Source organism: Lycorma delicatula, chromosome 7 (genome assembly GCF_047948215.1).
Source record: "Lycorma delicatula isolate Av1 chromosome 7, ASM4794821v1, whole genome shotgun sequence".
NCBI classification, from domain to species: domain Eukaryota; kingdom Metazoa; phylum Arthropoda; class Insecta; order Hemiptera; family Fulgoridae; genus Lycorma; species Lycorma delicatula.
In genome coordinates, this window is record NC_134461.1 from 140749854 (window position 1) to 141903286 (window position 1153433).

Genomic DNA, 1153433 nt, shown 5'->3' on the forward strand with positions numbered 1-1153433 from the left:
CCAACGAATTAAAAAAATTGGAAGGTATTGTGACAAAGTTAAGGAAACAGAAACTGAATATACGTGACAAGAACACAATATTGACAATACTAAGGAATCATTTATTATTTATTTACAAGAAGACATTGAAAGTGACAGTTGATGATTCTGATGACAGTAAACCTTGTAAATTTTAATATTTCCTGTGAAATGGTTAGCATTCATCCTCTTTAATTAAAATAGTTTTATTTTATTCTAACATTTAAAAATAATTAGTTTCTGCTGGAATTTCCAATTCCATTATTTAGTGCATTTACATTATTTTGCATTAACTTTTCAATATCTGTTTGAAATAAAAAGGACCAGCACTCAATGAAGGTAATACATTTTGATTTACTTGTTATAACCATTTTGTGTAGGTCTACTGTTGTACAATTCCCAGCTTCACATAAGTTCTTCTGTAATTCTTTTCACATTAACCATTTTGATACATGTTTAATAACATACTTTTTTTGGAGAAAATGATCGTATATTAATAAAACATTTTTCAGAGAGGCAGTTAAATATTTGACACAGCTTGTGTGTGTGTGTGTGTGTGTGTGTGTGTGTGTGTGTATGTATATATATATATATATATATATATATAATATCAAATTAAATTTAAAAATGTAATAATGTTCAAAATTTTAGTTATACATTGAGGTGATTAAAATTTCAAAAAATTGGGTTGTGCAATCCAATACTAAAACCACAATACATCTTACAAAGGCCCATTCACTGTTAGGTAATGAAGCAAATGTTATGCTAAAAGGATAGTAGAATAATTCGAATTGCGGTTGTTGCTGCCGTGGCACCAAGCATCAAGATTGGTTGTGTCACCTGTACTTTGTAAAACCTACATACAAATTTGAATACATAACATATATTAACAAATTAGTTTATTAACTAACTTAGAACTGCAATTCAATACAAATCTAAAGTTACATCATATACCATATTTAACTAGTACATGAGGCCATTCTATTAAATTACATGAATCATATAAAATTGATCTTTTTATCTGTTTAAAAATACCCAAGTAATATTGTAAAGTTGATTGTAAGAGTACAATACTAATTCTTATAAAAACTGAAACAGCTCAGTTCCAGCTGAAACTGAGATATGATGAGACCCTAACAGTATCATATGACTCCATTTAATCATAAAAATACCTTTGAATCATCACTCATGGTTTGCTTTAATTTTATTGTAGACTAATAATAATATTTGCTTAGATAAGTTAATCAAACTCATTTCAAACTGTTTTGTAACTTTCAATTTATTATGTGATGTTCATAAGAAAAAGTGACAACTTTAAATTTTGAAATTAAATAAAATAACTTACACATATCAGATAAATATGTTTAATAATTATTATTATTATTGTAGTGTAATATTTAACTGACTTTTAATATTTATGCTGAGTTCAAAACAATTATTAGCACTCCAAGTCATCGATTCTGGTAATGGCGCCAAATATAATGATTTAATAACAAAATGAAGGAAATCTGTGTGTATCATATATTTAGTCTAATTGTAGTGTTTTTTATTGTTATTAATAAATTGTTCTAATCTTATATAAATAAAGGGAAAGAAAAATGAAACTTTCATACTATTTATAATCTTTTTTCTAAAATATTTTTGTTTTTGGACAGTAAAACTTAATAAATAAATAATAATAAAATAATTTGCTTAGTATCTTATCTGTCAAATAATGAGAAGATACAATTTTAATTATCCTACAATTAATTTTTAACATGATATCTCCATGTGCTTAATAATGTTTTTCATAAAACTTAATTCCATTTTATAAAATAATCTGTTTTTTCTCATAACATTTTCAGATGAAATTAAGAAATAAAAGAGAGAGAGAGAGAGGGAGAGAGAAAGTTTGTCTGATGAAAAGTTTGTAATTGAAACAGTGTGTAAGTTGTATTTTCCATTTGTTAAATTTCTATTGACACGATTTGAAATCTGATAATATACTTCAGGTGTAAATCAGGTTAATCTTCTCCTTACCTTTGCATATAGTTGCTGGTCATTTATAATTATCTTTGTTAATTCATGAATAGGAATAAAGTTATTCATGATATATTACAGTTTTACTGCAAAAGGATTCAGCAATTACCTCAAAACCTCCATACATTATTCATGAACATAGTTAATGTTTATTACTAATAGAAACAGGTTCATAATTTAATTGATCCTAATAAAGATTCTGCCAAAATATATAAGATTATAAGAGATTTGTAATACATAACTATTACATATTTGCATTATTATTCGAAATACAAATTTGGTGAGAAAAATTAAACAGATGGATGCTTTTTAAAAAATTTAATTGGTCATCAAAATTATCTCGTAGTATAGGAAAAGAGAGTTAATTGTTCATTATATTCTGTGACAAGAGGAAGGGCGAGGCAAAACAGATTTTAAAAAATTAGGGGAAATTAGAAGAAAGCAAATTAAAAAATTAGGTGAAAAAGAAATTTCTAAATAAATTTATTATTCTTTATTTATTTCTTTAATAAATATTATGGTTTTACTTCAAAATTTTACTTATTTTTTCCTTTGTAATATTTATAATAATCAAAAGAATGTAAATATAAATTTTCTTATAGAATTAGCAATTTTTAATCTTGACGTAAATATAATATTACGCTAATGAGTAAATTTCAGTATTAAACCATTCTTTATTTCTATAAATTTCATGTATTTATAACGTAGCAGACCAAGAATTTATTTTTATTATTAATAATTTTTATTTTTTATAGAGAAACATATTTTACTCATGTGGAGCAGCACTAACAAACTTATAATGAGAAATATAAATTTCACTTTGTATTAAAGTAAAACTAGTTTTAATATTAATTAGTCACCCTCAGACCATGTAAAATATAGCCATATAAAAGAGATGATGTTCTTTATAAAAAAAAAGACTCACAATGCAATTTATACATAGAGAGAACATTACAGAAGTACTAGCTGTTCTACAATGCTCTATTTTGCTCAATACAGCATGTTCTGGATTCCATTAACTGACCAGACCTGTTGTCTCATAGATCTGATAAACATTATTCCATCTACAAAAAAATTTTAAATCTAAAATATAATTTCAGTTAAATTTTTAGCTGTTGTGTAAATCAAATAATTTTATTATATACATCAGCCTCAACAAAGAATTAAACAAGTAAAATAACAAAAATTATTTTTATTGATCAGCATATAAGCATTTAACACATTTTAAAAATATTTATAATATATCTCTTACGAGCAAATGGCTGCAGATATTGATAATAAGATTCTTAAAAATATTCCAGATAAGAGCAGCAGAAAATTTTACAAACTTTATTAAAATGCTTTTTTTGGATTTAAATACATACAGGAAAGGTTTGGTTAGGTTAATGTTTTCACAAGCATGGTATGAAGATGAATCTTATTTCTTATTCCTAAATATCTTCATCCTGCTTATTTGTATTATACATGTAAAAATCCAGTCATTTACAGCAAGAAAACTAAAGCGTAATTAATTTTTAGAATTGTTGAGTGGAGTAAGTAAAATTTAAAAACATAAAAAACCTACAATAAGAATAATATTTAGTAAAGTAATTCTTTTAAACACATTTATAAATAAGACTTTAAATTTTAATTTGGCATCAACATTTTGAAGTTGACATCAAATTAAATATTAATTTAATTTACTAATTGTTAAATTTGACACAAACTTTAAAAAGTTAAAATTTAAAGAACTAAGAAATTATTATTTTTATTTATTTTTAGCATTATTTTATTTAATATTACTCTTAATGTAATTTTTTAAATCTGTTATATTTCATTTTTAACTTTTTATGTATTTGTTTATTTTCTTTTTTATTTTGTTTTATACTTTTTATTGTATTTTTTTTTTTAATGGAGATTTAAACTTTTATAATACTGAACTAAACATAATACAACTTTAAAAAAAAATTCATTCAAAACATTTTTAACCATCTTTGTAACCATCCTAAATGACTGGTACTCTTTTTGCCAGAGCTAGCTAATGGTACTGTGCTGGTGGTAGTTTTTTTAACCAGGTAGGCAGATATAAAGAACATGGTCAAAAAGTGTGACTGATTTGAATTGTGTCTGTCTGTTTAATCTGTCATTATGTGCTTTTGTAAATTTATGAGTTTGATAATGTTCAAATTCAGTAAGATGTGGTCTTTTTTCATATATATATATATAGAATTTCAAGATTACTGTCAATGTTCATGAATTTGTTTATGAGGTGGTTACAAATGTTGATTCAAATGTTAGCAAAAGTTTCTTGTTTTCAGTTTTATTACTTTTTTTTAAATATGGGTAGGCCTTCAAAAACACTGCTCAATGAAAAAAAATGTTTAAGAAATCCTAAATTCAAAAATCTACTCTTTAACAAAAATAAGAAGATTAATGCATGTAGAAACTGCCACCAAGACTTTGAAGTCTCTGCATATTTTATTTTACTGTAAGTTTTCCCATTACACTTCTTACATTTTTACTGAAAAATTCTTTTAACATTAGAAAGACATCTGGAAAAGTATCAGAACAATTATAAAAATAAAACATTATAGTACTAAACATGCTTATGGAAAACTAACATTACAGACTAACTAACATTATGGAAAACTACAGCTGCTTTTTTTCCAAGAAAATGTGGCTCTCTGCATTTTCATATAGCAATGATGGAGGTGCCTTCCTTGGTAAAATATTCCGGAGGTAAACTAGTCCCCCGTTCGGATCTCTGGGTGGGGGCTACTAAGGAAGGGGTCACCAGAAAATTAAAAAATAATGATGTTAAAGAACAATTTAGATTCGAAGTAACAGTACAAGGTGAAAAGATAAAGATGCTACGATTTGCTGATGATATAGTAATTCTAGCCGAGAGTAAAAAGGATTTAGAAGATACAATGAATGGCATAGATGAAGTCCTACGCAAGAACTATCGCATTAAAAAAAAACAAGAACAAAATTAAAGTAATGAAATGTAGTAGAAATAACAAAGATGGACCACTGAATGTGAAAATAGGAGGAGAAAAGAATATGGAGGTAGAAGAATTTTGTTATTAGAGAGGTAGAATTACTAAAGATGGACGAAGCAGAGCGATATAAAATGCCGAATAGCACAGGCGAAACGAGCCTTCAGTCAGAAATATAATTTGTTTAATCAAAAATTAATTTAAATGTCAGGAAAGGAGTTTTGAATGTATATGTTTGGAGTGTCGCTTTATATGGAAGTGAAACTTGGACGATCGGAGTATCTGAGAAGAAACGATTAGAAGCTTTTGAAATGTGTTGCTATAGGAGAATGGTAAAAATCAGATGGGTGGATAAAGTGACAAATGAAGAGGTGTTGCGGACTATAGATGAAGAAAGAAGCATTTGGAAAAATATAGTTAAAAGAAGAGACAGACTTATAGGCCACATACTAAGGCATCCTGGAATAGTCGCTTTAATATTGGAAGGATAGGTAGAAGGAAAAAATTGTGTAGGCAGGCCACGTTTGGAATATGTAAAACAAATTGTTAGGGATGTGGGATGTAGGGGGTATACCGAAATGAAATGCCTAGCACTAGATAGGGAATCTTGGAGAGCTGCATCAAACCAGTCAAATGACTGAAGACAAAAGAAAGTACTAAACAGTACAATGAAAAAAAAATTAAAGATGTCTTCAAAATTGTTGACAAATTTAATTTAATTTGTAGGTTATAAAATTTTCCATTTAAATATGCGGAGCAATTTTACACTACTACCACCACCAGAGTAACTTCCTCAAAAAATGCATAAAGAATTGCTGAAATCAATCAGCTTTATAAAGAGAAAGACTAGAACTTAAAAAAAAAAACTGGTTGTTTTGGAAATCAGTCCCTTGAATTTTAAACTGGAAGAAGTCAGTTAAACAATAGAAACTAGTGATTCCAGTAAATTTTATTTTTTTATTATTCTATCACTTTCATTTTTCTTGAATGAAATATACGGGAGATAAGCTTGTAACAAAAAAAAAAAAAAATTAGTACAAGCTTACTAAGGAATAAAAATGGTTTTAGAAATACACAGAATAGATTCAATTTTTATTATTTTATCATTAACCAAATTAATACTTTAATTTTAAAAAATAAACATTTTATTAATACCATATATGTGAACAAATCCGTCCAGCTTACAATAATAAAATAATAGGTACATAACAACTGTTTACATTCTGTCAACTACTTCTAACTTTTCTTTTTTTTTAAAAAAAAAGAACAAAAATTATGAATAATAAAACACTGCAATAATGGTGTTCATTTCTTTTTCATCCAACATACTCAACTAGGGAAATAATAATATTTTAATTTCTACTAAAACTAATAAACTTACGTTCATTCATACATTTTTATAACCTACATGAATTTTATTTACACACTCCTACATAACAGCAAAATATTTCTTAATTTTAAAATTTCAATTAAATTTAAATCAACTAGAAATTATAAACAATTGTATCAGCAACTTAACCATAAAAAATGATGGTATCATCACTATAATTGTCAATATTAATAATGGAAATAGTTTAATTTAATTACCTTCATTATCTTTCCTAACAGGTAACAGAATGTGAGGAACAAATTATTTTTAATTTACAACAACAAAAAAAAAAAAAAAAATAAATAAACCTAAAAGCAATTCAAATAAAATTAACTTTTATACAATTCTACGTCAGGAGGATCATGTATTAAATTGTAATTAATCATTAAAAAAATAATAATTTTACAATAATGATGTAAAAGGCAACATTTTAAAGTAAAATATATATTAAAGACAAACGATAAGAAATTACTTATTTTATTCATTAAAAATAAAATGTTTTACAAAACTCATGAACTTTTTTTCTATTATGCTGATGAGAATATTTTTATTTAATGTTGCTCATAGCTTCAGATTATTTTTTCATTAAAGATTTAATTTTACCTTGTAGAATAATAATTTGGCACAGTTTCTGAAGCACTTTTAATAAGACAAAACATAAAGTATTCCAAAGATATTTTCATTTAATTAAATAAACACTCAATCAGCAAATTAATAAGATGAGGGAAAATTACCAGAAATAAAATATAAACTTAGACCAGCATAATCAGTAATGAATTAATTAGTATAATTGTTAATCATAAGATCTTCATAAAAATAAAATTAATACTTCAATCCAAGAATCTTCTTTCAGTTCAAAATAAATTAATTGTAACAAATGTTTGATTTAATTTTTCATTTTTACTACTTTTGTTACGGAATGTATTAATTATTTTACGATATGTTAAGCAATTTATTTCTTCATAAATTATATAAGATATGAGTTTTTATATTTTCTTCAGTAAATATAAAAATTGAGTTTTCTGCCAATTCATATTTAAATGCAACTCTTAGTCAGAGTCCTAATAATATGTTGCAAGAAAGAAGTATTCATCAGATCTGATATTGATAACAAAACTATAGTTTTAAATTTTTTTAAAAAGGTTTTATAACAGTAACTTTTTTTTAATGTTTTCCAATGGTATTTTAATGTCCATAGATAAAATATAACAAGATTTATTTAAGTGATAATTTATTATCAAGGTAATTTATAACAGCATTCTCAAACTGAACCATCAGTTACCTAAAAGGGGTTCTCATAATAGTCCATGTCTGTTGTCCAAAGAGCTGTGAAAGGAGGATTTCAATGGAGTAATAAACGATGGTATAATTTTTGTTACTGGAATCTGATATTACAAACAAAATAAATAAATATTAAATAATAATATTCTTTTATAACAGATAGAATTTCTTTGAAATAACAATAGGAGACAGTAACTTTTAAAGTTTTCTACACAATTTTTAACATAATAAAAATAATGTGACTAATGATGTAACATCCACCTTATAAGGTTACAACCACACCATAAGGTGTAGTGTGTTCTTACTTCATATAACGGAAGAATGTAATAATTATAAATGATTTTTTTTAAATTTGTTCTTTTTTCAAACTCAAGACTTATTCCTAGAAGTGGATCAAACTGCAGCATCTCTTTTGAATTCATTCATATTTTACAGTTAGTAAAATAACAAATTAATATTCTTGATTAATAAATTATAAAAATATTTGTTAAAATAAATCATGCTTATGCATTGTCAGTAACCTTATTCTTAATTTTTAACAAGTTACATTAACAAACTACAAAAATGAATTTTCTCACAAGTAGGAGCCAATCGCTAGTAATTCTAAAAAGAGAGGCATAAGAGAAATGTCTAAAAACCAGTAATAAAACAATTACATACTATAAATTTATTAAAATTTTTAGTTTAAATAGTTACAATAATTTTTTTATCAAATTGCCAACTTAAACACTTGTCTACCTGGTAAGCAGTTACTCAGGCAGGTGCCAAAGAAATGAATGGTTTCAAGAAAACAATGAAATTTCATGGTTGCAAGATAAATACCCATTTGAGGAATTTTACGTAATACAACATATGAATACACAATCTTAAAACATAAAAACTGATATGTCATTAAAAACCTGACCTAATGAACATACACAGTAATTCAATATCAAGCAAATTACATGCTGTTTAAGTACATTAACTTTTGAACCAACAAAGTTCCATCTATTTTCCTTATTTTATTGGTAAGGTTAGATTTAAATACAAGAATACACACACACACACACACACACACACACACACACACACACACACACACACACACACACACACACACACACACACACACACACACACACACACACACACACACACACACACACACACACACACACACACACACACACACACATATATATATATATATATATATATATATATATATATATATATATATATATATAATTTTTGAACACTTTCTAACAGGCTTATTCTTATAAAGTGTTTTGTAATAGAAAAACATACAGTTATTTATTTATTTACATAGTAACGACAGGATTACACCCTCCTAAGTTAGTAAATCAATGATAAAAGAATTTTAAATATTTTATTAATTTCAGTCCCAAAACTATCTAAAATACTGCCAACAGTATGCTCTAGTTTAAATCACCAATGCAATGCCACACAACGTACGTAGTCAAGATAACTGTGAAACGAAGCCATCACACAGCAGTTACCTAAGAACAAAATGGAGCATTACGCAATACAATATAAGGAATCCACATATCAATCTGGTGTACCTCAAACACAGATGTCAAAAAACAACTTTGTGGTAACTATTTTGCATGATGATTAGCATCAAAATGTTTAATTTGGCAAAGGTTATTTTTGACAATAGCTGCCCACTCATTTACCACACTGCCTTCAAGTGACATTTCATAGCATACATACCATATATAACCAGAATGAAAAACACACTTTATGAATACTGACTAAATAAAGACTTTTTTGGTGACTCCTGTAATTCTTACTTGGGATTCATACATGGTAACAGATCCATCAGAAACTAATACATGTCTTTCAATTATAAATAATAAATAAATGAATATATATATATATATATATATATATATATATATATATATATATGTATTTATTTATTTATTTATTCCGCCAACCTTTTCCAATAAATGTGCTTAATTTTGAGGAAACGGTTGGCTTGCTGAATCATGAGATAACTCATAAACTACAAACAAAATCATCAACATACAATGAAGGCACTGCCTGAAAGAAAAGAAACTTTCATCATATTTTTAATTTAAATCTGAAGCAAAACAGTACTACAAATTGTTCAAATAATTTACTGTGTAGTTCATTAAGTTATTTATACAAGTTGTTCATTGAATTATTTTTTTCTGTCACCTCTTCAGTAAAAGTACATTATTTGATAACAAATAAATGTATTAGAAAGATTTATTTATTCAAAAATTAAAGTTTGCATTCTTTTTCTCATATTTTAACATAACCATTAAAAGATAGGCACTCTTATTTATAATTTAGTCATTTAAAAAATAAACACACATCTACATTCTACTTCTTTTCATTATTGATAAACACTGTTTTTAAAATATAAAGTAAAAATTATTTTGTATTTATTTTACATAATGATACAAAAAACAAATAGCATAATTAGATTTAAAATTTTGATAAAATAAACAACATTTGATTTTTTTTATCTAGATCTTCTCTATTAGGGTAAAACTACATAAAAAGTGTAAACAAGCCTGTTCAATTACACAGTTACAACAGTTGAGGCGACTTTCACACTTCACTGAATTCGCTTTTCTTCCACTTTACTTCAGTAAGTTTTAATTCTATTTAAAAATAAAATGATATAGTACATAGCAATGAGACATGTGGCAAGAAATTATTCATTTTTACCTGACTGAAAATTTATTCCTCCTCTGTGAATACATATAGATATGCAGATATACTACTGTAAATGTAATATTTTTACCATAAGTAAATTTACCCAAATAAATAAATAATAATAAAACCAATTTCAAATATCATTCAAATTCTTTTAATTTCAATTGTTTGAAGTTTATCCCAATTAAAAAATAACTACCAATAGACTAACCCTTAGTTTGGTACTAACTTCAAAGTCAAAATTCAAAAGCGAAAAAGTATTTTATAAGTAAAAAGCGCTGGAAGTTAGTTTTATTTTTATTTACATATGCAGCTAGACCAACAAAAAATTATCATCAAATAAGAAATAAGGCAGTTTGCAAATGTAAATTATTAAAAAAAAACCTAGTATTGGTAAAACTAATAAAAGAAATTCAGATAAACTACCAAGAAATACAATATAATATTGACAACCTTGAGTTAAGGCATCCAGAAGATGGGTTATGTATACTTTTTTTTTATTTAAAGTTTTTTGATTGATCTTAATTTTCACATGAAAGTATTTTGAATATCAAAATACTATCAGATTACATATAATTACGCTATACAATCCAATATTATGTAATGATGAAAAAAGACCCCGAAAATATCTTTGATACCTATATAATCTAATTTTTCATTAAATAAATACTTCTGTTACTGGGATCAAATTTACAATTAACAACCAAAACTTATGGTGATCAAGAGTTCAGAATCTATTGTCCAGATGTATTCTGTCGATTGTTGAGTGAACAGATATTTAAGTGTTTAAAAAAAATAATAAATTAGTAACTCAAGCTGACCATGAGCACTTTAAAACTTTGAATGATGATGATGATCTTACTAATTAATTCTCAGAGCTCCTTCTGAAAGGCACATTTACACTTTCACTAATAAAAAATGTTACTAATTAATAGAAAAGATCCATTTATTGTTTTAAAATTCCAACTATTCAGGCAAAATAAAAAAGTATCAACCAGAAAGTTTAGGAAAGTAAATTATTTATAAAAACAAATTACATTCACAGCATAATAGTTTTATTACAAAACAAATTCATTTCCTATCATTTAATAATAAATATTTAAAAAGGTCAATATAAATACACAATACATAGCTTTTACATTAAAATATTCTTAATGTTTTCATTCATTTTTTTATTTTACATTAATTAATCAATTAACAAAAAAAAAAATTATACTTCTGAAATTTATTTGTTTTTAATTTATACTTATAATATTTTAACAATATTCATACAATAAGAATTACCCACAACAATTAACTTAAATAAAATTATAAACATACCAGTCCATTTTTACATTCATAAATAAAAAAACTTTTAAGTAATTACTATTTTCTGATTTAAAAATAATGAATGATATTTTACAGAATTAATTATATTTATATACAACAATACAGCTATATAATTAGTAATATTAACTTTCAAAATATAAATTCTATGTTTAACATAGTTTGTATTATGTTTTTAATTAATGATATAATTACATTGGGATAAATATTTACTTAATTTTACAGTCCTGATGCAAGAAGGTGTAACTTTTATTTAAATATTTAGCGATATAATTTATTATCGCTACAGTAAGTCAGCAGTATTTAAGAAAGCATAAAATTTGTTAAAATTATTTGTTTAAGTAGATATGAATCGTTTAAATAAACTTCTTAATCTCTTATACAATGTTTATAATTAACACAGCCCCAAAAATTCAATTTAAATATTTTATAAAGTAAAAATAAACCAATCATATTAATTATTTAATTTCTATGCAAAGATTAATAAAAGTATGTTTTCTTCAGAATGACTATATCAATTTTTGGCAGAGAATTATAATAGAAGCAAAATTTGTAATTTCAACTGGATTATTTTTCTATAAGCAGTGCTTATTTAGCCATGAAACTTTTAAGAAACTGGCTGTTTAAAAGTACAAGAGGAGATGTCGTTACAATCAGCAGGCATTACCCAATTTGTGATTATTGTTGCAGTCATTCATGAGGAAAACATACAATAAAAACTTTAATATTAAAAAAATATGAATGAAAAATTAAATACTTTTATCTTCATTATTCAAATATACATACATTATTACTGCTAAAAAATTATGTCAATATAATTACTTTTTACCAACACAATTTTATTGTCATACTTCTAAAAATAAAATCTACATAATACTTTTCCATAATGTATAATTTTATATTGAGCTAGAAGAAAGTTGTAAAATAATGTCATCTTTTTTAACAAAAAAATTATGATTTTAAATTAATTACAAGATATTTTATTTAACACAAAAATGGTATATTACGCATTTTATAATAATTAATTACACAGCAACATTTAAAGCAATTTAACTTAAATATTAAATAATTGCCATCAATAAATATATATTTACATATATATTTTTTTAATACATGATGCTCAGAAGTATATTTTTAATAGCACCACATTACATTCTAGATTTACCAGACGATTGTCTTCGATAAGTAATTGAAAGTAGCATTCAAGATATGCATTAAGAATGGTCATCTGATGAAAGCATGTTTAATTTCTCTAATGGAAGTATCAAAAGTTATATAAATTCTAGATTATAGTGTTAGAGATTAGCACTGTCCAAACTGTTAGGGTGATCAAACAGTTTTCCTCTCTTAAGTCTACATTAGAAACTAAAGAGCAGAAAATTTGCAAGACAAATATATAAACAACATACATCCATCATTTTTTATAAACAACACTTAATAAGCCAAGTTCATGGACAGAGAGTAGCATTTAAAAGGAAAACTTATATATCTTAATTAATATAAAAAATTCAAATGTAAAGAGGACACTGCTAAGTGAATAGCACACAGGACAATATGATAATTCATCTAACAGCTATTTTAGGCTTATTATAAACGTTAACAACAAAGACATCTCTCATCGATAAAACAAGCCTGAACCTCCTTGAAAAAGCTCAGAAAAGTACCCACAGATTAATTTTTATAATAGTAAAGACAAGATCAAATCATAATGCTGCAATTACATATACAATTATAAATACTAGCAGCATTTTCCTTATTAAATTATAAGCTTCTTTCTGGGTCAACTAAACAAAACTGCAAAATATTTTATAAATTCTGAAAATTCAACCTATGCCAAGCTAGAGAAATGCTAAACTTTCATAAATTTAGTGATAACCTGAACTCAGAATGCAATCCCAGCCTTCAGTCTATTATATTTCATAACAAGCAACAAATTTAACTATAACAGAAAATTCCTTAAATTACTTAAACACACATATTTTGAAGTAATAGACATTTGTTATCTTGAAAATGAATTGCTACATTGTTGGAAATCAACCAATATCATTAATATAACCAATATATCAATGAGCTGCTAATTGATATCTGGATCAGGTTGTTGGAAGATTTTATTACAGTATATATATATATATATATATATATATACTGTAATCAATACAATATAAAATTTTTGTATATATATATGTATTTCTAAAATTGATCCTGTTGGCAATCACATTCGTCTGCACTATACAAATTACATTAATCCAATCAATCCAAGTACAGAATTAATAAAATAAAATAGGATGACACCTACCTTATTCTATAATCCAAGCAAGAGTACTTTTGCAAGTATCTCGCATCATCAGTTTCTCTACATAATTTTTCAAATCATTTGTTGTAAATTGCACATTAAAATAAAAAACCCTATACTACACATGAAATTTAAAATTGTTAAAAGATATTTTTCAATTAAATCAAACCAGAAATAAAACAATATTTTTAAATTCAAAAATTTTAATTTAATTTTATTAATGACTTCATATGCAGTTTTTAATTTTAATTTACAATTTAACATTTTTGAATTTAAGAAACTTTTAGTTTTATTTCTGATTTGATTTAATTGAAAAAGATCTTTTAACAATTTTAAATCTCATGTATAGTATAGGGTTTTTAATTTAATTTTAATGTGTAATTTGCAATGAACAATTTGAAAAATTATATAATTAAATTATTTTAAAAATTATTATAATTATTAAATTAATTATTATATTTGATGATGTGAGGTACTCACGAAAGCACTCTTGCTTGGATAATGGAACAAGGTACAAGGTAAGTGCCATCCTATTTTATTTTATTTTATTAATTCTGTACTTGGATTAATCGGATTAATATTATATATATATATATGCTGTGTATACAGAGTTTCAAAAAAATGTATACATGTTTGAACTTTCATAGAAAATTTATTTTCCTATCTACAAGGTCAAATTTCTGGGAAAAATAAGGCTAAAGTCCAGTTTGAAAAATAAGGGTACTTTCTGGTCAAACTGAATGTTCCAAATGTTGGTTAAAGTAAATGTTCAAATTGGTGGCCTTCACACATCTACGACACAAATTCGAACTGTATGTGATGTGCAAAAAGGCTGATCAGAGCGACCTTGCATAGCTACAAGTGATGAACCCTCAGATGCAGTACTGCAACTGTTTTAGCGTTCACCACAAAAATCTATGAGGCAAGGGTCATGTGAGAATGGTTTAAGTGTTAGTAGTGTGCGACGCATTCTGAAGAAAGGCAAATTGCGTGTGTACATTCCAAGGCTGGTGCAACAGCTAAATGACAAGAACCCAGATCACAAGGTACAATTTTGTGAATGGGTTCAAGGGATAGTTACATGTGAACTGGGATTTATGGGTAGCATTGTTTGGTCAGATGAAGCACAATTCAAACTTAATGGAACTGTCAATATGCATAACTGTGAAAATAATTCCCACATTAGTCTTGAAAAGGCTGTGAATTTGCTTGGTGTGAATGTGGGGTGCGGTTTGTCTCCTACGGAATTCATTAGGCCTTTCCATTTTGAAGGTATTTTAAATGGAGAAAAGTGTCTAACATTGCTTGCTGATTTCATTTTCTCTTCCATTCCTGTAATGTATGGTAATCATAGGTATTATTATCAACAAGATGATGCCCCGCTGCACTATCATAGGGATGTGTGAGTATATCTGGATCAGAATGTACTAGGTCAGTGGATTGGATGCAGGGAACCAAACGAGTTTCCTGTTCGCTCTTCATACCTTACACTGCTCGATTATTTTTTTATGGGGCACAGTAACAGATGAAGTGTACTGTTGTAAACCACATTTGACCTGGACACACTTTTGGATGAGATTCAAGCAGTGTGCACTGAAATCCCATTGGACATTTTATTGTGAGCTACAGAATCAGTCATGACTCATACTCAGAAATGTAGCAATACTAAAGGCCACCATTTTGAACATTCAGTTTGACCAGAAAGTACACTTACTTTTTAAATTGGACTGTAGCCTTACTTTTCCCAGAAATTTAACCTTTTAGATAGGAAAATAAATTTTCTATTAAAATAAATAGAAAATAAATTTTCAATAATATCAAAAGCAACACTGTCATATAAAATTCTAATGTAGGAAAAAACTTATATATTTAAGTAACAATTATATAATTTTTGAATGCCATTTTCATAATGGATGAGGCTCCAGTTTGATTGTAGGGCACCTCTCAATATATAATTAAGAAGGATCAACTAAAAAATAAAATTTTTCCTCTAAATTCAAAATTTCAGTAATTAACTGGAATAAACATCAAATACAACAAGTAATACAGAATTAACAAACATTGTTTCAACAACATACATTTACAATTCATAAAATATTCTTTAGCTCCTTCCACAGTAATCATAACGTTTATGGAAGGAACATTACTAAAATGGCTTTTAAAACAACAAACAAAATGACAAGATCATTTAACATATTGATAAAGCTCGCACCAATTAACACAGCAACCCAGTGTTAAACTAAACTGCACAAAATACTTGATGGGCAAATAGATGCACATTTAGCCAAAAACTACACACACAAACCTAATTCACAACAACAGAATCTACCTCTGTACCCCATAGAAACTAGATAAAATACAAAAATGTTAACCACAACATGAACCCAACATACCTGAACAATTTGAAGTTCTCAAACTCTAAATATGGTAAAAAAATATATTAAATAAGAAACATAAAACACAGATCAACTATACTATAAAAGTTATGTTCACAATAGATTTCCTGCTCACTTTAAGGTGAATGCCATAAAAAAATAGGGTCATTGGCAATACCACTGATGGAGAAACTGCTTCAGAATTCTGAAAAGATTATCTAGAAGTATATTTCTATAAAATGAGTTACATTTTATTTTTTATGAAATTTTAAATCAATTTTATCATAGTTTACCAACAAGTTTAATAAAAACACTTATTGTTATAATACATAGAAGTTCTAATAGACACATTACACTCTATTACTGCGCATTCACAATGTTGGTTTCTGCAGATAAAATATTAACTTCCATTACTTCCACTGAACTTGAATTTCTCTTCTACTACAATAGAACACCATTAAGAATACAATACCAGAATGATATACATCTGTTTAATCACAGATCATCTTATGCTAAAATAATAAGAAGTTCTAGTGGTTTAAATTTATGATTCAAACATGGATGTGAACATTAAAAATTAAATGACAAATTAAATTAGATTGTTTGAAATGAAATGCTCAAATTGTAATACATTCTACATTAAACAGAATGAATACAATCTTTACAATTTAAGATTTGTATGTTCTTTTGTAATATGAAGAAATTCTGTCTCACATTAAACTGATAAAGTATAAATAGCATTCACAGAACTTCTTGATAATATGTTTACTCAATTGTTTATAAATAATATTGAAGTAATGGAATGTAAAAATAATATGGATTTTATCACACTACTTTTACTATCAAATAATAAGAAAAAGCTAGAAACAGTAGTTTTTTAATAAACATTCTGTAATAAAAAAAATAACAAAACAGTAATCAGGTAGTTTACTGGCAAGGTAATCCTAATATTTAAACCATCTAATGACAAAATAAGACCTAATGAGAGAGTAACACTATTATTGCATTAGAGATGGACAGTGAAAATAAATAAACTGTAGTTTATAATGTTACAAAATAAGTAGTGATAAGAAATATACATCATCTAAAGATTAAAATAAATAAAATTAAAAAAATAAACAAAAAAAAACAATAATTGATTAACTTATTAGTAATTAATAGAATAAAAACAAAAGATTAATTTACTTTTGAAAATATCTAAAAGGGTAGAATATTAAGTTCTATGAAAAGGTAAGAACTGTGTAGAATAGATCAGAAACTTTCAAATAAAAGAAAAAAGATAACAAGTTAACATAAAGAAAATATAAAAGTATATAAAAAGATAGTTTACATGGTGAATCTTATATAAATTATCAATATCATGAGTAATCATATTAATTATTAAAAAAAAGAAAGAAAAGAATGTAGCAGTACCTGCTATCTTGAATGCTATTTTTCATTACACAATTATACTTATGAGTTTGATTGAGGCTCCTGACTTATGTCAATAGTTTGAACACGAGTGCTATCTGTAGGTAATAATTGCAATTTTTCAGGTTCAGCATCAGGCATTATAATACACATAAAGCTTTTACCTGTAGCAGAATCACGAGGATATATGGTAACCGGAGTAAAACGTTCAGTTGAACCCTCAACATAAGCACACAGACGTTGATATACTTCAGGAAAATGCCGACGTAAACTCACTCCACGCTGACGAAGATGACGTTGTATATTAGTAAAACTAATTTGTCTTGCACGTTGTATATTCTGATCAAGGCAACCAGGCAGTGAAGTCAGTATAAGAGTTTCCGGGTCATCACTGTCACGTGTTATATTAGGTGTTGTCTGCCGCGATGGTGCTAGAAGAGGCCGGCTTAGTTTTAATTTTGTACATCGAGATACAAGCTGTCGTTCCCACTTTACAGCACCTGTAGTTGGAACTTCACTTACTACACAAACAGCAACATAAAGTACAAACCTTGTATCTGGGTTGTAAGCTTTACATAGTTTCAATAGTTCTGAATATAGTTCTGGTCCCATTTCTCCTGGCAGTAGGTCGGCCCATCGAACAAATGTTGGCTCCCCTAATTCTTTAAGTCCGTTCGCTACAAATCTTTCAGCTAGCTCTGGACTTGAAAAGAAACATTTCACAGCCCCTCTACCTCGTGCTAAAAACCCCCGCCTTGCAAGTACTGAAACATGATGAAGCGTATCAGGATCTTCCTTGATAGTAGATAAAACTCTACGACACAATGCACCAACCCTCGAGTGAAGACAAGTTTTTCTGTGCTTCTCCCAATGAGCACGACGACAGTCTCTAGAGCAATATACATGTGCGCAGTTGTGACAAGTTTTGAACGTTTTCTTCGCTTCCACCACTGTAGCAGTCTTACCACATTTAGCAAATCGACACTTCACTAAACCTTCTTCAGTACCATCAACATCAAATGAGACTCTTCGTCCAGATCGCATAGGAACTTTCGGTTCATTTCCTTCACTCCCACGTCGGGCCGTTTCCACGGTGTAATAAGGGGGCCCATTGCTAGCTGACCCTGAACAGACATTTAAAAATAATATTAGGATAGATATTAAGATTAAAATTTAAAGCATATTAAAAAAATTTCTATTCACACATAGTATTTCAAACATTTTACGTTTTTAAAAAATTATGTTTTTTACACTCTATTATTATGATTTTACTCATAAATTAATGGATATAAAATAATATTAAAAGTTCTTTTAATACAAAAAAGGAGAAATACTGTTTTATCTATAGTTAAACTGAAACTCACAAAGATGGAATAACTAAAAGTAATAAATAGTTTTAAATACTGTTGTAAATATGTAAATTTTAATACAAACAAAAGAAAAATGACAGATTAAACCACACACCAATGCAAACTAAACTTACAATGATGAGTTTATTCATTCGATGCTAAATGAATTGAAATGAGTGAAAACTACAACAAATAATTCAAAGTACGAGTATTTACTTTACTCAACGTAAATAAAACACAGATTTTAGTAAATAAGAAATTTTTTTTTTTACAAACAAATGACAAAAAGCATGCAAAAAAGTTCAGACTAACATAAAATCCAGTCCTATTAGCACAATTAAAACATTTATACTTATTTATTAAGGATAAATATGTATATATGAAGAAAATAATTTCTGATTTAATAGCAATTAATTTTGGTTTTATTAAGTTTTTTTTTTTTTGAAAATGACTTCCTATTGATAAGGATGTAGATGACACACAGAAAGGATAATGAAGAACAAAAGAGCGAATTAATCTTTTTAAAAAGCATAAAGCAATTGAATTGTGTGAATAGGCATAAGTGCAAGAGGACTGTTAAAGTTCTTTTTTTCAACTTACAGAGTGCTCCTACCTTGCAGGTCGGAGCGAGAACGAAGATCACCACATGACCGTCGTGTTGTCGGACCAGGTGATGGGCTAGGTGATCTTGATGTTGAAGGCAGTCCAAGTAAAGAATCAAGTACATCATCCATTGTTGTCGATGTAGGACTAGGTCGTGATCGTGTAGGCGCTTGCTGCGAAGCAATGAATTGTGGGCTTTCATCTCCAGCTCCTATAAACCATATATACTTACTTCTATCCACACTTCTGCAACAATTGTCTTACTTGTCATTCTAACTGAATCATACTTATTTATATTTTACTGTTACAAATTTATAAAAAGCAAAAGCAATGAACTGTGTTTTAAAGCTATTTTAAATTAAAACTACACTATTGTTATTTTAATGGAACTCAGTTTTGAAAGTTAACAAAAAAAGTTTTTTAGACTAGTAAATAACTACTCTTTTATATCAATGAATAAATAATAGACATTTTAAAAACTTTCTAGACGAAGATTAACCCTTTAAAGATGGTGGTATAATATTTATCACCTTTCATAAACAGAGTAGAAATTATAAGGGTACATGGCTGCTATTTATAATGTGAAGAAAATAGAAACAAGAAATTAGAAACACTAGTTATCTTGTAGAATTGTATAATGAAGCTTTTGCATGGAACTAACAGCTCACTATCCTTGAATTTTAGTGACATTTATACTTTGGTTGTTAAGCTCAGCATATTAAACTAATCACAATTATGCAATGAAATTTATGTATTATGTATGTATATTACATTACATAAAACGGAATGTAATTATAATGTATGTAAATTAAATTTCAATTTTTTTTCTTTATTTTAAAAACATAAAAATTATCACTTTTCTGGTTTAATATTAAACAATTGTAAAACTAAATTTTTAAGTCACTACAAAATTAATAATTTTTTAATTTTATCTTGTAATTTATGTTCTGAATAAGATACTCAAAATTATATTTTAATGAATGACTGAAACTGCTTTATCAAAAAATCCAATTTAGATAAGTGAACACTGTCACTCAATTGTTATGTACAATTTTCTCTGTTTATGATACCGAAGAACAAGCATGATAAATTATAATACCAGTATGTAAGTCGTAAGTAGGGAACAGTTTGAGGACTGAGAAGCAAAGTGGAAGTTTTTAGGAAAGATAACATTCAGTTAATTGTTCATAAATTTGGTATTATATGTTTGATGCTGATACTATTATGAGTAGTTATATCAGTTGAAAAAACAAGGAAAAAATATTTATCACATTTAAATTATCATTGTTAGCTAGCAATTCAGTTGATAGACTTCTTCAGTTCAAACAAAAAATAATCCCATCAGACTGAGCTGAAAGGCACAGAAGCTAACTTTGTTCATGTAGAACATGCACCTGTTTTTGGTACCTAAAAGAGATGTACACACTGTAACGATAAAATGAGACAAATACTTAAGCTGTAATTTACAAAAATTGCATAAACCATTTTCCAGTGGTGACTGTAAAATTTACACCAACCTCAAGATTTAAGGTTATAATTTTTTCATAATTATTTGTTTATACATTAAAATTAATGTTAAAATTTTAATCAAAAATAATACGAGTAACTTCAACTTTTTGCACAATAAAAAAGTATTGGTTAAATTATGTTATTTCATTCGATTTTATTGAGATTTCGTTGAAGGAAACTGTTTAATAGTAATAAGAAAAATATTTTTTTTTGTAACTGTTTTTATAATTTTTTATTAGTTTGTGTAGATGATATTTACTATAATAATCATTAAATTTACATATTTAAGATTTGATTCAAGGTAAAATACAAATTTCTGATATACATTTTTTTTTTCGCTATTATAGAGATTTATGTTTGGTAATTGAAAATAAAAAAAAGACTATTTTAAATCATTCTTATTAAAACCAAATTATTGTAATTTTTATAAAGAAAGCAAATGCCTTTTCATAAACGTAATTAAATATTTTTTTTATTTTTATTATTGTAATTAATATATATTTTTATATGATACAGTATATTTTTAAAATAAATTATTACCTGTCATTCAATAACAGCGACTTATTTTCTAACAGTATTTATTAAAGAAAATACGAAATCTGGAGGAAAACAAGGTGGTAAATAATCTACTAAATTCATCTTGTGAGAGACTGAAATGTCGTTGTTTCTGGGCCATAGTGTACTATTTACCACAGCTTATCGCCTTCTATCAAGACCATAATAATAAAATTTTTCTTTTTGTGTTTTTGAAGGGTTAATATCAATCAATTTCTATGTTTTTCTTAAACATCATATACAAGAGAAAGTATTGTAAACATGCAAAACTGGATTTTTAACTGTCATTATACATGTACTTCAATAAATAAATTACGAACAATTAGTCATTGACATACTATGTCAGACATGTATAAGAAATATAATTATTTCATAGGGTGCCTCATCGGGGTGCCTAATTCATAATAAATCTTTAAATTCAAAAATTTCTAATTAAATCTTAGTTAAATATGAAACAAATGTAGTCAAATAAGCAGAAAACATTATCAATAAGTTGAAACATTTTCATGCGTGTATTAGCCAGTTATGCACTTGAAATGATGATGAAGTGTCTTTGATCATATTACAAATAATAATCACAATATTCACATCAAACAACTTAGTTATTTAAAAAGAACCTGACATGTATGAGAGAAATTAATACAAAACATCCAAGTATGGAAAATGATTGTATGGAAAGTAATGCATTGTGGTCAGATTATAAACAATTTCCCTCACAGATTTTTTAAAATAATCAATTAGCTAGTGTGGTAGTAACTACATACTGTAGAAACCTTATTAAACTGACTTATCTTAGTTATAAAAAAACTAAACTGTATTTATTTGAAAATAAGACCCCATTGATTGTAAGACCCTTAAGTTTTGCAGGCAAATTTTAGAAAAAAAATTTGCAAATGTTACACCCGTCAGTTTAACAGGCTATAATTCCTAGAAAAACAGTTCATTGGGAATTTCTTTATTACTGTATATACAGTTAGTTGTTGTTGGCTAAGGACAAATGTTACCCTTTCAGGTGTTTATAAAACAATGCTATGGTATTTGATGGAGGGGTGAGAGTTGACCACACAGTAGCAGCTTCAATCCTGCAACCTGCTTTCTTTTTACTAGTAAAACAAGACCTTTGGTTAGAACAGCAGGAACTTTATTGAAAATTATTTTTTCTTGTATTTTGTCTGTGTTACCGGTAAAATAAATTCATTGGAAAAGTTTCACTGTAGGGTTTAAGTTAGATTTTTTGAAGTTCGCTGAAAAAAATGGTGTACAAGCAGGGAGTTGAGAGTATTCAGTACAATCAAATATGATTGGTTACTGGAGAAATTAGAGAGATAAACTTAAAGCTGTGAAAAAAGGAACTCGATCTTTTCGTGGTCCTAATATAGGATGCCATCCTGCAGTGAATGATACAGTGATTGAGTGGGTGGAAGAGAAGAGAAGAGAGTGCTGTGTAGTAACCTGTGAAATGATACAAGTGAAAGGGCGTGAAGTAGCAAAACACCATGTAAACACAAGTGACTATAAAGCCAGTCATGGATGGGTGGTACGATTAATGAGAAGAAAGGGACTCACTTTGAGGCGGACACCTTCTTTGTGCTAATGACTACCAGCAGAATACACTGATTCCAAGTTTTGGAATTTCAACTATATGTACTACGTGAAAGAGGAAAAAATCAGTACCTCATATCTCAGATTGAAAATGCTAGTAAAACACCTGTCTTTTTGAAATGCTGCGAAACACAAGTGTAAACAAAGACAGCAAATCTAGTGTACTGGTAAAACCAGCTGGCGCAGAAAAAATGAGATGTACAGTTATGTTAGCCATTTGTGTAGATGGAAAAAAATTGCCTCCATATGTCATTTTTAAAAGAAAACTCTGTCGAAGGGAAAACTACCATGAGGTTTCCATGCTTGTGTACAAGATAAGGGATGAATGGACGTGAAACTAATGTATGATTGGCTAATAGTTGTTTGGAATCGCTGCCCAGGAGCAATGTTAAAGAAACGAGGACTTCTCATTTTAGATCGCTTCCGTGGCCATCTTGAAGATTCTGTGAAGAATCGAATCAATGAAATCCACATGGATGCTGAAGTTATTTTGGGAGACCTCACTTCTGTGCTGCAACCCTTGGATGTGAGCATTAATAAGCCGTTCAAGAACCACGATAAGAAGTTTTACACTAAATGGATGGCAGATAGAAATCACAGAGTGAACAAATGAAGAAACCTTTAATAGAGCTTCTTTCCAAGTGGAGTGTCAAAGCCTGGCAGGTAATTACTCTAAAAATGATAATCAAGAGTTTCAAGAAGACTCCTGTGCGTTGGATTGAACGGAAGATCACCTCATATATGAGGATTCTGACAACACAACTGAAGGAGAGACTGACGTCGATGACGGTGAAGACGAAGATGATGATGAAAGCAGCAGTGACTCCAAATAAACAACTGTATTCCAGGTAATTAAAATACAATACTGCATTTTTTGCATTGCTGTTAAAACAACAGCAACTGGTTCGAGCAATAAATTTGAAAGTCGTTCATTTCTGTTTTCAGATATACTGGTAGCTGTGAACCTGAACAAAGCCATGCTCCTGATGTCAAATAGCATGAATCCTTAAATAAAAATACTTTTTTATCTGTATAACTTACAATAGTCAGTGTTTAATAAAACATACTAAATTCACCATTCGAATGCAGTTATTTTTATTTTCATTTTCCAAAATACCTGTTTGTAAGACCAGCCTCGAATATAAGACCCTCCAAAATTTGGGTATAATTATGTTAAAAAATGGGGGGGGGGGGTCTTATTTCTGAGTTAATGCAGTAAATACTAGAAAATTTGTTCAAAATATTGTATAAATCATTATTACATTCACATAATCAATTTTGGATACAAAATTTTACATAATTACAGTAGTTCTGAATAAATAAATGATTCAGTATAAAAGAAATATCTACTTTTAAAAAATCAACTAAATGAGAAGGAAAATTATTTTGAATACTCTGACTTAAATTATTACGCAAGCATTAGAGATCTATGAAACTGATTGAGGGGGTAATCCTTTTCAGTTTGCTTAAAGCAGGACCTGGGATTATGCTTATCTATCAATGCTTGATTTCATTATCTTTTTAAAAATACGTAAGTACTTTTTTTAAGTAAAAGAATGTCTATATTACTGAAAACACCTATTTAAAGTTACAATAAAATTTATTCAAAATGCCTTAAAGTGTAACAAATGATAATTCTCTTGTTACATTATGTAATTGTATGTATGAGAGTATTCAAAAATAGACTTTCAACTAGTTGTAAATAAACTATTTGCTGTAACACAGAGCATAGAAGTCAGAATTTCATTAAACCCCCATCTGTTTAGTGCTAGTAAAGCAGTAATAGATAAAATATAGAATCTGTAATTTTTGCACCTCCCATCTGCAAAAAGTGATTCATATTATGAACCAAACAGCTGCAGCATTGTTGAACTCAATAGGTTATAATATTCTTTTATGGTAATATGTCTATGAGTGATAGTACTGTAAGAGATTTGTGCCATAATTTTTTAAGAGGAAAGATTTTTCAAGATATGTTTAGAAAGGGAAAGGTGACATTCAATCAATGATTAATAAACTTACTACAAGAAATTGGAGATATAAAATATAACATTTTTTCATTTTTTTTTTTTTTTTAACTTTCCGTATGAATTTTTCACCAAGTCTAAGAATGTCTCTTTTTAGAATTATGACAGAAAACCTGGATTTCCATTATTTCTATACAATGAAGGTACCAAAACAATTGTACAACATCCACAAAACTCAAATAATAGACATGGGTTTGACATTCTTCATGCAGTACAATCAAAAGGGGGTTTCAACAGAATTGTGACCATGAATGAGGCAAGAATCAAGTTTGTGATTTCAGAGAAAAAACGGAACAGTCCAAACAGTAAATGCACATTAATTCACAAAAAGCTAAAAAATTCAAGCAGACTCTACCAAATAGAAAAGTACCACAGTGTTTTGAAACTAAAGATAGAAGTAGTTTTATAGGTAAAAATTCTTGGAACCTAGGATCACAGAAATTACAAGAAAAGCTGAAGCTTAAGAGTTCAATTCAGAACGTGTAGCTCAGGATTATCACAAACATAATAGGCTTAAAAAGTCTTTATCCCCAGGTTGCAAAGAGGATTTACTTATACATTTCAAGTAAGAGATTTCAGACCATTTTCATCAATATGGATTTGGTGCCCAGTGACTATCACCATGATGAAGGTTAGCAGACTTTTATAACCAATGAGAAGCTCATGAAAGGAGATAAATGGCTGGGTACTTCGGTAGTTCATTTTTTTATCAAGGCTTCACAAAAACCAATGTTACGATACAAGTGCCTAAATGTGAGTGAAAACTATGTGGAAAAGAAAATAACTTATTTACATGTAAATAACTTGTGTATGTAATAAAGTATTTTTAGTTTTCCTACAGTCAGTAGCTTTTTGAATGCCTTCATACTTTTAAAAAATATACAAACTCTAGTATATATATAGATTAAATGAACACAACTGAAAGTTTGATAAAACATTAACAAAATGAACATTACAAAACTTCACAAAATTTACCTTTCCCTTTTAACCTTTCTCCCTTTTCCCCATTTTCATTTTTACCATATTCCCTTTCCCTCTCCCACATTCCCCCTTTTCCTCCTACTTTCCCTTTTCTTCCCCTTATTTACCCTTTCTTCTTACCCCTTTCCTTTTTTCCTTTCCATTTCCTTTTCGGATTTTTCCCTTTTTTGTTTTTCTCCTTTCTCCCTTTTTCTCTATGCATAAATTGGTCCAATAGTTTTTTATTTAGTGTATAGCAGACACATATATCAGAAACATTAAAATGGATTTGTAAAATATTTAGTATAGCGTGTGTTGCTTTTACATCCAACAGATAGTGGTGTTACTAAAAAAAAATAATGTTTTTACCTGTCACTGGTGTGACATCTTAGGTAAATAAATAGTAGGTATATAAAAACACGAGCATATTTGAATGCAATGTTGTCAAAATTTCAAAGCAATTGGTGAAGAACTTTCAGAGATTTAAGATTTTGAACAAATGAACATTTACATTTTAATTTATATAGATAATACAATATTTCACACTTAAGTTAATCCAGAACTTGGGACAACATTTTATAAAAGTGTACCTGTGCATAGGCTATCAGAACAGTCCTAATAAGAATGTATGTAGATCCTAAAACCCAAATTTACAAATTCTCAAAGCTCAATTTTATCAACTTTAAAAAATTCATCTATCATCATAAAACAAAAAGATAGGCTTACTGTAACTGTGGACATTAGCTTGTTGCCAATATAAATAAGTAAATAATAGTATAAATAAATTAATATTTTCTGAAAAATCAGTGTGCATCATTCAAATTTAAAATAATTTTGATTTTGTAATAATCAATAACATTACATAAAAGTTTAATTTTTTTAATTTTAATTGCCCTCAGCTAAAATCTTCATTAGCAAATACTATTACTTTCAGAACAATTTTTCAGAGTGCAGTTACTTTTATTGACATTATTGGATCTATTGATATTGATTTCATGAACAGTAGATAAGCAGTGGTAACTGAGACAGTAAAGGTTTGTGATGATTGTTCACAGGAAAACTTTCATCAAAAAACATTGTTCTTGTATAAGTCAGTTGGGCTCACTCAGTTACTGTAATGCAAATCCAAAGAAACTAGAAATCTAGTCATAATAAATACTTTTTTAAAAATAAATAAGATCACTTTGATTTCAAAATGAAATATTCTGACATAGAATGTTACATTCTACATTGACAAATACCACTGCAATTAATTTTTTTAATTCTGGCGAATTAAAAAATATTAAAATATAGTAATTAAAAGCAGGAAATGGAAAAGAAAATTCATTAAATTTTATAATTGAGAATCAAATAATTAAACCTTAATAATACAGCAATTTAACTTAGGGGTTAAAATTCACATGTATGTAATTATCTTTAACAGGATGAACTTGAGACTCTTTTTGGGGAACTCAAATCAGGGAAAAACATTATGGATCTCCCAACTCTGTCAATGTGACTTCAATTAACAAGTCATTTTACAATACAGTGATTACAATTTTAATAAAAATAGTAAAATCCTCATTGAGTAATATATTTAAAGGCCTTGGACAAGGTAGCAGAATAAACCAATCTCTCAAGAGCTTAGAGTTCTTTCTTTATCTAATGGGTCTCTCCCTTTGTCTAATCCTTGATCCTTTCCTTCTTGAATAAACATAAATTTCTTTAAAGATCCCTTGAAAAGTTTGATTTGAAACTAAAGCTAACTCATATTCAGAAAACATTTTTATAACTGTCACTTTAGTGTACCTTGTCATTAAAATGTTATCTGTAGTCAATTTAAAACTATTTTCTACGTTTTAAAAATGTTATGCCATGAATACCAAAATTCAGACTTTAAAAATGTAATTTTTTCCATCTAAACTTAATATTAAATTATTATTTTTTAGTCTTCATAAGTGAGGTTTGTTTTATCCAAATGCTTCATTTTCTAAATCTAATCTAATCTAACACACAGCAGAGCCATTCTACAAGGCGTGTTTTCCTCTATTTACAGCCACACATCCACACATCTACTCCCCTCCGCAACCGCCTTGCTATAACTGCTCGACTATAAGTAGTAAAAAATAATCAGAGAAAAATTAGTTTTAAACAAATAAGAAATACTAAACATGCTGCTTTAACTGAAAAAAAAAAAACAATGTTAACTCAGTCAATAAATTAAATTGTTAGCTATCACATCCATAACTTAAGCTAATAATATCACTGTATCAATCAGTTGGATGAATTGTCAGAATTGCTAAACATTCTACAGCAGTGATTCAGGATTCCAGTTCAAATATAAATAAATGTACAGTTATTTTTAGATGAACTTAATACTGTTCATGTTACCAGTTTATTTTGATTATTGGGGTTTGATTAATTGCAAAAATGGCCAATCCAATTATGGAGAGATAACCTTTTCTGTTTAGCCTCTGAAACCATAGTAAGGTATTACTTCAGAGGATGATATGTATGAGTAAATGAAGTATATTCTTGTATAGTCTTAGGTCGACCATTCCTGAGATGTGTGGTTAATTGAAACCCAACTACAAAAGGACACCGGTATCCATGATCCAGTATTCAAATTCATATAAAGGATTTGAAAATTAGAACTCTTGATTTCAAAATCAGCTGATTTGTGATGATGAGTTCATGACTAGATCAGCCCAGTGGGTTGTGGGCAAATTAACTGACAAACTGTTAACTGTGCTTAGAGAGGTGATGTGAAGCAATATAATTTAAAACTAAAAAAAATATCATTTCTAATTGCTGAAAATTAACCCATTTCTTAATCAATAACAACAAACTATTTTTTTTGTAATATTTCTGTTGATAATTACCTAACTATGCATATTTAATAGTACTTTACATTTTTTACAAAATTAAAAAAAAAAAGATTTAAAAAATGTTTTCACAATGAGTCAGTTAAGATTGCAAAAACATTTATGTACAAGAAGCAATACATTTCCACATTCAATGTATGTACTCAAGATCTCTGGCTAGAATCAGGTGACCCTGCATGTCATTAGTTTTAATTTTATCCTATTTTGGACAAAAGTCCATTGCTCTCGATATTGATTCATTATTTTCCCTACTGAATTCAGGGAGATTGATTTATATAAACACACAATCATCCTGTCATAACTACTAATTTTCAACTGGAATGGTGATGGATTTATAAGCTCTTAATCTTGCTTCAATGTATGGCAATACTGAATAGCATTGACATAGGTTATAGCTGGATGGAAGACTACTGGATATTGGTATGAACTCAGGATTTGGCACAAAATTTTGTAAAAATCTGGTTTAGTGAAAGTATGGTTCAATGTTCCACGAACTCTACTTATGTTGAGTAAAATCATAAAGGTTCATTCAGGTATAACTAGTTTTTAATCTTAGTTTAATTTTTATATTATTTGTAAATAAATATTTAAAGCCATTTTGTTTATTACAAATGTTTTATAAATTTTTAATTAAACTGAAATAAAACAATAATGAAGGGAAATAATTTATAAATGATATCACAGTAGGTAAACTTTAAAAAATTTAACAAGTTTATTGTTATTCAGTATTAACGATTCCTATACTTACACAAAAATTAATTGAAGAATTGTTTAAAAACTATATAAAAAATCTGATCAAAGACATAATCAACGAAACAGTAAATACACAACATAAATATTAGTTGCTTAAGTATATTTACAAATGAAGGATACAGTATGACAGGGGTAGTGAATCGTAAGAATCTCACCACGTTATAAAAATGTATTTCAATTGTCTTATCATTTGAGACAGAGAATTAACGAAACAAAAGTGTTCCTCTTACCTGATAAGAAATCTGCAATGAACAGTTAAAAAAAATAAAAAGTAAAGAAAGAAAACATAAAACACCCACAAAGCCCAAATTACACAAATTTTAAGGTGAAGCTTTAACTGTATTTATCAACAAAAGGATTTAGATAAGAACTGATTTTTTCTTAATAGTCACACATTTAAACTAAGAAAATGAGATGAAAGAAACAACAAATGAGAAAATATAAGAGCCCCAAATTAAAAACAAAGACCAGCTTATCCTTGTAAGATGAATCATACCTAAAACAACTAATTTAATAAATACAATATCATTACACTAATAAAAACTAACAGAAAATTATCATACTTTAAAATTAAAAAAAAATTAGGCTTTAAAAGTCATAATGTCAATGAACATATAGACTATGTATATGAGAATCAATGTTAAGTTTACATCTTGTTAATATTAAGATGAACATTGTTGTATATAAAAAAGAAAACTTCAATCAGGGAACGTTCATAAACTGATCAAAAATTTAGTTTTAAAATTAAGGAAATAAACAAAGTTTATGATAAAGGAAATTTTTTTCTACCACATCTCTTGTTTATTTAATACTTAATATTTAACAATATCAATTTGTTAATTTTAAAATTTAATTATTATCCACATAAAACAGAACTTATCATTTTCACTATTCTTTTTTAAACAAGTACTTATTAGCAAATTATTTTTAAAGCAAGTGTAATTTTCAACAACAAAATCCTGCAATGTAAAAAAATGTTTTATTTACTATATCTTCTTCACAACTTGAGACATACAAACAAAGAAAAACCATCAATAAAAACGTTCATCATATAAGTAAGCTTTAATTTTATGTAAAATCGTTAAAATATACTTGTTAGTCATCTGCCAGACGAGTTACATTTATTTAGTTTTACATTACAATTAATAAGGGTTAGCTCACAGCCAGTCAGTTAGCAGTAATAACATAAAAAAATAATTGAAAAAATAAATAAAACTGCCTGCTATCTAACTCACCACCAACCCTCTTGATAATGCAATTAGTATCATCCAAATGTCAATGATGAACTGAAATAAGAAAATAATTTTCAAAGTAAGAATAACATGATAAATTATATTAAAAACCAATTTGATTAATTTTATATAAAGATATTAATTTTGTACGTATAATTCATAAACTAGAATTTAAATCCCTAAGAAATGTTTGCTAAATGTTTTCTAAGAAAGAATTCAGTAAAAAATGTTGTTAAAGTATGGATGTGAGTCATGGATCCTCAAGAAAACAGAAAGGAAGAGGCTTGAGATAATGAAAATGTGAATCTGGAGGAAATTTAGAAGCTGGATGGGCAGAAAAAGTAACAAACAAGTTCTAGAAGAATTGAATGAAAACAGTTCTTTTAAACTTGACTGGACAAAGAAGAATTGGTTAAACATGCATTACGAGAAAACCAAACCAATTCTTAATAAATATATTTGAAGGAAAAGTAGTTCAAGAGGACATCAGAGCTGTAATTTTTAAGAATACAGAGGAAGAGAGAGAGAGAGAGAGAGAAAGAGAGAGAGAGTGAGAGAGAGAGAGAGAGTGAGAGAGAGAGAGAGAGAGTGAGAGAGAGAGAGAGAGTGAGAGAGAGAGAGAGAGAGATGGACTTAGCATCGTACAGCGACTTGAAAATGACAGCTGCAGAGTGAGAGAAAGAGACAGATGCTGCTATTTTGACTGACATCCACTTTTAGATGTTAATTGACAGAAGAAATGTAAACAAATAAAATGATTATATCAAAGCTATTAGTTAAAAAGAAAAAAATGTATAATAATTAACTTTTAAAAAATGCAGTTAAAAAGGAAACAAATTTATCCTTTAAATTTTAACTTATGAAGTCAGTGAAAAATAAAAAACCATTAATTTGCCATTGATTTGTATCTGAAATTTAGAGTGATTAAAAAAGTATAATATAATGTCAGTATTTGCTTTTGTTTTTTTTTTTTGTTAGTTTTATATTTTTAAAAAGTTTATTTTACTATGATTTAATATTTTTATTTTTATTTTTATTTAAAATATGGGTAGGTCTGAATAAACAATATGAGAATACAAAAATATACTATTATATTAAAATACTATTATACTGAAAATACTGAGACTTGATAAAAATACAAAAAGGAATGTAACAATGTAAAGCGACTACAGTTGACATTGAGAAAGGCTCTCTGGAATTCAGGAACATAATCAGAGTGATTCCAAACTGGACATCAATCTCTCAGGAAATGATTCTATAGTCAAAAATATGAAAAAAAGTTCATATAAACATATATAAAAAAACAGTTCATTAGCGAATTTTGGCTCGCAGAGCATTTACTCCTTCTTTTTGCTCCCTCTGTGAAATTAAACTCTACTAAAATTCTTGGGGTACAAAAAACTATTCTTGGTGCTTCCTCGTGCTTTTTGATCTAAGAAATTGAATACAATTGGTTCCAGATCTCTCTCACTAGGTTTAAAGAAAACGGGGTAAATCACAAAAATGTTTTGTCAGAAAATACAGTTTTTAAGTTTTGAATAAAATAACTTTGTTAATTTACCAATAAACAAATAAAAATTTCTAGTTAACTTTAAAGAGGATTTAATTCTGAAAACAAATTATGGAAATAACGTCTGTTAAAATTATAAACAGAAATTTGAGAAGTTCAACTTTAATTAGAAACAAAACACACAAATTGGATTGGAAAAGTGAAACGATTTTAAACAGAACAATTTTCATCAATGTTTAAACAACATTATGTAAATGAAAACAAATAGAAATCTTTTCAATAACAGAAAAAAATACATCTAAAAAAATAAAAATTATATATTTTTTATTTTTTTCTAAAAATTACTAAATATCATAATCGTTACTGATAAAGCTGTAAACATTTTTCAAATCAGTTGTTTAATGTGTGCCAGCCTCCGTGGTGCAGAGGGTAGCATCTTGGCCTTTCATCTAGAGGTTCTGGGTTTGAATCCCGGGTAGGCATTTTCATACATGCTACAAATCATTCATCTCATCCTCTGCAGCAATACCTAACTGTGAACTCGGAGGTTAAACAAAAAAAAAGTTGTCTAATGTGGCTGCCAATCTATTCCAATATATAGTTCAGCTCAGCGAATCCATGCTAGCTGGGCATTCTAATAACAACATTATTATTCCTAATAGTAGCTCCAGCTTCTATTCTAAGATGTCTCAATTCTTCTTGTGTGTTAATACAAACAGAATACACTAACAACTTCATCCAACCACAAAGGAAAAAGTCCGCTTGCATGAGACTGAGGTAGCCATTTTACTTGTCCGTTTAAACCAATCCATTGCCTACTAAATGTATTATTTAAATGATTCATCACATCACGATAGTAGTGAGCAGGTGCACCATCACTGAAAAACCACATTTGCACTCTATTTGCAAGTAGAATATCTTCCAAGAGTTTCATCAGATTTTTTTGTAAAAAAACGCAAATACCTCTCTCCATTGAGCCTTGAGTTTAAAAAGAAGGGCCTATAAGATTATCACTACAAAGACCCCAAATTAAACGAAAAAGTGCATTGGAAATGACTTAAACAGTCTTACGGGGATTTTCTTCTGCGCATGAGTGAGTGTTTTGATAATTTACAATGCCATTTCTTGGAAATCAGGATTCATCAGTAATTTGTTAATTACTTGGGAAATTGGGATGATGTTCACATTTTCTATTTAACCATCAACAGAATTTCATCCATTTATCAAAATCAGGTGGCAACTTGTATATATAATAACTTGTATATGTGTTGTATGTAATGGTTATAATTGATTGCAGAACATGAAAGCGACGTGACAACCATCTGGTGCTTGGGGCGGGAGATACTTGTAACGCATTCAGTATTGCTTCTTCAGTGTTGGCATTTCTCACAAAACATTAATGACCAGCATCGAATCATTGTGATTTAAGCAACTGTTTCTTGAACTCTCGTCTCCAAAGCCTCAAAAAATTTTTTACAATCCGGTACTCTTCGATTTGGATAATTTTCCCGGCATTCTTGCACAGCAGCCAATCCATTTTTGTTTACTTTACCATTAATTAACATGTCCGTCAACTCTCCAAATGAAAATAAAATTTGTGCTATCACCTATTGTGAATGACTGACAAAAAATAATAGCACAAATACTGCTTAAATGAATATTCAAATTCTAGACACTAAACTTAATTATAGATCAACTGTTATTGCCAACCTATGAATTTAATTTCACAGAGGGAGCAGAAAGGAGGGGTAAATGTTTCGCGAGGCGAAATTCGCAAACGAACTGTTTTCTGACCTATGTTTATATGAACCTTTTTATTATTTTTGGCTATAGAATAATCTCCTGAGAGACTGACGTGCAGTTTGGAATCATTCTGTATAATTTTTTATCTCATGTTTATACAAATACATTCATACGATATAAAATATATTATGGCATGTTAACCACAAATTTTTCAATTTTGTTACATTTTGTGTAAAAATACTTTAAATAAAATAAGGCTAAATATTGTTATATTATAACAATGGTAAACATTTTTTTTTTAAATCTTCAAATTCCATTTGTATTTTTTCTTAAAAAAATGTTTCACTTAAGCAATCTGGGGAGAACTTACTAGAGTACCAAAAGACAAACATCCTTTACTACATTAAACATTAGCATCAGTCATTTGGTGAAAAGTAACATTTGAACATACTAAAAACTACATGCATGCCAAATTGAGAATCTTCTACTTCTTTTAAAGCTAGTTAAAAATAAAAAAAAAACTGTAATTGAGTTTAATAAAAATAAATTGATATTATTTATCTAGAAATAAACTAAAAAATTTTATAAGCAAAGTTATCTTTGATATTCATATTTTATTAATTCACAACATAAATGGTTAGTGTTTGGTATGTTGTATTAAAATACCTAATATTCCATAGTTTCTGTTTCTCACAACACTACTAGTGCATGGATGTCACCAAAAATTACAATTATTGCAAACGACTTTACAAAATAAGAATGGACTTTTTCAAATTCTTGTCCACAAGCTAATAGAGGAATTGGAACACACTGAATCCACACTGAATCGGTTAGTTTTGAGTACTCAGTGTATGACTCTAACATACTCAGAAAAAATTTGTTATAGACCAAGTCTATATTTTGCATAGATACCTTATCATTTTCAATACTTTGAATTATTGAATCCAATTGGGTCCTGATGCAGAAACCAAAAGCACTACTGCTACATAAATAGTCCATCTAACATGGCTATTAAAACTATTAACATGTACAGCAAATCTCAGATTTTTATCTCCCAACATGTAAAACTTAAATATCAAAAACTTCCCTACAGAATATTACAAGAATAATAATACAGTTCTTTTTAAAAGTAAAGTATTAAAGAATTCAATAAACACATTGTTCATTGACATATCAATATATATATATATGTTATTCTTACTGCATTACATATACTCACAAAAAGGAAACTTGGTAATTTGAACAACTGCAATTTAAAGAATTCATTCCCATTTTCCTACAATGATAAATTAAAATTTACCAATAAAAACTTCATTTTTTTATATATTTAATTTTATAAAACCTGGAAATAATAAATAATACTGATTCATAACTTATGTTTTAGTAAGCTTTTATATAAGGTGAATTGTAACCACATATTTGTATTCAAATTAAAGTATGAATCTAGTAGACTCAAAATGCAATTATCCAGTAATGCTTATAGATCAGTCAGTAAAGTGATTTCATAAAGTAACTGCTAAATCATAACTACATTATTTTAAAAGTGTGAAAAGATAGATATTAAATATGAAGCTCACTATTTTCAGTCAATGTGGTAAAATTAGTGAAATATTGGAAATTAATAGAATAGATATAAACAATCTCAAAATATTATAGAAAACTCTAACACACAATTTTCTTTTTTATGTATTATTAAGAAAGATGAAACAATTATTTTTACTGAAGCAAATAAGATATTGCCAAAGATGTGTAATACAAGAAAGAAAATTAAAATAGAAACAGATGAAAGAGAAAAAGATGGCAATAAACAATAAAACAAACTCCTTTACCAGATAGTAAATGCACTGAAAATTTTAAGTGACCAAAAATCATATTTTTAAGATCAAAGAGAATATTGGATAGCACCATTTTCAACTGAATTAGAATCTTTGAAGAAAGTACTGGTGGTGTCATTGCAGAAAAATGACACACGTAACATTGTTCTTTTATATTGTTAATAAACAGCAGTGAAAGCTACCAATACCTTCACCATCACATTTAATTAAAATTAATTTTAAGGTAGAAAAATACTTTGTACTGATTATTTAATAACAGCACCAAACATACATAAAAAAACTGAAAAAACCAATTTCTTTGGATATTTAGCCACTTTTCCAAAAAGGCACTTTCAGTTTTTAATTTGTCTTGGGGAGAAATTGGCCGAGGATTTAATGTGAGGAGAATCGGCCGGGGATTATTTCAAAATATAAAATATTCAAACTACATAAAATAAAATAAAGAAATAACAATAAATTACAAATACAGTGGAAGAAAAATGATCACTTAAAATTATAAATTATTTAACAATACATAATAGTTTTAATAATGGTAATTTTGTTGTTAAAGTTTCTAAATGCAATTCTTCATAAAAGAGACAAGTATGGCTCTTTATGTGAAATTTTCATTATAATCAGTCTCTGAAACAACTTTAAGCTGTTATTCATTTTTCAAACACTCACCAATATCACAAATCAGTCTCATTTGATATTTTTCATTGTGGAAGTTGATAATTAATTTATCAAATTTCTCTTATCCTTACTTTAATTTATGTCTCATTTTACAAAAGCTTTTGCCTTCATGGGTATTATAAATTGTGACTTGAAATGGAAAGAAATAAATTCTCATCCCTAGAAAGTTTTCTGCTCAAGAGTACAAATAACAATAGCAACAGTTAGTTCTTCTTCCATGGAGGGTTGAATTAAATAGAAACATGAACTACTGGAGCCCTAACTCACAATTTTATTTATTTTACTTTCCCTTCTAAATAATGTTATAGCTCTAGAACGGAAAGTATTATAGTTGGTCCAGTTTGGGCGTATGTGGTTTTCACCAGATCTTGATATTTTGACACCGAAGACACTCAAAAAAACCAGATGAAAAAATTTTCCAGATGTTAATGTTTGTATGTACACATGTGTTTGGTGTTGGCCTCTAAATCACCTTATATCTCCAGAACTATTTGACTGATTTTGACCAAACTTGGACAGATTACTTCTACATATGGGGCCATTAAATTTTCAACTTAAAAAGTCAAGGAGGTGAGGCCATAGAGCAAGATCACCCTCAGTATCTTGAGATTTCGCCTAATTAAGGTCATATTTTTCTTAGACATATTTGTTAACGATTAAAAACCAACAATATTTACAAAAAATGTTTTTACAAAATCACATCCCCACCCCAAAAAACGCTGTTTTAGTCGTCTGCTATGTTGTGATGTCACAGGTGAGTGGTAGAATTAAATAAATGAATAATATTTGAAGTGTAAAAAAGTAATTTGATCACCCGGTCAACTTGGTACATGGTGCGTTAAGCCTAACAGCTACACCAATCTACCAATCGTACCAAGTCAAATTTGTTTTATGTAGGTTGTGAAATTACATTAGTTTAGTTAATGCTGACATCAATGCTGGTATTGCCACACCCACGCAAATTAAATGTGGTATATACGCTCACTTTAGTTAAAATCATTGAATTAAATAAACGAAAATATATTATATTTAATTAAAATAAAAAATATATTAAACTGAGTTGTGTGTGTGTGTGTGTGTGTGTGTGTATGCGTGTGCGTAAGTCGTGTATCAGAACCCAGAGTTGAGAGAAAGCCCTATAACTGTGTTGTCAGCTTTTTTGTTTAATAATATTATTCTTTTTGGTTTTGAATTATGAAATTTAATTGCATACATTTTAAGCCTTCTTTTCAAGCTATTTACAAATAAGCTAGTTAAAAATAAGTTTGATGAATTTTAAATAAAGTTTGTTTATTAGTAAGGAAATAAATGGTATCTACCATCTTCCATTTTGCTTTTTCAAACTATTATACTACAACAGTGTCAGCATCATCAATTAGTTGTCAATTGGATGAGTTCATGGCTAAGACAAATGATGTGATACTAACTTCATGAAGATTTGTGGAGCTGTTCTGAAGAAATAAACATAAAAAAACAATGATATTATTAACCTCCTTGTAGTAAAGTTGATAAAAAAGTAAAATAAAAATTAGTTGTTTGTTGAACAAGGGTCAATATTATTGTAGTATTTAACACAGATTGTACCTGAGCTTTGTAGTGGTTTTAGTAGCATAACATTTTTTAGTAAGATTCTGAAGGGGGTCTCATCGTCAGCCATGTATTGGACTTACAGAAATTCTCAATCTTAGAATAGATTTCTACATTAGATTTTAACAAAAAGATGTTCAAGGATATTTATTGCCATAAAATTTACACAACCCACAGTTAAAAAAATTCAATAAATAAAAATTACGGAAATATGAAATTATATAAATAATATAATAGACCAGATAACTGACAACACAGATCAGTAGTTCTTACCTTCCAATGATTACATACCACTAATTAAATAAATTATGCCTTAATTTTACTTAAAATAATCAATTATTGTTGATGTATTTTATTTGCAAGCTATTCAGCATCATCAGAAATTTTTTTAAGTATAGTCTTAACAAAGTATAGTAAGGTCTTAATTTCCAATTTACTGGCATATTACTTTATTAGGTTTATACTGTGCAGCTGAGTCATGGCAGATTACTTTATGTTTTTGCTATAATTATTACTTATTTGATAAAACTAATTTCAAATTACCATAATATTTATTCAAAAGAAGGCTTACAAGGAGAGAAATCATATTTACTATTGAATTCCTAAAATTAAGACGCAAACACATTCTAATTAAAAAACTTTTTAAATAATCCACAAACTTCTTTAACAAATTCATTAATAAAATCAATAGTAATTTCATAATTTCAGCTGAAGGAAAATTAATTTTATCTCCAGTGTAAACAAATATATATAGTTAATATTTTACATAAATATTATTTATTTTCATTAGATTAAAGAACGCTATTTTAAATATTATTAAATAATTATACTATAAAATTAAATTATTTTGCCTGTTTTTGCAACATCTTTAATATTATTAATATTCAATTAACACACATTTTAAAATATTTCAAAATATAAATAATAATATATTTTGAATAATGTTTTTGATGCATCAACATCAGTCTTTATTATTTTTTAATAATTGTTATTTAAAATAATTATAATTAAAAAATAATGTACAAACTGATTATTCCAATGTTTTATTTTTTACTTTTTTTAAATGTGCATTAATTAAAACTTCAATAAGCATATGATTTGATTTAAGAAATTAAAAAAAAAAGTAAAAAATGTAATCCTACAATGCGCGCACGCATACACACACACACACACACACACACACACACACACACACACACACACACACACACACACACACACACACACACACACACACACACACACACACACACACACACACACACACACACACACACACACACACACACACACACACACACACACACACACACACACACACACACACACACACACACACACACATACATACATACACAATTTAATGAATAACAAAGTAATGTAATAAAACAGAACTCATTAATTGAGAGATGTCCTTTGATTCTTGGTGACTTAACTACTGGTTTTTAATTATTGCAATAAAGAATAGAAAGAAATAAAAAAAAATTAGTCTTTATTTTTAATAACAATTATTACTTTCCCGTCTAGATAGTGTTATAGCAGAGCTATAATTCTGTTAGGGAAGTATTGTAATTGATCCAATTCATGCATATGCAGTTTTCACAAGATCCTGAAGTTTTGACAACTAAGGAATCCAAAAAACTGGATGGAAATTTTCTGGATATTAATGTTTGCATGTACATGAGTGTGTTCGGTGTGTTGGCCACTAAAAATCACTTTATATTTCCAAAACTACAGGACTGATTTTGACCAAACTTGGTCAGATTACGTCTGTATTTGGGGAATTGGTGCCATTAAATTTTCAACTTAAAAGGTCAAGGGGGTGAGGCTGTAGAGCTAGATCACCCTCAGTATCTCAAGATTTTGCTTAATTTAGGTAATTTTTTCTTAGGCATTATTTTTTTGTTTAAATTAAACAAATGAATAATATTTAAAGTGTAAAAAAGTAACTTAATTTGGCTGGGTCTAATTTGATCACCAGGTTGACTTGGTACCTGGTGCCTTGCTGTTACACCAGTCTGCCAACCGTACAAGCGAAATTTGTTTTATGTAAGTCGTGAAATTACACATTAGTTTAGTTAGTGCCGACTGTCGCTGCTAGTACCACCACAACTGCATGAATACAGTAGGCACGCGATTACTTAGAATTATTAAATTAAATAAAATAAAAAAATATTATATTTAAATAAAATGATAAATATTTTAAATTTAGTTGTGAGTGTAAGCCATGGATAAAAAAAAACCCACAGTTGACAGCTTTTATTAATGCAGTAATACTATTTTATGCAAAATATTTAAAAAAAATTAATAACTAATACAATTTTTATTATTCGCAAATCTCTGTGGCAGAATGGTAACAATATGGGGCTTTCATCAGGTCCCAGGTTCGAATTCTGGTTAGGCATGTCATTTTTCATACACTACAAATTTATATTTTCATATTTCTACATACAAGCTTCTTTGTAAGTTTCTGTGATGAATCAATTCATCAGCCAAAAAATGTTTTTTTTTTGTACCTGATCACTTTTTTTTACAACTAAACATAGGCTTACTTAACAAATAGTTAATTTAATAATGCTGATATTTATAATAAATAATAGTGGACACTATGTATGATTAAAAAAAATAAATGTAACAATCTATGTTCAGATGCAGTAATGATCAAATATAAGTAAAAATAAATAAATATTTTATTCTAATCGGTACATAGTAATATGTTATATAGATCACAAACAAATGAGTACATACATGAGGGTCATTCAATAATAATTAGAGACAAAATGTGGGGATACGGTGGAAAAACGTATTAATAGAATAAACTAAAACTGTCTGACATTAAGTTGGCCCCCCTGTCATAGATAAGGTCTATTACCTACTTGTAAAGAATTTTCATTATAATAACCTCTTTTGTTTATTTAAAAATGTTGGCTCACCTTGAAATGTGCATCATGGAAGAACAACATGCTGTGATAAAATTTTTATTTTCTGAAGATGTAAAACTGACTGAAATTCATTCATGTACAATTAAACAGTTAGGTGAAAAGAATATTAACCCACCAGGTTGGTCTAGTGGTGAAGCGTCTTCCCAAATCAGCTGGTTTGGAAGTCTAGAATTTCAGTGTTCAAGTCCTAGTAAAGTCAGTAATTTTTACATGGATTTGAATACTAGTTTGTGAAACCAGTGTTCTTTGGTGGTTGGGTTTCAATTAACCACAAATCTCAGGAATGGTCGAACTGAGATTGTACAAGACTACATTTCTGTTACACTCATACATATCATCCTCATTCATTCTCTGAAGTATTATCTGAAAGGTAATTACCAGAGGCTAAACAGGAAAAAGAAAGGTAAAAGGTATATTAATCTCGCAAATTTTTATAAGTAGATAAAACAGTTTAAATCAAGCACAATAAGTACCATCAATTTTCATCCTAAAAGTTTTGATTGACACTTAGTAAAATCCATTTGCAGGGACAAACGCACAAAAATTTGGGGAATTGCTGAAATTTATAGTGTTAGTCAGCACTGTCCATGATAAGCTGAACTGCTACAAAATGCGTTCAAGGTGGGGGTCCCAAAACAGTTAACTGAAAATCAATGACACCTGAATTCAAATCTAAACGGAAATTAAATGGTAGCTTTAATGGAGAGTAATTCTTTTTTTAGATTGCATAACATGTGATGAAACTTGGATTCATCATTTTAAGCCAGAATACAAATTTTAGGTTAGGAATAGAAACATCAGAGTTCAACGACCAGATAAAATTTCATAACCTACACATTACCAGTAAAGAGATGAAAACAGTGTTTTGGGATTTTGAAGGCCCAGTTTATTGAAATTATTTTGAAGAAGAACAAAAATTCAACTGTGAGGTGTATTGTGACATACTAAAAAATAATGTAAAACGCCCAATAAAGAGAAAATGCTTTGGTTTTCCCTTAAAAGTAGTAATTCTTTTTCGTAACACCCGCGCTATGCCATTTCACTCAAAAGAAATTGGTAGCTATTTAAAAGTTGGGTTGTGAAATGATATATCTACATGTAGTTCTGAACTTGCACAATCAGATTTTTCTTGTACTCTCAAAAAGTATTGTATAGCACCAAGTTTGAAAACAATGAGGAGATCAAGAATGTAGTAAAAGAATGGCTCAGACAGCAATATGAACAATTCTTTACAACTGGAATAACAAAATCCACAGATAAGTGCTTAATTGTAGCCAGGGATTATGTTGAAAGACAGTGTTAGTTTCATTGTGATTCAAAAATAATTTTTCTTTTCATTTGTCTCTTAAAATTATTGCAAAAAAGTTAGCATTTGTCTGATTTGATCAAGAGAAGCCATAAGTAAAACCTTGATTCAAGCACAGTCTCACAAAATAAGCAATTAAAAATAAAAATATAGAATTTTGGAAGTCCATATTAAAAATTAAAAATATTAAATAAATGAAATAATAAGAAAATAAAATAAGATAAGTAAATATACTAAATAAATAATAAAAAGTACAAAATAAATAAACATTTAGATAGTATTCATTTGACCATATATTATTTGAACACATTAAAAAAGTTTGCAGAAAATTAAGGGTTTTTTAATTTCTTTTTAAACTAGAGTACTTAAAAATGCATTGAGAAATATTCAAATATTGGGATATTGTCATTACATGACATTATTTCAGTAATGTTATATAGTTATTAACATTATTATGTCGAGTAATATTCAATAATGTTGTTTTTGTAAAAGAAACATCTTTTTATTATTCTATTTTAAATAAATAGGTAGTAAGATTTTTCAAACAAATCAATCCATAACTTATTAAAAATGTTAACTGAAGCATAATGAGGCTTTTTCTTGTATGTTAATATATTGTGCCAAATTACAATGTAAACAACTTTGTCGTTTGTTACATAGAAAGTTTTAGTATTGAAAGCATAATATCAAAAAATAAAAAAGTATGTATTTTTTTCTTTGGTTGAGTTTTGGATGAAATTTGGTTTTCTTTGTGGATATTATTATTTTTTAAGAATAAAATATAGATTAATATATATATATATTTTAACAAAGATATTATATTAATAAATATTAACAGAAGGATGAGTTAAAATTTATTATTTTCTAAAAATTGATCAATTTATGGATGCCAAACAAAGATCTGATACCCAATTTTTGAATCTTAAAAACCTTGTTTTGACTCTTTGAAAGAATTTCAAATGATTATATATTTACTTGCATAATTCACACACACTTGAATTCTTAAACAATATCTTTAAAAGATATTCAGTCAAATACATATCATTTTTTCATTGATTATCAGTGAGTTTAAAATGTAAGATTACAGTTTACTTTCATTGTAAACCTATATAAAATTGTTTCCTCGCATAAATCACACACCTACTTATACATAAATAATAGTGTGAATTACGTAAGTAAAGAAGTATTTCAGATGGGTATATATTTAAGCAAAATATATTAATGCTAGTACAGTGTTTTATTAAGCTGAAATATTAAATTTTCTTTAACAATAAACACTATTAACGTTTTTACTACATCAACAATTAAATCAAATTTATTAAAAATTTTTCTTTTATTGTAAATTACAATTAAAACTCAAGACTGAGATAGCCTAAAAATCAAAAACAGTCTTTAAATAGGTGACTTCAGTTTCATTACTCTTACGTGGTTCAATTAATAATCAGTTTTATTAAATCATACTACATTAGTAAACTAATAATCAATAAAGTGTGGATAAATAAATGATAAATATTTTATAGAAATAAATTCTAGTAGCCAAATAAATTAATAAATATTTTTAAATATGCTCTACACCACTGTTTTACTTTCTTTTTCTTTTGCCAGACTCAAACCATATATTAAAATTGGTTCATAGAAATTTTAAGTTAATTTAATATTTATTTTATTCAATTAAACTTTCATCAAGACTCCATATATGAGGGTAAGTCAATTATTATCTGCAATTTAGTTTATTTTTGTTTATCTTGGTAGTACTGTCATGTTGCATAGATGACGCATGCGTGGTTTAATTGCTGTTATGTCTGTGCAGGTTTGATGCTGCTAGGTTAGTTCCATTATCGCTGCCCTGCCATTAACCATGGCTGCTCCGCTTTCTGTTTGCACCAAAGAAGAGTAACATTCAGTGATCCGTTTTTTGTAGTCGGAAGGTGTATCAGGGGCCAAAATTCATCAAAGACTTTCAGTACAGTGTGTTGCCGCAACGGAGTGTCTACGAATGGATTGAAAAATTCAAAAATGGTCACATAAGTGTTATGCACGAACAAGGAGCCGATCGACAGTTTACCGCCACAAATGAGGAAAACATTTAGCGTGCACATGACATAGTTTTCTTAGACAGACGAGTAAGTATCAATGAAGTGGCACATTGTCTGCAAATTAGTCATGGTTCTGCCTATGAAATCATCCACAACAGACTTGGGTTTCAAAAAGGCTGTGCAAGACGGGTCCCAAAACAACTCACACAATTGCATAAACAATTATATAAACGCGCTTGGACATCTGCCAAAAACATTTGGATTGCTATGGGAACGAACGGGAATCTTCATAGACAGAATAATCACTGGTGACAAAACATGGATCCATCGTTACGAGCCGGAGAGTAAACGGCAGAGTATGGAATGGAAACAACCAAATTCGCCCAGCAAAAAAAATTTCAAGCCCCAACCGTCCACACAAAAACTGATGCTTACGGTTTTCTGGAACTCACAAGGCCAGGTACTGGAACATTATGAGGAAAGGGGCATGACAATAAACAGTGCACGTTACAGTGAGATGCTTACTGCCACGCTGAAGCCTGAAATTTGAAGCAAACGCCGAGGACTGCTGTCAAAAGGTGTTGTGTTGTTGCATGACAATGCTCGTCCACATACTGCTGCCCACATTGCTGAAACGCTCCAGAAACTCAATTTTGAAGTACTGGCTCATCTTCTGTATAGTCCTGATCTTGCCTCTTCTGACTACCACTTGTTTGGTCCACTCAAAGAGACATTAAGGGGCCGACGATTTATCTTGGACGAAACACTGAAAGAAGCGGTGCATTCCTGGCTCACAGCTCAACTGAAAACTTTCTTTTATGAGGGCCAGGAAGCTTGGGCAACGATGGACCAAGTGCGTTGAAATGCAAGGGGACTATGTTGAAAAATGATGTACATGTAAGTTTCCTATTTGTATTGCAATAAAATGTATAACTACATTGCGGATAATAATTGACTTACCTTCGTATTAATAAATTATTTATTAATTAATAATATATTATATCAATAACAGAATAATTAGGTAACAAAACTAATCTTTTAATGAAATATGGCTGAATAAGCAAGTTTGTTCTCTCTGCTACTTTAAATTAAACTTTAAAAGAATATTTAATTTTGACTAGTAAAAAATAGTACACTGTGAAATCATTCAAAAAAAGTAATAAGACAGACTGATGCAGTAAGTATATAGAAAATATTTAATGAGATGTATGAATTTATGTCTATATATGTACATATATATTACTTGCATAGAGTTATAACAAATGATCTTACAAACCTAAATAACTCATGTCTAATAAATAACACTCAGATACATAAAAGTAGCATCAATGCAACGAAAATTCAACATTTTTCAGTGGTTGGTCCAGCTGCTGGTGTAGTCATTGATTTCGTTACTATGGCACAGGAAATAAAATGGCTGCCAATAAAAACAAGAAGGCTATTTGTATGCTGGATTTTCAAGTCTACAGTCTGTTATCACTGTGCAATGTAATTTTAGAAGGAAGTTTGGTGAAGATGCACACAGTGCATCAGTAATGGGCCCATCAGAGTGGACCCAGTTTTTGTAAGTCATATTCTAACTTTAAAGCAAGTGGATGCTTCTGTAAGTGAAAGTCAACCAACCATCCATCAACTTTAAGTGACGCAACTTTGGAGCATGTGAGAGAGATTTTTATACAAAGTCCACAAAAATCCACTGCTGGGATATCCAAGGTTTAATTTTTCAACACAATGAGGGACCACCTCATTTCCACTTTGATGTCAGATATGAACTGAATAGGCGACAACCAACCAAAGAGATGGATTAGGTGTGCTGGCTGTAACAATAGTGAATATTCGTGTTGACCTCCACGTCCCTTATTTTGCAACCTGTGACTTTTTTCTCTGGGGTTTTGTCAAAAAAAACACATGTATTGGGTACTTTACCATCTATCTTACAGGATCTTTGTGTTCACTTCTCAGAGGCCAGTGAATTAGTGGATTGTCAAATGTTACAACAAGTCTGGCAGGAATTGGACTACAGTTCAACATGTGTCAGGGGGCTCCCACAGAGCATATGTGATGTTGTGAACCAAATGTAATACAAAACATTTTTGAGTTTTTCTTTCAACTGATGCTACTTTCATATATCTAGTGTTATTAAACACGAGCTATTCAAGTTTGTAATTGAAAAGATCATTTATAATGAACCCAGTGTATATATATATATATATATATATATATATGTGTGTGTGTGTGTGTGTGTATGTGTGTGTGTGTGTGCACAAACATACAACACCCACAAGGTGTTTCAGGAAGGTTATACCGTACTTCATTGGAGTATTCCTCACATCAGAATTATGATAAAAGTGTTCATATAAACATAGATTTAGAACAGTTTGTTTTCTGGTTATGGCTAATGAAAGATTTCAGATAAATTTCTGCTGTAAGGGTTAAATAATACTACACTAAAACTCTATAAAAAAAAATTGTTGAATAAAATTAGTGGTTTTATTGGCAATCTTACATGAAAAAAAAAGAAAATAATGGATCCCCAAATATAAAATTTAATTTCAGAATAATTCCTATTATAACCAACATATATTAAATAAAAAATCCATTTTTAAATAAATGTTATATTTATTATAAAAGAAAAGGAAGAAAGATGTTATTTAATTTTTGCTGGCAAGATTTTAAAAAAAATATATCTTTTTATTTCTACAAATGGCATTGTAGAAAGTAGTCTTTTGTTAAATACATGTATACAGTACCACTTGCAGAACTAAGTTAATTTAATACCTGACACATTAAAATCAATGTAGCTTTCTTGTAATTAGTATCACAAATATATATATATATAAACACAACATATGTATAAGAAAAAATCACTACCAATCATATACCTTCCACTTACAGTCAGGTAAAATAAACAGATTTTTTTAAGAACAAACTGATCGGTTATAATACAAACAAAACTATGGTAATTCAAGTAATATATATTTACTCACCAACTATCTGAAGAACAATAATAAACTATTTTCAAACAAAAATTCTAAATCAAAAATACAATCGAACATAGAAAGCATAACTAAAAATAAATAATAAAAAACAATCATAACAAAAAAAACTGCATACAAAATGACATATAACAATTAAAAATGCAAACTAAGATGAAAAAAAAAATACAGGCATATAAATAAAATAAAAAAGGTAATTAAATAAAAAACCATGATGCAAACAGAAAATATTTATTTATAAAGACATCTAAATACATTAACACTGAGATTCTATCTCACATACATACACACATCGCACACAATATACATCTAAGCATGTGCATAAAATCACACAAACAAATACTTATACATACAAAAATATACTTACACAATCATACAATTATTTTATTACTATACCTTAAGAAATATCACTTAGTTCTTATTAATAAGAACTGTCGTTCATCATTTTTTTAGTTCCTTTTGCTTAATTCCACGCTTAACATAAACAAGTTTACTTCTAAATCAGCATGTCGGTCAGAGTTAGCGTGCTTTTACAAAAATTTCAAATTTGGATTATAAATGAAATATTAACTTCTAACTTTTGGTAATATCTTTCCCAAAAAATGATTAATACTACACTGATGGGAAATTATATAAATATAAATATTAATATTGCATTAAAAAATATTAATAATAATAAAATTAAACAAAAATGTATAATATAATAATAACAATTTCATTTAACTATGTAGTAATTAAAAAGTAAATTATCAACTTAAAAATAAAAATAAAAAAAAAAGATGTATATGTGTAAAACTTTTAATTAAATATATGTATTGGTTGGTTATATGTATTTTTATATTAATATAACATAAACCAATGATATTATATCTGTAATAATGAACTGATATTCTTGGTTGTTTTATTTTTATTATAATTTTTTTGTTTGTTTTCTATATATATTATTATTATATATACATAATATCAATTAATTATAATAAACACAATTAATTAAATATATTTACATACAGTTAATTTAATATACAAACGGTATAATTTTATTAATAATAAGGACCTACTAAAAGAAAATGTGCCAGAAAATAAAAAAATTAAAAATTGGAATAAATTTTGTAAAAACAATTTTTTTTAATATCCACCAATAAAAAATTAAAAAAATAATAAATAAAAATAAACATTTTTCTAAGTGGCAAAATAATTCTGAATGAGAATACAAAATAAGATATATAATCTTAACTTGTTCTTGAGTGAATGTAATGATAATGCCTGTGCATCGTATTCAGAATATTATGCTAAGTTGTATTTTAAATGGCATAATCAAAACGGTTGAAGGTAACCTGACATGATTTATAAGTCACTCCCAAAATTCAGAGTCATCTTTAAGAATAATAAACATCCCATACTAGACTTACTAGAGAATGTGAGGAGTGAAGTGTTTTTTTTTTTAATATTTTCTTCACCAAGCCAAATATATACTTGGTTATCAACATGCCAAGGTGATATTCAGCTCTATAAATGACACCTTCATTCTGTTCACCATAGGAACTAGCTTTATAGTGAACATGTCACTAGTGTCAGAGAAAACAAATCTGATTGGAGCCTCTAGTAAATCAAATGCTTTACATGTATGACAACCATACAATTGGACAGATAGTGTAAAACAGCAGATTAATATATTCTTTTTTACAGTGAAACAATGCACTGTAAATGCAATAAACTGTATAAATACTCGTACTATTTAACTCATAGCAAGGAAATTTGTGTGGATAGTAAAAATAATTGATGGAAGTTTCAAAGATCCATTCATTTGGATTAAATATAGATTAATCCTACTTGTATAAATGTTTCCTTCTTGTTACAGTTACAAATATTTTTCTCAAATTTAAAAAAAAAATGTAATAAGTTGTGGACTATGATGTAAAATTTTAAATCATAATCACTCACTGGTAAGTCAGAAGTGTAACTATTATTCTTTCAACAGTTTTATACAAATATGAAATGAGTATTATCAAATACAGAGAAAAAGAACAAGTAATTAAAAAGAGTTCAGTATAGAAAACATACTGACCAGAATGAGTTAAGAATATAACCAACATAATAATAAGAGAAAACTCTGAATTGGGCAAATTACAAGAATTATTTATGTTAATAATCAGGGAAGTTACCAAATAGAAGAAATGTTTTTTTATCAAAATATCTAGAATGAATGAGGAATGAAATATTACTAAAAATATAGTTAGATGAAGAACAAATTAAAGAACAACTACATAAAAAGTATAATAAGTGGATGAAGTGGGAAAACAAAGTTTTAGATTATGAAAAATAAATAAATGAATTGTTTCTAGTAGTATGTCATAGATCCTTGAAAACTATGAATTACTTGCTTAAATTTAAATTATATGATACTACAATAAATGATTTGTAAGATTTTTTTGGAGGTTAACACTATGGCTTTCTTGATTTGGGGCCTGTAGTCAGCTGCATCCCTTGTTTATGTTATGTATATACTTATATTTGTTATTTTACTTGGATCACTACAGCAGGATGTATTATTCTGGGACATTATCAAAGATCCATTTTTGTTAAAACATAACTGGTTCAGCCAGGACTTTAACAATCAACCTTCCGATTGAGGGGCTAATGCTTAAACCACTTCAGCAAAGTCCATGATGCGATATTATTATATTAAAATATAAAAAAAGTGCACTACTAATTATTATATTTATTATATTATATTGAATTTTAAGAGTACTGACTGGTACCAAAGTTGGAATAAAATTAAAAAAAAATTATATACACTGAATGTCACTACATTGCTTCAAGTTTTAGATGTATTCTTTAATGTTTTCAGGTTTCAGATTCCAAAAGAGAATTAAATATAAAAATATATGACTTAGAAAATGAACTACATTTAAAAATGTGGAATAAGGTATCTTTAAAAACAAAAAAAAACTCACTTCATTAGGGGAAAAACATAATCTTATAATAATAATTTCTATTAAAATTACAAGTTGGTTCTTTTTAATGTTTTCCCAAAATTTAGAAATTCAAATCCATCCATCCCTCAGGTAAAGATATTCAAATTTTAATATTACAAGAAAGAATTTATCCTGTTTTTATTTAGAAATCTGTTTTGCTTTTTCAAACAAAAATAAAATGTTCAAAGATTTAGTGCACATGATACGAAATAAGTAATAAAAATATTGTCAAATATTTACCTTAAAACTTTAAGTGTTATTGCGGGCTAAAATTCTCCATAAACAGTAACCAAGGGGAAATTAGCTTACAGAAATCTTATATGAACCAATCTAATTTTGAAGAGAAATAGACAATAAAAAAATTTAATAAATAAAGCAATTCCTGATGGTATTAACAATCAAAAGGTTTTTTAAATTACATCGTGCACAAGATATAAACGTATCACTTTTCTCAATTAAAGGATGAATCAAAATTTTAATCTTTGTTTTGCTAGAAATAAAATCAAAGTATTTTCCAAATAAATATTAAAAAAGTATTTTTCAATTAAAAAAAGTTCTGTAAAAAGTTATTTTCTGGGAATAAATTGTAGTTGTAAACTGGAGAATTAACAAACTCATCCACAGTAAAATTACATAAAAACAGTTGACTTTAAAAATAAATTATTGTAGTTAATCCCTTGAATTAAAATGAATGAAAATTTAGAAAAAATACAACATATGATTTACATTTATTCTTATATTATTGTTTATCATGCACAGAAGGTGATAATTATATTTCATAAATGATATCTGCGAAAATGATTTCCTTTAAAAAATAACAGCACTGATGAAGATGAATTGTTTTTTAATACTTATTTCTATTTTTCACTAATTTTTCTGCTTTGTTTTGTAAATTTAATATAAAATCAGTGCATCTTAAATTTGAAGCAAAACAACATTTAATTAACAAACACTCGGCTATATTATCACTGCCATGTTAAAATGTATCATGGAACTATACATATGAACAGACAGTGCTAGTAATAAAATGAAATCACATCACATTTTAATCAACATAATTTATTTTAAAATGTGATATGTATTTATGTGTATGGTACCAATCAAACATGTAACAAGCTGAATGAAAAAGTCTGTGATATATCTCTAAAAATAATTTTGAAAAATGTTTCAAAGAAAAAAAATTATATATTGATTTTATATAGCTGTTAAATCATATAATAAAACTATACAATTCTGTAATAAAAATAACTTTTAAAAAAGGATGTAAATAAAAAATAAATTTAAATTACAATTTATTAAAACAAAAGAAAATTTATAATTTATTTTTTATAAAATTTGATTAATTAAATCATCAAAAATGAAAATAAATGTTAATAAACTAACATAACCTTAAAAAATCAAACAACTATAACGACGATGTTGCTTTTCATTGATTGCATGTAATAAATATAAAGTGTAATTAAATTAATTAATTCATAATTTTGTAACAAACACATTTCAATCAACTAATCATAATACATATATATCTTTTATGTTAAAATAAACACATATGCATACCACAACTCATATTTACTTTTATATACCATAACATATTGCAAACACTATCAGTCTTACAACAGTAAATTTTTTTAATAAACAAACATAACAAATTAATAGTAAGAAAGTGCCAGATTTTTAATAATTATTAATAAAAACAAAAAAAAAAAAGAAAATTGGAACAAAACAAAATTAAGACTAATTCTCTATTTCTTGCTAAAATCAATGAATAATATAAAAGCAGTGGCACAACTAGCAGTGGTAACACCCCCTTGAAAATAATTATAATGTTTTTTAGCAATCCTAACTATATTTTTAATAAAGTATAATTCATACTGGTTAATAATGCTATAATACCTTTAGCATAGTAATGAAAGAAAACTAAAATTTTACCATTAAATATAAAAACATATAGCTGTTACAAATATATTTCTATAATAATATAATAAGCAGTTCTTAGTGGATATTCTTTAAAAAAATAAAAATTTAATTGTTAAAAAAAATTGAAATAAAACAAAACATGACTAATTTTTACAATGAAATTTTGCTAAAATTCTACTTATTATTATAACATGGTGACTGTTAAAATACTTTTAAATTCAAAAATAATAATGTTTTAATAATAATAACAATGATAATTTATTTTTTTTATTTTCTAACCAAAAGCAGATGTATGTCTAATCATAATTAGTTTATGATGATATATAGTCTTTGTAGCTTATGAAAAATCTCAATCCTAACTAGGATTTGAAACCAAAACCTTCCCTTTCATTCCATCTGGACAAAATGCAGAGATGCTACCACTTCACCACAAAGGCCAGCATGGCAATCATAATTATAAAAAAGTTGTATTTGTATTTTTTGCTTTTGTTTTTATTGAGAATTTTCTTTTAGTACATACAAAACCTAGATAATAGGAAGTACAATCAAACATTCATATTGAAATTAAATAAGAAAAAAGCTGTTTCACCAATTCTTACTGCAATAAAAATTCACAGAAGTTCAGAAGGTTATTTATGAAAAAGCAATACACACTTTCTGGTGGGCTCATATGTTATTCATAGCTTCTGTTCTTTGAATTTCTTTCCTAACTTGGAAAGAGATTTTTACTTTAAATTCAGTTTAACTTTAGATTTCTTATAGAATATGGCACCTACACAGACACCTTTAAATATGAAAAAGACATTCAGCATAATAAAAGAGTATATAAAATAAAGACGTGGTAAAAAGTATGAAATTTTGTCAAGTACAGTATCAACAATTTTGAAAAAATCATGATTCGGCTATTTAAACCTTTGTTGAAGGAGATCGGAGACTATTTAAATCCTTGAAATTTGACAAGATTAATGAATCAGTATTGAAATAGGTAAAAATCATACAAATCAGGAACATGTCTGTGACTGGGCTGCTCATTAAGGATAAGTTGACTGAATGTGCTTCAAATTTGGGAATTTTCAACTTCCAAGCCAGTTCTGGATGACTCGATAAATTCAAAAAAACAACATGGCATTCAAGGAAAGGTAATACTGGGTGAAAGTGCTACTGTTTTGGGCACGCAATCTTCTCAATGGCAAAACATATTTCTGAAAACCATTTTAAAAGAATATGAGCTCAACAATATGTTAAACGTGGATAAAAGTGGTGCTTTTTTTGAAATGTTTGTCCAATAAAACTTTTACTTTCAAAGACGATAAATGTTTTGGAGGAAAGCATACTAAGGATCAAGTCATGGTTGTCATTTGTGCGAACATGACTGGTAAGGAGAAATTAACCTTGGACAGGAAAAAGTAAACAGCCGAATTGTTTCATATGCGTGAAATTACTTGAAGTTGACTACAATTTTAACAAAAAATCATGGATGACTGGAGAAATTTTTGAGATGAGCGTAACTAACTTTGATAAACAGATGATCAAAGAAGAAAGAAGAATGCTTCTTTTTGTGTACAACTGTCCAGCTGTCCTAGTTTAGTTGAACGAAAATTAACTAAGTTAAGCTTTTTTCTTCCCACCTAATACAACTACTAGATTACAAACCTTGGACCAAGAATTAATTAAAAATTTGAAAGTTCATTATCAAAAACAAACTATCAAGTGTTGCATTTGAAAATCATGAATCTACAGAAAAATGTTTAAATGTTTGATTATGTTTAAGCACATTAGCAAAAGTATGGGAGGATGATGTCTTAACCACTGTAATAAAAAACTGCTTTGCTAAAGCTGGATTTGTAGAAGAAACCTCTTTAGAAAATCAAGAAAAAACAGAAGATAACAAACATATATTAAAATTGCAAAAGAAGCATGGGAACAACTCGTTTCATTAAGACAAATATTTGAAGGTATTGAATTTGAGCAATTTTTTCAAGCCATGTCGACTTGAGATTATTCCTAATGTTCCTGAAGAAATTTTTACCACTGAATAAAATTTAACATTATTTTTAACCAGCTTCACCAAAAGATTTTGTTTAAGAAGACATTAGGGACAACTTTGTCTGAAAGTAAGTAAACATTTCGTTTAGTTTTTTGCATATGAACTTTTTAGAACACTGTAAGCAAATGTGTAAATTACATATATATTTTTACATTTTTTTAAATAAATTTCTTTCATAGTTTAATTCTTCCGTTTTCTTTAACCCTAAAAAATTAACTATACGTAATTGTTTTTAGTAAGAAAATGATGAAAATTTTGCAATATGTATTACTGTAAATCAAAATTTATATATCAAATTTTTTTCTAGGAGCCTTCAAGTTCAGTATATAGAGGTTCGATTGTATAAATATTTTCATCATTAAATTATTTATTAGGTTTGGCATAATAATTTTAAAATTCTCCATTATTTGATTTTTCATACAATGAATGTCACTGGGATTACACACAATTACAAGTATATTGATATTTTATTTATAATGATGATGATAACATTTATTTATATATGTTATTTGATTAATTTCATTATTGCAAAAGAAAAATTAGTAATAATAAACCTGTGAGTATTTAGCATATAATTATTCATATATTGGTTTAATATTGAAAATTTTATGATTCTGATAAATTGCCATACATTTGAATAAAAAAAAAAAGAAATTGTTTATTACATTTGTTCTACTGAAAAGCTTTTAATTTATAATATTTTATTAATGATAAGATTTTTCTTTTTTTATCTGAAGTATTCTTCATTTGAGATTATAATAATTATATGTATTGTAATTGTTAAGTTGTATAATTTAGGTTATACAACTTAAGGAATACTTTATTAAGGAATACTTTATATTTATTCACGTTTACAAAGAAGCAAAAAAAAAAGAATTATAGAAAATAGAAGGTATGAGGTACAGGGGGCAATTAAGTCTGCATAAATGATAACATAATCTTTTAGTACTGCTAAATATAAAAATATGTAGTTATTTAAGAAATATTTATAATATATTGTTCCATACTAGTTACGCCACTACATACAGGTAAAGATACAAGAAAAAAATAAAATGTAAAAATACATAAGTAATAAAATACCACACCTTCCATTAATGTAATACAAAAATTAAATTTTGAATATTTTTTTTATTAACATTATTGTTTAAAACATAAAAAATCAATCAAATCATTTCATACACAAATATACAAAATAAAATATATACCGGAGTACATTAAATTATTACAAAAAAAAGAAACGGAATTAAATTAAAAAAAACTATTTACAATAAAAATAATACAAAAAAATGCTATCTAGCATTAGCAATAAAAATAAGCGATTTAATAAAGATATCGCAAAAACAAGTCACAAATAAAATAATTATATAAACAAAGTAAAATAATAATAAAACTTACAAAAATAAAATTTACATAATTTATTTAAATTCTCATCACAATAATCTAAAATTTTAATTAACTACACTAATTAATAAATTATATATTTTGAAATTAAAGAACCCTGTCATACGTCACAAAATTATTTTATTAATGCAGTAGTATAAATTCTTTAGCATCGAAGTCAGTATTTTGAATTCATTTTTTGATAAGAATATATATCTAGAAGAAAAAAGTCAAACAATTTCAGTCAATACAATCTTAGTTTATAACTATCTTAGAAGTCTGACAGTTTAAAAAAAAAAAGAAGTTTTTTTTTTACATACATAAATTATAGTGATGAGAAAACTATACATCAAATTTCAGTTCATATTCCATCTAGCAGATTAGCAGCACTACTATTACTTACATGTTGTTTCCCAGGATAATTTAATCATCATTTAAATACATTCACGATAATAACAACTCACCATTGAGCTGTGGCCGCTGTAATTGTGTGCTGTTGGTAAGATCCAAATAAAGGTCATGACCTCTATTATGTGATCCTTGTGGTGGACCCACAGGTGTTTCCGGAACTTCCAAGGGACGGCTGCCAACAAAAGAACTTTCTAACCAGCATAATCGACCTGTGCTACCACGTGGAGATGCTGATCTGTAAAATAAAATAAAAAATATTTACTACAGTGAACAAAAAAAGTATATTTATTTAATCCCCTCCCCCAATAAGTTTAATAAAAAGTTACCAAACACATCTTACAATTTTTATAATCTATGTATTATAAAATTTAAAAGTACCTTTCATTGGTTAAATTAATATCACATCCACCTGAGCTTCTGAAACCAGAAACTTCAAAATTGAACAAACCTACTGAAAAAAGGGTTTTTAAAAATTTCTCAATAGTTTTCCAAAATAGAGCATTTTCCTTAAAATATCCAATGGCAAATATAAAATGAAAATTGATAAATAGCACTTACCTGCAAAATTTTTGAAATTAAATAATAAATAATTTATTTATCTAAGTAGTAAGAAAGTTACATAAAATGACAAACTAACAGATAAGTTAATTATTAAACTTTATTAACTTAAAAATAAATAATTTCAAATTGACAGGTTGAGACTAAGAGACAAATTGTATAGAATTCCAATTTTTAGGATTGGGAGATGCTATTCCCAGAATTAGTAAGCAGTGATAACTGTGTCCAATATCATATTCGCATTCACAGAAAAAATTTATAAGAATTACGTTTTTAGGGATTTTCATTTCTGTAAAAGTTTTCTAATGGAATTTCAAAATTGTAGGTTGAACAATATAAAGGCAAATGGAGGCCAACACAAAACACATATATATAAATAAAGATAGTTGAGTAAAATATTTTTTAACCAAGATTGTAATTATATGGGCATATACACCCGCCCACTTGTAATTATATATATATATATATATATAATTGGTGTGTGAGAAAAGTAATGAGACTGACTTTTTTCTTACCAAGGTTTTTATTTTTTTCAAACAACAATATTATCTCCTTCAAAGTAGTTCCCTTGGGCAGCTATACACTGGCGGAGTTGTTGTTCCCACTCCTGGTGGGAGCGTTGGAAAGCTTTAACTGGTCGGTCACAGTTTGAATGTACTCCAGAGTTCTAAACATGTTTCAATTTTAAGACATGTTTCAATTTTGGGAAATGGAAAAATTCACAAGGACTCAAATCAGGTAAATAGGGGGGTTGAGGAACCGTAGGAATGCGTTTTGAGGTCAAAAATTCCCTGATGGGAATGGCCGTGTGACACGAGGCATTGTCATGATGAAGCATCTACTTGTCTGCAATGTCTAGTCTCAGCGAATCATTCTTTTCCTGAGCCTTTCAAGGATACCTTTGTAAAACACTTGGTTGACGGTTTGTCCTGGAGGAACAAATTCTTTATGCACGATACCCCTACTGTCAAAAAAGAAAATCACCAGGGTTTTGATCGTTGATTTGCTCATTCGACATTTTTTCAGTTGAGAAGATGATGGAGTATGCCACTCTTTGCTTTGCCGCTTTGTTTCAGGATCGTACTCAAATATCCAGGATTCATCACCTATGATCACATAATTGAAGAATTCTTGGTCATTGTCAATCCTCTCAAGAAGATCAACGCACACCTCTCTTTGATTATCCTTCTATTCCATTGTGAGGTTTTTCAGCACCAATTTTGCATGTCCAAATCGTCTGTCAAAATTTGATGTACGGTGAAAGTGTTTAAATTTAACTGTTCACTCATCATCCTTATTGTTAAACGACGGTCTGATCTCACACGCTCAACTTTTATCAGATTTTGAAGTTGAAGGTCTCCTTGAGTGAGGTTGATCTTCAACGTGTTCTCGGCCTTCCAAAAAAGATTTGTACGAGCGGAAAACTTGTGCTCTTGATAAGCAATGTTCCCCATAGGCCCGTTTCAACTTTTCAAAGGTCGCACTCATGGATTTCCCAAGTTTAACACAAAACTTGATTGCGCAATGTTGCTCTAAATTCCGATGCTCCATTTTCATAACACACAACAAAAACAACTTCACTGATGGCGCTGTGAAAAATAATGTATTGGCTGAACAGTGTTGAAACTTATACTGAACATGTGAAAGGGATGAACAAACCGGTCTAACACAGACTGGTAGGCACTGCGTTGCCAGATCGCTTGCAGTGTTATCAATCTCATTACTTTTCTCACACACCTTGTATATATATGAGCTTAATATAGTATACCATGTATATATATATATACAAGGTTTAATAAATTCAAGCTTTATATTAATCAATTTTTTATGCTAAATTAAATTAAAATAAATAGCTTTAAAGGAAAAATATTTAGTTTATGGCAACAATTGGAATAAAAATGCACACTATCCTCTTGTCAGATTTTTAGCAAAAAGAAAATGAAAGATCTCGAAGAACAACATTTGTGGTATTTCCACTTCAAACTTGGGTGATACATTCTCAGAGGCATTTAAAATACTTCAGCAACCATTTGGGAAAGACTGTGTAAGCAAATTGTAGTGATATGAATGGTTCAGTCATTTAAAGGCAGTAGAACATCAACAGATGGAGATCCCAACTCACCGGGTTGGTCTAGTGGTGAATGCATCTTCCCAAATCAGCGGATTTGGAAGTCGAGAGTTCCAGTATTCAAGTCCTAGTAAAGTCACTTATTTTTACATGGATTTGAATACTAGATTGTGGATACCGTGTTTTTTGGTGGCTGGGTTTCAATTAACCACACATTTCAGGAATGGTCGAACTGAGACTGTACAAGACTACCCTTCATTTATACCCATACATGTCATCCTTATTCATCCTCTGAAGTATTATCTGAAAGGTAATTATCAGAGGCTAAACAGGAAAAAGAAAAGAAAAGATGGAGATCCCAGACCTGGATGACTTTCTATGTCAACAAACACTGCTTAACTGTCTGAGAGTTTGCTGAGAAGTGGGCATCAGAATAGGATCATGCCACATACCAACAGAAAAACTTTACATGCCTCACAAATCACATGCAAACTTAAATTGGACAGAGATATTGCTGACTGATGATCAGAAAGAGAACCATGTTAACAACAGTCAATACCTTTTTGATCATGCCAGTGCTGATGTAAACTTTTTGAAAAAAGACATAATAAGAGATAAAACTGGGATTTATGGCTATGATGTGAAAACCAAAATGCAATCATCATAGTGAATGTGGAAGGATCACCCCAACCAAAAAAAGCCACATGAAGGTGATGGTGGTTTTTTTTTATTTTAGAAAGATCAATTTATTGAATTTCTTCCACGTGGTCAGTCAGTAAAAAAAGAGTGTTTATGTGCAAGTTTTACAGTGTTTGAGGAATGTTATATGCAGAAATAGCCTTAGTTGTGAGAATATCAGCATTGGATGTTGCCCCATGAAAATGTACTAGTTTACATGTGACTTCTTATCTATTGTTATCTGGTAAAACATGAAACAATTGTGCCTCACCTGACTTGATCCCAGATTAAATCACTGTACTTACAAGTCTCCAGAATTGGCCCCAGCAAACATTTCCTTTTTACCTAAGTTGAAATATACTACTTTGAAAGGATGTAGTTTTCAAATCATAAAAAAAATTAAGGAAAATACAATAAAACAGGAAATGTTTTAGAAATGAAAGAAATCTTGGAAACAGTGTATTGCTAGAAACAAGGATTACTTTCAAGAGCACAAGCTTATATAAAATTGTAAATACTTAAAGTTTTTGTTATACAAATTCAGTCTTTTTTGAATATACCTTGTATACCACTGAATCTTTATGGTCACCTGTAATGATAGAAGTTGAAGAAAACTTGTGTTATGACAAGATCAACAGCCAATTTGAATCTAAATCAATCGATTTAGTGTAAAAGAAACAGTTAGGATTAATTAATTAGAAAAAAAAATTGAGGGAAACAAAACTAATTTTTAAAACTTAGACTTCAATCAATAAGACCTTTACTTTAAAAATGTATTTAATAATGGTACATTTCTCATTGTATAAAAATTAATTATTTTTCAGTGTATAAAATATTATTCAATGAAATTATAAGGTATAATATTACACAGAGTGAAATACTATTTATTAATTTAATTTTGAATAAAACTAAAATTAAATTTAAAGTTTACTTTTGACACAAATGAGATGTGAAACATTAAGATAACTATCTGTGTTATAATATTACAAGTGCCTTACTATACACAGTAAATAAAATAAATAAATAATTTTAATTATGTAAAAAGTTTTACCTTGAAGAACTATTATCTCTGTCCCTATCCAAGCGATTCAATGCTGGTGATAATCTATCCAGTGAGTCACCAGCTGTGCGTGTAGTACCAGATACATAATGAACAATAGCTGATGTTACTTCTTTAATTGATGTTCTAACTTCATTCAAATTTGGTGTATTCTGAGCCTAAAAAAAAAATAAAACAATAAATAACTTATAATCATTCAATACTCAGAGACATTAAAATTAGGTAAAATTAATATGTACAAAATGGTCTAAAAATCTGTTTCCCCTGCATATAGATTTAAATTCTGTAACATTCTAACAGGTGAGAAATTTTAGTTTTGCAGTTGATAATAATCATATGATACCGTTACTATAATTACTATTTTAAGTAATAAACTGAAATTATTTAGTTTACTTTTCTAACTGTATCAAAGAATAATAAACAGATATTGATGCTTTAGCAGAAATAAAAAAATAAGAATACTGCTGCACTCCATAAACAATTTCAAGTAATATTTCATAATTCACCACTATCAATCTATCAAAAACTTACATAAACTGAACATAAAATTTGAAAAGGTGGAATTGTTAGAGATGTTCCATGATTAGATAAGCCAGAACTAACTTCACTATAAAAATCAAACAATTTGTGAAGACATTACTAGTAAAGAGCATTCAAATATGTGACGCAGAAAGACTTCTCTTAGAATTGTAAACATAAGTTTACGAAAGACTGTAAAAGAATTGAATTTTAAGTGTTATTAGCTAAGATTTCTCATGAAGATGATCTTTACTGAAGATGGAATGGAGGAGTTTATTTACATTGTGCAGTTCTCATTTCTGTGGTTTGATGATACGGTTAAAAGGAATGGCCAACTAAACGATCAAAATTGTATATATTCATCTGTTTATACCTGGTGTTCATGTACTGAAGTAGGATCACAAAAAAAGAAAGTATTGAGACTTATTCCTTCAACAGAAGCATAATATCTCATACCTTGAGATGTTATAAGATATTATTTCAGAGTTGTAAATCCAATCTGTGTTTGATATTGGTCATTACAATGTCTGACAGAAAGATGACCCACTTTCTCACTACTTGCTAGACTAAGCCATTCAAATTTTACTTGAATCCATAGAATACCAAGGGAAAACTGAATAGCTACCACCATATTCTTTTAATTTGATTCCTTATGATTCTTATTCTGAAAATTGACAGATATGAAAATTTCTACAAATTCAGATGGCATGAACCACCTCCAGCTATTAATTAAAACTCAGTTGATTTTACAAATTGAGACAAAATTTTACTCCACCCACAATTGCATAAGGGCAAAAAAACAATGAATATTTTTTCTGATTTGTATTAAACATACGAGGTGCGACAATAAAGTAATGAGACTGATGTGAAAAAAAATGTTGCTTACCGTTTTAGTCATGTTTAGTGTTGTCTCCTTCAAAGTAGTTCCCTTCTGATTGGACACACTTATTCCAGCGCTTCTGCCATTGATGGTAACATTTCTGGAACTCATCTTTTGTAATATCCTCCCAAGACCCTCGTTACAGCTTTTTGGACATCTTGTGTTGTTTGAAAATGGTGTCCCTTGACCACCATTTTGACTCTTAGAAATAGAAAAAAGTTACACGGAGTGATATCTGGTGAATAAGGTGGCTGTGGTAGTACTAAAATTTGTTTTGAGGTTAAAAATTGCTGTACTGACAGAGCAGTATGGGATGCCGCATTATCGTGATGCAGAATCCAATTATCAGCAATGTTGGCACGGACACGAAGAACTCGTTTACGAAGTCTTTCTAAAATTTCTTTGTAGAAATATTGGTTAACTGTTTGTCCAGGAGGCACCCACTCTTTATGAACAATTCCCTTGGAATCTAAGAAGCACTCAAGCGTGCATTTCACTTTTGACTTTGACATGCGAGCTTTTTTTAGTCTGTGTGATTCCCTTGAGCACCATTGCAAACTTTGGCGTTTTGTCTCTGGATCGTATTGAAAAAACCAACTTCATCACCAGTGATAACACGGCTCAACAAATCTGGATTGACTTCCGTTTGCTCTAACAGATCGGCTGCCACATTTTTCCGTGCTTCTCGCAGTTGTTGTGTGAGATTTTTGGGGACCATTTTTGCACAAATCTTTCTCATACCAAGATCTTCAGTTAATATTAGACGAACCGTTTCTCGATTGATGTTGAGTTTTCTGCAATCATTTTCACGGATAATCTTCGATCAGATCGTATGATTTCACACACCCTGGTCAAGTTGACATCTGTCCGTGAGGTTGATGGTCGTCCACTGCGGTCTTCATCTTCAACATTCGTTCTGCCTTCACTAAAAATGTTATGCCACCGAAAAACTTGAGCTCTTGACATAACCTCCTCTCCAAAAGCCTTCTGAAGCTTACCGTAAGTTGTCGTCGCGTTTTCACCCAATTTAACACAAAAAGAAATGGCATACCGTTGCACAATATTTTGCGGTTTAATTTCTGTGACAAGAGACACAAACACGTGTTCACCTATTACAGCACAACTCACGACTGAGCAGTTGCATCAATGTGCCGCTTGGACTAGAAGTAGCTTATAGACCAAGGTCAAAGATGGTGTGCCTACGCAAGCTGCAGGGTTGCCACATCTTGCAAAGAAAAATCAGTCTCATTACTTTACTGTCGCACCTTATATAATTACACTCTTTTATCTGAGATTCCTTTTAGTCATTGAAAATTCACCTGATTGTAAAACAGTATTAACAAATAAACAAAATTTTAATAACAAAAGAATACATCAGTAAACACCTACCTGTTTTTGTGGAAGTATACCAGCAGCAAGTCTTTCAGCTGGTGTCCGAGGTCGAGCCAGACGTTCTTGTGATCTCCATCCAAGATAAGGTTGACGATAATTAAATGAAGAGCGAGCAGAACCACAAGGAGATGTTGATGTTGATGTAGCTGCTGAATTAAGTTTACTCGTACTCCAACGGGAGAATATATGGGGAGTAGGACTTGGACTAAGGACATTCCCACCTGTTTGAGAAAAATCTTATATACTTAATTTATAGAAGTATAATATTTTTAAGTATCTAAATTATTTAAAATTAATACAACATAAATAGATCACCAGAAATATAGTTACTTACTAATTTAAAATAAGCATTTTAAAGAAAAGCAGTTCTCTTAAGAAAAGAAAACTAAATCAGGATGTACAAAAAAAGAACAATTCAAGTAAAAATGGATTATCACATGATGTAAAAAAAGCAGGAGGTCCCTAGGTTAGGGACAAAACCTCGATGATTAACAACTGTAAATATGATGAAATATTTTGTAAATCAATGTTCGTACTTTCCTACACCATCATATTGAACCTTTTGCACACATTTATATTTTACACAATAAGATAAATATTGCACTAAATAAATAAATAAATAAAAAATTAAAAAATGAATAACTCCATTCATGTATTTTATATAATGATGATGATTTATTCAAAGAAAGAATATAATATAAAGAAGGAATACTTATGCACTGATCTAAATAAAATATTTACTATTTGTTTATCTTTTGTTTATGATAGTCAATAATAAAAATTATACAAAACTAAAATTTTAATGACAAATTTATTTAAATTTGTTTAATTTTTCATTAAAACTTAATAGTTTTCTACAATCCTATTTAAACTTTAATGCACCTTTTATGTAATACAGGATTATTTATCTAACATTAAATACACCAATCTAATGATTAAAAATATTTTATTTCTATTCTAAATTTATTAAAATTTTATAGTAAAAATCAATTGATTTCATTACTAAATATTCAGGCTTCAATCGTAATGTTCTTAATCTGTTATTAATGAAACTGATAAGTTTATCTGGTCTTGGAGTTGATTTATAATTATGGCTGGGAACACTACCCCTCACCATCAAAATTCTACAAAATGTAATTTTAGTAAAAAATTACTGAACCAGTTTATTTTTAAAAAAAATTTAAACCTCTTTCTCTAAAAAATTCTTTAACATATTTGATATATTTAAATTCTATAATATTTATTACCATAAATGGCAGTTGCTGTCATCATAACTTTGTCAAAATCTCATATGAAGAATAAATAAAATATTTATTATGAATATTAAAATATGTGTGTGTGCGTGTGTGTGCGCGCGCGCACACGCATATAGACAAATATTCTTTGATAGTAGGATTCTCAAGATTTCAAGAATACTAAACAATGTTATATTTAAATACTTGAAAAATACTTGAAAAAATACTACAAATACTTGAAAAATGTTATATTTAGTAGGCCAATAAGCTTTTGATATGTTGTGATGTAATGAATGATATCTTACTTATGAAAATTCTAAAACTTGTAAAGTGGGCTATTTTTTCAAACTATATTTAATAATAAGTAAAATAATTATTTTACTTTTCACTGCATAATAACATAAGTATAATTAATCTCTTTTTCTACTTTTTATTGATAGGAAATTCTTTCTATTCTTTTTAATGAATTTATAGGAATTTAAATTATATTAAATTTCGACATTAATCTTTGGATTATAACAGACATTGCCAATGAAAAGACTTTGAAAGAATTCAACAAAAAAATAACATAAGAGATTAAAATTCAAATCAATGATAATTCCTCAATTATCCATTTTACATAAGATATACACTCTGAGATGCCAAGCAGAAAAAATAAAATTTGATCTCATGGACAGATTTAGTTCAGACATTTATTTGTTTGCTGCATTTCCATCAAGTGTATCACTGAGAATCTACGTTCATGATACTCAAGAATAAACACTATTTTGATAAAAAGAATATCACTGTTCAGTTTTAAGCCTTTGTTTAAAGAAGAACTATTTGTCCAATACTGAATTTATATCTACAATAATTTAGTCTGAATACTTATTTTTACTTTTTATGTACTTTATTTTTCTACTTTTTATGTATTTATTTTTTGAATATTATCTTTATATAAATTCTCATTTTTTAAGGTAGTGGTTCTGAAAGATTCCATAACAAAACTTTTAATTTTGGAAGCTATATTTTAAAAAAATATTTATTAACATTTGCAAGTTTTGTACTTTTTTCAAATAAGAATAAAAATCTCCATAATAATGTCTTGCAAATTTTTATTACTCTTGTGTCTGATAATGGAAACTATTTGGATCAAGTTTTTAACTGTGATATTTCTTGCTCATGTTACATTACTGTAATATTTCTACTTTCATTGGAGTAATATAGTTAGTTTCCCCTTTATTTATAAATGATTGAACATATGATTTATAAAGTACTTTAAAACGCATAAGGCACAAAAAGATCAAGACATAAAAATGAACATACCTTTTTATAACTTTGTGTCAATAATAAATAATTAAATAAACTTTAAACGTACCAGAAGTTAGGAATGTGGAACATAGAAAAAGGTATAATGAAAATAAAATGCCAGCAACAGAAACCAAACTCAATAAACCAAGTTTCCCCTTAGACTGTTATAGTTAATGGTGAGTGCAATTTTCATTTTGATGGATGACTGTTTGTTGTTGGCATATAGTCCCTTCTAATGACCACATAGTTAATGTCATTAGTAAAAATAAATAAGGTAACTGAAAAAAAACACACTCTTCACTTAAAGTGTATTTGTTTATGCTCTGTTGTTATTATTTATAATTTTAAAACACTTACATAAATATTATATCATAACTGCAGAATAAAAACAAATAAGCAACCAGCTGACTGATGGCAAAGCATATTAATTATAAAGATTTGATAGAAATGGGAGATTCATACATATTTTTCAGTAGAATAATTAATTGACTAAAAAATTTCAAATTAAATTTAAAAGATAATAATGACTGAAAACAAAAACTGAAATATGGATGATGTTTCTAAATCCACAATTTTTAGGTAAATGACCCCATGCTTTTAAATAATAAAAATGATATTTTGCAACATGGTTTAAAATAAGTAAATATATAAAGATATAACAGTTTTGTAAAATATTACCAGTCCCATGAATCTACTTTTTAAAGTTGGCATGTGCTACATTTTTTAACAATAAAATACGAAACCAAGAAGCTGAAATTCATGTTTATAATATCAAGGGAGATTAACTGTACTAGAATAACCAGTGAATAAAATTTTTTACATCTTCTACCAAGTACAACAGTAATTTTTTTTATAAATAACTTTTCCAACACATTGGGAGGTGCTAGAACAGAAAATGTTTTTTTTTTTTTTAAATGCTCAAGAAGTGGCTATTAACTGATATTTTGTAGCATTTATTTAATTTGCTAATGTTATACAGTTGAAAACTTATAAAACTGTTTTTCCTTCAATGAAAACAGTTAAGTAACTAATTAATGCATAATTTTAATACGCAAATAAATCTATTATGTTTATTTTTTACTAATGAATGAGTAATACACTGATTCAGATGAATATCACAGCATCTATACTATATGAAAATAAAGCATTTCTAAATGAAATAAAACAGAAATTTTATATTATTTTATCTCTCTCTTTACACACGTGCGCGCGCGCACACGCACGCACGCACGAACACACACATTTTATTTCATCACAAAACAGTTACAATTAATTAAAATTGTATGTCATTTTCATTTAAAATTACAGCTTAAATATACCAAAGAGTATTACTGTCATTTTTTATGTAATTTACTTGTATTATAACATAATAAATAATATCTATGACATGTTTAACATCTAAACAAATTTATTATTCATTTAACAGCATACATTTTAATTAACCTGGTCCAGCTGAATTAATTAATCAAACTTTTCAAAATATACAATTCTGGAAAAAGTTTAGAATGAAAACACAGTCATACCATTTATCAAAATACTCTTATAAATAAAGTCAATAAAAATATTCATATTTATTACAGATTAATAAATATAAATATATATAATATAATCGTAAAATTAATCAAATTTGGAATTTTGGATTTGGCAAGCTGGAGATACCCAAAGCAAAAAACAAAAAATTGTAAAAAACTGTATGAAAACAAAACAGAACAATAGAAACTGGGGGTACTGAATGAAGAAGGAAGTATTCTAATTCCTTCATTCCCATGCACTGAACTAAATAAATATAAATGTTGTGTTAATAAATTAGCAATTGATAATTTTAAACAGGTTTTAATGGTTCTAACAAAGCACACAGAATAAAATTATAAGAGAAAACTTCACCCAAACCAAGGGAAATGCATCTGAATACATTATTTATTTTATAAACAACATATTAAGTTTAAACAAATAAGAAAAAATTAGTAAACAATATGTCATGAAATGAATTATTTATTTATGAAGTTCTCTCTCGTTTATGACAATACATAAAAATTCAAATAGAACATAAAATTGTTGCTTTTTACTCATTCAAAACAAAAATTAATTAGCTTTAAGACTGATATTTAAACAAACCTCTGAAACAATAATACCAGTTAGAACTATTTACTCAATAATATCGTAAAAAGGTCGAATTACTGTAACAAATTGGCAATTCTTTATAAAAAACACAAATAACACTTTATGAGTAGCAAATAAATAATTAACATAACAACACAAGCATTTATTAATAAAATTGCAATGAATTAAGATAAACATAAACTGCTTCACAATTGGGATTAAAGAAAGTACTTTTTTTCTACAGTTATTAATTCGTTAAATAAACTTAAGATTTGTGTTTAGGAATATATGTAATAATATTAATATATGAAAAAATTCCAAGTTTGACCACATTTAAAAACCCAGAACCTACAAGATAAAAGACAAATGTTATGGCACTCTGCCATGATCCAACATGAGTTGTCCTCTTAGAATGAAAAATACCATGATAGGATAACATTCTGTTATTAAGAAATTAAATCAAAAATAGGCAATGAAAATATAAGGTGCATTCCAGAAATATTTTGAAAACTGGAAAAAAATTGATATAGTGTGTTTTATGCTGGAAATTAGCTTGAAGATGATAACAAAAAAATATATGATTAATATATCTTTTTAAGAAACAAAAAATGCACATTTATTTTATCAAAAGTCATATTTTTTTATTACTGTCATCAACAGACACTCTTGTAATTCATTTATATTCTGTAATAGTTATTATATTATCAAACTGAACAGCTAGTTTTAGTTCTGTGACATTTATGGAAGAATCTAATGTTTTATGCTAGACTGACTCAATCCTTTCATTATGAGACCCAAAAACAATATCAGCCGCATAATGTAAATTTACAGAATCATAAATAGCAGAAATATAATAATTTGAAATTTAAAGTTTTTTGTAATGACACACTAAACCAAATTTTGTTAATTTAAAAAAAAACACTAATTAAAAACTTTACTGACCATCTTTGTGGCCATCCTCAGTCACACGCAAGATCCATTCATCAATCACAAGTTTGTGTGTAAACTTGAATTGAACTTATGATCCAACTTAGAATATCCACAAAGATGGTAAAACTTTTTTAAGTAAGTTTATTATTTTAACTATTTATCTTAAAAATTTTGTTTGGTGTTTTACTAGTAAGTTTAAATTTCAAATTAATATTTTCTCTGGCTATCATGGTAAAAAATTTAGTATTATGATTTTTTTAAGTATTGGTTTGGAAAACCAACAAAAAAATTGGCTACTCAGAAACAAAAGAATGAATTTTTAAACTTATAACACCTTTAAAACACACCAAAATTTAATTAGGAAAGCAGTTCAAAAAATGAAAAAAAAAGTTAATTATTTAATTAAAAATAAGGAAAAACTTATCAACTTGTCCATCACCTAAATATACAATTGTAAAGCAAAAATAAATAGAAGACATTAAAAAGTATGGTAAACTGTAAATGAGTAATATATACAGTAACTAATACATATGTACAATGGTATACAGAAAAGATTTTTAATTTAAGATAACTGAATTCATTACAGTATTATAAGTGGAACATATTAATTGAATATTTAAAATATAAATCAACCCAAAAATATTTAATTTTTTAGGGAATATAAAATATTGAATCATGAATTTTCCTTCCACTTCAGTCAAAGGTCAGGCTGAACAGATATATTTTAGATGGATCCCTATGCACCAATAATTCCTCAAGAAAGGATAGGTTAGGAGAATTCCTTTAGAGATATGATCGTATTCTCAGAGCCTTTAATTTCTTGAGGAGAAATAATTTTGTTTTACTATACACTCGCTTATTTAATAAGTATTAGTCAATGCAAAATCAGTGATTGCTAAGTGCTGCTAGCATACGGATAAAACTACTTCTAAAGGATTGTGGACAGAATTGACTCTTATTGCATGGAAGGGGTTTTAAAGCCATCTTCCAAATGAGAATCTCATTTTCATGGTGCAATTCCTCCGTGGTTGGGTTTTTCCTCACCATCCAATCATTTGCCTTATTCTCAAATCTTTTCTTTTCTTCTCAAATTTGGGTACTGTTGGCATAGGTCAACCTCACTACTTCCATCCTAAGGATAAAGGAACCTGCAGAACTATTATATTCTTGGTCTGGTCTTACCGGAAGTAGTTCAACCTAAGGACCAATTTGATGTTTAAAGATGCACAGTAAACCTTAAGTGATTTAAAACTGATTTTGTTACAAAAAAAAAATTATACAATGATTGTAGTAAAAATTTAATCTTTCTCGATTTAAACCATTTGTAACAACTGTTTTTGTAAATTACACTCATTTTGTGAAATAAAAATATATTTTGTATCATTATGAATAAATTTGGCTGTAATTTTACTATGAAATTTATAAGGACAAAAACTATTTTTGTTTATAAACTAAAGTGAACATGCAAAGCAAATTTATGGTCTTTATCTTTAAAAAAGGTGTGCAAGTTTGGCGACCTTTGTCACAGCAAAAAAGCAAACAAAATGTAATTACAATGATTCAAGAATGAGTCCAATCATCTTATTTGTGGTTTTCATTCTTTTGTTAGATAAGCTAAGCAAAGCAGTTAGTTTACCAGTGGGACTGCGAGGCACAGCAGATTGTGAGGAACCGAGGGAGGACAAGGAAGTAGTCTTGGAGCTGAGACCTGGCCAGCCGGATAATGAATTAGATCCAGCATCGCTGTTTCTCTTCAGAAGGAAGCCCTGCGCCGGCAGTGTAGAATTTTTATACCATTCTGGCACATTCAGTCGCTGTAATGAACGTTGAACCCTTAACTGGTGTTCTGACATTACACGTTCTCCTCCTCCAGCACCAACCTTCTGCAGTTCATTCTCTGGAGGCTGAAACAAAACGATAGTTTAATTTTTATATTTTAAAAGTGAAATTATTATTTTTTAAATTAATATTTAACAAATAATTTTTTTATAATAAACAATTTAAAATCAAAATATTTTTCCTACACAAAAAAAACTGTTGTACTATCATATCAGATATTTATATCTGGCTAATAATTCTGTTAAAATTGAAGCTAGACTCATGAACTAACAAATGTTGACTAGGATTTTATAAACTATTTTGAATGGTTATCTCAAGTTTTAAAACAATGGGTAATGGATAATGTATATAGTATACCATTTTCCATAAGCTAATTACAAATAAATATATAATTATGTACTTGAAGAGAATTATTTTATATTATAATATTTTTATTATTTTAACATCAAAAGTACACAGAAAACTAAATGTGTTAACACATTTAGTTTATATATAAATACACACACACACACACATACACACACACACACACACACACACACACACACACACACACACACACACACACACACACACACACACACACACACACACACACACACACACACACACACACACACACAAACAACCACTTTGACCTTCACAGAATAATTTAAGTGTTAGATAATAGATTGCTTCTTGAAATCTGCAACGCAGCTCACTTATGACACACTTCTTAAACCTTAAGGAGTATACTTTTATCTCTAACCCCTTCTCTACAGTATATACTAAACATTAAACTATATTCTAAAACTTTATCAATATTCAAATATCTAATATCACAGACAAGAAAAAATTAACTACATTTATAAAGAAAAAACAAGTTATTTTACCAGATATTGATACAATTTCAAAAAATCTCAGAATAATACTAATATATATATATATATATATATATATACACACACATATAAATAAATAATTACATTGCATAAAACTGTAATCATATTTACTAAAACCAGATTTCTTTGTTCTTTTTCAGTACTAAAAAGTAGACACTTAACAGGTAATATTTCCTAAAGATAAAAATATGTATGTACAGTAACTTTTTTCCAAAAGGTGGACTAAAGAAAAAATATACACATTTTCCTACCAAACTAAAAATAAAAAAAACAGATTTTTTTAAACCAAAATTCTATAAAATTAGATTTATTTTGAGTTCATAATTATCAGATATTTGACTGGCATTACATTTTCTCATTTCAAAACAAACGCTTTATTTTATCAACAATCATTTAATTAATTTGAGGTTATTATATGATCTACTCTCTTTTTTGTGTTAGCCAATTCATCATAAAACAAAAGAAAATTTACTATGTATCAATTATTAACAGTGTGTTTTAATATTTGATTTTTATTAGTCATTATTCCACAATCCCTTCATACAATAAACTAATCTAGAATGCTATAAGATGGGATTATCAACATAATTCTTTTTTAAAGGATTCAAAATAAATTTTCCCTTTCCATAAATTTTCTCAAATATTCTTTGAAACTTAAAATAACCTACCTAATTTTCAATATTAATTAATCAGTAATAAGACACCAGAAAAGACTTTCTATTCTTTGTCTTTCAGGTTTTTGTACTATTCTATTTTGCTATAAAAAAATCTGCAATCACTATTTTATAATTTATTAAAAATTTTTTTAGTTTATTTTAGTATCACCAAATTTTGTTTTGAAACAAAAGCTCTTGTTGGTTATATTTGAACACTTTATTTTATCCATCCTTAATAATTAGGAATCATATAAAAAAAATTTCAGAAACTGAAAAATTGGATCATTTTTTTGTTTTGTTTAAATGGTAAACATTTTATACAATGAATGTTTTTTCTTCTCTTATTTGAAAACAGAAATACAACAAACAATACATTACATAATAATGCAATTTCTGTAGCAGAGTGGCAGCATCTCAGTCTTTCATCTGGAGGTCCTGGGTGCCAATCCTGGTCAAACATGGCATTTTTCATACTCTACAAAATTTCCATCTCATATTGAAGCTTATATGGAGAATTAATCATAAAAAAAGAACAAATCTAACTGTCCTGTTTGTTATTTATAAAAATAAATTATTTACTTTCTACTACAATAGTATATAATATAACGGTACTAGTCAAATAGTCAACTTTCACTGTTTATGAAAGCATCATCAGCCCTTTTTAAATACATATTCTACATCTGAACATATATAGCTTTAAGGAATTGGCAAGCTTTTTAATTAATCTTGTGTTTCTTTTCTTGCAAGTGAAGACTGAAGATTCTGTTGTAAATAGTTGTAACTATCATTCAATGATTGTCATCCCGGGAATCACACCGAGAGTATGAGGCTCAAAAGCTCATCAGGCTCCCATAGTCAGACCCAGTAATTAATTTTCACGCTGGTCCATATGGACAGGAATGTAATTCACCAAATCCATCCATAAATAAAACTTAAAACTTATAACCACCACTAAATAACACCCAATAACCCGCCTGATAATAGAGATATACAGCAGCAAGGGACATTGTCCAGGCTCTGCGATCTGTAGGGAGAAATAATGAAACTTCCGCCATTCTTGCATTCCCGTTCCCCTTTGCTTTTCAATATATCTTTCTCCAATCACTCGTATTATGTTCAAATTAGTGAGGTAAAATTAATAGTTCTGCCTCAGGAGTGGTCAGCCTAAATGACATATGTTGTAAGGCAATAAAAATATTATTTTAAACAATAAAAAAAAATTAAAATTACTCTTGGGTTCACTAAACTTCATTCCTTATATCCCTGATGGTTCTGCAACAAATCTGAAATGTCCTTCAATATTAAGACTGAATATTTAATTCAATAGATTGAATACTTTTTTTATATTCAATATTTAGATGCGAGCTGAGGGTAAAAGCAAACAGTTGAAGCTGTATTTCATAAAATAGTTCTCATAGATCACTTAAGTTAACACTATATACAGTTTTCAGCGTAATGTTGATTACTATTATATAAAAAAAATAAAATTAAATATTTTGAAAATTCATTCTTTCCTTGTTCGGAAAAAGTAAAAATATCTGGCAATGCAATATGCATAATTGTGTGAAAATGAGACCCTACTGATATTAAAGCTCTTTCATACGAGGGTTTTTCAGGTCAATCGGGAATATTAATTTTTAATAAATGTAGAACACACTTATGATAATAAAAAATACTTCTTTTATTTCTCAATTTAATCCCCTGCTACATTTATCCCAGCATTTCACTAGTGCCTGGATATCCACAGTGTAGAAAGATTTGTTGTTACGTTAAAACTAAGGTAGGAGTGACTGCTTCACCTCATCATTGCTGTTGAAATACTGGCCTCCCAGGAACAATTTCAAGGGCCCGAAAAGGTGAAAATCGCTAGAAGTGAGGTCTGGAATGTATGAGGGGGGGTTGTGGCAACAACTTCTAACCAAGACCTTGTAGTGTGCAGTGGGCTGTATGCAGTCATGCATTGTCCTGCAGAAACTGAAGGCCTTTAATGATTGCACCAGGCCATTTTTTGCACTGAGCATTGTGCACATCTTGAAGAACTTAGTAGTAGTATTCATTGTTAAGATTAACTGCACGGTGTAGAAAATTGACGTGAATGATAACATTTTTATTCCAAAAAACTGAGGCCGTAACTTTGGTGGCTGCAAACCATCTCGACTGGGATCGTCACTCTTTACAACTAACTATAGTTGTTTAATGTTGCATCATGCCAGCGCACCATGCAGTAATATTTGATACTTGTACCTTATGTGTACAACCAACAGAATGTGCAGGAATTTCCATTTACACTCTAGTCTAACAAAAGTACCGGGCTGATATGAACATATCTCATATAAACATATTAAGAAACAAAACAATTGTTGTGTCCTGATATGATATGTCATAATATGCTTGTCATGATATGCTTAATATAATAGTTGCTACAAACATAGATCACAGAATGAAATAATAGCATGTAAGGTGGAAACTGCTCTTGTTTCTAACATTATTCATCACCTAATCCATTCATTTTGTCAAATCTTATCTAAAAGATGAATAGCCATGGAACATTTCTTGATACACGAGTTACTAGTAATATGAAAAGTTTGGTCATTAGTTAAGAAAGACTGAAAGTTGTTAATGATAATATTTCATATAGATTATGCAGGGATTACATTGATGATGCCTTCCAAGTTACTTTTGTTAGTCTACAGGTGGAGAAATCACAAAGAAGCTTGTAATTGAGTATTTTCAGAAAATATTTGTGATTAGTATAAATATTCGGTAGTAGGAAAACTTTCAAAATTTGAAATGATTTTGAAAGTTTCCCTATGATCGAATATTGTCACTAAACAACAGGATAATTTTGTTACTAATTAATGAATCAGAGGGGGTATTATAAGACTTAAACTGATTTTTATCACTCAATTCTTTAAGTCTATAAATGTAAAACTTACAAACAAAGAATGTAGGAATTTTAAAGCTATTTAATATTTCTTAACTTTGACTTGTAGCAATGAATCACAAATGAAATGAAAGAGTAACCCTTATAGTTTATCCCTACAATTGGTCGATGTAAGCACCTTTTATCAAGCAGCACACATCCAACTGAAGGAGAATTCATCCCATATTTTTAACCAGCTTGTCTGGAACAATAGAAGGTAAAGCTGCTTCAATCCTATACCTCAATCAGGTGCCTCAATGAGTAGTTAAGTCACATAAACAAGATTCTTTATAAGACCCCAGAGGGGAAAAAATCACACAGGGTTAGATCAGGACACCACAAACAAGCTCTGACACCGGGTGTATGCTGAACAATTCAGGGCTTGGGGAAAGCATCATTGAACCAATTCTGTAAGAGTATATCAGTGAAGAGATGTGCCATCTTGTCAAATAAAATTCTCTGGTCCATCTTGCAATTGAGAACTATGCAGGAAAGACTTCTTGACAAGTTCAACATTTTTTCAGACACGCTTGGTTATCCCTTACTCTTCCTTTTACACAGACATTCAGTTGTTTTAAACTGATTAAGCCATCAATAAATGTTATAGTCAGTTAGAGGATCACAACTAAACTTTCTGCATAATGCATGTTGAGCTATAACTACAGATTCCTAGTTAGCAAACTACCAATCACAGAAGGCTTTCTGTTCAAAATTCACTATCTTTATAAATGGCAATATCAAGTGGAAAGGTATGGAATCAATCTGTGGCCATGTGCACAACTAAAACTTTCCTTTTTGCTCTTTTATTCCAGCCTTAAATCAACACTGTATACCTCGTCAAAAAGATATAACAAATTAATTATTATTATAACAGTTTAATTATTTTATTAGAAAGAAAAGTTGAATATAATTGTAATTTTCAGAAAGTAATTATTATTAATTTTTTGTTTTGATTCTATTATCAGAAGTAGCAATAACAAATTTTGCTGAAATTTCTGCTAGATCCATTCTGTTCTTCCTGAATTGTAGCAAAAAATATCAGGTGGATATATGGTTACAGGCTCTCTTTTTCTTTTTAACCTCCACAACTACCATAAGGTATTACTTCAGAGGATGAATGAAGATGATATGTATGAATGTAAATGAAATGTAGCCTTGTACAGTCTCAGGCCGACCATTCCTGAGTGTGGTTAATTGAAACCCAACCACCAAAGAACACCGGTATCCATGATTTAGTATTTAAATCCATATAAAAGTAACTGCCTTTACTAGGATTTGAACCTCAGAACTTTCAACTTTGAAATCAGCGATTTGCGATGACGAGTTCACTAGACCAACCCGGCTGGTTAAATTGGTTACAGGCTAAAGGGGGTCTACTTATAATAAGCATATATACTTTAAATTGAAAGGAAATCAGATATTTCAGGGATGAAAGATGCCTTTATAGCCAATAAATTAGATATAGTAGGAATGAATGGAATATATTGAAGTTATCTCACTACCCACAACGAACCCTTACCATGTTACAAATAGAATCCATTCACTGATACTGAACAAAGAAAAAGACACAAGAAAAGTCCTCAAGAAAATTCAAAGATTAATAATGTGAGAGAAGTTAAGATAAAAATCTTAATTAAAAAAAAAAAATAACAAAAATGTTAAAAAGAGTTAACATCAGTGTTTTAAAAAAGTGGATTATAATTATCTATAAGCGATTAAAAACTATAATTAAAATAAAACATAAAAGCACCGACAAAATTACTGAGAACAAAAAAGAAGTCTATAAACAGATTTATTTATTTATTTATAAATAAATGGTTAATTTGATAAAGTCAGTTAAATATACAAACCACTAGGTCACAGAAAAAAGTGTGAAATAATTGGAATTTTATATATTACAAAAATAATTATTATATGATTATAAAATTTATTTTTATAATTTATTATATTATTATTATTCGTGATGTTGCTTATCAGATTCTGATGACCTTATTTAATGAATAAATAAAAAAAGAGAATGGATGTAAGTAAATGAAAATTATTAAAATATAATAATTAATCAATAATAAATAAAATAAAATAATCACTTCTGCTTATTTTTTTAAAAAATTCTTCCACATTAGTGTTTTGCAGAGTGCACTGCAAAAGCTCTAATGTACAAGAATTTAAAAAAAAAAGCAGTAATTGATATTTTTATTTTATTTATTATTGATAATCTTTATATACTGCAAGGATGCTGAACTATAAATTAATTATAATAATTTATTATATTATAAATCAAATAAGCAACAAATTTAATAAATATTAGATCGGTTACTTATTTGATTTATTCTTCTACCTCCACCTAATATTTAAAGAAGAAATCATTGATGAAATGTTACTCAGTCGTTCATTTTTTTTTAGTACTTCTTATGTCAGAACCTTTCTGAAGTTTTCCTGAGATGCTTGTTTTATTTCATCTTTCCCACTTATTTTTCAATGTACATACTTTTTTCATTTAATTTCATTTTTTGTTTCCATATAACAAGTAGTATACATATTATGTAACATAAATTAACAATAACCCAATATGAGTTACAAGTCAATCCAAAAAATGACATACCCAACCTTAAGTATAATAAATATTCCATGTAAGGATCAGTAAGAAAACGTTATGAATGAAATGATTTCCCATTGCCTTTTTAATGAGTTAAATTTATGGTTGCATATAAGCATGCTAAACCCACTGTCTATTACAGGAAGGTATTTGCCTTACAAGCGACACCTTTAATCTGTTCACCACATGGACTGGCTGCATAGTGAGCATTATTATTCTCAGAAAAAGCACCTGCCCTTTGGTTTGTTAAACCTCATTTGCTTTATATTTGCCATAACCATAAGAAAGACTGGGAGAGATAGCGTAAAACAACTTCAACAGTGAAACAATGCGTTATATACATTGCTTTAATTCAACAGTAGAGTAAATATTAGTAAGACAAAGTAAATGTTAATTGTTGTCGATTAGTTATTAGATATAACATAAAATGAAGAGGGGGTTAAGATAATAGACAAGTACCTTTCAGCTCTCAGGAGGCCACTCCTTACATGTAGTCTGATATGTCATATGAATAATTTCAAGTATTTTAACAAAAAAAAAATTAAAATATAAAACTAAACGCACAGAACAGTATACATTGCACACAATATGACTGTATCAGAAATGAATAAAATTTTGTCAAATCTAACCCGACCAATATTCTTTTATATCGGTCATACATTCATATAAAATTAAAAACATGGCTGCCAAAAATAAAAAAAAACATTACTGACAACCATTGCTCTTTAATACAGGATAATTAAAGAACATGCGGATGACAATCAGTTCAGCCATTGAGCTGCTACAGTGGTACAAACATGCATACACCCTAAATACATTATACTACTTTTTGGGTAGCTGTGTTAAAAGACTAGTAAGGCGATGACTTCACACATATGAGATACAAGGTATCTCAGTAAATCGCCTAGGCTTTGCGGACGATTTAGTCCTACTATCCCAAAATATAGAAGAGGCAAAGAGATTGCAGGAAAATCGGTCTAAAAATTTTTATACGAAAAAACCAAAATTATGGTGAGAGACCCACTATGCATAAGCAAAGTAAAAATAAACAATAATGACATAGAACTAGTAGAAAACTTTAAATAACTGGGGGAAAACATCACACTCAACCTCCAAATAAAAACCAAACTGGAATGAAAGAATAAATAAACTCATCAAAGCCACGATAAAAACACAAAACATCTATAACAAAAAATGCATGTCCATAAACACAAAAATAAGACATAACTGCTATCCAACCAGAAATACTTTACGGATGCGAAACTATATTTGGACCGTACCAGACAAGGTTTACCGACAAACTGAAAAAGACTGAAAGACAGATTCTACGACGATGCATCGGGAAAAACATTAAAAAAGACGGGATTTGGAGAATTATTCCAAACGAAGAGATTTACAAAACGATCATCCCGATAACTAATAAATTTAGAAAGAAGAGAATTTTCTTTCTAGGATATATTTGCAGAACGGAAGAGACCAGACTTATCAGATGGATAATCGAACTTTTCTGGAACAAGAAAAGCAGACCGAACTGGTTATACGAAGTACACAAAGACATGTAGGAATTAGACATAATCCGTGAAAACCTAAAAACAAAAACCGGAAACTATGAGAAATTAAAAAATAAAGAAACAAGATTCCTATCAAAACCCAAGGAAACAATAAGCCGGGTGTACTCTGAACAAGAAAGGGTAAGAAGATCTGAAACCCTTAGAAATTACTGGCAAAAAAGAAAAGCTGAAAAACAGCAAATCAGCAAGAAAAGAAAGAACTTGCCAAAAAAAAAATGAACTAAAGTGATCCATTATGGTCTTAAAAGTAAAAAAAAAGCACTAATGAATATAATATGACTAAAGTCTCTATTAAAATTAAAAAAAAAAAATATATATATATAAATTATGTTAGATAAAATTTACCATAAAAACGTTTAGATTAAAAAACAGCCTAGAACAGTGTAGCCTTGACAAAGAACTAAATCCGACTAACTGTTTTCAATTCAATCAATCAATAATAAAAAAGAAAACTCGCTTATAGCAACTAACAACCACACTACCACCCCTTCCACAAATATCCACCACTGTACACTTTATTATACAAACATTCACACGACTAAACTGCCAAGAAATTCCAGAGTATGTTAACTCATAACAAAATGAATTAATACATAATAAAATTCTAAATTTTCAAGGCAAAATTATTATAACTATTCTAGAAAACAGTATTTCATAATCTAAGACACTCAAAAGTCAATTTATTTTTGTAATTAAATAATAATCACTTGTTTTGTTAAAAAAGAAAGAAAATAATTAATTACCATTTACAGAAATAAATAAAATCGAAAAATTACGAAAAATTCGAATTCAGAAAGTAATATTACAACTTGTAATTAATCTTCGCAAAAATATATCAAGTAAAATTACACAAATAAAATATTCTAATGCAAGACTTGAATAGTATCATAAACACAATAAAAAATAATCACAAATTATATGGGAACTTAAACCGATCAAGTGTATCGCCCCAGTCATACCAGTCCTTAGCAAAATGTATCAATCATTCTCCATAAAAAAGGATGGTGCGTGGGTTTGTTTGTTGTACGTGCTCATATTTTTACGATATTAATTACAGAAATTTTTCGTAATCACGATCCATTTTGACTAGTTTCGGCGTGATGTCTGTACGTACGTACGTATGTACATACGTAACTCAAAACCGATTAGCCGTAGAAAATTTAAATTTTGGATTTAGGACTGCAGTAACATCTAGTTGAACACCTCCCCTTTTGATTGCAATTAACTGGACCAAAAGTGTCCAAAAAAGCCCGAAATCCAAAACATTTGGATTTTGCACGTTTTCTTAACTGCAGTAATAAGCTCTCATTGGGAGCTTTTCAATGATATATCATACTTATTTTCATTGGTTCCAAAGTTCCAAATAAAAGTTTAACTACTGAAATATTTGGTCTTACAGGGGGAAGGCACATCGGTTCGAATCAATTTTCTTCTTTTTTTTAATTTTTTTTTTTAAATTTAACTATATATTAATTTATTAATAATTATTAAACACAGATTGTAAAAAAAATTACAATAAAAATAAATCAATACAAAAAAAAATTATGAAATAAAAAATATAAATATAACAAAAACATATATAATTTAATAGGCATACAAGGAAGTCATGTGGTTTCAACATCAGATTTTATTTTGACCAATGGTGGTGCGCCGGGGAGGTACGCGCAGCACACGAACGATTTATACTTCTTGATACGAACGATTTATCTAAAATTATGTTTGTGTTTTGGGGATAAGAAAGAAAAACATTACGGTTACAGCCGTGTTAAAAAAATCACAAGTCAAGAAACAGCTAAAAATGTTCAGGATTTTAAAGCTTTTCGTTGTGAAAGTTTTTGTTGTTATTAGTTCGCTAAATTAATGAATGTTATTTAATTACAATTGGCAAAATCATTTAACAAAATCATGTGTAATGAAACATAAACCATGTAACATTTTCGCGGCGGGCCTTAGGCTCCCCCTTTTTTTAAATATAAACGACACAATTCTACTTTACACATTTTCATTTTTAAAATGGCGGCAGAATATTAATTTAAGGAAAGTAAGTAAATTTAGTTTTAAAAAATTGAATTGTTTTATTTCATAAAAAAAGCAAAAATTCCACGTAATCTTGTTCCTTAAAATGTATGACGCAACGTTTAGATAGGCAAAGTTCTTCAAAATATTAATTGCTATATGGATGCCTTTGAGCAGTACGGATCGTTCGGCTGTGTATTATTGTGTAATATTAAACTGTGACCGTTCGACCTTCACTTTTCAATTTGCTCATACATTTTCAAACGGTTATTAATATTTAAATATATTTATTAATTTTAAAATACATATGCAAGCAATAAAAATCTACATTTCAATATCTCTTTAATGATGATATTGTAAAAAAAAGTCTACACAGACCTCTAAACAACTTTATAAAAATATATATATATATATATAAAGTTGAGTAAAAGAATTTCTAGATTACGTAAAGCAAAACTGAATAATTACTTAATCATCATACGTCGAACGAACAATTTTTACGGAATAACGTGAACATAAAAGATAACAGTTGAATATTAAAGAATACGCTAAAATGGGTGAAAAATAAACAAATTTTTAATTAAAAATAAAAAAAACTGAAACTGTAATTGGGTGCTACCCTTTAGTAGTTTTTAAGAATAATTACTCTTTTTATTTCCTTGTACGAAGTAATGTGATTGCGAAAAATTTAAATTTTCAGATTTCAAAGGAAATATCCATTCTGACCATCCCTGAATCCATTTTGACTAGTTTCAGGGTGACATCCTTACATCCGTACGTACGTATGTATCTCGCATAACTAAAAAACGAATAGCCGTAGGATGTTGAAATTTTGGATTTAGGACTGCTGTAACATCTAGTTCATACCTCCCCTTTTGATTGCAATCGACTGGATCAAAAGTGTCAAAAAAAGACAAAAATCCAAAAGAATATGGATATTGGACTTTTTCTTAACTGCAGTAATAAGCCCTCATTGAGAACTTTTCAACGATATGTCATAAGTGGTATTGGTTTCACCAAAAAAAAATTTAGCAAAAATTTTTTTAATAATAAAATTTTAATTAATGAAATATTTGGATCTAACAAGGGGAAGGCACATCGGTTCAAATCAGATTTCAATATTTATTTATTTATTTTTTGTTAATTTAAACATATTAATTTATTAATAAATATTAACCTCCGATTGTAAAAACGTTTTACGGTAAATAATAATTCAATAATAACAATAAAAAAAAAAAAAAAAAAAAAAAAAAAAAATATATATATATGAAAAGATATCAAAACTTATTAATGAAATAACATTTTAATTATTTTTCATTTTAAAAAAATGTGCAAATCTAATTTAATAGGCGTAAAAGGAAGTCATATGATGTCCAAATCAGATTTTTTACATTAAAACTTCCGCATGCGCGCGCGTGTGTACTGTATATTCATTTATAATTTACTTATATATAATATTTATTTATTTATTCATGTGTGTGTATAATCATTTAAATTAATTTTGGGTTGAATTTAATGGTATGTTTTAATTAAAACTTACAAATAGACATAGCCAAACCCGAATGATTGATTTGGCAGTAGCTTTAAAAAAATGTTTTATATGAATAGAAACACAACTGTTTATTACATTTGATGCAACAATTATTTGTTTTAATGATAAGATAACAAATTTGTACGTGATGCAAAGACTATGGCACCTGGGTTGTTCAGTTTAGCAGGATTATTAAAACATAGATAATTATAGGATTTTAAAGGCAGAAAATACTGTGAAAACTTCACTCTACGTAATTTAAAAATAAATTTTAAAAGAAACATGAAGTCCCTGCTGAATAATTAAAGTAAAATGCTGATCTTTTGTAAGAGAAAAATGAAATAAACAGTGTCTTTAAATTTAGTTTCTCAAAAAGTAGCGTTTATTTTGCACTTTGGAAACCTGTATCCCAAAACATATTTGAGCTACATTTCTGAAATTCTTACAAAAGCTTTCCCACTTCTAATACTGACATGTAATTTATTATAACTGTATTAAATACAATTACTCACGTCGTATAAATAATACAGTAAAAATAGGTGGATGATCCATCAAAAACAAATGAACAAAAAACGGTTTCAAAATTAGACATGTTTCCACAATCTAGTCATAGGAAAGTCAAAACATACCACCTATTTTCTTCTTAAGGAATAATTCCTTCTTAAAAAAAGTTAAATATTTATGATAAAATTCAGCATAATAATCGAAACTATTTGAAATTAAAAAAAATAACCAAAAAAAAACTGAAAATAATTATAATAATTTTAATCTCGAAGAAAACAGGAACCGTATTAGAGATTTCCAGTAATGTTTCAAAGTTGTTGAACCCTATTGTTAAACTTTGCATAATTCTTGTACCTACATTTTCTAGGTTAAAAATATATAACCGAGAAAATTGTTGATAATTTTCAACTAAGACTGGGAACACTGACACCAAGTACATTTTTAAAATGCTATATCTACCACTCGTTTTACTAATCAAGTTACTTTTATTGTTTTGAAAAAAATACATAACTACAAAAATAATTAAAGATTATTAAAAATAATTAAATGCGTAAACGCATTTTTAATTAGTTTTGTAAAAATTATTAAAAAATTAACGATGTAAGAACGAAACATGATAGTAAAAAATATTGATTAAGTATCGACGAATATATCAATTTTCTTGCAAATGTTAGTCAAGCAAAATAATTTACTTAAATGTTTTTATGTAAAAATTTCATTATTTGTTCTACTTAATGGTACATTTTTCTGTTTAGCCTCCGGAACCAACCTAAGTTATTACTTCAGAGAATGAATGAAGATGATATGTATGAATGTAAATCAAGTTTAATGCGGTACAGTCTCAGGTCGACCACTCCTTAGATGTGTGGTTAATTGAAACCAAACTCCAAAAGTAACTGCCTTTATTAGTATTTGAATCTTACAACTTTCGACTTCGAAATCAGCTGATTTTCGATGACGAGTTCACAACTAGACAAACCCGGTGGGAATTTGCTTAAAGGGAACTAAATTTGTGAAAAAAAAAGAAAATTTGTTAGTTTATACTGCAACTAATTAAAAAAATTATCACTTATTACACACGAATCAGCTGAAAATTATTTTTTCTTGTTTATTTAGTACGGTTAACAATTCTGTGAAACAGGATGATTCATTTTTTTTAAAAATAAATGTTCTTAATATTTAAGAAAATCGGAGTAATTTTTTAAAAATAATCGAAAAAAGGAAAAACCTTCTCAAATATTACTTTTTTTTAAAAATAAATAAAAGTTAAAGATATTACTAAAAAAAATTAATAGTTATAAATTAATTTTTTTTTTAAAACTAAGAAGAAAAAATAAAAATGCTTAAATACCTGTATTTCTCTTTCCATACTACACCACAATGTCAATTAAATTACACAAAAATGTTAAAAAAAAAACACATCAACAAATATAATTTCAAAATTCAAACAATAACTTAAATAAAATTATAAAAACAAAAAAATTCCATAATAATATTAATGAAATAAAACTAACACAGCACATTTAAACTGAAAAATCATCGACAACTGATAAATCACTTATAGATACTAGCGAGTAATTCTACAGTCATTATTATTTCATATCTGTCCGCACATTCAATGTCAAACCTACTTCCATTTTTTTTTAACACTTTATTCGTCAAGTGTAACAGTAAAATTACGTTCGACAATAATAAAAGCTATTATTTAATTTTTATATAAAAACTTATATATCTTTTATAAAATTTAAGTTTAATAATTAATAAACTAAAAGTAACACTTCATTTATTAATTGATAAACTACGTACTATCTGAAAAGACTGTTTTAAGGTTATTCAATGTTGAACCGAGTCAGGTTATAAATATATATGTAAAACGAACATTAGATTTAGATATTACTTCAACCGACACAACTTATCATTTTAATTTTAATTTTATTTTATTAAAACTAATTTTATCTTATATTTCTCGCCTGCGTTAAGTAAACAAAAATTAATCTTTCATCTTATTATATCACATTACAAAGACAAAGATTAAAATCTCTGTTTTTTTAAAAATATATATTTTTTTCAATAAATTATATACTTAATAAAATTTATACCGACTCTATTAAAACATAATTTGAATCAGAGCACGGATATAACTTAAAATACTTAAAGAAATATAGCAAAAACCAAGAAAAAACCTACAAAATGATTATATAGTATCATTATTCATCAGTTATATCATGATGCGATAAAACTTAGATTTAAATTAAAGTTAAAATAAATTTTATACATTCGGATCATCAAAAGAGAACGCAAAATTTTTTTGATTAAATCGAGACAACAGGAACCTTTTTCCTTTGACTTTTTAACAATCGGACCAAACGTTCATGCGAGGAGAAATAGAGAGGAACAGACCGTCTGCTATTCATTAAAGACTATGCGTTAAAAATCATGCAACATACATAATAATAATATATTGTGTGTTGTAGCTTTGTGATAATGTAACTTCACAGCATTTCCCTAGATTTTTATCAAAGTTCAATCAAACAATTGTTCAAAATGTGCAAGTGATAATGAAACAGCTAGTTCAAATTTATTTCCAAACTAATACCAAAACTGTTTAAATTTTATCAAGTTCGAGGGCGTATCAAATAAAAGTACTTGAAAGTAGGATTTAAATATGTGAGAAGATTTAATTTGTGCCGACCTCCTAGACGCGAATGGTAGCGTCTCGGTTCTGCATCCGCAGGTCCCGGGTTCGAATCCTGTACAGTAATGGCATTTTTACACACTACAAAAATCGCTATTTCGTCTTATCCTCTGAAACAATATATAACGGTGGTCTCGGAGGCTAAAAATAAGATTTATATAACAATACTTTTTGGGTATGAAAAGTTAATATTAATTAACACATATGCCTACATAAATAGTGGAACTAATCACGAAAAAATTTTAATAAAATAATTTTTTATTGAAAATTAGTTCGAAAGTGAATTTGATCACATTGGCACAAAAAAAAGAAGATTTTTGCACAGTTCTGCACAAGAAGACCAATTTTTCGTTATTCTATTTTGTTTCCTTTTGAAAATCAACTCAATCTTACAAAAAAAAAAACACCTTTCATTTATTAAAAAAAAAATCAGATGTGGACACCACATGACTTCCTTGTACGCCTATTAAATTACATAAACAGAATTAATTAAAATGAAAAGTACATAAAATTTTATTTCATTAATAACTTCTGATATCTTTTCATATATATTTTTTTTTATTGTTATTACTGAATTATTATTCATCGTAAAAATGTTTTACAATGAGAGGTTAATATTTATTAATAAATCAATATATTTAAATTAACAAAAAATAAATAAATATTAAGTCGGATTTGAACCGATGTTCCTTCCCCTTGTTAGATCCAAATATTTCATTAATTAAAATTTTATTTTGCTATACTCTGGAACCAATACCACTTATGACATATCGTTGAAAAGCTCTCAATGAGGGCTTATTACAGCAGTTAAGAAAAAGTCCAATATCCAAATACTTTTGGATTTTTGTCTTTTTTTGACACTTTTGATCCAGTCGATTGCAATCAAAAGGGGAGGTATGAACTAGATGTTACAGCAGTCCTAAATCCAAAATTTCAACATCCTACGGCTATTCGTTTTTTAGTTATGCGAGATACATACGTACGTACGGATGTAAGGATGTCACCCTGAAACTAGTCAAAATGGATTCAGGGATGGTCAGAATGGATATTTCCTTTGAAATCTGAAAATTAAAATTTTTCGCAATCACATTACTTCGTACAAGGAAATAAAAAGAGTAATTATTCTTAAAAACTACTAAAGGGTAGCACCCAATTACAGTTTCAGTTTTTTTTATTTTTAATTAAAAATTTGTTTATTTTTCACCCATTTTAGCGTATTCTTTAATATTCAACTGTTATCTTTTATGTTCACGTTATTCCGTAAAAACTGTTCGTTCGACGTATGATGATTAAGTAATTATTCAGTTTTGCTTTACGTAATCTAGAAATTCTTTTACATGAACATAATTTTTAATGTTTTGAGTATTTCTTTGTGCACTTAATTTATATATATATATATATATATATATATATATATAAAATTGTTTAGAGGTCTATGTAGATTTTTTATACAATATAATCATTAAAGAGATATTGGAATGTAGATTTTTATTGCTTGCATATGTATTTTAAAATTAATAAATATATTTAAATATTAATAACCGTTTATCGTTAAAAAGCTCTCAATGAGGGCTTATTACTGCAGTTAAGAAAAAGTTCAACATCCATATTTTTTTGTATTTTGGGCTTTTTTGGACACTTTTGGTCCAGTCAATTGCAATTAAAAGGGGAACTAAACAACTAGATATTACAACAGTCCTAAATCTAAAATTTCAACATCCTACGGCTAATAGTTTTTGAGTTATACGAGATACATACGTCACGTCGAAATTATTCAAAATGGACGATTCCGTTGAAAACTGAAACCCGAAATTTTTCAAGATCACAATACTTCCTTTACTTCGTACAAGGAAGTAAAAATATTTACACATCATAAAAGCGCTACAATAAAAAATAAAAATTTCAGTACTTGAAAAAGTATGTGTTGTTTAACCCAACAATACTGAAGGTAAAGAAACGTCAACGTTCCAACTTGCGCATCTAACGAACCATGTTTCTAACTTGCGTCGCTCAATTTTTTCGACCTTAAATTGATCCTAACTCAAGAACGGCTCAACCCATCTTCATCAAATTTTCACGTGCACAAATAGGTATATATATATAAAGGAAACAATTTAACTGGATGGTACTTTCCTTATACCTCAAAACGCTTCCACCTAGCAACTGAAAATAATATCGTACTTTCTCCAAAAAAAATCGGAAAAAAACAAAAATTTGAATAACGAACGTTTTTACAATCTTATGACAATGAGGAAATGTAGATTTGAATACGTAGGTCGTCCAGAACGTAAGAACCGTTTGTGCATAGCATGTGCTTAGCTTCACTTAACACTAATGTATGAAAGCCAGCTGGTCTGTTCTCCAAGCGCTGTACAAAATTTGGTAGTTGTACTACGACAAGTAGTGATTTTGGATGTGTTTATAATAAATAAAAAATTGAAAATTCCGCTGACTGTGAGATACGAACGGTCATACATTTTTTGAATACGTAAGGTGTTCGTGTCAAATTAATTATTATTTATAATAATTATTATCGTTTATTATTATTATTAATTATTAGTTTTCGTCAAATTATTGCCGTATATGGTGAAAATGTAATGAATGAAGGAAACGTAAGGAAATTGTGTCGTTTATTTACGGCAGGAAGGACATCTGTTGATGATGAGTAACGCTTAGGACGCCCTACTATCATAACTGAACAGCTGAAAGAGCAGATTGACAAACATGTTAAAGAGAACCGGAGTTTCACGTTAGACAAACTTAGTGATAAATTTCCTATACGTTCACGGTTCCTGTTGCATAAAAGTGACAACGAGGTCAAGACAGCTGTTTACTCTATTTTCTGTTTAGACTCCCGAACCGCTGTAAGGTATTACATCACAGGATGAATGAGGATGATATATATGAATGTAAATGAAGTGTAGTCTTGCACAGCTTCAGGTCAACCGTTTCTAAGATGTGTCGATAATTGAAACCCAACCACCAAAGAACATCGGTATCTACGATCTAGTATTCAAATCCGTACAAAAGTAACTGCCTTTACTAGGATTTGAACCTTAGAAATCTTAGAACTCGACATCGAAATCAGCTGATTTGCGATGACGAGTTAATTACTAGACCGACCCGGTGGGTTAAGATAACTGTTTGTGACCGGCTAAAGGACCGGAAACCTTCTTTGATGACGGTATACAAAAACTAGTACCACGATCTGAAAAAAAATGCTTTAACTTAGGAGGTAATTACAAGGAAAAATAGATTAAAAAATGTAGATTATGATAACTTTAATATAAAGTTAAAATAAATTTAACTCTGTTATAAAACAAAAACAGGTTTTACTTTCTTGACAAATGTAAAATAATGTTTTGCATGTTTTATGAAGAAAACCTGCAAAACAATTTAATATTCGTCACGTCTCTGTACTCTAACGTCTAGAGAATCCCGCCATCAGTTTTCTATATCCTTAAATTTATTTTCACCAAGAAATATTTTTTTACAATTTCTTTATATAAGTTGACCGTTATTAAGAAAGTAAGCAATATTATAACATATAATATATATATCTTCTGCAGTAAGAAAATTATCAACGGAAAAAATATTTTAAGCAAATGTTATTCAAAATTTTATGAAAAATTAATAAATTATCATTAGATTAACGTCTACTAAAATAATATGCAAACAGGAAAAAAAAAATAAATAAATAAATTTTTTGATCCATTTTGAGAAACCAATGCCCACAAATGTATTTTTGAAATTCTATATAGTTTTTAAAGTAAGGTCCGTTTTGAATTTGCCGCCAACATACACGATATAAACAGATAGCGCTTGTGTAGCTCGGTTATTTCAATCAATAGTTAGCTTTCAGCAACATTCGTTTAGTAATTTTGTTGTTAATTCATTATATTGATCTATTTATAATGAGTGCTACAATTTGTGATATTACAAAATCTGAAGTACGAGGAGAGTCCGATATTTGGAGCAAAAAACAATTCTGCGGCAGAAATTCATAGGCAATTCTGTGACATTTACGGGCCGACTATTACGAGTATCACTAAAACAAGACGGTGGTGCCGTTTATTTCGAGGAGGATGAAAGAACATTCATCGTGAAAAGTGTAGCAGCCGGTTGTCGGTGATAACGAATAATTTGATTGAAAAAGTTGAAAAAATTCAAGAAAACCAGCGTCTCACCGTATCACAATTGTCTTTCATATTTCTGAAGTTTTGATTGAAAAATTGGGTTACAGAAAAATCGTATCCGATGGTTGCTGAAGATGTTATCCGTCATACACGAGAAAAACCGTCTTGCTGCAGCGTATGTATTTTTTCGGCGTTACTAAAAAGGAAGATGATAAATTGTTTGATCGCATTGTTACTAGAGATGAAACGTGGATTTCTTATTCAAACGTCAAGACAAACCAGCAATCGATAACGATATCAGCATTCATCAACTCCTAGACCGAGAACGTTCAGTAAAGAAACTTATGGCTACTGTTTTTTGGAGTTTTTCAAAAAGGATATCTTTCTTGTCGAATTTAGTGATCGTGGAAGTATTGTGTATACCGATATGTATTAAAAAAAAAAACATTAAAAAATATTAGGAGAACTATAAAAAAAACAACTTGGGAGGTTATCCCGGGAGATTCTGTTTTTACATGAAAATGCGTGCCGTACACGTCAAATCAGAAAGTGAGGCGATTGGAAAAATTTCTTTGAAAATCCTTCAATCGTCCGTCATAGTCCTTACTTAGCTCCCAGTAATTATTTTCTTTTTCTTCACCTTAAACAGCGGCTTTCATCACAAAGGTTCGACGATAACGACGAATTGAAAAATGACATTACTGCGTGGTTTAAGCCGCTGGAATTTCTTGAACATGAAATGAAAGAATTTAATGAAACCCTACAAAAAATTTGTTGAAGTTGGAAGCAGCTATGTAGAGAAGTAGTAAATAAATAACAGTTTTTATACGTAATTAATGAAGTCTGTTCGTATTTTTATTTCAAAATAGATCTCCCTTTAAAAAAATAAAAAGAGTTATCCGGTCTATGTAATACCTTTTACATTGAAAGTCCAAGAAACATATCAAATAAATGATAAGAAAGACGATAAATACGGTTATCCTTAGCTTGCTTACTTTTGAGATAAAAGTCGGAAAAAACACAAAAAAACTTCACGCAAGAGATCAAAAACTTACGCTGCATCAAGCAACTTGCAGCAGAATACAGCTGTTTTGCGCGAACAAGTTTGTAATGGTTTCAAGCAGTACCGAAGGCTTCCGGTAGATGGCTGCACACTAAAAAGCGGGTTATATTTGTTCCCTTGGTCGTGAAGCACTTAAAAGTAAAGCGGGACACATATGTTCCACAGGTCATGAAAGGGTTAAATATTCGCCTCGTAATATCATCAGGCAAACAAGTTAATAAATTACTTATGGTGTGGTCCACGTAAATGAAGATAATTAAAATAACATTAATTATCTTCGATGATGTTAATAACTGTTTAAAAAATTTTATTCATATAAAATGGATTTGAATGATAACCACCATGAACATAAAATATTGCATCATGATAATATATAAAATTATACATTGTAGGAGAGTCAATGATTTTTCTCAGTTTAGATACATTTTTAAAACTGTAGAAAATTGTAATAAAAGATCGCCTATTAAAAAAAAAGAGAAAAGTGAAATGAATGGACAAAAAAAGGAATGAATAATGAGAAGGGTGAGAAGAAATAGAAATCCGATGAGTATAGTAAAGAAAAAAATATATATCTTAGGTTGGGTTACTAAAGGGAATTGAGAAAAGAAAGAAAAGGTTTGAAATTCTAACCAACATCACAAAAGTTATAAATAAATGAAGAAAGATAATCACGACCGAGAAAAAATGGTCCGCTTACGGGTTTTTCTGTACGTAGAATCAACGTAAAAACGTAGAATCAATATTTTTGTCTGGTTACTATAGCATTCACCTAACTACAACAGGCAGACAAACTGCGCTCGATTTTTTTTATTTTCGCTATTTAACTGCGTTTCAGTGAATGTGCTGGTGTATGAGAAAGTTTTACGTCCTCCTTCTACACTTCGACTTACACATTCAGTTTGACGACGCTGTAAAGATAACGTACAGTAGAGGGCGTGTCCTACGTCTTACTCTTACGATTGAGGGAGGTAATTTTCCACCAGCCTTAAACTCTTCTCCTGCGGAGAAACATTCTGATCACCGGAAGAGGTGACTAGTATGTTTTCGAGGAGGCACGGGAGACCCCGATGGGATGTCAGAGATTGGACGGAACTAGGGCGGGCAGACTGCGCTGCCATGACACCCTGAGGCGACTGTGTTAAAGCTTTTTAGCGTAGGCTGGTCGTCTTGGGGAGTTAAAAAAAAAACGTTGCTGCTATCTGACGGAGAATGAGTAAAGTAAATTTTAATTGTTGCTTCAATATTATGTATAAAGCCTTAAACGCTACCGTTTACGGAACAATTTTCCGGGGGGCATATTTGAACGTGAAAGAAAAAACATCATTTTTTGCGTTATTTTTACTTTAATAATTGAATAAACGAGTAAACACAAAACTAATAATCAACTTAAGTAAAATTAATAACTAAATCAAATATAACTGAATTTACTAACTACAACAAACCGTTAACTTAAAATCGTTTTTAAAAATTCATCCATAGAGCAGGACTTGACCGTATTCGGTCAAGTGTCCTGTACGATTAAAACTCTTTTCTATTATGATTGAAAGAAACCTAGCTCCTAGAAGAAATTAGCTGTAATCATGACAACAAGCTATCATACTAGTAAACCAGATGCAAAAATCCCAAATTGCCGGGCATGCGCAATTTTTACTAGCTACAATATAGTAACCTAAGTGAGACGTAAGTGTTATTCTCGCTAAATTAGTGAAGAAAAAATCCACCGGGTTAGTCTAGTGGTGAACTCGTCATCGTAAATCAGCTGATTTTGACGTCGAGAGTTCTAAGGTTCAAATCCTAGATTAAAGGCAGATACTTTTACTCGGATTTGAATACGAGATCGTGGACATCGTGTTCTCTGATGGTTTTTTTTTAACTTCCGGGACAATCGTTAGATATTACTTCAGAGGATGAGATAAATGAACATTTTTTTAGTGTGTAAAAATGCCATGACTGATGGGATTTGAACCCGGGACTTCCGGATGGTTTTTTGGTGGTTGGGTTTCAATAAACTACACATCTCAGGATTGGTCGACCTGAGAGTGTACAAAATTACACTTCATTTACATTCATTTCACTTCATTTAGATATGATTCTCTTTCAACCTCTGAAGTAATAATACCTTACGGTAGTTCCGGAGGTTAAATAGAAAAAAAATAAATTAGTGAAAAAAGGAAATAATGTATCGCACTTTCAGTAAAATGGTGAAACAAATCAGATTTTTGAATTCAAAATAATAATTTCTTATTAGATGTACTTTTACGTCTATTCAATTACATAAACACATTTTTTTTAAAATGAAAAGTACATAAAATTTTATTTCAATAATAACTTCAGATATTTTTTCATATATTTTTTTTAATGAATTATTATTCATCGTAATTTTTTTTACAATGAGGGGTTAAGAATTATTAATAAATCAATATATTTATATTAAAAAAAAAGTTAAAAAAAAGGAGATGAAGTCGGGTTTGAACCGATGTGCTTTTCCCTTGTAAGGTCCAACTATTTCATTAATAAAAATTTTATTTTGCTTTAACTCTGGAACCAATATTACTTCTGATATATCGTTGAAAAGCTCTCAATGAGGGCTTCTAACTGCAGTTAAGAAAAAGTAAAAAATTCAAATGTTTTGGATTTTGGGCTTTTTTAGACAATTTTGGTTCAGTCGATTGGGGTAGTGCACAACTAATTAAATTACAACAGTTACAAATCCAACATTTCAACATCCTTCGTCTAATCGTTTTTGAGTTATGCGACATACATATGTACATATATAGTAGTACGCAGAAACTAGTCAAAATGGATTCAGAGATGGCCAAAATAAATATTTCCGTTGAAATCTGAAAACCGAAATTTTTCGTGATACAATACTTCCTTGTACAAAAAAATCCTTGTTAAAAAAAAATTTTTAATTATATTTTCCGTTGACTTTTATTTAAAAAAAAAAATATTTAGTCAAGATTTTTTTAATATTTAGGTTAACGTAAACTAGGTTAATTATAAAAAAAGAAGAAAAATATTATATTTTGTAAATAAAATATAATAAATATTATAATAATACACTGTTGTAACACACAAATCAATATTTATTACTTTCCATTAAAGTATTGTTATATGTCAAGTTTTATTCAATTTATTCAAAAATTTACAAATGAACACATATGGTTGGCAAAAAAATAAATTTCAGTTTTCACAAATAGATAGATTTATGTTTGCTTTGAAGAACTTTTGTCAATATTATGATTTTTTTTGCCGTTTGATAACAGTTATGATATTCACCGCATTCAGCATGAACTGATGGTAAAAGATGAATAAAAATATCTGTGTAAAAAAATTTAACGAAAGGCAAACTAATCTGACCGTTTATTTGTATCGTTATCGTTCATCCATGCGGTTAACATATTCTGTACATCCTGATTGGCCCTTTCAATTAATAGAATGCTGAAAATTTGATTAATTTTTTTATAAATGCGGCGAATTTGATGAATCACCTCCAGTTTTGGAGAATAACATTACAATCTGTATATTTAACGCTAATTAGACGAGGTTAGCAAGCGTAGTTTTTATTTGACTTAAATTTAAACTTTATTTTTTTACGAGCGTTTGTCGTATCGGGTAACTTTTTTTTGAATTTCTAGTTAACTTTCGACCCCCACCAGTTTGCTTATCTGTGTTTGTCGACAAATAACAACGAAGGTTTGAATAAGCAAATATTTCGGTCTTTCACCAAGTATTTTTTTTTTGTTTTTTACATAGAAGGAAGCCAAAAATATGCTCGGAGATACCACAACGCGCCCGTATGTGGTTATGTCGGGTTCTAGCCAACCGACCCAGGTAGAACCAAGCCAAGCTAGAACCGACTAACTACCTCCACCATACCCGGCAACGATATGCTCGATACTAACCTTTCGGCATCACTCAGAACATGCCGCCCCGCTGCGTTCACAGACGTTGGGAGAAGGGAAGTCTAGCCGCACATTCATACATATCATCCTCATTCATTCTCCGAAGTAATACTTTACGGCGGTTCCGGAGGCTAAACAGATAAAGGAGTTGTTAAAAGAAACGTTTGCTTAAAAACATATCTAATCGATAAACGTAATTTTTTATCTCTTCCAGTCTGTATATGTATATATATATATATATATATTCCGTCGACCTCGTGGGGAAGTAGTATCATTTTGTCTTTAACGTGTAAAGTTCTGGATTCAATTTTTTCCCACCCTTTCGGCATTTTTTACATTCTATATAATTCATCTTCACCATAAAAAGAAACTGTAAACGAGCATTATCCTATATTCTAAATAAATTTAGAATACGATTTGATTTTTTGTTACTTATTCAATAAAGATAATCAGTAATTCGAACTTTATTCCGGGTAAAATTAATTTAAAATAATAATTCATAAATTACACAATAAATTATTTTTTTTTATAATTATAAAATTAACTATCTTAATACAAAAAAAGAACAAACATTAAGGAAACGTATACTGACAGTTAAATATAAATACATGTAAACAAATATAAATTGACAGAAGGGAAATTAAACGGAAGTTAGGGAAATTATGTTCTACAATATTAAAATGAAAACGTAAAAGAAGACAACTGTTCTATAAATACACATGTTATACTATAAAAACAGGAATAGTTGAATATATCTTCTTCTCCCTGCGTCACAGAAAGCAACAACACCAGACGATTATTGTTTTTTCTTCAAATCTATAAAAGATTCAGATGAAATTTAAAAAAAAAAACTGACAAACAAGTTATTATACTTCCCTGGCAACAGTTATTTATTCCTACACAGTGGAGAACTAATAATACATGAAAAAAGTTTAAAAAATTCAAAAAATTGAAATATATTTCACCTTTTACTGCTCACCCACCCCCAAAATCACCTACTAAGAAAATCTTTTGATTTTTTTACGTTTACTCTGTTAAAAAGAAGAAATTAAAATAAATTCCACGAAAAAATGTACAACCAATAAAAAATTACCTAAGATTTCTTTTTTGGGGAAGGGGTGAATATGAAAAAAATTAATTGTAATATTATTATTAAAAGTTTAAGTAAACCAATAAAGTTTTAAAAATGAAAAACCTGGATATTTAAAAATTTTTGTGCGTTTCTTTTACCACGATATTTTATTTTCCCAACTCCAAAAACATATTGTCCCAAAAGTATTTTTTTTGGACTACTTGTATTATTACTACTATGCTTACGGCAAAAAAAAAACGGTTAAAAATATGCGATAAATAAAAAGATAAATTTTTCGATTTTTGGGAAAGGGGGGAATTTGGGGCAATATTTTTTTTTTAATGGTAAGATAAGCATGTACGCGTATAATGAGTTTACTGTAAAGTGGAATTATGTTTGCAAAATTTTGAGAAAATTGATCCCAAAGTAACCATACGCTTGGAGATATTGATCCCAAAACTTTATCAATAAATTGCCTCATATGAGTATACTCTAATTTCTGCAGCAAATTTCATCAAAATCGGTTCATCTACTAAAACGTTATTAAGCTTCAAACACGTCAACACACGTTCATACATACGAACATTATCCCCACCACTTTTTTTTGTATTTTGGAGTACCTGAATCACGAAACGTCGATAAACGGAAAAAAACATACCCCATTCTTTGACTGATTATCATACTTTCAAAAAAAAAAGCATATTGGTACAGAATTTCGATTTTCAGTTAGTGCACAGTCATTTTCTCAAGATAACATTTAAGCGACTTCAAAGGAATTTTTCACCAACGTTCAAAGAACATTGGTGAAAACTTAATTTAATAGTGGGAAACAATAGCAAAGATACAAATCATCATACTCTCTTTTTTATCTATATATTGTTTAACCTAAGAACCACCATAAAGTATGGATGAATGTAAATGACCTGAGAGTCTTGTACAGTCTAATGTCAACCGTTCCTGAGGTGTGTGGTTAATTGAAACCCAACCACCAAAGAACACCGGTATCCGCGATCTAGTATTCAAATCCGTATAGAAGTACTAACTACCTTTACTAAGATTTGAACCTTAGAATTCTTGACTTCTAAATCAGCTGACTTGCGATGACGAGTTCACCACTAGACCAGCCCGGTGGGCAGAATCATCATCATACCAGAAAACAAAATCATAATTTTTTAAAAGTTTGTTATCAATGATTTATCAAACTTATGACTTTCTTGTTAGGAAGACCAAAAGGTAATTATTGTTTCTTACCAAAAAACTCAGCCTTTTCCAATAACATTAACCACATTCCTCATCTTAAAAGTAAAAAATACGCTATTTCTGACATCAGTCTTTGTCAAGATAAATAATTTTTTTTTTTTTATTAAACTAGTCTTAAAAGGTTTTCGTCGTACTATGTAGAGCCGGTTCAACACTGTCAGATTATACGAAATAATTTTTTATGTAATTTACAACTGTCACACTGTTCTACGATTTTGCAGACAAAAAATCCAGTAGTTAAAATTTAAACTTTATTTCTAATTTACTTTTGTTCTATTCAACGATGCCTAATTAATGATACTAAATATAAAGTGCACATCAACTGAGGTAAGACGAAATTCACATTATTTTGAGATAATATAACTTCAAAATATAAAGCGGTAAAAATCTCTAATAGATTGGTTTAATTACTTAAATTTAAGAAATATCAATGACGTTACTAAAATTAATTAATTACTATATATTAAAAAAAAAAACCATTTACTCATAAATAGAAAAGATAAGGTAAATTAAACCGCATAATAGAAACGTGAAATAGAACAAGAAACTAAACGTGGTGGTATGCGTTATATATCTAATTAAATCCAACTTCAAATTACAGTTAACATGGCATTACACACCTCTATAACCGTAATAGACCATTCAAAGCTATAATTATTATTTAGTTACGGTCTTTTACTTACTGCTTACAATTTTAAATCTTACATTTCAAACGAGACTACTTTCATATTACATTAAGTTTAAATAATTTAAAACTACGTTAAATTAAAATGAAATATAATTCTCATTTAGTCTTTTCTTTATTATTCTACATGAGTAACATATATCCAGTTTTAACTAAGTTAAATATTCTATATATAGAATTAAATTCTGTAACCACAATTTTTTACAATTTTTAGTATCAAGGTTTTACAATTGATAATATCAGCTATATAGCGTTTCTCAAAGACAATTGCGAAATTAGCCTACATCTTTGCACGTAAACAATAATGAATTCATTTTATGAGAAAAAAATCATTTACTACAAACATTTTACTTAAATTTATAAGTACACATCTAAAGAAAATAAATTAATGAGATGGTTGCCTTTGTTTTTCATTTAAAAGTTTTCCATACGTGGATCTATGTTAGAAACACATAAAAGTAAATAATTTTCAAGCGATAAAAAACAATTCCTAATAAAAATAAAAAGATAAAATAAAGATAAATAAATAAAAATAATAATATAAAGATAATAAAAAATCCTATAAAGATAAAATAAATCAAAATTTTTGCTTTAAAGACAAATAATCCACATATCAAGCTTGTTAATTAAAGCATGAATTTTGTCTGTTATTAATAAAATGTTTTTATCAAGTCCTTGTAAATTCATATTGAAGTTGTTTAAATGCGAAAATACATCAGCTAAGTAGGACAACAGCAACAAATATATAGTCATTATTCTGTAAACCCATTGAGAATGGTTTTGTTTATTCTGGAAAAAATATTATTAATTCATCTCACAATTCCAATAACCAGGTTTACACTTTCCCCCGCGATGACCACCTGACTTATGTATAGAAAAGAAAAGATTTTTTATTTTCGCCCATTTCAACGCATAGTTTCGCAAATAGTCTATAATGGTAGACTTTTAATAAAGTTAACCATTTTTACAGTTTTACAACGAATTTTCTGGAATATTTTTTTGTGGCAAGAACATGTCTGTGAGGGAAGCAGTACGTCCATTCCGGCCTTGGTGTGAGACGATCTTTTATTTTTTTTAGAAATCCACTATTCTTCCTATTATTGCTTTTGCACCATCACTATGTACTGCAATACGTTTTGTCCAATCTATATTATAGATTTCATAAAAAAAAATATCAAAAGACATTGTTCTGTTGCATGACCACGTATTTATTTGCAAAACTACATATCTTCTTTTTTGATTGATTTGTCCCTGTCGCATTCATATCTCAAAAAAAACAAAAAACATAAGAACTGGAGAAATGTTTGCCACATCCGTTGATTCATTAAATTGAATACTAAAAAATTCACTTTGAACTCGCTTGCTGAATTATCTGATCGCAAACATCGGCAGCCATGTCATCCATTCATCTTGATATGGTGTTAGAAAGCGCAATTTATTTGCTTCATCCACGGCTATTAAAACACTGACTATATCAATTGCAGCAAGCAATATGAGGTTATCTAAGATTTTATGGGGTTTGGACAACTTAGCTACTCTTAATGCTACAACATAAGATGCTTCAAGTGTACTTTTATCAGTGCGGCTTGATTTATAAATGGAAGCTTGTTGATGTCTCAAAGTATGTAATTTTCTTTCCAAAAATTCCAAGCGTTTGCTTTTACGATCCGGATGTTTAGTTTCCAAGAATCGAATTAAGTTTGATGGCGGAGAAGACTTGAAACCAAACAACGCACTGTGGCTTTTCATCCGATGAAGTAAAACCATAATTCAAATAACTGTCATTGAACAATTTTGACTTATAATCAATCGATTTAATGGATGTAGATGGCTCACTTCGTTTTTTCACAAATTTATCCAAAAATGAAAAAAAATGAAAAAAAAATGAAAAAAAAATTACATCGTTTGACCGCACACTAAAAAACCGAAACCTCAATTATTATTATTTTTAATGCAAATACGCTTTTAAAAACTTAAATAAAGACATCAGACGCACGTTTTGCACTCGAAACTGAACTGACATTCTGTAATCCCAACGCCTCTTTTATACTAATGAAAACACAACGTGTTCAACAAACGTATAATATGCATGTTCGAACATGATGCTCTCACAGCAAATATTATGCAAGCAGCCCAAATTACAAGGTGCAAGTACACATCAAGTTGGAATCTGTAAATTTCCGATGATTGTAGACTTTATACAAGCGTGTTCATGCTCGTCGCTATCAACACAGCTAAATAATTTTAACTTTGTTTCATTGAGTTAGGGTTGGGGAAGTCGCGGAATATTTATTATATAATTTTTTTAAAACTTTATTTGGGGTCGTGGAGCTAAAAAGGTTAAGAATCACTAAGCTAATATAATTATTATTCGGTTAATGTTTGTGTTCGAATTAATTAAAAAAATAGCGTTAAAAGTAGTTAACAAAACTAAACAAGTGTTTATGTTTGTGCTGATGGAGGAATATTAAAGATACTGCTGCCGACCATGAAGAATTACAGGTAAAATTTTCTAATACCGATCCTCCAGCATTTGCATAAGCTGAACATAAAATGTAAAAAAAAATGATGTGTTTTTTTTTAATGAAAAGTACATAAAATCTTATTTCATTAATAACTTCTGATATTTTTTCATTTTTTTATTGCTATTATTGAATTATTATTTATTGTAAAGATTTTTTACAATCAAAAGTTAATAATTATTAATAAATTAATATATTTAAATTAAAAAACAAAGTTAAAAAAAAGGAGATGAAGGTTGATTCGAACTGATGTGCCTGGTAAGACCCAAATATTTTATTAATTAAACATTTATTTGGTTATAACTCTGAAGCCAATGAAAATAAGTACCACTTATGACATATCGTTTAAAAGCTCTCAATGAGACCTTATGCCTACAGTTAAGAAAAAGTCCAACACCCAAATTTTGTTTTGGATTTTTGGCTTATTGGACACTTTTGGTTCAGTCGATTGCAGTCAAAAGGGGAGGTGCACAACTAGATGTTATAATAGTCCTAAATCCATAATTTCAACATCCTACAGCTAATCGTTTTACATACGTACTAACGTACGTACAAACGTCACGACGAAACTAGTCAAAATGAATATTTCCATTGAAATCCGAAAACCGAGATTTTGCGCGATCACAATACTTCCTTTACTTCGTACAAGGAAGTAAAAAATGGAGGCGATGGAAATACTCGATGATCAGTTAAATTTATAAATTACACTTTTAGTAAACAAATAACTTGTTCGGAAATATCAGTATAAAGTCATGAAACGTCGACTAAAAAAAAAGGTTTCCGTCAGCCTAGAAATAATTCTATTATTTCGTTATTTTCGTTTTTCCACGGAAAAACCTTTTCTACCAGAATGAGACAAGCGGTCTTGGTTTTAAATTTCAATAATTACTCTGCATGAATACATTTTAAAATAATTCCCGATATTTTAATTTTTATAACTTATAAAACTTTATAAGTTTACAGTTAACGTTTAAGTTTAGCTTAAAGTTAAAGTTTAAACTTTAGTTTTATAACGTATTTAATAACAAATTTTTAATAAAAATGCATCTTCAATTAAATAAAACTTTTAGCACGAGTGGGAGACGATATTAGTTCAAGTAAGTTCTTTTTTTTAAATAAAGAGACCTCAGCACGATAAACGATAAAAGATTTGGTTTTTCCCTTGTAAAGATGCGAGGAAGCCTTCGGTATACAAGTTACCTTGAAAGACCGAAGTCAGAGAATGTCAGTATTCTCCGGTGATTGACGACACATACCAAATACGTCGGTGAAAGATCAAAATATTTACTTATACATTCAGATCTAAGCCGGTACAGGTCGACAAACACAAGTAAGCTCTGGTGAGGGTCGAAACGATAACTAGAAATTAAAACAAAAATAACCTATTTCCAGTCTCTAAGCTAAGTAAATTACGAGAAATTCTCGTAAAAAAAAGGAAGTTTAAATTTAAGCCAAATAAAACTTACGCTCGGTAAGTCGTCTAATTAACGTTAAATATACAAATAATTTATGTTATTCCCCAAAATTGGAGGCGATTCATCAAATTCGCCGCATTTAAAAAAAATTTAATCAAATTTTCAATATTTTATTAATTGAAAGGGCCAATCAAGATGTACAGAATATATTAATTGCACGGATGAAAGATAGCGGTACAAATAAATCGGTCAGATGGTTTGCCCTTTGTTCAATTTTTTTATAAAAATATTTTTGTTCAACTTTCACCATCAGTGCATGCTGAACGCTGTGAATTTGATTAATTACCACCGAAGTTGAAGAATAACATATATAACGTGCATATTTAACGTTAATTAGACGAGATTAGCGAGCGAAGCGTGTGTAGGTTATGTTTGGGTTAAATTTAAACTTCCTTTGTTTTAGAGGGTTTCTGGTAATCTATTTACCTTAGAGATTGGTATAGGGTGATTTTTTTTTAAATTTCTAGTTATTGTTTCGACCCCCGCTAGAGCTTACCTGTGTTTTTCGACAAATACCGGCAAAGATTCGAATAAGCAAATGTTTCGGTCTTTCACCGACGTAATTGATAATCGGTAGACGTAATTGGAACTTAAACACGCGACCGCACACACGGTGAAAAAAAAACCGCCCGCAATTTTTGTTAAATTATGACTGGAGTTTGGAAATTCGGAATTTACTTTGGTGTACTGAGTGATATTACTGACCGGTTCAGTGTATGAATGCATGAGAGATTTTAATATGCGAGACTAGAGACGTACGATTTGAGCTTTTTGTGATGTTTGAAGTGTATACGAGTATATACAGTAACATTTTACGATATATGAATTTTTGTATGCCTGTACTCTTGTCTGCGTGAAAACTTCGAATGATCGCTGTGTGTGCTAGCGCAGGTTTTAAGTATAAGCTTATGAAGAACGAAAAAGTAGAAAATAAAAAAATATATAAAAAATTCTTTTTATAAACTATTCTTACATTAAATGCACTAAAAAGGAGAAAAAAAAAATATGTCAAAATGATTTTTAAACACCACTCTTACATCAAACGCACTAAAAGGTAAAAAATAATTTTGGGACGGTATCTCAGAATGGATTTGACAACAAACTTTGATGGCGATATGTACGATTACATGAAAGTCATAGCTTCTAATTAAAAATTTGATGTTTTTGCCAATTTTTTTTATGGGGAACTCATGTCAAAGGGGTGACAGGGAGGACAGCTCCTTTCAGGAGCTCCGGCGTCCCATCTTCAATGATTGAACGGGGACTCCTGGGGTCCTTAGGTGGAGGAAAAGAAAGACCAAGACCCGGTCTAGGATCCCGGTAGGCGACCCCGGATTAGAAGCAGGCGCTTATTAAAAGACCGAGACCCAGTCACTGGGGGTGATGTCAGGAACGGCAGAGCCGGGTCTGGCATGGCGTCCCAGGGGAGTAGAGGCAACTGGTATACCCTCATATACCCTCAAGGCCGTGTTATACGGGATCGTGGATCGGGCCTTAAGGGGAAGGGAGTTATAAAAAAAAAGGTCACGTCAAAGTACAAATGTTTACTTCCCATCTTTAAGAAATTCATCACGCGTACGAAAAAATTGGCAAAAACATCAAATTTTTAATTTGAAGCTATGACTTTGACATAATATTCCACATCACCATCATCAAAGCTTGTTGTCAAATCTATTCTGAGATACCTAAAATTATTTTTTAGCTTTTAGTACGTTTGATTTAAGAGTAGTGTTCTAATTATTTATTTTTTATGTGTAATGTATCAGGTTAAAATAATTAATTATGAAAATGATTCATAACGAAACGGAAATATAGTAAGGTAAAAAGGATATTTAATAATAAAACGGTCTTCAAAAGCAAAATGATAATAAACAGATGAGAAAGATGGAATATAATAAAACACTAAAACAAAGTTTTATAACCGACCGTCTTTCAAAGTTCATTTACCAGTTCATATGTATTTATGGAATTAAGATTATTATGATAAGACAAATAAATGCATTTTATTGAGAGCATACGTAAAAATTGTAATACTGATAAAAAAAACAGTATTTAATTATTAAATATTAAAATTTCATTACAATCTACAAATAAAGTTATCAATCATTTTCGGAAGTAGTTCGTAGGACGTATTGGTTTAATGATAAAATGGAATTATCAATCGACATATTAATTCATTATTATAGTCGAGCCAAATTATTATTTCTTGACGATATCAAACATATTTTACAACAAACAAGGATAAATAAACATTCTACAAATTAAGTCTTCTATTAATACAAATCGACTAATACTTCTTACTGTTCCTCTGTTGTGAATATAACTACAAAAAATAAAAAATAAATAAAATTAAAAAAAAAAATATTTTTTTGCGAACAGAGAAACTATGCCTTCATTTAAAATTTCAAAATACAGTTATTCAAGACAAACGCTTTGAATTTTATTGCACTTCATTTGAGAGCTCTAAAATCTATTGTTATTACGCTCTACAGTAATGTTCAAGCATTCTATAAAAGAAAGTGTAAAAACAATTTTTTTCTTCAGAAAGGAAACTGAAGTACAAGTCGAAACTATAAAAAATGTTATAAATAAAACAATAGCAAATTCTATTTTATTTTAGATTTAAAATTTACCTTTAAAAGATTTTTATAAAAATCTTTTCGAGCTTAAAAATGTTAAAAATCACCAAATTTAGAATTTATACATACATATAGACTTTGAATAATATATATTAAAATTAATCGATAAAATATTTTAATAAAAAAAAATATTTTTTTAATAATAATATAAGAATCAAGAAAATATAATGAGAAAACGTAGAAAATATATAAATTTTTTCATTAATAAATTTAAAAAAAACTAGAAAAAGAACATTAGTACAATTATATCTTTATGAACAAAACAGTAATTATATTTAACGGTTACATAGGGCTAGTGACCCAAATTTGTACGCCACCGTTATTTTTTCCTGGCACAAAGCCGAACTTCAAACACAAGGCCATAAATTAATTTACTTGTATATAAACAACGGACAAAATTTCCACCTGAACTGAAACATTTTTAATAAAAGACTATATTAATTAACATTCTTGACTATTCAAAATTTATTTAGTACCCTTATTTTATCGACTTAAATATATAAAAGTAGATTAATTTTAAAACGCTAATTAATCTATAATATAAATAATAAGATATCAACGTAGCTAAATAAAAAATAAAATTTTATCATTGATATACCGCGCATAAATATTTCATCATCGTTTCAAAAAAATTTACTAAAATTATTTGGTTTTTAAGTATATATTTATTACATAGATCCATCTCTTATGTGAATCATGAGCTGTGCCATAAGAAAAACTACTATTCAATAATAAGGCTAAAATAAAAAAAGTAAATTCTCAATAAACTTTTCTGCATTTAGGTCCGAAGTTTAAAAAAATCGCAGATATTTCTTGAAAACTCTATATATGAAGTATAAATTTCTAAACATTTTTGAAAAATATTTAAACCGAAGGGAGATAGAGCAATGAAAAACACATATATATCGATTTTACGAGACGAAGTTGAATTTTTGAAAAAAATGTTTTTGGATTATTTATGTATTCATTGTAAGTAAAAATTTGCTTTAAGATTTTCTCTAAAATGCCTCTGAAGAAAACTGAATCTGGAGTTTTTCGCGATATCCCCTCTTTAACGAATTTTGAAAAAAATTAAATGACCAGTTCCACATATTTAGAAATATTTGAGCCAAATTTGAGAAAATCGGTTTGGTCAATCTTGAGGTAGGCCAGAAAATAATGCGATACACATACAAAACACTGTGTATAAACTACGTAATAAATACGATAACTAATACGTACATATGTTTTGTTTTTCTTTGGTCTTGATGATCTAGTTCAGAGGTTCCCAAACTTATTTTTCTCATAGACCGCTTTCAAAATTTTGCTGGTTCCGGTGGACCCCCTGCAGCTACATTTCTACCATATTTCCTCCAATTTCGCTTACGAATTGTGAACCCCCATTTTTTTGTCACGCCAACGTAGACCCCCGTCGAGTCTCCCGTGGAACCCTGGGGGTCCACCTGGACCGCTTTGGGAATCGATGATCTAGTTGGATCCTAAAATATATAGATTTGCACAAAAACAAACCATACTTTTCCCTTTAATGTAACTATTCTGCTACATTCTCTGGGAAATTAATAATAATTAATGCGTAGTTATGAGAGTGACATTTGTTGTAAGTCATGGGAGTAAAATTTGTTATAAGCGTGCTTTTACCCCGTGCTGAAAATTTGTATCTGTATTTTATAAAAAAAAGAAAAGGTTTTAAAGAATTGTTTTTATTTAGTTAAGACATTCATTATTTTACCATAAAATTGTAATTTTTTTATGAAAACCTGATGATGGATCATTAGTTTTCCTCGCGAGTTAACAATAAAAATCGAAAAGTTTCATTTATTAAAAAGCTTAACTTAATTATCATTAAAACTATAGCGTTGATTTTAGGGTAGTACTTAAGCGGTGCTAGCCAACGCAATTTTAAAAATATAGAAATTTAATGAGAATCAATTGAAATTAAACAAAAAAAAATTATCGCAACTAAATAATCAAATAATATGGAACTTTCAAACAATTAAACACAAATTGTGCCGTTTCTTACGTGATAAAAGTTTTTTTTTAATTTTTGGAAGCAAAAACAAGGTACAGAAAAAAATAGTGAAAAAATTTCTTCATACATCAATTTCCAGTGTTATAGCCAAATAAAAAGTTAATTAATGAAATATTTTGATCTTACAAGGGGAAGAGGGCACATCGGTTCGAATCCGACTTCCATTAAAAATATATACATATATTAACTTTTTTTTTTTTCATTTAAGTATATTCATTTATTAATAACTATTAACCTCTGACTGTAAAAAAATGTTTTAACAATAAATAATATTTCAATAATAATAAAAAAAAGGAAAAATATCAGTATCTATTAGTGAAATAAAAATTTTATGTACTTTTCATTTTAATTCAACAAATTTTATATTCAGAGGTTAATAATTATTAATAAATCAAAGTATTAAAGTAAAAAAAAGAAAAGTTAAAAAATATAACTATATGAAGTCAGATTCGAACCGATGTGTACATGGTTACGGAGCCGACACGTTCGCACTTACACCACATATCCACTTGAGCGCACCACATATCTACTTGAGCGACGTAAAATAAAATTAATATATCAACTAATATAAAATACTGATACGGACACCACAAAAAAATGTGATGCAATGTGATGTCCACCACAATGCAATTGTGTAACTGTTTACTTTATTAAAGAATTGGAGGACCGTATCTCACTTCCGAATGAAAATAAGTTTAAATTAAGTGCAGCAAAAAATGTGTAATGTAATTTAATAGGCGTACAAGGAAATCAAGTAGTGTCCACATAAATTTTTTTTAAATTTTATATGATAAAATTGCACTCAAAATTTAAATGGGTCGATACGTTATTGATAAAAGAATTTTTTTCTCGGTGTAATTTTTATTACAATATATAAAATACTTTTTAACTAACAAAACGCATTAACATCCTAGCCTGTAGAACCTTGACTGGCTCAGCCTCGACAGTGCCCAGTGGGGGAATTCCATCTGGTCCTGGGCTCTTTCCACCTGTCTTGGCTGCCATAGTTAAACATGTAGCATGAATGGAATAACTTCGTCTGCTACTATCTCTTCTCTCGGGAAATTTACGGCCTTGCGGGAACAGTGCTGCCACGCTTGCCTCTAACTCTCCTTTTGACAGGACCGGTAGCCTTCTCCCGAATTTCATCATCCCAAGGGTCCGTTTCTACTAGTTCATAGAGTTGCATCCACGTTTTTATGCTTTGTAATTATATTTAATAAATAAAATGTCGATTATCTATAGATAGAAATTCTTGTTTTCTCTTATTTCCTGTCTCCTTGGTGGATTGGTAACATTTCTGTCTTTCATTTGAGCGTTCCGTTCTGTTAAGGATGGTATTTTTCACAAGTTACAAATATTCATTCATCCCAGTAAATGATATTTATTGGGCGTGACTGTTACACTTTATTTACAACAAATAAATCTTGTGTTGTTTATTTACTTAATTTTTCTAAGTTCCATATTCGCTGCGGACATTCCGGTCCTGGATGATTGCACTGTCACCACGTTCGCTGATGACACCGCTATCCTCGCCGTTAACGAAAACCCTGGCCTAGCCTCGCAGACCCTACAAATGGCGCTGGTTCGTGTGTGCGTGTGGCAGAAAAAGTGGAGGATTAAGATTAATTAGGGTAAGTCGAGGCACGTCACATTTGCCATGCGGAGAGGTGACTGTCCCGGTGTGTACTTCGATGGTGTTTTCATCTCGCAAACGGAGACTGTGCGGTATCTGGGACTTCACCTGGATCGGCGTTTGACCTGGAAGTGTCACGTTAGGATGAAGAGGAAACAGCTAAACGCATGGTAGAGGGAACTCAGCCTCATGTTATCAAACAAGATTTTAATTTACAAGTCTATCCTACGCCCAATCTGGACGTACGATGTGGAATTGTGGGGAACGGCTAGTACTAGTAATGTGGAAATTATACGACGATTTCAGAACAAAGTAACGAGGGTAATTGCCGAGGCTCCGTGGTTTACCCGGAATGATGAGATTCAGGATTATGTGGAGCTCCCATCGGTTCGTGACATTGCACAACAGCGCAATGTCAAATACCTGCAGAGGCTTGAGAATCATGTAAACCACTTTGCAATTAATCTACTCGATAACAGCAGAGACTTCCGACGGTTGAAACGAACCCATGTACTCGACTTAGGGACCAATTAAAATAAGTATGATATATCGTTGAAAAGCTCTCAATGAGGGCTTATTACTACAGTTAAGAAAAAGTCCAAAATAAAATTTTTTTGGATTTTGTGCTTTTTGGACACTTTTGGTCCAGCCGATTATATTCAAAATGGAAGGTTCCCAACTAGATGTTACAACAATCCTATATCAAAAATTTTAACATCCTACGGCAAATCGTTTTTGAGTTATGCGATATAAATACGTACGTACATACAAACGTCACTCCGAACTAGTCAAAATGGATTCAGGGATGGTCAAAATGGATATTTCCGTTGAAATCTGAAAACCGACATTTTTCCCGATCACTATACTTCCTTTACCTCGTACAAAGAAGTAAAAAAAACAGATAAAAGAAGAAATTTAACAGAACAGAAGACGATTAAACTTTGCAGAAGAATAATTTCTGAAGTAATCAAAGCAAATGTTATATAGTTACAACGTAATATCTTAATAGTAGTTAAGAAAGATAGTTACTCGATTAATAACTAAGTTATAATGTTGCGTACAAAGTGTTAAATTCTGGAATTAAAATTCACGACTCTCTTGACTGTAGTTTATACTTCCCTGAAGTGATGTGGTACTCATTTTAGAAATTACAGTTACATAGAATAAGATATTGTTATAAAGGATGAAATATAAAATGAGAATATAAAATCATTTATCTTTAAAAAGACTTCAGAAATAAATTTAATTTATGCGATCATAAAGTATGTTATTTTTTTAAATTTTAATAAAACGAATTGATAATTAATATATAATGTAACAAAAAGCCAACAAATAACACAAGTCTTATTTATTTATTACGTTTTTATAATTTTTGTAACGGTGTAATAAATCTACAATCTGTTCGTAGAAAAATAAATAGATGTGTTGAACGTTTCATGTTTTGATTGAAAGATACTCATTGGTATCCCTCTTAATGTGTAGGTATTAAAGAACTGCAATCGCAGTCGTGTGGTCGTTAAAAATAAATCGGTAGGATCTTCTAGATATTTCACTGTTGTCAAGGAGGTTTATATCTTTTGAGTATTTTTTTTTAGATTTTACTCTTCTTTAATATATAGTGTTCGATTCGACGTCATTACGTTTTACGCTTTTCGTGTTAAATTAAAAAAAAAAATTATCATAGTTATGTACAAATTACATCGTAATTTTAAAACATATTAATTTGAATCATTATTTAATGCAGTATTATAAATGAATCTCATAAAGCGTTAATTTCACAAAACATTACACAACTGGGTTTCATGCATTACAAATGTTTACTAGTATAATAAAAAAAATCACGGTTACAAGAGAGGCCGTTCTGTCCCTAAGATAAATATCAGAAGGTAGGCTTAAAAAAATAAAGTTTCCAAAATGGTATCTGTAGATATGGAGAAAGCATTTTTGTTTATATACAATGAAAAAAATTCGGGTTTAATATAGGGGCAGAAAGGTTTTTTTAAAAAAGCCGGCGATAAATTGGATAATTTTCCCGGCTAGCCGGTCAAGCCATCCGATTCATAATACTTGATTAAATTTAAATCTTTTAATTTTAATCTTAAAAGTAAAGATGCTCAACAAAATAAAGCAATAACCAACATTTTTAATATTAGTATACTATAACACAATTTCTAAAAAACAACTTTTTGAAAATGTGGGAGTTCATGCATCAGGGTGATTTTTTAATAATTAAAATATTCACTAGAATTGATTTTAAATTATTTAAAATCGAAATTAAAAAGAAAAAACCGATTTTTTAAAAATCTGTTAACTTCACCATCAAGGGAGAGGTATTAAGTTATTTTAGTTAGCTTATTGCTTAACAAAATATGTTTTCAGCGATAAATATTTGATATTTCGAAAACTTTCATTTTAGGGGCTTCCATAATGACGGGGATCGGATAAAATTAATTTCTAAGAAAATAAATCCCTAAGGGTGATAATAAATTTAATATAAAAGAACTTTTTAAAAAATACAAAGATATAATCATAATTCTAAATAAACAAAGTTGTATTTTCTAGAAACGGGTTAACATTTCTGTTTATTTTTTTCAAAAAGTACTAAAGATTACTAAATTTTAAATGCAGTGGGTAACTTGCGAGATGGATTTAAATTTATTATAATTTTTTTTCAATTTTTTAAAAAAATTAAAAAAATTAATTGTTACCACAACCTACTGGAGTGGGATACGCCAAAACCTTTTATAGCTTTTTAAAGGCCTACTGATTCAGAAAGTATAGATACAAAAAAAACATCCATTAATTCCATTTCTGAAGCAAGATATAGCTAAAAAAAGAAAAATATATAAGGTCATTTTTTAGGGAAAGGCATGAATATTAAATAAAAATTGTTCTGTCAAAATACCCCTACCCCTTTTTCCAGTTTTGAAGAAAATCGCTTAACGTGTTCCAAAGATCAAATATAGGCCAACATCCATACAAACAAACGACCGTCTGAAAAAAGTAATCGTTTTGACTTGAGAGGATTGAAAAACTACAAAAATCAAATACCATTTAAAAGATCAGTAAGGAAGGAGACATATATATATATATATATATATATATATATATAGAAGAAGCAATTAAGGATGAAGAAGTATATGTTATATGATATTCTATGATATTGGTTTTTTTGGCAGAAACTAAAAATTAGTTAAAAATATTTTTTAATGATATGTGATAACTACAAGGATTGTACGAAGAAAACTCCAATTTGAAAATAAATAAGAATCCAATACCACCTAAAAGAAGAGAAGATGAAGAAAAAAGGCAAGCTTTGGTTCAGTAAGGTGCGAGACAATAATTATATATATATATATATAGGAGAAGAAATCAAGAAACTGGAGGTCTATCCAGGGATGAGAAAGTATATATTATGATTCTCCAATGGCATTGGTTTTTTTTTGGCAGAAACTGCAAATAATTTAATGATATATTCGAAGGACTGCAAGAAGAAAACTCCAATTCGAAAATAAATAACAATAAGGTAATTAGATATGACAAAAAGGAAGATTACGAGGAATAAACATAATATACATGAACCAAAATGGATAATAATATGTATCTACCAAAAGACTTACAGTTGACCTAAAAGCACGGTTAAACAGAAAATATGGTGAGGTGGGCTTTTATTTAGTTCAAGTGTTAACTGGATATGGCACCTTTAGCGAGTTTCTTCACCGGATAGGAAATCGTGACGCCCCAGTATGTATGTACTTTGATAGTTCCGACTCGGTGAAGTACACCATATTTAGATGTCAGGAATGGGAGGAGGACAGAGAAGTCCCTGGCCTTAGCGGAGTGTGACCAGATCATCTGTTCAGTTTTATGCTGATTAATGAAAGCAACTGGGGTACTGTGGAGGGCTTTGTCGGGCGAGTCCTGCGCGAAAAAGAAGCTGAAGAGCGGCGACGTGGGTACTGAGATTTATTGTAGGAGTTGGGCGGAAAGCCCCATCCATGAGAGTCGGTATGCTTAGGGGTGTCGGTTCCTAATCCACCGGGTTGGTCTAGTGGTGAACGCGTCTTCTCTAATCAGCTGATTTGGAAGTCGAGAGTTCCAGCGTTCATGTCGTAGTAAAGCCAGCTATTTTTACAGGATTTGAATACTAGATCGTGGATACCGGTGTTCTTTGGTGGTCGGGTTTCAATTAACCACACATCTCAGGAACGGTCGAACTGAGAATGTACAAGACTACACTTCATTTACACTCATACATATCATCCTCTGAAGAGTTATCTAAACGGTAGTTACCGGAGGCTAAACAAGCAAAAGAAAGAAAGAAGAAAAGAAGGGGTGCCGGTTCCGATGAGCGGGTGGGGACTCCGGGGGAGTATTAGGTAGTTAAGAGGTACAAGGGGCTAACAAAAAGACCGAGTGCCGGCCATTGGGGTAGGGGTCCGAGAGAGACGTAGTCAAGCCTGGCTCCCTCTTCTTCAGTGGTTAGAACTAATGACACGAAATTGTGCAACCGAGACCCGGTCGCCGGGGGGCGGAGGACGGGAACGACATTGTCGGGCCTGGATTACTCTCTCTCGGGGATTAGAAGCAGACAGAAGATAAAAGAGCCGACCGGTGGGGGGCTGAACTGCCATGCCGGACTTTCAGCCGGTAGGTGGGGAGGCCCCCTTACAGTAAAAGGACACTCTCCTGGGCCGAGCTTTACTTAATTGTAAGTCCGGCCCAGGGGAGTAGGGGGAAAAACATAAAATAGAAGAAACTGCAGAATTTTGATATCTACGAAATTAAATCACAAAACATAGAGGAATTAAAGAAAGCATTAAAAGTAACATTTCAAAAGTAGGGAGAGCTAAAATTAAAAAATAAGTCCCTAGTCCCAATTATAGATATAAGAATTGGAAAGACAATCTTAAAAATATTTCTGTAGAATATAACTTTTTGCGATTAAAATTTTGTGCAACAGGATGGAGAGAAAAAAAAAATAAGAGCCTGAAATGTAGTATTACAAGGAGAAAGTTGAGAATTAGGTGGGTTGGTAAAGTAAAAGGACGAAAAGAAGTAAGTAAAAGGTGGAAAGAAATTTGTGACAGAATCTTATAAAATGAAGTTGCTAAGCTATATAATAAATCAAACAAATTTATTAAATTTGACATTAGCGGGATGTGTGGAATATATAAACTACCGGGGAACACAAAACTTAGAATATATATATATATATATATAGCAGAAAACTGTGGTTGCATGACGTAGTAAATATTTTGAGGTTAAAAGATAAGTTTGGAGAGAATAACATCAAACCAATCAACTAAGTGACTGATTAATACAGAAAAAATCGTAAATAAAATATTGAAAACGTACCGAACAAATAAATTTTGAAAAATAACGTAAAAACTGGATATTATCTATCATTTCTCTAGAAATAAAATTTCACAAGTACATTAAAAATAGGTTGCAAGTACATTAAAATAAAAATTGGTCAGTAATAAAAATTCAGTGGTCACAAGTGTACAGTATATATATATATATTTATATTATATTACATTAATCCGATCAACCTAAGTACAGAATTAATAAAATAAAATAAGATGACCTTATTCCATAATTCAAGCAAGAGCGCTTTCGCGAGTCCCTCGCATCATCTAGTCCACATAGATTTCTATTTTATTTTTATTATTGATTTTAATTTAATTTTATTAAATGACTTCATAATTTTTATATATATATTCAATTTTTAATTTTAATTTAGATTTAAAATTTTTAAATTTAAAAAATTTTAAGTTAATTTTTTGGTTTTAATTTGTAAAAGGATCTTTTAACAATTTTATTATGTATAGTATAGGGAGGGTATTTAATTTCAATTTTAATGTGTAATTTGGTACGAAAGATTTGAAAAATTATAGAGTAACTGATGATGCGAGGGACTCGCGAAAGCGCTCTTACTTGAATTATGGAATAAGGTAGCTGTCATCCTATTTTATTTTATTTCTGTACTTAGGTTGATCGGATTAATATAATTTGTATAGTGCAGAGGAATATGATTCTCGAGAGGATCAATTTTAGAAAAAAGTATATATAGGCAGAATGGGAAAAAATATTTATATAAAAAAGATTCATCATTAAACCAAAATCTCTTTTCAAGTATCTTTTTTTGTTATAAAAGAGCGGCCACCAACAGTTATGGTCATTAGCCTGATGGAAATAATAGGTGGAAAAAGATGCTATGCCTGACCGAGATTCGAATCCGGTACCTCCACACGAAATGTAAAAAAATTATTTTTTATAATTTTAATACTTTATTTTTTTGTTGGATTAAAATCTTTTGTCATTTTAAGTTCGTTACAGATTTAAAATATATAAAGTGAAGTCATCAAAGCAGTAACAGAAAACAATTTATAGACATAGTAACATTACTGATGATGTCCAAATTTAAAAACGCGTGTAAATATATATTCAATTTCAGATTCTACATATAATACCGATAATGGAAATAACAGATTATTTCTTTTTAATTAATATTGTACTATAGACTTATTAATGAAGCAATGAAATGCTAACTGTATTATTAGTATTTATACTCAATATTATCAGTTTGAACTGAAAACGTTTTTCGTACGAATTTAGGGTAAAACTATATTTTATTTTTTTTAATTTTCCTTCGGTGGATTCACTTGAGACTATCTAAATTTATAAATATAATAATGAAACATTATGTTTAAATTGGAATAATATTTAAACTCCAGATTCTTTGTTTTTAGATTAATTTTAAATTTATATTATAGAAATATATTTAAAAACCGATCAAGAAATATTTTATTGGATTACATTAAAACCATAGAATACACTTATTTTATTAAAATTTATAATCCCTTTTTTCTTCGCGAACGCTTTGGTAATGAACATTGCTTCATCAGACTTGCAATTATTTGAATTATTGTATTAGATACTGAATCTTACGAAGTAAGATATATTTACATGCGTTTTATATCTTTAGACATCGCAATACATATTACTTAATAAGTTTTCTTCGAAAAAATGAAAAACGATCCATTTATTTATGATTAATTCTCAGAAGTGATAATCAAATCTTAGTTTTAAAAATAAAAATAATAGATAAAATGTTTAGCCATACCTCTGTTGATGTAATTAAATAAACAGCATTATTAATTTTAAAATTATTTTTCGATTCCAAATGACGTTTTTTAAATTTTGTACTAAGTCTAGGATCACGATGTATACTTCTTTTAACGTAAGCGTACATTCTTTCTATGAACGAATTAGAATAAGTTGACTGTCCGCTTCGTCCGGACATCTCTTTACTAAGACAATCACCTATTTTGATTTAAAAATACCCTCTTAAAGGAGGGTTAACGTTAAATATAATAAAACAAACAAAACACCACACACAAAAGATAATAATGTTTAAAGAATAATTCGCTTAAACAAATTTTATAATTCAACATATAATGCAAATATTATTTTATCAATGAGACTAGAATTCATGACTGAACAAACAAATAGAAGAAAGTCGCAAGAAATTATAATGAAATATTAATAATATTATCTTATCTTTTGTGGTCAAACAAATCATAGTCTAATTATTTATACAGCAATTCTCATAATAGTAACAGTTGTTCTTAAGCTGTTTTAAAATCAATAAATATATACATATTATTTATCAATATTTTTGTTTTCTTACCGATTACAAAACACATTTTACAATTAATAATTATAATCAAAATTGTAGTTCTGTATCATAGATAAGAATTAAAAACCGAAGAGATGTAAAAAACCCTTCTCTCGATTTTTCTAGTTACATTACCAGAATGGGGAACGTTTAAATTTTATACCCAAATATTCGTGGATCTCACTGTTTATTGTAAATCTGGCGCCTCAGCTTTACACCTCGCTTGTTTGTTCTGAAACCGCTGCATGGTTTCAATATTTGTCTTGCTTGTCGTGTTTCATAATTGGACGCCATATTTCCATATTGGTTTCAAAATTTCTGGGTATAAAAGTAGCTTAGTAGACAAGGATAATTCAGACCTCCTGCACAGCAATCAGTAAATTTCCAATTTAATATAATTACAATTATTTAATATAATTTCAAATTATATTTGGGATAAATCATTAAAATGGTTAATACAGGATCGTAATAAAAATACTCAAAATGTCTATCCCCATAAAATACTTAAGAAAAAAAAAAGTTAATTTATGTTATGTAGCCCACCGGGATAATCTAGTGGTTACCATGTTGTCGTAGATCAGTTGTCTAACAACTGATTTACAAAGTCAAAAGTTCTGAGGTTGAAATCCTGGTAAAAGTTAGTTGTTTTTATACGAATTTGAATAATAAACAGTGGATACCGGTGTACTTTGGTGTTTGGAGTTCAATTAACCACACGTCTCAGGAATGGTCGGCCTGAATCTATACTAAGCTACTCCTCATTTATATGTCATACATACGTATGACATACGTATGTTGTATGAAGTACGTTTTTTTCTTCTCATTGGGTCGTAATGGGAAAGGGGTTGCCATTTGAACATATTGCAATGTACAAATTAGAAAAGTAAAATAAATAAGTTGTTTTCTAACATTAAAAATTATATTGAAATTAAAAATAAAATTACTGAAATATGCTATGGATTATTAAAAATCAAAATATGAATTATACTATAGCCAAAATAATTATACTGTATTCCAAATAAATTTTCTTATTATACTAACTAGAATACGAATTAAATCTAAACAGCAGTAGGTGGATACATCGAAAATAAGGGTTAATCAAGCTAAATCGAAGCATGTGACATTCTAGGAGACTACTTTAATAGCATTTTAAATATGGAAAGTATAAGGTACCTGGGTCTTCACCTGGATCGTCGTTTGACGTGGAGGTTCACGTGAGAGAAAAGATAAAATAATTTCACGTGAAGTTCAAGGAAATGTACTGTTTGCTGGGCAGGAGGTCTGAGTTATCCTTGTCTACTAAGCTACTTTTATACCCGGAAATTTTGAAACCAATATGGACATATGAAGCACGGCAAGCAAGACAAATATTGAAACCATGCAGCGGTTTCAGAACAAACACGCGAGGTGTACAGCTGAGGCGCCAGATTTGCAATAAACAGTGAAATCCACGAATATTTGGGTCTGCGGTACGTCAAGGAAGAATACAACGCTTTCAGTTTGAAATATGAACTTCGGATAAATGAACACGTAAACCGCTTAGCTGGAAACACCTTTTACACAACGGTGAGGTTGTTATAAGACTTAAACGGTTAACACGTTTTGGACCTTAGTAACTCTATAGTGCAATTACATCCGTTGAGTGTTGTGAATTAATCAATCCTTTATTCCGTTCCTCTCTGTTTCTGTTTTCATTTTCTTTTTTAATTTCTCTTTTTTGGTTTATTTTCTCTTTTTCTAAGTGTTTCATCAAATTACTACTTTTATGATTCTTGTTATTTTCTACTAAAACCAATTTATCCAAAAAACATTAAAGATAAAATATTTTTATAAGATGTTAATTTTTTTCTTTTTTTTTTGTTATGAAAGAGCGGGCATCAACAACAATGCTCGTTAGCCCGGTGGAAATCGGTAGCGTATGAAAATATGCCATGTCTGAGCTGGATTCAAACCTTGAACCTTCGCACGAATTGCCCAGACACTACTTAGCTACTTAGCCACGGAAGTAAAATACGATGACATAACTTCGTAATAAAAAAGAAAAAAAAATCAATTATTAATCATCGGTAAATTTCACGAGCATTAATAAAAGTAAAATGTATTTATCGGTTTCATATCAGAAACTATAAATCTACTGTACCGATTACAACAGAAATAAAATTCGTTTTAGCGTTTTAACGAACTTAAAAAATCGATTCAAGGATAGTATATTTTAAACAAAACCTTTCCGCCATTTAGATACTATTTTCTTTAAGATTTATTTAAAAGGCCACGGCCGGCATAACTTCCCTGTAGAACTATTAATAATGCGTTCATGCAATTAACTTTGAATTTAACCCTACCCGTTTTTTACGAGCCATTAAATAAATTATAATAAGTAGGCGTAGATATTATTAGTCCCTTAAGAGGTCTTTTTGAGAGTACTGGGACCAGCGATATTACAACCTAAGCCGGTTTGTTTTAGACTTTCATTAAACCGTACGCAAAAGTAAAACTAGTATAAAATTTAAATAAATATTTTAAAAACTTATTACAAAAATAAAATAGGGAGAATCCTAAAGGAGAAACTTTCAATAAACCAACCCCTTTTCCACCACCATGTAAAAAACTTAAATTGGAATTTAAGAAGTAATTGTTTTAGTAATATCTGCCATGTGTGCGTGCGCTCTCTCTCTCTATCTCTCTCTTGAACACGAAGCTCTCGTGACGCAGATTAAACGAACACTTAATATAATTAAAAAAATAATTATTTGGAGGAAGTTCACCAGTAATTAAAATTAAATGTTAATCTATTTATTAATAATAAATAGATTTTATATGAAATGGTAGCTGACGTAGTTGCATCTTTGTATCGTATTTCAACCGTTTAACATCGGGTCAATGTTTAACATTTTGACGTAAATTATGCATTCCAGTCAACCGGCGGTCGGCATCAATAGAGGTATAGGGATATTTTTCTACATGTCGAACCGTTATTTTTTATTTCGGTACAAAAAAATGTCTGACAACCTTATTCAGGATAAATGAAACAAGAAAACCTCAATAACCATTGAGGTATTTGTATCGTAATCAAATTGTAACAATAACACCGATGAAAAAAAGCCTATGGAAAATAATAAAATTTTATTTAACATTATGATACACTTCTAATATTAGAAGACGTATTCCAGTTAAAGGTAGCAATTTGTTTTTAATTTGAAATAAAAAAATGCAAGATTATATACATTATTTTTGTACGGGAAGTAATACGAGTAAAATGTAAAGGAATAAGGAAATTTTTATCAATTTTTATCGAGTACTAGTCCGATTAAATAAGTAGACATTCGTGTTATATTTAATGGTAAAAACTTAAAATTTATTACATAAAACAAAAAAAAACAAAAATGTAAAGGTAAAAGATAAAATTTCATAAACCAGAAAGACGATACTATTAATCCGTTATGATGTACCTATTATATTCCGAATTCCAGCCGACCAAACGGAGGTCTCAATAGAGTGGATAAGTGGTTTTAAATTCCCACCATTATTGTTTACTATCATTAATATTACTTTGAATTTCTATCTTAATTCAAAGGTAACAGATATCCGACTACAAATATAGACCGATATACATCAATCAATATATATCACCATTTACAGAAAATCTTTAATGAAATTCCACAAACGAATAAGGTTTTAAGACAATATCATCAAAACACTGACCGTAATATTAAATTACGGATATCACCCGACCGGTGATTGGGATCGATATTTATGCATCGAAACATTGGAACTTGGGAGTGCGGCTTGAACTCACTTGGAGAGTTTCACGTCGTTGCCTAAAATGTTTAAAATATTCATAAAAACTACATAAATTGTATTATTAATCTTTTACCTATAATTTTGAATTCTTTAATTTATTTATATTCTACTTTTCTTTCATTTTGAATACGTTTAATTATTAAAAAGTTGTACTGTTATTTCGTAGATTCAATGTACTCGTATGTTTATGAGGGTATATGTATGTATGTTTCATATCTCCTCCTAAACCAATTAACTGAGCAAAAATACTGCGGGTGTTAAACATCCCTACCACAACCGCCTTTGGAAATCTGTGGAACTTCCTAACAGTTCAAGAAAAACACATTCTAGAACATTCTTAGAAAATTCTGAAGCGGGAATATTTTAGAATTTTCGAACACTTCCTAAACGTTTCTACAATATTTTGGATCAATATTACACAAAATTCTTAAAAGATTCTGTAATGGGAATATTCTAGAATATTTTCTAAAACATTTTGGTTTATTCTTCAACATTATAAAATATTTTTTAACTGAAATTTTTAAGCCGATCTGGAGTTTTCGAAATGTTTGTAGAACATTCTGAAGAGATCATTCTCGAATATTTCTTTTTAAAATTATTGCATTTTGGAACAATTTTTATACATTATATAAGAGTAATTTAGATCGTTCTACACATTACATAACATTCTAGGATATGCTAGCAGTTTATAGAAAATTCTGGACCGTTTGGTTTTGAAAATTACACGTTTCAAAACATCATCGATTATTCTGGAATATCTGGTCTTTTTTTTGCTGAAAGAACATTCTATATAATTCTGGAATATTTTCGACACACTGCCTTTTGACTCCCAAAGGTTTCTAGAACATTTTGGAGCATGTCAGCATCGGTTTAAAATTAGCTTTTGCAAGCAAACAAAATATACACTCAACGACAGCAACGGCTTCAAGTTGTGCGGGAAAGTGCCAGAACATCGCGGGAGGCTAAATCTCAGGACCGACGAGAACGTCGTCTTCAAGAAATTCGGGCACACGCTAGCACATCGAGAGCCATTGATCACTGAATCTGAGGGCAAAGGAGATTTATTTCTGTTGTGGAAAGTTGAGCAACGCCGAATATATAAGCAGTATTTTACAAATAAATTTACTTACATTTTTACAACATTTCTGTCGTTTAACCAGGAGAATCCAATCGTTAACGAAACAGAGGTCTGATTATGGTATCTAAAAATTTGCAAAAAATATTCTCAAGATACTTATATATTGAGATTTCGTAAGAAACGTTTTCTTGTAATTCTAATGTTGGTGTCACATCGATAAAGAAGACAGGAACATAGAATATTACTGCTTTTTATACGCGTTAATGAATAAAAACCGATAATTTTTTAATGCTTAAATCTAATAATTGTCTTTTCCATGAAAGTAAACTTTTTAATCCCTTTTCAATAATATTTACTACAAACTGTTTTTCACAAACACAATCGTATAATCGATGAAACGTTTTCGAGTTACAGAGATCACTAAAAACGTTCATAGTACTAACAACAGTCTGATATTTCATTACTCGATTAAAAATTAACATTCGTCTTAGTTTTTAAGTTTACATTAGCGGTCAAATAAGCTGACGAGGAAGAATCAAAATTAAACATTTTTGATAACTAATTCTACGATTTTTTTCGTTAAATTACTGCAATTATTAACATAAATTTTGTAAAAACTATAATGAGTTGGTCCAAAGCACCTTCTACTGTAAATATAAATTAAAGTATTAACCCGCTTCCTAAACGAATATAATACAACCGTAAATCGACGTATTAGATATTCATAGCATTACAGGGTTAGGAAAGGCCTAACAACATCCTGATCCTCATTTTTGTACCAAATACAATAATCCAATTACTACCTTATACTACAGGCATTTCATACCTTCTAATTTAATAAATCGTCTAATCCAAGAAAAATAACCGATAATCTTATTATGTAATTTGTATTTCCTAAACTTTAATATTCGTTGTCCGGTTAAAATTACAAAATATATTACAATAAAATAAATGCAGTAGTAATTGTTGTGATGAAATTTCATAAAATTAAAGTAATGCTGAACTAAATATAAAATAAAGAATTATATCGGGGAAAAAATTGCTTTATAAACAAGAATAATTACGTTAAAATTTAAAATTCCACATTACTTTATTAAATATATTATCTCAGATAAATATATTAAAATAATTATTGAAATAAAACAATTCGAAGGCAAAATTAAAAACAGAGGTTCATTCGAAAAACTACTTAGTTTTTATAAAAGTAATTATATTACACGTAGAAATAAAGCATATACATTTTGCTTAAATCGTTAATGTGATACTTAAAGAACTAATTTTATCTTAATTTTCTTAAAAATATAACTTTTCATCATCATCATCACCCGGTGTACCGACTGATATGAGGTCCCTTACGCTAAACCCGCTGGGTTGGACAAGTGATGAACACATCTTCGCAAATCAGCTGATTTCGAAGTGGAGAGTTCTAAGGTTTAAATCCTAATAATTACTTTTATACGGATTTGAGTACTAGATCGTGGATACCGGTGTATCCACACAATTAACCAGACATTTCAGAAATGGTCGACCTGAGATTGTACAAGACTATACTTCATTTACACTCGTGCACATCATCCTATGAAGTAATACCTCACAGTGATTCCCTGATGCTTAACAGGAAGAAAAAAGGTCCTTTACACTACCACCGTCTCCAAGCCTCCTCCTTTGTTTTCTTATAGGTTCCAGTCTTCACCGCACCTATTAACTTCATCCTTCTTCTTGCTTCCTTTATCCTTCAATTGACCCTTCCGATGCAGTCGTCGCGATTCTACTTCCTCTAAATACATGTCATAGCTTTGCAAAAGTTTCCTTTCCTTTCATGTACGTTCCGCATAAGTGCTCTCTCTTCTTCAATCCTTTTCATTACTTATCCTTTTATCTTACTTTCTCCATATCCACATCATAAAAGCCTCAGTCCCTTTCCCTTAATGTCCATCGTTCACTTCCACACAAGACAAACCGTATATGTATATAACATTTGGCTAATCTCTTCCTTTACTCTAAGTCCAAACTTTTACCGCACAGTAATTCCCTTTCTCACTGAAGGCTTCCTTTGCCATGACTATTCTCCTTTTATTTCCTTTTTGCCTTTCCACTTCTTTGACACCACCCGAATAAATGTAATTTTTTTTATTCTTTCTTCACTTCTCCTTACCGTTAAATCTTCTTTGTTGTTTACTAATATTACTGATTCTTTTCCTATATTTATCTTCATTCCATACTATTTCACTCCTTCCCCCACGACTGCTGACAACCTCTGAAGTGTGCGTGTTGCATCAGGTAGACTTACCGTATTGTAAGATTTTGTAAAAAAAACTTTTTTTATACTAAATAAGATACGGCTTACACACAAAACACCGTCGCTATATTAAAAGCTGTTATAATAAATTTAAAAGGCGAATAACCTGCGCTAAGATTAAAATAAAAAGGAATGGAGCAAACTGTTTAAAGAGCGAAAGGTTGTTTGAAAAACGGAAATATACTTTTTTCCTACATTTTTACAACTAATTTCCTGAAATGTAAACACTATGTAAAATAACGTCAGTCTACATATCACAATATAACTGAATTTACCAACATGCCAAACCTAGATTCCAACAATTATATCTTTTTTTGGGCTGAAAATAAATACTTCCCGACAATTATAAATTTACCACAAATAAATCGCTTATTTGACCCGCATTGACGTACGGTAGAGATCAATATTTGATAGTTATAGATTTTATAATTTGGAATTCCAATCCAAGTGCTTCGAAGTCTCTAACCGAACACTACAAAAAGATCTAAAATTGTCAAACGCGACAGAAAACTACATTAAATAAAATACTTGAAAATGTATAACAAAACCATTAGAAAAAACAACAATCTTCTCGAACTAACTCTGTGAGAAGCCGGCCCAAACGTATTTGGGACAGATATGTTATCTGTTTCCCGACAACTGGTAATGGTCGAACTTGAATACTCTAGTTTAGATTACAATGAACAATTCTATAAATTCTAAACTTCAAGCATAAATGTTTAAATAGTTCTCAACTCAAATTCTATATTTATTAAACAATAAGTTTTGGTAATTGCAAAAATAATTCGTAAAAATTTTTACGAACATAATTTAAAAAACACGTTGAAATTGGCTCGTTCAGTTAATTTTCCAGCCGCACAAGTAATTTTTTTGTATTGTTACATTATCCGATTCATTTGTAGTAAATATGTTAATTTTACAATTTTTAATAAAAAAATTTTAAATTAAAAAATATTTAAGTAATGACAACAAACAAAGAAAAAACATCTTAAATTCGTCTACTTATGTGTTAGGTTTTCGTTTAAAACTCCTACATTTTCAGATAAATATTACCTCACACCAAACAGGCATTTCTTCTTTCTTCTACACACTAAAAACCGAACCATCGATATCGGTGCCTTGGTCAGAAGTAAAACTGGATTATAAATATGTAAAAATATATTCCAATAAAGGACTTTTTCTTTTTAAGGTTCTGAGATATTAAATCGTAACACAAAATTATATCATTCACACAATTTTTTTAATCGTTCTGCATTCAACATTTTTTTATGGAACTCTACAATATACAAAACGAGAAAAACATTTTTTTTTTAGCCTCCGGGACCACCGTTAGGTATTGCTTCACAGAATGAGATGAAATGATAACTTTATAGCGTGTGCAAATGCCATGCCTAACCGGCGAATCCGCATATTAATTGGAAAAAGCAAAGTATATAATAGTTTACATTAAACAATGTCCTTAGGAATTTTTTTTTCTATTACAACGTTCTCAAATTGTTTTGAATATTATGTATTATAATACAATTTATAATACAATTATTAACTCTAAATTTCAATAATGTTGTCGGGGAAATACGATGTTTCTAATATTACGTCTATTAATAATTTATAAAAGCAAAAGCTATGCTTGTCACGGTGGAATCTACAAATTCATCATTTCCACTTTGTAAAGTCTAGAAATATTTTACTAAGACATATTTACATTTACAGGGCGCTGAAATAATTTTTTCAAGTTAGGGATAGTAACATCTCGGGCAAGTCGAAACTTTTAACTTCCGTGTACAAAGTAAAGGAAGTATTGTGATCTCGAAAAATTTCGGTTTTCAGATTTCAACGGAAATATCCATTTTGATTATCTCCAAATCCATTTTGACTAGTTTCGGCGAGACGTCTGTACGTACGTATGAATCTCGTATAAATAAAAAAAATGATTAGCCGTAGAATGTTGAAATTTTGTGTTTAGAACTGTTGTAATATGTAGTTGTACATCTTCCATTTTGATTGCAATCGACTGGACTAAAAGTGTCCAAAAAGCCCAAAATCCAAAAAAATTGGAGTTTGGACTTTTTCTTAACTGCAGAAATAAGAGAACTGCCTTGAGAGCTTTTTAACGATATATCATAAGCGGTACTTATTTTCATAGGTTCCAGAGTTATAGCCAAATAAAATTTTAATTAATAAAATATTTAGATCGTAGAAAAAGGAAGACACATCGATTCCAATCCGACTTAAATATTTATTTATTTTTTGTTAATTTAAATATATTGATTTTTTGTAATTATTAACGTTTGATTGCAAAAAAAATTTACGATTAATAATAATTCAATAATAACAATAAAAAAAGAAAATAGAAAAAATATAAGAATTTATTAATGAAATAAAATTTTATTAACTTTTCATTTTAAAAAATGCGCATATGTAATTTAATACGTGTATAAGGAAGTTATGTTGTGTTTACATCAGATTTTTTCAAGATAATAAACTCGAAGCTTTTTCTGCACATTTTATAATTATCTAACATTTAAGGATGAATAACCTCTACTACCTCAATTTCTAAAAAAAAAAAATGTAATAGCAGTTGTGGTTTTTTTTTCAGTGATACTAATTTTACTTGGTCATCATGTTTGCTTAATGTTTAATTTGTGTTGCTGCATTTTTTAATTATTTATTGTTATTAAAATGAATCTTTCTTATAATTATTAGGCAAAAAATATAGTAACGTTAATATAATAAACAGTAAAATATGCAAAATAAAATATTTATTTTTCGTAAATATTTTCTCGCCCAGCAATACATTCAAAATTTAATTTATCTGAAGGTAAACTTCAACATATCCTTGTACTAAGTTGGTATCTATCATTCATTCAATTTTATTTCAAAATTTTGATAGCTTTTTTTTATATTTGTATTATTTAATACTGGAAAACCTTTAAAATAATTTTAATATTGTGTTAATTGTGAAAGGTAATACGTAAGTAGTATTATTTTATTATCAATTCTGTATTAGGACTGTAAAATTATTTTTCATTGTGTCAACATAAATTATTGGCTGTTTGAAATAACCATATCTTCTTTTTTCTCCTACGCCCAAAAATATTTTAATAATTTCAGGAAGTTCATATCTTAAATTAAGGAAGTAGAGTCGGTTAAGTTATAATACTAATAAAGCTCAGTACGAAATAATATAATTATACAGAATAAACTTGCCTTAATTTACACCTAACTCCTATTTTCAGGATGGATAAATTCTCATCTACGAATTAATTCTGAAGTTAATAAACTTTTAAACGAATGTTCTCTGATCAATAAAAACTTGTAATACATTCACTGCGCGCGCAGATGTGAGAATTTACATATAACAAAACATTATAAATCACAAAATCGTCACGAAAAAAATAAAACGTGATGTCAAAATGATCTTTTAATCAATTAAAATGAATTTTTAACTATAAAACGTAATTTCTTCATCTGAACTTTCAAACAATATACAATGAGGAAAAAATCTTAAAAAAATTCATTTCAAAAACTTTATAAATACTTACTAGTTATTTTTGTGGATTTCAAAAATACAGTTCAATATATAGAATTTTAATATATTAATACAAATTCAATATATATATATATATATATTATATAATATAATTATATTTCTTGCTAAAATATTGAAAGAATTAAAGATCGAAAACAGCAAAAAATTACGAGTATATTCAAAAAGTAAATTTTTAAACGAAATTTCTAAATCGTTTGAAATATAAAAAAATCCCTTTCGGTACGCCGGAAGTAGATTTCACCGGTGCTAAGTAGGATATAAAAATATTTCCACCTTAAAGTCAAGAAAAACTTTAAATTTATTCAATACGACAATAGTTGCATGTGACATACATACATGTTTAACATACAATATGCCCCATATTCTTACAAATCCAACAAAATTTTGAATATCCTTTGACGTAAGGGTTGGTCATTTCAAAAATTATTTCAGACAAAATTTTAGGTAATGTTTAGAAGACTAGCGAGAACTTTAAATCGATTTGATAATGTGCCTATTAGGGAAGGTATGAGTTTTTTTGTTTTCGAAACCCCATTTTTCCACCCCCTGGGCCAAAGATTGGTGATATCAAAAAACTTTTCTCAGATAAGTTTTAAGCCCTTATCCAAAGAACGGTAGGAACTTTAAACGAATTCGATATTTTACTTGATAAGAAAGTTATAGCGATATTTTATTTTTTCGAAAAAGCCTCTTGCCATTTTCACCACCATGATCTGATTTTGCCCACTAACGAACTCGACCGAGATTTTGGGTCGTTATATTTTATGTATCAATTTGAAGGTAGTTGGTGCAAAACTACGGCAGTTATCGTGTCCACAAGAAAATGAAATATAGATATATATAAACTTTTGAACCGACAGTGGTTTTAGGGTTTACGGAATGTGAAATGCACAGATATGTCGAAATTTTCCAGAAGTCGAACACCCATTACAATAGGTAGCATTCTTATGAAATCTACCTAAAAGCGGAGAACATAGTTATAGGAGTTTACCGTCACGAGTAACTACACACAGTTGTAGGACTAAAGCCGCATTCCAGGAAAGTCCTACAAATCTAGGTTGGGGTTGTTACTTATACACGGCTTACACAACTTAATTAAAAATATTTATCATTTTATCTAACTATAATATTTTTTCGTTTATTTAATTCAACGATTCTAACTAAAGCGTGAGCCAATACCGTACTGTTAATTCACGCAGGTGTGGCGGTACTAGCGGCGACGGTCGAAACTACCTAAATTAATGAAATTTCACAACTTACATGGAACAAATTAATCTTCTCAGGTCGGCAGACTGGTGTAGGCGCGAGGCTTACCACACCAGATACCGAGTCGCCCGGGCGATCGAGTTAGAGACCCAGCCAGACCGAGTTACATTTTTTATACTTCAAATATTATTCATTTATCTAATTAATACCGCTCATCTGTGATGTCACAACATAGCAGATGACTACAACAGCATTTTTTTAGGTACGATTTTGCAAATATTTTTTTTTGCAAAGATTGTTATTTTTTAATCGTTAACAAATGTGCATAATTAAAATATTATCTTAAGTGAAATCTCGATATACTGGGGGTGAATTTACTCTACAGCCTTACCCCATTGACCTTTTAAGTTGAAAATTTAACGGCATCAATGCCCCATATATAAAATTAATCTAACAAAGTTTGGAAAAAAATCGGCCCAGTAGTTCTGGCGATTTAGTGGCCAATACCGAACACATACACCTACATACGAATATTAACATCCAGAAATTTTCTGTCCTGTTTTTTTGGGTTCCTCAGGTGTGAAAACGTCAAGATCCGTTGTAAACTGCATATGCCCAAATTGGACCGATTACAATAATTAACCTTCTAGAGTTATAGCTCTGCTTTAGCGCTATCTAGCCGGGAAAGTAAAATGAGTGAGATAAGACGGTGGAATCTAATCGGTACTGTTTAATCAGTAGTACACTTCATTTACACTCATACATATCATCCTCACTCATCCTCTGAAGAATTATCTAAGCGGTAGTTACCGGAGGCTAAACAGGAAAAAAAGAAAGTACTGTTTAATTGTGCTCTGAAAAAAAGTAATTCGAAATGGAATAGGAAAATCCAAATATTTCAAATAAATGAAGATATAAAAAACGGGGACACAATCTGTAGGAAATCTACGGAAAAAATACTTTTTCCGATACGAATTTATTGTTTTACAATAATTTTCTCAAAAATTACCTATTCTATTAAATTTTTTTCAAAATTACATTAAACCATTAAATTTACTACTTTAATTTAACTTCTAAAAGTTTCCATACGGTTTCATCTTATCTTGGAGCAGAAATAAACGAAATTTATTGCAAACTATAGTTCGAAATGATGTCTATGGTTGTATGAAATGTTTCTTTATAATACGACTTCCCAAAAAGGAGTGTAATGTATTTAGGGTACAGGTATGTATGTTTGTTCCACCGTAGCAAATCGACTGCTGAACCGATTTAGATGTATGACTTCGGTTGGAATCGCTTATGTTATCCGAAGTATCATAGGCTATATAAATATTTATCATCGTGAAAGACCGAAATTAAAGAATGTCAATATTCTCTGGTGAATCTCGATAGATACCCAAGTACGTCGGTGAAAGACCGAAATATTTGTTTATTCGAATTTTCGCCGGTATATGTCGACAACATAGATAAGCTGTGGTGTGGGCCGAAACGTAACTAGAAATTAAAAAAAAAATCACCCAGTACAAATCTCTAAGGTAAATAGATTACGTAAAACCCTCGTAAAAAAAGGAAGTTTAAATTTAAACCAAACATAACCTACACTCGCTTCGCTCGTTAACCTCGTCTAATTAATGTTAAATATATAAATGATATATGTTATTCATCACATTCAGAATGCATTGATGGTGAAAGATGAATAAAAATATTTGTGTAAAAAAAAATTGAAAAAAGGGCCAACCATCTTACCATTTTTTTGTTTAAAAAAAACCGTAATTTGATTAAATTTTTTTATAAAGGCGGAAAATTATACTACATACAAAACTGCCACCCGCACGCTGTTTAATTATCCTGTATTAAAAAATTATTTTGTGTTGGTCATGTTTATTATTATTATTTATCCCTTGTTCTCACTTGTAGAATATATTTTGAAATTCATTCCGTTTCTTCTCAGAAACTATGCGTAAATTAATGAATTGCGATGCATCATCAATATACACATATTAAAAAAAATTGTGTAATTTATAATTTATATGTGAATTTTTAATTTTTCCGCAGTTAATTTTTAATCGCACAAAGTTTTGGTAATTTTTTTAATGTACGTGTTTGTTATAAAGGAATACTACAGACATAAAATATATTGTGTATACAAAGATTAAGACGCATTCTTTACAAACATTACGTAACTGTCAGTTTTGTAGCGCTTTTCTGAGCGAAAGATCAAGTGGAAAATTTGTGCAAAGGTGGTTTTTTAAAAAAAAGACAAAACATTTATTTATTTAATTTAATATAAACATAAGAAAACATCAATAAATAAAAATATTGAAGAAAGTACAATAAGAAAAATTTTTATATTAAAATTAAAAATTGAAGGACATGGAGAGCAAACCGCTGCTTGTTTTAATTTAAAAAAAAAACAAAAAAAACAGCACTTAATAAATCGAAAACGAAGGAAATTACACAATTTTAAAACAATAAATTTATAGCCTAAAGAGTCTAATATTTATAATCTCTGGGGGATTAAACTCCTATAAAGTAATAATTATCTAATTTAGTAGTGCGGTACTGTGTTAACCCTTTGATTAATTACGGGACGCATATGTCCCACCACTTAACCAATCAATAATCAATAATAAGCGCTTCTAATAATTACCTAAGTTCCAAGTAACATATGAAAGCTCAAGGTAATAGTACTTCCAATATTGCTAACATCTGAACTCTTTGTTCCCCTGAATATACCGAGTAGAATAATTAATTTATTATAATTATATCATTATAAATGAAAGAATAAATATATATCATCGTAAATTATTACAAATCAGGTTCCTTTTTTATTTATCTTTTTATCCTTAAATCGTTTTCTCCTCAATTATTTTTTGTGTGTTTTTACTAGACATCCATTAAATCCAAGATAAATAAATGAAGAGTTTTAGAGATATATATCCTTTTTATTCGTTTAATCTGTAGAAGTTCTCTATAGACCAATTCTAGGAAAAGTAGAGGCTGTACAAAGATTTTATCATGAAACTGAAATGCTTAATAAAAAAAAAATGTACACAAACAACAGACACAACGTTTTTGCAAACTGTCAAATATTTACTCTTTTTTATCTAGAAAATGTAATGGCAAGATATCCGAAATGATGACGTAAACAAGATGGAATAACCAAAGAAAATTACGCTTCCAAAAGTAGTATCATATAACGAAATTTCATTATTGTTTATTTTTTTTAAATTCGATAATAAATCTGTGAATTATATAGGAAACTATAATTTAAAAAAAAGGTAAAATTTTGCAAATATTTGTCTATTACAGTAATACACAAGCAGCCATAAGAGTATTTTAAATTGAACATCATTTTTTTTGGTTGTTCAGAAAGTGGAAGATGTAAATAATATTACACTGGTCACAGCAGGTAAAATAAATATACATGTTTGGAAAAAACAAGAATGGAGACCAAATTATAGAGATTTTTAAAAATATATAACGACGTATGCTAGTAGCAAAACTCTTGATCAAAGCTTACAGTAGGCTGTTCTTAGAAAGAAAAAGAAAATTTCGACCGTTTCCATTTACGCCGGGTCATACCCACTTAACTTTACCTGGTACGAAAACGGCATTTTCTTATATTACATACATCTGAAATGATAATTAATAATCTATTTAAATCATTATTACTATTATAGGATAACCTTTGTTTAATTTGGTTTAAGCGAGGCCAAATGACAGAAAAACAAAACTATGCTTTGTTTGACTCAAAACATAAATATTTAAATCGTTATTAATACTAATTATTATCATTTCTATGCGCAACAACTAAACAAAACTATTAATTCATCAATTAAACAATCAGCGCATCAATAGAAAATGTTCATAATTGTCAACAGATATTTACGTCAACTAATCAAATACATCTGAGTTTTATTCAACTCGATTAACGTAAAAGCTACTTATTATAAAATAATCACATTTGTAAACATCTCAGTTAAAATCGATTTAATATATAAAGTGCGAACCTTCCGTGTTTATTTCTAATAGATCATAATACTTAGTATTGTTCAAACGTACAAGAAATAATTAACTTAATAACAATTATTTTATGACGTAAATTAATGCTATCAAAACGAAAGACAATTCGAAATAGTAGAAACATTTAATAATGATAAATTACTACTTTCTAACGGATAATAACATTTAAAGAGCCCTAAGAAATTACAAAATTAAGCCAAACAGCACGACAACGCGGCTATGTGTTTTTACTCCTACGATAAAACGTGAAACTTATTTTCCCCAGTTTTCCTTAGTTTAAAATGTTTATTTATTAAGGTTAAGGATAAAATAATATACGGTACAATAATCTGTTTTGAAATAGCTGCTGACGTAAGAATGCCAAAACATATGGAATAATCATTGTTTCTTCTAGGTAAACATGTCAGTCGGTCTTTAATTAAATGTTTTATCTAATAAAGTAATTACAGTAATATGAAAAAGACGTCATATCTATTGATAAAGGTATTCTGAAATCATACGGCTATGTAACAAGTAATATGTAAATAAAATAACATGTAAGTAATTCATAATCAGCACCCAGTAAAAACTACCGAGATAAATAGATGAAAATTTGCATACATGTTCTTCTTATAAGAAAGAATTCTTTGAAATTTAAAGGATTAAAATTGAATAATAATGAAATTACTCGTATTAATTCAACTTCTCGGTAAAAAATGCATATATCAACATGATTTTTAGTGCGTGTAATCTTCATAGAGTTCGAAATTCCGAACTTAAAGGACCAAAATTGATTTTTGATTTTTTTTGAAACCCGGCTAATTTTTGAATTTTTCGATAAAAAATGAAGATATAAACTTGATTTTTGTATAATCTTCATGTAAAATATCTAAAAACCAGTTTCTAGATTTTTTGAAATTCTCACAGAAAAAAAAAAAATTTGAACAATGATTGCAAATGTTTCCTCCCGTTTCCTATTATACTAAACGAGGTATTCATTAAATTTGGGTTTGGAAATACTCTTCAGATAAATATTTTAAAATCATTTTCGGATTTTTTGAATTTTAATATTTTAAGGGATAAAAAAATAGATTTTTTTTATTTTACATTTTGCCATTTTATTCTATCGCTACTGAATCAATATTTATGAGATTTAGTAACGTTGTGATGGTAATTTATGTTTGTAATTCTGATAATGTATTTCGAGAGCAAAGCCGCAACGGAAAATCTAAAAACCAATTACGGGTACTGAGCCATTAATGGGGGTGGGGGGGACGAGAGGGTTCGTTTCGCTCTTCCTGATCGGTTAAACATCCTCTGACCGCGACTGGAAACGCATAACCAAATAGTGCGGGCGCAGCCGTGACGGTATGTTAGTATCTTATATTTGATAGTTGAGGATTGTTATGGGGAGTGTTGATCGTATTTATTTAAAATACAGTTTAAAAAAGATAGCTAAGCTTTTGATAGCGTTTAAAGATAGCTAATTTTCATGTAAAAATTACAGTTATGAATCATTTTACAATATTTTATATACATATATAACTTTTGATATCAAAATGTATCTTCCGGTTACCGAATAACCCGAAGTGTTTCCAGTTGTAGGCTTAAAGGACACTTTTTAATGTAAGGAATCCACTTTTAAATGTTTACTGAAAAGTTAAGTGTAGCGCAAAGTGCGTTATGTCGTCATATTTGGAAGGCGTATTCTTATCCCACCTAAATAATTCATTAGTTCATTACTTCGGATAGAAAACATTAGATAGAGAAACGCTTCGTTTTTAAATTACGTCTAACTAAAAATGTCACCCGCGTTTCTCCTCTAAAGGTAAATAACTAAACTACAGTAATTTATATGTAGACATACATTTGTACAACATACGTATGTCAAGTGTACAGATATTCGTGTCTATTCTACAGTAATATCTACAATTTAATTAATCGGCATTTTCACCCGCAAATATACGCAAGTAAATCTTTCCTTTCATTAAAACAATGGGAAATGTTCATATAAATGAATACATATCTGATACGCTTTGGCTAGAAAAATTTTCACCTGGATCTTCTGCTTGAAAAAGTCAAATAACGCTAACTAAATTTCTATGAATACAAATTGCTACGAAAAATTAGTGATTTTATATGCAATCTTATTTCAATAATTAAAGAAAAATGTCTAGGAAATGTACCTCCAGTAGATTCTGAGAAAATTGTTGTAAAATTCAAAAGATTTAGTCAAAAGCTTGCATTTTTTAAGTTCGGGTTAATTTATTTTTTGTTAATTTCCAAAAAAATTTTACCTCTTCCTTTTAGTGTCCTAAGAAGGTAATAAAAATAGGTTTTGGGAATAATTCCATAAGAGAATAATCGATAATATTTCTCAACAACTTATCTAGCTTTACTGTTGCCTTTAGATAAAACATGTACATGCGTATTCCTCGTTTGTCAATTTGATTTTGTACGGTATTTTTTCGTCATTCGTTGCAAATCATTAACAATAATTTTAATATTATAAAAAATAATATTGTACAAAAGATAACTAATATGTAAAATTAACTAATAAAAGTTAGCAATTTTCTCACTTTTATTTTACATTGAACTTTTTTAAACCTAATTTTTTTTTCTTAGGACCTCCGAATGAAAGGCCGAAACAGTACCACTCACGCCACCGAGGCCGCCTCAACCTAATTTATATGATTTCATTACATCGCTATTATAAAAATATTAGGCTATGACATGTTTTGAAATGGAATATAGACAACTAACATTATGTTGACTAACTCTCCTAACAACTAAATGTAATGTTACTAACAAACAAAATACTTACAGTTTAGTAGAAATAATTTTTTATTCATTTGTAGTGCAAGTTTTTCGGAATTAAAAAAAAAAAACATTCAATGAAAATGGATTTTTAAGAATTTTATTCAATTTTAATTATATCAAGTTTATCACAAAAAAATTTTGTATCAACTTTGTTTTTCATTTGGTTATTGATAATTTAATTAATTTTTTTCAGTGATTATAAGATAATCAAAATAATTTTCAACATTTGTAAAAAGAAAACCGTTGGTGTCACTCATAAAATATTACTTAGTGTAATCATTTTAAGTTTTACCTTTATTAATTGTCACAGAAGAACACCTCTCCGAATTCTTCACTAATATTTTATGAGAGCATAACGGTTTTTACATATGCTGAAAATTATTTTGATTATCTTATAATCACTGAAAAATTATCTTTTACTTTTTAAGGCAATTTCATTTTAAAAGAAAACCGTTTAATTTTCTAAGCATTTGGCACCGTTGGTATTACTATAATTTATATAAAATAATATTTACACTTACCAACAAATTTTAATGTAAGTATCCGAGCGCTTTCGGAATCACTTCTCCATCATCAGGAATTATTACGTTCATAATAGTCGATTGTCAATTATTAAAATAAGTTATAAGTTAATAAAAAATGTAAATAACAATCGACTATTATGGACGTACTATTTTAATTTCAATTTAATTAAAATTCTACATAAAAGATTTTATATATGAATATTAAATTAATAACTTCAAATAGTCCCTAATGACGGATAAGTGACTCTGAAAGCGCTCGTATTTAATACAAAAGAAAATAATTGTTTTAAACATTTTTTTAAATTTATTTATTTTTTACTTTTTAATCTCCCGTCCGCACTTGTTCATTCAAATGCCATCAATTCATTCACATTGTTTATAATTTTTTCTCATTCTAACACTACAAGCGCTGCGTAAAAAATAAAGTAAAAAAATGAACTCTCTCCCGCTTCGCCTTTTCACTTTCATTCGATCGCTTTTCATGGTATTTTTGACGCGCTTTCTCCATCTTTTACGTTGTATTGCAATTGCTTTTTGCCTTGTATTCTTCGGTTTCATTTTTTGATCCCGCAAGAATCTTTACTATTCTAACACGAAGAAAAATAATTTTGTTAAAATAACAAAAGACGGGATGACAAATGATTTCGTTATAGTAGCAAAATTCATTTACTTTCGATAACAAATAGGTTTGTCGTCGTAACAAAATCAGATAAATTACGGTAACGATAGATTATAATAACAAATCCATTTTGTTATCGTAACAAAAACATTTCGCCGCCACAACAAACCCTTGGTTACTGAAACGTATGATTTATCCGTATATAAACAAAGAAATATGTTTTCACAATGTGCGCCATATTGGATTTAGAACGATATTAAATATATTAAATTATCATCAGCACCAAAGCTGTGTGAAAAATTTCAGGACTGGATAACGAGAAGCGTGTTAAATTTCAATTACTAAATTTGACCTATACAGGATTTCGAACGTAAGAAAACCGTAGAAAAAAGCAACCTTTTATCCGCACCAATTTTTTCGGGGTTTTACAATTTTCTTGTAAACCATTACAGGTATCCGTTCCAGAACCCAATTTTTAAAAATTTGTCATGTAAAATTCCATATAAAATTACAAGCTTTACGAAATAGTTTGTGTCTGCAGAGTAGTTATTTACCTTTAGGATAGAAATGCGGGTGAAATCTTGTATTTGCGTAACATGAGCACTCGTATATTAAATTAGGTATATAAATATTTAAGAATATACTAATTAAGCGTAATAAATATTTTTACCGATAGCTTAATGAATATGTTTTACCTTAATATCCAGTAACTTGCATTTATAGATGTAACACGGTTGTGGTATTCGCCAATAGTCCATATTTTAATAACAATAACGCATATAATAATATTACAATAACGCTTGAAACACAACCGAAATCAATTTTCAGATTCACTTTATTCTTATCGCAAAATTTACTCATGATAAATCTACAAATAAAATATTACAATTATTAAATTACGTACAACAAAAAATAAATAACCTACTCGCACATACATAGATTGAGAATGTACGCGTTAAAATGACGTAAGTCAGATGCCGTGGATTTTAACATTAAACTTCCATAATAACTGAGCGTTTTCCAACACCAATTTTATACGTACATTCTAATGCAAGAATATTGGAAATTTTGACGCGGCCTATATAACCGATTAACATGTATCGTATCGTACCCTACTTTAATTAATATCAATTAAATACCCATCTGCGAACACGATTAATACAATTACATTTTCCTACACTTACGTCATAAAAATAAATACAGTTATATGTTAAAAAAACAAATCTGGATAATATAATATTAAAACAGATATAAATGTCAAGGAAATAACAATATTAAAATAATTGATAAAGAAAAAAACAAACTATCAACATAAAAATGAAGTGAATATAATAAATTTTCCTAGATCGCAAATTATTATATTTTTTCCCAGTCAAGCACTCTAGAACGCCTTGTCCCAAAATACATAGAGGATTTAATGTAAAGTTTTTCTTAACATGTTCATTAATGTTTTAGTTTACAATACTTGTACCTTTTCCTTTCTTTCTTTATTTTTCCTGTTTAGCCTCCGGTAACTACCGTTTAGATAATACTTCAGAGGATTAATGAGGATGATATGTATGAGTGTGAATGAAATGTAGTCGTGTACATTCTCAGTTCGACCGTACCTGAGATGTGTGGTTAATTGAAACCCAACCACCAAAGAACACCGGTATCCACGATCTAGTATTCAAGTCCGTGTAAAAATAGCTGGCTTTACTAGGACTTGAACGCTGGAACTCTCGACTTCCAAATCAGCTGATTTGGGAAGACGCGCTCACCTCTAGACCGACCCGGTGGGTTACAATACTTGTACCGGTTTTTTTAACGTCACGTACGTAAAGGATAGAAATTATAAGAGAACTAATCGGAATTGTTTTTTCCATAATAATGGTATCCATAATGCACAGCCGGTCTCCTTAGTGAAAAAATTAATGTATTACTAGCAGAGCCGAATATTTTCTGCATTTTGGTGAGCCTGGTGTACAGATGTACAATAGTATTTTAGGCTATGTGAAAGGGTTAAATGTAATACTTCCCTCTTCTTTCTCTTTAATAATTCTACGATAGATAATATGTCAATTTCTGAAGAGATTTTATTAGGCGTCTGAAATCAAAGAGGTTTTATTATGGTACCTTCAGATAATATATAAATACTAGAAGCTGAAAGAAGAAATATTAAGACATTACTGAACAACAAAACTTCTTCGATATAATGACAAGAGTTGAGATAACTGTAAAGTAGACAAGTAGTTAAAACGGATTGAACGATTCAAAATCGCTATCTTTCCGATACAAAAAAACTTAAGTACAGATTAATGTTGTACCGAAGTACAGAATAACAGAAATAATTTTCAATTATTGAAAAAGTTTGCATAATTTTAAAGAACAAATTACCAAATACATAAAAGAATTTGAAAGCAGCAACACCTAAGAGCAAAAATACAATATTAAACGTAAGGGACAATACGATATTAAGGGACCGTCAAGGAACCCTTCGACGAATGAAACATCATCATTATTAGGAAAATCGATTCAAGCAAACAAACAGTTTGAGTCGAAGAAAAAAATCAAAAAGTATAATAAATCGATAATCATGCGTAAATATAAAATTTAATATAGGCAGAAATTTAAAGAGGTCCCACCAGAATTAAATAACAATTATATCATGGAGTCCGTTAGAACTTCGTCAGTATAAGGTGACGAAGTCAACGAACTACGTTTACAGTTCTAAATATGACCTAACCTACAGTGAAAAGAAAATTGCGGGAAAACATTATATTTCAGTTCAATTAGATTTTTAATAAAGAATACTTTCAAAAACTTTTAAAAACCTGAAGAAAAGTTGTCAGATGAATCGGTGGAATTTAGAGAAGCTTGAGGAAGAGGAGGTAAAGAAGATTTTTGAGGAGGACATCGCAAGAGGTCTGAGTAAAAAAGATAAGGTAGAAAATGTAGAAGAAGAATGGGAGAATGTTAAAAAGGAAATTCTTAAATCGGCAGAAGCAAACTTAGGCGGAATAAAGAGAACCGGTAGAAAACCTTGGGTTTCAGACGATATATTGCAGCTGATGGATGAACGTAGAAAATATAAGAATGCTAGTGATGAAGAAAGTAAAAGGAACTATCGGCAATTAAGAAATGCTAAAAATAGGAAGTGCAAACTGGCGAAAGAAGAGTGGATTAAAGAAAAGTGTTCAGAAGTGGAAAGAGAAATGAACATTGGTAAAATAGACGGAGCATACAGGAAAGTTGAGGAAAATTTTGGGGTACATAAATTAAAATCTAATAATGTGTTAAACAAAGATGGTACGCCGATATATAATACGAAAGGTAAAGTCGATAGATGGGTGGAATATATTGAAGAGTTATACGGAGGAAATGAATTAGAAAATGGTGTTATAGAGGAAGAAGAGGAAGTTGAGGAGGATGAAATGGGAGAAACAATACTGAGATCTGAATTTAAGAGAGCATTAAAAGATTTAAATGGCAGGAAGGCTCCTGGAATAGACGGAATACCTGTAGAATTACTGCGCAGTGCAGGTGAGGAAGCGATTGATAGATTATACAAACTGGTCTGTAATATTTATGAAAAAGGGGAATTTCCGTCAGACTTCAAAAAAAGTGTTATAGTCATGATACCAAAGAAAGCAGGGGCAGATAAATGTGAAGAATATAGAACAATTAGTTTAACTAGTCACGCATCAAAAATCTTAACTAGAATTTTATACAGAAGAATTGAGAGGAGAGTGGAAGAAGTGTTAGGAGAAGACCGATTTGGTTTCAGGAAAAGTATACGGACAAGGGAAGCAATTTTAGGCCTCAGATTAATAGTAGAAGGAAGATTAAAGAAAAACAAACCGACATACTTGGCGTTTATAGACCTAGAAAAGGCTTTCGATAACGTAGATTGGAATAAAATGTTCAGCATTTTAAAAAAATTAGGGTTCAAATACAGAGATAGAAGAACAATTGCTAACATGTACAGGAACCAAACAGCAACAATAACGATTGAAAAACATAAGAAAGAAGCCCTAATAAGAAAGGGAGTCCGACAAGGATGTTCCCTATCTCCGTTACTTTTTAATCTTTACATGGAACTTTCAGTTAATGATGTTAAAGAACAATTTAGATTCGGAGTAACAGTACAAGGTGAAAAGATAAAGATGCTACGATTTGCTGATGATATAGTAATTCTAGCCGAGAGTAAAAAGGATTTAGAAGAAACAATGAACGGCATAGATGAAGTCCTACGCAAGAACTATCGCGTGAAAATAAACAAGAAGAAAACAAAAGTAATGAAATGTAGTAGAAATAACAAAGATGGACCGCTGAATGTGAAAATAGGAGGAGAAAAGATTACGGAGGTAGAAGAATTTTGTTATTTGGGAAGTAAAATTACTAAAGATGGACGAAGCAGGAGCGATATAAAATGCCGAATAGCACAAGCTAAACGAGCCTTCAGTAAGAAATATAATTTGTTTACATCAAAAATTAATTTAAATCTCAGAAAAAGATTTTTGAAAGTGTATGTTTGGAGTGTCGCTTTATATGGAAGTGAAACTTGGACGATCGGAGTATCTGAGAAGAAAAGATTAGAAGCTTTTGAAATGCGGTGCTATAGGAGAATGTTAAAAATCAGATGGGTGGATAAAGTGACAAATGAAGAGGTATTGCGGCAAATAGATGAAGAAAGAAGCATTTGGAATAATATAGTTAAAAGAAGAGACAGACTTATAGGCCACATACTAAGGCATCCTGGAATAGTCGCTTTAATGTTGGAAAGACAGGTAGAAGGGAAAAATTGTGTAGGCAGGCCACGTTTGGAGTATGTAAAACAAATTGTTGGGGATGTAGGATGTAGAGGGTATACTGAAATGAAACGACTAGCACTAGATAGGGAATCTTGGAGAGCTGCGTCAAACCAGTCAAATGACTGAAGACAAAAAAAAAAAAAAAACTTTCAAAAAATACCTCGAATTTTGTTAGACAAGGTTTTTTTTTCCATCTGATAAACCGCGGGACTCGTATATGTCATTTTATTCATTTTCTAATGTACGAATCTCGCCGCTAGATAGCAGTACCTAATAGTAATAGGTGGCGTACAAAAACTTGATAATGTACTTGAAATAATATAAAATTTAAAAGAAAATATACTACAGCTTCTTTTAATAGTAAATGCTGTTACGTAAATGAAAGTACTGAAGATGAAACACTTTTTTAAATTCCCATCACTTCTTTAAAAAATAAAAGTATTAGTTTACAAGAGATTATACTAGTTTTATTAAAAAAGGAATAAATAAAACAGAAATAAATTCGACTGGTAAAATCGAATTTAACGATAAAAATCGAGGGTTACACTTACAAAGTAATAAGTGCAATATTACATCACGGATTTTCGATTCGTAAAGGTCATTATACTAGTTTTATTAAAAAGGGAAAAATATGGTATGACGTGAATGATATGATTGTTAACAAAAACAAATCGGCCGTGAAATTCAATTTGTTTGTTCTAGAAAGGCAATAAATTTTAATAATAAATCCATTAGATAATAATCAGTTATTCATAAAAAAAGTAAAAGAGTAACAAAACGCAGTAACATCCAAACAAATTACAATGAAATTGTAAATCGTACGGTAAGAGTCTCGCAGATATAATTTCTTCCACTCAAAAAAGAAAAATTACTGTAATATAAATAAAACTGTTTTTAACAAAACGATATCGATACCAAAAAGGGTAAGACTATATTTCTCAAAATCTGTTATTAATTTAGAATTTTCTTTAAAAAAATATATCTAATAGACAATAGATATACAATAATAGGAAATAAACAATGTTTAAGCATTCCATATGATAAGAAAAAAAATTGTTACAAAACACTTGCAGGCTCGATTTCATTTATATTTAATATATTTCACATTTAAAGAAATAATACAATTCTTATGATTATTCGTTTTATTTCGGGCCGGAAAGAGTTTTTTAACAATTTTTTTTTTCTTATTATATGGAACGCTTAAACATTGTTTATTATTTATTATTGTATATCTATTGTCTATTACATATATTTAACATATATTATTTTTTAAAGAAAATTCTAAATTAATAACAGATTTTGATAATAGAAATGTAGTGTCTTACCTTTTTTGAAACCAGTATCGTTTTGTTAAAAACAGTTTTATTTATATTACAGAAATTTTTGTTTTTTGAACGGAAGAAATAATATCTGCGAGATTCTTACCGTACGGTTTATAATTTTGTTGTAAACCGTACGTTTTTTGGATAAAATATACTATAATTATACACAACAATCTAAAATCTTTCAAAATTTGTAATAATTCGTGAATTTCAGACAATTCATTACCCAAAAAACCGTGAATTTCTCCGTATTATAATGGATTTTCACCTCCATGAAAATCCATTTTTTTTTTCATAAAGTAATTTTATTTTTAGGCCGAGACGCTACCACTCGAGCCACGGAGGCCGGCTTCATAATGTGATTAATCAAACAGAATGTAACCCATCTGTTAGAAGACAGTTTTCTAAGAGTCTTGAAAGAGTGGAGCATCATTGTATATCTGTGTATTATCCGACAATCGAAAACGTCTAAACGGTGACAGGACCGTGCTTACGATTTAAACAGTAATACAATATTTTTAATAAGTCGACGCTTATTGTTCATATCGATCTACTATACAACCGATTACCTTTAAATGAAATTTTGATAAAAAGAAATTATTTTTATCGAAAGATTTTTATTTTATTTTGATAAGAACCAAAAATAACGTTACAGAATTTAAGGAATCAAAGAAGAAAAAACTGGAGTAAGAATTAGCCCGTCTTACAAAAATCGTCTGTTTTTCTTTTTATAAACTTTTACATTTATTATAAAAAACGACGTTGCAGGGTGTATAATTCACTTCAACGGATTGTTAATAGGAAGCGAATCGACTGAGGGTGGAAAGTAGGAATTGGATTCAGAGTAATGGAGGAGAAATTATTAGAGGTGATGAATAAATCGAGGGTTTAAGTGCAGAAGAACGCAACTAATATCAAAAGTTGATAAAAACCGATAAGGAATAAGGAAGTAATTTAACAAAAAAATATTTTAAGTTTTATTTTAACTTATCTTACCTAAGAGCTAAAACATAGATAAAAATTAAGGCAAATAGCACAAAATTATAAAACGCAGGTATAATTTGATAATTTTAAGATATACACACCGGAAAAACGATAGTGATTAAGTATTAATAAAATAAATGAAAAAGCGATAATTAATTCGCAAAAATAATGCAACATAATACCGAAAACAATTTCAAAAACGGGACAAAAAGGGATAGATGTAAATGTATCACGAGACCTTTGGTTAAGATTAAAGAAAATAAAGAACTCTGGCGATAAGATCTTTTGAAATTTTCATCAGGAATTTTACTTTTTAGAAAGAAAAGATGGATTTCAAGGTTATCCACACTCTGACCAAAAGTAGACTTCGAAGAAAGGGTAAATAAAAGAAGAAGGAAAAATTTTGTAAAACTAAAAAGCTGTTAATAAATACAAATTAACATTATTTTTTTCATTTCTTTTCCCGATAATATTAATGTTATTATTATTATTATCTTAGCAATAAGCCTGACAGTAATATCTATTGCTCATTTAATAATCAATCAAACGAAAGTACACTTTTATCAACAGCCACATGTAACATCAATGGCATATACGGTAATCATCATCATTCATGTAGAATCTTTATTAAATTCTGGTAGCCAAGCAAATTTTTGCACATATAAATTTGCCCGAAAATTACAACTTAAACTCATTAAAAATTATCTCCACATTTCAGGCATAAGTAACTCATTATCTCAATCCAAATACAGTGTTACACTTACATTACATTCTCGATAGGTGCAATGTGTTGTTTTATTTGATATCAATCACATTTGACATTTCTCATTTTAATTTTCCTCGTAATATGTTTCTACAAGATCCCAATTTCAACATAGCAAATAACATTGACATACTGCTTCGAGCACAATTCTATTTGAGTCTTATCTTGCATGGGAAATTCATTCGAAATTCCAGATATCCTATTATTCAGGAAACTAAATTAGGATATATATTTAGCGGTCGCCTTCCTAATAACTTTAAGGGCAACAATACTGTCACATCTTTTCTTGTTCGTAACACTAATAAAAATCTCTCAACAATACTCGACAATTTCTGGAAAACTGAAGAAATTAATACTGATGCTTCAGTTAATGAAACCTCTACATGTGAAAAACATTTTCAATCCAACCCTACTCGAAATAATAAAGAAAAATTTGTCGTGTTGTTACTATGCAAATACAATAACATTTAACCAGGTCATTCTTTTGTTAACGCTAACAAATCTAGTATCAGCCATCACAGATTCGATATGTATTTAACAGTCATGTACAATTAATTTATAACAACGTTACATATATGAAGCGTAAGTTTGAATATTTTATAATAAAAATAATTTTAGATGTAATCAAAACAAAGACTTTTATTTATTTCAATGAACCAACGAATAAAACAATACTTACAATATTTTAAACCAAATTGAGATATTAAACCAAGGCGGCAAACTATTCGAAATTTTTGGTCCCCGGGCCGAATATGAACTAGCAACCTATGGATCTACAGTATATATCATAATTTATTTTTCTAAATAATAGGATAACTGGAATTTGGAATGAATTTCCCAGGAAAGGTAAAATTCAAATAGAATTGTGCTCCTCCAGTCAGTATGTCAATGTTATTTGCTATGTTGAACTTGGGATCTGCTAGAAATATATTACAAGGAAGATTAAGATTAGAAATGTCAAATCTGGTTGACGGAAGGTTGTCAGATAAAACAGCACATTGCACCTAAATATAGATACAAATCAATAAATAATCATATAATGTACAATATAAATGTAAAATCATAATTAAATTAATACAAATATGTAAATTAGGTTATAAATATTAAAGCGATATTTATGAGCATGTTAACAGTCACATTATAAGAATATGAAAAATGAAATTAGAAGAACAATAGTATGAAAATAATTAAATCAATAAATACATTCTGTATTGTTAATTTTGAGATAAAATCATTTTTGGTGTTTTTAATATATTTTATCAGCAGGAAAATTTACGTAAAATAGATCAAAAGCGATGGAATTTTAAAATAGTATTAAAACTACTTATAAGTGATCTGAAATAATGTTTAAGTTAGTTATGAATTTCTTCCGTAAAATGAATAACAAAGCAAACACCATTTTCTTTTTTACATTAAACCCGCGATTCAAAGTTATCAATTTTTTTAATTAAAATTATAAAATAAATGAATAACAAAATGTAAAAAAAGAGTAAAAATATATATTGTTTTTAGATTTGATCGTACATTAGAAATGGTTTTTATGTACTTTTGTTTATACTTCACAATGGATTGTTTAAAACAAACACCAAAATATTCGAATAAAACTTTATAATAAATATATGAATTCAAACCGTCGATCCGAGGATATCTCAAGAGAAACATATAAAATTGAACAACAATAAACGGTGCATAAATTATGAAAAATAACTTTTTAACAAGCTACATATCAAAACAATAGCGAAAATTTACTAAATATAATTAAAAAGATAAAGCACACAATTTTTAAAATCAGCAGGAAAACTTTTACAATATAAATTTATTTATCGATTAGAACCTCAAACGATAAAACAATAATATACAGTAATAATAAATCTCATAAAGAAAAAAATTGTAGATATCCTATTTTGAATTTTTATTTAATGTCACACGTATTTGAATATATACGTTGAAGTAACAGTGCAAGGAACGTCCCAGATTATAAATTAAAGAATAACAATTTATCATTATATATAATACTGTAGATTTTTTAATAAAAATAGAAAGCTGTAACCGATTAATACACGAATATATGAAATTTTTAGAGAATATCTTATAAAAAAAACCCGAAAAACCTTTATTTTAGCACGAATTTAGACCAATCATAATCTTCCTCGCTAAACTTGCCTACCTTTTTCCAAATAGGAAGAAAACTTTTATCATAGTATCAAGTGTGTTTTGTTTGTTTTTTTTTAACGCTATACAGGTATAACATAATTCAGTATTTTTCCAGTGTATCTGAATACTATATTTAATTTATTTTTCATTCAATTCTTTTCGAATTTATAAAACTAAAACTTGCTCAAGATCCACGTACCTTTATCTCTATAAGAGAAAATATCAAACTTTTAATAAACCAAATCTAATAATAATTCATACAGATACGAAATTTTGGACAAATATATGAAATGTAAATTAAAATAAAAAAAGGGAAATAAAGATTACGACAAAATAATAATTACAAATAATATAAGCAGTTTTTTTTTGTACTTCAAAATATAAATAATATTTCCAGATATATAGGTTCTGGAAGACTGTTCAATAAGCAGTAAGTGAATAATAACACAAAAAATAAACCAAATAACAAAATAAAATATTCTTCCAGAAATATTTTTTAATAATCTTTATACCTTTCTCACGTATTAACTTTAAATATTCGATTTTTATAATTTGCATGAGGTCTGGAACATTTTTTTTTTTTTTGTAGACTCTTACTCGTATTTATTAAATATTGAATTAAAATGAGTCACGCATTAACGGGTATAAATGGAAAAGAATCGATTCCCTGTTTTATCAACATTAATCTTTTACCGTTAAAACATAATTTTTATTTATTTATTAATTTTTTTACGCCTACATAGAGCTGCAAAAATCAAAATTTCTTGAGACTTGCGGTAACAAATAATTTTTTCACACTAACGTTAGTCTTGCTAACGGAATATTAATTATAGAAAGTAAATTAAATTTTTATAAAATGATATCGAGAAAAAAATTTTAAATCAACAAAAAATAATAGATATCACTTTGGAATACAATTTTGTTACATAATGGCCACATCTTTGATCACGTTTATAATAAGGAATCATTCAATTACTTTATTTATTACGTAAAAAAATTGTACGAATACAATTTATAATCACGAACAACACTTTAATAAAAACAAAAACACTAACACGTTTCATAAAAATAAATCAGAAACAAACAAAAGGAACTTTTGAAAATTCAAAATTCATTTAATTCAATTTCCTCCTATAAAATACACAAAATTCTTGTAAAATTTCCTCCTATAAAATTCACCTTATAAAAATAAAAATCTACTTCAAATTTTATTTTCAAAACCATTAATAGTATAAATAAATAACAAAAAATTCCTTAAATTAAATACTTTTAAATTTTAAAACAGGGTGTTGTTTATAATTCACCACAAGAATTAGGAAATTCAGGATACAATTTTTTACTATCATAAAATGAAATATTTTAAAGAAAATTAGAAAGATAACAATTTTAAATGTATATATATATATATATATATATATATATATATATATAGAGTTGTACATAACAAAATAATTTTTTCAGCCATACTTCAAAAGTTGAAATAATATGAAAAAAATCTGTTGTGCTTTTTAATAAATAAATATATAAATAAAATGATTGCAGTAATCTAAAGATGACTCACTATTATTGCACAGAATTATCAATTAAAAAAAAAATCACAAATTTAAACGATTAAATGAAATCACAACTTTTAAAAAATTATAATAAATATTCAACAAAAAAGGGTTGTTTCTAAGACAATGTAAAAACTAAAACTGAGAGCATCGATACACCGGTGCCTTGTTATTGATCAAAACAATTCCTATACCAGACAAAGATGTCCCCACAACGCTACTACGGCAAACCGTTGTAATCGGCCAGACTGTATAAGAGGAAGGCACTAAATGACTATCAGGTGTAACCAGGAGAAGAAAAGGGCGGAAACGTTAAGGGAAGAGTTATCACGACTAAACAGTCTACACGAACCTGTGTTCCCTATCGACTCATCGTGACATTATTATAAAGGTAGGTTATATATAACCTTACTGTATAGTTTAGTGTTTAGGTAAACTTCCTTTACTAAAATATTGTATCTATATACACAAAACCATATCCTATAATAATTTCATCTTTACACTATTAACAAAATCGAAAAGTTTATGACAGTAACAAACATATATATACCCTCGCATATAATGGATCCAAGAATATAACCTGAATAAATAAAAATCAAGGTTTTAAAACGTTGAAAAATAAAATTACTTAAACCAAATAACTGACCAATTTATACTGCAGTAGAAACATTTTGATTTTTTTAAAAGTTAACTTCAAGTTAATAAAACCTCACCTGAAACAAACAAACAAAAATTTATTAATAATATTTATTTTATAATTTAATTTAGAATAAAACATTAAATTAAAGATTCCAACCGTACTACTTTTCTAATGTACATGTTCAGATATTAAAAAAGCACAATACATAAGTAAAACTATCAATAAAATAAAAAAAATTGGGCATTCAGTCGTGTTAGACCCTTGATGATTCCATAGGAGTGTTTTCCTGGACCCTTGATGATTTTCCTGGAAATTTTACAGATTATATGCCATTACCTCCACAATGTAGTTAATCGGAAACACAACCACCAAACACAGTCTAGTAGACTGTGGTACACACTATTTCTTTTTAATTAATTAATTTATATATATACACTAGGCGTTTCCTCATCGTGGCTACGCCCGCGATATCGATGAGGATTCAGCCGCAATATTCCTTTAATAGCAAACTTATTTATTTCGTATGTGAACGACTCATTTGTTATTTCATATGTTCATCACCCGTCGCGACTTCGGTCGAATTATACGATCGGTATATTGCGTTTCCCGTCACGGTAAGGGAATATTTAGCCGGTCTTGGCTCGCTTCGCTCGTCTTTCCTGCCTAACCAGGGGGCTCTGCCCCTTGAACCCCGCTGTATTCATTAAATTCATGCGGGTGAGAAAATTTATAAATATAGTGTATTGTATTTCTTCACAGCAACAGTTTGATCCGTACAGGATCGGAAACTTTTAAGTAATCTAAGAACGCGGGTTTCAAAACAGTCGTCCTCCATCTTAAAAATATTAGTTACCCGTATGAAAAAGACGGGTAAAAATGTTATTTTGCCCTGGTCTTATCGTTACCCGACAAAAATCACTACGAGGTGACCGTACTTCGTTTCTCATTTTTTTAATTATATCTAATTTATGTCTTTTAATCGATTAACCGGAGGCAGGTATAACCAGTCGCGTCGCACATACAGTAACAGTGGCAATGGCAGTAGCTGTGTTAGTTGAGCCGCTGCGCCGTACACCGCGCACCCCTTAAATAAAATCGAAATTCAAAAAACCCGATAGCAAGTCTCAAGCTAGTGAATATCTCGTTAATTGTTGGAATTGGCGAAAATTCGAAATCACTGTTGAAAACCTTTTACCTTTCTTCACCCCTTTCAATGTCGAATTTAGAAATATCTAGAAACTAGTTTTAGATATTTAAATGAAAATTACACACACCAAAAATCAGGCTGATATCTTCATTTGTTACCGAGAAAATAAAATAGTAAGGTTTCAAAAAAATTCAAAATCCATTTTAACCCTTTCAACTCGGAATTTCAAAAAATCCAACGATTAGTTTTTATCTTCTCCCGTGAAGATTATACACACAAAAAGATCAAGTTGATAGTTAACGATAAATTCAAAAATTAGTAAATTTCATTGTTATTCCATTTTAATTCTTTAAACTCGTAATTTCAAAAATTTAAAAATTGCTTTTTAGATATTCATCAGAAGTGTACATACACCAAAAATCAAATTGTTACCGAAAAATTGGGAAAAAATTTAGAAATTTATATATATATGAAAAATATTCAGTTTTAAATGACAAAACTTTATTACTGGTAACAATAAACTCTGAAATAAAAAAAAATCCTTTAGCTTATCGATTACAATAAGAGAAATCTTTTTTTATAAATAATTTTAGCGCTTTATCAGTGTAATGTAACTTTATCGATAAATGTGTAGTCTTGAAACAGACAGGTCAACTATTCCTGAGACATGTGGTCATGGTCAAGTGAAACCCAACCACCAAAGAATACCGGTATCCATGAATTAATAAACAAATCCGAATAAAAACAACTACCTTTATTAGAATTTGAACCTGAGCTCTTGACTTCGAAATCAGCACATTTATGACGACGAATTTAGAGACTTAGACCAACTCGGTCGGTTAGGAAAATATTTAAGTCAAGAAATATATTTCTATTAGTAAATTCCCTTTAGTGTTATTAAAAGTCTAACTAGTATTAATACTGAAATCTTTAATCTTTTCATAAAAATTATATTAAAGGTAAGCGATAATAACGATGGTGTGGTGCCGCTAGATAAAGTCATTTCAGTTATAATTAATTTCACTTATATTTGAAACTCATGCAAATATACTATATACAGAGTGAACGTAAATTATTCAGCGAATTTTAGGGGTTAATAAAAAATTAACAAAGCAATATAGCGCGCGAAGATTTTATTAAAAAATCGGTGTAGGTACTAGAGTAACTTATGACCTTGAATAAACTCGCTGACGTAATATATTGACAGGGAGGATCTTCAGTTGAGTAATGGCTAGCACGCAGGAGAAAGCAACGTGCGTACAATGATTTCATGAAAGCGGACCTGTTATTTCTCAAATAATAAAAAATAAAGAAATTAAATTTTTAAAACATTTATAAAATAAATAAAACGCTTTCAATCGAACGTTAAAAGCTACACTAAATTTTACTTCCAAACCGCTGATAAAAATAATATTAAATATGTTTTAAATTAAATATTTCTGAATTTATTTTAGGAAATAATCTGTGGAATTATTTTCTTTCATTATAAAATTTTAATACTATAAAGGAAGGGTCAAATTATAAAGAAATTGCATTTAGGAATCGTTATGGAGAACTGGGCTAAATGTAGTACGTTGTCAATGTTAATAAATCATAATTTATGGGAAATAAATCATATTATTTACTATACAATATGTATGTATACACTCTTGGAAGTATTTGAATAAGGTTTACAAGTATTAAACAATGGGTTTTAAAATACAGCGTGAGATTAGCGGTAAGGACAACAGTCCATGAATTAAAAATTATATTACAACAAAGCGATAATAGAGAAGGAAAATTCACACTAATAAATTAACTAATTCTTGGATGATACGAGTGTAGGTTCATTTAAAAAACAGTATAAGTAAACCAATGTATTTTAAAGTAAAGTAAAAATAAGAAAAAAAATTATTTATTTGTTTTTCATATACCAAATTGTTAAAACATAGGAACAAATTGAAAAATCTAAGCTTATAAATATTATTTTTAACAAAAAAATGACGTAAAAATATGTTACTAGACAATAATATGAGTTAACTGTCACTATCATTTTTAAAAAGAATTACAAAAAAAGAAGTTTTTAGTATTTATTTATGTAAATTACTTTATGAATTTATTAATTTTTATTTCCAATAGTTTAAAAAATGAAATAGGTACAGTAGTAGTAGTATATTAGGAATTCACAATAATTTAAAAAAAAATATTGACTGATCTAAAGTTCTAAAACTAAAACACTTTCTACAGTAACATTAATTTTTTTTATATTTTTAGAAAATCTAATAGTTTTTTAAAAATCACGATAATACAAAATTAAAAAAAAAATCATGTACTTTTTTTAAGAAATAAATAAGAATAAAATTTTACGAGTCTTTTTTGGTCATAATTTCAAACAATAATTTATTAATCACATACTCATTAGTACAAAGAGACGAGAAAAAACATTTAACCACTTGTTGAATAAATTACAAGTGCACAAAGTCATTAAAAACAAAAGAAAGAGAATGCTAACATAGACTTTCGAACTTATACCCAAAATGTTTTAAATGTTTAGAGAATCAACAAGCAGATATTCTCTCATGAAAGAAACGTTGTCCAAATCCTCTAGTCTGACCCTCAACTAACATTTAGATTGAAAATTTTATTAATAATTATAATCAATCGATACATTAAATTAAATTAAGTCGTGTAATACAACTAAACCTCTTGGTAATGTTTAAAAAATCGTAAAATCGCAACTTCATAAAAAAATCCACGTGTCTTTTCTTTTAAAACCCGGGTATTAAAATATATTTATATTAATTATATGTTACATAATTACGTTATTTATTAATAATATTGTTCACCGCTGGAATTTATCGATTTTTTCATATCTCAACGTTATTTTCATGCTAAATTTACAAGGAAACTGTTCTTTTAATTATTACTTTATCCCTGTTCGACAAAACAGGTTGATTCGATAGAGAATTGCACATATAGAATTATTTTTGAAAATATAACTATAAAATTTCGAACGATTACATTAAATACGATCCAGGCGGAGTTGAAGAAGGGGTCTCAGAGCGGATCACGCCGGATACTACAGTCGGATATGTCGCTGGACTTGGGCGAAGAATAATGAGGGGCTCGTGGCTGACATCTTGAAGCAGAAGGAAATCGACTACAGGGATTGGGCGGCAGACTAAGATACCTGGTGGTGGGGCATGACGGTGAGGGACAGCCCCCTGCGAAGCTACTGTTCGTCTGTCTTGCACGGATGGGCAATAGCGATGAGATACGGGGCCTCCCGAACCCCCGTGTGGAAAAAGACTGATTCCCGAAGAAGATGTTCCTTCGAGGATGTCTCCGTTTGAAGCACGGGCGTCAAGACCGAGTCCCGGTTTCTGGGGTGGGGCCCAGGAACAACAAAGTCGGACCTGATTACTCCACTCCGGCGGCTTGAGGCAAGATCCAACCGGCGGGCCGATTGTCACGCCGGACATACTGCCGATAGACGAGAAGGCCCGTTAGAGTTTTACGGACACTACCCTGGGCTCGGTTATACTTGATTGTAGGTCCGGCCTACAAGAGTAGGAATAAAAAAAAGGAGTAGGGGAGTAGGGATAAAAAAAGAATAGGATCCGACTAACTTATAAAATATCAAAATTAAAAATCTACCGGTTTGATAGTATTAAATTTTGACGAACGGTTATTTGGTGTAATGCAAGATACATAAAGAACAGGTTGCAATTTAAAATCAATACATCCGTCTTAGACCGATGTTCAAATTAGTGAATTACCTAATGTTTTAAAGCGAATATCTCTGTAAATACCGGCGAAAGATAAAAAAAATGATTGAAGTGTATTATTACGGATGGAATACGTGTATTGTAACCGTCAAAAAATTCCGATCTGGATATCGCATTTCATTATAATTACTAAATACATTAAACTAAGAAAAAGCAATTAAGAAAAATTAGGTTTACTAATGCTTTTTAACAGAGTTTCTCAGAGTAACATTAAACCGAGACTGTAACGTAGTGTAGTGGAAAACCCAATAACAAGGGTAAGGTTACGGGATGTCACATCTTTATCTTCCTGATAACAATTTCAAAATTAGTAGCATCCTAACAATCAAGCAACATAAAGTCAGGGTCAGCCATTAAAATTTATGGAAATAAACGACGTGCAGCTTACGTTGTCGTTTACGTATATCTATGAATTTGTTCCCATGTATAACAAGTCGATTGTTAATATCAGGAACCGCTGAACCGTTAATTATAATATGCAGTATTGGAAACGACAAGAAACCAGAAATTGAAAAATGTTTTTGGCTAACTCTTTGTATAATGTAGTTCATATGTTCCAGCTCTTAGCGTACTATGTTTGATAATTTCGATTTGACAAAGTGCATTCAAATGAATTATATATCTACGAATAGAGAATAAGGAAAAACATATTCTTAAAAACTAAAAATATAAATAAATTTAGAAACAAAACGTAATGTTAACGTTCTCCAAAAAATAATTAAAATTATAAAATAATATTAAAAAAAAAAAATTATAAATTTACTTGCACACTAGTATCTTACTACAGCAATATTTTCGATGTATATTAATACTACTCGACGACTGACTTTTAAGCACAAATAACTTACTGATAAATCGATTTAAAAAATTTTAAAGGTACAGATATTAAATAATTTAAAACAGGAATAATTTATATCGGTTGATAAATGATGTAACATCGGTAAATTTAAACTCAGTAGTTTTTTACAGAGCGATGTAAATCTCTTATTGGAAAAAAGCAGACTGCAAAAATGAAATATGACATTATTTCACTAGATCTGATGTTTTGATTGTTTTTCTAACAGATCATAACCGACCGTTACATATTATTGTTCTAATCCAATTTTTCATTTACATTTGAAAAAAATCTGATGTGGACAATACATGACTTCCTTGTACGCCTATTAAATTGCATTTACATATTTTTTTTTAAAATGAAAAGTACATAAAATGTTATTTTATTACAACTTCTAATGTTTTTTCATATTTTTTGTTTGTTTTTGTTATTGAATTATTATTCATCGCAAAAATGTTTTTACAATGAGAGGTTAATAAACTATAGAAATAAAAATATAAGTGTTCGTTTGTTCAAAATCTTTAACTCTGAAAGTTCTTCACCGATTGCTTTGAAATTCTGACACAACAATGCATTCGAAACGCGCGTGTTTTTATATACCTAAGATGTCAAACCTGTGACAGGTAAAAACATTCTTTTTTTTAAAAACAGCGCTATCTGTTGGACGTAAAAGCAACACACGCTCTACTAAATATTTTACGATTCTATTTCAATGTTTCCGATATGTATGTCCGCTATAGACTAAAAAAGTACTCTATCGATTTATCCGTGGGGAAAAAGAGAGAAAAAGAAAAATTGGGAAAGGTAAAATCTAAAAAAGGGGAGAAGGTAAAAACAGAAGAAGGGAAAAATGGAAAAAGGGGAAAACGGTGAAAAGGAAAAATGGGAAATGGAAAGAGGAAAGGAGGAAGAGGAAGGGGAAGGGGAAAGAAGGGAAGATAAATCGGGAAAGGAGGAAATAGGGGAAATATAAATGAATATAGTAAAAATGAACATAGGAAAAAGGAAAATGGGAAAATGGAAAACAGAAAACTGGGGAAAAGGAAAAAGGAAAGGTTAAATTTTGTGAAGTTCCGTAATGTTCAGTTTTAACGTTTTTCATTCATTCAATTGTATTCATTTAATCTATATATATACTCAAATCTAGCAATAGCGAAGCATTGCCGGATCTGCTAGTTATTAATAAATAAATAATTTAAATTAAAAACAAAAGTTAAAAAAAGGAGATGAAGTCTGATTTGAACCGATGTGCCTTCCCCTAAGATCCAGATATTTCATTAATTAAACTTTTATTTGGCTATAATTCTGGAACCAATAAAAATAAGTACCGCTTATGATATACCGAAAAGCTCTTAATGAAGGCTTATTACTGCAGTTAAGAAAAAGTCCAAAATCCAAATATTTTGGATTTTGGACTTTTTTGGACAATTTTGGTTCAGTCGATTGCAATTGCAAATTAAGGGGAGGTGCATAATTAGATGTTACAACAGTCCTAAATCAAAAATTTCAACATTCTACGGCTAATCGTTTTTGGATTATGCGAGATATGTACGTACAGACGTCACGCCGAAAGTAGTCAAAATGGATTCAGGATGGTCAAAATGGATATTTCCGCTGAAATATTAAAATTTTTCGAGATCACAATACTTATTTTAATTCGTATAAGGAAGTAAAAGCATAAGATACACACTACAAGCATATTTTCTGGTAATATCATTTTAAAAATTATAAATCAAGACATATAACATGGGAGTATATAATTAATTATACTGCGCTATTAAAATTTTTAGTAATTTTTATAACCGGTCAAATATACAGAAGAATTTAAGTCAAATCTATAAAAAGTTCCTGCCCATTTTCTCTTTAATTTTTTAAATTACAATAAAAAAACTTTTTCTCTACAATTTATTGAAGTGTAATGAACTAACAAAAGTACATTTGTCAATATTATTATTAATTGATATTTGCATGCAACTCATTCAATGCTACAAGTCATACTAAAAGAAACATTTATATAGAAAAATATTTTTTACAATCTCTAGTAACGGAAATCATTCTGAATCATGCAATCCCTGATTGAATAATTTTTTTTTCCTGTTTTCCATTTAAAATGTAATTAAAAAGAATAGTTTCAGTAATAATTTGTAAAATTATTATTTAAAATGTCAATATTTTTATTATAGCTTAACAATAATAATTAAATGTAAATAAAAATAAGTATTTCTTAAACAATATTTTTTTGTTCATTTTTGTTATTAAGGTGAAAAATGAAAATACCAGCTAGTGAAAGCATTATGCACCGGAAGTTATTCTCAGCTGAAGGTTATAAGTGTATAAACGGAGAGAGAGAGAGAGAAAACCAAACAAACGAAGTCCGTAATTATATATTCATGGCTTTTATATCATCCACAGATAAGTAGGACCACCACTATAATTAGAAATAAATCGCGTAGTAGTAAAAGTTGAAATCTCAACGGATAGTTACAAACGTTTGAGACCATAACTCTGAATCGGTAAATCTTACTGCGAGAGAAAGTTAATGAATTTTAACAAAAAAAATGCTACTGCGAAGTATTGTATTAACAATTTTCACGACAAAGCGACACTCAGATATAGTGGGATTTTTATAGACACCCCAGAAACTTCAAAATTAGGTTATTACATAACCTTAAGAACTCTAAAAAGGCAAAAACAAATCCCAAAAAACTTCTCAGAGGGCTCATCTGAGGGGTTTGAAGAAGAGATTCAGAAGCTAATAGAAAAAAAACTACTACCGAACATATTTAGTCTACAATATCTCACGGTTAAATAATTTTACTGATGAAATAAAACCCAAAATAAAATTTAAAATTTTCTCATAATTTAATTTTTTTAACATTATGTACCTAACCAAACCGAATCGCTAATTCTTCTAAGCTGAAAATTTCTCCTCCAGGTAAATGTCCATTGATGAGTAGTTTGAAATACAATGTAAATAAAAGAACCGGCTAAATTCTGAATTAATTAATATTGATTATACAAAATATTTGTATATATTTAAAAATAAAACAAGATTTGTTTAGTTTCAGTTAAAGGTACGGCTGACATATTACGAGTTCAGTTCTATAACGAATTTAAAATGAACTTGTCATTTATAATTCGTGGGATAAATGAACGTTAACGGGAGCTATTTTTCCTCTGATTACACAGCTATTCTCGACGTCTTAATATATAGGTGAAAATAAATTATTCAGCGAATTTTAGGGGGTTAATAAAAAATGAACAAAGCAATGTAGCGGGCGTTGATATTTTCAAACATTAATGTAGATACTGGAGTTAGTGATGTACCTGAATGAACACGTCGGCGTAATGTAACGACACGGGGGATCGTCAATTGAACAACGGCTACTGTGCAGGAGAAAGCAACGTGCGTACTATGGTTTTATGAAAGCGGATCCGTTATTACTGTTCCTAGACGTTTTCATTAAGTGTACAGCCGTGATATTCCGAATAAAGAATCTATTAAACGTTGGCATCAGCAAATTAAGGATACAGAGAGTAGTACACAAAAAAAGAGTTGCCAGACCTCGCGTCTCCGAAGAAGTTATGGATAAAGTAAGAGAAACTTTTCAAAGAAACCCGGGTAAATCGACTCGTCGTGTGAGTTTAGAACTGAGAATACATCGACAATCGTCTACACAACCGCCTAAAACTTCATACGTACAGATTTCAGTCGGTGCATGCAACTGAAAATGACGATAAAGAACGTTGTTTGCCGTGGACAGTTTTGATAAAGTGAACGAAGATAATGCGTTTTTAAAAAGTAATCTTCTCTGACGAAGCTATCTTCCACGTTAACAGTCATAATTGTCGGATTTGGGGTAGCAAGCACCCACATACCCTTCAAAAAACATAACATGATAGCCTTAAAATTAACGTTAGTTGTATGTTGACTGCCGGCCTCCGTGACGCAAGCGGTAGCATCTCGGCCTTTCATCTGCCCGGGTTCGAATCTCGGCCAGGCATGGCATTTTTACCTACGCTACATCTCATCCGCTGAAGCAATACCTAAAGGTGGTCCCGGAGGTTAAAAAAAAAAGTGTGTGTTGACTGACTGCTTATGAAGTTATCGGACCATTTTTATTCGCTAAGCCAACGGTTACTAGCGCTAGTTAACTAGACATTTTAGGAGTATACAGTATCAAAAATTGAACATCGGTAACACATTTACTTCCAAAAAGACGGCGCACCACCACGTCTAGGGATTACCTACATGAAATATTTCCTCAACGTTGTATCGGTCATAATGGATGGATTCCCTGGCCACCTCGATCTCATGACGTTACGCCATTCGATTACTTTCTTTGGGGGTTCGTCAAAGACAGGGCGTATGGATGTGGAATCGAAGGCGGAAGTAATGGAATAACCCCAGATATTCTTCGTAATTTAGCGTGAAATTGAATATCGTCTAGGCATTTTACGCCACAAAAGGGACTCATGTGAAACTTGCTTGAAGTTTGTAAAAGTTTTGTAGGAGATTTCTACGAGGTCCCTTCATTAGAGGCATGGCGACTAATTAAAGACCGAGTCCCGGCTGTCTGGGGGAACGTCAGTTCTCGACTACAGTTTGAGGCGATGGCATCCCCTAGAGCTATGTTCATGCTTGGTTTGGGGTCTGGCTCCAGGGGAGGGACAAAAACTGATGAACTCAAAAAAAAAAGAAGGTTTTGTAAACAAAACTATTTGAAACGCCATGTTCAACAATGAAACATACATTTCTTTGTCGCTTTTTTTTAACACTTAAAATGCGCTGAATAATTTATGATCGCTGTATTTTAGTAATAGGAAAATTTATTATTAAACACCTGTTTTTTTTTGTTTTTAATATTATTTTCGCCGCAACTGCAAATCAGCTGTAACATTTTAGACTTGTAAATAACCTTGTGTAGAGTAATCTTGGCCATTAAATTATTAGTATGTACGAATATATAGAGATTGTGTGTAAATTAACTAAATATTAAAACAAGTTTAACATAAAAATATTACGTTCAACATAACTCTGAGGAAAAGAAATTTTATGTTTCTTTTTGTGTATGTAATTTTTTTTACTGGATAAGTATTTTATTGTAAATAACAATGTTTTTTTTTTTAGATCGATAGAAATATATATACGTTTACGAAAAAATAATAATTTCATAAAAGTCAAATCGTACACTTCTACAAAACAAAATAATCAATAAATAACAATACTTAACTACAAAACAACATAAAAAATTAAAATATGCATTGATAAAAAATGACAAAATAATCAATTGAAAAACACAAACAAACTGACCTCTCTAAGTGGATCACCACACATGGCTACAATAACTTGAGGTACTTTATGGAAAATAAAGTTATTCCTCATGATGTGGTCCCTTAGCTGTTGACACAGGTGCACCAACTGATGCTCTCATAATAGATTTAATTACAATCATTTCACAAGTTTATTTTTTATTCTTTTAAATAGTAAATAATTTAAGAATTAACACTCGTTAAAATTGAATTCAGTTTAAAACATTTATAATTAAAGTTGAATAACACACTTATTCATTATATTTTAATACGCTATTAAAACGAAGCAAATAGCCTTAACCTTAAAAATAATAAAAGTAATATTAAAGTACATCCAATTGTTTTAATTATTTGTTAAATTATATATATATATAATTTAACAATTAAATTCTTTTGGGATTTTTTCTTATTTTTTTGATAACAGATTTCGGATTTGGGGATATCCAGATATTAAAGCTTATTTTTTATTGTAAGCATTTCTTGAGTATTTCTGTACTTCTTTTGTATACACTTTATGAGAATATATATATATTTCTCACTTTATGAGAAAATATATCATAAAGTGAGAAATACTCAAGAAATGCTTACAATAAAACATAAGCTTTAATATCTGGATATCCCCAAATCCGAAATCTGTTATCAAAAAAAATAAGAAAAAATCCCAAAAGAATCGGCCAGAAAAAATACGATATTAAAATTATTAAACACAATAAATGTATTACGTACTTAGACTAGATAAATATCACAGAACAGATGTTAAACCATATATATTTTAATTAATACAAAGTACAAACAATATTAATTGTAATAAAATGTACAACGTTGTACTTTAAAAATTTATCAAACGTACGAACCACTTATCAGCCCAAACAGTTAGTATAAAACTTCACTGAAACTACTACAAGTAATAATCCAAAGTTTAGTCAGCCAAGAAGTATTAAGTAAACGGATCAGTATTCTTTTACTGTAAAGAAGCAATATATCTATCGAATAATAACTAATTTATCGATCGGGAAAACCTTAAGCCTATGAAAAAATTTTGTTGTGTAAATTTCTATCACAATCTTTTAAAAGGAGTTGTAAGAGCAGCGATTCTCAAAGTGGGCAATACCGCAACCTTTTGGAAGTGCTAAACACTGGACAAAAGGATTAAAGAGGACTTATTTTATCCCTTAAAATAAGTTATTTTCACCCTTATTTTACCCTTAAATTAAGTTTTTACTCTTAATTTAACCTTAAAGTACGTTTTTAGCCTTAAAGTAAGTATTTTACTCTTAAAGTTAGATTTGGTTGTTTTTTAAACTATTTGCAATTATAAATATTTTGGAAAAAAACTTTATCTAGTTGTTGAGAAAAAAGTAAAAAATATTAATATTTATAAGGTTTAGATAATTTAATTATCTAAACTAATAAACAATTTAAATACTTATTCTAACTACTTAATACGTTTTTTTATTTTTTATTTAGAAATTTGCATTTAATTTTTTTTCTTATCTGAATATATTTGAAATAGAATAATCGATGAAAGGATTTAAGAGTAATTTAAACAAAAAAATATTTAGAAACAAATTTGGATAAATGGATTTAAAAATATTTATATTAAAAAAAATATATGTATATATGTTTGTTAAGATTGATTTGAATATCAATTTTTAGCTCCAATGAAAGTACGATCAAAAAACAAACTTAAAAAAGCGTATAGAAATATGAAACAATTTTTTTTTTTTTTTTTTTAATTATATTTGGATAATCTTCAAGAAAGCTTCAATATTGCGACCAATGGAATTATATTTTGTACAGAGGTATACGAGTAAATAGTAAAAAACAAAGATAACGGAAGAGCAAAAACAAAATTAAAATCGCGTAAAGTACATAAAAAAAAGATATATATATATATATATATATATATATATTAAGTAGTGAATTTTTAATAAAGAATTCTATTTAAAAAAATGTTATTAAACGTAGATAAACAACGGTTAAAAATAGTGAAAAGTAGTTAAATAGAGGAAAGAAACAAGAAAATACTGAGAAAGGTCGGAGAGAAAAATAGTTCGATCTATACCATCACGGTAAGGAAAACTTACTGGTCTAGGGAAATAATGAGGAAGGACCATTTGTCTGAGGTTGTAATAAGGAAAAGCGGAGGGAAGTACAATGTAAAACAGGATTAAAACGAACAAATTAAAAGAAAACAAGAAAGTATTAACTTCGTAACAAGAGCATTACGGTAATATGAATTTTATCATTTAATTAATTTTAGTATAAATTATAGTTAAATAACATTTCATAACAGCTATTAATCTCATTTAAATATTTAAAAATTAAATAAAAATAACTACATAAGAGGATTATTAAAATCATGTTCCCAAAGCTTGTCAATAATGTACAATGTACGTTACAGCAAAACAGAAAGGTTTATCCGGTGAAATGTATTAATTTATAGGAAAAAACTAAATCGTTTAAAAAGGAAATAAATAAAATTAAAAAAAAAAATTACATTGTAATTTCATTTAAAACAAAATAATTAATTAAAAGTGTATTCTGATAGATATCAATACAGACGACAATAACGACTAATAATAACATGAAAGACAGTTTATCAGTTACAAATGGTGCTCAGTTCATCAGCTTTAATGAGCCAAGAGGGATAAAACAGATCTGCCGCATTGCATCACTCCTTCCAAAACCCCCCTCCAAAATACTCATACCCATTCTAATACTGCTAACCCCACTACCCGTTTACCCGTTTACCCGTTTACCCGTTAACCCATTTTTCATTGTATTTCTTTTTTATTTTTAGTATCCCTTCTTCTTTATATCATCGATCAGTTAAAATAGATTATATAATCCGATCCGACATTTACCGAATGATTTTCATTTATACGTACAAAACTTAATTTTCATCTCGATAAACATTTTAACTACTTACTTCCTGTGTTTAAGTGTAATTATAGATTTAGAAAATTAACTTTATAAATTTATAAAAATGTGTATACGTGCGGATGTGTATGTAAGCCGGTGTTTTATTGAAGTACTGTACCGAATAATTACATAATTCGTATGATTATAACATCATTGCGTTTATGTTATCGGTATTCACCCAAAAATAACATTTTTGACAACAAGCCTTGATGGTGATATAAGATTTTGTGAAAATCATAGCTTAAAATTAAAAATTTGATGTTTTTGCCAATTTTTTCTTATGCGAGTCTGCACCCCACTCTTTCATCACGCGTAAGAAAAAATTGGCAAAAAAAATCAAATTTTTAATTTTAAGCTACGACTTTCACACGATCTTTCACCATCAAAGCTTGTTGTCGAAATCCATTCTGAGATACCATCCTAAAATTATTTTTTACATTTTAGTGCGTTTAATTTAAGTGGAGTTTTAATAATTTTTTTTACGTATTTTTTATTTTCTATTTTTTAGTGAATTTAATATTAGTGGTTTTTAAAAAAGTTTTTTTAATATATTTTTTATTCTACTTTTTATTCTTCATAAGTTTATACTTTACAGCTGTACTAGCGCACAGGTTTGAGCGAATTTAGCAAAAGATCGGATCGGTATGTTTTACGGTGGGCGAGTGCAATCAAAACATAGGAAGAAGCAATTTTATTTTCCGATAACCAAGAACCGGTCGATCAGGGTGTATCCGATGCGTTAAACGGTTAACGCTCAACCTGCTGATACATACGCAGTTTGAACTGTGAAAATCGGACGAGCGGTTGCCGAGATATTACGGTTCGCCAATTTCCGAACGGCAGCCTGGGGCTCTTGAAAATATTATCCGAAGAGTACCGTCGAGCGATAGGGCCGACCGTTTACGAGATATTTGCAATTTTCGTACAAAAATTCGGATTCGGTTAAAAAGTAGTAAATTTTCGCAAAACTTTGATATATATATATAAATATATACGTCGATCGATGTATATACGGTATACCGATATATAAAAATATAACAAGTCTACACCTTGTACTAACGAATCGGGATTTTCCGCTAGGGATCGGTACATTCCGGTGCTAAGCTAAGAGGGACGCACAGACACTCATACAAATGCCGTTTAGTAAAGTAGGATAATATTTTTTTCTTTTATTTAATTCAATGATTCTAATTAAAACGCGCGCGCATACCGTATTTAATTCGCGCGGGTAATAACGGTGACTGCTGGTACTAACTAAACTAATGTAATTTCACAACTTACATGGAACAAATTTCGCTTGTGCGGTCGGCAGAGTGGTTTAGCCACGAAGCTTAACGCACCAGGTTCCTATTCAACCGGGCGATCGAGTTCGAGACCCGGCCAGATCGAATTACTTTATTACAATTTAAATATTATTCATTTATTTAATTCTAACGCTCACCTGTGACGTCCCAACATAGTCGACTGCAACAGCATTTTTTTTTGGGGGGGGGGGGGGTATTGTAAATTTTTTTTGTAAATATGGTTATTTTTTAATCGTTAACAAATTTATCTAAGAAAAACACGACCTTAATTAAGCGAAATCTCGAGATACTGAGGGTGACGTTGCTCTTCAGCCTCAACCCCTCATTTAAGTTGAAAATCTAATAGATCAATGCCCCATACTTAGAAGTAATCTGACCAAGTTTTGTCAAAATCGGGCCAGGAGTTCTGAAGATATAAGGTGATTATAGGCAAACACGGAACATATGTACATACGAACACGTACATCCTTTTTTTGGTTTCCTTAGGTGTCAAAACGTCAAGATCCGGTGAAAACCGCATATGCCCAAATTGGACCGATTAAAGCTAAAAGCTTTCCCTTCTAGAGCTTCTAGAATCTAAACGGGAAAATAACAAAAGGTAATAATAATTATTAAATTTTACTACGGTAAAAAAAACATTTATACACACTAACATATGTCGTTGGAGAAAGGATATTAGTCTATTCAGTAATAAATTTAAACAAAACGTGTTCTAAAACGGTTTAGGATTTTAATTATTTCTCTCTGAGATAGGACCAACCTTCAGCGATGTGTAAGTAAATTATATATGGGTGTTTTCATGTGAAAATCTATGTATCGCATGGTAATTATTCTTTAAAGAGAACAGTTTTTATGTAGTGATTAGCATGCTAATTTCTACATCAGTCAGCCTTAATTTCGATTCTAGACAAGCACCAGGTAATTTTTAATCTAACATTTTATTTATACCATGTTCTTGGTTTAAGACGTGTCAAAAGAATAAGCAAAGTCGTATTATTATAATTACTATTATTAACAATTCAAAATTATAATTATGAAGGAAGTTGTGGGTTTGAATCCCGCAATAAAATATTCTCATATGGCAATTTTTCACCGGCTTAAAATTCATCAATCAACAAAATATAACTGGTCGTCAGCATATTGTTCTTTTTTCAGCAAATAAATAATTATTATTATTATTTTATATTTTAATACAGTAATTCCAGTTATATTCGTAAAAATAGTAATATAGTAAACTCATATACAAAATTATTCAAATAATATGAAACTGCATGATAATTTGAAAAGGAACACTGACAACTACTTCAATTTTCTAGTTAAGATTACATCTCTAGTGCTCACCTGGTGAAGGATACTAATAATAATATTTCAAAGCAGAATGGTGGCACGAATGAATTGAAGACAGATGTGTGTAGTTTAGTAAGACATGAAATACAAAGTTTATAATTAATTATTCTGTTCGTGAATGTTTCTGAAAGAAAGGAATTTTATCATTACCTCCAAAAACTCTAAAAATAATAAATGATTCCAGGGCTGACCAAGCTTTATATGGATTCTAACGGTACGATTGAAATTTTTAAACAACTATTCGAGCCGATAAAACTAATTAATAATACTGTAAATAAATAAATAAATTAAACTTTTACAAAGAATAAAAAAATATATAAATTATTATCTAACATGAAAGTCAGATCGCTTTAAAATTTTTAACCGGCATTAATAAAATAAGTTTGATATTATCGGACGCTTGACTTTATAATTAGTTACTATAGCGATTAGGATTTGTTGTATGTTGGGAGAATTCAGTAACCACCGGATAAACCCACTAAAGTCTCCTATAGTTACAACTTCAAGGTCAAGCGTCAAGCAATATCATGTGAAAAATACTATTTATTATCCACTTGCGTTATAAGTACATAATACATTTTAAAAATTTTACATCAAAACAAAAGCACAGTATCACTTAACAAAACTAGTTAAATAGATAGATGATTAAACTACTTTTCGAAAAATATTACTATTATTAAAACTAAATATATTTTCCATGCTGTTTAATTCCTCATTTATAAAAATACTCCTAATACAATTTCAAAAAAGAATTATAAAGAATTTTTTTTAAAAATTGTTAAATACAATTCTTACCTTAAAAAAATTATCATAAATTTATAAAGAAATCTAGAAAAAAACAAATTATAGTAAATTATATTTTTACAGAATAAATAAATCAATCCGGAAGAACGACTAGTAAATAAACAATGGCCGATTAAATGAATAATTTATTAAATATGGAAAAAAAATAACTAATCGTCAGCTTATTATTATTATTATTTTAAAGAAATAGTAAAGAATATAATAAATAAATAAAAAATGTAACTAAACATATTTTTACCCATAAAGGGACCCAAACGGATCTAAAAAAAAAGCTGATAACAAAATTGTAATATACTTTCCTGGGGTTGGTTATATATTCATATACAGAGAAAAAATAATGAAAATGAGAATAAACAAAAAAAATTTTTTTAAGATTAAAAAAATCGACATTTTTCCGTTTTGATCTGTTCACCCCCAATATTGCCCGAAAGTATTTTTTTAGAAATACTATTTCTAAATAGTATTTTTATAGAAAAACTCGGCCAAAAAAATATGCAATAAATAAAAATTAATTTTTTACGATTTTTGAAGAAAGGGATATTTTGTGGCAATTTTTTTTTTTTAGTTGGTAAGATAAGTATGCACGCTTAATATACGTATGTACCGAGCTTAATATAAAACAATGATAAAGTGGGATTTACGGTTGCAAAATTTTGAATATTGAAAAAAATTGATCTCAAAAAACTATCTACCCTTCCCCTTGGAGATATTGACTCCCGAAGTTTTACCAATAAATCATCCCCATATACACGAGTCTCTGTACAAAAAATCGATTAATCTACGTCAAAATTGGTTAATCTAGTCAAAATTTATTAACCTTCAAATACACCGACACACGTTCATACATACGAGCATTATCCCGTACTTTTTGTTTCTTGAGGTCCTTGATTCATGAAACGTCAAGAAACGCAAAAAAAGCCCGTACCTCATTTCTTGACCGATTTCCTTTTTGCAGCATAGCTTTAGATGTCAGTAAAGTAAAAAATCTCTAAGTTAATGTAGATACCGATGTTAAATTATATAATATAAATTTAGATTTTATGGGACTGTCTAAAATAATAATAGACTTTAAATAATAAAAATAATGATAACTGATTTATCTCTTATCCGGTAAACAAAGAAGATATGGGCTTGAACCGATTACAGTAAAAATAATAAAACTCCAATCTATTTAAAATATTTTTAAATTGCAGCATATTTAAACAATGAAACGGTCTTAAACACCCTTGATGAAATAACCATAAATAAGTGTTTTTACAAAAAAATTATTAAATACAATTAACGGAAAAAAATACGTATAAATATAAAATTATAAATACCATAAATAAAGTAGGCTTAAAAAAATGATTTTGTAACATGAATTTCTATAACAAAATATAATTCTGCAATACATTTCTAGGTAATATTTTCAGTAAAATATTATCAGTAAATATCACATTAGAAACAAAATTAGAATAATTATTAATCGATAATAGAATATCAGTCGTCACAGACCATATTATTATTAAGTTAATTTTTGTTTCTATTATTTAATAGACTGAATTATTAACAGGCTGACCATTTTAACTATTAGACCCTGTTTATAGTTCATTCTTCAACCGTTTAATTATTAGTAAAAAAAAAAATAAAAAAATATTTTACTAAACAATAAATTAATATGAACATTTATAATTCGGGTAAATGAAGGATATTTGAACCGAATAAGAAAAACATTTATAAATAAATATGTAAGTCAATTATAATATTAAGCTTCTTTGGTACTGTAAAAAAGTATCACAAAAAGGTTAACAACCTTGGATATATATATTATCATGAAAATATCATTAAATAAATATATGTAAAGAAGTATTAATAAAAAAAAAAAAAAACTTACAAAATATCAGGTTACAGAGAATTATACTAAAAAAATTTAAATAGTAAATTAAAATTAGAAAACGTTATTAAAGTGTTAATTCTAGATTTAAAGGTTAGGCGTAAAAAAATTAAATATTATAAATATTTATAAAATTTAGTATCGATTTAGGTAAGCAGTACCACTATGAACTAAAACCAATCGTTCTCCAACAACATGGGTGACAAAATACGGATGATAAAATGTCAAATTACATATTTAATAAATATTACCATTTATGTCATAAATATTTTAACAATTTTACTAGAGGATATTATCAATATATATATGCGATATACATAAATATATATGCGGTATGTGCGTACGTGCATGCATGCATGCACGTACGCACATACCACATATAAACACACGAACACACACACAGCTAATTTTAATATGAGACTAAAACTTTAAATTAAAAATGTAAAAATTGTGTGTTAATTTGTTTTATTTAAAAATTAATAATATTTATTGAAGTTACAAATAATAAAAAATCTAATTTATATGAAACTCAGTAAATACTAAATTTAAATAAGTATTTTATGAAATTTGCAGTTAAAAAAATAAAAAAGTACGGTATATATATGTATGGAATATATAGAACATATTTCATTAGCTACAACTGTCTGTTGGATATAATTAATAATTTCATTGGAGGGGAAAAAATTTTAAATTTTGTTTATTTATTAAATTAATTTTTATATAAAACTATCATTTCGTTTTACTGAAACTAAAATTAAAAAAAAAGAAGTTATATATATATATATATATATGAAATATATGTATCGTAACTATTGATAATTTTACTATTTCAAACCAGGTAGAGTAAATAGATAGATAAACAATGATACTACACTGATATATATCAGATAATACGGAAAACTAATTTAGATAAACAATAGTAATATAATGACAGTCCTAAACTGATTTTCTGTATGATAAAGAAGTACTAACGATGTCGATACGGATGACGTGGAAGCGGTGTACACTACTGACCCCAGCAGCCCCTTGCATGGGCGCCGGCGCCCTGCAAGTTTGCCTCTTTCTATAGTAAAGGGAAAAATCGGCTTCAAATATCCCTATTTTACTAAGTTTTCTTACTTTTAAAAAGAAAATAAAACGGAATAATTTATCCGGTTAAACAGATATAAACAATAAAAAGTGTAACATGATAAATAATGTAAAGGTTACTTTTATTATTTGTATATATAAAAAAAGTTTTTTTTTCCATTATATAAGATTATATTATTTAAAATCAAAATACCAGAATAAAACTTTTAAAAAACACTGATTTATTTAATAAATATAAAACTTAATTATGACGTGCAATTAAATACAAATAACGATACTAAGGTTCAACGTCATAAAAGTACAATTCAATCTTAACCAAACGTTATAATTTAAATCCTAATAAACAAGACTAAAGATATAATGTTAATTATTATACAAAATCCAAATTTAATCGATGTCCATTTTGTAAATCAGATCATTACGTATTTCAAAGTAAGGCGCATATAAATTTGCACGAAAATTAGGTCTTAATAAAAATGATCGATCCATTTTAGACATAAATAATTCATTAGCAAAATCCAAATACAATGTAATGCTTACATTACATTCTCGATACAAGAAATTTTCATTCAAGGTGAAATGTGCTGTTTTACCTGATATTTCTGACCTTCCATCAACTACATTTAACAATTCTAATCTGAAACTAACCCGCAATATTTTAGCAAATCCCAAATTCAATATAGCAAATAATAATAATTGAGCTCCAATGTTTGGAGCTCAATTTTACTTGAGTCTTGTCTTTCCTAGGAGATTAATTCGTAGTTTCAGATATCCTATTTTACAGGAAACTAAATTATGATATATAATTATCGGTTGCCTTCCTAATAACATTCAGGGCAACAATAATGTCGCATCTTTTCTTGTCATAAAAATTTTACTACTAAACTCGGTATTTTTGGAAAATAGAAGAAAGTGATGCTGATGTTTCACGAAATGAAACCTCAACATATGTAAAACATTTTCAGAACAATACTACTCCTAACAATCAGGGTAAATTTGTAGTGTCGTTACCACTCAACATACTAATTAACATACAATGATAACATACAATTAGGTGATTCGTTCGTCAATGTCACAAATAGATTTTTATCTTTGGAAAGTAAGCTAAGTAACAATTCCTAACTTAAAAAAGACTATTCCGCTATCATAGAGGAATATTTTGATTTAGGTCGTATGACTACTGCTCGATTCCGATGATTTCTTAATTAACAAATCAAATGTGTGTTATTTACTGAACACCAAGTATTTAAGTCATCAAGTTTAACTATTCGTACTAAAATTGGAATTGTCTTTGTATCTGACGATACACGTTTCTTTCTAGTAAATACAAATAAATTAAAAAATCGAGTCTATTTTAATTTTAAAGAAAATTAAAGCTTTGTAAATAGCAGTTTAATAATCGTAAATTTAACTTAAAACCTTGCTCCAAAAACATAATTCTATTCCACGATGGTTAATGGTTGAGCCGTAAAGAAAAAAAAGCTTTTTATTTGGAGGTAGATAGCTGGTTCTTTTACTTTGTCTCAGGTCGACTATTAATGAAAAAAAAACCCATTAACTGAACTTAAAAGACGAAATTTAAACCTGTAAAACGGTAGATAATATACCTAACATATATAGAAGTATAGCAGAGCCGTTCTAGCAAGACTCTTTCCTCTCTACTTACAGCCGTACATCTGCACCCCTCCCCAAACGCCTTGCTATATAACTGTTCGGTTATACTTAATTACACAATGACTACTTAACAATTACACAATGAGTACTTAATTTTAATCGGATCTAAACTTAGATCCGATTGTATGTTAAAGAATAGATATCACATAAAAACTAATTCTTTGATGAAAATTTTATTTATTTTCCATGAATAATATAAGTTTTTCAACAATTAATCTCCCCATTCAATAAAATAAAATGTGATTTGGGATGTAGTTCGTTGATTAAAAAAAAATGTTAACTTGTTTGATCGCGTTGAAGGTAACAAGAAAATACCAGGAATAATTTTGGCTGTCAAAACTGTGAGGATGGTGCCTATCACCTATACTGTACAAAGTTTACATTGAAGGTCCGATAAGGAATACATTAAAGAAAGAGAAAAAGGAATAAGAGAGGAGGATGAAAAATAAGTATCATGATAATTCTATCACAACGTGGTACACACATGTTTCAAAGACTGTTACAAGACCTGGAGGAACGAATAAGAGCGTACGGAATGAAAATAAGCATAAGAAAAACTAAGGCAACTGTATTAAACAACAGATAATTTATTAGTAAATAGAAGTCAAGGAAGAATAGAAAAATTAAAAAATTACAGATATTTGGGAACTACTATGAAAGAGAACTGGAAGAACTTAATAGAAATAAAAAGTAGGATTGCAATGGCAAAGGAAGGCTTCAGTAAGAAGATGAAATGACCATGCACCAAAAGTCTGGACTTGGAAATAGTTAACCAAACATTGTGAATGGACCAACTTGTAGTATGAATGAAGAGAGAGGAACTGGATTGAGGCTTTTACGACATGGGGAAAGTAAGATGGAAGGATAAAGTGAGGAATGAGAATGTAATGAACAGAATTTAAAAAAATCCCTTTCGTCACGCCGGAAGGAGGAAGTAGTTTTCACCGGTGCTAAGTAGGGGATGATAAACAAGATTTCCACCTTAAAGTTAAAAAAAACTTCAAATTTATTCAATACGACAATAGCTGCATGTGAAAAATGTTTCACACGTTTAGCATACGACAAACCCCATTTTCTTACAATTCCAGCAACATTTTGGTCATCCCTTGCCGTAAGGGTTGGTCATATCAAAAATTGTTTCAAAGGTTTTAGGTAATGTTCAGAGAACTAACGATCACTTTAAAACAATTCGATACTGTACCTAATAAGGAAGGTATGATTTCTTTTGTCTTCGAAACCCCATTTTTTCCACAACCTGGACCAGTGGTTGGTGATGTAACAAAACTTTACGTAAGTTTTAGTTCTTTATCCAAAGAATAATAGGAACTTTAAATGAATTCTATATTTTACTTAATAAGAACGTTAAAGTGATATTTTGTTTTTTCGAAAAAGCCCCCCATTTCTACCCCCATGATCCGATTTAGCCCATTAACGTACTCGACCAAGATTTTGGGTCGTTATATTTTATGCATCAATTTGAAAGTGTATGGTGTAAAATTAACGGCAGTTATTGTGTCCACAACAAAGTGAAGTATATATATATATATATATATATATATATATATATAAACTTTTGAACTGACTGTGGTTTTGGGGTCTGGGGGATGTGAAACGCGAAGATATGTCGAAATTTTCCGGAAGTCGACTCATGGTACCAATTACAATAGGTAGCTTTGTTATGAACTCTACCTAAAAGGAAGAGAACTTATGCAAGAAGTACACAAAAGAAAACCGGTTAGTACAATAGGTTAGGAGAAGTGAAATCTTGCCGACGCATTGAAAGGGTCAGTAGAAGGAGCAAGGAAGCGAACACGAAGGATGAAGTTAATGGGTGAAGTGAAGATTGGAAACTACAAGGGGATGATGGAGAAAGCTCGGGAGAGAAATGGGAGGAGACAATGGAGGGACGTAAGGGACCTGCCTCCAGGCAGAACACATCAGATGATGATAATGATAATTCAATCTGTGTCTATCAAACCGTTTTATATAACAGTAAAGCTTGAGCTCAGAAATTTTACACCAAAATGAATTTAAAAGAAAATCTGTACGAAAATCTGATAATGAAAGGTTTTACCTCATCTCAACTTAGTGCAATATTACTACTAGAGTAAATAAATGAAATTTTACCGACACTCATCTCTTTATAATGTAACATTTGTTGTAATAATAATAATAATGATAATAATATTGCTTAAAAAAATATTATTAGTAAACGGAAACACTTTAATTGTATATAGATAAAAGAACATTATCCATATTTCTGAACAAAAAAAAAACACCTGTGTTGAAAAACTTTAAAAAGTAATAGCATGATGATTAATATTATTAAGGAATAAACAATTTTATATACTTTTGCTTAAATAAAATTATATAATTTCAACAAAAGTATGACAACAAATATTTCTCTATTTCTAAACAAAAAAAAGCTGACGACACAGTTGTTGGACTTTCCGGTCACGTGGTTTTTTCTGATACACAGCTTGCACAAACATAAACACGCATTAAATTAAAAATAATTATCATTTTTTAAAAATAAAATACTTGTTATTTATGTAATTCAATGGTTCTAAATAAAGCGCACGCGCGTACCGTATTGCATTCGCGCGGGTATGGCGGTGTTAGCAGCCACTTTAAATACTTTTTACACTTTAACTATTATTTTTTTATTTAATTCTACTGTTCACTTGTGACGTTACAACACAGTAGAAAAATCTACAGCAGCTGTACGTCAGTGCTAAACTAGCGCTCCTTGTGGTAACGGAAGGCACTAATGACGCAGTAAACTCACTTTGCCACTAGTTTATTTAGAGCATTTTAGGGGTGGGAGTTCGATTTGGCAAAAATTTGTTTTTTGCAAATATTGTTATTTTTTAATCTTTAACCAGAGTATCTAAGAAAAATATGACCTTAATTAGACGAAATCTCGAGATACTGAGAGTGACCTTGCTCTAAAGTCTCACCTCCTTGACCTTTTAAGTTGCAAATGTAAGGCATCAATGCCCCATATATAGAAGTAATCTGACCAAATTTATCAAAATTGGTCAAAGTTGATACCGAACACACACACGTGCATAGGAATATCCGGAAAATTTCTATCCGGTTTTTGGGTTCCTTAGGTGTCAAAACGTGAAGATCCGGTGAAAAGCGTATATGCCCAAATTGGAACGATTAAAATAATTTCCCTTCTAAAGCTATACAGTTCTGTTATAGCACTAGACAGGAAAGTAAAAGACCCGATTAAATTTTATTTTATTCACAATAATAATAAATACATACGAATAAAATTAGCCAATTGGAACACTGAAATTTTAATAAAATCTTATACATCATCATATAAGGACTTAATCGTACAGAAAACAAATCTGTAATTATATTCCAAAGACGAGTCCTAACAAAAAAAAAGTAGTAAAAGGTAAAAAGATATCTTAAAAATAGTTCAGTGTGTTCTATTAAACCTGCCTAACCTATTTTCTTTTTATATAATATTATATTTTGTTACACATCTTTACAATAGGGGGGGGGGGGGGCAAAGAAAAATGGAATCTGAACGCTTACGTCGGTTTACGTCCATTTTACTTTAGAACGATTTCTTAATGTTATTAGCATGTACAATAATACCTTGTTTTTTTATATATAATATGTAGTCTAAAATGTAGTGAGTTTTTTGCACACAATATAGCGTTAGCGTCCAAATATCAGGGTTTATAAGTTGCAGTGGGTCATACCGAACGTTCCTTTGACAGCTGGCAGTTGAAACTAGTAGATGTGCAGAAAGTTTTGGCATTCGTTTACTCAGACGAAAGGTTTGCGCCGTGAAGATGAATGAACTTCCCGCAAAACTGTGCTACATTTTGCAATTTTATTTCTATAAAGGGGTAAATGAAGCGCAGGCCCTTGAAAAAATTTGTGCTGTTTACGGGAAAGATCCGTTATCAAAAGCAACAGCCAAAAGATGGTTCGCTCTCTTTCGTTTTGGAAATTTGGATGTCCTATTTGCTCCTCGCATTGGGCGATTAAAAATGAATGATTTTCTAACAAAAATCGAGGGTATGTAAACAATCATCACCTCACCGATGACCTAAATATCCATCAACAAACAGTGTTAAAACATTTGGAGAAAGCTGGCTACAAAAAGAAGCTCGACGTTTGTGTGCCAAATGATCCGACTTAGAAACATTTACAGGATCGAATTTCTCTCTGTGAATTTTTACTGAAACAACGAAATCCAGCCGTTTCTGAAGCGGTTGATCAAGAGTGATGAAAAGCGGATAACCTACGACAATGTGCGATAAAGATCGTAGTCGAAGGGATGAGAAGCTCCACTGTCTGTGGCAAAGCCCACACTGACGTCCAGGAAGATTATGCTACGCGTTTGGTAACGCATCCTGCATCATGAGCTTCTGCCGCAGGCAGATCGGAACTCAGATCTGTACTGTCGACGATTAGGACGATTGCACCTAGCAATTCAAAATAAACGGCCTGAACTGGTGAACAGAAAGTGTGTCGTAAACCACGCTGACGCCGGATCACATACATTCTTAACGACCCATCAGAAAGTGAGAGACTGACCTGACTTGGAGGTTTTAATGCATCCACCGTATATCTCGTACCTGGCACCGGTTAGAATATCATTTGTTTCGGTCTCTGCAGAATTTTTTGACCAGAAACCGTAAAAATGGCAAGGTCCTCGAAAAATGTTGCATATGTGTTCTTAAAATATTATTTTGCAATAACAATAAATGCATTCTCAGTTTGGGCCTCTAAAGCCTCAATTCTTTTCAGACAACCTGACACACACAACACACACACACACACACACACACACACACAAAACGACTTGGTACATATATAGTTGCAATAAATGTTAATATTACAGTATAATTCGAGATGTATAACGTAAAATAATGTAAAAGGAGTTTTAAGGCTAGACTCGTGAACCGATTTTTGTTTCCGATTTTGTAACCGATTTATCTTTCAAAGGGAGATGCAATGATTAGACTGAAAGAGAGGAAAAATGTAACACTAGGATGTTGTCTAAAAATCAATTGCAGTGTTTAAATACGCTCATTTACGGATAACTATTTGCTATTTGATTATATATTATTTGTTCTATATCCTTTGTCACCAAGATACTGTACCCAATGACGTGTCAGCAGATTTAAAATAATTGGTTGACGAAATACAAAAAAAATGTTTTTGATAAATAACCATGATTAATCTAAAAAAAAAAATTACTAAAATGAATATAGAAAACATGTTCAGTAATCTACAGTACACTGGTAGACTTAGAACCTACTCTTGGAGTACGTAGTTAATAGTTCCTACAACTGAAAATAAGACTTCACCGGATATAATGAATTTTAATGTTAAAAAACGTGCAGTAGAAAAATACCTAACTGAAATGAGAGAAAAAAAATTATTAAGATATATTAAGAAAAGAAAAAAATTTACCCCGGTTTATGGGAATTGAAAAAATAAGTCTTCAACAATACTTCAAAAACCAAATAAATGAAAATTACCCAAGTTAATAGATTAACTATTTTAATATAAGTTTTAAAATACTGGACGAAGATTTTTTATTTTTAACGTATATTTTCATTCAAGTTCTTGTAAAAGCAATTGCTTTTATATAAATTTGAATGCTAGACTGTGGATACCGGTGTTCTTTAGTGGTCGTGTTTCAATTAACTATACGTCGTGGTCAACCTGAGTCTGTTCCAGACTACATGTTTACTGGTACATTTACATTTACACTGCAATACAATAACAGGTACGTCAGGCCTGGCAAGCCAGTAGCGGTAATTGCATTTACCTACACACACACCCAGACCCGGCAATAGTTGGTATGCTGGTTGTAGAAAACAAAAACAACTTTTAAGGTATATTTCACATAAATTAAAATCATAAAAACTCAACAAAAAAAATTTAATTTTTAATAAAACTGGAATTTTTTAACATCGTAAAGGAGATAATACCATATAAAACAGAACTGTATTTTATATAATTAAATAACAATTTTTTGGGGGGTTTATTAGATATCATGATGTCTATTTTAAACATAATGAAATTTTTTTTTTTTTTAAATGAGAAAAAACAAATAAAAAAATTATAAAAAATGAAACTGAACACAACAATAAAATATAACAACAGGTTGTTTTTATTTAAGTAAGTAGGTTGGCAATACTGTTAGATTTGCTGTTGCGTGCCACCCAACTTTTAAAAGTTATTTATTAACTGTTTAACAGGAAAAACCAAACAATCTACTTTGAAACAATTTATTACGTACATATGTACAATTTTCACAACATTAAATACAGATTATCAGTTATGTAATAAAACAAAATAATTATTTCAGTTAATTATAAAACATGTTTACACAAATTAATTTCCCTTTCATTTTAGGTAAAACTAAGTGTTATAAATCATATAATATTCTATATAAAGAACATGTGATCAGTTAAATTGCATGGAAAATTTTAATTGCAAAATTTACTTATTTATTTCAGTTAAAATAGCCTTGAAACTCCCTGTTCCATAATTATGAGAAAACTAATATATATATATATATATATATATATATATATATATATATATATATATATATATATATATGTATATATATATAAATGAATGTTTGTTTGTTCGTGTCATGTGCGTTTCTACACCGTTCATCCAATTGCGATGCAACCTTGATGAGTTGTGTGCACGCCCTCGAAGATTTCTGAATTAGTTTGGACCCGCTATGTGACATTGGGGTCGAGATAACTCAAAAATTGTATTTATGGTCTGATTTGGCTAATATTCAGAATATACATCAGGTACGTGAAAATAAATATTTTTACAAAAAATAGACCGGCTAGATGACGCTGGCGTTGAAATATTTCAATATATTTGGCTCATATTCAGAATATGAATATTAGTTACGTGAAAAGAAACATTTTTTCAAAAATTATACCCGCTAGGTGGCGCCGATGTCGAGATATTTACGAAACAAACAAATAAAGAAAAACAATTTCTTCTTCTATATATATATATATATATATATATAAAAGGCGATGTTCGTATGTGTGACCGCTATAGACTAAAAAAATACTGAACCGATTTACGCGCGGAGTTTTGCAAAATGGCCCACGTTGTCCGGAGAAGGTTTAAAGCTATTGAAATCGTCAATCTGATCAGGAGAAAGAAAGTTAGGGGTATTTTGAACCGACTACTGTGTATAGAGTGTAATTTGAATTAAATCCGATAGATAGTGTTGTTTTGACAATTGGGTTTATTTACATTCTGAACTTTATAAAGTAAAAGGTTAAATTTTGTAATATTCCCAAATGTTTTGTAAGTTTCTTAATGTTCAATATTAATTATGATGATTTTGCAACCATATCTCTTTTTGTTAAAAAGTTATTTTCCACCGACTGTGCTTAGAGAGTGGTTTGAATTAAATCCGATAGGTAGTGCTGTTGTTTTGCCTGTTTGATTTATTTACATTCTGATTTTATAAAGAAAAAGGTTAAAGTTTGTGAAGTTCCGTAATTTCCAGTTTTGTAATGTTTTATATCAAACTAAATTGTGTTCATTTAATCTATATATGTACTCAAATCTAGCAATAGGGAAGCATTGCCAGGTCTGCCAGTATATAATAAAACTACATTTTTATATACCGATAAAAAAAAATTAAAGAAGTGGAAGTTTTGATTTTGTTTAAATTTATATTTTTTGAAAAAAGGAAGAAACCTTTTTTTTACTAAATATTGTGATTCAGTAAAAAATTCTTAATTTTACAGATTAAAATATAAAAATATTTTAAATCTGATAACTTTCATCTGTTTTTTTATCCATACAGAAATTATTAAATTTAGGAAACTTTTAAAAGAACTATTTTAGTACTTTGCACGGACTTAAATTCATTACGGACTACTAAATCCATTTGAGTTAATATAAACTCCATAGAATTAATTACAATAAACTGTGAAAAACCAATTAAACCCTCCGGGTTAGTCTAGTGGTGAACTCGTCATCGGAAATTAGCTGACTTCTAAGCTAATTAAGCGAGAGTTCTAACGTTCATATACTAATAAAGGCAGTTTACTTTTACATGGATTTGAATACTAGATCGTGGACTTCTTTTTTATACCGCTATTAAATTACATATACACATTTTTTTTTTTTTTTTTTAACGAAAATTACATAAAATTTTATTTCACTAATGACTTCTGATTCTGTTTCATTTTTTATTTATTGTTATTAAAATCATTTATTGTAAATTTTTTTAGAATCAGAGATTAATAAATACTAATAAATCAATATATTTAAATTTAAAAAAAAGAGTTAAAAAAAGAAAGAAAATGAAACCGGATTCGAAATGATGTGCCTTCCCCTTGTAAGATTCAAATATTTCATTTCTTAAAATTTTATTTGACTATAACTTCGGAACCAATGAGAATAGGTATAACTTGTGATATATCACTGAAAAGCTCTCGATCAGGGCATTACTGCAGTTAACACTTTTTTGGATAGTTTTGGTCAACATGACTGCAATCAAAAGGAAAGGTGCATAACTAGATGTTACAACAGTTCTAAATCCAAAATTTCAACATTCTACAGCCAATCATTTTTGAGTTATACATATGTACGTACAGACGTCACTTCGGAACTGGTCAAAATGGATTCAGAGATGGTCAAAATAGATATTTCCGTTGAAACCTGAAAACCGAGACTTATTGCGATTGCAAAAACTTCCTTGTAATAAAAAATTTATTTCGTGAACTAAACGTAGATAGGGTGAACAATGTTAATTTGCAAATAAGGGAGCCGTACCCGATTAAATATTGTTGCAGCATTAAATTCTTGATTTATGCGTAAACTATTAATAAAAAAGTGAAAGTTTTTAGATATAGTTAAAAAGGAAATGTTTATTTTTCACAATATTTCAGTTAAAAAATCAATCTGTAAACAAAAACACTTCTTAATAAATCAATTTTCAGACGATTGTATTGACAAATAATAATATTTTCTCTATCATTATTAAATGCATAACGTTAATGCAGATTAAATTATCTGGAGGTGAAGTTACAAAGATTTTTATGAGAAAAGAACAACTTTTTTCAGAACTAAGAAATTAACGCAACAAACCATTAAAAACGTTGATATTTTATTTAAATACGCATGCGATGACCCCCAAGAAATACAATTAAAAATCTGTTAGCTTATTTCGTTGATAAGAGTGAAACGTTAGCGAAAGTTAGTAACTTATACCCATGTTTCTTCGGTTCTTAAAGAAAAAATCTAAGAAATTGAATTAAATAATTACACGACTAAATCTACTAAAAAAAACCCTATAGATTAGTAATATGTTGAAAATTTCTTTCTATAAGCAATAATCTGTTTACACTTAATCCATTATAGTTTGACAAATATGATGCGATAATTATTTTTAATAAATTCAATTGAAATAAGTAACGATTAATTTTCTAGACTAATTACAATCCGATAGATAAACATAATTTAACATAACATTGAAAAATACAAATTAAAAAAAATCTTTATTTTTTCGAATTTATTACTATTTACTTTAATTATAAAAGGGAATAAACGTTAAAAACATTTAAACCGAATACCTCTACTTGATAAATTAAGTTTTTACTTCCTTGTACGAAGTAAAGGAAGTATTGTTATCGAAAAGAATTTCGGTTTTAAGATTGCAACGGAACTATCCATTTTTACCATTTCCGAATCCATTTTGACTAGTTTCGATGTGACGTCTGTATGTAAGTACGTATGGATCTTGCATAACTCAAAAACGATTAGCCATGTTAAATTTTGGATTTAGGACTGTTATAACATTTAGTTGTGCACCACTTCTTTGACTGCAATCGTATGGACCAAATGTGTCCAAAAATGCCCAACATTCAAAAACGTTGAATTTTGAATTTATTCTGAAGTGCAGTAATAAGCCCTCATTGACAGCTTTTCAACGATATATCATAAGCGGTACTTATTTTCATCGGTTCCAGGTTTATATCCAAATAAAATTTTAATTAATAAAATATTTGGTTCTTCTGTGGAAGGCACATCGGTTCGTATCAGAATTTTTTTATTAATTTAAATATATTATTGGTAATTATTAGCCTCTGATTGTAAAAACAAATTTACGATAAATTATTCAATAACAATAAAAATAAAAATATTACAAGTTATTAATGAAATAAAATTTTACGTAATTTTCATTTAAAAAAAAAATTGTATATGTAATTTAATAGGCGTATAAGGAAGTCAAGTGGTATCCACATCAGATTTTTTAATTTTTTTGTAAGAATGCAATATTTATTAAATCTAATGAAAAATAATTAACTTGAAATTAAATATGTAAAAATCAAAAAGGGAAATTCCACGTCAACTAAGAGGTAGACCTGCATATATATGTTTCCCAAGTCCTGCCGCTAGTAGCGCTATATACCGAAAGAAAACTGCTCAGAATTGATTGCAGCCAAAGGTATAGTAGTATACACTTTACAACTGTAGTAAAATAACTGTTGAATATCATCTTTGTTTATAATCTCAAATTTTTCGTCTAATAATAGTAATAAAATCATCATTAATGAAAAAATATGTGATAATAATTATATTTATTATTAATATACTATTAAATTATCATAAAGAATTACAATTACGATTCAAATTATAAATGTATATCCGACATTTGTTAAAGAGTGGATGCCTTTCTTTCGTTACTTTTTTCAAATCGTACTGTACAATTAATATTTTAGGTTAAAGCTTCAGAAATACGTATAACGTCTACGCCAACAATATTAATAAATAATAAAATAAATCCAGGAAATTTTTTAGGTTTTCAATTAGTTACAGAGGATTTGGATCCGATTTTACAGTATGAAAATGAAGTTAACCCGAAGAGAATTTACCTTCTTTCAATGTTTAAACAACAATATTAGAAATTTTCGTAGAAATGCAATCATTTGTTAAAGGAAAATTAATTTTTAGGTACACGTACATACACAAAAAATTTATCTCTTGATGACGACTGAAACCTCAAAGGATTTAATAATTAAAATTTTAACGTGTTTTTATCAAAAATACCATAGTTTAAGAAATAAGCATATATTAGAGCCATATAGATGGCTCACTTCAAAATCTGTTGTACGAATAATCTGTACAAAGATCACACCTACGCAGCCAATCCCTTTTTTTAATAATTTTGGGTTGATTTGATGGTAACCTTATTAAACCTTATTAAAACCTTATTAACCAATAATTATTATTATTGGTACCTTGAAGGGTATATATGATTTGCCGATAAAGCTATCCTACTGGTAAAAAATAGTTTTCATCTGCCATTTTCGCGGCTCAAATGATATTTTAGAAATAAACATAGATAACTTAACGTTAAAAAACTGACAACAAAATTATGCTTTCCTGGCATTGGTTATTTATTCTTATATAGTCGAAAAATAATGAAAAAAAAATCGATATTTTTAAACTTTCATCGGCCCCCCCCCCACAATACTTTTCCCAAAGTATTTTTATTTTTTTTTTGTTACTTGCACTATTACTAAGCCTTTTTTTTTCTTTTCTTTTTTTTCTTCAGAGGTTGAGGAATCCCATTTACGGACGAAGTGTCGGACTCGCTAACAAGTTCCGCAAGATGTTATTAAGTGCATATGTGTGCCTGCGCCCTCCGATTAAATCTTCACCCCTGGTTGTCGATCCCTTCATGGTACCGCTCTTATAACATTTTGGTAGGAAGGAGGGTAATGCGCTTTTAGGCGCGGGGAACGGTAACCCCAACCTCATTGTTCCTAGGCGACCCCCATGCACTCCAGGGACCCCTAATAGGCATTATTACTAAGCCTAGGAAGATGTACAAAAAAAAAATGTATTAAATAAAAAGAACTAATTTTTTGATTTCCATAAAAAACTTTTTAATTTTTTCGCATTTTTTGGGGAAGGGTCAACTTTTTTTAAACGGTAAGATAAGCATGCACGCATTTAATATAAAGTGGGGTTATGTTTGAAAATTTTTTTAAGAAGAAAATTGCTCCCAAAAAACTATCTACTCCACCTTCCGAAGATATTAACCCCAAATAAAAACAACAAACAAATTGCTCCACATACACGAGTTTCCGTGCCAAATTTCATCAAAATCGGTTTATCCAGTCAAAAGTTATTAAGCTTCTAACAAGCCAACACTCGTACATACATACGTTTGTACGTACGAAAATTACCCCTCACTTTTTTTATTTTCTGAGGTCTCTGGGTAATGAAATGTCGAGAAATGAAAAAAAACCCAAACCCCTTTTTTTATTGATTACCGTACTTTCCTTCTTGCATTATAACTCAAGAACTAAGATGCCAGGAAAGGAAAATTCTTAACTTTTTCCAAAAATATTTTTCTGGCTACGAATTTTCCGTTCGTGCTTAGTATAAATATAAATTAACAATAACATCGCATACGTCTACACATCTATCGAAAGATAAAATAATTTATTATGAAATAAGAAGTAAAAAGTAAAAAACCTAAGATTTGTGATTTCATGATTTTCTAGACCGGTAATGATTTCAGAGGACATGAATGTTATACGTAGATCTTTTTCAATTCCTGATGTATTCCAGTGGTTTTTACGTTTTATAAAAATCAGTATTCTCTCAAACAATAATTTGCTTTAGTGTATTGACAATAATTATTTTTTCTTTTGCTTTATTTTTTTAAGTATTAATTTCCAAATATGTTTTTTATAGGGTCCTGTAATTCAGTTAAAATTTTATCTTTATAAAATTTTCAAATGCTCTGGCATAATCCCTTTTTACAGTAATTAGCAAATTAATTATTTCTATTCATTGTACTTATGTGAATATTTTTTTAATTCATTTAAAATGCTTCGAAACATTTCATAATACTTGTTACGGTACCTTACATTCTGTGAATATTACGCAAATTTTCTTTTTAAGTGTAATTTTCTTTTTATATTGGTTTTTTTATTTGAAAAAAAAAAATGTCATAAACCTAATTTCGACTGTATCTCTCGGGAATTTCAGATGAAGCTTATGGTAGTTATTTCATGAAAATTGGAGTCATTCATTTTAAAGTTACACTATAATTCTGCCAAAGTAAAGTTACACCACTGCTATGTATGTTCTTAAAAACGTAGTTGTTGTTGTTTCAATAACAGAGGGGTTAAAAATATCCTTACTACATGACCGGGAAACAGCAGTTTGAAGTCACTGACACAGCACACAATGAATATCATTATGCTAAATGTAACAATGAAATTTTGTTTGTCTTGCCTTTTCTTTTTCCTGTTTAGCCCTCCGGTAATTACCTTTCAGATAATAATTCAGAGGATGAATGAGGATGATATATATGAGTGTAAATGAAGTGTAAGTCTTGTACCGTCTCAGTTCGACCACTCCTAGATGTGTGGTTAATTGAATCCCAACCACCAAAGAACACCGGTATCCACGATCTAGTATTCAAATCCGTGTAAAAATAACTGACTTTACTAGGACTTGAACGCTGGAACACTCGACTACCCAAATCAACTGATTTGGGAAGACGCGTTCACCACTAGACCAACCCGGTGGGTTTGTTTGTCGTGTCGTGTTATCTAACAGTTATTTGATATTTTTATTTTCCCCCGTATTACTTCGAATTCGATTATGAACAAACTTATTGGGAGAATTTTAGTTTAATCTTTCGGTAACGTTTATAAAAAAAGAAATTAAGGAATATACATCACTTTTTTTGAAAAACCAGTGTGAAACCGGATGTACGGTTAGAGACCGCAAATAAATATCTGTGATTTCGGTATACGAACTTCAGAAAAAAATCATATAAATATAAATATACAATAAATCAATAATATATAAACAAACAAGACGTTTTGGGTTCATATCAAATTAAAAAAAAAATAATCGCGTGCATAATTTCAGAACGAAATATTTAGTATCATTAAAATAAGACATCATTTTAATTAAAGACATAATGCAGTTACACAATACTTCACTAAAATTACATAAGATCTTAAAATGTTATGTGATGCACGCACCCTCACATTTTAATCAAACGGAATTATATATCTTTTATGCGATAATGGAACACAACATGCAGCATGATGTACGAATATTTTAAATAGACAAAATTATCTTAATTAAAAATAACAAAGGGATTAAATGATACTTAACAACCAGAATAATAACGAAAGTGAAGTAACATACAATTTATACGGAAATGTGATGTCACTGACCTCCCAAATAGTATTTCACAATAAAATAAGATCAGGATTATTGAATTTAATTATAAAATAAATTACTTTCTGGTGATAAGCGAAAAAAATTACTGTAATATTTAAAATGTACAATGTAAAATGTTACTAAATTTCAGAGTAAATTTCTACTTTTTTAACATTCCTTATACTCGAAAAACTTCACAAATACACAACACCCTTTCATCTACATAAATGAATGCTCAAAGTAACTTCTCCCAGTAATGAATTCCATTTGACTTAATAGTTCATGTAAACAATAAACCCTTTGTTTTGAAAACATTTTACTTTTATTTTTTCAGCATCATTCTCGAAAATCGTTTGTAACTCCAATGAATTGAATTTAAATATATTTATGTCCCGTCTTTAAATTTATATCGATCAGAAAATATATTTTAGAAATTACAAAATAGGTAACTATTTTGGAGCGATATACAAATAATAATAAATCAAAAGAAAGTAAGCACTAGTAATAAAAATTACAATCGCCATATAAATCTAACTAAATAGTAGCGTTTACCATCCCATTTATTTGGTATCAAGAAGAATAGAATTTCACGTAAGAAATCACGGTGAGATTCAACATGATGCAATGTAAAAAAAATTATATATTTTTATTTAAAAATTACACGCTTCATATAAAACTTTATTAATATTTTTTTTTTTCATCTTCTCCTCTGGACCGGATCCTGCAGTATAACACAGCCCAGGGGAGTGTCCTATAATCCATCGGGTTGGTTTAGTAGTGAACGCGTCTTCGCAAATCAGCTTATTTGAAAGTTGAGAATTTCAGCGTTCAAGTCCTAGTAGAGTCAGTTATTTTTATACGGATTTTAATACTACAGCGTGGATACCGGCGTTCTTTGGTGGTTGGGTTTCAATTAACCACACATCTCAAAAACGGTCGACTTGAGACTGTACAAGACTACACTTCACTTACACTCATACATATCATCAACATTCATCCTCTGAAGTAATACCTGACGGTAATTCCCGGATGCTAAACAGGAAAAAGGAACAGGGGAATATCCTATACTCTAACGGGCCTTCCCGTCTCGGCCCGCCGGTCGGATCATACTTTGCGCACGCCTCAAACCCCCAGAATAGGATCAATCAGGCCCGGCTATGCCGCCCCAAGGTCCCCACTTCAGAAGCTGGGACGATCTATAAGCCAACGCCTCTAACGGGGGACACCCCAAGTGGGGCATCCCCGCCGAGACTCGGTCTTTTTAGCTCGGGGGTTCGAGAGCCTCCTGCCTCATTGCTACCGCCCAATCGTGCAAGAACGAGCGAACGGCAACTCGTTCGATGAGCTGTCTCTCATCCCCGAGCCCCTGGTCCTTCTCCTGAAGAATTCCCTCGTCACGAATTCTGTGATGGTATCAAAATTCTTGGAGCTACGCAACACGGTGGCGATGGTGATCTCCACGCTGAGCGGTCCGGTAATCGTCGAGCAAGATCGGTGGTATTCACCCACTGCGAGCACCAGAACACCTCGTGTTCTGGAGTATCCGGGCGATACAAAAAAAAGAAAACAAAAAAAAAATACAGGTCATTCGCCCTCCTCCTTTTACACTGATAGGCGCGGATTAGTCCCATCGGCGAACAAGGATTGTTTTTCAGAGGTTGAATATTTATGGAATGAGTATATTTCCTTTGCATTATTATTGTATCTTTAGTGTGTTATTGTACTCTCTCCATTTGCTACTAAAAAATGTTTGGCATTTAATATTAAATTTCAGAGCCATAATACTTTTCCTTCCACAAAGTATAATAATTTTAGAGATTTCCTTAAGTACTTATAACGCTGACTATAAGAGCTATCTTTTTGTTTTACCAGTTAAATCTTTGGAATTTTCTATATTGAACGAATGTAAAAGATAAAACTTATAAAGATATTATAAAATGATTCTTATGCTTCGGAAGTATATATCCGCATCCCTCGTCCTCATAAACGTGACGGAATCACGAAGTCAATCTCCCCTTAATTATTTTGCGGCCCCTCCTAAGATAAAATATATAATGTGAACAACACATGACTTCCTTGTACACCTACTAAATTACATATACACATTTTTTTTTTTTTTTTTTTTTTTTTTTTAACTAAAAGTACGAGTATATAAAATTTTATTTCATTAATAACTTGTGATATTTTTTTATATATTTTGTTTATTGTTATTCCTGAATTATTATTTATCGTAATTTTTTTTACAATCAGAGGGTTATAATTAGTAACATATCAATATATTAAAAAAAAAAAAAAAATTAAAAACATGAGATGAAGTACGATTGGATTCGATGTACCTTCTTTCTCTTGTAACATCCAAATATTTCGTTAATTAAAATTTGATTTGGCTATAACTCTGAAACTAATGAAAATAAGTACCACTTACGATATACCGTTGAAAAGCTCTCAATGAGAGCTTTTGAGTTAAAAAAAAAGTCCAAAATCCAAATATTTTTTTATTTTTTTTTTGTCTTCAGTCATTTGACTGGTTTGATGCAGCTCTCCAAGATTCCCTATCTAGTGCTAGTCGTTTCATTTCAGTATACCCTCTACATCCTACATCCCTAACATTTTGTTTTACATATTCCAAACGTGGCCTGCCTACACAATTTTTTCCTTCTACCTGTCCTTCCAATATTAAAGCGACTGTTCCAGGATGCCTTAGTATGTGGCCTATAAGTCTGTCTCTTCTTTTAACTATATTATTCCAAATGCTTCTTTCTTCATCTATTTGCCGCAATACCTCTTCATTTGTCACTTTATCCACCCATCTGATTTTTAACATTCTCCTATAGCACCGCATTTCAAAAGCTTCTAATCTTTTCTTCTCAGATACTCCGATCGTCCAAGTTTCACTTCCATATAAAGCGACACTCCAAACATACACTTTCAAAAATCTTTTTCTGAGATTTAAATTAATTTTTGATGTAAACAAATTATATTTCTTACTGAAGGCTCGTTTAGCTTGTGCTATTCGGCATTTTATATCGCTCCTGCTTCGTCCATCTTTAGTAATTTTACTTCCCAAATAACAAAATTCTTCTACCTCCGTAATCTTTTCTCCTCCTATTTTCACATTCAGCGGTCCATCTTTGTTATTTCTACTACATTTCATTACTTTTGTTTTCTTCTTGTTTATTTTCACGCGATAGTTCTTGCGTAGGACTTCATCTATGCCGTTCATTGTTTCTTCTAAATCCTTTTTACTCTCGGCTAGAATTACTATATCATCAGCAAATCGTAGCATCTTTATCTTTTCACCTTGTACTGTTACTCCGAATCTAAATTGTTCTTTAACATCATTAACTGAAAGTTCCATGTAAAGATTAAAAAGTAACGGAGATAGGGAACATCCTTGTCGGACTCCCTTTCTTATTAGGGCTTCTTTCTTATGTTTTTCAATCGTTATTGTTGCTGTTTGGTTCCTGTACATGTTAGCAATTGTTCTTCTATCTCTGTATTTGAACCCTAATTTTTTTAAAATGCTGAACATTTTATTCCAATCTACGTTATCGAAAGCCTTTTCTAGGTCTATAAACGCCAAGTATGTCGGTTTGTTTTTCTTTAATCTTCCTTCTACTATTAATCTGAGGCCTAAAATTGCTTCCCTTGTCCGTATACTTTTCCTGAAACCAAATCGGTCTTCTCCTAACACTTCTTCCACTCTCCTCTCAATTCTTCTGTATAAAATTCTAGTTAAGATTTTTGATGCGTGACTAGTTAAACTAATTGTTCTATATTCTTCACATTTATCTGCCCCTGCTTTCTTTGGTATCATGACTATAACACTTTTTTTGAAGTCTGACGTAAATTCCCCTTTTTCGTAAATATTACACACCAGTTTGTATAATCTATCAATCGCTTCCTCACCTGCACTGCGCAGAAATTCTACAGGTATTCCGTCTATTCTAGGAGCCTTTCTGCCATTTAAATCTTTTAATGCTCTCTTAAATTCAGATCTCAGTATTGTTTTTCCCATTTCATCCTCCTCAACTTCCTCTTCTCTATAACACCATTTTCTAATTCATTTCCTCTTGTAACTCTTCAATATATTCCACCCATCTATCGACTTTACCTTTCGTATTATATATTGGTGTACCATCTTTGTTTAACACATTATTAGATTTTAATTTATGTACCCCAAAATTTTCCTTAACTTTATTGTATGCTCCGTCTATTTTACCAATGTTCATTTCTCTTTCCACTTCTGAACACTTTTCTTTAATCCACTCTTCTTTCGCCAGTTTGCACTTCCTGTTTATAGCATTTCTTAATTGCCGATAGTTCCTTTTACTTTCTTCGTCACTAGCATTCTTATATTTTCTACGTTCATCCATCAGCTGCAATATATCGTCTGAAACCCAAGGTTTTCTACCGGTTCTCTTTATTCCGCCTAAGTTTGCTTCTGCCGATTTAAGAATTTCCTTTTTAACATTCTCCCATTCTTCTTCTACATTTTCTACCTTATCTTTTTTACTCAGACCTCTTGCGATGTCCTCCTCAAAAATCTTCTTTACCTCCTCTTCCTCAAGCTTCTCTAAATTCCACCGATTCATCTGACACCTTTTCTTCAGGTTTTTAAACCCCAATCTACATTTCATTATCACCAAATTATGGTCGCTATCAATGTCTGCTCCAGGGTAAGTTTTGCAGTCGACGAGTTGATTTTTAAATCTTTGCTTAACCATGATATAATCTATCTGATACCTTGCAGTATCGCCTGGCTTTTTCCAACTGTATATTCTTCTATTATGATTTTTAAATCGGGTGTTGGCAATTACTAAATTATACTTTGTGCAAAACACTATAAGTCGGTCCCCTCTTTCATTCCTTTTGCCCAGCCCGTATTCACCCGCTATATTTCCTTCCTTGCCTTTTTCAATGCTTGCATTCCAATCTCCAACTATTATTAAATTTTCATCTCCTTTTACGTGTTTAATTGCTTCATCAATCTCTTCGTATACACACTCTACCTCATCATCATCATGGGCGCTTGTAGGCATATAGAATAACAATCGTTGTCGGTTTAGGTTATGATTTTATCCTTATTACAAATATATTGGATCACCACAATCCAAATATATTGGATCATAATTATTTTTGATTTATGCGAGATACATACGCACATATATACAGAGGTCACACCGAAACTAGTCCAAATGGATTCAGGAATGGTCAAAATGGATTTTTCCGTTGAAATCTGAAAATCGAAATTTTTCGCGATTAAAATATTTCCTTTACTTCGTACAAAGAAGTAAAAAGAAGAAATTTGATAAATATTCACTGTGTGTGTGTGTGTGTGTATATGTATATATATATATTTGAACCAGTAAAAAAAGCCTCCATTGAAAAAAAAAGGATATTAAATTATTTAAAACAATGATAAATCTTCAGAACTACGTGAAAAAAATGACTAGTACGCACAAAGAAGAGCGTTTTGAATAATAAAAAAAATATAAAAAATTTATAAAACATTAAAATTGGATGCATCATGATGTCTACAAATTCAAACACATGAAAAATAATTAAGGAGACACCGATTCGTGATTCCGTTACGTTCATACATAAAGAATTGAAAAGAAGAAAAAAAAATGATTGAAGGTTTTTTGAGTCGTCAAGACTATTTTCTTAAAATGTTTCAAAGCAGCAAGAATTCTTTTTGAAGTAAATACAGCCATAGAACTTAAAAGAAGCTGTTATGGACAGGAAATAACATATTCTACTTTACTACCGGACTTGAGTGGAGTATCTTATTTGAAACATGTAACCCGTTTATCAGTTAACTTCAGAACTCTAGAGAAAATAAAAAGCAAAAGAAAAAACCTATAAACAACATATGCGCATAGGTTTTAAGTAAATTAATTATTAAACGTTGTAGAAATAAAATACGAACAGGTTTAACTTTGTTTGGTATTTTTCTGGCAAATTATTCATTGATTACGTTTCATTAAAATATAATGTTTTTAAACAAAAATTATTAATGAACCTTTCAAATGAATCCATATACGAATCCTGTTTGTGTTATCTATAGTACATTATTATTTACAAATTAAAGTCAATTTTATTGTATATAATAAATAATTAGTTGTAACAAAAAATTAATCATCCGTATTGGAAACTGGAATTTAAACTTTTTTTCAAAGGTATAGTTTCCTTTTGCTCTTAAAATACTTTTTTATTATAATTCAGGGTTATCCTGACTTCTGTCAGATAAATACTTGAACGGTTTATTTAGCTTTGTATGTAATCATATATAAAGGAAAGAAATTACATAATAAATTTATATAATTACAACTCGATTTATAATTTTTATAATATTTTTTTTTTCAATTTTTGCTTTATCTTTCAAAACTGCAGGTACATTAATACAGAGGCTTCCTTTTTATTAATATGCAAATGTGTCCTAGAAAAAAAGTGCATTAGTTTTGCATTCCCTTCATCATCGAGCCTAATACAGTCTTGTAGATTAGAAAGACAAGCCGACCCAAATAGTAATGCTTAGTCCTACAATTGAAACCTTCTTTTTTGTGATCACCACAGGAATCGCATTATAATGAACATAATTACTCTCAGAGAAATCGATACTTAATAGTACCGCTTATACGTATTAAAATAAGAAACAACGGTAGATAATAAACAAAACAAATTAATCGACTCTTTACGTGGGAAACCAAATAAAGGGGAATTTTTCAAAATAAGTTAAATAATTTTTGTATTGCAACCGCAAAATCTTAAATTTATTATAAAGATCGGACTAAGATAAAACGTAAGTCGAATTTATAGTTTAATTTTTTTTAAGCGCAAAAAATAATATATTATAAAACTTATCACGACAACCAAAGTATTAAACGATATAAAAATAAAAATCTTTACACATTGTCGTAATTTCACGAAGCTTTACGTAATTTAAATCTAAAGAAGAGTACAAGCAATAAGAAAAAATGGGTCAATAATTTGTTGATTTACAGTACAGACCTCAATGTTTTTTATAATTATGACGAATGTAAGGCAGTTGAGGTACACAAAAGGGGGATCAGAGTAACTCAGATTAATGATGTACAACTATAAAGCTAAATTCTGAGGTTAACTTAGTGACGTTGTCATCACTTGGAAAACTGAATATTCCCTACACAACGATGAGCTAGGATATTTTGGTATGCAGCAATATATATATATATATATATATATATATATATAAAACATGTCATGACTGATTCATAATAAACGTCCAGCAAAAACTACTGAAGATAAATTGATGAAAATTTGTGTACCTGTTGTTACGGTGGAAGTGCATACTAATAAAGAATTTTTTTTAAATTCGGGTTTTAAGATTTAAAATGGAGCAAAAATTAAATTTGCTAGTTTTTTTAAATTTCTCGTTAAAAAATGAAAATATCAGCTTGATTTTTGGTGTGTGAAATCTTCGTGTGAATATCCAAAAACAATTTATAGATTTTTTGAAATTCCGAGTTAAAAAGGTTAAATTAATTTTTTTAATTTCGTTTGAAACACAGCTATTTTTACTTCCTTGTACGAAGTAAAGAAATTATTGTGATCGCGAAAAATTTTCGTTATAAGATTTCAAGGGAAATATCCATTTTGATCATCCCTGAATCCAATTAGACTACTTTCGGTGTGACGTATGTATGTCTGTATGTACGTATGTATTTCGCATTACTTCAAAAGAATTAGTCGAATTTTGGATTTAGAACTGCTGTAATTATCTAGTTGTGCACCTCCCCTTTTTATTGCAATCGAATGAACCAAAATTGTCCAAAAAAGCCCAAAATAAAAAAAAATTGAATTGTAGACTGTTTCTTAACTGTAGTAAGAAGCCCTCATCGAGAGCTTTTCAACGATGTATCATAAGTGTTACTTATTTTCATTAATTCAAGAGTTATAGCCAAATAAAATTTTAATTAACGAAATATTTGCATCTGAGCGAAATATTGGTTCGAATTAAGACTTCAAATCCTTTTTTTAACTTTTTTTAATTTAAATATACAGATTTATTATTAATTATGAACCTTTGATTGTAACAAAAAAATTACTATAAATAATTCAATAATAAAATTTAAAAAAATATATAGAAATATAATAAATAGGTTATTAATGAAATTAAATTTTTATGTAGTTTTCATTTAAAAAAAAAATGCATATATCTAATTTAACAGCGTACAAGAAAGTCATGTGGTATCCATATCAATTTTTTTAAATTTCTCGGTAACAAATGAAGATATCAACTTGATTTTTGGTGCTTGTAATCTTTATGTGAATATCTACACACTACTTTCTAGATTTTTCGAAATTTGACCTTAAAAGGTGAAGAAAGGTAAAAAAAATTTTATTTTAAACGATTGCAAATTTTCCCCCTTTTCCGACTATACTAAAAGTTTTAATGGATTTGGGTTTGCAAACAGTCCTCAGATGACTATCTAAAAATCACTTCGGGTTTTTCGAATTTTAAGAGATAAAAAACATGAATTTATTTTTTATTTTTGCCGTTTTGTGCTACCGCTATTGAATCAATCTTTATTAGAATTGGTAACATTGTAGTGGTAATTTAAGTTTGTAATTCTGATTACTTATTTCGCGAGCGAAGCCATGATGTAATATCTAAAAACAAATTAATGGGTCCTGAGCCACTAACTGGGCGGCTACTCCCTGGCTAGACAAGAAGAGCTCACCCCCTGATCACGACAGGGAACGCAAGTAATAATATAGAGGGGGCGAAGCCGCGATGGGGATGCTAGTATATCCCTCTATTGTATAAAGAGAAAACGTTTGTTTTTATGTTAGAAAAAATCAAGAACCGCTGAACTAATCGCTACCAAATTTTAACAGTAGCTTCGTCATGTAATACGGAGTGTCATAGGCTAAATTAGGAAAATAAATTATTGATTATGATTAAATAAATAATCCGTTTTAGTGCTGCACTTATCATTCGGGCCCGTAGGTGGTGAGCCGCCACCCATCGGGTTGGTCTAGTGGTGAACGCGTCTTCCGAAATCAGCTGATTTGGAAGTCGAGGGTTCCAGCGTTCAAGTCCTAGTAAAGGCAGTTACTTTTATACTGATTTGAATACTAGATCGTGGATCCCGGTGATCTTTGGTGGTTGAGATTCAATTAATCACACATCTCAGGAACGATCGAACTGAGACTGTATACGACTACACTTCATTTACACCCATACACATCATCCTCTGAAGTAATACCAGAACGGTAATTCCCGGAAGCTAAACAGGAAAAAAAAGGCGGTGAGCCGCTTAATTCTCACGTTCCTTTATTATGGCGAGCCGCTCCCAAGATATTTTTCAACAGAAGTCTTTTTGAAATTTAAGACAAGGAATAAGTCTTGGTGAAAAATATTTATGTGATTTCGGTTTACAAACACCAATTCGTAATGGAGATGATAATAAAAACCCCTATCGTACAACGTTGCGAAATTCTTTATGAACTTCAAGAGTACATAAATATTAACTTTTCAAAATTAGTAGATCAGCGCTAAGCGTATGATTCTATCACTCACAATATCCATAGTGAAAGAAAGGTATTTGTTTTAGATTCCTGGAGGCTTTGGAAAAATAATTTAGATTAATCTACTACTCGTAATCATTTTTATCAAATCTCACATTTTGACGGAGATCCGTTGGTTAACAAAGTTAATACTTTTGAAAATTTCTACTACATGCAAACTATAATTTTAATATATATAATGTCGGATTATTGACTGTTAGTAGAAACAATAACGGAAGTAAATATAATTTCAAGTAACCGATGAATACCTGTCTATAAACATTAACATAATGAAAGAAAAACTTTGTATGAAGTGGATGGAACCTATCTCCGAACAGCGCAAACTTTAATACCGCATCACAGGCGTTTAATTAAACGTTTAGATCGGTAAATAGGGTTGAGAACGGCAAACAGCTGACGCCAAGGAAAGACCTTGACCTTAATGGCAAAATTGAATTGGATAAAAAAGAGAAGTTCTCCTACAAGGAAAAAGAGAGGTTAGTAGGGAGGAGAGAACATACCGGTGTTTTGAAAGGGGAGGTGGTGAAGAGAAGATATACAGTGGAGGGGAAAACGGTCAATATATCCTATACCTATACGTGTCCCAATCTTGCGGCAAAAACGGCAACTAATTATCGGCTCTGACGTAGAGTTCCTACTTGTACAATACGCAGGACTAGGTCACCCTCTTTTTATTTTTAAAAGAATTTTAAAGCATTCCTTCTTTTTAAACAATTTTAAAATACTGACTGTCTTAATAATTACGGAAAATAATAATAAAGGGTGTAAAAATTTTAGAAATTAAAAAAATTATTAGGTATCCAATCATAATTATCTAAAATTTATATTAATATATTTTTTTTCTTAAATTAGTAAATAGTTTTTACTAAACTATTATACTATTACGGGATTCAAAACCTAAGATCTTCCAAATAAAAAGGTAAGTCGCAACCTCTCTACCAAGTATGTCAGCAACTTTCTTTTTTAATTTCTATAATTAATAAAAAAAATCCTATAAATTAATTTTTTCTATTTTTGCAATTAAGAAGTACAAAATAAAAAATTAATCAAAAATGAAAATTTTAGGATAGAAATTTTTTTAATTTATGGGGAATGTCTTATGTATTTTTAACAAAAGTACGCCTAGACGTACAATTTTTTTTTTTCAGCGGCATTATGCGCAATATTGTATTCATTCCTCGTAGAAAATAAATGCGTGATCCAGTTTCAGTAGATAATAATAAAATCGAAAATAGTTTTTAAACGTATGTGTAGCCTCTTTGGTGCTTTAGCAATAACTCAGTTTTTTTTACCTAAAAATAAAAAAGTTCCATTCAATTTGTTTCTATTTTAACCTAAATTATTAAAAATCAATTTCTAAATCAATTTTACTCTTTTCCTTTATCACCAGTTATTAGTTTTATACAGAGTGATTCGTAAGGAATACAACAAACTTACAGGAAATGTTTTACTGGTGAAAATAAAGAAAAAAATTCATATAAACATAGGTTCTGAAACGTTTCGTTAGCGAGTGTTGGCTGGCGAAAGATTTCGCCCAGTTTTTTACGCATTCGGGCGTAAAAATGGTAGTGGTAGTTTTACACGAAATCTGACCAGAAAAATTGAAAAAAAAAAAGGTCGCCGAAATGTTTATTTGTAGTAGTTTTCACAAAATCTGAGGTATAAGACAAAAGATTGGGATTAAAAAATAGTAGAAAATTGATTCTAAGTAAAATGGTATGCATGAAGTTCACAGAAATTAAATACAAACGTAAGAATTTTGAAGTTTATTAAAAATAAAACACATCAAAATATGGCAGATTACCCGATTTTCTTCTTTCCACTACAAAATTAATCAATTCTGGATGACTTCATGTAATTAAGTCTACTCTCAACCTTGTTATTCCGTTTATAAAAAATATACAATTTTACAAGGTTATATAATTTTAAATTATACAAGGTTCTCCAAATTTTAATTATCATTATTTTAATTATTTGTCAAAAAACTTCAATATATCTTCTTTTTTCTTATTATCCTACAATTGGCCGTATTTAATTGCAATAAAGAGCACACCCATAACAAAGAATTAAGAATATATCTTTTTTGTTACTGCTCCATAAGCTAACATACAGCATTCCTCATTCCTCAACCTTTCTATTTAGTAGTCTTGCGAAACTACCACGATAGGCGTTTTTCCCAGGTCAAGTGCAACAACTGTTATCTGGATTCTTTGACAATATCCAGGCTATGTAACCGTCGCCTGTTGATCCTGGCTGTTGATGAAGACCCTCGTTTGGCTTCAGGGAAACTTCAATCGACGTTAGACCGATCGGCAAGCGACTAGCAAAGTGAAAAATAAATAATAAATCACAATAAATGGAATCACGTCACGTTTGCGTTAAGGAGTAGTGACTGTTCCCGGGTGAAACCTTGACAGGGTTTTCATTCTGCATTCTGACTGAGTACGGTACCTCGGGCTCCATCTTTATCGTCACATGATGTAGAAGAACCGTGTGAAAGAGAAAACAGTTAAACATCAAGTTTAAGGAGATTTATTGGTTAATAGACAAGAATTCATATATGCGTTGTCCAAGAAAAGGTCATTCTGAAACCCATTTGGGCGTATGGTATACATTGAGTAATACAACGTTTCCAGAATAAGTTGGCGAGAATCATTAAAGAAGCGCCGTGGTGTCCACGGAACGAAGAAATTCATAACTATCTGGAATTGGCTTACATCGCGAGGAAATCAAGCGATTCTGTTCACATTACAGGTAATCACGTGAACTATCTAGCACTGAATCTTCTAGACAATAGTGAGGATGTCCGGCGACAAACGCTTTCACGTGCTGGACCTGGGGGAGTCTGAGTAACTCTTGACGATATCCCTTAAACGATGAACATTTTCTCTACGCCTGGTGAAGAGCCTAAATTCCTTTCATAAGAAAATTATATTACTTTTTTTTCTTGTAATATTATTTGATTTTATGTTTTTTTTTTTGGTATTTTACGGACTTCTGTACTTGACTTTTTATGAAGTGAATGTGTACAGGTGCATTTATACGAAAGAACTATTGTCTTATGTATTAATATACTGCTTTATGTTTATATAGTATTTGAACTATCGTCTTATGTATGTATGTATGTTTTAATGAAGGGAATCATTGGAAGCCCCTAATCGAGTGCTTATTGTAACTCTTATTTACTTACGGTTCATTCTTGACACTGAATGTAAATAAACGAATTGTGATACAAAAAAATAAAATCCTAAATTTAATTCGGATAGTCAAAAATTGTTTTACCGCGTTAAATATTTCCTCTTTTATCTAATTATTTTCGTGATGCTTCAACATTCCAAAAATGTTATTTCTATAAACAAAATTTCAATAAATTTTAGTTTATAATGTGTACTTTCTTATGTAAGTTCATTTCGAAAGTTATTTTTTGACCGGCTATCTTACTGCCCATATTTTACTGCCATAAAGAGTTACCCGCCGTACAAATATTTTAAACTAATTTATCAGTTCTTTTATTGATACCAGCCAGCATCCTTTTCTGGATGAACCGTCTTTTGATCTAGACAGTATTTTTCTTTCTTTTTTTTCTTTAATGTTACAAATGACATAACCAAATTTTGAACGTTTGAATTTTTAACTAGAAAATTTATCAAATATTTCTTTAAACAACGGTAGTAGGCGATGATGGTACATTATCATTTCTAACTGTGTACATCAGTAATGGTGGTCACGTGTATACTTGTTATATTATTATATATCGATAAATATGTAAAATATATATACATCGAAGTTTTGAAAAAATTTAGTACTTTTTAACCGGATACGAATTTTCGGACAAAAATCGTAAATATCTCGAAAATGGTCGGTCCTAGTGCATTGCAGCCTTACCTCGTTGACCTTTAAATTGAAAATTTTATGGCATAGATTCCTCCATATATAGAAGCAATTTGATTAAGTTTGGTCAAAATCGGTCGAGTATTTCTGGAGATACAAGATGATTTAGAGACATCGAACACACATACACTTATATACGAACATTAACATCTGGAAAATTTCCATCCAGTTTTTTGGGTTCCTTAGGTGTCAAAACGTCAAGATCCGGTGAAAACTGCATATGCCCAAATCGGGCCGATTACAATACCTTCCCTTCTAGAGCTATACCCTCCTAAAGCGTTATCTAGACGGGAAAGTAAAATATATTTCGATTAAAGAAAAAACACTTTTGGTATGGTCAAAATTTTTATCAAAGAAAACTTTTTTAATTAACTAAGTTAAAAAATAATAACAAAAAAACCATTCGCTTACTTAACACGTAAAGCTTAAAAATGCACGATTATATATTAAAAAATTAATCGTTTTTATATTTTTTGATAAATGTTTAAATCACATACAGTAATACTGACTGTCACAAAGAAATAATATTAATATTTTGACAATAATATCATAATGGAAAATAAATAATACAAAAGAGCTTTTTGTTTCCGGTTGTTTCTTTTACTTAATTTGATTTTAAAATTCTGATAACTCAAAACTAATTACGTTTGATAGTTTTTTTTTGTACTTGTTACCGATAACAACTGTTCAATTATGATATTTTGTATAAAATTTACGCAAAATCATTACTTAATAAATGAAAATGAAGTTTGTTTTTTTTAATAATTACTAACATAATGGTGGATCAACAAGAAAACTGGTCAAAATAAATAAATAATGGAATTTTAAGTTTTAAATAAATATAAATAATTACAGAGAACGTTATACTTTAAATTTTTTATTTTTTATAATGTAAAAGGTTGATAAGGAACTTTTTTACTGTGTTCTCAATATTTTAAAAGCACGGTTTTTGAAACCGACAAACTGTCACAAGTTAAGTCAAGTAAACGTTAAGCGGCTTAACAAGAGAAAAAGCCTGAGTTAGGAAAAAAATCGTTCTTCCATGTCTTCGTTTTACACCTCAAAATATTTTAAATAACATTTTTTTTTCAAAAAGCACGCATTACAAAAAAATTAACAGTCGTAAAAATTAACAAAAAAATTTAATCGATAAGTAAACGTTTGATAATAGATTATAAATAATTTAAAATAATAATTAAAAAATTAAAGTTTAATTTTCTTTAACATGTATAACTATTTTTATTATAGAAATATAAAAAAATCCGAAATGTCATTTTATCCAAATAATAAACAAAATAAACTAAGCGTACGTAGAGAAGCCATACGTAAATATACTTCGACAAATATTCACATACGAAACAACCAGCACCTGAATATGAGCACGTACACTTCTTGCAACATATTCTAACAGTCACAACCCACAGAAAGTAAATGATAAAAAGTACATCAAAAAAGTTTTAAATTTAAAAAATGCAACTATCATTAAATATTTAAAAATCATTGTGCCATTTGTTGACGTTTCAATATTTAAATAAATATAAAATAAACATTGACATTTTAATCTCAAATTTAAATATAAACGGAAAGTTTAAATAAACAAACAGAATATTCAGCATCACTATAAAAAAATATGAATTAAATCATTAAAAAACATATTACCTTTTAAATAAAATTTAATCATAATTTTCTAATAAAAATAATTGTACGTAAAAAATGTTTTATATTTATTGAGATATGAAATTAACAAAAGATTGCAAAGGTAAAAAAAGAGTAGCATTAGCAAAAAAGTATTTAATAAAAAAAAAAAAACAATAAATAAAAAGTTGTAATACTTTCCTAGCATTGATTATTTATTCTAATATAGTGAAATAATAATGATACAGTTATATAAGATTTCTTTTTTGGGGTGAGGGTAATTTATGAATAAAAATTATCCATCATATGTTTAAATAAACCAAAATAAGTTTTAAAGATTATAAAAAATCGGTATTTTTTTTTCTGCTCCCATATCTTCAAAATCACCTTCCAAGAATTTTATTTCTACATTTACTACGTCAAATAGAAGAAACTAAAAATAATATCACTGAACAATATACAACCAATAAAAAGTTAAATTTCTTTTAGGTAGATTTCATCAGAAAGTTACCTACTGTAATGGGTACCGTAAGTCGACTTCCGGAAAATTTCGACATATCTTCGCGTTTCACATCCCCCAGACCCTAAAACCAGTTTTTCTTTAAAACGAAAAACCTGTTTTTTGCCAACTTTGGAAGCCATTTTGAAAATAATGCAGAAAAATGAGAGAATGGAAAAGTAGTTCATTCAATTCTACGGAATTTTTCCTATTTTTTACATTTCTACGAATTTAAAAATAGCAAGAGAAAAGATTATGGAGGTAGAGGGATTTTGTTATTTGGGAAGTAGAATTACTAAAGATGGACGAAACAGGAGCGATATAAAATGCCGAATAGCACACGCGAAACGAGGGTTCAGTCAGAAATATAATTTGTTTACATCAGAAATAATTTAAACGTCAGGAAAACATTTTTTAAAGTATATGTTTGGAGTGTCGCTTTATATGGAATTGAAACTTGGACGATCGGAGTACCTGAAAAAAAAAGATTAGAAGCTTTTGAAATGCGGTGCTACAGGAGAATGTTAAAAATCAGATGGGTGGATAAAGTAACAAATGAAGAGGTGTTGCGGCAAATAGATGAAGAAAGAAGTATTTGTAAAAAAATACATAAAATAAGAGACAAATAAGAGACCTATAGGTCACATATTAACGCATCCTGGAATAGTCGCTTTAATATTGGAGGGACAGGTAGAAGGAAAAAATTGTGCAGGCAGGCAACGTTTGTAATATGTAAAACAAATTGTTAGGGATGTGGATGTAGGGGGTATATTGAAATGAAACAACTAGCACTAGATAGGGAATCTTGGAGAGCTGCATAAAACCAGTCAAATGACGAAGGAAAAAACCCCTAACGGAAGTTAATTTTGGCAAAAAAAAAAACGAGGTATTATCGACAATTTGATTGGCCTACAGATCTTTTCCTGTGGGTTATGTTAAGGAAAAAGTTTATGCAACACCCGTACCTGATCCAGATACATTGAAACGGAGAGTAGACATAACTAAAGCTATGTCTAGCGTTACCAAAATAATGTTGACCAACACATAGCGTGAAATTGATTATCGATTCGACATTCTACGAACGACAAAAGGCGCACATGTTGAAGTTTATAGACATGGTAAAAAAACCTTGATAAGTTTTTCTTTCTTTTGCGAAAAACCGTACCGCTGTAAATAATAGCTGTTTTTTTTGTAATCATGGAAAGATTTTATGGACACCCTGTACACTTTAACGAAAGAGACAAGATAAATTTAACGATATCCAAATAAAAATACAAGATGTTTATTGAGAATTAATCCCAAGACCAGCTTTCTTATTAACAAGCTACACCAGGTCAGTTTAATGAATCTGATAACAACAACGCGAAAAAAAAACTTTAATATCATCTACATTAGCAAATTCATTTTCAATTACGTTGATTAAATTTTACAACGTTTTCTTTTAGTAAATTAGTTTACTAAATAGTAATTAGTAATTACTAATTTAATTAAATTAGATTTAAATTAATTTAAACTACTATAGTAATTACTAATTAGTAATTACTAAATTAGTAATTCTTTTAGTAAATTAGTTTTCTCGTTTTCAATTAGTAAATTTTTAAGAAATTCCCATAACCGTACCTAAAAATATGTTTAAGATTAACATTAATTTCTAATTATTTAGTTGATAGAAAGCTAATTTAAAGATCGGTTTTTTTTTTACTGTCTCTTAAGATGACAGCAAATTCTATTTCCAGCGGCGCGTCGATACAACGATCTCTAACGATTAATAATGAATAACAGTAAATATTACAGTCGGAAGGGAGAAATAAAATGAGATGTTTCACATCACTAATACTGTGTTCCAATGAAATCTACTCTGATTAGTCAATATGATGATTCGTTATCCCTTACGTCCAATAACGTTTCGATACCAATAAATGAAAATGTGTAAACATCTAATTAGGAGAAAAATATCTTTTTTATATAACGTTGAAATCACCTTTAAATATAATTTAATCCGTGAATAAATAATTATATCCGACTCACTTTATTCATTTGGTAAAAGGAATTAGAACATTTATTTAAAAAAACACCAACAGATTGTATAATCAATATTTTTAAATAATAAAATCTTGCGGTTTTTGTGAAGCATTAACTTAATAAAAGATTAAAAGTTTTTGCTATTCATAAAGGAAATCCCGCAAATACATTGAAGGTAAATGATTAAAACAAACTTTAATCAGGGCGGACTATTTTTACCACTAGTAAAGGATACATATATATTTAATTCTTTGAAAGTGCAATACGGTACTAATAATATATAAACACGCAAGTCCGCATGCACTATAAAGTAAGTAAATAATGAAGGGACAAATAATATTCTCCCGCATAATAACATAATATATTGTAACATATTTAATGCAACGTATTAAAAATTCATTAAAGCTAATAAAAAGAGCTAAAAGCTCCTTTCCGATCTTACGGCGGTAGTAGTAACAGCTTTTAACATTGCAGAACATGCGAGGTCAACTTCGTGAATGCCTAGAGTGTTAAATGCTGATTGGGTGATGGTGCTGTTAGAAATTGTGTCCTGTTTACTTGAACTCAAGTAGGAAGTTTACGTCACCCTTCCTTCATACAAGTACTATGACATCATACAACATACAACACACAAGGAATAAAAAAAGAATTAATGTAATTTCTTAACTGTTTAAATCCTATCTGATCGTCAATAAATATAAAAGAAAGATTACTTATTTTGTATTTAAAAGGATCATTTAAAATTTAAATAAGTGGTTTTTTATTTAATTTAAATGACTACGTACAAGGCAAGGAATTCTTAATTTAATGTTTTTTAAATTTAAAAAGGTAAAAATTTAAACGACTGTTTTTGTTTCTTAATTTAAACGACTACATAAAACGCATTAAATTTTTACTTTTTCATATATTTACGTATTTATTTAAACTTTATTTAACCTTCTTAAAATACCATTTTATCTTCCATATTAACCTTTATATATGGTCAGACAGATAAATTTTTTAAAACAAATTTTACATCATTATATAACATTTTGATAATTTAAATTAATACCGATTAAGTAATTGCGGTGTTTATTTCGTAAATCGTAATTTTGTCAATGTTTTGCTTTAAAAGATAAAGGTACTTAATTTTGCATCGGATATTTAATATAATAGAATTAAAGTTGCTCACACAATTTTATTAATTATCAATTCAAATAACAATTTTTAATTTTCTGAGGAGTAACTGTTTATAATTTAAAAATTGTTTTAACTGAAAAAGTAAGCTAAATAAAAATAATACTTTAACAACAACGAAAAACCTTCAAACAAATATTTAAACAAGATTAATTTCTCATTGTGCTTTTTTTAAACTTATTTTAAAAAACAATTTTACTTACCGAGAAACATTTTTCATATTCAAAAATGTACTGATATGTAAAATGAGGATGATATGTATGAGTGTAAGTGAATGTATGAGTGTCTTGTAGTCTTAGGTCGAACATTTCTGAGATAAGTGGTTAATTGAACCCAACCACCAAAAAACACCGGTATCCACAATGTAGTATTCAAATCCGTAGAAAAATAACTGCCTTTACTAGGATTTAAACGTTGGAACTCTCGACTTAATTTGAATTAAATAAACCAAAAATATTATTTTAATAAAATGACAAATATTTTAAATTAAGTTGTACGTGTAAGCCGTGCATCAGAAAAAAAACTGCATGACCTGAATGTTCTACAACAGTTATGTCAGCTTTTTTATTTTGATTTTAATCCGATTTAGTAATTAACAAGCATATGTTAATTTGAAAGTACACCCAATACGTACCTAAGTTTTTGTATTATTATTTATACTTTTATTAATTATGTCAGATTCTGAGGAAGAAATGTCTTTAATATCGATAGATATTAAAGGAAAAACAGAACTTATAAAAGTAACTGTAAGTAAAAAAGTAACTGGCTTTACCAGGATTTAAACTTTGGAACTCTCGACTTCGAAATCAGCTGATTTGCAAAAACGTGTTCACCACTAGACCAACCCGGTGGGTTGTTTACCATACTTTATCACGTCTTAAACAAACTTATTACAAAACGACTTTCCATTGTAAGATTTATAGATTTATTCATGCATTCAGTCGACAAAATGTTTCAAAATTTTTAAGAGACGAACCAGGGAACATTTAGATCTTTCTTTTTGCGAGTTTTATTTAAATAAAAATAAATATATTTGTATGAATGTTTTAGTTAGCCTTATTAATAAAAAGTTATTTTATTTTAATGCTCAAATAATTTTTTAGGTAGATTTCATGAGAAAACTACCTAATGTAATGGGTACCATGATTCGAAATCAAAAAAATGTCGACATTTCTTCGCGTTTCACATTCCCCAGACCCCATAACCAACGTCAGTTCAAAAGTTTATACATATATATATATATATATATATATATATATATATATATATATATATATATATTAACTTTCTTGTGGACACGATAACTGCCGTTATTTTGTGCCAATCACTATCAAATTGTTCCTTAAAAATAATTCGACCCAAAATCTCGGTCGAGTTTCTTAACGGCCAAAATTGGAACACAAAGGGTGAAATGCGGGGACATTTTCGAAAAAAAAAACAAAATATCACTATAACTTTCTTATAAGTAAAATATTGAATTCGTTTAAAGTTCCTACTATTCTTTGGATAAGGGCCTAAAACTAATAAAAGTAAAGTTTTTTGATATCACCAATCATTGGCCCAAGGAATGGAAAAAATGGGTTTCAAAGACAAAAAAAAAAAATCATACCTCCTTAATAGGCAAAGTATCGAAGCGGTTTAAAGTGGTCGTTAGTCCTCTAAACATTACCTTTTTTTTCTCTTCTCTTTTTCCTGTTTAGCCTCCGGTAACTACCGTTCAGATAATATTTCAGAGGATGAATGAGGATGATATGTATGAGTGTGAATGAAGTGTAGTCTTGTACAGTCTCAGTTCGACCGTTCCTGAGATGTGTGGTTAATTGAAACCCGACCGCCAAAGAACACCGGTATCCACGATCTATTATTCAAATCCGTGTAAAGATAACTGGCTTTACTAAGACTTGAACGCTGGAATTTTCGACTTCCAAATCAGCTGACTTGGGAAGATGCGCTCACCATTAGACCAACCCGGTGGGTTTTCTAAACATTACCTAAAACTTTTATCTGAAACAACTTTTGATATGACTAACCCTTACGGCAACGGATGACCAAAATTTTACTGGAATTGTAAAAAGATGGGGCTTGTTACAAGTGAAACTTTTTTTCACATGTAACCGTTGTCGTATTGAGTAAATTTGAAGTTTCTTAACTTTAAGGTGGAAATATTTTTTATCCCTTATTTAGCACCGGTGAAATTGACCTCCGCCTTCCGGCGTGCAGAAAGGGATTTTTTTTGTCATTTTAATGTTTTGAATACAAACAATATTTTTAATTTTTTTTTTAATATTACTCATATAACGTGCCGTGTATTACATAAGCTTATGTTCAATTATTATACGGTTAATAACTGGTGATAAATAAAAAAAAGTCAACCTACGAAAAAACTAAATCGACGCAAAATAGTTTAAAAGCGCAAATTTTGTAGAAAGCAGCAATTTAGCGATGAAATTTACACAAATATGAATATTTCTTTCACTGCCTAAGCATAAAAAAACTGAAAGATACAGTTGAAAATCCACAAATACTATTGCATAATATTGAATTAAAGACGATAACAATGAATTTTTTTATAAAAAAATTACAAATGATTTTCAATAAATAATATTCTGAAAGGAATTTATTTCGGATTTATTGAAAAATCGGAATTACTGAAAAGTTGAATTACAATTAATTGTCACCAAAATCCAAATGATTATGAAAAGGCTGTTTCATTGATAAACATTAATTCACCACGAAAATATTTCCTTTCATTACAAAAAATCAAAATAATGTACCCGAATTAGGTTTTATCAATCAGTAAATCAATGATACATTATAACTCCCACATCTAGTATGATAATACTACAATCAGTGCGATGATGCAGCATTTAACCGATGATTAAAGAATAATTCTTATCAGAGGACGTATTCAGCAGCAGCAGTTATCAGAACTTGAAAGTAACCTTTATTTGTTGCTTTGGTTTATATAGTACCCACCCTTCGGACATATCATACCGATTCTTTTTTGAATCGACCAACATATTCGGTATTATATAATTATTTCAGAATAACAGAACTAGTTTTCTAGTTTTAGAAAGTGAAATTTAAATGATCTAAGAATAGATTTACATTCTTTTCCATACATTGCGTGTTGTTCCAGTGAGTAAAGATATCACACTGCATTCTGGAACGGTTTTGCTAGCTAGATTGTACTTTCTATTTTAGAGCTATTTCTATACAGCATATAATTAGGAAAGTTCTAACAATTGCCTACCCCTCTTATCACACACCAACAACTGACGGAATTCACAACGTTGCTTCTGTGAACGGATCAAAAATCAGTAATCCGTTTTATGAAAATAAAATAACAATTACGGTTAACCGAGTGATATAATATTGGGTAAACATACTGACCTTAAACCATATATATAACCACAAACATATAGATCCATAACCACGTATTAGTAAAAAATTGAAAAAAAATTGCTCTTTTATGGCTTTTTATTGCCGATTGTAGATTACGTCAAATCTTATACGAAAATGAAAAGAAAAATAAGGTAAATATTCGCGCGGAAATTGAACCTAACACTTCTTATTTTTACGTCCTTGTACAAAGTAACGTATTGTGATCGAAAAAAAAGTTGGTTTTCAGATTTAAACTGAGATACCCACTTTAACGATCCCTGAACCCATTTTGACTAGTTTCGGTGTGACGTCTGTACGTACGTATGTACGTATGCATCTCGCATAACTCAAAAACGATTAGCCCTACGATATTGAAATTTTGCATTTAGGACTGTTATAAAACCTAGTGCTGCTCCTTCCCTTTTGATTACAATTGACTGGACCAAAAGCGTTCAAAATAACTCCAAAATCCAAAAACACTGGATTTTGGAGTTTTTCTTAATTGTAGTAATAGTCCCTCATGAGAGCTTTTTAACGATATATCATAAGCAGTACTTATTTTCATTTGGTTCAGAGTTATAGCCAAATACCATTCTAATTAATGAAATATTTTCATCTTACAAGGCTAAGAGCAAGGTAAGGTAAGTAAGATCTTACAAGGGTAAGCACATCGGTTCGAATCCGACTTCATATCCAACTTTAATTTATATATTTTATTATATTGATTTATTAATTATTATTAATCTCTGATTGTAAAAAAAAATTACAATACATAATAATTCAACAATAGCAATGAAAAAATCAGAAGTTATTAGTGAAATAAAATTTTACGTACTTTTAAAAATGTGTATATGTAATTTAACAGGCGTACAAGGAAGTCATGTGATGACTTATATATTGGTTTTAGTCTACTGATAATAAATATCGCTATAAAATTTAGTAACCTTCTCCTGTTTCGTATTTGTTTTCTTTTTGTTGATGATTACATCATAATAATTTAAAAAAACATAGTATTAGATACATATAAAACTTACATTTATTTAAAGAACAATAAAGGGACTTTAACCTAATATTTTAAGTAAGATTGTTGAATTAATAATTATATAAATATGTGATGTTAATAAAAACTAATATTTTAGTAATTGTGTAGCTATCCACTCTTATTAAAGAATTGATCTCACTTTCAAATGAAATAAGTTTAGATGAAATGCAACAAAAATGCGTTTATATTATTTAATAGGCGTACAAGGTAGTCATGTAGTGTCCACATCAGATTTTTTAATCGAGCAATTAAAAACACTATAACTAAATACAATCAACATTTTTCCACCAGACACAAAACCACTAACATCCTTATTATTAACCTTAAAATTCTAGACATATTCAAAAAAAGACCACATCCAAAAGAAAAATTGAATGTTGTAAAATAAAAGGATTAGAACGATTAGAAATGAATAAATCTACAAAATTTTCCGCCAAATTCCATTTTATCTAATTAAAAAAATGTAAAATTTTGCCAGCTCTAACTTCAGCTGATGGTAAGGTGAAAACACCACCGGTTTCTGAAGGTCTCACAAGAGCGACTGAAAGAAAGCATTACGAAATTAGTTTTTAAAATCGACATATTTATAAAATTTATCTCGGTTTGTCGTTTAAAAGATTTACACATTTTTTTCATCCCAGATTCTCATGGACAAAATATATCTTTAAAATACATATTTAATTAAATTATATTAATGCTCATTAAAATTTTCTTTGATATTAAATAAAAAAACCAAAGAAACCCCAAAACTATTTTAGAAGTGAATGTGACAATATAATTAAATGTAAACGATAGTACACGATCGAAAAAAAAACAACAATTATACAAGAAAATGGGTTAATAGTGAATAATACAAAAAGTAAACCGGAAGGAAGAAAACGGAACTAAAACGAGAGGATGCCATCAAAAATGATCTCAGCGCCATAAATGCGAATTAGGATATAGGACAGGAAGGAGAAGAAGACTGAAGGCGTGTGAAGAATATAAAACAGTGAACAAAAACTGCAATTCAGGTGAAAAACCAGGTGAGATAAAATAAAAGTAATTTATGACTTAAATGGAATTATCATAACAATAAGGACTCTAATATATAATTATTAACAACTGTGTTCTTTTATATTACACTGTTAATGGAAGCCCTCTTAATTAGAAATACTTTCTGCTTTTTATTTAACAATTAAGAAACATTTTACTGAATAAAAATTAACATCCGACATTGTTTTTGTAAGAACTGTTACAAAAGTACTATTTTTTTTTTAAAGCTAAAGAACCAGACAAGGTTAAGCGATAGGCTATTGAACTGCTTTAAACTACAACAATTTTTCATAAAATTTTGAGGAAAATTATACTGAATAAAATGGAAAAACAATTTTTTTAATATAACAATAAATAAAAATAAAACTGTATTTAAATAATATATAGATAATAATGAAGTAAATACATTCATGCTTCACTGAAAGTAAATAATTTAAGTTTGAAAGGTCGTCCACTTATGAAAAAAATCTGACAACAGTTATAAGACTTTCCCGTCACGCGGCCTGATTCTGATGCACGGCTTACTCGCACAAGTTAAATTTAAAATATTTATAATTTTATTTAAATATAATATTTTTTGTAAAGCTGTACGTCAATGCTACACTAGCGCTCCTTGTAGTGACAGGGGATACTATTGACGCAGTATATCCACTTAGCCGCATTTTTAGCGTTTAGAGCATTTTTTGAAGGAGTGCGATTTTGAAAAAATGTTTTGCAGATATTATTTTTTAATAGTAAACAAATGTGTCCCAGAAAAATAAGACCTTAATTCGGCGAAATCTCGAGATACCGTGAGTGACCTTGCTCTATAGCCTCGCCCGTTGACCTTTATAAGTTGAAAATTAAATGTCATCGATGAACCACATACAGAAGTAATCTGAGCAAGTTTGCTCAAAATGGGTACAGTATTTCTGAAGGTACAGTATTTCACATACGAATATTACATCCTGAATTACTTTTTTTTGGCTTCCTTGTGTCAAAACGTACAAAATCTGATGAAAACCGCATATGTCCAAATCGGACCGATTACAATACTTCCCCTTTTACAGCTATAGCGCTAGACGGGAAAGTAAAAATGTTAAAATTTAAACATGAAAATCCATCTCGTAAAAAAATCCCCACGATAATGGTTACATGTGAAAAAAGTTTCACATGTTTAGCATACGACAAGCCCCATCTTACAATTTCAGGAACATTTTGGTCAACCCTTGTCATAAGAGTTGGTCATCATATCAAATATTGTTACAGACAAAAAAAGTTTTAGTAACTAAAACTTTAGAGTTTTTGGGGACTAACGACCACTTTAAACGGATTCAATATTGCGCCTATTAAGGGGAGGTATGATTTTTTGTCGTCGAAACCCAATTTTTTCCACTCCTATGCCAATGGTTGGTGATATCAAAAACTTTATTTACATAAGCTTTAGACCCTTATCCAAAGAATAGTAGGAACTTTAAACAAATTCGGTATTTTACCTAATAAGAACGTTATAGCGATATTTTGTTTTTTTTTCGAAAAAGCCCCAACATTTCCACCCCCATGATCCTATTTTGCCCATTAACGAACTCGACCGAGATTTGATTTTGGGATTTGGAGATATGAAACGCGAAGATAAGTCGAAATTTTCCAGAAGTCGAATCATAGTACCCATTACAATAGGTAGCTTTCTTATGAAATCAACCTAATAAATATAGTTATAAACAAACCTAAACGGAGTGTTAACAAAGTACGTCTGCCTTTAAATAGTAAAAAAGTTAAACATAGAAAAATGAAATTTAGCGAGTGCTCTTACATTGAAAATTTATTTTTCGGTAGGAGAACCTACAGCAACCAGGAGGAAGAAATTCAAACATTTCAAATCAAAATGTTAGAGAGGGTTGTGACACATTTTACAGGGAAAAAAATTGAGGTACAGACTTCGAGCTACGAAAACCCTAACCAAAATTTCGGCCAACTAGTATTCTTTACAGCAAGTTTCGAAAGTGGTTTACAATAAACTCCCCTGTTTTAGAGGTTTTAGTTTTTAAACACATCAATTTGAGGTAGGAACATTTCGTATGTGTTCTATGGTGATTGGGTTTCAATTAACCACACATCTCTGGAACGGTCGAACTGAGATTGTACAAGACTACACTTCATTTACATTGATACATATCATCCTCTGAAATAACACCTTACAGTGGTTCCGGAGGCTAAACAGAAAAATAGGAACGTTTAATAAATTTAATTTTTTTAAATATTTAATCTTTAAGCAGTGTTTTTTGAGAACTAATGTAGACAACTTTTTTAAACTAAATGTAAAAATATTAAGTGGCCATCATTTTGGTTAGAATGGATATAGACAGAAGTTTGTTACGTCATATGTTTTGTATTTCAATGCCCTCTAAAGTAATGTCACAAACACAACCTTTCCATTTAAAACTTTTGAATCGCCCCTCTCTGGATGGTTACGGTGGGATGGTCTGATTGGTAAATAGATCGTTTCGAGGCAGGAGAATTTACTAAATTTCAACCTCTCTATATTTAACTGTTGAAACTTTAAGGATTACCACACTTTGTTAAAACTACATACTAACAGATAACACGCATGCACGCACACACACAAAGGAAATTTGTTTAGCCGGTAAATGGCTTCTCTAATAAAATGAATGGAGTATAAATTAATAGTATATGTACATAAAGTATATATTAACAGTGAGTATAAATTAATCGAATAGTAAACAGCGGATATAGGTGTACTCGAGTGGTTGGGATTGAATTAACCACACAAAAATGTCGGCCTGAGTCTGTGCAAGACTACACGTCACACATATCATTGCGTCATAGGGATGCATATTGTTAATAAATTGAATAGATTGCAACGTACACGTTAGAAATATAAAATGAAAAAATTAAACCTGCAATTCATAAACAATAACAAGAGAAAAATATTAAAAAACACGACTGCCAAAAAAAAAATTGCTCTTTAATATAGGATAATTAAAGAGCCCAGGTGACACTTATCTGTATAGTATTTGAATATAATTTTTTATCAAATTTTTACTTTCCCGTCTAGCGCACAGCTATAGCTTTAAAATGCATTTGCATTTTTCATCTTATCTTGAGATTTTGACACCTAAGGAACCCAAAATGTTAATATTCCTGTTAATATATAAAATATAATGTACGTGTGTTCAGTGTTAGTCTGTAATCGCCTTATATCTCCAGAACTACTTGGTCAGATTACTTCTATACATGAGGCATTGATGCCGTTAAATTTTCAACTTAAAAGGTCAAGGGAGTGAGGCTGTAGAGCAAGATCACCCTCAGTATCTCGAGGTTTCACCTAATGTCTTATTTATCTTAGACGCATTTGTTAACAATCAAAAAATAACAATTTTTGCAAAATCGCACCTCCACCCCAAAAACTGCTCCAAACTACTCTATGTTGTGATGTCACAGGTGAGCGGTAATAATATTTTAAGCGTAAAAATGTAACACGGTCTGGCCGGATCTCGAACTCGATCGCCCCGTTGACTCGGTATTTGGTGCGTTAAGCCTCGCGGCTACACCAGTCTGCCGAACGTACAAGCGAAATTTGTTCTATGCAAGTTGTGAAATTATATTAGTTTGGCTTGGTTAGTGTCGTCTTTCGCCGATAGTAGCGCCACATCCGCGCGAATTAAATACTATATGCATGCGCGCTTTTAAACAAAAAAATATTTAAAAAATAAGATAAATATCTTAAATTAAGTTGCGTGTGTAAACTGTTTGAGAATAAAGCAAGGTGAAATTGATATTCACGCAATAATTTATAACTTGTATTTATTGAAATTATATAACATCGATACAGTATAACAAACATTTAGCGTATTACATATCGTTTAATTTTACGTTTAGTAACAGCACTGGACTGTCCGAGTCGGCAACTGGAACGCGACTGGCAATAGACTGCCCCCACTCCCTCTTGAACAGTTAGCAGAGAGGTCGATCCGATAGAAACGCTTAACATAAACCGTGCATCAAAAACAACTGTGGAGTCAGCTTTTTTTAAATTTATTTAAACATATATATATATATATATATATATATAAAGCTTATGACATTCCCGGTAACGTAAGAATTCCAACGTGGGGTCAAACATCTAAATCAGTTCAGCCGTTGAATTGCTACGGTGGAACAAACATACATACATGCACCCTAATGTAGTGGATTGTGTGTGATATATCACAACGGGTTGGTCTAATAGTGAACGCGTCTTCCCAAATCAGCTGATTTGGAAGTCGAAAGTTCCAACGTCCAAGTCCAAGTAAAGTCAGTTGTTTTTATACGGATTTGAATACTAGATCGTGAATACCGGTGTTCTTTGGTGGTTGGGTTTCAATTAAACACACATCTCAGGAACGGTCGAACTGTGAATATAGAAGACCGCACTTCGTTTACATTCATACATGTCATCCTCATTCATCCTCTGAAGTATTACTTCAGAGTAGTAGCCTCCGGGAATACCTGACGGTATTCCCGGAGGCTAAACAGGAAAAAAGAAGAAGATATATCACATAAAAACGATATGACTAGTCTATAAAAATATTCAAAATACAGTATAACTACATATATATATAAAAAACCAGAATCCATAACACGAAGCAGAATAAATTGAAAAAATATTAATTTCATAAATAATTTACGATAACAGTAAAAATTATTACCTGGCCCAACGAAAATAAAACAAAATAATAAATTGATAAAGGTTTTTATTTAAAATTAAATTAAATTCATAAAAATAACTGAATTACAAATAAATTAAAAATACATTATAGTAATATATAATGTTAATAATAAAATAAGGTCAATCGTATTATTTAAAACGATAACAGCCATTACTAATTCAATACTAATTCAAAAAAGAGAAGAGATGATATGTCAAAACGGCATCGTATCAAAATTTTAAACAGGACACCGCAAATCAAATGCAGACCTAATGAGACAAACTAAGGATATGGCGGAAATTGTAATTAATACAGTTCCCAGCACGGGGCTTTAAATCAATTCCAAATGAATAATAAGCTTGAATATAGTATACCATGATGAGTACTATTAGCAGTCAATAAGTTAAATGATAAATGTGAATATTTGTTTTACTGTACAAAATATCTGCAAAAAATTTTAATTTGTTAGAAGATGTAAAAAAATAATAAAATAAGGATATATCCTTAAAATTTTTAAATCACTCCTTTAATGACATTCTATTTATTTGATACTCATTAACTTCTTTCTTTAATATAATATTCTTTATCTCAAGAAGTTCATCACATCCTACGTAAACATTCCGTCGATTGTTAACCTACTTTAAAAATGGAAGAAGTACTCAATTCGACCCGGATAATTTTTTTTTATATTCAACTAATTATATAATTTTTCAGATAAGTCGTTTTAATTGAATTTTTTTTGTAGCCATTCTAACAATGGTCCTGTCCTAAAATTCTAAAGGTAAATTCAAAAAATCTTAAAAATTTCGAGTACATTATTCTCAAAGATGATTGAAGATTTTTTTGCGGTTTTCATAGATAATTATCGTTTTTTTTTTTAAATATTAAATAATAAATAACTTATTGTCATTTTGATATTCAAAATATTTTCACGCGAAAATTAATTAGAAAACTTTGAATAAAAAATGTTACACGTTCTAATTGTCCAAAGAACAAAAGTTTTTTTTATTAGAGGCCAAAAATAAATTACGTCTTTTTTTTAATTTAAATATATTGATTTATTAGTATTTATTAATCTCTAATTCTAAAAAAAATTTACAATAAATATTTTAATAACAATAAACAAAAAATGAAAAAGAATCAGAAGTCATTAGTGAAATAAAATGTTATGTAATTTTCATTAAAAAAAAAAAAAAAAAAAAAAAAAAAAAATGTAACTTAATAGCCGTATAAAGAAGTCATATGGGGTCCACATCAGAGTTTTTTTTATTAGAGGGCAAAAATAAATTACGTCTGTATGATTACTTTCCAAATGATCTTTTTCTGTGCAGCCTCTTGTTCCACCGAAAGTTATTACTTTAGAGGTTGAATGAGAATGATATGTATCGATGTAAATGATATGTAGTATTGTATAGTCTCTCAGGTCGACCGTTTCTGAAATGAATGGTTAATTAAAATCCAACTACCAAAGTATACCGGTATTCACGATCTAGTATTCAAAATTCATATAAAAGTAAGTACCTTTACTACGATTTCAGCTAATTTTCGATGACGAGTTCATCATTAGACCGATCCAACGGGTTAGTCTAGCGATTAAATAATTATAATTAAATAATAATTAACAAAATAATAAAACGTTAATAAATGTGTAAAAAATTAATTAAATATAAAATATTCTGAATACGCCAAAAATATATTTACGAACATAATAGACGTAAAATTACGAAAAAAATAGAAATTTTATTTTAGCGCGTTAAAAAAAAGACAAATATTTACTTTAAATCTACAAATTAACACAGTGTTAAAAAGAAATTCAAAGATAAAAAGGAATATAAAAATTTTTTATGAAGTATAAAAATGTAAAAAAAATTTCATTTGAGAGAAACTGATGCGTGAAACATTATGGGTTATCTATCATGATTTTTTTTTTTTTTAATACTTTACACGACTTCAAAAAAGTCCTGATGACAACCCGTCATTATTCGATAATTTATTACAAAACTTTGAAATTTGACTATTTTTCTTTTAACCTTGAAACGACTGGAAAATCAATTTTTAAAAATTAATAGTTTTAAAAAAAGTAATAAAAAATTTTAAATGAATTTTACTCTAAATTAAATTAGGATAAAATTATATTTAATTTAAAATTAATTTTATAAATAAAACATTAATAAAAATTATAATAAAAGATACATTAAAACAAAACAGTGAGCAAAAAAAGAAAAAAATCCAAATAAAGCAGTTTCACTAATACTAAAAATTCATTAAAAAAAGAAATAATCATCAAAAATTTATCTACGCGATACTTAAAACTAGCAAATATAATACAACTATAAAATTTCAAGATTATACGTACATAAAAGTTAAGCAATTAAATTTTATACTCCAACTTTTTAAATGTCAGCATCAGTAAAATAACAAGCAGATAAGATGATATTGCCTGTTGTTAAGTACTTTAAAGATAAAACGCAATAAAAATGAATTTACAATACCACCTTGTAATGTTACGTTCATACATATGTAAATGCGGTATATAGAATATGTGACACAAAATCGAACATGAACTTGAAATAATCAAGGTTAATTAATTATATTATACGTACTTGTTTATATTCATAATTATAACGTCATAACAATTCCACGGCACGAACTGGTATCAGCTGATTATCAAGATGAAACTAAACCGTGCAAAGCCTTTAATAATAATAATTTGCAACTTATATTGATAAACGTTCAGAGAACTACATGTATATCTTTAGTAATGAACTTTAAACGTAAAAAATAATTCATTTAATTTTATTACTGAAAATCGTCCTAAAAAAACACACAAAAGGAAAACCAAAGAAAATTCTTCCTTTTTGATTACATTTTATATTTAACATTTTTGAACAGAAATAAATGCACAAAAAATATGGACTAACATTTATTTTATCTATATTAAAAACATAAAACCAATTTTATCTTAATTAGGATTTTTTAAGCGTAATTTTTTGTAATTTTTCTTCAGTCAGTTACAGTTATCTTCAGTCACGAATAATTTATCTTGTAAAATTTAAATACTTTTTTAAATTTGTAAATTAAAAATAATATTAAAAAAAAAATTAAAAGTAAACCCTCTGCAAAAGTAAAAAAGAGTATAAAAATTATAAATTTTTAACTTTAAAAATCATATTTAAATCTGCTAAGAAAAAAATAAAATTTAAATGTGATAATGTTACCTTAGCAGACAACGTTGCAGTTATTTAAAAAAAAATTCTTTTACAACCACCACAGTATTCTCAACGTAATAATATGATTCTTCCTACTATATACATTCATTCATCAAGATTAATAAGAATATATTGAATTCCAATTTTTTTAAATAAGTATTCTTAGTTGAAAAATAATTATTAAAAAAAAACGGTTAATAACAGGAAAAGCATTTAGGCAGTTTAATATTTTTTTTTTATTTTTTAACTTTTTACTTGTTTTACGTACGTTCATTAAAATAAAGACTATAATAAATTTAATTGAGTTAAAAGAAAAGTAATTGAAAAATAATATAAGTTGTTATAAAACTTAAATCGTACATTATTGCTATATCTGCACTTATAATCTTACAACACGATTACTAAGATTATATATTAACTTAACAAACGAGATAACATTACTTAAATAATAACTAATAAGGTTTCCAAAAATTTATTAACTACTATAATTTTGATTTTTAAACTTAATTTTCGATCTCATAATATAGTGATAGGTCATCTCTGCCTTTTATAATGAAAGCCGTGGGTTCAAATATCGGGTAGGCTTAGATGAACTTTTTCCATCATCTTTTATACAAATTATAATTTACTATAATTGAGCAATAATATGTGTTGTTACTAAAAAAAATGAGTTCACTGATTATCTTTTTAAAATAATCTTTAAAATATATAAAAGCGCACGATATTTCAAAAACATTTCATACTACCAAAAAAGGGATCTAATTAAAATTAAAAAGAGATTTTTAAAAACCCTTTTGAAAATTAAACTTTATTTAATAATAAAACGGTCACTTAAAGTAGTTTAATCCGTTGTAAATATGTTATTAAATAAGTGATAGTAATATTTTAATAAAAACTATCATAAAAAAATTAATTTATATATAAAATTAATTAGTAAATGTGAACTCCGATGTGTCTTATCTCCATCCACGCCTCCATTACTGCCCCCAACCGTCGAACTTTTCGGGCTCCTGCGTTATTTTTTTTTAACTTCGACCTTTTGGGGCCGGGAACCTGTCCGAAGGGAGACTCAGATATAGTTATTCACCCCTGGATACCAACCTGGTTCATCTATTCATTTATTTATCTTCTACCAACTTGGTTCGGATGGTTTTAACCAGCATCATGAACACCGCGTGTTACGATCGTTCGGTCTGAAGCACAGTCCCGATGATATTCTCTAGGGTAAGCAAGCCGAATTTTGTCCTGCATTCTTTACTACGCTGCAGAAACCGATCGAACACGAACACCGTGTGTTATTATTCTCAAAGAGAGGTTAAAAAACGAAAAGAAATAAGAATTAATTAGAGAAAAAGAGAAGAATAGAAATATTTATAGAAAGAAAACTAAAAAGAAAAAAATTGGATAGATAGAAGGAGAGAAAAAGAGAAAATAGGGTACTTACGTATTAACGCCACCGCAGCTACAACTTTATTTAAAAACAAAGTAGTCAATCGGATTTCTCTTTATTAATTCTGATAAATGGTTATTTATATTTATTTATTTTATAAATATAATTTAACCAAACTTAACCTACGCTCGCTAACCTTGACTAATTAACACCGTATTTTTTTGAATATTTATTTAATAAATTCAGTAATTATTGCAATTATTTATTATTTAAATAATCAAAACACTCCTGTTAATTAGTCAAGGTTAGCGAGCGTAGGTTAAGTTTGGTTAAATTATATTTATAAAATAAATAAATATAAATAACCATTTATTCGAATTAATAAAGAGGCTGTTCATTTTCCACCGAAATCCGATTGACTACTTTGTTTTTAAATAAAGCTGTAGCTGCGCTGGCGTTAATACGTAAAATAGTAGAAATATATGAAGGGGAGCGATGACACGGCTAAACAGCGGTCTAACGAAGAATACGGATAGTGATGGGGAGCCTAACCTCTAACTACCATGTGGTGGGTTAATAGATTAGACCACCTGAAAAGAAAGAAACCGCTGAAAAGTATTAAACGGGAGCGAAAAAAAGGAAAAATAGTGAACCAAAACTAAAAAATATAAGTAGGAATAAATAATAAAAAAACAGGTATCGGTTAAAAGAGGTTATATAGGTAAATAAGAAACTCATGCTAATAGGCTAACGTAACACGCTCGAAAAACACTAAAAAGCTCAAAAAACACACACACAAAACGCGCTGAAAGTATACAAGAAGAATAAGCACACACGGTTATACGTACCAACACAGAAACTGCAACGAAAACCCGAAAAAAAACAATAAAAACTGTGAAAATTCCGGGAGCTGCAAAAAAGTACTTTCCCTACGTCGATATCAACATAACCTCCCGATATTAACAGTTACACATGGTTATTGTTACAGGAAAATAAAATTTGATATCTAACCGATTAAATGTTGACTTTAATATACCTTAAAGGCAACATAAACAGATTTATATATACTGTAATATACAGTAAAATAAAAACATACCTAAGAAGAACGTAATAAAACAATTACAATAATTTCATTCGTGCATTAATAATAATCAATATTACCTGTGCTGTATTATAACTATATTAGTGCTGTATTATGTAACTATAAGTCTCAAATGCAGTTTTGTAACTAGCCTATAATGATAGCCATTAATGCAAGAATGCGAAGTTAACGAAACAAGCCTTGCCGAGTGTCATAAACTTCGCAAGAGTGCACTAGTGGGCATTATAGAGAATTGTATATCGTATTTCTTCTACGGCTGAGACAAATATTGGGATCATTGATTTATAATAGCACACATTGTTTACGGAATATTTTTTTTTTTAATTTTTCAAAAAATGCATTAGATTTCTGTAACAATAGGTTTTATTAATCATAAGTTCTGCCTTTTCTTTAATATCGATCGGTATTAAAGACATTTCTTCCTCAGAATCTGACATAATTAATAAAAGGATAAATAATAATACAAAAACTTAGGTACGTATTGGGTGTACTTTCAAATTAACATATGCTTGTTAATTACTAAATCGGATTAAAATCAAAATAAAAAAGCTGACATAACTGTTGTAGAACATTCAGGTCATGCAGTTTTTTTTCTGATGCACGGCTTACACGTACAACTTAATTTAAAATATTTGTCATTTTATTTAAATAATATTTTTGGTTTATTTAATTTAAATTAAGTCGAGAGTTCCAACGTTTAAATCCTAGTAAAGGCAGTTATTTTTCTACGGATTTCAATACCGGTGTTTTTTGGTGGTTGGGTTTCAATTAACCACACATCTCAGAAATAGTCGACCTGAGACTGTACAAGACTACACTTCACTTACACTCATCAATCCTCTGAAGTAATACCTGACTGATTCCCGCAGGCTAAACAGGAAAAAGAAAAAAAAACTGAAGGGCGCGCATACCGTATTTTCATTCACGCGACAGTGGCGGTACTAGCGGCTACTTTAAATACTTTTATACACTACAAATATTAATTTATTTAATTCTACTGCTCATCTGTGACGTCACAACACAGGAGATGACTACAGCAACTGTACGTCAGTACTACACTAGCGCTCATTGTGGTGATCGGGGTTACTATTGACGCAGTATACCCGATTAGCCATTAGTTTATTTAGGGCATTTTTTGGATAGGGGAGCGACTTTGCAAAAATGTTTTTTTGAAAATACTATTATTTTTTAACGGTAAACAAATGTGCCTCAGAAAAATAGGACCTTAATTAGACGAAATCTCAAGATGCTGAAGGTGACCTTGCTCTACAGTCTTACGCTCTTGACTTTTTAAGTAGAAAATTTAATGACTTTAATGCCCTATGTATAGAAGTAATCTCTCCAAGTTTGGTCAAAATCGATCCAATAGTTCTTGAAATATAAAGTGATTTAGAGGTCGACACCGAACATACACACGTACATGTGAACATCCGGAGAATTTCGATCCGGTTTTTTGATTCCTTAGGTGTCAAAACGTGAAGATCCGGTGAAAACCGCATATGCCCAAATTGGACCGATTATAATCGGTGTAGAGGAGCTTCTAAAACTCCTCTACAGCGCTAGACGGGAAAGTAAAAAGCAGCTGAAATATTTAACAATATCCGCTTGTGATTGGTCAGCGATTGAAAAGAGTAGGCTTTTGACTGGTTAACACCTCATCATAATGAAAATCTGTTTTTTAATGACCTTCATTATGTTACAGGTTCCAGCCACGTAATTCAATCGTTATAATACGCCCGTAGAAAAAATAAACTCTAAAATAACTTTAAAAAATTAACTTAAGTGATTTTTAAATTATAAAATTCTTTACATATTAAAAATTATAACGTTAAAAATAAAATTACTTTTTTCTAAAAAGTGAATTTTGAAGTTATTTTAGATAAAAATACTCATCAACTTTTTTTCTACTAAGCTAGGCATAATTAATTAATTCCCGAAAATGTAATTTTGCGAAAGAATTGATCACTTTGATCTTCTACTCCTAACTGATCGATTATGAAGGTAAAGTAAAGAAATAAAAAACAAATTTTAGGAAAATACTTCCTTTACATCTTTTCTTTGAAGTATTTTGTTATTATTATTGTTGTTGTTGTTATTGTTACTGTGTAAAGTTAAAAATCTCTTTCACATGTTAAAAAATTCTAAAACAAAGTTATACGTCCTTTATATAATACCATAAAAAGTAAAACAAAATAATCAAATTACAGGGAATTTCGTAAGCTTGGAAAAGGGTATCGTAATATTTTCTTTTCAAAAATTAATAACTTGAAAAATATGAGAAAAAAATACTTCTCCCACTCCAAACCATCTGTATACTTCTCTATTCGCTAGGAAGTTCCTGAATCCTATAATATAATATATTCCTATACTATAATAAGTACGTTGACGGAGCAGTAGCGTTTCGGCCTTTCATCTGGAGGTCCTGGGTTCGAATCCCGGTTACGCATGGCATTTTTCATACGCTAAAAACTTTCCATTCCATATTCCCATCTACAATATTCAAGCTTATACGGTAAATTAGACATCCAAAAAAAACTTAACACATTAAACAAAGTTTAAAAACCCTTACTTAATTTCCGTATTAAAAATCAATTTTTACTAAATTATACCGATTGCAGGTGAACTGACGAGAGTCACATGTCAATTCTGAGACAATATTAACAACAAACATTTGATGCCTGGCTTACTAAGGATACTAAGGAATGAAATCGTTTCCATTTTACTTTTCATCGAGCGAAAAAAATAACTTATATATCAGCATGCCCAACTGGCAAATGAAATGCAGGATATATTCAGCCCTGTAAAAGATTCGTTCATTATTCACCAGAGAGATTGACTCTGTGGTAAAACAAAAATTATTATTCTAAGATTTGATTCCAACTTGAAGAACTTCGTGGATGCTGCAGGAAAATAAAATAAATAAAAAATCTGATAAGAAATTTGTAATACTTTCCTGGCGTTGGTGATTTATTATTACATAGTGGAAAAATAATTATACATGAGAAAAGTTACATAAGATTTCTTTTTTGGGGTGAAGTCATTTATGAAATTTCATTGTAAAATTATCATTAGATATTTAAATGAAACAAACAAAGATTAAAATATCTATATTTTTAATTTTACTGCTCCCCACTCCAAAATCATTTTCCAAGAAATTTTTTTTTATTTTTCTACATTTACAATGTTAAACGGAAAAAAATCACTAAAAAAAGTACAACCAATGAAAAGTTATCTAGAATTTCCTTTTTGAAATAGGGGGAGTGAATCTGACGAATTTTATAGTAATATTATTACTATAAGTAGATTATTTAAGCTATTTAAAGTTTAAATAACCCAAAACATTTTTAATCATTATGTTTACTTTAATCGAATCCCCTAGCCCCAATATTGCCCCCAAAGTACTCTTTTAAAGTCGTTTGCAATACTGCTATGCTAGGACGACATTTAAAAAATTCAATAAATAAAACGACAGCGTTTATACGATTTTTGGGGAACGGGGAATTTTGGGGTAATTTTTTATTTTAATTGTAAAATAATTATGACAATATGTACTTTAAAGTGGAATTATATTTGCAAAATTTTGATAAAATCACCTCCCAAGAAAAGATGAAGTAATATTTTTACTTTGTTCGGCTCCCCCACCTAGGAAGTTATAAATAAACTTAGGTTAATAAATATACAATAAATAAAAAGATAGCTTTTTTCCGATTTTTGTGGAACGGGTAGAATTTGGAACAGACTTTTTTACAACGTTAAACAAATACGCATGTACTGAGGTTAATATAAAGTGGGTTTAAGCTAGCAAAATTTTGAGAAAATTCACCCCAAAGAAACTATCCACCCCACCCCTTTCAGATATTCACCCAAAATTTTACCGATAAATTGCTCCGTACATACCGGTCTTTGTACAAAATTTCATCAGATTCGGTTTATCTAGTTAAAACGTTATTAAGCTTCAAACACGCAAACACACGTATTAACGTATGTATGAATATTACTCCGCACTATTTTTGTTTTTTTGTTTGTTTTTTATCTCTGGGTCATGAAACGTCGAGAAATTAAAAAAAGACTTGCTTCTCATTTTCTGACCGATTACCATACTTTCCTTCTTGCAGCATAGCTCCAAAGATATGATGTCAGAAAAGTAAAATCGAACGAAATTAAAAAATAAGAAAGAAAAAGTAGAATCAAAATAAGAAAATTATAAATTACAATCCGAACAGAAATTTACGAATTGAATTTCGCGCTTCCTCTAGCAGACGATTCTTGGTCATTCTGCTGCCGGTACCGACATAATTATTGAAACATAGACGGTCAAACGATGCCCCTCTTAAACGCAGCGGAATATGAGGTACAATCTCATATAGTTTGCATCTAACAGCAAACTATAAAAATCGCATTTTTAAATCTTAATCTTCCGGAGATCTATCTGCATTTACTAATTTACTGAACTTAAAATAAGAACACTACCCGAAAACAAAATGCAACTACAGTTGTCTCGTTAAACGTTTATATGTTTTTTTATATTATCTCTTAATTTAGGCCTACTGTTGCACCAAAATTGTATTCAAGCTGCACTACTGTAATTAGTAAAATTAAATAGGAATTCACTTTATAATGAATAATAAAAATTTCAAACAACAAGTAATGAGCGGACATGTTTTTAAATTAAATCGGATGAAATGATTAATTGGAGGAACTGAGTTTATCGTATGTTTCTTGTTTCTCTTCCCGATAATGTAAAATCTGTTGTAACGCAAACGGTTTGATTTATTAAACTTTAGAAGAACATTTATTTACGGCTAAGTTTTGACAAATAATGTATTAACAAATCAATATCATGTATTGTTGTGTTTGAGAATAAATTTAGATATTATGATGCACAGTTAAACCCAGGAATAACGAGCTCGCTTGTAACGAGAAATCGGTTTTAACGAGCAACAATCCGGAAATTGTTTGGTTTTCTATCTCATCAATGATAAATTAACTTGCTTTTAGCGAGGTATCTACGCATCATAAACTTGGTTATTACGAGCATTTAGTTTTTTAAATACTGTAACTAAAAAAACGCTAAATAACAACCAAATAATCTCAACGCAAGGGAAATTCTATTTCTTCATTTATCAAATATAAATTTACGATTTATACGTAAAGATTGTGTCATTTTATCTTAGGTTTGTTCGGGTCAGCTCTGAAGGGTGAACAAAAGATTTGTCACAGTTATTTTAATTACTCGGGTTTTTCTGTTTTCAAAATTCCAGGAAAGACTGAGACCAAACAATGATCCGTCAAACAGGCCCAAACAGATTCATCGAACCCTTAGCGCATTTTAAACGATTAAAGTGAACGTCTGAAGAGGGGCGTGGTTAAAGACAAATTTTGCCTGTTCTACCCCTACTGGTAAATTCAGTGCAAAGCAAAACGTACTAGCGTCTAAAAATTATATTACATCTAAATTTTATTTCTAAGTGTATAATACAAAAACATATCGATATTTTATTTTAAAACAGCTTCTTCTTAGGTATGCGATATATAATATTAATGTTAAAAAGTACTTATACAACGATATTCAAATTACCTTTAATAACTTTACAATAGATGTTCAAAATAATTTCCTGTGATCCCGATGCAGATTCGTACACTTTCCTTAACATTTGCAGCCGCTTTTTGTAACGTTTGAAATCTCGCTTTCAATGTTAGCCTTTAATTCATCAAGTGTATGAGGATTGTTTAAAAACTACACTTTTTGAACATCTCCAAAGGAAAACGTCTGCTTATGTAAAGATCCGGGAAACTTGGAAGCCAAAACCCTTTTGATATCAAGCGATATCAAAAAAATTCCGTAACAAATCCGGCGTTTCGTTAGCGGTATGACACGATGCGTTATGCGGTTGGAACCGATATTCTTGTCCGTGTATATTTAACATAGCGATAAACTGTTCGAATAAATTGCGATAAACCACACCGTCTACAGATTTGACAAAAAATAAAAAAACACGACGCCAGGAAATCGCACGTAAAACATCAATTTTACGCGAGTGTAACGGTCCGTTCACGAAATACGTGAGGATTTTCAGCGATCCATATTCGGCAGTTTTGGCTGTTAATGTAGCCATTCGAATGAAACCGTACCGCGTCGCTGAAATAAACACGATCAAAAATTTCAATACTGTTGTTATCAACAAGAGAACGAAACCGATGCGACACTACAATAAACGTGCCCGGCCTGTGAAGATAATTTTCTGAGGGATTTTCTGGGTGTGAACGTGTCAAACTTCTTTCGCATTTTTCAGAACTTCTACTGTTATCGGTGACGGTCGACCTGGATTTTCCGATCATGTAAACTCCCGGTTTCACAAAATTTAATAATCAAATGCGATACTGTCGACTTAGGAACTGAAGAATTGGGAAATTTTACCGAAACTCGTTTTTCACTCGTTCGTAAGATTTAAACGTCTCGATAATAAACACACGTTCGTCCTTGGTAAACGACATAGTTAACACAATAGAGACAAATTTATACTAGTATAGCGCTAACGCATAGAAAGTCATTTACACTGTTACAAGCTACCATCCTTGAGTGCAGAGTAGCCAACTGACGTGTAGAAAGATATAAAATTAACCTATAGGTGGTAACTTCTATCTTCTTAATCTGAGAGTTGTGTCCTTTTTGAAACCTATCGTGAGATAGGTTATTAAAATTATCTCCCGATGAAGAAACGTTATAAAAACTTAGATAAGTAGAGAGAAATGTCAATTATTAATTTATTAATTCGTACAAATAGGTTAACAAAAACTTATCCTTTCGAAATTCATCCATTCACCCACAACAAAACCTCCTTCCATTTTTGAGTACAAAGTCGGCCGCCTTGCTAGAGTATTAATAATAATACTCAACAATTGAAACTTATCTGAGAACGAAAATATCTTAAACTAATTAAATTTAAAGAAAAATTAGATTTTCGACTTACATCTTTATGTACCTACATAAAAAGTTATATTTAATTTTTTTTTAAAGCAATCTACTATTATCTTAAAATATATATATATATATATATATATATATATATATATAGAGAGAGAGAGAGAGAGAGTAAAAATGAAGTAAAAAAGTCAGGATAATATTATGTCCTTATTCTGCAACAGTATGAATACAAAAGTAAATCGTATACAATATTTAATAACGATGTAAATGAAGGAATAGTGTTCAATAGTTGTGATGCCATGATAAGATTTTTTTTTTGACAAGCATCACAATATAATAAAACCAGAAATATTAACAGAATTAGAATTTCAAAATATAAAAAATAAATAGATGTAAAGTAAAACCAGACTACAAACATTTAAATAAGGAGCTTACTAAATTCTTAAGGTCTACACTACAGAATTATTATAGGTATATAAAAAAGTTGATAAAACCCAGACACACTATTTCCCCAATGACTAAATAAATCTGTTTTTTAAATTTACCAATTTATTTACTATTAGACAATTTGGTTTTGTAACTTGTAGATACGTATATTTATTAAATTATTTTGATTACCGACTGGTATGAAAAGAATTTAATGTACATTTCCACATTTTTAATTTTATTTCAAATAGAAGTCATACATTACTTGTAATATAACAGATTGTTTTATTTATGATACACACTAACCTTTACAATTAAACACAAATATCTGGTACTTTAAAAAAAAGAAAAACATAAAATGTATTAAATAAACACAAAAAGTAAAAATAAAATAAATAAAGGCCCACATATAGAAGTAACCAATTTTGATCTGTTTTTGGCCAATTTTGATCAAAATTGATCCAGTAATACTGGAGATACAAACTGATTTAGAGGCCAACACCGAAACACATACACACACACCCACACACATAAATACATACGAACATCTAGAAAATCTCCAGCCGGTTTTTTCGTTTTTGGGTTTCTTAAATGTCAAAATGTCAAGATCCGGTGAAAACCGCATGTGCCGAAATTGGACCGATTACAATACTTTCCTTTCTACAGCTATAGCGATATCTAGACGGGAAAAAAAATAAAAATAGAGTTCGCCACCTAGCGAAATCGGAAACTTCTGGGAACGGTTTTTGATATTCGCATTGGATTACCAAATGAGCGCATTCTAAACGCGTTAGGCGTGCGGGTGATAATCATATCTCTTTAAAATAGGATAATTATTGATATAAGATAAATAAAGAGCGTGGGAGAGACAATTTTGTATGCAATATTTGTACGTAGTATAATCTTTTTTGAAATTTATTTAAACATATATATACATATAAAACAAGAACACAAAATTTTAAATCCCAAATAAGTCATTACGCAAATAGAAATAAATATAAATACCCAGATAATAAAAATATTCCATATTATAATTATAATATAAATATTTACATGGAATATTTATATTATCTATATATATAAAATTGTTAAGTTCGTTTGTGTACGGCTTCAAAAACTCAAAATGTTCTGCACCGATTGAGCTCAAATTTTAGCACGATATATAACCCGCATCAAAGATTGTTTTCATCTATTTTTAATAAATCTATCTATCTATTTTTAATTTGTACAGTTTTTTAATAAATAAGAGGCTAATAAATCAGATGGAAATGTAAACAAAGGAAAACCAATCAGATCAATGCAAGATGGCCGCTGTCAAACACAACGACCAATCACAAAGAGCCCGTATGGCCGTTGCCAATGTAAACAAAATCACAACTGATTAAGTAACAAATTTCTTTGAATTATATTTAACAGCTAAAACATCTGTATTTTATTATAAAAAAAAAAAACAAAAAAACATCAAAACAAAAAGAAAAGCCACCAAGAAGGATGACTTACAGTAAATAAATTAAAACACCCAACTTTCTTATAGCCCAGATAGACTTAAGACTATACAAACAAAAAAAGTCGAAATAACTAATACACAGAAAATAATATCCCTACATAATGACCAAAAAATCCTTCGTTAGGTTAAATATTCACTTTTGTCTGAATTTACAGAAGGCATTTACAACGAAGCATTGATAAATATTGAAGACAAGTGCTTAGCTAATGCAAATAAAGTTCTTAGCCAATTGGAATACCAGCACCCACCCGAGCTGCGATTGCTTCATTTGATGTGGATTTACGCCGTAAACAGAGTTACATCATTGGTGATCTTCAGTCTTATGTCCAATTAACGCGTGAACAGAAAGGCATTTATGATCGCATAATGCAAATGATAAATGACGGAGTTGGGGGGGACCTTCTTCTTGGATGCGCCAAGAGGAACTGGGAAAATATTCCAAATTAGATTGATTCTAGCAACGGTTCGATCAAAAAATGACAATTATCCAAAACTCTGCAACGGCACGCGACTTGCAGTTAAGAAATTGATGAATAACGTAGTGGAAGCAACGATTTTAACGGGGCCTTTCTAAGGTGAAGATGTCCTCATTCCTCGAATACCCATAATCCCGACCGATAAACCATTTTAATTTAAAAGATTGCGATTCCCAATTCGATTGGCATTTGCAATCACAATCGATAAAGCTCAAGGTCAATCTTTAGAATTGTGTGGTTTAGATTTAGATGCGGATTGATTCTCACATGGGCAACTGTATATTGCGTGTTCCCGAGTCGGCAAACCAGATAGCCTTTATATCTATGCAGACAGTGGAAAAACAAAAAATATTTTATATCCACAAGTATTGCAAAATTAAACTTCTATGAAACATATGCTTTGTTTTGTTTCTCATTTCTCATCCATGCAACCACAATGGGCCACAGCGAAGCGTGGCGGGTAGTGCTGGTATATTATAATTCTTCAGGGTAAAAACAAATATGTTACAATGTTATGATAATAATTAAAATAATACAAAATACATAATAATACCTCAATGTTTCGCCTTCAATGCCAAGTTTTATTCAAAATAATGCGAGACTTTATAATTATTATTATTATTATTATTATTATTATATATATATATATATATATATATATATAGCCTATGACTCCCTGCACGTAAGGATTCCAACGCGAGGTCATAATCTAAATCGGTTCAGCCGTTGAGCTGCTACGGTGGAATATACATACATGCATACAAACACTGTAAATATATTACACTCTTTTTGGGCAATTACATTCCTTTTTATTGAAAAAAATACCAAGGATTAATATATTTAATCCTTTAATCAGGGAAGGATTATTAAGTAATTTTAGTAACACAATACGTTTTGAGCATTAAAAATCTGAAATTCCAAAAAAAAAATCTTTTTCATTTTGGGGGAGCTCCCATACTTAAGGGGAAGCATTCTGTTAAAATTAATTTTTAAGAAAATATTCCGGAAGAGGTGATAAATTTAAAAAAAATTTTAAGATTGTTTAAAGAATATATAAGATTCAGCATAATTCTAAATAAAATTGTAATTTGTAGAAAGGGGGTGAAAACTTTTGATAATTTTTTTTTCAAGAAATACTATAAAAAGAATTAAAAAGCTATCAAAAAATTAAATTAGAAAAGATTAATTATAAGAGATTAACAAAAAAAAACTTAGAAACACTGCTTTTAAAATATTTTTTTTTTAACTGATCACATTATTAAAAAAAGTAAAAAGAAAAAAACTTTATTTATTTCCCGAAGCTTGTAAGAAAAGAAGAGAACATATTTATTGCATTTTTTGGATTCTTGTTGGGAGTGTATAAGGTTTATTTTCGGAACAGGGAAGGGGAAACATAAAGGTTTACGAACAGACTTCTTCAATGTTTATAGAACAAACAAGATGCAGTTTTCTGGAGTCAAAGAAAATATTATAGAGCTGAGTTAAATTGGTATTTTTGTTTTATAAATAATTATTTTTATAAAAAATTTTAAGTTTTTATAAATATATATGTATTACAAAATAAATTCTGTTAAATATTTGTACATTTGCATCCGATCAATTTGGGATAAATGAAATAAATAAAATACAGTTACAAGTAAAACGATTTTATGAAAAAAAAATTATACAAAAAAATAAATATAACTTATTTATGAAGAATCCAAATATATAACGAAAAATAAAAATTAAGAATTACATGCACATTTAGATTTAAAAAAAATCATCAACAGTAGTAATAATGGAACTGATAAACAACAACCATACACGTACGTAGTGAGCGGGGGGGGGGGGCTAAGACGGCTATAGCCCCCGCCGAAATTGTCATTCGATCCAAGTACACTGCAATAAAGAATATTTTCTGAATATCATATTATCTCTTGCAACTTTTAGCGACTCTTCCGGTAACAATATGCACTAATGAAGTTCGTTCTCCACAATGAAAAGGCAAAAGGATTGTCTGTAACAAGTCGGCGATGGAAGATTAAGTTCGTTTGTTTCTTTGTCAGTGCATAGAAATGTTACTTTTAATCCTGATGAAGTTATGAACATTATCGCGAGAAAGAAAAATCGACGACTAGCTTTTTAATAATTCATAACTTTTATTGGAGTGTAAATGCGAGTGTGAAGTATAAATGTGGATTATTAAAAAACTTCTATACTAACATTACGATTCTTATTTGCGTAGTTAATGATGTATTAAATCTCAGCATATTTTTTGTACTTTTCAAATGCAATAAAGTATATTAAAACATTTCATTATAAATAAAATTATTTTCATTATTATTATTATTATTATTTTATCATCATGATCAGCCCCTTGTTCTCCCCACCGAAAAAATCCAAACTACGTGCTCACCATAAATACAAAAAAAAGCCATAAGTAATTAAAAAATGTCTACCCGAATTTAAAATACAAATAGTTTATAAACATCAACAAATAGTGATGTTTAATGTTAAATAAATTATAATACACTACAGAACCCGGCAACGCTTCACTATTGCCAGAATGTTTACTACAGTTTAAATCTCCTCGTTAATCTCACAATTATATAAAACACAAAAAAAAAAAACGTATAAATAAATAACCTAAAACTTCTGTTACTAAATTTAATATTGTTGTACATATCTACCGTTCTCTATGTCAATATCGATTTCCTCAGACAATTATGTAATTAAATACTCCCGGGACAACTAATAATAAATTGTGAAATTTTCAGCGAAATCGGATGAGAGTGTACTAACATGAAAAAACCTGAAAAATGTAATTTTTCTGTTTTTTAGCATATCTTGTATTGTGAAATTACGTCATTAAAATGGTGTTTTGAATTTCGTTTCTATAAAACTGGAAATATTTTTTAAAATATTTATTTGATATTTTACATCATCTTAAATGACAACTTCAGTTTTCTAAGAAGTAACATATTAGGAGATGATGATGCCAAGGCATTCAGGCTGTTCGTCAGTCACAGCCTTATGGTCCTGATGTTGAATTAAAAATCTGGATATGTAGGACATGTGGAAAAACGAATGAGAACAAAATTACGAGATCTAAAGACGCAGCGCACGAAGCTTGCAGATAGAAAAACAATCGGGGAAAAAACAGGCTGATAGATTTTGCCGTTCAAAAATCGCAAACCTACTATTAATTGCCCCGCAATTAGAAGAAATATTACAAGTGTAGCACCTATGAGACAAGAAGTGTGGACATTTTATTTCATGTGTCGTCAAGTAATGATGAGTCTAAACATCAACTTTGTTCGCAGACAGATGACATTGTGCAAATACAATACACCTCAAAAATCAGGCAGTAACTCTGATCATAACTCGTCATTTTCATTTACCAACAATAATTATGACGGAAATCAAGTACATATTCAAAGATCTGTCAGACAGAATTCCGTTGGAGAAATGAATTCCGGGAAAGACTAAAATCCCGAATGAAAACTTGAACAATATGATTTGGATTGTTTTGCCAAAAACAGTTTTTATAAGGGTTTCGAACTACATTATGGATTTTTAGTATACGGATTTGAATACTAGATAGTGAGCACCGGTGTTCTTTAGCGGTTGGATTTCAATTAACCACCATCTCACGGAATGGTCGACCTGAAACTGTTCAAGACTATACTTCATATACATTCATACATATCATCCTCTGAAGTAATACCTTAAGTAGTTCCGAAGGCTAAACACAAAAAAGAATGAGAAATACATTATGGAGTTTATGAAGATTTAATGACGGAAACATAGGTAAAATAAAATTATTAGAAAAATTGGAATTTGAACCACGAGATAATGCAATAACTGTTATGAAAAGATGGGAAGAAGAACAAATTCAGAGAAGTGAAAAGACGATTTTAGATTTCAAAAAGAAGGTTAGGCAAAAGGGAAATTTGATGAGAAGAAAGCTAGAAGATCAAAATGAAGAATATGTCTTGAAAATCCATCATCTGCTCAACGTTATTACTTACAATGAAATCTAAACTGATATTACTGTTCTTTAAATCGCTCAAAAATACCTGGGTGTTATCCTTGATTAGAATTTTCGGTTCAAGGAGCATCTATAGTTTGTGGTAAAAAAGGTCTGAACCTTATTCTCAGCTTCTGCTCAAAATAGAAGGATAATTTTTTTTTAAATGTTCAACTCGCTTAGCTTTACAAACTGAATGTACAGAATTAAAATATATTCACAACAAAATATTTTCGGTGAAAATTTTCATTCGATAAAGATAGTTAAAAAAAATATCAATAGAAAAATTATTTTACAAGTAAATTAAAATGTAGACGTTAAAATAAAATATTAAAATTAGATAGAATGAAAAGAAAATCATGTAAATATGTTGAATAATTGCTGAGAAGGTAAAAACGTTAACATTACGTAGTACAGAATGTTAGAATGCCCTTAAGTAGTTTTTGATTAAGTTTTTTATTATAACTTTTATTTGGAATCGCCCTCTGTAGCGATTCAGCCTCTCATCTGTAGGTCCTGGGTTCAAAAATCACAGTCAGACTTGACATTTTTCACACGCTATAATAATTTAAATCTTTATCGATGACTAACTGAGCGGTAAGTGAAGTTATAAAAAAAAGGAAAAAACAATATAAATTATAACAGGTTAACGGTAACTGAATAAGTTTTACAGTCGAGTTGCATTTGTCCTTTATTTTTACTTAATGTAAGCAGTTATTGATTGTTATAAGTTTAGTTATTTTATTCCAATAACTCGTTCATTACAGCGCATTCTGTGAATTTAATAATAAAACAATACAACGTACATTTATTGCAGACATCTCATTTTAAATCTGTATAAGTTTGAAATATTACACGATATAAAAGTTTCATTCTAAAAAAAATAAAAAATAAAAACCCTTTTAACTTTTTTAATTAAAACATTCCTGCGCCGTTTTTATTATAGTTAGTAATTATTATTACACACAAATTTTAAATGAAACCGTTAATAATCTCAATGAAAAAAAAATAATAAGCAAGTTCTACTCTAGAAAATTTAACTTCAGATAAAGAGACAAAAAATTAAATTATCAAAAACTGAAGAATGTTTCTTTATCGATACAAAAAAAAAATTTACAGAAAAGTGTCAAAATTATAGCAACGTAACATCAATCAGCGAATGAAAAAACGTTCACTAAAATTACAAATCTGCATCGAATGTAACAACTAAATAGAACAATGAAATGTAATAAGCATTGTTACCGATAATTAATTCTAATACGAAATATAAACCACAGAATAATAACAATGAACACGATAAACATAACCGTGCAACAATTTAAAGTAAAAAACTTCCATATGAATAAATATTAAAATCAATTTTACATAATATTTATAATTTACTAGCGTAACATTAAAAATTTAATTATTATATCGTTTTGGCTATATTATCACCATATTTACAATTATTTGTAACATTTTGAATTTGTTCTACAATACTGCACAATTATGATGTGATGAAATGTTAAATGTTACCAATGTAAAACATTTTTTTCGTAGGCTAATAAACAAACCCACCGGGTTCGTCTAGTGGTGAACGCGTCTTCCCAAATCAGCTGATTTGGAAGCCGAAAGTTCCACCGTTCAAGTCCTAGTAAAGCCAGTTATTTTTACATGGATTTGAATGCTAGATCGTGGATACCGGTGTTCTTTGGCGGTTGGGTTTTCAATTAACCACACATCTCAGGATTGGTCGAACTGAGAATGTACAAGACTTACACTTCATTTACACTCATACATATCATCCTCATTCATCCTCTGAAGTATTATCTAAATGGTAGTTACCGGAGGCTAAACAGGAAAAAGAAAAAAGGCTAATAAACAAAAAAGTTTATTATGATCTGAATATAAACAAAACAATGTTAGATTAAAGTTTAACTAAGAAAATTATTGTATTAACAATGAATACGAAAAAACAAAACAATAAAAGCAATTTAAAAAATCCTACCAACCAGACGTTCAAATCGTAAAGAAAAATATTAAAAGTTTCAAAGAGACCCCATTAAAAAAAAAAAAAAAAACTAACAACAAAGATTGTTATACTTTTCTGGCACTGGTTATTCTTTCTTATATAGTAGAAAAAAAGATACATTAAAACAATTTTTAAATTATAAAATCTTTTAGTTTTTACTTCATTCCAATTCCCAAAATCACTTCCCAGGAAAATTTTTTGATTAGTTTATGTTTACTATATTCACTGAAAAAACTAAAAATAAAATCCATTGAAGAAATAAACTAGTAAATAGTTACCTAAGATTTATTTTTTTGGAGTACGAGTGAATGATAAAATTGTATCGTAATCTTATACAATCGCATATAAAAATGAATATTTGTCCCGTATGCGTTCCTATACCATTCATCCGATAGCGATGAAACTTTGGTGAGTTGTGCGCATGCCCGTGAAGGTTTCAGAATTAGTTTGGATCCGCTAGGTGACGCTGGGGTGGGAGTATTTCGAAAAATTGTATTTATGGTCCGATTTGGTTCATATTCAAAATATATATATCAGTTACACGTGAAAAGAAGTACCTCTGCAAAAAATGGACCCGCTAGATGGTACTGGGGTTGAGATATTTGGAAAAATTGCATTTATGGTTCGATCTGGCTCATATTCAGAATAAATGTTGTTACGTGAAAAGAAATATCTTTGCTATAATTATACCCGCTAGTTGGCGCCGGTGTCGAGATATTTACGAAACAAATATACAAACAGACTTTCTTCTTCTATAAAAAGGCAGTGGTCGTATGTGTGTCCACTATAGATTAAAAACTACTGGACCGATTTACGCGCAGGAAAAAAGGAAATTTCAAAAAAGCGGAAAAGGAAAATAAGGTAAAAGGGGAAACGGAAAAGGGAAAAGCGAAAGGTTAAATTTTGTCAAGTTCCGTAATATTCATTTTGTTAATGTTTTATCAAATTTTCAATTGTGTTCATTTAATCTCTCTCCCCCTCTCTCTCTCACTCTCTCTCCCTCTCTCTCTCTCTCTCTCTCTCTCTCTCTCTCTATATATATATATATATATATATATATATATATACTCAAATCTAGTAATAGCAAAGCATTGCCGGGTTTGCTAATATTATTAAGAAAAATTTACATAAACTAAAAAAAATGTTTAAAAATTCATAACATCTTTAACGTTTGATCGACTCTCCTACCCCCAATACTACTCTCTTTTGGTATTTTTTTTTGATTCGTTTGCACTACTACTATCCCTATGCCTAGAAAGATATAAAAAAACTTCGGTAAAAAAATATGCAATAAATAAAAAGATAGGTTTTCTCGATATTTAGGTATTGGAGAGAATATGGAGGAAAACTTTTTTTTTAGATGTTATGAAAGCATATACACATGTACTGAGCGTAAAATAAAGTGGGGTTATGTTTGAAAGTCTTTGAGAAAATTGACCACGAACAAACTACCAACCCCATTCCCTGGAGATATTGACCCCCAAAACGTTTACCAAACTGCCCCATATACATAAGTTTCTTTACCAAATTTCATTAAAATCAGTTTATCCAGTTATTAAGCTTCAAACACATCAACGTACATAGGTATTTACGTATGTACGATCATTATCCCCACTTTTTGTTTAATTTTTTTTTGGAATCTAGGTCTTGAAACGTCCATGTTCTTTGGTGGTTGGGTTTCAATTAACTACACATCTCAGGAATGGTTGACCTGAAACTGTATAAGACTACATACACTTTATTTATTATATTCATACATATCATTCTTATTGATCCTCTGAAGTAATACCTTACAGTGGTTCCGGAGGCTAAACATGATAATGAAAGATAAGGTCATGAAACGTCGAAAAAAAGCAAAAACCCGTTACCCCATTTTTTGACTCGTTACTATACTTTCGTTCATGCAGTCAAGAAAGTAAAAATCACCAGTACAACAGAAATAAAACTAGAAAATATGCACAAATTTAAAAAAAAAATCAACTAAGAACATAGTTACAGAAATCAGAATTTTAGATGGAAGCGTAAATGGATTTTACCCAAATTGAAGAAAAAATACAAAATACAATTCAGTCCTTTAAAACAGCATTTATTAATCTCCCCACAAAATAAAAGCTAATATTTATTTCTGGGGATTTTTCCACTTTTAAAAGCCCGTAAATTGTAAACGCTGTTATAATCTGATATTGAGTTATACATTTTAAAAGTAAAATATAGTTTTATTAGGAAATTATGTCATAACAGCATACATTTAAAAAAAAAAACATAAAAATTTTGAAATTACGATATTTTTCCTGTACGCGAACTACATAACTTTAAATTCAATATAAGATTCCAGATTTTCTGATAAAAGAGGCTCTTCACACGGTCAACATTTCTGTCCAGTTTACAAGTAGGGAAACAAATAAGGGTATTCAAAAGAGTTTTAAATAAACTCCTACAATAAATGATATTTTTACCACGTAGGAATACAGTGAAACCCCACGTTTTAAATAAGTTTATAAAGTACAAAATTACAAAGTATATGCAATTAGATATTTTTAATAAAAATTTAAAAAAACTGCCGACATGGATCTACACACCCCTACAAAGACATTACGATGTAAATAAACCATGAAAAATAATTACAAACGCACGAATGAAGTTTTATGTTCATGCGCGTGTTTATTTATAAAGCACGCATATATAATGCTACAATAAGGTTAAATCCTGTACGATATAATATGACGAGACGAGTGGTTATAGTAGCCCCCTGCCATCATCACAATTCCCTTACGCTTCCACGGACAATGAACCCACTTGTGTAACAAGACATCATTTAAAGTCCCACACTTCAGTAGTTCGTGCGTAGAGTATCAATATAACAAACAATGGAAAAGAATTAGTGGTTTAAACTGATACTTATATAAGAAGCATACAACTAAAGTTTTTATTAACATACCGCATCGAAGGACCAACGTATATATATATATTTTTTTAATTTATTACAGTCTAGATTCTACAGCAAAAAATAACTGGTTCGTTAAATTACCTGAAACAAACAGAAAAAATAGATTAAGATTAAATATGAATAATATAATTTATTATTACAATTAAAATTATATCTATGTTAAGAAACTAAAATAATAAAATATATTAAAAGAAAAAAAAATGAAATTATCCTATTACGTAGAAAATTTTACATAGAGTTCTTTTGCATATAATATAAAGAAATATAAGTTGTAAATGGTTTTAGAAATTAAAAAAACGCCAAAAATTGAGTCATTCTTTTCAGAATTACTCGGATTCTTTCAATACAGATATTTAATTGAAAGTTTAATCACAGGACTGCATCAATATGCCGGCTTCAGTGGCGCGAGTGGTATTGTCTGTACATCAATAATGTGGCCAATTTCAATCTACTGTTTTAGAATACAACAATTTGGTATCTATGAAGACGAAATACCGTTAAGCAAGTAATCATTACAGAAATCTGAGATTTTCGGAAAATGACCAATAAATTGTGAATTTTAAAATACTTTTTTAACAAATGAAAATAAAAAATTTCCAAAATATATGTTACATCAACATATTTTTTAAAATTTATTATTTTGAAAAGTATATACAACTATTTAACTGCTACAAACATAATAATACAGTAAAAATTGAAAAAAAAAAGAAAAAAGTGTAATACAAAATAAATTACTTCCACAGTTTTTTTTTTTTGGTTTATTCCCATGCTATAAAATAAATACGGGAAGAGGAGTTTTTTTTTTAAATTTGTCTTTTCGAATTCTATTAAATAAATAGGGATCACGGATTTTTTTTTCTTTGAATATTGATGATTTTCCTATGCTCTAGAATAACATAATTACAAAAACCTGTTCAAGGTTATTTTTATCGAATTAAGTTGAGGACCCCAATTAACATAACAAAAAGTAAACACTCAGAAATAGTTTTAAAAAATCTGACGTGAAATCCACATCACTTCCTTGTACGCCTATTAAATTACATATACACATTTTTGTTAAAATGAAAAGTACATAACATTTTATTTCATTAATAACTTATTATATTTTTCTTTTTTTATTGTTATTATTAAATTATTATTTATTGTAATTTTCTTTTACAATTAGAGGTTAATATTTATTAATAAAACAATATATTTAAATTTAAAAAAGGAGATAAAGTCGGATTCGAACCGATGTGCCTTAAACTTCTAAGATCCAAATATTTCACAATTAAAACTTTATTTGGTTATAACTTTAGAACCAATGAAAATAAGAACCGGTTATGTTGTTGAAAAGGTTATGTTGTTGAAAGTTGTATATGTTGTTGAAAAGATCTCAATGAGGGCTTATTAATGCAGTTAAGAAAAAATCCAACTGTTTTTTTTTTATTTTGGGCTTTTTTGGCAACTTTTGATCCAGTTGATCGCAATCAAAAGGGAAGCTTGCCCAACTAGAGGTTAAAACAGTCCTCAATCCAAAATTTCAATATTCTACGGCTAATCGTTTTTGAGTTATGCGAGATACATAAGTACGAACAGACGTCACGCCGAAACTTGTCAAAATGGTTTCAGGGACAGTCAAAATGGATATTTCCGTTGAAATCTGAAAACCAAAATTTTTCGCGATTAAAATACTTCCTTACTTCGTACAAGGAAGTAAAAATGAACGTTTATAATGATTTCTAATTCGAAAGTTACTCAACCGTTATCAGTGGGTATAACAGATTAACAAAAATTAAGTAAATTATGAGCCAAAACTTAAATAAGATTCATAAATATATAGAAAAGCAACTTTTTAATAAACACTACAAAAAATCTCTACCAGTAATTAAAAGATAATAATAAATATTTTTTCATGTTTGTAATTACATTATCTGTTTTTACGTAATATTATAATTTCAGATATTTAGTTTAGGTTAAAATCAACTACTAACTATTAAAATGATAAGCGACAGTATACAACAATAATAACCAAATATCTACAGCCCCCTGTTTAAAATCCGCATTTATTAAATCAACATAAAATCTAAGCGTAAATTACACGGAAAAAAAATCAAGTGAAATAAACGTGATTATATAAAGCATTCGTAAAGTTTATTTTCCTAATGTGTAGGTTGCAATCTATTCAAGTACCGAACAAAAAGCAACGGCCCAATAAGATAAGGATGATACGCTTATCATCTAACAACTAACGTTTACTAGGATCTGAACCTCAGAGGTTCCGACTTCGAAAATCAACTGTTAGCAACTGTTTTGCGACGACGAGTTAAATATTCTTAAAATTAAAAATTAAATTTATCGATCAGTATCTTCTTTAATTAAAATAACCAATAGATATTACATAATGAAAATTATTGACTCTCTCTCATAAACCAAAAAACATTAGGCTAAATCACGGGCCGTTGCAGCATCCTCGGGAACGAACGGGCTGAGGAGGCTGCCAGGAGAGCGTTAAGAAATAGCCTCCGATTAGAATTAACATGTGGGCGACTTTATGAAGACTATCCGTGTCAAACCATGTACTCAGCGGAATAACTTCTGGCTGCTAAGTATTCCCACGGCTTTATACGGCATCCGAGTCTTCGAAAAACCTTTTATCCCAAACAATAGAAGAGACCACGTCATTCTAATTCAGTTGAGAAATGGGCATTCATAGCTTACCCCCGCCCGTCTATTCGGCTCTCCTCAGTAGAACTGTGAGACGTGAAATGTAAACTGGTCCGTACCAATATATGTAACTTACACATAGACTGTCCAATGTTTAGATTTATTCGGTAACAATTAGACTCGGGTTCAGATGTGAAGCGTTTACTCAACCAGAAAAAATACATCAAAAGACTGTTGCGGTTTCTCTCCGATAACGGGATGAAGAACTTAATTTAGCGATTTTGCTTACACGAGATCTCTTTCGGAATATTGTGTGGGCAGTGAAATAGGCTAGTGGTGATGTTCAAATATTTATTACCCGTTTATTATTCTTGTTCTAGTTTGTTTTTATCGTTTAATTATTTACGATCATGTAGATATATTAAAAGTCCCTAATGACTATTATCGTTGATGCGACAATAAAAAAACTGACTTTATAAATGCAGTATTACAGGTAGAATTTTTTTTGTATTTTTATACTGAAAAGAGGAAAAAAACATTCAAATACTTTTAAAGAGGAAATAATATTAAAATAACATCTTTGAAAAATTATACTTGAAATCGGTTTAGATATACCTTAAACTGATAATCAAACATTAAATATAATTCTTTTCGTCATCATTAAATTATTTTTTTCATTTATTACAGAAATTGATTTTATTTTTTTATAACAAAAAAAAAAAAAAAAAAATAGAGCAAATTAAAAAAAGCTAACTGTAATGACAGGAAAAATATTAAATATAATGAATTCAATAAAGCACTTTTAATTTACTTTTAATTACTACAAACAAAAAAATCATGGTACAAACATTTTGAGTCAGTGGACGTATTTAAAGAAAGAAAAAAATTGTTATACACACGCACACACACACACACACACACACACACACACACACACACACGAATTATTCCAAACTGCACGGCAATCTTTCGAGAGATGATTTTATAACCAAAAAAAGAAAAAAAGGTTCATATAAACATAGGTCAGAAAACGGTTCGTTAGTGAGTTTCGACTCGCAAAACATGTAACTGTGAAATTAATGTACATGTGAGTTTTCTGCTCCCTCTGTTAAATTAAACCTTATTAAAAGTCTTGCGGTATAAATCCAGGGGTAAATTTCGTGCTTCCATATGGTTTTTGGCCTAAGAAATTGAATAAAAGCGGTCCCGGACCTCTATCTCAATTAGATTTTAAGAAATACGGGACAAAACACAAAAAGGCTTCGTCGGAAAATACACTTTTTTATGCTTGGAATAAAATATGAATAATTGGAAAAATAAAAATTTGTAGTTAACTTTGTACAGAATTTAATTTTGGAAAATTGATGTAAATAACGTCTATTAAAATTATTGAAATTACTCTGTATATATATTCTTTAAAATATTATTCCTAATACTGAAAATATATTAGAAGAACAACTATACTCGTACGATCAATAAATAACAAATACTAGTTAGTATGACACAATAAAATTTAATTTAATTCCAAGCACGCAATTTAAATTACGATACAGCGCAAAACTTTACTGCCATGAAAACACTACCAGCTTTAAAATGAATACTAATAAAAAATATGAAAATTTAAAACAGCTTTAAATTAGAAATACGTCTGAACATAAAGTTATTTATTTATTATCACCATATTATATAAAATCCAATTATATTTTTAAAAATATAATAATTATTAGAGAAGAAAAGATTAGAAGCTTTTGAAATGTGGTGCTACAGGAGAATGTTAAAAATCAGATGGGTGGATAAAGTGACAAATGAAGAGGTATTGCGGCAAATAGATGAAGAAAGAAGCATTTGGAAAAATATAGTTAAAAGAAGAGACAGACTTATAGGCTATATATTAAGGCATCCTGGAATAGTCGCTTTAATATTGGAAGGACAGGTAGAAGGGAAAAATTGTGTAGGCAGGCCACGTTTGGAGTATGTAAAACAAATTGTTGGGGATGTAGGATGTAGAGGGTATACTGAAATGAAACGACTAGCACTAGATAGGGAATCTTGGAGAGCTGCATCAAACCAGTCAAATGACTGAAGACAAAAAAAAAAAAATAATTATTATAAATGATTATTATTTAGAATGAGATATAAAAATAATTATAAAACATTTTGACTAGTTAACAAAAATTAACTGCATAATTTATGTTAAAAACAAAATAAGACAAAACTTCTTGAAAAACCTCTTCCTATTTTATTATCCGCTTACGTGTACTTTATTACGTTTTTCAGTACTTAATAAAAAGTATATTTTAAACCAAAAAGAAATTGAAACAACTCATGTCTAAAATTATTAGAATCTCTTCGTTCTAGGAATTCACGAATCAGATATTGATATTGGCCAGGTACTTATCAAATCGTCAAAAGTCTTTCAATTCAAGAATCAAGGAATTTTGAAAATTATCTTCGTTGTCTGGAAGGGGTATAAATGCAGTATCAGAAATAGTCACTGTTTATGGATGTATTTTTTTCTTTTAGCCTCCGGAACTGTTACTGTTTAATTGTTGAAGTTTCTGTTTAGCCTCCGGTTTAATACCAGACAAACACAAAAAAAAACTTTTTTTTTCTTTGCCAAATAATTCAGTTATTTTTCATTATCATCGTCCAAATTTCGACATTTCTGGATATATATGTATATTTATCTATAATGATAAATGACATGAAATGGATTATTTATCATTTTATCACGAGAAAAGAAGTATCGATCACTAGGTAATTAAAAAAGGAAAGGAAAAAAAAAATATATATATATGAACTGCTACGGTGAGAAAAGTACTGTAATGATACATAGTCTATGTAATATCTGAAGGTGGGTTCTTAGTAGGCTGTAGCATCCCCCCTCCCTACACTTTACATCACTGAGCGACTTCTCCTCACACCAGCACCCATAATAGTACATTGCAAAAATTACATCAATTAATTTGCAATAACTTGCACCGTATCCATAATTATGACGTCACTATTATTGTAACGAAATATGTTCTGGTAATTTGTTATTATAAATAACTTTTCCCCTGCGTAGCCTCCGAGAATTACCGTCAGGTATTACTTCAGAGAATGAATGAGGATGATATATATGAATGAAGTTTAGTCTTGTACAGTCTCAGGTCGACCATTCCTGAGATGTGTGGTTAATTGAAATTCAACCACCAAAGATCACGGTATCCACGATCTAGTATTCAAATCCGTAAAACAGTAACTGCCTTTACTAAGATTTGTACCTTAGAACTCTCGACTTCCAAATCAGCTGATTTGGGAAGACGCGTTCACCACTAGACCAACCCGGTGGGTTTCGTCATCGAAATCAGTTGATTCCCGATGACGAGTTAACCACTAGACCCGCCTGGTGGGCTATGGGTGTAATTTTATAATAAGTTTTCTTACAGGTTTAGAAATTTGGAAAGTAGTGTAATTTACAGTCCATATTCCATGATACTAAAATATAGTTACTAGCATCCCCGTGGCGGCTTCCCACGCGGTATATGGTTACTTGCGTTTCCTGTTGCGGTCAATCTTTTTTTTTATTTTATTTTTGTCAAGTAACCGGAGGCAGGTGCAACCAGTCGCGTCGCACGTACAGTAACAGTGGCAGCGGCTGGGTTTTTTGAGCTACCCAGCGGGTTGGTCTAGTGGTGAACGTCTACCCAAATCAGCTGATTTGGAAGTCGAGAGTTCCAGCGTTCAAGTCCTAGTTAAGTCAGTTATTTTTACACGGATTTGAATACTAGATCGTGGATACCGGTGTTCTTTCGAGGTTGGGTTTCAATTAACCACACATCTCAGGAACGGTCGAACTGAGACTGTACAAGACTACACTTCATTTACACTCATACATATCATCCTCTGAAGTATTATCTGAAAGGTAGCTACCGGAGGTTAAGTAGGAAAAAGAAGGGTTTGTTGAGCCGCCACGCCGTACACTGTCGCATCCTTGAAAATATCGAAATTAAAAAAAAAACAGAAAAGGTTTTTAAATATTTCTCTGAAGAGTATTTGCCAGCTCTAATGAATATTTCGTTTAGCAAAGTCGGAAAATGGGGAAAATTTTCAATCATTGTTCAACATTTTTTACCTTTCATCACCCCTTTCAAGGTCGAATTTAAAAATTGGTTTTTAAATATTCATATAAAGATTATATACACCAAAAATCAAGTTCATATGTTCATTTGCCATCTAGAAATTAAAAATAAATACATTTCATTGTTACCCCATTTTAACCCTTTAAACTCGGAATTTAAAAAAAAAATTAGAAATCGGTTTATAGATTCTCACATGAAGATAACATACCAAAAATCAAGTTGATATCTTCATTTGTGACCATAAATTAAAAAATTCCATTTCATCTCTTTACACTTGGAATCAAAAAAGATTTTCTTACTGTGCACTTCACTGTAAGAATTATGTTTATAAAAATTTTCATCACTTTATCTTCATTAGTTTTTGCTGGACGTTGATTACGAATCAGTAACATCTATATATATATATATATATATATATAGATAGATAGAAATTGTGTACGAGTCCTGTATAATTTAGTTTTACTAGATCAATTCAGGCATAAACTTCTGGCTTTTCGGTTTTTGTAAGTTCCCTCTCAGTAAAACATTTTGAAAGATTATCGTATTCAACAATCGCGAAGATTTGTTAAGAAGATATTTTCTGAGGAACTGAACGCATTTTACCCGCACTCAATTATAATTAAAAATTCTTACCGATGAATAATTAAATAAACGTTTATAAAAAAGAAACTTAGCATTATTACATCATCGAGTTCAACACCTACTGTTCACCTTACAGGAACTGAACATTTTTTAGACGTGTCTAAAACCAAACTGGAATATCGCTATCATTTTATATCGATTCATTAGATAGATACTGCGACGAATCCCTGGCCGGGATTCGAACCCAGGACCTCCGGATGAAAGACCGAGACGCTACCACTCGTGCCAAGGAGGTCGGTTTAGATAACTTAGACTTTTTTTTTGCAGTTCTAGAAACTGAAATTATGATTAGTATTTTTCACTGAGAAAACAATAAGTATGTTTCGTGCGTAATCACAAAGCGGCATTCCTGTAGAAAAAATAATACGTGTACAACTGTCTAGAAGCTGGAATCAATTTTAAATATTTAAAATTTATTTTTCTAACATTAGTTTTAATCATACAACTCACAAACCACATGTAACGTATTAATTATAGCTTATCTAAATCATGAAATGAATTCTTTATGTGGTAATCTTTAGACTATTCCGGAACTCTCCAGATATCTCATGCACCTTTCTGGATTCGGAGCCCGTAGACAGCCGCATCCGTTGTATGTGACGTGTGAGTGAGTTGTAGTCTTGTAGAAACTTACGCCGACCATACCCAAGTCGTATGGTTAACTGAACCCGAGCCACCAAAAGAACAGCGATATCCACGATGTAATATTCAAATCGGAATTAAAATAACTGCCTTTATTGGAATTCGAACCTTACAACTCTTTCGAATCTTTAGAATTCGAATCTTAGAACAAGTTTATCCACTAAACCAACCTGGGAGGGTCGGTTATATAAATTAATAATTTTAATTTCTATACATAAATCATTAAAAGAAGTATTATTCATTTTTATTAATTAATATTATTTTATTTTTAATTTATAACAAACAAATTCAACGTTTAAAAGTCGTCGCCAAGTTAAGTCATATTAATTTAATTTGATCCCAACTTTTTTAGTCGAATAATTAAAGAAGAATCTTTTTTTTATAATTTTAATATTTGTTTTCAAATTATTTTTAATAATTTAATTTCTATTTCATTTTATTTAATTATTGTTGGTTATACAAAAAAAAAAAATGCGAATAAAAAAGCCGTTTTAAAAAAACACAAAAGGTGAAAAACGTAGATAAACAAATAAGAAAAGTAGTACAGAGGAAACGATGTTAAGGACTTTTACCGAGCGTGAGCTCTGTAGTATGGAGTAAGGGAATTTATATTGTAATAAGACCGGTATAACGGACCTGAGTAACGGATTCCTACCATTAAGAAGAAAGTAGTAGAAAATAAAATAATGGGAGGAATCCAGAAAGAGGCTAAAAATAACCCTTTTAGTAAAGGTAACCAGTCCGTTTAACAATCGTCCTTTGTAATACTATCCGCTTAATCATCTATACAGATGTTGTTCCGTGAGAAGAGTTACCGGACCCAGGTTAGGAATGCATGGGAATGAAAGGGCTCGGTCGATCGTTCTTACACTTCAAGTTGGGCCCGGTCCGGCATATAAAGAGGATAAGGGTATAAATACTCCGGGGAAGACCAGTTTAAATCAGTTCTGCGAGTTGTCAGACTGCGAAAGAGTTCTACAATAGAGTTCTAAGCGAGGAGTTATTATGCGAAGTTATTTATGCGTTTGAAGCGAGAGTATTCTACAAGGAGGTCAGTGAAGGAGCGAATTTCTAATGCAGGTTCGACGCAATTAAGGGTGTCACGAGTAATTCCAGTACACGAAAACAAGAAATGGTTCATCAGTGAGTTACTGTTAGACTATAAATGAAAGAAATAATGTTCTAAATTTCATTCATAAATTGTTAGGGTATTTTTATTCGTGAAAAGCAACGGTATTAGCAGAGAAAGAACTTACTTTATACTTGTCTAATATATTATACTACCGTTGTAGTGCAAGACTAGTTGTTTTAAGTGTTATGATTAGCGGTCATGCTAAGGTCTTTTGTCAATGGGACTGAATTCTGGTTTTCAATATTTCACTACCTGTGAATAAATCCTGACGATTACTTTAAATTCTGTTTTGCATGTAATCACTATCTGTTATTATTATTATTATTATTATTATTGTTGTTGTGGCTATGATTATTATTGACATTTATTATCATTATTACTGTCTACTGTTGTCATTATTCTGATTATTATTGTGAGTTATTTATTATTGTCGTTTATTATTATTATTGCTGTTGTTATTATTGATTTGTCTTATTTTATTTATGTTCTTAAATTAAAAAGTTGTAATTATAGAAACATTTTTAACTGTCAATCTCTCAATATCCTGATCAAGCCGCGAACACGCAACAATATTGTCTAACTACATTTCTTGAATTTTGGCGTTAAAGTAGCTAAATATATATATATATAATTAAACCAGATTATATATCAAAATAAATAATATCATAATAAATAATGAACCTCTTGTTAGGTACATTACACCGGCCGCGCGATCGGAAACTTATATTCCAAAACGTTGTACATTTTACTCCTTAACAACATAAATTCCAGTTAAAAAAACTATGTTGTTATAAGTCGAACACTTTTTCCCCTTTTTTCATAAAATATCAACAAAAATAAAGAAGTATTTTCTATAAATAAACTGTTTTAAAATATAACACATTCAGTATAAAAATAAAAGGAAGGAACTTGTTAAGAATTTTTAAACTAAAGAAGATACAAATAAAAAATGGGAAGGAAGCGAAACACTAACCAAATATACGAGCTAACATCACATCTTATCTATCTTAACTGATAATAATAATAATAAAGGCTCTGTCCTTTTTCATGAGTGTGAATGAATAAATCATGTCACTGAATGTATAAATCACTATAACAAGCATTCACTAACCCAGTTATATCCTGGACGGCTAATTTACAATATCCCAACACATTTTAAGCTATTAATTTCCTTCTAACTGTAGAAAAATTAAAACTTATAATTATTACTATAAAAAATATCATACTCGTATGTGAAAGAAAATTATTATTTATTTTTAAATAACTTTTATGATAAAAGAAATAAACTTAAAATTCCTTCAATCAGTTATAAAATATAAAAAAGATAAAAATGTCAAACGATGATGCTCAAATTATTACATTCGCACAGGTGGAGAAAAAACTGACTGAAAAATAAAGAGCAAAACAATGCTAAAATCAATTTTCTTCCCATCTAAAAAATATAAAAGTAAAAATTTGATGTGGGCACTACATGACTACCTTGTTCACCTATTAAATTACATATACACATTTTCTCAATGAAAAAAAAAATTCATTAATAACTTCTGATATTTTTTCATAGTTATTTTAATTTTTTTTATTGTTATTAATGAGTTATTACTTATCGTAAAAGTTTTTTTTTTTTTACAATCAGGTTAATAATTATTAATAAATCAATATATTTAAATTTAAAAAAAAAGTTAAAAAAAGGAAATGAAGTCGGATTTGAACCGATGTGCCTTCCCCTGGTAATATTCAATTAATTTATTAATTAAAATTTTATTTGGCTATAACTCTGGAGCCAATGAAAATAAGTAGATTTATGATATATCGTTGAAAAGCCCAATGAGGGCTTATTACTGCAGTTAAGAAAAAGTGCAAAATGTAATTTTTTTGAGATTTTGGGCTTTTTTGACACTTTTGGTAATCAAACGGGGAAATGCGCAAATAGATGTTACAGCAGTCCTAAATCCAAAACCTCAACATCCTGCGGATAATCGTTTTTGAGTTATGCGAGATACATACGTACGTACAGACGTCACGCCGAAACTAATCAGAATGGATAACGTGGTTTAATGAATTGTGTGGTTTTAATTAACCAGACGTCTCAGGAACTGTCGCCTGTGACTGTACAAGACTATATTTCATTTTCATTATATATTATCCTCATTGATCCTCTGAAGAAGTACCTTACGGTGGTTGTTGAGGCTAAACAGAAAAAGAAGGATCTAAAAAATACAAAAATAAAATTAAATAACTTTATAAATTAGGAAATTGATAAATATTTCTACGATATAACAAAAGTCACAAGATTTCGAAGTCAATGTCTCTCTACATTTGCACTTATTCAACTTAGACATAAGTGCAAATGTAGAGAAACTGGAATTTTTTGTAATCCAACGGATTATATTTTTTTATTGATTATAATAATTTTTTCAATTAACCAACCGGTTGGTCTAGTGATAAACTCGTCATTGTAAATCAGCTGATTTCGAAGTCAAAGTTCTCAGGTTCAAATCCTAATAAACGTAAGTTACATTTTTTCGGATTTGAATACTAGATGGTGGATACCGGTATTCTTTGGTGGTTGGGTTTCAATTAACCACACGTCTCAGGAATAGTCGGCCTGAGTTTGTTCAAAACGACACATTTACTGGTACAGTTACATTACACCGATAGGTCGCTAAAGACTATAATTATTGATGCGGTTATAAAAAATAATTCCAATTAGACATTTATCCTTTGAGTTTCGTTACACCATTGAAATATTCATCAATTTTCCAATTTCTCACTAATTGAAATTCCTGGTATGTCAATATTGCTAAAGTTATTAATTTTTATATTTTTTACATAAGAAAAAAATTGTTATTGAGTAACGTTTTTTCTACCGAGCAAATTTACTTAGTTTATTTTCAGCAAATTTTTTTACATTTTATTTTTATCGTTTTAGATGAAAACGTAATTTTTTTTAACCGAACATTTTTGTTACTAAAAATTAATTTTCATAATTCTTTTGTCAACTGATATTTTTTTTTTTTTAACTTAAGGTAAAGAATTCTAAATATTAAAGTAAAGAAAATAAATATGAAATATTCTTATTTAGATTTAATTTACTTGAGAAACCGAATGGAAGTGAGCATGCAAAAATCAGTTAATAAGAGAAAAAAATCAAATTCTGTATACTCCGCGAGTCTAATCCTCTGTGCATATACGTTTAACAAAACAATTATTACATCCTTGCGCTTGTTAAGTATCCGGCATATCGCGATACTGTAACTTTACATTCGATCGGATATTGATTAATCGGTGTGGACAAATTTATCTCTATAAAATGCCAATATAATATTGTTTTCATACGTCGAAAATAATTAGAGCGTCGAATAATTTACGGCAAATAATCACACTTATATTCCAGCATTTGAATTCATTTAAATTTTATTGAGATTTTCAATGAAAAAGTTAGTAGAGCTTACAGCTAGAATTTTAGTCCATGATGGTATAATTTCAGTATTTTTGTAAAAATACTGAAATACTGACTGAGTAACTAAAATATCAAATAATACTTGAATATTTGAATAAACCTAAATATGAAGCTACAGTTAAAATTTCAGCTTTATTGGTCGGCCGTTTCTGTAATTTTATTGTGGCGTACATATAAACATCCAGTCAAAATTATACAACATTTTTAAAAAGCCATGATTAAAGTTAAGGTAAGTATATATCATGAGTGATCAATAATCAACGACCAGCATAAACTACTAAAGATAAAATCTGTACGTATGTTCCTCTTACGATGTAAGTGCATACTAAAAAAGGAATTTTTTTTGACATTCCGATTTAAAAAGTTAAAATGGAGCGACAAGGAAATCTAATATTTATTGAATTTATCGGCAACAAATGAAGATATCAACTTGATTTTGGTGTAAATAATCAAGTCATATGAATATCTAAAAACCACTAACTAAATATTTCGAAATTCGGCTTTGAAAATGTAAAAACATGGAATGCAAATTTTCCCCATTTACGATAACACTAAACGAGATATTCACTCAATTTGGGGTTGCAAATACTCTTAAGATAAGTATCTTTTTTTATGTTTATCCTACGGAACCACTTTAAGCTATTAATTCAGAAGATGATTAATATGATATGTATGAATGTAAATGAAGTATAGTCTTGTATAGTCTCAGATCTCAGATGTGTGGTTAATTGAAACCCAACCATCAAAGAACACCGGTATTCACGATCTAGTATTCAAATCCGTATAAAACGGACTTTCCTAGAATTCTAAATCAGCTGATTTGCAATGACGAGTTCACCACTAGACCAATCTGGTGGTTTACTGATAAAATCTAAAAATTATTTTCGATTTTTTTTTTTTTTTATTTCTACATCAATGTAGAAATTTTAATCCATCTCGCAAGTTACCATTGCATTTCAAATGAAAAAATTTTAATTTTTTTTATAGTCCTTACTCTTTAGTATTTCTTGAATAAAAAAAAAATAGCTAAACATTTTTACCCCTCCTACAAAATTACAACTATGTTTATTTCGAATTATGACTATACCTTTGTATTTTCTAAACAATTTTACATTTATCATTCTTAAGAATTATATTCTTAAAAATTAATTTAACCCAATACTTCCCCTTGAATATTTATGTCCCTAAAATAATTTTTTTTTCATTTTTCAAGAGAACTAAACAATAGCCTCACCGTTCAACTTTCATTAAGTCCTCCAAAAGTATAGAAACAATCAGTATTTTGTATTTATTTATTTAACGTAAAATTACAAATAAATATTTTTACTCAAAAATGTAAGAAAAAGAATTTCGTAATTTTGATTACGTACTATTTTTCAATACAAATGAATTATTTTATCATAAAAAAACTAATAGAGCTTAAAATGATTGAATTGAAAAAATTAATTGCATAACTTCAACGGCGTACCGGGAAAGTATAGATTTACAAAAACATTCTACTTCATTTTTTCTTTGGTTAATCATCTAAACCGGTTTGATCCCAAACTTCATTCCTTCTATTCGTTGCTAATTTTTTAATTTCAATAAATTATTACATTCTACTACCCCGATTATCAGTTTAGGTAAATTTCATAAAAAAGCTACCTATTGTAACGGGTACCATGATTCGACTTCCGAAAAATTTCGACATATCTTCGCGTTTCACATCCCCCAGACCCCAAAACCAGCGTCAGTTCCACGTTTGTACGTATATAATAAACATATATTTCACTTTCTTGTGGACACGATAACTGCCGTAATTTTGCGCCAATCACTTTCAAATTGTTTCTTAAAAATAATCTCGGTCGAGTTCGTTAACGGCCAAAATCGAAGCATAGGAGTGGAAATAGGCAGGCTTTTTCGAGAAAAACAAAATATCGCTATTAATTTCTTATTAAGTTAAATGTCGAATTCCTTTAAAGTTCCTACTATTCTTTGGATAAGGGCCTAAAACTTTCATAAGTAAGGTTTTTTGATATCACCAACCGTCGGTCCAGGAAATGGAAAAAATGAGCTTTCGAAGACAAAAAAATCATACCTCCCTTAATAAGCACAGTATCGAATCGGTTTTAAGTGGTCGTTAGTCCTCTAAACATTACTTAAAACTTTTGTCTGAAACAATTTTTAGGCAAGGGATAACCAAAATGTTGCTGGAACTGTAAGATGAAGCTTGTCGTAGGCTGAACATGTGAAACTTTTCTCGCATGCAACCATTGTCGAATCGAATAAATTTGAAATTTTTCTTAACATTAAGGTGGAAATCTTTTTTATCCCCTACTTAGCACAGCTGAAATCTACCTGCGCCTTCCGGCGTGCCCAAAGGAAATTTTTATATTCTAATCTTAGTCATTTTTACAAATCTTTCTTACTATCTCTTTAAGTCTAATTAACAAAACTTATTCTGACATCTCTTTAAAATGTAATTAACTAAACTTATTCTAATTCAAAGATTCTAATCGCTGATTTTAATCGAAGATTTGTCTCGCCCTTCTATTCTGTTTAATTTCGTACTTAATTAAACCGCTTATTGACTTTCAACCGTATTTGAAATTTATCAACATATTTCAAAGGTTTTCTATTCTCTTTCTTTCTGATTATCCCTATTATCGATGTTTCACAACCGTAAAGAGCTACACTTCACTTATTTATTTATTTATTTTCTGCACGAAAGCTCTCCTTGCTTGTGCTAGTCTGCTTTTGATCTCTATATTACTTAGTTGCCGATCCTTTATAATTTATATATACATACAATTTAACCTATGTTAATTACGGTTATTATATTTTGGCTTAAATTAGGCTTGTCAAAGTAATGATTGATTTCAGTTATGTATACGTAGATGTAAATTTTATAATCATCTGGATTTAAACTTGGTAATTAACATCGCATTCAAATATTTTTTTAATTATTAATCAACGAAAATTTCCACTCTTTTATTGTAAAATAAATTTATATATATATATATATATATATATATTTCTTCGTTTTTTTTTCAATAATTTATAGCAAAAAAAGGCAACCTTTTTTTAGAGAAAAAACCATTACTATTTCTCTCTGTACTAATTAATTTATTTTTTCTAAATAAAAAATTAATTACGTATACTTTTTTCTATTTTTTGATCCGAGTAAAAGACGCCTAAATCTTTCTATTTTCTCTCCGTAACCAAAGGTATTACTTCATAGGATGATATGTATGAATGTAAATGAAGTGTAGTCTTGTACAATCTCAGGTCGACCATTCCTGAAAAACGCCTGGAGTGAATTTTTTATATGATATTCCACGTTTTTCCAGGATTCTCACCTTGAATCGAAGTTAATCGATTAATTAATTAATTAATTAATTTCGTAGCTGTATCCATTTGTTTTTTCTCTTCAGGCGCTTTAAAGATGTCAATTGTTTTAAATTTCATCATTATCGTAGACTTGAAGGAATCCTTTCATTGGATTATAGTACGATGTAATTTTCCTCTTAATCATTATGATTAAGTAGTCAACAAATCATTTTACGTTTTGTTCTTCATATTTTTATGTTTGTTTGTTCCACCAAAGCAACTCAGCGGCGGAACCCATTTATATGTGTGATTTCGCATTGGGATCCTCACGTTACCGGGAGTGTCATAGGCTATATAAATATGTATGTATATAATATATAATTAGATATATATATATATATATGTTTTAATAAATTTGAAAAATTGTACTTATACAAAATTTTCACCCGCACGCTCTGTAATTATACTACACTAAAGAGCAATGGTTTTTTAATTTTTTTTAAATTGCTGAACTATTAAAAAAAATCTTCCAACAAAATTATTTAAAATACAATTATTACAAGATTTTCTTTTACAGAGGCAATATTTATTCTGTAGATGAATTATGGTTTTTATTTCTAAATAAAAATTTCGATGCTGAACGAGTATCGGAATGTAATGCAATACTTATTCTGTCAGGAATTATTTTGGAGTGACAGTAAAAAATTATACTTGAAATTACAATATATAAAATAATATTAAGCCTATAAATTAACTACAATAAATATCGAATATAACTTGACAAACTTTACATATCTGCCGATTTCAACAAGAAATATACCCTGAGAACCAAATAGGATAATAAGAAAAACTCCGAAACTCCCAAAGTACGAGATTTTTGTTCAATTTTGTTCGTTTTGTTGTGATATACTATCATAGTAAGATGATGCAATTTGATTTAAATCTACAATACGATTAGTATATTGACTGTTACGAAATTTAATTTTTCTTTAATTTATATTTAATTCACGTTTTCCAACCGTAAAAATAAATTCCGGACCTAATTATTAACAATTATAGAAGAATGTATTACGAAGTTCTCCCGGGTTTCTTAATCTATTCTACTCATGAAAACAATGGAAAACGTTCGTACAAAAAAAATATGTGCTAAAATGCTTTGCGAGTTACAGCTCGTGAAAGATTTAACTCGGATTTCAGCTACCCCGGTGAAATGAGGTAGCACTAAAATTTTTAGGACGTAAATTAAGGGGAAAAATTAATGATTTTTTTACGATTTTTGACCACAAAAATCGAATAAAATAGGTCACAAAATTGTATCTGCAGTAGTTTTTGATAAATCTGGGATGAAAACCAATAAATTGTGGTAAAAAAATCTGTTTTTTACGTTTGACATACACTAACTTTTTAAGTTGGTAATAAACACATAAAACCTTTGAATACAACTTTTAGAGAATTTAATTTTGAACAAAATAGTGTAAAATAACTTGAACAAAACAAAGAAAGCTTACAACAAAGTACTATAAAAAGCCCCGCAGGGAGGTCCCAACTTTTGAGGTCTTGGAGAGTGGCGTCCCTTCGGTCTCGAAACCCCGCAGCCCTCTTTCACCTTACATCGGGATGCGGATCACTTTCTACATCACACACGAACATCCCTCACCGTACAGACCTGGTCATGAACTCTACATCTACACTTACTTCACGAAGGACAGACACCGACACTACGAATGTTAACATTTTTCTTCAACTCCACGAAACATTACACAACTAGTGCGGCCGTTTACGCCTTACGGTATCAAAATAAAAACCCAAAAGAAAGTCCCGGGCCCTGATGATGGTTCCTGCGAACAGCATAGCTGGGCTCGGTTCCATCACCGAGGGTTTAAGGCAAAGGGTAAAGGAGAAAAAATCCGGAACCGGCGTGCCGACCTGTCATGCCGGACTTACAGCCTCCTAAGGATGAGTATTAGTTGCTTGGATGCGGATCCTTCCCAGGAGGCAGAAAGATGAAAAAAAAATACTATTAAGAGAATGATCTTGAGCAAGTGGTGTATTAAAGATGGAGTAGTAGATCCCATGGAAACAAATAACACCTACACAAGTAACAATAATTAACAAATTAACCTTAACAATAATTAACTCCATCATAAAAAAATATACTCTAAGATCCTCCCTTAAGAAAAGTTTTTAATAAATTCATCCCGATTACATATGAATTACACAATACCGAACGTTAAAGTATAAAAACCGTAAAATAATACTTTCAACGATTAAACACGTAAAAAAAATAACAATATTTCTACTTCAAAATGATATATTATTTGATAGGAAACCGCACCATCAGAGCCCTCTAGGGGGATAAAATTCAAAAAATTTAAACGGAAAGGTTGTGAATCGTATTCTTTAAAGGACACTAAAAACAAAAATTCTTGCGGGAAACATTTCAGGCTATAACAAACCTAACTAAAATAATGACTATTTAACATTTTCAGAATTAGTTTCACAATTAGCTAAGTACATGCTAAACAGAGGTATCATACCGAGAAATAAATAGTTTTGAAGTAGGAACATTTAGTAAATTTTATTTTTTTAGTATTTCATAGCTGAAAAATTATTTTAAGAGTAATATAATGTAATCCATTTTTAAAACTAGATGTAAAGAAAATTAAATATAGCTGGTATTTTGGTTAGAACAGTCATAGATTGAGGTTCTTTCCGTCAAAATTTATAGTTTTCAATTCTTTTAAAATATATGCCACACCCGTACAGTTTCCATTTAAAAATGTTGACTTGTAACCTTTCCTCTCCTGGTTCTTTGGGTATAATGATGAAAAATAGACCGTTTCGAGGTAGGAGTAAGCGGTAAATTTCATACTTTTGTTCGACTGTTAAAAAGTAATTTACGGGCTCCTATATTTTATTAACAACCAGTATATAATGCGATATTGAAAAAAAAGCTGATAACACAGTTGCAGGACTTTCCCACCGCTGTAAGAAAGTCCTACAGCTGTAGGTTGTTTCTGATACACGGCTTATTCACATAGTTAAACACACACACACGCATAAATAATTTTAAAATATTTATTTTAATTAAATATATTTTTTCGTTTATTTAATTCAATGATTCTAACAAAAGCGCGCGCACATACCGTATTTAATTCGCGCGAGTTTGGCGGTACTAACGGCGATGGTTGTCACTAACTAAATTAATGTAATTTCACAACTTATATAGAACAAATTTCGTTTGTTATGTCGTAAAAATGGTGTAGCTACGAAGCTTAACACACCAGGTACCGAGTCATCTGGGCGATCCAGTTACAGACCGAGTTACGTTTTTACACTTTAAATATTATTCACCGATGACATCAGAACATAGCAAACGTCTAAAACAGCATTTCTTTGGGTGGGGTGAGCAAATAAGTTACTGTTCAATTCTTTGTTATAGCACTTACAAAAGTTTTATTCTACTGCTGGGTACACTTTGGTACAGCAAGAGTTCTGAAGATATAAGGTAATTTAGGGACAACACCGAACACACACGTATATACGAACATTAACAACCGGAAAATTTCCGTCCGTTTTTTTGGGTTTCTAGATGTCAAAACGTAAAGATCCGGTGAAAACTGCGTATGCCCAACTTGGACCGATTACAATACCTTCCCTTCTAGAGCTATATTTCTGCTATACCGCTATCTAGGGAAATTAAACATTAATTTAAAAAACTGTGAATTTTTATATACAAAAAGATACTTTTGCTGTTTTAGGGATTTGAAAATAATTTTAATCGTAAATAAAATTTTAAACCTTCCTGATTTTTTAATAGGAAGCGAAACTGTGTGAAGGCTACTACGTTGCAATTTGCTTCTCAATGATGCAATTTCTATTAAAAGCGCTTCCGGTATAATCAAAAAATGTTTAGTACGGGTTTTTTTTTCATTTAACAAAGCTTCCCATCGTGTGAATTTCTCCCATTATGTAATCAATATTATCATTAATTCTACATCCCGTATTCATTTTTATTATTTATTAAAATTTTCCAGCTTATTTTTTATTATTATTTCAGATTTGACGTTAGTTTTATTACGTGTTTGAATTCAATGTATTTTGCACTAAGTTTTACATACTGCAATCAAAATGATTGCGAGTTTCACTTTGAAGTCTTACATATTAAAGAGCTAGTGTTGACTTATTTCACTTGATGAGCCCGCTTTATTTGAGAGTCAAATTTATGTTTATAAATAGTCTAAATATCTGAGGTAAAGAGTGTCATTCATTATTCTTGTGAAATGGAAATAGTATATATAGTTTGACAAAGGAATTAACATAACGAATTTCCTATTATCCTTAATCAGTAATTTTTTTCTTTTCCGATGATGACAGTCAAAAGAATTAAGCCTGGAAAAGAATAATAAAAAAAGAAAGGAAAATTTTAAGACCAGATTTTAGAACTTAAAAGTAATAATAATCAAAATATCAAATAAAACGAAGAAATTTGAAATAAATAACGAATTCTATGAGAAAAATAAGATTAGTTTTTCACAGACACGTAAAATTTATGAACGATAATAGATTAACAAAAGGAATTTATAATTTATCTTTCTAAACTAAAAACTGAAAATAACTGGTTTCATGAAATCAAAAATATCTACAAGAAATAAATATTAAAGTTTAATTTTTATGTAGATACAACAAACGCGATTTTTCTACATAAAGGACGTAATTACTTTTACAATATGACGACCGGTTGTTATGATTTTAATATTTTATAACTTTTTTTATCTAATAATGTTAATTTTAATCTTAATACTTTTAAATTGAAAGAAAACTTCCTGATGATGGATCGAGAAAAAGGAAGAAAAAAACACAGACGAATTGTTGGTAAGGTTGAATTTTATTTATATGTGATGAATGAAATGTTGAGAATAATAAATCAAACCTGCGAGGAGTACGGGATGAAGATAAATACAAAGAAGACAAAAAGATGATAATTAGCAAATCAACGTATAACACAACGATTAGGATCGGGGGAAATAAATTGAGCAGTCGGTATCCTTCCAGTACCTGTGGTGTATCGTTAAGAAAGATATGAAGTGCGATCAGGAAGTTAAAGTACGAATCGCTAGATCAAACTAAGCATTCAGCAAAACGAGGAGAGTGCTATGTAGCAAACTAGATCTGCGACTAAGGAAAAACTTGCGAAATCCTTTGCGTGGAGTGTGACCTTTACGGGGCAGAGACATGGACATTATGAAGGGAGGAGAGAAGATTTGAAATGCGGGTTGTGAGGAGGATGGAAAAGAACAGCTGGACGGAGAGAGTTCGGAATGAGAAGGTGCTTCGTAGAATAGAAGAAGAGAGGACAATTATTGAAATAATAAAAAGAAGAAAAAGCAGTCGGTCGGGACACTGGCTGAGACGTGACTGCCGGTTGGTGACGGCATCGGAAGGATTTGTAAACGGGGAGGAAAGCAAGAGGTCGGAGACGAATGAAAATGATAGACAACATAAAGAGGGAAGTAAGTTACTATAAAATGAAACGGATGGCACAGAATCGAGAAGAATGGAGGGCGGCCATGTGAAAACCTGCTTTTGGGCAGAACACTTATTATTATATAAAATTAAATAGGACCGAAATACTTTCAGAAATAAAAATAAATTTCAAGATTTTTGAGAAAAAATGGGGAAGAATGGTTTCCCAAAAAAGAGAAAAGAAGTCAGTTAAAGAACGAAAGAGAACTACAAGAAAAGGAAACGAAGTACAAAACAATAATATTCTTTTAAATGTAATCCATACAAGGTCCAAACAGAAAAAAACAAAATTAAGAAAAAATTAGCTATTTCTTAACATTTTTAGAAGAGAATAGAATTTTCTTTTTTTAGTAGAAACGTATGTACTTATGAGTATATTGTTAAATATACTTAAAAATCTTTTATTAATGAAGAGTTTTTTAACCCTTCATTTTTACTTACAAACAATGCGGACTTCCACGACCTGACGACGTCTGGATTCTATTTTTAATAGTAGACCTTTCCCAGTAAATGTAATATGCTCCCTCACTATAACAAGCGACTAGTGTAGAAACATTTTAATGTAAAAATTTCGTGCCGCATTAGAAATCAAAGGCTGAACATAATAGCAAAGAACGATAATTAGCGTAATGATTTTGTGGTTTAGTTAATTTCAAAATCAAATCCATAAATTTATAGGAAAATTTTTAAAATAATTACGTTCAAAGCGTAATTATTTTTCTTACAGAAAAAATGGTTATGATAAATTGCCGTAAAAGTATGATTAAAAAGGAAAATTACGTATTGCTTTATTAGACAGGATAATTCCAGAACCGTAGCATTTTTTTTTTTTTTTTTTTTTTTATAAATGATTCCATTTTCTTCATTAAATTTCGTTCATAACTCAAATTATTCAACTGATATTAAATGAACAGTTGACCACCGCATTTTACCGAAATTGTTATATGTTTATTAATACTTTTATGTACTTTCTGCAATAGCTTGATAAAATACTGTATGTTACGAAGCTTAATGTTTATATAAATGTTGTTACAAAAAATGAAATATTAAGTATTCAACTCGAAAAGATAACACATAGAATAACTCGCTAAAACTTCGTGAAGAACCTTTCGATGACATAGTTTAGTATATTATAGGAAATTTAACCCGTTATTTCATGTATATATTTAAAAATATGGATATGAGGTGAGAAATTCTTTTATAAAACTTCATTTGAAAAAGCAAAGACGATCCAACCAAAATAGTAATCGATGTAAAACAAATAGGAATTATTAATTATTAAATTATTATAATTAATTATTTAAATCTACAAATATTTCATCAAATTATCGGTAAAACTTCATAAAAAAAAAATATTATAATCAACGAAAATATATTACGAATTTTATATTAGATAAGTAACTAAATCACAACAATGTTAAGAAATTATTCTAGCAAATGCATCTCAGAGTTTATTAATTTGTGTTTAATAATGCAGTAATCTGAATAATAATAATTAATATAATGTTGAGTCTTATGCAAGTTATTAAGTATGAGGGTAATATAATAATTAAAAACACAAATCTCTGTGGAAGCAAAACAGTTGGTAAGAGAGTAATTTTAGAACAGAACAGTAAGTTGGTAACCCTGTGATGATTTCTGGGAAATTGTTTAAATAAAATTGTTTTGTTTATAACCTCTAAATCTCATTTTACGATAGGGAATCCTCTTGAAGTTCGCGAATTAGTTGAACAGCGTATAGTGATCCGTTTTTTACATGACTGCCCAAAAAGGCGTGAAATGTATTTAGGATGTTCGTTTGTTTGTTCCACCGCAGCGGCTCGACGGCAGACGCGGCAATGCTTCGCTATTGCTAGATTTGAGTTAATATATAGTAGATTAAATGAACTCCATTGAAAGTTTGATAAAAAATAAAAAAACTAAACGTTGCGGAACTTCACAAAATTTAACCTTTCGCTTTATAAAAGTCAGAATGTAAATAAATTCGATTATCAAAACACCACACTACCTAAAGGATTTAATTCAAACTACTCTTTAAACACAGCAGTCGGTAAATACCCCTAAATTTCTTTCTACTGGTCACATTGAGGACTTCAATAGCTTTAAACCTTTTACGAACAACACGGACTATTTTGAAAAAAACCGCGCGTAAATCGGTCCAGTAGTTTTTTCAGTCTATAGCGAACACACATACGAACATTGTCTTTTATATATAGAGAAGAAGAAATACTGTTTGTACTTTTTGTTTGTTTGTTTCGTAAATATGTGGACAGCGGCGCCACCTAGCGGGTCCACTTTTCGGAAAAATATTTATTTTCTCGTAACTAATACGTATTCTGAATACGGGTCAAATCGGACCGTAAATACAATTTTTCCAAATATCTCAACCCCAGCGCCATCTAACGGATTGATTTTTTGCAGAGGTATTTTCTCCAATGTAAGTAACACATATTCTGAATATTTAGCCAAATCGGACCATAAATACACATTTTTTGAAATATTTCGATCCCCGCGCCACCTAGCGGATCCATTTTTTCAACAAAAAAATATTTCTTTTCACTTAACTAATATATATTGTAAATGTGAGCCAAATCGGACCACAAATATGATTTTTCGAAATATCTCAACCTCAGCGCCCATCTAGCGGATCCAAACTAATTCAGAAATCTTCGCGAGCATGCGCACAACAACTCATCCAAGTTTCATCACAATCGGATAAATGGTATAGGAACACGTACGGGGCAAAAAAAAAAAAAATATTAATTTTTATATATACACATTACAATAATAATAAAACGAAATTCTAGGTAAATCAATCATAATGAAGAGGGATAAACAATATTTCTCACAACCTTGGTTTTTTTTCTTGTAAACTTATCTAAAAGCAACAAAATGAAAATGAAAGAGATAAGCTCTACGTAAAAATAACTTAATGAGCTTTAAAAAGAAGAAAAGGCTAAAATTATGGTTACGAAACGAGAAAAAAAGTAGAGGATAAAGAGTGGAATTGCGTTCAAAGAATAAAAGCTACTTAAAAAAGCAATTGTTTTACATTTAAACTAGAATTTAAGTAAAAAAAATATAATTACTAAAAACACAGTTTTGCTAGCGCCAAGGTTAATTACGCAGTAAACAAGGCCTGAATTAGTCGCGTTATATTATGCTAATAAATTTGAAACTTAATAATTCGAGTTGTGATAATGGAAAACTAATTTTTTTCCGTTCGTCGTCTTATACAGATTAATGATAACTTTTCTGTTAACCTATGTAATTTAATTTTACTTATAAAGTTCGACTTCAAAACACTGAAGAAAAATTTTATTATTGTTCATCTTAACCTGATAACTTTAACACGCAAAAAAATATTTAAAAATACATCTTATAAAATGTCTAATAAACATTTTTTTTTATCGCCCTAACTTATAACGGGCGTATTAGAAAACACTATTTTCCAGTTATAAATAGGTTATTAAAGAATGCTTATTTTAGCTACGAATGTATATATGACGATTAAAAAAAAAATAATAATTATAATTAACTGGTAATACAAACTGATATGTTGAATAAGAAAATAATGTATAGTTTTAAAAACACAAGTATTAGATTATGGATGAACTGATTGATATTTATAAATATAAAAATAATAAAAAATTTGATCTAGTTCGTGCGATGGACTTCAGCGAAAAAATACTAATCAATGCCTTTTCTTATTATTTTATTGCGAATACCACTTCGTTAGCCTTGTATATTACACGAGTCCTTAGAATCATGTGTGTGTGTATGTATGTATGTATGTATGTATGTATGTATGTGTGTGTGTGTGTGTGTGTGTGTGTGTGTGTGTGTGTGTGTGTGTCTGTGTATGTATGTATGTATGTATGTATGTATGTATGTATGTGTGTATGTGTGTGTGTGTGGGTGTGTGTGTGTGTGTGTGTGTGTGTGTGTGTGTGTGTGTGTGTGTGTGTGTGTGTGTGTGTGTGTATTAAATGAAAGAGAAACCCTCTTAAGTAGATTTTGATGTGTGCGCCCTTAGTTTCCCTGCAGAAGTTAAGACCACATTTAGCCTTGCCATACATGGCAAAGAACATCCAACGTGATACAAGAAACAACTTCGGTGATCCTTTTTTTAAATGATCCAGATTTCGAACTTGAACGAAATGCACTTCTTTTTACATAACTGCAAAAATATAAATCCATGATGGTAAGGTCTGGAGACCGTGACGGTCAGGCAATCCACCTGCACCCTTCTCGTCCGACCAATCGCTGAGGAAATGTTTCGATAAGAATATCTTGCATGATTGCACCAAAATGTGGAGGCGCTCCGTCTAACTGGGAAATGGAACTCTCCGGTATTTCGGGAGCTTCATACCCTTCTTACATATCCAGGAAGATGTTCCCCGTTATTATTTTTTTTCAGCAAAACGTAAGGCCGATAACTCTGTCTCTTCCAGTAGCGCACTACACATCCAATTTTACGATGCTGAAATTCAATAACGGTATGTGGAGGTCCAGTACCTTATATACGAACATTATGCTGACGTACGCGTACGATGCCGTGAAAAGTTGCTTATTACTAAAAATGAACTCGTTTAAAAAATCATCATTCTGGTCTACAACAAAAAAAACAAAACACCAGAAAGTCACTAACAAAGCAAAAAGAAAACACCAGAAAAGTTTCACTTTGTCCTGTGGATAAAGTTGTTGTAACACCTGAATTTGTACGCAGTAAAACGTAACTGTCTTCTTAAAGCATTCTGAAGAGTTGATTTAGGAATGTCCAACTGTCTAAAACTGGCGCCCATCGCAATCAACATCGAGGGAGAGGTAATCCAGTCGCGGGATACTACTTAATACCTGGGAAAGTGGCTGGACCTCAAGCGATCGTTCACTCACCATTTGAAAGAGGTTAGTGAGAAGGCGGGACGGATGGTGCAGCGTCTGGTTAGGTTGCTCTCAAACAACGGTGGACCAAGAGCATCGAAAAGAAAGCTGTATTCACACGTGGTCAATGCAATACTTCTCTACGGCGTTCCGACGTGGAAGAGGGCCATGGCAGTGAGACGCAATAGGAGAATCCTAGAGGGGGGTACAGCGTCGCATGGTCCTCGCATACCGATATGGCATCAGCATATGCCTCGGTGTCGACAGAGGCGACACGGCTTATCACGGATATAAAGACGTGGGCCAGTCGGAGGTTTGGTGAGCTGAACTACTGACTCACGCAATTCCTAAGCGGTCATGGGGTCTTCCGCCCCTACCTTTGTGTTAGGAAGAGGGCGGATGACCCCTACTTTTTTCTTTTTTCTTTCTGAAAGTATAACCATTTAAAAATCCACATTACTTTACGAATACGCTGTATATGTATAAATACAAGTATGATTCACGAAGAATGTAAAAAAACTTTTACAACATGTTTCACAACTAAAATAACGAAAAAAAGTTCATATAAACATAGGTTCGGAAACGCTTCGCTATAGCGATTATTGGCAGGCGAAATATTTCGCCGTGATTTCTGCGCCTTCAGTAAAATTAAACCAGAAAGTTAAAGTTAAAGTTTGAATACTATTCGCGGATACCGGTGTTCTTTAGTGATTGAGTTTCAATTAACCATACAAGTCAGGAATGGTCGATCTGAGACTATACAAGACTACATTTCATTTACATTCATACATATCTTCCTCATTCATCTGATGAATACCTTACGGTGGTTCCGGAGGCTAAACAGAAAAGAAAGACTGTAATTTTTGCGATCCAAATTAGGGGGTTAATATTAGTGGTATATGAAAAAAATCTGGTTAAAATAATGAAAAAACATTGGTTCCAGAACTGTATTTTTAATAGTTTTTGATTGTTTATTTCCATTATGTTTTGTTTTTAAGAAAGTTCGAAATTTTAACGTTTATATTTAGTTTTACTGGACTTAATTCATTATTATTTTACTCATAATCAAATTTTCTACAAGTTTTGGTTAAAACTTTATGTGTAAATTACCCATTTAACAACGTGACCTTACGCCAAATAAAAAGTAGTGTGTTTTCGATCTCAACCTTTTTTATTACCTCAGATTTCTAGAAAACTACTAAAAATACAGTTCAGGGATCAATTTTTTCGATTTTTCAGGTTAGATATGAAATAAAACCACTAAATTTACACCTTAATTTGGGTCTCAAGAATTACAGTCTGGCTTTACTTTAGAGAAGGCTCAACACTCAGGACGAAATATTTCGACAGCTCACATTCGCTATAGTGAAGCGTTTTCAAACTTATATTTAAATGAACTTTCTTCTTTTTCACCTATAGAACAGATCTTAAAAGTTTCTTACATTCTTCGTGAATCACTCTCTCTCTCTCTCTCTCTCTCTCTATATATATATATATATAAAATATTATAATTGTAATTCTTACTTACATATTAAGTATATTATTTTAGTATACCACATATTTATTTTATATTATTATTTACATATGTATGTAATCTTTTCATATAACAAAAGTGTGAAACTGTCGTCACGAAGCTATAAAAATTCCAACTGAAAATTTTTTTTTTAATAATATGAGTCATATTAAAAAAAATTGTTACATATTAGTAAAAAATGTATAAAATAATAACTTAAATCTAACTTAAAATTTATATTTCCAGTCGAGAAAAGTTTATCAATCCTGTCAGCCAGCCCCTCATCTCACCCAAGTTATAAGGATTACTGGAGGAAAAGGAATCTCTATTTCATTTTTATTTATCAGTTGACAGATCGGCTTCTCCTTATGTCTTATCTCTTGAGGTCTTGTAATTCGCTTTCAAATGAGTAATAAATATGAAACATATCCCTTCTTCCAGAATACGTAGATGCTATCCTAGTTCTTTTACAAGACTTTTAAAAATCTGAATTTTCTTTTAATTTATATACGTTTATGACTAAATTTTAATAAACTAACCCAATTTGGCACTTATTTAATTTATTTTACAGAAGTTGATCTGATAGTTCCATAACTAAGGAAAACAATTTTTCTAATGTGAAAATACAACATATTTATATAGACGATTTAACGATGTTTCTTTAATATATATATATATATATTTATTTATAATGTACCCCGACGATTCAAAAACGACTTCACAACTTTAAAGGTATATAAAAATTTATTTAGGTAAATTACAGATACGGTTGAAGTCACATTTCATAGCAAAACACATAAGTTTTGACTCACGTAGTTAATCAGTACCGAATTCGTCCACCAGCTCTGTCAACAGTATTGTTAAAAATGGATACAATAATTACTGGTATAGAAATGCTCGCTATGTATTTTGGTTTCACGATTTGTAGTCGACAATTGCAGTTCAACGTAATTTTCGTAGAGAATACGATAGGGATTCTACTAGCAAGCATAAAATTTATCCTTGGCACCAAATCTTCGTTGAAACAAATTGTTCTGTTAAACATACAAAATCACCAGGACACCCATGCGTCCCACTTTGCACGTAGTCCGAAGAAATCAACTCAACAAGTCACGTGAGACTGGTATTCCGCAAACGAAATTTTGGCGCATATTTCGTTAACAATAGGACTTGAAGCCATACAAATTATCCACGGTTCAACATATTACAGATGACGACAAAGTTCCTCGGCTCGTACGCTACAAGAATTCCATACTATATTCCACGAACAAGCCTCTGTATAATTTCATTAAAAAAAAATATATATATATAAATACACAAGCTAAGAAAGAAATGAACTATAAAGACTGATTTTTTTTTCTGTAAAAAAGAATACTTCAAATCTGGTTCCAAATATGCAACAAAAGTGGAAATTAGTGTCATAATATCGAATACGTCATCCTACAACAAATATATACTTTTTCTAGTTTTGGTTACAATATAACTTTTGATTTTCGTCCTTTTTCATGTAATGTAAAATCAAAAAGTTTTTTGGATTCCCTTTGATCGAGATGCACGTTCTGTTACGGGCTAAATTTTTTATAATTTTCATCACAGTTCTCTATTTCCACGTAATTTTATCTTTGACATTAAACAGAATTGTCAAAAAGTTATATAGTAAAATAATTATTACTTTTTCTCGTAAATCCGGGAGAACGTAAATCCCCGAAAAAAAACCCAAAAATATTTAAAAATTGTATCGTATAGTAAAATTATTATCAGTATCTCATTTCAGTTTTTTTAAGCGGTTTTGTTTAGAGAGTAATTGAGGTGATGTGAAAATTTGAACCAAAATATGTATTTATACGTAATTTCACACACACACACACACACACACACACACACACACACACACACACACACACACACACACACACACACACATATAATATATATATATATATATACACATAATAAAGAAATAAAGGACGATTACCCCATTATATTAAGGATTTTACGGATATTTTTTAATAAGACTAAATTTGTTAAATTTTGATAAACGTTTTAACATTTACGTTAAAATATATTACTGAACATAAACGGTGATGTGCAATACTACTTTTATCATATACGTGCATTTTAGAACAGCTTTAAGATAACCAAAAGAAAAAGACTGGAATAAAAAATCTGAACAAAAATTGTAATAGACATTTTTTTTTTGCTCCTTCGTAAAGTTCCTTCTTTCCTCAGACAAAATTAATAAATGAATAGCAGCATAAATTATTAATAAAAAAAAAAACTTATCCATAATTAATACAACGAAATAAATTCTACTTTTAATGATTCGTATTAACTGAATTTTCCGCGCTTCGTTTTATAATGTAAATAAAAACAAAGGAGACACATTCATAGACGATAAAACGAGATATTTTCGCTTCATAGTGAGTTACTGCAAACGATCGTGGAATAAGATGTAAAAGGATGAAAAACGGATGAAAGTCGAAGGAAGAAAAGAAAAAAAGCAGTAAGAGAAGGGGTTTGAATAGAGAAAAGAAATAAGAAGAGAAATAGGAACAGAAAGAATGGGAAAGTGCAGTGGAGATTATTATAAAGTCGCTGACAATGAGGAGGTGATAAGAACGAACCGTCCCTTTCTAGTAAAGATGAGTTCTAGAAAGATGTGGCAGTTTGGTGGAGGTAGAAGGGGGTAGATTTGATGGTGTTGTGCTATTCCAGCTGCAGGAGGTAGGTTTGGTCGGAGGAAGGGGAAAAAGAGATGGAGCGATAGAAGCGAAAGAGAGAGTAATAGGGAGTATTTCCCTTTCCATTGACTACTACCACCCACAACTACCCGAAGCCTAGAATTCCTAAATTGGAGTTCCGCAGTACAGTCCGGTTAGAATCACTGAGAATGCTCCTTACCGAAGTATACTATACTCAGGCATTCCGTTATTCCCTCCTGGCTTATTTCAATACATAGGCCTATATTAGTTTCTAAACAGGGCCAAGGAGAAAATATAACGATCGAGTGTAACGATAACAATAGTTAAAACTATTATCATAAATCAAAAACAACATATTATAAATTTGATATTACATATATTTCTATAAAATTATATATACTTTTACGTATGGACGTCCGAGCACGGTAAAAAAAAAAATTAATTAAAAACTATTCTCGCACTAAACCAGAATGAAAGATCATATTAAAAATACATCTAACCCGGTTAATACAAACAAAACATCTATGTATAATTGTTATAAATATTATAAACAAGTACAGTTGTGTTTCACTCTTCAACTTCTTTAATTTTTCCAATCGCATATTAATTATGTACAGATTTCTCACGGGAAAAAACATATTATTTATTTACGCTATTTAGAACAATCATATATAGATAAACTTGTAATATGAAACCGTAAAAACTCATCCGACATAATTAAATAGAACTATACAACGTACTCTTAAATAAAAATAAGATACCACACTATTAAAATAAGTACTTGTGTTATGTGTACTTCAATATCAAACTGCTTTGCGGGTTATGTAGTTATCATGCAAGCTATAATATATATGCGGGAAAGTATTCTAATCGGGTCAAATTTTATATATTGGAGATTTTACAGAGCTTGATGTTTTATAACAAAGAAATAACATTTTTGTATTGAAAAATTCCGGTAGGATGGAAAAGTGAAGAATATAAATAAATAGACATTACTTTTTCATTTCCTTGTAGGAAGTAACGAATTGTGATCGCGAAAAATTTCGGTTTCCAGATTTTAACGGAAATTTCCATTATAAACATCCTTGAATTCATTTTGACAAGTTTCGGCCTGACGTCTGTACGTACGTATGCATGTATATATGTATATATGTACTTATTTATCTCTCATAACTCAAAAACGATTAGCCATACGATTTTGAAATTTTGGATTTAGAACTGTTGTAACATCTAGTTCTGCACCTCCCCTTTTGACTGCAATAGTCTAAACCAAAAGTGTCCGAAAAAGTCCCAAAACTAAAATAAATTGGATTTTGGACTTTTTCTTAACTGCAGTAATAAGTCCTCATTGAGAGCTTTGCAACAATATATCATAAATGATACTTATTTTCATCGGTTCCAGAGTTATAGCTAAGTAAAATTTTAATTAATAAAATATTTGGATCTTAGAGGAGGCACATCGGTTCGAATCAGACTTCATCTCCTTTTATTTTAATATAATTATATTGATTTATTAATAATTATTAATTATTAACCTGTCATGGTAACATTTTTTTTACGATGAATAATCTATATAAATAAAAATGTTCGTTTGTTTAAAATCTTAAATTTCCAAAAATTCGTCTTCGATTGCTTTAAAATTTTAATACAACGTTGCATTCGAATACGCGCGTGTTTTTATATACATAAGATGTCACACCTATGACAGGTAAAGACATGCTTTTTTTGATAAACAGCGCTATCTGTTGGACGTAAAAGCAACATTCATTATACTAATATTTTACGATTCCATTTCAATGTTTCCGATATGAATGTCTGCTATAGACTAAAAAACTACTGGACCGATTTACGCGGGAGAAAAAGAAAGAAGAGGAAAATGTGAAAAAGGAGAAAGCGGGGAAAAGGAAATGTAAAAGGGAAAGGAGAAAAAGAAAAAGGGGAAGGAGGAATAAAGGGAAGAAAAATGGAGGAAGGAAATGGGGGAAAGAGAAGATAGTAAAAATTAAAATGGGAAAAAGGAAAGGAGGGAAGGGAAAAGGTAGAAAGGAAAAAAGGGAAAAGTTAAATTCTGCGAAGTTGGTAATATTCATTTTGTTAATATTTTATCAAACTTTCAATTGTGTTTATTTAATCTATACACATACTCAAATATAGGAATAGCGAAGCATTGCTAGGTTTGTTAGTGATTCAGTAAAATTAAAAAAAATCTGAAGTTTTTAATGAAATAAAATTTCATGTACTTTTCATTTAAAAAAAAAAAAGTGTAAATTTAATTTAATGTGCGTACAAAAAAGTCATGTGTTGTCCGTATTAGATTTTCTATGTGTGTGCACATATATATATATATATATATATATATATATATATATATATATATATGTATGTGTGTGTGTATGTGTTTAAATAAATGTAAAAAATCCATCAGATGAATGAGTCGTTTTTGAATAACTCGCATCTCAACGCTTCATTCGGAAACCTTGTATCTCGCACGTATGTATTCGTTGTATTTCTAGTACCTAAATGAAAGTCCAAAAAGGAGTTTAGTGTATTTAGAGCGTATTATGTATGTATGTTTGTTCCACCGTAGCGGCTGAACCGACTTAGATATTTGACTCAACGTTGAAATTCTTACGTTACCGAGTGTCACAGGCTATACAGATATATAAGTGTTATATACTAGTAAGTATGTATGTCCTAGACCACCCGTCCACCCATTCTAAAATTGAAGGAAGTGATTTTTCTGGAAAATGTAAAAAAATTTGTTCACCAAGTCGGGAGCGCTCTACCTTTTGATCATTGTCAACTTCCAGTTTCGACCGGAAGTGGGCTAACTATACCGGAAGTTCATTTTCTAAATTGGACACACTTATTTTCACCGTGAATTTGAATTCTAGGGACAAATATACGATTTCGTCTTATCCGAAACACTTTTCCATAAAGTGCCATCTTTAACCTCTAAATGACCTTCAAAATTTACCTCTTTCTTTTTCTGTTAAGCCTTCGGAACCAACGTAAGATATTACTTAATGGATAAATGAGGGTTATATGTATGCATGTAAATGAAATGTAGTCTTGTACAGTCTCAGTCCGACTATTCCTGGAATGTGTGGTTAATTGAAACCCAATCACCAAAAAACACCGGTATTCATGATCTTTCTTTTTCTGTTTAGCCTCCGGTAATTACCTTTCAGATAATATTTCAGGGGATGAATGAAGATGATATTTATGAGTTTAAATGAAGTGTATTCTTGTACAGTCTCAGTTCGACCGTTCCTGAGATGTATAGTTAATTGAAACCCAACCTCGAAAGAACACCGGTATCCACGATCTAGTATTCAAATCCGTGTAAAAATAACTGACGTTACTAGGACTTGAACGCTGGAACTCTCGACTCCTAAATCAGCTGATTTGGGAAGACGCGTCCACCACTAGACCATCCCGGTGGGTTAGTATCCATGATCTAGTATTCGAACTTCACACCAGTATCCATGATTTAGTACTCGAACATTACCTAGTCCTGAATTTCTTTTGAAACCTCTTTTAAGCACTAAAAACTTGATTACTACAAAAAACAAAAATTTACAATAGTTAACCACACATTTTTTTTGCGTTTGATGTTATTATCAGCTTCCGGTTCTAACCGGAAGCGGGTTAGCGAGACCGGATCTTCATTTTTCTAAACGGGATATACTTTTTTATTTCGGATTTGCATTATAGGCACAAAAGTACGTTAAGTCTTTAGAAACAACATTTTTCCCAAAGTGCATTCTTTGTTCTTAAAATGACCTTTAAACTCTTTTTGATACTAAATTCTTTCAAAATCTTTTCAACTCCTTGGTAATGACAAAAAGAAAAGAAAATAATTTTATTGGAAATTACGTGCATCCTATCAAACGGTGAGGTCATTAATTACCAGTCTCGACCGGAACTAGATTATTTTGACAGGATCTCTATTTTTTTCGATGAAACTTAGTACTTATTATTAAAGAATCTGAAGCTATACTATTTTAAATTTTGGTTTGTTTTGTAAAAATCACATTTTTGCTTCTTAAAACAGTTTCTGAAAGGAAATTAGGACTAGGTAAAGTTCGAAGGTCATTTAGAGGTTAAAGATGATACTTTATGGAAAAGTGTTTCGGGCGAGACTTATGTATCTTTGTCCCTAGAATTCCTAGAAATTCGCGGTGAAGATATGTGTCCCATTTAAAAAAATGAACTTCCGGTCTATTTAGCCCACTTCTGATCGAAACCGGAAGTTGGGAATATAACCAAAATATAGAGCGCTCCCGACATGTTGATCAATTTTTTTGCATTTTCCAAAAAAACACTTCCTTCAATTTTAGAAGGGGTGGATGAGTAGTCTATGACAGCTGGTGTATATATATATATATATATATATATATATATATATATATATATGTTTAAATAAATTAAAAAAATTATACGATATACAAATACTACATACAAAACTGTCCCCTCCACGCTCTTTAATTATTATCCCAATTATTCCTGTATTAAAGAACAATGTTTGTTAGCAGTACTTTTTTTTGGCAGTCGTGTTTTTTTAATTTTTGATATTTATCTCCTGATAACAATAATAATAATATTCCTACAGTTATAATTAAAATTCATGCAATTTCACAATCACATTAATTACAATACACTTCTTTATTGATAATAATTTTAGTTGTGTTTTGCTGTGATTTTGGGAAAAACTTTTAATATTTATTTTAAAATATGAAACATTACAGTATTTAAATATAGTCTGTCTTCATTATTGATGTGCAAGTAGTGCAACATGATTTCTGGTGGGAAATTTTTGAAACTTAGCGTGTTTAGCAGAACTAGTACAAATCATGTATTTTTGAACAGGAGGATATATATTTATTATTTTAACTAACACTCCTATTACGTATGCAACATAAGCGGTTGAGATAAAAGAGGGATTAGCAAATTCTGAAAACGTGAGAGTAAAGAAACGTTCTCTGAAAGTAATAACGTTCAATGCGTAGCCAAAATTTCTGGTGAACAAAGTAAAGTTACCGATCGTACGGCTGAATATGATTTGTTTTTCGCCGAGTATGATTTCAGTATATCGATTATAACACAGAAGTTATGGGAAACCACTTTACTCCTCATTTTATCTAGTAAACCTTCCATCTGATGCTCGACATTTACGTCTTACGTCAGGTTACAAGAAACACATTCAGATACGATACCGAACATATATATAATGCCCTAAAATTACTACAAATTAAATTAAATTATTTAATAATTACATAGGTAGTATAATAAGCTTAATAAACAAGAGGAAGTTGAATTGTAATTTTATTTATTCATATTAAAGTTCAAAGAACGCAAAGCGATGAATTATTAATTTTCTTCTGGTCTTGAACGTATTTTAGTTATGTTTAATTTTGCGGCTTTGCGCATGTCGTTATTCTGAATAAAGTATTAATTGAGATCATCCAACTCAGAATGCCCTTACATTTAGAAAGCAAATTCAGTCAGCTTAATAATTAAGAGACTCGATGAATCTTCTTACTTGATGACCGGTTCATGTATTCAATATTATAATTGCGCTCTACCTTCAAAATCTTTGATTAAAAAAAAAATAACATAAATGAATATCTAGTAAATGCATAAATCAGGATGAGACTTCCAAGAAAACTGGTGAAGTGATTTTGAAAAAGGAAATATAAATCAGAAAAATACGTATAGGAAGGGGTATTGAGTAATACCCCTCCCTATATAGATCGGTACTGCGGGGTAAGTAAGTGAAATCCATTTATGAGGCAGGTCCATATATCGCCATTTATTTTTAAACCGATATTTGCAAGTGATTTTTAAGAGAAAAATTGTTTCACCCGATGAAAACAATTGTTGTAAATATAATACAAAATTCATTTAAAAAATAACAACAATATTATTTTAAAGATAAATTATAAATAATCAACAGTAAAAACAATAATTAATTGATAAAAAACCGTTAATGTAAAAAATAGTGAGATGTTTAACGAGAAACTACACAAAATTATTACGTTATAACTTTCCAAACAAAAGCAAAACGTAACTTAAAAAGATCAAATGTAAAATTTATTTTTATATTTAAAATTATAACGTATTATTAAGAACATAAGAACCCACCGAGTCGGTCTGGTGCTAAATTCGTCGTAGTAAATCAGCTGATTTCGAAATCAAAGTTCTCAGGTCCAAATCCTAGTAAGTACTTTTGGTTCAATTTTTTTAACATCTGGCACCGTTGGTATTATACAATTTATATGAAAATCGAATATTCATTTAACAAGAATTGTCAGTATCGACTATCCAAGCGCTTTCGGATAATTCCTCCATCATCAGGAATTACTGATTAATAAGTCAACGTTAAAAGAAAGACGTCTTGTCAGTAAGATGTTTATTTTATTAACTGTTTATTTTAACTATTGACAATCGACTGTTATGAACATAATAATATAAAATGTTATTTTCATTTTAATTCCCATTTATAAAAATTTATATGCACAACTATATGAGTAATAATTAATCAGTAATCCCTGATGATGGAGGAATAATTCGAAAGCGCTTGGATAGTCAAAATTTACAACTGTTCGTAAGTGGATACTCTTATTTTTATACAAAAAAATTTTATTACTTTGTCCGGATTTGAATACTAGTTCGTGGATACTAGTATTCTTTGATGGTTGGGTTTCAATTAACTACACGTCTAGAGTGTAGACAACCTGAGTTTGTGCAAGATTACAAATTTGCCGGTACAGTTACATTACACTGCGAATGACTTTAATGATTTACACTGCTAAGTTGCTAATGACTTTAATGGTTGATGCGACTATAAATAAAAGTATTAAAAAAAAAACAACAGAAAATTTGGTTACCAAAAATATTTTCTAATTTATTAACATATTTTTGTTATGGTTTTATAAAAAGATTAAATTATTTTATTATAAAAATAAAAAACTCAGACCCGTAACGTTTGAATTTGAAAAAAAACAAAAAATTTGCAATGATAAAGCTGTTGTATCACCTGATCAGCGTAGCCGGGAGTCACGTAATACTTTGCCAGCTTTTAGGTAGATTTCATAAGAAAACTACCTATTGTAATGGGTACCATGATTCTATATCTTCGCGTTTCACATCTTCCAGACCCCAAAACCAGCGTCAATTCAAAAGTTTATATATACTTTTATAAATATATATACCTCAGCTTCTTGTGGACACAATAACTGCCTTAATTTTGCGCCAGTCACTTTCAAATTGATAAATAAAATATAACGACCGAAAATCTCGGTCGAGTTCATTAACGACCAAAATCGGACCATCGGGGTGGAAATGGACGGGCTTTATCAAATAAACAAAATATCGCTATAACTTTCTTATTAAGTAAAATATCGAATTCGTTTAAAGTTTCTACTTTAAACGAATAAGGGATAAAATTATCCCTTATTCGTTTAAGGGATAAGTTTAAAAAACTTATCCCTTAAACTAAGTTTAAAAAACTTATCCCTTAAACTAAGTATAAGGGCCTAAAACTTATCCAAATAAATTTTTTTGATATCACAACCGCTGGTCCACGGGGTAGAAAACATGCATTTCGAAGACAAAAAAGAATCATACCTCCCTTAATAGGCACGGTATCGAATCGGTTTAAAGTGATCGTTAGTCCTATAAACGTTACCTAACACTTTTGTCGGAAACAATTTTTGATATGACCAACCCTTTCGGCAAGGGATAACAAAATATTGCTGGAATTGTAAGAAGATGAGACTTGTCGTATGCTAAACACGTAAAAATTTTTTCACATGCAACCGTTGTCGTATTGAGTAAATTTGAAGTTTTTATTAACTTAAAGGTGGAAATCTTTTTTATCCCTTACTTAGCACCGGTGAAATCTATCGCCTTCCAGCGTGCCAAAAGGTATTTTTTTTTTTTTTGGTGACAATATTATAGGGCAATTTTTTGTAACCAAACATTGGTTCCATACCCCTAACAAATAACACAGCTATTATTAAAAATTATAACCATGTAATGAGAATCTTACAAGGAAAAATAAAAATAAAATAACTTTCTATTGCTGAGCCGAATATCTGCCCATCAGTATACCAACCCCAACGAATCGTAACATTCATCTGTACAATGTAAAAATGAACAACATTATTACTTTCAAATTTCATAACTTCGTATATTTCAGATGTTTTATATTCATTCGTTCAATAATAAGAAAAATTTGTATAGTAACAAATTGGCGTAACCCTTTTAGTCAAAAACAAATGCATTATTATAATGAATGTATTCAGAAGGGAAAAACTTTCATAAATAAATATATATATGTACGGAAAATTATAATAAAAACCAGGTGACAAAGAATCTACACACCAATCGTTTAAACGATTTGAAATAGAAGAAAAAAGAATGAACGATAAGTATAAAGGGCAACTACAAATACTGTACTTCTGAAAGAGCTTTTAACAAAGAACAAAAGAAATAAAGAAGAATGTTCTATTGACAATGATTTCTCTTCCGAGCAAGAATTTTTTAAAGCTGCTTTATAAATCTTTTATCGACTGCTGTCGATAGAAAATTCAAAAAAATACAATAAAAAAAATGTTAACCTCAGAAGGTAGTAAATAATCAAGAAAAGATGTATCAAATCAATTTTCCTTTTTTCAAATCTTATTTAATGTACAACAAAATTAAACGATAGAAATACTTTTCAAAATATCAGTACAACACACAACATAGATATTCAGAGAAAAATATATACCAGTTATAAAATTACATTTTCTTGATTGAATAAACGAAAATAGCTGTCAAATAATATTTATTTTTCACAACAGTAAAAATAGAGCTTTTAAACATTTTAAAATATGATAGACACTGAATAAACAGTTTAAGAATAAATGTAAGAAAAATCTGATGTGGACACCACATGCTTCCTTGTACGCCTATTAAATTACATACACATTTTAAAAAAAATGAAAAGTACATAACATTTTATTTCATTAATAACATCTGATACTTTTTCATATCTTTTTTTTTATTGTTATTATTGAATTATTATTTATCGTAAAAGTTTTGTTACCATCAGAGGTTAATAATTATTAATAAATCAATATATTTAAATAAAAAATAAAAAAAGGAGGTGGTATTCGAATCGATATGCCTTCCCCTTGTAAGATCCAAATCTTTCATTAATTAAAATTCCATTTGGCTATCTCTGGAATTAATGAAAGTAAGTACCACTTATGACATATTGTTGATTTGGATTTTGGACTTTTTTTGGGCACTTTTGGTTCAGTAGATTGAATCAAAAGGGGAGGTGTACAACTATCCACACCAAAAGGGGAGGTGTATAACTATATCAAAAGGGGGGGGTGTTTTTATTCACATCTATTTTTTTATCTTAATAATTTTTTTCTTCTTTTTACTGATGAATTAATTCACCCCAGAAGCTTACAATTAAGAAGTGTATATGAAAATGTGAAATGGAAATTTGTAGCGTATGAAAAATTCCATGTTTAACCGAATACCTCCGGATGAAAGGCCGAGATGCTACACTTCGCTACGGAGGTCAGCTAGTTGTTTCTATATTTTTCTACTTACGTAATCTATGTAATGTATTATTATGTTCAGATCAGAAGAAAGATTTATTAATTTACTTTTATAAAATAAGCAGGTCCTTAGTTTTAAACAATACCCAAGAATAATCACATCGTTTTGGACCGAGTTTTATTTTACGATTAGCTGGCCCGTCTAACCAGAACCTGGACCCTCGAGGCTCAGGTCAGCCCAAGCGAATACCGGAGCCAACTCAGGAGCTCCTCAGGTCCTCCCGGGGAAAATGAGCCTACCCCACAGCTACAGAGCTCGCTTCGCTAGCCATTCCCGATTTGCAAAAGGGACCAGTGCTCTAGATACCCACAGAGTTTACTTCAGACAGCACTGTACATTTAGTGAACAGACGAAAAATTCATAATTTATTTCTTGATGGCATTCTTGGACACTCTTGCCATGGTGGCATTAATATAATAATTAAATTAAAGGATTAATCTATTTTTTCCTTAATGAATATCTTTAATTCACCACTTCACCCACCTTGGGGACGAAAAAATAATAAATATTTTTAATACCTAACTTTCAAGGGAGCTAGGGCCTCGGTCGATGGCTTAAAACCTTCTCTGGAATAACAACAATATATCATGGTAATTTTAAAGTAATCGAACAGTAGATTCTCGCCCGTTGCGATAACAAACAAACAGTCAAAAATGTCATACCCACCGTGTTGGTCTAGTGGTGAACGCGTCTTCCCAAATCAGCTGATTTGGAAGTCGAGAGTTCCAGCGTTCAAGTCCTAGTAAAGCCAGTTATTTTTACACGGATTTGAATACTAGATCGTGGATACCGGTGTTCTTTGGTGGTTGGGTTTCAATTAACCACACATCACAGGAATGGTCAAACTGAGAATATACAAGACTACACTTCATTTACACTCATACATATCATCCTCATTCATCCTCTGAAGAATTATCTAAACGGTTACCGGTAACTCCGTTACCGAAGGCTAAACAGTAAAGAAAGAAAGAAAGAAGAAAGAAAGAAGACAAAAATGTCATATATATATATATATATACACATTTCCGAATAATCGTATTCTCTTAGATCGAGAGTAAACCTGATGCATACAAAAGTTAGCCTTTAACTTAGTAACAAATACCCAGTTTGAAATTTGTAAGTCGGATGATTGTTTACAAAGATATTATAAGAGCACCCCATTGCGCCTCCTAAAATAGCGCCTTAGGGCCACTCCCTTTGTTTCCAGTTGATGGTGATGATTCGTCTAGCCTCCTAAAAGGCGCTAGCACACTTCGTCACTCTAGTCTCACACGGAGTCCCCACGGAAAGTCTACTGTTATTAAACAGAAAAACTTTTAAATTTATTTTATTTTATTTAACGTAAATTTAATTCCATTATTTTTGTAATATAATTCATTCGATTGATTCGAATCATTCAGTTCGAACCCGGCTCACAAAGTGATACAAACTCACAGTTCATTAATTCAATTCATTAAAATATTCAATTCAATCTTAAAGCTAACTTAAAAATGTATCAAATCTTATTTCAAATATTTTTTTTATGAATCGGACTTTATTCGATGATTCACAAAAATAGTGCGATAAAACTTCTTGTTTAAAATCTGTCCTAAAAAACAAGAAAAAATTTATATTTCAACAAACAAATAACCGAAGTAATGAAATTTGTACGTGAATATTAACACGAAATTGTCCTCTTTCAATAAAACTACCCACCTCATCGATAGTTATAGACAGATTGATTTCTGAAAGAATAAATAAAAAATGAACACCTGTGCCAATTTGCAACGCTCCAATACTCTTTTCTCTTATTTCTTTACTCGGTCCTAAACGGAGAGACAATTTGTGCAACAACGCTAGTAAAGATAAGTCGCTCGTGCGTAATTAAAACTTTTCCGACATAAGGTAAAAAAATGAAGTTAATTCAATTTAAAAATGTGAAACACTGTTCGTTAACTTATAACTTTTTCACGGTTTTTTTTTTATAAAGAAACATCTTTTCATAAATACAAAATCTTCGATGATAAAATAAGGAAAAAAGCTGAAACAGTTGTTTCTGATGAACGGCTTACACACACAAGTTAATTTTAAATATTTATCATTTTATTTGCATATAATACTTTTCTGTTTATTTAATTAAATGATTCTAACTGAAGCGCGCGTGAATATCGTATTTAATTTGCGCGGGAGTGGCGATACCAGTGGCGACGTCGGCACTAACTAAACTAATGTAATTTCACAATTTACCTAGAACAAATTTCGCTTGTATGATCGGCAGACTGGTGTAGCCGCGAGGCTTAATGCACCAGATGCCAGATCAACCGGGCGACCGAGTTTGAGACCCAGCCAGACCGAGTTACTTTTTTACATTTTAAATATTATTAATTTACTTAACTCTTCCACTTACCTGTGACGTCACAACATACCAGTAGTTTAGAGCAGTTTTTGGGTTCGGGGTGTGAATGAAAACATGATTATTTGCAAATATTGTTATTTTTTAATTTTTAACACATGTGCCGAATAAAATATGACTATAATTAGGTGAAATATCGATATAGTGAGGGTAACCTTGCTCTAAAGCCTCATCCTCTTGACCTTTTAAGTTGAAAATTTAATGTTATCTATAACGCATGTATAGAAGTAATCTTACCCGGTTTGGTCAAAATCGGTCCGGTAGTTCTGGAAACATAAAGTGAATTAGAGGCCAACACCGAACACACGTACATATATTAACATTCCTAAAATTTTCCATCAAATTTTTTTGGTTTTTTGGATTCCTTAGGTGTCAAAACGTCAAGATCGGGTGATAACCGCATATGCCCAAATTGGACCGATTACAATACTTTTCCTTCTAGAGCTATAGCACTATCGAGACGAGAAAGTAAACACATTTCTTAGATTGAAACGGGGAAGAGGAAGATTGGCAGAATATTATATTTTACTTATGTTTAAATTATTCCTTAAAAGCATTTTTTATTAAAGTGCTAAAAATGTTTTTTCCGATCAGCGGTAATGTGGGGGAGGGGTTGTGTTAGCTGAGTAATACAAGAATGAGAACTAGGAATATATCATCGATCTGACTTCCTGAACCGATCAGAACTCTGTTCAAAAGAACATTCTTATTTCTAGGGACTAAATTTTCAAACATAGTGTAACCTCTGCTTGGTCCTTGTAATTCAATTAATGTTAAGTTGAAAATTTAATAGCATCAATGCCCCCAAATATCCAAGTAATCTGAACAAGTTTGGTCAAAATCGGTCCAGTAGTTCTAGAGATATAAGGTGATTTAGAGGCCGACACCGTACATACATGTACAGACGAACATTAACATCCAGGTTTTGGTTTTTAGGTGTCAAAATATGAAGATCCGGTGAAAACCGTATATTTTAAAATAGGATCGATTATAATACTCTCCCTTCTAAAGCTACAACGCTATCTAGAATGGAAAATAAAAAATAGCCTAAACTGTATCTTCTATATATAAAAAAATGAATGTTTGTTTGTTTGTCCCGTATGCGTTCTTATACCATTCATCCGATTCCGATGAAACTTAGGTGAGTTGTTGTGAGCACACCCGCGAAGGTTTCTGAGTAAATTTGGACCCGCTAGGTGGCGCTGGGGTCGAGATATTTCGAAAAATTGTATTTATGATGCGATTTGGTTCATATTCAGAATATACATTAGGTGAGAGGAAATATTTCTGAAAAAAATGGACCCGCTAGGAGGCGCTGGAGTCGAGATATTTGGAAAAATTGCATTTGTGGCAAAATTTGGCTGATATTCAGAATATATATTAGTTACGTGAAATAAATATTTCTGCGAAAAATGGACTCGCTAGTTGGCGCTGGGGTTGAGATATTTAGAAAAACTGTTTTTATGGACCGATTTGTCTCATATTCAGAATATATATACGAGAAAAGAAAATTTTTTGCAAAAAAACTATACCCGCTAAGTGGCGCCGATGTCGAGATTACAAATAAATATACAAACAGTAACATATATATATATATATATATATATATATATGAAACGAAGAAAACCTTCCAGAACACTGAACCACAGCCTTCATTCATCCATTACATAAAAAAGGGGATAAAACTAATCCGGAAAACTACAGAGGCATATCACTCCTGGATTGCACATACAAATCCTATCAAGAATCACATACAACAGATGCAAAGATCGACTTGAACTGGAACTAGGGGAATACCAAGGGGGAATTAGACCATGGAGAGGTTGCCCGGAGCAAATAATATCCCTAAAACTAATGATGGACTTATACAAAAGACGGAAAAAACAACTAATAATCACCTTCGTTGACTTTAAAAGGGCCTATGATTGTATACACCGACCATCCATGCTGAATATTCTGAGAAACCTGGGCCATCACCCTAAACTCGTAAACATGATAAAATTAACTTTAACCGATACCCAGTCCAGAGTGAAATTCAGAGGTGAACTCTCTCGACCCTTCTCCATAAAAACTGGATTGAGGCAAGGAGACGGCCTCTCACCACTCCTTTTTAACTGCGCCCTCGAATTTGTCATGAGAAAATGGTATGAAAAAAATCCCAAAAATATAAAAATGGGTACTAAGAAAAACTCCATCACACTAAATCGCCTGGGATTTGAAGATGACCTCGCTCTTTTAGCAAATAATATTCAAGAAGCCTAAACACAAATCATGAGCTTTCAAAACCTAGCACAAAAGATAGGGCTTCATATCTCTTTCGAAAAAACTGAACTAATGGCCATAGATCCTCTGGTAATAGAGCGCATTACGGTAAACAATCAGAAAATTAAAATAGTAAAAATATTTAAATATCTAGGGAAAATAATAACTTATGATTTATATGAAAAAGTGACATGGCAAAACAGGGCAAATAAAATGATTAAATCCCAAACATTAACTAGGTCAACATATAACAAAAAATGCCTTTCGGCCAAAACAAACTTAAACATTATAAAACTGTAGTTCAGCCAGAAGTCACCTACGGAAGCGAGACCCTTTTCAAAATCACTCAGAAAAAACCGAATTGATAAAATTCTGAAAATAGAGAGCAGAATTGTCAGAACGTGTATCGATAAAAACACCAAAAAGAAGGCCGATGGTGGACTGTGCCAAATGAGGTGGTGTATGGAGAAATAGAGCCTGTTACTGATACTATGCGGAAAAAAAGAATCTCTTTCTTCGGTCATCTCATAAGGACACCGGAAACAAGACCGTCAAGAAATATCATTGAAAAGCTCTGGTTCCAAAAGCTAGAAGTAGGATGGATCAAAGAAATTAGAGAAGATATGAAAGAATTGGGAATTTCCCTGACCGATCTACAGAATAAAACTGGAAAAATTACAAAGCTAAAAGACAAAAACATTAGATTTAAACAAAAGACAGACAAACGACAAAATTCAACGAAGAGGATGTTTACAGATGAAGAAAGGAAAGCAAGATCTGAACGGATGAAGAAATACCGGGCAGCTCAGAGTAAAATAACACGCTTTTCTCAAAAAAGATCCAACTAAAATTGACTTAAGTGGTCCCATGTTGACCGTAAAATCATAATAATAATAATACTAATATATAGATTACCTGCACGAACAAGATACATATTACAAAATTTTACATTTTTAAAATTCGTCCAGAAGATCTCGCAAGCAAAAAGTACCTAAGCAAAAAGAAAAAACCTTAAGATCTCGCAAGCCCAAGTATCTAAGCTCCGACACTATTTCTTAAGTGCTCAGAAAAAAAGATTGCGAAAAGTGAATTAAAGAATAAAGTGTAAAAAATAAAAATAAACAAAAAATGTGATTAACAAACTTGCATACGGTTGCATAATTAAGATAAGATTTTATTAGAAGTTTGTGAATTGTGCGCACGCCGGCGATGGTTTCTGAATTAGTATGGACCCGCTAGATGACACTGAGGTTGAGATATTTTGAAAAATTGTATTTATGGTCCCGATTTGGCTCAAACTTGTCCAAAACGACAAAATATTGGTCGAATTAATTATATGTAACCGTATAGCGCGGGCGAAGCCGCGACGGGGATGCTAGTTTTCTATAAAAATATAAATTTTCGCTAGTAATAAATATCGTAAAAAAAGATATTTCATTAAAATTAAAATAAAAAAGTAATAATTTACAATGGCTCTAAATATTCTTACCGGCGGCAGAGGGGCGATTTCTGAAACGATAATATAAATGACATAAACTTATATTTTTTTTAAATTTATATTCTGACATCTTTCAATAATAAAATAGTACGTTTAAGACTCAAGACCGTAACTAACGCATGAATGACTATTTTTTCATTGCTTTTTAGTTTAAAAGATGCGTATTCGCCTCATCAATCAGTATCCTTTTTTTTTGTCTTCAATGAAATGAATCGCATGATCATCCAGACTTACGTTTTGGTCATTTTTCCTATAATAACATAAATTTCAATAGTCAAATCTTTATTATAATGCTAAACAAAAAAATTCATAGAAAAAAATCGATTCTTCTGAACGGTCAGGGTACAATACAGTTTTATGTGAAATATTATGTTCGACAACTGTCTTTTAAATTTTAAATCTCATCTCCAGCAGCGTAACTAAAGGCGGCGGTCTTTAAACCTAACAGTAATTCTGTCTTATTTCAATGACCTTCCTATCACCAATAAAGATCAATAAAATGACTATTCTAAAAGGTTTCAAACGGGTAGAAATACATATATGTACTGTTTGGGTTTCTATCCTTCTTTTTAATATGTAATAAAAAACATATTTAAATTTTTAACCAAACTAGTAGACAGTTTTACGATTAAATTTTTTTATTAGATCAATCGAATTATTTTCGTTAAGTAATTTTTTTTTTAGTTAAATAAATTCCCAAAAAAAAATTAAGAATTTAAATTTACATACTCAAAATTCTTGATAGTAAAATATAAATTTATAACTAATATTTAACAGGAATTTTGTTTAGTACACATTTGAATCGATTGAATAATCATAAAATCTCATTGTAACATTTATTCCCAAATAGTAAAACTAATTTATAACTATTCTCTCTTCCTTTAATTAATTTAAGTTGATAAAATATAATAACGTTAGTTATTTCGTCAGCTTTTACATACAATTTCCAAGTATTATTCCAATTAAGCTATTCAGTTCTTGAACCAAAATTTGTCCCTCAAAGTTTAGTAACTGTAATGAAATTAACAAATGTTAACTCTTCTACGTATCAAGCCATCACTCGCTCTAGTACATATAAAATAAAAGAATCTCACACGGGATGAAATGTAAAAGTATATTCTATAATAGTTAATTTTAAATTAGGATATCCATACATTATTATAATTAAAAAATCTGATGTAGACACCACATGACTTCCTTGTACGCCTATTAAATTACATATACACATTTTTTGCTGCACTTCAATTAAACTTATTTCATTTGAAATTGAGATACGATCCTCCAATTCTTTAATAAAATGGACAGTTACACAATTGCATTGTGGTGGACACCAAATTTATCATATTTTTTTCTGGTGCTCATATCAGAATTTTTTGTTTATTCATATATTAATTTTGTTTCATGTCGCTCAAGTAGTTATGTGATGTAAGCGAGAACGTGTTGGAACCGTAACCACGCATATATCGGTTCGAATCCGACTTCATATACATACATTTTTTTTTTTTTAATTTAAATATATTGATTTATTAATAGTTGTTAACCTCTGTCAAAATTTTTGAATTAAAATGAAAAGTACATAAAATTTTACTTCCCTAATAACTTCTATTTTTTTCTTTTTTGTTATTGTTATTATTAAGTTATTATTTATTTTTTTTACAATCTGACGTTAATAATTATTAATAAATCAATATATTTACATTAAAAAAAAGTTTAAAAAATTAAGTACATGAAGTCTGTTCGCAACGATATGCCTTCCTTTGTAAGATCCAACATTTCATTAATTAATATTTTATTTGGCTAAAACTCTGGAACTAATGAAAATAAGTACCGCTTATGATATATCGTTGAAAAACTCTCAATGAGGGCTTATTACTGCAGTTAAAAAAATCCAATTTTATTAGATTTTAGACTTTTTTGGATACTTCTGGTCCAGTCGATTGCAATCAAAAGTGGAGGTGAACATCTAAATGTTACAACAGTCCTAAAATCAAAATTTCAACATCCTACGGCTAATCGTTTGTGAGTTATGCAATATACATACGTACGTACAGTTTTCACGCAGAAACTAGTCAAAATGGATTCAGGGATAGTCGGAATGGATATCTCCGTTGAAATCTAAAACCGGCATTTTTCGCGATCACAATACTTTCTTTACTTCGTACAAGGAAGTTAAAGTCTATGACAGTCGAAAGATTATTTTGTCTTCATCGAACTGCCAAAAATATAACTAATTTAATACTTTTATATTAATAATAATTTTATATATTTTTGTATTAGTAATTAAATTAATAATAACAGTTAAGTTAATTTATTACAGTAATGGAAGGCTGTTTTTAAATCATTTTCCCATTCGATCTAGATAAGCAGCTGTTAGCGACTTCCGGAAACAGCTAGAGGAGATTCATTGAAATCCTGGAAAACATTTACTCAATGTGTTGACACACATACACACACACACCCCGTCGCGGCTTAGCCCGCGCAATATGGTTACATGCATTTCCCGTCGGGGTCAATTTTTTTATTTTATATTTTTTAGCCAAGTAACCGGAGGCAGGTGCAGCCAGTTGCTTCACACAAACACACACACAGTAACAGCGGCGGCAGAGGTTGCATTGGTTGAGCCGCCGCGTATACCGTCTCATCCCTTAAAAAAAAGAAATTAAAAAACCCGAAATGGTTTTTAGATATTTATCTGAAGAGTATTTGCAAAACAAATCTAGTGAATATCTTTTTTAATACAGTCGGAAATGGGGAACATTTTCAGAGTTAAAAATTGTATATTTCTTCACCCTTTCAAGGTCGAATTTTGAATAAATCTAGAAATTGGTTTATAGATATTTATATGAAGATTATAAACACCAAAAATCAAATTGATATCTGCAGTTTGAGCCGATTTAATTAGGTTTTCAGTTGTTCACTCGATATATATATATATATATATACAAAATGTTCAAAATTATTTGTCACAGTACACCTTATAACTACAAATATTTGAAAAGGAAACAGAAGAAAAAACACGCACAACCCATACATCCAATATTTACCGTAACGTCTCAGAAAAATCATTTATAAAATCTTATAACAAACAATGTACAAGATACGATCAGGAATAAGCAACCATCAGACATAAAATTTTTATCTATTTATTTGTTTAATCAAAATGATAAGAAAAAAGTGTGTGATAAAACTTACGACAGAAAAAAAGAAGAAAGAAAAACGTCATTCTATCATAAGTTATTTATAAACTTCTCCGTATAATAACATTTCTAAGAAGTTTTAAAATTAACCTGCCTTCTACCTAGAAAAGTTCACAGAAATTTAATAATTTTAAAAATAACCATACTTAAAATTAATTCTACTCAATTTCATAAACGTTCTGTGTCACTGATATTACCTTACTTCGTAATGATATTAAAACTATAGTAATCTAGAAATTTTAATATAATGGAAGTTACAATTATACGTAGAATAATTTCGGTCAATGATAACTAGAAACAGTTTAATTCAGTTCAAATTTATGCAAAGATAAACGCATAAATTATCGTTAACATGAATTTCATATTATACTAAATTCAAATAACATAATACTAATAATATTCATTACTCATTCATTAGGGAGAACATACAGTAAACTATTTGCGATATAGGTCGTCTCTTTTTGAAATACAGTTCTTGTTCGTGTAGGTAAAAAAACATCGATTTTAACTTCACTATACCAAGATAAAACGTTAATTCCAAAAGCGTTTCTTTCCTAGGGTAAATATATGTTTAACTGAGACACTGTTTGAAATGTAATGAAGTTATAAAACCAAAAAATATAAATTAATAATTTTAACAAAGTTAAATTGACTTGACTTCCAGCATATTTTAAATATTACTATGGAATTCTGACAGAAAATATCATGGTTATCCGCCTTGAAATAAAGATCCTAATTAATGTACAGAACAAAAAATTTAAAAAAATAATACAAAATTTAACGGATGGATATTAACTATGTCGCGTATGTACGGTTATCTCCAAGGGAAGAACGCCTGGCTTAATTAATAATGAATACGAATGTGAAGTTAAGTTGGATACATTCACACACCACACAATTTCAAAAATAAGGAAAGTTGTTTCGGTAATAGGAATGCAGTGGTGCTTCGAAGTCTCTTAAATGTTAAGAAAAAAATAAATATTTGTTGCAAAATAACTTATCCCAAAAAGAATCATCCGACACCGATTGTTTATATTTTGAAAAATGTTGAATATAAAAACTTCTAATTATGTATTGAAAAGGTTTATTCATGAAGTTTTTTCAGACCGAGTCAAACGTGATCCTTCTTTGGAAATACGGCATACGTCCACACTGTAGTAGAATTTGTCCCCCACCTTAGAAAGCGTTCCTCTATTCACTGCTGTCACAGTTGCTGTTATGCGGTTCTGCAGTTCGACCGCTGTAACCGAAAGGGGAGGCACATTAGACGGAATCTTTTACAAACGCCCACAAGTAAAAATCGTACACAGTGAGGTCTGGTGATCTTGGAGGCCAGCGATGTAAAGCTGAATCGTTAGGTTCCACACGGGCGATCCATCGTTGTGGAATCCTATCGTTCAAAAATTCTCGAACGTACAGACTCCAGTGAGGTAGTGATCTATCCTGCTGGAGAATGAAATCTTCCGAATCGGCCTCTAACTTAGGGGAAAGCCAGCTTTCAAGCATATCGAAACACGTTGTTCTCGTAATAGTATTCTTTTTAAAAAAATAAGGGACCATACACCTTTCCCCGAGAAAGTGCACAAAAAACATTAACTTTGGGAGAATCTCTCTCATATTGTACAAATTTATGTGGCTCCGTAACTCTCATTCTAATGTTGTGGCGATGGCGATTTTACCTTCCCCACTTAAATGAAAAGTAGTCTCGTCACTAAACAGTAAGCGAGTTACAAAATTGTCATCTGCCACGTTGTTACGGACGAATTCACAAAATTTAACGCATTATTTGTAATCTTCATAAAGAGCTTGCAGTAACTGAAACCTATACAATTTCACAAAACATGCCAGATAGACATTCTGGGAATATTTAGTTCTCTATCCGTAAGGCGAATTGATTTTCGGGGGCTGCGTGAGAAACTCTGGCGAATGCGCTCCACATCTTCGGTTGACACACATCATCTATACCACTCTCCATCTCCCGCCTGCGGAAGAGGCTGCAGAACCTCGCGATGGAAGCTTGGCAGCCGGAATGGGACACCACGACTAAGGGAAGATCCTTGCATAAGTTTATACAGGATTTTGGAGGGATGGTATGCCTCGAGCACGTTTTTAAGGGCAAGGAGTGCCCGGGTGCTCACCAACCACGCTAATTTGAACCAATATCTGTTTCGGTTCCGCCTGGTAGCTGATGAGCTGTGCGTCTGTGCGGAGGTCCAGTCAAATGAACACCTGATGTTTGACTGCCCTGCTTTTGGGGGGTGGGGCAGAGACCGGGCCACCCTAGAACTTAGAGGTCAAGGGGAAAATTAGCCGCTCATAAGCGGTGAGTCAATGTGGCGGGAGCCGCATTGTCGGACCGAGTGGAGTTCCTAGGTGCGGTTGCTTTGTTCAACCGGCATCCGTAGTTTGCTTAAGGGAAAGACTCTTACCGCATTGCCGTGGGAAGTTAACCCTGAGCACGGCTGATCACCAGCAATTATTATGGCTCCAACCGCTATAAAATGGTGGACAGGTACTTGCTGGCATTCAGCGACCTAGGCGTGGCAGTAAATTTCTACCTTGAAATGAAATTTTATTGTGGATGTCACATATATTTTTAGGAGTTGATGGGGTGAGCCTACCCGTTTTAGTGAATATATGACAATGAACGGTTGGGACACGTAAGCCGATGGTGTATAGCACCACGCTTAGTCCGCTCATGCTGTTAGGTAAGCTCTAGGAACTACGTTAGGATACCGGTCGCTAAACTGTTGGAGGCTCAGATGCCGTTTGTGGCACAGACATTCGGTTTTATGCTTTAGGACGACTGAATGGGATGGTGGCGGGAGAAATGCCAAGCAAACCAAAAATACCATCGCCTAATACTCTTAGAGGTAGGAGGTTCAGCACCATATTCTGAACGGAAATCACACTGAGCAATAATTATGGATTCAGTCCATAATTACTCTCTGTTTTTCTGTTTAGCCTCCGGAACCACCAGAAGGTGTTACTTGAAATGATGAATGAGTAATTATGGACTCACACTGTGCGTAGAACACAAAATGATTTTTGTTGTGGAGTCGCCATTTTCTCTAAAAGTGAAATGAATGAAGATCTGGTGCTGCCTAATAACGGCAACGGCGTAAACCTCTAGAGTTCCTCTTCTTTCTAACAGTACTTTTCTCGATCAAAACGGATTAAAATCTGAATATTTAAGAAATTTTATAATCGGATGATTCTTTTAGGGACACGCTATTTAAACTGATCAAATGTAAAATCATTTTTTAATAATATATTTTTCCGATCTCAGTAAAAACACCTGGATCTTCTGAGGAATTGAATGGGATGTTAAAGGTATCCATTCCCTGGAAAAGGCATTTAGATTTCGTTTTTTTGTTTTATACCGTAGTTTCTCCGTAAGTAAAACGTCCTTATTTAATCGTTCAAACCAACCCGTTTTTTATGATCCCTTCATTCCTCTTATCTGTTTTTTGGGTGTTCGTCAAACTCTATTAGGTCCTTGAAGAATTTTATGACTTTCATGTCAGTTATGTGGTAGAACCAGTGAGTTATACCAGTGGGAAATACTTGATAGAGAGTTGCGTGTGAGTAAATTCCGTTCCCTATCCGATCGTTGCAAAAACAGTAAAACAAATGACTAAGCTAGGTCTTCCATAAAATACTAATAATTAATTATTTTTTATATTTTTAACTTTGTACTGATAATATAAAAACCATAAAAAAAGTTTTTTTGGCTACTACAAAAGAAGTTACGGTTTAAAAACTATTCTTACAAAGTGATCTAGCATTCTATTATTCGTTGCAACATAAAATTTACACCTTCACTATCTTTGAAATTCTGAAAATATAAAGTATATCTCATGAAGACTGCCCGATCCGAACGCTATACTAAATTCTTAATATTTAATAATACAAACGAAATTTAATTTATTCCTCTTAATATGTGAAGAAAGTATGAAACCCAGATAATTTTTCCAAAATGAGGGTTCGTCAGAAAAATTTAGAGTGACATTTTCGTAATCCATACTTGACCGTGCTGCATAATTTACGCTAAAACAAGTTACAACCAAACTTTCAAAAATGCAATCATCTGGAAAGACATAACATCATTTTCAGCGACTATTCTTTAAATCGATAAGTATTTTTCCATCGTACTAGTAAACGAGCTGACTGTTTGCTACAGTTGACAACTGAAATGTCGGCTAGCTTTGTCGTGACGGGCGAGCGGGGTTTGTTGTACTATCTAATTAAATAACATCATCCGATTACTAATAACATGGAGATTTGTGTATAAAACGGAAACACTTGTGGAATACAATGGCTAGTACAACTGCTGCTATTACACTCACCAACTGCTAGTTGGCGAGGAACAAACTTCCAGCTCACGTATTGTAATAATCAATAAAATATGGATTTCTCTTGAAGTTTGAATGGCCTAAAATCGAATATGTTACTCATCTGTCATTTTTATTCATTTATAAATTCTTGAAAAATCTGAACTTGAAAAATTAACAAATAAATTTCCTTCCTTTTTTTTGAGGTAACTAAAGGATTCAGTTTACACATCACATGAATCCTAAGCTATGATAAATTCAATCCTAGTTGTACGTTTCATCACTAATCTTGCTAACTGTCACTAAGGTTTTTCTGGATAAAGACATTTTGATTATATCTTTGGAAAAAACGGTAACGTACTGTGAACAAAGAAAATCTATCTGTGGGTTGTTAACCCTCTCCTCTTCTTCCCATTATTTCTATCTTCCTTGGTCGATTCCAGTTAGCCATCCTGATTCGATAGACAGCGCCAGCTGCTTTTTTATTTGAGCTAAATGAGATTACAACTGTTAGGACTCTTATTTCTTAGTTACACGAAACGTCAGTACCGAGTTGCTTACAGGGTAAATCTAGGCCTCTTAGTTCTGTTCTTAATCAATTAAATCGTTAAAGTTAAAAATAGATAGATTTCCTTGAATAAATCTTTTGAAACTAATAGGCTCCTTCCATGTTGAAAATGGTAAAAATAGTAACAGCGGTAAAAGTCCTTGTAAAGTCAGTTATTTTTACACGGAATGAACACGGATCGTGGATACCGGTGTTCTTTAGTAGTTGGGTTTCAATTAACCGCATATCTCAGGAACGGTCGAACCGAGACTGTACAAGACTACACTTCATTTGCATTCATACATATCATCTTCATTCATCCTCTGGAGTATTATCCGAACGGTAATTACCGGAGGCTAAACAGGAAAAGAAGGAAAGTAACGGCGGTAAAATAAATAAAATCGATAGCCCTTCTAAAATCCTCTGTAATACATTCTGGAAAAAATGAAAATTTTTACGCAATAAATTATTTTACGGGTTGTCAAACTAGTAATCGAAATTCCAAGACAACCCCGCCTTTTATTTCCGGTTACAAAATAAATAATTACGGTAAAAAAACTGACAATCGTTTAGATGTGTATCAGAATTACATAAACGTCTATGACATAATATCAGAGTATGCAAAACGATAAAAAAAGAAGTCGATTAGAATATTTTCACCACACCCAGTTTTTATTGAGGTGTTATTGCAACATTAATAGTCCAAAATATATTGAGAAATAATATAATTGCTGAACGATCGTGACTTATATCTACACTAGTTAAACCGTTCTATAGAGAACTAATACTTAAAGTATTGACATTTAATGAAGGAAAACATTTAAATAGTATTCCTAAAAAAAATTAATATTTTTAATAACGTTTACGGAGAGATGCAAGAATGTAACATCATAAATTTTAATTTTATAGAATTTGGTTTCACACTTGAGAGAAATTCGTACGCAATCTAATATTAGTTACACACACTGCAGAATGCGTTATGTTATGATCTGTATAAAGTATTTATTTACATAAGGATACACCGAAAAGAAAAACGTTTTTAAATTATTCAGAAAATATAGTTTACGTAAGTTCTATAGGTCCTTCTAAAAAGTAGTTAACAAATTTATTAGATCTGCATGGAAAAATACGGGAATAATCTTCCCCGTATTTGAAAAAAACATGCTGATATTCATTAAATAAAAATAATTTACCGGTAAACTTAATATTTTACTTTAAAAAATAAGATAAATAATCATTAAATATAGAAAAAAATTTAAATGTCGTTCTAGATTTATAAGTTCATTTTAACGACTAGAAAATACTGAATAATAAAATTGACTACTAAAATTATGAGATACAGTAATATAAAAACAAAAACCAGCATTAACGAGGTAAGATTTTTTTTTTAAATATTATCTTTAATAAAAAATCTAACTGATCAGGTTTTTCGAGGTCAACAAAGCTAGTTCTTTCAACAGTGTGGGCGAAAAATAAATGGTCTATATATATATATATATATAAATGTCGAAGATGAAATAGGAGAACTGAGAAAAAAAAATATTTAATAATAATAATAAAAAATAAGTCAATAATAGTAAAATACGATTGATTTATAAACGTATCACTCAGTTGTGAAATTATATCCAGTTATACCTTACCGATAATATATTTAATTTTATCTAACACGTCATTTTTTTTATTTATATACTTAAAAAGTATGTTAAGGTGAGCATCGTACAACGAATAATAAAAAAAATAACTAAACAACTTTGAAATTAATCATAACTAAAATCAACTAAAAAAAAAAAAAAAATGCTACAACGAGCAAATAAAAAGAACTACACATCGTTTTTAAATGATAAAATAAAATTTAAATAAATGAAGACTAAACATAATAGTAAATATACGAAAAATACCAGGACACAAAGTGAAACTAATCTACAATCTTCGTGCTAATACAGGTTTCTTTATATTTCATAATTTTGTTTTCATGAAACTTGTTATATAACAGTAGGGTATCAGAACGCAATGGATTTTAAATAAAGCGAGTTCATTTTGAATCTAAAGAATACGGGAAAAAAATAAAGTCAAATTAATAAATTTCGAACTAATAATGCTGCGGTGGGTCACCCGTCATCACTTGCGGTACGGTAAAATACCTCGTTTGGCCGCAACACAGTTTGGCCTCTGACAGGATGCCACCGATGCAAATGACTCGGCAGAAACTTCCATCGATGTATTTACCTACAACCTACTATCGCCTTTGCATGGCTTCTTCCAAACACGACTACCTACCGTAACTTACAATCCTCGACTATCAAATTAACCGATTTGCGAAAGAGTGATCCCCGCGCCTTCCTCTAACACCGAAGATTTCACAAAAATAACTATTTCTATATCTAACTTCAATTAGACTATGCGCTCAGATCATTACTTGATCCGAGTCTTTAAATACCAAAAATACTATCCTTTTACCAACAAACGTGTTAGGAGAAGACCAATTTGGTTTCAGGAAAAGTATAGGGACAAGGGAAGCAATTTTAGGCCTCAGATTAATAGTAGAAGGAAGATTAAAGAAAAACAAACCAACATACGTGGCGTTTATAGACCTAGAAAAGGCATTCGATAACGTAGACTGGAATAAAATGTTCAGCATTTAAAAAAAATTAGGGTTCAAATACAGAGATAGAAGAACAATTGCTAACATGTACAGGAACCAAACAGCAACAGTAGCAATTGAAGAACATAAGAAAGAAGCCGTAATAAGAAAGGGAGTCCGACAAGGATGTTCTCTATCTCCGTTACTTTTTAATCTTTACATGGAACTAGCAGTTAATGATGTTAAAGAACAATTTAGATTCGGAGTAACAGTACAAGGTGAAAAGATAAAGATGCTACGATTTGCTGATGATATAGTAATTCTAGCCGAGAATAAAAAGGATTTAGAAGAAACAATGAACGGCATAGATGAAGTCCTACGCAAGAACTATCGCATGAAAATAAACAAGAACAAAACAAAAGTAATCAAATGTAGTAGAAATAACAAAGATGGACCACTGAATGTGAAAATAGGAGGAGAAAAGATTATGGAGGTAGAAGAATTTTGTTATTTGGGAAGTAGAATTACTAAAGATGGACGAAGCAGGAGCGATATAAAATGCCGAATAGCACAAGCTAAACGAGCCTTCAGTAAGAAATATAAGTTGTTTACATCAAAAATTAATTTAAATGTCAGGAAAAGATTTTTGAAAGTGTATGTTTGGAGCGTCGCTTTATATGGAAGTGAAACTTGGACGATCGGAGTATCTGAGAAGAAAAGATTAGAAGCTTTTGAAATGCGGTGCTATAGGAGAATGTTAAAAATCAGATGGGTGGATAAAGTGACAAATGAGGAGGTATTGCGGCAAATAGATGAAGAAAGAAGCGTTTGGAAAAATATAGTTAAAAGAAGAGACAGACTTATAGGCCACAAACTAAGGCATCCTGGAATAGTCGCTTTAATTTTGGAAGGACAGGTAGAAGGGAAAAATTGTGTAGGCAGGCCACGTTTGGAATATGTAAAACAAATTGTTAGGGATGTAGGATGTAGAGGGTATACTGAAATGAAACGACTAGCACTAGATAGGGAATCTTGGAGAGCTCCATCAAACCAGTCAAATGACTGAAGACAAAAAAAAAAAATTACCAACAAAACAAGAGTTGATCGCAACAATGATTATTTTAACCTACAATTCAATTTACTTGAAGTCCTCTTGATTTACTTAAAAATCAAGAAACAGATTCACAAATTAAATAAGCCTCTACTGAAAATATAAATACTTCTCCCTGCTCTGGTTCACTTTCGGGAGTGAGGTCAACGTTTACACCCTCCCACACCCCAACTACACAGAGTTCTCCACACATCCATTCTCATCTTAACAACGAATATCTCAGCCGACCGGGGATCGAAGTCAAAACGCCTATCCTGCCGAAGTAAGCACCCAGACAGACTCCTAGCCATCCGATTTGCTATTCTATCTATACATCTATAAAAGCATCAAACCCCCTCAACCATCCTCTGCAAGGCTAAGAATCTAAGGAAGTCGGCAACTATTTTCCATTCCCTTTTCAGTTTTCCAATCAACTAGCAGATCAAAACGAGAGTTGATCCTCGTAAGCTCTCTAGCTAATTTCGTACGTTCAGCTTCGTACCTGGGGCAGACATGTAATACGTGGTGCACATCAATGACCCTGCGCTCCGAACACTAGCCTAAATTAATCAAACCAAATCTGGGTAACCTATCTCGAAAAGCACCGTGTCCAGAAAGAAACCGGGTAATATGGCGATCGGGGGAAATCCATTTAACTACCTGCATACCTCTCACATCAGGAAAAATACAGGCGTGAAACGGCCATCGGATGATTCACCATACCTGCCGTAAATGGAAACCTTGGTCGTCTATTTCTTTTATAGGCCAAGAGGTAAGTTGACCTTCTTAGTATCATAACGTAATTGGCGTTCAGTCGCAAAGAGTGTTTCTAAGCAGTTGTTACTCTTTCAATAAATGATGTGATTTTACGTCGTGATATAAAGCCACTATGATTCCTACAGCCACTTACAAGTTCCCTCTCAAATTGATCCTTGAAACGAAGCGGCCTTATTATCCTATTTTTATTTAGTTTGTCACTTTTTAATTCGTTATAAAAGTGCGGTTGGGGAAAACGTTTATTCGTATTGTTTCGGTAGATGACTTTTGGATCGCATAACATTGATATTAATCTACTCTGGCATAACTTGTGTGATTTTGAAAGGCATATCGTTGAATATTTTTTAGAAATTTTATGATTATTTTAGTTTACTTATTCAAACATTTATGAAAACGAGTGAAAATGAAAGAAAGAAATTTTAGTTTTTGAAATTCTATTACAAAAAAAAGAAAAGATTACAACTCATGCTGCTAAAAAAATATATGATTTTGATTGACAATGTAGAACGTGTAACACAAAGTTAGTTCAAGCATTTTCAATCTCGAAACGATGTCAATGATGTACTTCTCTCTGGTCAACATGTAACTAAAAAAGGCGATGAAATCCTGGAAAAAAAACTGAACAAAACACCGGCACACGTGTAATCTCAACTACTGAATTAGATATTACTGATGAACCCGAAAAACAATTTTAAACTATTTGAAGAAGTAGGATACAAAAACCTCAATCCGTGGATGCCACATGATTTAAAAATGAAAAAATTAATGGATAAAATTTCCATCTTCGAGTCGTTACAAAAACGGGTCAAAATTGAACCGTTTTGAAACAGCTCATAATGAAGATTAAAAATGAATCGCGTACGTCAATGATGTACAGAAAATACTGTGATCGAAACGAGAAGAAGCTCCGCAAACGATCCAAAAAAAAATTGACGCCAAGAAAAGCGACACTGTAGGTAGTGAGACTGGAAAGGAATTTTTTACTATTAACTGCTTCCCGTCCGGTCAAACGATTTATTTTAATCTCTCTACTGCCAACAACTGAAAAGATTACACCAAGAAATCGAGATAAAGTGACCAAAATTGGTCCACAGTAATGCTGTGGACTTCTATTTCGACAACACCAGGCCCGACATATTTTTGACCCGCTCGAAACTTGTGAGTTTTATTGAGAAGTTTCGATGCATTCACTGTATAGTAATATGAACTTGCACCATCAGATTATCATTTGTTTCGATAACGATATAAAACTGGCTTCAAAAGAGACCCGTGAAAATCATTTATCACAGCTTTTTTGCCCAGAAAACACACAAGTTCTACAGTAACAGGATTATAGTTTTACTTCAAAAATGATAAAAGGTGGTCGATCAAGACGGCATATATTGAATTTGATAAAATTCATTTGAAAAATAAAAATCATTTTTTTTTCGCGTTAAAAAACTAAGAAAGTTTTGCTCTAACCATTAGAAACATTATTTTCATTTCTGTTCCCAACTATTTACAATCCCTCATAAACTGCCAGAAAAATTAGGAACACGATTCTGAATGCGTATTTTTAAATTTTAAAGCCTTCCCTTTCTCTATCATGTATCTCAAATTTGATTCCGGATATTAATAATTAATTTTATCCCTAGAAGTATGCTATATTTTCGTCTGAAGTATTTAAATAATCTTGCAAATAAATCCTGGGTAATTTTTATTATATTTGTTCTATCAAAAGTTCAACAATGTTAAATAATAAGCAACAAAGTTATTTAAAAAAAAGTAAAAATATAAATTTAATAACTGATAACACACGATAGGTAATGAGTATTGACGTCTGGGATGAGTGTGACGTCATAATGGATAAAATTTCATTGTCTCTCTTTAAACTAATTTTAACTAAAGCCAACAGTCATACAGCACACATTTCACTAACACTGACGATGACATTTAAAATTAACACAACTATGGTTTATATTGATGATGATCAATCTATATTATCGGTAGCTGATACTGTTTAATTATTAGTTAAACGTAAAATTTTTAAAACAATAAAAAATTGATAGCTTCAAGAAATAAAAAAAAACTGTTCAGTAAAAAAAAAAATACATGGGCAAAATTATTAAATTTGGGCAACTTAATAAAAATATTCTTTTAAAAATTACTTAACCTAAAATTAAAAATGAAACAAAGAAATTAAACTATTTGACAGCATACGAGCTCTATTACGGTTAGTCGTATTATGGTTAGTAAATCCTTTAAAAAAAAACAAATAAGAATGAATAAATAAAGAAATCAAAAAATCATTGCTGATATTATACTTTTAATAAGATTAAAAGACTAACTTTTTGTGTAATATCTTTTATAAAGAAAGAAATATATAAGACAAAAAAGGAGAAGATTACAGAAACAGTATAAAATGTTAACTCAAACTTCCTTTTTTTACAGGTAAAATTGTATTCAACAGGTGATACGACATTTTATATGAAAAGAAATAAGAAACAGTAAAGAATTTTATATTAATATATTTCATAACTTGTTTCTTCTTTAAACATAAATTTCTAAAGTAAGTAAATACAATATGAGTATATAATGTTACTCCTGTTTAGCTTTTCTTTACAAAAATAATAGGAAACAAAATGTAATATACTTTTTTAAATTTTAAAACATTTTTCTTTCCTAATATTACGACGATTAAATTTTATGAAATTATATTTAAAAAAAATTAAAATGTATACGACTCCAAAATGCTTTTTTACTTCCTTGAACGAAGTAAAGGAAGTATTATGACGCGAAAAATTTAGGTTTTCAGATTTCAACGAAAACATCGATTCTGATCACCCCAGAATATATATTGACGTGTCGTTCTTAACCCGACACGTATATATTATATATATAAAATTATTTTATGTTATATATAAAATATATATAACATTTTGACGTACGTATGTGTCTCGCATAGCCCAGAAAGGATTCGCCGCAGGATGTTGAAATTTTGGATTTAGGACATTTGTAACATTTAGTTGTGCATCTCCCCTTTTGATTGCACTTCACGGGACCAAAAATGTCCAAAAAATCCCAAAATCCAAAAATCTGGATTTTGGACTTTTTGCAACTGCAGTAACAAGCCCTCATTGAGAGCTTTCAACGATATATCATAAGCGATATTGGTTCCAGAGTTATAGCCCAATAGAATTGTAATTAAGGAAATATTTGGATCTTACAAGGGGGAGGCATATCGGTTCAAATCCGACTTCATCTCAATTTTTTTAACTTTTTTTAAATTTAATATATTGATTTATTAATAATTAATTATTAACCTCTGACTGTAAAAAAATTACCGTAAATAATAATTCAATAACAATAAAAAAAAAAATATGAAGAAATATCACACGTTATTAATGAAATGAAATTTTAATTACTTTTCATTTTAAAAAAAAAGTGTATATGTAATTAAATAGACGTACAAGGAAGTCATGTGGTGTCCACATCAAATTATTAATTAATCATTCTTTCAGTAAAAAAAAAAGTCTTATTAAAAACTTACAAAAAGTTTAAATATCAATATATGTTTGATTCAAAATATAGGTTTTAAGATGAATAGAACGATAAATGTTAGAAAGAATCTTGCAAAGAGACGAATCTACATGGTAGACCGTATATACTTGCATCAATTACTTTTTACGCTTTTCTTATTCGCAGATCTCTTATTCAACAGATACTACGAACAATTTCGTTCGAGGAAGGCCTAAAGTTTAAACTTTGGACGTAGATAGTTAAAAAAGATGTCATCTCCAGTACTCAACAGATGTTTAACAATAACAAATAGGTTTAAAATGTAATTAACGGCACTACTTCAGGAATAATTAATTAAACAGAGAGTAAGATTTAATTGCTATTCTAAAAAATAAAAATATAAATTAACTGTTTAAAAACAAAATTATACAGAGTGATTTAAGAAGTCAGTACGCAAACTTTCAGGACGTGTTCTGGTGAAAATAAAGATAGTTCATATTAACACAGGTTCGGAAACAATTCTAAATGAATGTCGACTGTGGAAAGATTCTGCCCTGACTTCTAGGCCTTTAATAAAATTAAATCAGACTATTAATCTTGAGAGCTAAACTAACGGGTAATTTCAAGGATTTTTTATATCTAACCTGAAAAATTGAAAAAAAAAGGTTCCAAAATTCTTTTTTAGTAGTTTTCGAGAAAAATTGAAAAGGGTTCTAAAACTCTTTTTTAGTAATTTTCGAGAAATCTAGGTAAATAGAAAATATTGGGGTCGAAAAACATATTATTGGAGTAGGTTTATATTAAAATAATACGAATGAAGTTCAATTTCGAAATTATACTGAAACTTTTGTTTCCTTTAATAGCTAGCTGAAACCTGTCACATTTTGATGTTTTGTTTCTAATAAACTACGAAATTTTTACGTTTGTATTCAGGTTTCTTTGGACGTTATTAATACTATTTTACTAGAATAAAATTCACTACAAGTTTTATTTAAAATTTTTAAGTGTTTATTACCCATTTATAAAAAGTTATCTTACGCCAAACATAAATTAGTAGGTTTTCGACCTTAACCTTTTGCCTTTTACCTCAGATTTCTCGAACACTTAATTTTAATAGTTATTCTACTTTAGTAATTATTTTATTCGATTTTTCAGGTTAAAAACCATACGAAATCACTAATTCTACTCCTTAAAATTAAAGTCCTAAAAATTTAAGTACGACCTCATTTCACCAGGGCTGCTGTCGAGCGAAATCTTTGACTAGCCTTAACTTACAAACGAAATATTTTAGGACATATATTTATGTGAACTTTTCCCATTATTTTCACGAGTAGAATAGGTTTGAAAGTCCTTTTAGAATATGTTCCACTGGTAAAAATAATAAAGAAATTTTATAAAAGATAAGTTCGGAAACGCTTCGCTATAGCGATTGTCAGCTGGTGAAATATTTCAACCTGATTCTGCGCCTTCGGTAAAATTAACCCTGACTGTAATTCTTTACTCACTGGGTTGGTCTAGTGGTGAACACGTCTTCGTAAATCAGCGGATTTCCAAGTCGAAAGTTCCAACGTTCAAATCCTAGTAAAGGAAGTTACATTTATACGGATTTGAATACTTAATGGATATCGATATCTTTGGTGGTTGAGTTTCAATTAACTATACATCTCAGGAACGATCGACCTGAGACTGTAAAAGACTACAAAACTTCACTTACACTCATACATATCATCCTCATTAATCCTCTGAAGTAATACCTGACGGTGATTCCCGAAGGCTAAATAGGAAAAACAAAAGACTAATTCTTTGTACTCATAATTAAGTAGTAAATTTAGTGGTTTATGAAATCTGCTCTGAAAATCAAAAAAAAAAAAAAAAAAAAAAAAAAAAACACTGGTCCCAGAACTGTATTTTTAGGAATTTTTTATTTTCATTATGTTTTGTTTTTAACAAAGCTCGAAATTCTCTGGATTTAACTCATTATTTTACTCAGGATCAAGTTCCCCACTAGTTTTGTTTTAAATTTTAATGTTTTTATTAACTATTTTACAAAATTATCTTACGCCAAACATAAAGTAGTGTGTTTTCAACCTTAATAATCTTCGAGCTTTTATTTCAGATTTCTCGAAAACTACTAAAAATACAGTTTTATTTTTTCATGACCTACTTTTTTAATTTTTAAGGTCAGATTTCAGAAAAAAAACCATTGAATATACACCTTAATTTGAGCCCAAAGAATTACAGGCTTAATTTTACCGAAGCCGCAGGAACGAGAACGAAATATATCCCGCCAGCCGATACTCGCAAACGAAGAATTTCCGAAGCTATGTTTATATGTTTATATGGAGGTAGAAGAATTTTGTTATTTGGGAAGTAAAATTACTAAAGATGGACGAAGCAGGAGCGATATAAAATGTCGAATAGCACAAGCTAAACGAGCCTTCAGTAAGAAATATAATTTGTTTTCATCAAAAATTAATTTAAATGTCAGGAAAAGATTTTTGAAAGTGTATGTTTGGAGTGTCGCTTTATATGGAAGTGAAAATTGGACGATCGGAGTATCTGAGAAGAAAAGATTAGAAGCTTTTGAAATGCGGTGCTATAGGAGAATGTTAAAAATCAGACGGGTGGATAAAGTGACAAACGAAGAGGTATTGCGGCAAACAGATGAAGAAAGAAGCATTTGGAAAAATATAGTTAAAAGAAGAGACAGACTTATAGGCCACATACTAAGGCATCCTGGAATAGTCGCTTTAATATTGGAAGGACAGGTAGAAGGGAAAATATGTGTAGGCAGGCCACGTTTGGAATATGTAAAACAAATTGTTGGGGATGTAGGATGTAGAGGGTATACTGAAATGAAACGACTAGCACTAGATAGGGAATTTTGGAGAGCTGCATCAAACCAGTCAAATGACTGAAGACAAAAAAAAAATGTTTATATGAACTTTCTTCTTTATTTTCACCAGCAGCATATGTCCTGAAATTTTGTTACATTCCTCATGAATAACTCTGTATATTATCAATCACTTAATTTTCAGACGGTTTCAATAAAAAAAATCAGTCATTGTGAAGACGATTACCAACAAAATTTATTTAGAACCTCCACAAAAAGACTGTTGTAAATTATAGCCTTAAATTACCAAAAATCACGTTTTTTTTCATTTTTAGCGAATATTTAAACAAGAAAAAACTAGGCGAGTATAAAAAAAAACATATAAAAACTCAATCTTATAACCATCAAGAAACTTATCCAAATTCATATTTTCTAGTCTCACACAGAATGTACGAAAATATAACTCTTAAATTAAATTAGAGCTACATATCTGATCGAAACTTAATTAGTTACGCTTAAACTTCTATTGTTCTACATTTCATAATTTAAATAATAATTAAATCGATTTCATACGTTTACCTAAACAAGAAAGTTTAATAAGCCCATATACGATATAACGGTTTCTATAAATTAGTTTCTGTTCGTTGAAAAGGCAACTTTAACTACAGAGAGCGTCAATTAAGGTTTCAGTCTACAGATGCCATATGACTTTAATTACGTTCTTGTTCTTTTGTTACAATGTTTTATATATATATATATATATATATATATATATATATATATATATATATACTAAACATTAACTTTAAGCCTAACCAACTTCTTTTGTTTCAGTTTCCTTATATCACAAAATAATATATTTCTAAATTTCTTGTATGAACTTTAAATGTTTCTTTTTAAACTACGCAAATATCCTGACCGATATGAAAACCTTTAAAATAGAAATAAAATGATTAAGGAGAATTTATTTCGTACTTCACGACTGATTAAAGATAAAACATCAAGTTCTACTACATCCAAAACTGCGTTCTCTTGTATATATCGTAGGCGAATGGAAAAATCAGTCTTATTATAAAAAGCGCCGTCATTTTATAATGCGCCCGGCAAATTGGAAAACGATCTAGCAATTTCTAATCAGCCTGATATATTTTCAGGCTTATTGTAATGAGCCCATACAACTTTAGGCGAATTAGAAAATGTCAACTGTCTGCTCATTAAAGAGAAACAGAGATCCAATATAAACATTACTGCTTATAATTATAAGTATAATAAAACCAAAAATAACCTACGTTCATTTCACACGCCAACCAAAACTAGCGAGCGAAGTATAAATTTAGTTAGATTATATTTATAATTTCTCTGCAAATACTTCCAGATACCCACGGATTTGGAAGAAAAAAATAATTGCACGTTTTCTAATTAGCCTAATCTTGTATGGACGGTTCAATTATAATAAGCCTGAAAAATATCAGGCCGATTAGAAATTTTCCAATTTCCGAGCGCATTGCAAAATGTCGTACGCTCTTTACAATAAGCCCAATTTTTCAGTTCGCTTAAGACATATGCTTTTCTATCACTTTTATAAATCTAAAAAAACTGTCGAGTGTGAACAAAATTTAGTAAAAACTATTACGTTATTCAACAATTATCTTGTGATCGCTGTTGTCAAAGTTAACTAACTCCTTTTTCACTATTAGAATATATTTTTTCTTTTCTCTACTCCAGCCGGAAGAGTTAAAGAAGTAATTCATTATTATAAAACATGTCGGCTGCTACCGATGGATATAATAATATATACTAACAGAATGAATAACTCACAAAATACACACTAACATATAATTCCCTCCATCAAATCATTCGCTAAATTCAAGCATGCGTGACAGACCTTTACGGCAATATATCCGGAAAACTAAGATTAATGCTTCTTTTTAAGTTTTGCAAACAATATAGACATGATTTAAGAATATTGTTCCATTTGCGCAAAAAACATACGATAACCTGGCATATGAAAACATGACGTCTGCACGTACGTATGTATGTATCTCGCATAACTTAAAAAGGATTAGCCATACGATATTGAAATTTTGGATTTAGGACTGCCGTAAAATCTAGTTGTGGACCTCCCCTTTTGATTGCAATCGACTGGACCAAAAGTGTCCGACAAAATCCCCAAATCAAAAAAAAATTAAATTTTGAACTTTTTATTAACTGCAGTAATGAGCCCTCATCGAGAGCTTTTCAACGATATATCATAATAAGTAGCCTTGTACTGTGGAACCTATCAAGATTACAGAATTATAGCCAAATGAAATTTTAATTAATAAAATATTTGGATGTCACAAGGGGAAGGCACATCGGTTCGAATCCGAGTTCATTTCCGATTTTTTTTTTTTTTTAATTTAAATATATTGATCTATTAACAATTATTAACCTCTTATTGTAAAAAAAGTTTTACAATAAATAATAACTGAATAACAACAAAAAAAAAAAATATGAAAACGTATCAAAAATTATTAATGAAATAAAATTTTATGTACTTTTAAAAATGCGCATATGAAATTTAATAGGCGTACAAGTAAGCCAAGTGGTGTTCACATCAACTTTTTTGATGATGAATTAATAAATCAAAAGTATTCATTAAAAAAAAGTTGTTCTAGACATTTTACGGTAATTTGTTAATATCCACAAAGATTTATGAACAATTTTTCTGGATACTTGTATATAGCACTTTCAATCAGTTAAACTGTACATTCAAACTTACACCGGTACATTAAAAGGTTTTTTTTTTTGTAAAAGTCAATCTAGTACAGGAGAACAAAGCATGACTTTTTTATGAAGAATATTTAATCGAATATGTTAATTTCAGAATTGAAAACATTAATTAAACGTGTAAATTATCGTCAGTGATAACAAGCTCTAGGCAGAAACACTAAAACAAACACATCCGTTATTTTATTGGTACCGAATAAAGTATAAACATACATCTATTACAAGTGCGGTACCTCATAATAAACACGTACGTAAAAACACATTCTATATTAGTAAGTCGATAACCTTTGTCGTACGTATGGTTCAGGTCTTTAACACTGCTCTATTGATTAAATTGGTATTTCAATTACTATTGCGATACAATATATTTTATCAATTAACAAATTAATAACAATGATCACTGATACTTTTTCCCATTAGGAAAGAGAACTAGGAACAATAAAAATCCTTCACAGATAACGAGTAATATTAAACCAGAATAGGAAATACCTAACTGAAAAAAAAACAAAAAAACATGAAAATACTTTTAAAACAGTACTTCACAAAATAATGTTTTGAATTCAAAACCACGAATAAATTATAAGAAAAACAAACAGAACTATTGCTATGATAAAACAGTTAAGTAGTCATAACCAGATGTGCATAATTTCTAACAAAAACCCGGATATACTCTTATATACAAGTACGTAAATGCATATGTGTATATTGCTACACGAATGGGTCTGGGAAGAAGAAAGCAATAAAACAGTACTAAAAAAAAGGAAGGGAAAAAAGAATAAAAAAAGAACCTAAACACTGTTAAAGCTCATCTGCAGGGATCTAGCCCACACAATTTAAAAGAAAATGGTGCCACGCCTATTAAATGAAACCTGTCTCCTTTTACGTAAGTTACAAAAAAGATAAACTCATTATGTAATAATGAAGAGATATCACCGAATATTAATGAATCTTCCTCGTAAAATTATTTTTTATTATTATCCGCGAGAAACATCTTCACGGTCTGTTTACCAAAATACATACATATTAAATGTAATATATTCCAAACAACGCTAAAAAAAAAAAATACGTATTAATACAAAGAATAAGGCGACTTTACATTTTAAGATATACGAGAAAAAACCTTAACCTAGAATTACAAATTAATATGAAAATTTTCAACAATAATTTTATTCTGAAAATACAATAAAGCGTTTACAAGCATCGTCAACGTTATGAAAAAAGAATGTTTTTTTTTATACATTTAAATATATTCTACTTCATATGAATTTTCAACAAACTTTTTATTTTATTTTATTTGAGAAGATACGCGATTGCAAAATTTCTTAATGATTAAATAAACAAAAGATTTTTAATGGATTACGAAATGATCTGTAGTTGAATATGATATTTTAGCAGCTTTGCCAATAATTCAATCAAAAATTTAAATTATACAACAAAAAACTCATCTATTTTTAGTTTAAACACGTGAAAACAGTTTAAATAATAAAAATGATGATATAAAAACTTCATCAAGAACTTAATAAACAGCAAATATTGAAAAAGAAAAAAAAATTCTAATCTATTAAATTCAACATACCAACTAAATTCCAGTTAAGCTAACTATAATCATTCCAGCAGTCTCATTAGAATCGACCAACCGCATCTTGGATATACATAAACAAATAAAGAAATCCTGTTAATTTCACGTTTGTATGGAACGCCCAAATATAGCGAAAATAGAATATTTTCAAACAATTTGCAAATAAAGTTTTACTTAAATAAACCTCTATTTTTTTCTGTTTAATCACCGGAACCACCGTAAGGTATTAATTCAGAGGATGATATATATGAATGTAAATGAAGTGTAGTCTTGAACAGTCAATAAACCTTGTGAAAGAGTAACAAGAAGATGATCAGCTTATCGGAAATAACAATCATCTGTTTTATCGATATTCTAACTGGCTTCTACCTACCGGTTTACACTAGCTCTGCTTATAAAGCTGTAAATTGTCAGTTTCTTTTCGCTTCTGTTTCTTTCTGCGATGAAACAAAGTAATTTAATCATATCTATTCCACACACTTCCGTAATATTCATTTGAAACACACAAATGTTAATCATTCTTTACATAATTACATTATGCAGATGTAAAATTCAGCTGAAACTGCTTTGTTTGATTCAAAATTCAGCTGAAACTACTGCTGCAATGTTTATTTGATATATTAGTCTAATTTCCACGTAAACTCGTGCACACTTGAACGCATACATTTTTTTAATCGACAAAAATACGAATAATATTTCAAGATGATATACGCGTCTTTACAGAAGAATACGCACGGAAGAAAATTAAATGAAAAGAAAACGTTATATAAAAAAGAAAATATCTAGCCGATTGCTGATAAAACTGTAACGCCCACCACATATCATAGGCCAATCAGACAACACTATTTAATCGATTACTTAATTGCTATATAATTATCAAGAAATTACGAGGATAACTATATGTTTGGAGCGTAGCTTTATATGAAAGTGAAACTTGGACGATCCGAGTACCTGAAAAGAAGAGATTAGGGTTTTTGAAGTGTTAAAAATCAGATGGATGGATAAAGTGATAAATGAAGAGGTGTTGTAGCAAATTGATAAAGAAAGAAGCATTTGGAAAAACATAGTTAAAAGAAGAGACAGACTTATAGGCCACATATTAAGACATCCTGGAATAGTCGCTTTGATGTTGAAGGGACAGGTAGATGGGAAAAATTGTGCAGACAGAGAATTTTTGGAATATGTAAAACAAATTGTTATGGATGTAGGCGGTAGGGAGTATACCGAAATGAAACGACTGGCACTAGATAGGGAATCTTGGAGAGCTGCATCAAACCAGTCAGATGACTGAAGACAAAAAAAATAATTATATGTAATTAACTTATTTTTAATGTGTACGTATCTTCAAGAAAAATTAAGCATACGTTTTTTAAAAACTTATTTATTTAATAATAACGAAATTTATTAATATTTTTTCTTTATTATTATTTAAGTAGGATCTATAAAACAGGGCATCGAAAAAGGTTGCAGCAATTTAAAAAAATCGTATCTCAGAAACTCTAGAGATAATCAAACGAATATTTTTTTAAAAATTCACCGACTCAAAAAGTTTTTTCACAACCTTAGAATGTTTCAATATGAGTTCCACTGGTCGCTCTGCAAACATCCAGCCGGTAATCGACTTCTGCCCAGGTCAGCTGGATCATCGCAGGGGTAACGGTGGCAATAGCAGCGGTGATCTGTTGTCTTAAACGTACACCCCTGACATTTTTTTACTGCAGACAATGGTTTTAACGTATACCCAAGTCCAGGATGTCAAATCTGGGCTTTTCGGAGGCCAACGCAGAGGACCGCGCCTACCTTCCAGAACGTGTCGAAGGCGTAAAAGTTTATGCAACACATTTTGAATAGTTGTCTTTGAATTCCTAACATCGCCTAGAAATTAATTTTTTAGGGTTTTTTAATTAACTTTGGCGTACACACTAAATTACTTCGTCACTGGTTTTAGGTCGTTCGGGGCACTTTTTCACCTCCACGTTGTCAGATTCCTTAAACTGCTTTGCGCCTTAAATCTCACGATTGTACCAAACCGATTTTATTAAAATTTGGATAAAATATTTCTACAGATGGGGCACCGATCATATTGATTTCTTTTTCAAAATTTTATAAGGGGTGGGAATATCATGAAAAAACCAATTTCGATTTTTTTTCACAGAAAATATTTTTTGTCATCGTTGTATATTACTGATTATAGCTTACTAATATGTAAAGCAAAGTCATATTTTTACTTGAAAATTTAAAATAATTAATCAGAAAACTAAAGGGAAAAATACGTACAATACTTAAATTTCAATAAAGAATCTTACCTCAAACTCGGCAGCAATCTATTTTCAATGTTTACATTCCTTTTACTAATTTTTTTGATATGCTAGTTTTTCGGGTTTGCGTTTCTTGCGAACGGATCTTTTTCTCATTTGGATAATTTTTTTTTTGGAGATGTATTGCCTTAAAATTTTAAATTCATCATAAAATAAAATTAAAAACAAGACCAAAACAATTTCTGTCAAAATGTAAAACATAACATTTTTCCATTTAAATTTAGTCTTTTCAAAGTCAACAAAAACACAAAGAGGGTTCCTTTTTAGTACAATATTATAGTGGAAAAAATATACGCAATCTATAAAATAATGCATCGTAAATAAAATAAATGTATACTTTGTTTAACATAATACTTTCAATAAATTACATATTCTTTTTTTATTTCTTGAATTTCAAGACGTATTGACGGAATTGTCTGACGGTTAAAGAAAGCATGTTTATTTGAATCGATTACGACCATTCATAAACATTCAATCAATAATGAAAAGTTAAGATGAAAAATCTAGCAAGCAATAAATTTAGATTAAAAAGTGTATCAAAACAGATATTTTAAACTGAATTCAACAATAATGGATTTTATAGCAAGACGTAAAAATAAAATTTGACAAACGCCTTTACAAGAATACTACATAAATTTTGATACGACTTTTCACATAAATTTTACATTTCATTTTTATTACTGTTCCATTTAAAATAACTTAGGAAAAATAGATGCTTTTCTTACCGTTTTACTTAAATAATGAGGAAAATAGATTTATATAAGTTTATAGAATTAAAAGCAATAAATTTTGAAGTATTATATTCATTTAATATATTCGTTTATCATAAATGAAATTCTTTTAATGAGACAGACCTTTATTAATTTCTTAATCTATAAAATTTTATAGCCTGTGACAAATAATAACAGTGAAAGAAATATCAGTAATATTACACAATTAAAACAATTTTTTTTTGTTACAAAAGTAAATGAACGTTTTATTATTCCGTCCCTTTTTCTAAAAATTAAAAATATATTACTTCATAAATTAATGTAAGAAAATAAATAATCTGGCATATTATTCCTATAAAATTAAATATTCAATATCTTCATAAATTCTTAAACGAAAGATATTCAATAATAAATATAAGCGGCATAATACTCAGAAAATATTGTGAAAGAAATAACATTTCATCTTAACAGAATTAAATTAAAATAACAAAAGAAAGGAAATTAAATTTGCTCTCGTATTTAATATCTTCTTAATCGTTTTCAACTTTTAACACTTTGTAAGAAAAGTACAAAACAAAGTATTGTTATAATGTTATAATAAAATTCTAACAAGAAAGGATTGTAATTTCAAAAGAAAGTTTGAAATAAGTTCTATTTTCAGAACGATAAAAGATTTGTGTTAACGAACTAATTAACTTAAGTACCAACGGAAGACAAATATATTCAAAGGACAGTACACTTTCGACCATTTTAAGAACACTTATTTTCAATTACTTACTTCAAGAGGTGTATTCTTACTTTTCAAGGATTATATTTATAGTATAGAAATCTGGCTTTAAATATCACAGTAAAAGGTTGTAATAAACAAATCATTAATAACATCTAAATAATTCGTAAATAAATATCACAAAAATACTATTTCATACTATCAACTTTAAGCTCGCATTTCAATGAATACGCGTTTAACTACTCGTATGAAACAAGTCATTCCGACACTGGGGAAGCAGCTAAACAAGTACAAAATGTCCCGAAAGTCTTGCATCACAGCGATTTTACTAATTTTACTCTGTTTTCTAGCGGCAGGGATGAAAGAGAAGAGATGTTGACTACTGAAGAGCGGATAGAGTTTATCCTCCTTTGTGGAAGAGGATTCTCTTATAGACAACTTGCCGATGAATATAATGTGAGGCATCCTCAACAAGAGCCAGTATCGCAGACAATTGGCAGACTGCTAGCAAAGTTCACGGCCGGGTAGTGTTGCCGATGCCAAAAGGAAGAGGTTGTGGAAAGGATTTCGGCGAAGGTATCTGCAGTCTTAAAAAATTCAATTCGACGAACAAGCTTTGAAGCGGGCGTTTCTCGGTCGACAGTAATGGAGGATCTTGCAAAAAAACAAGTATCATTTGAACAAGTTGCAAGTGTTACACCGCATCAGAAGACGATCCTGATCGCCGTATGGAAATGTGTTTGATCCAGTTGGAGGAGGATCCAGAGTTTTTGTCTAAAGTCATGTTCTCTGACGACGCCAACTTTTATGTAAACCGACAATAACCCTACAGGGGTGAGGGTTACAGGCAGTAACCCTCACTGGTTTATCGACAGTAAGGAGCAAGGACCAGATCGCATCATGGTTTGGTGTGATTTGTGAAAAGATCGGATCATCGGCTCCTACTTCTTTGACGGAACAGTTAACAGCGAAACTTACTTGGCAATATTAAAAAATGAATTACTACCCGATTTGGATTTGCTGGGATCGTAGGGGACGAATCGAATGGGCTTCAAAATCCCCGGATTTAAACGCCATGGATAGTGTCGTGTGGGGTTATGTAAATCCCCGACTTACACAGTCAAGATCAGGGACAAAAACCACTTGCGAAAGCGCATCACAAGTGTCCCAATCTGTAACGCCTGACTTGGTGATCAAAATTTTTTCGACTTATACGAAAACCACATTTAAGACATATTGTACAAATCCCTATTGTATTGAAACCTTTGGGACAGCTTGTAGATCAGTTTGGGGCTACCAAATCCTACATAATTCTGAAAATAGCGAAGATTTTCCTTCAGAAATCTTAAGCCTCGCTTCAGGTGGCTCTAATATTTATGTAGGAAAAGCAATCTGTCACACCTATAATTTAGTTGATCTATGCAAAATCACTGATGCAATGTGCTGCTGCATTTTTTCTCTTTAAATTCATCGTGATAAACCAAGAAATTGTGATCAGAATAAACGGACAGATGGAAATGACCGTTGATGACTGCTTTACGACAGGTTTTTTGTCTCGTTTTATCATCTCCCTTCTTAGGAAATTATCTTTATCACCAACCACCATTTTCTTTTATCCGTAATAGTTTCTTTACCGGTGAGTTCTTATGGGTTTTTGCTCGACGCCCACTAAATCCGTTTTTTCGGATTTAAGTGTCACTTTACGTTAGTATATTCTTCGTATTTCTGTAGTTTGATGGGATAGAGGTTTTCCCTAAACGATCAACCTGGAAATTCTTTTATCGATATGGTGAACTTATAACACTGAAGGTTCTTTCTTGGGTTAGGCCGAGTTTTCTAATATAATACAATAAAAGATTTAACAACATGAATTATTAAAAAAAACTCCAAAATCAATTTCTTTATAGAAAATCTTCAACACAAAAATAACGTTTCTTATTTTTAAATCACGGTTTTTTAGAATATTTTTTAAACTTTTTTTTCTGTAGTAAAATCTATAAATAATGACAGTTTGAAGGGAACAAGAAATTTCAGAGTTTCTGAAAGGAAAGTGTCGACGATGTATTCAATAAACATTGTCGGAGCAGTTAATTGTGGTTATATAATATTTATTGATCGAGAGAAAATCCACCCTCTTTAACAAACTTATGATTACCCTCAGCGCTCATATACAAAGCGAACCGTGCTAACAATGTAACCAATAAGTAGGAGTTAACGTTATTCATTTATACCGTAAATTACCTAAGGAGGAGTTCACCGCTAATCAATAAGGTGTGTATGTATATATATATATATATATATATACACAACACCGTTAAAGTCCATATAACACAGCAAACAACTTCTATTATAAAAGGTAGAGTTTAGAAAAAATATACTAAATAAAATATGAAAAAATTTACTGCAGCCAAACAGCAAAATAAAATATCATCGTGCATTGTTTCAGCATTATTAATCGCTTTTATCCTTTTTTAACGGCTATCTTTAACGTACTTATCTTTTATAAAATTACCAAACAATTTTTATAAAAAAAAAAATGTATGAAATAAACTATTTTGGCTGTAGTAAAATAAATATGGAAGTTCTGTATTACACAAATCTAGCCTTCCGTCTCGCTTCGCCCGGATAATGCCTCAGTCTTCTTCAGAAAATAGAATATCCCGAAAAAATTTTACTTTCCCGACTAACGCTATAGCAGATCTATAGCTTTAGAAGGGAAAGTATTATAACCGGTGCAATTTGGGCATATGCGGTTTTCACCGGATCTTTACCTTTTGACTCCTTAGGAACCCCCCAAAAAAAAAATGGGATAGGAATTTTCAGATATTGTACTTGTATATGTCCGGTGTCACCCTCTATATCACCTTACACACCAGAACTACTGGACCGATTTTGACCAAACTTGATGATATTATTTTTATATATGGGGTATTGATGTCATTGAATTTTCAACTTAAAAGGTCAAGGGGGTAAAGCTATACAGCAAGGTCATCCTCAGCATCTCGAGATTTCGCCCAATTAAGATTTTATTTTTCTTAGACACATTTATCAACAATTAAAAATAATAATATCGGCAAAAAAACATTTGCAAAATCGCTTCTCCACTCCAAAAAATGCTCTAAATAAACTAGTGGCTAAATGGGTACACTGCGTCAATAGTACACCCTCTCATCATAAGGAGCGCTAGTGTAACACTGGCGTACAACTGCTGTAGTCGCCACTTATGTTGTGACGTCACAGATGAGCGGTAGAAGTAAATAAATTGATAGTTTGTAAATTAAAAAAAAGAATTTAAAGTAACCGCTAGTACCGCCCCACCAGCGCGAATGAAATACGGTATGCGCACACGCTTTACTTAGAATCACCGAATTAAAGAAACGAAAAGATATTATATTTATCAAACTGTGTGTGTGTAAGCCGTACATCAAAATAAAGCCGCGTGAAGGAAAAGTACTAAGACTGTTGTCATTTTTTGTTTCTAGTTAAAACAACAACATTTAAACAGTTTCGTAAAAAAATCAGTTAATCCATTCGTATATAATATATAAAACGTAAGGAAGGAAAGAAGACTTACCGAAAATAAAAGGAAGTCGATAAACAAGAACTTGGTGCTTTTCGAGATAGGCTGGACATATTTGGTTTCATTAATTCAGGCTGGTGTCCAGAGTGTAGGATCATTGATGATGTGTGCCATGTCTTATATGTTTGCTCCAGGTATGCAGCTAAACGTAACAAAGTACGAAGAGCCGAAGTAACGAAGTAGAGCGAAAAAAGTAACGAAAGTAGAGCCAAAGTACGAAGTACCAACGTAAGAGAGCTTGCGAGGATCAATTGTGGTTTTTATTTGTAAGTTAATTGAAAAACCGAAAGGGATGGAATAGAAAGGGATGGGTTTCTTAGATTCTTAGCCCTGCGGATAATGGCTGAGGGGGTTTGATGCTGTTGTAGACGTAACTCGTAGACAAATTAACAACACGGGTTGTAAGGGGCCTGCCTGGATGCTTACTTCTCCAATTTTTGTAATTTTTTATTATTTTTATCAAAAGATAAAAAAGAGTAAATTTAACTTGAATTTAATAATTTAAAAAATTCAAATTAAATTAAATAAAGAAATCGAAAGAAAAATTAGAAGTAATTTTTTGAACAAACAAAACAGAGTAAAAAGTTTGGAAAGAGAAAATAATTTTAACTAAATTTTTATTGTTTATTCTGACTAATCTTTTTTATTATCTTAAATAATAAAATAATAAACATATGTGAACGCCGCGCACAAGTATGTATGTATTTTTGCGCGAGAGAGAGGGAGTGAGAGAGAGAGATTTATACGTTTTGTTTCCAACTAAAGAAAAAAAATCATTAAAATTACAGAATATAATAACATACGAATGCTTAATAGATAATATGATTTTTAACCTTATAAGTACGTATAAGATTCATAATAAAGCCTACGAAAAGTAATGAACTAAAAGCTCACAGATATAAAAAGGTAGAAAAAAGAACTACAGGAAATCCTACCGATAATCTGAGTAAATATTACAGATGAAATAGCAAAAGGAAAATCTTAAGAACATATAGAAAGAAGGAAACTGGCTGAAAGATAAGTAGGTCACATAACTAGATATAAAGCTTACAAGATACAACTCGTTCCACAAATCAGCGTTCCTGAAACATCCGCACAAAAGCTCTTTTCCATTACCCGGAGAGTAAGCTTCATTCCAAAAAAAATAAACCGAGAGAAAAAATAATTTTACAATACGTTATTTAATTGTCCCCTGAAATATTTTACCAAAATTCATATCCATCAAGTAAACCAAATTAAAACAACCCTGGTAAAATATAAGAAGGTTTTCCCGTTTGAAATTTCAAGTTATGCGAGTTATTTTCATTAATTCTACTTACTTTTTAATTTTCATCAATTGAGATTTACGATTAAAATTGCATCCATCCTTAGCGAACAAACTATAAGTAAATGGTAATGTTCTTTATAACAAAATGTTAAGTTTGTTTTTTTAGATAAGACAGTTGAATCTCTCGTTGTCAGTTAAAAAAAAAAATAAAAACTTTCTGTGAACTTTTGGTATTAAAAAAAAATATATCGATTTTAAGGTTTTTATTGCGCAAAATAGTTTGAAATTCCCTTTAATAAGGTCCCTTTAAATAGGCCTGCTTGTACTCAACAATTTGGGGGGAAGAAGTCCTTACTCCAGCCTTTTGACCTCAGACTGCTTCGCTATTTCCTGGAACTAAGCCAGTCTATTCCGAGAATTCTCGGAAAGAAATTAGGATGCGGCGCTCCTTGGCTGCGCGCTTGTCTAAAGATTAAATATTTACCTTCTGGAAGACTTAAATGGGACCCACATTATAGAGCTGCTAGAGACCAATTTAGCGAGACGACTAAGAAATACACTGGTTACACTCACCTATACAGACGGCTCTGTCTTGGCCGACGGGTGTGGTGTTCAATAATACTTCCAGATAAAGAGATAATACATAAGCTTATTACCTATTCCTCTGTGTTCTTTTGCGAGGCCTACGCAATTTATTTTGCCTTAAAAGTTATTGAGATCCGTGGTGACGACAGCTTGCTGATAATAGCTGAGTGTACTTGAGAGCAATGGCGGCTCGCATATAAGCACTGTGGAACTGCAGCACCCCTTATCGCCACTTGATATTATCCATAACATTAAATCAGTCCTTTTTTCTTTAATTCCTTCTTTATACTTGTTCGATATATAATCTTTAAGCTTATTGTAAGCAGCCATCCCCCAGTTTACAAAAAGATACAAAAATATTTGTATGGAACTGTGCGCTCCACAGCTCCAGCGGCGTGGTGTTTGGCTGTTGTGCGCATACGCACATAGGAAGCTGCACGCAATGCCGTAAAGGAGAGTGAGAACTATCACTCCCGCAGTGCCGACCCTGGTGTGCTAGTGGAAAATAGTTTTTTTTTTACTCCGCGTGTGTATAGAACATTCCTTGTTCGTTCCCTTTTCTAGTTTAATCGGTGGAAGAAATATGAAAGTGGTTTAGTTGTTTGTTCAGTAATAATCAGTAGAAGGCGGAAAGCAAGGGCTCTTTGACTGCTAAATCTCTTCAAAAACACGCTGGAAGGGCGAAAGAGAATGTAGTTAGCAAAAACTAATTAAGTATTTGTTTCTGTGTACATAGAAATTTAAATTAAGCACCACTGGACTACAGTGTTTTTAAGCGGATATTTTATTAAACTATTATCTAATAATACTAAAAATTATTTTCTGTATTGATATTTTATTATTTATTCGGTTAAACCGAATACGGTTTTTAAGCACAATGTGTTTAAAAACCGTATTCTTGAATGTTATGCAAGTGTAGAATTAGATTATTATCCGCTGCTTCCAGCTATTCTATTTGATGCATTTTTTCCGGTTCTTTTATTTTACAGAAAACTCTTTAACCGTGGCCTTGAAAATGACCAGAAAAAAATTTCCTGGTGCAGCACCCCCACTAATTTTAGCTACGACCCGCCACTGCTTAAGATCTTGAGCTTCAGACGATCTAACCCGTAGTGGTATTCGTACGTGTCCCAGACCAATGCGGCATCCTCGGGAACGAACAGGCTGATAAAGTTGCCAAGACAGCGGCAACAAACGGTTTCCGATTAGAATTTACAAGTGGGGGCGACTTCACAAAGACAGTTCGTGTCAAACTACGAACTCAGTGGAATAAGTTCAGGCTATTAAGTCCTCCCATGTCCTTACATGGTATCCGGGAAAATATCTTCGAGAAACCTTTTGTCCCAAACAACAGACCAAGTCATCCTAACTCGGTTGAGGATAGGGTACACAAAGCTAACCCACGCCCATCTATTTGGATCTCCTCAGTGGAACTGTGAAGCGTGCAGTGTAAAACGGTCTGTAAACCTATTACTCATAAATTGCCCAATTTTCGGATCTATTCGACGACAATTAAACACGGGTCCAGATGTGAAGGGTTTACTCAACCGGAAAAAAAATACATCAAGAGACTAGACTGTTGCGGTTTCTCTGTGATAGTTGGATGAAGAACTTAATTTTGCGGTTTTGCTTACGTGAGATCCCTTACGAAATACTGTGTGCGCAGTGGAAATCGTCTAATGGTGATGTTCCAATATTTTTTACCCATCTGTTTGTTATTTAATGTTGTTTACTGTCAAATTGTTTATGATTATTTAGTTTTATTTAAATCGTTGATGCGACTATAAACAAACGATGAAAAAAAATGGCGTATTAATTATATTTCTTTAAAAACTAGAAATATTTTTATTTTATTTTTTCGTTGAATTTACTCAAATGGTAAAAAGCCAAAAATAATTTAATATTACTCGTATTTTATAGCTACTCTACTATTAAAATATATCTGAGATTTATAATTTTAAAAAATTAGTCTCACTATTGCACCCAGTCAGTACTTTTTATCTCTTTCTTTTACATCAAATGCAATTTCCTGGAAATCTACTTTTTTGAACTTCATGTATCTTCTACTTAGCTCCCACAAAAGCTTCGACCGTGAAATTTTTGTAAATCGTTTAATCTAAGTACACACGGTTCCAGTTTAGCGTGCGCAGTTTTCTAAAGTTTTGGTGGAAAAATTGACGGAAATAAAATATTTTATGTAAAAGTTGTACGTCAAAATGGTAGTTTTTCTATTAAAAAAATAAATCTAAAAAATGTAATTTAAGGTCATAAATAAAACCTATACGTAAAATGAGAACCGGTGAATTTTCATTATGAAAAAATTATGTTTTCATCTCTTCTGATTCTGGTTACTAAGAGAAAGATTAACGCTTTAACATTATGTACGACCCGCAATCCCATTAAAATGATAAAAGTCACAAAATGATGGAATTATTTTTGGTTTTATTTAGACGTATTGCAATCGATTAAAAATTATTTTTTTGTTATGAAATGACACCCAGCTGTCATTTTATATATACATATACATAATACGCTAGGAAGAAGTAACACACATTTCAAAGATTTAAATGTTGGAAAATTGCTACGTTTTGTTAAAATTAGTTCATTCAGAAAACCTCGTTAAAAAAAATTATACAATTCATGATTATTCGAAAATAATTATAAATAAAAGAAACAATCCATTAAAAAAGATTTTTCTATTTTTTTGAAAAAATTTTTGTTTCAAAAATGAAACGTAATCCATTGTTTCAGTTTTTTATGAAAGCATAAATAACAGAAATATATAATCCACGTTAGCGATTTACATGATTACATAATCCAGTACAAAGCGGCACTTTTTAAAAAAACAGTTGCATCAGTCGCTTTCATACAAAATTTGTTTTATTACTTAATTCAATTAATTGTTTTATATTTTTAATCGTTTATTAAATCACTAACATCGAAAGATAAGTATTACCCGATTTTCATAAACCCAATACCAGAATAAAAATTCGGTTTAGTTACTAAATTTTATTTGCGGGAAACATTTATTACTTTAACTTATTATTACCTTTTGCAGAAAACGATTCATTTTCTGGCGCAAAATACTACTAAAAATTTTCGCTCGCCATTTAAACCTTATTACTTACACGGTATTTCACTCGAATAAATTTACGTACTATCTCAAGGGTTCAATAGAAATAATAATAAATGAATCAATCGCATCGGTCCAGCGGTTCTCGAAATTTATACAAAAATTATAACATTGGAACACACAAATATTGTGATTAATAAATAAAGACATTTTTAAGATTTATTCTTTTAATTATTTCCATTTAAATTATTTTAACTTCTCGTTTATAATATTTTAATTAAATATAAAATATTTAAATACATTTATAAAAGTAAATGCGTGACATTTTTATCTCAATTTTTACCATTACCTTTATAGAAGCGAGGCTGAAGTAATATTTACTTTAACAGCGCGCAATGATAAGAAAAAGTTTCCGAATCATTGATCTAGAAGTTTGACATATGGAATAGCACTCGGCCGTAAAAATCTTGTCAAGTGCATATGCCCCCCTCAAAGAAGTACAACCGAAAAGGAAAACGGGCAAATTCATCGTGTGTAAAAAAATATATAATATTTATATTTTTCCCCTTACAAAAGTTGTAATAAGAAAAGTGTAATATAGTACTAAAATGATTATTCACCTAAAAGATAAAAAAATATTTTTTGTTTAATACTGTCGCGTGTTCCGCGGCTCGATCAGGATATTGAGAGGTTGTTGACAATTTAGAATGTTTATGTAATTACAGTTTATCGATTTAAAATGTTCATAATTACAACCAGACAAATTAATAATAATAATAACGGTGATAAATACAATATTAATAACAATAAGTGACAATAAAACAAGTAACGAATAGAAAAATTAATTAGTAATTACAATTACAATAATATTCAGGCTAATAGTAGTAGGATAATAATACATAACAAAGTACATCACATAACGTAATCAAAAAAGTAAATATGACATAAAAACAGAGCAAATTAACAAAGAATAACAATCAAGACATTACACATCAAATAGTGATAAATTTTGATTAGCGAATAATAAATACAGATTATACACACGACAGTTTAAAATAAATAATCGTTCGAAACTTATTCCAGGTACATAAATAGAAAATTAGTTTTCAGACCTATTAACAAAAGAAAGCGCTAGTTTTAACCCTTTTTAACCACTAGTCTTAAATTAACAAACAATCTTATAAAATTCACTTGCAAATCCCTATTGTTGTCAACCCTAACAGTTTATTAATGAAATCTATCGCATTATTTCTTTCGTTTATACACTTATACTTTTACTATAACTCACAGATAGTATTTCTTGGTTACTGGAATTACTCGTGACGTCACCTTAATCGTATCAACCGGATACTCTCCTCGCTGGACTGACGTCTCGCACTCTTCTCTTGCAGACTCACACCTGTGACTTCTCGCTGAACCGTCGTCGGAAAGTCTCGCAGAACTCCGCCGAACCCACATAACCGCAGCTTATCCTCGCTGGGCTAACGTAGTAACGTTTCGCAGAAAAAAACTTATTTTTAGCCGGTGTAACAGAGCTATTTATACTGCTAGCCTCTTTACCTGCTGGACCGGACTCAAGTCGAACAGTCGACCGAGGTTTTTGTTCCCATGAATTCCAAACCTGGTATCTTCTCACCGTACAATAGGTGTTCATTGTGTGTTAGCGGGCAGTATAAGAAAATACGATTGTAAAACGGACCTATTCTTTAAGGTTCTCCTTTTTGACCCTTTCTGGATTCTTCCGATTATTATATTATTTATTACTTTCATAATAACGAGTAGGAATCCGTTACTCAGGCCCGTTATACTGGTCTTGTACAATACTTTTATTTATAATCGCATCAACAATTAAATTCATTAGCGACTTAACAGTGCAATGTAACTGTACCGGTAAATGTGTAGTCTTGAACAAACTCAGGCCGACCGTTCCTGAGAAGTGTGGTTAATTGAAACTCAACCGCCAAAGAACACCGATATCCACGATCTAGTATTCAAATCCGAATAAAAGCAACTACCATTATTAGGATTTGAATCTGAGAACTCAGCTGATTTATGACGATGAGTTTAACACTACTAGACCGACCCGGTGGGTTGATAATAATTTGTTCAACTGACACGATGAGTAAAAGGATAAAATTTTTAAAGAAATATATTTACTGAACTTATTAATTTCTAATGGTAATTAGAATAATAATATGGATAATTACCGGTACAAGAAAATAATGTAGATCGTACTTCTTGAGATGACGATGTAGATATTGAAAAGGGGTAGGTTATCAAACATAACTATCTAATTTAATCGCTATACTTATTCAACATACCGATTCCATGCTTAATTTAAAAGATTTTTTTTCTAATCATCAACATTATATGCTTTATTTTGAAGATTTTAAATTTCAATATTGTCAAAAAAAGGAATACATTTTTTAGACTTAGACGGTTATAGAATCCGAGATTTTCAATGTAGTAGAACAACGCCATCATCGAGGTGGTCCAAATTTTAAATCTCTATACAAAAAAAATTCGGACACAATTTCTTTTAGACTAAAAAAAAGAACTACATACAAATAAATAAGAAAAAAAATCAAAAAATAACCTTAAAAGTTACATTAAAATTAAGGAATTCTCAGCTCCTCACTTTGGATCACCTCTCGCTTTACACGTAAAGAATTTAAAAATAATATTTAAAATGTTGTTATAGTTTTACTTTTAAAATTATAACAACTGAATTTTTAAGGAGATTATTTTTAAACGTTAATAAAATTTCTTAAATGTCATTTTAAATAAAATTTTAATTTTAATTTCCATCGTTTATGACCACCGGTAACCGAATTCATGAGGACTTTACAATATCGATGAAAACAACTCTAGAAAGTCTTACAAGGTATTAAGGATGTAGCAAAACGTTATTTATTCGCTGTTTATAAACTATCTTCGATCATGGAGAACATTATGAAAAATTTCTTCAGAAAAAAATTATTAAGTTTGTAATTCTGAAGAGCGTAGTAACAGAGGCGATACGGTTCGTAAAACACAGTGTAATCCACAAATATCTGGGTTTACAGTTATTCAATACAAACAATAAACTGCAATAAAACAGGCACGTGAATAATTTGGCTATTAACCAAGTAGACGGTGGTGAAGACGTTAGTTAAATGGCTAAAACGATTCCACATGTCGGACCTTGAAGACTTAATGTGATTTGACAAGGAAATGCATCGAGTGAGTGTTACCCATCAATAAATTATTTCACTTTGTTCAATTTTAGTTATTATTCTTTCGTTATTAATTTTAATTTAATTTTCTCTTGCAGTGTTTCATACTTTCTCTTTGTTTATAAATCATTTCATTGTTTTTGTTTTTATCTGAGCACTGTTCTCTGATTTAAGTTAATGTGTGTACTTACATTGAACGTTCTTTATAGGAATATTAATGTGTAATTTTTGAAGAGCTTCGATTGAAGTCTCTCTGCACGTGATTTTATGTGATCATATTTACTTATGCTTTTTACTTCCTTGGTACAAGGAAGAATTGTAATCGCGAAAAATTTCGGTTTTCAGTTTTCAACGGAAATATCCATTTTGAGCACACCTGAATCCATTTTGACTAGTTTCGGTCTGACGTCTGTACGTACGTACGAATGTATCTCGCATAACTCAAAAACGATTAGCCGCAGAATAATGAAATTTTGGATTTAGAAGTGTTGTAACATCTGGCTGAACTTACCAAGAAATCCAAAAAGTCACAAAAATCCAAATTCCAAATTTTTTAAATTTTGGACTTTTCTTTAACTGCAGTAATAAGCCCTCACTGAGAGCTTTTCAACTATATATCATAAGTGGTTTTTAATTTTATTGGTTCCAGAGTTATAGCCAAATAACATTTCAATTAATGAAATATTTGGATCCTACAAGGGGAAGGCACATCGGTTCGAATCCGACTTCATTTCCTTTTATTTTTAATTTAAATATATTGATTTATTAATAATTATTAACCTCTGATTGCAAAAAAAAAATTAATAAATAATAATTCAATAACAAAAAAAAAAATTGAAAAAATTTAATAAAAAATATATGTAATTTAATAGGTATACAGGGAAGTTATGCAGTCTCTACATCAGATTTCTTAATATTTTAACCGATTTTAAATTTTATTTTGAGACAAAAAAGAACTTAATTATTTTGTTTAAAATATATATTGGCATCACCCACAAGAATTTAACATAAAATAATTTTTCACTCACCTATCCGGGAAATCATTTCTTAAATTACAATACTGCAGAAGATTAAATAAGGTAATTACCTGAAACAGAAATAAGAAAAAAATGCAATTAATAAAATAATTATACACATAAAATAACAATACTGAATTATGATACTATAAATAGAAACTTAGAACAAAGCTTTTATGTTAAAAGAACAAGAAAATATTATTTAACAAACATATATTACAACTTACAAATGGCTATGAAGATAAGAATTACCTAATTACATATTAACTGGAATTTACCTCGAAGAAAAAAGAAATAACAGTATGAATAGAAGTAATCCAACGGGAAATAAAGTGTAGCAACTAGTTGGTGCAGCTATATCAGAAAGAGGACCGTCTTAAACTGTAGACAACAATAAAGAAAAACACAAAAGGATCATCCAATTTTGCACTAATGTAACAAAGCGTACTTTCTATGCACACACCGTTCAGATACAACACATGACAACTCCATGTACGCACAAATCATTCAGACAACTTAATCTCAACACTATATTTAGAACAATGTTGTCCGGACAAATTGTGATAAATGGAATTATGTTTATTATGCAGGTAGACCTGTTCCTCTGTAGTGACATCAGTCCCTTCCGTACTACGCTTTTATTATACTTGAAATGTCTTTACCGCTGAGTGAAACATAATCGATTGTTTCATAAAGTAATCAGTGGACTTATTTTACTCCGCATTTTTTTTTCTATTATGTAATTTCACTTCATTACTACAGCTTGTTTTCCAATAACTCTTTTATTGACTATTTTTTTACCTAATACTTTTGTGTAAAACGCGTAAAAAATAAAAATAAATAAATATATATATTCACAATTACTTCCGAACAGATTATCTTATCTTCTTCTTTCATTTTGAGTTTCCAGTTATTGGCCACTTTTCGAAGTATCGTATACCTATTTCACACGGGAAATTTAAAAAAATTAAAACAAGATCTTATACGTTTCACTCAATAAGCTGAATAAGATAATAGCGTATAGTAATTAAAAGTAAATATTATTACGATCAGGATTAAACCCACCGTGTTGGTATAACGGTGAACGCGTCTTCCCAAATCATCTGATTTGGAAGTCGACAGTTCCAGCGTTCAAATCCTAGTAAAGTCCAGTTATTTTTACACGGATTTGAATACTATATCGTGTTTACCGGTGTTCTTTGGTGGTTGGGTTTCAATTAACCACACATCTCCGGAACGGTCGAACTGAGACTGTACAAGACTACACTTCACACACTCATACATATCATCCTCTGAAGTATTATCTGAACGGTAATTACCAGAAACAGGAAAAAAAAGAAAGGATAATTTAGTGAAATTTGAAAACCGAAATCTTTTAAAATAATTATTGCAGAGAGGAATGTTAACTATTGTTAACATACGAATTACAATATTGATCGCCAAATTAATGCTTTTCTCGAGGGAATTACAGTATAGCACTCTTTCTACAATGTATTAATTAATGACATTTTAATTTATTACGTAATAATGGTTGTTTTCTTATTTTTTATTACTATCCACACGTTCTTACCCGGCTTATCAAAAATAAACATCAGCTTTTTTTAATAACTTTTAAAAATAATAAATCTCAGCGAAAAATCGTTAGGCCAAAATCACAAAAACGGTTTCCCGTTTCACAGTTGTAAAAGAATGAGTTAGTCAAATAATATCCTTTTAAAAGCCTTAATATTTTCCCGGTTAGCAACTATTACTATAACGGAAAAGTATACATTACGGTTATAAAATCTAAAAAAAATTGTTTTTTTTTTTTCAAGTGACCTATGGTCTTTTTTTAATATTTTGTGTCTCAGGAAGACAATAAAAAAAATTACAGAAAAAAACAGATTTAAATCAATTGTAAATAATCTGCGAAATACGTTTTTTATTCCAATCCTCCCGGCTAAAATATTTTATCAATTGGATGTTTGTGCGTACGTACCTAAGTTGAGTTATATTTGATTTGGACCCCGTCGATCGATTTATTTCAAACAGGTAGACAAATACTACCTTCGGAGGGAAAAACATATTAATATTTTTCGAAAAATGTAAAAAGGAATACGGGTGATTTGATCGAAATACAATTTCAAATTTTATTGGGGCTTTTTAGCAAAAATATATTACATAAGTTAAAGTTTTATTTATCGAGATCACAAATTACCGAAAAATCATTATTCACTTCCTCCTTCAAAAAATGCCTATATATTTTTTTTAACTACGTCTTGCTTCGGAAAAGGAGTTAACGAGAGTTTTTTTACAAAACGTTTTTACCCTCTCACTCCGATGGTCTGAGGTAACAAAAAAAATATAATTTTAATTCTTTTAAACTTTTTATACTTAATTCCATCTCGAAAATTACCCGCTGCAATCAAAATATAAAAATCTTTATTTTTTGATAGCCCTTAATAATTTAGTTAACATTTCTTGAAAAAAAAATTTGCCAAAAATTTTCACCTACTTCATAGAAAAATTACAACTCTTTTTTCTATAGAATTATGGCAGTAAATTTTAAAAATTTATTATCACCACTAAGGAATATTTTTCCCCTTGTGTATGGGAGCCCACAAAATAAAAAAAAATTGCAATTTCAAATATTTAATATTCAAAAACGCGACTTTATTGTTTATTTTTAAACAATGTCATTAAAATAATTATAATATTAAAATTTGAGCAGTTTCCTTGTTGGGGACTGTCCAAATTTTATTTTTTTTATTTTCGATTTTAATTAATTTAAAATAACTTTTAGTGAATGAATAATTCAATCATTAAAAACAACCCCTGATGCATCAGCTCACAAATTTTCAAAAACTCGAAAACATATTTTTCAAAAATTGTGATTCTAATATTAAATATCTTGGTTACTGCTTTATTTTGTTGAGCAACTCGGCTTCAAAAATTAAATTAAAAGATTTAAATATAATGAAACAAGTAATTTTTATATTAAAAAAAACAATTTTTAAATCAATAACATCAAAATTTATTATGATATGTGTTTTATTTTAATACATGGATGAAAAAATAACAGAAGATGGCTAAGTGAATATTTTTGATTGATTTTTTTTAACATTCCTACATTTTAAAAAAAATTTATAACTTTGTTTTTTTTCCATCGTTTATTTTTAGTTCCATCAACGATAATAATCATTAGCGACTATTATAACTACATGATCGTAAATAATAATTAAACAATAAACACCAAACACAATAAATACAACTAGAGCAAGAATAACAAATGGATAATATTATAACATCACCACTTAGTTATTATTTTAGTCTAGATATATATTATACTAATATATTTATTTATTTAATTAATTTATTTATTTTACTAATAGATATATTATCTATTAGTTATTATTTTTCAAGAAAAAAAAATTATTTATCATAAAGATACAAATAGAGCTTAAAATAATTGAATTAGAAAAACCTTTTGTTTGCCCAGAAAGTTTCTTTTATTCAGTCATTGGCTTGCCGACTTCCTGGCTTTAGTCATACAAGCCTAGCCAAAAACCATTATTGGTTTTCTGCCTTTAGCCAGAAAGTATTTTAAAAAATGTTTTGAAATTATGTTTTCCTCAATTTGAAAGTTTTCAAAAAGTGTTTTCCCGGCTACGCTGGTCAATTTATGCAATTCATTGCCCGCTTTTTACTCCAGAATTTTCTTTAAATAAAAATTTTACAAATGAAATAGATTGATAAAAAAATGTTTGTTGAAGAAAAATAAGTACACCCTTGATTTTTTCTAATTATTACGAAACGAATGATTAAGATTCAAACTCAGTGGCATAAATATAGAACGCCAAGTATAGATATTTTTAATACGGTACGTTACGCAAGACGGCCGTTGCAACCTTTCTCTATCAAATAACGGACCGCATAATGTAGTCATAATACGTAGTTTTTTTACATGTATACAACGGAATGCACTTAACCAGGAAAGGTAAAACGGATAACATTTTTCAAAATAGCGACAAGAATTTTAATTTTATAAATTTAAACTTTTTTCTACTTTTCTATCAAGATAAATAGTATTTATTTTATTGTTATAAAAATTCACTTACATTATTTTGTATCTTACCAACAAAGTTTTATAATTTTTTCCAAACGAGTTCCTTCTAACCGAATTTAAAAAATGTTAAAATATAGCTAGACGATAAAGGAATTAATACATTTCTATAATAAATATTCCAAATTATTATTGAACTAATCTAATACAATTTTCTTTGATAAAAGAAGACCTTAAATTAAATAACGCAGATAAAGGTTTTAAAATTTATTAAGACGTAAAAATAGAAATGGTTAATATGATAGAAAACTGTACAGAGTGAAAGTGTAGGCAGGACATTAACTGACAACTGGTTGAATGATATCACGTTCTGTTGACGGATGACCACTCTACCATTCTATCTGCTTTATATAGTAGTACCTCTACTACCACAGATGGCGTGGACAGGAAGAAATAATTATATCATAACGGACAATCAATATAAACGCTAAGAATAAAATAACTGTTTTAGTAGTATATAATGTTACCAAATTAAGCTACAAATGCGTCATAAATATTATGACATGAAGGGGTTTATTACGTGAAACGGTGAAATGAAATGATGAATGAAATACGTATATAGCATTATAATACATATTTATATACTATATATAATATTAAGGAATCACACACTATAAAGATGTTTCTGTATACCAATATACAATTTTATGAGAGACTAGAAGTACGTTATCTTTTCTTTTTTTTTTGAAATATTTTACATTTAAATATTTTTTTTTAACATATGTTTTCAAGAGGTATCGATTTTACGGACAATAACTATTTGAAAAAAAAAAGAAGAGGTTAACGGCATACATGAAAAACTGCTTACAGTGTTGTTTTAGTTAATAAACGTCTTTGGCCAGTGGTATTTTATACTTAATACACACCCATCAATTTTTTATGACGCTTCTCCCAAGTCCTGCTACGAAACTGTTTTATCGAAAATAATTTTGAACAATTTATAATTTTATATTATTAATAATTTATATTTATATTGCATTATTGTATAATTTATATTATTCTACAGAATATAAATATTAAAAAAATGACTCCCCCAAAAAACATTGCTCTGTTAAATAAATTTAAACATTGCTCATTAAAGAGGATGTGGGTAACAGTTTTGGATATAGTATTCGTAGTATAATTTTGTTTTTAAATTATTTCAATTTATTTAAACACACACACATATATATAAATACATATATATATATATATATATATATATATATATATATATATAGAGAGAGAGAGAGAGAGAGAGTGAGAGGGAGAGAGAGAGACAGAGAGCCTAACTCACTTCAGGTAACGTAAGGATTGCAACGCGGGGATATGTATCTAAATCGGTTCAACCGTTGAGATTCTACAGTGGAACAAACATACACATATATATTACACTCCTTTTTGGGCAGTCGTGTAATAAATTATTACGAGTATTAACCACAGTAAAAAATTTGTAAAAGTTAATGAAAAAACTTTAATTTTTCAAAGGTCAAAATTTATTGTACTAAATAGCTGTTTTTAATTTTTATAAATTCATAAAATTTTTTTCTTAACTTCGTTATTAATATATGTTGTTCTTTCTTTTTTCATTTAATTTATTGAATCAATTTTCTCAGAATAAAATTTTCTACACGATATTAAAACAAAATTACCGCAAATATTAGTAATTTAACAAAGCTATTGTACATCAGACCAAAACAAATGTTTTCGTCACCAACATTTTTTTTACGTTGGACATCATGAAAACTACGAAAAACACAGTTCTGGGACCTAATTTATTCGATTTTTCAGATTAAAAGGAAATATTTCGCTAGTCGTAACTCAATAACAAACCGTTTTCGGTCATACGTGTCTATGAATTTTTTTTCTTATTTCAATCTCTAGAATCTGTTTCCGGATTATTTTTGTTTCCTTTTCAATCACTTAAAAATATATTTATATAGCCTAAAACACTCCTGTTAACTTACGGATTCCATCGCGGGGTCATACATCTAAATCGGTTCAGTCGTTGAGCTGCTACGATGGAACAAACATAAACACATACACCCTAAATACATTTCACTCCTTTTTGGGCAGTCTTGTAAAAATACGGTATAAAAATATATTAAGATAAACAGGAATAGAGAACAAGTTGTGGCAAAAAAATAAAATCTTGCACAGAGAAACTTAGTTATCTCCGATTTGGTATTACAGCAATGAACAAATGTAAAAACTGTTGAGGAAAACTAAAATTTCAATTTAAAACAGAAAACTAAGAACGAAAAATATAGTAACTGTAATGAAATTAAACGGGTGTAATAGAATTGTAAGGAATAGGTAATATCAAGGTTATCAAATAACTGATGACTCAAAAAATGAATAAAAAAAGAATACACTAAATTATTTCTCGTTTTCCCTAAAATCTACCTACTATGGTAACCATGGAAACGGTAAATATTCATTAATAATTTGAGGGATTATGAATTTTTTGCGTTAAAAATTTCAGAAACTATACAAAACCATTTTTAAAAAATGCGCAAATATCTAAAAAAATTTCTGATAACTGGCAGTACCATATTTCAAAGTACAAAACTCAGGAAATATTTTAATTTAACTTAGGTACGGTTGGCCTGTGACCGAGCAAGACCAATTTACTAAAGTTTAATTAATTTTTCAAACTCCTGTAAAGAATTTTTATAAATCTAATAAAAAACTAATATTTACATTTAGGGATGAGCTTATTTTATAAGTATGCCATTATTTTTTCAAGATATAGTTTATGTATAACATCTGAAAATTAAGCGAATATTCGTGAGTAAATAATCTACCTATGAAGATTTTTCGAAACTCTCACGTGCGCCCAAACCGTTTAAATGATCAGCGGGGAACATTTAACCCTTAACCCGTGGTAGAAGCAGATTATTAATTAGTGTACTTATCGATCAGCTTAAATTTATGTAGCAACAAAATTCGTTTTTTTTAATTTTAATTAAAGATCTTTAGAATAATGTGATTTAATATCATAAAGTGAACGATAAATCATTCAGTCATTCCTCCATTCAATTCATCTGATTTGGAAGTCGAGAGTTCCAGCGTTCAAATCCTAGTAAAGTCAGTTATTTTTACACGGACTTGAATACTAGATTGTGGATACCGGTGTTCTTTAGCGGTTGGATTTCAATTAACCACATATCTCAGGAATGGTCGAACTGAGAATGTACAAGACTACACTCATACATACCATTCTTATTCGTCCTCAGAAGTAATACCTGAACGTATTAAACGGGTAATTCCCGGAGGCATAACAGAAAAAAAAGTAAAGTCATTCCTCCATTTAAAAGTTTTCAAAATCTTTTAATTTTTTACGCGAATAACAACGTGTAATCCTGAATTATTCCATAAGTAACAAGGAAGAACTTATAAAACCATTAACTGTAGATTAAGCTAAAAGTATTAAAAAAAATCAGTATTTAGATACTAACTATGAATGACCAAAAATGTAGTATTCTACGTTTCATAAGGAAGGTTCTACGTTCCGATCGATTAGTACTGATGCCATGATAATATTTCAAGCCATGATAATATCATTTTTTATGATTAAAAACAAAATAGTATAGGTGTAATTAGGAGCAGGATTATTAATTATTATAAATATTTAAAATTTAAATAGAAAAATTAGGAAGAAATGATACCAGGTTGTTTTAATCAATAATTTTTATTCATTATACAGAGTTTCTCAACCTGGGGGTCGCGAATTAACTTTACACATAAACAATAATGAAATGACTTTATGAAAAAAAAATCATTTATTATAAACATTTCACTTATATTTACAAGTACACATGTAAAGAAAATAAATTAATGAGACGTCTTCGTTTATTTTTCATTTAAAAGTTTCTCCGTATGCGAATCTATGTTAGAAATAAACAAAAGCATATTGTTTTCCAGTGATAAAAGACTATTCTTATATTTAGTTTTTAGCGTAACCATAGACGAAATAATTATTTTCACCGAGGTAAGACACCAAATGTTACCTAACACGAAAGGGACTAACACTTTCAACGCTTCTGTGACTAAATATCCATATTCACTTTGACGAGCAAGCCAAAACGTATTTAAATCTTCAGATGTGAATTGTAGTTTTAACGTTTTATCGGTAGACATTTCGATGAGCTGATCGTGAATTTCAACCGGTAACTTAGCAACTGCAACAACCTTTTCACTAAATTGATTCTCTTCGAGAAATCATTTTTAATTTCCGGGAAATACTACGCCAACTGAATGTTTAGCTCATGCAAATGCATCGTCATGCTATTCAAACTGTGGTAAATAATAGTGTCTTCTTCATCTTAATTTTTCTCAATATAATATATAATCGGAAGTAACTGGAAACGTATCAAAATGTTTGCTTTGAAAGCTAATAATCCAGACATCAAGTTTCTTAAACAAAGCGTGAAAATAATGTTTGTTTATCACAATCTTGTAAATTCAATTCATTGTCATTTAAATGCAAAAATGCATCAGCTAAGTAAACCGACATATAATAATTATTCTGTAAAAATATTGAGAATCGCGTGTTTATCCTGGAAAGTATTAATAATAATTCATCTCGCAATTCCAATGATCGGATTAACACTTTCCCCCGCGATAACAGTCTCACTTCGGTATGAAAAAGAAGAGATTTTTATTTTTTGCGCATTGCAGGGCATAGTTTAGCAAACAGCCGTAGCTAAATAGTTTTAACTAGCATTCATTGGGCGTTGGATGGGTCGCAAAATAATATTTTTTTTTTTACTTTTTGTGGGTGGTGGAGCTAAAAAGGTTGAGAATCGCTGCATTTATGTAATAACATACTCGCAAAAAATTTACATTACGGAAACGATGTACCTTTTTTACATAATTACGAAAATCATTAATAAATGCTATTAAACAAATGTTTATTATAAATTATAATATGTATAAATAAAAAACGTAAAAATAATTCTTTAGAGACCACCAAAGAGGATAATAAAGCATTAAAATATTCAGAAAATAATGTAATTTACATATTAAACGGTATCATCTGTTACAGCAACGTAAAAAAAAGATATAGTAAATAATGTTATAAGGTAATAATGTTTAATTTTATTTCTAATTTTAATACTACATCGTCAAATGATATGGAAATTTGAAAGTAAGCAGTCGTAGCATAATGTTTCATTTGCATTCTACTTTTGGTAGAAGAGGTTACGTCATTTGATAAAATATAAAACAATTTTCTCGATATTTAGCTGTACTACACACGTTATTTTTTTACATTAAAAATGGATTATTAATAAACAAAAAAATAAACAGAAGATCCAATTAATTTTTTTTATAAAAGTAAATAAACAAAAATAATCAATCGATGATAATACAAACGTGATAAAATATAACTAAGGTAACATTTTAATAAATTGGAAAAATAAAATGTAAAAAAAAAATAGTTAAAATCTGATAATTAACGTGTAAAGTAGGAAAAAAAAAACATACGTTATAACTAATTAACGTCATTTAAATTAAATTATTTTTTTATATGCGTTACGAAAGATAATCCTGACTTTACAGATAACCCACCGGGTTGGTCTAGTGGTGAACGGGTGGGTTTTCCCAAATCAGCTGATTTGGAAGTCAAGAGTTCCAGCGTTCAAGTCCTAGTAAAGGTATTTTTACACGGATTTGAATACTAGATCGTGGATACCGGTGTTCTTTGGTGGTCGGGTTTTTAATTAACCACATATCTCATGAACGGTCGAACTGAGAATGTACAAGACTACACTTCATTTACACTCATACATATCATCCTCATTCATCCTCTAAGTATTATCTGAACGGTAGTTACCGGAGGCTAAACAGGAAAAGAAAGACTTTACAGATAACTATGGTATATGTAAAATGTAAAAACCGGTCCTCCTTACAAGCTGCCTCTATCCCTCCTATAACCCGGCATACGGAACACGTCCTACTGGTTGCCACAAAAGTAATGCTACATGCTATTTAAAAATAATTTTCTTAAATAACTACGCCACGTAAAAGAAAATTATATCAGATTATAGCCTATAATAGATAAATAACTCAATTAATATACTTTTGTATTACATCATTGTTAATGTTTATTTATAGCAAAACCTTAGTTTAACACACTTGAAAAAAAAAAACAACTGCAAGAAATAAATATATAAATTACTTCATATGCATCTTGAACATAATATTAGGCATAAATAATTTTATTTGTAATAATAAATTACCAGAACATATATCATTACTATTATAGTGACGTCATAATTAGATCGGTGCAATGACTTGCACCGATCATTTTTAGACTTATAACATTCTACTCTCCTATTTGTAGGATATTATATTTTTAATTTCCTGGTGACCCCTTTCTTAGTAGTACCCACCCGGATATCCGTCCAGGGGACTAGTTTACTTCCGGAATATTTTACCGAGGAAGGCGCCTCCATTTTTGCTATTAAAATTAAAAAAATTTATAAAATTTTAAAAATTTATAAAATTTTGGAATATACTACTTTGACTGCTGGTGTGAGAAGTCGCGGATTGATGTTCAGAGCAGTGAAGGGATTTCCATAGCGAACTACGGACCCTCCTTCAGATATTACGTACATTATAACTGCTTGAATGAAAAAAAGGTTCAATACCATATTCAAATTTGTCTTTACTGTCGACAATTACAATTTATTTTTAGAAAAGCTGTAGTAATTGTGTAAAATTACCAACGAAATATTGTCACCCTTTAATCTCAGTTTAACCGGTAATGTAATTTCTACGTTTTACAAACATTTCTATATTAAAGTAACCTTGAAATATACTATATAAAACTCCTAAATATCGTTATAGCTTTTTCGCTGTGTAGCACTGGGAAGCGACTGTAAAATCTTCTAACAAATCATCTTTATTTTCAGTAATTTTAATAGAAGTTGTTCATTTAATTTTTTCCATCCTTTTTAAACAATACAACCCACGGTTGAGATGTCCCCGAAAAACTACTCCTTTACCTATATCTAACATGACCAACAACCATTTTCGAGGATACTTTTTGTAATGAGTTCACATCAACTCGTACGTTTATAATGATTTCAACAGTGATGACATCTTTAAAGACTGTAATCAGTTCTTAGTGACTGAAATATACAGATGGTTTTAAAATAGAAACGTTTCCACATCTATTAAATCAAATTTTCTGGAAGATTAGTATTTCCGATTTTCTTAAATGTAGTTAAATTCATCAAAGAAAAAGACTTAAATCATCTGAACTAATTTATAAATTACACAGTAAGCCTTAAGGCTTTAATAATAATAACGATATTCTAAGACTTGCATAAGCATTTAAAGAAACTTGATTTTTTTTTGGAATGACCCCGCATCGAATAAAATGAAAATAAAATAAAAAGTAAATAATTGATAAATCAATGTTGTATTATTTATAGAAAGAAAAACGAAGTAAATAACGAAGCACATATATATATATCCTTTCTTATTTGCAAGGTTAAAAAGCCACAAGTCCCACAAGACTTCATCAGCAAACTCTTCACATCTAATAGACGTTTTTGCTTCTTTGTTACAGAATATAATGAAAAACAACCTACAAAGTATATCAGAGTTCCTTTTGTGTTTTCTTTGTCTTATTTAAATAACAGTGCAACTGGAAAGGTTCGTCCGACCATAAAATTTATAAGATTACCATACGTAGTATCACTCTCAACATTTTAGGGATTTTAGCACGACACTTATATGAAAAAATAATGATTATTTACTTAAGTAATACGGTTGACAAAATTTTTGAGAAAACTGTATAATCAAAGAAAAAATATTTACTAAAAATAAAATTTATTTTTTATTTTTTGATTGAATAATTAAAAAAAAATGGACCAGAAAAGACATTTCTAGAAGAAATAGTAATAAAACTATATAAAGCCGATGCACTAAATAAAACTTTTATAACGAAAATTCCATATCCATAAATGCAAAATTAAGATATTATAGACCGTGTATGACCAGAAAATTTTTCCACCTACAATAACCGAAGGTTGGAAAATACAATTCGAAAAAATACTACTTGTAGAAACTGAAAAACTCTTTAATGCAATTAAAAGGAAAAGACCCGAATTATACGGCTACATTTATAGATTAACAAAGAAAATATTGTGCCACTTCACAAATAAAAAAAGTGGAACTAAAATGATTTGCAGAAAATTCTAAAGATTTAAAAGAAAAATAAATAATCGGAGATATCCAAATAATCGAAGATATTCAAAATGGAGAAAACTGATAAAAACAGAATGGATTCCAGAAAAGAATCCCGCGCAAAAATGTAAATGCAAAATGGGGATAAGAAAGAAGAAAAAACCATTCAGAAAGCATGAGAAGTTGACATCAAAGTCTACATAGTTTCCAGGCATTAGTTATTTATTCTTATATAGTGGAAATATAATGATATATGAACAAATTTTAAAAAAATTCAAAAAAATCTATATTTTGTTATGTTTTTTGCTTCCTCATTACCAAATTACCTTCCAAGAATATTTTTTTATTTGTCTACGTTTACCATGTTAAATGGAAGAAACAAAAAATATTTCACTGAAAAAAGTACAAAGGTTACCTAAGATTTATTTTTAAGGCTGGGTAGAATTATGATGAAATTTTATTGCAAGTTTAAATTTTTTTTTTCTTTTGTGTCTTCAGTCATTTGACTGGTTTGATGCAGCTCTCCAAGATTCCCTATCTAGTGCTAGTCGTTTCATTTCAGTATACCCTCTACATCCTACATCCCCAACAATTTGTTTTACATACTCCAAACGTGGCCTGCCTACACAATTTTTCCCTTCTACCTGTCCTTCCAATATTAAAGCGACTATTCCAGGATGCCTTAGTATGTGGCCTATAAGTCTGTCTCTTCTTTTAACTATATTCTTCCAAATGCTTCTTTCTTCATCTATTTGCCGCAATACCTCTTCATTTGTCACTTTATCCACCCGTCTGATTTTTAACATTCTCCTATAGCACCGCATTTCAAAAGCTTCTAATCTTTTCTTCTCAGATACTCCGATCGTCCAAGTTTCACTTCCATATAAAGCGACACTCCAAACATACACTTTCAAAAATCTTTTCCTGACATTTAAATTAATTTTTGATGTAAACAAATTATATTTCTTACTGAAGGCTCGTTTAGCTTGTGCTATTCGGCATTTTATATCGCTCCTGCTTCGTCCATCTTTAGTAATTTTACTTCCCAAATAACAAAATTCTTCTACCTCCATAATCTTTTCTCCTCCTATTTTCACATTCAGTGGTCCATCTTTGTTATTTCTACTACATTTCATTACTTTTGTTTTGTTCTTGTTTATTTTCATGCGATAGTTCTTGCGTAGGACTTCATCTATGCCGTTCATTGTTTCTTCTAAATCCTTTTTACTCTCGGCTAGAATTACTATATCATCAGCAAATCGTAGCATCTTTATCTTTTTACCTTGTACTGTTACTCCGAATCTAAATTGTTCTTTAACATCATTAACTGCTAGTTCCATGTAAAGATTAAAAAGTAACGGCGATAGGGAACATCCTTGTCGGACTCCCTTTCTTATTAGGGCTTCTTTCTTATGTTCTTCAATTGTTATTGTTGCTGTTTGGTTCCTGTACATGTTAGCAATTGTTCTTCTATCTCTGTATTTGAACCCTAATTTTTTTAAAATGCTGAACATTTTATTCCAGTCTACGTTATCGAAAGCCTTTTCTAGGTCTATAAACGCCAAGTATGTCGGTTTGTTTTTCTTTAATCTTCCTTCTACTATTAATCTGAGGCCTAAAATTGCTTCCCTTGTCCCTATACTTTTCCTGAAACCAAATTGGTCTTCTCCTAACACTTCTTCCACTCTCCTCTCAATTCTTCTGTATAAAATTCTAGTTAAGATTTTTGATGCATGACTAGTTAAACTAATTAATCTGTATTCTTCACATTTATCTGCCCCTGCTTTCTTTGGTATCATAACTATAACACTTTTTTTGAAGTCTGACGGAAATTCCCCTTTTTCATAAATATTACACCCCAGTTTGTATAATCTATGAATCGCTTCCTCACCTGCACTGCGCAGTAATTCTACAGGTATTCCGTCTATTCCAGGAGCCTTTCTGCCATTTAAATCTTTTAATGCTCTCTTAAATTCAGATCTCAGTATTGTTTCTCCCATTTCATCCTCCTCAACTTCCTCTTCTTCCTCTATAACACCATTTTCTAATTCATTTCCTCCGTATAACTCTTCAATATATTCCACCCATCTATCGACTTTACCTTTCGTATTATATATTGGTGTACCATCTTTGTTTAACACATTATTAGATTTTAATTTATGTACCCCAAAATTTTCCTTAACTTTCCTGTATGCTCCGTCAATTTTACCAATGTTCATTTCTCTTTCCACTTCTGAACACTTTTCTTTAATCCACTCTTCTTTCGCCAGTTTGCATTTCCTATTTATAGCATTTCTTAATTGCCGATAGTTCCTTTTACTTTCTTCATCATTAGCATTCTTATATTTTCTACGTTCATCCATCAGCTGCAATATATCGTCTGAAACCCAAGGTTTTCTACCAGTTCTCTTTATTCCGCCTAAGTTTGCTTCTGCTGATTTAAGAATTTCCTTTTTAACATTCTCCCATTCTTCTTCTACATTTTCTACCATATCTTTTTTACTCAGACCTCTTGCGATGTCCTCCTCAAGTTTAAATAAATAAAAAAAAAAAAAAAAGGTTTAAAGAATTCCAAAAATTGATATTTTTGGTCGGCTCCCCTAACCTCAATATTGCCCTCAAATTATTATTATTATTTTTTTTTTTTGGTCTTTGCATTACTACTATGCCTAGGAAGATATAAAATAGATTCGGTTAAAAAAAAATTCAATAAATAAAAAGATAACTTTTCGATTTTTGGGGAAGGAGAGAATATGGGGGAAAGCCTTTTTTAAAATGGTTAATATAAGCATTTACAGATGTATTGAGCTTAATAAAAAGTGGAGTGCCGGCTTCAGTGACGCGAGCAGTAGTGTCTCGGTCTTTCATCCGGAGGTCCCGGGATCGAATCCCGGTCAGGAATTTTAGCAAGACACTAATATGACAAAATATTAATTATTTGCTTAAGTAATACGGTTGACAAAATTTTTGAGAAGACTGTAAAATCGAAGACAAACATTTTCGCTAAAAAATTGCAGTTCATCTCATCCTCTGAAGCGATTCCTAACGGTGGTCCCGGAGACTAAAACAAAATAAAAAATCGGGATTATTGCAAAATTTTGATAAAATTGGCTCCAAAGAAACTACATCTACCCCATCCCTTGAAGATATTGAACCCAAACTTTTACCAACAAATTGATACATATACGCAAGTCTCTGCCCCAAATTTCATCAAAATCTTTTCATAGGTCAAAAATTATTAAGCTTCAAACACGCTAACACACGTACATACATGTACGAACATTAACCCCACTTTGGTTTTTTCAGGTCCCTGGGTAATGAAACGTCGAGAAATATAAACGAAAATTGTACATATTTTGATTAACATGCTTTCCTTCTTGCAGAATAGCTCTAGAGCTATAATGCTAGGAAATTAAAAACCCGAGTAAAAAATGAAAGTTGGAATACTGTCCTTTAACAGGTCAAAAACTTAATACTCTTAATATTTCAAACAAACTATTTAGCACATGTAACCGAACTGTCCAGGGAAGACTGGATTAATAAAAACCATTCCTACTGTGAAAATCAGTAAAAATAACAAAAATTAAGGTAAATAAACCAAATTATAAAATATAATTAATATAATAATATAGAAAAATGTAATAAAATTAGAATGTGCGTGGTACGAAATTTCATGAGTTCAAAGATACTACCGGTCAATAATCGAAAGATAATTTGTTTTTCATCGGTTCAAACGTAAGTGAAATGGACTTCATTATATTATCGTTTAAATTGAATTTTACAAAGAAAAAATGACACGTAAGCAATAAATTTCTGTTATCAGTAAACAATTCAAATCTTTTAACTAAAGGTTGAATTTTTTTTCAAATTAATAAAAAATATTTATTAGTAGGGCTTTTTAACTACAAATTTAACTTCTTATTTCTTTAACAATGAATCAACAAACTGTAACAGTAGATAATTCCGACTGAAAAAAAACAGTAAAACGAACCGGGTTCATCCAATTGTTAAGAGAAATGTGTGATAACGATTTACGACTTTTCCTATCACCGTTCATTTATACTCTAACGTTTTTGTAAGAGTCGTGATTTGTTCAGCGGAACTAATTTCAACCAACAGGAAGCTGAAAGTTGTTTCGTGCTTTAGCAACGCAACGCCGACTGCTACTTGCCTCATTTTAACTGAGGAACCTTTCCCCGGATACAATTACAAACTATAAAATAAATTATACACCCGGCACATATTCCATTTCACAAAATAAATATCAACTTAGGTAAATAAGTTAACATAAAAAACGTTTAAGTAATATGAGATCGAAAAATAATTAAACGAAAAGTTAAAAAAACTATAATTCTAAAATTTGGACTGCAACAAACAGTAATTGATAAAAAAAGCAATTTGTTTAATACAGCAAGCTGATGTTGTAAATTATCTATATTATTCTGCTTATAAACTGCACAAATATTGTATTTTATACTATTTTTAGGTACCGATCACTTGAAGCTAATAAATAGTTCATACAAAAAAAGTATATATATATATATAATGAGGAAAAACCTATGCTTTACGCGTTGTATTTTTTCCAAATAATTTAAAGTTAAATAACTTTTTTATTTTTTACCCATTCTAGATTGAATATTTATTAACAAATTTCTTGGGTAAAGCCAGACTTAAATAAAACACCGTACATAATATTAAAATTCTAAAATCCCTATTTTAAGAAATAATTAATAAAATTATACCAGATAAACTAACACTTACGTGTTGGTATTGATGCAAAGATTTAACGGCGCTTACTTGCCGTACAGCAGACAAACCTTATCGTAAAAAATGTGTACTCATTCTAAAATGCCGAGCCTGTTTCCTTCACAGCCTCTGGGAAAAATCGTAACACCGAATATAACTGAAAAAAATCGGATGAAGAATAGAGTACGAAAAATGGAAACTGCCTATCATCTCATGAAGGACATTTACAATAAAAATTCCCCGCCATATAAGGCAAAATTGAGGCATATAAAACTGTAATCCAGCCAGAAGCACTAAATGGGTCAGTTTCCGATTTTCACCTCTTTGCGCTCACATGAAAGGCTGGCTAGGAGGACAACATTTTGGCACAGATATCGAGCTGCAGACCAGCGTAGAAACATGGCTGAAAACACAGGCGGCTCCGTTATACGACGAGGGTATTGGAAAGTTGGTACCACGCTACGACAAATTTCTAAATCGGAGTGGCGACTATGTAGAGATATAGCGTAACTATGTAAGCAATTGTTAAAAATAAAAAACCTTTTATTTTCACTGTGGTTTTAATTTCATGACCAATCGGACCTTGAAAAAAAATCACTCTCATTATTCTTATCATTATCAGGCACAAAATTCCACCCAATCGCATTCTTTGTTTTTTAACCAATCGTAAGATGAAATTAATTCTTATCATTATCGGGCACGAAATTCCATCCAATCGAATTCATTGTTTTTAACCAATCATAAGGTGAGAGTAATTCTTATCATTATCGGGCACAAAATTCCAACCAATCGTATTTTTTGTTTTTTAACCAATCATAAGGTGGGAGTAATTCTTATCATTATCGGGCACAAAATTCCAACCAATCGTATTCCTTGTTTTTTACCCAATCATAAGGTGAGAGCGATTCTTATTATTATCGGGCACAAAATTCCAACCAATCGTATTCTTCGTTTTTTAACCAATCATAAGGTGAGAGTAATTCTTATCATTATCGGGCACAAAATTCCAACCAATCGTATTCTTCGTTTTTTAACCAATCATAGGGCGAGAGTAATTCTTATCATTATCAGGCCAGAAATTCCAACCAATTCTATTCTTTGTTTTTTAACCAATCATAAAGTGAGAGTGATTCATATCATTATCGGGCACAAAATTCCAACCAATCGAATTCATTGTTTTTAACCAATCATAAGGTGGGAGTAATTCTTATCATTATCGGGCACAAAATTCCAACCAATCGTATTCTTTGTTTTTTAACCAATCATAAGGTGAGTGTACGAAGGTTATTTTTTTTTCAAACTCCGATCGGTCACGAAATTAAAACCACTGTGAAAATAAAAAAAAATTTATTTGTATGAAGTACTTACTTATGTTCGTTGAAAAGCGCTCAGTGAGGGATTATTATTGCAGTTATGAAAAATTCCAAAATCCATTTTTTTTGGATTTTGAGCTTTTTAGGACACCTTTGGTTCAGTCGATTGCAATCAGAACTAGATGTTACAATAGTTGTAAATCAAAACTTTCAACATCCTACGGCTAATCGTTCTTTAGTTAAGCAGGATACAAACTTACATATGTAAGTACATACAGAAGTCACGCTGAAACTCGTCAAAATAGATTTAGGGATGGTCAAAATGGAAATTTCCGTTGAAATCCGAAAACTATAAATTTTTCGCGATCACAATAATTTCTTTACTTCATACAAGGTGGTAAAAATAATACTACTATATTTTTTATGTTAATTTAAATTATTCAATAATAGAAAAAGTTCGAGGTCCGGCTATGTTTATGGTTTAATGCTAACAGTTTCTCGGTAATGTTCTCCGGCCACAATTCAGTGGGTTGTAATTAATTAATGATTAATCCTTGCATGGTACCCCAGTTGTAACAAGATACCCACATACTTGCATACATTACACGGTCAAGGGTCGCAGTCAATTTTTATTTTTAATGTAAGTTAAAAAGAACCGAATTATCAAAAATAATCAATAAAAGCGAAAAATAAAAATTTCGTATTAAAACTGAAATGCCGTAAAATGTTATGTTCCTCATGTCGTACGGAATGCTATTACGACATTATATGATTCGTATAATGTCGGTATTCGGTCGTTTAATACTATCTGTAACGTCGTTCTTTGTTTATATAGAAAATAAAATCTTTACGTGTGGTTTGCTTTATTTTGTTGTTTTAGTATAACAATGAAGTAAACTTGTTCAATAGAGTATAGTACTGCACAGGAAAGGTAAAATGTTCTACGTCTCAACTATTTAATATGAAAATAAAGAATAAAATTGGTTTTTATATAATTATTTCTTGTATTAAGACGAGTAATTCCCACTAACAAAATAATGTAAAACTCTAAATGATGTCTCAACAATGGAAAATAAACTTAATTACGTTTAAACACGTCACTAGTTTATAATAATATCGAATGAAAATTTCCACTTGAAATCCTCATATTCTGTATTATAGACTGCATCAGCTAGATTAAAGAAAAAAGCTTAAGATGTTATAAACAAACTAGAAGATATAAAAAGAGAATCTACAACGAGAGAAAGGAAATTATTTTTGTACAGTAAGAATGTAACAAAATGTTACATCCGTTAAATAAGACATAACATCTGTCACAATTCCTAACTATTGAACGTAAAGATAGAAAGTTAACATAAAAAAGGGGAAAAATACGTTTTACAATTATTTAAAAAAAAAATATTATTTTAATTTCTTTTTTATAATTTAAGAAATAACATTTAAATTAATTTTAAATAATAAAAGGAATTACAAAATGTTTCATTCTATTACAACACAGCCCAAAAAGGAGTGACATGTATTTAGGGTGTATGTATGTTTATTCCACCGTAGCAGCTCAACGGCTGAACCGATTTAGATGTATGACCCTGCGTTGGAATCCTTACGTTACCGGGAGTGTCATAGGCTATATAAATATGTGTGTGTATATATATGCATGTGATTCAAAAGGAGAGATGGGCTTCCATCTCGTACAAATGTTAACTGGACACGGTGAGTTTGGGGTCTACCTCCATCGTTTTGGTAGGCGGATGACCTCAGACTGCCGATACTGTAACGAAATTGATTCGGTAGAGCACTCAATATACAGGTGTAATAGATGGAACGAGATTAGGCACTCGTTTCGGATAAGTCAACTGGATCCGGAAAACACGTTACGGTAAACAGAATAATACAAATCAAGGAGAGAGACGCTAGGGTGTGGGATGGGTACTGAAAGTAGGAAAATACAAGGGAAGCCTTGCTTACGAGAGGAAAGTTCGCTAAGATGGGCCGTTTTTAATGATTGACCGAGGACTCCTGAGTCGGGGAGAAACTGAAAACACCGGAGACCAGGCTAGAGAACCTTCTTGGAGGATAACTGGTTTGAGGCATGGCACAAAGAAAAGCCTGAGTCCCGGCCTACTGGGTGAGCGACTCCCGGAGGGCAAGGCATCGCCTAATCCTGTGGGGTCGGTACTGACTCTAGAGCTTGAAATAAAGGAAAAACGTTCATACAAACTTATGTCTGAAAACTCTTTGTTATCGAGTTACGGCTAGAGAAAAATTTCAGTTCTCCCGAACAAATTTCTTTATGTTAGGCGTAAACTTGATGTTTTCTAATGTTTTTTGACCTGAAAATCGAATAAAACAAGTCCCAGAACTGGATTTCCCGTAGGTTTCACGATATCCAACGTAAAACTGAAAAATTCGGTAACGAAAAACATGTTTTTAAGTTTGAAGTAAAGTAACTTTGTTATATTAATCAATGAAAACGTAAATTTTATTATCAAAATCTATAGAAAATTTTATTCTGAGATAACTGATTTAATAAACTCGATGAAAGACAAACAAAAAACACCTTTTATTAATGACAAACTAAACAAAAAAATCTTATGAATTTTTAAAAATTAAAACAATTGTTTTGTATACAATATATTTAGGCCTTCGAAAAATTAAAATATTTTTAATTTACTTTTAAAAAAATTCTCCCTGTGGTTTATACTCTACAATATTTATTACACGACTGCCAAAACAGGAGTGTAATGAATTTACGGTGTATGTATGCATTCCTTCGTCATCAGCTCAACAGCTGAACCGATTTAGATGTTTTACCCCGCGTTGGAATTCTTACCGGAGTATCATAAGCTATATATATAATTATAATTATATAATATATATATATATAATTTAAAATATATAAATTATTCAAATAAATAAATATATATATAGATATATGAATAATTTTAAAAATGTAAAACAAAATTATACTATATACAAAACTGTCACCCGTACATTTACTTATCTTTAATTATCCTGCATTAAAGAGCAATTTTTTTACGCTTTGTATTTTTTGTTTTCTGCATTTTAAAATTTTTATATTTATCACTTGTATGAAAAAATACAATAGAGAAGAAAAAAAATGAAAACAGAAAATTTATTATTTAATAAATTATTTATTTTTTGACGTAACGGTCTAAATTATAATTACCGATAGCGGCAACAAGAAATGAATTTTGAAGCGAATGAAAAAATTACAAGCCTTGCCAGGTAGGTTATCTTACCTATCCGCTTTTTTCTACGATGAGGATCGAACTTTTAAAAAAGTCAAGCCTTATCACAGAAATCGAACCCAGATCCTTCTGGAAGAAAAGAAGAGATGCTATCATTCCACCATGGAGATCGGCAATATTTAAAACGATTAGCTTTAAGAACTAACTGATAACTTAATTAAATATATGCAAATAAAAATTACAAGGTGTGTAAATCTAAACCAAACCGCTTTAATAATAAATTTAATGTAAAAAAGTTTGATATGAAACTCAAGGAAATTTTAATAAATTATAAAATAAAGAGATAAGCTTTTATACACAAGGCGGCGTATTGCTGTGCACATAGGCTGGCGGCTGGCTTACCGTGCTATTAACTGACCTGAAAAAATTTAACAATGTACTATGCAAATATACGCAGCTATACCAGATGTTTTCGTAAAGGAATGATTATCTAACTGTTCCACCCGTCCTATACATCTATCTCTCTCGCACGCAATGTGCACAACTGTATGCTGCCCGCAATAAATTTCGAAGAAATTAAAAATTTATGTAACGTTATCGATAAAATTTAATTTATATTTTTTTTTAGAATTTAATAGACATAACATAGAAATAAATTACTGTATTTTAACAAAATAAATTTGTAATCTTTTTAATTCCAATAATTTTTTTTTTAAATTAACAAATATTTATACGGCTAATAAACCGATAAATATTTATTACTAACATTAAAAACAGTTGACCGTGACACTGTTTATTTAAATTAAGTCAATCAAAACGTGTTACTACACGTTTTGTACACGTACATAAGTTATATTTTCAAACAGAATTGCGATATAATAGGCCTACTTAAACATTTGCAGCGCAATAAATTTCTTCATACGATTAAAAATATTGACGTACTCGTGTTTTGACTAATCTAAAACTTGAAACCCTTACGTCAGTGCGAAACGCATAAAAATTATAAAAAAAAATATATACATATATACTGTACTACACGATTAACATTTTCTCATTATCCTTGCCCAACTTGTGTGATTATCAATGTATCGCTCCATTTCTTTGAACTAGACCAGGAAAGAAAAGTTATTAAAAAAAAAAATTAAATATCTAAATACTCGAATTTTCGTTTTGATAGACTGAATGTATATTACCTCATGACTCCCCCGCCATCTGACGACCCCGGTCGCTACATAACCTCCGTTCCTAGCCATAATGGACTTCACCGGAAATCATCTTTTAGACCCTATAAAACTTGATAACATAACACATTCATCAGTTCCTCTATCATGATATCACCGATGTAAATGCTTCAGCAGACACTTCCATTAGTGTATTTACTCTACCTATTATCGCCTTCGTATAGCCTCTTCCAATGACGACCGCTTATTATAACTTATAACACTCAATTATAAAATTAACCGATTCGCGAAAGCCTAATCCCCGCGCCTTCCTCCGACACCGAAGGTTTCACACAAAACTTCTTCCTACGTCTAACTTCGATTAAACTATGCTCTCAGAGCGCATACTTGTTGAGCTTAACACCAAAAATACTATCTTCATACCAACAAAACAAGTGTTGATCGCAAGAACGAAAATTTTGTCCTAAATTTAGTTTACTCAAACTCCTCTTGAATTAATTAAAAATCAAGAAACAGATTCACAAATTTAATTAGCCTATAATGAAAACATACCCTACCTCCTGTCTGTGCTCTGGTCCGCTTTCGGGAGCGATGTCAATGCCTACATACATCCCTGTCACACCACATAGTTCTCCATATATCCAGTCTCATCCTAACAGTGAATACCTAAGCTAACCGAGGCACGATGCCAAAAAGCCTATCTTGGCGAAGTAAACAACCAAGCGAGTCCTTAGCCGCACAGGTTCCTATTCTATCGATGCATCTATAACCGCATCAGACTCCCTCAGCCATCCTCCGCAGGGCTAAGCATCTAAACGAGCAAATATATTCCATTCCCTTTTGGCTTTCCGATTAACTTGCGGATAAAAACCGCAATTGATATTCTCAAGTTCTCTAGCTACTTTGGTACGTTCAGCTTCGTACCTGGGCCAAACATATATGAGACGGTGCACATCATAAATGGCTGCTCTACTCCGGACACAAGCCTGAATTAATCAAACCAAATCTGGTTAACCTATCTCGAAAAGTATCCGTCCAGAAAGAAACTGTGTAATATGCCGATTGTTGGAGATCCACCGTAACCTAACTATCTGCATATTTCTTACATCAGGAAAAATTTCTTGCTTATAACAGCCATTGGGCGATTCAGTCTACTTGAACTGTCATAAATCAAAAGCTTAGTAATCTATTTTTTTTATGCGCCCAGGGATAAGAAGTTACGCCTTCTTGGCATCATAATGTAATTGGCGATCAGCTGTAAGGATATTAATGGCTTCATTTCTTCCAAGAGTTGAAATTAGATTTTTTGTGCGAGATAAGTATGCTCTCTCTCTCTCTCTCTCTCTCTCTCTTATATATAAAGTATAATAACGTATCGTATTAGTTTCAAATTTGTGTTAAAATTTTTTTTTTAGATTACATCAACCTCAGAAAAGTAATATCACGGCTGTAATAAGCCCCCAATAAAATCCCTCTGATGTCTGACCTTGGATGCAAATATGATTAGTCACATGGCTTACCGTACGTAGTATGATAGTAGCTTCCCCTTCTAAGCTCCAGTTATTATCATATCCTACAAAACTTATCTGTTTGTACAGATAAGGTAACGTGGTTCGATCAATATTTATCGCAGGAATAAGTTTTCCTGCGAGTAAATACAAAATTATCGATATTCGGTAAAATATTTGTTTTAATTAGTTCAACATTACATTATTAAGCAATAATAATGAATTTTTTTTTGAATGTCCTCTAATTTAATTTTAGATCGATAGAAAAAGATAGAAAAGTTACCAAGAGTTGCGTAACTTTGCAGACTTCTCCGAAATATTTGGCTACAAAGAGCTTCCTCTTCGACAAACTACTATTTAGGAGGAAAACTAAGCGGCGCATTGAAGTATATAAGTGGAAGTAAAATTATTAAGTAAAAAAAATATTCAACTCTCGGACCATATTTTCGGCACCTTAAGGATCGATTGTAACAAAAATTAAATATCATAAGCGGCCCGTATTCAGAATTCATCGTAAGAAATTTCATAGAAATAGGTCAATCTAATCTGATGATATCAAGCGACTGACAAACAAAAGGAAAAGAGAAGAAAAGCAATTAGGCTTATGATATTTCCCAATATACAATCTAAGTGAAATATTAAAGAAACGGATTCATTTAATCAGGTATAAATACACGACTTAAGAGTCCAGAAACGACAAAAAAGAATACACGGTTACTTGCTTTTCGTCCCGCAACTTATGAAGTTTTAGATAAGCAAAATACCATCAGAAACCGTTTAGCTATCTAAGGTACCTAAGAGCCGTTAAATTATTTATAAAAATCTTATCAACACTTTGAGTGAAATACCGAGATACGGGAACAATAAGGTTCGTATCTCCCTGCCCCTTGATCAAAATTAAAATAGCACCGTAGGCCCTACATAAAAAATGTCCGATGAAGAAAGGAGAAACTTTCAGAACATGTTCTACCGGTGAAAATAATTAAAATAGTTCATATAAATATAGGTCTGGAAACGTTTTGTTTTCAAGTTACGGCTAGCGAAAGATTTCGCCCGGATTTTAGCTCTTCTAAAAAAATGAAGCTCTACTGTAATTTTTGGAACCCAAATTAAGGAATAAAGATGGTGATTTCTTATGTAATTTGAGCTCGGAAATAAGATAACACAGGTCCTAGAAACGTAACTCCAGTAGTTTTTAAGATATCCGAAGTAAAACACACAATTCGGTGTGAAAAACAAATTTTTTTGTACGTTTTGTACTACAGTAGCTTTGTTATATGATTAATAAACGCGTAAGATTTACTAACAAAAATTGTAAAGAATTTAATTCTCAAAAAATTAATGTAAATACAGCCAATAAAAAGTAAGAAAACACTTTTAAAAGTTGATTTTTTATCGAAGCAAAACAGACGAAAAATAGAAAGAATCGTATTATTGTTTCTGCAACTCGTAAACATTTTTATCAATAAAGTAAAACAAAAGAGTAAAATACCTACTGTAACTCGAAAACAAACATTGAACGTTTTTCATTATTATCACCAGTACAACATATCATAAAGTTTCTTCGTGGAACACCTTTATTTATATACATATCTTACTCTACGAAACAGCCTTTGCATGTGTGTCTGTGTGCGCGTCCCCCTTAGTTTAACACCGGGATGTACAGATCACTAGCGGAAAATCCCGATTCGTTAGTACACGTCTCGTGATGGTCAGGTGTATACTTCTTATATTATTATATATCGACGTTTTGGGAAAATTTATTACTTTTAACCTGATCCGAATTTTCAGACAAAAATCGAAAATATTTCAAAAACGGTCGGTCCTAGCGCTCTGAGGATTTTTCAACTTCCCTCGACGACAGTTCATCCTCTCCCAGCGGTACACGTCGGATGATATTATTTTCAAGTGCCCCCGAGGTGCCGGTCGAAAATTGGTAAGGGGTAAAACGGGGTGGCACCGTAATATCTCGCAACCGTTGGTCCGATTTTCACGATTTAAACGGCGTATGTATCAGCAGGTCAAGCGCTAACTGTTTAACGCATCGGATACACTCTTGATCGACCGGATCTTGGAAATCCGGAAATTAAATCGTTTAGTCCTATGTTTTGATTGCACTCACGCACCGTAAAACGTATGGATCCGATCTTTCACTAAATACGCTGAAACCTGTGCGCTAGCGCAGCTGTAAAGTATAAACTTATGAAGACTAAAAAGTAGAAAATAAAAAATATGTAAAAAAATTAAACTCCCACCACTGTTAATTTAACATTTTTCTAATGCGTCTTGGCACCTCACTGTTTAGGCCATTCATCACGAAAAAAAAAAACTGGCAAAAAACATCAAATTTTTAGTTGGAAGCTACGACTTTCACATAATCTTATAGATCACCATCAAATGTCAAATCCATTCTGAGATGCCGTCCTAAAATTATTTTTTACCTTTTAGTGCGTTTAATTTACGAGTTGTTTTTACAACCTTTTTTATTTACTTATGTAATTGTTTTTCTTCATAAAATAATGAACTATAAACAAAAAGTAGACACCGAAATGTACCGATCGCTAGCAGAAAATCCCAATTTGTTGGTATCAATTTCTGGAGTTAAATTTTTAATTTAACTTACGTTATATCGATTTTCATCGTTAAAAAAAATATTTTTACACAAGAAGTAATCTTTTTGGACACATAATAATTCCATTCTGACACGCCGCCCGCCAGGGCCTAGCTACGGAGGCGTGCCGTAGGAATGCCCTGCAGCTATTGTATATGTGTATATATATATATATATATACTAATCTTCCCAAATCAGCTGATTTGGAAGTTCCAGCGTTCAAGTCCGAGTAAAAGCTTTATAAAACTTTTACTAGGACTAGTAAAAGTTGCTAGTAAAACCTTTATACGGATTTGAATACTAGATCGTGGATACCGGTGTTCTTTGGTAGTTGGGTTTCAATTAACCACACATCTAGGGAATGGTCGAATTGAGACCTTACAAGACTACACTTCATTTACACTCATTCATATCATCCTCATTCATCCTCTGACGTAATAACCTGAACGGTAATTCCCGGAGGTTAAACAGGAAAAAGAAAGAGACTGTGTATGTGTGTGTGTGTGTTTGTGTGTATCCGGGAAAGCAGAAGTAATTGAAAATAATAGATTTACTTGTTTGGGTTGTGGGAAATGTAAGGATATGAATTTAAAAAAAAATAAAATTATGTAATTAAATGTTTACATTACAACATTAAAATAAATAATTGTGAAAATCATAAGCGACGCAGATTACTACACGACGATATTCAAATGCTACTTCATAAACAATGTACCTTATAATCAGTCTTGATTACATATGTAAGTATTATAAGTTAACAGCAGATAACGACCAATTAGCGGTCACTGGCGAATAAAGCCTTATTTAATTAGTTCTCTTCTCATCCAAAGCACTAGGCTTAACAATTTATTGTTTACTCCAATCAATGTCAAAACAACACTTCGACCTTAACACACAAAATTAAAGCGATGAAGTTAACTTACAGGATATATTACTAATATCGTTTATAACTTTTAGATTACAACCTAAATTAATAATTAATTAGCTTTAACAAAAACTTGAAGAAAAAAATAAAAAACTGATAGTTAAACGATTATGAGACCATTAACACTAGTAAATTAAATATTAATATAAACAGTAACTTCTTTTTTTTTTTGTTTAACCTCGGGGACCACCGTTAGGTATTGCTTCAGAGGATGAGACCAATGATTTGTAGCGTGTGTGAAAATACCATGCCTGACCGAGTTTCGAACCCGGGACCTTCGGACTGAAGGCCGAGACGCTACCACTCGCGCCAGGGAGGCCGGCAAGCAATTAACTTAGGCGAATTCTCCTGTTCATATCCAATAAATTTCATCCTCCTTTTACACTGTTAAGACAACTTCTTTTGAACTCTGGTATGTCCTAGGAAATACAATTTTGTTTAATTTATTTTAAATTCATGCAAGTGTTTATTACTTTATTTTATTATAAGTGCGCAAAACCCGATTATAATATTTATAATTCGGTACGGGAAAAAATTTCTTCGTATTTTAAAAGTAAAAAAAAAAAAAACATTTTTTTATATTTCAAATGAAATTTACTAAACTAAATACGTGCTGTTTTGACCAACACCTTTAGTCATTTTTGAAGTAAAATCATAATCTCATTGCTGTAAAACATTCGAAAAACGTGATAATTTTCACACGGCTCTTTTGAAGCCAATTTTATACCGTTAAGAGATCTGTAGAGACCGAAAGAAATGATAGTTTGACGTTGAAAGATCAAGACCATACGATGAATGCGTCAAAACGTCTCGGCCAACCTCTCTCAATTTTCGACGGGTCACCAAAGATACGTGGAAGTCTGGCGTTGTCGTGATGGAAGACAACACCTTTCAACTGATTAATTCTGGTCAATTTAGTCGGCTTAATTCTCGATGATTTGCATAATATTTCTTGTTGTTGACAGTAGAGGTTAGAAAAGTGATGCTGTGTGTGTGTGTGTGTGTGTGTGTGTGTGTATGGGTGGGTGTGTATATGTGTGTGACACATACACGGCATCAGTTTTCTTGACGTCAATCGTGGCTTTGAAACCGATCGAGAATCTCCATCTTGCTTTTACCGCCACTTTTTCGGAACATTACTGTGGTACGTGACACATTTTTCATCGCCCGTAATTAACCGTTTAAAAATCGTTACGTTTTAGCGACGATTTGCAGATTTAAATTTGATCCCATTATATTTTTCATTTTTGAATCACGTGGCATCAAATGATTTAAAACTTTTTTATGTCGATGTTTAGTTTTGATTTCAGATATCACAACTCTGGTAATGTGAGGGCTTACTCGATTTTTTCTCCAAGATTTCACTATCTTTTTTATTCATATGCCGACACAGCGAGATGCATCATCGACATCAAAATTTTCACAATGAAAATCGCTTGAACCTGCTTTGTCCCATACTTATTGATACTGCATCCATCATATCCATAAACATAATAAATTTTTTTAACACCCAGAATGCGACTCTAATGCTCTTCTCTCTTTTTTGTAATAAAATTTCAAAATTTATCGAATTTATCCTTTATTTTTTTAAATTTCAAGACACAATAAACATTAAATAAGTGAACTAATGTCAAAATCTTTCTAATAATAATAATTTTTTTAAAAATGGAACCGACATAAAGACCACGCAATGTGATAAACGTATATATAGTTATAAGATCCCCACTGTCCCTACTGATGCTGTAAATTATATACTGGGACTGAAAGGTGTAGGACGAGATCTCGATTTTTGATGGTTTTATTAACCGTGGTACATATCTTTCGCAGAAACTCACATTACCTGCCCTACGAAAGACCATATAACATCATCTAACGTGACGCATACATATAAAGTATCAGAATTCCTACCTATCCCCCGGATGGCGAAAATATTTTTTTGCCAATTTTCTGACGACTTTTTGTGTCCAAAAACTTTTTTCAACATCATGGTATCACCCCCAAAAGTATCTGCGTCGATTGTAACAAGATTTATTTAAACTAGATTAATAGGAAAAAAGGTTACGCGCGAAGAAACAAAAAAAAATAATATAGGGATCGAATACATAACCTCCTTTTTTGAAGTCTGTTAAAAATACTTAGCGATATGTCAGTTTCTCAAATTGTTGTCAGATTTTTATTAATATTACCAGATTATGCGATGTTAAAGCCATCTACCGGAAGAATACGAAGAAACATTTACGCCAAACACTACCTTTAGTTAAAACCCTAGTTTTAGTTATTCAAATAACTAAAATAATACAAAAATAACACAACGGTTTTGAGTTATTTTTAACACCACTGAATTGTCAGCAGCACAATAATAGTAAAACTGTTCAGAGTAATGAAATTAAAAAATTTGATATGAACACCACATGACTTCCTTGTACGCCTATTAAATTACATATACACTCTTTTTTAAATGAAAATTACATAAAATTTTATATTCCTTAATAACTTCTGATATTTTTTAATATTTTTATTTATTGTTAATAATTATTAATAAATCAATATATTTATTTTTTAAAAAAAGGAAAAGAAGTCTGATTCGAACCGATGTGCCTTCCCCTTGTAAGATCCAAATATTTCATTAATTAAAATTTTATTTGGCTATAACTCTGAAACCGTGAAAATAAATACCGTTTATGATAATCGTTGAAAATCTCTCGATGAGGGCTTATTACTGCAGTTAAGAAAACTGGGGTTTTTAGACACTTTTGATCAAGTTGATTGCAATCAAAACGGAGGTGCACTACTAGATGTTACAACAGTCATAAATCCAAAATTTGAACATCCTACGGCTAATCGTTTTTTTGTTACGCGAGATACATACGTACGTAGAGACGTCACACCGATACTAGTCAAAATGGATTCAGGGATTGTCAAAATGGATATTTCCGTCGAAATTTGATAACCGAAATTATTGTGATCTTTACTCCGTACAAGGAAATAAAAATTAGGGAGAGCAAAATCCTGAAATTTAAATCGATAAAATCAAAGTAATATTATTGACATATTTACATCAAAATAACACATTTTAAATGTCATATAAAATCTTTTTGCTGACTTTTTTTGAGAAAAAAGTTAAAAAAATAACAATGAAAAATGGATTTGTCTCAAAAATGTTCGAAGAAAGAATAAAACAAACTTCCAAGATGTTGTCTGAATCGGTAAAATATTAAACGGAAAGAGTTGTAGGCTCAACTTAAGCCGATAAATAATGAAAGATTTTTAGCCTGGGATTATTGCGAAGCGATCGAACAAGCCTAGGCAAAGTTTATAACAAAATACACAAGTAACTGTAAAACCTATTCCACTGGTATCTATATTGTTATCAAAGAACCAGCATTTTTCATACACTATAAAAACCATATTCCCATGCACATACATATAATCTATCCATAAAAAAAAACCGTTTTACCAGCATCCTATTGGAGGGCTTATTGCCATTAGCAGTGTGATAACATTTTTTCCCCAGATAAATAAAATTGGAATACTGTGGAAAAAAAAATGGAATATAAAATTAAAAAAAAAAAATTGGATAATAAAATTGAAAAATTGCCAGACACGATAAGGAAAAGACGAAATGCATTTTACTCCCATTTATTTGAAATGCATTTTACTTCCATTTATTTAGAATGAACAACAGTATACTGACTAAACAAATTTTTTACTTCCAGAATAAAAAAAAAAACTAAAGGAAAATGGTTAACACAAGTCCAAGAACACCTAAAGGAACTGAAAACAACTGAGGAAATTATATGAGAAAGAGAAATTTTAAAGAGAATATTAAAAGATAAAAATAAACGGTTCCAAGAAGCGCACAAAACGCAAGAACAGAGCTGAACTTTCTGAAGAACGAAGGAAAGAGATATCAGTAAGAATGAAGAGGTACTGGGCAGATATAAAAACAGAAAAAAAGAAATAACCGCAAATAAATAAATGATCTAACGTGATTCAAGGTGAAATATTCGAAAGAAAATAAATTGGTACTTCTCGAAAAATAAATATTAAAATTAAAATAATTAACATTTATTATTAAAATTTTAATAAAATACTCTTAAATATAATTCTCGAAATAAGTTATTTTTATTTTGTTTTTCTATATGAAAATACCTATGCCCATATGATAATTACCTATACCTGAATGGATCATGATACCAAATTTATTTTAATATAATTTTATATTTTTTTTTTTTTTTTTTTTTTTTTGTCTTCAGTCATTTGACTGGTTTGATGCAGCTCTCCAAGATTCCCTATCTAGTGCTAGTCGTTTCATTTCAGTATACCCTCTACATCCTACATCCCCAACAATTTGTTTTACATACTCCAAACGTGGCCTGCCTACACAATTTTTCCCTTCTACCTGTCCTTCCAATATTAAAGCGACTATTCCAGGATGCCTTAGTATGTGGCCTATAAGTCTGGCCTATAATTTTATATTAACATTAACTAAATAAACATTTCAAATCCATAATTTTTATTTAAGAAAAACCCGGTTAAAACAAAACCAAAAAAAAATTAGAAATAAAGCTTTTTTTATTTTTTTGTAAATATATCATTAAGGAAATTATCAATTACATTAGTATACGAAAAAAACAATTTTAAAATTTATTATTTTTTAAAATAACTAGCTTTTAACAGGGCTTCGTTAAAATATAGCCGCTAAAATTAATAATTCTTTTTATTATGAATACAAATGTAGACATATATTTCATATAAATATATTTACATGAAAAAATTTACTTTATGAATTAGTTGAAAACAATAAAAACCTTATATTTATCTATAAGTTTGTATTACAGTGAAAAAAAAAGAAATAGGAAATTTATGTTCTCCGACAGAAAGAAATATTTTATTTAACTTTCCTTGGTTTGTATTTGTGGTTCGAGTTATTTTAAAATTCAATGTGAGCTGAGGTCTGGAGGTGGTTATGTTGTGGGACCCGAGGAAAAAATTAAGTTACGCCTGGCAACGCAGGAAGAGCGCACTCGTTTGTCGTCTTATTCAATCGATGAGCCGGCTGCATTCTATGAAGTTGTGGTGACGCTGAAAATCCCAGAGACTTTTTTACGTGTTAGCTTTTCTACAGAAGTTTAGAATTTATCTCAAAACTTTAAAGGAAGACAAGCAACCACTAGCGACTTTATTCGTAAACAAACAAAAGTAATTTGAGAAAAAAAATTTAAATAAAGCCAAAACATGTTTGTATACGTAAAATAATAGACCTGTATAAATTTTGTTACATATTGGAATAAAGCAAATTTAATTCTTCTTCTATTACCTTAAAAAATTTAACCGAAGTTGTTCGTGTAATATCTCTTTCTATGTTTTAACGAAAATAAAATTAGAAAATTAAAAGGTTCTTTAATAAAATAATATATATATATATATATATATATATATATATATATAAAATTAAATATACCTTATATAAACAGAAATGAAACCCTCTACAAAAATTCAACAAAAAAAGAAAACCGAAATAAAATTGAAGAATAACTTGATTCTTTAAATTTCGATTTATCTAATTCGGGGCCAAAAAAACTATCAATAATTAATTACTAACCTCCATCTGCTGTTGATTTTGAAAGTTTAAATTAAATGCATACAGAAAATTAAAAGTTAAAATTTAATTTAAAATCTGATATATTCAGTTCGTTTTTTCTTAAAATACAAATAATTCTGTAACATAAAAGCAGCCCTTTTTTTAAGAGGTTGAGGAACCCAAATTACGGGCGCCTAAGCAGAGTCGGGCTCGCTAACAGGTTCCGCCAGTTATAACTAAGGGCGTATGTATACCTGCGCACTACCGACTAAACCTCCAACCCTGGCTATCCCCTTCCTGGGACTGAAAACGTAAAAGCAGCCTGGATAAACGACGACTTTACAAGAAATGAAAAAAACAAGAAATTTATATTAAAAGATCAACAAAAGGAACAGAGATAAAACGATGTAAAGTGATTTCTGTCTAATGTGAATGATTTGGATGTTGTATGTAAATAATTCTTTCAAAAACGTTTTTTGAATGTTAGTGCAAAAATTATTGCATATAATATAAACTGCTTATCGATATATTATTCGTTCCCCTCGAGCGCTTTCGGCTATTCTGACATATTCAGAAGGAATTATAATTAAGATTAAATTAAATAAAATTATAAAACTTACATAATTAAATTATAAATATAAAACAATTGATCGTAATTTTTTTAAAGTTCGTCAAAAGTTAAAGTTTTAAGTCAAAGTAACTACGTCCGTATTGTAATAGTATAACAATTATTATTATTATTAACCCACCGGGTTGGTTTAGTGGTGAACGCGTCTTCGCAAATCAGCTGATTTTGAAGTCGAGAATCCAACGTTCAAATCCTAGTAAAGACAGTTAGTTACTTTTATACAGATTTGAATAATAAATCGTGGATACCGGTGTTCTTTGGTAGTTGGGTTTCAATTAATCACACATCTCAGAAATGGCCGACCTGAGACTGTAGAAGACAGCAACTTCACTTACACTCATACATATCATCCGCATTCATCCTTTGAAGTAATACCTGACGGTGATTCCCGGAGGCTAAATAGGAAAAACTGATTATGATACATTAGACTTGGTGTAGTTGTTGTTGGTGAATACTCAAAAACAATGATTTTTACACTAAACAATGATTTTTGCGACAAACAAAATCGTTCTATTGTCTACAAAGACCGTTTTTAATTTTTCGTTAAAAAAAATTCTATTTAATTTGTGCGAAAGAAATATAGAACCGGTAAAGGAACTTCGTTTCAAGGAAAAAACTTAGAATCAAGGAAAAAAATCAGCACAATTAGGACAGTATAACGGACCAGAGTAACGGATTCCTTCCGATTAAGAAGAAAGGATGACAAAATAATAATCAAAGTAATCCAGAAGGAACTAAAAGAGATCCGTTTTAGTCAAGCTAACAGGTCTGTTTAACAAACTGTTCTTTGTAGTACAGACAACGGCACCTCCAACAATTGTTGTTCGACGAGAAGGGTTACCGGACCGGAAGAGTAATTTACGGAAAACGTAAGGGCGCGGATGTTGAAATTATTACGCTTCAATTGTAGAATGAGGCGTGCCAGGGGGAGTATAAATACTGCCAGGATCAGCGGGAACAGTTATTTAAGCGAGTAGTGTTTGGCGTAGTCACGATAACACCGAGTAGTTCTGTGAGGCCGTGGTCGTCGCGGTTGCGGTAACGACGATATCAGTAAGCGTGCAGTAACAACGACTGAAGAATACTTCACAAGTATTCCACTGCGGACAGTGGTTGAATCAGGAAGTTATTTGGGAAGTTATTAGTAAACGGTAATTAAAATGGCAATATTATATTCATCCGTAAAGCGTAGAGTAGTTCCATCGTAAATAGTAAAAGTAATAATATTTGCAGGAATTGAATTGTATGAACTTTAGACTTTTCTAATGTTATTTTGTTATTAATGCAATATTAGGAATTAATATCAGCCATCATTATAACGTTTTAGTAAGACTGTATTCTGATTTTTATAATTTAACGGCGTGAACAAACTTGTCCTTATTTGAATTACCATTTTATATGCCGTATATCATTATTATTGTAATTATTATTTAGTTTATTTTCTCAAGTTTATTACAGTAATAAGAAACGAGGTATTTGCAATGATGTAATTCATAATGATCGATTCAACTTATAATGATGATAAATAATGTATTTATAAGAAATTTTTAGTTTGTTAGTATCTCAATATCCCAGTCGAGCTGCGAACACGCGACAATACATAAAACAAAATTCACTACATAGATCGGTTCATGCCACCGATCTTGGCAGAGTGATAGCATTTTAACCTTTTAACCCAGACAATCTCGGATTCGAATCCCGGTCAGGCTTGATTTTTTTTGTACACTGCAAAATTTCCATTCCATATTCCCGCACAAGTTTCAGACTCATACTGTAAATTAAACATTAAACAAACACTAACAGGACGAATTGATAATTCCTCTTCTTATTTTGATGTAGTAATATTTTATGTAATAGGATTAAAGACGGGAACCGAACTGGTTTGTTTAGCGATAAAGAATAATATAAACGCACGTACGAAAATCGGACATACTCAAATATTCTGGCTTTAAAATTATTATTTTCAATGATATTTAATTCTACTATATTTTAGAGACGTTTCATTCAATATATTTCTATCAAATCTGTCTAAACAAACTGACGAACGCTCCTTTCATATACGCGAACAATATCTCTTTAATAACACAGTATTTTAGCTTCTTTTCTATGAAATGTTTTTTGATAGCTTTCATGTCATTTCGTTTTCATTTCGATATTTTTGTTTGCCGCAAAACGTAACGTGAAGGTAAAACTGTTTTTTTTTTTTTAATTTCATAGATTTAATTAAAAAAATTACTATACGTAAAAGCACTACTTAAAATCAAAAATAAATATGAAAGTTACAAATTATATTAAAAATGTAATAAATCTAAATAAATAAAACTTCAGAATACGTAGTAAAAAGCAAACGTAATAGTCGGGTAATAATAAAAACCATTAAAAGGTTTTTTTTTTAATATAAAAGTGACCATTCATCACAATGAGTGCGGCTGGTAAAAATTTCTGCATATTTATGTTAGGAAGCAGTCTACATCCGGCCGTAAAATTATAACCAAATCCCTCCGTTATATGCAAAAATATGGAACATAAAATACAAAATAGTATTAAATTCATGTACTTCATATTAATGAACTTACACAATCGATTTTAAGCATTTACGTGTACTTTATTTCAAATTCTTATTACATCCGTTAATTTGTCCCACAGAAAACACTACGGCGTTCGTTTTTGCTGATAAAAAAAACAACTAATATAAGAAAACATAGTTCAAATTTTAATTGCTTTTAAACAATAGCAAAAAACAAAATACTTATTTTTGTTACACTATTTTTACATTAGACAAGTTCCTTAATTATCCGATTAGTAGAAGAAAATGATATTGCGTTTAGGCAATAAATCTTTTTGTACCCCTTTAATTCTAGAAACGATTTTAACGGATTTTCATAAAATAATTATCAAACAATGTTTCTCAATCGCGGGTGATAATAAATAAAGATTTGAAGAAAACAAGATACAACAGATAGCGTTATTTTTTCTAAACCAATAAGCTAAAATCGCTAGAAATTTTTAACGGTGCATATATGTTACCGTAAAAGACAGTTATTAGAGAATGCCAATATTCTCCGGTGAATGTCAGCAATTTCACCGAATACGTCGGTGAAAGACCGAAATATTTGCTTATTCTCACCTTCGCCGGTATAAATTGACAAACACAGAATAAGCTCTGTTGCGAGTTAAAACAATAACCAGAAATTAAAAAAAAAATCATCCACTACCAATCTCTAAGGTAAATAGATTACGGGAAGGAGAAACCATTATAAAAAAAAAGGAAGTTTAAATGTAAGCCTAACATAACCTAAGCTCGCTAACCTCATCTAATTAACGTTAAATATACAAATTATATATTTTTCTGCAGCACTGGAGGCGATTAATCAAATTTACCGCATTCAGCATCCACTGATGGTGAAATTTGAATTAAGATATTTTTGTAGATAACTTAAAGAAAGAGCAAACCCATGTGACCATTTATTTGTGTCATTATCGTTCATCTATGCGGTTAACATATACTGTATATCATGACTGGTCCTTTCAACTTATAAAATGCTGAAAATTTGATTAAATATTTTTATAATTGAAGTGAAGTTGATTACCTAAATTGTTGAAAAATACTCGTAACATATATAATTTACAGTGGCGGCTTGCATATAGGCACTGTGGAACTGCAGTACCCCCTATTTCCAGTTGATATTATCGATAATATCTAATATGAGTCCTTTTTTTTTTATTCTTTCTTTATACTTGTACAACATATAATCCTTAAGCTTAATGTCTTTAGCCATCCTACAGATTATAAAAATATACAAAAATCTTTGTGTGGAATTGTGCGCTACATAGTTCCAGCGGCGCGGTGTTTGGCTGTTGTGCGCATGCGCACATAGGAAGCTGCAGGCGAGGCTGCGAGGGAGGGAGAGCACTGTCGCTTCCGAAGTGCCTACCCAGGTGTGCTGGTGGAAGGTAGTTTTTCTTAATCCGCGTGTGTATGGAACGTTCCTTGTTTGTTCCGTTTTTTAGTTTAGTCGGTGGAAGGGATATGAAAGCGGTTTAATTGTTTTTTTTCAGTAGCGATCAGAAAATGGCGGAACGCAAAGGCTCTTTGATCGCCAAATCTGTCCAAAAACACGCTGGAAGGGCGAATGAGAAGGTAATTAGTAAAAAGTAATTATGTTTTTGTTTCTGTATATATAGAAATTTAAGTTAAGCATCATTGGACTTTTTTTTACGCGGATATTTTATTAAGTTATTTTTTTTTTTTTTGTCTTCAGTCATTTGACTGGTTTGATGCAGCTCTCCAAGATTCCCTATCTAGTGCTAGTCGTTTCATTTCAGTATACCCTCTACATCCTACATCCCCAACAATTTGTTTTACATACTCCAAACGTGGCCTGCCTACACAATTTTTCCCTTCTACCTGTCCTTCCAATATTAAGGCGACTATTCCACGATGCCTTAGTATGTGGCCTATAAGTCTGTCTCTTCTTTTAACTATATTTTTCCAAATGCTTCTTTCTTCATCTATTTGCCGCAATACATCTTCATTTGTCACTTTATCCACCCATCTGATTTTTAACATTCTCCTATAGCACCGCATTTCAAAAGCTTCTAATCTTTTCTTCTCAGATACTCCGATCGTCCAAGTTTCACTTCCATATAAAGCGACACTCCAAACATACACTTTCAAAAATCTTTTCCTGACATTTAAATTCATTTTTGATGTAAACAAATTATATTTCTTACTGAAGGCTCGTTTAGCTTGTGCTATTCGGCATTTTATATCGCTCCTGCTTCGTCCATCTTTAGTAATTTTACTTCCCAAATAACAAAATTCTTCTACCTCCATAATCTTTTCTCATCCTATTTTCACATTCAGCGGTCCATCTTTGTTATTTCTACTACATTTCATTACTTTTGTTTTGTTCTTGTTTATTTTCACGCGATAGTTCTTGCGTAGGACTTCATCTATGCCGTTCATTGTTTCTTCTAAATCCTTTTTACTCTCGGCTAGAATTACTATATCATCAGCAAATAGTATAATTATCTAATTATACTAAAAAATATTAACTGTATTGACATTTTATTATTTATTCGGTTAAACCGAATACGGGTTTTGAGTACAACGTGCCATTTTCTTTCTTTTTCCTGTTTAGCCTCCGGTAACTACCGTTCAGATAATACTTCAGAGAATGAATGAGGATGATATGTATGAGTGTAAATGAAGTGTAGTCTTGTACATTCTCAGTTAGACCGTTCCTGAGATGTGTGGTTAATTGAAAAACCCAACCACCAATGAACACCGGTATCCACGATCTAGTATTCAAATCTGTGTAAAAATAGCTGGCTTTACTAGAACGCTGGAACTCTCGACTTCCAAATCAGCTGATTTGGGAAGACGCGTTCACCACTAGACCAACCCGGTGGGTTAAGTATAACGTGCCTAAAAACCGTGTACCATATTCTTGAATGTGTTAAAGTGTAGAATTAGATTATTATCCTGCTTCCAGGTATTCTACTTGATTCATTTTTTCGGTTCTTTTATTTTACAAAAAAATTTAACCATGGCTTTGAATAGACCCAAAAAAAAATTTCAGGAGCAGCATCCCCGTAATTTTAGCTACGAGTCACCACTGAAAATGTTTATATTTAATATTAATTAGACGAGGTTAGCAAGCGTAGATTATTTTTGCCTTAAATTAAAATATCCTTTTTTTAGGGTTTCTCGTAATCTATTTACCTTTGAGGATGGTAATGGGTTTTCCTAGATTTCTAGTTACCGTTTCGACCCCCACCAGAGTTTATCAGTGTTTGTCGAAATACCTTTCAAATCAGCTGATTTGAAAGGTGAGAATTTTAAGGTTCAAATCCTAGTAAAGGCTTTTATACGGATTTCAATACTAGGTCGTGGATACTGGTTTTCTTTGGTGTTTGGGTTTCAAATAACCACACAACATGTCAGGAATGGTCGACCTGAGATTGTACAAAACTACACATCATTTATATTCATCCTCATGAATGAGGATGATATGTATCATCCTCATTCATCCTCTGAAGTAATACGGTGGTTCCGGAGACTAAACAGAAAAAAAAGAGGGGACATTCGAATAGACATTCAAAGATACTACCAAATGTTACATTAGTTATGTTAACACTATAGTTTGTTTGGTATAATAGGCTATTGTTTTTGCATTACTTAAGGATTATCACCGGGTGGTCCTCTTTCATGTGATGTTCAGTCATACGACTTACTTACAGCTTCATTCTAGAAGCTGATTGTAAGTAAATAATAAAGGAATTAAGCAAAAAAAAAGTTATTCTCAGGTTTATACATTGCAACGGTTAATAAAATTATAAATAATAATTTAAAAAAAAACATTTTAATGTTGGTGTCATTTAATTATATATTTAATCAAAATTAATTAACCGTTTAAAAATTAAAATTCACTGGAATAAATCATTTAAACATTACACAATATAAATAAACGAACTATTATGATTACCACTGTACTATTCTTGGAACTTTTAATTAATTCATTACAGATAGCAGCAGCACATAACGGATCTCCTACAAATTCAACCTACTCATTTTACATTTCCTATTTTGTTTTATTCTTTTAACTTTTTTTTTTTACAATAATCACACAAATATAAAACTGACTGCATCTTTTGCTTCCATATGATACTCCATAAAATTCTTATATATTTTTAATTACTTATAAACTTTATTTAATAACCTTTTTAGTGAACTATTATTTTGTATATATGAAAAACGTCATAAATTATTTTCAAATTTACGGAACAGTAATAATAGTTTATATTAATTAACTTGATATATCTTTACATAATGTTTTATGTTTTATTTTGTAATTTTTTTAAAATGTTTTTTTGTAATTTTTTTTAAATGTATGTGACCATGAACCACGGTTTAAAAGGCCTAATTATTTTAATTAACAAATATAATTTTTTGTCGGCAATACAATTAATTTTTAAATAATAAAATAATTTAAAACTTAATTAAAACAAACATATGATCTATTAACAATATTATCATATGTCATGTGTTTGTTAGTTTTTTTTTTGTTTTTCATTGTAATATTTTTAAATAATTTTTTTTTTTTGTTTACAAATAATTGTTTTTATTATACTTTTTTTCATTTATTATAAGGAATAAAAAAATTAAAACACAGGAAATTTTTTGGAGAAATTTCCACTAAAAATAAATACAAAATAAAAGAAATACCCCGCAACATAAATTAAATCTTAAATATAGTTTAAATATTTATTAAAAATAAAAAATAATTTTCATAAATAATTAAAAAAAACTTTTCATATACTCGTATGTCCTTCGAATGACTAAGTACATGACCCTTTAGAAAAAGTTTAATAATATATAATATTCATAAAGCCCTTGAATTATTTCTGAGGTAGAGAATTCCACCATCAGATATCATGTGGATTCGTCCTTTTTAACTTTTGTAATAAAATTCAATTTATTATTTACTCTTTAGACACATATTTTTACATAATTTTGTAAACAAAGAATACAATTTAAAACTTTTCTTTTCACTTACAAAAAACAAACAGTTTCTTTCGAATTAAAAAAAAAAACTCATTTAAACAACAATTTTTTTTTTAATAATAAAATTCCGAATTATTTATTTCCCTGGAAACAAAAACAACATATTTAATTAATCTTTTTTAAACATCAAACAAGAAACGAAAGTACAGTAAACAAATAATAAATGGTATTTTCTATGTTAACTATAAAAAAAAAGGTGATTTATTTTTTTTTACCATCTCTGAATTCCCAGAACACATTTCAACCGATCTTGCAAAAATATATGTGTATAGTCTACATCTGTGAATGTGTCAATAAATAAACGTCGACATTTCGGTACCGACCTACTGATCTGAAGATATTAAACACAATATATATTCTATAACTATAGTATTTGGGAATGAAACATAACTATTGAGTCCGACATAGTAAAATTTTACTGTTAAATTTTACCTTAGATAAAATGATAAATTATAATCATTAATTTTTTCTATTTAAAATGTACGAATAAGAACGATATATAAATTATTTAAGAGCGTGAAGAAGGGAATAAAGTAAAGAGTTTTGAAAGAGTAAACTTTAAATGATAAAAAAATGAAAATTAAATTGACGTAAATAATAATTTAATCCTTATTTAAAAATCTTCATGAAATTGTTAAATATATTACACTATTTTTCCAACTCCTTGAGTGTTGTTAATGCTACTTACTTTACTCAAGATGTATTCGGAAGTTAAATAAATTTTTAATCGGTCAAATTAATCGAATATGGCATTAGAATAATGAAATTAAATAGAAAATTATATAATCGATTCAAATTCGAATATCCAAAAATATATTAACTTTTTAAAATTGTAGAATTGATTTAAAAATCTGTTTAAAGTTTAATTTTTAAAACGACTATAACAAATGAAGTATTTGCCAAATACTTCAAAAACTTAATAAGTATTATTCTTTTCTTTTAGCGAAATTTTTGTAATTCATCTGGTTTGGTACGAATAGATATTATTAATTCTTTTTAAAAATAAATCATTTTCTCAAAGACTACACGCTCGTAAATATACGCACATGGATAAATTTACATATTTAATTTTCTAAAAGTCACGGTCTACCACGATTATGAGTGTCGAAAAATCATCAGACAGTTCATTTTTGTACGTTAAAAACCTCGTTTTGACTTTTTCAGAAAGTGTCAAAAATGACATTATATTATAAAAAGAAACATACGTAATTATAATACACATTTAATAATGATAACAGATTTATTCTTTTTATTCATGAATTCATAATCTACGGTATCAGTTATATTGTTAAAAAAAATGATGACCGACGTTTTGTCTCCGGCGCCCCTACTATTTCGCAGTCAGACGTTCGATTAACTAATAGACCTATACACAACCATAAAGTTTCTACTCAAACATCACTGTGGTTCACTACAATAAGTCGAATAATATATATATTTTTTTTTTTTGTCTTCAGTCATTTGACTGGTTTGATGCAGCTCTCCAAGATTCCCTATCTAGCGCTAGTCGTTTCACTTCAATATACCCTCTACATCCTACATCCCTAACAATTTGTTTTATATATTGCAAACGTGAACTGCCTACACAATTTTTTCCTTCTAACTGTCCTTCCAATATTAAAGCGACTGTTCCAGGATGCCTTAATAAGTGGCCTATAAGTCTGTCTCTTCTTTTAACTGTATTTTTCCAAATGCTTCTTTCTTCATCTATTTGCCGCAATACCTCTTCATTTGTCACTTTATCCACCCGTCTGATTTTTAACATTCTCCTGTAGCACCGCATTTCAAAAGCTTCTAATCTTTTCTTCTCAGATACTCCGATCGTCCAAGTTTCACTTCCATATAAAGCGACACTCCAAACATATACTTTCAAAAAACTTTTCCTGACATTTAAATTAATTTTTGATGTAAACAAATTATATTTCTTACTGAAGGCTCGTTTCGCTTGTGCTATTAGGCATTTTATATCGCTCCATCCTGCTTCGTCCATCTTTAGTAATTCTACTTCCCAAATAACAAAATTCTTCTACCTCCATAATCTTTTCTCCTTCTATTTTCACATTCAGCGGTCCATCTTTGTTATTTCTCCTACATTTCATTACTTTTGTTTTGTTCTTGTTTATTTTCACGCGATAGTTCTTCATCTATGCCGTTCATTGTTTCTTCTAAATCCCTTTTACTCTCGGCTAGAATTACTATATCAGCAAATCGTAGCATCTCTATCTTTTCACCTTGTACTGTTACTCCGAATCTAAATTGTTCTTTAACAACGTATTTTCATCACAACGTATTTTAAAAAACATCAGATTAATTTTAAAAAGTAATAATAATTTACATTGGAATAATAACTTAGTTCCACTTATTCAAGATTTTCATTCAAAAAAAAAAATGTACCAGTAAGTTTAAGTTATCTACAATAAATTTATACAACATATATCGTATTTTAAAAAAAATATAACCCAAAAATGTTATAATAATATTTATTAATCGTTTAGTAAGGTTAAACCTACTTTTTAAAATAATTTTTAATAATCATGATATCGTATTAAATACAAAAAAAATAAAAAATAAAAATACCAAATAGAAGAAAATAGGTCGTGTAGTGATTAGGAAAACCTTTCTGCACATAAAAAATTTACTCTGTCGATTTAGTCGTTCAATAAAAAAAAAGAAGCAAATAGGTCTGGTGAAAGAGCATATACAACCGTGGAAAGTAAGCTTTTTTTTTAACTCGATTTTACGATCAAAAACTAGCTTTCTTGTAAACCACTTCTCCATTCAAATGAATACCACTCGTTTTTTTTTAGAATAATAAATAAATCATAACAGAAGAAACAGGCAAATAAGGACAAAATTATAAACCATATGTAGACAATGAAATATACACTAAAACATAATAAGTGTAGGATTATTAAAAATAAAATGTTTTTGAAAAATCGCAAATAACAAGAAATTTTTGTTAGATTAGATAAACACGGCTACTGAAAAATTAAATAATTTTTTTTGCTAGAAGTGTAAACCGCAATAGTTCTGAAGGCAGGATTCTTTATCCGAAAAATAATTATTTTCATATGCAGCAAATTAAATTTTTAAAATTAAAAGATATATTTATACACAATTTCTTAAAGAATTACCCATTTTTATTATTTTTTTTTTAATTAAAAATTATTAATCACAGAAATATATATCTAACTTTTTTATTAACGTAAAAGAAATAAAAAAATTAATTAATACTGAACATACGTTGAAAATCAATATTACTATCGTCAAATAATAGTACTCGATAAACCCGGACTAACTTGACAAAAGTATTAAGTTATTGTACTGCTAGCATCCTCCGCATATAGTTAACACAATTCCTGGCGGGTTATAAGGAATTCAAGTCTTATTTGTATATATTCGAGGTCGATCTATCTGAAAATTGTCCGGAGTGCGAGGTGGAAGAGACCCTCAACATGTATTCTTTTTGTGCCCGCGATTCGCCGCAGAAAGATGCTCGGCAACCTGAGACGTGACCGCATGTTCCGCCCTGAATATATCCTACGAATCCTATTACAAGGTGAGGCACAGTGGAAAGATTCGTCAGGACGGTCATGAGGAAGCTGCAATTATATGAAGAGTCCCGCAAAGGAGAATGGCGCCGGAGGTCGAGGAGGGGGACAGGTTTTCGGCTGAGCGCCTAGGGGGTCCCCCGTACGTGTCGGGGTCGCATGGGTGCGTTGAGGCCGGGAACACTCTGCTCGTGCGTCTGATGGTGGCCACTGGTAAGCGGTATGATTATTTGAGATTTCTGTCTTGACTGCTGTGTGGGTGTGTAACGCGTGGGTGTTAGAAGCATTGTCAGGGTTCTTGTGTGATGTTTGTATCTGACGTGCTGTACGTGTTGCATCCAGTAGTGTTGTTTGTATGGTGTATGCGAGACCTTTGTCGGTTTGTTATGATTATGTGTATGGGCGATTCCCGCTTCTTCTGATGAAATCTTTTTATAATCGGTCTCAGTAAGGGGGAAGCCGGGGATGAAGGTTTAGTCTGTAGTGCGCAAAATTACATACGCCCTTGGTTATAACTGGCGGAACCTGTTAGCGAGACCGTCACTGTTTAGGCGCCCGTAAATGGGGTGCCTCCACCTCTTAAAAAAAAAGAAAAAAAGGCATCCTCCGCATATAGTCCGCGCTGTTTGCGTATAGAACCTCAAAAAAATTGAAAACAGTTTTTTTTTTTTAGTAATTATGTGTGTGCTGTTGCCCTCAAAAGTTATCATCTCTATTCACAACATACCAGGTACAATAAAATGTTTAAATAAAGATGTGTTCCCAGAATAAAAGTTTTAATGAAATCAGGAGGATATTGAAGCTTTTCAAGAACTAATTTTCCACCGGCACAGCAAAGTTTCATCATTCCATTTTTTTGGCACTGCAATGGTTATACTTTAATCATGTTACCTGTTAAGAGTGTCTTTCAAATTCAGATTAATTCAGAAAGTCGATCGGAAGATAATCAAGGTAACAAAAAATTCGATCTCAAAAAGTCAATCAAAAGGCAATCTCAAATCGGTTTTTAATTGTCAATCAGATAATCAAAAGCCGATTTGAGATCTAACATATTTCTCAAAGGTTAAACTCTACTTTGACCCGATCGTATATGTTGCTCTTCAATTCTTTGAGAATGTTTTGGGGTAGAATTCACGTTGTCTACGATAATAAATTCTAGTAGTCTTAGAGGTTCTTCATATCTGTAATATCCCGACCTAGGTATTAAGAAAATATTAATACCAAACTGAAAGTCGAATCTATACCGATCATATTTATGGCTTACCCTGATGGAATTTCTTAGTTCAGGGTGTAAAAATCTACAGAATGCTACTCTGCCCGCGTGATGATGACTTTTAACGGATCGCCACCTGATTAGACAATTAGTCGCATAATAACTTTCTGAATAAATCGATCGATATCAATATCCGCAAACCATCAAAATTAAATATGTAAAGTTGTTGTCGTTCTTTTAATTTTATTATCAAACTAATTTGTTTTTACGTGCATTACAATAATAATCCAAATTGATCATTTAAAGATAATTATATTAAATTTAGTAAATCACATAACTGTCTGAAGAAGTCGATATTGACATAGCGATCGATGTATACTGACGTATAAAGAAAGGAATGTAGACAATATCTATTCATACAGAGAACATTAAATTTAGTAAAATAAATTTTAACTTATTTATATAATATTCTTTTAATTTATGATTTATATAGTAGTGAGATTGGTGAGGTTAGAACTGCGGTAAACATTCCGGGGATCATAAAAAAGCTACAGTTAAAATTTCATAATGATTGGTTTTATAGTGTTTGCGGTATCGGAAACAAACAAAAAAGATATCTCTTTATATATAGTGGTATGATTGCTAGAGCAGTTGGTACTTGTTTGCTTCTCCCCCCCCAAAAAAAAAAACTTTGCAAGTTTTTCACATGGAAATAACTCAAAATAGCAGGAAATATTGATATTAACCAAGATGGAGAAATAACCCGATGTAACCATTTTTATAATTATTTATTTTATAAAAGTAATATAATCAAACTTAACATACGCTTGCTTCGCTCGCTAATCTTCACTAATTAACAGTAATGTTTTGAGTATTTCAATAATAAATTAGTAATTATTGCTATTATTTATTAATTAAATAATCAAAACATTACTGTTAATTAGTCGGGGTTAGCGAGCGAAGCTAGCATACGTTAAGTTTGGTAAGTTTATAGTTATAATTCATATCTATAATTATAATAAATAATGCTTATATTTTTAATATGTAAAATATTTTAAAATGGAGAATATTTAAAATAACCGGTATAAAATAGCATGTTAGAGTGATAGTGGGTTATTTCTCCCACCTGGTTATTGTTAATATCAATATTTCCTGCTGTTCTGAGTTATTTCTAGGGGAAAGATTTGCAAACCTTTGCGGAGAAGAAATGATAAAGTACCGAGCCTTTAACTGTACAGAAAATAATATAAAGTTAAATTAATCATTTCATTTAAAATTATTTAAATTTAATAGTGACTGAATACGGTTATATATAAAATACATTAATAAAAAAATTAATTAATGTCAATAGGAAATTTATTAACGAGAATAAATATTTATTTTATATGCATTCATCCATTTGAAGTTTCCTTTTTGTTTCTATTTACTTTTATTAATCCCTTTTATCTACTGATGATGATTGTTTAAAAATTAAAAGGCGCATTTATTTTTTATTTTTTAAGCAATTTATTTTCTTTACTATAATTGTCCTAATAATCTACTTTCTGTAGAAATTTGAAGCTTGTAGTTTGCATATAGGTTGTGGGATAATGGTGTCTAACTTTGTAAATTTAGCACAGTAAACACGAGCGGTTACATGTCTCCTTAAACTTAGACTGAGGGAACGCGTGAAAATACACACGCAAACAGACTAGTCTAATTTGTAAGCCGATTCTACTGTAAGAAAAAAGTTCATGTAACCCGCGTACATTAAAGTAATACAATAGAACCTTAACAAAGGGGAAATTTAGAACCGTTTTAATTAAAAACCCTTTGTTTAAAATAATAATACTTTCCGACTGAAATAACAAAATAAAACATCAAAGAGATTTTTTCCTAACATAAATTCTTAAATATATAAAAATACTACTGTTATATTTCATTCTTTTATTCAAACGAAACAAATTTGTAGAAAATCGACATTAAAAATTTAACACACACACGCGCCTGCGCGTGCGAATAAAACTGTACTACTAAAAGCCTTTAATTACAACAACAACAACAACGCATTAAAAGCTTTCATTACAAGAGTTACAAGAGTTCTTCAATTAAAACCATCAATAGGTAGAATAGGGTAATTCTGTAATCCTTACTGCTGCAGAATAGTAAAAATATGAAAGAAATTTTAATATTAAATAACAGTTGATTACTTCGTACGTAAAATCGAAATACTTAACCCAAATAGAAAAAAATCACTACAAATACGAAATGCATTTCTAATCTACCTCATTCAAAACAATATTGAAACTTCACAGACCACTACTTGAAATGTCGGTCAACCCTTTTAGGATAACCAAATATTCCGAGCTTCTAAAAATAACACGTATTATATTTATAGGATCGACAGCACACCATTACATATTTCCTGAAAATTTTGTTTACAAGGGCAATACAATAATAACAAATAAAGCAGATCCTAATTTCATGCGAAGTCATTTTTTTAAACCTCCGGAACCATCGTTAGGTATTGCTTCAGAGGATGAGATGAATGATTTGCAGCGTGTGTGAAAATGCCATGCCTGACCTGGATTCGAACCCGAGACGTCCGGATGAAAGGCCGAAACGGTACCACTCGCGCCACGGAGGCCGGCTAATGTGACGACGTCTAGGGGAAGATAACATCACTATTACTAGTATATGGTGCGCGATCACTATATCTTCTTCAAATAATTATAAATCTGAGTAATGTAGGATTTATCTAGGATATTAACTAGATATGGGGACAGGCTATTATTTTTTTTTTTTTTTAGTGCGTTTAACAAAATTGATGCCTAGAAATCATTTTAAGATGCTTGCCAGAAAAAAGTGCAAACGCTTCTGGTTAGTAACCTTGTTAATCAGTCCTATTTGTTAATGGAATTTTGCCAAGAGCAACTGATTTTTGTCAGGGATAAAAATGTATTACATTTATGTTATAAACGTATCGCTTTTAATTTTAACCCAGATATATAGAAAATGAAAAAAGAAACATTACCGTCATTTACATTTGTTTATTTAGAAAATCCCATTCCCTGTGGAAAATTCCATTTCTCCTACACTTCCACTCTCTAACCTAGAATGTAACTTTATTAAAAAAAATTCTTATTTAAATAAAAACAATAATAATAATAGAACAATATTACTTCAATAAGAATTTTTTTTATTAAATAATAATTATTATTATTATTACTAATTTATTTATACAGTATAACAGGCTTACATCCACTTACAAATGGATGATAAATGAATTTTTTATTGTGTGAAAAATGTCATTTCTGATCTGGATTCAAATCTGAAACCTGTGGATGAAAGGCTGAGACGCTACCATACTGCCACGTAGATCAGCAAAACAACAATAATTTGCAATAATTCTCTAAATTTTTCTCAATATTTTCTGATTAATTCTTGAACATTTTCAATAGAAGTTTTGTTATTGAGACTTAGAAGAACGAATTGATTATATTTGATCGGTTTGTTAAAAGAAAACAAAATTCTTTAATGCGACAATATAAACAGGGTTTCTTGTTTGTATTAACAGTAATATCAAACAAAAATTATTAAAAATTGCAGTGCATCGGACCAAATTATAATAAATAAATATTTCTATATTCTAAATAAGACTAACGATAAATAGAGATAATTAAACCACCTTTAAAACTTATTTTACTGGGAAAAGGTTGAAAGAGGCGCGCGCGCATGTGTGTGAAGAGAGATAAGCAGGTTAAAGGGATAAGTTGATAATAGCGTATCGTTAAATTACATCAAGCAAACAACAGATAATATTACAGCGCATCTATACTACACTACAATATGCACTTAACAATAACAGGATGAACCGATCTGTCCACCACAAACATCCTTTAAATTAATAGTGTAACACGAAACACTACTTTATAACCGTTGATATTTTTCAACTAACCAAGAAACTTCCCGTAAAATATTTATCGATTTTTATTTGAAATAACATATGGAAGACTGATCTCTATAATATCGATTTTTTTTTCTGAAAGAAAAACGCTTTCGCGTATCATCGCCAGGACACGATATATTTGTTGTAATAAATAAAAATATACCACATTATACGAGTATATCTCGATTAAAATAATAAAATTACCATCTGCTTTACGGCAAATAGTATGAATAGCTGAATCACACTACAGTAATTCAAATACTTTAATATAAACGGACGGCACTAAGAAATCGTAAAGCAAAACATAACATTATATAAAGTAGTTTCTAGAAGTTTAACTTTATAACTAAACGTATTAACTTTCATAGAATAGTTTACTAGTATAGTTTGCATTTTAGCTTCTAGTTTAAACTTGCTACGGAATGCCGTATAACAGATATAATCGACAAGGATGTGGTACACTGTTAGTCGGCAGTCACAGCGAACACAAACGGGTGCATCCGTTTGCTCATCAGATATCCATGAGCGAGTCTATTGTGTCCTATTCGCAAACTGCAAATAATCTCTTCTGGACGGTTGTTTCTGCACGAGAAGCTCAACGACGACACAGTATTATTAATCGGGCGAAGTTTATTGTTTACGGTAGCGTTCCATTCAGTCGGCCACTTATCGTGAATCACTCTTCAGAAAAAAGATAAATTCGTTCGAAACAACGAGATCGATGAAAGGAAGCTAGAAACAACAACCCTCTGTTGCCGAACCATCAGCGCACTCATCGCCCGAAATTCTAATACGGCTGTTGATCGAAAAGAAGCTCACAGTAGTATTAGGTAGAGTCATTTGAGAAATAACGCACTGACGAATCTCATGTACAATAGCATGTCTGGAGTATACGTCGCTAATCGTCTGTAAGGCACTCGTGAATTTTGAGCAGAGAAGAATGTGTCGAAATGCTGGGTTAATTATATGTAAGGCCTGATTAATAGCAAATAGCTCCGCAACGAAAATACTGGCGATGCTGAAAATACTAAAAAATGTATGTTCTGTTGCTAACCACAAAAACATAACCGGCAGAATAGAATTGACGTTTCTAGAACCGTCCGTATTATATAGCATCAGGATTCATGCTATTTAAAATATTATAAAATTCATTCCGTATAATATTGATATCAATATTCATCCATTTTACTTCGCTGTTTCAACATCGGTAAAACTTTTAAGTATATAAAGGGGGGGAATTCTGGAAGTGATAAGCAACTAAATGATGTTTTTCACTGAAAACGTGCCAAAAAGAAAGAAGAAAGCAGAATTTTGGGAGAAAAATCAATAATATTAGGATCCAGAACTGTTCAATTATGTTAACTTTGCATCGGTTAAGTATTTTAAGTTCTCTTATTTATCATTTATATATATTTTGTACAGTAAAATGTCTTGACGTGAAACGTCTTTAAAATCACACTGAAACATACGGGTACCAGAATAGAAATTTCTAGCGTAACGGAAATCGTCCTGCCTTAATAACTCCCTAACTATTAGTCTCATAGACGTAAATGCGGTGTCATTTTATAACTTACACGGTCAGCTCGCCGATACAACTTTGAGTTTGCGTCACAGTTTGCGGTTGGTTTGATGAGGAGGGGGCACAGCGAAGATCGGCCAAAACTGGCGCTGTCGCTCACTTTCATTCAGTGTAGTTCACGACTTAGACGTGAAAACGCGGTGATTCGTGTGTTTGTGTTTAGAGTTTCGATTTAAGTAATACGTTATTTAAAAAAAATAAAGTAAACGTGTAAAGAAGTTTAAAAATTCAATATGTCAGCCTCAGCTCATGCAAAAGCCGGCCGGAAATATAAGTTATGCATTTTTTTTGAAAGGGAAGGTTATTGGCCACGTACAGGTAACCCAATGTCCGGTGCCGAGCGAGCGAGACCGTTACGGAAGCATCGCAAAGCTGGCACGGCGCGCTCAGTGAACGACGCCGACGGCGTGAGCACCTCTACTGCTGCTTATTATGCGTTATATCTCTTACTTCTCATTTCACAGATCAATGTTAAACAAAACTTTCGTCGAATATTAGTCGAAATAGATACCATGTACCATTAATGTCTGTTTTACGTTAAAATTAAATTTAATATCCGATCAATGTTTCATTTTTTTTCAATCCGATACGCTAAACTTGACTCGCTGATATACAGACCGACCAATTTATCTGTAGAGTTGGCCAAATAAAGAAACTAAAATTTTTCGTTGGAGACTTTCAGTTTTTTCAAAAAAAGTACGATGGTGGCTCTCTCCCATTTAACTCTATAGATAAGTTGGTCGGAAGAACTTCATCCAAGATCTCTAACGTTTTACATTAAATCAACGGCCATGCGCCCCGACATAGCCCCACCCGATTTTTTAATTAAATTGCAAATGAATTTAAGTCAGATGTAGAATGAATTTGTCTCATTAATTTCAAGGACAGAACAAGTAACAAGAATGTTTGTGGAAAGTAATAAATGAAAAGTAAAAATATCCTTATGCTTCTTTAAAAATAAAATTTATTAAGCGATTAATAAAATGATTTTAATAATCTAATTTGTAGAAATTTTATATATTAGTTTAATAGAATATTGGCAAAATTTATTTTTAAAAAATCAGTTCTTAAATAGTTAATAAAATAAAAAAATAAGTATCTTAATAAATTGTAATATTAAGAAAACGTACAGAAATCTTTAGAAAAATAAAATGAAATTAGATTTACAGATCTGAAATGTAATAAAAAATAAAAATTAGAACTGGTTATAAAATGAATTTAAAGATCTTAAATCTATAAAACAAATTGGTTACAAGATGTGGTCGAAATAATTAAGTAGAACATGATACTGCAAAGGATTTATTGTAGAACAGTAATGTAAATTGCTGTACGTACATATATTTCCCTAGATAGAAATAAATACCTTCATGTTCATAGGCCAATCAGGAATTCAATTTAATACAAGAGAAAGCACAATATACAAACAAAAACTAATCATAAACAAGTTACTCTTTAAACACATAATAAAAATATTCTTAATCGCTTTAATAATTAAATATATAGTAAAAATTTATCAGAGAAAATAAGAAAAATTATAGCAATTCCAAGCGCATTCTCGTCACAATTAAATCAATGAAATCATGTGATTCTAATAAATGAAAAACAAAAAAATTATGAGACAAAACAAATCTAAAAGTAAAATCATGGTATTATACACGAAACAAAGTTCATTTATTTATAATACAAAATCACAGCTAATTATATATATATATATGCATAACAACCGTTCAGTAACAGCAATAATCGATTCAATATGAAGAAATGCAAAATATATATTGTCGCGTGTTCGCGGCTCGATCAGGATGTTAAGAGAATGACAATTGAAAATGTTCATATAATTACAATTTATAAGTTTAAGAACATAAATAAAATAAAACGAATAATAATAATAATAATAATAACAATGATAATAAGAATAATAAACAACTAACAATAATCAGAATAATAATAATAATTATTATTATTACAGCAAACAATAATAATAAACGACAATAATAATAATCATAGTAACCACAACTACAATAATAGTAATAATGTCAATAACAATAATAATAAACAGTGACTACATACAAAACAGAATTTAAATTAATCGTCAGGATTTATTTACAGTTAGTTAAATATTGAAAACCAAAATTCAGTCCCACCGACAAAAGACATTGTCATGACCGCCCTTTTAACTACTAGTCCCGTATTAACAACAATAGTACAATAGATAAGAGAAGAATAAAATTCATTCACTGTAAATACCTTTACTGTTCACAAATAAAACTCCTCTAATAATTTACGAATGAAATTTAGTACATTATCTCTATCACATATAGTGCAACAGTAACTCACCGAACCATCTCTTGTTTTCATGAACTGGAATTACTTGTGACGTCACCTTAATCGCGTCGAATGCACTTGAAATTCGTTCCTTCACTGACCTACTCGCAAAATAACACCTCGCTTAGAACACTCTCGAAGAACTGATCTCAACTGGACGTTCCCGGAGTAATTACACTCCTGTCCTTCTCTTTACCTGCAGGACTAGACCTCAGTTGATCGTGAAAACGATCGACCGAGCCCTTTCATTCCACGCATTCCTAACCTGGGTCCGGTAACTCTTCTCACGGATCAACATCTGTCTAGGAGTGTCTGAGAGCAGTATTACAAAGGACGATTGTTAAACGGATCTATTAGCTTTACTAAAAGGGTTATTTAGCCCCTTTCTAGATTCCTCCCATCATTATATTTTCTACTACTTTCGTCTTAACTTGTAGAAATCCATTACTCAGATTGTTATACCGGTCTTGTTGCAATATACTATATACATCATATAGTAATTGTGTCTAAATTACAACTAATAATTGAATTATTAAAATTAAACGGAATTTAAAGCGTCAAAATGAAATAACATTTTTTTAATTACCAATTTTAAATTATATATCATGCAGTATATAATCAAATATTAAAAAAACACACAAACAATACATAAACAATAAAATTAAATAATTGCAAGTAAATAATGTACATAGTAAGTTGTTATTGATTATTTAAATCTATGAATGTTTATCAGAATTCTAAAAAAAAAAACCGCTAAAATGATTCTAGACAAATATATATATATATATGTATAAAAAATTATATTAATATATATAAAATTCAGTTGTGTTCATTTAATCTATATATGTGTGTATATATATATATATATATATATATACACATACATATATATATTTATATATATATTTTATATATATATATATATATATATATATATATATATACACATACATGAAAACCGTTCAATAATGGCAATAATCGGTTCAATAATGCCAAGATATATATTGTCGCATGTTCGCGTCTCAATAAGGATATTGAGAGATTGACAATTAAAAATGCATATATAATTAAAATTTATTAGTTTAAGAACATAAGTAAAGAAAGACGAACAATAATAACAATGACAATAAGAAAAGTAAACGACAATAATAAATAACTCACAATAACGGAACCATTCCTTTGATTTCCTAATCAAGAAACTCTGCAGGCAGTGACTTACATCTCACAGTAACGCCATTTTTCAATCGGAAATCATCGTCAATCTTTTGTAACAAATCATTGTTTAGGATGAAGAAAAAGAAAATAATCGTCAGGAACTAATTCGGAGCTAATAGAGTGAACGATTGAAGATTTTCCAACGAAATTTTTCCAATCGCCTCTCTGTTTTGACGGTGTAGCTAGGCATCGTCATGCAAATGTAAAAATCCCTCAGATATCATTTCACACCGTTTGTTATTTATAGCACTTCAAAGATTTTTAACGTTTCATAGTTTCGTTATCACTAAATTCAATAAGTAATACACTATTTTTGTTCCTAAAAACAGTTTTCATAAGCTTTTTTACCGAACGTTCTTATTCGGTAAAAAAAATATATAAAAAATAAAAATTTCATCGATATTAAATCGATCGTAATTTATCATCCTCGATGTTTTTTAGTAATGTCCGCAGTGAATGCTCTTTAACGTTCTTGAACTTCTTCGATGACTGCCGACATCCAATCAACTTCTGCTTTGTCTCGACGTTGGAATAAAAAATCAAAGTTTCATCTCGGTAACGATGTGAACGAACAAATCATCACTTTCATTTCCGTAACGCCGCAAAAATTTATACGCTGCAGCAAGCCGTTTTTTTTGTGCATGTCGGTTAACAACTTCGGAACTCATCCAGAACATAAATTTTTATAGCCAAAGTCAATATTTATAAATCAAAGATTATAAAACATCAGGAAATATAAAAAAACAATCGTGACACCACGAAACAATCGTTTCGTGGTGTCACGATTGAAACGAAAGGCCCGTGACATTTACGTGTTTATTTAACACAACTGTGGGTTGTTTCTGATGCACGGCTTGTTTCTGATGCACTGTGGGTTATGTGATGCAAGCCGTGCATCACACACACACACACACAACTTAACTAAAGTAATTTAATTTCGCAACTTACATAGAAAAAATTTCGCTTGTACGATCGGCAGACTGGTGTAGCCGCGAGACTTAATGGGCCAGGTAGGTACCAAGTCAACTGGGCGATCGATTTTGAGACCCAGCCCGACCGAGTTACATTTTTACATTTAAAATATTATTCATTTATTTAATTTTACCGCTCACCTGTGATGTCACAGCATATCAGACCACTATAACAGCTTTTTTTGTGGTGGAGTTGCGATTTTGCCAAAAAAGCTTTTAAAAATATTATTTTTTAACTGTTAACAGATGTGCCTAAGAAAAATATGAACTTAATTACGCGAAATCTCGAGATACTGTGGATGACCTTGCTCTACAGCCTCACCACCGTGACCTTTTAAGTTGAAAATTTAATTGTATCAATGGCCCCATATATCGAAGTAATCTGATCAAGTTTGGCCAAAATCGGTCCAGTAGTTCTGAAGATATAGGTTCAGGTGATTAAGAGGCCGACTCCGAACACACATGTACATACGGGCATTAACATCCGGAAAATTTTCATAGGTTTTTTTGGGTTCCTTAGGTGTCAAAATGTGTAAATCCAGTAAAAACCGCGTATGACCAAATTGATCGATTACAGTCCTTTCCCTTATAGAGCTATAGCTCTATCTAGACGGTAAAGTAATATATATAATATATATTAATTTTTTATGATAAACACTGTATCGGTATTTCGTGATGATACTGATAAAATTATACGCAGAATTTAAAAGAAATAAATTTATAAAATATTAATTTTCAGAATAACCTACCGACAAAAAATATTGGAGCGGATAAATCAATAGTTTTGAATAAATATATCAAATTATAAATCAAAATTTATCTTATAAATATTAATGACGCTTTTTGAAAATAAATACCTAATTAATCTAATCTACCCTTAAAGGTTCATTAACGATGAAAAGCTCTTTCATCCGTTTGCTTTAAAGCCGTTGGTTTTACATTCGCTCCTTTGATGCTATCAAAATACATTCAATCATTACTGATCGAAAAATATTCTTTGATAGTCGATACAAAAAAAGCTGAGCTTAAACTGCCGCAAAACATAACATGAAAATTTCATAATGGAGTTTTAAAAATAAAAGAATTATTTATTAAATAATTTTGTTATATTGTGATAATATTGAACAAAATACCTCCATTGTTATCGCAGTACTTTTCTTATTATTAATTTATTCATAGGATGTATAATTAAAATTATGTAAACCTTAAACAATCTCTTTCTCACGTATAAAAAAAAATAAATAAATATTAATTATCATTACCCGCATTAATACACTTTATTGTTTTAATGTTGAATAATACATAAATAATTAATTTCCTATTCCGGGAGCATTTCGTAATGTGCAAACGTATAAATTTAGATTAATCGAAAACAAACACCAAAGAATAAAGTTATTTTAAAAGCAAACACAATAATAATATTATTCAGTATACAAAATGTAAAAAGATGTACTACAAAAAAAAACAGTTATTTCTTGAAAACATTTCTAAAACTAGAAATATTTAAAAAATTTAACAGAATTGTAAAAATAATTAAGTTGCATACTGTAGACAGATACAAGTTCCAGAAACATACTAAACAATTTTATTATTTTTACTTGCATATAACAGAATAATACAAAACTACTTCAAATATATAAAAAGATTACGCCTACATACATTTTTTCTCAACAAAAATAAAACGCTCGCAAAATTAAATAAACAAATCAAGTTTAACATAAACTCAACCAGACTGAATAAAGCATATGTTGAATCCATTTTTCTTTTTATATAGAAATTAATCTGAATAAAATGAAATTGGATTTAGTTCGTGTTCTAAACAGGCACTGATACTACCGAATTAAAAAATAATAATTCAGCCGATAAATCATGCAAATACTGATAAATGAGAATACTACAAATTAAAATAAATATGAAATAAACAAGTGTAATATACGGTGTTCAAAAAGCGACGTAATCTTATGAAGGAATGTTTCCTATTTTTGTTGTAAGTTTAATTGAAGAAAAATGGGTTACACGATGTAACAGAGAATATTCATTGTCTCCCGATACATTAGATGTGCCAGTTATGCCCAGATCTAGAATGCCTTCACAGAAAAGTACGGTGAAGATACACAAAACAAGTCCTCCATCGAGCGGCTGTACGACAAGTTCCAAGAGACAGAGAATGTGGCAGATGCAGTCGAAAGTGGTCGACTGAAAGTGCTAACATCAGAAAAATTGATCGAAGGGCAAGCTGCATATTCTGTCAGTTCCAAGAAGTCTATCCTACGCTTATCTAGCTAGTCTGGTCATTACCTAGGTAGTGCCCATACGTCATTGTGCAAGTATTTAAAGACGCATCTGTACAGACTTTTGTATTGTTATCTGCAGACACTGGAACACATGTAGCTTTCTGTCAGTGGTTCGTGTCATCTGTAACGCCAGATGGAGAAGAATTCGTCGATTGATTTTGATCTGTCGAGGTATAGTTCCACCTTGATAAGTGTGTGAATCCACAAAATTCATGCATTTGGTGTTGGAAAATTTACATAAGCTGCACGAATAAAAAGTGGGTGTTTGGTGTGCAATGTCAAGTAGGTGAATCTTCATGACATTCTTTCACGGCACAATGAATAGTGAGCGATACATACAGATGGTGCAACAATTTGTAAACACTATACCTGTAAACCGGATAGAGTAATTGTGGTTTCAGCAGGAAAATGCTACAGGAAATACAGTCAACAACACAACGACTTTCTTGGATAATTGTTTTCACGGACAAGTGTTTTTGAAGGGGTTGTGGACCCCCTAGATCTCCTGATTTATCCCCTACTGACTTTTTCTTGAGGGGATTCCTTAAGGATGATGCTTACAAAACTCATCCTCACATCATTCCCGAATTGCAGAGTGAAATTGAACGATGTCACTGAAATTTCACAAAAAGTGTTGCAACATGTGTTTAAGGGCATACAACTTCATATTCAAGTATGCGAATCGCATTATGGAGGCCGCTTTCAATAACTATTGTAACTTACTCGTTTTCTTATAAGTTTGCGTCAATTTTTGAACACCTGTAGAACATCAGTCATACTTGTTGCTAATTAAATTTTATAATATTTTTCAGATTTATAAATGCAGGAATAGAATAAGAAAAGAGATATCGATATAATTTTACTGTTCAATAAACAGTTACGGATTTATTTTATCGTATCGTAAATGAGGGAAGGCGTTCTGATCTTAAAAGTCAGTCTTAAGAAGAATAAGTAATCTATCTCGTACTTGTAGATCTGAAGAAAATATTATATTTTCTAATTGTAGAGAATAATTTATTTAAAATTTTAATGAAGATTCATATGTATTAATCATACAAGATCAACTAGAAGTGACAAAAACAGAAAATAAAAAAAGTTAAGCTCTAATTTAGAAAAAAACGAGACGAGAATGTAATCTCTGACTTTGGTTGCTTAGTTTTTATATAAAAGAAACAATACGAGAATTGATGGAATAATTTATGGATGAAATAATCATCCAGACAGAAAGAAAAAAGAAATTTAAATCTACTGATAAAAATATTCTTGTAATAAAAACCAAAAATGAATTAGAAGAGATTCTAAAGGTCATGATTTCATTGATAAGAGAAAAATTCAGTTTTACAACAAGAGTAATATAAAGGTATATGAAATGATATTAAGGAATTAAATATTTGAGAGAATCATAAAATATCAGAAGATATATAGAAATCTATACGCTCAAATAAAAAAATTATGGAAAAGTCGTCTGGCATAAGATACGTGGATTTTCACGCAAAAAAAATCCTATACTAGCATATATGAACCTATGAATTAAAGAGATACTATTAAAAATATATATGTACAGTTTCGCGATTTATTACAGCGAAACGTGGACAAAAAGAAAAAAATGAAGATTTTTAAATGTAGTGTCAAAGATGTTTTAAAACATGTTTTAGACGAAAAGAAATTGGCGGAAGAATTTGTAGAGACGAATTCGTCAATTTTGTAATTGGAAACTAAGAAGGATGTTAAAGATTACAAACAAAAAGCGTGGAAAATGGTATCAAATCAAATTGACAACACGAAAAAGTTTATTATTACAAATAAAAAATCCTGTTGACACGCTCCGATTAGATCCATTCCTATTATCATAGTTTTAAATTTAGAGCAATGAATTACAGATATATATCTCGTAGGGAGAGGAAGAAGCAATATATTCTACCAGTCATGTATTTACATATGCGGCGTACGTGCCGTAACGTTACCGTTATACGCTACTTGACATTACGTCACCCGAGAAATAATATGAACATTCTCGAAAATAACAAACACCTTACATCAGGCTTAATAGGAAAAATTAGGAGTGAAATGATAATGATAATGATGATGATTGCTTTCTTGAATAAGCTGAATTATATGTAGCGTAACGGCATACTGAAGTGCCTGTGTAATTAAAAGTAACGCCTTCATTCACTCACCATAGGGACTGAGAGTATGAGAACGTCAATAATTTCACGGAAAGCAATTCGTCTAGCGCCTCATATACGTTAGATACTTAACACACATTACTGTCATCAAAAGAACCGAGACAAATAGTGTAAAGCAGACTAATATAGAATGCTCAATTCTGTTAAAAAAAATTGAAAATAAACACGTTATACTTTCCTGGCATTCATAAATAAAAAATTATAGATAAAAATGTTTAATAATCCATTTTTTTACTTTTTTCTGCTTCTCTATCCCCAAAAACACCTACCAAGAAAATTTTTTGATTTATCTACGTTTACTATGTTAAATGGAAGAAACTAAAAAATATTCCACTGAAAAATTGACAACTAATAAAAAGTTACCTAAAATTTCTCTTTTCGAGGTGAGGATAAAAATTTTATTAAATATTATTATTAAAAGTTAAAATAAACTAAAAAAAGTTTTAAAAATCGATCTTTTTCAGCTTTATTCAGCTCCTTCAACTCCAATATTGCCCCCAAGTACTTTTTTTTTGCCACTTGCACTACTTCTATGTCTAGGAAAACATAAGAAAATTCAGTTAAAAAATATGCAATAAATAAAATAACAGCAATTTTTGACGTTTGGAGGTGAGAATTTGGGGGCAATAGTTTTCTTAAAATGGTTAAGATAAATGTATAATATAAAGTGCTTAATATAAAGCACTTATAATATAAGTGCTTAAAATACAGTGTGCCTAATGTAAAGTAGTTTATGTTTGCAAAAGTTTGAGAAAACTGATCCCAAAGAAACTATCTACCCTAGTTTCTGGAGATATTGACCCCAAAATTTTATTAACAAATTGCCCCATATGCACGAAGTTTCTGTGCCAAATTTCAACAAAATCGGTTTATCCAATTAAATATTATTAAACTTCAAACATCGATAAATGAAAAAAAAACCCATACCCCAATTTTTGACCGATTACAATAATTTCCGTCTTCCAGCATAGCACTAGAGCTGTGATTCCAGGAATGTAAAAATGTGAATTATACTATTTAGGACGGAAGAATTTAAATAACAAGGAAAAGTATTCTTTAATGAAGAAAGAGAACGTCGTTTTTATCCCATAGGTTGTTAGGGAGAACCCACCAGGTCGGTCTAGTGGTGAACACGTCATTTCAAATAAGCTGATTACGAAGTCGAAAGTTCTAAGGTTCAAATCCTAATTAAGGCAGTTATTTTGACACGGATTTGAATACTATATCGTGGATACCGGTGTTCTTTGGTGGTTGGGATTCAATTAACCACACATCTCAGGAATGTCAGACGTTTTTGGACCTTTTTTAACCACCCAGGGGCAACCGGTAATCGCCTAGAAGACGCTGCCTCGGTCGGCCCTAAGTGACGTGGCTTTAGATTAATCCACCCTGTGCATGCAGCTAACATCGCTGTCCTGCCCTCGGGGTCCCTCCTGGTTTACTGAGACATCATGACCACCGCTTCTGGTTGCCAAGACGGCCCTCCCCAGAAAGGCTACCCTTCCCGTCACTATACCCTAATCACCGTCCGGGTAGGAACGGTCGACCTGAGACTGTACAAGACTACACTTCATTTACATTCATATATATCATCCTCTGAAGTAATACCTTTACGGTGATTCCGGAAGATAAACAGAAAAAGAAAAATTTGATTAGGAGACTGAAGTTTATGTATGGCTGGAGGTATACCCTACGATGGCTTCTTCCAATCCAGGTTATAGATATCAAACGTGTCAGAAAAAAAATAACTGTAAATTTCTTCTTTTTTTTAACACCCCTTTGGGTAATTATACCATTACTTTTCTGAATTAAGTTGTTAAATGTAGGGTACAGTTTACAACCGACAAAACACATTAGTAAACAGTAAATTTATAAATTATTTTACGAAAAAAATCTCAGATATGTTTTATTTTTTAACTAAATTTTATAATTTCTAAAATAAATTTAATATAGGTATAAAAAGTTTTAGAATTAAACAAAAAAAATTATCGGTTAAACAACCGTAAAAAAATTCATTCATTTTTTTAAATAGAAAATTTTTATAAAAAGGTGTAAAAATAAATCCAAATAAATTGAAAAAAATCATTACTAATTTCTATTTCTAATTAACAGAAACATTTTTGAATAATAAAAATAAAAATCCATAATAATAACTCTAATAAAAACAAATTGTAACGTTTTCCTAAAACAGTATTATTATATAGTATTTAGCAATTATAAAATTACGTGAAGGTAAACTAAAAACTAATTTAACAGTAAATTTTCTTTAATACATTTACTTAAAAGTTCTTATATAACAAATACAATTTAAGATGGTACGTAAGTAACATACGTTCTTACATATACCAATCTTACAATAGTAAATCGTAATTTTATAACTACACCGCTATTATAATAAAGATGTCTAAAGATTCTAAAGTTTCCTTAGAAGGGCGTTAATAACAAACGAAGCAGATAGTTTCAGAAATTAATAAAACCATTTATACATTAAATTATAGTAATTATAAAAGTTGTTTGTTACAGCTAATTAGAAAGAGATTCTTAGTTTAAAACTAATAAATTTACACCGTAAAGTAAATAAGGTAAAAATTAATTTGCCAAGATATTGATTTCACATTTTGATTACGGTATTTTTTCCGTTCAGGCCATCTATGGAGCACGTATAAACAATCCTTATTAAGGTTTTATCCTCTCCCTCCTCTTCCCTATCTTACATCCTCCCAATACTTCATTTTAACTTTCGCTTCTCCCCTTCTCTTCTTTCAGTAAATCATTCCTTCTCTTCTGTTACTATCCTGAAAACCTTCAAACTTTTTAACTGTTTCTCTGTCCAGAATTGTTTGTTCTTCAGTGTCCCATCTCTTCAATATGCGAGTACTTCATCGTTCACTTGATCCATTTTTTTTTTTTATTTCTATAAAAGTAATTGAAGATAGTTTTACTTAGCTTTCCACAATAATAAAAGACAATCTTCGTTTTGTGTGTGTCCTAATCACGCAAAAACTACTTGACCGAATTCGCTGAAAAATTCACAGTTTATAATTATTTGTCACGAAAGTGTTTACGTATTATTAATTCCATATGCTGAAGACCGTTTGCATAAATTAAAAGAAAAAGTATAAATAAATAACCTAGAACTTATTTTACTAAATTTAATGTCGTATATATCAAGAGATATGGTTCATTATTGTTGATTGCCATTGTCTACATCAGCGATTCAATTTGTTTGAACTTGATTGTAAATAATGGTCTGTGTTTTTAACACACTCTAACATATGTTTAAACTCTTTTATGTTAACACACCCGGCTATTTTATTTTATTTTATATAATTTCTCGCTACGAAATGAAGATATAAACTTGATTCTTCGTGTGTGAAATTTTAATGTAAATGCCTAAAAAGCAATTCTAGATTTTTCAAAATTCGACCTTAAAAGGGGTGAAGAAAAGTAAAACAATTTTTTTTTTAATTTAGATTTTCTAAGGGGTGCGACGGTGTACGGCGGGGCGGCTTAATCAAGACAGCCACTATCACTGTTACAGTATGTGCAACGCGACTGCCTGTATTTGTGTCTAGTTACTTGCCTAAAAAAACATAAAATAAAAAAAAATTGACCGCGACTGGATAAACAATTAACCATACAGCGCAGACGAAGATGTGTCAGGGTTGCTAATATATATATATATATGTATAAAATTGTCATTACTAATAAAAATACCCAATTAAAGTAAATGATGGTTTAAAAATGTAGTATCAAAAAATACAAATTTACTACTACTTTATGTGTAATAAATCATCAATTAATTACAATGATATTAAAGGAATTAATAAATATAATAATTTCTCAGGAAAATAGTACAACAGAATAAAAAGAGGGAAGGTAATCAAAAATAAAAATTCATTCACTGAAGTAACTGCTTAAAAAATCCTCAGTTTATAGTAAAAAAAAGCAAAAGTATAGAATAAAATAAAAAAACTAATTAACCCACCGGGTTGGGTTGGTCTAATAGTAAACTCGTCCTCGTAAATAAGCTGATTTTGAAGTCGAAGTTCTCAGGTTCAGATCCCAATAAAGGTTTAATTATTCGGATTTGAATACTAGATCGTGGAAACCGGTGTTCTTTGGAAGCTGGGTTTTAATTAACCACACGTTTCAGGAGTAGTCGACCTCAGTTAGTTTAATATTACAAATTTACCGGTACAGTAACATAACACCGATAAGTCGCTAATGACATTAATTTTTGATGCGATTATAAATAAAAGTATTAAAAGAAAATTACGAATTACAAATTACATTACAATTATAAATGAAGATTATATAAAACAATACACTTACCCGTAATGATAATATTCATGAAGAACAGATGTTAGACAAACAATACTTTTTTTGGTGGGTACTAACTAAACCAGGATAATAAAAATAATAATTAAAAGTGATAACAATAACACAAATAAAAATCATAAAATTAATAACAATACGCTAGACAATGAAATATTTCATTGTTCCGCAAGTGTACAATAATTAAAAAAAAAATACACAACTGTTTCTTGCCCTGATTACAGCATTCCTATTTTACATTTAAAGATTTGTATCAAACTCTAAATACAGATTTAGAAGAACATATTCATGAAATTTTCCTAAGACATTATTTGCCGCAGTAACTAACATAACCAAAAATAATATTTATTTTTTTTTTCTTTATGGTTATTTCAAAAAGCGGTAATGAAATTTAAAAACCAACAAGGTGAAATATAACAGGCAAATTGTTTTTTCACTAGCTAAAAAAAAAAAATCAATTTATTTCTAATAAAAATATTTTTAACCTCTTTGTTTTAAATCTCTAAATTTCGAAACAAAAAATAGAATAAATTATTACGTCAAGGTAATGTCGACAGATTAAAAATAGGAAAATACCGTATTACTTGTACAGACCTATGAGATTATAAAATACGTACGGACTGGGCGGGAAGTCGCTTTATGCTAGTTATGAAATTATTAGGATAGGTGCAGTTTACCTTCTACAATTCATCGGGTCGGTCTAGTGGTGAACGCGTCTTCCCAAATCAACTGATTTGGAAGTCGAGAGTTCCAGCGTTAAAGTCCTAGTAAAGTCAGTTATTTTTATACGGATTTGAATACTAAATCGTGGATACCGGTGTTCTTTGACGGTTGGGTTTCAATTAACCGCACATCTCAAGAACGGTCGAACTGAGACCGTAGAAGAAGACTATACTTCATTTACACTCATACATATTATTCTCATTCATCGTCTGAAGTAATACCTAAACGGTAATTCCCGGAGGGTAAACAGGAAAAAAGAAAAAAAGCTTACCTTCCACGGACCTAAAACATCCGTGTGGATTCCACATGTTCAAAGTAGAAGTCTATGCGCCTCCAAAGTTGAGTTCAATAAGGGAACTAGGACTAAATTTCGTTGTTGAGAGCAACATTTTTGGTGGTATGTCGTGTTTAAATTTGCCTCGAATTTCGAGATATTCACAGAATCGGCTCAATTAAATGTAGAACTAGGCGCAGGTTCGTGCTTCCGCGAACTCGGTTAGCTAGTTCAGACGGAAATGATTTAGGACATTCAAGATGTCCGGACGAGGCCTACAGCGAAGGCAAAAGTTAATAAATCACCGATGTAAATGTCTACCGAGGAATTTACATCGGTGGCATCTTAACGAGGCCAGGCTTATTACTATGAGATGTAAAACGTCAGAGGGCGTTAGACGACTCCCGTTAAAACCCATCAGGGCAATTAAGGGGGAGGGATGTGGTGACCGGAACGCCACTAGCGCGGGTGTCTTCCCCTGTACGGGGGTTATGATGTATGCGCCTCCACGTTCCACGTTCACTTGTTCATCCGCAACAGCATAACAGGAGTGATCATTTCAAATCCCGACCGAACAGAGTCAGGTGTGATGAGTCGGTGAGGTCAGGGCTTCTTGATAGGCAAGGCAGCCGGTAACTCTTTTGACCCGTGTTCGATCCACGGAAAAATTTTATTGTGGCGTCTGCGGACAAAGTAAAATTCGCTGGAACATAGTCCTGCTCAAACGTAATGATGTCAGCGATCCCTTTTGCCGTTAATCTGGAAGCGACCATCGGTCGATCGTTCTCAGATAACCGTGCCGATTAACTACACTATCGAAAGAATAAGGACCAAGGATTTGTTCGGCTTTCATCCCGGCCAAAATCACGATATGAGACGTACGGTGTTTGATTTCCCCAAAAAAGTGCGGATTATAGTTCGCGCCCGGCAAAAATATTTCGGCTACGTGAGCTTCTATAAATCGAACACTCGTCTGAGGACATGACGCTTACAGCGGTCATCATGCTCTCAGACGTATTTGAAACGATCACCTCTGATATGCTGTTGCGGATGAACCGGACATAGAGGCGCATACACCTATGTTTTGTACATGATGGAACCCGCACAGACGTTTTAGATCCGTAGGAAGTAAGTTGCACCGTTCCTAATAATTTCATAACTAACGTAAAGGGACTTCCCGCCCGCTCCGCATTGTATTTTTTTACCATTTATAACAATTATTCGAACGTTTATAAAAATGTTCAGTTTAGTGGAAAATGGCCGATAGAAAAAAAAATGTAAATGAATAAATAAAGATTCGAAAGGAAGAACAGAGGTAAAAAAGATTTTCCTAAAAATATTACGAAAATATCAGAATTAAGTGGAATTCCGCACGTGCAACCGATGTAATTACAATTGGATGTAGGATAAAAACGATGACGTATCATAAATATTTATAAGAACGAAGTAATTTCGTACGCTAAAACTTTCTAAAATGAATAAAATTTAAAAATAGTTAACGTATAAAATACGACGCATATATTTTTTTGTTTAATTTATAATACTGTAAATATTTAAAAGTAAGATGGAACGAACGTTTCGCTTACATTTGAGTATATAACATTGTTTAGAAATTAATTTAACATACATCAGAGAGAATTAATTTGCAAAAGTTTATAAATACAGTATGCATAACGTAAGGGGAGCATCCCATCATCATATCTGACTGAACAGTCATTTTATTACTTAAGCGTACATAAATAAAACTATGAGTAATAACAAGCTAAGTTTTATAATAAATAAAATTAAGATAATTTTAATATATACCATAAAGGAATAGAAAATATGAACGTGTGGTACCGATCTAAGCTAGAACCACTGAATTATGTAAATTACTCATCCTATAGCCACACGTATAGTATACTCTCACGCAGTCGCTGTAATTGTATGTAAATAAATAAACAAATATAAAAAACCAGCACGTAAATGTATATTTTATATAACCGTCTTATTGAACTGCAAGTCCCGGTGTTGAAGATGTTTTTATGAACAAAAAATTTGATTTACAGATTTTGATTAATAGATATATTACAAAAAAAAACTAAAAATTCCGAACATACCTTCTGCAATTTTGAGAAACTTCAACATCATTTATAATATGAGATACTACGAATTATTAATAAACATTTTTCTGACAAAACGAAACATTTCTCAAGCATTGAAAAAATTTGTACAGACGTTATGCTACAATGTAAAAAATTCCTATTTACTTATTATTTTATATACATATTATATATATAATATTTTTATATAATATCAAATTTATAATTTATATTATATATATATATATTAAATATTTTTCATTTAATTATTTATTTGTAACCGGTTAAAAAATATACTAAATTTGACCATTTTGATTTGATATATATTGGTTATTGTTTATTAAATGTGTCGATTCTGATTATTCTTTTCTTAAGTTTGTATCACTTCCAGAAAAATCAAGCGAAATATTTCTGAAACGAAAATTACCATCATATATAAAACGATTTGTCAATTTATTTTTGACGTCATCAAAGAGTTCGATTGTGACAACTTAACGACATGTTAAGTGATATAATTTGATGTTCACACTAATATTCAAGAAAATTGATGGAAAAATCAAAAAATCTTTAACTTACGTTTCGGTTCATTTCTTTTCATAAGGCTCAAGGAATCTTTCAACTTGGTCGTTTATTTCAAATTATTTTCTCTATAATACGAATAATGTTTTATATATTCCTACCCGTATTATGAAACTTCTTGCGCGGTTTTGCGCAAGAAGATCAACTTTTCGTTACTTTATTTTATATAATAATTTTGAATAATTTTTTTGGGGAAGAAATATTCAAAACATAAATTAAATGACAGAAGTAACAAGGAATAATTTTTTTTTAAATTTACTATTAAAATATTATTCTCGGTTTATAAGAAGATTAAATTATTATAACCGTAATTTGATGAAATAATTAAAAATAACGAGTAGATCATACACACAAGCATAAAGTTTCAACACACTCATCATTGTGACTCACTACATAAGCGCGTATAACATAACCTCAAATAAGTGCAGATAACATAACCTCGATTTGAGGTTATGTTATCTGTTGTCGATCTGTAAACTGAGCGTAAGAACGATAAAAAAATCTTCATCAAATTTTCACATACACAACTTCAAAACACATCTAAACTACTATAGCATATCTAAATTTCAATGAAGCATTGCCATAGTAGTTTTGCAGATTTTTGAGCCACAAAAATTTATACACGAATGATATTTTCATAATCCTTATACCTCAAAACGTAAAGAAAATTAATTTCCACCCCCAATCCCACCATACGGCAGAAAAATACCTGAAATTGAAATTATGATGTCTATTGTAGATCTTAAATTAAGCGTAACTCAGGAATTACTCAACCAATTTTATATCTGAGGTGTGTAATACTTAACAGCAGAATCCGGCCTAGGTGGAGAAGAAGAAAGAGAAAAAAAATCAATCTTTATATGCACAAATTTAGGTAACTACTGCAGTATATCTAAATTTCAATGAAATTGATTTTGTAGTTTTGGAAATTTTATATTCAAACATTATATATATATATAAATATATATTTATATAATATAACTTTAAGTGAAATTACATTTTAAGTGAATGGTATTTTCGTACTTTTTACCCCTCAAAACGTAAAGAAAATTCAATTCCCCCCCCCACCAATCTCCCAGCGTGTGACCAAAAATAATAACCTAACAACCTAACGTACTTTTCATTGAAAAGTCGATTAAAAAAATAAAAAAAACCGGATTTTTAAGAAAAATTCATTAAAATGTAATCTTTTTGCATTCTTTAAATTTTAACTTTTTGAAATCGTGCCAAATTAAGCGGTTATATATTTTTGGTTTAATCTTTATTTTATATTTAAATGAAAATCGAAATAAAATTTATCTTTCCACCGATTTTATCGTGACTTAAAATGTATTTACAAAAAAAATATGTAATTTAAAATCCTTAAATATTTAATAACCAACTAAACAAAAAAAAAAAAAAAACTACAGAAGAATGAGCAATAAGTTTTTCTGGTCCAAGTCGTAAAAATTATAGCCATAACATGACATTTGTTTTCTGCAGGTCCTTAACGGGGATTTTTAAAATTAAAATATTAAGTCGATAGACATATTTCTCCTTTATTCGTAAACCAAAGAATTTTAAATAAAATTATGTTAAACAGTTTCAATAAAAAAAATTCCTGTAATTTTATTTTAAATAATTATTTATTTACAGAATTAAAATATTACTTGGGATATTAATTCAACCGTATATACACAATGCATATAAGTATTTCAAATGACTACAGCTTTGATTACAATTTTTATTAAATCCTAACTGTTATTTTAGTAGGCTTAACATGACAAGTAATTTTTTACCAAGCCAGTGTTTTCTGTTGCCCATCTACCATGAATAATTCTCAAAATGATAATAATTAACGCAATAAGAAACAACGGAAATCAAACAAATATTATAAAAGACAAAATTAATCGACTTTACTTTGAGCCATTATCTCCGTTGTCTCGCAATAATAGAATACAATATCCAATTTTATAAGAGTTATTTATTCTAAAGTTATAAACTGCGTTAAATTATATAAAACAGGAGAAAATAATGAATAAGTTAAGCGACTAAATTAGTGAAAAGCATTAAAAAAGACAGTAACCGTAAAATACAGAATATAATTAATTTGTGATATGTACAGAAGTTTGAATAAAATGTAAAGGAATAAAGAAAAGCATCCCACCAAACAATTAATAAGGAAAATTAAGATTTCCATAAAGATATAGCAGGAAAATAAGTTACGAAACTACGTTAAATATATTGCAGACACAGAGGACATTATCAAACAGTAAGTCTCTAAGCTATCTTCGTCGACACAAAGCATCCATCTCTAATCTCTTTTTGTCTATTATAAAATCCAATTACCGCATTCTGTCTGTTGTATTATGATAATGGTTCACAAAAAAAAAATTAAAGAGAAACAACAGCTGCGCGATCTCTTGTCAAGTGTGCATAACTAGTTTAACAAACTGTAAACGGTTACCTAAAATATAATAATATATTAATACAATAATTACTTAATTGACAGCATATTATGTTATCTATTGTACGTAATTAAGTAATAAATATTAAATTCAATAACCAGATTAAGGCAATCCACAAAAAATAAATAAATTTACTACAAGCGCAATTAATCGTAATTAGTTAATTAATTATTTATTTTTAATTTTATTAATTAATTAAAATATATTTCGTGAATATATTTCAAAATGTAAATAAAATATATATATATTTAGATATTTTCTTAAAATAAACTGATTACTTTGTTACAAAATTTCTGTAGAATATAACGGGGTAAATGTTTTCTATACTAAACGGAAAAAATCTGATGTGGACACCACATGACTTCCTTGTACACCTAGTAAATAACATATACACATTTTTTTTTACAATCAGAGGTTAATGATTATTAATAAATCAATGTATTTAAATTAAAAAAAGTTAAAAAAAAAAGAAGGAAATGAAGTCGGATTCGAACCGATGTGCCTTCCTCTTATACGATCCCATAAATTTCATTAATTAAAATTTTATTTGGCTAAACTCTGAAACCGATTAAAATAAATACCACTTATGTTATATCGTTGAAAAGCTCTCAATAAGGGCTTATTACTACAGTTAAGAAAAAGTCCAAAATCCAAATGTTTTTGGATTTTAGGCTTTTTTTGGACACTTTGGTTCAGTCGATTACAAACAAAAGAGGAGGTGCAGAACTAGATCTTACAACAGTCCTAAATCCAAAATTTTCAACATCCTACGGCTAAAGGTTTTTGAGTTATGCGAGATACATACATACGTATAGACGTCACGCCGAAACTAGTCAAAATGCATTCAGATATGGTCAAAATGGATAATTTCCGTTGAAATCTGAAAACCGAAATATTTCTCGATTACAATACTTCCTCGTAGAAGGAATAAAAAAGCTACATTACTCAATGGCTGAATAATAAAACGGTATTATATTTATTATTAATAACAATACAAAAAGGCTGATGATTACTGAAATATGAACTTTAATGAAATATTATTGTTCAATTCCCCCCCCCCCCACATTCAGGACAAATACAAATTTAAAATTTTATCTCAGCGGACGACAAGGTCAGTTTCGATATTAGAACTAATTTTCTTATAATAATTTATTAGTTTTTTTAAAACAAATATACAAAATATTATAGACAAACAAATTGCACAATTCTAGGAAATTAAATCACATCAGTATATACCTTTATATTAACGTACATTACACAATTTTATAAACATACATGAATGTAAAGTTCACATACAGTATTACATTGACCTTCAAAATACATAATACGTTGGCATAAAAAAAATAAACTGTATATTTAAGGTTTTTTTAAATAATACTATATTGAGATTAATATAATAAGGTCAGCAAAAAATATAATTAAAATCGGTGTCAAGATAAAACAAACAACGCATAATATAATAATCATGCTTTACTTTAAATTTTAAATATGTTTTTGGTACGTGATGCCATGTTAACATGTTACCAATTACTTTAAAGGCAAATATGAAAATTAAAGTTCTGAAATTAATTACAATGAATTAATGAATATTATTTTGATGATTATAATGTTGTCTTTAAATTTATGTTGATTATAAATTTATAACCGTGGTCCCAATTTTTACCTTAAAAGACTGTCTTTAAGTTAATTAATTCAAAGAATAGCCGGTGGGCAGTTGTACTGGAGTACTGTAGTTAAATACTATAGACTACGCATCAAAAACGTTCTAACAGTAAATAAATAATTTTGTTATTTTCCTTCCCGTCACTACATCTGTTTTTACTTCGTTGTAAGAAGTAAAGAAAGTATTGTGATCGCGAAAAATTTCGGTTTTCAGATTTCAACGGAAATATCTATTTTGACCATCCCAGAATCCATTTTGACTAGTTTCGGCGTGACATCTGTACGTATGTATGTGTCTCGCTTAACTCAAAAACGATTAGCCGTAGGATGTTGACATTTTGGATTTAGTACTGTTGTAACATCTAGTTGTACACCTCCCCTTTTGATTGCAATTGACTGAACCAAAAGTGTCCAAAAAACCCAAAAACATTTGGATTTTGGACTTTTTCTTAATTACAGAAATATGCCCTCACTGAGAGCTTTTCGCGATATATCATAAGTGGTACTTAGTTTCACCGATTCCAGAATTACAGCCAAATAAAATTTTAATTAATGAAATATTTGGATCTTACAAGGGGAAGACAGGTTCGAATTCGACTTCATTTCCTTTTTTTTTTTAATTTAAATACAAGTACATTGATTTATTAATAATTATTAACCTCCGACTGTAAAAAAATAAAATAAATAATAATTCAATAATATCAATAAAAAATAAAAATATTTTAAAAAATCCGAAGTTAGTGAAATAAAATTTTATGTACTTTTAAAAATGTGTATATGTAATTTAATAGGCGTACAAGGAATTAATGTGGTGTCCACATCAGATTTGGTGAAAAATCTGATTATTTAATTTTAACTGAAAATTATAATTTACAATCATATTATTTTTATTTATGCATTTTTTCATCCTGCTTGATAATAAATGTAGCTATAAAATTTAGTAACCTTCTCCTGTTTCGTTTTTGTTTTCATTTTGTTGACGGTTACATCATAATAATTTAAAAAATATAATATTAGATATTAACACTTTATTCTATTCTAATTTCAGGTAAGATTGTTGAATTAATAATTGTATAAATATTTGAAGTTAATAAAAACTAATATTTTAGCAATTTTATAACTGTCCACTTTATTAAAAATTGGAGGATCGTATCTCACTTTCAAATGAAGTGCAGAAAAATGTATATATGTAATTTAATAGGCATATAAGGAAATTATGTGGTGTCCATCTCAGATTTTTTTCACATTTACTTTAAGGTTTCAGAAATAAACATCAGAAATGAAAATTGTGTAAGTTAGTACACAAAACGATTGAGGAATAAATAAGATTATATTCCCTATTTTGTAGCATTACGTATTATGAACGGAGTTATTCATGATGTGAGCAAAAAAAAAAAAAAATCCAAATTAAATATCTGAAGCCTCAATTCTTATCAAAAGATTACTTAATAACTAAAAAAATTTTACATGTATTCATTTAATTATTTCTGTTTTAATAATAAAAAAAAAGAACAGGAAAATTCAATTCGCTAACATTCTTATGATTTAAAATGCTACTAATTTATACTTCCTTTCAATCCATTAAATAATTATGTAAGATTATTTTAAAGATGAATTAATTATACATGTAATGAATTAAATTTTTATAAATCTGTTTGTTTTATAACCAATTTTCCAGCGACTGCCGGGTCTGTTTTTGTGTGTTCGCGCGCGCGCGTGTGTAGGTAAATGCAATTACCGCTTCTGGCTTTCCAGGCCGAGGTATCTCCAGTGTAAATGTAAATGTACCGGTTAACATGTAATCTAGAACAGATACAGGTTGACCACTCATAGATACGAGTAGTCGGTTAATTGAAAGCCAACCACCAAAAAATACCGGGATCCACATTGTAGCATTCAAATTCACCTTTACAAAGAGTCGAACGTTAGAATTCTCCATTTTGAAAAATCAGAATATTTTGCGATCACGTGTTTAACCACCACTAGACTAACCCGGCGGGTTAAATTTTATATGTATTATAAAAAGAAAGAATAATACGCTTTTCAGTCTATTTTTTATCTGTTTTGCTTCAATAAAAACCGATTTTTAAAAGTTTTTATTTACTTTTTATTGCCTTTTTTTACATTAATTTTCCACAATTAAATTCTTTACATTTTCTTCTTCATTTAATAAAGGTACCGTACCAGAAACCTAAACAAACTTTTTTCGAAACCGAATTTTTTGTTTTACGTCAGATATCTTAAAAACTAATGGTGTTACAATTCTGGAATTTATGTTATCCTACATCCCAACTCAAATTATGTAAGAAACCACAAAGTTTTTAATTTGGGTCCCAAAAATTACAGCAGGTCTTCTTTTTATTAGAAAAGATGAAATCCAGGCGTAATCTTTCGCTAGCCGTAAATTGAAAACAAGCCTGCCTTTGTGGCTCGAGCGGTAGCGTCTTGCCTTTTCATCCGTAGGACCCGGGTTCGAATCCCGGTAAGGTATGGTATTTTCACACGCTACAAAAATTGTCATTCATCTCATCCTCTGAAGTAATACCTAACGGTGGTTCCGGAGGTTAAAAAAAAATCGATAACAGAGAGTTTCCAGACCTAAGTTTGTGTGAAATTTTCTCATTATTTTCACCGTAGAACATGTCCTGAAGGTTTCTTCGTGGGACACTCTATAGATAAAAAAATATTCAAACAATTTTTTTTTAATAAACTAAAGAAAAAATAAAAACATAGCAAGTGAAACATGAAAAATCCATATTTCCTGTTAAAGAATAATTTTTGTCAGCCAGTATCAAAATAATCTTTCACGTTAAGCTTAACAGGGGTTGACAATTATAGAATGGGATATGTAATTTTTTCGAATATGTTACAAAATAATGAGCATAATTTTCGGATTGATTAATTTCAATGATTAGATAAATCTTAAAAATTATTTTTTTCTGGTTAAGCTTATTATGAAATGATCCATTTCACTGGCTTGATACAGCCGCAAATTTCACTGAATTGCCAGCATATTAATCGAACAATAAAAAGTTATTTATAGCAATAACAATGTTCAATAACAGCCAATATTCTTTTCTCAGAACACAGTTAAAAAAAATGTATAACTATAATTTTTTTCCTAATTGATGACGATCATTTGATTTACAATAAAAAAGATTTATTCAACTATAAAAAAAAATTTAATTTTCTGAACGAATAAGGAGAAGAATCTTTATTTCCCAAATAAAAACAAAGGGTTCTGCACTACACCTTCACTAAAATGATATTTTTTTTTAAAACACCCAAAATGAAAAAGCGAAAAAGAGCAGAAAGATATTGTAGCCAACGCAGAATATAAAAGATGGTAGTAGTAATATTAGTTATAATAGTATTTGTTTATTTTTAATATAATAGTAATAAAACAGTTATAATGAGCATAAATGTAACCACAAAATAAAGTAAACGTAAAAAGTAAATCATGAACAAAATAACTACATATATATTTAAAATAAATAAGCAATAATATGAAAATACATAAATTGAATGTAATCCATATGTTACAAAATAACGAGCATAAATATTTGAATACCAACAGGTTTTAAATGCAGTAGATAATCATCAATTTTGGCCAATCACATGACATTACAGTACGAATAACGTCAATTCTACATTATTCAACGTTAATTACTTCCTTGTACGAAGTAAAGAAAGTATTGTGATCGCGAAAAATTTCGGTTTCCGGATTTCAACGGAAATATCCATTTTGACCATCCCTGAATCCATTTTGACTAGTTTCGGCGTGACGTCTGTACGTATATATCTCGCAAAACTCAAAAACGATTAGCCGTAGGATGATAAAATTTTGGATTTAAGACTGTTGTAACATCTAATTGTGTACCTTCCCTTTTGATTGCAATCTACTGAACCAAAAGTGTCCAAAAAAGCCCAAAATCCAAAACAAATTTGATTTTGAACTTTTTCTTAACTACAATAGTAAGTCCTCATCAACAGCTTTTCAAAGATATATCATAAGCGGTATTTATTTTCATTGCTTCCAGAGTTACAGCCAAATGAAATTTTAATTAATGAAAGATTTGGATCTTACAAGGGGAAGGCATATCGATTCGAATACCATCTCCTTTTTTAACTTTTTTTTTTAATTCCAATATATTGATTTATTAAAAATGATTAACCTCTCTAATCGTAAAACATTTTTACGATAAATAATAATTCAACATTAAAAAAAAATGAAAAAATATCAGAAGTTATTAATGAAATAAAATTTTATGTACTTTTCATTTTTTTTAAATGTGTATGTAATTTAATAGGCGTACAAGGAAGTCATATGGTACCCACATGAGATATTTTAAAAGAAGAATAACGTGGGCAATCAAGGGAAAAAATTAGAATGTGATTTTGATGAAATTTTGTACAAAGACGCATGTATATGGGGCAATTTATTGATAAAGTTTTGGGGTCAATATCTTTAAGGGGTGGGATAGTTTTTTGGGGTAAATTTCTTCATAATTTTGCAAACACAACCGCACTTTATATTACGGTTAGTACATGTGTACATGCTCATCTTACCATTTTTTTTTTTAATTTTGCTCCACAATCCACCCTTTTCTAATAATTAAAGAAACGCTATCTTTTTATTTAAACCTTTCTGAGCATAGCAGTAGTGTAATTGACCCCCAAAAAACTTTGAGGGCAATATTACTTGGGGACGAGCCATTCAAAGTTTAAAAATATCGATTTTTTTAATCTATTTAAAAAAATTTTTATTCTATTTAATATTTTAATGATAATATTACAATAAGATTTCATCATAATTCATCCCCGTTCACAAAAAAAGAAATCTTAGGTAACTTTTTATTGGTTGTACATTTTTCAGCGGAAATGATTTTAGATTCTTCCATTTAACATAGTAGAAAAATCAAAAAGTTTTCTTGGAAGGTGATTTTGGAGGTAGAGTAGTAGAAAAGAATACTGATTTTTGTAATTTTTAAAACTTTTTACGGTTTATTTAAACATATAATGATAATCTTATAATAACAATATATAATAAATCACCTCCACCCCGATAAAAGAAATCTTAGGTAATTTTTTCACATATAATTATTTTTCCACTATATAAGAGTAGATGATCAATGTCGGGAAATTATTAAAACCAAATATTGTCGTTACCATGAATAAAGATATACTACATCGTAATGAATGTAAACGGTCAATCCCCTCTCGAAAGTCACGTTAGTAACGAACGTAAAGGATCGTTTATAATGTACATCAACGTCGTCAGACAAATTAAATTGTGTAATCAGCAGAGGCAACCGTACTGCAGCAGCCTCAACTCTCACAACACTTTGTCAAAGTGATCCTATACTGCATTCAGTCTAAGAGCTTTCCTAGCTGTTTGTAGTAGTGAAATATTACTGCAGTGTATGCGACTGTGTTATTGCAATTATGTACCGGATGACTCAATTTATTAGTCCTCTCTAGTATTTATAATACTCTATCGTCTATCGTATTTTTGATAATAGTGATATAAATTTAAATACAGCTGCCGAGTAATTAATTCGTAAATAAATAGATTCAGTCGAACTAAAAAAAACATCGAACATAAATCAGAACGTAAATCAAACATAAAACGTATAATTTGTACGTTTAAACTTCGAGACAGTCTATTACAACACCACGCGGTTCGTTTACAACAGGATAAGTCTTAAACTGAGTCAAGTGTACCGTGAATTCCGCAAAAATTGAAGAAAGAATGACCGGTAGGAAAATGGAAACGTGTTGGTGGAATAAGATATAGACAGCGTAACAGTTGGTTATACGTACGCTTTCTCTCTAGTAAGTAAAGTTGGTGCGTAACTCGACCCACTATATCCAGAGAAATTGGACAAGGTATTCTTCACGACTATTTTGTACGCTAGAATAAATTTGGCAATATGTACCACAAAAATAATTAACAAACAATTACAAAAAGAATTGAAGTGACAAAGACCTGAAGTAACAAAAGAAATATTTTTTAATGGTCGAACTACATTACGGTTGTCGTCTCCGAAAATGAATAGAAAGCGATATTATGGTTTATTTGCTCGTCTACCATAATTTCTTCTTCCAGTGATTTCCACAATAACATCATCGTTTATAAATTTAATATCAATCAGTATATATATTTGCATCTTTTCTAAACCTTTTAACAAAGTTGTTTTGTTGAAACTAAATATTAATTTAAACATATTACTAATTTTTATTAATAAACGATACATATTTAAAATAGATAAAACTTTACTTAAAAATCAATGTCTATTAATATTTATGAATTATAAATAAAATAACAAAAATCAAACAGGGACTAAAGTAATAAAATACATTTCATTGTTACTTTACGTAACACAATACGAGAAAGTTTTTCTTAATTTTTTATCAAATAAAATTAAATATATTTAAAAAAGCATGAAAAACGGAATGCTTAAAATTTGTTATCGGTTGACGAAAAACGAGTAACCTAGAATGTATAACAGAATATAATTCAAACACAAAAATGTTTATCAAAACGTAACATAAAGATAAAATTATTTTTTGTACAAAAAGCAGATTAGGTTAGGAACTTTTAAATATCAGTAAATTTTCTTTATATTCAAAAAATATTATACAAGAAAAAAATTAACAATTTAAAAAGCTCTTGAAGGAAAAATGAGGAAAATGAGTCGATTTTCATGCACGTCTGAAAAAAGATTTACTAGCGATCATTATCAATAGCGCTTGGCCGATCGGTCAATTAAAAAAGAAAAAAACAATTTTTAGTAGTGGCAATGCTTAATTTGAATTTGAATAATAGAACTGAATACATACATGTGGTTCTTTTCACTATTATACATAAAAACTTCTACGATGTAACTAGATCCATTCTGAAGTAAAGCGACACAATTAGTCAAAAGAACAGAACAGAACCGAAAAACTTTATTCTTCAAATATAGATACTTGGGTGTCGCCAAAACTCTAAACCTTTTCTTTTTCTGTTCACAGGATAATATGTATGAATGTAAATGAAGTATACTCCTGTACAGTCTCAGGTTGATCGTTCCTGAGATGTGTAGTTAATTGAAATTCAAGCTCCATAGAACGCCCACCGAGCTGGTCTAGTGGTTAACTCGTCATCGTAAATCAGCTGATTTCGAAATCGGGAGTTCTAAGGTTCAAATCCTAGTCAAGATAGTTGCTTTTATACGGATTTGAATACTATATCGTGGATACCGTTGTTCTTTGGTGGTTGAGTTTCAATTAACCACCGTCTTACGAGTGGTTGACCCGAGACTAAACAAGACTACATTTACATTCGTTCATATCATCGTCATTGATCCTCTGAAGTAATACCTTACGGCGGTTCCGAAAGCTAAACAGAAGAAGAAAGAAAGCTCCAAAGATCACCGGTATCCACCGCTTAGTATTCAAATCCGTATAAAAGTAACCACCTTTACTATGATTTGAACCTTAGAACTCTCGACTTCAAAATCAGCTGATTTGCGATGACGAGTTGACCGCTAGACCAACCCGGTGGGTTAAGGCTCTAAGTCTTGTCGGCAAGTCCCCATTCAATATAGAGTATAAACACATTAACAATGAAAAATACAAATAAAGAACAAAATACATTAATAATTACATCAAAAAAGAATTTAAAAAAATAATATCTACTACTAAATTTTATCTAATCTTATCTTATAAAAACGGAAAAGGCGAAAAAAGAAAGCGAGAAAGATGGAAAAAGGGGAAAAATGGAAAAACGGGGAAAAAGGTAAAAGGGAGAAAAGGATAAAGTGAAAGGTTATATTTTGTGAAGTTCCGTAATGTTCAGTTTTTAAAGTTTTTCATTCATTCAATTGTGTTCATTTAATCTATATATGTACTCAAATCTAGCAATATTGAAGCATTGCCGGATCTGCTAGTTTATTATAAAAGAAATACCAAACGAAATTGTCTATTACTAAAAACTATGTACTACTAAGTTTATAATAAAAATACCATTAATTATGAAAAATATTTTGTGGCATCGTTGTAAAGTGGTTGCGGTAAATATGTATATTTCAATTAGAATATTAAAGGATTTAACTGTTTGTTGCTTTAAGATAAACAGCTATTCTAGATATTTACACTTTCAGGGGCTAGCCATCGAAATACTTCTTTCTTAAACAAATTAAAATTTGTCATATCGTTTATTTCTTTCGATAACATATTATATAAACTGGGAACAACAATTTTAAATGACCTACATATTTAGTAAAAAAACAAAAAAAAAAAAAATTAAGAATAATTTTTTTTTAGTTTTAGATTACTTTTCCATATGGAACAAACGTACTTATCAATCTTAACTGATGAAAACCAACAGGTGATAGCGTTGATCAGAATTAAAATAGTTTCTGTTTCTTATCATTCAACAGTACCCACCCAAAATTAATTTAATTATTCTATTTTGAGCCTTATTAATTTTTTCAGTTAAATAATTTGTTGTTGAATCCCGTACTTCAAGAAAAAAAGAAAGTTGAATTATACGTAGTTGGATTCGTACCCGAGAACTTCAGCGAAGCAGGTAAACACGTTACCGCCTGCGCCACGAAGGCAGTCATATAACCTAATTCAAACTTATTTGAATATTAATCATTTTTAATCCGTTACAACCGTAAAATTGTATAAAAATAATTAATAATTAACATAATTTTCCTTTCACTTTTATCCACAATATTATTTATATATAAAGTATATAATACAAAAACAAATCGCACATAGTTCACGTAACAGATAAACAATTCAGTTACATAATAAGCTAAGGGAAAGCAGCAGAAAGTGCAATAACAACACCCAAAAAAGGAAAGGACACCTCCCGTGAATGTAAAACAGTCGTCGTGTGGCCTCCTCATCCATTACAAACTATATATAGTACAGAAACATAACAAACAACAGATGGTAGAGTTTCTGACTGGAGGGATATTTATTAAAATTACGCCGAAAACATATATTAAGATAAAAGGAATCCGGCTTGAAATATGCGTGGGTGTGTTCATTCCAAATTATTCATAATGCATTTAACCTGTTAAAACACATACACATATACACGCACTCACATACTATATATATATATATATATAAAGAAAACAATACGGGATGAGCCAAACATATGATTCTGTCACGAGTAATACTTAAAACCCAAACGAATTTATTTAGCATTTTTAGTTAACAGTACATTGCGTAATACATACACAGAGCTAACGAATTAAAAATAAACGCGAACGCGATTTTTACTAAAATATTTGTACTTTATAAGGCGGAGTTTATTTTAATACCTTCCCTTCACATATTTCATGTTTTCATATTTTTAATGTCACCATGTTAGGTGTGTGTTCAAGCACGTGAATATATATTGTAGCGTGTTCACGGCTCGATCAGGATATTGAAAGATTGACAATTGAAAATGTTTATATAATAACAATTTATTATTTTAAGAACATAAATAAAATAAGACAAAGCAATAATAACAATGACAATAAGATAATAAACGACAATAATAAACAACTCACAATAATAATAATAATAATAATGACAACAGCAAACAATAACAACAATAAATGTTAATAATAATACTAATGACAACCACAATAATACAAATAAACAGTGATTACATACAAAACAGAATTTAAAGTAATCGTCAGGATTTATTTTCGGGTAGTTTAATATTGAAAACCAGAATTCGGTCCCATTGAAAAAAGACATTATTAGCAGGACCACTAATATTAACACTTTTAACCGTTAGTCTCGTACTAACAATAGTACAACAGATAGGACAAGTATAAAGTTCTTTTACTGCAAATACCTTTGTTCACAAATAAAACTACCCTAACAATTTATCAATGACATTTAGAATATTATCTCTATCGCTTATAATCTAACAGTAACTCAGCGAACCATTTCTTGTTTTCATGTACTATCCACACTGGAATTACTTGTGTCGTCACCTTAATCGCATCGAACGTGTACGCACTTGAAAATTCGCTCCTTCACCTATTTTCCGACCTCCTCGCAGGATATTTTCGCTTCAAATTAGTATAATAACTCCTCGCTTAGAACTCTCTCGCAGAATTATATCGTAGCTCTTTCGCAGACTGACTATCAACTGGTCTTCCCCGGAGTATTTATAGTCCTATCCTCTTTATCTGCAGGACCGGACTCAACTCGAAACGTGAGAATGATCGTCCGCTCTCACAAGAGATTCTTACACTGGTCCGGTAACCCTTTTTCATTGAACAACATCTGTTAAGTGCTAACGCAGGCAGTATTACAAAGGATGATTGTTAAACAGACCTGTTAACTATACTAAAAAGGTTTCTTTTATTCCCTTTCTGGAATCCTCCCATATTATATTTTCTATTTCTTTGTTCTTAATCGAAAGGAATACGTTACTTAGTCCGTTATAACGGTCTTGTTACAATATATATATACATTTTATGATTCTTTAAAAAAAAAAAATACATTTTAAACATTTGAAATGAGTAAATTATTTAAATGAATAAGAAACTGTATAATAAATAAATAGTTTTAACTTAACATCACCCACAAGATATCCTTTTATTTATGATCGATAACAATAGAAATTTACATTTTTATAAAATATCAATTTGAGCTTCCTTTTTACAAGAATCAGGACTAAAGAAGGAAAAGAGTACTACATTTCATCAGTTTGAATGAATAATAGAAGTATTTACATAAAATAATGCATATAGATTGATAGCCAGTACATCAGCACATTACGTTTGCAGCATTTTAAATAAATTTAGTCTATCTTTTAGGCAAATCTGCCGCAATAAGTTTATAAATATTTACATCCACTTCATTACTATAAAAAAATTATTATTTTACTAAGGTAAATAATTATTTATTTTTTTAATGAAAATAATAATACTAACTAATGATGTCGATGAATTAATTATATTTTAATTTTATATACTACAGAGGATGAGCAACTAAAATCTAAACCGCTAAAAACTAACATAGTTGGAACACGTGACATTTATGAATGAAATGTAAAAATTAAAACTTAATTAAAAACTAAAACAAAATTTGCATTAACAAAATTTTACATATTTATATAAATTATGTTCGAAATGATTGTCCTGGGCAGCGATGCACTTAAATGATCAAATAATCGTATTGAGACCCCTGACGCAAAACATCAATTCTTGTGAGGCTTTCACAGTTCATCGATAGTGTAGGGATTTGATTCATAAATTCTCTCCTTCAAACAGCTCCAAAGGAAAATATCGAAACTAGACAAATTTGGGGAAAGCTCTCTGCTGACAGTTCGTTTTTCAGTAAAACCACAAACGCATACTAGTGAATCGATTGATGTACGATACAACTCGGTTTTGTTTGAAGAAGTCTAACTCTTTCTCACGGTCTGTTAATTGAACGTAAAATTCTTCGAAAATTTTAAGGGATACTCCTTCATTGACTGTTAGGTCAAAAAACATTGACCTCGCTATACAATTACCAGATAAAGCACACAATCCGTCGATTTTATCTTTGTGAAGAGAACGCTCAAACACCTGAAGAGAATTTTCAATCATCTAATACCTGGTGTTGCGCGAAAATTAACATACTTAGACAAGCAAAACAGCGACTCGTCTGACGTGAAATACAGCATCAGGTCTATCTACCCACAAGTAACGATTTTGAGAAGCAAGTAGCATTAATTAAAATGTTTCTTTGATTTGTCTGTTGTTGCACACAGGTGTTACACGATATTACTTCAAATTCAAATCATGAAGAATCTTACGGCAAGATGTGTATTTTACACCACTTTTTTTGTGACAAATTACAAGTAAATTTTATTCGATCAGCAAATTTTGAAATTCGGCTATGGCTGAAGGAGTCCTAACGGAATGTCCCCTATTTTGTTTTTCAAATGAAATCAACCCTGTTGTACGCCATTATTTAATCCAATCATGTAGGCTACTCTTTGATGAGATATTGATATTTTTCGACCGAATAAGACATTTTGTAATAACAAACTTCAAATAACGCAATTCCATTACATTGAAGAATAAAACTGTTTACAACTGACAACAGTAGAAGGGGGTAGTAACATTCACAACCAACAGTGGCGCTAATAATAGCAGCGTTAAAAACGACTGAACTGCGATTTGAACCGACTTGATTTGGTTTTAAGGTGCTCACCTGTAAAAAAAATGTTATATGATTTGGTTGTTGTCTCATGTCGTGTTCAAGCGTATAAGTTAATTATCAAGGTCGGTGCGTATAATATGGGAAATACTAGAAAATCATTATTTTTGTATTATTATAATTCTGGTTGAGTGTATCAATTTTTTTTATCGTATTTTACTATTTAATTTACAATTTCATATACTTTTGTTTATCTTTAATTATATTTTTATTCATTATTATTATTACAATTATTTTTACAGAAATAAAAAAAAACATAATTAGTTGGGGACTAAACGGTGTTCTAAATATTGAGGTTCAACTTCTTTTTTTTATAAACTGGTTATTACCGTAATTCCACACAATTTATAGACAAAGAGATAAAAGCAAAATTGAGTTATCGTATTTCTGAGTACTACATGAGAAAAAGTTTTAACTGCCGAGCGAGCAGAGTGGAGTCTATGTAAAATTTCAATGTGCGGAAAAAAAAATGTTTGCAAGGGTATGCAAAGATTTTTTTAGTTATCTGACTACGTGGTATAAACTATTACGTTTGTAATATAATATAAATAAAATTCAATCAGTGTGCTTTAGTCACGGTCCATATATTATATTACGTCACAATAACTGAGTTACTGGTCAACCTGCGTTTTAAATGAAACTGTTGATCACTACGAGATATATTACATTTTTTGTTTTAGATAAAAAAAAAGAAATAACTTCAAAAATGAATAATCTGTTTTAAAATATTCAACATTTAAAATAATTATAAGAGGGCGATCCAGAAAGTAACTTATGTTTGTGCCTAGCGTGGAGATGGGTGGGGATAAAGCCGCCATCTTGACGTCAAAACGTTTCTACACTCGGTACGCATTAAGCTGTCGTAGCATGTGGACTTTAATTTTTCTACTTTGTTCTTGTGAATTATTTAAATCTGCGCTTCAATAAAAAATTCCACGAATTGTGCGTTCAATGATTTTGATTTTACTGGGAAAAACCTCAAACCAATTGAAATTCATCGGCAATTTTTTGAGGTATACGGTGATGGAATAATGAATGATGGTGGAGGGAAGCAGTGGTGCAGTCAGTTTATAAATGGCCGCACCAATGTTCATGATGAGGATCGCAGTGGTCGGCCTAGCCTTGTGACTGCTGAACTGACGATGAAAATCAACGATAGAATTCATGAAAATCGCCGCATTACAATTACGGAAATCTCGCTTCATTTCACGACGTTTACTGCATGAAATTGTTGGGGGAAGCGTTGGTTATCATAAGTTTTGTGCAAGATGGATACCAAAAATCTAAGGCGGCAGATTTCTACAGAGAAGGAATTGAAAAGCTTGTGCATCGTTATGATAAGTTCCTCAATTTAAATGGCGGCTATGCAGAAAAATAGTTTAAGATTGTTCCTTTCAAAGGTATATGATATTTTTTTTCTTATTTGGTTGGTTTTTTATTTCAAAACGTGAGTTACTATCTTAGACAGCCCTCGTATAATTACTTAGTACAGGGTGTCCCATATAAAACGCAACCCATCAATCACTCATCCATAAAATTTCAAAAGTCAAGCTTACTCCCCATCACGTTACTGAAATGGACTCGTCCAACATCTGAACATCGCGGCGACGCAGTAGAACACTACCGATAGTAACAAAAATGCAATCATAACGTTCAGTGTATCGCTAGAGACAAGATGGTGTTTTCGCTAGATAAACGTGTTTTCATTGTCGAGTCGTACTTCAGTACGAACTCAGCGGTTGCAGTACAAGATTTGTTTCGCCGCCATAAGTACCCAGATAAACCAGCTCCTAACAAAACATCAGTATTAAGGTTAGTTGCAAAATTTAGAGAGACCGGTTCTGTTAATAACAAGGAACACAAAAGATCTGCGTCAGTGTTGAATACAGATACAGTCGCTGAAATCAAAGACCGATTACTCGCCTCGCCAAATAAATCGATCAGACATTTGTCTGCTGAAATTAATTTGTCTAAATCAACTGTACATCGGGCGGCCAAACGATTACAATTACGACCTTATCGCATTCAAACGGTTCATCGACTTTTTGAGCCCGACAAAGAAAAACGGCTACAATATTGTCAACGGTTCCGTCGATTTCTGCGTGAGGGAATTAATGTTATGGATTCGTTATTTTTCACAGATTAAGCACGGTTTCATTTGGAAGGCTACGTAAACACCCAAACCAGTAGAATTTGGAGCGCTGAAAATCCCCACGTTTATTACGAAAAACAAAATTTCACCCGCAGAAGTTGGGCGTGTGGTGCGCGATATCGCGGAAGAAAATAATCGGTCCTATTTTTTTCGTTTACACCATTAATGCAGAACGATATCAGGATATTTTATTTCGGTTCATTGCACTCTTGGAAGAGGAAGACAGACACTGCTGGCTACAACATGACGGTGCGACATCGCACTACGCAGGTTCAACTTCTGATTTCGTCGAGGAATTCTTTGATAATCGTGTTATCGGTCGAGGCTTGTGGCCACCAAGATCTCTAGATTTGACTGCGGGGGATTTTTTTCTCTGGGGTTACCTCAAAGAAAAAGCCTACAGCAACAAACCACGAACACTTGAACGATTGAAAGTCAATATTGAACAAGCTGTAGTAAATATCCGGCCACAAACTTTGAAAAAAGTTGCAAGAAACGCTGTAAAAAGAATTGAAGCTTGTATTCAAGAAGATGGCGGCCACTTCCAACATTTACTCTAAATGTAAGGTAATGGATGGTAATAATAAAAATTACATTTACATTTACACATGCCTTTTTATTATTTAAATACCTACCAATATAAGGTTGGGTTGCGTTTTATATGGGACATCCTGTATTTTTCTTATAACCGAATTTGCAGTTTTTAATAGACTGTACATTACTTCTGATAGAATCTAACTTACTTATGCAACTGCTAATATAAATTAATACATTTTTATCATAAAAATGTAACTGTGAAAATATCCAGTAGCAGAAAAATAGGGGGGGGTGTGTGTGTGTGTGTGTGTGTTTCCGGAAACCAGTCAATTGGTAAACAACAGCCAGTTAGGGGTACACAAATATCCCCACCAACTTCCAACAAACTTGGGCCAAATTAAAGGAAATATTGTCTTACTATTTATATAACTTAATTAAATAAATAATATATATATATTTACTTTTAATTATAACGACGTTGAATGTTATTTTAACAAGGAAGATATGAAATGACAGCTGAAAAAAAAACCGTATTCTTGTTAGAAATCAAAGAGACCAGACGATCAAAAACATTAATATGCTAACAGTAAAAAAAAAAAAAAAAAGTCTGATTTAAATATATATTTAAATTAACAGTCTTTACTGCCAGTTATTCGACAAAAAAAATCATTTTCCCAATTCACTAGACCAAACTTAAAAAAAGAAACATGTATTTTTCTATTAAAAAAACACTTCACAATATTACTGAAAGTTTTAATTTCGCGTATACTTAATCGTCCTTTAATCGAAATACGTGCCGGACTCCGTGGCGTGAGTAGTAGATTTTCGGCCTTTCATCCGGAGGTCCCCCGGGTTTGAATCCCGGTCAGGCATGGCATTTTCACACACGCTACAAATCATTTAACTCATCCTCTGAGGCAACACCTAACGCTAGTCCCGGAGGTTAAACAACAAATATGTGAAAAACGATTTTCTACCTTGACATATTTTTATAGGTGGTGACTGAAAATTGGGTTTTCCATAATAAAACTTATAATTCATCAGGAGAAATCACAATCTTCGCTGTTGCTAAAAATCATAACGTCATTTGATAAAATATTGGTGATAAAATTTCTCAAAACCGAGACTGAAAATTAATAGTTACATCAATATAATAATAGTTTAATAGTAATAGTACAGCCGAACACACTATAATTTTCGTAACTTTCGTAACAGTTTGTTACATTTAAGAAAGAACAGCAAGAAAATTTTTGAATGTAAAAAAAAATAATAAAATTACTTTTTTTTCATTCATTCATTCATTCAGAACGCGTAATTTATAGCAAAATTTAAAATTACATGCATACAATGCTGTTCACGAAGAGTACACCACACAGTGTATTATTAACAACTAACCGACACACGCAGAAGTTAGTCATAAATGAATTAAATTGAGCGAGTTACAATAAAGAATGAAAGATCGCGTGTTGAAACAGCAAGGGCAGACCACACAAAATTCAACGTAACACGCCAAGCAGCGGTATAGACTACTGTATAATATCATAAGAAACAAAAAGCACGTGCGACACACGTGCACAAACCATAAAAATGACTATTTAAAACGACTGAAAACAAATAAAAACCTATTAAATTTGTACTAAACAGCTGTAGCAAGTAGTAAAGTACAAACGGAAATGAACTACTAATCTATAATAAGAAAAAAATACAATTGTCACTGCTGAGTCTTCAACATTTAAAAATTAGTACTGAGAATGAAACTATTAATAAGCAAAAATGTATACACATAGGGCATTTATAAAATGATTGTCTGTTCTAAAAAATTAATATTTAGTTAATTAAATGAGATAAAAAGGCATTCCATTCAACTTTTTCAGTAAATTCAATTAAAAATCGATCCATTAACAGTTGATGCTAACATTTAAAACAAAAAGTTATATATGAACTTAAAGTAGACAGTAACAAGGCGATACCGGAGGTAAAAGTACAGCGGGTAATTTGGATCATAGACATTAAATCTATCGATAAAGATGTACTGAATTCAAATATGAACTGAAGTAGAACTTATAAATAAAAGTATTTTAAAAATTAAAAAAAGGGAAATGTTTTCAAAAGGAAAGTAGGTGAGAAAGCCGATTATGTAAGAAGGTAATGCGGAAAGAATTAAGTCAAAAAATTAATATACATTATCAAATCGATATAGGAATTTACGTTCACCTTTTTAACATCTGGCACCGTTGGTATTATACAATTTATATAAATACCACTTACCAACAATTGTGAATATTAACTATCCAATCGCTTTCGGATTATTCCTCCATCATCAGGAATTACTGATTAATTATGAAATTTAAAGTTGTGCATATAAATTTTTATAAATGGGAATTAAAAATGAAAATAAAATTATTATGTTCATAACAGTTGATTGTCAATAGTTAAAATAAGTCAACGTTAAAAGAAAAAAATCTTGTCAGTAAGATGTTTACAACTGTTATCAACATAATAATGACCATTTATTTGCACAACTATAAAATTCATAATTAATCAGTAATCCCTGATGATGGAGGAATAATCCGAAAGCGACTGGATAGTTAAACTGTTGGTAAGCGGATACTCTATTTTTATATAAACAGTAATTCCTTTCTGGAATTCCTAAACATATATTTTTCCCTGAGAGGAAACAAATCGATAGATATCGGGAACGTAGCGAATAGTCGATTAGTTGAGAAGCGAATACTGCTAATGTGGTGGGCGGAGAAGTAATCCGTCAGCCTACCGGGATCCGAATTTGATCTCGTTTTGACCTCCCGCAGATCTTCCTTTCTTTTTCACTGCAGGGTCTCGGTTTTCGGTCGTGGTACGGGCTACCGCCCGGCCGTGATCAGACCGAATTTGTCCTTTCGGCCACCATTCAACAATCAAATAAGAACTGTCACGGACTTAAGGACCCAAATGTCTAATTAAACCAAAGCGATCCGATGTCCCTATATGGATATTGTATAATTGCTGTATTGTGCCCAGTGTTTTGATTACTAATGAAGAAATTCAAGCAAATGTATTCTATAATATTCTACCGTGTGATTCAAAATGAATATCGGGTTTATAAATTTATGTAACATTTATTAACTTTTAGTTACATTAATAAATTATACAAGAAATAAAAGAGCAATTCAAACAGTTTTTCCTGTAAATGTTCAATTTGAGCACCATGCACCACACGGCACACATCTAGCCGATAAGAATGTTTAACCCGTACTTTAATCGGCAAGTCTGGAGTAATTGATTCAACAGCTGCTTCAATCCTGTCTCAAGTCAGGTAGGACGGATGGTAACGGTGGCATATACACTTGATCCCCGAAGAAAAAAAATCGCACAGGATAAGATCGGGCGAACATGGAGGCCACGAAAAAAGAAGCCCTATCATTTGGTCCCCGGCAACAGCGGTCGGGGAGAATTTCATTCAACCGTGCAGCGTTATGCCGGTGAGTTGGCACATAATCTTGTCGACAAATAATGTACTGTGATTCGTATTTCAGCTGAGGAAAGATTACCTAAGACGGATTTCCTAGGACTACGTAAAAGAAAGACTTTCTTACACGTTCAACATCGTCTTCGGACACACTCGGTCGTCCTGTACTCTTCCCTTTACAAATAGAGCCGGTGATTTCAAATTGTTTATACCATTTACGAATGGTTTTGTCACTTGGTTGAACGGAAATTACAGATTCAAACTCGGCAAATTGGAACAAAACATAACACTTTCTGTTGGGGGTCGCCATCTTTGCTACTAGCGCTTTCAAGTGGAAGGTACAGGAATCAGTTTATGTACTTGTGCGCAGTTAAAACTATTTAAGTTGCTCTTTCTTTTCACGTATAATTAATAAATGTACGTAAAACTGGAGAAATATTACACAGCTATAAAACTCCGATATCCATTTTGAAATATTCTGTACTTTAACAAACTAATAATGAAAAAATAGACGTTATTACGATGTAAATGAATCGATATTTGTCAACTATAAAAAAAATTAATCAATAGCATCGACATAGTATAGTTAAAAAAAACCAGTCATCCGACTTTGTAAACTGTGTTGAACAGTAGTCCATAATAGCAGTTATGTAGTCTACGTGAATGACTTCTCCAGCAATTACTTTTGTAATACTGAATATAAGAATCATATATTTTAAATACAACTTTATTCGAATTGAAATAATTAATTAATTACCGTATATAATTTCATAAATTAAACAAAAAAAAAAATGATTATGAAATACAAGAAGACCACCCTCGATCTTTTTCAGTTATTAAAATTCATCCGTTAGCAATTATACAACGGAATAGTATGACGTAAAAAAGAGAAGAGAAAAGTTAAAAAAACTTCTCTTTTTGAACATTTCTTACCATAATATGACATTTCTATTATTTACAATAAAAAAAAACGAAATGTCAAGTTACTACGTGGTCTTGATTATTTTACGAAAAAATGAAAAAAAAAAAATGAATAAAATAACCCGCCTATGCTCAAATACAATACTATTTTAATGGGAACAAACAGATGAATATATGAATGAAACATGTAGAGAGGGCGTAACTTACATGACTGAGGTCAACAGTTTACAGACGGTTTAATAATCGAGGTCATAATATTGTAGAGGTCAAGTAATAAAAAAAAAAAAAAAAAAAAAAAAAAAAAAAAAAGAATAGAAAGGGTGGGAAGTCAAGGGATAATATCATAATAAGAAAGAATTACTAGACAAATTTCTTTTAAGATCACTTAATAACTGATAAATTATAATTTATCATTGTATATATATATATATATATATATATATATATATAAATCTAATAATATTTAATAAGGATGCACCCTTCAGCTAGAAAGTAGTTATATAATATAATAATTCTCAACATAAATCTAATATTATTATTACATTTTATATATATATATATATATATATACACATACAAGTTCTTCTAAGGGAGACCGGATAAGACAAACAGGATAGATCTTTCTTGTTTACAAAAACTAAACATACTGTACTTCCGCTCATAAAAATGAATCTAGAGTAAACATAAAATCTACCCAAACAAAAAGATTTAATTTTATCAGGATATAAATTTTTATTTAACTATTAAATATTTTATGTTACAAATATTGCAGTCATATTTAATATAAATATTATACTTAATATTAAAATAACAAAAAAATTAAATTAAGTATATAAAATTTATTTAAAAAAAAAATAATAATGCCTTAAGAATATTTTTAATTTTTAAAAAAGAAAGCGCTTAAATCAAACCGTCTATTAAATTCAACTTTTAGTTAAGAATTTCTTAACGGCGAATAAAAATCAAAAAAAAAAAAAAAAAGAATTCCACTTTAAAGTTACGAAAAACGTCAAATTTACTCAATACGACAATAGTTGCACGGGAAAAAAGCTTCACATGTTTCAAACGACAAGCCCCATCCTCTTTCAATTCCAGCAAAATTTTGGTTTGGTCATCCCTTGCCGTAAAGATAGGTCATATAAAAAATTGTTTCAGAGAAAAGTTTTAGGTTATGTTTAGAGAACTAATGACAGATTTAAACCGATTCGATACTCAGCCCATTAATGGAGGTATAATTTTTTTGTCTTCGAAACCCCATTTTTTCCACCCCCTGCGCCAATGGTTGGTGATATAAAAAAATTTACTGTGATAAGTTTTAACCTCTTATCCAAAGAATAGTATGAAATTTAAACGAATTTGATATTTTACACAATAAGAAAGATATGGCGATATATTGTTTTTTTCGAAAAAGCCCCCCCATTTCCACCCCGTGATTCGATTTTCCCCATAAACGAACTCGACCGAGATTTTGGATCGTTTAATTTTATGTATCGATTTGAAAGTGATTGGCGCAATATTACGGCAGTTATCGTATTCACAAAAAAGTGAAATATATATATATAAACTTTTGAAGTGACGGTGGTTTTGGGGTCTGAGGGATGTGAAACGTGAAGATATGTCAAAATTTTCCGGAAGTCGAATAATGGTACCCGTTAGAATAGGTAGTTTTCTTATGAAATCTACCTAAAAATAGCCTGTGGAAAATTTATACCGATTAGAATTAGAATGGAAATAACTATAATAAATATAAAATAAAAACTGCACGGGGAAGACAAAAGAAAAACAGACGGTACACATTTTTCTTCTATATGTATTTTTAGTATCGCGTATATTATTTTTTTTTAAATCAGGAAAAAGAAGAAAATATTTAAATTTATAACTAAAATAATATTGTGAAAAATATTTTTCTTGTAGTTAATAATATTTATGAAAATAAAAATAAAATTGTAGAATAAATAAATACGAATTCCGCTTAGTGAAAATTTACTGAATTATATATTATTGTTGACTTATTCAAATTTAACATTAAGTTATAAAAATAAATAAATACAAAGGAGAAAAGTAAATAAAATACCTTCCTCCTCTGGATTAGGGAAAAATGTTATCCAATCTATCATCTAAAAGAATTTTATTTAAAACTTTAAGAAAAATAATATTTTTGATATTTCCCCTCGTTTTTTCAATTTATACAGAGCTAAAAAAAAGAAGTTTTTATTTTTATTTTATCCCAAATTTTTTCACGTAAGTATATTTTCCGCCGTCAAGTAAATAAAAAAAATTCCTCATAGCTTTTTAAATCATCGTTAATATATGCAAAAAAAAAAAAAAAACAGGCTATAAAACTGACTTCAATTTCACCGAAGCTTTTCCAGGAATCAGATTTTACAGTAGCCTGCGAAGCGGAGTCTTGTTTTAACTACATTTAACAACCTCTTTGTAGCCATTAATAACTAAAGAAGTTTCTGATTAGTACGAATTTTTTGTAATGCTGTTTCCACCCATCTATTATGTAGTACGATGCATTAAAAAAAAGTTTTTATAAAATCTTTCGCTTGAAAATTATGACGGCTATCTTTTTTAAAGTGGAGAGTGAATGATGATGGGGAAAAGTATATAAATAATTAAAATACAGAGAAAAAAAAAAATTTCGTGATAGTTCCTTCCATAGCTGATCTCATCACTATTTCCAGTTTATACGGGTTTTACTGAACTCACCACTATTTTGAGTATACTTATTAATGGCTACGCATTAGGTACTTTTACGTTTTAATACATCTTTAATGCCTAAAATTTGTCTCTTAGTTCATCTTACTATCGTACAGCATTATGCCTCTCTGAGTGCAGTATTTAATAATTAATCTTACTTTAGTTTCGAGAAACGTTTTGTTTTTCCCCTTCTAGATGAAAAATATGAATACAAAGTAAAAATACTGACAGTTATAAATTAGTGATATTTAGGTGTTCCTCGAAATAATTTATAACATTATTTCAATATAGTGAGAATTTTTTTGGCATTAAGCCTTTTATGTTCAGTTACCATCAACAATTCCTTTTGTTTTTACTTTGTTTTACTCCATTAATTGAATTTTGTTCCAGACCTCATTTTTTATGTAGGTTTCATAAGAAAGCTCCTATTTTAACGGGTACCATAATTCGACTTCCGGAAAATTTCGACATATCTTCGCGTTTCACATCCCCCAGACTCTAAAATCTCAGTCGGTTCAAAGATTTATATTTAACTATCTTGTGGACACAATAACCACCGCAACTTTGCTCCAATCACTTTCAAATTGATACATAAAATATAACGACCCAAAATCTCGATCGAATTCGTTAATGGGCAAAATCAAACCATGGGTTGGAAATGGTTGGGGGGGGGGCTTTAAAAAAAAAAAATATCGCTATAACTCTCTTATTAAGTAAGATATCGAATTCGTTTAAGGTTTCTACTATTTTTTGGATAAGGGCCTAAAACTTATCTAAGTAAAGTTTTTTTTAATATCACCAACCGTTGGTCCAGGGGGGTGGAAAAACTGGGGTTTCGAAGACGAAAAAAATCATACCTCCCTTAATAGGCACAGTATCGAATCGGTTTAAAGTGTTCGTTAGTCCTCTAAACATTATCTAAAACTTTTGTCTGAAACAATTTTTGATATGATTAACCTTTACAGCAAGGGATAACCAGAAAATTGCTGGAATTGTAAGATGGGGATTGTCGTATGCTATAGATGTGAAACTTTTTTCACGTTAACCATTGTCGTATCGAGTAAATTTTAAGTTTTTCTTAACTTTAGGGTGAAACTCTTTTTTATCCCCTACTTAGCACCGGTGAAATCTAACTTCGCCTTCTGGCGTGTTGAAAGGTGATTTTTTAATTCACTACAAAATGAATAACTAGGACTCATCATAAAACGACTAATTTAAAACGTCTTTGCTTTAAAAATGCAAATTCTTTGGAATGCTCTAAAACTTTATTGTAACTACCTATATTTAAATCTCTATGCTGAGTACTGTTTACCTTTCTACATTATATGCTGACGCGTTTCAGAATAACATCTCAGTCATAACTTATTGTATCTTATCGTGACCGGCACAATAATAGAGTTATTCCATTAATATATAATAAAAGAATGGAGCTAAAAAAGGTAAACAATATTAAAAAAAGAAATCTGTATTCTTACCAATAAAGATAATGATGAGGTAATGATCTCAATAACAACAATTTTTACGATACTTAGTTTTCGCTATAATGAATCGGATTTCCTTTCTTACGATACTTTTTTTTACTAATTCTGAAACAATTAGTTCAATGTACACGGGTTTATGTTTTTAACTACAAGTGAAAAAACTTTATTCTTACGAATAAAAGTTTTCTCTAAACATAATATACGTACGAAATAGATTCTATTTCATTCGACAGTATTGTGCACAAATGCTGAACACAATGCAATTATATTTCAGTAAAACTGAGAATGGATTCTTCAAGTAACTACCATAACTAATAATTTATTATATTATTTATTAAATTAATTTTTCTTTTATTTACTTCCTTTCACGAAGTAAGGGTGGTATTGTAACAGTGAAAAATTTCGGTTTCAAATTTCAACGGAAATATCCGTTTTGACCATCCTGAATCCATTTTGACTAGTGTCGACGTGACACCTGTACGTACGTATGTATCTCATATAAATAAAAAATGATTAGCCGTAGAATGTTGGATTTAGGACTGTTGTAACATCTAGTTTTGCACCTCCCTTTTTGATTAGAATTAAGTAGACCAAATGTTGTCAAAAAAGCCCAAGATCCAAAAAAATTAGATATAGGACTTTTTCTTAACTGCACTAATAAGCCCTCATTGAGCGCTTTTCAACGATGTATCATAAGTGGTACTTATTTTCATTGCTTCCAGAGTTGCAGCCAAATGGAATTTTAATTAATGAAATATTTGGATCTCAGGGGAAGGCACATCGGTTCGAATCAGACTTCATTTCCTATTTTTTAACTTTTTTTTTTAATTCTAATATACTGATTTATTACAAATTATTAACCTCTGATCGTAAAACATTTTTACCAAAAATAATAATTCAACAATATAAAAAAAAATGAAAAAATAGCAGAAGTTATTAATGAAATAAAATTTTACGTACTTTTCATTTTGTAAAAATGTGTATATGTAATTTAATGCACGTACAAGGAAGTCGTACGGTGCCCACATCAGATTTTTAAATGAAGAAAACGTGGGCAAAAATATATATGTATATGAAGTCGAATTCGAACCGACGTGTGTGCATGGTTACGGATCCGACACCTTCTCACTTAAAATCTCACCACGTATCTATCTACTTGATCGATGTGAAATAAAATCAATATATAAACTAATATAAAATGCTGATACGGACACCACAGTAAAATGTGGTGCCCATTACAATCCAATTGTGTAAGTGTCCATTTTATTAAAGAATTTGAGGATCGTATCTCACTTTCAAATGAAATAAGTTTAAATGAAGTACAGGAAAAAAAGTGTATCTGTAATTTAGTAGGCGTACAAGGCAGCTTAGTGGAGCCCACATCAGATTTTTTAAATTATTTAATGCAGAGTAGAAAGATATTGAACAACTTATAGTGAAATAAATAATAAAAATCCTCGAAAACTAATAAATAAAATGTTATGTATAATTTAAGTAAAAAGCAATCCTACAGTTTTAAATTATTCATTTCCGTTTGTTTATATCATAAAAAATTTACAAAAGCGATTTCGTAAAATCGATAGTGATTAAGCCGATTTTTGTTAATCATTCTTAAATGCACATTCAGATGGTTCAACGCATTGACGATACGAAAGTAGTATTTTAACTTACAATTTTCATTAGGTATAAAATAATAAATTAAAAATTGAATAAACCAAACAAAACTTGCAATCTGGATAACAAAAATTTTATCACCTGATTCTTAAAGCAAGATTTTAAAAATTAAGTTAGTCTAACGACTAGAAAACTAGAAAAATAATTAATAAAATAAAGAATGAAAAAGGTTTACGCATAATCGAATCTTTTATTAATTACACTTTGATAATTAATAGATAACCTGAAAATTTTGGATGAAATCTAAAATATTAAAAATTAAACAACTATGACATTTTAACTCAAATATGTTTATAACGTAACATAATTTACAGAGCAAACTCTGCAGTGCAGTCCTTTTTAAAGTGCCAGCAATAACTATAATTTATGTTTCTAATATAAAAAAAGATATGTAGGTGTATTACTAGCAGATCTAGTACATAAGATCCCGTATTTCATTGCAACATCAGGGAGTAAGAATTACGGCAATGGACAAACATTTTACAAATGACAAAAATATACATCATGTAAGATTTTAATTAGATCTGCTGAAGTTAAGAGTTAACTAATTTTCATTAAGATAAGAAAACAAAGTAGAAGGACTGTATCGCATAAATATGTTTAAAATGCGGAGGTTTTTTGCTCTTTTACCTTTTTATAGTAAAATATTTATATAAATATAAAACAAAAATATTCAAAACAAGCTGTATAAAATCAGGATTTGTATATATATCCAATTTTCATACATATGATTCAAAGATAAATAATAAATGAATTTTAAATACAAGAGGATCAGTTATTTACTCAATTCATAACTGCAGCCTCTGTAGTCGCGAATTTTTTATCGTGAACATAAAACATGAAAATTATTCCACTTAAATTTCTACCGACTGGTTTTAGCGTAATATCTTGCTTAATTAAGTGAAGAAAAAAAAAAGTTAAGTTCAAGAATTTTTTTTTAAAGCAAAAATTTTATTCTCTTAATTTTTTAAAAATTTTATGTCATAAAATAAAAAAAAAAACTTACGCCCATGCGAGAGGCGTAAAAAGGTTCAAAAAGTACATCAGTAATTTTTCAAGTAACAGCAATGGTTATTTTTATAATTAAAACTGCTCGTACACATAAACTAAGTAAGAAAAGAAAAAAAAATTACGGCTTCCTTGGCGCAAGTGTAGTATTTCAGCCTTTCATCCGGAGATCCTGGGTTCGAATCTTCCGGTAATGTATGACATTTTTTATACGCTACAAATTTTCATTTGAGCTAAATGGCCATAGCAGTCGATGTTCGCAAGTCACACACACACAAATATATATATATATATATATATATACAATTATTTCAGGATTAAATAAGACTAGGAGACGCGCGCTGCTCCTAAGCATTATTAACTGACTTAAGTTGTAAAAGATAAAAATCACTTTGTAGTTCTTAAGACTTCCTTTCAAACATTAGCTATGCGTCAGCCCTTATGTTTCATCTCCACTTTCACATTTTTAAAAGTTCTACGCGTAACGGGGCAACGTACAATTGTCCATCACTAAAAACTGATTCAGGTAGGTCCGTATTTTATATATAAATACATATACTCGTATATATGTATATATATATATATATATATATAATGATTATCGTTTAAACTTCGATTCATAAGCCCATATACTGTTAGGTTTAAGGGAATACAATTGCTATATCATTACTCGCCCGTTAAACCAATTAGAGATGATATACACATGCTTTCGCATCGGTTAATTTAATTTAGTTCTCTCAAAATCTTTTTAGGAATTTTGAGTGATCGATGTCCGTGTGAGCTCATTTTATGTGGCTTGACGCGGTGAGTGTTTTAAGACCCATACGAATTTTGTATCTTAATTAGTTGCTGAGATACCTGGATTTCAATGCCTTTGAAGTAGGGCTTATAATATGAGAAAAGTTATCTTTCCTTAAAACTCCTTTCATAATTTAATTAACGTATTCGGTGCATGCTGGTTATCTGAAGCCTAATGTAATGAATGTTTTAAGACCTCAAAGGAGTTTATAACTAAATCAGTTACTGAGTAGTTACCGAAAATTTTTTTTTGTTAGTATTTTTTAAATATACAAATTATAGTATATATAGTTCAAATATTTGTATACAAATTTATATATTTTATATACAAATTACCAAATAATATATAAGTATTTTCCGACAGTTTAGATGATGTAATATAATGAACATTCTCGAAACGAAACGATTAATATATCTTAGATAAGATTTCGCCTTAGTCATATTGTTATTTAAATTTTCTTATTGAACTTATCAAAAATGCATACAAACTTTCCAATTCCTAACATTAAATTTAAAAAAAAAATATATTTTATATATATATATAAATGATTCGTTTTTTTTTGTCCCGAATGCGTTCCTACATCATTAATCCGATTGGAATGAAACTTTGGTGAGTTATTGTGCACATCCCAGCGAAGGTTTCTGAATTAGTTTGGACCCACTAGGTGGCACTGGGGTCAGATATTTCGACCCCAGAGTTTTAGAGTTACAAATATTACAAATATTGGTCCGATTTGGCTCATATTCAGAATATACATTAATTACACGAAAAGAAATATTTTTTCGAAACATGGACCCGATAGATGGCGCTGGGGTTGACATATTTAGAAAAATTTTATTTATGGACCTATTTGGCTCATATTCAGAATATATATTAGTTACGTGAAAAGAAAGATTTTTGCAATAACTGTACCCGCTACGTGGCGCCGGTGTCGAGATATTTACGAAACAAATAGACTTTCTTCTTCTACATATATAAAAGGAAATGTTCGTATGCGTGTCCGCTATAGACTAAAATACTACTGGACCGATTTACGCGCGGGGTTTTCCAATATGGTCCGCGTTGTCCGGAGAAAGTTTAAAGCTACTGAAATCATTGATCTGACCAATAGAAAGTTAGGGGTATTTTTAACAGACTACTGTGTTTAGAGAGTGGTTTGAACTAAATCCGATAGGAAGTACTGTTTTGACAATTGGATTTATTTATATTATAAAGATTAAATTTTGTGAAGTTCAGTATAGTTTAATTTTTTAAATATTTTATCAAACTTTCAATTGTGTTCATTTTATATATATATATAATAAGTCAGTAAAAATAGGTATCCTCATTCCTAACCAAGTTTAGCAATTAAATGCAAAAAAAAAAAAACGGTAGTAAAACAAAAGTTGTTGACCCAATAACAGCCAAATTTCACGATGTAATAAGAAACGATTTCAAGTTCATTGCTAAAGACATAAAAAAACCCGTATTCAACCTGTGTCAAAAACAATGATCCCCTTTAAAAACCATACACCTACCTGTAACCACCCACGGTCAGTAAATGAAATTTGCACCAATTGAAAGCGCGCGTTTTAGAGTTACAAATATTGCCCGGCAGATTGCAATACTAGCGTTCAAACGTACGCCAACTTCATTGATCTCTGTGTAACTGAATAGAGGATCTTTATGGGGTAAAATACAATTAAGTGTTCAATATTGAAGCATATTCCAGCGCCGCAGAATGAGTGGCTGGAAGCTAAATAAAACCATTTCACGCTTGCGCGACTGTAATCGTGAAAGTAGGGGGTGTTTATTTTACTCAAGTCAGATTACCAAAAGAAAGGTCATTTTTTGTAATACAAGCAGAAATTTACGGACAGTTGTAGAAAATTTATATAGAGATCAGATATATAGTAATATAGAGATACAAAATCAGAACACTTTTACCGTATCTGTTAAAAACGTGGTTTTTTCCGTACTCTTACGCTTAGCTCTGCGTATGTGCCGTTTCATTTTATTTAGTACTAGTCACCCGTTTAGTGGCGCTAGTTTTTATCAATTCCAATACACGGGATCCTCTATCCGGCTATATGGAGATCAGTGGCGTTTTATGTTCTACATTTTAGCAAGAACAGTCCGAAATAATGGTTCAGAGTACATTTCGACTGCATTTCAGAATCCATCATCGGTTTTGAAGACGAATATTCGTAATATAAATAATTTGAAGAATCGGAATATTTTGTAAGCGGAAAAGTACAGGGCGACCACGCATTTCAGAGGATAATATACGACGAGGTTTTTCAGTGAAGCCCGAAAAAGTCCACTTGTAGCGCTAGCCGAGAATTTGCGATAACTCATATAATCAATCTTCTGTTAAAACGACGCTGCATTTCAGGCCACACAGATTACAACCGATATAAGTTCTTCGTGTAGTTGACAAAAGAAAACCTTGGAATGATTTCCAAGGTATGCTCTTAGTCGATACTGAAGACGATAGGTTCTTACCACCGTTAATTTTTTGTGACGAAGCAATATTTTATTTTCATCGTAAATTTTTCACGTCCAAAGTGTTTGAGAATCCGCACGAGATTGTACAGCAGTAGCGCCACCAAAAATTAAAGTATTTTGCGCTTTTTCGTTTACAAATTTTCACGGTTCTTTCTTTTTTAAAGGAAACCCATTCTCATTTTTTTGAAGGCATTCTAACTCGAGATGGATTGACTTTTTCCACAATTAAATAAAGATTCTGAAGAATTTTTTTTTTTCAGAAATGCGGGCCCCGCCACATTAGTACAATCGAGTCGATCAGTTTTTAAATAAAACACTGCCTCGATAGGATATTACTGGATAGGCGTACGGGAGCTCAAAACTTGGTACTACAATCTTGGTTCCCGATATCCCCCACAAAGAAAAAAGATTTTTTAAAAGAACTTCTAAAAAATAACTAATATTACCCAACATTCTTATCTCCGTATACATTTAATTAAATCGTAATGAAAAAGACTAAAAATAAAAATAACCGTAAACACAAATATTTTTCAAATATCAAAAATCTAATAAAACTAAATAATTGTTCAATTATTATTTAAGGAATAATTGTAACAAATATTATTTAAAGAAAACTTGGAAATGTACTAAAGTAGATTATACCAAACAATTAATCTTGGACGACGACAAAGAGGCGGACTTTGTGCTACTTCTTCAATATCTAATTACAATCGATAAAATCCATCCATTTTGCAACCCTTTTCACTTAAGCTAACCAGAATATATGACAAGAAGATTCATCATCAAAAAATAAATAAATAAAAAATATACTTCTATTTTAATTGTTATTAATGAGTATTAAAAAAAATAAGGTAAATTTCTGCTTATTTGATTGTACTCATAAATACGAGTATTCAATTTTAACTATATTAAATCAGTATCAAATAAACATTTTTTTTTTTCAAATAAAAACAAAAAATAATACAATCTTCAAAGGGTTAAAAAAGTAAAAGCACAATCACAATTAATTCATTTCATAGCATTTAACCAAATTATTGCAGCAAAAATTTAAATTCCAAAAAAATATGATTAACTGGTACGTAGTTTTATACAAAGAATTTTTTTTTTTTAAATCAGAACAAAACTGAAAATGCTGTAAGAATATTGAATGCTCCATTACACACAAAGAGTTAGTGAAAAGTACATGGTAACGAGATAAAAAAAAACCAGTGTAGATGGAAAGGGTTGTTATTTGTCAACAGCATATAGTAAATCTTTATGACATTTGTTGAACAGAGTACCTTTTGAGTGTACTGAAATGAAGTGTGCCCTATGTACAACTGTTGTATGTATGTATATATATATATATATATATATATATATATATATATATATAAAATAGATTACATGACAACGTTACGTCATTCATTTGAATATTACGAACAGTAATTCAGTTATGAAGTCAGGTGCATGCTGGTAATAATGTAGTACTGTACTTCGCGACACTACTCACTAATACTGAAATACTTTTCAACGCCCTTCTTTATCATTAGGTAGAGAATTTCTTAAATAATAATAATAATAATAATACAAGATTATGAATAATAAATTAATAAAAACAGAGTAGTCTGTTTTTATTTTGTAATATTAAAATCTATTTTTCATAATTAATTTACATTGATGAAATTATGTGCACATATTTTTTTAATTAAAACGAAATAATGAACGATTACAAAGAATATAAATATATTTTTAAATGAATTTAGAAAATGGTTACGTAATATTTAAACTGGGTTAATAAATGATTCAGAAGGTATAATTTATTTCAGAACGGATTAGACTTCATTAAAAGAAAGACATTATTTCTGTAAAGTTTGTAAAGTTACTTTTTTCTTTTTTTTTAAACCTCCGGAACCACCGTAAGATATTGCTTCAGAGGATGAGATGAAATGACAATTTTGCAGCGTGTAAAAAAACACCACGCACGACCAGGATTCGAACCCGGGACCTCCGGATGAAAGGCCGAGACGCTATCACTCGCGCCGTGGATGCCAGCTCGTCAAGTTACCTCAGTGCAATTTATACGTAGCTATGGAGGAAAAGCGAATAATGAGAGAAGATAAAGAATAGCAGTATATATTGCTTAAAAGTTAAATTAGGAATATTTACCTAAAAATCTCCAGTTTCCGTCATTTTCAAATACTATAATATACCCTACAATTACCTTCTATATGATATTTCTGACCCGGTAGATATTAACACAACTAAAGACGTCAAAAACTCTTCCCAACTCTTATCTGAAATTAGATAACTTTAAACCTTTCTCTTTTTCCGTTTAGTTTCCGGAATGACCATAAGATATTACTTCAGAGGATAAATGAGGATGTCATGTATGAATGTGAATGAAGTGTAGTCTTGTACAGTCTCAGGTCGACCATTCCTGATATGTGTGGTTAATTGAAACCCAACTACCAAAGAACACCGGTATCCACGATCTAGTATTCAAATCTGTATAAAAGTAATCTGCCTTTACTAGGATTTGAACCTTAGAACTCTTGACTTCGAAATCAGCTGATTTTCGATAACAAGTTAACCGCTAGACCAACCCGGTGGGCTCGATAATTTTGAACCTAGACAGGAATACTAGATCCACCATCAAAGATTACATCAAAGATCCACCGGTTCTATAAGTTTCTTCATCGGCATGAAACTATCGAAACTTCATATACTCGTACACCCCAAAAAAAGAAACATGGAATAAAGATAAGAAATAGATTTTAAGTTAGGATGTAGGAGGTGCAACAATAAAGTAATTAGACTGATTTATCTGAGCAAAATGTAGCGACGCTGCAGCCTTCATAAACACTCCATGTTTGACCTAGATCTTGCCCTAACTAATAGGCCAAGCGGCACATCCGTACAACCACTCGGTCTTGAATAGTGGTGTAATAAGTGAACACAGTTTTGGTCTCTCATCAAGGAAATGGAATCGCGAAAAATATGGTAGCTGATCTGTTGAAAGAAGTACAAATCAACCCAGAGTTATTGAACCGTGTCATCACTGGTGATAAGAGTTGGTTCTTTCAATACGATCCAAAGACAAAACGTCAAAGTTTGCAATACTTTCAAAGGGATCACCTACACCGAAAAAAAAAATTCCATGACGAAATGAAATGCATGCTAGAGTGCTTTTTCGATTTCAAAGCCATTGTTCATGAAGAATGGGTGCCTATTTCTAAAAAGACTTTGAAAAAGAATCCTCTACGTTCGTTGAAATATTGATACAAGTCGGATTCTTCATTACAATAAAGCTCCATCTCATGCTTCATTATCTGTACAACAGTTTTCAACCTCAAGATGCATTTCAGTATTACCACAGCCTTCTTATTCACCACATTTCGCCCCGAATGACTTGTTTTTATTCCCACGAATCAAACTTGTGGTCAAGGGATACCATTTTCAAACAATAGATGTCCAAAATGTTGTGGCAAGGATTTTAGACAACATTCCAGAAATGTTATCAGCAGTAGCAGAAACGTTAGAGTAAGTGTGTGCAAGAAGAAAAGAACTACTTTGAAGAAGATTACATTACAGCTGACTAAAAACATAAGTAAAAATTGTTATCGCGTTAGCCTCATTACTTTATTATTGTACGTCGTATACTCCCACAAAAATCATTGCCAAACCCCGAGGAAAAAAACTGTGAAGAAACGAGCAACAGCCAACAGAAACCTCTTTCACCGCTTTGAAATCCACCTTTCTTGATATTCACCATCTTGGAATATTCTATGAAGGCTATAGGGTAGCCACATTCTTGATATCCACCTCTCTGGATATCAAGGTATTTTCCCTTGATGTCAGCTTAACATTACTAATCAGAAATTGTATGTTACTGATTAATTAAAATCGCTATTCAGCAACTGAGCAAGATTTCGAAGAGATGCACCCTTTTTTCCATTCCTGGAAATGATTGGTGCGTAGAAATATTCTACTGTACTATTTTAACTGTTAAATCAAATATTCATTGAAAAACAAGATATTTATCCTTAAAAAGACCTTACAAAATAAAAGTATATATAAATAATAATAAAATAAGTAACTTAAGAGTACGGATTATTTTTAAATTCCTGTTGCATTTATTTATAAATATATTTAAATGAATACATACCATGTTATGTGTGTTTAGCCATTAACAAGAAATTAGGAAATTACCTGAAAAAAAAACACAATCAGAAAGTTAGGAAATATTTTAATAACTTTAATAGATAACATAAAACTTGTTTGAAACCTACATGATCTTGGGTACGTGTATATGAAAGATAAATTTACACTGATAATGATAAAATATTATATATAAATAATGAAATATTTCTTAGATAAAAACCACATACTTAAATAAATTTTATTTCTTTAGCAATCTACAGTTTACGCTAATTAAAATAACTGGGCGTTATCAAAGTTAATTTACAGTTTGTATTTTTCAAATATTTTATCTTCACATTAAAAATATGAAAGTCTTAAGTCTAAAAACGTTATTTTTATCAAATTAATTGTTTGCTAGAATGGTTTAATGGGATTTCAAAGAATTTATTATCAAAATGTATCTGTCATATAGATAAAATAGAATTATAAATTACAGTTTTAAATCTAGTAATGGTTTTATTATTGATTTCATAAAAGTTCTTTCCAGCAGATTACTCATCTAAAACTGCAAAGGATTTTTACATCAAGTTCCTGAGTAAATTAACTATTCTATATTTATAACTTAAACAGTTTTTTCTTAATTTATTAATAATTCAATTCAACGTGTTTTTTATCTATTTTATATATATATATATATATATTTTTGTAGAGAAATCATAAAGTCAAGATATTAAGTTCGAAAAAGAGTTATAAAAATGCTACAGGCCAACTTGTAACAACTATTTACACACGATTAAATTAAATAAAATTATTTTTTTAAATATCTTCTTTGTATTAAAATAGTCGTGGTTTATATAAGTTTTTATTTTCTTTTTTGTAACTATATCTTACTTCAAATTGAATAATGTTCTTATTTCTCGTATTAACATCAGATAAATCAACTTTATTTTATAATTTTAAATTGAGATGAGATCTTTTTTTATACAAAATACTTTTATTCTATCATAATTATTTGTTGACGGTAACCTAATAGAAATTTCAATTTAGTTGGCTTTGCTACAAAAAATTACATTTGATATGCTGTATTTTATTTGTGTTCTCCATCATTAATTTTAAAGACTCATAAAATTAATTGCCATACAAGAATAAAATTAAAATTAAAAATAAAATTTTAAGAAATACATTCGTGTACTTCGCAAACAACAATGTCTGACGATTAACCCAATCACATTTACATACAATTTTTCTATTAATTATTTAACATGATATGCAGAATTATCATTTGTACACTTAAGACAATTATTTTTGCTCTACCTATAATAAAAGCTTTGTTTTATTAAATTATTCTTATAAATATATATATATATATATATATATATATATATATATATTTAATGAAAGCGGGCATCAACATCTCTGATTATTAGCCTGGTGGAAATTGGTAGCGTATGAAAAGATGCAACGCCTGACCGGGATTCGAACCCGGGACCTCCACACAAAATATCGAGACTCTACCTACTCAAGCACAGAGATCCGCTATTCTTATATAAAAGTTACATCAAAATAGAAAAGAAAATTAAAATACACCTTGCTAGAATTTAGTAAATATAAAACTAAATTATTTCCAGTATCTATCAATTAATATTGGTTTTAAGCGATAAAATGACCCCATAATATAAACATTCATCTATTAAATAATGAATGCACAAAATATTATATAAGATTTATGGATTCTTACAAATAGATAGGTCAATGTAGCATGGTTTTATAACCCAATTATCCCAATAATTTAAGAGTATGTTAAATAGTATCAAGAAGATTATGATTTTATCCATGAGAAATACCTCCCCTTCTTTCAAGACGGAAATTTCGTTAAAAGCTTAAATATTTTTGGCCCATAAAAATGTTAAAAATTACCGTTAAAATATTTTCTCTAAAATGTATTTTAAAAATATCCCCAGAGAAAATTCTACGAAAAACTAAAATTAGGTTTAGCGAGATTTGAACTGAATTTTATTAGCACAGACCTGGGGCTAACCCACCGGGTTGGTCTAGTTAGTTCAACCGTCTAGTTAGGTCTAGTTAGTGGTGAACGCGTCTTCCCAAATCAGCTGATTTACAAGTCGAGGAGTTCCAGCGTTCAAGTCCTAGTAAAGTCAGTTATTTTTATACGGATTTGATTACTAGATCGTTGGATACTGCTGTTCTTTGGTGATTGGGTTTCAATTAACCACACATCTCAGGAATGGTCGAACTGAGACTGTACAAGACTACACTCATACATATCATCCATCTTTTTTTTTTCTCTCAGCTCCCCTGGGCCGGACCGACTTGGTATTACGCCGCCCAGGGGAGAGTCTTTAAACTCAAATAGGCCTCCCCACCTACCGGCATGGCAGGTCGGCCTACCGGCTAGCTCTTTTTGAGAGTTCTTTATTAATATTTCCCTTTTGGACACCACGCCACACCCAGTGCGCCGCAACGCGGCGCCGGGATTCTTCGGTATTCAGTGTGCTGTTACCTGAGTGTTACCCGTGGAATCCTTGGTGGCTCATCAGTGCCAACACACTGCAGCATGATGGACCTCACCAGCAAGGCTGTCCACCCAGTCCTATTCTAGCTAACACCTTGTCTTCTCTCATCGGAGTATTTCTTTAGTACGACTTGTCAAACAAAACTAGCAAAATTATTCCAGTTTAACTCGCTTCTTAGAATGTATGCTATTGTTGTTTCTGGAGTTATACCTGTGAGTGCCTTACTATGTCTAAGTGTCTCCCACCTATTGCACTCAAAAAAGGTGTGCTCAGCATCATCTATCTCGTTGCAGTAGTTGCAAATTGGCTCTTCTCTCTTGCCTATTTATTCATTAACCGAGCTTTCCGAGCCTATGTTTACATGAAAAAAAATCCCTTTCAGCATGCCGGAAGGCGGAAGAAGATTTCACCGGTACTAAGTATAGGAAAAAAACACGTTTACCTTAAAGTTAAGAAAAACTTCATATTTACACAATAAGACAACGGTTGCATGTGAAAAACGTTTCAAATCTTTAGCATACGACAATTCCCATCTTCTTACAATCCCAGCAACATTTTGGTCATCCTTACCGTAAGAGTTGGTCATACAAAAAATTGTTTCAGACAAAAGTTTTAGGTAATGTTAAGAGAACTAATGATCACTTTAAACCCATTCGATACTGTGCCGATTAAGGGAGGTATGATTTTTTTTGTGTTCGGAAATCGATTTTTATTACCCCCTTGACCAATGGTTGGTGATATCAAAAAACTTTACTAAGGAAGGTTTTAGGTTCTTATCCAAAGAATAATAGAAATTTTAAACTAATTCGATATTTTACTTAATAAGAAAGTTATAGCAATTTTTCTTTTTTTCGAAAAAGCCCCCCATTATAACCCCCTATGGTCCGATTTTGTCCATTAACGAACTCGACCGAGATTTTGGGTGAATTACACCACCCACATTCACAATACGCGTTACCGTATCCACAAGAAAGTTAAATATACATGCATACATATATATATATATATAAACTTTTGAACTGACGGTGGTTTCGAGATTTAGGGGATGTGAAATTTTCCGGAAGTCGAATTATGGTACCCAGTACAATAGGTAGTTTTGTTATGAAATCTACCTAAAATTCAATGCACAGATACAGAATTAAGATTTATTTTTATCAATAAAATTGTAAATTATGGTAAGTAGGTTACAAAATTTCCCCATTAAAAAATATTAATTAAAATTAAAATAATACAATAACTTTTTTTTTAATAAATTAAAACAAACGCTGGTTATAAAAACTCCTGTTATTAAATTATATTCGTTAAATATTTTTTATTAAAATAAATTAGCCGATCAGGTAAACAATCGAAATGAAAAAATTATAATGTAGCTTTAAATCAGTAACATTAAAAAAAATAATTTTGGATTAAAAGTAAAAAACAACATACGATTTTTTTTAAAAATAAAAATTAATAATAATGTACTACAGACTACAAAAACATATTACATTCATCAAAATTCGTTTTTAAATTTATCACCATCTGTAGATTAACAAAATATGAATCGAAGGATTATAAACACAGACAGCACGCACAAGTACGGATTGTTTTTTTTTTTTACTTTTTTTCTTTTAATTGATTGTTCAACCATCAATTCAATAATTTCATTTTCTGTGATGTAGAACATTAATTTTTTTTTCTATTCTAGTCATATTATACTCGTATTTTTACAACTACGTATGAAACTTAACAAATCGCTTCAAAATCACAGTAGGACAATATGTTATTCACTATTCTTTTTTCAGTTTATTTATTCAATTTTTATTTCGTAACTGAAATTAACCTAAAAAAAAAAACTGAAGAAAAATAAATTTTCTTTATTACCTTTTAATCTAACTAGGTTTAATACAATCGACACAAAAAAGAAATTTCTTTCTTTTTAAATGCCAAATAATTCAGTTATTTTTCCTATCATCGCCCAAATTTGGACATTTCTGGATATATATATATATATATTTATCTATAATGATAAATGAGATGAAATGGATTATTTATCATTTTATCATGAGAAAATAGCATCAATCAATGCGTAATTAAAAAAAAGGAAAGGAACCAAAAGAACGGTATCAGGACCGGCTTCTTTACAACGCCCATGGCGCTGAACTATACAACGAACTACGGCTGTTAGTGTATCTGGCGTAATGGTAACACATGACTACGATTTTTTCATGCAGCTCGTCAATTGTTGCTGGTTTTTTCGATACACGTCATTCTTAACGGTCCTCCAGAGGTGTCAAATCAGGAAACCGAAGTGGGTACTCAACAGCACCACTTCGACCCACTTACCATCTGTGTAGAGTTTTACAGAGGTACAATCTGACATCTCGATGGTAGTGAGGCGGGGCTCCGTCTTGTTGCACGTAAAAAGATTCATCACCATACAGGTTATGGATAGCAGACAAAAACTTGTTTCAGGCATATCAAGATACGCCTCACCAGTTACGGTACCCTCGAAAAAGAAGAAACCAATCAAACCGCACACTGATACAATAGGCCACACCGCACAGCAACCCCGTCTACATGACCTGGCTACATGTCCTGTCTACATGAGCGTAAGGATTTTCAGGAACCCAGTAGACACAATTGTGGCGGTTCAAGTACCGTTAAGTTTGAATTACGCCTTGTCAATCAACACAAACTTCCCTGCAAATTCCTCATCTTGTGCCAGCCATGTGCTGAAACCATTCACAGTACTCCATCCTTCGTTCTGGATCGTCTTCATTCATCGGTGTAGCAGTCTTGTAATGTTCGCTTTCCACTTAGCACTCTTCAGAATGCGTTTTACACTTGACTCGCTCACCCCGCTTTCGCGTGCTCCCTGGTTCAGATTTTTGCGGTGATCGGGTGGAATGTTGCAACACCGACGCACTGGACGCCGGACTTGTTCTTGTTCGTGGTCGGCCGGATCTTTCCTTGTGTTCATCTTTAAACTCTCTCTGCCGCTGCCGTTGTATCTCGTGAATGTTCTCGTACTTCCAGTACCGCTTCAGTACAGCCTTGCGTTCAACAAACGATTAGCGAACCTCAATCATTGTTGCTACTTGACTGCCTTCTGCCGCACTAGCTAATGACTGGCTCGTTACACCAACCACCCGCGCATGCGCAGCATAAATTGCCAGCTCCGCCTACCATGACAAATGTAATACCTTACACTAAGACCTCATTTAATACCTTACTACACATTAGATTAGTAAGCGTAAGTCTTTTTCTTTAGATATAATTTAATCGCAAACAGCGAGTACATTTTTTTGGACCCCTCCGTATTTATATGAAATTGTAAATATCCCTGTAAAAAAATCATACGACTGGTTCTCCAGTTAAGAGCTTCTACTCTTATTAATAATTGTGACTACGACTGTCCTTGATGAAAACGCATTCGTACTCCTAGTTTTGGAGAAGATAATTTATGTCCAGTTACTAATAATAAACGGCCGTACTCAAGGCCTTTAAAAAATTAACATTACTCCATACCAAATACAGTATCGAGATTTTTTTACATGTTAATTAAAAATTTTGTAACAAACAAATGTACCGTTTTTAAATTTGCATTATCGATTGAAAACAAAAGAATACAGTCACTTCCTAATTATCAAAACATTAGGTTATATTTTAAAAATAATTTAAAGATTTTATTTTCATATTTACCTCGTCAAAGTGTGTACATGAATCTTATCTTATCTTAAAGCGCATTCATAAACGTCAAAATCAATACAATTTCTTTTTAAATGTCATTTTCCAATTTTTTGATAAATGATTCTAATTTTATGTATGACCGGACTTTCTTTCATATGCACAAAACGGGGGCAGTTTAATGGCTTACTCCCCTCACCGATTCGTCAATTTTTCATCGATCTACTACAGTAAAGGTATGAATATAAAGAAAGACGGAAGGAAAAAAATGTTATACCAATATAAATATACATTATAGACGCAAAACATAACCTATAAATCACGCCAAAAGAAATCGAGCTACTGATATTTGACAGGATTTGAAGAGGCGGAGAAAGAAGGACTCGCATTTATCTCTAGACAACAACTTTTACTAGGCTTATAACTTATTCAACAGCCATACTATATTAAAAAAAAAACGCAAAATATTCCTTTTGGATATTTATTAGATATATAGCTACAGCATTAACAAAAAATGTTCAAATGCTTTAAATCACAAAGAAAATAATTAAGTTTTAACAACAGGGTCTTCATTAGTTTCAAAAAAGGAAACTTGTAGGCAGTTTTTTTTTATAATCAACAGCTTAAATTTAAAACATCTTTATGTAAAAGTCACTAAAAAACTTTTTTTAATTTTATAGCAGATTCGCTTATTACTTTTAACAACTATTTTAAATAAAACCAATTTAAACGATCTAATAGAAGATATCAGGACGAAATAGAAAAAATAATCCTAAAATCAGAAAATATATTCATAGAAGCAACAAAAAATGGTAAAGCTGTGGGGATAGACAAGGTGGTAGTTGAATATCTTTATGAAGAAGGATCACAAGAGATGATGAAAATTAGTAAAACAATTAAAATTTGTAGGAGGTGGTCAGAGACTTTCTTAGAATAATCATGATTCCAATCTCCAAAATAAATAATGAAGTCGGAGCTACCCGATGATAGTACGGGGGACCCTCAAGGTGTGAGAAGACGGGTCGCGTGAAGTCCTAACATACGAAACACCAGTGTGCGTTGCGCACACTGGTGTTTCGTAGGTTAGGAACCGAAAGAGTAGCTCTCCAGCTGATGGATGGGCTGGCTATCCAGAAGAGGAAGACAGCGTGTCCTGATGACGCTAAGGAAATCCCGGTGGGATGCCCCTACAGGTGGAGACACGGTGGGCAGGCTGATGCAACGACACCCTGAGGTGACTGAGTGATGCTTAGTTGCCGGACTGGTTGCCTTAGGGGTGTTTAAACCACAAAAAAAATTTGTGATGGTTCAGTATTTGAGAGTAAACGCGAACGGGCCGGCGATGTTCGTTCTCCACAGAATGTCGAAGCTGTCAGAACAGAGCGTTGCTGAGGAGCCCGGGAAAATCAACAAGAAAAGCAGCAGCAGCACGACTTGGAATTTCTAGATAACTGTGCAGCGAATTTTAAAACTTATTTGCATTTGTATCCGTAAAAAATAACATTTTTGCCTAAATTAACGGTCGGCAACAAACATCAAAGAACGGCATTCTCTGAACGGGCCGTGTACCAAGACGTATTTTTGGATAATGTTTTGTTTCAGATGAGACACATTTTCACTTAGACGGGGTTGTTAATAAGAAAAATGTGCGTTTTTGAACTTCCAAAAACCCACACATGCTTCATGAAAAGATGCTCCAAAAATTACGGTACGAGCCGCTATCTCTAGTCATAGGGGAATAGGGCCATTCTTTTTTGAACAGGCAGTGGTGGATAGTGAACGTTATCTAAACACTCTGCATAATAATTTTGTTCCTCAGCTTCTTGCAAGAGGTTTTCCATTATAAAACGAGTGTGGTTCACGCAGGATGGAGCCAAACGCACACAACTAATGTTGTTTTAGACTTTCTGCATGAAACGTTTAACGCAAATGTCATTTCAAACCAATTTCTTAATATTTTTGCGCGTGAACAGAACTGGTCCCCGAACAGTCCTGATTTGATCCCTGCGATTATTTTCTTTGGGGATTTCTAAAGGAAAAGATTTTTCCTAAACATCCTTCTACAGTGATGGAACTGCGAAAGCTGATCATTGAAGAGTGCAACTAGATAATCGAGGATGTGTGTCGTCGAGTTATTAATAACATAGGAGTTCGTGTTGAAGAAGTTGCTAGACGTGGTTGTGGTCATCACGTGTTCTTTATATATTAAACAACTTTTATTTTACTTTTTTGTAATACGACTCAAATAAATATTATTTAACAAAAAAATGTTAAAATGTTAGATCATTTCGTGCACCACTCTGCATATAGAAAGAGATAAAGGAAGTGTATATTTTAGTCGATCGTAACAAATAAGTAACAATAATATTAAGAAGCCAAAAGGAAATTTATTTACAGAACTGTTCCTAAAACAGAAAACGGCTATGAAATAATCCATCATCGTGGTAGATCGGTAGCGACTTGCCCTTTCATCCGGAGGGTCGGATTCGAATCCCGGTCAGTCTTGTCATTTTTACGATAAAAAATTTCACTTCCATTTCTCACGCACAAGCTTCACGCTTATGCGATAAAATTATCAAGCCAAAAAAAAAAATACTTACGGCAAGTGTCCTCTGCATATCATCAACTTTGTTTAAACGGTATATTAAAGAGTTTTTTTTTCTTGTCTTCAGTCATTTGACTGGTTTGATGCAGCTCTCCAAGATTCCTATCCAGTGCCAGTCGTTTCATTTCGGTATACCCCCTACATCCTACATCCCTAACAATTTGTTTTACATATTCCAAACGTCGCCTGCGTGCACAATGTTTTCCTTCTACCTGTCCCGCCAATATCCCAGGATGCCAGATTCCCAGATCCCAGATCCCAGATTCCAGGATGCCTTAATATGTGGCCTATAAATCTGTCTCCTCTTTTAACTATATTTTTCCAAATCCTTCTTTCTTCATCGATTTGCCGCAACACCTCTTCATTTGTCATTTTATCCGCTCATCTGATTTTTAACATTCTCCCATAGCACCGCATTTCAAAAGATTCTAATCTTTTCTTCTCAGGTACTGCAATCGTCCAAGTTTCACTTCCAGTATAAAGCGACGCTCCAAAATATACTTTCAAAAATCTTTACCTGACATTTAAATGGCTTATTAAATGTGCTATTCGGCATATTATATCGCTCCTGCTTCGTCCATCTTTAGTAATTCTACTTCCCAAATACAAAATTCTTCTACTCCATAATCTTTTCTCCTCCTATTTTCACACTCAGTGATCCATCTTCGTTGTTTCTACAACATTTCATTACTTTCGTTTTGTTCTTGTTTATTTTCATGCGGTAGTTCTTGCGTAAGACTTCATCCAACCCGTTCATTACGTTCATTGTTTCTTCTAAATCCTTTTTACTCTCAGCTAGAATTACTATATCAGCAAATCGTATTATCTTTATTTTTTACCTCGTACTGTTACTCCGGATCTAAATTGTTCTTTAACATCATTAACTGCTAATTCTATGTAAAAATTAAAAAAATAACGGGGATAGGGAACATCCTTGTCGGACTTTCTTTCTTATTACGGCTTCTTTCTTATGTTCTTCAATTATTACTGTTGCTGTTTGGTTACTGTAAATGTTAGAAATCGTGTTTCTATCTCTGCATTTAACACCTAATTTTTTTAAATAGCTGAAAATTTTATTCCAGTCTACGTTATTGAATGCCTTTTCTAGATCTATAAAAGCCAAGTATGTTGGTTTGTTTTTCTTTAATCTTCCTTATACTATTAATCTGAGGCCTAATATTGCTTCCCTTGTCCCTATTCTTTTCCTGAAACCAAATTCGTCTTCTCCTAACACTTCTTCCACTCTCCTCTCAATCCTTCTGAACAGAATTCTAGTTAAGATTTTTGATGCACGGCTAGTTAAGCTAATTGTTCTGTATTCTTTCTTCACATTTATCTGCTCCTGCTTTCTTTGGTATCATTACTATAACACTTTTTTTGAAGTCTGACGGAACTTCCCCTTTTTCATAAATATTACACACCAGTTTGTATAATCTATCAATCGTTTCCTCACCTGCACTGCGCAGTAATTCTACAGGTATTTCGTCTATTCCAGGAGCTTTTCTGCCATTCAAATCTTTTAATGCTCTCTTAAATTCAGATCTCAATATTGTTTCTCCCCTTTCATCCTCTTCGTCTTCCTCTTCTTCCTCTATAACACCATTTTCTAATTTTGTAATAATATTGAAGATAATGGTTGTAATCATTAAAAATTTTCACATTTTATATTTCCGCTAGAATTATTATAATTGATTTGAGTGTAATATTTTCTGCTTTTCCTAGTATTGTCGCTCTTGAAACTCGAAATTGACGAGTTTTGGGTATCTCCATTCCCTAAACTAAAGTGCTAAAAGTAGTTTTAAGAATGAAAGTACTCCGAAACGGGTCAACTACGAAAGTTAAAAGTGACAATGCTAGGAAAGGCAGAAAATAACAATCGGATCAATTTTAATCATTATTAATAATAGATTTTTATTATTAGGTTGGTTGACTGCGTACAGATTCACAATTGCTACAAAGAACAAAAAGTGCTTGTTTATTTAATTGTTGTTTTTTTCTTTTTGTTAATTTTTTGTAAAGGATGTTCATGATGCTCATTTCACAAGGTTCTTTATGCTTGATCTTACATCATCTTAACAAGCATTTTGATCCAATCAGATCTCCTTATCATCATAAAAATAAAGCTATAACTTAACTTTTTCACCAACTAAAGGGAATATAATTTTTTATCAAAAAGTCTTATGTGTAAGTTTTCAATTCTTCTTTATGTTGTAAAAAGTTTTGTTGAAAACTTTCTTAGTGAATAGGTACGTTTTAACAGTGTAACAGAGAACAAGTTTTGTGTACACCGTTTAAAAGTTTTTTTCCTTTTAGGCTTGATGGTTGTTTATCCTCACAATATATTTCTAAACACCTTTTAAACATCTATATTATTTTTCTAACTTTTTTTCTTCTTCTCAATTGGGTATTTAATATCCCAGATAATTTAATTAATTTACTTTTTTTATAATTATAACACTTTTTTAGTTTGACGATATTTAGTAAAGATGACTTGTTACTTTTTTCTTTTTATTACATCAAACTGATTTCGATTTGAACAAAAAAAATTAATTATAACTTAGAATAGAGAGTGCTTTCTTTAATTGAGCTAATCCATTGTACGGAGCCCTAATTTTGCATGTCAAAAATTTGTTTTCTGTTGAGTCTAGCTTTTCTGAAGCTTTATAACCTAATATCTAAAATACTATCTCTCTTATTCTTTTGATGACTTTTTATTTTATTTTTATTATAAGAGAGCATTAAAAGATTTAAATGGCAGAAAGGCTCCTGGAATAGACGGAATACCTGTAGAATTACTGCGCAGTGCAGCTGAGGAAGCGATTGATAGTTTATACAAACTGGTGTGTAATATTTATGAAAAAGGGGAATTTCCGTCTGACTTCAAAAAAAGTGTTATAGTCATGATACCAAAGAAAGCAGGGGCAGATAAATGTGAAGAATACGGAACAATTAGTTTAACTAGTCATGCATCAAAAATCTTAACTAGAATTCTATTCAGAAGAATTGAGAGGAGAGTGGAAGAAGTGTTAGGAGAAGACCAATTTGGTTTCAGGAAAAGTATAGGGACAAGGGAAGCAATATTAGGCCTCAGATTAATAGTATAAGGAAGATTAAAGAAAAACAAACCAGCATACTTGGCGTTTATAGACCTAGGAAAGGCATTCGATAACGTAGACTGGATAATAATGTTCAGCATTTTAAAAAAATTAGGGTTCAAATACAGAGATAGAAGAACAATTGCGAAGATGTACAGGAACCAAACAGCAACAGTAACAATTGAAGAACATAAGAAAGAAGCCGTAATAAGAAAGGGAGTCCGACAAGGATGTTCCCTATCTCCGTTACTTTTTAATCTTTACACGGAACTAGCAGTTAATGATGTTAAAGAACAATTTAGATTCGGAGTAACAGTACAAGGTGAAAAGATAAAGATGCTACGATTCGCTGATGATATAGCAATTCTATCCGAGAGTAAAAAGGATTTAGAAGAAACAATGAACGGCATAAATGAAGTCCTACGCAAGAACTATCGCATGAAAATAAACAAGAACAAAACAAAAGTAATGAAATGTATTAGAAATAACAAAGATGGACCACGGAATGTGAAAATAGGAGGAGAAAAGATTATGGAGGTAGAAGAATTTTGTTATTTGGGAAGTAGAATTACTAAAGATGGACGAAGCAGGAGCGATATAATATGCCGAATAGCACAAGCTAAACGAGCCTTCAGTAAGAAATATAATTTGTTTACATCAAAAATTAATATAAATGTCAGGAAAAGATTTTTGAAAGTGTATGTTTGGAGTGTCGCTTTATATGGAAGTGAAACTTGGACGATCGGACTATCTGAGAAGAAAAGATTAGAAGCTTTTGAAATGCGGTGCTATGGGAGAATGTTAAAAATCAGATGAGTGGATAAAATGACAAATGAAGAGGTGTTGCGGCAAATCGATGAAGAAAGAAGCATTTGGAAAAATATAGTTAAAAGAGGAGACAGATTTATAGGCCACATATTAAAGCATTCTGGAATAGTCGCTTTAATATTGGCGGGACAGGTAGAAGGAAATCATTGTGCAGGCAGGCAACGTTTGGTATATGTAAAACAAATTGTTAGGGATGTAGGATGTAGAGAGTATACTGAAATGAAACGACTAGCACTAGATAGGGAATCTTGGAGATCTGCATCAAACCAGTCAAATGACTGAAGACAAAAAAAAAAAAAATTTTATTTTAAATTTCCCCTTACTTTTTGCTTTTCATAAAAACAAAATACTAAAGAAAACAAAATAATTAAAAGGTTGCATACATTATATTATGTGTACAATGTGAAAAAATACACGTTATTCTCCAATCCGTATATACGACTATTAATATAAACGTAACACTAATATTATGATTGAAATATTGTAACATTATCTGTAAACAACAACAGTGAAACATCGTCTAAATAACCACACTCTATGCTATTTATACAAAACTCATCAACTAGAGAGTAGTTAATATGAAATTAAATATCAGTTCCTCTGCTTATTCCCTGAGCGAGTGTAGTTTGCTGAATATATACTCGAAAATTTCAACTATCATAACAGATATCTTGCCATAACGATCGGTTATAATATTTAGCATATTATATAGATATAACTGTTAGGATAAAATATTCGGTGGAAATATTTCCTTAAAAATTTACATGCATCAGATTTGATTATAGTGGAGTAAAGTTTTGTGTGTCTATTTAAAATAATTTTTTAAATGAAGCAAGTTATTATGACACACCAAAAAAAAAAACTTAAATAAAAACAAGAGATAAATATTAAAAAATAAAAAATACGACTGTCAAAAAAGCATTACTCTTTAATGTAGGATAATTAATAATATAGGATAATTGAAGAGTATGTGGGTGACAATTTTATAAATAGTACGAGTATAATTTTTTTTTTATATGTTTTAAATATATTTAAACATACATATATACATATTTATATAGCCAATGACATTTCCGGTAACGTAAGAATTCCAATGTGGCTCATACATCTAAAACGGTTCAGCCGTTGAGCTGCAACGGTGGAACTAATTAACATATATACACCCTAAATACATTATACTCCTTTTTGGGCAGTCGTGTAAAAAAAAAAAAAAAAAATAGAAAACGGAAGAGGAAAACACGATAATTTTTTGTAATAGTATCTGATTTAATTGCTATTTGTAAAATATAAATTGTGTTGAAAATAATTTTATACATCGCGAAATTAAGTCGCGATGTATAAAACTTAAATCAAAAATGAGGCCTCAAGACACAATCATTTCCGATGAACATTATCATTTGTTATGAAAAACGAAAGAACGTACCAGCTGTCTACGGACATTGAACCGAAAACGCTGCACCAGATGTTCAGAATACAATATGTACCGATAAAAGACGAGTGAGAATAACGACGACATGTACTTCATTCAATTTTTGAAAAAAAAAGAACTACTTTATATTAACCAGCAGATAGAAAACAAACAAATTTGAATATAACGAATAAATAAATAAGTCGTCTATTAATCTACATAAAATATATTTTGTAACACTTTTTTTTTTTTTGAGAAGGATTTTTACGGGCGAACTTTTAAGGAGGAAAAACGTTAGATGAATGCCAGATTCAGGTGATCTGCAAAAATATTCAATTACATAGTATTTTTGTTTATGTGAAAAAGATTCGCTTTAACATGATGGACTGCTACTTGCTGACATTCAGCGATCTAGGCGTGGCACGAATTGCTTGTCTCGACGAAATAAATCTTAGTTTATGGATGTCATACATATTTTCAATAGTTGACGGGGTGCACCTACCCGTTTTAGCAAATATTTGACAAGTGAACGGTTGGGAAACGTACGCCGGTGGTGTAAGGCACCGCACTTAGTCCGCTCACGCTGTTAGGTAAGCTCTAGGAGCTATTTAAGATACCGGTCGCTAAACTGTTCGAGGCTCAGTAGCCGTTTGTGGCACAGACATTTGGTCGTATGCTTTAGGGCGACCGAACGGGGTGGTGGCGGCAGAAACGCCAAGCAAACCAAAGATATGTGAAAAAGAAATAGACATCATTCATAATGTAAAAGATTCGTGTTTCAGATTAAAACTGCTAAATATATAATTTTAATTTAAAAAAAAAAAAGTAAAAAATACATGTCCTTTCGCTCATGCGGTATATGTAGAAAACATCTTGTTTAAAAATCGGTAGCAGCTTTTCTTGTGGTTGTATAAGCAAATATATTTACACAATTAACAATCATATTTATATTTAAAGATCTAAATTAAATTATATTTGAAATCGCTTTTGAAATAAGACAAACTGCTGTTATATTGATGGTAGTTGAACAATTCCATTTCGTCCAGCAATACGGCTCGAACCATCAAACCTCACTTTGGAAAAAAAGCCGGTTCCTTACAGACCTTTGCGTTTGTAGAATGAAGGAGCTTGAAGTTCAAAGATAGAAGAGGACGGGGAACACAAGAATTGGTTCGATCTGACCAAATACAATCTATATTCCCCATAGTAATCGATCTTGGCTTCATAGTCCTGTTATGAATATTAAAGGCGTATCGATTCCAAAAGTCCAGAATAAATCCAAAAATTGTTTTTTTCATTTTATAATAATGTTTTAATCGTACTGTCATGCTTACAAACCTAACCTTTGTTTCAGAGCAGGTTCAAGACAGGATTAAACAGTAGTTTTATAGATAATAGACTGAAAAGTTGATTATTCACCTACATAAACACGGTTATATTTTGAGGGATATTATTCCCTGCACTGCGAGTAATGTTTTCTGCATAGGTTGTCTCCAGTTTCCTTTCCCGAGCCAGTCAAGCCGGTCGATACTGGGACGAGAAGGTATGTCCGATTCTCTGTCGTTCATTGTGTGGTCATCGCTTTTGAAAGATTGAGATTGTGTCTTTCAGTATGAGCTCAGAATGATGTTAAGAACAGAGAATATTTCCCATCGAATACGTTTTCAGTTTTCCGTTACGTCTTCACGTTATCAGGTAAACCAAAATTCCTAATCGACCTAGTGTAACAGCACAAATCCAAAAGTTTAGATAGACAGGATGGCTAAAGCATATGAACGAAACGTTAATCCATCAGTACTCGAAGAAAAAAACTGAAAGCTGCTAAGCATCGTAATCACAAGTCGATGGGAAAATTGTACCGACAAAAAAATATCATTTTTGTAACAGCACAAAGGCAGTACGTAAAAATCTCAGTCTCATCCCGTATAAAGTAAAAGCGGTTCAAACGTTATTAGCCACACACAGTGGCAAGCGAATCCATATTGTAAATGGTCTAGTGGACAATTCAGACGATATTTTGGACTACTCGTATGTTTTCTATATCGACGAGCACGGTTCCATTTATCAGGGTACATTCACCCACCCGTTGTGGTGCACCAACAACACAGTACATGTAAATTCTTCTACTTCATGAAAAGATTGGGTTGCGGGTTGCAATCTCCAGGAGAAGAATAGTCGGCCTGATATTCTTCACAAAAACAATAAATTCAATTCGCATTGTGAAATCATTCACCGGTTCATAGGAGAGCTTATCGAGAACGAAATTAATAGTGCTTTGAACCAACCGGGCATACATCCAGGTAGTTCATGAAGTTACTGCAATAGGTTCTTGAAAATCAAATCATTTCTAAAAGCTTGTGGCCAACTCGTTCTCTGGACTTAAGCTTACCGGAGGTTTAATTCTGGGGATATCCCAAAAATAATGTTTATCTCAAGTAAACCAACACAGCCTCCAAGAACTTCAAATTACTATTCGTGATTTCACCATGAACATATGAACAACTACTGAATCTTCAAGAACAAGAAGAAACGGGTGAAGATATGTCGTTCACGGGAACAACTACTGTAAAATAAATCGATGTTACTTATTGTTGTACTGGTGTATTACTTGTGTACAGTTACTTTTTGAACGCGCTATGCATCGAAGCAAAATCTTTACTATCCTTTTTACTTTCCAGTCTAGATAGCGCTATAGTAGAGCTACAGCTCTAAAAGGAAAAGTATTGTAATCAGTCCAATTTGGGCATATGCGGTTTTCACAGTATCTTGACGTTTTTAACACCTAAGGAACCCAATATAACAACAAAAAAAACCGGATCAAAATTTTCCCGATGTTAACATTCGTATGTATGTGTGTTCGGTATTGGCCTCGAAATTACCTTATATCTCTAGAACTATTCGATCGATTTTGCAGAAACTTGGTCAGATTACTTCTATATTTAAGGCATTGGCGCTATTAAATTTTAAACTTAAAAAGTCACGGGTGAGGCTGTAGAGCAAGTCACTCTTAATACCTCGAGATTTCACCAAATTAAGATATTTTTTTTCTAATGCATATTTGTTAAGAATTAAAAAGTAATATTTACAAAAAAAAATTTAGCAAAATCACACCAAACCCAAAAAAATGCTGTTGTAGTCGTCTGTTATGTTGTGATGTCACAGGTAAGTGGTAGAATTAAATAAATGAATAATATTTAAAGTGTAAAAAAGTAACTGGGTTTCGAACTCGATTGCCCGGTTGACTCGATACCTGGTGCGTTAAGCTTCGCGGCTACGCCAGTCTGCCGACCGTACAAGCGAAATTTGTTCAATGTAAGTTGTGAAATTACATCAGTTAGTGCCAAACATCGTCGTTAGTACCGCCACACCCGCGCGAATTAAATACGTTCTGAGTGCGCGATTTTTATAGTTAGAATCATTGAATTAAATAAACGAATAATTATTATGTTTAAATAAACTGATAATATTTTTAATTAAGTTGTCTGTATATGTATCTGCGTAAGCCATGCATCAGAAACAACCGACATTTCTAGAACTTCCCCGGAACTGCGTGTCAGGAAAGACGTACAACTGTATTGGCAGTTTTTTCTTTTTCGTGGAACTGTTTACGGAATATTTAGTAGTATATAATGGAATTTAGGAAAAATAATGGAAACTCCTATAACTGTGTTGCTGGGTTTTTTTATAGAACTGTTTACGGAATATCTAGCATATAATGAAATTTAGGAAAATTGTACATCATAAGAAAAAATTTATTTATACGAAATATTACAAATTTTTCAATTTTGTTAATAGGTGTGTTTGGTCACTACACAATATATGAACCGTTAGAAAACTAACAATGACATCAGCAGGGTGTGGTCATTACACACGCGAAATCAAACCGATTAAGTGATACATATAATCTTTTTTCTTTTTTTTACCCACGTACACCAGAAATTATAAGGGTAGTTACAATTTATTGATATAAAGCAATATTAATCGCAAATAAACATAACCAAATCTAGGAAGAAAGGAACCGAATTTGAAAAATACAATTCATTATCGGTTGCATCTCTAGTAGAGTGAAGACAAAATTAAATTAATCGGTAAATTTACTTACGCAACTTCATAATAATGTAACTATTTTACGTTTGTGTAATAAAGAAAACATTTATTTGTAAATAAAATTATTTAGTTATGATAAATTTCATACGAAATGCATACGTATACGCAATAAACAGATACGTGAATGAAGATTATCTTGATAACACAGTAAATTCCAGCCCTTTACTAAACTGAAAGATGTAATTTTTGTCACTCATCTAAATTAACAGGACTCTAGAATATTAGCTAAAGAATGCCATAGATCAGAAGCCATGACTAATAAGAAAAATATCAATTTTGTATATACGTAACACCAAAAATGGTAGATTTAAAAACATAAGATAATATTTCGTACATTATTTTTGTAAAGAAATTTATACAGAAATAAATAAATTTATTACTTTAATAACAGTTTCTTACAAGACGTACACATTTGTTACAAGCTGTGAAAATATCTACAATAAACTAGAGGAAAACGGGGCAAGATATTACATTTCGGTACATTACAATAAAGAGAAACGAGAGATCGTTTTAAGCAATAGTTTACATCTGAGATAACCGTCATTGAATTCATGCCAAAATTACAACAGAAAAACTCACTTCTTTAAATTCATTATCACAATAATAGCATTTTCTCATACGCGTAAAATAAGCTAATATCAAAAGCAATATACATTACGCTACATCATTAAGATATAGAGCAGACATATTTTTTTTTTTAAATCATACTTAAAAACTTTTCTTTTTCTTTTTTTAAGTTTTCTGTTTTTTTGTTCTATTTATTAATTTTATATGAAATGAAAACAATAAAGAAATAAATTCATACAACTGCACAAAAATTATAACCTCGTTAAAAAAATTTGTTGTAGTTACCACATTACTTCCTTGCACTCCTATTAAATTACATATACACATTTTTACTCTCTTGTACGAAGTAGAGAAAGTATTGTGATCGCGAAAAATTTCGGTTTTCAGATTTCAAACGAAGTATCAATTTTGACCATCCCTGAATCCATTTCGACTAGTTTCGACGTGACGACTGTACGTACGTATGAATCACATATAACTCAAAAACTATTAGCCGTAGAATATTGAAATTTGGATTGAGAACTATTGTAACACCTCCACTTTTGATTGCTGTCGACTAAACCAAAAGTATCCAAAAAAACCCCAAATCAAAAAAATTTGGATTTTGGATTTTTTCTTAACTACAGTAATAAGCCCTTAATGAGAGCTTTTCAACGTTATATCATAAGTTGCACTTAATATTATTGGTTCCAGAGTTATAGGCAAATTAAATTTTAATTAATGAAATATTTGGATCTTGGAAGAGGAAGGCACATCGATTCGAATCAGACTTCATCTCCTTTTTTTTAATTTAAATATATTGATTTATTAATAATTATTAACCTCTGATTGTAAACAATTATTTACGATAAATAATTAATTCAATAACAATTTTTTAAAAATTTGAAAAAATATCAATTTTCAATTTTTTAATTTAAAAAAAATTAAATTTGATGTTCCTTCCTCTTGTAAGACCCAAATATTTGATTAATTAAAACTTTATTTGGCTATAACTCTGGAACCAACGAAAATAAGTACCACTTTTATACATCCTTGAAAAGCTCTCTATGAGGGCTTATTACTGCAGTTAAGACAAAGTCCAAAATCCAAATATTTTGGATTCGGGCCTTTTTTCAATATTTTTGGTCCGGTCGAATGCAATCAAAAGGGGAGGTGCACAACTAGATTTTACAAGAGTCCTAATTCCAAAATTTCAACATCCTACGGCTAATCCTTTTTGAGCTGTGCGAGATACATACGAACGTACAGACGTCATGTCGAAACTAGTCAAGATGGATATTTTTGTTGAAATCTGAAAACCAAAATGTTTCGCGATCACAATATTTCCTTTACTGCGAACAAGGAAGTAAAAATTTTTTATCCTAAAAGTTATATATATATATATTTTTTTTTAGTAAATTTAATATAAATGGTACGCATGGGTTTTGAAGTTAATAGAAGAATAACGCTTAATCTTTAAGCATTTTCGATTAGTAGGTAGATTTGATACTATAACCATAAACTTTCGAGAGTAGGAGCCTTTAGTTCAAAACAGAATCAAACATATATTAACAAGCCGAATTTCTCTAATGAGAAGCTAGAAAACTAAAATATTTTACAAACTATGGACTCCTTCCGTACCAACATTCCCCCATAGAGTTTTGTTACATAGCAAAAAAAAATTATGATTTACACCGAATTACATAAAAACTCCAGTAAAAACAAAAATCGATTAAACAGATTTCCTTTTAAGGAAAAGCTTTTAACAATTTAGATTTTTTTTAAATATTACATTTTTTTAATTGTTTAATACGGATGTAAGCAGTTTTGATAGTTGGACATTCGGATAATTGACGTCCCACTGAATCTAAAATAAGTAGTATAAATGTACCCAGTAGAGAACTGAAACTGATTATCAAAAAGATTTACAACCTTTTTTTTTTTTTTTTGTCTTCAGTCATTTGACTGGTTTGATGCAGCTCTCCAAGATTCCCTATCTAGTGCTAGTCGTTTTATTTCAGTATACCCCATACATCCTACATCCCCAACAATTTGTTTTACATACTCCAAACGTGGCCTGCCTACACAATTTTTCCCTTCTACCTGTCCTTCCAATATTAAAGCGACTATTCCAGGATGCCTTAGTATGTGGCCTATAAGTCTGTCTCTTCTTTTAACTATTTACAACCTATATCACGAAAATTCATACTAGATAATTTCTGTAAATTAAAAAACTCTCCTATTAAGTTTTTAAAATACCAAAACTCGTTTATTTTTATTTAGAATATTTTTCTATTCTGAACACAATCAAACAAACAATCTATAAATCGAGATTACAATAAATTAAAAATGGAGCTGTTGGTTCAATTAAAAATGGAATTAACTATCGTTTCACGTTCTGATCGTTTGAGTTTTCGAGATTATACGAGGAGTTTTGAAGAATACATACTGTGCTCTCCCCGGGAATAGTAACAGAAGTTAGATACGACAAATCTAGTTATATTGGCGTAGTAAGAATGAGGGTAACAATCTAATAACATTTTCCTGAAAGCTACCTCTGTTTAGAGGTTTATTAGAGGAATAAATAATTTATTTTAACAAAATTACTCGTACCTTTTTTTATAATAATATTTAACTTTTGTAAGCGCGAAAAAACAAAAGGATCAAATTTTCAAAAAATAAAAAGATAATATTAAAAACAGAGACATCGCCAACTCTCGTGACTCTCATCACTACAAAGTAAAAGGATAAACTAAATAAAAAGGATTCTCATAAAAGTAAAAAAATAAATATACAATGTTTTATATCTGCTACTGAACTCTTGAACGTGAGACTTCATTTAATAGGTTTCAACACAAACGGATAAAAACTAAGTATATAAAATCTACGAGGGTCGCATATACACAAAAGATAAAAGGGTGAAAGAAAATTAAGAAATGTGACACTGAAAAATGCAACGAGTAAAAAAGAGTTAATGGTGATAAAACAATGACCGAGAGACACTGGACTTTCTGATCTACGACTCGTATGTGAACTAAACAAGACTGAAGTCAGAGCTTAAAAGGAAGATGAATAAAGAAAAAAGTAAGCGACGAGAGAGAATATTACTTCTTCAACAATGAAGAATAAAATTACAAAAGAGATAAAAACAAAAAGAGATGTTTTAACTTTTTTCTCTCGAATATACAAACGTATGATGTACCGCGTTTTTTAAAACAAGAAAATAAATGCTTTAAACATAGTTAAAAAGTTATTTCCGAAGAAAAAATTAAAGTACATTCGGTTACAAAGCGTCCAAATATTTTCAAGATCATTAAATACAAATAGATGACATACGGTAGGCCTATTTTAAGAATCGTAGTAGCAGACCACGATGTACAGACTTTGCCGATCTGGTATTAAAGAATTACGACAAGGAACTGTCATAACGTAAGGTGGTTTTAAAAAACACGTGCACCGCTAACCTGGCTGTTTACCAACTGACACACTTGTATTTAGGACAGTGAGGTGTGAGGTAAGTTGTAACGATGTACATTTATATTTAGATCCAAAAACATAACCTAAGAGCTTATTCTATCGTTTATTCAAGTAATTCCCAATTTTTTAGTCGTTTAAATTAAAATATTTAAATAAAAATTTACAATAAATATATACTCATAGATATAATATTTTTACTAAGTCTTAACGTGAAATAATGCAAAATACTACTTGGTATCACGATATAGGCTATTTAATTTTCTATCGATAATTTATTTCAGGAGTTCTGAACGACGGAATACTATCGTGTGTTTCAGAATGAATATCGGGGTTTTAATGTTATGTAACATTTATTAAACATACGTGAAATGAAAAAGTAACTCAAACCATCTTTCCTATAAGTTCAATGCGAGCACCATACGTCACACGCACACAACCAGCCGATAGGAGAGTTCATCCTATACTTTAATCAGCAAGTCTGGCGTAATTGATGCGACAGCTGTTTCAAACCTGTGTCTCAAATCGTATACGTCAGCCGGTAACTGCGGCAGATACACTTAATCCTTTATAAATCCAAAAGAATAAAATCGCTCAGGGTTAGATCGAGCGAACGAGGAGGACACGGCAAACAAGACTGGTCATCTGATTCCCGGCGACCAATCCAGCGTTCGGGAAGAATTTCACTCAACCGATCACGTTCACTATTATGCTAATGAGGAGGCATTTTGTTGCCAAATAAAGTTCTGTGCTTCGTATTGCAATTGTGGAAATAGCCTTAGCTGTAGGTAATATATCAAGATAGTTCATTCCAGACACTTTTGCTTCCGCGAAAAAGAACGGTCCGTAAACCTGCCGTCGGAATACGGCACAAAAAAATATTCAGTTCTGGAGAATCTCGTTCACAGTAAAATATTTCGTGAGGATATTCCGATACCCAGATACGCACCTTATGATTGCTTGCTTTTCCATTAAAATTAAATATTCGTCATTGAATACTCATTGAATACTGAGTCGTATTCGTCACTGAATACGACAAAATTTTGTCAAAATTTCAAAGCAATCTGTGAAGAACTTTCGGAGATTTAAGATTTTGAACAAACGAACATATACATTTTTATTTATGTAGATTATTTTACACCCCAGAGGCAGCTCGCGTAAAGGGACTCTCTTTTTTCCTGTTTAGCCTCCGGTAACTACCGTTTAGATAATTCTTCAGAGAATGAATGAGGATGATATGTATGAGTGTAAATGAAGTGTAGTCTTGTACATTCTCAGTTCGACCGTTCCTGAGATGTGTGGTTAATTGAAACCCGACCACCAAAGAACACCGATATCCACGATCTAGTATTCAAATCCGTGTAAAAATAAGTGGCTTTACTAGGACTTGAACGCTGGAACTCTCGACTTCCAAATCAGCTGATTTGGGAAGACGCGTTCACCACTAGACCAACCCGGTGGGTTCGCATAAACGGACTGTGGAATTGCAGTACCCCCTACTTCCACTTGTTATTATCGATAACATTAATTAATATAATGAGTCCTTTTTCCGTTAATTCTTTCTTTATAGTTGTACAATAAATAATCTTTAATCTTAAGGTCAGTAGCCATCCCACAGTTTATGAAAAATATACAAAAATCTTTGTGTAACTGTGCGCTTCACAGTTCCAGGGGCGTGGTGTTTGGCTGTTATGCACATGCACACATTGGAAGCTGCACGAGAGGCTGCGACGGAGAGAGATCACTGTCGCTCCGCAGTGCCGACCTTGGCGTGCTGGTGGAAGGTAGTTTTTTCTCCGGGTGCGTATGGACCGTTCCTTGTTCGTTTCCTTTTCTAGTTTAGTCGGTGAAAGGAATATGAAAGCGGTTTAGTTGTTTTTTCAGTAATTATCAGAAGATGGCGGAAAGCAAGGGTTCTTTGATTGCCAAATCTATCTCAAATCCCGCCGGAAAAACGAAAGAGAAGGTGATTTGTAAAAATTAATTATTTACTTGTTTCTGTGAACTTAAAATATAATTTAAGCAACACTGGAATATACTGTTTTTATGCTGACATTTTAAGTTATTATCTAAGAATACTAAAAAATATTATCTGTATTGACGTTTTATTATTTATTCGGTTAAACCGGATACGGTTTTTAAGCACAACGTGCTTAAAAACAACTTTAACCGTGGCCTTGAAAAGGCCCAGAAAAAAATTTTCTGGAGCAGCACCCCCACTAATTTTAGTTACGAGATGCCACTGCGATACACTTTTTGTTACGTACCTTATTAAAGTAAACGTAACTTTTCTTATTTTTAAAATGAACAGTTTTTGACTAAAAGCGTAGCTATTTGAAAAAAAAAACAACTAATAACTGAAAAGATCCAAAACACTCCCACAAATTAATTAAAAACACGACGAAAATTAAAAAAAGATTAACTATTAAGAAATTTTTTAAATTTTTTTGTACATTTCACTAAGGCGTAAGTTCGAGTGAGATTAAAATGTAGTTAAAAAGGGTTGTTTTCTATTTAGGTTATTTACAAACATTAGTAGTACGAAAATATGACTGGTCTTAAATTTTTTTCATAAACTAAATTTTTAATTAAACTTCAAACTTACTAGTAAAGAAATAACCTGACTGGTTGTCTTCAGTAATCCTATACACTGAATTTATTTAAATATCTAAATATACTAATTTATTTAAATAAATATAATAATCTATTATTATTATTATTATTATTATTATTATTATTATTATTATTATTATTATTATTATTAGTATTATTATTATTAAATAAGTATAATCTAAAAATGTTTATTCGTGAGGGAAAAAGTACTAAAATATATTTTATGAAATAAATAGAACGGATAATTTTTATCGGCATAGTGTTCAGTTCAACTGGCAGTTCATCTAAACATTTTTGGCTAAAGGGATAGCAAACAATGTAACCTCGTTGGTTCATAGATGTCTAGTTTGGCAAGCAATTCGTATGTTCAACACGGAGAAAGGTCAAACAACCCAATCATCATAACGACATTTCGTATACCTAGTTCTCTATTTCTGAATATGTCATGATAAGGGACTAATAATCAAATTTCTATTCCGAACAGGTAAACGGAGTATTGAAATCTAGTATAAATTAATTTAAAAATTTCTTTAATTTTTGAAAAATTCGTTTTTTTTTACCGTGATTAATTATCTCTCATATTTTCTCAAAATCGTTTCAAATTAAGGAATAAGAATGTGTAGCTTCGTAGAAAATTAATCGACACGCAATATTTTTAGGATAAAATAATAACGCAAAATGTTTTATGAAAAAACTGAGAATCGAGGGACGGTAAATATTTATTGATTCTTTGCATCTTCAGTTACAGAACAAGTAAATAAATCGATCATCTCGACTCTATTTATCTTAATTTAGTTTCTCATTGATCTAAGTTTATTTTCTTCCGGCCTCCTTGGCGCGAGTAGTAGCGTCTCAACCTTTCATCCGGAAGTCTCGGAATAGAATCCCGGTTAAACATGACAATCTCACACGCTACGTTAGAAAATTGTAATTTCATCTCATTCTCTAAAGCTCCGAGTGGAGGTTCTGAGACTGTGGTTCCGGAGGCTTAAAAAGGAAACACATTTTCATTTTTCTAATCGATTTTTTCTTTCTTTTAGTAGTTATTTAAATGGATACCGGTAATTTTTTTTACGTATTTGAAATGAATAAACACATATTTTTGTAATTACTCGTAAGTACAAAAATTATCTTAGACGTATACGTTAGACGTAAAAATACGTTAGAATTGGGTTCTGAGTAATTTATCCTTTAGTTTTGGTTTCCAAATGATCTATTTATAGATCGATAATCTTCAAATACCATAAAAAATCATTTGATCAAAACGATATTCAAGAAACCTTATTAAACATTAAAAAGAGATTTCTGTGTACGAAATTAAGCCAACATGGAAGTACGCAGGTTTTCAAGGCATGATTTTGATATAACTAATCTTCAAAGGTTAATTTTTATCATAAAAAAATGGTGCGTGGGTTTGTTTGTTTGATGTGTCTGCTCACGGATTTATTTTAACTGCTACTGGTGTAGAACGGACCACGTTTTGCGCCGGGCGCGCAGCGGACGAACAATTCATTCCTACGAACGATTTATCTAAAATTATATTTTTGTTTTGGAATATAAAATTATATTTTCCTTTTAAAAAAGGAAAACATAAAACATATGTTAAAAAATAACAACTCAAGAACATCTAAAAACGTTCAGGGTTTTGAAGCTTTCGTTGTAAAAGTTTTTGTTGTTAGCACGCTAAATTCGTGAAGGTTATTTAGTTACCATTGGCAAAAACATTTTAAAAAAATCGTGTGTAATGAAATATAAACCATATAAAATTTTCGCGGCGGCCCGCTGTTTTCCTATTGTTATTAAATAAAGCACATTAATGAATATTGCACTTTAATTAATCCAAATAAATTATTAAATTTTAAATATTATAAAAAAGTTTTGTTTATTATTGCTGTTTTTTAGAGGATTTTCTAAAGTTTCTTTAACCTATCGGTATTTTTTATTTTTTTTTTTCATATTTAATTTTTTCCTTAAGTTTATCCATAAATTCCCGTCTTTGTCTCCTCCAGTAGTTCTCTTTCGAAATCCGTATAAGAAAGTAATAAACCAATTTGAATAAACCTGTTGAGTAAACCAATTTGATAAACCTGTCATTCCTAGATATCTTGAATCAATTTTCCCCTTTTTTTAAAATTTATTCTGGTTAGTATCTTTTAATTCTTTACCAACTATCATTCCAAGAGATAATTAATAATTTTTTCAAGCACTACATCTCTTAAAATTGAAAACTTCATCTTTTTCATATTGTTTTAGAATCAATGCCGCTAACATAAAGGTAAAATTACTTCATATTAATCATTTAACAAAATATTTCCTTGTTTCTATAACACTCCCCACTGTTTTCAACAAATATCTCCCGTTACAAAACGGTAATTTATAACAGATCTTAAAACACTTGAGAAAATTTATATCATCAGCCGAAAAGCGGAAAACATTTGAAGCAATAACTCTCAAAGTCGTCGCAAACAATACACATTTATTAGATAATTTAAACAAAATATATACTTTCATAATTTTTTTTATTGGGTACCTTAAAGGCGCAAAATCAACTTTTCCTTTATTAAAAAACCAAAAAAGTTTAAGAAATGCAATAACATTGTAAATATTAACTGAAAATTTGAGGAATAAAATGAGGCGACCATGGATTACTGTTTACTTCCTTGTAACAAGTAAAGGAACTATTGTGATCTTAAAAAATTTCGATTTTAAGAGTTCAACGGAAATATCCATTTTGACTAGTTTCAACGTGACGTCTACACGTACGTACGTATCTCGCGTAACTCATAAACGATTAGCAGTAGGATGTTGAAATTTTGGATTTAGGACTGGTGTAACATCTAGTTGTGCACCTCCCCCTTTTGATTGCAATCGACTGGACCAAAGGTGCCCAAAAAAGATCCAAATCAAAAAAAAATTGAATTTTTTACTTTTTCTTAACTGCAGTAATAAGCCCTCATTGAGAGCTTTTCAACGATATATCATAAGTTATTATTAATGGTTCCAGAGTTACAGCCAAATAAAATTTTAATTCATGAAATATTTTGAATTTACAAGGGGAAGGCACATAGTTCGAATCAGACTTAATCTTCTTTTTTTTAACTTTTTTTTAAATTTAAATATATTGATTTATTAATAATTATTGACCTCTGATTGTAAAAAATTTTCAATAAATAATAATTTAATAATAACAATAAAAAAAATGAAAAAATATCATAAATTATTAATGAAATAAAATTTTACGTACTTCTCATTTAAAAAAAAAAAATGTGTATATGTAATTTAATAGGCGTACAAGGAAGTCATGTGATGTCTTTTTAATAATTATTATGAAGCGAATTAAAAACTTTCGTAACCAATGGCAAAGATAAATGCGACTATTATCCGGATACCCCAGAACACGTGGTATTCTGGTGCCCGCAGTGGGTTGATTACCGCCTTGCTTACTCGGCGATTACCGGACCGCACAGCGAGGAGAACATCATCGCCACCATGTTGCGGGCCCCAAGAGCTTTGACACCATTCCAGGGTTCGTTGGGAGGGTTCTTCAGAAGCAGGATCATGGAGCTCGGGGATGAGGGACACCCCTATGCGGAACTGCAGTTCGCACGTGCTTGCATGAGTGGGCGGTAATGATGAAGCAAGGGGACTCTCACAACTTTCAAGCGAGACGTCATAGCCGGGCCTATCGGATCCTACTCTGGACGTTTGAGGCGGGCACAAAGTGAGATTCGACCGGGGGGGCCCGTTAGAGTAAAGGACACTCCCCTAGGCTGTGTAATACTTAACTGCAGGATCCTGCCCGGGAGAGAAGAAAATAAAGCGACTTATAAATTTTGTGAGTAGTTCTAAATACAATAAGTAAAATTTCGAGTAAATGTATAATAGTTTCATATAAAGGTATAATATATATTTTTAACTATAAAGTAAATGAACAATTATAATACTAAGTTTAATTCTAATAGAAAAAAAATTTAAACAGTAGTAAAAAATAATTAAACAGGACTATATTTAGCTCAGTATTAAAACTCTAGTAATTTTTTTTTTAATATATTTTATTCAGTAATAAAAAGAAAAGAATTTAATTAACTTCACCAGTTAATTAACTTAATCCTTTTTTTATATTACAGTAGTTTTCTTTAAAATGAGATTACATTACAGAGAAAGGATAGATGCTGGTACTTTGCAATGTTCCTGACAGGTCTCTTCTTTAACTTTTAACTTTCTAGTTAAAATTTTAATAATTAATATTGTACGTTTTAATTAATAAACTACATTAAATAAATATTTATTAAAATATACAGACTTGAATACTTTGCTGTTTGCATATACACTAATTTGTATTAATATACAGTATGTATAACCTCTACATTAGAGTTACAACAAAAAACACAAAAATTTTTTTATGCACGTGAAAGATTTTGTGAGTCAAGGCCTTTACCCATATGTTTTATAAATATCAGCTTTCAATCTTTGTCAGAAAATAAAATCTTCCAAAAATACTCCGTGTATTAAAAAGAAGATATCAAATATCAACCATTCAAAACAAAAAAAGCGTTGACATTTCTTGATTAAAAAAAAAAAATAAATAATTGAACGCGCGCGCGCACACTATAATCACTAAAAGTTGTATTGTAAACCGGTATTACAGGGTTCATTTTAACATAAAAAAATAGGATTAATATACAAATAATAATAAAAAAATTATAATTTTTTTTTAAAAGGAAACTAACACAACGGCCTTGAAAATGATTGAAAATGATCGAAATCCGTGGCGATGACAACTTCCTAGTAATTACCGACTCTAGGAGTGTACTTGACAGCTTGAGCTGCAAACGTACTGAATCCATCGTCCAGATTATTCATGATATCCTTTCCAGGATAAATAAGACTGTGGTACTGGTATGGGTTCCTGGCCATTGAGGCATCCTCAGGAACGAACGGGCCGATGAGGCTGCAATGAGAGCTGTAATAGATGGAATCCGAGTACAATCGACATGTGAGAGAGACTTCATGAGATCAGTCCGTGTAAAATTGCGGGCTCAGTGGAATTGGTTCTGGCTGCTGAGTCCTTCCACGGCATTACATAACATCCGGGAGAATGTGCTCGAGAAATTTCCTTCCCCGAGCAACAGAAGAGACCAAGTCATCTTAACTAGGCTAAGGATTGGACACATCAGGCTTACCCACGCTCATCTATTTGGCTCTCCTCAAAAGATCTGTGAGGCTTGCAAGGTCAAATGATCCGTGCAGCATCTGATCTTTGATTACCCAATCTTTGAAACCATCCGACAAAACTTAGACCTGGGTTCGGATATAAAATTTCTATTAAACCAGAACGAAGGTGTAAAACGTTTGTTGCGGTTCCTCTCCTACAACAATGAATGAACCCTACAACAACGAACTCTCCTAAACAATGAATTAAGAATACGATTTAATGATTTTTGTGTGATTTATGTGTTTTATTTTGTATTTACTGTAGTTACTTGTCTATCTTTATTATTTATTGTTTATTTTTGTTCTTTATGATTTTTGTTGTTTTATTTAATACTACATGATAGTACAGGGTGTCCCATATAAAACGCAACCCGACCTTATATTGGCAGGTATTGAAATAATAAACAGGCATGTGTAAATGTAAATGTAATTTTTATTATTACCATCCATCACCTTACATTTAGAGTAAATGTTGGAAGTGGCCGCCATCTTCTTGAATACAAGCTTCAATTCTTTTTACAGCGTTTATTGCAACTTTTTTCAAAGTTTGTGGCCGGATATTTACTACAGCTTGTTCAATATTGACTTTCAATCGTTCAAGTGTTCGTGGTTTGTTGCTGTAGGCTTTTTCTTTGAGGTAACCCCGTAGAAAAAAATTCGCCGCAGTCAAATCTGGAGATCTTGGTGGCCACAAGCCTCGACCGATAACACGATTACCAAAGAATTCCTCGACGAAATCAGAAGTTGAACCTGCGTAGTGCGATGTCGCACCGTCATGTTGTAGCCGGCAGTGTCTGTCTTCCTCTTCCAACAGTGCGATGAACTGAAATAAAATATCCTGATATCGTTCTGCATTAATGGTGTACTCGAAAAAAATAGGACCTATTATTTTCTTCCGCGATATCGCGGACCACACGCCCAACTTCTGCGGTGTAATTGTTTTTCGTGATAAACGTGGGGATTTTAAGCGCTCCAAATTCTACTGTTTTGGCTGTTTACATAGCCATCCGAATGAAACTGTGCTTCATCTGTGAAAAATAACGAATCCATAACGTAATTCCCTCACGCAGAAATCGACGGAACCGTTGACAATATTGTAGCCGTTTTTTTTTGTCGGGCTCAAGAAGTCGAAGAACCGTTTGAATGCGATAAGGTCGTAATTGTAATCGTTTGGTCGCCCGATGAACAGTTGATTTAGACAAATTAATTTCAACAGACAAACGTCTGATAGGATTATTTGGCGAGGCGAGTAATCGGTCTTTGATTTCAGCGACTGTATCTGTATTCAACACTGACGCAGATCTTTTGTGTTCCTTGTTATTAACAGAACCGGTCTCTCTAAATTTTGCAACTAACCTTAATACTGATGTTTTGTTAGGAGCTGGTTTATCTGGGTACTTATGGCGAAACAAATCTTGCACTGCAACCGCTGATTTCGTACTGAAGTACGACTCGACAATGAAAACACGTTCATCTAGCGAAAACACCATCTTGTCTCTAGCAATACACTGAACGTTATGATCGCATTGTTGTTACTATCGGTAGTGTTCTACTGCGTCGCCGCGATGTTCAGATGTTGGACGAGTCCATTTCAGTAACGAGTAGGGGAGTAAGCTTGACTTTTGAAATTTCATGGATGAGTGATTGATGGGTTGCGTTTTATATGGGACACCCTGTATTACTTTAGTCGCTAATGAATATAATTGTTGATGCGACTGTAAATTAAAGCATTAAAAAAAACCGAATTAAAAATTTGTGGAAAGAATTAAATAATCCATTAATCTTATAAAGATGCAGGCTAGGGGGGGAATAAAAAAATAAAAACTATAAAAGGGATTAAAAAGAAAACTAGTTAATGTTTAATCTTTTTTTAATCCTACTGGAAAGTGAAACCATCTAATTCATTAAACATTTTTTTTTTCATATTGAGAAATGTCAAAAAAATATACGTAAACAAAAACTCTTTTGGGTACTGAAAAATATACTGGTGTTAATTAGTTGTTAATCAACGGTATTAAATACAATTATTTAAAAGGATTTGAATTTTCAAGGTGAAATTGGATAATCTAAATATAACATGAAATACTTAAATACCATAAAATAAATAAGTTATTAAGAGATTTTTTTAGGTAAACCGATTGATTAAAGAAACTGGTTTATGAAACCAGTTTTTTCTAAACAAACAAGATGAAATCGAATATGTAAGATGATAAGGAATGAAAAAAAAATTTGAAATTAAAATGTACACTAATATTGGATATCTATATCTACTAAAATGACATTTAAAAAAAAAAAAATTGTTTAAATAAATTAAGAATGGTTTAATAAGTAATCACAGCTTTTTTCTAATCAAAGTTTTGTTTTGAACTCAAGACAGTACAAATTTAAAAAGTAATTATGTAATATCTCTTTTGTCCATCTAGTTATAACTGCTACTTCAATTCATTGATGCGAGAAGAAATACTTCTCAAAACGTTTGACCCGCCCTAATGATATATTCTTCTTATGCCTCAATTTGATGTCATGCACATGGCTCAATCTTTCTTAGGAAGGATTTATCTTGATTTTATAACAATGAAATAACAATAATTAGATAATATGAAAAGTAATGAAATCTAAGAACACAAAAAAAACCTTTCTTTTATATTTTTAAGTACCAGTAATATTTAAAAAACTAAAGGCAAATACTGTGATACATGAAAGTAAATGAGAAAAACTAGGTAATTTTGTATGTACCAACAGAAATAATAGTTTTAGCCTTTTATCACCTCATAAAAAAAGGAAAAAATGTGAATGAATATATATATATATAATACCAACCTCTGAGGACTCGCTTCACTCGCCCTTCCCGCCTGACCAGGGGAATAAAAATATATATACTGGATGATTCAAAAAGGACTTCACAAATTGAAAAGCATATAAAAATTTATTTAGATAACTTAAGTATTTGGTTAAGGTCTCATTTCAGAGTAAAACATCAAATATATATATAAATATTTTTTCCTTTTTTTTCGTACAATTATGATGTAAAAAAAACATATTATAAAACCATAACAAAAGAAATATAGTGTTACAGGAGGATTTTAAAATAACCAAGGAAAAAGAAGCTTGCGGTTAAATGTTATTAGAAAAACAAGGCTGATGAATCATAAGAAGTATAACCTACCTATATATTAACCGCTGTTGGGATTAATGAAAAGAAATTGCTTCGACAGTGGTCTCCATATATATACACACGCATAAACCTCCACACACTTATTGAAGGCAAGTGATATTCTTCAATTTTTATTATAATGTGGGAAATGTAAAGAAACAACCTGAAATTAGATGGCAATAATTTATTAATAAACAATTGTAAAAAGATATAATATATACCAAAATAAAGTTTGTTCCTTTTTGCATTATTTTATATAGAAGAATATGGAGGAGATAACAATTTTTTTTTAAAAGTCCGCCATTGCGAAAATATCGGACGAAACGATATGAAACTTGATCAAGTTCAAAATATAGGTCCATAGTTTAATATAAGTAAACAGTTATTCTAAAACAATTGTTTGTAAAAGTTTATTTGTTAGACAGTTTAAAAAAGCTACAAAAATCATGTTTTCCTATAGAATATACCAGGAAAACACGGGTCAAGTTCATTGTTATTTTAATAAGTTCTTTATAAACTAATGTAAAACGGAGCAAGATTTAGTTTATTATATATTACATTTTATAATTTATTTTTATATTACTGAAGTCTAATTTCAAGTACACTGTTTCATTTGCCAGATATAATACTGCTTTCATAAATTCATTTCTATTTCAAATATGTTTTAATAATATTACAAATATTTAACACACGTAAATTTAAGTACGCTAGAAATGTTAACTAAATCTTCTGATAATAGTAAATATGTACAGAATATAATAGTAAATATGCGTAATATATATATATATATAGTAAATTCCTACCTTTCAGCGTGAACGAAAAAAGATGGACATTTAAACAGATGGACGGATTATACAGGTGATCACGTTAAAAGGTTTTACTGTATTTTATGCCGTACAGGATTATTTGATAAACGGAAATAATAGCATAAGAAATTTATGTAGTAAAAACTATAAGCAAGAATAAAATTAAAGTATCTAAGCAATAAATTGAAGATATAATATAAATTCAGTAACTACAAGTTTCTTGTCCGTTTAACAAGCTGTGATAGGGATAAGGAAATTATGCTTACTGCACACGCAGAACTATTTATTTCTTAATTGGGCTTCGTTCTTGTAAGTTTATGAATAACAATTCAAATTGTAGTCATTATTTTCCATAGGAACACTGCTGCGGCACGGCTATTTTAATTCTCATATTAAAATTAGGAGATAAGATTTATAATTTTATTTTAATATATATTCAACCAAAAATTAAACATGAACACCACAAATTAACAAAAATTGCACACAAGATTTTTAACTTAAAATGTAAATTAATACATTAATTTTGTAGAAACACTGAAAAGAAATCGGCAATGAATTGCATATCTTAAGTCGTGTAATTCATTGCATACGCACAAATATAGGTCTGACAGAAATAGATTTTTTATTGGGAGTGTTGGAATAACAATTTTTTTCGCATATTTAGAATTTATTTAACATTATTTCTGTGTTAAAAAATAATAATTTTAATGTTTCTTAAGGCGAAAATTTTAAAATAGGAACAATTTTTTTGACTTAACTACATACTTTCCCGTCGAAGTTGTAGCTGTTACTAGCAGCAAATACTGCTATACAGCCGAGAAATTAAAAGAAAAATCTATTCTAGTTACTCAGTAAAAATTTACAAGCAGATCCAATCTAAAAAACATAACGTAAGATATTCTAAAGGAACCTACCAAACGATAAACAAAATTATATAAAACTCTATCGCAAGAAAATACTCAAATAAAATAAAAAAACAGTAGATATGAAATAAAGGTAAAATTATAAAAAAAGCAAAAAAAAATTAAATTAATAGGTATTAATTTATTTACAAAAACTGAAAGTAAAAGAGGTGGGGATGCACAAAGGTCTAACCTAATAGTCACGGACCTTTTAAACATTTTAAAAAACTTGTTGGATAAAATGATGCGGTTTCTAATAGCATTTTTGATATGAAAAATTTATGCACACTCGAAAGGAGTTTACCCTATAAGGTGTCGCTGTAGGGACAGCTGGTCGATTAAATTTTCGATGAGCACCGTGTATGTTGATGTATAATGGACGAAAAAAAGACAACGCCAACAATTTCACGCTTCGTGAACACAGCTGTTCCTTTTTTGGGATCGACTTGTGTTTCATATCAGATTGCGTAAGGCTATAGAAGTTAAGATAAAAAGGAAAAAAAGAAGAGCAGCAGAACTTGAATTGATTAATGAAAAAAAAATGAAAAGAAATCATTGATATAAACAAAAAAAACACCACGTTAGAAAGTAAAACTATTAATTAAAATTAAAAATGATATTTTATACTGCTTTAATAACTATAATATTTGCTAACATCAGTTCCCATATGTAGGTCAAAAAGTCGACCCATATAAATTATTATACAGACAACTTCAGAAAACTCCACCCACCACCCCTTTGTACATATATTCCCAGTAGGCCATCAAAACTGCAATACCCCCGAGTCTCGTTTAATCGATTACCAGACTGGGGTTGAACAACAAGACTTGGCAAAACGTACACTCCATTCTTTTATACAGCCGGAATAGCTTCTTCCTTTTTTTTTTACCAGACTTCTATTACTCTTTCGTTATCTCTCTCTCTCTCTCTCTCTCTCTGTCTGTAACTATCTCTCTCTATCCAGTCATCATTCTTTTCCTTTCTTAGTCTCCGTTCATCAATACTTGAATTTATCTCAACTCTGAATACCGTGCATTCATATTTATTGAAGTATTATTATTGGTAAAATATTCCTGAATTAAAAAAAAATTAAATGTTGAACTGTAATTACAATGCACTATCTTTAGTTTGTAAAATAAATATATGCTAGCATATTTTAAAAATAAAAATTAAAAAAAAAACACTGAATTGATGTAACTTAAATCCGAATAAAGAAAAATTGGGCATTAATTTATAGAGAAAGAAGAATTATTACAATAAAATCATTATATCAAGCTATACAGCTGTACACGATCAAGTAGTAGAAAATAAAGGAGTGGCACAAGGATGTTGTCTGTCACCATTGAGTTTTTATTGAAAAAGTAATACATGACCAAGAAGATGAATTTTGCATAGGAATGACAATCCTGCGACTAGAAATTAAAAGTACAAATATTGTACTTTTAAAACTAAAAATAAAACTAAAAATGACTTGAAAAAGTAGGAATGAATGATTAACCCACCGGGTTGATCTAGTGGTGAACCCGTATTCCAAAATCATCTCATTTGGAAGTCGAGAGTTCCAGCGTTCAATTCCTAATAAAGGCAATTACTTTTATACGGATTTGAATATTAGATCTTGGATACCAGTGTTCTTTAGTGGTTGGGTTTCAATTAACCACACATCTCAGAAATGATAGAACTGAGATTGTACAAGACTACACTTCATTTACACTCATACACATCATCCTCTGAAGTAATACCTGAATGGTACTCCCCGGAGGCTAAACAGGAAAATGAATTAAAAAAAGGAATGAATGATTGCATTGCTAGAAGATAACTTTGGTTTCAAAGTAAATAAAAATAAAAAAAATATAATGAAATGAGATTAAGTAAGATAAAAAAGAGTAATAATGTAACATAAAATACTAAGTTGAGAAATTAATTTTATCTTGGCAGTAAAATTACAAAAAATTTTTAAAAAAAGTCGAAACATACTGATTTGAAATATCATTACAATTTTTAAATTACAAAAAATCCAAACGCAGGATAAGGGATTAAAAAAATATTCTTAAAATATACCTATAACGAGTGCAACGCTTTTTTAGAACGAAGAGTGAACAGCAGTAAGAACAAATGATAACAATGTAAGTGATGTTACAGAAAAATAGTTGTCAGATGAGTAGTTAGTAAACAAAATGAAGTAATTAGACGGACTGTAAGAAAAACTACATCAAATGAATCAAAAATAAAGAAGGTTTTTTTAACAAACTCTCTTCAATATCTACTTATTTTACAGGCTACAATATAATAAATCCAAAATTTTTGGAATTTTTTGTATATTAAGGTTTTTTTCTATGTGCTTATGTTATGTGCGAACACGCGCACCATACATTCGTTTACTTTATTCACAAAAGCTATATGTTGGATCATGCATTCATTTTAAAAAGGTTTATGTACTAAACTCGCAACATATACCCCACACTAAATCGAAACTTAACAAATCTTTATTTGTTTTAAACTATATTTCTTTTGAGTCAATATTATTTAATTTGAAATTAAGTCACTCTTTTTCTCCGCAGAAAAGACTTCAAAGACTTCTCGTCGCTTTTTTCTGTTTAGCATCCAGAACTACCGTAAGGTATTACATCAGAGGATGAATAAGGATGGTACGTATGAATGTAAATAAAGCGTGTTACAGTCTAAGGTCCACCATTTCTGAGATGTGTGGTTAATTGAAACCCAGCCACCAAAGAACACCGGTATCCACGATCTTTTACTCAAATCCGTATAAAAGTAACTGCCTTTACTACGATATGAACCTTAGAACTCTCGACTTCGAAATCAGCTGATTTCCAATATCATTTCATGTAGTTTCTTTCTTTTTTTTCCAGAAGTTCTTTACTCTTTCGGACCGTTTAGCTTCTATTTCTTCAGTCCATTCTCCTCTGTTGTGTTTTTCTTTTCATCTACACGAATTTTAATAAAAAATTTCTTTCTTATTCATTTGTTTAACACAGCCATTTCTTTCATCTGTTTAACATAGCCACCTTGATCTTTATATTCCACAGTTTATCGAAAATCTATTTGTTTAAGCCTTCATTGGTTCATGCGGACCATGTGTCCATGCATCCTTTTCTTATTGTTACTTCCACATCTTCTATTTTATCGTATATTTCTTTATTTAATCTCAGTCTATAGCCTTCTTGTATTCTTGGACCATAATTCTTCTTAAAATTCTTCTTTCTATCTGAGTAGATTTTCTACTCAGTTATATTTGTAATTTTCATGCTGTACGAGATGACTGGTCTTACAACTGTAGTTATAATGCCTTAATTTTTCATTTATAGAAGGTTCATTTTTTTGGAAATATTTTTTATGTAAAAGTTAAGTTGTTCTAATTTGTGATTTTTGTCTTAATCGCTATTTTATTTGTTTCGTTTCTATTAATTATTTCTCCAAGAGATTTAAAATGGTTCGCGGAATTTATCTTGTCGTAATTTGTTTCTATTGTCTTTTAGGGATATATACGACGCACTTGTCATTATTTCTATCTTTGAAAAGGAGATCTGTAATCCTGTTCTTTTCAGCTACTTTCAATTGGTTAATTCGGTTGATTGCTTCTTGTTCTGATTTTGTAAAGAATGCTAAATCACACATTTTATTGTCATAAAAATTTTAAACCAGCTTCATCAGTCGGCAATGAAATTTACGACATCGAAACTGCCAATCGCGTTTTACTGGAAATAGGAACATAGAATTTAGCGAATAAAATTTAGAGAAATTCAAAAATCTATTAAACTTTTCATCGTATTACAGTGAAATAATTCGGATCGTGAGATATTGCGGACTGAAACTATCTGGCAGCAGTTCTTTACATTTGCTTCTGAGCCCCTTTTTCAAACAACCTTGCTCAGTTTCCTGGGAGGTTTTGGGTAGATTAGGGCTTTTTGGACTATCAACTTTCCTGGTACTAAGTTTGAAGTTTGTAGACTACTTATTTTCAATAAATAGACAAATAAAATGAACAGTTAAGTAAAACCATTAATAACAAGTAAACAAGGTGGCTAGATAAGGCATTGACGTCAAATATAGGGAGGAGCGTTGATTAAACGCTATAAAAATATTAGCAAATTTAAAAGTACCAGTGCAATAAGTTTTGACAATGGAGTTGTTGCAAAAATTGTCAACATACAATAAAATAATGAAGCTAAGAAAGATAAACAGTACTAAACATAGAAACTATAATGATGTTAGTAGAAAAGATAATAATAATTATTATCTTATAGCATTAATTTTCATTTCAATTTTTTTTAGAAATTTAAACGATCTTAATGGACCTTATCAAATGGATGGCTATGCCTTAGTATCAATTCTAAATACCAGGGATTTTTATTTTTTTTATATTTGTTACTCATCGGTTACACAGAAAAATTTACATAGAAAACAAGTTACATCAGAAAATTTTATAACTAAGTTACTAAAATTTTGTTCGTAAAGACCACATAATTATAACAATTAAGATTGTTATAATCTTGTGAATTGAACACAAAGTTTTGCGTATAAAAACATTATTTAATAATATTTCACGTAAATTTAAATAATTAAACAGTTTCTGAGTTGATTAAAATACGCGTAACTTGAGATATGTAATACGATACGAAATTTTTTTATTTCTCAAGAGCTTAATAAATACTATACGATAGAAAGACTAAATAATAATAATAGAAGTAATTAGTATAGAAAATATTATCCGGTTTAATTTAACATCCTCTAGTTATCTAGAAAATATTAATGCGGTCAAATTTCCTTTATATTTCTACAGAAACATTTAATTAACTCTACTAAAACAAGGTTATACAATTCTTTATACAAACAATATCTTTTAATTCAAATTGCTTAATTTAATTTCGAATAAAACCTATGCGATTTAATTAATATACGAAAAGTTAAGACGCGCATATAACCATCTTATTATTTTGTTAACTATTAATTATTCACTCCGGCTATAACCTGTCACCGATACCCAATTACAGCTACCTTCCCAAGTTTTTTTTTTTATGAAAAGTAAAATTCTAAAGAGTATTAAAAATGCCAAGCCTGACAAGGATTTGAACCCAGAACTCCCTATCGGAGGAAAAGCAGAGACGCTACCACTTTGCCATAAGGTTGGAACGTACACAACACTGAAGGACTGTAGAGATAGAAACTAATTTTGTAAACTCGTCTCTTTCACTCCAAATGTAATATTAGCCCTTGGACTATCAAGCTTTTTTTGTTATAATGATTATTAAAGGGGGTTACTAGAGCCCGGAGCAGTCAGGCTTCATTGGTTCCAAAAAAATATAAACTAAACTAGTTATGACACTAATTTATAAAATGAATGCAGTTTAATCTACATATTACTAAAAAAATACCTTTGTAGGGCTAACACAATTACAATTACAAGAGTATACTTTAAAAAAAAAATTTTTACTTTATTATTTATTTTTAAAAACACTGTTTTGTAAATTGAGACACGTTCATTCCGAATCACTTGAGGGATCACATTGGGTGCAGTTTCTGAATGTTTCTTGTGCACATATCCGTTGCAGGAAGTACAAATTGAAATTGTTTGCTCACATTATCCTTTGTTTTTTTGCTTTTTTTTATGATGCTTGTTTTGTGCATATGTAACATTGACTTAACTCCTGAGCAGTTATAAATATAAAAAAAAACATTGTTTGTATAAAGTTTAACATGAATTTTAAAGAAATAAACCTCTTGAATGAAGTAAAATAATTATTGTTTTAAGACAAGTTGACATTCTTTTGCCTAAAAATATTATCATACTGATTACCAAGGGTGGGGGTGGTTGTTCCAAGAATCCGCTAGTAACTTTTTTATCTGTCAAGTGTAAAAATGCATTTTTCATACTTTTTTTTTACCTTTTCCGCAAAAAAGAACTGTTTTTGATACATAGATTAGAAGAAATGATTTTAAAAGAAGCTGTTCATGTAAAATCGATAAAATTGTAACGTGCGGACAGTTGTAGTTTAAGGGTTAAAGCTTATCAGGAATACTTACTTCATCAATACTCAGAATAATAGTTATTCCAAGTTCAAAAATCTACCTACGAAGGTTACATCTGTATAACTTAATAACTGTACTTCTGAAATTGTTATGATTGAAATTCTGTACAACATAACACGTTTTAAAGAAACATATTCCGGTTTTTCCCGATAAACCACTGTTAAAACTCGAATTAAATGACAATTACATACATCATACATATTTTGAGATGTAATTCTGATAGAAGCTAGTGTTCACGTATAAAAATAATTTCAATAACATTTAAGTAAACTAATGGAATAAGTAATTTGTGAAAAATTATTTCCCGATTTCTTAATATTATCTTTAAGAGTGAAACTGGTTTAAGAGTTTTTCGCATTTTCAATTTATATTCCGAAAATGCTGTTGGAAACATTTAATTCTTACGAGTTCCGTACTGCTGAGATACTACATCTGCACATATTTATGTAAATGAAAGTCAAAAATTAAGTCTTTATGTTTGCTATTTTCTTTAGATACCATACTTATGCGTAATTCAAGAATGACTCCACCATTATTCATCATATTTTCAGATGCACAACTTTTAGATAAACTAATACAACATATATAAATTTCAATGAAATTAATCAAATAGTTTTAAAGATTTTCGAGCCAAAAAATGTTATACATAGACTTATAAGTATATATATTACCGTGAAAGACCAACATCTGGCAAATATCGACATTCTCCGGTGAATGTCTACATATATCAAATACGTCGGTGAAAGACCGAAATATTTGCTTACTCAAACCACTGCCGGTATATTTTGATAAACACAGATAAGTTCATGTGGGAATCGAGACGATAACTAGAAAAACAATCGTCCAATACCAATCTCTAAGGTAAATAGATTATGAGAGACCCTCATAAAAAAATAAAGTTTAAATTTAAGCCAAACAACCTACGTTCGCTTCGTCTAATTAACGTTAGCCACACAATTATAAATGTTATTATCAAACACTTGAGGCGATTAATCAAAATTAATCAAAACGCATTTATAAAAAAATCAAACTTAATCAAATTTTCGGCATTTTATAAATTGAAAAGGCCAATCAGGATATACAAAATACGTTAACTGAATGGATGAAAGATAACGATACAAATAAATGATCAAATGGTATGCCCTTATTTCAATTTTTTTTATAAAAATGTATTTTATTCAACTTTCACCATCAGTGTATGCTGAGTGCGGTGAATTTGATTAATCGCCTCAAATGTTAGAGAATAACATAAAGAATGTTTAACGTTAATCAGATGAAGCAAACATGACCCACCGGTTGGTCTAGTGGTGAACGCGTCTTCCCAAATCAGCTGATTTAGAAGTCGAGAATTCCAACGTTCAAGTCCTAGTAAAGGCATTTATTTTTAAACGGATTTGAATACTAATCGTCAACACTAGTATTCTTTGGTGGTTGGGTTTCAATTAACCACACATCTCAGGAATCGTCGAACTGAGACTGTACAAGAATACACTTTATTTACATTCATACATATCATCCTCTGAAGTAATACCTGAACGGTAATTCCCGGAGGCTAAACGGGTAAAGAAAGAAGACGAAGCGAACGTAGGTTATGTTTAGCTTAAATCTAAACTTCATTTTCTTACGAGAGATTTCGTAATCTTTCGTAATACCAAGGATTGGTATTGCGTGACTTGGATTTTTAATTTCATTAAAAAGTTTGGACCCCCACCAGGGCTTATCTGTGATTGTCGATAAATACCGGCAGAGGTTCGAATAAGAAAATATTTCGGTCATCGACGTATTTGGTATGTGTCGACATTCACCAGAGAATATCGACATACTATAGATTCGATCTTTCACGGTAACATATACAAGGAAACCGCTATTCATTTAAGTGAATGATAGTCCTCATATTTCAAAACGTAAAGAAAATTCATTTTCTCCCGATTTCCACCATGCGACCGAAATTATTACCGTACTTTTCTTCGTAATGTCTGTAAAAAAATAATCATTTTTATAAATAGTAATACTTCCTTAAGAAGAATTTTAAGTTCATTTTTATAAATACAAATTGGAACGATTTATTTGATCTGCTTATCATTAATTCTTTCCTAAGGGATATATTGAAAAACTTCAATTCGAGTTAAAAATCCCCAAGGAGAAGTAAAGGTGTTCAATAAACTTAAAAATTCATTACTTATCTGAAATGCAAATTGAGTGTGTCAGTCGGTCATTTATATGACGTAGATATTAACGACAATAATAGAAAAACATAAACAGAAAAAAGTATATAACAAGAACATTATAACTGAAATGTAGTTTGGTGATTGTTTTCCAGTCTCAGACCGGTTTACTATTCCTGAAACGATGCAAGAATATTCGAAAACAATACAAATTATTACATCCTAATTTTACAAGTACAATAAACAAAAAATATTATTCGGTCAAAGTTTAGAAAGCATAGTAAAAGTAGATGCAAAATAGTTCCACATGGAACAACAAAATTAGTATTTAGCACAGCTAAAAGTGAATTGGGGGAAATAATGCATCGTAACAGAACAGTTGCTGATACGGCAATCAACTCCCACCTTGAGTATCAATGAGCTATCCAAACTTTGAGAAACACTATTTCAGTTGATAAAATTACAAAATAATGCGCTAAATGTTAATTTTCTTTAATGTTATTGCAAACAAGATACTTTTTTTTTGCTATTGTCCTAGAATGAAAAGTAATAATTTCTATTAAACAGATACAAATTGAAGTAGACCGAATATTCAGATAACCTAGTAATGACATTTGCAGATCACGTGACTCACCCCATCATCTAATGTTCCCGTGTGCGAAGTTTTTTTACTTTTTTTAATACAGACGAATAGAACAAATAATGCTTGTTAATTTAAGGGTATTACTGATGGTTTTATAATGAAACTAGATACTATTTTTAATAAGTTGGAAAGCATACACGTATTTTTTTGGACGCAATTTAAAAACAAAAAATCCTGCAAAATTAGTTATGTAACAATTCAAACAAAACTAAACATTTCAACACTTTTTTCTTTTACTGTATAATAAACTTCACTTTGTAAATTGTAAGACAAACGAAACTTACTGAAGAATTAATTTTAAATGCCGGGTGATTCAAAAAGGGCTTCACAACTTTAAAAGCATATAAAAATATACTTAAATAACTTACAGATTAGGATAAGGCCTCATATCATAGCAAAACAAATGAGATGTTGTTCTATTACAGATTCAAAATCACCAGGACCATCCACGTATCCCTGAAGCTGCTGTGGAACAATTCAGAGAAAACTTGCACTAGTCTGACGAAATCAACTCTACGTGCGTTTCGTGGAACTGGTAATCCACAAACGACTGTTCGGCGTGTGTTACTTAAATGACTGGAAGCCAACAAACTAAACACGGTTCAAAACACTACAGATGACATAAAAGTTGCTCTGCGGTTTTTCTTGCGTGTAATTAAAGATCGGGTTTATATACCATCTATGCCTGCTGATTTTGTTCAATAAAACTTCAAATTAACACCGCGGTTGCAAAGGTAACGCCCAACTTGCTGGCTACAGTCTGGAATTAAATCGACTTCAGGTGGGATGTATGTCGCATTACAAGTGGAAGCCATATGAAACCAAAGTGAATGCTAGGTGACAAACTTGATGACTTTTTTCTACTAAATGAACCCTCAACGAATCTGTAAGTTATCTCAATGAATTTTTATGTTTATAAAGTTGTGAATTCCTTTTTGAATAACCCGGTATATCTGAGAATTATAATCCAGTTTCTAAAGATAATTAACTACGTAAAGTAATTAAGTACATAAAGTTATAAAATATTTCCAAGTTAATATTTTAAAGAAATTGAAAAAAAAATTGTAGAAATAAGTAAACAAAGATAAAAAATTAAAATATTAATCAAAAAGAATCCCAAAAAATAAAATAATTAAAAAAAATAAGTGTAAAGAAACAAATTATTTTCCAGAATATTGAGAAAACCTTTTTTTTTTTGAAAATTTGAATTCAAGGTTATATTAAAGAAATAAATTTTAATTTACTTTTTTTTCTTTTTTTGAACACAGGATAGTTACGAAGTTAAAAACCAAGTAAAATACTTTAGCCGACCTCCATGGCGCGAGTGGTAGCGTCTCAGCCTGTCATCCTCAAGTCCCGGGTTTGAATCCCGGTCAGAGATGGCATTTTCACATACGCTATAAATCGTTCATCTCATCCTCTGAAGCATACCTGACGGTGGTCCCGGAGATTAAAAAAAGTTAAGTATTTTAAAATTCTAATAAACAATAAATTAAGATTTTACAATAAAACCTACCTTTCCTCCAGATAAAATATTTTTGAACAAAGAAACAAAATAAAATCTTTTAATATTATATCCTCATTTTATTATAGTAGATAAATTAAAAATTAATGTGCAATTTTTGACCCGTAAAAATAAGATTAAAAATTATCAAACATATATAACTAGACATTAATTTCCATAAACAAGTTGTATAATTAAAGTTACGTAATCACGCGTCCTGATAAAATTCATAAATATACAAGAGCGTTACGTAATATTTGATTTTTTTAATAAAATATACAAATAAAATATTTACTACTTCCTGTAAAATAAATAAGTAAAATAACGTCATAATCTCACTACTATAGATCATTAAAAGTTGCTCATTACTAAAAATAAAAGATAAATTAATATTAAAGATAAAAAAATACGATAACTGAAATGACCGTAACTTAATTAAAGGGGTCTAATAAATAAATAGATATTCAATAAAACCTCTTCATTTTCTAACGTAAACAAATAAAGAAGTTTTAATCCAAAGTAATTCACGAGCGTTTTCTTTGTTATAATTCACTATTAATAAACGCAAAATAAATATAACTACGAAAAAAATCAGATAACGAAAGTTCGATAACTATAAACAAAATTAAAATTAACCTTAATTGTTATTATTAACTATAATATTATATTTATTATAAAAATCATAAAATTCAATTATATATTTAAGGTCATATAACCATCCAAAGTCTAAATATTGTAAAGATATAATTTTCTACAGTATGTAACGGTGATATCAGCAGGTGTTAATAGTATAAAAACTGGAAAATGTCCAAATTATTTGCATCATTTGTAAGGACACTACCGGAAATAACAACGTTAGTAGAAGACGTGTCATGAATAGACTATTTTTCATGGACGAAGAACCGGATAGGCTATTATCGTATAAATTCAAATAAAAATTCAGGAAATCACACTTCTTAAAATAATTTATTCAATTTAAATACAAAAATGATAATTATCGCAGAAAAAATAAATATATTGTATTTGTGTGTGTGTGCGCACGCGCAATAAATACATAATATATATATATATTATTACCGTTAAGAATAAAAGTAATAAAAAACGAGTATTTAAAAATGTTTGGTATGGAGATGTTTATAAAAACAACGATTATTACACAAAAAAAAAAATAACTTTAAAAATCGTGTTATCTTTACAGAAATAATTAATTATAAAAATAAATCAAACCAGAGATTAAAAAATGTTATTTTAACAGATTAATAACATCTAAAAATTAAAATGACAGATCTTTAACATGTGTGTTCTAAATCTAGACACATGGAATATTTCTAGGAACGTTACAAAATTTATAATACATGTATAGAAGAATATTGCACAAATAAAATGTAACTTTTATTTTAACAGAACATTATCAAAATTAGGGGGAAAAAATGACGCTGGATTTTAACTAGAACCATTTTTTTTTTTTTTTTTGTAGCTATTATTTATGAAATGTTTGAGGAAGGTCAAAAAAAGTCAGTCTGAATATATTAACGAGTAAAGAACTGTAAAAACATACAAAAAAAGTTAGCTCTCAATTTAAAGTTTCACATGTTTAGCATACGACAAGTCCCATCTTCTTATAATTTCAGCAATATTTTGGTCATCCCTTGCCGTAACAGTTGGTCATATCAAAAATTCTTTCAGACAAAAGTTTTAGGTAATGCTTAGAAGACTAACGATTACCTTCCACCGATTTGATACTGTGACTATTAACGGAGGTATGATTTTTTTGTTTGTTTTTGAAACCCCATTTTTTCCCCTGGGCCAATGATCGGTGATATCAAAAACCTTGATAACATTTAGGCCCTTATCCAAAAAAAATATTATGAACTTTAAACAAATTCGATATTTTACTTAATAAAAAGTTTATAGCGATATTTTGTTTTTTTTTTCGAAAAAGGTCCCCCATGGTCTGAATTTCCCCATTAACAAACTCGGTTGAGATTTTCGGTCGTTATATTTGATGTACCAATTTGAAAGTGATTGGCGAAAAATTACGGCAGTTATCGTATCTACAAAATAGTGAAATATATATATATAAACTTTTGAAGTGACAGTGGTTTTGGGGTCTGAGGGATGTGAAACGAGAAGATATGTCGAAATTTTCCGAAGTCTATGGTACTTCTGGAAGAATAATGGTAGGCATTACAATAGCTTTTTTACGAAATCTACCTAAAGATACACAAAGATTTCAAAAAAATTTAAAGAAAACACTATTCTTTCAATAAGGATCGGTACATTATAAAACAATAGATTTTAGAAAAGTTTCGAATTTATCCATTATCCAAGTTTCCAAAATACATCCATTTTACTTTCCCATCTAGATAGCGCTACAGCTCTAGAAGGGAATAATGTAACCGGTCCCATTTGGACATATGCGGTTATCACCGGATCTTCACGTTTTGGTACATACGGAAGCTACATACATAGAAATTTTCCGCATCTTACTCTCCGTATGTAAGCGTATGTGTCCGGTGTTGGTCTTTAAATCACTTTATATCTCTAGAACCGCTGGACCGATTTAGACCAAACTCGATTAAATTACTTCTATGTATCGATGCCATTAAATTTTCAACTAAAAAGATCAAGGGGGTGAGGCTATAGAGGAAGTTCTCCCTCAGTATCTCCAGATCTCGTCTAATTAATTAAGGTCATATTTCTTTAACGTACATTTGTTAAAAATTAAAAAATAACAATATTTGCCAAAAAAGTATTTTTGAAAAATCGTACCCCCCTCCACCATAAAAAAATGCTCTAAACTAGTAGCTAAGTTGGCATATTGCGTCTCAATAGTACCCCTTGTCACCACAAGGAGCACTAGTGTCGCAGTACACCATCTTGAAATCAAAGTAAATTCCCTTTTCTCTCGTCCTCTTGGACCAGGAAATTTGAAATTCCACAGGGTTGCAAACGAAATTATTTTTTACAGTTTTAATATTTATTATTTATTTTATTTTATTTTATTTATGTAATATTTCAAAGGTTGGGAGTACTGACGTACAGTTTTTGTAGTCGTCTATTATTTTGTAACGTTTCAGGTAAGCGGGAGAATTAAATACATGAATAATATATATATATTTTTTTTTTATACTGTTTATAATATTTAGCGTGTAAAAAGTAACTCGGTCTGGCTGGGTGGGTCTCGAAGTCGATCGCCCGGTTGGCTACGTACTTGGGGCGACTATACTAATCTGCCGACCTTACAAGCGAAATTTATTCCATGTAAGTTGTGAAATTACTTAAGTTTAGTTAGTACCGACCGTCGCCGCTAGTAGCGCCACACCCGCCCGAATTAAATACGGTATGTGCGTGCGCTTTAGTTCATTGAATTAAATAAACGAAAAGATATTATACTTAAAATGATAAATATTTTCAATTAAGTTGTGTGTGTAGGCCGTGCATCAGAAACAACTCATAATTGTCAGCTTTTTTTTTTTAAATGAATAGAAGATGTAATTTTTGTGTTTATAAAAATAAAATTACATGTTACCAATAATAAAAAATCAACAACAAAAATTCATAATTTATTTTTTTTGTTATACTAATATTGCAGTTTATATTTGAAAGTGTAAAGAATATTACATACATATCTTTTAATAAGGAAATATACGTTTTAAAACCTTCAATAATTTATAATACGAATGATATATACAGTTGCACTGCATAATACATGTAAAGAAATTATACGGTTACAGAAAATGCTTAAAAAAAAAGCTTAGTACAAAAAGAAAAATAATGCTTATAATTTATTTCAATGACTTTATGTTGCACATATGTCTGTTATATACCCCGTTGTTACAATTACTATTTCTATTCACAAATGTTCAAAGGAATTTCATATTCTCTTGTAACTGTAATTGTAGGACTTCAGAATAAAATAATTCAAGTTCAAAAATATTTAAACACATATTTTATTGTTTAAATTTAACTACTCATTATTCTCTGGTATGTTTTCTATAACAGGATAATTTAAACGTATTTATACTCGACCGAATCTATTGTTTCTTCTCGCAAAATACATAAAAAGTTTTATTATTTTCTGAAAATTCAAATATTTTATTAGCGTAGTTACCACTGTGTTAATAAATAATAATTTTCTTTACTATATCGTATAAAAAATAATTCAATACACCGATCAAGCTAAAACCAGAAAAAATAATATATTTTATTATTACCTAGAAAATGAATTAACTGACTTTTACCTCTTTTAATTTTATATATAAAAGAAACGTTATTATCATACAAACTAAAATAAAGCAAATTTTATTTTTGTACATATTACTTTTAATCATTTTTTTTTATAATTGTAAAAAATAATTCGTCCCGATATATACAGGTGTATCACGAAGTTCTCCCAGGACTTTTATAATCTATTCTACACGAACTGAAAGTAATGGAAAAAGTTCATATAAATATATGTCCTAAAATGTTTCGTTTATGAGTTACGGCTAGTGAAAGATTTAGCTGAGATTTCAGTTACCGCGGTGAATGGGTTGTGCTGAATTTTTTAGGACGTAAATTAAGGAGCAGAATTAGTGAATTATTATGGTATTTGACCTGAAAATCGAATAAAATCCGTCTCAGACCATATCTGGAGTAGTTTTTGAAAAATCTGGGATGAAAACCAATAAATTCGAGTAAAAAACCCGTTTTTTTATGTTTGACTTACAATAACTTTGTTAAATGTATAATAAACACATTCAACTTTAAACAAAACTTTTAGAGAATTTAAATCTGAAAAAAATGGTCTAAGATAAGTTGAATAAAACAAAGAAAAATTCGAATTTTATTTAGAAACACTACACTAGACTAAAGTGCATTATAGGTAACGGTTTATAATAAATGTAAAAAATAAGCCCGCAATTTTCAACAAATTTCTTGGCTGTTTCTATACTGCTTTTTTTGCTCATTTTAGTTCATCAGGGATGTCTCTAAATTGGTCAGCCGCATCCATAACGCGGAAAATTAACTCCTCACGAGAAAGTTTTTTATGCTTATTTTTCATCCATCCCCCAGACGGAAAAATCCAAAGGTGTTAGATAGGGTGATCTTGGTTGCCTTGAATGGACTACCTACTGATTTCTGAGGGAAATGATGATTTAAGTGAATGGAAACGGCACAAGAGAAATCCATCGTGCTGGTAGTCTACTTTGCGTCTCAGTGCTAGAGGAACATCTTCAAGCAGCTGAGGCAATTCTTCTTGAAGAAAGAGCAAGTATGCCTCAGCATTTAAGCGGCCAGGTAACATGAGGGTCCAAACAGCTGATTTAGAAGAAGGCCGCACCGTATATTTGACTCTAAATCGGTGTTGAAAATTGCCTTCCAGCGTTTCATGAGAACTTCTGCCCATCCATGCTCGTTGCATTAAGTTGCTGACATCATTTCGATGTCAATAATTTTTCAAATAATTTATTGTATATCTGTTGTTAATAAAAAGATTATTATTTAAGTAATTTTTATTTTACAATTATTGTTGTATTATTTCCAATTTTTTTAATTTTTTAACAGTAAATTCTGTTTTTAGATATTTTTCAAATCGCCAAAAAAGGGTTGTTTTTTGGTTTATTCTAAATAGTACTTTTATGACAAATGTAGTAATGTACTGTTTCTAAATAAAATTCTAATTTTTGTACTTTATCTTTGTTTTATTCAACTTATCTTAAACCAGTTTCTTCAGAATTACATTCTTTGAAAATATTATGTGTTTATTATCCACTTATCAAAGTTACTGTACGTTAGAAAACAGGGATTTTTACCCCAATTTATTTATTTTCACACCAGATTTTTCAAAAACTACTGTAGATACGGTTCTGGGATCTATTTTACTCGATTTTTCAGGTCAAAACCATAAATCACTAATTCTGACCCTAAATTAACGTCCTAAAAATTCCAGCACGATCTCATTTCATCGGGGTAGATGAAATCCGAGCGAAATCATTCAGTAGCCGTAACTCGCAAAGAAAGCATTTTGGGACATATGTGTGTAGACTTTTTCTATTATTTTCGCCAGTAAAATAGATTATGAAAGTCCCGGGAGAACTTGGTGATATATTCTGTGTATATTTTTTTAAACGGATTATACTACTTTTAATTGAAAATCTATAACCGCGAAATAATACATTAACAATCTGAAATTTTGTGAGAATAAATCAATAGAAATTTCTCGATTGCATTATATTAACCTATCTTATTTTTTTTTGGGGAGCGGAATTATTTTATCGAAGTTGAACTTTGAAATAAAATACATCAAAATGAGTTCAAAAATCTTGTTTTTCTGTCAAAAAATAAAAAAAATAACTAACAATGAACGACAAAATTCTTGTTCAAAATGATTTTGAATGATGATAATAAATTTTTTAAAAAATATAATTAGCTCAAAATTTGGTAAAAAGATGATTTTTTACCAAAAAATAAAATTAAAAATTTATGGCATCTCCGGTGTTTTATCTCTATAAATAAAATATAATTAAGCTATCTCAAAAGATATATGACTCTTTTAATATCTGACCGCCTGAAAATACTGCATAAAAAAGTTCTTTGAACTAAAAGAAAATAAATTTAATGAAATTGAAAACCCGGACAAAGCATAAATCAAACAATAAATGGTTTTGCCTATCGCAGTTTTTTCTAACAATATATTTTCGAGTTGTTGTTTCACAATGTTTTAAACCGGATTACTTATCGCTTGAATCCTAACCTACCACAATACTGATAAATAATAGAAGTTATAATTTACAACTTTACGGAAATAAAGAAAAAAACAGTACATCACAAAAGGGGAAGTAAAAAAGTTAAAAAAACAAAGAAAATGAAAAACTAATTAGCACAACCTAAATTACTTTAATTATATACAACATATTCTATTTATTTATTCGACTTAAAAGATTTTTTGATATATATTTTAATAACGAAGATGAAGTGCACGAAATAATCAATCATAAATATAGCTTACCTGGAATCGAATCCGAGACATCTGTTGTAGAAGCAAACATACTAACCACTACACTAACTGGCCGACTCTAGAATGATACTCCATAACCAGAAGTAACAACCATTTTACTATTTAACGAAAATGCACAGCTGATAAAAAGGCTTTACAGTAAAAAAGGTTATTTCTGAACAGTGAAAGCGGAAATTTAGTTCGAAATTTTTCACATGGAACCTTTTCAAAGTTAATTTTATTAAATATTTTTTGATTAACCTAAAAATATAAGTGCAAACTTATCTTTTCGCCGTAAAAATATTTTTTTTTTTTTTACGGCGAAAACCGAAATTTTTTTTTTTAATTTTACAGATATTCAATTTTCCTTCTTTTATTACGTTCAGAGTAAGTGAATGACAAAAAATCGGTTGGAAACAAGAAATAAAGTTGATTTACAGTTTTGAATTTCAAAAACCACATCTCTTTGAAATCTCATAGCAGAAACTACCAGGTATTCTTGTAGCTGAGATGTGATCGGAATATATATGTTATTAGCAGGTAAGATTAATTTTTTAATATTTATTTAACAATAGCGATGCTTTCAGATGGATAATGAAAGCCTATTTTTAAAAAATGAATAAATTACGAGAAAAAAAAAATTTGATTTGTTTTTAGAAAATATTTACTCCAGAAAAAATGGTTAAAAAACGGTCAGGAAGAACATGGATTGAATACAAACATTACTTATTAATTCAAGTGTTTTAAAAAATAAAAAAATATGATATATAATATATTAACAAGGTTTTTTTTCAATATAATGTACGGAATTAAACAAAGAAAAGTTATAGCGACCGTATCTACAATTTTTATGCACTTACAGATGCACTAACAGACAGTTAATTTAAGATATATATTTAATTTTAAATAAACCATACTGTTCTTAATGGATATCGATGTTCTATGTAAAAATAGTTTGAATAAGCAAACCTAATTTTATTACAGTTTAGCATCAATAAAATGATAATTTTTATTAAAAAAAACCCACAAAAGTTTAATATCACTAATGGAAATTATAAGTTGATTAGTTTAACTTACTCGGTCGATATATCCATTTTCACAACAGCAATTTCTAAAAGCTAATATTTTAATTCTAAAAATAAATTCCAATAATTTGCTGTAGTCATTATAATTAAATATGTTTACTCGGTGAAATTCCGAACAATAAAAAAAACCATTCTTACTCGTAGAAAATTATAGAAAAATCAATAAAAATAAATCAAAACATTATTAAAAATTTTAACGCATTTTAAACTAAAAAATAATTATTATTTCATCATTTAAAAAAGTTATACATCATAAAACATTAAATACATAACGGTCAACAATAAAACCCAGTAATGAAAAAAACATTCTTCATTGTTAAATAGCAAGTAACAAATAAATAATTACATTAACTAAACAATCTGTAAAAATTAAAGCAAAAGTAATAAACGAAAACAGAAAGTATAACGATTGGGGAACGATAATTATTAATACTTGATTGATATGAAGGTGATTTGCATGCTCAGCGCACCCTAAAATATCTTGTTTCATTAAAATTATTAAAAATTGCTATTAATATAAAACAACAAATTATTCTAAAACAATATTTATAAATAAGATAGAAAAATATAGACTAAAAAACCACGAAAAAAATCGGGCGGGACTGTGTCGGAATGCACGGCCGTTGGTTTAACCTGAAACGTTACAGACCTTGGATGAAGTTCATCCGAGCAGACCGATCAACTTATCTAGAGCTAAATGGGAGAGCAACCATCGTATTATTTTTTTGAACAAAACTGAAAGTTTCCAAAAAAATGTTAGTTTTTTAATTTGGCCGCTCTACAGATAAATTGGTCGGTCTGTATGTCAGCGAGTCACTTTTAGTGTATCAGATTAAAATATAAACGAGACATTGACTGTGTATTAAATTTAATTTTAACTTAAAACATTTATTTCGACTAATATTCGACGACAATTTTGTTCAACATCGGTCTGTGATATGAGAAGTAAGAGACATAAGTCATAATAAGCAGAAGTAGAGTGCTCGCGCCGTCGTTTACTGAGCGCGTCGTGCCAGCTTTGCGACGCTTCCAAAAAAGTCTCGTTCTCTTTGCACTGGACATTGTGCGTGGCCCATAATCTCCCCTTTCCGACAATATGCATAATTTATGTTTCCGTCTGGCTTTTGCGCGGACTGAGGGTGACATAATGAATTTGTATACTATTTTGCATGTTTACTTTCATTTTTTACACATACATATTGTTGAAAGTACACTTATTATTACTTACATAGATTTATCTCGAAAAACACAAACATACGAATCACCGCACTATCACGTCTAAGTCGTGAGCTACACTGAATGGAAATGAACGAGAGCGCCAGTTTTGGCCGATCTGCGCTGTGTCCCCTCCCCGCCAACCCGTTCACCAGTGACGCAAACTCAAAGTCTTATCGGCGAGCTGACCGTGTAAGTTATAAAATGACACCGCATTTACCTTTATGAGAGTAATAGTTAGGAAGTTATTAAGGCAGGACGATGTAGACCTTTTCGTACGTTACAAATTTCTGTTCTGATACCCGTATCTTTCGGTGTGATTTAAAGACGTTTCACGTCAAAAAGAAGTGAAATAATAAAGCACTGCGATTATGTATCCTTACCTTTAAAAGCCATCACTCGATTCCATTGCAAGAATCGATAGCAACATTCATTTCTGTAGTAGTGGGAAAACCGTTAACGATGAGAGTGCTAGCAAAGAAATAGATGTATGGCTACACCTGTATTATGTAATCCATTATAGTACGACAAAGTGTGATATACTCTTATAATATCTAAAAAGGGTGCAGTAGCAGCGGACTTTCAATACGCAACCTTTGAAAAACACAGAATACCAAATTTTAATCGGTTAAGATCAATAAATCTGAACTAAAGATAGGCATGTGGAGTAAATACTGCAGAAGAAGAAAAAACTGTTTTATCGCTTTTCAAACTAATAACTAGTTCTCTAATTCATATCAAAATGCTTTGCGTAATTCATTTTCAAGAAACATTTCTTTTATATACAGTAATGACTAAGATTTTACCGGTTATCACAATTTTTTTCACTAATCTAGGACATACCTCTCATACTACTATTAATTATGTATTTTTCTAAAGCTATAACTTTTAACAAAAAATTACATATACCGTTTAACATTTTGCTTTTGTTCATTCTAAATTAAATTACGATATTGAATGCTGAAGTACTACTTATAACATCCACTTAAAGGTTTTATTAACAATTCAAAAAGCTAACAATACAACCGTCACACGGCTAAAGCAGCGTTCCGGGAAAGTCCTACATTGTGGGTTGTTTCTGATGCACGGCTTACACGCGCACACACAACTTAATTTAAAATAGTTATCATTTTATTGAAATATAATATTTTACCGTTTATTCAATTCAACGGTTCTAACTAAAGCATGCGCGCATACCGTATTTAATTTGCGCGGGTGTGGCGGTACTAACGGCAACGGTTGGCGCTAACTAAACTAATGTAATTTCACAACTTAAACAGAACAAATTTCTCTTGTACGGTCTGCAGACAGGTGTAGCTGCGAGGCTTTAACGCACTAGGTATCGAGTAAACCAGACGATCGTGTCCGAGACCCGGTTACTTTTTTACACTTAAATATGTTTCAATTATTTAACGGTACCATTCGGCTGTGATGTTACAGCATAACATAGATTACAAAAGTATTTTTTGAGGTAGAGATGCAATACTGCAAAAAATATTTTTTACAAATATTGTTATTTTTTAATTATCAAATGTACCTAAGAAAAATATGACGGTAATAGGCGAAATCCCGGAATACTGAGGGTGACCTTGCTATACAGGCTCACCCTCTTGACCTTTTAAGTTGAAAATTTAACGGTATCTATACCCCGTGTATAGAAGTAATCTTACCCGGTTTGGTCAAAATCGGTCCGGTAGTTCTGAAAACATAACGTGATTTAGAGGCCAACGCCGAACACACGTAAATACATTAACATTCAAAAAAATTTCTATCAGATGTTTTTGGTTTTTTGAATTCCTTAGGTTTCAAGAAATCCCGCATATGCGCAAATTGGACCGATTACAATACTTTTCCTTCTAGAGTTGTAGCACTATCTAGACGGGAGAGTAAACACATTAGGGGAAGAGGAAGATTGGCAGAATATTACATTTTACTTATGTTATTCTTAAATTATTCCTTAAAAGTATTTTTTATTAAAGTACTTAAAATGTTTTTTCCGATCAGCGGTAATGTGGGGGAGGGGTTGTGTTAGCTGAGTAATACAAGAATGAGAACCAGGAATATATCATCGATCTGACTTCTGAACCGATCAGAACTCTGTTCAAAAGAACATTCTTATTTCCAGGGACTAAATTTTCAAACATAGTGTAACCTCTGCTTGGTCCTTGTAATTCAATTAATGTTTCCTATCCTACTAAAGTACATTTGTAAGCGGATCTGTGCGTGTGTCCGTGTGTCCGTCCCCCTTAGTTTAGCACAGGAATGAACCGATCACTAGCGGAAAATCCTGAATCGTTAGTACACGTCTCATGGTAGTCAGGTGTATATTTGTTATATTATTATATATCGATATATCGCATATATTTCGATATATATGCGAAATGTACATTAATAATATAATTTTTTATTTATGCGATCGGTTTTCTTCATAAAATAATGAACCATAACCAAAACGTAGACACCGGAATGTACCGATCACTAGCGGAAAATCCCAATTCGTTAGTATGAATTTCCAGTGTTAAATTTCTAATTTAACTTTGGTTATATAAATGTTCATCGTTCATAAAAAATCATTTTTACACAAGAGGTAATCAATTTTGGACACCTAATGAAATTTTTGACCATTCGAGATGCCGCCGGCCAGCAAAACCAGCCCGTACGAAGGTGCCGTACGAACGCCTCTGCAGCTTTAAAAATAAAGTTAAAAAATGTCCTGTACAGCGACTGTCTGCCTCGTACAAACAAGCTTTAATTTTCATCGTACGCACTATATCTACCGCGAAATTATTTTGCTAAATTAAAACAAAATATAACTTCGTACATTTTCATATCTACGGATCTTCCGTTTCTGTTAGTATAAAAAAAAAATGCACAAAATTTTATTCTTACAAGTAGGTAAATCTGTATCTGTTATTTTTTTATACATTGAAATATACATTAAAAATTAAGTACCAAATTCTTACAAAATATTTTAAACCAGGAACACTGTAAAACAAAACCGCGCTAGAAAATTAATCAAAAGAGTGGAAAGACCGAATAATGGATTCAGTATTCAGCCTCTTACTGTTCATAATTAACTGTGTATAACATTTATGTTATTAAACGTGAAAATGACATTCAACATCCCTTAACTTGAAAATGTATTAAGTTCAACATAAAAAATATTCTGAATGAATAAAAATATTAACTTTAAATAGGTGAAAAGATGAGAAACATATATTTTAAAATAGTACATTTCTTCGATTATATTTATTTATAAAGTTGGCGGTAAGTTATTTGACCCTGAATATAATTGACACCTAGACAAGAAAGTTTTTTTAACGAAAAAAATACTCTTTTTTTTTAAACCAACATCTGGCAAGTCGCCCATGACACACTTCCGCACTTATCGGGTGTTATTTACCAATAATAATACTAATAATAATATAAAGACCCGATATGGAAAATAATAAGCTTTTATTATAGGTGTCATATGTTATTATTTAAAAAATGAGTCATCAATAATGACTTACTTCAAATAATGTAACGGATATACTTAAATAATAACATCAAAAAATAATAATTTAGTTATAAAATCGTACAATCTATATTTTATGCGAGATAACAAAAACGATTATAGACCAAAATGAATTCTAAAAATATAAAAAATAACAATTATAAAATGTACGTTTAAAATATTCATGTTAAGAGAAGGCTTTACATAAAATACAGATTTTAACACACACACACACACACACACACACACACACACACACACACACACATATATATATATATATATAAATAAACACGGTATTTCATATTTGAAGTATTCTGTTAAAATGAATATTTTAAGTATACATTTTACAATTATTATTTTTTTTTATTTTTTAGAATTCCTGTTGGTCTAATAATCGTTTTTATTATCTCGTATAAAATATATAGAATGTACGATTTTATAACTGCATTATTATTTTTTGTTATTAATTAAGTATATCCGTTATATTATTTGAATCAAATCATTAATGATGACTCACTTTTTAAATAACATTTGACAACACACACACACACACACACACACACACATATATATATATATATATATTTAAATACATATATATATAAAATATATACTATCTTCCCATCGCAGCTTCGCCCGCGCTATTTGGTCACGTGCGTTTCCTGTAGCAGTCAATCATTGTATTTTATGTTTTTTAATCAAGTAACCGGAGACAGATGCAGCCAGTCACACATACATTTACAGTGGCATTGGCTGTGTTAGTTGAGCCACAGGGTCGTATACCTTCGCACCCCTTAAAAAAATCGAAATAAAAAAAAAAAACACAAAAATGGTTTTTAAGTATTTATCTGAAGAGTATTTGCAAGCCCGAATCTACTGAATATCTCGTTTACAACAGTCGGCGTTGGAAAAATTTGCAATCATTGTTCAAAGTTTTTTTTTACCTCTTTCAAGATAAATTTAAAAAAATTAGAAATTGGTTTAATGGCATGAAGATACTCACAAAAAATCAGGTTGATTCCTTCATTTGTTACCCCAAATTAAAAAATAACTGGGTTTCAAAAAATCTAAAAATTGGTTTTTAGATATTCATAATCGTTCAGTTCAAGGGCAGCTCACACAGTTATAGTCACTCACAGTTCAAAATTCATTAAAGTTTGTGCTTCAACCGGCAAATCTCCACTACAACATGGTTAAAAATTAAGTTGCGATTGATCGGGTAGTTTTCTTGTTTATCCCGAACAAAAAAAAAATCCTCTTCCTCTTTATATAATTGTATAGTATATATATATATATATATATACGAAAAACATACTACGACATTAACGAATCACAGTGGTCGTAGAGAACCGGATATGAACACAAAAAAAATCTTGAGATTGATACAGTTGTGTTCAAGGATCCTACATCATCTATATCAAGGGAAATAAAGAATTTATTAACCCACTTATAATAAATAGACGTTACCAGTCGCTTTCACGGAGCATATATACATTCGAATGAGAGGATCAAATCTATCGAAATGCGGATGAAATTTAATCCTTAAATAGATATCTTCATTTTGTTCATCGCAACAAGGATTTTCTATAAATTGAACACTATTACCCTCAGAAAAAAAAAACACTTATCGACGTCTTTTGTACCTCATTTGTTTTATACGTATCAGAATTATTTAACGTTATTAAAAAGGTAAAATTAATATTAAATTAAAATCTTAAGTTTTATTTAGTTTTTGAGGTTAATCAATTGACTTTTAATCATTTTACACTAAAGGAAGTTGTCCCATTCACCATTCACATCGGTTCACCTTGAACATTTTCTCATTTTATAACAAGATAAACAAAAAGAGAAGAAAGTGATCCACATTTTTATCTTTATCATATATAATATATATTATCATTTCATATATTTTATCTTGACAAATTACTCATCACCTCTGTTGTAAAACGATGCACTGTATCATTTAGGGCTAAATGAGTAGGAATGATAAGCGATTGATAAAGTGACAGAGATCACGAAAAACGATACAGCTACAGTTTTAGCATCCGTTTTGCTTTTAATCGTTCCAAGAAATCCATGTATTTATAAACATGTGATGTTTCGGACATTGTATTAATAAACCGACCAATCAAAAGATAAATATAGTAAAGAGATTATAAACATAATTTACCCTATAGGTTTGTTTTCCTTATTATATATTGTGTAAGTATATAGAATGCGCAGATTATTATATTTTTTATAATCTGCGCATGATATTTTATAACTTGTCATACAATATATCTTACGTTTAAAACCAAAAACTACATTTATAGCAACATACTGCATAAACAATTTATTTATAATTGTCAACAATATCACAATTTTGTAATTTTAATTCATGCTATGAAAATATATAGAGAGAAACAAAGATAATAACACTCGCCAAACCAGATACAAATATCAATTCCCTGGCACCATTCAGTATGTAATGACATTTAAAAAACATATTAAGAGATTCAACGGTAATATAAACAATTACGAAGAACATATAATGCGGTACGACCTACAATAATAGTAATAACAATAATAATTGTAATATTCAGGTTCAGTGATCTACATTAATCTAAATTTTATAATAATATTTAAAGATAATAGATATTATTTCAATTTCAAAAGAAAAATAATATAATCTTTATTTTTTTTACGTATAATATTCTCTAAGATAATTTATTTTTCTTAAAAGGAATGAAAAATGTTTGATTAAAAAAAAGTGGTAAATCTGCCAAAAAAAAGAAAATTAAGCTATGTTATTGCACACAGTATTATTTATTTAAAATAAAAGAAATCTTACAACGTTGTAAATTAAACGAGTTTCACAGAATATAAATCAGTATAGTTATAACACACTGAACAAACTACGTACTCGCAAAACTCTCAAGGGGGTTTAAAGAAAACAAAAAAATAAATAAATAAAATCTCCAATGTACTGTAGTATGAAAAAAACAGATTGTTTTCTTCTATTTTTTTTTTTAATAAAAAAAAAATTGAATAAAATGACAAAACAGTTGTAAATTATTTTACAAGAATTACAAACTGATGACTTAACTAATAAATAGTTTATAGGTTATTTCATCAGGCAACGAAAACTTTGATGCTGAAGAACATGTGTACGCTAGAAGTGCTGCTAATACTGCTCTATATAATATTTAAAAAAAAACATTTTGGAGAAGTCAGAACATACAAAAGAAAAATACAATTGATAAAACAGACAATATATATGTAGAGAATATGAATCAACTTGTGAATATAAAATGGGCAAATATAATTAATCAATCATAATCACTGGATTCCATTACTAAGGGATTATTACCTGACATAACCCCAAAAAAATTTTAAAAACCTGCATAAAGTTAAACCAAAATTTACTTTTAAAACTAAATTAACATAAAACTTTTCATAATTTAATTAAATTTGAAGAGTACTTTTTACTTCCTTGTACGATCACAAAAAAGTATTGTGATCGCGAAAAATTTCTAATGTAATATTTGGATCTTACAAGGAAAAGGCACATTGGTTTGAATCAGACTTCATCTCATTTTTTTAACTTTTTTTTTTTTAATTTAAATATATTGATTTATTAATAATTATTAACCTCTGATTGTAAAAAACGTTTTACAATAAATAATAATTCAATAATAACAATAAAAAAATATATGAAAAGATATCAGAAGTTATTAATGAAATACAATTTTATGTACTTTTATAAATATATATCTGTAATTTAATAGGCGTACAAGGAAGTCATATTGTGTCTATTTCAATACATAATTTATTAACATTTACGAGTAATTAAAGATTAGAAATGAACATTTTTTTTTTTTTTTAATGTAACAATCAACGGCTGATTTATAATAGAAAGGTTACTTAATCGAACTACAAAAAAAATTTCAACCAAAAAAAAACTTCTCCCAAATCATAGTGCATAAAACGTAACCTTATAAAAAATATAATAAATTAACTCATTTTATCAATATTATACAAATTTCCTTTTATTTAAAATTTAACTAAAGAAAGTAAATTATATAAAACTAGCTGTTGCCCGCGCGTTCGCTTACGTGAATTTTAGATTTGTACTTACGATAAGTTTTTTTTTGTTGCTTAATGATATCGTTATATAAGGTTGAATCTTGTGTGTGGGATATGGAAATGGAATTTTGTAGCGTACGAAAAATACCAGCATTGAACGGGATTCGAATCCGGGACCTCCGGATGAAATGCCGAGACGCTATCACTCCGCTACGGAAATCGGCATTCAAAAGAAACATTAAATTTTTGTTAAAATTCTATCATAATTTACAGACTGATATTTACGTGGGCATATTAATAAACTGACGAGAATTTTGGTTTTACGTTTGGTTTTGTATAGTTTCATGAAACCACCCTTTTCCATTCCCCAAATTGTTTTGAAAAATAGAGAAACATGCGTCAATTTATTTTTAAAAGAATAATCTGATCAATTTTTGCGGATATTAACACTTTTTGTTCTTATAATAGAAAATTTCCATTTAAAAATGTTCCCCTTACAGAAGAATTTTCCAAATTCCTTCTTTAATGGCTGCCTGTGCTTTAAAATAATGAACTCGCAAAAGCCTCATCTACCTAGGTTAAGCGGTATAAGCTGTGCGTTGATGAGTCAGCTTCCTTTCTTATACATATAAACTGATATAATGTAGAAAAAAATTCAATAAAAAAATGTTCGAATGCATTTTTTCAGACATTATTTAAGTAAAATTCTTAAATTTTTTCTAGTTAATTATGCGCAAACGATTAACACAATAAACAAGTATTCAGTGTGTTACACTGAAACGTGAAGTTAAATACAATTATATATAAGACTAAGACTCGAAAAATGCTTCCATATTTTGAGATTTATTTGATACCGCAACAAGACCGGTACAGCGGACCTAGAGTAACGGATTCCAGCGAATTAAGAAAGAACAGAGCGATTTTTTAGTTCTGCTACCCAATTTTAAATGTAATTTAAGAAAGGGAAATTTAGGTGGAATAAAAAAATGTATTTGTTACTTACAAAAGTGATTTAATAAAAAGCTATTACTTACATTATTGTTAAAGAATATGCTCAAAATGCCCACCCCTTGCGGTTATACACGCACGGACTCTTTTCAGCATATTAGCAGAAACCTGCTAATTGGAATTGCATAGGAAATATTCGTGATTAAGACTGTAATATTGACTTTAAGTTCATCAATAGTGTGAGGATTGTTTTTGAAGGTCTCGGACTTAATATAGCTCCACAAAAAGTAGTCAGGAGATGTTAGGTCTGGGGACCTTGGAGGCAATAAGCCCTTGCTTATTATTCGATCGTCAAAGAACTCTTGCAGAAAGTTCATGGTTTCTCGAGACGTGTGGCATGTAGCAATGTCTTGCTGAAACCAGCAATACGGTTCTTGAGGTTCCAAGAGGGAAACAAATTGGCGCACAATATTCCTGTATACTTCACCATTTACTGTCTGTTCGAAGAATATGGGTCCGACTATACGATGACGAGATATCGCATACCACATTCCAATTTTTTTCAGGATGCAAAGATTTGTCTTGTAAAGCGTTAGGATTTTCAACCGCCCAAATTCGACAGTTTTGACCGTTCACATAACCATCGAGATAGATCCAAACTTCATCACTAAAGAACACTATGTTTAAACATTCGATTCCGTTATCACTTACGAGAGACCTAAACCGACGGCAATATTGCAATCGCTTGTTTAAATCTTGAGGCTGAAGCTCTTGGACTAATCGTACGCGATACGGATACAATTTCAATTTTTCAGCAGCTTTCTGAACACTCGAATATGACAAACCGACTTGCGCGGAAAGTTTTCGTAAACTTTTCGGTGGAGAATTGAGCAATCTTGTTTTCACATTCTCTAAAACGTCATCTGTAAAGCGAGTCGGTCGACCACTACGTTTTCTGTCGCAAACACAACCTGTCTCTGGAAATCGGTTTGCTAGCCTAGAAATTGACATTTTTTCTCGTGGAGGAACACCAACAAATTTAATTTGAAATGATTTTTTTACACTCGCGTACGATTTCGTAGCAAAATATTGTTCAAGAATGAAAACTCGTTCTACGGTAAAAGACATTCTGTTCGTAACACGACCGGAAACGGCACAAAAGTTTACACAGCTCAAGGAGAATCAGCACACACTGCCTTATCTATACCGGTCGAGTAGCGCTACCAACTTCGCGTCACAAAACAAAATTTCCCTTTCTTAGAAAACAATTACCAGACATTAACAATCGGGTAACAGGACTAAAAAATCATCCTGTAGTAGAAAATAAAATAACGGGAGGAATCTAGAAAAGGACTAACAGAAAACGTTTTATTAAAGATAACATGTCCGTTTAACACTCGTCTTTTGTAATACTGTCAACCGACAGAAATTTGAACAAATGTTTGTACCATGAGAAGAGTTACCAGACCAAGGTAAGTAATGCATGGGAACGAAAGGGCTCAGTCGATCGTTCTTATACTTCGAGTCGGGTCCGGTCCGGCAGGTAAAGAAGATCGGAGTATAAATATTCTGGGAAGACCGTTAAAGAGCAGTTCTGCAAACCAGTCTAGCGAGAGCATTCTCCGAGGACAGTGAAGGAGTGAATTTCCAGAGTGAATTAAGTTCAATACAACTGAGGTGACGCAACGAGTAATTCCAAGCACACGAAAACAAGAAACGGTTCAGCGAGTTACTGTAAGACTATAAGTGAAAGAGATAATGCACTAAATTTCATTCGTTAACTGTTAGGATAGTTTTGTTTGTGAACAGCAAAAGAATTTGTAGTGGAAGAACTTTATACTTGTCTTATACCTGTTGTACTAGTGTTATTAATACAAGACTACTGATTAAATATGTTAAGACTAGCGGTTATGCTACATCTTTTGTCAATGGGACTGGATTCCGGTTTTCATTTTTTTATCTACCTGTAAATAAATCCTGACGATTCTTTAAATTCTGTTTTGCACGTTATTTCTATTAACTGGCATTTATGATTATTTGTTTATTATTAACATGTAATATTATACTTTTTTATTGTTGCCATTATTGTCATTATTCTAATTGTTATCACGAGATATTTTTTTTATTGTCTATTATTATTATTACTATTATTCTGATTATTATTGTGGTTGTGATTACTATGATTAATATTCGTGTATTTATTGTTTTTCATTAATTGCTTTTTTATTGTCGCTTATTATTATGGTAATAATAATAAGTCATTATTATTGAGCTGTCTTGTTTTAGTTATGTTTTTAATCCGATAAACTGTAATTACATAAACACTCTAAATTGTCAATCTCTCAATATGATGATCGAGCCGCGAATACCTGACAATATTATAGATACTTCTTGAAAACTTAATTTCCCAAAACATTTACGATTTCAATCCATTCTTACGATTACTCTAAAGTATACAACTCAAAAAGGGGCCCTGCTGAGAACATAACCTAGACGGTTCTCATCTCAATATTTTTATACGTTAATGAAATTACTATATTTTTTCTCAAGAGGAATTTCCTGTCAACTAATAACAGAAAAGTATCTTCTGCATACTACTGAACTTGAGGTATTTTAGAATCTTTGTATTTACAAGTATATATTATATTCACAATCATTACACAAATTATTTTAACTAAAATATTATTTGGTAAAAGGGATAAATCCTCAAAAAGTAGAATGCTAACGTGAAATTTAAACAGCTTTAAATACTCTTCTTTTTCTTCTTTTCGTGGTCTACGAATACGTTTGTTTATTTGGGTTCCTAAAACTTTTCCTTGTCTTCTAATGCATTTCTCGCAGACTAATAAAACAATCTCCTTGGCACAACACCACCGTTTAATACATAATAATACGATTGTAACATAATCTTATGCATCTATAAAAAGCATATTAATTCATTCAATCATCTGGTGTTCTGCCAGATGGCAGGTTTCTTATAATACCACTGCCTCCGTCCATTTTTATCTCGTGCCTTCTCCTTCGTTCCCTAGATAGTTTCCAATCTTCATCTATTAACTTTATCTTTCCTTCCTTTTCCTCGCCTCCTTTCTTCTTCTCATGCATCTGTCACATTCCATTTCCTGTAACCACATGTTCTAACCGGCTGCCTTTTCTTTTGTGTACTTACCGGATAAGTGTTGTTACTCTTTTAATCCTGATCGTTACATTTTCATTCGTCACTTTATCCGTTTATCTTTACTTCTCTTTCCTTCTTTTCATTGCTTTTAAACCTATCCGTTCCTGTACAACTATTCATTAGCCTTAAGAATTTCATACAAACCACCTGAATTTTATTCCAAATACTTGTTGCGTACCGGCAGTCTGCGATTGCAAATTTATGCAATTTTCATTATAAAATTAATTTTATTATCCTGTCTCGCATTTTAACTAAATTCTTTTGGATATTAAAGAATTTTTTTAGCTTATTATTAGTATCAAAGCCGTAAAAAAATAAGGAAATGCACAAATATAACTTCGTTCTCGATAGTCATTAGCCTTGAAAATTCAAAGCCTTGGCTACATAGAAGAAGTATTATAAAAATAATTTTTTTTTTTGGAGATGACGGGCACCGACTGCTTTGGTCATTTTGCCCTGTGTAAACGGAAATTCGTAAGCGTGTGAAAAATACTATGCCTGACCGAGATTCGAACCCACGATCTTCGGATGAAAGGCTAAGACGCTACCACTCTGCCACGGAGATCGGCAAAATGTTGTTGCAAATAACAAAAATTTTAATATTTTATAAAAATAAAAAATTACTGAGTGAAGGTGGTAGTATATATGATATCGATGTTCTTTAGTGGTTGGGTTTCAATTAACCACACATCTCAAGAATGGTCGAACTGAGACTGAACTAGACTACACTTCATTTACACTCATACATATCATCCTCATTCATCCTCTGAAGTATTATCTGAACGGTAGTTACCGGAGGCTAAACCGGAAAAAAGAGAAAGTATATATGAGGGATATAAGTATATATGAGGGTATATGAGTATATACGAGAAAGTATATATGAAAGTATATATGGGGTACATTAAGTTGTAAAGTTGTATTTATAAACAATCTGTTCCATCCTTAATAATACCTGTAAGGCATGTAAAGCACTAACATATAAGAGTACTACTTAAAAGTTACTTTCTGAATAATGTTTACAATACTAATTACTTTAATGAAGTAAGTTAAGTTGTAAGATGTAAGATAGAATATCAGCTACATTTAAATGCGCTTGGAATCCTGATTATGCGACAGTGTATTCGATGGAGTGGAAAGGAATTAAGAGACATTACTTTCCTCAGTAAGTCTGACAAGCTTCCTTAAGAATAATGGTGTTACCTTATGAGAGTGACTTGTATCTCATGTAACCACCTCTATAACAAGATTATAACACTTAATAGAATCTAAATAAATTAACTACTGAACCTACTTAATAATAAATAAAAAATGAGAAGAAACGGGTAAAAATTAGTCTATCGATTTGGAAAGTCGACAGTTCGAGATATAATCATGATAAATTAACCTACAACTACAATAATAAAACTCGAAAATATATACATATACAGAGTGTTTCTAAAATGTTGGGCTGGCTATACCTTTTTTGGATTCTACTTGTAAAACTAAACAAAAAATATCTCTTCCTGTCCGCCATTTTGTTATTTTTATATAAAAATAAATATCTCAAGTTCTAATAGACGAATCACATTATTATTTGGTAAGCGTCCTGGTAATAAAGTTTTAAAATTAGCAAAAAATCAGGACTTAAATACCTTCGCAAATTACAAAATGGCAGCCGTATTTATTTTTCAATCCGTTATATCTCCATAAATATTAATTTTATAAAAATTTATGTTTATTGCTAAAATATTAAGACTTTAATTTTGAAAAAATTGACAATTTAATTTTTATAAATGGGTTGACAAATAACCGAGTTACGACAGAAATTGATATAATTATGTATCTGTTTTCATATCCTCCACTTTACGTTCAATTCGATGAAATATTAATCGTTTTTATTTATTGTTAATTCTACTATAAATTAGTAGAATTTTAATTAGTATTATTTTACGTATTGTAAATTAGTATCAAATTAAGTAATAATTTTCTCACAATAATAGACCTGACACAAATTTGTGTCATAGGTCATATTTCTCCCAAAACTCGATTATTTCTTAACCGATTTTCAAAAATAAAATGTCATTTTGTTCAAATTAAAAGGCTTAATATTATAGCAAAATAAATCTTGATAAAACAAATCTTTATGGAGATATAACGGACTGAAAAATAAACATGGCCGCCATTTTGTAATTTGCGAAGGTATAAGTCCTGATTAATTGCTAATTTTAAAAATTTATTAACAAGACGTTTACCAAATATTAATGTGATTCACCTATTCCAAATTGAGATATAAATTTTTATATAAAAAAAATCACAAATTGGCGGTCAGGGGGAGAACGAAGGAGAAATTACCATTTTTCCTAAGGATATTTTTTGTTTAGTTTTACAAGCAGAATCCAGAAAAGTATAGCCAGCCCACAATTTTAAAAACACCCTAATACTATTTACTTTAAAAAAACTAACACGACAATAATGGCATCCCGATTATATAAATACAGTTCTACCAATCACCCGTGAGACATCCGGATTATATAAAACAAGCCCACAATAAAATTTAAAGTACATAGAAACTAACTCTAATTACTACGTTTATCATAAAATTTATAGAATTCAAAAAAAAAATGGAAAAAATAATTATAAACAAATGAAAAATCTTTTTAAGTTAACTTTTTGCAAAAAAATACAAAAAAAAAACGAATTTTAAAAGGTACAGCAAAGTTGTTATACTTTCCTGTTAGTGGTTATTTATTTATTCTAATAAAGTGAAAAAATAATGAACATGAAAAAAGTTTAAGAAATTTAAAAACATCGATATTTTAAAACTTTGATCGGCTCTTTCATTATCAATTTTAACCCAAAGCAGTTTTTTTTTTGTTGAAGTTACTTACATTACTACTACTATGTTTAGGAAATGTAATAAATATTAAAAATTAAAAAAAACGACTGCCAAATAAAAAATTGCTGGTAAGTATTGATCTTTAATATAGGATAATTACTAATAAAGGAAAATTAAAGTAAGTGCGGGTGACAATTTTGTATATAGTATAACATATATATATATATATAGCACACACACACACATATATATATACATAGCCTTTAACACTCCCGGTAACGTACGGATTCCAACCCGAGGTCATACATCTAAATCGGTTCAGCCGTTGAGCAGCTACGGTAGAACAAACATACATGCATAATACATCCTAAACACATTAAACTGCTTCATGGGCAGTCGTGTAAAAAATATTCGGTTAAAAATATTAAAAAATATAATTTTTTCGATTTTTAGGCGAGGGCATAATTTGGGGATAATTTTTTTTTAACGGTGAGATAAGCATGTACACATGTACTGAGCTTAATATAAACTGGGATAATGTTTGAAAAATTCTGAAAATTGACCCCAAAGAAACCATCTATCCCATCCGCTGCAGGTATTGACCCCAAAATTTTATCGTTCTGACCCCCGCGGGTGAAGACATCCGTCCTGTGATGATCACGATCGCCATACTACCTCTTCCGTTCCTAACATCGATGGGCTTTACCGGAGGTCATCTTTTAGATCCTCTAAATGTGATAACACATCACAGTGATAAGTTTGGCCTGTGTCAGAATGCCACCGATGCAAATGCCTCGACAACATTTTCATTACTATCGCCTACAACACACACGAATCCCTGTACATCATCAAAATCGGTTTATCCAGTCAAAAATTATTATGCTTCAAACAAGCTAACACACGGACATACATACGAATATTACCCTCCATTTTTGTTTTGTTTTTCGTAGTCCCTGAGTTACGAAACTTCGAAAAATGCGAAAAAACCATAACCAATTTTTTTACTGATTACCGTACTTTCCTTCTTGCAGCAGCATAATCTACAGCTATGATGCCAGAAAAGTAAAAGAAAAAGTAAAAATAATGATCCCGATACAACTAGATGCTTTCAAAATAATTAAATTAGTTCCTTTGAACCAGGTTCGCCGGTCTCATTCCGAGCTGAAAATAGAAATACTTGATACAATAAAAACATGAATTTTTTTATCCTTCACTAAAATTGGTGGAAATTTTTGAGATTTTTCAACAGCTGACTACATCAAAGAATTTTTTTATATACTAAAATTCTAGCTTATTACAAATTCTATCATATCGTAATTCTGCTTAAAAATATACTGTAACACCTAGGAAGTCACAATATACACAAAAAAAAAAGAATTACAATACGAAAATTAAGGTATTCGCTAAATCAAAAATCTTTCTTAAATAATCTGAGGTGGATACCATATGAATTCCTCTTGCCTATTAAATTACATATACACATTTTTAAAAGTACATAAAATTTTATTTCACGAATAACTTCTGATTTTTTTCATATATTTTTTTTATTATTATTATTGTATTATTATTTATTGCAAAGATTTTTTAACAATCAGACGTTAATAATTATTAATAGATTATAACATTACTAAGAATCTATTAATAATAGATATATTTAAATTAAAAAAAAAAAAAAAAAATTAAGTTAAAAGGCGAATTCGAAACTATGTGCCTTCCTCTTGTAAGATCCAAATATTCTATTAATTAAAATTTTATTTGACTATAAATCTGGAACTAATGAAAATAAGTACCACTTATGAAATATTGTTGAAAATCTCTCGATGAGAGCTTATTATTAAAATAATAAAAAAGTCTAAAATCCAAAGTTTTTTTTTTGATTTTGGGCTTTTTTGGACACTTTTTGTCCAGTCGTTTGCAATCTAAAGGAGAGAAGCACAACTAGATGTTACAACAGTCCTAAATCCAAAATTTCAACTTTCTACTGCTAATCGATTTTGAGTTATGAGAGGTACATGCCTACATACAGTCGTCATGCCGAAACCAGTCAAAATGGATATTTCAATTGAAATCTGAAAACCGAAATTTTTCTCGTTTACAATGTACAAGAAAGTAAAAAAAAATTATTTACACTTAAGTGAAAATCCCATTACATAATTTTTTTAAATTTAATTTTAACGAATTTTTCATTTCGTTTTTGTAAACAAACCAAAGAAGGAAGATAAATAAAGTAGAAAATTATTAAAAACCAATTTACTTTTTAACCGACTTCAAAATAAGGAACAGATTTTCAATTGAACCGGTATAATTATTTTTTTATTGCATGTTCAAGCCTTACATTTCCTATTTTCACCGATTTCAATGATTTATTTTTATTTTCTTAAAAGTTCCTTTTATAGCATCACAGTAAATTTCTTTTTTACATAACTCAAGGGAACGATTTTTTACAACACAAAGATTTAAAGATATGTTTGTTTACGGTTAACAGTATTTATTAACTGGAAAGTTAAAAAATAATTCTTTTACTACAAAAGTTTACTTCACGCATCAAATTTATTTTTTGTTTTCATTCATTTTCTTATTTTATAAAAACTCCGTTCTTTTACATTTTTAATTTCTTATAAACGCAATTATTAATTTAATTCTTTTATATAACGGAGTATTAAACAAAAGCGGATCAAAAAAGTATTAAAACTTAAAAGAAAAATATTTTTTAAATTATTCTTACAATGCGGATAATGTTTTCAGTTATTACTATTTTAAAGAATGCATCCACTTTCGAAACGTTTTTAAACGGAACGGAACGCAAAAGTGAGGGGAGTATTACAATTCTCCCTTCGAATCGCAGAGCCGGGACAGTGTCCCTTGCTGCTGTATGATTCTGTAATCGGGCGTGTTTCAGGGGTTTATTTTTAGTATCGGTTATAAGTTTTAATTTTTGAGTTATTAATGGACGGATTTTTTATTAGCGTTCTTATCCGTTTTGGTCCAGCGTTCTCAACTCATTACCGGGTCCGACCGCGGGAGACTAGGCTTTTGAGCTTGGTGTTCGCGACGTAATTCCCCTTCATACCGTCCGCTGAAGCCGTTTCGTTGCTAGCACATTATAGGCTAGCAGGAATACGCCACAACGGGGCCCTAGTTGTTTGGAGGGAGCAATGCGCCCCCTTATCCAGAGGGAGTCGCAATTGCTGGTTTAATTAATTGTAAGTGTTAGTTGTAAGATGCGGATAAAGGTGGAGAATAATCTTCACGTTGGTTTTCTGCTGGGCTCTTCTTCCGGACTCCAGTCCGTGACGGCGGGTCGCGTAGTGGGTCTTCTTTCTTTTTTTCTTCTTAAACATTATTAAACAAATTTCAAAAGAAATCTAAGGAAGATCTTAAAAAAAGTTTTGTTTTTAATCTTTAATGCATTTTTTGATATTGGTTTCATAATTTTTTATTAAGTTTATTTATTTTAGTTATTAGTTGTATTAACTATGAAGGTTGAACTACGAATAGAATTGTTTGATCCGTTATCAATTTTCTAGAATATACCTAGGAATCGAACACGGGAATTTCGATGAATAGGAAAAGACACTTATTTCATTTTTATTATTTTTCTATAGAAAAATTATGTTAAATCTTGATGAACCCGATGTTTTTACATTTCACAAGGCCAATCGTTAGAGAAAATAAAAAATAAAAAAATAACACCCTGTTTACTTCAATCTTCCTACGGTACGGACGATTATAAAGTAGATTAATAATTATATAATTTATCAATAATTAAGTGCTTTTACCCAAATAATATACATTTTCTAAAATTATTTTAAAACACGGTTAATGAAAAACAAGAGAAGAGAAGGTTAGACTGATCCTTTTAATAACAGAGACTTAATATTCATGAAGGTTAATTTTATTATGTAAAATTCTTAGGCTTGTAAAACCGCCGACAAAATCTGAGAATGAAATTGGGTGAAAGTAAAGATTAAAATAAAACACGCATTCTCTCTTCACTAAGTAAAGTATTTTATACGTAGGACCTAAGCAGTGAAAAAAACCCGTAATAGAAGGGGTTGAGTAGATGCCGACAGGAAGAAATAAAGTTTCGATTTTCGTATCCCCACAATGTAAACACGTGGCAAACGAGTCGCGCACGCGTTCTTTGCTACGTAGACTGGTATGATAACAAACTGGGGTATTGTTCTTCACTACTACTTCTGTAAATGCTTTTGTTTTAATAAACTAATTAACTTTACAATCAAAAATTAAAATCAACAAAAGAATTTTTTTAATGAATTATTTTCACGGAAAGAATAATGGAACAATAAAAAAAAATATTGCTATTGCATGTGTGTGATCCTTTTAAAATGTTATAAATATGTAGTAATCCAAAACATTATTATAACATATGAAAAATAAAAGAAATATATATAAAAAGAAATATTGTACAGCGGTACAATATTCTTAAGAAAAAACAATTTCAACCAATTCAACCATAAAAAAAGAAGGTAACAGTTTGTTAGCCCGTTTTACATTCTGACCAGCTGCACACATACAGTATGTCGCGTCCATAACCAAGCCGCCAGCGACTGAAGTTATGTCCACATAATTGAATTCATAAAAGAAAAATATAAAAATTATTAGGTACACTTTAATATTACACAAGTATTAAAGTATTAAAAAAATGTCTTTTGCTTTTGTTGTATAAGTACAACAAAAGCAATTGCACATTATATATTTATATATAATTTTTTAAATTATAACTTCCTGAAGTAACACGTGAAAATACTTTGCATATAAGTTACACATAATTAAGCTGTAACAATAATCTATTACTATACACCGATAACAAAAGAATATATAACTTCGAATCATTTATATGCAGGCTAAATAATTTTTATATAAATTAAAAAATCCTTTATTTATCTGGACAAAATTTACTGTAGGATAACCTGAGAAACGGTTCGGCTCTACAGATAAATTAAAAGAACTATTATCGAAATTGGTACAAACATTTGAAAATTTATAAGAAAAAATCTAAGGTTCAAATTAAGAACGACCTCCGTTTTTTGAAGAAGTAATATATATATATATATATATATATATATCTGCATTCCTTAAATACTTAGTTAAAGAATATTTCTACGTCATTTTTATGCATTTCTTTCGATCAACTTTTTCACACAGTCAGTTTTTTTTATTTAAATAAAAATGAAACAAAATAAAACAGAATAAAAAGTAAAAAACTCAATTTCTCAACTCTTATCAAAGTTTCAACTTACTAAAGGCGACGTTATGTAAAGGTTTAGTAAGATGATTGTTCTCAACTTTGAACCGGTATAAAAACCATTTAAAATTTAAAAAACGTATTTGTTTCTTGTAGAGTTTTTAATACGAATTATTTTTATTTTTTATTTTTAGTTTATGTTATTTTAACAAAAGATGAATTCACGGACGAACAAAATCAACTTTTAAACAATTTTTTTTAATGTTTTATCTGCAGTTAATAATAAAAAGTGGCATTTATTTGAAAACTAACAATCAACTATAACAGTATTTCTTCACGACTCGTGAAAATAAAAAGAAATAATAATCAGTTAAACAAATTTATATTAATAAAAGTAATAATAAATAAAGGAATTTATTACATTTTAAAGTTTTTGGGATGTTAAATTAAATTGAGGACTATTACCTGAAAAAAAAATCATCTTATAAATAATGACAAATTTATTACTAACAGATAAATTAGTAGATGTAATTTTTTAAAACATCATATTATCACTGTATAAAAAAATAAAATTTCTAGATTAGAAACATAAAATTATACTTTAAATTAACCTTGAATCTGACAGGAAAATTACCGGTTTCATCATCATTAAAACCACATAAAAATGATTTATTCGTTTAACTTAAACCGCTGTTCTTAAACTATCACTCGATTAAAATTCCTATTTAAAAATAAAAGATTCAAATTAGTAGTGTTTTAAATTTTAAACTGAAGGAATTAAATATATACATATTTTAATCAATACTAAGTAATTTTTAAATAATATTAAATTAATTACCAGGTTTATTAATAAAAAAAAAAGAAGAAAATATGGAAATTTTTTATTTTAAATACGCAAAAGAAGAAAACAAACACTTCGTAATCGTTTAAACCCAAGACCTGATAGACATTTGTCAACCAAGGTCGATAAATGAATAAAAACAACTTAAATTACACAAATGTGTTGGCGTTTTAAATTGGAAAGAAACAAGAAATAAGACAACATTCAAAGCAATAAAAATAAACTAAAATCATTAAAAAAAAAAAAACAACGCCCTATCAAGAAAAGTCCTACACCCATAAATATGTAATAAAAAAATGCATAATGTAAGATACATTATAAAAACAACAAATTACAAAAACAATATAAAAATTTGTTAGACAAGTTTACAGCGTCAATTCCTACGACAAATAACTCCAACGCTTTTTTTTCAGTTCTTGTCAATTTTATGTTGATAAAAGAATTTGAAAAACATAGATCGGTACTGAAACGCTATCTATTAGCTCTGGTAGGGAGCAGAAGCAGCAATCAAGATAAAAATAAAAAACTGAGAAACCAATGGTTAGAGGGGTTTCTCAAAGCAATCTGTCCCAGCCCCTGAAATACTAAAAAATGTGTACGGTTTATTAATTAGCGTCTGATCAGTAGGGTCCAATGAATCTTCAGGGATTTCTACTGCGGACCGCATTAGCTTCCACAATGAAAAAGTTCCATAGTTGTATCTAGTCATACTCGACTATGAAGGAGAAAATCCTTCAACGATCTGGAGGCTAAGTGTTTTAACTTTAGATGACGGTTGTGGTTCATTCAAACCATTGGCGGACCTTACCCCAAATCGGAAATTCCGTAAAAAAAAAAACTGCTGCCTAAGAGAAAGTCTTCATCTTAATAGCGTTTGGTTTCGTTTTTTTTTACTTTTAATATTATTTTAATTATAAATATAGTATAGAAATATATGATACAAAAAAAAACATATTACCTATTTTGGTAAGTATATGTAGATAACTGCAATAATATTACAAAAAAAAATTAAAATGTTTTAAAAACTTGCTTTATACTTTTTAGTCATATGAATGATGAAATGTCAAATTCGAAACCACAAAAACTCCCGTACCAAGTTTTTGTAATTTATTTATGTTAAACGGCTATTGAATGTCATTTGCGACCCCAAAAAAACCTGCATACTCGTTTAGCAGATTTTGCAATTTTTTACACCCGCACCCTTAATTTACCCCCGAAGAGGGTTTTTTGCAAAAGTAATGGTTGTATTGTCACCCGATCTTAGTAACTGTGCAACATATGATCAATCGGAAATGGAAAAAGTATATTAAATTAAAGATGCAAGATTTGAGAACAAACATGAAACAAAAACATTGTGAATTACAGGAAATAAAATAAAAACATACAAAGTACGAGAACAAAACAATAAATAAATAAAACGAAAGGAATAAAATCAATCAAAATAAAGTAAGATGCCTGAAATTTTCACGCGAACGTTTAATTGATATTCGTAATACAATAGAAATGATATACGTTTTGGCAATATGATAATATCGCAGTAGTCGATGCCATACAACAAAAGAAGAAAAAACCTACTGTTTCTGACAAATCGATAGGTCAACGATTTTGAATGGTTAACAGCAGACCAAAATTCCTTATTCTAAACCTGGTAATGCTTCCTTAACAACCTCTTAATTTCTGGTAGCAAAACTCCAGTCTTAAATCCAAGGAACCAGCTGGTATTAAAAAATAACCATTAGTAAGTCGTGGATGATTTGATATTTGATAATAAAGATCTGATTAATATTTCGCGTTACGAAGGCAACACTTTCGCAAGAATATAACATCTGAAGCACCACTGCCTGCCGTAAATTAAAATTACAGCTGCATATGTTAGTTATTAGGTGGATGTTCCTTTAACCATCTTTGTGCAACACTTTTTAAAAAAAATTATTCAGATGTAATTTGATCCTTTAACAACAGGTTTCGTTTAAAATTATTGTATGCATTTTATTCTTCAACTTACAAAAAAAATATCCCAATTTTTTTATTATTTATTAAAAAAAAAGTATCGTTCTTGACTGTAAAAGATATATATTACAAACAACTGGTAGCCCAAAACATCGTGTCTAAAAACATGAAAAAAAAATTAAAAATAGAATTATTTAATAGGGAATAAATACGAAACTATGCTTTTACATATTTACACGGTTGTAAAATTCAATTAGTAATAAAACATTTTTGTTTTTAATAATTTTTAAATAATTTACTTTAAGAATAATAATACGGTAACAGAAAATTTTTTAAGAAATAAAAGACCATCCTTGATTTTTTAAATTTTATTCAGAAAAGAATTACTTAGCTTATAGCTACAATGACTAGTAAAAAAGCTCTACTTTTACAGAGCTAGTACAACTTACATCAAGTTAAAAACGCAATGAAAGCGCAACTTATTTACAGATAACTGACAAAAAATTCCGTGGCGGAGTGGTAGCGGTAGCGTCTCACTTTTCACCCGGACGTCCCGGGTTCGAATCCCGGTCAGACATGGTATTTTTCATACGCTACAAAATTCCATTTACATATCGCATGCATAAGCTTAAAGCTTATGTGGCGATGTCATCAAGTCAAAAAAGAAAAAAATTAAGTAGAGAATAAAATCATTATCCCACCGGGCTGGTCTAGGTCTAGTAGTTAACTTGTCATTGCAAATCAGCTGATTTCGAAGTGGAACGTGTTCTAAGGTTCAAATCCTAGTAAAGATAGTTACTGATATGAATACTAGATCGTGGCTACCGGTGTTCTTTGGTGGTTGGGTTTCAATTAACCACACATTTCAGGAACGGTCGACCTGAGACTGTACAAGACTATACTTCATTTACATTCATACATATCATCCTCATATATCCTCTGAAGTAATAATAATACCTTACGGTGGTTCCGGACGCTAAACAGAAACAGAAAGAAAGAGAATAAAATACCATAAGTTTGTATGCATAAGTTTGAGTATATATATACTCAAATGCAAAGCAATTCATCCCTTCCAACTAACATTATTACAAGGACAGGATCTTATCGTAAATTACAAAAAAATACAAAAAAGATAAACATTGACAGGAGGAATGCACATACAATACTTATCAAACAGATTGCATGTCATTTTCGTAAAACGTGTTGTACTGATGCAACAACTATAAGTATCATGCAACAACATGTTTTTCTTTAACTTACAATGGTTCAATCCTGTCCTCAAATCTTACTTCTCATTTCTTCAAATCTTAACCTTAATTAAAGTCATTTCCCGACGTCATACAATGGTGAAATTTTACACAGCGACATGTCTGTCTGGTGACAATACAATATTCCATTGTTAATTTCACATATTTCTATATATGTATATGAATATCTCTATGTATAATAAAAGGGGAACACCTTGAAGACGGGAACCGAATCGATAAGATATAGCCATTACCGTGAAAGACCGAAATTAGAGAATGTCAATAATTTCCGGTGAATGTAGAGATTTTTACGAAATACATCACTGAAAGACCGAAATATTTACTTATCACACCTTCCCCGGTATATGTCGCCAAACACAATAAGCTTTGGTGGAGATCGAAACGATAACTAGAAATAACAAAAAAAATTACCCAATACCGAATCTCTAGGGTAAATAAATTACGAGAAACCCTCGTTAAAAAATGAAAGTTTTAATTTAAGCCAAACATAACCTATGCCCACTAACCACGTTTAATTAACATTAAATATACAAATTTTATAGTTGTTATTCTCCTACACTGAAGGCGATTAATAAAATTTACGGCATTCAGCATGCACCGATGGTCAAAGTTCAATAAAACAATTTTTATAAAATAATTTAACAAAAGGCAAACCATCTGACCATTTATTTGTATCTATATCGTCACCCCTTTCTTCTTAGTCTTGCATGAATACAGGATTTAAAAAAAAATAATTTTATTGAAAACAAAATCATTTTTATTTTTTGGTTGGAATTTTTTATTATTTATTTAATTTTTTTTTTAAGAAAAGTGCGTTTAACATTTTTTAAAAGTATTATAAAGTATTTTATAAATATAATACGAGATTCTGCACGCTTATTAGCCACATTAACTCATACTGTCTACATAATATTTATGAAGTTGGTTAATTAAATAAAAAATAGTTAACATCTAATCTCACCATCTGTACAATCCTACTAATTAATTTGGTATAAGAAAGTATAATAAAATAAATGTAACGAAATAAAAAAGATAAAACATTTTTTAATAATAATTATTATTACAGTAAAAGAAAAATAATAATATAACAACAACAGAAAATAATGATGTCAATTTCTCTTTTTATACTACAATTTCTTCAAAACACAATATAAAGATATCAGCTTATGTCGCTCTTATTCACAGATTCAGAACCAAAAATAACGAAATAATGAAACACGCGATTCAACAGTAAGAAGAATTGTTTCATTTTAACTTGATTTCTCAAGCGCAAGAATGAATTGTAGAGAACGATTTCATTTCTCTTCTTCAGTACTATCTTATCAAGAAAGGTAAAGTAAGAAACCCTGTACTGTATTAAATAAGAGTTGTTAATGATTAATGTTAAAAATAAACGATAACCGAAGAGAGATGTCTTCATATACTACGAAATACGTTGTTATCAAATAACCTTATTTTTTTGTAAGTCGTCTCACGCAATCCAAAGTAAATATATTAAAAAGAAGTCATGTCAATTTATTTTAAACCTTACGAAAAATAATAACGTAACTAAACTCTCCCCGCCGTCGCGTCGCTTTACCTTATATTAAATTCGAACAACAACCCTTCGTTTTACTTGTCACCACTCCCTTCCTAAGTCGTACACGATTTGAATATAGTTAACTCGAAATCACTTCACTATATAAGATTAAACTTGTACATGAAACACTGCAGGAAATAAATTTTTAAATATGTTTTATTATTCTGCATTATAATATATGATGAACTTATAGTACAGAAATAGCTATTTAATAATTAAACAAAGTTTTTTTTTTTATAAATTAATATAAAATAATTGCAAATGATGTTATAAGGAAACAATCGGTAAAGAAAAAAGTAAAAAAGAGAAAAAAACTCAAATATATTATTTTATAATTTTTTTTTACTCCCTTATACGAAGTAAAAGTATTGTGATCGCGAAAAATCTCGGTTTTCAGATTTCAACGGAAATTTGACCAACCCTGAATCCATTTTGATTAGTTTAGGCGTGACGTCTGTACGTACGTATGTATCTCCTATAACACAAAGACGATTAGTCGTAGAATGTTGAAATTTTGGATTTAGGACTGTTGTAACATCTAGTTGTGCACCTCCCCTTTTGATTGCAATCAACTGGACCAAAAGTGTCCAAAAAAGCCCAAAATCCAAAACAATTTGGTTTTTGGACTTTTTCTTAATTGTAATAATCAGCTCTCATTGAGAACTTTTCAACGGTATATCATAATTGGTACTTGTTTTCATCGGTTCCAGAGTTATAACCAAATAAAATTTTAATTAATGGAATATTTGTATCTTACAACAAGAAGGCACATCGGTTCGAATCCTACTTTACTTTTTTTTTAATTTTTTTTTTTTTTTAATTTAAATATACTGATTTATTAATAATTATTAACCTCTGATTGTAAAAAACAATGTATATATGTAATTTAATAGGCGTTCAAGGAAGTCAGGTAGTGTCCACATCAGACATTTTTATTATATATTTTTAAGTTTTTTCCAGTTAATTTTAAACTTTGATATAAAAACATAAAATTAATATATGAAGCTGGTAAAATATTGCATGACGTTCCCGGGTACACCGGTCAAATAAAAGATTATTGGTTTTAGGATCTCCTTTACTCTGAGGAAAAAATTTAGGAAATATTTATGTATAAAGAAGTTATCCCTAACAAAAAAAAAAAAAATATTTAAAAGAACCGTTTAAAAATATCGAAAAAATAAAGTACAATGTTTATGAAAATAATGAATGAAAAATTGCATCTCATTTTGAATCCGGAATATAATATACAGGTGTCGACTGTCGACGCTACTTTAATATTTAATAACCCTTAAAATGATTAAGAAAAAAATCAATAATAGAAATTAAAAGAGGTAAAACTAAAAAAGAAAAAAAAGTGGAATATTTTTTTTTTTTTTAGAAGGAAGGAATTAATTTCAAGAAAAAGCTTTCTAAAAATATTCATGTATAGATTAAGCTTAACAAATTTGCTTACGTAAAGTTTTCTCTAAATTTAACACGCCCCTTCAATAAATGCTACAATAAGAAAAATACAATTTTCAAAAAACATTTCTGCATTTACTTCTTGGATTTAAAAATTACATTTTTTTAGACAATGCTTAACTGTTTTTTGTTGTTTACTTTTTTGTTTTTTGTTAGTTTTACATACTTTTGTATTTTATTTTTTATAGAGTGAATCTGTGCAAATGCTTTTATGTAAATGAACTGTTGTCTCGACATATATATGTTTTATTTAGGAGATCCATTGGAAACCTCTCATCAAACACTTACTGTAATTTTATTTACTTACGGTTCTGTCTTCGAATCGATTGGAAATAAACGAATTGTGATACAAAAACGACTTCTTGATAGCTCTGTATACTCGTATGAAGAATGAACACTCTTGGAAATAAATGAACTGTAATAAAAAAAAATACTTCTTGATAGCTGTATATATGAAGAATAAACTTTCAAAAATATATTTAAACCAAAGGAAGATAAATCAAAAAAACATACATTCAGTTTTAAGAGAGGTTGTTTTTTTGGATTGTTTACATATTCACTTTTAGATTACAAATTTGTTTTAATAAAGTTTTCTCTAAAATGCCTCTGAAGAAAATCGAAATTGGTTTTTCCGCGATATTCCACAACCCCTAAACGTATTTAAAAAAAAAAATAAGATCAAACCTCAATATATAAAAATATTTGAGTCAAATTTGAAGAAAAACAAGCACATACAAGGATAAATATAAATGGTAAATGATACTAGCAAGTAAAATAAAATTATTCTAGGTTTCCGGTACATAAGCCGAAAACTCTATCTATATACGACATTAATCTCTCTATAAACTCTCTCTTCCTTTACACCTATTAAATTACCTATAAAGATTTTTTTTTTAAATGAAAAGTACATAATATTTTATTTTACTAATAACTTTTGATTTTTTCATATTTTTTAAATATATTTAAGTAAAAAAAAAATTAAAACAAAAAACAGAATATGAAGTCGGATTCCACTCAAACCGATATGCCTTCCTCTTGTAAGACCCTAATATCTCATTAATTAAAATTTTATTTTGTTATAACTCTGGAACCAATGAAAATAAGTACCACTTATGATATATCGTTTGTAAAGCTCTCAATGAGGGATTATTACTGTAGTTAAAAAAAGTTAAAAAATCAAATTTTTTATGATTTTGTGCTTTTTTGGACGCTTTTGTTCAACTCGATTATAATCAAAAGAGGAGATGCACAACTGGAAGTTACAAAAGTCCTAAATCCAAAATTTCAACATACTACAACTAAACGTTTTTTATTTATACGTGATACAAAAATACGGACGTACAAACGTCACGCCGAAACAACACAAAATGGATTCAGGGATGGTCAAAACGGATATTTCCGTTGAAATCTGAAAACCGATATTTTTCGTGATTGTAATACTTTCTTTGCTTCGTACAAGGAAGTAAAATCGGCCAATAGCCGATCTGAGGATTACTTTTTACTTCTTTGTACGAAGTAAAGAAAGTATTACAATCGCGAAAAATATCGGTTTTCAGATTTCAACGAAAATATCCATTTTGACCATCCCTGAATATATTTTTACTAGTTTCGTAACGTCTATACGTACGTAAAAAATTCAAAATTCAAAAAAATTGGATTTTAGACTTTTTCTTAACTGCAGTCATGAAGATCTTTTCAACGATTTGAATTATCATTAAGTGGTACTTATTTTCATTGTTTCCAGAGTTATAGCCAAACGAAATTTTAATTAATAAAATATTTGGATCTTGGAAGGGGACGGAGGCACATCGGTTCGAATTAGACTTCATCTCCATTTTTTTTAACTTTTTTTTCTTTTTAATTTAAATATATATATATATATATATTAATAATTATTAACCTATGGCTGCAAAAAATTTTACGATAAATAATAGTTCAATAATATCAAGAAAAAATATCAGAAGTTATTAATGAAATAAAACTAGATGTACGTTTCATTTAAAAAAAATTGTGTGTATGTAATATAATAGGCGTAAAAGGAAGTTATGTGGTGTCCACATCAGATTTTTCTATTAACTAATAATAGCTGCGGCTTTCTTATCTATGTAGTAGGGTACTACGGGTGTCCAGCGGAAGATAAATAATTTCTCGTTGGTTTTGAACAATTAATTATTAAAAAAAGTCCTACTTTAATAAATCAAACAACCTAGGCTCTCTCATTATATACAAATACGATTTATTTATTATTAGGTTAATTATAATTGGTTTATTTCATGACCTTACGTAAAACCTAATACTTCAAATTTTTAAGGATATTACAAATTGCTAATTTTATCAGATTATTTCCAAATTATATGTATGTTTTTAATTTATACTCAAATACAATGACTTCATGCTTATACTGTTGTACAGTGACTTCATAACGTCAGACAAATGCGTACATATAACGTCATAACTAAACTTAACCGGAGGGTAATTTTTGATCGTACAACAAATCTACTTTACTGATCAAGAACACCAACATTTATTTTAATAAATCTTAGTAGATTTTATATTTTACGAGTAATAAATAGCAGACAAAATATTTAAATAGTTAGAATTCCAGACTAGTAAAAATATTAAAATATTTTCTTGAATCTATTAATTATAAAAATATATTTATACAATAATATCAACAGGAGTATATTTTTTAACACATTAACCGTACAGTGACATATAACTGATACATAAACGTCCTTGAAATGTTTATATATACTGTCATTTATTAGAAAACTATCTGGCCCGGCAATGCTTTGCTATTGCCAGATTTGAGTATATATATATAGATTAAATGAACACGGTGGAAAGTCTGATAAACATTAAAACATTGCACATTACGGAACTTCACAAAGTTTAACCTTTCCCTTTTTCTCTTTTTACCTTTTTTGCAAAAATATTTCTTTTCAATTAACTAATATATACATTCTGAATACGAGCCAAATCGGACCATAAATGTAATTTTTCCAAATCTCTCAACCCCATCGAGTACATTTTTTGCACAGGTATTTCTTTCCATGTTAAGTAACACCACATTTGAATATGAGCCAAATCGGACCATAAATACAATTTTCCGAAATATATCGACTCCGGCGCTATCTGACGGGTCCAAACTAATTCAGAAACTTTCGCGAGCGTGCGCACAACTCAACAAAGTTTCATCGCAATCGAATGAATGGTATAGAAACGCATACGGCACAAAAGACAAACAAACATTCATTTTTATATATATATATATATATATATATATATATATATATATAAGACTAGCAAACCCGGCAATACTTCGTTATTGCTAAATTTGAGTATATGTATAGATTAAATAACACAATTGAATGTTTGATGAAACATTAAAAAACTGAACATTACGGAACTTCACAAAATTTAATCTTTCACATTTCCATTTTTTCCTATTTCCTTTCCCCTTTTTCCTTTCTCCACCTCTTCCCCTTACACTTTTTTCTTACCTTTTTCCACCATTTTCCTCCTATTCTCTGGTTACTTTCCCCTCTTTCCCCACGCGTAAATCGGTCCAGTAGTTTTTTAGTCAATAGCGCACACACATACAAACACTGCATTTTATATATAGATATATATATATAGAAGAAGAAAGATTGTTGGTATATTTGTTTGTTTTGTTTCGTAAATATCTCGACAACGGAGCCATCTAGTGCGTTTTTGAAAAACTGTTTTTTTCGCGTAACTGATATATTCTGAAAATGAGCCAAATCGGTCCATAAATACAATTATTCGAAATATCTCGACCCCAGCACCACGTAGCGGGTCCAAACTAGTTCAGAAACCTACGCGTGCGCATAACTCAACAGAGTTTCATCGAAATCGGATGAATGGCATAGAAACGCATACGGCACAAACAAACAAACTTTCATTTCTATATATAAGATTAAGTAAACTGAATTTAATTTTCCTCTAGGTTAAAAACTTACGAATTAAAAATCCAAACGTTTTAACCTAGCAATACATATAACACAGCAGGAGAAGTAAAAAAATATATAATATAAACTTTTAAGATGCGGCATTACAGAAGAAAGCTAAAATAGGTAGATTAGTATAATACGTAATGAAGAGATTTATAGACAAATTAGATAAGGCTAGCCCACCGGGCTGGTCTAGTAATTAACTCGTCGCATTGCAAATCAGTTGATTTCGAAATGTGAATTCTAAGGTTCAAATCCTAGTAAAGGCAGTTACTTTTATACAGATTTGAATACTATATCTTGGATACCGGTGTTCTTTGATGGTTGGGTTTCAATTAACCACACATCTCAAGAATGGCCGACCTAAGACTGTACAAGACAACATTTCATTTACACTCATACATATCATCCTCATTCATCCTCTGAAGTAATACGTTAAGGTGGTTTTAGAAGTAAAAAAAAAATTAAAAAAAAAATGGGATAAGATTGCCACATATTTTTGCAACCGAGAAAGGAGAATTTCATCGGAAGAGATTTTTAAACGGTAAAAACGGTAAAAGAAACATTATGTTTACAATTTATGAAACAGATCCATCCTGACCACCGTAGGGAAAGACAAATGCCATTTGACGATCTCGGTCGCCACACTACCCCCCTCCGTTCCTTTACCGTAGATCGTCTTTTAGACACTCTAAACTGAATAACATAACACATACATCAGTCTGGCGTCTGCCAGAAAGACATCGATGCAAATACTGCGGCAGACATTTCCATCATTGTATCTACATAACTTACTATCGCCTTCGTATGGCCTCTTCAACCGCGACCGCATACCGTAACTTACAACCTCAACTATTAAATTAATAGATTCGCGTAAGTGCGATTTCCGCGTGCCTTACTCTAACACCGAAGGTTTCACATAAAAACTCTTGTTACATTTAATTTCAATAAGACTTGCACTCAGATCATTACTTATTGGGAATACATAAAAGCAGAAACAAAAAGAAAAATGTTATATTTTTAGTCCGAAGTATGTATTACCTACAACTATATTTAACGAAAAACATTCAGGTTTTTGATGTAGCCTAGACCTTTTTTCCGGTCGCTAAAAATTCTTTGACGTCACTAAAAAAAGGGACTAGTAGATGAAAAGTAAGGACATGCTATGCCAACATAATTACCAGATGAAAAATCCTAATCGTAAAGTGGTTTTTGGAAATTTAATATTTATATTAGAAGCAAACATATATAAAAATTAAGACATTTCAACAGATGAAAACACACAATAAATATATTTTTGCTAGAGGCAAGGATAAATTTACATTAAAAAAAAACTATTTTTAAGCGTACTGTTCTTAATGGAAATATTCATCGGAAAAAATATAACCGAATTCTAATTGAAATATTATTTTCTTAGAATGCAAAACGTAAAATATATACATATATTTTTAATCAATTATAAAAAAAAGAAAAGAAAACTAAGTAGGTTAATACATCAGAAACGTTACAAACATTTGACGCACTCTTCCAAGACGATAACGGTCAATATTTGAACGCATCAATATTGTCGACACACTCACAACCTTAAGTCCCCTTAAGCCTCTTATTGAATTTAGTTAACAGTATTTTAATCTTTCTCTGAAAATGAGAACGCGATCGTAAAATATTGCAAAGAAAATTATATCAACCGACACTTCTATAAGTTTATATATAAAAGAAAAAACCATGGAGTTTGTTAAATAAAAATAATCCTGAATTGAATAAACTTTTTCCTTCATAAAATATATTTTTTTTATAAGCTTATGACACTTAAGAAGTTTTCGTACTGCAGCTTTTTTTATGATTTATTTAGTTATTGTATTGTTGCATTACCTCATAAAATATAAAAAATCAAAATTCTTGTCGTGAAAAATTTTGATAATGAAATTGAATACCGATCATTCGGTATTAAAATTCTTCAAAATACAGTGGTGCCATTAAAACTATCCAGGATAGATTGAAAACCGATTAAGATCACCGTTTAGAGCGATTGTCAACCGATTAAGGAAAACCAAATTTTTTTGAAAACGCAACTAGTAATAAGAGTATAACGGTTACAGAACTTAAAAATTTTAAAGGATAATATATTTTTTAAACTTTTTTATTTTTACTGACATCTACCCGGTACTAAACATTTTGATAACCGATTCATAAATATTAATTTTTATAAAGTTAAAAAATCAAAATTAAAATCATTATTGGTTAATTAATAATTAAAAACCTCACCGATAATTATTTTATATATACGTTCAAGCACTTTCAGAATAAAATTCCATCATCAGGAACTTAAAAATTTATGTTATAATCTTAACAAAACTAAAATTTCTTCGTCGTGTAAATTTGTTTATGAAACGTAATACAATATAACAGTGGTCGTCATATGTTTAAAATTATGCCAACCAAACGTCCTGTCATTATGAATGTCTCCACATTTATACTTTTAGTTTTATTAAGATTATAACATAAATTTTTAAGTTTCTGATGATGTAATTTTATTCTGAAAGCGCTTGAGCGTATATATATATATATATATAAATTATTGGTAAATGGCTTCTTTAATTATTAATTGTATAATCACACTAAAGGGCCATGTTTGATAAAATTATCATTATTTGTTATTTTCTCCTATCTTTTTCAGTAAAAGCGTTTCCCAGCGAATTAATTTGAATTTATTTTAAATATTTATAATTAATAATTTATTACACGATATTTATTGCGCTTTGAGCTTTTTACTGAATTAATTAAATTATATCTGTTTAATTTACGGATGGGTCACTGTATCCTGTATATATTGGTACTCAATATCAATTCTTATATCGATTCCCACATATTATTCAAATGCTTCCTTGAAATTTAATTTGGTTATTTTTGATAATATTTTCATAATTATTTTGAAATATAAATCGTACAATTTTTTTAAATATATTTGTCATCCACATTTCCTAATGTGAACGCTGCAATCTGTTAAAATAGTGAATAATACGTAGCCACCCCCCACCCCCCCTTGTAAGACCAAATGAAACGAGAATAATATGTACGAAATGTAAATGAGGTGTAGTTTTGTACAGATTCAGGCTGACCATTCCTGAGACGTATAATTAATTGAACTGCAACCACCAAAGTATACCGATATCCAAAGTCTAGTATTCAAATCCGTATAAAAGCATCTAACTTTTACTAGGATTCGAACTTCAGAACCTTCGACTTTGAAAATCAACTGTTATACCGCTGATCTGCGTTGACGAGTTGACCACTAGACCGGCTCAGTGGGTTAAATCCACAATATTGAATTTTTTTATTAAATCCACTATCAAACCCGAACTTTTATTTGATACTCGTACGTATACTTAACGAGTTTAAAAAGTTTGCATTATAAATAACTTGGATTAATTTTATAGTTTGGTATGTATAGCGTCTATGTATAATATAATAGCGTCTATGGTCGCACTTATTTTATCATTTCCGTGATTAAATATATCATTTTATATCTAATTCAAGAAATATATTCACCGATACACAAGATAAAAGGGTGAAAAATTTCATAAAGTACACAGAAACGAGTATATCACTCGATCAGGTTACTCTACGAGTAGTTTAGTAGTGTAGGAGCATCGACCAATTCATTCACCATATCGGTCAAAAGTATGTGTGGGAATATAATATACAATATTTATAGCGTAAGAAGCAATGCCAAGAAATGGAAATGATTGAGATTCGAACCCAGAGCCTTCAAGATGAATCACGAATAAGCTATCACTCTATCAAATAGAGGTTGATCAGTATGTAAAAATTAAACTAAGTATTAAAGTCGCATTTCCTTTAAATACGATTTATTTTTTTAGCTATTGTATATATATATATATATATATATATATATATATATATATATAACATTTCAGAATATATATATATATATATATATATATATATATATTCTGAAATGTTATGTTCTGAATATATATATATATATATATATATATATATATTCTGAAATGTTTGCTACAAGGTAAACATTTATTTAACAACATTTCTAAAATTTATTTTTTTTTTTTAACTGCTAAGCTCTTAATACAAAAAATTCCTTACATTTTTATATATACATACATACATATATATATATATATACATACATACTAACCACCATTTTTATTTTACATCTCACATAAATGTTGGCCAAAAATCAATGCCAATATTTTCATATTTGGTGAAATAGCAGAAATGAAAGAACCATTGATTCTATTAAATTATAAAAAATATGTTTTGAATAAGGTGAAGGGTTATATAGATAAAAAACACCAATTTATTTCGAACGCAGTTGGACCCAGCGAAAGTTCTACTTTCCTAAAATATTTTTTTTTAAATCCGTTGTAGACACCACATGACTTCCTTGTACACCTATTAAATTGCATATGCACATTTTTTGCTGCACTTAATTTAAACTTATTTCATTTGAAAATGAGATATGATCATTCAATTCTTTAATAAAGTGGACAATTACGCAATTGTTGAAAAACTAGTTTTTGTTAACGTCAAATATTTATACAATTATTAATCCAACAATCTTACATGAAATTATTAGGATAGAGTAAAAGTGTCTTTATTACTCGTATCACTAGATCAGTATTATTTGTATCTTCGTGAGTTGCTGATAAACAAAAATATTTTAGATTTCTAATGTGTCGTATAAATAAAAGTTAATAATAATTTAACTATTCCGTTTACTAACTCCTGTATACCGGTTACAAATGTTAATTTCGACCTTACGGTGTAAAACATTCAGTTTTTATTATTGAATTTTTTGGTGAATAATCAAAAATGGAAAAAAAACAATCATACAGGAAAAAGAAAGATAACATGAACAAATATATATAAATATATGAATATGAAGGGGAAGAAATTGTTAAGAACAAGGGAAAAATTAAGAGAAGATGATAAATATAAAGAGGAAGAAAACGTTACGACCAAGGAAAGAATAAAAAGATTAAGAGCGGATGATAAATACAAAGAGAACAAAATTTGAAAGCTAAAGAACGCGTACACAAATTAAGATCAGAAGAATTATATCGAACCAAAGAGCGATTAAGTTATTGACAACAAAAAGCAAACGAAACGAAGAGCAACTTCCACTTAGGGAGAATATTCCCGATATTGTCGGGAATACTCCCGACAATGTCAGAGGAGTAATGAAATAAAAGGTAAGAATTTTTTGTAATTTATTAAAGATCGGGCATGTATGTCTCAATGTGTATGTTGTTCTTGTGAGGGTCTATTCTTCAGTCACTCTGTAGTTAACTTTAATGTAGATAAACTTAAACAAAAATTAAACTAGAAATTCCAGAAATAATACGATTCTAAATTATAATTTTCAATTAATGTTATTAAATACGCAGATGTTTCAACGAATCTGTTAAAAAAAAAAAATATATATATATATATATATATATGTAATAATGCGTATTAAATTATACATACACATTTTTAAAAGCACATACAATTTTATTTCACTAATAACTTCTGATTTTCTTTAATTTTTTTAAAATTATTATTTATTATAAAACTTTTTTTACAACCACGGGTTTAATAATTATGAAATCCAAATATTTAAATAGAAAATAAATAATTAACAACAGATGAACCTTGATTCGACCGATATGCCTTCCCTTGTTAAGATCCAAATATTTCATTAATTAAAATTTCATTTGGTTATAACTCTAGAACCGATGGAAAATAAGTACCACTTAAGATATACCGTTGAAAAGCTCTCAATAAGTCTTACTACTACAGTTAAGAAAAAAACCAAAATCCAAAATCTTTCGGATTTTTGGCTTTTTTGGATACTTTTCAGTCGATTGCAATCAAAAGGGGAGGTGCACAACTAGACGTTCAACAGTCCTACAGCCTAAATTTCAACATCCTGCAGCTAATCTTTTTTGACTTATGTGAGATACGTACGTACGTCGTACAGACGTCATGCTGAAACTAGTCAAAATGGAATTAGGGATGTTCAAGATGGATATTTCCGTTGAAATCTGAAAACCGAAATTTTTCACAATAGTTCCTTTACTTCTTGCAAGGAAGTATAAACACTTATGAAAAAATACCTTTCTCAAAAAAAAAAAATGTAAATCTTTTTCTTTTACTTTTACAGTTTTAAATTATCGTCTTGAAACATACTTACTTTTCTCTAAATAATGATTCGTTATAAATGTGGTAAATAAAATTCAAACTATATCATAGAGATGAAAAGAAAAATATTTTAAATTAATTTTTCAATTTTTAAACATTTTCCTGAATTTTATAAAGCAGCAAAAATAACAAATAATATTAAAATACAATTAATTATGTTATGATTAATTATAACAAAAGATACAATGTACAGTTTGTTTTATTTATTGTTCAATAAATATAATTGATTCAAGCAGAAGCAACACGGTAATATGTATTCGAATCATACTACAGGCAGTGCACGTTGCGACGAATTCTCTCTCTCACAATACAAAAAAAAATCCCCGCTTTTCCTCAACAATCAGAATTTACCGTCCGTATAACAATACGCATACTCAATAAATAAACCTACATGACATAGAATTTAAAATGAAATATAATATTGTAGGCAACAAGAATAACCCACATAGCACACAGTTAAATATGTATTGTATTCATAAAAAAAATCCTGTCATACTTCAAGGTCAGCATACGTTATACTAAATATGAAAATTTGTATATTCTTTGACATTGTACCCTTCTAGATTTAACCTCTCCCCTAGATTCCATTGTTATTAATAAATATTAGGCAAGTCCATAATGTTTATTAATTAAGTGATGTAAATAACTGTTAAATTAGCAAACAATCCTACACCTTCATTCGACTTGTTTTTTAATTATTGTACTTCCGTCAGTAAGAACCTTAATTAATATATTTCAGTTTAAAATGACATAAAAACAAATTTTCAATTATAATCATACAGAAATTATTAGATTAGATCATTACGTATAAAAATCCAGCACCTCTTACTTTACTTTCAATTTTCATTATATTAAGAATAAAACTTGTGTTTTGAAGATTAAATAGGCTGAGTTACTTTCCATCAACAAGTATTTAATTACTGCCGTAGGTCGACCGGTTGCTTATGTACATAAGAAAAATAATTTTTACGAGTGCACAACAATGTTAAAGGGGAAAATCCCCTAATAGCAGCAGCACCCTTCCTTATAAGCCTGATCATAAAATGGGTAAGTTCAATTATAGACTTTCTTGAACGATTGCTTTTTTTTCTTCTTTTATTAAATCGATTAGAATGTTACTTTATTATTGAATTAAATTTCAACCAGTCCCCGGAATTTTTCTCCGTTCAAATAATTCAACAAGAAATAAAGATAAACATTCAAATTAAAAAGATAGTAATTATAAATTTAAAAAAATAGGCAAATCGATATATAATTTTGTATCAACTTGGCATGTATATTGTAATAAAAAATTCGTACTATTTTCCAAAAATTCATATCTAATATTATTTATTATTTTAATTTATAATGATAATAACTGAGAGAAAGCAGGGGAAAATGTTGCAAATTTTACCCGGTAGAGATAAAAAATTTAACCGTTAAGTTTTCAGATAATAACATCGTTTTACGACCTCAATTTTTTATCAAAATAAAAACAAAAAAAGTAATATTTTTTTCTTAATTAACAAAAACTTTTTTCTTTTTCTGTTTAACCTCCGAAATCACCGTAAGGTATTACTTCAGAGGATGATGTGAATGAATGTAAATAAAGTACAGCCTTGTAGTCTCAGGTCGACCAATCCCGAAATATGTGGTTAATTGAAACCCAATCATCAAAGAACACCGGTATTCACGATCTAGTATTCAAATCCGTATCTGCCTTTACTAGGATTTGAACTGTAGAATTCTCGACTTCGAAATCAGCTGATTTGCGATGACGAGTTCACCATTTGATCTACCCTGTGGGTAATTAACATAAAAGCTTTCTTTTTCTGTTAGCCTCCAGAACCACCGTAAGGTATTACTTTAGAGAATGAATTAGGATGATATGTATGAATGTAAATGAAGTGCAGTCGTGTACAGTCTCAAGTCGACCATTCCTGAGAAGTGTGGTTAATTGAAACCCAACCACCAAAGAACACTGGTATCCGTGATCTACTATTCAATCCACATAAAAGTAACTGCCTTTACTAGCATTTGAACTTTAGAATTCTCAACTTAACACAAATTAGCACAAACTTAACAAATTTTTTCATAACGTAATCGTACGGAAAAGAAGACTCCATTCCGAAGTATCTTCTTAAAATTTTGTAAATTATTCTAAAATTAGCTTCCATGCTACTTTCCTAATAAAGGTATTTCCATCCTAGTAACACCTTATTTGTAAATTTAAAAAAAAAAGGTAAAAAAAAAAAATTAATACTTTATAAAGTAATTTTTTTTTTAAAAATTACGTTAAAAATGTATATATATATATATATATATATATATATATATATATATATATATATACTTTCAAAAATGATTTATTTAAAAACTAAATTGTTAGGGTAGAAACATTTATTAAAATCTTTTTAAAAACGTTTTTATCAAATTATTTTTAATTTTCTTTTCTTTTTAAAGAAAACTAGACAAATGAATAAAATTTTCGTGAACAAAAATTTTTTTATAAACTTTAGTTCGGTTAAACAACTTTCAACATAAAATTTTGGGGCAATAAAAAAAGAAGAATCCACAATAGTTACATACGTATAAAGAATTTTGTAATCTAAATTTTAATAATTTTGATTTCGGACAATCTCAAAATATCCGGGAGAAATCGTGTTGTTAGTTTTAGGTAGATTTCATAAGAAAGCTACCTGTTGTAATGGGTAAAATTTCGATATATGTTCGTGTTTCACATCCCTTAGATCCCAAAACCACCGTCAGCTCAAAAGTTTATATATATATATTTCACTTTCTCGTGGACATAAATGCCGTAATTTTGCGCAAATAAATTTAAATTTGTTTTTTAAAAATAACTCGACTCAAAATCTCGGTCGTGTCGTTAACGGCCAAAATCAGATCATGGAGGTGGAAATGGGTGGGACGTTTTCGAAAGACAAATATCGCTATCACTTTCTTATTAAGTAAAACATCAAAATCCTTTAAAGTTCTAACTATTCTATGGATAAGGAGGTAAAACGTATATAAGTAAAATTATCACCAACCATTGACCCAGGAGATGGAAAAAATGGGATTTCGAAGACAAAAAAATCATACTTCCCTTAATATATACAGTATTGAATCGGTTTAAAGTGGTCGTTAGTCCCTTAAACAGTACCTAAAACTTTTGTTTGAAAGAAAATTTTGATATGACCAACCCTTACGGCAAGGGATGATGAAAACTTTGCTGGAATTGTAAGAAGATGGAGCTTGTCGTATGGAACTTTTTTTTACATGCAACCATTGTCGTATTGAGTAAATTTGTAGTTTTTCTTAACTTTAAGGTGGAAATATTTTTTATCCCCTACTCAGCAACGTTGAAATCTACTTCCGCCTTCCGACATACCGAAAGCAATTTTTTTTAAATTGTCTAGCTATAATAAACGTTTAACTTGCCATCTACAAATAAATATATAAATTTTTCTTGAAAAATGATCAATTTCATACAATTCCTATAAACTCCACATAAGTCGAAGAGTCTGAAGTTCAAATAATAGTAAAAATTTTTTTATACGGATTTGAATACTAAGAAAGTGGATAGGGTCTATTTCGGTGGTCGGGGTTCAATTAATCACAGGTTTCAGGAATGGTCGGTCTGAGTCTGAACCAGATTGCACCTCCTTTACATGTGACTGGATCATCACGAGACGGAGGTTGTTTTTTGTTAACCAGTTGAACACACTGAATCGTACACATTAGGAAAAAAATAATTTCTTCGTTTAGTAAATTAAGTAACTGGAGCACAGATCAGTTAGGAATCAATTAAACAGATACTTCAAGTTTTATTTTAATTGTAGCTGACAACCACAATTTAAACTGTTATACGATATTAACCAAACGTCACGTCAAACATTAGAATAAACTCATCTCGAAATAACATACAAAAAGTTAATAATTAAATTAATTTTTAAATAAGAATTTAAAAGTAAGGAGTTGTATGGAAACGATTAAATTATCAATAACAGAATAAAAACATCTAAATGATAGATATTCCATTAAACAAAATACGTAATGAATCAATATAATTCATCACAATTTTATATACATGATTAAAGCAATATAAAATACATTATTCTGAAATAAACATATATTTACGTATTAAATTAATCAATACATTTCGGAACTGTTTATATTAGCGATGTATCAAATAAAAATAAATGAGAATTTTTAAACCAATGGAATAAATATTAATTAATTTTCTTTTCTTTTTTTTTTTTTTTTTTTTTTTTTTAATTTTACGCAAGTTAAAGTAAATAAAAAGCTAAAGGAATAAAATTTAAATCCTATACTCTGATAGGAGAATTAATTTAACTTTTAAAATACATTTTCAATTTTAATTAAAATTACGGTATCGTATGAATAGCAATAACAATATTTAAATCTATGCAATTATCGTACTATATTTATGTAAACTTTTTCATAATTTCTGGTATAACTTTTTTTATTTAATTTTGAATGATTATATGTATAAGTAAATAAAATGTATTTAGCATAATTAATGTCAATAAACTTTACTTGTAATTTAATTCGTTTCTACGATAAATTTTTAAAAACCGACCAGAAAAAATTAAGAATAATAATTGTTTTTTAAATTAAAGTTTTCATAAATTGTAAATTTAACGAATATTTAATTTAATTTTAAGGTAGGGGATACTTAAAATATTTTAATAAATGAATTTTCTATATTAAACTCTAAATGAACGAACATTATTTATTATTTAAATTAATTTTTTTTTTGAAATAAACATGTTTGTTTTAAATTATAACTTTATATATAAATATTGTGAAACTATTTAAATAAATTCATTTAAGATATTAAAAATAAGCAGTATATTTAAAAACAATAGATTTACGTAATAATAAGCGATGTTAGATATTTAACTTTAAATTTATCAAGAGAACAATTTATTTTTTCAAAATATTGTATCATAATATTAATGTACTACATGAATAAAACTTAAATCTTGTTTTAGTATAATTCAAGGAATAAGATTTATTTTGTCAAGATAACTACGGGTTTCAAACAAAAATGAAAGCGATAAATTATTAAAATATTTCTATTCGTTCTTACGAAATTAATTTTTTTTATTATAACGACACAGCAACTTTACAATATGTTCATAGAACGATAAGTAAACGAAATATATTTGAATTAACATTAAGTCGCTACAGAACCAGCGGCTTGTGACTTAATAATGGAATAGAAGAGCACTCCGTACGGCCAGACCATAAAATCACCTAATCGAAACGATTAGGTTTTTCAATTTTGAAAAATCACTGATCGTGCTATCTAATAAATTGACCGCCAAATAATTCGGATGCCGATCCAAACGATTTTGATACCGTAGGCTGACCAGAGAGATTTCCTGCCGAACGATTCGCAACTTAAAATCATATGTAAGGCTATTACTTAAGTACCAGGGTATGTTGAGCATTTTCCGTAGTGTTTTTGTTTGGAAGCGTTCAGGTATATCAATACTGGAGTTGCACGCTGTACCTTACAATTCAAGCCCGTAAGTACAAACAGGTTTTAAAACGGATTTATAGATCAATAATTTACTTTCTACAGAAAGCCGAGATCTATCTCCTATCAGCCAGAACATGCGTTTAAACTTGAGATCCAACTGTTTCCGCTTAGAAGTGATATGTTTCGCCCGAGTAAGTCGTCGGTCAAGATGAAATCCCTAAAATTTACAGTCTTGAGATCTCGAAATCGGAAAATTGAACATAGAAACCGGAGGACAGTGTTCCTTACGAAGGGTGAACGTGAACGAAATTAATAAATGCAGAAAAATTTACTATCAATTTTTTGCAAAAATAAAAAAAAATGAATTTCTTATAACCTCAAGTGAAATCTACAGCAGTTTGATCAAATATTAATTTATCACCCTTACAAACGAAGCAAGAATCTTCTCCATTACTTATCACAAAAATTTCCTTTTTTGAAAGTTTTACTACGTTGTAATGAATATACAAAATAAATAGAATTACAGGTATAAAATTTTCAACCAAATAAATTTCTAATAAAGGTCTTTTTCTTAAACAAAATTATTTTTTCTCTGACGTTCCCGATCTTTAAGAAGAAACGCAGATCCTTCTATAGTAAGTTAATTTCTCATCGCGTTAAATAAAAGTCGATGAACCAAAGAAAATGCTGAATTAGTTTGGTAAGATTATATTTCGTAATCGGTAGGGAGGGAACATCTGTTACACACCTCATCGCTTTTTCCTTTATTCTAATCGGATATAAAATCTAATTTTTTGATTTACATTAGATTAAAAAAAAGAAAAACTACTAAGCGTTATGTTTTTACAAATCAACATTTTACAGTCATAAATACATACGAAACCGACAATCTTTTTAGTATTTATTTTAAGTAAAATTAATATAAACTTACATCTCAACCGTATTGTACATTCAAATTTTTAATATACGAATATTATTCCATTAATTTTAAAATATTACTTTTATAGTTGGACTTCATCATGCTTTTTCCTCTAATTAAATTCTACGTAATAAAAAAAAAAAAAACAGTATTCCCAAACGATTAAGATAAATATTTACAGTTATTATTAAGTTATAGAAGACTTATTTATATATTTTCATAAATTTTAAATATAATTCATTTTCATAAAAATTTAAGTACCAATAAAAAAACAAATTGTCAATTACAGCCCGATAACGTTAAAATGCGATATAACTTTTCCGTTTTTATATATATTTTGAAATAGTGTCACCGATAATAATCGCAGCTAATAGACCTCGTTTTTCATTTCCGGTTGTACTTCGTCGCATAAAAATAGGGAGTGGCGCTTTGAAAACAAAAAAGTATTACTTTTTTTCCGTAGTTATTAAAAAACCAAGCTGAGATTAGTCGATCAAAATTTTTCTTTATATAAATAAACGAAAATTTGATACCGTAAAGATGTATACACATAAACTGTATTTTTATTACGTGATTTTTAACACTAAAATGATAAAGCTATAAGTTTGGACGTACTTATATTAAAAAAAAAATTATCACAAATATTTAGATCTAAATCATATAAGTTAACGTGTTAATAACACTAACATTACAATATCGTGTAAATATAACATACACTTCATGCGTAAATGTAAGATTTATAATTTAAAAAATAAATTTTTAATAAATAGAAAACATCCATGTATTAATCGATATCAATGAACTAATTCGCCTATTCAAAATTATCAATAATGACATAATATTATATAATAAAACACTATCACTAGGACAACATAAAAGATGAATATTTTAAAAGCCTCCTTATCATTATAATTAATAATATTAACGAGAAAATAAAAAATAATATTCTAAAAAAATGATGTGCTATTTAAGTAATTATGAAGAAAATTTATCGTTAATGAATATGTAAAGTAACATAATAGTAACAACATTTATCCAACAGCCTAAAAATATTATACGTGTATGTAACTGCGCGTATAAACAAGTTTCATATTACATATAATAGGGCGTGTTACAAGATATTATGATAAATATAACAGAAATTTTTATCCCCACCGTAACCCGATGAAATTTAATACTATTAAATATTTTAATACTTTACATAATAATTTATTAAAATCATAAAATACAAAAACTGTGCATATAAAAATATATATTTTTTTAAATCTTTATCTAAAAAAAAATGCAAAAAAGAAAATAGTTGGATTTTAACAAGTAGTAATATATTTACTAAAAGTACGGTAAATAACACAAATGTGATAAGATAACATTAAAAAAAATAAAACAAAACAAAATTAAAGCTCTAAATAATTAGTTAAAAAACGACTGTTGTGTAATATTACAGATAAAAGTATTTTCATTTAATTTTTAATAAAAGGTAAATAATAGTATTTTTTGTGAAATAACAATAAAATACAGACTAAAATAGTGTATTAAATTAGTACACAATTTTTTTTTTTCTAACCGATGTAAATAAAAAAATTGCCACTAACAGATACTTCAATTCATAAGATTTTTCAAGATTTGCAACGTTTTCTGGCAAAACCTCAAAACAATAAGATGTATGAATCCAAAAAATTATTTAAAAAAAAATAATTTAATTCTTATCGTAATAAAAAAAAGGAAATGAGTTTCAAAAAAATAATAAAATCACACTGCTCCTCATTATATAGGGCAGATGTTAATAAGGGTACACACACAGTTCAATCGATTTCGTACATATTAGAATTATTTTTAAATTAAAATACCAAAAATACGAGAAGCCTATATAATCAACATATTTGACGAATTAATTTAAATATTACACAATTAAAATAGTTAAAAACACGCCGAAATATTATAAATAATTACGCACGATTGTTAAATATTAATTTAAATTTTATATTATTATTTCATTTATACAATAATATAAATTAACCACACATTTTATGCGTAATAAAGTTATACGAAAAGGAAAAATACCGCTAATACATTTCTAAATAGCACATGGTTACTAAACAACACAGCGCACGTGTATACGCATATTTTTTACGAAATATGACAAGTTACGGTTCTAACCTCAAAATCGCATTTATTCACTTTTAACGTAAAACTTTATATAAAACACGCGTGTATAAATCCACTTCGTAAATTTAATTTCACTTACCTTAATCGCTTCTTGGTTCTCTTTATCCAATAGAAATTCCATAGATTTGGCCCTGGTCTCGGCGTCTCGGGCCAGTTCCTCCCGAGGGAGGTGAGCGGGTGACGGTTTCATGCCATCTTCAAGACTGAGAAGACTCCGGGTCTTCTTGGTAAGGTCGGAGTCGAGATCGGTCTCGAGAAGACCGTGGTGCCGGGTGGACATCGCACTGAGCCCGGGCGACTGTTCCTCCCCGCGACGCGGGGAATCGCGTCTGCGCGCGGGAAGCGGCGGCTTATCGGCGCCTGGAGGGTGCAGGGGGATGATCTGCACGTCCGCCGTTGTCGGGGCGGTACGGGGTGGCGGTGACGAGAGGGCGGTAACAGCGACGGCCGGCCGCTTCTTATCTTTGCCCTTCTTGCCGCTTAACCTTCGGAAAGAAAATCGCTGGAAGAATCCTCCGAAGCGTCCGTGCTTATTTTTCGGCGGTGTCGGTGGCAGTTGATGCGACGCCGGTTGCAGATCCATATTAGTCTGTGTCTGTACGGCAACTGACACGCTCTGCTGTTCAGACCGCTGTTGTCGGTGTTCCTCCTCGGTCACGTGGTCTATTTCGTTCTCCTTCTCCTCGTGAGACGACCCCTCCGATCCGCCGTCGCTATCCTGCCAGCTGACCTCTGATACCACCGGAGAGAAATGCACGCCTTTGCTGCTGTTACTGGGCGTCAGATTAATGAAACTAGTTGTAATTTGAATGTTGCTTCCTCGAGACGACGTAGTGCTTAACTTCCCTTCGCTCGCGGTCTTTTTCTTTAACGATCTCGATTCTCCCCCTAACGATATCGTCGATTCGGCGAAATTTCTCAACAGATTATTACGTTCTTCATTTAAAAAGTCATCTGCAGCCTTATATAAATTAGGCGTACTCACTATCGGTAATCGTGACGTCATGATTTGATCGCGATCTCTATCGAGTATAGATTTATCTTCCGGAATAACGATCAATTCATCCTCGGTACGTTGCACGAAATTCACCACCAGAGCGGAGGTGGAAACGAACGGCACTGTATAAAGGTCGGGCTTAGACTGTGCTGCGGCAAGTAAATCGGGGGCACTTTGCCAGCTGCTCTGGTTAAATTTAGCTTCCGCGTCACTCCTCGTCCACCCTCGCGAACGCTCATCGACGGACGGCTCCGGCTCCAGACTAGGCGTTATATTTAACTGCGTATCTTCCACGCCTCCTTTGTCCTCTCGACTGATATCCGAATAATACGAAGAACACGAGTTAGAATTGTATTCGTCCTCTACAATCGGATACACTTTCCCCGAGCTACGCGTCAAATTACCCGACGAATCTCTGGGTATGTGTTCGCCGAACCCGCTGTCCTCGCTTAAATTTTCCGACGATCTCTGCCCCCCTTTTGTAGCTGTTTTGTCTTCGTTTTTATTTCTCTCCGAATCCAATTTAGTTTGAGAATTTTTCAAACCTCTTCCGCAACCGTGACCCGTCACGTCGGTCAAACATTCGACGGTTTTGTAAATACCTCTAGGCGCCGGTACCGCTTCTGTATTTTCTTCCGGTGGAATCGAATTATTATTTAAACTCTGCGAGAACTCGCCGCTTAGAAACGAACCCGGAGTTTCGGGTTTTTCTTGATTATGATAAAGATTAAGACTGTCAAAACTCCGATAAGATCTAAGACCGGACGACGACCGAAAACTACTACTGCCGCTACGCGAAGAGAACGATCTGTTTAAAGCTTCGTCATCGGAACTGGTGACATCGCTGCTGGATTCGCAAGACGATGTCATACTAGACGCTTCGTCTTCTAAACTATCTTGAGAACTGGATCTAAATCGCCAGCGGGCCGCTTCCAAAGAATCGTAACTAACATTTGAAGAAACGTCTTCGCAATGTCGTTCGAGGGTTTCGAATTGTAACAGGCTACTCGAACGGGACGATATATTATCTCTTTCATCATCGTCGTCTTCGTGAACCCCAGGGTCGTTATTTAATTGTCGACGACGACGTTTTTTTGGCACGGCTAGGTCGCGTTCGGAACCACCCCAGTCAGCATACGAAGATGCTCCTGAAACAAAAAATAAAAAATGTCAATTTTAATAATAATGAAACCATATAAGGTTTTCATATATATATATGCATATACATATAGTTAAGTTATTTAGGTTAAACTTTTATAATCCATTTTTTCCCTCTGTACATAAATATCTATACATATAATATACTTTCAGCCTGCGCAAAGCACAGAATTAGAAAAACACTCTTACCTTTAATTTTTTACTTCATCAAAACGCTTTCCGGTCTAAGCCCATCTTCAATGATATGTTTTATAAATTCTTAAACAGCTTACAATTTACTCAATAACTCTATTAGCTTTTCACATTTTGTAAAAATTGTTAATTTAAAGAAAAAAATTATTTAAAAAATCTTTAAAAAACATTTAAAATAAATTTGTAACAAATATTTATTTAGTCAAGAATGAAAAAAAAAGAAAAAAATTTTCATTCTTGACAGCATTTGTTCTAAATTTATTTTAAATGTTTTTAAATTTATTTTAATTTTAATCAAACAATTTTTACAAAATGTATAAAACTAGTAGAGTAATTGTGTAAATTGTAAACGGTTTAAGAATTTATAAAAGATATCACTGAGGATGGGCTTACGCTTGAAAACGTTTTGATGAAGGAAAAAATTAAAGGTGAAAGTGTTTCTCTAATTCTGTGCTTTACGGAGGCTGAAATTATATTATATTGTGTATATATATATATACACACACAATGTATGTATATAGTTTTGTATTTATATATTTAAAAGTAAATAACATATATTTATTTATATTTAAACTATATTAAACTGCAGAAGATTTTACCTTCCACTTTATGACAATCTTTTTCAATTTTTGAAATTAAAATACTTTTATTTTTATAGAAGATAACAATGACAGCTCATAATTTGTTTTTTTTATATCGATTCTATATTTATTAATCTTCTTAAGTAATTTCCACGATCCCTAATGGATAGTTATGTTTATAAATAAAACATCAAACGCTGAATCAATAGCGTGTAAGTATATTGTAGTGTAATAAATATGATAAGATGAAAAAGTTAACCAAACAGGAAAAACAAAACAACTAAACTGAACCTACTTATACTAATTTAAAAATTCAAAAGTGTATTGCATTTTAGTATTAATAATAAAAAAAAGAATACTATTTATTCTGAATAAATTCATTATAATTATGGAATGACCTACAATAAATTAACGAGAATGTAGCAGAATACTACACCAAAATCAATAACAGAGCTAAAAACGAAAACGCGTTTAATGAAGTATTTTACCGTGTCACATTAAAATTGGATGTTAAACCTGTGGAGTAAGCAAAATACTAATCGATAATAAATACAAAAAAATTTGTAACTGAAAATTAGATATTACATAAAGGAAATTTTCAGAAGTTTTTTATGTTATCGTGTAAAAAAATTATATGTTTTATACTCAAACGAATGTCTTTTTAAATAAATTTAAATAATATTTTTAAAATAAACGAAAAGTTTAATAATACGAAAGATTACAAAAGACTTCAGAAAAAATTAATTTTCCAGTTACTGTTGTACTTTCGTTGTTTGATAGCTTAAAATAAAATCCCTTAATTTTTTTTAATCAAAATTTTAATGGGAAAAAAGAAAGAAAGTTTACATCCCCCTAAAAAAATGCAAAAGAACAGAATACCTCACACTACAGATGATTTTTACAATATGAACGCTTCATATACAATATGTATGAACAGCTGCAACCAACACTAATCTAAGTTAATACTGTACATGTAAATTAAGATAGATTTAATCGCTTAAAAAAATAATTTAAATCTATAAGAGATGAAGTTTCATTTAGAAAATTATTTTTAACACCATTTAATTTATTAAATTAATTGTTAATTAATGTTTCTATTAGGCTGTAAGAAATAATTTAAAAACATAACTTATTATATTTTTACACACATAATTAATTCTACTAAAAGAAAACAGTAAATTTCAGACTTACACATCATTTTAAAAAAATATAAGAAGTAATTTAATATATAAAACGTTAAATTAATTACACCCACCGGGATGGTCTTGCAGTAAAACTGCTAGACCGTGGTAAATCAGTCATGGTAAATCAGATGATTTCGAAGTCGAGAGTTCTAAAGTTAAAATCCTAATAAAGGTAATTGTTTATTCGGATTTGAATATTAGATCGTGGATATCGGAGTTCTTTGGTGGTTGGGTTTCAACTAACCACACGTCTCAGGAATGGTCGGTCTGAGTCTGTTCAAGATTTCCACGTTTACCGGTAAATTTACAGTTGTATTCCAGTCACTAATAACTTTAATTGTTGATACGACAATACATAAAAAAGAAAATTAATTTAACAATAAAGTAAATTATTAGAGTTAGAAAGAATGACGGAATAAATACGTAAACGAAGACATCTAACAAGAATGAATCAAACAGGCTTACGAAAAGAATTTTTGACAACTTTAATGGTAACAAGACAAACGTTAAACGGTTCGCTCAAGTTAAAGAAGACCTAAGGGTAGTAAACATAAACGTAACGTATTTAAAAGACGAAAGAAAGGTACTTAGGAAAAAGATATTAGAATTCAAAGGAATCCAAAAGGAGAAGAAAGAAGCGGCACAATGAATGAACGAAGGATTATTGAAGAACTAAAAAAAAAATCTTTCGACCGAAAGACGGAAAGACGCCGAAAGGCGGAGGTAGATTTCACCGGTGCTAAGTAGGTATTAAAAGATTTTCACCTTAAAGTTAAGAAAAACTTCAATTTTCCTCAATACAATGGTTGTACGTTAAAAAAGATTTACAGTTTTAACATACGACAAGCTCCATCTTCTTAGAATTCCATCAACATTTTGGTCATCCTTTGCCGTAAGGGTTGGTCATATCAAAACTTATTTCAGACAAAAGTTTTAGGCAGTGGTTAGAGGACTAACGACCACTTTAAATCGATTCGATACTGTGCCTATTAAAGGAGGTATGATTTTTTTTGTCTTCAAAATCCCATTTTTTTCCACTTTCTAAGCCAATGGTTGGCGATATCAAAAACCTTTACTCAAATAAGTTTTAGGACTTTACTTAAAAAATAGTACGAACTTTAAATGAATTCGATATTTTACTTCATAAGAAAGTTAGATATTTTGCTTTTTCGAATAAGCCCCCCCCATTTCCACCCCCATGATCCGATTTTGCCCATTAAAAAACTCCACCGACATTTTGGTGTTTTATATTTTATGTATCAATTACAAAGTGGTTGGCGCAAAATTACGGCAGTTGTGTCCACAAGAAAGTGAAATATACGTACATACATATATATAAATGTATATATAAACTTTTGAACTGACGGTGATTTTGGGATCTAGGGAATGTGAAACGGAAACATGTCAAAATGTCTAGGGACATGTCAAAATTTTCCGGAAGTTCATCATGGTACCCGTTACAACAGGTATCTTTTTTTATGAAATCTACCTAAAACTAGCTAGAAGTTAACTATTCTATTTGATCCTACAGTGATCGGTCGCAGAAAAAATAAACTATTCTTAAAATTTATCCTGTAATAATAAATGCTTTTTCTACTGGCCGTGTCCTAAAATTCGTTAAAAAATTACAAAATCCGTTTAAGAAATCTTAAATAATTTAAAAACAGCAGCCGCACTATATCTATGCCGATGAATTTGAATCTCAATTCATCGATTCAAGAGCCGAGGATGGTCTAATTTACCACTCTATAATCAATTTTCCGTTAGCGTGTCCAATTTCATTTTTTTTAAACCTGAGAAAAACTAAAAAAAAAGTTATCCTTTTACTACTTTAATGTTATTAGATTAAATATTCATGAGGTATTTCAGAACAAATCTAAAAATATGCTCAATTATTTAGTAAATACAATGTTTTCTAATTGTCCTTGTAGAATTTAGGCATTTTTGGATCAACTGTCTACATTTATTAATTAATTTTAATTTTTATTTATTTCTATTACATTTTAACAGAAATTTAGGCATTTAAAAAAAAAATTAAACTACGTTCATTCTGATAAACTGCATAAGAAAATGAGTAAAATAAGCAATCATTACAAGATGTAGATGAATTAGTATTTGGAAAAAAAATATTTTAAAATTTCTACCTTAACTGCTGCGGGTAGGAATACCTGCAAAAAGGTAATTAACTCCTTTGCAGGTATTATTTTTTCTGTATTTTAACGGTATTATTCTATGTACTCGTACTTCAAAAGGAAAAAAGTTAATTTGTCATTAATTGTTCTGTAACGATTAAAATGCAAACTACCAGATGAATCGCGAAGACAATTCGCCGTCTAGGTAATCACTTTCTTATCGGGAGATTCTGTATGTTGCCCACAGTGACGCAAAATATTTCATCACGTTTTTATTTATAATTATCAATTCAACCAAGAAAATAAAAATAATGTTTTTAATTTTTCTATTATACAAATTTTAAGATACACTTAATAAAAACGAATATACCATTTTTTTTAATTTTTTAAAATTTTTTATGCTCGAAAATTGGAAAACAAGAAAACAAATTGGCCCAGAAATACATGGATGATCAGTAAAGCTAGGAGAAACCTCAGTCTCTTATGATGAATGACGACGCGTAACTTTAGAAACGCGAACTTCATTCGCGTAACTTCAAACGCGAACTGCTTTCTTCTATACCAGTCAATTGTGAGGTCCACCTTGAACATATGCAGTCATCTGGAATGGAAACTAAGAACACATCTCTATTATTATTGAGAACGTTGAGGAAGATTTCTCTCGTGACTTAAGAGGATTTCACGGTATCTGTGACGAAAGAATGTATCCGTCAACAATTTGACATCCCTCTTCTTGTTGAAAGAAGCCGTTTCTGGGATGCCCTGCATTTTTATAGTCTGCTATTCGGCAAGGTAGAACAAAAAATGGGTATTTTGTTAGTAGTGCCTTAGTTCTCAGTAAGGAATTATAAGATTTTTCAATCCCGTCTAAAAACTGATTTGTCATCTAATGAAAGGTGTATAACGGTTAACTAATCGACTCGAAAATACCAGTGAAAATAAATTGAAGAGGATCCTTCGTGAAGCGATAGAAAAATAAGCGTCACCTTTAAATACCCTGATCGAGAAGAAAAAAGAAAGATAATCTAAGTACCTCTTAATGTTTAATTTATTTCATAAATTTTAATTTTAATTTCTACTTCGTATTTTAAGTATGTAAGTTTCACACACACAAAATACAACAGTTTGTATAAATTAATTTAATTAATGGAACTGTTTTGAAGTGTTATTGTAATAAATAAAACATTAACAACATTAAACAATATTAAATTTTAATAAAAAAAGAACAATAAAAATTATAATTAAAACATTAATTAAAAACGATAAATATGTTTTAATACGTCTCGTCAGGTAAAAAGAAAGAAAAAAAATCAACATTTTTTAATAAGTATATACACATGAACTGAAACATATCCTATACTTTTAAATCAATTTTTACTTCCTTGTACGAAATAAAAGAAGTATTGTGATCGCGAAAAATTTCGATTTTCTGATTTCAACGGAAATATACATTTTGGCCATCCCTAAATCCATTTTGACTAGTTTCGGCGTGATGTCTGTAAGTACTATGTACGTAAGTATCTCGCATAACTCAAAAACGATTAGCCGTAGGATGTTGAAATTTTGGATTTGGGACTGCTGTAACATCTAGTTGTGCATCTCTCCTTTTGATTCCAATCGACTGAACCAAAAGTGTCCAAAAAAAGCACAAAATCCAAAAACATCTGGATTTTGGACTTTTTCTTAACTGTGGTAATAAGCCATCATCGAGAGCTTTTAAACAATATATCATAAGTGGTACTTATTTTCGTTGATTCCAGAGTTATAACCAAATGAAATTTGAATTAATGAAATATTTTGATCTTACAAGGGAAGGCACATAGGTTCGAATGAGATTTAATTTCCCTTTTTTTTAAACTTTTGTTTTTAATAAAAATATATTGATTTATCAATAATTATTAACCTTTGATGGTTAAAAAGTATTACAATAAATAATAATTCAATAATAACAATAAAAAAAAGAAAAAGTATCATAAGTTATTAATGAAATAAAATTTTATGTAATTAAAAAAAAAATGTGTATATGTAATTTAATAAGTGTACAAGGAAGTCATGTGGTGTCCACATCACTTTTTTTTTTACTTATAATTCTAATCTGATGATGCGGAATAGAATCTGCAATGTCTTCTTTATCTATTTTTATTTTCCTAATGTTTACATTTTAATCTGTACTCTAGTGAACAATAAGCAACCCCCCCTTCCATGGCCCACTGACATGAGGATATTGTTTATGCTTGTATGTTTACAACTTGTTTTGTAAAATATATATGAATCGATCTGAGGAGGAAGGAACTTAAGTCAAAATTTAAGTTTTTTCTTATAATGGAATTTAGTTATACTACCCAAACTTCATTAAACTGTGGAGAAAGGAATAATGTCTGCTTTGCAGTTAGGTTAGAAATGTCTTGTAATATTTTTCAAACTGAAGAGAAAGGTACCAAGTCGTTGGCTTGCTTCAATTCTCCCCAGTACAATAATTTTGTACTTTTATGTTGGCAAGACACTCTACCACTGTGAGCAGTAGTTAAACTATCCTAGCTGTGCATGTTATGTTTGTTTATGAGTATTTCAGAGGTTATAGAGAATGTTTTTTCCCAATCTTTAGCACAGTTTTTTTATTCAGTTTATTAATTTTGTAGACATTTTTTATTACTATTTAGTAGTGCACTATTTTCATTTCTTATTTTACAAATTACAAAAATGGGATGAGTTAAAACAATTCAAGACAGAAAACTTCAAAACGTTAAGAACGTAATAGAAGCAATTTTACATGGTTTACAGTGCAAAAGTTGTTACACTGGTAAGGAGGTTAGTGCAAAGGTTACTGGAAAAAGTGTAATTGTAATAAATATTTCTTAAAACTTAATGTTGATTCACGAAATTTTAACTGAATTTTTAAATCTAAGCAGCAAAGATTCACATGATCTATATTTACAGAGACTGATAGAAGCTATGAAATTTAAACAAAGACGACCCAGAAAAGAAGATTGGAAAAAAACAAATTGCTTCTTTTAAATATCTGTTGATTTATAATAATGGAACAAAGATAAATGTTTGTCGAAAATCATTGTCAGTTTGCATGCTATATTAAAAAAAACTTGTTTACAGACTTACTAAACTTATTGGTAGCTGGTAAAATTCTCAAAGATATGAGAAGAAAGAATGCGTCTGAAAATAAAATTTCTGAAACAATTTTGAAAATTATTGATCACATTCGTAGTTTTCCTACAAAAAAGTCACATTATACTGGCAAAGAAATAGAATATCTAGATGGACGTTTAAATATATTACAAATGCATGAATTATTTGTGAAAAAAGTTTCTAACCTAAACATCAAATATGACTTTCATAGAAAATACTTCACTGAAAACTTTAATTTCCGATTTGGCCGACCACAGGTTGATATGTGTAGGAAATATGAAGAATTAATGTCTAAAATAAAAAGTTCAACTGTGAGAAAAACTGCTAAAAGAACAGCTGAAGCTGAACTTATGATTCACAAGAAACGGTCAAATAAGTTTTACAACTCGATAACTGAAGCAAAACAGAGATTTACCACAAATGATGGTGTTGGAATATTATGTTATGACTATAAGCAAAATTTGCCTCTTCCTGCATTACCTGTCCAAGAAGGTTTCCATATGCGCCAGCAGTGGGTAAATATATTTTATATTCATGACGTTAAGACTGACCGTTGTGTGATATATCTTTATCACAAAGGTCAAACAAATAAGGGTGCTAATGAGGTAGCCTCTTTCTTATATGATTATGTTAATAATTTTTTGCCAACAGACGTTACGGAGTTGTGCCTGTTTGCTGACTCTTGCCCTCGTCAGAACAGGAATAATGCGTTACTTAGATTTTGTGCTAGTCTGGCAGCATCAGAGAGATTACACAAAATAAATTAAAATTTCCTGAGCGTGGTCAATCGTATCTTCCCTGTGACAGAGATTTTGATGTTTTTATAAAGTAAATTCAAAGATCTGATCGAATTTATGTTCCAAAAAATTATGTTAATTATCGGCAATGCAAAAAATAATTTTGAAGTTAAAGTTACGGAAACTTTAAATAAATGTTTCAGATATTCAGACAGTTGGTAGCCGCATTTTAAAAAAAACCGTCCATCTTTAGAAACCAGCTCAATCGATACGCCACGGCAACAGAAGCAAAATTTGATGCCTACTCGTTTCAAACATTTTGAATTCTCTTCTGAAAACAAAGGAGTCGTTGTTGAACACACAATTATATTGAAAGTTTTATGAAACATACATTCATTATTGGAAAGCCTACACTACCAAACTTCTCTGTGCCAGCAAGTCCTACTTATCTGTACAATTTTGTTCCAATTAACGGGAAGAAGTTTCAAGATATTAGAAAGTTAATAGTGTAAGTGCAACATAAACAAAAGACTATTAAATTTGTTGAAGAAATAACGAACTTGAAATCTAAATAATAATAGAACGTTAATGAAACATTTTTCTTAATCTTAATTATTATCGCATTTTTGTATACTAGTGTAACGTTTTAGTAATATTCATTTAATTGAAAAGAGAAATAAAGATTATTTGTAAGCATAATATCAAAGTGTTTTATTTGTATCACTAAAATTAGGATAAAGGAACTAAGTCAAAATTTAAAAAAAACTTTTGTTGAATTCAAATCTAAAGTAAAAAAAAGGTGTTGCCTTAAATAATGTTAATAGAACATATAAAGAACACTACCAACTTTTGTGGTATTTTTATCTTACAATTTTATAACAGTGAAACGTTTTGTCATCCTATTGAAAATAGTAAAAATTAAGTCCCTTTCTCCTCAGACTGATTCATATACATAATTAAAAAAACCTGACACTTACTGTCTTTTCTACGATAATTTCTTATAAAACAATTTTTTTTAAAAAAGGCATTTTACAATACTTTGATGTGGAATTTTTCTTCAATCGTTATTAGAAATAAATCTTAACTAAATATATGAAACAAACGTTGACAGTAAAAAGTGAAAATAACAACGAAAAAATAACATTTTACAATCAATATGAAAAAGTACGAGTTTTCTAAAGTTTTAAACCGAAGTAGTATTTATTCGAAAAAATTTAGACTGACCCAGACCGTACTGTAGAACACTATATCCTCAATCAATATTGGAATAATCGTTCCATTAAAAAAAGTAATAAAAGCGAAGGCAATATGAAACGGCTATGTTAAAGTGTTCATACAAAGTTATAGGAGGCTGAGGAAGATTTTCAAAATCAATTAACTTTTGGTTAACAGGCTTTCTATATTATTTATCCTTTTCTTAATAAATAATAACGTGGTTTTGTTATATCTCTACAAATGATTTTTTTTTTAATACAGTCGATATATATATATTTCAGAATTACGTGATTATTTAAATAATTTTTATTCGCAGGACAAACAACATAATTAAGGGAAAATTTCAAATAAGCCGGTATAATAATACGATTTGAATAAATAAAATGTGCTGGCGTGATTTAGGCTTATTAATAATTTAACTAAAGATTCCATTATAAACATGTACACGAGATATAGTAATAAATAATCCTATATTTATAAATAATATGTACGTACAGTATAAACTCCAAATTTATTTATTTTAATAGAATTATTTTTTTAAACATCTTGTTTTTATTTTAAAAGAATAGATTAGATATGTTTTGCAAATCGTAAGAATGATATGATTATGAAATTTACGGCCTTTCTTTTCGTTTGTTATATATCAACTCAAAAAATTAAAACTATTTCGGTTATGGAAATCAGAAAAATGTTGAAGTTTTATAAATCAAGTCTGGATATAGCTTAATTTTAACATGCAAATTACATATTGGTGATTTTTAAAATCCATCTTTCTCATGTTCAACACGTTGACATTTTAAAAATCTCTACAGCGTGATGTAACATCCATAATACCATCTTCTTATAAAATACCTATCGACAAGTAATTACACTTCAATAAATTGAGACAGAAGTTTTAATTATTTATTACTTATTGTTTTACACGTTCTAAGTTTCTATGTACATGTTGATATATTTTCGATTAGCTTTATATATATTGTTTTTTGTTTTTTTAGCTTCCAAGAGCACAATTAGGTATTGCTTTAAAGGATAAGATAAAATGGCAATGGTATGTCTGATCGGGATTAGAACTCGGTACCTCAAGATGAAAGACCGAGACGCTACCACTCGCGCCACGGAGGCCGACTAGCTTTATATATGCTGGACATCATAACCTGTTCGTAGACGACACGATTCGAAACAAATTACTCACGAAAACTGCGTAGCTATTCTAAACCGTAATTAGACCCCACGCCGGGCTTAATAAGAAAAATAAGAAGTGAAATAATCTTTTTTTAGTGGTCCAAATATTATGGCTGAATTTTAACATGACAATTAGCACGAAATGCAAAAGATATTCAATTCTACAAGAGGGACCTGTTTATCACAGGGACAGGTTATTTTTCGCAAGCATTATTAATATCAAAGAAAGCGTTTTTAATTATTATCAGTTCCACCTGCATATCAGATAATTTTTCATGCATTACAATCGTAGAAAGAGTAGGACCTATAATTAAAATCACAAAAGTGTATGCAACCAAACTGCAGCAAAATGCACCATGTATGTAAATACTGCACTTTTTGCGTATACCAAAACCAATTTATATAAAATTTTAATATGCATATCTAAATTTCAATGTAGTAGTTCGGAGATTTTTGAGGTTCCAAACTTTACACATAGGCAAATATATATATATATATATAAACACAACCCACCAAGTATTTTTCATGATTTATTTAATATTAATATTGAACATTGTTCACGCATAAAACCACACTTTTTCAAATTCGGAGATTTGTCTCTGAATTTATTTTCAAAATTAGTGATCATTCTTTTTTTTTTACAAAAAAAAAATATTTAGGAGCACTTTATCTACATGGAACTCTTCAGACAATTTCATTTTCAACTGTACGCAAAAAATGAAATCATAACACATTCGCAATAAAATAATGAATACACGTAGAAGTGAATAATCGTTGAAGAACCGGAAATAGCATTTGGATTGAAATAAGGAATAAAAATTTTATTAAATCTCCTCTTGATTTCGTATCCTAGACCATAGGAAAGAATTACTTCTAAACTAAAAAAAAAAAGTGTATCACATAAAAATAATGAATATTTTTTAAAAAAATGAACAAAATGAAGGTTATACAAATAATTTAATGAGCCTGAAAGGCATTTAATAATCGAAAGTGAGATATTTCAAAATTGAAGAAATATCATCTTCAACTTCATAAACAGTATTATCAAAATTAAATCAAATTTCCGTTTATTATTACATTATTTACATTTAAAAATCGATGTCCTTTAAAGTAGTTAATTAAAAAATGATTTACGATATTATTTGTTGTGCTATAAAAACCCAAAAAAAAGATTTTTCATTTAACAACAAAATACATTAAATACAAAAATTCGATACGATAAAAATATTATACCTTTTTAAAAGCAATACAGCTTTGTTGAATTAACTGTTTATTAGATGCAACGTTCATCAGTCTTGTACAACTGTAAATAAACTGTCTCGGTATAACGTTCAAATCTGAACGATACTCCTTATATCTTTTAATTGCGCCATTTCATAGTAATTTCATAATTCGCTCTTAATTTAAATGGTTCTTTGTTATGTTTCATTAGGATTTAATGTAATGTCTTATAGTCATAATATCAAATTCTATAAATATTTTATCGATTGAACAATCTATATATTTTTTACAAATGAAGTGCTCAAGTGAGAACGAAAGTTCCACCTCGAAGTGATAAAGCGTAATATGCAATATCGATTGTACAAATGCACAATCTGTTAATTCTATTTCATTTATTTTAACAATTGAGTTTAGTTTATAGAAAAATTCCTTTCGGCACGCCAGAAGGCGGAGGTAGATTTCAACGGTGTTAAGTAAAGGATAAAAAAGATTTCTACCTAACAGTTAAGAAAAATTTCAAATTTACTCAATACGACAACGGTTGCATGTGAAAAAAGTTTCACATCTTCAGCATACGGCAAGCCCCATCTTCTTATAATTTCAGCAACATTTTGGTCATCCCTTGCCGTAAGGGTTGGTCATATCAAAAATTATTTCAGACAAACGTTTTAGGTAATGTTTGAGGACTAATTCTACCACTTTAAGCCGATTCGAGGTGTGTCTATTACGGGAAGTATGATTTTTTTTTTGTCTTCAAAACCCCATTTTTTCCACCCCCTGGGCCAATGGCTGGGGATATCAAAAAATTTTACTTAAATACGTTTTAGGTCCTTATCCAAAGAATAGTAGGAACTTTAAACGAATTCGATATTTTGCTAAATGAGAAAGTTATAGCGATAAGTTTGTTTTTAAGAAAACGCCCCTCCATATCCACCATTATGGTCCGATTTTGCCCATTAACAAACTCTACCAAGAGTTTGGGTCGTTATATTTGATGTATCAATTTAAAGTGATTGGCACAAAAGTACGGTAGTTATCGTGTCTACAAGAAAGTGAAGTGTGCCTGTGTGTGTGTGTGTGTGTGTGTGTGTGTGTGTGTGTATAAACTATTGAATTGACGTTGGTTTTTGGGTCTGGGGGATGTGAAACACGAAGATATGTCGAAATTTTCCAGAAGTCGAATCATGGCACCCATAACAATAAGTAGCTTTCTTATGAAATCTACCTATTAAGTAAGAAATAAATTTCAGTTTTTACAAATGGAAAGAAGCAGTGGCCTCCGTTTTATATTTTCATTTATAACTATGCCAATATATTTTTGGCATTTAACTTTTTCAATCACAGGGAATTTACATGCAGAAGCATTGTTACAATCGATGTAAAATTTCAGATCCAATTCGTTCTGTGGTTGACTTCTTAAGGAAGGAGAAAAAAGCTTAAGTTTCTTCTATAATTAGACTAAGGATGTTAAAGATGAGCCATTCCTGAATCTCAGCAATACCTTTTCGTCAGTAATATAAGCCGATTCCCAGCTATTTTTAACGTTTCAAAACATTTTACTGTTTAGCATTCGAAAATCACCGTCAGGTATTACTTCAGAGGACGATATGTACAAGTGTAAGCGAAGTGTAGTCTTGTAGTCTCAGGTCAACCATTTCTGAAACGTATGGTTAATTGAAACCAACCACCAAAGAACACCGGTATCCACGAGTTATTAATCAAATCCGTACTAGGAGTACGGTAACTCGGTATCCGAGTTATTAACCAAAGCCTTTACTAGGATTTTAACTTGCAACTCTCGGCTTTGAAATCAGTTGATTTGCGATAACACATTCACCACTAGACCACCAACCCGGAGGAATAATGAATATCTTTAAACCACAACTTCACCACCAAGAGGCATAGGGCCTTGATCTACGGTTTAAAACCTTACCTTGGATAACACGAATGTATCCCGCAATTCGAAAGAAATGGTCGGTTGTTTCTCGCGTGATGCGAGAACAAAAAAATAAATAAACAAACTTTCTGCTTTATAGAAGAAAATAAATATTAAAGAAATGTAGTGATATTTTTTGATAGCGAAACATTTATATGATATTACATTAAGTAAATATTATGTTGTGAAATATATAAATTCTTAGGCAATATGAGCCGGTGTTTTCCACCCCACGTTGAGTTAGCATTAACTTTTTTGACATTCTGCGGATGAAAACATAAATTATCCTTTCTAGCGGGATTTGATAAAATTAGAACGAGATTTATATTTTGACAAACAGAAGTTTTAGAAAAAAAGGAAGTTTGTTAAACACAAAAGTTTTTAAGCTGAAGCGGCTAAAGCTTAACTTATTAATCCTTGAATCCAATCGAGCACATCAGTTGGTTTATATGAAAACCTCCGATGGTATACCTTTTTACCTTCTTTATGGAAGGGGTCAATTTATTTTTTTAGGAACTTTTTAATTGCAAAGTAATTAAAAGGACCTTTAAGAAATAGGTTGAATAAAGAAAAAGATAAGGTAAATGTAGATTGGAGCAGCAAACAAATAAATATACACCTCACGCATACATACGTACATTAATTCTAGTTTAAATATTCATAATAATAAATTAAAACAGGAATAAAAAGAAAGTTGAACCAGCCAAATATTCAACAATTAAAACGTGTATCACGTTACACGATTTGTAGGTTTTCATCTTAATTAGATACTCTGTATTGTATTGTTCTGTAATCGACAGCAAAACAGAAGCAGCAGGTCGAAATTATACGGTTAAATGTTATCTACATTAATCATCAACAGTCATGATGATCTGGTAACTTTGAAATAAATACTGTAAACCCCAATCACAATGTGAAACGCCTACATATAATTATGATATCGTTATTAATTACATTGGATAACAGTCACAGCTAGACATAATTCATTAACTAAACAATTAAAATTATATCAGGATGAATACGACATTCCACAAAATAGTATTAAGCATTTGCTGTACAAATAAACCAGGTACCTGCATCATTTTATTTCTATGAAATTACTTACTAATGAGATAAACGGCTGGAATTTTCAATAATATTAAAGTAAGATCTAAAAATGGAAAATTTTTATATCAAATTTTCCGGTAAACAATAAAAGTATAATTTGTTTGATAAAGAAGAAAATTTTATAACGTAATAAGCTTTTGTGTAGTATAAAAAATAATAAAAAAAGTAAATTGACAGAATTTCCCCCACCAAAAAAACGAAAAATTAAATAAGTAGAAGGTAAAAAAAGTACCGTGCTTTCTAATGAACAGTTCTATGATTTCCCATGCCAATATACATTTTTGTAGAAAGTATTCTTAAATAGCAATACATAAAATCAAAATTTACGTCTGATATAAGGATCTCAAATATTTATTATAGATTTTTTTTGTAAGGTAATTTTTTCATAATAAAATAAAATAAAAGATGAAAATAAATAAAATCAACGACTTAAAAAACAAAAGTTACGGTAGATTTGATTAATCCGGTGATTATGTAAAATTACCGGTGAATTTGATTAAACGCCTCCAGTGTTGGAGAATAACATACATAATTTGAATATACATAACGATAATTAGACGAGGTTAGCGAGCGAAACGAGTGTAGGTTATGTATGTTTGGTTAGAACCAAACATAACCTATTCTAGCTTCGCTCGCTAACCTTATTTAATTATTAGTAATGTTTTGATTATTTAAACAATAAATTCAGTAATTACTGCTTATAGTCGAGCTATTTTAAAATGTAAAATATGTTAATATGGAGCATATACTTATTAAATTCTCCAACATTGGAGACGATTAATCAAATTCACCGTAACATAATCACAAATTTAAAAAAAAATATATCTTTTCAAAACTACTAAAAATAATAAATTTGAAGCGGTGAAAAATTAAAAACAAATTCATAATTACGCGTAGATTAAAAAAAAAATTTAAAACGATTGAACAAATATTATTTGTTATTATTCCGTTAGTTTTGGTGAAGTCAGTTTCACTTATTTTTGGGGAGGGGTATATTGGGAGAAAGGTATACTATTAATTTTTCGTTAATTAAGTTTACAGATTTTTTATTTGATCGTTTTTTTTTTTTACTTAAGTAGTATAAAACCCTGTGTAAATTTTCAGTTTTATTTTTATACAAATTATTGAACGGCCTAAAGAAAACTGCTGCTAGTATGGAAAAACATACGTAAGAAATGTAAAATGTGAGAAACTTTGCTTCTTGATCAAAGTAAGAAAAATAATGCAGAGAAACATTGTAAAGAGCCTATTACTAAGCAGGAGGCTCTGCAGAATGCGGGGCTATGTATTCGATTTTTACCTAAGTTTTCCTTTTCCAACCGATTTTCTTAAAGTGTTCCGAAAAAAATCTATGAAAATAAGAATAAAATCAAGATAAAGATATATTTATTGCCCGAGGAGTGTAAAATTAACCGTTTTACAAAGTCCTACAAAACGTCCAATCAATAAATTTGTTTCATTTATCATTTAAAACAGAATTTTCATATAAGTTATACGTATTATGTGATGGATGCTTTAACTAAAAAAAACCGATCAAACGATATGAATGACAATTATACCGTTGTTTTAATTGAAATTTAAGAATGGTTTTAAGCATAAATTTATCCACATAACTCCATTATCCAACGGTGGATTAGTAACGCTTAAGCAGAGCAGAGAACGTAATTAATGTGCAGTAACATTTTCCATTTCGTAAATGCTTAATTAGTTATAAATTAACTTAATTCATAAAGTAAATTGATTAATTTATCAAATAATTTACTATAATTCATAATTAAAATATGAACTGCTAAAACCACTTTAATAATCGTTAAATGAAATCGTAGGTATAATTCCCGTAAAAGAAATTTAGAAAAATAATTGTATTTATCTTGATATGCCTTTAAAAGTAAGTAAGAAAGAAAAAAATGTTATACAGACCAACTATTTCAAGAAAACGTATCAAGATTTTCATAGATACGCGACTGATGTAAGTTTTAGTTGACGAACAAATATGTACAGTAAATACAATTACTTTTATAATTATAAGATCCGTTTTATTTTCAAATTATCTTTGTGTTACATATAAATCTAAAAAATAGGCTTTGGTTCCATAGAATTATTTAAACTTATTACAAGACTGCTCAAAAAGCAGTATGTATTTAGGTTGCATGTATGTTCGTTCCACCGTAGCAGCTCAACGGCTGAACCGATTTAGATGTATGACCCCGCGATGGAATCCTTACGTCACCGAGAAGGTCATAGACTACATATATATATATATATATATATATATATATCTGTAGTAGCAGAGATTTTCCGATTGAAGCACACACTTTAATGAATTGAATTAATGAACTGTGAACTGTGAGCCTCTACCACTGTGTGAGCTGGGTTTGAACTAAATAATTCAAATGAATCGAACGAATAATAGTAATAAAAATAATAGAATTAAATTTACGTTAAATAAAATAATGTTAAATAAATTTAAAAAATTTGTGTTTGATAATATAATGGGCTTCCCTGCGTGTGAGCTTGGTTAGATAGTGAAGTGATGAGAGCAATTGGTGCGAGTTTAGACCAATCATCACCGACAACTGATTACAAACGGGATGCCCATGGGGCGCTGTTTTAGGAAGTAAAATAAGGTTTTCTATATTATCTCTGCGAACAATCGTCCAGATTTCAAAATTTAAACGGAGTATTTGTTACGTTAAAGATTAGCTTTTGCATGCATCAAGTAACTTTCAATCAAACAGATCACGGATTTTCGGAAATATTATATCTTTGCGACCAATCTTTCGATTTTCAAAATTCAAACTGGCTATTTGCTAGTATAATACAAAATCAAGATAAAACCGTGAATTAATATAATTCTTAATTAATACAATATAATTATAATTTTTTTTTCATCTTTTATGACCGCATAGGATCACTTTAGTCAGTCCATCATCCAAGTCTCTTCGAAGGAACTGTTCGGGCCTTGCGATCCTAAAAGTACTTCTTGCGATCCTAAAGTACTTTTACAAACGTTCAGATCTCAAAATACCAATCAAAATTATGTTTTACGTAACATAGAAATTCAGACCTACACCCAAATAAATCGACCAAATTAGGTCACCTAACAAGGGGAACGTAACCTGATTCCGGTCCGCGCAGAAGCCGAGGACAAACCCCGCACTCAAGATGGGACACCACCTCACTACTGCTTAGAAGTCCGAGATTTTCCTGATACTCGATTCCCAGATCGGTGGATCGATCGTGAAGGGTCCAATCGCATGGCCATCTCGTTCCCCAGATTTGACCCCGCTAGATTTTTACCTGTGGGGTTTCATTAAAGATCGGGTTTATGTATTGTTTTTGCCTGCTGATCTTATTGAGTTAATAGTTCGAATTAACGCCGTAGTTGCGGACGTAACGTCCGACTTACTCGCTGCAGTTTGGTAGGAAATCGACTTCAGGCGGGATGTATGTTGTAATAAAAATGGAAGCCATATCGAACCAAAGTGAACGTTGGTTGACAAAGTTGATGTGTTTTTCTATGAAATGAGACCTCAACCATATTTGTACGTTATCTCAACATATTTTTATATGCAAGTCGTGAAGTCATTTTTGAATTACCTGGTATAAGGAAAAACAATTATAATTTCAAATATTATCTATTTAATTTCTCTGCTATTAGAAGACAAACTAGTCTACTATATTAATCGAATCTTTATAAATTCCACTCCTTTTACTCGTACATAAAATTATTATAATAAAAATAATTTTAAACCCTATATCACGAACCGCATTAAGGAAAGTTACTATTTTTTCAATTTATTTCACAAGAGCTCTGTTCATTATAATTTCATATTTACTTTTTGTACTTTATGATTACGGGTACTCTACTGTTTAATTAAGACGACGAATGTAACCGATAAACAAGGTTTTATTTCATCGGTAGAAAATAGAATATATTTTATTATTTTTGTAACCTTTAGTAATGTAATGATTTTTTTTTGTTTATACTTATTTAACGATTCCCTTTTTTAATGATGTAAATAAATTCAATTCAAATAAATTGTTTTACTTGTTAGAAGTTTTTTGAAGTCACTTTAATATCTATATAACATTTAGCATTCTTTTTTAAATTATTTACTTTTTTTTAATTATATTTTTATTAAAAATATATACAGACAAACAAAAACCCTTACCAGTATGAAAAAAAGACGTACGACGTTTGATAAAGCTAGAATAATAAATACAAAGAAGTTGACGTAATAATACAACAATCGATCTAGAGTTAAGGTTCTCTAGAATCCAGAAATAAATGTTTCATATCCTCAAATTTTCTTAAGTTTTTACGAGAAAATAATTTGAATGGAAAAAAATACTACGCAAAGAGATTAAAACAAAGAAAATATCTTTAAATCGTCGATTAACAAAGTAATCTTTCATTAACAAAAAAACTTTCAATAAACTTATCTGAGAAACAAATTTACAATGAAATTTATCAAAGGAATTTATTCAAAGAATTAAAAAATAATCAACTAAATCGATCCAACACATGAAGCCGGTACAATAAGAAATATCGAATTGGGATCCTTTTCCTTTTGTATAGTTTTAGAAGAACGACAAAGATAAATTAATGAAAAGCACAAGTCAGAAACATAAAAAGAGAATAAAAAAAACCTATTTAAAAAATATTAAATCTGTTTTTTTTAAGGTAATAAAAATTTTAATTAACACAATGTTAGTTCTAGAAAGGATTTGTAATAAAAATGCAACTCATTGTATCGTGTAGGCGATTCTCGGTTCAGACAGTTTACAAAATACATTTCCAAATGAAAGTATAAATATTTAAAAATAATTCGATAATTTTCTGGAATCACGTTGTAGAGATAACATTAAAAAAAAGTCAGAGTTAAATAAGCCGTAAATGAAAAGAACTGGTAACTAGCATCCTCCCACATTAAATCAGGGATGTGATTTCACGATATTAAAAAAGGTTGTTATATAAAAATTACAAAAGTATATCACGTACGGGAAATATAAAGACAGGATATAATCTGTTAGCATTTCATAATGATAATAATAATAAAATAACGCCAACGTAAGTTTTAAGATAAATAGTTTTCCAAGATCAAAAAGGTCAATGGCAGTAAAAAAGTGCAGACGATGATATAATTTTAATAAACAACGTAAATTATACTACATAAAAATGATGAAATTTTACAGCTGCAATATTTTTTCAACGGTATCGTAACACCCAATAATTTACAAAACCGGTTCACTAAAAACCATATAAAATTCTATTCTAAATAACAATAAAAAAGTTTATTATAAATTGAACGTGTATGTTACAAAATAGTAAATAGTTAACACTTTTCGTAAATATGCTAAATTAAACCATTCCGAAATTTCTATTAAATTTTTGTTTGTTGTTTACTACGTGACGTAACCGTTAGGTTGTAGGCAACCTGATGTAAGTCACAGGTTATTCCTTAAAACAGCATTTTCATACTTAAAAAAAGCATTCTATGCCAGCTGCACTAATACTGAGGAGTGAAATATTTCCGACCGGTTCCTTCAATGGACCTAAGTTATCGCTCGTCAAAGTTTAAAAAACGTAAACACACAGACGCAGTAGTTTTACGTGGAGTATCTAAAGTACTGTTATCACTATTAATATTACAGCGGAAGGAATTCTATGCGCACTTACATGCGTACAGAATCCCGATTCAAATCGAGCCTGCACAGCAACTGCGGTATATAAACATTAATGAGTAAAACTGCTGTGCATAACCGATACCAAAGACAATAAAATCAGGGCGATATTTAGATCTACCAGTGACATCACCGGCGTTCAGTTAATCACAGAGAATGGCTGTACATTCAACAACATTACTCTTGAGAAATTAACTCTGGCTAGTACCACCGTAGTTTAAACGCTCACATATGTCATAATCTTGAATCGGCGGTGGTCTTTTTACCGCGCTACGATTTTACAGGGTGATATTTTTGTATTTCCCTTCTAGTATAAGGACATGCTTCTTTGTTTTTTTTTATCTGTTACAGATGATGCAGACCGATAACAGCGATGCAGTCCGGAAAGAAGACCCACCGGGTTGGTCTAGCGGTGAACTCATCACAAATCAGCTGATTTTAAAGTCGAGAGTTCTAAGGTACAAATCTTAGTAAAGGTAGTCAGTTACTTTTATACAGATTTGAATAATAGACAGTGGATACCGGTGTTCTTTGGTGGTTAGGTCTCAATTAACCACACATCTCAGGAATGGTCGACCTGAGATTGTACAAGACTACACTTCAATTACATTCATGCACATCATCCTCATTCATCCTGTGAATATCTTACGCTGGTTCCGGAGGCTTAACAGAAAAGAAAATAAATCCCAGAAGGACACCTTTTTCGGCCTCATGGTCCCGCAACCCTTCCTAGGTGCACGTGCGCCTAGAGAAATAAGAAAAGTTTTTCGGTTGTAAACTTATCACTAAATGAAAAAATTCAAATAAGAAATACGGCGATCGCCGCATCCCCCCCCCCCCTCGTGAACGTGAATATTGTTATATCAAATGTAAGGACCGACCAGCCTATTTTCCTAACCTAAGAAGATGAAGAAGACTGCCGATGGATAGCGAAAATTGCGGGAAAAACCCAGCAGCCGATCGAAGGAAAAGTGAAGAGACCTGCACTTTCCCCCGTATTGCCCTTTTCAGAGCCACGGGACAATTTAAAGTTTACGGTTTGTAAATTATTTACAGCCGGTTTAAGGAAAGGCAGGCTAAAGGAAAAAGAATGAAGTCCGCTACCACGGACTGGAATCCGGCCCGACCGAATCCAACCGAAATGTAGTAATGATCACAACCTGATGAAGAAAATTTCCTAACTTTATCTCACCGACCACCCCGACCTTTTTCCTAGATCTTACAGTTATGTCTATGTCACCGCCAGCACAAGCGACTCCCTTCAGAAATGGGAGCGCCTACACTCTCCAAACACAATGGTCCCCGAAAGGCGCATTCCTGCAAGGCCGGAAGGCTCTAGCACCGAAAGGAATTCAGGGGACGGACTAAAGGGTAATCATGCCGGGAGAACGAAGATCATACGCGGCTGCTAGTCTCCCAAAGTCAGCCCAGGTCAAATAATTTCTTTCCGGTCTAAAGGATCGCAACGCAGCAAATAATTCCGTCCGTAAATAAAACAAAATAAATATAACCGCCATTAAATAAATTATTACCCACCCGATAAAAGAAAGATACAGCAGCAAGGGACTTTTGTTCGGGTACTATGATTAGTCCATAAATCTCCCGTACCATTATAAAGATTGGAACGTATAGTGGAAATCAGCTAATCATCCTCTCCGTTATCCTACCCCAGTCTGTCGAACGTAATTATTGAAAGATTTATATTACTCTTATAGCTGCATAGATAAAAGACTGTATTGACGAAATTTATAATTCAAGTTCAACTTCCTATCTGTTTAGACAAGGTACTCCCCACCAAGAGGTTGATACAATATGATTATTACGTAACACTTAGCAAATATGTTCATACTTGTTTGATTACTTCATCGTATTACAGATTGTAAATCGTTTTTTTAGGTAGATTTCATAAGAAAGCTACCTATTGTACTGAGTACCGTGAATCGACTTCCGGAAGATTTCGACATATATTCGCGTTTCACATCCTCCAGACCCCAAAACCCCCGTCAGTTCAAAAGTTTATATATACATTTATATACCTATATATATTTACCTACTTACCTATACATATATTTTTTTCCTTCTCTGTCTTGTGGACACGATAACTTCCGGAATATTGCCCCAGTCATTTTCAAATTGATACGTAAAATGTAACGACCCAAAATCTCGGTCGAGTTCTTTAATGGACAAAATCGAACCATGGAAGGGGGGCTTTTTCGACAAAACAAAATATCGCTATTACTTTCTTATTAAGTAAAATATCGAATTCGTTTAAAGTTCCTATAAGGGCCTAAAACGTATTTAAGTAAAGTTTTTTTGATATCACCACCATGGTGGAAAAAATGGGGTCTTGAAAACAAAAAAAATCATACCCCCCTTAATTGGCACAGTATCGAATCGGCATAAAGTGGTAACAATTTTTGATATGACCAACCCTTACGGCAAGGGATGACAAAACTTTTGCTGGGAAACTTTTTTCAAACGCAATCATTGTCGTATTGAGTAAATTTTAAGTTTTTCTTAACTTTAAGGTGGAAATCTTTTCTATTCCCTACTTACCGGTTAAATCTATCTCCGTCTTCCGGCGTGCCGAAAGGGATGCTTCTTTTTTTTTTTACTAGATGATCTCACTACATATGTCTGAAGCTTATCCATGGGATATGGAAATGAAATTTTGTAGCGTATGCAAAAGTCCATGCCTGACCAGAATTTGAATCTGGGACTTCCGGATGAAAGGCCGAGACGCTACCACTACGCCGTGCAGATAGTTTGATATTTATTTTTAAAATGACATCAATACGTATTAGTTTTCGAGCGGTGTTGTACTGTTATTGTCATCGTTGTAATAATTACAATTCGGCATCGTTATGAATTTTCCTTCGATTCTGAAAAATACTACTGCCGCTTTTTGGTCTACGCAATAAATAATTTCTGTCCATATGAATGTATTCAATATTTCAAATATTATTATCTCAGCTTCAGATTTCATTAATTTTTATTTAATCGTTCAAATTTGCAATTTCTTTTTTAAATTTGAATTTTTTGACACATTTTTAATTCATTTTCTTAAATATAAAATAAGAGCTTAGAATTTGTTAAATATTTTTCACGATATTTTTCACGCAATTTTCTGTCAGATTTACACAAAATAAACGGTGGGGAAGGAAGATAACTTTTGATTACCTACCACAGTTTATAAAAACCTCAGCTTCTGTACAGGACAAGCAAATTAATTACCCTCCTTCTAAGAGAATGCATTATTTCCACTCGGTAGGTTGACTAATGTTACACAGGTTCTAATTAAAGTAAAAATTTTGGATGTAATCTGTTATAAGAGGCATCGTTACCTCATGAGTATTTAATATGCGTCACACCCTCAATAAAGAACGAGGGCATAGTAACAGAAAATTTTGCCCAACCACTTACGCGAAAAATTTACTACATATAATGTAGTTCAGAACGTGTACAATGAATATTTGCCCTCGTTGCTTTGCGTTGCATAATTTTATATTTATAATTATTCCTCCGAAACCACCTTAAGGTATTACATCAGAGGATGAATGAGGATGATATGGATGAATGTAAATGAAGTGTAATCTTGTACAGTCTCAGGTCAACTATTACTGAGGTGTGTGGTTAATTGAAACCCAACCATCAGAGAACACCGGTATCCACGATCTATCAAATTAACTGCCTTTACTAGGATTTGAACCTTACAACTCTCGACTTCGAAATCAGCTGATTTGCGATGACGATTTCATCACTAGGTGGGTGGTAATATACTTCCTGAACTCAGGAAAGATGTAACTAAAACAATAAGACACATTTTTTTTATTGATAGTTTTTAATTTTTTCTTATTTCCTATTTTATTGTGATACTGATTTTCTGAATCAGTATCGGAAAAAATACACATCTTTTGAAGTATTTTTTCTAGATTTTTGCAGTCTTTATTAGTTCTGATTGAACTTAATATGCAATTTGATCCCATTTCTTTAGATATTTATTATTAAAACTAATGACTTGAAGGCTGAAATTAAATGAAATACCACGCGAGTGGTAGCGTCTCGGTCTTTCATTCAGAGGTCCCGGGCTCGAGTCCCGGTCAAACAGGGCATTTTTTCATTCGTTAAAATGTTCCATTTTCACATTCCCACGAACAAGCTTTTAGTTTACGTGGTAAAATCATCAATCAAAAAAAAAATCTTCAGAAATATCAATTCTAAAATAATCTCCGTTTTTTTCAAAAATTAAACCCTTCTTAGATACAGCAAATCATTTAATTCTGAATGTATTTAAAATAAATAAAGAGAAATATTGCTATATTGTATATCGCTTATAAACCTAAAAATGCGTACAGGCTTCTTTCTTCCCCTAAGTGTGTGACACATCCAAGTATGTGAAATCGTTTCGGCCTTTTATCCGGAGGTCCCGGATTCGAATCCCGGTCAGGCATGGCATTTTCAAACGCAAAAAAAATTGTCATTCATCTTATCCTCTGAAGCAATACCTACCGGTGGTTCCGGAGGTTAAAAAAAAAAAAAAGTATGTGATACATAAAAAAATATATTCATAGTTATATATGTGATTTCCTCGAAGGCATAAGATTTTAGGGAAAAAAAACATTAGTTAATGAAAAATGGAAGAAAAATCTTTCAAAACATTTTAATCGACTATTGGGATGTTAATATTGTTTAACGAAAAAAAAAACGTTGACGGGTAGGTAATAATATTATGAAAACTTCAAAGTTTGAGTGCCATTTTGATACTGCGATTTCTTTAAGCTCTACGCACAACAGGAAGGAGAAAAAGTGACAGAATTGTTATTATGAAAAGTTTGCAAGAAAATACAAGAAAATAAAAAAAAATAAAAAATTGTTTGGGCTTTTCGTTAAAAACGAATAATTTAGGTAAGATGATGGACGACATAACATGTAAAAATATATTTCATAGTTTTAAAAGACGTTCTATTCGCATAATGAAAACGACGGCGGTTAACGAATGATAACAAAAATAATGTTAATTACCTAACAAGTGAGATATGAAATTGTCATTCTATTAGATTGGCAATCATCAATTTTACTCTTTCTTTAAATTATGTACTTCAATCTAAAAACTGATTCCTCAGAAGCACATAAACTAAAATTATAAAAGAAAACATGACTAAACAACAAAAATGTTTTTAGAAAAATAAAACATCGAATCACGTAAAGGGCAGAATAACATCCAATCAAGTTAAGGTAGGAGTTTCGCTCGCGTGAAATAAAAATATAATCCTTAAATATAATCCAACCGGCGAGATGGCTGGATAAAACTTTTTAAATTCTAATAAAAGAATATCATTCTAATGTGGCGCACCTACTAATCCGACCCCGCATAATTTATATCTGCTTTCACCATAACAAAATTCATGTTGTACATGATCTTAATTCTTTAAACTTTATTTCCATTGAATAATATACAGAGACACATTAATAGGGTAGGGTAGAAAAAGGACAACGGCGTACTCTATGATTACGGAGGCAGTAATATCAATGAGGAGACATAACGAGGCGACAATTGATGTATTATTCCTTCATAGAACCCAACGTTGCCACGTTTCCTGTTTACAACATACTTTTAAAATTAGCATACAATGGAGGAAAGGCTATCATAATATTAATAATAAATAATAACAGTAATCATAATCGTCCTCTTAAATATTGTATAATAAATAATATAAGTGCAGCAAATAGTGCATTTTCTATCTTATAATATTTACTACATCATCTCATGATAATATATAGTGATACGTATATTTCATATGTTTATCCAGATTACTTGAGTAAAAATAATACCTATAAAACCATTTTTCTATCAAGTTTTCACGGTTAAGAAATTATAAATGTTATTATTATGTAATTATTACTATAAGGAGCGGATAGCCAAGGGGAAACAGATAAACTAAAATTTGCTTAAAGACGGCTACTAAGGAAAATCGTAGAGCCCAGAAAAACTAACGACGGTAGGAAATTAAGAAAGAATGAGGAACCTTCCCAGAAGTTACGATAAAATTACGGAAGCAATACGTAAGCAAAGACTTGCATTTTATTGACATCTGACAAGAATGGATTCATACAGACTTTGATAAGAGAATTTGATAAGTGTAATGGTGACAAGACAAACGTTTTAAATAGTTCTAGGAAGTTAAAGAGGACCTTCCGCTAGCAAACATAAACGCAACGGATTTAAAAGATAGAAGGGTGCTTAAGAAAAAATCTTAGAATTCAGAGGCATCCAAAAGGAGAAGAAAGAATGCGATAACTTAGTGGTTTGGAAGAAAGAAGGATGAGGCACAGTAAAAGAATGAAGGAAAATTGGAAAGCTATAAAACTAGACAGAAATTAACAGATCTACTAGGTCTACAGCGATCGGTGTCGAAAAAAACAATATACGGGCCAAAAAAAAATTGAGAATCACCTTCTTGTTTGGAAATTTGTTTAAAGAGTAGATATTTTGTAAAGATTTAATGTAGAAGTAAATAACAATCGTTAAAAAATTAAAAATTGTTCGAATGTTCTTTATATATTCTTTTTCCTGTAAGTACAACCTACGTCTTATTACAGCTAAATTTTTAGTTAACCTGTATTACTATAGTACATTACAGTACAAATAAGCTTACATTAACTACAGGTATTACATATATATATGCTATTTATTATATAACTAAAAATACCATCTAAAAAAAACATATTACTGGATTTATCCTGGTAAAACATTTTCCTCATTTTTTTCTTTTTTTAGCTTTTATACTTCCGTTAAAAATGAGGTCAGTGTAATAACAGTACAGTGACAAATTAGAGTTCAAGAAAAATTTTTCTATGTCGTGTAAAAATGGTATGAGGACATTAACAAATATAACATTCCCTCCCCTACAAAGGAATAAGCACTAGTACCTAAAATCTCATAAGAGAAAGAAAAGATAAAAATTTATTGCTTTAATAAATCACTGCATTACAATACACTTTAATTAAGAAAGGTATGCTAATACCGTAAACATTGAAAATATTTTATTACAGTTAATATAATAAAATAATTTATTTGGATTCATTTCATCTTTTCAATGAAAATTACACCGAGTGTAAAACTTCTGTAAACAAAAGAGAATAAAAACTAAATAAAAATTGTATACAATTTCTTCATGATTTTTCATTAAACCTTACGAAATAGATACGGTAACTAAAATATTACGGTAATATTTCTTTCATGTTTTTCTCTGTGAATTTACTGGAAAACAAATCTAGACTGATGAGTTAAATTTAAGCACGCTGAAGTGAATTAAGATGCTGTTATTAATAATCTTTGTACGATACGCATACTACAACCACAAATTTTAAAGATTAATTATTAATTCAAAACAAAAACTGAAAAACGGTTCTCACAATTTTGATGAAATTTTACTATGAGCATTATAAAGCAAAATAACACATTATTGTATATGACTAACAACGAAAATTTATCACTAACTTTATCTTCAAAAACAACGAAATTATTTAAATTTCGTTATTTTCCTTAAAATGATGAATTTTACTGAAAGTTTTAACGTTTACTGAAATTAAGTGAAGATTGGCTATATTATATTGATTTAAATTAAGATACAAATTAATTTAAAAAATCCTTAATTGCACACATACACACACACACACAGACACACACACAGAGAGAGAGAGACTTTATGTAAAAAATTAATTTTTAAATTAATTTTTCTCAGAAATTTTTTTCAAATTACTGAAATAACTACTACTACTTAAAAGTACTGGGAATTCGAACTACCACTTCTAGGGTTCAAATTTTAAAACTGAAATTCTCAAAACTCGTTAAAACACTTTCATAAATATTTAAAAGACATAAAAAACTTTAAGAGTTTTAAGCAGGTTATTCAGATTACCTTGCCTCGTTTTAGAAAGACCTCATACTGAAGGAATATCGAGATTATATGAGAAAAATCTGAATAAATTGGCCTGAAATAATTGCTGTACTATATTCGTTTAATGTCCACTTTAGGAAAAAATTATGTTTTATACGATCCCCAGATTATAATAATATTCTAAGAAACAGTCGTAAAAAAAAATCTGACAAAAAAGTTGTAATATTTTCCTGGCAATGGTATTTATTTTTATACAGTTAAAAGTAATTAATTATACAAAAAGAAAGTTACCAAGGCTCTCTTTTTGCGGGTGGGAGTAATTTATGATAAAGTTTTGTTTTCAAATTATCATTATACTTTTAAATAAACAGAAAACTTTAAAAAACTTCAAATAATCGGTATTTTTTATTTTTTCCGCTACCTCACCTCCAAAATCACCTTCAAAGAAATTCTTTTTGATTTTTTTACATTTCTATGTTAAATGGAAGAAACTAAACTTTCTCCTTTGACGGTATTTAAAAAATGTAGTTTTTTTAAAAACAATCCTCATACATTTGACGAATTGAAGGCTAACTATGAAAGTGAGATTTCAAACATTAATGAGCAAACATTTGAAGCAAATATTAATGAGCATGAATTTCATTTTGGTGAACCTGGAAAATCGGAAGAAAATTGAAAATATAGCTATTACAATCCTAAAAAAGAAAGAAGAAGAGTTCCTAGAATGGGGTCACTATGAAACTCAAAAGACGTGGGGAGGAAGAACAGCACTCTGCTGAGCTGCCGTTCGTCGTCAATGAGGAGGCACGGGGACTGCCAATTCTCCGGGTCACCAGAAAAAAAAGGAAAGACCGAGTCCCGGCCGTAAGGCGGGGACCCGGGAACAGCATAGCTGGGCCTGAATCTCCCTGCCCCAATGATTTGAGGCAAGCACGAAAATGTAAAAAGATCCGGAACCGGTGGACCGAACCGCCATACCGGTAGATGGGGAGGCCCAATTATTAGAGTCCCAAGGACACTCCCCTGGGTCCGAGTATTACTTGACTGCAGAGCCGCCCAGAAGAAAAAAAAAACTAACATTACAAAAAGTGGCTGCAAATGTTATGAAATGAGTACGAACCTGCATCGAGATCACAAGAAATCATTTTGAACATCTATTGTAAAGTTATTAAAGGTAATTTGAATATTGTTGTACAAATATTTTATTAATATTTTTGTAATAAATACACGTTGTCAAATAAAGGGATTGCGTCCTTCTTGAAACAACCGTAATTTCTCAAAAAATCAACCCTCACCTTTGTAAATTGAATTATATATTTTTTCTTGGATTCTTGCTCTATCTCACTTTGGTTTAAAATTTTTCACAATTTTTTTGAAAGTTTATACTTAATATGCCTTTCTTCGAACCTTTACGTTCTTGAGTATTAAAAAAAAAAAACTACTGTTCTGACCTTTCTTGATATGGAGCTATCAAGGAAAGTCCACTTTTTAAAATTATAGACCAAAGCAAAAAAGCAGAATACGATTTCTCAATGAAAAAGCACTGAAAAATATTGTATAACTCGACCAGCAGTCGGGAAAGGAATGCAATACTTCTCCAACTTGTTAATTAATATGTTTACTATATTAAATTTCGGTTTATTTTTTATTAACATAAATTCAGCAATTTTCACCGTAATTAAAAATAATAACGATTTAAGCAAATATATATAGCTGAAATATTATTAAATCCATTATTTCATTGCATGTAAAAAAATATGCACAAACGCCAGTCAAACTTAAAAAAAAAATCAACAAAAAATACATCGTAATGAAAATTATATTATCTGCCTTCGCTTAATTATACCAGTAACTTAAAATTAACCATTACTAAACCTGTAAAATTAATTTTCATTCCTTAACGTTAAAAATTAACAGGTTTAAAAATAGGTTCTAATAATACTTAAATCGTTAGTTACGAGTAACAATTACTACGTACAACTAGCAAACACATCTAACTTTTTTTCTTTAATAAATTACACCACTGTTCAGAATGTTTCGAATTTATCTGCATCGTGGAATTTATGCCTGCATTTAAAATATAATAATTTGTTCTATCAAAGCTAATAAGAAATAACTGTAACAAATTATAACTATATGTCAGTGTCATTTACAAACTGTTGGAATTAATAACATGTTTAAAATTTACAAAACAATCGCGTTATATATTTGCGATACGTTAGCAGTTTAATAATTTATTTAATAAAACATACAAAATCAAGGATTATCCTTTTCTATTTAAAGTTTTTTTTTCCATCAATGTAAGTAATTTTATTTTAATACTAGAATTGTGTATAACAAACTAAAAAAAAAAAAACAAACTAAAAAGTATTGCATCCGACTACTTTTCAACTTTGCTTGACTATTTGCCAGAGATAAACAAACAGAAAAATTCTATAAGTATTTCACAAACTGCCAAAAAAAAAAAAAATAATCATCTTATTTTCGCCTAATTTAGACATTTTTTTTTAATAACGTCCGGGACGACGGATATATTTTATTTTCTGAAGCAGATAGTATCTGCTTCAGAGAATAAAATGAAACGACAATTATGTAGCGTGTAAAAATTCCACGCATGACCGGGATGCTAACCCTGGACCTCCGGGAAAAAAAGGCTGAGACGTTACACTCGCGTCATAGCAGGTTTTTCTGAATTATCTAGCATTTTTGAACAGATTGCTACTTAAGGCAGCAAAAATTAAAAATTCTGGTTTGTTTATTAAGATTGTATAACCCATTGTTTAAAAGTGATTTAAAATAACCAATATAAAAATAAAGTAAACATTTCTTGTCAGACAGATGGGTCATATATTAACACAAGAAAATGATTAGTTAATAACCTGTCCTAATTTGTACCAGACCATGAAAAATCTGTAATCTAATTTTTTTTTTTCTCCCAGTGTCCAGCAGTTATTTTATTTTATTTTTTTAAATTTCAAGTACTATTTCATCTCGGTTGGAATAATTATTATTTTTAATTGTTATTAATACTTTTGCAATTCAACTTACCAGAATGAAAATGACTACTCGAGATTAAAATGGTTATTATTTTTAAAAAAAGAAGCTGACAATACAGTTGTAGGACTTGCCTGTCACGCGGCTAAACTCGCGTTCTTAGTAAATTGTAATTTCACAACTTACATAAAACAAACTTCGCTGTAAGGTCGGCAGAGTGGTTATCCAAAAAGCTTAACGCACCAAGTACCGAGTCAACTGGGGGATCGAGTTTGAGACCCACTCAGCAGACCGAGTTACATTTTTACACTTTAAATAAGATTCATTTATTTAATTCTACCGCTTACCAGTGACGTCACAACATAGCAGTAGTTTATAGCACTTTTGCAAATACACCCTTAGATTTAATTTTTAAAAGATTTTGCGTGTGATAGAGCACATAAAATTGTCCATGGCTAAAACCTGGTCCAGGTAAACTACTTTTAGGTATAGAGTTCGTCCTTGTGCCTTGTTATTGGCCATGAAAAATACTAACCGTATAGAATATTGACTTTATTTTTAAAAAAATGAGACAGTAGTGACAGATCAATTCGAGAACAGAACTAATCGTTAACAAGTGTGCCTAAGAAAAATATGACCTTAACTAGGCGAAATCTCGAGATACTAAGGGTGACATTGCTGTAAAGTCACACCCTCTTGAAGTTTTAAGTTGAAAATTTAATGGCGTCAATGGAGCTCGGACAAATCAAAAAGAAAAGCAGTAGTACAACTTGGGATTTCTAGGCGATCTGTGCAGCAAATTTTAAAAACTGATTTGCATTTGTATCCAAAACGAAATAACATTTTTGCCTAAATTAACGGTTGACAACAAACCTCAAAGAATAGCTGAACGAGCTGTGAACCAAGACGTATTGTTTAACCATGTTTGATTTTCAGGTTAGCCACATTTTCATCTAGACGGGGTTGTTAATAACCAAAATCTGCGTTTTTTGGCTTCTTAAAATCCACATGTGTTTCATGAAAAGGTGCATCACGCTCCAAGAATTACTGCACGGGCCTGTATCTCGAGCCATGGGGTAATAGGGCCATTTTTTTTTTAAGCAGACAGTGAACAGTGAACGATATCTAAACATGCTGCTTAATAATTTTGTTTCTCAGCTTCTTGCAAACGGGTTTCAATTATAAAACAAGTGATTTATGTTGGACAGAGCCTGACCAGATACAGCAAATGTTGTTTTAGACTTTCTGCATGAAAATTTTAACCCAAATGTCATTTCAAACCGATTTCCTAATCATCTTGTGTGTGGATAGAATTAGCTACCGAACAGTCCTGTTTAAAATCGGCATGCCGATTTATCTTCTTTGGGAATTTCTACGGGGAAAAGATTTTCCCTTAACATCCTCGTACAATGATGGAACTGCGAGTGTTGCTCATTGAGGCGTGCAACAACATAACCAAGGATATGTGTCGTCGAGTTATTATAAGCATAGGAGTTCGTGTTGAAGAAGTTGTTAGACGTGATGGTGGTCATATTACATACAAATGTGACAAGAAGAACATAATCTCTAGGTATATAGTAAACATGTTGTATTTTACTTTTCTGTATTCAGATTCAAATAAATATTTTTTAACAAAACCAACTATTGGATTATTTCGTGCACCACTCTACAGTTAGATGATTAAAAATGGTAAATTGCGCTGGACAGGACACGTCGCGAGAATGGTGAATAAAAAAGCTAATACTATGGTTTTAGTTGGAAAAACCTCTGAATAAACTCAGATCTATCTTTAACGCTGGAAAGACAGGTTGATATAGGAGAGGTCGGTTGTATCCCACAGGCTTGGTCTAGTGGTGAACGCGTCTTCCCAAATCAGCTGATTTCGAATTCGAGAGCTCCAAGTTCTAATAAAGCCAGTTATTTTTACACTGATTTGAATACTAGATCGTGGATACCGGTTTTCTTTGGTGGTTGGGTTTCAATTAATCACACATCTCTGAAATGGTCGACCTGAGACTGTCCAAGACTACACTCATACATATCATCCTCATTCATCCTCTGAAGTATTATCTAAACGGTAATTACCGGAGGCTAAACAGGAAAAAGAAAGGAGAGGTGGGGTGTTGAGACCGTGATTGGGTCGAATTGGCTTAAAATAGGGAGAATTGACGGAAATTTGTAAGTGCGGCTGTAAATTTTCTGATTCCTGAGGTCATAGAGTAAGTAAATAAGCAAGTATAATTTAATTATGCAACATAATTTTATTGAAAATAATTAAAAATTGCGTAGTATACTAATTATTTCGTAAACTTATTTAGTAATCGATTTAGTGTAGGCGTGGTTTTCTTTTTCCGACCGCATTTTCCTTTTCTCTTTGGAGACGGAAACCTAAACCTTTTCACGAATTCATTTACAGTACCTAACCCCACACTAAACTCAATGGCAATCTGTCTTTGAGTCATTTGTTTGTATTGAAACAGAGCAACAATTTTTTATCGTTTTCGTGGGGTTATATCCATTGTAATAACTAGAAACTAATTACAAAATTATATCAGAAACTCAGAAGGTCACCAAAAACTAAGGGAAAATGAATTATAAAAGCACAAAAACCACTAATTCTGTTTGTATGTGAAGTAACAACATAACCTGGAACACCAAACAGTAAGCAGTCTGCAATACAATTAAAACTCCCTACAACAGAATAAAAATCCCTTTCGGCAACCCGGAAGGCGGACATAGATTTTAACGGTGCTAAGTAGGGGATAAAAAATATTTACACCTTAAAGTTAAGAAAATTTTCAAATTTATTCAATTCGAGAATGGTTGCATGTGAAAAAAGTTTCACATGTTTAGCATACGATAAGTCCCAACTTCTTACAATTCCAGCAACATTTTGATCACCCCTTGCCGTAAGGGTTAGTAAAATCAAAAATTGTTTCCGACAAAAGTTTTAGTTAATGTTTCGAAGACTAATGACCACTTTAAACCAATCTGATACTGTGCCTATTAAGGGAGGTATGATTTTTTTTTGTCTTCGAAACCCCATTTTTCGCCCACTCCCTGGGCCAATGGTTAGTGATATCAAAAAAATTTACTTAGATAGGTTTTAGGCCCTTATCAAAAAAATAATAGGAACTTTAAACGAATTCGATATTTTACTTAATAAGAAAGTTATAGCTATATTTTGTTTTTTTCGAAAAAGACCCCCCCATTTCCACCCCCATGGTCCGATTTTGTCCGTTAACAAACTCGACAGAGATTTTGGGTCGATATATTTTATGTATCAATTTGAAAGTAATTGGCGGAAGATTACGGCAGTTAATGTGTCCACAAGAAGGTGAAATATATACGATATATTAAACTCGCGTATATATATATATATATATATATATATATATATATATATATATGTGTGTGTGTGTGTGTGTGTGTTTATATACAAATTTTAACTGATGATGGTTTTGGGGTCTGGGAAAACGCTAAGATATGTCGAGATTTTCCGGAAGTCGAATCACGGTACCTATTTCAATAAATTTCCTTTTTTCGGATTAATTTGTTCATTACTGTACTCATCTAACCAATTTGTCGCTCAGGATTGAAATACCTGTCGCTTCCATCACTCCAGGTTGGATAAAGTGTAGGAAGAACTTTCCTATCGGTTGGTGTATGCCGCCTGACAAAAGGTCCTCACATAGAACTCTTCTAAAAAAATATTGTAAGAATTATTTTATTCCATTTGTAATTCATTACTCTAAGTCAAAATTAAGAGATATTAAATATCTTTAAATCCCTGATATTCTTTTTTGTACATCCTGTATATTATAAAATATAAAAAATGTTTGCGTCGAAAAAAATAATCAAGGCTCGGCAATAATGATAAAAAACACACACTTAAACACGTAAAATTAAAAAAAAAGATAGCACACCAATTTTACAACAAAAATGTTATTCCTGTTTATAAAATTTTACAATGTGATTTACCTTATTTCATAATCGGGAAAAACATTTACTGCAATAATTGCAAACAATTACATTTGTAATTACTGCAAATAATTACGTATTGAAATAATAAATTATACACATTTTAAAATTGATTTCTAAAAACAACACTTCATTATTATGAAATAATGATAAGTGTTTTTAATAAGTAATGACAATACTGAAATCGTCTAAAAAAAGTTAACAGTAAAATGAATATATATTATGATAAAAAACACATATTTTTACACTGCACAATTTACGTTTTGTGCGATTTAATTCGTTCCTACGTAATTCATAATATTATTAAAAAAAAAAGTAATTATAAAATAATATTAATAATGATAATGCAAATAAAATGACCTTTGCACGAGCTTTAGACTAATAGAAACATACTTAAAGAAAAGTAATAACAGTTAATTAACGGACACACCCATTATGTTTGTATCTTCCCTTTATAGAATATGCATAACATCGTTCTACAATTTGAATCTGTTACAAGCAATAAGTTCATTAAACAATAACAAAAACAATACAAGTTATAGAGATCGTTTTAATTGTGCATTCTTGATTGGACTAATGGAAAATACTCGTACAATAATTATCTTCAAAAATACATCCGTGATTTCAATATTTAATTTTCGAAACAACAATCGTGATTTAACGCATCATTAAAGTAATTTTTATTTTTTTTTACATAGTTTAAATTTTAGAAATTAAAATGCATCAAGAACTTATCAGATTATAATAAACAAATAAGAGTGCATTATTTCCAGTAAATATACGCGTCGGTTTATAGAAATGAGGTAACCAAATCGACCTTAGCAGTATTCGTTGAAATTATACTTACTCGGTCATTTTCTTAACTGTTTTTTTTGTTGTTATAATTAAAACGATGTTTTTTGCTGTAAAAAATTCTGATTTTGTTCAAATTAAATTATAAGTCGTTTTCCTTCTTAAATAACACATATTTCAGGCAGTGCCGGATTTACCTTGGACGAGGCCCTAAGCAAATCGATATTTTTGAGGCCTCCCTCAAAAATGGTTTGCATGACAAACCAATTTTAAAATATACTGTCATTATAATCTATGCTATAAATATAAATGAAGCTTTTACATAACTGAAGGTAGCAATTACAATTATACATAAGTTATAAAAGTAATACATAAAGTTTTATAAATATATTCTTTATTCTTTGTTAATTTTACTTTTATTTTTCAAAATTTTTAACTTCGAGGCCCCTGTCAAAGTGAGGCCTCAAGCAGTTGCTAGTTTTGCTTTATGGTAAATCCGTCACTGATTTCAGGCGGTATTAAGTACTTTTTCACACTGTTTAAAAAAATATTTACGTTAAACGTTATATCTATTATTATGTAAGTTCCAATATTATAATTAGAGTATAATACGAATACATAACTGAGAAATGAAATCAAAACCTTAAAATAAATAAAACACATTACACAAAGTTTCATTTTTACTTCCTTGTACAAAGTAAAGGAAGTATTGTGATCGCGAAAAATGTCGGTTTTCAGATTTCAACGGAAATATACATTTTGACCACCCTTGAATCCATTTTGACTAGTTTCGGCGTGACGTCTGTATTTACGCATGTATCTCGTATAACTCAAAAACTATCGAATGTAGGATGTTGAAATTTTGGATTTAGGACTGTTGTAAGATCTAGTTATGCACCTCCGCTTTTGACTGCAATCAACTAGGTCAAAAATGTTCAAAACAGCCCAAAATCCAAAAACATTTGGATTTTGGACTTTTTCTTAACTGCAGTAATAAGCCCTTATTGAGAGCTTTTCAACTATATATCATAAGTGGTATTTATATTCATCGGTTCCAGAGTTACAGCCAAATACAATTTTAATTAATGAAATATTTGGATCGTACAAGGGGAAGGCACATCGGTTCAAATCCTAGTTCATCTCTTTTATTCAACTTTTTTTTTTAATTTAAATATATTGATTTATTAATAATTATTAACCTCTGATTGTGAAAAAAATTTCCAATAAACAATAATTCAATAATAACAATAAAAAATAACAAAAGTTATTAAATAAAATCTTATATACTTTTCATTTAAAAAATGTGTATATGTAATTTAATAGGCGTACAAGAAAGTCATGTGATGTCCATATCAGTTTTTTTAATTTACCTTTTTAAAAATTAAATTCATACTTCAAAAACAAACGGATAGGTGTACTCTAATAAAATTCGATATACAAGTCATTCACAATTTCTGGGTACAATTTTTCCAATTTTATATCTCCCCGAAACCCATCAATACAAACCTTAAGTAGTCACCCCTTCAAATGTTGTGTTACCATATATATATATCTCCATCAGTAAGAGTTTTAAGTACAACTTTAAGACTTTTAAATTATTATAATTGTGTTATAATAGTCATGTGGCACCACATGACTTCCTTGTATGCCTATTAAATTACATATACACATTTTTTTTAAAATTATTATTATTATTATTATTGAATTATTATTTGTAGTAAAAATATTTTTACAATCAGATGTTAATAATTATTAAAAAATCAATATGTTCAAATTAAAAAAAAAACAAGTTTTAAAAAAAGGAGATTCTGATTCTGAAAGAAAAAGAAGTCTGACTCGAACCGATGTGGTTTCCCATTATTTGATCCAAGTGCATTTCATGAATTAAAATTTTATTTGGCTATAACTGGAACCGATGAAAATAAGTAAGACTTTAATATACTGTTGAAAATCTCTCGGTGAAGGCTTATTACTGCAGTTAAGAAAATTCCAAAATCCAATTATTTTTGGATTTTGGGCGTTTTTGGACGCTTTTGGTCAGTTAATTCCAATCAAAAGAGGAGGTGCACAAGTAGGTGTTACAACAGTCCTAAATCCAAAATTTTAACATCCTACAGCTTATCGTTTTGAGTTATGCGAGATACATACGTACAGACGTCACGCCGAAACTAGTCAAAATGGATTCAGGGATGGTCAAAATGAATAGTTCCGTTGAAATCTGGAAAACCAAAATTTTTCGCGATCACAATACTTCCTTTATTCGTACAAGGAATTTTTTTTACATACTTTTCTCCAGCCGCGACTTAATTCTTTTTTTCTGTATTAATTAAATTAAGGATGATATAAAATGATAATTTAACGTGTTTTATTCTGAAATAATGAAGATGATTTTATTTGTAGAGAACAGAAAAGTATTATTTTTTTTTAGAAAATGAAGATAGTAAAAATAATGTGTTCTGTCAAGCAAACAATTGGCTAGGTGGAATAATACTGATACCAATCACTCATTCGTGAATGAATAACGACCGAGAAAATTTACGAGTAAAACAATAAAGTAGTTCAACAAAATTTAATAAATTCATTTACCAAACAATTTATCGTCGTATTATACGCGAATTACTTTAAAAATTTTCCACTAATCAGTAAGTAAACAAACAAGCATGCCACATAAGTAAATGAAATTTAAAAAAAAATAATAATAAACATATATTTTCACATGTACATAAGTTATATAGAGTTAATTTATACGACTTCAAACATAACTATTAACATAATTTTCAAATTCCTAATTATTTACTCTCTAGAAAAAATACAAATTAAAAACAAAAATTATTTACTAATTGGCCGTTTATTTAACTTAAAATATTTGATTTAAAAAAAAATATTTTAATTTAAATCACTTCTTTGAAAATGTACTTCAGTATATATGTTTTTCTAAGATGGTAGCAATAAAGTATTCCGTGAAACAAAATTGATACAAATTAAGAAAATAACGGTAAATAAAGTGTGCATTATTGAGTTTTAACAAAGAATTTTAATGATGTTAATTGACCAGTATAAAAGATATAATAGCCAGTATAAAGAACGCCAAAAAAATAATTATAAGACGATTGCAACATTTATCTTAAAGTAACAATTTTTTTCAAAATCGAACAATTAACAATATTGCAACGGTTACTTAGCAGGATTATATGTTTTAAAACCACTTCCCTTAGTGAAAATAAAACATATCTATCATCTTGGAGATATTTAAGAAATAAGTAATGTGATGTAATTGTTATTTAATTACCTACAATTTACTACTTTTTCATTTAGACATTTTTACTTTCCTGGCATCATAGCTCTAGAGCTACGGTAAAAAATGGAAGTATGGTAATCGATTAAAAAATTGGGTAAGGGTTTTTTTGCCAAAGGATTTCCAGGGATCCCAAAAAAATATAATAATCGTACGTACGCACTATACGTCTGTTACGTGTTTGAAGCTTAATAACCTTTGACTGGATGAACCGATTTTACTGAAATTTTCTATTGAAAGCAATTTATTGGTAAAATTTTGGAGTCAATATCTCCAGGGGGTGGGGAAGGTAGGTTTTTTGGGCCAATTTTCTCAAAATTTTTCCAACATAACCCCACTTTGTATTAAGCATGTTTATGTTAATAAATGCATGCTTATGTTAATCTTATCATTTTATTTGAAACATTGGCCCCAACATTACCCCTTCCACAAAAATCGAGAAAAAGATTATAGTTTTATTATTCTTTTTTATACGGTTTAGGCCGTCATTGGAACAATTCTAATAGATGTAGAAAAGATCATTTCTGGGAAGTTTTCTTCTTTGCTCGATACTAAGTTTTTAGACTTCTGGATTATCTATCTATTCGTCTGTGATATTGTAATTTAGTTGTTTTGGAGTTTAGATTTTTAATTTTGTTTTCTTGTTTTTAAGGATAATTTTTTCTTCCCTGTTCAAAATTCGTTCTTTTGTAATTTTAAGTCGTCCAAACATCACGGACTGGAGTCCGGAACAGAGCCCAGCAGAGATGCATCCCGAAAGGCAGCCATAACAGAAGTGGATGAAGAACTTCTACACAACCTCTCCTTTAACACTTACAAGTTAATTAAAATAAACCAGCAATTGCGACTCCTCCGGAGTAGGGTTCGCATTGCTCCCTCCTGATAGTTAGTGCCCCGTTGTGGCGTATTCCTGCTAGCCTATGAAGCGTTAGCACCGAAAGGACTTCAGTGGACGGTCTGAAGGGGAATTACGTCGGGAGGACAGGTTTCATAAGCCTAGCCTTCCGCGGTCGGCCCATAAAATGGGTTCGATAACGCCGGTTTAACAACGGATTGGAATGCGATTAAATCCGTCCTTAAAATACTAAATAATAAACAAAACTTGAAAAATTAGACCCGCCATTGAAAATAAACCTTTTAAAAATAAACACGCCCGATTAGAATCATCCAGCAGCAAGGGACTCTGTCCAGGTTCTGCGATACGTAGGGAGAAATAAACTCCCGTCAACTTTGCATTCCATTCCAATTTTAAGTTCTTCCATTTCTTTTAGCCAGTTGTTGTTATTAACTCTATTTTTTTGTCGGTATGTTAGTATCTCGGTCAGCCTTTCTTCTGGTAGCCTTGCTAGATAACTATAGAAAGCTACTCTTCCTTTTCTCATGAAGTTCAATAAGAGTTCCTTCTCTTTACAAGATTTCATTAGGGAGAAGTCGATATTTTCCACCTACTATACAGAGTGTTTCATTTGAATCGACCCAGATTTTACAATTTTCTCGTAACTACGTATAACAGAAAAAAAAGTTACCTAAAAACAAAAGCTACTCAGAATGGAAAAAAGCTACCTCATGCTGACCTTGAGTTTGAACTAGACCTTTATTTCAAGGTTAACACGATTTTTCAAATGGAAAGACCTATTTTTGACCCGACCAATGAAAAGAGCATATATTTCAATGTAAAGTTTTCTGTTCTTATCATTAGTGGGGTTAAAATAGGTCATTCCATTTGAAAATCGTGAAATCCTTGAAATAACTATCAAGGTCAAGAGATGTCCATCTCCAATATGAGAAACTTATGTTTAGGTCATTTTTTTGTATTGTGCATATTACGAGAAAATCACCTGAGGCGATTAAAATGAAACACTTTGTATATGTTTTTTTGTTAATTATTGTTCTTAGAATTCTTTCCAAATTCTGAAGTTTTTTTTTGTTCTCCTTTTACTTCTAAGATTGAACAGCGTTTCACATGCATAGGTTATTCCGGTCGTGTTACTGCATTGTACTGTTTGATTTTTTTCTTTATTGAGGGATTTCTTTTTGTATGAGGGCCATGTTACTTTATGTGCAAGTCGGAGTTTATTGATTGCTGGTTTTTCATTTATATATTTCTTGATATTATTTCTCCGTGGTAGTGTATATTTTTTTTATTAAATTTTCTTTATGTTTTCCTCGGTTTAGTAGTATTGAAAATGACCCCAAAAAGTTTGTGCAGAAAATATTAGGGAAGTCGGGAGCCGATTAAAATTTAAAAATATCTTTTATTTTAAAACTTTTTTGATTTATTTTCATGGACCATTATTTTTACACCTTATAAAAATAAATAATCAATACCAGGAATGTATTAAAACTTTGTTGTCAGCTTTTTTTGTTGTAAGTGAAAAATATCTGAATGTTTAATGCAACCTAAGCTATAAAATTTGTACGGTCTGAAAATTTCTATTACAAATATTAGTTTACAAAATATTTCATAAATTATTCTACAAGAGATACAGATAAGAATTTTTGTAGTATATTTTATATTTTATTAAAAATACATTAAATTCTTACATTAGTAAGAATAAACTGAATAATATTTATTAAATTTAAAATAGCTCGAAGCAATAGCAATACAATATTACTCGTATAAGCAGAGTCGGCTTATAATATTCACTCTAAAATATTTCGATATTATATCGTACTGATAAATATTATCTTTTTTTTTTAAATCAATGATTTAATATCCATCATGCACAGTTATAATCATCAACCGAAAATCATACTACTAACTTTGTTTAGTTATGTCAATTAATTATCTAATCTTAACAGACTATAAAAATGCAAATAAATAATATTAATTGAAATACAAATATTATAACGATGACCTCAAAAAAAGATGTTAAATTTGGAATTAGAAGAACTAAGTTATACAATGTTACACTAAATTAAAAATTTAAGTGATGCTATTACGTAGAAAAAAAAAATGAATTGCATATGACTTCATAAAACTGAAATAAAAAATATTTTTAAAATGTACTCGTAATGTATAAAAGATACCAACTACAGTATAAACCAGAGCGATTCTGAAAAATTCCAACAGACCAAAAATTATCACTTCAGTTGAGGGTGGGGAGTTGTATGCCTGACCACGAAAACAAATATAAATACTATCTACCAACTGAGACAGAAGTTTAAGGGCGGAGTAGATCGATTTATGGGAGAGTACAAGCTGATGAAAAGTAAAACCAGTCTATGTCAATCATTCTAATTTTTCACACTTACTGTCCGCAAGGAACGAGAAGAGGCCTGGGTCTTGGCCTATCCTTACTTCTCCAGGTGTTATTATTAACTACAGAGTAAGCGAAAAGTTACGCAACCAAATGTAAAAACATACATGGAAATCAATATATGAAAAAACTTTATTAACTTGTAAAAAATAAATATTAAATAATTTCGTAACATACAATAATTTTGTTAATAAATGTTCAAAATACCCTTTATTTGCCGCTCTACAGGCATCTACACATTTCTTATTTTTATACTAATTAATAATTCTCTACCTTTCTTAGCTTCGTCATAATTAAATCAGATGTTGACGCATTTCTAATACATTCCTTTCTCAAAACTCTCTGTACTCCTACTTTTTTTTTTCTTTTTCCTGTTTAGCCTCAAGTAATTACCGTTCAGATAATATTTCAGAGGATGAATGAGGATGATATGTATGATTGATTGTAAATGAAGTGTAGTATTGTACAGTCTCAGTTCGACCATTCCTCAGATGTGTGGTTAACTTAAACCCAACCACCACCTGAAGAATACCTGAATCCACGATCTAGTACTCAAATCCGTGTAAAAATAACTGACTTTACTAGGACTTGAACGCTGGAATTCTCGATTTCCAAATCAGCTGATTTGGGAAGTTGCATTCACCGCTAGACCAACCCGGTGGGTTACTGAACTCCTACTGACTTAACAATTCGCTGAATCAGTTCACTGAATCTTAACAAAGAATATATATATATATATATATATATATATATAAATTTTAATAATAATTTTTTACATTTCTTGATGTTAGCAGACACTTTTTTAATGGTTACAGCGCTGATATGAGATATTTCGACTTCAGTATTCCGTTTGAATCGATCAACTATGCAAGAATTATTTTTGAACACTTTTAATTTTTAATAACCCCATAGAAAAAAAAAATCCGTGGGGAAAATCTGTCGAACTAGGACGCTATAGACAATAGGAAATGATTTCTTCCTCAAAAAAAATCGCGTAGCAGTAACACTGTGTTATCCGCTGCGTGACCTGTTGTACAGTCTTTCTGCAACCAGCAATCGCATTTTCTTCTCAATTTTCTGCTCGCAGTGCTATTAGGTCAGTTATAATCTAATGGTAGTGTCAGACGTTATTGTTTCCGTAAAAAATATTGGACCCATTGTTCTCTTCCGAGCAATCAAGCACCAAGCACCGATTTCTTTTTAAGGTAATGTAATTTCGTGGAAAACGTGAGGGTTCTCTCTATTCCAATATCGATTCGATTGTTCTGGCAGTTTACATACCCGCTTACATAAAAACTTGCCTCGTCATCAAAGACAATCTTATACAATATCCGAATATTATCGTGAATAAAATGCATAAACCGTTCGCAATAATTGAGCCTTTTTTCCGGGACCGAGTTCTCCCAATTCCCGCACGATGTGAATACAGGCGTAATTTTAATTTCTAGTAACTTTGCAGACACTAACGTATGACATTCCAGTCAGCTGAAATAGCCTTTTTATCGAGTTTCGATGTGATCGTACAAAGAATCCACGGTCACTTTATAAATATGAGTTATTTAAAAGTCTTGGCCGACCGGACCATTTATGTTCATCTACATTATGGTTTCCCTAAAATGAACGATTATGCGTGAAATCGGGTATGATTGATCAAGACAAATCTGATCCAAAGTTTTCCTGGAATTTTAGAAACGATTGGGATTTGAACTACCTCTCAAGAATAAATCACGTTGAGACTATGAAAGATTCACGATAGTCTTTTTATAGTACACCTGCAACTGACAGACAAAATAGGGAAAGATTACTTGATTGTTATGTAAACGTTATTCCTACAAAGTCAAGCATTACCAATCCACCCATTAGTGCCAATCGATAAAAAATTTCCCACTTTAGTGGATTAATGAATTCAGGGTTAAGTAACTTTTTCTCACCTGCAGACTCCATTTACGAATCTACGTTTATCCCGGTACTTTATTTCTAACCAGCTTATATATACATTATTATTACTTTTTTCCCTGGAGGTTCAGGGCTACTCTCGTGCTTCGTCCACAGTATAGACCAGCGTGCCCACCGGGCTGGACTAGTGGTTAACTCGACATAGTAAATCAGCTGATTTCGAAATCGAGAGTTCTAAGTTCAAATCCTAGTAAAGGCAGTTATTTTTATACAGATTTGAATACTAGATCGTGGATACCGGTGTTCTTTGATGTTTGGGTTTCAATTAACCACACATCTCAGGAATAGTCGTAATGAGACTGTAAAAGACTACACTTAATTTACATTCATACATCGTCCTCATTCATCCTCTGAAGTAATACCTTACGGTGGTTCCGGAGGCTAAACAGAAAAAAGAGAGTACAAACCAGCGTAGTGGAAAAGATTACTTACATAACTTCATTATGTATGCGTAACTGGAGTCTCACTAGCGTTTGGTTAACTTATATTCGTACATTATAAGAAATTATGATGAAAAAAATTATTAATCGTTTAAAAGTAGAGTAATAAGAAAGATATAAAATTAAGGAAATAAAAACAATGTTGCGTTAGAAAATAAGTAGATAGTAATAGAAATATAAAATCCTCGAGAATATATCTCAAGTAACACGCTTTTTATTAAGCACATAACCCGAAACACAAATAACATCCGAGCATATTATTAACGCTGAAACATAAATTCAGTAAGGTAGTTAAATAATTAAAGAAAAAATAATTACTTATTTAATTTAAATAATTCGGTATTACACGAGACAGTAAGAAAATATAATACAACGTACAGAGAGAAGTTAGTTCTTAAAACCTTATCTTTCTATTTGGAAATTTAATTAAATTTCAATACCGAGGTTCCTTCAGCCCTTCTTTTCTCAGTAATAGTGTTATAATACATTCAAATAAATCAAGTTTTAAATATGGTAAACTTAGAATGTAGCAGATAAGCACATGTAGACCCACCGGGTTGGTCTAGTGATAAACGCATCTTCCGAAATCAGCTGATTTGGAAGTCCAGAGTTCCAGCGTTCAAGGACTAGTAAGGCAAATTACTTTTATACAGATTTGAATACTAGATCGTGAATACCGGTGTTCTTTGGTGGTTGGGGTTCAATTAACCACACATCTCAGGAACGGTCTCATCTCAAGAACTGAGACTGTACAAGACCATACTTCATTTACATTCATACATATCATCCTCTGACGTAATATTTGAACGTTAATTCCCGGTGGATAGACAGGAAAAAGCGAGAGAAGACAGAGATAAACACATTTAAATTATCATTTGAATATCAAGTATGACACATTCCTATGAAAACTGCCAGGTTATTACGCAACTTCCAGATGTCATGTTATTCATTCTTTTATTTAATAAAAATAAAATGAAGAAATCTGATGGGGCATCACATAACTTCCTTGTACGCCTATTAAATTTACATATATACAATTTTTTTTTAAAATGATAAGTACATAAAAATTTTATTTCATTAATAACATCTAATATTTTTTCGTATTTTTTTTTTATTGTTATTATTGAATTATTATTTATCGTAATTTTTTTTACAATCGGAGGTTAATAATTATTAATAAATCAATATATTTAAATTAAAAAAAAGAAGATTCTTAACTTAAAAAAAGGAGTAAAAAAAAAAGTCTGATTGAATAGATTTTCCTGCCCCTTGATTCAGATATTTCATTAATTAAATATTACTTGGCTATAACGCTAAAGCCAGTGAAAATAACTATCAGTCATGATATATTGTTGAAAAGCTCTTAATGATAGCTTATTGCTGAAGTTAAAAAACAGTCGGAAATCCTAATTTTTTGGATTTTGGGCTTTTTTGGAAATTTTGGTTCAGTCAATTGCAATCAAAAGGTGAGGTACAGAACTAGATGTTACAACAGTGCTAAATCCAAAATTTAAACATCCTACGGCTAATCGTTTTTGAGTTATGCGAGGTACAAACGTCACGCCGAAACTAGTCAAAATGGATTCAGGGATGGTTAAAATCGATATCTCCGTTGAAATCTGAAAACCGAAATTTTTCGCGATCTCCGTACTTCCTTTACTTCGTACAAGGAAGTCAATAACATAGTTCAGTTACACTTTATGCGTGTGATTTATATCTATAATCAATTTCAATATTACGAGTAGATCTTGTTTTATTATTTAAATTATTACAACTAAAAGCGTAAATACACAAGTATTAACATGAACACAAATGAAGCATTAAAAATGCAACAAATTTACATTAACAAAAATGAACAAATAAATTAAACTTTTATGGAAATAACTATAATATACATTTATCACGTAATAGGAAGACATTAATCTACGTGCGTCCCACGAATGTAATAATCTCACAAGTTGCAAGATCATGCTGCATAAAAGAAGTTATGTAGTGAATAACACTAAGGACTACATAACTATAAATGCAACAATATAATCATGATTATATGTATGTATATATATATATATTATTATGCTTTTCCTAAGTAACCGACCAACTTCATGAGAGTGCATTATTGCATATTGTATATTAATAAAGTGCATTAAGGGTGTTAACAAGAAGAATCCATTTCATATGTAATACTACATTATTATGGTAAACTAAAAACTTAAATGTACACTAATTGTATGTCATTAACCATTTACCTTGTTTAAATTTATTTTCAGTCGTTTAATCTTTAAATAATAGTCACTATATCCTGCATGTATTTACTTAATATATCCTTTATATATTCAAATCTTTGTCTCTTCCGTAAATTTCATAGCTTCTATTTCTCCTTCCAGTACTAAATTAACTAACACAGAGCCCCTTATTATTACCAACCAAAATATCAGTTATAGTTTTAAGAAAATCTTCTCTGTTTTCTTTTTATTGGAGAACTTTAATATTTTTTTTAAATCTTCTAAAAGTTTAATCATTACATCAACTTACCCAATTTTCAACATCGTCTATAACACTAAATTCCAACTCAATACTCTTCATTTTTGATTTTCTAATTGACAATCTTTCGTTACCGTAAAATAGCAACAAATAAAGCGCCTGAAGAACATAAGAACTTACGAAAGAATTAACGAAGTATGATATAAAACCTCTGTAACACAAATAGGGATGGATCAACTATTTTATTACATTGTATGGGTGTTCATAAAATCTTTTCATGATTACAAAACTTTATTACCAAAAAATTATAACAGGTACAGCTGTGTGGTTTGTGACAAAAGAGAGAAAAAATTATCAAGTTTTTTTTTTATATTGGTTTTTTGCAGGTAAAGGCATAGCAAAGTGCACTGTGATCATTTTTTTATAAAATAGCGTTAATCCGGGAGAAAGCGCAATGTGTGTTGTGGTATCACGAGTCAAAATCACAGATTATGAACAGAAAAATTTTAGAAAGGAATACGGACGATCAGCACCTGAGAGTATCTTTGCGTGTTATGCAAAATTTAAGGAGAGTGGAAGTGTAATCGACCTTCCGCGAACAGGGCGGCCATCCGTTAGTGACGAGAAGGTTGTGGATAAGCAACAACCATTTCCACATAGCCCTTCCAAATCTACCCGTCGTGCATCTCATGAATCTCATGATTCCCCGATCAACAGTGCACAAATTTTATATGAGAAATTAAAGTTGCACGCATATAGAGTACAGATATTACAACATCTATCTATAGCCAGAAGACCCCTCTCGTTGTACTGCCTTTGCGACCGAGATTTTGCAACGGATTGAAAACAACGGGCACCTGCAGCGTGTGTGTTATTCAAACGAGGCGACTTTCCACAACTCAGGAAAAGTAAACAGGCATAATATGAAAATATGGGGCTCAGAAACTCCGTACTTTACCAGAGAAAAAATAGGAGATTCCTCTAAAGTGAATGTGTGATGCGGTTTGATGCACAAACAGAATAATTCTTCTTTTTAATCGAAAAATCAATAACGGCTAATATTACCTGTATATGCTGCAACTCTTATTATACCTCAACTAAATGACTTGCAATCTACAGTGGTTTTCCAGCAGGATGGCGCACCACCACACTGGTGATTACTAGGTCAAGATTTTCTGAATAAATCATTTCACGGCAGATGGATCGGGCGCAACGGTCCCATTCCCTGGGCACCAGATAACTCCCTTAGGCTTTTTCCAATGGGGTTATATTAAGGACAGAGTTTGTATGACACTCATATCTGATCTGGACACAATGTAACGGAGAATAACTGAAGTTATTGCTAGTATTACCGAAACGTTGACCATTACGTGTCGTTAAATTGTGCACGAGACGAGAGAACACTGTCGCTCCCGCAGTTTTGACCCTGACGTGCTGGTGGAAGGTAGTTCTTTTTTTTTGCTCCGCGTGTGTACGGAACGTTCCTCGTTCGTTACCTTTTATAGTTTAGTCGGTGGAAGGAATATAAAAGCGGTTTAGTTGTTTTTTCAGTAGTGATGGCATAAAGCAAGGGCTCTTTGATGAGCCCAGCGTGTCCAAAAATACGCTGGAAAGGCGAAAGAGAATGTAATTAGTAAAAACTAATTATCTAATTGTTTCCGTGTACATAGAAATTTAAATTTAGCATCGTTGGACTGTCGTGTTTTTAAACGAACATTTTATTAAATTGTTTTTTAATAATACTAAAAAAATATTATCAGTATTGACATTTTATTATTTATTCGGTTAAACTGAATACGGTTTTTAAGCATAATGTGCTTACAAACCATGTACCATATTCTTGAATGTGATAAAATGTAGATTATTATCCTTTCTTTTTTTTCCTGTTTAACCTCCGGTAATTAACCCTTCAGAGGATGAATGAGGATGATACGTATGAGTCTAAATGAAGTGTAGTCTTGTACAGTCTCAGTTCGACCGTTCCTGAGATGTGTGGTTAATTGAAACCCAACCACCAAAGAGCACCGGTATCCACGATCTAGTATTCAAATCCGTGTAAAAACAACTGACTTTACTAGGACTTGGACGATGGAACTCTCGACTTCCAAATCAGCTGATTTGGGAAGACACGTTCACCACTAGACCAACCCGGTGGGTAGATTATTATCCTGCTTCCAGCTATTCTAATCGATTCATTTTTTTTCGGTTCTTTTATTTTACAGAAAATTTTAACCATAGCCTGTATGATTTTGTTCTTTTAGGATTTTATCAAGTTTCTGAATAATTTTTTTTTTACATATGTTTGTTTCCTTTTACACAGTTTTAAAATAAAGGCTAAACATTTTCTGGAGCAGCACCCCGCCACTAATTTTAGTTACGAGCTGCCACTGCATTCTTGCAACATACGAAAACATTTTTATCAATCATTTTTAATTATTTTATAATAACATTAGAACTAATAAATTAGTGAAAAAAAGACTGCGTTCATTCACTGCTGCAGAAAAATGATGTGTTATCGGTTACGAAAAGTAGAATGAAAATCGTGCTGCAGGCAAAAAATTTCAAATAGAAAAGTCCTGCATTCGTGAATAGCGAAAGAAAGAAGACGAATATCATGGCTGATAAAAACAAGAGCGCAATTCAGCGGAAAAATGCTATATATCCACAAACAGAAGAAATACTTGCATTGCAACGCGTATATGAAATGTACGTCAATGTGGATACGCGATTTCTACTCAAACGTGTCGGATGATAACCCTGGAAGTCACCGTGGAATTAAATATCGGTAGGAATGAATTTAAAACTAGTCTTCTTAACTGAGTACACGAACTTATTTGCCGACACAATTTTACTATTCGAAGAAGGTCGAGAATAGTACGGCGGCTATCAAAAGCAAATGAAAATAAACTGACAATATTTCAAAGATGTCATAAATTTACGAAAAAGAAACTATTATCTCCTAAATTAAACTACGAATGCGGACCAGACACCGGTGATTTTGCCTTCATCAACATCAACTGACAGTGTAAGTGCAAAGGATGTTAGTATACAAACTGCCGATTACGGAAACTAACATCGCTCGGTGATGCTGATAATAGTTTCATACGAGAAAATGTTGTTCCCTGTATGTCATTTTTAAAAAAAAAAATCTACCAAAAGTTTTACCTGACATTGTCGTATGAGCACAAGAAAAAGAGTGAAAGAATAATGAATTGGTACTGAAATGTATTAAATGAATATGGGAGCATCGATCAGACCCAGGTGCGCGTGATACGCGCACCTGGGTGTGTTGTAAGTAGTAACACACATACTTATTTTTGGGTGGGTGTGCTACTTGATAACAGGAATAAAGGAGAAATTAGAGGTGCTACGATGAAAGGATCTTTTATCAGACATACGAACCTTCTGAGTTAAAAAAAGGTAATAATAAAAAAAAACTTTTTTTTTAATCGGTCCTAATTTGTTTTTAAGGGATCATAGATTTTTAGATGTTAATTATGAATGAAACTTATTTTAGCCGGGTGAATTATAGAGATTTAAACGATTAAAAATTTGTAAGAAAAGGAAGAAGTACACAATTAAATGAATAAACGAAGTGACAAGTCAAATAGATTCACGTATGAAAGAAGTTTTTTAAAATATATTAACAACGGTGAAAAAATTAAACTACTTGAGTGCTCATTAACACCGTTGAGATTACACGAAAAGATAAAAAGATAAGGATAAAACGACAAATAGGCTTATACTGAAATGAAGAGGAAAATGTAAGCTCTAAAAGTGAGGAAGCTAAAAAAAAATCGGTGAAGAAACGATAGTGCGAAAACCAGGTCAACGGACGGATACAAATGAAGATCGAACATTATGAGCTTCTATCCCATATATTTTCTCTGGCAGCTACCTTATTCAATTTTTTCAATCTTCTCAACACCAGTAAAATCTTTTATACACTATCTATCATCTTAAAATTGAATATATTACTGAATTTTAATAAAATAATTCTGTTTGGTTTATAATACTGATCTCGTTAAAACTCCCAAGGATCCGCCGACTTGACAAGGTAATGACCAGATATTGAATGAAATGATTAATGTAAAATAATAACTTTTAAAAGAACTTAATTTTAGGTTAAGTAAGGATGTTACCCTTTTTTCTTGGAAGTAATTTTGTATAATAAGCGTTAATAAAAAGAAATTTATGAAACGCTTTGGTATAAAATTATTTATTTAACTTGAAGTGACTAAATTTTAAGCGAATACATTAAGATATCTCTACAGCAACCAGTCTTTTTCATAACTGCAGTAAAATCAAAAGAAGCGTTTCATTTACGTAGATTGAAAAAATTGAAAATTGAAAAAGAGGAATTTAGAATTTAAAATTATTACCTCTACAAGTAAAATTGATTCTATTTTTACACTTTTTTTCCGTTTCAGGAAAATTTACTGACATATATTAATTTAAATATTATTGAAATTTAATTTAAAAAATCAATTTTTAATTTTCAATTTTTAATTATGCTGTGTGGCCCAAGATAAACCGAACCGGACAAGAAGAGAAAAGAGTTAGTATATTCGACGTAGCAAGCAATAACATTTCGAATGTCACGCAGAGGTGTGAAACCTTGACATTGAACGTAGAGAGGGGGAAAGTGCAGGAGAGAACACGACCTATATCTGTGAAGGAAACGAAGTTGAGATAAAGCCAACCACCAGTAACACACACACACACGCGCGCGCGCGCAAACACACATACACTGATTATCAGTAGCGGGCCATAGCTAAAATTAGTGGTGGTGGTGGTGCTGCGGAAAATATTTTCCTGGGACTTTTCAAGGAAATGGTTAAAATTTTATTCAAATAAAAGAACCGAAAATAATTCATCAAATAGAATAGCTGGAAGCAGGACAATAATCTAATTCTACACTTTATATATGACTTCTACCTTCATTTTTCTGCGCATGGATAGAAAAACTGTAATTTACATTAAGTAGAGATCAAAGATCAATGGTATTTTAATATCTATTTAAAACAATATAAATATAAAAACCAACTACCGTATTTATTCGAGTAACCCCCGCCACCAAATAGGCCCCGCACCACGATTTTCCGGACCATAATCTAAAAAGAAAATCGAGTATATACTGGTATTTTGAAGTGCAACAGATATGATAAAAAATACGTAAATACGAAAATATTCAGAAAGTAAAGCGTTTAATTCGTTCATTTAAATTGCAATATTAATAATACATTAATAATTAATTACCGTTAAGTACTAGTTTAGTTCAGAATCAGTAGGCCAGTAAAACGAAAAGAAAGTATCATGTTGAAGAGGATCATTTCAATACGCTTTTTAATATGGAATTTTATTTTTAATTAATCACTGTCACTGTCAATGACTGTAGAAGAGTTACCGGTAGTATCCACGTCGCTCTGCCAAAGGTGATCGTCTTCACTACCATCAAGTTCATTAGATATTCCGCATTTTTTAAAACGTTTCCTTACTAATTCCGTGGAAATGCCTTCCCAAGCATCTTTCATCCAAACACAAATCTGGTTAAAATCTGGGCGTTTGATTCTTCCTATAATCGTGAGAAAGAAACTTTCATCAGCCATCCATTTACTGTACAGTTGTTTTAATGCAGATTTCAACGGTTTATTAATGAAGACATCTAGTGGTTGCAACAGAGATGTCAATCCGCCTGGAATTATTACTTGGTCTGTCATACCCTTTTTAAAATGTCTTTCACTTTATCAGTCGTATGCCCCCGATAACTATCCATTAATAGCATACCGGTAATTTTTTTTATTAAGTAAATCTCCTGATAGCTTTTGCCATACACACCCGATCTAATCTAAAATTAAGGTTTTGTCCGTCCAACCTGATTCCTGTGCTCTGATAATAACTCCATTTACCAGTACGGTAGGAAGATTTTTTCTTTTAGATACAATGTACGGAGGTAATTTTGATCCATCAGAAGTAATGCAAAGCATAACACTACACCTTTGTTTTTCATTACCACCGGTGCGAATCTAACACTTTTTTCACCTTTTTTTGTTTACGGTTTTGTCAAATGGCATTTCAAAATATACGGGGGTTTGATCAGCGTTTCCTATCTGAGAAGGCAAATAGCCTTTATCTTTTCTAATATTTATTATGTATTTGTGAAAATGTAATATTTTTTGTTCGTCTGGAAGTCGTTGAAAAATGGTCGTCTTTCTTCTTATTGACAAATCATTTCGTACAAAAATTCGTGTTATTCATCTACGGCTTGTTTAAAATCAACTTTATTCAACGATTTAGCGATTTCACGAGAATATGATTGACACATTTCTGTCGTGACAGCATAACCGCATTTCCTTTTTTCAATAACAAAGTCATACAATTTGTTTTCTATGTCTGTGTATTCTGGTTTTAAGCAACGAAAACCCCTTTTATTACCAGTGCCTTTCACCAGAGATTGGTTCTTCTTACGCCAGTCTCGAATGCAGCTTTCATCTACGTCAAATTTTCTTACTGCCGCCCAATTTTCAATTTCCAATTTTTTCAGCCTCTTTATTCTATCGCGCAGTTTTTCATTTACTGTAAAAGATCGTAGACGCTGTCCTTTTGTACTCATTTTAATGCCGTAATTAAAATAAATCACCGTATTAAACTTTACAAGATAAACTAAACAGATAAAATGCACATAACCGTCCACATATACAAACAGTACAATGACTATGGGTAACTGATACTGTAACTGTAGTGTCATTAGAACCGGATGCAACCTGTACAGAATGAATCGGTTTTATAAAAATACCGTAACTTCGTTCCTATCGATAATATGAACAGGATGTTAATAATTAAGGTATTATTTTTCTTCTTCTTTTCTATGTACAAAGTTAACTAAATTTGAATGATTAACTTAACAGACTTAGTTAATTGTGGGTGAATTGAATGATATTCTGAATTCAAGAAACGTTATCATCGGATAAGTTTATATTCCCACAGCTGTTAGAATTCCAGTGTTTAAATTGTTATACAAACAAATTCGCTTTGTTTTTTATTTACCGTAAATTTTGTTTAATAGCAAGTTCAATGAGGTCATTATGTGATACTTTTACTTCTCTGTACGAAGTAAAAAAAGAACTGTGATCGCGAAAAATTTCGGTTTTCAGATATCATCGGAAATATCAATTTTGACCAACCCTGAATCTATTTTGACTAGTTTCGGCGTGACGTCTGTACGTACGTACGTACGCATGTATCCCGCATAACTTAAAAACGATTAATAGTAGGATGTTAAAATTTTGGTTTTAGGATTGTTGTAACATTTAGTTGTATACCTCCCTTTTTGATTACAATCGATTGGACCAAAGGTATCCGTAGAAGCCCAAAATCCAAAAAAATTTGACTATAGACTTTTTATTAACTGTAGTAATAAGTCCTCATTGAGAGCTTTTCAACGATATATAGAGTGGAACATATTTTCATTGATTCCAGAGTTAAAGCCAAATAAAATTTTAATTAGTGAAATATTTGAGTCTTACAAGGGGAAGGCACATCGGTTCGAATCAGACTTCTTTTTTTTAACTTTTTTTTTTAAATTTAAATATATTGATTTATTAATAATTATTAATCTCTGATTGTAAAAAAAAAATACAATAAATAATAATTCAATAATAACAATTAAATAAGTTTTACAAATTTGGAAAAATATCAGAAGTTATTAATGAAATAAAATTTTATGTACTTTTCATTTAAAAAAAAAAATAAATATATGTAATTTAATAGGCGTACAAGGTCATGTGCTGTCCACATCAGATTTTTTTTTTAATTTTGCAACATAAGGTAATGAATATTCGTTCAATAATTACGTAAATAAATGTAAGGGTTGGTATGGTTTCGTGAAACATTTTTAATTTTCTTATCGTCCTTGAAGAGAGAAATCAATAAATGTATTAGTTAGTAAATTATTCAATTTACAATTAGTCTGGTAGAACCGTATAGAAAATAAGAAAAAAAATCACATTAGCTTTTTTTTGGCTTAAAGATATCACCACATAAGCCTGAAGCTTGTGCGTGGAATATGTAAATGGAATTTTGTAGCGTATGAAAAATGCCATGCCTGACCAGGATTGGAACCCTGGACCTCCGGGTGAAAGGAATAGACGCTCCATGGATCGATGGCACTTTCTTATTCCTTTTCCTTATTCTTGATCCTTTACTATTCTCGGTTCTGCAGATTAAATCAAACCCTATTAAGTCCATGATACAGATTTTGGTACTAGAAGAATGAGTGCAACCACGATAAAATCTAATGAATGAGGAGTGCCTGTAAAATAAATTGTTTCCCTTCCTGTGGCTGAAGAATTAACTAAGTTTAACAACCGAGGTGCTTAACCGATAATACCGGGACTCATTTCACTTAATTACTTTACTTACAAAATATGAAACGGTTAATTTAAAATAAAAAAAGCAATAAATGTAGTAATTACTATCTAAATAGGATAATTAAAAAAACAAATCAGAACGTAAAAAAAAATGAAGGAAACGAGTTAAATCTCTAAACGACATAAAAAAAATTCATCCTAATTATTAATTAACTAAATGGTAAAAAAACAAACAGATCACATTAGTCATAACGTTTTTTATATAATTAATTTAATCAGTAATTAATCTAATTATTCATTTTTGATTGGTCTTCATATAATTAATGTTCAGTAATTAAATCATCGTAGTGAACAACACAATTCTATATTTCTATCGTATATAATATGGAAAAAAATAAATACGAAGGAAAAAACCGCCTGTCAGAGGCAGATAAAACTTCGTTATGACAGATACACGATAACGGGATAGACTAATAAACAAACTGGTAGAGAATTTCCACGTATATCCCAAATAAAATTTTGAAGAAAAAACCATTACCTCAAATTTTTGCTAAACATGAATGAATAAATAAATAAATAACTCAAACATAACATAAACCTAATAATTTGAGAAGAAATCTATTTATTTTTATTTAATTCTGTTGCTATCTTGCAACTCAACATTAAAAAAAATATTTACATTATATATTTTATTAACAGAAGCTTCTTGATGGAGTTCAGAAACAATAAAAAAAAATAAATAAAAAACAAAATAATACAACAAAACTACGATTATTTAAAAGACAATTTAAATCATTTTACAAAAATAAATACTTATATGAATAAATACAGGTTAAAAAAAAAATAATAGCAAACATATTTTATATACATTACAATAGCCAACTTATAATAATGTTTAACCTTCAGTTAAATAAAATTACATTATTACAATATCGTTTGATAGAAGAAATAAAAAATACTTAGGTTTTAAAACCAGAAATATCTTCCCAAATACGGAATTTTTTTTTCTTCAGTCATTTAACCGGTTTGTTGCAGCTCTCCAAGATTCCCTATATAGTGCCACCAGCTGTTTCATTCAGTGTACTCCCTAGATCCCTAACAATTTGTTTTACGTATTCCAAACGTTGCCTGCCTGCACAATTTTTTCCATCTACCTGTCCCTCCAATATCAAAGCAACTATTCCAGGATGCCTTAATATGTGGTCTAAAAGTGTTCCTGTCTGTCCACATCCGTCATACTCACCGGATTTAGCACCGTGCGACTTTTGGCTCTTCCCAAAAATTAAAACTGTGCTTAAAGGAAAACGTTTTGACACCATTGCTGACATTGAGAGGGCCACGACCGAGCAGCTGAAAGCCCTTCCGAAAGACGCCTTCCAGAAATGCCTCCAGTCATGGAGTCAACGTCGGGATTAATGCATTGCTAGTCAAGGACAGTACTTTGAAGGAGATTAAATCGAATTCTGTGTAACCTTATTACTTTTTTTTAATAAAAAATTATTCAACGTATTTTTTGATCACACCTCGTATGTATAATACAACAAAGATAACTGGTAGAAAACCATAGATATCAGAAGATATATTACAGCTGATGGATGAACATTTTTTATATAACTTATGAACTTTTTTATATATATCATATCAAAATGGACAGAACTAAAATTTTATAAGTAGATTAGTAGATAAGTATAAGTAGATTAGTAGATTCTTTAATTCTTTTTTTTTATATAAATCTTATCAACATTATATATATATAATGTTGATATGTACATATATGTCTTACACTAATAATTCTTTAACAGTCAAAGAGCGAGAGATTAGAAATACCGCCTTTATAAAATTTACGAACAAAATTTTCATAATTACTTACTTCATAGAGAATATTATTCAAAAAAGATGTGCCATATTTTATTAAAATGGTACAATCTATTCTGGAGATATAAATTTTTATTTAAAAAAAATAATAACATGGTTGAACCTGAATAAAAATGCATTTCCGTAACCTATGTTTACAGGAATTTTTTTCTTATATTGATGTAATTGTGGACCTTTTATACACCCTATGTGTTTGTATGTCTCTCTCTCTCTCTGTGTGTGTGTGTGTGTGTGTGTGTGTGTGTGTGTGTGTATGTGCGCGCACGTATATAAACTAATATTAAAATAACTCATCAAAGTGAATATTAGCCGCGATTTCTTTATTTAATTTTGGAACTTCTTCCTGTCGTTGATCATTACATGTCTTATTAAGGTTAGGTATAACCCTCTGAGAAAAATTTTCCTTAGAATAAATTCGCAGAAAACTATTGAAATATATAACGATACTAATATAAATTTAATAAAAGTACGGCTGTGTCAAACTGTCTTCATGCAGCCGAGAGGTATAGTACCATCTTGACGGGGCAGTTTTACGTGATGGGGTAAATGTCAGGCGGGACTCTACGATGGAGCTGAGTGGGAGTAAGAGGTCTGTCCTCTTCTCCCTGATAGACCAGACCGAAGTACGTAGTTGCAATTTAAGTTTGAAGGCTCAGAATTGATCATCGAGATCGCTAAGGGAACTAGATCAAAATTTCGTTATTACGAAAAACATTTCTTGTGGTGTGAATTATTTACTGAAAATAGACTCGTATTAATGAGGTATTTACAATCACTCATAGCTTGTTAAAATATTGAACTACGCGCGGGGTTAGTGCTTCCACGAATTCGGTTAGCTAGTTCAGAGGGCACTGATGTAGGACAGAGAAGATGTCCGAAAGAAGGCTACAGTAAAGGCAAAGGCTGAGTTTAAAATCACTGATGTAAATATCTACCGAAACATTTACATCGGTGGCATCCGTACTCAGGTCTTACTGATGACTGTGATATGTAATCAGTTGGAAAGTTAAAAGACGACCTCCGTTGAAGCTCATCAGGGCTATGAACGGATGGGGTGGTGTGGCGATCGGAATCGTCACAAGGCGGGTGGGTGTCTTCCCCTACGAGGTTGGGATGTGTCAACTGTCAGTTTTGCAAACAAAATTCAGGAGTCGAAAGTTTCATAACACACCAATAATGTATAAAGTTACGGACCCCTATAATAAACTTATACGATAAATTATGAATCTCTTCAATAAATAACATTTCCCAACTTTTCTCCACAGAAACTAGTATTATAGCTATATAATTCATTTAACTGATATATGATTTCCTCCAACTACCAGTATACCAACAGAGAATCCAAGATGACAGTTAAAATAATGATTCGGAGAAATAAATAAAAAGCTACAATATTATAAAAAGTACTCCATTATTTTTATATTTATTTCTTAGATAAATCTTCTACGCCTTATACTCTAAGGGAATGTTTGATTGGTGTTCACACTTCTTATTAAAGTAATATCGCATTTGAAGATACAGTATTTTTTTTTTTTTAGCGTGATTCCTTGGGATATATAAATTGAATTTAAAAGTAGCTTGCGATCTAGAACCTAACATGCTAGAATAAAAGTTGACGTTCGGGTAAATGCGATTTAAAAGAGAAGACCACTGACCTTTGTTCTCATGTTCCAATTCGGAAAAATATTTACTCCCTTCACCTCCTCCTAATTCCAGCAGCATCACATCTACAACTTCACAAGTAAAAGAAGCTGAATCTTAGTAAAAATATATTAATGTTTATTTTTTCGTTAGCGTAATCCTTTATCACTCTATCTTCTTCTTTCTTTTTTCTTTTTTTCCTGTTTAGCCTCCGGTAACTACCGTTTAGATAATTCTTCAGAGGATGAATGAGGATGATATGTATGACTGTAAATGAAGTGTAGTCTTGTACATTCTCAGTTCGACCATTTCTGAGATGTGTGGTTAATTGAAACCCAACCACCAAAGAACACCGATATCCACGATCTAGTATTCAAGTCCGCGTAAAAATAACTGGCTTTACTAGGACTTGAACGCTGGAACTCTCGACTTCCAAATCAGCTGATTTGGGAAGACGCGTTCACCACTAGACCAACCCGGTGGGTTTTTATCACTCTATCTAAACTTCATAATTATTTAAACGGTAAGTGTTTCGCGGCTTTTAAAACATTAACTAATTCTAAAGTGAACTAATTTGTAAAATAAAAAATGTGACCATCAGAAATTAAATAAAACAAAAATTTCATTCAACAATTTTAGCGATTAAAACAGATAACTTTTATTCATAAATATGTATACGCTAACCTGCCGGGTTAGTCTAGCGGTTAAACTCGTCATCGCAAAATTAGCTGATTTTCGAAGTCGAGAGTTCTAAGGTTTAAGTCCTTGTAAAGACTTTTTTATACGGATTTGAATGCTAGACTGTGGATATAGGTATTCTTTGGTAGTCGGGTTTCGATTAACCACACGTCTCAGCAGCGATCGACCCGAGTCTGTTCCAGGCTACATGTATACCAGTACATTTACACTTATACTGCAGCTACATCAGGCCTGGCAAGCCAACAGCGGTAATCGCATTTGCTTATACACACACTCCCAAATCGTGCAGGAGCTGGAAAACTGGTTGGAGAAAACAAACAAAATGGATAGCACTAAAATTTTATAAGTAGATTAGGATTCTTTTATTCTTTTTTTTTACATCACACAGATTCAATCATGTTGAATATTAATGCCGTTAATCAAACCATCATCAGACTGATGCAAATTTTATTTTTGAAAATTATTACCGTTAAGGTATAACACACAATTCTATAATCTTTTAAATTTTTTAAAAAGCGGATCATTTTTTCCTGAGCGTACAGCGACGTGTCGTTATTAGCGCCCGGACACAATATTACTGTCGAAAGCGATTAAAAATTACCAATTATATATTAGATGGGTGTAAAACGTGCATTCTAAAAGCAAAATAAATGGTAGAAATAGCTTAAACATACTATAACAAAAATTAATTATTTGAATACAAACGGACGGCCCTATGAAATGTTAATACATTCGATAACGTGGTCTCATTGTTTCCTAACATATTTCGGAAGTTAACCCCTACTTTAAACTTCGACGCAATGCCGCATAACAGACACAATCCAGAAGGATGTGATGCAGTCGCAACGAGCACATACGGCTGCATCTGTTTTGAATCATGAGTGAGCCTAATGTGCCCTATTCGCAAGCGGCAAATAATAGCCTGCCCTCAACGGTTATTCCTGCATGAGGAATCCCAAGGTGAAGCAGTATTCTTAACAGGACAAAATATATCGGTGATGGTAGCATTCCATTCACTTTCACTCAAAATGGACTACCCTCTTCAGAAAACAGACAATATCATCAAAAACAACACAATCGGAGAATAAAAAATACGTATAAACATTTTTTAAAACATCACTCTTAAATTAAACGCACTAAAAGATGACAAATAATTTTAGAACGGTATCTCAGAATGGATTTGACAAGAAGTTTTGATGATGAAATGTAGGCTTATGTGAAAATCATAGCTTCAAATAAAAAACTTGAAGTTTTTTCTTTCGCATAATCTTACATTTCATTATCAAAAAGCTTCTTGTCAAATCCATTCTGAGATACCGTTCTAAAACTATTTTTTACCTTTACTGCGTTTAATTTAAGAGTGGTTTTAAAATTTTTTACATATTTTTTTATTTTCTACTTTTTAGTCTTCATAAATTTAAACTTTACACTGCGCTAACCGCACAGATTTGAGCGTATTTAGCGAAAGATCGGATCGGTATGTTTTACGGTGGGTAAGTGCAATCAAAACCCACCGGGTTGGTCTAGTGGTTAACGCGTCTTCCGAAAGCAGCTGATTTGGAAGTCGAGAGTTACCGCGTTCAACTCCTAGTAAAGCCAGTTATTTTTACACGGATTTGAATACTAGATACTACGTGGATACCGGTGTTCTTTGGCGGTTGGGTTTCAATTAACCACACATCTCAGGAACGGTCGAACTGAGAATGTACAAGACTATACTTCATTTACACTCATACATATCATCCTCATTCATCCTCTGAAGAATTATCTAAGCGGTACTCACCGGAGGCTAAACAGGAAAAAGAAAGAAAAGTGCAATCAAAACACAAGACTAAACGATTTTATTTTCGGATAACGAGGGTCTGTTCGATCAAGAGTGTACCCGATGTTTTAAACAGTTAGCGCTCGACCTGCTGATAAATATACCGTTTGAATCGTGAAAATCGGACGAGCCGCTGCCGAGATATTACGATGGCACTCCATCGCACCCCCTCCGCAATTTTCGAACGGCGCTCCGGAGGCATATGGAAATATTATCATCCGACGGGTACCAGTGGAAGCGGATGGTGAATCGTTGACGGGGGTCGAAAAAATCTTTCAGAGCGCTAGGATCGACGGTTTTCGTTCGTTCGAAAATTCGGATGCGGTTTAAAAAGTACTAAATTTTTCCAAAACTTCGGTCGCTACTGTACAGAATTTCTAGTAGCAACTGTATACCTAATATATGTCTCACTTAAAATTTTTTCACTAAGAAATTATGCATGTAACTACGTTGCGTAAGTTCAAGCGGCATTTTTTTCATTTAGCAACTTTGGGGTATCTTAGGATACCCCAAAGTTGCTACAAGTACTGTTAATCTGTACGCAAAATTTCAGAGCGAATGTATAAGCGGAATTTACGCTTCAAAATTCGACTGAAAGGTTCCGTACCATGAATAAAGCACATAGTCCAAGAGCGAGTTAATATAGGAGTGGCAAAAAAGGCTGGGAAAAAGCCTCTTTTCTCACACTATCAGTGCTCATTCCCTGAAATTCCAATACGGCTGGGGACCCAGCAGAAGCTCACAATTTTATTACGTCGTCATTTGAGAATTAACACTGAATCTAAAATAAAAACACAAATTCTTAAAAACGCTTTTTTCTGTTACAATTTTAATTCATCTAACGTTACGACGCTATCACGTAAAATTAATTCTCAAGATTTACAATAAAAAATAATTGGAGATTAATTTAACGTAAAGAAAATAAAATATTTTCAAGAACAGAGCAATTTTTTTTTGTAATAGAATTTTATCGCTATTAATATATTTATTATTACCATAATATGATAAAATGACAACCGATTGCACATTTATTTGGCAGTTAATCAAAATATTTTAGACGTGCGTTTACGGATGACATCACGTAATAACCTTGGCATAAAGAAAACAAGTAATCACAACAAAATTGAAATGCCGCACCTGTTAATAAACAGTATATTAGATATACACCAACCTGAACGTAACCATTAAAAAACAATGAATGAATGAATAAATAAATAAACAACATAAACTTAAGTTAATAAAAATCAAAAAGATTTTATTTTACTTTTTTCTGATTTATTTTCCACTCTTAATAAACATAAACCTTGAAAATTTTACAACACAATTCAATGGTGTACCCCTTTCCATTTAATTGCGCATTTTTTTAAGAGAAATTTCCCCTTATTCTACACATCATGACCCCCTTAGAGAAAGACACCCGCCTTGTGATAATCCCGGTCGCCACACCACTCCTTTTGTTCCTAGTCCTGATGGGCTTTACCGCAGGTCGTCTCTTACACCCTCTAAACTTGATAGCACAACAGAGTTATCTGTCTCTGTCAGGATACCATCGATGCAAATGCCACAGTAAACTGAAATGCGTAGACTTCATCGAATAAAAACATTTACAGAAAAAAATTTATTGATTTTAAAGAAGAAATTTTATTTTATTTTAAAATTTTATTTAGAAAAATTTTTATTTATTTTTTTTTTTTAGGAGCAGCAGACATAGAGACTGATATAATTTCCTTAACACAGGAATTATGACTAAGTGGTTAGAGAAGAACAATATAAAGAACAGATGAAAAATCTTTCAAGAGGTTTGTAGAAAGGGGTAAAGAAATAAACATAAGTTTTAAATTCCAAGAAAAAGGATTGGACATTATCAAATGAGATGAGCTATGAAGATAATAAAAGGTAGATTATAAAAACTGAAGAGAAATTGAAAAATTATAACCGTATCGGAAAAACTCTACGAAAATTAGAGGTTGCACAAACCGAGTGGTTTAACCTGGAAAGTTACCTATTACAATATTAATTTTAATATAAATGGGTATACTGAAGGTATGCTAAAAAATCTCAAGGAAATGATGAATGGATCAATCCTAACGAAGAAAAAGTAAATTAAATAAAAGATCTTTTTACAAAAACAAATTTCAAAAAAAAAAACATTGCTGGCCACACATTGCTCTTTAATGAAGGATAATTACTAATACAGAATAATTAAACAGGGGCGAATTTTGTATATAGTATACGGTACTTACGTGTTAACACCACCGCAGCTACAGTTCTATTTAAAAACAAAGTAGTCAATCGGATTTCGGTGGAAAATGGGCCGATATAGAGTTTAGCATAAATAAATGAATATTTATTTTATAAATAACCATTAATATTCTGTTTTGAATCTGTTTCGGCCCATTTTCCACCAAAATCCGATTGAGTACTTTGTTTTCAAATAAAGCTATAGCTGCGGTGGCGTTAATACGTAAGTACCGTTTTGTTTTTTTCAATTTATTTAGACGTGTATATATATATCTTATGTCATTGCCGGTAATGTAAGGATTCCAAACCGGGGTCATACATCTAAATCGGTTCAAAATTTCCAATACTAAATATATGCTTTTTTCTTTGGTTTTATATACACCTCTCTCGGAGCCAAAATAAATCCAATGAACGTTTGAACTATAGAAGGAAAAATTAAAAACGTAATCGTTAAATATAATTAGGAACATATTAAATAAAGACTAAAACTACTACAAATGAATATTAAATTAATATTAATTTTAAATGAAAACTAAAACGAAAAAGGGAGTCATCGCTCTAAGAATCCAGCCACTAAAATTTATTGTTAAGATTATGTTGCCCGTCTCCGTGGCGCGAGTGGTAGCGTCTCAGCCTTTCATCCATAGGTCCCGGGTTCGAATCTCGGTCAGGCATACATTTTCACACACGCTACAATTCAGTCATCTTATTCTCTGAGGCAATACGTAGCGGTGGTCTCAGAGGTTAATAAAAAACTGTTGAAATTACAACGAAACTTTTATTTTCATTCATATCCAATAATTTATATTATAATCTGACTTAATTTACTGTATTGTAATTTGTAGTAAAGTATTTTACTATAGTATTTCGCTGTAAGCTTGTCCATCCTAATTCTACTTTTATCCGCTTGTTGCATCATATCGCGAACTGAATAATTAAATTACATTAAAAAGTAGCTCTTTCAACTTGTCTGTGATTTAGACAGTAAAAAGAACCGCGTATAATTTTAGGATTAAAAGTATATACTTTGGTCTTTATCGGCTTCCGCTACATTATGAAATAGACGTGAGTGCGAAACAACAAATTGGGACATTATGGACTTATATTTAAAAGAATTCATATGACGGACACGCAACCGAAATGACGACGTTTTTGAACAGGTAATAGCGGACATCCCGGCCTTCTGGCCACCACAGTAACGACGAATTATCCTGCATCATACATTGTCCTACATCATAATTGTAAAAAAAATTTTTTCTTTCTAATTTTTATTGTGTGGTTGTTATATCAATTTCAACGAAAGAATCTAAGAGAAAACATCTCAAAAAGGACATACAAACGGTCAAGAAAATATTTATTCGAAAATGTTATATAATAAAATGGACTTAAGATTTGAAGAAGCATTTTGTGAGCTGAAATATTTGGATGAAACATACATGCTAAGAAAAGGACAAAAAGAAAGGATACAGGAATTTGAAATCTGGGTTTGGAGAAACTTAAAAAGGCTGACCGGGCGGGTAAAATATGAAATAATGGGATAATAAATTCCGAACAGAAACTTAATCGTAAGAATATAGAATAACAAAATTAATTGCCTAAGATTTAAAGATCGAAGTAGAATTAAAAATAAACATCTAACAACTAACCCGTAATTTGCCGCCGAATTCAAAATATGAAATTTAAAACAGCGTTATGAAACGTGATAGTTTAAAATTATTAAGTATTAAATATAAACTTAAATCGGATAATATTATTTATTACTGTTTAGTAGCCGATCTCCATCGGTTAAGTGGAACTTCTCTTCCATCTGGAAGTTCCAGGATCGAGTCTGGACAAGTAAGGCATTTATTCACGAGCTAAAAAAGTTTTATTATCATCTATCGCCAGCTGTTATAGGGTGGCAACCAGAAGAAACCTACTGGTGATAAATTACTGTTGAGATTTCTGTCACCAAAATCGACTATTATAGATAAACGATTATTATTATTCTTTGTTTTGATGTAACAGAATTTAATTATATTAAAAAAATTTATTTACTAAGTTTTTGAAGTTGGTTTTATTCGTTTTTTTAATTTAATTTTTTTTTTTCTAAATATATGTAAGATTACACAAATAAAATAAAACAATTGTAAGCGTTTAAGATCCCACGGCCGAAGTGAAAACCTCTGTAGCTTTAATACGTTTCGTGCATCATAGTTTTAAAATTGAAAAATATTGATTTAAAAAAATATTCGGATATTAAAATTATTAATTAATTTAGAAGTAAATAATTAACTTCTTTTTTTTAATATTAAAATATTACATATTAAATATATATATATATATAAAACCTACCCTACTAAAGGGCATTTTTATGTGTGTGTGTCTGTCTGTGTGTGTATCCGTCCCCCTCAGCTTCGCACCGGAATTGTACCGATCACTAGCGGAAAATCCCGATTCGTTAGTACATGTCTCGTGGTGGTCAGGTCTATACTTGTTATATTATTACATATCTATATATGGAAAATACGTATTAATAATATACTTTTCTATTTATGCGATTGTTTTTCTTCATAAAATAATGAACTATAACAAAAATTAGGCACCGGAATGTACTGATCATTAGCGGAAAATCCCGATTTGTTAGTATCAATTTCTAGAGTTAAATTTCTAATTTAACTTTCGTTATATCAATTTTCATCATTCAAAAAAAAAAAAAAAAATTTTTATACAAGAGGTAATATATTTTTGACACCTAATAATCCCATTTCGAGACGCCGCCCGTGAGGACAACCCGCCCGGAGGGCCTGGCTGTGAAGCCGGGCTGAGTAGCTAGTACACGTATATATTACGTACGGAGTGCATAGAATTACCTACGTGCATAATGAAAAATATGCTATGAAATATTATTCTGTCGGACCCCGCTATATGAGAAATACATAAATTGACATACGTACACAATGCGTGCGTTCAGCAGAAAATTGTAAGATAAGTATAATAACCTGAATTATAGCAAATATGCTAGTCTAGATCATTTTTACTGTATCGCTAGTTTATGCCACTATATTTTATCTTATAATTTTATTCTGAACGGACGCAACGATCTGATTCTTCAGTAATATTATTGTGTTACAACGATGATGCGCTGAACGTAAACATGAAAGATAGGCACAGTAATAACACGAATAATATAAATTTATAAATTCAACACCTTGAAATATATTCTGTATTCGTCTAGTAACATATTTATATTACTGTGAATATACATAATATGTACGAAGTATACAAAATTAGCTGTGTGCATTGTGAAAAGTACGCTTTGTAATATTATACTGTCACACCTCATATGTATATGAGAAATACATAAATTTACTTACATGCACGGTGACTTATTTACTCTCCAATATTTTGTATTATTAGAACGACGATACGCTAAACGTATACGCTGAAAGATGGGTACAATAGTTACACGAATAATTACAAGTAAACTGAAAAACAATTATAAATGTACCGACGAAACACAACACAATCAAGCACAGAAGCAACGCACAACTGACTCCTTCGCTCTCGTTCGGACAAGCTCGGTTCCCCGATTTTACCCGAGTAAGCGTATCACAACAAAGCCTAACAACAGATCATATTTATTCACTACCCAGCTGACTGGCTCCCGCGCTCGGTTAAACGCGGCCCGCCCCTATTAACACGAATGAACGTTTCACTTCGGGGAACGAAAGTTTTTCAATATCCATCCAAAAATGCGCGGCGCGCCTGAAGAAGTTTTCACTTCAAAATAACCACCAATAATGAAAGAAATTGTTCATGAGAAACGCGAAAGATGAAAACCTGTATTTTAATAAAAATAAAATGTAAAGTAAAAATAAATAAAAGAAGGAATATAGAAAATTAACAACTACCGAATAAAGTAGTACCAAATTAAGGTAGTCCATGTTGTAAATAAAGTCAGAAATGTGAATAAATATTTTTACAAATTAATTTTCTCGAAGTTTTATGAATACATTTTGAACATTAGAATGATTTCAAGTCATATATAAGGGATCTGTATCAAGAAATATATACATACATACTATATATGAACGCTATGGAAATTCAAATGTGATGAGAACAAACATTTAAAAAACAATACCTTTAAACTGTCTACATAACGTAATTTTTTTTATTAAAAATATTTTCCACTAATGCTATCAAAAAGAGAGTTATTAGGGATAAAAAAAATTTTTTTCTACAAATATAAAATCTATCATCCAAACCGGTGCATACCATTATGAGCTAAGGCTTGGAAAAAACAAATGTAATGAAGTGAAAATTTTTCCTTTTTTTTTTTGAAGTTTGTTAAAAATATTGTTGCAATTAACACTGAGTGTCACATATTGTAGTATAATCTATTCCAAAATATTTTAAAACAAAAAAAGAGTTATGCATCCTATGTTTCGAATCGGTCTTTAAAAATTAATATTAATCAATATCTTCCTTAATTAATTTTCACCCAAAAACTAAAATTACTAGATTCAAACGTTTTTTATTCAGTAAAAATAGTAATTTCTTAAGTGTAATTTGTGAAGAAATTTTACATTTTATTTTATACTTTTAAAACTGGCTAAAGATTACTGAAAAAAGATAATCTTTAATCATTTTTAATAAATTTTATCTTTAGAAAATACATGGAAAAACGTTTACGTGTCCTAAGGTTTCCTAAATTCTTTTTATGCATAATAATTAAGAAACTACTTAACTTAAATTTTAACATTATTATTATTAAGAAACACTTACAATTCCTGGTGTCCGAAAAAGAACTCCGGAGTATCAAGGAAGAATATATGTTTTTATTTTGCAGAATTGAATTGAGTTTTACGAGTAATTATAAAGTGACAACAATTGTATTTTAATTTACAAGTCCTTCATCAGATAGCAGCTGTGTTAGACTGTTACACAGGTCGAGTTGTTATGAGCCCGGGCTTCAAACCATGAAGTCGCCACAAGAGAAAACACAGTGCGTGTACTGATTCGCAGAAATAAAATCGCACAAAGAAATTAAATCGTAGAAATTTTCCGAATGATAAAAGCATAAATAAGAGTGCGAAAAATTTTTGGAAACCAAAAGCATTTCGAAAGACACAAACCGAGTAGGTCTAAAACAAGCGCTATAAAAACAGAAAGAATTCGACTGTCTTTCAAACCAAGTTCAAAATGTCTTGTTCGTAATGTTAATCGTCAGCTAAATATTCCTAAAAGCATTGTCCATAATGTTCGTAAACAGCAACTAGTCCGTGAAATTAAATATACCAATAACTTACAAAGAGTTCTATTAGTAAGCACCATGTTTAACTTCATTTCCGCTTACGAAAACTATCTACAGCGTATTTTATTTTCTGATGAAGCAACATTTCATGACCGTGAAATCGTGAATCACCATAATTATGGAGTACGGGACTCAGAAAATTCAGACGAATCGGTGGAATTTGTCCGAAAATGAATTTCTGGTCTGGTGTCATGCATAGTCGAATCTTTGTGCCTTTTTTTACGAGTGAACTATTACGGCCATAGTGTACTCGGACATGTTAGAGAACTTTGTGTTTCCACAAATTGGAAATATAGAGAGCCTAATTTTCCAACAGGATGAAGCCCTCTACATCACGCAGAAATTGTGCGGACTGTGCTCGATGGTTCCCAGAAGCCTACATAGGCAGAGAACCTCCAATCACTTGCTCCAGGAGAAATCCCGATTTGATACCGATGGATTTCTTCTTTTAGGGCTTCGTAAAAAAACATCGTATACCAAGAAAAAATTCGAGTCAATCGACCGGCTACGGCAAAGCATAAAGCAGTCGTGGAACCGGTTCTTGCTGACATACTCGCCAGCGTGTAAAATGAGGTGGTTTATCCGCAGGACTGTAAACGATGTGCATATTGAATTAAATTGGGCTAAAATAAAACTTTAGATTCTGTAATTTCATGTATAAAACACATACCTTTGTAATGTAATAGTGTAAATTTAATTTAAAACCTCAGAGTTCTTTTTCGGACTACCGGTATTTTAATAATACATTAATATTTTTATTTACCAACCTCACAAATATTACATTATAATAGTAAAAATGTTTTGGAGACCGAAAGAATTTCGAAAGAACACTGCCGGGTAAATCTAAAACTAGTGCCATAAACAAAGAAAGACTTCGACTGTCTTTGAAAACGTTTGGTTCGTAATGTTAGTCAACAACTAATTCCTACAAGCATTAAAAATCATTAAAAAAAAATCTTAAAAAGACATATATGTATATATAAATGTAAATAAAAAGTAAGGATTAAAATTTTACTGTCACGCCAACAAAACTTATTAACAAAAAGACTTCCTAAAAAATACATAAATGAAAAAAAATATTCAAAAATAATTTTACAAAACGTGCAATAAATTTTAATCTTTAGTCAGTAGTTATTCATTTTTAATTTTTGTCCGGTAAGCTGAGATGAGTATCGATTATTACGATTATAGATTATGACGACTCAGACGTCTAATTATATAAACTCATGTTAATTTCACGTGACTTACGTAGATTTTATCACAATTAAATTCTCAACTAATTTTATTGCAAAATTATATTTGTTTGCTTATTATCATAATTTATAACTGTAATAGTACATATACAGCGTTAAAAAAGTACCTAACAGAAGAATGTTTCCTTCTTTTGTTGAAGATTTAATTGAGGATAAACGGTTTACACAGTGCAGCAGAAAATATTCATTCTCTCCCGACACATTAAATGTGCCAGTTATGCCCAAGCCTAAAATGTCTGAAAAGCATGGTGTGGATGCGTCAAACAAGTCCTCCATCAAGCGGCTGTACAATTTCCAAGAGAAAGGGGATGGGGTAGATGAGCCAAAAGTGCTAACACCAGAAAAGTTGATCGACGAGCAAGCTGCGTATTCTATTAGTCCCAAAAATTCAGTGCGTCGCCTAACTAGCCAGTCTGATCTCTCCGTCGATAGTGGCCACACGTTTGCGCAAGAGTTTAAAGATGTGTCCGTACAGAATTCGTGTTGTTCACAAGTTCTTACCTGCAGACACTGGGAAACGTGTAGCTTCCTGTCACTGGTTCATGTCATTTGTAACGCCAGAAGGGAAGAACTCGATAATTGGTTTTGATCTGAAGAGACGTGGTTCCTCTTTGATGGAAACATGAATACGCAGAATTCATGCATTTGGTGTACAGAAAATCCACATCAGCTGCACTGACAAAACGATAATTCCCGGAGGCTAAACATGAAAAAGAAAGACCGGCTAGAACACACGTAGTTTTGGCAAAAGCAACGCTACGGCTCATACAGCCAACAACATTACAACTTTTTTGGATCAGTGTTTTCATGGAAAAGTGATTTCGAAGCGGTTGGCGGTTGTAATCCCCTCCCGACGTTTTCTTGTGGGAATACCTTAAGGATGCTGTTTACAAAACTCATCCTCACAGCGTTCCCGAATTGTAGAGCGAAATTGAACGACGTGTCGCTCCAATTCCTCAAAAAACGATACAATATGTATTTCAGAGCATGCAACGTCGTATTCAACTATATGAATCGCATAATGTAGGCTACTTCAACAAATATTTTAACTTGCTCATTTTCCCATCAGGTTGCGTCTCTTTTTGAACACTCTCTATTATAAACTTAATATTCATTAAAGTAAGATGAATAATTCTGCCGTTAATACAACTGAGAATTCATTATTACTGAGAGATATAAAACTATTTTGGAACTTTATTTAAATAATACTTATTTAAATAAATGTAAATTATGAAACCTAAATAAATAAAATAAACTTTGTTATTTCCCTAAGCAAGTCATTATGTTCGAATTTTAGTTGTTCATTACTATGTTTTATTTTTTTCGATAAATAATGATTTAAATTTGCTCTACTGATTTAAAAAATTGACATGTTTTCTGTAAATCTCGCACGCTTGAAAAATGCATCTAGCAAAAAAAAAGAAAAAAAAACAGCAATGAAAATACAATTAATGAACATAATGATTGCGTTAAGAGAAATAATCAACATTTACTCTAAATTATAAAAAATCAATTTAAAAATACAGTTGAAGTTTAAATACCATAATAATACTTTCATTATCTACCAATAAAATAAAATAACACGAAAGTAACTCATTATATTTCAGCGACTGAGATAGTAAACATCCATCCACATCTACAATTGTAGAAGTTAATTACGTTTTTAATTATTTAATTATGTAAAAAAAAACAATCCGTTTTTAATAAGCAGAGATTTTTGTGAAAGTATATAACAAAGTGCAAAAACATGTTTAATTAATTTTAATAAATAAATATTTATGTGTATCATATAATTCATATCTTTATAAATAATTTTTATTACACTTTATTATCTACATAAGAAACAAATAAAACGAAGCAGTAGTATAAATTTAATCATCTTGGAAGAGTTAAAAGGGTGAGCAGATAAAAATAATTTTATAGCAGCAGTTCACTTATTAATAAACTAAGGTATAAAAGTATAATCATATTCAAGTTAAGTGAATAAGAAAATTTATTACGTAAGACATCAAAGACAACTTCAATAAACATTGCTTATAACAACCTACAACAAGACAAGCATTAATATGGTATATTGATATAATAAACACGAAACGTAAGAGAAAATATTAATTAAAAATTTACTATTACAATTTATCACGTGTTTAGAATAAATAATAAAAACTAAAACCTAAAATGCATGTAACAAGTCAAAATCAAAAATTACATGTAGTAAAATCTTTTAGTAAATTCATAACTGATATCTGTTTTAAAAGATCTGATGTGGATATCACATTACTTCCTTGTAGTACCGCTATTAAATTACATTTACACATTTTTTTTTTTTTAAATGAAAAATATATAAAATTGTATTTCATTACAAACTTCTGACGTTTTTTCATATTTAATTATTTATTTTTTTGTTATTGAATTATTATTCACCGTAAAATTTGTTTACAATAAATGGTTAATAATTATTAATAAATCAATATATTTAAATTTAAAAAAAAGTTAATAAAGTAGGAGATGAAGTCTGATTCAGAAAATACAAATTAATCGTAAAAAGAATCAAGGAAGTCATGTGGACGTCACATGACTTCCTTGTAGCCTACTAAATTACATAGATACGCATTTTTTTACGACGAAAAGTGCATAAAATTTTATTTCATAAATAACTTGTGATATATTTTCTTTTTTTTTTAATTGTTATTTATTGTAATACTTTTTTACAACCAGATTACTAATTATTAATAAATAAATGATTTTAATTTAAAAAAAAAAAAATTTAATAAAGTAGAAGATGAAGTCTGATTCGTACCGATGAGCCATCCCCTAAGATCCAAATATTTCATTGATTAATATTTTATTTGGTCATAACTCTGGAACCAATGAAAATAAGTACCACTTATCTTGAAAAGCTCTCAATGAGGGCTTATTACTGCAGTTAAGAAAAAGTCCAACATCCAATTTTTTTGGATTTTGAGCTTTTTTGGACACTTTTGGTTCAGTCTATTGGATTCCAAAGGGGAACTGCAGAACTAGATGTTACAATAGTCCTAAATCCAAAATTTCAACATCCTATGGCTAATAGTTTTTGAGTTATGCGAGATACATACATACATACGTACAAACGTCACGCCGAAACTAGTCAAAATGGATATTTCCGTTGAAATATGGAAACCAAAATTTTTCGCCATTACAATGCTTCTTTACTTCGTACTAGGAAGTAAAAAAGATTCAATAAAATATAAAGAAAAGTACTGTTTTTAATTATTTTTAAATTAACTCAACTCTATGCCAGTTGAAACGCGCAATTTCTTTTCTTAAATACGATTTTTGCCTAATAACCCCTAGTCCATATTACATGACTGCCCAAAAAGAGTGTAATGTATTTAGGGTATATGTATGTATGTGTGTTTGTTCCACCGTAGCAGCTCAAACAGCTGAACCGATGTAGATGTCTGACACCGCATTGGAATCCTTAGGTTACCGGGAGTGTCGGACTAAACAAATATATATATAGGTGATTTAAAAAAAAGGGTTATAATCAGGAAACTGATTCTAGAGCTTGAAATAAGGAAAAACGTTTATATAAACATACGTTAAAAAACACTTTGTTATCGAGTTACGGCTAGCGAAAAATATCGCGTTGATTTCAGTCCCCCCGGTGAAATTTCAGTACATTAAGGGTAAACATGACGGTTTCTTATGTTTTTTTGAACTGAGAAATAGAATAAAACAGTCCCAGATCTGTATTTCCCATAGTTTTTCTGACATCCAACGTATAACACAAAAATTCGGTGACGAAAGACTTTTTTTTAGGATTGAAATACAGCAACTTTGTTAAACGACTAATAAATGCGTAAATTTTATTATCAAACCTTATAGAAAATTTTATTCTGAGAAAATTGATTTAATAAAATTTATGAAAAACAATCATCTTTTATTAATAACAAACTTAACAAAAAAAATCGTATGAATTTGTAAAAATTAAAAACAGTTGTTTTTAGTACAATAAATTTAGACGTTTGAAAAACTAAAATATTTTTAATTTACTTTTAAAAAATAGTTACTGTGAGTTATACTCTTATTAATTTATTACACGACTGTCCAAAAAGGAGCGTAAGATATGTTCCACCGTAGCAGCTCAACGGCTGAACCGATTTAGATGTATCACCCCCCGTTTGAATCCTTACTTCACCGGGAATGTCAAATGTCAAAGGCTATATAAATATGTTTAAATAAATTTTAAAATGTTTAAATAAAATTATACTACATACTATACATTAAAAATACTATAAAATACAAAATTGTCACCCGTTTGCTCGTTAATTATCCTACACTAAAGAGCAATCTTTGTCGGCAATCTTCTTTCCGCAGTCGTGTTTTTTAATTTTCATTAGTTATCTCTTTCCTTTAATCATTCAGTTTGGTTGGACGTTTTTGACTATTTTTTTTCTTGTTATCGTTAATTTACAAATAACAGTTACTTTCAGTGAGGAATCGTTATTTTCAACAAAAAAAAAATGTATGTTCGTTTTAACAATCTGAATAATACAAAGTATTAAGTATTTACAATCGAATGGAAATGTTCAAATTTAACAACCAGTCAAGAGCACTCAGAGTCACTTGATGCAGAGTCCCCAGACAACCGTCAAATGCTCGAAGCGGGCACTCGGTAAAAATATGTTCTATTGTCTGCTCCTCCGCTCAGCAACCGCATTCAGCAGATGGGCGGAAACCCCACCTCTTCAAGGTGTAACCACACCTTCCTTGACCCGTCTTACTGCTGTTCAGCCTCGGCCAGGTTTGGCGGGGTAGTTGGAATCTCTCAACCTTTGTTGGATCTTGAAGTACATGAGCATTGTCGGGAAGACGTTCATTCCAGCGTTGTCGCCACTTGGAGGCCACGTAAATAGAATTTATACTTTCTAAATCAGCTAAGGACAGTTTGCGTGACCTCAGCCGAGTTGTTGGTATATCTTGTAGGGCATCGTACAAGGGAGAGGTCTTATGAGAAGTGTTCCTCTTGAGCAAGTCTACCTTAGCTGCTTTCCTCCTCGGATCTTGAGTAGCAATATTAGCCGCAACAGGCAATCTCTGAATGGAAGTAGATCTAACAATATCAGTGATAACCTTCATGACTTCACTGAGCTGCACATCAATCTTTGTTGTGTGGGCGCTGTTTTCCCACACATGGGCGCAATATTCATCAGCCGAATACACAAGAACGAGTGCAGCAGTACGTAGAGTATCGGCGTCCGCACCCCAACTGCTTCCGGCAATCTTGCGAAGTAGATTAACTCTCGAGTCAAGTTTCTTAGATAATCTAACGCACTGTTGTTTGAATGTCAAGGACCGATCCCGAATGAATCCCAGATATGTTTGATTGTAATTATGGGGCACTTCGATTCCGTCAAAATTCACATGTAGCTTCCTTAGGGTTTCTTTATTATTTAGATGGAATGCCATTTAGTCTTATTTGGGTTAAGCTGAAGTCTTCAATTTAGGAAGTAATCACTCAATTTCGTTAGATCACCCGTCAACACACTCCCACAGTACATAAGATCCTTACTCTGGAAGACCAATGTCAGATCGTCCGCTCACTGGATTTTCATGGAGTCCGTGTCTGACATGTCATGGATATACAGATTAAACTGAATGGAGGCTAGAACTGATCCCTGAGATAGGCCATTATTCAGAGTCCTCCATGTGGTAGCCCGTCCATTCAGAAACACTTTAAAGCGCCTGTCAGAGAGCATGTTGCTCAATAGAAACGCTAGCTTTTGACAAGGGATGACCTTATTAAACTTCGACATCAATCCATCCCTCCACACAGAGTCATAAGCTGCCGTAAGATCCACAAAAACTGCAGCTGATTTGAGACCTCGCTGAAATCCAGCCTCCACTAGAGTTGTAAATGTTAATACCTGGCCGCAGCAGCTCCGATGCTTCCTAAAGCCATCCTGCTCGGCGGGGATGATTTGATCGATGGCCTCTTGAATACGATTTAGAATAATCCTTTCTAGTAGCTTATAGGTCATGCTGAGTAGCGATACTGGTCGATAGTGAGAAGCATCAGTTCCGTCTTTTTCTGGTTTCAGGATGACAATTACCTCATCCTGATTGAAAAGCTTCGGCAATTTTCCACTTTTCAGAATCTCATTGAAACATCCAGTGAGCCACAATCTAGTTTTGAAGTCTGATGGCCTTAAGAAACTCCGGATATACGCCATCAAAGCCGACAACTTTATTTACCTTCAGAATATTCAAGGATCTGCCAAACTCCTCAACGCAGAAGTCACGTGATTATGCGGTTTCAGATCGGACCTCTTCATGTACAATTCATTTTTCGCGGTTCGTGTGTGCGCCTTGTCTATACTTATTTTTCTTGTGTTATTTTACGTGACTGTTACAGTACTTTTTTATCACCTCAATTTAAGAGGAAAAACATTTCCACAAAAAAGACTTATGGAGAGTAGGTCAAACACGGTACGAATGATTGTGGAATAGTTACAGCTATCCCTATGGTGGGCATTCTCCCTTCTGGTTACAGGTAAATAAATTAGGTAATATGTAATCTTACAGATACAGTTATTCTTATATTTTAAATATAAATGGTATTTATTTCAAATATCAATTTATTCCTTTCGTAATAATATACTTGTTTTTTATTACTACACATATTTTATTATTCAGTTTATTAAAAGTGAATAGACCTAATCGAGTATCTATTTTTTTTAATAACCTATCCTGACTGAACCCTCTTTAATTGGTCATTGCTATTTCGGCTGTCAAATAGTAAGACATTTTTTGAACTGAATCACGTGTTTCAAGAACATAATTTTGCTACGCACATATATCACAAAACTGAATAATAACGGGAGGAAAAACATCTCTTGAAGAAAAAATAATTTTAAAAGATTTTATATTAAAACTGTTGGGAATTTCAAGCATCTATTGTGAAAGTATACAGTCGTTCCATGAATAAACGTAGATGATACAATACGTCTGATAACAGCACCTATAAAGTAACTTGTCCTGACTGACCGATTCATCAACGTCCAGAAAAAAAAAACAGAAGATAAATTGATGAAAAATGTGTACATTGTACACATACAAAATTGTACACATCTTCTTACCTTGTAAGAGCACACTAAGGAAGGATATTTTTGAAATTCCGAGTTTAATGAACATAGCGGGGTCCAAGATGTAGAGCCCTCTGATGGAGAAAGCAAACGAAGCGAACCATAACCGGCTAAATATCCCCTGATCGCGACGGGTAACGCAAGTAACCACATAACACGGGAAAAGCCGCGACGGGGATGCTAGATTGAGGATTTTAATATAGTTTTCTTTATCTTTATTGGGCTTTTACTAATCAGTTTATATTGGATTAATTCAATTTATTAATAAGATGAATTGGTCTGATAAAGATTGTTCGATTTTCTTACCTTCATTTTTTTGTTTTTCTTTATTAAAGCGTTGGGCAACAATTCGTTGTTGATCGTTTAATAAAATTATTTATTCACCGTTTTATCAGGATTAAATGAAAATCTAAAAACAATATTCTTGATTAAATAATTTTTATTTATAAATATATAAATAAGTTTGCTATTAAAAAAAGGTGGCAAGATAATTGTAGGACTTTCCCGTCACGCGGTAGAACTTTCCCATACGCATACACACAAAACTTAATTTAGCACGTCAGTGCTATAATAGCACTCCTTGTGATGATAGGGGGTACTATTGACGCAGTATACCTACTTAGCCACTAATTGAAAGCATTTTTTGGGGTGTGAGTGCGATTTTGAAAAACAGAATATTTTCTAAATATTATTATTTTTTAACTGTTAACAAATGTGCCTAAGAAAAATAAGATTTTAATTAGGCGAAATCTCGAGATATTGAGGGTGACCTTGCTCGGCAGCCTCACCCCCTTGACCTTTTAAGTTCAAAATTTATTGGCATCAATGCCCCATAAATAGAAGTAATCTGACCAAGTTTGGTCAAGTTCTGGAATTATAAGGTGATTTAGAGTGCGACACCGAACATACACACGTACATATGAACATTAATATCCAGAAAATTTCCATCCGGTTTTTTTGGATTGCTTACGTGTCAAAACGTCAAGATCCGGTGAAAACCGCATCTGCCCAAATTGGAGCGATTACTACACCTTCCCTTCAAAAGCTATAGTTCTACTACAGCGCTGGGTGGGAAAGTAAAAATATCGCGGATGAAGCCGCGACGGAAGAACGCTAGTATATCTATATACTTTACTGTTTATTACTACACCGTTACGGAACTTTTTTATAACAGACGGTTGAAGTTACCAGCAGTTTTAATGGAAATTCTTCTTTTTTACAAGTCTTTATATACTCTACTGTTGAAAAAAAAACATATTAAAATATTAATATTTTAAAACTCATGGTTCAGAATAAAAAATGTCTTTATCGTTTGTCATATAATGAAACGTAGAAATTACATTATCGAAAAAGGGAGAAAATATGTTATTTTTATGGGTAACTTTTATATTTACTAAAAATAATAACTCAAGTTAATAACAGAAAAAAAAAATTAGTCTGGTATAAAACTCAATTTTTCCATCAGTGGGTAGTCTCTTGAAAGATGATTTTTTCCTTTCGTGAAGCATGCTACGCGTGTCTCATGAAGTAAAAGCACGTAAACAGTTATTATCTATATAACCCACATCAAAAATGTCTTCCCAAAATATTTATAGACGTTGCATTTGATATCATAAAACTATTTTAATTGAATATGATTTTGCAAAATTTTATATAAATATAATTAAAATTTATCTTAACTTGTAAAAACAAAATCTTCAGTTACTGTATAATAATTACTATATAAATAATTATCATTAAAATATAATTCAGCCGTTAATTTAGCGCGTAATTATCTTAACTAACATTTTATTTCATTCCACTCTTCAATTACACTTTCACGCAACAGTTTTCGTGCAAGAATGAGCCCTAAAAGGAATATAAAGCATTATGAATAATAAGTGCATAAAAATATATTGAGAAACTTTTACTAGCGTAACTGATAATTTATCAATTGTATTTAAAGTATTAAAAAATAACAATAAATTTACACAATCAATAAAGAACAGAAAAAATTTAAATAAATTTATACGTCAAAAAATTAAAATTAAAAAAAGTGAATTTAATATAATTAATTATTAACTGATAAGAAAAAAAACAAGAAAATCTAAGAGAGATTATCTGTAAAGTAAAGACCGTTTCATTGTGGAAAAATTTATTCTGAAAACTTTATAAATATTTTTTATTTCTTTTAAACTACATACCTTATAGTACTTCTCTATAATCATCACATGAATTAAGACAAGACATTCATCGTAGCGAAACACCAGCTTCAATATACCCTCGTCGTATTCTTCTGCCGTCAGTCCATTTAGCCACTGATTAACAGCATTTTTAAGTTCATCGTCACCCACGAATCGCTCACCACTCAAAAACTTTTTCAATTTCCCCAACAAACGGTAATCAGAAGGAGCTAAGTCCGGACTATATGGTGGGTGATCGTGAATTTCCCATCCAAATGTTTTCAGTAAATCACGTGTCGGATCCGCAACATGTGGACGCGCATTATCGTGCAGGACGGCGCTGTCGGTCAGCCGCCCACGTCACCGATTTTGAATGGCACGCCGTAACTTACGTAGAGTTTTGCAGTAGGTTTCTGTATTTGTAGTTGTTCCACGTGGCATGAAATCGATCAGCAATATGCCAAACCGATTACTGTGGCCATCAGTTTGCGTCCAAATGGCTGTGGCTTGACCTTTGTCGGTCTGGTTGGTGATTGAGGTGATGCCATTCAGTTGACTGCCGTTTTCTCTCTGGCGTGTAATACAAAACCCATGTTTCATCGCCGATAACGATGAATGTTAAAGCTTTCACTTTTTCCAGTTTTGAGAATTCTGAAACTGTTCGTTATTTTAGACAAACTGGCTCAGCAGGCGCGCTCGACTCCATAACAATGGCGACTGACAAAATGAGAAGGCGTGGATCAACGAGTTTTGTAATGTTAGCAGTAGAGGAATGCATCTAAAAGATGGCAGCACCTGTCGCTTTGTGTGACTTTTGTTCTCCCGTTACGTTCCAGTGTGCATTAGATTTTAGTCACCCCTCGTATATTATTATTCATTATTGACTATTATAAAACATTCTATTTCAAAATTTAGAAATATTTCTTATAATGAAAATTTAAACACCAAATTTTTTTCTGAATTAACGGAATTTTATGTAAGCATTAATCAGTGTTCTGTTTTATGAGGTAAAACCATATTTTATATTAAAACTACCTATTGGGTGTTGAAATCGAAAGAAATACAGGCGACATATGGAATACAAATCAATTCCGAAACACCATTACCGAACTCCGTAGCAGAGTAGTAGCGCCTCAGCCATTCACCCAGAATATTTCAAGTTCGTATCTCGGTCAGGCATAGCAATTTTTGTTCTCTATCTTTCAATCTGCATTCCCACGCAAATGCTTCACGTTTATAGTGATTGAAAAAACCGGCCCCGATATTCAGTCTTATAAATGATATATTCGCAGTGATAACTATAAGGACTCGCCGTATAATGAAAACAAAAAGCGAATATTGTACTCTCGAAAAAAATTTCATCATTCTGGTTTATCCTGTACCTCCGATACTTTGCACGGGTCAAAGCTAAGAATATTTAGAATTGATATGATATCTGTGACAAATGTGAACTACTGTATAATCACATCTATACAATGGAACCCACCGGGTTGGTCTAGTGGTGAACGCGTCTTCCCAAATCAGCTGATTTCGAAGTCGAGAGTTCCAGCGTTCAAGTCCTACTAAAAGCAGTTACTTTTATACGGATTTAAATACTATTAGACCGTGGATACCGGTGTTCTTTGGTGGTTGGGTATCGATTAACCACACATTTCAGGAACGGTCGATCTGAGACTGTACAAGACTACACTCATACATATCATCCTCATTCATTCTCTGTACTAATACCTAAACGATAATTTCCGGAAGCTAAACAGGAAAACAGATGAGGTCTATACAGGGGAATTACTTTAGAATTTCCCTAAATAATGTCAGTTAACAGCGTCTGTTAAGGCTACTGTTTTCTGCTCCCTCCTCAGCTCACTAACAAAATGTATCACAACGTTCTCCAGGAAATATCATAACCTATTCTACTCGTGAAAATAATGGAGAAAGTTCATATAAACATATTTCGTAAAATTATTATTGAATGCACGTGCTAAAATGGGTCATTGTATGTGCGACCTTCTTCACAATCAGCTGTTTAGACCGTTCATATTAAAGGAGCAACAAAAGCAATACAGAAGCGTGCCACGAAATATGTTGAAAATGACAAGCTCATTTTTGGACATTTATTATAATCTGGTAAGTTTAATCCACTTTGGTCTATTGTGCTCTTTCTAAATAAAATTCGAATTTTTCTAACTTTTCTTTGTTTTATTCAACTTATCTTATACTATTCTGTTCAGAATTAAATTCTCTACAAATTTTGTTTATAATTTTTATGTGTTTATCACCCATTTAACAGTGTTACTATACGTCAAACATAAAAAACAAGGTTTTTTTACCCCAGTTTATTGATTTTCACCCCAGATCCTTCAAAACTATCGCATATACGGTTCTGGGACCTATTTTATTTGTTTTTCAGGTCTAAAACCATAAGAAATCACAGATTCTGTCCCTTAATTAACGTCCTAAAAATTTCAGTACGACCTTAGTTCACAGGATTAGCTGAAATTCAAGCGAAATTTTTCACTAGTCGTAACTCGCAAACAAAGCATTTTAAGACACGTGTTTATCTGAACTTTTTCCATTATTTTCACGAGTAGAACAGATTATATATGTATAGTACACAATCATATCAAGCCCACAAAAATATTTTTGAACGAGCGGACAGAAATCTAATAACACGTCAAAAGCAGCGCGCGAAGTACAGTACTGTAACTGGAACACTGATCTATATAAATAAATATTTATAAAAAACTAAATGCAATACCAGTAAAATGTCTGTTGGCATCACAGCTCGTTTCCCCACCGATTGAATTCATTCCCACCCATTCCCCTATTCGGTATTGTTATTCACCGCTACAAATCATAATATCGATTGGTATTAGCCCAGTTCGGACGGTAATCGTGATTGCCTAAATAACAGTAGGCCTTCTGCATAAAAATTATTCATTAAATTTTGAATACTACAAAAATGTTAAATAAATAAATTTAACGAAGAATGATTAAAGAAAATGTCCATTTATAGAAAAATATGGATTATAGTATTCTCAAAAATGAACCTATGGCAAATTGAAGCAAAATTTAGAATTGTAGCTCTAAATCGTCTCTAATTACACAAAAAAAAGTATTTTATTAATAAACATTAAGAATGTCATTTAATAAAACTAACAAGAAATTTCGAACAATAAAAAAATATACACATTGACTTGTAAATCAAGAGATTTAAAAAAATAAACACGTGAAATAACAATAAGATAAAGTTTTATAAATACAAACCTTTGATTACAGTTTTCTCTCAAGGACATTTACCGTTATATGTACACACACATGCTCGCGCGCGCGAACACACACACACACACACATAACATGCTGTATACTACTTCCAAGTCAATTTAAGATAGTGGATTCAAGTGAAAAGAAGGAATTTAATCCTTTCATCATTCGGGAAGAAAAAAGTCAGAAATAAAGGATCTTATCAGTCTTCTTTTTTAAACTATTTTAATAATATGAAATAGATTTTTCTTTTTTTGAAAAATTTTCTCACGAAGTTTGTATGAGTTTAAAATATATCAATCTAATATTTCTTTATTAACAAATATTGTACCGTGCGAAATTAATTAAAAACAATAATAAACACTAAAATTACGGTATGTTTTACTTAATATTCTAATGTAATTAAATTCTTTTCCTAGAATATCAATCCCCTTTATATATAGAATCTGATAAAACAAAAACCCACAAATGGAATGCTTTACGAAGAATAAGGATTCTGGATTAAGGCATTAAGAAGGATCAAAAAAAATTACGAAAGCTACATTTTTAATTATTTAAACAGAAACTGATATATTAATAATATCTTAAGAAACATAAATATTTTGAAAGATATTTATTACCGCTAATATTTTTTAACCAACAAAGAAGTTTATTATCTAATTTAATTAAAATATTAGAAGAAAAAAACACAACCAAATTCGTGTCACTCAATCACGACAATGTTATACTAAACAACATTTTTCTTTTAGTTTTAACAAAACATATGTAACATTTATTTTATTTTTAGTATTAAAGCGTAATAGATAATTTTATTTCATATTATCTCTTTCTAAAATTCAAAAATTTAAACTACCTCTTAGTATATACGATCCAAACAAGAAGCGACCATAAAAGTTACTTCTATTAAATTTCATCGTCATTTACCTAAATTATTGTCATAAAAATTTCACAAATCAATAGTCATCAGAAATAATTGGTCAAAGATAAACTAATGGTGTTTTATCAAATATTCTACAGCTTTCTTCAATTCTAACTAATACACGATCGGTTAACAGGAAATTGATTTAATCGATCATAACAAAATATAGAAAATATATAAAAAAATAATTAAGGGCGCTATTTAAATTCGATCTTTTAGCGTTTCGTCTACATATGTTCGTACAATCGATAAACTCGTTTTGAAAATTATTTTAATATTTTTATATTATTAATTAAATTTTCTTGCAAAGAATTCAGTACAAAATGAGCGAGATATACTGTTCACAAAGCTACTATTAGTAAGCAAATCATTTTACCTACCTTTTTATTTTATTTTTATAAAATACGTGAAAGTTTGTGTTATAATTTATACAAAACTTTATTCATATAAAATTAGTACACTAATGTGAACTTAAGAATGAAGAACTTTTAAAAATAAAATTATATGTAAATAAAAAAAACTGCACTTTCTTTCTTTGTAGTTTTTCTTATAATTCATAATAAAAAGAAAAAAAAATTAATATAAAAAGATCAGTCTCGAGAATCAAGAAGAATTAATCGATAAAGAATTTTAGTATTTATTGAGCCTTTTGTTCACGAAATAGCACGTTAGCCTATTCTGGCAAAAGTCGAGAAAGACCGGCATATGTGAGCAGTCATGAAATCGCCAGTGACCTAAATATTCATCAGCAAACAGTATTAAACCGTTTGGAGAAAGCTGGCTACAAAAATAAGCTGGACGTTTGTACGCCGCATGATTTGATACAGAAAAATTTACTCTCGATCGAATTTCTATTTGCGAATCTCTACTGAAACGTAATGAAATCGAGCCGTTTCTGAAGCGGTTGATCAACAGTGATGAAAAGTGGATAACCTATGACAAAAATGTGCGAAAAAAATCGTGGTCGAAGCGAGGAGAAGCTCCATTCTTTGTGTCAAAGCCCACACTGACGCTCAGGAAAGTGATGCTGGCGTTTGGTGGGACTGGAAGAGCATCGTGCATCACGAGCGACTGCCGCCAGGCATAACGATAAACTCAGACCTGTACTGTCGAGAATTACCGAGATTGTACCTACCGATTCAAAAGAAACGGCCTGAACTGGTCAACAGAAAGGATATCGTATACACGCTGACAACTGCAGACCGCATACATTTTTTAAGATCCGTCAGAAAAAGAGAACTTGACTGGGAGGTTTTAGTGTATCCACCGTATAGCTCAAACTTAGCACCGACAGACTATCATTTTCTTTTGGTCTCTGCAAAAATCTCTGAATGGTGTTAAGTTAGTTTCAAAAGAGGCCAGTGTCACATCTTTTTGACCAGAAACCACAGAGGTTCTATAGCGACGGGATTTTGGTGTTGCCGGAAAAATGATAGGTCATCAAAAAAAAAAATGGTGCATATGTGGTCTCATAATGTTATTTTCCATCAATAATAAATATATTCTCAATTTTGGTCTCTAAAGGGTCAATAGATTTTAGTATATATACTGCCTTATTAGTGCAAACTGGCGAAAGAAGAGTGGATTAAAGAAAAGTGTTCAGAAGTGGAAAGAGAAATGAACATTGGTAAAATAGTCGGAGCACACAGGAAAGTTAAGGAAAATTTTGGGGTACATAAATTAAAATCTAATAATGTGTTAAACAAAGATGGTACACCAATATATAATACGAAACGTAAAGTCGATAGATGGGTGGAATATATTGAAGAGTTATACGGAGGAAATGAATTAGAAAATAGTGTTATAGAGGAAGAAGAGGAAGTTGACGAGGATGAAATGGGAGAAACAATACTGAGATCTGAATTTAAGAGAGCATTAAAAGATTTAAATGGCAGAAAGGCTCCTGGAATAGACGGAATACCTGTAGAATTACTGCGCAGTGCAGGGGAGGAGGCGATTGATAGATTATACAAACTTGTGTGTACTATTTATGACAAAGGGGAATTTCCGTCAGACTTCAAAAAAAGTGTTACAGTAATGATACCAAAGAAATCAGGGGCAGATAAATGTGAAGAATACAGAACAATTAGTTTAACTAGTCATGCATCAAAAATCTTAACTAGAATTCTATACAGAAGAATTGAGAGGAGAGTGGAGGAAGTGTTAGGAGAAGACCGATTTGGTTTCAGGAAAAGTATAGGGACAAGGGAAGCAATTTTAGGCCTCAGATTAATAGTAGAAGGAAGATTAAAGAAAAACAAACCGACATACTTGGCGTTTATAGACCTAGAAAAGGCATTCGATAACGTAGACTGGAATAAAATGTTCAGCATTTTAAAAAAATTAGGGTTCAAATACAGTGATAGAAGAACAATTGCTAACATGTACAGGAACTAAACAGCAACAGTAGCAATTGAAGAACATAAGAAAGAAGCCATAATAAGAAAGGGAGTCCGACAAGGATGTTCTCTATCTCCGTTGCTTTTTAATCTTTACATGGAACTAGCAGTTAATGATGTTAAAGAACAATTTAGATTCGGAGTAACAGTACAAGGTGAAAAGATAAAGATGCTACGATTTCCTGATGATATAGTAATTCTAGCCGAGAATAAAAAGGATTTAGAAGAAACAATGAACGGCATAGATGAAGTCCTACGCAAGAACTATCGCATGAAAATAAACAAGAACAAAACAAAAGTAATGAAATGTAGTAGAAATAACAAAGATGGACCGCTGAATGTGAAAATAGGAGGAGAAAAGATTATGGAGGTAGAAGAATTTTGTTATTTGGGAAGTAGAATTACTAAAGATGGACGAAGCAGGAGCGATATAAAATGCCGAATAGCAGAAGCTAAACGAGCCTTCAGTAAGAAATATAAGTTGTTTACATCAAAAATTAATTTAAATGTCAGGAAAATATTTTTGAAAGTGTATGTTTGGAGTGTCGCTTTATATGGAAGTGAAACTTGGACGATCGGAGTATCTGGGAAGAAAAGGTTAGAAGCTTTTGAAATGTGGTGCTATAGGAAAATGTTAAAAATCAGATGGGTGGATAAAGTGACAAATGAGGAGGTATTGCGGCAAATAGATGAAGAAAGAAGCATTTGGAAAAATATAGTTAAAAGAAGAGACAGACTTATAGGCCACATACTAAGGCATCCTGGAATAGTCGCTTTAATTTTGGAAGGACAGGTAGAAGGGAAAAATTGTGTAGGCAGGCCACGTTTGGAATATGTAAAACAAATTGTTAGGGATGTAGGCTGTAGAGGGTATACTGAAATGAAACGACTAGCACTAGATAGGGAATCTTGGAGAGCTGCATCAAACCAGTCAAATGACTGAAGACAAAAAAAAAACTGCCTTATTCTTTTTTTCTTTTTTTTTAGTTTTATACTGTCTTAAGAAAGTAGGGTAGCAGTATCAACAACGTTCAAGTAAAAATAAAAAATATTTAATTAAAAATATTTCATTTTTTTATTCTTTTACTCAACCGATTTGAAAAATTGACAATATAAAATTTTTATTTAAAACCCTTCAAACAACAATTTCATTCGAGTAAAATTGCAGCAGCTGTGTACGTGTTTTTAAGCCGTAAAAGTTAAAATAACAATCACGAAGATGGATTTTCTAGCTTATAAACTTGCTTATTCTTGGAAACAAAGATCTTTAAATAATTCAGTTTTTCTTTTAATTTTTCAACGAGCTGACAGCAAAATTCATTTTCGATCGATAGCTTATGTTAGTAGTATCTAACATAAGCTATCGATTCTCGCACTATTTTTTCACTGTCTATTTTACTTAGCTCCATTTTGTTATAAACAACTAATAAAAAAGTATTCAAACAATAAAATAAAAATGAAAGAGAATTGAATATTATCCTGAAGATAAAGTTGAACGTCGTTTATGTCATATAATTTATAATCAACGATCTGAAATTCAAACAAATCGAAGGGGTCATTGTACAAAAAATATTATGGCTAGGGATTATTGAAAAGTTATGTTGATATAACAATTTAAAAATTAACGCTGTTTCAAAAAAATATTTTAAAACAATATCGCAGAATTTTTCCGGCTCTTTAACTTCTCTTAATTTCTTCTTTATTCTTCTCTAAATTTAACTTCTCTACCAGTAATTGAATGAAAATTATTTTTAACAATACTACAAATCTACAATCATATTTAAAATTACATTTTGCATTTAACTATAGTAAAAACTAATAAAACGCCATAAATTCAACCCTGTATTAAGGTACTATATTTGAAACTAAAAAAATCCTTTTCGGCACGCCGGAAGGCGGAGGTAGATTTCACCGGTGCTAAGTAGGGAAGAAAAAGATTTCCATCTTAAAGTTAATAAAAATTTCAAATTTACTCAATACGACAACGGTTTGACATGTTTAGCATACGACAAGCCCCATCTCAGAATATCAGCAATATTTTGGTAATCCCTTAACGTAAGGGTTGGTCACATCAAAAATCGTTTAAGGAAAAGGTTTTAGGAAATGTATTTAGAGGACTAATGACCGTTTTAAACCGATTCGATACTGTGCCTATTAGGGAGGTATGATTTATTTTGTCTTCAAAACCCCATTTTTTCTACCCCCAGGACCAGGTTGGTGATATAAAAAAAATTTACTTAGATAAATTTTAGGCTCTTATCCAAAGAATAATAGGAACGTTAAACGAATTCGATATTTCTTAATAAGAAAGTTATAACGACACTTTGTTTTTTTCGAAAAACCCTCCCCCCATGGTCCACTTTTGCCCATTAAGGAACTCGACCGAGATTTTGAGTGGTTATATTTTATGTATCAATTTGAAAGTGATTGGCCCAAAATTACGACAGTTATCGTATCCACAAGAAAGTGAAATATATATGTATATATACTTTTGAACTGATGGTGATTTTGGGGTCTGGAGGATGTGAAACGCGAAGATATGTCGAAATTTTCCGGAAGTCGAATTAAGGCATCCATTAAAATAGGTAGCTTTCTTATGAAATCTAGCTAACATAATGTAATTAAAACATCTAAAATGTAAATATTTTGAACAGGTGGAACAGAGGCTTTAATTTTTCACACGACTGCCCAAAAAGAAGTGCAATGTATTTGGGGTGTATGTATGTACGTATGTCTGTTACATCGTAGCAGCTCAACAACTGAACCCATTTAGATGTATTACCCCGCGTTGGAATCCTTAGGTTACCGAGAGTGTCATAGGCTATATATATATATATATATGTATATATATATATATATATATATATATATATATATGTGTGTGTGTGTGTGTGTGTGTGTGTATATATATATATCTTCAAATAAATTAAAAAAAATTATAGCTACTTATACAAAATTGTTACCCGCACGTTCTTTAATTATCCTATATTAAAAAAGAATGTTTATCACCTGCACGCCAAACGCGCTTCAAATATGCTTATTTAATATCAAACGCGAATTTCAAAAACCGTTTCCAGAATTTCCAATTTCAATCGCTAGGTGGCGAACTCTATTTTTTTTAGTTTTTTTAAGTTTTCCCCTAATTCTATGACAAAGATATTCACAACACATAAAGATTTATTTTCAGAACAAAACTAATAAACTCTTGAGAGTTCTACGGATTAAAACAGAAACAAATTACAAATTCATTAGACTAATTTTTACAATCAGGAAGTATTTTTTCAAATAATCATTTCCAGAACTTTCTAACATAAAATTAAAAAAGATTATATTAATTCCAACCCTCATCAAAATACAGCAATCCTTACATAAATACACATACCCTCTAACTGATCTGATAACATTAAACATTCAATACGAAATCCTTTTAACTCCTTGATGAACGTTGGTAGTCAAGTAGTACCTCTCAATTTTACTTCTCAACTATTGCGCATAGTGGTACTCAAGTTATACCGCTTGTTAACGAGTTCTTTTATCCGCTGCATGGAGATATAATTCTACAGCCACTTACTGGCTTACACAGCTTTAGTTCGTTTGAACTAATCAGAGCCGATCCGGCCATCCTACCAGATTAAAACACTATTCTTAAAATCTAGCTGGTTAAGATTATCGTGCGGAGTTTTCGACTAAGCCTATTTATTTATTTTTTATTTTTTAATAAAAAAAAAGATGAATCACGGCTCGTGTAGGGAAGGAGAGGCAGCCCTTTCATCTAAGAACGTTCTGGCTCATCAGTAGCAAGTGCTGATGTGTCGGAACGTGTCCGATGATGGTGTACAGGACCCTCGAGAGTTAGTTTTTGGGGTGTGAAGCGAAGGAAGAGCGTAATGCTCTCCCGGAGTTTAGTAGTGTAGGGCCAAGGCGGATAGCCATCCTTCTGAGGCTATCCGGCCTTCTTAAACAGGTGATCGGGTTGCTTCAATGACGAGGGGGGACCCCGAAGGGATACGTCCGTATGGATGTAGCTAGGGGGCAGTCAATTGCCGTGGCACTTTGAGGCGACCGAAGCCAAATCACACGATGTTTCCAGTTGCCTCGTTAGTGCTTAAAAAAAAATAATTAAAAAAACCTATTTATTTGTTTTATGAGCGTTTTATTGAAGAGAAGACTTCAATAAATACATTAATAAATGTAAGTATATATTTGAATTATTTTTATTTATAATATATTTTTAAATAATTAGATTTGAATATGGCGGTACTCTAAGAATACCGGTGACCCATAATGAAAGTTTGGCCTAATCTATACAAAATGTACTTCGTTTTAAAAAATGTTTTATAACTTCTCTTAAATTTGTATAGATTACTGGCTTACTTAATCTATAGATCCAGTAATCTGTATAGATTACTAGCTTACTTGGCTTACTCAAATCTTAAATTTGTTCAGTATTCATACTGAATTGTATTATTATATAAATACCTAAAACACTTTTTTTACTTCGTACAAGGAAGTATTGTTTGTGATCGCAAAAAAAATCGGTTTTCAGATTTCAACGGTAATATTTATTTTGACTAGTTTCGGCATGATGTTCGTACGTACGTTTATATCTCGCATAACTCAAAAACGATTAGCCGTAGAATTCTGAAATTTTGGATTTAAGATTTTTGTAACATCTAGTTGTGCACCTCCCTTTTGATTGCAATCGACTGGACCAAAAGTGTCTAAAAAAGCCCAAAATCCAGAACATTTGGATTTTGGATTGTTTTCTTAACTGCAGTAATAAGCCCTCATTGAGAGCTTTTCAACGATATGTCATAAGTGGTACTTATTTTCATCGGTTCCAGAGCTATAGCCAAATAATTAATGAAAAATTTGGATCTTACAAGGGGAAGGCACATCGGTTCGAATCAGATCTCCTTTTTTTAACTTTTTTTTTTTAAATTTAAATATATTGATTTATTAATAATTATTAATCTCTAATTGAAAAAAAAAACAATTATGTTAAATAATAATTGAAGAACAATAAAAAATAACAAAATATGAAAAAATATCAGATGTTATTAATGAAATAAAATTTTATGTACTTTTAAAAATGTGTATATGTAATTTAATAGCCGTAAAAGGAAGCAAGTGGTGACCACATCGGATTTTTAAATATATTAAAAATGTTGTGTAAAAAGATAGAAAAATAAATTAAAAAATAACATAAAATAAAATAAATATAAAATAATATAAAATGAAATAAAATAATTCTCCTTTTTCTTTAAAACTGAGTATAAATTTAATAAAAAAAAAAAAAAAAAAAAAAAACAAGAATTCATCCAAGTAATCCTTACAGCGGTGTTACCTTGGATATGAAAAGTTCATAACTTTGATTACATCAGTATAGAAATCCGTCATCCCTTTCTAATCTAGCCTTGGCCTTAAATTAAGAGCTAAAATATCACTCTCAACTCAAAAATTCCAAATGTAGAGAAATACACTTACGATGAGTATATTTAACCTTAACTAGAACGCGACGGTTTTTTTTTAGTACAAAGGAGCACTGAATCTACATCTTAAAACAAATCGACCGCAATTTACATAGATGCTAGGAAGAACTGATAATGAATTAAAAATTACGCGATTTGAAATTATGAATTGGATATTACTTAAATATTGATTACTTTCAGGCTGTACTAAACCACATATAAGGCTTCTTATTTTTTTTTTTTTTAAAATCATACATATTTTAATATCCTAAAAAAATAAAAAAAATAGAATTTTTATCAATAAAAGTAAAATTAAATGTTGTTCAATATCAGCCATATCCAATAATACACCACAGGAATACATCAAACCACAAGAATTATCACCACAGGAACACATCACAGGTATTTTAGTGCTAAAATGAAGAAATATGCTTTTGAGCTCAGAGGCCATTAAAAGCTCAACGGAGATGTGTATAAGAGAACAAGTTATTGGGGTACCTTTAAATTGCACCAACCCAGCTACATACTTATACAATAAAGCTTTGTAGGGTGACACAAAGATGTATACCAATTTTGGAATGAACCGAACCCTGTTACTATTACTCTAACCTGTAATTTATTTGCCGTTACATGTGTGTGAACTAATGTCATTTATTTCTGTTATCGTGCCTGATTGATCAGTGGAACATCGCACGTTCACGTACGAAGCGTATGTAAGAGACGGCGATTCGGTTGTAGCAGCTCATAGGTCATTCCTCCGTCACTTCAACGTCTGCCGACACGGAGCAGTCACATCATGGAAAACCATACTGAAATCGGTTGGGAAACACAGGTAATGTGATTTCGAAAACGCTACCAAGGATTGAACGTACGATGAGAATACAAGAAAATGTGGAGAGAGTGAGAATAGCAGTTCTCTACAGTTCCGCAACGTTCTGCACGGCGCCACGCAATAGCATTATGACTGGAACGGGAATCGATAAGAAGAATTTTGAAAAACGATCCTAAATAACACTCATATAAGAAGGTCTGCGTGCACCAATACTCCCAAGAGAATATGAACAACGGGAAGATTTTGGTGCAATGATGGAAGTTCTCCACGATGAATCAGATGCCTACGTGTTTATGAGCGATGAGGCGCATTTCCATCTAAACGAATACGTCAACCAGCAAAACTGTAGATACTGGTCCGGTGTATGAACGACCTCCACATTCATCCCGTGTGACAGTGTGATGCGCGATATCAAGGCGTTATCTTATGGGTCTCTACTTTTTGAAGAGGAGAGTGTAGCGGTGACAGTGACTTCTCATCGGTACACGTACATGATTATCACCTTTTTCCACCCAGAACTCCAGCCTTTGGACATGGGTCTAGAAGTGCGGTTACAAAAATATTGGGCAACATCATTCACTGTCGCTCATTCAATGCAAACCCTACGACAATTGCTTCCTGGTTAAGTGATTTCCATGTTCCGAGATGTTCCGACTAGATGTGCGACTTCTTCGTGTGGAGATACTTAAAAAAGCGGTGTACGTTGAAAAACCACGTACGTTACAGCAACTGAAGACAAGTATTCGTAGAAACGTACAGCAGATCACGTGGGTGGGTGTGGGTCAGCTTCATTTCTCCACTTGAAACATATATCAAGGAAGATGATCTCACATTCCAGATGTAACTTTTTCCACCTAACATAAATGGCATTGTTTCTCCACATGTTCAGCCAACATAATAAAGTTTGGTGAAAAATTAAATGTCGCGTTAATTCCAAAACGGGCTTACATCTCTGTGTCACTCTTTATATTGTAGCACATTATCTACACCTGCGAAAATAATAACTAAATAAAAACCAAAAAAAAAGATACGAAGGGAAAGATTAAAGACTTTAAAATATTCAAAAAAAGACTAATAACGTATTCATTTTTAAATAACATTTACTCATAAATTTACATACCTAATGGAACAACGTGAATAACGCTTTCAGTTTCAGAATCTGTATCAGGCCACCCTGCTGGACCAGAATAATCTGATTCACTCCGGAGATCATCAGACGTCTCTTCCAGAATCGTTTCTAGAGAATCATTTCCATAAAATCGGTAAGCCTGCTGAGGCGAAATAGAATCTGGAAAAAAACGCAATCCTTTATTATTTATATTTTTAAGTGATCAAAAAAAATTTATAAAAATTAATGTCAAATATATTTATATAAGTTATGTTACAGCGATTTTAGAAATCATATATTTCTATAAACAATGTTTAATCTAAATAATGTTGCACGATTTTCTTACAGGTAATAATAATAAATGTTCTGTCCAAAGACAAGTTTTCACATGGCCGCCCTCCATTCTGCTCGATTCTGTGCCATCTGTTTCATTTTATAGTAACTTCTTCCCTTTTTATACTGTCTACCATTTTGATTTGTCTCCGACCTCTTTCTTTCCTCCCCGTTACAAATCCTTCCAATGTTTTGAAGGTGGGAGGAGATTATTCATACTTACCTCTCAAAAGGGAAGTATTTTATTAGATGGGAGGATTTCATACGATATAAACTCCTATATAACTCAAATTTTAAAAAAATGAGGGCTAATTCAGAATGTAGCTTATACTCGCATATTTTTTTCTTTCTACAATTACAGCATTCAAAAATTATTATATACCTATTATAAAATATAGATCGATGATACTTAAAAATATACATAAGTTTAATTATTGTACATGATACGATAGATATTATGGCAAAATAAATTAAACTAAGAAGTACATAACAAATTATCTAATTGTGTTGACTGAAGAAATCGACTCATAGGAAAATCGTTCGGAAGGTTTTGATAAAATACACACGATTTTTCTAAAATTTTATTTTTCAACGCACTCATCTTGGAATTGAATACATTTACATCACTGATTTTGCAACATTTTAATACACTCAGTATAATACGATTTGTCCAGCTCTGAAAACTAAGCGGTTGTCTCGGGTTTGATCTCATTATTCGTCCAGCGAGTCATTTCTTCAGGTTAGGCAAGAGAAAGTAATCGCTGGAAGCCAAATTCGGGGTATTTGAAAGCACTTAAAAAATTAGGTCATGGAGTTTTGCAGCAACAACCCAAGACATGTACGCCCATGCATATCGTTCTGAATGACCACTTTCTTTTTGGCCAGATGTGAACGTTTAGTCTAAGTAGTACCGTAAAATCGTTCCAGTAGTGACCCCATAGGGAAGGATACCCGCCTTGTGACAATCCCAGTCGTCACACTATTCTCTACGTTCCTATCCCTAATGGGTTTTTTTACCGGTTGTCTTTTAGACCCTCTAAACTTGTTAATACAGCAGTCACTAATTTGGCCTCGGTTAGGATGCCACCGAGGAAAATTCCTCGGTGGATATTTCCATCAGTGTATTTACACAACCTATTATCGCCTTCGTATGGCCTCTTCCAACCACGAACACCTACCGCAATTTACAACCCTTAACTATTAAATTAATCGATTCGCGGAAGAGCGATCCTAGCGCCTTCATTTAACACCAATTTTACTCAAAAACTATTCCTATATCTAACTTCAATTAGACTACACGTTCAGATCATTAGTAGATTAAGTCTTTAAACATTAAAAATACTACCTTCATACCGGCAAAACAAGTGTTAATCGCAACAATGATGATTTTGTACTACAATTCAATTTACTTAATTCTCTTGATTTATTCAACAAACAAATTCACAAATTGGTACTTACGTATTAACGCCACTGCAGCTACAGCTTTATTTAAAAACAAAGTACTCAATCGGATTTCGGTGGAAAATGGACCGATATAGAGTTTGACATAGATTCAAAACCGTCTCTTTATTCATTTTAATAAATGGTTATTTATATTTATTTATTTTATAAATATAATTTAACCAAACTTAACCTACGATTAATTGCAATAATTACTGAATTTATTAAATATATACTCAAAAAATTACGGTGTTAATTAGTAAAGGTTAGCGAGCGAAGCGAGCCTAGGTTAAGTTTGGTTAAATTATATTTATAAAATAAATAAATATAAATAACCATTTATTAAAATTAATAAAGAAACTGTTCATTTTCCACCGAAATCCGATTGCCTACTTTGTTTTTAAATAAAGCTGTAGCTGCGGTGGCGTTAATACGTAAGTACCCACAAATTTAATAAGCTAAAGAAAATATACCCCGTTTCTCTTTACTCTGGTCCGCTTTCGGGAGCGAAGTCAATTCTTACACCCTATCACACCGCAGCTCCATCATAGTTTTCCACACACCCATTCTCATCCTAACAGCGAGAATCTCAGCTAACCGGAGCTCGATGCCAAAACGCCTATTTTGGCGAAGTAAGTACCCAGGCGAGCCCTTAGGCGCACGGGTTGCTATTCTATCTATACATCTATAACAGCATTAGATCCCCTCAGCCATCCCCCGCAGAGCTAAAAATAAGGAAGCCGGCAACTATGTTACCGGTTTTCCAATTATCTTGCAGATCAAAACCAGAGAACTGATCCTTTCAATTCCTCTAGCTACTTTGGCACGTTCGTACCTGGGGCAGACATATAAGTCATGGCGTCATCATAAATGGCCCTACACTCCGGACACAAGCCTGAATTAATCAAACCACATCTGGCCAACCTATCTCTAGAATAACCCCCCCAAAAAAAAAATCCGTAGCCATGATTGCTTTATACCAGATGGAACCGTCTTGGGGCTTTCTTCAGGATAATTTCATGTGCTTCCATCCACTGTTTGAACTGCGTTCAATTCTGCGTGTAATGTTTCAACTACTGTAATTAAATCAAAGAAACTCAGCGGTATCACTTTTAAATAAATCTAAAAAACCCTCTAGAAATGTTCAGTCGAATTTGGTTTTGGTCACCTGTTAAAAACACGGAACCCATCGAGCGTAAAGTTTTTTTTTACCCAAAAAAATAGTGTAAAATATAATTGATACGACCTACGTTCTATGTAGATACGATCTATGTTAGCAATGTTGGTAACCTCGCTACTTCCAGTATAACATTTCACACGGCGTTGTGGATTTTTGTGATAATTTCGTCAGTAATAGCGGTTTTTGGATGTCCCGAGCGTGCATCATTGTGAAAAGATGTACAATCCCACGTTTATATTCAGCAGTCCAGTTTTTATCCTAAAAAACGAAGAGGAATAATCTTTTTAAAATAGAATTTTAATTCTTTTTTTATGTTACTCGAGGTTTAACCTTTTTGTAACAGTTCAACTTCCACTTTTCAGTAAATATCAAAACTAGTTTGCTTTATTGTTTTTTTTTTTCAGAAGATAATTAAAATCACTTATTTCCTCACCTTTCTTAATAAATATGATATTGGATGTTTATTATCTTGAAATTGGGCGTGAAAATTTTGAGAATGACGAGTTTCATGTCAGATTGCCAACAATTTTTTTTGTTACAGTAAGAAAAAATTAACACACATGAAGATAAAATTACTTTAATTTTACAACCAGTGGCACCCAAGGGAATGATGTAATCTGTCTAAACACCCAGTCATCTTAAAGTTTCTCAATAAATGACCAATGATGTACCAGTTACAACAATATTAATTAAAGAGACAAACTCTTGGATTAGAAAATCAATAATTAATCAATAATTTACAAGATTGTTTTAAAGGATTCCTTAATTCACAAAGAAACTAAACATATAAAAATTGCAACTGTCATTTGATAAAATTATCATTGGATGAAATATGAAGAAAAAAAAGAATTCATTAAAGAAATTTTTGTTTGATAATAAGAAAAAAATATTTGTAAAAAGTATGGAAAGAACAATTTATTAAAAAAGTATGTAGAACTAAATAACTGTAATTGTTTTTAACAATAAAAATTAATAAATGAGTACGACAATAGCTACAAATTTCTTTGTTTTATATATATATAAACTGTGCATATAATATCGGTAATGTATTTAACTAAATAAAAAATAAAAACATCATGGTTACAAAACTTAATTAAGTTTCCGAAACAGAAAAGTCGATAGAAGATTATAAAACTGAAAATAAATAGGATAAAATTTACTTTAAAAAATGTTTTATCAGTGATATTCACAAAAGAAAGAGTTAACGTTATCTAACGACACGATCAGGAACTATAAACTACATTCAATGATACTGCCGACATCTAGCGGAACAGTAAAAAACTATCATACTACAGTAGTATAGTATACAAGGAGATGACCTTTGAGTGGGGAGGAATGCGATCTGAATTCTTCTGTAGCTACAACTGCGTCTGCTTTACACTCATTTCAAGAACGTTAAGAAAGAAATAAAAAGTAGCGGGAGACAACGAGTCTTCCGGCACACTGAGCTCATCTTATTCTTGTAATCAAGCACCGAATCTTATTACAAACTGCTTTCTCCATTGTTTTTAATAGTCTGTTGTAAGAAAATGGGGCTAGAATAATAATACTATATCAATAACAACGTAACAGTAGCGAGGCGCGTTTGGCGGGAGAAATTTTAAGCTACAATGAATATAATACTATTGTTAAAATTATGCTGCAAAACAGTTCTGTACGAAACGTGTTCAGGTTTAATACAATCGTAGATCTATACAAGCTTTTATTTAGTTACTATTGAACAATTTAGAACAGCACAATACAATTGAATTATTTATGTGAAAATGTAGTTGATCGAATCCTGGTATTAATTTTCGAAAACTTATATATAAATGGAATATTGCACTGCAAACAAAACCAAAATATTTATTGAAATATATATTAAAAACAAGTTTACAAAATAAATAAGTATTATACCAAATATATATTTTTTTAAAAATAATAAAGTAAGCATTGTAATTTATAAAAATTACAATTACAAAAGACGGGAATAATATTAAAATAAATGAAAAATAGAAAAATAATTACTTAGAAAAATTATGTCACAATTCACATAAAGGTTTTTCTAACAATTAGGTTTGAAAGAGAAAACTCTTGTTTTATACGTATGTACAACGAAAGTAAAATGAATTAATATATGCTCACTATGGTTTTACGTCTAACTGTTTTCTCTGAGAGTAACAATGTTCATTGTATAACCAAATATAATGAGCTTCAGATGTCCTAAGGTGAACATCTGAAGCTGAATATCACATTCATTGTGATGGTCTTGGCATACTGCTCTGTAATAGTTATTTAGTTTAGTGGAAATGGACTCCATTCTTGATTGGCAATTTTATCAATTGTCAATTTTTTTTGACTAAAAAGAATAATCTGTCTTTTTAGTCGGTCTATCGTATCAATTTATGGTATTCTTAGTAGTTACTCAAAATTGTACTATTACTATTCCTTCGTAACTGGAAATTGATTACTGCTGGCATAAAAAATCTGTGATCTCCAATTTACAGCCTTTAACTTTTTCTGCAACTTGTTACATAGTATCGTGAATTCTGTCTTTATGAATCATCAGCTGAAAGTTCTACCTTTGGACAATGGAAAATCAATTTACACTTAACTTTTCTTAAAAAGACTATATTGGAAGCTTATTATTCTTGGGAATAGCTATGCTGTTATATAACCAGTTACATAACATTAGTCACAAGAGTGACTGATGTCTCTTGTTAATTACGTACAACCATTTTGGTTATACATTTGCATTATAAAAATAATTGTAGTTTTACAGCTGTTATTATAAGATGTTATTTAGACATTCAACACATCTATTTATTGTTCCGAAGGAACAAATTGTAAATATCTAATTGTCAAGAAAAAAATAATAGAAAAAGATTTTTTACAACAGGTTTCCTTCCAGGTAATAGATAAAATCTCATTTCTGGAAGAATTTGTGGGAGTTCAGCTAATATAATTTTTTTTCATCTTTCACTAAAGTGATCCTAAGATTTTTTGGCCTCTTTTTACTTTTGAGAAGCATTTTTGAGCCTTTCTCTAATTACCATTTCTACAGCATAGTTGAATAACAGCAGTAAGAGCACATTACAGCTATTATAAATAAATAAAACAAATTTTAAGTTAAATTTTATAATGAAAGTACTTTAGTAAATTATATTTAAGACTACTTTGTATGTGAAAATTTTCAAAATAAATTAATCTATATAGAATATATTTTTAACACATCAATGATTCTTCTTGAGGCCTAGTTTTAATCAAAATCATTATTTCCATTCATAGAATAATAATTTGTACAGAAATTTCAATTTAAAACTTTATTAAATTGACTTATTTATTTATGAATAATAATCAAGATACACAGACTAATGCAATTGCTGTTAATAACAGTAACAATGCTTCTAAATATAGTAACATCATCATCTGATCACTTCAGGATCAGACTATCAATCTTTAAAGTAATATAGACTCCAACGTAATAACAGAACTCATTCAACTGTGAAACTAATTGTTCAAAGCCATTGAACTCTAAATTAAAACTATTAAATAACTACAGCTTAATAATGATAAATTACAAGACTAGAAATTTTATAGTAAATGCTATAGTTTTATTAATAACATAATATTATATATAAATTCATATTTTAGAACAGTTACAAGATGAAAGAAAAAATTATGTTAGGTTACATTAAACGTTCGAATATTTTTTTTTTCTAAATAGCAAAACTTTGATTGTTAATAAACAAAGAAAACTGTAAATATTAACATAAAACATGATTTATCATAACCAAGTAGTCAACCTGATATTTCAAAAGTGCATTGATGAATACAATTTTCCTGTACCAGGTTTAAAGGGACAATCTGGAGAAGTTCCTGTTGGCATCATAAAACTGAATATTAGCATACCAAGCGAAGTGAAATGCAGGATATTAATCGTTGCAAGGAAAAAACCTTTACTGTTTACCACAGAGTCTGGTTGTATAATGAAATACACCTCCTTTTAACATGGCTGCCCAAAAAGGGGTGTAATGTATGTAGGGTTTATGTATGTATTATGTTTGATCCACCGTAGCAGCTCAATGGCTAAACTGATTTAGATGTATGTATGCATTGGAATCCTTATGTTACTGGGTTTATCTAGACTCTATATACATACATACATATATATGTATATACATACATACATACATACATATGTCTGTGTGTGTGTGTTGCTGTTATTGTTGTAGTAGTAGTAGAATTGAATTAATGAACTGTTAACTGTAAGCCTCTATCATTGTGTGAGCTGGGTTTAAACTGTATGATTCGAATCAATCAAATGAATAATATTACAAAAATAATAGAATTAAATTCGCATTAAATAAAATAAAATAATATAAAAAAATGTTTTAATTTCCATTTAATAATAATGGGCTTCCCGTGGAGACTAAGTGTGAAGCTAGATTCGTGAGGTGATGCAAGCACCTTGTACGAAGCTAGATCAATCATCACTATTTAGTAACAAACAGATGCCCTTGGGGCACTGTTTTGGTAGGTGCAATATTATGCTCTTATATCTCTGCAAACAATCTTTCAAATTTCAAAATTCAAACAGAATCCTTGTTAGTATGTGAAGGCTAACTTTTACATGCATCAGGTGAACTCTCAATCAAATTACATTCTCTTGATCTAATTACATCACGGTTATTTGGAAATTTTGTTATATCTTCACAACCAACCTTCTGATCTTCAAAATTCAAATGTGTTATTGGCTAGTATAATACAAAATCATGGTAGAACCAAACAAGAACAAAATGAGCTGTGTTTGTCAACATTGCTTTTTTTTTAGCAGTTGTATTTTTAGTATTTATCTCTTATTCTCATAAAAATCATCTCTGACTAGTCAGCTCATACCTCAGTAGTTTACATTTTGACAATTGTTGCATTACAGTCTAAAGTAACACAGTAATAGATAAATACACAGCTAGAAATTAATGTACCCCTTTTTTACATTAAACAGCGTGTTATATACACAGACTCAAAAGTAAAAACCAAGCAAAAAAAATAAAACAATTTATTTCAATCAAAACGAAAGTTTCAGCATATCCAAACTGGATATTCCTGGTTAATGGTAAACACAGCAGAATTCCTGTTCTCCATGGGGTTTGTCATGATATTGTTCTCCATGTACTAAAAGTCCAGAAGCCCTTAAGAACATATCTAAACAGATAGTTCTATGGAACTGGATACTGATAGGAACAGAAGGAAACAGTAAGGGGACCAAGGTCCATCAAGAACTGTAGAGTTGGAAAATAACTTTAAACTTTACTTCGTATATTTCAGTCTCCAGAATGCTTCTTTCTAAGGCATTCTAGGGGGTTGTGAATCCAACATACTCATATTTAGCTGATGGGGATTTAATTACAGAAATCTATCAGTACTGATCACTTTGACTATGGGCAAGAGGATATTTTATATAAAAATGATTCTCAGTTCAAAAGGGAAGATAGTATAAAAGAAAAACGCATATTGTTGTAGTATAAAAGAAAAGAAAAGGGAAATATAGCACAAATGATATCCTTGTAACATGTAACCGCTTTACACTAACAGTTGTTATACTAATGAAGAAAGAAATTCAGTTTCAAAGAAACTCTAAGATTACTACAGGATATAACTTTACCACATTTTCAATACTGCTGATTGTTAGAAAAGTGTAAAGCTCTATCAATTCTAGTAATATTAATTTTTATCTGTCTAATGAACTAATTGAGAAAATGCTCATCTTCATCTAATGGTAATCTTCCCTTTAGCAAGTCCCTTCTATTATATTAATCTCCATTTTTCTCAATTCCTAGATAAGCTTTATATCATGATAGCACCCTTCTACTTTTTAATTGTTTTTGTGAAATCTTCTACTGATTCTCCTAGCACTTTCTAATCAATCCTTCTCCTGTTAGCTTACATCCAGTTATGATGGAATATATCAGTTTATTATCCTAATCAATCCTTCCTCCAGTTAGTTTTCCTATTCTGAAAGTTTCTATTCTTGTTTTCATTTTTCATTTGTTGAAAAATGAGACAGTAGTAGCAGTGGCGTAAAGTAGTAGAGGTGATACTTTTTAAGCATGGCAAAATTTTACAATAAATAATATCTTGTAATCTGAAAAAAAATTTTGAACCATTTTTTTTCATATTTTTGTTGCACCTACAATTCAGACCAGTTAAAATGAGCACGGATTTTTTTATTATTTAATCTGTGATGGAAGCGGGGAATCCCCTTTCTTTAAGTGAGTGTAGTCATCTCACTCGTTCTAGTAACTGGCAACACCATCTGTACTGACCAGTTGCCTTGCGGTAATACCCCGTGTTTTATTTTGTGCTCTGAATATTCAGCGAGAATTAATTCTTTCATATAAAAAATACTGTTCAATATTGTCTAATAACACCTGCACCATCAGTCATCCAATTCACATTGACTCAATTAACCTCAATTCATGATTTTAAATGCATATTGTGATGTGATTTTTAAATTATTGAACTTTGTCGAAAAATTCTATGTAAACAATTAATTAATGGTCTACATGTGTATTGAGCAAGAAGTATGTGATACTGTACACATACACATACGTGGTACTGTAGACATTGTAGTGCAATAAAAAACTTTGCTCCTTGAAAAAGTAGACAAATAAAGTTTTAGTTTAGACAGAAGTTTTATTTTTAATTCTATTAATTTTTCAGTAAAAATATATATAGTAGCAGTATCATTCTAGTTCTAATTGGAAGTTGATTTGTGTTTTACATTCTATTCGCTATTATTTGTTATGTGTTCTTAATTTTATGTAATAATAACTTAATCTTGTTGGTGCACATCGTAAATGCTGTGTATATATCAATAAGTGACATACATATAAGAACTTTTGTAACAAATATGTTTATTATATTATAAAACATACATACATAACTTCTTTATTTGTACCCTGTACAATACACAATAACAAATTTATTCTTACCAAAAGGTTTTTTAGAATAAATTTTTGTAAATTTCTGTAAATTTTGGACCATTTTTGTATTTAAATACCTAAATAAGGGAGCGGTGAATTTTGCCTATGCCCTGGGTGGATGAAACCCACACTATGCCACTGGTAGTAGGATAAACAATCCTACTCTTAAATATGCATACCAGCCAACCTCCGTGGCACAAGTGGTAGCATCTCTGCTTTTCACCCGGAGGTCCTGGGTTCAAATCCTGATCAGGCATGGAATTTTTCATATGCTACAAATTTCCATTCAGGCTAAATGATCATAGCAATCAATGTACACACATCTCAAAAAAAAAAAATATGTATAAGCATAACATATATAAGAAGCACAATTGTATCTTTGTATTATTTGTCAGAGAATAACAAAATATTACAAATTAATTTCTTTCTCTACTTAAAAAAAAATAATTATACGTTGAATCAGACCATAGCAGCATATTTGCCTGTTATTCTAAAGTTCCTGGATTTAATACCCCTGCTAGGATTCAAAAAACCTATATTTTGCCAACACCAATAACATTACTAATAACTTCTGCAACTTAAAAACTGATGAAATAAAAAAAATAAAATCATAAAGTATCATTTGAAAATATAGAAATTCTTTTTTCTATACTGAAAACTTGAATTCAGAAAAAAAAAAGAAGAAAAGTGTTATAGTTATGATACCAAAGAACGCAGGGGCAGATAAATGTGAAGAATATAGAACAATTAGTTTAACTAGTCATGCATCAAAAATCTTAACTAGAATTTTATACAGAAGAATTGAGAGGAGAGTGGAAGAAGTGTTAGGAGAAGACCAATTTGGTTTCAGGAAAAGTATAGGGACAAGGGAAGCAATTTTAGGCCTCAGATTAATAGTAGAAGGAAGATTAAAGAAAAACAAACCAACATACTTGGCGTTTATAGACCTAGAAAAGGCTTTCGATAACGTAGATTGGAATAAAATGTTCAGCATTTTTAAAAAATTAGGGTTCAAATACAGAGATAGAAGAACAATTGCTAACATGTACAGGAACCAAACAGCAACAATAACAATTGAAGAACATAAGAAAGAAGCCCTAATAAGAAAGGGAGTCCGACAAGGATGTTCCCTATCTCCGTTACTTTTTAATCTTTACATGGAACTAGCAGTTAATGATGTTAAAGAACAATTTAGATTCGAAGTAACAGTACAAGGTGAAAAGATAAAGATGCTATGATTTGCTGATGATATAGTAATTCTAGCTGAGAGTAAAAAGGATTTAGAAGAAACAATGAACGGCATAGATGAAGTCCTACGCAAGAACTATCGCATGAAAATAAACAAGAACAAAACAAAAGTAATGAAATGTAGTAGAAATAACAAAGATGGACCGCTGAATGTGAAAATAGGAGGAGAAAAGATTATGGAGGTAGAAGAATTTTGTTATTTGGGAAGTAAAATTACTAAAGATGGACGAAGCAGGAGCGATATAAAATGCCGAATAGCACAAGCTAAACATGCCTTCAGTAAGAAATATAATTTGTTTAGATCAAAAATTAATTTAAATGTCAGGAAAAGATTTTTGAAAGTGTATGTTTGGAGTGTCGCTTTATATGGAAGTGAAACTTGGACGATCGGAGTATCTGAGAAGAAAAGATTAGAAGCTTTTGAAATGCGGTGCTATAGGAGAATGTTAAAAATCAGATGGGTGGATAAAGTGACAAATGAAGAGGTATTGCGGCAAATAGATGAAGAAAGAAGCATTTGGAAAAATATAGTTAAAAGAAGAGACAGACTTATAGGCCACATACTAAGGCATCCTGGAATAGTCGCTTTAATATTGGAAGGACAGGTAGAAGGGAAAAATTGTGTAGGCAGGCCACGTTTGGAGTATGTAAAACAAATTGTTGGGGATGTAGGATGTAGAGGGTATACTGAAATGAAACGACTAGCACTAGATAGGGAATCTTGGAGAGCTGCATCAAACCAGTCAAATGACTGAAGACAAAAAAAAAAAAAGAAGAAATTCTTTATCTTTAATTTTAATATTTTAAAACCTAATTAATCTGAAATACCAAAAGAATTTTCTTAACTAATTTTGAAATATCTGTCATAAGAAAAGGAAAAATAAAGAGAAGGCAGCATTTTTAAAAAAAGAAAAGGCACTATATATTAATATAAATAAAAAGTACAGTATTTTTCAACAAATACTGTAAAAATTCTTAACAACAAAACTGAGCTTCAGAATGAAAAAACTTCTTAGATTTCAATAGATGTAGATGTATATAGTAGGTGAAAGTAGGCCATTATGAAATTCTTGATTATACATAATATAGTATTTGCAATTTTAATCTTTATCTCTTTAACATTATTAACTGCATATAATTAAACAAATTATATAGTGTTTCAATATATGATTATTATTAAAAAATATTTTTCTGCAATTAATAATTATTAAATTAATTGTTGTAATTTATAATTTTTGCTATTTAAATTTAATAATTTAAAAGTCAAGCATGAATAAAAAGTAATTTATTATTATATTCAAAATGCATTATTGTTTATACAATAATGTAGATAACATACAAGTTAATTAATTGATCACAGAACAAATGACAATAAAATATAATTGTGATAATTTAATTTATTAATTACTTCTATTTTAATAATAAAGCAAATTTTTATTTTTGATAAAATTCATTGATAATTGACATTTAACTGTAATATGAAAAAGGTCAAGAATATCAACAAATATAAAAGTTTAATTTATTACACAGACAATCATAAAAGAACAAACAAATTTTTAGACACACCTTTAATTTTCTTTATTTCCTCAATCATTCACAGTAATTGATTCACGTTAAAATTATGGTATAGGTCAGTTAGTAACGTATATTTATTTAACAAAATTCATCATATGAAATTACATATTTGAAGAAAAGTTCTTATAAGTATTTTAGAAATCAAATAAATAATATAGCGCACGGGTGGATGAAATATAATGCAACAGTCACTCAAAACTCGCAAATGAAAAGCTGTAATCAACTGAAACAAATATGGCATAAACAGCATAAACATAGATTTTAATTGCTACAAAAACTTACTACATTTACTTTTACACACAGTTATCATTAACGTAGTTACCATATATAAAAAAACAAATTTCATTTTAAAATGAACAAAAATTTATAAATAATTAATCAACAATAAAATATAAAATTATGGTAAGTTTTCCTACATATTTCTGTAAACTGGGTGAACCAGTTTTTTATTTCATAAATGAAAAATGCTGGCAATTTTTACTTGATCCATGACCTTACATCCTTTCAGTTCATCATCCATAGTGAAATGAGTATCCTTAATATCCCTCTCATTAATTTCATAAAGAAGTGAAACTCATAGTGCACCAAATTTGGTGAATATGGAGGGTATAAAATAAGTTCCAATTTCAAATTCACGAGAACCTCAGCAACTGCACGCAATGGCTGAGCATTATCAGGTCACAGAATTATCGGCTGTGGGATTGACAAATCCTAAGGTGTTTTAGAACCACCAAAAGGAGTTGTTCTCATCTCTTTTTGGTGCCTCTTATCGGTCACAGAAACCGATCGACCACTGCTAGGTTCATCTTCAATATTTGCTTTACCGGCTTCTCATGCACAAAATTTTATTACCTACTCACAGTACTTCGATCAACAATTTCATTAACATAAATGGGTTTTACACAACAATGAATGTCACTAACGCTCACTTTTTTCACTGTTAAAGATTCAGTCACTACATAATGTTCTGGATGTGTTGACATAGTACTGTACTCAACTCCATAACAATAGCGACTGACAAAAAATGAGAGGGCATGGGTCAACAACTTTTGTAATGTTAATAACAGGGTGAATGAAACTATAAGATGGGAGCACCTATTATTGCAAAATTTTCTTCTGTTACATTGCGGTGTGTATTATTACATTTCAGCTACCCCTTATATAATTAAATATGGTAAAAAAACAATGAAATACACACAAAATACAATCATTATGGAGAAGGTTACACATAATATTAAGACATAAAAAGCAGTATTTTATATCATTGAGATTACAGTACATTGACTGGTTTATGACATTATAAACATTCTTTGAAAAAATGAGTAGGTAAAATAATATCGAGTTTCAAGATGAATATCGGGGTTTTAAAGCGATGCAATATTTCTCAAGTTTCACATACATTGATTAATTTACATGAAATTAAAGAGCAACTCAAACAGTTTCAGCTGTAAGCAAGCTTTAAAGCCTTACAGATTACGGTTTGCGTGCTAGTTTTGCAAATGAAATCATGCACCATGATGATGAAGACTTTCTTTATCATGTCGTACTTGTGAAAAATTAACATTTCACGTTAATGGAAAAGCAAACACTCATACTGTGCGTATCTGGAGATCAGAAAATCCTCATGAAATATTGCAGTGTGAACAAGGTTCTCCCTAAAATGAATATTTTTTGTGTCGTATCCCGACTACAAGTTTACAGGTCATTATTTTTCACAAAAGCAAGTTTGTCTGAAATGAATTATCTTGAGATGCTGCAACTGTGGCTCTTTTCTCAAATGCAATACAAACCATAGAAATTTATTTGGCAATAAGATGGAACGCTTCCTCATAAGCATACGGCATGATTGGTCCCTCATAAGCATGATTGGTTAAATGAAATTCTCCCCAATCGCTAGATTGGTTACCAGGGACCAGATGACAGCGCTTGTTTACCGTGGCCTCCACGTTCACTCGATCTGATCCTATGCGACCTTTGTTCTCTGGGAGTTAAGAAAGGATCTACTGTATGTGCCATCATTACCAGCTGACCTATCTGACAAAACACATGATTGAAGGAGCTATCGCATCAGTTAATCCATACTTGCTGATTAATGTATGTGATGAACTCTCCTATCAGCTAGATGTGTGTCAATGTGATGAATGGTGCTCACATTGGACACTTATAGGAAAAACTGTTTGAGTCGCTCTTTCATTTCAATATAAGTAAAACTGAATAAATATTACATAACTTTAAAACCCCGATATCACTTTGAAACAAATTGTATTTACATACATACTAACAATTAAGTATAAGTGTAAATACCTAATAACTGCTACATCCATGAAGCAATAAAACATTTTTCTTGATCATCTTTCAAAACCACTTTTTTTTAATTTAATGAATGAAGAATTCATCCTTCAAATATAAATGGACATAAAGAATTGCATTACAAAATATTAAAGTTCTCTCCTAGTCTTATGATATTCATTTCTATACAATGTATTTATATTACAAGAAATATTTTTATATATTGAAATTCCATATATTTATTTTTACAATTATTAAAACTTTAAAATGTAATCAGCCAACAAGATTCTAATTCTACGTTCTTTAAATGAAAACTTGCAATTCAAGAGTTCAAGATGTTGATTATTTTTTGTATTTTAAAAATTTTATGGCTTCTGTATTTTCATGAAAATTAATGATAAACACATACGCGTGGCATATAAATTTTTACTTTCTTGTACGATGATATAATGGAAGTATTGTAAACATGAAAAATTTCGGTTTTCAGATTTCAACAGAAATATCCATTTTGACTATCCCTGAATCCATTTTGACTAGTTTCGGCATGATGTCTGTCTGTACATATATGTATCTTGCATAACAAAAAAAAAAAAAAAAAAAAAAACAATTAGCAGTAGAATGTTGAAATTCTGGATTTAGAACTCTTGTCCTACATTTAAACAGCAGTTGTGCACCTTCTCTTTTTTGAATGCAAACGACAGGACCAAAAGTGTCCAATAAAGCCCAAACCAAAAAAATGTGGATTTTGGACTTTTTCTGAACTGCAGTAATAAGCCCTTATTGAGAGCTTTTCAACAATATATGATAGGTGGAACTTATTTTCATTGGTTCTAGAGTTATAGCCAAATAAAATTTTAATTTATGAAATACTTGGATCTTATAAGAAGGACATCGGTTCAAATCCGACTAGACTCCTTTTTTTAAATTTAAATATATTGATTTATTAATAATTATTAACCTTTAATTGTAAAAAACTTTTTACAATAAATAATAATTCAATAATAACAATAAAATAAAAAAATATCAGAAGTTATTAGTGAAATAAAATTTTATGTACTTTTAAAAATGTGTGTGTAATTTAATAGGCGTACAAGGAAGTCATGTAGTGTCCACATCAGAATTTTTAATATTTATCTCTTGTTAACAAGTATAAACATACATAAATGTGTATTTAATAGAGATATTCTCCATTTAGGATAGCCAGTCCTATAGCAAGAAACAAATTCTCTTGAATACCAGATTAAAGCTAATATAAGGTGATTCAAAAGATTCAAATTCTAACATAAAACTGAAATATCCTCATTATGTTTAATGGTTACAAAAAAGATGCATCAGTAGATATGATTTGGTATATGATCTTGGACAGGAATTCCACTTCAGTCCAGTCGGGTGCATTAAGTCAGTAATGTTTTGAATATTGTAATTTGCTTTCATAATATTTCTACCATAAAATGTATATAAAAACAAAAATAAACTGCAGTTTTTTTTTTATACTACACACACGTAACAACTTGTCTTATAAATGAAACGATTAATTAACATTTCATTAATTATAAAAATAAATTTGTTAATTTATAACTAATTATATTTCTTCGTAATTAGTTTCGATGTAACATCTAACTAAAACTTCATAAAAAATATCAAAATTAATTAAAAAGTTTATACTATTTTTCTATTTATATTAATTAACTTATTTTGTTGTAGATAGTAACCAAATTTAATTGTAGGTAGAATAATTATGGCTTGATGTTATAAGGAATATTTAACAATAATTTAAATCACCACCTTTGATTTGATTTGGAAAATTTTATTATGTCGTTTTCATTCGATGTAGATTTTATTAGTCTATAAAAATGTGTATATCTTTTTATTTTAATAGTACAATAATAAAACTACAAAGCTAAACTTAATGATATTGTTAATAAATAACAGGTTTTCATCCATAAATATGAAAACCAATTTAAAAAGGATATCCTAGAACGCACAAAAAAATTTTGAAAATTTTTTAAATTTATTTTTTGTCAAATATTTTGTTAAAATATATCATTTGTTACAAAATGAAGTCAATAAGTGATTTTGACTACACTCTACTCAAAGCAAAAAAAAAAAATGATAAAATAGTTAATTTTACATAAAAAAGTTAGTGTTTTTAAAAAAAATTCATAATTCTTTTTAAGTCCTCATATTTCTTATCTTATTACTTTCTTTAACAGCTTCAATGCTAAGTGGTAGTAATTAATCTCTTTTGCAATTTCATTTTAAGGAAGCATTTTAAATGATATCTTCTAGGAAATAATATTAAACCTGTAAAATTTGTTGTAAATTTTTCCTTTTCTGAAATTTTGAGCGATTCCACCTTTCTTTTCTTTTTTCTGTTTAGCCTCTGGAACCATGGTAAGGATGACTGTGGATGATATGTATATATGTGAATAAACTGTAGTCTTGTGCAGTGTCAGGTCGATCATATCTGAGATGGGTGGTTAATTGAAACCCAACCGCCAAAGACACTGGTATCCACGATCAAGTATTCAAATCCATATAAAAGTTAACTGCCTTTACTAGGATTTGAAATCTCTCTTGACGTTGAACTCAGCCGATTTGTAATGGTGAGTTCACCACTAGACCAACTCATTGGGGTTACTACTACTATGTTTAAGACCAGAAAAAAAAAATCTGTTAAAAAATATGCAACTAATAAAAAAGATAGTTTTCTTCCAATTTTTGGGTACGGAGGAGAATATGGGTGCAAATCTTTTTTTTAAATAAGATAAGCATGTACGCATGTACCGAGTGTAATGTTACGCTTGCAAAATTTTGAGAAAATAGAACTCTCGACTTCGAGCGATGACAAGTTTAACTACTAGACCAAACTGGTGGATCTGAATGGTTCCACCAAGTGCAAAATTTCGCCAAAAAGAAAATAATCAGTACTCACCAATGAGCATTGAAGCTATCAAACAAGGTAAAAAGATCAGAAATACAAGGAGTTAAAACTACCAATAAAAGTTCATAATACAGCAGGTCCCAAAAAGAATCATCCGATTGAATTGTTTATATTTCAAATAATATTGAATATAAAATCTTATGATTAATTTTATATTAACGGTTTATTCATGAAGTTTTTTTATATACCAAGTCATAAGTGCTCAATACGCTCCTTTCGGATTCACAGCATATGTCCTCCCAGTAGTCGAATGTTTCCCACACCTTAGCAAGCATTTCTCTATTCACTACTACCATGGCTGGTGTTATGCGGTTCTGCAGTTCGACCACTGATAGATGGAAGGGGTAGCAAATACACAAAATCTTTTACAAAATCCCGCAAGTAAAAATTGCACACAGTGATTTCAGTGATGTAAAGCTGAATTGTTAGGTCCCATATGACTAATACATTCTTGACGAATTCTATAATTAAATAATTCTTGAACGTATGAGTGAGGTGGTGCTCTGTCCTGCTGAAAAATTAAATCTTCTGAATTGACCTCTAACCGAGGGAAAATCCAGTTTTCAAGCATATCAAGATACATTGTTCCCATAACAGGGTTCTCTAAGAAAAAAGAAACCGTATTCCTTTTCCTGAGAAACTGCACAAAAAACATTAACTTTGGAAGAGCCTCTTTCATGCTGTACAAATACATGGTTTTTTTACATTATGTATTAGTAATTGCTCATATTTAAACATGTCTGGTTACTTAGTACAACATTACTAGAAGCTGGTTTTGCTGCAGTCTGTGTCTAATTATTGTGCTGTGAACATGTCGTTTCATTTAGTTAGGGAAATTGATTCAAAGGAGAAAGGCGTTGAATTGAAGGCTCGCTTGACTAGCGAGCGTAGGTTGAGTTTGGTTAGATTATATTTATAATTTCTCTTCAAATACCTCCAAATACCCACCGATTTGGAGGAAAAAATTGAAAAAAGATGGTTGTCGGATTCCAAAAAAGTAACCCAATAATTAAAAACTGTAGAGCTTCAGTATTGCATTACTTCTTGACCTTTAGAGATGAAATACTGATACGTAACGTAAAAAAAAAATCATTGTGGGGGAAAACAGAAAAGACCCCAAACGCTGACGCAAATAACGACATTCTGAGAATGTTTATCTTTCTACCGACACAGCAAGTTGATTTTCGAGGCCTACGTGGAAACTCTTGACGGATGTTCTTCATCTTCGTCTGACACACGGGATCGACCACTTGATTTCCCCTTACACAGACAACACTGTGTCTTTAAGTTGTCTATACCATTGCCTAATACTCTTTAGGGTAGAAGATTCAGCAATGTATTCACGTAGGCAATCACTAACTGAAATCAATTACAGAACAGTAATTACGAACTCACACTGCTCGAAGCGTAGATCACAATACGATTTCTATTATGAAGTCGCATTTTCTTTAAGATTGAGGGAATGAAGTTCTAGTGCTACCTAGCGGCAAACGCGTGAAAGTCGAGAGTTCCCACTTTGTAACAGTACTTGGCTCGATCAAAACAGATTAAAAACTGAATAATTATGAAATTTTAAAATCGGATGATTCTTTTAGGAACACGCTGTAATTCGGAAATAGTTCATTAAAATAGAATTATTATTATTTTTTTTTAAATCTAAAAAAACATAAAATCATAATGCCTGCACTACAAAAACACATAAAAAAAGAAAAAAATAATAGTGTCCAGACTTCTGTAGCTCTCGTTGGGAACCATATTATTTTCAGAGACATCGTTTCATTGTTAAATTAAAACATATAACTTTTTCAGTTTTATAAATGAATAAAAAGATAAAAGATTAAGCATATCGATATTAATTTATCAAAGAAAAAATAACAACATATGCTTAAAAAATAATAATTCACGATATACGTTTTATCAGTTATATTATTTTAAAATCCGTTTAAAGTTAAATAATATTATTTAATAAAAAAAAAATTACAGTATATCAGTTCTTGTTTATTTAAGTCATCAGTGTACACATGTACAGCACGTTTTAAAATTAAAACAATCTATTATTTTTAAATATAGATTTTAATTTCCATTCTAGTTCTATTTAAGAACATTTATTTAAGAAGTTATTTTTAATATCAAACGGTTAAAGAATTCTGTTTTAAAATTAATATATACGACAAACGTCCGCGCGTTTACACGTGTATCATAAGTACAGTCATTGTATCACACAACCACTAAGCTATTTTGTTTTTTTTTTAACACTTTCCTGCATCATTATTACATTTTATAATAAAATTGTAAAAAAAATTAATTTATTACTTAAATAAATTACTTTTTAACTAAATTTCATTGTTTTCGATTAGCCTTTAAAGGGCGTTTTTTCGGAGAGTAACTTGTAACTGGTAGTAAGAGTTTTATGTAGTATAAAGATCAACAAAGTTATAAAACCGAATGTAATAGAGAAAACGCAACCCCCTCCCAACGCAAAAAATGTATTTAAATAACGTTTTATTGATAAATATTTGATAAAAGAAATACCAATTTGGCCCTCAAATTAATTTCAGAAGAGGCTTAAAAAGAATAAACATATATATATATATATATCATTTGTAAATTTGAAGAAAGCATTTTATACTGGGTAGTTCAAAAAGGACTTCACAACTTTAAAGCATATAAAAATTTATTTACATAACTTACAGATTTCGTTGAGGTCTCATTTCGTAGCAAGTTTTGACTAACGTAGTACATTAATACCGAATTCGGCTACCACTTTTGTTAGAAATGGATGAATTAAATGGTGCGGAACGTGCTCGCTGTGCGTTTTAGTTTCACGATTTGCAATCAAGTGCAGTTCAACGTAATTTTCGTAAAGCGTATGGTAGGAAGCCTCCTAGTAGGAATATAATTTATTCCTGGCCTCAAATCTTCGTCGAGACAGGTTATTCTGTTAAAGTTTAGAAAATCACCAGGACAGCCATCCGTTCCTGAAACTCCTGTGGAACAAATAGGAGAAAGCTTTGCACGTAGTCCAAAGAAATCAACTCGACGTGCGTCACGCGTATTGCATAAACGATTCCACTTGATCCCGTACAAACTAACTGTGGTTCAATACATTTTAGATGACTACAAAGTTGCTCGGCTGCAGTTTTGTGAGGAAATGATGGGACAGAATTGCAGACAACAATACATTTTTATCAATGGAATTTTTAGATGAGTCAACACTCACATCAGTGGCAAGATTTATACCCATAACTGCCGAATATGTTTTTAGTTAGACGATGATGATTGAGATTACTATCATCAATGATGACACCATTACTATCAACAAGACGTGGCACTACCTCATTACCTCTTAGAAGTGCGAGAATTTTCCAGGTCTGCGGATCGATTGTGAAGGACCTATTGCATGGTCATCTCGCTTCCCAGATTTGACCCCGCTAGATTTTTTGTTATGGGAATTCATTAATGATTAAAATAGTGTTACAAGAATCAGTAGGAGATGCGAAAAGTAGAGACTGGGAAAGAGAAAAATTATGGACGATCTGTAAGGAAATTGAAGCTACTAATCTCTTAAACCTTAGCTGAAAAATACAGGAAAATGCATTCTTTCTGTATATTTATACCCATAGAAGTGGACGTGGTAAAAGCGACATGCCTCAGGCCCCAAGTTCACTAACCAATACGATAATCAACAACGAATTGATATATTTAAACGCTATAAAATAAAAATAAAAATATTATAAAATCTTTGAATGCTTTAAATTGACCTCGTAAACTTCATTTGGGAATTACTTTTTTAAAGTAGAGTAATTCTTTTAAAAGTAGATCGCTAGAACGTGTGACAAAATAAATTATATGTTAGGTGAAGAAATAATTTTATCATCGACGATTAAATTTGTAAATATCCGTTATACGATGAAATACCATATACGTAGAGAAGATAATTAGCTTTCATTTTTCTAAAAATCATTTTAAATATAAAATGAATGAAAAAAAAATTATTAATAAAAATGAGTAAATAAATAAGTAATCCATTGATAATCGAACAGACTTTCTCACGCACCTAAATAAACCAAATGATAGTAAATATGTAAAATTAAAGAAAGAAAACAATACTCAAACAACTAACAAGATAGCCGTCAACTAAACAAGGTAATCTCTTTAAGAGCGGTAAAGCAAAATAAGGAAATAACTGAAAAAAATGTTCCTAAAAAAAACTTACAGAATAGAAATGCCTGAAAACAGAAGTCGCTAGAAATTTCTTTATAAAAACGTTGGGCAGATTTACAGTTATATTTTTTTGACCATAATTTTAAAAAAATGTATCCTAAGAGATGAGTCCTGCGACGAATTTTCCCAGACACACCAGCCGCTGTGGACCATAGGAAAGTATTATAACCATTATTTGAAGTATAATTACGCTCTTTAAACCGGTTTTCAAGAAAAACTGGATTTTTTTACTTGTCTGCTGTAACTGAAAAAGTTATGATAAGTCTATTAAATTCATGTATACAAGTTGTCTAACCAAGAAACCAAAAACAGTTTCAGGAGATGTTTTACAAATGAAAAAACTAAGAAATATAAAACGTATAAGCAGTACCCATGTTTAAAATTATATATTAAAAATTATAAAACAATATTTTTTTAGCTACGTTTCGATCTGTTATGTTTTTTTAATAAAAAAAATCGAATTTTTTAAACTTCATGCACAGTCGACACTACTAAACATAGATTTTCTCAGAATTAAATTCACTACAAATTTTGTGCAAAATTTTATTCGTTTACTGGCAATTTAAGAAAGTTATTTTACGTAACCTAAAAAATTTTTTAACTATCCATTTTTTTGTGTTTTGCAATAATTTTTTCAAAAATCACTACCGATATATTTCCGAAATCTAATTTAATTAATTTTTCAGGATAAAAATAATATGAATTCATTAAATCTATCCCGTAATTTAAGTTCAAAGAAATTCAGTGCAGCTTTATTTTACCCTTGGAGTAAAAATAAAACGAAATTTTTTGCAAGCTATAACTGTAAAACGAAACCTTTCATGTAAAAATGAACCTTTTCCTTTATTTTCACTTGCAAAACCAGTCCTGGATCCTTATTTCATGAGACAATCAGTATTCAAAGCTTTTAAAATAGTTTATACTTATTTACAGCGGCAGCTCGTAACTAAAATTAGTGAAGGTGTTGCTCCAGAAAATTTTTAGTCCTTTTTTTTAAAATATTTAAAAGGAAACAAACACGTATAAAAAGAAAATTTATTCCGAAACTAGATAAAAGCCTAAAGAACAAAACCAAAAATTTTTTTTCTTACTTTAACCTAAATTGTTACAGTTCAAGCTTAATCTATTCATTTAAAAATGAAATCCATTCTTCTTGTTTTAATTTATGCTAAAAGATCAATAATTTTCTCCTTGATCACACGCGGAGTAAAAAAAAAAATACCTTCCACCAGCACGCCAAATTCGGTACGGTACTGTGGGAGCGACAGTGCTCTCTCTCCCTCGCAGCCTTCTGTGCAGCTTCCTACGTGCGCATGTGCATAACAGACAAACACCACGCCGCTGGAACTGTGAAGCGCACAGTCTTTGTATATTTTTCATAAATTGGGGGATGGCTACTAACATTAAAATTAAGGATTATATATAATGTACAAGTATAAAGAAAGGATTAAAGAAAAAAGGACTAATTATATTAAATGTTATCGAGTGAAGGTGCTGCAGTTCCTCAGTGCTTATACACGAACCGCCACTGTGCTATTTATCCTATTCAGAGGAATTTCTGCAACAGTACACAGACAAAGCTTTCGATTAAATACAGGAACTTAAATTAAGTGATATTATTTCTCCTTATTATTTTGCACTTGCGTATTTCTATAACATCAAAATTTAGAAATCAAATGTCTCAGGCTAAGGCCATACAGCCGAGCGGCAAGCGGCAGACCAGTGAGAGGTAAAGAAAATATTTCAAACTGGTGCATGCTTTCAGCGTTGACCATACTGGAAGTAAAGGGAGCGGCAGAGAGTCGCTGCTCAGACGCAGGTAAGGTTCGGTGGAGGGGGGTGGCGATCGGAACGTCACTAGCTGGGTGTCTTCCCCTACGGGGTTGGGATGCTCAGACGCAGGTTCTGTTTGTTATTTTAGTCCACTCGTGAGCAATTTTTAGAAGTAAAAGAAAAGCGATTATAGTTATTACAGTACAGTATGAAACCGAAGATCCACCGGGTTGGTCTAGTGAAGAACGCGTCTTCGTAAATCAGCTGATTTGTAAGTCGAGAGTTACAGCCTAGTAAAGCCAGTTATTTTTACATGGATTTGAATACTAGATCGTGGATACCGGTGTTCTTTGGTGGTTGGGTTTCAATTAACCACACACCTCAGGACGGTCGAACTGAGATTGTACAAGACTACACTTCATTTACATTCATACATATCATCCTCATTCATCCTCTGAAGAATTATCTAAACGGTAGTTACCGGAGGCTAAACAGGAAAAAGAAATCAACTATTCGTACTTAATAAACTGAAATGTACACAAATGCAATAGAACAGCAATAATGTCACTCAAATGAGCGAGCAAACATCATATTATGTAAATGAACCGAATAATTCATTTTATCATTGTAAATGTTCAATTTATTTTCCAATTATGTGTATCTTATTTTCATATTAAAAACTTATTACTCTATACCGATTACTTATTTGTAATTACCTGTTTCGGATAAAGCGATTTTTCAGTTCTTTCAAAGCAACAACAAAATTGCATTCTTTAAAAAAATTTGAAATGTTTTTTATATTGTTTTATCTATCTTAACGTTATAACTAATCGTTGTTCAACGCAGATCGGTCTTTTCCAATTTGCGTGCCGTTTCTTAATTTTTCTTTTCGCTTTTTCTAGTAAGGAATCAAAGCTTTCTACAGACATACGTAAGTACAGGAAAACTACGAAGATTACGGAAAAGTCTCCATAAATAGAGCGACTTTTATTTATGGGATGACCTTCATGTCTTTTTTTATTTTCAAGTTGTATTAACATAGAATATTTCAAACGATCTCGGTAACAGCAACAGAACGGAAATACCGCTTTCAAACTGCCGCTCTGTCGCTTACCAATATGTTTATAAGGCTGCTTTCGAAATGCCGCTTACATTCTGCCTCTTTGACGCTCGCCGCTCTTCTGTATGTCCGTCGGCTCATGATCGTCTATTTATATTACATAATCCATAATAAATTTGCTCTCTATTTTTTCTGTTTAGCCTTTATTACAGAACGAGAATAATATGTATCAATGTAAATGAAATGTAGTCTTGTACGGTCTCAGGTTGACCGTTCCTGTGATGTTTTGTTAATTGAAACCCGACCACCAAAGAACACCGGTATCCATGACCTAGCATTAAAACCCGCTTAAAAGTAACTGCCTTAACTAGAATTTGAACCTTAGAGCTCTCGACTTCAAAATCAGCTGATTTGCGACGACTAGTTAACCATCAGATCAGCCCGGTGGGTTATATTACATTTACTAGAAAGCTTAAATTAAACTAGGAATTAAGTAATAATAATTTTCCCGTACATCGGCCTAATTCTAAGCTAATTTTTTCGTATATTAATTTACTTTCTTTTCAGGTTAAATACGATTTCTATTCAGATTATCTTTGTAATGATATTCGAAATGTTTTCAACCTATCTATAGGAAAAAAACAGTCATACGGGCCTTTATACACGAGAGCGGTTGATCGCGCGTTAAGCCAACGCGAGATAGTGAACAAATGGCTGCGAATATATGCCATCGTGCGCTTTTACTCAACGCCGCATCCAATGCGCTTCTCGAGTTCCCCGTCGAACTGTTTTTTATTTAAACCGGACACATCGTTCAGTCGAGCGCGCGTTGTCTACAAGTATAGTCGTGAAGTTTGAAAATTTTGACAGCGAGTTGTTTATTGAAGAAGTAGAAAATCGACGAGCTATACGGGTTATGGAGCGTTTCGATTACAAGAATAAAAATATAAAAAGATAAAGAAAGAATATAAAAGATCGGGAAAAATTACTGGATATTTTTTCTGAGATGAATTGTTTTGTAGAAAAGAAGAAAATTCTTGTGAAGTTTCATTTATTGAAAATAGTATATCATTAAATAAGGAGAAAGAAGATGATGATGATTTGAATTCACCTCGGTCAAGCTCAGGCGCTCCAAGCAACAAAAAAATCAAGCTAAACCCAACAGACTTTTCTGACATAATAACAAAAAGGTTTTTGCTAAGGGAATAAAGAGAAACTGAAAAAAAAAACAATCAGGATGAAGATAAATATTTTTGTTCATCTTTGTATAAAGAATTAAAAAAAAGTTCCTGATCAAGGTAGAATACGAAGAAAAATTTAGTCGCCTGAGGCCATTCAAAGAGCCCAAGATTTTTACAATCCAAATTACACGTATGAAGCACCAGAAAGTATGCTATATCGTTTGTACAACCAAAACAACCAACAATTGTTCAGCAGATTTTTCTGGGCAATACGGCCAAGCAAGCGCAGCAGCTTCATCTTTCCAAATTCCTCAGCCCCGAGTAAGTAGTGTACAACCAGCCCCTTTTACATTGAATCTTAGTTGGTGTGAATTTTGTGTTTAATGCTTTGCGTTTGTGTGTTATAAGTTTGAAACTGCATATTTTATCAATATTATGTACATTGATATTGAATACTTTACATTCTGTAATTCCATTTTTATAATATTATGCATTTAAATAAATAAATAAATGTTCATTAAATTTTAAATAATTTAAACAGATTTTCATTTTGTAATTTCATTTTTATACACTTGAATACGTTTCATTTTTTAATTATATATGATATAAATACAAGGACTGTTAAAAAAATAACCGAACGTTTTTAATTACGCGCCAACGGAGATATTTAGTGATGTGCGGTTGCCAGCAATTTGTTCCGCTTATCCTTCTCTGTAATCACTTGTTTTTCAATTGTTGATATCTCGTTAGTTTAATCTTGTTTAAGTAGAGCATGTTTAAGTATTAGTAGCAATTTTTGTAATGTGCGATTTTTTGATTGAACTTTTGTCTCAATTTCGTAGCTGTAAACCCAACATTCGTCTCCCGTCACGATCCTTTGTATGAATGTTTCATCACCATCGCCTTGTTCAAGGAGTTGCCGACAATTGTCCACTCGATGTTCTTTCTGCTGTTCTTTAACAAACGAGGAACAAACGTTGCTGCAACTCGATGCACGTTCAGTTTTTCAGTCAAAATGTCATGGCATGATCCCGATCGAGATGGTAACCCTTTCTGCACGTTCTCTGACAGTGAATCGGTGATTTGCTCGCACCAGATTGTTGATTTTCTGAACGTCTGTGTCACCGGTTAAATTCGAAGACCTTCTTGGTCGAAGGTCATCTTCATCCGACTGACGAACGCTTTTAAATAGTAAAAACCATTCGCAGCATTGCATACGACCCACGGCATTATCTCCGTACGCTTATTTCAAAACTTGTAAAGTTTTTGCGAAGTTTTCCCATGTTTCATATAAAGTTTTTTTGTTGTATCGTTGCTTCCGTAAAACGCACATTACCAAAAATCGCTACTAACATTCAAACACGTTGCACTCAAATAACAATAACACAAAAACTAAACGAGATATCGACAATCCAAGAACATGTGGTCACAGAGGAGGTTTTGCGTTAACACAATGTTGCCAACCGCACGTGATTAAATATTTCCGTTAGCACGTAAAACTTCGGTTATTTTCTGAACATACATCGTATAAACTTACCCCGATGTGAATACGAGTTTTTCTTCTGGTGAATACTATCTCTCACAAAGTTTGCACAAGGGGTTGTTATATCATCCTTAATCGTTTTAGTAACTCGTCAAAGGATTCAATAGACATTCTAATGTAGTTAAAAAACTTAGGCTCATATTTTCTCAAATTTGGATACAGTGTTACAAAAGAATCGTGAGTTAACCTATCACGTAAAACTGGATGCACCCGATATTGTCTTTGCCCTTTCGTATTTTTAAACGACGATACATAAAAAAATAGCTAGATTAGTGGATACAACGCGACGTATATGTGAGCACAACGCTTTATATGCATACCCTTCTTTCCCTAACGCGCGCTTAAACGCACGATCCATCGCTCTTGTGTGTACATGCCCTAAGAATTTGTCCTAGCCTGTTAATTACAGATTAATTCGCCAAGGACACGAATCCAATTCGATTAAACAATAAAATGAAATAACAATAAATTAAAGAATGCATTGTACGCTATAATTATTTAGGAAGTAAAATTATTAGACGATGGATGAAGCAGTACGCTTCATCCATCGTCTATATTATGTAATAATCCATCATATACATTACGTAATAATCCTGATTAAGATATATAGAATTAAAAAAAGGCAGATAATATAAAAAAAGGAGGGCAAAATAAGATTTAGAATGTTGAAACACGATAATCCTGATAGTTGAAGATTTAGGTCGTAGTATTAAATTCAGATTGAAATTTATTTTCATTCCAGTAACAGATGTATTTTTAATTAATTTCTGTAAAAAATAATATTACACCAAAAAAAAAACTTATAAAAAAAAATCTAATAATCGATTATTACGCAAAATTGATATTGCGCGGTGGTAATATATGCCGAACCACAACTATTTTTTTTTTCGAAAATAATTTTAATTCATTGTGTTATGTTAATCAAAGTAATGTAATTACGCAATAAACCAATATTAGTTTAATGTTTGTAATAGAATTATTGTTTTAATAGTCAATCATATTTTACGATACGAAACCGATAATCAATGATGATAGCGTTAACTTATCTGTTTTATGTGCTTGTATGTGTAAAGTATATTTTAAGTGTATATACAGATCACTATAAAACGTTTTAAACGTTACTTATTTTTATGAAGTCTACCATTTATATATATATATATATATGTAAACATACACACACAGAGAGAGAGAAACGAGGAATATCTCTAAAGTAAAGACCGCTGAGAAATTTCTCTCCTTAAGGTTGGCAAACCTGTGACGTTCATGGCCACGATAGTAATGTACACACTCCATTGTTGTCGCGTTGTAATATTTTTGATTTCCGGAGGCTAAACAGGAAAAAAAAAGAAAAAAGTATTTTTTATCACGTGGAGTTATTACGTTATACAATGAATAAGAAAATCTATGTTGCCGCCGACTGTGAAATACGTGGAATCATACGTTTGGATTGTTGTCTGTAAGTTGTCGCGTTGTAGTATCTTTGATCGGGTGGGAGTTATTACGTTATAAAATGTATAGGAAAATCGATGTTGCCGCCGAATTACGTGGAGTCATACCTTCTTTAAACCGTCAGAACGTTAAGCCGGCTGAAATTTATAGGCAGTTGGTTGCTGTGTACAGTGTTAATGTAATGAATGAAAGAAACGTCCGAAAATGGTGGGAAAAGTTTAGAAATAACATAATTAATGGCATGACGAAGAACGTTCGGGGAGGCCTTCAATAATCACCGAGGACTTGTTGAAACGCGTCGATGATGAAATCAAAAGAGATCGTTGCTCAACGATTTTCGACCTGGCCCTTCATTTCCTGATGTTTCAAGAGAAAGCTGTTGAAACATCATGAACAATGCGACCGATAACAGTATCGGTCGCATTGTTCATTTAGGCTTCAGAAAGGTTTGTGCACGTTGGATGCCGCATGTCTTAAAGAACGTCACAAAAAATCGGAATGGTATCTGCTTTGGAATTTTTGATGCGCTATACAGAAAAAGGTGATGAGTTCCCTAATTCAATCGTTACCGGCGATGAAACATGGATTTCGTATTACACGCCAGAGAGAAAACGGCGGTCAAGTGAATGGCGTCATCCTTAATCACCAACCAGACCGACAAAGGTCAAGCCACAGCCTTCTGGACGCAAACTGATGGCTACAGACTTTTGAAATCGTTTTGGCATACTTCTGATTGATTTCATGCCACTTGGAACGACTATAAATACGCCTACCGCGAAACTCTACATAAGTTATGGCGCGCCATTCAAAATCGGCAACGTGGGCGGCTGACCGACGGCGTCGTCCTGCTGCACGAAAATGCACATCCACATGTTGCAGGTCCGACACGTGATCTACATGAACATTTAAATGGGAAATTTACGATCACCCACCATATAATCCAGAGTTAACTCCTTCTGATTACCATTTTTTTGGGAAATTGAAAGAATTTTTAAGCGGTAAGCAATTCGAGGGTGACGATGAACTTAAAAATGTTGTTACTGGTTAAATGCAATGGCGGCAGAAGAATTGACGAAAGTATATTAAAGCTGGTATATCGCTACGATGAATGTCTTAATTCATGTGGCAATTATACAGAGAAGTAGTATAAGGTATGTATTTAAAGAGATATAAAAAATTTCTTTAAGTTTTCAGAATAAATTTTTCTACAATCAAACGGTCTTTACTTTAGAAATAACCACTCGTATATATACACCAGCGTCCAAGTCGCGACTTCTCCTGCGCTATATGGTTTCTTGCGTTTCCTGTCGCGGTCAGGGGATGTTTAGCGGGTCCAGGGCTCGCCTCGATCGCCTTTCCCATTTAGTCAGGAGAGTCTGCCCGCTGGACTTCCCTGAGTTCATAAACTCACGGTTGTGAGAATAATAATGATAATAAAAATTAAAGCTTGTTTAATTCATAAAACTGCCGGCGTATAGTAATTTCTTCAGAACAATTTTGCAGTACAAGACTCGAAACTTTGAGTGATCTGAAGAATGTGAGTTTCAAAATAGTTAGCCTCTAACAGCAGTTATAGCGAGAACCGAGCAAAATACATCTCATCATTAAAAATATATTTTTACCCGGAAAAATTTTTATATTTTTCTCGGTTCTTAGCGTGTACCGACAAACAGCACCAGGAGGTGGCCGTACTTCGTTTCTTTTTTTTATTAGTTTTATTTTATGTTTTTGTAGTAAAGTAACAGGAGGCATGTGTAGCCAGTCGTGTCGCATATACAGTAACAGTGGCAGCGTCTGATTAGGTTGAGCCGCTACACTGTACACCGTCGCATCCCATAAAAAATCTAAATTCAAAAAACCCCGAAAATGGTTTTTAGATATTTATCTGCCTCAGTGATTCGAGGCAGGGGAATGAGGTGAACGAAAGATTCCCCCGTGGGTTGAGTATTGCTTGAATGCCGATCCGACCCAGGGGAGCAGGAGAAAAAAAAAATTTAAAAAAATATTTATCTGAAAAGTATTTGCAAGCCCAAATCTAGTGAGTAGTAATAGTCAGAAGTAAAGAAAATTTGCAATCATTGTTCTAAATTTTGTTACCTTTCTCTTTACACCTTTTAACGTCGAATTTCAAAAATCTAGAAATTGGTTTTTAAATATTTACATGAAGATTACACATGCCAAAAATCATGTTGATATCTTCATTTGTTAATGAGAAATTAAAAAAAAAAAATAGTCGGGTATCAAAAAAAAATTAAAATCGATTTTAAACCTTGAAACACAAAATTCCAAAAAATCAGGAAATTGGTTTTCAGATTTTCACATGAAGATTATACAACAAAAAATCAAGTTGAGATCATCATTTGTTTCGAGAAATTAATAAAAATAGTTGTGTTTCAAAAAACAAATTTTAAATCCATTTTAACCCTTAACATCATAAGATCGTGTATACAAATTTATCAATTTATTTTTAGTAGTTTTTATGAATGTTGATTGTCACGACATGTTTCTTACTTTATACGTACATATACACACATACGGGCACGCAGGATTTAAAATATAAAATATGCGGCAGACCAAAATTACAGTTTACATTTTATATATGGTAGACTCCATAATATTCAGTAACGTTTAAAGATGTTTTATTGTTATACACGCAACAAAAAAAATCCTTTAGACGTAAAACACATAGTCATATAATAAATACATATGATGTACTCAATTAAATAGTAAATTGAATTGAATACGTACTGAATTCAATTTTTCAGGTCAAAAGTAATAGCGATCCATAAAATTTAATCCTTAATTTAAATTCCAATAATTTCAATAAAACTTCATTTTACCTTTGGGACAGAAATTAGAACGAAATTTTTCTCAAGTTATAATTCAAAAGCCGGACCCGTGGTTTGTGTGAAAGGTTATAGTAAATGAAGCTGTAAGTAATTAAGTTTGACGATTTTAAAGTAAATGAATCCCTGATTTCATATATATATATATAAATAAATAAAACGTTGTTCTAATAAGGGTTCCATATTTCAGTAGTGTGTTCCTAACATCAGTATAAGAGAAAGTTTTAACGTAGGTTAAAACTGAATGTTTTCCAACGGTTTAGAAATACCCAACTGACTGATTCCTAATAAAAAGGATTTAATTAAAAAATAAAGTAATGAAACTGTAAAAAGGAAAAGAAGATAATCATCTAACAAACAATCACAAAAATGAGTTCTACGTAAAGGTTCAACTACAAACAAACAATTACGAAAAAAATACTAATAAAACAAATTACCACTACGAAAGATCATATTTCAATAAAAAAAAAAAAAAATGTAATAAAAAACGAAACGATAAAAAAACAGCAAAGCAATTATTATGAAATTTTTAAATATGATAGTACAAAGGAATCTTTAACAATAGATTGATTGGTAAAAAAATAATGAACATGTCTGAAAGGGAATAACAGCAATATCACATCCAAAAGAAAATAAATAAATATGGGGTAAACGGAATATTATCGGTATTCAGAATTGGTTAATTTAATAGTATAAAGAAGAAAAAAAGGAGCAGAACATAAAATGATACAGTAACTATACAGGCACGTAGCTAGGATGTTTTTCGCGGGGCTAAAGGGACTGATGATGATGATAAAATAATAATAATGAAAATCATTTTATATTGAAACGGGTTTTTATACTTTATTGCACTTGAAAAATACAAAATATATGCTTAGATTTAATACATCGTTTAGTACGCAAATAAGAATCATAATGTTAGTACGTAATTTTTTTTGATAATCCACATTTATACTCCAGTAAAAGTTATCAATTATTAGAAAACTATATCTAAAACTTCATCAAGATTAACAGTTATATGTCAATGCACTGACAAAGAAACTAACGAACCTAATCTTCCATCCTCCGACTTGTTACACGCAATCGTTTTGATTCTCTTCATTGTGGAGAACGAGCGTTCATTAATACATGTTGTTATCGGAAGAGTCGCTAAAACTTGCAAGACAATGGATATTCGGCAAATACTTTTTATTGCAGCGATCCGATACTTCAATCACTTCTAGATCGCATTTTAAATTTAATGACTTTATCTCCTTCCGCCAAATAAGATATTCCGCTTGGAGGACAGATTCACAACATTTATTATCGTAATACATCACTAAGGTTTTTGGTTCATCCACTTTTCCATTATTAGCTGAACCTGGCAAAACAACTTGAAAACGTTTTGAAGATTCTTGGAATGCTGTCTACGAATGTGTTTGGAATTCGATAAACATGTATTACATTTCTGGCTTGCGGGAAATCCTCAGCAATCAATTATTTGTATTAGCATTACGTCAGAGTGAGCGCGACGCTCACAGGTCGAGTAACGGAGTTTCTCTTGCAGGGTCGAATAACGGCGGGTTAAGGTATATAGGAAGGGATTAATGAGTAGGGAGATGATTATGTACCGATTTATCTCAAATTTTGTGAAAACATTTTTGAGATGCATTAAAAGTAAAATGCTAAAAATGAATTTTTTGGACCCGACTTACTAGATTTAACTCCTGAATGAATAAGTGTAATAATTTCGGCAGGGGCTATAGACTCCTTAGTCCCCCGTTCGCACGAGCGTGCTATAATATCTTAAGATCACATAACATATAGATTTTATAAAGCACCAGAACAGTTCATCAAACCGACCTGGAAATGATGGAAAAAAATTAGAATACTTATTTGGAATTCTTATGAAATACACTAACAAAAATTATCCAAGAAGATTGTATATTTCCAGAAATGATATTTCTTTCATTTATTTATTTCCTTTATACAAGTTTATTTTCTTTCGTACGAGTAATATCAACGAGTTAGGTTTAGCATCAATAACAGGTCATTTCTATTTTTGACAATCTGTTCAACGGTAATTTGCTGTATATTAAAAGAGATTGAATTTAGTTTTTACAGGGGGAAGAGAAATCAAGCAGAAACACACTGGGTCGGCGGTCGTTGCGCGTTAAACAATATGAAAAGAATCGTGGCGACGCATGGACGATCTCGTGTTTTTTTAACGCTGAGTTAGTAACCTTGAATGACCTTGGAATCTATACAGCTGTATGGATGTACCACGTGTTACACTGATCACAAAGACAATACCGATCCATTGTTTTATGTACTTTCATCCCTCGGATTATAAACTGCTTTTTTTTTACATCCTTTCTACTTACTTTATATGTGATTTAAAGAACGTATGAAATGTTAAAGTATTATTGCCGATAAAAGAAACGAGTAAAAATTCAGAATGTTTAAAAATATAAAATTTTAAAAGAAAAAAAAATTGACAACAAAATTGTTATACTTTCCTGGCATTAATTATTTATTCTTATATAGTGGAAAAATAATTATACATGAAAAAAATTTAAAGGTTTAAAACACCATTTTTTTTTTACTTTGTTCTGCTCCCCATCCTCAAAATCACCTCCCAAGAAAATGTCTACGTTTACCGAGTTAAATGGAAGAAACTAAAAAAAAATTTACCGAATTTATATTTAGTAAAATATATATTCATTTATCAGTATATTCCAGTGACGACGACTTTAGCAATCACGTGGCTAAAGCTGCGTCCCGGGTAAGTCCTACAACTGTGGGTTGTTTCTGATGCACGGCTTAAATACACACGCGCGCGTGCGCACACAAAATATAATTTAAAATATTTATTTTTTTATTTAAATATAATATTTTTTCGTTTATTTAAGTCAATGATTCTAACTAAAGCACGCGCATACCGTATTTAATTCGCGCGATTTGTGGCGGTACTAGTGACGACGGTCAGCACTAACTAAACTAATGTAATTTCACAACATACGTAGAACAAATTTCGCTTGTACGGTCGGCAGACTGGTTTAAACGCGTGGCTTAACGCGGTACCAGGTACCAAGTCGACCGAGGGATTGTGTTCGACACCCGGTCAAACCAAGTTACTTTTTTTTTACACTTTAAATATTATTAATTTATTTAATTCTACCGTTTACCTGTCACGTTACAACATAGCAGACGACTAGAGGACTACAACAGCATTTTATGGGGTGGAGGTGCGATTTTGCAAATTTTTTTTTGTAAATATTGTTATTTATTAATTGTTAACAAATTTTATTAAGAAGAATATGACTTTAATTAGGCGAAATCTCGAGATACTGAGGGTGACCTTGCTCCACAGCTTGACCATCTTGACCTTTTAAGTTGAAGATTTAATGGCATCAATACTCCATATATAGAAGTAATCTGAACAAGTTTGGTCAAAATTGGTCTAGTAGTTCTGAAGATATAAGGTGATTTAAAGGCCAATACTGAACACATATACGTACATACGAACATTAAAATTCGGAAAATTTCCATTCGGTAAGTGTCAAAACGTCAAAATCCAGTAAAAACCTCATAAGTCCAAATTGGACCGATTACAATAATTTCCCTTCTAGATCTACAGCGGTAGACGGGAAAATAAAACTACTACTGAAAAACGTACAATCAATAAAAAATTACGTAAGATTTCTTTTTTAGTAGTGGGAGTAAATTATAGTAAATTTTATTGTAATATTATTATAGTTTAAATAAATTAAAAAAAGTTTTAAAAATTCCAAAAATTGATATTTTTAAACTGCGATCGGCTCCCCCACCCCAATATTGCCTTCAAGGTTATTCCTTTTTTTAATCACGCCCATTACTACTACTATGATTAGGAAGACAAAAAAATTGGTTAAAAATATGCAATAAATAAAAAGATAATTTTTAACGATTTTTTGGTATGGAAGAGAATATGAGGGCAATTCTTTTTTAAGCGGTAAGATAAGCATGTACGCAATTACTGGACGTAAAAATGGTGTAATGTTGAAAAAGTTTGAGAAAACTGAGCCAAAAAATCTATCTACCCAACCTCCTGAAATGCGGATACCAAACATTTACCAACAAATTGCCCGATATACACAACCCACTGGATTGGTCTAATAGTAGTGAACTCGTCTCGCAAATCAGCTGATTTCAAAGTCTAGAGATCTAAGATTCAAATCCTAGTAAAGGCTTAGTAAAGACTTTAAAACGGATTTGAATACTAGATCGTGGATAACGGTATTCTTTGGCGGTTGGGTTTCAATTAACATCTCAGGAATGGTCGAACTGAGACTGTACAAGACTGTACACTCATAAATCATCCTCTGAAGTAATACCTTACAGTGATTCCGGAGACTAAACGGAAAAAAGAGCCCCATATACACGAGTTTCTAAGCCATACTTCATTAAAATTGGGTTATCTAGTCAAAACTATTAAGTTTCAAACACATAAACATATTTACGTACGCAGGAACATTACTTTCCACTTTTTTCGTTATTTGGGATCCCTGGGTCATGAAACATCGAGAAATACAAAAAAAACCGTACCAAATTTGTTGACTGATAACTATACTTTTCTTCTTGCAGCACACCCCTAGAGCTACGATGACAGGAAAATTATTTTACATTTTATAATATCAATTCAAAATTATTGTTTCCAACTACTTTTTTTCCACAACTTAGTATTTCATTTTTACTAAAAATAAAGTTTAATGTGGATTCAACAAGAACTTTCAAAAGCAAAAAAAATTTACTTATTAAAATTCTCCCAAAATATTTGGGAGAAATCATAACACCGAATATAATTGAAAAGAAAAAAAAATGGAATCAAGAGTAGAGTACGAAAAATGGAAACTGCCTATCATCTCACGAAGAACACCTAAAAATAAAAAATCCCCGTCAACTCCAAATTGAGGCATATAAAACTGTAGTCCTACCAGAACCGTTGTGTGAGGCAGAATGTCAGCAGTTTTTCAGAATAATAGCAAAAATAAAAATAAAAATTTATGTACAAATATTTAGATAAAATTTCAAACTGAAAAGCGAGAAAGAAATTTACAAATATACAGAAAAATAGGGAAATTAATTCGGAAAAGAAGATTACAATTTTATGTAAATTTATGCAGAATGAACAGCCAAAGATTGACAAAACAAATGTTTAATTTCTACATTAACAAAGCCACTGAGACCAACCGGTTTAAAGAAATAGAAACAGATCTAAAAACATTAAACATTTCTAAACATCTCTGTAAAGACAGAGATAAATTACGAAAAGTGATTCGGAATGTAAGTTTCCAGAAAGGAAGAAAATTAAGGATATAAACCTGAACAGATGAACGGAAGAAAGGTGACAACAACAGGGCAAAAGAAAAAAAAACATTTTGCAAAAAGAAAATAGTCAAAACCACGGAAATGTGATCCGTAGAGGTTGGAACGAAAAGAAGAAAATTACAGAAAAATAAAAATAAACATGGATAACGCACAGTAAAGTAAAATATTTTGAAAAAATAACAACGGATCTTAATTTTTTTTTACCGTGTTCATATTTTTTCATAAAAAAATTTAAATAAGCCACGGAGATTTGAAACGAATGATTCTATTTTTATAGTTTCCAATTCGCATATTACACTAGAGTGAGAGAGATTTAATTCCAAAGAAACGAATTATAAAATAACTTGTTAAATAAACATGTTTAATAATAAACAAATCTTTCTTAACCGTCAACTCTAGCTATTTCATAATAATGAAGCTAATATGTAATATAATTATAAACGTACGATAAGTAATAATACATATATATATATATATATATATATATATATATATATATATATATATATATACGACACTATTGTTTCAATTATATATCAAGCAGAAGAATTAAAAAATTCTCAGAGAAACTTATCATGTGAAATATTATATCACAATCATATATAATGTGGGAAAACTCGTATGATAATTATTTTGTAACATTAGATGCAACGTACAATGCGTGATTTCTGAACAGAATCATGCCCGGTTATAAAAATACAATTATCTGACTGAATAATTCACGTAAAAAATCTGTAGTTCGTAGTACATTAAAAAGGAAAGAAAATTACTAACAGTTTAGTTTAAGTATAAAAATATAGGAAATTCATTTAAATTTATGCAACGATTCAGTAAAACTAAATAAAAACATACTGTTGATGATAGCGACCATTTTAACTAGTTATCTATACGATTTACTAAATTTTTTAATGATACAACGATTGAAGAAACCGTAATGAAATAATTAATTTCTGCAGTAACTATAAAAATAAACAAAAGATTTATGCGAACGAATGCCCTATCTCGATTCATTTTCTCTGTTCACCGTTTTATTTTTTTTAATAAAAAACGTTAGCAACAAAACTGTAATAATTTCCTGGTATTGGTTATTTATTATTATATAGTAGAAAAATAATGATATATTAAAAAATCTGATTTGGACACTACATGACTTCCTTGTACGCCTATTAAATTAGATATAATTTTAAAAGTACGTAAAATTTTATTTCATTAATAACTTATGATATTTATTCTTTTTTATGTTATTATTGAATTATTGTAATTTTTTTACAATCAGAGGTTAATAATTATTAATAAATCAATATATTTAAATTTAAAAAAAAAGTTAAAAAAAGGAATGTAGTCGGATTTGAACCGATGTGCCTTCTTGTAAGATACAAATATTTCATTAAAACTTCATTTGGCAATAATTCTGGAACCGATGAAAATAAGTACTACTTATGATATATCGTTGAAAAGCTCTCGATGAGAGCTTATTACTGCAGTTAAGAAAAAGTCCAAAATCCAAATGTTTTGGATTTGTTTGCCACTTTTAGTCCAGTAGATTCCTATCAAAAAAGGAGGTGCACAACTAGATGGTATAACAGTCCTAAATACAAAATTTCAAAATCCTACAGCTAATCGTTTTTGAGTCCTGCAAGACACATACGTAAGTACACACGTCACGCCGAAACTAGTAAAAATGGATTCAGGGATGGTCAAAATTGATATTTCCGTTGAAATTCAAAAACCGAAATTTTTTGCGATCACAATACTTTCTTTATTTCGTACATGGAAGTAAAAAGTTACTTAAGATTTTTTTTTGGTGGGTGAGGGTAACATATGATGAAGTTTCATTGTAAAATTAGCATCCTCGTCACGGGTTCGCACGCGTTATATAATTATTTGCGTTTTGCGTTGCGGTCAATTATTTTATATTTTTTAGTCAAGTAACCGAAGGCACGTGAAGCCAACACTAACACTGGCGGTGGTTGTATTGGTTGAGTCGCCGCGCCGTACACCGTCGGACCCCTTAAAAAAGTTTAATTCAAAAAACTCGAAAATGGTTTTTACATATTTATCTAAAGAGTATTCGCAAGCACAAATCTATTGAAAAAGTATAGTCGGAAACGGGGAATATTGGCAATCGTTGTTCAAACCTTTGTTACCTTTCTCTTCACCCTTTTCAAGGACGAATTTCGGAATATCTACAAATTGGTTTGTGGATATTCACATGAAGATTACATACACCAAAAATGAAGTCGATATTTTCATTTTTTTACAGACAAATTAAATTAAATTTGTTGGGTTTCAGAAAAAATTTAAATACTCATATGAAAATTACACAACCAAAGATCAAGTTCAGGTCTTCATTTGTTACCCAGAAATTAAAAAAATAGTAAATTTCATTGTTACTTCATTTTTACTCCTTTAAACTTGGAATTTCAAAAATCCTGTGAACGTGTATCCAAATTTTCATCAATTTATCTTCAGTAATTTTTGCAGGGCGTTAATTATGAATCACTCGCATGTTAGAAAAAGAATTTTCTTTAAAAAAAAAATATATGTAGTAGACAATAGATGAACAATAATAAGTTTAAAAAATGTTTAACCCTTCCATATAATAAGAAAAAAAAAATTGTTACAAATCTCTTACCGGCCCGATAAGAGTATTGTAACAAATGTTTCTTATTTTTGCTTATTATATGGAACGCTTAAACATTGTTTATTATCTATTATTGGATATCTATTGCCTATTACATATATTTAACATGTATTTTTTTTTTTTAAAGAAAATTCTAAATTAATAACAGATTTTGATAATAGAAATGTAGTGTACTACCTTTTTTGATGTCAGTATCGTTTTTTTTAAAATAGTTTTCCTTATATTACAGAAATGTTTGCTTTTTGAGCGGAAAAATGATATCTGCGAGACTCTTACCGAACGGTTAAAAATTTCATTGTAATTTGTTTCGGCTATCACTGCCGTTTTGTTAGATTATTCTTTTATTTTTATTTTTTTAATAAATTACTGATTGTTATCTTATGGATTTATTATTAAAATATATTGCCTTAGAACAAAGAAATTGAATTTCACGGCCAAATTTTTTTTTATAGTCATCATTTACTTCACACCATATTTTTCCTTTTCTAAAAAACTAGTATAATGATCTTTACGAATCGTAAACCGGTGATGTAATATTGCAGTTATTACTTTGAAAGTGTAATCCTCGATTTTTATCGTTAAATTCGATTTTACCAATCGAATTCCTTTCTGTTTTATTTATCCCTTTTTTAATAAAACTAGTATAATCTCTTGTAAAGTAATATTTTTATTTAATTTTTTTTTTTTTTAAAGAAGTGATGGGAATTAAAAATAAATGTTTCATCTTCAGTACTTTCATTTACTTAACAGCATTTACTATTAAAACAAGCTGTAGTATATTTTCTTTTAAATTTTATTATTTCAAGTATATTATCAAGTTTTTGTACGCTACCTATTAATATCGAGTACTGCTATCTAGCGGCGTGATTCGTAAAGGTACATTTAAAAAAATGAATAAAATGACATATTCGAGTCCCGCGTTTCATCAAATGAAAAAACAAACGTTGTCTAACAAAATTCGAGGTATTTTTTGAAAGTATATCTTTAATACTAATCTAGTTAAACTGAAATATAATGTTTTCACACCTATTATTATTTTTTCTTATTTTCATTTCAACGTTAGGTTAGGTAATGTTTAGAATTGTAAACGTGGTTCGTCGACTTCGTCGTCTTTTACCAACGAAGTTTTAACGAACTCCGTGATTAATTACTGTTAATGAACGACAAACAGACAAGAAAGAGCCAGATAAGGCGACGTCAAATATAGGGAATGACGTTGACTAAACGCTATATAAAGACTAACAGAAATTTAAAAGTTTTGACGATGGAATGATTCCAAAACGGGTCAACAAGTGATAAACGAACGAAGGTAAGAAAGGAAAGCGGTACTAAACGTAGAAGTCTCTAAGAAACTCAGTATATTTAACAAATATAAATCAATTATCTGCACGAATGTGGAAAGCGATTGGTTCTTGATATTTGAAGAATAAAAAGAGGCTGTTGAAAAGATGTAATTGAACAGAATACTGTATGTTCATTGCTATAATCTATTTCAAAAGAATCGGCGGCTGAAGGTTACAGAATCTTTTGCATCCTAATATTTTCGTTAACGCTTTTACAATCACACACGTGTTATAATAAAACGAGTGTCGATGAGCTTTTTACATGCATTGATGTTGTAGTGGTATAATAACTAATAAGTAAAGGTCGATTTTTTTTTTCATTTTGAGTCGTGTGACGTATTCGTTATTCAACGAATTTCCACCCATCACGTATACCACGTACTAATACACTCGTGTAAACAATTTAATAAGGTATTATTGATTACTACTTATTAGTAGTCCCCTTTACACGTAGGTACCATTTTTATAATAATATAAACAGATTAGGCTGACAATAATAACTAAACGAAATTATTTAAAATGAATCGTGCATGAATTCTTGATACTATAATTATAGCTACGCGTATAAAAAAAAATTCGTACTTATTGCATAGAAATTCACAGTGTACACTATTATAAGGTAACTGCAATTATAATTCTTAACTGCTTTTCAGAGTTTAAAATATTAAATACGTCAATTTAAAATATTTTTTGTATGTCAATTTGTTAAGCGGCTTTTGTTTTCATATTATTCATATTAAAATTATTTCTTATTACTTATTATTGTATAATTTCGGTTTCCAGATTTCAACGGAAATATCAATTTTGACCCACCCTGAATCCATTTTGACTAGTTTCGGCGTGACATGTGAATGTCTGTATGTACGTATATGTCTCGCATGACTCAAAAACGATTACGCGTAGGATAATGAAATTTTGGATTTAGGATTGTTGTAACATCTAGTTGTGCACCTCCCCTTTTTATTGCAATCGACTGGACCAATGTGTCCAACAAAACTTTTAAAATACCGTTACAAACTACTTCAGAAAATCTATTGAATTATTACAGCTTTTGACAAAAAAAAACTGTCTTTCACTTCAATTGGAATAACCTAAACAAAAATTAACAATTCATTTTACACTACTTTGCTTATCTACTTAAAATAACAATAAATTTACGGAAATTAAAGATTACATTTTATATCTATTTTAAGCACGTTACTTAAAGATATGGGATTTGAAATAGTCTTCCCAAAAAATAAACAAAGTGGTTGAAATTAAAGATCGTTTATTTTAATGAAGCACAAAAAATGATGGAGTAATAAAATTAACGGTAAACAGCTTAGCGGGGAGAGAGGAATTACCACGAATGATACCGTAGGCATGGTGAAGAAAAAGTATGACCTTCAACAGCCGATTTATTTCAAAATTATTACTATTTTCGACGTTTAATCTATACTTATAAACACACATTAAAAAATATATTGTCTAGAATCCTCAATTAATGCATAATGAAGCATTAATGCAAATTCTCTCCAAAGCGACCAGACGATGCTTTTTAAATTCTAAGTCATCACGAACATTATTAATGGACATGAATTATATCAGTGTCCTTTTTTTTATTACAATTTACATGATACTGGTAGTAACAAAATTATTCCAATTATTTTACAGTTATCATAAAAATAAGCAATCAAATAAGGAGAAATAATGATTTTGTTCTTTATCGAAAACCAAAATGAAGTTTATAAACGAGTCAACTCAGAGCCTATAACCGAGACTCACAAAAGCCTCGAAAAAATTCACTACAGGAAATAAATTATTGAAACGGGTTCGGAAAAGTATGTAGAATAAAAGTGTACCTCAGCGGACATGAGCGAATAACTACTTAATTTGTTTTAATAACAAATTAAGGAAAACTTATAGTTTTTCGTCAATGATGGCTTTATTTTTAAACGCATGTAAAAATAAAAATCACCAATAGATAGCTGAGAAAATGTTATCTCATAAACAAATTTTATTTGAAAATATCTGTATTATGAGTAGAAGCACACAACTGCTACTCAGAAAACAAAACAAGTAAAACAAAAACAAAAGAAGTAAAAATAAAATAAGTAGATTAACAAGAAGTTAATCTATTCGACGGGTAGATAATGATTTTTTTTTATTTTCCTAATTTGTACGTTGTAATCTGGTCTATTAATGAACAGTAAGCAACCTATAGTTCACTAGTTGACCAGATACCAATTTTTTTGGTCAAGTCGATTGCAATCAAAAGGGAAGGTGCAGAACTAGATGTTACAACAGTACTAAATACAAAATTTCAACATCCTACGGCTAATCGTTTTTCAGGGATGCGAGATACATACTTACGTACAGACATCACGCCGAAGCTAGTAAAAATGGATTCAGGGATGGTCAAAATTGATATATCTGTTGAAATCTGAAAACCGAAATTTTTCGCGATCAAAATATTTTCTTTACTTCGTACAAATAAGTAAGAAAATATTTTCGACTTTTTTGAAAATTTGGGGCTCATCAATTAGGGTTTTTTCTAATTATTAAAACTGAAATTTTTAAATTTAAAAAAATTAAAACAATTTTTCGATTCTTTTTTTTAAATTTGACAGCTCTCCCATCATGTGAGGGTTATAAGTTATGCTAGTGACTTTAACAAAATACGTTTAGAGCATTAAAAATTGGAAATTGTGATTTTTTTTAAATTTGATAGGCTCCCATATTGAAGGGGAAACATTCTAGTAAAAAAAAATTTTAAGAAAATAATTCCTAAGTAGTGATAATAAATTAAAAAACAAAAAATTAATTTTTAAAAAAATACAAAAACACCCATAATTTTAAATAAACAATATTTTCATTTTCTAGGAATGAGGGGTGACAATTTTTATCAAAACGATTAGCCATAGGATGTTGAAATTTTGAATTTAGAACTGATGTAATATCTAGTTGTGCACATCCCCTTTTCATTGCAATCGACTGAACCAAAAGTGGCCAAAAAAGCCCAAAATAAAAAAAACAATTTGGATTTTGGATTTTTTCTTAACTGCAATAACACGCCCTCATTGAGTGCTTTTAAACTATATATCATAAGTGGTACTTATTTTCATTGGTTCCGGTGTTATAGCCAAATAAAAGTTTAATTAATGAAATATTTGGATCTTAGGGAAAGGCACATCGGTTCAAATCAGACTTCATCTTCTTTTTTTAACTTTTTTTTTTAATTTAAATATATTGATTCATTATTTATTATTATAAAGTAATTTTTACGATGAATAATAATTAAAAAAAAAACAAAAATGAATAAATATCAGAAGTTTTTAATGAAATAAAATTTTATGTACTTTTCATTTTAAAAAAATGTGTAAGTGTAATTTAATACGCGTACAAGGAAGTCGTGAGTTGTCCACATCAGATTTTTTTTCAAGAAATACTAAAGAGTATATAGGCTATGAAAAGATTAAGATTTTCACATTTTAAATGCAACATTTTAATTGCGAGATAGATTTATTTTTAAAATATATATATATTTTTTTATTCCTAATGTGTACGTTGCAATCTGTTTAACTTGGGTACATCACATCTCCGTCGTAGGGGAAGACGCTCTCAGTCGCTATACCACACCCCCCCCCCCGTTCCTAACCCTGATGGGCTTTAACGGAAGACGGCTTTTGTCCTTAACCTTTTACATCTCATAGTAATAAGCCAGGCTTCTTTGGGATGCCACTGATGTAAATGCCTCACTATACATTTACATCGGTGATTTATAATAATTAGAGTACAATAAGCACCCCCCCCCCCCCACCAAAGGCCCAGTGAGATGAGGATGATAAGTATGGCTTGTAAATGAGGTGTAGTCTTGTACAAACTCAAACCGACCATTCCTAAGATGTATGGTTAATTAAACCCCAACCACCAAAGTACAACGATATCCATCGTCCGTCTGGTATTCAAATCCATATAAAAGTAACTAATTTTTATTACGATTTAAACCATAGAACCATATAAAATAGATTTAAGAAATTTTTTTAAAGATTAAAAAACATTTTTTGCCCGTCCCACACTCTACCGAACTATGGAAACAAATCAGCGGAGTGGGAAAAGCAAAAAAAATGTTTATACTAGTTTGAAAGCCTACTGATTTTTTTTATAGATACAAAAAACTCTCATTAATTTCTTTTCTGAAGAAAGAAATAGCTAACAAATAAAGGATAATTTCATTTTTTGGGGAGAGGGTGAATATTAAATAAAAATTTTTAATAATTCGTGATCTTGATAAAAAAATTTACAACTTTTGCAAGAAAAACACGTTTTTGCTTAACTGCTCCGCTAAAGATTTAAGATTTTATTTCGGCCAAAATACTTCCACCTCTTTCTTTTATTCTTCCCTTCTACTGAAGATAGTATCTGTCTACCAAGTTTGAATAAGATCGGTCAATTGGGCCCAGAGTTAAAGACTAAATACAGGACAATATATATGCACAAACATTCGTCTGACAAAAATAGATTTATTGCTTCTGGGAGCGTTGGAATAAAAAATGTTTTTCGCACATAATTTACCTTTTATTTACATTTACTTTTTTTTTATTAAAGCACAAAGCTCACCTTACAAATTAAAAAAAAAAAACATTTTTTTAGATTCTTTTTTGATCGATCTACAATATATACTTTCCCGTTATAACTATAGCAGCAAACATCGCTAGAGCAGGGAAAAAACTATAACTGTAATTAAATCGTTCATTGTTATTCCAAATCAATTAATCCAGACAAAAGAAAAAAAAAAGAAAAATACTTTGATAATCGGATTCATCCGCTAAGAATTTTGGTAAATTAGGAACCACTGGTTTATTAAAAAAAAAATTAACCGTTAGAAATTACAAACCGAAACTTCCTTGTTTGTACTGGCTTAATTTCTGGATTGACCAGATAAGACAGAGATATTATTTTCCGCATGTTAAACAACGTATCTAATAATTACTAACCGTTACAGAAATAGTTCAGTATCTATAAAAATAAAATAACTTCTAACTATCTTTCCATTTTTGTTAATTTTATATTCTTTTATAACTCCGAATATATATTTTTTTTTATAACTTTAGATTATAGGGCTACAAAGATATATATATATATATACATACTACATAAATAATTACCATTCCTTCACATTTATGTGTTTTTTGTCGCTTGGTGAGCAAAAAAAAGCATTCAGTCAAGCAGGATATTATGAATTAGAATGTATATTACTAATAAAAAAAAAGTATAACATGATAAAAATTATCGTAAAAAAATTGGCCGGAATTAAATAAAATAATACTGTATAATTAATTGTAAAATGTATTTTGTTTTATGTTTTAATAATATCAGCTGAGCAACTTAAAACTGAACTCGGCTCTAACAGCAATTATTTGAGTTCCCCTTTAACGCTGCTACTAGCCCCAGTAATGGATGCATATGTTACTACTCTCGTTTACTGTTATCACTGAAACTGTTCATGCTTCAGTGCGATAGAGTTTTGGAAGTTTGATTTTCTAAAATGTCTTATTCATCGAGAAAAGGGTTTTTACAGCGGAAGCTTATGCCAGTCTGAAATCATTAAAGAAACGCGTCAGATATTCAAGGAAAAATTTCCGAATGCCAATATTCCAGCAAAGAGGAGCATAAATGATTCGTTTAAAAGATGGCGTAAAACGAAGTCGGTTTCAAACGAAAAACGCGACCTTCCGTTAGGCCTTAGCCGATATTCAAAGAAGAACTTCTATCAGTCTGAAAAAATTTATACATACGTTATCACAACTAAGTGGTGTAAAATACATATATTCTCGTAAGATTCTCGTGATTTAAATTTGAAACCGTATGGTGCAATACATTAAGTGAACAGACATACCGAACGTCTTAATTATTGCTATTGGCTTCTTAAAATAATTGTAAAATCATTTTGAAGTTCATTTATCCGGGAAAGTTAATTCGAATAATACAAATAAACGGATGAGTGAAAAACCTCACCTTATGTTTCCCAGTTCACGACGGGAAAATCTGTGCACGGTGTGCTGTTTCTTGAAATCTTATAGTGAGGCATAAGAGGCATAATAAAGAAGCCTCCATTTTTTTTTTACCATAATTTTTTATTAAGAATTCTACGCTCAATTAACCAAACGAGAAACAAGGGATAAAAATTGAAAAAACACGACTGCCATAAAAAAACACTGCTAACAAACATTACTCTTTAATATGGGATAATTAAAGAGCGTCCGGGTGACAATTTTATATTTAGTATAATTTTATTTCATTTTATTTTTAAATTTATTTAAAAAAAATAATAATTATAAATATATATATATATATATATATATATATATATAGAACTTTTAACACTCCCGGTAACGTAAGGATTCCAACGGAGGGTCATACATCTAAATCAGTTCAGCTGTTGAACTGCAACGGTGGAACAAATTTACATACGAGGTGCGTGAGAAAAGTAAACGGCAAGCGATCTGGTAACGCTGTGTCTACCGGTCTGTGCTAGACCGGTTTGTTCATCCCTTCCACATGCTCAGTACGAGTTTCAACTCCGTTCAGCCAGCACATTATTTTAGACAGCGCCATCAGTGAAGTTGTGTTTCTGTTGCGTTACGAAAATGGAGCATCGGAATATAGAGCGACGTTGTGCGATCAGTTTTGTGTTAAACTTGGGGAATCTGCGAGTGTGGCCTTTGAAAAGTTGAAAAAGGCCTATGGGGAGCACAAGTTTTCCGCTGGCATAAATCATTTTTGGAAGGCCAAGAACACGTTTAAGACCAACCTCGCTCAGGGAGACCTTCAACTTTAAAATCTGACGAAAACGTTGAGCGTGTGAGGGTTCTTGTGAGATCAGACTGTCGTTTAACAACAGGGATGATGAGTGAACAGTTAAATTTAAACACTTTCATCGTACATCAAATTTTTACAGACGATTTGGACATGCGAAAGGTTTGTGACAATTCCCCGCGTCACACCTCATTTCCATGACGGAATTTTTGACCTCAAAACGCATTCCTACGGTTCCTCAATCCTCCTATTCACCTGATTTCAGTCCTTGTGACTTTTTCCTTTTCCCGAAATTGAAATATGTCTTAAAAGGATGTCATTTTGGAATTCTGGAGAACATTCGAAAGACTGTGACCGACCAGTTAAAAGCGTTTCAGTGCTGCTACCAGGAGTGGGAACAACGACTCCGCCGGTGTATAGCTGCCCAAAGGAACTACTTTAAAGGGAATAATATTGTTGTTTGAAAAAAATAAAAACTTTGGTAAGTAAAACGTCAGTCTCAGTACTTTTCTCACACACCTCGTACACCTAAATACATTACATTCATTTTTGGTCAGTCGTGTAAAAAGAGTAGGCTCCTTCCAAGAAGTAGCAAAGTATCATATATCAACGATTCACTAGTACGCTTTCACGCGGTTTTTATAGAAGAAATAACCGTCTGCCGCGGGGTATAACCTCCACGTTCTCCAGATTTGTCTAATTAGGATTTTTTCATTTGGGATTATTTGAGGGATAGAGTTTATGAACCAAATGTCCATATTATCGATGACCTTAAGGGTGAACATCCAACAAGAAATCTACAGCATTGATAACAACGTTTTGCGTCAGGAGACTCTCAATATTATCATTGGAGCACAAAAATGAATCGCTGCGCAGAGCGCTCACTTTGAACAGAAAAAATACGATAAATATGTAAACTTTTGCAATTGTAAATATATAATTTACGTTTCATTCATAATATTTAATAAAATATGTAATTTCATTCACAAATGTCGCAACACTGCTTTGTCGTATCAGTTGAATTTTAAGTTTCTTGCCCGGTAGAACAATAAAACAAAAAAATATAAAAAGGGCTTAATTTCCGTTTAAATATAGAATATAATTAATAATTAGAACATAAATTTTTAATAAATTTTATTCAAGTAATTTTTTTTTCATTATTTAAATACTAATTGCAAAAGAAAACAAACTCTATTATTACCATCAATTGTCAAATTCTAGTTTTATCATGGGAAAATTAACAATTCAATATAATTAGTTCGTCACTTTCCCACGTAAAACGCTCTCTGTCAAATAGTTATACATCTCATTTTAATTTTAGGTTGTGGTTAACGGATTCCAAGGTTACGTTATTATTAAACGAATTACTATGTGTGATACACCATTCAAATATTTTTATGTATGTGGTACACGCGAATGTGTATGGGTATAATACGTTTGTGTATCAAGAAAAGTATTTCATACAAAAGTAAAGTTTATTTAATGAACAAAAAAAAGCTACATATGTAATTGTGTGTGTAACTTATTTAAACAGATGTAATTTTTAATTCTTAACTCTATTTTTAATATTTATAAAATCATAAAACAATAACTGCAGTTTAATTAAAACAATTTTCTATAAGAATAAAGTTTTATTGTTTATTAAAAGAGAAACAAGTTGAAGTATTTAAATTGGACACAGAATTGTCTTTGTATATATATATATATATATATATATATATATATATATCTAAACGACATATTTAAGTCGAAGTTAACTTTTTTATCTGTTATTGTTATTAATAACGTCCAGAATTTTTTTTAATACTTTCATTTATAGTCGCATCAACAATTAGTCAGCGACTTATCGGTGTAATGTAACTGTAATGGTAAATGTGTAGTCTTAAACAACTCAGGCCTGGTTTCAATTAACCACATCCTGAGATATGTGGTTAATTGAAACCCAACCACCAAAGAACATCGGCATCCACGACCTAGTATTCAAATCCGAATAAAAGCAACTACCTTTATTAAGATATGAACCTGAGAACTTCGACTTCGAAATCAGCTGATTTACGACGACGAGTTTACCATTAGACTAACCCGGTGGGTTATAGACTTTATTAAAATGTTTTAAGTATTTTTCTTTGATATGTAGAATTCATAGTCATATTATTATTGTCTTAAATGGGAATTATTTTTTTTTGTCTTTTCTTTTGTCCCGCCTCCCAGAGCTGGACCCCCACTTAAGCATAAACACAGCTGCGGGAGGCGCCATCGCCTCAAATCCCCCGGGCAGCAACCTTGGACCCGGTTATGCCATGCCCAACTTATATTAACCTAAGTTCCCAAATTTTAATTCATCTTATCCTCTGAAGCAATACCTAACGATGGTACCGGAGGTTTAAAAAAAAATTATCTCCTTCATCCCCACCCAACAATAGGATCTCTCCATTCTCAGTACATTATTATATACTTAAAAATACATAATATTTTCATCTGGTATGATTTATAGAATGTTCGAAGCATTATCATAGTCTAGAGTCTAGACCAGGCGTGGCCAACAGTTTTTGCCTCCGGGCCGAATTGAAACAAAAAAACACTTTTTTCACGGGCCGAACGAAATATTAAAACTAAAGAAATGTTAAAGACTAAAACGATTCATTTAAATAAATAAAATTTTATTATGGAATTTGTTGTACTTTTATTTAGATTCATTGAAGAAAAAGTTTGTTCTAAAAATATAAGTTGAGCTGAAGGTTACTAAATATTTCTTGGCAACTTTTTTTTAAAGTTCCGTATTTTCCATTATTGAATTGCATATAAAAAAAAGCTAATATTGAAAAAGTTTCGCGGGCCGCATAAATTCATTACGCGGACCGCAACCGGCCCGCGGGCCGTATGTTGGCTATGTATGGTCTAGACAAAGGAAGATTGAAAAGAAATGATTTGAAACTGAAATTTTGTGATACGTTTCACTTCGCCAAATTTTAGATCTCATTATCTTTAAAACCCGAAAGCACTTCTAGCTCATTTTTTTCTAAAAACAAAAAAGCATATAAATGTACTAAAATTTTCTATATTGTTTTAAGAAAAACGCAGAGTGGGAAAAACGTCATTTTCAGTTACTATACTATCATCGTCAGTGAAATAGTTTTATTAAACCGTTTATTCAACATTTTAATTCAACGGTACCCACAAATTCAATATCTGTTCTTGTAATTAAACAATTTTTAATATCTTTAAAGAACGGTCTTAAAAGAAAAATTACAAAATATACAAATCCTGTTTAGTTAACTTGCTGTTCATACACCGTGTGTCCCACGAAGAGGTATACGTTTTTGATTTACTATCACTCGCCCATTTCTCCACTGATTCTATTGAATATTTACACACCTTCTAACGAAGGTACTAAAACTTTTCTGTGAAAATTTCAATGTTCTAAGATTTATAAAAACAAAATGGCGGCTTTCAAATAAAAACATCAAATTCTGATAAACCACATTTTTTATTCATTACAAAATAGCTGGTAAAAATTATTAAAATAGACGATAATAAGAATTAAAATAATTAAAAACAGTTAGATAATTAGTCATGGATATGAATAATTATTAACTTGTTTTATTCAATTCGAACAGCTCTTCAACAATACATCATCAATTTTGTTTCTATAAATGCTAGAGGGTTAAAATTTCAAAGAAAATTTTTCCAACCTTCGTTAAAAGGTCTGTAAATTTTCAATAGAATCGATGCGGAGAAAGGGCGAGCGATACTAAACCAAAAGCTTATACCTATCTCTTCCTGGTACACACGGTATACATATCGTATACATAAAATAGATTTATTTTATAGTACAATGTAACCTATCACATATTTACCTCTCTGTTTTGATTCGATTCTCCCTTTTCATTTATTAGGCGTTAAGCCTTTTATCACAAAATACCTGTTAAATCCTGCACACCTCAATTACACTAAAGCTCCAGTCTACCCGAGATAATATGAACCACACCTAACTCAGATAACCAAAAACAGGAATTATAGTGAAGGACGTTACAAATATCACGCCTTCGTTTAAGCACATCCACTGGTAATAATTCAGTAAAAGTAAATAACATTTACAGAATTATCTTTATATTAGTTTTCTTTTTTTAGTAACGATATTAGTTTTTATTTATAGAGGATTTTTTTACAATGAGAGGTTAAAACTATTAACAAATCAATATATTTAAATTTAAAAAATAGTTTAAAAAAATAAGGAAATGAAGTCGGATTCGAACCGATGTGCCTCCCCCTTGTACGTTCAAAATATTTCATTAATTAAAATTTTATTTGGCTCTAACTCTGGAACCAATGAAAATAAGTATCACTTATGTTACGAGATTATTACTGCAGTTAAGAAAAAGTCCAAAACCCAAATTTGTTAGGATTTTGGGCTTATTTGGATACTTTTGGTTCAGTCGATTGCAATCAAAAGCGGAGGTGCACAACCAATGTTACAACAATTCTAAATCCAAAATTTCAACATCCTACGGCTAATCGTTTTTGAGTTACACAAGATACATACTACGTCAGATATCACATCGAAACTAGTCAAAATGGATTTAAGGATGGTAAAAATGGATATTTCCGTTGAAATCTGAAAACAGAAATTATTCGTAATCACAATACTTCCTTTACTTCGAACAAGGAAGTAAAAACACAAGAAATTACCTATTTCAAAAGGGAAGAATATTTAATTACTGAATTCATATTTAAGGAGGGATAACTACAACAGGAACTTCAAATAGTTCCGTAAGTAAATAATCTGGTTTATGGTGCAGCCACCAAACAGGAAACAGGAGTTTTTGCGTCGGCGCTGTAAATTTATAATGATGTTCTGAATCAATCATTCATCATTACTTTCAGCGAAAGCGGGTATGGATTTTTAATTTTTTATAGTTGTGATAGCTAATTATTGACAGCTAATGTTATTTTATTTATATTTTACATAAGAAACGGGATTTCTCAGCCATATGTTTCGGTAAATAAAAAAAAGAAGCGTATCTCGAAAACGGTGCGTCTTAGGACACTTTTAACGCGATTTTGAATGGCTTAACCTAAAAGAATACTTTGCGAACAACTGGAACGATAGGTCGTAGTCACATGCGTCTAGCGGCCACCGTTCTCGAGATACTAGCGCGAGCGAAATTCGTCCCCACGGAATTGCAGGACCAAATATTTCATATAAAGTAATTTTTTAACAATAAACAGCTATCTTTATCGACAATACTTTCAAAGTTAATGATTTTTAACGCATATAAATTAGGTGTTGAAAATCTTCACATATGTTACCCAAACTCAGTAAATATTATATGTTACACTTACACTGGATTTAAACAATTTTTTTTCTCCATTATTATGAGCGATAGAGAGAGAGAATTATTGTGAATCACCGGAATTTTTTTCTCCCACCTCTTATCCACTGCTACTACATATTATACTATACACTCATATATGCGTGTATATATTCTCGTTCTATGCCTTTTTCTCTTTCATATAAATATATATGCTTAGCGTCTTGCGTTACGTTACAGATTTTGATTACGAGTCAGCGATTTTTTCCCCATGTTCCAATGTAATTCGTATGTACAAAAACTTCTGACACAATGCGCCTAAGGAAGTTTTCATTTCAAAAATTGCAATCCTATAAATTAATTTATAGAATGCAGTCGTAGGATGTTGAAATTTTGGATTTGTTGTAAATCTAGTTGTACACCTCCCCTTTTGAATGCGATAGGCGTGACCAAAAATATCCAAAAAAAGCCCAAAATCCAAAATATTTGGATTTTGGACTTTCTATTAAGTTCAGTAAAAAGCCCTCATTGACAGCTTTTCAACAATATATCATAAGTGGTTCTTATTTTCATTGGTACCAGAGTTATAGCCAAATAAAATTTTAATTAATGAAATATTTTGGTCTTACAAGGGGAAGGTAGATCGGTTCGAATCAGACTTCATCTCTCTTTTTTCAACTATTTTTAAATTTGAATATATTGATTTATTAATAATTTTAACCTCTCTGTTCTAATTCTTCATTTCAATTTTTTACTTTTTTTAAAAATTTAAATATAATGATTTATTAACAATTTTATTAACCTGCGATTGTAAAAACAATTACAATAAATAATAATTAATAACGATTAAAAAAAATGTTTATATCTGAAGTTATTAGTAACATAAAATTTTTTGTAGTTTTAAAAATGTGTATATGTAATTTAATAGCCGTACTAGGAAGTCATGTGGTGTCCGTATCAGATTTTTTAATATAAATTACTTAATGTCTTTCACTATTTTTCTGTGTTAATTAAAAATAACGAAAATAAATAATTATCAGAACCGTTATATAATAATGAATAAAAGGTTTTACTTTACCAGTCAACTTGCAAAATGTATATTTTCTTTTTAAATTACAAAAAATATAGGACCACCTACATTAAACATAAATAAGTTAAAAAATTATAAATAAAATTATGATGATAAGTACAAAGATAAAATCTTTACTAGAGAAAAAAACAACTTTATTTTGTAAGTGTAACAAAATATAAATAAAAAACTTTGTAGTGATAGCCTCATTTCTTAGTAAATATAAAATTAATATAATAATAACAACGATAATTTATTATAATTTACCGGTATGACACTTAAAAGAAATAATATAAAATTTCCGTATCATCTAAATATATTAGCCTACATTGTGGTCACGCTAACACTCTCTTAACGTTTGCCTTCCTTTTCTCTATTTAGGAATATCATATAACCTAACACGCGACAAGAAAGAAAAAAAAGGTGAATGAGTTTGTGTATTAATAGGGATATCTTTACACGAATCAACTTGTTATTTAATTACTACGTCACAGATACGAGTTTTAAAATTTATTTATATAACTTCGTACTATAACAACAATATCCGGTATCATTTTCTTTCACTTATTCCTATAAAAGATTGACCTTAATCGTAATTTAGTATCAAGTGCATTCTATTATGGTTCATTGAACCATCAATTTATAGTATTTATTTTATAAAATTTTTTTAATAGATTAATAATACTTTATAATGCACCTGGAGGAGACTGTGCGATAAAAATATTATTTAATATCCGTTTCATTAAGGAAATAAAAAGAATTTATTTACCTATTTTGGTACTTTAAAAATTTTATTCAGAAATAATTTTTTTCTATAAATCATACGTTTATCACATTCGAACAGATTATACTCGTACTTACATTTTATTCAACAGATTTTTTGTTTTTAATATCTTGGGTTAATTAAAATAATTTTTTGGATTTCAGAAATATACAGAATGTCCTTTAAAGGCGATGCCAAACTACTAGGAAGTTATTCTACTGAAGAAAAAATGGCCAGTGAACGTAGTTCGGAAAACACATATTTTTCTGTCTGTCCGCAATTTTGTGTTTTTTTTTTTTTTAAATTATTTTTCAAGAACGGTTGAAGAACAACACAATAAAATTTTACACTTTAATTTAAACTAACATTTTTTAATAGGAACGATAGATAATCTTCGTTGACAAATTTCGAAATGGCGGTTCGTTTCAATTTTTTAATCTTAAATATCTTAGGAATTATTAAATTTTTCAAATCGTATTATATTATTAAAATTATGAAGCATTTTTTTGTGAACAAAATGACACCGTAGTGGTAAAAATCCGACGACAAACAACAGAGTTATAGCAAAAGGTAGGTCTCAGCCGATATTTTTTTTTTATTATTATCGTGGCTTCTGATTAAAATTAATTAGCAATTTTAATCAGAAAATTTGATTTATTTATCAAGTGAGGTCACGATAATAAAAAAAACAGATGGCCGCCATATCGGTTTAAGCCTACTTTTTGCAATAACTCTATTGTTTGTCGTCGGATATTTACGACTAAGGTGTCGTTTTCTTTACAAAAAAAAAATGCTTCATAGTTTTTATAATATAACACGATTTGATAAATTTAATAATTCCTAAGCTATTTAAGATTGAAAAATTGAAACGACCGCCATTTTAAAATTTGTCAAAAGAAGAGTATCATTATTTTTCTTCCTATTAAAAAATGTTAGGTGAAAATAAAGTACAAAATTTTCTTGAGTTATATCCAACCGTTCTTAAAAAAAAAAATTTTCTTAAAAACACTAAATGGCCGACAGACAGAAAAATATGCGTTTTCGGGCCTATGTTCACTGGACATTTTTTCTTCAGTATATTAAGTTGAATCACTTCCTAGAGTTTTGGGCTCAACTTTAAAGGATACTGTATAATAAAACAAGTCATCTTTCTCGTTTAAAAAGGATAAAACCTTCTTCAGCTACCAAAACCTACTAAATAAATAAATTAGAAAACCGATCAAAAAACATAAATGAAAATTTCTTCAACCAGATCTTGAAATACTGTGATAAATTAATGAAAAACATTTCTCGAAAAATAGTTGAGGATATAGTGTCGCAAAAGTCGCTTGACCTAGAAATACGATATTTCAAAAACTGAAAACAATACCTGTGTTATTAAATCAACAATATATTTTTTATTCGTATTAAAATTTATTATAATTTTTTTTAAAACCTTATCAGTTGCCTATGTACTTCAGTATATTTTTCACAGCGATTTTTTATACTTGTAATGAATGTTTTACACAAATATTTGTTTGCGTTTAACGCTTTAAATTTATCTTCGATTATTTATCTCAACTGTTGAAAATTTCTAGGCTTATAAGAGAAAACATTATTTTTCAAAATTCCCCAAACTGATAAGTCTAACTGTGTAAGATCGGATAATCTTGGCGGCCAGTCAGTTGTACCACGTCTTCCGATCTATTCTCAAAATTGTTGCCAAATCATTATTTTACCGATAAATTGTAATACGGTGGAGTACCATCTTCTTGGCAAATTAAATTAATATTTTCAAACAAAGGATTATTTTGTAGCTCAGGCAAAACTATTTATTGTAACAGTTTTTTTGGGAAATCGAAAGGCGAAAAATTATCGTGATATTATCGACGATCTTATAATATCTTATAAAAATTTAGGTTGTAATACGTCCTTAAAAGTACACTTCCTGCACTCGCAGCACCTAGATTTCTTCCCGGAAAATCTTAGCGCAGTGAGCGATGAGCACGGGGAACACTTTCATCAGGAGATTTCGCTATACACGAAGGTATCAAGGCAAATGGATTCCTAATATGCTGGCCGATGATTGTTAGACTATCAAGAGGGATGCTCCACATGCGAAATATAGCAGAAAATAGTCATTTCTTACTTTCTAGGCGAGTCAAAAGTTTGAATATTGTGTAGTTAAGAATGAAGTATTAAAATGTTTGAGATTATAAATACCTATCTCTTTGAAACCTTGCGTGATGGCAAAATACCGATATTATATTTGAAATTCAGGAGAAAACGTACTCTCAGAATCACATTTTTTTCTTCCCGAGACAAAAAAAAATTGTATTTTGTTCCTCAGTGTTATTTGAACATGGAACCCTGAGTGAAAGACAGAGACACTACCAATATGCTTCGGAGATCTTTTAGCAACAGTAATTTCTTTACATACAGCTTTCCTTACGAATTACTAATTTCCTATTTTAATCCCGTCCTTAAGTTAGGGGTTGTAAATAATTTTGACGTGAAACGTCTTTAAAATCACACAGAAACATACGGGTACCAGAACAGAAATTTATAGCGGTAACGAAAAGTTCTACATAATCCTGCCTTAATAACTCCTTAACTATTAATCTCAGAGACTTAAATGCTATGTCATTTTATAACTCATACGGTCAGTTCGTCGATACAACTTTAAGTTTGCGTCACTGGCGAGTGGGCTGGCGGGGATGGGGGGACAGCGCAGATCGACCAAAACTGGCGTTCTTGCTCATTTCCATTCAGTGTCGATCACGACCCAAACGTGATAGCGCAGTGATTCGTGTGTGTTTTGTTAGAATTTTTGTCGAGATAGATCGATTTAAGTAATAATAAGTGTATTTTGGACAATATTTACGTGTAAAAATTTAAAGAAAACATGTAAAAAAGTATAAAAATTCAATGTCGGTAGCCTGCGCAAAAAGCCAGCCGGAAATATAAATTACCCATATCGTTGGAAAAGGGAGGTTATAAGCCACGCACAGGTACCTCATTGTCCGGTGCCGAGCCAGCGAAACTGTTTCGGGAGCGTCGCAAGGCTGACACGGCGCGCGCAGTGAACGATGCTGACGGCGTGAGCAACTATACCGCTGTCTATTATGCTTTATCTCCTTTACTTCTCATATCACACACCAATGTTGAAAAAAAATTGTTGTCGAATATTAGTCGAAATAAATGTCATGTACCATTTAGTGTGTGTGTTTTATGTTGAAATTAAATTTAGTACGCGGTTAATGACTCGTTTTTATTTCAACACAATATACTAAAAGTGATTCGCTGCATTCAGATCGACCAATTTATCTGTAGAGTTGATCAAATAAAGAAACTAAAATTTTCCGTTGGAAACTTTCAGTTTTTTTTTTTAAATACGATGGTGGCTCTCCCATTTAAGTGTACAGATAAGTTGGTCGGTCTGTAGCTCGGACGAATTTCATCCAAGGTCTGTAAAGGTTCACGTTAAACCTCGGCCGTGCGCCCCAATACAGCCCCACCCGATTTTTTTTCGACTTTAAAATATGATATTTTTTTTAGGATAATATATTTTAAAATAGCGGAGAAATTAACAATTAAATAGATATTTGACAATCCCTTTCCATTAATAAACCGAACAAAAGAATACGGCAGATAAAAGTTAAGATGTCCTTGTTTTTTAGGTTGTAAAGTATCAACCTGCTGAACGGAATCGTTTTGGAAGACCAGAAACAAGATGTACAGATGTTTTAAGACAGATCAGTAATTTTAGATTAATATAACATAAGATCATTTTCCAAGAAGCAATGTTTCCTTCAGCTAATCAGTTCGTACACCTTAAATTAACTTTACAATACTTTCAAAACCATTAATTTTTAAAATTTATGTTTTCTCATTTTTATTACCTTCATTCAAAGTAATAAAGAAACATCACGTTACCGTGAGACTGTTACGCTACTTTTAAATAATCGTATTAAATTTAATAATATTAAAGAAAGAAGTGTAGTTTAATTTGCCCTGTCACCGTAACCTAGTTCAACACGAGACAGTAATCTATAATCATCCTAACCTATCTTTTTACTTCCAGGTAATTTATTCTCCATAATTTTTACCTGTACTTTTTTGACAGCCATTTTACTTCACGTAAGTATAAAATCTCAAATCCCTATTGGATAAAATAACAAACTTCTAATTAACGATTAAAAATATTACGTAATGTTATATATTTTGTATAAAAAGAGGGAAGGGGGAATATGTATTAATATAAATTGGTTCAAGTTATTTATAAATAATGTATGAAGTTAATATATATTTATAAAAAAAAAAAAAAACTAAGTTGCTGAACTTTACCGGAATTAGCATGAAATTAGCATTTGCTTAAAATTTATCTCCTCCCAATTGATAAAAAGTTTAGAATTACTTTTACCTTCACTACCTCGCAAACAAAAAATAACAAAGTTTAAAACTGATTAGTTTTTCCAATAAAAAGTTGCAAAAGTACAAAAAAAAATTAATCTTATGCAAAGATATACAGTGCAATCATAAAAATGTGACACCATACTTAAAAAAAAATTTCATTAAATTTTTTTAAAACAATATAATAAATGTTTTCTATTTTAGAAAAATTGATAGGTAGGTCCGTTTTAACCCCAATTAAAATGACAATGATAGGATAAACATTTTTTTTCAGCAAACGGATCCGAAATAAAATTTCTTGTTGGTGGACAGGAAGGAAGTACGGATAAAGGAATGAGAATTGGGCATACAACTCAAAAAACGAAGTATCACCCTCAGGCGATGGGTATTTACCCCGACAAAAATTCTTCAAGGAAACTCAGGATATAGGAACACCAATAAACGATTTCTCGTTGACAAGTTCAAATACAAGTAACAAATTACTTTTTCTTTCGGGTCACTTTTTATACAAAGAGAATAATTTTTAAAGTGGATACTGTCAACATATATATTAACAACATACGTAAACTCAATGAAACGCTATCTTTTTTTTTCTTTTTCTGTTTAGCCTCAGGAACTACCGTCGGGTATTACTTCAGAGAATGAAATGTATGGATGTAAATGAAAAATCCAAAAAATAGGTTTTTGGACTTTTACTTAACCGCAGTAATAAGCTCTTATTGAAAGCATTTCAACAATATATCATAAGCGGTACTTATTTTCATCGGTTCCACAGTTATCCCCAATTAGAATTTTAATTAATGAAATATTTGGATCTCACAAGGGGAAGGCACACCGGTTCGAATCTCACTTCATATCCTTTTTTTTAACTTTTTTTTTTTTATTTAAATATATTGATTTATTAATAATTATTAACCTCTAATTGTAAAAAAAAATACGATGAATATTAATTCAGTAATAACAATAAAAAAAAGAAGAAAATATATCAGAAGTTATTAATGAAATAAAATTTTATGTATTTTTAAAAGTGTGTATATGTAATTTAATAAACGTACAAGGAAGTCATGTGGTGTCCACATCAGATTTTTTTAATTTGTTAAGAGTTTAAAAGCTCTATGTATAATACCCATTGCGTTTAAAAATAAAAATGTGAAAGTATTGATAAATTTCTTATCTCCAAATAATTCGTACATTTACAAAAAAAAGATCGATAAAAAATGTTCACCCTTTTATTAAAAAATTACATTAAAATTTATTTAAAATGATGGCTGGGTATCATTTTTTTTAATGTTTTGAATAATTTTTTTTTTGTATTGCTACTTTGGGGCTACCTTTATTTTTAACAATAATTTTACCTGATTACTCTCGCTAGAATAAGGGAGCCCCCAAAATCAATCCTTTTTTTTTGGCAATTCCGAATTATCATGACTGAAACTTATTTCTGTTAGCATAGAAGTCACAAAAAAACTTCCTTAAATGTGAGGGCACCAATTTAAAAAAATATATAAGGATTTTGATTCTAATGTATTTAATCCTAATTTTAAAGCATATTAGAGTCATTAAAATAATTCCCCTCATTCAGAAGCTCCCTGTTATAAAATAATTAAAACATTTATTTCCGACTAATTTTTTTTTCAATACTTTGCCAGCATTTATATTTTTTTAATTAATATTTTTTTACTTCACAAATTTGCTTTTAATCTGGGATTTTATTTAAGAGGTGATATTTGTAAGTAAGAATCGTTTCATGACAAGCTGATTACGGTTTAATTTAACACAGCATCCATTTTTACAATAAAAATATGGCATTTTTTAATATAATCTCCTTTGATATAAGCATTTTTGAGATAAAAAAAACGAGCTTGAGAATTTCTAGTTAAGAAAACTGCTGCGAGTTCCTAAATGTAGTCTATGACAGTTCGGTGGTGTTAGGATATATTGACCGTCAGTCTGAACGCGTTTTCCGCCTACACATTTCTTTAATTTCCGGAAAAGATGATAATCTAGTGGCTCCAAGATTCGGACTTCCGGTTTAATGGGTTAATAACTCGAATTTATATTTTTTTTCTGTAGATGTTGAAATTTTGGATTCAGGACTGTTGTAACATCTAGTTACGCACCTCCCCTTTTGATTGCAATTGACTGAACCAAAAGTGTCCACAAAAGTCCAAAATCCGAAAAAAATCGGATTTTGGACGTTTTCTTAAATGCAGTAATAAGTTTTCGTTGAGAACTTTTTAAAAATATATCATCGTAAGTGCTACTTATTCTCATTGGTTTCAGAGTTATAGCCTAGTAAACTTTTAATTAATGAAATATTTGGATCTTACAAGGGCACATCTGTTCGAATGAGACTTCATTTCCTTTTTTTTTTAATTTATATATATTGATTTATTAATAATTATTATATATAATTATTGTAAAAAAGGTTTGCAATAAATAATAATGTAATAACAATGAAAAAATATCAAAAGTTATCAATGAAATGAAATGTTATGTTTTTTTTCATTAAACAAAAAAAAATTATAAATGTAACTTAATAGGCGTACAAGGAAGTCGTGTGGTGTCCACATCAGATTTTTTATTTTACAATTAATTTGTACTTTCTGATGCTGTTTTTGTCAAAATTTTATCACGGTTTTCCTTAATCCATCCAGGGAAATGTTGTGAGTTCTTTTTATTATCCTTTTCATTACGGGTGGCATACTTAACCCATTCCTGATTTGTTTTTTTTTTGTTTGTTCGCACCAGTAAGGATCACGTTTGCAAAATTAATAGTTTGGAATTTCTTTTGTTTCCCCAATATTTTTTCATTCTGTTGTTTTTCTTCCTCGGTCACTTTCTTCCTATACTCCTCATAACCTTTCTTCTCTGGAAAGTTAGATGCTTCGATTAATTTTCTACATCGGTCTCTCTGTTTAAACAGGTTTCTTTGACGGTTTTTAAAGTTTTAAGAACGTTTTCAATTTCTTTAAACCGGTTAGTATTAATAGTTCTACTGTTATACGAGTTAAATATTTGTTTTGTTTATCTGTTTTCTTTCATTCTGTAAAAATGCCCGTAATCTTGTTCTTCAGAAAATTTCTGTTTCATTTTTTAGTTTATAAATTCCGTCCTGATAATCAGGTATACATAGTGTATGTTTCTTAAAATTCTTTTTTCTATTTTAAAAAGTACTTTTCCGAAAAATGTTGCATACACTCCCCGTATAACGCCTCCGGAAGAATTACACTGTTTTGTAATATCAGAGTTTAGCATTACGCGAAAGCGATTTTCTATTATATAAATTTCGTGTTAAGTTGAACGCTAACGCCAATTTCTGCGTTCGCTCTTTTAGCGCTTCCTTTTCTAAAGCGTTTGGAGTTATTATTTCTACGAAATATTTAAATTTTGATACTCTTCTAATTTCTTGATTTTCAAGAAGTTTTAATGTTTGTAATTTATTTTTTTATCGTAAGAGAACCGTTTGCCTTTTTTTCGAAAAAAAATTTATTAACCTATTTTATTAGCACATACGTTTAATTTTTTTGACTCGAGGCTTGTCCATGTCTTTTGCAAATAATGCAATATATTGTCTTCGAAGACTAATCAGGTTGTATTTATAAACCTTTTTTTACATCCCATTTTAATATTTTCGATATCTAGTTTTTCGAGTCCTTTCTTCCATTCTCTAATTACTTTTTTAGAGTGCAGTTAAAGAGAATCGAAGTAAGTCCGTCTACTTGTCTGACGGCTGTTTTGGTTTTAAACAGTACAGAAAGGTCTCCATGAAATTTAACTTCGGATTTTGTAAGTGTTTATTTAATAACTTTAATTTTTTGGGGTCTATTTTAAATTCTTCTACTATTTTAAATAAAAACTCGCGATGTACGGAATCGTAGGCTTTTTTAAATCTATAAATATCATAATTAATTTTGGATTTCTAATTTTCTGGTACTGTAAAACTTATTTTAAATTAAATATTTGTTCCGGATCTGAATCCTCCTTGGTATTTGCCTATCTCTTATTCTATTATCGGTTGTACTCTTGTTTAACAAGGCTTTAGACGGAATTTTATCCCAACCCTGTAAGGGAAGACACCCACCTTGTGATGCTTCCGGTCGCCACAACCTCCCCACCAGGTCGTAGCTCTGATGGTCTAACTTTTGCAATTACAAACAGCTGAACAAATTCAAATTTATCCTAACGAACAGTATTATAACATTCTTTTCTACTTCAAATATGTAAACATTACATTTAATTATGTAGATTCAATTTAATTTACCTACTTTTTAATATTATAAAAATATTACGAAATCAGACAATAATGAGATTTAAACAGAAAAATATTATGTTTTATAATAGGGAAATCAAATTAGATTGAAGTCTCTTTTTAACGTAACTATGACGTTAAAGTAAGAATTAATTAAGATCTCTTAATATAAAATTAAAACCCACGACTAAATTTTAGAATCTATATGTCTTATTAATTTATTTCAGTAATTAATAATAAATTATAAAAAATAATAATAAATCGCATATCTTATTTATTTATTTTTTATGCAATGCCAATAAAATAAATTTAAAATTGAATTCTTAACGCCTAAAGGAATAAATTCAATACCCGTTATAGATTGGTTTCATTTCGCAACAGGATATCTTTCTTTAAAACTAAATAAAATATTACTAACCTCTACCTTTAAAAGAATAACACAGTATATTATCTTAAGTCATTGAAACTATATTAGGGAGATGTCAGAATAATAGGGTAGTATAGGTTGGCAACACTGCTAGATCCCAAGCAGAAGCAGGTTACAGTATTGAGTACCGCTAGCTGCTAACCAAACGCTTTCTTTCTTGTCTTACAAATTTAATACTTTACCGTACTTAAAAAAAGCTTGTTTTGCTTGCTCATTCAAGCTAATAAAATATACGAGTGAGTAAACGACAAATATTTATTGCAGATATATCATTCGCACACATATACACGCGCACACAAAATAAAATATTATATAAATATTGCAACGATATTAGTATTACTATTACGTTACAAAGTTATAATATATGGATTATGAGATTTATCTTGCGCTTATTTTTTTCTTTTTTTTAATATAGCACTTTAGATTCAAAATCTAGATTTTTCTAGGCTATAGGCGACAACATTCATATTTATATCTAAAAATAAATGTTATATTTCTCTTCAAGATAAAATATTACCTTATATAAGTAGGTTTTAGATCATAAAATAGCAAATAAAACATTCTTTTAAATTACAGTAATGACCCGGTACAAGTAGCTTAGAAATAAGCTGCTACTAAATAAAAATTATAAAAAATAACATAAAAAACTGTTAATTGCATCGCTTTCAATGACAACTTGATAATTAATTATATAAATAAATGTAATAAATTAAAAAGTTATTATCGATAACTTTTCACCACAATACGTAAATTAGTTTTGTAATTATGTTTTTCTTTTTTCTAAATTCCAACATATAAAGGTATTTCCTGAATTAATGAATATATAAAATTAACAAATATTACAGAGACTGTACTTAATTAAAAATTATATAAACTTAATAATTTAATTATTAAATACAAGTACAGTACAATACGTGAGCAAAAGGTTTGTCCCTCGCAAACAGCTGTTATCTAGTGTATTAATCAGGCAAAAAACATACGTCGCTGCTCATATTCATTTCTTTTTATTTCAAATTTCTTTTTATACGTTATTATAGACGATTTAAATTTATTAACTCCACGTATTAATTTGTATGTATTTTATTTTTGTCCTTGTTTTTATTTTACTTTAACTACAAATAATTGCTAAATGCATAAAAATATTTATTTAGACTTACCGTACTGGAGAAACTGTTACTCTAAAGGTGTTGCTAAATCTCTATCGCCGAAGTCGTCTTCGTTTGTAGAAGAATAATCGTTGTCATCATCATTAAATTCTTGTAAATTCATAACAAATTCTTCTTCAACATCATCAACTAAATGTTCTTTCTCCAAATATTCATCTTCTAGTTTGTTTCATATTCTCACATATCGGTGACCAGTCTTTCTCTGTAATATATATATATATATATATATATATATATATATATATATATTTTCCCCTTACCCCTGGGCGGGATCTTTCCAATTACGTACAGCACAGCTCAGGGGTGTGTCCATATACTCAAACAGGCCTCCCTGCGTACCGGCTATATCCGGCATGACAGGTCACCCGCCGGTTGGCTCTTTCCTCCGTGCCTGCCTCTAACTTCCACAGTAGGGTTATCAGGCTAGACTGGTCTCACCCCAGAAACCGGGATTCGGTATTTACGCCAATGCCTCTAACGGGGACACCCCGGAGGGACAGCCCCACCAAAACGCGGTCTTTTTCAGGGGGGGGGGAGAACCCATGCCTCATCGTCTGTTATATTAAAAATGATTTCTTCACATATCGTAATCGTGACATTTAACTTGAACGTGGTTCACATATCCTTTTACAGTTTGCTCATATATTTCCATGAGGTTTTAGATCCGGGCAGTATGGTGGCAGGCAAATGGCTGTGTGGCCGTGAGTTTTTAAAAGGCGATCTAAAATATACGTCTTCTCCATCGGTTTGCGCAGCTTAACTAGTACGTAAAGTACCAGTCTAAGCATTTTTGGATGAAACGGTATTTGCATCTGTTGTAACTAAGATACCACTTCCGATTTCTTAGATTTTGTTGTAGGTTCCTTATCGTATTGATTATTACATATCTTATTGATTTGGACAGAGTTTGTTTTCCACCCGTTTCATGAAATTTTCGAATATATATAAATAGATTTAAAATACCACACAATTTTCATTGTTGACCAGATGTTAGTATCGGCGACACAATAGGTATTGCCGGATTTGCGAAGTCGCGATCACCACTAGACTAACCCGGTAGATTATATTTAAAATTTTATTTATTTTCTTATTTAAATACAGCCTTTTAGTGGCGCTATCTTACAACTAAGTGACTAACTACAGCGACTAACTACAGGTCAACTTTCTTCGGCGGGTATCTTCTTGAAAAGTACCGAAACTTTTGTAGTAGAACAACTTCAAAAATTTCCTGATCTTTATAATCCTTGTTTTCAGAAAGATGGAGCCACGGTCCATACTGCCACAGCGTCAATGGCAGCCGTTCGGTAGCTCTTTGGTAGCCACTTAATTTCACATTTTGGCGACATTCACTGGCCCAAGAGATCACTAGATTTGTCGGTGTGAGATTTTTTCTTGTGATGCCACCTCAAAAGTAAAATGTACACCGTTCGCCCAACAACAACAACTGCGTTGAAAACTAGGATTTCAGAAGAAATAGCTGTAATATCTGTGGAAGTGATTCAAAGTGCCATACAATCTAAGCATTCGCTTCCAAGAATGCTTACGTTCAAACGGACATTATTTTTAGAAATTGAAATTTTTCATGTTAGAACACATAATGGCGTGGAATTTATTATTATTTTTTTTTGTTTTCAATAATAAAACTTGTAAATCAATTTTTTTTACTTTTGTGTGAATTACTTCGAAATTTCTCGTTTCCTTGAGCCACTTTGTATTAACAAATGTAAAAAAAATTAAAATACGTATTAGATTTTTAACTTTTCAAAAAATAATATCGTATACCATTTCCTGATATATTGGATTAGGAGAATTCAAATATACATATACGCTGAAATAATCTATTCTAATTTTATTAAAACTTCTTGTAAACATGTATAGCATAAACGAACAAATAAAAAATAATATAATCGATGATTTATAAGGCCGATTGGTTAATCTTTATTTAACTTATGAGTACGTGTGTTGTGTTGTAAATAAAGATAAAAATAACTTATAATTTGGAAATAAACAGTCGATATTAGAAAATATATTCAATAAAATAATCGATCGATCTTTAATTGATTTATAAATAAGAGATATTAATCATCGGTAAAATAAAATATTTTAAAATGACATAGTAACATATAAACAAAATTACATTAAAACGATTCTATTTGATAATTTATTAATAATTATTCTGTTTATCTTTATTAATGTACACATATTGAATACATGACCTGATATGTTATCACATGTGTATAATGTTTACAATCAATCAACACAAGAAATGTAATTCGTTATGTTTTATATTTAATATATTAAAGCGTTACTTTTTGTTGTATTATTTAATTTTGTAATAAAATCTAATATAAATAAGTTTTATTTAACTCGGGTCGCTACATATTTTGTTATGTAGATATTATATAGCATTAATATTGTAACGTATATATAAAACAAAAGATGACAAATAAAAATTATCGTAGAATTAATGAAGGTGTATATTTATGTTAAGTGCCACAATCGTATCGTTATAAATACTTTTTATCGCCTTACTTTTACTATATTTAAGAATAAGGAATAGTTAATTTTCTTTTTTTAAACATTTTTATTCAAGTACAGGTCATTTAGAAAATTTATGTGATTACACTTTTAGGGTGAAGACTGAAGTCATTACAGTGTATCAAAGGAACTCAAGATAAGACCAAGTGAAGATTGTATAAATTTAATGAAAACAAAATACAGCCAAAAACCATCTGTTTTATATCACGAATTCTACCAGGAGTTACATAACCTATTTTACCCGTGAAAATAAAGGAAGTTCATAAAAAAAAAACCAACAGCTAATATCCTAAAACGCTTCGTCTGCGAGTTACGCTAGTGGAAGAGTTCGCACGGATTTCAGCTAACCCGGTGAAATGGAGTAGTACTGAAATTTATAGGACGTTAATTGAGGAAGAAAATAAGTGATTTCTCATGGTTTTTGACCTAAAAAAATCGAATAAAATACGTCTCAGAACCATGTCTGTAGTAGTTAATGAGAAATCTGAGGTGAAAAACGGTAAATTAGGGTAAAAAACCCTGTTTTGTATGTTTGACGTACAATAACGTTGTTAAATAGATAATAAACACGTAAAAATTTCAAACAAAACTTGTAGAAAATTTAATTCCGAATAAATAGTGTAAGATAAGCTGAATAAAACAAAGGAAATTTACAAAAATTCGAATTTTTACTACATTTGTCAGTAAAGTATTTATTTAATATAAACAAAAATCAAATTCTTTTTTGGTGATTTATAAAAAAAATCTCTGTTAAAAAAAATTGAAATTACACAATTTATATATATAAATTTCTTAGATAATTATTATTTTTATTAATGACAGAAGAACTTTTATTAATGACAGATTGAAGAACATAAGAAAGAAGCCCTAATAAGAAAGGGAGTCCGACAAGGATGTTCCCTATCGCCGTTACTTTTTAATCTTTACATGGAACTAGCAGTTAATGATGTTAAAGAACAATTTAGATTCGGAGTAACAGTACAAGGTGAAAAGATAAAGATGCTACGATTTGCCGATGATATAGTAATTCTAGCCGAGAGTAAAAAGGATTTAGAAGAAACAATGAACGGCATAGATGAAGTCCTACGCAAGAACTATCGCACGAAAATAAACAAGAACAAAACAAAAGTAATGAAATGTAGTAGAAATAACAAAGATGGACCGCTGAATGTGAAAATAGGAGTAGAAAAGATTTTGGAGGTAGAAGAATTTTGTTATTTGGGAAGTAAAATTACTAAAGATGGACGAAGCAGGAGCGATATAAAATGCCGAATAGCACAAGCTAAACGAGCCTTCAGTAAGAAATATAATTTGTTTACATCAAAAATTAATTTAAATGTCAGGAAAAGATTTTTGAAAGTATATGTTTGGAGTGTCGCTTTATATGGAAGTGAAACTTGGACGATCGGAGTATCTGAGAAGAAAGGATTAGTAGCTTTTGAAATGCGGTGCTATAGGAGAATGTTAAAAATCAGACGGGTGGATAAAGTGACAAATGAAGAGGTTGCGACAAATAGATAAAGAAAGTAGCATTTGGAAAAATATAGTTAAAAGAAGAGACAGACTTATAGGCCACATACTAAGGCATCCTGGAATAGTCGCTTTAATATTGGAAGGACAGGTACAAGGGAAAAATTGTGTAGGCAGGCCACGTTTGGAGTATGTAAAACAAATTGTTGGGTATGTAGGATGTAGAGGGTATACTGAAATGAAACGACTAGCACTAGATAGGGAATCTTGGAGAGCTGCATCAAACCAGTCAAAGCACTGAAGACAAAAAAAAAAAAATAATGACAGAAATATAAATAAACTATTTGAAAAAATTATTATTCAAAGTTGGCGATAAATAATGACAGCTGATCAACGATGCGCATTACTATATTAGTTTTTTAAATCATTCCTTAAGGTACATTAAGTATATCGGGTAATATGAACTGTAATGTCGTTAGCAAAGGTTTTCTGTGAATTTTAGTTGAACGTGATCGGTTTGCCAAAGAAGTAATGCCGTACGTATTTATAACAGTGGAATACAGTGATGCGGTGTCTATTTTGATATGTATAATAGTAATGCAACAGCTGCTCCAAAAGAATATGAAATACGTTTTTCGAATCGCAGGAATCCAGATCGCAAAAAAAATTAGCACGACTTTTTACAATCTTCGGAAAACAGGTTCGCTACCTAGTATTCGTACCTCCCAGGAACGATCTGTCCAACAAAACGCTGTTACTGATGAAATTATTATCGATGCACTTCAGCGCAGTACAGTCGTCAGTACACGACGTCTTTCTAAGCGGATCGGAGTTTCGCATTCGACGGTTTGGAGAACACTTAAAACAAGTTTTATCCTTAGAATTCTACAACTGATGGAATACAATTCGACAATTCTAGAAGAATGTTTCACTTACCGACGAGGCAAATTTCACTCAAGATTGCATTAACAATTTACGCGATGAGCATACACGGGCAGAAGTAAATCCTCATGAAAGATTGGAAAACAATTTTCAATACAGATTTGGCATCAATGTATATTGATGCCGCATAACTGCTGAGGTCTACTAGCACTTCCTTCGAGAAAAATTGCCGTAACTGTTTGAAGATGTTCCTCTAGAGCCGAGACGCAAATTCCAGCACAATGGAGCGCCTCCCCATTTCTTTTGTACCGTTTCGACTCACTTAAATCATCAATTCCCTGAGAAATGGATCGGTAGTGGAGGTCCGCATTTTTGGCCACCAAGATCTGATCTAACAATTTTAGATTTTTGCGTCTGAGGATGAATGAAAAATATCGTATACAAAACAAAAATACATTCTTGTGAATAATTAACTGTTCGCATTATAGATGCGGATGAGCAAATTAAGGACAAACCTGAAGAACTAAAACGAGGGAACTGTTAGTGTACCGTTTCCAAATAAAATTCGATTTTTCTAACTTTCTTTTTGGTTTATGCAACTTAACTTAAATCATTTTGTTACGAATTAAATTCTCTTCAAGTTTTATTTAAAAGTATTATGTGTTTATTACCCGTTTAATAAAGTTACTGTGCACCAAACATAAAAAACAAGGTTTTCCCCCTAATTTATCGGTTTTTACCAAATTTCTCAAAATCTACTGCAGGTACCGTTCTGGGACCTATTTTATTCGATATTTCAGGTCAAAAACCATAAGAAATTCCTAATTCTGCCCTTTAATTAAGTCCTTAAAATTTCAGTACGACCTCATTTCACCGGGGTGTAAATCCGAGCAAAATATTTCACTAGCCGTAACTCGCAAACAATGCATTTAAGGACATATGTTGATATAAACTTTTTCCTTTATTTTCACGAGTAGAATCGGTTATGAAAGTCTCGGGAGAACTTCATGACACACCCTATATTTGTATTCATTGCAAGTATATATGCACGGATCAAATTATAAGTACACTGATGCATAGGATAAAAATAATTGTATTTCACATGACATAATAATTGCACGGGAGTGTTTATCGAAAATGTAGTCCGCTTCGCGACTTGTTTCCTCTCCAGTAATAGTACCGACTACACCTTCGTGCAACGCGGATAAGAACATAATTGTAGGTCAAAGCATCCCTCCTTAACCAGTAAACAATATAAAATTATATTTTTTATTAAAAAAATCATCGTAAGCATTAACCTTACTTGAAAAAGAATATGCAAAAAGTTAACGAGAAAAAAAATCAATGTTTATGATTGACACGTCTTTCCGTGAAGATTACATTAGCGATGATAATGATAATAATCGTAGTGGGCACCCATCTGTCGCGAAAAATGGCGAAAATATCGTGAATGATCAAATTGACAGAAGGAAGTTTGTTATTAAAATAGCAATAAAAATTGAAATAATAAATCTAAAAATTTGATACGGACACCACATGACTTCCTTGTACGCCTATTAAATTACATATACACATTTCTTTGCTGCACTTCATTTAAACTTATTTCATTTGAAAGTGAGATACGATCCTCCAATTCTTTAATACGGACAGTTACACGATCGCTAAAATATTAGTTTTTATTAACATCAAATATTTATATAATTATTAATCCAACAATCTTACATAAAATACTACGATAGAGTAAAAGTCCCTTTACTACTCGTATTACTAGATCAATATTATTCGTATCTTTGTGAGTTGCTGATTGTATAAATAAAAGTTAATAATAATTAAACTATTCCGTTTATTGAACTCCTGTATACCGGTTACAAATGGTAATTTTGACCTTACGGTGTAAAATATTCAATTTTTATTATTGGATTATTCGGTCGATAATCAAAACTGAAAAAGAAACAATGACAAGAGAAAGAAAGATGACATGAAGAAATACATCTCAAAAAACGACAAGAAGATGAATATGAAGAGGAAGAAAATGTTAAGAACAAGGGAAGAATAAAAATATTAAGAGAAGATGATAAATATAAAGAGGAAGATAATTTTAAAACCAAAGAAAGAATAAAAAGATTAAGAAAAAATGATAAATACAAAGAGGAAGAAAATGTTAAAACCAAAGAAAAATAAAATGGAAGAAAATGTTGCAAATAAAGAAAGAATAAAAACATTAAGAGATGATGCTAAATATAAAGAGGAAGCAAAAGTTAAGACTAAGGAAAGAATAAAAAGAGGATGATGAATACAAAGAGAGAAAACTTGTATAAACTAGAGCACGTATACGCAAATTAAGATAGAAGAATTATACCAAAGAGCGATTAAATGACTAACAAAAAATAAAAAATAAACGAAATGATCAACTCCAACTTAGGGAAAACATTGTCCGACAATATCAGAGAAGTAATGAACTAAAACATAAGAATTTTTTGCAATGTAGATCGGGCATGTATACCTTAGTGTGTATGTTGTTCTTGAGAGGGTCTATTTTTCATTCACTCTGTAGTTAACTTTAATGTAGACAAGATTAAACAGAAATTCCAGAATAATTAAATAAAATTAAACTAGAAAATCCAAAAATAATACGATTCTAAATTAAAATTTCAATTAATACTAAATAATCAGCTGTTTCACCATATCTATTACATATACACATTAAATTACATAACCCCTATTAAATTTTATATACAAATTTTTAAAAGTACATAAAATTTTATTTCACTAATAACTACAGATAGTTTTTTTCATATTTTCATTATTATTATTATTATTTATTGTAAAAGTTTTTTTAAAATCACGAGTTAATAATTATTAATAAATCAATATATTAAAATTTAAAAAAAGGAGATGAATTCTGATTCGAACCGACGTGTTTTTCCCTTGTAAGATCTAAATATTTCATTAATTAAAATTTTATTTGGCTATAACTCTGGAACCAACGAAAATAAGTTACACTAATCGTTGAAAAGCTCTCTCAATGACGTCTTATTACTGCAGTTAAGAAAAAGTCCAAAATCTAATTTTTTTACCGTTATCATCGGCTTATCGTTTTTGAGTTATGCGAGATACGTACGTACATACATACAGACGTCACGTTTTAACTTGCCAAAATGGATATTTCCGTTGAAATCTGAAAACCGAAATTTTTCGCGATCGCATTACTTCCTTTACTTTGAACAAGGAAGTAAAAATGGATTCTGTTAGTCTACACTAGTTCCAAAAATATTTTAAACAGAAATACAAATGTCATTGACAGAACTTATAACTTATCATCGGTTACTAACTGTAGTAGATCAAGATAAAAATATTTTCGAGCGATATAAATTCAGGAAACAAGACGGTATTTTTAATAGCCCAAACAAAACAACAGTTGTCGAAACCAAAATCGATCAACCAAGTGACAGAAATTTCTTTTGGATAAGAGCAAATGAATGTTACGATTGAACGTTTCTTTGATTGAAGGGTATTGTCCACCGAAAATTCAAAGAGACCAAACATTGAATAAGTAACGGTATGTCAACATGAAATATCTCGTCTGTGGAGTTTAAACAGAAGGAAACGTCATCCAACTTTCCTTTTGATTCGTGTCAACTTAACACCGCGTGAATTTTACTTGTTTATTACCTAGAAATCGAATTTTAAATGACTACAAGGATAACGATGATGTCTTGCTGGGGACAAAAGATTTCTAAGAATTGATTGCAGGATTCCTTCCAAAAATATATAAATCCGACCAAAATCTATTCTATTTCTTAGCTACTTACATGTAAATATAATAAATAACTTTTTAATTCACCAACTTCTTGTAAAATGAAGGTATTCCGGAAAAGTTATTTGAAGTTAAATTGTATCATGAAATAGGTAATTTCCTGTTAATATAAAAACAAAATCTAACTTCTTTTCAAATACAAGCTTGCTTGTACGAGGATTAAAAAAAACATATATCAGGATTTAGAAAAAGGATTACACACTTCTAATCAGATTTGAAATCCAAGATATTGGTGTATTTTGGTATATAACCAGAGTTCTTTCAGGTATTTTTTTTATTTTGGTATTCGATCGAAGTATACCAGTCATACCAGTATTAATCTCAGAATCGGAGTTCAACTTTAAATGAAATTCTACAATTAAAATTAATTTTTAAAACACGAATTCTTAATTTGAATAAATATAATTGAATTGATTATAAAGAAACGAATAAAATTAAATAAAAACTATTACTGTTTAAAAATAAAACTTCTACAATTCACTTTTAAAAGAAAAAAAAAGTGAAATGATAACGGATTCCGATAACAAGCTACAATACAACTACATTTAAAGAAGTAGTGATAAAAAAAGTAATAAATGATTAAAAATACAAATGTGACATTAAACAATAACTACAAACTATTTCCATTAGTAAAGAATTTTAAAAATTGCAATTACGTCTCAAGCCAGTTAATTTTTTTCTAGTTGTCACTACTATTCCCAGGTAAAAAGCTTACACTTTTATTTACCTTAAAGGAAAGGTTACTGCCATCAAATAATTATTCAAGAAATAAAATATAATTACATTTTATTTATATAAATTAATATTAGCTAAATTAATTTTCTAATGATCATACTATGAGTTTAATAAATTTACCTTAGATTTAACAGGGATTTTTAAGGAGGGTCAAAATACATCGTTTAACCTCCTGAATTAAAATATTTAACACCAGCACTTCCCCAGTATAACGAAAAATTATTTTTTCTGTTGTTATAAAATTACATATTTATTAGATAAATTTTATAACAGACATAGTAAATAAATAATATAATAACAGATATCAAAAATATAGTATAACATTTACAATAGTTTATAAGAATAATTTTTGAAAACATAAATGAAGCTTTAGAATTCTCCTCAAAAATTGTTTCTATTAATTTTTTTTTCTTCTCCCCCGGGCTGGATCCTGCAGTTAAGTTAATTGTTAATTACATAGCCCAGAGGAGTGACATTTACTCTAACGGGCTACCGCGTCTCGGCCCGTCTCATAGCCCCAGAGTAGGATCCACCAGGCCCCACTATGCGTCCCTGGGTCCCCACTCCGGCTCCCGGAGTGGAGTCGGAGTGGAGTTTACGGGAGTCCCGGCTCCCGTAAATAATTCTAATTATTTACATAGAGATAAGTTTCATTTGAGATAATATATATATATATATATATATATATATATATATATATATATATATATATAATACAAGCGCGCGCGCACACACATACATCGTACACAACCATGAACCACGCGCATCATTTTGAATGACGGTTACAAAAATAGCCTGCGCATCGTACAATTATACATGTAAATTATTTATATAATAGTTTCCACTTACAATCTTTAATAGTAATGTTCGAGCGGTTTCGGATTATTAATCCATCCTCAGAAACAATGATGTTTTATACATTATAATAATTTACTTCACATATCATTAATTATACTAAACTGAATTTTATAAAAATATAAATATAACACATTCCATAATACATTCTGAAATATTTCAATAACTATCATAAAACAAATTTTATAGAAAAATATTATACGTATTTAAATAATAAAAGTTTGATAAATGAAAAAACGAAATTGGAAAATGATGTATTTTCAAACAAATATTAAACAATAATTTTGATTCTTACGTTGGTAATACTGTTTCATACTAATAAACATAACAATTGAGACCTTCATATTGACATGACGGATAATGTTAAGCTTTATTTTACCTTTTGACCATCAATTGTTATATTTATATTTTTATAAAATTCAATTTAGTAAAATTAATGATACGTGAATTAAATAATTATAATTTATAATACATTATTCTTCCTGAGGATGAATTAATAATCCGAAAGCGCTCGAGCATTACAATTAAAGATTGTTGGTAACTGGAAACTATTATATAAATAATTTATATATTAATACCAACGGGTCATGCTTAAAAAAATTAATTATACATGTTTTTAAGGTTTCAAATTGATGATGTATCATATATATATATATATATATATATATATATATATATATCGTGTGTCCCACGAAAAGGTATATTCTTTGTATTTAATATCAATCGCTCATTTCCCCAGTGGTTCTATTGAAACTTTACAGCCATTTAACGAAGGTTCCAAAAATGTTTTGTGAAAATGTTAACCTTCTACGATTTACTGAAACAAAATGACGGCTTTCAGATAAACCAAATTTTTTATTCATAACAAAATATGTTCTGATTAAACTGTTTTATTTATGATGAACGTATAATGTATATTGCTGTTTTTTGTATGGAATCAATAAACCTTTTAACGAATATTTCAAAAATGTTCTATAAAAATTTCAACCTTATAGAATTTATAGAAACAAAATGGCAGCTTCCAAATAAAAACATCAATTTCAAATGAACCATATTTTTTATTCATTACAAAATAGCTGGTAAAATGATTAAAAACAGATAATAATTAGAACATGAATAATTAAAAACTGATAAATTACTCATGATTATGACTAATAATTATTAAATTGTTTTATTCAATTTGAATAGCTGTTTAACAATACTTCATCTCTCTTTTTCCTGTTTAGCCACCGGTAACTACCGTTTAGATAATACTTCAGAGGATGAATGCGGATGACATGTATGAGTGTAAATGAAGTATAGCCTTGTACAGTCTCAGTTCGACCGTTTCTGAGATGTGCGGTTAATTGAAACCCAACCACCAAAGAACACCGGTATCCACGATCTAGTATTCAAAACCGTGTAAAAATAACTGGCTTTACTAGGACTTGAACGCTGTAACTCTCGACTTTCCAAATCAGCTGATTTGGGAAGACGCGTTAACCACTAGACCAACCCGATGGGTTAACAATACTTCATCTAATTTTAATTATTTTTACCAGCTATTTTGTAATAAATAAAAAATGTAGTTCATTTGAAATTGATGTTTTTATTTGGAAGCTGCCATTTTGTTTCTATAACTTTTATAAGGTTGAAATTTTTACAGAACATTTTTCAAATATTCGTTAAAAGGTTTATTGATTCCATAAAAAAAACAGCAATATACATTATACGTTCATCATAAATAAAACAGTTTAATCAGAACATAGTCAGTTTTTTTCTCGGAATTTTGTATTTATTGATAATTAGTAAGTAGATCTTATTTCAAGTGATAAAAAATTATTTTTTTAATTCAAATAGTATACGAAAAATACTCAAAATCAGATCTTAATCAAGCTTTAACGTTTTGTTATATTAAACGTTCTCTGGTATCTTTATTTATCGTTCGACTAAAGTTTTTACTATTTTATACTATGTTCATATTTTCGAGTACAGCAATCTTTTGTTTGATAAAAACCTAACTGTAAATATTTATAAGCTAGTACATCTGAAAATAGTAAATCCGTTTGTAAAACAATAACGACGATACAAAAAAACCCCGGCTACTGAAAAGAGAACAAAAAAATTGGAAACCGATTATATCAACAAAAAAACTGAAAGAAAAAATTAATTATTTACAGTGAATGAATAGGATTAAGAAAACCACATGATTCTTAATGGATGTTTCTTTAAAACGGAAGTGTATATATAGGCTTCAGGAATATTAAATAATTCTTTAAGATTTTTTTTTGAAATTGGCATAAACCCAGCGTTACTCATAGGTTATAAACGAATAGTTTGATACCTTATTCAAAATAAGAATAAAGAGATTTATTATTTTTTTAAATCGCTATTCAAAGCAACTAGTTATTAATTTAATTTATAACGTGTGGTTATTACTTCGGTATTTTTTCTTATATTACCGATTTTCAAATATTTCTTATTTAGTAATACCAATTCTATTTCTGTTTCGACCTATCTTGATAATGTGAAGAAAGTGAGAAAGACTGAAACATCTTGAGAAGTGAGGCATGTCAAGATAATAATGTTTTGTTTGTATCCTTAGAAGGAGTGGTTGCATATGTTTATAGAAAGTTCACTGTCAGACGAAGATAGAAACGCAGTTGTTTTGTGTAAACGGTAGACTATTCATTTTACACTAATCAACTCGAAGAGAAAAATCATGTTCTGAAGGAAAGTTAAAATCAGTACATAGCATCTTTAATACGACAATAAATAAGGTAAAATGTATTTTAAAGTATTACATGATTAATCATCTATTGTTATTCAGTGTCCTTGAGAGATTGTCCTTAAATAAAACAGTTCATAATACTCGTATACAGTGAGTAGTAAAAGAATTCAAAATAACAAGGGAAGCGTATTTTCACTGGAAAAGCGTTGTGGAAATTTCCGTCACAGCGAGAAGCGATATGACAATTTTTAGGCCTAACTGATATTGGGAAACAGAGTCTATATTATTAAATGATAAATATTAATTCTAGATTACTAAAAATTTGGCTAGTTTCGGTCATCATTACCTACCGCATAGAATATCACTACGGCTTTCTCTTAATTATGTTTTTATAAGAATAATAACAGTTATTATTATGAACGGAATTACCTCAAAATCATTGTTAACTGACAGGACTAAAGATAAATCGTACAGGAAAATTTATTTTAATATATTAGATTAAAACTGGGAATTTCAATTCAATTTCCAGACTGGTACAGAGGTCCTAGTCCTTTAGAAGTACATACTTCTAAAGGTGCAGTATTTTTGTACACCCCCAAATGAAAATGGAATTACCGGTTAGATCCGTAGCAGAGCGATCCCCAATAAAACAAATACCCAAATATCAAGATACATTAAGTGAGCTGAAGGTTTAGTCGTTTTTGATAACCGAACTGTCGGCTGGCTTTGGCGGAACGGGGGAGCGCAGTTTGCTGTACTATCTAACCACATGGCATCATCCAATTGCTAATAACAAGACACGTTTGCATATAAAATGCGTACACAAAAGAACAGAACAACACAATGACTAGTACGCTAGTCACATCAGTTAGAAAGGGGCAAACTTTCAGCTCACGTACTGTACAATACTTCTAAAGTTCCCTTAATTTAATCAGTTCTTATCTAAACAACGTTATTCAAAACCCATAAAAAATCTTCTGGATCGGAAAGGGAACATTTTATTATCATTTTTACTTCTTTGTACGTATCCATTTATTAATATCCATTTTGACTACTTTCGGCGTGACGTCTGTACGTACGTACGTATGTATCTCGCATAACTCAAAAACGATTACCCGTAGGATGTTGAAATTTTGGATTTAGGACTGTTGTAACATCTAGTTGTGCACCTCCCCTTTTGATCGCAATCGACTGCACCAAAAGTGTCCAAAAATCGCACAAAATCAAAACAATTTGGATTTTGGACTTTTTCTTAATTGCAGTAATAAGCCCCCATTGAGGACTTTTCAATAGCATATCATAAGTGGTACTTATTTTCATTGGTTCCAGAATTATAACCAAATAAAGTTTTCATTAATGAAATATTTATATCTTACAAGAGAAAGGCACATCGGTTCAAATCCCACTACACTCCTTTTTTTAACTTTTTTTTTTAAATTTAAATATATTGATTTATTAATAATTATTAACCTCCGATTGTTAAAAAAATTACAATCGTGCAATAATAAAAATAAAAAATGAAAAAATATCAGAAGTTATTAATGAAATAAAATTTCATGCACTTTTCATTTAAAAAAAATGTGTATATGTAATTTAACAGGCGTACAAGGAAGTCATGTGGTGTCCACATCAGATTTTTTAAACGAAATACCGGGCAGGTTATAATGGTTTGGACGTACGAACAAAATAATGCCATACTGCTTTAAATTATAAAACTTACATAAATTTTTAAGAAATGGCTGAAAATTATACAAATTTACAAAATATATTTTTAAAAATATAATAGTTATTAAATAAATACCTTTTAATAAAAAATTAATTGTTTTTAAATAGGTATACATATATATAAATGTCAGGAAAAGATTTTTGAAAGTGTATGTTTGGAGTGTCGCTTTATATGGAAGTGAAACTTGGACAATCGGAGTATCTGAGAAGAAAAGATTAGAAGCTTTTGAAATGCGGTGCTATAGGAGAATGTTAAAAATCAGATGGGTGGATAAAGTGACAAATGAAGAGGTATTGCGGCAAATAGATGAAGAAAGAAGCATTTGGAAAAATATAGTTAAAAGAAGAGACAGACTTATAGGCCACATACTAAGGCATCCTGGAATAGTCGCTTTAATATTGGAAGGACAGGTAGAAGGGAAAATATGTGTAGGCAGGCCACGTTTGGAGTATGTAAAACAAATTGTTGGGGATGTAGGATGTAGAGGGTATACTGAAATGAAACGACTAGCACTAGATAGGGAATCTTGGAGAGCTGCATCAAACCAGTCAAATGACTGAAGACAAAAAAAAAAAGGTATACAATAAGTAGGAAAATATTAAAAGTACATCTTAACGCACGAAGTAAATGATTAGATGTAAAGGTACCCTAACTAGAATGTTTGAGACCACAACGGTTGTAAAATTCTATTTCTCGAAAAATTAGATTGCATAAGAAAAAGACGGAGAAATAATAAACTACATACACAAATCGCATCTAATAAAAGAAAATACAAAGGAATTCCCGAATAAATGAAAATAGGAAATAAATTAAATCTCCGATATATGAAGTCTAATACCGTTAAAAATGTAAAAAGTCCCGATTTGTTATCGATAGAAAATAAATCGAATAAATACATCTTCCAGTCTCGATTGCCTCAGTCAGAATTCCACCGATGGGAATGACATTCTTGGCATTCGAATTCGTCGCGAATGCCACGAATGAGATTCCCATCGGTGTACTAACGCTAACGTAAATGAACGTCTCAAACAAGACCAAACCGATAGAGATGTTCCACCGTAACCTACCGGAAACGGAAAAAGGTGAGCTGCTGGATACGCAATACCAAAAGAAAGGTGTTTTTTGGGGTTTTTAATATTCTGGTGGTTATATTTGGTTTATGTTTTTGCTTTTAGGTTGTTTTAGTGTTCTGTTTACGGTTTATGTTCTTGTTTTGGTGTTTAATGTTTTGTCGTTTGTTTTTAATATTTTTCATGTTTTTATTTAGGCGTTTCTTTCTTTCTTTTTTCTGTTTAGCCTCGGGGAATTACCGTTCAGATATTACTTCAGCGGATGATATGTATGAATGTAAATGAAGTGTAGTCTTGTACAGTCTCAGTTCGACCATTACTGAGATATGTGTTTAATTGAAACACATCCCTAAAAAACATCGGTATCCACAATCTAGTATTCAAAACCTTTTATTTGGGTCTAGAAAAATCCTCAGATTTCCTGAAGGAAAACGAATATCCATATCTAAAATCGTATAGGTATCAAACTGAAGCATATAAATCTTTCAACCAAACCTTCAATCGAGGGTAAAAAGTATAGCGGTCATGCGGAGGAATCAAATTTTAATAAGTAAATGAATTTAAATTAATTACTTTTTATAAGCGGATTCGGTACAACAAAGTAGAGTATAAAATGAAAACTAAGCGAGACATTTTATTCCTTTACGAAATTTATATTCAGAAAATAAAAACAATAATATGAATTCGTAAAAATGAATAACATTTTTATTATTAAATAGTAGAATAATTACTTTTTAATGTACCCTTGAGTGGTTTCATACAACTATATAAAACACGTTTAAAAAAAATGAAGTGGGAAATCAGACTGGATCATCAAAAAATACGACTGGATAATAAATTTCTTTCGCGGAGTAATTTTAATAGAAATTATACATTATTACGACTAGAATATAATATCCACCTCGGGTAACAAAGAAGTAATAAATAGAATCGAATTCAAAGCAAATTATTAAAAAAGGTAATAATAATAATTTTTAAGAAGAAGAAGAATAATAAATTAAAATATATAATATATCTTAACAATACGTTACAATGTAGGTGGGGTACGCGTATGTATAATAGCACGGTGCATATTAATGGTGGTCAGTCAGCTTAATCACATAAATGAATCTTCATGAGTCCAGCCATGTATTCACTGAATATTGCAGTGTACACCCTCCAACTTTCACTAATATTATTTTTCATTACTAATAAGATGTAAATAGGCCAGACTTAACCCAACCCAATGAACGTGCTTTCTAAACTAAGTAAAAATTAACATATATGTCAATATCGAGTAGGTAGTGCAGAAAAACATAAACAATCCCAACCTAGTTACGTATAACACAAACATCCACATTACAAACCCGCGAGTGAAAAACATAAAAAAATATTTGAAGTAGGAGGAAATATTAAGAAATAGTCAAACAATGCGTATCCTGTTACAATAGTCGCAATGTAACCTGTTACTTTTGTATGTGAATTGATCAACCTCACAGCGGTCTTCTTCAACATACCTAGATTTTTTTTTTAAATTAGGAGAAAATAAAATTTTGTTGATTATATTCAGATATTAAGAAATCTCTGTCGTATTATATACACGGAAAACGGAGTGATCCTGCAGCAGCACAATCATAGAGCTCACCGCTAGACCCGTCTTAAGTTAAGACAGAAAATTACATGAAAAGTTTCCCCATCTTTTCCAATTATGGTACCGATTTGACACGATTAATCAGTCATATATTAGAACGGTTTTGTAAATGGTTAAATATGAAGCAAAAGGAACGAAAATACTTCAGAAATCTGCGAAAATAATTAAGGAAGATGGAAATGAATATGAAAAAAGTTGACAATAAAGTAGTATTACATTCCTGGCATTGGTTATTTATTATTATACTAGATGCAGAGGGCGTATCCCCTCCTGGCGGACGGCGTCTCGGAACAGGATTATTAGGTATCCATAATTGATTACCTTATTGTGTAAAAATATTTTTTATTTTGAATGATGAAAGTTGCTTAAGAGTTGGTGAAATGTTCATTAAATAGTAGTAGACCGATGGGAATGTCATTCGAGACATTCGCATCGGTGGCATCCTGGCCGAGGCGGACTGGAATATGTCAAAAGCCGAGGTTTCGAAGATGACCTCCAGTAAAGCTCATGGAGGGGAGCGGAGGGTGTCTTCCCCTACGGGGTCAGGATGATGTAACGAAAGTTAAATTAGAAATTTAACTCTAGAAATTGATACTAACGAATCGGGATTTTCCGCTAGCGATCGGTAATTTCGGTGCCTACATTTTGGTTATAGTTCATTTAAATTTATAGTTATAGTTCATTTTCTTTATAAAGAAAAACAATCAGATAAATAAAAAAATCCCTTTCGGCATGCCGGAAGGGAGGTACATTTCACCGGTGCTAAGTAGGGGGTAAGAAAGATTTCCACCTTAAAGCTACGAAAAACTTAAAATTTACTCAAGGGTTGATATGAAAAAAAGGTTTCAAATGTTTAGCATACGACAAGCCCCATCTTCTTACGATTCCAGCTACATTTTGGTTATCACTTGCCGTAAGGGTAGCTCATACCAAAAATTGTTTCATACAAAAGTTTTAGGTAATGATTAGAGGACTAACGATCACTTTAAACCGATTCGATACTGTGCCTATTAAGGGGAGGTATGATTTTTTTGTCTTCGAAACCCCATTTTTTCCACCCCCCCCCCAGGGCCAATGATTGTTGATATCATAAACCTTTACTGAAGAAAGTATTAGCCTCTTATCCGAAGAAGAGGAGAAACTTTAAACGAATTCAATATTTTACTTAATAAGAAAGTAATAGCGGAATTTTGTTTCAGTAATAGCAATTCCCCCCCCCTCCCGTTACCACCTCAATGTTCCGATTTTGCCCTTAACGAACTCGACCGACATTTTGGGTCGTTATATTTTATGTATAAATTTGAAAGTGACCGGTGGATAATTACGGCAGTTATCCTGTCCATAGAGAAAGTGAAATATATATATATATAAACTGTTAAACTGACGGTTGTTTTGCTGTACGGAGATGTGAAACGAGAAGATATGTCGAAATTTTCCGGAAGTCAAATCACGGTACCCATTACAATAGGTAAATTTGTTATGAAATCTACCTTAAATATATTATCAATATATATTTCGCACACACATCGATACATATGCGATACATCGATGTATAATAATATAACAAGAATACACCTTACCAACACCGGACATATACTAACCGTCAGGAATTTCCGCTAGTGATCGGTATATTTCGGTGCTAAACTATGGGGAACGCACAATACACAGACACACATAAAAATGCCCTTTAGTACGGTAGGAGAGTATAAATGAAAATAAACCGAACAAAGTTTTTAAAAGAATCAAAAAATCTATATTTTTAAACTTCGATCGGCTCCCTCACCCCCAATGTTGCCCCTCAAGATATTTTTTTCGGGTCACTTCCTATTACTATGCGTAACAACGCGTAAAAAATAATTCGGCTAAAGAATATGCAGTAAATAAAAACATAGCTTCTTTTAGATTTTTTTGGTGAAGGGGGAATTTTGGGACAATTTTTTTTTTTAAATGGTGAAATGAGCATGCAAACATGTACTCAGCTTAATATAAATTGGGGTTAGGTTAACAAAATTTTGAGAAAATTGACACTAAAAAACTATCTACCCCGTGGCTTCAAACATGCCAACCCACGTACAGTGCGTACGATGAAAATAAATTGGAGAAAGTCGAGACTGCATTACTATCGCATCCGAATATATTTACATCCATCAAATATAATAGGGAAAAAATAATAACCGGTGTACTTTTATTTATGCACATTAATTTATTACGGTTTTCATATTTTATTAGTTATAGTTCGTTGTTACATAATTAGTATTAATAATTCAATAAATAAAAATTGCAAAAACAAAAAAATTAATGTAGGTGTATTTTTAAACTAAAAACTTTTAGTTAGTCTTTGAATGTATATTGTATCCGTAATTACACTAAATTATATGCAAAATTATTACTGAACAATTCTTTTTTCCTTCCTTATATTTGTACGAAGTAAATATGCATTTTGACACGTTTCGGCGTGACGTCTGTACGTACCTATGTATCTCGCATAATTCAAAAACGATTAGCCATAGGATGTTGAAATTTTGGATTTAAGACTGTTTAACATCTAGTTGTGCACCTCCTCTTTTGATTGCAATCGACTGGAAAAAATTGCTTAAAAAACCCAAATTCAAAAAAATTTGGATTTTAGGACTTTTTCTTAACAGCAGTAATGAGCCCTCATCGAGAACATATCATAAGGTACTTATTTTCATTTGTTCCAGAGTTATAGCCAAATAAAATTTTAATTAATGAAATATTTGGATCTTACGGGGGAAAGCACATCGGTTCGAATCAAACTTCATCTCCTTTTTTTATTTTTTTAACTTTTTTTAATTTAAATATGTTGTTTTTTTAATAAATTATTAACCTCTGATTGTAAAAAAAGTTTTACAATAATGTAATGTTTTTTTAAATAACTTACATACGTCACAACTTTAAAAAAAGTCAAACAATAGTATAAAGTAATAAATTTAGATAACTCCTTTCTGTAAGAAACACTGCTTTGTTTGTTATAAATACTGTGTCAACTCAGGATCGGAATAAGGTTTTAAACAGAAATACGACCCCATAAATAAGTGATAAAATTGAATAAAAACCCTTAAGAAAAGATTAAATAAAAGGCTTGGGATTTAGCATACACGAATCACTAATATTATTATGTTATCAATTGTGCTGTAAAACTACATATTAAATGTTTTACTTTAAAAAAATATATATATATAATGAAAATAAAAATAGAATATGTAATAACAAAATTGTAAAAAACGATAGATTACTATTAAAAACTATCCACCGGCTCGGCTTGGTCTAGTGGTGAACTCGTAATCACAAAACAGCTGATTTCGTACTCGACAGTTCCAAGGTACAAATCCTAGTAAAGGCAGTACTTTTATACGGATTTGAATACTAGATATGGATACCGGTGTTTGGTGATCGGGTTTCAATTATCACACATTTTAGGAACGGTCGACCTGAGAATGTAAAAGACTATACTTTATTTACGATCGTAAATATAATCGTCATTCATCCTCCGAAGTTATACCTTATGGTGGTTCCGGAGGCTAAATAGAAAAATAAAGACTATTAAAAACTACATACAAAAAAAGTGCCGGCTTCCGTGGCGCGAGCGGTAGCGTATCGGCCTTCCAACCGGAGGTCCCGAGTTCGAATCTCTGTCAGGCACGGCATATTTACACATGCTATAAATCATTTATCTCATCCTGTGAAGCAATACCTAACGGGGTGGGGTGGTCCCGGAGGTTAAAAAAAAGAACCATGACACTGTAAAAAATTAACTATCAGGTGTTAGAATAATAAAATAAATAAAATTACGTTAAAGTACAATTCCCTTTTATTTACTACGGTAAATGAACGTTATTAGAATAAACATTAAAAGTGTTTATATTCACTCAAGTCATTTAAAAAATTGTAATAACACAGATAAAATTACTAATATCCAGTAAATTTTTATCACAATGCAATTATTTGTTTTAATTGCCTTGTAAAACCAGAGCTTATGTTTCGTATGACATGTTATGCAAATATATATATATATATATATATATATATATAAATAAATATATATATATATATATATATATATAAATAATATTAATAAAATAATCTACGCAGATAATATATATATACAGTACAGTGTGGGCGAAAAGTCCCTTTACGTTTTAATAGTTATGATAATAGTTATTTACGTGTTAATAGTTACGTGTTCAGTTAAGATATGTAGATAAACAATGTTATAAATACAAAAAAAAAAAAAAAAAAAAAAACAGTATATTTCAACATTTATGTCTGATTACATTAGCATTTATTGTGAATAACATTATTACAAAGGTTCAAGGTTCATTTATTAGTTTTGAAACGGTTGTTTAGACGCATGCGGACACAGCAAAATGTGGTGGAACGCCGTCTTGTTGAAGTGTAACGATGTCAACTACTCCTCTTGCCGTTAACTCTTGCAGCAGCCACCTATTAATCACGTGAAGATAGCTGTGCCGGTTCACAGAACCGTAAAAGAAATACGGTCCAACCAGACGGTCTGCCATTATCCCTGCCCAAATCATAACATGCGGTGGATTGCACTCGATTTCCTCATAAGACTGCGGATTGTCTTTTGCCCAAAAAAGACGTTACGATTTCGCAAGCTACGATAAATATCGCACACGTCATACTGGTTTTTTTATCATTTGCATTTGGGAAGCGTGCGAGCAGCATTTTACATATATATGCACACGTTCCAAGTCACGATCGCTCAACTCATTCGCTGAGGATGGCCGAAAACATGAAACATTCAAGTCTTTCCGCAAACGGTCTCGCACATGGGATGCCTAATTCTGCAGATCGCTTACGGGTTCGCTTCATTGGCGATCGTTCAATTGATTCCGCCACAGTAACACAAGTTTCGGTGTGAGTCGTAGGCCTTCCGTTACTTAGTGCATCGAGAACACTTCCAGTCGCAAGGTTTTCTTTTCCCTTGCGAATAACGTCGGTCGTGATGGCGGCGGTTTTCCAGACCGCACAGCGAAGTCCCTCAAAATCTCTCATTGTTTTCTTTGTGTTCTGACGTTCGTAAACCCTCAGAGAAGCCACTAAACGCTCCTCACCGGTGAAAGCACTTGTATTCGCCGTGGTTTAACTCGAGAGTCTCACGTCCTTCCTACGTTAACCGAAATGATATGCGTAGGATTCAGCGTATGGCGGGAAATAATAATAAAGAGTAATCTGCTCAATAGTATTAAAAAATATACCGTTTTTTGTATTTTGTATTCATAACAACTTTTATCTATATGTCTAACTGTACTGTGCTATTAACATGTAAAGGGACTTTTCACCCGCACTGTGCATGTTAAACACGTAATTTCAAATGGAACAGTGAGAACAACTATTAAAATAAATAGTTACATTAATAATTTAACTGAATTTTGAGGGTATTACTCTTGACAAAATTTATTCATTCTGTACATTATGATGGTTTTTTTTATTTAGCTAATTTGTTTTAAGTTTTTATTCGTACGATTCTATTTTTAAAATAACATTTGGATATGTTTAATATATTTGAATTCTAAATAAAAAAACAAGAAAAGAAAAAATTAAAACTGTAAAAATCTAGACCTATAAAAAATGATATATATATATAATAATATAACATTAGTAACCTAAGATATAAACAGGTAAGAAAGGAAAAGGACCAACCTACGCAGGTGTGTTTCGGAATGTGTGCGTGCAATTATGTACAGATGTACACGATCGTGTAATAGACACCCACAATATGTTTTGGAATGCGTCCATAACCATGTATGCACACCAGAAGACGTGCAGAGAATTCTGATTTGGTTATGTAGTGAAAAAAATGAAAAATTCAACGTAAAAAACATTAAGGAAATTTATGAAATCATTTAATCGGCGTATCATAAAAAGAATGCGGTTTCTTGGAATAGTAATATGGCGAATAAAAACGAACAAAACAAGACTTTAAAATTTAAAATACCTGTTTATCACTGCACTGGTCTTTCCTTGATTTTTTCTTTATTTTTATTTAACGAGCTTAATTTAGTAACAAAATATGAATTTCATAAAATACTCAATACGATGATTAATATATGACACGAATGTAAATACGACGATTTTTTCTTCACCAAAAAAAAAAAAAAAAAAAATTGTAACTAAATAGAATAAAGTAATCCTCTGCAAAGGAAATTAAAAATTACATCAAATTATAAGTTCTTACAAACCGAGGAAGATATACGGTTCCCAAAGTAAAAAAGTAAACTAATGTCAGAAAATCATTCCTTTGATTTCCGCCATTCCTTTTGTTAAATTTGTTATATCTATTTTCCTTTAGGATAATGTTAGAGAAACGAATCCGATGACTGTTACATTAGATTTAGGTCATTTGAGCAAATATTTATTAATGAGGTTTCTTTGGTTATCGTGGAGGAGTGGGTTAACGATTCTAATTTATAATTAGTTATCTTTTACTCCTATAAACGGGTATTTACTTAAAGGTCATTTATTTTAACTTCCTTGTACGAAGGAAGTATTGTGATTGCGAAAAGTTTCCGTTTTTAGATATCAACGGAAATATCCATTTTGACAATCCCTGAATCCATTTTGACTAATTTTTCGGCGTGACGTCTGTACGAACGAACCTCGCATAACTCAAAAACGATTACCTGTAGTTTACTGAAATTTTGCATTTAGCAATTTTTGCAAGATCTAGTTGTGCATCTCCCCTTTTGATTGCAACTGACTAGACCAAAAGTGTCCATAAAAGCCCAAAATCCATAAAATATTTTGGATTTTAACTGCGGTAATAAACCTTCACTGAAAGGGTTTCAACGATATAAGTGAAAATAAGTAGAACTTATTTTCATCGGTTCCAGAGTTATAGCCAAATAAAATTTTAATTAATGAAATGAAATATTTGAATCTTAAGAGGAAGGCACGTCAGTTCGAATCGGACTTCATCACCTTTTTTATTTAATTTAATATATAAATTTGTGAATTATTATTAACCTCTCATTGTAAAAAAAAATTATGATGATGATAATTCAATAATGACAAAAAAATAAAAAAATGAAATAAAATTTTATGTACTTTTCATTTAAAAAAAATGTGTAAATGTAATTTAACAGGCATACAAGGAAGTCATGTGTTGTCCCAATCAGATTTTTTCGTAAGTATCCTATCAAACAAAATTAAACCTCTACTATTTTTTTTTAAATTTAATTATTATAAGCTAAAAAATTAACCAAGTGATATATTGTAACTACCATTAATCGGTAAAGTCATGTCTTGTCTAAAAATTGTCAAAAATATGCTAAAAACGTTTTCTTAATTTTAATTTTTTTGTTTCTTAAGGTGTAGCTTTGAAAAAAAAAACCGTGTAAAAATGTATTTTCTTTTCATCAACTGTAATTTTATTTTTCAGTAAATTTGCATTGACGTGATCAATGATATATTTCTCGACTACCCAAAAAGAAATGTAATGCATTTAGGGTGTGTATCTGTATACTTATTCCATCGTAGCAGTTCAACGACTGAACCGATTTAGATATATGTTCCGCTTTGGAATCTTACGTTACCGGGAGTGTCATAGGCTACATAAATGTGTGTGTGTGTGCATATATATATATATATATATATATGCTTAAACAAATTTAAAAAATTTGAAAAAATTATACCACATACAAAATTGTCACTCGCACGCTCTTTAATTATCCTATCGTAGACAGAGATGTTTGTCAGCTGTTTTTTTTTGCAGTCATTTATTTAATACTTATCTCTTCTTAATGAATAATGCCAATAAATAATTTTCCAATTTTTATTGAAAAAGAAGTAACATACAATCATACTAATTAACGCTACCAATAATTTTGCTGTTATAATTTACAGAACAATTTTTAATTGGGCTACTTAATGCTTTATTTTCAGATAAAGAAACTTTACCTGATTCTCTGACAGCCTCCGATCTGAATTAAAGTTATTCAGAAATTCTAGAAAGACTAAAGGTCACTAAAGCAATGCTACCTATGATTCAAGTAAAGTTTCTATATCTTTCGTCCGAAATCTAAAATTTACTGAAGTTGACTAAAAAAATTCTATACGTTACTTAAACTTGAGAATCAAATTTACAAATATTTAAATGTTAATTATTATCAGACAGTCCCATATTAAGCTAAGTGAAATCTACTAATAACGGAGTTTTTACACGTCACACGATGGGCAACACTGTTCCATTAGGAACCTTATGCATGTTCTTCTACGGTTCATAATCCTGGAAGAAAAATCGTCGTTATCATAAGAAGAACACAAATTCGGTTAAACTAAGAGAAAAAATTTATGAAATCTAAAAACAGCGTGAATCCTGATGCTATAGTTTATACGGGTAGCTCTGAAGACGTTAATTCTGTTGGTTGTAATTTTGTGGTTGACAATAGAACATACACGTTTGGTCAACCCAGCACGGTCAATATTTTCGTTGCGGAGCTGTATGATATTAAAAAGGCCTTAAATATCATGCCCATTTGGACACCTACTTGTCCTCTTAGATTCCATGAGTGCCTTACAGGCGATTGATGACATGTACTTTAGACACCCCATTGTCAGTAAAATTCAGTGTGTTATTTCTAAAATTACTCAACGTAATACAACTGCGAGCTTCTGCTGGTCCCCTGCCAAATTAGAATTTCAGGCAATGAGCGAGCTGATGGTGTGGCAAAAGAAGCTTGTTTACAGCCTTCTTTCGCTAATCGCGTTGTTTCGAACGATCTCGTCTGTTTTCTCAGAGGGTGGTTCAAAGTGGCAAAGTGAATGAAATGCTACCGTCAACAAGCTTCGTCCAGTTACGAATACTGTTTCACCTCCTCGTGTAGGAATAACCATCCAGAGAAGGTTATTTATTATTTTCCATTAGCGAATAGGGCATACAAGGCTTTCCGATGACTCAAACAGATGTACCTGTTTGTGCTCGCTTGCAACTGCCAACTAAAGGTACACTACATCCTTCTGGATTGTGTCTGTTATACGGCATTGCGTCACAAGTTTAAACTAGGGGTTAACATGCGAAATATGTTACGGAATAACGAAATGATGTTATCTTATGTTCTACGATTTCTTAGGGCCATCCATTTACATTCAATTATTTAAATTTTCTGTAGCATGTTTCAGCTGTTAATACCAATGTTTATTTTTATTATTTATTTATTTAAAATAAAAATATCGTGCCCGAGCGCTGATAACGACAATTCGTTGTGCGCCCAGGGAAAAAATGGAAGAAAAGTAATTTTTGTTAGAATATAAAATTTTTAAGGTGGTTAACCAAATATCATTAATCAAGAAACCGGTACTCTTAGACTTAAAAAAATCTCTTGATCCCCGAGGGATTATGGCAAGGAGGCCATTTACTATTCTCCAGGCAGGGTTATTCACGATACACCGGTATCGTGTTCTTGGTGGTTCTTTGGTGGTTGGGTTTCAATTAACTACACATCTCAGGAATGGTCGAACTGAGAATCTACAAGACTACATTTCATTTACACTCATACATATCATCCTCATTCATCCTCTGAAGAATTATCTAAACGGTAGTTACCGGAGGCTAAACAGGAAAAAGAGAGAAGCAGGGTTATTGCTTATAGGTTTCTCCAAAAATAAATCGTTTCATTTCATACCCATCCCTTTCTTTTACATTTTAGGTTCGATAGACATATCTCGGACCCTATTCAATAAATTCTTAGGATACCGCGGGCATAAGAACCACTGCCGATACTGTAGCTGGTATAGCGGGCAGTGTATTGCTGTGCAGATAGGCTGACGCGCTATTAACTATCCTGAAAACTCTGACAATGTACCGCATACTACGTAAAGTATACGGAGCTACACGAGATGTTTTCGTAAAGGAATGATTATCTAACTGTTCCACCTGTTCTATCAGTCTATCTCTCTCGCACGCAATGTGCACAACTATACGCCACCCGTTATAGGAGCTGCTTGTGTAAAATTTCCATTTTATTTTAGGTAGAGATACAATAAATCTAATGGCTGAAGTAACTATCGGGTAAACCTTGACATGTTACTAATCCTCCCTAAATATTAATACAGTACGGATCAAGTGCAAAAAACTTTCTGTTGGTGAACCACAGCAACCAAGTAATCTTTATAACATTTTAAATTACGGTTTATTAAAAAAATAAATTAGTTTATAAAAAATTGACCATTTTTAAGAAATATATTTTCTTTTCAATATAAATCATAAATTAAATCACCCCTTGAACCATGACTGTTTGCATTCACGTTTAATTCCCGCTAAACGTTTGAATTGGTGATAGCACCTATTTCTTTTTAGATAGTATTTAATTTTTAACGTTCTACCTTCTCTTTTACTCGCACCTTCCACTGATGCTTATAACACTGTTTTAATCAATCTTTCTCCTTTCATTAAACGTCTCAGCCAGTTATGCTTTCCTTACCTGAATTGCTCTAATTAACTTCTCTTTCATTCATAATTTCTTTATTTTCCACTTTACTGATTTCATTTTTTTTTAATTTCCTTCAAACCCATATTTCATTTATTACTTTTATTTTCCTTTTTTTTGGTGTCCAATTTAAATATCCTAGATATTTTGTCTGTTGAAATTGAATTTTTGAAAATGGATTTGTTCAAGTGTAATATAATTTTAATAATTTATAATTTTGCTAAACACTTTTGACTTCATACTAATCCGTTGTTTAAATTTAAAAAATAAAATAAAATTCAGTTATACATTTAATTAATTTAGTTTCAAATTCAGTTTTTAAATTTAATAATAAAATTCAGTTTTAGTTTTAACTGTTTTAGGTAGACTTCATAAGAAATCTACCTATTGTAATAGGTACCATGATTCGAGTTCCAGAAAATTTCGTCATATCTTCGCGTTTATCATCCCCCAGACCCCAAAACCACCAACATTTCAAAAGTTTATATACACATTTACATATATATTTCACTTTCTTTTAGACAAGATAACGGCCGTAATTTTCCGCCAATCACTTTCAAATTTTTCCTTAAAATTAACTCTTCCCAAAATTTCGGTCGAGTTCGTTAACGGCCAAAATCGGACCATAGAAGTGGAAATGGGAGTTTTAATCGAAAAAACAAAATATCGTTATTACTTTCTTATTAAGTAAAATATCGAATTCGTTTAAAGTTTCTACTGTTCGTTGGATAAGTGCCTAAAACTTATCTATGTAAATTTTTTTTATATCACCAACCATCGGCCTAGGGATTTGAAAAAATGGGTTTCTAAGACAAAAAAGAGAACCATAACTCTCTTAATAAGCACAGTATCGAATCGGTTTAAAGTGGTCGTTCGTTAGTCCTCTAAACATTACCTAAAACGTTTATCTGAAACAATTTTTGATATGAGCTATCCTTACGAGAAGGGATAACCAAAATGTTTTTTAATTTTAAGAAGATGGGGGCTTGTCGTATGCTAAACATGTGAAACATTTTTTAAATGCAATCATTGTCGTATTGAGTAAATCTGAGGGTTTTTTTTAACTGTAAGGTTAATCTTTTTTATTCCCAACTTAGCCACCGGTGAAATCTAACTCCGCCTTCCGGCGGTCCGAAAAGGATTTTTTTTCAAAAGTGGTTCACACAATTTGGACGATACTTTTATATGTTATTTTGTTGTTTGTGACGCTGAATTCTTCTATACATTTTTTAATAAAAAAAAGTCGTTTTGTTCAGTTTTAAACAACGGTTTACATTATCGTCTTCAATTTAGAAATATTACTACGAAGAACTTCATAAATAATGGTTAAATAGTACAGTGAGATGAGATGAGATGAATAGAGAAATATAGTAAAACAATATGCCATTATGTAATTATAACATAAAAAAATTTTTTAACAAAAAAATTACTATTACAAAAAATAAAAAGTTTTTGCAACAACGAGTAGAAATTTAATGCAAATAATCTTAATACCATGATCGAACTTAAATCTTTATAACCTGATGACGTAGAAAATGAAACGAAGCTCGGATGATAAATTTTGCACATATATGTGTAGCATAGGATTGAAATGAGATAAAAAATGAATAAAAGTACAATATCTTAGCTACAAAATTCAGCATTTATTTTTCAATATAATCCCCGTTTACACCGATACATTTTTCCCAACGTGTGACAAGTTTTTGCATTCCGTCACTGAAAAATTCTGGCGGCCTTTCTCCGATCCAAGTGGCCGCAGCTTCCTTAACCTCATCGTTGGTGGTGTATCGATTACCTTTGAGATCCCTCTGGAGTGTCTTGAGATGAAGGAAGAAATGGAAATCGCATGGAGCCAAATCCCGCGAGTATGGCGGGTGCAGAATAGACTCAAACTTCAGCTTGCGGAGAGCCAGCCATCGGAGTTTGCGCGGTGCCCAACGTGCACAGGTTTTACGGTAACCCTGTTGTCTGATAATATGGCCTAATGGTTCTTTAGATTCGCCTAACTGAATAGCAATGCGTTGACGGGTGGTTCGCTGGTAACTTTGAAGCAAATCGTCCACCTCCTTTTGATGTTTCAGTCACAGAAACTGATCGTCCACTACGAGGTGCGTCCTCAATCGTCGCTTTACCAGCCTTACGTTCGCGAAATTTCAACGCCCACCTATTTACAGTACTCTTTCACTACCGTATACCGCATTTAAACGATGAAAAATATTGGTAGGATTCACATTTTCTGTTGTTAACAATTTTATCACTGCGCGCTGTTTTAACCGTGTTGACATATTGGCCGTACTCGGCTCCATTTTAACTGCTACTGAAAAAAACCGGTAGACAGATTTCAACGCATTATCGCAGGTTTGTAAAGTGGGAGCTTAGTTAACATGTATTGCCACGCCCAACTCGATGGTACCTTTTGTCTCCGTCTAGCTCGCTAGTGTGCAAAATTTATCAGCCGAGCCTCGTATGTAAAATCTATTTTTATTTTATTTATGCATTATTTTCACACACAATTACAAAAAATAACACGAATACATATTTTATTTTTAATAATAATAAAAAGAAAATTCAATAAAATAGTTTCTGGTATATAACATAAAATGTATAATTTTTATGAAAATTTACTGGTAGGTACCCTCTGTAGAAAAATCTGTGTCGAGGGTTACCATTACAGTAACATTTTATAAATTGAAACAGAAATTCTGGATTACACCGCCAGCAACTTAAAATAACAATAACAATTTATAAATATTTTTATTCCTAAAATTAGTATTTTATTATAACATTTCTTCAGTAATTACATTAGAACAATAACTTTTCAATTTCATCGATATCTAATAATCATACAAATAACAGAACACTGTATTTTATAAGTTTTTTGAATCCTTTATATTATTAGGTAACAAATTTATACAACTTCGGAGCCACAAATAAATAAAAAGGTCAACACATTTCCAGTTTTGGCAAAGAAACACAAATTTATCATTCCTACTTAAATTACTTTTGACATATGGGTGCGCAACTCTATAAATATTAGACCTTTTACAAAAATATGTTTAGAACTCTAAAAACATACACATATAACAAAAAACGTGAAGTTTTAAAAAATTTGAAAAGATTCACTATATTTATTTTTATTTGAAATCATTCTAATTACATGATTTTATGTTACCAATGATGGCTTTATATCAGAATAATACATACCTCCCCATAAGTGAAAGAAGTGTTAGGAGAAGACCGATTTGGTTTCAGGAAAAGTATAGGGACAAGGGAAGCAATTTTAGGCATCAGATTAATAGTAGAAGGAAGATTAAAGAAAAACAAACCGACATACTTGGCGTTTATAGACCTAGAAAAGGCATTCGATAACGTAGACTGGAATAAAATGTTCAGTATTTTAAACAAATTAGGGTTCAAATACAGAGATAGAAGAACAATTGATAACATGTACAGGAACCAAACAGCAACAGTAATAATTGAAGAACATAAGAAAGAAGCCGTAATAAGAAAGGGAGTCCGACAAGGATGTTCCCTATCTCCATTACTTTTTAATCTTTACATTGAACTAGCGGTTAATGATGTTAAAGAACAATTTAGATTCGGAGTAACAGTACAAGGTGAAAAGATAAAGATGCTATGATTTGCTGATGATATAGTAATTCTAGCCGAGAGTAAAAAGGATTTAGAAGAAACAATGAACGGCATAGATGAAGTCTATGTCGTTCATTTGGAAAAATATAGTTAAAAGAAGAGACAGACTTATAGGCCACATACTAAGGCATCCTGGAATAGTCGCTTTAATATTGGAAGGACAGGTAGAAGGAAAAAATTGTGTAGGCAGGCCATGTTTGGAATACGTAAAACAAATTGTTAGGGATGTAGGATGTAGAGGGTATACTGAAATGAAACGACTAGCACTAGATAGGGAATCTTGGAGAGCTGCATGAAACCAGTCAAATGACGGAAGACAAAAAAAAAAAGTTATCTTACTTTAATCTCGATTCTGTCAAGGAGTGATACATCTTCAGTATCTTTCTTGTACAAAAAGTTTTTAATAAACAAAACTTGTAAATACTTAATCTGATTTCTTTTTTATTTTATTTATATGTTCCTTCCAAGACAGATTCCAATATTTTTTTCCGGAAAGGTTTTGTATAAATGAAAAAAAAACCATAACAAAAAATTACCCTTATTAAAGAGATAATAACTATTTTAGAAGCTTACTGTGTACTTCAAGGATATCTAACAAAATTCATTCATCACGCAAAAAGGATGACAAAAATAAATACTGGAAAATATTTGAATAATATATAATAAATTTAAAAAATCAACAAGAAAAATAAAAGACAGATTCTCTCTATTATATGACATTAAATAGCATTAAAAAATTCCAGAATTGATGATATTAACAGGTTAGAGCTAGAAGGCAAGGCCAATGATTGTTAGCGAAACGCCATTAATCGTAAATAAAACATGTTCTCTTATTAAAGTTTTATTATTAACCTTCTACATAAAACACTTAAATTTTTACAATATAAAGTTACGTCCATTTAAAACTAGGATAATAATAAAATGTAACAATTTCTTGTACAACGTGGATAAATTACAAGATTTACAAAAAATAAGTTAACTGATGAATGTAAAAAGTAAATTTCTGAACGTAGGTTGGTCCTTACCAACCGGACTATGATTCGGCGAAACTTCGGTTCTTTCGTCTATTAGAATAAAAGTTAGGTGAATTGCAAAACCATAAAAAATCACGAGCAAAGTCTAACGCAAAAAATAAAGAAGCAAACAAAGAAAACCCTATTTTAATATAATTTGTTATATACTTATAAACTAAATTATTCCATATAAAATAAATAAATATTTACAGAATAAAAGAAATGTTTTGTAAATTTAAAATTGCGGTCAATCTTAATAATTCATTCCAAGAAAAAGAATTACCGGTATTAGAAAGTAATTCTACTAAATAAAATTAAAAATAGTTCGATTATGGAAAAAAAATGGTACCTCAGAACTATTACCGGTAGGCACTACTATTATGCCTAGGAAGAAATTAAAAAAAAAAAAATTGGTTAAATAGTACGCAAAAAATAAAAAGATAGCTTTTACGATTTTTGGGGAAGGGGGAGTTTTGAGGATTTTTTTTTTTGTAAAACTGGTAATGGTAATATAAAGTGAGGTTATGTTAGCAAAACTTTGAGAAAATTGACCCAAAAGAAACTATTTATTCCAGCCCCTTGAGATTTTTACCCAAACATTTTATCAACAGATTACCCCATATACACGAATATCTGTACAAAATTTCATAAAAATCGGTATATCCAGTCAAACGTTATTAAGCTTTAAACACGCTAACACACCGACCTCCGTGGCGCGAGTGGTAGCATCTCGGCCTTTCATCCGGAAGTCCCGGGTTCGAATCCCAGTCAGGAATGGCACTTTAATACACTATAAAATCTATCATTTCATTTCATCCTTTCAAGAAATACTTAACGATGATCCCGAAGGTTAAGAAAAAAAACACACCAACGCACTTACGTAAGTGCGAACATTACTCCCACTTTTTTGGTGGATCCCTGGGTCATGAAACGTCGAGAAATCCAAAAAAAAACGAAACTCAATTTTTTGATTGGTTACCATACTTTCCTTGTCGCATCATAGTTCTAGAGTTACAGGTATGACGTTAGGAAAGTAAAAAAAACAAATGGTGAAAGGTATTTTGTCACTTCAGTTGAACCGATTCATCTGTAAAATCTTTTCTTTATATAAATACCTGCTTCCGTTAAAAGCAATGAAGGCTATATATATATATTGATGATCGGTAAATTAATTGAAAGCGTATACGATTACTGTAATTTAAGCGCTGTTTTTTTTTAGTTAGTTTTAACTTAATAACTCGGTTCATAATAATGGTTTTAAAAAATCCTATGCGGTCTTACAGTGCTCCGCAATCATTTTTCTATTAACCCTTTGCAATTTTTTTCTTCTTCTTTTTTTGCTTGATGATATCACCATATAAGCTTTAAGCTTGTGCGTGGGATATGGAAATGTAGCGTATGAAAAATGCCACGCCTGACAGGGATTCGAACCCAGGACGACCTCCGGTTGAAAAGCCGAGAAGATACCACTCGCACCACGGAGGCCGGCAAATTTCATTTCATTATTTAGATTTTTGTTTAATAAATTGAAATAAAACTAAAGAAAAATATTCTTTTCGACTATTTTTAATGTAATTCAACATTTACATCCCTGCGTTATTTAAAAATACATGTTTAGTGTTTAAAAAAAAGTTTTTTCTCATTCCCCTGATCAAATTTGGACGTTTCTGGACGAAAGGTTTTCAAGTTATCTGCCATTTTAATCTGCCAAGTTATTTTAATGGGGCTCATTTATTTTTAATAATTGAAAAAACTGGTTTATTCGTTTTAATAAGCTGAATAAAGACTGTATATAGTATATAAAAACAACCATTACTACTACTACTACTACTACTACAACGCGGATGAATTGGGTTTTATAAACAAAAATATCTCATTGGAGCGGCAGTGTAAAGTAACTTTCAGGAAAAAATAAGTAAATATTTTGTGTGTGAAGTAATAGCGCACTAAAACTATCTTATAATAACGTAGTTATTGCCGTACTTATATCTTAGTTATTATAAAAGCATTTTAATTTTTAAATATCATTTAATACCCACCGTTGTACCTTTAAATTTTAATTATTCTTTACGCTTTCGTAGCTTATTTAAACATACAACTAATTTCCTTTTAATTTTTAAAACTAATCATTCCTGACTGAAATTAATTACAAAAATTTTTTGTACATGGTTCCGCTGGTATATTTTAATAAAATAATTAAAAGTAATTAATATAAGTGATACATCCACTTCACTAGCAAATAACTGAAAAGTCCTCCAGATCTTTCGGTTTTTTCAAACCATCATCAGGAGTTAAAATATTAAGTCAAAAGCCGGCCTCCGTGGCGCGAGTGGTAGCGTCTCGGCCTTTCATCCGGAGGACCCGGGTTCGAATCCCGGTCAGGCATGGCACATTTTCACACACGCTACAAATCGTTCATCTTCTTTGAGATGAACGCAAATCCTAACGGTGGTTCTGGAGATTAAAAAAAAAACCCGTAAAAATTAAAATAATTATTAATTTAATTCAAAAGTTAAAATACGTATACGGTCATGACCGTTCGCATTTTAACAGTATACTGAAGAGAATATAAAAGAATATACTAAAGAGATACTCTAGTGGATTGAAAGGTAATTAAAAGGAAAACCATGTTATCAGAAATTATATTTCAGTTGTTATGATTATTATTTCTTTATGTTTGTATTTAGTACTTGTTTAAATAATTTATTTTCTTTTAAAATGTCTGTTTATTAATTAGATTCTTTGGTTACTATATATGTGGAATTTCTCTAAATTATGGGTTAAAATGATTGTAAGAAATATCTAAAATTTTTATAAATATAATTGGATTGTAATTATGACCAATATCTAAAATATGTTTAGAAAAATTAGAATTTTCGGGTTTATTGTTTTTAAAATTATCGATGTGTTGTTTTGCACGTATAGCGAATTGACGATAGTCATACCAACAAATTGAACAATTTTATAAAAAAATTAATATAACACCTCCTTACACTACAAATAATAAATTAATTAAACTTATTATTAATAATTATAATAAGACAATAAACAGTAATGATTCTAACCTTAAAAAACAAGGGGTATGTATACGGGTTGTGAAAATTGCATTACGATATGTCAATACGCATTTAAACTTTGGACTAAGTTATTTTGAAGTTAGACTTAATTATAATATTTTAACTCCTGATGATAGTTTGAAAAAATCGAAAGATCTCGAAGACTTAACACTTATTTGCTGATAAGGTGGATATATCACTTACGAATTACTTTTAATTATTTTAATTAAAAAAAGCCGATAACTGGTAGTCTTTCTTCCTGAAATTTCTGTATTTCTTGTTTAATATTAAATCAAGTTAGTTGTTATAGGTAGACCTAGATACCTCGGCTCGTAATCAGGTACGCACCTGAAATCTATTGCCATAAGATGTGAAGAAAAGAAATGAGTCCAGTAGAGCATCTAAAGGATTTCCAACCGATAATTTCAGTAGAAACAAAACAGCAAACCTTTTTATTCTAGAAGATTGTATCGCTCTAGGTTTCCATTTGGTATTCACAATTATGCCGCAAATAATGCCCGTTGATTCAGCATTGATCTACGAATTCAAAACAAATTTTGAATGTGATCTGATATACAGAATGCGGCAGAAATTATTAAGCAGTTTTGAGGAGTTATAAAAAATAATGGGGGTATGTAGAAAAAAAAGTTTTTTTCTAAATTCAGTATTATTAAATAATAATTAAGTATTAAAAATAAAGTCCACAAGATGGCGGCCGTTATCGGCAACGCACTATTGGAGACGATCTCTGAAGCTCTGTGCAGCTCGTTCACACATATCGCGGGGTACGGCGTTAACTTCTTCAATAATCCGCTCCCTTAGCTCTCGTAGGATGAGGGTGACATTTAACCACTTTTTCCTTTAGATATCTCAAAGAAAGAAATCACAAATCCTCAAATCGATGACCGTGCAAGCCACCCCGTATCACTCGTTAGAGAGACGAATGAATTTCGTGCTGTGTGAGCTGTTGCTCCATCCTGTTGCAACCACATGTACCCCGATTCCTCTTCTTCAACATTCCCTTCTATTCTGTGCTGCAGAAAATTTCGCTACATTACGACGTAACGTTCGGTATTCACGGTCACGTTCACGCCGTCCTCTTAAAAGAAGTACGGACCTATCACGCCAAATAGTGATACGATAGACCACATCGGTAATTTAGGGGAATGTAGCGGTTTTTCGTGAATAATTCGGGGGTTATTTTCAGCCCAGTAGCGGAAAATTTGCTTATTTACAGCCCCACTGAGGTGAAAATGTGCCTCGGCGTTGGAGAAGGCGGCCTCGGGACTGATCTATACAAACATTTGCTCACTGATTTTGGTGGTTGGCGTAGTCTGCCGGGCTCAATTCTAAAGACAACATTACTTTTAAGGGTTGAAAATTCAAATCAAAATGCTGAATCCTTCTCAAACTGCGATCTGACATCCCCAAGGCAACAGCATTCCTCCGAGCAGAACATCTTGGCGACTGCTCGATCGCTGCTCTCACCAGCTGCACATTTTTGGTGTTCTGATCTCTTCTTAGTACGCTACCCGTTTCCTCCAACTGCCTAACCCAGGAGCGAATTGTGTTCGCATTAAGAAATATGCACAACAAAACCACGATGTGCTCCGTTCCAAACTACGTTGGCTATTGAAACGGGGTCATTGACGGAACAAAGGGAGACCACGTGCATCTGCCTATTCCCACCACTGCCCGAGTATTGACCCCTGCAAACGGCTTAGTCGATTCTGCCGCACTCTGTATATGATGCCTGATATATCTTAATCTGTCATAGGAAACTATCAATTGTACTGCTCGTTGATAACAGTAAATTTATTTGTATATCACTTTTAAGTTTATCGGTGCTGTTACGGGTACAATTTGTTTAGTCGGGGATGTTTAATCGAGATTGGGATTGCGTAATTGATGAACAGGCAAGTGAGCAATTGTATATTTATTGTGAAATGTTAAGTTACGCTTCATATATTACCTAAACTTTTCCCCCCCTACTGTTGCTAGAAATCAAAATTTCAACTTCTCTTACCGGATATATGAGCTTGATCTCTTGGTAATTCCAACTGAATATTTTAAGTACTAGAACCATTATAATTATATAAATTAAAATTTGATATCTCGTAAAATCTATAAAATTATTGTATTCCGACACGAAAATCGTGATTCTCTTGTTTCAGTATATTGATTTAGAGGAAAATCACCCCCGTAATGCAATATAAGCCGAGAAATCACTAGTTTTGCGATGCGATTTTATTTTGAAAACGTGCAATTACTTTTCTTCTGCCGGAGCCTGGCGCTCCGATCGCCAACAATTTTCAGCTAATAAAACGTGCTTTCATGTGTCAAACAGGGTTTTTTATTTTTGTTCCTTCTTTCGTAATTTATCCATAAACAAGCATCGACTTTGATGTAAATAACTCCGTACCTAATGAATTAATCTTCAGATAACAAAGCATAACATGACATTTAACTTGTACGTTTTAACTATGTTATTTCGGGTTTGACAAAAGTCTTGAATCGACGTAGAAAATCTTTTTATTTTTAAGGTAACAAATTGCTCAAGTTTTAAAATAATTCAAATTTAAAGATCGAAACAATTACCGATATAATTGTGGCTTTTGGAAGTTAAAGTCAAAATCCTCATGAAAAAAATTTATCCACATTTCTTGAAGTCTTTGTTTGCCCCTGGGATCTTTACAAAAAAAAGTATATACCCTCAATTAACAAATTCTTTATGAAAATCTGTTTACTGAATTTGATGAAATTTGGTATGGTGATTTTTATTCGACTGAAGTATCCGAATCTCAAAACGGAATTGTCTTAACTGATATTGAATATATAGATTCTTCAAATTAACAATAATTTTCATCATTATTATTTTTTTTTATAATTTTCCTCATTAGTCTACAATTTCGTGCCGAGATAAATCTAATGTTTTTCGAAATATTTTTGAAAAAAAAATTTTAAAATGCTTGAAAAAAGCGTATTTTCCTCTTCTTTTATTCATCATTTGTTTATAACTTTTTTGTTTTACTTTTTAGATCTCCGGACCCCTCCAATATTATTTCTAATAGAATTCTGCAGTACATTAAATATTTCTTTACATCTATCCCAACTCAAAATTTCATAATTCTTTTGGACGATTAATGATATAATGATTTTGGTGGAGTTGTATCTATGATGTTTTAAGTCTGGGTTACAATAAATGAATGAATGTGAAGTATGGAAACCGAATCTGTCCTTGATACATTTTAATATTATGTGGAGCATCCACCAATAAAAACAATTTGCTTCTTGTGGTCCGGCCTTTACTGATTTTATACACACACACGCGCGCATGTATGTGTGTATATATATATATATATATATATACAGCGTGTGTATAATGCTTCGTTTGCGAGTTAGTCTAGTGAAAGATTTCGCTCAGAATTCAGCTACTTCGGTGAAAAATCAATAATTGGAGTAAAAAAAATCAGTTTTTAATATTTGACCTACAACAGCTTTGCTAAATATGTAATAAACATATTAAACGTTTAAAAAACTTGTAGAGAATTTAAATATGAACAAAATGGTGTGTAATAAGTTGAATAACGTAAAGAAAAGTTATAAATATTAGAATTTTATTTAGAAATACTGCATTACTACATTTTTCAGTAGATTACTTTTTTAATGTAAACAAAAACCAAATTGTTTTTTGGTGTTGCTGTTTTTACAGATTTTATTGTTAAAAATTGCTATTAAAAGATTTTAAAATAACTGGATATTAAAAAACAATTGTAAAATAAAAATAAATAAATAAAAATTATTTACATAATTTTTTTTTTTTTTTTGTCTTCAGTCATTTGACTGGTTTGATGCAGCTCTCCAAGATTCCCTATTTAGTGCTAGTCGTTTCATTTCAGTATACCCTCTACATCCTACATCCCTAACAATTTGTTATACATATTCCAAACGTGGCCTGCCTACACAATTTTTCCTTCTACCTGTCCTTCCAAAATTAAAGCGACTATTCCAGGATGCCTTAGTATGTGGCCTATAAGTCTGTCTCTTCTTTTAACTATATTTTTCCAAATGCTTCTTTCTTTATCTATTTGTCGCAACACCTCTTCATTTGTCACTTTATCCACCCATCTGATTTTTAACATTCTCCTATAGCACCGCATTTCAAAAGCTACTAATCCTTTCTTCTCAGATACTCCGATCGTCCAAGTTTCACTTCCATATAAAGCGACACTCCAAACATATACTTTCAAAAATCTTTTCCTGACATTTAAATTAATTTTTGATGTAAACAAATTATATTTCTTACTGAAGGCTCGTTTAGCCTTGCTATTCGGCATTTTATATCGCTCCTATTTCGTCCATCTTTAGTAATTCTACTTCGCAAATAACAAAATTCTTCTACCTCCGTAATCTTTTCTCCTCCTATTTTCACATTCAGTGGTCCATCTTTGTTATTTCTACTACATTTCATTACTTTTGTTTTCTTCTTGCTTATTTTCATGCGCTAGTTCTTGCGTAGGACTTCATCTATGCCGTTCATTGTTTCTTTTAAATCCTTTTTATTCTCAGCTAGAATTACTATATCATCAGGAAATATATTTTTTTTATTAATGACAGAAATACAATAAATTATTTAAAAAAATATTATTTCAAAGTTGGCAATAAAATAACAACAGCTGATCAACATGATGAATACTGTATTAGTGTTTAAATCATTTTGTAAGGTACATTAAGAATATCGGATACTGTGAACTGTGTTGTCGTTAGCGAAGGTTTTCTGTGAATATTACTTTTATTATTTTAATTTTATTTTATTCAACGTACGTTACACCCTTTTGTTCAGAATTAAATTTTCTACAAGTTTTGTTTAAAGGTTTTTTGTATTTATTACCTATTTAACAAAACTATTGTGCGTCAACACAACAAACGAGTTTTTACCCCATTTTATTGGTTTTCACCCCAGATTTCTCAAACACTACTGGAGATACGGTTCTGAGACATATTTTATACTATTTTTCAGGTCAATAACCATAAGAAATCACTGATTTTGTCCCTCAATTAATGTCCTAAGGATTTCAGTTTAATCTTATTTTACCGGAGTTGCTGATATCGAGCAAAATCTTTCACTAGCCGTACCTCCCAAAAGAAGCATTTTATGACATAATTTATATGATATTTTTCCATTATTTTCACGAGTAGAATAGGTTATGAACATACCGGGAGAACTTCGTGATACACTCTGTATATACCACAATACTATTATTTTTTGTTTATAAATTTTTCTAATTAGATATGATTTAGAAAACTGCTTTCTTTATTTCTAATTGTTATTATTATTTTTGAAATTATAAACTGCAGTTTTCATTTTATAAACTTCAATTAAGTCTCTGATAATATTTAAAATAATAAAATTAATTATTATATTGTATTATTTACGTAATAAGTTTCATATTACGTTACTGGCATTCACTTAACATTCACTAGATTAAATTATTAAAATAACAACAAAAAGAATAAAATGACAATTCTTCCTGTTACTTTTACTTTTTTTTTACTTAATAATAAGAAATAAATTCCGTTTATTTTATTGTTTTTATGTACTGAATAAAAACCATAATTGTATTTTTTCAAATTCTTTTCTTTAATTTTTGTTTTATTCTCTCTCCTCTCTCACTCACACTCTCTCTCTATACATACATACATACATACATATATATATATATATATAAAATATAATATAATTAATTACTTCTTTTATGTTTCCATATTTTAAATTAGTATTATAAGAAATTAAAGAAGTTTATATAACAAATATTTGCTGTTGCTCTTTTGTTAAAATTTTACAATCTTTAAAAAATGACTTTTTCATATTCGTTTATAGGTTTTGTTACAAATGAATATAATGTTATATTATGTCATAGTGTGTTGGTGAGAATATTATTATGGCATAAAGGTAAAACATTACTGCTACAATGTATCAAGGACCACTACATTCTTATTTGAAACGGTATAGAAACGTGACAAGGTGTTTTATTTTCATGACTTTTTTTATCCTTGCCGCTCGCTGTTTTTATTTTGTTTCTTTGCTTACTAGTTTTGTTTGTTTAATTTTTTGTTTTATTTTCTTTTGTATTGGTTATTAATAAAGTAATTTATTATACACAGTGTAATAGTATAAATTTTTAAATTGTATAATAATTTACATATAGAAGATCTTTTAAGAATGCTGATGATTAAATACGTGAAGATTATGTCATTGTTCTTTTTTCTATATTTAGTTACGTAGGCCTACATATATTAATTTTTAGTACATTATTATTATTTATATATTTCGTTTCTGAAAGTTATCACTGCAATCAACAGTTTGACTTTTTATTTAACTACCAGCCGGCCCGTCTAGCCAGAACCTGGAACGTCGGGAGTCAGGTCAGCCCAGGCGAATCCCGGAGCCAACTCAAGTCAAGACAAGTAAGGCCCCTTGGCCTACCCCTATGGCCGCAGAGCTCACTTTGTTCGTCATTCCCAATTTGCCTAGGGAACCAGCGACCTGGACACCCGCAGAACTTGGTTCCCATCTACCCAGAGGGCTCCACCTCCTGGATCCCTGCACTGTACGTTATCCTCAGTATTACCTGGTTGTAAGATTACTGATAAATAATACCTACAGTATTCAGGTGTTTAAACCAAAAAAATAAAAAATAAATAATTTGGGGACAGTATTGGGTTTGGCAAACCCAATAAAAGTTTGGAAATATCGATTTTGTTGTAATTTTTCAAAACTTTTTTCGGTTTATTTAAACTTTTCACAATATTAAAAGTTTAAATAATAAACTTTTAGCAATAACATTAGCTGCAGGGTTGCAGGTAGGTCCTCCTAGCAGGTGGCGTCTCGGAATGGGATTATTAGGGGTATAAAATTTATTACTTCTTGTAAAACAATTTTTTTTTTTTTAATGATGAAAATTGATCAAGGAAAAGCGAAAAATATCAGCAAATTTTCCCAATTAAATTTGATTTAGATCGGTTTAGGCATCTTTTAAAGACTGCATTCTTAAAATTTTCATCAAGATTAATAATATCCATATTCAAATTCACTCAATGCGAGAGCTGGAAGCTTAAATATAAATTAAATTATTTAATTTAATATTCATACATTATATTACACATATTACATTATATTATACATATTTATACATTATATTCAATTTACAAAACAGATTATCGTAATAAGAGAAACTAATCTTCCTTGACACAATAACAAAAGAAAACTTGGCTTCAAAATCAATAAATCGATATAGTTATTATTACTGTTATTTATTGTATAAAAACATTTAAAAACAAGATCTTTTGATTTTTTGACGGGTAGCATGTTCGATCATGTAAGCATATTCTCAACTAAGGGGGACGCACACAGACCTCTGTGGCGCGGTGGTTGCGTCTCGGCTTTTCATCCAGAGGTCCCGGGTTCGAATCCCGGTCAAGCATGGCATTTTCACACACGCTATAAATCATTTATCTCATCCTCTGAAGCAATACCTAATGGTAGTCCCGGAGCTTAAAAAAAGGGGGAGGACTATCACACACATACAAATGCCCTTTATTAGGGTAGGATTACTATAAATTTAATCGTAAATCACCAACCATTTCCGAAAAAGAAATCAAGCTAACTTTTTATTGGTTATAGATTTTTTAATGGATCTTTTAAAAATTTATTCCATTTAACATAGTAAACGTTGAAAAATCAAAAACCTTCATGAAGAGTGATTTTAAAGGCAAGAGAGCCGAAAAAATCTTTTTTTTAAATATTTGATTTTTGAACTTTTAAAACGTTTTACGGTTTATTTAAACATACTATGATAATTTTACAATAAAACTTCATCATAAATTATTCCCACCCCATAAAAATAAATCTTTGGCAACTTTTTTTCACGTTTAATTATTTCTCCACCATATAACAATAAATAACAAATGCCAGGAAAGTATTCCAACCTTGATGACAGTTTTTTCTTTTCTAATAAATATTCAGCAGCGATAAAATAATGTAAAGTGATTTCGACAGATGGTCGATTGTACTCGAGTTTCTGGTTATATAATATATATTAATATATATAACTTAGTGTAAATTCATTCAAGATTATTTACATATACCTATTATGAATATTTATTTAAGGAATTATAATAATACGTAAATAAATACATGTAATTCAATCGATATCTATTCTTCTAGTACAACACATAGTAACAACTAGATATAAATAAATAAAATGTATACTGATAGTGAAAAAAAATTAAATCTTTCTCCATATACGTAATATTCTTATAACTTTTCGCGACTCGCCAAAATAACTCAAGACTAAAAGCCCCGATAAAACGGTGTCTAATTTATCAAAAATAGACGAAGACCAAAACAATCCCGAAAAAATGTCCTGTTCTAAAATAACCCCGAAAAAATTAGTACATTCCACGTTAATTAAACGAGGTTAGCGAGCGAAACGATCGTAAGTTATGTTTAGCTTAAATTTAAACATCTTTTTTACTTCCTTGTACGAAGTAAAGAAGTATTGTGATCGCAAAAAATTTCGGTTTTCAGATTTCAACGGAAATATTATTTTTGCCATCCCTGAATCCATTTTGACTAGTTTCGGGGTGACATCCGTACGTACGTATTTACGTATGTATCTAGCATAACTCAAAAACGATGAACCGTAGGATCTTGAAATTTTGGATTTTGGACTGTTGTAACATCTAGTTGTGCACCTACCCTTTTGATTGCAATCGACTTGACTAAAAGTGTTCAAAATCCAAAAAAATTGGATTTTGGACTTTTTCTTAACTACAGTAATAAGCCCTCATTGACAGCTTTTCAACGATATATTATAACATTACTTATTTTCATTGGTTCCAGAATTATAGCCAAATAAAATTTTAATTAATGAAATATTTGGATCTTACAAGGGGAAGACAATTGGTTCGAATTTATATATATATATATATATATATTATTGAAATGTATTGATTTACTAATAATTATTAACCTCTGATTGTAAAAAAAGTTTTAAAATAAATAATAATTCAATACAATAAGAAAAAAATAACAGATCCTATTAATGAATGGATATTTTACGAACTTTCACTTTTTTTAAATTTTGTATATATAATTTAACAGACGAACAAGGAAGTCAGGGGGTGTCTACATCAATTTTTTTACGAGGATTTCTGGTAATTATTTTCCATAGAAATTATTTTTGGACGATTTTTTTTTTTTGATTTTATACTTCTCGTTTCGACCCCATCAGTGCTTATCTGTGTATATGCATATACCGGCGAAGGTCTGAATAAGCAAATATTTCGGTCTTTCACCACGTATTTGGTATGTATCGACACTCGCCGGAGAATATCGGCATTTGCCAGGTATCGGTCTTTTACGGTAACGTATATATAAATAAATAAATAAATAAATATATATATATATATATATATATATATATATATATATATATACATATATTCATCCGGATGTCCCGAGTTCAAATCGCGATCAGGCATTTTATTTTCAAACCCTACAAATTTCCATTTCCATATTCCTACGTACAAGTCATTCATTTTCCTTGAATTAATCATCATCAAGCAAAATATGTGTAAGTTATTTCTTCGAGGCAATATTGTTATGACTAAGAATAGACTTTTGTCGGGGCTATTTAATCTTGGCTATTTTAGAATAGGCTATTTTGTCGGGACTGTTTTGATCTATTCTTTGCTTTTAACCTCCGGGTTAGGGTTAAGGTTAGTTAGGTATTGTTTCAGAGGATGAAATGACTGATTTGTAGCGTGTGTGAAAATTCCATGCCTAACCAGGAGTCGAACCCGGGACCTCCGGGTGAAAGGCCAAGATGCTACCACTCGCGCCACGGAGACCAGTGGGCTGTTTTGGTTTTGGGATATTTTGACGGGGTGCCGTTTTACATTATCAAGTATATTTTAGTTACCCACCGGGTTGGTCTAGTGGTGAACGCGTCTTCCCAAATCAGCTGATTTGGAAGCCGAGAATCCCAGCGTTCAAGTCCTAGTAAAGCCAGTTATTTTTACACGGATTTGAATGCTAGATCGTGGATACCGGTGTTCTTTGGCGGTTGGGTTTCAATTAACCACACATCTCAGGAACGGTCGAACTGAGAATGTACAAGACTACACTTCATTTACACTCATACATATCATCCACATTCATCCTGTGAAGTATTATCTAAACGGTAGTTACCGGAGACTAAACAGGAAAAAGAAAAAAAGTATATTTTAGTTAAATATTTCGAATTAAATTTTGAAAAGATTATTTAATAAAATAATAAAGAAAGATTTGCAGTTCAAGACAAAGCTGCACAAACAACTGATAAAATAATAATAATGCTATACTTTAGTAACGGTTACATATTATAGTGAATAATATTAGCTATTGTAACAAAATTGCAAAAATAGTACAAAGTAACCAGATAGTAATCTGCTACTGTACTTGTAAGAGAGAAACAAATCTAAAATGAAATGTAAATCATAATCCATTTAGGTTAAAAAGTTATAAGGAAGTGAAAGTTTCTCGAATGATAAAAACAAAAAAAAAAAAATGATTTGTTTCAATCGTTTTCTTCTTTTAAGAAAACTATACCTTATTACTCACATCTGCAAGTAAAAAAATATATAACAAAAGAAAAAGATTAAAAATAGAACGGAACGTGTCATTTATAAAACATTTAACACCGAATGTTTTATATAATACGATAATGCAAAAAAAAGAAACAGGTTTGAAATATCAAAATAAATATTTTTATTACTCAAATCTGTAACAAATAATATCTACTATTTATATTTATAACAAACAAATAAATCTTGTAAAGTCAACAGATATAACAGGAATCTCAATAAGGTGACGCCAAGTAGAACGGAGACACTAAGATAATGCGTGTCATAATCCTTGCTGCATAAACAATTTGTTTATTTTATTATTTAAATATGCAAAAAGAGATTTTGCAATATTATTTACTTTCAAATATATGCATAAAAATACAGTTATTTTTATAATCTATACTATTACTTAAAGAGGTAGAGGGTTTTTGTTTGTTCGGGATAAACAAAAAAATTACCCGATCGATCGCAATCAAATTTGAATCCGTGTTTCTTGGGATAACTAAAAAGGGTTTTACATATACTAGTATTTAATCTCAAAAAATCTCAAAGAACCGACGGATCGATTGCTTTTAAATTGTCAGGATACATTCGTTTATTATCATGAAAGGTTTTAAGCCACAGACCGAGGCCCTAGTTCCCTTGAAGGTTAAAATATTACAAATATTCATTATTTCTGTGCTCAAAAGGAGGGTGAAGTTGTAAATTAAAGATATTCTTTAATGAAAAAAAGATTAATCCTTTTACTTCATTATTAGATTTTTATCTCCACGGCAAAGAAATAAGTTACGAACGTTCGTCGTCAAAGGTGTGTGTACTTTAATTAGCATAACTGTTATTATTCTATCTTTTGTAATTTAGTTTTTTTTTAACGTTTCAATCAACAGTCTGAATACTTTAATTATTATTTATCAGTATTATTCTCACAATCATGAGGATAACGAAATGTGTGGGGATCCAAGGGGCGGAGCCCTTCTTAGAGACAGAAATAGCGACTGAAGCGAACTCTGCGGATATCCAAGGCACAGTTCCCCTGCAACACGGGCGATGGCGAGCGAAGCAAGCTGTGCGGTCCTGGGGTAGGCTCCGAAGAGCCCCTGAGTTGGCTCCGCCGTTCGCCTGGGCCATGAGGATCCAGGTTCAGGCAAGACTGGCCGGTTAATAAATTAATAAAAAATATGGCCCGTCGTGGATGTTCAAAGGATAAATAAAAAGAAAGATAATGCTAAAAATAACGATTTACTTTCAGAGAAAACTCAGTACGTGTGGAACAACAATCATAAAGAAAATATTTTTCATATAATACACGTTTACAATCTTTCAAGAGATCGCAGTATTTTTCAGCTAAAACGAGAGAATAAAATTATTGATCAACGATTTTCTGGAACCGGTTTAAATATATGTTGCAATGGGATTTTAAAAGAAGTAGTACGGGGGCGATGATGGTTGAGTATATAATTAATTAATTATGGCGTATAATTAAGGGGAAAAAATAATAAATACAGATCTTGAAGGAGAAAAAAGAAGAGGAAGGAAGAAAGCATAGTGAAGGTTATGATTAGACGAAAAGAAAAGCAAGGGACAGAAAGAGATAGAAACAACAGTGGTGCCAGGAACCTGCCGTCAGGCTGAACACCACATGATCATGATGAATTAGCAAAATACATTCTGAGCGTGAAAGTGGTAAAAATCAAATCTTGATTTTTCTTAACTAACCTAATAAAATTTATAGTTTTAAATATATTTTTTTTTAAAGGTTTACCTCCAAAATGTCTAAGGGAAATATTTGTATTGAACATACTTATGGTGCACCGTGTTTTAACAAATTAAATAATAACTTCGGGAGAAAAAAAAATTAAGTACAACTGATTTGTACTTTATTTATTTTTTTAATATACCTATATTAAAATCTCAATTTATAAGGAGAAAGTTAGGTCACGTCAAATCCGATAAGTATGCAAATCTAAGCGCTAAGGAAATCAGTAGCTATTCCATAACATATGCTACTACCGCCGTATTGTATAAATAATATACTAAAACACTACATAATGCGTAACATAACAATTTACATTTAAACAAAAGCCCCATTAAAATCGTTCCCAATTAATTTTTCCCACATAATGTATATATACCAATTTGTTAAATAACAAAAAAAAAAAATAATGAAACCATTGCGAGTTCTGACATGCAAAAATTATGTAGTTATGTTCTAAATTACACTAATTTATAGCAGATATATATATATATATATGCAGGTGAGCAACATAAAACCGAACCTATAACGTAATCGCTGCAGAATCGGTAGGTTATGTTGGAATGAAATTTTTTATGAATGATAAGGATAAATTAAACAAGAAAAACATAAAATGTAATTTAAATGATGAATTTATTTACCTTTTTGTTAGAAAATATATACAAAATGACCATCCTGGGCATCGATGCAATTTTGTGCTCGACTGATCGTATTGAGAGTCGTCTGACGCCAAACGTTGTTATCAATTGCGTTGATTTCTCGTTGAATGTTCACCTTAGTTCATCAATATTGTGGCGATTAGATGCATAAACTCTCTCCTTTAATTAGCCCCAAAGGAAAAAATCGCAAATAGACAACTCCAGGCCACGTCCTTTGCTGACAGCTCTTCATTTGTGAAAGCTGGACGAACGCGATTCAGTGAAACGTTTGATGTGTGACACGTTGCTCCCCATCTTGTTGGAAGAAACTGCATTCTTTTTCATTATCAGTTAACTGCGCGCAGAATTCTTCGAGAAATCGTGAGGTAAACTTGTGTATTGACAGTCCAGTAGACCCAGCGGGTTGGTCTAGTGGTTAACGCGTCTTCCCAAATCAGCTGATTTGGAAGTCGAGAGTTACAGCGTTCAAGTCCTAGTAATGCCAGATATTTTTACACGGATTTGAATAATAGATCGTGAATACCGGTGTTCTTTGGCGGTTGGATTTCAATTAACCACACATCTCAGGAACGGTCGAACTGAGAATGTACAAGACTACACTTCATTTACACACTCATACATATCATCCTCTGAAGAATTATCTAAACGGTAGTTACCGGAGGCTAAACAGGAAAGAAAGAAAGTCCAGTAAAAAAATATTGGCCCCACTATATGATTACCGGAAACGGCAAACTAAAAACTAATTTTCTCATCGTGAAGTGGACGCTAGAATATCTTGTTAGGATTTCTCGCCATCCAGTACCTGGTGTTCTGCGAATTAACATGGCCGGATAAATGAAACCATGCCTCGTCAGATGTGAAATACGACATCGGGTGTATCTGTCCACCAACAATGTTTTTCGAGAAGCCAGTTGCAATAATCAAGTCGTTTCGGTTTGTTTACGTCTATCTCCTTCAGTTATTGCACAGTTGTAACGCGGTATGGTTTCAATTTTAATTTATGAAGAATTTTACGACAAGATGTGTATTTAACATCAGGCTGTTGGGTTAACTTGCGTAATGATTTTTATGGACTGGCATTAATTCTCCTTTCAATATCGGCAGTGGTCTGTGGATTCCTAACGGAAGGTTACCTATTTCGTTTTGCATTTCAAACCGAACCTGTTGTAAACCATTTTTTAACTAAATCGTGTAAGCTACTCTTCGCTGGGATAAAGGCAAAAATTCTTAGAAAAGTTAATCCAAATCATATTTGTTTATTTATTTCATTAATAGCCGTTCAAACATTTTAAAAATAATACCTAACGTCCGAGTAGGAGCACTTATTTTCCATTTTGAGCCGGTCGGAGATTTAAATAATGTTTCCTTATATGATTATTTCAAAATAATCTTTTATATATTTTACACATCAAAAAATAGGCATCGAGTAGGAATTCTTCAGCAATAAAAAAAAAATCCAAAAAGTGTCGTTAATGATCAATAAGGTTGATGCGACATAAAAAAAAAGTCATTATCGATTTAGGAGTTTATAGAAGTCTTTTACGATAAAAACCGGTTTATCAGTAATCGGCTACTCTACAAGTAATAGCTATTTTAATCAGAAAAATTTAAGAATACATTTATTATAAAGGCGTACATGGTAATGATATTAAAAAAAAACTTTTAAATAAGATACTGTTGTAGAACTGATAAAGTACTTTAAAAATCATATTATAACATCAATTTTATAACGTGGACTACTGCCCACAATTAGTTTCTTATATAAATAAATAATAGTTTTAAATAAGAGCGTTCTGGGCAGTGTCCAGAATAAAGCTATTATATGCATATCTCAACTGTTTATAGATCGATTTGAATAAACCAAGTGTCATGCTTAACATTTTTATCTAATAAAACGTAATTCAATAATTCTAATATATACGGAGATTTAACGATTAAAAAATTTAAACGGCTGCCAGTTTAGAAGTTTCAAATTTCTTTATTTTATAGAATATCTTGTGGGATACATTTGCACAAAATTTCATTAAAATGTCTCAAGTTATTAATTCTTCATTCTTAAGAAATAAATTTTCATTGGAAAAACAAAATGACGGACAGAGGAAAAATGAAGCGAAATAGGGTATTTGTTCACGTGACCTCTTCTGTTTATTTGATGTCCTAAATCAGTCCCTTAAGTTTGGCCAACACCCCCAGGAACTCGTTGTTTCTGTATACTACTACGCGTATATGTAAACACGTATAATAAATGTAATACATATATTTACGGCGATAAATTATTCAGCGCTTTTTAGGGATTAATAAAAAATGGAGAAAAAGCAATGTAGCGCAAGTTGATAATTCAAACATAATTGTAGATACTACAGTTACAAAGTAGGGCCGTGATCCTCCTGATGAAGACTATATGAATGTTCGTTATAAGCAGTTTAAGAATACGGGAAGGGCAGTACACAAAAAAGTGTTGGGAGATCTCCCGTCTCCAAGGAAGTTGTGGATAGAGTAAGGGAAACTTTTCAAAGAAATCCGGGTAAATCGACTGGTCGTGTAGTTTAGAACTGAGAATACCGCAATTGATAAATGTGAACAATCTACGCAAAACGTTATCCATAAAAAATTCAGTCGGTGCATGTAACTGAAGATAACGATAATATAAATTGCCGATAACGGCAATTTTGCCGAGGACATTCTCGATAAAGTGAACGAAGATAATGAGTTTTTAGAAAAAGTAATCTTCTCTGACGAGGTTATCTTCTATGTTTGTGGTCACGTTAACCGTCATAATTGTCGGAAACGGGAGAGAGAACTTTTATGCTGTTTGACAAACACGACGTGATAGCCCGAAAATTAACGTTTGATGTGCGTTGACTGCTTATGAAGTGATCGGACTATTCTTCGCCGAGCTAATGTTTACTCTCTTTTTCTGTTTAGTCTCCAGAACTATCGTAAGGTATTACATCGGAGGATGATGTGTATGGTCTCAGGTTAACCGTTCCTGAGATGTTTGGCTAATTGAAAATCCAACCACCAAAGAACACCGGTAGTATCCACGATCTAGTATTCGAATCCCTATAAAAGTAACCTTTACTAGGATTTGAACCTTAGAATTCTCGACTTTGAAATCGGCTGATTTGCGATGACGAATTAACCGATAGACCAACCCGGTGGCTGAGCCGACGTTTACTAGCGCTATTTTTACCTAAAAATGTTACAAAAGTATGTAGTATCACAAACTGAAAATCGGCAACCCAAATATTAATTCCAATAAGTTGGAACAACACCGCACTGGGATTTACACGTTAGAGGCTACCTACATGAAAAATTTCCTCAACATTGGATCGGCCGTGATGAACTAATTCCCTGGCTACCTCGATCCCCTGACGTTACACCACTTGATTTCATTCTTTGGGGGATTTGTCATAAACAGGATGTACGCAACGGAGGTTGTCAATATCAATGAACTAAAAAGAAGAATCAAGGTGTAATTAATGAAATAACTCCAGATATTCTTTGCAATGTGTGGCCTGAAACTGAGTATCGTCTAGATATTTCACGCGCCACAAAAGATGCTCATGTGGTACTTGTTTGAAGTCGATAAGTGTTATAAACAGATTGTTTGAAATGCCCTGTCCAAGAATAAAACATGCATATAAGTACACTGCTTCATTATTTTTTTATTAACATAGTAAAACGCGCTGAATAATTATTCATCAGCTTTATATATAATACATGACATTGTAGTTATAATTGCAGATACATTTATAAAATAGTTCATTCATTTGCCATTATCAGGAAATAATCTATTTTATCGAATTACAAACATTTTCAAACACACGCGCGCGCGGACAGACACACATACAAAGAGTTCATAGAGTAATTATATATGGATCATCGGTATGTAATAATAATAAATAACATACAGTCATGTATATTACACTATCGAATGAATAACTGATCAAACTAATATCTGAAATAATGTATTACAGCAGTGGTTTCCAAACTTTTCAGAATCGCGGCTCCCTTCAATTAAAGTTTTTCCATGGGGCCCTTCCATAAGTAAAAGTATGACTGCTCGTAAACGATAAGAATAAATAAAACTTCATTATTTTTTTTACTTAACATTAAATTAATAATTATAAATGTCTTGGTTCAATTAATTATGAAGCTTTTACAAAATTTTGCGGCGCCCCTGTGAAGAGGCCGTGGCTCCCCGGGGCGCCGTGGCGCACAGTTCGGGAATCACTATAATTACAGTATTTCTATTTTAGCTTATCTACTTCCATTCATTAATTTTTATTACTTATAAAAGTTTAAAAGAGTTTCACGCAGATTTACGTACGTTCCTTTTTTTTCAGTGAATATTAATAATTTTATAATTTGAGATTCTGGAAATATTGATACAATAATTATTAAATTTGAAAAAAGCAACATAAAAAAGACAGAGAACATCAAATAATATGAATGTTCAAGAATATAAACTGGGCAAACGAATAAAAATCATTAAAACTATAATATAATGAGTTATTGAACCCGTATTTTATAAATAAAATACCAAAAAATAAATAAATAAATATTCCTTGTAACGTTTTAGTAAATTGAATATAAATTATTTAGGATTTGAACATAAAATATAGAAAGTAGTGCAATTAAAATATATATACTTTAATTATATATATACCCCGGTATAAAGAAATTCTATAAAGACATTTTACTGGTACTGTCAAAAGGACAGAACAATTTTATCTGTTTCTAAGTAAGCATAGATCCATAAAATAAATAATTAAATTGAACAAAGACAGAAAATTCTATAAGATAATTAAAATTAAAAAGTACATTCAAAACAATCTTATGGTAATTTCAATTCAAATAATAATCAAGAACAGGTTATTTAGAGTTACTAAAACTCATAATAAAAGTAATTTCTTTCTTTTATTACGTTTTAATTTACAAATAACAGTATAATAATGTCAAAATATCTATAAATAATAAAAATCATTAAACGATTCGAAGACAGCATTAAAAATCGGAATCGCATGTCTTACATTTTAACTGTTGAAGATTAACGTTTAAATTTAATTTGTAATTTAAAACATAAAAAAAACCATACGATGATGTAATATTACTGAATAACTTCATTATACAGATAATTAACGAGTCGATAATCCTACTTGAAATATAATAAAATCCATTATTATTAATACAAAAAAAAAAGTTATATAACAATTTATACCGATGACTAAATAACTGTATGTCAATGAAAAATCACTGAAAATTTAAAAATTAGACTAATTTCTTTCCAGAAATATTCCGTTGCAAAAAGTGTTTGAAATTTAGGGAAAATAGATTTTCAGAAAATAGAGCAGTAAAATATCTCCATCTACAAACACGTAGCAAACCGACCGTTTTTAATAATACAACTAGAAAAAAGGCGGATTTCTGATTTAAACACAAATCAAAAATAAATTGTTTTCGATTTATAGTAGAAAAATCTGATGTGGACAGCACACGACTTCCTTGCACGCCTATTACATTACATATAAACGGTTTTTTTTGTTTTTTTTTTTTTTTAAATGAAAAGTACAGTGATATATCGTTGAAAAGCTCTCAATGAGGGCTTATTATTGTAATTAAGAAAAAGTCCAAAATTCAATTTTTTGGATTTTTTTTTAGACAGTTTTAGTTCAGTCGATTACAATGAAAAGGGGAGGTGCACAACTAGATGTTACAACAATCCTAAATACAAAATTTTAACATCCTACGACTAATCGTTTTTGAGTTATACGAGATATATACGTACGTATAGACGTCACGCCGAAATTGGTCAAAATGGATTCTGGGATGTCCAAAATGGATATTTCTGTTGAAATATGAAAACCGAAATTTTTGTTATTACAGTACTTCCTTTACTTCGTACAAGAGAGTAAAAAAGGAAGGCTTACGGCCCGCCGCGAAAATGTTACATGGTTTATGTTTCATTACAAATGATTTTGCCAAAAATGTTTTTGCTAATCGTAACTAAATAAAGATCATGAATTTAGCGTACTAAGAACAACAAAAACTTTCTCGACAAAAAGCTTCACAATAATTTTTTTTTTAAATTCCAACAGTAATGAGAAAATAGTAAAAATAATTACAATAAATTTACTTTATTTTTTCCATACAAAAAAGTAAATTTTGCTACTTTGCCAAAAAGAGCTTCATTCAAAATAAAAATCTGAGCACATTCAGCAAACAAGTCAACGCCACCGTGCTTCTTCTTCTGGTTGATAAGTTAGAATAAATTTGATCAGATGAATGAATCGTTTTTGAATAATTTGCATCTCAAAGCTTCATTCTGAACGATTTGGAAACCTCGCTTCATTCAAAATAAAAATGTAAACAGATATTATACACAGCAAACAAATCAGCGCACTACGCTACTTCATCTGGTTGATAAATCGATAGTACGAACTAGATTCTTATTATGTCAATAGAAATAACGAAGATTATTATAATAATAATAGATGGCATGATAAAATTAACTTTAACTTTAACCAATACCCAGTCCAGAGTGAAATTCAGAGGTGAACTCTCTCAACCCTTCTACATAAAAAGTGGATTGAGGCAAGGAGACGGCCTCTCACCACTCCTTTTTAACTGCGCCCTTGAATTTGTCATGAGAAAATGGTATGAAATAAATCCCAAAAATATAAAAATGGGTACTAAGAAAAACTCCATCACACTAAATTGCCTAGGATTTGCAGATGACCTCGCTCTTTTAGCAAATAATATTCAAGAAGCCAAAACACAAATCATGAGCCTTCAAAACCTAGCACAAAAGATAGGGCTTCATATCTCTTTCGAAAAAACTGAACTAATGGCCATAGATCCTCTGGTAATAGAGCGCATTACGGTAAACAATCAGAAAATTAAAATAGTAAAACAATTTAAATATGTAGGGGAAATAATAACTTATAATTTAAATGAAAAAGTGACATGGCAAAACAGGACAAATAAAATGATTAAATCCCAAAAATTAACTCGGTCAACATATAACAAAAAATGCCTTTCTGCTAAAACAAAACTTAAACATTATAAAACTGTAGTACAGCCAGAAGTCACCTACGGAAGCGAGACCCTTTTCAAAATCACTCAGAAAAACCGAATTGAAAAAATTCTGAAAATAGAGAGGAGAATTGTCAGAACGTGTATCAATAAAAAACACCAAAAAGAAGGCCGATGGTGGATTGTGCCAAATGAGGTGGTGTATCGAGAAATAGAGCCTGTTACTGATACTATGCGGAAAAAAAGAATCTCTTTCTTCGGTCATCTCATAAGGACACCGCAAACAAGACCGTCAAGAAATATCATTGAAAAGCTCTGGTTCCAAAAGCTAGAAGTAGGATGGATCAAAGAAATTAGAGAAGATATGAAAGAATTGGGAATTTCCCTGACCGACCTACAGAATAAAACTGGAAAAATTACAAAGCGAAAAGATAAAAGCATTAGATTTAAACAAAAGACAGACAAACGACAAAATACAACGAAGAGGGTGTTTACGGATGCAGAAAAGAAAGCAAGATCTGAACGGATGAAGAAATACTGGGCAGCTCGAAAGAGTAAAATAACACGCTTTTCTCAGAAAAGATCCAACTAAAATTGACTTAAGTGGTCCCATGTTGGCCGTAAAAGCATAATAATAATAATAATAATAGATGGATTATCAAATAAAGTTATAGATATAAAATAGTTATATTTCAATACAATTAAAAATTATTTCTCAGATCGACAGTTCATAGAATCGAACGAAACAAATAACTAATTTAGTAAGGTATCAATAACATTTTTAACTAGTAATCTATATAGGTGAAACTAAAAAGGAAAATACTATTAATAGTAATACTAAAAATAATCTCAAAAACACAATAATGCTAGTAAAAATTGAGATAAAAAAATAATACTCACGTTAATTAAAAGTAATAAATAAGGAATACAATTACCTGAAACAAAAAAAATAAAAAAAATTACACAACCGCATTAAAGTTATGATTGTAATTTAAATAATATATAAATGAAATTTCTGATCCAAATAAATATATTATTTATACAGAATTTTCAAGTTACAAGAGGCCCCATCACTAAGTAGTTTGAACTAAATGCATATTTTTGTTAAAATGCATATATTGGTGTGAAATGGGTAAAATAATGTGGAAGATATTGGTACGACTGGAGCTGGAGTGGGGAGGACTGTTTATTGCCTGCACATTTGAGTATTGCCAGTCTATGTTAAGCATTGGCTTTTGACCACGGTTGCGTAATCGTGTGTTATTTGTTAAAATGTGGTTAACTGTTGAAAAACTTGTATCGTGATAGAAACCTATTTAGAAACGAAATTTCATGTTACGTATCGGGGAAAGTTCAGGGAGAAATTGTAAAAGAAAGCAATCCACACACCCAGCAGAAATTGAAGATAAAAATTACCAATGCCATCCAGAAAGTAGACAGGTACGGCTAACAACATTAACCAAGAACATGTGAACAAACGTGTGACAAATGCGTAGAAGAAGTTGAACATAATTTTCAACACCTGTAAATTATTATTTAGGTGTTTGCCAGAAAATTATTATTTATAGAATAAGTGATGGGAACTCTTTTATGTTGAACATTCTGTATTTAATATGCACTTATCTATATTTGAAATAACTAACTACTCGTTATGTATACGTTACCAGACAGAATGACACGTAAAAACTACTTCATAAATATTAGTAAAGTTTATTCCAGTTTCTTGTTTTCATTAAAATTTGAATTACTGGTTTTTTATTTTTAAATTAACTGTTAAACTCGAATTAAAAAATGTTTAACTTAACTCAAATTTATGAAACGGGAAAAATAATCTAATAAATACTAATCTAATACACAATCTATTAATTACATAACAGTCTTTCATTATTCTCAATCAATTTGCATATTTTTAAACCAATTGTCTCTCAATTATTGACTATTTTTACTTCCTTGTATGAAATAAAGGAAGTACTATAATCACGAAAAATTTCGATTTTCAGATTTCAAAAGAAACATCCATTTTGATCATCCCTGAATCAATTTTTACTAGTTCCAGCGTGACGTCTCAACGGACGTATGCATCTCGCATAACTCAAAATCGATTAGCCGTAGGATTATGAAACTTTGGATTTAGGACTGTTGTAACATCTAGCTCTGCACCTCCCCTTTTTATTGCATTCGACTGAACCAAAAGTGTCCAAAAAAAAGCCCAAAATAAAAAAAATTGGATTTTGGACTTTTTCTTAACTGCAGTAATAAGTCCTCATTGAAAGCTTTTCAACGATTTATCATATGTGGTACTTATTTTCATCGGTTCCAGAGTTATAGTAAAAAAACATTTTTAGTAATTAAATATTTGGTTCTTACAAATGGATGGCACATCGTTTCGAATCAGACTTCATCACCTTTTTTTGTTAATTTAAATGTATTATTTTATTAATAATTATTAACCTCTGATTGCAAAAAAAAAAATTACAATAAATCATAATTCAATAAATAAAATAAATAAAAAAATATCAGAAGTTTTTAATGAAATAAAATTTTATGTACTTTTCATTTTAAAAATAAATGTGTATATGTAATTTAATAGGCGTAAAAGGAAGTCATGTGGTGTCCACATCATATTTTAACAAAATTACATGTAGGGGTACAAAGCGATTTAAATAATATAGATTTTATTATCTATTAAAAAAAATAAATAAAAAATAATAACGGTTTTTGAGCGTCTTCTAATTTCAAATTTACTTTAATTACAATTTACGGGTTTTTTTCACTGTCTAATTCATAGCAATTAAAAAATATAATAATAATCATGAAGAAAAAATTGTTAAAATAATAATAGTTACAGTATTTTTATAATTATAATTTAAGAAATAATAAATATTCCGAGTAGATTTTTAAAGTTTAAATTTCTACGTAAAAGTATTTCACATCTAAATATTGTACAAGCAAAAACATAGATAATAATTAATAAACAGAATTATAAATTATGTTTATTAAAGTCAAATATGTAATGTCACGTAAATTTTCATAGATACGATTAAAAGCATGTAATTTGTAAATTAAAAATGTAAATTTAAATATTATTTTACGTACAGATTATATCAAGTAAAAAATAAAAAAAAGGAAGCATCCGGCGTAAGAATTAAGTAAACGTTACAAAGTATTACTCGGTTAAAAAATATATTTGTAATATATTACACGAATAACGGTTAAGGAATTACAGTATGGTGAAATAATTTTTAATGTGGGATATTTATTACACGTTATCAACATTTTTTTTTTTTTTTATTTACAAAAGAATAAGTATGTGTAACTACTACTAATTCAAGTAACTAATAAATATATTGTCTCACATACGATTAAGGAATACAACTACATAACATTACGTACAACTTTCTTTTTTTCAAACACGCACTTTGAATCTTAGGATCGTTTTTATGCATGCGATTTTTTTAACGTTTTCTTCATACAAAATTTCATCAGAAGGTTACAGCCGAAGAATTGTGTTGGTTTTTTTTTTATTATTAGAAAAACAATAATTTAACGCGCTGTTGAGCATATAAGCATCAATTCATCCCAATGTCCGAATAAACTATCTAATAAAACTCCGTTAATATAAAAAAAAAAAGCTGACAACACAGTTGTAGGACTTTCCCGTCACGCGGCTTTTTTCTGATGCACGGCTTACACACACAACTTAATTAAAAATATTTATTATTTTATTTAAATAATAATATTTTTTGTCTATTTAATTCAATGATTCTAACTAAAGCGTTTGCGTACGGTATTTCATTCGCGCGGATGACGCGGTATTAGCGGCCACTTAAAATACCTTTTTACACTTTAAATATTATTCATTTATTTAATTCTATCGCTCACCTGTGACGTCACAACATACCAGAAGACTACAGCAGTTGTACGTCAGTGCTGAACTAGCGCTCCTTGTGGTGAGACGGAGTACTATTGACGCAGTATACTCGCTTAACCGTTAGTTTATTTAGAGTATATTTGGGGATGTGATTTTGCAAAAACGTTTTTTGGAAATATTATTATTTTTTAATCGTTAACAAATGCGCCTAAGGAAAATAATACCTTAATCGGGCAAAATCTCGAGATACTGTGGGTAACCTTGCTCTACAACCTCACCGCCTTGGCGTTTAAAGTTTAATGTCATCGATGTTCATATAAAAAAAATCTGACCAAGTTTGGTCACAATCGGTCGATTACTTCTGGAGATATAAGGTGATTTTGGGTGCGACACCGAACACGCAATGTAAATACGAACATCCGGAAAATTTCCATCCTGTTTTTTTTTTGTTGGTATTTTAGGTTCCTTGGGTGTGAAAAACGTAAAGATCCGGTGAAAAGCGCGTATAACAAAACCGGATCGATTACAATACTTTTCCTTCTAAAGCTGTAGCGCTAGACGGTAAAGTCAAAGTTGACAATAAAGTTATAATATTTTCCTGGCATTGGTTATTCATTCTTACGCAGTGGGAAATAAATTGTACACGAAAAAGTTACCTAAATATTATTTTTGGGGGTGGGGATATATTATGTTAATTTTTGTTATAAAATTATCATCGTATGTTAAAATAACCTTAAAAATTTTTTTTTTTAATTTTTATACATTTACTATGTACATGGAAAAACTAAAAATATTCCACTAAAAAATGTACAACTGATAAAAAGTTACTAAAGATTTATTTTTTCTGGGTAGGGCTGAATTATGATGAAATTTTATTGTGATATTATTATTATTATTGAAATTTTACTTTAATGAATAATACTGTTATAAGTTTAAATAAACCAAAAAGGTTTAAAAATTAAAAAAATATTCGATGTTTTTTTAACTTTGATATGTTCCCCTCCCAATATTGCCCTCAAAGTATTTTTGTTTTTTGGAACACTTGCACTACTACTTTGTTTTAGGCTCCGAGATCACCATTAGGTATCGCTTTAGAAGATGAGATATGCCATGCCTGACCAGGATTCGAACCCGGGATCTCCGGATGAAAGGCCGAGACGCTACCACACTCTCGCCACAGAGACCGGCTGCACTATCTTCCTTGTACAAGCAAAGGAAGAACTGTAATCACGAAAAATTTCAGTTTTCAGAGTTCAATGTAAATATCCATTTTGACTCTCCCTGAATCCATTTTGAGTGGTTTCGGCGTGACGTTTGTATGTCCGTATCTATGTATCACGTATAACTCAAAAAACGATTAGCCGTAAGATGTTGAAATTTTGGATTTAGGGTTGTTGTACCATCTAGTTGTGCACCTCCCTTCCCTTTTGATTGCAATCGACTTGACCAAAAATGTCCAAAAAAAGCCCAAAATCCAAAATATTTTGATTTTGGCCTCTTTCTTAACTGCAGTAATAAGCTCTATTTAAGAGATTTTCAACGATATATCACAAGCGGTACTTATTTTCATCGGTTCCAGACCTATTGCCAAATAAAGCTTTAATTAAGGAAATATTTTGATCTTACAAGCGCAAGGCACATCGGTTCGAATCCGATGATATAATGTATATCAATATAATGGTAGTATATGTTCGCTATGAAGTAGACTCATAACTACTTCAGCGACGTGAAACAAAATTAATATATAAACTAACATAAAATGCCTATACGGACACCACAAAAAAATGTGATGCAATGTCGTGACCACCACAATGCAATTCTATAACTGTCCACTTTATTAAAGAATTGGGGGATCGTATCTCACTTTCAAATGAAATAAGTTTAAATGAATGCAACAAAAAATGTGTATATGTAATTTAATAGGCGTACAAGGAAATCATGTGGTGTCGACATCAGATTTTACATTTAGCTTCCGGAACCACCGCAAAGTATTAGTTAAGAGAATGAATGGGGATGATATGCATGAATGTAAAGGAAGTGTATATACAGTCTTGTACAGTTTAAGGTCGTCCATTCCTGAGACGTGTGGTCAATTGAAACCTGACCACCAAAGAATCCACGATATTGTATTCATATCCGTATAAAAGGCTTTTACTAGGATTTGAACATTAGAACTTTCGACTTCGAAATCAGCTGATTTGCGATGACCGAGTTCACCATTACATCAATATATAGAGCTTATAGAGCTCTATATAGATAAGCTCATAGAGCTTTTCTGGCTCATACTACGTTCCAGTACCTATTAAAGACGCTTTAATAATATTGGTTTTAATATTCTAATAAAAAAATACCGGTGTTTATAATATCTTTATAATAAACTGTTGCGGTGGATATTAGATATACGTATATATTTTTGATATGTAATGAAAATATTTATTTTATAAATCACTGAATCGATAGCAGTAGGAAAAAATTGCGTGCAAGTTGATCGTATAATAATTTTAATTAGATGAAATGAGATACATAATCATGAATTGATATAATTTAAATTAATATTGACAATGAGATCAGAACGTTTTATAATGATAAATTTGTCGCATTGTTAATGTGCATAAAAACTTGAAGATTATTTCTTGTGGATTAAAATAAAATATAATTTTGTACAAAACATAATATTATATAAGATCCCATGCCTTGTTGGGCAACTAAAATTATTCATGAAGAAAGAGTAATTTATTAAATGTAATATATTAATTAATTAAAAAATAAAAGTAAATTTATTAAAAATATCTAAACACACACACACACACACACACACACACACACACACACACACACACACACACACACAGGCTTAAATCCAATAATCCAGTAAAATAACTTTTTAAAGAAACATAATGCTTGGTCTATATTATTAAATAGAATTAAGTAAAAGTAAAGTGAAGAATCTTGTTTAGTCACGTTAAAGGAAACTCAGACAATATTATCTAAAACATTTATTTACATTTTTATCTAGCATAAGATAGTCACAACAATATCATTTTAAAAAGAACAAATATTTAAAAAAAGTAAATACGCTACTCCAGTGTCTCAGATCAACAAACTGATTTTGTCAAATTATAATTTCATTTCATCATGTATTGTTATGATCATCATATCAAATATTGGTAATCTTCATATTAAATAATTTAGCTAAATTTGTATAAAATAAGCTTTTAAGTAACATGAACATTTATGAACCCAATTTACAAATCTCCTTTAATAAATTTTATAATATTTCATAATTTTTCAAGTTATACAAATTATTTTCCAGGTAAAAATTTTTAATTTCTAATTATTGGTTTATTGGTTTTAATAAAAAATTATTTTCTAATTTTGGATGAAGATAGTTAGAATTTTTTTCAATACGGTGTATTACCTCTGCAGCAAACTGATATCGTAAGCGGCGATCATTTGGTTAAATGTGATGAAAAAGTTGTAACTTGTACGCTCGCAAACGGAGTCGCTTATGAACAACGTCGTGAGCAGTGGAACAAGGAATTTCCAATTTTTCTAATCGTCTTTCCAGGACTGGCAGTGAAAGCATCATGTCTAAGATCTACAGCCCCGTCACTAACTGAAACTTTTGGATTTTATCTAGGATAAGATAAATCAAGGATATATTCAATAATAAAACCGTAATAATTTAATTATTTTTAACAGCGATGGATCTTTCCCGTATTTATTTCATTTCTGTTATCTATCTCCTAAATATAGTGTCGGGGCTAAAGGTATCCAAAAGTAATAACCTATATTTAAAACACCGTCTCTTAAACGTAGGCTCAATCGACAGGAAATATCTTCTAAGATTTCTTCTGTATTCTCTCAAGGTCAGTGGAACACGCATGCGCAGACAAGCCGATTCACAATGCAATTGTAGTCGGTAATAGTCAGTTGAGATGTGGACCCGCAACAGAAGGTTCATTGCGTGCTTTGGTCAGCGAAGGTTCAATCCGTTACGCGTGTTCGACGGCGTGTACGAAATGAATCAAGTGTTGATCTTTCTACATCCAAATCTATTCGTCAGCGGGATACGATTTTAAGAGAGACTAGAAGCCTGGTTTCACTAACTCGAAATCATCCAAAGGTTTTAGTTAGTAATGAGGCTGTAGATCATAAACGCGATGCCTTCACTACCAATCCTGAAATTCAATTAGGCGGACTAGTTACGAACTTCAAATTCTTCATTCCATTGTCGAAAACAGTCTTAATTATCTTGATACGTTGTAATTAAATGAGAGGTAACCATAGGTACGGGAAAGTTAACAGACACAGTTATCGAAAATGAAAGGGACACAACGAAAGTCAATGTCTGGTTGTGAGGTACGAGGTACGCGTGTCCTGTCACCCGCTGTGACAGGACACGCGTACCTCGACATGCTTGAGAACTTTGATCTTCTCAGATTCGTGCAGGCTTGTTTCCAACAAGATGGTACTCCACCATACTTTCATAGAAATGTTACTGTGTTCTAGAACAACACTTTCCCCGGATGTTGGATCGAACGGCATCCCTTAGAAAATCTACGAAATTTAAAAAAAAAAAACATGAAAATTGTTTTTAGGTATTTATATGAAGTGTATTTGCAATCCCTAATCTAGTGAATATCTCGGTACAGTCGGAAATGGGGAAAATGATTTTTTGCCTTTCTTCACCCTTTTCAAGGTTAAATTTTGAAAAAAGTAGAAATTGTTTTTTAGATAACATGAAAATTACACATACCATTAATCAAGTTGATATCTTCAATCCTTACCAAGAAATTAAAAAAAAAATTCAAAATACATTTTTTATCCATTAAACACGTAATTTAAAAAAAAATCTAGAAATTATTTTTTAGATATTCACACGGAGATAACACACACCAAAAATCAAGTCGATATTTTCATTTGCTACCGAGCAATTAAAAAAAATAATAAATTTCACTGTTACTTCTCCATTTTAATCTTTTAAACTCAGCATTTCAAAAAATCCTTTCTTGTGCACGTACACCGTAAGAACATGTACACAAATTTTCATCGATTTATCATTAGTAGTTTTTGATTAGCGTAGATGATTCAGTCAGTCAGGACAAGTTGTTTTATAGGAACACACACATATATATATTTTGAAGTTCAATGTCGTTATTTAAACACCCGGAACATATTTATACATTACAATTAACACAACATAATGTAATATATTTATTCAACTGTGCTTCTGTACATAATATGACGTCATACCTAACGATTTATAAATTCCTAGTGCATTACCTTGACAGGTATAACAGCATAGAAACCTATTACAAAAGTTTTAATTTAACTGCATTATTCAAATTCATTCCATATTAGTAGACGGAGTTGACCTATCGCTCAGCACGACTCCTTAATATTCCACCCGGAAATTATTATTGAAACAAAACACATTAAAAAAATGAATAAAAAAAATTGAATTTTAAATTATCTAAAAATAGCGATAAAGATAAATTTTTATCACAAGGTATAAAAATTATTCATGATATTTCTAATTAATATTGAAAGTAACAAATAATTTAGTAATAAAAACAACACATTTTTATATAGAGTGATTTTTTAGTCCTGTTACCCAATTTTAAATGTAATTTAAGAAAGGGAAATTTAGATGGAATAAAAAAATGTATTTGTTACTTACAAAAGAGATTTAATAAAAAGCTATTACTTACATAATTTTTAAAGAATATGCTCAAAATGCCCACACCTTGCGGTTATACACGCACCGACTCTTTTCAGCATATTAGCAGAAACCTTTTTAAGAGTTGCATTGGAAATATTCGTGATTAAGACTGTAATATTGACTTTAAGTTCATCAATAGTGTGAGGATTGTTTTGGAAGACCTCGGACCTAATATAGCCCCACAAAAAGTAGTCAGAAGATGTGAGGTCTGAGGACCTTGGAGGCCATAAGCCCTTGCTTATTATTCGATCATCAAAGAACTCTTAAAGAAAATCCATGGTTTTTCAAGACGTGTGGCATGTAGCGCCGTCTTGTTGAAACCAGCAATACCGTTCTTGAGGTTCCAGGAGGGACGCAAGTAGGCGCATAATATTCCTGTACACTTCACCATTTACTGTCTGTTCGAACAATATGGGTCCGACTATACGATGAAGAGATATCGCACACCACACACCAATTTTTTCAGGATGGAAAGATTTGTCTTGTAAAGCGTTAGTATTTTCAACCGCCCAAATTCGACAGTTTTGACTGTTCACATAACTATCGAGATGGATCCAAGCTTCATCGCTAAAGAACACTGTGTTTAAAAATTAGATTCCGTTATCATTTACAAGAGACCTAAACCAACGACAATATTGCAATCGCTTTTTTAATCTGGAGGCTGAAGTTCTTGGACTAATCGTACGCGATACAGATGCAATTTCAGTTTTTTAGCAACTTTCTGAACACTAGAATATGACAAACCAGCATGCGTGAAAAGTTTTCGTAAACTTTTCCGTGGAGAATTGAGCAATCTTGTTTTCACATTCTCTAAAACGTCATCTGTAAGCGAGTCGGTCGACCGCTACGTTTTCTGTCGCAAAAACTACCCGTCTTCGAAATCGGTTTGCTAGCCTAGAAATTGACATTTTTTCTGGCGGAGGAACACCAACAAATTCAATTTTATATGATTCTTTTACACTCGCATACGATTTCGAAGCAAAATATTGTTCAAGAATGAAAACTCGTTCTATGGTAAAAAACATCCTGTTCGTAACACGACCGGAAACGGCACAAAAATTTACACACCTCAAGGAGAATCAACTCACACTGCCGTATCTATACCGGTTGAGTTGCGCTACCAACTTCGTGTCACAAAATAAAATTTCCCTTCTTAGAAAAAAATTACCAGACATTAACAATCGGGTAACAGGACTAAAAAATCACTCTGTATTAATTACTATCTTATTACAGATATCAGTACCTCCAAATACACAGAAAAATTAATGATCAACTTAAATATTTATTCAGCAACATCAATGATAACTAAATACAATATACCGAGTTCGATTCTAGGTAATGTCGGAATTACACAACAATTCTTAAAAACATCTTCCCCCCAGCCCGAGAAATTAACAAATAAAATTAAATTAATTTTCGTCAGTGAAAAGTATCATATACAAACAAACATAATCGAAGAGAGAAACCTCTCCCAATGATCATTGAGGTCTCACCCTTAAGTTTGTTTAAGGGTGAGACCCCAATCAGGTTTAAGTTATTTAATATTAAGATACTTCTTAATACAAATTATATAAATTAATGTACGATTAAAGTTAAAATTGAAATCTTTGCGTCTGGAACTTAGACGTTTGTTTTCAACGCGATGGCTTTTTAAAAAAAGCATTTAATAATTAATTTGTTTGTCTATTTAAATAAAAGATATCATCCAAAGTTGGGAAGATCGAGATATCTCGATGGTCCCAACTTTTTTTATCTCTTATCTATTGAAGAATAAAACAAAGTGGAAAGAAGATTTGCTATTAAATTAGAAAAGATCAACTTATTTTCTATTAAATTTAATATAAAAAATAAGATGATTTAACAATCTATTCTACTTTCATATAAAAAAAATCGAAAAAATTATAGTTATGATATTATTAAGAAAGTGTTACGCATTAGTGTGACAATAATGACATTATAAAACAAGTTTAATAAACAGCTTAATAATAGTATTGAGCCTTTTGCGCGCAAGATAGCGTTAGTATATTCCGGCAAAAGTAGAGAAAGACCGGCATATAAGGAGTCATGGCATCTCTAATGACATAAACATCCATCACTAAACAGTGTTAAACCATTTGGAAAAAGCTGGCTGCAAAAAGAAGCTCGATGTTCGTATACCACATGAGCTGACTCGGAAAAATGTACTCGATCAAATTTCTATCCGCGAATCTCTACTGAAACGTAAAAAATCGAGCCATTTCTGATGCGGTTGATAACGAGTAGTGAAAAGTGGATAACCTATGATAACAATGTGCGAAAAAGATCATGGTCGAAGCTTTTGCGTTTTACACATTGTAAAACGCTAAACAGTGTAACACGTTGTGTAACACTGTTGTAAGCCTGGATATATTATATCGATTTACTATAATTTTAAGGCTTTTCCTAGAATAGTAATTGCATTTTTTTCGGTGTAAGTAAAAAGAACTGTATTGATTGCATTTTTTGGGAATGTGACAAAAAATAGCTAATTACATGAAAAAAACAATTATATTTGTCATGCATGCATGGCAAATATAGAAACAATAAACCAGTTTTTTTTCAGTAATAAATATATAAACGTATAATTTACAAGTGAAAAAAACCAAACAAAAGAACCATGTTTTTACTTTCAGCGGTTAAAACAAAAATAATTGTTAATAAAAAAATATATAAAAAAAACTATAATTGTGTTTTACTAATTTTTCAAACGGTAAAATATTACATTTTTATTCTAACTATAAATTAAAATCTAGAATACCTTGAAAATAGTATTAAAAAACACAAGTAACAAAAAAATTAATTATACAAAAATTACTAAGTAGAAATGACAACAAAAAAATTCAAGGGATAATCGTGTAAACCCACCTAATTATAAATGAGTGGGTTTACAACTCAAAAAGATCTGCTGTATAATTCACGCAATTTATGGTAAGATTTGATGTCTGAAAACTACTCCGTTTAAAAAGCAAAGGAGTTAAATAATATTAAAGACGAATTAATAGCTGCACTGAATTAAAAAAAAAGCTTTTTGCGTAAACATTTAAACCTTTCTAAAAATTATTAGATTTCAACACTTAACGAAATTTAAATTCTTTATATATCAAATAGATTTATTATATTTCTACAAAAATGTTCCAACTTTTTGCAGATAAGAATCCTTAAATAGCCAGGTTCGTTCGTAGCCAATCATTCGCGTATTCATGTTAAAAGATTAAAAAAAATTTCTTTAAAAAGACAAATATCTTCGATTTACATCAGGACAAAACCCCATGTTTGGTTTAAAAAACTAAGTTTTTTTTTAATACCGTAATAATTAAATCCAATTAAAATACTACCAAAATGTTTTTTTCTTCACGTTCATTAAAAGATTTCTTTAATGGACTTACCGATGTCTATTTTTGCTACAACAATATTTTTGCTAACTTTTACTACAACAAAAAAAAAAAAAAAAAAAAAAAAAAATACTAAAAGTTGCAAAAAAAATATTTTTATTATAAATATGTTTCATAATAATAAAAGATGTACAAACTAAATTATAAAAACTAAAAAGAAAAAAATCTGATGTAGACACCACATAACTTTTCTTGTACGCCTATTAAATTAAATATACATACACATTTAAAAAAATGTAAAGTACATAAAATTGTATTTCATTAATAACTTCTGATATTTTTTTATTTTTTTTTTATTGTATTATAAATTACTGTAAAAAAAAAATGTACAATCAGATGTTATTAATTATTAATAAATCAATTGAGTTATGCGAGATCCAAACGTCACGCCGAAACTAGTCAAAATGGATTCAGGGATGGTCAAAATGGATATTTCCGTTTTTATTCTAAAAACCGAAATTTTTCGCGAACATTATACTTCCTTTACTTTGCACAAGGAAGTAATAAGCAGAATTTGTATAACATAAAGACGGACTTAAAGTTATGATAAGGATTTAATAAGCAATGCAAACGATTCAAGGGATTTTAATAGGCTTTAAAATTTATTTAGATTTTTGCGAAGTTTTTCACAATAGAGAACTTTTTTAAACGATTACGCTGTTAGTAAATTTGTTGAGATAAACGATAATTTTGTTAAGGTTGAATGTTTTTTTTATCGGCTTTATTGAAATAAACCGCATATTGTCTTATTTTATGCAAGCGTTATTGAATAGGGTCGACCAAGTAGCTTGTCCATGCAGAGAGTTCAAATGGTATGTTGTAAATCTGAATATTTCTTTCCGTTCGGATTGTTCATAGCAAGGTTGTATATTATACTTTTTATTGTTTTATTTTATAAATGTTGTTATTTATATGTATTACCTCGTAATTATTATTTTATTTTATATCCTACCCTACTAAAGGGCATTTATGTGTGTGTCTGTCTGTATGTGTGTCCCCTGTAGCTTAGCAGCGGAATGTAACCGATCACTAGCGGAAAATCCTGATTAGTTAGTATCATTTCTAGAGTTAAATTTCTAATTTAACTTTCGTTATATCAATTTTATCATTCAAAAAAAAAAATTTTTGCACAAGAAGTAATCAATTTTGGACAACTAATAATTCCATTCCGAGATGCCGCCCGCGAGGGCAACCCGCCTGGAGGGCCTAGCTTCGGAGGACGTGCCTACGGGACGCCTCTGCAGCTAGTATATACATTTATATATTTACTTTTACTATTAACTTTGATTATACTGATAAGCGCTTGTTTCAACCAGAGAAGGAAGAAAGAACAAAAGAGGTGCCGACATTGATCTGAACTGCTATTAATCAAATAAAATCGTAAGTTTCAATTTCAGATCATCGCTTATATCGTCGCCGCTAATATTTAAATCACAATCACAATTAAATCACTATCGCCATTTACGTTAATAACGACATTTTGAATGTCATTATCAATTAAAGGTTCCCGAGACAAATAAGATGTTTTTATCGTTTTCTTAACATGGAAACAATCTTAAATAAGATTGTTTTCTTGACACGGCCGCACTTTGGCATTCCTAATTGAATTTGTTTGTTCTTCAATTAATGCAATAGCATCATCTAATTTAAAATTAACATCTTTTTTCGCTACATACTCTTTCAAAACCGCAAACATATTTTTAATCGGATTTAATTACGAAGAATAACGATAATCTAAAAACAGTATGACCTTTCTCGGCTAAAATTGAATCGATTTTAAATAATGTAAAGCGGCTTATGCAGTTTTAAACTGTACAGTTTTGGTTTCAACATTGTACTCGTAAATGACACGTTATCGATCATGTCTATTTTTCACTTGTATTTTACTTATGAAAATGTCTGCCGAGGAATTTACATCGGAGGCATCCCGACCGAGGCCCGGCTGACGACTGTGACATGTAATCAGTTAGAAGGTCTAAAGACAACATCCGGTAAAGCCCTCGGGGCTCGAAACGGAGGGGGTGGTGTGGCGACCGGTAAGGTCTCCCTACGGGGTTGGGATGCTTTTCACCTGTTGGATTTTGAAGCGCAGTTCAGGTGCACGTTATGGTACGAAACATTATCTACGATGATGACCGAGTTAGAGGGAAGATCAGGAATTAATTTTTGTTTTATCTACCGCTATAAATAACAAAATTGATATTATTATGATCTCCTGTTTTGATACCAGATTTAAATATAAGAAAGGCGTTCTTGACAAAACCATTTTCCGAACCGGCATGAGCAGTGCAAGAGCCTTTTCGGAGAAGCAAGGTTGCAGTCAGAGCCGTCACTCCAACATATTGGTTTGGTTGACTGACATGTACATAAGATTCGTCCGTGTAAATTATAGTTCCGTTTTGGTTATGGTATTCTTTATTAGCTCTTAAGTAACTTAGCCTTAGTTCCCGATTTTCTAATAAAATATTTCTATTATCTACAGTTTTTTTCCATTTGAACCCCATGCTTTTACAAATGTGCCATACAGAACAAAGTTTTTCAAAAGAGAAAATTGATTTTCTCTTTTACGACCGGTAAAGTTGATAGAAAAATAACGAGTTTAATTTACCATTGTGAAAATTATAAATCGTTTCACGAATTACATTTTAATCAAAATTATCCAGGGACGTTTTAGATTTTTTAGTTTTTAAATTAGTTAAAATTTTTTGAACATTAGTGAGTTTAATTTTCATAGCTTGAGCGATACGTTTGTGAACTTGTTTAAGAAGGATCGGTCCACCTTGCGCTTCCTTTTTCATAAATTTAAAAACATTAAACACGACTTTCTCTTGTCTGGCTATGGATAAGTTTACGCCCATAGTAAATGTTAGAATTTACCGGTAAAACTTAAGATTTACCGGTATTCGGGGGTTTACCGTAACACACACACACACACACACACACACACACATATATATATATATATATATATATATATATTAAATGAACACAATTGAAAGTTTGATAAAACATTAACAAAATGAACATTACGGAACTTCACAAAATGTAACCTTTCCCTTTTCCCCTTTCTCCCATTTTCATTATTACCACATTCCTTTTCCCCAATTTCTCATTTTCCTCCTCCTTTCCCTTTTCTGCTCCCATTCTTTTTCCTTTTTATTTTTTCTCCTTTCCCCTTCTCATTTCCTTTTCCCGTTTTTCTTTTCTCCATTTTTTATTTTTTCCATTTTCCTCTTCTTCCCTTTTACTATTTTTCGATTTTTCTCATTTCCGATTTTTCCCTATTTCCCTTTCCCTTTCTCCCTGCTCGTAAATCGGTCAAGCAGTTTTTTATTTTGTAGCGGACACACATATCGGAAACATTGAAATGTAAAATATTTAGTATAGCGTGTGTTGCTTTCACGTCCAATAGATAGCGCTGTTTTTAAAAAAAAAACTGTTTTTACCTGTCAAATGTGTGGTATTTTATGTATATAAATAGTAAGTAAATAAAATCACGTGCGTTTTCTAATGCAACGTTGTCAAAATTTCAAAGCAATCGGTGAAGAACTTTCGGAGGATTAAGATTTTGAACAAACGAATAATTACATTTTTATTTATATAGATAGATTACGTCAGAATGTATTTTGTTTTGCCTTCCTTTCAGTAAATTAATACATTTTGTTTAATAATATCTCTTTTCGATATGCTTGCGCCCCCCCGTTTAGTATTATCACGCTATTCTAGGGAGGCGCGGCCCACAGGTTGAGAAACACTGTCCTAAGCCACTATATATTAGTACAAATTGAAAAAAAAATCTTACAGAATCTAAAATAATAATACCATATGTACTGTTCCGATGCATTACGTGTTTAACTAATCGGTAGCAATCAGTTATACATGGCTATTATTTCTCTTTACGTACAGGATTTTTACTGTAATAGTAATAATAATAATAGTCCATCTCAAGTAAAAGTTATACAATGGTGAAAGTAAAATAAAAACAACTGTTATAACTTTTTTTTTCTTTCTACGTTCTCTGAATACAATGGAAGAAATACAGTTACTGGAAATAACAAAATGCAGTTACGAAAACTTCATTTATAAAAAAGATTGATTACATAAAGTTAAAAAAGAACGTTGATGCAAAACCGAAGAAGATTCATCGACTTCAAAAGATCACGTTTTCTTAATGTTTCTTAACGTTATTAGTATCATATTAAAATTGCATTTCTTATTAAGATTTAAAGATACAGTAATTTAATAACCGTAACCTTACAAGGAAGAGCAAAGTTTTATTAATGAACAACATCTTCAGATAGATATGTATTTATATATATATATATATGTATTTCTTCTTTTTTTTTTTAAATAAAAAAAAGTTATTTATAATAGGTTTCATTAAAATATTCCAACATTTAAAAAGGAAATACTGTAGTTTATTCTTTTTTTTTTTAAATGTGAATCAATAAAATATAACTTCGTTAAAACATGAAAATTTAATGGTAACGGTTTGCACTAATGTACAAAATAAATAAATTCTGAATTCAATTTTAAAGTTCAACTAAATGTTAAGGCCAATATTAAAAAAAAAATATATATTATAAGTAGACTAATTTAATAAATAAATGAAATTAATTTTCTGAAAAGAATATACGATGTACGAGTAAATCTAAAAAAACTATGACTTCCTTGTACGCCTATTAAATTACATTTAGACAATTTTTTTTTTTTAATTAAAAGTACATAAAATTTTATTTCATTAAAAACTTCATCGTAATCATCATATTATTCATCGTAAATTTTTTTTTATATCGAGAGGTTAATAATTATTAATAAATCAACATTTAAATAAAAAAATAAAAAAAGGAGATGAAGTCTGATTCGAACCGTTGTGCCTTCCCCTAAGATCCAAATATTTCATTAATTAAAACTTTATTGGTCTATAACTCTGGAACTAATGAAAATAAGTACCAGTAATGATATATCGTTGAAAAGCTGTCAATGAGGGCTTACTGCTGCAGTTAAGAAAAAGTCCAAAATCCAGATTTTTTTGGATTTTGGGGTTTTCTGGTTCAGTCGATTGCAATAAAAAAAAGCAGGTGCATAACTAAGTGTTACAACAGTCCTAAATCCAAAATTTCAACATCCTACGCCAAAACTAGTCAATATGGATTCAAGGATGGTCAAAATGGATATTTCCGTTGAAAACTAAAAACCGAAATTTTTCGCGATCACAATACTTCCTTTACTTCATACAAGGAAGTAAAAAACCGGTAATTTTTAAAAAAGTATTTACTAGACTTTTATGGTGCATAACATATGGAATAAATATAAATAGCATGTTGCGGTCGTTCAATAAGAAAATGATTATAGAAAAATTATTATTTATCGGATGACAATGAAACTAACTGTACTTTTCAGCATAATTCCTGACTATATTTAGGCAACAGTCCCATCTTACCAAAAAATCTCTTACTCTGGTAGTACAAAATTGTTCATTTCATGTCTGAGCCATCTCGGTGAAATTACTATTGTTGCAATACTTATGCCACGTAAAACCTCTTTAAGAGGACTAAACAAACAAAAATCCGATACTGCGAGATCGGGACTGTAAGATGATACTTATCTGAAAGCTTCATCACATTTACAAATTATTTGTTAAACCACCGATCAATGAGTTCAGTTGTTAAATCACCTAATTTTCGATAAAACCATAAAAAAACTACACTTGGCGCGCTATATATATTTATTGATAAGTTTGACGTTTTCGATTTATAATATCGATAACTAACGTAATCTTCTTTTTTAGTTCCAAACCAATTTTTTATAATCGACGTAATTTATATATAAAAAACAGTAAACAAAAGTACTTTAAACGATTATGTTTTATTCTAATCTTAATTCACCGTGCGAAACGTGCAAATATTCTTAAAATATATCCTATTAAATGCATAATAATTAATTTGCTTTCACCCGATTTGTGTCGACTGATTCCAATTAACGGTCATTAGTCAAGGAATCACTATCTTTTTTCTTTCAAGAATGATGCGGGACGGAATGTAGTGCAAAAAAAACAAGTTATAGTCGTAGAAAACTGCAATTTCATAAATATTTCTTGTAAAAAAAAAAAAAAGCGCCGGTAAATTGTATTCTTACGACTTACTGAATACCACCGCTTGGGCGCGAAATATTTAGTAACATTTATATTTTCAGATGTCACTTCATTCGCTTTTTATAAAATTACTTTATAAATGTTCTTATTTATTTAGTTTATCAAACCGCTTATTAACTTAAAAAAAAAAATAATAGTTTTTATTTTTTTTAAATAACTATTACCGATTAAAAAAATTTCACATGTTTAGCATATGACAAACCTCATCTTCTTACAATTCCAGCAATATTTTGGTCATCCCTTGTCGTAAACGTTGATCATATCAAAAATTGTTTCAGACAAAAGAACATTAGGAACTTTAAACGAATTCGATATCTTATTTAATATAAAAGCGATATTTTGTTTTTTTCGAAAAAGCCCCCTATATTTCCACCCCTATGATCCGATTTTGGCCGTTAACGAACTCGACCGAAATTTTGTTACGAATTATTTTTAAGGAAGGGTTTTAAAGTGATTGCCGCAAAATTACGGCAGTTATCGTGTCCACAAGAAAGTGAAATATATATATATATATACATATAAATGTATGTATAAACTTTTGAGCTGAAGGTAGTTTTGGGGTCTGAGGGATGTGAAACAAAGATATGTCGAAATTTTCCGGAAGTCAAATCATGGTACTGATTACAATAGTAATCAAATAGTAATCTAGTTTGGTTTTTTGGGTTCCTTAGGTGTTAAAAGGTCAAGATCCGGCGTGAAAACCGCATATGCTCAAATTGGATCGATTACAATACTTTCTCTTCCAGAGCTAGCTCTGCTATAGCACTATCTAGACGGGAAAGTAAAAAACTAATTTATTACAGCAGGACTATCCTTCATTTTTTTTGTTACCATCATTAAACTTTAAATTAATTGTTAAGGCTATATAGTACAACAAGCATAGTAAACGTATTAAAAAAAATGGAAACTGAAATATTTTTGAAACTGACAATCCATCATATTTTCAAATCGTAAAAGAAAATACCTTCATTCCTCTCAAATAACAATTTAAAAGTTTTTTAAAACAACCATTATTGGTAGACGTTAATTTCATGAATATTAACAGAAATTAGGCTTTTAAAAAGTTAAAAATTGAAGCGATAAAATAATTAAAATAAATTCAGCACAGTATCCTTATACTCAAGCTACACAATATAATTTACAAGTCACTAATTTTAATAAGATGAAAATTATTAAATGTGAAATTTAGTTCAAATGTTTAATTTTGTTTCTTTATTTATATTACTTTAAAAGAGAAAGCAGATAAATATGTTTAATATTAACTAAGCGTGAAAAATATTCCAGTATAATAAGGTTACAAGGTAAAAACAAAATATTAAAAATTCATTCTGCATTACGGTATATTCTTTTGTAAGGCACAAAACAAAAAAAATAAATTACGCCGTTCAATTTCATTAATAAGCAACGCAATTCTATCGGATATAAAAAAAATCATTTTTTTCAATGCGATTCAATGTAAAACAATAATTAATAACAAAGAAAAATATACATATATAATGTATTTTGATATTAAGAAATAAAAGAAATTAAAATGTTTAACAACCGTAGCTAACAAATAAGTCTATAAAGTTAAAGGGCGATGGCCTATAAAATAATAAAGCGATATTAAAATACTATATAAAAGCAAAACAATTATTATCTCACAATTCATATTTCATAAATTTTAAATATCTCATCTTAAATAATACGATTTTTTCTTTTTTAAAAAAAAAAAAAACATCATTAAAAATTTAATCGAAGATACTATTTTTATTGTGAAATAACATTGCGGCAACTTTAAAAAAAAAAGGATGAACTAAGGCCAAAAATATGGCTAAACCGGCTATAAAGATTAGGGTTAACTAATTACGCAATTGCTTGACCAATTCATTTAAAAATTACTTTTTAATTAAATTAAAATTTTAATTACGCCATTTATTTTGTGCTAAATGTATGATTCAAAAGGACTTCACAAGTTTGAATAAAATAAAAAAAATTTATTTAAATAACTAAAAGATTCGGTTGAGGTCTCTCATTTCATAGAAAAACACATCAAGTATGTCACCCAACATTCACTTCGGTTCGATATGAATTCCATTTGTATTGCGATATCAAACACCAAACCTGAAGTCGATTTCAATCCAGACTGTAGCCATCAATATTACATCTGCATCCGCGGCGTTAATTCAAAGTCTTAGCTGAACAAGATCAACAAGCAAAGGTGGTAAATAAACTTGATCTTTAGTGAAACCCCGCAAGAAAACATCTAGCGAGAAAAAATATTTCAGCCAGTCCGTTGAAATGAGATTGTATTGAAATTATGACGTTAATGTTAATTATGATGTTATTGACGTTAATTAAGAAAAAAAATTGTAATTTCTCATTTTTTTCTTCCTTGTACGAAGTATTGTGATCGTAAAAAATTTCAGTTTTCAAATTTCAACGGAAATATCGATTTTTACCATCCCTGAATCCATTTTGACTAGTTTCGGCGTGACGTCTGTACATATATATCTCGCATAACTCACAAACGATTAGCCGTAGGATGTTGAAATTTTGGATTTAGGACTGTTGTAACATCTAGATGTGCACCTCCCCTTCTGACTACAATCGACAGGACTAAAAGTGACCAGAATAGTCCAAAATAAAAAAAAACATATTCGATTTTGAACTTTTTCTTAACTGCAGTAATAAGCCCTCACTGAGACCTTTTCAACAATCTATCGTACTTAGTTTCATTGGTTCTCGAGTTATAGCCAAATAAAATTTTAATTAATGAAATATTTGGATCTTACAAGAGGAAGGCACATCGGTTCGAATCCGACTTCATCTCCGACCTTTTATTAAATTTAAATATGTTGATTTATTAATTAAATTATTTACTTCTGATTGTAAAAAAAATTAAAATAAATAACAATTCAATAATAACAATAAAACAAAATATGTAAAAAAAATAAGAAGTTATTAGTGAAATAAGATTTTATGTACTTCTTTAACATGTGTATATGTAATTTGATAGGCGTACAAGGAAGTCATGTAGTGTCGACAACGGATTCGGTGAAACATCTGATTGTTTAATATTAATTGAAAATTATAATTTAGAATCGTATTAGTTTTATTTATGCATTTGTTTCAGCCTACTTGATAATAAATATCGCTATAAAATTTAGTAACCTTCCGTTTCGTTTTTGTTTTCATTTTGTTGATGGTTACATCAATAATTAAAATAACATAGTATTAGTTACATATAAGACCTACACTTATTTAAATAGTACTAAAAGAACTTTACTCTAACCTAATAGTTCAGGTAAAATTGTTGAATTAATAGTATAAATATTTGATGTTAATAAAAACAAATATATTAGCGATTGTGTAACCGTCCAATTTATTAAAGAATTAGAGGATCGTATCTCATTTTCAAAAGAAATAAGTTTAAATGTAGTGCAAAAAAAATGTGTATATGTAATTTAATAGGCTCACAAGGAAGTCATGTGGTGTCCACATCAGAATTTTTGACCTGAAAAATCGAATAAAATAGGTCCCAGAATCGTTTCTAAAATTCTAAACATTTCAGTACGATTTTATTTCACTGGGGTAGCTGAATTCCGAGTGAAATCTTTCATTCGACGTAATTCGCAAAATAAGCTTTTTAGAACATATATTTATATGAAATTTTTGCATTATTTTCACGAGGAGAATACGTTGTGTATGTCCAGGGAGAAATTCGCAATACACGCTGTAAATATGTATACATATATATTGGAGGTGGGGAATAAATTTTAAGGAAGATTTTTCTAAAAATATTCATATAATAAGTTAAGCTTAACAAATTTGCTTAAATAAAGTTTTTAAGTTTTCTCTAAACTTAACACCCCCCTTCCAAGAAAGGCTAAAAAAGTAAGTCTATAACTTTAGAAAAATGTAAACATTTCTTGACAGATCTATAATGAAATATAAACCTTCAAGATATTTTTGAAAAATATTTAAATCAAAGGGAGAAAGAAAAAAGTAACAAAAAACATATAGCTCAATTTTAAGACGTAGGGGTTGATTTTTTTTTACAAAAAAATCAATATTCATGTTTTGTAGATAAAAAATTTGCTTTAATAAAGTTTTCCCTATAATGCCTCTAAAGAAAATCCCTTCACGAAATCCCCTTAAACAAACATTGAAAAAAAAATTATATGATCAATGCCTTATATACGAAATATTTGAGCCAAATTTGAAGAACATCGGTTACGTCTATCCTGAGATATAAGGCCAAAAACAGTGCGACACACATGTGTACGCACTTACATATACTTGTATATCATATCATGTGCATGATATCTTGCATATTATATCATTTTTTTGGTCTAGATGAACTGGTTGCAAAAAAGCCTATACCTGATTTTTGACGTAATCACCAAACATTCCCATTTAATATAGCTAGAATACCTACATTAAAGGGGAAAGCTATTCTAGCTATATTCGCCGGGAAAGCATATATAATATATACGTTGGTTTTGAGCTATCTGATCCATTTAGCATCATACATTCAAACATATATGCATACATATTTATTAAATCGAATTACATGGGTTAAGGGATGCCAATAGTTCTGATTAAGATCATTAAAGTCAAAATCAACTATTTTTTGGATTCCAGTAAAGAAAGGAAAAAAAATCATTTCAAAGTATTCATAAAGATTAATCCATTAATTTTGATCGCTGACCTTCAGATAACTCGCGTTCAACAATAATAACAATAATAGTAATTATCTTTTGATGAACTATTCATTTCTGAATTAAATATAACCTATTTTTTAAACAAATAATTCCTTACCGCAGAAAAAAACAACAAAATAAAAAATTTATTCAATCATATTAAACATCTTATCATACAAATATTTAATTATTGAATTACAGGAAGTTATTAGCGTTGATATAGAGCGATTTGTGCTGATTAGAAAAACAAATTTAATGATATTTTTTTCTCTTAATTATCCAATTATCGATTTAATTCATTTATATAATTAAATTTAGAAAATGTTACGTCTTTAATTATTATTTCTTAAAAGTATAAATGAAGAAAAACTGATTCGAATAGTCGATTTAAAAAACAAGAGATTTCATATGCAAAAAATAAGAAATCTGATTACAAAAACTCCTTTTCGGCACGACGGAAGGACATTTCACCGGTGCTAAGTAGGGGATTAAAAATATTTCCACCTTAAAGTTAAGAAAAACTTCAAATTTACTCAATACGACAACGATTGCGTTTGGAAAAATGTTTCACATGTTTAGCACACGACAAGCCTCATTTTCTTACAATTCCAGCCAAATTTTGGTCATCCCTTGTTCGTCATATCAAAAATTCATTCAAACAAAAGTTTTAGGTAATACAGGGTTATCATAAAAGAATGGTGCGGTTTTGAACACGGTTTAAATTAAAACAGAATTACTTACAGTTCATATTTTTTATTTTTCAAATTTGTCGTCTCAAACATTTTTTACATAATTAATAAATTTCAATATGTGCTCCCTTAGTCGCTCGACAAATTTCCAAACGATACTCAACTTCTCTCCAAACATTAGTTAACATTTCTTCGTTAATGGTTGCCATTGCTTCATTAATCCTGTTTTTTAAGCGGTTTAGGTCGCGAATTTTTTGTGTATAAACAACGCTTTTGATGTACCCCCACAAGAAAAAATCGCAAGGTGTCAGGTCTGGACTCCTTGGAGGTCAAAGTATACAATCGCTACAATCTTCCTATGAATTAATGAAACCGCACCATTCTTTTATGATAACCCTGTATTAATTTTATATGAAATCAACGGTAAAATTTAGTTTACAGCTTATATACTTTACTTATCTAAATACATGTATTTTTGTAAAGAACATAATTTTATCTTAGCGTAATTAGAACACTGTCATCACGACATCTGTGCCAATTTTGATGGAAGTTGGTATTTTTTAAATGTGTTGTTCTATGTTTCTCAAACACTAAAATTGATTTTTCATTAAATCCAGAATGACACTCAGAAGAAATGTTTTTAGTATGGAATATATGACAAAAGAATTATGTGCACTATAATTGACAAAAATTTCAAATTTCAAATGCTATAAAACATAGCGATCGGGAAATAATTCACAAGACAATGCAAAGAAAAAGAACTATGTAATAGCAGACAATTTCTAAAGGTGTGGCTAACTAAAAATTCTTTACGTAAACCAATACTGTCAAAAATTACATCAACATTTCAAACAAATGAAGAAAAGAATAATAAATAAAAAAGAATAATATTAATATTGAAAGATAACAAGAAAGGTACTAATCATAAGAGAATTTTAATCAAACTGTACCCTACGTAGTTACCTAACAAAGTTGGAGGTCGTTGATTAGGTACGGGTTAACCTCGTACGTAAAATAATGCAGGAGGTGGGCAAAGTATATACCGCCAATGATGCAAACAGCAGCTGCAAGTGACGTAATGACACTGAACCAGTGTAAAACGGAACGTTACAATCTGATTGTCTACATCACGCTCACCGTTTAATATTACTCGGTTGAAATAATATTTAAAAAATAATATAGAATAATGATATAAAAAATATTCATTAACGTTATTGTTAAGATCTTCGTTTATAATGATTTACTACTATTCTTTATATGAAAATAAGCAATAACAAACAAAAACGATTTAAAGTACATTTATTATATTATAAAACTGTAACATAATTTCTACCAGTACGTTACAATACAATTCACAACTCAAAGATTTCTTTAATTTTCCTTTTTTTTTATTATTATACGAGTTAATTTATTAATTTGTTGAATTATTAAAACTAATGTTACTATAGTTATAAAATAAACCAACAAAAATTATTATTATTAAGGGACAAAAAAAACACACCGATTGAATTAATCTCAAAAGATTTACAGGGATTTTCTTCAGAAGAGCTTTTCATAATGATCCCACTATTTTGAAGAAATATATGTTTAATTTTTCTTTTTTTGTTTAACCTTCGGAACCACCGTAAGGTATTACCTCAGAGGAGATATATATGAATGTAAATGAAGTGTAGTCTTGTACATCCTCAGGTCGACCGTTCCTGAGATGTGCGGTTAACTGAAATCCAACCAAAAAAGAATACCGGTATCCACGATCTAGTATTCAACTAAAAATACTTTTGCATATATTTTCATTAAAAGAAAAGCTCACTAACATTATGCAAGTTGCATGCATTACAAATAGTAAATATTATACTGTAAGTTAAATGTCCTTCATGATAGAGATTATAGACATTTATTCAATTAATTGATTTATTTCCATTACATAACAATGAAAACGAAATAAAAAAAAAAAATCGGGTGGGCTGTATTGGGGCGCACGGCTCTTGGTTTAACGTAAAACGTTATCTTGATTGAAGTTCTTTCGAGGTACAGATCGACCAACTTATCTGTAGAGATAAACGGGAGAGCTGCCATTGCATTTTTTTTAAACAAAAAAGTCTCCAACGGAAAATTTTAGTTCCTTTATTTTGCCAACTCTAAGATAAATTGGTCGGTCTGTATGTCAGCGAGCCACTTTTAGTGTATCGGATTAAAATAAAAACGAGACATTGACTGCGTACTAAATTTCATTTTAACATAAAACACACACTAAATGGTACATGATATTTATTTCAACTAAAATTAGACGAAAATTTTATTCAACATTGATCGGCGATATGAGAAGTAAGAGACATCGGGCATAATAAACAGCGGTAGAAGTGCTCGCGCCGTCGGCGTCGTTCACTGAGCGCGCCGTGCCGGATTTGCGACGCTCCCGAAACAGTCTCGCTTGCTCGGCACCGGACATTGATGTACCTGTGCGTGGCCGATAACCTCCCCTTTTAAACGATGTGCGTAATTTATATTTCCAGCTGGCTTTTGCGCGGGCTGAAGCTGACATACTGAATTTTAATGTTTTTTACACGTTTACTTTAAATTCTAAACAGAAACACACGAATCACCGCACTATCACGTCTAAGTCGTGAGCTACACTGGATGGAAATGAGCGGGAGCGCCAGTTTTGACCGATTTGCGCTGTGCTCCCTCACCGCCAACCCGCTCGCTCGTGACGCAAACTCAAAGTCGTATCGGCGAGCTGATCATGTAAGTTAAAAAATTGACATCGCATTTACGTCTCTGAGACTAATGGTTAGGGAGTTATTAAGGCAGGACCATATACATATTTTCGGTACGCTACAAATTTCTGTTCTGATACCCGTATATTTCAAGGTGATTTTACAGATGTTTCACGTCAAAACACTGGAAGTACTATACATGAAGCAACCTTCACACAATATGTTTATGGCAAGGCCTACCGACAACTGCTGATTTATGACTTATCTGTTCCGGGAAGCGTAGTTTGCCAATTGATAATCTTTAGTTTTGCCTTTTTTTTTTGAGAGAAATTAAAAATTCAACATAGTCATCAAGAAATGCTGAAGAATAGCAACATAATTTTCTGACATTGGATGTAGTACGTGAGAAATAAAAACGTAACAGGTGTTAAATTTTAAGCGCTTATATTTTAGCAGGACAAGCAAGAAATGTTATTAAAAATATTTAATGTTAAAACTGATAATGAAAAACCAAATTTTAATAAATATTATAAACTTCAGATTATTCAAGTTTATGCAATTCCCTTTTACTTGAAAAAATTATTTATCTAGATTAACACCGAGTTGTTACTTGAGCTACACAAACCTGGCAAGATCCAAGTTTTCAAGAAATTAATTCTTAAGTTAAAAGAATGATATAAATTAACCGTAATAACACAATAAATAGTCTATTTTCGGGAAAATCGGGAAAAAATAAAATAAAAATTAATACGTGATTACATTTTTATAATCCTACCCTACTAAAGGTCATTTGTATGATTGTCTGTCTGTGCGTTCGTCCCCCTTAGTTGAGAACATGCTTAAATGATCAAACATACCGCCCGTCAAAAACTCATATGATTCTTATCTTAAATGTTTATAAACAATAAATAACAACAGTAATAAAAATTATAAAATAAATTAATAAATTTGACTACTGTAATTCATTCATAAAGTATCGTAGCAGATTTTAAAACAACTATTTTCGATACAAATACATCGATACTGAAAATACTACCGATTATTTATTTAGATTAACTTTTTTTTAACCTCCGAGACCACCGTTAGGTATTGCTTCAGAGGATGAGATGAATGACAATTTTTGTAGCGTGTGAAAATGCCATGCCTGACCGGGATTCGAACTTATTTCCTAATGAGGAAGGGTGCTTAACTGAACGACAACGAACCCTTTTTCCGCTTTTCCTTGATCAATTTTCATCATTAAAAAAAAAAAACATTTTTATACAAAAAGTAATCAGTTTTGGGACACCAAATTCCGAGACGCCGCCCGCCAGGACAACCCGCCAGTAGGCCATAGTGACTATTAAACCCGCCCTCCAGCTTGTAATATTAGACTGTTTTTATTATTAAATACCAGAAAATTTATTTTACGATTATGATGACAATTGACGTAGTTGAACAAATTTAACTATTGACAAATCTAAATATCAGAATTACAAAAATTGGCAAGAGTGGATTTTAACATAAATGAAATGCTTTAAGCTGCGCTTGGCTTTGGTCACTGGCATATTTAATTAACTCGTGCTTTGATTTTCAGGTGTTAATCCTTGGAACGATTTTATAAAAGTATATTAACTGTTCGCCAGTCTTAATGCCAATAATAAAATTATAAGTTGTAATGGTGTGGAGACTCCAATATTTTACTTTACGCCTCAAAAAACACCAATAACAAACTTTTTTAAACATTTTTCATCGGCAACTTTGAACCGCTGGCATACATAATAATCTATTTAACTATATTAAAAATAAAAGCCAGCCTCCGTGGCGCGAGTGGTAGCGTCTCGGCTGTTCGTCTGGAAGTCCAGGCTAAAAAATTGTCATAGGCTAAAAAATTGCCATTTCATCTCATTCTTTGAAGCAATAACTAACGGTGATCCGAAGCCTAAAAAAAACTTAATGGGAGTCTTGTTGGTCATTCGACCATCAATTCTAGTTAGACTATATTTCAATAGATCGACTTGACCTAATCTTATACTGATTACAGTTTAATAGTACTGTAATTAAATTTTATGATCTTTTATATTTAAAATAAAATAAAAAAAATTATGAAATTTTATATTTATAAAGCGTATCAATCTTTATTACCCCAATCTCACGATAATTTTTACCTCGAGAAACAAAAGGGACAAGATTTGTTTTTACAAATTCTACACTAGAATTTGAATGAATTTCTTCCATCACTAGAATAATTAATAAAATTTAACTAATTTTATATATATATAAATAATATATTTAATTACTTCCTTGTACGAAATAAAGGAAGTATTGTGATCGCAAAAAATTTCCGTTTTCAGATTTCAACGAAAATATCCATTTTGACTAGTTTCGGCGTGACCGTCTGTACGTACACATATAACTCAAAAATGATTGGCCGTAGTATGTTTAAATTTTGGATTTAGGACTACTGCAACATCTAGTTGTGCACCTCCCTTTTTGACTGCAATTGACTAAACCAAAAGGGTTTAAAAAAGCCCAAAATCCAGAAAAATTGGATTTTGGACTTTTTCTTAACTGCAGTAATAAGCCCTCATTGAGAGCTTTACAACGATATATCATAAATGGTACTTATTTTCATCGGTTCCACAGTTATAGCCAACTAAAGTTTTAATTAATGAAATATTTGGATCTTACATGGGGAAGGCACATCGGTTCAAATGCAACTTCATTTCACACTTTTTTTTTGTTTAATTTAAATATATTGATTTATTAATCATTATTATCCTCTGGTTGTAAAAAGAATTTTACTATAAATAATAATTCAATAATGAAAAATTATCAGAAGTTATTACTGAAATAAAATTTTATGTACTTTTAATTTTAAAAAAAAAATGTGTAGATGTAATTTAATAGGCGTAAAAGGAAGTCATGTGCCCACATTTTTTTTTAATTTTAAAAAATTTAAAATTTAAAATAATTTTAAATCTTGATTTACAAAAATAATTTATAATCATGATGTATCAGTTTCAATAATTAGAAATTAGGTAGTCGCATAATAAAAAAGATCTCGTTATGGATATTATTAGCAGTATGAGATTAAAAAATATATTATTTATAAAAATGGAAGTCGGTTAACAAAACAGATCGCGTCTAAATGTGATAAGTAATCCATCATCTTACAATGAAGAGATATCTACCATTGACTACAAAGGGTTAATAATGATGCTTTGTGCAAGCTCTTGGACTGGATTTTATGACTGTAATCAAATTTTTTTTTCATTTCGAACAATTTTTCCTTTGTTTATTTGACCTTTTTTAATCCAGTTAATCATGATTCGTCATATCTTTGCAGCATTTTAATTAACCTAGTTCTCAATTTATCTTAAAATGTTTAAACAACCTTAAATGCTTCCAGTGATCATTCATCCGATAGTTAGGCAATTTTCAAATTTAGGTCGGAATTACATTTTTATCGAAAAACGAATTGATTATTATTCTTGTCGAAATGGTTTCTTTAATTTTTTTTTCTTATCGGTGTTACGGAGAAGTACCATTTACGTACCCCCCACAAGTGGAGGAATGTCGGACTCGCACGGGTTCAGCTAGATGTTATTACTAAGAGCCTATGTGTGCCCGCACCCTACCGACAAAACTCCTAATTCACCGTTCCTCCCCACCCGAGGTCGGATCAGCAATTAAACATAGCACAACCTCGGGGGTGCCTTTAAGCTGGGGGGGGGGGGGGGTCAAGAGTTCCCGTGCATCATCACCATCGCCCATCCACACGATCGCAGTCGAACGATGGCTCCGCAGAGCGCTGTCCGTCACCTCTTCGCACTCCGGTCAGTTATTCACCTGGACTCAGAACTATTAATTGCGTCAAATTATAACTTTTAATAATACCTGCCTCGGTCTTTTTTTTTTTTTAGCCCATCCTAACAGACCCTTGGAGTCCCTGGCCGCTCATTGGAACCGGCACACCTAGGCATGCCGGCCCTGGTGACCGGGGCTGTGTTTTCCTTTATCCTCTCTCATTTATTTTGTGCGAATTTCTGGTAGAAATTTGTTTCGGAAAAATATTTAAAAAATTCTATGAATTTTACATTTAAAAAAAAACATTACATTTTAAAAAAGCTGACAATCAGTTGTACGATTTTTCCGTCACGCTGCTTTTTTCTGATGCACGGCTTACACACACACAATTTAAAATATTTATCATTTTGTTTAAATATAATATTTTTTGTTTATTTAATTCAATATTTGTAAATAAAGCGCGTGTGCATATCAGATTAAGTCGCGCGAATGTGGCGGTACTACCGGCTACTTTAAATACGTTTTTACACTTTAAATATTATCCATTTATTTAATTCTACTGCTCACCCGTGTGCACAAATTGCACACAAATGTAGTCTGCTAAATTGTGACAATTTAGCAGATGTACATTAGTGCTACACTAGCGCTCCTTGTGATGAGGGGGTACTTCATATGCAGTACATCCAGTAAGCCTAGAGCATTTTTTTGGGTGGTGGTGCGATTTTGCAAAAATCCTTTTTTCGGAAACACTACTATTTTTTAATTTTTAACAAATGTGCCTAAGAAAAATAAGGCGTTAATTAGGCGAAATCTCGAGATACTGAGATGATGTTGCTCTACAGCATCGCCACCTTAAACGATTAAGTTGAAAATTTAATGGCATTAATGCCCCATACGTAAAAGTAATCTGACCAAATTTGGCCTAAATCGGTCCAGTAGTTCTGGAGATATGAGGTGATTTAGAGGGCGACACCGAACATACATATGTACATTCAAATATTCGCAAAATCTCCATCCGGTTTTTGGGTTCCTTAGGTGTCAAAATGTAAAGATCCGGTGAAGTTGCATATGCCCAAATTGGACCGATTGCAATACACCTTCTACAGCAATAGCTCTGCTATAGCGCTAGATGGCAAAGTAAAAAAAATAATAATAATAATAACAAATAAGCAAAAATTTTATTTTTTAAAAATTAAAAAAAAATTGTAAATTAGAATGTCTAAATATTAATTAATGAAATCTAAAATTGAGTAATAATAAGACCGATAAACTGCCTCGCCAAAAAAAAAACCAATTAATCGGTTGTCAGATGAAATTAATTTACCAACATCAACCGTTCATCGAGCGACAAAAAAATTAAACTACGATCATATAGATTCAAACAATTCAATTCTTGATCCAAACAAAAAAAAGGAACGTCCAGAATATTGTTACTGGTTTCATCGATTCGTGCGCGAGAGTATTCATGTTATGGATTCGACTTTTTTCACAGACGAAGCGTGGTTTCATCTGGACGGCTACGTCAACAGCTCTAACACTAGGATTTGGAGTGCTGAAAATCCCCACGCGTATAATGAAAAATAATTGTACCAGCAGAAGATGAGCGTATGGTGTGCGATATCACGAGAAAAAATTATCGGTTCTCTTTTCTTCTAGTACACTGTTACTGCAGTACGATATCAGAATATTTTATCGGAATCATTGCACTGTTGGAAGAGGAAGATCGAATAAAAAACAAAATTTTAAAAGTTTTTACTTATTATTGGCTTTTTTTCTGTTTCGTCTCCGGAACAACCGTAGGGTATTACTTGAGAGGATGAATGAGGATTTATGTATGAATGTAAATGAAGTGTAGTCTTGTACAGTCTCAAGCCGACTATTCCTGAGATGTGTGGTTAATTGAAATCCAACCATCAAAGAATAGCGATATCCACGATCTTTTATTCAAATCCGTATAAAAGTAACTGACTTAACTGGGATTTGATTCTTAGAACTCTCGACTTCGAAATCAGCTGATTTGCGATGACGAGTTAACCGCTAGACTAAAACCCCATGGTGGTTGTATTTACTTTAGTTTTCTCAGAATTAAATTCTCTACAAGCTTTGTTAATAAATCTTTGAAATTTATTAGCCGTTTAACAAAGTTATTGTACTACAAACCTAAAAAAAAATTGTTTTTTGATTTTGAGTTTTACGTTGGATATCTTAAAACCTACTTGTGTTACAGTTATGGGACTTATTTTATCCTATTTCCCAGATCAAATTACGTAAGAAACCACCAAATTTACTCCTTAATTTGGATCCCAAAAATTACAGTAGGGCTTCTATTATTAGATCTGAAATCTGGGCGAAATTTTTCGCTAGCTGAAACTCAAAAATAGAGCGTTTCCAGACCTACATTTATATGAACTTTTTTCGTTATTTTCAACAGTAGAACAGGTCCTGAAAGTTTCACAGTTACTTCGTGGGACATTCTGTATATACGCTAAATAGTTACCAAAAATATTAAGTAGGATCGTTAAAATTAAGAAATCGGTTACGATCTCTCGCTTAATGTATTTCATCCTACGTTAAAGAAAAAAATATATATAATAATAAGGCCGGTGACAGGAGAAGTATTTTTCGAATGAGGTCATTTTGCATTGATGATTTCACACTCTCCAGTCCCCATCTATTGTCTGCTCAGATATGACTATTACAGCCTGGTTTTTAATATTTCTTCTCTTTCATACACTACTCTCGGTCACACTTTTGCAATAAATTAAGGTCACATCTTTATTTTTAACAAGATAAAATGAAAGGAGATGCTTAACATTTCAGTAAGTAAAGATAATAGTGCCTATTAAGTTCTCTTATAGTATTCAGAATTAAAGATTCAATTAGTAGGCTAAAATATCATGCACGCTACGATTTTTTTTTTTTTTATATCTGAAACGAAAACTATCTGACTTGTTCATGATTCTCTACTTAACATATAAGTACGAGTAACATAAGTCATCTTTTTGAATCTAGTAACCTACATAATAATAACAACGCGAGCGTCCATAAAAAAATAAATATTGCTTGGAAAATGAAAATAAAGTGTAATTCGGATAGGAGAAAGAACTAATTGAATTTTTAAAAAATCTGGAGGAAATTCTAAGACCAATAATCCGCTAACATAAAAACTCTAATATACAGTTAAAAATAAATAATATCTATAGAAGATTTTTCTAGGAATTTTTAGATCGTTTTTGAAATGTAGAATTATTATATAAACGGAGTATAATAAGAAAAAAAGTTTTAAATTAAAACATAGAACGTTATGATTTTTTTCTAATGAACACATCAAATGAAAACTTCTTTTAAGTTTATTTAAATTTAACCTTAAAAAATCGCGAGATAAAGATTGTATTAAGGAAGTCATAATGAGTTTTTCATTACAGCATGCTAGCTCTATAAAATATTAGTAAAAAAAATGGTTAGATTAACCTAATTCTAAAATGAAAGTGTAAAACACGCGCGCGCACGCAAATTATTTAGATTCCAATTTCAATAGAGACTAAACTATTTGTTATAAAAGTTTATCTACTAAGATGAATAGATAAATTTTATAAACATATTGTTATAATAATTTTTTAACTAATTCTTACAATCCAAAAAAATAAAAATTATTCAGAATAAAAATACTTTATTAATATTATTAAACAAGAGATAAATATTAAAAGAATCTGATGTGGACACCATATGACTTCTTTGTATGCCTATTAAATTACACACACACTTTTTTTTAAATTAAAAGTACATAAAATGTTATTAAAACTTTCTGATATTTTTTCATATATATATATTTTTTTTTGTTATAATTGAACTATTATTTATCGTAAAATTTTTTTACAATAAGAGGTTAATACTCGTAATTATTAATAAATCAAAATATTTAAATTAAAACAAAAGAAAGAAGATGAGGTCTCATTCGAACAGATGTGCCCTAGTAAGATCCAACTATTTCATTAATTAAAATTTTATTTGGCTATAACTCTGGAACCAATAAAAATAAGTACCATTTATTATATATCGTTGAAAAGCTCTCAATGAGGGCTTACTAAGAAATATTCTAAAATCCAAAAAAAATCGCGAAAAATTTCGGTTTTCAGATTTCAACAGAAATATTAATTTTGACCATCCCTGAATCCATTTTTATTAATTTCGACGTGACGTCTGTACGTACGTTCGTACTTATGTATCTCGCATAACTCAAAAAGATTAGCCGTAGGATGTTGAAATTTTGGATTTAGGATTCTTATAACATCTGGTTGTGAATCTCCCCTATTGACTAAACTCGACTGAACCAAAAGTATCCAAAAACGCCAAAAAAATCCAAATTGTTTGGATTTTGGACTTTTTCTTAACTGCACTAATAAGCTCTCATTGAAAGATTTTCAACGATATATCGTAACTGGTACTTATTTTTATTGATTCCAGAGTTATAGCTAAATAAAATCTGAATTAACGAATTCTTTGGATCTTATAAGGGGAAGGAACATCGGTTCGAATTCGACTTCATTTCCTTTTTCTTTAATTTTTTTTTGTTGATTGAACTATAATGATTTAGTAATAATTATTAATCTGCGATTGTAAAAGAACTTTTACAATAAATAATAATTCAATAATAACAATAAAAAAAAGAAAAATATCAGAAGTTATTAGTGAAATAAAATTTTATGTACTTTTAAAAATGTGTATATATAATTTAATAGACGTAGAAAGAGGACATGTGGTGACCACACAGATTTTTTTTTGTAGTAGGCACCCGTAATTTAAAACAAAAAAAAAATATAAAAAGCAACAGGAAAGTTTCGTATCACTTTGATGACATAAAAAAGTTTTTTATACTTCTCCAGTCGTTAAATGTGTACATTTTACCGTAAAAAAATCACTTTCACTATGAGGTATTACTATTTTTAGCTATGATATCATTGAATTAAAGGATATCCTTTATTAAATACAAAGAATATTGCTGGCGTAAAATATAGGTTATACAGACGATTGATGAAACGACCTTGAAGTACGAGAAGACGACACGGCATAAATAAACTTAATGTGAGAAAAAAGTACACAGTTAAATATTATTTAAATTGAAAACCGTATTGACAGATAAAACAATCAAGGAAACAACTGCAATTTTATAACAATGGTAAATCAACCGGTACATTTATATAGGAAATGCAGGAGAGGATAAACATTTTATTTTTCGATTTTTGATTTTGCTGTAAGACATAAATAACTTTAATAAAATATAATTACTTCACGTATTACGTTTATAATAATCATAACCGTAACTGAAGTAGAACATTCAAATAAGTTAGAAGTTGACCTCAATAAGGAATTCGTTTCTCCCCACTTAATACCACGTCAATCGCTATATAAAATACTTTCTAATATCTTAACTCGCTAAAACTGTATGGAAATTCATTACACTAAGCTGCTGTATCAATAGAATTATGTACCAAAAAAAACCCCTTATTCATAAATATTATCGATTTTTAACAAAGTAATATTAAACCGATTAACACATCTTTGCTTAATAGTTACGTTTAACTCATTCGCTGAAATTACAGATAAAATTATTGGCACCTCCCATCCGACCAGCAATTTTATATCAATACATACCAATTTTATAAACCAAAATTAAATTAAATTTTTATGTTACTAGTTATATATTTTTTTTTTTACCTTCGAGATTTTATACCACCTTCGAGGTTATGTATTACTACAGAGGATGAGTGAATGAAAATTTTTGTAGCGTGTGAAAATGGCATGCCTGACCGGGATTCGAATCCGGAATACTAGATCGTGGATACCGGTGTCCTTTGGTAGTTGGGTTTGAATTAACCACAAATCTTCAAGGAATGGTCGAACTGAGACTATACAAAATTACAGTTCATTTACACTCATACGTATCATCCTCGGAAGTATTATTTGAACGATAATTACCGGAGGCTGAACAGGAAAAAGAAAGGGATTCGAACCCGGGACCTCCGGATGAAAGGCCGAGACGCTACCACTCGCGCTACGGCCGGCATTTTTTATTATTAGTAATAACGAAACAATGTATTCGAAATTACTAATATTAAAAAATAATGAGTAAAATAGCTTAGCACTTTCAGATATAACACAATTTTCAGTAGCTTGCAATTTTTTTTTAAAATCAAATTCATGATGAAGACCAAGATGAATATTTTAATTAATTCTGAAAATGATGTAATATTCAAACGTGTCATAGATTATTATTTATTTAATTTTAATTGTTTGGTAAGAGGCTGATTTTTATTATCAGCATATATAAATAATTTCATCACCTAGCAACGGCTTTCTTTGATAAAATATAATTAATTTCTTTTATGATTCTACTTAATTTTTAAAATTAAAAATAAAAAAATTAAATACTACGGTAAGCAACGATACATAAAAATGAATAGAATAACATGCAGCATAAAGTTATTAAAAAAATAAAAATAAAAAAACCTAAAACTATTACTCTGCGTTAAGCTGTACATCATATATATATTTATTGTCAATATTCTACGAAATTCATTCCTAGCTTCACATAAACATTTCCATCACAGTGAAAAAGCTCGCGTTTAAAATTATTCAACAAACTATATAAAAATATTTTAATTTTGAGTAATGATAAAAACTGCCGAAATTTCCGTAGTATTAAAAAAAAAAAAAAACTATAATTTCAAATATCTGGGAGAATGGATCAGCTGGAATTCTTTAAATAAGAAATCTGAGTGGACTCCATATGACTTCTTTGTCCACCTATAAATTTACGTATACACATTTTTTGTTGGACTTCAATTAAACTTATTTAATTTGAAAGTGAGATACGATCCTCCTTAAATTCTTCAATTAACTGGACAGTTACACAATTGCATAGTGTGGTGAGCACCACATTGCATCATATTTTTTTTGCAGTGCCGTATCGGCATTTTATATTAGTTTATATATTAATTTTGTTTCACGTCGTTCAAGTAGTTACGTGGTGTAAATGAGAACGTGTCGAATCCGTAACCATTGACACATGGGTGCACATTTGTTAATGAATCTTTTATTTGACAAGTAAATTTTTTTTTTTAACAAGTTCCTTTCATATACGTAGATATATATCTTTTTTAACTTTTTTTTTAAATTTAAATATATTACTTTACTAATAATTATTAACTTCAGTAAAATGCTTTGAATTAAAATGAAAAGTACATAAAATTTTATTTCACTAATAACTTCTGATCTTTTTTCATATATTTTTTTTTTTGTTATTATTGAATTATTATTTATTTTAATTTTTTTTACAATCAGAGGATAATAATTATTAATAAATAATATATTTAAATAATAAAAAAAAAGTTTAAAAAAATGTATGTAAGTGAAGTCAGATTCGAACCGATGTGTCTTCCGCTTGCAAGATACAAATATGTCATTAATTAAAATTTTATATGGTTATAACTCTGGAACCAATGAAAATAAGTAGCAATTATATCGTTGAAAGGCTCTTAATGAGGGCTTATTATTGCAGTTAAAAACCAAAGTCCAAAAATTTGGATTTTGGGATTTTTTGGACACTTCTGGTCCAGTCGATTCCAGTCAAAAGGGAAGGTGCACAGGTAGATGTTACAACAGTCCCAAATCCAAAATTTCAACATTCTACGGCTAATCGTTAGCGAGTTATACGAGATACGTACGTACAGACGTTACGTCGAAACTAGTCAAAATGGATTCAGGGTAGGTCAAAATTGATATTTCTGTTGAAATCTGAAATCGAAATTTTTCAGAATCACAATACTTCTTTTATTTCGTACAAGGAAGTAAAAACTGTTAACGGTTAAAGCTAATACAATGGAATTAGCTTTCCAACTTAAAAAAAGCACATATAATTAACTGTCTTTATCATGGAACTCAAAATTTGGACGTTATAATACTGTCAAAAAGCCCTCCTGTGCACAAAATTCCTAATTGTACAAGGCTTTACAACGAAAATGTACTAGAAAAAAGGAAAGGAAAATTATAAGAGAAATTTTAGATCCTAAATTTCAAAATAATCAGGTAAAATTAATTCCAAATAACAAACTTTATACGAACATCTAAAGATTGTCACACAATAAGGAAACGACGAATCGCATTTTACTGCCATTTACTAAGGATAAATAACAACAGTAGATTGACTAAATAAATTTTTTATTTCTTTCAAAGTAAAAAAAAAATTAAAGACAAATGGTTCACGCAAGTCCAAGAAGATCTAAGCGAATTGAAGATTATCGAAGAAATGATAAGAGAAAGAGAAATTATAAAGAGAATATTAAAATATGAAAATAAAAGGTTTCAAGAAGCGTCAGAAAACAAAAGCAAGAGCTGAACTTTCTGAAGAACAAAGAAAAGAGATATCAGAAAGAATGAAAAGGTACTGGGCATATAGAAAAACAGAAAAAGAAACAACCGCAAATAATTAAATGATCTAACGTGTTCCAAGGTGAACTTTTCTGAGAAAAATAAAATCGTCTAAATTAATTTTCTTTTAATTTTCATTTATTGTAAATAATAAAAAAAAAATATGCAAAAATATTTAAATAAAAACTTTAAAAATGTACACTCAAAAATTAATTAAATCATCCTTTTAAATTAAACATGGACAATAATTTTCTAAATTTCGACTTTAGAAATGAACGTCAACTTAAAAAAATATCTACCCCTCACTTAACACAGACATCAAAAAGTCGAAATACTACAAAAGATAGTCAACTTTCAGTTTTTAAGTGCAGTTTTTTTTAAATGGGTTTTATATATATATATATATATATATATATATATATATATAAATTAAGTTCAATTTATATATGGTTTTCAACTATAACCAACCCAACGGATTGATTTAGAGGTAAAACTCATCGTCGTGAATTGATAGATTTCAAAGACAAGTGTTATAAGGTTCAATTTCAAATCCTAACAAACGTTTATACGGATTTGAATACTATATCATGGATACCTGTGTTCTCTGGTGGTTGAGTTTCAATTAACCACAAGTCTAAGTAATGGTCGGCTTTAGTATATTCAAGACTGCATGTTTACCGGTACATTCACACAGATATTGATGAGTGGCTAATGAATTTAATTGTAGATGCGACTATAAAAAATTGTAATCCATCCAAATTTTAAATGAAATATTAAATAGCACCCGATAGACGTTGTCCTGAGGCGGCATTGTTCTGTAATAAATATACAACACTAATATAAATATAAGTAACTTATTTAAGTCAAAATTAGCAGGAATGTGGACGAAATTTCATTAATATTACTATTTTCAGTTTGTGATTGTTGTATTATTGTAATGGGCTTATTGATTAATTAATATTTATTTTCACTAAATATTGAGATGTCTGATGAAAATTAAATTAAAAAATCGAAACGACGTAAAATTAATAATTAGTGTAATTAATAAATTTTCATCCACATTACTGCTAATTTTCACTTAAGATCATTCTAAAAAAGTACCTCTTATATTTTTTTTTGTTTAATAATTTTGAAGTTTCATAACCATGTGATAGCTTAATTAATCAATTAATAAAAAAATTAAAGTACTGTAAAAAAAAAGCAACGTAGTTAAAATGTTAGTAGAAATTTTTATCATTTTTCTCATTCTTTATTTATTTTCTCATTTTTTATTTTAACATCTATTTTACCAAATTTTAGATAATTGTAAATTAAAAACAATTTTAGAAAATTTTTTATAAAATTAATCAGCTACAAAAATTATAACATCAATTTTTTATATATACTTTAAACTATAATTATTATAAGTTATATTTTAATTTTATAAATGTTATAATTTATTTTACAAACTTACATTTCTATGTTCAAAGAGCCGTTCAATACTTCATAAGTTGCATAGAATCAATGAGAACTGACAATTTAAATTTGTAGGATAAGTTGATTGTTATTGAATACACGTGTATACATCATTAAAATTCGAGAAAAATCATGTAAAATACTCACTTCAATACAGCACCTTACAAATTTGCACGATGTATATTTTTTAATTACACTTTAAAACTTTATTTTAAAGACGCAAGTAACTGATATGCAAAAAAAGCAACAAAATAAAAAAAATTCCTAGAATCTGATCGCAGCAACTACCGGGTCGATTGATATGCCAAAAATAAAAAATAAAAAAATTTCTAAAACGCGATTGTAGCGCTGCCTATCGGATCCAATTGTGAACCTTAACCATCCCAAGATCAACAACAACACATAAAGCAATAATTAATTATAAAACCATTTTCTAACAGATCAAATTGCGAACCTAAACCATTCTCGAATAAACTTAATCACACACACAAAATTTCATCAAAATCAGTTCAGCCATTTAGGAGGAGTTCAGTCACATACACACGGACAGAAGAAATATATATATACATATACATTTACGAAAAAAACTTGATGGTACGAAATTTAAACGCAATAACCTGTCTTTGATAAAAATAAGTACAAGAAATATAAAGAAACGACTAAAATGGGTGGTAACGCATGAAGTAAGACTGTTCAGAATAACGGAACATGTACTACTTTTATCAAAAGGTTTTCTGAATTAAATTAATTATAATTTCCCTAAAGTTTAGATGGACATTACTATGAATAACAGAATGGCTTCATTTTTCTAAAAAATACGTGATTAATGACGGTAAAAAAAAAAATATTTCTCTCTATATCTTATATATATAAATGAAAGTTTGTTTGTCCCGTATGCGTTGCTATACAATTAATCAGATTGCGATGAAACTTTGGTAAGATGTGCGCACGCCCGCGAAGGTTTCTGAATTAGTTTGGACCAGCTAGGTAGCGCTGGAGTCGAGATATTTCGAAAAAAATTGTATTTATGGTCTGATTTGGCTGATATTCAGAATACGTCTTACATGGAAAGAAATGTTTTTGAGAAAAATGGATCCGCTAGATGGCGCTAGGGTTGAGATATTTAGAAAAATTGTATTTATGGACCGATTTCGCTCATATTAAGAATACACATATATATTAATTACGTGAAAAGAAAAGGTTTTGCAAAATTATACCCGCTAGGCGGTGCCGGTGTCGAGATATTTACGAAACAAACGGACATACAGACTTTCTTGTTCTATATATATAATAGGCAATGTTCATATGCTTGTTCTCTATAGACTAAAAAATTACAAGACCGATTTACGCGTGGGAAAATGGGATAAGAGGGGAAAAGGGAAACAGGGAAAAAGGAATAAAGTTAAAGGTTACATTTTGTAGGGTTCCGTTTTGTTAAATTTTCAGTTTTTTAATGTTTTATTAGACTTTCAATTGTTTTCATTTAACCTACAAATATACTGAAATCTAGCAATAGTGAAGCATTGCCGGGTCTGCTGGTCTTTTAATAAAATAAGGAAATAAACGTTTCCCACTTAGATATGTGAAAAAACCTACGAACGTGACTACTAGAGAAAAAATTCTTAAAAATACAACGGAATCACCAGAATTGATCTACTTGGTGAAAAGTAAAACGTTAATATACTGGTACTTAAAATATATTTTTTTCACAAACACACACATTCGATTAAAAACATGTTTTTTAAGAAGTCAAATTTGAAATTTTTCACAATATTTAAAAAAATTGTTTCAAATAAAATTTTAGCTTACCGAGCTAGTCTAGTGGATATCTCATCGGCGCAAATCAGTTGTTTAACAGCTGATTTTCGAACTCGAAGGTTCTCAGATTCGAATCCTTGTAAAAGTTATTTTCTTTTATACGGATTTGAATACTAGACAGTGCACCAGTGTACTTTGGTGGATGTGGTTCAATTATAAAACCACATATCTCAGGAATAGACGACCTGAGTCTCCATTCAAGACTGTACCTCATTCACATGTCATACATATCATCCTTATCTCATTGGGCAGTGAGGTTACTTATTGTTCACAAGTTGAATAGATTGGAACGAACGCATTATAAAATAAAAAATAAATTTTATTATTTTAAAATCTACTTTTTAATATTTTAAAGTCTATTAAAATATTTACTTTGAAATTTATCATCCTAAACCTGTAAATGAAAAGTACCAATAAAGAACTGAAGTCCCGTTTGAAATTCAAAAAGCAAAAAAAAAACGTTTCCTATATAATACGAATTTTTTTTAACTTTTATTAAAATTTTAATCTTCTAAATTTCTTTCTAGAATACATAATCGTGAATAAAACATTAACTAAAATTTTTCCACGAGAATGATGTACCCGATAATAACAAATGTTTGTTTTTTCATATTTTTAACAAAGTACCCCCTACAAACAATCTCTTCAGATAGAACGGGAGTCTGCGACAATTATGATTTCAGTTATTATCTTATACCACGCCTGAAGAAGCAAACAGAGTCTCAGAAATAAAGGCCCATCATTTTATGACATAAAAAGAAAAAAAGAATGTAGGTTTATAAATAAAACTTCAATTAGATACAAAAATACACCTACTGTACTTATTCAAGTAATGAATGCTTTCTTTTAAATAATATGCGTAATTTGTTTTTAAAACAAGAAAAACAGGAACATAAAACGTTTAAAGGATAACTCAAAGCTTTTTCTTTACACAATATTAAATAAAACAAACGAAATTACGAGTAGCGACGTTAATTTATCGAAAACGATTCAAGTATGCATCTACTTCTGTATACTTTACTAGAGCAGTAAATACTTTCTAACAAATAAATATTCAAATCGTGATACTTCCTGCAGATACATTTATTTAAAAATCTGATGCGGACACCACATGACTTCCTTGTAAGCCTATTAAATTACATATACACATTTTTAAAAGCACATAAAATTTTATTTCATTAATAATTTCTGATATATATTTTTTATTGTTATTATTTAATTATTATTCATCGTAAATCCTTTTTTTACAATGAGAGGTTATTTATTAATAAATCAATAAATTTAAATTAGGAAAAAAGAAAAAGAAAAAAAGGAAATGAAGTCGAATTCGAACAGATGTTCCTTCCCCTTGTAAGATCAAAATATTTCATTAATTAAAATTTTATTTGGCTATTATCTGGAACGAATGAAAATAAGTACCACTTAAGATATATCATTGAAAAGCTCTCAATGAGAGCTTATTACATCAGCTAAGAAAAAGTCCAAAATCCAATTTTTTTGGACCCTTTTGGTCCAGTCGTTTGCAATCAAAATGAAAGGTGCACAACTGAATGTTACAACAGATCTAAATCAAAAATTTCAACATCCTACAGTTAATCGTTTTTGATTTATGCGAGATACGGTTTGTACGTATAGACGTCACGCCGAAACTAGTCAAAATTGATATTTCCGTTGAAATTTGAAAATCGACATTTTTCGCGATCACAATACTTCCTTTACTTCGAACAAGGAAGTAAAAACTACGATACCGTACCTATTTACGCGATAGGAGTATTAAATATATCGTTAAGCTAGTACAATGATAACAAGAGAAATCACCGATAACGGTGAATCTAGCTTCATAAAAGGTGTGAGTACATCCTGACCCCCGTAGAGGAAGACACCCGCCTAGTGACAATCCCGGTCGCCACATCGCCCCCTCCCTTCATAGCCACCTCTTTTATCTGTTCAGCCTCCGGAACCAACGTGTAAGTTATTATTTCAGAGCGTGAAATGTATAAGTATGATCTAGTAGTCAAATCCGTATAAAAGTAACTAAGTGCCTTTACTAGGATTTGAACCTTAGAACTCTCGACTTCGAAATCAGTTGATTTGCGATGACGAGTTCACCAGTAGACCAACTCGGTGGGTTCCGTTCTTAGCCCTGATGGGCTTTACTGGAAGTCGACTGTATATACAGAGATAACCAAATAATCATTAAATTAACTTGAAATGATGAATGACAGTTCTGAAATTGCAAAACAATACTCATTAAATCCAACACGGTAAGTTTTGAAATTATCGCTGCGATGAAGCGGTGGAATCTCGGCCTTTCATCCGAAGGTCCCGGGTTCGATTCCCGGTCAAGCATGGCATTTTTCATACGCTATAAAATTTCTATTTCCTACTACCGCGGCACATACTTCGAGCTTATGTGGTAAATTAATCATAAAAATAAATCTTGGAATGATTAATGGCACCGTTACAATGTATAAGTACCAAGAAGGACACTTTCATAAAAAAAAGTACTTTTTTAATTAATAAAAAATAAAGTATCAAATATTTATAATAACAATTATTCAAAGAAAAAAAAGTTACACAATATTTATATATGTAAATACAAAACCTTACTAATTAATCTTGACATTAAAATACTAACTGTCATTCATTTCTAAAAATACTTTTTTCTATAGAGATAACACTAATAACAGGTTAAAAAAAAGGAACAATCCAATGTAGACTTAAAATAACCCGTAGGCATGGCTAGAATTCTAGACAAACTGCTATTACAACATTTATACACGCATATCAGATTTACATATACATGCAACATATCTCTAAATATTTCATTACAAAAAAGAAGATTCACGGTATATATTACTAAATTAAATGGAAAAAACAATTTTTTTTTTTTTTAATTCAACTATATTAAATTACATCTGTTAATATTTTTAATTATACAAGATAACCAATAAAAATTTTAAATATTTACCATTGATTTTTATAATAATAAAAAAAAAAATTAGATGAAATAAATTTATTTACAAAGAGAAAAAAACCTGTTGTTAAATTATAAATAAATTAACACTATATAATAGTTATTCGCTCTAAAACCAGTTTAGACAAGTTAAAAATGAACACTAAAACAAGATCAACATTTTATTAATTTTCTTAAAATTAAACTAATTTAGAAGAAAAAAGTAATATAAGTATGAACGAAATAATTTTTAAAATATTTAAAGCGCAAGAAAGTGATCTATTTTTAATCCGAGTTTGATAATGGGGAATAATAATTTGTTTGGTGTACCAGATTTAACTTGACTAATCATCTCAACAATTTATTTTGGTTAAACAAATATAAAACGATAATGAATTAGATTCATCAAATACATCAGACTGAATATAGGATTTTTAAAAAACTACTGAATCGTGAGTACTGATCTCTCAAATTTGAAAAATTTTAATAAAACTGTTCAAAAATTAAATTAACTATTTAAAAATATCGGATACCACATTACTTCCTTGTACGACTATTAAATTACATACAGTTTTTATATATTTATATTTTTTATTACATTTTTTTTTTTTTTTTTTTTAATTGTTATTGTTGAATTATTACTCATAATCTTTTTTTACAATCAGAGGAATTACTTCTTTTTTTTTTGTCTTCAGTCATTTGACTGGTTTGCTGTAGCTCTCCAAGATTCCCTATCTAAAGCTAGTCGTTTCATTTCAGTATACCCTCTACATCCTACATCCCTAAAAATTTGTTTTACATATTCCAAACGTGGCCTGCCTACACAATTTTTTCCTTCTACCTGTCCTTCCAATATCAAAGCGACTATTCCAGGATGCCTTAATATGTGGCCTATAAGTCTGTCTCTTCTTTTAACTATATTTTTCCAAATGCTTCTTTCTTCGTCTATTTCCCGCAATACCTCTTCGTTTGTCACTTTATCCACCCATCTGATTTTTAACATTCTCCTGTAGCACTAGATTTCAAAAGCTTCTAATCTTTTCTTCTCAGATACTAGGAATTACTAATAAATCAATATATTTAAATTACAAAAAAAAGTTTAAAAAAATATATGTATACGAAGTCGGATTCGAACCGATATGCCTTCTTCCCCTTGTAAGATCCAAATATTTAATTTATTAAAGTTTTATTTGGTTGTAACTCAGGAACCGACGAAAATAAGTATCACTTATGATATATCGTTGGGCTTATTACTGAAGTGAAGAAAAAGTCCAAAATCCAAACTTTTGGATTTTGTGAAGATGCACAACTAGACGTTGCAAAAGTCCTAAATCCAAAATTTCAACATCCTACCGCTAATCGTTTTTGAGTTATGCGAGGTACATACGTACGTACAGACGTCACGCCGAAACTAGTCAAAATGGATATTTCCGTTGAAATGAGCCATATACGGTCAACCATATACGGCCATATACGGTCGACCATACGGTCGAGTCTCAGTTCGACCGTTCCTGAGATATGTGGTTAATTGAAACCCAACCGCCAAAGAACACCGGTATCCACGATCTAGTATTCAAATCCGTATAAAAGTAAACTGCCTTTACTAGGATTTGAACGCTGGAACTCTAGACTTCCAAACCAGCCGATTTGGAAAGACGCGTTCACCACTAGACCACCCGGTGGGTAAAGCAATAATCGACCTGAGACTGCACAAGACCAATTCATTTTCATTCAAACGAATCGTCCTCATTCATCCTCTGAAGTAATATCTTACGATAGTTCCGGCGGCTAAACAAAAAAAGAATGAAGGTTATGTTGATATACGCGTAAGAACAATTCATCTGTACACGGAATCAACATAATCTAACCGAACATAACTTACACTAAATTTGCTCGCTAACCTCGACTAATTTATACTATCCTATATAATAAAGGATATATTACTTGTATTACAAGGTTTTGTTAATTCAGTAATTACTACCAGTAGTCGAGTTGTTATTTTTTAATACCTGACTTCCATAGAAAAAAGTTTAAGTCGTGCAGTCCTATAATGGAAAAGATCCCCTGCTATATTAAATTTGTTTTTTAAATAGTTTTTTAATTTCGAACAGTTTTATTGTGGTATTACAAACATAACGTACGCTCGCTAACCTGGCCTAATTAACGTTAAATATACAAATTATTATTTTTATTGAAATTATTTCACTATTTTAATTCGTTTATTTCATTATTAGGAAAAGTTTAAGCCGTACAGACCAATAACGGAAAAGATCTTAGCAGGGTTCCCAGAAGATTTTGAAAGTGATTTTTTCTGAGTTTCACTAATATTTTCAGAATTTTCCGTGACTAAAATAACCATTATGTAAATGAAGTCTAAATATTTTTTCAATCAAAGATCAAAATAATCCATAATAAAATCGTTTATTTAAAAAAATCCGTTATGTGTAATGATATTCATATGGAACGTAGCGAGTTTCTGAAATAATCGATTCAATTATAATTTTTCAACTTGGAAATTGGTGATATTTTCAAGTATCATCGATACAAAATTAATCTCATTGTAATATGAAAATAACGGGTAATCGTAAAGTCGCGCAACCCAAATGACGACAATTGTTTTTTAGAAGGTATTTTTATTAATTTACAAAATAATACTACCATTTAAAAAAGTATTACTTTTAAGTTTATAATAAGTGCTAAAATTGACCACCGTGATTTTCAATGCGTGCATCAACGCGTTTACTTACATTGTATGCGACCTTTCTCAGTGTAGCAGCAGTGATATTTGATATACAGTCCTCATTTTGTTTAAATTCATCAAGTGTATGCGGGTTGTTCGAGTACACATTGTCTTTAAAAAATTCAAAAAGCCACACAAATAAAAATCGGGTGGAATCAGGACCGGTGAACGAGGCCGTAGACCACGAGAAATTGTCCGGCATCGAAGAAATTGCATACTACTGTTCGCCGTGTATACAGTTGCTCCGTCTTGTTGTAGCCAGCAATCGCATTCATCAACGTGTAACAAAGCTAAAAACTACATGATTATTTCTTGATATCGTTCAGAGCTGTGATGACCTCCGAAAAAAGATAGGCCCGACAATTTTCCGACGAAATACACCACAACATACCCCGATTTTTTGCGAATGTAATGGCTGTTCACGGAACACGTGTGGGCTCTCTAAAGATCATATTCTGTAATTTGACTGTTAACATATTCGCTAAAATGAAACCAAGCTTCATAGTTGAAAAAAAATCCTTCTCTAGAACAGATGACACTTCGAATGAAACTTTTAAACCACCGACAGTACTGCATCCATTTCTTCTTCTGGTTATTGGAGCTGATGACTTTTTAATCCGGAACGAATGTAATTTTAGAACTTTAGTAGCCTTATGAACAGTACCGTCAATCTGGTTAGAACGTTTTAGAAGAGACTTTTTCGGAGAACAAAGGTTTCATTTATCGTCTGCAGACTGTTGTCGGTTAAAACACTTGGACGGCCGGTCATGCACCCAGAAAACGATTAAATAAACGATATATAATGGATTTGTTTGGCGCATTAGCATCTGGAAAAGCATTTAAAAATCTTCTTGACATTTCGCTTACGATTTCGATTCGCAGTAACTCACAACAATAAAAACCCGTGGTTCTTGAGTAAAATATATTGTTACTCGGGACTAAACAAACTGCTTGGTGCCACGCCCGCTGTGGCCGGAAGCGTGATCTAGCAGTGCCACCGTACATTATTCTCTCGCACAAAAAATTAGCCTATTAAAATATCTTTTACAAATTTAACCGTCATTCCTACAAAGCAGAAAAATTTGGTTTGCACGACTTCACGATCATTCTTTTATATTTCGCGGTAGAAGTATTTTAATCTTATTCAAACAATAATTGGAGGTGGAGAACGCACGAATCTTAAAATATTTCTCGGTAAAAGTTTTTTTAAATACTCGTCTCTATTCGATTCTAAAATAATTTGATTCGAAAATTTCGAGTATTCGCACATCCATAATATATTTACATATTACTAGCACGAATACTTACTTATTCGTTGTGCAAATTGTCAGATATGTATTTGAAATTTGCAGCCCTGCCTAAAACGCAATTGAATCTAATCGATTTCATTTCATCGGGATCTGGCTACACGCTAATGTAAATTGAATAAGACTGGATTGGATTTAATCGGTTACCCGCTGAAGAAACTTGTTGAATTCAGCCGAATGTTATTGAAAAATAACAGAATAGCATTTGGCTAGCACATTGTCCAATTCAGATTTGACAATCAGATTTGTTTCGTTTCAATGGATTTTTTAATCAGGAAGTGGAACACTTAATTTGCAGCATTTACGCTAATTTATTTATATTTATATATATATATATATATATATATATATATATATATATATATATATATATATATATATATAAATATATTTTTATTTTTATTTATATATATATATAAATAAATTGAAAAATTGGTTTTTCATGTTCAAAAATCACTGAAGAATCCAAATTCGTACACAAAGCTGTATCTCAAATATACAATTTAATATTGTACATTTCAAACTTAAATCAGATGTACAACTTACAAAAAGAGTTTGTATGAAATTTTCTTTGTTTTTCCGAATATTGAAGCCTCTTTAGTGAGAAAAATACATAAATAGTCGTTACCTTTTAGTAATTTTTTGCTCAAATAAATGTTTTCAAGTTTTCCCTAATATTTTAGAAATTTCAACAGATTTCCCTCACTTATAGTGATTTTTCAAACCTTCCCTGACTAAATCGAAATTCCTTGACTGTCAAGGCCTGAGGGAAACCTGTAATAAGCTACTTGTACATATTATTACTGGTTCTATGAGAATATTATTATTCATTAAAAATAGTTATAAAGATTATAAATTCATCAAAAACATTCATGAAGATCTAAATTAAAAAAAATAAAAATCAACAATAGGATCGTTAAAAACTTTTCCAGAAATGATCCGAAATATTATTTTGAGGCCCTGTATTTCCCTATTCGAACCCGACTCCCACGGTTTAATATTATTAATGACCATGCACAAGACTCATAATATCAAATTTGAAGATTTTGGGTTCAATCAATCCCGAGTAAGAAGATGAACACGAACGGATAGATTTACTTCCCTCTTTTTTTAAAAATCCTTTAAATATTATGATGCACTCAGTACAAAACGCCAAACCCACCGGGTCGGTCTAGTGGTGAACGCGTCTTCCCAAATCAGCTGATTTGGAAGTCGAGAGTTCCAGCGTTCAAATCCTAGTAAAGCCAGCTATTTTTACACGGACTTGAATACTAGATCGTGGATACCGGTGTTCTTTGGTGGTTGGGTTTCAATTAACTACACATCTCAGGTATGGTCAAACTGAGGATGTACAAGACTACACTTCATTCACACTCATACATATCATCCTCATTCATCCTCTGAAGTATTATCTAAAACGGTAGTTACCGGAGGCTAAACAGGAAAAGAAGGTTAATAGTACAAGACGCCAAAAAAATGGAAGGTGATTTTTAACGTCATTATTTCTTGTTAAATAGTATTTATAATATAATTACCGGAAAAGTGAAGTTTTTGTAGAAAATGAAATAAATAGGTAGATGTGAATATGTAATTTAAAATAATTAATTTTTTTTAGAAGTCATCTCGACCCTGAACAGAAAAATGATTGCAATCTTGGATAGATAACGTAAATCTCTATTAAACGCGTTTTATGTCGTTAACTCCTCAAATAATATAGGACGTGTTTCGACGTATCGAATTTTATTAACGATGATACATTTTTTACTCATCCGAAAATGAACTATTTACGGCTTCAACATATTTCATTGAAATATTACGTTACATATGGTACTATGATCATAATATTTGTAAGGAATTATTCTTTTTAAACCAAGTACTTCCTTCTCTTAAAACAATCAGTACTAAGCACAAGCAGGCGTGTGTTTATGCAACCAGCTGACCACGCACATACGCGTGGTAGCAAGGCAGGTTTTCTATCTTTACTATCGGGGTTCAGCTTGTTACTGTAGATTCAGTATTGCATGTTAGCGCATCAAAACGTTTATATTTTGTTAGTTCATAGTTACGTTGAACCGGTTTTTTTATGGAATTTTTAATTTGCGTTAACTTTCATTACCATTGAAAGAAGATAAATTTATAATAAATAGATTTATTTCATAGTTATTATTTATTATGTAAATTATACTTAAAAGATTAAGTGTAAAATAATTTATACATAATCGGTACTTTATAGTTAATAATACTTTTTACTTAATAATCGATACTTTCAGTTAGTATCAGTTACTATTCTGTTAATAGTAGATAATTAAGTTTTTACTTTAATTTTATAATTATATATTTATAGTATTATTTTTATTTTAAATTACGACTTTATGGTGATTATTTATATTTTTTAAAATAAAAAAAATGTACGTTACTTAAATATTTTTAATTTTATTATTATTCTTTTAAATAAAAACGTTAAAAAATATGCAAAGTAATATTTCATTATGTGTTTAAAAATAATTATAATCCTTTATCAGATCTATTTAAAAAATCCCTTTCGACACGCCGAATGGCGGCGGTAGAATTCACCGGTGCTAAGTAGGAAGCGGCGGTAGATTACACCGCTACTAAGTAGGGAATAAAAAAGATTTCCACCTTAAAGTTAAGAAAAACTTCAAATTTACTCAATACAACAACGGTTGCATGTGAAAAAATGTTTCACATGTTTAGCATACAAGTCCCATCTTCTTACAATTCCAACAACATTTTGGTCATCCTTGCCGTAAGGGTTGTTCACATAAAAAATTGTTACAGACAAAAGTTTTAAGTAATGTTTAGAGGACTAACGACCACTTCAAACCGCTTCGATATTCTGCCTATTAAGGGAGGTATGATTTTTTTTTATCCTCGAAACCCCAATTTTTCCGCCCTCTACGCCAATGGTTGGTGATATCTAAAAACTTTACTTACATACATTTTAGGAGCTTATCCTAAGAATAGTAGGAACTTTAAACGAATTCGATATTTTACGTAATAAAAAGGTTATAGCGATAATCTGTTTTTTCGAAAAAGTCCTCCCCCCATGGTCCGATTTTGGCCATTAACGAACTAAACCGAGATCTTGGGTCGTTATATTTTATGTATCAATTTGAAAATGATTGGCACAAAATTATGACAGTTATCGTGTCCACAATAAAGTCAAATACACATACATGCACGCACACACACACACACACACGAATATAAATAAACTTTTGAACTAACGATGGTTTTGTGGTCTATGGGATATGAAACGTTAACATACGTCGAAATTTTCCGGGAGTCGAATCAATGGTACCCATTACAACAGGTAGCTTTGTTATGAAATCGACCAAAAACAGCAAGAAGAATTCGTAAATCTAATTTTCAGGTCGTAAACAAATCAGATGATAGAGAAATCAGACGATAAATCTACCCGAAACAAATGGAAAATAAAAAATTGTAAATCAATTACTGTTAAACGGAATAAATTGAGGATTTATTGCACTTAAATTTAACACAGACTTCTTACAAGTACAATTGACAAAATTATATCTTTTTTTCATAAATTGAAGGAATTTTTGTGTACTTAAAAGAGTAGAAAATTAGTTAAAAAAAACTGCCAGCATGAACAAATAACAAGTTTACGAATACGCTCGTCACGCGCGGTTGAGTGTTAGCACGGACGAAATAAATACAGTGCTTTTTCGTCTCCAATCCGCACCAGCTGCTAGCGCGCGGTCGTGTTTTACGAGTTTTTCAAAGGTTTTATATTCCAACTAAAATATAAATGTTGATAACTAAGTAAGTTAAAAACAAAAAAAAAATCCAGCACCGAGGGTTAGTACACCGATGAAAATCAAACAGCGGAATGTGTTAACATAACTTTTTTTTGTGGTTTACCGCATCGAGAAAAACTTTACTTTTTTATTTATTTTATTTTTTAAAGAATTTAAAATACACAAATTTACAAAGTTGCGAGCAAAGTCTGAAATAACTTTACAAGCTAAATGAATTTGATTTTATTTCTTATTAGAACCGTTTGCATAATTATAAAACTTTATTTTCTTCGGAATAAGAAAGTAACATTTTTTATACGGTAGAAGTACTTTAATAATTTGTTCCATCTGGAATAATATTTCAACATTCTTTTAATGAATCAGCAAAATAATATGAAACAAACCTTAAAGTATTCGATCAAAGAGAATATAACACCGCGACGACCCATTTACCAGACCATTGTAAATCTATGTCGCTATCTGGTTAGATCAAAGCTTTAAATTTTTTTTTTCTTTTATCTAAGAGAAAATCACGTCTTTTTTCATAAAAAGAGAAATTTTCATCCGATGAAATCTCTATTTAAGATTTAAATGTGATAAATTAAAATAATAATAAAGTAAAATATTTCACAAAAATGTTATAAGGTAATTAAAGATAGAGTTAAAGGATTTTTTCAGATTGATTTATAATCACGGTAATTAAATTATAATGATATATCCTAAAATTTGTTATTCATTAGAAAAAATGAGAATTGTACATGGATGTTGGGTTTTTTATCATGCGTAAAAAAAATATGCTAATATTGCATAATGTTACCTTGATTTCTTACTTTTACTAGTAATAAGAATAAAAATAAAATAAAACAGGAAAATATAACTTTGGGATTCATAATAACGACAAACACTATTATTGTATATAGTAATTGAAAAAGATGTAACATACACTATAATAAATCGATGCTAAAAAAAAATTATTCTGTACATTTAAATTACTAGCCTAATTAGTCATTCCCCTATTATAAACGGGGTATATTTACTCTTACGTTTACATTAATCAATGTAGGGGTGGTCTAGCGGCTGAAATTCATCGACGAATAAGTAATGTGTACGGTGAAACTTCAATGAGTGACAGCAAAGTGCGACAACGGTGCAGGAACTTTAAAGCAGGACGTACAGATGTTCATGATGCAGGCGGTCAGGCCGTACACTGCAGCTGTAACAAAGAAGCTCCTGCAGCGTTTTTGTTGGGAAGTGTTTGATCACCCACCATACAGGGTGGACTTGGCTGCATCCGATTTTCACCGCTTTGCTCACATGAAACGCTGACTAGGAGGACAACATTTTGGCAAAGACATCGAGCTGCACACCAGCGTAGAAACATGGCTGAAAACACAGGCGGCTCCGTTCTATGACGAGGGTATTGGAAAGTTGGTATCACGCTACGACGAATGTCTAAATCGGAGTGGCGACTATGCAGAGAAATAGCGTAACTATGTAAGTACTTGTTACAAATAAAAACAAATTTATTTTAACTGTGGTTTTAATTTCGTGACCGATCGGTCCTTAAACCTCGTATTAGTCGAGCGGTGCTTGCGGAGAGGAGAGATGTAGGGCTGTAAGTAGAGGAAAAAGCGCCTTGCTAGAACGGCTCTGCTGTACTTACAGTTCTGTCATAACGCCATGTTTGTCTTCTGTAGTAGTGGTAGAATGAAAATAGAAATTTGGAAAAATAACTTTTAAAATGATCTTTAAATACGAGGGCTGTCTAGAAAGTAACTTACGTTTTGACATAAAAACCCAACCAAATAAGAAAAAGAAATTTTATTATATAAATTTGAAAGGGACAATCTTAATCTATTTTTGTTCATAGTCGCCATTTAAATTGAAGCACTTATCATAACGATGCACAAGCTTTTCAATTCCTTCTCTGTAGAAATCTGGCGCCTTAGATTTTTGACACAAAACTTGTGATAACCAAGGTTCCCAGATACAATTTCACGCAGTATATTTCGTGAAATTTGGGGGAAATGAAGCAAGAGTTCAGCGATCGTAACGAGCCGATTTTCGTTAATTCATCAGTCACAAGGCTAGGCCGACCGCTGCAATCCGCATCATGAACATTGCTGCGGCCATTTTTAAACTGAATGTACCACTGCCTCATTCCACCTTTATTCATTATTCCATATCCGTACACCTCACAAAGTTGCTAATGAATTTCAATTGGATCGACCAGTAAAAACCTAATCGCTGAACGCACCTCACAATTTCCGGGATTTTCTATTAAAGCGCACATTTCAATAGTTCACAACGAACAAAGTAGAACAATCACAGTCCACACGCTATGACAGCTTGATGCGTACTGAGTGCAGAAACGTTTTGACGCCAAGATGGGGGCTTTTTCTTTTTCTTGTTTAGTTTCCGATAATTACCGTTCAGATAATACTTCAGAGGATGATATGTATGAGTTTAAATGAAGTGTAGTCTTGGACAGTCAGTTCGACCGTTCCTAAGATGTGTGGTTAATTGAAACCCAACCGTCAAAGAACACCGATATCCACGATCTAGTATTCAAATCCGTGTAAAAATAACTGACTTTACTAGGATTTGAACGTTGAAACTCTCGATTTTCAAATCAGCTGATTTGGGAAGACGCATTCACCACCAGACCAACCCGGTGGGTTAAGATGGCGGCTCTAACCCCGCCCACCTACAACGCAAGGCACATACGTAATTTACTTTCGGACCGCCCTTGTAGAATTAAACAACTATACTAATCCTTAGTTTAGTTGGATTTTCAAAAGATGAGATTGCAAATAAGTTCTTGTACATTAAAGGAAAATAGAAAAATTATGTAAAATTATTATATATTTAATAGTGCGCATTTTTTGGAAATCGGTTGTATTTATTATTTTTTTAAATTAAAATATGGGTAAAATCAACGAAAAAAACGCTAAACGTATTTAAATCCGGCTCACAATAAAAAACACAAAAAAAATCTGCGCCTTGATAATTCTAATTATTAAAAAAGTAACAGACAAAAATGATGTAAAAGATAAGCGAGGGCCTTTAAGTCTTTCTGGTTTAGAAATAAAAATATATTACTTGTTTATTTTAAGTTTTCCAAAATACATTTTTGAAATTTTCTGCGAATATGCGTAATATAACTTTTCGAATTCATAAACATAAAAATATGTTTACGTAGGACAAATAATTTTTCATTAGAAAAAAATCTGTTATTAACTCAATACAGGTAAATCGAAGGGTAGCTTCCATTTTAAAATAAAAAATAATTACTGGAATCGCTGTATCTGGTAATGAGTAAGGCTTAAACCCAACCGCATACACACTACATTCTTTTTTAACCGTACAGATTGTATTTCCTAGGTAGAAAAAAAATTATTAGAATGAAATACCGTGCGGTGACAATTTTGTACACAGTATAATTTTTTCTCATTTTTAAAATTTATTTAAACATATAGGATATATATATATTAAACATTATAAATATAGAGCAACGAAAGTAACGAAATCTGGCAGAAATAATGAAGATGGACCACTGAATGTAAAAATAGGAAGAGAAAAGATTATGGAGGTAGAAGAATTTTGTTATTTGGGAAGTAGAATTACTAGATGGACGAAGCAGGAATGATATAAAATGCCGAATAGCACAGGTGAAATGAGCCTTCAATTAGAAATATAATTTGTTTACATAACAAATTAATTTAAACGTCAGGAAAACATTTTTGTAAGTGTATGTTTGGAGCGTAACTTTATATGGACGTGAAACTTGGACGATCGGAGTACCTGAGAAGAAAAAATAGAAGCTTTTGAAATGCGGTGCTATAGGAGAATGTTAAAAATCAGGCGAGTGGATAAAGTGACAAATGAAGAGGTGTTACGGATAATCGATGAAGAAAGAAGCATTTGGAAAAATATAGTTAAAAGAAGAGACAGACTTATAGACCACATATTAAGGCATCCTGGAATAGTCGCTTTAATATTGGAAGGACAGGTAGAAGGGAAAAATTGTGTAGGCAGGCCACGTTTGGAATATGTAAAACAAATTGTTAGAGATGTAGGATGTATGGGGTATGCCGAAATGAAACGAATAGCACTATATAGGGAATCTTGAAGAGCTCCATCAAACCAGTCAAATGACTGAAGACAAAAAAACATATATATATATATATATATATAAATATATATATATATATATATATATATATATATAAATATATATATATATATAGCCTTTAAAACTCACGGTAACGTAAGGATTCCAACGCGAAGTCATACATCTAAATCGGTTCAGCCGTTCAGATGCTGCGGTGGAACAAACATACATACATTCTAAATACAATACACTCCATTTTGGGCAGTCGTGTAAAAAAATAAAGATCACGTTTTACAAAGTATTTAAAATAATTACGAAACAGGATTTGAATATTTATATTAAAATATTAATCAACAGAATATATTAAAAAAAAAAAAAATGAATGAATTACAGCCAGTAATTTCAGTCACATCATGAAAATATTAACAAAAATTTACCGTAATACTTTAATTTTATGGAAGTAATGTTATCATCAAGTCTTCTTCGTATACAATATTTTTTTAATTTAATTTTTGAAATGTAGTCTATTCTATCAACAAAGGCGTTCCTTGAATTACCTTGTATAATAATAAAATAATTTACTACAGAATTATATAGGATAGCGTACAACTTTATATAATGACAAGAAAATGAACGTACAGAACACCTTTACCGGAAGTTAAAAAAAAGGCCCCATCCGGAGGGGAATGTATATAAAATGATGTGATGCGCTGTTGTGTATGGGCGTACAATTTACGATATAAGGTAAATATAAACAAAGTTAAATTAACTACAACAACAACGATGAATATTTTACTTCTCTTTTTATTAGCCTTTTGAGTATAAAGCTATAAAACTCGCTAAGAATAAAAAAAAAAAAAAACGAAGGGCCCTTATTCCATTACCAAATTTTTTTTTTCCTGTTAACCTATGAAATTTGTGTTAATAAAGTCATATAAAAGATATATAATACTATTTTTAATATAACTCAACTTCATACCGAAATAAAACGTGCAAAACTTACTAGCGTAATAGCGAAACTTTATTTGTTGTCCCTGAATTTGAATGTTTTTAGATTAAAGGTTTCCTAGTTATGAGCCATTATTCAAATAACCATTTCGGTTAGAAATGTATGTTCTTTAAAATACGGGTAGGAAAATAAATATTATAATGAAAGACAACTACCTTTATTATAACAAAAATTAAATAATATTTGTAAGTAATAATATTTGTGATTCTCTTAGATTGCGCGCTGCGAAGTTTCAAACATGTGCATTTAGTTACTTGTTTGTGAAGATCGTATAAAGCAAACAAGTCTAGACATTTAAAAAAAAAATGGATAACTCGAAAGCTGTTATAAAGTACTTGGTTTTGAAAGGAATGATCAAATGACAATTATTTTGATGATTTCCATTTATCAGCTCTTTTTTTGCACCTTCTGGTGCAAAAAAAACAAAATAAATACGTAAAAATCTTTCATTTGTCCATAAATGCAAAATTGAGATATTATAATGTAGTACTGAAACCAATAATCTACGGGAAAGAAACCTCCAGTATATTAAACATATTTAGAATCACTTTTTAAAACCGAAAGGAAAATTTTTAAGAACGACGATCCACGGCCCAAGAAAAGCGAAAGACGGATACAGAATAAAGAAATTAAAAAATTAAAGAAAAGAGATAAAAGTTTTGAAGACTTAGAAACCACAATCGAAAAAGGAAGACTAAATTTTATAGAAAATATCCGAATGGATTCAGATAATCGAACAAAAAACCTTTTGATAAATTTTGAAAATATAAAACTCCCGCCCCCATACATTAAAAAATAAATCAAGGAAGTTCTAAATGAAGTATATATATAGAAATAAAAGACTGTGAAGATATAAAAAAAAAAAATAGTGAAAAAAGGCGCAGAACAGAGGTTCTTATGAATGGAAAAAAGTAATGAGAGCGGATGTGCTGGACAGAAAAACGAAAAACACAGCATAATTAAAACAAAATGAATAAATTCGGGAGTAAAAAGAGAGAATATCTGAACAGATGGAATTGAAATGATATTTACATGGTCCTAAGCAAGCATAAGCAAAGAATTTTTTTTCGAAATAAAAATCTCTACTGCCATATAAATTGAAATGAATTTTTTACAGTAATTTACGATTTTAGAAATTAAAATTCAGGAAATAAGCGGTTTTATAAATTCAACCGTAATTCTATAACGTTATTTATCAAGAAAACGGAAATAATAATTAAACAATTTTTGTATTGATTCTGAGGTTTTCTTACGTGCTAGAAAGAATAAAGAATATCAAACACGTTATTCAATATGCACTTGTTTTAAATGTGCTCTTACGTCACGGCCGTTATACCATTATACAATAACCTAGCATTGTACTATAACCTGCTGTTAGTTGTTTCTCAACACTGAGTTTCATTCATTAACTTACTACATTAATGAGATACTTGCACTACATAAAACGCGATTAAAAAACATTTGATTATTTTAAAAATAAATAAATACAATAGATAAATGTAACTTATATGGATCACACCTTCGCTTAACTAAAATAATGACTGCCAAGTGTAACAAGACGGTGGGAAATTTGTTACCGCAAACTTCCTTTTATCACACTGAACATAGTGGTAACGGATCCTGGTAGAATATATTTAAATTATTCCATGAAAGAAACTATCCGCTGAAAACTTATTATACATACTATGACAGGATAAACACTGCGATAAAAATAGATTAAAATACATTAATGTTAAAATAGATTAGCGATAGTTATTAAATAATTTGTAATATTTTTTATCATTTAGCAGCTACCATAAGTAACGAGAGTAATATCTCTCTTATAAGCGCCGCAACAAGCATTTGATTGAACCTTTTTTAATTAGATATCTTGTTTCTTTTATTATTTTCTATTCACCCACCAGTAAAGTTATTTAATAACTACTGTAAAAACTTTGTATCACTGTGAAAAATTCGTTATGATTTGTAGGGTTATACAGAATTTTTTCTCAAGGACAAGTTTTCCAATCGCCTTAATAATCGATGAGACGGCTTGAAATTTTATGAAGGGAGTACACCTTCATAAAATTTCATATATTTCATATATAAGTTACATATATTAAAATACGTTGAGTTTGTTTTATCGGAATTACAAAACTGGAATCAAAGATACAGTACTTTCGGAAAGTTGCTGTGCACTGGAATTATGGAAGTGTAACGACGAAACTTTCTTAATTATTACTTTGTATTTTTATTTCATTATTTTATAAAAACGGGTATTACAATAATCGGAATAGTTTATAAAAGGTGCTGAAAATGATATTCTCCAACATCAATACAACACAACACAAATTAAATTTTGTTTTCCCCCACCGCCAGAGAAAATAATCTGGGGGAGTCAGATCGAGCGATTGTGCAGGCTACAAACCCCTCGAAATGATTCGTTCTGCAGACATTTCGAATTTTTCACATCTCTTAGCTGTGCGCACTGTGGCGCCATCTTGTTGGTACCAACTGTGATTGACTTCCACTTCTTTTAACTGACTAATGAGGTTATTAAAAACACCACAATAACGATCAATATTAACAGTATTTTCAAAAAAGATTGGACCCACAATGCGCGTTGTACTCGCACCGAATGAAACTCCAATTTTCGCTTCGTATAAAGAATGTTCTTGTAATTCATGGGGATTAGTTGTCAACCACAGTCGTGTATTTTGTGAATTACTATACCCTCCCAAAGAAAACACGTTTCATCCATAAAAACGTAACGTCTAGGCTACCAACGGAACTTCAATAAAATAAAATGTTTAAACCAGACAATAATTTAGCCTTTTGACATGATCTGCAGGTTTCAGTAATTGAGCACACATTACCGTGCAGGGGAAAAGTTTTAGTTCTTTTCTTACACCTTAAAAAACATAGTTTTTCTGGAATACTATTTTGAAACAATTTGGTTTGTTTCAATTCGTTTATCGTTAAAACTTTTTCTCCAAGATTTTATTGAAAGTTTTATATAATTTGAAGCATTTTTATTACATACATTTTGTAGGAAGTAATAATCAGTCTGGATGTTCCCCTTAAAAAAACTACTTTTTTACATTTTGTAATAGGTTTGGCATTTGTAGAAAGAAACCATTAAGTATAGCATGTGAAAATTGTTTTTAGTATTTAGAACATTTAAATTACTGTAATTAAGAAATGCTGAGAAAATAAAACGTTATTCTGAATGAAGTTATTTCATTCGCTTGGGTTTTAGTTTAAAATACTAAATAATTATTTTTTTAACGATTAGTAAACATTTTATTTAATAGAAGCGAAAAAATTTCTTAAGAGGTAGAGTACGATATCAGTTTTGTTATTTAAAAAATTTAAAACATTTAAAATAAGGAAGAAAAAGCAATCGCTGGAAAAAAGTTAATAATAAAGCTCTCGACAACTTTCAAACTTAATAGCCTACGCATTTTGTTTAACGAACTTAGGCGTGGGTAAACAGTACTTATCATAACCGGAGGTTTCTTTATTCCTAAAAAAAAACTCTTGTAACAATTTCAGTAAGAAAATAAGACAATTTAACAAGAGCAGCACAAGATTATTTTTTAACGAAAAATTAAGATATAAAAAGAGTAACATTAAAATGTACTTTAATTTAAAGTCTGTATGATATAGTATTTTACCGATTGCTTTATCCCAATAAGTAAAAGCAGTGTTTACACACAGAAGATACACTATAAATTGATATTTACGTCACCTGTCTGTTATAATCTCTCACTATGACGCACTAGTCATATGCTTGCATTGACAGTTATGATATTCATTTTATAGGTAACCCATATTTTTGACAGATTATAAGAATAATTAACATAATTTCAGCGGGATTACTATGCTGAAGTGAAATATAGTATATTAAGCACGATCAAAAAGCAATAAGTAATACAATTTACTCCTTAGTTTCCTCATTTAGCTAAGTATGAGCTTATTTCCAGATAATAGACGTATCATTTTTCGGAAATGACTGTAGTATAAAGCCTCCTAAAACTTTTTCTAGTATACAACAAAGACACAATCTGTATTTACGTACGCATATATTAAATAATGATACGTAAGGCAACAGTAGATTATTTAATTAAGCTGTGGACAAAGTAGTAGATTAAAAAAATGTAAATTTAACGAAAATAAATTTTATAAAAAAATACGTTTTTTTGTTTAAGGTAAACAATTTTCAATTCGTTTTAAAAAGTATCTTACATATGTAATAAAAAATTAATTCAAGAAATTTATATTTATATACAGGTATACTACGAAGTTCTGCCAGGATTTCATAACCTATTCCAGTCGTGAAAATAATGGAAAAATTTCATATAAATATACGAACTAAAATGCTTCGTTTGCGAGTTTGAGTTCCGGCTAGTGAAATATTTAGCTCGGATTTCAGCTACCCTCATAAAATGAGGTCGTATTGAAATTTTTAGGACGTTAATTAAGGAACAGAATTATCTTATGGTTTTTGACCTGAAAAATCGAACAAAGAAGGTTCTAGAACCGTATATGTAGTAGTTTTTGAGAAGTCTGGCTGGGGTGAAAACAAATAAATTGGAATAAAAAACCCTGTTTTTTTATGTTTGACGTACTATAACTTTGTTAAACGGGTATGAAACACGTAAAGGTTTCAACAAAACTTGTAGAGAATTTAATTCTGATCAAAACCGTGTAAGATAAGTCGAATTAAATAAAGAAAAGTTATAAATATTTGAATTTTATTTAGAGACTGTGAACTAGGACAAAGTGCATTATACGTACCCAGTTTATACGTTCAAAAACGAGCCCGCAATTTTCAATACATCTCTTGGCACACTTATGCACTGCTTTTTTTTGCTCTTTTTAGTTATTCAGGGCTGTCGCATTATGGATGTTCGGTCGCATCCATAATGCGGACAATTAATTGCTCACAAGAATATATTTTTGTTTTGTGTACAGTATCTTTCATGTATCCCCTGATGAAAAAATCTAAAGGTAGTAGATCAAGCGATCTTAGTGGTCAGGAATATGGACCTCCACGTCCGATCCATTTCTCAGGGAAATGATGATTTAAGTGAGTCGAAACGGCACAAGAGAAGTGAAGAGGCGCGCCATCGTACTGGAAGTATATTTTGCGTCTCGGAACTACGAACATCTTCAAGCAGCTACGGAAATTTTTCTTGAAAAAAGTACAAGTAGATATCGGAATTTAAGCGACCAGGTAAAATGAACGGTCGAAACAGTTGGCCGCACCATACATTGACGCTAAATCGGTTAAAAATTACCTTCCACCGTTTCATGAAAATTTACTTCTACCCGTGTACGCTCATCGCGTAAGTTTTTGTCGCCATCTCGAGTGAAATTTGCCTCCTCGGTAAACAAAACATACTTGTGGAGTTGTCGATTCGTATTCCACCAGTTGCGGAATTCCAAGCGATGCGGACCTCTTCTGGGTGTAGATGTTGAACTACCGGCTGTTTATGATGAGATAAAAACTTTTGTTTAAGTGTCTTCCAAACCATCGAATGCAAAACTCCGATCGCTTACAAAGATGTTGTGTACCGACTCCTGGACTGTATCGATAATAATTTCATCAATAACAGCGTCGTTTAGAACAGGTCATTCGTAGCTGGTACGAATACTATGAGTAAACCTGTTTTCCACAGATTGCGAAAAATCGAGAGCTGATTGTTTTGAGATCTGGAATCCTGCGATTCGGGAAATGTATTTCACATTCCACTACAGCATTACTGTAGCGTTTCAGAAAATATTCCTTTATTGTAAATAAATACGGCATTACTTCAAACCAATCACGTTCAAACTAAAATTCACAGAAAACCTTTGCTAACGACAGCACAGTTCAGCGTACCCGATATACTTACAGAATGATCTAAACACTAATACAATATTGCACATTGTTGATCAGCTGTTATTTTATTGCCGACTTTGAAATAATAGATTTTCAAATAATTTATTGCATTTATATCATTGATAAAAAAAAATTATGTAAGTAATTTTTATTTTACTGTTGTGTAATTTCTAGTTTTTTTTAAAACTAAAATTATGTTTTACAAATTTTTCACATCACTAAAAAAGAATTTGATTTTTGTTCTCATTACACGAGTACTTTTCTTACAAATGTTTCTAAATGTACTGTTTCTAAATAACATTGAATTTTTTCTCTTTTATTCAACTTATCTTACACCATTTTTTTTCAGAATTAAATTCTCAACAAGTTTTGTTTAAAGGTTTTATGTGTTTATTACTCATTTTACAAAGTTTTTGTAAATCAAACATAAAAAACAGAAGTTTTTAGCCTAATTTATTGGTTTTTCACCTCAAATTTCTCAAAAACTACTGTACATACGGTTCTGGGATCCATTTATTTTATTCAATTTTTCAAGTCAAAAACCGTAAGAAATCACTAATCTTGCTTCGTAATTAACGTCCTAAAAAATTCAGTACGACCTCATTTCACCGTGGTAGCTGAAATCCGAGTGAATCTTTCACTAGCCGTAACACGTAAACGAAACATTTTAGGACATATGTTTATGTAAATTTTTTCATTATTTTCACGAGTAGAATAGGTTATGAAAGTCCATGGAGAACTTCGTGATACACCTGTATATATATATATATATATATATATATATATTAAGATATTCACATATATCTTAATATATGTATTTGAATTTGTTGTAATGTACCTTTGAGACTTTTAATCTTATATATATAAAGTATGTTTGTTCCGTATGCGTTCCTATACCATACATCCGATTGCTATGAAACTTTGGTGAGTTGTTTTGCGCACGCCCACGATGTTTTCTGAAATACCTTGACTCACTAGGTGACGCTGGGGTCGAGATATTTCGAAAAATTATATTTATGGTCCGATTTGGTTCATATTCAGAATATATTTAACGTGAAAAGAAATAGTTTTGCGAAAAATGGACCCGCTTGGTGGCGCTGGGGTTGAGATATGTAGAAAAATTGTATTTTTAGACCGACTTGGCTCATATTAAAAATACACATATATATTAGTTACGTGAAAAGAAAACGTTTTGCAAAAACTATACCTGCTAGGTGGCGCCGGTGTCGAGATATTTACTAAACAAACAAATATACAAACTTTCTTCTTCTAAACATATAACATAGCAATACGAACATAGCAATGTTCGCTATAGAGCTGAACCGATTTACGGGCAGGAAAAAGGGAAAAAAGGAAAAGGGAAAAATGAAAGCTTAAATTTTGTGAAGTTCCGTAATGTTCATTTTTTTAATGTTTTATCAAATTTTCAGCTGTGTTTATTTAATCTATATATGTGTATACTCAAATCTAGCAATAGCGAAGCAATTCCGGGTCTGCTAGTATATATTATAATAATAAGTAAAACATTAACCCATATATCGGTTCATAATTATTCTTTTTAAATCTATCAATTTTAAAACAGTAAAAATATAAATTGTAGATAGTCTGACTAATTAAAAATTTTAAACGTATACCCCACACTTTTCTTTAATTAAAAAGTTATTACAGAAAAACAAAATTAATTAATAAGAATCTGTAATAACCGGAGAAAAAAACAACATAGTTACTTCATAAATCCATTAAAAATAATTTTTTTTTTTATTTAAAAGAATAATTTTCAAAAGAAAACGTCTGATAAATAAGTGTAAAAAATAAATAAACACAGCTTAATTAAAATGTTAGAATTGCTAATTAGAAAATAAGTGTGTCATTATCATTAAAAACATTTAAGCAGGAATCGTTCAACATATACATACGCGCAGAATAATAATTATTCTACACTACGTAATTGTAACATTTTACTTTCGCGATAAATAGTATATTTTAAATCGTATTTTCCTTGTTGAAAGCAAACTTTTTCTTTTAACAAATACCAAGATAAATATAGACGTACAAACAAAAATAATTTTATTTACTTACTAAAACAAGAACGGGAATACAATAACATATAATAGCCTTAAACATACATGCGCTCCCCCGCTCTCTGCCCGCACACTTTCCCTCAGGAAATCGACAAATTTTCAAATAGAATTTCTTCCGGTGAATCAAATAAAGTACGTATTCAGAATAAAACGTTAAGATATCAAAAATAAAATAATATGAGTAAAACTTAATTTAATAGAAAGTAATATGCGGCTTTAATAAAAAAATTATATAAATTAATACGGCAATAACAAAAGTATTGAGCTTGAAATAAAAATTCTTGAAGAAATTGCTATCGTTTATATACATAACCGCAGTAAAATAATACGTGAGAAAGCGTATTATATATCTAAGACTGGTGTCGACTGAGATGAAATACAACTATTGAAATCAGTAACATACACCGACAGCAGGTAAGCTATAAAAGAAGAAGACAAATACCAACAGAATTGCCGACGCCAGATCAATTTGTCTCGGATCATTAAACAACAGCATCACCAGTCGATTCTATAAAATCATCTCTCTCACATCTTCTGGTAGCACACGGCTAACAAACGAGTCTAGTGGTGGAATGTAGAAAAAAAGATTGTAAAAATACATTTATGAACGCAATTTCAAATGAAATCATTTCAACGTATGTAATGCGGGTACGCACACATACCCACAAAGGCACACGTATTTTATATCGTATTAAAACTTCTTTATATACAAACAATAATATATTATTTAAATATTTTTAAAATAAGATTATAGTGTGTCGTTTCTAATTTTAAAAACAAACAGAAAAATATGATTTTAATTATTATACGGTACGTTTGGAAAGTCGCTGTGTTTTAGAATTATGTGGTGAATTCTGTTCTTTCAACGTTACGCTGGTTGCCCTGTGGGTTCGTTATAAGTGACCCACCGGGTTGGTATAGTGGTGAACGCGTCTTCCAAAATCAGCTGATTTGGAAGTCAAGAGTTCTACCGGTCAAATCCTATTAGACAGTTACTTTTATACGGATTTGAATACTAGATCGTGGATACCGGTGTTTTTTGGTGGTCTCCCGTTAAAGTCCATCATGGCTAAGAAAGGGGTGGAACGGGGGGCGACCGGAAGCGTCACACGGCGGAGGTCTTCCCCTACGTGGTTGGGATGTTCTTTAGCGGTCAGGGGCATGAACTGAAGTTGGGTTTACTAAGAAAACTAGGACTAAATTTTCGTTGTTGCGAACAACATTTTTGCTGGTATGTCTGGAATAGTGTCTTTCCCTCGAATCTATGAGACATTTACAAGAAAGTGGCTCAGTAAAAGTAGAACTAGGCGCGGGGTTCGTGCTTCCGCGAACTCGATTAGCTAGTTCAGAGGGTAACGATAAAGGACATTCAAGATGTTTAGACGAGGCTTACAGCGAAGGCAAAAGCCGAGTTTAAAAATCATTGATGTAAATGTCTACTGAGGCATTTACATTTGTGGCATCCCAACGAGACCTGGCTTTTTAATGTGACAGGTAAAAATTTAGAGGGCGAAAGACGAATCCCGTTAAAGCTCATCAGAGCTAGGAACGGGGGGACGGCGTGGCGACCGGAAGCGTTACAAGGCGGTGTCTTCCCCTACGGGGTTGAGATGTTCTTTGGTGGTTGGGTTTCAATTAATCACACAACTCAGAAATGGTCGACCTGAAACTGTACAAGACTACACTTCACTTACACTCATTCATATCATCTTCATTCAGCCTCTGAAGTAATTACTGACGGTGATTTCCGGAGGCTAAACAGGAGGAAAAAATATGCAGACGATGAAGGATGACTTCTTCACGGTGACTCTCGCACTGACGACGTCTAAGTCAGTACGTCAGATGTAATATGACTCAGTTTATTATGATCAACTGTCAACCAGTCATTCTGCCAAACTGATTTTGGACGATGTTTGACAATGATACGTATAATCAGAATAAACGTTTTTTTCGAATATTGGCTACGTGCAAGCTTTTTTAGTAGCTGCAGGTCGTTCTATGCCAGGAATTCCTACGCGGCTAATGGTTTCCCGTTATCTTTTTTACCGAGCAAAAGGTAGTGAGTGAATTTACAGTTGCACATCAATGTATCAAACCAACCGAAATACAGGTACTGTTCGTGTTTACATGTTACACTCTGTACACACAATGACTGGCTGTTTACTGAACGTAATTACTTTCAGACAAAGTAACGCTTGACTTGTTCACCAAAAGCCAAGGATATACAATGACTGACAAATTGATTGCTAAAAATGAATGTATCATTTTATCTCATCAGTTGATACATTTATGATATAAACTAATTTGAAATAACAATAAATTTTCAGATCAAGCAAAAAATTTTATTCGCTGTGATTATAAATATATTTTTTTTATATATTAACAGAAAAAAAACTTTAATTAAAATTTGAATATCATAATTTGCCCCAGGGTGTTACAATTTATTATAACCTTTTTCAAAATTTAAATCCGTATAATGTTTTTTAATTTTAATTTCTCTCGGGAAAATAATATTAAAAAAAATATATAAAACATTTTATAATGGGTATCGTAGAACACTATGTAAAAGTATAATTCAAGTTGTATTCAACAATGTCAATTCTTTAACGCAATACAGTGTAAGGGATTGCAGTGTTAAAGAATTGACATCATTTGATAAAACGTGAATTATACTTTTACAAAGCCCTCTCTATACTCTCTTAAAAATTGTTTCTATAAAATATTGTTTTCTAATATTACATATTATATGGAATATCAGTGGTCTAGTTAGTCGACGGGAAGAATTAAAATCTGTGGCACTTGCCAGAGATTCTAATTCTTCCCGTCAAGTACACGAACTCGATGGCGGCTTCGGGTAAGTAGTGTGTATGATTTGTGTGTTTGAAGTGCCTGATATGTGTGTGTCTGACGACTGATCGGATGTGATATTGTGCGACATTGTAAGTGATGAGATTTGTGTGATCTACTGTGTTCCTGTTCTTTGTGTACGATTGGTGTATGACTATATGTGCGTATTACACCCCTTCTGACGAAATGCTTCATTAGCAATACCTGGAGGGGTAATAGCCAGGAGTGGAGGTTTAGTCGGCAGTGCGCAGGTATACATACGCACCTAATAACACCTTGCGGAACCTGTTAGCGAGCCCAACACTACCTATGCGTCCGTAAATGAGGTTCCTCCACCTCTTTAAAGAAAAAAAAGCCGTTCAGCTTCTATGGTTGAACAAACATACATATATACACACCCTAAATATTAACTCCTTTTTGGGCAGTCATGTAAAAGATAAATGCATATTCTGAAATCCGTAAAGCGATTGCAGTATAATTTTTCAAAATGGATAGCAAATCCACTAATCCGTTTACCGTATCCAAAGAACTTAAATCTTTTCCAATTCTATGAATAATCCAATATCATATGTTCATCGAAATCAATTTAATCATTAAATCAAATGAATGCATTCATAAAGTTAAAATTTCAAACGACTAGATTTATATAAAAATTATGATCAATAAAAAAAAAATTAAAAAATGTTTAAAAATACGACAATATTGAGCGTATAATCTGAATAGCATAAGATTAATAAGAAATCGTTCATTGACGTTTCACGATTATTTAGCTAGTAATCTCTCTTTTTAGAAAGAAACCCAATAAGTATTCAACTTTTGATGTAAACTAATCTTCTGATTCACTGAAAAGGTTTCATCCTTCCTGATGCTTACATTACAACGTGAAATAACAATAAACAAACTATACTACACCAGAATAAAGTTGTTTAAAAACGTAAAATACAGAATTACATAATAATATTAAACAGATTTTATTTCTTTAAAGAATAATATAAATAAATAAAACTTTATACGTAAGAATAAAATTTTATAGGAATAATAAATCAATTACAAATTTATAGCAAAATGACCGGATCATTGTAATAAATTATAATATAATAATAAAATTAATACCGTTAAATTTAAAGAGGCTACTAAACTTCAGTAAGTTAATTACGGAAAACGTTTAATCAGATTTTAAACGGCTTATAGTAAACTGAAAACAATATACATAAAATTCCAATGAAATTAGATATTTTAATTCAGATGCAATTTAGTTTTATCGTTTTAAAAGTTAATTTTACTCATTTTTACTTCTTGTACGAACTAAAGGAAGTTTTGTGATCGCGAAATATTTCAGTTTTCAGATTTCAACAGAAATATCCATTTTGATCATCCCTGAATCCATTTTGAGTAGTTTCGGCGTGACGTCTGTAAGTACGTATGTATCTCCCATAACCCAAAAACGATTAGCCGTAGGATGTTAAAATTTTGGATTTAGAACTGTTCCAACGTATAGTTGTGCACCTCCCCTTTTGACTGCAATCGACTTGACCAAAAACGTCAAAAAAAAGCCAAAAACTAAAAAAATTGAATTTTTGACTTTTTCTAAGGTGTAATAATCAGCTCTCATTGAGAGCTTTTCAAGTACGGTAAACGACAATTCTATTTCTAATCTAAAAATCAGAACTTTTTACCTTTTTTTTTACTTCCTTATACGAAATAAAGGAAGTACTGTAATCGCGAAAAATTTCAGTTTCAGATTTCAACGGAAATATCCATTTTGACCATCCCTGAATCAATTTTGACTAGATTCGGCGTGACGTCTGTACGTCTGTACGTATGTACATAATATCTCGCATAACTCAAAAACGATTAGCCGTAGAATGTTGAAATATTCGATTTAGGATTGATATAACATCTACTTGTACACCTCTCCTTTGATTGCAATCGACTGAACCAAAAGTGTCCAAAAAAGCCAAAAATTTAAAAGAATTTCGATTTTGGAATTTTTCTTTACTACAGTAAGTCCTCATTGAGAGCTTTTCAACGATATATCACTTACTGTTTTCACTGGTTCCAGAGTTATAGCCAAATAAAATTTTAATTAATAAAATATTTTGATCTTACAACGGGAAGCACATAAATTTGAAACTGACTTCATCTTTTTTTTTAATTTAAATATATTGATTTTTTAATAATTATTTACTTCTGATCGTAAAAAAAGTTTTACGATAAATAATAATTCAATAATAACAATAAAAATTAAAAAAATATCAGAAGTTATTAATGAAAAAAAATTTATGTACTTTTCATTTTAAAAAAAATGCGTATTATAATTTAATGAGAGTACAAGGAAGTCATGTAGTGTCCACATCATATTTTTTTATTGTAATAATGTAACCTAAACAAATAATTATGAATCCTATAACATCCGTATTAATTTAGCTGCAGGAATAATTACGAATAATATAATTAATTTTTCATCAGGAATAACTGTTCATTACTAGATTAATTATTAAATTAATTAACAACCAAGCAATTTGTAATACTTAATTAAATATTTAAATTAAAAAAAAAAAAAAAATATTGTACATAAAAAAAACCTTTTTAACTAGGATGACAGTTCATATCCATGAATTAGTTACGGTCACACTGGAAGCTTTTGCTGATTGTTATTTCTGTACAGTCTACAACAACGACAACGTACAGAATTAACGGGATCTCATTTGATCCAGACTGACCAACAATACCATTTGTACTCTTCTCTCATATTATACAGAATCAGCTTAAAATCAAACAGTATAGATTCAGGAAATTTTAAATTATCTTCTTCAGTGTATTTTCAAAAAAAAAAAATGAAAGGAAAAACTTGAAATTTATAATAAATTACAATTTACAAATAATTTTTAATTCAACAAGTCAGGCAAAACAAATTGGCATTAACCCATCGGGTTGGTCTACGGTCATCGTTGTAAATCAGCTGATTTCGAAGTCGAAGTTCTCAGGTTCAAATCCTCTTAATAAAGGTTACTTTTAGTCGTATTTGAATATTAGATCGTGGATACCGGTGTTCTTTGATGGTTGAATTTTAATTAACTACACGTCTCATGAATAGTTGACCTGAGTTTGTTCAGACTACAAATTTACCGGTACAGTTACATTACACTGATAAGTTGCTATTGACTTTAATTGTTGATGCGATTACAAATAATAGTACAAAAAAAAAATTGGCAGTCCTTTGAAAAAAATAGACTTGGAAACATTACTTTGAACTTTCACAATTATCACTACTTTCATCACTTGTACATAAGCGTGTGGAGATTATTTCAAATGAAATAGAAATGAAAGTAAGGAAACAAATATTTTACTATATATGTATTAACATCACGTTTACTTTTAATATATATATATATATATGTATACAATTAATCGATTAGTATAAAAAAAATATTGTTTAATCGACTAATAAGATTTATACTATTTCCCAATATTAATTTAACAAACTGTTAAACCATTTATTTGTACATTTATCAAAAAACTGATTTTTTTTTTAAAGTAAAAAATAGGTTTTTTCCCATTCTAACTATACTACTGAGAAAAAGGGATCAGAAATTCCTGATATTGCACGAATGATTGTAAAATAAATACGTATGGGTTTTCGTTCACGCGTATAAAATAGCAGAGAAACGTACACTTTTCCAATAATCTGTTTAATATTTGAGATGGTATTATTTGTTAGAGAGAGATTTTTCGATTACGTATATATACAAAATGCGAATACCTAAAACACCTACTATGATAATACCGAATAAATCTAAATAAAACTTTAAATTTATTTTTAAAAAGTTTAATGATACATTTCAATAAAAAATGTATCTGTACATATAATAGGCTATGTATAAAAAAAAGTTTCTTTTAAAATACTATAAAAATATAACAAAAAAATTTGGATAATTTTCCAACCATCATAAAATATTCATTTTCTTGAAATTATCAGTCAATTGACTGGTTTGGTGCTATTCTTCATTCCTTTCTGTTATTCGCTAATAATTCAACCTCAACATGTTTACTAAAATCAGAATGCTCAATTATCTGTTATATATTACAATCTTCGTCTTTCTGGACAGTATTTATCTGCTATACGATATTCAAACATCAAATTAAATAAACTTGGATGTCTAGTTAACGAAGATGTCATGCGTAAAAATGACCTATCAATCGTGTTTGCCTCTTATCAAAATTCTGCCCTAAATTTCATTCCTCTCCTAATTTTATTAAGACCTTCGTTTTGATTTTTATCGAATTACATAATTTTCGATATATTTCTATCAAATCAGATTTTAAAGGTCTATATTACTATCTCATCTATTTTGTTTTGTTTTCCTGCTACTCATGATCACCTTTAATATGTGAATTTGCGACTACGAGATTACTAGACTAGACCAGCTCCCCGGTAGGCTGTTTCATAATGTTCCTCATTACGATACAGGTTCCAGCCGCGTAATTCAAACGTTATTAATGCAACCTTAGAAAAAAAAACATTTTCAATAGTTTATTAATCATAACTAGAGACCGCGGATTATATGCAATACAAAAAGCTTGAAATATGCATGAAAAATGTCAAAATATGCATCTTTAAATAATAAAAAAACTGTAATTTTTAGTTTTTTTATTTCGTAATCAGCATACAACTAGTAAGTAGTTGAATAACATATCGAAAATTAACAATTATTTAACATTTTGTTTCTTTTGTATAAGTAAACAATCAGGTACTGTTCCAAATGTTCGAAGATTGTATCTTCGATCACTCAAAATATTTTTATAAGTGGAAAAGGATCGCTCCATATCCACTGAGGTAACTGGGCAGTATTTGAATTTGGCTGCTATGTTAGCACTTATTGTTTCTGGTTAAAGTTCACCTGTTCCTTTAATAAAACTATTAATTTGACACAAAGGGTCAATCCCTGGGTTATTGCTCAAAATATTTTCAAATTTTTCTTAAAGATTACATGGGAATACCTCTGGTAATGCAGAATTTCATTTGACGGAATTTACTCATCAACTGAATAGATTCAGTCAGCGCAAACCTTGAGTTTTAAGCTTTTTAATGCTCGCAGGTATGTGAGGAAAAATGAGTGCTAATCAAAGCTACTTTTTTTTATACTAGAATCGTTAAATGCTTCCTTGGACTGGCATAGCTTCTGCATTATCAAAGTCGTTTACTACATCTTTGATGGCCTTAATATATTCACTGTAAAATAACACAGCTTCAATCCACGTTTCCCATCGAGTTACCGCTGGTTCGGGTGGTAAAGGCACATTTGGCAGTTTTTCTTTATAGGTCTTATTGAGAGCAGGTGTATTAAGAAACAGTTCCTTTGTTGACGAAACCATTTTATTTACATTCCCAAACGTTGATCGTACTTCTTCAGCAAATCGATATTCTCCGTGAGCAAAGCAAGTCACATGAATCAAATTCGTATAAAATACTTGGAGAGCTTTGGCTGTCTTGATCATATAGAGAGCAGCATCTGAGAAATATAAACACTCTTTCATCTGCACAAGATTCAGGAAATATTTTTTTAATACCCTCATTCACAAATCTGGCGATCGTAGAATGATTTCTCTTTTCAAGGTGTTTGCAGGCCACAAAATAGGAAGAAGAGGGCTCTAGTTTTAACGCAGCGACAATTAAATTCGCAATGTAACCGGCACAAATGTCCGTAGTTTCGTCAGTTGAAATACAAATAATGCTATTCTTGAATTCATTGCGTATTTCTTCCAGAACATGCAGGTAAATTGTTGGTATGTAATTTTACGCAATGTTGATTCATCTGGTATATTTATATTCTAGCAATGTTTTCGCAGAAAATCTTTGAAGGTAGGATTTGTAAGTTTGTGAAAAGGAATATTACTTGTAAGCAATGCTTCACATAAATCCACGCTAAAGTGTTTTTTTTGTTTACCTTTGGAAGTGAAATCACTGCTACTTGCCGCTGTTATAAGTTGTTGTCGTAGGCCTTTCTTTTGCAATTCTGCGATATGAAGTCTTGACATGCTGTTCTATTTGAAACTTTTTTGTGCACGAAATATTTTTCTCGTAAACTCGTATGCAAATGTTCCAGGGTAGTCAGCTATACACGAAGAGACACTTTTTTTACGGGAGGCATAGTACACATTAAACTTAACAAAACCAAATAAAAAAACTAAACTGATGCAATGAACGCGTCAGCAATAAAATGCGTAATTTAATTGCCTAGTGCTGAAGGAGGAGAAGTGCTGATGTAGGCATGCGCGACGCAGAACGGTATCTATCGTCCGTCATCGTCTCGCGTGAGTCTGTGTTTTACTTGGCCTTGAAATAATATTATCCTACCAAAACAATAGACGCGCGACTGCTAAGTGCGTTCTAAGAACCGTGCGACTAATAGGTTTGGCCGGCTAGAACGTAAGATTTCATTTATTAACTAGGTACTCTTTCTTTCTTTTTCCTGTTTAGCCTCCGGTAATTACCTTTCAGATAATACTTCAGAGGATGATATGTATGAGGGTAAATGAAGTGTTGTTTTGTACAGTCTCAGTTCGACCGTTCCTGAGATGTGTGGTTAATTGAAACCGAACCACGAAAGAACACCGGTATCCACGATCTAGTGTTCAAATCCAAACTAGGTTATCCTACCGAAAAATATTGTAAATATATCGAAAATATGCATCATCACTAGATTTTAAGGAAAATGTGCAATAACCGGTGAGAATGGGCTTAATATGCAAATGCGTATAATCTGGTCTCTAATCATAACCTTAAAATATTAATAAAATTTTTAAAATTCGTACGAAATCTGACGAATTCTTCTGATAATATTTCCAGAAAAACTTTAAAATGTATCTAAAATTGAGGGAAGTTAACTTTACATACGTTAGCAAACCATCAAAATCAATAGTAATAATAGGTATTAGTAGGGAAAAATAATGAACTATAGATAATTTGGTTACATGGAAATTTGTGCAAAGCTTTGTTTGCACCGGTCGGATGTCCGGGCGGAAGTTCATTCACCTACACCTTTTTTATAATAACTAGCACAGTTTATTTTACACAACAAGGTGATAATAACAGTGTGTTTATTATTATAATTCTACCAATATGTATACTATCATTCTTTACAATGTGAATCCCTAGGGAAAATAGCTCATAATTTTACTACATGATTAATTTTTAACTGGAGATATATTTTACCGTTATCATTATAATTACAAAATATTACTATAAGTATTTTACTGAACGTATAACGTAACACTTTCTTTAATTTTAGACTTTTAGTAAACAAAAATAGGTTAATTCATTATTTATTAGTAGAAATCTAACTCTTTCGACATGTATTAATAAATCAAAAATTTTCAAACTAAGAAATGTGAAAGGGATCTGAAACGAAACTGTATCGTAACGAATCTTACCACGCATCCTTCCATATTTATAAATTTTAGAACCTTTGATGTAGTTTTTAAAATGTTTGATATAACATTGATTAATATCTATATATTATTTTATTTTAGACTACAAAACATTCTTTTTTAAACTGCTGCTAAAAAAGAATTAATAACAATACATTAAATAGATCGCGACACGATCATATAGAAGATATGATACTCTACGGATAAAAAAAAGGAACTGCCCCTATATTTGCCTGGAAAGATCAAGGGAACCCGTGGTAAAACCTTTATTAAAGCAGCATTACAAGATACATAATATTAAAAAAAAGTAATTATTTTCCATATTGATTATTTAAAATATAAAATAATGATAAGGTAAATACATGAAGAAATTAAATTTAAAAAATAACAACAAAATAATTCAAAATTCAAAAGAAGTTAACGATAATTTTTTTTTCGTTAACTCGATTTCATAAGAAAGCTACCTATTGTAATGGGTACCATGATTCAACTTCCGGAAAATTTCGACATATGTTCGCGTTTCACATGCCCCAGACCTCAAAACCATCGTCAGCTCAAATGTTCATATACATATATATATTTCACTTTCTTGTGGACACGATATTTACCGTAATTTTGCGCTAATCACTTTTAAATTGTTCCTTAAAAATAACTCATCCAAAAATCTCGGTCGAGTTCCTTAACTGCCGGTGTTCCGGTCCAGAAAAAAAGTTACAATAAACTAGCTGAAAGATTCCACTTCGCCAACTGCTGTGTCTACTATACTTCGATCTTTTCCTGTTTAGCCTCCGGAACCACCGTAAAGTATTACTTCAGAGGATGATATATATGAATGAAGTGTAATTTTGTACAGTCTCAGGACGACCATTACTGAAATGTGTGATTAATTGAGTTTCAATTAATCACACATCTCAACCACCAAATAAACCGGTATCTACGATCTAGTATCCAAATCCGTATAAAAATAACTGTCTTTACTAGAATTTGAACCTTAGAACTGTCAAATTCGAAATCAACTGATTTGCGATGACGAGTTCACCGGTATCTAATATACTGGTCATTGTATTGTACTAGTCTGTTGTGATTGCGTTTTATATAAAAATGTGTCATGATAATCGGATGATCGGTAAATGTATTATTAGTTATCTGATGATGTCATCGGGTTAGATACTAGAACAAACCCTGATCACCCGTCCCGTAAAAGCCAGCCAATAATTCAGTTGATAAAGACACGAGCAAAACCTCCAATTCACTTAGTGTACTACTATTCTTTAAGGTAGAATTCATAAGAAAGCTATCTATTGTAATGGGTACCATGATTCGCCTTCTGGAAAATTGATACATAAAATATAAAGACCCAAAATCTCGGTCAATTACGTTAATGAGCAAAATCGGACCATGGGGGTGGAAATGGGAGGAGTTTTTTCGAAAAAAAAATATCGCTATAACTTTCTTATTAAGTAAAATATCGAAATCGTTTAAAGTCCCTACTATTGTTTGAATAAAGGCCTAAAACGTATATAAGTAAAGTTTTTTGATATCACCAACCACTGGCCCAGGGGGTGGAAAAATGGGGTATTGAAGACAAAAAAAGTTATTCTTCTCTTAATAGGCACAGTATCGAATCGGTTTAAAGTGGTCGTTACTCCTCTAAACATTACCAAAAACGTTTGTCTGAAACAAGTTTTGATATGACCAACCCGTACGGAAAGGATGACCAAAATGTTGCTGAAATTGTAAGAAGATTGGGGAGGGGGGTCATACGCTAAACATGTAAAACTTTTTATCATATGCAACCATAATCGTAAGGAGTAAATTTGAAGTTTTTCTTAACTTTAAGGTGGAAATCTTTTTTATCCCTACTTCTTTCTTTTTCCTGTTTAGCCTCCGGTAATTACCTTTCAGATAAAACTTCAGAGGATGAAATGTATAAGTGTTAATTAAGTGTAATCTTGTACAGCCCAGTTCGACCATTCCTGAGATGTATGGTTAATTGAAACCCAACTATCAAAGAACACCAGTATCCACGATCTAGTATTCAAATCCGTGTAAAAATAACTGGGTTTACTAGGACTTGAACGCTGGAACTTCCAAATCAGCTGATTTGGGAAGCCGCGTTCACCGCTAGACCAACCCTGGGTTTTTATCCCCTACTTAACACCGATAAAATCTACCTCCGCCTTCCGGCATGCCGAAAGATTTTTTTTTTTAGGGACCACATATTTTTTGTGCGTTGAATGCAGAAAAAAATTAAAAATTAAAAAAAAAATTATTCATTAAAAATTCATCGAGAAATTAAAATGTTTTCTGTAAAAAAAAATCTATTAATTGTATTTAAATAAACTGTTGACATGTTTTTTAAAGTTCCGGTAAATCATAAAAAAAAAAAAAATCGAAAAATATAATCTGCTTTTTCGTAAATAGTGCTGAAGTATACGAAAACAGTTCTACGGTCTCGTTTTGTTGAGGTAAATGTTGTTTTATTTTTGTTTTTAATAAACATTCTTTTATTTTAATTTTAAATGAATTTCAGTAATAAAGGAACTAAATTGAACTAGTAATTTTTTTTTACATATATCAAAAAATATTTTATACATATGTAAAAATTGAAAACATTTTTAATTAAAAAACTGCATGTCGTTTTTTTTCCTAATGTAACGTTGCAATCTGTTTAACTAGTGAACAATAAGAAACTCCCCCTCCCCACGGCACAATGAGATGAAGATAATTTGTATGACATATAAATAACGTATAGTCTTGTATATACTCAGGCCGACCTTCCCGAGACATGTGATTAATTGAAGCCCATCCACCAAAGTACACCGGTATCCACTGTCAAATATTCAAATCCGTAAAAAAGCAACTAACTTTTACTAGGATTTGAACCAGAGAAACTTCTACTTCGAAAATCAACTGATTTTCGATGACGGATTAACCACTCGACCAGCCCAGTGGGGTACATACGTTTTGAAGATATTTTTGTCATCACTGCTTTGTATTGGATTTTTAAGCAAAATGATTGGTGTCAATCTGGTACAAAAAAAAAAATTAAGTGATAATTGAGGAAAATTTGTTTAAAAAACTTAATGTAAAAAAAAAATACATATTTTCGCATTATAGATTGTACGGGGCCTTAGTTCAAATTAAATAGCAGTCTCTTAACAACGTCTTTTTTCTCTATATTCCTTTTCTTATCAATTTTTTCATTTTTGGTTTCTTATAAACAACATTTTTTCAGACAAGCAGCGTATTTTTAGTGTATCCAAATTATAATTTAAAAAAACCAAAAAGGTAAATAAATTTTACTCGTGCCGGCCCCCATGGCGCGAATAGTAGCTTCAGCCTTTCATCCGGAAGTCCTGGGTTCGAATCCCGGTCAGGCCTGGAATTTTTCATACGTTACGTTTTCATACCCAACGCACAAGCTTCAAGCTTATGTGACGAATCATAAAGCAAAAAAAAACATTTATTTTACTCTGAAAATTCTGCCGCTTTTACTTTTAACTAATAATCAATTTCAAACGTTTTCCGATATTGATCGATTAAAAATTACATACACTATAATAAAATTACTATAAATTTTATAATTAATAAAATTAAAACCGAGTAGCCGTATCGGATTACAAAGCCGGACGCTGAAGGCCTATCCGCTCAAAGATCGAATATCAACGAAGGCAACTTAGAGAGCAAATTGGAGCATCTATCATTAAAAACAAACGTTCGTTCGTCTAATGTGGACCGGCGTTAATCACTACTATATTTTTTAAACGCGCTCAGGAATTTATGCTATTCGTACTACTCGTTGCTTTTCGGAAGTGGGTTGAATTTACTGTTATTATTACGACCTTGAAGTAAGCGATTATTATATATAACAATAAAATTCTCATTGTACTGTAATTTAAACTCGACTTAAATGGTAAATCATTCTTTAATCCTTCACAATACCTTTCAAAATGAAGAAAGATTAATATTCTGAGTGCGAGTATGTTTAGAATGATTTATGAATATGGAAAATAATTGCACAGAATCTTTTCGGTACTAATACGTAGCTTCTTCATCGATGGTATTGCAGTTAATGTCGTTATTAATGGCATCTGCTTAGTACGTAATATCATATTAAATTCGATGTATATTGTTTTTTCGTTAAATATTTTTTTTTTTTTAAATAGTCGGTTAATATCTATGAACGTTTGTTATACTGAGCAATTTACAAGAATTCATTCTGTGTTTTGCATAACATTATGTTATAAAACTAGCAATTATTCTTTATATTCTTTATAACTAGGGTGAAAAGAGCGTCCTGTCTGTCCAATGTAATATTTTAATGTATTTAGTAATACAAGTTTGACCCACCGGGTTGGTCTATTGGTGAATGCGTCTTCCCAAATCAGCTGATTTGGAAGTCGAGAGTTCCAGCGTTCAAGTCCTAGTAAAGCCAGTTATTTTTACACGGATTTGAATACTAGATCGTGGATACCGGTGTTCCTTGGCGGTTGGGTTTCAATTAACCACCCATCTCAAGAATGGTCTAACTGAGACTATAAAAGATTTACATTCATACATATCATCCTCATTCTTCATCTGAAGTAATACCTTACGGTGGTTCCGTAGGCTAAACAGACAAAGAAAGAAGATGGTCTGTCATATTAGATAGGTTTTTTTTCTTGCTTTTATAGGCGTTATAATGTTTTGTGAATCTTTTTTGAAAGATCTGTTAGTTTTACCAACACATATATTAGTACAATCATTATATTTAATTTTATATAATCCACTTAATTTTTTTCCATTATTATTATTATTATTTCTTAAATGTTTTAAAATGTAAACAAAATTGTCATATGCTCTTCCAATATAAAATTATTTTGATACTCAGTGGTTTGTTTTTTATATATTTTTTCAATAATTCCATTATCAAAACCAATTATTAGTATTTATTTTATTGTATTTATTTACTTTTTTAGTTTGTTTTCATTGTTCTTTTTATATTATGCTCTAAAAATTAAATTTTTATATGCGCCAATTTTCTGTGACCATGGATGATTAGACTTTTTGTGTATTGTGGTGTTATTTTTTGTGAATAAAACATATTCGTTTGTTATATTTATATAATTTTTAAATAAAGATTTTTCTACATGGAAAGTATAAAAAAGTTTTTGATTTAATTGTTAAGTCCTTTTAACTTGAATAAATAAATGTGCGCTGCGCGTACGTACATTTAATAAACACGTGATCAATGAATGAATGAATGACACAATTACATCACATAATTTTATTCATACGAATAATGAATAACGCGTGATAAATAGATATTACGAATAGATACCGGAAATTTTTCTTTTCATAATAAAAAATTAACAATAAAATTTAATAATTTCAGAAAAACTGTTAATATATGAACTTGCATTTCATCATACAGGTATTACTCTGTCGATATAAATCGTATTACGGAATATATGCAACAACGAAAACAATAGATAAAAATACACATAAAATGATTATTTACTACAAACGAATTTTCCTAATTAAATTAATAGCTTTACAATAAATAACATACGATTCAAACATATAAATTATAGGCTGTTTAATTTAACTGCTTTTGACATAATGAAATATATACTACGTACATCTGAAAACAATAACAAACAATTAATCATCATTTGCCAAATTCATCGAAAATTAATTTACGCGCGTCACCACTTTCCGTAATGGGATAACTAGTACCTATAATAAAAGAATTTTTTTTTAATTCTACAATTACAATGGTTATAGGTAACTGAAAGGAGAGATAAAACAATGATTTCCAATTCCTTTTATCACTTTTTCAATTGCTCTAAAAAATTATATTTCAATTACAATTGGGACCTATTTAAATAAATACTCGTTTCGATTATTGACGGCCTGCTTTTGTAAATTTACTAAAAACAATCTACACAATGTTCCATTATAATTGTTTAATAAAAGTTGATATTTTATTTCTATTATCGCTACTGACTCTTGGTTCTGTCGATCGGAAACAGACGATACAAACAAAATATCAATCGTTTCGAAAGTAACGATCCAATACTGTTTGGGAACTAATGAAAAAAACTGTTCCAGCGCTAGCTGGATTAGTAAAACCTTGTGGTTGACAGACTTCTTTATAATATGGTCAATTTCTCTACACAACCAGACGTCAGCAGCGATAAGAAAAAGTAATATATCTGGTGTGTCGCGCTATCTTGTTTTTACTGAATTCAAGGTCGCAGTTTACCATTAACTAAATATATCGTTGTTTACATCAATTTGAAACATATTTAAATTGATTATACAATATTATAAAACATCATGTTAAGCCCACCGCAGTGGCGGCTCGTAGCTAAAATAAGTGGGGTTGCTGGTCCAGAAAATTTTTTTCTGGGCCTCTTCAAAGCTACGGTTAAAGTTTTCTGTAAAATAAAAGAACCGAAAAAATGAATCAAATAGAATAGCTACAAGCAGAATAATAATCTATTTCTACATTTTATAAAATTCAAGATCACATTTTATAACGATTTTTAAGCACATTGTGCTTAAAAGCCGTATTCGGATTTACCGAATAAATAATAAAATGTCAATACAGATAATATTTTTTAGTAATATTGGATAACAACTTAATAAAATCTCCGGTTAAAAACTCTATAGTCCAACGATGCTTAATTTAAATTTCTATGTACACAGAAACAAATACGTAATTAGTTTTTATTAATTACCTTCTCTTTCGCCATTCCAGCGTATTTTTGGACAGATTTGGCTATCAAAGAGCCCGTGGTTACCGCCACCTTCTGATCATACTGACAAAACAACTTAACTACTTTCATATTCCTTCCACCAAGTAAACTAGAAAAGGGAACGAACAAGGAAGGTTCCAAACACACGCGGAGTAAAAGAAAACTACCTTCCAGCAGCATACCAGGATCGGCACTGCGGGAGCGACAGTGCTCTCTCTCTCTCTCTCTCTCGCAACCTTGCGTACAGCTTCCCATGTGCGCATGCGCACAACAGCCAAACACCACGCCACTAGAACTGTTATGCGCACAGTTCCGTACAAAGATTTTTGTATATTTTTCATAAACTGGGGGATGGCTACTGACATTATGCTTAACGTTTATATATTGTACAAGTATAAAGGAAGAATTAAAGAAAAAAGGACTCATATTAACTGTTAACAATTATATCAAGTGGAAATAGGGGGTGCTGCAGTTCCACAGTGCCTACACCGAAACCGTCATTGGCCCACAGAAATTTATGCAAACTTCAACCTTACAAGAGAAAATTATCAGTTTGTTCAGAATTACAATCAAAGAAAATAAATATGAGTGGTAATTCGTTAGATATTTATATACGTAATAATCAACCACCTGCGAATACATAAAATTAGATTAATAAAATTACGGTCCTTTCAGTCATGAAGTAATATGTTACATACATTTTTTCTCTACAACTAAAGATGATTATACGCAGACTACTACTATGTACGCTTTTTCAAAACAGAAATTTATCTCCGAATTTATTTTCAAAATTAGTCATCATTCTTTTTTTTACAAAAAAGATTATTTAGGAGCAAGTATCGCTTTATCTACGTGGAACGCTGTGGAAAATTCCACATTCAACTCTATACAGAACATGAAATCAAAACACATTAAATTAATGAAAACATATTTTTATGCAACTTTTCATATTTACGTAAAAATACTTCATTTATCAATATTTAACCCTACATTTGATTGATTCTGAAAAATTTTGCAAATTTTTTGCAATCGATTGGATCAAAATTGTCAAAAATAGCTCAAATCCAAAACATTTGGAATTTGGACTTTTTCTTAATTGAAGTAATAAGCCCTCATCGAGAGCTTTTCAATAATATATCATAAGTGGTACTTATTTTCATCGGTTCTAAAGTTATAGCCAAATAAAATTGTAATTAATGAAATACTTGGATCTTACAAGGGGAAAGCAAATCGGTTCAATCCCGACTTCATATACATATATTTTTTTTATTTTATTTAAATATATTGATTTTTTAAATAATTATTTACCTTTGATTGTAAGAAATGTTTTACAAAAAGTAAATAATTCAATAATAACAATAAAAAATTATAAAAAAATATCATTAATATCAGAAGTTATTAATGAAATAAATTTTTTTGTACTTTTCATTTAAAAAAAAAAGAGTATATGTAATTTAATAGACGTACTAGGAAGTCATGTGCTGCCCAGATCAGATTTTTTTAAATATCTAATTTTTGTCAATAAAAATAAATAAAACCAGTAGAAAACTAAGACAATTTTGCTTTAAAAAGCTACCGAAACACTTTTTTGTACAGGCAAAATTAAGAAATTACGCTTAAATCATTAATTTATCTATTTAGATATCCTGCATACGAGATGCAGTATCAAAGACCCAGTTTCAAAGCTACTCTTATCATAGTGCGATTTTGGTACTTATGGTTAAATTCGCTACCGCTCTAAGTTTTGCTTGTAGAAAGAAGTACTCGAGAGGTTTTTTATGCAAAATTTTCTCAGCTATCTATTGGTCCCTTTTATTTTAACATGGAATTAAAAATAAAGCCGCTATTGACAAAACTAAAAAAATTTCGTTAATTTATTAATAAACAAATTAATTATTCGTTCATATCCGCTAGGACACACTGTTATTCTACATACTTTTCCGAAGTCATTCCAATAATTTAGTTTCTGTAGAAGTTTTTCGAGGTTAACACTTTTTGAGTCTTTGTTAACTCAGCTAAAGAGCAGTTGATCACCACTATTTTCAAGCGTAAAGTGACGTGGAATCCAACAGACGAATTAAGGGAAAATTAAATAACTTTAGGAAACGTTACTCATTAAATATAAAATTTTCATTTACGTGAATGTCAACCATTCACTCAGCAGAAATTCTCTTGACTTCTATGTGTAAATCTACAAAATCTACATAATTTCCCTTCGGTTCGTAAACCTGTAAAAATTCACCATCTGTGTCTTTATCTAGTTGTACTTATGCACCCTTATTCTACGATCACCGACTGGATTTACGTATGTTAAAGGTATAAAGAGTCTCATAGCATCCTTTTTACACAACATTGAAAGAGACCTATTTAGAGTACGACACAGAGATATTCACACTGAATTTCAGATTGGTATCTAGATTAATCAACCTGCAGTAAGACTGGAATACGTTCATCGTCTAACCACCAGCTTCTACCCGAGACGCTCCTAGCAAATCACTGCCCGCCTGCAGTGCGGCCTTAGGTTTAGCGTTAATTTGTAACACTTCAGCCGGGTAACGTAATGATTGCTTTCCGTCCGGAGGTCAAGCGCTAACTCTGCGTCATCGCTACACGCGACGATGTCGCATTGTAACAGTGATCTGCCACATAGAGAGAAAAACGTTAAATCTCCGCTCTTACTAAACAAGTACATGCGGTATAAAAATATTAACGCAATGTTAATTAAGAGAAACACCTATTAACGTTAACCATATCTGATAGATGGATATAAGTGTAAATAAACATACTAATACGTTTAATTAATAGAACGCACAAAAATGGAATATACAAGTTATTTTGCGCAATAAAATATTTTTAACTGAATTATAAGTTACACAATTTTAAAAACGTTTCGGACATTAACTCGTAGGTGCGGTTTCGAAACTTTAATTCGAGTTGATAGTTAAAAGCCGTTTAGTTCTTGTATTAAGCAAATCACATTGATTAATCAGAAACTATATAATGATAGGCTAAAATTTAAAGCTAATGCTATACAGAACCAGTCGCTTACAAGAAATCGTAGTAGTTAATTATATGAATTATTTTCATTACGATAGAAATTTAACTGTCTACTCTTAATCTTGATCTGAAAAAAAAAATTAAAATTTTTATAAAAAAAATTACGTTACCAGTTTTGAGCTAATAAATTACAGTATACATTTTATGGAACATCTGCACTATTTCAATTCAAATCGATTTAAAAAAACATCAATTTTTTTCAATCCATCAAAACAAAAGAAATTAAATGAAACAAAAATAAACCTAATCTTCGTCTTTTTTTTTTTGCAATTCGAGACCATTCACGTAACGTAGCAAACGATATTTAGATAACCTCCAAATTTAACCAACACCTCCAATTTTTAACATTAATACTTCTATCAAACCCGTAATGTAACGTTACACCTGAACAAATATTTAAGATAATTATCAAATATCTTAAACGGTAAATTAAAAAAAAGTGAAAACCCCTTCTTTCACTTTTTACGAGTAGATTAAATCGTTATATCATATTAAAAATAATTAGGAAACTTCTCTACCCGAAACACCCATCAATTCTAGATCCGGTGTACTGTACAGCAACCGGATAAGATACAAAATCCCGAGACAGATCTGTAGCTAAAGAAGTTATTAAATATAAAATATCAAGGCCGTAAAGACTCAAAGGTGCACCGCATCCCAAATATAAATTTAAAAGTAAGGGTTATAAATAGGAGTTATTATACAGTAGGGGTACATAATACCTACATCTAAAAAAACTATCGGGGAGGAAATAATTAACGATAAGGGAAGTGGCGGTGTCTGTCGACGAAGGAACTGTAAAAAAAAACAATTCATGTCACTCGAAGGAAGGAAGACTTCAAGTGCCCCGCAAACAACAAGCGTAAATCTCTTATGAGGTAACTGTATTCAACGAGAATGAGATACGTTCATTACTTATCCGTGTAGATTAGCTGCGACAAACAGTTTACCCTTCGAATACCGATGAGTTAGCGGAGGCGAGGTTTCTAAAGAAAACCCTGCCGCTAAAATTAAATATACTATAGAAACCGTTCCACCGTACACACAAGTAAGATTTTTGACAACTTCAACTACTACTTTAAACGTTAAAGCGTAACAATCAATCAAGAAAAAATAGTTTCGTGTCTAATAAAAAATAATTATTTTTAAAGTTATGACATCATCTTTGATATTGAATATTCAAGTAAAATTATAATATAGATGCAATATAAAATTAAATTTCATTAAGATGGATTTATTTTTACGTAAAAAAAATAATAATAAAATATTTAATTAAAAATAAAATAGAAATTTTATCTAATGTAAAATTAAAGTCCAATTTCTTTACTACAATAATAACAACATTATTTAAAATTTATGTTTTAAAACTAATTTTTTATAATTATTAATACTATTATTATTATTATACAACTAATTAATACTTCCATCATAATAATGAAATATAGTTTTGTTTTTATGCTATTTATTTATTTTTAACAGTTAATAACTACATAAGCATTTACTTATCTACACTAATAAAATAATTAAAATAAATACATTTCAAATTTCATAGAAACTTGTAATAAAAATAAAACTATTATTTTTAATTGAAATTGCATTCCGTTCAACAATGAATTTTTTTCTTGTTGTTTAATATTGTAATTGGAGTTTTTTTAAAGTTATTTTATATTATTTATTATGATTAAATTTAAGATTTGAATGAATCCACAGCAGGTTATTTTTTTGTTCTAATCTTTTAAAAACATTTTGGATTTGTTTTAAAAAAAAAAATTGATGTGGTCACCACAAGACTTCCTTGTATACCTGTTAAATTATACACACATTTTTTTCTGCATTTCATTTAAACTTATTTCATTTGAAAGTGAGATACGATTCTCCAATCGTTTAATAAAGTTGACAGTTACTCAATTGCATTGTGGTGAACACCACATGCACCACAGTTTTTTGTGGTATCCGTATCAGCATTTTATATTAGTTTATATATTAATTTTGTTTCACGTCGCTCAAGTAGATATGTAGTGTAAGTGAGAATGTGTCAGATCCGTAACCATAGACACACCGGTTCGAAACCGACTTCATATAAATATATTTTTTAACTTTTTTTTTTTTTTAATTTAAATATATTGATTTATTAATAAATTATTAACCTCTGTAAACATTTTTGAAAAAAATGAAAAGTACATAAAATTTTCTTTCACTAATAATTTCTGATTTTTTATTGTTATTAAATTATTATTCATTGCAAACATTTTTTTACAATCAGAGGATAATAATTATTAATAAATAAATATATATAATTTAAAAAAAAGTTAAAAAAAATATATGTATATGAAATCGGATTCGAACCGATGTGCCTTCCCCTTCTAAGATACAAATATTTCATTACTTAAAATTTCATTTCGCTATAACTGTATAACCAATGAAAATAAGACCCCTGAAGATATATTGTTGAAACGCTCTCAATGAGGACTTATTGCTGCAGTTAAGTAAACGTCCAAAAACCAATTTTTTTTTTCGCTTTTTTGGACAATTTTGGTTCATTTTGGTTCAGTTGATTGCAATCAAAAGGGAAGTTGCACAACTAGATGGTACAACAATCCTAAATTCAAAATTTTCAACACTCTACAGCTAATCGTTTTTGAATTATGCGAGATACATACGTATGAGATACATACGTACAGATATCACGCCGAAACTAGTCAAAATGGATTCAGGGATGGTCAATATGGATATTTCTGTTGAAATCTGAAAACCGAAATTTGTCGCGATCACAATACTTCCATTACTTCGTACAAGGAAGTAAAATACTATCCGTTTTAACCAAAAGTTATAAGTTAAATAAAATAATATATCTATCAAACAACTTCACTACCTTGCCCACCTGTTTATGTATGTGTGTGTTTTATATATACTATATATATATATATATATATATATATATATACAGAATGGTTCATGAAGATTGTAATAAACTTTCATCATAATATTCTACTGGTAAAAATAAAGAATGTTCACATTAATATAGGTTCGGACACGCTTCGCTAGTGAGTGTTGGATAGCGAAAGAATTCGCTCTTATTTCTGCGCCTTCGGTAAAATTAAGCTCGACTGCAATTCTTGGGACCCAAATTAACAGGTAAATTTAGTGGTTTTATATGAAATTTGATCAGAAAAATGGAAAAGAATAGGTCCTAAAACTATATTTAGTAGTTTTTGAGAAATCTAATTTTGTAAATTAATAATTTTTTCCGGCCTCCGTGGCGTAAGTGATAGCGTCTCGGCCTCCAGTCCGAAGGTCTCGGGTTCGAATCCCGTTTAGTCACGGCAGTTTTCATTTCCAAAATTCCTCCATTTCCAAATCCCACGTAGAAGCTTCAAGCTTAAGCGGCGATATAATCAAGCAAAAAAAAAAAAAAAAATCAGGAGTAAAAGACAAAAGTTCGGGTCGAGAAACAAACTACTTTCTGTTCGGTGAAAAATAACTTTGTTAAATGGGTTACAAACACACAAAACTTTTCAAGAGAATTTGATTCAATTTTAGATTTTAGAATGATTGATGATTTTGTTTGATTGTCATAAATTCGGAATGCTGGGGAAAACTATTTAATTCTATTCATATATATATATAGAGTAACTGGTCAGAGCTTGCTTCGCTTTCCCTTCCCGTCTGGACCCCCTTGTGTTCATTAAGCTCAAGCTTATGAGAGGAAGAATGATAAACAGAAATTACAGCCTGTTCAGTTTACAAAAACTTACAGTGTGTTGTAATATCTTCAGAGTAAATATCTGATCAATACACGACCCGAAATTCTGAGAGATCTGAAGAATAGTAGTTTCAACATAGTCGGCCTCCATCTTAAATACAGTGTAGCTGGTTACCCGTCCTTCCTACGAATAAAATGTATTTTTTCCAGTTCTTAGCGTTTCCCGACAAACACCACTAGATGGTGACCGTCGTTTCTCATTTATTAAAACGTTTTTTAATTACTTTTATATTATGTTTTGTAGTCAAGTAACCGGAGGCAGATTCTGCGGGTCTCGTCAAACATTCGTAGTGGCTGAGTTGGTTGAGGCACCATTGTACATCATAAAAAATCAAAATTCAAAAATTAAAACTCCAAAATGGTTTTTAGATATTTATCTAAAGAGTATTTGTAATCCCAAATCGAATGAATATCTCGTTTAGTACAGTCAGAAATGGGGAACATTTGAAATCACTGTCCAAAACATTTTTACCTTTCTTCACTCATTTCAAGGTCGAATTTCGAAAAACCAAAAAAAGGGTTTTACATCCTCACGTTTGAAGATTACACTCTTCAAACATCAAGTTGATATCTTCATTTGTTACAGAGAAATTAAAAAAAATATAGTAAAATTTAATTTTAACCCATTTTAACTCTTAAAGTCGAAATTTCAAAAAATCCTTTCTTTGTGGGCAATTACGAGGCTCAGCTGATATATTTTGCACAGATATGCGTAGCGTGGGAATGAAAAGAGATGTTAGAATGAAATAAAAAATGAATAAAAGTACAATACCATAGCGACAAAACGCGGTATTTATTTTTCAATATAATCCCCATTTACACTGATACACTTTTCCTAATACGTGACAAGTTTTTACCTTCTGTCACTGAAACATTCTGGCGGTCTTTCTTGGAACCAACAACCCACAGGTTCCTTCACCTCATCGTCGGTGTGTAATGATTACCTTTGTAATCCCTCTTGAATGTCTTGAAATGAGAGAAGAAGTGGAAATCGCACGGAGCCAAATCCGGCGAGTATGGCGGGTGCGGAATAGGCTCAAACTTCAGCTTGCGGAGAGCATCAGAGAGTTTGCGTAGTTATCGTGCACAGATTTTACGGTAACCCAATTGCTCGATAATATGGCCTACTCGTTTTTTAGATATGCCTAACTGAATATATGCATTACTAAGCGATTCGCCGGTACTTTGAAGCAAATCCTTAAGATGTTTCTCGTCAGTCATAGAAAGTGGTCATCCACTGCGAGGTGCGTCCTCGATGGCTTTACAAGCTTCAAATTTGCAAAATTTCAACGCCCAACTATTCACAGTATTCCTATCAACAGTTTCACTACCGTAAACCGCTTTTAAACGATGAAAATTATTTGTAGGATTCGCATTTTCTACAGTTAAAAATCCGATTACTGCGCGCTGTTTTAACCGTGTTGAAATATTGGCCGTAGTTACCGGAAAAGGTATTTCAACGCATTATCGCAGGTTTGTAGAGGGGGATTTTAACTATCATGTGCTGCCACGCCTCACTCGATAGTACCTTTTGTCTCCGTGTAGCACGCTAGTGTGAAAATTTATCAGCCGAGCCTCGTACAAGGTAAAGAGAAGGTGTACACTAATTTTCATCAGTTTATATTCAACAGTTTTTGCTAAGCATTGATTACGAGTCAATCAGGACATCTTGATTTATAGGTACAGATAATAAAAGAAAGAATTCCTTATTTTGGGGGGGGGGGAGTTACATGGTAACATTGATTTCTAAGGACTTTTTTTTTGTACTGCAGCTCTGCTATTATATAAACATTTTACCTACACGACGAAGATTAATCTTAAATAATAATCTTAATTTTTTAATTTAATATACGCATTCAAATAAGTGATAACAATTAATAGATAATTTATAATTATTATTTTATAAACAAGAATAAATACGGAGAAATTCACTTTAATAAATGATAAAATGTAATACAATTATAAAAAAATTTGAAAATCACAAAATAACACATAATGCATTATGAAATAATGTAAGATGAATAATGGAAATAACAAATACACTTACGTAGCAGATAAAAGTACTTGAAATTTTGATCCCTATTTAATTTTCCTAGAATTTTATTTCAATAATTTACGTCAAAGATTAAAAAAATTCTAAAATTGAAAATAAAATAACATAATTTTAAATTAATGGTAAATATAGAAAAAAACTAAGTTTATTAATGACCATTTTTTTTTTGTCTTCAGTCATTTGACTGGTTTGATGCAGCTCTCCAAGATTCCCTATCTAGTGCTAGTCGTTACATTTCAGTATACCCTCTACATCCTACATCCCTAACAATTTGTGTTACATATTCCAAACGTGGCCTGTCTACACAATTTTTCCCTTCTACCTGTCCTTCCAATATTAAAGCGACTATTCCAGGATGCCTTAGTATGTGGCCTATAAGTCTGTCTCTTCTTTTAACTATATTTTTCCAAATGCTTCTATCTTCATCTATTTGCCGCAATACCTCTTCATTTGTCACTTTATCCACCCGTTTGATTTTTAACATTCTCCTATAGCACCGCATTTCAAAAGCTTCTAATGTTTTCTTCCCAGATACTCCGATCGTCCAAGTTTCACTTCCATATAAAGCGACACTCCAAACATACACTTTCAAAAATCTTTTCCTGACATTTAAATTAATTTTTGATGTAAAAAAATTATATTTCTTATTGAAGGCTCGTTTAGCTTGTGCTATTCGGCATTTTATATCGCTCCTACTTCGTCCATCTTTAGTAATTCTACTTCCCAAATAACAAAATTCTTCTACCTCTATAATCTTTTCTCCTCCTATTTTCACATTCAGCGGTCCATCTTTGTTATTTCTACTACATTTCATTACTTTTGTTTTGTTCTTGTTTATTTTCACGCGATAGTTCTTGCGTAGGACTTCGTCTATGCCGTTCATTGTTTCTTCTAAATCCTTTTTACTCTCGGCTAGAATTACTATATCATCAGCAAATCGTAGCATCTTTATCTTTTCACCTTGTACTGTTACTCCGAATCTAAATTGTTCTTTAACATTATTAACTGCTAGTTCCATGTAAAGATTAAAAAGTAACGGAGATAGGGAACATCCTTGTCGGACTCCCTTTCTTATTACGGCTTCTTTCTTATGTTCTTCGATTGTTACTGTTGCTGTTTGGTTCCTGTACATGTTAGCAATTGTTCTTCTATCTCTGTATTTGAACCCTAATTTTTTTAAAATGCTGAACATTTTATTCCAGTCTACGTTATCGAATGGCTTTTCTAGGTCTATAAACGCCATCTATGTTGGTTTGTTTTTCTTTAATCTTCCTTCTAGTATTAATCTGAGGCCTAAAATTGCTTCGCTTGTCCCTAAACTTTTCCTGAAACCAAATTGGTCTTCTCCTAACACTTCCTCCACTCTCCTCTCAATTCTTCTGTATAGAATTCTAGTTAAGATTTTTGATGCATGACTAGTTAAACTAATTGTTCTGTATTCTTCACATTTATCTGCCCCTGCTTTCTTTGGTATCATTACTATAACACTTTTTTTGAAGTCTGACGGAAATTCCCCTTTTTCATAAATATTACACACCAGTTTGTATAATCTATCAATCGCTTCCTCACCTGCACTGCGCAGTAATTCTATTCCAGGAGCCTTTCTGCCATTTAAATCTTTTAATGCTCTCTTAAATTCAGATCTCAGTATTGTTTCTCCCATTTCATCCTCCTCAACTTCCTGTTCTTCCTCTATAACACCATTTTCTAATTCATTTCCTCCGTATAACTCTTCAATATATTCCACCCATCTATCGACTTTACGTTTCGCATTATATATTGGTGTACCATCTTTGTTTAACACATTATTAGATTTTAATTTATGTACCCCAAAATTTTCCTTAACTTTCCTGTACGCTCCGTCTATTTTACCAATGTTCATTTCTCTTTCCACAAAATCTCATTTCTCAATTTCCAGAAAATCAAAAAATAAAGAACACGGATTAATAATTCATTAAAATGAATTCAACTTAAAATGAATTTGTAATAAAATTACTGATGTTTATTTAAACAAACAATCTTTCCTTTAATCGAGAACAAATAAATGAATAAATGTTAATTACAATGACGTAATAAAAACCGATTAACGAGTACATTTTATTTTATTAAATAAGTCACGAAAGGAACATTAATAATCCCGTTAAATGAATGGGCTTAAAATTAATCGGCAGTAGAACTGCTTTCAGGTGACTGATAAATGTTTTGGCACACATTATTTTACAGTCATATAACACAGTAAGTACTGAACACTGAAATTATATACGTCTACATACCAATTTAAAAATAAACAACAATGCATCATTATTATTAAACGGTAACCGTGAAATTGTCATAACCATTTAATGCCGGTGAATATAAACTAAGTTATAACAATTATTATGAAACGTTAAAAATAACAAACGATTTAAGTTAACAAAAATAATAATAATAATAATATAACCGTATGTTTACAAACCATGACGGAAAAAGGAATGAAGCTGGATTTACTTCTGTTATTTAAAAAAGTGCAATTTCATTGCATCGTAACAGTACTTTAAAATCGGAGAATCTGAATTAAACTGCAATAACTAACTGTATAATTTTTACTTATATAAAATTGTAATGCTATTTGTTGTCTTTTTTTAATTCGAAAAATTATGAAGAAAGATATATATATGTATATAAATAATAACAATTTAATATTAAAAATAATGTAAGCAAAATTTGAAAGCATGAAATACTACTGGTAATATTTTAAATTGTCGAAATACTCTTTTATATACAGAATTATCATTATTTGTACATACAATTCTTCTCGTTTAAAAATTAACAGGAAAAAATAATTTTAAAATAAATGAAACCCGACTTTAAAAACAAAAGACTGAAAATTTCAATTCGTTTAACTTCGACTTACATAGCAAATTAAAAATAATCTCATAATTTAGTGGCGATTTCAATAAATCAAAAGTTAAAGAACTGAAAAAAGTATTATTTTTCATTTTTGTTGGTTTATTTTTTTAGTACGTTTTATATAAGTTAGAGATGCGAAAGTTCCGTTTGTTTGTAACAACATCAAGCGAGAAACACTCCATCCTAATTGCTTTTAAATTTTCAGGATACATTTATGTTTAGCCAGGGAAAGTTTTAAGTCGTAGATTAAGACCCTAGGCCCCTCGCGGTTGAAAATATTAATAAAGATATTCATTAAAGAAATAAAAGCTAATTCTTTTAATCCTTAATATTTTTACTTTATTATATTTCTGTCACCGTGGCAACAAAAATATAATGAAGTAAAACGACTAACTTTTGTTGTACGAAGTAAAGGAAGTATTGCGATCGCGAAAAATGACGGTTTTCAGATTTCAACGGAAATATCTATTTTGACTAGTTTCGGCGTGACGTCTGTACGTACGTACGTACGTATGTATCTCGCATAACTCAAGAACGATTACCGTAGAATGTTGAGATTTTGGATTTAGGACTGTTGTAACATCTACTTGTGCACCTCCTCTTTTTATTACAATTGACTAAACCAAAAGTGTCCAAAAATGCTCAAAATCCAAAAAATTTGGATATTGGACTTTTTCTTAAGTACAGTAATTTTTTTTCTCTATGCATTTTATTTATTTTTTTTTTTGCTGCTTTTTGTCTAACTACTTATAATAATTTTGTCAATCTTTTATGTTACTTTATTTTATTTGTAAAAATTCCATCCAGAAAACCTCTACATATTGTATCCAAGAATAGGTTTTTCTGGTGAATTTATTCATTTGTTCTCGAAGATACATTTTATTTTCTTCTACTCATATATATTTCCTTAAATTTATAATTAAATGAGGATGAAATCCCGAAAAAAGGTATACATACAACAACAAGCAGGTGGGATAGGGGTGTTGGACCGTTCTTATTAGTAGTAACTGGCACGCAACTGACCGGTTTCAAAAAGAAAATCAGACAGTGGCAGACAAAACAGACCAAGCCGCCTAGACAATTAAAAAATCAAAAACCAATAAACAATTGGATCAGAGATATTGAAACAGACAAAGAATACAAGAAAACAATAAAGAAAACTGAGAAAGAAATTGCAAAAGATCCAGGAAAAAATGAAAAGAAGGATAAAACGTATACCGGACTGAAGAAAGAAAGAAAGAAAAACACCGTAAAATAAGTGGCTAAAACGAAAAAATATGAGAGAGGAAATAAAATAGCAAATTAAATTATTGATTTTTCAAAAATTTTTATTTTAGCTTTTCATTTTTATACTAATAGAAAACTCCTATATTACTGTGTGTGTGCGCACGCGTGCATGTGTGAACCCTTTATGATATTCTACTTAGATCCGTGAACTAAACTAAATTTAATTCACGGATAATTATGTCTTCTATTAATTACTAAAATAATATAATAACAAACGAAAAAAACAATAAAATTACATACATTGGTTAAGAACTGAAAGCGATGGTTAAAGAAAGCAATAAATTCAGCATTTAAAAAAAATACCGTAATTTTTTATTTTTGGAAAAACTACATTAATCTAAATAAAAAAATGTACAACATGAAATTATAACACGCTTAAAAAATAAATTCGAAATCTGTTTAATCTATGATTTAAAACTATTATTGTCAACGAGTGATTTCAATATTTTCTGAACAATATTAAAAACAACAAAAGCAAAATCGCCTATTTAAACGCAATTTTCATTGCATTTATAAACCATAAAAAGATAATTGAATATTTTATTTGTATCATTAACTTTCGCTTTGCAATACAATAAAATTATTCCATTAGAATGATCGGATACACCGTATCCTGAACCGTTCGAACATAATTTTTTTTCAATATCGACTACCAATTTATAATTGAAAGTTCCGGAAGAGAAGAGATGAAATTAGTTTTACTTTCCTTTCTGTACGTAATAATCCACAGATAAACTGAAATTTTTATTTTACTTTACTTCAATAACGTCAACTGCAGAACAAAGTTGGAATAACATTTTGGAAGCGATATACTCTATTCGTTTTATTTTACTATAAAGAATTGATTTTTTAAAAATAAAATAAAATAAAGCAGAACAAGAATGTATAAAGCGACAATTGAAAATAGAATATTAGGGAAGCCAAAATTATTAGAATATTAGAAAAATATTGTAGAATTATAACCAAAAACAATTACAATACAAAGAATCTCTTATCCAAGATCGCGAAATTAAGACATTACACAACTGTATTAAGACCCAAATATGGAATTGAAACATTACAAGTAACCAACCTCGAAACATTTTAAAAATCGAAAGAAGCTTACTAAGTAAAACCTATTGTCCAAAGATAACAGAGGGAAGATACAGACTAAAATCTAACAAGATCAACTTAAAACAAGAAGAACTAGAAACAGAAATAAGAAGAAAGTTAAATTTCTTGGAACATATAATCAGGATGGATTTGAACCGATTAAATAAAGAAACATCAAAAACAAATCAAATAACCAGCAAAACTGGAAAAGGACCTGCAAAGGATAGACTTGAAAGAAGAGGATTGTTGCAACAGAGATAACTTCTAAAGAATAATTTACAATACAAAAGTTCTAGTGGCAAAAAAAGGACAGGATAAAACTGACAGATGAACAAAAATGAAGGCATGCCGAAAAGAGGAGAAAATGGAAAAAGGAAAAGAAACTAGAAAGAAATGATATTTTTGTGGTACTAAACTGGCCTTTGGCATAAAAAAAAAATTTAACGCTACTTATACTGCATGTAGATAAAAGGTTAATTTAATAATTAATTATCTTATTAAAATATTGTTCAAACACTCTATTAATGAAAAAATAATTCCTTTCGGCACGTCGGAAGGTGGAGGTAGATTTCACGGGTGCTAAGTAAGGGATAAAAAAGATATCCACCTTAAAGTTAAGAAACACTTCAAATGTACTTAATAAGACAATGGTTGCACATGATTATGCATCTCCTTACAATTCCAGCAATATTTTGGTCATCCCTTGCCGTAAGGGTTGGTCACATCAAAAATTATTTCAGACAAAAGTTTTAGGTAATGTTTATAGTACTAAAGACCATTTTATACAGATTCGATATTGTGCCTATTAAGGGAAGTATGATTTTTTTGTCTTCAAAATCCCATTTTTCTACCCCTTGGGCCAACGGTTGGTGATATCAAAAAACTTTACTCATATAAGATTTAGTCCCTTATCCAAAGAATAGTTGGAACTTTAAACGAATTCGATATTTTACTTAATAAGAAAGTTATAACAAACTTTTTTTTTTCGAAAAAGCCCCCCCCCCCCACATTTCCACTCCTATGGTCCGATTTAGCTCATTGGACCGAAATTTTGGATAGTTATATTTTATATATCAATTTGAAAGTGATTGGCGCAAAATTACGGCACTTATCGTGTAACAAGAAAGTGAAATATATATATAATCTTTTGAACTGACGGTGGTTTTGGGGTCTGGGGGATGTGAACATGGTGGTATCCATTACAATAGGCGTTTTCTTATGAAATCTACCAAATATTTAATAACACATTTTCATTGTATGTTATTATTACTATCCTAAATGTTTTACTAACGTCACAAAGTAAATCAGTTTGCATATATCACTACTACATGGCATATAACAAAATACAGTTACGTTCGTAAAGTCACTGTCCAATATTCTTTAGAATTATGAAGTGCATTCTGTTCTTTCGGCATTAGGTTGGTTGCCCTGTGGGTTCGTTGGGCGTTGTTCAATAATAAACCCGAGACCTCAGTTGTTGAATTGTGTTAGAACGTACTTCGTCTTCTTTTTGGTTGTTTCGTTTATCGGATCAATAGTTGCGAGAAAAGTAATGATTCTTTCGGCAGAGGAACGCATTCTTCTCTTTGAACACGTCTTTCGTGAATGTGAAAAATATATTGATTTAGTGAATCACAAGTTTTCTGAAATGTTTCCAAATACTCCTATCCCTCACTGCAATGCGGTTCGAACTCTTAACGAAAAATTTCGGGCAACAGGCTCTGTTGAAGAAGCTGATCGAAGTGGAATATCAGCTAAACTAAAACGAACAGAAACTGCTTGATATTTCAAATACTATGGCCGAAAGACCATCAGAGCCAATGCGGAAATTAGCCCGGAAACAAGATATGGGACTAGCTGCTTGACATAAATCTGTAAAAAAAGAAACGAATCTTTTCCCGAACAAAGCGTACAGGAACTGAAATCTACAGATCATGCCAAAAGACTAAATTATTGTGAACGGTTTAAACGTTTTATTGAACAACTTCCTTAGGTACCCTCGACATTATGTTTCTTACAGATGAAGCGTGGTTTCATCTGGGAGGGTATAAATTCACATATACACACGCATGTGGTCGATAACTAACCGCCATGAATTACACAAACAATCTTTACATGAAGCGAAAATTCGAGTCTGGGTCGATGTGAGTAGAACGCGCATTGAGGTCCAATTTTTTTTTTGTTTTGTTGAAAATATTATTAATAGTGATCGTTATCCTGTTATTTTAACAAACTTCATTACTCAGTTACCAGAAGTGGAAATCAATCACGGTTGGTTCAAACAATATGGCGCCATAGCGAACGTACGTAACAGGTCAATGACTTTTTTACGAAACGTTTTGGTGAACGTATCATTTCTAAGGGTTTAGTGGCCTGCCCGATCTGACCCCCAGATTACTTTCTACGGGGGGCAGTGAAACAAGCAGTGCATCGGAACAGACGATGCATTATTGACAAATTAAAAACTGCAATAACAGAATACGAACGAGATATTTCAGTAAAAGTGTGTGAAAATAAACTGAAACGTGTGCAGTGTTGTACTCATGTTGGAAGAGGTCATTTTCAACATCTTTTTATAAACTATTCCAGTTATTGTAATATCCTTTTCTATAAATAATGAAATAAAAATACAAAGTAATAATTAGGAAAGTTTCGTCAATACACTTCCATAATTCCAGTGCTAAGCAACTTATCGAAAGTACTGTATTAAATCCGGTTCTAAAACCGTATAACGTTTTAACAATTATCAGTTTTAAAGGTTGTTTATTTCTCAATTTATTAATTTACTATTGTAAATGAATATCGTTTTAAAAACAGTCTGATGTGGGCACAACATGACTTCCTTGTATGCCTGTTAAATTACATATATACATTTTTTTTAAAATGAAAAGTACATAAAATTTTATTTCACTAGTAACTTCTATTGTTATTATTTTTTTCTATTGTTATTATTTAATTATTATTTACTGTAAAAATTACTTTACAATCAAAGGTTAATTATTAATAAATCAATATATTTAAATGAACAAAAAAAAAAGGAAATGCAGCCGAATTTCCGGCGTTCCTTCCCCTTGTTAGAGCAAAATATTCCACTTATCATACATCGTTGAAAAGCTCTCAATAAGGGCTTATTACTGCAGTTAGGAAAACGTCCAAAATCCAAATTGTTTGTATTTTGGGCTTTTATGGACATTTTTGGTCTAGTCGATCGCAATCAAAAGGAAAAGTGCATAACTATATGTCACAACAGTCCTACATCCGATATCTGAACATTCTACGGTTAATCGTTTTTGAATTATGCAAGATACATAAGTACGTACGTACAAACGTCACGACGAAACTAGTCAAAATGGATACAGGGATGGTCAAAATGGATATTTCCGTTCAAATCTGAAAACCGAAATTCTTCGCGATTACAATACTTCCTTGTATGAAGTTCAAGGAAATAAAAATGTGTTCAAGAAAAATTGATACATAAATGTAATCGATACAATATATAGCACACTATTGAAACCAATAATCTTCTATGCGACTGAAAACTGAAACGAAAATTTAAAAAAATAATGGCCCAAGTAAAACGGAAGACTGATGAGGGAATGCAGAAATTAAAAAATTAAAAAAACGAAGATTTATAAACTACAATCCGAAAAAGAGGACCAAATTTTGTGGAACATACGATTCAAATAGATTCAGACATCTTGAAACAAAAACTTTTTTATATTTTGAAAATGTAAAACAAGCAAAGGAAGACCTAAATAAAACAAAAACAGAAATAAAAAAAATCGTCTTTTAAAGTAGAAATGATTTAGAGAAAAAATCCGCAGAATAGAGGTTCTTGTGAATACAAAAAAGAAAGAGAGCGCATGTGCTGGACAGAAGAACGAAAAACACGGCACAGTAAAAGAATGAGAAAATTCTGAAAGACAAAGAGAGAAAATCAGAATAGAAGGAATTTAAAATGATATTTGCGTGGTCCTCTGCAGAACCTGAAAAACTGTTCGGAAAAAAATTAAGCAATTTCCTGTAATTAAATATTGTATAAATAAAATTAAATCACTTCATTATTTGAAAGATTAAAAATATCTTTTGAGTGTACAAGCAGAGTAATACACCCAGATATTATATTTGTTTCCTGGAAACTTCCATGCCCAGCTTCGTTAACTAAATATTAATTCTAAATTACTTTCCTAAATATTCCACCCATAATTACGAAAACAATAAAATTTAATCTATTAATTTCATTTAATTTTCCTTAGTATTGTTATTATAGGTATCACACAGGGTTTGAATTACTTCGTTAAATGTCTCGGGAACAGAAAAAATTATATTATTTTAACTTCTGAGCTCATAGCACGAGAAGGCTGAAACTTTGGTAACCTAATAAAAGAAAATTGCGAAACAACCTTCTCCAAAGAACAATCTTTCACGTAGGAAATCGCACGTCCAACTTCCTCTCAAACACGACCCGATTAAAAAACTGATTAAAAATCTTTTCCCCTTTATTACTAACTAAAATACTCTCCCCCAGTCCCTTCCCCGCAAAAAAATTAAGAAGCTTATTATACATGAGTAAATAAAATAAAAAGTTTTAAAACAACCTATACATAACATATTTATGCATTTGCACTGCTGGGTTACCGGTTTCTAAAAATTCAGACATCTTTTGTTTTATGAAAAAACTAACCGTTGGGGGAGAAGGTGAAATTAAAACATTAATTATAAGCATGCATAGCTGATGAAGCTTCGTGTTATTAGTAGCAACAACACAAAAGCGTCAGTGTTTATAGTTTGACTACCATCATACCCGATATATGAGTATGTACAAGGTTAGTAGTTAAAGACTTTCATTCTGCTAATTCCCAATTGGATAAATATATAATTTCCAGATTCCCGCTTATTTCACTTCAGATTAATACAAATCGATCGGCATAGCCTCATTATTGTACATAACGAATAATATTCGTAATTCTATTTCAATTACGAGGCTATTGAAACGATTTAACAGCAAATCGTTACGATTTTATAACTCTCTCTGATAAAGTTAGATTTAACTAGTTAACATTTAAATAACATTTGCTATGAACAAAACTAAAACAAATTAATATCAAAAATGTAGGCTAACTATATACAGTTTATCTGTAATGAAAGTGTAATAGATGGAAAATTTCCAGAATTAAAGCATATATATATATATATATATATTAGAGGTGTGGGAGAAAATTAATGAGATCGGTAACACTGCGAGCGATCTGGCAACGCTGTGTCTATCGGTCTGTGCTAGACCGGTTTGTTCATCCCTTCCACATGCTCAGTACAAGTTTCAACTCCGTTCAGCCAACACATTATTTTTGACAGTGCCATCAGTGAAGTTGTGTTTCTGTTGTGTTACGAAAATGGAGCATCGGAATATAGAGCAACGTTGTGCAATCAAGTTTTGTGTTAACTTGGGGAATCCGCGAGTGTGACATTTGAAAAGTTGAAACAGGCCTATGGGGAACATTCCTTACCAAGAGCACAAGGTTTCCGCTGGCACAAATCATTTTTGGAAGGCCGAGAACACTTTGAAGATCAACCTCGCTCAGGGAGCCCTTCGACTTCAAAATCTGACGAAAACGTTGAGCGTGTGAGGGTTCTTGTGTGATTAGACCGTCGTTTAACAATAAGGATGATGAGTGAACAGTTAAATTTAAACACGTTCACCGTACATAAACTTTTGACAGAAGATTTGGACATGCGGTTTGTGCGAAATTGGTGCCGAAAAACCTCACAACGGAACAGAAGGACAATCGAAAAAACGTGTGCGTTGATCTTCTAGAGAGGATTGACAACGACCAAGAATTCTTTAAACGTGCGATCACAGGTGGTGAATCCTGGATATTTGAGTACGTTTCTGAAACAAACCGGCAAAGCGAAGAGAGGCACACTCCGTCATCTCCTCGACCGAAAAAATGTCGAACGGGCAAATCAAAGATCAAAACCACGCTGATTTGCTTTTTTCACAGTAGGGGTATCGTGCATAAAGAATTTGTTCCTCCAGGACAAACTGTCAACCAAGTGTTTTACACAGGTGTCGTTGAAAGGCTCAGGAAAAGAGTGATTCGCGTGAGACCAGACACTGCAAAGAAGTGGCTTCATCATGACAATGCCCCGTGTCACACCGCCATTTCCATCAGGGAATTGTTTACCTCAAAATGCATTCCTACGGTTATCTGAACCTCCCTATTCACTTGAGTTGAGTCCTCGTAACTTTTTCCTTTTCCCGAAATTGAAACGTGTCTTAAAAGGACGTCAATTTGGAAATCTGGAGAACATTCAAAAGACTGTGACCGACCAGTTAAAAGCCCTACAAGTTGAAGCCTTCCAGCGCTGCTACCAGGAATGGGAATAACGACTCCGTCGTTGTATAGCTGCCCAAGGGACTACTTTGAAGGGGATAATATTGTTGTTTGATAAAAACAAAAACTTTGGTAAGTAAAAAATCAGTCTCATTACTTTTCTCATACACCTCGTATATATATTATATATCAATTATTTAAAAGATATTGAGCCTTTGGAGGTCAAAAAAAAATTTTGTTTGGAAAATAACGTACGACACCATATATTCAGCATTTTTTTCGATGACCGCAATTTTTCCGGCAACATCATAATTCCGTCGCTGTAGAACTTCTGTGATTTCTAGTCAAAAGATTGTGACACGTCGTTTTCACCGACCTTTTTTTAAACTAACATAACACCGTTCAGGAAGTTCTGCGGAGGCCGAAAGAAATGATAGTCTGACGGTGCTAAGTTCGGGCTATACGTGGATTTCATTAAAACCTCCCGTTCAAGTTCCCTCAATTTCTAACGGATCTTTAGAGATGTATGTGCTGTGGAGTTGTTAGCACGGTATATGACGCCCTTTCTGTTGACAAGTTTAGGCCGTTTCTTTTCAACTGCTAGGTGCAATCGCGTTAATTGTCGACGGTATAGGTCTGAGTCCATCATTCTGCCTGGTGGCAGCAGCTCGTGATGTACAATGACCTTTCAATCCCGCTAAACGCACAGCATAACCTTCCTGGACTCAGTGTGGGCTTTGCTACAGATTGTGGAACGTCTCCTCGCTTCAACCGCGACCTTTTTCGCACATTGCGGCACATTTTTCGTACATTGTAGGTTATCCACTTTTCATCACTAATGATCAACCGCTTCAAAAATGGCTCGATTTCGTTATGTTTCAGTTGAGATTCGCAGATAAAAATTCGATCGAGTAAATGTTTCCGAGTCAGATCGTGTGGCACTCAAACGTGTCGAGCTTCTTTTTGTAGCCAGCTTTCTCCAAACAGTTTAACGATGTTTGGTAATGGATGTTTAGATCATTGAGAACGTCCCGACTGCTTATATGCCGGTTTTCCTAGAGATTTTCTAGAATACGCTACAGTGCCGGATTTACCTTGGACGAGTCCCCAAGCAAATCAATATTTTTGAGGCCCCCCCGGAAGTTCCAATTGCCTATTATCCTACAAAATTTCATTTGATAAACATATAGGTTATGATAACAGAAATAATCAGACACAACCTGATACATTTTTTAATGAATTTTATCGACCTTAATTTTTCGTTTGAATTTTTAAATAGTATGATTCGAATACATACCTTGTATCTTTGACTCGAGCAACGAAACAAGATGCTTCAAGAATCTCTGCCGGTTTAGACAAAGACGAACAAAACGTTTGACCAAGGCGCCATCTTTTTGTTACACATGGAAATGACGCGCGGGAAAAAATGGTTTGCAAGACAAACAAATTTTAAAATATACTGTCATTATAATCTATGTTATAAATATAAATGAAGCTTTTACATAATTGAAGATAGCTATTACAATTATACATAAGTTATAAAAGTAATACGTAAAGTATTATAAATATATTCTTTATTTTTTGTTAATTTTACTTTTACTTTTCAAAAGTTTTTACTTCGAGGCCCCTGTCAAAGTGAGGCCTCAAGCAGCTGCTTGTTTTGTTTTATGGTAAATCCGTCACTGATACGCTAACGCTATCTCGTGCGGAAAATGCTCAATACTTTTTAGATTACCTATTATAAAATATTCAAAAAATGTCGCACAAGTAAACAGATTTGTAATTGTTTTAGGGTGTCTGATTCGTTACATGTCTACGTTACAAAACTAAGATCCTCCTCCCAATTTCTCCTACACAAATTCTTTTTCGATGCGTGAAAAATGTTACAAATATTCTAGGTTATGAATACATACAAAATTGTAATAAAATATTAGTAATATGTTATACATAAAATATTCAAACAATAATTTCATAAAACATTAAAATACTTTACAAATTAAGAACTTAAAAGTACTACTCTTGAAAAAGTCGTTTTTTAGTGTTGTTTTCTAATTTTCAGCAATAACAAAAATGTTCAAAAGAGTTTCTTTAAAAAAACGAATTTTAAACACAAGACATGCAGAATTTTATGTTAAAAAATTTCAAAAAACAGTTTGTTCTTACAACTACGTCGTTATAATATTTAAACGACTGGAATGTAAATAAAGAAAAATATCTATTAGAAAAAAAAACATTAATATAATTCAAGATAAGTTCATAAAAAAAAAACCATCTAGTTACAAACCTAAAAAAGGAATATTATTAGAAAATCACAGTAAACAAAGAAATATGTTAAAAAAAATAAACTGTACAGACCATTATTAATCAATTCCAGATTTCTTTCATGCTGCTGAAGAAACGCTTCTTGAAGTTGTAATGGTTGTTGGTATCCATAAGCAGGCTGCCAATGATTCGTTCCAGAATCAAGCTTATCGGACCAATCAAACGCCATATCGTTACTCATTGTCACGTGACCACGTCCGATAAACCAATCACACTACTATTTAATTAGCATCTAATTTTTTCTGCATGTAACTAAACAATTAAGAGCTTAATAACGCGCTAACTTGATTACTTTATCTTTTATTTTACGCAAACGCACATTCCTTCTTCGTTCTCAACAACTAAACAAATTTCGTTCTGAAACAAAAATTAAATACCGATATTAATTTCTTTTAAAAAATAAATTATAAATTAATAATACTAATCTGATAATATTATCGTAAGTGAAATATGTATAGGAACAAAACAAATAAATAAAATGAAGAAAAACGTCAACTTCTAAAAGGTTTTCAAATTACAGTCAAAAATTACGTTGTAATTTTTCTACGTATAACAATAATTTTGAAATTCCTCACAATGAAATACAGAGCGATTCAAAAAGGACTTCACAACTTTGAAAGCATATAAAAATTTCTTGAGGCAATTTACAGATTCGATTGTGGTCTCATTTCATAGCAAAATGCATAGCTTGACTCACATAGTTAATTATTAAAGAATTCGAGCACCAGCGCTGTCACCAGTGTCATTAAAAATGGATACGTTTACTAGTGCGGAATGTTAAAGACATTTACTGCTGTCTGTATGTTTTTGTTCACTATTTGCAGTAAGTAATAGCAGTTCAACGTAAATTTCGTAGAAAGTACGGTAGCGAGCATCCTAGTAGGCATACTATTTACTCTTCGCACCAAACCTTCGTTGATACAGGCTGTTCTTCCAGGAGATAACCGTAAATGGTATCGTTTATCTGGACGCGCTTCAAAATTTTCTAATTCCTCAGTTAGACGATGATGACCAAGATGGACACCATTACTATCAGTAAAACGGGGCACCACCCCATTACCACTTAGAAGTTGAGATTTTCTTGATATTCGGTTCCCAGGTCGGTAGATCGATCGTGAAGATTCAATTGCATGGCCGCTTCGCTCCCCAGATTTGACCCCGCTAGATTTTTTCTTTTGGAGTTTCATTAATGATCAGGTTTATGTACCGCCTTAGTCTGCCGATCTTGTTGAGCTGTCTTCGAATTAACGCTGCAGATGCAGAGGTAACGCTCGTCTTGTTGAGTACAGTCTGGAATGAAATCGACTTCAGGTGGGATGTATGTCGTATTACAAATGAAAGCCATATCGAAGCAAAGTGAATGTTAGGTGACAAACTTGATGTGTTTTTCTATGAAATGAGACCTGAATTGAATTTGTAAGTTATCTAAATAAATTTTTACATAGTTTTACATTTGTGAAATCCTTTTTGAATCACCCGATATAATTCCATCATATAAAAAATCTGATGTGGGCACCACATGACTTCCTTGTACGCCTATTAAATTACACATACAATTTTTTTAAAAAGAAAACTACATAAAATTTTATTTCATTAATAACTTCTGTTATATTTTCTTATTTCTTTTTTTTTATTATTTAATTTTTTTTACAATCGGAGATTAATAAATCAATATATTTAAATTAAAAAAAAGGAGATTAAGTCTGATTCGACTTCGACCGATGATTTGGTTTCTGTGTACAGTGATAATGTAATAAATGAATGAAACGTCCGAAAATGGTGTGAAAGGATTAGAAATAACAGAATTAATGTGCACGATGAAGAACGTTCGGAGAGCCCTCAATAATAACCGAGGACTTGTTGAAGCGCGTCGATGAAATCAGAAAACATTTCATCAGTCTTTTCTGATTCGACCGATGTCTCTTCGTCTTCTAAGATCCAAATATTTCATAATTAAAGTTTCGTTTGGCTGTAACTCTAAAACCAATAAAAATAAATACCGCTAGTGATATATCCTTGAAAACCTCTCGATTAGGACGTATTACTGCAGTTAAGAAAAAGTCCAAAATCCAATTTTCTTTTTGGATTTTGGGCTTTTTTGGATACTTTTGTTTCAGTCGATTGTAATCAAAAAGGGAGGTGCACACGTAGATGTTACACCAGTCCTAAATACAAAATTTCAACATTCTACGGCTAATCACTTTTGAGTTATGCGAAATACATACGTACAGACGTCACGCCAAAACTAGTCAAAATATATTCAAGGATGGTCAAAATGGATATTTCCGTTGAAACCTGAAAAACGAAATTTTTCGCGATTACAATACTTCCTTTACTTTGTACAAGGAAGTAAAAATAGAGTAAAGAATTATTTTCAAGAAGCAAATATTAATAGTAAACATATATTTTCCCTATTCCTGACTCTACAATATTAAAAATTACAAAAATATTTGGTGAAATACAGAATTTTCTTTTAATTGAATTCCAAAGTATTTATATGAATACGGCATAGTTTCTATATGAAAAGTGTTAATTACATTTTATTTATATAAATCTTTTTAAAATAGGAAAAGAAGAAAAAAATAAAACCCTTCACAATCATTTTTCTTCACTGAAGACTGGCTAAATATGCTCAGATATTCCGGAGGATTTACAACCCGTTTGTTTGCCTTTGTTTGATACTGATAGTAGGAGATTTTGCACAACTACAGTGAAAATTTCCCCACTCCGATTTTCCGTTTCTGCAAAAGGATAACTAAGTAAATAACACTACTAAATAAAAAAATTAAAAAAATCTTATGGAATGCTACAAAAAAAAGATATGCTAAAACCGAGAGATAAGACAAAATATCGAAATCTAATTAAAAATTAAAAGTAATATTTACTTTTTTCTATCTTTTTTTTTATAGCTGTATAAATAAAAATATTTTAATATGATAAAGATTATTGAATTTAATTATTAAGTGAATTAAAGAAACAGCAGGAAAAACAAGATTATAACTTCAACACTAGAAACAATCGGAATGAACACGTATTATTTTCCAATTATGATGATACAGATATCTACTCCTCATATTTATTATTACTCAGCATTCCTGTTACATTTATATTATTTTATCCTACGTGCGAAGAATTGCTTAAGATAGTAATATAATTGTACATAGAATCGATGTAAATTGTGATGTCTATATACCATTATACTCATTAAAACAATTTATTAAAGCTAAAATTACAATATATTCGAGACAACTTCATTAATATTTTTTTTCAGAATATAGAGAATGTACAGGTTATCTCTAAATTAAAGACAGTTTCATGGTAAAAAAAAAAATTATTCTGAAAACTTTATAAATATTTTTTATTTCTCTTAAACTAAATTTCTTATACTATTTCTCTATACAATCGCCACATGAATTGAGACATTTATCGTAGCTATACATTAGCTTTAATATACCCTCGTCGTATTCTTCTGCCGCCATTGTATTTAGCCACTAACAGCATTTTTAAGTTCATCGTCACCCGCGAATCGCTCAAAAATTGTTTCAATTTCCCAAAGAAATGGTAATTAGAAGCAGCTAAGTCCGGATGATAAGGTGGGTGATCGTCAATTTCCCATCTAAATGTTCTCAGTAAATCACATGTCCGATCCGCAACATGTGGACGTACATTATCGTGCAGCAGGACACGCCCACACCGCCGATTTTGAATGGTGCGCCGTAACTTACGTACAGTTTCGCAGTAGGCTCCTTCATTTATAGTCGTTCTACGTGGAATGAAATCGATCAGCAGTATGCCAAACCGATCTCAAAAGACTGTGGCCATCAGTTTGGGTCCAAATGGCTGTGGCTTGACCTTTGTCGGTCTGGTTGATGATTGAGGATGACTTCCGTTTCCTCTCCGGCGTGTAATGCGAAATCCACGTTTCATCGCCGATAACATTGAATTAAGGAACTCATCACCTTTTCCTGTGAAGCGCATTAAAAATTCCAAAGCAGATTTCGGATTTTTTGTGACGTTCCGTTAAGACGTGCGGCACCCGACGTGCACAAACCTTTCTGCAACCTAAACGGTCATGAACAATGCAACCAATAACATCTCTTGAATCAGGAAAAAGAAGAGCCTGGTTGGAAATCGTTAAGCGACGATCTTTTCTGATTTCATCATCGACGGGTTCAACACGTCCTCGGTGATTATCGAGGGCCATCCCGAACGTTCTTCATCGTGCACATTAATTCTGTTATTTCTAAACCTTTCAAATCATTTTCGGGCATTTCTTTCATTTATTATATTATCACTATACACATCAACCAACTGCCCGTGAATTTCAGCCGGCTTAACGTTCTGATGGTTTAAAGAAGGTATGACTCCACGTATTTCACTGTGGGCGGCAACATCGATTTTCCTACTCATTTCATAACGTAACATAACTCACACGTAATCAAAGATACTACAACGCGACAACTTACAGATAACAATGCACTGTGTACATTACTAACGTGGCCATGAACGACACAGGTTCGCCAACCTTAAGGAGGGAAATTTTCCAGCGGTCTTTACTTTAGAGGTATCCCTTCTAAATCGTTGGCAATAAATTATTAATTCAGTAATTAAATTAGTTCAGAAGTAAAAAACTTACATTCTCAACTTCGGATACTGATGTAAATATATTTTTTAAACATATCAGAGCGGTTCACAACGAATGTAACAACTTTTACGATACGCTCTACTGGTGAAAATAAAGAAGAAAGTTCATACAAACATAGGTTCAGAAACGCTTCGTTACTGAATAACGGCTGGCGAAAAATTTCGCCCTGATTTCTGCACCTTCCGTTAAAATTAAGCCGAAATGTAATTATTGCAACCAGAATTAAATTAAGAGGTAAAATTAAGTGAGTTTATATGAAATTTGACTGAAATATAGAAAAAGAAAAAATCTCTCAGGCTGTATTTTTAGTAGTTTTCGAAAAATCTGAGGTTTAAGACAAAAGGTTGCGGTCAAAAAACACATTACTTTATCCTACCCTACTAAAGGGCATTTGTATGTGTATCTTTCGGTGGGTTTTTCAATTCCCCCTTAGCATAGTACCGGATCGGTACGATCGCTAACGGAAAATCTCTATTCGTTAGTACATGTCTCGTGGTGGTCAGGCGCTTACTTGTTATATTATTATATATCAATATATCACATATATATATATATGCGAAATTTAAATTAATATATATTTTTCTTGTTCGAAGTATAAGGAAGTACTGTAACCGCGAAAAATTTCGGTTTTCATATTTCAACGGAAGTATCCATTTTGACCATATATGAATCCGTTTTGAATAGTTTAGGCATGACGTCTGTACGTCTGTACGTTCTTATGTATCTCGCATAACTCAAAACGATTAGCCGCAGGATGTTGAAAATTTCGATTTAGCAGTGTTGTAACATCTAGTTTTGCCTTTCGATTGCATCGACTGGACCAAAAGTTTCCAAAAAAGTCCAAAATCCAAAGCAATAATAAGTCCTCATTAAGAGCTTTTGAACAATATAATAAGTATATAATAAGTAAGTGGTACTTATTTTTATTGTTTCCGCAATTATAACCAAATAAAATTGTAGTGAATGAAATATTTGGATCTTACAAGGAGAAGGCACATTGGTTCAAATCCGACTTCATTTCCTTTTTTTTAAACTTTTTTTTTTAAATTTAAATATATTGATCTATTAATAATTATTAACTTCTGATTTAAGAAAAAGAAAGTGCAATAAACAACAATTCAATAATAACAATAAAAATAATCAGAATTTATTATTGAAATAAAATGTTATGTACTTTTAAAAATGTGTATATGTAATTTAACAGGCGTACAAGGAAGTCATGTGGTGTCTACATCAGATATTTTTATTTATGTGATTATTTTTCTTCATAAAATAATGAACTATAACCAAATCGTAGGCAACGGAATGTACCGATCACTAGCGAAAACCCGATTCGTTTGTATCAATTTCTAGAATTAAATTTCTAATTTAACTTTCGTTATATCTATTTTAAATATTCAAAACAAAATATTTTTCCACAAGAGGTAATCAATTTTGGAAACCTAATAATTCCATTCCGAGACGCCGCCCGGAGGGCGTACCTACGGCACGACTCCTAGTATTTGGATAAAAGAACTTTAGTTAAATGGATAATAAAACTTGTTGAAAATTTGATTCTGATTAAAACAGTATAAGTAAGGTCCACAAAAACGAAGTAAGAATTTCGAGGTTTATTAAAAATAAAATATATCAACATGTTGGTAATTTTAATTTTATATTAAAAGACTCGAAATAAAAATTAAAAAAGAATGAAAATTTTTGTCGATTTAAAAAAAAATATAGTAAAAAATAAAAAAAATATTAACCCAATTTTTTTTTTTAAATTTTAATTTTAATATTGACCACGGAAAATGAAAATTTTTCACAATGTTTAAAAAGAACTAATTTAATATTTAAAATAAAGGTACATTGACTGCATCAAAATTTATTTTATTAGTAAGTTTATAATCTCATCGTCTTAAGTCCCATCACCATAATACGCAGGAGAGCAAGTGTTATAAATAATAAAAACAAAGCCATGCATGACAAGTGTTTATGAGCTAAGATCTGAAGCCAAAATCATAGGATTTAATTACTCAATTAAAAATCATAATCACACGAATTAAATTGGTGATAACAAATAACAAAACAATAAATTAAACATTTTATTTTTAAATACATACATCCGTATTGTTCATACAGGACTTCAGCTTAGCTATGTGAACAATACGTATTTTGAATACGTATAGACTGTATTGTAATACAATAGTCTGTATTTCGAATACATTTAAAACCAACGATATGAAAAAAAATTCCATTACTTTTAGAAAATTCGAAGACTAATGTGTTTACATTTGCTAGTTTTTAGGATCACCATTAAGAAAATAAACTAAAACTGTTATTTATAGAATAATCAAAGTAATTCATAAAACAATAACCATCATTACTTTAATTTATAAATCCCTGAAGTGCATATTTAACTTTTCAAACGATAGAAATTGGTCTTTTTTTCAGCAGCGATTCTATATTTATTTAATGTCTAAATTTTTGTCTACAACTTTATTTTTCTTTAAAAAGATTAGATGAGATAATTTGATGAGATTTTTATACCCATATGATCATCCTTTTACCATCCGATTAGATAGAATAAAGAGTCTAAAACTTTAAAAATTAAAATTATTCTGTTTGACGAGTTTTGAATACTCGTCAAACGGACATTCTCAATGAAATACTGGGACACTACCAATTACACAATGAAAGTCGGCAAGGTGGAATCACATATATATATATATATATATATATACACACACAATTTGTAATCATTCAATTAAAATTCATTTAAAATTAAATTTTCACTTGACCCATAGTTAATTGATCTTTCAATTTATTTGAATTTGTTTTGATAAAACATTTCAAAATATATCTAACATACATCATATTTTAGTTAATTTTATAACTATTTAAACAAATAATGCTGTAAAAGAATCTGTAATATATATTTTTTGTAATTATTTTTACAATATTTTTTCCCGACTTCATAAGAAAGACTTCATTTTTAATCAGTTAAAATCACTGTGTAACTGATTGGGATAAATCGTTTGACACTTACATTTTAACAGTTCGTTGAAAAAAAAATCAAAATTGGATTATAGCATCTATTAACGTCCGTTTCCATTAGATTCATCCTGAATAAAAATTTCACAAGAAAAAAGAATATGTATATTTTCCTTTAATTTCAATTGATAATAATATAATTATGTAAATTAAATACATATTTCAACCCTAAAGTGCGAAAATATATAAATGAATGACTGGTTCGTGTGATATTTGTAAATTGTAAAAATAAGAGCAGCTTGCTAGAATCTACGCCAGCAGCTGCGTCCGTTGTTTTTGTTAAGTTATAGAATTCCGGGCCGAAAGATGTTAATTAGAATCAAACTATGGAGTGGTAGGGGAGATACTATCAAGGAGTACTTAGCGTCTAACTATAATAAATGTATTGGTCGAGCCTCGAAATATCAATTTTCCACATGGATATACTATCGTTAACTATCTTCTCCACTCAGGATATGGCATTATCAATATTTAACGTGCAATATACGTAGATATAAATAAGGTCAGATCTACATTTGAATGGATTCTTGAAAAAAAGAAGCTATTCGGACACTTTTTCTAAACGATAAAACTTTTAGGCGAAAGTTACGTATCGGGACTTACAGCCGAAGAAAGATAAAATGAAAATATCACCGTGCGTATAAAACACACGATTAATTTACACTAGTAACTTTTGGAGTAATGGGTATGGACGTAAGTTCTTAAACGTTCGTAGCCTTAAACTTACAAAAAAATCGGGTGGGGCTGTATCGGGGCGCCCGGCCGTTGGTTTAACGTGAAATATTACAGACCTTGGTTGAAATTCCTCCTAGCTACAGACCGACCAACTTATATGGGAGAGCCACCATCGTATTTTTTTTAACAAACCGGAAAGTTTCCAATGGAAAATTTTAGTTTTTTCATTTAGCCAACTACAGATAAATTGGTCGGTCTGTATGTCAGCTAGTCACTTTTACTGAATTGGATTGAAATACAAACGAAACATTGGCGGCGTACTAAATTTATTTTTAACACAAAACGGACATTAATGGTACATGATATTTATTTCGACTAATATTTGACGACAATTTTGTTCAACATCGGTCTGTGATATGAGAAGTAAGAGACATCAGGCATAATAAACAGCGGTAGAGGTGCTCACGCCGTCGGCGTCGTTCACTGAGCGCAGCCACAGCGCACTGTGGCTTTGCAACGCTCCCGAAGCAATCTCGCTTACTCGGCACCGGACACTGGGATACCTGTGCGTGACCCATAACCTCCCCTTTCAAACGATATGCGTAATTCATATTTCCGACTGGCTTTTGTGCGAGATGAGGGTGACATTGAATTTTTATACATTTTACACGTTTACTTTAACTTTTTACACATAAATATTGTCCAAAATACATTTATTATTGCTTAAATCAATCAATCTCGACAAACTCTAAACACAAAGACACGAATCACCGCGCTATCACGTCTAAGTCGTGAGCTACACTAAATGGAAATGAGCGAGAGCGCCAGTTTTGGCCGATCTGTGTTGTGCCCCCTCCCTGCCAACCCGCTTACCAGTGACGCAAACTCAAAGTCGTATCGGCGAGCTGTCCATTTAAGTTATAAAATGACATCGCATTTACGTTTCTGAAACTAATATTTCAGAAGTTATTAAGGCAAGACGATTTAGACCTTTCCGTTACACTACAAATTTCTGTTCCGGTACCCATATGGTTCGGTGTGACTTTCAAGACGTTTCACGTCAAAAATTTCCACAACTCTAAGTTAGAAAATTTTAAAACTCATCTACGTAATTAAAATTTTGGAAATTATTTCAGAAATTCATTTAGAAAGAATATCGAATAGTTTTGAATTCATTAACATAAAAGCTTCCGTACCGATAAGAATAAATGTCATTTAATTTAGGGATTACCAAAACCGATGTATAATTAAACGCGATACATCGAGTTAAAGGATAATGTGACATGGAAGGAATGAACTAAAAGGTATTTAACATTTTAATTACATCTCGACTAGACGCGACTAGACGCGATGGAAGTACGTTTAGATACGAATTTAGAGAGTAGGCCGTTGAAATAAACCTAAGAGAGAAGAACTACGATACAAAAATAGATGAGGCTTAAAATAAAGAAGAATTGTAAAATATATGACCGTGAACTTTCAGATTACAAGCAGCAGAGATGTCCAATTCAATTCAATTCAGTACAATAAAAGCAAAACCATTTGACAAACCATTAAGTTCTATGAATTAGCAAACAAGACGACGCAGTTAACAAAAACTAACATTCAAGTATCTCAAAATTAAAAAATCTTTTTGTTGGAACACAAGCAATAAATTTTCTCACGACCAAATAAAATTCTTAAATAATAATGCAGATTACAATAAAAAGTAGAAAATATGTTTTATAAATGAACTTCAACATTATAAATAACAATGTCACATAAACAAAAACTTACAAAATCGTGTGGGCAAACAAATGATTCTCAACCAGAAGTTGGAACAAGTAAGATTTTAAAAATTAACAAATAACTTTATTTATTTATAAAAAATTCCTACTTTACAGCTAATTATTACTAAATATAACAATTTCTATCAGAATACGTAGACACCATATGACTTCCTTGTACACCTATTACATTAAATATATTTTTTATTAGTATTTTTATGTTATTATTCAATTATTATTTATTGTAAAACTTTTTCTACAATAGAGGACAATAATTAATAATAAATCAATATATATATATATATATATTTAAAATATATTTAAAAAAAAAGTTAAAAAAATATATGTAAATGAAATAGGATTTGAACTTCCCCTTGTCAGATCCAAATATTTCATTAATTAAAATTTTATTGGGCTATAACTCTGGAACCAATGAAAATAAGTAACACTTATTGTATATCATTGAAAAGCTCTCAATGAGGACTTATTACTGCAGTTAAGAAAAAATCCAAAATCCAATTTTTTGTTGGATTTTGGGCTTTTCTGGACACTTCTGGCCCAGTCGATTGTAATTAAAAGGGAACTAGATGTTACAACAATCCTAAATCCAAAATTTCAACATTCTACAGTTAATCGTTTTTGAGTTATGCGAGACACATACGTACGTACAGAAGTCACGCCGAACTAGTCAAAATGGATATTTCCTTTGAAATCTAAAAACCGAAATTTTTCGCGATCACAGTAATTCATTTACTTCGTACAAGGAAGTATAAATTAAGGAATGGCGATCTTCTTTTTCTGTTCCACCAGGAAGAAGCCTCCAGAACCACCGTGTAAGATATTATTTCAGAGGATGATATATATGAAGTGTAGTCTTGTATAGTCTCAGGTTGACCATTCCTGAGATGTGTGGTTAATTGAAACCCAATCACCAAAGTGCAATGGTATTCAAAGTCCATGATTCAGTATTCAAATCTACAAAAAAGTAACTGCCTTTACTAGGATTTGAACCTTAGAAATCGCGACTTCTAAATCAGCTGATATGCGTTGGCGAGTTCGACCACTAGACCATCCCGGCAGGTAGGAATGGCAATTTAAACATGTCAAAAGTTTTATTTACACTTACTTAATGAACAAGAGTCGCAGTTGTCTACAAACCCCTATAAAATAAGGCTGCACAAAATAACAGAGTCTTCTGAATTACTGTAGTCATCGGACGTTCATACATACTCTGGCAGATTTTGCAATGAAAAAAACATCAGTTCAGAGTTAAGTATTTTTGTTTTGATGAAAGAGCAGGAGAAAACAAAAATGTCTAAAAATTCATGTAAAATTTATAGTTCACGCATGTCTTTTAAAGATGTGTATTAAAAGATATGGAAAAACGTTAATACGAACGATGAAACTAAAACTTTTTGAAATCAGAACAACCTATTTATTTTCCGATCCTAGAAAAAAAAGAAAAATTAAATACCAAATTTCATTTAAATTGACCGAGTAATTTTTTACAAGTCGCAAAATTACTTGATAATTTGAGATGAAAAAATAAAAAAAATTACTCAGAGAATCTTTAAAGAAAATATTTCATAACAGTGATTATAATATACTTTTTATCATCTTTTGAGGAGAAAAGTAATAAAAAAATTTATTTATTTTAATATTAATTAAGTAGGATAGATTTATTTAATAAAACTCTTTACCTCAAAGAAAGTTAAAAAATAATTTACACTAATAACAAAAATAAAGTATACTATTATTAATTTGTCATAAAGTAATATAAATTGAAAACCTTCTGTTCCTTAATAAAGAATCAAAAAATAAAACAAAACAAATTCATTACGTAGAGAACCGACATTAGAAAACCGTACTAAAGAATAAAAAATAATAATTATCAAAATCTTCTTAAAATTTCGACTTTTGAGATCTTTAAAAAAATTAAAAGAAACAACCAATCTGTCTACTTCAAAAAGTCGAGATTTAAAGAAGTTTGAATATTAATAGGTTTTTTACGTTAAATGCAATTTTTTGAAGTCGTTTTTATAAAATTTATTTAATATTTTTGGGTTATATTTTTACTTTCTAAATATTTATCCGATCCTGATAAAAGACCCGATAAAATTAAACGGGGAAAAAATTACTACACCTTTATAATAATCTTTATCAAAATAAAAAAAAAAGGAATGCAGATAAATAATTAAAAGACAACTACTGTGAGTGAGCTAAGGTTGTCTGAAATATGATTCGCCAAGATAGGCGTTTTGGCATAGAGGCCTGGTTAGCTTAGATATTCGCTGTTAGGATTAGAATGGATGTATGGGGAACTTTTAGTGATAGAGCTGCAGTGTAGAAGAGTGTAGGCTTTGACCTCGCTCCCGCAAGCGGATCAGAACGGAGAGAGAAGATAGGGTATGTTTTAATTAGAGGTTTATTAAATTTGTGAATCTGTCTCTCGATTGATTTTTAAGTAAATCAAGAGGAATTTCAGAAAATTGAGTTTTAGGACAAAATTGTAGTTGTTAAGATCAACACTTGTTTTTTTTTTTTTTTGTAAGAGGATAATATTTTTGGTGATTAAAAAACTTAAGTAATGATCTCAATGGATAGTCTAACTGAAGTTAGATGTAGGGAAGAATTTTTGTGTGTAACCTTCGGTGTTAGAGGAAGGTGGAGGTAACCGATTCGCGCTTCCGTGAATATTAATAATAATTTTTTTATTGCGTAAAAAAAAACCAGAAAATTGCATCACAATCGTCAACAATGATTAACTAGAAAGTGTGGTTAAAATTCTACAGAAATGATTTAAATTTTGAAGTCCTTTCTATCCAACTAACATATAAAACCTATCATTCATGCACAATTCACATCTTTTGACACCAGGCTCTGTCCTTATAAAATTTTGATTAATTATCCAGCGGCCATCCATGAACTCGTCAAGTAGGACGCCTTAGACACCAAAAGGCGTCTTAGTCCAGATTTAAACCGATGGGAATTTGTTTGAAGTCCTCTGGGAGCCTATTAATTAATCTGCCATCAAATTCCGACGGCAAACGTTCGAAAGCCATTACTCTGTGCTGTTGGACACGCAAGTTGTCCCTTCCTTTGGTATCGTAAAGATGTACACTCCGTCCGCACTAAATTGCATTTCGAACGGCAATACACCACAATCGGTTAATTTAATAGATGAGGGTTGTAAGTTATGATATATAGTCGTGTTTGAAAGAGGCCATACGAAGGCGATAGCACGTTGTGTAAATACACTGATGGAAATTTCTGCCGAGGTATTTGCATCGGTGGCAACCTGACAAGAGGCCAAACTGATAACTGTTGTGTTATCAAGTTTAGAGGGTCTAAAAGATAACCTTCGGTAATGTCTCATCAGGGCTAGGAATGGAGGGGTGATATGACACAGGGATCATCTCAAGGCGTCTTCCCCAACGGATGTCAGGATGTCTGAAATATGAGAAATAGATGAGATGTTTTTTACTATAACTTTCCCGGTTAGTTTTCTTGTCGTTTGAAAATGTCGTGGAAATATTTAAAATAATAAAATGACTTCGATTTTAATGTTATTACGTTATAACAATATGATACTAAGTAATGGTGCAAATCATTTATTTGACAGCTGCTATTAAAAGTCGAAGGTCCTGAGGTTCAAATCCAAGTAAAAATTTAGTTACTTTTTACGGAATTTGAATATTAGATAGTGGATACCGGTATACTTTGGTGGTTGGGATTCAATTAATTACACGTAATGGGCAACCTGGGTCAGTACAAGACTAAATCTAATTTACCTGTCATACATATCATCCTCATCTAAGTGGCCATGGTGGGGGGGGGGGGGTTACTTATTGTTCGTTGAACCTATTGCAACTCGCAAATCAGGAATAATAAATAAAGGTGAGGAGACGAAAAAAAATCATTAATTCGTTAATGTAATTGTTAAAATAAAAATAAAAATACATTGAAATTATTATATAGAAACAATTTTATATGGAACTAACATACTTTCTCTAAAAAAAAAAAAAATAACTACAAAAGGATAAATGTGACCGTTAAGCAGATTTAAAAAAATGAATCTATAATATAAAAAAACAGACACAAATTGAATTGATTTTTTTTTAATTTAAAAAGAACAATTTTACTAATCGCATATTAATGACAGTAATAAACTGAGTTTTCAGTTATTAATACTATTAATAACTAATTAACTATGATAACCTAAACAAATTTATTAAAATTTGATAAACTCAACAAGCATTAAAACTACAAAAAAATGGTTAAAAAGATAAATAATATAAATTAATTGAATAAATATTAATTTTATAATATAAAAAAAAATTAAAAAAGTAATAATAAATTAATAACAGAATTATCTGAAGGTTAATTTCTTATGTCAGCGACCGCGCTGATACTAGTTGCTAGCTACAACTCAACTGTTCTTCATCGTGGAATTCATTCGTTATAGAGATGGTCCGCTTCAGGCTGAATGTGAGTGGTTGAAAGGTGTATGTATGTACGTACAACAGAAGAACATTGACCTGACGACCCAGTTCAGAAGCATGCCTTCTAACTGCAGCCCGACTGCCATCGGTATAAATATCATCAACTAAGTTAATCATGGGAGACGAAGAGGAACCAAATAATAGAAAAACAACAGCACTTTGAATAACTGAGTAAACCTTATATAAAAAAATCAATTAAAAAAAAAAATTCAACCAAATATTATTGGTAATTAAGTGAATGCACGCAAAAAAATTTTTAATTAACATACTGGTTAATAATCTTAATAATTTTAGAGGCAAACGTCCTTCCACGACTTCTACAACACAAAACTCCTTTGCAAGAGTAGTAATCGGTGATAATCATTTTACCTTTTACTTTTAATATCAAAAACTGGATAAAATTAAAGAAAATTAAAAAATAAGATAACCAAAGAGAAAAAATTATACAATAAAAATGTGATGATCTTAACAGATAAATAACTGCGATTCCATAAATATTTATAAAAAACACTATCAAAAAATTATACAGAATGTTCAAAAAATGACGCAACCTTACGGAAGAATGTTTCCTTCTTTTGTTGTAAATTTAATTGAGGAAAAACGGGTTGCACAATGCAGCAGAGAATATTCATTGTTTCCAATTACATTAGATGTGTCGGTTATGCCCAGACCCAGAATGCCTTCACAGAAAAGTACGGTGTGGATGCACCAAACCAGTCTTACATCTAGCGGCTGTACAACAAGTTTCAAGAGACAGGGAATGCGACAGATGCAGGCAAAAGTGGTCGATCAATGAGCTGACAGCGGAAAAGTTGATCAACATGCAAGCTGCATATTCTGTTAGTCCCAAGAATTCTGTGCGCTGCCTATCTAGCCAGTCTGGTCTCTCCATTGGTAGTGCCCACACGACAATGCGCGTGCGTTTACAGATGCATCCGTACAGAAATCGTGTTGTTCACGAGTTGTTACCTGCAAACACTGGAAAACGTGTAACTTTCTATAAGCGGTTCACGACATCTGTAACGTCAAATTGGGAAGAACTCGATGACCGGTTTCGGTCTGACGAGGCACGGTTCCATCTTGATGTACACGTGCATGCACAGAATTCACGCATTTGGTACACGGAAAATCTACATCGGCTGGACGAGTCTCCTCTGCACGGACACAAAAAGGTGTTTGGTGTGCAATGTCATGCAGACAAATCTTCGTAACATTCTTTCATGGCACAGTGAACAGTGAGCGCTAGATACAGAAGGTGCAACATTATACCGGCTAGAGTATTTAGCCGGTCCGCAGGATAGGATGCATTAGAGGATGGGAATAAGACCGAATACCGGCCGCCGAGAGGTGTGGCTGGGGACGGTATAGCCGGACCTGGTCTCTCCTTTCTACGGTTTGAGGCAGGCAATGTCTACGGTCTATGACCGAGTCCCGCTCTCGGGCGGGGGGCTCGGGAACGACATAGTCGGGCCCGGTTACCGTCCGTTGGGGATTAGAGGCAAGCACTTAAAAGATCTGACCGGGGGGGCTGACCTGCCGTGCCGGACATACTGCCGGTGGGTAGGGAGGCCCCCTTAGAGTATAATGACACTCTCTCGGGCTGAGTTCTACTTAGCTGTAAATCCGGCTCGGGGAAGTAGGGTAAAAAAAAAGATCGGCTAGAGTACACCTGGTTTCAGCAGAACAATGCTACGGTTCATGAAGCCAACAAGACTATGATTTTCTTGGAACAGTGTTTTCACGGAAAAGTGATTTCGAATGGGTTGTGGCCTCCTCGGTTTCCTGATTTATCCTCTCCTGACTTTTATTGTGGGAATACCTTAAGGATATTGCTTACATAACTCATGCTCACACCGTTCCCGAATTGCAGAGCAAATAGAGAGATGAGTCGCTGCAATTCCTCAACAAACGTTGAAACATGTGTTTAACAGCAGGCAACGTCGTATTCAATTATGTGAATAGCATAATGGAGGCCACTTGCAGTAACTATTTGTAACTTACTCATTTTCCCATAAGTTTGTGTCACTTTCTGAACGCATTACATTTATAAGAGTACATTAGGTGTCGTAAACGTAGTAGTTGAAAACAACCTTGAAATTCACATTTACGTAAATATCATAGTCATTCAGAAGAGTAACATAACATTGCCGATCTCCGTGGTGGAGTAGTAAGCGGCGTCTTGGTCTTTAACCCGGAAGTCCCGGGTTCGAATCCGGTCAGGCATGGAATTTTTCATACGCTACAAAATTTCTATTTCATATTTCCATGCACATGCTGCAAGCTTATACGGTGAATTAATAATTTAAAAAAAAAAACAATGTCAGATTGAATAGGGAAAGTAAAGACTGAAGTGTTTTCTCTTTTTTCAATGAATTACATTTTTTTGTCATCAATCAGTTGAAGGCCTAATTCTTTCCTCCGATGCGTTCTATTCAAATCATTTAACCTCAACATATTTATATACTACATCCTCAATTAATTATCTGTTACATTAATTCCGATCTTTCTTTCTTTATCAGCTTTTACTTTTTATATATCCTTCGATCAATAAATTAAATAAATTTGAATACACGGTCCACCAATCTGGTTCGGCTTTTTACTAAGATTCTGCTAAAAATTTATCTCCTCTTCTATTCTTTCTGTTTATCTTATTCTCTACGTTTCACTGTCGTAAAACGGTACTCGACAGAATATTTTCAAAAATTTCTTTATTATTTTTTGTTTTTTTGTTTATATTTGATATTAACAGACTTATTTTCTGTATGAAAGCTCTCCTTCCATTATTACTTGTAAAGAGTGATAGTAAAGTCGCGCAACCCAAATTTTTCTGATTTGTAGGAATGACATCTAAATTTGTAAAAAACCATTTTAATTAATATAATTTTTTGTGTGACAGAATAATGTACGGTAGCACTGCTAGATCATGCACCCGGGCAGCAGTGGGCGTGGCACCAAGTAGTTTGTTTAGTCCGAGCAGCAATGTCTTTTACACAAGAACAACGCGTCTTTATTGTTGTGAGTTACTGAGATTCGAAATTTTACGCGAAGTGTCAAAAAGATTTTTTAAATGTTTATCCAGATGCTAATGTGCAAAGCAAATCCACTATATGTCGTTTATTTAATCGTTTTCAGGATACAGGTAGTGCGCATGACCGTAAGCGTACCAGCCGTCCTAGTGATTTAACTGACAAGTCTGCAGACGATAAATTAAACACTTCTTCGTTCTCCAGAAACTTTCTAACTAGACTGGGCTATCTTACAGAAGTGTTCATAAGGCTACTAAAGTTCTAAAATTACATCCGTACCAGATTTAAGTCATCAGCTCCAAGAACCAGATAAGGAGAAACGGATGCATTATTGTCGGTAGTTTAGACGTTTCATTCGAAATGGCATCTGTTTTACACAGGTTGTTTTCAGCGATGAAGCTTAGTTTCCTCTTAGCGAATTTGTTAACAGTCAAAATTACAGAATGTGTTCTTCAGAAAACCCACATGTGTTCGATGAATAGCCATTACATTCGCAAAAAAAATGGGGTGTGGTGGTGTATCTCGTCGGAGAAATTTCGGGCATGGTTTTTCGGAGACCATTACAGCTGAACGGTATCAAAAAATAATCATGCAGTTTATAATTTCGTTACATGATAATGGACGTAATTGCTGGTTATAGCAAGACGGGGCAACCGCACACACGGTGAACAATAGTATGCAACTTCTTCGGTGACCGGATAATTTGTCGTGGTCTATGGCCTACTCGTTCACCGGACCTAAGTCCTCCCGATCTTTATTAGTGGGGCTTTTTGAAAGATAATGTGTACTTCAACAACCCGCATGCACTTGTGGTGAACTTAAACAAAATATTGAAGACTGAATATCAAATATCACTGCTCCTACAGTGAAAAAGGTCGCATACAATGTAAGAAAATGCGTTGATGCACCCATTGATAATCACGGTGAACATTTTCATCATTTATTATAAAGTTGTAAGTAATACTTTTTTGTAAATTAATAAAACGCCTTTCTAAAAAACAATTTGTTGTCATTTGGGTTGCACGACTTTACGATCACCCGTTATATCTGTATTACTGTTTTTATGTTTGAAATTTTTCCTACGAGTATAAATCAAAATTCTTCAAAATTCTCTTAAATTTGGTGTATAGTGTTCCTTAACCCTTAAATTCTTCACTATCCTTCTATGTACGAATATCACATTTCAATATTCTGAATATCATTATACTTGAACTGAATATACAGTTACAAGTTATAATGCTAAGTTCATCAAAACGCATATAAATAATTTTCTATCATCGGCTTTATAAGCGATTAGCTTACAGCTCAATACAATGAACAATTGCGTAATTAACATTAGACTAAGAAAAGAGAATCTGATGTTTCTCGTAGATGAGATGTTTTACATGCGCTTAATGCATAAAAAAATTCAGAGAGAAAACATAAAATACAAATAATTTTATGTTTTAAGCTATAAATTACTTTTTTCTTCGAGAAAAAAGTAATTTATAGTCGTACAATATGGCCATCCAGTACAGCATTGATTCTCAAACTTTTTCGCCCACCGACCGCATTGAAAATCAGCCATTTTTAGCATCCCCTAAATTTTTAAACACCATCTATTAGATAATAATTGCAATTGCTGTTTTTAAAATGAGCTCTTAAAAACACCGATTGCAATTATTGTTTTTAAACGTAGCATATACTATTTCTGAGTTGAAATTTACATTTTAAATAAGAGCAATTAAAATGCATATTTAATCATATTTGGAAGTAGTTTTATTAAAATTACTTTAAAAAAACTACAATTGTACCTATATAATTATATAACAACAATAGTGGTAGCATATTCAATATAACAATAAAATAATTAAAACAAAGCTATCACTTGAAAAATTACATTTACATTAATGTGAAGGATGAATTTGATGTGCTTCAACGAGTTTGTAAATCAGGCTCGAATTTACTTAAAAACAGCCGTAAGTCGCCGCGTTCGGTAACATGCAGCGGATTTCTCTTTTTGGTTAGCAACGTTTCTACCAAAAAGAACTCCCCAATTTTCTGTGGGCCTTCTACCGTCCCCCCCCCTCCCTGAAGGCCGCCAGTGCCCAAAACGGGGCGTTAATGCCCACTTTCAGAAAGAATGCAGTAGAGGAAAATTGTAACAGTTTATAAAATATATATTAAAAACAATTTTAATAAATTATTAAAAATTATTTATATCGTTAAGTAATTACAATTAACAAAATAAAAAAATAAAAAATAAAAATAGAAAATAAAAATTTTATGTTTTAATTCTTTTGAAATTTCATTATAATTGAATGAATGCATAATATATTTTTCTGTAAACATTTAACAGCGTCATGTACTTCCTTCTTCGGTTTTAATGATCTTAAAATTTTTTCATCTGCTTTTTTTCTTTTAAACAATTTTTTTGGTTTGCCAAAAAAGAAATTGTACATAAAAATATCTACAATTATATTATAGTGTAGATGGTACAAAAATTAGCACAACGGTAAGGAGTCTAAATAGCGTGTGTTTCAAACTGAATATCGAGGTTTTAAAGTTACGTAAAATTTATTAAGTTTTACTTTCATTAATAAATTATATATGAAATGAAAGAACAACTAAAATAAGTTTTCCTACAAGTGTTCAATACAAGCATCATTCGTCACATGGCACTCGTCAAGCCGATAAGAGAGTTCATCCTATACTTTAATCAGCAAGTTTGGAGTAATTGATGCGACAGCTGATTCAATTTTGTGTCTCAATTCGGGTACGTCAGCTGGTAATGGTGGTGTATACACTTGATCCTTCATATACCCGAAAAATAAAAACATCGCACGGGATCAGATCGGGCGAACGTGGAGGCCACGGCAAACAAGTCCTGTCATCTGGTCCCCGGCGACTGATCGAGCGGTCGGGGAGAATTTCATTCACCGATTACGAACAGCGTTATGTCAGTGAGGAAGCGCACCATCTTGTTGCCAAATAAAGTTCTGTGGTTCGTATTGCAGTTGCAAGAAAAAACCACAGTTGTAGCATATCAAGATAGTCCATTCCAGAGATATTTTTATTTTTTGTCGAGTCTTCGGAACCACCATAAGGTATTTCAGTGAATAAATGACAATGATATGTGTGAATGTAAATGAAGTGTAGTCTTGTACAGTCTCAGGTCGACCGTTCCTTACATATGTGGTTAACTGAAACTCAGCCACTAAAGAACACCGGTATACACGATTTATTATTCAATTCCGTACAAAAGTAATTGCCTTTACTAGGATTTAAACCTTAGAACTCTCGACTTCGAAATCAGCTGATTTGCGATGATAAGTTCACAACTAGACCAACCCGATGGGCTATTCCAGACACACTTGCTTCCGCGAAAAAGGACGGTCAGTATACTTGCCGTCGGAATACGGCACAAAAAACATTCAGTTCTACTTACAAATACAACCAGCGGTTTCAAATTGTTTTTATACTATCTACGAATGTTACTGTCACTCGAAAGATTATAACGGAACGCACGTTGAACGGTAATGACAGATTCACAATTTGCAAAGTGAAAAACACAAAACGCTTTCTGTTGGTGGGTCGCCATCTTTGCTACTAGCGCTTTCAAGCGGAAGGTATAGGAAAATAGTTTATGAGTTTTAGCACGGCAAAAACTGTTTGAGATGCTCTTTCATTTCATTTATAATTAATCAAAGAAACTTGAAAAAAATTACATAGCTTTAAAACTCCGATATTCATCTTATATACGGTGTATTAATTATAATTTTAGTTGGAGTATTTAAAACGGAAACCGTGTCTCTAATTTTGAATGAATTTTTTATTTTATCTGAATGGGAAACCAAATCCGAGATTCAAGCAGAATAACAATCAGTCGGTATACAGATGGTCCATCCGTACAAAAATAATTTATAATATTATCTTACTACGACAAGTTACAATTTTATAAAATTCCATAATAAAAATGCTACAGTATATATAATAAAATCTAACAATATAATAATTATTTAAATATTATTATTATTTTATAAACAAAATATTAAAATAAGGCAGTTAAGTACTGAAAATAAAATGAATAAATTAATCTTTATTCAAGGACTTACAGGAATTACTTAGAAACATCCTGTAAGGAAATTGTGCTTCACCTTGTTTATAAATGACCTTTATTATTATTTCACTAGGATAAAACTGTCAAGAAATACAAATTTTTTTTTTTTTCATGGACAACTTATATACACTTATATTTCAACATGAAAGTTGTTATAAAAACTAATAATAGAGAAAGAAGTAAAATATTTTTAATATGAACAAATATTATTAATTTCACGAAATTAAAATAATATATTTTCGTTTTTTAACAAACTTCAATAAAAGGAAATTCTCAATTAGACGATTTTTTTAGTATTTATTTTTTTATCTTATTCTTAATCAAACGGACCGATTTCGACGATCCATTTTTTATATTAAAGAGGAACTTCCTCTAGTGATTCCGTTGTAAATCTTTCCCACGTAACAGAACTGGAAGACTTGAGAAAAATATATACATACAGAGTATTCCGGGACGTACTCCCCGAACTTCAGGTATTCATTCAAGACACCAAAATGAGTAAAAAAAGTTCATATGGAAATAAATATTATTTTGCTTTGCTTTCCTTCTGAACAAGATTTTGTGATTTTCAACAAAAAAATTATTTCTCAGGAACGCATAAATCTAGTTTAATTAAATTTGGCAAATCTAAAACCAGCGTCTTATTATAAAAAATAAAAACAAATTTGAAAATGTCGCCTTCAAAAATTTTTAAATAGAGGCCATCTTAATTTTTTAATTTTCAATATATTTGTAATTATTTGTTTGATCAAATTTTTGCTTATTACAAAACTTATTAAGTACCTTATTTCGAACAAAATGAGACTTTATTTGTAAAAATCGGTTGATAAACAGTTGAGTTATTGCTGACACTTAACCCGGCAGTACGTTTGCACTATAATGCAAGTTGATAATTTTTTACCCGTTTTTATTTCCTCCACTAAATGTAAAAAAGATTATTAATAATAAGTAATAATGATAAATTAATAAAAATTCAGTACTTGAAGTACGTCCAGAAACACTACGTATACCGCCTATGTAGGCAATTTTAAGCTATTTTTATATTATGCCATTATTCATTTGCTTGGTATAGAATTAATATAATACAGTAGTAGATCACGGAGTTCGTTGGAACTTCGTCGTAAGACGCGACGAAGTCAACAAACTTTTTACAATTCTAAACATGACCTACCCTAACAGTGAAACGAAAACTGGGAAAAAATAAGTGTGAACATATTTCAATTCAATTACATTAGTAATACTGAATAGTTTCAAAAAATACCTTGAATTTTGTAAGAAAACGTTTTTTTTTTCAATTTGATGAACCGCGGGACTCGATTATGTCATTTTATTCATTTTTTAATGTACCTTTACGAATTGCGCCGCTAGATAGCAGTACTTGATATTAATAGGTAGCGTACAAAAACTTGTTGATATACTTGAAATAATAAAATTTAAAAGAAAATATACTACAGCTTGTTTTAATAGTAAATGCTGTTAAGTAAATGAAAGTACTGAAAATGAAACATTTATTTTAATTCCCATCACTTCTTTAAAAAAAATAAAAGTATTAGTTTACAAAAGATTATACAGTTTTATTAAAAAAGGAAACATGTGGTATGAAGGAAATGCTGAGCATCGACAAAAAAAATTGGCCGTGAAATTCAATTTGTTTGTTCTAAGGCAACACATTTTAATAATAAATCCAGAAGATAACAATCAGTAATTTATAAAATAAAAAATAAAAAAATAATCTAACAAAACGCAGTGATATCCAAAAAAATTAAAATGAAACTGTAAATCGTACGGTAACTCTCGCACATGCCATTTCTTCTAATCAAAAAACAAAATTTTCTGTAATATAAATAGAATTATTTTTAACAAAATGATACTGATATCAAAAAAGGTAAGACATTACTATTTATTATCAAAATCTGCTACTATTTTTATAATATATTACATACAAATATTTTATATATATAAGGGTGTCCCATATAAAACGCAACCCATCAATCACTCATCCACGAAATTTCAAAAGTCAAGCTTACTCCCCTACTCGTTCTGAAATGGACTCGTCCAACATCTGAACATTGCGGCGACGCAGTAGAACACTACCGATATAACAACAATGCAATCATAACGTTCAGTGTATTACTAGAGACAAGATGGTGTTTTCGCTAGATCAACGTGTTTTCATTGTCGAGTCGTACTTCAGTATGAAATCAGCGGTTGCAGTGCAAGATTTGCTTCGCCATAAGTACCCAGATAAACCAGCTCCTAACAAAACATCAGTATTAAGGTTAGCTGCAAAATTAAGGAACACAAAAGATCTGCGTCGGTGTTGAATACAGATACAGTCACTGAAATCAAAGACCGATTACTCGCCTCGCCAAATAAATCGATCAGACGTTTGTCTGCTGAAATTAATTTGTCTAAATCAACTGTTCATAAACAATTACAATTACGACCTTATCGCATTCAAACGGTTCATCGACTTCTTGAGCCCGACAAAGAAAAACGGCTACAATATTGTCAACTGTTCCGTCGATTTCTGCGTGAGGGAATTAACGTTATGGATTTGTTATTTTTCACAGATGAAGCACGGTTTCATTCGGATGGCTACGTAAACAGCCAAAACAGTAGAATTTGGAGCGCTGAAAATCCCCACGTTTATCACGAAAAACAATTAACCCCGCAGAAGTTGGGCGTGTGGTGCGCGATATCGCGGAAGAAAATAATCGGTCCTATTTTTTTTGAGTACACTATTATTGCAGAACGATATCAGGATATTTTATTTCAGTTCATCGCATTCTTGGAAGAGGAAGACAGACACTGCTGGCTACAACATGACGACGGTGCGATATCGCACTACGCAGGTTCAACTTCTGATTTCGTCGAGGAATTCTTTGGTAATCGTGTTATCGGTCGAGGCTTGTGGCCACCAAGATCTTTTTTCTACGGGGTTACCTCAAAGAAAAAGCCTACAGCAACAAACCACGAACACTTGAACGATTGAAAGTCAATATTGAACAAGCTGTATTAAATATCCAGCCACAAACTTTGAAAAAAGTTGCAAGAAACGCTGTAAAAAGAATTGAAACTTGTATGGCGGCCACTTCCAAGATTTACTCTAAATGTAAGGTAATGGATGGTAATAATAAAAATTACATTTACATTTACACATACCTTTTTAATTATTTCAATACCTACCAATATAAGGTTGGGTTGCGTTTTATATGGGACACTCTGTATTTATTATCAAAATCTGTTACTATTTTTTTTATAATATATTACATACAAATATTTTATATATATATATATATATATAGAAGTTTTGGGAATATTTAGTACTTTTAACCGAATCCGAATTTTCATACGAAAATCGCACATAAATCGAAAACGGTCGGTCCTAGAGCTCTGAAAAATCCTTTCGACTTCCCCTCGTTGATATCTCATCCTCTTCCAGTGGTACCCATCGGATGATAATATTTTCAAGTGCCCCGGGGCGCCGTTAGGAAATTGGGAAGGGGATGCGATGGGGGCCACCGTAATATCTTGACAACCACTCGTCCGATTTTCATGATTCAAACGGCGTATGTATCAGCAAACCGAGCGCTAACTGTTTAACGCATCAGATACACCTTGACCGACCGGATCTTGGTTATCCGGAAATTAAATTGTTTAGCTCTATGTTTTGATTGCACTCACCCACTGTAAAACGTATCGATCCGATTTTTCGCTAAATACGCTCAAACCTGTGCACTAGTGCAGCTGTAAAGTATAACATTATGAAGACTAAAAAGTAGAAGATAAAAAATATGTAAAAAATTTAAACCACCACTATTAAATTAAAAGCACTAAAATGTAAAAATTAATTTAGGACGGTATCTCAGAATGACAACAAAGTTTGATGGTGATACGTCAGCTTATGTGAAAGTCGTAGCTTCAAATTAAAAATGTGATGTGTTTGCCAATCATTTCTTATGCATAATGAATGGCTAAAAGAGGGGGTACAAAAAGGCATAAGAAAAGATTGCAAAAAACATCAAATTTTTAATTTGAAGCTATGACTTTCACATTATCTTACATTCCACCATCAAAGCTTGTTGTCAAATCCATTCTGAGATACCGTCCTAAAATTATTTTTTACCTTTTAGTGCGTTTAATTTAAGAATGGTGTTTTAAACACTTCTTTTACATTTTTTTTCTTTAATTTGTGTGATTTTTCTTCAAAAAATAATGAACTGTACCAAAACGTAACCACCGGAATGTACCGATCACTAGCGGAAAATCCCGGTTCGTTCGTATCAATTTCTAGAGATAAACTTTTAATATAGCTTTCGTTATATCAATTTTGATCATTCAAAAAAAATTTACATATTTTTACATAAGAGGTAATCAAATAATATTTTATTTATTGGGTAAAATGTATTTGTTTGAAATTTATTTTTTTATTGAAAATTGCATTGGTATGATTACCATAATAGATAATCAATTTTTGACACCTAATAATCCCATTCCGAGCCGCCATTTCCCCCCGCCAAGGTAACCCTCTCGGAGGGTCTAGCTGAGGAGGCGTGCCGTATGCACGCCCTGCAGCTAATAATAAACTACTATTTAAACTGAAGTTTTATTTTAAACAATAACAAGATTTTTACAAACTTTAAAATTCATTTCTAATCATCGAATTATTCTTACTTCTCAAATAAATTTGGAATCTCGAGGTTAGAATTGCATCTACGCACATTCTGAAATTTGAATTAAACGTTTCAATTTTTCAAAATGAACAGGAGATTGTAGACGAAATACGTAACTAATGATTACGGTATCAATGAGTCAAGCTTATTGTAAAAAGCGCCGTCATTTTGCAATGCGCCCGGCAAATTGGAAAATTATATAGTAATTTCTAATCAGCCTGATATTTTTCAGAGTTATTGGTATAAGCCCACACAACTTTAGCCTAATTAAAAAAAGTGCAATTGTTTGCTCATTAATGAGAAATAAAAGTAAATAGAGGTCCAATATAAGCAATATCGCTTATAATTATAAATATAATCTAACCAAACTTAACCTATGCTCGCTTCGCTCGCTAATCTTGACTAGCGAGCGAAGCGAAAAATATCAGGCTGATTAGGAATTGCTAGATAATTTTTTTCAATTTGCCGGGCGCATTGCAAAATACCGTAGTTTCTTTACAATAAGCCAGATTTTACAATTCACCTACAACATCAATAAAAAGAAAGAAATCGTTAAAACAGTGCGAATTAAATACTATGAAAGTGATGATACTTCCGACGACAACTGGATGCTGAAAATAATCATTATAAAAATTTACAGGTTGCTATAGCAACCGGATATTCTTCCGTTGTTGAACCGTAATTGATGAAATTTCAACACTAATTATCAAAGTGAAATTTTTATCCACTCCAATAAATTATAGATTCGTTGAAAATAAATTAGTGAATCTGCGTAGAATACAATTAAAAAAAAAGAAGAAATTGTACAAACAAATTTAAACTAGATGGATAAATAAATCGTTAATATGTAATTAAATACTAAATATATCTTGTTTATTACATTACATTACTATGCAGTACTATTTATTATGATATAATTATTTCAAAAGCTTTCTTATCTATATCTGTCATTTTGTCTTAGACTGCGTTGTCTTCTTATCTTTTTATTTCTTTAAAATACGAAAAAATTATTGTCGACATAATACGTTAAATATTTACTATAGTGACATATATATGAACCCAACGATTTGTTTCTTTGTATATTCTCGCATTACGCGAGAACAAACCGACTGATTGCTTTCAAATTTGCAGGAATATTCCTGCCACAGATCGAGTCCCTAATCCCCTTCATGATGAAATTGTCAATTAAAGATATTCTTTAAAGAAGAAAAAAAATTAATAATTAAATAATTTCTTTACCGTGGCAATAGAAATAAGTTGTGAAGTTTACCTCGTCAAAGGTCTAAGTACTTTAGTTGCCATAGTTATAATAAACAATACCCACCGGGTTAGTATAGTGGTGAACGCGTCTTAGCAAATCAGCTGATTTGGAAGTCCGAGAGTTCCAGCGTTCAAATCTTAGTAAAGGCAGTTACTTTAATACGGATTTGAATACTATATAGTGCATACCGGTGTTCTTTGGTGGTTGAGTTTCAATTAACCGCACATCTTAGATATGGTCGAACTGAGACTGTACAAGAGTACACTTCATTTACACTCATACATATCATCCTCATTCATCCTATAAAATAATACCTGACGGTGATTTCCGGATGCTAAACAGGAAAAAAGTTACAATAAACGAGCTGAAAGTTTTCCCTTCGCCAACTGTTGTGTCTACTACACTTCGATCTTTTCCTGTTTAGTCTCCGGAACCACCGTAAGGGATTACTTTAGAGGATCAATGAGGATGATATAAATGAATGTAAATGAAATGTAGTCTTGTAAATCTCAGGACCACCATTACCGAAATGTGTGGTTTTGAAACCCAACCGTGTTTTTTTAATAACACACTTTTAAAATATCTTAATGCTTAACAATCATCCAGCGAGATAATAGTTAATCATTAATTATGATTAATAGCTTAATCATTATTACCAATCCGCTGATATAAACTCCTTTGAATAGATATTAAGTGCAGATAACTGATGAATCAGTGGCAATTATGTTATATATTTTTTACAAAAGAATTTCCGTAAATGAGAGATTGTAAAAGTATAAAAAATAGAGTCATATTAATAAACAACCGTAAAAATATTTCTACATACCACAACAATTTTATTATGAACGTTCGTACCGTATTTTATAATGAAAACTTAACATAACAAAAAAAATAAATAAATAAAAATAAAATGCTCACAAAACAGAAATATATACGGTATACGATAATGAAAAGTAGTACGCGATCAGTAACATAACGTGAACATCCGAAGAGAAAAAAAATAAGATATAACCTAATATCCTTTAATGTTTTATTTTTAAATTTAATAAATCTAATCAAAAAGTAAACTTAATAATCACAATTTTACCCTCCCACATACTATAATAGAATTATAAACAAAATAATAGTAATTTTTAACAATTTCCTTAAAAAAAGTAAACTGAAGAAAGATCGTACAGAATAAAAACTACAGAAAACAATTTTTTCTTTATTTTAGCACATAAATCAAAGGTAAGATAACGGAAACAAATAAAATACAATGGAATTCTATAATTTCGAACAAAAAAATGTATTGAATATATTCTTGAAGGTCAACACAATGATTATAAAAATCGTATTACGATCAATCAGAAAAATAAATAACTTTAAAATATTTACACGCAACACTTCTTGCAATAAGAAAAAAATCATCGAAAAAAAATAGAATAATTTATGATATCATCTAAGTAAACGCAAAAAAGATTAACATTTATAAAACATAAAAAAAAATCATAAATATGTTAATCTATGACCATAAAATGTACTACTAATAAATAATAACATAAATAAAAAGACCAGAGGAGAAAATAATAAAATTATATATGCTTTAAAATAATATGGGTAAAAGATATGGATTTAGGGTTCCACCAGTAAGCTTTTCCAATCGTCAAGAGTAAATTACAAGTGCGCAATAAATCAAAGGTAATTTATTTCTAAACGCCGGAATGATGTTTGAAATACGTAAATAGATAATAAAATTACGCAGACCGATCAGTTTCAACTTATTTATATTTTAAATGCAATTAGTTGAATAGAGAGAGTGATTTAAGTGCAGAAGTTTCTTCTTATTATTAAAAAACGTAATAAAATTTTAAATATCATAATTCTACTTTTAAATCCAGGTACAGAAGAGAATAACAGGTTGAAATTTTACCCACTATTTCACAAAAGTTACGTACGTAATGCAAAAGTTAAAATAAAATACCTATCCACTGAATTATTGGATTAAAAGGACCCGTTTACGAATTTTAATTTTAAATACCATGTTTAAAGAAAAGAAAATTGTTCTTTAATGAATCATTTTAAAAAATCTGTAAAATCTTCATTCTTTTATTGTCTTGTTCTTCTATGTACCAATGCTGGCACCTTCATATTCTTCTATTACAATTTCGTTCATCAGATATCCTTTTACATTCTCTCAACTTTTCTCTTATTTCTCACACCATTCCTCGTTAGGCTTCCCTCTTTTTCTTTTATCGTATAATCATGCTACAAGTATTTGTACCGACACCGCGCTGAATTCAAGCGGATGAAATTATACCAACTCTAAATACCTTTATTTCTATTAACTCGGTCAGATATACTTGATCGGATTCATCCTATAGATAGATATCTTTCATCCTTTATTTACCACCTTTGAATTCCTTTTTAATATATTTAATTTCCGCAGTCGTTAGGCGATTTTCATATTTGTTAAAAATGTTCCGAATCTTGACATCATAAAATAAACTAAGAATTTACAACAATTTATAAGGTTGTAATTTTGTTTTACATTTACTTCTCTCTTTTTTTGGCTATTATCGTATTTGTTAGTTGATAATATAACTACCCGATACTATTTTTTCTTATGCGATTAATTAATTTATCATCCATTATACGACTTTGGTGACTAACTAGATATTGAGAGTTAGGTTTTACAAATGTTTGCCATAGTATAACTAGCTGCAGGGCGCGCCTAAATCACGCCTCCTCAGCTAGGCCCTGCGAACGGGTTGCCCTGGCGAGCGGCGTCTCGGAATGAGATTATTAGGTGTCCAAAATTGGTTACCTCTTGTGTAAATATTTTTTTTAAATGATGAAGATTGATATAACAAAAATTAAATTAGAAAATACCTCTAGAAATTGATACTAACGAATCGGGATTCTCCGCTAGCGATCGGTACATTCCGGTGCCCACTTTTTGGTTATTGTTCATTATTTTACGAAGGAAAACAATCACGTAAATAAATAAAAAAAAGTGTTTACAACACCACTCTTAAATTAAACGCACTAAAAGGTAAAAAATAATTTTAGGACGGTATCTCAAAATGGATTTGATAACGAGCTTTGATGGTGATATGTAAGATTATGTGAAAATCATAGCTTCAAATTAAAATTTGATGTTTTTGCCAATCTTTTCTTATGCGTGATGAATGGCTTAAAGAGCGGGTGCAAACACGCATAAGAAAAAATTTTTCAGAGCGCTAGGACAGTTTCAAAATATTTGTGATTTTCGTCTGTGTGTATATATATATATCGAAAAAAGAAATCATTACATTAAATGCTATCGATATCAAGTGGAAATAGGGGGTGCTGCAGTTCCACAGTGCCTATATGCGAGCCGCCACAGCCGTGTCCACTATATTTTACTGGATATTTTGGGTATGAAAACATTTTCCGCTCAATGGATGCCGCGTTTGTTAATATTTGACCATAAAAACCATTTGACTGAACACTTCTCTCGAGTTAGAGTTATTTAAACACGATTCCGCTTATTTTCTTCAACGTTTTATAACAACAATTGTAACAGGGATGCATCATTTCATGTTTGAGACCAAAAAATGGTGGGAGCAAGTGAAATGTCATCAAAGAAAAGAAAAACGGTTCCATCTGCACGAAAAGTCATGACTACGGTTTTTTTTTGGAGTGATTCATGTGATGTGATACTCATAGACTACATGGAAAAAAGGCAGGACCATCATCGAGGAGTATTACGCTTCAATATTGGTCCGACTGAAGGTTGTTATTCAGCCCAAACTTTTTTTTAGCCTTCGGAACCACCGTAAGGTATTACTTCAGAAGATGAATGAGGATGATATAAATGAATGTAAATGAAGTGTAGTCTTGGACAGTATCAGGCCGACCATTTCCGAGATGTGTGGTTAATTGAAATCCAACCACCACGATCTAGTATTCAAATCCGACAAGTTCACCACTAGACCAATCTGGTTGGTTAAACGTTCAAAACTGCAAAAAAAAAATTGCTGTTTCATTTTACACACATCTCGTGTTGTTACAGAACTTCATGACCTTACCTTCGAAGTACTTCCTCTTCTAAAAATTGAAGAAACGGCTCACTGAACGAACTTCACCTCAAATAATGAAGTCAAAGCTGAAACAACCACTTATTTTCCATAACTGGACAAATCGAACATTACTGAGGGTGTTAAAAAGTTGCTAAGTCGTGGTATGTATCGAATACAAAGTCAGTATGTTGAAAAATAAACTTTCTGAAAAATTTTGTTTTCTGTCAAATAGAAGGAATTTTCCGAATAGTTTGGGGAGTTCTCCAAACTATTCAAGGTAGGGATTTATTACAAAACAAAAAAAAAACTTTCCAGGAGATTTTTAATTATCGCTTTAAATTTTTTTTAGTTATTTGGAGCGGTAAAAAATTAAAAACATGCTATAGATTGAAAGAATTAAACTTCAAACGGATTATCAGGGTAGCCATAGTATAAAACTGAGAAATCGTTACGGAAATGTGAGTAAGTCGAAGAATAATCTCCAACTAATTTACCTCATTTTTTATAATGAAGACCCGTAAATTAAACATTTAACAACATTAAACGAAAATCACAGAATTTAAAAAAAATTATCAATTGTAAGAGAATTATTTACACTGATGATTTCATCCGCTTACATTAACATTTTAATAATCATAGGCTGGGGGGGGGGGATAATAACAACAATTACTCAGGAATGTGTTATATAAGGATTCTCAATAATAAAAACCATCCGATGTCTAAGCCAGAGTGAGGAAGTTTCCTTTGAATTCTTCGTGGAACCAAATAAACTGTTGCATATTACATGCTTAACCCGGTGAAATGCAAGTGATATTTAACGGACCTTAATTTTATCTACCACAGGGACTAGCTGTATAATGAACATCATTACTATCAAAGAAAGCAACTCCCGACTAATGCTAACTGTATCTATGGTGTTTTACAATTTTTTTTTATTAATCAATCATTTTACTTCTTTTACTAATTAATACTGCTTTACAATAAATATTTAAAATATAAAACCCACTTGCCAACAAATCTTTTTATGAGTTCAAGCGCTTTCGGAAACGAATTCCATCTTCAGGAACTTAAAGTTTTTTTTCTATTATTCTTAACAAAACTGAAACTTCGATGTCATAAGTAAAATCGTTATGTAAAGTGTATGAAATATATAACAGTGGTCGTCATGTGTCTAAAATTATGTTGAATTAACGTCCTGTCATTATGAGTGTCTACACCGTTACCTAGATAACGGTGGAGACATTAATTTAAATACATGACGACCACTGTTATATATTTTATACACTTTACATAACGATTTTATTTATGACAACGAAGTTTTAGTTTTATTAAGAATATAAAAAAATTTAAGTTCCTGAAGATGGAATTCGTTTACGAAAGCGCTTGAATGCATAAAAAATTTGTCGGTAAATGGATTTTATATTTTAATAATTTATTGTATAATTTTATCAACGGGCCATGTTTCATAAAATTATTAAAATACTGCTTTAATTTACAATTTACATTCTAGCAGAAAAAAGTGAAACAACTTCAGATAAATTAATTTATTATTAACCTATAAAACTAGTATAAACAAGTGACGCATCGGACCATAATAAGTTTAATAATTAAGAATCAAGTTTGCAATCGGATACATTAAAAGAAATAAACAAATACATTAATTAAACCGGTTTTTCTTTTACTACGTGTATTATATTTTACTAAAATCATATACTAAAAAAATACTAGTTAATTACTCATTTTAGGAGACTGATAAATATATATATATAAAATGTGTGTGTGTGTGTATATATATATATATATATATATATATATATATATATATATACACACACAGTGTGTATATATATATATACACACTGTGTGTGTGTACACACACACACAGTGTGTGTGTGTGTGTGTATATATATATATATATATATATATATATATATATATATATATATATATATATATATATACACACACAGACTATATAGTGTGTTATGTGTATGTGTACGAGTATATAATTATTTACTTAAAAAAAAATGCATTTACAAATTCTTTTAACAGTTAAAATTAAAAAAAAAAACTCCTTAATAAGTAAAAAAAAAAAAAATAGAACACGAAAAGAAATAATTTTTATTTTATCTTCATAATACTGGAAAGAACAACTGGGTTAACAGTTAATTGATATTAATGTATCGCTAAGATCTCTGTTTCTCTCTCTCACTCTATTTGTCAATTAAGCTTATTCATTCAACATCATCTTCAAGACTGTCCGTTATACAATCTCTTTTCTTTTGTTTACTTTGTCATTCTTGTTTCTCTTGTCATTCCTTCGTTCCGTTATTCATAACATTAAAAAATTCCACTATGACAATAAACACACAAAACTTACATAACTGATTCTTTTTATTTCCTTATACGAAGTAAAGGAAGTATTGTGAACGCGAAAAAGTTTGGGTTTCATATTTCAATGGAAATATCTATTTTGAACATCCCTGAATACATTTTGACTAGTTCGGCGTGACGTCCAAAATCCTAACAATTTGGATTTTTTCTTAAGTGCAGTAACAAGCCCTCATCGAGAGCTTTTCAACTATTTATAATAAGTGATACTTATTTTCATCGGTTCCATAGTTATAGCCAAATTAAATTTTAATTAATGAAATATAATTCTTACAAGGGGAAGGCACATCGGTTTGAATCAGACTTCATTTCCTTTTTTTTAAATTAAATATACTGATTTATTAATAATTATTAACCTCGATTGTAAAAAAAATGTTTTACAATAGTAATACTTCAATAATAATAAAAATAAAAACTATCAGAAGTTATTAATAAAGTAAAATTTTATGTACTTTTCATTTTAACAAAAAATGTGTGTATGTAAATTAATAGGCGTACAAGGAAGTCGTGTAGTGTCTACATCAGATTTTTCTTCACAAAATCCGCAAATATCGATGACAGTAAAAATAATGTCGAACTAGTCCGTTTGGAAATTATCGCTTACTTACTATCTTAGCTAACAACGCTTAAAATTTTAAATTCTTTACTTAATTATCTTTTTTTACAATAAAAGTATATTAAATTTACATTAAAACTCAATCGACGAAAAACAGAACTTCAAATGTAATTAAAATACTAATTTCTATCGTATACAAAATTAGGATAGCTAATTTTACACATTAAGTATCTAAACACTAGATTAGTATATTTTTATCCGTCAAATAGAAAACAAAATTACGTTTCATAACCTTGTTTATAGTCAGCGTACCTCCATCAAATCCAACAAGATTGCGATAAAAGGAACCTCACATTCACAAAACCGATCCAGTAGGAGTCTGGCACCAACATTCAAATAAAATCACCGGGGAGAAAAGGATTAAGGATAAGATATATCCATCGAGGAAAAGACAAAAAATACCGCACAATCCTCTTCCAAGCAGTAGGTATCCATCTAGCTAGCAATCCCTCGGAAGGAGTGACGGCTCGCTTATAGGCACTGTGGAACTGCAGAACCCTCTATTTCCGCTTGATATTATCGATAACATTTAATCTAATGCGTCCTTTTTTCTTTATACTTGTACAATATGAAATCCTTAAGCTTAATATCAGTAACCATCTCCCAGTTTATGAAAAAGATACAAAATGTTTTGCACGGAACTGTGCGCTTCACAGTTTCAGCGGCGTGGTGTTTAGCTGTTGTGCGTATGCGCACATAGGAAGCTGCACGTGAGAGAGCACTTTCACTCCCGTACTGTCGACCCTGACGTGGTGGAAGGTAGTTTATTTAATCCGCGTGTGTATGGGACGTTGCTTGTTCGTTCCCTTTTCTAGTTTAATCGGTTAAAGAAATGTGAAAATGTAGTTGTTTTTTTAATACTGATGGCGGAAAGCAACGGCTCTTTTAAATCGCCAAATCTGCCCAAAAATACGTTGGAAGGGCGAAAGAGAAGGTAATTAGTAAAAACTAATTATATATTTGTTTCTGTGTACATAGAAATTTAAATTAAGCATCATTGGACTATAGTGTTTTTAAGAGGACATTTTATCAAGTTATTATGTAATAATACTAATAAAATATTATCTGTATTGTCATTTTATTATTTATTCGGTTAAACCGAATACGGATTTTAAGCACATTGTGCTTAAAAACCGGATTCGGATTAGAACTAGATTATCCTGCTTCCAGTTCTTCTTCTGTTTGATTTATTTTTTCGGTTCTTTTATTTTACAGAAAACTTTAACCGTGGCCTTGAAAAGGACCTAAAAAATTTTTGTGGTGCAGCATCCCCACTACTTTAAGCTACGAGCTCACTGGGGAAATTAATTTTTTCTACCTATGACAGAGCAGTAATTAAAATAACTTGTATATTAAAAAAAAATAACGACAGTTTCGTATATTCCTTAAGAATTGTAATAATAATAATATTAAGATTATACCGGTACGATTAGGATCGATCACGCAATGGGAAGAAAAAGTCATTCTAGAAGTCTCGGATTTATAAACTAAAAACCAAGTTACCCGTAATTTTTTTTTCTCGTTTAACCTCCTGAACCACCGTTAGATATTGCTTCAGAGGATGAGATGAACGATTGATTTGTAGCGTGTGTGAAAACTGCCATGAACGGGATTCGAACCCGAGACCTCCGAATGAAAGGCCGATACGATACCACTCGCGCCACGTAGGCCGGCTAACTTGATAAATACTAATCTTAAAATATTCCCATTAAGTTAACTTAAAACATAACATCGATCGTTGTCGAGTTATCTTCTTAAAATTCTGAAATTTAACAAATTCGTAAACGTAACTGGACGTTCAACCAAAGTGAATAAATAGTGAGCAAGTATTACTTATTCTAAATTATACAGTAAGTTAAATGCTACATAGAACTGACCCTTACCTATTTTAATAAGAGAATTCAATAGGTTTTCAATTTGATTTAGTTTTCATGTTCAAGCTACTTTTAAAAAAAAGACCGATTTCGAGCAATTTTTTTTTTATTATTCTTTTGAAGAAGAAATTCCTCTGGTGTTCCCGTTGTAATTTTTTTTCCAGATATTTGAAATAAAAGATTTTTTAAAAGAAAAAAATTGTATTATCTACTGAAGAAATCTGGGGAAAATTTTATTTACTTTTGTAATCATTACTGCTAAGTATTGTTGATTGCTATAAACAACCTGATGTGATGTCACTCTGGTATTCTAAGTATTTTCTCGTTGAAGTTCAAGAAAAGCAGTTGGAAAAATAGTAAAGGGAAATATTAATTCAAATTTCCATTTACACAATTCAGGCTTATTTTAAGCTCGGCAGAAATATCTTTACGTAGCTCCTTTGCAGTCCTGTAATTTTTTCGAGACACTGGTTTCTTGGCTTTGCGTTTTTTTTTTTACTTTCCCTACCACTATACAGAATGTTTCAAAACGAACATCGGGGTTTTAAAGCTATGTAACATTTCTCAAGTTTCACCTACATTGATTAGTTATGCGTGAAATGAAAGAGCAAATGAAACAGTTTTAGTTGTGTGCAAGCTCATAAACTGTTTCTTGTATCTTTCGCTTAAAAGCGCTAGTAGAAAAGACGGCGATCCTCCAATAGAAAGCGTTCTGTGTTTTGCCGTTTGCAAAGTGTGAATCTGTAATTATCGTTCCACATGCCGTTCCATTTGAAGTTCCGTTGTGATCCCTCCGAGTGACAATAAAATTCGTAGATGGTATAAACAATTTGAAACGGTTATATTTGGTTGTATTTGTAAAGGGAAGAGTACAGGACGACCGAATGTGTCCGAAGACAATGCTGAACGTGTAAGAAAGTATTTTGTATGTATTCCTAGGAAATACAGAAATCGTTCCTCAACTGCAATACGAACCACAGAATTTTATTTGGTAGCAAGCTGGTGCGCCTCCTCACTGGAATAACGCTATACGTGATTGGTTGTATGAAATTCTCCCCGACCGCTGGATTTGTCGCCCTGGACCAGATGACAGGGCCTGTTTGCCGTTTCCACGTTCGCCCGATCTGATCCCGTGCGAGTTTTTTTCTTTGAGGGTTTATAAAGGATAAAGTGTATCTGCCATCGTTAGCAGCTGATCTACCTACCCGACATGAGACGTAGGATTGAAGCAGCTGTCGCATCAATTACTCCGGAATTTGTGATTAAAGTAAGGGATGAACTCTCCTATCGGCTGGACGTGTGCCGTATGGTGTTCAACGCCTTATAGGGAAACTCTTTCATGTATAAATTTATCAATGTAAGTAAAACTTAAGAAATGTTGCATTTTTTTATACCCCGATATTATCTTTAAATCACAAGGTATAACAACATAGAGAAAAAGTATGATTCAAGTAATTTTCTGATTACTCCCCAAGTTTTTTCCTCTAGTTTGAAGGATGCAAAATTTGAAATTTTCTATGATTACTTCTACGAGTTTAATTAATTTTAGTAGTTGTTTATATATACCTCGATAAAAATATCAGCAGGATAAATTATTTTTCTTATCTACTTATAACAATCTAATAATATAAGCGATTTTTTTTCCAAAAAACCATCCCTCACCTCAGATATTTTGAATGTATGAATTTCAGTGACATTATAATAATTATCAAATGCTAATTATTGCTAATTTTACTATGATTAAATAACTTATTTAATTGGGATGGTTGGTTAATTATTTGTATAAAATGCGTGTTTAAGACTCATTATAATGAATTTTTCAAAAGAAATGATGAAAGTAGAAAAAATCTCTTTCGGCACGCCGGAAGGCGGAGGATTTCACCGGTGCTAAGTAACGAATAAAAAAGATTTCCACCTTAAAGTTAAGAAAAACTTCAAATTTACTAAATACGACAATGGTTGCACGTGAAAAACGTTTCACATGTTTAGCATACGATAAGCCCAATCTTACAATTCCAGCAACATTTTGGTAATCCCTTGCCGTAAGGGTTGGTCATATTGTTGATGACAAAAGTTTTAGAGAACTAACGACCACTTAAACCCGATTTGATACTATGCCTATTAAGGAAGGTAAATTCTTTTGTCTTCGAAACCCCATTTTTCAACCCCCTGGGCTAATGGTTGGTGATATAAAAAAAGTTTACTTAGATAAGTTTTATGATCTTATCCAAAGAATAGTAGGAACTTTAAACAAATTCGATATTTTACTTAATAGGAAAGTTATAGCGCAATTTTTTTCGAAATAGTCCCCCATGGTCCGATTTTGGCTTTAACGAACTCAACTGAGATTTTGAGACCAGCTATTTTTAACGAACAGAACAATTTGAAAGTGATTGGTGCAAAATTACAGCAGTTATCGTGTCCACAAGAAAGTGAAATATATGTATGTATACTTTTGAGCTGACTGTGGTTTTGGGGTCTGGGGGATGTGAAACGCGAAGATATGTCGAAATTTTCAGGAAGTCGAATCATGGTACCCATTAAAATAGGTACCTTTCTTATAAAATCTACTTAAAATTCAACACCATTTCAAATCTAACTGTTAACCTAAACACTGGAAAAATATTAGGATAGCTTATAAAAACGGGACATCGATGCAATTACTTTTTTTAATCCGTTGCCAGATAGAAAGATAAAAAAATTAAGAATTATATTTCGATAAAAATGTAAGGAAAAGTTTTTCCCTTGAATTATCTCTTCGAAAAAAAATATCTGCCAAAAAAATTTAAAAAAAAACACCTCCCTCAAATATTTCCAATAGGATACACTGATTTCAATTACCGCTGATTTTTCTCTAATCCTAAAATAGTTTAGCAGATAATATTATTGGTGTAAAATATGATTTAATGGTGCTAAACTCTTAATTTGATGAATTGTTCAAAAGAAATAGAGAGAAGGTAATGAATTTTTGTTCATTTCGTTAACATAAAACCTCTTTGTAACACTTTTTTACTACCTTATACGAAGCAAAGGAAGTACTGAAATCGCGAGAAATTTCGGTTTTCAGATTTCAACAGAAATATCCAACCTGAATCCATTTTGACTAGTTACGGGGTGACGTTTGTACGTACGAATATACATATATCGCGCATAACTCAAAAATGATTAGCCGTAGTGTTGAAATTTTGGATTAAGGACTGTTGTAACATCTAGTTGCACATTCTCTTTTTATTGCAATCGACTGGACCAAAAGTGTCCAAAAAACCCAAAATCAAAAATATTTGGATGTTGGAATTTTTCTTAAGTGCAGTAATAAGCCGTCATTGAGAGCTTTTCAACGATGTCAATAAGTGATACTTATTTTCATCGGTTCCAGAGTTATAGCCAAATAAAATTTTAATTAAATATTTGGAACTTACAAGGAGAAGACCTATCGATTTGAATCCGAATTCATTTCCTTTTTTTTAATTTAAATATATTGTCTTATTAATAATTATTAACCTCTAATTGTAAAAAAACTTTTACAATAAATGATAATTCAATAATAACAATACAAAAAAAAGAAAAAATATCAGAAGTTAAGGAAATAAAATGTTATGTACTTTTAAAAATGTGTGTATATAATTTAATAGGCGTACAAGGAAGTCATGTGGTGTCCACGTCAGATTTTTGGGATCAACATTAAAAAAAAGTTTAAAAAATGATAATTTATCAATTCTTAAACTTCATCCTGTTAGTTCGTCACCAAATTAAGGGTTAGTTAATGGTTAATGACGACTTCCAAATTCGACATTTTTAAAAAGTAGCTGAATAAAGTGTTAGTTTTTAGTTTTTCCTAGGTGTATGAAATTTAATTAATTTAATAAATACATATGACATACGATAAAAAAAGATTATATAAAAATATAAACGTTACCACAAATAGAGTTTCTATAAATCGAATAAAGTAAACGCTTCCAGTTGAATGAATTTCAATTTCTATTATAAACCTTTCCTGTGGAGTTCAACATACTATTGTATATTCCGGTTTTCTCAGGTAGTAAAGCGAGTTATACAATTTCTAGGACTAACCTGTGATGGCTTACAATAACTTATATAAAAGAAAAGAATAAATTTACGATACATTAAATAATTTATCTTAAAAAATATAAAGTTAAATTTATAAAATATTGCGTTAGTATATTTATTCAGAATTTAAAAACAGTCAAACAACAACGAATTCTTCGTTTTAAACATCGTTTAAATTAACTAAATCGAATAAAATTATAATAACAGTTCAATTTATTATTAAATATTTTACTTTTACTTTCCCATCCAGCGCTATAGTTCTAGAAGAAAAAGTATTGTAATCGGTCCAATTTGGGCATATAGGGTTTTCACGGGATCTTGACGTTTTGACACCTAAGGAAACCAAAAAACCGGATGGAAATTTTCCGGATGTTTGTTTGCTATGTGCGCGAGTGTTCGGTGTCTCACACCTTATATCTCCAGAACTACTGGACCGATTTTGGCCAAACTTGATCAAATTACTTCTTTATACGGGGCATTGTTACCGTAAAATTTTCAACTTAAAAAGTCAAGGGGGTAAGGCTTTAGAGCAAGGTCACCTTCAGTATCTCAAGAATTTGCCTAATTAAAGTCTTATTTTTCTTAGGCACATTTGTTAACACTTAAAAAGTAATTTGCAAAAAATGCTCTACACCCACTCCAAAAAATACTAGTGGCTAAGCGGATATACTGGGTCATTAGTAACCCCTGTCACCACAAGGATCACTAGTGTTACACTGATGTACGGCTGTACAAAAAAAATATTACATTTAAATAGAAATATAAATGCTAACTTTAAAGTTGTGTGTGTATGTGTTTGTAAGCCGTGCATCAAAAAAAAACCGCGAAACGGAAAAGTCCTACATTTGCGTTGTCAGTTCTTTTTATTATTCTCAACATATATGAACTCATCACAAATGTTTTATCGTGATAAAATTACATATGCTTTTGAAACAAAATAATTAACGTTCATTTAATGTTCTTTCTTTTCCTGTTTAGCCTCTAGGAATTACCGTTCAGGTATTATTACTTCAGTAACCCACCGGTTTGGTCTAGTGGTGAACGCGTCTTCCCAAATCAGCTGATTTGGAAGTCGAGAGTTCCAGCGTTCAACTCCTAGTAAAGCCAGCTATTTTTACACGGATTTGAATACTAGATCGTGGATATCTGTGTTCTTTGGTAGTTGGGTTTCAATTAACCACACATTCAGGAACGGTCGAACTGAGACTGTACAAGACTATATTACATTTACACTCACACATATCATCCTCAGAAGTATTATCTGAAAGGTAATTACCGGAGGAAAAAGAAAGGAAAAGGTATTACTAAAAAGCTGATTTGGGAAGCCGCGTTCACCACTAGACCAAGCCGGTGAGTTAATGTTCATTTAATCTAAAAATTAACAGTTCTGATAATAGACTTGTTATACTTTCCTGGGATTGATTATTTATTTTTATATAATGGAAAAATATTGATACATGAAACAAATTTTAAAAAATAATATTTTTTACTTTTTTCTGCTCTCCACCCCCAAAATCAACTCCCAGGAAAATTTTGTTATTAGTCTAAATTTGCTATGTTAAACAAAAGAATTCCACTAAATAATGAACAACCGATAAAAATTTACCTAACATTTCTTTTTTTTTGGGGGGGGGGATAAATTATGATGCATCTTTTCCATTACGATACGTTGCCGGTATTAATATAAAAAGTAAAAATATATCGAGTACAAAAACCTGAATCGTATAAAGATAGAATATTTGTCATCTTTTAATTTATACCGGGGAATACTTCTTCAACCGTCAACCGAGTTAATATTGGACAAGCATAACAATAGCTGATATTTACTATAATATTATTACTTATTTCCATCATCAACATCCGACACTAAATAATATTTTCTGTTTCGTATTGTTAAACGTGGAATTATTAATAATACAAAACCTTACTCTTTTTTTAACGGCAACTATTTAATGAATTATTGAAAACCTATAAGTCTGATTAAGATAACGTCACAATAAAACTTCGTAGTCGGAAAAAATGAATTAAATAAAAAGAAATGAAAGAGAAGAAAGATAAATAAAGACTTTAAAAAAAAGAAGGTATTAAAGTCAAAACCAAATTAAAAACTAACAACTTATTAACCTATAATGCGGCATCGACTAATATATATGTGTACATATATGTATACAAAAGTAAAGTATATATATTACTTTTCCATAACAGGATTTATAATATACTTTTATTTAAATCTATTTCATTTTAATTTAATATAAGGGTGGCCTTTAAAAATGCCAGTAAAACCACCATTCGTAAAGACAGCACAGAGTGAGAAGTGTTTATATAAAAATAAGAAATGCAAATAACGTCAGGCCTATACATTACAAACCGCATGAAAACTTGATATCGTAATTTTAATAAATGTAATTATATAAAAACAAAATTTAATTTATTTAAATTGATTGCAAAAAAAACAAAAGAACATTAAAAATAAACCATTAAGTGGTATTTCTAATCACCGATATTAGTATTTTTTTATTTTGTTAAATAGTTGGGGAATCCCATTTACGGACGCGTAAGCAGTGACGGCATCGCTAACAGGTGCCGTAAGATATTATTAATATGCGTATGTAAACCTGCGCACTACCGACTAAACTGCCACTCAAGACTACCACCCTTCCTGGAATCGCTAGTGAAGCATTCCTTCTGGAAGGTTTCTTACACGCCCACTCACACACAAATATCACTGTTATTTAGGTAAAAATCACTTTTGATAAATTAATATATACCCCGACTTTAAAATCAAAGCTTTATTAAAATGCTTAAATCGTTATTAATTGAATTTATCATAATGCTAAAATGATTTTAAATTTAAAGCCTGTACTACAAAATATATTTTATTTGAAAGACTGGTTCTATTTAAATCTTTGAAAAAAAATGTATATGCAAAATTATACCAGAGAATAAGAAAATAAGCAACATAAAAAAAAGCTGTCAACACATTTGTAGGTTGTTTCTGATGCACGGCTTACACACACCAAACATGCATAACTTAATTTAAGATATTTATCATTTTATTTAATATAATATTTTTTTGCTTATTTCATTCAATGATTCTAACAAAAGCTCTCTGTTTTCCTTCAAAATGATTTTTTAAAGAATAACTATTTAAATTCATTAAGAAAATAATCCTAACATACGCTCGCTGCCGGCTTCCGTGGCGCGAATGGTAGCGTCTCTGCCTTTCATCCGAAGGTCCCGGTTTCGAACCCCGGTCAGGCATGGCATTTTCACACGCTACAAAAATTGTCATTTATCTCATCCTCTGAAGCAATACCTAACGGCGGTCCCGAAGGTTAAAAAAAACCTACGCTCGCTAAGGTAGCGAAAAACCTAAGGTCAAGGTTAGCGAGAGAAGCAAGCTTCTAGTTAAATTATATTTATAATTATAAGAAAGGATTACAAATTTAAATAACGATTATTATTTTCTTAATGAATTTAAATAGTTATTCTTAAAAAAGCTATTGTGGAGGAGAAACAGAAAAGACCCTTTAATTCGCGCGATTGTGGCGGTACTAACGGCGACGTTTGGCACTAATTTAACTAATGTAATTTCACAACTTATATAGACCAAATTTCGCTTGTACGGTCGGCAGACTGGGGTAGCCGCGAGGCTTAAAGCACGAGGTACAGAATCAAAGAAGCAATCGATTTCGAGGCCCAGCCAGACAGTTATTATTTTACACTTTAAATATAATTCATTTATTTAATTCTACCGTTCACCTGTCACGTCACAACATAGCAGACGACTACAACAGCATTCTTTGGGGTAATGTAAAAATTTTTTGGGAATATTGTTCATTTTTAATCGTTAATAAATGTGCCTAAGAAAAATACTACCTTAATTTTATGAAATCTCGATATACTGAGGGTGATATTGCTGTACAGCCTTACTACCTTGATCTTTTAAGTTGAAAATTTAATGTCATCAATACTCCATATATAGAAGTAATGTGAAAAAGTTTGGTCAAATTCGGTCCAGTAGTTCTGGAGATATAAGGTGATTTAGAGGCTAACACTGAACACATACGTACAATGTCAATGTTCTACATACGAACATTAACATTCGGGTTTTTTGGGTTCCTTAGGTGTCAAAACGTGAAGATCCGGTAAAAATCGCATATGCCCAAATTGGACCGATTACAATACTTTCTCTTCTACAGCTATAGCGCTATCTAAACAGGAAAGCAATAGAGAGAAAACGCCAAGGGCCATTTCTTGGAAAGATTCTACAAAAAAAAAAATTTCACTGAATAGCCGTAAGTAAATTGATTGATTAAATACTTATATCTGATCGACCATATTTCTTTTAAAATATATCTAATAGCTTAAAATAATAATCTAAAAGCGTAAAATTATTCCAATTTTATTAAAATTTTAACAATGAAAATTAATTTGTAATGCGTTAGAAAAATAAATACAATCCGTCCACCGCTTCTTAAATCTAGTCTTCAGTTAAATAAAAATAAATAAATTATTAGCTGCATTAAAAACGTTAAAATATAGGCTTTTTTAAAATGTATAGGCAATTACTTTTATACGGATTTGAATACTAGAGGAGCGTGGATATGGTGTTCTTTGGTGGTTGGGTTTCAATTAACCACAATCTTAGGAATGATCGACTTGACACTGTACAAGACTACACTTCATTTACATCATCCTCTAAAGTAATACCTTACGGAGGTTCAGGAGGATAAACAGAAAAAGAAAAGGTGAATTTGAGAAATTTTTACAAGGTAGTAAACGAATATAAGTGTTAAGTTGCTTATCCAAAATTTGGATAAAGCGAATTTTTAATTTTTCTTTACCTAATAAAATAGGTGTCAGGTTTGTATTTATTTTTCTAACGCATTACAAATTAATTTTCATTGTTAACATTTTAATAAAATTGGAATAATTTTACGTTTTTAGATTATTATTTTACGCTATTAGATATATTTTAAAAGAAATATGGTCGATCAGATATAAATATTTAATCAATCAATTTACTTAAGGCTGTTTTGTGAATTTTTCCAAGAAATGACCGTTGGAGTTTTCGCTCTATTACTTTCCTGTCTAGATAGCGCTATTTAACTGTAGAAGAGAAAGTATTGTAATCGGTCCAATTTGGGCATATGCGATTTTCACCGGAGCTTCACGTTTTGACACCTACGGAACCCAAAAAACCTGGAAGGAAATTTTCCGTTATTCTCATATGACGAAATATTTTGTATCTATTTCAATATTTTTATGTGTTTTTTTTTAACAAAAAAATATTTTACTATTATATTAATAACGATCTACATTAAGGCGTACTTATTTTTAAAGCATAACTTCAGATACAAATTAACATTCAATCTTAAAACTTTCAGTAATGGTTGAAAAGATATGAAAATCCAGTTTTTATTTTTTAATTACTAAATTAATAATAGTATCATTAAAATATTAATAAAAACATATAACCGTTGGAAAATATAAAAAACACAATCTTTTATTGTAATAAAAAAAAAATTCGGCTCTCTCGTAAGTCGGAAAGTATTCTATACATTGACAAACAGAAACACTAAAATTCATCGGGATTAGATATGGCTTCATATAAAGGTACTTCATTTTCTCTAGATTTCACTAAGCCGTGAAAAAAACTCAAGAATTGGCCATTACAAATTACCACTGAACCATAAACTTTTTTAACAAAAAACTATGCGTTAGTGTTTTTAAAATCCAAGTAAAAATAAAAACCACACGTAAAATCATCTATAATACTAATTACTATTAAATAAAAATAATAATTTAAAAAAAAGAACCACTTGGAACAGAAATTTTTTTTTCATAATTTAAGTGATTAAATAAAAACGTTAAATAAATATGAAATAAATAAAATCCTAATTTTAATAATGAAATATTATTTCATGCCAAATTCCATTCAAGTGTTTACATTTAGAAAACAACTAACAGCTGTTGACAGATTTTATTTCATTTTTTTTATCAATATAATTTAATAAACATTAACGATTAGTAAATGGTTTAATTTAAACATCAACTGTTAAAAATATTAATAAGAAATATATTTTTTTATAATATATAAAATGATTAACATAAAACGTAAAATAAAATTTATAAGTAAAAAACAAACTTGCAATTCAAATTATAAACTACTCACCAAATTAAAAAAATTTAGCAAAGATTCATTTTTATAGTTAATAATCACAATAAATGGAAAAAAGGTTGTTTGGTTGACTTCAGTCACTTCAAAAATAATTAAATAAATATACTAATTGAGATATACACATTTAAAATTAGTTTACAAAAAGAAATATTATATTAGAGAAATAATAAATATTTAAAACTTTTTATAAGTAAATAAAATAAAAAATTTTCAAAATTATTTAATTTAATTCCGAAGAGTATACTATACATGTATATCCTATGGGCATAATTCCTCTTGACTTGCAATGAAAATAATCAAAATTCCGCAACAATAATACGAACTATTAAAGTACTGTATATCCAAGTAAACGCTACAAGGACAGATTGAGTTAATTGTTTTTCTTAGAGCTTAGCACTTTTACAATACGTCGCTATCAGCTTATATTTTGTACCTATGTACATTAGTCAACGATTAATAAACTCGATTTCAAAATTTTTGTTTTATTTTGTAATAATTTTATTTATTTATTACCTTCACATTGTTCGGTTTAATATTATTTGATACGCTTATTTAAATTCTATATAAATATAACCAACTAGTTAAATTTCTATATAACTAGTTGGTTTTATTTTGCTATACCGTTATGATCAAAGCTTTCTCATCGTTTTTTTTAATTTTTTTCATGCAAGTGCTAGGGCAGTTACTTTTCTATCCCTAGAATTATGGATCAATTTATATTTGTTAAGAGATAGGCAAGTAATATTATAAATTATACACGTACTTTTATATTAGTATCAATATAACGTAAATTACATACAGATCAGAAAAACAAATAACTTATTGTAGTACGGTTTATTTTGTAATTACAAATTTATTTACCATCAACATACACGCTGATTTAAACGATCTTGTTGTATGTAGTGATAGTTACAATAATCACGGTTATAATTCATAAATACAACGTCCTTACACATATCACTTTTTGATCTTTTAACATGGAACTGATCAAAAAGGTAATGTAACGCTTTATTTCATTATTTTATTCACAACCAAAAACACAGAACTAAGATTTATAAATATATTACAAAAATCGAAACTTATTTTATAAATAACTGGATTCCACACAATTAAAACAAACATTAACACATTTGTGTACTCACCAATAAACAGGTTAATCCAACTGTAACAACACAATACACCATACACACACGTGCAACAGACCAGCCAGCGCCGAGCCCGCTGCCGAGTACAATACGGACTGTAGTAGAACTCAAGACAGCAAGTTGCCAGCTAGGCACAAACGGGTTTGTATTCGAACCAATGGAACGCGGGAGTAGTCACATGACCGGTTTCAACCAATTACTGTACTCTTTTCAAGTTGTTACTCTGAAGCCCGTATTACAAGGAGTATTTCAATTTCTAGCTACTTTTTTAAACATGTTGATTTACTTTAATAAACTATACGAATACATAACCTATATCATTACTTTTATTTTTTTATAGAAATGTATTACAGTTTCTATTAGTATTCATTTAAATTGGTTATTCATAGAGATTTCTTTCTTGATTTTTAAATAATTAACATTAATTTTTTTAATGATGCCTGTAAAAAAATATAAATATTTCTAATTTAAGCTCGTGTACAAATTGCAATTACCCTTTTTGACTAGGGTCATTCTAGATAGACATTACACTAGATTTAAGTGAAATTATAAAATTGAAATTGATTTGAAATTATAATTTTATAATTATAAAATTATTTAAGTGAAAATAATAGAGTAAAATATATTTCATCTGTACTTATTAAAGCACTTAATCTACCTTAAGGCATACACGGCAATGAATGGGCCTAAAGTTCTTATTTCTACTCCAACAGATTCATGATTTCAAATGGTAGTTGATTTAATTACAAATTTTTTATTTCTCATAGTATATGTTTTATAGCATGAACTCTTTTTGCTAAAACATGCCGTCTACATCAGTTTCATGTTAACATTTTTGCTGTCATCTATTAAATAATTCCTCTTCTTATGTTAAGTTCATGAATTAAGTTTCTTATTTGCCTGAAATGACTGTTGTTAAATAACAGGGTTGTACCCTGTTATTTTTACTTTGTAACAAACAATACTTTATGTTAAAAATAAAATTTGACTTCAGCTAAGATTTGTTTTGAACAATACAATTAAAATTCTTGTCATCTAGATGAAATTTCTTAAGTTAAATTGTGTTTGGGTACATGCAATCATGATAACATCATTAGTATTTCATGAGATTGTTAACATTAATAGAGATTTAGGTGCTTTTTTATTTGTTTTTTTATTATTGACTTTACCTGAAAAACAAATTACCTAAATTAATAACAGAAATTATGTATATATAATTAAAAAATGTATTTTAATCATTATTGAAACCAATACAACAGTTATGTATTTAGAAATCCTTTTTAGGATGATTATTCAACTCTACATAATTATAGCTGCATGTGTCACTAATAGAACACATCTTGGAGTAATAAGGAAACTCCTTCAGTATATGATCAAATAGATATACTAACAAGTTGTTTGTATACACAAGTTTTTGTCAAATTTAATGAGTTTACAAATCTCAACATTGTGAATAAGTTGCTTTTATTTATTATATGTAAAATTGTGATTAGACATAGACCCTTTGTATGAGTACCTTGTTAATTAGTCACAATATGCAAATTATATATTTTGTACGTAGTAGTTATAAAATCAATGTTTAAGAACAATATAAAAACTTAGAAATATACCAAATTTGACAATAGTAACTTATTTAATACAGATCAAATAAATTATTTAATCACCAAACTAAAGTAATTACTTCATGACAAGCATCATTAACCACACTGCCATCTACTACTACAGCGCCACTGATTAAGGAATAGCACTACTTTATAATATTCTGGAAGCACAAAAAGTGAGTAATTTAAAATTTTGTTCATTAAATTCTATTCACAAATTAAAAGAAAGCTATTTTATAGATCAAGATTAATCTTGATCTAAGTGGAAACATATTGGTTTTGTGTTTACTTTTACATTTGTGTTTTAGGAAAGGTTAGGAGGTTAGGTGTTATGCAAAACAGGTACTGTAGCTATTAGACTTAATGTGCAACACTGGATAAAAAATAAGATTTCCTAGACAATACTACAGACAGCTACATATTATATCAAAGAGGCATTAACTCTAAAGAACCTGACCTCTATAGTTAGCATACTTAGCAGGATATAATCTTTACCTAAGGAACCCAAAATGGAGAAGGATTAAGAGTAACGGTTGTATTGTGAAATGGGAGTCTATTATAAATTCCTTGAATGCCAGAATCTATTAATGCATTAGGTCAATATGTCTAACATCCTCATCATGGACCTAGCAGCATCTGTCCAATACTTCCTAAAATGGGAGGAAGTGATTAGATTGATTCAACCTTGGAAGAGTCGTTGTGTAAAACTATTAATCTTACCTAGAGGATAGCTTCTTGCCTCTTTCAGGCAGTTAGTAACTGCTTAGCTTGTCTGTAATATCTCAAGGGATGAGAATATTAAATTTTCATCCAGAAGATAGCAGAATATTACTAATCAATGATTTTGTACTAACCAGCCTAAATGTATATTGAAATAATGTTGATTTCCTCTGGAATATAAAGGATTATCTGAGAATAGGCTCAAGTTTCCTAAAGGACCACCTTTGCCTGTCTATGGAATTGTTTGATTTGTAGAAGTATTTAGTTGAACTATAATTTGTTCAGCCAAATCACCACTAGAGGTATTAAGAGCATTTACTTCTGTATGCTACTGTTGAATACAATATGCAACATAAATGAAAACAACTACATTTTTATGTACAATTTATAGTGAATCATGAACTTGTGCATGATTATTTGACTGGTGTTCGTAGTCTTAGTGTAAGTAATTTGAGTAAAGGATCAATTATTGTTTCCAGCCCTTTCACAATCTGAACTGTGATATGTTGTAAAGTGCCACTATTTAAGATACTGGCACTTTAGTGCCAGTATCTTAAATAAAGTTTTACAAATATCTTCATCCTACTTTGTCTGCTACAAAGTAATGCTTTGTTTACATACAATTGGGTATTTATTAGAATAGACATAGATTTATAAAGAAAAAGAAAACTCTAAAACTTAGACATGTAATGCATTCAGGGTTGTATTAAAAAATACAGTATTTCTTTATTTTCTTAATGCAAATCAATTTTCTAATTAGTTATTTCATGAAAGTTTATACTGCTGCATGATAAAGTAAACTAACAAACATTATCATTTTTAATAAAATATTCTGCAAAATAACAAGATGATTTAAAAATATATCTATTTTTAAAATAGGTTATGTTTTATTAAAAATGCAAACTAACAGCAGAATAAGTTGATAAATAAATTAAAAAAAATTACTTTTGTAATTGTAATGGTTATTTAGTATTTCTTATCAAAGAGATTTCAACTCAATTCAATTATTTCCACAATTTCACACAAAAATTACAAATATTTAATTACATAAAAGTAAAGTACAAATTTCAAGTACAAATGTGACAATATTAAAATACAAATTTGAAGTAGAATGTTATGATAAGAAATAGTACTAATATTGCAAATATTAAATAGTAAAATACAAATGTTGTAATATATATAGTAAATAAATGTAAAGTAAGTAAAATTAAATTTTTTATTCAATAAATGGAAAGGTGGTTAGGCATCTCATTAAAAATTTTAATCTTTCTGTTGAGATACCATCACAAGAAATAATGGAACAGAAATTGTGCCGGTGCTTAGGCTTAATGATTTGAAACTAAATTACACAGATTATATTGCAACATATCATGAATTTAATACAATTGTAGCCATCATTATAAGACCTTAATTAAAATATTTTCAAAGAAGCCTATTCTAAATTAAATCAAAGATTTTTTTAATAAAATTATCATTAAAATCAAAAATTTATTCGTTATTAAATTAATTAAAAAAAAAATCAATACTTTCAAATGAGAACAATCAGTCTTTACGAGCTTTCAAAACTTTTATCGCATTTGAACAAGATTTAATATGGGTAGGCAATTGATTAAAGAATTTGGATGCACAACACAAGTAAAAACATCTTAATGCTTCCATTATTGGCTTGAATTTGAGTGTCACGATTTTGTACCCTTAACCTACTAGAATGTACATTTAAATAAACCCCTAAAAGCCCATTCCTGATATAAAACATTCTCAATAATTTATACACATATAAATGCCTAAAAGGAAGAATATTAAATTGTAAAAAGAAAGGGAACACATGTTCAGATCTTTTAACACCAACTACTAGCCGCACTACTTTTTTGACCAATGATAACTGATGTGATACTGGAGTAATAAGTTGCTCCCCAGCAGCAAATCCTGTACTGAAGTTTTGAGTGAACAATTGAAAAGTATAAAGTTCTTAATACATAAAGTGGACAGTTATTTTTAAGATAATAAAAATTCCTTAAACTGAAATCATGTAATTCATGAAGACTACACTTCATTCACACTTATACACATCATCCTCATTCATCCTCTGAAGTATTATCTAAACGGTAGTTACCGGAGGCTAAACAGGAAAAAAAATAAAAAATAAAAAAAAGACCTTTATATGGTGGATAGAAATTTTAATAATGCATTGTCTGTTTATTTGCCTTCAATAGAGTCAAACTGATTTAGTGAAAAAAATTATATAAGCTGAAAAAACTTTAACATCTTTTTTTCACTATTTTCTATTCTGACTGTAAGATAGTCAGAATAAAAAGAAATAAAAAGAAGAAAAAAAAATAAAATAAAAAGAATTTTTTTTATTTCACTATTTTTTTTTTGTTCTGACAGCAAGGATATTGGTCTATAATAACTTACATCTAAAAAATTCCCTTATTGAACAAAGAAATGACTATTGCAGATTTTAAGACTGGTGGAAATTTTCCACTTTCAAAAGTCAGGTTGTTCAAAAAGGCCAAAACGAGATATAATAACCTTAATTTCTTTTATAGAAAATGCAGAAATCCATCGACCTCTGGGACTTTATTTAATTTTAACCCTTTTTAATTTCAATCTTTTATTTTCTGCACATATAGGAGAAAAGTAGAAAGAGTTACTTGTATAAGTTTTTTGGAAAAGTAGTTTATACTTATTTTCATCCAGTACTAAAGAAGAATTTAATTTTTTCTTTAAATTATTTTTGATATTTACAAATAAGTTATTGAATTCTTCTGCAATCATCTTTGTTCCTTATATTTACTAAGGAATCATCTAATAAACTTACTCTATCAAGACTTAATTTATTTGCCTCCTTCCCTAATACACTATTGATTGTCTATCATTGTTTACATTATTTTCATTTTTTCAAATAGGTTTGTAATAACTATTTTTTCTGCTTTCAATATCATTTTTTTAAATGTTCTATATACATTTAAAAATAACAGTAACCTTTTATCATCAAATCTCTTTTTAATTATCTTGTACAATTTATTTCTGTATTCTTACCTGCTACACAAGTTGTTTGTCATCAAAGTTGTTTGTCTACACAAGTTGAAACCTTATTTCAACATATTTTGTTTTTTAAGAAACTGATTATTTTTTATAGCCTCTTCTAATGACCTCTTAAGAATATTAACAAGCAATTGAAAAGTAATATCTTCATAGTCTAGACTATAAATACAATTCCAATCAGATATACTTAAATTCATCTTTAATAACTCATAGTCGATTCTCTTTAGTACATTTCTACTATCATCTGTCCTACAGGAAATGAATGTCATAGTTTTCAAAATTCAAATAGTTTTGACATGATCACTACTTCCTGAAGAAATAACACACAATTTGTAACTAAAGCTATTTCCTGTTGTTCTAAAATACATGCTATCTAAACAGCTTGAACTATTTTCAAATACTCGGGTTGGAGTGTTTATTAATTTGTTCAAGCCAAAGCTAGCCATGATAGTTTGGTATTCTAAAGCATGAGGTGAATCTTTTAAGATGAAAATATTTAAATCACCTACAACTAGTAAATTATTCTCATTTGAGCATTCATTATTAAATTTTGGCAGGAAACTAGTCAGTACAAAGGATTGTAATCTATAGGTAGCAATAACAGAGAAAGAGAGAATTTGGAATAAGGAAACGTTGATCTTGGTTGCATCTCCTGTATTCATAGCAACCGGCTCTGCTACAGCTGAGTACAATTTAGATATGAAAACTAATATTCCATGGGTTCGATAATTTCATTGATTTTAGGAGACTAAATAACTACTATATTACATCTGTTAAGTCCACATACTTTTATCCATATTTCAGATAGTATTATAGCATCAGGCAGTTTATTTAATGTCTGCCATTCAGATTGTAGAAAAGAAATATATAAAAATAAAAATAAATTGAATTATGGCCTATTTATTATTAGTTTTCATGTTAGACTGATAATTAGCTTATAAGCTAGATAAATTATCCATTGCAGCAATCACCTTCACAGTAGCTGAGGGTTCTCTCCAGATCAGAATCCATTTCGAATCCACAGTCTTAGCCAGCTCATTTTATTTCTTCTCAGTCTTAGCCTGCTGAGCTGCTGTGTACAACCACTTCCTTCCTGGACAGAGACTCTTGTTATGTAGATTGGAACTGCTGCCTGCAAAATCCCCAAGTCGTTTGTATTAAAGTTATATTTCTCTCTTTGTTTGCCCAAAATACATTGTTTGTCCTCGCATTTCACAAGTTTTGTAATGATTCCAGCTGGAGCATTGGAATTGACCCTCTTCCCCAGCCTGTGACAAACGTTGATTGAATATCTTATGATTTCCACGCCCAAAGCAGCAGTGACATCTGTTACAACTTTGTACATGTCTTTTTTGACAGCTTCAGGCATCCCCTGAATCTCAATGGTGTAGGATCTTAAGTATTGATCATTTTTATTGACCTCCAATACTTGATTTTAATTTTAGGATCAATATTCTCCTGCTTAAGATTTTCACTCAACATTGTTTATCTGCTGAGCTTGTCCATCCAAAATGTTTTTGATCATTTACCATACCTTGCATAGGACATGCTCACTTCTTTCACCATTCATCATCTATCTTCTTTAGCTTCTATCATGAAGATAACCTGATATAGATTGGCTTTCCTCCTCTGCATTACTAGTAGTTTGCATAAACTTTCATTTCAATGTAGTGCAAGGTAGACAGCGCCAGATTTAATTTTCAGTTGAAATATAATCCAACTCCTTCTTAGTCATGTTGATAGAAGTGAGGTGGCAACACTGTTTACAATAAAAGGATAAGACTTGGTTTTGTGTTAAAACTGATATATTACGTACTTTGTGATTACTTGACATCTTAGTAAATTGACAGAAACAAATGGCACAAAAAACAATGGAAGGTCCCACACGATAGTGCACTAATATAGTGTGAAGCACAAGATAAAACTGTTAGTGATAACGGCCACTCACGTCCACTCACAATGACGTCCTACTCATAACTAATAAATGCACTTGTCTATGAGGTATTTATAAAAATTATTTCTTTAATTAATATCATAATTTTTCATCAATATTTAGTATTTTCTTAGTGATTTCTGCTTCATTTGAATGTTTTGTAGGAATTAAATTACTGGTATTATAAGCAGTAGAGGGAGAAAAACTAATTCATTTTTACCATCATTTTAAATCTAAATTTTAATAATTTAAATTAAATATATTATTATTCTAGTCTAATTATTGTCTTCAATTTTACTTGTATATTAATTGTATTTTTATTACTGTTTATTTTTAATTTTATTAAATGTACTTTCTCAAGAGTAATTGATTTAAATTTGCTATTTATTTATAATATTTTCATGCTTTCTATGCTTGAAAAAAAAAACATAAATATATATATATGTATAGGTTAGATTTAATAGCAAACATGAGCACACTGTTCTGTATTTTCAGAGTATCAATCTATTAAACATTTTCTCTGATAAGTATATATTTTATCCATTTTTATAATTTAAGTTACATATGTATTCGTAATGTTTACATTGTAACTTGTTCTACTAGTGAACAATAAGCAACCCCTTGTGGCCCAATGAAATATCTAAGTGAGGTGTAAATATGACTGCATTTAGTATGAAATTCTTGAAACACTATTTTTTCCAAAATATTATGATCTCTATGTCAAAGCAATAGGGTCTTTGCTTTTCATCTGGAAGGTTTTAGGTTTGAATTCTGGTCAGATTTGGAATTTTTCATCTCTTCTTCTTCTTCTTAGCCCTTATCCATTATCATGAACCAGGTACTGCATCAGTGATTGCCATCTACCTCTTTGTTGCTCTTTAAACTTCCATTCCATTTCATTTCATTTCATCTCTCATTCTCCCCTCTAATACTCTCTTATATAACTTTGCTACATGGGAGGTCAAAGTTACCCCTCTGTATTTTTTGCACTACTTTTTTTATCTCCTTTCTTAAAAGTAGGGATAATCACTCCTTTACTTCAGTCATTTGTATTCTTCTTCTGTTTCCGTGTTGCCATCATCACTCTGTTCAAACAATACACACCAGGTTGTCTTGTTGCTCTTCCTTGCCTTATTTTATTCAGAGCTACCTCTACCTCTGCTGTGTTTATGGCTCTATCCTCCCCTCTCACTTCCCCGTTTGAATCTACTTTTTTTCTCTCCTGGGTCTTTCCACTGAAGACTGAGCAACCCCTGAAAGTACATCTTCCATATTTTTCTTGTTTTCACCATGTCATCCAACATTTCACCCTCTTTATCCTTGATTAAACTCTCCATCCTTTCTTTGTTCCTCATTTTCTTAATCAGGCTGTACAATTTCTTCTTTCCTATAATTACATTTTTCTCTAACCCTTCTACAATTTCTGACCAAGATCTTTCTTTTTCCTCTTTAACAATTGTTTGGCATTTTTAATGATTTGGTACTGTCTCTTCCTCTCACCCTCCCTTTTTCCTCTCCACTTATTCCATACTTTGTTTTACCTTCTTACTGTCTTTTTCACTCTTTCATTCCACCAAGGTATTATCTTTTTCTTTGGTTTTCCATTTGTAACTCCACGCACCTCGCTGCATTACCCACAAAAGCCTCTTTGAATCTTATTCACTCTTCCTCCACCTCCCCTATCACATCCATTGGCAGCATTCTTTTAATAACCTCATGAAACTCTTCTCTGACAGCTGGATCCCTTAATTTCCAAACTCTAACCTTTTTTACTTACTTCTTACTTCCTTCAACTTTATGGCTTTCCCACATCTTATCTTTGCTAAAACAAGTCTGTTGTTCCCTTTCAAAGAAATGTCGGGCCTGACTGTTAGATCTAGCAACTTCTTAGGGTGACCTTTCTCAATTAGGAATAATCTATTACTGACTTCATCCTCTTTTTCCCCATCCATACTTAGTTATCTTATTTGAATTCTTCTAGTGAAACCATGTGTTGCCTGCAATCAAGCTATTTCTCCTTTAGGGTTCAACCAGTAACTTTGCCATTTCTGTTTCCATATTCAAAAGGCCCTATTAGTTCCTCTACATTGTGCCTCTCTCTCCTTTCCTACCTGCGCATTTAAGTCTCTCATAACTATTACCTCTTCCCCATATATTTCTTCTTCAACTTTTCTGAGAAATTCTTCTCACCAATTCACAGAGCTTATACTTGAATAAATTCCTTCTTTCCATTTTCAGATTTAATTTGTTTTTTTACTATTCTGCTATTGAGACATTCCACTTCTTCAGTGTTATGTTGCCACTTCCCTTTTATTGTAAATTCTACTCCATTTTTTGCTTGCTTTCTTCCACTCCAAAACAGTGTAAATCCGTACTGAAGCTTCTTCTCCTCCTTTCCTTTCCAATTGGTCTCACTTAGTTCCAACAATACAATTCTATTTTGGACTGAATAGAAATACTATCCACTATTTCCATTATCTTTCCTGTCAATATTACTACATTCAACATTGCTACCACCTTAGCTATTTCCTTCTCTTTTTGCTTACTCCTTCCTTCTGCATCTCTGCATTTACCATTCTTTACTCTTATTTTTCCTAACCCTGATACCAGATCACCAATTTCTGTTTTAGGTTATTAATACAATGGAGTCTTCCACCCTCAAAGCCATTTTGGAGCTACTGCCTAACTAGAAGAACAGATGCCTGCATCTGGTGACTTCAGCCATGGGTTTTGATTTTTGTGGAGGCAGCCAACCCTCACCCGTCACAATCTCTTATCAGCATTGTGGTATTTTTAAGGTGTTCAAATGCCACTCTGTACTTCACCATGCCACCATTGAGGCCACTGTTGCTTGTCCTTGACTGCTTATTCACGAGAACCATTATTCACACTAACTCCGATATCTGAGAGTCTTTCCCTTATCAGCAATCTAGGAACATGCCAGGTGACAGATACCCAATCCTTAGGTCAAGGTGGATTTTTCATATGCTACAATATTCATCTTTCATGAGTCTTCTGTAATTAGGTGGTTAGCCTATACTTGCTAAAATTACATAAATAAATAATATTAACCTAAACTTAATATTACTTTATATTCAAGATGATATAATAATACATTAGACAAAATCATTTTTTTATGATCTCATTTGTTATTGATCTTTAGATTTCTGATATAATGTATTAAATTAACTGTAGCAGTGTACCTACAGTGTACCTATTAAAATGCTTATTTCTATTGAAAACAAACCATACTTAGCAAAAATTGAAAAAGCTGTTGCAAAATTTCAAAAAAAACTTTTCAAATAAGTTTTTATGGAAAATTTTCTATAGTTTAAATGGTATAAAATCTTTACTATAAAGTATCAGTCAGTATATACACATTTTATTATATCACATTGAAATAGATGTCAGATGTTTTACTCTGATATATATGAATTTAAGACAAAATTTTGTAAACATAAATTTTAAAACATGGTAGATAGCTAGACAAATTAAAATAAAGATTTGGGATTTTGGAAATGCTTTCTAAAAAGCTTTATAAATAAACCTGGTTTTTTATAGTTTTTACTATAAAACAACAAAAAGATAGAGGAATGGAATAGAAAAAAGTAGCCCATGAAAGTAGTGAAAAATAGAATAATAATTAAGTAGAACATTTTTGAATGATCTCCAAAAACTGAAAATACATATTGAGATGTATTTTTTGCTTTATTTACAAGTACAATACATTTAGCAATAGTTATATGGCACATGTAAAAAAATAAAAAAAAGAATACCAGTATTCTTGTTTTAGTTTCAAACCTTTTTATACCTGGTAGAACAGATTAAAGAAAATTTTAATCCAGATATGACAGTAGTTCATAATGTTTATACTGAGTAATGTAGAGAGTTAATAAACGATATTAGCTTGTAAATTATGATTTTTCTAAATTCATCATAGTACTCTCTAAATCCAAAATCCTTGGTGGCTGCCTCACTTGCCAGATCCTAAGGCTGGCTCTGGATACAAGCTATTTGCTAGAATGAATCTATAATTAGATCCATTTATACCTTTTACAACAAATTTAAAAATAGTAGAAATAAATTTACTGAGTTAAAGGAAGTTAAAAATAATGTATCAAATCGAGATACAGATAACTGTACTTAACTAATAAGAAAGGGAATTGTGTCAGGAAAATATAATTACAAAAATTTCACTATATTTATACATAATCATCTCTTTTCATGATCTTAGATTCTACAGTAAACAGCAAGTAATGGATCATTAACACTCCATCTCAAGTAAACTTACTCTAGGATTACTCTCTTTCCTTGTGAACTGTAGGTAAAATTTGCTTCTATCTCCAGGGAAAGGAGATTTACGACAGTAGTATGGTGTTATTATTATGGATGTAATGAAGCTGTTAAGTCTTTGATGTAACTGTTTAATTCTAGTAAGAGATAAGTTGTACTCTTGAAAAGTCTCTAATAATATTAAAATGCATACTGAATACTAAATATACTGAGGCTGAAGAATATCATAAAAATACTTCATTTTAAAAATTAATAAGTTATTGTGGACTTACTTTCTATATTTTATATACTAAGAACTGATAGTTTTCCTAAGGATAGAATATGTTTTTAATTTAACAAAACTAATCTGTTACATTGTTCTAAGCTGTAAATAAATAAATTATAAAAATAATGCAACAAATTTCTATGGAATATATTTTAAAATTAATTTAAAAATAGATTTAATTTCATTTCAGTTACCTTTTCTAACTTATCAACAAGATTTGCTATTAGGTTTTAAAAACATCTCTGTCAGATTAAACAACAGAACTTATCATACTGTGGTTTCGAACTCAATGAATACTTTCATTTTTAAACAAGATCCTTATTGTGCTTAATTGCTATTTTAAAGAATTACTGACCTATTTAAAAAACCTTCTCAATTCTTTATTTAATATAAAGCTTTTGTTTATAGAAACAATTATTATTCTATTTTTGGGTTTTAAATAATATTAATAAAAAATAAATAAAAAAATAAAGATTGGATATTATATTTAATGTGTACACAAAAATGTGCTGAAACAATATTTACTAATATGTCTTCTGAATTGTTAATTTTTTGTAGTTAATTTGTTTAATATCTTCATATACTTAAATCATTATTATTTGATGTTTATTTATATTTTTAGTAATTAATATGGATTCTACCCACTTCTATTTCTTATTTTGTAATTATTTGTTTTATTTGATGCTGTTCTAATCAAGATTTTATTACTGTTTTCTTTGATCTATCCAGGGAAGTTGCTGGAGGAGTTCATTTTTCTTATCCATGGGCAATATGATCAGAATAAAATATTCGTTTTTTTTTAATTAAGCTGATAGGTTAACAATTAATCTTCTAACAGTAATGTTTTTTTTTAATTTCTTGTAAATGGAATAAATCTCACTTTTATTTTTTATTTTATTTTATTTTATTTTTTACATAAACAAGTTGTAATCCTGTAACATTTCACATATGTTGTTTCAAATTTTATTTAATGGTAAATAAAATAAACATTTATTTTATTATATGATATCATTAAAATGTAACTATGTTGACCACACCTCATCTCTTGACATTCAATATGGAGTCCGTTTGATAAAAGTGTTCTGTGATTCATTTGTTTATTTTTTATTTTTTCATTTTGTTTAGGTGTATTAAGAAATAGTCTATTCTTTTTTTAACGAGTAGGAAGTTCAGATTGCAGTTAATATTATTATACTAGTGATTAGAGGTATGCTTTGTAAGATGGATGGCAAATGTTAAGTCAATGTCAACATATAGTATTTTATGAGTTTATTATATCATTATTTGAAGCTGCAACTGTTTGGATTGTTATAAATGAAATAAATAAACACAAAAAAAGACGTAATACATATTTATGTAAGAGAACACTTGTAATTTATTATTTAAGGATAAAATTACTTGTTAACTTCCTTTTATTCATTTAAGGCTGAATAAGATCTTAATATTTTTATTCCTCCACTTTCTACATAAGTTAAAAAAAAAATTCCCTGTTTTAATAAATTTATTTATAATTTGCTGTTAAGATTAGAATAAAAGAATTAAAAAAAACCCTAAATAAGGGTTTACATAAAAGTTGTTAGTTAACAATGTACTTTTATTAGTTGTTAGTGATCAGCTGATCTAACTTATTCTGTACTGAATTTAACAACTTGAATTCTGTTACAGAATTTCATTAATAAAACAAAAATTGAAGTACAAAATGGAATTCCATAATTGATTACAAAAGATTTAGCCACAGATAAAAATAATCTTACTGTATTAACAATAACATAAACATTGATTCCAGGGACACTAAATATCACTGACTAATGATTATCAAAAAGCACTTTAGTAAAATAATAATTTTCCTGAATAATTTTAAGTATGAATACAATAAAGATAATATTTATAAAGTAATACTAAAAAAGATCACCTATACTAAACAGTATTTATTTGAATCATGACTAAAAGTCAATACTCTTCCCAACTGCTGAACTGACTATAGTTTGAAAAAGTTAAATAAATTATGGACAATAATTTATAATGTGAAATAATATGAAAATATTAGCAAAATTATCTAAAATAAATTTGAACATTATACAGTAAATTAACAAATTTTTAAAATTAAAGTGATTAGGTAATTTAAAAAATATTTACGTTGAATCACTATAAATTCTATGGAGAAATGGTTTGAAATGGTACTTAAAAAAAAACTATTGTTATAAATTATAAACTGATGAACACTGTTTGAACTATTGATTTTAAAAATAAAAAAATATGACTGTTTGATTGTTACAAGATAAAATCTGACAACACAGTTGTAGGACTTTCCCGTCATGCGGCTTACACACACATACACAAACAACTTAATTTAGTACCTCAGTGTTACACTAGCACTCTTTGTGGTGACAGAGAGTACTACTGATGCAGTATACCCACTTAGCCACTAGTTTAGAGAATTATTTGGGGTGGGGGTGCGATTTTGCAAAAATTATTATTTTCTAATTATTATCAAATGTAAGAAAAATAAGACCTTAATTAGGCAAAATCTCAAGATACTGAGGGTGGTGACCATGCTCTACACCCTCACCCCCTTGACCTTTTTAAGATCTAAGGGCATCAATGCCCCATATATAGAAGTAATTTGACCAAGTTTGGTTAAAATCGATCCAGCAGTTCTGGAGATATAAGGTGATTTAGAGCGTGAGATAAAACTTACACACACACACACACACACACACACACACACACATGCGCGAGCACATATGAACATTTGGAAAATTTCATCTGGTTTTTTGGGTTCCTTAGGTGTAAAAATGTCAAGATCCAGTGAAATCACATATGCCCAAATTGGACCGATTAAAAAGAAAAGTATTTCAATAAATACTTTTCTTTCTTCTAAAGCTATAGTTCTGCTATGGTGCTGGACAGGAAAATAAAATAAAAACAAATATGTTAGAAAATCTCACCAACAGAACTCATGTGGTTTTCTTTTTCTTCTTCCATAATTTATTCAACAAATGTAGTCACTTTTTTTCAGTATACTCATTGCTAAGTAAGTTTTCACTTACTTTCTTTAGCATATGCACATCTCCGTAGCAATTTTGAATGTATACATATATGGAAAAACTGTATTTATTTTTTTTAATCTATTTTGATACCAATATGTATGTCAGATCTTGTTGTACAAATACTAATTAGGTTATTAAAACTGATCAACATCATTTTCTAGTGTTAAAAATATTCAGAGGAAAGGATCACTTAAGATACTTAGAAAAATGATTAAAAAAATTACCTTTATAAAATCATCCTTTAAAATGATTAACCTATGTTTTCATTGATAAAATTTTGCTCCAGAAAATCTCAGTTTTTATCTATTTTGTACTATGTTGTACACTGTGCACTTAACGCAGAGTGTAATCCATTTTATGTAACACATGATTATTGCATTAGGTATTATCATTGGGTGTCATTTAAAGTCAAAGATTTTCCATTGGTTTTTCAAAAAATCTTCAGAATTTTGGCATTTTTAAAATGCCAAAATTGTGCATCTTTAAAAAATGTATATATGTATGGATTTCCTTAAGGTAAATTTCAAATCATTGTTAATACTTTCTTAAAATCAAAACTAAAAAGGAATAATGAGCTTGAGTTTATAAGCTAAAAATCTTAGCCACTTCATTAGATTCCTACACACTTCATTGAAAATAATATTTGTGATATGTGGTTGTATTAGCTTAAAAATAAAGATTATACAAGTATCTAATAAATAAAATGTAGTATTATTTTATTTAATGATCAATAAAAATAAATAATGTAAATAAAATGATAACACATTTTATTTACATTTGTAATTTAACGTTAGTAAAATAAAGTATTACTACATTTTATTTTGTTAATGTTTTTTTATTATATCAAAAGTGGTAAATTTGGCTTTACAAATTCACTTGTAAAAGTGCTTTACAAAATATTTTTTCCAAAGCTTCAAAGTATGATATCTCATATTAATGAGATACACTCCTGCCAAGCCAGTTTAAGGATAAGAAGCATTTATGCTGGACAATAAAGTGAACTGTGAAATGTTTCTCATGTCTTTTTAATAAGCCAAAAATACTACTGCATATCATTACACCAAGCCCAATAAAGTGTAAGTAATATGGCCTGTAATTAAAAAAATTTGATCTGTTCACTACAGAAACTGACAGAAAAAACAATTCTGATTAGTGTTTCTTGCACATCTGTGATTTATGTATGTCTCTAAGAGTGTAAAGCAATGTGTTAGTGAACCCATGAACCCATCTATCAAGAAATAATGGATTATATGCATTTTTTCAACTAAGCAAGTATCATTGAATGCTTAAAGATTTATTAACAGGTTTTGAAAGAAGCAAAGGTAAAAAAGTAACTGTGATCTCCTTACCTGATAAATAATTACTCAGCACACACACACACACACACACACACACACACACACACACACACACACACACACACACACACACACACACACACATGTTTATTTTAAAATTAAATTATATAAATCAAGATTTGTCTTTGTTTCTCAGGACATTGCTAATGTAATGTATTAATGCCAAATGTGGATAAAAATCAGTGATACTTCTACTTGTTTTTCAGGTAAATACTGGCAGGTAGGTGAATAAAGTTCCAGTATTTAGCAGTTCCAGTATTTTTATTTGTTCAGAACTTATTTTACTTGTAAGTATTAACTGAAACCTATACACAATTACTAATTTTATCTAAGTAATTACTGAAACTGACTGATAAATACTACTATTTACTAAAGTCTATAAGTTAATACCGGTCCATATGTAATGCAGCCTCTGATCAACCTTAAAAAACAATACTTTTTACTTTATTTTGGTCATGGCTGCTTTTATGAATGTCTGTACTGAAAAAAAACCAGGAGAGACGGTGTTTAAGCCCTTATAGGTATAAAGAGCTTATTAGATTTGAAAAAGAATCAGTTGAGTATCTGAGCAGAACATTTTTACCAGAATTCAGCATGAAAAGGGGAAGCGCATTAACATCACAACAAAAAGTTGAAATCTTTTTAGATTACCTGGCTAACCTGGGTTTTCAATCAGGAGTGAGTGAAGATCTTGTAGAGCACCGATCTGCAGTGAACAAAACATTTAATTTTATTTTAAACAGGATTAATGAGAAAGTATTGACTGGATTACTTTTCTGCAAACTAGAGGTTAGTTTAATGCAGCTAATCAACAGTGAATACCAGGTTTAAGATGCCATGTGTTATCGGTATGCCTACCCATTTTAGCAAATATATGACAAGTGAGTGGTTGGGACATGTAAGCCTTTTTTTTGTATGTTTAACCTCTGGGTCTGCAGTCAAGCAATTCTTTCCGCAGAGGATGAGTTGAGTGTTTTGTAGCGTGTGTGAAAAATGCCATGCCTGACCGGGATTCTAACCCAGGACCTCTGGGTGAAGCTCTAGGAGCTATGTTAGGATACTGGACACTAAACTGTTTGAGGCTTATTAGCCGTTTGTGGCACAGACATTCAGTCTTATGTTTTAGGGTGACCGAATGGGGTGGTGGTAGGAGAAATGCCAACCAAACCAAATATGAAATTATTATAACTGTCAAAAAATGTTCTATTATTTCAAAATAATTGTTAAATTAATAATGGTTCAATTTTAGTTTACATGGATATTATTTTTCTAAAAGATCTTACGGAGTTATTTATGTAACATCGTTCATTAGTGCAGTTATTTGGTGGCACTGTTTTAAACGATGTCCATCTTTTAAGATAGACACTGTTACCAACCTTTTATGTTTAGGAAACTCCTTTACTATTTAGTAAAATCCTATATGCTTTTCTAAAAAGCCTCAATCTGAACTCGATTTGACGAAGAGGCTTCCTCAAGATTATGATGAGGAAGACTTTTGTCTTCCTCATCATCCATACAAGTCATTCCATGCAAATCATTAGATTAACTGTCTTAACTCAAGTCAGACTTTTACTACCTAGAAATTTCCTCTTCTTACTGAAACTTTCTTCGCCATTTCTATCCTTTTCTTTTCATTGTGTTCTTCCAGTTCTTTGAAACCACAGTTACTAGAGATCTATAATTTTTTTTACTTTTTCTATTCTTTCACTTCTTCTTACAACTAAATCCTCTTTGTTTACTTTAATTTTATGTTCTATATCTGATACTTGCATATTATGGTTAATTTTTGTCTTTATGTTCTAGTTTTAGGAGGTTTTTTGCAAAAATTAATTTTGTTATATGTAGTGCTTTTATGTATTCTATGTATCTGTGGATGAGTGTGTGTCCAGTTAGTTTACTGAACAATTTAGTGCAGCCATTATAGTTTAATTTGAATGCTACGAGTTGCTATGTTTATTAATGTTTTCTTATTTTTCTGTGTAATATTATGTATTTTGTTTGTTGTTTTAAAAGTGAAGCAGTCGTATTTTCTTTCTGAAAAGGTTGGTAGTTTTTCCAAATTCTAGTACATTTCTGTTAATTTGGGCATTACTTATGGAAATCATTATTTGAAATCCACTTTTTAACAGAATTTACATCACTTTTAAGTAAATTCTGTTTGACTCACTTTTCTAAATTTCATTTGTGAAACTATTCACAGTGGCATATTGTATGATAATTTATGAAACAGTATTTCTATAAACAGAGAAAAGAAAAAAAATTCTGGTTTTTCTTTCACAAAATGTATTTATTTATTTATTTACCCAACATTCGTATAACTGGGTATTTCTATTATTGTTTTGAATGATGTTGATTTGGGATTAATAATTTTATTCTGTTTAACAAAATAATAAATAAACTGATATTCTATTAAATAAATTTTTACTACAATCCACATTTTCCATGAAATTATCAAAATCAAAGGTTTTATAACTTTGTCTTTAGACATTAGCACTATTTACAAAACTTAAAAAATACTCTTGGTGAAAATTAATATATCATTGAATTTTTTTTAAGTATACAAAGAATATAAAATTTTTTTATGTACACTTTTTACACGTTTATTGATGTAATTTTACCCATGTAAAATTTTAATTTTAATGATAAAGATTAAGAAAAAAGGGATAATTTGGCTTTATCCAAAGTGTTTAAAAATAAGAACAAGCATCTACTGTAAATAATCAAATTTTAATTTTGGTGGTTAATTTCACAATTTTAAAAAGTTAATTATTACATTGCTGTGATTAAAGCTTCCACTCTTCTAGTTAAACTCCACATCAAATTTCTGGTCTTGAGAAATATTTTACTATTTATTTCTTGTCTCTTCTTATAGCTGTTGAAGGTTAGTCACCTAATATTCTTCAATATGGTTTTTAAGAATATTTAAAAAATTCATGTGTAGGTTTATGATAGGCTATAATAATACGGTAGACCCCCATTAAAAAAATCTAATCAATTCCTGAAAATTGGGAGTAAATTGAGTCTTTAGTATCACGCAGCCATTTTGTTGTATATAGATCAGCTGGTCTAGGATTTGATTCCCAGTAAATGGCAGGTGTTCTTTCACTATTATTTCATCCATCTAATGTTCATTTTTAAAATAGGGATAGGATATGACCATGACTGAACCTATAATAAAAAAAAGATTTGCCTGAGGAAGTTCTTTCTTCACTGAATTTCTTTAGGTGAAGATAAATGATGAATTTTATTCTAACAAACTGATTCTATATTGTAAATATAGAGATAAAATCTTGTATTTTAAAAGAAAATGGATATTTTAAGAATTATTAATACTTACCGTAAAACTAGATTCTTAGAAATACTGTGACAAGACCAGTATGGCGAGTTTGAGAAAATAACAATGAAAGGAATCCAGAAGGGGACTAAAAGAAATCCTTTTCTCAGCACAAAAAGCCCATTTAACAATCGCTCTTTGTAATACTGGCAGTGGCACACCTCCAAACAGCTGTTTTTTGATGAGAAGGGTTACTGGACCAGATTAGGAATTTATGGGAAAATATAAAGGTGCAGATGATAATTCTCACATTTTAACAGTTAAGGAATGTGGATGGTTGAGCAAGTCAGGGTATCTAAGACTGCTTGGACAAGGGATAAAGTCAGTAAGAAGGGAGTATTTAGTGAGTATAAGCGTAGTGCTGCTAGTTGTGTTCGTCATGATTGAAGTGAGGTCACAAGTATTACAATGTGGACAAGTGAATGCATATTAATGTGTTCGGTGACTTACTGACAGGCAATTAGTGAAAGGTAAAAAGTATTAATTCATTCATAAATTGTTAGGGTAGTTCTATTTTAAACAGAAAAGGTATTTGTAGAGAATAACTTTAGACTTGTCTTATCTGGTAGTTAATGCATTACTAGCTGTTTAAGGTGTTAATATTAGCGGTCACTATAATGTCTTTCATCAATGGGAATGAATTTTGATTTTTATGACATAACTATCTGTAAATAAATCCTGTCCTTGTTGGAAATTCTATTTTGTATGTAATTTATTTATTATATTGACATTTATTATTATTGTTGTTGTTATTCACTATTATTGTTATTATTATTGATTTGCCTTATTCTTGATGCTCTTAAATTAATAAATAGTAATTATATAAACATTCTTAATTGTTAGTCTCTCAATATCCTGATTGAGCCGCAAACATGTGACAATACTATATTGGGGAATAATATACAATGAGAATGAAATGATTAATGTAATGTTGAATTGTTAATTCAGTTGGTAGGAGTTTGGGCTAATGGAAATAATGAAAACAGAGTGCTATAGTATCATTACAAGAATGTGGAAAATAGATAATATTTCTTTGTATGACCCATCAAGTCCTTATTTTTAGAAAATAAAGGTTGTTAAAATGAACAGTTGCAAATTGAGAGTATGCAGTATTTATTTATCAAGGTATTTCATATGTTTCGAGTAAAACAAGGACATGTACTGTGGTTGAGGCACCAACTATAGCCCTGGCCTCGCTCGGCTGACTAATTCATTTATGAAATATCATTACAGTTTTAGCAGACCAGGAGCTGCATATTTCATACATACTTAATAAAACAAAATCATCATCATACATTATTATTATTGTTATTAGTATTTTATTATTAAATAAAATATTATCTTGAAAGTTTTGTACTTACACTATTTTAAAAACATATTCAAAAGTATTTAGCATAATAATTAATATTTTATGGTAACAACGGCAGTCCATCTTATCAGAGCAATTCATCATCTATTACTATTTTTATTGTATTATTAATCGTTCTGCATTATTATTATTACTTTTAAGTAGCCACCAACAGTTTCATCGTTTCCTGTACAGACAGCAGATTGAAGAAAATTTGTTGACTTCCTTTCGGCCAGGTTTTGGTTTTGGATTGGAGTCTGGATGTCTTGGATTTGGAGGACTTGCAGTGGGTTTGTCAACGGCTTTCATTGATGCTGCCGAGTGTTCAGTTCCCTGTAGTTCCAGTTAAGAGAGGCTTGCACCGTGGTGGAGTAGCGAATTGTCAGGCTTAAAGAGGGCTGTCTGTCATTTACAGAGAGTGTCTCAGTGTGAGGGTGATCCAGAACGGCAGGCGGTCCTTATTGCTGAATATAAAAATCGGAGATCTCATTATTTCCATAAAGGCCAGACTGCGAAGAGGGATTCCTGGTGTTCCTTTGTGCATGAGCAGGGGAACAAGGATCCCTAGGGAGTAATATATAGGATCTTGGGATATACACAACAAAAGGACGTTCTTCTGTCTGCTCTCTCAACCGGGTTTAGTGTGATTTCAGACACATCAGAAATCTTTCACAGATTACTTGACGATTTACTGCCCAAGGAGAGTGAAGTTGGAGAGATGCATACCATCTATGGGTGCGGCATGAGGTCGCTCAGTATTGTGGGGTTGCATGTACTTGGAGATTATCGAGGTCGAGGTGTGTCAGTAATATCTGTAGTTTAAGTAGGGGTAAGGCTCCAAACTTGGATGGAATAATGGCAAAGATTCTTGTTCACCTGGTTAGGGTGAGTGTGAGAGTGGTCACATGAGTTTTCAATAAATTGTAGTTTGAAAGGTTACTTTTCTGTGTGTTGGAAGAAGGGAATTGTAAAATTGTTGTTTAAAGGTGGCAACAAGGATCCCTCTGTTAGTTTGTCATATAGGCCCTGACGTTACTGCCAGTTATTGGTAAGGTGTTTGAAAAGGTTCTGTACCTGCGTATAAATGAGAGGCTGACTTCGCAAGGATTATTAATGAAGAATCAGTACAGGTATCACCCCAGAAAGGGTACTGAGGACACCATACTTCATGTGATAGTGTGGTAACGACCAGTTAGGTGGAATATGTCCTGAGAATTTTCCTGGACATTTCCGGAGCATTTAATAATTTGTGGTGGCCCTCTGCCATTTACCAAATACAGAAGAAAGAATGTACTGTGAGTGAATTACAGGTTATGCAAAGTTACTTCAGTCATCAGGATGTGCTGCTCTGCAAGGCCAGCCATGAGGTTGGCAAGACACTGTCCAAGGGATGTTCCCAGGGCAGTGTGTTAGGTCTTTTATTGTGGGTGGTGGAGTTTGATTCTCTGCTACGTCTGAAGTTGTTCAGCGGGTGTTGTATTGTGTGGCTTATGCTGAAGATGGGCTCTTGCTGGTTGAAGGATGCTCGCGGAAGGAGGTTGAACTTCAAGCCACTTAAGCTTACATGATACTTTGGCTATGCAGTCATCAACTTAAGATGACGTTCAGCCCGGATGATGATGCTACTCAAAGGCAATTTGGTAGTGAGTCGGCAATTATGTGTTTCGATGTCAAGCTAGCATATCCAGTATGTTCTGGATCAAAAGTACCTCGGGGTGCTTCTAGATGAGGAATTACAGTTTAAGAAGCACCTTCAATACGTCTCTGAGAAGGCCTGTAGTGCCTTTTTTTAAATATGATGTGTGATTAATCCTGATTGGAGTCTTGAGTATTCAATATAATAAGATCATGAGTATTCTATATAAGAGCATGTGCCAGACTATTATACTATATACGGTATCTGTTTGGGTGGAAAGGCTAATACTAATGAGAGACTTAATGGAGACTGTTTGTCGGCTCGATGTTATCGGGTTGATGTTTGATCTCCGTATAAACTGGAGGGACTGGGCCGAGTGGGCGATCGTTGAGAATTTCATCATTTACTTGTCAAGGAAAAGGATTGCTGAAGGAATCTATAGGGTTCCGCTTGGATTTTCCTTATCCTAAGGTTTGTTTTGTTGTGTCTTATGGTTTATGTTTAAGTTGTTCTTGATTTTATGTTTTATTATTGTTTCTTCTTTTTGTGTTATGTTTTGTATTAATGTTGCATGCTGAAAGAAATTTTTTCCTATTTCGGGTAGGTAGAGGTAGTTGTGATTTCAGTTCTTTTTAGTTGCCTATTCAGTCTTGTTAAAGACTTTTTTAAAGATTATCTAGTAGGTACACTGATGGGAGTGTCACATGTGGCATTTGCATTGGTGGCATCCTGATATGAGGCAAGAACAAGGCTGAGAGATGTCTTTTTCTGAGTAATCAGGATGATATCAGTGTATAAAAAGAAACGGTTGCTTTAACCAGTGTGCATGACTCACGAGTTCAACATTTTAATTTTAACAAATTAATTTTGTTTTGCATTTACAAATTTGGTATAAATTAAAGGTTTTGATGATAACCACAAACATCTAAATCTAAATTAAATTAATTTAATTTACTTTATTATTACTTACATGAGCATTTATATGGATAGGATTTATGATTTTTTTTTTAACTATAATGTAAGCTTTGAATTGAATTAAATATATTGTATTTACACAGTAAAATAATAATAATAAAATATATGTATATATATATATATATATATATATATATATAAACAGAGCACAAACAAAGTACTGTGATACGTGTACATTAATGAATTCAGCCAGATTAATAACAGAGTCTGCAGAAGTAAGGATAAACCAAGACTCAAGGCTATTTTTGTTCCTCATGAACAGTACCGACAAGAATAATGAATTAATATTTAATAATATGGTTGTAGTTAGAACTTATCATTTTATGTAGTAGTAATTAATGTAATTGGGAGTATTTATGATATTTTCTTTATACCACTAAGTCGGTATGGTATCAATAGCACTTCAAATTTTTTCAAGTAACACTAGAATATTTTCTAGCGAAGTAAAATCTAATTACCCTTTTAGAGCGTATAATTTTTTAAAAATCTATTTTGATTCATTTAATTCTGATTCTCTCAGGTCTTAGTTTTTTCTTACTATTTAGTAGTGATTGTTAATAGTCTTATACTTTGCTTCTGAGGTTGTTTTTTTTATTTTGAATTCACCCGCCTAGGGATATGTTAGATCAAGTTATGTCAGTGTGTATTGGCCTTTTCTCTTCTTTCAATATTTTCTCTTTTAAGGTAACTTTCCTCCTTTTATCTGATATCTTGGATCCCTTTGGCTAAGACTTTTTCTTAAAATCTTAGCTGAAAACTAATATTATTTTTAAAACAAATTACCTTTTTGACAGAATGGCTGTTTCTTTTATCTGGATAATATGCCCTACTTTCCCCTTAACTTTTTCAATATTTACTATTTTTAGAATTAATCATTTTATAATTTAATTTATAGTGGAATTATTTTCCTAAACACTGAGCAACATAATTTTAGTTATAATCATCAAGTTAAATAAAGGTCTTAATAGCTTGATTTTTTCCTTTTAATTGGCATCAGTAGATATGTATATTGGCCACAATTAACTGTTAAATTCTTAACAACCATTAAGAAATATATAATTGCATTACGCACTGGTCTTAAGAAAAGCAGCCCCTTTTGCATTCTCTTGTAAATGTTTTTCAATAATTTAAAAGAAGATGCTTTAAATAAAAAAAACTATATTGCCTGAAAAAGATAATTTGAAGATATTTTGTAAAATAATTTTATATTAAACAGATTGATACACATACACATATTCCAGAGAATCTTAACTCCTGTCTGTGCAGCAGTAACTTTTACATTGTTTCTGGATTCTTTTTCTAACATTTATCAGATGCCAGTCTCTTGTGTGTATTTCTTATGATAATCATTTTTATTTTTTTTATGCAGGCACTGTTTTTATAGATCTATTCATATTTTAAATAAAAATAAGACTAATAATATAAAATAAAATAAACTTAAAAACAGATTTCAAAACAACGCTGTAAAAACTAAAAATCATACTTTTTCAATTTTTAAAAGTTTTACTTTTAGAAGTCGGGTCTAAGTTAAATGCAAATAACTATGGGTAACTTATGGTCTCTTAATGGTCTTACGGTCTCTATTCAAAAAGTCAAATTTTAAAAGAGAATTATTATTTTAATTTTTTTTGTGAAGTTTTATTTACTCATTTTGAAATTATTTTCATAAATTCTATTAAATTCCTGTGTAAAAGATTATTGAATATGTGTATGTTGAGTTGATTATAGACTTAGAGTGAGCTGATTATAGAATTAGATTATAATGAATATTCATCTTCATTTATATAATTTAAAAAATGAAAACAACATATATCTTAAGAAACAAAATAATTGAACACTGATTAATACAAACAGAAACAAAAATGAACAAGCAGAAGAGTTACGAGTACTAATAAACAAAAAGTATGGTAAGTGTTACTTAAAAAATAATAATAAAAGATTATTCTAAGACAAAAGATGAATTTGAAGAATCTAATTCTTCTTCATTAACTCGATTAGAAGTAGCATTCTCAATTGAAAGCGTAGTAGTTTCATTTATAAATAGAGGTATGGCATATTTTTTTGCTTTATCTCTATACATCTTTTTTACTGAGATTATTCTAGTACTTCTAGGTTCATGTGGTGATTTGTGAGCTATATAAATCTTACAAAAATGAGACATTGAAACTTCCAATGCGATTCTAAAAAGATGTCCTGGCAATTTTAATTTTTTATCATTTGCCTCTTTACCAACCTCATCACCACAGTATACTTCTTTCCTTAAATCAGCAATCCTAGCAAATCTTTCTACAATGTCTGGTTGAACTTCATCCTGCTTGGCGTATATTTCTGACAAACTTAATCCTGGTCCATCTGGTGTTATACCATCTACTGTTACATTGTTAGCATTCCAGTCAGATATCAATGAATATTCAATTAAAGTACTTGCTTTGATTACATCCTTCATATATTGAACGATATCATTAGCTAGAATATTTCTTTCTATATATTCTTTTTTTTGAGATTGTCTTTCAGCATTTTTTAGTATCTCATCATACCTACCCTTAGGGATTGGAATTTTTATTCCATTACGCCACTTATAGCGAGCTTCTTCAATTGTTTGATTGTAACGAACAATTACAAAACGATAAAGCGCTCTTAAAAAACTTGCATCTGATTTAAATAGCTTAAATTTCTTTGTTGTGGTAGAGAGAAAATCCGTGATTTCTGTAACTTCACACCTCTGTCTTACTTCTGCATTTATAAATATTTCTATTATTAATACTACTGATATTAACTTGTAGTAAATGTATTTCATAATTGCAAAAAATTATCACCTGAAATGTAAATATATTATTGTGATAGCATTTTTTTTTATTAAATTAACAAAATTAATGTTATAAAAAAACAGATTATCCATAAATCATATTTATGTTTGTTATTAAAATTTTGATAAAACCTTTCTGTTCCTCAAACTGCTTCAGCAGTATTATACAAATAACAAAATAAATGCATTTTTCAGTTAATTTGACTGCATTGCATTTTATTTAAATTCCCAGAAATTCTGAATTATGTATTTAAGTTGTTTTACAAGGAATGAAATTTTGTGCAGGCCATTACTTAATCCAACAAATAATATTTATATTTTACCAGTTATCCAATTTAAAAGTATAATAACCTATAGTGTGATGATAACTATGATGATAACTAAGGTCAAATATATTTTTGAATTATGTACTTAGCAAGAGGTAGATGAACATTAGTTTTATTAACAAATGCAAGCGAATCAAATATTATTTATCCAAATAGTTTAATGATTTATACAAATTTAAAGTAATTATATAAAATAATTGTGGAATAATATAAAAAAATTAAATTGCTTGAATCAAGTAGGTTTATTTTAACACAGATAGATTACACAATATAGACATATCTAATGTGGTTATTTTAATGGAAACAACAATTAAACATGCCGATAACAGGATGTGCTGTTAATTTACATGTAGCTTAGAAGGATGAGTGATTCATTTCAGAAATAATATGTCCTAGGGATTTAGGTGACAATAGATTTCAGTAACAGTTGTTCCTGCTACATGGAAATATATAAGCACTAACATAAAATAGTTGCCAACATGTAAAATAATAGTAATACTTCAGAAAGTCTGTTCGATAGCAATACAGTCATAAAATTATTAAAACTTATTACTGTAATTTGATTTATAACTGATAACGATTAATTAATAGTGAATCTTAAATATACTGTATAGTAAACAAGGGTAACTGATGATCCAGTTATTAGAACTACTGATATATTTTTTAATTTAATTTCATTTGTAAAGTGTGAAATATAACAATATTTCTTCAGTTTATAAATTTCAGTTTACACAAACGGTTAAACTGTTCTAAACTTGAAGCATGTTAGTGGCATAACCATAGCTCTTACAAGCTTGTAAAGAAGTGTACAAAGAAATTACAATATATATATATGGAGCAAGCTGATAGCGATTTTGATAATATGTAATAATTGTTCTGGCATTATTCTTCCTAATTGCGTTACAGTGGATAAGGCTTTAAATTATGAATAGCTTGGTATATGAATAAGTTTGTAAGTAAAACTATTGTCATGATTTGGCAATTGCTAGGTAAAGATTAACTGGATTAAGGGTAAATATTTATTTTTTAATTTTATTGAATAATAAAAAGTTAAAATGAAAACTTTATAATTTATATAGATGTGTAAGTATTTTGAAAAATTCTTTTAAATATTTAAATTTATAATCAAGATCAATTTGTTAATAAGATCCTTCTGAACAGCATAAAGGTGACTTTTCTGTCACGTTTACTTTGTAATCAATGTTAGTGAAATTTTGTTCATTAAAAAATTTAAAAAAAAACACTTTTATATGTTCAAGCTAAATTAAATTTAAAAAAGACAAATTATGAAATACTGAATTAATAAAAAGTCTCAAAAAACTTTCTCTGAGCATGTAATGTCACTACTATTGGTTAGGATTATTCTTTTCTAAAACTGATTGAAAGTGTAACTTGTAAGACTGCAATTAACCTGACAACTCCAAATTTGAGCATACTTAGTGGTGCACACTTGCTAACAGCATGATTTAATACATTTTATGTAAACAGCGTGATTTAATACTTTTTATGTAAACAGTATGATTTAATACATTTTATGTAAATAAATTGTAATGAGTATTGACATATTGCAGGAGATCAGCACTTGCCTTTTCATGGAGGAGATAAACCTTCTACTGAGGCAGGAGGACTAGTTATGTTTTAATGCTATTGGCATCTAGATACTGTTTTCTGGCTACCATTCTTTTACTAGATTCTGATAACACATTTTGGCATAGTGTTCTAGGGATATAATAAGCAACAGCACATTTATTTCATAAACAAAGGAGACTACTGCTTCAATTCAACAAAACTACTCTACATTTTGACTGGAAACTTCTGGAATATTACTTGATCTAAGCGTATGTAGTTTTAGCAACCAGATTATATCTCTTTCTTTCTTGAGATTATTGTTGTTTTGTTCTCTTAGTAGTATTTTTATTTAATTATTATAATTTTTTACTGCATTGAAATGTACATGATAATTTATTTGAGCAAATTATAAAATATATTCTAGTAATTCCTATAAGTACACAATCTGAATATGGAATAACTTTTGAAAATAGTTACTTCTATAAATAAATTAAATACTGAGTAGTGAAAATATTAATATTAGTTGATAATTATAACCTTTATAGATTATAATTTATAAAAGAAAAAATGTAGTACACCTTAAATAGTAAATTTTCACCCTTAGAGAGCTGAAAATAATATAATTATCAAGTATTAATTGTGCTTGAATTCGTTTCATGAAACATCCTAAAGTTTGTTTAATTTTACAGAAAAAAAAGAATCTTCTAAGTAGATTTGTCAAATGTATACCATAAACTTATGTTAAAGAGTAAATATCAGAATCTTGAAGTATTGCACACAATTCAATCACAAGATATTTGTACATTTGCATATATACTGCCAATATTGTAAAATTGTTCTTAAAGACCAGCAAAATTTTTCTCAGTATGACTCCTAGATTAATATAATTTTCTAGTCCTAAAGGGCCACTTAGTTATTGCTGCTGGCTATAATATAAGGACCTATTTGATTCCTTCTGTATATGGAATCAATGATAGGTCTAATTTATCAGAACTGCTGAGGTGCTTTCTGATCATGATTTCTATATATCATGTGATTCTTATAAGATAATATCCAGCCTCTTAAAATAAAGATCTGGGATTTCTATTACAGAAATGGTTTATTAAGAAATTATATTAATTGATGATTTGCAAGAAATATTAAATGAAAATATAAAATATAACTAATCTTTGAATACTGAAATATGACAAAACAATTGTAGAAAACCAGCATAAAGCAAATTAACATTGGAATTAAATATTTTCATACCATTATTAGAAAAATGTAATGTAAAAAAGACACAAATAATTGAAATGTTATGTGTTTTATAGCAATAAAAAACAGATTGTCGATTTTAAGTATTTTAGTTTTGTGCTTTATTATGAATACTACATAAATGTTATTTTGCGTAAAAATGAGAAAACTGAAAATAACTTCAAAAAATTTACTAGTTATGTGAAACAAGTTTTTGCATTGTCTCAAGCTGTTAAGTAGACAAATTCAAACCTACTTAAGATAACAATATGATAAATGCAGAAATCATAACTATGATTTGCATTGTTGTAAACTGACTTTGTCATGTAAGCAATTAAGCAATTTGTGTTTACTAATAGTAACATTAGTAATTATAATAGCAATGCATTTTTTTTTTTTTGCCCCAGAGTTATGTTTTTGATAATTGTTTGCAACTTGGAATATGGAATCAAAGAATATACTGAGAGTTTTTATTAGTAAAACCAGTACATTAAGTTTACAATCTCAGCATGTGTGTTTTTATTGTATCTATTTGAATAATAGTGATTTTTAGAAAATTTCAACTATGTTAGTATTTGGTGCCAACTTCATATATCAGAAACTTGTAAATTATCTTTACAATTTTGAGAATTTGTGGAAAAATAAACGATTAAAATAATTCAATTTGTTTAGTTAAAGATCAGTTAAAGCAATTGATAACTTGTGGTTATTTCAAAACTTTTTCATTAAGGCTATGCAATTATACATTAAAAAATTAATACTAATTTTCTGATTGTAAAAATTTTTAATGAAAATATAAAATATTGATAATTATAATTTAAATGTGTCTATCAGAAACTTTTCTCTGTTTAATGATAAGCTCTCATTGAAATAATTGATTTGCTACCGTATGTATATCATTTATGAAAAAAAATATTTTAATAACATTAAGAATGAATCATGTTATTCGAGTCGGTGAACATAACTGATGTTTCAACTAGATTCATACATTACTACATTTATAAGAAATAATTATTTTTATTTCTATAAATGTATTTAAGTTAGATGCCATAATAAAGAAGGTTGTAGATGGCCTGAATATAATATGTTTCAAGAGTAACTTGTCAATTCTGAAAACTGGTTTAGTCAGTCTAAAGATAACATGTATCTTATCCCAAGCTTACTAAGGGAAATGCAAAATAAAATGTTTTCATGTTGCTTCTTCAATGAGCCAAACTGTCACACTACTACTGTACATCAGCATGACAAGCCCACTAAAATAGAAATGAAGTAGCATCATCACTGTTCACTACAGGAACTAGCTGTGTTGTGTTTATCATTATTCTGAGAGAAAGTAACTCTGGCTACTGATTTAGATGAAAAATGAAAAGAATCAAATTAATTTACCTTCTATCTTGAAAAATAGTCCATTGCATAGGTTACAACGAACTATTTCTCTAGAGATACAATACCTATTTGACTGAAGGTGTAGTCTCTACTCAATACTACTTATGATCTAGTGTAAGAAAACAAAGGTTACAATTAAATTTAAACATGGGTGTCATATTACTTATGACTTACTAAGTGAAGATCTGAAAATTATTTGGCTTAAGTGTGAAAATTATCAGTAAGTTTTGCATGCAGAATATTTTTTGGGTGAATTCCAATACACTGAAAAATTTATTATTATTATTATTATTATAATACACTGTATGATTATATGATTCACGATTGTACCATCTGTCTTCATAATTGCAAATCATAGTTAACTGGATTATCACTATATAAGAGATTGTAAAAGTACTTAGCTGTAACTGTTAAGATTATTCATATCCCTGGTATAAAATAATATGTCAGGTGGCCTGCAAATGATTACAATGATTTGCCGGTAAGATGTTGAGAGAAAATAGTTTGTGTTTAGAAACTTGGCCTGTTTTATTTATTTGTTTATTAAAGCTCAGAATTACAGACTGATGTCCAGTTACAATTGTCATACTGCTTTTTTTTGGGTGTGAGGAGGACTTAACTTGGGGTTGAGTTTGGAGAGATTGCATTATGTGGGGGATTGGATGTTGTTTTGCTGCAGCATCCACTTGTATCCAGTGATCTGCCAGGTTTTTCTCATTGGAAAAAGTTCTATTGCGGTTCTGAAAATATGTCTGCTATTTTGTGCAGAGGGGAACTTGATTGTGTTTTTATTCGATAGCTCTCGAATAGTCATCATGCGGTTGTGCATGTGTTCAGAACTTGCATTTTTATGTTGCCAGTTCATATTTCCAGTATAGGAATCGAGCTGATCATTGTCTTGAGTCTGGGATAAAATCCTACAATTTTCTGGCACTGGTCCAATCCTTATAGGTGCAGATGTGAATGTAGCGTAGTGCTTTTGTAGCGTAGTGGTTTCACCGATGATGGTGGTGAATTAATAGAGGGCTTTTTAGCCCAGCATGATTTACAGGTATATAACATACCTGGTGACTTGCCCACCTATGTAGGTATGGTAGATGAGTGTCGATAGTTTGGTAGAACAAACATCGATGTTACTGTTGGTAGGTTTATCCCTGCCAATGTTTGTAACTGAAATAGAAATAGAAATGGTCGACCTGAGACTGTACAAGACTACACTTCACTTACACTCATACACATCATCCTCATTCACTTTCTGAAGTAATACCTGACGGTAATTCCCAGAAGCTAAACAGGAAAAAGGAAGGAAACCTGTGCAGGAAACGACCCTGCTGGAAGAAATTTGTTGATTTTCTTTCTTCCAGGCTCCGAGTTTTGGATCAGAGTCTAGATTTCTTGAATTTAGAAGATCTGGCAGTTGGTTTGTCAGCGGCTTTTATTGATGTCGCTGAGTGTTTAATTTCCCAAATATCCGGTCGAGAGAGGATTGCATCATGGTGGAATAGGGAACTGTCAGTCATGAAGAGGGCTGTTTGTTGTTTTCAGAGAGCTTCTCAACGTGAAGGTGAAATGCATTGATGGGCAGTCCTTGTCGCTGAATTTAGGGATCTGAGATCTTGTTTCTTTCATAAAGTGCGGACTGCGAAAAGGGACTCCTGGCATTCCTTTGTTCATGAGCAGGGGAACAGGGATCCCTGGGGTATAGTATATAGGGTCTTCGGACACAAACAATGAAAGGACGTTCTTCTGTCTGCTCTCTCGATCCGGTTTGTTATCATTTTGGATACTTCTGAAATTTTACACAAATTACTAGACGATTTACTACTTCATGATAGTGTAGCTGTTGAGTCCGTATACCATCTGCAGGTGCTCAGTTCCTTCCGTGGGGGTGCAGTATCCTTGGAGATTACCGAGGCTGACTTGTGTCAAGATATCTGTAGTTTAGGTAGGGGAAGGCCCCAGACTTTGATGAACAGCCTAGGGCAAGGCCCCAGGGTGTGCTTCGAACAGCGAAGATTCTTGTTCGCCTGGTTGGGGTGAGTGTGAGAGTGGTCACATGAGTTTTCAATAAATTGTTGTTTGAAGGATACTTTTCTGTGTGTTAGAAGAAGGGGATTGTAAAATTGTTGTTTAAAGAGGTGGCAATGAGGATCCAGCCGTTATTTCTTTGTATAGTCCCTTGACGTTGCTTCTGGTTATTGGTAAGTTTTTTGAAAATGTTCTGTATCTGTGTATAAATGAGAGGTTAACCTCGCAAAGATTGTTGATGGAGAATCAGAATGGGTTTCATCCCAGAAAGGGTACTGAAAATGCCATACTTTATGTGATGAGTGTGGTAATGACCAGTGAGATGGAATATGTCCTGGGGATTTTTCTGCACATTTCCAGAGAATCTAATAATTTATGGTGGCCTTCTGCTACATAACCAACTTGCAAGTGAATTGCAAGTTATGCAAAGTTACTTCAGTCATCAGGATGTGCTGCTCCGCAAGGGCAGTCATGAGGTTGGCAAGATGCTGTCTAAGGGATGTACCCAGGGTGGGGTATATCCTGGTGGAGTTTGATTCTCAACTGCAGCTGAAGTTGCCCATTGGGTGTTGCATCGTGGCTTATGCTAACGATGGGCTCCTGCTGGTCAAAGGAAGCTCGTGGTGGGAGGTTGATCTCCGAGCCACTCAAGCTATGCAGTCATCAACTTAAGATGATATTCAGTCTGGAGAAGGCCACAATGATGCTACTCAAAGGCCATTTGGCAGTGAGTCAGCAAGGATGTGTTTCGATGTCAGGCCAGCGTATCAAGTATGTTCTGTATTAAAAGTACTTCAGGGTGTTTCTAGATGAGGAATTGCAGTTTAAGAATCACCTTCAATACATCTCTAAGAAGGCCTGTGGTGCCTTTTTTTAGAATACGATGTGTGATTAATCCTGATTGGAGCCTTAACTTCAAGACCCAGAGTTCGCTATATAAGGGTGTGTGTGAGTCTATTATGCTATATGCAGCGCCTGTTTGGGCAGATAGGCTAAAATATAAAAGTTATCAGGACATATTATTAAGGGCTCAATGCCTAATATTGTTCATGGTAACGAGTGGTTACCATACTATTTCACGGGAGGCAGTCTTGGTGATTGCAGTTGTGAAATTGATAGACCTGATTATGTCTGAGAAGCAGCAGCGGTATGTTGTTAAGAAGTCTGGTGAGCTGACTTCAGATAAAGTTTGAGAAATTGAACAACATGGCAATGCCTTGTGGCAGGCTGGGTAGGATGAGACAGAGGGTGGGTGTTATATGCATGATCTCTTTTCAAATGTTGGTTTGTGGGACATCTCTTGGGTACACCCTAATAAATATGTGATGCAATTTCTTTCCGGCCATAGTGCTTTTAGGGACAGACTGTAGAAATTCGGCCTGTTAGATTCTGGGATGTGTCCTCAGTGTGGACAATTGGATGACACCTACCATGTTTTTTATGAGTGCTTGAAGTACGAGTTAATGCACACAGAGACCATCTGTTGGCTTGATCTTATCGGGTCAGCGTTGGATCTCTGTGTAAACTGGAGGAGCCAGGCTGAATGGACAATAGTGGAAAGGTTTATAGTGTACTTGGCAAAGGAGAGGATTGTTGTGGGGATCTAGAGCCGTGCTTGGATTTCTCTTATATTCTGTTTTTGTTGATGGTTTGTTTTATAAATTATGTTTTTATTGTTGTTTTTGCCCTTTATTTTGTTTTGTTTCAGTGTTACTGTGTTAATTGTTCTATGTAATATTTTTATGTTCTGCATTGTGTGTTTAACTCACTTTTTTGTTTTATGGTTAGGTAGTTCAGTTCCTTTGTTTCGTTAAGTCCTTTCAGTCTTACTTAAGACTTTGTAAGATGTGTTTTGTTTTTAGTTCATTAAATCATAGTACACCGATGGGAATGTCACTTGTGGCATTTACATTGGTGGCATCCTGGCCGAGGCAAACTGGAATATGTCAAAAGCCGAGGTTTTGAAGATGACCTCTGGTAAAGCCCATAAGAACTAGGAACAGAGGGGATGGTGGAATATGTCTTCCCCTATGGGGGTCAGGACTTAACTTGGATTTCAAACTTATAAGAACTTTTTGCTTGGAATATTTGCCCTCATGATAACACTTGGGCACAGAAGTATGAAGTCAAGAATTAATCCATGGTGAGCAGCACTCCACTTCGTACAGACCAAAGAAATTTTAAAAATTAAAAATTCAGATCTCATTAAAACAACTATGATAACTGGTGTCTAAGGACAATAACAAATAATTCTATTTGATTTCTTCAGTTGTTGGACAACTATCAACTTCAATCAGTATACTGAATCATCTAGGAAACTTTGAAAAGAAACTTAGTTTATTTGTACAAAAATACCACAGAAACAATTAAATGCAGTTAAGTTATAATATGAAAATGGATGACTTCATAATTCTTTGGCAACTTTACAGATTTCAAAATGAGTATGATCTAGGTTTGTATGAATATCATGTTTTGGAAAAGAGATTTTGAGAATTAAAATTCAGCAAGATCACTATGAAATAGTAAAAGTAACAGCAGAATGCCAGACTACATGTAACTATATCTAAATAGGTGCTGATATATTAGTGACATAAGCAAACAGAAGGATGTATATAACAAAATCAGGAATGCATTTAGTAAAAAAGATGGTTTGTAATGTAGCACTGCAGATGATATCCAGAATGATAATTTACGATGATATATTGGTAAAAGTGTTAACCTGTATTTTTTTCTCATAATTCTTTTTTAGAATATGGTTACATGTAAATAAATAATGGTCCTGTAAGTTAATAAAGTCTCTAATTATTCTAATGATTACTGTGTATAATGAATTATTCAAGCATTTTGAACTACTGCAAGCACACTTTACCTGTCGATGAAACATTTTATTCATTAAAAAGCAGAATATAATTAATACTGATTAAAATATAAGACAACAGGATTATATAATTAAGAACTGCATTTAATTCATTCATCAGTAATTCTATCATTAACTGTAAAAAAAATGGTATGATTAAAGATTTTTTAGACATTTAGTTAGTTGTTAGGTAATCATTTTCGTTAGGAATTAAAGTAATTAACTGTAAAATCTATTTAGGTTTATCATGAGATCTATGTGCATATTGCTCATTCACAACGTAGAAACTGAGTTGTTATATTTGTTATGTGTATTACTTGCAGATATCAATCACAAGAAGGTTGTAATCAGTAGCACGAATAAAAAACCACAATGCTATGAAATCATATTAATTATATTTTATAAATTATATTCAGTTTGAATAAAAATAAACAGTGAATGTTTACAAGAAGTTGTGTGGTTGTGAGATAAAAAAAATATTGTATGTTTTTTTATTAAAAAGACACGTAAAATTCTAGTTAGAATGTATCTTTTGAAAACTAGATTTTACTTTTTACTTGCTTGGATTAAGAGAAATTCTAGGTAGAACAAATTAAAAAATTGTATTCAAGCATAAACCTAATGAGGTTACCTATAAATCACGATTTGTATTTCTGCGCTCATAATTTTGCCATCAAATAATTATCATGAGTTTCTGGATAGATAGGTTATCACTTCACCTAGTAGTTGGCTTTATTTGTTGGTTATTCAGTGAAGTTTAAAAAATGAAGGAGAAAAAATAAATTAAAGAATCTAAAATTTTGGGTTAATGGCTGTAAAGAAGGGAAGAAATCATGCTCCTTGTGTGGTCTGATTCGAGCAGTAAAATTATTTTATATTACTGTATATGATTTATTCGATTTAGATGAAGAAAAAATAGATAATCTCTATTAAGTCACATAGCATGAGATGTGACTACTCTTGAGCATGGCTTGTATCTCATGGCATATTGCCCTCAGATTTGGCATTATGGTAAAAACAGAAAACATTTAGGGATAGATGAATAACACATCCCTGTTATAAATTTAAAGTTATATAACTTTAATAAAATTGAAATAATCTTAACAACCATTAAAATAACTTTATTAACACAATTACAACATTCTCTGTTGCAAAAGCAAGACTAAACTGCTGCTACCGGTTCAGTAGTTTACAACATACATCAACCACTCAAATAAAAAGCGTGCAGGAAGGTGTCTGCTTTACTATATCGCACAAGAAACAATGGAGATTGTAAAATGAACCAGAAAGTTCATCAGGTGAGAGAACCTAACTATGGGTAATAGGATCGAACCAATATTTTGAAATTCCTATTTACTCAGATCTCAGGTTAATTAAGTTTTAGATTACTGTTTTAGATTACATACAGAAGTCATGTTGAAAAACTGCTTAGTGACTCAGAAAGTGAAATGAATGAATGCAATTATGAACTAAACTACATTAAATATCATTACTAGTCAGTTTTGTACGGGACAAAATTAGAGGTATGTATAATATGATATACTTTATAACAAAGAATCTGATCAGTATTTTATTTTCTAGATTACGGTTCTCATCTTTTATTGCAAAATAAAATTTGCGATTTGATCATTTCATCTTAAATAAAACTTCAGTTTATTGTTTCACTATAATTCAGTTCTCCATATATTATTTAAAATAGTATATTTTCTTCTAAACCTACAAAAATTTATTATTACTATTATTATACATTTTTTTATAGTTTTTTAATTTTTAATTTAATGTTTATACTAGGCAGATTTAATTATAAATTAATTATGAGGTAAAATGACTTTGCAGAAATTTCCCATAGCTCGCTGAAGTGCTATTCTAAATAAGGGGCGTTTTGATTTTTCTTGACTAAATACCATTATTGCTACATTTTGAGCACAAGTTTTAGTGCTTTGAATGTGATTAATTGCAGCCAAATTCTTAATTATTTTTCTTTGAAGATCTTGTTGAACTTTTCGAATATGATCAATATCAACATCTGGTGAAAAAGGATGAATTTGATCATCAATATACGCACGTGAATACCAATTGTAAGTTAAAACACATTCTAAAAGTTTACCAGCACTAATTACATCAGACATAAAATTTATAGCATCATCTATTGGAACTTGAAATCTTTTAGCTTGCTGTTCAGCTTGATCTAAAAACAACTGGTCTTCATTCTGAATTAATTCTATCCCTTTTCGAAATTTGTGTAATGCCACATACTGCGATTGTGTAATATATTTTAAAAGTGTATCTAAGAATTGATCAAAAGATATTCTTTCTTCTTCATTTAATGTTACGCGTAACTTTTCAGGCTGCTTTTTGTCACAAGAGGCATGTATGATAAATGCTAAGAAAATTATATAAACTTTCATTATGTTTGGTATTTGATGTTTATTTCACCTGAAATTAAATATTATGAATAATATTATAATAATTAGTATAGTATAAACTTCAGTTAAATTTTACCTTCTAATGATATTCATTTCAGTATCAGTTTATATATATGATTAGCATATACAGTAGATGGCTAATTTAAACAATTTCTTTTTAATATATTATATGTAGACATGAATGAATTTGTATTTTATGTGGTGAAACTTACCCTGGAGCAGACATTGATAGTGACCATAATTTAGTGATAAAGAAATGTAGATTGGAGTTTAAAAGCCTGAAGGAAAGGTGTCACATGAATCGGTGGAATTTAGAGAAGCTTGATGAAGAGGAGGTAAAGAACATTTTTGAGAAGGACATCACAAGAGGTCTGAGTAAAAAAGATAAGGTAGAAAATGTAGAAGAAGAATAGGAGAATGTTAAAAAGGAAATTATTAAATCAGCAGAAGCGAACTTAGGCGTAACAAAGAGAACTGGTAGAAAACCTTGGGTTTCAGACGATATATTGCAGCTGATGGATGAATGTAGAAAATATAAGAATGGTAGTGTTGAAGAAAGTAAAAGGAACTATCGGCACTTAAGAAATACTATAAACAGGAAGTGCAAACTAGTGAAAGAAGAGTGGATTAAAGATAAGTGTTCAGAAGTGGAAAGAGAAATGAACATTGGTAACAAAGACGAAGCATACAGGAAAGTTAAGGAAAATTTTGGGGTACATAAATTAAAATCCAATAATGTCTTAAACAAAGATGGTACACCGATTTATAATACGAAAGGTAAAGTCGAGATAGGTTGGTGAATTAGAAAATGGTGTTATAGAGGAAGAAGAGGAAGTTGAAGAGGATGAAATGGGAGAAACAACACTGAGATCTGAATTTAAGAGATCATTGAAAGATTTGAATGGCAGAAAGGCTCCTGGAATAGACGGAATACTTGAAGAATTACTGCGCAGTGCAGGTGAGGAAGCAATTGATAGATTATACAAGCTGGTGTGTAATATTTATGAAAAAGGGGAAGTTCCATCAGCCTTCAAAAAGAGTGTTATAGTCATGATAGCCAAGAAAGGAGGAGCAGATAAATGTGAAGAAAGAATACAGAACAATTAGCTTAACTAGTCATGCATCAAAAATCTTAACTAGAATTCTGTACAGAAGAATTGAGATGATTAAAGAAAAACAAACCAACATACTTGGCATTTATAGACCTAGAAAATGCATTTGATAATGTAGACTGGAATAAAATGTTCAGCATTTAAAAAAAATTAGGGTTCAAGTACAGAGATAGAAAAACAGTTGCTAACATTTACAGGAACCAAACAGCTACAGTAATAATTGAAGAACATAAGAAAGAAGCTGTAATAAGAAAGGGAGTCCGACAAGGATGTTCCGTATCCCCGTTACTTTTTAATCTTTACATAGAACTAGCAGTTAATGATCTTAAAGAACAATTTAGATTCGGAGTAACAGTATAAGGTGACAAGATAAAGATGCTACGATTTGCTGATGATATAGTAATTCTAGCTGAGAGTAAAAAGGATTTAGAAGAAACAATGAACGATATGGATGAAGTCCTACGCAAGAACTACTGCATGAAAATAAACAAGAACAAAACGAAAGTAACGAAATGTAGTAGAAATAACGAAGATGGACCAGAATGTGAAAATAGGAGGAGAAAAGAATATGGAGGTAGAAGAATTTTGTTATTTGGGAAGTAGAATTACTAAAGATGGACGAAGCAGGAGCGACATAAAATGCCGAATAGCAGAAGCGAAACGAGCCTTCAGTCAGAAATATAATTTGTTTACATCAAAAATTAATTTAAATATCAGGAAAAGATTTTTGAAAATATACATTTGGAGTATCACTTTACATGGAAGTGAAACTTGGACGATCGGAGTATCTGAGAAGAAAAGATTAGAAGCTTTTGAAATGTGGTGCTATAAGAGAATGTTAAAAATCAAATCGGTGGATAAAGTGACAAATGAAGAGGTGTTGTGGCAAATAGATGAAGAAAGAAGCATTTGGAAAAATATAGTTAAAAGAAGAGACAGACTTATAGGCCACATATCAAGGCATCCTGGAATAGTCACTTTAATATTGGAGGAACAGGTAGGTAGAAGGAAAAAATTGTGTAGGCAGGCAACATTTGGAATATGTAAAACAAATTGTTAGGGATGTAGGATGTAGGGGGTATACCGAAATGAAATGACTAGCACTAGATAGGGAATCTTGGGAGAGCTGCATCAAAGCAGTCAAATGACTGAAGACAAAAAAAAAGTGGTGAAACTCTGGCTCCAAAATTTTGGTGTCCACGTATACTTTGTTTATTTTGGAAAAATTTTTTTAAATTTCTTTTAAATGCATAGCAGTATTTTTTTAATACTTTACTGTAAATTCCCATGAGTTTTTTATGCCATTATTTAAAAAAAATTATTTTTATAAATTATTAAAACCTTACTACCCTGCAAATTTCAGGCCGTAGTTTAAAATAAAAGCAAGTTACCATCATTATAACCTGTTCACACATTACAATGGTATGCATAAAAACATCATGCTAGTTATAAAGAAAAAATCTATTTTCACTGCTGGGTACTTTATTTTAGATTGGACAAGTCAAATAAAGTATCTTTAAATCATGATTATTGCTGTAGGTTAAGGTTAAATGACAGTCACATGTATCTGACAGCACTTGAGTTCAAAGGTTATACGGTTAATAGGGTTTTATAAATTTTAAATAAATCATAATTAATTATTAGTTTAATATCAACTGTTAACTTATTTCATGTAATGCTGTAATACTTCAAAAATATAATCAGTTTTATTGATACAAAATGTTGAAACTGACATCATTCACACAAAAAATTTCCTCTTAATTTTTTTGGTATAAAAGCCACATCCAGCCTACACTAGACAGCTGTCTAGGTCTCTGTACTTAATATGTCTGATATTGAAAAAAAATTTTTTCTTAAAATCAGTAATCCATGTTTCTTAGTTTGAAAAATCTAACAAATAATATGTAAAACAAATTGTTAGGGATGTAGGATGTAGAGGGTATACTGAAATGAAACGACTAGCACTAGATAGGGAATCTTGGAGAGCTGCATCAAACCAGTCAAATGACTGAAGACAAAAAAAAAACAAATAATACAAATGTTGTATAAAAATATTAAACTTCAACAAACACATTTTTTAAAAATTTGATGTTCAGAACTGTGATGTGATTTAAATTGTGTTTGTCCATTTAAAATGTTGTTTTTATGATGTGTATTTTGAATCGCTACAGCTTCAAAGCTTCTGTGTAATTTCATCAATAAAAAAATAAATAAAAATAAAATAAATAAAACTCGTGAACATTGAGAACAAATAAAAGGTACTTAGCACCATTATCAATGAATATGGATCACTATCAGAAATACAATGAACATAGAACATGAAATGCTCAGACTACACATGTTCTACATTAGTCAAATGGGACACAGACTGAAAGAAATATATAAAAATAAACATATTATTATACATTATAATATAATAATATTATACATTATATAACACATTACAATATATAATTATAAAAAACATTTAAAAGCCTTCCATAACAACATTGATAATAACCTTGGTATTTTACTCATGCCCAAAAAAGGGCTGCATCTTAATACACTCAAATATTATTAAATATATGATAAAAAAAATAAAATAAACATTTTAAATGAACAGATACAATTCAGATTCAATACACTTTTCATCATAGTCTAAAGATGGTTTGCCTAACTAAAAACGACTGTTAGCAGTACATCAGATGATGTCACAGTGAGAACAGCATTATTAGTTGAATATGTAATGATGTATGCTTTGAAAACATTATTTTTATTAAATCTGATTAAAAACTTATAGTTCTAAATAAAACTTTTTTATTTTACTGCTTTATCAAGTTCTTTAGTGAACTGGTAGTGTCTGGCTTTTAGAGGCTTAACATGTTTTACTTACTATAAAACTTTTATTTCCTTTCCATGTACAAACTTTCCACATATTACAACATATATCATTTTGATTTTATGATTTCTGTTTTAATAATAGAAGAAATTAATAACAATTTTTAATAAATTCAAATAAATAAGAAATTAGAGGGTTTATACTATAAGGCTGCATTTTTTAAAGGTAGCAATCAAATTGGTAAATTCTGGAGGGACTGTACTATGGTAGTGAGTCAATCATTTTTTTAAATATAACGTTTATTTTCTTCATAACTCTATCAACAGGATCCTATTTTAAATTATAATCAAATTTATGATGTTTCAACGATTCAAAAAATGCCACTCTTGCCATTTATTATGTAGAAAATATGTGTTTGATTGTTTATAATAAAAAATGCCTGTAAGTTATAAAAAAAATTGTGCTGAAGATCTAATCATCAAATCAATCTATTTAAAAATGCAGTCTAATAAACAATGATTTCATAAACAAGAACAAAAAGGTTCTAATTTTTTTTTATAAGAAATGAATTTATTGCATGTGAATAATGCCAAACTAATCTTATATAGTTGAATGAAGTTTCATTTCAGTTTTTAAAATTGCTAGTCAGCGATGATTTTTTTCAGTGAATTATAATTTAATTATACAATCAGCAATAATTTTTTTTTTTAATTGTAAATAAAATTCAAATTTTTGTAGATTTTGTTTGTTTTATTCAACCTATCTTACACCATTTTGTTTAGAATTAAATTGTGTACAAGTTTAGTTTGAAAGTTTTATTTGCTTATTACTCATTTAACTAAGTTACTGTATGTCAAACACAAAAAAAAACAGGCATTTTATCTTAATTTCTTTGTATACTCTAACTTCATAGGCATATTTCTCTTATTAAAATAATGAAAAAGTTCATATAAACATGGGTTAGAAAATGCTTTATTAATGAGTTACGGCTAGTGAAAGATTCTAGTGAAAGTTTCTGCTCCTCAGCTAAAATGAAGCTGTACTGATATTCTGGGAAGGTAACTTAAGGGCTGAATTTAGTGGTTTCTTATGGTTTTTGACCTAAAAAAATTTTAAAAATGAACTGTATCATCATACCAGAACTGTATATTACTGTAGTAGAACTGTATCACTATTATTTCTACGAAATAGAGCGTAATAAACAAAAATTTGAGTTGAAAAACACAGTTTTTTCAACAATGGCAGACATTTCATGTTGAAGGTCTCTCTCTCTATTCATATCATCCTCAACCAGTTCAATGTCTTGAAGAAGGTGATTATAATCTGCAACTGAATTACTGTCAATGGTTATTGCAAAACAACGTGCTTCCATTGCTGATATGATTTAGAGATGAAGCAACATTTATGTGAGATGGGATAAACAATACATAAAAAAAACATTTTTTGAGACATGACAATCCGCGTGAAACCATTAAAACTAATCTTCAGCACCAGGTTTCATTAAATGTCTGGGGTGGGGTAATAGGTAATGTTCTTATTGGACCTCACATTTTCAACAGTAGACTCACAGGTTAACTGAACTTTCTTCAAATGCGCTGTCAATACTTTTAGAGGATGTTCCACTTGGTACAAGAACTGGTATGTCTTTCCAACATGATTGCACACCAGTCCATTTTTATGGTCTTGTTATCTAAATGAAACATTGCCTAACTGCTGAATTGGTCAAGGTGGACCCCAACTATGCCAGCTAGATCACCTGATAAATCCCTTGGATTTCTTTTTGTGGGAGTATATGAAAGTGTTAGTATATGCAATCTTGTATAAAATCAGAAAATGCAATTGAAGTTTTATAAAGAATCACATGGGCCATTGAAGAGATCAAAATAACCCAAGAATCCTAGAAAATGTGATTTCATCTGTAACTTGCCATGCTGAAATGTGTTTTCAGGTTGATGACAGACATTTTGAACAGTTGATATAATATAAGAATAACTTATGCTATATTATTTGGTTTTAGAAGTTTTGTTTGTTTTTATAACTCTATCCAATAACAGAAGGCTGTTCGTTTCATTTAAAAATTGTAATTCAGTATTTTCCATATTGGTATGTATTGTTCTGCATTAAAGAATACATTATTTTCTTGCACTATTATTTATTTTTTATTGATTTTATTTACAATTTTTTCAAAATTAAATTCTCTTACCATTTTAACCAATAACTTTGAAATTTTTATTGAAAATTTTACAAAGTTATTTTACACCAAAGCTAAAAAACTGTTTTTCAACTCAATTGTTTTTGTTTATTACACCCTATTTTGTAGAAAATAATGGCAATACAGTTCTGGGAGCCATTTTTTAAAATTCAGGTCAAAAACCATAAGAACCACTAAAATTTTTTCCTTTAATTTACCTTCCTAGAATTTCAGTAGGGCTTTAGAGGAGGAACAGAAATAGGAGCAAAATCTTTCGCTAACCGTAACTCGCTAATGAAGCATTTTCAGGCACATGTTTATATGAATTTATTTCATTATTTTAATGAGAGAAATATGTCTATGAAATTTAGCAGAATCCTCCTGTTAAACCTTGTATATATAGTGAAAATATTATGAATTAACAATTTATTAATGAAGAACCACTTTTTAAAATTCACAGTATATAATAATTATGAGATAAATTGTAGATCACTTCTGTATGTGTAATGGTGAGTCATACTGCTTAATGGTAGTGCAGTTTAAATGTGTGACTAAGTAAAATATTTGAAATTTGAAGATAAAATTACTTCCTTAAATGTTTTTACTGACTATTCTAAACCTTATCCAGTCTGATTTCTCTTTTATTTAATTTTATTATCCCATCTAAGAAAATGAGATTTAAAATGTTCATACCTAAACAAAAATGAGTTGTCATATCACTGCTTGGTACTCATTAATATGAAGCCAATTGTATGAGTTCATTCTACCTTAATTATGAACGTATTTGCAAACTTTTACAAAAAAAAATTTTTCTCATGTCAACTAAAAAATAATAATATCTACCTCTATCATATCTGACAGCATAAATATATGTTTTTGTAACTCAGTGCAATATTCTAGTGTTCAAGAAAGGGTCTTATGTTTCTACAGCCATTTTGATCATTTTTTGACTGATTGAAAGATCTTCTGCCAGTTTATTTAAAATCAAATTAAAAGATTTTCTCTTAGAGCACTAATACAACTCTGTTGATAGCTTTTTGAACTCATCTCAAAGAATTAAAAGGTTCTCAATTTAAACTCCATGTATTTCTTTAAATGTATGTTTAAGCCTTACTCTTTATCAAATTGATAATTGACTTCAAATGATTTTGAAGTCTTTTTTGAACTGGTAGTCTTTTTTTTGGATAAATTAAATGTAGGATTTTTTACACAAAAAAATACATTGTACACAAAGATATTTTTCATTTACTTTGTCATAATCACTACTTTGTATTGGATTGTGGTAATGTAATTATAAAGAGCCTGATGCTATTTTGATATTCAAAGTATTTCATATGAAAATTCAAGAAAAGGTAGGAAAACATAAAATAAAAAGCTACAATAATGTGAACATGATCCATATTACACTCTTAATAACTTAATAACAATTTCTTAATGTAATTTCTCTGCATTCCTATTTTTATTTCTGTTAAGCGACACGTTTTTCTACACATTTTTTGAAAATTACTATTTTTCTTAAGGGCAACAGGGCAACTATTTTTTATAGGATACTATGTATATATTAAATAAGAATAAAACTGAAAATATAAAATAAACTATAAAACAAAAATAAAACTGACTTGAGAAGGATGCCAACAAGTACCAACAACTACTAGCCCTTAATTTGGTGTCAACTTTTAAGAAATTTAAAGATGAACTGAAAATTATGATTATTATTTACCAATTAACATCTTTTAAAGTTGATTTTATCTCTTCTTAAACTTTATATTAATTTTTACTTTTCATATGATACTAATTAAAAAAAAAAAACAACATTCAATTTTCTGCATTTTTTTTTAAAGTATCAAAAATGTGCTTAAATAGTTTTCATTAATATTATCCAAATTGTTGTATTTTTATACTTATTTTATTTGTTTGGTACCTTCATATTGTTTGATATTAATTCATATATTAATTATTTTTATTCATTAATGTGGATATTAGACTTCTTTCTTTTGTTATAATTATTTGCGACATCTTAAATCAAGGTTTTGCCATGGTTTCCCTTATTTTTTCCAATCAAATACAGAGATGGCGCCTTTTTATTGTCCATCGAGTAGGTCACCTACCCATCCATTTTTGACATGTTGTGACGTGCAAATCATACATCATTTTGAATAAATTATTTTTTATTTACTGATACTAAAAAATTATTTCAAAATAAAATCGAAGAAACTACTAATATTAATTAACAATAACTCTGGCTGGGTGATTTGTAATTCATTTATGTACTTTCATATGCCATACACTTCTGAAGAAGACTTAACATCTTACATTTACATGGAAGAAAGACGTTATTATATGTAGTTGATGCAATATCATAGATCGGTAAACTGTTTCCAATGTAGGTAAAGATACACACACCAATTTTTTGAGGAATTGCAGTCTGGCTAGTGTCCACAACCTAGAAGAGTCTACAATTTCTCCTTTTGGTAGGTTTGTTTATTTTGTTTTGTAGGTAAATTGTCTCTTTTTTACATTTCATCCATTTTCTCTTATATTTGATTTCTTCTTCTCTGGAGTGTTTTACAGCATTGGGTGAGATGCCTAATTTGATCAATGCTTAAGGATGTGGAGATCTTTTGAGTTCAATATCCTTATTAAACATGTGTGTCTTAGTGTGGATGTAACTTGTAAACTGTCTATGGACCTATCTAGTTTTCTTTCTAAAAGCTAAACCTTGGGCTAAAGTTGAATATCTTAATCACATTTTCTACATACCTACAAACAATTCTAATAATTGAAAATAATAATACTGTATATATAAATTGTATGTAGAGTTCTGAATTATTACATATAAATATTTATACCTTAATAGCATGTGTAAATTATTGTATTTGCTTTAAAAAGTATGTACAATTAATTAATGCTTGTTATTACGAAATTAAACATTTTTTTTTTCATTTTTTGTCTTTTTTGACAAAACCCCATTTTTTTACTGGGGTTTGATGGAATTATTTGGCATTACTTTTTCAGCTATACCCAGCCTGTCATAAATGTTTAGAGGGATTCAAGTTTGGAAATTTGTAGCATGTGAAAAAAGGCCATGCATGACTGGAATTTGGCTCTGGAAACCTTCTGGATGAAAGACAGAAATCAAAACACTTACATGACATAGAATCAGTTGAAATAATTATTAAACATTTTAATTTGTGAAATAGGAGAATTAATTTCAATAAATAAAAATATAATGCTATATAAAAAAAGGTATTAGTTTTTATAGACTAAATTAATATGAATTTGTAAAAAAAATATTTTTATTTTTAGTCACATCAACAATTAAAGTCATAAGCAACTTATCAGTGTAATGTAACTGTACCAGTAAATGTGTAGTTTTGAATAAACATTTAAAAATGCATTTAAATAATGATAAAAAAGTAAGTTTCTATAAATTTTGTGAAAATTTATCTTTTAAAATAAATAATTATTTCTACATAAGCTTCTTTTTATCTATAAGCTAAGAAATAAAACACATTTGATGTTGAATTTAGTATTAATTTATGATTGTTTCTTAAAGCTAGTTTTGTGTGTTTGTTAATACAGACCATATAGGGTTCAGTTTTAATTTTATTGCAAATTATCATGTTCCCAGGTAGATTTTACTGGATTAAATTAAAACTTAGGATAATGTTTACTAAGCACACTGATTTATTCAGTGAACTGATAAGGATCTTTATAGTCTGCAGATAAAGACTGAAGGAGTCAGTATACTGTTGTCTTTTTATACATATTCAAACAATCCACAATAGTGTGGTATACAAGAATAACATTCTTTTACTTATATATATTAAGAAAAACGCTATAAACTACAATAGCAGAACTTATTTTTTATGGTATTCCCGGTGTTCTGAATGCATTAGTACTTAGAAATAATATTTCTCAATTTTTATTAACTAAAATAGAATCAATCACAAGTTTATTGTTATTTATCACATATGCATATATAGTAGTTTGAAGAATAGTTTGATAAATATTTTACATTTTGTCAAAACTGAGTGAGTTTTGCCTCAGCATAAAAATAAAACAGTTTTACGTTAAATGAAACAAGTAAATGATTTAATTAGGTTAACACAACTAAACTGAAATGTATATAAATAATATTTCATTCAGTTATAACAATGTGTCTGCCATATTTTTGACAAAAGTATACATATTAGTATCTCTATTATGCACCTTTTGTCATGCATTGACAACTAAGGCTAACTAGATACTAAAAATAAAGTCTGGATTAACTCTTTTGTAAGTGGAAGAAAGCTGAGAGGAAAATTATATCCAAAGCATTAGAAGATAAAGAGTTCATCATGTCTTTTAATATGAAAAAGGTACAAAAGATTAATGAACAGTCAGAAAATATTACTCCAATCTACTCGCCAAGGTTAAGACTATACTGAGTCAAAAGCATCAAATAAAGGATTGATTCTCCTCTATCAATCATTTGTTCTCATTACTCAATTTTTAAACAGTTACTAATGTAAATTGGCTTAGAATATTTCAACACCCAGCCAATAGTCTGAGTTTGTCATCATGAGATTTTTATCCAGTGATCCATTCATAGAAGCTCTGTGGTGGATGAATTTTTCGAGTAATGGATAAATAAAAAATTTCAAGAGCAAGTTTTTTTTTGTCAAGAAAAATAATTTTTTACTCCCAGAACAAGAGGTTTGGTAAAATAACGGGGCAAGTACATCATGTCAAAGGGTGACTATGTTGAGAATTCTCTTGAATTTAATTTGTAAGTACTATATTAATGCATGTGTCTTTAATTATTAAATGTAATTGTAGCTAAAATATTTAATTTACATTTTAAAAAATATATAGTATTACAATGAAAATATTTTGTTGTAATGTTTTCCTTTTTCATGCCCAGGTAATGCTTTTGATTTTTTTATGATTACCTGTAGATATCTTATATATAGCAATATTTTATCAAAGTCCCAAACTATCAAATGTTGGGTACTTGTTCCTTTAAGAAACATTGTAGTTAGCTTTGCTGATATTTGCTGTTAGGAGGCTTAATTTTACTAGCTTTTTGGTATTATTTAATTCAGATCACAATTTGAGTACTATTTTATCAAACTGTTCCTCAGCTGATTTAAGTCTCTTATATCTTGATAAACTCGAAGAAAGTCAGGTGTATGACAGGAATAAAAAACAATATTAATATAATAATTTATATTTTTATTGCCATTTTCTTACCTCATGGAATAAAGAAATCAATGGTAGTTGTTTCTAATCTGATTTCTTCTAGAGGTAAACGTACTAAACAGATATTTGCTAAAGCTCTATATAAAATAAATTTAGTCTCATTTCTTAAATATTTATCTATATTAATTATTTTTAAAATTTTTTTTATGCAATCATCTGAATACTGAAAAAACCTTATTTTATCTAACAACAATAGTATTCGAACAGTTCTATAAAAATAGATTTTTTCTAAAGTTTCTATTGCTTCATAGTCCTCTTCATATATGTAAATTACTTTTCTTTCTAGAGCTAATTTGCTGTGATATGAAATTCTTACTGTTTTCATAGCTTCGATAAGATCATTTAAAACTGTATGAGCTACATTCATACTCAGTTGAGTACACTGCGCTGAAACATTTTGCATGACTCTTTCCACAAACAATTCTTCTTCTGTATTATTATAAATTTTGTTCAATCCCCAATGATAACATGCTATTCTATTTGTTAAATGAATTTGTCTTTTTGTTAAATTAATTAAATTTATCAAAGTTACCTTCAGATTGCTTTTCTCCTGATTTAGTCCGTCTATTCTAAACCACACAATTTTAGTCATTGTAGTATTAAAAATGATCAACAGTAACATTAAAAATAGTACATTTGTGCATGTATTCAAATTTTTTAATTTCATTTCACAATTGATTTAATGAATTCTATTTTGAATTTTCCATTCATGTAAATGTCTTATAATTACATTGAAACTGTTTTATTGACAATTTTTAACCGATTAATGTAATTTATCTGATGAAAAATATGATTAATATTTTACTTTAATGAATTATATACAAATATCAGCACTACATGGCATTAGTGTTTGTCATTTACTTCATTAAATTTTATAAACTGCTACAAAATTTACCTAAAAAGTTATACACCTAATTAGTTTTATATATGTATATCATTATCTTTGCACAGCAGAACTTCCATATTTAACAAAATTGATTACAGTGCCCAAAAATATTTTTACATGGAAGTTTCAATTTTAATAAAATTACTAATTGTATCATGTCTGTAGCCTTAATACAGTCTACAAAGTTAGTACAATTAATCAGTAGCTTGTTATATTAAAATAGTATTAATGTAACAGAAATATTTTGGCTCACATTTGGCTTTCTCCCAATATTTATTTTACACTAACTCTTTCACAGTGTATTTTTATACAATATGTAAACAGCATTGCTTGAAATATAATAATAATAATAATATATATGTGTGTGTTGCAGTTTACTGAAATTATTATTTTTCAATAAAATTCAATACTGTGAAATTTTTTTTTTTGTGGGTTTGAGAGACAATATCTGATACCAAACTTTCGTTAATTCTAAATTTCCAAATCCCAACTTTCAGCTGTACTAGTGCTAGCATTAAGCATTTAAGGTATGGCATGGATATATCTGGCAATAGAAAATACTCTGCTTACTAAAACTAACGTGGCTTTATTAATGTGTAGGAATTTGAAATGGTGATCTATTTCCTATAACATAAAAAATTGTAACTTTAATTTTCTTTTGTGCTTAATCAGGATAATACAACATTTTAAAACCTAGAACATTTTTATTTTACAGATGGAGGCATAATGCTTGTATTTAAGCTGTGTATACATCTTCATTGAACATAAAATCCGTTCGACCAATCTTTTAAACAAAATTAAAAAGGAATAATAAAAATTAAAACTGTAAGTAAATAGAAATGTGCTTCTAAAGCTATTGAACAGCTCCTTCATCAATGGTGATGACATAGCTTTGCATCCATTTTGATGCAGTTGGGAACTTCATTTAGTATCTATTTGAATAGTATATTTATATGCATTGTTTATTATTTTAATATATATTTTTTTTTATTGAATTTAATGTTTCTGTAAATTTCAGGTCATTTGAGTGCTACTTTTATATGCTAAGAGTAAAATTTGAATCACTTGCTTAATATCTTTACTTGTGTTCAGTTTCTATGAGATGAATTGCAAAGGTCTATTCTGATTTATGGGTAGAAGAACTTGTGTGTATTTGTTATATCTATGGATGAAATTACATATAGTTTGCTAAGATGTACAGTAATTAATTTACTCATTACAGTTTAATTTGTATAGTTTTAGATTATGTATTTATCTCAATGATTCTGTGTAATTTATTTCTAGATTACAATGCAATACAGAAATAACTTTCCTAAAAATGTTCACATTTTATGAATGATGTTTGATGTATATTAGCATTATGTATTTTCAGTGTAATATAAAAAAAAAACAATTATACAATTACTGAAAGATATTTTACTATAAATTTGGCTAACAGTAAGATCTGTTTTTTAAACATCTCTCATTTAGAGCTTACTTTTTCTGAACTTTTTTTTATGTATTTCTCTGCTCATGGTCTAAACAAATAAAATTATTTCAGACCTCTTCCTATTAGAATAACATTTTTTTATTACTTTAATCACCATACAGTGTAATTTTTATGAAGGTGAGTGAATGAATAAATAAGTGCAGCATGATAATCTACAAGTAAGTGTAAGCATGATAATTTATACGTTTTTGGAATATCTGTTACAGCTTTATTTAGTCGAGATCAGTAATAATTGTATACAGTGTCTTTGAAGTGTATCTGTATTACATTCAGATTTTTTCCAGGCCAGAATTTGTTTATTGCTAATAAGAACCCAAAAGCCAGTTGCAGGATATAACTGAGGTATTAGAAGAGTTAAAATTTAACTCTGATCAAGCCTTGATCTGATATCCTCTCATACGGAAAGACACAGAATTAATATTTTGCCACATTGTCATTCTTTATGATAATGATAAGAAAAAACTGTTCACTGTCAATTTTAGAAGAGGCAATACAGAATATTATTTCAGATTTTGTTAAAATAAATATTAAAAAAAAATATATTATTGAATATTGGATGCAATTTATTATAACACTGATTGATTGATTCTTTAGGAATAAGATTAAAGGGCTTGTTTTTTCTTTGTAAGCATCTCAGGCATTAGGTTGTTATTTTGTGCAACCTCTTCAAAGGAAACATAGTTCTTGGACACTTCCACAGGTACATAGGATGCTATCCAACTAAGCTCAAATTAAAAAGCAATTGTCTTGCTTTCAGAAAATGCAAGCATGACACTACAGATGGAACCAAGGCAGCTAATCTAAACCCCCAACACACTTTTCCAAGAATGAGGAAATAAAGGTTAAGAAAAGGGGTGGGAAGAGGAAGGAGAAAATTGATCTACAGAGAAACAGCCTTTGATCAGGGTTGATTGGGGTAGTTGATTGATCATTTTGCGTAGAATTGTAGATGATATATAGAAATTTATTCAAACTTTTTTTTATGAAATTGGAAGACATGGATTTTTTTATAAGATTGCCAAAAACACATGAAGTGTTATGAAAACTTTCATCAAACAAAATTTTTGTTATTAAAATATATGTTTCTATGATTATAAAAAAGAAGTAATGATGTAAATTTATTTATGTTTTATGACTAAATTTGTTTACTAAATGTACAGCAATCTAAATAATTCTATAGTTATTATATAATCTCATGTTTTACACAATAATTTTTTCAAAATTTGAATTATAAAAAGCAAACTTATTGTTTATCCTTTAAAATAAGTTTGAATGAAACCTCTAATTTGAACCCCAAGGGATCGAGAAAATATATTTGATATAATGAAACAGAAAATGCAATTTTGAGCAGCGACTGTAGCAGAATATTTCTTTGAAGTGTCTTTTAATCTACAATGTAATAATTAAATACTTATATGATTTTTATTCATCTCATGATGCAATTAAATAATCACATATTTAAATGTTATCAAAAAATATGATTGATTCAATTTCAAATTACAAGAATATTTTTCTTTTTGGAACTAACTGTACAGCTCCTTAATATGCAATTCCATAAAATAAGTTATATAATTAATTCTGAAATAATAATCTCTCTGAAAGTGTAATTTTCATGTAATTTGAATATATCATTTATAATGTTCAATAATTTTAGTGTCATTATGTTGTTTATTGAGAATAATATTACTTACGTTACAGTATTTGAGTAATTAAGAGAAAAATAATAATGCTATTTATTTACATTTAGTAATAACACCAAATTTTCTATTCCCTAAGTTTCCATGTACTTGAAAATTTCTCTCAATAATCTCTTGAGATTTAAGACCTGAGGAAAGATCCTATAGATTCCTGATGTACAAAATCAGTTTTTCCCCTTATCATCAACAAAAATAAATTACAGAACAATTTGTTTTATGCTTTTTATGGCATAAGAATGAGTAATAATTTCAATGATTTTCTTTTCAATTAATTGCTTTTATTATCTTCTTAATACCGGATATGCAAAATTGTGTAAGGATTTATCCTAGATTACATTCATTCATCTTAGATTAATATTCATAGATTTTTGTCATTAAAATTTGTGCTCTTATCTTTCAATCAATTTATATTTAATTTTCATCTGTTTGACAACATTAGTGAATAAAGATGGAAAAAATTTCACTTTTCATAAAACATTAAAATGGTAAAATATGAACATAATGTTGGATTTACCTTTGTCTAAGCTTGGGACTAAATGTAGGTAGTCTACTCTATAATTACATTGTTAACTACTTATGATTTCTTGTGCCGCCTCCTTTATGGGGAAAAGTTGCCTTCTCTTTTTCATTTTCTTGTATTCTAAAGGTTATATCATCATCCGCTTTAAATAAATATCAAAAATAGAAAATTATGAGGTAAAAATTCATACATTCCAGACTTTTTTCTTGAATCAAATAAATTTTCATTTTTTAGCCTCTTTATTCTCTTTCTCTAGCTCTTCTCATTCTTTAGCAATAACTGGTATTATTCTTTCATTCTTTTAAATTATAAAATGCCATCTATCATTTTTTTCATGAATTTGAATTTAAAAAGACGTCATTTAAAATATTATTGATAACTGACATATTCTTTATAAATTTGCTTTAAATTTTTGAATTTTTTTAGATCACTATTAATTGCACTTTGAATTTAGTGTGTAGGCTATCATAATTTTAATATGTAAATGTAAAATCTTATATTTTAAATTAAAATAAAAGTATATTGCTAATAACAGTAACAGAAAACAAAAGATTTAATTAAAAATGTATTTTTCTTTTAAAATTTCTCAGTTTTACTTTATTTTATATAGGAATATGATGAAGGCAAATAATATTTTAAACTAAGAGAAATTTTTAAATTGCTTCTATTCAAATTATGAGGCTTCACTGTAATTTAATTTTTTTTAAATAATTAAATTTTTATTGAAAAAATAGCAATTTCAATTTATTAAAAACAAATTTTTTTTGTGGACTTTATTATGTTTTGGTGGTCCAAATCAAATTTCCAATTGCTTTTAAATAAAGTTGGTGACATTTAATAACACTGAATCAGAGAAACAAAGGTAGATGATTATTATAAAAAAATAAAATTATTTTAACAGATTAATAGAATTTTAATAATTAATGTCCTTAATATATTTATTGTTGTGTTAATGAATTAGAAGGATAAATTTTAATTTGATGAAGGTTGTAGGAAGTATAAGTTATTTAAGTGTCATTTAATTTACTTTGATTAGACTATATTTATTGAAAATAAGTTAAAAAATTAATATTTACTGGATGTGTGAAAAATATCGTAATTTTATTACAGCAAATTTGTTGTTATAGCATCAGAATTAACAAAATATGTTACACGTTATGTCCACTTCAAGGAATAATAATAAATAGATGAGTGCAATTTTATAAAACTGACAGTAAAACTGCTAACAGTGAGAGTTATTCATTGATTTGTACAGAAATACTTGAGAAAAAATTAGAATTATCATGATTTCCACAATAATTTGTTCCCAAGAGGATTTTGTTTATATGGAAGTTCAACTGTACATAAAATTTGAGGTAAAACTATATTACATACAGTAAATTAACATTTCAATAAATCAGGTAACTTAATAATAGAAATCTAATTAATAAATAATTTTTAAAATAAACTGTTTTTCAAAGTTTATTAGTTTATACTTACATGGAGCAGAAATTATAATCCATTGTTTTAATCCACACACATTAATCTGACTATTACAAACATGAATATTGGAGGCTTGAGATAAGATAACATGGTTTTATAGTCTTTAAAATAGATTAAGTCTATCAATTAATTACGGTTGTTTTAGATAGTTGACTAAATCATTTATGAGAATGTTCAATGATATAATAATTACCTTTTTATATCATTGTACAGAAACTTTGAAACTGTATTGTTATGGAAGAATATTGAAAATTTGATGGGTTGAACGTAGGCAAAATGAAAAGATTTTGTACTGAATAAGTGTAAAAAGAACATAATGGTAAAATTACACAAAAAGAACTAGAGGAGATCCTCCATTAAATTACCTAGGAGTAGTTTATTTGGTAATGAAAGAAACTGTAGATGGTCAAAATGCAAGTGGAGGCAAAGGATAGAATACATAAACAATTTATGTAGCTTGTGGGAAATCTAATGATATTAGGTGGTTCATGTATAGTATAAAGTAATTGAGAAAAGCATCACACAAGTTAGGGGACTGATGATTTTAAAACATATAATTGAAATCAAGTAGCTAGGTAGATACAGGTTAAGGTTTAGTGTTTTAGAAGAGTACTTGAAATCCTTATTTTAAATATTGGTAAATCTATATTGGAATGACTCATTTTAAAGTGTATGTATTGTAGTTTGTTTGCATATTTTAAAGAATTCAGCTATAACTATTACATCATACTTCAAACAGAGAAGGAAAGATCAGTAGGTGACCATGTTAATTTAGAGGTGAGGGAGAATTTTTGAGTTACACGCTGTCACACCTTCTGTCAATTCATTAACTATTTTTACAATAAAAATAATTTTTCATCGATCTTATTTACAGGAAATCAGGTTTTTACTTATAGGTTCTCATTTTTTTAAAAGAAAAACTAGGGAAACTTTAAAATAAGTTTAAAAATAATATTAGTCAATTTTAAAAACTCATTAACAAAAGTAAAGTGACAGATTTTTTCCTAGTCTATTTAAAAAAGAATTTGATTGTATTTGAAATGGAAAAAGCCATGCTAATTAATAAACAAATTACTGCTTATTTAATTCTGTATTAAAAGTAAAATATATCATTTTTATCAAATTATATCAATTACTTAAAATTTTAAAGATTATTAATATATATATATTTTTAGCCTCATTATGCAACCACTGAACAGATCTAAGGCAGCTGTTTCTTGCCAAGTTAAATCAAGATCTCACTGCCTTTACACGTCCTGACATCCTCAGTAAGAATGTAGAAGGATCTTTAACCTATACTTACAAAACTCAAAATAATGGAGGATAAATAAAAGGATTAAAGATAAAGAAAAGGTTGAATGGAGTAAAAGGAAAATCTGCCTGTAGAGGAATCACAGCACAAGACAAACAATTGTACCTCCCTAGAGGATAAGATTTAGTATGGGTGCTCCCTGCCTTCTATGCAGCATAATATTACTAATCAAGAATTTTGTACAAACAGTTTAAATATATTTTGCAACAAAATTTGCTTTTCTTCTAGATTTGAAGAGCCATTTAAGAACAGACTCAGGCTTCCTAAAGGAAACTCCTGGCCTATTTGTGTAATTATATGGCATAAGATAGAATTTTAAATTATTCAACCAGACCTATTCTTTAGTATCAAATATATATCTAATAAAAGACTTATTTTACATGAGTACACATGTACATAATCTTTCAGCAGTAAAATAATTGGGCAAAATGTGAAATTAAGAGTTAATGAAAAACATTAATGTAATAATATAAAAGGTAATTATTTTCATATCTTAACTGTTACAGAACAAAATCTATTGTATGCAATAGAATGAGATGATTTTTTTTTTTCTTGGGATAGGAGATAAACATTATGAAAAATGAAGTTTCTTTAAACTAGATAAAAAAATTTAATGGAAGGTGTTAACATAGTAAATTGGTCTCGAATGATATATCATCTTTATATATGAATGTAAAGTACATTCAGTTGTATGGATTTTTCCATAGTTATTTTCTTTTAACATCAACTATTATTATTAGTATTATGACATTGTATAGAAAGACAGAAGCATCCTAGTATTTTACGGAATAAGAAAATAACTAAGAAGGAGATATAAGAAAAAATAGAGTGTTAAAAAATATAGAAATAAGAAATGATAACATCAAAGTTTTTAATAAGATGATGTTAAGGTTTGGAGAAGAAAGGATGCTGTTGGTTTATTTATTACTCAGAATTAAACGGACATTGGAGAGAATGATGATAATATCTAATTCACTGATCATTCTGTAAAATCTTTTGTTAATTAGAACTGAACAACAGAATAGTGGCTGGGGATAATACTGAGGAGCCATAAGTGATAGAAATAATTGGTTCAGTTAGTAGTAAAATAAACATAACATAATTTAATATATCATAACTGGAACAGATCAATTACTTTTGTAAAATAAGTAATAAAATATTCTATTATAAACCAAAATTAATGGATAAAAAATTTTCACTTTTGTTAAGATTTTTATGAGAACTATAATTATGGTAAGCAATGAAGCATACTGAATAAAAATCAAAATAATTTATTTATTTGTTTCCTATTTTAAATAACTACAGCTAATGGCCTGACACAGTTGCTGCCACTGATGAGAGATGAAGTTTTGTAGTGTGTGAAAAATTCCAACCCTATTGCAATTTGAACCTGGACTTATTGGAGGAAAGACAGACACTACCATTATATATGATATGTATGCATCAAATATTATTATAATAATAACGTATTAGAACTAACACAAAGTTAGTTAACTTTTCTTTATTACATCATGAAAAATGTTGATTTATGAAAGAGTGAAGAATTGATAAAAACAAACCAGATTGACGCTACTATTCTTAAAGGAAAGATTTTTAAATGATGTAGTTTAACGTGAGTTTAAATATGATGCAATTTATAGCACATAATTGGAAAAAATGTTGAACTGTTTATTATTGCTGATTATTATAGCCTACAAACTGGCCTCCATGGCGTGAGTGGTAGCATCTTGGCCTTTCATTCGGAGGTCCCGGGTTCGAATCCTGGTTGGGCATGGCATTTCATACGCTACTTGTCATTCATCTCATCCCCTAAAGCAATATCTAATGGTGGTCCCGGAAGTTAGAAAAAAAAAAAAAAAAAAAAAAAAAATATATATATATATATATATATATATAGATATATATAGCCTACAAGAGTCAAGTGTGTCAATAAATGTGTCACACGGCAATCATTTTAAATAATTGTAAGTAATCGTAAGTAAGTGTAAATAATCATAACTGTAAGTAAGAATTGTAATAGTAAGTAATAGGTCTATGGTACACTCTTTCTTTTCCTGTTTAGCCTCCAATAATTACCGTTCAGATAATACTTCAGAGGATGAATGAGGATGATATGTATGAGTGTAAATGAAGTGTAGTCTTGTACAGTCTCAGTTCGACCATTCCTGAGATGTGTGGTTTATCCATCGGTATCCATGATCTAGTATTCAAATCCGTGTAAAAATAATTGACTTTACTAGGACTTGAACACTTAGTAAACCATCCCTAGACCAACCCGGTGGATATGGATACAGTCTGGATAAATCAATCTTTTTCTACGGCTGTATTATATTGTTTGAATTAGTGACTGGAATCTGTATTATAATGAGGGTCATTATGAAGCAGATTTTAATTATAATACAGGTGTTATCCAAAAGCCTATTCTTTTCAACCACTGACCAATCAGAACCGGGTAGTGTTTAAGTATCAGCTGTTTGTTTACTTGGATTTTAATCTAATTTAATAGTTAGCAAGTGAGGTTAATTTTAAAGTACTCCAATAGGTAAATTAGTTTTTATATTACATGTTTATCCTTTTGTTAATTATGTTGGATTCTGAGGAAGAAATGTCTTTAATACCGATCCATATTAAAGAAAAGGCAGAACTTATGACTAATTCCTTAAACAATTTATTCTATATTTTTGATTTAAATAAATAATCCCAATATTTTCTCAGCCACAGAAAAAATGTGTTCAACTTTCTATAATGGTCATTAATGCACTTTTGCGAAGTTTATGACAGTTGTCAAGGCTCATATCATAACTTACTTCACACTTGTGCATTAATGGCTATCATTATAGGTTCTTTGCATAATGTACTATTATTTTATAATCTTTATTAATAGTAGATTACACTGGACAACATTTTAAGAATGTTAATAGCTGAATGTTATAGTATATTTGATGCTGATTTCAAATAAGTAAGTGGTTTCTTACTATCAGGCATAGCTTTTTTGTAATTACCGTTTTTTCATTCATTAGTTTTTTTATTTGCAGTCTAACATTTATCTTAGCATTACTTATATTTGGGAACTTGTTTTTAAAAAATGAAATCCAGTTGCATCATGATCCATTGCTTTATGAGGCTTATCATTAAACCAAGGTTAATTTGTTGTGGCAGAAGGTAAACTTTTTCAGGTTTTACTAGTGCTGGACTCACAATGTTCTTTTCTTCTACAGTAAGTGTTTCTCTTTTTGACCACACTTTTTAACATAATGATCCTTCTTGTTTCTCCTGTTCTACTCACACAAAGAGCAACAAAATTTACTATATCAAAGTTATAAATCAAGTAACAGCGCTATCACTTTCCACAAATATTTCTCATACTGAATCATATTTAACTCAAGTTTCATACTTTCATATGACTCCTTCATGTGAGCTGCATGAGCTAGAGATTGATGTGATATTATTTCCAACTTAAAGAAGGACTGCTTTCAGACTAGCTTTGACTAATCTACAAAAAGTGCAATTCAGAAAAATGGTGCCTATGTCCCTAAGCTTCTAGTAAAGATTCCACATCATTACGGTTAACTATGTTCTCCAACTGGAAGAAGACACATTTGAATTTACACTGGCTGTCACAGAAAGCACTTATTTAATATTGTGTTGTAAAAAATTCCTTTTAGTAATGATGCAAGAATTTCTCCTTGATTCATGGATAAATTTAGATCATGAACAAGATCATTTAATTCTGGCTGATTAATTAAGTGTTGTTCAGTATTTGTATTTTCTAAAACGCCTTGGTCTCTCCTTTGTTAATCATTTGATAAATCTGTGCAACCTTCAACATCACCAGTTTCATCGTCATCTAATTCTCATGTTGTTGGTGGTATTGGGATTGGAAACTATGGACTGTGAGGCACTGGTCTTACGGCAGAGGGAATATCAGGATAAATGTCTGATCTTAGCTGTTGTTCCTGATATTTTTGTTACACAATAATAGCAGTCGTAAAGTGATCCTTTGGTTCTCTCCAAACCATTGGAATTGGAAATATTATGTGACAAGATCCATTCAACTTATCAGTCAACAGCATTACACAAGAATTGCAGCAAGTATGAGGAGCTCAGGACTTTTCTGATCACCTGCTTTACATCCAAAATATAGTTCATATGATTTTTTATCAGTGGAATTATATTTCTCCTTTGAGACTTTAATGTTACCTCACCACAAATGTAAGCTGTCTGGATGGTTAATGCAACTGCATGGCACTTTTATTAAAATGTTCAGTGCAATATACTCACAGACACGTATTACAAAACTTTAAACACTTTATACACACAATGTAGAATATATAATACAGATCTGCCTTCAGATATTATGTACATTAATACAAGGCTGTAATAACAATTTATTATTTTTTTTAAATTTTACAACCTTATACATGCTATTTGTTTCTAATGAGGCATAACGATGGATGAAATGATTGGTGAAAAGAATGCTTGACTTTTATCCTGAACTAAACCTGAGGTCAACTGATCTAAACATCAGCATGCTAACCATTACACCATACTGTTCAACCAAATTGTACAAAGCAATTTATTTTTAATGACAAACTGAACCAAATTTAAGCTTAAGAAAATTTGTCTATTTAGTTTAAATTGTCTTCAACTATTTTAGTGAACATCTTCAGTGATAATACACTACAATTTTCCATTCATTTTCCAGCTGAAGTCCTGTTAGTAATTTTTTGTTTCGTCAAATAAAGTGTAGTAAAAAATTTTTCAGATTTGTATTATGTCAATTTATTTTGTTTAAGAATGTTTTATAATTTGTATCATGTAACTTCATTAAAATGAGGTTTTGTGTTTATGCTTTTTGTACACTGATATACTGAAATTATAATTTATGTAATGCCAGTGTGCAAAATAGACACTTTTCAAATCTAAAACATAAAATTTTCAGAGAAGATGGTCCGAATCTTGAAATCTCTAAAGATCCATTTCTTGTCCCTAGCTTTCTTGATACACTCTTGAGTTCAGTGCTTTACTTTTTAACTCCTTTAATACCACATCTTCCCAGGTTGTTAAGAAACATCCAATTGTTTACAGAATTGTTGATACATTACGATTCCAGCTTAGGTTACTTGTTATTTTTTTTTCTTTTAATTTAGAGTTGTATTTAGGGTAAAAAAGTGTATCAGAAAATTAATTAAGAGTAACAGAAATTAATGGCTTTATGGTCATTTTTCTTAAGAACATTCTTATTTAATTTAGATAACAATGAGTACTAAAAATAATAGTTTTCTTAAAGGAATTCCTAAATTGATTTGTTCAGTCTTCTTCATTATTTAAAAGAAAAGAACATGATGATCAGCATCTTTGTTCAAAACTGTGGAGGTACTAAATGTAGTCAAAAATGAGTTTACAAATGATAGAAATATGGAACAATGAATTAAAAAATTAAATTAAAATTTACAGCAAGTTTTAAAATGGAGATTATATTTCCTTTTGGAGATGATAAATCATCACAAAAGTATTAAGCTTTTGGATGGGAATTTTGTAAAGTACAAAAAAAGCCATGCCTAACTGGATTCAATCCAGGATATTCCAAATGAAAGGCTAGAATTCTATCACTCTACTGTGGAGGTTGGAGTCAGATAGAAAGAAAGGCCAATGCTATTCTTCAATTCAGGTATAAATGTTAGATTATTGGGCATATTGTTCAGGAAAAGCTAGGTTTAAGAGTTGGTGCAAATCCCTTAATAAGATTGTCATTTCTTCTATAGTAGTAACTAAAGTGAGCTCTAGAAGGCACAAGACACCGTTCTGTTTTCATTGTGTCTGCAGAAAATATGTTTTAAATAAAACATTTTTAACTTAAATAAACTGAAAATTTTAATTAGTAAATTAACTGTAATAAATCAGCAAATAACTTGATTGATTTTCAAAAAACTTGAACCAGTTCATTTTCAAATGAAACTACAAGAATATCAAATTTACGAATAAAATTAATCATGTACTGAAAATAAATTAAAAAAAAATAAATAAATAAAATTCAATGTATGAGATTTTTACTTCCTTAATTAATTTTTTACCTTACCAGTTTTTTTTTTACCTACCTATATGGAAGAGGCATGGTGCAAAATATATTTATTCTCAAGGGAAGCATTACTTAGAAAAAAATTAGGAATTACTGTTCTGTTAAAGTATAGTTTTATTTTGGAAGAGCTATCTTATACTTGATTCATAGGTATCATTGAATGATGTCTAATTGTTTAAATGACACATTTATTAATGTTTATAAAGAGTTTCATAATAATTATGATAGGTGATTAGGGAAAATGCTAATAGAAGTACATTTTTTAAATGGTAAATATACTTTTTGGTGAATGTCAATGATGTTAATGAACATTAAGGTTTGTGTGGTGCTGGTGATAAACTATTAACAAAAATGAATGTTAATTTTTAAAATGAGAGGTTACTGGAAAGTTGAGACAGCAATACTGACAGTTTCTTGTCACTTTTTACATAGTTGTTTCATTGTCCTTTTCGAGCTGTATTGATATCTCTCAGGTAATCTTTTTATTCAATCCTTTCAGGTCAGTTAATTCATTTTGAATGTTGTGAAAATTATTGTTTTCTTTTATTTTATTCATTGTTTGTGAACATTGTATTTATATTACAATAATTGCAAGGTTTAAATGAAAAATTCATTTATAAAAGGAAATTAATTACTGCTGATTATTTAATCCAGCACAATTTTTTAACTTTATTTTAACATTTAGAAAAAAATTAAATTATAATAGAACTATTTGCTTTGTATTATTTATTTATTAATAATTATTCAGTTATTTAACTACACACCACTCATTGGTACTATTTTATAAAAAAATATGTTTTTATTTGACTAAACTAACTGGATTAGTTCTGCAAAAAAACATTGTTCATCAAACTAGATTCTGCTGTCGCTGGAAGTGATTGCATTTCATGTACATTTATGTTAATATGTCATGATAATGTTTAGCTAGAGAGTTTTTTATTCTATTTTAACTAAAAATTGTTGAGAAGTAGACATAAAATAGATACTTTTACAGTGCCAAGGACTTTTTACAGTGCCTTGGTTTTATCACAACTGTTATTCATAAATTACAATATAAAGAATACATGTTGTTGATAGATTTGGTATATTTTATTGTCATAATTAGTTTAATGGAATTATGTAATTGTTAATAATCATATAATTATTATAATCTGTATTTTACTATTTTTTATAAATTTACCAACAATCACTACTGTTTTTCATGTTCATTAAATAATTTTGTAAAACAAAAGATTATTTATTGTTTGGGGCCTTTTCGTAAAACATTTTAAAAAAAATGTATTATTATATTTTACAGATTTGTTGTACATATATTTTGTTTTTTATCGCAAACAAATTTATTTTTTTAACATAATTTATAACAATTTACACCTTTGTGCCTATTAGTAGTTTTGGCTATTTTTTAACTACTAGCAGTTGCTTATTATTAGTTGCTTTAAACATTTAAAACAAACAAGATTTAAAGGGTAATCACCTCAAAAAGTAGACATTTAAATTAACTGGTTGTACTTTTATTTATTTCAATAACTTAAAGCCTATCATGTAATTTCATCCTTTTTTAGTAATGTTTTTAGTAATACATATGTGTACATTAATTTAAAACTTAAAATAAAGCAATCCATTCTGTATCCAGTCAAGAGGAAAAATTATTACATTAAAAAAAATTAATTAAAAATAACTCAACCTTTAACTGTGGAATTGGGTTTCAAGATCATTTTATGAAGTTATCATTCAGTTATGATGTAGGTGATATTGTTGTTAATTGTGGAAATCTTGAAATGGTAAGGAATATTCTGTAATAAGTGGTCAAATAGTATAACTGATTTATGCTGATTGTCCATTTAGTTATTGTTTAGTAACAAATCTACATTTGTAAATTTTATAATGTTTGATTGAGCTGAAATAGTGGCTTTTATAAAGTTGACATATTTGTAAGAGAAATCTATTTTAATGAAATGATTTACAAAAATTGATTCTGTAGTGAGTAAAGCTAGCATGTGTTTTTTATGCTGTGAGTGAATACGCAATCAGACTGCCTAAAATAATATTTAGTGCAACCACTTTAATTTAATTTATATACTTCTGTGATGCATTATGAGTGTGTGTTTTTTTTATTGCAATATCAACTGCATTCCATTTCATGTTTTTGTGTGCTAGATTTGCAAAATGTCATTAAGAGTGTCATGTATTCCTCCAACCTAAAATCCTATGATCCAGACTTACAACCCAATCTGAGTCAGTACAGAATCTGATTCCCATAAATCATTCAACTTTTTCACAATACTAAAAGCAGACAACATACAGATTCTTAAAATTTAAGATAAGCATAAAAATTTATGAATTTATCAAAAACATACTTAAAACTCCACATGGCAAAAACATTTTCCATTTTCATCCATTCATGTAATGCACACAGTCAAATTTAAACACAACAATGCATACATACACTAAATACATTTACTATGAAAAACTAAAATTTCAAAATACACTGATTATGAAATTTACACACCACATCTGACAAAACTAATATATATTAAATAAAAAAAATCAGCAAAGATCAAACGTTCTGTTTCATCACCTGCTCTAAAATTCCTAGCAGCTCAAGATGGCTGCAATTATTAACTGCATCAGGTGCAATGTCACTAAAGAATTAATGTCACTAAGAGATTAATCGATTTTCTAGTCCTAGAAAATAATTTAGAAATAAATTTAATTGTTCATGTTCAACTCCTCCCAGAAGTCAAGATTTTACTGTTAAAAATGAGTCTATTTTAAAAAATAGGGTTATATTTTAATAAACTACATCTTTTAAATTATAAACACTACTGAAAAATGCCTGAATAATGCTTTTTGTTCTAATTTTGTACAGAATAAAAAAGGTTTGTAGCAGAAGTACAATGAAGATTATAAAAAGACTACAGCATGGATTCTTGGCACAGTGACTATCTACAAACAGAAATGTCCTGCAGGCAAAACAGATGAAGATCCAAAATAGTAACATCACACACTACATATATAATGTGTCACTGGTTGTCATTTTCTTCCATTTTTCAAAATTTCACAAAATAACAAATATGTTCATGGAGTGTAAGAGATGAATATCGAATGAGTAAGAAGTGCTTGGTTCAATAGAGTGTGAATAGTCTCAATCTCACCTTCATCTCATCCTCTTGAAATAGAAAGTATAAGAAAATTATGCTGCACTTTTTAAATACATTAGAAAATTAGGAGCCATTAAGTATGATGCAATGATTGTTCGTGTTGTAAAAAGGCCAGATTTGAGTAATATTATAAATTATTTAACAAATTATTTTTATAGTTCTGAACAACAGAATATTTTATATCTTCAACAAAGATTTGTTATAATATTCTATTTACTAGAGATGTACGTATAGATCAAGTGAATGATATTTTTAGAGTTGTGAATACTATGTGTAATGCAACAAAAATATAACTAAGGATATTTGGATGTTCTCATCTTGGAGTCAGGGTGCAAGTACATAATTTGAATAATGACTGCTCCTTTTTTGTCCTAGCAAAATCCAATAGTTAAATTTGGCTGAAGATGAAATGGGTTTATGGTAGTGTATTTGCATGTTACAGTCCAAAACAGTACAATTCAATTTCACAAATAATATGTTTATTTCAACTGTGTAAAAATGCTGTAGGTTATATTATATTGCTTTTACTGTTTATATAATAATATTTTTAAAAGAGTGTAAAATGTTTTAGTAGAATATATTAAAAATGCATTTCACTCTTAATACAAACAAAAATAAATTGAAAAGGTAAAAGTAAAGTACTATTTAATTCATATCTGTTTAATATAGTTTGTTCAAAAGGTTTACTTTATGAAAAGGTTTGTAAATATTTTGAACTATACACTTATTACAGTAAATAATTTGGCAGGTCCCTAAAATAATCATTGTATGCATTAATTTTATATAAAATAATATTAATGTTTATAAAAATAATTTTTTTTTTCAAATGTGTAATACAAAAAAAAAAAAATTAATTTAGTTACCTTTTTTATTTCAATTCATATGTTAATACATTTACATGTATGTGTATATATAAATATATCACAGTAATTTTTACATAATATTTTTAATTCAAACTTAAAGAATCACAATTACAAACAATTTAAGTTATTATTTCATACTGGAATTATCAAAAAACTTCATATGTATTATCCTAATCAGTAAAAAATCTTATCTTTGTTTAAATTTGTTGACAGTTGTTTGTACAAGATTACTGAAGAATGATGAAAAATTGAGTAAATTCTCAGTTAGTTCAAAATTCATTAACACTTACTGCTAAATATGTTTTTTTATACACGTGTAAAAAAAATATAAAAAGGCTAATAACCGTAGTTATTATTTATTTCTAATTTTAATCATTAATCTCATAACCAGAAATGTTACATTACATATGACTGAAATTCATATTAATAGATAATGCATTCAAGACAACAATTTACTAGATATTAATTTAAAAAACTAGTAAAATAAACTGCTTTGATAAAAGTGAATACACTTTATTTATATAATTGATCTATATTAACTTTTTCATAGGTTAATAAAAAAAAGTATGTTATCTCTATAATAAAATGTGTATGTAGAAATATAATATTTGTTTTAGGTAACAGATCTCAATAGCTTCAGTTAACTTATTTTAATTCATCTTAGTGAATTACTAAAATAAATTAAATTATAATTTTCTTTTCTACATCCACTTTTATTTTTTTACAAAATACAAATAATATTGAAGTCTGAACCAGGTGAAAATTTAGATACGTTTAATCACAAGAATTTTTCGAATTTTTATGACCATTTTCCAGGTCGTTTATAATCATTTATTACTAGTGGCAGCTCGCATATAGGCACTGTGGAACTGCAGCATCCCCCTATTTCCAATGGATATTATCCATATAATATAATGAAAACGTTTTTCTTTAATTCTTTTTTTATACATGTATACTGCTCTGTGCTGCTGGGTATACACAGCCAAACTTCTGTGCTGGATATGACTGTCGAGGACTTCCTCAAGGAGACCAGGGTGGTCCGGCAGTTGGATAATTGAAAACCACTGGATAATTGAGATCTTGCCAAAGATCCGGCAGGTCTTGGTGGCCGGTGGTCGGCTGTTTTTTGGGTGGACCTCTTGCAGGGTTGTCTACCATACAGAAGTACCCCGGTGCTTCAAATGTCAAGGCTTTGGGCACACCTCTCTCCGCTGTAGAGCTCAGTCGGAGATGTGTGGTCATTGTTCCCTTGCTGAGCACAAACTGCCATAATAAGACCCTAATTAAGACCTAGTTAAGATTAGGGTTAGCTGCCCTAATAAGACCGCGCCTGCAAAGTGCCTTGGTGAAAAGCTTTGATGCCGGACACCGGGTCGAGAGCAAATAATGCAGATTGCATGACATAGCCCGGGCGAAGATCATAAAAATACGGCGTATAGTGACGCCTGAATTGGGGAAAGCTTTCGAGGACGGTCGTCACCATGTTGAACACTTGCGCCTGGGGCAGTTAAACTGGCATCATTCCCGGGCAGCCACCAATGAAGCCATGAAGATCCTTGAGGAGTCCGACCTCGAGGTCCTCTTGGTTCAGGAGCCGTACACGGTTGGGGATAGGGTGGTCGGCTTCCACGGAGTTGATGTTATTCAATCTTGTGGGGACGGCCGCTCTCTGCGATCGTGGTCGGCTCGGTCTCGTTGGGTGTCTTCTGGATGCCCCAGTTCTCTGACGAGCGGTTCACCGTTGTGCGATCCACGAGGGTACCCTCGATGTCGTACTGGTGTCGGTATACTTCCAGCTTGGATGGAGTATCGATGACTTATTGGCGAAGTTGGGGCGGATTCTAGACGGTCTCCCAGGCATCAGAGTGCTGGTTGCTCTGGACGCTAACGCCAAGTCTTCTGTCTGGGGTTCACCACTCACTGATCCCAGAAGCGCTGGTCTCGAAGTTCGTTGAAGCCAGAAACCTCTACTTGCTTAATGAGACAGAAAAACCGCCGACTTTCTCTTCCGAACTGAGGGAAAGTTACATCAACGTCACCTCGATGACGGGCGATCTGCTTAGGTGTACAAGTGGTTGGAATGTGTGAAGTGATCATAGACTTATAACCTATGAGATCGCTTACGCTGACGGTCCAAGAGCTCCAGATTCGGGTCGCTATAACCTAAGGAGCCTGGATCAGCTACGGCGCGAGTGTGCGGCTGCCTTACAGGGGTTGGAATGACACATAGAGCACAGGGAGGAGGTGGAATTGATGGCTGAAAAAATCGGCCAGGCCATCAAGATTCGCTGCGATAGAGTCCTACAGCGGCCTCGGCCAACTGTTTGTGGAACGGCTCTGGGAAAGCATCGATATGAATTCATTTCTAAATCAAGGCTAGTATGGCTTCATGATAGGGGTTGGCATCGAGGATTCATCTTAAATACTATTGCCGAGGTAGAAAGCGCCGACTGTAAATATGTTTTGGCAATTTTTATAGACATACAGGAAGAATTTACTTCCTTGTGTTGGAGTTCTCTCCTCTATGAGTCGGAACGCCGCAATGTTCCCGTAGCCCTGCAGGCCGTAGTACGTGACTATCGGTCGGATCGCACAGCTCTGTTTAAGGATGCGCACCTAGTTGTGGAAAAGTCGTCACCAGGGGAAGCCCGCAGGGCTCCGTTCTCGGTTCCATGCTGTGGATCCTGGTATTTGACGGATTTTTGGGACTGACATTTACGGAAGGGGTCACGGCCCTGGCTTTCGCCGATGACTGTCTCCTGTTAGTTCGTGGTAATTCACAACTACAGCTAGAAGACAGGGCGCAGGCGGCTTTGACAACCGCAGAGGGCTGGATGGACATTCAAAATTTAAGGATTTCTGTGTCCAAGACGAAGTTTATGCTTCTCAAGGGTGCAGACAAATTATCACACAGTCGTAACCCCCTTATTAAATACAGAGGCAGTGTAATCAGCCGAGTTCAAGTTCATAAGTACCTAGGTGTTTTGTTTGATGAGAAGTTGCTGTTTAGCAACCACATTAGGCAAGTAGCGGCAGATGCCGTCTCTGTGATGCAGAAGCTTAGGAGGATTGCTCGAAAGGATTACGTACTGTCGGGCCGTCATTTGTATATGGTGTACCAAGGTGTCAGTGGAAAGGAATTGAGCATTTATTCAAAATTTAGGGAGTGCCCAGCGCTTAATTGTATGCATTGGTGTTTTTAAAACAACCTCCTACGAAGCTACTACTGTATTGGGAAAGGCTCTCCCAATCGATTTAGTGGTGAAAGTTTGGGCGGCCATGTGAAAATTTCGAAGAGGCAGGGAGGCCGAGGTATTTGGATGCGGTTTCGAGTCGGGCCTGTACCGGAGCGGAACGGTGATCTCAATGCACCGGTAATAAATTTCGAACAGTTGCCCATCTCCCGCTTGCGGAGGAGGATTTACTATCCTCCTCCGCAAGCGTGATGGAAGCATGGCAGCAAGAATTGCATGCCACGACTAAGGGAAGGTCCTTGTATAGATTTATACAGGATCTGGTGGGATGGTATGCCTCTCCTTCGTTTTTAAGGGCAACGGGAGCCCGAGTGCTCTCCAACCATGTAAATTTAAATCAATATTTGTTTCGGTTCCACCTGGTAGCTGATGAGCTGTGCGTCTGCGGGGAGGTCCAGTCGAACGAATATATGATGTTCGGCTGCCCCGCTATTGGGGGACCAGAAGTAAGGCCGCCCTGAAACTTAAAGGTCAACGGGAAAATTGGCCACTCACAAGCGGCGAGTCAATGTGGCCAGAGCCGCATTGTCGGAGCCGCATTGTGTGGGAGTTCCTTGTCGCGGTTGCTTTGTTCAACCGACATCAGTAGTTTAGACTGCTGTAGAAAGCTAACCGAGAGATGTGGCTGGCTACCAGTCAGATTAAGGCCGAAGCACTTTAATGGTGGACAAGTACTTGCTGGCATTCAGCGGCCTAGGCATGGCAGCAAATTTCTGTCTTTGACGAGGTTCAGTCGTCGTTTATGGCACAGACATTTGGTCTTATGCTTTAGGGCGACCGAATGGGGTGGTGGCGGGAGAAATGCCAAGCAAACCAATTTATACATATACAATATATAATATTTTAGCTTAATGTCAGTAGCAATCCCCCAGTTTATGAAAAAGGTACAAAAATTCTTGAGTGGAACTGTGCGTTTCACAGTTCAACCGGCGTTGTCTTTGGCTGTTGTGTGCATGTGCACATATGAAGCTGCAAGGAAGAGAGAGAGAGAGAGAACTCTTGCTTCTGTAGTGCCGACGCTGGCATGCTGGTGGAAGTTATTATTTTTTTTTTTACTCTGCGTGTGAATGGAACGTCCTTGTTCGTTCCCTTTTGTAGTTTAGTTGGTGGAAGGAATATGAAAGTGGTTTAGTTGTTTTTTCAGTAACGATCAGAAGATGGTGGAAAGCAAGGGCTTTTTGATTGCCAAATCTGTCCAAAAACACACTGCAAGGGCGAAAGAGAAGGTTTATTAAAAACTAATTATTTAATTGTTTCTGTGTACATAGAAATTTAAATTAAGCACACTGACCATAATTGTTTTTAAGCTGACGTTTTATTAAGTTATTATCTAATAATACTAAAAAATATTATCTGTATTGACATTTTATTAGTTATTCGGTTAAACTGAATACAGTTTTTAAGCACAATATGCTTAAAAACCATGTACCATTGAATGTGATAAAGTGTAGAATTAAATTATTATCCTGCTTCCAGCTATTTTATTTGATTCATTTTTTTCCAGTTTTTATTTTACAGAAAACTTTAACCATGCCCTTGAAAAGGCCCAGAAAAATATTTTCTGAAGCAGCAACCCCACTAATTTTAGCTACGAGCCGTTACTGTCTTTTACAAATACTAATTAATCACCAATACTAAAGATTCATCCATACTTGAAATCTTAATGACCTGCAAATGGGTTCTAGATATTCTATTTTGTGAGAAATATGTATTAAAGAAAGAATATCATGATGCTAATGAATCAATAATTTTTAAATAAGTACTTTCAAAAAGTTTTTTTTGCCATCATATACTTACTGAAACTGTACATATTATGTTTCAAACATTTGTATATGTGTGCAACAGGACTAACAAGTAAAACCAACTTTTACTTTAAATAGACACATTATCTTTATATTTATACCCATAAATATAAAACTGTACTGTCATTAACTATAGTGTTATTACTGAAAATTGTAATTGTTGAGGACAATGTATTTAATTTATTTATATATTGATTGTATGTTTATAGATCTTCATTAAGAATTTGTAAGATTAATTTTTTTTGCTTTTTTCTTCCATGTTAAGTAATTTTGTAAAAGTATTAGATATTAAGGAAAGAAAAAATCAGTAAGTACTAATTTTATAATTATATATTGCTGCCAGCAAGCAGTTTTCTAAATTGTTTATTAATGTAAAGAAAGCTTCATTAAAATATACTCCAATGTATTCTGCAATATATAAGTGTGAACTGCAAGACAGTAATCTGTAAACTATTTTGAGACCTTTGAAAAATATAAATTGAGAACAAATCCGAGGATTTTATAAATAATTTTTAATATTTCTGACAATTTTTTCTGCACAACAAGGCATCATGAATTAATGAAGCATTTGAAAATTACCATTTTCTTTCACTTTCATTTTTAAAGTTTCTTCAGGTTAGACCACCATTTTCTTTCACTCTCTTTGTCTATACTTCAGCTCTCCATAACTACTCTCCTTATATCATATCTTCTTCTCAGCTATCTCTTTCTTGGTGTACCTCTTGTTGTTATTCTACCTTCCATGTGTTTAAACCTTTTCTTTAGTAACCTCTCATTATTCATCAAACCCTGTCTCCCTTAGATTTTTCTTTGTACTGGGTAAATCAGACTTCCTGTTCCCAATTGTTTTTGTTTTGGCATCATTATTCGTCCCATCCTAGCTTTTCTTAATAAAGCTTTTAAATTTCATTTCTGCTAACTGGGGGTTTGTTTCCAGTGTTGGTTCTGACTGTGATTTGCATTTTATGCCCAAGGCAGATGCAAAGTATCTGTTATTCATTTTTACTTTACAACTGTATTCTTGTGCTCTATTAAATTTCTTACATTCACACGAAACCTGTATGTTTTCTGTGTCACTGTACTTACTTCTTATCTAGATTGCCATCAACCAAGAAATCTACATGCCTTGAGAACTGAACTTTTAATTGATCTAACATATTTTTGTAATGTTCTATTCTATTCTTCCTCTACTCAGCATCTACAGTTTGGTTGTTCCATTGCTAAATTCCTTTTTAAAATTTGTTATCTTTTTATTCCACAAGTAAACTGTTTCTTGAACATAATCCATTGCATCACCCGAGATAACTATCATCTACAAATAATACATTTATTACCTTATTTTCTCTCTTCCTGAGTTAGATTTCAATGCCACCATAACCAAGATTTGAGTCATTTGAGATTAAAATAAAGTTTATTTTAATGAATAACAAATTGGAAATTTTTTTTTTATCATGTAAAAGCTTAATTTTTTATTTTTTACCAGTTTAGCTTAAGTTAGGAAAGTTTGTTAATCCTCAACTTTTCAAGTAGTGTTCAACCTGGATGCAAATTAAGCAAAAAACAATTTCTGTAAATGAACAGAGCATTTTCTGATGCTCTGAATACTTATTATTCTTTATAAGAATACTGAATATTCAGTATGTAAGCAGATATACTTAACAATTTTCATCTGTACTTTGAAGTGTAGAGTCTTGCATAAGTAAGTGAACTATATCAGTTATAGTTGCCAGTTCTGAAAGGATGGAAAAACCCTGAAAATTGCAGGGTAGAATAAAAATAAAAAGGCCAATGGTTGAAGCCATCTTCAACAAATTGGTTGTTGTCGATCACCTAAATTAATGTTGTAATTAAATAATGTTGTATTCTGTTACAGTGGATGTTGTTAGCATTTATTAATTGTTAATGACCGTAGGAATCTAGGTATCTCAGATTTAGAAAAAAAAGCATATGAAATATCCAACTTATCTGGCTCATAACCCAGAGAAAAAGTATTGTAATTCAATAATGTTCATTGATATCAGCTTCAAGATTTGATCACATTGATCATATCATGGTTAAAACTTACTCAACACTCCACATCAGCACTTAATCGCTTATTACTTGAGTGACAGTTCAGATTAGACTACCTTCAAATATTGTACATACTATAATTATGTATTATACTAAATTAAAAAAAATGATTTTTTATTACGGCCTTGGACATGTTTCACACATTTTTCTTAATAACATAATTTTTTTTAACATGGATGAGATTATCTTTGAAAATTTGTCAAACTCTTACCCTGATTCTCTTTGTCAAATTTGAAATCACCTGATCTAGATGACAGTACTAACCACTACAAACTATGTTTGAGATGGTAAGTCAAACATACTAAACCCCTCTCTATTCTTTGCAATATCATTTAATGATAATAATAATTTAACAGACTTCAAAAGAAGGAAAGTTCTTAGTTTGACTTGTTTGTAAATTTGTTCCTAGTGTCTCAAAAATTTTCTGAATTATCGAGATGAAATCTGTAAGTCATGCAAAATTATATAAAAAATGTATTTATATTGTCAATGACCCAGCTAACTCTTTCTGACTTAGTAGAAGAATAAATTAACTCTGCAACAGCTTTGTAGCATTTTGTAATTAAAGTCTTTGGATGTCATTCATAAATAAAAGAGTAGTAAGCATAATCCATAAATAAGGGATTTGTCTTGGTGATTTGAAGAGCAGATTACCAGGTATTTATACTGCAACAACATAACTCTAAACAAATCAGACCATTACAATTTGAATAATTTTTTTCAAATATAATAGTTAATGATTTCTTAACTTTAAATACAACGTTAAGAAATTCTTAATTATTGTGTTTGAAAACAAATACAAAAGTTACTTAACGAGAAATAATAGTAACAAGTAGTGATGTTAGTACATTTGTTAACTCTAGTTTTACTCCATCTCACATTTGGCATGATATTATAGAAAAACTCATTAATTCATTAATAAAGCCTTAAAAAATAAAACATATTCCAATTTTATAAAAAATGAAAGGGAATAAAATATCTAAAATAAAATTAAACTGAAAAAAGGCTATTATTTTAATAAAATATTAATATATTATTCCATGAAAATAATATTTAGGTTTGACAGGCACATAAAGATTATAAATAGTTCTTGTATTTTTACAAAGATTAATAAAAATCACTATTTGATTTCTAAAATAACTGGAAGTAAGCTTTAATTACAATCAAATCTCATCCTCAATGGCATAAATCTACAAGAGAAAACAGACAGGGAATACTAAAATTATAATAATAATTTTAATTGTTATCACAATTGAATTGGGATAACTCTCCATTGTATGTAGCACTGCTGAAACGTAAATGCTCAAGAAATTTATTTTACAATGTTTCTATTGCATTAATGTTTATACCATGATTAGAGATTTACATTAAGACTCCATTTTTCCAACTACTACATCTCTTAGGGACTATACAAATATAAAGCACCTTCCATTTTAAATGACTTCATATTTTCAGAATAAAACTACCTACTTGCTTTACTCAATAAACTATTCAGATGTACTTAAAGCAATAAAACAACTCAGAACAAAAAATGAGGTCCAAATTTTGAAATGTATGAAGCTCTGCTATACTGATTTCATCTTTAAAATGTACAATAATTATTGTTCCTAATTACCTGTTGAAACTAGCAAATTTACACTCAGATGTATTCACTGTTAATTTACTTTCAGCGCATCAGCAATGTAAATTCATCAAAATTCAGCTCCAAACAATACAATACGGATGTAAATGTAACTATTTTAAAAAGAATTTCATGTCATCAGCAAACATGAGGCAATAATTTATCAAAATAAAAAATAACGTGGGACTTGGCTAATTAGTTAAATACATTATCAATGAGAAATTGAAAAGTCGGCCAAACCGGTACAGAAAAATATCAGATGTCTCTAAGCAAAAGAGTTCCTTGCAACACTAACAAATCTATTTTAAGAATGTGATTTTAATAACTGCAGGGCCTTTACATCTGTTTTGATAAAACTTCTTTAGAAATGGATTGTATGGTTTTAAGTTGAAAGGGCACACCTTTGTCATTGTATTCTTTTGCGGTTTTAATGCTCTATCAAAAGTCTGTTTTCAGGATGATCTGTTTAACAACAACGATCTTTTGACTTGGTTGCTATTTTTGATCAGGGTGGGAAAGTTTCAGCTTGGGACAAGGGCTAATGACTGTAGTAGTCAATACCTGCTATCACTCTTCAAAAACAAACAAAGAAGCAACATACTAAATTAACAAATAATTCAAATCACTCACACTTTTTTATTAGATTCTTAATATGTGCCTTCCTAATTATAAAAAAAAATAATCACTAGCTGTAACTGCAGCTAATACCTGTATGAAAACATCTGACTAGTCACTAAGGATGGTTGTAAAGACAAGTGAAAGTATTTTGAAGCAAATTATTTTTAAAAACATTTAGTTATACAATTTGATGTCATTACATAAGTTTAAATTTTAAATTGTTATCAGAATACTTTTTAACTAGAATGATAATTTATAAACAATAACTGAAATAAGCCAAGATTTTAACTCTGAGGCAGCTGTGACACACTGTTATATTTAAATGTATTGTTCTTCCCAATGTATTGTTTCTTCTCCTTGAGGTAGCTATCTGAATGAGATTTTAACTCAGACTGAGTAACTTTTACTAGATACTAAGATAATGTTTTAGTTATATCCTCTTATTTGTTGTGTCAAACACCTAGAGAAGTCAATGTATACACTGTAGACATTACCATGTTTATCTACAACATGGGAGATTTTGTTTAAGAATTGCAACAAATTTGTCACTGATTTGTGATTTGTCATTCTTAGCATCACTAATGTGATTTCAGATATAACTATGTATATTATTTTGTGCACAGAATTTTTCAAAGACCAATTAAGAACCGGTCTGTAAGTACTAATAGAAATTTTTTACTGTTGGATTAAAAACTGGTTTTTCCCTTATGATATTCCAATTTCCTGGAAATAGACGATGAATTTCCACTCCTTGTAAAAGCAAATAAAAAATACACCTAAGAGGTCAAAGAAACTAAGAACAACCATTTATTAAATTCAGTGGGAGGAAATTATCAAACCTTCTAATCCAATCAGAAATTTATGGCACAGTTTACATCTTGAGAAGAAACATCAGTTATGGCAAAAATATTACAATTTACTATCCGCATTATAAATGTAAAAGTTCCAGTTGTAATATATTTGGCTGATGATGAACATTCACCTTTACCAGTGGATGTTGTCTTAAATTATGTCTCTAAACACGCTAGACAATATCAAATACAAGATTCTATTATTTATATTAGTACAAATATATGAGGTCCAATTTTACCAGGTAAGTATATCAGCCACTAGGCTTGTTGTGTTTCCAACTTGACAGGAAACAGAATTCCTAAGTCGGCGAATAGGCAGCCTACCCTTCTGGATACCTACAATGCATTGGTTACGGTCTCCTGGTATGAAGAATGAGTTGGGTCAGATCTGGACCCACAGGAATGATATTGGGAAAGAAAGGATTAAGGTTAAAGAACAGGAGTGAATGGCATGAAAAAACGATTTACCCTTATGAGAAGATTGTTCTTTAAAAAAACATTTTTTCTTAAAAAAAAAATTCACCTTACAAGCAATAAATGGACTGTAAAATTAAAATATTCTAAATAATAATCAGATGAGATAGTGATTAGATTTGTGGTATAATAATGTGTTAAAAATTGTTGCCATGTGTGCTGGGGCATTGTCGTGCAAGAGAGTCCTACTGCTTGGATCCCGGTACTCAAGCCGGATTCAATGAATGCAACGCATCGGGTGTTTCATTACTTCCAAATAGAATTTAGAATTCACAGTTTGACCAGATGGGGCAAATTCATGATGAATCAGCCCCTTTGAGTCGAAGAATACAATCAATATCGTTTTCACTCTTGATTTTTGTCGCCTGACTTTTGCCAGTTTTTGTGCTCCAGGACTCAACTAAGCAATGTAAATGAAACTGTAAAATAAAAAAGAGTAGGAAGCAAAAGTTAATTATATATACATTTGTTTAATACTCTATAATGTAAATAGATCTCATGTTTTCAGTAGATTAAAAATAGCTCTTGTGAATTTTTTTTAGTAAATTGAGGTTTAAGATGGAGGTAGTGAAGATTAAATTATGACAGAAATATTCTAATTAAAACATCTTGTACACATGTTATATTGAACTAAACATGCCATTAGTCTTCAGTCTTAGCAACATTTTAGTTTTTATTTATATTCTTGAATTGGAAAATAACTTACACAGTGAGAGTATTGTTGTAATTGTATATGCGGACCATATTTATTTTAATCTTTATTTAATTAAATTTTGTTGAATTATTTTTAACCATTTATTTAAGACATATTTAAGCATTCATTTTTTAAAACATTTTTTATTATTTTTTTTTTAGAGGTGGAGGAACCCCATGTATGCCTAGGAACTTGGGCGCCTAGGCAGTGTCAAAAAGGATAAAAAAATTTGGAAAGGATTAATAAATTTCAAGCAAAAAATTAATAAGAATCTGAGAAATAGCTTAGAGGACTTAATGATTTACTGCTCTTAAGTTATTTAGTTGACTTGCTCTACTCAGAAAAAGGATAGTGTTGCTGAACTTCTACTTCTGAGAACTTATATGTTGAAGAATTTAACATTACTTTGATAAATAATAAGAAGCTGTCACTTATAAATAGGCTGTATTGAAGGAAAGTAACAGCTTAAAAGATTCACTGGGAAAAGAAAAATGATTGTGCAGACATCAACTAGAGAAATCAGTATCTACAGAGTGAGAGATTATATAGAACTGAAGGAGATTAAGAAAAAAATTCAAAACTGTGCCCCAAAATTAAGCTACTTAGAAGGAAATGTAACTAGAAAAGAGGAAAGGTATTGAAGGATGGCTAAATGACAGATAGAAAGTAAGATGCAAGAAAATGACTGAACAAGTAAATTTTAATTTGATTTTGTTTTCTTTTATAAATAGTAGAATTCAAAATATTTCAAAAAGAAACACTTTATATTCAAAAAAGAACAAAATAATTTTGCACTTACTGACATAAAAGAAAAAAAATGCTTAAAAATTCATTCAAGCCCATTCAAGTCACTTTTCCATACTCTTCATTTAATTGTCAAGTCAAACATTAAAATTAAGGATGTTTACTGTTATTACTACCAGGATATGATGAATGAAGTGTAACATGAAATGTGATAATTTTAAAGAAATAAAAGAAAGTGAAAAATTTTAAACGAATGACAAATTATTTAAATACAGAATGCCTTTTTACTAATGAGAACTGTAAGATGGTATGTAAAAATAAAAATTTACTTTTAATGCGTGTAAAATTAATAATCAACCTTCAAATATAGAAAAGCACACAAATATCAAATTACGTCTGAAAAATTGAATTATGTCTCTAATGAAGAGTTAAAGTATATTTGGATAGTCAGAATTAACAGAAATCTTTAAAAATAACTTGATATCACAATAGTTGGGTGGGCACATACGGAATATTTTGGAGGATACATAAATCCCTAGTATGAAGTTAGAAAATCACATTTTAACTTGAATCTAATGTTTAAGAAGGAAAAACTCACAGAAAATATATAAGCAAGAAATGATGAAAAAAAAGGCTGGAAAGTGACAAAGGGAGGATTTAGCCATAAAAGGACTGTGAAGTGTAACAAAAAACTCACATAAAACAGTACCTCAGACCCTCCCTCTTCTTCCTGTAGGAATCCATTCCAACTTCAATACCTCAGGAGACTTGGATATCTTTATCTGGGATGAGAGCAACAGTTTACTGAAAAAATGATTTTGTGTAGAAATATGTTGCTTAAAATAAGTTGTAATTTTTCTTGTGGATAGTATACAGCTGTCTAAAGTAACCTCAGATTTCCCTAAGGAAAGTTCTTTCCTGTTCCTATAATTGATTGGCATATGAAAATATTCTACTGATCTATACATCCTATATAGCCAGATCCCACTGTAGGATATCCAAAGATAATGAAACAACATACTGAGTTAACTCATAGTTCACAGCACATATAGAGGGTTAAATAAAGAAAAGACAAGTTTACAAAATAAATTATTATACTTGAAAAACAATTACTAAGTACAATACTAACACATAAACTTATACATATACGCACTTAATACAAGCGATACACTAAATAAACATTTTACCTGAAAATTTCTATGGATTACTACTGAAAAATATTTTTCACTGCGTAAAAATGTCTTACATGATAAAGTAGCATATGGCATCTATGCTTTAATAAGTAATGTTAGACAAAACAATAAAAAATTAAATACAACAACTTACATGACTGTTATTTTATGATAAATGCAATATGGAATTGTCTGTAGTGTATACAATCTCATACCTTACTCTATAAGAAGTTTATGAAATTCAGAAAAGTAAGATTTAATTGAAATATTAATGAGATAAACTCAATGAAATGTTTATATCACTTACAAATCGATTCTTGCTTCACAATTTAATTAAGAAACAGTTATAATTTTTTATGCATATGAAGTTGTAATTGGTTAGCAACATTATTAAAAATGAACAGTAATACAAGGTGTGTGAGAAAAGTAATGAGATTGGTAACAGTGCGAGCGATCTGGCAACGCTGTGTCTAACGGTCTGTGCTAGACCGGTTTGTTCATCCCTTCCACATGCTCAGTACGAGTTTCAACTCCGTTCAGCCAGCACATTATTTTTGATAGCGCCATCAGTGAAGTTGTGTGTTACGAAAATGGGTCATCGGAATTTAGAGCAACGTTGTGCAATCTTTTTTTGTGTTAAACTTGGGGAATCCGCGAGTGTGACCTTTGAAAAGTTGAAACAGGCCTATGGGGAACATTGCTTATCAAGAGCACAAGTTTTCTCTAGCATAAATTATTTTTGGAAGGCCGAGAACACGTTGAAGATCAACCTTGCTCAGAGAGACCTAGCTTCAAATTCAAAATCTGACGAAAACATTGAGCGTGTGAGGGTTCTTGTGAGATCAGACCGTCCTTATAACAATAAGGATGATGAGTGAACAGTTAAATTTAAACAGTTTCACCGTATATCAAATTTTGACAGACGATTTGGGCATGCAAAATCGGTGCCGAAAAACCTCACAACGGAACAGAAGGACAATCGAAGAAACGTGTGCGTTGATCTTCTTGAGAGGATTGACAATGACCAAGAATTCTTCAATCGTGTGATTACAGATGAGGAATCGTGGATATTTGAGTACGATCCTGAAACAAAGCGAAGAGTGGTACACTCCATCATCTCCTCGACCGAAAAAAATATCGAATGAGCAAATCAAAGATCAGAACCATGCTGATTTGCTTTTTTCACAGTAGGGGTATCGTGCATAAAGAATTTGTTCATCCAGGACAAACTGTCAACCAAGTTTTTTTACAAAGGTGTCCTTGAAAGGCTCAGGAAAAGAGTGATTCGCGTGAGACCAGACATTGCATACAAGTGGATGCTTCATCATTACAATGCCCCGTATCACACGGCCATTTCCATCAGGGTAGTTTTGACCTCAAAACGCATTCCTACGGTTCCTCAACCCCCTTATTCACTTGAGTTGAGTCCTTGTGACTTTTTCCTTTTTCTGAAATTGAAACATGTCTAAAAGGATGTCATTTTGGAACTCTGGAGAGCATTCAAAAGACTGTGACCGACCAGTTAAAAGCCCTACCCAGATGAAGCCTTCCAGTGCTGCTACCAAGAGTAGGAACAACGACTCCGCCGGTGTATAGCTGCACAAGGGAACTACTTTGAAGTGGATAATATTGTTGTTTGAAAAAAATAAAAACGCTGGTAAGTAAAAAGTCAGTCTCATTACTTTTCTCACACACCTTGTATATCTTTGGAAAAAAATTCATTACGTACATTGATTAATTTATTTTACTTATTCATACCAGTAACTACAGGCTCAGTTAATGCACTCTTTTTTAAATGAGAGATGATTTTTTTTAAGCATATAAAACCTTTACATATAATTGAATTTGAATTAAAAAATTGTTGGATAAAAGACGGTATTATTACCACTCACCTCACAGGTCAGCAATACTATTATTGATTATAGTTTTATTTTATTACAGTACCTGTGAGTGTATGAAATAAAGCATAATTATAGATCGCTTGAAAATCCATTGCCTGAATTAAGAGATTATATAAGAGTTTTTTTATTGCAGTTTCATAGTATTTGTATGAAATAAAGAGGAATGAAAATCATCATATGCTATGATAATTATTGATTAATATAATAAACAACAAAAATGATAATTCATGACTTTTTAGACTTAAAATACCTTATTACTTCTGGAGGGGGTGTAGGTGCAATAACTGTAATATTTTCCCTAGGGTTTTCATAATATTTATTACATATGCTACCCATGCTTCGTTCTAAACTATACAATTGTATGATTTTGTCAAAATAATGGTCACGTGCTTTTTCAATAATACGCTCCACTATTTCTACACAGTACTGCTCTTTCATAAGATCAGATAACATATCTATGGAAATAACAGTATAATCTTGTAATCTTACTAAATCTTTTTCAATTTTTGTAATATTTTTACTTTTTTTTGAAACCGTCATTCTGTTAGCATATATTTTAGCATTCCAGTCAGATATTAAAGCATATTGTATAATCTTCATTGACTCTATTATATCTTTATATACCATCCTAATTTTTTCTACTGAGCCTTCTAAATGTTTAGCTTGTTTTTCAACTGCTTCTAAAATGTTTGCTTCTTCTGTTTTATTTTCAACCGGTATCCCATTTTTCCACTTGTGAACTGCAATATGGTATGAAATATTCATAAAGTCATACACTAAACTCGCTAATGATTCTACTGTAAACCCATCTTTATAAATCCCTTCTCGTCTTTGCATTGACTTTTCAAATTCTGAATCTGTCCTTAAATCTTTCTTTAGTTCACTAGAATCTTCAACAGTATATTCAAATTCAGAAGTTGTTGGATAGATTCTACCATGTCCTAGATGTTTGTTATTTAAACAAATAAGATTGATTAAAACGGTTACTGCTACATATTTATATCTGAAAATTTCACAAACCATTTTTGGAATTCTTCTGAAAAAGTCAAAACACATGTATATTTACTATTATGTTATTACTGAATCAAGAAGTAACACTACTTAATTCTTATATATCTACAAATATCAAAAAAATTCTGTAAGAGTTTAGTCTATTTATGCTATCTCTAGATTGATGTATAACAAAATGTGCACATCCCCGGATACCGCTTGATGACAGTGAAAGGAGCTCATCAATATTAAAATTATGTATAATCATTGATAAAAAAAACCTGTACGCACCAAAACGTAACATCTAACGTCCGAATAATGTGTGTTGTTTTCACTTGCTAGGTTAGCAGATGATACCGGAAAGTGTGCCCTGGCTACGTCACCAGAGAGCACGCCAACCGACCATACAAACCAATCTAGAAGCCACATGCTTAACATTATGAAAAATACTTAAGAATTGTAACAACAGTACTTGAATTTAAATATTCTAAATCGGATAAAACTAATGATTTTTGTGAATGTGTAGCAAGTAAGAATCTGTCTGCACAATATGTTGAAGAAGATTATAAAACAATTAATTACTTTTAGAAAGCCAACATTTAAAGTAGTATGTATATTTCTTCAGATATTCACGGAAAAAGGCTAACAACATTTATTAAACATTATTTTTGAATACCAGCAGAATTTTTTTGTTTTTAGTTAAAACAATGCTTTGCTGAATGCTATTATTAGTAAAGAATGTGCACCTCAAAAACGATTCAATAAATTAGATAATGTCTTAATTTGTGGTACCAGTAATGTACTAAGCAATACAGAAACTGTAATTTTTAAGAACCTAGAATCATTTTTGTTAATTTTAAAGAATACTTTATCTGGGTATGTACCTTGCCACATATACGAGTACATATGATTTAAGTAAAAATTGTACTGAACATGATGATATCATTTTAGTTAATGACTATATCAAGGAACTAGCACACAGAATTATCATGGGGTAATTGACTTATCTTCCATGACATTATTTCATAAATCAAGGATTACATTTAAATAAAGAGGGAACTTAGTCAATCGCATAAAATTTAGTACATCTGATAATAATGACATGCAATGAATGGAAACAGTTTGTATAGAGCAAGTAACAAGATAATCACCTCTTATTAGTGACCTGTATCCTGAGTCTTCATTGCTATTGTTACAATTACCATTGTCTCTGTTAGCACCATTGTCATAATCTCCACAATATGGTCAGAGAAGTTGGCTGCTGAAGACTACAGAAACATACTTCAATGATGACATTCAAGATATCTCAAATCCTAACCATGTACTGACATTCCCATTTAAAATTATTCAATTCCTGTTCAGACTAGCGATGTACATAAATATATAAAAATAAAGAACCGGATTGTAAGTGAATATCTCCAAACATTATTTTTTAAGAAGCAAAAACAAAAGTTATAGTTTAAATAGGAGCATTACAAAATCTAAAATTCAAAAATTTTGATAATCCTAAGGGAATATGAAACAATCCTTAGCAGGTGGTGGTTTTGGTAATTCCATTAAGTTGTTTTTATCAAAACATAGTCACTTAAAAACAAAGAGGCTATCTTGAAATAGTGTAAGAAGAAATTTATTCGTGTATAATTGTGTTAATGGAACACAATTATATATGGAATAATATATTATATTTCTTTATTTAAGATGTTATGAATTAGAAATATTTACAATTAATAATTTTTTATCTTAGTTGGTCATTCATTAAAAAAATAATATTGCACAATATATGAAACCTACAGAATGGATATCAAGTACTAGTACTCTCAAGTACTATTACTGAGGGTATTTGTGAGTTGACCAGGGTGGTTTTCAGTCAAACAACATTAAGCTTCTAATTATTGGTATTTATCATAGTCCTAAAGTTGATATTGTTTGTAGAAAAACTAAGTAATTTATTAACTAAGGTACCAGTTTAAATTTAGCTACATATTGCCGGTGGAGACTTTAGTACTGATTTTCTTAAAGGGAGTCTTGAAGCATCTCAGTTTCTGAACATAGTTAATAGTTTTTTTGCAAGTGAAAAAAAGGATACCTATTACAATAGTTTTAACGAATGAAAGCTGTATTGATAATCTGATTACAAACATCTCTAACTGCTCAGCTGATATTTCTATGTACTTCCTCTGTTCTTGAAGGAATCATTGTATCACTGAATGATCTTAATAGCAGTAATTAAATTTAAAGCCTTATTTCCCCTACCTCCAAAAAGAAAAAAAAGAAGAAATAAATAATGTAACAGTTCAAACCCTTAGAGATATTTTGTGTCCAGTATTGATCTAATTTTCTCAGTATTAATGATATAGAGAAAAAAAGTATAATGCTTTTCATGATGTTTTTATTACAATTTTTAATAAGGCTTGTTCATTAGGAACCGTAAAAATCTCATCACAGTGAAAATGACTGATATTCAAAACAAATATAAACTGAAAGAAAAAACATTAGACAAATTTATTATGATTTTAAATCATCTAAAGGTTATGATACATTTACTTTTTAAATGGAATTTATGTAAGCTATGGGAGAACTCTTAAAAAAACAGATTTCTTATCAATAAAATTATGGTAGTTAGTAATGATACCAGAAGTATTTGGAATATTATGAAAAGTCTAAATAGAGCAACCTAAACTGAAAACAGTATTTTCCTGATACATAACCATTCAATTTTGAATCAGCAACACAAAGTGGCTGATGTTTTGAATATTTATTTTGTTAATAAGGTTTTAAATTTAATTATTGAAAACCATTCTCTTTGTAATTTAGTTTTTGATGTAGCTGTCAGGAATCCAGTTGTAATTTTTAATACTATTCAGCCTGTCAGTAAGAATGGCGTAATTGCTATAGTTAAATCGCTTATGCTCAAAAAATGTCATGGTCATAACAGGGTAGTTTTTAACTTTTCACTCTAACAAAGGGGTAGATTGACCTTATTGCCCTTCCACTTCTGGATATTAAAAATTTCTCAGTGGTTAGGACCATCAGTTCTGAAAGTAGCCTTGTAATTCCTATTTTTAAGAAACTAGATAGTAAAATGAAGAAATATATGTACTATATCCATGCAATATTACTCTGAACACTGTCCATGAACCATATAATCAACCCACAGAGCATAACATGCAGCTACTTCATGTATGTCACATGATCTACTACACATATCCGTGTAGTAATAATTGTAATGAACTTAATATAATGAAATATCTAGCATGTATCAATGGTTTCATGCCTACATTTACAGATGTTACATAAAAAAAAAAAATCAGGACAAAAAGTCATGTCACTATCGTGATCAATCAAATGTTCAAATAAACTTGCCACATTTTCAGTAAAGAAGGTTTTTCTTCAAAATCACAAGCAAAATATAGATGATCACATGACATCCTAACAAAGCACAAACTTATAAATGTAGAACCCACAACTATACAAATTAAATTGTAGTGACTGCACTAAATAATATTTTAGGCAAACTGGATTCAGATTTACTTCATCATAGGTACAGAAAGAACACAAAAACTATACTCTAATCAAAGAGCTATTTTCATATCAGAATCAACCTTTAAAAATATGTTTATTGAAACTGACCAAACAGACATATTTTAATCTCCGAATGAAAATTTTACATGCACTTTTGTGTGCTTTTGTTGCTACAAATTCAACACGTGGATATGAAATTTACATAATAGATTTGACAAATACAACACAGATTGAATAGCATTAACTTATGTGTAATAAGTTTTCAAATATTTTTAGATAAACACTATTGATAGCAGTATCATCTACAGAACTATTAAGGGATTGTTTCATAATTTGAAAAGATCTTCTGGAAATGTATTTCCATGGTTTTAGAATATAAGTGGTTTTTAAATTTCTTTTTTATGAAAGTTTATACAATTTTTCTAGATGCTCTATGATCATATATATATATATATATCTTTTAAAATTAAAAATGTCAGTTTAGTAATTTGAGATATTTATTAAAAATATCAGATTTAAAAAAAAATTAAAAGTGGAAGGAATTTATAAATTCTGCAGGTTTTTATTCAGTAATACCGACTCAAATTTGTCTTATTTATTTATTACTACTTTTTTTTTTGAATTTTACCCTTATGAAAATTAATAAATAATATTCTATTTTATTTTTAATTATTTTTGATGTTATATACTAGAATCAGTTTTTTTTTACTTTTAATAAAAAAACTGAATTAAAGTGGTATGATGGAGGAATAGTTTTAATAATAGATTAAGGATTTTTTTTTTAACTTTTGCATAAAACATTTGATAAAAACTTATTGCTATAAGGTTTGGAAAACCTTAAGTCTAGAAAACTTATTTCTATTATGTTTGGAATTATTTCTAATAAAGTATTAGTAGTGATAATGATAAAGAATATAATCTTAAATTATTTTTGAAGATGTAATAAATCATCTATTAGACTAATTCTTTTAAAATCTTGTTAATTAGTTATACCTAGAAACATTTCTGAAGAAATTTCCATAGCCAGCAAAAGGTTTTATCAGTTATTTCTGTAGTTATATGGTCTATGGAGAAAAATAATGATAAACAGACCCAATTTTTTAAAGCCTTTTAAAAATAGTAATGTTTTTCAACATGCAAACTATGAAGGAAATTAACAAATTTATTTCAAATGCATTTTGTTGAAAACCTGAGTAATTATTTAATTGTGAATTGAATTTTATGTATAGATTAATTTTACAATAAAGACTAATGATTTTCCACAAACTTATTTTAAAACTAATTTTTTATATTGATTTTTTAATATGGAAAATTTAGATTTTTTTGTATTAAATAATTATATATTTATTTTATTTTATTTACAATAAATCTATACTTACACAATAGAACCCTGAAGTAGAATTAGAAAGATTTCTATTTAAAAATTCTCTAGTATTATTTTAAAATAATGTATATTTTAAAAAAACATTTTCATTTTTAATTAAGATAATATTCTGATTGTAATTAAAAAAATTATATATAATGTATAGACAAAAATGTCACATTATTTTTACAATTTTTTTATTGCTTACTGTATTTTATAGTATACGCAAATTAGAACATTAAAAACTTATCTCGTATTTACATAAGACTTATATTCACCTGACTAGATAATATTTCATTCAATAACACCAAATTTTTATATCAAGGTTCAACAGAGACTTTATTAAATATGAGATTATTTAGGTCAGCTAATGATCATAAGCAAATTTATCATTTAAGTCAATAAGACATCAATCTACATGGTGGAGTGGTAGCATTTCTATCTTTCATTTGGAAGATTTGTGTTTGAATCCTAGCAAGTTGGAGCATTTTTTTCATATAACAAATTTTCATACTTCATTCCCTCTTTAAGTTGAAGAGCATTCACCTGTCATAAACCTACTGATGAATTCCATCTACCCAAGGAAAAAAAATGAAAATTGAATGTAAAAAGTAAGAAAGAATAACAATTAGTCAATAAGATTATTTACTGAATCCATTATTCAATGTTACTCATATTCTTAAAAAAAACTATTATTATTTGGATAATGAAATATTTTTAATTTTCTTGTGAAATTCATTTCACTTTACTCTCTGTAAACATGAAGTAGAAAATTGAAATTAATTTTATTTTTAAATATTCTATAAACCTAATTATAATTTAGCCAGATGGTCGTATTAATATTCAAGCAGTGTCATTAATTAAACTCCAAAAAACCTAAGTAAAACAGTTAAAAAAAAGAGCAGACTTAAATAGTTACTAAATTTTATATTTGTTAATAATTTTAAATGTGGTAAATTTACGTTTACAAATAGGTCACTTCTATATGCCATTCCATTAAATGACCCAAAACAACCCCCAAGCAGTGCCTAAGACCTAGTTTATAAAATTATATTATAAATGATGCAGTGATAAAAGTATTACTTCAGGTTTTTTGTATTACCCCTTGATTCAATATTTTTATTTAAAGAAAATTTATCATTATGGCCTCAGGAAATGCTTCTTACATGTATTAATGAGAAAGATGAAATGAAAAGAGAAAAGATACTAGACTCTTATCAGCAATTGTACCTGAGATCAGCCAACCTAGAAACCTGCTGTACTAAGGACAGAGTGAATAGAAGGTTAAAATTAAATCTAATCTTAAACCTAAAACTGCATAACTTACTTAACATGGCAGTCAGAAAAGTATTCTTCAATGGAGTAAAAACATTTTTGTTGAATATTTAGTGTTGATTCTTCTATGGAATTATTACATGTCATGATATTAGCATTATTTTATTGTTTTCAATGTTAAAATTTCAATGTTTAAGTTTATGAATTTATTTTCATTTTTTACTAAATTTTTTCTTCTTTTTTTAAAATTTTTATTTCATTTTTTTTATTTTCATCTTTACAAATTTTTTACTAAATGGAAGAAATTGATCTCAAAAATATTTACTTAGCTCTGGATTGTATCCATGTTATAACATTCAAATAAAATACTACTTTACTCTTTTTAGTGAATTATTACTCATTGATCAGTGTATGTTGGGTACCATAACTAAAATGGTTGTAGACAACCCTTTGATGGAATAAAGTTACTCCTAAAACTTGCGATAAAAATAAGAATTCTATATCATACTTACTAAACTATTTATTAAAAACTATTACATTATTATTTATTATAAACTATATATTACACTTTTCTCCTGAACCATTCAGGAACTAAAACCAAAAAAAACATTGTCTTTTAGTTTTTGGGCTTTTCTCCTATCCAAATGATAGGTGACACCTACTTCTTTTTTACATAATACACTAAAATCAAATAAAAATTACACTGAAGACAAAAAATATTTCTTTAATGTTTCAACATTATAGATCTGTAAATACAGTTTTTCTATCACCCTTAGTTTTAAATAAGGGAAAATATAGTTAAAATTTGTAAAATTTATAATTTTGCATGGCCATACCTGTGTTAGAATGATTTTGCTGATGCTTTTTTTTATAAATAGTCTCAGGCACATCCTGATATTAATGTCCAACAGTAATTAGCTAGCATGTTAGTATTCCATTTCCCTTTAAAGCGGCTTTCAATCACTGAAATGTCTTGGTGGAAACATTCACCGTTTCATTTACATCTCCGAGGTTGTCCAGGAAAAAATCCACATGTGAGTGGAGGAAATGTATTTTCAACGATATATTACATCCCATAGCTCTGTATGAAGTAAGAAGTTGATTAAGAATATTGTAGTAATTGTCGGATTTTTGTTTGCTGAGAAAATTTTTGCGAACATCTTTAAATGAAGCCCAAGCTGCACTTTTTACATTATTTAACATTGTGTTAAATACGTTATCTTTCACCAACTTTCTCATTTGAGGACCAAAAAATATTCCTTTTTTAATTTTTTCTTCACTTACATTTGGAAATTTCTGCCTGATGTACAAAAATCCGGGACTATCCTTCTTCATTGCTTTTATAAAATTATTAGTCCTAGCTTGATATGGAGAGGGGTAAAAATATTTTTATGGGTTCAACTAAGGGCTCATGAATAATATTTTTCCCATTTGGAGTTGCTGTCTCGTTTCTTCCGCTCTTTGGTAACGTAATTTTTATCCCTAGCTCGGCTGTCTTATTTGCAAAGAAAACTCATGTACTTACAGCCTAGCTGTATGCCTAATAAAACAGCTATAACTTTCAAACCACCACATATGTTCCAGCTATGTTTTTTATAATTTGTTAAGTCGCCAGTCCTCAGGTTTATGAACTTGTCCTAAGTGCAACATAAGGTCATCATATATATTTGTGTAATAAACCAAATTATTTTCATCAATAAAGTGCTAAAAAAGTTATTTTTGTCGACTTCGAAAGCCCAAAATTTTCGTATTTTTTTTTAAGTTCCAACCTTGCAGTCTTGATCCTAACAGTTCAGCATGATTTTTTGAAAAATTTAAATCCCTATCCAAGTCATATGGTATATGGTATATGGTTCACCATATGGTATAAGATGTGGCTTATTGAAAGATAATTCAAAATCAAAATCATTATTTTCTTCGTACTGCCTGATTCATTGCTGCTTTTGAAACATACATTCACAGGTGGCTCAGGAACTGGAATAATTTCACTGTGAGGTACAGGTCTGATTGCAATGAAGGATATTTTACAGTATGTTTAGATTTTTTAGAAATTCCAGACAAAACTTAACTTTTGTTAAATAAAAGTAACAATCAAAACAATCTATGACCTTTGGTTCACACCAAACCACAGGTACACCAAATGGCAAAGCCTTCTGTGTACCTTTCAGTCATCCTCTTAAGTATACAGAACAATTAGTCCATACTATTGAGGAGCCCATGTCTCATCCTGATCACCAATTTTACAGTGAAAGTACAAATGATGAGCTTTTTTAATTAAAGGTGCAATGTTTTTACTGTTTGATTTTACGGTAAACTCACCACGTACATAACAAAAGACATCCATATAATTTATACAACTTCGAGGCATTATAACACTATACTGTTAACAAACTTAAGACAGCAATAAGACTGAACAAAATTAATTCATTTCTAAATCCAGTACTTACTACAAACACGCACAGCTGTGTTTTCAGATACATGTTTTGACCTGCACAGACATGATTAATCTTGTCCATGAAGGCTCACACTTCAGTATTAGATATGATGTCATAATATGACATCGGTATGATTTAATTCTTTGTCTAGTATTGTTTATTTATAGCTTAGAAATTATGTTAACAAAGTTAAACAATAAAAAATGTTTTAAAACAAAATATAGAGCTTAAAATGCTAACTACACATTGAAAAATGATTAAAAATCCTTTAATTAAAATTTAAACATTTTTCAAAAATGGTGCATGATAGAAAGATTCTGAATTCATATTCGTTTTCAGCATTAAAAAACAGATTAAAATTGTGTATCACATGTTAGGAAAAAAAATTATATTTATCAGTGTTATTATAAAGCTTTTAATTTCATAAACCACCAATTCCTACACAGAGCATTAAGCTCCCAGAATATCCCATCTAAATATCTGAATTCAATAAAAGATATATATCCGAGTAAGTGATAGACCAAATTGGTTCATATGTTAAAATAGAAAAAAGGATAAAACAGAGAGATCCATTATTGCTGGCTTTGTTTGATAAATCTACTAAAATGGAAAGAAAAAAATTAGAATTAATATTAGCGGTAAAATATTGCCAAATATAAGGTTTGCATATGATCTGGTTAGCTTCATCTTCAGAAATGTTAGGAGAAATTTTGAATGAACTGGAAAAACAAGGCCAGGCAGCAGGTTTAATAAACAATAGAAAAATAAAATTCTAACAAATGGAGTTAAGAAAGATTTAAAACTGTATTGGGCAAACGAACAATCTAAGGCAACTGGTAAACTTTGAAGTCAGAACAAGAAAGGAGATCCAAAGAAGGGTAGCAGCTGCTTTGAAAAAATATTGGTCCCTTAAATTCATTTGAAAAACAACCAGGTGGTTGATCAGTGTGAAAAAAAGGGGTAGTCTTGTCTCACAAATTTGGACTTTGCTGAAAAAATCCATACAAAAAACAATAATGGAAAAAAGTGTGTTTGGTATGAAAAGGAAAAGTAGAATTAATTGTGAAAAGATATGGCAACAGACTAGAATGACAGATGTAGTAATTAAGAATTAAGAAATTGAAGTGGAAGTGTGATGGCCATCTGGCAAGATTGGAAGGTAGAAGGTGAACAAAACAAGTTACGTTTGGGAATTTTTCCATGTGAAAAGGAAAAGGAAACGTATGTAAGAAATATTGTAACAAAGTTGTGTTATGAGACTAGTATCATAGTCTACTCAACAGGCATTAACAGTAGTAAATAAATACCATCGTTTTATATATATTGCATTAAAAGGTGTTTAATCAAGTTATGGTCACTTTAGCTGAATAAAAAACAATCTTTGAAAACAGTGCAAAATGAAGCATAGTGCTTTGTGAAGATTATGTTTGATGATTCAATTGAACATGTTTTTTATACTATATGTACGAGTACTTTTAGCATCTTAGAGATAAACACTGAAGTAAATATACTGAAAGAAACATAACATTTTTATCCTTATTAAAGAGTAAGGACCAAATAGAAGTTATTTTTAATATCATTACTACTCTTAATATTCTAAACTGAGAGCTTTTTTACTGAACGAATGAATTAGATTTTTGTATGAAACTGATAAAAGTGTAATAAGTTATTGTTTCATTGGAAATTAATTAAAAATTTGTAATTTATGTAATCTTGTATTTACTAAATGAATTATTGAAGATTGCTAGTCTTATTATAAAGTCATCGTCGTATATTTATAATTATATTTGATTTATAATAACATATCTTTGAGTGTCTACTTGAACTATATAAAGAATGAAGTTTTTTATTTTTTCTTCAAACCTAGGTTTTGACTACTACTGATTTCAGAAATGGGACTTTTGCCTTAACCTGGAGTTTTCTTGTTAATGAAAACTGTGCAGGTATGTACCTGCACAATGTAATTAGTGTGTGTAACTCTCTCCATTACAAAGAAGATTTTGATAGAACATCTGACAGTAGCAGTGAATGGAATAAAAGCTTTAACTATTAATATTTTAGGTTAAATTTTCTTAATATTTATGTTATAAAACTATTAATTTTGTTTTACTTGTTTATTTATCTTTTTTACAGGAAAAATGTTCAGAAAATGCAAATAAGGATGGATTCAGTGTACTCCTGCACATTTTATTACAATGAAAAAATGTGAACGAAAAAAATCCAGAATGTCTTAAACATAAAACTCCATGTTTAAGAGAGTCCAGGCTTTAAAAATATGTTTAAATTTTAATGATAGTTCAGTACGATATATTCACTTCATAATGCAGCACAGCATAATACCTTTAGACAATCAAGAGATCTGACAAACTGTTCTCCAGAAGAATGCAAATTAATATGAACACAGATATTATTTAATAAAATGTAACTTTATTTAGAAAAAAAATCATAGTTGTACAATTTGAGACTATTTAATTATGAGAACATTAGTAATTAATATCTTCTCCTTTGTTCTTAAGCACATCATGTACACAATTTGGCATGAATTCAACAAGTGTAGTACACATTTTTTTGATTTCTTCATCATGAAACGATACCAATATTAAATGAAGTTAATTTTTTTTAAAGTCAAGCTTTAATAAGTCAATTTTTGTGGTGCAATTCATTTTTGAGAGTTGTTTTTGACTATTGTTCAAAGATTTTCAATTGGGTTTAATTGTAGAAAGTTGCCTGGCCACGGGATGCTTTAATGTTTCATTGATTGAGAAATTTTTCCACTTTTTTGGCAGTATGGTGTGATGCCAAATCTCATTGGAACATTGCCTTGTAGGAATTTGTTTTGAAGTTGTGTCCCAACTTTTCCTTCAGAATCTTGAAATATTCATAAGTAATAAAAAAGGACCTTCACATGTGAAACAACCCCAAAACACTGTTCTGAGGATTTTTAACTGATTGTTGGATATGAGCCAGTGACGTATTTTCATTTGATGATTTTTAACATATGGAACCGTTTGTCCCTGAACATATAAATATGACTCGGTCTGAAAACATTCTTGTCTTATTTGGTTTAATTAGTATGAGGTTTGGCCCATACGAGGATCTTTTTGCACATTGCTTTTCAGCTGGCTGATGAGCTTTTTCAGTTGCAAAAAGTCGTTCCTGGGCCCCCCCTCCAGGAACCGGGACTCTGTCTGTACATTTTGATTTAATACCCCATCTTGCCTGCCTCAAGACGCTGGCGGAGGATGAGCCGGACCTGATTATGTCGTTTCCTCCCCGGCGACCGGGACTCTGTGTTTTTTTTTTACGCCCACTGTATAGTCTTTCTTTCTGTTAGAATCTCCCTTCTCGGTTTTTCAATCGCTTTCCATTCCTCTAAACTTCGGAGCATGAACGATTTGGTTAAATAACCAAATTACTATATTACCAAATTATTATATTTACTTAATAGTACCAAATCCTCCATGACCGGAGAAGTGATGGGAGTTATAATATTCCACCTTCACATGGTCTCACCCCAACCATGGACCCCAGGTTGTGTATCAAGCCAGGCGCCTATCTTGGCAGAGTCCCATATTTCTTGCCATTCTCGGATTAAAAGTTGGCCAGCCTCTTCTTTGTCCATTACTTCTTAAATACGTTTTCGTTGGAGGGCCAGTAGCTGGATCGGTGCGACCTCCGCTAGGACTCCCACTGCCGTGGTAGAGACCGTCCGATATGCTGTAGTGATTTTCAAGTTGTCTCTTCTTTAGAGTGCGTTTCACTTTCTCATATTTTTCTGACTATTGAAAGCGAAAAACCACGCGGGGACCGCACAAAGAACCACCGGTGTCGCCGCAGACAACAACAGCCTCCGCTTTGCTGCCAGCGGTCCCCATCAGCCATCCCAGGCAGTTGATTACTTTCTCTCCCTTATCCGAAATTTCCTGAAGGTGCTTTTGGTATAATTCTTACTTTTGAAACCATGCACCTAAGTATTTCACAAATGGCATCATTTCTGCTTGGTGACCGTCTACCATAACGTTGAATCGTCAAATTCTGCGCCGTCCAACTACTGCGAGCACCTGGGTCTTTTTGAGCTCAAGATGCAGCCGTCGTGACCTTAACAATCTGCTTATACAATTTATAGCACTATTAGCCGACTTCTCCACTTCATCCTCCGATCGTCCTGACTCCAACATCGCCAGGTCGTCGGCGTAGGCGATTAATTTAACTCCTTCAGCGAATGCCATCCTAAGAATTCCTTCAAAGGTAAGGTTCCAAAGAAAAGAGCTAAGAACAGATCCCTGCGACACGCCTTCTCTCATCTAGAACCTAACTTCACCCACCTCCGTCATCACGAGTAGTTCTCGTGAGGAATTTCCAGAGAGGAATTCTCTTATAGTCGCTCTCTTGGTAATATAGTAATTTGGTTATTTAAGTAAATTCCGAAGAAGAGAGTTACCCAACTGTGTGTATTCTGGGCTTTTGGACTTTGCACAGCATACTTTCTTTGAATGTCCAAGATGGGAGTAAACCAGGGAGAGGACACAGCTGAAGGACGTCCCCCCCTGATACTACTGTATCGTTCATGCTCCGAGGCTGAGGAATAGAAAGCGATTGAAAAACCGGCAAGGGATTCTAACAGAATAAAAGACTATAGAGTTTGGGTAAAAAAAAAAAAACACCGAGTCCCGGTAGCCGGGAAAGGAACGATATAGTCGGGCCTGGCTAACCTCCTATCTGACGATTAGAGGCAGGCAATGGGGAACAGAAATAAATTAAGAAGTAAAAGATCCAACCGGCGGCTCGATCTGCCGTTCCGGATATTATGCCGGCGGGCAGGAAGTCTCATTTGAGTTACAAGGACACTCACCTCAGCTCAGTCATGCTTAACTGCAGATCCAACCCAGGCGAGTAGGGGAGAAAAAAAAGAATTACCTCCTGTGGACTTAAATTGAGAATTAGTAGCCAGTGTAACAGATTTACACATGACAAATGTTAGACAACGACTTTTTGCAACTGAAAAAGCTTATCAGCCAGCTGAAAAGCAATGTGCAAAAAAAGGCTCGTATGGGCCAAAGCTCATACTAATTAAACCAAAGAAGACAAGAAAAATGTTATGTTTTAAGACCGAGTCATATTTATATGTTCAGGGACAAACGGTTCCATATGTTAAAAAATCATCAAATGAAAATAAATCACTGGCTCATATCCAACAATCAGTTAAAAATCCCCAGAATAGTATTTTGGGGTTGTTTCACATTTGAAGGTCTTATTTTATTACTTCCAACAAATAGTATGTTGAAAAGTTATGAATATTTCAGGGTTGGGACACAACTTCAAAACAAATTCCTACAAAGCAATGGAATGTTCCAACAAGATTTGGCATCACACCATACTGCCAAAAATGTGGAAAAATTTCTCAACGAATGAAACATTAAAGCAGCCCGTGGCCAGGCAACTTTCCACAATTAAACCCGATTGAAAATCTTTGGACAATTGTCAAAAACAACTCTCAGAAATGAATTGCACCAGATAAATTTACTTATTAAAGCTTGGCTTTATTACAAAATTGACTCCTGGTGGATTCGCTTAATTGCGAATCCGGCCTCGGGAGGGGAATTGGTGAGACAAGATGTTTAATCGGTAGGACACACGTACACTTACGCGCTTCTAATAACATCTTGCGGAACCTGTTAACGAGTCCGACGCTTCGACCGTAAATGGGATTCCTTCGATTCTCCAAAACAAATCAAAAAAGTTCTTTATGATGTTAGCTAGTTATACAACTTTCAAAATCATTTATATCTATTTTATTAAACAGAATTAGGTTGATAATTTATGATCTACAAGTTTTCATGCAACGTAGAAGCATTTAAAAAATTATGAAAGTAAAAGAAAAGTTTAATTAAGCATTAATGTGATAGACAAATTAATTTTAAGGCTAATAATAAATATATCTATTATATATAATCAAATGTTCCATTGTAGAGGTTTGAAATATAAAGAAGAGAATTCCAAAAAATAAGGAAAAATTAGAAGAACTGTTGTACACAGAAGTTGAACATTTTTGTTCATTAATGTCACTCCTATCGGGTGGGTACTTCTTATCGAGTACTTCTTACCGGGTGTTGTGATCAAGAAGACAGCATCCGGGAAGCACGCCCGTGGTCTATTCCATGTGTGAAAGTCCCGGCATGCAATTTTTGAGTTTGGGGACGGCGTTACGCGCTGTCCCTGCATATAAAAGCAAACTATAAAAACCTGCATTTATTAACGAGATATAAAAAAATCAGTCACATCTAAACACACACAAAACTGAGAAAAACGAAAAAGAGTTAGAGTTAAAATAAATAGAGTTAGAGTTATAAATGAGTGTAAAATAGTGCCGCTGTCATACGTGGCGAATATAATAACCAGTGTTTCAATCTTTCAAAATTAACATTTTCCTCATAGCCAGAAGAATCGTAGCGTCAGTGAACTAAAATAAAATTTTAATTCTGATTTTTCTTTTAAAATAAAACGTTCTGTAATTTTACATATTAATTAACTGAAATTAAACCGTCTATTAATTAATTAATAATCAATTATAAGTCATAATGAACGGGCACGAATATAAAACTACAAGAGATTTTTTATTGAAATGTATACAGAAAAGCAGATAATAAGAAACTATATTTTACAAAAATTTAATAAATTGCGTTGGTGTTTAGGTAGTGAAATTGCAAAGTAGCAGAATAAACAAGTAAACTATTCAAGTAGAAAATAAATTTATTGGTGTATAACCAAATATAATAATTAGAAAGGAAATTCTTAATATTTGTGTAAACGGTCAGCGCGTTGAGGTAGAAAAACTTACGACTATAAGAAAAGCAAAAAGGAAAGAAATAAACCCAGTGTTACAGGACGAAGATGAAAATCCACAGATTATAAAGGATGAAGTTTTAAGAAGTGAAATTTACAGCAGAATCTTGTACAGTTCTACAAGCTCCGTGCCCAAATTAAGACAACCAGTTTTAATTAATTTGATAACAGCATGATGTAGAGAATAAAACTGATAGATGAAGAGTAGTTCGGATAACATAAAACAAATAACTGAGAACGTAGGCTGTAGTAAAATATGGAGCGTGTAGCAAAAAATATGACTCTATTTCAAATAAACATATTTCATAACAAAAATGTGTTACAATTACAAGAAGTTTGTGATAGACGAGGGTCTATCACAAGCACTAATTTATTCCATTAATTTTAATATACGGTTTGTCAGGATACATGCATTAAAACTTTACTTTCTTTGAAGTTGAATGAATTTTGGTTCTAATTTGGTAATTTGATTATATAAGGATATTTAAATTTGATTTTATAAGCATATTTAAAAAATTTCATAACTGGATTTAGGGATGGAGAATATTTAGTATTACTAAACAATTGGTTATATACATATAAATCTTTGGGTGGATTTTTAACCTACTCTATCAGTGGTGCAAAGGAGTTTCCTTATTTTTACTTTCCCACCTAACGATACAGCAGAGCTGTAGTTATAAAAGGGATAGTATGGTAATCGGTCCAATTTGGGCATATGCGATTTTCAAAGGCTCTTTACGTTTTGACATCTAAGGAATCCAAAAACCCGGATGGAAATTTTCCAGATGTTGGGTATGTACGTGTGTGTGTTTGATGTTTGGTGTCGCACCCTAAATCACCTTATATCTCCAGAACTACTCGACAAATTTTTACCAAAACAAACAAATTGGTTAGATTACTTCTATACGTGGGGCATTGATGCCATTAAATTTTCAACTTAAAGGACAAGGGTTACTTAAGGTTACAAAATTTGAGGATGTAGTTGAACTATTGTAAGTTTAAAGAAAAGCATGTAATAGATTATAACTCAGGCATTAATGAAAATTGTTTGCACATGTGTATTTGTAGAAGGGAATGCAGAAATTCAGGTTTTTTGTGTTTTTTAGATTAGTATTACTTTAAAGTTATCAAAAGAAAAATATTGTTTCTGCAACAGAAAATCTTTTAATTTTATTTTAAATAAAGTGGTGGGAAGATTTTGTAAATGATTCGGTGAATTATTAAAAATGACAATGGAAGAATAACAATGCCCTTTTTCTAAGCTTAGTAGTGTGTTGAGTAATATGAAAAAGTTTTGATGTCTGTTTTGATAGCATGGTTGCAATAATTCTGTCACAAATGAAATGCCAAAAATTTGTATAAAAGCAGATCCTCACTTCATACTTTCAGTGATCCTTCAGACTGACTTGTGATAACTTGTTTATCATTTTGAAATGGAGGGTGTGATCAAGATTGATCTCAGCTGCTTCTCTTTTTACAATAAATGTGTCATTGGAGTTTGAACCACCCTGAAGTCTTCATAAAAATTTTATATGTTCATCTTTGTGCAATTGATTAGCATTAATTGACTGTTTGGCTATTTTACTTGTAATGTTATACAGGTTAGTTATTTTCAATTTTTTTGTTAGTTTTTATGCATTATAATAATTTTACATAATTATACTATCCCTTAATGACACTGTCTCCAATAGAAAGAATTGTACTGAAATTTCTCTAAGTCTTGAGGAACTGTCAAGTTAAAAGGAGTACAGTTTTTAGTTACACTAGTACATTTTATTATACTAGTTATTTAGTTGAACTAGTTAGTTACCTTAATAGATTCTATTCCCTTATATATTTCTTTTAATTTTGAAAAGGGCTAGGGATTTTCTATTCAATATGAGAAATTCAAAAGATGTAAAGATATTTTTTTAATAAATTAAAATGTAAAAAGATGTAATGTAGCTGTTGAAATTGTTTTTTTAATCTACTGAAAAAGATTCCAAAACTGAGGTATGTAGTGTAAATAATAATCCAGAATTTTGTGATTTTATCTATTTATAATTAATAATAATAATAAAAAAGAAGACTCTTGTCAGCTCCTTTGCCTATGACAGGTTTATGTAGCTTTTGCCTATGCCTACACCATCTTTCAAATATACTGAACAACACATACTTTGGCTTCAAAATAAAACATCAGAACACTTTGCAACACAAAATAAACCACTTATTGTACATGGATGAAATCAAGTTATATATACAAAACAGAGAACAAATCTAGTCACTTCTGAAAGTAGTAGAAGAGTTCACACAAAACACAAGCATGGAATTCAGTACTAACAAATACAAAATACTTCATGTAACCAAGGAAAAGTCCGACAAGTAGAGACAACAGAAATAATAATCAACAATGAAATACTAGAAAACATGAAACCACAGGAAATATACAAATATCTTGATTTTGAACAATACATGAGCATAGATCACAAAAACATCAAAGAATGGCTCAAAAAGAGGTACAAACATAGACTAACTAATATACTCAGATCAAAACTTAACATTAAAAAATCATCAAGGCAGTAAATACAAACACAGTCCCAGTTCTAACATACTCCTTTGAAGAACACAGATCTGGAAGATCTTAATCGGCTCAACAAAACTAAACTGATAGAAAATTGTAAATTAGATCCAAACTTGTGCATTGAAATAATTACACAATTAACTGGAAAGAAGGAAGAGGAGGAGGAGAAGGAGGACTCAGACTAAAAATGTTACACAATAAGCCAATAGAAAATCTAAGATCTTATTTCAAGAACAAAAATGCATTACTCCACAAAGCAGTTAACAAAGCAGATAAACAACATACACCACTTAATTTACAACAAAAGGACACACACAATGCTCATACAACCACAGCACAACATAAGAAAGAATCACAGGCAGGATAAACACTCCATGATAATCACTACACAATAATGCAAGACCCAAACATAGACCGAAAATTATCATATAAATGGCTCACAATAGGACAACTATTCCCAGAGACTAAAGGATTTGCATTAGCCATACAAGATAAAGTAACAGCCATAAAAAACCATAAAAAATACATCATGAAAGAGAATATAGAAATAGACACATTCAAAAAATGCCTACAATCAAAGAAACTATTGAACATGTAATAGGAGGTTGTAAAATACTCATTAGAACAGACTACACTAAAAGACACAACACAGCAGCGAAAATAATCCACCAAGAACTTGCAGTTAAGTATGGACTTATCACAACACATATGTCATACTAAAAGTACACACCTGAAAGCATACAAAGAACAAAATCTACAAATTATACTGGAACAGATCAATACTCACAGAAAAACAATTACATCTGATAGACCAGACATCATATTAATCAAGAAATCAGAAGAACATACAAACATAATAGATATTACAATACCAAACAACAATAATTAAAACCTGAAAGAAAGAGAGAAAGCAGAAAATAGGAAAATGTACTCCTCTTGCAATAGAGCTGAAAGAATTCTGGAAAAAGAACTTAATAACAATAGTACCAATCATAATATCAATCACAGTTATAACGGCAAAAACAATGACACAATATCTGAAGAAATTAGATCTCCTAATACATATTTACACCAATATACACAGAGTCATAATTCTAAAAACAACTGCAATAGTCAGGAAGCTCCTACAATAGAAGGTCAAGTGACATGGTAAATACCTGTCACATGATTTGAATAACCACTGTGATGGTGAGAAACCTCAAAATAATAATAATAATAAGAAAGATAATGAAACTAAATGGGCAAACATTTTCTTAAGCCATGTCTGTCTAGAATAAATCGCAGACTGTCAGTTAAATTTCCATTAGAAATGCCACAAAATACTTATTTTCAGAAGTAATTAATTAAAATATCGAAAATTAAAATGCATTAACATAATAAAATAAACAAAAATTTATTATAATTTTATCAGAACTGTGTTGAACATTTGTAACCACACTTTCTGCAAAAAACATAATGGCATCGTTGTAAAATAATATTTTTTAAGTTCAGTAATTAAAAATGAGTAAAACAAAATTAATTAAAAATAATTTATGGCTTGAAACAGAGCAATAAATATAAAATATTGAGAAAAAAAGGTAAAAATAAATTAAATGTGCTATGTATCTCTCTGTTACATTGCAACTGAGTAGTATGTATATACAGATATTTGCATTATCTCCATCATCCTTAAAGACCATCTTTTTTTTGGAACTAATCAAAAAGATATACAATTCCATGCTTAACGTAGCGTATTCCTACAGAGTGTTATGTTTAAATAATGAAGGATGACTTGAAATTTGAAAAGTATGAGAAAAATAGTTAAAATGTGGCATGTTTTATTAAGATTATTATTATATTTATTTTTTTATCTATTTTATGACTTTGGATGTATGCATACATTTACACATATATTTTATCAAGAAAGATGAAACGGCTGTGAAATGATGTCTGAATGATGTAAGAATACATAAAATAAGGGTTACGGACTGGGTGGTAACTGTTAAAGCAGTAAAAATAACAGAATAAATGAATGGATAATAAAATATTTAGTACAATTACTAAAGTAATCGCTAAGATGTCTTACAGTTACCTTGACTGCACTAAATTATAATAGATATTCATAAAGTAATTTAATTAAAAGGACTGTTCATCAAAATAGCAATTAATGATATTGTATAATTAAATATAAATGTCAGTTGGTATTCAATAAATAGCAACCTGAGTAAATACATTCATATTCTTAATATTTTAAGCAAGAAGCATGTTTAAAATATCAATACATTGATTATAAAAACAATATATCATTAACAAGAGTTAATTTAATGTTACATGATAATGTATAAATCTACAATACAGAAATAAATCATAAATTAATAAATACAATGGTGAATAAATTAATACTAATAATTTTTATTCATTCTGCATTACACACTGATACAAATAGCAATAATAAACACAATCAGTGATTTGTGTTTAAATATCAGCTAACAGGAATCTTTGTAATCCAATCCAAAAATTACCCTTATTGCCCCTGTTTACAAGATAAAAAAATTATTTTTCCCTTGTAATCGCATGATATGTCTATAATTATAACTCTATACCCTTCTACATCGGTAGGATTTTAATTTCATAATATATATTTAGCAAGCATTTAATATCGATGTAATTTAAAAAATTTCTTTATTAATAAATGCCCTAAAACATTGTCAACATGAGCAATCCAATTAGTTAAGCTCTTCTTCTTTATTTCTTTATAGATTAGGCTAGAGTAGCCTGTTCCATTGCTCACTTTTTCCACGGCCAACTTATATCTTTTACTTTCAGCGCTTAATACCAAGTTTGTAGTGGCAAAAAATGTGGTGACATTTAAAAACATGTTCAGTGTGTTATATGATGTTTGATGTTAGATTGATAGGACATATTCTTATATATTTCTGGATAAATACATTTCTTATATGGTCTTTTCTAGAATCTTAAATTCCCTCACAGGTGTGAAGGAATGCAAAACAAATGAATAAATCGATATCTTAAAATAGGTATTACTATCATTCTGTAAAATTTTAGTCTCATCATTTCTTTCTAGTTTTTTAATTTCATTAAGAACTAGAAAATTTGGCGTGTTGTAGGTCTCATAAAATATATATAAAAATATTTATTTTATTTTTGTTGAACATCTTGTTCTAAATCAAAGGAAAGGAAACAGTTTTAGAAGATTTTAGGCATTTGCCTTTGAATCCCATGATTTGGGATTTCTGAGATATCTTCATACTGAAGTCTTAACTCATTAGATGGATTGTAACTGATTAACTGCTTGTTGCATTGCACATTTGCCATCTTGTATGATCACATAATCATCTACATGCAAAAGGGACCTAATGTGCATAACTAGACTCAGTTCTACAGCATAGTCCATATTTTGTCTAAAAACTATGTACTATATTGGGCTCCATTGGGCTAAAAACTCATCAGTATATATGTTAAAAAGTGTAGGTGCAATTAGTCACCTGTGATGAACACTTCTTTTGGAGGCAGGTCTCTTGTACTTACCGACAAACTTGGCATCGGTTTTCAACAGAGAAGACTAGGCTCTGACACTGGAATACCTATGAAGGGATCGGAACGGAAACTAGTGATTTTCGCAAACAAGCTGAGCAACAGTCATCAGAAAAAAAGGCAGAGTGTCCATGGTTTCATCGTGTCCAGGCGACCCCTTCACATGCGACCCCAGTTATCTGTCCTTGAGCCCTACGACGCCTCATCCTAGCAGATGACTCTTCCCAGATACTTAGGTTTTGCATGACTGACTTGGTATAGTCAGCAACGGCCTTCCAATGTCTCTCTGAGTGGAGGAAAATACCCTCAATATCTTCAGGTACAAACATGTTCACCCTATGTAGTACATCCAGTAGATGCCTCCTTTCCATGTCGTACCTGGTGCACCTGAAGAACACATGTTGGGCAGTTTCTTCTTTGTGGCACACCGGGCATGCATCAGAGTGATCAAGGCCAAACCAAAATAAATAGGACCTAAAACCACCATAGCCCGTCAGGAACCGCATGAGGCAGTAATCTAATGAGCCATGGCGCCTGTTAATCCAACGCCTGACATCACCTATCACACAGTGTGTCCAGCGTTCTGTTTTGCTCCAGTGCCACCTCTGTTGCCAAACGTAGGTCATCTCCTCCAATAAAAGAGTATATTGCCTCTTTCTGTCTTCAGGAGGAAGAGCCCTTATCTCCCAGTTTCTCCTCGTTGCTCCACTACCAAATCCATAGGGAGAAGTCGTGCAAGGACTTCAGATACCACACCAGAGACAGTTCTATATGCAGAGATGACACGGAGGCAGCACCGTCTGTGATGTGCCTCTACTGCCCCCCTGTAACTGGCATACACCGTAGCTTCCACCCACACCTCTGCACACCATATAGAAGTGTGGAGCAGGCCACGCTAATAAGAAGCTGTCTCCGATTTTGTTTTGGGCCGTTGCAACTGGGAAGTAGGCCAGCAACTAGTCCCATGACCCTGTCCGCTATCTTATATGCCTATATCATGTGTCCTGAAACATAGCCTGGCATCAAGCCATACACCCAGATATTTTATGGCCGGTTTAGACAGGATGCGTTGACCTTCCAAAGTAATTATCAATTTGGGTCGTCCTTTAGCCGCAGTCACCACGACTACTTTCGATGGCTCTCTATAGCTCTCTGTCTTACGTCCACCATATCTCTCTCTTTTCTGTTAGTCTCCGTAACCACCGTAAGGTATTATTTCAGAGGATGATATGTATCAATGTAAATGAAGTATATTCTTGTACAGTCTCAGGTAGACCGTTCCTGAGATGTGTGGTTAATTGAAACCCAACCACCAAAGAACACCTATATCCACGATCTAGTATTCAAATCCTCATAAAAGTAACTTCCTTTACTAGCATTTGAGTCTTAGAACAGCTGATTTGCGATGACGAGTTAACCATTAGACCAGCCCGGTGCGCTTATGTCCACCATATCGAACTTCTCGCGGCTTCTCGAGAAGTTTCGATTTGTTTCGAACATTCTGGAACGTCTATGCTACCGTCTGCGCAACGGGTATAAATACTGCACCTCGTTAAATTCCAGCCAGTGTCAGTCGAGTCGATCCTTGTATCGCTATCGAATCTATCGTGAATGTGTATGTTGTAATTTGCGCATGAATTGCAGTTCACAGTATTAAATATTCACGGTAGTAGATTTATACAGAATCATGGATAAATTTTTAAGTGGGCGTAAGCGAGCATTAGACGATAGTGAAGCCTCAACAAGTGCACGGACGAGGGTGGTTCCGAAAATAAAAATCAAGAAAATATTCTCAAAATACTTAAATTTTAGTTTTATCAGTATTGCAATAAATGACGAAGAAAGGCCCCTGTGTGTCAGTTGCTCAAAATTCTTTGGAGTAGACATTATGAAATGCAATAAACTTAAACGACATTTGGAAACGCTTTGGAGCGAGTACGTTAAGAAACCCCGAGAATTCTTGGAAATAAAATTAAAATCATGAAAACAAATACAATTTTTTAAAAAAACTTTGTGAATGAAAAAGCTTTACTCCCCTCCCACAAAGTTTCATATAAAAGAGCCGAATGTAAAAAGCCTCACACCACTGGTGAAGAGCTTATTTTGCCAGCTGCATTGAGATTGTAGAAATTATGTTTCGAAATAATTTTGCCAAACAATTGCAGTCCATACCTCTGTCAAATGGTACTGTTGCCTGTCGAATTGGTGATATAGTTGAAGATGTACAGAATCATCTTTTCGAGAAGTAGCGTGACAAATTGTTTTCAGTTCAGGTTGATGAGGCGACTCATAGCAATAAAGATGCTCATTTCATTGCCTATGTTTGATTCTTTGATGGGAAGTATAGAAGAACTACTTTTCTGCAAATCAATGTTTTATATATAAAATATGTTTATATATAACACAAGGGGAACATCTTGATGAAGGTAGCTGAATCGATAAGATGCAGCTATCAATACGATTGATTATGACTACAGATTTAGTATGAGTAGATCAGGTGGCTGTTGAAGTGGATTTTAATGTAACCGGTGTAAATTTATTTTCTAAAATCTACGTTCGCTAATCATCTGATTTATTTATTAAAAAAATTGGTATTATTCATAGTAATGTAAGCTAATTATCCAGGTTATATATAATACAGAATAAAACTACATATAAATATTCGTTTGCTTTCTAAACAATTAAAACAACTAAATTAAAAACTTACTTGTCAGTTTAAATACTTCAGAGATTTTATGACTTAAAAGAATTTAATATGTTCAAATATGATTTCAAACAACTCAGTTCTGTGGAGGAAATAAGAAATGGAATGTGGAAAATGGAATCTCGGCAGCATGTAGGAAATGAAACAAACTCTACAATGATGAAGAAAGAGACAGCCACTCAACGAAAGAGACGATTAGAGAAAGCGGATCCAAGAAAAGAAAGCAAATGAAGACAAAGAAACCAAGCGAACAAGATTGGATTTTCAGAACAAATACAAAGCACAATTGAAAGTTACTACAAAAAACACCAGAACAGTGTGAAGTCCGATTGGAACTTCGATGCATTTGAAAGTTTGAGTTCTCTTTTTATATGTGACTAGCTCCCAGGCGCAGCTTCGCTCGCGCGATATGGTTACTTGCGTTTCCCGTGGTGGTCAATCTTTTTATTTTATATTTATTAGTCAAGTAACCGGAGGCAGGTGCAGTCAATCACACATACAATAACGGTGGTATATCGCATTTCCCGTTGATCAGTTGTTTCAGTCGAACGGCATTGGGCTGTGTGTATTCGGTCGCTTTCCAATCTTGACTGTCTTTCGTCTTCAGTCTCTGCCGCACGAACAGTTTTCATCATACGTCTTTTTTTGTATTTCTCCCGATTGAAGAATGTCTGATGTTTTGAAAAAAGATCACAGAATTTAAAAGATTGCAGTTAAATACTTTACACACATTAAATTAGTAACGCACACTGATAAACAAAAGCGGCTATTTATTTACGTTTTTAAACAGCTGTAAAAAAATGTAAATGAATGAATCATAAAAATTACACATGCATGTGCGCTAAATCAACTGAAATTTAGGAGTAACTGTACGTTAAAACCCTTTTCAAAATTAATCAATTCAATGTTGAAAAAAAATGTTAGCTAAAAATTAAATTTTTCTTGGAAATCAGTCATTTTGAAAATTAAATAAGCTTTAAGGAAGAAATAAAGTGTTTTAAATTTTTTTATGTCGGAGGTCCAAAAAAATTAGTCTATGTTTACCTCAGGGCTTCAAAGTGTAGGTGTGCAAAATTTTAGACAAATCTGTCCGGTAGATCTCGAGTTAAGTTGGAATAGACAGACACAAACATTAATTTTTATATATATAGATTACATTTTCAAGTATCTAGAGACTTTATTTCAGGCTCTACACAATTTGGAAAATCGGATTTTTTTTTTTTAAATTTGGATCGCAAAATTATTGTGAAAAAACTGTCAGACCGATTTTGTTGAAATTTACCTTGCTTTATCATATCAACAAATTCTTTGAGGAAAAATCTGAAGGTCCTTGTATAAATACTCTAAAAAATTTTCAAAAACTCTTGTTTTGTTTTTTCATTTATTTTTTTTTTTTGACAGTTATTGCCATTTTTGCATCAATAATAACGTATTTTTCGATTTGAAACCAATGAAACTGTGTAAAAGTTAATAACAAAATTTCTTTCTCCCTCGATCTCTAAAATAAACAGTTGTACAGTTATCTAGGGAAATAGGAGAAAAAAATTGATATTTTTGCGATTTTTTTACATTTTCTTTAATAAGCACACCTTTTTCAACTGGCGCTTAACAAAATAATTTCTAATGATATTCCGGAGGGATTAGAGCCAAAAGTAGCGATCATATAGAATAAGCAACCCAAAACGGATACTGCCTGGACTAGTAATCAAGCTCGTGAAATAATTAATAAAATATGTATATGATTTTATGAAGAAAGAAGCTATAAAGTTAGGAGAATTAGAAGGCGATAAACATTTGAAACATTAGGTGATGAACATTCAAAAAAGTGAAAAAAGAACCACTGCAGCTTATTGGATTTCAAGATCACAAGTTCAAAAATTCTGGAAAGGAAGGCAGGATCTTCTTAAATCTAAACAGCAGTCGTGTTCATTTAGCAAACCAAAAAATTATAAACACCGTTCAAAACCAGTTAGTAGATTTAGACGGTTTTGATCAAGGTGTTGTTAAGACAAACAGTTAACGAGTTTCACTCAAAACATAATGAATTTCCTACATTAAATAAATTACGTGCAAAACTTCAAAAGAGTATTCAATTTAAAGATTCTAGGACTACAGTAGCAGATATCCAGAAAGAGTGAAGGTTTAAACGGTTTAAAACTGGTAATAATAGGAAACCTTTAATTGATAAAGAAGACATCGGGTGGATGTGGATAGAATATTTAAGAAAAATGTCCGATTACGGAAAATAATATTTTTCGAATGTTTATTTGGACGAATCCCACATTTTAACGTCCCATTCTACGTCAAAATCGTAATTGATGACAGCGATGCAGAAATAAAAGGCCGGTTAATAAAGATGACCGATTATTCATATCCACATTCCGAACGCGATGTTAACTTGGAAAACGAGTTAAAAAAACGTTAACTATCACTACAGACAGCGTCAACAAAAACAATTTCATGAAGTGGGCATCTGAAAAATTAATTCCTAGTCTTCCCCCTCGCCGTCAGCGGTTATGTTATCAATAATGCGCCATACCACAATTCACTTCTAGAGAAGCCTCCGAATTCAAATGATAGGAAAATTAGTGACATTGGTTAGAAAAGAACAATATTCCGTTTAATAAAGCAATATTAAAACCGTAACAGTACGACATAAATAAATCTCATAAAAATTAAAAAATGTATTACCATTTTGATGAACTATTAAAAAAACAGGGACATCAGGTTCTGCGACTTCACCTTATCATCCAGATTTAAAACCGATCGAGATGGTATGGTCGGCTCTGAAAAGATATGTTGATAGTAATAACTAGAGACCGGGTTATATGCATTTGCATATTAAGTCCATTCTCATCGGTTATTGCATATTTTCCTTAAAATCTATTGATGATGCATATTTCCGCTATATTTAAATATTTTTCGGTAGGATACCTAGTTAATAAATGAAATCTTACGTTGTAGCGCCAACCCTGTTAGCCGCACGGCTCTTAGAGCGCACTTATCAGCCGCGCGTCTATTGTTTTGGTACGGTAATATTATTATGCGGCCAAGTAAAACACAGAATCACGCGAGAAAAGGACGGCCGATACCATTCTGCGTCGCGACCTACTGCAGCACTCCTCTCACTAGGCAATTAAATTACACATATTATTGTTGACGTGCTCATTGCATCAGCTTAGTGTTTCATTTATTTGTGCAAAGTTTAATGTGTACCATGCCTCCCACAAAAGAAGTGTCTCTTCATGGATAGCTAACTATCCTGGAACATTTACGTACGACAGAAATGTTTATAATTGTCGAGTTTGCGAGAAAAATAATTCGTGCACAAAAACGTTTCATATAGATCAGCTTGTCAAGACAAGTTTTCATATCGCAGGATTGCAAAAGAAGGGCCCACGAGAACAACTTATAAGAGCGGCAAGTAGTAATGATTTCACTTCCAAGGTAAACAAAAAAAAAAAAAAAAAAACATTTTAACATGGATTTTTGTGAAGCATTTGCGTACAAGTAATATTCCTCTTCACAAACTTACAAATTCTACCTTCAAAGATTTTCTGCGAAAATATTGCTTGAATCAAAATATACCAGATGAATCAACATTGCGTAAAAATTACATGCATGTAGGTAAATTACCAACAACTTACCTACATGTTCTGGAAGAAATACGCAATGAACTCAAGAATAGCATTATTTGGATTTCAGCTGACGAAATTCTCGACACTTGTGGACGTTACATTGCGAATTTAATTGTCGGTGCATTAAAGCTAGAGCCTTCTTCTTCCTATTTGATGGCCTGCAAAGTCCTTGAAAAGACAGATCATTCTATGATCGCCAGATTTGTGAATGAGGGTATTAAAAAAATATTTCCTGAATCTTGTGCAGATGAAAGAGTGTTTATATTTCTTTCAGATGCTGCTCTCTATATGATCAAGGCAGCCAAAGACCTCCAAATATTTTATCCCAGTTTGATTCATGTGATGAGCTTAGCTCATGGAGTACATCGACTTCCTGAAGAAGTACAGTCCATGTTTGGGAATGTAAATAAACTGATTTCATCTACAAAGAAAGTGTTTTTTAACGCATCTGCTCGCAATAAGGCCTATAAAGAAAAACTGCCAAATGTGCCTTTACCTCCCGAACCAGTGGTAATTCGATGGGGAATGTGGATTGAAGCTATACTGTTTTACAATGAACATTTCAAGGCCATCAAAGATGTATAGTAAATGACTTCGATAGTACAGAGGCAATTTGTCAGTCCAAGGAAGCATTTAACGATTCTAGAATAAAATAACATAGCTGTGATTAACACTCATTTTTCCCACATACCTGCAAGTATTAAAAAGCTTGAAACTCAAGGTTTGGCGTTGACTAAATCTATTCAGTTAATGAATATAATCCGTCAAATGAACTCTGCATTGCCAGAGATATTCCCGTGTAATCTTAAAGAAAAATTTGAAAATATTTTGAACAATAACCCAGGAATTGAACCTTTGTGTCAAATTAATAGTTTTATTAATGGGACAGGTGAACTTTGAACAATAAGTACTAACATAGCACCCAAGTTCAAATACTGCCCAGTTACCTCAGTGCATGTGGAATGATCCTTTTCCACTTATAAAAATATTTTGAGTGATCGAAGACACAAAATCTTACTACCAAAGATTTGGAACAGTACCTGGTTGTTTACGTTTACAAAGGTAACAAATTGTTAAATAATTGTTAATTATTGAATTTATAGATACATATGTTATTGAACTACTTACTAATTGTATTCTGATTTTGAAATAAAAAAACTATAAGTTATTATTTTTTTATTATTTATTATTTAAAGTTGCATATTTTGACATTTTTCATACATATTTTAAGCATTTTTCATGCATATTTGTATGCATATTTCAAGCTTTTTATGTTGCATATAATCTGGTCTCTAGTAATGAGGGAATGGCTAAAAAATGTCCCTCATAAATAAAAATACGCTGAAAAATCAAAACAAGCTGTCTTTGTTTTGCTGACGACTTGGCACTGCTAGCAAACGACATTGATGAAGCTATATCACAAATATTAGAACTTCAAAACATTGGAATTAAAACGGGCCTCAAAATATCATTTGAAAAGACAAAAATTATGCCCCAAAAACTAACACGATTAAAAGAAGTAAACATAAACGGTAATAAAATTAAATTAGTAACTCGATTTAAATACCTCGGAGAAATAGTAACAAACAACCTAAAACAAAATCTCAATCCAAATAAGAAGAAAAAACTAGCTAAACCTCAAAAATTAACCTGGTACACTTACAATAAAAAATACCTATCAATAAACACAAAAATAAGACACTGCAACACAGTTATAAAATCAGAAGCCATTTAAACAGCAGAAACACTCTTCCACCTGAACAAAAAAAGACAGACAGACTCCAGAAAATTGAAAGAAGAATTGGAAGAATCTGCATCAATAAAAATACCAGAAAGACAGTCAGTGATGGATTGTGCTTGACAAAGTTGTGTACAATGAGTTAGAACCCATCATTGATACCATGCGTAAAGGAGACTAGAATTCTTTGGACATATCCATAAATTAGGATTTCTGAAACAGCTAGTACAGTACAATCTCGACTCGAAAAACACCAAGGCAGGATGCAGATGCATCTGAGAAATAAGAGAGAATCTGAAGGAAACTGACCTTACACTAGAAGACACTATAGATAAGATAAAATTAAACAAGAAAATCAAGAAGAAAAACATTTGCTTCAGACCCTCAAGAAAAAAAACTCACAACACGAACATTTCCAACACTAGAAAGGGCTCAAAGATCAGAATATATGAAAAAGTATTGGCAGAAATGCAAGGCCCAAAAAGTCCCATCGAAGACACTTGCATAAGGGACTGATTAAAGTGATCCTATGCAGTTATAAAAGATGATGATAATAATAATAATAATAATAATAATAATAATAGAGCAGCATATCTACCCATTCCGGGAATGATCTATGTAATATATTAATTATTATCTACTGATTAGAATAATATTTATTTATTTAATAATGTTTCTTGCTATGATCTAATGTCATGTCATGTGCTATCTCCTAATGTCATCCACCATTTCCATTCTGTTTCTTAGAAGTTATGTGTTAGGTACTTCACTCATTATTTTTAACTCCATCTTTAAGACATTATTTGTTTCTGAAACTATTCTCCCATTATTGTACAGGATTGTATTTTTCTTTCAAAACTGATTTATACTCACTTTATCTTACGTTACTTTTCACAAAAAGCTTACTTTTTATTTATTTCCCCTCAGGTGCAGCTAATTTGCAAAAAAAAAAATTGAAAAAGTACAGAAAAGTTATGAACTGTTGAAATACCTCCATGACAGTCACCAATATTTGGTATCTATAAAATTATGCTAATATCATTTTTGGCTCTAGTTAAACCTGCAACATGAAGAGGAGATTTACAATTTTAAAAAAATGCCTATGCAATGATCCTATGTGTTCATAAAAGATAATAATAAAATTATTGCGTTCAATAATTTTATTGAACAATTATCAATGGCAGCACTTTTACAATATAATTTTTTAGTTTTATTAACTCGATTTATACAGTTTAATCTGTTAATAATTTAAAATTAATATAGTGTTTTTTTTTGAGATCTACTATTCACTGAAGTATTATTTAAACTAATCAATTTCAAATTACATAGATTTTTCTTATTACTATTAGTCCAGATGATAACAGTAATTGCATGAAAAAGGCCTGCTAAGCTGCTAAAGGTACTTTGGTTGAGAAATTTTGATGTAATTTGAATTGAGTCATTTATCATTTTTAATGATTTTAAAATGTTACTGTGTTTTACCTTGCAGGTAGACAGACAGAGGATAGATGACAATAATATATTTTTTTACTCTACCTATGTATTAAGTATGAACTATCTGTGTCATAATTCATTAACTATTATTTATAATTATACAGTAATAATTCCTCCTCTATGAATCATGAGACCTTGCCGTTGGTGAGGGGGCTTGAGTGCTCAGGGATACAGAGTAGCTGGACCGAAGGTGCAACCATATCGGAGAGGTATCTGTTGAGAGCCAGACTGTTTTTTCTTCTGTGTCAAGAGCTGTGTTAAGTGTCAATGATTCCTGAAAGAGGGTAGCAGCTCTTTCAGTAGTTGTTAGGGGCGTGAATCACAATGACTTAAACGGCCATATCAACATCGCTCAGTCCTCTGAGTACTGCGCAGCTGAAAGCAATGGAAAACTACAGCTGTTTTTTTTTTCCAAGAAAATGTGGCTCTCTGCATTTTCACATAAATATGTAAAACAAATTGTTAGGGATGTAGGATGTAGAGGGTATACTGAAATGAAACGACTAGCACTAGATAGGGAATCTTGGAGAGCTGCATCAAACCAGTCAAATGACTGAAGACAACAAAAAAAAAACAGTAATAATTAGAAATTGATTGGGTTAAAAATAAAAACTTATGCAAGCTGATGTTAATATTATAATTGAAAATTTACAATACATTATTAGTATATAGATATTTTAAATAAATGAAATTAAGCAACATTAAACACATAAAATACAAACTTACGATATAATAACATGACAGAATTAAAATACCCAATGTTTATAGTGATAATACACATTAAAATATTGTTAGTTAAAATTCTATAAGCGTAAATACTACTTAAAAACATTCTTCAATTAGTTTTTATAATCTAGTTTAAGAAAGAATAAGTTCATAAATTTTTTCACCTGGCTGGCCAAGAAGTGTTTAAATATTTCAGTAACACATTTATGGAAGCAGTATTGCATTCAGTAATTTCACATTAATAAAATTGGTAATAAAAGTCAATGTTTTAAAAATTAAAATATATATCATTTAATTTTTTTTTTAGTATAGATTGTATAGTATACATTGTATAGATTCTTGGTATAAAAATGTTTGATTTTTTGAGAAATATGTGAAGAATTTTTTAAGTAAAACCCTGACTTATGAAATATTACATACAAATTTATGATAATTGATTTATGATCAATGATGCTGTTAGAGTTTATGTGCAATTTGTTTTTTACAATAATTTCCAAACGCTCTTTGTAGACCTCTAAGCAGTAAACTATTTTGAGTTTCAGTTTCGCCAATCGCTTGAGCTAAAAGTTCTTGACAATTTTCAGATTTTTGTAAACTTTTCAATTTAGAATGAATACTCATTATTTCAACTAGCATTTCATTAATTTGTTTTCTTGTTTCATCAAGACTTACAGAATCAGTAGGAGTTTTGCCTTTTGATTCTGTTGCATACCAGTCAGAAACAAGAGCATATTCCAATAATTTTGTTGCTTCCATTATATCAGTAATAAATAATTTCTCATCTTCTCCAAACGGCTTATTTAGTGTTTTTGCTATTTGTTCAGCATAAATTATGACAGACTTTTCTCGTTCTCTGTCTAAAATGGGTTCACCATTCTCCCATTTATATATAGCAACAGCTTCACCAAATGAAATGCGTCTTTTTATTACTTGCACAAATTTTTTTAGTGCAGCATAATCATATGATGGGAAATAATCCTTGTTTACAGAAACTTCTTGTTGTGCAACACCGGCTCTGGTAATTGTCATATGTAATGACATTAATAGAAAAGCAGCAAAGGCCATTTTTAAGTTGAACAACTCCATTTTAAATATTAAAATCTGAAAAAAAGTTATTTATCAGAGTAATGTTTAATTAATTAAATAATCAATTTATCTTATTAACTAATCATTTTTTAAAGAACCACAAGGAATATTTAAAGTTTATTTATTTAGTGTAAATGAATGTAGTCTTGGTAAGACACATCTCTTACAACCATATGGCTTTACATATAATACATTTCAGGATTATTCATACATTTTAGTATTTTGCATATTGAAAACTGAATAGCATGAAATAATTATTGTTAAGTGTCAAGAGCTGTAACTATGTTTAATAGAATGGTTTTTTGGTTAATCACCACATTTAGAGAAAACTGGCTCCATTTCCCCCGTATGTTGTTAAACTTATTAGTGGCTAATATATATATTATCATTATTATTACTATTATTATTCGGTGGAGCGATATGATTCAGACCCTGGAGCATTCGTTCCATGTGCCTCAGTACCTCCTCAGAATGGCGGACACATACCTGAGGAGCTGCAGTCTCATTTACGAGACTGCGGCAGGCTGGCGTAGGACTGCGATCACATCAGGGGTAGCGCAGGGGTCAATTCTCGGCCCCGACCTTTGGAACGCCGTTTATGATGGTTTGCTGAGGCTGGAGATGCCTGAAGAATCTGTCTTGGTTACGATGACGACGTTGCGATACTTGTTGCAGACCGCAACGTGGAGCGCGCCCAACTGAGGCTCACCCGAGCCATGCACAGAATAGGTGCCTGGCTGAGCGACCATGGGTTGTCTCTAGCCCTCAGCAAAACGGAGATCATGGTTCTAATGAAGAAGCGTATCGACACCCTTCTCTCCCTGCGGGTCGGAGTGGAGGTTGTCGAGACCAAGGCGGCCGCAAAGTACCTCGGTATGATGATTGATCGCAAACTCAGCTTTGCTGAGCAGCTTCGGAAAGCCGTTAACACAGCTGCGAGAGCCGTTAACTGCTCTCAGCCGGCTCATGACAAATGACGGCGGACCGTAGGCCAGCAAACGGCGATTGCTGATGTCCACGGTGTATTCCATCCGGGTCGGAAGTGTGGGCCCAGACAATAAGAGCTGCAAGAAACCGGAAGCGGCTCGCGCAGGTGCAACGCATCGTAGCCTTGCGAGTCGCTTCCGCGTATCGGAAGATCTCCGAGCCTGCAGTAATGGTGGTCGCCGACGTTATTTTGGCAAGGGAGCTCCAGGTGACCTACAGGAAGCGACGGGCAGGCGAAGACCAGGAGACCATTGCCAACGAGGAATGCACTCGCACGTTTCTCGCATGGCAAGAGACCTGGAACCACGAGACCAGAGGACGATGGACCGCAAGGCTTATCTCTCTGGTCAGACCCTGGATGGACCGGCGGCATGGAGAGGTGGAGTACTACATGACCCAATTTTTAACGGGTCACGGGTACTTCCGCGCTTACCTCCATCTCATAGGGAAAGCGCCGTCCTCCAACTCTATTGCTCTGGTGTACGGGACGACGCTAAGCACACCTTTTTCAAATGTGCTCGGTGGGCAGCAGATCGAGGGACATTAGAGAAGGATCTCAAACACTGAGCCCCCACAATGTGGTTGCAATGATGCTCCGTAATTTGAGCAGCTGGGAAAGTGTACCCCGATTTGTCGGCAACATTCTCAGAACCAAAAAGGTTGACTGGATAGTCTGGAAAATTAGGTAGCACCCAATCAGGCTAGTATAGGAGAACTCGACCGGAAGTAATGTGTTAAACGGTTCCTGGTCAAATCCTAGTAGAAAGTAGGGTGGTTTTAGTCGGTAGTCTGCTGATAGTGATTGGATAATACCGTCAGCAGGAGTCCGACACTCTGTGCATAAATGCATTTCCACCTCCCTAAACACAAAAAAAAAATAAATACATAAATATTATTATATAATTAAGAAGAGAAATTCAGCTGATCATTAATTCAAAGAACCTCACACCAGTTGGACTAAGATTTTCTCTAATATATGCAGGGGAAGTAAACATTTAATGTGTCGAGATAGACTGAATGATACTAGGAAGTGCAATGAGGTTTTAATCAATATACTGTCAAATTTTTGGAAGTATGTCTATGTAAGGACTTTGAATTCAACTATAATGGCATGACTGGTGAGTGGTAGATGGAGAAAATGTCACAGATCCCAAGTTGCTCTGCACTCTTTTTGGAAACCACTTCTAATCAGGGCTTTTCTAAGGATGATATAACTATGCCTTGTGACCTGGAAACAATGAATTGTGCTGATATAAATATTCCACATATTTGTAACAAGAATGTGGTCAATTCCATCAAACAACTTAATTCCAAATCTGCAAGTGGTCCTGATGATGTTCTGCCCCACACTGTCAAAGCCATCAGTCCAACCAATTCTTTCATTTGACTTCCCTTTCCCTTTCATTTGACTTTCACTTCCCTTCTTTTCATTTGAGCCTTTCATCTGGTACTTTCTTGTTGCTTGGCAAACAAGAATTGTAACTACAAACTGGTCCCCAAACCCAGCCCTCCTTTAATAAAAACCTCTGTCCTATTGCTGTGATCACGTAATGGCTTTTCCAAAATTCTGGAATGAATCATTCAAACCTATATCTACCATAAAACCTCTCATATAATCTTTGAATCCCAACATGGCTTTATAGAAAAGCACTCTACTGCATATAGTTATTATCTTTTCTTTCAAGGATAGGTCCTAGTGTTGAAAAAAGAGGCCAAGTAGATGCTTTATACTTCAATCTCCAAAAAGCAAATGATAAGATGCTACATACCTTCTTCTTCAGAAGCATAAAAACTATGGTTTTGGCGATCGAACAGTCTAATTACACTAGTGTGTACAGTCTAATTTCTACAAACAAGACTATTTTAGTGAATGTCTATGAAATGTCTAGGTGTGGCTAGCTTTACATGCTCTGTTTGCCACTTGCTTTAATAATAAATAATTATCAACCCAGTATATCATGGCTTCTGCAGTATTAAATGAATAAATAATTATTTAATTTGTTGTTTAGAGTATTACAAAAACATCAAAATATCAAGATTAATTACATTTGAATCCATGGATGCACCATCAGTGAAGGTAATGCAATTAACTTTGTTACATCCGATCATGAGTGAAATGATAGTTTACTCATGATCAACTGAATTAAATATTGGTTACAATTAAATATTATACAATTAATTGGTTATCAACTATTAAAACAAGTCAATCAATTTATATTATTTACAACAAAACAAGTGCTTATGTTTAAATTTTTATATAAAACTTTTTTTCTAAATATAGTTTATCTATATTATCAATATTTCTTGATTATTTTCTGTGTTATATTAAGTAAAGGACCTACTAGATTTACCAATGTACATTTTTTTTACAATCATTATGATTAATTATGCAAATCCCATTACGATAAGATTTATCTTGTGATATATTATTATCATAAAACAATAAGTAAGTTTACATTAAATTTGTTATTGTGTCTTCATGGATGATTTTCGTCAATAATTATAAATACATATAAAACAATAGTTTTTATTCATAATTAAAATGCAATCAATTTATTATTCTTAAATTATTTATTTCTTAGTTCTGCTTTGGTGGATTTTCTTGATGTTAAATGTTTTTATTAATATAATAATAAAATAATAATTTTTAATAAAGTGATATTACATACGTATAGATTTGTTAACAGATTAGCTCAGCTCTTACATTACACACAATGCAAATAATATTGCTTATTCACTTTTTTAAATAAATTACATATAATATTATAAGCTTTATCATGGTTTAAGGATTCCACACTGTACCGTAGTACACGAAGAAGTGTTAATAGTATATTCCTACATCAATATGATGTAATTCTTATAACCACAATAAAACCAAAGGTTTTATAAAGCTGCAACATATGTATATTATATTTAGAAAATGCTGATGATATTGAGTGATTCTCCAAAAACATTCATTTTTTGTCAACTGTCAGACCTTTATCTCATTGCATTTACAATTAATATAATATTTGACTTTGTAATTACATATGCACCTGCATACATGTAAATGAATTATTAAAATTAAAAAAGTTTCAATGTTCTAGTTTAGAAAAAATAAAATATTTCTACATAAAATGATTCATTTCTTTTAATTAGCAAACCAAACCAAACTTTATCAGCAATATCTTCAACTAAAACCATACAGCAAAACAGCATTCACTTAGAAAAATCAGAAGATCAATTGATATATTAATAAAAACTAACAATTAAGTATTAATTTAGTTACCATTAAAAATGATACATATGTATAACCAATACTTCCAACAATCTCAAGCAACAGCAATTATTTGTTCTAATTCCAAATTATGTTTTTTCTTTTTTTAAATAAGTTGTTTTAAAGTGCCATTTGTAAGTAAATGATTATAGTACTCTGTGATATTTAAAATGCAAAAACGTTGTAGTTTATTTTACATGAAATATAGAATATTCTTGGTTCATATTATAATTTCTGTTATTAAAAGAGTAAAACATTTAACTGATCCTGACTGATAACTGATTTAAAGAGTATATATAAGAATGCCTTCAATGAAACTTGCAGCGTAATTTATTAAAACTACTCTAGACTGATAGTACATTAAAACAATCACCTTTTTTATAAGCTCTCCAGAATTATTTTAGACAAAAATTAAACCATTTTTTTTTTTTGTTTTTTAATGGGAGCCTTGCCATCTATTAGCGGAACAATTTCTGTGATCAATTTATAAATTTTATATGAAGTAAATAGAGAAATTAAAAAAAAAATGTATTAGCACTATTTAATTAAGTAGATTAATGAGAAAAATACATGTCATGAGTGCTTTAATTTTTTTCCTAGTATCAATATTTAATGTACTGACAAAATGTATCATATAAATTTTTTTTCTTAGTCTTTAAAGAGTGTTTCATGATTACATGAAGTAACATGAAATAAGTAGAAATCCAATCATGGCCACTGAAAAACTCAAGTGGTATTGGAGTGGAAATCTTAAAGTGTGTATGAACATTACACAATATAAAAATATAATTTTAAATATAATTTTTAAGTATAATCATGAAAATATTAAATTTAACAAAATACTGATTAAATGTCAATACATCACAAAATTTTTTTCATATAAAAAATGTGAAAATTCAACAAAAACCAATTATACAAATTATATTTAAATTAAGAAAAAAAATAAATTGTCAGTATAAAGATAGTAAATTTTATTTGAAGAGAGATACTAAAGTATTATTTTAAAATTAAGAATTAATCCAAATAACTTTACATACCAGTTACAATAAAAAAAGATGTTTCTTTTTCAAACAACATGATAATTTTCTCTGAACAAAATTATAAGTTTTATCAGATTGGATATAAAAAAAATATTTTAAGTAAATTTCACTGTGCGTGATGAAAAAAAAAACCTACATTAAAAAATGTTATAAGTTACTACATAGAAATTAAATGTTGCCTAATAAGTGTAAAATTTTATCTTAAAGTGATAAGATGAAGCTTTTTATAAAGTGATAAACAGTTTATATATATACGTATACACATTACATAAACTTATATTAAACAAGTATATGAACAAGATGTATATATATATATGTATATATATGTGTACATGTGTGAATGGGAGTGTATCAACAATTTTCATACACTTATTACATACTAAAGAAGAAAAATAGTAAATATGTATCCTAAAATTCAATCAAACTTGTTGGAATAATTATCAGAAAAAAAATCTTTTATACAAAGTTTTATTTCTGGTGGAACTCAACATTTTGGACTAAAAATCACAAAAACCTGTAAAAAATGATGGGCATCCCTTTGATTAACAAACAAAATATAAATTCATCTAGCAATTTAAATACTTCCTAACCTTTTTGAACTGTCTGTGATATATTGTAAATTGCATTTTTAATGACCAATATTTTGTGTAAATTTATTGTTTCATTAAAAATAAAGCTTACACAATCTATATTTATAGTAGAGCATTTTTTACTGTCCAAACTAAATCTTCAAAGATTTAAAAAATCTAAATTTTCTAACCTTTTTGTATAATCATTAGAAAATTCACTAAATAAGTATAATTACAGCCACATTAAAAAATTGAAGCCTTTACAACATGAAGAAAAAACTTTTTTTTTGTTATAATTATTGTAGTCAGATGTAAAATGAGAAATAAAATTTATAGTTTTGAGTTAACAACTGCGTTGAAAATAAAAAAAAATTAATTCCTAAGTACATTTTTAAATATGCTGTTCAGTTTAGAAAAGGAAAAAAATGATAACTTTTTTTTTGAGAATATTTATGAAAAGGTTAACTAACTTAAGATTATTAATGTTGGTCTTGCAGAACATCTTTAAAGAAAAGTTTATCATTTTAATTTAAAATACAAAATTTTAATTTATATGAAAAATCCAAATTTTCTGATGAAATATGTATTGAAAACACATTTATAAAGTAAAAAAATTGTCCAGTTTAATCATAAAATTAATTTTAAAACAAATATTTAAAATAAGTATTATTCTGTATTTTTTTTGTAAATATTTTATTATTTAAAAAAATATATATATATTATTTGTAACTTATTATTTTTTTGTATATTTATTACTTTTTCTAATAAGATTGTAGTAAATATTACCACCCTGTTTATAATTTACTAGAAACAATATATAATAATACAAAATTATCAATATAAATTTTAATACAAATAAAACTACAATAAAATAACTATTATTACCTTTTAAATTAATAGTAATGAATTAATGTAAAATAATAAATAGTTAAACAGTAAACTGCAGTTACGACTGCATTCAATTGATATGAATTATATATAAGAAAATTTTTCAAATTATTTGTTAATTAAGAAGAAAGGGATTAAAAAGAGGTTTAAAAGGTAATCAGTGATTAAAATAGTTCGTATTATTATTATTCTAAGAAATTATAAATAAAACTAATTATTTTGTACTACATTAAATAAGATTTATTTCAACCAATGAGAATATTAAATTTCCAATAACTTCAGAATTTGTCCAATGAATTTTCACAAAATGGCTTATACTTAACATGTGATTGTAACATGATCACTATTTCCAACTAACACACCTCCCCCACACCTACCTACTTTTTCATCTCTGTACACACCCACAAAATCTCCCATTGTCAAAATATTAATTAAATCACTTAATCTTAAAAGTAATACAATTTCAACAGTTTTAAACAATATTTTTTTTCAATTTTCATCTTCAGTAGAGGTGTATTTTTTAATATAAAAATATACATATATAATATTACAAGAACATATTCCTTAGAAATGGAAAATAAGTAATCAGTTTTAATTTTATGAATTAAAAACACTTGATTTATCATTTTTATAATTTTTCCTCTGCTATAATAATATTAGGACTTAAATCAGTATTACAAATAGAAGCTGAGAACATTAAAATGGAATGATTTTGTAAGTATAGGTTTTCTAAGAAAACCTTAAATTTTATTGAAACCCTTTTGTAACTTTCAGTAATGTGTCTTTTAAATAGTGACTGAATCTCACATTGTACCTAAATTTTTATGATTACACATGTACATACCTGTTTAAATTATTCAATAATTATTCTTTTCACTAATATCATTAAATGCACATTTTCATAGAATTACATGAAGTATTGAAATTTATGTTATAAGTCAGCATATTTAGGTTTTTTAATATAATAATTATCAAATGGCTACAAAATTGAATTAACATCAGTCATAATAAATAGATGGGGATGATTGTTTGTTTTAACATTTACTTCTCGCATTCTTTTACAGGATAACAGGTTAGCATTAGAAATGATTTTGAAACTTAGAACTTCCATTAAATTTCTGCAGCATAAGCCAGACAATTTGGGAAAATGGTTGTTGATCTTTTAATTTACAAATTCAATGAAAATTAGAAATACTGGAGGATTGTTATTTATATTATACTTTAGGAAACATATACAAAATTAGTGACAATAACTAAAAATGTTACTAAACCAAGAATTATTTAACTTTGGTATAGTGAAGTTTTTATGATTTATAATTTCAAAGTATTGAATATTGAGCAACTTACTTTCTAAACAGTAATGCTCTTTTTAAGGAGTTTTCAAAAAGTTCTTTGAAAGAAAAGTCCTTTTTTTGAAAGTGTAGTTTAACAATTAATATTTTTAAGCATCACATTTTGTCATGTTGTTCAATGAATTTAGAATTATTCTTATTTTATATATTTTTATTTTCACGAAGCTAAGACAATCAAATTTTGAAGTACGACAATCAAATTGTAACAACAGCTCTTTATATAATGATTCCATAACAGATGGATAATTCAAGAAGTAATATTTTAAGAATAAAAAGATGTTAAATAAAGATAGTAATGTCATTTTTTAAATGTCAAGTTTAATGAACTAATTCCTGTAGATATCAGGTTTAAACAATGTCTGTAATGTTTCCATTTGGCTAGGTAACTTATACAACTGGCATTTAAACTGGTAATGACTACTTTATTAGTTAACAAAAAAAAAAAAAATGTTTTTTACGTTATTTAAAGTGACAATAAAAGTGTATCTAAAATATGTATTTTTTAAAAGTGACACATTTCAAATACGTAAAGAAATTTTTAATGTATATTCAATTAACAATTTTTACCAATATTGTAATCCTCACTAAATGCATGCGTGTTATATTTTTATAATAATATTAAAAGTAATAATAATTTCTATTTCTATGTAATCCTGTAATATACTTGACAATGATAAAAATGACTGATAAAAAGCAAATATAAAAAGAAAGAGAAAAATAAAAAATATCAACACACACACAAGTACGTGTGCACACTTAAACCATTAGATTGATAGCACCATCTGATATGGATGTAAGATAAATTAAGACTGCCAGTACTTTGTTTATTTAATAGTTACAAACTATAATAAAAATCAATTACAGTGTAAATACTGTTTTAAAAATGTTTGTCAAGATTATTTCATTAAAAATTCATACATTATACTAAAGGAGAATTTGTATTGACTTGTTTTGGTTTGCAGGTAATAAAAGAGTTATCTCAAATGATCTCCCAAGGAGGTCATATATCTTAATTACCATGAATTCTTAATAACGTTATTTAAAAGTTTCTCAAGATAAAGTTGGTGAATTTGTGTCTATAACTCACAGAAGACTGATTGTATCGCATTAATATATTATAATGATATACTAAAGGGATATGATCATTATTGCTTGAGAAACATAATTTTAAAAAACCAGTACTGAATGTTTTCAATCAACCATTTATTATATATATATATATATATATATATATATTGTTAATAGTATTTACATTATATGAGTAAAATTCTCTCACTGAGAGTTTAAAAAATTAATATTAAATAAAATAATAAAAAAAAGGTAAACTAGTACATAAATTATTTTTTATAATTTGTTGTAATAATATTATATTTTTAATGTACCCTGTAATTTATAAATATTATAAAATTAACATTAAATAAAATAATTAAATTGTAATTATTATGAGTTATATAAATGAGTTTAAATTTATTTTACATGATGAAAAAGAGTTAACAGATATGGTTATTACTTACACAAGTACCAAGAGACATAAATATTCTAAATGGTTATTAAAATAAATTTATAAATAAAAAATACTCAAAAAAAAATTTATAAACAAAAAGAAAACTAAATGTAAATTCAGTTTCTGATCATTTCCTATAAAAAAAAACTAAACCGAATAATAATAATACTTAATTAAAATTAAATGATTAATTAAATACCATTTCAGTTTAAATAAACATTCTAAAACTTACTAGAAATATCTTGTTTTACAAGATCAATGCATATAACAAGTCCGATGATGTGCCACTTATTGGAATGATGATGAGTTATATATAACAACAGTATTAGTAAGATTATTCTAATTCAATGTAATTAATAAATGCATATACAAGCATACTGATCAAGTAACAGACAATTACAACAAATTAAAATTTATTTAATATCTTTATGTAAATTAAAAGAAAAATAAATTATAAAACTGTTTTGCATTTCCCATCATTTTTTATTTATTTAACATTTCTGCTAAACTAAATGTGTAAATAAAATAACCATTTAAAATTTATTTAATATCTTTAAATAAATCCCGGTCAGGCATGGCATTTTTCACACTACATTTTCATATCCCTCATATAAGCTTCAAGCTTATGTGATGATTCAAGCAACAAAAAAAATAAAAAATAAAAATAAAAAGAACAATAAATTATAAAACTATTTTGCATTTCCCATAATTTTTTATTTATTTAACATTTCTGCCATATCAGATGTACAGATGTACATAAAATAACCATTTTAATTTTGAGGCATAAGCTTGGATTAGTAATTAAAAAGTACACTAAATTCTTTCACATTAGTGTTAATGACGTATATGAGGTCTATAAATAAAGTAATGAGTGGTCAGAAAAACCTTTTATTTGCAATCCAGTTATACATGGACTGTTATCACCTTCAAAATAGTTAGCTTCATAGTGTTGGAACTTGGAAACCGGAATATCCTTCAGATGGTCAGTTACATTTTTTTAAATGTTTTCTACTGTTCCAAAATGCTGTCCTTTGAGGTGTTTTTTTTTAAGTTGGGAATAGGAAAATATTGCAGGGACTCAAGTCAGGTGAATAAAGCGGTTGAGGAACTACAGAAATGTTTTTCTTTGCCAAAAACTAATTAATTGAGAGTGCAGTGTGACAAGGTGCATTGTCATGATGCAGCATCATGAATCAAGTCAAAACCATGCTAATTTATTTCTTCAATAGTAATGGCATTGTCCATAAGGAGTTTTTGCCTACAGGATGGACTGTAAATCAATATGTTTACCGAGAAATTCTTGAAAGACAGCGGAAAAGAGTTGCCCGCGTGAGACCAGCCATCAAAGACAACTGGAAGCTGCATCATGATAATGCGCCTTTTCACACTGCACTCTCAATTAATGAGTTTTGGGCAATGGAAAACATTCCTGTATTTCCTCAACCACCTTATTCATTTGACTTAAATCCTGATTCCGAATTTAAAAAAAAAACACCTCAAAGGAAGTGTCCTAAGTGTTACCTTGTTTACCATATGAATGATAGTATATCAAACTGCATGTGAAAACCCGTTTGGAATTGTGATGTTAAACAACTGGATTCACATTTTCCCTGGAGAAAACAAAGTGCATTTGCTTTTCCTAGTTGAGGGAATATGTTGATCCTCAATTGTTTTTATATTGTGAACCAACGACTGACGTGGGTAACTCATTTAAAGGATCTGAAGGTAGACTGTCTAAAAATGCTGGATATGCTGAGAGTTTTATCTATTACTCGTTGGGAGGCTGATCGATTATGCATCTTGCACTTCTACTGAACTCTGGTCCATACACGCTTGAATTATGGCTGCGTGGCATATTCTCCGCACGGGCCACCGCTCTGGGGATGTTCGATGTAGCCCATCATTCATTTATCCGTCTTAATACAGGTGTGCTTTGTTCAAGCCCCATGGTAAGTCTACAAGTGAAGAATGGTGAGCCATCTCTTTGGTATTAATTAAACTGTGATAATACATTTTTGTCTTTTGATGGACGGCAATTTTGTTGTTTTATGTTAGATTTTAAATATTATTTTTACTTTGTTTTTATTTCACACTTAGCATACCACATAGGCGTTTTACATTCTTTTAATTTTTAAGATAAATTTTAATTTTGTCTGGATGCTGATAACGGCATCACGTTGTGCACCTAGAAAAAAAATTTAAACGGCCATAATCTTGAAACGTGAAACATTTCATACTATTCTGGGAAGAACATAAGACCTGGGAAGTTCTATGTTCTTCCCAGGTATAAAAATTACATTCTTGCAAAATTGCAGTTCAATCAGTTGAGTAGTTTTTTACATGAAAATATAACAAATTCACAAATACCACTAGATAAATATATATATATATATCTCACCAGACTGGTCTAGTGGTGAACTCGTCATCACAAATCAGGTGATTTCGAAGTTGTGAGTTCTAAGGTTGAAATCCTAGTAAAGACTTTTATATGGATTTGATTACTAGAGCATGGATATTGGTGTTCTTTGGTGGTTGGGTTTCAATTAACCACATAATTGAAATTGGAGGATTTATCGAGTAAGGTGGTGTCTCACTGAGCTCTGTGTTTATCTGAGTTTTGGTTTGGATATATCGATTTTGTCTATTGTTTTGTACAACAGACAATTGGTTTCTGGAATGATTTTCTTATATCTTTTGAGTTTTGGTGATTGGCCAGTTTTTTAGTTTTGAGTTTTTTATTTTAATATTAGTAATAAGGGCTGCATTCAGTTGTTGCCGTCCCTTTGGGAGGTCTCTTGTTTACGAGTAGAGGATATTTAATTTGCTCTTAACATTGGTGCATTGTTTTTGTTAATAATAGATATGGTGTATGGTTATCTTTAGTTGATAGCATTGTGGTGGTTATTGTTTTTATTAATTTTGATAGTTGACCATTAAAACTTTAATATTTAAAACTTAATATTTAATATTTCTTTACTTTGATTATTATAACTTTAGTGATAAGAACTTGTGGTCTGGAATTAAATTTAATTTTAATTTCTTTCATTTTGTTATCTTCACTGGTAATGTAGGCTCATAGCTTTATCTATTAAGCTACTGCTTAGACATAACTTAGGTATATCTTTTGTTTATTACTGAGATATGGAGTGGTACGAGATTACTGTGCTGGATTAGGGCACAATGGTCAAAAGAAGTCATAGCCAACAGCAGCAAGTTTCGGCTGCAGTTCGCTTATAGCTCAAGGGACTCAATGGATGCTGCATTGGCAGGTGGGAAGAGGAAGGAACGATGGAAGAGGACGATGTTCACCTAAAACAGCTCCGATGGAGATGGAGAAGAAGGCAGAAGACAAACAAGTGGGTACCCCGCAAAGAGAACTTCTTAAGTATGTCAAAGAATTGGTCGGTGTAAGTGGCACTCTGACCAAGCATGCCGAAAAAAGCCACATGGCAAGAGACTTAAAGGAGTTTGCAGGAGATATGGAGAGAGTGGTGGCAGCCTTTCGATCTTTTGTTGAATCAAATCCGTTTGTGAACAGGGCGGATAGGAAAGAGGAGGCATGCCAGACCACAACTGACTTGAGTGGTAATGAATTGTGGCACCAGCTTGAGGAAGGTGTAAAAGAATACATTGACGCTCTAGTAACCAGTAAATGGAGGAAAGAGTGGTACATTAAAAAATGGTTGAACTCCCTGAGTCGATTTTTGGTGAGTGGGAGAAAGATATCGCCTTAATCTTAGATCTGGGCAAGGTCAAGAGTAAGTACTCGCGGTCAGTTCTCAGGATGGCTTCGAGGGTTAAGCATCTTATGACAGTTGGCCAACTTAGAGAATATTTATACTTGTGACAGATTCTTCAGCTGGGGAGAGATATATCCCTTAGTTACATAAGAATATTGAAATTTTTCTACAGGCCAGAATGGAAGTAGTTTTTGGTGCTGAGGAAGGTGAGGCATCTGAGGAATGTGCCAATCTTGCACATTCCTGGAAGATTGTACGAGCAGGAGGACCAATCGTACCAATGGTCTATATGTTGAGAAAGTTGCATCAAAGAAAGCTGAGAGATATAGGTCCACTAGTGTAGCTCCAATGGAGACCTTGGTAGTTAAGGTGATGAAGCAAGGAAAGAAGACTTTCACAGACCTCCTTAAAGGAGGAGTGCAGGAAGGAGATCTGAAGATCCTCTCGGTCAGGAGGGAGGACGTATGGATTCGTGCAGACCCTACTGTCCAGCTCCATATGTAGTACTACTGTGTGCTTCTGTTGTTGGGACCAGGATCATAAGGCCTCTAAGTGTCAAGGTCCTGACAGACACAAATCTTGTTTTAACTGCGAGAAACATGGACATTTCAAGGCGGGGGTGACCTGCAAAAAGTGTGGCACGGAGGGCCATAGGTAAGGAAGCCCGCTATGCTGACAATAAAAATCTTGCAATTAAGTACCAACAGGTCTGGGTAAGTCCATGACCTGTTATGGGCTATGGCAAGGCAGGTTGATGGAGATGTGCTGATGGTCTCAATAGAATAGTAACAAATGCTAGATGATTTACAGATCTTGCAGGAGCCTATGCGGTTGCCATGCTTGAAGGTAGGAGTCATGTAACCAGCAATGATGGTGGCAGAGGATTTGTTTGGGCTGCGGTGGCTGGATGGTACCTGTTCAGCTGTTACGTTTCTTTGAACAAACCATTAGATGAATTCCGGAGTTTTTGGAGAGGCAGGTCTCTGAGGTTAGAAGTAGGAGGGGCCTGATAATAATAAGAGGTGACTAAGAGCCATGAGTGGGGTGCTGGATTTGCTAACGAATGGAGAAGGCAGCTTGCTGAAACAATGGCCTTCCTGGGAATGGTAATGAATTTGGGGGGCATACGTTCCACAGGAGAGGAATGGAGTCAGTTGTGGACCTGACATTTGTTAGTGAGTCGTATGTTGGTCTCAATGGCGATTTTTGGAGAGTGAGACAGTCAGCGACCACAGCTGTATTGAAGTGGTTGCTGGGCATTCTTGATGTGGATCAGTAGATGAGATGCAACATGAATCAGGAAGATGATTTACGGCAGATGAGTTAGACTATGCTGTCACTAAGCTCAGGCTGAATAAAAGTTCGGGCCCTGATGGGGGTCACGGCCGAACCCCTGAAAGTGATTGCGGAGGCGTCCCCATGTCACTATTGGAACCATTTAATCAGGCCATTTGTAGGGAGAGTATCCCGATGACGTGGAAGGCGGCCAGACTGCTTCTGGTTCTGAAGGAGAGGGGGTTTCATGCCAATTTCCCTAATTAATACGTTGGTAGTTGTTTAAGGCCCTCCATGCCAGGAGACTGGATATGGACTTGCAGCGGCGGAGTGGGCTGTCCTGGAGACAGTATAGCTTCAGGAAGGGACGGTCCACCATTGACGCAATTAAATGTTATGGAAATGGTCAATAACGCTGCAAAGGGGACGAGACACACTAGGAATATACCTTTGGTGATCTTGTTGACACCAGAAATGCATTCCATAGCATTAAGTGGAATGTTATTCTAGATAGTCTGACCGACAAAAAGATTCTTCCCTACCTGGTCAGGATGATCCAGGAATACCTGACAGGTAGGGAGATGAGAATCACAACAGAAGAAGAAGAGATCGTCGTCGTGGCTATGAAAATAGGGGTGCCCCAGGGATCAAAGGCCCTCTGTTATGGAATGTGCCTTACAACGGCCTTATAGGGGTGAAATTGTCTCCGGGGGTTGAGTTAACGGCTTATGTTGATAACCTTGCGGTGGTGGTGACTGGGAGAAATGTCCAAGAGGTTCGGACTCGTGCGAATGAAACACTGCAACATGTCGTCCAGTGGATGAAAGACAGGAGACTGGAAGTCTCGGCTCGCAAGACAATTATGATCCCGATGCCAGGGAGGGGAAAGATCCCTCAATTTTCGGTTAAGCTTGAAGGTACGGAAGGTGGCCTTGTCGAGGAAAGCCAAATACCTTGTGTTTGGCTGAGCTCTGGGAGTGGTTTCTCGTCCCGTGTGGAGGAATCAGTCAGGAAGGCCAAACGGTTGACCTCGGCAGTTTGCAGGCTGGTGACAAACGTCGGGGGGCCCAAAGACTCCAAGCGGCCGGTTATTGATGTCACAGTCATTTCAGCAATGTTGTATGTAGCCCCGATATGGTCAGAGACCCTTGGGATCGTGAGAAACCGAATGAGGATGGGGATGGAAAGAACATACAGAAGGCTAGCGATCCGAGTGGCGCAGGCGTACCGCACTATCTGGCTTGAAGCAGTGCTGGTGATTGCCAGGATGCCTCCGGTGAATTTGCTTGCAGAGGAAGGCGAGATCGGTATCAGGAAGTGGAGAGAACTGTGGCTGACTGCCCTGTTAGATCGTTGGCAGACTAGGTGGAACGATGCATCGATCGGTCGCTGGACGTATAAGCTAATCCCATGTATTAGAACATGGTGTAATAGGAAGCATGGAGATACCCACTTTTGGACGGTCCAATGGTTATCGGGCCATGGACAGTTCAATAAGTTTCTGTACAGCAGGAAGAGACGCACGACCCCAGGGTGTCAATATTTTGGTCTCTCCGATGACGCCGTACACACTTTCTTGGAGTGCCAGAGGTGGGCGGCGAAGAGGCCAGTTAGTGTATAAATCTCCCCCAGAGGAAGTGGTGGAAAGGATACTTAATTCTGATGACGAATGGAACAGGTGTTGTAGGTGGTTCCAAGAAGTTCTTTCTATCAAGATGAACGAGGAAGAGCATTAGAAGGTAGTGTATTGTTGGTGGTGGGCCAGCTTCCGGGTGTGGGCAGCGGGGGTTCAACCGGATCGTCACTACTGGGTGTCCTCGCGGGACGCCTGAAGCTATGGCTCGAAGCCTATACAGGTATGCCCGTTGACACGCGTGATGGTGATGAAAACCTTATTAGGTGGTTCCGTCACCATGTTGTTGGAAGGGGTGGGTTTTTAGTGGCTCCCACCGTACGTGCGGTGTATCCCACACACCCAGTATGTACGGGCTACTGGGCGTTTGGTTGAGGCAAATTTTCCCACTTCTGACGTAAAAGAAAAAAAAAGAAACCTCTTAATAATACTACTAACGCTAACTGTTTTACTTTTTCAGTTAAAACATTTGCTATTAGCACCTCTTTATTCGTGAAATATATTATTTGCATGTTTAATAATTTTTGTGTACGTTCATAAAAATCAAAAGGAGTTTCATTATTCTCTTTTTTTAACTCGGCTTATTCTAAATTTAACCTAAAACAATCTCTTTTGTCGAGATAGCCATTTAATACTATCTTATAAAAATTACGAAAATATTTCTTATACACTATTTAAATGTGTTTCTTACTTACAGTACGACCTTTATTATTATATACATGGTGAAGGGCTGCCTTCAATGATTAGGGTGCCTTCGTTGATCGGACTGCCTTCGATTGATTGGGTTGCTGTCGTAGTTTGTTGTCTTCGATGAGCGGGTTGTCGATCAGGTTTATATTCGCTAATTCTGCCAACTGGAACAGCTTGTAGAGCTGTCCTCTCTTCTGGGTCATGTAGTTCAAAGATTGTATCGATCAGGTAGCTCCCCAGTCTACGTCGATTGCTGACTTCGATCTGGACTCTGACGAATAATGTTCTCTTATTCCCGTCGTCTGTTGCACTTCATTAACGATACGATGATCGAAGAAATTATATTCATTAATTTCCGAGATGACTTATTTATTTGGTACACCTTGTTATTGGTTTGAAAACCAAAGTTCGATTATATGCACTAACCATTCTCAAGGTGCCCTACCGACTGCGCCAGTTAAGTATGATACTCGACGAGTTACGTTTTCAAAAAACGAACTTTATTTATACAATTAGTATACATGTAATCGTAAATAATTAACTGTTAAAATCAGTATGCGTACATACTAATGATAGGACGAAGCAACATCGAACTAGTCCTGAATAGCGACTTTACCCCATGAGTAAATATATATATACATGTATATTTAAATTCTATTAAACAAACCACCAAGTACAGAATATTGAGATGACGGAGACGGTCTTATAAAAACTGCAACAGATAGCAGCACTAGTGTAAATTAATAAATAGTTTTCATTATTTTAATATTACAACAAAATATTTTTTTTTGTTAAGCAATAACGGAATTATTTCAATCATGAAAGAGGATGTGGGATTCTGCAAAAATACTTTCATGAAAAATTACAGTAAGATATGTATTCTCAATATTCTATATATTTTTTTTTTTTGAGGGCGATAAAGTCTACGCGTACTCATCGCCCGGATTTAAAAAAAATGAAAAATAGAAGAAATTAAAGCTAATCTAAAATATAAATAAAACTTAAAACTATCACAGATAAAATCTAAAATAAAATCAAAAGTTAATACAATTTAACAAAGTTCGAGATGGGTGAAAAGATTCTCGGATAACAAAAAAGACTGAAATAAATCTGAAAAACATAAATACTCTAATATAAAACTTAAAATTAGGTTAAAAACTGAAATAACAAAATTAAATAAAACTTAAAATTAATACAAACTATATAATAAAAAATTAAAACTAAGTTAAAAACAAAAATTAAAAAGTGAAATAAAACTTAAAACTAATAAAACCAAAAACATAACAAACAACATAAAAGCAAAAATAATAAAAAAACTATGTAAAATTTAAGAAATTACGATAGGGAATGTAAAAGCCTCCCTACTCGGATAACAAAATCAAAAACACAACGACAAAAATAAAAAACAAACTTATTAAAAACTCTTCCAGCACAAAAAATATACGCGACAATATTACATTTTTTGTAGTACAGGCAATTTGTCATCAAAATAGGCTGTATTTGAAAATCCTTACCTACCGATTGATCTTTTGTCAATGCGTTAGGAGTGATGGGGGAAACTTAACTCCAGATTTTTAACATCCCCCTAAAAAAATAGATTTTTGAAAAACTCAAAAAGATTTTGAAATTCGTTTTTCTCTGAATCTATGCATTTTAGGGAAACGTTTTCAAAACAAAAAATGTAGAGGACATTCTCCTCTACAATTGAGACATTCAAATGTCTTTGAAGTTATGCCGTATAATTTGAAATTGAAATACTAGGTGGCGCCGAAGTAGTAAAAAACGTGTTTTTTCAGGTTTTCACTGGAAAAAAGTGTTTTTCGTCTGTATTCATTCGTAAAAGTTGTTAATCTCAAAAAAACAGACAAATTTTATTCAAACAATTTTCTTGTACGACTTAGAATTCCAGAGTTATAGCGGTACAATGGCAACGCAGCGGTCCTATTGTTACTGTAGCTGGGGAGATCGGCATTGTTTAGCGACTAGACCGGTTTCGAACACGTGCCCAATTCACAACATTTTCACGCTTTCACAAGCTACAGCTCCAAAATGATAGGACTCCTCTTCAGTAGGACTTTTATCCTCGTCAGACAAAGCTGACCGAGGCCTCTTCACTAGACTAGGTTTGGTGATTTTTTTCAGATGGACCACCGACCATCAAACTATTTGTATTTGGAACTGAAATTTTGGTCCCGTGAGTACCGGCGAAAAAATGGACCACTCCAGCAGAGCGCATGCGTACTAGAGCTAGAGCTAAATACAACTGAGTTCGCCCTGGTGCCCAGAGGACATCGTTCGAGACTCACTACGTAGAGCCATTCACCCATCGGCACGATAGTTCCACCTTGGGTTACGGTTGCGTTTCGTAAGATGTCGCAACACCACCGAGTGTAAATGTAAGAAATATCAATGTAGGATGTTGTGTAGTTGTGTAAGTGTATAAGTTGTAATTTATGTAGTGTTCTTGGTGTAGTATATGTGTATAGTGTAAAGTGTTCTGCAGCTCAGTGTGTAGTGAGAAGAAAAGCTGCAGAGGCTAGGCCCGTGGGGATGCCAACTCCCAGAGTCGTAAAGATTAAGACTCCCTGTCGGGAATATTCTGTATTAGGTGGTTTATTTAATATAATTTATCCGTACAGGGGATAAAGATGAATCTTAAAAAATATTAATACACACACAAAATCATTCAACCTGGGATCCAATTTATTTTTTAACAATATTAATGAAGAAAATTGTTTTAAAGAATTTTTCCCCTATATTTATTTATTTTTTGACTGATGAATTATTTCATCACAGATGAATCCAGACATGCGATTATGTTTTGGAAATAGGAACCAACAGCCAACAATACTGCTGACTGAGCTATAAAGATACTTTTTAATACATTCAGAAGCGGCTGAAGATAAATAAATTAGTTTCCCTTATTGTTACAGTTATTGGATTGGGAATTTTTCTTGTTAAAACTGAAGTGGTTTTTTCGATTAAACAGCAAGGTTACTCATTAATGATCTTGGTGGCCATTAATCACTTAATACCTGTTATTAATCGATATACTAAAAGGGAAAATTAAGCAATCTTACTAAACAATTTTTGTATAAGAAACTAATATTATTCACAAATAAAACTGTATTATATACACTCTCTAAAATTAAAAATATGAATAGTACTCTTTGAATAATGTATATATCAAATTTTGTTGCTAAAAATATAAAGATTATTAAAAAATAAAAATGACAAAACACTTTAAACATATTTCATCTATTAGGGGAAAAATCTGACGTGGATACCACATGACTTTCTTTTACGACTATTAAATTACATATAAACATTTTAAAAAAATGGGAAGTACATAAAATTGTATTTCATTAATCACTTATTGTATTCTAATTTATCATAAAACTTTTTACACTCAGAGGTTAATAATTATTAATAAATCAAACATGAACTTTATTTATATAATTAACTTTATTACAATTGGTATACATTAACTGTAAGTAATTAACTTTTAACATCCTTTTGTGTATGTGTTAATGAATTAAATAGGACGATGTAGTGCATCGAAGGAGTACTGCAACAGAACTTTACTCGACGAGAGTCCATTCAGAACTGAATAAATATTCTGTACACTTGTTACAGGATGCAGCTGTATTGCATTCCATCAAATGGTAGATTTCTAAATATTAAGTGATATGAAGCAAATGTGGCTTATGGAATGCAATGTGACAGGGATTTTACTGTAACATAACTACCCCATCCCCAAATAAAACTTAGTGAAGTTGATTATCAGGCACAGGTGTGTTTTCCAATAAATATTTCAATATACAATACAACAATAATAATTACAATTAATATAAAATTACTTTAGTTACAGTTTCTTCTTCATTTACAATCGTAAACCTTTCTTTCCAAAAATAATACAGTTCTAAATTATAATTTTCAATTAATATTAAATAATCAGGTGTTTCACCAACTCTATTACATACACACATATGTAATAATGCCTATTAAATTATATAGACACATATTTAAAAGTACATAAAATTTTATTTCACTAATAACTTCCGATTTTTTTTGTATTTATTTTATTGTTATTATTGAATAATTATTTATTGTAATTTTTTTCAATCACGGGTTAATAATATTATTAATAAATCAATATATTTGATTTTTTTTTTAAATAAATTTAAAAAAGTTAAAATAATAAAAAAAGAGATGAAGTCTGATTCGAACTGATGTCCCTTATAGATCTAATATTTCATTTGGCTGTAACTCTGGAACCAATGAAAATAAGTACCACTTATCATGTATCACAGAAAAGCTCTCAATGAGGGCTCATTACTGCAGTTGAAAAAATCCAAAATCCAATTTTTTTTATTTTGGGCTTTTTTGGACACTCTTAGTTCAGTTGATTGCAATCAAACGGGGAGGAGCACAACTAGATGTTACAACAGTCCTAAATCAAATATTTCAACATCCTATGGCTAATCACTTTTAAGTTATGCGAGATACATGCATATGTACAGACGTCATGCCAAAACTAGTCAAAATCGATTCAGGGATGGTCAAAATGGATATTTCCGTTGAAATCTGAAAATCAAATTTTTCGCAGTCACAATACTTCCTTTACTTCGTACAAGGAAGTAAAAATAATGTATAATTTTTTACAATAAACAATTTATTGTAGAATACAATTCAAGTATGTAATAATATGTAATATTTTAAATATTTACAAATAAAAAAAAAAATTTTAAGAACAAGAAAGTATTATTAAATTGACCACTAAATATTTTTTCTACATTTCCAATTAAGTTACACTGACTTAAATAATAAAATAAACAAATTTAAAAATGAAATGAATTTGATAGGTAGTTTATAATAATTAGTTAATTAATTAAATATACATAGGGCGGAGAGGTGTGTAATAGGCGTGTCAAGATAAAATTACATGTATGACTAATTGCAAGGGAATTTATCAGTAAAATGAATTAACAAGATTATAAAAATAAAAATTTAACATCTGAAAAAAAGTCTTTTTTCCTAAGCTCTTTGATGGTTTTGAAAAAAAACATGATTAAACAATAGTAATAAACTTTATAGAATTGAATTATAATTTCTAAATTAATCAATGGTAATTTCAAAGTAATCAGATAATATTATAAGAATATGGAAATGTATAAAAAATATCAGTAACTGGAATGAAATGGGTTCAGTAGTTTTACTATGTTCATTATTTAACCACAACAAGAACAGCTATTTTAGTAATATTGCCAGTTTATGTCATCAGTAAAAAATAACTAATGTGCACACTTACCCAGTTAAATGAAAATGTATGACCAGAAATTTTACTTCCTAGTGATCTACAGAAACTAATCAATTAAATGATGAGATTTGGAACACTGACATTTTGTCCATTTTCTTACTTGTAAAATATTGACAAGAGATAAAATCACACAGAAAATGGCCAGTCTTAGCCTTTGCCTAGCCAGTAGCTGAATAATGCTCACTTATATGGCTTAACAGTATTGAATCAAATTAAACAAAAGGTTGATACTGAATTAAATTACACAATGAGGATGATTAGAGATAAGATGCACGCCAAAAGAATCGAATCATAAGTTATAAACAACTATCCTACCAGCTGCAATGATAGTTTAAATCAATTAGCCTAGTTGGCAAAATTAACAAGTCTTAACTCGGCTAATACATGAAATTCTGCCTGAAGAATCAATAGATTATTTGATGATTAGTAATTTTGTATCTTTCCCTCAAAACACTAAATCCAATGAAGAAATCTCTGTTTTGACTTACCTAGTCATCTTTAGATCAAAAGTTAATGAGTTCATTACAGAGTGTAACAGAATACGTGACTTCCTTGTAGGGCAAAACCTGCTTTATACCCGTAATTGATGTACCCTTATACATCCATTTCTGAATGTAAAATAAACATTGCAACACAGTTTAACTAATTGCTCTAATTAACACTTTATAGACACTCTTGAGGAGATCATACATTTTATTCTTATTGAATGATTAAAAGTCTTGAAGTTAGTTTTTTTAAATTTTTCACCTAGTACATATATGTGCAAGTTGGTAACAAATTATCTAAAAATTGTATTAGGTGATGATTTAAGAAAAACTTAGTTATAAAATGTAGAGTGTAAAGTATGTGTTGGAGGTCCTCTAAAATGAATTAATATATTATGGCCCTGAGGTAGATATTCCCCACGTCCGGAACACAACATCTACGTTCCACGTCCAGGGCGGCAACAGCTGTACTCAAGTGCATTACATATAGCTGGCTAACGGGGTTCCGAGTGTTGTTTCTCGGATATGCTTTTTTCGGCCGATTTTCATCTATAGGTCGAATTATAGGACTGGACTTTGCGGCCACCTGCAGATACGAAATTCTTAACGATTATGGAAATGGATTAATACCGCCTTTAGAGCTGGCGATGTGGCGGCCACGGTCAAAGTTATTTGCAGGTGTAACGGAGACCTTTCGTCGTCCACATGCCCCCCGCGATGGCAAGCATGTAGTTAAGGTGCCCATGTTCGGAGCATGGGAGCCCTGAAAGCTTCGGTGTGTAAGGGCCTGGAGTCAGTGCAGAGACTGCACATCCGCTCTCTGCCAGGACATATGCCGGTTCCACCGGAGTACCGGAACGGACCGCCAGGGTTGGTAGCCCTGGAGTGGGGGTGTACCCCGGCGGCTAGCCTTACTACAGAAGGGATTATTTGTTCATGGAAACTGAACAACTAAACGTGGCAGAGGGTTCACGTAAACACCCTCGTTTAAAACCGGCCGTTTCGCCTGAGGCAAAACGGAGAAAGAGCGTAAAATTTCGAACGGAATCTCGTAAAATTGAAGTTGAGGCTAGGAAAAGCTTACAAAAAGCTTTCTTCAAAAGCAACGTTCCAAAGCCAAAATACTTAGTTGTTACAAAAGAAGACGGCAATTTCTCGAAGGTGAGTCCATTCCTCATCGCTCGAGAAATAACAAAATGTGCTGGAAGCCCTGTTAAGGAAATTAGAAAAACTTTCACAGGACTTCATGTAGAGACTGTAAATGATATACAGTCACAGAAGAACCTAGGTCTTAAAAAAATTGGAGAACTAACTGTACGTGTTGATCCCCACGGCACGCTCAACACCTCAAGGGGTGTTGTGGTCTGTCGGGATCTTCTTAACTGTACGGAGCAGGAAATTGTAGAAGAATTAGCGCCGCAAGGAGTATTAGAATGTCGGAAGTTGAACATGAGAAGGAATGGCGAAGTCCTACCTTCAGCATCCCATGTTCTTACATTTAACCGGCCTACTTTGCCGGAGAAGATAAGAGCGGGCATACATCGGTTGGATGTGCGGGCATTTGTCCCGCAACCAATGCGATGCTTTAAATGCCAACGCTTTGGACACACCGCTGTTAGGTGTGAGAGGCCGCAAATATGCGTGTGCGGTGATGAAGTTCATGAAGGAGAGCCGTGTAAGGAGCCTCCTACCTGTATAAACTGCAGAGGACAGCATTCCTGTAGATCCAGGAACTGTCCTGTTTACAAAGACAAAGTAGCTGTGCAACAAGTAAAAACCCTGCAAAAAGTCAGCTACTTTGAAGCAAAAAAGATCGTAAACGCCCGCAGACCTAGAGCAACAACAACCTATGCTCAGGCTGCGGCTGCTGTTCCTGCTCCTGCTCAAGTTGCTGTTGATGAGAGTCAACTACCTTGGCTGGCACCTACCTTGGCTGGCTTAATTTAGAGGATAATTGAATACAAAATGAAGCCTCTCAGCACTAAAGAACCTGTTAAGCCAAGAATAATTGTACAACCTCCTGAATACATATCTCCAAAACAGAAAGTCGCTCCAGTACAAAAGAAAACGGACACTAAACCTGAAATACAAGTCCGTCTTAGTGAGATTTTAGTTGAAGAAAGTGACAGCTACAGAGTCTGTTATGGAGGCTCCCAAGCCTCCTGTAACTGAAGTGGCCTCTAAGCCTCAGAGGCCACAAAAAATTTCACAGGGGGGACGAGTGTACCCCCTTCCACAGGCGGTGACCGGTGTGGCCCCCCGTGTCGGGGAGCGGCCAGGTTGCTGCCTCTCAATCGGCGCCGATCCATGCCCGTCGTCGTCGGCGGCTTCGGTGATCTCCGATTCGGAGGCCGGAAGCTACGCCGGCGATGACGTTCTCCGGGAACTTGATGCCGTTCGCATAATGGAGAAGAAGAGAAAAAAAGGATGGCCGAAAGGCAAACCCAGACAATAATTTAATTAAAAATTAGCGAGTCGATTGTACAATGGAACATCAATGGATGTTTTTCAAACATCCATGAGCTCCAACGCTTGGTACATGATGTAGACCCGATTTGTATGCAAGAAACGCATTTCTGCCGAAATGAAAATTTTAAATTAAAAAGTTCGATATATTTCGGCGAGATCAACCGCCAAATGTAAGAGTTAGAGGTGGAGTAGCTATATTAACATCGACTAGAGCTACCACCGAAGCGGTTGTTCTAAACACAAACCTACAAGCGGTCGCCGTTAGAATGAAGCGTCCGCTTCAGATCACTGTTTGCAGCATATACTTGCCGAATTTTGATTGGAATAAGGATGACATAGCAAGACTAATTTCCGAGCTTCCCCCACCTGTTTTACTGGTGGGTGACTTTAACGCTCATAATTCTCTTTGGGGATCGGATCAAGTAGATCCCCGTGGAAGAGAACTGGAAGGGTTCCTGATGAATTCAGAACTTATTATTTTAAACGACGGATCAGGAACCTTTTTCAATGCCAGAGATGGATCGACGTCCTGTATAGATCTTGCACTTATAAGCGGATCGATAGCACCGAGGTACAGCTTCCATGTTATAGACGATCTGCATGGAAGCGATCATTTCCCGGTGCAAATTGTAACTGATGTTACAAGAGCAATATATCCCATCCCTAAAAGATGGTTATTTGAAAAGGCAGACTGGACGAGCTTCACAGCTAGAACGATACTCCCGGAAACAACTGGAGTTATCGGAGACGATGTCGACGCCATAACAAATGCAATAATTGAGTCGGCATCGAGATATATTCCCAAAACATCTGGGAAACTTACGAAGAAACCCGTTCCATGGTGGAACGATGTAATAAGTGAAGCTATAAAAAGAAAGAAAAGGGCGTATAACGCCTTTAAGAAGCGTCCTAGTATAGAAAATCTTGTTGCCTTTAAGAAATACAGGGCGTATGCAAAACGTCTTATGATAGACTCGAAAAAACGATCCTGGCAGCAATACGTGTCATCCATTGACAAAACTACTACTGCATCAGATGTGTGGAGGAAAGTGAAGGCGATGTGTGGGCGTAATGATTTTGCTCCCATAACTAGCCTTCAAGATGAAGATGAAATAAGAGACACTCTATATGAAATTGCAGAGCTGTTATCCAATCACTTCGAAAAGGCCAGCAGAACGGCCAACTACGAAGAAGATTTTCGTACTAAAAAAGAACAACTTGAAGGTCTACTAAACTTCAGAACTGAGTATAATTACTCATATAATGTACCTTTTAAAATGTAAGAATTCGCGAAAGCGTTGGAAAAATCAGGTAACACAGCTGCTGGTCCGGATGAAATCCACTATAACATGATCAGGCAGCTGAATACCACTGCAAAGATAGATTATTAGAACTTTATAATAAAATATAGCGGGATGGAACGTACCCGCAGCAGTGGAAAAAAGCTCATGTTGTTCCAGTACCAAATAAAAATAAAAATTTAACAGACCCCAATAGCTATCGTCCTATTTCTTTGACGTGTGCTATGGGGAAAATATTGGAAAAAATGATTAATAATCGACTCGTCTGGGTTTTGGAAAAAGAAAACCTGATATCACCGTATCAAGCAGGTTTTCGGCAATACCATTCTACCACTGATCAAATGATCAGCTTAGAGGACATTATATATAACAGCTTTATTACAAGGAAACATTGTGTCGGAGTCTTCTTTGATCTTCAGAAGGCTTTCGATATTACCTGGCGTCATGGTATAATGCTCCAGATACATGAATGGGGCATTCGTGGCAATCTGACAGTATTACTCAGCAACTATATAAATGACCCGTACCTTCCAAGTACGCGTCAACAATGAATATTCATGTGAAAGAATCTTGGAATATGGCATACCGCAGGGTACGCCGTTGAGGGTACCTTGTTTACCATTGCCATTAATAAATTGATATTAGCCATTCCAGTAGAAATCAGCAAAAGCGTCTATGTTGATGATCTGGCAATCATGTATGCCAGCAACAAGACTGCTATGGTGAGGTACAAATTGCAACGAGCGATCAATGCTCTAAATGAAGTTGCAAAGAATAACGGATTCCAATTCTCACCAGAAAAAACGTGCTGTGTACACTTTTGTAGGAAGAGAATTCCTCATCAAAGTCCGGCGTTGACAATTGATGATAATCCAATACAATATAAAGACAGCGTAAAGTATTTAGGACTAGTATTGGATAAATCCCTTACATGGGGATTACATATACAGGACTTGAGTGATAGATGCAAAAGAGCCCTAAACATTATAAAATGTTTATCTAACTTAAATTGGGGCTCAGAAAAAGAGACATTATTGAGACTGTATAAAGCATTGGTTCAATCTAAACTAGACTACGGATGTATCGTATATTCATCCGCTAGAAAGTCGCACTTAAGAAAGTTAGACGTAGTTCATAATAGCGGAATAAGATATGCAGCAGGTGCTTTCCGCACAAGTCCGGCGGCTAGAGAGATCCTCTTGTTAAGATATGCAGCAAATATATGGGCTTTCCCTGCTCATATAAATAATTAATTGTTTACGACTTATCCCATGGCTGCATTATACGAACGTCGTGCTACCTATTCCAGACCAGCCGGAATTAGGTACCACGAATTAAGAAGAAAATATGAAATTGCTATACCAGAGACTCTAGCAATTTCTACTAGAGAAATACCGCCATGGCTCTTGCCAGCGGTTAATACAAGTTTGGATCTCTCTCAAGGAGAAATAAAAAAGAAACCAGCAGTGATCATCCAGCAGGAATTTTTGGCAACCGTCAGTAACTACGAAGAACATATTAGAATTTATACTGACGGTTCTAAAACCGAACATGGTGTTGGATGCTCGATATATGTAAATGAAGAAGCCCACTTTTGGAGACTGCCAGATGTGGCCAGTGTCTACACGGCAGAACTCACTGCAATTCAGCAAGCTCTTCGCTACACTGAACACTATTGCGAAGAGAGAGTGCTAATATGTTCCGATTCATTAAGTGCACTCGTTGCAATTCGGAACAAGAACATTAAGGATGTCCTTATTGCAAATATCCTGTCCATTTTATACGTACTAAAACAACGAGGACAGCGATGCGTTTTTGTATGGACTCCGGGGCATGCTGGTATTACAGGTAATGAAATCGCAGACGAAGCTGCCAGAAAGGCAACAGTCTGCGATGATTTGGATGCATTTCCTGTAAGAGTGGCAGATGTTTAACATCTGCCACTCTTAGACGGTTAGACGGTTTTTAAAACCGTCTAACCAACATAGTAAGAAACAAGTGGAACGCTGAATGGAGGAGTTTAAGTACAAAATTAAACTCGGTTAAAACTTCTCCTTATAAATGGAAAAGCGACTTTAAGTTGACTCGCCGTGAACAAGTAGCGGTGACCAGACTTAGAATCGGTCACACGCGATTAACAAATTTATATTTGTTAACCGGCGAAGTGAGACCAATGTGCGGTGTTTGTAATAAAACACTGACAATCAAGCATCTAATAGAAGAGTGTACCATACATGAGGACCTCAGAAAGAGGTTCCGTCTTACAAATAATATTAGTGCTGATCTGGATAATGGAAATGAAGAAAATATAGTTGCATTTTTACACGCCAGTGGACTTCTTAAAAGTCTATAAAATGGAAGTTTAAAGCTGTGGTAAAAGATACTCTAAGCGGTAGTTTTATATATACATATAAGGGAGTCTCGAAGCGTGGCACGTATAGTGACGGAAGATAGCCCTCTTGCCTAGGCCATTTTGGCTCACCTGCATTCAAGAGCAGTGAGTCGGGGTGTGTCCGATGATGGCATGGGGGACCCTCAAGGGTGGATTGAGGGCGCGAGGCTATGGGTGTACGCCGTGCATGCCTATGGCCTGATATAAGAAGGATTCAACTGCCACGGCACCCTGGCACGACTGATATACTGCTCAACGACGGTTCTGGTCCCCCGAGGGTGCTTAAGCAAACTATAAATGAGACTTCGTAGAAGAAAGAAAGATATGGTATTGATTAGTTTAATTTTAATTTTAAGTTCATGGTCTTTTGAGAACCTATCTCAAATTTTAATATTGGGGCCCTTTACACCCCGTAAGTGTTTGTGATTGTCCTTGTCTTTCATGTTTTAATGTTTATTGTGAAGTTTGTGTTTTTAAATAAAATGTAAGGGCCCTTTACACCCTTACATATGACGATCCTGTTGGAGATAATAATTTCTTTTAAAGAATGTGACGAGGGCTAATGACCTTAGCAGTCGATGGCCGTAAAAATTCAGATAAAAAAAAAATATATATATATAATGAAAAAAAATGTCTTCTTCTTCTTCTTCTGTTATTCACTGAAACACACAAAAAAACAATGTTACGATATATGTTATTTTAATTTGTTTCAGATATTACAAAAAAAATGGTATCACCGGTAGTTATCCATGCAATAAATAACAACGTCATCCGTCTTCGATGGGACCTGTCTGACTTTGAGGAATTATACCTTCATTCAACCCTTTTGCGGTATCAGACCAACATCCTGAATCGTTTGAAGGAAGAAGGCAGACGCTTTGATGGCAACATAAAATGGTAATTAAAAAAACGTTAATTTCTTTTGTAAATGTACTGTATTTATCTTTAAAATAAGTAGTCAATATGTACTAAAATTATTCTGTTTCTACAGGTACGTTGCTGTAAATGTTGAGTTGATGAAACAGACACATTTCGAAGACGGAGTAGAGACAACATTCATCAATTTGTACTTGCATGGAAAAACTAGAACGGTGATAAATTTGGACGATAACACCGACGTTGTTGAAGAATCGTGGATAGAATCTGTGGAGAAAATTATAGACACTAACCAAATTCATCAACAACGGCAGCGGGTGGGTAATGAGTAAAATAATTTATATTGATTTAAACATTATCCGTTACCGTCCGTTATATGGCGCCTCTAGTTCATTTATAAACACACCCAAAAAACTTGTAAAAAGAAGGGCAATAGTTAATGTAAAAAATCCGCATGATGAAAAATGTTTCTTATGGTCCGTACTAGCATACCTCTACAATCAACCTGGCAAACACCAAAGAACGGTTTGGTATGCAAGGTACGAACATGAAATTAACATGAACGGGATATCATATCCAGTAAAGGTAAAAGACATTGATCGCTTCGAGGTGTTGAACCCCAGAATAAGCATCAATGTCTACGGCTATGAGGAAGATAACGATCGCGTGTACCCGGTGCGTGTTACCAAAAACCGCGATCGTATTCACTGCATACACCTATTGCTGCTTGCAGGGGAGACAAGAGATAAATTCCATTATTGCCTTATAAATACCAAACCTGGTATGAACGGGCTATCTCGTCTCCTTTCAGGTCTTACGAAACATGGCGATAGCAGCCAATATTGTCCGTATTGTCTGCACCGTTTCAGTTCATCAGACCCACATGTCGCTACACAAAACCTAAACCAACATTTGATGGAGTGTAAGCGACACGGTGCCCAAAGGATAAGAGTACCCGATCCCGCTAAAGAAAAGGAATGCGTGATGAAGTTTAGGGACTACTCGTCCACACTACGCGTTCCATATATGGTGTATGCAGACTTTGAATCATTTGTACATCCGATGGACACTGCCGCCCCTAAACCAAACACTAGTTTTACCGATAAGGTAGCCCATCATCTTCCGGCCGGTTACGCCTTTGTAATCGTCGACGAGGAAGGGGAGATTTGTGAAGGTCCTGTAGTCTACCGAGCGAGAACCGATGGTGAAAATATCGTTGAAAAGATGCTGGATGAATTGCTCGGTCACGCCGACAGATTGCACAAAATTATGATTAACGAAAAACCGATGGTGATGACTCCCGAAGACACTGAAACATTTCAAAGGGCTACCGAGTGTTTTCTTTGTCATTGTGAGTTGGCCGATGACCGTGTACGTCATCACTCGCATACCACAGGACGGTTTCCCGGTGCATGTCATAACGAGTGCAATTTAAATTGTAAGCGCACCGAGCATATTCCGGTTTTTTTTCATAACCTCCGCGGTCACGATAGCCATCATATAGTTCAAGCTTTGGGAAAATATAAGGACGAAGTAAAAATAAACTGTATCGCCAACACGTCCGAGCGATTACAGTCACTGTCCGTCGGTCCGTTGAGGTTCTTGGACTCTTTACAATTTCTTTCGTCGTCGCTCGAAAAACTTGTGGAAAATCTAGTAAAAGATTGTCAGGACAAAGACACCGTATTTAAACGTCTCACAAACTGTTACCCGCTACCCGAGAAAAGAGATTTTTTAATCCGTAAAGGCGTTTACCCGTACGAGTACATGACCCATATAAACAAGTTTTTCGAAACCCAACTTCCACCGCAGATGGCATTCTACAGTACGCTAAGAAGAGAGAACATAACGGACGATGATTACGTCCACGCTCGAAACGTGTGGGAAACGTTTGACTGCAATACGTTAGGCGATTACCACGATCTTTATCTTCTTAGCGACGTATTATTGTTGGCAGACGTCTTTGAAAATTTCCGAAGTACGTCTATGCAATATTACAATTTGGAACCCTGTCACTTTTACTCCACTCCCCATTTCACGTGGAATGCCATGTTAAAATTTACCCGACAAAAATTGGAACTGTTGACCGACATAGATATGCATCTGTTTGTCGAAAAAGGTACACGAGGCGGTGTAGCTATGATTTCAACCAGACACGCCAAGGCGAACAATCCAAACATTCCAGATCAGTATGACCCATCCGAACCCACATCCTGGGTTCAATATTACGATTGCAAAAACCTTTACGGAACAGCCATGGTTGAGCCCTTACCACATGCTAATTTTAGGTGGTTGAGTACTGAAGAGATTGACAATCTCGATATTAACAGCGTTGACGATCGTGGCGAAAAGGGCTACATCTTGGAAGTGGATCTTGAGTATCCGAAAGAAATGCACGATCGTCACAAGGATTACCCTCTTGCACCTGAACGGTTAGTACCAACCGATGATATGTTGTCCCCCTATTTGAAGGACATAAAGAGATGTCCCGTAAAGAAGTTATTGACAACATTGTACGACAAACAAAAATACGTTTTACATTACAGAAACCTAAAGTTGTATACTCGATTAGGACTGAAAGTGAAAAACGTTCACAGAGTTCTGGAATTCTCCCAGTCGCCTTGGTTGAAAACGTACATCGACTTCAATACTGAAAAGCGTGGAAAAGCTCAGTTTTGAAAAGGACTTTTTTAAGTTGATGAACAACGCGGTGTATGGCAAGTCCTTGGAAAACGTACGAAACAGAATAGACTTCCAACTGGTTACTAACGAACGTAGATTGGATAAGGTGATTGCAAAACCGAGAGTTATGGCTTGGTACATCTATAACGAGGATGTCGTCGGAGTAAGTCTGAAGAAAACGGAGATATTTCTCAATCGTCCGATCTACATGGGATTTATCGTATTGGACATTAGCAAAATGATCATGTACGAATTCCACTATGACTACATGGTAGAAAAGTACGGTCATAATATAAATCTTCTAATGACCGATACGGACAGTCTGATGTATCATATTGTGACCGATAACGTTTACAACGATATTCTTCACGATATCGATCGGTTCGATACTTCAGATTACCCTCGCGATCATGTATGTTTTAGTAATAGTAATAAGAAACGACTTGGTAAATTCAAAGACGAGATGAATGGAAAAGCTATTCGTGAATTTGTCGGACTTCGTGCTAAGATGTATAGCATTATCGAATTCGACAAGGAGAAGAACGTTGCAAAGGGTATTCCTAGAGTATCCATTGCAAAGGATCTTAGACACGATCTGTACAAAAGTCTTTTTAATGATTCCGTAACGTATACAAGCGCGTACGGAATCATAAGCACTTTGCATAATATATTTTCTATTAACAAGTCAAAGAAATCACTTTCACCTTACGACGATAAACGTTACATATTAGAAAATAAAATCAGTACAGTTCCATACGGACATTACAGTATAAACAAAAAGAAACGTAAAATCCCACCCAACAATGACGACAACACTCCGCAAAAGAGACCAAGAACCGTAAACGAAGTGCTCATAGCCCACGGTCATGACTATTGTAGTCCAAGAACCGTAAACGAAACCCTAGTAGCTCAGGACCATGACTATTGTTAATTTTTTTTATCATGCGGATATATATTGCCTTTCTTTTATTTAAAATAAAACCATTATGTAATAAATTATTGTAAGTGAAAAAAAAATTATATGTAAAAAATATGAAATAAAGTATATATCTAATAATATTAATGACTTTTTTTAAAATTATAATTACTTACATCAATTACTGTCGTCGTCTCCCTCTCTAATCCGATGGTATCCCAACATACCTCGTCGACAGACGGGACAATTCCTGCTATATCTTCCTAATTTTCTTACACAGTCTTCGCAGTATTGATGACCGCAACCCAACAACTCAACAGTAACCGATTCTGTTAAACAGATCGGACATCTGTCGGTTGTCGGGTTACCATCATCGCCCTCGTCCGACTGGCTTGAATTAGCGTTGACGACCTGTTGCAGAACTCTGTTTAGAGTACTACAATGAGGTCGTCGTGGTCGTGGTGTTGAACTACTAACCACGTCGTGTTGAACTGTATATGTTATTCTGAATACTTGCTGAATACGTAATGATGACATTTGAAACGTTGAATGCAGAATGATACTTATATATATATCCAAAAAGAAATATTAAGTAAACTGCAATCTTATCAATTTAGTTTATGTACTGTTTTTAATTGCAGTGCCAGCGATAACAAGTACGCGGTTACCAATTAATTTTATTAAAATACAATTTTAACTGCAGTGTGAGCGATAACAACTATGCGGTTTTGATAAAACTTCTTATAACAAATAAATATAATTATTATCATCAAAAGAGAGAGAGAGAGACGTAATGCATTTCATAATAAAGAAATAATTATTGCACATAACAATAAATAAAATTATAAAAATAAACTAATTTAAAAAAATAATTATTAAATAAATTAAATTTTATATAACTTATCAGCGGAACTTGCATTCAGATAAAAAATAATTGGAAAATAAAACAAGTTAATTTTATAAGAGATAAAAAATATTATTCGAAACTTTATTCATTCTTGCGTTAACACTCAATCATAATGGAACGTTCTTTTTATGATAGAGTCCATACATTTTACAGGGTTACTAGAAACGGTAACAAAAAGATTTATACGCCGTTATGGCCACATATGGACAATCCGTTACTTTCCCCCCTGATCCTAGCTATGCATGGATTCAGGTACGAAGGTATCGACGATATGGTCAGATGTGACTATTGTCGTATACGTTTGTTTAAATGGGAAGAGACAGAATCCATATGAGGAACATACACGGCGTATGCCATCTTGTCCGTTTTTCGGTAACCGTTTAAAATGTAAAACGACCCTTTATGTAAAACGGTCCTTTTCAGGACCACCCTAAACCCCCCGAATCGATCACACAGTAAATCTTTAACCGATCTGCACATGTGCAGATCGATTAATGACTTATCATTGTTATCGATACGGCCGGTGCCAATGCCGGGATATAAGAGTGGTGAGGCGGGTAAAAAAAAAAATAAAGAAATAAAGATCCTTTTTTTCTTCCTATTCCTATCCAAACACACACACACACGAAATACGGTCAGTACAACAATGAACGTCAAGGCGTCAATAGCTAAAGAGCTCCATCGACAGGCGTGTCGAAACTACCCCACAAGACGCGTTGAACTTAAAGGTATTTCAGACCTATATCAAACTGACCTTGTTGAGATGATACCGTATGCTAAATCGAACAAAGGTTATCGTTACATACTGACGATGATAAATTGTTTTTCTAAACTAGCATTTGCCGTACCGATTAAAACCAAAACCGGTACGGAGATCGCTAAAGCCCTCAAACCCATATTGGATAAACACAAGATGCGACATTTTCAAACCGATTTGGGTAAAGAGTTCTACAATCCGTCGGTTAAACGACTATTACAGTCGTACAATATAAATCACTATTCCACACATTCGGTTAAAAAAGCGTCGATAGTCGAATGATTTAATCGAACACTGAAAACGATGATATGGAGAAAATTTACCGAACAAGGAACCTACAGGTGGTTAGAATTACTACCGAAATTGATCGCAAAATACAACAACACCAGTCACCGCACTATCGGAATGAAACCGAAAGATGTAAATAAGCGAAACCAAGCCGCTGTTTTACAGCGGTTAAATACGGTACTCTATCGAAAACCTACTTTACCGAAATACAATGTCGGCGATCGAGTGCGTATAAGCAAATTTAAAAAGACATTTGCCAAAGGATATCTACCGAATTGGACGAATGAAATATTTATCGTACATAAGGTACATGATAATACGCGTCCGTGTACTTACACGTTGGTCGATGTTCGCGGTGAGGTAGTGAGCGGTAAATTTTACGCTGAAGAGCTCACTAAAACTAACGTTACAAATAATGTGTATTTAGTCGAGAAAGTCTTACGAAGAAAAGGCGATAGGCTATTTGTAAAGTGGCAAGGGTTCGATGGAAAACACAACAGTTGGATACATAAGGCGGATTTGGTGTAGTGAATCGATCAGTCATAAACATGAAGTTGGAACGTAAACAGGTCGGTAATACTACGCTAGAAAACTTCGACGAATATACAGACGCCGGGTGTGGAGAGGGAAAAAGGACTCGTCATGGACCTCTTCTACCGAATACAATCAGATGTATTATCTGCGGACCGTCTAATTGCGGAAAAACAAATGTCCTATTCAACTTGCTGTTCTCACCGGACAGTTTACGATTCAGAAATATTTACGTGTTTTCTAAATCGCTGTACCAACCGAAATATAAGTTTCTAGAACAAGTCATGACTGGTGTCTCGGAGATCGGCTTTTTTGCATACTCAGAAAACGATCATGTGATGGCGAAGCGGAACCGAACTCGATAATGATTTTTGACGATGTAGCTTGCGAAAAGCAACATAATATTCGCAAGTACTATGCAATGGGACGACACAACAACATCGATAGCTTTTATTTGACTCAGACATATTCCAGTGCCGGGAAGCACCTTGTACGGGACAACGCAAATCTCCTTCTAATATTCAAACAAGACGATCTCAACTTACGTCACATATATCAAGATCATGTAAATACCGATATGAAATTCGATCGGTTTAAAAGTTTGTGTGGTGTTGCATGGAGAAAACCTCATGGATTTTTGGTTGTGGATAAGGAGAGCGATATCGATGGTGGACGATATAGAGTAGGCTTCGATGTTTTTGTAAAAGAGATCAGTTGATAGTCGGTAACAATGGCAAGCATACACACCTACGAGGACGGAACACCGTACGCTAACGCTATACGTTTTAGAGAAAAACCGCAAAACAACTTGTGTTCCAAATATTTTAGCGACCGTCAGAAGTTTTGCGGTAACTACGTCTGTCGTAAAGTGAACTACTGTGAAAAAAAAGACCGACGATGCTGGCGACATGTAAAAAGAATGAATCGTGACTATCCGTTGTTCGTTCTGTGGATGATTACTAGCGACGGTAAGATTTTCAATAAGCGTATATGGTTAAAATTTTTAGAAGAATGTGACAAATACGAGATCGGGTCTGTTGATGAGAGCGAAGAAAACGGTTAGACCGGATTTCGTTTACTGGGACGATCCGAATGAACTGTGCGATAGACTGCGACTTTTATTGGCTTCGAAACTTGCGGGTCATACCGGTCATAATAACGAAATAGTTTCGATCGTAGAAGAACTGCAAGAAGGCGGATACATAAAGGAGGTTAGTTCAGGGAACGTTTTATTTTAAACAGTCTGAAGATGAGTATCGACAAGTTCGGACGTTCTCGCGTTGGGAGTGCAACCGCCCAACCACCACCAACTCGGATTGTCGAAACGTTTGACAAAACCGCCGATGGAGATTTCGATATCAAAAAGACGATTGTGCAACGTCGGACCGCCTGTTGAAGATGATGATGGTGCAACAATCGGTCACGTTAAGAAAATGTTCGTAAAGCAAAGCGAATTGAATAATAAATACTTACCAACGGTTTCACCGATGGACAACAACGCACTCTCCTTTTCAAAGAGGCGATTGTGCGATATCACCGATCCAATTGTAAAAACAGACGCCGTAACTGTCGACTATTTACGGAAAAACCTTTTCGGTACAAATGAGACAATTAACGCGAGGGTGCGTTATCGCAAATGCTGGTACACCAATTAATAGCACGGATCTCACTACAAAGTCATACGTAGACAAAGTGACAAATGGGATTTTAACGATTAAAAACGTCGTTGTGGATATCCAAAAAAGTGTTATAACAAACGCCATATCAACTCGACAGTTAACCGACCTCGCGACCAAAGGATATGTCGATATAATGAGGGATGAATTGAAGGAAGAGTTGGTGGAAGAGTACGTAATGCATAGCGATCTAAATCATGTATTCTTAGCGAAGATTTTTGAAGATGATGACAACGCAGTCAATTATCAAAATAAGCGAATATGTAAGTCGGTGATCCTGTCGAAAAGACGGACGTCATTACTGTCAACTATTTACGAAAAAAACTTTTCGATGAAAAGCAAATAATCGACGCTAGAAAATCTGTTATCACTAACGCTGGCATGCCTAAGAGTAGCACCGATCTCGCTACAAAGTCCTACGTGGACAATATGCAATTACACATACAAAAATTACTTATTAAGACTAAGGGTTATATCGATGACACACTATTTAAGTTTTACAAATTTCTATTAAACATTAACGACAACGCTAACAGTAACTTAAATCAAATATCGCTTATGCGTATATTAACCGCTGACAATCATCATTAAAGCGATTCTGCAAACACAGATCTAAATAGTAAAGATACAAAGGAGAATGAGGATGCGACAAAAAATATGGTGCGTCCACCAATCGCTGATAAGACAATGAAGAATGATGATGTGAATAAAAATATGATACGTCCCTCGGTCTCGGAGGACGAGGATGTGACAAAAAATATGGTGCGTCCTCCGATCACTGATAAGCCATTGAAGAATGAGGATGTGAATAAAAATATGATACGTCCCCCGGTCTGGGATGATGTGAATAAAAATATGGTACGATTGCCGAACATGGATCCAATGTAAGATGGTAGTATGTCGTAAACAAGTTCATTGTCTATCCGACATAGCAAGAGTGAGGAGGTCAAAATGTTCTCCCGTTCAAAAGTGTAAGGTGAGAAGATCTAAACGAATAGCCAGTCTTAAACGAGGCGGTGGACTGTTAACAACTCTAACAGCAGGAGCTGCAGGAGCATTAGGATCGTATATCGGAGATAAAGCATTAAAAGGTGTCAAAAAGGTGGTGGGTACGGTCATAAACAAAGCGGTCGATTTATTACCGATAGAGTTACATATTCCGGGATATCAGTACTGCGGACCGGGAACGAATTTAAAAAAACGATTAAAGAGAGGCGATCCCGGTGTAAACAAGTTGGACGCCGCTTGTAAAGAACACGATATCGCATACGCAACGTACAGCGATAACGAAAGAAGAGCGGCAGCAGATCGTAAATTAGCCGACAGCGCTTGGGAAAGAGTTAAAGCTAAGGACTCGAGTATCGCGGAAAAGGCTACGGCATTGGCGGTTACAAACGCGATAAGTTAAAAGCAAAGTTCGGCGGTGGAAGAGTACGAAGACGAAGAAGCCGATCAAAAAGGAATAATATAAAACGCCTTGTCGAAATGATGAAACGAAAAGCGGGCACTGCAGGGCGGGGATTATAACTTAAGCCCTACCCTTTGACCGGATCGGGGATGGGCGGTAAAATAAAACGTCGTCACCGTCGTCGTCGTCTCCAATAAAGGGAAAACCAGTGCGACCGCTATCGAACATAGAACTAATGTGGTACGCAAGAAGACTAAATATAACCGATTTTCGAGGGGTCTTCATGTTGGACGCATTACCTACACAACCGAAGATTAACGAAACTGCGATAGATAATCTTGACCGCAGTACTGGTCATGGCACACACTGGGCATGTTATAGAAAACGTGGACGGACGGTGGACTATTTCGATAGTTTCGGTAATCTGCGTCCACCTAACGAATTGATGCGTTATTTTCCACACGATTCGATTATAAATTTCAATTATAACGCCAGACAGAGTATAAACACGGTTATCTGCGGTCATTTATGTCTTGAATTTCTCAGTCGTGATTCGTCAGCCTACAGGCAAACATGTTCTGCATAAGTGGAAATACGTCGTTCTTACACGCTACATTCTTTCCGCCATTGGATTTGTCTGATGGCGATTGGGAATTGGCGTTGATAAACTTAACCACATACAACTTGATTCCAAATGTCGAAGAGGGAATCAACAACACATTTACTGTTGTACCAAAGAAACCTCAAAAACCGATTAAGCTGACACTAGCGACCGGATCGTACGAAGTGGATGATATCGCCAAACGCTTGAGCGATGAACTCAAAGACAAAAGCAAAATAGATTAACTTATGTGTCCGAATAACAACACGTTAAAATGCGAACTTAAATGCAGCGCTGCCATCGATTTGAAATCAACGGATAGTTTAGCACCGTTGTTGGGGTTCGAGAAAACTAATCTGACGGCGAATATATGGCACGAGTCATCGAAGCCAGTTGCCATTAACAACGTGAACACCGTACGGGTCGAATGCAACCTTATACGAGGCTCCTACACGAACGGATCAGAGGGACACGTGTTGCACGAATTCACGCTAAGCGTACCGCCTGGTTTCAAAATAATCGAATCGCCGAAGAATATAATCTATCTACCAGTGAATACGAAGAGCTTAGACGATATCGCTATAAAGTTTACCGATCAAGACGGAAAACCGATTAATTTTCGTGGTGAAACCGTTACGGTGAGATTGCATTTACAAAGGAAAACGAAGTAAAAAAGAAAGCCAATAGATGGGGTTAATATAAAACAGCGTTGGTACTAGTAGCGAAACGACGCGCAAACCGATCAGTCGACGTGCAAACACCAAAGCGTTAACATCGCGTAACGTGTTGTTTCTTCGAAAACTTGGTTTTAGAGTTTTGGTGAACCGTAATGGCAGGAGCGAATATGTTGGACGTCGGTGAAACTGTTTCGTTCGATAACACGATCACACAGTACGAATATCATACCCATCTACCGTACGCTTCGTCGACTTACAACAACAAAGATGAAATCCGGATTCCGATACACCAACGATGTGTACACTTTACCGCATAAAAGCTATTTGATGGTCGAAGGTGCGTTAACTACTAAAGCAGGCGATAAAAAGGCAACAGATTCGTGGTTAACAAACAACGCGATACCGTTTCTCTTCGAAGAGATACGATACGAGATAAACGGCACGGAAATGTGTCGCGTACAAAAGATAGGAATAACGACAACGATAAAGAATATTCTTTCGTTGCGTAAAAGCGAAGAAAATATTTTGGAAAATTTCGGGTGGAAGTTCAAAGCGTCAGATAAGTTCGATTTGGAGGAAAACACGGGAAGATTTTGCTTCTACGTACCGCTGCGTATGCTGATGGGTTTCGCCGAAGACTACAGACACATAATATTGAACGTCAAACAAGAATTGGTTTTGCTTAGATCTTCCAGCGACGTGAACGCATTAGTGTCTTCCAAAGAGGCGCCTGATTCCAAGTTGAAAGTGACTAAGATAGCGTGGAAAATTCCGTATGTTCACGTTGCCGATACGATGCGATTGCATTTGTTGAAGGTAGTAGAACGAGATAGACCGTTAGCGATTGCTTTTCGTACATGGCAGATCCACGAATATCCGGCTCTACCACAAACAAACATACATTCATGGACGGTAAAAACAGGTGCGGAAACGGAGAGACCGAGATACGTGATATTCGGTTTACAGACCGACAGAAAGGATAAAGCTACAAAATCATTGACGCACTTCGGTATGTGCGCGTTGGTAAACGTTCGTCTGTATTTGAATTCGCAGTACTATCCGTACGACAATCTACAGGGAGATGTGAATATGATGTATGAAATGTTCGCCAGCTTTCGGTCCGGTTATTATAACAAACCGCCGGACGAATGTCCCGCTTAGTTTGGCGTTTTTCAAGACCAGTGCACCGTTAATAGTTATCGACTGTTCCCGTCAGAACGAATCACTTAAAACAGGAACAGTAGATGTACGTATCGATTTCGATACTAAAAACAATATACCGGCCAACACGACTACCTACTGTCTCATTATACATGATAGCATCGTCACGTACACTCCGCTCAGTGGAATAGTGAAAAAACGTATGTAATGCCGGAGGTATTTGAGATTGATCAATTAGGTGGTGGACGGGGAGAGGAAGGTAAAAAGCAAATATTAGCTACGTGGCGACGGTTTACGAAATGGTTGATAACATTTAGTATATTTAAAACGGGTATTGCAGTTGGAATAATCGTAACACTGTTACTGGGTGACTTTTCGCATGAATCTTGTACAACGATCAAACCGATACGGTGTAGAGTGGCTTTTTCTACACAATTGCCGGTTAACATACCGTTAGTAGGGTGTAATTCATCGTCTGAGGTGTTGTCTATTTTTTACAACGCTACTGTATCACCACCATCATCTTCAAAAACCTGTCTGCTGACGTAGTTAGCAACATCACTACATCGTTACCTTCAGCGAAGACAACAGTATTACCAAAGGTAAACATCGACAAAACCGCATTGAAGAGGAAAAACATAGTGAATGTAACGGCATCATTACCTTCAGCGAGGACAACAGTGTTACCAAAGGTAAACGCTACCAAAATCTCATTACCTAACATAACGTTACATGCACATGATGTTGATGACTATGATGGTCCTCTAAACGAGGAAGAAGAAGAAGAGGTGGAGGGGGTAACCCCCACCACTTCTACTTTGAAAGTATAAAAAGGCTTAATCCGACTGCGTACACAAATCAGTAGTTTTTGAGCATCTGTCATGGAAGGAAGTGGTGTTTATTCGCCAGACGACGTTCAATCGTTTCTATTCATGAACGATTCTTTGCATAACATCGATCGCCATCCTGAAGTTACGAAACCGACTGAGAAGGAGGTGAAATTGAAACCAACGAAGATACACAAAAGGAGAAATCCGCGTAAAAAATCTTATGATAAACCTTCTTCAGTTGAACAGACGATCACAAAGACCAAGACCAATAAGAAGCAGAAGAAGAAGGACAAAAAGAAGGCGGATAAGGGGGAGGAGAACGAAGGGATATCCCCCACCAACATTGTGATTTCATAGACATCGTCGGTGGTTACATATCGCCATCCTCATACCCGGATGAGCGATCGTCATGGAAGGAGTTATCGAGTATCACGGCTTTCTCGGCAAACGAGGTGAGTTTATAGTTAAAGAACTTGCTGTTGTTGGTGATGGAAACTATATGATTCTTCACTTTCGATCACCGTACCCAAAGTCCGAGATGACATCTAAATACAAACGGATGGCCGGATGGTTGGAGAGGAATTTTCACAAAATCGATTGGAATTACGGCGAAGTCGTATAGAACGACGACATCATAAAGGCGTTATGTTCGCAGTTTGCCACAATACACACCAAAGGGCTGGAGAAAGTGGAATTTTTGCGACGGTTTCATAACGATGTTCGTCAGATACCGGACGGCGCACGAAACCGAATTCAAATTATATCGTAAATTGTCCGTACCACACGCACAAGGAGAGTGAAAAATGTGCGTTACAAACCGGTTGTTTCTACATGGAGTGGTTGAAGATGTGTAAAAAGCCGTTGGATCTGGTGAGGGAAGCCGATCGATTGCGATAGTTTGCGAACACAAACGCGGAAAACAAAGAGGAATTGGCAAGAAACGGTTATTACTATTCCTTCAACGAATTGTGTGTAAAATGTTGTGGGTGTAACGAAAGGATGGATGTGCATCACCATTCAACTCGTTGTCAAAACTGCATCATGGAAAACGTACCGCTTTCGTTTGAACATGTTGTTCCACGTCGAGTACCGCTGTAGAGCAGAGTCTGCTGCAAGATGTTGATGAATCAACATCTTTGGTTAGAGATCTCGATTATAGTTATTGCCTTCCACCTTGGTTTTATGCCACGAATATTATTTATGCTTGCACTGAATCACTTGCAAACATTTACAAAAAAAAAATATATAAAAAAAATAAATAAATAAAAAATATAAAAAAAGAGTCGAGTGTTTTACAGTAGGCCTATTGGGGAGAGATTTCACTCATGTAAAAAAAAAAATCTCAACGCGCCACGGTTGCTACTTCGTGGGTGGTGTGGAAACGTAACCGTTTTTTTTTAAATTTAATTTTGTAAAAATAGCAAGCGGGAAATAACAGGAAGTACAGAGTCCATAGCACTGATAAGGTATATATATTTGTCGCTCTGCTCACTACAACATTCATTTCACAACACAGCTGCACATCAGACGAACATGGGTGAGAGAACATCGACATCATTCGAACTCGCTAAAGCAAGATTGGTTATCAGTATTAGGAACTTAGTGCGCAGTATCACCAGTGTGAAGGGTGCAGATGTACCCTTTTTAGAATCGCTTAGTGAGAAAAATGTGAAATGTGCAGTAGAACGAGGTGTTATACGGGATGAAGATTTGACCAGTACACTGCGATGTAAAATATGTCTGATTGCACGTGTAGGAGCAACCATACTACCGTGTGGTCACACATTCTGCATAGATTGTGTTCGTTATTTAATACAACACAACCTTCCATGTGGGATGTGTAGACAAGCGGTGACTGGCTATATAAAAATTTATTTCAACTAGTCACCTATCCGTCTTTCCCAAACTGTCCTTTTCCGGACAACAACACATTACACAAACAACACAAAATTACACGCGTAGACAAAACAAAAAACACTTTAAACCCTCATACAATAAATTGTAACTAATTATTGTTTTCTTAATTGAAATAAAAACGATATTTATTTACATTTATTGAATGTAGTGGTTCCAAGGCCCGTGACGCGATATGATATTGGATTTATCCACTATCAACTGTGTTACAAATGGTGAGGAGAGTGTTTTACAGTAAACCTATTTTTTCCCCCTTAAAAGACCTTCCGATGTGTAATTCCATCCGCAGTTTAGCGATGGACGTTGACACAGCCGCATCGGTGTGGACGATTAGGTTTTTTCCGAATCACCGGGTAAGAACGTTGCGTCATCTTATGAAACTTACAACTGCTGCGTTTCCTCACGCAACAAGTATTACCGCAGACATACACCGTTTCAATACGGTTAGAGTGGTTTTCAATTACGACGCTACTTACGCTGAACTTCACGACGGTTTACAAGAATATTTAAACAGTTTAAAAATAGATACTGTAGACGGCATGTGTAGACATCACATTCATTATAATAAGGAGGGGTAAAATATAATGATGATGGAGAGGTCTTTCACCGATTCGGTTAACGAATTGAGGTTTATTGCATCGCATATTTGCAAATATTGTTTTATGATGCTTGCCACCCACTCTGTTCACTACGATGATAATGATGAAATACATGCTTTCGATTGTAAGAAATTCGACTATTGCGGTCGTGGTCTACCAGAATACTTATGTTCGTGCGAATTGATTATTGAAAATGTGAAAAGAATGCACGCTATGGTACGTGCAAATAAATACGAAGTGTTATGGGAAAGTCCGTTCGCCTGTAGTTATCGATAGTAACGAACACTATCGGTTGTTTTGCAAAATTGTCGTGGAAATAGGGGGTAAGAAGGTAAATCACAATTGCAATTGTCATTCGAGTGTGAGCACTGCGAATGTTAAGATGGACACCGTAGCATTTATTAACGTTTTCAACGATGAATATTGTTTTCTAAAGAAGATACCGTTCAAGAGGTTGACCGATCTTGATATCGGTGTGAGTCTCGTACTGTTGGAAATGAGAAAAATATTTATTCAATACGGCGAACTCCGTATTTGCGTAATATTGTTTGACAGCGAATCGGATGAACCGGACAGCTTTCAAACCTTATTACCAAAGACGTATACAAACAGATTTACCGACGATGAATTGAACGTTGTAAAAAATCATTCGATGAAATTAACTTATTATGGAAAGAAAAAACTCGCCAACGGTGACGTTGACGAGTTCAACGAGGATATAAAAATAAGTTTGTAAAATTTTGCACGAGTGTTTGTAGGCCTATTGGGGAGATATCACTCGCATAAAAAAATCTCAACGCGCTGCAGTTGCTACCTCTTGGGTGGTGTGGAAACGCAGCTCGAACAAATGTATTTTTTTGTGGTGGTGGTAAAGGTTTGTTGATTTGTGATTACTGTTTTATAAGGAAAATATAATTTTTAATTGGCACGATCGAATACAAGTTCTAGATAAGCAATTTCAAACTTGTTCGTATGCGGTTAATTGGAAAGAAAAAAAAATTATTTTTAATTATTTGTCGCGTTGATAAAAAAAATAATTGACTCAACCGGATGTGGGTAGTAGATAAGAAATTAAAATAGATACAATTCGTGGAATTATTTATCGTGACGATAACAATAAAAAAAATATTTATAGCGTTGATAAGAAATAATTGGCTCAACCGGATGTGGATAGTAGATAAGAACTAAAATAAATACGATTTTTGGAATTATTTATCGTGACGATAAGAATAATTTATGGCTTTGATAAAAAAAATAATTGGCTCAATTCGTGGAATTAATTATCGCGACGATAACAATAAAAAATTATTTATAGCGTTGATAAGAAATAATTGGCTCGACCGGATGTGATTAGCAGATAAGAACTTAAAATAAATAAGATTCGTGGAATTATTTATCTGACGGTAAGAATAAAAATAATTTATAGCGTTGATAAGAAAAAATAATTGGCTCAACCAGATGTTGTTAAGCAATTAAAATAAATATTAATCGTCGATTCTTGGAATACCGAATGCGGATGTTGATAAGCAGATGCGTGGGTATAAATAGCCATTTGTAATCGCCCTAGTCTCATTCTACAGCTAACTCTTGGACAAACAACATCATCATGACTGACGGTAACAGAAAAGATTTTATTCATCAATTGAATAAGCGATTTGTTGCTACCAACTTCGAAACAAAAAGCGTTGGGATCTCACTATCGGTAAACCTTATGAAATTGTATGGTTAAGGAAAATCGCTACACGTTATGGGAAGAGCATAGTATGTCGTTTACGAGATGGCGAAGAAGAACAACCATTTAACGTTTATTTACCAAGACGTTTTACCGAAACGCTTAATGAGGATGAATTAGAAAAAATGGTATCTATGAAATTAAAACTCGTATATAAAGGTCTAATTGGTAAAGCTTTCGATGTAGCATTCGAATAATGATTAAAAGGTAGCTATTTAAACCGTCCTTTTCAGGACAACAACGCATTAAACAAACAACACAAAATTACACATACATACACAAAACAAAAAACACTTTAAACCCCCATTCAATAAAAACTGTAATTAACTATTGTTTTTTTAAAAATGTTTTCTTTTAAAGAAAACAAGATAGAAACCCATATTTAGTTACGTTTATTGAATGCAGTGGTTCCAAGACCCGCGACGCGATCTGGTAATAGATTTATCTACTATCGGATTATGTTGCAAATGGTGAGGAGTGTTTAACAAAAAACGGATTTAGTTCTGTTTTTAAAACTTCTCGCGAGGAGCGTCTTCTTAGTCGTCTGCTAACGACAATAAGTTTATTTGTGCTTAAGCATTCGGCGTGAACGGTTGAACATGGTGAAAATGAATATTTTATTGTGTGTACAGCTTTTGTGTTACATTATAATTACTGTAGAGTGTCTCAATTCGTTATTATACGAAACGTATATGCAAACGTTAGCTTTTCGGTGTAAAATACCGCAACAAAGATCCGTACCGGTAATGAGTCTTTCGAAAGATTTAAATTCTCAAAGATTTATTTTCAGACCGGTTTATGTCGTTCTACATCGTTGTGATATAGGTTCGGGCTGTTGTCATCAGAGTACTGAATTCGTATGCCAACCAGATGTTAATGGTATCGAAAAAGTGATAGTCGGAATTGTGGAGGGGAGGTTGTGACATTCTGATTCGTTGAAAGCAGGGTGTGGTAGTTGTGATGGTGGGGAGGAGCTTATAAATAACGTGTAACTGAGTGAAGCAGTTTATTTGTTGAGAAACTTTCGAGGTGTAAACATGAATCAGTTTAGTGAAGAAGATGTATGTGTGCGCGTCGGTGACCATCATCTGACGCCTATGTGTTTTAAATTAAAATACAGTTACGTATATATTGTCGATTTATCTGTACATGATTTCGATAAAAACGGTGATAACTTGACCATAAGAGTGGTTTTCAATGATGATGATTTTGCATATGGACGAAAATATTATTGCGAATTTGAATGCGGTGAACAAGCTATCGCACTTATTCACAGCAAAGAAGTACTGTTTTCTGGATTCTACGGTGACGACGGTAACGTAAAGGCGTTCAAATTAAATCGTTCGTCGAATATGAAGTTGAATGCGTCCGTGTTAAAAAATCTCAATACGTCGCATCGAAAAAATAACGTACTCGCTGTAAACGTGTTTGCTGCAAACGAAAGAAGAAGAGTAACAGCTAATGTAGCGACGGACGGAGGACTTTTCTTCAGAGGTCGTGATGAGGTAGATTGTTCTGCCGATGGTTGTGACGATGATACCCAACCGCTGTTGGTGGCGTACGATACAAATGAAAATTCAGAATTCGATTACGTTAAAACCAATCGATATATGAAAGGACGTCACATCGCTTCTCTTTATTTTATTTTATACAAGAATACGAAACGCAAAGAAGAGGATAAAGAAAACCGTCAACGAATTTTTTAATTTCTACGATGTTTAAATAAGTCCTTTTAAGGACTACAACACATTACACAATCAACACAAAATTACACACATACACAAAACAAAAAACACTTTAAACCCCCATACAATAAAACGTAACTAACTATTGTTTTTTTTTTAAAAAACGATATTTATTTACGTTTACTGTATGCAATGGTTCCAAGGCCCGTGACATGATATGATATTGGATTTATCCACTATCAATTGTGTTACAAATGGTGAGGAGTGTTTAACAAATTTTTTAAGAATTTTCAAAATAGAAGAAAGTGGTGCGATAGACATATGCTTGCAAGTTTGCAATATTACGTTTATGTATGCGAAACATTATTTCTTTACAAGAGCGTGATGTTATAAACGACAAACGCAGATGATGAGTAGTGATAAACTTGCACAAGAAGGCAGGTTTCGCATACATAAATTTAGAGAGCTATCTTGGGATTTTTTTGTTTCACAAAGATGTTCTTTCTTGTATAAGTTTATAATGATAAACTTATACAAGTCTTATACTTATACTAATCATCTGCATTTGTTGTTCATAACATCCCGGTCTTGTAAAGAAGTATCATGAAGACGTTTCTTAAGATATATAGTCGAGTGTTTTGTAGGCCTACTGGGGAGAGATATCACTCTAAAAAAAAATCTCAATGCGCCGCGGTTGCTACCTCCTGGATGGTGCGGAAATGCGACCATTTTTTATACACAGAATACAAGTCTCTCTTTATTTTTATTCGGAGTAATTTTTATAGTATCCAACTTAATTTTTAGCTTATATTTTACATCATTTGTACGAGTGTTTTGTAGGCCTATCGGGGAGAGATTTCACTCTAAAAAAAATCTCAACGCACCACGGTTGCTACCTCTTGGGTGGTGTGGAAATGCAACAATTATTTTCACTTACATACAAACACAACTGGATTTAACCGGTTACAACAACTCAAGACACTTTTGTATTAGTGACCCGATAATTATTAAAAAAAAAAACATTTTCCTTATCGCATCCGCTCTTATTAGAGACGACGATCCAGTTCGCACGTACGCACTAACGGGTAGTGCGCATGCGCCGATTCGAATTCCAACGCTGCGATTGGTCAATCGGACAACTTTAGACCACGTCGGTCCCACAATTCTTCAGTCGAGCGCCGCATCTCGCACGGTAAACACCCTGCGTCACTCCGCTGACGCACGCACGCAAACACACGCGCATCAGACACCGTCGCCACCGCCTCCCGGTGCACGATCTACGACGAGAACCTCTCTCCTTCGCGGTAACGCCTCCCGACGCCATCGCCTGGACGACCAGGATCATCCTCGAGGTACGTCTAATTTTTTTTTATTCAATCTTGTGTATATATATGTGTGTGTGTGTGCGCGCGCGCGCGTGTGTGTGTATGTGTGTACAGACTGAAGTGACGTTAAAATTCACAGCTTATGTAGAACATTTTTCACTCATTACATCAGGGAGTCACCGCAGCCGATTGGTTTAAGGCGTCAGTCGGTCGCGTCCCGTCATGACCGGGTGCGAATCCTCTAGCCGACCGAATTTTTTTTCAATTTAAATATTATTTATTTAATTCAAACCAACCGCCACACAACAGTGCTACCAACCTTTGAAATATTACTGCAATAAAAATAAATCAAGTTGGCAACACTGACGGGCTACTGTCGCCAATGACGTCACAATGCAAGATGGCCGACCGCCGCCATCTTGAATTAATGACGTCAGTAGTGACGTTTCCAAGATGGCGGCCGTCCGCCATCTTGGATGACGTCACAAATGGCGACAGTACCACCATTTCCGTACTACTACTCTGAAAATCAATACTGCATGATTAGGTGAGAGACACCGAATGGAAAGAATCTGCCAAGTTATTTGCCACTGCAGAAGGTGATGTAAGGGGTTCTCCTTCATTAATGTCCGAGAATGGATTGTTTTGGTTATCCGCAAATTGTACGGATCTTCTTCCACACAGCAGACGTGGGAGTAGTGCGTGAGATGGTGTCCACGTATTTCTTCCGTGACTTTCTCCTAGCGTCCAAGAATACTAGACGACATACCGCTCTAGTCTTACGATATAAATCTAAGTGCTCATTTGTAGGCCTGCGGTTAAATTTGCGCAGTGCCTGTCATCGATTGCTAATAGCGTTTCGGCAATTATCAATCCTAGTCTCCTACTATTGACGACGGCAATGTAATTTGGTTGAGGATATTTGATATTTATAGAGCATTGAACTCAGAGTTCGGGGAGAAATAGAAATTGTAAATATTCAATTTAAACGGGACTGAGATTTTTACAGCAACAGCAGCAATGTGGGTGGCTAGAGGTAGCCTTGTAGCCGACACCTCATTCCGCATGAAAATAGCAACACCACCACTCTCTCTCTACTATCTACAAGACAATCGTATCTCTCACATGTATATCCTCTGAAAGTTACAGCATCTTGCTGTAATAGATGCGTTTCTTGGAAGCACATTGTTAATGGTTCATGTGAACGCATCAACATTCTAACATCTTCAATGCGGGACCGAAGACCTCTAACGTTCCACTGAATAATGTTCATAAGTACAAATTTATAAATTCAGAAAAATTATATAAAAATTTGTTGTATGCAATTCGGTTTTTCTTTTTTGAATTTTTGATTTTAAAGAACTACGATACCCTGTGGTCCGGTGGTTCTTCAACCATATCCTCCAGTATACGGGGTGATGGAGGAGATTTAGCAGAATGGGATGCCGCAGATGACATCCCAGAGGGGGCGGTTAATAGGGATGTTTGGTCCCCACGAACTATTAAGGGAACCTACGTTCCCTTAATAGGGAGTTTATTAGATTGCTTACCACCAGCTGTGACTACTCCTGTCTGTACTGGCAAAACTTTGGGAACAGGAACTTTCATAGGGATCCCACTGTTGGATTCACTAACTACAATGGAAGACTTTTTGTTCATCTTTGTCAGTTGTGAAATAGTGGCTATTAATGATGCAACTTGATCAGATAATATCTGAACAAGTTTTTTTAGCTCATTGCAGGATCCCCATGGCTGATTACTTAAATTTGTAGGAACTTGTGATGTAACGGCAGCAAAATATACGTCTGGTTTGACTAGGTTTCTTGAGTTAATAGTTTTTTTATATTCTCTGCCTGCCACCGGAAAAGATAGTTTCTGCTCGGTAAGGATACTGAGAATTGCCTTTTCTTCTTTAAAAGTTGGACAATCTCGTGAGCAAGCTGTATGCGAACCACTACAATTAGCACATTTTTCATCTTCTTGGCAGTTAATATCATTGTTCTTCTTTAGCACATCAACCACAACATACCTCTGTTTTTGAGCAAAATATTGTCGTGTGACCATACCCTTGGCATTTGAAACATCGTCGAGGATTGGGAATGAAAGGTCGTACTCGAACTGAAAAATAACCAATTTTTATTTTTTCTGGTGGGACTGGAAGGTTGAACGTCAGTATAAGAGGTGTTGGTTCTTCCATTCCGTTCTGCCTTTTCATTATACGCTTCACTTTTACAACGTCTTGAGCACGAAGCTCATCAGCATTTCAGTAACCTCTATTTCCATAAGATCTCGACAATAAATTACCCCGCGACTCGTATTTAGGGTTTTGTGACATTTCGCACTGCGAAATATTACTGCTCATATTACGGAGATGTAAGATAGATCGACTCTGCTCATCACTGAATGTTTCAATCAGAATCGATCCGTCACGTAATTTTCTGATGTTCTTCGGGGAACCACTTGCACCTGTTATAGCTTTGTTTATCATGAAAGGCGAAACTTTTTGGAGGGAGCCGCCTTTCTGACTATTTCGGAGAACAACGAATCTAATATTTATAATATACACGTCTAATGTTTTGCAATTCTCTTTTATAGGACTTTTATCCTCGTTAGATAAAGTTGAACGAGGCCTCTTCACAAGTCTATGTTTGGTGGTTTTTTCAGATGGACCACCAACCATCAAACTATTTGTATTTGGAACTGAAATTTTGGTCCCACGAGTACCGGCGATAAAACAGACCACTCCAGCAGAGTACACGCGTACTGGAGCTAGAGTAAAATACAACTGGATTCGCCCTGGTGCCCAGAGGACATTGTTCGAGACTCACTACATAGAGCCTCTCACCCATCGCATGACAGTTCCCACCTTGCGTTACGGTTGCTTTTCGTGAGATGTCGCAACACCACCGAGTGTAAATGTAAGAAATCAGTGTAGGATGTTGTTGTGTAGTTATGTAAGGGTATATGTTGTAATTTGTGTAGTGTTCTTGTTGTAGTATATATGTATAGTGTAAAGTGTTTAACAGCTCGGTGTGTAGTGGGAAGAAAAGCTGCAGAGGCTAGGCCCGTGGGGACGCCAACCCCCAAAGTCTTAAAGAATAAGACTCGCCGTCGGGGAAGTAACAGTGATAATGATTCGTTTAGCGGTTATGCTGAACTTGCTAAAAGTTTGAATTAGATGCATAAAGAAGATTCACGTAAGCTTTTGTTTATTATTAAAAATTAATAATTTAGTACAAATAAAGGTTATAAAAGAATTAATTATGTATTGTTTATATTAGTAAATGTAAATATGAAAGTTATTAATGTGTACAATAAGATAATAAGTAATATTTCAATTTGTTGTTTTAGGCCGAGTAGTAATATGCAGTCTGCTCGTGACGTCACAAGCTCATACACTGGCTGGGGCAAATATAGTTGCTGTGAGCGAGGCAACCTGATCAGACATCTGAACAAGCGGTTTTAATTCACTGCAGGTTTCACACTGTTTATTACCTACATTTGCTGGGGCTTGGCTTGACGTAGTGGTAGCAAAAGAGACGTCTCGTTTAACCAGGTTCCAGGAGTTCAGTGACTTTTTGTGGGGCCTGAAAATAGTTTCTGCTCTGTACAAATTTTGAGAATTGCTTTTACTTCTTCAAAAGTTGTGCTATCTTGCGAGCAAGCAGAATAAAATCCTCCACAGTTAATACATTTTTCTTTCTCCTGACAGTCATTACCTTTGTGGCCTTCTTTTCCACATGGACCACCAATCATCATGGGGTTTTTCTGTAGAATACTAATTTTGGTCCCACGAGTACTAGGGAAACGCAGGGTCACCTCTGCAGAGCCCATGCGTACAAAAGCTAGAGCTAAATACAACTGGATTTGCCCAGGTCCCCAGAGGACATCGTTCAAGACTCATTACATAGAGTCATCCACCCATCGGCATAATGGTTTCCAACTTGGGTACGGTTGCATTTTGTAAGATGTCGCAACACCACCGAGTGGAAGTGTAGGAATAAACATTGGGGGATATTGTTGTAGTTGTGTAAGGGAATATGTTGCAATTGGTATGATGTAGGTGTATAGTGTAAAGAGTTCAGCACCTCGGAGTGTAGTAGGAAAAAAAGCTGCATAGGCTAGGGCCATGAGGATACATCACCCAAAATTTTAAAGAGAAAGACTTTCCATCAGTTTTTTTTTGACATGCCTACAAACACAAGAGTCAAAAAGTAGAAAAGAATTTTTCAAGGTGAAAAATCTGTGTTAATTAAAACAAATGGAATTGCAAAAGCATGAACAACTGTTATCCCGTGTGTGTTAGCTGATGGATCAAAATGCCATCATTTGTGATTTTAAAGAGAACAAGACTGCCAAAAGTAACACTACACATCACTGTACATAGTAAAAGAAAAAGTTTAGATGGGTGAGTCTATGATCAAAGATTGGCTTAAAACAACCTAGTCCAGAAAATTAGGTTTTAGAAGATAGCAATCCATGTTAGATGCATTCAGGGGTCATTTGACCAAAAATGTAAAATCGAAAAGATAAACTAAACACAGATTTAGTTATAATACCTGGTAGTATGACTTCACAGTTACAAGTTTTGAATGTAGTTATCACAAGACTTTTAAAGATAATCTTAAAAAAAAATAATAACTGTATAATGCAAAACAACAGTTGTCAACTAACTCCTACTGGAAACATAAAAACCCTTCCATGAGCTTATTATGTGAGTGGATTATTAAGTCATGGAACTTGATAGCACCAGATAGCATTAGACAAAAATTGAAAAAATGTTGCATTAGCAATACATTAAATGGAACTGAAGATGATATTCTGAGGGAGGAAAAATCAAATAATAAAACCATTTTATTTTTAGATGGCAATAGTGATGATGATAGTATCAGTTCAAGTATTCATGTATTATATGTTAATTTTTTAATGCAATTTTTTTTGTGAAAATATACAAAAACAATTTTAATAAAATTTAAAAATTTAATTCATTATTATTTCTTTTAAAATATTTATTACTAAAAATCTTGTGCACAATTTTACATTTTTTCTTTTACTATGATTCTATACCTATTTTAGGTATAAAATTTAAGCAAGTATGTATAATATTATAAAACAGTATAATAAAATATTAATATACTCAGTATCAGGGTGGTTTTCACCCAGTAATATCCTGTACTGCCGGCCTCTGTGGCACAATTGGTAGTAGTGTCTAGGCCTTTCATCCAGATGTCCTGGGTTCAAATCCCAGTCAGGCATGGCATTTTCATATGTTCTACAAATCATTCATCTCATCCTCTGAAGCAATACCTAACGGTGGACCCGGAGGTTAAACACAAAAAAAAGATCCTGTACTGAACAAATTATACACATAAAAACTATCATAAATTATATTAACAAAAATGGTAAAAAATACATTGCAATTTTGTCAATTTTAAAAATCTGATGTGGACACCACATGATTTCCTTGTACGACTTAGGGAGAATATTGTTTAACAATATCAAAGGAATAATGAGCTAAACGATAAGAAGTTTTTGCAATTTATTACTGATCAGTAATGTATGCCTCAGTGTATATATGGTTCTTGTGAGGGTCTATTTTGCAGTCACTCTATAGTTAACTTTAATGTAGATAAAATTAAACAGAAATTCCAGAATAATTAAATAAAATTTAAACTAGAAAATCCAAAAATAATAAGATTCTAAAATATAATTTTCAATTAATATTTAATAATCAGATGTATCACCAACTCTATAATATATACACATATGTAATAACGCCTATTAAATTACATATACACATTTTTAAATGTACATACAATTTTATTATACTAATAACTTTTGATTTCCTTCATTTTTTTTTTTATTATTATTGAATAATTATTTATTGTAATTTTTTTTTACAATCACGGGTTAATAATTATAATAAATCAATATATTTAAATTAAGAAAATAAAGGTAAAAAAATAAGTTAAAAAAAAAGGGAGATGAATTCTAATTCAAACTGATGTGCCTTCCCCTTAGATCCAAATATTTCATTTGGCTATAACTCTGAATCAATGAAAATAAGTACCAATTATGATATATAGTTGAAAAGCTCTCAACGAGAGCTTATTACTGCAGTTAAGAAAAAGTCCAAAATCCAGATTTTTTTGGATTGTTACAAAACAGTCCTAAATTAAAAATTTCAACATACTATAACTAATCATTTTTGAGTTATGCGAGAAACATATGTACATACAAACGTACATGCAGATGTTACACCGAAACTATTCAAAATGGGTTCAAGGATGGTCAAAATGGTTATTTCGGTTGAAATCTGAAATTTTTTGTTATCACAATACTTCCTTTACTTTGTACAAGGAAGTAAAAAAGGAATTTATAGCAAATGATAACTGTGTAAAAGAAAAATAAATCTTTGAAAAGGAAAAAAAATACATTGCTATTATTTTGAGGAGATAATAACAACTGTACTCAAAAGGAATTAAGGGTAGGATTTGTAAAATGTTAACAGCTTATAGAATTTCAGCGGTTATTTACAAAAATAACCTTTTAAGCTGTAAAGCTAAATTATGACACTACAAAACAGAAATTTGCCCAGAAATCTTATGTGCGAGTGTTTAGGAAAGTTTAATGAAAGAAATCTTTGAAAAGAAGATTTTTGGAGCCAAAGGAACAGATTAAGGTTAAAGGCTAACATCTAACAAAGAAATAAAAAATTTAGAAATGGAAATGTGGAAAAGAAAAACAAGGCTTTTTGATCATATTTGAAGAATGAATGACAATAGATTTACAAAACAAATATTAAACTTTTACAAAGATAGAAAAACAAAAATAGTGGCGCTGGGAAGTAAACCAAGACCGAGAAGAACTAAATAAAGATTGGAAAAAATTAATAACAGAATACAGTTTTGAAAAACAATTGAAGATTTCAAAACCAAAGAACAGTTCCAGAAAATAGCACTCTTGGAAAGAATGAAAAAGTACTGGAAATATTAGAAAGAGGAAAAGAAGAAAGAGAATATGAGATCTAAACAGGTCTAATCGAAAGAAGAATGTATAATACATTCTAAAAAATTCATTCATAATGAATCTTGAAATTAATCTCTTATTGGTGGTAAAAAAAATTCTACTAACTTTTTTCCAGAAAATTAAATTAAAAAATGGAGGTTCAACTTATATTCAGGGTCAACGTATTTTCGAGCAAATATGGTACTTCAGTGACACTGTATATATCAATTTGATATAAGTTTATATTTATCAAACAGCAACCTTGTCATAAAGCATCCTCTTATTAATTGCATCATAGCTCAGAATACCAGATTATTGCAATTATGTCTCATATGTATCAAAATGTGAGTGAGTAATCAGGAAACCTTGAAAGCAATTCAGTTATCTGAATTCATCAACAAATTCTCTACTGGACTCTGAAATTATGCTTTAATACTGTAGCTACCAGTTACAGTCACACATAAAAAAATCCATTAGATATAGACCTAATTCCAAATATTTTATCACAGATTCTGGTTCTTCTGTTGCATCGCTCCTAATGCACTTAATATGTGTTAGAATTCTCTTACATTTACTGGTAAATTTATTCTGTTACATTACAATATAAGAGAACAGGAGTTGCAATTTCAAATTTATCAATTGTACAATAAATTTAAGTTGTACAGAATTGATTTCTTGTACAACTAAACCTGGTTCTGTTAAAAAAAAAAATCATATAAGTATTTATAATTATGCTGTAGTTCATCAGGAAAGCTCTGGCTTCAAATACTGGTCAAGCAAGGCCTTTTTTTCATATCCTACAAGAATTCATCCATCATTACAAGCAAATGTAATCGGGTGTCGTTTCAGGAGAAGATATAATTCAGAACTTTTCTAATGTTATTATTAAATAGTGATGATGTTTCAATTTATGCTCTCAAAGAAAAAGTTTGCCTCCCTTCAAGAGCAAAGGGATCAGTGATGTACTAGAGCTGGTACGCTGTTCAGGTACTGCTTTTTGGGAGAAATAAAAAATTGTTTTTTCATATAAAATTTGTTTTTACTTAAAGTTTAGCCTAAAATTTATTTTAACATTAAGTATTCGTTATCATATTTCTTAATGAAAGATAGTATCACTTCCTTAAATAGTGTGTATTGGATGCTGTTGTAAATTATAAAACTCAGACCGCATAAAAATGATCCTTGCCTTTGCATATCCTTAGGCATACAGTGACAAAATAAGTTGTAAAAATCTAATTCATAAAAATAGTTAAACATTTGACATGAAAAAGTTAAGTTGCGTTTCTAATGAATCAAATATGAAAAAACCTCTTTGTTTAAAGATGAATTCATACAATTTCACTAGTGCAATATTCAGTTAATAACATTCTCCAACCATTCTACATTATTAAACAGGTGTGTCTCAATAGCAATACTATTCAAATTATCTTTTAAGTAATGAACTTATGTATGTTTGAACATTATGTACAGTCAAAGACTTATTTGATTAATGAAGCTGCTGAAGATTTAAATAGAAGGTTATTTAAAGAAAATGAGCATTTTTTTGTTGCCCTGCAGGAGGGTGATTAGGACCCTGTATACAAACAGGTAACTATGGATGGCAGATTAAACATATGTTCCTAATTATAATTTAATCAGATTCAGATCCTCAAGTTTGAATCATTGTTAAAGTTTAATTGACAAATTTATTATTATATTTCTGCGTACTTAATAAATATTATGTATTTAAGCAGTGGAACTGGTTATTTACCATTAGAAAATATTATGAGCAATTTTTTTCTATTTTTATTAAATCATCACATATGCTTGAAGCTGTGCAGGGAAAATAGATGAACATTTTATAGTGCATGAAAAATGCTACGCCATACCGATTTGAACCTAAGATCTCCCAGATAAAAGACTAAGATTCTAGCTCTCTGTAATTTTGTAATTATAATCTTAGAAAACTTAATGCAAATCAGACTCGATTATTAAAGTAATTTAAAATTATTTTTTTAAAGCAAATTAAAATATTTCACATTCCAGCACATATTAACATATAAAATCACAAAAAAAATTTGTCGTCTTTTAAGTTCCTTCAGAACCACTTAATGGAAAGTTTAGTTTTATACTGTGTAAAATCCTGTTTCTTGTAGCATGATGAATTTTAACTTTTTTTCTGAAAAATCCTCTAATCATTTAGATAAATCTTATATACAAGATGTTTCTAAAATGGTGAGTTGGCTATACTTTTTCGGATTCTACTTGTAAAATTAAACATAAAGTATCCTTAGGAAAAATAGCAATTTCTCATTCGTTCTCCCCTTGTCTGCCATTTTGTTATTTTTATATAAAAATGTATATCTCAAGTTCGTGTAGAGGAATCGCATTAATATTTGGTAAGCATCTTAGTAATAAAGTTTTAAAATTAACAAAAATCCAGAAAAAAATATATTTGCAGATTATAAAATGGCATCCACGTTTATTTTTCAATTCATTATATCTCTGTAAATATTAGTTTTATCAAAAATTTATTCTATTTGCTAAAATATTAAGCCTTTTATTTTGAACAAAATAACATTTTATTTTTTAAAATTGATTAACAAATAACCAAATAATAATTTTCTGCCATAGGCAGAAAATTGATGTAATTTTGTGTCTGTTTTGTCTTCCATTTTACGTTCAATTTAATTAAATATTGTTTTTATTGTTAATTCTAATAATTAAATTAGTATCAAATTACATAATAGTTTTTTCACAGTAATAGACGTAATAATTAAAAAAATAAAACTATCTGTGATAATCTTACGTTAATTATTGAAGAACATTAGGTGTAGTTAAAACAGTTAACAATTGTTAAAAGTTATCAGAGATGTTCAAAGTGTCCACCATTAGAAATTACACAAATCTCCAGTCTTGTTCTAAAGATTGTCTTAACCGTTCAAAAATTCTGGGAGTATTCTTAACTTCTTGAAATTCATTTTGGATCCTTTGTTGAAGATCCTCAATGTTGAGTTGAATAAACAATATGTTTCAAATGGCCCCACAGGTAGAAGTCAAGAGGATTTAAGTCAGGTGATTGAGCAGGCCAGGGTACTGGCCCTCCATGGCCTATCCATTTTTCATGGAAAGTTTCATGCAGAAAATCTGATACCAACTGACTGAAATGTGTTGGAGCTCCATCGTGGTGAAACCACATATTTCCTGTTAATTGGAGAGGTAGGTAGGTCTTCCAAAAAATGTGGAAGATTTTCGATTAAATGATTCGGAATCATGATACGGTTAAATGAGCAAGATAATGATCTCCATTTAAACAATTTGGTAGAATGACAGGATCCAAAACATAGTCATTGTAAATACCTGCCCATTTGTTCAGGGAAAATCTTTGTTGATGGCTACTTTGCAAGGTACCATGAGATTCTTGTTGCTCCAGATGCGTTGGTTGTTATAGTTTTGAACACCATTCCTGTTGAAAGAAGCTTCATTTTTACATTGTTAACATGATCAACAGTAATACGTGCCATGTAAAATTACTCAGAAGTGAAAAATTAATATCAATTGTTTTATTATTATTTAATATTAAATTTTATAGTGAGAAAATTATTACTTAATTTATACTAATTTACAATACTATAATTAACAATAAATCAAAACAAATATTTAAATGAATTGAACGTAAAGTGGAGGACATGAAAACAGACAAAATTACATCAATTTTCTGCCATACTCAGCTATTTGTTAACAGATTTTAAAAAATAAAATGTAATTTTGTTCAAAACAAGGCTTAATATTTTAGCAAAACCATACATTTTGATAAAACTAATATTTACGGAGATATAACAGAATGAAAAATAAACATGGCTGCCATTTTGTAATTTGCAAAGGTATTTAATTCCTGATTTTAAAACTTTATTAAAAAGACACTTACCCCATATTAATGTGATTCCTCTATCTGAACTTGAGATATAAATTTTTATATAAAAATAACAAAATGGTGGACAAGGAGAGCCAAAGGAGAAATTGTCATTTTTCCTAAGGATACTTTATGTTTAATTGTATAAGTAGAATCCAAAAAAGTATAGCCAGTCCACAATTTTAGAAACGCCCTGTATATATGTATATATATATAAAATGAATGTTTGTCTGTCCTGTACACGTTCCTACACTATTCATCTGATTGCAATGAAACTTTTGTGAGTTGTGTACCCACCCACGAAGGTTTTTGAATTAGTTTGGACCTGCTAGGTGGCGCTGGGGTCGACATATTTCAAAATATAGTATTTATGGTCCGATTTGTCTCATATTTAGAATATGTGTTACTTACATGGAAAGAAATATCTCTGCAAAAAATTATGGACCTGCTAGATGCCGTTGCGGGTGGAGATATTTAGAAAAATTTCATTTATGGTCTGAATTGGTTCATATTCAAAATCTATATTAGTTACATGAAAAGAAATATTTTTGTAAAAAATGGAAAAGGTTAAGATTAAATTTTGTGAAGTTCTGTAATATTCATTTTAAAAATTTTTTATCAAACTTCTATTTGTGTTCATTTAATCTATATATATACTCAAATCTAGCAATGGCGAAGCATTGCTGGGTCGTCGACTAGTTATTTGTAAAAAGTAAACTGCTTTCATCTATTTTTCCAGTAATGCTATTATAAAGTTCCATAATTTTGTTATAAAATTATACAAAAGTTGTGTTTAGATATCAGTTTTATCAACTGTTTAAAATGTGGGAATGAATTAAGACAATTTGGCACACCAGTTACAGTCAACCATTGATGAATGGGAAGAATGAATGTACTGCTATCTTGTTTTACCACTCAGTAATGACATAGTATTCACACTGTGCTTTTGATGTAAAAATATAACAAAAACAATGACATTTTAGTGTCAGTGCAGACAGCATTTTGAAATTATTTTAATACCCTCATAATCATCTGATGCCTTCTTCTCATGCAATGCAATGAACAAATGGGTTAAAAACTGTGAGAAAACCAACTCCACATTGAAAGGATGAACTGGAAGCATTAAAAGTGTGCATATGCCAAAAAATGTTGCAAGAATGGAGACTGCTCTACAATAAAGTTCTACCTGGTCATTATAATGGCAAGCAGTATCACTAGATATTTCTGATCACAATGTAAACAGAATTTTACCACAAAGATCTCCAGTATCATCCGTATAAGTCAGAATATCAACACACAGAATGATGATAATCAGGAAAATCGACTTTCCTTTGTCATTAGTTATTTGACATGACAAATATTAAAACAGATCTTCCAAACAATCTTTTGATGAGTGATGAGACTCATTTCTATGTTTTGGGCTTGATCAATAACCAAAATTTTCACTATTGGTCAATGCAAAATCTCAAAGAATAAATGAAAAGCTACTTCACAATATAAATGTGGCAGTCTGGTATGACAATCATTTGGAATTACAGAGTAATAATATTTCTTTCAGGATAGCAATGGGCATGCAGTTACGGTAAATTCATAATACTATGGCAGTATGTTAATAATCTTATTTTAGCCTAAAGTAACTCATTATCCTATTAATCAAAACACATTATTTCAACAAGATTCTGCTATCAGATACACTTCAAAAACTTCCAAAGGAAATTATTTTCTAATCACATGAAGAACAGTTATTCTGTATCCTGCATGATCATATTTCTACCTGCATATGATTTTTTCCTTTGGGAGTATTTGAAATCGCACATTTTCTAAATACCACCACCATGCAACCTCTAGGACAGATTAAATTGACCCAAAAGAGATGGCTATAATTTATGTGGTATGCTGCAAATGTGATGGGTAACCTACACAGAAGATTGTTAGTATGTGTGAAACAAAATGATGGACATCTTTGTGAAGTTATTTTTAAATAATCTTTTACATGTATTTCCACTTTATACATAATACAGTATTGAAGTAATATTTTTTTTATTTATTTAGATGATTTTTAATTGTTTTATTCACAACAATATCCATTATTTAAAAAATCCTTTTGATAGTTTCAATATAACAGTCAGTAATAACAAGTCAAAGAATAGAGGTTTTGAAATGTAATGTTGAGAATTTCATAGATTGATGACATATGTTTAAAGATGAAACCAAGAAGGAAGAATTTTGTGGTAGAATACAATTATAGAATAGGAAGGTTAATGACACATAAATTAGGCGTTCAGAGTCAGTTAATTTTATAGCAGAAAGAATTTTTTTTTTCAGGTATGAAAATAAAAGGCAGTATTAATGATTAATTTTAACAAATAACATTTTGCTCTTCAGATCTAATTTGCTAAACTCTTTATTAACAATGAATTCAAAGAAGTGGAATCACTAACAACATTTAATCATATTTACTGATGACGGAGGTTGGATGAATCCAACTGATGACAGAAGATTAATACTAAAACATATTAATTTTAGACATTACAATTATACCTTAATATGAACCAAAACAATACAGTACAACAGTAAGAAAGTATAAAAATACAGTAATTAAGGTTATAAAATTCATTTAGAATGATATAGAATAAAGAAGGGCATCAAATTAGTTTAAACTTAATAAGTGATTCAAATTAAAAATAATTTAAAAGAGATTAATACAAAACTTTTATTTACGTAAAAAAATAATTAAAACACTAAGATTAATAATACAAACACATATCTATTATATTCATAAAAATACAATTATTGTCAATAAAATACTTTTACAACTGTTAGTTAAAAAAAAAAAAAAAAATAGATAACTTAAAGTACAAGAGAAATAATATATATGAAATCAAATGACAGATGAAAGTTTAAGTAAAGCAAGGATGTTAGTTGTAATGAGATGTCGTCTGTAATAAAATGATTAATAAAAAATAATGAATATATGTGAATATATATATATATATATCTACAGAAAACAATAAAAGTAAGCAATGACAATATTAGGATTCTTTAAAGGTAGTATGAAATGATTAAATAATTAAGTAAAATAGTTTTTCAATAGTTTCAAGAAAGTCACTACTACTTACAAGCAGTTTTAATAATTATGACAGTTTTACAAACATTAGCAAAGATTACCTTTTTGACATTACAACATAATTTTTAATACACAGTAATGAATAAGGTAAAATTATTTCACATTATTAACTGAAAAAATAAAAATAAATAACCCTACTCATTAATATCCTTTTTCTTCATTAAGTGGGCATGAATTACTAAATAATATTGAGCATAATTTTGTTTCAAATAAAGAGAAAAGAATTAAACTTTCCTTTATTGAAGTAAATAATTGTTAAATTGTTAGTTTTTAACATTGTTATGTTTGTTTATATTCATATGTATAAAATTTTTTTGTCTGCTCTACTGGACCCAAATCTTAACAGTTTTTACAAAATTTGGTGGGGTGATGTAAATCTATTGGGAATAGAGTCCAATTGAATCTGTTAACAGGAACCGGGGAGTTAGAGCCAAAAAGCAGGTTGTTTGGGTACATTTTGAACTCTTTTTTGTTCTACTAATATGCCTTATTAAATTTAAATTACGCACTTAAACTAATGCTCTCATGAAAACTACACTTCCTTTTAAGTACATTAAATATTAAGCTAATCAATTAAAAAATATAGCATAATAAACATTATCTTTAAAATAAAAAAGGTAGAAAAAAATATTTTAGAAAAAGCTTTGGTAAAATGTACTTTTAATAAAACGGTATGTGCTGCGATCTAATATATTTGATTTTTACTTAAATGGAGTTAGTTTTCATGAAAGAATTAGTTTAATAGCATGATTTAATTTATCGGTGACAGATACGGGAAAATCCACAAAGGATCTTTTCTTTTGGCATAATTTTCTTTAAAAAGTTGGTAAAAAATTTAAACACATTAAAAAACCTAGTTTCGCTATAATACTTCAGTTTTGCAATAACCCAGACTCTGATCTGGTATGAAGGAAAGGGCCCAAAAAATCAGTTCTGAAGTTTTAATAGTTTTGAACATGATACAACATAACATGAAATAAAAAAAAAACACACAGAAAGCAATATTATTTTCAAAAATCATTATGACAATGCAACATCCTTTCTTTCTAAACTAAAACCAGAAATCAGCCCTTCTCACACTCTTACTGCGACAGTTTTTTTTTTTTAAACAACCTACGCATTGATTATAGTCCAATATTACAGCTAACAAAACACCACACTATACATTAAATAATATGACAATTCAATTTTATTGTGTACAGTTTCATAAAAAGAAATATCACATTTGTTTATTTCTATCATACAGTGATTGGTATTATTTAATTATAATCTAAATAATAGACGTTTTCTGGTACTAAGGAGCAACCTTGATCATTTAAATTACTCCAATATTATTGTATTATGCAACTTGTCAGACAATGAAATAAAAAATATGTTAAGGCAGTAAATAAACATGAATGACTGAATTCTGTTAATAAATAACAAATAATACAAACAATGAAATCCTACAAGAAAAACCCTGATAACAAAATTACTTGTAAAATTAGATAATTTTATGCTAATCTATGGTCAACATTTTCCTTACAAAAATTTCCAAGTGCTCGTTGTAAAGCTCTTAAAAGTAAACTATTATTACTTGTATTCGTTTCAAAAATTGCTCTTGCTAACATACGTTGACATTCCTTTGATTTTTGTAAACCTTTAAGTTGTGATAAATAGTTAATCAAATCAACTTGCATTTCACTAATTTTCTGTCTAGTTTTATCAAGACTTACTGATCCTGCTGGAACATTACCTTCAACCTCACGGGCATACCAATCAGAAACTAATGCATACTCTATAAGTTTTGTTGCTTCCATTAAATCTATGAAAAATAATCTATCGCTCTGTTCAAATGGTACATTCATTTTCCTAGCTGTTTTTTCAACATTAACTAATACAAACTTTTCACGGTTCTTATCTAAAATTGGTTCACCATTTACCCATTTATATACAGCAACATCTTTACCAAATGAAATACGTGTTTTTATCAATTCCACAAAATTTTTCAGTACTGGATATTTATAATCGGTATGCGATTCATCTTCTTGATAAAACTGTTTAGCTACATTACCACTGGATGCAAGTGAAATTAATGATATGATAAAAAGCAGAGCCAAATTCATTTTAATATTGAAAATGTTCATTTTTTATGGTCTCAATCTGTAACAAAACAATCCAATAAATAATACACTGTAATAACACAAATTTGAATAATATAGACTAAAAACTCATAACTTACATGATAATAAGTTCACAGAATTATTGTGAATATGTGTAGTAAATATAAATGATTTGTCTTGAATTTTATGGCTCAGATATGAGTCTTGACACACAATTTGGAAAAAGAGAACTTGAGATTGACAGTATTAGAAAAGAGATAATTTAATAAGAAATTAAGAAAATTTTCCCATCAATATACTTAATACTATTCTGTAAGAAAATCAAGTGTGATGCCACTAATAATAGACAAAAAAGAAAGTAAAAAATGATTTTAACTAATATTTTCACTATTAAGATGGATGATAAAAGTAGAGATCACAAGCAAATTAAATTGTTAAAAAAAAGGAAGTAAAGAAATCAATGTTTTCATCCCTTCAATGTGCTTTTTAGGAAATTGTTTAAATGATAAGTCAGAGTAAAAGAGAACAGGAAGTTCTCTTATGTTAGTATGCTGATAAAATTGTCAGCATGATAGAAATAACAATGTAATTATTCTATATGCAGAAATTGGAGATAAACAATTAATTATGAAGAGATTATATTAAAACCTAGAAAATGATCATGTGTTGTATAATGTATTACTGAAGGTCGCAAATCTTAAAATAAAGAAGGAAAGAATTCAAATCTTTAAGGAAACTGACGATTTTATAAGGTCAAAATTAAAATGGTTTTAAATGGTAAATTATTAAACTGAATAAGCTGGGATTTATATGTTTAATTTCAACGGTATTAAGGATGAATAAGACAACAAAATCATGTTCAAAAGTTTTTCATGAAATGTTAATATTAAAATACATCTTTTTGAATTACGTATAAAAAAATTTTGCAACACAGTAACACATGAAGTAAATATAATATAGAATACAAACAAAATATAAATAATAATTTGAATACTGATACTGAATCAATATTGGTCATTCTAAGAAAACAGAACTCTTCTTATTTATCAGAATCAATGTAAGCAGGTCCTTCAAATTAAAAAAACAAAACAACCTGCGACTATGGGAAAACAATAAAAGTAAAACTTATTTAACACAATAATAAATGCTCAATAGACACAGAGTTAATACAGTATATGTACAATTGCTAGATTAGCTTCATGCAATGCAGTATTTCAAATTTAATATGTTTAGTGTTTGCGGGAAAAAATATCCACTAGTTTTGAGCACACAATTGTATTAAGTAATCCAAGTTAGCATTAAGAGAAACAGATACATAAGTAGTTTTCGATACAGATTTTATTTACAAATTCAACAAAACATAAAAATCATTACTACTGTATCCACTGGGTAATAGAAGTACACTAAGAAAAAATATTTTTAAGTATGTAGTTTACATACAGTGATATTTTTGTCATTATATACAACTATAACTACTAACTGAAATACGTATTTTTGTCCCAATTTAGCTAATTTTAAATTCTAATTGTGCTTGGATTACTTAAAATGTTTTATTGAACTGGAATTGTTATAACTATGGTACACATACTAAAATAAAATTATATCCTGCTTTGAAAATTCTATTAAATAACAGTATGAATAGTAATTTTTAAAATCACAATACTATTAGAAAAAAATTATAAATTTCTCAAATTGAAACAACAATAACGACTAAAAGGTTTATCAGCAAAATTATTAAGAATCTAGTTGTAAGTGATAAGAGATACATCATCATTGATCACACCAAATTTTAAATATGATTCAGGAATTACAAAATATAAAAATAATAAATGAATAATTTTAGTTAACATTACGGTAAATGGTTAATGGTAAATAAAAGATTTATGTTTAATCTTACCTTAACATAACATATGATGAAACATGTTGTATGCTAAATGATGATGAAGGTTAATGCTGTTTAAAACTTAGGAAAAACACATTTATATCAATCTGATCAATTACATGATGATTTTTAAAAACTGTTATTGAACAAATTTGCAATTATATTTTGTACATAATTTTCAAAAAGTATTTGAATCAAGTTATTCGATTCTGGGTAAAATAAAAAGAGTATTTTTAGAACTCAAAATACAATTCTGTTCAAATGTAAAAGAATAGTATTTTTCATAACACAAATGGACTGTAGTATCCAAAAGTATTAGTTTTTCAGACTTCCAACATCAATTCTATTTCAACCTAAAGGGATCTTCTAGTTTAGAGTGGGTTTCAATTCCCACTTTTAGCCACTATGACTCAATCATGTTATCTTCAATAATGAGTACAGATGATAGCTACCTGATGGAAACAGGAATACTACATCAATAATTAGTTAATCCATACAACAGGATTATAAAATGAAAACTTTCAAAGCTCAATAAAGCTAACAAAACTAAAGTGCTAAATACTTAGATAAATACTTGCTCAATAAATATTAGTTTATTCAAATACAATTTATTCAGTAACGATTAAAAAAAAAAGAAAAACCATGTTGGATTTTAAAAAGTTTTAAGGGTAAAAGGGATTGGAAAAACTATTTTAAAAATAAAAAATGGATTAATATATTTTTAACTGACAAAAATGTAACTGATTAAATTAATAAAATAGATTACATCTGTACAAAATTCAGATCATGAAACTAAATTATTAGTGAATTTTACACACATGATGTCAATGAACACCCAATAATGAAAATTTGAGTTTTAAGACAAAAAATAAATAAAATGACCTAGAGTAGTTTTGAAATTCAATTAAAAATGAAAAACATTATTATTATTATTATTAATGGGAAAAATAAACTGCATAAAAAATGTGCTATCAAGAAAAAAAAAAAATATGACAAAAAATACTTTATCAATATTTATTTTTAATGCAGATTAAACAGAATTATTAATAAAATATGAAATTAAATACGATAAATAAAAGACAAAAGTTGATAAAAAATGTCTGTTCTTTAATAAACTTGATTGTAAACATAAAACAATATTAATGTTTATATAACAATTTCTTTCATTAAGAATCAGCACCACCACACAACAGTGTTTTAAGCACTAATCCTTCTCAGCAATTGCAGTGAGGTGTCTATCTAACTCACTTTCACTGAGAACTCTGAAAAAAATATAAGAGAAACAAATAACCAAAAAGAAGTAAATAACTTTTATAGTTAATATAGATTATGTAACTATCAAACTTTCTATTACATTATTAAATTCACTCTTAAAAAAAAAAATAATTAAAAAGGATTTCAGCAATAAGAAGATTGTACACGATGTTATCTGTTAATTTAAGATAATGTAATGTAATTAATTTTACTTTAGGATTTACTTTTATATTTAATGTTTTAGGATTAAAACATTACTGTTTTAATCCTCTATTTTAATATCTCCTAATAAATCATCAAATATAATAAAAAATACTTATAATTTAATCTGATAAAATACAAGATAAAATTTAAAAAAAAAAACAACTACAAGTACAAATATTAAAACTCTCTAATTACTTTCAGAATGTGCACCTTTATTTGTATTTCATAACAATAATTCTACGAGGCATATTTATAAAGGGCAGTTTGATCACTAAAAAAAATTAACTCGTGAGAAAAGGTTACAGTTTTAGTTTACTACATATCTACTTCACTTTTCAACATCATCACCGGGCAGTTCTAAGCACTTTTCGTAATGCTGCACCAGTTTCTTTAAGAAGTTTGCCGCCTGGGAATTACACCAGTTGACAAAGGCAGTTTTGAGTTCCTCATCGTCTTCAAATCGTTGTCCACCAAGCCACTTTTTCAAATGCAAGAAGAGGAAGTAGTTGCTAGGTGCAAGGTTGGGACTATATGGAGAGTGGTCAAAAAGTTCCCAATGAAGATCTTGAATCTTCTTCTTGGTTAAGGCAGGTGGTGTGAGGACGTGACAAAAATCACACTGGACGACAGTTTCCCGCGTCATCAAATTTGGATTGCATGTCTCAGTTTGGTGAACGTTTCGCAGTATATGTCAGCTGTAATTGTTGATCCACGTTCCATGAAATCAACCAAAATGAAGCCCTTTTCGTCCCAAAAAATGGTAGCCAATACTTTTCAACTGGAGAGTGCTTAAACTTTTTGGATTTTGAAAATGATTGTTGCAGACATTACGATCTGCATTCACCAGCAGGCAAACAACTACAGCATCAAAACAACTGCAATGGCTTTGTAAATAGCCAATAGATGGCCCTGCATGTGTGAAACTGCATTCAGACTCGCTGATATTTAAGAATAAGCTGACGGCCTTTACTTTAAGAATATGCCTCGTACTAATCTTTTATATTATCATATTAAAACTGTTAATTGGTAAACATTTAGCATTTCTGGGTGTTATAACAAAGACTTTTTCTTTTTCTGTTTAGCCTCTAAAACCACTGTAGAGCATTACTTTAGAGGAAGAATGAGGATGATCAGTATGAATATAAATGAAGTGTAGTCTTGTACAGTATCAGGTTGACCATTCCACAGATGTGTGGTTAATTAAAACCCACACATGGTTTTAATTAACAATTAACACATTATAATTAACACATTGGGTTTTAATTAACAACAGTAACAGTGTTTTAAGAACAACAGTATCCACGATATAGTATTCAAAACTACATAAAAGTAATTGCCTTAACGAGGACTTGAATCTTAGAACTCTCACCTTCGAAACCAGCTAATTTGCGATGACAAGTTCACCATTTAGACCAACCTGGTGTTTTTGTTATAAAAGAGTCATGATTTTTATAACTGATGTGGGTGGAACTATTCACAGTAAGCCTATCTGCTAGGTATGTTCATCACTACTTGCTCATGAAAATTAAAAAAAAAAAGAAAATGAAATTCTAATATCATCCTAACTATGACGGTTTAGTTTATAAGCAAGTCTGTTTAATATGATTTTGAAAAGATTTATCATCCAATTACTGAAAATTTGGATTAAGAATATCAATCAAATCTTATAGAACTTAAAAAAAAGTTGTAAATACAACTTGTAAATAAAGTTGTAAATACAGTTGTAAATAAACTATAGATATCGACCAAGCACATGATTTGTGGGTTTTCATGTTTTTTTTCCTAACTTTAAATGTTGTAATTTTTTAAAAAGTTTAGATAATGTATAAAATTGAAATTACTTTTAAAAAACGCAGAATAACATCATATTTTGTCAATTTTTAGCAGAACATAAAAAGCAGAAGCATAAATTTAATCACAGCAAGGAACTGGTATATTTTCAACTAACACTTCATTCATCATCTTTCTTGTTAAAATATAAATAATATATTGAAATATAAGATTGTAGTAGTAATATGAAATTAAATATAAAAATCACAGGCAAGACCAAGTAATTATTTATTATTCAAAGTAATTATTTATATTAACTCAATATTATTTATCCAAATAAATCCATTATTTAGAAGTTGTAAGGCTAAAACTGATAGTGTGTTGTGTGTGCATGATCATTTTTTTTTGTAATAAGATTTAGATTTTAAAAAAATTTGATTTTACAAACCGATAAATCTTTCTTAAAATAAAAAGGATGTTTTTGAAAGCAGGTGTAGTAGGCACAGATAATATTCATTATGATCATAAGAGTGAATTTAACAAAGTAAAAAAAAGAAGGGATTAAAAACTGTAACTAAAATCTGGCATTTATAAAAAAAAAATATGGTATTAAATTACGGACTTCATACAAATTAGATAATTTCAAAAACAGGATACATAACATATAACAATTTGGTAATTGATAGAATAAATAAATAACTAATTACACGCATGACACCACAATTATTACCTGTATTAAAATTCCAATGAATAGTAATAAAAAACAGTGTGTATAAAACAGAATAAAAATGTTGTTTCTAATTACTTTAAGAATGTACACTTTCAGCAAACTATAAGAAATATCTGATAAAGATTTAGCTACTCCCACAATTATTTATACTGATTTTAAATGTGTAGGATTAACAGAATTTAAAAACTAATTAAAAATTAAAATGTTTTTATTTACATGGCAATCTAAATATGTCATATGATAATAAGCCATTAAAATTAACTGATCCAACTGTATTAACCTTGTATAAATTTGACCAATCATTTAATTAGATACGGTATGGGTAAACTGTATCACGTGAACTACATATTCTTTTTTTTATATCATTCCCTACTATCCTTCGCACACCTTTTCCACACCTACTGTACACCTCTTAACACACCCACCAAATCCCTAACTACTGTAAATCGATTAAATAGAATAAATAACAGTAAAACAAAACTAATACTTTAATTCTTAGAATGAAATAACTATAATTTCTTTTTTATGAACTGCACAAATAATTATATTTAATATAATTATTAAATAATTGTCTGTAATGACAATGAAATAAATTTTATTATTACAATATTTAATTGCTTAAAAAAATAATACAAAGTTAAAATGTTTTTTTTTTTAATTGTATTTTTATCAAACAAGCTTTTTATTTTAGAAAACAATATTGATCAACCAAAACCAATACATTTTTCAATTTTTAAAACAATTTGCAGTAATATTTCTTGCTATTAAGTGCAATGTCAGCGACACAATTTTCATAAAATTTTCCATTCCAAAATGGAAACCAGCCAGTAGAGTTGTTGGGAAAAACATTGACGGTTATCCATTACTCATCTAGTCACATCATCTCTACCAGGCGTTCTTTGTATATAAAAATTTTATAAGTATGAACTGTGGCGTTGGATTCTTTTTAATACAATTTACAAAAAACAATTTTCTTAAAAAGAAAAATAAAAAAAAGGTAATACAGTTGGGGGATATATTGATATATATATCAATATAATGACACAGCTCAATGCTTATGTTAGTAATATAGTAAGTTACTTTTGGCACTAGCTAAATCTTCAGTATCTTAATTATGAAAAATTCAGTTTTGAACATTATCTTAATTTTCACTAATTCAATTTTATTATAGAACTGAACTTCTTAAACTAATTACAAAATAATAAGAAGGATGTTTCCTGTTCATAGAACTGAAGTACAAATTATAATAATTTTACATAAAAAATATTTTTTTTTAATGAAAAATGTAGTCTGACTGGTATTTGAATCTACATAGCACAAAGCATTTAAATTATACTTCCAACTTAATATGTCTAAATAAAAAATTAAGAAATTGCATTTAACAGAATCTTTAAAGTGAGATTGTTTAGTAAGACAGTAAATTACAAAACTTTCTAATGGCCCTATAATATCTGAAAAAGCTCATATACAACATCTGGGAAATTGAAGGTGCAAATAGAACTGAATAAACAAATAGCTCAAATAGAAAAAAGTGTAAAAAAAATTAAACTCTAGGTGCAGTTTTTCAGCATGTTGTTGGGATTAATTATTAACTAATGAGTATAGCAGTAGCACATAAGTAGTACGCACAAAGATAAGTTTTTTAAAACACCCCTAAAAAAACTTAAAGCAAAGACTCAAGATCACCTGAACCAAACAGGGGCATTAAATGATTATTAAGCTCTACTACTGTACTTATCATTATAATTCTTTTAATATGTAAAAGCACTTATCTTTTCTATAAAAAACTTTACTTACTAATTGAAGACTTTGTAATATTTTTTATTCAGTAAACACAAAATTTTACAAAATTATTCCTATGCAGTTCTTTATATTTTCATCATTAGTTTTATTGATGAACGCTAAAACCTTTCATTAAAAAAATTAAATCTGATTGAAATTATCATCCTAATAAGTAAGTTTTTTCCTTAAGATGGTGTTTTTCTTATAATTTTCTTTCTTTAAACTTTTTCTAATAATCTTAGATTTAATTTAAGTTAATTAATTTAAACCCAGTTAACAAGATTTCAACAGTAAAAATTTTGATTTAAGAAACTTATATTTATTTATAGCACATGAATCCAATAAAATTATATTTTAAACAAAAATGTTTTTTGATACAAAAATTTTAAGAATTTTGTTTATTAGAAACAAATGAATTCTACAAAACAAATTCTATGAATTGCTCATCACATTAAATAACATACAGTAAAAAAATGCCTAATGCATAAAATAATGCACACTAATGCCAAATATTCCTATTTTTTTTTGTCTGTAGTATATATATGATCATTCTAATCTATTATAATTATGCTAAAAATAGGAAATAAAAAGAAATCTTAAATGGAAAAATAAAAGTTTGCGTGTCTACCTTTATTTAACTTTTAAGAATCAACATCTACAATAAATTAGATTCACAAAAGATATGACAAAAAAGAAGATCCAGTTAGAGAAAAAATTCTCAAAGGTGGCATTTTTTCGTCAAATCTTTACAGAGTCCAAACTCAAGAAAATCAATTAAAATTCAAATTTCATGCACAAACTAAATATTTTTTTGTTCATGTATAGATATTGCATAATTTTTTTGGAGAAAGCCAGCAAACCATTGTATAACTTTCTTGGATTCACCCTTGACAGATTTTTATTTAAAATATGCCATTGGGTTTTTAAATATTAGTGACTTAATAATTTTTACTTAAAATCAATGAAATTAGTTATGAAATACAAATATTTCATAACTAATATATTTTGGAAATAAATTTTAGGTAACAGATTTAGTAAATGATTTCATAAATAGTTTCTAAAGAGTATTCCTAGATGTTCTGCAGCATTTCACATGTGGTAAAGGACACTAAATCTAGTTTACCTTGTAGAAATTAATAACCAGTTGTACGATAGATTCCCTTTTAAGGAAACATTTTAATTATGTTTTGTGCTTCAATATAAAATTAATTTAATGAATAAGAAGAAAACAAAACGTGAAATTGGGTACCTTAACTATTTGTCCGCAGGGAGCTAAAACTTAATGCAAATGTGTCTTGTTTTGACGACTATTTTTTCTGAGGTTCAATAATTTTTAGTAATTTATTTTGGAAATTCATTCATCACAAAAGCTCTAAAGCAATTAAACTAATTATTTCCTTACTCTTAAATCCAATAGACCTAAAATTTCAGTAAACAACTCATATAATAAACTATTTTACTGAATTTCAAGTTCCTAAGATGCCTCTACAAAAAGATGATGCCGGCAAAATGACTGTCATCAGTCATTTTACTCCCTTTTCTGATTAAGTTCATAATTTAATAGCATCAATGTCCAATGTACAGAAACTAAATTTAAAGTTTTAATATCCAAGCAGTCTGGAGATTTTATCAAAATGCAGGTAAACATACATGTGTACAATTGTATGTACACACTTCCAGAATTTTCCATGGGTTTTTCTTTATGTTGTATTGTTAGATAGGGTCATGAAACACTGAAATTTGCAAAATCCTCCACAGCATGTGAGCTGTAATGTCCCCTTGTTTTATAGGATCAAAAATCACACCAAAGCTGGTATGTATATACATATATATATATATATATATATATATGCTGCCAAATTTCATGTCAACAAATTTTCGGGCAAAAACCATTAAGAAATCTTAAAAATCCCTCCACTCTAAAGACAATTGACTTAAAACTTTCAAATTTTAAATAACAAGCTCAATTTTCTACAATCATTATACAAAAGTTAAAAATGTAATATCAATGTCTTAGATATACAATTTCTTTAGCCAATTTCAAAGAATTTATGTTACGGCATTCCAGGGATATTATTCACCACACACACACACACACACACACACACAGAGAGAGAGAGAGAGAGAGCGAGAGAGAGAGAGAGAGAGAGAGAGAGAGAGAGAGAGAGAGAGAGAGAGAGAGAGAGAGAGAGAGAGAGCGAGAGATTCATAATTTATGAATATCTTGTAACTTATATGTACTCCTTTAGTCTTAATCACTTCATTTGTTATCGATTCAACACTTTTTTTCTATTTCTTCATCATGAAACCATATCTATATTATTATTGTTTTAATAAGGTCAATTTTTATGGTACAATCCATTTTTGAGAGTTGTTTTTTTATTATTGGCCACTGATTTTCAATTGGCTGGGCAGTTGCCTGATCAAAGGAGAATTGTTTTTGTTTTTCAAGAAATTCTTCAATATGACAATATGGCATATGGTGCCAAATCTCATTGGAACATTTCATTGACTTGTGAATTTGTTTTGAAGTTGATGCAACCGTTTCCTTCAGAAACTAAATATATCGATCAGTTTTCAAAAAATCATCTACTGAAAGTAATGAACAAAAGGCCTTTAAATGTTAAACAACTCCAAAAAATTTTCTCTAGGGATTTTTAACCAATTGTTGGACATAGCCGGTGATGTATTTTCATCTGATGCTTTTCTAATGAATGGAATCCTTTGCCCCTTAACAGAAAAATGTGACTCTGAAAACATAACATTTTTCCAGTCTTCTTTGGCCCAGTTAGCATATGCTTTGGCCCACAGATGCCTTTTTTTGATAATTGTTGGCATTAAAAGCTGCTTTTTAGCTGGTCGACGAGCTTTCTGTCCCAGCTGCATAAGCACCTAACAGTTGTCATGTGTAAATCTGTTCCACTGGCTTATAATTCTCAATTTAAGTCCACAGCACATAATTTTGGATCACATTTACTTTTTCTCACTAATAACTGATGATTGTAAAAAAGGGAGAAGTGATTATAGTCAAGATATTAATCTTATAAAATATAAATCTTAGATATTAATACATAAAAATAAAAGTAATGAAACTACATGATAAAAGAAACACATGGAAAAATTTTGATACAAAATCAAATTAATACCTTAATGATATACTCAAGCATATATATTCGAGGTGTGTGAGAAAAGTAATGAGATTGATAATACTGTGAGCGATCTGGCAACACTGTGTCTACCGGTCTGTGCTAGACTGGTTTGTTCATCCCTTCCATATGCTCAGTATGAGTTTCAACTCCTTTCAGCCAACACATTATTTTTGACAGCGCCATCAGTGTAGTTGTGTTTTTGTTGTCTGTTACAAAAATGGAACATAGGAATTTAGAGCAACGTTGTACAATCAGGTTTTGTATTAAACTTGGGGAATCCGCGAGTGTGACCTTTGAAAAGTTGAAACAGAACCATGTGGAACATTGCTTATCAAGAGCACAAGTTTTCCACTGGCACAAATCATTTTTGGAAGACCGAGAACACATTAAGATCAACCTCGCTCAGGGAGATCTTCAACTTCAAAATCTGATGAAAACGTTGAGCGTGTGAGGGTTCTTGTGAGATCAGACTGTCGTTTATACCAAATTTTGACAGATGATTTGGAAAAGTGAAAGGTTTGTGCAAAATTGGTGCCGAAAAACCTCACAACAGAACAGAAGGACAATCGAAGAAACATGTGCGTTGATCTTCTTAAGAGGATTGACAATGACCAAGAATTCTTCAATCTTATGATCACAGGTGATGAATCCTGGATATTTGAGTACGACCCTGAACAAAGTAGCACACTTTGTCACCTCCTCGACCAAAAAAATGTAGAATGAGAAATCAAAGATCAAAACCGTGCTAATTTGCTTTTTTGACTGTAGGGGTATTGTGCATAAAGAATTTGTTCCTCCAGGACAAACTGTCAATCAAGTGTTTTACAAAGGTGTCCTTGAAAGGCTCAGGAAAAGAGTGATTCACGTAAGACCAGACATTGCAGATAAGTGGATGCTTTATTATCATGACAATGCCCCATGTCACACAGCCATTTCCATCACAAAATTTTTAACCTCAAAACACATTCCTACGGTTCTTCAACCCCCCCCCCCCACCCACCCACCACCTATTCACCTGCGTTCAGTCCTTGTAACATTTACCTTTTCCCAAAATTGAAACATGTCTTAAAAGAACGTCACTTTGGAACTCTTGAGAACATTCAAAAGACTGTGACCGACCGGTTAAAAGCCCTACCAGTTGAAGCCTTCCAGTGCTCCTACCAGGAGTGGGAACAATGATACCGCCGGTGTATAGCTGCCCAAGGGAACTGCGTTGAAGAGGATAATATTGTTGTTTGAAAAAAATAAAAACTTTGGTAAGTAAAAAGTCAGTCTCATTACTTTTCTAGCACATCTCATAGGTGTATACGGTGTATATATATATATATATATATATATATATATATATATATATGAAATTAAGGTTTATATAATTAGTACTATTAATGAAAATGCCAAAAAGAGTAAACTGATTTTGTAAAGGCATTCTGTCAATTAATTTAAAATAATTTTGTTTAAATTCTTTTAGATAATTTGAACCAATCACAAAATAATGGCCAAGAGATAACAAAATGAATAGCAATACTATTACGTTAAACTGGTGTACAATTAAACAAAATTCAACTTTAAAAATGTATGATAGATTACATAAAATAAGAGTACAATTATGCAATTAAAGGCTTTTATAGAAATGAGATAGGGTAGCAACATATAAATTTAAATTTATGCAAATTTAATGGGTAAGAAAAGGCATTTTAAAATGTAGAAAAATCATTAATCACGTGTAATTTATAAATACTGTTTTAGTTTTACCTATAAATTATTATTTTTTTTAGAGTATTTTCATAAAAAACTATTTTAATAGTAAAAAAAAATCTAAGCATGACTTAATATACAATAAATTTGCATAAGTAATAAAAAAATCTCATTGTTGAATTAACTAAACAAACACAAGAACATATATTATAAATAGAACAGTAAAAAGATGATGCAATATTTCATCACTATTTTAGCATAGTCCAGACATTGTTAATACGTATTTAAGCTGTTATATTTTAATCTTTTTTTTTTTTAAGTTACATTTTAATGAAATATCAAACTAAATATGAACCCCTTTTTGTGTACATATACACATACATGCTTAAACAGATTACATTTCTGGGAAAAACTTTCGTTCATCAAAAAAACAAATAAATAAACAAAACAAATTTCAGTAACCTTAGTGCTCTATTTGCAATGACACGTGCAAAATTACAAACTAGGATGTATACAGAAAAATTAAAGAAAAACTATATACATAATTTGTTTATAAAAATCTTGAAAGAAACTAAAGCGATTACTTAATTACAGAGAGCAGTAATCCTACATTTGGATTGATTACAATAAAAATAACAGTAGCAGTTCTACACCAGCAACCCAATATATTACATCTTGTAAATTTTTCCAACTAGGATGGTTTATTTTGTATATATAGATAAGTTAGCATTATTATAATTATTTTAAGCAATTTTCCTTTTTTAATAACTGTGTATGAATAATAGAATCAAGATAAATAAAAATAAGCAGAAACAAGAATTAGTTGCAAGAATCAAATTGAAGAATTCAAATGATTCATACAATCATATATTTCTGTATTTGATAAAATGAAGTAATTAATTTTAGATGAAACGTAAAATTATCCTTTTATCCTCCAAGTTGTGAAGTTATGAGTGCTCATTTCAAGTAAATGGTACAATTTTAAATCCTTATGATGATTGGATTTTGTGAAACATTAAGAAAAAACAAAAAAATGTCATTTTCTATGCGATAAAATAGTACAGTAAACCTGCATGTCACAGATACTCCCGAGGTGTAAATATACAAGTACAATTACTAAACAACATGCTGACATTATTAAATTGCTCCTAATTTTCCAACAAGAAAACCATAAAGAAAACTCAAACTGCTAATTGGTTAACTTACCTCCTACAATACATTATCTTCTTCTTCCTTGTAAGAATTGAAATAACTAGTCAAGTAGATACTGTATTCTGAGGTGTTGAGAGTGAATGAATCAAGACGATGAAATTTCACGTAATCTTAAGAGAAAAATGCTATCGCAGTACGTAAAAGAAATTTAAGAAACAACAAAAGCACACTTGCTAATAAAAAACTGAGCTACTATTTTGGTTCAGTTTGATAAAAACTGTTTATTGTGTGTGTGAATACTAAATTATACTGCTACTTTAAATAGGCTGAAAATTATTGGTATTGAGACTGGTTGTTTTTATTTAAGTTGAGTGACATTCAGATATAGTGAGTCCTTATCTGTTTGGTATGTGTGTGTTTATAAATATATGAATTTGTTTTATAAAAGTAACTAACATAATAGTTGAGTGACATTCAGATATAGTGAGTCTTATCTGTTTGGTATGTGTGTGTTTATAAATATATGAATTTGTTTTATAAAAGTAACTAACATAATAATTTAACTCCCAAGAAGATTTATTATTTCATTATTAACTATAGATTCTGTAGTAAATTAATATAAAAACATATTTTTGGTTCAATAGATTATTTTATTTCAATATTAGTGTTTGTACGAACTTCATGAATACATACATTTACTCTAACTACAAATATTAATTTGAAATTTCATAACTTTCAACTAATCCTTTAATTAGATTTATTTCAGTTGGCTGTCAGTTTTGGTGAAAAAAGGATTTTGTCAATTATTCACAATTTAATAAACAGTCTTAATGATAAAATAATTCAATTTTATCAATCATTCTTCTGTTTTGTGATCAGTTCCTATTTAATACATAAAGGCAAAATCCTGATACTTTTTTTTTGTTTCATTTATGTGAGTAATGAAAATATGTTTCACACTTTTTATCATAAACCCAGAGCAAATTTTTATAAAAAGTTGAATGAAATGAAAGTTGAAGTTAAATGTACATTTCAGGGAGAAACATACTAAGATGTTCCAATCCTAAATGGTAACTACTATTAAAATACAGTATTTACTTAATGTATTTGATTAAATATAATCAAAAGCATAAATATTTAAAAATAATACTTTATGACAAATCTAATTACAGGTTTCTAACACTGTCATAAGTAAATCAAAGGTAACTGAATTTGAAGTAAAATAGATTATACCCTCATATCCTAAAAATACACCTATAACTTCCTACAGCTGAGACAAATAAAATAAAACATAATTTATTCAAATCGTATAATTTTCAATATACTCATAGAGATAACATATGTATATAGTGTTCACAATGTTGCTAAATTGTACATTTTTTAAAGAATTTTTATAATGGAAAAGTAAAACAGTAATTTAAAAAAAAATTTACTTCAGGGAAAGAAATGTTAAAACCTCTAATTTATTCAAGGATCAAGCAAGATGATTATAAAATTTAGATGCAAAAACGTGTACACTGCTACTAGTTAATTGAACATTGAACACATACTAAGCTACAATTATTATCAACATATATTTGTCATAAACTGAATCTCAAGATGAATCTTTGTTTGCAAACATATTTAGTTACTTAACTGCACTCATATTAGGAAAAAACTTACTGAAGTTTTTAAGAGGCTTAAAGGTTTCATACAACCTTAGCAAAATAATTATCTTCCTTACAACCGTAAATTATATTCTTTCAAACAAGTATGGAGGTACAAAAAAAAAAAACATTAAGTTGGCTTTTTATTAAATTAAGCTTTTTCAATAATTGTTAACAAAAAAGGAAATATAGTATTTTCTGTTCTGTGGAGAAAAAACTATAATTTTTAGTGGTGGGATTCTCTATTCTGGAAGTCAGTATAGGAGCTACAAAAACCTATTTTAAAATGTTTTTTTAATGTAACTTCTTTAATGACTAACAACCAGTCAGTCATGCACTGAATTTAAGATGCATAGAAGAGAACAGACCGGTTTGATAGATAGTACAACAAAACTAAAAATTTTTATTGCTGCAAAATAATGTCTATCTATTAGGTTAAAAAACCAAATAGTTAGTTACATGCAAATAATATGACACAAGTCACTCCTGAAAAATCATAAGTCATTCTCAAGAATAACAAGATCCCATAATACATTTTTTTGGGAAAGTGGACCAGGATACCAACCCCACCAAAATGCAGGGAATATGCAGCACTAAAAGCAAAACCTTCACTTTTTCACCACAGGGATTTAATTTATTTATAAAATAAATTACTCAGATCAAGCACATAATAACCTCATAAACCTCAAATATTTTTATGAATCATTCATAAAAAAACTGGCAGAGATAGTTTGATGCAATAAAATTAATGTAACACTTTCAGTTGTAAAACAGTACCTTACATACATGCTTTATTCTGAGCCAAGATATAACATTATTCAGACCCTATTTATTAATTTATTTTAAAACGTGTAATCTTGTGGCTCTTCTGTATCAATTTCAAACTATTTCTGTTAGAGTTTCTAGAAATTTAATTTATGTTTACTTTCAATAACATTATTCATGTAAATTTTATATAAATATATCGATATATTAACAGATTGTACACAACAGAAAATAGTTATCTTCCAACTCACTACTATTGTATGTGATGTGGTAGGAGTGCTACTCTAGGGAACGTTGTCTGTTACTACCCATTGTTTAGTGTTCTCCACTCTTTTGTTTAATTATACTCCTAACTGCATATTTTTATGAATTTTGAATTTTTTTTTGTTAGTTTTATGAAGTAATCTGCAGCTAATTACCTTAAATGCCATCGAAACAGCTTAAAATACTTCAATAAAACTCTAGTAATGAGAAAAAGTATCTTTTTATTTAAATTTAATTTTTTCTTTAATTAAAGAAAATTTATTTTACAATTTCATTAACATTCAATTTCTTTTTATTACATTTGTTCTCATAATGTATAACATTTATAACCTGCACTTATTTAAAGGAATTGTAGAATTTACTTTTCTATTTTGTAAATAACTTTCTTCTGTTTTTAATTACCGTTTTGTATTCCATTTCACACAGACTGGATTCCCTGTACTTGAAGAGACAAATGTCCCTCCTGTATAATTCTCTTTTTAAAATGTTAAGTAGATTTACACATTACCTTAATTTCCATGGATGGCAACAAGTGTCATCCATTTTTCACATTTCAATTATAGATTTTAAAACCATAATTAAAAAAAAAAAATTTGTTCGGTAGGAAAAAATTCAAATTACTTGCTGCACTAAATGAAGTTAAAATTTCGTTCAACTTATATTTTCATGTTTATTTCTAATAAATAATTGGTTGTATAATTTTAATTGCATTATTTTTCAAGGATAAGGATATGGAATAACACCATTTTTTAAATCCACAATTTACAAAAGCACTTTGTTATTTGATATCTCTATTGATAAGAGTATGAAACGATTTTAATTTTTTTGACTGGCAGAAGAGAATGCTATCACTGTCTTCAATTCTATTTTCTTCAATTAGTATTCAATTATCACAAACCAACGTAATATCACTCACTGGATTATTCATATACTGGAGAGTTAAAATGTTTTCAGAGATTTTTTACACAACTATAAAATTCTTAAAATACAATAATGTTTTTAAAATTATTGTGTAGTTCATTGTTTTTAGAAAAACCTGCAAAACCAAATCTTACAACATTTTTAAAATAAGAAAAAAAACAACCACCTTTGGAATTATTTGCCTATTTCACTAGTTGGTGGAAGTTCATACTTGGACTGCTGGGATAGTGACAATATCAAATTTAAACGTTTGAATTAATGTCCATAATTAAATTCTTCAGTGTACTGAACTGAGATAATTACAGCATGACATTAAAAGTAAAAACACGTTGTTTAATGTTTATTTCTGTTTTATGTGGTGGCATAACTGTGTTAAATTGCATAAGCTTTAAGAAAAAAATTCTGGTAATTTAAGTTACAGTTATCAAAAAATAAAATTTGACTGCCTTAATAGTCAATTACCTTCCATGATTAATGAAAAGAATTATTTAGAATTTCCTACAACATTTTCAGATTCATTTGAAATAAGTTCATTATCTTAATTTGAACAAGTCCGTAATTTAAATACCAATATTATTTTAAGTAAATAACACCATAAAATAATTAAAAATTTTAATAACTAATTGTAACTTAAATCTGACTTATAACTAAAATCTGACCTAAACTTATAACTTAATAACTTAAACTTATAACTTATTAACCTAATTAACACTTAAATACTAAAATTAACGAGCCAAATAATATGGTAAAATTAATTTGAGTACCCACCGAAGGGGCATCATCCCTCTGAAATTAAGACTTGCATAAAAAAATTCAAATAAGATCAATTATAATTAACTTTTCACCATAAAAAATTATGAAAATGGTTTTTCAATGTTTTCAATTTCAAATTTATTTCAATAAATGTTTACTGAAACACTTTCTTGGTACTCATCACTAATTACTTTAATGACTGGAGTTCATAACTCATCTTGTACAATTTTAAACTAGCAATGCTCTTAAATTAAATTCTTTGTTTAATGTTAAATGACTTAAATTTTACATCATTCCTTCAATTTAAGTTTTTAAAAATAAAAGGTTAACAATTTGAAAATAAAACAACTTCTAAAATGGTACATACACAGGATATCTCACAAAGAAACAGATATAATTTCAATGTTCGTTCTATTGATGGAAATAAAGATGAAAGTTCATATTAGCAAGGGTAAGGAACTGCTATGTTTTCAAGTTGCAACTGGTGATAAATTTTGCTATAATAGTAAAATGAGGCTGTACTTAAATTCTTGGGACACAAAGTACAGGACAATAAGGTAATTTTACAAGTTTATTTACCTGAAAAATTAAAAAATATGAATTCACAACTGTATCTCTAAACTTTTTCCAAGAAAATTGCTAGAAAACCCAAAAACATTTTTTTTTTGGCTTTGTATTAATTTATTTTAATTTGTTGATGAAAATACAAAACTTGCCAACAAAATTTTGACATTTATGGAAGCAAAGCCAAAACAAAAGTTTACAAATATGACTGATACTTAAAATAAAACTGGCCAAAAGATTGCAGAAAATGTTCTTTTAACCAAACCAAAAATGTTTTTTATACTGAAAAAAAACTAGGCTACTCCAATAAAATAAAGATTAAAACATTATAAAATACCAGATTAATAATGGCCTGAAGTTAATTAAGGAAAAGCAAAATAAAAGAAATTTCATAGCTACAACGAATTTAATCAATTAAATTGAGAATTTATTTTTCCAAGCTACCAATATTAACAGCTGTCCAGCTAATTTTAATAATCTTTTTAAGCTTACTGAAGTGTATAAAACCAATGTGAACATTTTATTACGAAAAGTTTTCTTTTCTAATGACGAATAAGCTAATAATTTTTATTACAGATTTTGCAATTGAACTGTACACGTGAATTTCAAGAAAAAAATGTTCTAGTGGCAGGATTTTAAATCACTTTGCTAAAATATATTTGCTTTAGTATGACTAGTTCATTTCCATCCATACCTTCTTTACTTTCTGTTGAATGCCAAGAACAATGTTAGTCAATGAAGAAGAAAACATGAACAAAACAAAAATAGACGGATTAAGATTTATACTGACTTATTTATACTTATTTAGCATTTATACTGAGTTGTTTACCATAAACCCATTTTTTTAAATTTCAAACCTTAACAAAAAGATAACTACCCTTATCTGGCATTTGGGACTTAGTTTCTTAATTACATGTCAAACAAACGCTTTCTCATTTTATCTGTTAATTAGTTCCTTATTACATCACTATTTTATGTTAATTTTATTGTACTATTATTACTGAAGACATACTTCTGGGACGTATCACTTTAATTCTAAGTGATGAAGTAAAAAAATGACCATCAATTTTTCCAATAGTTAATTAAATAATCAAATTAATCAATAAATAATAATCAATTAGTAAGCCAATCATTTTAATAGAAATTCACTTAACTGTAGGAGAAGAAATCAGGATGAAATTTTTTGACAGCTGTAACTGGAAAATTAATTGTTTTGGGCCTAAGCTTATATGAATTTTTTTCATTCTCATTGGCTGGTTTATTTTTCTTCTTTTTTTAAATGATAATATACAACATTCAGATTGAAAAATGTATTTATAAGATTATTATGATAAGGTATTTAACTGATAAACAAATCAACTCATAACTACACTTTACACATTACAAATCAGCTGTATTGGGGTGTTAATGAAAATAAACCTACATTTAATGATATTTTTATAAACTGTTATACCAAGTAGAAGCAGAAATATTTCTTAATAGTAATTTTGAAGAATTTAACAAGATTTTCGTGATCATTTTGAAGATATATTTCTGTGGATTCATTAAGGAACTGCAGGCTTTAAAAAAAAAAATTTATTCGCGACAAGAAATGACATGATAAAACTAAAATTTTTTTTTATCAATAAATTTGGTTAATATTCCATAACACTTACAAAAAATATAATATTTATAAATATTTTTCTATTTAGACACTGCACGCATTTCGCTTGTAAGTGAAATGTTTCATTTATCATATTAAAAAAAAAATTAAATTAAAAATAGTAAATGGCTGTAATTGAGGATAGTAATATTGCAAGCAGTAGAGTTTAGTCACATATTTTAACAGCAGTCAATAATTAATATAATTTTTTAGACATTATGTTTGCTGATAAACAATTTATAACTGCAATATACAGAAAATTTGATGAATCTCAATCCTACTTTAAGCCACATATTTTATTCAAAATAGAAAAAACCCAGTACTGCAATGATACATGAGTTACCAGAAGTAAACGTCTAAAAGTGTATAAATAAAACCTAACAATTTTTCTTTACAGCCTATGCTGTCAAGAAAAATATTTAAAAATTTTTTGACACTAGAATATTTTTACTTTGAAATAATTAATATTTAAATAATTAACTGCATACAAGTTACATAAGTGAAAGTTACCTAAATTTTGGATCACTCTTTGACACAACTCCAACTTCAATTTCAGATGGCTTGAAATCCACACAAAGCACAGATGAAAGACATGATATTGCCAGCTAAAAAAGTAAGACAATTTGTTTCATAAACATGGCAAGAATTTACAAACATCATTAAAAAAAAATGTATTATTAACTTTTATAATAAAGTAAAATTCAAAAAAGTATGCTGAACACATATTTTATTTATTCTGGTAATTAAAATATAATTATAGAATTATTAACACAGACCATCAAATATTCACAAGTGAAATCAAAAAAATTAATATAAATACGTTATCATTATCACTAATCAGAATTACATTACTAGACTTTTTTATGAGGTCCTAGTCAGACATCAACAGGTGTCGTACAAGTTGACTTTGTACATCAACCCAATTATCAGCCATAAAAACTAGAAATTATTCAGCATTAGATTGTATAGCTGAGTAAAGGCAAACAATGGTATTGAGGACCACAATTCTTTGATGCAGAGACGGCATCTCTTCATATGAAAGACCTTCTTTAATGATATTTCTTACAATTTCTACCTCAGACAACATCAATCATTCGTACATCTTTCTGTACATGAAGACTATATGTAATTAAAAATATAAAATTTAAACTACAAATAAACTACACATTACACAATTATTTATAGATTTGTTAAATCCATTTTAATTAATTAAATGTTAGGTATTTTCATAGTTATATCTGTAAAGTCATATTCTGAAAAAGTGTCCAATGTTTTACGGTTATAGATCTTCAACAGATGTTCAAAAATGAATTAATCATCATCAAGTAATATTTATTAATTAAAAAGATTAGGTCAAAGTCAATAGTGGTATAATAGTAACAAATAAATAAAATTTTTTTTTAATATTTCGTTTTTAACACTCATAGATTTTTCAAGTCACATTTTCTTAATTTCTAATATCATTATGAGTGATAATAAATCTATTAACAATTTACTAACCTGAAGAAGCTGAGCCAGTACCTTTTGAGGCAGAATCTAGAGCTACAAATATTAAGAGTGGTAATGACATCAATAATATTAAAATACAATTAGACACACAATAATTAGTACATTTGGTTCCACTACAAAAAAAAACCAACAACTGTATTTTACTGTGAAACTTTACTTATGGTTATCAATGAAGTACCAACTGGATTTTGATTATAAATATTAAGTAACTTGAAATAATTTTAAACAATAGGACTTTGTATTTTTCTCAATAAAGCTAAAATACAACAAACATATTTACCTGAACTGCTTCATCATGTTGAAAATCAGTTTTCTTTTTGAGTTTCTTCTCAAGATAACTGTTTGCTTCTGTTTGTTTTGAGCCAACACTGACAGCACGGTATGAACAGAAATAACCAGCAGGGTCAGTTTTATAGATTTGCGGTCCTCTTTCATTATCAAAGGCAATCATTACCATACCTGACAAAAGCAAAAATATATAAAATACATATTGCACATTTACTTTTTATTTAATGTGTCCAATAGAAATAGAAAGTATCCCCTTGCTGATATTAAACAATTTAAAGTTTTATAAAACCCCTAAGTAAAATATCATAACCTTCATAGTCTTTTTTTCATATTTCTAAAAGAAACTAAATTATAAAAGAAATATGAGAAAAGTTCAATGAAATACACAATTGTTGTAATTCAACTAAAAATTCTTGACAAACCTAAATATGTATTTATTAATATCGGTTTCACTCAGGTTAAAGAATAGAAAACAAAAAATTTATATCGTCAAACTTTTACAAACATCAGTTTATTAGTTTAATAACTTATGACTTAGTCATAAACTATCTTAAATGTGAATACATCACGTATAAGATATCACTTAAAGGTTACTTTCAAATTTACTATTATGAATATTAAATTATAATATCGTACGTTTTAGAATTACAGGATTAATGTTACAGTGATTTCTAGAGAGTGCAATGTGTGGAAATATCTACCACACAAAATCAGTCTGCATCAGAACATGTGTTTGCCATAAATTCACTTGTTAAAACAAATTCCATTATAGCTACTAAATGTTAATTTTGGAAATATTTTAATACACAAGACATAACTTCTAGATACTCTTTATTACTGTGACTCGAAGAGGGATTATTTTTGGCATGAAAAGGGATTAGTGCAATAGTCAAAATCATCTGGTCATCCTGTATAAGTTTGTATGCCTGAAAATGTAAACTGTGTGCAAGCTGCCATTATCTGAAGTCTGTCAAGATCAGCTTAATGACGCACAATGGTACTTGGCATGTTTTCTCAAAATATTCATATGTACTGCAAGGTAAATTAAAACTTCATCCGTGTAAAATTAAAGAGAAATAAAGCTCCAAGAATTATAGTTTGTGAAGCTGTTTTAACATTGAAGAATTAAAATTCTAACGTATTTGATTACTTTATAATATCTGATAAAACCCATTTTCATAATTTTCACTGGTTTTGTGAACAAATAGAAATATACTCTTTGGTAAAGAACTCTCGACAACTACACAGCAGTAAAGTGACTGTGCGATATGCTGAGTGATTTCAAATCAGATTTTTGTACTTTTTTAAACAAATAATGGCATTCTTGTAACCGTTAGTGATACTGTGCAATGATGGAAAATGTTTTATTGAACCAAAATCTTAATTAAAATTCATCAGATGAAAAGTGAAGACTTTGATTTCAACAAAATGAAGCTACTGCTCAAATGGTAAAGCATGTTCACATTAAGAAGAATGTTCTTCAGAAACCTTATTTCACATTATAGTAACTAACATTAACTGGCTAGCCCAGTCACCACACCTTCAGCAATGAATCTTTTCCTTTGGAAAAAATTTGACAGCCAAGCTTAAGACACAGCCAGCCAACATCATGAACTGAATGCACATGGAGTGCATTCAAAAGACCACAGGTACATCCCATAGAATCTCTTACAAAGAGTAAAGCATTCTCTTCAAGATAGAACAGTTTAAAAATTGATGATGAAAATTTAATAGACAATGTTTTAAAAATTAAATTATATTCATTTACACTCCGTAAATTTCTTTACTATCTAATGATCTAATAATGTTATTTGTAAAACAGTCAGTATTTATGCTCCATTCTGTGCAAAACTTCTGCAACAGTAATTAATTAAGGTACTGCATCATGAAATCACATTAGGGCAACAAATACTTCCTCTATGTAGAAAAATTGAATATCAATAACAATGATAGTGCACTATTATCATTAAATGGTAAATAGCAAAAGTAACATATTTAACAAACATATACTGATGACTGACAGTCATGAGTGTAAAATAAACAGTTACTTCACTATTAGGTATAAAAATACATTTTTTTAATAATAATAACCATAATAGCATCACCAAGTTACAATATTAGTACACGACAAATGTAAATAAAATATAATACATTTTTCAAATTTTAAAGAAACAAAACAAATTTATGCTTACATTTATAATAGGGTCAATCCATTTGAAGTGTCTCAAAAAAACATAAGCTGGTTGCTTGACCAGTTCCAAAAAAATTGAAACTTACCCACTTGTTTCCTACATGTTTCAGGACCTCAAAAAAAATATTTTTTAAAATTTTTTATTTAAGCAGTTTACCTGTAGTGGCCATTTTTGTTATGGTGCATACACCTATTTTTGTAATTGTAAGGGTTTACGGAAAAAATCATAACTAAAAAACTACTAGTTCTGGAAGGATGAAACAAAAAGCAATTTAATCATCTTTTTTCAAGGTAAAAGATTGCTCCACTGGTTTATTTACCTATCTCTCTTTTTTCTATGAGAAAATTACCAATTAAGTTGAATATAAAAAACAGTGAAATTGCACTTTTGGTAATCTTTTTAAGAGGCAGGGATGGCATACACAGTTTGAATTATTTTTTTAAATGTAAGTATATGTTAGTAGTTTTACCGTAAATAATATTAATGGTGATATACTTACACCTAAATTTTTATGAATTTTGAATCCTAATTGGTTCAAATAACTCTGATGGGGCTGGTGATAAAGATCTCAAATTTGCACAACTTGCAGTGTTTTTGTAGAGATTTATGGCAAACAAAAAAATTTCTTGTGTATTGTACTAATAAAAAAGTTATAACCTGTTAAAAATCATGAAAAACCTGTTAAAAGCGATACCATTTTGACTCACTAAATAAGTGCTCCAAGGGGGTTTCTTGTCTTCTATGAACTTCACATTTTTTATATTTAACCCCTATGTTGTTGAAGTTGACGTTTTCAATATTTTTAAACCAATTTTTTTTAAAATTATTAATGATAGGTTGTAATTTAATAACTTAACCAATACCAGTAACCTAATACAATTTTGATTCAAAAATGTTTGTAAAACTTACCCAAATTGAGATTTCAATGAGTAGCCTACATCTTTTTTTTGAAAATTCATTTTTATTTTTATATTGCTTTATTTTTGTAAGCACTATCAAAGAAAAAATAAATTGTAGCAAAATTTTAATTATTCTTCAATGAAATAGCCTGTGTTTGTAGCAATGAAAGTTTATTGAGTGTGGTTAATCAACAGCTGTGATATCTCTTCAGATAATTTTCTTGAAATTGTGTGATAACCCGTCACTGTAGTTAGTTCAAGTGATGTCAACTTTCTCAGGACTTTGCAGATCAGTACCCAAACGTTGTCTTATTGAGACTTTTGAAATACGTATGAGGTCCAGCTCGGTGGAAAAAATGAACCTGCACATTGTCATTTTTGAGGCTAATATCTACCACTTCTGCTTTCCACCACTGATTATCATACACACAAGCAATAGAGTCTTTTTTCTTAAGTGAAAGTGGTACAATACTTGACAAAGTATGGTCTTCATAGTCCTTGGAGTCTGAAGTAAAATAACATCTACAATGCCTTCTGACACAGAAACATACTTGTGGTAGCTTCTAGTACCAAAACCTCTTTCACAGCAGTCAAAACGGTTTTTTACAGTTTCTGAAATCTTAGCTATCTCATCTGATTTAATCAAATAATACTTGATGTTTTTCAGCTTGTGATTACAAAATGAATACATTTTATCAACATTTAGTATCTGACTGTTTAATGGCCTATGCAGGCTTGCCTTTGCCACCTGTCATTTTGTTATTCCTCCACACTACCACAGGCATTTTTCTATGGGATGATCCAAAGAAGTGCCATTTGGCTTCAAGTCGAAGCCTTTTTTGTGATTGCAAAAATTAGCAAAATTCTTTTTATTTTTACACTGACTTGAAGCACCATCAGTAAAATAGATGTTTTTTAAAGTTCTGATGTACTTCCTTGAAATAATCTGTTAAAAGTTTTTGAAAACAATAAAATGTTGCTGCATCGTGCTTCAAGTGATCACCTAAAATACAGACACTTTTGTATTGTAATACAGCACATTCTTTGAAATAGAACAAAAAAGGGTGAACTGTGGCTTGGCTGTTCACACAATGGAAGCTTTGTATTTCACCTTGAACAAGAAATGAAACGTTTTCTACAAAGTCTGCTACACCAAACATTCTTTTTCACCGAATTCTGATTTTTTTTTTCTTGAAAACTAAGCTTGAGATTTTGACACGAAATGGTGAGTTTTCAGCTTTCCAATTTTTCCACTAACGATTTGAAAAACTCATCTTTGGTCTAAACAACAGTAATCATCTCTGCCTATCAGCTATTACCCACTGTTTATACATTACTGTATCTAGCAACACATCATACTTTTCGGAAAAGTTGAGCATGTCAAACAGTGCCTGCTTATCTGGACGTTTGATGCACACATTCACCCTGCAGCCGCAGTTATCCTTGTCACAAACAAAAATGTCTACTAAGTCCTTATAACCAACATTAAGTTTGGGACCATCAATCATGAGTTTGATGTTCTGGTGGTGGGGGCAGACACAAACTGTATGAGTCCTGAATGTACCAGCTAAAATACACAATCTTGGACAGAGTTCACAGAACTTTGATCTTCCAATTTTTTCCTCACAGTTTTACTTTTAAAGGTGACATAGAATTTATTTAAGTTTACCAAAACAAAGCGCTTTTGCTTATGCACTTTGACACCATCAACACGCGTACTAACACAATCCTTTTTACCAGGACACAGCCTGCTATTATTGTCACTTCATAAAATAACACAACTATTTAACTGTGTCGTTACTTATGCCTGTTTTATATCTTTTACCTAACTCCAGTAGAAGGCCTTGCTCAATAACCAATTCTGTGTAACCAAATGCTCAGACACATTAAACCGAGATATTATTTTAGATCTGGTCCAAGATTGGGGAAGTAAACTAATAATTTTAACCTTATCTTCTTAAGAAGCAAGAACACATTTTTCTTTTAGTTTTAAAATAAGATCATCATACTCATGTGAAGAAGACTGAGCTGAATTTTCATTTTCAGAAACTATTGAGTTAAAATACAATACAAGATTCTTTTTTAATTTTTTAGATAACCTATTTATTTTAAATTTTAATGCTGATGACCTTTGATCTGTGCTTAATTTTTTCAATTTTGATGGAGGTGACACACCCAAAATGCTACAAGCAGCATCCAATTGTTCAATATTGTGATGTGGGGTAATGTATTGCTCTTGGTCTTTGCATTCATATAATTCTTTGTTCTGCTGAAAAAAAGTACTTTTAAAACAGTTCTGAAACACAAAGAGACTTTCCAGGAACTAAATTTAAATTTGGAAAAATGAGTTCTTTAATTAATCATCATTAATGAGCTCTAATGTTATTTGTTTTAAGTTTTTAACTGTTTTTTATGAGTTCTTAGAGAGTCACAACAGAACTGTCCATACAGGTGGCTGAATTTGACAAAAACTTTTTTCACAATATTTACAAACACTAGTGACATCTTGTAACATGTAAAAAAATAAGTGTTTGGTTTTCATCACTAAATTAACAAATCTTGATGAGTTCTTTTGGCACTGTACCATACACTATTTCATGACACCCTTCAATCACATAAATTCCTATGGAATAATGTTCTTCCATTGTTTTACGGGAGATTACTTGAAAATAATGTAAAAATTTAACTTATTTTAAAATATATTATTAAGTAAAACTTATTTATTTAATAAACACTTCCAAAGACAGGATGAAATTTGAGACACTTGATAAAGATGTGAACAGGTCACCTGAATAGTGTCAGACTGACCAGTCTGTAACTACAAAGCTAAATGACGCAAAAAGCATAAATAAGCATGTTGTAACATGAAGTTTCCTGACGACTGGAAATGACTTTAAGTGCCTGTTATAACATGAGCACTGCAATTGAATGATTCAAACAAGTCTATTTCAAATATAATAATAAATATAGAAATATTAACATGCCAAGACAAGAAAGATCCTTGCAGCACTTATTTAGCGAGTCAAAACGGTATCGCTTTTTTTCATGATTTTTGAGAGGTTATACCTTTTTTATTAGTAAAATACAAAAGAAATTTTTTTATTTGCCATTAACATCTAAAAAACACTGTAGGTTGTGCAAATTTAGCATTTTTATTACCAACCCCATCAGAGTTATTTGAACCAAATTTGAATTTTTTTAAAAATTCAAAAATTCATAAAAATTTAGGTGTAAGTATATCACCACTAATATTGTTTATAGTAAAACTAATAACATATACCTACATATAACAAAATAATTCAAACTGTGTATGCTACCACTTTCTCCTGAAAAAATGACCAAAAGTGAAATTTCATAGTTTTTCATGTTCAAATTTATTGATAATTTGCTTATAGAAAGAAGAGGTAGGTAAATAAACCACTCCAATCTTTTACCTTGAGAAAAAATTAATAAATTGCTTTTTGTTTCATCCTTTCAGGATCAATAGTTTTTTAGTTATGATTTTTTCCATAAACCCTTACAATTATAAAAATAGGTGTGCGTACCGTAATAAAAACGGCTGCCACAGGTAAGCTGCTTAAATAAAAATATTTTTAAGGTCGCGAGACATGTAGGAAACAAGCGGGTAAGTTTCAATTTTCTTTGAATTGCATAAGCAACTACCCTTGGGTCATTTCAAATGGATTGACCCAATACTGCACTTCTCATTGGTTTATAGTTAAATGAGTAAAATAATTGTTTTATTAGAGAGGAAGTACTTCTGAGATTATTGTTTTATATAAATCTTAATTATTCAAGTATTTATTTATGTGATGACAAATTTTCTTAAAATTTCATTCATCACTTTTAATAGGATCTCTGTACTGTGTTTAGTCCAACTTTTCCAAATAAAATTCCTTAGATACTTTGCAGGATATCAATTTATTAGTTTGAAATAGCAAATGTGATAATTTGGCTTTAGAAGAGCCACTCAGTTATTTATTTTTTTAAAAGAAGAACATTAGCAGCTACCTTTTGGAAGCAAAATACTCTCTTTTAATGAAAATTCTTGGTTTTCTAACATTATATCACATAATGAACAACTGCCCTAGTAGTACATATTGTAATAATAAGAAAAATTAAAAACATTTTTAGGGATATTTTAAATAAGCCACAATGTGGATAAACTGTTCACAAACATTTGGAAGTTTAATTTAAGTAGATTTAGTAGACAACATACTAAAGCTGGATTTTTAAAGTCAAGAAAATTACAAAATTTATCTGTCAAATTTACATTAAGTAATACAAATGATAAATTAATACTTACTACAACCAAGCGGCCTCATTTCAGCATTTTGGGTATAAACTTGAGATATATCAGCAATGCGATGGCAGAGTGCATCAGCAGGAATATTATATCCATTCTTGTATTTAAAATTAGCTGCTTCATACCTTGCTCTCTGAACCTGGGATTTGCTATCAGCTACAACAGAAGTTATACAAATTTATACATACAATATTTTTAAAAACAGCTTTGTAGCTATTTTACAGATTATAATATCAATAACTAAATCACAAAACAGAGTAATAAACGGAACTCAGTAATTGGTTCTCAAAGAAAAATATGTTTTCAATCCTTGGACCACCTAGATTTTTAATTACAACTTACAAGAGATTCTAATTACAACTCTTCCACAGAAGGGGTATGTTAATTTATTACCTTACATGACCAATCTCAATCGTTTTTATGTCTGTGATACATGTAAAGCAACTGAGGTATAAGTGATACTAGTCAAGAGCTGCTTTCTCCAAGGCTAATAAGACAAACTAATTAAGACATTGGCTGTGGTGAATAATATACACATATTATACACTTCATCATCCTTCGAAACCAACTTTCAAAGAAATCCTGCCATGTTTCGCGGAGATCTGGACACACTCATCATTCCAAGCCCTTAGCAAGTCATTATCACTCATCATTTTTAATATGCCTCCCATTCAGTCAGTTCATCACCTGGAGCAAACTCAGGACTACATGGAGAGTACTCTAAAATTTTTATTCAAGTGCTGTCCAAATACTCGAAGCAAACTTTGGAGCAGTACACTCCAAAGTTATCATGATGACCAGAGGGTTACCATTGTGAAGAACCCATGTGTCCATCCTTAAGTTTGGGCGCAGCTTTGTGAGAGCTTTGACAACTTTAGGTAGACATTCCTTGGTATAACATTTCCCTGTAACTGTCTTTTGAGTTTCCAACACAACTCGCTTTAAAACTCCTCTCACACTAAAAAATATGGCTATCATTCTCTTCTTCACTGTTCTGGTTTTTAAAACAGCCACTGGAGTTTACTCACCTTCAAAAACCTACACTCTGTTTTGAGCTTGATTGTGATATATAATAGGACAACCAAGTTTCACCACCTGTCAAACACTGTTCACATAGACAGATTCCCAATTTTCAAACTTTTTAAGCACCTCATAGCATCATGAAACACACCATGCCAGCAGATCATTAATCAAATTATGTGGGTGGCACCAAAAGGGTATAAAGCTTTATAACTTTAAGAAGATCTTGAAAAAAGCACCAACTGCTGTGGTATTAATACTTAAGGATACTTCTATGTAGTGATAGGTCACATGCCGGTCTTGGTAAAGCAATTTTCGTTCTGCTGCAATGTTTCCCTGTAGCAGATTAAGACAGTTGACCTGACCTAGCAGTGTCCTCTAGGCCAAAATTTCCTCTTTCAAATTCTTGGTACCACCTAAATATTGTTGAACAAAAAGGAGAACCCTCACAAAACACAGGAGTCATTTCTTCTTAACACTGATTAACATTTAACCCATTTAAGTGCAATCTTTGGTAGATGGATATAAACCAACTGGCAAAATTGTAGTACAAACTTGTCTAATATTCAATTTTTGACCATAACATCACTAACTCAGTTAAAAAGCAAATGACACTGAGATAGTGGGTAAAGCAGCTACAGTGCAGGTTCAGACCTGTCTAAAAGCACTCTAATGTGTAACCAGCTGTGATGATCCATTCTGTTGTAATGCAAAGCTTTCCTAATGCCGTTTGAATAAAGGATCTTTCCACTTGTACAAAGGTCTCTCTGCAAACTCTGCCAAATACTAACTGTTACAGAACCCAGACTGATTTTTATGCCTAGAAAACAGGGTGTCATCTACTTTTACAATTGGTAGATTCCAGCAATCTTCCAATTTCCCCACGCTTCAAGAAAAACCACACACACTTCTCATAGATAATTATTCCAATCTACAGTAGTTTAAAGGAACTACTGCAAATTGAAATAATTATATCTCATTCACACCAATGCTAGTCAGTTGTACACCCATGAATAAACAAATTATACAACCAAATAGGAGCCTAGACTTGCGTAACCAATTAAAGACACACAAACTAGTATTTTTACAGTATGCTTGTTTATTACAATGTTGTAGAGCACCTTCATATATGTATAAATGCATATGGTCGTTTCAATATTTTCTTTTGTTTGGAAGAATACCCTTTGGCTGTAAAAACGTAACTGCGGTTTCCTCAGTACTTGTAAATTCCAGATTTTCATACTGAATCTCATAAACAATTGTCATCAACTAAACTTCACTACTTAAATACTGCTTAAGTAAACTACTTAAGTAAATATAGTAGACAGAACAACAAGCAGGGAAGAACACTGCTGAGTCATGAAAACAGTAACCAATTAAATAAATAAATCTTATGTTCTTTATCATTTTGCATATATGAAATGCTTTTATATGGATTTGAATACTAGACTGTGAATACCAGCGTACTTTGGTGGTTGAGATTAAATTAACCACACATGTCAGAAATGGTTGGCCTGAGTTTGTACAAGACTACACCTAATTTCATGTCATATATATCATACTCATCTCACTGGGTCATGAGGGGAGCTGCTCACTAGTTGAACAAATTCCATCATACTCATATGAAAAAAAAATATATATATATAGTTTCAGGACATATTACAGAACTTCAGGATCTGAGTCAGGTACCAAAGTAAGCAAAAAAGTTCATATTGACATAAGTTCTGTTTTGCTTTGGGTCATTCTGCGTTAAATCAACAAGGCCCACGACCTGACCAACTGAGATTTTCATGAAATTTAGTATGAATTAACTGTTGATAGAGTTGTGAGAAAATACAAAATTTCAGATCTCTATCATAAACCCTTTTGTTTTTAGAGCCCTTCAAATTTGCTGGTAAATGGCAAATTTTGACTTGCGGTAATTGTCATAGGTGTATATAACTTCGTTATTTATTAAGGTGGAATGATAAACTTTGACTTACTTTAAAAGTTATTTGATGCTCTTTCATATGATATAGAAGTCTATGTTTACATAAATTTTTATTTCAAGGCTTCTGATTTCTGACCTTGAATTTCAGAAAAAAACAGGTCTTTTTTTATAAAAAATACATGTTCGTCATTATACTATAATTAAGAAAATTTGAAACTGGGACTTCTTTGGAATCAGGTGATAATATCACAAAAGGACAAAAAAGGTGTAATATCAATGTAGCAAAATTTCCTTTTTTAAAAATATTTGTTTCATAACAAGACTGCAATGAATATTAATTAAGTTAAAAATGAGGCTGAAAATCATTACACTTTATGCCTAAAGTGAAATTAATTTAATAATTTTAAGTAAAACAAAAAATCTCAAACATTTTTAAAATGATCTAAAAAAACTCAAATGTAAAACATAATTATGTATAAAATATAATTCTTAAGACTCACTTCTCCTAATACAAGAAGCTAAAATAATATAAATAATAATTGTAAGGCTAATTAAAATATAATAATGAATGCCTTTCAATACTTACAATTATGGCGTTTATGATTTGGACATTTTCACTGTCTTAATATATTACACAATATACAAAAAGTAAGGCAAATCAATAAAAATGTCAAATTAAAGTTTTATAGATTCCTAGATTAACTGTTTCAGTTTAGCAGCTGTTATCTTCTATATATAAAAAGAAATGTTTGTTTGCTTGTCCCACATGTGTTCCTATACCATTCATCAGATTGCAATGAAACTTAGGTGAGTCGTTGTGCGCATGCCCACAAAGGTTTCTGAATTAATTTGGACCCGCCAAGTGACTGGGGTTGAGATATTTTGAAAAATTGTACTTATGGTCTAATTTGGCTCATATTCAAAATATACATTAATTACATGAAAAGAAATATATTTTCAACAAATGGACCTGCTAGGTGGCACTGTGGTCGAGATATTTAGAAAAAATTGTATTTATGGTCAGATTTGGATATTTACAAAACAAACAAAAATATACAGAATTTCTTCTTTTTATATATCCATTTGTAGATAAGACAAAGGCCAGTTGGTGGTTACCAAGCACCATTGGGTTATCACACACATGACAAAATATTATCAGAAATTTCAGGAAAACCAACTTCTATTTCATTCAAAACTTTGTTATTCATATTTTCATTTTTGGAAATAATTTTTTTTTAAAGATATCCTTTCCTGACTGGTAAAATGCATGCAACTTTTGAGTACCAGGGATCGCCACCACTTTTGCTAAACGAGGCGCTAAATACTTTTCTTCTTTCTGATATTCTTCATTTGAAACAAATATGAAATTCATATTTTTAATATTTGACTGAGCCCAATCATAAAGCTGAGTGACTGTTGTTATTTGATCTTGGTATGGGCATTGTAAATTTGCTTTTGATGCTGATCTTTTAAGAGTACTACCAAGAACAACGCACGCACTCTTGTCATGTGATGTGACAAAGTGCCATTCTGTCTCGGCAACAAAGTAATTCTTATAATATGTAAGTTCACAACATTTTTATGATTTTTATATTGCGCTGCTGAACATCTGAGAAGTAAATTAGTTTATTCAAAATATTACAATTTTAAAAATTGAAAGTTTATTCTCAAAAAGGTGAACTGATATTGTGTAATGCTGAAGAGAGTCAAACATAACAACTAAATTATCATTTGAAGTGCAAATTCTTGGCTTTTAAAATAAATAGCAAAAGGATGAATTGTAGGCTGTTGATTGTTCCAGTAAAACCCTTGCTTTTTCTTGGCTTCTTCTCGTACCACAAATGAATAATTTTCAGCAAAGACTCATAATAAAATCTTTTGTGTTCTTCTCTACTGTTTCTAAACTTGAACGATCAGCTGATACTCACTGCTTGAAAGTAATTTTGTCCAAAGGATTTCCAACAAATACTGAATCTAAATTGGTTTTTAAAAGTGTCAGTATTTGGACAATTCTTATACTCGCAAAGATAACAACTTTCTTGAGGTGGATAACAAATAATTTGTGCCACACAGTGTTTATAAGATGCGAAATGATTGCTGCACTCTTTTATTAAATAATTTAATTTACTTTCTTCAAACATTAATTCCATGATCTGATTGATAACACACATGCACAAACACACACACTTCCACTACCACCTGCTGAATCACAATTTTTAAGACTTAAAGCAGCAAAGGTAGAAAACCAAATTTGAATACCTGTATGAGTTTCTTTAAACTGTTGATGTATCTTTCAGATTAGCCAGTACTAGTCTTTTTTGAATTTGAATGTTTCCACAATGTGATTTGATTGTGATAATCTTTTTTGTCAGCATTGCATGATTTACATCATCTGATATAAAACGCCTGAATACATCCAACTATGTTTTGATCCAGACACTTTCCAGGTTTAAGATTCAGTGATAACAAAATCCCTTGTTCTTTAATTAGTTGTTTTGCCTGTTGTACCACGTAAGGTAGTTCCTAGGAATTCATCTTGTACTTATTTGATGCTCCAACTTCATGGAAGAAGAGAAAGAATTGTTATTTTAAGATTTCAATCCATTGTACAATTAAATTTTTCTTTCAACTCTACCAGGATTTTGCTGTAAGATTCAACTTGAGATGAAGTCTCCGAGGTTTTACTAGCTACACTGAATATTTTTCCCTTACTGATGAGTCAATTTTTGCAATCTTTTTGGTAGGATATGTTTTCTCTTGCAATCTTTTAGATTTTAGAGGTGATTCCCCAATACTCACTACTCTCATTGAACCTCTCTAATGCATAATTCATTTCATCAAAAAAGGGCTTCTTCACCATTGCCTGCTTCTTCTTCTGAAGCCTTTACTAATTGAGACAAGTTTTCTCACACACTTATCACAAATCTTCCAATCACTTTCTAAACTTTGATTCTTTTCTGTAATACATGGTAATAACTTTTCTTAAATTTTTAGTAACATAATATATGACCTACTTCCTGAAATGGATCACAACACTTATTATTGTAATAAGTTGCCTTCAAAAGATACCCGACTTAAAAAAAAAAAAACTATAAGTAACTACACCAACACTTAGCAATCAATAAATGAACACTGAATATTTTGACTTCAGGGCAGGTATATTTATAGTTCTCATGCTTTCTTACATTATGTCATTCCAGAAATATATTACATATTTTAGGTCATATTTAATACTGTTTAAACTAAAACAATGGGCACAGACTGAGAATAAACTGATGTTATAGTTAGCTTCAATACATTTTGTTTTTCAATTTGAATTAATTACACTGAGTCATCGTATTACATCATCATTGGTCATTTGATTGATTTGAGATAAACTATTTCTTATTACTCAAACAAAAAGAAACATATTACCTCAATACTTTTAGTTTCTTTTTGCAAGACATTTTATTTGATTTTGCAAGTTCAAGCAACAAAAATTTAAGTATTTACCACCTCAAAACCCCACAAAAAAGATTTTTTTTGTTAAAACTTTGACACATATTTTATTTTTTTCTCTTGATTCCAATGCAGTCCCAGTTTAAAATTTGCACAACTATTTTATAATAAATGAAGAATAAAAATATATTTGTTGTAAAAAAAATTGAGAACCTGTTTTTTTCTGAAATTCTGTTAGAAGTCAAAGGCCTTGAAAGGAAGATTTATGCAAACATAGATTTGTTGTACATCATATGAAAGAGTATCAAATAAGTTTTAAAGTAAGTCAAAGTTTATCATTCCACAATAACAAAGTTATGTACATCTATGATAATTACCGCAAGTCAAAATTTTCCATTTACCAGCAAATTTGAAGGGCTCTAGAAGCAAAATGGTTAATGATAGAGATCTGAAATTCTGTATTTTCTCATAGCTCTAACAACAGTTAATTCATACCAAATTTAATGAAGATCCCAGTCAGTCGGGTTGTGAATGGCTATCCACCTTAATGATTTGACACAGAATGACCCTTTGTTTTCCTTCTGGATGCATTTTGTGATTTTCAACAAAAAAAATTATTTCTCAGGAATAAGTAAACCTACAATTAAATTTAGCAAATATAAGATTAGTGTCTTGTTCTACAAAATAAAAAATTTTGAAAACATCACCTTCAAAAATTTCAAAATGGTGACTTCTTAATTCTTAATCTTCAATATCTTTGTAATTATTTGTTTGATCAAGTTTTCATTTATTACAAAATTTATTAAGCATTTGATTTTTAACAAAATGAAACCTCATTTGTTGACAAATAATCAAGTTATTGCAAACAATTAATCCGTCAGTACACTTGCACACTACAATGCAAGATGATCATTTTTATTAATTTATTATTATTTATTACTAATAATTTTTATTACATTAAGTGGAGGAAATAAAGATAGGCAAAAAATTATCAGCTTGCATTACAGTGTGCAAGCATAATGTCAGGTTAATTGTCAGCAATAACTCGATTGTTTGTCAACAGATTTTTCCAAATAAGGTGTCATTTTGTTCAAAATAAAATTTTTAAGTAAAAATTTGATCAAATAAATAATTACAAAAATATTAAAACTTAAAAAATTAAGATAGCTGCCATTATGAAATTTTTGAAGGTCACATTTACAAAATATTTTATTTTTTAGAACAAGACACTAGTCTTAGATTTGCCAAATTTAATTAAAGTAGGCTTATTTGTTTCTAAGAAATATTTTTTTTGTTGAAAATCACAAAATTGTGTCCAGAAGGAAAAGAAAGCGAATAGGACTTATGTGAATATATGAACTATTTTGCACATTTTGGTGTCCTGAATCAGTTCCTGAAGTTTGGCTAATACGTCTTGGAACAGCCTTGTACCCCCCCCCCCCCACATACACACATACAAATGAGACAACTATATAAAATAGTGTTTAAATAAATTCAAAATAAGACAACTATATAAAAAAAGTGTTTAAATAAATTCAAAATAGATGTTAGGATAAAATTTAAATACCTATCATTCCAGTCATAACACATCCAATAGAATCTGTTAATTTAAAAAGATGGGTTACAGTTGACGGATCTAATAACTTGTCCTAAAAGAAAAAAAAAGAAAAAATCATTTAAAGTATACATTTTTACTAACAAACAGATAAGTTTATGATGAATCCTGCACCTTATTTTCACCATATTAATTAAACTATTATTAATAAAACTACCTTTACAAAACTGTAAAAAATAGTATATTTTTGTTATCTTACACATTATTGTAAATCCATCTTCACTGAAGGCTTCAAATTAAACGTTAATACTAAGAAAATAATTTTTTCCTTAGTCATAAAAATTAATTTTAATTATACACGCAATCATATATATATAGTATGTATGTGTATGTGTGTGTGCACGCGCTTGTGTGTGTATATATACTACCACTCCATAGCAGCTTTGCCCATAATATATGGATCAATTTATGCAGACAAATCTTTATTTTATGCTTTTGTCAAGTAACCAGAGGTAGGTGCAGCCAGTCGCATATACAGTAATGGTGGCAGTGGCTGTGTGTGTTCATTGAGCCGCAGTGCCGAACAGCTCACACCCCTTAAAAAAATCAGAATTAAAAAACCCAAAAATCTACTGAATATCTCGTTTAGAATTAAAAAACCCAAAAATCTACTGAATATCTCGTTTAGTATAATCGGGATTGTAGAAATTTATATCATTGTTCAAAATCTTTTTTTACTTTTATTCAACCTCCTTTCAAGGTTGAATTTCAAAAATTTAGAAGTTGAATTTTTTAAATTTAGAATTTAGAAATCCACATGAGAATTACACTCACCAAAAATCAGGTTGATTTCTTCATTTGCTAACGAGAAATTAAAAAAAAATAGCAGGGTTTCAAAAAAAATGAATTTTAACCCTTGAAACTCGGAATTTTAAAAAATCTAGAAATTGGTTTTTAGATGTTCACATGAAGATTATACACAAAAAAAATTCATACAGATATCTTCATTTGTTACTGAGAAATTAAAAAAATAATAAATTTTATTGTTACTCCATTTTACCCCTTTAAAATACGAATTTCAAAAAAACTTTTCTTAGTGTGCAGTTACACTGTAAGAAGAACGTGTAAACAAATTTTCATCAATTTATCTTTAACAGTTTTTGCTTAGCGTTAATAATCAATCATTCATAATATATATGCTGTTAAAATTCAATAACATCTCTATTGAAAATATTTCTACTGAAAAATATCTTGGAAGTGGCTCACTGTAAGAAAAGAGCTTGAGAATTTAGCGGCTCGCCATCTAGTGCCCCAAATGAGAAGTGTAGCACCGTAATGGATTTTTTATTATTTACAGATTATTTTACTGTTTAAAGAAAATTATAAATAATTTTTCATTTTTAAATAACATTTTCGAATAACCGTGATCTGTTAGATCAAAAGGGTACGTGATGCATGCAATAGTTTAGTCAACAACCTAACAAATAAACAGTTTGAATTTTGAAGACAATTGAGACAATTGTTTGCAGGGATATTATAAGAGCGCCCTACTGCACCTTCCAGAACACCATCCCAGGGCACACAGTTTATTACCAGTTGATGTGATGATTGGTCTAGCCTGCCACGAGGTGTTCGAATTCCTCACCATTCTAGCTTCGCACACAGTCCCGACAGGAAGCCCATTATTGTTAAACAGAAATTTTTTTTAATTTATTATTTTATTTAACATAAATTTAATTCTATTATTTTTATAATATTATTCATTTGATTGGTTCAAATCATTCAGTTCAAACCCAGTTCACAGTCACAGTTCATTAATTCAATTCATTAAAAGTTTTGTGCTTCAGCCGGCAAATCTCCACAAACTACATATATATATATATATATATATATATATTTCTCGAGATGAAATATAGCTGAAAACCTTCTCAGTTATTCCACGAAACATGGGTAGAAATTTGGTTGTGATTGATCAAGTAGTTTTTTTGTTTATCCCAAACAAACAAAAACCCTCTTCCTCTTTATATAATAGGGTGTGTGTGTATGTGTATATATAGCTTTTTTTTGTCTTCAGTCATTTGACTGGTTTCATGCAGCTCTCCAAGATATCCTATCTAGTGCTAGTCATTTCATTTCGGTATACCCCCTACATCCTACATCTCTAACAATTTGTTTTACATATTCCAAACGTTGCCTGCCTGCACAATTTTTTCCTTCTACCTGACCCTCTAATATTCAAGTGACTATTCAAGGATGCCTTAATATGTGGCCCATAAGTCTGTTTCTTTTTTTAACTATATTTTTCCAAATGCTTCTTTCTTCATCGATTTGTCGTAACACCTCTTCATTTGTCTCTTTATCCACCCATCTGATTTTTAACATTCCTCTATAGCACATTTCAAAAGCTTCTAATCTTTTCTTCTCAAGTACTCCGATCGTCCAAGTTTCACTTCCATATAAAGCGACGCTCCAAACAATATATATAATATTATTTTGAAAATGTGCCACAAATGAAGATGCATTAAAGATCCATGCTATACACAGATGTGGTAAATATTGCATGTGCAATACTTGAGTGTTAATTCAAATTTGTATAAGTAAACTGCTATGCATCCAGTCACTCAAGATACAACTACAACCACATCTCACTTCAAAATCACTGCGCCGAGTGGGAGTACATTACAGTACGCTTCTAATACACTACAAACAGAATAAACCAAACTGAGAAAAATGAATGCATATCTCATCCCCAATTTAACACATGTTTCTCCAAATGAAAATACTTCTTTAAACATAGTCTGCAATTTATCAGGCATTTTTAAACAAAAAGAATATTTTTTTTTTGTTTAATTAAACACTTTTTTGTCACTTCTACAGATGTTAAAACCAATTTCTTATAAGATTTTTTTTAATTAAGATATTGATTATTTTTATATAATAAAGTTTTGAACCTAACATGATCATATTCTATAAGAAATAGTTTTACCCGGTTGTCTAGTACGAATGAAATTTCACCTCTGATACAAAATAGAAGAATTAAGAAGAAATGGAGCTCAGAACATCAGCACCTATTATTGAAATCAGAATTATACTGGTAGTATTGACAGTTAAAAGAAACAAGAACAATTCACTGCCATGAGCATGAGCTATAAAATATTTCAGATCTAGAAATCTACAGCAGGAAACAGCTACATCCCCGTAACCCTATAATATGTTTGTGGAGATAGAATAAATGGGCAACTAAATCAAATAAAAGAATATACAGTAATAACAACAGGACTAAATAAACAATAATAAATAAAATCTCAAGGTAATCACTATGAATAACAAAAATCACACCAATAAAAAAACAATTAAATTATGTGACGTAAGCCACCGTCAGGTATACTGCTTTAGAGAATGAGATGAATGATTCATACTGTGTGTGAAAATGCCATGCCTGATCAGGATTCAAACCCAGGACCTCTGGATGAAAGACCAATATGCTACCACTCATGTCACGGAGGCCGGCTATGTATGTGACCTATCTATATTCTTGTGCACTCATATTGCATTTTCTTACAATGTAACAAACTTAATTTAATTGTCTGCTGTCAATATTAATACCTTGCAGCAATCTTTGTAAGAAACTGGAAAAAATACATCGGAATGAATTTACAAATTATTTTGAAATATATTTTTCGACATATTGGTGGGCACACAAATATAATTTATTTATGGGTCATCAGAAATTAATGTTTAGGAACCATTATACTGACGACACATTCCCACTGACACACAATAGGCATTATATGCATACTGATTATAACCATTTATATAAAGGGCTAAAGTACTAGGTTTTCTAGTCTTGGAACATGAGGGTAATGAACAATTACTACTTCACTACTATTTGAACAATTGATAAGAAAATGTTTGACATCATTCTGTTTAATGAAGATAAAACGAAAAATAATAAGATTTAAATATAACCTCTTTAACTCAGTAGTGTTAAATATTTAGGAAATTTCCTATATCTGCAAGTGAATTACAGGGAAATTTATCCACTACCATTAAGCCTTCAAGCTGCAAAAAATAAAATGGACTGCAGATAGATGATAAGATAATTCAAAAGCTTTACTCATGCTAATTTGATAAAACATTCTCTCAAGTATGCTTTTTTCCACAAGTATACAAATTATCTAATTTTTTATTTTTGTTTATATTTAGGGTAAGATGATGCCAGTAACTTTTGATTTTCCGGCATAATCATCTGTTGAAAATAATGAGAATGAATCATTTTCCATACTGGAAAACACTGATAGAAGTGTTTGGGTGTAATGAGGTCACAAGTAAAATAAGGAATTGCTTTATACATGCAATTTTTCTTTCACAAGCACTTTTTCAAGCCATTTTTAAATGTAATTAAAATCAAGAGATCTTGCATATTTTTATGATTATAAAAATCTTCTTTCATAAATGTAGCAAAAAAACCATACTTTTTTACATGCAATTTAACTTTCTGCCAGTTTCTGAGTATTTCATATTAAAATTAAACATTGAAAAAATACTAGCAAGATAAAATTAATCTTATTATTGCAAAAAAGATTGGTTTTCAAAAAAAAAAAGCATTACAGCTGTTCAGCCTATGTTAACAGTTTAAAAGATTGTTCATTGGGTTGACTGCGACTAGCTTAATATGAAAACCACATTGCTGGATAAAACCGAGCAATCTAAGTATAAGGTAGATTTAACACAGCTAATTAAGTGAACTCTCACTGATAATATTTCTGATGCCTACAATGAAACTTTCTTTTATTTGTATTTTGTATTTTTTTATTGAATTCTTGTGAGATGGTCAAAATAAATTCTATCTGCAACAAAAGCAAACCATACTGTTTCATTTTGTGAAGTTTTAATGAAATGCTAAGCATACCTTTATTATATGCGTATTATGTCAACACGTACCTCTTTCTGAGAAATATTTTTTTCCTGCTAAAAGTAAAATGAATTTAAGAAATAAAAGTGGGCTTCAAATCATCCTTTCAGATATGAAACATACACATTAATATTTAATAAATTTGTTACCTTTGCATTAAAAAGAAAATGTATAAATTATTTTATAGGTTATGCTACCTTGTACATTAATAAACTTGGGTTGAAAACCTACTTCCAGCCAATCTGAGTGTTCTACTGGATGGATATGGCTGATTTTATTTTTATTATGTTTGGAATGACTCACAGATACGTCCTCAAGCGTCACTGGACCCTAAATATTGAGTTTTCTGAGAAATTTTTTAAAAAATCCACATTATATTAATTAGGAATTTTCTGAGGTTATTAATCACAAGGAAATCACTTTGAAGGTCTGTCAATGCTTGATGATGTATCTGCAGGCCATTCCAAGCAGAATAAAAAAAAATCAGAACCCGATTCACCCAGTAGAACATCTGGATGGACCGGAACATCCAGTCCATCTGGACATTCTACTGGGCAGATCAGACTGATTTTTTTTTTATTCTGCTCCGAATGACCAAAAGATGTCATCAAGCATCACTGGACCCCAAATTTAAGGCTTTTCTGAGAAATCCTCATTTACTCCTTATTTGAAAAACTTTCTGAGGTTATTATTTACAGGAAAATCACTTTGAAGGTCTTTTTATGCTTCATGACCATTGTGAGCAGAACAAAAAAAAAATCAACTGATCCATCCAGTAGAATGGGCTGGAAATAGGCTTTGGGCACGTGTTTTGCCTACAGTAAGAAAGGAAAGAGAAACACATAGTGATTGGGGAGTAAGAAGTATTGTAAATTGAGTAGGATTTTAGCAGACTTTTTTATACATACAACATAATTTTGTAATAACGCTATGAAGCAGCACAGGTCCACTAGGTTTTTTAGCTGAATTTTTTAAAATACGTAATGTTATTTTATAAAAATAATGGTGCAGAGTATATATATATATATAATGGCCACTAGTATATATATATTCCCTTTTCACACAGCAAAAGTCCATTACTTCAATCTTCAAGAAAAGCTTTATTACACTTATGCTGCAATTTTTTTTTTTTTAATTATTGGACAGTTTAAAAGATCTTCACACCAATTTAATGAAAATTTCTTCTTCTACTAATCATGTTAAATACTTATTTTACAAGTCAGTGTATGGTGATAAATTTGAAAAAAAAAATTTACTTTATAAAACCTCTAAATTTTCTAATTGCTATTTAAATCATATTCAAACAATTTCAACAAAGATCGGCAGGAAAACTGTTTTACTATTTTATTTAGTATGTATTTTCATTTACATATTTTGTTCTATGATAATTTTAGTATCAAATCTTTATGAACAGCAGATTATTGAAATCTAAAGTTGACAAAATTAAATATCATACAACTGAATCTAGAGTAAATGAATTTAATACAAACTACTTACAGGAACCTTCTTCTGAGTAGCAACAACTGCTGTGTCAACTCCTTTCAAAGCAACAGAAGTCAATCCACCTTGATTAATAGCTTTAAAAGCATACTCTGTAACAAAATGAAAAAAGAATAATTGAAAAATGGTGTTTAACTAATAAAATATTAGAATATGAGAAATAATAACAAACATTATTTCATAAAATACAGAAAATGCAAGTCAGTACGGACATAACCTATTAACTGAATCATGATATGAACTCAAGTTTGACCCAGCAAAATTATATTAACTAAATTATATTATCACTTAATAATCAAACGGTGAACAAAATCTATATACAAATATATTCTTACCGACTTGATACAGACGACCCTCAGGCGAAAAAATAGTAATGTGTCTGTCAAATCCAGCACTACTGCCTCTCGCCATTTTCAGTCACTACAACTTAACAGTTTACATCAAACAACCGGCAACCTCATCGAGGTACGGAAATGTTCTCCCTCCTCTATAGCAGCCCAAACATTTGAATAAATAATGAGAAATTGAAAAAAAATTCATTTAATTCGTCAATAAGTTTCTTATAATTATGTTTCCCACCAGAAATAGAATTTTATAAACTAAAAACCCAATTTGATTTTCAGAATAGCCTTAGCAAATTCTTATCACCTATTCTCCGTTAAAATTCGGTATTCCTACAATTTTAATTTATCGTCAGCACCAAATAAATAATAAAATTCAACTCTTAGCTACAAATATTTTTATAATTATTTCTAAGTAGTATCGTGAATTAGATTAAGTTGGCAAAACAGTAATTGATTAGAATTTCTGTAGAATACGCTAGTAACATGATTATTCTTTGTTGAAAAAAGTTCTCTAAGACGGGATAGTGTAAAATTGTTTTTCTTTACAGCGCGCTTTATTCGAATATGTATTCAAAATAAACAAGTAAATAATTTCATGTTATATGCATTATAGTTATAAACAAAGGTTGGCACAAAGGACAAACAAAGAGATTGATTTTGTTGGTAAAGCAAAAAATAAACATAGGTGAAAAAATAATGCTTTATGACACTTTCTCCATTCAAAAAAGAACATAGCTGAGAAAACCCGAAGGGAAAATACTCATTAGATCATTAAATTTTTTATATTTTCTTCAAATTCTTTATAAGAAATTAATGAAATAAAGGTCCTTCAAGCATGTAACTAGTACATTTTCATTTCACAATCTGGGTAAACAATGTCACCATGTTGAAAGAATAATTGTTTGATTCAATGAGGTGATAGATACTACACTATTATTATTATTATTATTACACTATATTATATTATTATAGATATACACTATTTGAGTAATTAATTTAATTATAGTTTTATTTTTTGAAATGCTTTATTATTGAATTTGTCATTTCTTTTACTAAAAAATAATTTAAAAAAATCAAATATTATGCTTAAATAAAATATAATTTGTTAAGATTTTAATTTTTTTATGTGTATTTTTATTTTCATAAAATTTTAAGATTTAATATTTTATTATAATATAATTGATATCCCATCTAAAGCGCGTGCGACCTGTATTTCATTCGCACGGGTGTGACGTTAGTAGCGGACACTGTGTCCGCTACTAACGTCACACCCACTTTTACACTATTAATATTTTTAACGTCATTTTTAAGACTTTTTAACGTCACTTTTTTACACTTTTAATATTATTAATTTAATTTTACCGCTCACCTGTGACGTTACAGCATAAAAGACGACTCTCTTTCTTTCAGAACCACCTTATTCACAGAGTGTGAATAAGGATGATATGTATGAAAGTAAATGAAGTGTAGTCTTGTACAGTCTCAGGTCGACCATCCTTGACACATATGTGGTTAATTGAAATCCGACCACCAAAGAACACCGGTATCTACGATCTAACGGAAGACGACTACAGTAGCTGTACGTCAGTGCAACACTAGCACTTTGTGGAGAGATATATATATAGAGAGAGAGAGATTCTTGTGGCATAAATTTAATTTAATTTTATTTAACTATTTTCCATGTATAGTAATGACACACTTCACCCCCTTAGCAACTAGTTTATTTACAGCATTTTTTGGGTGGGGTGTGATTTTGCAAAACGTTTTTTGAGATAATTATTTTTTAATTGTTAAAAAATAATTATTTCTATCCAACTTTATTTTTAGTGTCTAATCTTCATGAGAATATCAAAAAAACAATTTATAGATTTCTCGAAATTCGACATTAAAAGGGATGAAGAAAAGTAAAAAAATTTGAACAATGATCGCAAATTTTACCCATTTCCAACTGTACTAAACGAGTTATTCACTCTAATTTGGTTTGCAGATACTCTTCAGATAAATATCTAAAAACCATTCTCGGTTTTTTTAAATGTTATTATTATAAGGGGTCAAAAAAATTGTTTTTTACATTTTTGCTGTTTTATACTTCTGCTATCAAATACATTTTTAAGAGATTTAATAATATTGTGATTGTAATTTATGTTTATCATTCTGATTATGTATTTCGCGAGCGAAGCAGCGACGGGAAATCTAAAACCCAATTAGAGGAGTCTGTACTGACCAAACTGTTGCTCTGAAGAAATTAAAATACACTTTTTTTTTTATAAATTAAACATTATTTATTTTTATTTAACATTATTTTCACAATTAATAAAAAGCATCGGTGTGGATTTTATTTCAAAAAATCACTTTCGGTTATTTTAGAGTTTTGATTTTTAAGGGATGCGAAGGTGTACGGCGCCGGCGGCAACCAACACTGCCACTGTTACTGAATGTGCGACGCGACTAGCCGAACCTGGTACGGTTACTTAACCAAAAAACAAAAAAAGAAAAAGAAAAATTTACCGCGATGTAGATGCAAAATATTATTAGTAACATAATAATATTTTGTAAGGTTTTGTAGACCAAAATACTGCATTTAGCTTGGTAATAGGAGTTAACGATTGCGTTTTATAAAACGGGATAAAAAAGAAGTAACTAATTATTGTGGAATATTAATAATTTTCCTGTACATTACAAATTTTTATCTGAAAGTTACTAATCAGGAAATAAAAAGTCGAAGTCTGAAAATATCAAAGCGGATTCAGGAAAAAAATTCTTATTCACAGAAGTTTTTCATTAATAGTTAAAAATTAATGACCGTAAGTAAATACTATGAAATAATGTTCATGAACTTTAAAAAACACAGCATATCCCGATAAACTCGGAAAAATAAATAAAATTATTCAATCTAATGTTGAAAAAAAATCACAAAATTTAATTAAAAAATCATGAACAAAACATCGAAAATTAAATCTACGAAAGAAACTTTAGAATATATTCTTTCTGATTTATTTCATTTTGTTTTTGAAAGTCACTTGGGTACAAAGATAAATAACAAGTATAAAGAAAAATAACAAAACCATAAATTAAATTTGGAAAAAATATAAAAATTGATCGTGTAGCATTAGCCAGTACTTAGCTATGTTTGCAAATAATTTGTATATGTAAACTGTTCAAATTACACTATGATAAACGTTAAAAATACGTTCTTAAAAATGTAAAAAAATACACACAAAATGGAGTTAGGAATGTTGGGGTGAAAATATTACATATAATAATAAATTTTACTAGAAGGTTTATAGTAATAAGAATTCCTAATATTTATAATAACTGAAATCTTTATACTTTATATAGTTTTATTTTAATAAAAGAAAGGGATTATTAATTAATATTTAGCAGCAAAAAAAAAAAAAAATTATTTATTTAGCGTGAGAGAGCCGTGGCACATGGCTCCTCCACGACTCTTTCCAGATAAAAGCAGTCCGTTGTCAATTAATTTACAGGTTATTTAATTTAATTCTAAGCGTAGATTATTTTAATTTATACTTTATGTTTGTATTTTTATTAACTTATTATTATTTATTAATTTTATTTATTTAATTTTATAAATTTCAATAATCAAATATTTATCGCTCATCAAATACCTCCAAAATAGATAGATAAATAAATAAATAAATTTATAGTTTGAATATATATAGTATAAATAGATTGAATAGTCAAATATTTATCGTCTATCACAAAACCAATATATCATATTACCTGAGAAATTGAATACAGCTGCTTTAACCTAACTGTTTATGTATATCAAAGAAACGAATTAAAATTGTCTGACATTCTTTAATTAAAAATTATCAGCAGCTTACGCTCTCGTGATTAAGTAGACTGAATTTAGAGTAACATGTCTCCCACGTTGCAGAGAGCAATATACCACGTAAAAAGTTGTTACCTAAGGGCAACATATCCGCTGCCTAGTGGAGAGTTATTTTCTTTTTAAGGTGTTTCTTTTTTCATTGTTGTCTTTAATATTTTTTCGATTTTTTTCGAAATGAAATATTTCTATAAATTTTCTTAGTTATGCCAAGAACCATGGGTAAAAATTTGGTTGCGATTGATCGGGTAGTATTTTTGTTTATCCCTAACAAAAAAAAAAACCATTCCTCTTTATATAAGACTGTAGTGTAGATTAGTAATCAAGTATAAATTAGTATATGTATAGATTAGTAATTTTCTATAACCCTAATGCACTAACAGAATTAATACATACCTAATTACTAACTAAACGTAACATTTACGTACATAATCAAGAGAATAACTTTTTAATGTTACTGTAACGTATGTATATTATTTATTAATTAATAATATCTATTCAATAGTATAAGGTAAGCAAAACATAAAAGTTACAATCAGGTGTCTAAATTAAAAACCAGACCGCATTTTATATAACACTTTTTCTTCTCGTTGTTTCTAAAACGAAATGTTGTCAATTTAATAAAACCTTTACAATATATAGAATAAATGAGTAAACATTTGATATTATTTTACAGACAGTTTATGTATGATTATTTTTGGTGCTCCTCACTTATAGGTTTTTTATATAATACACAGTATGTCTGCGTCATTCTTCTCTTCTCATAAGAGCAAATTAAGCAATAAGTTCTTTTCCCTTTTTGTTCAATACGCGTCGTTTCTGTGATGTTTTCACGGAAAATTTTACTTATTGACGTTCGTAATTCTCTAGAAGACCTGGACTAGAGTTTAGGTAGAAACATTGGCTTTAGACTAAAGCCAATGTTTCTACCAAGGAGTAGTTAGTTCGTGCAATTCCAGGATAAATTTTAATCTGTTAAGTGATTTTCATCGGTTCTTGTGCTGGTTATGGCAATAAATCACAAAGGAGTTGACATACGCCATATTCAGTATATTATCAAAAATAGAGAGGCTATCTTCTCGTTTTTCTATTACAACATATGTTCTGGCACATATAGTCTAACGAGTCGACACCTCTTTTAGTACTACTGTAAATGAGTATTATGTTTGGTTTTTTCGAGGTGCTGTCAATGATTCCTTCATCGGAACGGAACGCGAGAATAGCGGGAGTTAGTTTTCTCCCTGTTAATTGCAGTAGCAGAACCTGGACAAATGTCCCTTGCTGCTGTGTCTTTCTATTTTATCTGGCGGGTTATCTGTTCTGTGACGGTTATAGATTTTATTTGTTTTATATTATTTACGGACAGATCTCGCATTTGCTTTTCGGTCCCTTAGACCGATGAGTAATAATTGACCGGGGCTGATACGGGGATAATAAGTGTGCATGTGCTTCGGCAATATTCCCCTTCAGTCCGTCCTCTGAAATCCTTTCAGTCAAACAGGAATTTGCCTTCTGTGGGGGCCCTAGTGTTTGGAGGAAGCTTTCAGATACACGTGTGTCCGGGAAGGGGTTTGAAGGAACGCTTGGACACCATCATTGTGTTGGTTCACCAGAAACAGACATAAAAAGGAGGCATGTTCTGTATTGCAAAAAAGATATAATAGTCCTCGTTCAGGATAATATGACAAACCTTTCATGTTTCAACTTACCTACTTATTACATTTTTATAAAATTAAATTTGTTTTAAGAGCGGAAAAATCGCTCTTAACGTTCCCGCGCGCACGCAAAAAAACCCCTAATAATGTTGAAAAATATTAATTAGGATAGTATAGGCTTGATTCAGATGTTTTCAATAAAATTTGATAGTTAACAATTTATTTCATAATTAAGTGGTCTACTAGTAGTTAACACCGGTCAGGTAAGATATATTTCTGTTAGTAATAGTAACTATTAAATTAGGTTGCGATCAACATAATACCAAGTTAATGGATTTGGTAAAAAAGGTTTAAAATATATTTTATTTTGTTTATTTAACCGGAAACTTCCACTAACTTGACCGTAGACAACGAAAAGGATCCGACAAGGTAGCAGCTTCTTATCTATTTCCTGTAGAGGAAACCTTCGGAGCATAATACAACAAAACCATGTGTTCAATTATTATTATTATCACACGTTAGGACATTAGATTTTATCTATATCTATACTATTTTAGGATATTATAACGGGGTAGATTAAATTAATATTGGTTCATTTATTTATTTTACATTTAATTTGAATAAAATACGACACAACTAAATGTTTAATTATTTGTTAGGCACTAGTAAGGATGCTGTGTTTTATAATTATGTAGTATTGTATGATACTGAAATAAAGTAAACAAAATTTAATTTTGGTAAAAAAAAAACCCAAAACCCATATTTTTATACATTTATGAACTGTGTAACAACTGTACGCTCAGTATGAGAATTTGCGCGCGCAATCATTTGTGGGAGTTTCCTGTTGGCTCACCCAATGTTCCTGGCCTGGTTTATCATACAAAAACCCTCGTCCCGCCTTTTTACAGTGGTTCATCTAACAGGTGTAGGCCTTTTCCTCACACCTTGCGGTGTAGGGTCGTCTCAGCAGGTGTTCCTGAGATGGCTGTGCTCGGATACGGCCGCTCTCCCGAACATCCCAACCACCCACAATGTCGTGATGGTCTTTAATGGGAGTCGTCTTATAGACCATCAACTGATTACACCTTACAGTAATAAGCTAGGCCTCGGTTAGGATGCCGATGTAAATGCCTCGGTAGACATTTCCATCGGTGATTTTAAACTCAACTTTTGCTTTCGTTGTAGGCCTCGTCCGGACATCTTACATGTCCTACATCATTGCCCTCTGAACTAGCTAATCGAGTTCGCGGAAGCACGAACCCCGCACCCCGCGCCTAGTTCTACATTTATTGAGCCAAATTCTGTGAATGTCTCGAAATTCGAAGCAAATTAAACACAACATACCACCAAGATGTTGTTCGCAACAACAAAATTTAGTCCTAGTTCCCTTAATGAACTCGATTTCAGTTCAAACCCCAGACGCTCTCCCGAACAGTCCGCGCACCTGTGCTACGCCCACTTCTGACGTAGCGAAGTGTGGCGTTCTGACAAACCACAGCGCTCTGAAAATCATCTGCAGCGCCACGTTTTGAACGGCCTCCAGATTTTTCTGGAACGTAGAGCACATTAGAATTTGCAAGACATAGAGTCTGTATATGAGTATCTTAGTCGCCAGCAGAATGGGGCTGGCTCGATTAGCAATTAACAGTAGTGTTTTGAATATTTAAATAATAAATTCAGTAATTATTGCTATTATTTATTATTTAAATAATCAAAACATTACTGTTAATTAGTCAAGGTTAGCGAGCGAAGCGAATTTCCTGCTATTTTGAATCATACATACTCCCATCTAATTCTTATTGGATATTAAAAATACATCGATTTTTGGCCGATCGGTTAAAAAACTAAGTGGTTTTTTTAGCGGGGGGGGGGGAATTCCGAAAATTAAATTTGTAATTTCATAGTTGAAGGCGAAATTATGATAGATACGAGGTGTGATAAAAAAATACGGTGAATGAATGTAGCGGCAACTGCCGACGCTACATGCTGTAATTTGTCCAATAGCGTGATCAACTGAGACAGGCAGGGACAAGTTGTAACACGTTCGAGCTTGCCAGTCAGCTGCCAGAGCCGCTAGAGTGAGGTAGTGTTTATCGTATCTGTCGCGCAACATGGATTTTGAACAACGCATTAACATTAAGTTTTGTTTTAAGTTGCAAAAGAGTGTCAAAGAAGCTCACGAAATGTTAGAATCGGTGTACGGCGATAATGCGGTAACTTTAAAGACTGTGTACAAGTGGTATGACCGATTCAAAAACGGAAATGAGTCTGTTGAAGACGAGCAGCGTGCGCGACGTCCAGTAACCTCAAAAACAGTTGAAAATGTGCAAAAAGTGGAAACAATGGTTCGTTCAAACAGGCGAATGACTATTCGAGAGCTATCTGAAGACCTTAACATCTCGTACGGATCCGTTCAAAGCATTTTAACTAATTAATTGCAAATGAGTCGAACGAGTGCAAAATTTGTTCCCAGACTTTTGAGTGATGAACAAAAGGAAAATCGTGTGTCAATTTGCACGGAGTTGAAGGGTCGTCTTCATGCAGATTCGGACTTCATGGCCAAAATTGTAACTGGAGATGAAAGTTGGGTCTACGGCTATGACCGTGAGACCAAAATGCAGAGTTCCCGTTGGAAAACCGGTTCATCTCCTCGCCCTAAAAAGGCACGTCAGGCAAAATCCAACATCAAGATCATGCTCGTTGTTTTTTTTTTCCAATAGTGAGGGCATGTGCGATCAGAGTTGGTTCCGAGGGGAACAACTGTAAACTCTGAATTTTATAAGGGTGTACTGCAACGTTTGCGAAACGACGTACGAAGAAAGCGACCAGAAAAATGGACCGATGGCTTCCTTCTTCACCACGACAACGCGCCGTGTCACACCTCGCTTCTCATTCGCGAGTTTTTGGCCGAAAAAAGTGTTCCTGTCTGTCCACATCTGCCATACTCACCGGATTTAGCACCATGCGACTTTTGGTTCTTCCCAAAAATTAAAACTGTGCTTAAAGGAAAACGTTTTGACAGCATTTCTGACATTGAGAGGGCCACGACCGAGCACCTGATACCCCTTCCGAAAGACGCCTTCCAGAAATGCCTCCAGTCGTGGAGTCAACGTTGGGATAAGTGCATTGCAAGCCAAGGACAGTACTTTGAAGGAGATTAAATCGAATTCCATATACCCTTATTACTTTCTTTAATAAAAAATTATTCACCGTATTTTTTGATCACACCTCGTATTAATAAATTTGATGCCAAATGTTAAATCAGATTTGTAGGAATGGATCGCTTCTGTTACTTTAGTCCTATAAATTAAAATCAATTTGTTCATTCTATAGTCGTTTTCAGCATATTAGGAATGTAAAAATCTGATTTTTGATAAATTTTCAAATAATTTTCTAACTTTTATATTTAAATCAAAATTTTAGCTAAAAAAATACGCATAATATTTTTCTATACGATTAGTGAATTTGAACACAGTTTTAAGATAACATGGAAAATGGTTTTTTCTAAGACATCGTATTAAAATTTGTTCTATAAGATATAAATAATTTTTTAATCGATTCCCAACCCAGAAAACTAGTACCTTTACAGATATGATAAAATTAATTTTTATTGTTTAAATATAGAAAATGAAATAATGATAAGGTAAATTACACGAAGGTACTAAATATAAAGTAGGACTACAAAACAATTACAGTTCAGAAAGCTCAGTTGAAAATTTTTTACCACATATTTTTAAACCGCAGAAAATGAGTTTTTGTGTAACATTATAGTTACTAAAAAATTCATCGACAGATTAATTAAAAGAAAATTTTTAAATTGTATTTTAAGGTGATTGGTGAAAAAATTTGTTAAACGGTTCGATAATTTATTAAAAATGACAATGGAAGTGTAACCTTTCGAAAGACGAAGTATTATGTTGTATTAATGAGAAGAGTTCCGTTGTTTGATTTGGTAAAGGGGAAAATTGTTATTTTTTTTTAAATAATTGACTATTGTTTTTACCAAAGATTGATAAAAAAAATATATAAAAAAATCTTTTAATTTGTTTATTATAAAAATGATGAAAGCTTTTTTTCTGTTTAGCCTCCGGAACCACCGTAAGGTATTACTTCAGAGGATGATATGTTTGAATGTAAAATGAAGTGTAGTCTTGTACAGTCTCAGGCCGACCATGTGGTTAACTGAAACCCAACCACCAAAGAACACCGGTATCTACGATCTAGTATTCAAATCATTATAAAAGTCATTTATACGGATTTTGTATCAAAGCCTTTACTAGGATTTGAGCCTTAGAACTGTCAACTTCGAAATCAAATTATGAAAGCTAAGAGATAATAAAAACCACTCAAAAAAAAACTTGAAACTATAAAAATAACAAAAATGAAACTACACAGGTTGTCCCAAAGATAATGAACAGTTCATCAGGATTCAAAGAAGATTTATCTGTGCACCAAATCAAATTTACGGCACTTGATTATAATCCCCCTCATATGTAACGCACGCTGTCTGCAGCTTTTGTTTTCCCGTCAGGAAAGGAACTATGTTGTATCGAATTTCCTGGAAAACTCTTTCAAACTGCTAATACGAATTCCTCGGAGTGGTTCATTCAGGTTTGGAATATCTCATGTATTGAATGATCTGTCACGACAAGACATAGTCTTTAGACTACGTCGCTAGAGATTTCATAAGGGAGGAAAAGAAATTTTTCTTTTTTTTATGTGGAAGGGATTAATAACCACAGAAGTCAATGCCCCTAAAACTTCAAGAAAAAAAAAATTAAAAACATCTTGAATTCCCTATCATTGTTTACTTAAAATATACATGAATTATGATTTAATCTGTAGTTATTTTAAATTAGAAAAAAGGCGGGCCTACCGAGATAATGTTACATGGTTTATGTTTCATTACATTTGATTTTGTTAAACATTTTTTGCTGATTGTAACTAAATAACGTTCATGAATTTAGCGTACTAACAACAACAAAAACCTTTACAACAACGAAAAGCCTCAATAGTTAAAAAAAAAAAAAAATTGTTACAGTAATGAAAAAATAATAAAAAGAATTGCCATAAATTTGGTTTACTTTTTTTTAACCTCCGGGTCCACCGTTAGGCATGCTTCAGAGAACGAGATGAATGATTTGTAGCGTGTGTGAAAATGCCATACCTGACCGGGATTCGAACCCGGGACCTCCGGATGAAAGACCGAGACGCTACCACTCGCGTCATGGAGACCGGCTTATTTTTTTACTTGCTTTATTTTAACTCACAATGTTTTTCAGTTTTTTCATGTTTGTCCTCAAATCTCGTATCCTTAATTTAACATATTTCCGGACGTTGCCGATTGATGAAATTTTGCACAGTTACTAAGGTCGGGTGACAACACAATATTCCACCATTACTTTTGCAAACATCCCCCCCGTACGGGGGTAAATTAAGAGTGCGGGTGTAAAAAAATCGTTAAAAAGTTTGTAATATTATTCAATACAAAAAGGATGAAAGAAAGAATGAAATGGAAAAAATGGTTTAAAAGTAAATTTATAAAATAACAATAACTATTGGCATAGATAATGTTTATATGCTTATGGATTTTCGGGTTTTACGACTACATGAAGCTGAATACAAAAAGAGATATTGGGTAAGTTTTAATGCAAAGAAATAATATTTGTATATAAAATCCATAAACATTCAGACATATTTTTAACCGATCTCAAAAAAAGAGGAAGGTGTATTATTATAATTTTTTTTTTTTATGTATGTTAAGTTATTTTTCCGACATTAGTAAACCAGTTTTGATATTTTTTTTCAATCAAAAGAGTATACTTAACAAAAAGGCATATATTTTGAACCTGCATCTAAAAAACTGATTTCTCAATCATTATTAGGATCAGCTCGTAATCCTTTCTTAAATAACGAGATTATTCTAGACTTATCCAAAACCCTGGAAATTTTGTGGTTCAGGGCATGTCTCAGGTGCTACCGGGCGGATCGAAGGTGGTGGATAACGAATGACCTCCAGATGTGGTGGTTAGCTATGAATAAAGTTTATCCAGATAACCAGTCTCGAACCGAAGCGACCGATTGAAAGATGAGATGGGATAATCTGCGGCGAGGTTATCCTCAAGAGAAGTAATATATATCCATTGATGATGTGGTGACATGGCGAGTATTTGCCGCTATTAAATAAGCACAATTGAGAGTCAATGGTCAACGGTCTCACGGACACAAGAAACGTTCATTCTCAATTGCAATGGAGACGGGTGAAACTGGAGGGGCTTAACCCTAAGAACAAATCCAATGTAGGCTTTTTTGATCGTAACGCGACCTACGGTCACCCTGATACTTGGGCTTCCAAACATTAAAAATTTGGAAATATATTTTTTACTTTTAGCGATCTCAACGTTTGTTTATAAAACTAACTTTGGTGAATATTAGAGTTATTATTAATCCGGCTGTAATTTCGTATAATCTGTTACGATTTTTTTTTAATATAGAAATATTTTTAATATTCATATAATTTATTAGTGGAACAATAGTATAACACTGTTTTTTTTTTTTTGTTTTTTCTAGATTTTCTAAAATGTTAATTCTTCTTTTAATATATTTGTGGATTAATTTCATTTTTTCCATTTTCATCGGGATATATGCTTATTTTATTAAATGCATTGCATAATTACAATCTTGTTTTTGATTTTTTTAAATATTTCATGTGCTCGTTATATCTTAATTTTAATTTTCTTCCCGTTTGCCCAATGTATGTTTCATTGCATTTACATTTTATTTTGCCTATACCATTACTGTTGTATATATCGTTTTCTTCTATGTTACTATTAAAATATAAAAAATCTTTTTAGTGTATTACTTGTGTTTATAGCCATTTTTACATTACACTAGCAGACCCGGCACTGCTTCGCTATTGCTAGATTTTTGTATATCTATATATATAAAAATGTTAAATTCGTTTGTGTACGGCTTCAAAAATTCAAAATGTTCTGCACCAATTGAGCTCAAATTTTATCACGATATGTAACCCTCATCAAAGATAGTTTTCATCTATTTTTAATTTGGAAATGTAAACAAAGAAAAACCAATCAGATCAATGCAAGATGGCCTCTGTCAAACACAACGACCAATCACAAAGAGCCCGTATGGCCGTTGCCAATGTAAACAAAATCACAACTGATTAAGTAACAAATTTCTTTGAATTATATTTAACAGCTAAAACATCTGTATTTTATTTTTAAAAAACACCAAAACAAAAAGAAAAGCCACCAAGATGGCTGACTTACAGTAAATAAATTAAAATACCCAACTTTCTTATGCCCAGATAGACTTAAGACTATGCAAACAAAAAACGTCGAAATAACCAAATACACAGAAAATAATGTCCCTACATAATGACCAAAAAATCCTTTGTTAGGTTATTTTTTTACATATATATGACCAAACAATCGTTTTTTGGTCATTTAGCGTTGTTTGCTATGTAAAAGCAAAGAACAAAATTTACAAATACTAACACTGAAACCACACAAGTAAGTATTCGTTTTTTTTTTTGTTTTTTCTAACCTCCGAAACCACCGTTATGCATTGCTTCAGATGATGATGTGAATGATTTATAGCGTATAAAAATGCCATGCCTGACCGGGATTCCAACTCGGAACCACCGGATTAAAGTCCGAGACGTTATCACTCGCGCCACGGAGGCCGGCAAACATATTCGTTAGGAGCCGAATAAAAACACGACTTACCAATATGGCGTTGTGTGTCAAACCAATTTTATACGGACTATAATTACTTTTAATACGCGAAACCCTTTGCAATGATTGAACGTTAACTTAACCTCTTCAAAAATTATTCCTTTTGAACTAAGCCGCATTTTGATATCATTGTTTTTCTATAACACGGCTGGAATTCTTTTCGTTTAATGATAAGAAGCGTTGTCGAAGACAATAACCAAATTCTCTTCCGAAGGACATAATACACCGCTAAACTATTTCTAAATAATTCAAATTCGTGTAATTTTTTTACGAATCGCGTTTTATCAAAATCTCACATTTTTTTCAATTGCCCTGCGGGGTTTTGTTTTCTTTGGAGACCGTAATTCGTTAGTAGATTCATACTCGAGAATCACGTTTTACACTGAAGCAGCACAACTTCTACTTACGTTAGCAGTTTATTAACATCTGAAATCAACGCCGTTTGATTATTCTGTAATTTATAAGCATGTAAAATGATGTGTTTTTTCGCACGACTTAAGGGCTTTTTTTCGCAGCCCGCAAATCTTTATATATAAAAATGTTAAGTTCGTTTGTGTACGCTTCAAAAACTCAAAATGTTCTGCACCGATTGAGCTCAAATTTTAGCACGATATATAACCCGCATCAAAGATTGTTTTTATCTATTTTTCGCATCAGTCTCATACCCGCGACCGCGAGAAAACAGTTTTTTAACGGTCAGCTGTGTACTAGTGACCGCGCCATCTGCCGGAAGCGAGGGGAATACTAGCTAACGACAACCGCAGTCACATGTGAAACAATACCTGTTCCCAATTACATTGTTTATTAACAAAAAAACGTATCCACTTGCATCTGATTCAGATTATTATACAATCTGAATTAAATATTCACTTTAATCGAGGTACTTTTATGTGATCGTGTCGTGATTGAGCTGCGCCTTTCACCAAGCTCTGAATTTATAAGAAAACGATCAACAGTGGGATATATGTATTAATGACGCGTGCAACACTGCACATCCAAACCAAATTCGCGCATTATTCGCAATTATATTGACCGCTTGCTTCCCTTCATCTCCCACAGAGTTATGGGAAAGATATCGATCGCATATGGCTGAGGATATTTTGCATAGAGTACGCCTAGAAAATACCAATATGACCGTGGAATTTACAGAAGGCATTTACAACGAAGCATTGATAAATATTGAAAACAAGTGCTTAGTTATTGCAAATAAAGTTCTTAGTCAATCGGGAATGCCTGCACCCACCCGAGCTGCGATTGCTTCATTTGATGTGGATTTACGCCGTGAACAGAATTACAACATTGGTGATCTTCAGTTATATTTCCAATCAAACATTCCCAAATTAACGCGTGAACAGAAAGGCATTTACGATCGCATAATGCAAATGATAAATGACGGAGTTGGGGGGGACCTTCTTCTTGGATGCGCCAGGAGGAACTGGGAAAACATTCCTCATTAGATTGATTCTAGCAACGGTTCGATAAAAAAATGACAATTATCCTGTTGCGGAATATTAATCAGCCAAAACTCTGCAACGGCACGCGACTTGCAGTTAAGAAATTGATGAATAACGTAGTGGAAGCAACGATTTTAACGGGGCCTTTCAAAGGTGAAGATGTCCTCATTCCTCGAATACCCTTTTTCCTTTCCCGGTTTCCCATTTTCATTTCCTTCCCCCATTTCTCTTTCCCCTTTGTTTTTTCTGCTTTCCCGCTTCCATTTCCTTTTCCCCTTTTTCGATTTTCCTCTCTTTCCCTTTTCCGATTTTCCCCTTTCTACCTTTTTCCCCCGCGCGTAAATCGGTAGTAGTTTTTTAGTCTATAGCGGACACACATATCGGAAGGACTGAAATGGAATCGTAAAATATTTAGTATAGCGTATGTTGTATTACGTCCAACAGATACCACTGTTTTTCAAAAAAATGATGTTTTTACCTGTCACTGGTGTGACATCTTAGATATGTAAATAGTAGTGGTATAAAAACACGAGCGTATTCGAATGCAACGTTGGATCAAAATTTCAAAGCAATCGGTGAAGAAATTTCAGAGATTTAAGATTTTGAAAGAACATTTTTACATTTTTATTTATATAGATTTACTAAAAAATTGTTTAATTGGGAATATCTATTTAAATGTTAATTTACTCTATTTAAAGGTTTCTTTGTCGTCTTTTTTAATTTTATTTATTTCTATTTTTGTTATTTTTCTGATAATTTTTTTCATATCCGTTATTTTCTGTTACATGAAAAATAGTATTAACTCTTTTTTATATTATGTGCTGGTTTCTTTAATGGAAATTTATGCAGTCTACCTATCACGTAAATAAAAGCCGCTAATTTATGCTCCATTGGGTGATTCCGATCGTAAGCTATGATGTTAATCTGTATGGGTTCCTTTTCTGTGAATTTCAAAATCTAGATTATTATTATTACTTTTTATTAGGTTTAAAAAATAATTTCGTCTTTCTCTTTTTCCATCGTATATTTAATATTATGGGGGAATTTGTTCACTTTTTCCAGAATCTTCTCTTCATTATTATTTCTTTCTTTTTTAAATACTAATGAGTGTCATCCACGTACCTAATATATTCTAAACATTTGTTTTTTTTTTCATGATATCTGGTATATTATCTTCTTCCACGTCTTGTAGGAATACTTCGCTTAGTTTCGGTGATAATGGGTTAGCCATGCCTAATCCATCCTTCGTTTTATATATTTTATTATTAGATTTAAACTGGTTTTACTGAAGAATTGTTTTTAATTGTTGGTAAATAATTAAAAGTTTTAATAAGTTCTATTTTAAAGTTATTATTTATTTTTTCCTCATTTAGTTTCTTTTAATGGTATAGATTGATATAAATTTTCTACTTCAAATGTGATACAATTCTGAAATCTGAAGTCTTATAATTTTTTTAATTTTTCTGCTACTACGATTGAATTTTTTATTGTATATGGTTTTTCAATATTCCCACGTATTGTAATTTATTTGTTAAATATTTTGCTAATTTATATGCTAGCGCATTCGTGTAATTTATTATGTCTTATCGGCAAATTCTCTTCATGGATTTTAGCCTTTGTTCACATAATTGCTATACTCGGATACTTGTAATCATTTTCTTTAATTAAATTTTTTTTTATAATTTATTTTTCTATTGTACATTGCGTTTGATTTATAAAATTTTCTGTTTCATTATATAATCTTCTTTTTAATGATAACTACTGCATTTCCTCTATCTTATTTAGTAATTAGTGAATTGCTTTCTTTCAGTTTCTTTTTTATATTATTATTTTTTCTGTGTCTTAAACGTACCACCAGTACAGTAAGTTTTGACAATATTGTGGTACAATTTATTTATTTGATTTAGGGAAAAGGGATTATAAGTCTATTTTAATTTTGTTTTAATAATTTATCTCTTTTTTTGCTTTATTACGTCAACTATCGTTTTCTTGATATCTTCAGGCTGGATTAATCGATATTAATGGAATTTTGTACAATGAATTTTGAATATAGGTCATTAATTCCACTTTACTTTGATTACAATTGGTCAAGAGGATGGGGTTGATACAAATTATTTATATAAGTTTCCATTTACCAACAATCTTTAATAGTAATATTCGAGCGCTTTCGGATTATTAATCCATCCTCAGGAACAATAATGTGTTATACATTACAATTATTTACTTCGCGTATCATTAATTATACTAAACTGAATTTTTATAAAAATATAAATGTAACAATTGATCCTCAAAAGGTAAAATAAAGTTAACGTTATCCGTCATGTCAGTATGAAGATCTCAATTGTTATGTTTATTAGTATAAAGCAGTATTACCAACCTAAGAATCAAAGTTATTGTTTAATATTTGTTTAAATAATACATCATTTTCAGATTTCGTTTGTTCATTTATCAAATTTTTATTTCTAAGTATATATAATATTTTTCTATAATATTTGTTTTATGAAAATTATTGGAATATTCAAGAATATTAATAAAATTATCTGGGTTGTAATTATGATTATTTTCTAAGATATGTCAAGCAAAATTGGATCGTTCTTTATTTCCCTAATTTATACAATTAATGTGTTCATTAATTCTAATCGAAAAAGATCGGTTAGTCATCCCGATATATTCCAGAACGCAATTTGCGCATTTTAAATTATATACTTCCTGTTATCTAAATTAAATTTATTGTTATGTTTTATTATTCTAGTAGGATCTCTGTTATTTATATAGTTAATTATTTTGTTATTCGTTGTGTATGCAGTTTTTAATTAAATATTTTATTGATTGTTTTGTAATCTATATTGGATCACTTTTAGCATATTTATATCCGTTATTATTATTTGTTAGTTTTATATTATTTTTTATATAAATTTTATTTTACTATATAATTTATTTATTAGGTTTTCATTGTATCCAATAGTTATAGCTACATATTTGATATTATTTAATTCAATGTTTAATTTTATATTGTTACGTTTTAAATATTTTATAGCTCTGTATATTAATGAATTAAACCTCGACATTTTTTGATTCCAAGGATAAAACGAATTATGGTGTCCTGTTTAGTGAGTTTCCTATATATGTTGATATCAAGTTTATTATTATCATAATTGCCATTATCGTTTTCTCGACCTAAGGTGAATTTAATGTCATTATTTAATGAGTTAATTTCTTCGATTATTCTATCTTCTTCATCTTTAAATTGTTGATTATATATGATCAAAATGTCAACCACATATCTTTTACATATTAAAATTTTATGTTTATTAAATATATGATGTAGATTATTGTTCTTTAATTCATTGATGAAAATGTTAGCTAAAATAGCTGAAAGTGGTGATCCCATCATAATGAGCCTTTCTCTTGCTGGTTATACTTACTATTAAATTTGAAACAATTGTATTTAATACATAATTTTAATTAATAGATTTATTAATTCGTGTATAATGTTATTGCCTATTTTTAATTTAATTAAAATATTAATAATATTAATGGTTTCGTAAGTATTAATATTAGTATACATGATGTAGGGGGTATACCGAAATAATACGATTGGCACTAGATAGGGAATCTTGGAGAGCTGCATCAAACCAGTCAAATGACTTGAAAAAAAAATTATCTATAAAATTAATGAACTGAATTCTTAATTTATTTTAATTATCGATATTATCAACCTAAATATATTACTTTCCACGTCTATGACGGTGTTTTTAATAATTTTATTTTTATTTAAAATTGGTAGAATCAACTTATATGCGTGTTTAATAATGTTGGTTTTCTTATCATTAAATTCAATATTGGCGGTGTTGATTACATCTGATCCAAACTTAAGTTTCTGATTAATTGTATTATCGTGAATTGTATTCTTATTAAATTTTATATTTTCACTCATCAATCTATAAAATTTCTTACTCATATTAGAATATTTATTATTCATTAGTTTGTTAATATCATAATCAATTATATTATACAATTCACAAAAAAATGAAATAACCCAACTCAAAAGATCAAATCCGCGTGTAAAACGAATATTTGTGTATTTAAGTTTTGTTTTTTCTATACATAATGTTTTAATTTATTCTTTAACCATTATATCTCACATTTTTTTTTTTTAGTAATAATAGCGGATTTAGTTTTATTTTTTATTTTTATATTGATGTATTTAGGTATTACTTTATAATACAAATATTTTTTTTATATATATATAAAAAATATTTATATTATAAAGTAATATAAATATTATATAATAAATTATAATTCTCCTGATGCAGGAGAATAAGTTAAGAAATCTTTGCATAATTCTCTGGTTAAAATTTGGGAATCCGAAAAACTTCCAGAATATTGGACGACAGCTATTATACATCCTTTACACAAAAAAGGCGACAAGACAAATCCGGACAATTATCGTAGAATTTCTTTATTGGATTGTACGTATAAAATGTTATCTAGAATTATTTACAATAGAATTAAGGACCAACTAGAAAGCGAGCTAGGCGATTACCAAGGTGGTTTTCGGCCTTGGCGCAGTTGTCCAGATCAAATTATTACTTTGAAATTACTTATAGATATTTATAATAGAAAGCAAAAACAGATGATTATTTCTTTTATTGATTTCAAAAAAGCTGACGATTGCATATTCTTCCATGTTAAAAATTCTGAGAAATCTCGGATCGGATCCTAAATTGGTAAATATGATCGGTTTAACATTGACAAATACAAAATCTAAAGTGAAGTTTCGTGGCGAATTTTCGGAACCTTTTTACATAAAATCCGGACTGAGACAAGGCGACGGACTTTCGCCTTTATTATTTAATCGTGCACTAGAATTTCTGATGCGGGAATGGTTTAAAATTAATCCAAAAAATATTCATATAGGATACAAAAGAGATAACTTAAATTTAAATTGCCTAGGATTTGCCGACGACTTAGCTTTATTAGCTAATAGTATCGCAGAAGCCAGAATACAAATAACAAGTATAGAAGAAGGACTTAAAATTTATTATGAAAAGAGTAAAATGGATTTAGATCCTTTAGTTATTAATTCTGTGAATATTAATGGAAACAAAGTAGAACTTATAGAAAAATTTAAATATCTTGAAGAGATCAGTACTTGTAATTGTAACGAAAATCAAAATTGGACTGAAAGACTTAATAAATTATTTTAAGTGCTACAAGTAACCAAAAATACGTACAACAAAAAATCGCTCTCGATTAACACTAATATTAGACATTACAAAACTGTGGTTAAACCGGTAATTACTTACGCGAGCTAGACTTTATTTAGATTAAATCAGAAAAATACGACTGAACCTTTGCTTAAAGTTGAACGCATGATTCTTAGAACCTGCATAAACAATAAATATAAACATGAAAATCAGTGCAGATTATCGCCTAATAAATCTCTGTACGAAAACTTGGAATCCTTAATCGATACTATGAAAAAGAAGCGAATTTCTTTCTGTGCACACTTGTTAAGATTACCGCAGGATAGGAATACTAAGAGAATTATCGATCAATTTTTGTCTTAAAAAAATTCGTTATTATGGATCAAAGAAATTAAAGAAGACATGCAAGAATTAAATTTGACTTACGAAGATTTACTATATATCCGAAAAATTAAAATTTGTTATTAAAGATCCGAATACCAACTTTAAAGTAAGAACTTTTAAATATACAAAAAGGGTTTATTCAGAAAAGGATCGTAAAGCAAGATCATTAAGAATGACTAAATATTGGGAGAAAGTAAAAACTAAGAACTTAAAGGCCAAAAGATCGGAAAAAAGACTTGAATTATTCTGAATAAAGTGGTCCTTTGCGGCCTTAAAAGTGAAAAAAAAATTTTTTTATTTTTTATATTAGCAAATGATTTGTGAAGTTTTAATTTTAACTTATAGAATTTCATAGCCATAGTTTTTTGGTTATCGTTTACATTAATTTTATTAAGCGTGGCCCGTTGGTATTAATATATAAATTATTTCAAGTCAAATCATTTTTATTCTTTCAACCATTACAATGTACAGTACATAACATTTTTATACAAACAGTAAACTTTATTAGACACTTAATATATAAAAAAATAAAAACAGTAAAAAAGCAAAAATTAAAATTAAATATGTACATTAAAAAAATTAAAATTAACTTTATATGTTTTAAAATAATTAGGTACCTTACTTAGGTACTGCCTGTGTCAAGGTTACCATGACACTTAAAAATTATTAATTGAATTAATGGAGAATTAAAACTAAAGTTATTAAATTAAAACTAGAGTGAAAAAAAAATTAAAACTACTATTTAAAAATTTACCCACCGAGTTGGTCTAGTGGTGAAGATGTCTTCCTAAATCAGCTGATTTTGGAAGTCGAGAATACCAGCGTTCAAGTCCTAGTAAAGGCAATTATTTTTGTACGGATTTGAATACTAGATCGTGGATACCAGTGTTCTTTGGTGGTTGGGTTTCAATTAACCATACATCTCAGGAATGATTGAACTGAGACTGTACAAGACTACACTTCATTTACACTCATACATATCATCCTCTGAAGTATTATCTGAAAGGTAATTACCGGAGGCTAAACAGGAAAAAGAAAAAAGTAATTAATAATTTACAGCAGAGCAGAGAAATAGAAAATTATTTAAAAATAATAATAATAATGGATTTACCAGCATGAATTCTATAATTTGAGAAAACCTATTGTACAACTAGTAATAATAAAGATAAAAGCTACTCTAAAAAAAAAAAAATACAAAATTAAATGCATAACATTAGAATACAAATATTATTGATAAACACTGCAAACACTCTTACAGTGTAAACAACCACTTCTCTTATACTGTAAACACTGTACAGTGTTGATAACCAGTTTTTCAAATTTCTTTTAAATAATTTAATGTTTAGAGAGTTTTTTTGTAAATATAAGTAATTTATTAAAGATTCTTGGGGAAAAATATGTGTAAAATTTATTAAATGCAGTAAAATTTGATTTTGGCATGTGAAAGTCATGCCTAGACCTCAACTGTTGTCGGTATATACAGCGTGTTTCATACTGTTGTTAGGAATTACAAAATTTCAGTACAAAAAATGTATTTCACTTACCTAAATAAAAGTTGTACGAGGTGATGCAGGAACTCAAACGGTTTTTGTTAAAATCTATAAATGTTCAATGTGCTCCTCTGGTGACATGGCACACATCAACACGAAAGTCTAGCTCTTGCCAAACTCATTCTAACATGTCATTTTCGATAGAGGATTGCATCGATTATGCGATCCTTTAGCTCAGCGATATCGTGCGGCATCGGTGGGATAAACACCTTATCTTTCACGTAACCCCAGAGAAGGAAATCAAATGGCGTGAGGTCTGGTGATCTTGGTGGCCACAGCATAATGTGTTCTTAATGGTCTTCTTCAGACGCACGTCCTATCCAGCGCCGGGGTAATGTTCCGTTAAGGTACTGTCGAACCTCGTTATGAAAACGGGCAGGACAACCATCTTGCTGGAAAATGAAGTCGTTGAGTACCTGAGTCATAAGCCATAATTGTAACATATCCAGGAATATCATGCCGGCTACTGTCGTTTCCATAAAAAGAACAGCCCATACACTGTCTCACGAGAGATCACAAAAAAAACTTTACTTTCAGAGAATCCCAAATGTGTTCCGCATAAGCGTGTGGGTTTTCAGTTCCCCAAACTCGCACGTTATGACGGTTTATTTTGCCGCTAATATGGAAAGTAGCTTCATCGCTGAAAATTATCTTGTTTAGAAAACCTTCATCTAACAACATCTTTTCCTGTAATTGTAAACAAAAATCCAGCCTACGTGTTTTATCTCCATCAGAAAGACGCTGGATTAATTGAAGATGGTACGGTTTGCATAATAAACGTTTACGGAGAACTCTTCACACTGTTGTTTCCGGAATTCCTAATTCTCTGCCTGCAGCCGCAGTCGATTTTGACGGGCTGCGAATGAAACTTGCCCGCACACGTTCGACATTGACTTCTGAGGTTGATGGACGGTCAGTTGATTTTCGCTAGCACAAGCAACCGGTTTCACTGAATTGTTTATACCATGCACGAATTGAATTGTCACTTGGTGGCTCTTAATGAAATTTGAGCCGAAACGCACGTTGCACAGAAATTACTGACTTTGAAAAGTGAAATTCTAACACACAAAACGACTTCTCGCGTCCCGTGGCAACCATTTTCTCTACTGTCGACGCCGAGGGAGCAAATGGTTTACTAACTGCCTAGTATATTTGGGAAAAACTATTTGAAGTACTCTTTCGTACAGTACTTGTTTTATTCTTATGAGTGAAATAGTTTTTTTTAAATGAATTTTTGAAACTCCGAAGAACATTATGAAACGCCTTGTATTAATTTCTTTTGGTTTGCTACCACTTCTTTTGTAAAACAAATTTAAAACTTTATATACATACAGATGTAGTGGGAAGATATTTAAATTAAAAAAAAATTGTCTGGAACGTTCAGTTTGAGCTTTTTATGTAATTATTAGAATAATTTTTTTTTTATGTGTTAGTAAAAGGAATTAAGTTTCTGTCAAAAGCCGCTCCGTAACAAATTAATCCATAATCTAATATATTTTGTACCACAGAAAAATAGAGCTTTCTACTGATCTCTTGAGGGCAGAGATTAGTTAGGAAGTAAAATATTCTTGTGATTTTATTTAAATTTTTCGTTAAGCTATGTGGAGTTCCCAGGAGAGTTGTTCATCTACTAGAATACCCAAATATTTCGTAGAAAATTCTCTAAATATGCGGGAACATGTTTGGCATGCACTGCGTGAAACGAGACACTGCAGTAACTGAGTTAAAAGAGTCTTGAGATTTTCTTAGAGAGAAATTAATGTAATTTGTTTTATGAGTGCTTTGAATCGTTTCAAATTTAGAGAACTATAACCTTAATTTGAGCAAATCTTCTTCCATAGCATCTTTATTTTCTAACCAACATGTACCGTGATAAAATAATGCAGTATAATCTGCAAAGGATATTATTTTACCGTTTAATCTTCCATCACATACGGTGTTAATATATATGAGAAACAAAATTGGGCCTAACACAGTTCCTTGAGGTACCCCAGTTTTAACAAAACCCCAGTCACTAATCTGTTCTCCTACTTTAACACATTGTTTCCTACCTGATAAGTAACTTTCCAATCACCTATGTGGCACTCTTCTAATACCACAATTCAACATTATTTTTAATAATTTACTGTGATCCACCATATCAAATGGTTTTGTTATATCGAGAAAAAAGCCATTGACTTTTTATCCTTCGTTTAGTCTTTTCACAACTGAAGAAACAAAACATAGAAATGCATCCTCCTTATTACGCTGTTCTAAAAATCCAAATTGATTTTTACTAAAAAAAGTTTATTTTATTTAAATAGGTCTATAATTAGATAATTCTTGTCTTAGGCCCTTTTTATGGAACGGAATAAGAAGAGCTTTTTTTTTAGATCATCAGGATATTTGCCAGTCTCAAGACTTATATATGTAAAAACTTCATTAATATCTAAAACACTTTTTTTAATTAAATCTGAATTGATGTTATCTATTCCTGGTGACTCATTTTTCTTTAAAGATTTAACAATTTTTTCAACAATACAACTTGTAACTGGTTCTAAAAAATTTGAGTTGGTTACATTTTTATGATTAAAATATTTTTTGTAGTTATTATGGTTAGGTGCGTCATTAAGTGGTCTTAACTTGTCAGCTACGTTTATAAAATAAACATTAAAAAGATTAGCAATTTTAAGGTTATCAGTAACAATTTCATTTTCAATTAATAACTTATTAGTTACCATTGTTTTACGTTTTTGTCCAGTTAGTTTATTAATTACTTTCCATTCAGCTTTCCTTGATATTTTTTAAAAGAGTTATGATAGAAATAGTTTTTTATATTTTTAATTTCAGCTTGTAAACCGTTCTTGAATGATTTAAAGTACGTTTTCAGTTTTTTATTCGGTGAATCTTTTAAAGTCTTTTTATAAAGTAAGTTACGTTTATTATTTATATAATAGTATCCACTTACCATCTTTAATAGTAATGTTCTAGCGTTTTCGGATTATTAATCCATCCTCAGGAACAATGATATGTTATACATTATAATTATGTAATGGGATTGATACGACCATCATGGGTACCGTATCTCAACCTTTTACTCAAAGAGTAAATAGTTTCTTTTTCATAATTCTTTACTTGCATTCTTATATTATTATACAAAAATTTCGTTAAGTACTCTGTGCAGAAAAAAAAATCTTAGGCAGCTAGCTAGTTACGCAAATTTTTTCCGCATTTTCTTTCTATAATAAAGTTTTCAGTTTATACAAAAAAGAA

The 1153433-nt window shown here is 30.8% G+C and overlaps 5 protein-coding genes and 1 pseudogene across 10 annotated transcripts; 1 reads left to right on the forward strand and 5 right to left on the reverse strand.

Moving 5' to 3' along the window:
* Nucleotides 1–17584: 17584 nt before the first annotated feature.
* LOC142328395 (uncharacterized) lies at nt 17585–902587 on the reverse strand. The gene is made up of 13 exons (XM_075372101.1): nt 902497–902587; nt 854529–854852; nt 626780–626947; nt 530801–532866; nt 70918–71185; nt 63724–63947; nt 60927–61093; nt 56609–56806; nt 33442–33602; nt 30213–30224; nt 24113–24383; nt 19723–19958; nt 17585–18884 (listed from the first exon to the last, which is right to left on the reverse strand). Exons 2-13 carry the CDS (start codon nt 854674–854676, stop codon nt 17803–17805), a joined length of 5001 nt encoding a protein of 1666 aa, XP_075228216.1. The 5' UTR covers nt 854677–854852; nt 902497–902587; the 3' UTR covers nt 17585–17802.
* LOC142327826 (uncharacterized) lies at nt 539831–540938 on the forward strand (annotated as a pseudogene).
* A 25313-nt stretch (nt 902588–927900) lies between the features above and the next one.
* LOC142327677 (uncharacterized) lies at nt 927901–969675 on the reverse strand. Of its 2 annotated transcripts, none has more exons than XM_075370915.1 (2): nt 969546–969675; nt 927901–928876 (listed from the first exon to the last, which is right to left on the reverse strand). In XM_075370915.1, exon 2 carries the CDS (start codon nt 928855–928857, stop codon nt 928000–928002), a length of 858 nt encoding a protein of 285 aa, XP_075227030.1. In that variant the 5' UTR covers nt 928858–928876; nt 969546–969675; the 3' UTR covers nt 927901–927999. The 2 variants fall into 2 exon arrangements, with proteins under 2 accessions (XP_075227030.1, XP_075227031.1); XM_075370916.1 differs by lacking the exon at nt 969546–969675 and adding an exon at nt 958128–958164.
* A 47789-nt stretch (nt 969676–1017464) lies between these two features.
* On the reverse strand, nt 1017465–1028604 carry LOC142328073 (secreted chorismate mutase-like). Of its 4 annotated transcripts, none has more exons than XM_075371548.1 (2): nt 1028483–1028604; nt 1017465–1018669 (listed from the first exon to the last, which is right to left on the reverse strand). In XM_075371548.1, the coding sequence occupies exon 2, from the start codon at nt 1018652–1018654 to the stop codon at nt 1018025–1018027; it is 630 nt and encodes a 209-aa protein (XP_075227663.1). In that variant the 5' UTR covers nt 1018655–1018669; nt 1028483–1028604; the 3' UTR covers nt 1017465–1018024. The 4 variants fall into 4 exon arrangements, with proteins under 4 accessions (XP_075227663.1, XP_075227662.1, XP_075227664.1 ...); XM_075371547.1 differs by lacking the exon at nt 1028483–1028604 and adding an exon at nt 1027314–1027503; XM_075371549.1 differs by lacking the exon at nt 1028483–1028604 and adding an exon at nt 1025392–1025461.
* Nucleotides 1028605–1081901: 53297 nt separating this feature from the next.
* Nucleotides 1081902–1090179, reverse strand: LOC142327639 (secreted chorismate mutase-like). Of its 2 annotated transcripts, none has more exons than XM_075370846.1 (2): nt 1090090–1090179; nt 1081902–1084289 (listed from the first exon to the last, which is right to left on the reverse strand). In XM_075370846.1, exon 2 carries the CDS (start codon nt 1084271–1084273, stop codon nt 1083641–1083643), a length of 633 nt encoding a protein of 210 aa, XP_075226961.1. In that variant the 5' UTR covers nt 1084274–1084289; nt 1090090–1090179; the 3' UTR covers nt 1081902–1083640. The 2 variants fall into 2 exon arrangements, with proteins under 2 accessions (XP_075226961.1, XP_075226960.1); XM_075370845.1 differs by lacking the exon at nt 1090090–1090179 and adding an exon at nt 1086147–1086702.
* LOC142327638 (proteasome subunit alpha type-6-like) lies at nt 1087218–1128448 on the reverse strand. The gene is made up of 7 exons (XM_075370844.1): nt 1128310–1128448; nt 1127972–1128066; nt 1121572–1121653; nt 1113617–1113772; nt 1106212–1106390; nt 1104933–1105027; nt 1087218–1087393 (listed from the first exon to the last, which is right to left on the reverse strand). Exons 1-7 carry the CDS (start codon nt 1128383–1128385, stop codon nt 1087336–1087338), a joined length of 741 nt encoding a protein of 246 aa, XP_075226959.1. The 5' UTR covers nt 1128386–1128448; the 3' UTR covers nt 1087218–1087335.
* Nucleotides 1128449–1153433: the final 24985 nt, after the last annotated feature.

What these genes read in the sequence shown, in the direction of transcription:
- LOC142327638 (XM_075370844.1), bottom strand. Translation starts at nt 1,128,385, where the DNA reads ATGGCGAGAGGCAGTAGTGCTGGATTTGACAGACACATTACTATTTTT. An exon ending in AACATGATGAAGCAGTTCAG is followed by an intron (nt 1,105,028 to 1,106,211) that starts GTAAATATGTTT and finishes TTACTTTTTTAG; the next exon opens with CTGGCAATATCATGTCTTTC. An exon ending in AAGAGTGATCCAAAATTTAG is followed by an intron (nt 1,087,394 to 1,104,932) that starts GTAACTTTCACT and finishes TATTTTTTTCAG; the next exon opens with AGTTCTCAGTGAAAGTGAGT.
- LOC142328395 (XM_075372101.1), bottom strand. Translation starts at nt 854,676, where the DNA reads ATGAGTAACGATATGGCGTTTGATTGGTCCGATAAGCTTGATTCTGGA. An exon ending in TATTCACGTTGTTCCATTAG is followed by an intron (nt 532,867 to 626,779) that starts GTATGTAAATTT and finishes TTTTTGTTTCAG; the next exon opens with GAGCATCTTCGTATGCTGAC. An exon ending in AGAGATAATAGTTCTTCAAG is followed by an intron (nt 56,807 to 60,926) that starts GTAAAACTTTTT and finishes TTTATTTTACAG; the next exon opens with ATCAGCATCTCCACGTGGTA.
- LOC142328073 (XM_075371547.1), bottom strand. Translation starts at nt 1,027,340, where the DNA reads ATGCATTTAGTGAGGATTACAATATTG. An exon ending in TAGTGAGGATTACAATATTG is followed by an intron (nt 1,018,670 to 1,027,313) that starts GTAAAAATTGTT and finishes ACTTTTTTTCAG; the next exon opens with ATTTTAATATTTAAAATGGA.
- LOC142327639 (XM_075370846.1), bottom strand. Translation starts at nt 1,084,273, where the DNA reads ATGAACATTTTCAATATTAAAATGAATTTGGCTCTGCTTTTTATCATA.
- LOC142327677 (XM_075370915.1), bottom strand. Translation starts at nt 928,857, where the DNA reads ATGAAATACATTTACTACAAGTTAATATCAGTAGTATTAATAATAGAA.